At 46.8% G+C, this 1,153,433-nt stretch overlaps 7 protein-coding genes, 1 long non-coding RNA gene, 1 other non-coding gene and 10 pseudogenes across 27 annotated transcripts; 13 read left to right on the forward strand and 6 right to left on the reverse strand.

Annotated features, from left to right (window-relative positions):
- Window positions 1-1,036: 1,036 nt before the first annotated feature.
- On the forward strand, window positions 1,037-51,645 carry EDARADD (EDAR associated death domain). 3 transcript variants are annotated; one of them, XM_016163400.2, is made up of 6 exons: window positions 1,037-1,100; window positions 10,819-10,877; window positions 14,985-15,024; window positions 19,830-19,888; window positions 37,464-37,509; window positions 46,898-51,645. In XM_016163400.2, the coding sequence occupies exons 1-6, from the start codon at window positions 1,037-1,039 to the stop codon at window positions 47,281-47,283; spliced, it is 654 nt and encodes a 217-aa protein (XP_016018886.2). In that variant the 3' UTR covers window positions 47,284-51,645. The 3 variants fall into 3 exon arrangements, with proteins under 3 accessions (XP_016018886.2, XP_016018887.2, XP_016018885.2); XM_016163401.2 differs by lacking the exon at window positions 1,037-1,100 and adding an exon at window positions 2,145-2,328; XM_016163399.2 differs by lacking the exon at window positions 1,037-1,100 and adding an exon at window positions 2,384-4,727.
- Window positions 51,646-59,353: 7,708 nt separating this feature from the next.
- LGALS8 (galectin 8) lies at window positions 59,354-85,810 on the forward strand. 6 transcript variants are annotated; one of them, XM_016163393.2, is made up of 11 exons: window positions 59,354-59,554; window positions 61,773-61,922; window positions 68,886-68,974; window positions 69,884-70,094; window positions 71,364-71,483; window positions 75,315-75,371; window positions 76,048-76,074; window positions 76,197-76,322; window positions 76,774-76,862; window positions 77,611-77,776; window positions 84,586-85,810. In XM_016163393.2, the coding sequence occupies exons 2-11, from the start codon at window positions 61,881-61,883 to the stop codon at window positions 84,733-84,735; spliced, it is 1,077 nt and encodes a 358-aa protein (XP_016018879.1). In that variant the 5' UTR covers window positions 59,354-59,554; window positions 61,773-61,880; the 3' UTR covers window positions 84,736-85,810. The 6 variants fall into 6 exon arrangements, with proteins under 6 accessions (XP_016018879.1, XP_016018882.1, XP_016018878.1 ...); XM_016163396.2 differs by lacking the exons at window positions 59,354-59,554; window positions 84,586-85,810 and adding exons at window positions 60,145-60,696; window positions 78,136-78,722; XM_016163392.2 differs by lacking the exon at window positions 59,354-59,554 and adding an exon at window positions 60,147-60,696.
- A 1,392-nt stretch (window positions 85,811-87,202) lies between these two features.
- On the reverse strand, window positions 87,203-130,806 carry HEATR1 (HEAT repeat containing 1). The gene is made up of 45 exons (XM_016163391.2): window positions 130,685-130,806; window positions 130,275-130,447; window positions 129,522-129,738; window positions 127,576-127,717; window positions 126,798-126,899; window positions 126,233-126,373; window positions 124,951-125,162; window positions 124,667-124,800; window positions 123,099-123,201; window positions 122,105-122,215; window positions 121,570-121,687; window positions 120,398-120,505; window positions 117,920-118,015; window positions 117,404-117,492; window positions 116,350-116,561; window positions 115,907-116,028; window positions 115,150-115,341; window positions 113,596-113,779; window positions 113,321-113,457; window positions 112,033-112,225; window positions 107,696-107,865; window positions 107,139-107,297; window positions 105,412-105,654; window positions 105,004-105,135; window positions 104,082-104,185; window positions 103,773-103,916; window positions 103,121-103,239; window positions 102,905-103,026; window positions 101,302-101,430; window positions 99,751-99,981; window positions 98,894-99,020; window positions 97,615-97,775; window positions 95,263-95,309; window positions 95,026-95,149; window positions 94,280-94,420; window positions 93,489-93,775; window positions 92,809-92,959; window positions 91,823-91,981; window positions 91,570-91,704; window positions 91,329-91,433; window positions 91,080-91,248; window positions 90,458-90,612; window positions 89,800-89,958; window positions 88,354-88,462; window positions 87,203-87,490 (listed from the first exon to the last, which is right to left on the reverse strand). Exons 2-45 carry the CDS (start codon window positions 130,414-130,416, stop codon window positions 87,402-87,404), a joined length of 6,426 nt encoding a protein of 2,141 aa, XP_016018877.2. The 5' UTR covers window positions 130,417-130,447; window positions 130,685-130,806; the 3' UTR covers window positions 87,203-87,401.
- LOC118613402 lies at window positions 123,490-123,607 on the reverse strand (annotated as a pseudogene).
- A 1,394-nt stretch (window positions 130,807-132,200) lies between the features above and the next one.
- LOC118613391 lies at window positions 132,201-132,525 on the reverse strand (annotated as a pseudogene).
- A 19,188-nt stretch (window positions 132,526-151,713) lies between these two features.
- On the forward strand, window positions 151,714-158,796 carry LOC107520021. 2 transcript variants are annotated; one of them, XR_001599221.2, is made up of 3 exons: window positions 151,714-152,038; window positions 156,235-157,465; window positions 157,959-158,796. It is a non-coding gene; the product is annotated as an uncharacterized LOC107520021 (long non-coding RNA). The 2 variants fall into 2 exon arrangements; XR_001599220.2 differs by lacking the exon at window positions 151,714-152,038 and having other exon boundaries at window positions 156,042-156,327; window positions 156,653-157,465.
- Window positions 158,797-172,516: 13,720 nt separating this feature from the next.
- On the forward strand, window positions 172,517-235,733 carry ACTN2 (actinin alpha 2). 2 transcript variants are annotated; one of them, XM_016163424.2, is made up of 21 exons: window positions 172,517-172,731; window positions 194,728-194,842; window positions 195,892-196,011; window positions 197,528-197,614; window positions 201,500-201,587; window positions 203,170-203,248; window positions 206,123-206,204; window positions 208,914-208,999; window positions 211,411-211,503; window positions 213,101-213,331; window positions 215,229-215,376; window positions 216,793-216,943; window positions 219,570-219,678; window positions 221,441-221,581; window positions 222,912-223,094; window positions 224,908-225,042; window positions 226,026-226,205; window positions 226,824-226,970; window positions 229,826-229,891; window positions 230,735-230,893; window positions 232,493-235,733. In XM_016163424.2, the coding sequence occupies exons 1-21, from the start codon at window positions 172,606-172,608 to the stop codon at window positions 232,649-232,651; spliced, it is 2,685 nt and encodes an 894-aa protein (XP_016018910.1). In that variant the 5' UTR covers window positions 172,517-172,605; the 3' UTR covers window positions 232,652-235,733. The 2 variants fall into 2 exon arrangements, with proteins under 2 accessions (XP_016018910.1, XP_016018909.1); XM_016163423.2 differs by lacking the exon at window positions 208,914-208,999 and adding an exon at window positions 210,027-210,112 and having other exon boundaries at window positions 172,606-172,731; window positions 232,493-235,731.
- Window positions 225,420-225,538, reverse strand: LOC118613507 (annotated as a pseudogene).
- A 15,469-nt stretch (window positions 235,734-251,202) lies between the features above and the next one.
- On the forward strand, window positions 251,203-338,080 carry MTR (5-methyltetrahydrofolate-homocysteine methyltransferase). 4 transcript variants are annotated; one of them, XM_016163416.2, is made up of 33 exons: window positions 251,203-251,388; window positions 257,260-257,474; window positions 259,169-259,258; window positions 261,452-261,521; window positions 263,234-263,326; window positions 264,839-264,945; window positions 267,399-267,458; window positions 268,183-268,277; window positions 270,858-270,958; window positions 272,078-272,139; window positions 273,131-273,198; window positions 274,860-274,939; window positions 278,337-278,449; window positions 281,000-281,140; window positions 283,746-283,931; window positions 291,786-291,965; window positions 293,635-293,751; window positions 294,020-294,160; window positions 300,540-300,629; window positions 301,600-301,752; window positions 303,565-303,672; window positions 304,368-304,468; window positions 311,838-311,905; window positions 312,445-312,565; window positions 322,716-322,797; window positions 325,947-326,045; window positions 327,017-327,092; window positions 329,119-329,274; window positions 330,679-330,875; window positions 333,323-333,523; window positions 334,337-334,529; window positions 335,643-335,755; window positions 336,235-338,080. In XM_016163416.2, the coding sequence occupies exons 1-33, from the start codon at window positions 251,355-251,357 to the stop codon at window positions 336,319-336,321; spliced, it is 3,798 nt and encodes a 1,265-aa protein (XP_016018902.2). In that variant the 5' UTR covers window positions 251,203-251,354; the 3' UTR covers window positions 336,322-338,080. The 4 variants fall into 4 exon arrangements, with proteins under 4 accessions (XP_016018902.2, XP_016018903.2, XP_016018904.2 ...); XM_016163417.2 differs by having other exon boundaries at window positions 257,263-257,474; XM_016163418.2 differs by lacking the exon at window positions 251,203-251,388 and adding an exon at window positions 251,495-251,771.
- A 36,067-nt stretch (window positions 338,081-374,147) lies between these two features.
- Window positions 374,148-899,653, forward strand: RYR2 (ryanodine receptor 2). 7 transcript variants are annotated; one of them, XM_036235620.1, is made up of 106 exons: window positions 374,148-374,231; window positions 550,199-550,318; window positions 589,172-589,276; window positions 606,336-606,356; window positions 610,893-610,907; window positions 616,875-616,949; window positions 619,416-619,494; window positions 621,198-621,310; window positions 627,037-627,136; window positions 627,782-627,878; window positions 639,286-639,360; window positions 644,125-644,281; window positions 649,223-649,387; window positions 656,032-656,153; window positions 662,444-662,627; window positions 664,629-664,764; window positions 672,634-672,729; window positions 675,277-675,395; window positions 675,752-675,885; window positions 677,313-677,554; window positions 681,771-681,963; window positions 683,573-683,789; window positions 685,427-685,531; window positions 688,460-688,563; window positions 689,354-689,437; window positions 699,800-699,959; window positions 702,263-702,410; window positions 710,894-711,102; window positions 712,806-712,980; window positions 721,074-721,282; window positions 721,772-722,124; window positions 723,672-723,786; window positions 724,752-724,912; window positions 726,701-726,860; window positions 727,205-727,291; window positions 730,933-731,159; window positions 735,509-736,289; window positions 738,479-738,679; window positions 746,220-746,325; window positions 747,637-747,780; window positions 749,462-749,735; window positions 755,197-755,311; window positions 756,776-756,908; window positions 757,105-757,208; window positions 759,353-759,488; window positions 759,976-760,162; window positions 761,430-761,535; window positions 763,334-763,454; window positions 766,917-767,086; window positions 768,254-768,474; window positions 769,843-769,933; window positions 771,700-771,840; window positions 773,275-773,438; window positions 774,897-774,975; window positions 776,028-776,117; window positions 779,228-779,365; window positions 782,915-782,992; window positions 784,119-784,194; window positions 785,564-785,687; window positions 786,392-786,507; window positions 789,687-789,751; window positions 791,991-792,112; window positions 796,816-796,865; window positions 804,640-804,700; window positions 805,851-806,089; window positions 807,454-807,535; window positions 809,344-809,474; window positions 812,308-812,628; window positions 813,718-813,958; window positions 814,333-814,420; window positions 815,394-815,486; window positions 820,386-820,556; window positions 821,595-821,654; window positions 822,779-822,913; window positions 825,686-825,721; window positions 826,454-826,566; window positions 828,858-828,954; window positions 830,610-830,713; window positions 832,129-832,180; window positions 837,377-837,430; window positions 838,644-838,667; window positions 846,376-846,475; window positions 847,702-847,781; window positions 850,591-850,667; window positions 851,378-851,451; window positions 858,613-858,693; window positions 859,492-859,580; window positions 860,954-861,082; window positions 863,757-863,861; window positions 866,171-866,252; window positions 868,032-869,329; window positions 870,062-870,126; window positions 871,661-871,808; window positions 873,170-873,256; window positions 873,715-873,942; window positions 875,246-875,376; window positions 876,670-876,712; window positions 881,241-881,374; window positions 884,070-884,130; window positions 885,609-885,755; window positions 887,723-887,857; window positions 893,456-893,612; window positions 894,792-894,856; window positions 896,529-896,629; window positions 897,493-897,544; window positions 898,209-899,653. In XM_036235620.1, exons 1-106 carry the CDS (start codon window positions 374,163-374,165, stop codon window positions 898,302-898,304), a joined length of 14,931 nt encoding a protein of 4,976 aa, XP_036091513.1. In that variant the 5' UTR covers window positions 374,148-374,162; the 3' UTR covers window positions 898,305-899,653. The 7 variants fall into 7 exon arrangements, with proteins under 7 accessions (XP_036091513.1, XP_036091514.1, XP_036091517.1 ...); XM_036235621.1 differs by having other exon boundaries at window positions 870,068-870,126; XM_036235622.1 differs by lacking the exon at window positions 374,148-374,231 and adding an exon at window positions 397,597-397,709.
- LOC118613456 lies at window positions 417,656-417,774 on the forward strand (annotated as a pseudogene).
- Window positions 613,084-613,201, reverse strand: LOC118613426 (annotated as a pseudogene).
- LOC118613427 lies at window positions 646,960-647,078 on the forward strand (annotated as a pseudogene).
- LOC118613429 lies at window positions 797,904-798,022 on the forward strand (annotated as a pseudogene).
- A 106,451-nt stretch (window positions 899,654-1,006,104) lies between the features above and the next one.
- Window positions 1,006,105-1,016,277, forward strand: LOC118613326 (translation initiation factor IF-2-like). The gene is made up of 3 exons (XM_036235340.1): window positions 1,006,105-1,006,123; window positions 1,006,167-1,007,065; window positions 1,015,462-1,016,277. Exons 1-3 carry the CDS (start codon window positions 1,006,105-1,006,107, stop codon window positions 1,015,573-1,015,575), a joined length of 1,032 nt encoding a protein of 343 aa, XP_036091233.1. The 3' UTR covers window positions 1,015,576-1,016,277.
- An 8,111-nt stretch (window positions 1,016,278-1,024,388) lies between these two features.
- Window positions 1,024,389-1,024,504, forward strand: LOC118613454 (annotated as a pseudogene).
- Window positions 1,024,505-1,041,011: 16,507 nt separating this feature from the next.
- On the reverse strand, window positions 1,041,012-1,041,130 carry LOC118613506 (annotated as a pseudogene).
- A 17,089-nt stretch (window positions 1,041,131-1,058,219) lies between these two features.
- On the forward strand, window positions 1,058,220-1,058,338 carry LOC118613447 (annotated as a pseudogene).
- Window positions 1,058,339-1,146,394: 88,056 nt separating this feature from the next.
- LOC118613485 lies at window positions 1,146,395-1,146,513 on the forward strand. The gene has a single exon (XR_004955494.1). It is a non-coding gene; the product is annotated as a 5S ribosomal RNA (ribosomal RNA).
- The last annotated feature ends 6,920 nt before the right edge of the window (window positions 1,146,514-1,153,433 follow it).

Raw genomic sequence — 1,153,433 nt, forward strand, 5'->3', positions numbered from 1 at the left:
AGGGGAGCTGGAGGCTCCCCCAGAGTGGGGTACAGTAAGGGAAGCTTGAGGTTTAACACACGAGTCCAGGATTCGCGTGTATCAGGCGCTATTTAGAAATGTCGAAAAGAGGAAAATGAAATGTCAAAAAAGAAATGTCAAAAATGTTCATTTTAAGGAGCGTTTTAAAACATTGGGTATGTGGTGACAGAAAGAACTCTAACTATGGGAGATGAAACACAGCGTAGATATATATATATGCCTTACTGTTAAAGTATACAGCTGAAACTTACTGGATTTCGTCAACCAATGCCACCACAAAAAAAAAATAATTAATTTAAAAAAATAAAAAACTCTTTGGGCAACAATAAGAGCAAAAGAGGAAAGCAAACAAATGGTCCGGGAACCCTTTGGGAACTCCAATACACAGGAATTGTTGCCTTTTTTTTTTTGCAAATTGAATAATAATGATAATAGTGCCAATTTGAATCACAAAGCCCAGGATAAAAATAAAGATAATGATGAGTATGCTTGCAATCTATAGGAAAGAATTACAAGGAAATGGAATGCAAGGGAATAGTAATCTATGTATCTAGCCAATCTTCCTTCAAAAAAGTTAACCTCAAGATGCATCTCTGCCACTCATCTTCCATTTGATATAACAAAGAATGGGAGCAACATAGAGATCAATCATAGTTCAGGGCTTTCACAATTAAACCAGCGTTAGAGCAATGCCAAGGTCGTGCTGCTAACCAGATAGGCCCACTCAATTGGTGGTTCCTGATAACCAACCTCAGAAATAATTCCATCTTCTAGACAAGTACTGGAAGAATCTCAAACCCGACCTCTGAGTGGGTTCTAAGAGTAAATACCCTTGAAAAATTTCCCTCCTATCAGAAGGCGGACCAAGAAGTTCACCCTCCCACCTACGAATTCCCCCAGAAGGTTTCACGTGGAAAGTATTTCCTTCCACGCACAGCCGGACCCTCTACCGAGTGAGTGGCTCGTGTCTCCCACGGCGCACTCCAGAGAGTGAAACGCCCATCTGGAAAGTGCCATGGGTCTCAAGACCACCAAGCAGGTGGGGAGACACGCAAAGCCCGGGCCTGGGCGCCAGGAGGGTACGTAGACATTTGCTGCTTTCGTACATTTTTTCAGGGTGGAGTTTTTAGGCCGAAGCTGCGCCTTTTTGATGAATCGCTGATGCTGTGCACTGAAAGCTATTGCGTTGTCTCTTCCAAAGCGATTCCTACCTTTCCACTCTGTGCGTGAAGGCAGACAAAGGTTATTCAAAACCCTTACGAGATGCCTATTACATTTAAATTACCCATCATTTTTGTATAGCAGATTTGATTGATGATAGATGTGGTTAAAATATAACAATTTTAAACATATTCTTACTAAACGTTCCCAATCTGTGCTCACGTAAGTAATCGGTATAAAATCCCCTTTAAATTAAAATTTAGTGTTTTTTTTTTAAAGGACCAATTCAGCATTTCCTAGCTATTTTTCTGGAGAGGCCGCGAGAGTGCCCGGTGTGGTCGTTCCTCTCCGTTTGGGTAGCGCTTGTCCTGAAGGTCATGGAATAACTGATGCTAAAGAGAAATCAAAACAGAGGTTGTCGGCGTGCGCGGTCACACCGCGGCCGCGGCCGCCCGAAGTTCAGGGGCCCGCGCGCCCAGGGCCCCGGCCCGGCGCGATCGGCGCGGCGGCGCCGGTGTGGAGCCGGTTCCTCCGCAGCCCGTCGCGGCAGCGGCCCTGGGCGCGGGCAGGGGGACCGCGACGCTGGGGCGCGGCGGGGCTGGGCCGCATCCGATCCGTCCCCGCGCCCGGCCCCGTCCGCGCCGCTGCAGGAGACGCAGGACGCGCGGAGAACGCTTCGCTGGTGCCGGAGGAGGAAGCGAGCGCGAGGCGGGGGGGGGGTCGGAGGCGGGGGGGGGGGAGGGGAGAGGGGAGGAGGAGGGGGAGGGGGAGGGGAGGAGGAGAGGGGAGAGGAGAGGGGAGGGGGAGGAGGAGAGGGGAGAAGAGAGAGAGAGGAGAGAGGAGGAGCGGAGAGAAGGGAAGAGGAGGGAGGGGGAGAGGAGGGGAGGGGAAGGGATGGGGAGGAGGGGAGGAGAGAAAAGGAGAGGAGGGGAGAGGAGGAGCGCAGAGGAGGGGCGCGGGGGAGCAGCGCACGGGAGGGAGGAGCGGGAGGAGGGGCGCGGGGCCGCGCCGTGTGCTGCGCGCGTCCGCACCGCCCGGCTCCATCTCCGCCGTGCGCTGCGCTCGGGTCCTGAGGTCGCGAGCCCCGCTCCGGCCCGTGTCTGCCCACCCGCCCCATGGCTTCTCCCGACGACCCTCTGCTTACAGGTAAAGTGGCCCCGAGCCGCGCGCTCACCTGCAGGCGCCCTGGCCGCGGCGGGGAATCGGGGCCGAGGCTTCTGCGACCCTTGTGGGGCACCTGCCCGCGGTCCGCGGGGGTTCGGGGGACAGTGGCGCGAGGTCCTCCCCACGGCCCTGCCCGCGTCACCCACGCGTGCCTCGGACGCGCCTCGCGCTTCCCACCTCCCCAGCGCCTTTGTTCTGGACTCAGGCCGCCAGGTTGGGACAAGTTCCTCCAGCCTCTGGCAGAAAGGAGCGCGGGGGTGGTTCCCCTTTTCCTGTGGGCTCCCCCCTCCTCCCCCTCACACGCCTGCTCATTCCTCCCGGTCTCTCCTCATTTCACTTGTTTTAATGGGTTTGTTCTACATATTGGCCCTCGAGCTGTTTCGTAATCTAGTGTCACAAAGCCAAGAGGCCGGTGCACCTGTGGGACCCCGCCTGTGGGGCCCCGGATTACAAGGCGCCCTCGTTTGTCCTTATTTTAAAACGCAGTGTTTGTACTTGAGGCCAGAATCTAGACTGTTCTCTAATCTCACCTGCATTTGAAATCCTCAGTTCGACCTTACAGGAGTTCTCGTGTTTCGCTCTCCCACACCTGGGCCCCATCTGCAGTGAGTGTCTGTTGGACACATGAATGAATGAATGAATGAATGAATGATGTACACTTGGGGCAGGCAGGTGCTTCCTCTAGTTTTGTGGAGGTTGGAAAGGGGGGGTGTGGACCAGGCACACAGCTACAGAACCCCATATAACTGCTTAGGTAAACATGGTTCCTGTTTTATTTCTTTGGCTTGACCATTCTGGCCTTAATTTGTGGCTTGAGCAGTTAGGAGTTGACGCTCTCTGGAGGTGGGTGAGATGACAGCTACACTGGCATCGTGATGTGCTGGCTTTGGGCGAGTTCCCTGGACGTTTTAAGGAAAGATCTAGACTCTTCCAGTGGGGAATGGTAAACCTTTTATTGGTGGGAGTACACTGTCCGGATATCCTGCCCCACATCCACCTTCTCACCTGAGAACCTGATGGACAAGGTGCAAGAGATGTTAAGCCAGGTTTTACTCACAGTGGGCTCAGTTCTCGATGATGGTGAAGGGGATTCAGAAAGACCTCCATCGGGATCCACCGAACAGGGATAAATGTAACATCTGCTTGTCCCCCCCCCCCCCAAATCAACAGCAGCAGAGAAGGTGGGTGCTGGGAAACACAGCTTAATAGTCACACAAAGGCAGCCAGATGACAGATCACTGTGGAATCTAGATGCCTAGGATGGTCTCTGAGTGGGCCTGGCCCAGCCCGGGGTGGGGAGGTGGGGCTCATAACCCAGAGCAAAGGGCCTTGGAGATCCCGGCCAACGTGTCAGGAGAGAGGAGGGCCCGGTGGTGGGGCATGCCTGTGGAAGGAGGGCTCCTTGACTTTGAGTAAGTAGCGCCTGCGGGTGAAATCTCTTGGCTCCTACAAAGAGGGGAGAGGCCTCCGCAGGTAGAGATCTTGTCACCTGCAGAGATGTTGAGAACATATTCGGGCATCTGAAAGCTGTCCTCATGTCCATGCCCACTCTGGAATTTATCAATCATAGGAAGCTTCCTCCATAAGAGAGAAAAGATTTAAAAATGACGTCTTTTCCGAAACCTCCAGGGCCCACCCGCCGACACTTCCGGTTCTGTAATAAGCCACGGGGGTGCCGATGAGTGGACTCGCCTCTGCGCCCCGGGCCAGGGTTCCACTCCCTCTCGCCCGGCTTCCTGTACTCACCTCCCAGCATCCACTCTGGCCTCCCACCAACCCGGTCACCAAAATGCGGTCAGAGTGACCTTTTAAAAACTACTCTGATCCTGTCCCTCCTCTATGTAGAATCCTGCCTTGACTCCCCGACACGTGCTTCACTTGCTTCCATACTCGGCACACGGGTCTCTGCCTCTCCCCGCGACCGGCGGGTGGCTGTTCTGTCCCCTCTCTGTCCTGCAGCCACATGCCACATTGCCCCCTGGTTTCCGGGAGAGCCCTGGCACCTGCCCGCAGGCCTCCCTGCTGCTGGAGGGCCCCCTTCCCTGCCTCTGGACGCCAGTTACCTGCTCAATAGTAATGCAGATTGAGCCCCAAGAAAGACACGCCCGTGGCCCTGGACCTTCCCCTTGGAGCATGCGTCACTGTGGCCACGATTACGTCATCACCATCTCTCCCCTGTTACACTACACGTTCTTGGACAGTGCACATCTGCTTTGCTTTGCGAACACCTCACACACCTGCACGGGAGCCAGCGCATAGTAAGTGCCGGCTAAATACAGCACAGCGAATGAATGAGAGGAAATTTAGCCGCATTTTAACCACATGCTTCCAACTGCGGGATCTTTTCAGACGGCATCTGAGGAACTCATTCCTCCGGTCAGGTATGTGAACTGAGTTTACCTCGTACGGTTAAAAAAGGTGTTTGTGCGTCCACATGCATGTAACAAAGGTGTGTGTGTACGTGATTATACTCTGTGATGAGCTGAATTACACACACATCTTTTTACACTAGGCCGTTGACAAGGCTGCGGAGGCCGCGCGGGGGGGACCCGGCCGCGCTGCTCCCAGTGTGGCTGTCCCCACCCCACCTCTCCCCCAGCCAGTCAGCAGTGGAACGTGGAGCGAGGTGGAATTGCCTGTCACGTGTGAATGAAATCTGGTCCATGTTCACACAGATCCTAACACAGAGAACTTTGAAAGGGTCGAGGGGTCAGCGGTGTTCCTTGTGTCCTTGCAGTGAACTAAGCCCCACGGCCACCCAGCACGTCAGCGACATCCTCCTGTTGTCCTCGGGGTCTCGCACTACACGGCGGCCCCTGCCAACTTCCCCCAGCCCAGCCCGTAGGTGGAGCTCAGCCCCCACCAACCCTCCCAGCGTAGGGGGCCGAGGTGCAGCACCAGGACGGGGGGCCGGAACCAGGCCCCGGGGACTCCGGCCAGCAGCACCCCCGTTCGGAAGCTGCACTGGCCAGTTCTTCCTGCGGGCCCACCAGAGGGTGGAGGCTGGCTGCCGTTCTCTGCGCTCCCTCCCTGCCTCTGCCCTCCTCTCCCCTGCCCTCCCCGTGGGTTTCCCCAAAGCCCATTTCCTTTCCTTTCCTTTCTTTTCATGCTTGCTTTCTAAGCTTCCTCCTCTCATCTGCGCTTCCTCTTTCGTCCCCCTGTTCCGTCTCCTCCCTCCTCCTCCCCTCCACTCGTCCCTCTTCAGTTTGGCCCCCTCTGTAAGGCACAGTGGCCTGGCTGACATGGTTGACATGTCATGTTTGGACCCCTGGTCCTTTCATAGCTTGTTCAGCCCCCGCACTGAGGTCTGAGGATGACGCACTGAGGTCTGAGGATGACGGGGTGGCGGGGGGCGGTGCTGTGGGAAAAGACAGAGGAACCCAAAGTGACCTGCGTGTCGGCACCGCCCACAGTGGTCAGGAGTGCAGCCTGCGCCTCATCTTTATAATCAGTGATGCAGACAGCTCTAGGGCGGAAGAAAAGCTGTGGCACAAAAAGTAATGACGAATGAAAAATGAGTTGACTCCGAAATCGCCTTAATTCTCCACTAGGAAGCACGGCAGGCCCCACCCTTCTGGCCCCTGGCGCTAGGAGTTTGGGGAGCTCGGACGTGCTCCCCTGTCTTTTCTCGGAAAGGACATGCTTAGAGCAGACCTCTGACCTTCCCTGGAGAACTGTCTGTCTCCAGAACCGTTGGCCCTTCTCTAGTGGCAGGGATAAAGGCAGGCATCAGACCGTGACAGGGCGGCCCAGGGGCAGTGTCAGGCACGGTGTGATCGTCCCCTCTGCAGAGGCCGCGGGCACAGAGCGCCTTCCGCGGCGTCCCAGACGGTCTGGTTCCCCAGACGAGACGTGGCGCTTTGCACGGGCGACCACTGGATGAGATTTCGGATTCCGAGTCGATGCTGGAATGATACTTGGGGATGCTGGGTGAATGCATTTTGCACGTAGGAAGGACGTGAATTTGGGAGGCCAGAGAGTGAACTGTTGTGGATTGAACTGTGGTCTCCCCCCAAATTTGTTGGCATCCTGACCCCCAAAACCTTAGAACATGACTTTATGGGCTTAATCAAGTTCGAGTGAGGTCCTACAGTGGGCTCTGATCTGGCGTGACCGGTATCCTTAAAGGGGAAATTCAGACACGAATTCTCCCCGGGGAGAGCCTGTCGGGTGGTCAGTGCACGGACCACTTCTCGAATTCCGAAGGAATGGAAAACAGGCATTTCGAAGGCAGAAAGTCCTGGATCTGAATTCTGGCTCCTCCATTACCCTGCGACCTTGGGCACTCGACACGTGACGGGACATTGCGCCTTCCTCAGGGTTACCGTGAGGACGAGCCGAGGCTTCGTGCCACTCATGCCACACAGTCGGGCACCACGTGTGTGTGGGGGTTTCGTTGTCATCGATGAGGCCTGGGTCCTCGAGTGTGTGACGAGTAAGTGCTGTGGACGGGGCTCCTCATGCCATAATGTCATAGCACCTTGTGGCCGGAGGGTGCCTTTACCCGTGGAGCCCCTCCTTCTCACCGCTCACAGACTTTTAAAGCTGAAGGGCACGTGGAGGCTCTGTTCACCCCAGGATGTTACAGATGAGGGACTTGGCCGGGGAAGCGAATGGCCGCAGCCCACCTCCTTGCTCTCACCTGGGCCCTGGAGCCAGGCCTGGGGCCTTCTTCGGGGCTTTCCCTCACGCCTCTTCAGGAACCCCCCAGAAGGTGCTCCTGCAGATGAAATGTTCTGACTGCCATCAGTGAGACCTCTCGGCCTGTTGCCAGCTAATTTGGGGTGATCTATACCTTATTTCCTTGTTTTTTTTTCATTTCCATAAATATTTGCGTTGGTTTCTAGATTCTCCATTCTGATTACTCAATCTGTGCTAGCATCAGATTTTTAATTTTTGTAGCTTATTTTTGAGAAACTTCTAGGTTTATTTTTTCAAATAAACTAAGAACTTTGCCCCTCTCTACCCCCACCATAAAAATCCATTTTTATTGTATCTGCCTCTCTGCCTGGCACTTACTTATGTAGTTCTTGCTGGGCACAGTTGCAAACGTTAAATTTACAAGCTAGTGTAAAAAGACACCTTTGTGAGTTTTACTCCCCTTGACCAGGAATAGGTGCGCCATTTTTTGGCGTGTCCGTGGCTCTCTGAAAAAGTCGCCGCGACATTGCACCAGTACTTCCTGTTGCCTCCAGTAGACCCCAAGCTAGTGTGACTTTAGCTTCATAAGTCGCTTTTCCTCGTCTCTTCATTAATCCTACTCCAAATGTTGGGTTTTTTTCCTTTTACCTTGTTTAGAGTGACCCATCCAGGGGAGTCGAGGCGGCTTAGGGACAGAGCATCGCCCACGACAGTGGAGGTGCAGCCAGCAGCGGGGGCGAGGTCCCCACTGGCTCTGGCGGGGCTGTGGGTCCGGCCACCTCGGAGCTCACATGGTCCCCTTTCTGTTTCGGCTCCTCTGAGCCCCGTGTCCCATCTGGTACCAGAGCCTTGCCTCGGGATTCGGCCCATTACCTGGGGTCTATGTAGAGCTACTAATGAAACGGTTGGATTTTATACTCTGTCGTCTCATGAACACGCCGTTCCGAGAGCTCTCAGAAACGCTTTAGGACGGCTTCCTACTCCTAGACTAGGTTCAGATCACCAGGATCCTCCACGCAGCCGCGTAGAGACACAGTGGCCGGGGACGACTTGGTGGCTGTGTGTGGGAGACTGCCAGGGAGAAGGCGCCCCAGCAGCCCGGCTCCGTGAGTGCGTTTGGCGAGAACAGATGTGGAGGAAGTGCAGCCACGGCCTCGGCCACTGTGGACACAGTGGGCGGAGGCGGACACAGCCATGGCCATCGCAGTGAACGTAACAGAAGGCCCAAAGGGGCCTGCGGTGCCCGGACACGCCGCCCTTCCCCATCACCCTCCCTCTGCCGTCCTGCTGGACAGAAAACCCGGTTCCGTGTGTCCGTCCCAGCTGCAGCTCCCTTTCTCCTCAGCGACGAGGAGGGCGGAGCCTCCAAACCCTGTCGTCTGCCTGCGTCCACCTCGGAACCCTGAGACACACTTGGCTGGGTCACAGAGCTGGGTCAGCTCCGGGGAGTGGTGGTGCCCAAACGTGGCCTGACCGGATGACGGTGATCGGCCGAGCGTGGGCACCAGGGACCTGGGCCTGCAAGGCTGAGGCTTACGTGAGTCATCCTCCGAGGTCACACCGCTAGCCTTGTCCGCGGCCAGACCGCCAGCTCTCAGCAGCGTGCAGCGAGGACACGCACCCGACCCCGGGCAGGTCCTCCTTCCTGCTCGCTGTCCTGTTCGCATCCTCCCTGCCGTCGCTGTAGTTCTGCCGTTCCCAGCCCTGTCCCCCATTTTCCTCCTGTCTTTTTCTCTTTTCTTCCTCTCGTTCTCACTTGTCTGTGGGAAGCAGGACCAAGTTGTCATGGACTCGGTGGGCATATAAATCTGCCCAGGGTCATAGAGAGACCCCCACTGCCCCTGCCCCCAGCACTCCATCCTTCGACCTGAAATCCCGTGGCTGATGCCCGTTACACTCCTACCCCCTGCTGGGGTGACGTGTTAAGGTGTCATCCAGGTGCATTCAGTGAAAACGAAGCCGTTGGGCTGAGGCCGTGGTAAGAGGAGGGAAGCAGGGACTCGAGGCTACGCAGTGGTGGCTCCACCGCCCTGTGCCCAGCCAGGAACAGGAACGTGAGGATGAGGGAAGGAAAGCCTGGAACGCAGGCGCAGGTGTGCGCGGCCGGACCTGCGTGAAGCGCAGGGCTGTGTGGTGCTCCCTTGTCTCTAGGCCTCGGCCCATGCCGTTCCCTCTGCCTGCGATGCTGTTCCCTCCCCAGCCCTTCCGGCGGGCGCCAGCTCACGCGTCCAGACGCAGCGCTGAGCTCCCCCGCAGGCCCTCCCGCGCCCCAGCCCCGCGCCGCGCCCCTCGGCGGGCATGCGCTCTTCCTGTGTTTCTGCGGCCCTGACCGGAAGTGTCCTGTGCTGCTTGCCTGTCACTCTGATGGCAGGAGTTCCATAAGCTCAGGGTGACGTTAGCAACCCGGTTTGTTCTTTTTCTCTTCATGTGGATTTAACTCCATATCTTAGTCTGTATGCCCCTGGGCTGGCAGGAAGTCCCATTTGAGCCCGAACTGGGTTTTGGGGCCCCACCTTGGGGTCACACAGGAAACCGAGAGGATAGCGTCATGCTTGGAAAATGAGGGAGGCGGTGGGAGTCCGTGTCCTCCTCGTCCGAGGCGGAGGAGACCCTCGGCATGCAGCAGCCCTGTGTTTCTGGGCCGCGCACGAGGCACGGGTCTCCTTGCTGGGGCGGGGACGGTGGGACCCAGGGGCCTGCCCCTTCTGTGTGTTCCCCGTGTTGTCTTGCCACCTGGGCTCTGCCAGAGACCAGGGCGCTGACCCCCTCACGGAGCCTCGGATGGCTGCCCCTGCTCCATGGGAGGACACTGGCGAAGCTCGCTCCATCCCTCCCCCAATCCCTCCCCCACCACCTTTAATCCTGCCAGTGACGAGGCTGTCATGCGATAGAGACTGTTCCCTCCACAGGGGTGCTCCTTCAGGCGTCACAGTGAGCAGGGCACAGCCCAGCGTCGGGGGTGGGGGGGCCCTCGGGGACCACAGGCTGCCCTGCCGTTCCCGTCGGGGTCCCCAGAGGCGTTCACAGCACCCAGGGTCTGGTCCCCAGCGTGGCCAAGGGAGGGTTGGAGGGAAGCGGGAGTGGATCTTTGCTGGACCATGGCTGTCAACTTGGGTTTTGCAGGCCACACACTGCAAACCTAGAAGGTTCCACTCAGACCTATATGGTTATTTATTAAGACAGTTTTCTGGCAGGTGTTTTGCAGTGTCTTGGAAAGGGGCAGCTTTTGTGTACAAATAAATCCATGAGATCTAGAGGTAGCCTGTTGCTTTTTCTGTATTTTCTCTTTATATTCCTTAAACGCAGCAAGTGGTTAAACATAAGCAAAATATTGAGAAATCAGAATTACTTTGTGTTTGATAAAGGTTCTGATAAATATTCTGAGATATTTTTGACTTTAGTAATTCACATGAACCACATCTAAACACTTAATATTCTAAAATGATGGAAATGAATTGCAGAAGAGTAGGAAATAAGCGGAAGTCAGAATTAAGTCATTCCTGCTTGAAGTGTAGTCAAAGCCAGCCTGTGGAAGTATTGTTAGTATCGTGTCTGCATGATTTGTAATTCTGGGTATTTTTCGATATTTATAAGGAAACCGTTCCAGAATATGGTTCTTTTAAAAAATGAACTTTGTCCTAATTTCTTTCTCGATGGAGTCTGAACTCATCCTTTCTTATTTTGTCTCCACTGATGATCGAAAGTTTCCTCCAGCCTGGCAATGGCTGCTTGCATCCACATGAAGACAGTTATCAAAGGACACGTGTGCTTTTAAGTTTAGGCAAATGCTATTTTTTTCATTTCTTTTCTTTCTTTTTTTTTTTTTTACAGATCACATGGCGAAGGAGCCAGTGGAAGACACAGACCCTAGCACTTTATCCTTCCACGAGGTAGGTACAACTTTTACACTAATGGTGATGGCTTCTTATTTTCCCTTTGTTATTGCTTTATGTTTTTTAATACTCAGTATTTACAGGAAGATGAGGAAACCCAAGATAAGATTTTAACGAGATAAGTTTCTTTATCATGGTTTTCTCTGTGATGTAGTAAACCTGGGGTTGCTCCGGGCTGAAAGGGCGTTAGGCTGGGCCTCGATCCCCGCACCGCTGACGCCATCTTAGATTGTAAGAAGTCCCCGTCTGCTTCTCGACGTTCGCTACGATCTGTTTAACGGCCCCTTCGTCAGCATTCAAAACACCTAACCTGAGACTGAAGGGAAAAAGTGGGACTGCCTCGTGGCGCCCGAGTGCCAGACGGCGCCATGCTGTCGATGTGCCCGTCGCCACATTTAGTGCCCACGACCCTCTAAGGTGGCCCTGCCCGTTTTACAGATGAAGAACGGAGGCACCGGGGGTGAGGTCAGCTGCCCGCCTCGGGAGCAGCCAGGTGGGGTTCAAACCCGGCCGCGGCCTGAGACCCCTTCCCCTGCGTGGCCGCGCGGCCTGTCGCCGCCTTCGGCTTGGCCAGAGTCTCAGACGTTGTGCGTCACCCGAGGGACGGCGGGGCAGGTGTTTCCGTCCCCGAGGGTCGGCGGGGCAGGTGTTTCCGTCCCCGAGGGACGGCGGGGCAGGTGTTTCATCCCCGAGGGTCGGCGGGGCAGGTGTTTCCGTCCCCGAGGGACGGCGGGGCAGGTGTTTCCGTCCCCGAGGGACGGCGGGGCAGGTGTTTCCGTCCCCGAGGGACGGCGGGGCAGGTGTTTCCGTCCCCGAGGGACGGCGGGGCAGGTGTTTCCATCCCCGAGGGACGGCGGGGCAGGTGTTTCCGTCCCCGAGGGTCGGCGGGGCAGGTGTTTCCGTCCCCGAGGGACGGCGGGGCAGGTGTTTCCGTCCCCGAGGGACGGCGGGGCAGGTGTTTCCATCCCCGAGGGACGGCGGGGCAGGTGTTTCCGTCCCCGAGGGACGGCGGGGCAGGTGTTTCATCCCCGAGGGTCGGCGGGGCAGGTGTTTCCATCCCCGAGGGACGGCGGGGCAGGTGTTTCATCCTCGTTCTGCAGCGGGGGAAGTGGACGCTAACTGGTGTGTGTGAAACCAGCTCTCCCGGGCCGCTCTGCCTCTGAGCGGGGTCAGCGCCTGCGACGGCACTGCGAGGGCCGGCCCTGCGGGGGGCCGCACTGTGGGGGGGCAGCCCTGTGGGGGGGCGCACTGGGGGGACCGGCCCTGGGGGGCACAGTCCTGGGGGGGAGGCACTGCGGGGGGCGGCCCTGTGGGGGCCGCAGTGGGGGGGCCGGCCCTGGGGGGGACCTTCCTGGGGGGCCAGCCCTGCGGAGACCGGCACTGCGGGGGGCCGCACTGCGGGGGGCCGCGGCGCGGAGCGAGGCGTGGTCCTCGCCCCGGAGTGTTTGGAGGATCTGGCCTCCTGAGCCACGGAAAGTTCCGATGAACCGACTCGGTTAAAGGGCGTCGAACGCGCTTCCCAGGATTAGCCGCGGCGCCCCGCAGTCGTTGGTTCACGGGGCGCCTCGGCGTTGAAGCCCTGAGGCGCGTGTGTTCGTGGCCGTGGTGCATCGCGCAGAGCGACAGGTGTGGCCCGCGTCGGGGACCAAGCTCCGACCCCCCCTGGAAACTGATAGGCGCGAACGCCGTCTCGCCTCGCTCGTCAAACGGAGTGTGGGCGGCCGGGCGGTGCGGTCTTTGGTTTCCAGGCGGTGTCGCTCCGTGCGCCACCCCCCCCCCCCGCCCGCCTGTGACGGCCTCGGTGTCCCCTCGGCCCCCAGCCCGGGTCACCCTCCCTCGCGGCCCTCCTCCGCGCCTCGGGTCGGGCCTCGTCTCTGCTCCCGGGACCCGCCCGCTGCGGCCGCCGCGGCTGCAGAGACGTCCCGTCCCCCGGCTCCGGAGCCGCGGGCCGGCCCAGGGCGCCCGCAGGCCCGGGCTCCTCCCCGGCCGCCGAGGGTCCGCGGCGGCTCTCGCTGTCCCTTGGCCGCACCGTCCGTGCCCTCACTTCGATGGCACGAGGCCGTCCTCGCCCTGCGTGGCTGTGACTGGGTGTCTCCCCTCCCCTCCTAAGGACGTCAGTCACATGGGACCGGGGCCCACCGCGCTCCACTGTGACCTTATCTTACTGTCACAACCCTATTTCCAGTGCGGTCACACGCTGAGGTCCTGAGCGTGAGGACTCGCACATACCTCGGGGGGACACAGTTCATCCCGTAGCATTTCTGCTGCTTCCAGGATTAAATATCCTCCCTCGACGTGGCAGAGGAAGTTCTCCGTGACCCAACCTCCGCACCCCCTGACGAGCCAGTCGCCTGTGCTGTTTGCTGCCCTGCTAACATCCCGGCCCTCCCACCTTCCTGGGACAGGCACAGTGCGGGTCCCTCCCTGCCCCTTCCCATCTCAGGTCAAAGGTTCCTCGACCTATGACCTGCGACCTGCGTAGCCTTGTCCGCCTGGCCTGGGGCCTCCAGGCGCACCCTCCTGGCAGCCCCGCCCTGCTTCTGTCGCAGCGGGCCGGAACTGTTCGCTTGTCGGCCACCTGCCAGGCTGTGCTGACCATCTCCCCACACGCGGAGCTGGGCACAGGCGGCCAGCAGTGTGTGAGGAGCCCCGCTTCTCGAGGTCCTGGAGGGGCACCCCCCATAAACCCCTTCGCCTCGCTTCCAGGACCTCTCCCGCACGCTGTCCGTCATGTCCTCCCCAACCCCGTCTTCCGCTTTCCACCTGCAACATGCATCCCTGCTTGAGGCTGATGGGTCTTTACACCTGCCGCGCTGCTCTTCCGACCACCTGGTCTTGCTCCTCTGTGTCCACCATCTGCATGTCCTTCCTCTGGGTCCTCCGAGGCCCTAGGCACCCTCTAGACCCAGCTCAAATGTCAGTCCCTCCAGGAAACCTGCTCTCGCCCCCACCTGTGTGTTCATCCACGCAGACCCTTGTAGATGTTTACTTAACACTGATCCAAAATCTGGGATGTGGAGATCATAGTCCCCTCTCTCAAAAAACTCACAGTCTGTCTGAGGAAACAGACAGGTACTTTACAGTCTGGTAAGTGACGCAGTACACACCTGCTTTCCATGCTCTGGGGAGCAGAGTCTGGGGGAAAATGTTAGACCTTTACGTTCTCTGTGATCGAGGATAGATTTCTTCTGTAGAAAGGGTGAGAGGTCCAAAGAAATTCCAGGGAAAGGGGTTTAAAACAAAATCCTTGGTTCCACATCTGTTTCTTTTTCTCTCTCCAAGGAAGACGTGGGCGAAGCCCACAGGAGAGTCGGCAGGTGCCGCTTTGCTCAGGCTGGTGGCAGTGGACGCGAAGGCCCAGACCAGGGGGTGGTGTGAGCTGAGCTGGGTTGGGGGACAGGATGAGGAAATGGACACATCCTCAGCCCTCTCGTGGAAGTCTCCAGAGAATGACCGCATTGTTTCCAGAACATTGGACACTTGCGTGTTCGTAGGTGCCAAACAATGACACATGTGACTTTCTCTGTGACAGCACTGCCCTCAGCTAGTGCACCAGGGGGACCGTGCGAATCGTGCGTGACGACTAACCGATTTGTAGCTCTTTAACTGTGTGACCAATAGGATGGTCCCCTTTTGAATCTGTCCTAGTTAGCGCAGGACAGAGCTGTGCAATGGTGAGTGCTGGCCAGAATGCACGGTGTTGACCCCATGACTGTCACAGAGATGGTGAGATGAAATGGGTCCGTCCCCACAGTTCCTGAACACACGTGCACCCTGCTTCTGAACCGTCGGAAGGAGGAAGGACGTAGGGAGATTGGCCCTGCAGGCGGGAGAGGAGGCGTGGTCCGCCGCTCAGGGCCGAGGAAGTCAGGAGGTCTCATTCTGTCTCGAGTTCCAACATGAATGTCTCGTCAACCTTGAATTCATGTCTCTAAATTGAGAATAGAAACAAGCTATGGGTCAGCCCTGATGATATGTCCAAAGCTAAAAACTTGCTGTGTTTTAAAATCATGACTTTCTCAAGACAAAGCTTTCTTTTCACTTCAGTCTTATAATTGACTATGGTGTTTAAAAATAACTTTCCTCTTTTGTTGGTTTCTCCAGTCAGACAAATATCCCATTCAAGATACGGGACTCCCTAAAGGTACGTACAGTTACTATAACTACTTGAACTTGTGATTATTTTAATCTCTTGAACAAAGCAGTAGTCAGAGTAATGTTTCATTATTTAAAATTACAAAACAGAAACATACCGGTCATTATTTCATGACTTTTTTGATGATTATCTCAGGCGTGAATTTTCTTTTTAAAATCTAGAAATTACTTCCTAACAAATTAAACATCAAATTCCTGTGGTGTTTCGAACATGCATAAAATGGGTTGCAGGTGGCAGAACCCTAACTCAAGTTCGTTTCGAAAGGCAGGGAGGGACTCTCTGGCCGCTGGACCGGGCCAGCCCAGGCTCCACGTCCCCGTGCCGTGGCTCTGTCTTCTGTGGCGACCCCGTTCTCGGCAGGCTTTCCCCACGGGGCGCGAAGGACGGTCCCTCACACCTCCGGCTCTGCTTGGTGCTGCCGGAGGTGGTGGAGAGGGAGGGGCTTTTCCCGCAGCACCCATGGCAGTTTCAGGGACAGTTGTGGTATAAGCAGTTTGGCCGTGTGGTCATAGCTGAATCAGTTGGTCACCAAGACATTGGTGTGAGCCTTGAGGTTGTTGGGGGGGGGGGGCGGCAGGGGGCACATGGTCATTTTCATCCAAAGCGTAGGAGAGCGGGCTCTGGTACCAGAGGGCCCAGGGAGGCTTGTCAGGCCCCAGAGCGAAACGAGCTCAGGGACGTGGGGGCACACTGCAGCCCAGAAAGGTCGCCAGGCCTTTGCCTGTCCTCGGCCCCCGTGGGGCTATGTTTCTCGTTCCCCGGGAAGGCCAGGCTGCTGGCTGTCACACTGGGGCATTTATCTTGTGCTCAGCTGACAACCCAGAGAGGAAGGGTGGGGTGGGGTGGGGGCGGGGAACAGTCAGATCTGACCAGCTCCGTGCTGCCGCCCCCCACAACCTCCGCTTCCTGGGGAGGCAGGACTTCCCGGCTCGCACTGCGTGGGTTTCCTGGCAGTGCCTGCGGTCATGAGTGTCCCGGGGTCACTGACTGGAGGTGGATGGGGGCTCCCTCCGGGCCCACCTGTGCTTCGGTCCGGGTTCTGCCTCTCCCCGCCTTTGTTCCCAGCCCACCAGACTCCCTCCTGCTCCCCGAAATTACACCATTAGAGTGGCATTCCTTTCGCCTCCTGAGCTTGTCCCAGGGATGGCCATGATGTAGGGAAGGCCAGGTGTGAGCCCCGATCTAGGCTCTAGGGCAGGTTTCTGGTAAGCTCGCTCCCCCTTTCCTCTCCCCATGAATGGCTTCTGAGTGTCCTGAGTCCCCCAGTCCGTGGCCAGGCACATACGAGGGAGGAGTCTTGGGCGGCCGTGAAGGCCCAAGCATCACACAGACAGCTTGTTTCACATGCAGATTCTGAGCCCAGCCACCCCGAACCCCTGATGGGTGGGTCTGGGGTCTGGCCCGGGAACCTGCATTTTAACGCTCATCTGAGTGGTTGGGATGCAGACCTCACTTTGAGAGCCAGGATAAGAAGCTTCAGGAACTTGGCGTGTCCGTCGGAGAGGCATGTGGAAGATAGAGCCGATCGCAGCCGCACTGGCTTCGAGCGACTCTGTGGTGCCGTCAGGTCTCAGGGCCTCAGACCCCTGTCCGCAGCGCAGGGCGGACACGTCAGCCTCCACCTCCCAGGCTGCTTGTGAGAATTCAGTGCGCCGAGTTTGGGACAGCGCCTGGCATGTGTAAGTGTCAGACGGGTGGGGGAGTCTGATCAAAGAATTTGAAAATCAGGGCCGAGGACTGCTGAAAGCTTCCGTGGCAGAGGTGGGACCGTTTTAGACAAAGACTGAGCTGCAGTGACTCCGCAATGCAGAGTCATGGTCTGATCTGACTAAAGATCTTATCTTCCCTGCACATGATTTCCTGTTTGCAGAGAAAAAGATTGCTGCTTAGCTACCGGTCACTACAGTACTGGTACTGTTGGGTTCCTCCTAGAATTCGAATTTTACAAACCTTAATTAAAACGATGATGAGTTGACAGGTAACGTGGCTGTTAAAACCCTATGCTAGGTTTTTCTTCTCTGCTTATTCATGGGAATAGTATTATTAAGCACATAGTGTCTCTTCACCAGCAAAATGCTTCATCTTGTATGTAATGAACCATGTGCAGAAGTTCAAACACCTGCAAATTTGCATTCAGTAATATAACAACTTAATGTCTGCTAGCATTTTTTTTTAAACGTACCTTAATGGATACAATATCATCATTAAATGTTTACGGTAATTTTCTTATTGAAGTTTTTAAGGGAAGAAAACCCATATGAATTAGCGAAGAGACTAATTTATAGATTTAAAAGTAAAAGTAATCAAATCATATTAAGCACAAACTCAAACCCCAACATGTAAGTAAATTTCAGGGGCACCTACTTTATTTAGCAGATGAGTCCTTTGTAATTAGCTTGAGGAATTTCCATGGCTTGAAAAGTCCTGAAAATTCATTTTCTTAAGCAAATTAAGCTTGTTTCACAGAATCTTCATTATACTTCTGTATTTTCTTACTTTACTCTTGGGCAGTTGAAAGCTAAGTTCTTGGCGGGGTCCAAACAGAGTGGGTTTGAATCATGTGGTTTTACCATGAATCAGCTGTGACAGTTTGGACAATTCTTGGTATCTCATAAGAGACACTGGCTCAGGTGTCCTGAAAAGAATATGACTTCACATTTAGAGAGAAAACTATCTTTGGAAAAAGAATTCTGAGTTTTGAGCCACTATTTATAGTGAGGGGGAAAGACACATAAATACATCATTAATCAATCAGATGATCAATCAGATGATTAATCATCTTAACTTTTTCCTGGTATTAATACTCTTTCCTTTTATGGTGCAAAAAAATTTTATAGTGAATTTAAAGTTGAAAAACTAAAGCAGGATGATTTTATTATTAATAATTTTGAGGAATTTGGACTTAAACGTAGATGATATTTGGGGGGCGTTTTAAAACAATTTGTTCACTAAATATAGAAGTAGTAGTTCAATTCGAAAAAGATAGGCGAGAATAAACAAATGCTAAAATAATTCAGAAGTAAAAGTGTCTGCTTTAAAACTAGCAAGCTGTTGTGTTATATGATTTCTCACCTTGCAGGTTGCCAGTGGTTTGTTAATAGGTTTTCTTGTTCAAACATGAAGCTGAACACCCGACCACCTGCATGATTTGCTGTGCGTCTGGGTCCTGTTCATTCCATAGTACACTCGCTCCCACCCACCTTGACCAAGACTCTTAGAAATCTCTGGTATAATAAACCAAAACTCACCCCCTGAATTATGACACGAAGACAAAGGTGACCGACCATCCTGCAAATTTCTTCTGCTGTTGTGAGGGCAGAGGGGAGAGAGAGGGAGACAGCCACAGGAGTGTTTGCGGCACCACGTAAAAAAAGTTGCTATTCAAGTTCAAGTTACCATGATGTTGGGGGGGGGGGCGGGGGAATCCCGGAATCCCACTTTTACAAAAATGCTGGGTTGACAGTTACGACACTAGCCATCGTGAGAAGTCGTATGACTGAAATTACAGGTCCAGTACTTATTGCTGAGAAGACTCGCACTTTCGTCAGCATCAGGATCTGTGGGGTGCTTGTTGGGTGTCAGACTTCCGGGGCCCCTGAGATTCCAGTCCAGGGGTCCGGGGCGGAGCCCGGGAGCCTGCATCGCTAATAAGCGGCCCTGGTGACTCAGGCCCAGGCGAGCGGCAAGCCTGGGCAAGCTCTCCACTGCGTTGGCTTAAGAAGACATCACATTGGATCTCAGCAACAGATCACGCTTACAGCTGCTCAGGTCCTTAAGTCACAGTCGTGTAGGAGGCAATGACTGTGCCCCCTTATCTGAGTACATCTCTCAGCCCGGCACCCAGTAGGTGAGGGAATGTTAACGCATGTAAAAGACAAACAGATAAGTTAATCTTTTATTCATTCTTAACTTTAGAACTCTGAGTTAAGTGATTTTTCCACGTAAGGCTCTATAACTAAAAATTTACATGGCAAGAAACATTTCTTTCATGATACTATTTCTGTCGAGTTTTAAGTTTAGAGTGCGACGTTGAATTCTGTGGTTAAAGATTGAAATCAGACAGCATAAAATCGGTGTTTAGTGCATTCGTACAGCCTTCAGCACAGAGTTGGGGAGCTGCTGTGATAACATGTCAGCCGGGAAGGAGGGGAGTTTCTGCTAAAGCTGTTAAACACTTCACATGCATGTGGTGCCCTTTTGACCTCGCTGGCAATCCCCACTTTCTAACCCCTGAAATGGTGTGTGGGCTTGGCTTTCCGGAGGGGGAGCTTGCAAGGCAGGCGTAACCCCACTCTCTGCCATCTGAAAGGCTTGGCAAAATGTCCGACAGACGGGTAGCAGAATGACACAGTGGAATTTGACGTGATGTCAACCCGAGGGAAGGGGGTTTGGAGTGACTTTTATTCACCCCACGGGTGGGGGAGGGAGGGGGCCTGCCCCGGGGTCACGGGGGGTGGCCAGACACACCATGCCCGCACTGGACAGACGACCTCACAGCCTGGGAGGAGCACCCCGCACGCTGGGCCGGGCCGTGTCCGGGCTCCAGGCGCAGGCGGATGGCGATGCTGGCGCCCGAGGCGGGGTGGGCTGGGACAAGGCATTCTGTGGGTGGCGGGGCCTGAAGCCCACCAGGCGGGGGCGGCGTTCAGCGAGGGGGCCTCCTCCGAGGAGGGGTGCCGCTCGCGGCCCTGCCGATGTCCCCGGCCGCCAGGCAGCGCGTCTCGTGGGGTCTTCGTCTTGGCCTCCGCCAGGGCGTGCGCCTCCCTCATGGACATCTCCGTCTTCTCTCCTAGCTGAGGAATGTGACCCAGTGACTCCGCACCGCCCGGCAAATTCTGAGGTGCAGCGTCAGGTAAGAACCATTTCAGTTATATTTCTACCTTTAGGTTACATGCTAATCCAAGTAGATTTTTTTTTTAAGAAATTACCTTCTAGAGCTTTAAAAATTAACAGAATTTTTAGATAATAAACTAAGCAATCTTTAAGCATCCCAATAATGTAGCAGGGCCATAGAACTTTGGTTACTTCCAGTAACTGGTAGCTCGAATCCATTCTGTGAAGTAAATATTTGTCCCTGTGCCAGAAATGGACAATAAGTGTCAGTGAGTTAAAAAGGAGAGTGGCCTTCTTTCCCATGTAGTTGGAATGCTGTGGATGGGAACATTTTATTAAGCTGCACCATCACCAAATAGTCTAACAACATTTTTGTAATGTTTTATAAAACTTACTTTTTTCAGATATCAGAAGTCAAACTTTAACATCATATTTTCATTGTCTTTTTCAAAAAAGCAAATACATTTATCGTTTTCTGGTCATACATGAATGGTTGTATTTTAAACTTCAGATAGGACAAAAATTTACAAAAAAAATGAGAATTACCTGTCTTTCCGCTGTTCACTTTTCGAGGTAAATTCTTCCAGAAACTTCCTTGGGTCACCATGTGCCTCAGTTACTGCTTGTACATTCTAGTCCATATTGTTCACTCAAAGCTCATTAGCAAAATCGCATCTGCTAACCTACATTTTGAGGATTAAATATGCCGAAAAGCATTCCTGGCCGCAAGACTGGTCCTGCTCCTTCCGTACCACAAGTTAATTTTTAACAAGACAGATCTGACGCTTAATCTTGGTTTTAAAACATCAGTCTTTTTTTAATTCATTTTTTATTTTTCAATCAGAGTTGATGGTAAATATTATTTTGTGTTAGTTTCAGGTGTACAGCCTAGTGGTTAGAAATCTGTATAATTTACGAGGTGATCCCCCCGACGATTAATCTGGTACCCACCTGGCACTATACATAGTTATTACAATATTATTGACTGTGTTCCCTATGCTGCACTTCACATCCATGTGAATATTTTGTAACTACCAATTTTTACTTCTTAATTTCTTCACCTTTTCCACCCAGCCCCCCACACCCCCTTCCCATTTGGCAGCCATCAGTTTGTTCTCTGTATCTGAGTCCGTTTGCATTTTGTTCGTTTATTTTGGTCTTTAGATTCCACGTATAAGTGAGATTATACGGTGTTTGTCTCTCTGTCTGACTTATTTTACTCAGCATAACATCCTCTAGGTCCATCCACGTTGCTGCAGGTGGTAAGAGTTCACCCTTTTTCATGGCCCAGTAACATTCCATTGCATGTCTGTACCACCTCCTTCTCCAGCCATCTGTCGATGGGCACTTAGGTTGCTTTACTGTCCTGGCATTGTAAATGGCGCTGCAGTGAACATAGGGGTGCATAGATTTTTTCAAACTATTTTTTAATTTTTTTTTAGATTTCTTCAGATAAATACCCAGAAGTGGAATTGCTGGGTCATAAAGTAGTTCCATTCTGAATTATTTAAGGAACTGCCATTCTGCTCCAATTCACAATCCCACCAATAGAGCAGAGGGTTCTCTTTTTTCCACCTCCTTGCCAGCACTTGTTTGTTGATTTATTGATGACAGCCATTCTGACAAGCGTGAAGTGATGTCTCATTGTAGTTTTAATTTGCATTTCTCTGATGATTAGTGATGTTGAGCATCTTTTCATGTCTCCTGGCCATCTGCATGTCCTCTTTGGAGAAATATCTATTCAGGTCCTCTGCCCATTTAATTGGATTGGTTTTTTTTCAGTGTTAAGTTGTATGAGTTCTTTATAAATTTTACATATTAGCCCCTAAAATATGTCTTAATAAATCATTAATAATGGTATTCTTGGATAGCCAATCACTTTTATAATAAAGCAAAGTTATATAATACAGTTGATAAAACAAGTAATGTATTGATAAACATTTTAAAATTGTCATTGGTGCTACTTTAACCTTGATTTGGGGGTGTTCAGTCACCCACTGTGACTATCATATCCTTATTTGTTAATCCAATACTCAGCATTTTCCTTGGAATTGCAATCTAATGATTGACTTAGAGACTGATTTATTTTAATAAACCTAATGCATACATTTTTCCTTTCTTACAATTTTTAATTTGTTTAACAAAGTTTTGCTCCTCACATTTTTTTGTGACGTGTTATAGGCTACCTTGAAGATACAAGAATGCTATATTGTTTAGTTTGCTTTTGAGGATTTTCCAACACCATTCAAAACTAGGTACAGGATATGCGTTAGGACACTGTTTAGTGTTTTTTCTAATTTTAGCGTTATAGTTCTGGCTATGTGAAGCAAAGATGATCCTAAAAGATGAAAATATATTTATCAACTAAAAATAGGGGAAGAAACCTGTTTGAGTTTTTTTTCAGTTGTTTTAAAATAGAATGTCTTATGTTCCTAAAAAAAAGTAGGCCTGTACCTAGCTATTTCAGTTGGTTATTTTTTTGTATAATCTGTAGGATTTATTCTAACTGCTAGATAGCCAGAACGATTCTTTGAAACCACCTTGGCAGATAGAACAAAGAAAACTCCCTAGGAGAGAAAGGTTAAAAAAAACAAAAACAAAAAAACCCCAAACTTCATTTTCTATAGGCCAGACATTAAAACTAAGCCGAAAACGTGTTCTTTAGAATAGTTAATATTTGCCATGTTAGTGATTTTTATAACTTAAAAGCTAAGATCCTCTCCTACGAAGCCTTAATTTCAGCTGCCTTGTTTGAGAAATGCAGAGGAAGAACCTATTGCAACTTGTATCATACTGTTAAGTTTGAACTGCTTTAACAACATGCGCAAATATGTGGCTAGTGATGGCAAAGCAAGCTTTGTTCTAGCCCAGCATCCATGCCAGGATGCGCTGGAGTTATAGGAAAAACAGTAAATACTGGGATGCTAAGTAGGACTTAGAGGTGATGGAAGGGGCGACATGTGCCTCTATTCATGTTGTTTGTTTGGTTTTACCAAACTAAAGTTTTTTTTTGTTTTGTTTTGTTTTTAGTTTTAAAAACTACATGAAATGATTGGCTCATTTAGCTGTGACAGAATACCATACTCATGTAAGATGCTACAAGGGAAACTGGATGTGGGGTATTCAGGAAACCTCTATCCTGTTTCCACAAATTTCCTGTAAATCTAAAACTATTCTAAAGTAAAAATTCATTTATAAAATCACATTAAGAACATTAAGAATCTAGAAAAATGAAAAAAACTCATCCACAATTTCAGCACTCAACACATTTTTTTTTTTCCATTTTGATGTATTCCCTCATATATTGTTCTATGGCTATTTATAAAAACTGGAAATAGTTGTATCTTGCTTTTGTTGTATGAACTCATCTCAAACATTTTACCTAGTTTGCTATGAGGCCTTACCATCAGTCTGAATGGCTGCATATCATCTCTGACACAGAAATAGATTCTGGGGTCTGAGGGCTGGTGAGGGCACTCCTGGTAGAAAGAATGGCCCCGAGGACAGTCAGGGACAAAGACCGAGCTTCGCCTGGAGCTGAAGGGTTGGAAGAGCATAGGCGAAGAATAGTTGGGCCCCAGAGTCCTGAATGCCAGTGAGGGGTAGATGGAAGGTACTGGGGTTTTACGTGACAGTCCCATGACCATACCTGGGACCCCGGAGGGACCAGAGAGAAGGTGAGGCTACATTCAAGCCTGTCACTGGGACATGGTCGCAACTAAGCACGTAAGAGGAGAATTCCGGAGGAAGGCCTGTTTTGTGCGTAGCTGTTAGGCTTGTGCTTTGTTCGGAGTCTGGGCATTTCCGGTTTGTGGTGAAGCCGTGTAGGCAGGGCCCCTGGGCCAGGCGGCTGCAGGCGAAGCCCTACGAGTGGCTGAGGCCATCAGGGAGAGAGTCCCACGGTGGGGCCTCGAGGAACGCCGCGCTGCAGAGGCCAGAGGAGGCCGGAGCTCAGAAGCAGGCAGGGGTGGCCCGAGAGGAAAGCTGCCAGTGGTGAGGGCAGCCGTGCTGTGCTCCGCGGCGCCCGCCCCAGGCTCTGGCTACACGTTTGCTGACCACGTCGTCGTCCCTCCCCGTGAGCACAGCCCGCAAGGGCAGGGCTGCCGTGTCTTTTTGCTCATTGTCGCTTCCTCACGGCCTAGTGCGTAGCGAGTCTCAATAAATAGATTTGAGGAAAGATAGAAAAAGGCCAGGATTGGGCACTGCTTCAGGTGCCAAGGAAAGGACTGTCACCGTCCTCAGGGAGCACAGCGCGGTCAAGGTCGAGGCCGACAGAGACACCACTGGCTCTGTCAGCTCGGGTGTTACTGGGTCCTTCAGGAAGGAAATCGGTCATAGGGACGAAACGTAATTGCAAGGCATGAGGGGTGAGCCGGTGACAAAGTTTATGCAGTTTTGTCAATTTCATCAAGGCAGCAAAGAAAAAGGTTAACCTCTTATTTGCGGGTGTTGGAAAAGACAGAAAATGCTTCCTTTTTTTTTTTTTTTCCGGATGGAAATCATCCGATTTTAAAGGGTTAGATGTCACCGGGAGTGGAGAGTGTGTAACTGAGAGGGTGCGGAGAGAGAAGAGGAGTAGGTGGTGGGGTTCGCCTTCCCCGTCGAAGGTGGGGAGGTGCACGTTCTCAGCAGTGTTTACTGACGGCGGCCTTCGCAACGCTTCGTGGAGAACACGCAAGGAATCTGGCAGGGACCTCAGATATGTGCACACAAATGTCAGGTGAAGTCACGAGAGGCACAGAAAGATGAGTTTAGCATTTTAAAAGTAAGAACCTTCACTTTTTTGGGGGGGGCAAGACTCAAAGAAGGCCCGATGGGTCCAGATGTAAACATTCTTTCTCATTGTAAAGATAAGAAGTTGATTAGCTGATGTCCAGTCGGAGTTGTGCCTTGAGCGATGACCTTTGGACGGGGCAGGAAGGACGGACGTCCAGCAGAGAGGTTGGGGGCGAAGAGTTGTTTCGTTCGTACAGCAGGGATGCTGCAGGCCTTCGAACAAGGCGCTGGTGTGACAGTGTTCGATAAATTGGAAATCGATTACAAGAGGATAGATGGGGAGACATCCATTTGTCTGTCGATCTGTCGAGTAGTCGAGTGCCACGAATCTGTGACCGGCGCTCTTGGGGGTGGGGACACATCGGTGAGCGCTTAGTGCTGTGCTCCAAGCCAGCACTTAAAATCTCCGGCCAGGAAAGCTGGGTAGCGTCATTTTGGCTCCTCCAAAAACAGAGGCTCCATGGGCTAAGAAACTCTCCCTCAGATTCCTGGGGGGATCTCAGCGCATCTAGGTAAAGGGGAAAAGGGGGGAAGTCACCTGAGCCCACTCATCAGGCGTGCAGACTTCTGGGGAAAGAGAGAGACTTGTTTCTCCCACCCGGGGTACCTCTAAGCCGCCTGCATCCTGTGCTTCCTCTAAACCCATCCTCGGGAAGTGAGGTCTAGCGGAAGAGTCGTGTGCCAAGCCGAGGGTACAGGCCGGATCCCCAGTCCCTGGGGAGTTCCTGAGTCTTCTCATGGGATAGACGATGGGCGCAAAACCGAGTTCTAGAGAGGTTGTCCTAGCAGTGGCTTGTCCAGGGGATGGGGAGGAAGAAAGACGGAGGCCCAGAGACCCACGTGGCTACTGCAGTCGCCAGGGAATAGCACCCTAGGGGCCTGGATGCAGGTCGTGGCGGGGAGGATGGAGAGGGCAGAGTGCGGTCGCAAACCATTTGTACTGATCGCTGGGGCCGGTAGCAAAGGGCCACAGAAGGGGGTGGAGGGGTGGGGAGTTAAGCAAGAGAAATTCGTCTCCCAGTTCTGCAGCCTACGAGTCCGAGACCGCGGCGTCCGGCCGGAGCAGGATCGGGGCCGGCCTCCCTCCTCGGCCTGCCGCGCCAGCTTCTCCCCAGGCTCTTCACAGGTCTCCCCGTGTGCGCGAGGCCTCTGTGTCGCACTTCCTCTTCTCACCGGGGATGTCCGGTTAGGGCCCCCCTCGCGACCTCGATTTAACTGGCTTACACAGTCAGTGTGAGGGTCCCGATGTTTGAAAACAAGAACCAAACAGCAACACCACATTTCGCAGGAGCGAGGAAAGGGTTCAGTGTCAGAAAGGCCTCGGGACTGGAGGAGGGACTGGAGGAGGGAGGGGGCCAGCTTCGGCTCCAGGGGGTCCCAGCTGGTGACGAGGCGCCTGGTGGGGCCACTGTCACAAATAGGAAAATGGCTTACCAGGGCAGTGGAGAAAAAATAGTGACTTAATCTGTTTTAAGCTCTTAAAATGTCCTCCAGCGCATCAAACATGCTTTATGGGTTTGTGACGAGTAAATAACTAAGGCAACAGGGACAAACCTGTTTGGCCCCGAGCGTGTCCGACGGTGACAGTGCAAGCAGGAGAGTGAAGCGGGCGGGGTGGGCATCGCCACCTGCAGCAGGGACGGGGCCCGAGGCTGCACCCAGGTGCCGGAGCACAGGGTACGTGTTTGGAAGGCGTTAGAGTCGCGAAGGCCGTCGGGGCGGGGTCCCCAGGAGTCAAGCTTGGGCCCCGCTGCCTGGCCGCTTCCGCCGCTCGGGCCCTGCTTGCCAGTGTGGTTTGCTGGGGCCCCCAGGCCGGGTTCCTCCCTCCAGAAACCCACAGGGGAGCCGAGCAGGCAGGACGTGCAAACCGGACTCGCAGCTCGAGGCGCGGACAGCGGGCTCACGGCGCATGCGCCTGGGGGTCCGGGACACTCTCCTGCAGTGGGTCGGTCCCGTTACTTCGGGGGCCATGGGGTGGAGAGGCGTAGAGAGACCCCCGAGGTGGCTGGCCGTCACTGTGGGGACACAGGCCGGGAGGGCGCGGGAGGCGGGGGGCAGGGGGTGCAAATGGAAAAGCAGGACCTTCCCAAACCTGGAAGTCGTTCGAAAGCCTCACGGGTGCCTCTGATGCACCCACTCCCTCCCCGCAAATAAACCATCGAATGGGCGGGTAAAGCACATGCCGCGCGTTAAATTCGCCCGTCCACAGCCGCGGACGAAGCAGCGCTTCCCGTTTAACGTAAATCTCTGGTCGAAGTCCGAGGTTTGTGTGCGGCTGTCTGCATCCGCCGCGTCCTCTCACCAGCCTGCCCTTCCTGGCCTTTTTGCCACGAGCCTGGCACTTCACGCTGCACACAGAAGGTGCTGGAAGGGGGCGGGCCCTTTGCGCTATGTGATCCGATGCTACTGTCAGTAAAGAGAATCCTTAAGGACAGGTTTTAAAACCTGGAACGCACCTCCTAGTGGCCCACAGAAAACAGATTTCAAGTTTTCTACCGAAAGTTATTAGTGTCTGGCTGTTACCTGCTACCACCACTGGTCCTGGGGCCTGGGTCCCACCCCCACGGATTCGAGCTGCTGGCGGGGGGTGGGCTCCGCGCGCATGTCTCTCACGTGCCCAGGGCCGTTCCCGTGCAGCCAGAGAGACGAAGGCAGGGTGGGGCGCTGCGTCCTCGGGGTAGAGGACCCAGACACACCCAGAGCACTGAGTCTGCCACACGTGCCGGCTGCTCCTGCCTGGCACCAGGTATGACCCGGGTGCTGAAGTCAAGAATTTGGGTGGTCTGGTGGGGCTGACCCTGGAGCCAGGCCCCACCGTGGGCAGAGCAGGTGCAAGGGGACAGTCCCTGCTGCTGGCGAGGAGTATGGCGGGGGAGGAGGGGCCCTCCACCTCTGAGGCCTGATGACCCGAGGAGCACACACTGGGAGGTGCAGATGTGGCGCGTTCTCACTGGAGCTGCTCCCCCACCTGGCCGAGGTGCGTGTCGGCCCCGAGGGCACGCAGGCCGTGGGCTGCGTCAGCGGGCTGTCGTTTGGGCCATTTCTCACTCTGCTGTTATGAAAACAGAGGCCCAGCGAGATTTCTTTCACTTTTAGAAGCAGTGAACATAATGTGTGTATTCGTTTCCTGGGGTGACAAAGTATCACAGACTGAGTGGCTTAAACAACCGAGATGTCTGGTCTCACAGCTCTGGACGCCAGACTCCAAGGTCGAGGTGACACAGGGTTGGCTCCAGTCAGCTCCGCGTCCCTCCCCTCGTGTCTGGGGGCTCGCTGCAGTCTGCTGTTCTTGGCTTGTAGAAGAGCCGCCCTGACCTCGGTCTCCGTCTTCACGTGGCCGACTCCCTGTGTGCATGACGGTCTCACACGTCCCCGGTTTATATGGACCCGGTCATGGTAGAGTAGGGCCCGCGCTGTGACCTGGTTTTAACTTGATTACCCCTGTGAAGACCTTATTTCCAAATAAGGTCACATTCCGAGGTCCCGCGGTCAGGACTCCAACGTACGAATTTGGGGGTCACTCTTCGTGCCATAGCGCGTGCCGTGATTTGGTGCTGATTTACCGCGGCGTTTATCTCAGAGGCTAACGCCCAGTGGGCGCTGAAGGAGCGGCGTGGAGCACAGGTGCGTGGCTCTGGGCTCCCGGGACGCCGCGTGTGCTGGCAGCCGACCTGTGTCAGGAGCACGCCCATCCGCTCACGGAGTGCGAGCCTTGCTGCCTAACTCGCCGCGACCCTGGTGACGATGTCGCTTTGCTTGCCATCCCTTCCGGCTGTATAGGTCACACTGACATTTTCGCCTGTGCGTTCTCTGTGGATCTGGGATACGGCTGTATCCGTTCACTCATCCTTTGCCACATCACAGCGCCTTAGACGTGATGGGCACTCTTCCATTTTAAAAATGTAGTTGTAAGCTAGGAATAAAAATTCTTTCCATTGAATGATTACTTTTCCACAACAAAAAATAATGTTCTTATTAAAAGAAGACGAGAAAAATATTTTTTTCTTTGCATAGGAGTAATTAATTTTTGTGTAGTCATATCATCCTGTATAGACAATGTTATGTTTTCCTTTCTTCATTTAACATAGTATCGAGCATTCTGTCTAAGGATTTAATATGATGTAATGAAAATAATAATAGTTAAAATTTTTCAATGATAAGTATTGTTCCAAGTATTTACCTATATAAACTCATTTAATTTTCAGATGACCCTCTGTGGGATATATTATTATACCCATTTTACAGAGGCATACTGAGGCACATAGAGGTTAAATAATTTTTTTAAGGTCACACTGCTACTAAGTAGTAGAGCCGAGATTTGAACCACACAAGTAGTCTGACTCCAGAGTCCACGCCTGTGGATGCTTCTGGCCTCACCCTGGGCCACTGACCCAGAGAGACATACTAGGCCCCTCATGCTGTCACTCAGCTGTGTCACCTTGAACTAGTTACTTAACCCCTCTCAGTTAGTCCCCTCCTTTGTAAATGGGTGTAATAATACCAGTCTCTTGGCACACAGTAGGTGCTCAGTAAATATGTGGTTAGTATCGTATTTAAACGAACTCCATTACAGTACTTAAATCTGTCATCGAGCTCAAAGCTCCTCTCTTTACTTCCCACTTGGGCCTGATCTGAATTTTTGAGGCCCAAAAGGGGGACAGTGGTCCTAGTTCTGCCCCCCTTCCCCAGCACGTGAGAATCCAACACTGCAGTTACCTGGCTTGAACGGAGCACTGTCCCCAGCAGCTGCCCCCAGCAGCCAACCCCACTACAGGCACCTCTTACCTGAGCAGGTGGACATTTTGGGCAGGGTCCTTTCAAGATGGCGCTGGTCCACTTGGCCATGGACAACTTGCCCCGTGCCTGCCATCGGGGACAACGCCAGCTGGCCTCTCATTTTCTCATACACATAGGTTAGGGTCCCCCCAATGGCAGAAAGTTGAGTCTGGGATATCAACTGATGAGCAGGCATCCAGCTGAGGAGTGAGAGGCTAGCCGCCCCCTCAGTCTGGCCCCTCCCCTTCTGGCCCCTCCCACTCTCCCAGGCTCCTCCCTCTTCTGACACCTCCCACTCTGCTGGCCCCTCCCCCTTCTGTGTGCTCACCCAACGGTGCGCGCTTGCAGCTCCCCTCCCTTGGCTGGGGCCTCTTGTTTTGCCCAAATATAGGGAGATTTTAGGCTTTTCCGCGTTCTAAATGACACCAGTCTGGCAGGCTAGCACGGGTAAAAGCTACTGGAGCAAAACTGGTAAATGAGAGTCGCTCTTGTCCTTAAATTGGACCAGGAGGCTGTGGGCGGTCCTGCCCTGGCAGCGCAGCCGGCCGCCAGGCCGCCCGCGAACCTGGGGCGGTGACCTGCGCCGGCGCCGCCGTGGACGGTGCTGGCACGTCAGCCCCGTGGGCCCCGGCCTGCTCCATGCCATGCCCAGCCGTCCTCTCCAGCGCCGACAAGACCCGGGTGACAGGTCGGCGAGTCCTTCCCTGGGCTCAGTCAGCTGGGGCCACCTGCAGCCTCTGTTTCTGACTGCTAGAGAAAATGATGAAATGTGAATGGCTGTACTCGCTATAAACCCATGCCCCCCAACCGCAGTCACCATTTCAGGGCCTTGAGTAGCTAGCTTTTTCTATAATGAACTTCCAGAAATGAAACTTTGCAAGAAAAATCATCGTACTCTGATGTGGTGTAGTCTGTTACTGCCTCTGCCTTTGACTTATTTCTGCTGTTACGTCGAGACAAACTGCGGTCTTTGTGGTAAGACAGGTGCACATGGAAGGGCCAGACGCCTGCTTTCTCACCCCTGGGGGTTACTCCCCTAAGAAGAGCATGCAGGAGGCTGGTTAAGTGATCATTACATCGCAGAGTCTCCTATTTTATGAGCTCTCATTGTGTGCTTCTGGTCTTGTTACGTATTATCATTGCATATATATTCTCTTCTAGTCTTGCTTGGTGCTCTATTGACAGTAATGCCTTTGAACTTCATCGGTGGGCTAGAATTTCACTTACACTTCCAGTCGTTGTGGGGATCAGGGCAGCCAAGCTCACACGCAGTGGAGAGCATAACTTGATACAGGTTTCAGGAAATTATTTGGCAGCTTCTGTTACTCGTGGATGCAGCAATCCCGCTTAAGGACTGCGTGCATCCCACAGAAGTCGTAGCGGAGTGCGTTTGAAGTATAGACGATAACTGATGTGCCCGGTAGGGACTGGAAGAAGACAGGTTGGTGCTGTGACAGGATGTGACACTATTAAACCACTAGGAGGACAGACCACCGACCTTAGATTAAAAAGCAGTATGTTATCATTATTATATAATGAAACAGATGAAGCAAGTTGTAGACTCGCATGATTTGGGGCTAAAGAATATTTCCGTATAGGTTTCTGTGATTAAGGAGTCAGGAAGGCTGTGCCCAGACTGTAACCGGTAACTTCTGGGGGAGGAGGAGGGGATGGGATGGAGAGAGGGATCAGAGATGTAGAGAAAGGTTTTCACATCTCTTGTAACAGTATTATTTTCAATACTTTTTTTGTGTGTTTTGGGTATTTTTTTTTAATGAAAAAGCAGCAGTGGAATAAATTATCCAGACACTTAGATGGCATTTAGGCTCCGTATACTTTTCCTATAGTGGCGCTTGAAACCAGGTGTCTTTGTTCGGCTCAGGAGTCTAGACAGCGACGAGGAGTCCGTGGATTCGCGTCCTTATCCGCAGCCCCCGACTGGCCGGGGCTCGGGCGGGGCTTGCATCCTACGCCCTCGGATGTGGAATGAAGGAAATTCAGGCAGAAACTCCCTGCCCCTCTGCGGTGCCTTGTGGTCCACTGGCATCTGCACGTGCAAACCGTAATCCCCCGTGAAATACCTGCGATGGTTCTGAACAATAACCAACCATCCTTCATACACAGAGGGGAAACCGCTCCCCCTTTCATCTTTGGAACCGCAGCAGAGGTGTGAAATTACACCTGATGAGCCTGTCGTCACAGCCCCGGGGACAGCTGGAGCAGCCTCTGACCCCCGCTTCACCTCCAGAAGTAGCAGGGCTGGCTTGTAATCCGATAGAAAGCTCGTTGAAGAGAAGAAAGAGCTAAATGTACGCTGAGCTGAGCGCAGTAGCGTTTAGTTCAGGTTCTCATTCTCCCAGGTGTCGGTCTTTCATCCTCGGGAAACCTGTTCCCTGAGGTCGCACTTGGGTTCTGGCCCCGCCTCTGTGCTTCTTGGCCTCTGTTCTTGCCTTTGTAACACGTTTTTCCCTGCGGCATCAGCCTTTATGCACATGTCTTTGTCTGGCTAATGGATCGTCACCCAGAGGCAGCAAGGAACGATCTCCTCTGTCCCCTTAGTCAGGCCCAGATTAGTCCCTTACACGGAGCACACATTCAGTAAATGTATCCTAAATTAAGTACATTTCTAAAAGCCAGTTTTGGGAATATACTTTCAAATAAATAGGTTTGTTCAGTTTTTTATATGTATATCATACCTCAATAAAAAGTAAAAAAAAAGCAAGCAATTATTACAATAATAGTAATTCACAGAAGAAGAACCCCTTTTAAACTGCTTTCGAAAGGAGACACGTAGTCTAGTCTTAAAGTCTGGAAGTGGATGATCGATAAGCGCATTCAGGATTGTCACGCAGATACCAGGTCTGTCTTGGGAATTCCTTCCCCTGACAGCTGCTGCAGTCACTGGCCGCGTGATGAGACAGTTTGGAACGCTGACACTGTAGTACCTCCCTCGGCCCCGTCACCGCCGCACCTAAGCGCTTAAAATCCTATTTTCATGGCATTCTGAAAATCCATCCACGGTGCCGCAAATGGCAGTATTTCGTCTTGTCTTATGGCTGAGTAATAGTCCATTGTATGTATGTTCCACATCTTTAATCCAATCAACATGCTAAGCGAAATAAGTCAGAAAAAGTTGAGAACCATAGGATTTCACACATACGTGGGATATAAAACTGAAAGCAACAAACAAAACCTCTAGACACAACAGTGGTTTCCAGGGGGGAAGGCGGGTACGAATACAGGGGCGCATGTATCGTGATGGGCAGAGATGTGACTCTGGGTGGTGAGCACACAGTGCAGTGTACAGGTGTGCATTATTGAATTACACACCTGAAACCTGTATAATTTTATTAACCAATCTCACCCTTTAAATAAATTTACTTTTTAAAATGCCCTGTTTTCAAGGGATTTCAAATTCCGTTTGCAAAAGCCGCTTACTAACTAGAACGAACACTGTCTGAGAGCTCAGAGCCTGTGTTTCCGCCGCCACGCCCCGCCCCCCTCCCCGAGCCGAGATAACTTGGTTTTGATTTTCCTGGTGGTTTCCAGCCAGACGTGAGCGCTAATCAGGTTGACCGGCCTGCCGTGTGCTTTCCCACTCAGCCGTCCTCCCCTTAGTATGCGAAGTAAGAAAGATGGAGCCCCTCGTGAGTTAGCCGAGCGCAGAGACTGGGTGGACCTGGACAGTCCAGGAGGGCGTGTTTCACAGAAAACCGCCCGCGGCCCTGTGACTGCCTCCCCCCCCCCCTCATCTGCCGGCCGAGGCCCTGTGACTGCCTTCCCCCCGATCTGCCGGCCACCCGCGCCGCGAGTGGAGTGCCGCCCCCGGGTGCTGCCTGGCCCTGGGCCTCCCGGAGCCTGGCGGGGTGTCAGAGGTGGCTCCCCTGCAGCACCCAGCGTCAGCTCCCCACACAGACGCGGGACCTGACCTCCGGGTCAGAGCCCGAGGCCCGGCCAGCTTCTGCTGCGCTCCAGGATTTCCTGGCTGCGGCGAACACGTTTCCCCAAACGTCGGGGTAACTCCCCGGAATCTGCGAATCTGCGATGAGAAATTTCACAAAATGGGGGTTGTCTTGAGCCTACTTGAATACGTAAAACATTGGTGGTGAGCTTTGCGCTACCCTCAAATCTCCTAAGAAGAGGACAAAATGTAACTGTGGCTAAATGCACCTCACAGGGTACTGACCATCTGGACCAGTCCGGAGCGCACGGCCCACAGGGGCGTCGCGTGCATTCCCCTCGCCCGTCGTCATGCAGCCGTCACCAGGGCTGCTGAAGCTCCGCCCACTAAGCAGCGACTCGCCGGCCCCCCCCCCCGCCCCCCCGCGCCGGGAACCCCCGTTTCACTCTCCGTCCCTTCACCTTCGCCTCCTCTAGGCGCCTCACACAGATGGAATCGTAATCGTTGTCCTTTGCGTCTGGCTTGTTTCATTCATTATCGTGGGAGTGTGGCCACAATTCCCGCCCCTTTCAAGGCTGAACGTCGTCCACATTTCGTTAACCCGTTCGTCCGTGACGTCTGTGCCGTTTCTCGTCTAGACCTTTCTCTCTTGGCGTACAGACCCAGGCGTGGCCGGTGGTGTGGCCCGGCCGAGATCGGATACGCGAGTGCCTGAGTGTGTGAGCGAGTCACTTCTTTTCCCCCGCGACACTCAGGCACTGCGAGCAAGGCTAGTGAGCGAGTCCCTGCAGCGCTGAGGACCGGTGAGGCCCTGGGCTGAGGGGCAGGTCTCGGCCGCTTTTAGACGTGTCACTTAGACGCTTGACCACGAGTGAGTAGACAGGGTTCCAGAAGGATGGAGTGGCGTTGGAGGCCACACAGCCGGTGACCAAGGAGCTGAGGGCACAGAGCAGCGGCAGAGGGACGGAGGATGTGGGGGAGAACGGCAGCCCCTCCCCGGGTCCTCTGTCTTCCTTCCTCCCCGCCTCCCACTCACCTGCCTTCTGCAGGTAGGAGGCTCTGTCCCATGTGCGGATCACCATGGCACAGCGTGGACAAGACACTTTGCCTTGTAGTCGAGAGTCCGGTGCAGAAGGGACACTGAGCGGGCCAGGGCCCCGTGCGGTGGCGTGCACAGGGCCCTGTGGGAGCACCCCGGGCACGCAACCGAGACCAGGAGTCTGGTGACAGCTCCCCAGAGGAAGTGATGTCTAAGCTGAGGCCTCAAAGATGCAAGGAGGCTCAGCGGAGAGGCGGGCTGGGGGAGCCCGCGTGTGCCCCGGCCACCGCGTGCCCCGCCGCACCGGCTGGAAGCCAGCGCCGGCCCCGCCGTCAGAAGTCATCGCTCGTCTCCTCACGGATCTCGTCCGCACGTGGCCCTCGGAGCCCCTGACCTGTCCGGGCTGTCGACTGCGTCGCCTCTTTTCTCCTCTCTGCTTTCCCGTCTCGTTCCCTCCCCGCCCCCAGGACGCCGCTGTCCTCATGGTCGCGACCTCGCGCCTGGCTCCCCGTCACCTGCCCCTTCGCCCACGATCGCGTCAGCTTCCTTGTCCCCTGTTCGTGCCTCGGCCTCTGCCAACACCAGCACCGCGTTTCCGACGGCCGGAGACATCTCGTCCGTCACCCCTGCAGCCCGGCCTTCACGTCGCCTCCTTCCCTCATCCCCTTCGTGGCCATGGCTGTGGCCGTGGCTCTGGCTCTGTCCCTTCTCCCGGGAGAGCGGTGTGGGGTCTCGTCAGGCCTGTGAGCCCGTCCTGCCTTCCCCACCGCACCCCCAGTCACCCGGCCTCCACACCGTCCCTGACCACCTTGGGGTGTCCCACACTGCCTCCTGGCCGCGTTTCCTGCTCTGACCCCACAGCCGGGCCAGGCTTTCAGGGCTCGGCCAGCCTTGGTCCGCTTCTCCCGGCTCATCCCCCTGGTGCTTCTCGCTGCCCTCATTCAGGACAAAGTGCCCCACGGGGCCCAGGCTGTCCTCGCGGGCTCACGTGGCCTCTGGCCAAAGCCTTTCCCCCCAAGTCCCCACTCCACGTCCTCCGCAGGGCTCTCACACGTCTCTCATTCGTCGGAAGAAACCTCTTCCCTCTGCCCAGCTGCCCCTCGCCGCTGGCGCTCACCCCCCTGCCCGTCGTTTAGGTTTCCGTGTGCCTCTGTTTCCCCGGCACACCCGGGGCGGGCGCGAGGCCAGGGTTCCGGGCCTGTCGCCTTCGTGGGTTCCCACGCGGGAGCCTGTGCGTGTTAGCTGCTCCGCAGAGGCGTTGGGCAGAAGCATGGATGTGGTTCCAGCAAGACCCTAAAAACCACAAAAATCAGTCTTTCCTTAGAAAACTAACCTGAAACGTAGCATAATACTCAGCGCCAGAGCAGAAATCGTCGCTACGAGCCCGCGTTCTGTCTCCGCCAACCTTCGCACATCCTTCCAAGTCGTGTCCTCGGCTACAGCGTGGTGACGGTGCGGGCCAGGCACTCACAAATTTTCTACGGATTGTGAGAAATCAAGTCACATGTGCCGGGGAGCGTAGTCGCAGAGGCCACGTTTAAGCAGGAGCGCAGGCGGCCGCTGGGCCCATCGTGCTTACCACTTCATGTCCTCGCCTGGGTGCCCTCGCCTGGGTGCCCTCTCCCCTGGGTGCCCTCGCCCCGCTCCCCCCAGCTCCTGCCTCGCTTCCTCCGGTTCCTCCACTTCCCCCACGTGCTGTTCCCGTAGGGGGGAGGGAGCAGCCGCCCCACCCTGCCCCGCTGCTGCGGTGGGGAGAGGGGGTCTCTGGTCTCTCCACCACCTGCTTGGTAGTGGGGCGGCGCCCAGCATCCCGAAGCCTTGGGGTTCGCCTTGCACAACGGACGGACGAGCTTTGGTTCTTTCGGAGGCTTCCTATCAGTCTTACAGACTACATGTACGGATGGGCAGCAGGTTGCTTTCTTTGTTCCAGAAAAGACACTGGCGAGAAATGAGACTAGAGCAGAAGCAAGAAACACTTAGATCAGTTAGGGAGGAAATGCAGCTGGTGCGACGTAGGAAGCCTTCGTGTGTGGAAAGGAAATCAGAGTTGTAATTGGACAAACATCTGCACGCTGCTGAGATGGGAGTATTTATGAGCTTGGAGTGCGGAGAAAAAGATGGTTTAAAACGTTTGACAGCAGGGAGTTAGCTCATCTTTATGGGTGAAACTCCTGGAGACTTGAGGATGCACAGCACTTAGGGACGAGCTCGCCTGCCGGGCGCCTCCGCGTGCGGACAAGGGGCGGGGCCTGGCATGGGGCGGGGCCTGGCACGGGGCGGGGCCTGGCATGGGGCGGGGCCCGGTACGGGGGCGGGGCGCGACTCCCCCACCTGGAGGAGATCCGGCTGGCCACGCAGCTGCAGCCCTGCTCCCGCGGCACTGTGTGGGTGGAGGGGGTGGCGGTAGCCGCTGGAGAGATGTCAGTGGTGCAGAGGGGGAGTCAGCATAACCCAGAGCGGCCCGGGGCTGGTCTCCGCCGACCTCATGACAGACGCCCTCCTCCCCGCGAGATCAGAGTACGTCCCCCATTCCCCCATGTGGCCTCCTGGGGGCGTGGCCTTGGTGTGAAACTAGAGCCCCTGTCAGATAGGCAGGGACACGCGCATCTGTCAGAGGTGTGGACGCTGCTTTTCAACGGTTTCTCTTTGCTGCTTTGTAACGCGTGCTGAAAGAGCATAGGAGACAGGAAGGGGTTACAACCTGGACTGACAGGTGGTAAGCCCACCAAGAAGTAGATGGGGAGTGGAATGAGGGACGTCATCCATAAGGCAAAATAAAGATAAAGCAATAGCACGTTGTTGTGGGCATTGATACTTTTTTAAAAAATTCAGGGAAGTAATTCATTTAACAAGCATCTGCGGAGTGTCATCTGTATTCCGGGCACAGTTCTGGGTACTGAGGGCCCAGCCCAGGGGGCAAGTAAGTGGACGGAAGCCCCTGCCCTCCAGAGGGAGACGTGCCCCTCACTACTCATTGAAATGCCTGTCCTAAGGTCCGTCCCACCTCCAGATTTGGGTGGAGCTTTAACTAAATTAGAAAATCGACAACATCTCCATTTGCATATGGGTGTGATTTTAACATTGTTGCTTTTTGATTTCTAGGAAGAAGAAAACGGGTTTGTGGATGGCATTCGAGACCCTCTTCCAGGTAACGACTCTGAGGCTGTCTGGGCTTCCGCACTGGCTAGCGTGAAAGATAACAGCCTGTTTACCATTAACTGTGACAATCCACATTACAGATCAGACACTTTCCAACCACAGGCCGTGGCGAACTGCAAGGAAATCTTACAGGGTTCACAAAAGCCTTTGAAGTGTTTTCTCTGAGTTAACCCTGCTTTGATCGTGAGGGGCCCAGCATGGTTCTCATCGGGCCTGGTGTAGCATCAGGCATAACTGGGCTGGCTGACTCCCCCACCCCAAGTTTTAGGAGCCATGGCGTTGGCAGAGAGCTTGGCCAGGTGACTCAGCCAGGAAGGAGAGAGCAATGGGATGTGGGCAGAGCGAGTCGGGGTCAGGGCCAGCCCAGCGCCCAGCACCCAGCGCCCCTGCCCTGGGCACCGAGCCGGCCAGAGCAGCCTGCCCGACACTAGGCCACGTGCCGCTCCCCACCCCTGTTTGGCTTTTTGTGTGTTTAACCAAAGAAACGTTAAACATGTCCCCCGTTTTTTTCCTCATAAGACGGGGCCTTTGGCAATGTTTAGATTTTTTTATTAATCATGGGAAAATACGGAGTGAGCATTAAAATAAACTACCAACATAATAATGAAAAGAAAAACATAAACCTCACTCACATTTTCTATATCTTTAATAACATATTGAATGAACTGAGTCATGAGGGCCTCGTTTCTTTCTTTCTTAAGGGGAGGGATGGGGGACCCATAAAACTCTTAGATAATCTGTCATCAACCCAGACCGTGCCCAGGGAACCGTGCTAAAAATCAGACATATGCTACATAACACCTGTTTTGTTCATAGAAGCATGATGCTAGCTCTGGGTGGTCAGATCCTAGGTGATTTTTTTCCCCACTAAACAGCTCTTTATTTATGAAAGACCCGGCGTGTGCTAGGTTCTCTAAGGAGACTTGGTGTCAAAAGCACAGCTGTGGGAGACGGAAGTCGGGATTCTGGTTTCAGTTCAGCCACTAAATGGCTCTGATGGGAAAAGTCAAGGGACAGGTTGGGGCGGGCGGACCTCGGATGGGGTCTTGCCAGCAGGTGTCAGGGGACAATAACCAAGGAAGTCCCTAACGGCCTGCGACTTGCCTGGGTGGCGAGGGCATGCCTTTTTTTTCCCATATGCTCACCTGAATGTTCAAATTTTCTGTGACAAGCACGTATTTCTAATTAAAAAAAAAAAAATCTGTTTAAACTTTTAAAGGAATCACCCCACACACTGATGTGGGTTTGCAATTTTGTTTTTCATAAACAAGTAAATGAGAGATATTGACTTAATGGCTTTGCTTTTGGGGCCCTGGCCAAGGCAGATCGCACGTTTTGTCTTTGAGAGCAGCGACTTGAGATCCGTGTTATTGTTTTACTCACAGACACGTTGTAGCATTTGTCACGGAGCAGGCTGTCGCCGACGCGCTCGGCACAGGTGCTTAGAGGGAAGTGCTCCTGTGCGTCAGCCCAGCCCTTTCCTTCGCCAGGCGGGTGCGAAGGAAGTGGGGCAGGGTGACGTGGCCGGAGCGCAGCCACCCGAGTCCCGAGTGGGGTTCCGGCCCTATCCGGGCCTGGCGCCCACGCCCGGCCACCTCGCAGGCCACCTCTGCTGGCTGCTGCATCTCCCGTGCAGCACCCGCCAAATGCCCGAGTGTCCTCAGGGCCCGAGCGGCAGATGCCAGCCAGCTCAGACTGAGTCTTAGCCGGAGCAGGCCAGAGTCCACCCTGCCACCGGACGGCCTTCCACAAAAGCTCGCGATTGTCCCTCGGCCCTAACTCAGCTTGGCTCTTACTGATTCTTGCAGTTTGAAAACCTGAAGTTACCTGCAATCCAGCGTATCGCTGGTTAGGACAAGCAGGACGGGGAGGTAGGAGGATGCTAGATAGAAGGCTTAGGCAGGAGTTGGAAATGACACCTGATCATTTGTGGTCCAGGAGGAAAAAGCACGCAGTTCGGGATCACCTCCCACCAGGAGAGCAAAGCCCCGGCGCGGTAGGTGCGGTTGCCAGTGCCCCGGGGGCAGCACCATGGAGATGTTCAGGGTGGTGCCTCAGGGTCAGGCACCACCACCAGGCGACGCTCAGCGAGCCCTGTTTCAGGAGACGTTAAAGTTTTACAGTGTTTTTGGGCAGAATTTCAAACTGCAAATGTTTGGACGTTGAAGGAATGAGGCTCAGTAATTTTTTAAACTCTCCCGAAGCGGAAAACGCACAGCCTCTTCTCGTAGTCCCAGCTGGTACGGTGGGCGTCACACGGACCGTGCCGCTTTCAGCGCCTGTTCTCGACAGGCGCCAGTTGTTCAAGAGCGACTTTCTGACCCCCTCGCACAGTTCAGCACTTGCCAGATCGGAACCTAATCCCCGTAGAAATGAATGTGAAAAAAGGATTTTCTTTTTTTTCAATTATGTCCATAAAGCGACACTCTGTTACTATGTTTGTGTCCCATAATTTCACAATTCACATAAAGTTCTATGCTGAATTTTAACCTGGGTCCCCTTTTACGAGTTTTTTTTATGTGCCTTTTACATGCCAATTTTGTTTGATGACAAAATCGAGACCCAGCTTGCTTTCCCAGCCTGCAGCCCTCCGGTTTGTCAGACTGCCCGGGGCTGCCGCCCGGTTGATATCACCTTAAAAGGGTGTTTTAGAGAGAAAATGAAATCATATTGTTTTCCCCGTTGGTTAAGATCAAACACCCACCAAAAACCCTTAGGTCAGTTTCTTGGTGGATAAAACTAATTCATCATTTTCCAGGTCCCAACATTAACTAACGACCTCTAACGCATAATGCACCCCAGTGATTTGTCAAAGCCACAAACTGACATTTTCAATTTATTTCCAACCACATTGAAACCACACGGAGAGAAACAGGAATTTATACCTTTAGTCAACGTAACTGTAGAAGTATTTGACTCCACCATGACACTCGGTATTTCGCGGGCTCCAGATCTGATCATTTATAGACGCCTCTGATAGAATTATTTTATTCAGGATCACAGCGTCTTGCTATTTGTGAAGTTGCCAGTAGAAAATGTTTATTGTTTAATTGTTTGAACTAACTCAAGACCTGTTTGTCCCGGGGAGCGTTATTATAAGTGATCTGACAGTGAAGAGCGATGCTGAGCCCTGTGGAGGAAAACACCATGTGCTGACAGCTCTGGAAAGACCTGGTGAGCAAGACACAGCAGCGCCTCCCCGGCAGGGGCCATTACGGCCTCTGTTCCCCTGCCAGCATCCTCAGGCGCCTCCTCCAGGCTCCACTAATCACGGCCTCTGCGAATTCTGAATCTTGTTCCAGTCCACAATTAACTGTTAATTGGCCGGTAGTTTATAATCTGCCAGCCCCAAACTCTGGTTAGACACGGCACCCTCGGGTGTGGCCGTTCATCACCGTCGTTTTAGTGACTTAGACACTAAGGTATAACGAGGAAGGTGTGCGAGGGGATGGTGTGTGTGTGCGTGCGCGCGCGCGCGTGCAGAAGCGGCCGATAGCAACACCCATTCGTGTGCCCGCGAGTGCGGGCGGTGTGACCTGTCCAGCAGACGCGGTGTCTCCCACGCACTAGGGCGAGGCTCTGGTGGACGACCTCATTTAATTCTGTCAACAGCCATGAGAAATAGGTGTGGCGCTCTCTGCTCAGAGTGAGGAGGTGGCCTTGGCGAGCTCGGCGACCTGTCCGAGCCGTGCCCCCGCACGGCACATGGGGTGTTGGTGGCTGGCACGCCTCCGGAGGTCCCGATGTTCCTCTGGGTGGCACACACTGAGCCCTTCTCCATGGTGACCCGCGCTCGTTCTGCCGTGTGTGTGCTCAGCACTCAGTTTCAGTTGGTTTGAAAATTTCTGGGTAGCGCCTCCCAGGCTGCCCGGAGTTTCCTAATTTGATTGTTTCTCTGTGTCACACTTGTCATCCGTTTGATTTTCTCAACATATCGAGTGCCTTCTGTGTGCTGGAATGAAGGGGTGACATCAGACGGCAAAGTCCCTTTCCTCTTGCAGCTTATGTACGAGTTGGGAGTGACAGACAATAAATGCAGATAAGGAAGGATTTGCACACGGTCGTAGGTGCCTCGAGGAGAGTAGATGTGAGTCATGGGAGTTTTCCTGATGGGGGAGGCGCCGCCTTAGCTAAGAAGGAACGCGGGGACCGGCATAGTACAAGGGAGCCAGCCATGTGGAGAGACTCCAGGGAGGAGAAGCGGCCGGTGCAAAGGTCCTGAGGCAGAGCAGAGCCCAGCGACGCGGGGACGGGTGTGGGCCGAGAGGAGCACTCGAGGAGGCGAGCTGGGGCGGGGGGCGCAGAGGCCAGACGACACGCGCACCCTTCTTCCCGGGCTCCTGAAAAGGAAATGTGAAGCCTGACATCTCCAAAGAACATGTATGCGACCTGACCAAAATGCTTTCACGTCAGTCCATTTAATCGACGAGATACAGGAGTCAGTATAGAGGAGAGATCTGACGTCCGTAGACATTAGTGCCGTGAGAAGTCATGCCCTGGGAAGCCGGGGCACTGGGACCTGATGAGCCCCAAGGACACAGATCCAGAACGGGGGTGGGGGGTGATCGGAGGTCACGCACGTGAAGGACTCAGTGTGGGGCTGGTTTGTTCTTCCTTAGGATAAGGCAGTATTCAGACTGGACTCAGAGAGCAAGTTCCTCCAGCATTTTGGCCTCTAAAATAAGAAGTCATTATAAATTAAGGGTGTGTTTCATTCTTGCTTTGCATCAGTGGAAAACACACAAGTCAAGTGTCAAAATACGGCAAGTGAGGGCCCTGAGTTTTAGAGAATCTAAGTGAATTTTTATATATAATTATCTTCTTTTTTACCTCCCTAGATCTAGAATCGACTCATCTTTTTGTATTTTAAGACCAGTTCAGTACTGCTTTCTACCAATATCTGTTCGCGGCCGGCAGACACCAGCAACATTCTTTCCTTTCCTCTCTTCAGGTTCTAAAACTCAGCAAGTAGTAACAACACATCCGCCCTGTCTCCTGAGGAGACAACCCACTTCTCATTCATTCATTCATTCAAGGAACAATCTTTGGGTTTCTGTTGCACAGCAACCCTGTGCTTCTCATTTGAGAGGCATCAAATAAGAATCCCATTTTCCCCCCCATTTCTGATGAAAACTTCTTTGGTCTTAAGTCTCTCTGTCCCCACGACTGTTTCTTCTCCAAGGCACCCTCCACTCTGTCCCTCTATGTGCATCGTGGCCTGATAGGTATTTAAAACAGAGCTAGACAAATGTATTTGATGGGAAAATAAAACGTTTTCCTGCTTAAGCCCCCAGAGAGCTAATCATAGTGTATCATTCTAAGGCCAGCTTTAAGTTCACTAATGTTGGCAGTTTGTGCCGATTCTAGTTTAATGGATGGTTTGCCATTTGTGTCATTGAAAATACGAAAGAAAAATACCAGTAGATTTCTGGCACATCAATTATTTTGAAAACAGCTTGATAACTGGTCAATGACATCGTTCAAAGAAATACAGCCTCATGCTCTAGAAGGTGACAGAAGCTCCACAGACACCTGACCGATGTTTCTGGCCTTGACACCTAAGGAGAAAGCATTGCCAGTGCTGAATCTTACAAGAGTGAGGCCAGGGAGCTCAAACACCAGGGCATCTCATTCTGGACTTGGTCGTTATGGCCTACTTTTGTTTTTCTGTGAAATTTAAAAAGTAATCTTAAGCCATCCACATAAACACAGTGATTATTGGGAAATAGCCGTTTTTGTTATATATACTTCCAGACTTTTCTCTGTGCCCACGAATGTGTCTATAATACACTTTACACAGACAGGAACGTTATTTGTTTTTACAAAAACAGGTATGCGTAACTCTCTGGCAACCTGCTTCCTTTTCCGCATGGCAGAATATTGTTAATTTGTCCCCACCTTTAAATGAGGGCAAAGAAAATGGTAGAATTTTCCTAATAAATCCTTCTTTTGCTGAGAAACTGCCTCTACCATTAGAGTGGTTTTTTTTTTTTTTTTTTTTTTTTTTTAGATAAACTAACTTCTGTCCCACCGCGGAGCTAAACCTTTATACGCCATCAGCAATGTAGCTGAAATCCACTCTCCCCATGACACAGGAACGTAATTCTCCTCTTCTGTACCCTTAAGGTGCGGCACACCCTGCCGAAGGACACGGGCCTGTTCTCAGGGCATTTACCGTGAAGTAGGGAACAAGAAAGCCATACAGGAAATCTCCCTGCAGGGCGGAGCGAACATGGTGGAGACGCAGACCTGAGGATGGGCCGCACCGTGGGCGGGAAGGGTGCGTGGGAGCGGTGGATCCGAGGCAGGTTTTACAGGGTGGATGAAGTTCGCTAGTAGAAAGGACGCTCAGGAAGGGGGAGAGGGAAAGGAGAGAGGAAACCGATCGAAGAGAGAACCCCAGAAAAGTCTCGGAGGTAGAAAAATATCAGGTGTACCTTCTCCACCTATGTAATCGACAGATTTTTAAAACTGATGCTTGGCGCTGACAAAGGCGCAGTGAGATGAGCACCACACGCACTCTGGTCGCAACCTTTGTTTCCGGGCAGGAACTCTGGACCACGCATCGATAGCCTTAGACGGCGCATACCTTTCGGTCTAATAATTCCATTACTGGTGAGATGGTTAGAGATGTGGCCAAAATTTACCGGCAAGGGTCTGCATCAAATTGTTACTCATCATCATGAAAATTTGGGAAAACCCGAGGTGTTCAATAGTTCATACAAAATCCACAATGGTATATAATTTCTCAGTTTTCTACACTGAGCTCATACTAATTTGTCTTTTAACCTAATTAAGCCTTAAAAAAATGCAGGTCATGTGTTTAGGGAGCTGAGTCGTCCAGCTTGTCTGCAGCACAGGATGTGTGGAAGGAGGCCGGGCAGTGAGACAGGAAGAGCAGGCGCCACAGGGAGCTTCCAGAGGGGCCTGTGGCTCTGGGCCCCGTGGGGGAGAGGGCAGGGTCTGTGAGGACGCTGGGGACCGAGGACCGCAGTGTAAGCAGGTGCTCTCGTCGTAGGGGGAGCTACTTAAGTTCTCCCTGAGGTCCGCTGGGTTAGAGAGGCCGCCTGGACATCAGAGGAGCTGTCCCCTGCTCAGTCTGGAGCCTGGGGGAGGGGAGCGGGCGGGGCTAGGCCTTCGTTTGTTCCTCGTGCATGCACCCCCCTTCAGTGAATGTCGGTGAAGTATTTGCTCTCTGCCAAGGGCTGTGCCGGCTTCTGCAGATGCAAAAGAAGGGGCCTCCCTCACATCGTAGTGGGGGAGCCTCGCAGAGGTTGCTGGGGAGATGGCCAAAGGGAGCAAACGTGGAAGGGAAATTATAGGGCGAAGAGCAGGACTAGGGCACCCTTGTTTACTCCTGCGGACTCGGCAGTGGGACAGGCTGGGACCTCAGCACGTTGGGCTGACGGGGGGTAGGATGTGCCTGGCGATGATGGGGCGCAGCTGTCACCAGGAGTCTCAGGGACGACGCAGCCTGTGTGCAGCACATAGTGTCCAAAGGGACAGAGGAATTGCGGGCCCGTGGCCAGGGGAGTGGGGGTGGCGTGCGCTGGCAGCAGCAGGCCCAGTGACCCTCAGAGTCCGGTGGGCATCTGCTGGCCTGTCCCGGACTCTCCTGCCCAACAGCTGGGGTGCGGGGAGCTGGGCCCAGTCTCCACGAGGTCTGGCAGGAGCGAGGTTGGGTCAGCTGCTGACCGAAGCCAAAGACAATGCAGACTAATAACACAGTGAGGAATCAGAGCCAGTTTTGGAATCTCCTTCTAGAAGTTTCTAACAGTGAGTAAAAGGAAGAGGAAGCAGCTTCAGCAAGTTATGAAGCCAGTGGAGGGCGGTTTGAGGATCATATTCCTGTGCCAGAGGAGCCCCCACACTGTCTGCAGGTGTGCAGGAAGGACGGTCGTCGGTGGCCGGCTGCAGGGGGAGTGCGGAGGGGCTGTTCGGGGTGTCGCGGGGAGGCAGGGGCCCGGGGAGGCAGGCGGTGCCACCTCAAGACTTCGTCTCTGTGCTGAAGCGAACAGTGTGTTTGTAAACGCAGCACATCGTCTGCATCATCACAGAACTTAACGGAAATACAGGGAAAGGCCGGGAAACGGAAACATCGCCCACCATGTTAGCACAGTGGCTTTCTGCACATTTCCTTCCGTGGGAACGTTCACAGTTTTCGCACCGTTCTGATCATCGAGTGCACGTGTTCTTTACACCGGGCATTTTTCACTCAATGTTCCGGCATTTTCTAGGCTGCTGCCTTGCCTTCGCAATCACTTAAACAATAGTTCCTTGAGTGGAACCGTAATTATTTCACTGGTCGCCTGGCTTTGACATTTAAGTTGCTTAGAAATGGATAAGACTAATAAAAATGTTCAGGTAGATACATATTTTAGGTTTTCTTCTCAGGCTGGATTTCTAAGAGTTATGTTAGTCAATCAAGAGAACGTGTGCGATTTTCAGGGCTTTTGTTACCTTTTAATGCGTCCTTGCCCCCAAGTTGCTAGTTTTCAACCTAAACGATCAGCAAAGTGGTCCACATTTCCAAATTCTTTGCTTTCCCAAATTGGGACGTCCAGGGCTTAGTGTGATAAGGGTCACTGTAACCTTCCAGAATTTTCCAGGCTGTTAACCACCGGGTCAGAGGGGTGAGGCGCGCTGGGGCAGGTGAGCAGCTCAGGTGGGCCTGCCGTGATGCCGCTCACACCTTATTAAACGACTTGCCCACACCTCCCTCCTGCTGAGCTCCAGGCGCCGAGAGGAGGCCAGGCCGGGGCTTGGGCCGGGCTCTGCTCAGTGGGGCGCGGCCCAGACGCCCTCGGCTCGTCCACCTCCTGGCACGCACCTCGGGGTGCTGGCCCCACCGCAGAGGCAGCCCCGTGAGTGAAAAAAACAGACAAAGGCAAAGGGATGATAAGGTGGCCATATATTTGAAAAGTAAGTTTTCTGGCGTTACCAGTTAAGGCTCATTTATTTTCAGATACGTGCGTGTGGACAGTCCAGATTCCGGAGTGTGTGTGTGTTTAAAGACCCTCGAAAGAGCTGTGTGGTCCTTTTCACCCCACCGTGCTGTGTTTGGCATCAGGAAGCTGTCAGCTGGCGCGGGACTTGGGTGGGTTACGGGCCGAGGTGCCGGCGAGTGGGGGCGTCTGCGCCCTGGACTAGCCACGTGCGTGCGGGCAGACAGCCCTGCGCCCCGCGTTGTGGGACCGACACGGGGAGCCTCGGGGGAGGGGCGCCGGCTTCCTCAGCCCCTCCGGCTGCTGGCGGGGTGGGCGCGCGCGCCCCAGGGCCCCTCCGAGAGGCGCGCGGCGCCGCCGGCCGCCGGCACTGCCCCCTGCTCGGGCGGCCGCGGACCGACGAGTCGCTGACGCGCGCGCTCTGCTCCCCAGGTGCCGGCCAGGGCGAGTCCTGCCGCGCGGACTGCAGCTGCGCGGCCTGCGCGCTCCGCGCCCCCACCATCAGCGACCTGCTCGACGACCAGGACTTGCTCGACGTGATCAGGATCAAGCTGGACCCGTGCCACCCGACGGTCAAAAACTGGAGGAACTTCGCCAGCAAGTGGGGCATGCGCTACGACGAGCTGTGCTTCCTGGAGCAGCGGCCGCAGAGCCCCACGCTGGAGCTGCTGCTGCGCAACGGGCAGCGGCCGGTGCGCCAGCTGCTGGAGCTGTGCCGGCTGTACCGCCGCGCCGACGTGGAGGCCGTGCTGCGCCGCTGGCTGGCCGAGGAGTGGCCCAAGCGCAGCCGCAGCGGCGGCCGCCCGCGCCTCTCCTAGCGCCCCGGGCGGCGGACCCTCCCAGGCCCCGCGCCTCCCTGAGGTTTAGGATGAAGACCACGAAAAGCGACTTTGGTTCCCCACCCCACCCCCCACTGGGCTGGCCGGTAGGGGGAGGGGTGGGTTATGTTTTGGTGGCGGATTTTCGTTTGTTTGGTTTTGCACACGTTTTAATTTACGATTTGAATCTGGAGGTGTAGGCTCGGAGGGGGACCAGGGCCCCAGCCTGCACTCGGACTGGAGCCATGACATGAGGAAAGGAAAATGGTCCTCTCCCTAAGTGCCGCCGAGGCTTGGGTGACGCAGACTGGTGGCCCCAAGCACTCGTCGCCCGTCGCCCGCAGACTCCCTCCACCGTCAACGGCTCGGGCGACAACGGCAGGAGAAGCTGGCCCGCTGGGTGTGTCTGGCACTTTTTTCGTCATAGAGGATTTAGGTGCATTGGCAGGATATTGGGATTAGGTGGTGATCCCCCTCAGAACATAGGTGCCCTCTCCTTTTTTCTCCAAATGCTTTTATAATCCGTGCACTATCGAAAATGTCATTCGCTCAAGTATTTTTGAAAGAAATGCAAAGATCAGTGGTTACTGGGAGGACAGAGTCAGGAGTGAGCAGACCGCGGGACTCCTGTTTGACAAAGAGAGGACACAGAATGCACTTTGGTCACCCATGACTTCTTAAAAACCAACTTAAAATTTACTTTTACATCTTTTATATCAGGCTGGGTGTGTCACCCTGCGATGAAGCTCTGTTAAGAAACAAATGCAAGTCACCAGGCCCACAGGTAAAATCACACACCTCTGGCCCCTGCGATCCCAGCTTATAACAGAGTCAACCCCGCCGTACGGCACCTTGGCCAGGAAGTGGGCACCTTCGATGGCGATGCCGGGAGGCAAGAGGCACATTAAAATCCAAATTTTAAAGCAAATGAAAAATTGGGACCAGAGAGAATCGAATGTTTTCATTTGATGGTGGGGGAGGGAAGGATTTGTTGTGGAGAGACCCGACTGTCTAGGCTTTGCTGGGGGAGGGGAAGAGAGCTTGAAGGCGAAGCCTTGGTGTGCCTGATAATTTCATAAGTGTTATCTGGTTTTGGCTATGGGTTTAGAAAATTAAGGCACTTTTTTTCAATTTGGGGGGAATTCTGTATAAGTCTCTGACTAAAATAAGCAAAAATGATAAAGTAACATTGATTAGAGTATAAGAAAGATTAGTATTAACTCAAAGGAAAGTTATTTTCTAAACCACCAGTGTTTTTTTTCCACTACTGGTCATAGCCGCGTTTACTGGATTCCTATGACACACAGTCAGCCTCCCATTAAACGTAAACTCTAAACTAGAAATCTCCGGATGCTCATCACATCCGATTCAGGGTTTGTCGCACCCAGCTCCAATTCCCGTGTCAGATCCATCAGGTGAATGTCAGGCTTATTGAAAGGTGTGTTTAAAGTGACAGCCAGTAGTGAAATGGTAGAGATTTAAAAAAAAAAAAAAAAAAAAAAAGATTCTTTTGCAAATCGATGTTTAATGCGGTGGTCGTTAAGTACTTATCGCCAGTGGTCCAGGCGGTGTCCAGACTTGTGAGGGGCTCTCATCTTCTAGGATTCTGTTCCGATGTGCCATGTGGTGATGAAGGGACATGCACCATGCTCTCACATGTTACCCCTATTTCACTGTGAGGTTCTGGCATTCCTTGCTGAAAGGGTCGCCATGGTTTGGCAGATGCCCACCGCTCCTTGTGTCCTGACATCCCCTTGGGATATGAGGAGAGGGTCACAGCCTGACGTGTCCTGCTGACCACTGCCTGGCCAGGTGCCACCGGAAGGTCCCTTTCCCTCCCTGCGCTGCTGGGGAACCCCCTGCACTTCTTCCCTTCACAGCCCCTCCCCCATTGCCACCCAAGCAGACCTGTCACCTCAACTCAACCCCTCTGCAGGGCCCGTGGCCAGAAGAGGCAGTGGGAGGGAGGGCGGGAGGGAAGCCCCTTTCAGCTCCCTCTGCTCGGCCTGCTCCTCCTCCCTCCCACCGCTGGGTCCGGGCCTTCCCCAAGGAGAGGCAGGTTAGGAGAGCTGGCGCATAACTTGACCATGATTTGCATATTTGACATCTGCATTGATTGACATTTACTTTATGAAAAGTTGTAGGAGTGTGATATTAGCAGAAAGAAATTTAACCAAAAGATTTCTTAAAGTTCGTTCATTCGAGTGCTTCGACTAAATGTCAGATGGCTTTTATCCGTGTTACAGGCAGAAATACCAAAGAGTAATTCTCAACTGAAATAGAGCTATAACTCAATTATGTAATTACCCAAATATTTTTTAAAGTCAATTTATAGCAAATAAATACTAGAATAGGATAAACATACTGATACATTACAAAGACAAGGGTGGAAAGGAAGGAAATTATGACTAATTGGTCAAATAATCATTAAAATTTAAGTTCATTAACATTTAAGAGATTTGTTCATATTCATTTCATCTGTGGCAATCCATGTTAAAATGACCACTTTATAAACTAAGCTGCTTATGGTGAGGTCCTTTTGCTATCAGAATGAGATCTCTTTAGCTAAGTTCTAAGATATACTCTTGTAAAGAAAACTCCCATCTTACTTGGTCACAGTTGAAAATGACTACACGCAGGGGCTTGAAAGCAAAGCCTCATTAGACGCCACACACCAGCACACACGCACACAGACTCAAATCAGAGGAGGGGACTCAAACAAGGCTCGTCACTTTAAGCTGTGAGATTTAAAGTTAGGGTTAAACTGTTTGCCAGGCTCGCCCATCAATATTCAAGATAACCCATTTTTGTGACACTAAATAGTAATCGATACTGCAGAAGATTCGTGGTAATGGACAAAGGTGCCGGTTTTTCCTGGACGGTAATTCTATGTGGCACTGCCCTCTGCTGGAGAGTACAGCCTGCACAGTACGCTCTCTGGTCGGGCCGCCATCCAGACCCGCCTGGAAGCAACCTTCTTCGGCTATTGGCCGCGTGTTAGAACCCTTAGAGTAGCCCGAGTGCTCAAAGAGAAGAGCACAGTTATTTTGCAAATGGGCCAATGGAAGCAGGATGAGGGACGTCACTGAGATGAGGGTTCTGGCTCCCTGAAGGTGCCTGTCATTACCTCATTGGTCATTCAGATAAATGTGTGACAGTCGACTCTGATAACAGTTCTGCATCCTCTCTAGGAATTATTTTTAAACACTCTCTAGGAATTATTCTAAATCTCCTCCATGCTGTTCTAGGGTTGGCCATTGTGGATACCTGGTCTAGCCTCGCCCCTTCCTCTGTAATATACCAAAACATGTTCTTCTGAATACAATAGTAATAGCTAAGGTCTAGCAGATTTTCTTTCCCCTTCTTTTTTTTTTAGATAAAGAAATATGTTTCCTTTAGTTTTGAGCCAAAACTGTTCTCCTTGTGACATTTTCCGACTTCTGCCCTCCCTGTTCTGTCGTCTTCCCCCCTCGGGTCTGTGTGTCTGCCCTCGGGGTGCTCGTTCAGACCCACCCACTCGCTCCTCGAATCGCGTTTCCTCCGCGTGCCCGCGGCCTCTCCCCGCTGCAGGCCGACGTCTCCCTTTTTTCACTTACACGCACACAAGCAACCCGTGGGATTATCTTTCATATTTAATGACACTTTGGGCCTAATAATGTTAAAACTTTTTTCTACCGTTGTGAATGCAACATACCTAATGATGTGCACCCCAAGAACTGATGAGAAATGTTCTGCCATTTGCTCTGTGATTTCCCACTTGGGAATTTAAGCTCCACCTTCTGAACCCCGTGCACGTGGCTAGAATGGATGAAGGCGTCTCACTTGCCTTGCGTCTAGAGAGCATCGTGGCCGTGACGCTAAGCCACGTGCCGAGCTCCAGGTGAGCGGGTGCCCCGCCTGGCGGCACTCACCACCTAGAGGAAGAACCACAGCCCAGGGGAGCCTGTTTAGCCGACGGTGCCTCCTGGGAATCGACCCCACAGTGGAACGGAAGAGATCAAAGCGGTCGACTGTGTAGCTTGAAATGAAATGACTGAGTTTACCAGCCTTCTCGGAAATGCACAGGGGCAGCTTCTCATGACTTCCCAAGCCAGCCATGCTGTTCTGCTGTATGTGACAGCTAGTGACCACGTTCCTTGGGGGCATGCCCTCAGAAGCCTCATGGGTGACGTTCAGGTGATAAAAGCAATGCTTTTAAACTACTGAATTTTTGTGATACTCTGTTTATAGATCTTAATGTTATATTTTAAACTGCCTTCGTTTTGTTCTTCTGTATGGTTTTATATTTTTTCTAGAAATAAAGATTACTTTTATCTATAATCATGGGTGCTGCCGAATTAAAGGCTGAAGTCAACCACTGTCTCCAGTCGATGCTTTTGTGTAGATTCCAGCACAGCCATTGATTCATGTTCTGTCGGTCGGTCATCAGTCAGGAACCTGGTGAGTTTCTGGAATGTGCCCTGGACACAGGATGGAGAGGGGAACAATACCGCCTACCCTCAGGAGCCTGTGGACGCGGGAGAATGACCGCACACACGAGTTCAGTGACGAGTACACTCATGTTGTCGTGCAGCAAATCTCCAGAACGTTCTCATCTTTCCAAACTGGGACTCTGTACTCATCACACAGCTCCCTATTTGTCCTCCCCCAGCCCACGGGGCTGTCTGTGAATTCTACTACATTAGGTGCCTCATATAAGTGACATTATACAGTATTTGTTCTTTTCTAACTGGCTTATTTCACTTAGCATAATATCCCCGAGATTCATCCTCATTTTGGTGTGTGACAGTAGTTCCTTTTTAAGGCTGAATAATACTCCATGATGTGTATATATCACATTTTGTTTGTCCATTCATCAGTCAGTGGACACTTGGGGTGTTTTCATCTCTAGACTATTGTGAAAAATGCTCCTGTGAACACAGGTGTAGAAACCCCTTCAAGATTCCGCCTTCATTTCCTCTAGTTGTAGACCCAGAAGTGGGAGCAGATGACCGGTAATTTAATTTTTAATTTTTTGAAGCACTTCCACAGTGTTTTCCACAGTGGCTACGCCATTTTACAATCCCATAACTAATGCTCAGTGTGTGTCTGGTGCATAGGGACTTTAATTTTTCCACATCCTCGCCAACATTTATTATTTTTCAATAATGGCCAACTTGATGACTGATGTGGTGTCTCGCTGTGGTTTCGATGTGCATTTATCTGATGATTAGTGATGTTGCACGTCTTTTCCTGTGCTTGTTGGTCATCCATATATCACCTGAGAAATGTCTGCCAGAGTCCTTCGCACGCTTTCGAGTTGGATGATTCGCGTGCGTCTGCGCGTGCGCACAGATGCGTCTGCTGTTGTGTTTCCTTGTATAGTCTGGATATTAATCTTCGTCGGATACATGCTTTGCACGTGTTTTCTCCCGTTCTGTAGGTTGCCTTTTCACTCTGTGGACTGAGTCCTTTACGCACAGAATTTTTAGAGTAGGCATAGTCCCATGAGACTATTTCTTAATTTGTTACCTGTGCTCTTGTCGTCGTAGCTAAGAAATCACTGCCGATGTCCAGTGTCTTGAAGTTCTCCTTCCTCTGTTTTCTTTTGGAAATATTATCGTTGTATGTTTAGCTCTGTAGCCCCTTTTGGGTTAATTTTTGCATGTGGTGTAAGGTAGGGGTCCAACTTCATTCTTTTGGATGCGGCTATCCATTTTCCCCCCAGTATCGTTTGCCGAAGAGACCGTCCTTTCCCACTGAGTGGTGCTGTCTCGCTTGCCGGCGATTTGACGTCAGGGCTCGTCCCAGAGCTCCCTTCCGTCCTGTTCGTCTAGGTGTCAGTGTGTGCCGGTACCGCACTGTTTTGCTTACTCACCTTGGAATATGTTTTAAAATCAGGAAGTGTGAGACCTCCGCCTCTTTTGTTCCTTTTCAAGATTGTTTTGGTTAATCAGGGTCCCTTGAGATTCCGTATGAATTTTAGAATTTTTTTTTTCTCTTTTTGTAAAATGCGCTGTTGGGATTTTGATAGTGATTGTAGTGAATCTATAGATCGCTTTGGATAGTATTGTCATATTGCTTTAAATCGTAGACATTTGATTATATAGCTTGTGGTATATAGCCTCGGGACAGAAAAAAAAAACTGCAAATAAAACTTGGTTTTCTTTTGTAATCATACTGTTATGGTAATATTTATTTTTTTATCTTGAAACTATTATATATAACAGGATAAAGCTATTATATATAATGGTAACTGTTACTGTTGTTAGAAAGCAAGATTTTCATAAGAAAAATGAGGTATAAATATAAAATTTAAAAAGCTAAATGAAAACACTGTAACCCTAAATTGAATGCAAAGAAATAAGTATAAACTCAGATATTTAAAAATAAGTATAAACTCAGATATTTTCCCCTGGCTCCACCTGCCACGGAAGTCTAGAAACTAACCAGGTTGCCACCAGCGTCAAAATCGTAGTCCCTGTATATCATTTCCCGCTAAAAGTTTAATTGGAGAAAGTGCTAAGTCCGGGTTTGGCAGGTAATGAAAATGATAGCTTGGGACATCTTGACCTACCAGAAACTATGTAAAATTAGTGTCAAAAGAACACAAGCCAATTAAAAGGGTTCCTTCTGGTTAAAAATAGGATAATTTTAAGTATCAAAACACCCCCACATCAAATATACTGATATTCATAAATTCATAATGATGTTTTTTAAAACCAACTCATTGGCTACCACTTCTGGGTGCTAGGAAACCGACTCACTGGGAAAACCCTAAGTACATGGAAAGGGTCAAGCGCCCTGCCTTTCTGGCATAAACTTCACCTTGGAGTCGCTGGATAGTTGATGAAAGAAACTATTTCCTTATAGAATTCCAATTCATGAACACAGGAGGAATGATGGAATAGATATATCAATTCCTGATGAAATAATGGATCTAGGCAGTGACCCTCAGTAACTAGCTGCTAAAAACATTTGACCAAAATGTGATGGCAACTTTGTAACAGGTGGACCAGTCTTGCTGTCCTACAAGGTGCCTCCTGATGACTTGCAATGGGAAGAACGTACCACCTGTGAAAGCTTTTGACCAAAAAAAATTGAACCGCATCTTATTTAACCTTCAGGTCTAACTAGCAGTTTTGAAGTTTTCAAAAATTAAATGAAGTCTGAGATTTGCTTCAAATGAGCCCGTGGCGGGAGGGTGGGGGTGGGGTGTAGATGGAGCAGAACATACGGGCCACGTTGATCGTGGCTGGAGCCGGACATGAGCAGATGTGAATTCATCACACCCCTTACTTGTGTGTATATTTTAATTTCCAAAATAAAAAGGTTTTTAAAAAGTATTTGAACTCGACAACATTTTTCTATTTGTTAAAACCACCTGGAGTTCGTGCTTGCTCCAACCTGTCACAGAAATTCTTCCCTTGAGGTTCCACTTGTCCCTTTGTGATGAACTGTGCAAATGCGGGCTGGCAGAGGAGTGCTGTGCCCTCCATGGGCTGGCGAAACACTGTGACGGCCTTTTAATGGTGTCATGAATCTCGGCAACTTTGCCGGAACAAAGATCACCGTGGCATTAACCGTTCCTAACAGCATTCTTTTGTGGCTTTTTAAAAATACATATACACAATTACTTAGTCTTCCTCCCACTAGATTTAAACTCCAGGAAAGCTCTCTTATTTTTTACCTCTTGTATCCATAGTACCTAACATGCTTAGTATATTAGAATATAGCTAAACTTTTTTTTTCTATTCTAAAGTATGTGATTTTGACTTTTTCAATTTACATAGCTTCAGATATATTTTTCTCATGTCAAATAACAATATGGCATTCTTTGGTTAACATACCATAGTCTGCCAAAGCTATTCAAGAAAACAATTTAAAAAATAGAACAGCATCTCATTCTCTCTTGCCTCTAAGATTCTTTTATTTTATGACAAAACCACAGTTCTAGAAGCTTGTTTCTCACACCTGGAAAGACTAGATCCGGGACATGAGCCTGTAAAACATAAGAGGTAAGCGCGATGAATCTGAACACAGTGGGTCTACAGGCTGACAAAAGAGGTCAAGCTGCTCATGGGAGGTGCTGGTATTGGGGTGCAGGAGAAATTAGTTCAAAACGAGGATTCAGAGAGGAAATGTGTCCATGTGGAACGGGGAGGATACTCAGAAGAGATCCGCGACACCAACCATGATGTTTTTCTTGGAAGGGGAAAGTAGATAAATGTACAGAAATATGGATGCTGTGGTTTTGTAAAGAATGCACTCCTGAGGACTATAATTTAAAACCTGAGTAATTCGAGACTGACTTTCTCATGGAATACATGGGAAGTTGGATATGTATTCTCAGAGCTCGCAAATCTGTAACAGTTGGGGCAAATTTTTACTTTAATGTTTTATATTATTATTGTTGTTGTTGTTGTTGTTGCTGCTGCTGCTGCTGCTAAAGGCTCTAGAGTTCTGGCTCCTAAATTCACAGTGAAAAATCAAAACCATTATTTCACGTTCTTTACCATGTTCGATCATGCGTCACTTGTATTCCAGTTATTGACCCAGCACTTGCACCACTGTTTCATGAATGGAGGGTCAAAAATTTATTTTAATTATTATAACAAAAATAACACAATAATAATCAAAATCACCACCAGAAGTTTTTCCTGGCTTGAAACAACACGGTTCACATCGCTGACCAAACAAGGCAGGTGTTTTTGTTTAATCGGTCCTGCCAGGCAGCAAGAGCATACACAGTTTCAATACATGAGTAAAATCATGTTATTTTATTCTTTTTTGAAAAATCTGGACAATACATACTTTCACATTTTGCTTATAAGACCTAATATTTTTATATTATTTCTAAATTTGCATCCACACTGTGCTGTATAAATGTGGCTTCTACGGTGAGGAAACAGGATGATATAGATGAAAAAGAGATTGATCACTGGAACTCTAAGGCAACTGTCCGCAAATAATTTGTAACATCTGCGTTATAGTTTTGAACCAATACTGTCAACTCGTACTCCTGTGTTTGGGCAAAGTCACCCCCAGACCCACTGGGGCAGCCACCCCCTCTCCTGCATCACCCTTTCTTTCCGACTCTACTGGATCATTCCCCGAGTACAGTCGGTTGTGGGTTGGTCAATGTTTAACATCCGGCTTTTGGCGCGGGAGGCTAAGTCGTAGCAGTTATCTATTTCCATGGCGTAAATACATCCATCCTGGCCATGTTCAGGGCTCCGACGTGGAAGTGATGTGCGCGCGTGACTCCCGCGGGCGCTATGAGCTGCTCCTGTACACCACCGCAGGTGATTTTCAGGTCAGGTCACAACCCCACTGGTGGGGCTTCAAACACATCAGTGGGTTATAAACTGCACTTTTTCAATGAAAAAGTTAGAGGACGTTTCGTGCCTAATGAGATTACTGTTTTGTGAAATTTGTTTCATGATGTTAAGTATGGATGTAAGAAGTCACAATGTAAACGCAGTCCTCTTGCGCTTACCTGAAAAAAGAAGTCTAAAAGGCACCGCTGTGTTATCATCTGTCTTTAAAATAAACACAAATAAAAACGAAACAAAATCGAAATCTTCACTTTATCCCATTGCTTCCTTGGCTTCTACAGTTTCTGTTCCTCTTCACAGCAAAACATCTTGAAATACTTAGTCATTATTTCCACCACTTCTTCAACCTCTCATTTCTCAGCCCACTTCAGGGTCTGTCACAGAGGACCTCGGCATTGTTGAATCCATTGGGTGCTTCTCTGCTCCTTGACCTTCCGCAGCATTCGGCACGGGTGGCTGTTCTTTCTTATGACTTTCTTTGGTTTCTGTGCCCTCGGTGGGTGTCCACGGCTGCCGCTTCTCACGTTTTCATTGGTTTTTCTCGACTCGGCTCCCCAGGGCCCTGTTCTAGGCCACCTCCATCTAGCTACTCACTTCGGTGGCCTCATCCAGTTCCGCGCCTTTGCCTCACATGCTCCAGCCGTGCGCTGGCCCTCCTGTCCCTGAGGACACTAACAGGCCTCGGGAGCCCTCGGTTCTCTGTGTTCGCTGCTCTTCCCCAAGATCCTCCTGTGGCGTCCTCCTTTCTTTAATTCACCAGTAACTTAAACTTCGCCTCTTTGGAAAAGCTCCCTCTGGCATCCAAATCAAGTAGCCACCCAGGTGCTCCCAATTATATCATCCAATTTTAATCTGTTCCAAACTCCTCATAATCTGTGTCTCCTACTGCAAGGTAAACTGCAGTGAAGCAAGAACAGTCCAAACTCCCTGCCTCCACGGAGCTTACGCTTGGGGGTAAAGTCAGAAAGCAATTAGAGTACGGACGCGCTCAAGAAAAGTCAAGCAGGAAGAGTGACGGGGACGGTGCGTGTTCCAGGAGCGCGTTTACGATTTTAAATAGGGCTAAAATAGGGCGGTCAGGAAGAGCCTCACCTCACTGATAGTTTGGGTAGACTTGAAGGTGGCAAAGGAAACATCAAATGCAAAGGTTCTGTGGTGGGACTCTGGCAAGCATGCCACAGGGTAGAGGAGGCCGGAGCGGTTGCCACAGAACGGGGAGGAGGGTGGCAGGAAGTCGTCAGAGCCTGTGGGGGAGGGGCCGGCCATGGAGTGTTCTTGTGAGAACGCGGATCTTTGCTTGAAGTATGAGCAAAAGCTAGGGGAAGGTTCTAGCAGGAGTGTCTGGATTATGCTTTATGATGTCTCTGGCTGCTGACTGAGAATGGACTGCAAGGGACAAGGGCAAAAGAGGGACGCCAGTTAGGAGGCTGTTGCAATAATCCAAGGAAGACGCGTGGGACTCTGGAAGGCTCGCGCCTCTTTTCTGAGAGCAGAAGGGTCCTGTGAGGACAAGTGCAGCAGTCCCCTTATCTGCGGTTTCACTTCCCTGCTGCCAACTGCGGTCCAAAAATATTAAATGGAAAATTCTAGACATAAACTTAAGTCGCGCGGCATTCTGAAGAGCGTGAGGAAATCGCACGCTGTCTTGCTCCATCCTGCCCAGGGCACGGGTCATTTCGGCCATCTCATGACAGCCATGCTTGTGTTCGAGTGACCCTTATTTCACTCACGCAGCTTTTAATACGGCATGTTGTTAGAGCTGTTCTATTTTGATTGTCGTTCATCTCTTGCTGTGCCTCACTTAAATTTGTCATAGGTATGTACAGGAAGCACATTCTAAGATAAGATTTGGTACTGTCTGCAGTTTCAGGCACCCATGGGGCAGAGGGGACTTGGAACACATCCCCCTCAGGTAAGGGGGGTACTGCTGTACTATAAAGCCATTTGTTTGCTCATATTCCTTATCGCTGTGCCTTGTCATGGTGGTCAGTCAGTATGTATTTGTTGATTTTAAATGACATAAAAACATATTGAGCTCATTTAATAAAACAGGGACCAATGAGAGGTTATTTCTAAGAATAAGTTCTCAGGGTTTGTGCATCTTTTAATCTGGAATTACTTCACCAGCACTGGATTTCTGGTCCATTTACTCAGTTCCTTTTGCACCCAAATCCCATGTGCCAAAGAAACAGAACATAGATGAGTATTTATTTCAATTTATTTTGTAAAGGAGAAGGACTAAATGCAGGCAAAGTTGTCAGGACATTCAGTCGCTCTTCACTTTAATAACCTAGTATTTCGACCTAACATTTCCAATGGCTCCTCTTGCAAAGCATCACACAGGCATTGGGGAAGATATCAGACGAGCTCCTCCTAATTTATAATGGATCTGGACAGATAAAACAACACACAGAAAGACACGTCCAACGCAGTGTTACTGCAAGGGTTAAATGCAGTGATTTAAGTTGGATTCTGGAGTGAATCAAACTTAGGAAGTGAATAGGAGAGAACAGTAATGGTGAATTAGACCCTGAGTTCACAGGTATGGGATTAGTAATGAATTCCTTAATTTAAATAATAATAGAAACAGCTGCAGAGAACAGCCCATAGCAGCGGCACCAAAACGTATCTTTAAAAGGAAACGTGGATTAAACATCGAGTAGAGACAAGCAGGAACAGGAGAACTGTGTGTTCACTAACAGAAAAAGAACTGCAAGCAGCCAGCTGTCCAAGGTTGCTTATCTTTGAGTTTCTCTGACGTTTGAACAGCAGTAGGTCAAACCAGCAGTCGGTGGGGGCCCTTGACTGAGAAGTCGGGAATTCACTGAACACGTATGTGATACGCTCAGACTTGTGCTCCGAACTGCTCACATTTTCCCCAGGGAAGCGTACAACTTGGCGAACGCCAACACACAACACGATTGGTGCATAATGGGCGGTGACTGCAAGTCCAGGTTAGACTCAGTGGCCGGGGGTCTGGGCTGGGCGCAGTCCGGCTGGACTGAAACCGGGTGCCCACTGTAGCACCTGCACCCAAAGGTGTGGCACAAAGGGGACGCCTGCGGTCCGGTGACCCTCGTGCGGCCTGCTTGGACTCTGATCTCAGGCAGACAAGGAAGCAAACCTGAGAAACGCCGGCGTCCTGGGCGCCCAGGGGAGGCCAGAGGCCGCCTGCGGCCTGGGCGGGGTCCGCAGAGGCCCTACCCGTCCCCGCCTCGGAGCCCGGCGGCCGGCGACACAGGACCGGCGTAACCGCGCTGGCCCGGGGCGGCTGGCTTTACCTCTTCCCCCCGTTTTCCTCCGCGCCACCCCAACGAAGGGGCTGAGGCGGCCAGGACCGCCCAGAGTTTTTCCTTAAACATACTCTGGCGTCGGCCCGGTCGCCCCGCACCGGGCAGGGCGGCAGCCGCAGGGCCACGGAGGCGACTGACGCGGCGCCGGGCGCGAACCCGGAAGTGGCGGCGGCTGAGCGCTCTCGCGCCCCGTAGCTGCGCGCGACGCCGCGCCGGAAGCGGACGGCGCGCCGCGGGGGACACACAGGCTCTGCGCGAGCGCCCGCGACGGCCACCGGCGAGTCCGCGGCGAGGTTCTGTGGCGGGCGGGGTGGCGCGCGCCGGCCCGGGATTAGAGTCGGCGGTCCGCGTGCCAAGCCTCCGGTCAGCCCGGCCCCTGTGTCGCGGGAGTCCCGCCGCAAAGCCGCCCGCCGCCTCACCTGCTGCCCCCAGCCGAGGCCAGCGATCTGGGGAAGCTTCACCCCGGGCCGTTTAAATGACAGGGCCTTGCGTTAGCGACAGACCCCGTGGCTCTCCCGGTTGCTCTGAACGCGCCCTGTGAGAGGCCGGCCACTGCACTGCCCGTGACACGTCGGGCAGCGCGGGTCACTGAACTGCACGGACGGTCGGCGACGCGCAACGAAGGCTGCGAGGCGGGCGGTGCCGGGGACGGCGCGGCCTGTCCCGTGGACACTCGGGGGACCGCGGGCTCCGGAGGCCGGGGGCTCAAACCCCCTTGGGGACGGTGTGAACCGAGCGTGGCTCCGGCTCCTGCGCGGCCTTTCCGTGGGCGCTGGTTCGTCCCTCCGTCGTACTACTAACGTGTAAGTTTATGACCCAGGTCGGGGTCGCATTAGGTGCTAGGCCAAGAGGGATGCGGTCTTTCCTAGGGACAGAGTGGGCCGCGAGGGCCGCTGTGCGGAGTCCTAACCGCGGGCGGAAGTAAAGCAGGATGAGATGAGTTTCGTTTCTCTTTAAGTCATCAAGTCTTCCCTGGAGCTGTTAAACGTACCGATGAGCACTTAAAAACAATCATTTATATAAAATTGACATACACCTCGTGTTAGTTTCAGAGGTGCAACACGGACTCCACCTATGTACTTTACGAAGTGATCGCTGCCCTAGCTTGCCACTGTCTCACCGTACAAAGTTATTACGATATAATGGACTGTATTTTCTGTGCTCTACGTTGCATCCCCGTGACTTATTTATTTTATGACTAGAAGTTTGTTTTTAAAACTGTGTAGCCACAGGGAATACTCTCATTAATATTTAAAAAATTGTTTGTTTCCTTTGACTTGTTTAATTTGGAAGGGAAAGAGCAGTCTCTTCTATTAATAGCTAAAACTTATAAAGCACTTATTGTTATTTTATTAATTCACTTAATTCTCAGAAACAAACATGTGAGGTGAATACTGTTATTCTCATTTTACAGATAAGTTAAATGACTTTCTGATAATTGTACCAGAATATTTGCCAACATTTTATTTTAATGTTTTTAATAATAAGTTCCATGTTAGAAATTTTCTACTGATGGAATTTTTAAATCAATATTTACTGCACTAATCCCAAATTATTTAATATTAAGTACACAAGGTAAGAATTGGGGTCAGATTAAACAAGTCAAAGGAAACAAACAATCTTTTAAATATTAATGAGAGTGTTCCCTGTGGCTGAAAAAAGGGGGTGGTAACATCAGCCACAGTTGTAAAAACAAACTTCTAGTTATAAAATAAATAAGTCATGGGGATGTAACGTAGAGCACAGAATTGAGGTCAGATCTTTGATTGTAATAACATCTGTTATTTGGTAAATATCAGTAAAATAGTTTATAATTTAAAATTTAACAGTTACGAAGAAAATGATGCATTTTTTTTCCCTCTGTTTTGATTTTACACAGGGCAAGTGCCTCAGTTTCAATCTGGGACGCCTTTAAATGACACTTGCTTAAAATCTTAGATCGTACACAGAAGAGAGACCCTGATCAACGATAAGGTCGAAAAGAAAGATGATGTCCTTAAACAACCTACAGAATGTCACCTATAACCCGGTAACTGACTCCTGTGAGATCACTTTTTACCCGTGGCAGGACTGAGAGCAAATCTAGCTGGACAGTAATTATTTATTGCTGGGGGTGGGAGGGTGAGAAGGAAATTCAGTCAACGTATGTAAAGCACCCAGTGTGTAAGAGGTTGTGGTGGGTGCTGCCTAAAAAACAGATCCAGCCCTTGGAGCTCAGGCTAGTGGAAGACCAGGTCACAGTCACAGAACAAAGTGACGAGAAGTGTTGAGAACGGAGGACAGGAGAGGCCATTGGAGTGACTACCGGCTTTGGCGGTGGTAGGCAGGTGCAGATAATTGTAAGACAGAATTTTAAAAGGAAAAAGTATTTCTTACTCTACATGTTTTTAATTTTCTTTTTTAATTAGACCTGTTCATGTGTCAGTTTTTCCCTTTGCTCTTCAAATACCGCTTGGTGCCAGGGCAGGAAACATCGAAAATTAGTGAGATGGAGAATGAGAAAAATGAAGGGTCTCGTTCCAGCCTCAGGAGCCCCTGAATGACTGTAATTGCTGGGAATTTCACTGTACGTCCTGGGAAGTAACAAAGTTGTGCTCGTTTTATGGCGATGTACTTTCCGCCTACCTGGAGCCGAATGCTGAGTTTAGGTCTGAGGTAGAGTCGCTGCTTTTTTGGTAAACACCCTAGGAGACTCTGGGCAACAGGGAGGTGAGTGTCCTCAAAGCAAGGCTGCAGACTAGCCTCATTGGGTTCAGTGTTTTCGTTATTTTGTAGCCATAACTTCTTTTTCCCTAAGTTTTAATGTTGCGCAAGAATAAGGTATGACCACCTTGTCAAGCTAACTCAATTTAAGAGGAAATGGCCTTCAATAGGTTTAAAAAGGAAGACTTACTGATTGACGTCAGAGACATTTAAAATAATTTTGTGCCTCTCAGAGTTAAAAATAACTCAAGGTTGTAGCCCGATTTTCTGTAGAGATTTAAAAAATACATCTCGGCTGCCTGCCAAGGGCGACAGTGTAGTCGTGGCTCAAGCCAGGAGGGGGAACGGGCCGTCGTGTTACACTCCCCACTTTGCCCCTTTCATGTGCAAGATGCCTTGTTTGAAGTTATTTAGAACATAATTTTTCTAGGTCAAGATCCCTGCATATCTTGACACCAGTGTAGTGTTGATTCCTGTAACTTCTGGGGTTAGCACCCTAAACGGTAGAGTTAAAACAAAAATCAGTCGATGTCCATCTCTGGATGAAGCGGGCTTGGAGCAGTAGTGCTACAAATGACTGAGATATTTTAAGTTAATTGGGATGTTGTGCAGGCTAGCCTTAAAAAATCTATTTTCTTGCATTATGGTCATTTTGTTAGTCATCAGTTCAAACAATGGGGAAATGTTTAGTGAGTTTCTATTCTTTATTAAGCATTGTGAAGACACAGAACTGCCACCTTTTTATTTTTCTTAGTGTTTTTAAAGTTTTGGTTACAGTGGTGATTGACGGATTCTGTCTATATTAGCTCTTCTTGGAGAAGATAAAGTAATTGTATAACTGGCCTGTCTTCTTTTTTCATATTTAATATTTTTCACTGAGTAGTTCAATTGATAGAATTCCAAGGCTTTAAATAATCGGGCTCACTTTTCTTTTTATTTAAATTCGGTGAATAATTTGGAAGATAGTATTTTCACTTCATACCAGAAATGCCCTCAGTGAAGTATAGTGTTTGCCAACTCAGTATCTACCTAAATATTTATTATTGTTGTTGTTCATAGGGTTCTTAAGTGTGATTGTTAGCTGGTTAAGTTGCTGAGAACTTGAACAGATTGATTGTTACCTAGTTCTTAAATCTCTTGTTGGCATTAATCCCGTCTGGTGCTGAGAAGCTCTGTCCCAATTTCATTGGGAGCCTTGTTTCCTTTTTCCTTAGTATTCTAGTACCTCCCTGTCAGCATTGCAATTTAATCTTAAAACACAAAACGACAAAATCTTCCTTTTTAACCTCCGAGGCCCCTTCCAGCCTTCGCTCCCTTGTTCTTCGGCTGCCCATCTTCCCGAGAGCAAGTCGCTCTCTGTCGTCTTGGTTTTCTCACCGCAGCTCTGCCCTCTGATTTTATACCTTTAATTGATTGCTTTGTTGCCCTTCGCTCCTTCGTTCACGTCCTTACTGACCACCCTTAGACTTCGGAGCGCCCGCCATCCGCGTGCAGCCCGGCCTCCCGGCTCCGGCTCTGAGGCGCCCCGCCAGCCCTTCGGGACTGCGTTCCGCACTGAACTTGCATCTTCCTTCCTGCTTTTGTGCTTTTCCATTTCCGTCAGCGTTTTTCTGCCCTAATCTTGCGCCTCCTCCCTTCTCTTTTCAAAATTTTAAATTCGCTTATGTCAAACTCGGTGGCGTTTCCTTTTTTATTACTGTTTTCTAAAATATAAAGATAATATGTGTCACTCATTTTTAAACATTCCAACAGTATTTAAGGGTTTCATTAAAACATCAGTTTTTCTCCTGTCCGGTGCTCTTCCCCCCTCTAATGGCGTTCGTTTTCTGCCATTTTTTTACGTCCTTCCTGAGAATGTATGTGAATGTCCAGAGAGTGCGTGTGACATATATCACCTTTTACATACCCCGGTTCGCTACATGCACGTGTCGTACCATAGAGTCTGCTGTACACCTTGCTTTTCCCTGTTTGACACATTTTGGAGCTATCGGCACATGCAGAACTTCCTCAGTTTAATGGCTACTAATTAGTTCATTGTGTGGGGGGCATAACTCACTTCGCCATCTCCCTGTGCAAGGACTGTCCCCTTTTGTGGTTGTACCCAGAGCTATGGTGCACGTCCTTGTTTGTGACTGTGCACACGTCCAGTATTTTCTAAGATAAATCGTGTACTTTTTACAAAGCGGAATCACTGGATCAAAAGATGTGATATCCATTTATTTCATTTTCTCTTCGTGTGGACCGTCCTCATTTTTCTATGTTAAAGACATTGCCAGTCCTCCCTCACTGAAACCCACTTCCGTGGTGTGCCTGCGCTGCCCTGGCCGGCCCTTCGCTTGCTCTCGCTTCTCAGCCCCGTATCAAGGTCTGCAGCACACCCCATTTTTATGATTCGCCAGCACGTAGTCACACTCGTGGCTGTGATTTATTACACTGAAAGGTTACAGAGCAAAATCACAAAGGCGGAGAGGCCCGGAGGGCGACGTCCAGGGGCACCAGGTGCAGCGTGGCAGGGCCGTGCTAGTGGAGTCACACAGGTGTGTCCCCGGCACACGTGTGAAGTGGTAGCTGCCAGGGAAGCTCGCTCCTGACTCACCGCTCAGGCCCTCTACTGGAGGCTGGCCGTGCGGATAGCCCCTGTCTAGCATGTCTGAAAGTTCCAGACTCCCAAAAGGAAGCAGGTGTTAGCATACATCATGTTGTTTGCACAGACAGTTTATAGGTATCCTTGCTGGTTAGGGTGGTGGGTGCTCTCCCAAAATCCAAGTTCGTAGACGCCGGCCAGGGGCAAACCTTGTAAGGAGCCTTTTGGGGACAGCGGTCAGGTCTGCTTTGTTCACTCTTCTACGCATCCCCTAACTTTAAAACCACTGAGGCTTCGCCCCTAACTTTTCCTCTACCTTGATATCTCTAATCATCACCTCCACTCTGACTTTTAAATAGGAGTTCCGGCCGTTCACCTAACGTGCAGTCCGTACCTTTCAGTATGTTTGCTCTTAGATGTCCTACCAGCCCTTTGCACTTAAAGCGTTCAGAACGAAACCCATTATCTTCCTTCAGAAATCTGTTCCCTCCCCAGTGTAACCATTTTAGATGGTGGCTCTGTAGAGACTGTTTACTTTGAAATATTTCTCGTATCTGTCTCCTGCTCCCCGCCCTCCCCCTGCCCCCAGCTGCTGCCACCAGCCTGGATTATATCCTTGTCCCCTTATGCCAGGCTCACTGGCAGCGGTCAGTCTCCCAGGTAATCCCCTGCCCACCGGACTGTTGCTCCCAGACCTCACTCTCATCATGTCATCCAGACTCTGACCCTGACTCTGTCACTGCCTTGCTGTCTACTTACTGTCTCCCAGGTAGGTTTTGTCTTTTCCTGCGTCATTGCTTTTGTAAACTGACGTTTCCGCCTGACCTGGCTTCCTCCCCCTCTCTGCCTAACTGTATTTTCCAAGCTCATACCCCATCTCCTTCATAAAATTTCTTTGGCCACTTCAGTTAGAATTATTTTTCTGATGCATTTGACACTTCTCCATTTTTTTTTTTTTACGTGTTAAATTAGGGTTTGTAGTTGCAAGCACCGAAGCCAGCCTCTAATTTAAGCGGAAAAGGAATTTATTAAATGATACCGAGTTCTCAGAATCTCTAGCAGGACTTAAGAACCTGGCTTGCCAGCCGCACAGTCACAGCGCCCAGCAGCGTGCTGTGGGACTGTCCCCACAAAGGGACGTCTCTTGCCACCGCTGCCTGACCCTGCATGTAGCTGCTGTTCCCTTGCCAGAGTGACTACAGCATGATTCCAGCTTCTGGTTGCCACTGCTTCTAACTCCACGCCGGGCTTGGGGACTGGTGGCCAGAGCTCCGTTGGACGCCCTTGCCCTTGGCCTTGCCCTCGCCACAGTCTGGATGAGGCCTGATGTGGGGGTTTCCCAGACGGAGAAGGAGGTTCGATTTTGAACAGCCAAACAAAATCCTGTGTTTCCATTCCCCTCAAGTTCCCTGGGTGTCTGACTTCTTCCCAACTGTATCATGTGCTCCTCGTGGGCAAGACTCTCCTGCTTCGTTCAGCCACAGCCTACGCAGTAGAGACTCGTGTATACAGCAGACATTTAAGAGGAAATCGTAACAAAGGCGAAGCAGCATGAATCAGCTAGGAAGGTCTGGCAGGCAGCCCCCAGCCGAACGAGGGCGTAAGCTTCTAGTTTTGTCTCCAATGTGATCATATTTGTAATTCAATTTTTTACAGTAATTAATTGTAAAACAAAGCATCAAAGCTTGGAGTTTCCCAAAAAACAAAAACAACAACAAAAAACAGTTCCCTTCTCCTGCCTTTGAAAGAGCAAATACTTGAGAGTTAGATGAGTGGAGGGCAGGACATTCGTGTCACTCACGTGGTCTGAAAGGCCGAGTACTAGTGATAGAGTTCAGGGCACTTTCCTAGGCAGAAAGCTTTCATGCAGACGACTAAAATGGCAAATGGCCAGAATTCTCAGCACAGCCGTTGGTTCGACTGCACCGCCTTGATGGCAGTTGGGACCAACGTTTTAGTGACGGGAATGGGTATTGGTCTCAAAAAGCTTTCTAACCCTAAAATTCAATATGTAATAAAAGTCTGTGGTTATAAAAATATAAATGCACATTATAGAAGTCTGGAAAATATAAAAAATGTGAAGGAGATGAAAAGCTCCCTTAGAAAACTATTATAACATTTTTGGCTTATTTCTTTAGTCTTTTGTGTTTGTAAAGTTTAGTTTTTAGTGATGCGCATTCTTTGTATTGTTTTGTAGGCTACTTACTAATAGATCACATTTTTGTCATTAAATATTCTGCATAAATACAATTGGAACATATAAAACTTGAAGTTACCAAAACTTCTTTTATTAAGAGTTGCGTGGTGGAAGACGCTCCCTGCTCTGGGAGTCGGCCTTGGCCCGAAGGTCGCGAGGCGCTGTGACTCCCCCGTCCTCTACACGTCCTCTACACGCGCTGCGGCCACACTCTGTGCGGCCCTTGTGCTTTTTCTCCTCTGGTGGGTGGGGCTCTGTTCGCCCCACCTGCCCTGCCCTCCACAGTTGCCATGACACCAGAGGGTCCCATGGGGCTCTGCACCGTCTTGTCTCACTGCTCAGGGCAGCAGGTGCGCTGTGCGGCCGCAGCCTCGTCGCTGCCGGGTGAGGCCGGCCGCACCCATCCCGCGGTGAGAGCTCGTCGGTCCACACGGAACCGCCGTGTCCTCCCTCCGTCCTGGGAATGCGGGGTGGTGACCCGGGGCGGCCCCACGCAGCTCACAGCCTGGGCGGAGCGTGTGCAGCGGACGGCGTTCCGAGCACTGTGACGGTCCCTCGGAGGGACCCACTCCCTCCGGCCCGGGCTCCGCAGAGGAGGTTGGGCTTGAGCTGTTTCTAGCTTATGAGCCACTGATTTGCAGCCGCCTGAGATGGCCTCTCGTTTTGACTCATCAGTCAGATCGCCCTCAGGGGATTTCACATGTGCCGTAATGTGGCTGAGCCTGGCGTGAGGCCCGATGATGTCTGGCCTGCTCAGTTGGGCCGGGTGCTCCCAAGTGGAAGAGAGAGATGGTCGAGAGGGAGGAGAAGCAGCCACACAGCACAGGTCTCCAGCCACCAGCGTCACCTCAGGGGAAGGGGATTGACAAGGGCTGAGTGTGTCAGGCCCCAGACAGAGGGCTGGGTTCCAGGTACAGAGGGGGCAGGTGGAGACCTGGATGTGTATGGGACCTGGATCGTGTATGGGACACCTGTCGGAGCCCAATCCTGCACACGAGACTAGGCCGGGGTCGGTGGGCACCATGTCTTGAGAGAGCGCCAGGCCCCCGGAGCTCATCGCTGAGGCCACGAAGGCCCCTGACTGGCAGCCTGGAAGCCCGGAGACTCCCGCGCGCCAGGCAGCGACTGTCCTCGTTGCTCAGGGCTTAGCGTGGTCTCAATCCCGCGGTTGGTTCATCAGGGCAACGTCAGGAAAAAGGGAGGCGGGGCACGACATTGTGACAAGGTTTTCTATCATCAGAATTATTCTATTAAGTGGAAGTTTTAGTTTTACGAAACTCCCAGCCAAACAAAAAGTACTGTGAGGAGTATTTATCTTGTGTTTTTTCCTGAAGAACTCAGTTTGCAGATATTGTGACTAATCTAGCCATGTTGCTCCCTGGTAGCTGTTTAAATCGTGAGGACAGCTTGGATAATGCTGGGTTCTGAGATTTATATGCAGCCTTTAAGAATGTAATCTAGCAATTTTGTTTATGTAAAAGTACATTTGTTAACATTATTTTTCCTAGGTAATCCCCTATGTTGGGACCATCCCTGAACAGTTGGAGCCTGGAACTTTGATCGTGATACGCGGGCATGTTCCTAGTGACTCGGACAGGTAAAATCCTTGTGTTAGACGAAAAAAGAACATGAACGATGTCTCCATGTCCGTAGAACAGAAAATAATGTGGGAGAGATTTTGATACTTTGAGGCCTGAGTGCGGAAGGGCCCAGGTGCTGAGTGAATGAAATAAAGGTTTTTTTGGGTTTTTTATAAGTCTTGATTTCAGTATAAAGAATTAGACGTGTAGTTGATGAGGGGAACTGTGGTCAGAGGACTGGGACAAAGTCTAGTCTAAGTGTCACCCCCACAGCACCTCTGAAGGCCTGTTTCAGATGGTTTGACCTGATGCTGCTTTGGGCACAAACCGGATGAGGCGGTATCGCTGAGAGTTGGGTTCAGGTCGGAGTGGCTGACGCCCACGTGACAGTGGTTTAAGCTGCGGAAGTCCAGTCTGCGAGAGGCAGCCCAGGCGTCTTAGGCAACTCCACCAAGTCGTTAAAGAAGCAGCCTTCTTCTGGCTCTCCGCAGGGCGCGTCCTTTCTCTTAATTCTTAGAAACGAGGGCTCCAGCCCTTTGGGTAGCGGGGCGGGTGCGTGTGGTGTCTGGAGGGAGGGCCAGGGAGGGACCCAAGGCAGATGGACGCCAGCCGGCTTTTAAGGCAGCCTCCAGCAGTTGCACTGAGCACCTGGCTTCTGCCTCGTTGGCAGAGGTTGGCCACGCGTGCACCTGCCTGCGGGGAGGCTGGAGAACGGAGGACCCTGTTCTGGACAGATGTGGCCCCGGCCACAGCTTGGGGGCTGTTGCTGAGGAAGGAAAGGAACATTAGGCAGCCAGCTCTTTTGGCCTCGGGCGAACGAGCAGAGAAGCAGCCACGTGGGCCTCAGCCCGGCTCTTCGCGCCGTTGGTCCCTTGCTCGCCGCCTTCCTGTCTGACTACTCAGGTCACCCGTGTTTCTGTCCTCAGATTCCAGGTGGACCTACAGAACGGCAGCAGCGTGAAGCCTCGGGCCGACGTGGTCTTTCATTTCAACCCACGTTTCAAAAGGTCCAACTGCATTGTTTGCAATACTCTGAAAAACGAGAGATGGGGGCGGGAAGAGATCACCTACGACATGCCTTTCAAAAAAGAGAAGTCTTTTGAAATTGTGATTTTGGTGCTGGAAGACAAATTCCAGGTAGGTTTGGAATGTGAAAGTCGAACCCTCACTAATGAGAAAAAGACACAGGAAGCTTGTCACACTGACATTTCTTAAATCTAGAGAGTTTGGCTTTCTAGCTTTTCTCCGATGTAGGGGCCAGGCAGGTACCTGAATGTGAAGTGGGCGCAGCTCCTTCTCCTGCCAGTGTTGCCATGGGAACCAGGTCTAGGGCAGCCACATTTCTTCATTAGGTCATATTGCTCCTGGCAGGGCTGGGCCCAGTTCTGAATGGCCCCAGCACTGTATTAATTATGGGATAGAAAATGTGGAGCTAACGGACAGATGGGGACCCTAGTGGAAAAGTCAGAGTCTGGTGTAAACTGAAGTCCTGCCACCAGATGGTTCTTTAGGATGAGATTGCAGACCCAGAAGGGCCTCAGATCCTACATGTAGGAAATACTGTTGCCGGTCTCCCCGAGCATGTCGCACCTGTGCAGGTGAGGTAGCTTTGGTCCCAAGGATTCTTCTCCCGCTGAGCCTCGTGCCTGCAGAGCCTCCCAGGCTGGAGACCCACCTTCGAGGGCCAGCTCCATGTCTGGCGGGGACCCCGCGCCCACCAGGCCTCTCCTGAGCTCCACTCACCCCACCTCTTCTGGCCTTTGCACCCTTGTCTCTGCGCCATTCTTCTTAGCACGTGACCCTGTGCCCTGGGGTTTTCCTGTATTCACTTCGCCCGCCTCTGGGACTTTGAGCTCCTGCCCGTGTCCACCTGGGAGGGAGGGCGGACGGACTGTGTGCTGGCCACTTGCGGGGCATCGGCCCAGTGCTGGCCGACACGCCGGCGGCCCTGGCTCACGGCGGCGGCCCTGTGAGCGAGAGCCTTCGGCTTACGAGTAGCATCTCAGAAGCTGGGGAACCGCCAGTGTTGATTTACTCAGCAAGTTCAACAAATATTTCCAGTGCCAGTCGTGTGTGAGGTGGTCCCTTTCAGAGGGTGGCAGCTTGCAGGGCGCGTCTCTCCCCTGGGTTCACAGGCCTCTGGACCCCGGGATGTCACATATTTATGTAAACGCATGGATCGACACCTGTTCAGCCACGTGTTACTGCTCCAGAGAGAGGACCCGCAGCGTTTAATCCGGTCAGGAAGTCGAAAGGGTGTACACGCTGCTGCTTCCAGTCACCGTTTGGTCAGACGTGAACTGTGGAGCCCTGTGGGAAAATGAACAAGATTAAACTCGAGTAGACAGATGGAGCGTGGGCAATGAATGAGGTCGCTAACAGCTTCCCTCGGGGCGGTCTGCGCAGGTGGCCGTCAATGGGAAGCACGTCCTGCTCTACGCGCACAGGATGCGCCCGGAGGAGGTGGACACGCTGGGCATTTACGGCAAGGTGCACGTCCACTCCGTGGGCTACAGCTTCAGCTCGGTGAGTGCCTCCACCTCGCGTCTCTGCGATGACGCGGTCTCAGCAAGTGGGGCAAATGTCTCCAAGCGCCATTCAAGATGGCAGTGCTGGATTATGTCCCTCTGTAGTGTGTTCCTGGATGTAAGTCATTCAGACTAGTAGGATGCTATGTCCATTGTCTTTTTCTTGTTAATTGTATTCGTATAAATTAGTCATTTAACAAATTGACCTTTTCTATGAGGCCTATTTTTATTATTTTAGTTCTATAACCCAATCTTGCCTTCTTTACCACTTATTAAAATTATTTCTTGTTTTTATTATTTATTCCCATCTCCTCAACTCCCCTCCCCTCCGGTGCCATAGCTTGCTCTGTGTCGGTTTCCGCTGATTCATGTGCTGAGTGTTTTAAGGTCTTACACAGAGTGAAATCACACACTACTTCTTTCTCTGACGTGTTCACTTAGCACAGGCCTCTAGGTCCATCCACGTTGCTGCAAACGGCAGTTTCATTCTTTTCTACCGCTGAGTAGTCCCTCGTGTACGTGCGCCACCTGGCCTTTATCCAGTCATCTGTCCGTGGACACCTGGGTCGCTTCCACATCTTGGCCATTGTAAATGAAGCTGCAGTGGACACGAGGGTGCGGCTATCTTTCGAGTCAGTGTTTTGCGTTTCTTCGGATAAACACCCAGGAGCGGGATGCTGGATCGCGGCAGCTCTATTTTTAATTTTTTGAGGCACCTCCACAGCGATTTCCATAGTGACCGCGCCAAACCACAGTCACACTGCCGGTGCACGAGGGTTCCCCGTGCTCCACGTCGTCCTCGGCGCTTGCCGTCTGCTGACTTCCTGATGACAGCCGTCCTGACGCCTGTGAGGCGATGTCTCCCTGTGGCTTGCTTTGCATTCGAAGCCGAACCCCTTTGCATCTCTCTTGGCCATCCGTTTGTCCTCTTGGGAGAAATGTCTGTTCAAGTCCTCTGCCCGTTTTTCTAATTGGATTCTTCGGGGGGTTTTGGTATTAAGCTGTGTGAGGTCTTTCTATAGCCTGGCTATTAACCCCATATTGGAGGTGTCGTTAGGAAATACCCTCTCCCACTCAGTAGGCTGTCTTTCCTTTTTGTTGACCGTTTCCGCTTGATGTCGTCCCGTTTGTTTGTTTCTTTTGTTTCCCTTGCCAGGGGACACAGATCCCAAGAAATGCTGCTGAGAGCGATGCCGAAGAGTTTGCTGCCTGTTTTCTTCTGAGAGTCTGACGGTTTCGGGTCTTATGTTCACGTCTTTAATCCACTCTGAGTTTATTTTTGTGTACGGTGTAAGAAAGTGGTCCAGTTTTCCCAACACCACGTCATGAAGACACTGTCTTTACCCGCTGTATATCCTGCTTCCTTTGTCGTAGGTCAAGTGACCGCATAAGCGAGGACTGACTTCCGGGCTATTCTCATCAGCTGGTCTGTGTGTCTGTCTGCATGCCGGTACCCTGATGTTTTGATAACCACGGCCTGCAGTGTAGTTGGATGGCAGGGAGCGTGATACCCCCCCCCCCCCCGCTTTGTTCCTTCTCGGGTTGCTTGGGCCATCTGGGGTCTTCCGCGGTTCCATGTGAATTTCAGGGTTAGTTGTTCTAAGAATACCATTGCTATTTTAGGAGGGTTTGCATTGCATCTGCATATCGCTTTGGGTAGTGTGGACATGTTAATGCTATTAATCCCTCCCACCCATGGGCAAGGGTATAGCCTTCCATTTATTTGTATCTTCTTCAGTTTATTTCATGTCTTCTGTTTTCAGGGTACCACACCAGTCTTTTGCATCTTTGGTTCAGTTTATTCCAAGGCATCTTGTGCTTTTGGTTGCATCTGTAAATGGGCTTGTCTCTTAGCGTTTCCTCCTGGTCATTTGTTATTGCTGTATAGAAATGCGACAGATTTCTATGTATTGAGTCTGAATCCTGCTACTTTACTGAATTCATTCCTTAGCTCTAATGTGTGTGTGTGTGTGTGGAGTCTGTAGGGTTTCCTATACACAATGTCATGTCACCTGCAAATAATGAGAGTTCTACTTCCTTTCCAAGGTGGATGCCATTTTTCTTCTTTTTCTTGTCCCGTGTCTGTGGCTAGGATCTAGAACTGGGCCGACTACAGGTGGTGACAGTGGGCAGCCTCGTCTTGTTCCTGATCTTAGAGAAAAGCTTCCAGTTTGTCTCCATCGAGTGTATTAGCTGTGGGTTTGTCATCTGTAGTCTTTATCATGTTGATATGTTCCTATTGCACCCACGTGGTTGAGAATTTTTATCATAAAAAGATGTTGAACTTATCGAATGCTTTTTCTGCCTCCGTGAGATGATCATATGGTTTTTACACTTTATTTTTTTAATGTGACATAGCACATTGATTGATTTATGGACATTGAATCATCCTTGCATCCCTGGGACGAATCCCACTTGGTCATGGTGTGTAACCCTTTCAATGTATGGTTAAATCCAGTTGGCTGGTGTTTTGTGAGAATCTTGGCGTGTGTTCATCAATGATATTGGCCTATAGTTTTCCTTTTTTATAATGTCCTTGTCTGGTTTGGGTTCATGGTAATTGACGCTGGCTTCGTCAAATGAGTTTGGACAGATTCCTTCCTCGCCAATTTTTTTGAAATTGTTTAAGATGGTATTAATTTAGGTATTAATTCTTCTTTGAATGTTTGGTACAATTCACCTGTGAAGCCGTCTGCTCCTGGACTTTCGCTGGGAATTTTTTGATTACGGCTTCAATTTTGTTGTATTTCCTCCTGTTTCAGTTGTGGAAGGTTATGTACTTCTAGAAATTTATCCTTTTTTTCACATTGTCAAATCTGTTGGCATATAACTGCAGTGCTCTTTAATGATTCTTTTTATTTCTGTGGTGTCTGCTGTATCTTCTCTTTCATTTAGGACTTGGGCTCCTCTCTTGATGAGATTGGCTAAAAGTTTGCCGGTTTTGTTTATTTTTTCAAAGAAGCAGCAGTTTTTTAAAATTGGTCTTTTCTATTTTTTTATTTCAACTCTATTTAAATTCTGATCTTTATTTCATTCCTCCTTTTTACTTTGGGTTTAGTTCTCTTTCTGGTTCCCTTAGGTGTAGAGTTCAGCCGTTTACTTGACATTTTTCTGGGCCTGTGAGCTTAGCTGTGACCTTCCTCCTCAGAACTGCTGTCGCTGTGTCGCACGGTCTGAGTGTCGGAGCACGTGAGCGGGGGCCGCACGGCCGTCCGGCAGGGGGGCCCACACCGGCCCCGGGGCTCTGCGGGCCTCTCAGCCTTTCTTCGTCTCTTTCTGTTATTCGTACAGAAGCTGTTTTCTGCCGTTTTCTCGCAGGAGTAACAGCTCTCCATATAGGTGTGTAGTTGAATTTACTCATGAGCGTGGTCGAGTTCAGCGTTCTGGTCCATCTGGACTTCACTGTAGGATCTCAGATCCTAGTACAGGTCTAACAAAATCACCCAAGACAGCAATCCCACCCCACCCCCTCTTTTTTTTTTTAAGGTAGATGGGGTTTTTTTTGTTGATCCAGGAGTACAGTAGAGCATTTCTCTAAGATAGTTTCCTGGAAGTAGGACGTCTGAGCCAAAGGTTATTTGCATCTTGAGTTATGACTGAAACTAACTTGCCCTCCAAAAAGATGCGCCACCTGCTGCCGATCTTGAAGCGTCCTTTACCCCCTTTAGCGACTGCCCGTTTGGTAAGGGGAAAGGACCCTGGTGTCAGGTGCATTTCTGGGTCATACTTTTCCAGTACTTTTCTGTTCAGTACAAAATTTTTGATATGACAAGTAGGTTAGACTTGGAATTCTGATGACTGTTAAGAATTAATCTCATCTTTTCTTCAGGATTTAGGAAGTACCCAAGCATCTACTCTGGAACTGACAGAGATAAGTAAAGAAAATGTAAATATTAAATCTTTTAATGAACTCCCAGTTTAAAAATGTTCTTTTAGATGCCATGTAAATCAAGTGGTGGGAAGGCTGAGCTTTTTAAATTGTTTGAATATGAAAATTTGTATTTTTAATATTAATAGCTGGAAGTAATCATTTGAGAATCGGGGCATGTGCCCCTGTGGCGCCAGGCACTAGGCTTGGCTGACGTGGCCCGAGGCCCTGCCAGGCCCTGCCGCAGTCGGAGCCGTGGGAATGCACGTCCACACGCGTCTCCCCTTGTGGGAACAAGTGCAATTTCAACATGAAGGTTTTGCCGTTGCTAATGGAGAGGGTGAGGTCTCGGTGCCCTCAGCACCTCATAGGGAGAATACGCTCAGCATTCTGGGAGCATCTGGAAGAACAAGGAAAACGTGTTTGAAGCTCATGTGTAGTCCTGTCAAAAGCATTATTTAACTTGTGGTGGACAGGGCGGTCAGGCTGTGTTTGCAACCCGAGGTGCCTTTCACGGCCCCGTCCCACGCTGTCACGAAGCCTTGGCCCCGTGTCACCCCCGGGGTAGAGCAGGCGCTGCTGCCCCGGGCTCCGGCCAGGCCCCCTCAGGGCCCTGGGAAGAGCCGAGTGCGCACGTCACAGAACACGGGTCTTCCCCCGCAGACGTCCTCATCGTGTCGTTCTCTTCCAACAGGTACAGAATGGCGGCCTGCAGCAGTTGGTGAGTACTTTTGTCTGTAACATGCGGAACACCTTAGAACCGTGCCCAGGAAGCAGATAGTTTACCCGCGGGAAGACAGCGTCACCCATTCCACACCTCACTGCAGAACTGTCTCCCCACAGCCAGGTAGCAGAGAAGGAGACACAGATAAAATCGTGCCCAGAACCGGCTACGCCAAGAGCAGAGGTTCTGCTGCCCAGCACACTTTGACTTGCGCCAAAATACTGCCTATCAACTGTTTGTCAAAGGTTTGAAGGGCCAAAACCTTCCCTAATTCTGTATGGCACATTAAGTTTTGATTGGCTGGTATATGTTACGGGAACTCTCCCTCAGCAGAGGCCCGAAGCAGCCACCTGTCGTGGGTATGCTGCTGGTCACCCAGGCCTCGCCCCGGAGCCGGCAGTGTGTGGTCCTGCCCTGCCCCCTTCAGGCAGAGCGCGGGCGGTGCCGCGGGCCCCAGGCACGGGCATTTCTCAGCGCGCCCACTCCACACCCATTCATCTCATCGTCCAAAACATGCTGAGTGTTTGCCGTGGGCCAGACACAGCACTCACTGCCAGGGACCCCTCTGGGACCAAGGCGGATGTAGCGCGTCCCCTGTGGGGTTTACGAGGTCAGAGGCCCAGCGTTTGGCCAGTCGTCCCATGCATGCGATCCCATTCTGCAGACTTCCCGGTGCTGACTGCGGTTTCTTTTCAGACTCTGCCATTTGTCGCGAGGCTGAACTCTTCCATGGGCCCCGGACGGACTGTCGTCATCAAAGGAGAAGTGAACACAAAAGCCAAAGGGTTGGTATCACGGAGCTGCCAGAAGTAGTGTGTGCGTGTGAACACTCTCCACGTGTGTCTTTTTTGCCTTGTGACCCATGACAGTCTTGTGACCCGTGGCAGTCTTGTGACATACAAATAGGGCCAGTGTCATAATCCTCATTGGGACGGTGAGACTATTAAAGCAGGAGGAAGCCAGACTGCTAACTAGTTGGTGGCAGGACCAGGACTACATTCTAATGTTCTGAACTAGGCGCTCGTGGTCAGACCAGAGGGCAGCATCTCTGTCCACGGGGCCCGCCCTCGCCTTGCAAAACTCCAGAGCAGCCCTGTGAGGTCACATCACTTTTGTTAAGGCTCATCTTGTCATGTGACTTATAAAACGTCTGCTTTAAGAACCTTCCCCAGATGCCCAGACTTTTGAAAGCTGGAAATCAGAGCCAGGAAGCGGCACACTTCCCGAAGGACCGGACACAGGGCCATACTCCTGGCAGCCTGAAGAAATCACTCGATTTACTTCTAACGCTGCAGTTTCTTCCCAGCCAGATCTGTACCCTCAACATCGATTTAAAGTCTTTTTTTAAATTTTGCAAATAACGTACTTCTATTAATGGAAAGCTAACTTAGAATTTAAAATTCCACCTTCGGCTGAGTCCCTGTGGCTCTGCGCGCACATTCCTAGTTTGTGTAGTTGTAATCAGAGTTTGGTTCTGATTGTTATAATTGCAGAAACCATCCTACTTGTTTTTGTTTGTTTTTTCTTTCAAAGCTTTAATGTTGATCTGCTGTCAGGAAAAACGAAGGATATTGCCCTCCACCTGAACCCACGCCTGAATGTTAAAGCATTTGTAAGAAATTCTTTTCTTCAGGGGGCCTGGGGAGAAGAAGAGAGAAATATTACCTGTTTCCCATTTAGTCCCGGGATGTATTTTGAGGTAAGATTTTATTTTTTGAAGATGGGACAGGAAAAAGAATCCTGGGAGGGTTGCATAAATGATTCATGTAAATCCCAGTCCTGCTGTGGAGATTGTGTGTGGTGTTATTTTGAAATTTTATTTTGAATGGCTCCTTATGTAATGCAGTCAGTATGATCAGTACAAATGACTGAGCCAGGAGGGTTACCAGAGCAGGTGCACTGGAATTACCTGACATTCACTGTCATATTGAAAACTGTGTCACCCCATATTAATGGGAATTTTAACAAGAACCTTGTCTCAGTCCTGGGGTGGTGTGTCTAATTCTCAGTGAACATAAACCTGCCTGCACTGTCATCTCCCATGTTGGCTGTACACAGCTTTCAGTGTGAGGCCTTTCGTCCGAGGAGTTAGTACTGTATGTAGTCTTCAAGGACAGAAACGTGTGAGCTGACCACGGAAGCGGTGGACATTGCTTTGGAATTGAGAAGGCTGTGGAAGGCGGAAGGTCCGGTCGGGTTTTCCAGGTCGGGATGATTTGAACAAGTAACCGGAGGCAGTGCAAGCGCTCGCTTAGTGACGGGAGTCGGGGTGTAACGGGCGCCTTGGGGTTCACTGGAGAGAGGGAAGTGAGTGCTCCGAAGGAGGTGAGCCTTGTTGGTGACAGGAAACTGGTGACAACATTTTTTTGATATACCTGAGCTCCAAGTTTGGAGCTACTGTATTCAAATAAAAAAGGACGATGATAATTTCTTGTAAATCTTGTACTTTTGTCAGTTTTCCGCTTCAGGAAGTTTGTATTCTTCTGGTTATTCAGTTTGCTGTAATGATTTTTTCTCAGTTGCTCCAAACTTTGATGTTTTTAATATGCTTTCGTTGAGATTCTGAGATCTATTATTCTGACTTTGATTTTAAGCAGTATCTTCTCTTCCTTGCCATTTCAATTTCACTAAATTTTGTAATTTCATCTGTGAGTTCTTTTTGTCAAATTTATGTTCTTTTGAGCTGTTCTGTGACCTCAGGCGGTTGTGAGGGATTTTGCGCCATGTTTTCTTCTGTTTTGCGACAGCATGTTCACCTGGCGCAGGCCGCTTCTCCGTTTGTTTGTCCTGCTCGGCGCTGCACCTGCTGATAGGGTACTGACCGCGCTGCCACTGCACCCGCCTGATGCCAACTTGCTTTCCCTTCCGAGAGCAGCAGGCTCTGTTTTGTCCTGGAGTCGCGTTACATGCACCTTACCAAAGGTGCTTTCAGCCGGGTGGACCTGGGGTTTCCACCGTGGCTGTGGGGATTTAATCCTGGTCATGGCTATTTTTCCAGAGCCTTTTCTGTCAGCTCCAGTACCTCTGGAATTTCCCTAACAGCCATTTCAACTAGTCCCATCTAGGGGAGACACTCAGTTGCTCCTTTGCAGGTGCAGATTTTGTGCCTCTGTCTGGCCTGGGGGGATGGGCAGGTTAGCTGCGAGGCGGTCCTGCCCTCTGCTCTTCAGCTCCCGTGGGGGCAGGGAGCACAGGGGACACTGCAGGCTCAGAACGGGGGCCTCCGTGTGGGGGTGGGGAAAGTGGCAGTGAGAATGTGGCATCGGAAGCATGAGGTTTAGGCGTATAAGTCATTTAAAAGGATAGTACCTTTTTCTGTTTTTTGGGTCTTTTTTTTATTGTTTTGAGTTTTAGGGAAAGAACTCTGAAGGGCTAATACCAGTGAGGATCTGAACTGAATTTCTGCCAGAATGCTAATTACTCCAGTCTCTAGACTTCTGAAGTTTCTCATTGTCTGATTTGTCCAAGATCGTAAGGCAGAAAAGCCAGGTCCCAGGCCCCTGGCTCCCAGCCTGCGAGGCGCAGGCATCTCCACGGATCTAAGGGGGCGGTAGGACGAGCTGAGCTGAGCTGAACTCGCGCCCTCCCGTGAGCAAACACGCTCCCGTGAGAGGGCCAAGGGCGGAACAAAGAGCTTCTGACCTACAAAGGGGGTGCGGGTGGAGGCCAGGAACCGTGGGAGCTCTCTTGGCTGGAGGGGTGAGGAGCCCCTCGTTCTCGTCCCCTCCACTGTGACGGGGCAGGGAGCTCTTTCGGTGCTTGGCCTACCCGCCGCATCACCACAGCACATCCCCGGCTGCACCACCCGGAGCCTCCTGCCTCTGAAGAGGGCGTGAGTGGGAACAGGACCTCCGACCCGAGAGCCACCCCAGCCTGGCGAGCCAGTGCCCAGGCGCCCGCGCAGCTCCACACGCCCGGCACAGAGAGGAACGCGTCAGCAACCGCGCAGACTGGTGGGAAGAAACCGGTGAGAACTGCAAAAAGGAGAAGGAATTTAACAAACGCGGACAGTTTAAGGGAACTCCGGGATAACATCAAGTGCTCGAACGTTCGCATTATAGGGATCCCAGAAGGAGAAGGAAAAAAAGAACAAACTTTATTTAGAGATATAATGGCTGAAAACTTTCCTCCCCTGGGGAAGGAAACAGACACCCAGGTCCAAGAAACACGGAGAGTTGCAAACAAGATGAACCCAAAGAGACCTCTGCACCAAGACATGTCACGAAAATGACAAGAGTCAGAGAGAAGGAGAATCCTGAAGGAAGCACGAGAGCTGCCTGCAGTGGAAGCCAGGACGGCCGTCAGCTGACTTCCCGACTGCACAGCCGGAAGGGGGTCGGAAGGGGGTGGCGGGCACGGCGAACGTGCTGGGAGAAGGGAACGTACCGAGCGTACTGCCTGCGGTGACTGCACCCCGCCCGGCGATCGTTCCCAACTGAAGGAGAAAGAGTCCAGGAGCAGCAAAACGAAAGGCGCTCATGACCATTAAACCAGCTTTACAAGAAACGGTCAAGGGTCCCCTTTAAGCAGAAAAGGCCAGATAAAACCAAATGCGTAAAATAGAGTGCATTAGACATTTAAAAAGCTGCTTATCAGGTTCAAGTAGACTACCATGGATGCAGAATGACATACACACACCTCATGGTAACCACGCACCAAAACCTATGAAAAATAAAGAATTAAGAGAAGGAACCCAAACAAAAACACTACAGAAAAACAGCAAACCATAAGGGAAGACATCAAGAGAAAAAAGGAATGGAAGAGAACTGTAAAAACAACCAAAAAACAATGAATGAAATGGTAATAAGTACATACTTATCAATAATTACTTGAAATGTGAGTAGGTCAAATGCTCTAATAAAAACACATTCACAAGCACCTAAACACATAAAGGATTTTTTACTAGACATCAACAGAGAGATCCTAGGATTGCAATAATAGTGAATTTTGATACCCAACTCACATCAATGAATAATTCTTGACCAACAATTAATGGCTTTAAATGTCACTTTAGACTAGATAAATTTAATGGACACTATAGCACATTTCACCCCAAATCTGCAGGATATATGTTATTTTCAAGTGCACAGGAACGTTCTCCAGGACAGATCAGATTAGGCCACGGAACAAGCTTCAGTAAATTCAAGAAGACTGAAATCATACCAAGCACATTTTCTGACCACAGTGGTCTGAAACTAGAAAACTACAGGAGGAAAATTGAAAAAGAATCCACAAACACGTGGAAACTAAACATGGAAGGGATCAATCATGAAATCAAAACCTACCTTGAAACGAATGAAAATGAAAACACAACTTTTAAAAAAATGTATGTGATGCAGCATAAGCAGTCTAACTCTATGCCTAAAGGAACTAGAAAAAACTAAACCCAAAGTAAAAAGAAGGATTGAAATAGTTAAGATCAGAATTTAAATAAAATTGAAATAAAAAAATAGAAAATACCCATAAAAAAAAAAAACACTGCTGTTTTGAAAAAATAAACATCACTGGCAAACTTTTAACCAATCTCATCAAGAGAAGAGCCCAAGTCTTAAATGAAAGAAGATACAGCAGACACCACAGAAATAAAAAGAATCATTAAAGAGCACTACAGTTATATGCCAACAGATTCGACAATGTAGAAAAAAAAGGATAAATTTCTAGAAGTACATAACCTTCCACAACTGAACCAGGAATACAAAATCTAACTGGACCGACCAATAACTAGCAATGAAATCTAAGCAGTAATCAAAAAATTCCCAACAAATAAAAGTCCAAGAGCAGATGGTTTCACAGGTGAAATGTATCAAACATTCAAAGAAGAATTAATACCTAAATTAATACCATCTTAAACAATTTCAAAAAAATTGGCGAGGAAGGAATCCACCCAAATTCATTTTACGAAGCCATCGTCAATTACCCTGATACCCAAACCAAAGACATTATAAAAAAGGAAAATTATAGGCCAATATCATTGATGAACATGGATGCAAAGACTCTCACAAAACACCAGCCAGCTGGATTTAACCATACATTGAAAGGGTTACACACCGTGACCAAGTGGGATTCGTCCCAGGGATGCAAGGATGATTCAATGTCCATAAATCAATCAATGTGCTATGTCACATTAAAAAAATAAAGCGTAAAAACCATATGATCATCTCATGGAGGCAGAAAAAGCATTCGATAAGTTCAACATCTTTTTATGATAAAAATTCTCAACCACATGGGTGCAATAGGAACATATCAACATGATAAAGACTACAGATGACAAACCCACAGCTAATACACTCAATGGAGAAAAACTGGAAGCTTTTCTCTAAGATCAGGAACAAGACAGGGATGCTCACTATCATCACCTGTAGTCGGCCCAGTTCTAGATTCTAGCCACAGACACAGGACAAGAAAAAGAAGAAAAATGGCGTCCACCTTGGAAAGGAAGTAGAACTCTCATTATTTGCAGGTGATGTGATATTGTGTGTAGGAAACCCTACAGACTCCACACACACACACACACATTAGAGCTAAGGAATGAATTCAGTAAAGTAGCAGGATTCAGACTCGATACACAGAAATCTGTCGCATTTCTATACAGCAATAACAAATGACCAGGAGGAAATGCTAAGAGACAAGCCCATTTACAGATGCAACCAAAAGCACAAGATGCCTTGGAATAAACTGAACCAAAGATGCGAAAGACTGGTGTGGTACCTTGAAAACAGAAGACGTGAAATAAAGTGAAGAAGATACAAATAAATGGAAGGCTATACCCTTGCCCATGGGTGGGAGGGATTAATAGCATTAACATGTCCACACTACCCAAAGCGATATGCAGATGCAATGCAAACCCTCCTAAAATAGCAATGGTATTCTTCTTAGAACAACTAACCCTGAAATTCACATGGAACCGCGGAAGACCCCAGATGGCCCAAGCAACCCGAGAAGGAACAAGGCGGGGGGGGGGGGGTATCACGCTCCCTGCCATCCAACTACACTGCAGGCCGTGGTTATCAAAACATCAGGGTACCGGCATACAGACAGACACACAGACCAGCTGATGAGAATAGCCCGGAAGTCAGTCCTCGCTTATGCGGTCAGTTGACCTACGACAAAGGAAGCAGGATATACAGCGGGTAAAGACAGTGTCTTCATGACGTGGTGTTGGGAAAACTGGACCACTTTCTTACACCGTACACAAAAATAAACTCAGAGTGGATTAAAGACGTGAACATGAGACCCGAAACCGTCAGACTCTCAGAAGAAAACAGGCAGCAAACTCTTCGGCATCGCTCTCAGCAGCATTTCTTGGGATCTGTGTCCCCTGGCAAGGGAAACAAAAGAAACAAACAAACGGGACGACATCAAGCGGAAACGGTCAACAAAAAGGAAAGACAGCCTACTGAGTGGGAGAGGGTATTTCCTAACGACACCTCCAATATGGGGTTAATAGCCAGGCTATAGAAAGACCTCACACAGCTTAATACCAAAACCCCCCGAAGAATCCAATTAGAAAAACGGGCAGAGGACTTGAACAGACATTTCTCCCAAGAGGACAAACGGATGGCCAAGAGAGATGCAAAGGGGTTCGGCTTCGAATGCAAAGCAAGCCACAGGGAGACATCGCCTCACAGGCGTCAGGACGGCTGTCATCAGGAAGTCAGCAGACGGCAAGCGCCGAGGACGACGTGGAGCACGGGGAACCCTCGTGCACCGGCAGTGTGACTGTGGTTTGGCGCGGTCACTATGGAAATCGCTGTGGAGGTGCCTCAAAAAATTAAAAATAGAGCTGCCGCGATCCAGCATCCCGCTCCTGGGTGTTTATCCGAAGAAACGCAAAACACTGACTCGAAAGATAGCCGCACCCTCGTGTCCACTGCAGCTTCATTTACAATGGCCAAGATGTGGAAGCGACCCAGGTGTCCACGGACAGATGACTGGATAAAGGCCAGGTGGCGCACGTACACGAGGGACTACTCAGCGGTAGAAAAGAATGAAACTGCCGTTTGCAGCAACGTGGATGGACCTAGAGGCCTGTGCTAAGTGAACACGTCAGAGAAAGAAGTAGTGTGTGATTTCACTCTGTGTAAGACCTTAAAACACTCAGCACATGGATCAACGGAAACAGACCCACAGACAAGGAGCAAGCCGATGGTGCCGGAGGGGCGGCGGTCGGGTGACAGGAATTAAAAACATCTCACATCAGCGCTTTTCCCACTTTGAGGTCTCACTGAGGAGCGGCTACTTTCGACTTCCCCCGGGGCGCAGGGCAAGGCAGGGCGGGTGCTGGGAAAGAGGAAGGCCCGCTGGGCCCCAGGGACAATGTCAGGTTACTTCCCTGAAGGGACGAGGCAGAAAGTGCCACTACCAGAAACACTGCAGGGCGTGAGCCGCAGTGGGCTGGCGGGACTATCTGTAGAAAGGAACCAGGTTTCCGTTTTGACTCTTACTGTGCAGGAAACAGAATTTTTATGCCAAGTGGAAGCACTGATATTGCATGTCCTTCCCTTCCAGATGATAATTTATTGTGACGTTAAAGAATTCAAGGTTGCGATAAACGGCGTGCACAGCCTGGAGTACAAACACCGACTCCGGGAGCTCGCCAACATCGACACGCTGGAAGTCGACGGAGACATCCACTTACTGGAAGTAAGGAGCTGGTAGCTGCCATGACCGCTCCAAAAACAAATACAAAGTGGCTTATGTAACACTGGCTTTGTTGAGATGCATCTCGGTATTATCGCATTTACATGTTAAACGAGCTGACCGTAGTAGTCCTGGGCGTTCTGCCCTAGTTCTGCCCTAGCCGGTAGCGTGGCTCCGTGTAGCACAGGAGGAAGAAATCCGAAGCGACGGGAGCGTGCAGCCACCCCCGCGGCCGTCCCCTGCCCCACGGGCCTCGTTTGGAGCCCCCGTCCCACTGAACGAGCACTCGCGCGGCGCCTGCTCCCCACAGCCTCGAACGCACCAGGCACTTCCCTTTGCCAGCGCCGTGCTGGGGCCGGGGTGCCGCACAGGGGTGCCCTGCACCATGCCCCCCGTTCTCTGGAACTCAGAATCCTGTGTGCTCTGCCCTGTGCCAGCTTTTTCTGCAGGTTTCGCATAAACTCACCAGGGGCTCAGAACTGCTCAGCCATTAAATCACCTAGACACTGACTCAGACAGGACTCTGGCCCCAGTGGTCACACTCCGCGTCATATCTCATAGCTAAGGAGTCGATTTTGACTCCCATCTGGCAATTTCCTTTAGCAGCATAAGTATCTGGCCCTGCCGGCTGTAAGCATTACCAAATAGTGAACACTAGGAAGTCTGAACACAGCACAAACATTAAGGGAAAAGAAAAACCAAGCAAAACAAAAATGTATTGAAATTAACTTTGTCTCATTTGCAAGGCCACTGATTTCCATACCATTAAATGGTTATTTTAGAACATCTGAATTTAGGTTGAGTCAAAGGTCTGCATATCTCTACAGAAGGTGTAAGGTAGCGAGGGATTCAATTAGTAAAATGTTTACAGGTAACAAAGCATAGCCAAGGTCTGATTCAATGACCGCTTCTAAAAGAGGCACTAGCAGAAAGCGAAGCGTGGCCACTGAGGGCCCAGACGACCGTCGGCACCTGCCATCCGCACGCACACCAGCACCGCCTCCGCCCTTCCGGGGTTAGTCCAGCATCGCGAGCGACCGAAATCAAAACGTTATTCTACTTTAAGTGATTAAAATCAAACCTGTATCAGCAAGTTAAATGGCTGCATTCTGTAATTTCTTCTATTCTTTGAAGCGAGTTGGCAGAAATTCTTTGTGAAATTCTTACAGGTCAGATCTTGTTAGAGGAAAATTCAAAGGCTTGGAGGCGGGGTGGGGCGTAAAAAGCTAAATCTGCTTAATCATTTTATCATCTTAAATTGCTGGGCTAGATTCTGCCAGGATTTAGGAGCATTTTCATAACGGATTTCGGTTAGATACTATTTGTGTCCGTATTCTGAAAATGCTGTTACCGACCTTGTTTTTAAAAAGTCCTCAGCGTAGGAACTTTTAGCACTTGATTCTTTTCCACTTTCTTGTATTATTATTACACTGAGTCTTGCCAAGCTCAAAAAACAAAACAAAACAAAACATAGGTGGGCGGGTGTTTGGGAAAGTTATAGAGAGCAAGAAGGCTCTAGAATCCCCAGTTATTACTTTTTTTCTGCATAAAAGAACATCAGATTGCATGACTGGGGTTTTCCTCTCGGTCTTAAACACATTTTCATTTTTGTGATTTAAATGGGAGACATGATTGTTTCCTTGAGAAAATATAAAATCTTAAGATGTTTTCTGACATGAAGGATTTCCTGAAGAGAAACATGCTTTCCACGCTGCCTCGAAGTGCAGCTCAGCCTTCATGTCACAGTCCGGCACTCATTCATTAAATTAGATGGAAGGCTTCAAACTCTATTTGAACATTCTGTGGGGTGGTTCTTAGAGGCCTTCAATTTTAAAATGCCTTAAAGGCACCAGTGTTTAATCTGAGCCTCCACTCCCCAGCATCACTGTGACTTAGCAGAGATCAGAGAACTTTGGAGCTTTGGGAAAAGTCTGACGCCTCCTTCCTCTCCCATGCAAGTGTTTCTCAGTGAGCCACCGGTGGGAAGTGGTTCCTGTGCTCCCAGAGGGGCTTCTTCATGCCTGTGGTGTTTCTGGGCCCTTCCTGTTGGCGGGGGCCATCAGGTGGGTTTTATCAACAGTCTGTTGCGTTTACTCCCCTACGCCCCCGAAAAAGACTGAAGAATAAAGGAAATTAGTCACAGCTCCAAGTAAAAAGAACATTCCAGAACTACTTCCCCCATGGGCACACGCAAACACTTTAGGCTGAAGTATCATCCACCCGAAATGAAAAGTAAAAATCCAAATGGCTTTACAGTTAAATGCATTCCTGTTAAATGCTGAATAATTAATTTCTTTGAAGAAAATTTTAATACTCTGAATAAAATCTCTGATGTGGACCCCACGTGCCTGACCGTCCCTTGCAGGGGAGTCAAGGCATTACCGTCTGCTGAGTGAGGTGCCGTTAGCTTTGGGCGCTACAAGTAAACATGTCCGTGACGTTACCAGCGCCAACAAGGGACTGACAGACTCAGACAGACACAGCATCTGTAAAACCACCATCATTTACTCTCTGCAGTCGCCTGCAGCTGGCAGGAGAGGCCTGTGAGCTCGCGTGAGCTCGGTGGGAGTTTTGTAAAGTCCAAGTAGATGTTAAGGCACCAAAAGTAACATGGCACCAACACCCAAAAATAAAAATGTAAATCTGCACAAAGAACAGTGTGTGAAACACCAATAAACCAAGGTTTAGAAGTAGCTCTGGAGCGGCTCGCCCAGGACGGCTTCCAGTTGCTGAATGGTCTTTTGGCACTGACGTTCTACTTCTTCACAGTCATCTAAAGAAAATCAAAATTAAACGAGTCAGTCTTCCTGCCTCCATCACCACTAGCTAAATCCGCCCGTCCTGCCTTCCCTGGCAGTCACTCAGTCACAAGGAGAGACGGGCACCATGGAAACCTCCAGACCCCTCCTCCTGCCCTGATTCCCTTCCAGTAGCTTTAGACTTGGAAGCCAAGTAACACAGAACCCCCCCAACACAGGACACCGGAGAGAACCCGACTGCCAGCGGCCCCCACCCCGGGCTGTAGGAAGCAAAGGTGAGTGCGCTCTGTTCAGATAAGCTGTGAGCCACGACGACCCAAGCGCTGGAGTCCTCATCTCCGTCACCTCCGCGTACAGCACGAAGCACTGGCACTCCCTGGGCCGCACGGTGGACCAGCGCTGACCGTGCCTGTGCCCACCTCGACTCCCCCCCCCAGGTCCGACTGTGACACCTTACCAAACTACTTAATGCTTTTAAAGCTTCTCGTTTCTTCCTTTATGGAAAAAGGGGTGGGGGGGGGGGGCGGATGGCATATACCTGTCACGAGGATGAGATCATCCTTGCCCGGCAGTGGCCAAGTGCCGGTCGCTGCCAACAGGCCGCGGTGCTAGGGCGGCCTCAATGGCCTAGACATTTGACACAATAACTCTACATCTGGGGACAAATGTTCTCATGCTGAGGTCAATGCCATAGGTATCATGGCCACTGGGCAGTCACTTCCTAACAGCCCCCACCCCGCTCCACACAGGAGCGCGGCCCCCCATGCTGCGGGCCACGGGCTAGAGCCACGGGCTGAGCACAGCGCGCCCCGCCGGCGTGATCGCCAGGCACCTTTCCACAGACTTCTACTGTCAGTTTCTTCAGTCTGGGAATTACCTTCCATCAATTCAGCTAAGAACGGAATGGATTCTGGTAGCAAGACAATGTAATTGTCCTTTAGTTTCTCAGCCAGTGCTAACACAGTGATCAGGGCGGCAAATCGAACCTGAAAGGGACAAAAAGGTAAAGAATGATAAAAATCTAGTACTGTCTAACTTGAGACAAGCTCTTGACTTGTTAAATATTATTTCATATGAGTTTATTTCACTTTATGTCCATTCAACTTTTATCTCAGGCTACCCGCTGGGAGCTGTTTATGATACAGGTCCTCTTATAAATCCAGTGTGTTTCAAACTGTGTTGCAGTTTGTAGGCCTTTAACGGGAATGCCTTTTTATAAGAACCTGCCTTTAAAATAGCAGTGAAAGAAAATGCCATACACAAACCCCAGTGTGTCATCAAATGTAACCACACTGGAGGTCACCAGCTCTCCTGGCTGATGGAGACTGCCAACGTGGCGGCCACCTGCAGAGCCCGACCGTGGTCAGCGCCGTAGCTGTGTGAGGGGCCGGGGCGCCGGCTCAGGTCAGCACTGAGTAAAAGCACACTGTGCCATAATGTCCTGATTTTGGAACTTGAAGTGTGGCTGCTTCCCACATGACTTGTGAGGAATGTAAACAGCTCTTTGGTGCTATCAGCGATCCACTTAGACACAAGGCCGTGCTGGCCCTCTCTCTGGTTTTGAACGATTTAAAAAATATTTGGAAACAGCAAAATGAGTTATTTAAAAAACATGTAATTACCTAGGTTCAATCAGAATTTTCCTGATATTGTATAATCAAAACATTATAATAACTTTAATGCAATTTGGTGAGAACCTACAATTTAAACTTTGGGGGTTCATCAAAATAGCCTGTTATTATCATCTAAGAAATAAATATCATGAATTTCGACTAATAAATCTCTTAATGAAATTCTGCTTTGGTTTAATTTATCCACGGAGGCTCCTGTGAGATGGCTGGTTTGGGTGAAGCCGAGTCACTGGTAGTGCAGCGACGCGGACGCTCAGGTGTGGGCTGGGACGCTGACCTCCACCCGTCCTCCCGGCAGTGGGTGTCAACCCACGGAACCCCAAGCTAACGTGGCGATCTCACGCAAACGAATGCTCTGTGGACGGGCTGAAGGCATCTGTTTCTGGGAACACAATGACGTTTAAATGGTGCTTAAGAAACAAGGAATTACTTTGTCTTTTCAAGATTAAAAGCACCTATTTGGAAAGGGTTTTGGTGCTTGTGTCAAAGGACGCAGTGGGGCGGGAGAAGGACGACTGTTACTTACAAATAACCAGTCAGTAAAACCCGAAAACGGCTCGGGCTCACAGCCCGGCCGCCAGTCCTGGGAGACAGCACCACCCTCGTCCCCACTGGCTTCCCCTGGTCCTACGCCCAGCACCGCGTCCCGGCTGCCCGGCCGCACGGGGGACAGGCGCGCCGCCGCGCCTGACCTTGGGGGAGGAGTCTCTCGTCTTCAGCAGAATCTGGTAGTTCAGTGGTTTCCAGAGCGCGTCATCCGCCACGGCCACCGAGAACTGCGCGATGCACGGGGCCAGCTGCCCTGTCACCCTCTCCTGGAACGTCTCTTCCCCGCCAAGCCTGTTCTCCAGCTGGCAAGAGTGAGAGAAGGACTCTGAGCAACAAAGGACTCTGTCGTTTCTGTTTGAAAAATACCTGCACTGCGCAGAGAGCATCCATGACGTGCAGGCTCAGACGCCAGGCGCTGTTCTCTTCCCTCCAGAGCACACTTAGAACGCACCGGCTTCCAGAACGCGCGCGGCCCCCAGCACCGCTCCCTCTGGCAGAGCCCCTCGGCCCACGCGAGCGCGGCCCAGCCCGCGAACACGCTCAGCGGACCCAGTTTTAAACAACTAAACCATCAGACCTGATGCCTTTCATTGGAAAATGCAAAAGTAAAACAGTAAATGCCACTAAGAAGTTATATCCATGAAAAATGAGAAATTGATTTTGAAATAATTTTGTAAAAAAGAAAAAAAAACTGGAGAAAAGTAGTTCCAGCAAAGTGTCACTTCTATAGGTACAAAACTGGTGAAAATTCAACAGTGATGGCTTCCTTGTCTTTCAACAAAAAAGGTTTTATTCAGTTACCTGATCCACCAGGGGCATCATCAAGGCTTCTGCTCTCTCTTTACTTAAAAAATGTTGAGTGTCAAAAAGGAAGATTTTATATAAACAGTTCAAAATAAACTGTAATAACAAGCAGCACTTTTCAGGGTCATTTTCAGAATCAAAAAATGCTTCATCTGTAAGATGGGGAAGAATAAAATGAAAAAAAAAATGAATTTCACAATTTAATGTTTAAATTCAAATCACTATTAAAAGAACTACAATCAGAAGGTATTTCTGAAATAATCTATAAATCGCGCTCAGGATGAAGGCAGATCATGAAGAGGATAGTTGAGTCTGTCAGGTAAGTGGCTCTTTTTAGAGTTAAGAGTCTCAGGGATGACCCCGTTTGGCAAAGCTGAATGACCAGTTTCAAGTGGGCTGCTCATCAGCATTTAAAGTTATTTGCAACGGCATAAGAGTAACACCCATTTACTTTATTCTTTCTCCCAAGTGAGTCAATACTTTCGATATGCTGAAACAGTTCATGCCTGACAACTGACTACAGAACGAAAAATCATAGTCCTTAAACGTATCACACTCACTGCACCTCGGGTAAGGCGCACAGAGCAAGGCTGCAACTGAACTGGAGTCAGCTACCAACCTGTTTTGGAGATGTTCACCTGGTTCAAGGTGTCGGCAAAAGGCTTCACTAAGTGGCCAGCGAACAGAGTAAAAAGTCCCTTCAGTTTTTCGGCAATACAATCTGCCAAGTTGTAAAAGGTCAACAGTCTGTCTTTTGGGGCATCTTCTGTCTTAGCCCAATCAAACAACTAAAAAAAATAAAGTAATTTATTCTATACATCCCATAACTTATGTAAGTACAAATGGGATGCAGAGGAAGAATGCTTACCTTGAAAAATAGGGGTCTGAATGTGACTTCAGAAAGTTTTACAACCATAGCCACTAGACAGTCAATGATACAATTCTCTGTTTTTCCGACTTCTTCCAGATCATTCTGAAAACACAAGAGCTGACTTATTAGCCACAGTTCTGACACCTGGTTCTAAATAATTTTGTCAAGAACCACAGGTTCCCTGGCTAGTTTTTCTCTGGCCCTTAGTTTCGGATGTGGGGAGTGGGAAGCAGCTGACCTCGGGGTGCCGTGCTCGGAAGTCGAGGGCCTCCAAGAAGAACGTGGTGAGCTGAGGCTGATGGGAGGAGAGCTCCTGTTTCCTCATGGCCCCGATGTGCTCCTGCAAGATGCTCATGAACGGGCCCATGTGATTCTGCCGGTAACAGCAAAGAGGTGCCAGCTCTTAATACCCTAGACTTCGTTAAGTGAAACTTCGAAGTTTCAACACCATACCTCCCTTCTCCAAGGTCTAACCCCCCATATAATCTAACCTTCCAGTTCTTCTCGATCTGCTTATACGTTTCGCTGATGGCTGGTAGCAGGACTCGGGGTGAGAGCGTGGTCGCCAGTGTCTTTTTAAGAGACTTAAGACGCACATTAGCCTGTGAGGCCGACCCCATTTCACTAGTGACTTTCTCCAAATGAATCACCTATAGGAATATAAAAACAGTGATCAAGGCCACATGGGTACTCAGTGAAAACGTCTACACACTCACAGAAAGAAATGAACCCGAATGCTAGCGATGGAGAAAAGTTTGGTGCACGCTGGCTTCACAGAGAATTCTTTTTATAGCCAACCTTGAATGTCTGAAGCTAAAAATGCGCAGATGTCTTTCCCACCTGGGAGTCAGGGAGGTGGGGAAGGACACTGAGCACTCAGACTGCTAAGTTTCTCAGAGGCCAGGGATCCAGCAACACTAGAAGAGTCGGGCTCTTCCTAACACATCTGGAAAGCTGTAGTGCATGTGACCCAGCTAAGGCAGCAAAGCCGCCTAAGCTCCTACGTGCAAACGCACAATACAACAGCCCAGTAGCGGGGTCACTCTGGGCATTCAGCTGGAAATGCCGCTTGGCCACCGTCTGTGCCAGCCACCACCACCCTGGGTACAGGAGCCCGCCCTCCCAGCGCGAGAGGCAAACACGACACGCCCTCCCTGCAAGCAGCAGGAAGGGCAGCTCTGCCAGCTCAACTCCGAAGATCTCACAGGAGTAAAAAGAGCAATAAAAACATTCTGCAAAATAAAAAAAGGGCCTCGTGACACAGTGACACCGTATCAATGACAAGATTAAGCAGGAGGGACAATGGGTGTGGAAGAGAAAAAGGCACGCATGGAGTATTAACAAGCACATCTTTTCAGAAATAATCTCTGGGCCACACACAAGCTAAAAACATAAAGAACAAATAAAATTACCAAATTTGCGATTCTTCCCTTTCCCCCACCACCCCAATTAGCACGTTGTGGTCACGAGGACTCACCTGCGACAGGACGCCTTCTAGGTAGGGGCTGATGAAGTGGGGGAGCGTCTCCACCACCTTCTGCAGAGCCGCCACGGCGCTGAGCAGGTAGACGTCACCGGAGCCCAGCTCGCCGGCGTTTTTCATTGTCGCCAGCAATGAAGGCATCAGGCTAGAAACGAAAGACGGTGTGAGAGTTTGCTCGGGCAGAGAAGTGGAGAACGAAGGAGTCGCTGTGAAGGAAATCCGACACGGGCACCCATCACATCACCGCGCGTGTCAGGGCCATGAAAACATCTACGCACGTCATGTGGCGAAGCAAGACCGTCCCAGAGCCATGGCGTGATGTCCTTCAACTAACACCCGCCAGGCACCAGGCACTGTGCAAAAGGCCTCCCACACGGTGGCGGCGGTCTCGCTTTCACGGACATGCCAAGGCCACGGCGCGGCGGGAGCAGCCGACTTCTGTGCAGGGCGGCGCGAGGCCGCGTCTGCCCGGCTGGACGGGCTGCTGCAGAAGCTGCTCAAAGGGGAGCGAAAACGGGGACAGGAAACCTCATAAAGGTAATTGAGAATGTTCTATTTTCCAGTTTGAAGAAAAGATCAACTCTTTAACAAATCTAATTTTGTGTAACTGCTTAGAAGCGAAGAAGCACTGAGGGATCACGTTTCGGTGTGTACTGGAGGCCCCCTCGGCGTACCTGGGGAGCTGGGGGATGGCCAGCGCCTCCAGGGCGGAGGCCGCCTCGGCCACGCACAGCAGGGCGCTGCCCAGCACGTTCCGCTCCTCCTCCTCCTCCGGCGCGATGAGCTTCACCGCGGCGCGCAGCACCGGGCCGAAGGGCTGCGGGTGCTCCGCACCGAAGCTCCGGCACAGGAGCCTCAGCGTGTGCAGGGCGGTCTGTCTGTTCACCGCCTGCTCTGCCCCCTGCCTGCGACGCTGCACGACGGCCAGAAGGACCGGAACCAGCTTTAGGAAGCGGTACACCTGAGGAAGACAGCCGAGGTTCCCCAAGTGTCAAAGCCGCAAAAAAAGGGCTAGTCCGCTTTGCGTTTTCACTGCTTGACGCCATCTAAATGGACGACAGACCAAGAGGACCTAAGCCACTCAACGGCGCATGAGGAACGGTCTCTCCGACTGACGCACTGAGCACGAAGCCAGCGCACGCGCCTGTGCCCAGTGCCTGACGTTTCATACCCCTTATATAAAACACCCTTCTGGTGTGGAGTAAGAGTGGATCAGAAGTGTCCTGAAGCCAGTTAAGGTGACGTGTGGGCCATACCAAGCCAAGAATTCCATTCGGCTGAGTTTCCACGCAAAGAGTTCTCCTCTCTCTCTCTCACACACACACGCACGCTGCCTCCCCCAACCCCCAGCATCATATTCACAGAACGTGCTGATGTAGATCGTACCAAGGAGGAACCGAGGGGGTGACGAGCTGCTCTGACAAGGCGCAGAACGGCAAACGGGCCTGACTTAGTCTTCACTTACGGTTTTCTTCTTCCAGGACACGTTCTGCTGTAGCTTGTTGTTCAAAAGATCCATCGCCTTCCGGCGAACGGACGGCAGTGGGTTACCCAGCAGCCCTCTAATCACAGGAAGGAAGGTTTCTGTGGGCAGCAAGGAATTGACCTAGAGAGCAGTTTTACATTTAACAGAAAATAAACGAAAAAAAGGGAAGATCAACGCAAATTAAGACAGACTTCTGTTCTCTGCACACTCTCTAGGTACCAGGCGTTTCACACGCGCTCTCTTTTTTGCTTCTTATACACTAGCCTTTCAGGCAGACTCACTAATCACACTTCTGAACACACAGACAGACAACAAGAAGGACGGGCGCCGAGGGCAGTGGACCGCCCAGGGCCGGGCCGCCGAGCGCCCTGGCCCGACTCTGCGCTGCGAGTCTCGCGCGGCCAGCAGTGCTGCGAGCGGACCACGTACTCTGCCCGGCAGGCACTTCTGCCACTCCACGTGAATTAAGTGGATGTGACAGAGTCACGTGACTGAATACTTAAAGCACGACATTTACTGAGGCGCGTGTTCACACTGCCGACAGGGAAACAATTGTTCTGACAAATTTACTTCTAGTCAGATTCTTTTCCAAGAAAAATGTGAACTGCATTTTATTTAGAGAAGCTATTGGTAATTTACTCTTAAAGTAACACTTTAGGTTAAATCATCTCCCAGCGACATGGAAACAGCAACGAAGCAGAGCACGTGGGGACACGAAGCCCTACCTTATCCAGCACATCGTAAGCTTTGCTGAGCAGCGCGCGCCAGAACTTCGCGGTCAGCTTGTCGGCGTTGCTCTCCACGGACTGTGCGACGGCACTGATGTAGCCAAGAACCGCCTCCAGCAGCCTGCAACACAGGGCGGGGCTCGCGTGAACGTCTCGTGTACTAGTCCTCCAACTTTCTGATAAAAAGTTAGAAATTATTCCCCAATGAAAACTGAAAAAGGAAAAGTAACATACCTCTGTTCGAGGCCCTTTAAAGCCTCAGCACCACCGCTTTCAACTACCTGACGTGTAAAGAAGGCATCATTAGGACACGTGGGAGCCGACGACAAAAAATCACTTAGAAGTTCAATGAAACGTCTATGACTATTCCAAGTTCCCACAGCAACGGGTTTCTGACATCACGATTTAATCAGGTTCAGATCACCCCCATCATGTAACTCTACTGCCCTCACTTTCATTCCATTCACTCATTACATTCTATAGATATTTATAACATCAGTAAAGTACTACGAAGACTCAGAAAAACACAGTCAATATTCATTTATCTACTAATTTTATGAAACGTGATCTTTCTTTAGCTCACCTCTAATTCTAAGGTGAACTGTTACGGATCCTGCTGTGAGCCCCCACGCTCTGTTCCCTAAGCCCGTTCGCCCGCTGGCCCAAGCCCAGCCTGAATCCGCTGCTACTGTCATCGAGGACATACTGTCGACAACACACTGTTCTGGTTCACCAGGACCCTCTGTGCAGACCACGACCTCCTCGTTCACCTGTTGGTAGCCGCTTAGTTTGTGTCCATTTTTTTTCTTTTCGTACCAGTGCTAAACAAGAGCCTTTGTGTATGTCTCCTTGAGCATCCAGGCAAGTTCCTGTAGAGCATACACCTGAGAAACGAAACTGAGCATCTTGCACTTGGCCGCGTACACGGCCCGTCACTGCGTCCAGAGGTGACTGTCCCCACCGCCTACCACTTCTGGCTCTTAACAGCTTAATTTTCACCAGTATGATGGACATCGCGGTGGCATCTCTTTAACCTGCATTTTCCTTCTTAGAGAGGTATTTTTCGTGTATTAACTGGCCATTTGTGATTCCTCTTCAGTGAATTCAAATTCTTTGCCAGTTGTTCTAATGGAAACGGATGTTTCTGGATTTATACACAATAATAATCTTCTCTTAGTCCGTGGCTTTTCATCGTGTTTGTGGTGGCTCTTTTGTTGAACCAGGTTTTAAGAAATTCTCCATTCTCTGATCACAATGATGTTTCCCTTTTTGTCTCAAAGTTCTAAATCTTCCTTTTCACACTGAAGTTTTTAGTCTACCTAGAACTGTCCTTTGCGTACAGTGTGACAGCCGTCTTTTTCACACGAAGCAGACAAATCGTACCAATTCTAGTTCTTGGACACGGCTCTCCCCCACTGTACGCAGGCTCACGTTCACTCACACTGACCTGACTGCTCTTGCGCCACCACCGTCCTTGGCAAGTTTGCGTGACAGAGAGCAGTGTCTACACGGACCCATCTGCAGACAGCGTCTATGCCGATCTCTATCAAGCCAGCTGGCTAAACTAATTCTTAGTTCTGTGAATCTGGTGATTTTTTTTTTGTCTTACACTTCTTTTGCCAAACAGAAACACTAACAGTCTCGTTCTGGACTTTAACAGGCACCCCACTGACGTCACATCAGGGTGTGACGAAAACTGTAGGTTTCTGACAAATATCTTTCTCAGGTCAAGGAGTTCCCATCCATCTCGCAACACTAAAAGGATCATTTTTTCAAAGTCACGAGTGCGTGCTGAATCCGCGGGACGGTTTCTCTGTGAGTGTTTCGCCGATCACGGTTTGCTCTCTCGACCTGTTCGCACAGCGCGGCAGACGTGTGACACAGACGTCCCGCTGCCGTGGCGTTCTGCACCCTGGTCGCGGCCGCCCCCCCCCCGCGCACTGCTCGTTTCTTCCTCCTGTGTGTGCGTCCTTCTCGCCCACCGCTGGAACCCTAACACACTGACAGACAGGTGCACACGCGCTCCGTGCGGAGCTCGCCGTCTCAGGTGAAGAAACGGCACGTCGCCCGCCGTCAGGAGCCCCCTTCTCCGCCTGCCCAAACGCAGCTACCACCCTCACTTCTCCAACCAGACTCGTTTAGCTGCTCTTGAACTCTGACAACTGGAACCGTGGGACGCGTCCCTCTGCCTCTTCCCTTCAGCGTTACGCTCACGAGCGGCCGCGGGCCCGAGGTTCACTGCGCCCCTCTGTGCCGACACGTCATCACCCTGCTGCTGACGGACACGCTGCCGCCAGTTCTGGGATCCCGTGAACAAGGACACGCTGCACGCTCCCAGTCACCCTGCGGTGCACGGCTACAGGCCTGCTGGGTGTCTACACTTGCGGGCAGTGGCGGAGTCGTAGGGTTCATGCACAACCTGGGGCCACGCCAGACGCTTCCGCAGAGAACTGTGCCGTTTTCCCGTTACCTGTAAAGGCCTCACGTTTTCGTGAGGTATCTGTCGAGCTCTTTTTACGAGTTTAAAACACAGTTCCTTTAGGAAAACGAAACCACTGGATCACACACATTTAAAGAACACATCACCTTTCTGATGAAATGGCTGGACGCCAGGAGCTGTGACATGAAGGACACCGACAGAAACCTGAAGTGCCGCAGCTGCTTGGGGCTGCGCGCGTCCGCGCTGAAAACCTGCAGCACCTCTTCCTGCGACCCGCTCGCGCCGAATGCAGCTCTGGGAGGGGGTTCTGAAAGAGAGCAATAGACCAAGTGGCCCACTCGCCTCTGAGCTGGCTCTTCAGTACAAATGTGGATGCGAGCACAGTAAATGGGATACGATTTTCATAATCACCTATTAGTGGATCATACCCGGTCTTCCCTCTTCTAAGTTAATGAAAGCAACGACTCTATTTACAAGAAAGTACCCGGCAGCGCAGAGGAGAGCGTGTGGAAGACGAGACGACAGAAGGGCGCAGCTGACGGGGGGGAGGCAGGCACAGGTGTCACGAAAGGGGTTTAAACGGTGGCTGCACACCCCAGTGTCTGAGACTTAGTGGCCCACAACCAACTGGGGGGGGGAGGGCGGACGGGGGGGTGGTGTCGCCTCTAGCCATCGATGTTTAACTCTAAAAGTTTGAAGGTGCCATGAAGCTTTGCAGAATCCCATGCTTAAATGTATCTAACACAAAAGGTGCTGGGGGTACAGTGACTGGGGGCCCGTGGTGGGCCATTAAACACCACTGTCCTAGACAGCCTCCGGATGAAGACTTCTTCCATAGCACGTCACCACACACGGTTCTCCAGGCACCTTCCAGCCTTGTCTCTGAGCTGACTCCAGGATGAGCCAAGTCACCGCAGAGTCCTCAGACCCTTTTTCTGAAGGCACCTGTGTTCTGCTCCGAAGGGCATGGAACTAAGAACCTGCAACACATCAACCCCTTCCAAAGCCAATGTCGCTGGTGCTGCAATTAGGGGACTTTTCTTCAAGACTCCTGTACGTGGTAATTTTTAATATTTAGTTACCACTGCTGTAGTAACTGTTCTTCTTGTAAATGTCTTTTAGATACTTTAATGGGAAGGTACGATACAGCTACTAAGGGCCTGCTAACCCACACTTGTCACACTCCCCAGCCAACATATCTGGGCGAAGGCGCAGAGCTACAGACGCTGACGTGTGAGGAACGACAAGCAGAGATCCTTTTTCCGCAAACATTTGAGAAGATACACAATCATATACCCACATTAAAAATCTACTTACTTCAAAAATTCAATCTAAAGACGTTCTCTGGGTTCTAAAGAGAACCTTCATTGTCTTCTCTCTCGAGCTTTCAGACTAAACCATAATTAACTCCCGACTTACGCTTACCTTGTTTCTCCTCTGGCAGGTTTATTAAATACTGGAGGATATTCATCAAACTCTGTATCTGATCCTGGACACTAAATTCACAACAGACTGAAATCCAAAATTCAGTGTCTGCCTCTAAAATAGCATCCTATATAAAGAAGAGAAATAGATAGTAAAACTGTACCTATGACATTTAGAGTAAGTACAAATAAGGGAAATGTCTTAAAAATATTTCCTAGCACAAAAACTCACTATACACTGTTCCTTATGGTCATCGATATTACCAGAAGAATGAGCTATTGAGCTCCTTGTATAAAAAAGCTAATTCGTGAGAGCTGGGAGCAGCATGATTCCAGGATAATTTACATCGCGACTTCTGACAGGACCGCGCATGCTGCTTTATGCAGAGCAGGGCTAGACCCGTCCCCAACCCCGGTCCAGGCGTCCAGGCCGCCCCCCGTTCCACCCTGACTGTCCACACAGGGCTCCGCAGAACCACCTCCTGTGTCTCACTGCTGTCGCGGGAGTGACACTCCTCCTGCCCCGTGGAATGCCTTCACGAGCACATTCTGGAGAAGCGGCCTAATGACTTTACAGCCCTACCCTGCTGGCCTTAGACAGAGCCACCGCAGGGCAGCGACCGGCTCTGAGAAAAGCCGCGTTGCCCTCAGATGTTCTGTCGTCACTGAAGATGTTCAGAGCCACGGGCTCTGAAAGCAATTTCAAAGAAAGCCCGAAACGTCTCTCACAGCGATTCTGAGCGAACGAGCGCTGTTCGATAACGTATGCTGAGCATCGCCAGCCCCACGTTCACACCGGGAAATGGCCCCGCTCTGTGTGAAACGGCACGCTCCTCCTCGCCCGCCCTCGGGTCTCACCTTTTCTCCGTAGGCGGCGGCCAGCGCTGTCTTAGTGACATACTGGTCAAAGAGCAACACGAGGAGGACCCAGAGGAACCTCCCCGCGCCCAGGGTGTCGACGAGCTGCACGAGGACGGGCAGGCGCCGGTGCTCCGGGACGTGCGGCAGCGCGTCCACAAACACGCCGGCGATCTTCACCACGGTCTCCTCCACGCGCCTGCTGACTTCCGCAGAGTCCCCACCATCAGACTGCAGGACAGCAAGGGGTCAGTGAGCAGGAGCGAACCCGCCACAGCACGCTTCGAGTGGGCACGAGGCCTTCGCACGTGCCCAGGGTTACCCAAAGAATGTTAATAATCCCAGGGCGATCAGTACATATCCCACGAGTGCAGAGCACGTCCCAGGCACTCTGTGGCCCTGTGGGAACAGGAAGCGAGGGTGTGCGCCCTGCCCAAGGAGACTCGGCGTCTGTACGAAACAAGACGCACGCGTGGAAAGGGGGTGCGAAATGGCAGACGCCAAACGCGAGGCCCCGCTGCGCTCGAGAACGGGCACGGTCCAGACGAGCAGAGCAGAGGGGCCGACGGCCCCCGCCGCGCGCAGAATAGAGTTCGAACCATTTCACTCCGGTGCCGGTGCTCGCAACAGAGCCGCTGGGCAAATACGAGAAGGAAAGACTCACGCGATGCCCCCCGCTTCCGTCTCAGATGCCCCCCACATCGCCCACTCCGCCCTGACACGCGGCGCGCGCTCCCGGACTGCGCCTTTTCCCGTGCACTGCGGACTCTGCCAAGTCCCCGAGCCCCGTCCTTCCACCACGTCGTGTTGTTCCGCAAGCGACTCCGTGGCCAGCTGGCCCACACGGCCTGCCCCCAAGTCTGGCCTTGTCGGCGTTTAGCTTTTCTAGCAGCACGTGCAGTATCAACGCCGTTAGCTTTGTTTTTATACCTGTGTGTCAGACTCGACAACTTGTCAGACACAGAGAATGCCGACCTAACGCCAAGATCAAAAGGAAACGGTGCCGAATACGGTCATCCCTGGAGGGATCCATAACGTAAGCCAAGCAACGGAGGCGGAGAGGAAACTCACGCAGATGCCCAGCCTCTCTCATCCTCGAGGCCACTCCTGAGTCTCAATGGCCCTTCCGTACCGGCCGGGGCTTCTCCCTGCTCTCCGAGCACCTGGCAAACGCTGGCAGAGCTGCGTGTCAACGGCTTTGCCATCACAGCGCTGACATGCCCCACGTCCTCAACGCATACCGGGAGCTGCCGAGCCCACGCCACGTCCCGAATACACAGTGAGCGCGAACTCGCTCTGTCAGAGTAAGGTCAAGGCCCTGTCACAGTCAACGCCCCTGCAGAACGCAGGTTTATTCGCAGTCTTGGAAAAGTTATTTCCAAGATTACGTCTTAGCCTCACCATCTAAACTTTAAGGGGCACAAATACCTGAGCATCTCAGAAAGGCATAAGGCATCTACCATTATTCACTTACTACTACTATTTGAATGTTAAAATGTGTAAAACTTTAAATATTAAAATAATACGACTGCTGGTAGAAAAAGAGCTTACCTGAATAAGCGCTGGAATAACCATTTTCACTGTCTTGTTGATAACTTGAAAACTGTAAGTATCATCTAAACGCATGACGTTGGCTCCCATAAATGTAAAAATAGACATGATATTGTGCAGAACTTTATCCTGAAAGAAAACACATCTTTCAACATTTTCATTTAAAACAAATCAAATAGCTGTGATTCATTATAACTCAGCAATAAGACAAATAACCTAACTTAAAAATGGGCAAAGGATTTGCAAAAGACATTTCCCCAAAGATACACAGGTGGCCAGTAAGCACATGAAAAGATGCTCAGCATCACTGGTCCTCAGGCAATGCAAAATCCATAAGACACCACTTCACGCCACTATGACGGCTGTAATAAAAAAGACAATGACAAGTAGCAGCGAGGGCGGGTGAAAGCTAGGACCCTCATACGTTACTGGTTGGTGCAAAATGGTGCAGCTGCTTTGGAAGCGTCCGGTAGTTTCTCAGAAAGTTAAAGTGAGCAGTCGGCCTAGCCCTTCCACTCTTAGGTATGTGCATTCACACAAAACCACACAAATGTCCACAGCAGCATGACTTTATCATCACGGCCCAGAAGTGGAAACCGATGAACAGACAGACAACATGGAGTATGTCCGCACAATGGAATATTACTCAGCCACGGAAAGGAATACTGACTCATACTTTAGCACAGATGACTCTTAAAAACATTATGCTACGTGAAAGAAGTCAGACATAAAAGTGGTCATACGTTATATGATTCCATTTATAGAAAATGTCCAGAATATGTAAATCCACAGAGAGAAAACAGCCCAGGGGTTGCCGGGAGCAGGGGTGGGTGGTGGCAGAGGGAAAGGGGAGTGACTGCTGAGTGGTGAATAAAAGCGTGCTGAAGGAGACAATCATGGGTACGTGACTTCGTGAATATAGTAAAACAACTGAATTATACACCTTAAATGGGTGAATTTTATGGCATAAAAACTGTATTTCAAGAAAAACGAAGTAAAAACATCAACAATTCTTAACTGTTTCTGGATTACCAACCCCTTTGAGAGCTACTAACTCTCTTCCAAGAAAAAAAAAATCCACACATAAAAACTTGCACATGATTTTCATAGCTTAATAAAAGACCCCATTTCACCTATGGAAGACCGGCGGTTAAGGACCTTGGTGTAAATCTCCAATATGAAAATAGTTTCTATGTCCCCAAAAAACTTCGAGTGATGTATTTCTATAAAGAATATGAGTTCTTTAACTGAGGTTGTTTATAATCCAATTAATTTTCCAAAATCGCCGGTTGAAAGTTGTTTGAGGATTGATGGGACAGTAACCTAATTCTTCCAATTATGGGACAGCTACACATGCCAGGCACCATGCTGAGTGCCGCTACCACCCACCAAAGGCCGCTCCTGTTCCCACTTTAAAAAAAGAGGAAGCAAAACTTAAAAAGATCGACCAGCCCACACTGTCGGCGATGAGGCAGGGCTGAGGGTCCCGCCAGGACTGTAAGACCCAAGTCCAGTGACGCAAACTAGTGAGCACCCGTGCACGTCCACGGGGCACAGAAAATGTCTGGACTGTCTGCTGAAGTCTCACGTTGTTGATACGTACAGGAAATATGCCGGCCACGGTCCCCAGGAGTAAAAGCGCGTGGTGGTGGGTCTGCGGCATCTCTGAGACGCGGATGCACTGCACGACCAGCTCCACGTTGAACTTCTCCTCATCTAGAACATCTGCGGTGGCGAGAAGTAATCGTCTGAGTGGCGGGCACAGTCCCATGCGAAGCAGACTCTCCCGCCCGCTCCCTCCAGCAAAGCACAGGCATACCTTTCGGTATTCTGCCACCGTCCGGGGAGAGTTTTTGGCAGATGTTGAGCAAACAACTCAGAATTAACTGTTTAGTGTACTCCATGTTTCCCTGCTCCAGTGGCGAAGGTTCTAAACACCTTCAGGACCCAGAAGAAAAATGATGGCGAATGAAAAAGTTGTACAATTTCAGTGATGCGTCAATGACCACTGTCCAGAACCCATAGCAAATAAGGAACGACTATCAACGAGAGTGTAACTGGTTTACATCGCGTTACCTCTCCTCTCTACTGCACTTTCCAGCAACCTGTTGGGCATCTTAGAATTACTTTGCTTTTCAGTTGAAAGCACACATCCACAATTCCACGGCATACACTCCAGCTATTTAGCTGACAAGTAGAGTGGGAGTCACACTATATCTTTAAATAAAAATAACGCTGCCCCAGAAATATGCTACTGAAAGTCAGGAAGGTAGGCTGTGAGAGGTCATTTCTACGTAATACAGGGCACTGGCAACAGGGACCTACAACTATTTTTTCAATCCTTCAACGACAGCACTGCACAGCAGACAGCAGACCAGTAAAGAGAAGATGTCGCAAAGAGAATGTTAAATAGAGTAAGATGACGAAGAATCAGAATTCCCTTCTCCCCTCGGTCAAAGGCAGGCCAGTACCTTGACAGCAGGTTGAAAAGAGTCGGTATCAATATCTGAGGGTTTTTGAGTTTCTTTTTGTGCTGCAGTAATTCTAGGATGAGGGTTACTCTTGGCCAGTAAGAACCTCCAACTTCCTGAACAGATTCTGCATCTTGTGATTTTCTGGGAAACAGATAAGGCAAACATCAGAAAAGCAAATACTATCAGCGCTAAGTAAAAATACACCTATTATGCCAAATGGATGGGCATCAAAAACTCGCAATGGTTTTTTTTAATATTCAAGACCTGGGAACAGCAGCACGTTCTCCCTGCATTCACGGCACTTACTTCTGCTGCATCTTCTGCCTTCTTGTTTGCTGAATTGTGCCCAGGGACTTAGTTTTATCTGGTGGCTCCAGTTCTATTCTGACTTGTTCGGCATTAACAGAAATCTGAAATATGAAAGTACAGTTGATGACATAACTCGTGGAATAAAATTAGAGCAGTGAATGCTGATTAACAGAGATACAATGAAACGTCTCTGCCCACGTCTGCATCTCCCCACGACTCCAGAGTCCAGGCCAATCGCCAAAGGCAAACACCACTGACAAGTACTTTTGGAAATTTTCCATATACTGACGGCTGTATCTAGGTTTAAAACAACAAAGAAATAGGAGTACATGACACATGGTACTCTGTACCTTAATCGGTTTCACTTATCTTAGAAATCTAAGTATATATGTTAAAGTTCTGAGAACAGCCGAATCTGGGCACTAGGACTTCACCATACTGTTATCTACTTTTGTGACCATGTTCTCCTAGAAAACATAACAAAACAAAGCACAAAATAACTAGGTGGTTATTCTGATGTACAGCTGGGTTTCAGTGTACATAAAACCACTGAGCAAGTTCTCAACTGCATTGTGTACGTCCCTGAACAACTGCTTAGGATCAGCAAATAACCCATCACTCAGTTGGAAACATGAGGCCACCACGCACTCCTGCTGCTGTACAAAGCAGGCAGACCCCCTACCATGAGTCAGGTCCAAACTAACACACATCCTACTGGTTAACACCACAGACGCTTCACACACTGAGAATGGTGGCGAAGACTTGTAATTCTGATTTGGTACTTCTTTCTGACCTGCAATTCCTGTTAATGGTAACATGTGACTTTCTAAAAGCACTGTAAACGGAAGATGCTTAAACATGGTGTTACTTGGAAGAGAACAAAAGTTAATAAACAAATTAGAGAATGTTTCCAACTTACCCCTTTAAAAACACTGCTAATAGTCTGAGCACAGTGTGAATTTTTACAGTTCACCAACAAATCAAACAAAATGTGCAAAAGCTTCTGCTGAACTTTTCCATCTGATATAGCTGCAAAAAATGGCTTTGTAATCTAGAGGAGATAGAAAAAAGGCAATTGAGCTCAATGAACAAACCTGAATTCCAAAAATGTTTAGTCATTCTCTCTTACAATGTAACATTGTTACCAATTTTGTCAGTTAAAATGCAATTTTTTTCATGACCCATGTACATTATTCAGTTTTGCAAAATGAGTCAAATATATCATATGCCTTTAAAACATATCCAGTCCATTTCATCTTCTCCAAGCAAAACATTACACGTTTTTAAAAGCTTGAATGTGCTTTAGAGTCTGAAAGAAGTCACTGACCTTTTCGAGGGCTGTAATCTGAACAGTTGGCATTCCCGGGTAAAGTTCCTTTGTTGTGTGCATGGCTTTTATAAATATATCTAGACTCTTTGGGTCCTTATGTAGAAGGGAAGCTGAATGTTCATTGTATTTTCCCAGAGTGAGATGCAAAACAGCAGCCTCATCTCGCAGCACAGCTGTGGGCTCCTGCTGGATCTTTTCTAACAGCTGTTCGATCATAGGCAATAGCTGAGAAAGCACCATCTGAAATTTGGAAAATTTATTAGTAAATTATTATTATACTGATACATGTTTTTGCTTGCTTTATAAAGACCTCCAGAGATATCATGTTGGAAAACTGGAAGCTCAGCCTAGGGGCAAAAAAACAAAACAAAACAATAATGATGAACTCTTGGACACAGCTCCAAGTAAGCACTCAGGCAGTGCGTAATGGCCAAAAGCTCTAAACCCATTGGAGGTGAGTGGAGAAACTTTTGAGTGTCCCAACACTTTTTGAAAACAGGAAATACACACTAAACTGAAGTTTTAGAGTTTTTATAAAAATAACATTTTAGCTTTCTCTAAAACACCACATGCTTTCCCAAATAATGTTTCCAACTTAGTAAAATATTCATTCAAATTAGGATGTGAAGTCTTTAATAATTAGGTCCCAGCAAATTACGGCCAGCGGGCCAGACCCAGAGTGCCGTCTGTTTTGGAAATCCTGTTCACTGACACACGACCGCCTGGTCTGTTTAAGTGCTATCCTCCACTATCGCGATGCAAAGGCAGAGCTGAGAGCTCCAACAGAGAATGTCTGGCCTGCTGAGTTTAAAATATTTACTATTTGGCCTTTTCCTGAACAAGACTGTCAATTCCTGGTTCAAACTACACCAGGAACAACACAGAGCTGATAAATGCCATCTGTTTGCTCCCGCCAGGAAGATACAATCCAACGGTTTCCACCCAGTTCTATGTGTTTCAGTTCCCCAAGGTGCAATCAGGCCGAGGGACCTGTCCCCTGCTCCCGGCAAACGCTGTCGCATAAACGAGCTCTTCCGTGATACATGCTTCCTTGACAACATGACGAAAGCTACACACGTCTCCCCAGAAAAGGACACAACCGTGTACATTTATTTCTTCCCCCTCTTCCGCCCCTGACCTATGAATGCTGCCATTTCCCTTTTCAAGTGCTGGATCTCTGAAGATGGGGCATACTCTCCCACATGCTCGAGACGTACCCCAGAGGGGTCGGGGGGCCTGACGCACCAGGGGTATGGTCCGTGGCTCCACCTGGAGTGTGAACCCAGGACCTTCTACGTATAATGCAGACGCGCTAACCGCTACACTATGGAGCCACCCCCACAAGCACGTACATTTAAAAAGCGAGCAAATGATCCTGGAATGTTCAGACTCCACGTCCGAATACATTACTTTGTGGGGCATTTTCACCCGAAGAACGGACACAAAACAACAGTTTTTCTGCAGTGCACCTTCAGTGGTTTTCCCGTGTTTTAAATTCATTTAAAATCAAAGCAGTGAATAGACAGGGATGATACACAACTTTAAAACAGAACAGACTCGCCAATATTTGCTTTTTGTGTCCTGCATCTTCTTCTCCACCACGCCGCTCCTCCTCCCCACCCAAATTAAGAACATTTCCACCGAGAGCACAAACGCCACCCTGCAAACGTGTCCCACACGCAGGAGCAGTCACGACCCTCACGACGGCACGGCGGTGCACACACCTCGCTGCTGACTTCCTGAAGCACTTTCATCAGATCTTTTGCAACATAAGATGGGCAACTATATACGCAGCAAAGGAGGTTTTTCAAAGTTTCAGACAATTTCTGATGAGATTTCAGTTTCTTTTCTCTCTGTAGTTCTTCAAATAAAGCAGCCAAATCCTAGGATACCAAAAAAAAAAAAAAAAAAAAATTGGTTAAAGGATTAAGGAACTATAAAAGTTAAACGTACTAATGACAGAGGAATCTTTTCCAGATGATAACATAATTTTTCATTTCCCCTTGAAACCTTAATAGGAAAGGAACATCAGTCCCCTCCGTTAGCTCGCTCTCAAAAGCCAGACACTGGTCTTCTGGCCAAGGGAAGGATGGCAGAATTGGAACATGGTCTCACTGTCTTTTACAAATGGAGGGAGAAAAGTGTACAGATATTGACATATCTGTTTCTAAATTCGGTGACTGAAGTCGATCAAAATCCCTCCAAATAAAGCTCAAGAAAGGAAGACACTGCTCGTTACGTGCGGGCATGCACACCTGCCATCTCTGTGCTGACGAGTTACCTGGACGATGTAGGTGGCATCTGAGGTGATCTCCTCTGCTTTTGGAACCACGTGATCTATGACCAGTTGAAACTGGGACGCCACCCCGCTGAGGGCCTGCAAACAATGAATGGCCGCCCTTCGTATTTCTTTAACGGGGCTTCCCAAATTAAGGAGTAGTGATGCCACCACTAAAAACAAAAAGAAAAAATAAATAAATAACAATTTAAAAAATAAGAACAGTGCAAAATTTAAATAGTACCAAAGGATACATGATGAAAAGTTTCCTCTCAACTCAAACTCCCACCCCAAAGACCATTCACTGCTTTATTATTCTAGAAAAACGTTAGAACATGGGCTAGTGTATTCTTTTGAAAATACACAAATGAGAGCACAGTGTGTGTGTATTACATACTACGTATATATACACACATACTCCATGTGCTGCAGGAATTGCTATGTCATCTCAATGTGTTCTGAAAGTGTTTTTAACATGAATCTAAATTAAATCATTCTTTTTAAATTGTACAGGTCTCTACTATATTTTCTCTATTTTTGAAACTAGTACCTTACTAGTTTAAGTTGTTTTTAGCCCTTTGGGCTTTAAAACTGCTGTTAAAAACACACCTTTGCACAAGTATGCAGAGGAAATTATCCATTTGTGTGTCATGCTTTGCAAAGATTTTGTCCTGAATTGATGTTTGTTGCGACTTTACTTTTCAATGCAGAAATTTTAGTCAAATTCTTCCTCTAGTTTTGTGTGTTGCTGAGGAAGGCCCTCCCCACTAAGTTTTAAAAGTATCTACCTCTATACTTAGAGAGAGATCATATGTACTCCAAGTTTTTTCCTAACATTAGAGCTAAGTTTTTTATGTGACATTTTTTGCCTATGGAATGAGGCTGAAGTCAAACTTTGAAAATGTCTCTAGACTTCCTATTTAGTAATCCACCGAAGAACCCTGGTCTGGAGCATCAGCCTTATCGCTCACATTCCATCAGTATCTGAAGCATCTGCTTCTGCCAACGAGAACGTCCAGAACCATGTTCGTAGCAGTGATGGATTTAAACAGGAATGCTTCTGCCCCGCCAGCTGCGCAAGGAAAAGGCCAGCTTCTGACGCGGCAAGCACTCTGAGCACGTCGCTCCCGTTCTGCTATTGCTTCATCAGGAATAATTACTGACTTTTTTCTAATGCTGTTTCAGACCTTTGAAACGTGATAATAGTTTTCTTCTTCAACACTGATGTGGCCAATTATATTAATAAAGTTTCTCATTTTGGACTAATTTTGTATTGTTAAGGTGAACTCTATTTAGGCAAATGCTTGCTTTTAAAAAAAAACAGGCTGCTGAACTCAATTAGCAAATATTTAGAATTTTTGCATTATTATTCAAATCTTAGCCTGCTGTGCTGGTTTTAGACACTCTGGAAGCTTCCCTTCGTTCTATGCCCTGTGCAGTTCAACAACATTCGAATAGCCTGCTTCAAAGATCTAACGGAATGCATTTGTGAGATCAACTGGATCTTTTCTGGAAAGACATTTCTGAGATAAAGATGCATCTAAATTTCCTTTAAGGTAATTAGTTATTTAAGCTTTATTCCATGCTATGTGCTAAGGAAAATTTTGGTGCTTTTTATTTCGCTAGAAATAACCTGTTCCAAACATTCCACTGCCAGAATGCTAAGACAGAGCTAGACAAGCTTTCAGACTTCTCTTGAGGTCACATGAAAGCTGGAAATCCTTCCTGGTCTCCAAAACATTAATTTATAAAATACAATCAGAAATGAACAGGTGGAAAGTTGAATTTCCACAAAGGGCCGCTTCAGGCCAAGATACCAGTTTGCTAAAATTCCCTGTAGAGGGGAGCAGAGCTTCCAGAAAATCTAAATTCAAAACCTCCAAAGTACAGCTGACCCTTGAATGTAGGTTTTGAACTGCACGGGTCCACCCACGCATGAATTGTTTCAGTAAGTATTTTCTCTTCTTCATGACTTCCTTAAATCACTGTCTTTTCTCTAGCTTAATTCATTGTAAGAATATAGTACATAATACAACATATAAAATATGTATGAATCGACTATTTATGTTATCAGTAAGGCTTCTGGTCAACGGTAAGTTTTCAATAGTTGTGTTTTTGGGGAGTCGAAAGCTATATGTGGATTTTCAACTGCTTGGTGGTTAGCACCTCGATTCCTGTGTTGTTCAAAGGTTATCTGTGCTGAGAACTATGATTACACACTAAATTGAGGTATTGGCACACTAGGTGAGCCAAAGCTACATTATTTAATCAGCTTTTAGGAATACTCTTCCATTTAAAAATCTATGTGACTTTATTCTAATTTTCCTTAAATTTAAAGCAGCATATTTTACATAAAAATTGGAAAAATACTTCATTTTTGCTTTTAAACATGCAAATAAATTAACTATATTGATCAGGCATGACAAACCAAAGACAGCCTTCACCTTACAAATGACGTTAAATGTCTATTCATTTAACAAAGATATGTCACATGCAAGACAGAGCTAGAATATGTATCCACACAAAAAGTAATAAATGAAGCTTAGAGTCCCAAGCCACTGACAAAACTTCATTTGTGTAATATTTCAATACCTTTTTCTTTTGAACAGTATAATGTATTTTGTAAAAAAAATTAAGAGAAACACTTCCTAGACGCCTCACGGACAAGACATGGCTAGAAGCTCCCTGCGGGTCAGAGCGAGCACTGAAGACAAGTGCACTGACTCAGGAGCTTGGCGGAGGCCTCTGGGGCTCCAGGGTACAGTTCCTGAGCCCCCAAGTAGAACAAGGTGCTTCTCCCGTTTTCAGTGGAGTACTGTGACATGTCCAGGCAGCACAAATGCAGAGGCACTTTAGGAAGGGGGGAGGTGACAGATGACAAGGCAGAGAAGGTAAGCAGGAGCCTGTCCTGCAGCAAAACCAGGAGAAAAGTCAAGTCCGTTGGTCTTGCTATTTTTAGACAGAACATACTCCTCAGGAGTCACTGCCCTTGATGACAAAGAACAGATATTTCATACCTATCAAAATAGCTACAACCTCCAAATATATAAACCTTTACGAAGACTCAAAAGTTTAACAGAAAATATCCATTTAAATAAATTATGCTATCTCCATGAGACAGAATAACCTGCAGACATTTTATTATTTTATCATTTTTAGGCGAGGCAACCCTTGGTTGACCTCACAGATTTCAAGGACCTTGTCAGCTTACAATCCCTTATTTTTTAAATTTTTTACTCCTACAGCACCTGGTCTTCCTAGGTGGTCTCCCATCCAAGTACTAACCAGGCCCAACTCTGTTTAGTTTCCGAGCCTTGTAGACATTTTAAAGAATATAAGTTTCCATATTTATTAGTACAGAACAATGATTATATCGTTAATTGAAAAATTAAAGTTAAAAAACAGGAAATTCTCACCAAAAGCAACAACAAAAAACAACTGATAAAACCTTCTTATAAGTAAATCCAGCTATAATAGGGATTGTAGTTTTACAGAAGGAGAGAAATAATTACATTCATGGGATTTTACCTTAGAAGTACAACTTGAATCTATTATCTACTTGACCTTATATTTAATAAAAATGTGGTTACAACTGTAATTGTGTGCTCTTTCACGGAGCTAATAAAAAGAAAGCATCAAGAAATTGTTCTGGGAAAAGTGTATCATCATTCACTTCGCTTTCACAAAACATTTATAAACGACAGTTTTGAATAAAAAATAATAATAATCAAGAACACCTTCAAGTTTCCTAAGGGCACGTGTTCCTCTGACACTAAAATCACACCCATCGCCCTAATCGACTTCCTCATCTTCGGTCACTGCAGCGTCACCACTGCCAGGTGAGTTTTTCAACATCATATTCAAACTCGTGAAATTCCGTATCTCTTGCAAAAGTTCCAATTTCAATATCAAAAATACAAATTTTATTTCTGGGTGCTGAATGTGACTTGTGACTGATAAAAGAGAGAAATGAGGAGGGCAGAGTGGCGACCCAGTCACAAGCGGCCCGCTGAACACCGAACTGTCTTGTGACGGTTTGGCTTCCCTGGAAACCCCCTGGCTGCCAAGGCTCAGAAAATGAAGCTGGACATTAAGGGTCCGTGATTCACCGCCTGCCATTCCTATCTTTCCTTTTGGTGAGATTCTGCAATTCATATTTATAACTTAAAATTGATACTTAGAAATAATCAAAAATAGTTGAGAGAGAGAGAAGAACATGAGCGCGTGTGCACACACGTGCGTGTATGCCGTTTAAATAATAAAAACGAAATTCTCCAAACCACGGCCCACACAGTCCACCTACAGGCCATGGCGGAACACCGCAATGCCACCTGCAGTACCTGGGGAAGACACGGAGGCCAGGCGCTGTCTACACTGCGGCTTCTGGGAGGAGAGCACGGCGCAGCCCGCGTAGAGCGCTTGGGTCTGCAGCACTGTCCTCACGCTGCACCTCGGTGGGTTTGACAGGCTCGACGCGTAGGTCCACAAAACAGAAAAGAACTTGAATAACTGGAAAACATCTTCTAGATGTACCTAAATTAAAACAGCACAGAAACAGGCAGTGAACAGAAGCTGGTTCCAAATCCTCTTCACTAGTGTACAATTACAAAAGACGAATACCTTATTGCAACATTTCACTTTGTCTACTCACTTAAAATTCTTCTATACTTGGCATTTTAACCAGTTAGGAAGTACATAAATGAAAGAATTCACAAGACTGACGTGCAGTGATATTCAGAGCACTCGCTGCAACTTTGCACTTAAACACGTTTAAAAATAATAAAAAAAAATACAAAGCAGAAAACAAGAGTGACGTTGGGGAAGTCTCGTTCGGAAAGTACCTCAAAGATGGAGTGAGCTATGTCAGCTGCGTCACACGCTGCTGTGAGGGTAACGGACCCGGAAGAGCTGCCCACTGGACCTGGCAGCAAGGAGGTCACTGATGCTGCGACACGATTCCTCAACCCATTTCCCGTTTGCCCCGAGAACACTCACCGGCAGCAGCTGCGCCTGCAGCATCTACCCCAAGATAACTCGGGGATCACAGTCCTAACCTCGTCCCAAAGTTTGCCACGAAATATCTCACCTTTATTACTATTTTCACGTCGCTCTAGTCTACCGATAGTCTTTGAAAACAAATGACGTCACTCTATATATAGCATACTATTTTTAGCAGTGGTATAACTGTTTACAAAATACAGTAATTCTCCATCGCTAAAAATGCCAAATCCTAGAAAACGCAGCTTTCCTACATAGGGTGTTAAATGAACACTGGCAGCAAGCTGTACTTTCTTCTCTGAATGGGAAATGAGTTAACTAAGTTGACTGTGCACACGCTGACTCACCTCTCTGAACATCAGTTTCTCGCTGGCGATGGCATTAAGCCACAAAACAAAATGGCCTGTTACAATCAGTAAACCAAGGAACAACTAACACGTCAACAGGTGTGCCTGGCTCAGCTGCTGACCTGGGTCACAACTACAGCGCCGCCTGACAGGGCCTGTGTTTATCATCACATACTCCTCAGCGTTTAAAAGCCTACTTCCGTCTTCATTCAAAACCGCTATAACTAAAATCACCTGCGACATCTTAAAGGGAGGGTGTGCCTGCGAACGATGAGCCTCTTACTTTTATGAAGAGCTTCATGAGAACCCGGAAGTGGACCGCATCGGCACCTCTGAGCACCGTCTCGAAGAGCCCGGCGAGCAGGCACAGGTAGTCTCTGCTGTCCTCGTCCAGCCGGTCAGGATCCCACCACACGTCACCTACACGGACGTGACAGGAGAGACGCCGCCTGACGTACGTGGACGCGCTGCTGGGACTTTTCACTCGAGACACAGAACACCCACGCCCGTCAGTCACTCTTCCAGGGCATCACATTCAAGATTCACCCTTTGTCCTACCTTTAGGAAAAGATTTAGGAGCCTTGAGTGAATGAATAAAGTTTTTCAGTGCGAATACGAGTAACACTGAGTCCTCCACAGCGATCCTCTGGGCCGCGTTGACCTGGCGTATGTAATGTGCCCACAGCTCCACTGGTAACCCTCTGTCCAACGTCAGCTCCAAGTGCCACTCCACGGGGATGTCCTGAGACAGCAAGGACAGATTTAAGGGGGTTCTGAACGTGCGTGATACAGGTGAACTGCAATGGCTGTGTGTGACTGGGTAACACGCAACACTGCCTGCACGCGGGTTTAGGTGAGAGGGCCAACGACTTCAATCGGTGTGTCAAGTGGTCTAACCATCGCTATTCACAGGACACGACACGTGGAAGTTAACCACGGCTCCATTTTATGTTTTCTTACAACACCATCCCTAAAAACAAATGTTACCCACGTAAACTGTGTTTATCAAATGATACATTTGATTTCCACCAGATCATTAAAGGAGCTTTTCTCATTTCACAGTTTTACTGCCAAGCTGAAGAAGGTACATGGTAAAATCTCCAAACCCACAGATGATTCTAAACAAGTAACAAAATGTTAAGTTGTTTACAAGTAATAATGCAAATGCTAAAAGCATGAGAAGAGGTGTAAGAAAATGACAAACAAGGACTACACAAGTGAGCACAGAGCACTAACTTGGAAGAAAAATAAACCAAAGCCAGACTTATGTCTTTAGTGACTCTCGGGAAGGGGATTAAATATAAAACAACACAGAACCACCTCGATCTATATGTAAAACAATTTGTCCCCACTTCTAACACTGAGAACAAATATACTTCGGGTTATCACACCTCACAAAGGATAACAAAGAAAGGAATTAAGAAAGGCCTATCTGGCTACTTTTTAAAATACGAAGATTCACTCTCTTAAACTTTACGTAACTTTAGCTATCAACAGTCAACCAGAACGTATAAAATCCTGAGGGTGTATGGAAATGTGAAAGGATGTGATTCGTTTAGATCATCCTATAATGAGGAGCTCTCTGAAGTTTGGAGAACATACAAAAACAAAATACTACTATATATGAAAAGATACAGATGTGAAAAGAAACAACCTCATTGCCTCAAGATGTGGTGCTAGGTAAAAATAGAACTAGCTGAAACATGGTCCCTAAATAATAACACTGTCAGAGAGAGAGGCGGGCTGGTTAAGATCCAAATCTAACGTAATATCAAAATAATACAAAAGATCTGTTTTTAGTAAACAACAGAATGAAGTAACATTTTGTCCAAGGGCTGACACAGCTGGTGAATTCATTACTAAAGGCTGTTAGGTATAGCGTGGGTAAGCAATCTAAAGACGATATAGATACAGAACACTGCATTCTCTGACTTAATTAACTTTCTGCGAAAGGCGGCGAGCACCTGGCTCACTCTCTCTGTTCCCCCAGGCCACTTCACATTTTGCCCAAACCCAAAGACTCAGCGCCTTGGCCTCACGCTGGCAGCTTTGCCCTGACAGGCCAGGCTGTCACTTCAACGTTCAACTCTCCAGGGACTTCGCCCTCCTTACCACTGCTGCAATGACACTTTGGAGCTTCTTTATTTTTTTCTGCAACAAACCGAAGACTCTTATCGCAAATGGAAAGTGAGTTTCTTTTGAAGATGAACAGCAGGAGATGAGTACAGCCATGATCACATGAAAAGTCACTTTCTGCTTTAGGCTGAAAGACTCCTTTTCCCCGACGCTGACCAAATCCTCCACCTTGAAAAGTAAACGCACTCCATTACTGCCAGCCAGCTCTTCATCTGCACTGAACAATCTTCTCTGCTTCAGGCCGATCTAGGTATTGTGTTTGTTCTACATTTAAAGTGATGACCAATATAAAGGTTTAAAAAGGTAATAGGCACTGATTTCTAAGCAATTATAAAAATAAGTAATTTCAGAAATTATAATGAACATATAACTGTACTTCTCAACTGACTTCTTAAATTAACACACACACCTAATACCTGTATAATGCTGTACTTACTACAGCAAAATAAATTTCCTCTTCCTTTATATTATATTTTGTCATTTTAACAAAAAATATGACTCTGCTATTACCCTTACTGGGCCAATACAAAACTACCACGAAAAAAATTATGTAAAATATTAAGGACTTCAACAATCTGCAGGATACAGTAAACACTACATATGTTTAAAGCAAAACAAAGTACTCAAGAATGCAATAGCTATTAATAAGAAAGCAAAGACTCGAGCACAGCAGCACCAGGACTCTAAAGGGACGAGCAGCAGACCCACGGGCCGACCGCGACGGCATACCTACCATCTTCAACATGGAAGAGGGGTCCCCTGATTTTATGTTATCAGCCAACAATTCGACCATCTTCTGATTTGCTACACCAATCAGTTGTCCTGACTTTGTGCTTTTAATCACATTTTCAAGAACTGTAAAAAAAAATGTAAACACAAGGCCCTTATGTCATCAACATTCACCTAAAAATCATGCAGAATAAGGAACTTAAGCAAAAATTTTGTAATTTTCCTATGAAGGTTTTCTTATTTTCCCTTTTATCCAATTTTGAATTTGTACATGGGTCGGCTTCCTTTTCATTGTATACTTTTTATCTTAGCTAAAGTTTTTAAAATCCTGCTGGTACGTAACATGACAGACATGATTCAAATAAGTATAGCCAATTGTCAAATATACTTGTCTTCTTTTTAAGGTGTTACCTGCTCATTTTTCCAAAAAGCAAGTGAATTTCTTACCTTCTTTCCATCCTCTAAGTACAGGGTGCAGAGAGCAAATTCCTGATTTTGATAAATAAATAGCAATTTTCATCTCAGCGGACTCCACATCGTCACTGTCGATGACCATGAACGGAAGCAGATGCACCACCACCTGATTGGATAACTCAGCGTTCCCACTCAGCACCTCTTCTTTAATCAGTACGTCTGCTGCAACCTCAAGTACCTTGTACCTAAAAGAACAAAAGCACATTTGGTTCAGAAACATATGACTTGAATTCAGCGAAAACTCTTGCATTGTTCCAGCTCAGCTGACATTATCCTGGTCTCTTCACCAAACACACTGAGACGATCACTTAAAATCCATGCTAATAAAGGAGTTATTTGGGACAGTAACTTTAAACTGCTAACTGGGTCGGATCTTTTTTTTTTTTTTTTGAAAAATCATTAGGTTAACTGTAACAAAATATGTCACACTATATATCTTAACTCCCCCGGAAATCAGAGATTCACTCAGAAATTCAAAAATATCTAAACACACACAATGTGCTAAAAATTAAATATGATAGATACAAAAACCCGTAAGACATACCCTCTTCCTCTAAGGAGTTTAGTCATTTTTCCACACAAAACAGCTTAGGTACCAAAACTGAAATAACCAAAGCGTATCAAATACTTACTATGGAAAATTTCATGTGTTTCTGAGCTCATTTCTTATTTACTATAATTTTAAATTATAAAGTAATATCCTTATAAAAACATACAGAATTATATATAATAGAAAATAAACACTGCTTCCCATCTTACTTTCCAGATTTCAGTATCACATCATGCATGATATACTTCTTTTTCCAAATTAAGAAAAATTTCAAACATAGATGATAGTATAATGGACCCACATAAAGTCAAATGAATTCTTTTTACGGTGCAAGAGTGTTACATTAAGACCCATTTCACTCCATGACCAAAATGTCACGTAACTAAATCATAAGTTGCAAAAATGGAAAAGAAAAAAATAATCACAATATAAAAATTTCACCAATTCAAAATATTATGAGGAGACATGAATACATACCATTCCCTATTTTTTGAAAGTTCTGCTCTTCGAAAGAGATTCAGAAGATGTGAAACGGTTACTTCTGAACTAAAGTGTTGTTTGAAAATCTAGAGGGGAAAAAATTATCCTGAATAAAGTTTTACTTGCTTCAAATACATACAGTACTTATTAAATAAACTTTAGAGATTAATAAATTATAAAGAATTTATCTCCCAGAAATCCTAGTAAAATTTAAGTTTTACAAAATCAATTTCTCAAAAGTGGCATTCAGGGGCCAATTTTCCGTGACCCCAAGGTAAAAATTCGCACAGTATTTCCCCTTTTTGAAAAACTTCCCTATGTATAAAATCACACAGTCTAATTACTTGCATGAGCTTTCCCCAACCAGACTAACGTCTGTCCACTCAAGAGAATAAATTTCCAATGAAAGAATAATTTTCAAATACATTTCTGCCTCGAGCGGAGGATCACGTGAGAAGGACAAGAAAGTATTTACCAAAAATGTGCATCTCAATGAACAACAAATTCACTCACCTCAAAAGCATTTATAGCTGACAAAACAACGTCTATATTATCATCACCTAATCGGGTTAAAATAGCTTCTTTTATGAAAGACTCATCGATACTCTCCTGAGCAAGAGAAAAAAATGTTAACTTAGTTTTTGCTGAAACCTTGGAATACTTTACAGTAGAAAGTAAGCTTTGAAAGCACTCCCGGATACCAGGCAAGGAGCCGAGGCTCTGCCCAGAATGCGAGTTCAAAGCGTCTAAGCGCATGCGCAATGAACTAGGCAATCTCTACAGGGCATTTTCAGGTGAGTTTGCTACAAATCTTTTCCAGTTTCCACTGAAAATACAATAGGTATAATCCAAATATTATTTTTGCATTAAGTTTATCTTATTAAAATGAGAGCCCAGATGTTGAGAGTGTAGAGACTAAAGAACCAGAATGTATAGGCTTAAGTCCTAGGTGTGCCACCTAGCTATGTGACCTCAAAGCAAGTTACTTAACCTTTCTGGGTCTCCCTATTCTCATCTATAAAACAGAACATAGCATCTGCCTCAAAGGGTTATTACAGGATTAATTAACGTGTCGGTGCTTAGGACAACGAATATTCTTGTAAAGAATTTATCTCCCAGGACTCCTAGTAAAATTTAAAGGTTTCTAAGATCAATTTTTATTGTTAAAAGTTAGATATTATTATCAAGATTTTTATAAGGATAAGGACATGCACTGAGAAGCCAGTCTGCTGCCCCCCCCCCAAAAAGGGAGAGATCCTATGATTTTTCAGTTAACAAAAGAAAACATATAATCATTTGCAGTAACAGAAAAATAGACTGCTAATCAACCTGAATATATCCCTACCTGTAGGTGGCAGAAAAAAAAAAAAAAACTAAATCATCCTACCAAAAAAAAAGTCACTTTGTTGAGAGATAATGCTAAAATCCCTACAATTCACAAAACTGAAGTCAAAATTTCGCATATCAAACGTGACCCAAATTTTCTCAAGAGCTGACAAGCAGCCCGATTCCCAGTCCGATGGTCTAGGAGAGAATCCGTGTCCCGTGTCCTGCCTTTGGTGGAGCAGGGAAAACGCGACCCAAGCACGCAGAGGGACAATGACTGCACCTCGGCCTGCACGTTCAACACCCGCGGCGCCCTCCACTGAAAAAGCAGCCAAACCCAGGGGTGGACGGCGGAGGAAGGGAGAGTGAAAAAGGAAGCATGGGAAGTAGCTGTGGGAATATTGGGACATTCCAGGAATCTTCCTATTACAACGAAGAGCAGTATTCAACGAGTATAATTAGCCAACAATCAATAAGGCAAACCTATCGGCAGTTTGCGAAAGAAACATTACCTGTGTCAGATCAGAACTAAATTATATAGAACAATATTTTTCAAAGTTGATTATATATAGACTAACCATTAAAAAAAAAAACAAACAGATCCTAATGTTGCTTTTATCAATTTTAAAATTGAGACTCCTTTAAGTAAAAAATAAAAATAAAAATATAAAAAAACGTACAAGTCAAATATTAAAAAACCTCACAAAAACAGTATAATTCAAATTGAGATGAATTTTATGCAGTAACTGTGATTAGCTGAAATTAAATTCCACTTGTAATATGAGTCTGGTTTTAAGTGCCATGACACAAGTTCTCAAGTTCCATTTATTCTACCAAGTGCTAGCGGGAAAGTAAATTCTGCTACCACTTTTCTCAATTTCCAAAATTTCCAAAAACGCAAATAGTAGTACATGACATGATTTTAGACGTTATAAAGATAAAATTTCTATTTTACTCACAGTAACTAAAATGTATATACAATTAGCACTTCAAATCCATGATTTGAAGACTATGGAAAAAATGAGTCCATTTAAAAGAAGTTAAAAAAAATGTTAAGTAAATAATATTAGTGGACGCTAATATAACAAAATCTGTGAAGGACTGCTTGCATGACTAAAGTTTGGAAAATAATGCTCTAATCAGTGCAAAGTTTTTTTTTTTTAAATATCATTTTGGTATAAGGGCATAATTCACAAATTAAGTTGGCTTCTGTACTCACTTTTTGGAGCTGCTAAAGTTTTAAACACAAACTATAGGTCCTGAAATCAGGGAACAGTGCTCCAAAAGCTATCATTCTGATGTGTCCAAATGTGCTCATGTTAAACTTAAGACAATCAAAATCAAATTTCAAAAAAAATCTCAAATGATTTGTGAACCTCTGTAAACTGATCTCCAAATTTCAGTTTGAAAGAAAGTGAACTAAAGTTAAACTGAAAATCTGCGACGTGGAAAGGTGTAAAACAGTCGTTCCTGGGGCACATGCAGGTTAAAACGGTGGCTATGGCATGTCCACTCCTAAATCTTTGTCCCATGTACTTTCATCAGCTTCATTCAGCTTAGTTCTATAACTACACAATATCAATTCTAGGTGGAACTTCAAGGTCTTACTCTAAAATTACATAATAAGAATACAGACATCACAAATGAAAGCTACTTGACACAAACCTTCGATGTTTTCATGATACTTTTTAGGTGATTAACGGCCAGAAGTCTCACAGGGGCAAGTGGATGATTCAGACTGAGCATCAAGGAGGTATCAGAATCTGCTAAAAACTACAGGATTCATTACAATTACCAAATGATTTTACCGTTAAATCTCGACAGTGCATAATGCAGAATAAAAACTGGAGAAGACCACCCCAACCTGCCCAACATAATCAATGATGACTACCTAATTTCAGAAACCCAAAAGTAAAGCAATATCCATCTTGAGAACACAGTACGAGTCATAATAGATTTTTTAAAAACTGTATTGTTAATGCTATGATTTTATGTACACTTGTGTCTATATGTAGATCTAATTTGGTGAATTCTATGAAGTAATTTGGCATTCTTTATGCATATCTGATTCCAAAGTGAAAAGCAGCAAAGATTATCACCATATTAGCATCTAAATAAAATATAAATTTAAAAAAATGGATCACTGAAGACAGAATGCAATTCATCTAAATGACACAACAATAACACTAAAATTAGTGACAACTTATTTCACTTACATAATTAGACTAAGAAGAAAATCTGTATATCGAGCTAAGATTTGGAAATGAAACATCATTGAAGAGGAAAGTCTAAATACGAAAGAAAAAAATCAAAATAGTCATATTTCTCTTCCTAATATTTGTCTTCAAGGCTAATTATAAGAATTACTTAAATGTCAAACTTCTAGTACAAAGATTTAGGGTGAATCACCAGAAAATTTCTGGAGCTCTAACATGATAGTGAGATAAAAATCCACCTCCTTTCTGTAACCAGTGATCTGCAGTCATACGTCACTGGGAGCCACACTGGGAATGCGGACTTGGGAGAAAGATACGGGACACTAGAGACCTGAGTGAGGCCACCTTCAGAGACTGCTAATGACCATCAGGTACAGAATTTCCAAACAATACTTCTGAAATAAGTACCTTATCTGCAGTTACTTAAATTCCTGTACCTTTCTCCAATTATTTAATTTCCTACCTCACAGCCTTACCTTCAGGTAACCAGGCAAACTATGAAATCTCATCTCTCCGTGAAACTTTCCAAATAGAGGAGTGGAACAGCAAATTACCCTCCGGAGTGTTTCAATAACCACAAATCTACCCCTAATTGTCATAACTTCTCTGAAAAAAACTTACCTGATATTTTCCTCCACTTGTAGAAAGAGAGATAAATTGGTGGAAAAGTTCTTGTTTATTTTGGTCTGTAATTTCCTTTAGGCGTTCCTCTAAGACGACATCTAATGTCCTGGGATACCTGGGAAGAAATTAAAGAGTCAACTCATTATTCCTCATAAGCTATTAACCACATACCACCTACATATATGAAAGAAAGAAGTAAAATTTTAAAAAATCACTGAGATTGAGACTTAAAATATCAACAAATGGAATATGTAAAACCAAATGAAATTGATGAAGTTACAACAAAAGTCTCTCTGTAAAAAAATTATACTCTCCAGTCCCCACCCAATCCCAAGTCCCTCTTGTATTTCAAATATATTTAAATCCTACATCTGTCCCTTCCCTAAGGGGGAAAAAAAAGGCTGGTCTCTTTACAATTCATTTAGTATATTAAGTTATGACTTATTAAACTTTTTCTTACAAAACCACCTCTTCATGAAACAAGAGGTACACATTACCGAAACAAAGGCACAAACACACACACACGACTTACTTGCTTTCTAAAAGTCTGATAAGTGGAAGAAACTGTTCGTTAAGCAAAGATACTTTATTAGAATCGATGTCTTCCTGGGAACTATATGAAATATACTCTTCAAAAAGGAGGCTGCAAAACAAAACGATTATCAGCAGACGTGAGAGTTACTGTTTACTGAATACCGATCATGTTCCAGGCGCTTCAGGATGTGACCTCTAGGTGTCAGACCTCTACGAGGTAGAAATGACGCGTACTTCAGACATAAAACTAAAACCACGAAGTCTTACAGCTTGCCTGGTGAGCCCTCCCGTGCCATTCAAAGACGGGCAGGGATTTTAGCCCTGGCCTCATGCCAGAGGCCAAGCTGTCAACTACTTCGCGTGTATAGTCCCATTTCACTCACTGTGAGCCAGGGGCACGAATGACATGCCAGCAGACAAGCACCCACCCAGCGTCACACAGTGGAACCCAGACCGAGGCAGTCCGGCCCTCAGAACTTCCTACTCCACTCTCCAGAAATGACAGAGGCAGATTCGAACCCACATCTGACTGCAATACCTACAGTCTTTGCATTGTATCGAGTTGCCCTTTAAGAAAATGGATCAATAAACCATTTTTACAGAAAATGAAAAAATAATTTTTACTTCATGCCAACTTTCAACATGAAGCTTCTAATTGGTATTTACTGAACACTAACTGATATACTGTCAGGCATTTTGGTCCTCTTATTATTAGGCAACTCTAAACAGCCACAAATTACATGCAGCTGTAACCCAAATTTAGCTTAACTATTAACTTTCCATGATTATGTATAAGCACTAAAGACAAGCAAGAGAAATTACTTTTTCTCTGTTGCCACAATTACTGAACTAAGTACTTATAATTAATAAAATGATATGGACAAAGCAAGAAATGCATTACAAAGGGGTACTGGGAAACTGCTAATCAACTCGGAAAATGACAGTAAGCCACAAAAACACAAAACAAAAGCATGCCCAAAGCAACAGCTTACCTAGCCAACAGATGGTCTAAGTTGTCCTTCAGTGATATATCTGTAAGTATGGCTTCTAAGTGTTTCTTGTAGATTTGGCCATCCACCCCTTCAGTTTCTTCTCCTTAGTTTACAAATTAAAATGGTTTTGGGTTGCTGACACTATTAAATTTACTTATAGCAGAAAATGTTTGTACAGAAGTTACTTTAAAATATATACTTTGATACACTATTTTCAAAGTGTATTTCAATAGTCATATTTTCAAAGCACTTTTACAAATATTATCCTCACTTATCCTTACCTGAAATTCTATTATTATTATTTATTAATATTTTAGGCAAGGCAACCCTTGGTTGACCTCATAGATTACAAGGACCTTGTCAGCTTACAATCCTTATTTTTTATTTTTTACACCCACAGCACCTGGTCTTCCTAGGTGGTCTCCCATCCAAGTACTAACCAGGCCCGACCTGCTTAACTTCCGAGATCAGACAGGATCGGGCTTGTTCAGAGTGGCATGGCTGCAGACTCTCTGTATTTTTAAACACATGTATGATCACAACTATTCCATTAATGAAACAGAGGTCCAAAAATATAGCTCTTCCCCAGGTCGCATTACAGCTGGGACCAGAACCAAGATCTCATTAAACTATGGCTGTCCCCACTTATCTATGGGAACACAGTCCAAGACCCTCAGTGGGTGCCTGGAATGACAGATGGCATCAAACCCTGTATAGCAGGGGTCCACAGCTGACCACAGGTAACGAGAACCATGAAACTGTATCTCCTAAAACAGGCTAAACTGTCATCTCAATACTCCCTTGCTGAACCAAGAGCTGCCATCTATTTCAGATTCACCATAAATGTGAGAACTTGATGTTAGACCTGCTTTCAAAGACTGGACCACATTACTCACCACCTTCTGAAAAGGAAAAATACACTTTCATTCATGCTAGTCATGTTTCTGAAGCACGTTTAAACCAAGATTTGGTTAAGCAAACCTTATACTCCAATGGACTGACATAATTCTAAAGATGACTTTCTTAGTATGTCTTTCTTAGTCCAAGTTGCAATAGGACCAAGTATTTCTTCCTTGTCTTTCTGTATTTATTGAAGAGTTAAAAACATGTAATGCAAATAATCGCTTTCTAAAAAACTGTGGGTTTTTTAGAAAGTTTTGGATTTTCTTTGTCTTATATTTTCAGTGATTCAAAAGAGAAAAACTTGTTGGCAACTGAATATTTTGGGGGAAAAAATCACTAAAGTTCATTAAATATCTAAATGAGAAGCGGAAAGTTTTATTAAGTAAAATATTGTTTTAAAATTATTATAGTCTTTTTCATGTAGACTATTTAATATACATTTTTAAAAAACAGAATTCTGAGCATATCACTAAATTAACAAGGATCTCTCTTCAGTTTACCTGCTCCCCACCCCAAATGTTTTTCACGTAAGTAGACAAATCACACAAAAACAATTGGCTAGTAGACACTTTAAGTATCATAAAGATATTAACAAGGTCTAGTTCCTACTTTAAGAGACTCAAACCTTAGAAAGTACATTTCTATGTAAACGTGAAACTGCACACCTTTAACGTGACCAATGACGGAGCCAACCAGATGGGGAAGCAGGTAACGCAGAAGAGGACTGATGTCATACGTTTCAGAAATCCCGCGAAGTATGGCAACGAGATCGGGAACATCACACAAGTGAGGAAACGGCCTTTGAATAAACAAGTACATTAGGTAGTGACTTTATAAATTAGACAATAAATGGCAATTGAAAAATCAGTATCAAATCTCTCTTCGAAAAAATTATTTAAAATAATTTAATTCACGTCTAATCATCATTTCTCAATGCAACGGTACGCACTTTTTCCCAAGGCTCTCTGGCTTCTGTCTCTGCAGGAGCACTATCAAGCACCCCAACCCGTCCTTGATCAAAGTGGGAGTTTTGGTCAATGTTTTGATGATCTGTGAAGCCAGCGAATTAACGAAAGTATCTTCCATTGTCACTTTCACCGAAATCTGACATATTATCATGTACGTTGCAGCTTTGTAATCTGGTAAAGATGATTTCAATCCCTAAATATTTTTTAAAATATAAGGAAAAATAATGAACTACATTACTCTACTTAAAATGTTACTTTACCTTGACAAATTAGAAATGCCATAAATTAGAGATTAGTACTACCTAATGCATCCTCAGAAGTGAAAAATCAAGATGCTGACCCCCTTTTCAGAGTGGACAGAGAAAGGAGACAAGTCTCTTGGATGAGAGAAGGGCTCCCAGGGGGCCTCTCCACTCACACATCCAGCACACGCACGTCCTACCAGGAGCGACTGAGCTCTTCCTTCATATGCAAACCTCTCCCCATGTGAGAGAGACTTCAACCAGAAACATGACGGTGTCTGACTGAAGGCCTTGGACAGTGGTGGGAAGTGGAAGCCTCCACAGGGACCGGGAAGGGGCCGGCACCAAGGCAACTGGGGAGAAGGAACACTGAGAAGCAGAGGTCGGTGCAAAAATGACAAGAGCCTATGCCGCGAAGAGACTTTCTAATCCACTCTTTTCCCAGTGAGGTAACATGACTGCTAAGAAAACAGCCTGGGACCGAAGACGACTGTGTGAAGACAGGCAGAGACTGGAGGCGTGCTGCCACAGGGCAAGAAGCGCCACGGCTGCCAGCCCCAGAAGCTGGGAGAGGCCCGGAATTCCTCCTCGGAGACCCCAGGAGGAACCGGCCTTGTCCACACCTTGATTTCTGATTTCTAACCTCTAGAACTGAGAGAGAATTTCTGTTGTCTTAAGCCAAAAACAAAAAAATCTATCTATACATAGATACCTAGCTATTAATATATATATACACACACATATATGTGTATATATATGCGTAGACATAAATACACACACTGATATATATCTGGGAGACAGCGGCAGGGCCAAATAGCCAACATTTACTCTTTAAGGAGCCCTAATTAAGATGCTACTGTGGCATGTTTTTAAAACAAAAGAAGTCATACTTTTTACCTAAATCTCATCAACCATCTGAAATAAAACACCAATTTTAGAACATTTACGTCTAAGTTAAGTTTTTAAAAGCAAGAACATTCCTTCAAGCACAAAATAATCTTCACAGTGGAGCAGGGCCGACCTTCTGGATATATGGAAACAGCTTGGCAACTATGTTGTCTGATATGTCCTCGGCGGTCACCAGAGCAGACACGATGGTAGAAGCATAAAAAGTTAAGAGCACCCTCAACTGAGCAGAACTCCCTGGGTACTCGGCAAAAACCTGGAACGGACGACACACACGAGACGTATTTAAGAGTGAAAGGCCAATCCGACAGAAGTGTAACAATATTTACAGCTCTCGACCACTTAAGGCTGACATTTTCATTTTTACCATATGCAACAGAAAATACACAAATTCAGTGAATCAATTAAATATGACAAGGATGAACAATCTTCCTAACATTTTCTGATCGTGTCATTAAACAGTTTAAACAGTCACTATAAGTAGAATTTGGCAAGGAATAATTCATTTTTGTAGAAAAGCATCTTTGGTGATGAAAGACTGATCCCACGGCTCAGCCCTGAATAGCAGGTCATTTTGCAAAAGTACCAGTGTTCCTTGGGAGGCCTCGCCACGTTTTCTGCACTTAGAGCTAGCCAGCTTTTAATGGAATTATACAGTCATGAAACAGTATACTACTCACCTTCACAGACTTCGTTACCAGACTACAAATGAAATCCATGAAACCGAGGTCTCTGTAGCAGTGGGTAACCAAAGTTCCTTTAGCTAAGGGCACTCCTGATTGCTGTTACAGACAGAACCAACTATTACTAAGGACAGTTATCGCCGATCATTATTTTTAAAGTAACTACCATAGTTACAAGCTCTATATTGCTGCATGGTTCACAAACCCAAAACACAGTCTCTCCTTATAACTAGTGGCAGAGAGGAGAGTAACACCTAAAGTTGTGCAAACTTCAGAAATTCAAGAAAAGGTCAGCAATGAGGGTAGAGGTACTCAATAAAAAATGATTACTTATCTATTATGAGTTGAGTTGCATTTTGACATATTTATCTCAACCTGGATCCTCTAGATTCTTAGCAACTCTACTGGTTAGATTTAAGTACTTCCTGCTTCTCTTCATTTCCGACTTTTTAAAAGCTCTTCAGTTCCAAAACTTAAAACACCAGACAGTATGGAACAGTAGACAGACATAAGCTCTGGGAAGTAAATTAATTCTCTAAGCCTGTCCTCATCTGTAAAAAGGGAGTTTTGTGAGGACCCAAGATAACGCATGTAAACTGCCCGCCTGACACCGGGTGCTGAACGACAGCCGGCTGTTGTTATAACACTTTCAACTGGAAGTCAGGAAATAAAAATGATGGGGGCGATACCTGCAGCACTACCAACTTTTTTCCAAAGTATATCCCTTAATCATAGGATCTGTAATAATTATAGATAATGTGTCATTCAACAATACCTTAACTGGCGATAACCAGAACCACTTGTGCTTTGAATTATTAATTTTCAGAAGCTGTATAACCCGCACAAATATTCTTGTCTCGTGGTATGGCAGGACACAAGCAATGAGACTATCTGGATTATAAAGGTGGATGTGGAACCTGAGGAAAAACCGAACAATTCAAACAGACACAAAATTTACAGGTACATAGTTTACATGTCCAAATCATGTTATCAAAGAGCTGAAACTACTTGGAATGAATAAGAGTAAAACCAACCACATAACTATAAGCAAGATACAAAGCAGTTAAACACAAGCCCTGTACTTTCTTTGAAAGTACTCCTCAGCAGAGTGCTACTAATTCTTATATGGTAATATTTAATATTGAAATTTATATCTCATTTACTTTCACCTTTTTTTAACCTATTATTAATAAGTGTGGGATCACTGCAGTCAAACCAACAAAGACGCAATCAGTCAACTGGGCAGCAATGCTCAGCTTCTCTCCGAGCCTGAAGTTCCCTTGCCATGGCCTTCTCAGCTTCCCTAATTCTAAAACCAAAAAGCTAATTAAAAAGAAACCACACTACTTTCTTTGAATTAAAAAAAATTATCAAATTACAACCCTACATAACTTGTCCACGAACTTCACAAAAGTTTGTATTCGTCCCTACACCTCAATATTAATTCTGTCAAGATACATTAAATCCGTTCTAGCCTTCCAGTTCTAGCTCAAATGCTTTTCAAGATGCTTTTCCTAATTCTCCCAGCCAAGTGATTCCTCTCATGTCTGTCCACTCTCCCATCCTTCACATGTATCTTTCTTAAAGTCACACACCACTCTGCCTTTTGCTAGTTTCACATCCGACTTTAGTACTAGCTGAGATGTTACCTTCTCCAGGAAGCTTTCAATGCTTCAGGCAGCAGTAAGTGTCCTCCATTCTGCAGATACCGTTAGCGTAGCATTTATGTTAAAACAGTAACCAAGGGGAACCTACTCATCCTTGTATTAAACTTAATGTTACATAAATAAGTAAATGCAGAACTAAATACAAAAGTGCTCCCATATTAATTGATTTAGGGAAATTAAATGCTAGAAGACAGAGGAAAACGTTGCGGACTTGCTTTTTTTTTTTTTTTGTTCTGATGAATCTAATGTGCTGATAATCAGAAGACCCCAAATTGTTTTCTCAATAACTCCCTTGCTTCCTGAAGCAAAGTCACTTTACCACCATGCCTCAAATAAAATGGAACTTTTTCTACTCTTAAAACATATATAATAAACAAAATTTGATTTTTAAGAATAAACAAAAATGTAATTTTTTAAGCTGTGATTGACACTAACAAGTGAGAAAATAAACTGAATGAACTGAGACAATTCCCAGTGGATAAAAGATCAGACTCTGGAAACAAACTTGTGTCTCAGAGACTTAGGCAACTTAACCCCTCTAAGCCTCCATTTTCTGTTATAAAACAAGTCCCTCCCATAGGAATGTTGTGAGTGCTGAGATAATGCACACAAAGTGCTTACCATGGGTTCAGTGGATAAGTGTTCAACACACATTAGCTACGTGGTTTTTCTAAATTAAGGTATTTTAGAGGATAATAGCACCCTCTTCCCAAACCACCGATTTTGTTATTTTGGCAAGAAAGAAGTTTAGTTATGCCCTTTGCACCAAATATGCAGTAACAATTTATAATGACAAAGTGACATGTGCTCCTTAGAGCTAACGAGGTTCGACCTCGAGATCTTCAGTAGTTCTACTTTTCAGGATCAACAAAAATGAGTTTAACAACAGGAGGGCACTCAGCTCACCCGCATCACGTTTGCCTCACCTCATCTCCAGACATCATGCTAACTTGAAAAGTTTTTCAACTTTAAATTGATAAATGCTGTCATTACTTAATTTTTTAAAAGATCAAAATTGTTAGCCCATAATTATTTCTGTAATCCCGTTTGATACCTGTGGATCAACCACTCCAGACATTTCTGTGCTGGCTTCAGCAGGAAGTAAGGGGACAAGTGAATGAGGAATAATGAAATGTTTTCATCCAGCTGTTTGTTCACTGCTTTGGTCTGAACGCTGCGCTCCAAGGTTTTTGCCAGCTGGCTGAACAACGGAGCTTCGAACCGCTCGAAGGAGGGATCAATTCCAAGCAGCTCTTCCAGGCCAGTGCATCCTAGGGAAAGGCCGGTTTATTTAACAATTATGTGCAAGCAAATTCATCTCAATCCTCTTTTACAGTTTTACTTACCTATAAAAATCTCTGATTTTTTTGAGCACGTGTACAGTCACAACTCAGATTTCTAGTTTTTCACTAAATAAGTTGTATTACACCAACTAGGAGAATAAAAAGTATTGCCTGGCAAGGATCTTTCTTTTTTTCTTTTTTCTTTTTTTAATGTCCTCTACAATAACTAGGCCAGTCCTCTGGGAAGACTGCTCCTCCCCCTCAGCCACAGCCTCCAGCCCCCTGTGGCTGGTCTCCCTCTCTATGCATTAGATGACCTCTCTCACCCTGTTTTTTCATCCGAGAAATTCGGATACCAATACGTGTACAGATGTAAGCATCTAGCACATGGCTGTCATTCTCTTTCCCTTAACAACTTAACAAGTTAGAAACTGCTAAGCAAGAGGGCAGATCCGAAAACAAGAAAACACTGCAACATCCAGAGAAACAATTCAAAGAGCTTTGTGAGTTAAAGGGTAGCTCACCAATGGCAAAAGCGGTGTCCCTGTCGATGGTGGCCGCTTCCTTGGGGTCAAACAACAAAGAGGCAACTTCATCTCTAGATAAGAGACTGGGGTCACTCTGAGGGAGGGCGAGTCGCTGGAGCTGCTGTGCTAAGGACGTCATCTTTCACGCTAGCGGATTTCTGAAGCCCGGGCTGAGAAACATATCCTCGTGAGAATTCTCTACGAAACTTAAGTCACCTCTCGCTTAACTGCAAGCAGCAAATGCCTCACGTACAAGCAGCTTCACCCCGCACGCAGCGCCGTCGCATACAGAGAACCGGCTGTCCCGCGCCCGCGCCAACGCTCACTCGGCCCGGCTCCGCGGACCAGGAAACGCGCGGACGCCTTCCCCTGCCCTGGTCACCACCCGACCCACAGCTCCTACCCACCGAGAGCTCGACTTCGGCAGGACGAGGAACCCAAACTCCTCACAGCAGCTCCCACATGGGCTCCAGCCCGGCCCCCGCCCGGAAACGCACAGCACGCCGGCGCTAGCTTCCGGTTTCAGGTCCTACGGCGAGAGAAGAAGCCCAAGCTTACTGTAAATGCGACGCGATGACTCCGCCTCCCTCCAGCGGACTTCCGGCTTCGGGTCCGGATGTGTCCCTCGCTGGGCATCGCCGTCTGCGCCCTGTCCGCGTGCGAAGGTTCCGGGATCTGCGTGCCCCTTCGGGAGCCGTCCGGATTCGTAGCCGGAGTCAATCATTTAACCTGGCGCCGCGAGCTGAGGCACCGTGCAGCTCCTGGTGCCGCCGCCCGGAGCCGCGGGCCGGCCTGGCACCGCTACGCAGTCCCGGAGGCCACCACTGAGGGCTTTTTTTTTTTTTTTCCAAAATTAACCTTGAGATATCTAAAAACTCACTTCAGTTTCACAGTTCGATGGGTTTTAACAAATCACTATGTGGGTATAACTGCCTCCCAGCAGCGACATAGGAAGTTTTCGTGGCCCCCGAGCTGCTTCCGCACCCCCCGCGCTAACCCCCACGCCGCCCGCGCCACCGAGCCTCCTGGCGTCGCTGCGCGTTAATGCTGCCGAAAAGGGTCCCTCGTGGGTATGCCCTGTCCGTTCCCCAAGCCAGGTGTGGTGTGCGGTTAAAACAACGCAAGTAATCGCCAGTTATTAATACAGGTCGTTCCTCATCTCTTTTTCATGTGCCTTGCAGAGAATAACATGATTTTCAGAGTTCTGGTGGTACCTATTTCATCCTTACAAACAGATGCCCCGAAGGAATGTCTTTGTCCTAATGTGTCACAGGAATTTTACCTCACAGAAGCGATCAGCTTGGGGAGAAATGAAAGTAGTAAGAAATGAAATCCAGGCCTATTTTATTCCACAAGACATATTTACCTTTTCACTTAAAAATTGTTCAATATTTTTTCAAAAGCCTTATCGAAATGAAAATAAAAAAGTTTCCCGAGGTATTCGGTTCCACCCTTCGTATGTCAGTTCCAATGGAATACGGTGCCATGTGGAATTTCACTTTGGAAGTGAACTAGAAAACTCGTTTCCGAACTAGAAGAAAGCAAGTCAGATATTCATAAATAGAACTATTTTTTATAGCTTGGGTTTAAAAACACACACCCTGATCTTGAATTATATCATTTCTCCATTTTAAAAGAATTCTTTGGATATATCTGTGATTGTTTTCTGATTATTGCCCTCTCAGTTTTTGTGATTTCATGCCTATCTTCCGGTTTGATAATTCAGTGGAGGACCAGAGCAAACTCACTCTCTCAGTTGTTTGCATTTAAAATATCAGTTATAGATCAGATCTGGCTCTGTAATTCTATCTAAAAACGATTTGCATGGCTTTTTCTACTTTCATTAATCCCCTAATTTTATTCTATTATTCTTTTTTAAACAAGCTCTGGCCAGTTTTATTAAAGAAAAAAAAATTGCATAATTTACTTTTCACCAGTCTGTTCTGGCATGCTTCTAATGATATCGAAATCACCTGGGTCAATGATAACATTTTCCACACGTGTGTCCCGTTCAATATCATGGCCCCTGTAGTGAGGGACACCAGTCTTGGCCAACAGGGCGTAGCACACTATCTCAGATTTCCTCACGGCCAAGCTGTGGTGGGCAGGGATGACCAGTTTTGCTTTGCCTTCTCTGATCATTTTAGAGTCTGCTTGTACTCCAGCACACACTTTGACTTTTCAGAACAAGTTGGAGCTTAGAGTTGATCAACTCCAGAGACTTTTTTGTCTTCTTTGTGGCCGCCATCTTTCTGCCTTAGGTGCAGGATGGCCCCCAACCAAGAGCATAATTTTCACTATAACTGATACATATTTCTTGATGAAAGGATAAACACTGTTTCACAGATCGTGTTTTAGTCATACATTCTTTCATCTGATTGGGCATTTTAAGTAGTAGAATGATGAATTCTACTCCTCATTTCCATTACTATTCATGGCAAGGATTCTTCCCCCACAAAAAGCAAATATGTAAGAGTGATTCAAATGAATGAATTATTCTTTAGAGGATATTCTCCCTCCCTCACCCCACCCCTTTTAATCTAGAGTACAAGTGCTTTGATTCAGTCCATGCGTGCCTTATGCCAGGCCAGGCAGGTGGTGGTAAACGCAGAAGCTGAGGCCTCTACTCTTGAAATATTTACATCCCACCAGGAAGAGACAGGCAGTATGCAAACAAACCAGAAGACCACCAGGTAATGTGATAAGTGCTGTGGTGACGATAACTCAGCCATATGATGGGGGCAATGGAGGGAGGGCATCGCTAGTTTGAGTGGATGGGGACCAATTCTCTGAAGAGGGAACGTCAAAGCTGAGACCTGAATGAGAAGTCTGGAGGAAACGAAGGTCAAGACCTTCTTGAGACAGGGCTGATCTCGACCTTAACTCTACTCCAGTCACCACAGGCACCTTTCTGCCCATCAGATATACCAAGCTCATATTTTCTTCACAGACTTATCATGACCTGAAATGATCTGATTTGTTCGCTTACCTATTTAGTGCTTGTACGCCTTCACTGGACTACTGTCTGCATGTAGGCTGGCGTGAAACCTGCCCCAAGATTTGTGGACCTGGGCAGGAGTACAAACGGAAACTCATCTACTGTCAGACTAAACGTTTAAAAGTTATAAATCAAGCCAATGCACTGTCAACTAGGAAATGTTATAACCTCCAACTTTGACACAAAAACATTTATAATGACAAAGGAAAAAATGTTTTTATGTGGATGAAAGACTGCAAAATGTGAGAGGTGACAGCACTTAATTATTACCATACCTGTCTGGGTGCAGTACTGACTGGCTGATGATTTTGATTGAATAACAAAGACATATATAGCTGATACATTTCCCATATATTTAGCCCATAAAAATTTGCCTTCCTGTCAGCAAAAACACCAATTATGTTGCTTAATCCAGGTTTTCACAAATTGTGTTCTATTCATAAAAAATATCAAAAAGATTTGAAAATAAAATTTAATTATATTCAAAGTATAGAAAGTTTGAAAATATTTTCATAAAAATATAAATAAGTAAAAATTCAATACATTATATTTATTTCTCACTTGTTTTCAATGTTTTCAAATGATTTATCTTCTTAGGAAACAAAATACTGATTATAATTAACAAAATTTTAAACAAAATTAAAGCTAAAGTTTAAAAAATTTGGTACATATTACCTTCTAAATATTTTTATAAAAAAGAAATTATTCACAAGTTTACCATTCAATATTCATCATGTTGCCAGTGTAAAGAATTGCATCACCATTCATGTTCTATCTTTGTCTGCCCAATTACAAATAAGGGTCATGTGAATTGTTTGACATTGTTAAATGATCCTCAGCAACCACAACCAGTTGTAGAGAACACTGTACTAACTCATGAGTACACCCGGAACCATAAATTGGAGACAAGAAATTACATGATTGGAACTACTTAGAAACAATACTTCATTCTGCAAAAATCTGTTATTTTCATGCAGTCTGAAAGAAGAACACGTCAAGTTCATCAGTTTCTTTTCTCCTCCCTAAGCACTTCCGCTTCAAAGCCCCACTGTGCTCTGCAGCAGGGGCCAGAGCATTCCGACAGGGTTGTCCTATGTGCAGACGGGACAAGAGGCCTGCTTCCCTGAAGCTTAAATGCGTAAATCAGATGGGGGACGTTCGGGGTTACAGGTTATGCGACAGCAGTGCTAAATGACAGGTGTAGAGAGATAGCCTCCTGCTCTTTTTAATAAATTTATTTTTTATATATATTTGATATGCAGGGTGCAGGCCTTTCCCTGATCCAAGGGTGGTGTTCCAGACAGAACTTTCTCCTGCTCACTGCTGAATCCTGTTACAAAGTGCCTGGGACGTGGTTGACAATATATTTATTGGCTGAACAAGTGAAAAATGAATGTAAATGTGCATAAGCTGTATCTGTATCTTTTTCTTGTTCAAGAAATGTGTATAAGAATGCAAATGAATGAAAGTTTCATTGTTACAGGGATAATTGAGAATTTTCTAACTATAATAAAAGTAAACTGTTCTGAAACTTCAGAATTTTATTTGTAGTAGATTATTTGCATCATATAACACAATGGATGGCATACTGTCTTCTTAAAACATATCTATTGATGAGAAATGAAGTAAGACGCATATAACTAGCAATGTAAATTCAGCATGTGAAATCTCCATTTTAGTAGTGCCTGCAAATACACGACTAAATTCGGTGACTGAAAAATTAAGTAGCTGTTTTCCATATTGTGTCCCCCAAAAAAGTCACTTAAATTCTTATGAATTTTGTGACTTGTAGTCTTATCACCGAAAATTACAATGATCTTTCTGATTATTTTGAAATGCACTAGCGGGGAGCTGGGAGTTTAGAAAAAGGATTTGGAAATCTACAGAGCCAGTGCCTGCTCTACCTGCAGGGACCAGCAGATGGCACCAAAGCAGCTTCCCAGTCTCCAGTGCATCTGGCAGCATCCCTGGGCGCCTCAGGTGGACCAGAAATTTTCAAACTTACAAAATTTGAAAATTGTGTACAATCATACAAAAAGTGGTTCATTAACTCTTCCATATATTATAAAATGTAATAAATAATGCTCTTAAGCATTATTTGGATAACTGCAGGACTTAAAAATGTTTAGATTTTCTTCGCTAATGAAGTTCGTTTGAAGCCGTCTGTTTTTTCAGCACTAACTTGGAGGTGTGGGCAGCCCGAGTCCCTCCCCCCTCACCTCATTCACTTCCACTGCGCACCTGCCCCTGGATGTTGTTGTATTGATGAGGGTAATGGCGAAATAAGGAACTGGGAACGCCGGCAAGATGAAACCAATAAAATGTAATGGGGAGGGGAGCACAGGACTCAACTCTCTGCGAGCAGGAACTGAAGAACTTGGGGTAGAGAGGGAGACAGTCAAAGAGAAAAGCAACTCCCTCTGTGTAATATTAGACAGATAGGCAGTAGGTAGAGAGAAACAATAAAATTTTTGCTTTGCGTGACATTTGGATTCTCCCTGTGTTATTCTTAACAGACTTGTATGAAGATTTCAATTTATTTTCAGTTCTATTTGGGAGCCAGACTAGTATTTCTTATAACTGTATACTACAGTTACTTTCAAGACCCAGTAAGCCAGTCTGCTTTTATGTGGGTTATTAAAGTATTGTAAATAACAAGACAAAAATACCATTATTTTATAGTGACATCATTATATAACTAGAGAAGCCGAGAATTCAGTTTTAAAAGGAACTGGACACAGTATAGAATGTAAGGAGCTAGACAGATGCGAGTGTATACACACAGAGACACACATACATACCTGTTGCATCACTAATATTTTATCCGTAATTGTAGGAAAACAAACTGAAAAGTGAAAGGCCAATTTCCACTAGCAAAACACACACACAAAGTACTTGAGAGAAAACTTAAATTTATAAGCTATTTGTGAGTGAACTAAAAAAAACCTTATGGAAAATTAAAATGAAAGGTTCGAATATGTGGAGAAGATTGATACCTATATTATGCTCCTGGATAGGAAGAAAAATACATAAAATGTCTAAGTGCCACCCCCAGATTAATTTACATATTTAATTCAGTCTTAAGAAAAATCCAAGAATAGTCCTTTAAATTTGACAAAATGTTTCTTAAATGGATATCAAAGAATAAATATAACAATACATTTTAAAAATTCTCAGAGGGACACAATGGAAAATATGTAATAGGGGAGATTAGCACTATCCGATATTAAAAGTATATGACAAAGCAGCTGCAAGCGAGGGAAGATGCTCTCAGGCAAAAACAGACAAAGAGAGCCCCTTTTCCAAAGAGCTAATCCGGATATAGACCCTAGTGTAAGGGGGTATTTGACATAACACAGGGTAAACACCAACAACAAGCAGCAAGACAAATACTTGGTAGTCGATGTTGGAGTAAGTAATTTGGGTGCAGTAAAAAGAATCAGAAGGGATATTCGCTTCAATCCATACACAAGAATGAGTCCCAGAAAACCTACAGAAATTATGGTTCTGAACAGAATGGAGTCACAGGGACCGTATTTGCACTGCCACTGGAAACATCCAAAACATGGAAAAATTACATGAAAGGACAGTTTTCAAGATGCTGCACATCAGGCAACTAAGTTACCAGTGATCCCAGAGAGACCTAAAACACACGAGGTGAGGCCCTCGGCTGCCCCAATTTACCGTCCCAGAGAATCTCCTGGCCTTTCAGGTGTAAACAAACTAAAGAAACTTTAAAGACAACAGTGAAAAAATGGATAAGAGGAAAGAAGAAAATTATATATGTATGTATACAATACATATCTCAATAATAATGAGAAAAACACTGAGCTAGATGTCAAAAGATACAGCCAAAAAACAACCAAATGATTCATGCACACACAAAATCCGACTATTACATTTATGGGAAAATGTTCACCTCTGTTAGAAAGCAAACAAATGTAGATTCGAATAATGTACCTTGTACCTACTAAGTTAGCAAATTTTTTTTAAAAAAAATAGTAGTATTCCTGGAAAAAGCAGATTTTAATTCATATTTTCATGCATTACCAGTGATAACATAAAGTGGTGTCACCTTTTCAGAAGCAATTTGGAAATATGCACCAGGAACTCAAAATATGTTCATACCCATTAACTTACTAACTCATTTGGGGAAGCCTGTAGCGAGCCAACATTCCATAGCCCTAAACGGACTGCGACCGCATTGCTGTGTGGGAGGGTGGATTTTACAAATATAGTTATATGTAATTAAACTAAACACAGTAAACAGAAGTATTTTTAAATATTTAAGCATTTTTAAATTTTTAAAAACTATGGCTTGATAGTTTTAAACAAAAACAAAGCTCTTTTTTTAATTTATCTATGCATACCAACCGTTTTTACACGGTGTCATTTTTCATTTAAAATTAGCCACTAATATTTAAACCTGAAGAAATACAGTCAACATTTTTCTCCATAAATAACTCCATACAGTTTATTAGAGACAATATATCAACAATTATTTGAATAGGAATGCACATTTCAGGCTATGCTATTTTAAATGCTTTTCTTTAGCCTGGAACAAAGGGCGTACTTTGAAAAAGATGTTCCGTTCTGGGGGTCAGATTTCCTTAAAAGAAGGAGAAGTGGATACAGTATAGAACATAAGATGCATTGTATAGAATGGGATGACTTCACTCTGTTTAATACACTTGTAAAGACATTATGACAGTTTTCATTAGGTATCTCAGAGGCCCTTTCTGTAGAAGTCCTTATAAAAATTTTAAGCTATAAGTGTAATTGCAGACATTAAAGAACCGAAGGCCTTAGATTCAACGGTGATACGTTTATACACGAGGTAGTTATTCCTTTGCACTATCAGAAAGGTGAAGGGGAATCCATTGCTTTAACAGCTCCAGAATTGGTCAGGTCCAGATTCCGTGAACACTTTGAGGTTGGGAGGAGGATGGCAGACTCTTAAAACACTGATCAGGTGGACGCCACACACGTCTTCGTGTTTCCACTGACTGCGCTTTCACAGGGCGAAAGACCTCAGAACCTTTAGGAAGCCAAGGCTGTTGTACAAGAGGCACATCAAAGACTATGAAAATCACAGAATGACATCCTTCTCATACCTCCTTCTTCCAAGAGTAAGGCGTTTGGGGTCGCTGTGCCCCCATTGTGATTTGGTAGCAGTCTGCATAATTTGCAAGTGTAGCGTAGTTGACAGTGTTTTTTGGAACTTATGTGAAGATCACTAATAAAATGAGTTTCCAATATCGGATCTGGCACGATTCATGTCAATTCGATGAACATTACGTCTCTATGGTATGCCTGGCACTTTGCTAAGTGATGAGAAAATGACTGGTTCACAGGGCCTGTATTTAGCCAAAAAGAAGCATTAACAGAGTCTAGCAGAAAGCAGCCTTTTAAAATCACCTCTGCCATTCCGCTTCTCTGGGCAGAGGCCAGAGATTGAGGGCCCAAGGGGTCAGCTTCCCCTAGGGAGTTTATCTTCCCAGAAAAGGTGATGTGTCTTAAAAGTCTGAAAAGAAACAAACAAGGTGATGACATGCTGGGGGACAAGTTATTCCGGGCAGGGGGGTCGGCCGGTGAGAAGGCAAGGAGGGGGACCCGGCAGTCCCATGTGACCGGAACATGGGGCATGCGAGAAGGAGCAGGCGAGGCAGGCGGTGGCAGCTGGAGACTGAGGCCAGATCTACGCCGAACCTGTAAAAGAGAGAAGTCGTAGGCGGCGACTCTGGCCAGGAACGAGGGTCAGGTCAAAGGGGCAAGGCTGGCTGCGGAGACCCGTCGGAGGTGACAGCAGTAGCTCCATCCTGGGGTGATGTAAACATTTTAATACATTTCTGTACAGATGCCATTTAGACATTATTATAGTGTAAATCGATTGAGAGTTTAAAAGCTAAAGGTTTTAAAAGTACACATGAATTTTACGAACTAGAAAGAGCGACCGGAAGGAAGGCATCAAACGACAGCTCAGGGGAGTCAGCTGGGGCAGAGCTCACTAGGGCCTGAAATCTAAGGGACGGCTTCCAAGTGCTGAGGCCTGAGCGGCAGGCGCATGGATCAGACGGACCTCCCCCAGGCGATCAGACTCAGACGGACCTCCCCGCCCCCCAGCCGGGGACTCCACCGCTCGGTGGCAATCTGTCACCCGCGCCTCCCCCTCCCCCCCCCCTCGCCGCCCTCCCCCACTGGGGCCAACAAAGTTTCCTTAGCATTAGCATAATACCTACCCATCCGAAATTTAGAATTATCGGAATTGTCAATAGTGAGTCCTGTCAAATCCCAGATTCTAAATACTGAGCTCTTATCCTTGCTTTATAACATGCAGTATTGAAACGAAAATTATGTATTTTTAGCCTTTTTGTTCTTTTTATTTATTTATGTTTGTTTGTTTGTTTTGGTACTATCTTCCTTTTAGTAAAAATTGCTGAAAATATCGACATTTGTCTGTCTTCACTTCAGACGAGATTGGCAGGTCCCATAGCTCTAACTGGATGTCCCACGGCTTCTGGAACTCTCTGCAGAAACTCTCAGGACTGTGCAGTATCATTATGCAGAGGGGTGAGGAAGGACCCAGGAAAGTGCGCTATGATGCCTGACATTTATGTCTTCAGGTAAAGCGATCGTGTTCCACATAATTCCAAAGGAAGCATTTAAGAACCCAGTGTCCCTAGTGATCGCTCAGGCCAACCCTTCGTTTTATGGATTAAGAAAGTTTCAGTAAGATTCCATTTTCACTGGTCAGATCGGCGGAACATAAAAAGATACACGGCATTCGATGCAGGGAAGGCGTGGAGGAGGGGCATTCTCACCGGCGAAACACCGAGCAGTACGTTTTTGGGTGGAGGTTTGATGCTACCTATAGGAATTTAAAATGCACATACCTTTTGGCTCGGCAATTCCATTTTTAAATGTTGTCCTGAAGAAACCTAATCATGTACATGAGGACATATGTACCAATGTGCTTGTCGCAGGATTTTTAGATGGTGAAAAATTGGGGACAATTTTTAAGAGTAATAAGAACTCTTAAAAATGAGGGCATCTCTGCACCATGAAATGTAATGCCGGTGCTGGAAAGAATGTCCATGCTATGCTAAGTGGAAAAAAAGCAAATTATAGGACAACATATAGAGTTTGATCACATTTTTACTATAAAATATATATTTAAATGCTTTGAAGGAAATGTGTACTGACGTACACCAAATTTATAACGGTGGTTACACCGTAGAGGAGATTTGGGAAGTGAGGCAAAGCACATTTTTACTTTATATACTTAGATATTGCTTATTATTTCTATAATGAGAACATGTTACTTTCGTCGTTTCCTTAAGGAAGAAAAATCTGAGCCTCAGATGACTGGAGTAAGTTGTTCAAATACGCAAATGGTCAGTTAGAAAGAAAGAACCAGAGCCTAAGTTCTCTCATCCCATTCAGGGGCTTTTTCTACTTAAAGCAAGTCCTTGAGAAACCTTCACCCGAATGTCCGGCTTCCTATGAGTCTAGAAAGCTCTCTATTTCTTAAGAAAGTAAGCAAAACGTATGATTTCTTGCTTTTATTAAGGCAAATAAAATTCTGAACCTCTTGATAAGCAATATACTCTTCTCTAAGGTTTTTTCCTCTCTATGCTGTTGAAATCACTTTAGAAACATTCGTGTCGAGTTACTATACTTATATGACCAATTCTGGCCACGTCCCTAGCCACCAGTCCACAAAGACAGGATTGAAATTAATGCGGATATCAACCATACTGGAACAGAAGACCTGGACCTTCCAACAGCGCACACAAGTCTGTTTGCAGCCGGCGGAGGAAAGTGCTATCGCGTTTCCTTCTCTGTTCTTAGAACATCTGCTGCCGTCTTGCTCAACTACTGCTGTTATTTTTAGCTGCATTTTGGTATTCGTGACGCATAGCACCACTGCTCTCCACCAAATCAACCCAGATACGTGACATTTTGTTTACCTCCATATCGACAGCAATATTAGCTTTTTCCATACGTTACTTTTGTTTGATTTTAGTGATTAAAAAATTCAAAATACGAGGTTATAATTTTCAGACTTTAGGAATGCCTATGTAAGTACTGGTTGTATTAATTTATTGATTATATTAATACGATCAATAAATGAAGAGGAACATCTAAAAGTAATTCAAGGGTAGACTTTAAAAATATTTAAATTCTGTTGGAAAGTGTCACAATACTATGCTAAATAAAAAGAGATAGAAAAAAGATATATCAAATCATCCTTATTCAGTAAACATATATTTTTTTTATTTAATCATATAGGCATAGAACAAGATCTTAAAAGGTACGTGAATATTAACTCCGGAAGGTGAGACGGATGTGTTTTCTTCTTTACACTTCCTGTATTTTCTTACTTAGTCAAAAGAGTGTTTACATTTGACATTGGAAAAAATGTTTGTTTTAAGATCTGGAAGCCAATATAAACTAAACTAATACTTCCTGAATTTCTTTTTTCCGGGAATAACAGCCAACTTGAGGCAGTCCTAGAAGAGAGTGACATATCTCATATTTAACAATGTGTGTACACTTGCTGGTAGAGAAGTTGAATAGAAGTTTGGTCTTTTCAAAGAAAAACGGACTTCGACAGAGAGAGAAAAGGAAATCAAAAAGCAAGACAGAGAACAGAGATAAGCAGGCTGCCTGCCGATTCGCCTGGGAGGAGGTCGCAGTTCAGATACAGAATGTCCGAATCCAGGGGCTTCCACGCAGGGACCTGATGGAAGGAGGTGAGAAAAACGTGCTGTACGATGAAAGAGAAAACACTCTGAGAACGCAGGACAGGAGCAGGTGCCAGGGCCACCTGTGCTCGGTTTCCCCTTCCTCGCCCCATCCTGAAGCCAGGTCTTAGCACCTGTCCGGCACAGAGCGGCCTCTCCACTTTTTTTTTTTCTTGTTAGGATGGTAAATGGAGGAAAATGAGGCACCTGTGTGAAACTAGATGAATTGAGGTGGAAGCCACAATTATAGGGGGAAAGCCAGCGAGATGAAATACGCCAGTGAACTCGCTAGCATCATGACGCTGGTGGATAACTGCATTACTAAGCTGAGACCAGAAGTGTCTGTCATTAAAAGCATTCTCCTGGGGCCTGACACATTTGTTGGGAAAAGAAGAGTAAACTGAAAATGGGAAACTGAACTCATCGTCATAACATATTAAATCATAGAGGGAAAGAGAAAAGACCAATCATCTAATTAGTTATTCCTTGTTTATTTTCTTAGGAATCAAGAAACTGGTGAGTAGGAGGTTAAAAAAAAAAAAAAAAAGATCTTAGCCACACTCTTACAGAGATCGATCAAAACCATAACATCTATTATTTGATGGGCCACTGACTTTCCAAATCATCTTGTAAAATTTCTTTAGCCTCTTTCTGTAAAACAGGATTCGAATTACGCTTGCCCCATTCTCCTTAAAAATAACATAAGCATTAAAGTGCAGTGCTGAAAAAACAGCTTACAAACATAGGATGATACCTTGCCATTTAGTATTCCTGGAAAAACATTCTTACCCACTCGCTCCTGGGGAAAACCTGTTTATTTTGGGTGAAGTAAAAAAATAGCAAGGAATTATTTATTCATTGTAAATTCTCAGGGCTGTTTACTTGCCTCCTTCTTTTTCCTCTCTTCCATCTTAAAGTACAAAATCAATTGAAAGCTCATTACTAATTCCCACGGTGATGGTCCAGAATCAGAAATGTGATGACAACCCCATCAACTTTTCTACCTGGTCATACTCTTCAACAGTCAGGGAAGACAGCTGAAACTATAGATTCAAATGAAATATTAGATTATCTGGGAATTTCACTTGCTTAAACCATCCTTTGCCAGCAACCTTGCCCTCTGCCTCCCTTACCCCCTGCAATACTGACTGTGTGGGGGAGGGGGAGTGGAGCTAGTTTTGTAGTAGAAGCAGGGTTGGGAGATGTTGTCTTGGTTTTATTTATAATCATGCATATAAATTAGTGCTGTTTGCGTACTCCCACAGAATATCTTGATATTAGTTTTACAATTTCTCAATTCTATGTGTTTGTTCAAATACACTGTTAGCTTCTTTATTAAGAGGCTAACATGTCCGAGGGAGTTACACTAGGGGCTAAGAACATAGAGATAAATAACATGGGCCTCAATCTCAAAGAGATTACACTCTAAAATAAAAATAAGCAAAAACTTCTAAAGCTTGATGTAGCTATCATGTAGAATCATGATTGAAACATTTATCGGTTTTTAAACTGCTTCCCCGACACTGGAATATTTTTCCATGTTAAAATCTCTGTTAATAGCTACATAATTAGAAGATACCAATAATGCGTATCGTAATTTATTTAAATATTTTCCAGGAAACTATTTCATGTTATTAAAGAAGATGTACAGCAGGGGCTTCTGGGTGTGTGCCCCCTAAGCGAGGCTCGGTTGCGACTTCGCCGTCCGTGTCTCGCCTGGACCGACAGTGGTAGCAGCAGCTAGCAGAAGCAGACCGTTTGCTCTGGGTGAGGTATGGCCATCTCTGGCGCCAGGGAAGGGCGTGGAGGAGGGAACGTCAGGAAAGTCTTGCATGAAGACCATAAAGGACTGGCACCTTGGCAGAACACGCATGGCCGAGGTCTGCGCACCCTCCCACGGTGGGCTGGCTTTGCGTGCACGTGTGTGTCTAGTCTTCCTGGCCCCAAGATGCCAAGAAGAAACCTCTGGCGGACAGACTCTAGAGTGGTCCCCACTTTAAAGCGGTCCCTCTGTACTGGTGTCACGCCTGCATCTAATGCTCCCCTGTTTGTGTGGATGAGACCTGTGACTCGCTCCCAGCCACTAGAATACGGCAACGGTGACACGATGTGTGATTACGTTGCATACATTGTAACATGAGTTTCACCAAGAGCCTCTCTCATGCTGGCTTTGAGGAGCAAGTGACTGTTGGGGAGATCCACAGGATGAGGAACAGAGGGTGGCCCCAGCTGACAACCAGAAACAAACCCTCAACCCCACAGCCCACACAGGACCAAATGCCACCAGCAGCCACATGAGCCCTGATGGGGGTCCTCACCCATGTCGGCTTTAAATGACCCCACTGCCCTGACTGACAGGTTAATTGCAGATTTGTGACATGCCCAAGCAGATGAATGGGGTCCTGACTCATAGAAAATGTGAGATAATAAATACATGTTATTTTGAACGATTAGGGTTGCAGTAACATTGTTATGCAGCCACGCTTACTGATACAAAGCTCAGCAAGGCTTCACTGATCCCGGGGCTAGGGAAGTAAGAAGGAATTGAGAGCAGAAAGCCCCAGCCTGTGATCCCCAGCAGAGCTGTTCGCCTGCCCACCTCCACGGTGTCCGCCGCAGGAGAGACAGCTTCCGCCTTGACCACACGAGGGGAGATTCCAGCCGGGGCAATCCAGCATCAGACCACAGCCACACTGAGCCAACAAAGGAAAACACGTCTTACTTGCCAAGAAGAGGAGCACGAGTCAGAATTAACCCATGTCTGAAGATGACAGACAACATGTTGAAATAAAAAATAACAATAAAATAGAAAAAGAATAATAAAGAGCTCTCACTTCTAGCCTTGGCATAGTAGTTAGGATGGACTGATTTTCTTGCCTATAAAAATCATAAAATCTTCATGAAATATGAAAAGCGATAACTTAAAACTACCGGAGAATGAGCTCAGGCAGGTGGACACGGGGGAGAAGCTGGCTCTTGCACAATGAACTGTGAACCGGTGAGATCCTTCGGTGTGACCGCACTGATTTATCAGTCCACAAAGCCAGCCCGGCTCTGCTGAACCCCCCACTCTTGGCCTTTCCCTGAATGGTCTTGTCTCTGTGGGCTCCGCGCTCCCTGCCCCCACTGGCCAAACGCCTTGACCTATAGCGTGGCCCCTCGCCCTTCCCACCCCACGGCTGTTCTTCCCTCTCCCTTTGGGGATGCAGCGAGCTGTTCCCAACTACCAAGTTACAACCACCTTCCTAGTCTACAAGAGGCGCAGGTGAACTTGGCCTCTGAGCATCACTATCCCAAAGTATAAAGCCCTATGACATGTTATAGGTTGAGCACCTAGGAGCCCTGCCCCTAACATATCTTTGACCTCTTCTCGCTGCTTTCCCATCTCAGCTCCGGCCACACTTCTCTCTGCCGCTCACGGCGTCGCTAACACGGGAGACGTGCTCCGCCTCAGGGCCTTCGCCCCGGCTGTTCCCTCTGCCTCGGATGCTCTCCTCCCGCGATGGCTCCACAGTCAGCTCCCTTTGTCAGGTTTTCGTTCAAATAGCGCCTTTTTGGTGAGTCCCCACCTGGAAATCGCATCTGAAACTGTCCGCCATTACCCCTGTCATGACACGCCGCGCTCTCTTGTCTCGGCTCTTACTTTCTAACGTGCTAGATGTCACCCTTACGTAGCTCGCTCACTATCTGTCTCTCTGTCTCAAGCGTAGGAGCCCTGCTTGCCTGGCCTCTTTTTTCATCCGTTACTCCTGCAGTTTGGGACACTCAACAACTATGTGCTGAATTTCTCAATGTCTCCATTTGGCTTAAGGCTTTTATTTCCCTAGAGTATAATTTCTCCCATGGACTGGCGGGCAGGTACTAAATTGTAGAGCTAGGGGTCTTGGTGATCCACATCATGGTTTTAGCGTGTCGGTTCCTTTGACTAGAAGACATATTTTCGATCCTCGGTGACTGAGACAGAAAGGAATACAACACCTAGGGCTCCCCCGATGTACAAATTCATGGGTTCAAAAGTTCACTTCTAAGCCAATTGTGTGGACATCCTGAACTTATTTTGAGAACATAGTTGGGCTCGGCTAGTTACCAGCAGGGAGTCTGAGAAGAGCGGAAGGTGCCAGACCTTGGAACGGATCTGCTCGCCGGGATGGGGCTCGGGAAGGACGTGAGCAGGTGTGCTGATGGCCTTCAGCGCAGCCAGCGGGAGAGACTGTCCCGAAGACAAGGGCACAGCGGCAGTTAGCATAAGGGAGGCCAGAGGAAACTGGGGGACCCCGCTGGGAAGCAGAGATTAGCAACTGGCCGCGTAGGAGTAGTGATACATAAAAAACAAGTTTATGGAAAAACACCATTAAGACAGTACAAAGACAAGCCAAAGAATAGAGAAAATACTTGCGACGTGCGTGTCTGACTAAGAACTCCTGTCCAGAATACTTGAGGAGCTGCTTGAAATCAAACACGAAAGACAGCCAGACAGCCCCGCAGTGGAAACGGGCTCTTTTAACAGTCACTTCAGAAAAGACAATACTAAATGTCTAATAAACATATGGCTACGTTCTCAGCATCAATTATAAGCAGTCAAATGAAAGCCACAGTGAGATTTTACTACAAATCCAACAGAATGACTAACGCTAAAAAGACTGGCAACAGTATAGTATTGGGGGTGGGGGGGGGGCGGGGAACAGACACACGGATCGATCATGGAACAGAATAGAAAGGCCAGAGATAGACTCAGGTATATATGGCCGATTAATTTATGACGAAGGGGCCGAGGGAATACAGTGGGACAAGGATAGTCTTCTCAATAAGTGGTGTCGCAAAAACTGGATATCCACACGCGAACGCACGAGACTGGATCACTGCCTCACACCATACGGAAGAACCAGCTCTAAGTGGATCCCTGCCTTGGGCCACCTAAGTGATCCTTCTGGGTCTCCATTTCTTTATTTTCAAAACCTAGATAATGCAAAAGTCTCAAGATTTGCTTGGTTCAGAGAATAGGTTTAATAAATATCAGCCATTAATAACAATCATTTTACCTCAACAGGAGCAAGAAAAAGATTGAGTTACCACACCCACAATGGAGTTCAAGCTTTGGGTGCTGGGAATAACGTAGAAACCCACTAATGTGAAATGGGCCCAAGTCAGACCTGAACCTGCTTCAAAAGGGACTAGAGTGAGTTCTTGGGTCTTGACAGAGATGCCCAGGATTCTGCAAGTTCTCGGGGAAGGGGGCAAGAGGGACCCCAAGGGGGGCTGGACCTAATGGGGGAATTTGCCCTGTAAATATGACCACTGGCAACTCCTCCCATCTGCGCATGCTCCTGGCCCCGGGAGGCGGGGGCTGCTTTTCCTCTCGGTGAATCATGAATCATGAATCGGGGTTGGTTCTGGGACTCACTTTGACCAATAAAGTCAAATAGCACTGACATGGAACCTGGTCGTTTTTACTTTGCTTTCTTGGGGCCCAGCAGCCATGCTATAAGGCAGTCCAGACTGTCCTAGAAAGAGAAGCCACATGGGCGAGCCCTGGAGGATGAAATGCCACGTGAGAAAGTGGCCACGTGGAGAAGAAACAAGGTCAGCACCAAGGCCCCAGGACTTACGGGAAAGCTGGGCCACCGACTAAGTGCAGCCACACGAGGGAGGCTCGGCTTGCAGACGGCCATCGCCTCGCTATGTCCTCACGTGGCAGAGAGATAAAGCACGCAGGGGCTCTGACGTCCCTTCTAGTAGGGGCGCAATCCGGTCACAAGAGCCTCATTCTCATGACCTCATCCGAACCTGGCTATCTCCCAGATGCCTGATCTCCAGATGCCACCGCACTGGGGAGCAGGGGTTCGACGAGAATACGGGGGACACGGTTCAGTCCCTAGCACCTGCCCCCCGCTTTTCTTCAGCAGCACTAACTTCTCAGCTTCTTAGACACAGACACCACACACCCGTTTACACCTTGGACCGTGCAACTTCTGTTCCCCCTCGAGAATGTTCTGCCTCCCGGACTTTCACTGTTTCCTTCTTATCACTCAAGTCTCAGAGCAAATGTTACTGTGGTTCCTCAGAGTGGCCTTCCCTGGCCGCTCAAGGACAAGCGCGCGGCCCGGTCACTCTGTCACAGCACAGCACCCTGTTAGCATTTTATCCACAGACTCGGAGACCTGCGTGGGAAGGTATTCACGCATCTGTTCACTTGGTTGTTTGCCCATCCCATGCCATATAATGTCCATGACCACAGGTGACTTACCTGTCACTTCATGGCTGTATCTTTGGTATCTACAATAGCTCCCAGCACGTGATAAGTGTACAACTCTATTTAGTCTACAATAAATCTACGTCGTAGACCTAACAAATGATATATCTCTTAACTCTGCTCATCAAACACATCGAGTTCATTACACACTAGTTTGTTAAAAGTTGAAGCTGGGTTGGTTATGTTTCTTCCAAAAACTCCCCCTGGAGGCACGTCGAGCACGGAGGAGGGAAGGCCGCAAACCAAACCGTGGGTACAATGTGACAAGCGCTCTCCCAGTCCTGCGCGCACAGGACGTGTGGGGACTCGGGTGAGCGGTCGATGGATTCCGCTAGGGAGAGGGAGAAGCCGGTCAGGGAGAGCCACAGAGAGGCGCGTGACGTGGGAGCAAACCCTGCCGCGACGGAGCCCTGCCTCCGGGACGCAGGAACGGGACGAGGAGCCTCCCAGGCCACGCCGCCGCCGGCACCGAGCCGGAGCCTCGGGCAGGAGTTACAGAGCCTGGGAGGCTGCGGAGCAGCGGAGGACGGGACTGGGGAGCCTAAGGAAAAAGGCGGTGGCGGGAGACGGCGGCGCGGAGGGGGACGCGAGCAGCGGGGGCGAGGGAGGGGGTGCGGGCCCCTCCGGGTGCGAGCGGCGATGGCGTGGTGGGGGCAGGAGCACTGGGGGGCAGCACTGGACCTGAGCCTCTCGCGTTGGATCCTCTCCCACCTTCTTATTCTTTTCATCGTGGGCACATGGGGGGAGGGAGGTGCATGTGAGGACCCAGGTGATGAGAGGAGGGTTCCCATGCTTCTCTCCTGTCCACATGCAACACCAGGGACCAGTGTCGGGCTGGATGTCACCGGGGATGGGGCGAGAAGGACATGCAAACTGTCCCCCTTCTCCCTTCCCCTCTCCCTCCCCCTCTCCCTCCCCCTCTCCCGCCCTCGCTGGCGGTCTAGTCCCAATGAAAACTCAAACTGGAACAAGGAAGGGGGCTTGGGGGGTGGTCGTCATGTGATGGACAGAGCTGGCTAAACCCAGACACGGTACCGAGCAGTGACGATTCTGCAACGGCCAGGAGAGCCTAAGCGTGTGCGAGTGTGTCTGCATGCATGTGAGTGTGTTTGCGCATGTGTGCATCTGAGTGTGTGTGTGTGCATGTGTGTGTATGTGGGACTGTGCGTGAGTGTTCATGCATCCATGTGTGTGTGAGTGGGTGAGCAATGGTGTGTATGTGCATGCATTTGAGCGTGTGAGTGTGTGTGTGCGTGTGCATGTGCACGTGCATTTGAGTGTGTAAATGTGTGTGTGGGCGTGCCTGTGAGTGTGTGTATATGTGTGTGTGTGTGCGCGAGTGTGTGAATGTGTGTTGACCTCCAGTGTTACGGAGGGCGATGCAATCTCTGGAAACACCCAGCCGGGTGCACCTGCAGCTGGTCAGTGCAGGCCAGTGCCCAGCGGCGGGGGCAGTGCATGGCAGCAGCCGCCCAGCAGACGGCCTGCCACCGCGGTTCCACCACAGCGACCCCGAGGTCCAGTGCCAAGTGCCCACGGACGCCCCCAGGAGCGACACTGGCCTTCAGAGGAAAGAACGGCGTCCACAGGGCGGAATCAGGAAGGTGTAAATTAGAGAAAGCATGCTAGCGAGTCACTTGCTGGCGGGCTTGCCTTTTAATTTTTTTAATGTTAAGAAGCTTAGAGGACATGTTTCAAATTTGCTTTTGCACCTTTTTAATGAACTTCTAGAAAAGTTCCACTTTGATGTACTGTTTTTCTAAAACAACACACAAAAAAGATTTTGTACTGTACACTCACCTACTCCACCAAGACCTCATCCCATTATTGTTAGAAGTAACTGTTTAAATCAAATGTTAATGGATTCACTTTAATTATTCAACCTTATACATGAATAGCATTTAGATAAAAATAACACTCGTACCTATTTTAAAAGGTCCAAAACATGAACACGATTTGGTCACACAGCCCCAGTATTCTTCTCACAGAATCGGAACATTAAAGTAGCGCCTTAGAGAAACCCGGCACCCAACCGTGTTCTCATCATAGTGCTCATGTCTCATTCCCACTTAATGATGAGTCAGCAGCACAAGAAACGCCTCCACGTACCCTCGACTCAGTGAATTTTGCATTCTATCCTCTCTCCTCAGACCCAGGATGAGTGGCGAGTGGTGAGGGAGGAGGATGGCTGACCGGCGAGCTGCGTGTCCTTCCTCTCTGCTGACCTGTAGCAGTCACTGGAAGGAGGGGACTGGGTGCTTACCAAAGTCATCTGAAAAACGCACCGGTCATTTAATTATGTGAGGAGCTAGAAATAAGCTTAAAATAGGGTTAGTGTTTGAGAATAATATTTCAGTTAGTTTTGCTATGCAGCAACTAATATTTATTAAAAAGAAGGTTCTGGAATTTTGCCCTGGTTTCCAGAATCATGGGGGGGGGGAATTCTAGAAGCATCTTCCTGTGCATCCTCCATAACGATGGCGCTGCTCACATGTGTATACTTCATTCATTGTGAATATCCTACCTGATGGAAGGTACTGTGGCCATACTCTGAAACATCCATTCTTACAAACGCATATTTATATGTGTCCACGTGAAATAACTCTTTATGTCCCCTCCTGCTGGCTATAATACCCTTAGGGCAGGTTCCATGTCTGTTTTATCTTTGCCTATTTTTGTCTGGTTCGAGCCCATAGTAAGGACTACATAGGTATTTGTTGGCTGGCATATGGTCTGCCGGACCCGAATGTTAAAGATGACCATAGAAGAGATGGGTTTGGGCAAATTTTCCTAAAACATATCACCTTTTGAACGCACAAACGCTATTATCCTCCAGGGCACACTTTCAGCACGGGATGCGGATGAAGTCCACAAGCTTTATCTGGTTTTCCTCATAACAGGCAGGTCCGCTAGAGGGGACACTTCAAGCAGGGAGCAGCATACAGCTTCCCAGCATTCTCTGTCCACGACGTGGGAAGCACCCGGCCCGGCGCGCTCGGCTCGGGTGGCACCTGCCGTGAGCGTGAGCGTCAGATCTGAGGCCGGAACGCCTGCCGCTCAGGCCGCCCGCGTCGTCACTTTCCACCCCCCTTCCGCCCCCCCCGCCCCCCGCAGTCTCATTTTAGCCGTGGGGGTCACGCGGCACGGCCTGTCTATCATGTCGCTTGTGGAGAGAGATACGGGGGCCGTTCGCCCCGCCGCCCGGTGCCCCCGCACCGACAGCCAGTGTCGCGCCCCGTGCACGTGACCGAGGAGCGGAGGGGCGGACCAGGGGGCTTGGCTGCAGCGGCGAGGCGAGGCGGAGGAGGTGTGCGCGTGGCCGCCACGCCCGCGTCGCTGTGACCCTCGCGCCGCTTCCCTACAGTGGGCGACCAGAGACCACGCAGGCCGCGGGCGAGCCCCGCGGTCGGGCCGCGTGCCGTGCGGACCCCGGGCCCCGGCGCCCCGCGAACGCCGCCTCGCGACGGCGCCTCCCGCGTCGCGGCTCTCCGGCTCCGGACCCGCAACCGTAAGCCAGAACCGAGGGGCGAAGGCCGCACCGATGGGAGCCGCACGCACTTCGCGGAATCCCCTTGCCTAATAATGCTCGGCGTGGTCAAGTCGAGGTCCCGGCCGCGCTGCTGGTCCTGCGGAGGTCCGCGTCGTGCGCCCTCCGCCCCGGTCGCCGGGGTCGGACGCGAGCAGCTGTCTCGGAAACAGAGGCGGGGCCACCAGCGACGTCACGCGCTATATTTAAATCGGAGAAAGCGCCTTCCTAAAGACCGAGGTCAGCGATCTGCCAGCCGGGCGGGCGAGGAGCGCGCGGGCTGCGGGGCCGGGGGCGGGGCCGGGGGCGGGGCCGGGGCGGGGCGAGGCCGGAGCCGGGGGCGGGGCCGGGGGCGGGGCCGGGGGCGGGGCCGGGGCGGGGGCCGGGCCGGGGCCGGGGCGGGGCCGGGGCGGGGCCGGGGGGCGGGGCGGGGCCGGCTCGCGCAGTCCTCGCAAACTCCGCAGGCGCCCCCGGGCCGCACCTGCGAACCCCGAGGCCCCTGGGAAAACCGCTGGCTCAGGTGCTGGGTGCAGAGGGAGGGCTCCGCCGCTTTTCCTCCATGTCCCACAAGGCTCCCAGCATTGGGGATTTAAGCTCTGGAGCTTTTAGGGCCCTTCCCCCCGGGCCCTACCCCTCCCCGTGCTGCCCCGGGAGCTTTCTCATAGTTCGGGAGAGCCAAAGGGGTCGAAAAGCTTAAGGACAACGAGGTGGGTATAACGACATGTTGACACCAGTTGACGGAGAGTCTTAGGTTTGAGCCTAAGATTTAGAGTGTGACTTTGGATGCCATCAACTGAGTCTTCCTTAAGGACCCCGCACCCCCGCCCCATGTAGGACAGGGGTGGTGCACAGACAAACGACCACGGAGCCTGCAGCAAAGGCCGAAGGTGGCAGCGGGACGGCCTGCCCCCGGCCCGGCCCATCTCAGGCCCATCCTGCCGCTCGACGCCCCTCCGGGGCTTGGCTGGGGGAGTGGAGCGGGGGGCTGCCTTCTGGCAGAGACGCCCAGGAAGATGCACGGATGCCATTTGTTTGGGCCATGACTGAAAACACCCTATGACCTTCGAAATCCAAACGCATCTAAGGGAAATCAAAATGCGCCCGCGTTTTCAGAGCTGCCGGGCGTTTTCTGTTGGGTAAGCCGCGAAGAACTGCACATAATGTGGGGAAGACTGTTTCTTAGCTCTGAGCCTGACACTTGAATGGGCCATTTATCATGCAAATTAAAAGCAGAGTCCCAAACTGGGAACGGGACCCTAGTGGACCCCGACAGCTCGCTGGGGCCTCCTGGCGGACAGTCCCGCTGGGTGCCGCCGGTGCTCACCGCAGCCCCAGACCCCGGGCGGGTCTCGAGGTCCGAGGCGGGTGTCGAGGTCCGAGCCGGCTCTCTCCCCGCACTGAGGCAGCAGTTACCGCTTCCACTCTCACCCTGTCCTGAGTGTGGAGTCGAGTTTCCACGACGCTGTATCGCAGGTGACCATGAACCAGGCCGCAGGAGCAGAGGGGAGAACCCAGCCGTCCCCTCTTAGGACAGGCAGTAAAGAGACACCGCAAAACGGTGCCGCCACACCCACCCATGTTTTTGGAAAATGGAGTTATGGTCCGTAAAAATGCATTCTTCATGTGGAGTCTACATTCGCATGTAATGGGTTCCTTACCGTTATTCTAAAATGAATTAATAGTCTTAAAATTTGTTTTAATATCGAACGTGGTAAATATTGATAGATACAAGTCAGGTAAGTAAAGGTCTTCACCGTTCCTCAATTTTCACGAGTATAAAGTGGTCCTGAGACCAGCAAGTGTGAGAACCGCTACCACCCCGTGTGTGAGGCACGCGCGGTGGACGGACCGTGGGCTCGGGCCAGAAGTGGCCAGGCCGACCTGCCCTGAGGATCACCCTTTCCGCCGCGACCTGCGCCCCACGCCCTGCAGGGACGCTCTGGGACCCTGTAGCCATTCCCAGTGCCCTTTCCCCTTGTCTGCCTCCCACTACAGAAACCAGGGAAAACAAACGAACTAACGAACAAACAGGCATTTCTGTCCAGGCCTGCCTTGCAGCCGGCGGTGGCCACGTGCCGCGGTTCTCACCAAAGAGACATGAAAGGAAGTGGTGGCCGTTGTCTCTGGAAAGCTTTTGCTTCTTTACAAAAGGCACAGGTGGCGGAGAAGAGAGTGCTGGCATCGCCCTCCCCTCCCTGTGGCCCCGGGCACCTGGAGCAGACGCGGCCCTGCTGCAGCCGGAGCACCAAGCACATGGCCCCTGGACCATGGAGTGGGACGTCATCGTTTGCAGTCTCCACATTCTTTTTATCACATCTGAAAAATAAACGCTATTTGTTTAAGCTCCTGCTAGCCCGACTGTTTTCTTAGCATCCAGAAGTGGTGCATGCGGCAGGCGAAGGCCGTGCTGCGGGTTTTGGTCGCTCTGAGAAAAACATTTTCCTCACTTTTTTTCTTACATGTACAAATAGAGATTAATTTGTGCCTAGCAATGAAACAGTGCACCAAAAGGAAGCATGCCCTGCTCAGGGAGCGTGTGTGTTTTGTTCGAGAGCTGCTGACGGATCGGCCACTGGGCAGAGGCCGGAGAGCTGCCCCCACTCTGGTGACAGCAGCACTGTTTGGAAAGGGCCCCAAGCAGCCCAGGACTGGCGACCTACCTGGGCAGCACTGCCTGTGCACCCAAGCCGCGGAGGTCAGGGCTGGGGGCAGCCACTCGGAACACCCTGCTCCGCGTGACTCTGGCTCCAAACTCCCAGCTCTGCCCCTGACCCCGGCTTCTCTAGTTTGGTGTTGGTCCCAGTTCTCAGCTCATCTCAGCGTCTGGTGTTCGGGGTTCCTTCTGCGTCCGCTCTCCTCCAGCTGCTGCATCTGCCGCGAATTCAGACGGATTCCCCTGTTCTTTTAGTGCGAGACCACCTCCTTGTCAGAGACCAGCTCTAGGACCCAGGACAGAAATACTGCAAGGGAGGTGACCAGGGTAGAAGACATTCCTTCTCCGTGACAGTTAGGGGACCCTCCTGAATTCACTCATCCTCTTTGTTTCTTTCCTCTTTCAAACTGTTTCTTTCAGATATAACCTGTACAATAAACTCAGTTTTTCATTTGTTTTTGAAAAACCTTACTTTCTGGCTTTCATTCCTAGAGATGTCTGTATGTTGAGGGCCAGGCTGGGTAGGCACAGCACCAGGCCCTGTGGCGCCCTTCCCAGACCAGGGAGTCCAGACGATGAGATTATGAACCACTGTAACTTAGAACACGTCCTCTCCCTCTCCCTTCCCGTCCCCTTTCTCTCTCTCTCTCTCTCTCTCTCTCTCTCTCTCTCTCTCTCTCTCTCTCTCTCTCTCTCTCTCTCTCTCTCTCTCTCTCTCTCTCTCAGCTTTTTAGGAAGGGTAATTATTGTGTATCATGACCTCTCCAGCACCTTACCTGTGCTGGCTCCAGTGAGGGTGGCCGATCCCTTCAGCTTCCACTCTGGGGTCCTCTGTCCTGTGTGTGTCCTGGCAGAGGGTGGGTCAGAATTAGAGCATGCCGGTCAATGCATCTGCCTGGCTTCCGCAGGAACGTAGCACAGGCTGCTGGCCTTCTGACCCCCACAGCCCAACCACATAAAGAAATTGGTGAGAAGAGGGCAAGCATCCACTGACTTCCAGACCACGGAGACTTCAGTGCAGTTCGGTCCCTTCCCAAATTCAAATCTGAGCTTTATCTAGACATTAGGTAGAACTGGCTTTCACATACATTTTGGTACTGGAAAAAGGAAATATTATAGAAAGAAAAGAAAAATCACCAGTGAAAGAAAGAAGAGTAAAGGGTTACTTTTAGGTAACAACAAAGGAGATAGACTAAAAACTAATTCTGAAACCTAAGGGAATAGGCCGTTATCTGTTAAAATTACCATAATAGGAATGATGGAACTTGAATATTTATTGCATTTTGGTTAAAGAGAGCAAGGAAGAAGGGGGGGAGGAGGAAGAAGAAAAAAAGAGTGAGAAGAACAAAGAGGAGAAAAGGGTAAGAGGAACAGAAACGAGGCCTCTACGGCGGAGTGAAATGATGTTTTAAACGTAATTAGTAACATGTTGATACGCTATAAATACACATTCACGATTACTGTGTAATTATAAATGTAATTTACTAGATCATTTGGTATCTGTTTAATTAGAAAACATTTAATTATAATGTATATAATTACACATATCAAATTAATAATAGCTCCTCTGTATTTATGGAATTAGTAAAAATGCAGTTGGACAGGGATATGCTTTCAGAGGACTATGGGAACCGACGTGAATGTGTGACTAAGCAAACCGAACGCTTTCTCTTTCCAGTCTGCTTTCCATAACTGGATCACATGAGGGGAGCAGAGCACTTTGCACCGCGTCAGCACATAGCACATGCTTCGGAAACAGTTGCTGTTTACGTTCTGGTTTTAGGATCGACCAACCGATGTGCATTTTCTGAATGGCTCGACTACCGTGTACAGTTCAGATTCGGAGGACAAGAAAAGCCAATTCCTAATCCACGAGGTTAGTTACGCTCCACCTTCTGCACTTGGAATCGATCCTTCCCTCCTCAGGGTCCTCCCCACTCTTCGCTTATGCCTCCGGCGTGGTTTTTCATTCTTTTTTTTTGTACATTTCGTTGCATGTGTATCTCCTCTATCTGACTCTAAGTTCCTCGAGGTCAAGCCTACAGCGCCATCACCTGTGATTTACACATAGAAATTACTCAATGAAAATGTGATTTATTGAGTCAAACTTTATAAATGCCTTTTGATATGCTGTTTTTATGCCACATGTACAGTGTCCTAGAAAACTATAGTTACCAAACTGTTTTCTTCTGATTTATAAGGTGAAGATGCACAAGTACGAGCTTTTCATTTACAGCTGAAAGTGTAAAGGTTGACAAAGGGGCGAGTGAGATCAAGACTGAGTGAAGTTAAAATATACTTTGGTACAACTATACTGTGGAATACTATGCAACAATGAAAAAGAATGCAGGATGTCTACATGTTCCGGTGTAAAAAGACCTCTTAAAACATCCTGTTAAGTAACTCTCCTTCTGAGCTTCCCTGTTCTGGTTAATGGCACCCCAGTCTTGTAGTGACACAGCTCACCCTCACTCCCGCTCCGGTCTAGCGAGTCACGCGGCCTCCCCTTCGAGATCTGCCTCCTTCACTGGGACCTCTAGCTCAGCACCCCACGCTGACGTACTGCGGTCTGTCCGTTTCTAGTTTCCTCCTGCTCTGCTGCTCCAGGGTGAGTCTTCCTGAGAGGTGACTTTACACACATCTTGTCTTTGGCTCACATTTTTCAGGAGCCTGCAATTAATAGTTTTAGCCTAGCAGTCAAGACTTTTCCTAGTTTCGCCCCTACTTAACCTGGGGTTGTTGACATCATCTCTCGTACCTAAATTGTTCTCTAGCCAAAGTCAATTAGGCTTGTTTCTAACACTTCACTCTTGTTCCCAGAATTCTGGGGGCCCCGAGTCCCTCCTCTGTGTTGACCAGAGTAACGGAGGACGCTAACCCCAAGGCAGAGCACCCGGCCTCTGTCCTCCACTCCGGCCTTCAGCAGCACGATGGTGGCTGGAGAATCCATTTCCTTGGATTCTGCCGCTTCATCTGTGAGACAGAGATGGCGTCTACCTCACCGGCCTCTCCAGGTAGCTATGAGGAGCAATTACGTCTGCAGGGGTATTTAACAAAACAATTGTAAGATTTAATAACTATAAAAATGCAGACCAGGTTAGAACTCTTCAACGAAACCTTTCTCAGCCTTTAATAATCATCTACTTACTGTCCATGCACCTGACTTAGCTGCTTCATGGTGCTTCTTTTTTTTTTGTAAATATCTTCTCTCCTCGGCTAAAGTTTAGCCTTGTATAGAAGAAGTTACATATTTGGCTTCTTTCTCCCCAACATGTAATACAGTCCCTGAATGTAAGGAACGTTCAGCCGACAGGGTTTTGTCCACAACATAACCACGGAGAGCCCCCCCTTTCACTTTCAGACATATCCCAGTTCGGATGATAGCTTTTCTGGTCCCCTATGAATAAATGGCTGTGAACAGTGACGATGGTGGAGGAGCGACCTTCGTGCCGCATTTTAATTTTGTGTGGCTTCTTTTTCCTCTCTCCTTCCTTTCCTCAATGTTAGGGCCAGATTTTTAATGTTTGTTTCTGCAAACACAACAAACCCATCCATGAGCATTTCTTTCGCATGGAAATGTAGAATCATGCTTTTCATTTCGAGTCCAGCGGTATGTCAGGATGGGATAATCATCTCCCGAAAAGCTGCATGCTGAATATTGCTCTTCTCCTTTTGGCTTGGCCGACGGAAGCGGGGCAGAAGCTGGTTGGCACAGAGATGACAGGGATGCAGTCGCCATTCTTCAGGTGGCCTTTGGATCTGAATGAAAGAGCAGCAGAAAACCAGCAGGTGACCATGAGACACTGCTTTGGTTCCCTGATGTTTTAAAACCCCACTAGTAGCATAGAGAGGACGTGTTTTCAGATATCGATTATCCCCGGTATCAAAGAGATAAAAGAAATTCAATTTTTATTTGATCCCTAAGCAGCAAATCAAGAGGTGATCCACCCAGCTGATGTGATTTTAGGATTTAGATTCTCATGTCAACCCCTTTGAAAATAGTAGAAAAGCCTTGATCTGAATGCAGCATGGCATTTCAGCAACAGGCATGATCTGCGAGAATTCTCCCTTCGGCAGTGATGTGGCCACTTTAGCCTCCACGAGCAGGTGCCCGCCCGCCCGTGAGTCTGGCACCTGTTTTCAGCATAAGAACCCTTCAAGTAAGTAATGCACAGAGTTCTGACTCGGAGGGCTGCAAGCTGACACCTGTGGCCGGGTGTCCCCTCCTGGAGCGTGCACAGCTCTGGTATAAGCCATGCTACGTAAGTGTCCAGTGTGCTCGGACACCTTGTGGAAAACACGTTGCAGAGGTGAACGCGCGTCCGTCGGCCCAGAGCTGTGGAACGAAGGCTGACTCCGTGACGGGACCGACGCAGCGGTCTCGTTGCTGCGAACGGCACGTGAGCCCGGGCACAGGCAGCCAGTGACCCTGCAAGGGTCGCGTCGGGCCTGCCTTCCGACGCGCCGTCCGCGCCCCGGCAAACGCCCTGAGGCTCCGCACGCCAGCTCAGGCGTTCCGCTGGGGCGCTCAGACGACAGCGGCTGTTTCAAGCTTAAATTATTTCTCCACAGTTATTTTAAACTTAAGGACTTGGCTTGGCCAAAGACAAAACGAACACAAGTTTAGTAAGAAACTACACTTCGATAGACAGTGCCTTTTTTACGTTCAAATTGGCTAGCGTAATTTTATATTGCATCTACTAACTGGCCGTCTTTCCTTTCGGATTATCTTGGTTTTGAGGAGGGAATCACATCTCCCAGAGCGGGGTCAGTGCATGCGAGTGTCTGACTGGCATGCGAGGACACTGTGGTCTCCCTGCGGCTGGCTCCCTGCAGGAGAGCATCCTGCCGCTGAAGCAGCCGGGGAATTCCCGACCGCCAAAGGCCACTCCCTGGTGCGACGGTTTCCACCCCTCAGAGAACTGATCCTCTTTGGCAAAATAGGATTGGTAACGTGTTGCAAGAACACAGCTTTCTGTACTCGCATATTGAAGAAGGGGATTGTCGGGGGAGGCATTTCTCAGCGGCAGGATGAACAGTCGCATCCGACTGCAGGAGGTCGAGCCCGACTGCACGGTGGTCCCAGCGCCGGGTCTGGGCCCTGAAGGACGACTCGGGCCTCGGTGAGAGCAGACAAGCCGTGTGGAGTGAACTGCGGGGCAAGAGCACAACGTGGGAACGACTCCGACCGGATCCCGCAGCCCGGGCGGCCTGTGCCTGCGGGCGAGGGAAAGCGGCTTGAGGCTCCTGGGTGCGGCGAGTCCTGCGGCCAGGGCGGTTGCAGCTGGCAGGACAGCAGGGGAAGCGCGGGTGCTGGGTGGAGCGGCTCTTGGGAAGCCTGGTCTGGAAGGGACGGATTAGTCCCCAGAGGAAGCGGGTAGGGTCCTCCCAGCGTCCAGGGGAGAAGCGAAGATGGACGGCAATTCTATGTTCTTTTGAGTCCTTATCCCACAGCCGTACTAAGGTAGATACACTGTAAAAATTAATTCTGACCGTGATCTGTAGTAGCTAAAAGACAGATCTGTCAAATCCCTGTGACCTTGGATCTTAAGAGAGGAGCTCAGTGCCGTGTGCCATTCACTTCAGGGCATGAGATTTATATGACGAGGATGACAATTTCCTGGCTTGTGGCTGCCAAGTGTCCTGAGGAAGTTGGATCCCTTTTCTAAAAGCACAAAGTCTCCCTGGACACAAAGTCTCCGTGGGTACATGATCCTGCAGAGGAAAAGGGTTCAAATTTCTCGGTATTTTTAGAGTGGCATCTCCACGTTAGATGAAAGCTAACTAGCGCCTTAATTTCTGTCTGCTAACATCGTATCATTCTAAAACTGGTTTAACTACTAAAACCGAAACTTGAACACTGGCCAGATCATTCCGTTTTTAGTGAGCATGTCCCCATGTTCCCTAAGCGACCACTTTGAAAACGAGAATCTTTCTCAGTCACTGGGATACGAGCTTAATCTCGGAAACGGCTCTTTTAGTCCCCCGTTCTATTTGTCCTCTTGGCAAAACCTAAGTGTCTGGTTCCATCGATTAAATGCCAGCTACCCCAGGGAAGCAAAACAAACAGATTTGGCTTCACGCTGCCTCACGCTGCTGACACGGGCTATATAAAACCCAAGTGCTATCATCAGCCCTGCCCGAAGGGGAAACAAGCCGAGGTGAGCCGTGCGGGGAACCCCGTCCTAAAAAAAGGCAGAGGTGTCTTTTGTTTTGTTCCCCGGGCCTTGACCCGGCTCCGGCTCGGCCTGCAGCTGGCCTCGCTCGGGCTGTGCTCGCGGGCCAGGGCCCTGCCTGCCTCACCGGCTGCTCCTCTCTGGGGCAAGACCTCGGCAGCTTGGTCAGAGGGGAAGGCTGGTCCTCTGGCCTTGAAAATATGCACATTTATGCACTGATACTGCTTTCTCCCTGGAGGTGGTCATCTTTTGAAATCTGGACCTTCCTGCCAGGGCCTTGAGGTGGGGCGAGCCGGGCAGGGAGCAAGGAAGGGAAGGATGAGAAGGGACCACCGTCTCCCGCCCATGCACCAGCTTCCCTGCGGGGATCAGCTGATGGAAGAACCGCCTGTTTAACTAGAAGAACGATTTCTAAATGAGCCCGTTTCTTTGGGGTAGAAGCAGTTTAAAGGTCTTAGTAGTTTTTAAAGTGTCTTTCCAAAATGACATTTGTTCATTCGCCCAAAGTTTATTTGTAAAACCAAAACTATGAACAGGACCAGCTACATAATTTGCAAGGCTCAACGAAAAGTGAAAACGCGGAGCCTCTCGTTCAAAAGCGAAGAGTTTCAGGCGGCTGGTGACGGCGGCATTGGACTGAGGTGAGCCCCTCTGAGGGGAGGCGGGAGGCTTGTGGGGCTGCAGGCTGGTGGCCCTGAGCGGCCCGGATGACACATGAGCTTTCTTCACCGAGCTCTCTCTGGGCCAGTTTCCTCAGCGGCCACAAGCTCGTTTCTCAGGCGTGAGGTCCCCTGGGCAGCAGCATCAAAGCCATCAGGAAACCTGGTAGAAACGCCCAGTCTGGGGCCACCTGTGCTCTGACCAGCCCTCCAGGTGATTCTGCCTCCTGCTCAAGCATGAGAACCGTGGCCATTAAGGGGTCGCGATGACTAATTAACAGGTTTCAGAACAGAAGCTACCTCAGGGTCAGGTGGCCTACCCGCCTCGCGGCGTGAGGACTCTCAGGGCAGCCCAAAGCAGGGAGAGGTCTAGAGTTCCTGCCGACTCTCCACTCATCCCCGGGGGAATTTACAGAGCACCAAATGGCCTGTTTCATCAGTTAATTACTCACAGTCACCTTCCCAGCAAAGCCAGCTCATATCCCAGTTTTAAAGATGAGGAAATCAAAAGTGTTCAGTGAGTTGACAAGTGGCGCAGGGATTAAAACCCAGAGCTCCTAGAGCTCCTGGCGCTGGGCCTCCAGGTGACTCGACATGGCCGACAGGCGAGCTGGGCAGCATCGAAACCCCCCGGAGAACCAGCCCACCCCGCCCGTCCCAGGAAGCGTGCAGCTCGAAGTGGCTCAGTCGGCGTGACGACAGCTCAGATGCCGCGCTGTGCGCTTGTGAGAAGCTCGTCCCTGTGACACACACCGTGGGGACGTGGAGGTCTCGGCACCACCACCAACCCAGCCTGTGGTCTCCCGTCCCCGCCCAGGCGGCCAAGCCCTGGGCGCTCCCAGGTCCTCCGTGGGGCCTGTAACACACACTCTGTATCCTCAGGCCTGGCCCGGCATTCCTGCCATTAAGTCACTTGGAAAGCCTGGGCCCCGCCTTATCATTTTTTCCATTGAGGCCAAGGCTATTTGTAGTTTCTCCACCTGTCACCAGGCCCGTTAGGCCGCAAAGGGTGAGCGCGGCCTCATCGCCAGCTCCAGCCCGTTTAGAACACCACGCTTTCCTGGAATGTTCCGTGTTAGGGACTCTTTACGAGTCTGCTTTTCCTCTGTGCCGTTGCCCTTGGGGTGGGTGACATGTATTGTGTTACATATATACTGAGTGAGCATCTTTTAAGGACTGAATTATTCCCATTTGTAAATGAGGAATCTTTGATAATGTACTAATTGCATAATATGCTCATAATTAAAGAACAAAACAATACAGATGTTATAAAAGGATTATTGTAGAAATACCTATGAAAAGGAAGCAGGAAAACATAGTGGACTAGAGGAAAAGCTAATTTTCAGAGTGTAATTAAAAGTGCCAAATGGAATATAGTCACCAACGCAGTAATTAAAATGGGAAATTGTGGAGAGTATTAATCAAAGGATAAAACAGAATGTACCATAGACCTAAATGTAAAATTCAAAAGTGTAAAACTCCTAGAAAATAACATAGAGAAAATCTAGGTGAGCTTGGGTTTGGCGATGAGCTTTAAAACACATTGTCCAAGGACAATCTGTAGGGGGGGGGGGTGGGAAATGATGTTGGACTTCATTAAAGTTAAACAAAGAAACTTTTGCTCTGTGAAAGATTCTATTAAGAGAATGAGAACACAGGCTACAGGCTGGGAGAACGTATTTGCAAACACATGACTGATAAAGGGCCGGTGTCCACGACATACCAAGAACCCTTGAAATTCAACAATAAGAGAACAACCCAAATTAAAAACAGACAAAAGATCTGAACAGACACCTCGAGAAGGGAGATCTACAGATAGCAAACAAGCATATGAAAAGATGCTCTATATCGTGTATCATCGGGGAATTGCAAATTAAAAAGAGACCCCACTGCGCACCTGTCGGACTGGCTAAGCCCACCCGCTGTCATCTTCCTTCAGCTGGAAGGATTTCTCTTAACCCTACCTGTTGGCGATAAACTCCTTCAGCTTTTGTGAGTCTGAAAAAGTGCGCACCTTCACCCCGAACTGCACTGCCCCTGGGAGTAGAACTCTAAGCTCGCAGCGGCCTGGGCAGACTCTCAGAAGTCTCCCCCTGTCTTTGCCTTGTGGCGCTTCCAAGGAGAAATCTGCCATAATCCCGACCTGTTTGTAACTTGCCTTTTTTCCCCCTCTGTGCACAACGTGGCTTTTATCCTCTGGCTGCTTTTAAGATTTTCTCTTTATCATTGATTCTGAGCAATTTGATGTGGTTTTCTTCATGTTTCTTGTGCAGCAGGTTCACTGAGCGTCTTGGGTCTATGAGTTCATAGTTTTCATCAAATCTGGGAAGCTTTCGACCATTACGCCTCCGAATATTTCCTCTGTTCCTCCCTGCACCGCCCTTTCCCAGGGATTCTTGTTACTTGTACTGTATGTCACCGGATTTCCCACCACTCACTGATTTGTTTCTTTTTTTTATTATTTAAAATTTTAACGATTTCTTGCTAAGTCTTCAAGTTCATCAATTTTACCCATGACCATTTTAAAGTAAACTCTTGGTTTGAGATTTTTAGAAGCATGATTTGGGGCTATAAGTCCATATACATGTGAGAGCCAGCTTATATTTAGAAATTCTTAGGGACGAATTTTTTCCCCTTTCGCTCAACACCAAGATTTAAGACAGGCCATCTTTTGTTGTGTACACCACTCGCTGATGGCACGGCCCTTCAGAGCTTCAGCTCCTCGAGGAAGAGCCCCGTGTTAGACTTTCTCTGCTGAGCACGTCCTCGCCTCAGTCTCCTGGGCTTGGTATACTGCGTGCCCACGAAATCCCACACTCTTCTTTATTTAGGAAGTGTGCTCAGGATGAAATTTGGCTTTAGACGCTTGTAATGCTTCTCTCAGCTCCTGGCCTTCTGGACATGTCTTACTTTATTGGCAGCTCATCGATGTATTTACAAAGATGTTTAACATTATTTCATCCAGTCTTTTAATTGATTTACTTCACTGAACTTCTTTCAATCCATAGACCTTATCAGAAAAGGCCTTCCCAGCACCTCATAAACCTCACCATGTAGGTAATTATCCTTCTGTAAACAAAATCCATCCTATCGACGTCTCAAAGAATTGCTTCTCTGGTGATATTAAACACTTGCAAAGTTCTTTTGCATAAATTATTTCCTTTATTCTTCATAGTACCCCTGGTGAAGTATGCAAGGTAGAAATTGCTCACATTTCACAGGTGGGAAGCTGAAGCTTGGAGAATAATTTGTCCAGCATCACACAAGTAATAAGTGATACCACTAGACCTTGGATGGAAATTCAATGTGAGATGTGAATACATTACAATAAGTAATTCCTTTGTACATGCCTCCAGTGTATTGTTTTTAAAGCTTATGCACATTATCTAGTTTACAGAATTAAAAGGTTTATGATCAATACTCTGAGTGTTTAACCCACCGTGCTTCTAAAACTTTATGTGGATACCAGCCAGGGGCGGGTCTTATTAAAAAGCAGATTCTGATTCATGAGGTCTAGCCCTGCCCAGAGCTCTGCTGGACCACGAGCCCCGAGAGGCCGCTGCAGGTCTGCAGACCGGCCACTCTGAGTGGCAGGGGCACAGCAATTTGTGCAAGCAAAGGAAAGGCAGAGTGGGGGGCGGGGCGCGGAGAACCGCATCGGCGCCAGGTGGAGCCGGGTCTGGACCTGCGCGTCACGAGACCTCAGGCAGCTTTCGCTCCCGCTCTGAGCTAGAGTTCCAAACAAGTGGGAAATAAAACACCTGAGTTAGAAAATCTCTGCTGTCACTTGGAAAGCTCAGTTTTCACATCTGAGTGCACATCCAGGTTGTCCCTGCTCAGTCCTGAGTCCTGCTTACCTGTGCCCCGCGCCTCCGCCCAGAGTTCCAGGACAGCAGTTAAAGGACTGTACCCAGCCCTTCGTTTGTGTTATCCTCTCCCGTTTGGCCTGTGAGCTCCTTGAAAGTGGAACCAATTTATTTTATTCTTTGTCCTACCAGCAAGACTGTGGTCTCTGGTACTTATAACATGCTCAAACCTATCTGCTGAATGAAGAAAGTGACCTGTTTGACCTGCTTGGTCCAAATTGTTTGGCTGACCCAGACCTGATCCAGAGAAAATTCTAGAAATTCCTCTCTTGCTACATGGAATATTCCTAAATTGAGGTGGCTCAGGGAAGTGGCCATTCAAGAACAAGAGTTGAACCTACTTTCCCCTAAATTCTTTTGCATTGGGTTTCCTTATGCTCTCGTGGGGAGAATCACTAGACTAAATTAAAGAATTACATCAGTGGATATTTGACTGGCCGGGATCAGAGCCAACCAGTTAAAATGAGACAGACCAAAATGTCTGCCTTTGAGAGCAGCAGTCTAACACAGTGGCTAAGAAGTGTAGAATCAGATCTATGTTTGACTCCTGACAGAGGCCCTTATTAATTGTGAGCTGCATTACTACTCATTGACCTGATAATCGTCTTTTAAAATGGCCTCCTATGTGCCAGATGCTGTTCTAGGTTCTGGGGATAATGAGATCTAACATCAGCGACACACAGCTCACACCTGGTGATCGCTCGCCCTCAACAAGTGGTCAATATTATTATTAGCAACTCTATCTAGTTCTGACATCCAGAATTCAGGCACTAACGCCCGAAGGAATCATACATATGCCAATGACGTGAAAGAAATTGTTAAGGAATGGTTCCAGCCACCACCCAAGTTCCAGTCAAGATTAGGAGGCGTGTAAAAGCCTTCGCCGACCTCCCTCACTTCCTCCTCTCGTCTGGCACTGTGCTCTGTTCTTTAGCATCTAACACCCTTCATCCCGCCCACCCGGTGTTCTCGTTTTCCAAAAGACCAAATTAAATCTCACTACCTAGAACCTAAACTCAAATTCACCATCTCAGACATTGCCCAAGTAAAAGAACTGGCTCGAATGGATGTTCGTGAATGGCACACATAACCCTGTATTCGACTCCACCTCTCCCAGGTATTCGATCGAGAATGCTCTCCCAGGCTGATCTGGCTTGAGTGGAACCTAGAGGGCAGTTCTAGCAGGAAGAGGGTCTCTTCCCTGGAGACTGAAGTTTGCCAAAATAGACAATAGGGACGGGAGAGTCAGACGGAAGGATGGGCGTCCAGAACAGGAACAAAGGACTGAGGCAGATACCAAGAGATAGAAGAAACAGCCAGAGTGTGGAGGAGTAAGGACCCTGAGACTGGACCCTGGGGGGCTGGGCAGATGGCAGGTGACCTCCAGGAGTGCCTGAGATGGGCGGTGGCTGCCCAGTGGTTTGCTGGGCTGTGATGAGAGCGTAACCTGCAGAACCAACATCCAATCCTAAATGAGCTGTCTATCAATCCCAGTGGCTCTCCAGTTAGCGGGCTATGTGGGACATCGTTTTTGAGCAGATGGACTTCCAATATTCCTCGCCTCCTGAAAATTCGGGAGGATGCACATCCATACCCTCTCCACCCCTCCTCCAGCCACTTCTCCCCCACTACCTCCCTCTCCCAACACAAAGACTGATGGTCGAGAAGTTAAATCCGCATTACTGAGAAAATGCTGCTTTTAGGAAGAATGACTTGCATGCAGTGATACAGAAAGACATCCAAGATACGAAGCTACATTAAGAAAAGGAGGTTGCGTAATAGTTATATAGTTTAGTCCTAAGTTTTTTAAAGTAATATTTATGTATGTGTGAATATGCATATAAAAATTCTGAAAGCATTCACAAGAATCTGTCAACATTGTTTGTAGGGTTAGAGTATTACATTTATAAATGTACATTTATAACAAACAAACAAATTGAAACACCCTCAAGCACTGCGGAACAGCAGCTCGCCACCCACCTGTCCCTTGTCACTTTCCTAAGGGACTCTGAACCTCCTGGCAACTCAGAAAAACCGTAAACATCTTCAACAGGAAAGAAGGTGGGCTGATGCATGAATGAGCCTTGAAAATGCCAAGGATTTTATGTTGTTTTAACAACAAGTAACCATAATGAAACTTAATTTTATCTCTTGCTATTTACCCAGCTGCTTTCCGGTTCTGTGCGAATCGAGGTGGCCTACCTGAGGGCAAGTCCAGTCAAAGCCAACCGTAGGTAGAGAAAAAGTCAAATAGGAAGCTAAACTGGATTAATAGATGAGATTTCAGGTCTTGATGACGTATTATTCTAGAGCTGGCAAGAACGCCCCTGGGGTAATAGAGGCTATAATTTATTATAAATGCAACATGTACTCACTGTAAAAAACGAACAGTACAAAACTGTACGAAATGAATAGTTGAAGTTCCCCCGTCCTTCCGCCCTTCCATTCCCCATGGTTCGCTGTTATGAACGGTTCGGGGTGTTTTCTTTTAAATACAAACATTTTAGAGGCATATGTAATTTGCTTCCACAAAAGAAATCACTTTTGCAACTTGCTTTTCATTTCTAAATCACGACATAAAAACTTGGAGATGTTCCATGACTTCTTTCATCAGCCCCCTCCACGTGGACATTTGTCCATATCTGTAGGGTAGATTTAAAAAATGGAATTTATGGGTCAAAGGGTCCATTTATGATTTTTGATAGGTAGCAACAAATCCTTTACAAAATGGTGGCATTGAAATCACATTTTCTGTCCAGAAAATAAAAGTAAAGTAATATGACATTCCTGTCTGACATATGGGTTTGTAACAGTCCACTTGGATGGGTTACGTAACCTCTTCAAGTCTCAGTTTCCCCATTTGTAAAATGAGAATCAGCTCCCCCCTCTCAGGAGATAATTCATGTAACGTGACCGCCACAGTGCTTATCACATACACAGCCCTTAATAGATGCCATATGGTGAAGAATCTGGAAAACAAGCGTCATGAGATAGCAGAAAAGAACTCGCTGTGTATTGTTGTCTTAAAATATTTGGAAGGCGACCATGTGGAATCAGATTAGACGTCTCCTCCAGAAGACAGATGGGACAACTAATGGGTAGAAGTTACATCACTTCTTTTTCCAAAAACAGGATGAGTTGCGGGGCCTGTCCTGTGGATTACTCAATTTGCTGGGCCTTATTTAAGAAAAAATAATATGAAGCTATGCATTCTAAATTCGGTACAAAGTCTTGGAAAGGGCCATGCAAGTGAGGAGCTCTGAAACTTAAGATTTTCAGTAAATTGACCTCGAGATGATTAACTTTTGAGGTAGTGAGGCTTTGGGGACTGGAAAATTATTTTCGGGGCCATACCAGCTGTATCATATGTCTAGAAATCAAGGAAGCAAAAAGGTTTTTTCAGAAAAACTTTTAAATGGTGTTTTCTATTGATTCCTATCTTGGGTAGGAGTTGGAGTAGATAATGTGTAATAGCTCTTACATTTCTATGAATCTAAAAGTCATTAATGTGTATCAAAATGGCCTAAATATGTGCATTCAGAAAAAGAAAGAACAATATTAGTTACTATTCCTTAAACAATCAATAGTCCTTAAAGTTTAAGTTTCTTTTGTGAACAAGAACTGTGTGATTCCAGCGCAGTGGAGACTGGAAAGGAGACTTGGAGGTCCCAGGACGAGACGACAGGATGGCTTGAATATCAACACAACGGAAGGAGGGAGCCAGAGGGAAGCAAGCCACCAAGGTGTGTCGAGGGCATCTGGTGGCACAGAGAGAGACTGAATCCTGAGCCATGGAATTTTTCACTAGCTTGAGGTGAGACGGTGGCTGAGTGAGATCTTAGGCAGGTGAACTGAAGTCTTAAAGAAGAGCTGGCGGAAAGGGACGCTTGACCTCTAACTGCAGCTCGGTCACTAATGAGTTGATCTCAACCAGGCCCCCTAATTTGCTAGCTGTGGTTAATGGCAGTCCTGGGTTCAAGTTCTGGCTTTACCAACTATGTCATATGGCCATGGTGAGGTTACACAATCTCTCCAAACCACAGTCTTGTCCTGTGTGAATGGGAAGGATCATACTTACTTTACACATAAGGGTTTTGTGAGATTAGATTAGGTAGCATTCAAAACATTCTCTATCATGCCTGGCACAAATTAAGTGTTCAATAAATGTTAGTTATAGTTATTTATTTATTTATTTTAATTATGGGCACCTACTAAGTACTGATTTTTTGTGCCAGGTGTAATGGGCATCCCAAGCTGCAAGGTAAGATCGACTGCCGAGACCTTGCCAAGCACCCTACTGAGTGCTCTGTGAGTTGTGAGTTTTTACAGCCCTGTGGATGGAGCAGGCATCCACTTGGCCTGGTGTGAATGCCGTTCACTCCTCCCTCTCATTCCTTCAGATGGCCTTCCTTGGACTTGGGGAGCTTCCTCACGGGCATGCTCAGAGCAGCTCTCCACTAAATGCTCAGTTGGGATGCTCTGAAGACCTCCGGAGACCAATCTCTGCGGGCCCTCTTCCCACACACAGCTGCCCTGCGAACACCAGCTGCCTCTTTTCCCTGACTCCGCTTCCTCTCAGCTCAGCGAGGCCTCCTGACTTGACCTCCGTGCTCTGGCCCGCAGGTTCTCTTGAGGCTGGAAACTAAGGCAGTCGTAGGACTCTCCTCACACATTTCCATCTCTTAGGATTCCTGTCCTTTGTTGCTTGATGTCCAGTGTATTGAAAATCATTCTTTCATATGCTTTGCCTTTTTTTTCTTCAGTTGTTTCAGAAGAGAAGGCGATCCCAGCCCCCACACCCCACCTTGGCCAGAAATAGAAGTCTTTTCACTTCTACTTACATCTTAACTTTAGCCATTATTCTTTCAAAAAATTTTTTTCTATTTTTCCTATGCTGCCACTTCAAGGACTCCAATTACACTGATCTTAGGCTGTCTAAAGTTTTCCCACAGCTCACTGACACTTTATTTTCTAGTCTTTTTTTTTTTTTTTTCCTGTGTCATACTGGGTCGTTTTTACTGCTATGTCTTTAAGTTCACCCACTTTTTCTTATGCAATGTCTACACTGTAGTTAAGCCCATTCGGTTTATTTTTAATCTCAGATGTTGTACTTTTTATCTCTAGATATTCAATTTGGGTTTTTAAGAAAATAACTTCCATGGTTCAACTTAGCCTGCTCAATCTTTCCTCTAGCTTCTTGAAATATGGAATACAGTAATAATTACTTTTCATGTTCTTTTCTGCTAACTCCATCATGTGTCAGTTTTGGACCAGTTCTGATTGATTGATTATTCTCATTATGGATCACACTTCCTGTTTCTTTGCACACCTGATAATGTTTGATAGGTGCTAGAAATTACAAACTTCACCTTGCTAAGTGTTGAATGAATTTCTAGAAATATCTTTGAGCTTTGCTCTAGGGCACAGTTAAGTGACTTGGAAATAGTTCGATTACTTCAGATCTTGATTTTGAGCTTTTTTAGGTAGGACCAATACATCGCTTAGTTTAGGGTTAATGTCCCCCGCTTCTGAATACTCTATCTGATGCTCTGTGAATTATGAGGTTTTTCACTCTGGCTAATGGAAACAGGAAGTATTTCTGATCCTTTATGAGTTCCAAGATCATTCCTTCTAATCCTTTTGGGTGCTTCTTCACATGGCCTCAGGGATTCCTCTCCTGTTCTGTAATTGGCCTTGCAAATTCTAGTCATGTTGGCCCCTCTGAACTCCCAGTTTGGGGAGACCACTGAGCTATACCCGGCTTCCCTTTTATTGTACTGCATCTTGGAAATCTCTCAGGCATACGCCAGTGTAATTGTAGTGGTCATGTTGTTTACTTCCTGCCTCTCAGGGACCGTCATCCTTCTTTGCCTGGTTACCAATGTCTTGAACATCTTTTGTTTTCCCCCCAGATTTTAGTTGTTTCAGGCAAGACGATACACCTGTTGCCTTTTATTTCATCTCATTTGGAATCTAAAGTTCCCATTGTTAATTTTTAAGATTAACAAATTTTGTAATTGATGATCGTTTCTAATAGTCAAAATTTACTAATAAACTTGTTCAGAGAGTATATTTTTAATCCAAAATATAAACTTAAAAATTTAAATTGAAGTCCAAGCAAATTAACTTAGTCACTGCTTGCAAAGGTACTTACTCCTTCAACAAATAGGCACACTTCTAATTGCTGGAGATTACAGCTGTGAACAAGACAAAAATCCCTGCCCTCATGGAGGTCACATACTAGTGAATGTTTTAAAAAATGTTAATGCAATGTATTTGCTAATTTGTCATTTTGCAGAAAGCTTGAAACAATAAAGCTCTGAGGTAAAAATATTCTGAGGAACAATGATAAATCCAGGCATACTTTCAGCTTGAAACACAAAAAGTCATGTAGTATCTGTGGGCAACTTTCATTCAATTCCAGCACAAGCTTCATGAAGCACAAGCCTCTGTATCTCCAGCGCCTTATGTAATGTCTAGGGGAGGATATAGTAGGTGCTTAATAAAGTTCAAACTGCTTGTCTCAAGTGACCCTGTCTCGGTTCCTTCAGGGCATAGCTCATAGGGAAGAGCTAGCCAGCAGCGTAGGGATGAAAAGGCTTAAGTGTGACACACCAGGACGAGATGCTGTGTAACATGAAGTGGGCTGCTCATCCTCCATTGTCCATTCTTTTCAATTTATGTCCGGCAGGCGAGAGTTTCCGTTCCTGACATTTCAATGTGGCGGTCCAAGTCCCTTGCCTTGATTTCCTCAGGTGAGGAGGAGAAAGGAAGAAGAAAGATTTCTGTCGCTTTTAAACTTTACTTTTTAGGGGTGTATGTGTGATGTGTGTGATATTAAATAAATATATGCAAATATATGGAAAACATAAATATGCAAATGACATATGGAAAACGTGGGTCAGGGACCCAGGTTGTGGGGGATCCCTCCTGGCACACGCACACCCACCCACCCTGGTACTCAGCCAAGCGCCCGCGAGTCTGGCCAGCCTCCGGGGGCCAGCAGGACCGAGTGGGCAGGGTGGGGGCTCAGCTCGCGGCCAGAGGCGTTGGGACAGCGGCAGGAGCTGGACCAGGAGCTGCCCGGAGCTGCCAGCTTCCCTGCCCGGAGCTGCTGGGCGCGGCGCGGCGTGGCGGGCAGGGGCGTGCCCAGGGCGTGAGCGGCGCGGGCCGCGCTCGGCAGGGAACCTGGATGCGGGGCGGGCGGCCGGGGATGTGGGCGGGACTGGGGGCGGGGCCTGGGCGGGGCGGGGCGGGACGCACGGCCACGTGACGGGGCGCGGGTATAAAGCCGCGCGGAGCCGCCTGCTGCGCGAGCTGGTGCTTCCCTGCGACCCAGCGCCCGGTCCCCGCCGCGAGGAGCCGCGTCTCCGCCTGCCCGCCCCGCACTGCGCCCCGCCGCGTCTCCGCGTGTCCGCCGCCGTCCTTCGTCCGAGCCCGCCCGCCCAGCACCATGAACCAGGTCGAGCCCGGCGTGCAGTACAACTACGTGTACGATGAGGACGAGTACATGATCCAGGAGGAGGAATGGGACCGCGACCTGCTGCTGGACCCCGCCTGGGAGAAGCAGCAGAGGAAGGTCAGGGGCGCGCCGTGTCCCCCCGCGGGTCTGTGTCCTCCCGGGTGCCCGTCGTCTGTGTCCCTCCCCGCGGGCTCCAGCCTCGATGACGAGCGGGAGCGGTCGTGCTGTCCCGGGTCGCCTTGTCCCGCCTCGCGTGCTGTCCCGGGTCCTCACGGCCCCGCGCGGGGTAAGAGGGGACACGTCCGCAGACAGGCACGACGCGGGGCGTCGCGTGTGAGTGCCGTGAGAGTACAAAGCGAACCCCGCTACATGTTTCCCCTCTGACCTGTGTTAGCCCCGACTCTGAGAGCGGCGACTCCTGAGTCTGCGACCTGGGCGGCGGAGGTACACTCCCCTGGCCCGTCGTGCCCACAGGGCCGCCCCAAACAGTAACCGAAGACCATTTCTTAACTGTCACAGGCTCCTTAGAGGGGCTGCTGTATGAACACCGCACATTCACCCATAAAGTAATGATTATTCACACTCTATTTATGGGTCACTGAGGTAAGTGCCCAGGATGATGGTCTCTGCCAGTCCTAAAAGTTCCCTGCCATCCTAGTTGGCACTCTCTGGGGCCCAATGGAACATTCCACGGTTCAGGGCTTCTTCCTGATCCCCTTGGCTGGAACAAGCAGGGACGCTCACCAGGAGGCTCAGTCCCACCTCCTGCTCGACTGGCACAGAGCCGGCCTGAATCAGGCCTGCCAGCACAGAGCTGCTCCCCGGCCTTATGATGACCCCTGTCACGGCAAAGCCGAGTGCCCTGAGCTTTTCCCGTATTTGGTGGTGGTGGGGGCAAAGTGGGCTCCCGGCTCAGGGCTGCTTTTAAGTGGATGACCTTTGCGGATCATGTGTGGCATGGGAAGTGCTGCGTGTAGCCGCTGCTGTGGGTGATTACTGCATGAGTGGGCAGCACATACACCCCGTACTTCTCTCCCCGAATGTGAGCTGGAAGGAGTGAGGTCCCATGTTTGGATAATTATCAAGTAACCAAGCATTATTTTTATATCCAGATTTCTCTTTGGTGGCTACCGTCTCTCTTTAAGTATAGCATATATTCTTATTTTAATGCTCTAATTTAGCTACACTTCATTGCCCACCTTAGTTTCCTAATGCTTCCACCATCACTACCTTCTCACAAACAAGAGAATGGAAGTAGAAATTGAGTCTATAAAGGGAAATAAAATTTCAAAGCTTCCACCATTTTTTAAATGACTTATTGTGAGGGAAACACAGGGCCTAAGGACTATTAAGGTGTCATCTGGACTAGTTAGTTGATATATCACCAATCAGCAAGAAGTGAAAAAGTGACTAATTTTTATCAGTTCCTTTTTAAAAATTTTTTTCTCACAATTTTGATTATTACATTTTTCATGGATTAAAAAACTCTCCTAAGTCTTTGTTTCAAAGATAGCTTTTTTTTTTTTTCCTCATGAAGAACAGTCAAATAGCTAAGGAATTAGGTAGTCTGCCCATTGATTTTGGAGTAACCTAATCACGGTGACTTCTGTTGAGTGTTTTAAAGTATGGCACAAGAGCAGGAGAGAGCTCCTGTCAGTTTCCAAAGACCACACTGACATGTTTTGTTCCATGTTTAATTTTTAATGTATTCAAAATGTTTTTGAATATAATAGCATTGTAATTTTTTTAGATTTGTGGTTCCTGTATAACTATATATTACCGTAATTCTATAGTGCTTGATGTATATTATTTTTAAAAAATGGATACACTTATTTATTTTTTTTTTTTGGATATACTTCTTGATCCCAGTTCAAGATAATGCTGAAAAGTTTAAAGTGAGTATTTTTTTCTTAGGCTAGAATGTTTGTTGTATACATCGAGGGAAACAGACAGACACAACGTTAGTCACAGAGCTGACCAGCTCCAGCAGATACTCTCTTTTTACTTTTGGTGCAGAAGTACTCGGGTCGGTAAAATAATATTGAACTGTGAGCTCAGTGCAGCCTTGCGGTGGCCTCTATTTATGTCCTGTGAGACAAGCAGTTGGAACAGGATGAGGATAAATGCCATTGTTTCTATTGTGGGCCACCTTCTCCACACTTGCCATTTCAGTGATATGCTGGGTATGAGACCTGTCAACAGATGCTGGTAACACTCAGTGACGTCTACAGCGTTATAAGGGACGCAGCGCCTAATTATATCCGCAGCTGAGAGAGTCTGATGGGCTGCGGTAACCCTCACTACAGAAGGACTTAATAGGAGTGTAGTGCTTTTTGTTAGGTTTTTTTTTTTTTTTATTGTGGTAAATTCTTATACAACTTACTGTCTTACTCATCTTCATGTGTACTGTTCAGTAGTGTTAAGAATATTCATAGTGTTGTGCAATCATCTCTAGAACTCTCTTCATCTTGCAAAAACTCACCTCCGTACTCATTAAACAGTAGCTTCCCGTTCTCCTTCCCCGGCCCTGGCAACCACCATCGTACTTTCGATCTCTGTGGATTTGACTCCTTTAGATGCCTCATATAAGTGGATTAGTACAGTGTTTGTCCTTTGATGACTGGCTTACGTTACTGAGCATGATGTTTTCGAAGTTCATCCACGTTATAGCCCGTGTCAGAACGCCCTTCCTTTTGAGGGCTGGTGTCCCATTGTGCGGGCTGACCACACTCCGTTTATCCATTCATCCGTTGGTGGACACCTGGGTTGCTTCTACCTCTTGGCTATTGTGAATAATGCTGCTATGAACATGGGTGTACAAATATCTCTTCATGATCCTGCTTCCAACTTTTTGTGGTTTTTATACCCAGAAGTGAAATTTCTGGATCATGTGGCAATTCTGTTTTTAATTTTTTGAGGTGTAGTGCTTTTTCCAAACAGAAAATGTTGGCTTTGTTATGAGAAGGCGGACATTTTCCAGCACGGTCATTCCTCTCAGGCCTGCTTCTTAAACATGTGTAGGAATATTCGTCTTCATGTAAATTAGGCTCTTTTTGTGGGACTTTTGAAACTTCTAGAGCTTTGGCGAGCTTGTCCTGGAACCAAGGAACACATTCAGCGCTAATTCTGCTGAAGCCTAATCAGGAGGTGACTTGTCAGGACAGCAATGCTGAGTATGTGTGCTATCTCCCCAAGCACAGGGCACTGTCCTCTGCTCCCGGAGGCTGGCACAGGCCTTTTAAGGAAACGGCCTGGGTGTTTCTATGCGTAAAGCGGCCTTGCGTCCTTAGCCTGTGTGCGGGTAGATGATGGATAACTGGCTGTGCCTGCCGTCGGAAGCCTAAGAGCCGTTCGTTAGTGCCACATTCAGAGTTCTGTGGGTTTTAATCAGTCCTAAAGAAATTCAGGTTCTGTAGATTCACAATTTAGATGGACTGGTTTACCATTCACCTTGGAGCACCTCCTGTCGGTCCTGTCGCCCCGGCTAAAATGTCGCCATGTGGGGTCGGGCACGCGGAAGGACACAAGTGCGGGAGCAGGTGCTCGCGGGGTGGGGGATTAAGCAGCGAGCCGGGAACTCCACAGTGGCCCCCGTGAGGGCTCCCGGAGCAGCTGCTGCTTAAGGGTCAAGGTGGAGGCCCTTCTGCCTGCACAACTAAGTATGCCCTTGTGTGAATATTCCCCAGGAGAAAAGGCACTAATTATTCCAAGGTGAACAATTAATGAAAAGCTTACGAAATTTCTCAGATTTGTGAGACCCGGATGACTCAGCTCAGCCTGGTGCTCTCCGAGCATAATCAAGTCACTAAACCTTTTGAGTTTTCATGTCTTCATGTAGGAAACACAGATAAATGGTGCCTCACAGGGTTTTGCAGGACGAAAGGTTAATGCAATGGCTCCGTACACTGTGAAGGAGCCAGTAGATGTTCAGTATGTTTTTTCTGTGCGGCGAATCGAGTTAACTTTCCCGGGTGGCTGACAGTGGTCATTGTGCTTGGACTTGTGAGGACGGGTGAAGCACAAGGTTCGTTCCTTTGTGACTCTATCCTTTTTTTATTGTGGTAAAATACACAGCATAAAATGTACCATTTTAACCATTTTTAGGTGCAAATTCAGTGACATTAATACAGTCACATTGTTGTGTGACCATCACCATCATCCATCTCCAGAACTTTTCCGTCATCCCAAACCGAAAGTCTGTGCCCATAAATAATAATGTCCCATTACCTCTCTCCCCTGCTTTACTTTTGAATACAGGATTTACACACTCAAACACTTAGAACATAAGACATTGTTTTATATTAAGTTGTAGATGCTTGTTCTATAGAGAGCAAAAATTGCAAGAGGTCAAATAAGGAAAGTCATTGTGGGTAAGAATAATGAGAATAATAATATAACAGCTTTCTGAGTGTAGAGCATGGGGTGGGCCTAACTTTGAGTAATAATTCAATATTAGCTGAGTGGAGAGGCGAGAGAATTTCTCTAGCATTTCTGGCTAGAGAGACAGAATGAGCAGCCTGTTGTGAGTTTTTTGGGGGGAGGAGTGGCAAGTGTGAGGTCACAGTATAAGTGTTTATTTACCCTTTAACGCCATCAAAGCACCCTCACATCCATTATTTCACGAGACCCCTCACCCAGACTCTGATAAAGAGACGAGGGGACCAGCTCGGAGGCGCGAGTGCCCGAGGACAAAGCGCGGTGCGCAGGCCGGGATTTGGGCTCCCGACGCTGGCTCCGTGCTCTTGGTCGTGGCTGCTGCCCACGACGTGTTGGAGGGGGTGCGAGGAGGAGACAGGCTTCTCCAAAGCTGACGATGCAGCTTCAAGTTTGGGGAGAAGATGGGGTAGGAACTGGGCCAGGCTGCGGAGGCCTGGGATGCCGGCTGGCGTGGGCTTCATTCTCCAGGCAGTGAAGAGCTCTGCGGGCGTTGAGCTGGGGGCTGGAGGGTGGGGGCCTGGGGGGTGGAGAGCCATGCTTACGATAGTGTCCTGTTTGCAGAGTAGGTCCCAGTGGGCCGCCGACAGACGGGTTAGAGCGAGGGGGCTAATAGAGGCAATGGTGAGGAAGGCATCAATTTGAGGGTGATTAGGGGGGATTTCAAGAAGTACTAAATGAGCCCATGGTGCTCCAGAGGAGGCTGTGGTATGAGTCCAGTTAAGCAGACATGATCCCATCGTGAGAGCGCCTGGACCTAAAGCTCAAGACAGTGGTATGTCAAACAACAAACAGCTACCCGGGAGAGGCTGTTTGTTTATCCACCGGGAGGTGGTGTCTGGATGCAAAGCTAAACATGACAGGATGCGTTACCAAGTGCAGGCGCATGAGCTGCAGCGCTGAGGGCGTGCGTGTCTGTGTGGCCATCGCGCGGAGGAGGGCTAGGGGTCCCGGGCAGCCTTTGAGGTCCAGAGGAAGTTGCTGACGGACAAGCAGGTAAAGGCAGGATCTAGTATGAGCCCCGAGAAGCAGGTGTCCCAGAGGGACTGTGGTTCTAGCTGTGCCCTCGGTTTGCTGTGGACAATCACAGGAGCAGAGTTCTAGGTCAGAAAGTCGCCTTGGTCGTCCTCTCTTAGGCACTGTGTCCTGGGGGCCGTCCTTCCCCTTCAGCCGCATTCACCGAGGAAGAAACTGGACCCCCAAGTAAGATGTGATTGTGGGAGGCGGAATGTGACCTCGCGCTGGAAACTGAGTTAACACCCCTTCGGAACCTGTCAGAAGCCGCTGCAGCCAGTGCCCGCAGCTGGGAGACACCCACAGCAGCGGGGTTCTCGTGTGGGCGGGAGCTGCCGTGATGAGCAGAGGAGCTGACACGGAACACGTTGGAGGACGGGCGGAACTGTACCACCGTTTCCCAGGGAACGGTGCTGATTCTTCCAGAAAGAGCAGAAAGTAGAGAGGAGGGCAGGGCGAGCTGACTCCTGTGCTCCACGAATCTCAAAGCAAGGAAAATCTTGAGGGCAAGAGATGGGTCTTTCTGCACCTATCTGTCTGGGCACACGCACATACACCTCCTCCCCTCCCCCCAACTTTCTAGATCAGAAACTAGGTGTTTTTACCCATTGGAGAGCAAAATATGAAGGGAGCGCAACGTGACCGACCGTTCCTCGTTTGTGGGGCAGACGTCTGTCATGGTGCTGCTGGCAGCCCGGGACAGACGTGCGTTGGCAGCACCCTGGGTCTCGAGGAGCTCACAGGCGAGTTCTAGAGACGGAAGTCAGTGGGCAGCACGGGGGACCCCGGGTGCAACCAGGCCGGTGACAGAGAGGAGAGGAGGTTCCTAAGTGTCCCTCGTGCGGCCCCCTGTCCTGGTGAATGGGGATGGCTCCCCGGCTGGCACGTAAGCCGGGAACCTGGGTGCCGTCCTGGAAGCCTCCTCTCCCAGCTCCCGGGGAGCCCACTTCCCAAAGTCCTCTGGACCCCGCCCCTTCTTCCCTTATGTGCTCTGAGGCCTTAGGCTTTCTGCATTTCCTGCCTGGATTAGGGTGGTGGCCTCTGGCTTTGTCACCCGTCACAGATCATGCTGGTCTGCAGACTTCTCTCCATGATGCTGGCAGCGGTGATCTTTATAAACCCCACGCCTGGCCGCGACATTTTCTGCCTCAGCTTCCTTCGTGGCTGCCGTTGCCGTCAGGAGAGAGTTCAGACCCCTGGCGAGGCCAGGCCCGCGACAGCCTCTGCCTGCTAGTCCTCCTCCTGCAGGGGCTTTCCCTGCCCGCCCTGCCAGGGGCCCCCCTAGCCTGCCCTAGGCCCACCGTCCTGGAGCTCCTCCCACTCGGGCCCGCCTCCGGAAGGCCCGCCCTCTGGGCTGGGGCCCCTGGCGCTGTCCTGGTGTCCCCTGAGGGCCGAGGACAGGGCTGGGCCCGCACTGGGCCTGCTCACAGTCTGCGCTCACGTTTGTGGAATGAAGGAATTATGAGTCATTTTTGAAAAGAACTTAGTGCAATTTAAAAATTTTAAATTTAACAATTAAAAATCTATTTGCTATCTTTATAACTCCTTGAGCTATAAATACATTAATTCCAACTCATGCTCGTTGTTTAATGCTTTTTAAAAATGTTTTCTTAAAGTATCTTCTCAAGTTCCCAAAATGATTAAGTTGTCTGATCTAATTCTCATTCTAAAGCTGCTAATTAAAAAAATAATAATAATTTGGAATTTAGAGATTTTGGAATAAAAAAATCATACACTCAGATTTGTTTAAATTATAATAAAATGCGTCACCATGTTAATGAACCAAGTTCTGGTAATCTAAATTTGATTGAAATGACTTTTTTCTCGATTGAAACCTTTTACCCACTTAATAAAGAAAATTCCGATTCCTTAATGTTTCAGATAATTATCAATCTTAGTTTTATGTGTTTGTATATAAAACCCAATGGAACAGATTTTTGGGAAGATGCCCCGGGCTTCGGAGGAGTGTGGCTGGGGCATAGGAGCCGGGCATGGGCGGTTCTGAGGAGTGGGCGGTGCTGGGCTGAGCCGGCCTGAGCGGTGTCGGTGACTGCGGGCCAGGTCCGGAGCCAGGTCCGCGACGCAGCGGAGGACAGGGCTCTGCCCTCCCGGGCACGTCTGTGTGTTTTTGCTAGGGGGTAAATATGCTAGTCACAGTCAGAAATGACGTACGCCAGAGGTAGACTCTTATTGTAGGAGCTTTCTCTTTGAAAGGGCATCTATCTTGGGGGAAAAAACTCATCTTTTAGTGATTTTTTTTTAGTGACTGTGAGGACCAAATGGACAAGTAGGTGAATGAGATTGTTTGGTGGGAACAAGGACAGTATTTAATATGGAGCTGTGATCGAGTCTTATATAGACGATTATAATCGTGATAGCCAAATCAAGAAATCCTAGCCTCTAAAGTCCTAAGAAGTCTTTATCATAGTCGAACAAGATGTGAAAATAATTATTTAGAGGGTAAGTGATGTCACTGCTTTATATTAGGAATATGAGATACTTCTTATGTATTAGGTTGAACCACGTGAAATTTTGATATGACCATTTTGACCTCCAAAAATTGCAGTTTCTTAAGGTTCAGCCTAACAAAACCGTGCTACCGCTGTCGTCCTCTGTCCTCAGGGCCCTTGACCGACTCCACAGTGGCCAGGCCAGAAAACTGAGTTCCAACCATTTCTCGCCTTATCTCTAAGGCCTTTCACATTCATTTGTGAAAGTAAGGGAGAGTTGGGTTCTAGAGAAGTTAAAATATGAGGTTTAGCTCAAGGAGAAAGAAAGGGCAAGGCTAGAGAGGTTCAGGTAGAGGTGTGATCTGTTCATAGGCAGTGGCTGAAACCCTGGGGAGAGGAAGTGTGGGAAGATGCACCTGGGCGGCGCTGAGCTGCAAGGTGAGCTCACACAGAGGCTCCTGGGCTGCACGGTGAGCTCACACAGAGGCTCCTGGGCTGCACGGTGAGCTCACACAGAGGCTCCTGGGCTGCACGGTGAGCTCACACAGAGGCTCCTGGAGCAGCAAGGTGAGCTCACACAGAGGCTCCTGGGCTGCACGGTGAGCTCACACAGAGGCTCCTGGAGCAGCAAGGTGAGCTCACACAGAGGCTCCTGGGCTGCACGGTGAGCTCACACAGAGGCTCCTGGAGCAGCAAGGTGAGCTCACACAGAGGCTCCTGGAGCAGCAAGGTGAGCTCACAGAGAGGCTCCTGGGCTGCACGGTGAGCTCACACAGAGGCTCCTGGGCTGCACGGTGAGCTCACACAGAGGCTCCTGGGCTGCAAGGTGAGCTCACACAGAGGCTCCTGGGCTGCACGGTGAGCTCACACAGAGGCTCCTGGGCTGCACGGTGAGCTCACACAGAGGCTCCTGGGCTGCACGGTGAGCTCACACAGAGGCTCCTGGAGCAGCAAGGTGAGCTCACACAGAGGCTCCTGGGCTGCACGGTGAGCTCACAGAGAGGCTCCTGGGCTGCAAGGTGAACTCACACAGAGGCTCCTGGAGCAGCAAGGTGAGCTCACAGAGAGGCTCCTGAGCTGCAAGGTGAGCTCACACAGAGGCTCCTGGGCTGCACGGTGAGCTCACACAGAGGCTCCTGGAGCAGCAGGGACGTGACCGGAACGTGGAAGCGTTGCTGCTCTGGGTGGAAACGTGCACATACGAGAGGACTTGGAACCCTCGCACTGTCGAGATGTCTTTGATTTTCTTCCTGGAGAAATCTCACCTTGGCATTCCACTGGGACTTCGCCAGTCAGTCTGAGTCTGGCATTCGAATTGGTTTAGTCGCTGGAACAGAAGCCCAGGCATTTGGCATGTGGAGTGGGGTGTCTTTAAGCTCATGAGATAAGTTATTCTTTCACAGAAAGTGAAGAGCTGCAAGAAATTCGTTGGGGTGGCGCGCTCCTGCCTGCGACATGCACCCTTCTGCAGCCGGAATGGCCGGCGATGGGCTCTGCTGGGCGGGACTGTGGAAAACTCGTAAGGATTACCGGAAGAAGTCGAATTTACTTCATCTTAACATGCTAGATGTAGATTTTAAACCCAAGATAGATTTCCTTTTTCTAGTTTATCATATGTAAGACTAAGGAAATTATTGTTCTTGTTTAGGTGTTTTGTTTTAAGGTTAAAAAAATATTAGCATTTTGCGCTTTGGAGAGTGTTGGTCATGACAGTGGTAAAAGACGCACACAGAATCGTGACTGTTTGGAGATCACCCCTAGAGGGTAACGTTTTAATGTTTTTCTGTTTTGAAACAAGCACAGTTTTCAGGGGAGGCAGGGGTGAGGGTCAGGTTGGGCTGGGATGTGAGGAGGCGATATTAGTTGGAAAAATGCAAACCATGTAGTTTACATTTTGCAAACTGTAAAATTTCTATCCTGTACAATTTTATGAAATTTTATGCTGATTACTTTATTACATGCTTTGATCTTACATGTTAAGTTTTGGCACAAGAGGATGTTTTAAAATTTTTTTCAGTATAACACCAAAACAAAAAGAATGCCAATAAGACAGCAAAAGTGATATGTTAATATATGGATTTTTGCCAGTGGGAGGCGAGTTGATACGTTATAGCGTCCCAGCTGTTCACTGGATGGGGCGGAGCAGCTATTTATTGAGAATCTCGGGGCACTGTTTTAACCATAGATATTATTTTTATTCGATCTTTGCAACAATCTTGAGAGATGAGTCTTGTTATTCTTATTTTTGAGTGAGGACATTAAATCACTGTCCTGGGGTAGCTGAGGGTCGGGAAGTGGGAGCTGGCACACACACACACACACACACACGCACACACACACACACACACACGATTGTGTCCAAGTTATGAAGGTGCAGCTCTGTCTAAAATTTGGAGGTGCTAATTATTTTATTGCATGTTTTGGTCAGCAAGTGGCAGAGCTTTTAACCACGACTTTTTCTGTTTTTGTTGCTTTCCGCTCAAATTTGTAACCCACAACCCCGAGCAGAAGCCTGGGATTCAGTATCCCTAATTTTTCACTGTCTGTGGAAGGATGTGCTTGTATGTGAACTTTTGATTTCTAAATGGCACAACTTGGCACATCCGATGAGAAAAAGACTAAATTCTAAGGCGTGGCACGTGCTGTCATTCACAGGTTTCCTCCATGTCGGACTCTAGCAGTGGCTTTGTCCGACAGAGACAGTGGAGTAGGAGGAAGGGACCACAGCAAAAGCCAACGAAAGCAAAAGCCGACGGCATTTTGTAGGACTCGCCACCAAGGACGAATCTTTAGAATTAACTGCCCGTCTGTCTGACTCGGTTCCCAAAGAAGCCAGAGTTGAAGTTGCCGAAGTGTTTGAGCCACCCCCTTTCAGAACTAGAAGCGGAGACTCTCAGAGTTGTGCTCCTGCAGGCCTGATGTCCTAGTGGACAGGGACGCTCTCTAAGTTTTGGGCTCCACTGAGATTTAAAGTGTACGACATGTTTTGATACACATGTGCATTGTGTTGTTTGAAATGATAAGCAGGGATGCCCAATGCCAAGAGGAAAAAGACAAGTTGTTATGCTCAACAAACGCTTTACTCTATAAACAGAACTTTGAAAGAAATTACCGTGAGCAAAACTTCGAAGTGGGCACACTGCTGCCCTCCTTTTTGGAACTCCTCACTCCTCACCCAAGACCTCACTTCCTGCTTCCCCTTCTGGCCGTCCACGCCTCCTCCCTGCTCTGCCTCACCCCCAAATTCTCCTAATGCTTTCTCATGCCCTTGACATTATAATTGTCTTCTAAAAACTAGATTCCCAAGACCTGACTTCCTAGAGATCGCCAGTGTTTTGAAGGTGACCTTTCTAAGACACCTTTAGGTGTCTAATTCCCGGAGACCCTACTGATGAATTTCAGGCTTAACGAGAGAAGGTGGGATTGTGCTCAGAACACCCTTTTGTGTTGAGAAAGAAGTGAGCCTTTTAACATCCTGTAACTGTGGATAGTTAACCGCTATCTGTGCCCACGTGTGAAGTCATATCGCAGACCGATCTGATAAACTGACCCTGTGACCTCCTTCAGGCTTATTGGTCTGGTCCTCTCTTCGCTCCTGTGATCATTGCTTTTCCTGCTTTGAGATAGGAGGCGGGAGCAGTGTCTGAGGATGCCGAATTTGATACTCATGCATCTTGATTCCCTCCCCCACCCCCAGAGCACAGCCGGAGGAGGGAGCAGAGCAGACATGTGCTGGGTTCTTGGGGAAAGGTTATTTTTAGGGGCAGTCTTGCCAAGATGGCTTCTTGTTTAGACACAGATCAGGCCTGCTTAGATGTGTGAATTTCTAGGGTAGCCCTGGAAGTGAGGGGGCTGCATGCATGTAGCTGTTCTATCTTGTTCCTTACAAGATTCGATTTATTTTGTTATTTTATTTAAACGTTATTTTTTTGTATCGTATTTATTTTTCCCAGCTTTATTGAGAAATAATTAACATAAATTGCATACATTGATGGTGTTCACGTGTGTTCATTGCTCAGAGCCTCCATTCCTTACCAAGGAAGTGCCGGAGGGGCAGTGATCAGAGGTAGGGTGCCCCCTACCCCCAGCTGTGCCCAGGACAATCCCAGGTGTGGCTGAGGTCTGGTCCGGGGTAATTGTGCACAGTCTCCCGTGGACTCTCAGCAGTGGTCCAGCGTAGACTGCAAACTGTGGCTGCTCTGTGTCGTGGAGATGCACAAGACAGCCTCGGGGAAGGCTAAAATAACGTTGAGACCGAGCAGATTATACGTAGTAATGCCTTTCTTCTGGCCCGTTTCTGAACTTTAAAAACTGCAAATATTGCAAAGGAAGATTTCTAATGCTTTGACAAGTTCAAATACTAAAGTTGAGTCATTTCTCAATGTCCTAATTCCCTAATCCTTTAGAAGACCAAGCCTTGCAGCCCTGTGTCTGGGGGCATGGGACCGCGGACTGCCCTGGGGCCTCCTGGGGGCCAGGTTCCCCATCGAGCTGCACCCTGCCATTCGACTTCGGTGTTTCACGTGCCGTCTCTGTGGTTTTATAAATGACATGTACGCCCACACTCCGGACAATTTGATGTCAATGTGTGCTAGGCTTCCCGGTGCCTGTTTTCCACATCTGAAAACAGTGAGCGTTAAACATTATTTAAATATCTGAACCAGCTACCAAAGTCAGATCTCTAGGTTTGTTCTTCAGATTAAGTTGTTTCGAAAAAAGTTGTTCACATGTTCACACACTTGAAAATATGGGTGTGAAGCGGTGATAAGTGTATTATTGTGTGATAAACTCACGTTTAACGTAAGCATTTCCCTTGTTCTATAAGACACAGGTGGAGCTGTCACCCTCAGCGTCCTTTAAGGGAGAACGGTGCTGGAGGTCCCTGGTGGGGGACAGCGGGCTCCGTCGCTGGGACTGGTGACGGGTACGAAGGTCTCCAGAGGGTTTCTGTTCTGAAGTCCTAGAACTTAGCATGTACCGTCCCCACTGGGATCTTAAAACGTGATGTCAAAAGAGAGATTTTAATGTGAAGCTTAAGAAGTCTTAAAGTAGCACTTCGTGGAGGGGTTAACCTCGGAGATATGGCGGATTAAGTAAAACTAGGTAAGATAGTTATAGATGACTATGGAAGAGCAAAGAACCCGTTGTAGACATGTTTATCAGTTACTGTTTAAAGATGCATTCTTAAATAATTACTTAAGTCACAGATGTTCAGTATAGAAAGTATAGATAAGAAAATTTTAGAAGTCACAAGCTAGAGAACACTAGCATTAAAATTTTGCCATATTACCTACTAGGTCACTTTATGTTATAATATAGAAGCATATATTTGTAGGTTTTATACTATAATATATAATTGTCAAATGGCTCGGGATAGGAACATTATATATTTATTATATGTTTAATGAGTGCTTTCCTCTCAGTGCGAACCCTGGGATGGAATCCCACCTGGTTCCCGCCCGTGTGGAGTGGGCAGGAAGTCTGGAAAGGCCAGCTTCCCTGGCGTTACAAACCCTCTGTTATGCAGAACGTTTCCCATACGTGGAAGACACCTGCAGACCTGCAGACAGCCGTGTGTGTGTGTGTGGGGGGGGGGGGGGCGCTGTTCCTGACTTACACCTGTGCTCTGGTCCAAAACAATACGGAGAAAGTGGTAACAGAGGGCTGTCTCCTAAATGAACGCTTAATCCCTCTGTGTGGGCAGCCATTTATTTGGGTCCCTGAACATAGTAACAGTTTGGTGAACTTGAATTAAAGAGTATTTATTTTGCTGTCTGCGTAGTACAAGCTGCTTCCCCAGTTGCTGGGATGGCTGAGGGGGGAACATCAGTGTGCTTTTCTTTAAGCTTGAATTCATCCTCAAGAAGAGAATATTGAAAGTACAATAAATGTTGCTATTGCCTGAAACCGAGCAACAGTTGGGTCTCCCTGTCATAGAGCCGCATCTTGCACATAAGCACCCAGGCTCCAAGGGAACAAGCTATTTTGGGAAGCACAGCTCAGGATCAATCGTATGTGGGGCTGTTTGTTGGGAGCCTTAAATGCTCGCTTACCAGAAAGTCCTCACAGGCATCCTCCATGTAGGCTGAGCCAGCACGGGGTGGCAGGTGTGACCCCACAGAGCTCCCAGCCGGTGGCTAAGTCGGGCTCCTGGCTGAGGATCGCTCCAAGCTCAGATGACCAGGCACCGACAGCTTTCATGTGGTCTTTGAGCTTACCACTTTTTTTTTTTTCTTTTTTTAACCTTTTAGAGCAAAAATGGCTTCAATTTTGATTCTGAAGATACTTGATCCGGTTAGTCTAACATATGCTTCTAGCCCTAAAATAGCTTGGAAAGAATCTACATATTTCTCATCTTAACTCTTTTTTCCATTTAACAGTTAAAATGAGGAGTTTCATCAAGACCATAAACTGTTCTTTAGAAGAGAAAATGCTACATCATTATTTTATAATTAAAATTCTGTTTCAAGAATTTAAAAATACCCCTTGCAGTTAACGGAGCGGTACTTTGGGTCCCAAACCAGCATTGGTGGCTCAGAAACGTGTTCAATGAGCTTGCAGGGCTGCCCGGCTCCGCCCCAAGGAGTCCAGAGATGGGGGATGAGGAATTGCCGCTGAAAAATGAGAATTAGGAGGATGAGTAATAAGGACTCCTGTAAGTGGTAATGAAATGTTTGTAGGATATTTTTTTCTTGAGCAGGGAGGAAATTAACAGATGGAAATACGTTAGCTTCTAGATAAATCTAAGATCTTTATGAAACAGAGAAAAGTGCTAAGTAATTCAAGTCAAATGCAGTATTATTTCTGGTGATCTGTGTAAGAGGGAACGTGGGGACACATATTAGATTTTAAAGGGGAGTTCGACGTGGGAAAGGAGCACAGTAAGCCGAGACTTGGATGGACCCGCGCACACACTGTGATTCCAGAGCGGCGAACGGTGGACTTCAGTTAGTCCCATGTCCCATCCTCGTGTATTAATTACTATTTGTCTTCATCAGAATCAATAAAATTTAGATCGGAATAGTGAATATTTTAGTTGAGTTGAATAATATTTTAGCTCTTTTGAATGTTGATCTCTATTTAGAAGAAAGACTCTCAAACTGTGTGTTAAAAGACAGTTCTTAAACAAAGGCAAAATCACGACTCTCATGCAAATATAAAAATGGAAATGTGTTTAAGATGTTAACCAAACTGGGATGATGTCCCAGCTTGTGCGAGAGAGAATCCAGAGGGCAGAGGGCAGGCACACGTCTGGATGGGGAATGGGAACCGGAGTGAGTCTCAGGGGAGCGGAGCTGCCCGGCATGGGGACCCAGGCTCGGGCAGTCTGCAGGCAAGAGCTGCTGGGCCCTGCGCCCAGCTGCCTGTGCCTTGCAAGGCTGCGGGAGGCATCGGAGGACGCTCTAGACAAGGCCCGCGTTTCCCGCGGCAGCTCGGGTTTGTCCCGCTCTAAAGCAGCCTCCTTCGCCTGTCCCCTTTCCGATTCCATAACTCTAATCACTTCCATCCTTTCTGGACGTTGGGGAGGAGAGTCCCCCTACCAGGGAGGTCATTCCTCAAACCAGAATTAGTCTGGGTGACATTTGGTTTCACTAAAACCCCTGAAAAGCCTTTTTTTTTTTCCTGTTAGGCAGCCTCAGAGTCTTGAGCACCTGCCTTGCGTTCTGAACTGCTCAGGGACCAAATCAAGTCAGTCCGAGGAGCCTGGCGATTGAAGCCCAGAATCATGGCTCAGGATTTCTGAGTGAAACCAGACCCGGACAGGGCTCTTCCAGTGCTGGGAGAGCAGAGTGCCTTCGGCCTGCCCACTTCAAGTGCCGTCCATTAGCTCATCCTATTTTTAGATAACCTCAGCGGTGAGGTTGCCTTTTATTTTTTACAAGGTCTTTTTTTGGCAAGATTACAGAGTGCATTTTAACATGTAAGGATTCTGCAGTTAAGTTTGACATGATAATAATTTTTAAAAGCTTGGAACTTGAGCAGATACAGATTTTTAGCTCTTCAGTCTTTTTTTTTTTTAGTTTTCCCCCAATTTAAAAAACATGATTGCCATTCTCTCTGATCTGTTCCAGAAAGTCTGACAAATAAGGTGTTATTTAACAAATAGTTAGCGAGGAGGACCACTGTGTTCCAGGCACTGTCTAGAATGGAAAACAAAATCCCTGCTTCTCTGTGACCCCCTCAGGAACCCTTTACAGAATGCTGAGGGCTGGTGGCGGTGCGCCTCAGCTAGCCGGAGCCGTCTGCGGCTTTCCTGCCCCTGACTTTGAGATCGTTAGGTGTTCTAACACTGATGAGAGAGATCTGAAATCCTCCTTGTAGGCAGAGTTTGTTGGGGTCAATCATTGCGAAAAGGCTGCCTCTGTCTTACTTTGGGTAACGAAATTGGCACTTATGGGTCTCCCTGGAACTCTAAGTTAAAAGCAATGTTTTTCACTGTCGAGATTCCAGTTGATTTAGGACTGAAATCGTCGCAGTCTAAACTCGCAGTACTGAGTAGGCGGTCATTCCGCATGTGTCCATCAGGGGCGCCTGCTGGGTGCTGGCTTCGGTGGGTGACACAGGGCGGAAGAGGCAGGTTGAAGCCACAGTGTTCGTTTCTGGGCTTCGGTGCGCGGCGTGGATGCTCGCAGGTGTCTCAGTCTGGGAGGCCAGTGTGGACCTTCCCTCTGCCCTGCGGAGCAGTGGGCTTTGCCTTTTCACACAAGTTCCTTTTCAGGCTCTTTGTACCTACGCTATTACGAACCAAGTCCCGATTTGAATGTTGCTCTTTCCATTAACTCTCCCTTAGGGATACAGATTTTAAAAAATGCACATGCAAAATATTTTTACCCCCATGGGCAAAAACTAGCGTTCTGAAACCCTGCGCCCTGAGGAAGTGAGGGCGTGCTGTGCTGTCCTTTGTTCTTCGACAGAGGTGTGAGCCCCCGGACCTCTACCGGCCCGGGTTCTGGGTCCCGGGTCCCAGGCCCTCTCGGACCCTTTCTGTCTGCTCAGCAGCAGTGGTACAACGCTCTGAGCTTGGGCGCCTGGTCCCCAGAGGTGGGCTATCTCCGGTGCTCAGGCAGACTGAAATCGTGACTGCAGGCGGGCTTTGTTTTCTTCGCAGTGACTTAATTCCCTTTCATTTTCAACCCACAGCACCCCCACTTTCTCTGAATTGCCATAGCTGACTGCTGTTCTTCTGCAATTCTACAGCATTTACATTTGCGAAGTGTTTTCTGGTCTCATGTCATCAGACTTCACAGCCAGCTAGTTGAATTAGGCTGATAGTGCCGTCCTCGGGGAAGAGATGAGCCGGGGGCGAGGCCAGCTGACCTGCCCACCTCAGACGCCGAGCTGGTCACAGAGCCAGGGTTCAGTTTTAGGGCCGCCGTCTTTCAAGGACTGCTAAACTGAGCTGTCGCCTCCATGTTGTCCAGCAGGATCTGGGGGCCTCAGCAGAGGGCTGTGGGTGGGGAATGATGGGGCTGCCCTGTGTGTGGCTGGACGCCGGGTCCTGCAGGTTATGAGAACACGAGGGCCCCAAAGGGACTTCCAAGACATCTGGTCACTGGGTTGTCGCACATGCAGGATCCTTAAAATGAATGTTTTTCGACTCACGTACTTTCTCACTTTGATTATATTTTTTAAACGTCGTCCAAGTAGTTGAAAGGTGTTCCTGGGCACTTGCAACCTTGAAGATCTGGAATATTTTCAAGATCAGAGGATTATTCAATGTTTACTGTGCCGGAGACTTAGCCACCACTGTGCACTCTGGGCCCAGGGAGCTTCCCTAATGTCATTGTCAGCTGCAGCAAAAACACGTTTTAAATGTTTTTAAAAGAGGAATGAGCGTCAGTTAAATTTACGTCGCGCTGCTGATTTTGCGGTGATTCTGGAGCGGCCGCCTGTTTGGGGCGCTGTGGCGCCTGCGAGGACCCAGAGCAGGTGCCCCCGTGATGGTGCCGCCCGGCTCTCTCCAGCCGAGGGCTGAGAAGCTTCGCGGTGACCCGGCGCCTTCTGCTTCTGCCACGCCCTGCTCTGCTTGCAGGCGGGGTCTCCTTTCTTAAATGCCAGAGCAGAGAAGTGGCTCTGAGCGCCCTCTCCTACCTGCCGCAGAGATTGTACAATGTAGGCAGCTTTCTGGAAACCCCCTCCCCGCTTCCCAAATAGGTAGAGCGAACCAGGAAAAAGCAATTAGAAGAAACCTGGGCAAACTGGGAATTGGTGACGTGGAAAAGAAAACACTATTAAAGTGGTTAATGGAAACATGAACGGAGCGTCTTCGGAACACGGGCCGAGCAGAGTGTGGTTTTCCGGAGTTTTCTGTGAGCGTGCTCAGAAACATCGCGCAGGTACCGTGGGCTGGCGTTTCTCTTTCTCCTCCTGATCGCCTTTTGAACTGCTTCGTACAGTTGATCATGACCATTATTATCCTTTTTTTTTTTTTTTTTTTATACCTGGGACAGTGTTAGGACATGAAAATAAATTGTGTGGTGTTAGAGTCAGAAATAGCATCCGGGTTCTGCGCCATGACGGTGGCTGGACCGGGCTCTGCCTGTCCTCTGGCTCCCTCTTGGGGACCACTGCTTTCCTGGGGCTCGGCGGTCCCACCCCCGAGGGTGCCGGCCAGGAATTGACCGTGAGCCTCTTGGTGCCTTCACTCACTGAGGAAAGTAAATGATGCACAAACTCAGAATCACAGAACTCTCCAGTACTGCCCCGAACCTTTGGACCTGACGAGACGCCGTGTTTCTAATTGGAGGGTGTAGAAGCTGAAGGCCTTCAGCCTCCCTGCGACCGCCCCTCACCCTTCACCCCCGAAGCATTGTGCTCTTTTGTTCAGAAAAGCCCCATCGCTGTGATGATTCTCCATTTCAGGAAGTGCAACCTGAAATGTGTATTTTCTGTAATTATTATTAAAGTAATAACTGGTTTAAAAAGTATAAAGGAGACTTACAGATGTTGTGTTGCCGGATTTTTTGTTTGGAGAAAATGCAAATGTAAATTGAACGGATAGTCTTCGAGAACCCAGGCCAGGTCTTAGAATCTCATCGCTAAAAGAAGTGATCGTTAATTGATCACATGAAATGAACCCATGCTCAGAACCTTGTCAGACGCAGATTGTTTTGTCCTCATCTGTTTATGCAGGTGATAAACTGTTCTAGATAGAGATGCGAACTTGCATCGTATAAATAATGATCTAAATAATCACAGATGTTACTCATTTTGATTAAAGGACCTTTTTTCTCTTCTCTCAGTGGGATAGTCTGCAACGTTGGCAGTTATGGCTGTAGGTTTAATTAACTTAAAAAGAAACCAAAACCAAATGCATAGAATTCATTAATGGAAGCTTATCTAACATTCCAACAAGGACATAAGTACTTTTTTGCCGTTAAGCACATTGTACTGGTTGTTACATCATTTAACTTTGAAAAAGGAAGTAGCATCACAGCTCTTATGTGATGGGGACTTTGCTGGTAAGTTCTTCATGCAGGAAGGAGTGGCTTTGCCCGTCATCAGGTGGGCTCACAGCTCCAGCTCACAGGTATTCCAGGAAGATTACAGAGGAGACACTGCTGATGGTTTGATGATCCCTCAGATTTACCCCTTGAAAACAATACTGCACGTCATGGGAACACGGACCACTGGAGCAGAGCCGTTGGGGTCCTTTTTTGAAGTTGATTAGGCACCACCTTTTGGTGCCGAGGCATACCCATTATGGGGCACTTAACTCAGGCTTAATTCAGGGAATTGGCCTTTTTGATTAAATTTGTTCTCTGGATTTGCACAACTGAAAATGACCTATGGTAAGTTACCATCATTGTCCCTATAGTAAGGTGGCACCAGACAGACATCGCAGGACTCCAGCGGGGTCAGGAGGCTATGCTGATTCATGAGCAGCCTGGGGTTATATCCAGAGGTGATTGTGATGCTTTTATTATGCAGGACTTTAGTAAGGTGATAAGGGAAGGTAATTTGCACCAGCAATATTTGCCTATTTTAAATAGAACTTAAATAAAAACAACTGTATAAATATTTTATATCATATTTTCTCTTGTCAGTTCCATTTAAAAAAAAATCATAACCTGGTATTCTCTTGTGCCTTTCCCAAAAATTTAGGTATATGATTAGTCTCAATATTGTGTTTTTAAAAAGCCACACTTTTAAAGTAGTCTTGCTTGCTGAAAATGGGGCCTGTGATGCTTTTTACTGTAAGAACCTAGTTATCTGGAAGCAACCTAAATGGCAACCCATAGGGGGTTAGTTACGTAAAGTATAGTACATAATCCACAGTGGAATACTATGCAGCCGTAAACAGGGGTGATCTGCACTGATAGGGAATGTTCTCTAGGTTGCATTTTTTTTAAGTGGCTGCAAAAGGCCAGGTGCAGAACAGTGTGTATACTGTAATTTGTGCTAAGGTACCTGTGTCTGCGTAAAGCGAAACCCAAGGAATGGAACCCCTGGGGACGGGGACCGGGTGGCAGGGAGGAACGGTGAGGCGGGCGGAGGCTTTTCACCTTAAGCCTTCCATGCCGCTCGGATTCCGAACCAAGGACATGTGTTCTGTATCCAAAAAGCAAATCACAGATGGATATTTAAATACACAAATAGAGTCTTGTAATAATCTTAGCGTCAAAAAATGAAATTTGATCATCTAGAGTAGCACTGCCTAACAGAACTTTCGGCACCACCCAACATAGCAGCCACGAGCCGTGTGTGGCTTTTGTGCAGCTGAAGAGCTAAGTTTTATAATTTCCTCTAATTTCTTTTTAACTAATTTACATTTAAATAGCTATGTGTGGCCAGCGGCTAGCACATTGATCGGGTGCAGATCTAGACTATATGGCTTAGAGTCTGTCTTCTGTTTCTGACTAAAGTTTAGATGCGTTTTAGGAGAAATAATCATCATTTTAGGCACTTAAAGTAAAGTTTATTACTGTAAACCCAAGAAAATGCCTACATTTTCTCCTTGCCCTGGAACTTAATGCTATCCCATATTTCTTAAAATAAGTGGCGATTAGTCAGATTTGGAAATCCTCTTTATTACCCAGGAAAGTCACGTTTATGGAAACCGCCTGCAGTCTTGCTGGGAAGCAGTCCGGCTTTGAGATGCTCGTTTTCTCGTTGGCATGACCAGCCGATCTGTGTGTCTCCTCCGCCCAGGGCACCATGCAGGCAGGCACTTTGTTCTTGAGCCCAGCAGCTGCTGCGAGCCTGGGGACAGTGTGCATTCTTAGCCAGCAGCTGCCAGGAGCATTTCTAATCTGGTTATGGCAGGAAATAGTGCACAAGTGGAAGCCAAATTAAAAGATGCTTGAAAAATAAACAGAATGACTTCGATGCCACTTAATATGTGGCCCATCTTTCCTGCGACTATCAGTCGCCCTGGGAACTCGCTGGCGTGACTGGACTGTGAGCCCTTCCAGGCAGGGCTCGTCTGAGTGTCTTCAAAATCCAAGGTCATCATCGCTGCTACTCTTATTTTTTATTTCAGTGATCGACAATACTGCAGATTTGTTTAATTGATTTAGTTACTATCTTAAAACTGTTGTTCATTCAGGATACTCGTCACCGGTAATTCGTGGTGACAGGCATCTTCTCCCTTCCCCTTTCTGCCACATACCACCCGCCCTCTGCTCAAAAGTAAGACATGCAAACAGTCTTTAAACAGTATTTCTCCGTTCCGCAAGCAAGCTTATTTTTTGGCGTATGCAGGGAATAAGCATGTCCTCATTGAATCTATCTTTCCTACAAAGTACGAAGTTTTCAGAAGATGAAGGCTCAGGTGTAAATGTGGGAGGTACCTTTGGAAACTGAAGGCAAAACTGAGATCAGTACACCAAATTAATGACTTTTTGTCTCTCAAGAGGAACTTTTACTGAAATCTTACCTTGGGGCTCAAATCATTCTTTCCATCAAATTCTGTTTGGTGGTCCAAGGAGCTCCAGCCCCTTAGACTCTCCAGGACGTGTGCGGTGCAGGGGGTCATTCCCTGGAGGGGCCGCGGGCCGAGCAGTGCGGGTGGGCATTGTCCCCGCCAACGGGTGTGGGGGTGAGCGGGGCGGTGGCGTCCCAAGGAGGGGCCATGGGCGGAGCCGAGCTGCGCTGCGAGGAGGGGGGGGCGGTGTTCTTGGGCGGGCATTGTCCTCCACCAAAGGGCGTGGGCGGGGCGGCGTCCCACGCAGGGGCCGTGGGCGGAGCTGAGCTGCGCGTGGGTCTCTTGCAGACCTTCACTGCCTGGTGCAACTCGCACCTGAGGAAAGCTGGCACGCAGATCGAGAACATCGAGGAGGACTTCCGGAACGGCCTGAAGCTCATGCTGCTTCTGGAAGTCATCTCAGGTTGGTCTGAAGCATTTTGTGTCGCTGTCACACCCCCTCCCGTACTTGTGTGCGCATCACAAATTCCCTCTGACCCTGGCTGGGCAAGAACATGGTATCATTGGCGAAGAAAGCCTTTCAAAGAGCAGTCCGACCAGAGTTATTTTCCTATTTACAAAGGAGTAAGTTTTGTCTACGGCCATCCTGCTCTAAACATGCCGGATCCCATCTGATCTCAGAACCTAAGCAGGGTCGGGCCTGGTTAGTACTTGGATGGGAGACCAAGTGCTGTAGATGTAAAAAAATTAAAAAATAAGGGATTTTAAGCTGATAAGATCCTTGCAATCTGTGAGGGTTGCCTAGCCTAAAAAATAAAAAGGAGTGAATTTTGTTTAAAATCGACTCATTAAAATAATATTTATACCATCCACCTTGTAATAAGAGAATAAAAAAGTAAAATACAGAGAAGAAAAAACTGACATTTACGTGCCTGCCCACCGCGCTGCCCTCTCCACTCTTAGTCCAGTGAGTGTGTATTCCAGAAATTGTGCAAAAGGCCAGCATGCGGGTCGTCACGACTCTGGAAGCAGGAGCTCAGTCTCAGCAGCGTTGTGCGCTGCCCTGGACCTCAGCTGGCTGGTGTAGACTCTGGACTGGAGAGTGGCTCCCACCTGAAGCGTGGCTGGGGAGGAAGATGGCAGATCTGGTCCATGCGCTTTCACGACCAGGTGTCTGAGCTGAGCCCTGGCAGCCACATCTGGGATTTGACAAGGCCGCCCTGAGTTCTTCCGACAGCTGGTCAGCAGCCCCAACAGCCCCAGGGACACCCAGTGGCTCTCTCGTTGGCTCGTAGGTGGCCCAGGCTCCTCCAGCAGATGTGGAAAGCATGTGGCCTCAGGAGCATGGCTCCCCGCTGGTCCATCTGGTCTTGAAAGTTCATGGTTAGAGTCCTCCGTGCCGTGGTTTAGGGACAGGGCACATCAGAAACATAACCATTTCCATGTAAGGAAAGCACGACTCTGAATTTTGGCCACTTTCTCTGTCTCCACTGTTCTTTTTTTATCTAATAGGGGAAAGGCTGCCCAAACCTGACCGAGGAAAAATGCGATTCCACAAAATCGCCAATGTCAACAAAGCCTTGGATTACATAGCCAGCAAAGGCGTGAAACTGGTGTCCATCGGGGCGGAAGGTGAGCTGTGGGGGGGTAGCACGCTGACCTCTCTGCAGGGTGGTTGGCCTGCACCGGCGCCGGCGCTGCCTGTCCCCCTCCAGGCTCTGGGCACACGGCAATCAGAACAGAGGTGCCGGGAACGGCAGACCAGGCTCCAGGATCATTTGTGAAGAAGAGAGTCTAATATAAAGCCATCTTCTTCAAACTGATTATAAGAACGAGAAAGAACTCATATCTCCCAATGACTCTTGGAACTGATGACTAGGGGGACGTGGCTTCCTTGTCCTCTGTGGAAGATCAGGAGCCCTGGGGAGCGGCAGGAGCTCAGACCGGCCTGCCTCTCATTCGGCACAGCTGCACCCGCGAACCCGCCAGCCGGGGAGCTGGCAGGGGGACCGGGTAAAGACGAGCCTGTGTCCCCCGTGGCTCATTACGGCGGTCCCCCAGACCCGCGCTCTCACTTTCCACGGCTCCCATTACCCATGGCCAACCACGGTCTGAAATACTAAGTGGAAAATGCCAGAAATAAACAATTCGAAAGGTTTAAATTGCACACTGTTCTGAGTGGCTTGATAAAGTCTTGCTGAAGACTTTATTAGGTTCGCTGAAGGAGGAACGCGCAAGGCCAAAGGGGTTAAGTGAGGTGTATCGTAGCAGAGTGACAGCCAGGCTGAGCCGGAGACAGTGTCAGCCCTGAATGCAGGGGACCTGAAACTTACGTGGGGCTCGAGGCGGGCTTTTTGAGCGGGTAAATTGCGGGGAAGGGAGGAGAGTCCAGTGAATCGGGAGGTGGGCACGTGGCGTTGCCAACCCGGACATCACAAGGTCCGGCTCCACACAGGCAGCAAGGCAGGAGTCTGGCTCCCACACTCCAGGGTCAGGGCTGGGGCCCTCCTGCGCCCAACCCCTCCGGGCTGTGACTCATCCTTCGCCCCTCGGCTCCGGGCCGTAGATGTTCCCCGCCCGTTAGTCACTTAGTAGCTTTCTTGATCATAAAATCTACTGTCACAGTGCTCATGTCCAAGCCACCCTTATTTTATTTAATAATGGCCCAAAGCACGAGAGTGGTGATGCTGGCAGCTCAGGGGCGCTGAAGAGAAGCCGCGAAGTGCGTCCTTTAGGTGACGGAGTGTGTGTGTGCAGAAAGCACATTGTGTGTTGGGGGGGCGGTTCTGTACTGTCCCCAGATTCAGGCGTCTTCTGCGGGTCTCGGAACGTGTCCCCATGGTAAGGGGCACATTCATCTAGTCTTTAAATTGTGGAAACTCATGGGTATTTTCGGTGATTACGCATGTACAAAACTTGTGGTTATTATTAATTCAAAATTCATTTAAATCAGACATCTGGTTATGAATATCACATTTGTAACTAGACACACTGTGATATTTGTAAAAATATAAACTGGTTTTTCCATATATACTTTTTCCAATATCTCTGGAGTCACAACTTATGGGAGACATAGTTTATAGGAAAACTTTATCCGCTCGTTATGTTATCTTTACATGAACGTGTTGTTGGATTTTGTCCCCTAAAGAAATCGTCGACGGCAACGTGAAGATGACGTTGGGCATGATCTGGACCATCATCCTCCGCTTCGCCATCCAGGACATTTCAGTGGAAGGTAATGCACATGGCTAAGAATCCGACTGTATTACGAGGCTTGGGGTAAATTGTAAACTGAGCTTGCGAGGTAAAATTTGAATATGGTTTTATAAAACCGAACAGTCACTTAGATGATTGAATGAAAGATATGTAAGTTGGTTTTTCACAAGTTTTCTGTTTCTACGGGAAAAGACCCCGGCAATGCTCTTTCATTCATGGGGGCGGAATCATTTTGGAAAACATGAGCACATGTTGAGAACAGAAGTCTCTTTTGAAAATTAACAGCTTTTCGAGCTTCTTTATTGCTTATTATACTAGTATGTTCACGGGTATAACAGTTCTTTAGACTTACAGCTGAAACACTTATTTTAGGTGCAAAAAAATGATCTAAATCCAGGTTTGCTTGCTTCCTTCCTTCCCTCCCCTCTCTCTGGCCCCTTCTTTCTTCCTTTCCTTCTTTTCCTTCCTACCTTCTTTTCTTCCCTCCCTCTTTCTCTCCCTTCCTTCCCTCGGCCTAATAGCCATTTTGTCATTGTAACAGAGACCCACTCTTTCGTACTACCCCTAAAGATGAAAATCTTTAGTTTTTTATGCCTGCTATACTCCTAAATATTTTGATGACTTCAGCACTGTTGAAAACTGTCAAATTGACATTTTTAAAATTAGAACATTGCCTATTTAGGCCTCAAATCACAGAGTATGTTACTGCAGAACATATTTAAGGGCAGTTTGAATTTTCCAGTTTGCCTCCCCTGACTTTGTCACCTAACAGGTGACTAGGTACCTGAATGGTGAGGGGTGAGGGCATTGTTTATAACTCTCCCCAGGACGGAGGACCCTCTGACCTTGGTCTTTTTAAGTGATTTTAGTTACTTATCTACCGACAAACATTAAAAATCAGCAGTTTGTCTACCATTGCACCAGATGACATGAAGCCTACGGTACTTGCCCTGAAGGAGTTTCTGATCCACGTAGATTATTCCCTTCCAGCTCGAAGCTACGTTTACATGACTTAAGATAAAATGATATCGAAACCTCAGTAATGAAAATGACAGCCAGCTTGAATTAATAGCCCGAATTAATAGTCTGAATTTAAAAACTTTGTGCAGTGTACACTCCTTTCATGCTAATGAAAGTAACAAGATGCTTCTTAAAAGTGTCTGCTTTATTAAAAAAGTAATTTCTAATAATTTGATAAATTTGATACACTTCTAACTTTAAATATTTAAACAGTTGAACCCACTTTAAAGAACAGATACTATTTTAAAAAATCTCGTTCACACTAGTGCCTCTGCTGGAGTAGCAGATCCTTTTTCACAGAAGTGAACTTGACCTCAGGTTTTTTTTCCCATTGGTTACAAACTTCAACCTGTGATGATGTTAATTTAAAACTTAATTCTGTTTCAGGTGTAGCTATGAATGATATTATCCATTAGAGAGTTTTCCCCAAATTATTAACGATAATTATATAACCAAACCATAGTAGTATCAAAAATATCACCATAAAAAAGACATATTAAGCTGCTTTTCAGAAGATCGAAAAATTAAATATTCAAATTTAGCCAAGTGTCTAAACCTCTTCAAGCAGATGTCCTCAGTGACCAACATAGTGGGTGATGTTAGTTCGCTCATGTATATTTTTATTTGTTTTACTTTATGGAGTCATTTCGTAACAACTTCCCTTAATTTCTGTAAGTCAACGATAAAATCATCTTAATTTGTTTCAATAATGTAATTATGTAGAAAAAGACATTACTGCAACTGAAGTTTTTGAGGAGCAGGTTTCGTGGGGCAGTGCAGACGCCAGGACGCGGGGTTCCCGGGTGCGTCGCTCGGTGCCACACGATGGGGTGACAGCGGCCCCACCTGCCTGTAACGCGCGTTCACGCCCGCAGTCAGGGTTTCGCGTGTGGACGCGTGTGCGTGCCAGTGGCCACATCCCGGCCCTCGCCGGCCCTCGCTGGGGGCACAAGGCCCTGTAGACATGGACACACTTGGCTTGTTGGCTTTTCGCTGCAGGCCTGGATTTGGGGGTGCGAGAGTTGTCTTTGATGAGAGCAGCCAATGAAACGGGGAGAGAACTTCGTTCTACATTCACAGCTGAGAGTGTTCAGGTGCGGTCCGCCAGAGGGTAGGTGAGGCTCACCGACTCAAAAGTCTGAACTTCAGCAGCAGTTATAAGATTTTATTGGACTGCTCACCTCTGTTTACTTCCCTAACCTAAGTTTCATTTAAACTTTATAAAATAGAGCATTATTTCCTCCCAGTGTAGTTTTCCTTACTAGTGACATTGGCCAGGACCAAAGGCAGGCGGTTCAGGGTACAGACCACAAGTAGGTATGGATTTCACATTTCAGTTTCTGCACCAGATAGTGTGCTGATAAAGCTTTAGAACTTTCAGTCTTACTCATTAACAGGAATTTGCTATATCAGAGACATAAATAGGAGTCATTCAAATTATTCTTATTGCACATGAAATTTGGGTAGTGTGTTTATTTCAACTGGATTATGGGTTGGGGGAAAGTCTGAACTAGATTGGACAATTTAGAGAAATAACAACAGAATACTTATTTTGATTTGAAAAGTCACCCTTGAACCCTTACTGAAAGGGAAGTTGAGGGCCCAGTTAAGAGTCCTCGTGTTTACAGAGGCTTTCAGAACTGTTAACACCTAGGTCAGGCAGAAGCCTGGGTTACGTTAGTGGCTTCAAGCTGTGCTGGACGCAGCCGTGGGTCCTCCAGCACGGGCTGTGATGGTAGGAGCAGCAGTCTGCTCAGGCCACCGTAACAAGCACCAGACCGAGTGGCTTCAACAATAGAATGTTACTTCTCACACTCCTGGGGGCTGGAAGTCCAAGCTCAGGGTGCCAGCGTGGCCGGTTTCTGCTGAAGGCCCTCTGCGGGCTTGTAGATGGCCCTCCCCTTGCCGTGTCCTCACGTGGCAGAGACACAGACAGACAGACTGACAGTGTGTGCACCTGTGCGTGCAAGCTTTCTGCTGCCTCTTCTTAAACGGGCACTAGCCCCGTCATGACCTCATGACCTGATATAACCTTGATTACCTCTCGAAGGTTCTGTCTCTAAAAACTGTCATGCTAGGGGTTAGGGCTTCAACCTGTGAAATGTGGAGGGACATGAACATTCGGTCCATGACAGAAGGACAAGAGATTTGTTGGGGGAGCAGGAGATGGCAGAAAGAGCCTTCGGGCCCAAGCACCTGGCGGACACCTGGGCTGGAGAAAAGGAAGGGAAGGCTTGGGGACCACGAGTCTCCCTGTGCCGTGCTGTCCTCATGCTGGTTCGGCCAGGCCGGTGGGGTATCCTCAAGCCTAAACCGCTCCCAAGGGCCCCACACGTGGCGGGGATGTGGCCTCCCTCGCTCGGTCTGTGGCCGGAGCAGCCCGAGGACTTATGGCCTCTGGGATGTGCAGTGGGGGTCACAGTGTGGCATCGGGGGTGTCAGCGCCTGCCCTGTGCCCCCCAGGGCGGGACAGCCGAGCAGCACGGCTTCGTGGTGCCACGGGGAGTGGGTGTTTTCTTAACATGGTCAAGACTCAAGTGGCCAGACTTGAAATCTACCACTGAACGCCTGAGCGTATACATTATAAATGAGGAGAGTGTAGTCATAAACTACACACATTTAAAATTTTTTTATAAAGCAGGTGCGTCACCAACAACCCCGAAGTCCGGTGTCGCGTCCATTGTGCCGAAACTTGCAGTGGCACCTGCGTGTCCTCCTCGAGTCCCTGACGTGGCGTCAGCAGTCGGGTGCCGGGCGCGGGGCTCCAGCTCCCCCCTCACGCAGAAGCTGCTGGAAGAGACGCTGCGCTGGCGGGGAGGGACCAAGGCTGGGTGCGCGGGGTGCCGACCATTGACCTGTGGCCTCTTCCTGGCTGTCATTCCAGAAACGTCTGCCAAGGAAGGCCTCCTGCTGTGGTGCCAGAGGAAGACCGCCCCGTACAGAAATGTCAACATTCAGAACTTCCACACCAGGTGGGCCTCCCAGGCCTGGGGTCCCCCTTCCCGCTGGGGTCACGGCGGCAGGGGACAGTGCGCGCTCACCCCGGTGTGCCCTGCTCCCGGCCGAGAGGCGTTTGTGTCTGTGGCAGGACGGAGGCCCCTGGAGTTTTGGTGCTTCTGGTCTCCTGGGAAATGTGCGGTCGAGGCCGAGGGTGCTGGGGGGCAGCCCTGTACTTACCAGCGACGTGCGGGCTGGGTCTCCAGGACGCGGGGTGCGAGAGGCGCCCTCCCAGGGCCTTCGCCTCGTGCAGTGGGGGTGGGGAGAGCGGCCGGGGGGGGGGCGGGACAGGCGTGGCTCCTTCGTGGGAGGGAGAGGCCGTGGTGGGGTCTGACGCCCCCACGTCCATGCTACACCCTGATCTCCCCGCTCCAGAATCAGCTTCTCGTGCTGAAATTCAAGAGAAATAGGAAAATCATGTTTGAGAAATGACAGGAAAGCGGGTGGAGGAAATCCAGATACGGTCGGAGAGCATGACTGTCCCTTGCCGCAGTCTTCGTCCTCAGGCAGATCCTCTGTCATGCTCTGTGTGAGTGGAAGAGTGGCTTAGTGCTTTGCTGTGTGTGGTGGGTCCCCTCTGACTCTGAATGGGTCCCGCCAGCGTGGACCAGGAGAGAGATCGAGAGTAAGGATGAGACACAACAGAAGCCTGGGGAGCTTCTCCTGGGATTTAGAGTGTCTGCCGGGTGGTGGACCGAGTGGACAGAGGTGAGAGGGCCTTTCCGTCCCCGTGGCTCGCTGTCTGCGGGGCGACCGGAGCCCACGCAAACCTCAGGGGTCCCAGGCGTGCTTCCTACCCAGCCGCCTGCTCGCTTTGCTTCCTCTGGCCCGGGAGGGGCCCCGCGATTCAGTGGCCCTGGGGTCCCTTCTCCCCCTGACCCTTTGGGGACAGAACTCCCACCGACTGGTCACCACTGAGGTGCCCGTGGCCAGGGGTTGTGTAAGGAGCAGTTAGTGCTGCCGTCTCTGGGGAAGCGACTGGAAACCCACCTTCCCCCTGCTGTGTCCCTCGGTGCTGATGTCTTAGCCTTTTAAAAAAACAACCTTGAGAAGTAAGGCAGAGGCTCCCGGGGTCTCTGAGTGGCTTGTTAAGGAGCGAGAACTCGCGGAGGAGATGCGTGTGTGGACTCGGGGCGGAAGCCCTCCTGTCTGGTTATGGGGCAGGTTCTGGGGAAAGGCCCAGAACGGAGACTGGAGAAGCCGGGGAGAGGCAGTCGGGGCCGGGGGGTCAGTGACAGAGCGGGGCCGCAGGACCGCCGTCGAGAGGCACGTGCCGTCCAGTCGCTGCGAGTTCTCCCGGCACAGAACTGGGCAGGAGGAGGGGGAGCCCGGGAAGGGGCCCTGCAGCTGACCCGGCGGGGACAGCAGGGGGCCGCGGCCCTCCTGGACCCTCGTGTTGGAGGAAGGCGCCTCGGGGTCCCCGTGCGGGGCCGGGAGGGGGGCACACGGGCCCTCCGAGCACTAAGTCAGACGAAAGGACGTCGGAGGCGACATCTGAGCAGCGCAGATGCCGCCGCCGCTGCCCCTGCGCTGACCCGGCCTCCTGTTCTCCCGCAGCTGGAAGGACGGCCTCGGCCTCTGCGCGCTCATCCACAGGCACCGGCCCGACCTCATCGACTACTCCAAGCTGAACAAGGTCAGCCCGCGGCCCACCCCGTGTCCAGCCCGCGGCCCAGCCCCAGTCCAGCCCGCGGCCCACCCCGGGCCCTGCCGGTCCTCGCATGGCCCCCGTACGCGTGCACGCAGCCAGCCAGCCAGCCGGCCTGGGGCGGGGCCTGGGGACACGCCCACTGGGGGCGGGGCCTGGGGACACGCCCCCTTTCGCAGCCGGGGCAGGACCCACGGCCGTCACCCTTTTTGTCTCACTTAAGCTATCTCTGCTGGTTGCGTTTACTGTGAAGCCTTTATGTATGTTTGTTAACAGAGTTTATTTTTCTGATTGTAGATACGAGATGTGAAGCATATTTTTTTTTGGGGGGGGGAGGATATTTGAGTCCTTTCAGCCTTCTTTCTCAATTCCCTTTGCCTTTTCTGAAGTTCTCAGTTGCAGACATAGCTACTCAGAACTGGCTACCTTGCTTCTCACACTTCGTTATTATCATAGCCTCACTAGTGATATGAGACGTTAGTTGTCGCTTCAGACAAGAAGTTTGGGGGCTTTTTGGTTTTTTTTTCCTTTTTTTAGAAAATCAACTTAGGAAATTTTAATTCTCCCTTTAAACTTAAGCTTCAATGTATCTTAAGTTTCAAATAGTCCTCGAATCGTTTAAAAGTAGTTTTAAAGTGCGCTGTGTGCTGGATGAGAGACGTTCGTGCCCTGCGCATCTCATGGCGGACGGTCCGGTCCGTGCTGCCCTAGAGGCGACGCCACGCGAGGACGAGGCCGAGACCGAGGCCGAGACCGAGGACGAGACCGAGACCGAGGACGAGACCGAGGGCCCCGCCCCGCCCGCATTCCTCCGGGTGGCGTGAGGGCCCATTTCTCGGCTCGCCGGTGTGCTCAGCTGGCCCTCCGCGTCACGCTGCGGTGTTTTGGCGGGACCCACCCCCGCAGGCTGCCTTCGCCTGTGCGACGTGGTTGTTGGGTGCTGTCCTGGCTTTCACCGTCTCATTAGCTGTGACCTGCCCAGGGCCCTTTCTCAGCCCGTCTCCACTGACCCCGGGGAGCAGGTGCAGAGCCGACTCGTGTTCTGAGATCGGGTCCACAGCATAGCGACGGGAGGCCGGTTAGAGATGGAGGGACCAGAGTACTCAGCTTTTCAAAGTATATATTTTCTAATCCCTGAGCTATTTCAAAATGTTTCAGACATTCAGACAGTGTATATCTATTTTAAATTAATCTTTAATTTGCAAAATGAGAGGTAGACCTAGTTTCACTAGCAGTTTACAACGATCAGTTTTTATTACAAAAGGCCAACAGACCTGTGGTAACTGGCCACCTACAGTAGGTGAAAAAAATGATCATTAACAATAGCAGCTAATACTGACATAGCGCTACATAAGACACTGCTATAAATAAATGCACATGTTTATTATATATGTATACATGCATTAATATGCGTTATAGATTGCACATATTAATGTTGTATACATATACGTACATTATTTTCAATGCTTATATTAATAAGTATATATTATATACATACTCATTCACTCATCATAATGCACAGGCCAGATAATGTGAAGTAGGCATTTTATCCCAGTTTTACAGATGAGGAAAGTGAGGAATTCTGTAATCTGCCCAAGGTTACGCTGCCAGTTGCTGCGTCAAGACGCTTAATTGCCACATTCTCTAAGTTAGCCTATGAGATAACTTTCACAAGCCTCAGAATCACTACTCTCCATTTTTAATGCTGAAATTTTTCTTATATATTAAAAAATGAAATTTTTACTTAGCTATGTGGCTTTATGGACATTCACATAAAATGTCCAGATAGGACTTATTCAGTGATATGACTGCTTTAGGTGAAATGCTTATATACTTTGTCCCACAGCATTTAGTTGGAAAAGCTTTTTGCCTGAAATAGCTATACTCTGTGAAGCCAAGGAGCTTACTTTGGTTTCTTGATTGAGCGCTGTGAATGAGTCTTTGCAGCCAGCACTTTTTAAACGTTTCACTATATTAAAAGGATTACATCCACTGCAAAGCACTGCAGTTTCTAAAATGTTTAAATGGCTCCGATGTTAAAATTATTAAAGTCCCTCCCAGTCTTCATCTCGATTTTTCTTTCTTACGTCCCTTCATCCCAGATTCATAACAGTCAATCTCTTTAGTCGATAACAATAAGAGTTGTTAAATAAGACTTTTAGTTTTTCAGTAGTTCAGTTATACACCTCTGGTTAAATTTGTTTTATGTTACCTATATTTAACTAGTTGTACAATGGAAGGTCAACACAATCTTAAAGGATTTCCTCATACTTTTCATTTATAATTTCAAGTTTTTGTGATTTCTTCTAGTTTTTAGCACCCAGAAACACGATTTTCGTTTTTGGCACCGTCTCGTGACATTCAGCAGCGACCCGGATACTTCCACTGGGAGTCTCCTTCCCTCCTCCTCTTAGGCCTTTGCTTTCTCATATTTAAAATGAGGGTGCTGGACCCAGTATTCTCCACAATCACTTTCCAGATCCAAAGAATGGCTATTTCATGCTTCCATTTAGAATTATTTAAATTTCGTTATCAATGCAATTGAAAATAAGTTCTGACGATTCGTGCGCAGGGTGTTTGCTCCTGTCCAGAGGACACATCCATGAGTCCCTGCCCTCCCCCAGAGCCGTTGATCTCATAAACATTTGCTTATGAGATTGTGTGGTTTTCGTATCATTTTGATTTTTTTGGAAATGTTTGAAATGCTTGGGGAAAAGCTAAGAAGGAAATTACTCACAAAATTATGGTTTTGAGTGGATGGGAGGGTCTCTTCTCAAAAGTGAGGTAAATAGAAAATGTTATTCATATGTCCTTTGCAGAAGTACATTTAAAAAAAACCTGATTATGCTATTTTTCGTGCAGGATGACCCGGTAGGAAATATCAACCTGGCCATGGAAATCGCAGAAAAGCATCTGGACATTCCCAAAATGCTGGATGCTGAAGGTGAGTTGAGCACTGTGTTACGACTCATACAATCTGCGGGCCGCGTGTGCTGTGGCCGTACACGGGGATCGAAAAACTTATAGTCAAGTTATATCTGAAGTACTTAGGATTCCTCACTGAGTATTAGAGGATTTCATGTGTAGCTTGTGCATGAATTCTTTTTTTCATCCTGCACAAAAACAAGCTAGCAAAACTATAGTGAAAAGATTTGGTAAAATATTCAGCTTTGACAAGGAAACAGAGTGCTTTGGTTTGTGATTTTCAAAGAAAAACTTCCTGTTTTAATTGTTTAACAAGATAAAGTTATTTCCTTATCACATAGAGACAAGTTTAGTAAATAAATCTTGTGACTTTTGAACAAGGAAAAAGTCCTTCCTTCCAACTAAAAGTTATAGTCAAAATATAGGATAGAAAACATCATTGTACCTCTCGAACTTCCACATTTCATTTTTAATTAGTCATAAATTAAATTTAGTTTAGTTAGATTTGAAAGAACCTCTAAGTACTTTGCAGCATCATTCATGCTGGGGAATAGTCTCAAATGCCTTTTGTGCCCAGTATATGTGATGTATTTGTGAGGTGCACTTATGACACACAGTTTAAAGCGCAGGTGCGGAGGCTGTCCGTTCCTTTCACCTGTTCCTGATTCACTTGTCATTCAACGGACATTTAGTGAGCACTTTCTGTGAACTAGACCCTTTGCCAGGCACTGCAGGAGGTAATGAGGTGTGTAAGGTAGAGTGCTGACCTCAAGGAACTTAAATTACTGTATTGTGAACATTACATTATTCCCTAAAGGTCTGTTGCTTCCCTGAATTATCATCATTGGGAAAAGCAAAGAACTTGGTTATAGTCAATGGTCAACTTTCTGTTCCTCCTTATTTTTGGTGATTGTTGCATTGAGGTTTCTGTAACAAACTACCAGAAACCGGGTGTCTTAAAACAATAGAGATTCATTCTCTGACAGCTCTGTGGGCTGTAGGGAAAACGGGGGTGTTTGCAGGGCCGTGCTCCCCCGGAGGCCTCCCCGACAGCGCCCTTCCGGCTTCGCACGACGTCGTGAAGCCCAGGCCTTCGCTGGCCTGCGACGGCTCCGCGGGTCTCAGACGGCCTTTACCTGGCCATCTTCCCCCGCGTCCGCCTCTGCGTCTCTTCCCCTCTTCCCCTGCGGGCACCGGTCACACCTCTGCTCCAGCACCACCTCATCTGAACTGGAACATCTGCAAAGACCCCGCTTTAGCGTACCCTCTTTTGGGGACACAATTCACGCATAACATTGATCTTTCTATTAGGATTCTAATTTTGCCCATTTATTGCTTTAACCACTTAGCAAACACCTGTATTGTTGGTGTAGCCGCTTAAATACACCCCAGAATTCTACTATGGTTTCTTCAAAACTCTTTAGAGGGAGAAAGTCAATAAAACCATGAAGTAGCGATAGCAACATTGAAACGCTCCCTTTTCTTTTTCTTCATCTCCCTTCTCCGAGTTTGCATTTCTGCAGTCTCTCCTTTGACCTTCTCATTCAGTGAATAATGAAAATACCCAGCGGTTACTCACTTGAACTAATAGCTAAGAGCCTAAGAGAAGAGGAAGCTGGTGGCATTTAGTAAGTTCCTCTTCCAGTTCATTGGTGCCTCCCTGGTCATCTGCAGTTCAGGGCAGGTTCGGGGTCACCATCGGTAGCTCTGGCGTGCTGACATTTTCCACGGTTCTTAGGTTAGTCCTGGGTCTCTGACCCTGGCCGGGGCAGGTATCCGGTTCTGTTTACCCTTTGTGGCTGGTGGGAAGTCTCAGCACTATTCATTTCATCCTGTGGCACATCCCAGGTTCCCAAGACTTTTCATCTTTCCTTTTGAATGATTCAGAAAAACGCTCGCACGCTTTTCTTCACAGAATAATTTCTCATGAGAACCTTCTGGCTGATGGGGGCTAGGGCATGCTGTGACGTACCTACTTGCCTGGCAGGTCCCCTACATTTACCTTTCGCGCCTTTGCTGCTGACAGTCAGACGTACTGTCGCCACAGGTCACGTAAGCTTTTCTTATTCCTTCATGTCATACCTTGGTCTCCTCCTCCGAGACCGCTCACCCCTCTTGGCTAATCCGTGCCCTCCCACCTGCTGCTGGTGACCTGACTTTCTGTCGTGTGTGTTGGTTTCTGAACCTTACGTGGAAATTTTTGAGTGGCTAATTGTAACTGTTACCTGTGGTTAAAAAAAAAAAAAGAACTCGTGCAATTCTTTATCATCTTAATTATGTTCATGCTTTTTAAAGGTTATGAAGGTCGTTTCCCTGTTTTTGGCCACAGGCCTTGTTTGAGGTGGGCACCAAGGTTAGAGTTGTGGGTGCATTTGTTCCGTGTGGACTTGCAGAAGGGGTCTCAGTTGCCCCCGGGTCGCCACACGTACCGCGATAGGAGTCTGGGAATGTGTCGTGTGCGTCCTGTTGGGCCCTGGAGGTCCAGTTCGGGCCGCGGTGGTGCCTGATTTCTGAGCTAGCCGTGCCTGTCTCCTTGGCAAGTCCTTTATTTCCATCGGCAGTTCTCAAGAGGGCTGACTTCACAGGTGCGAGGCCTTTGATTCGAGCCTAAGTTTTCACAGCGTGAGTGTAGGGGTGACGAAGGTTATAACTGACTGCCCCGAGGCGCTCAGTGGGGGCCCGCCGGTGTTGGGACACTGGAGCAGTTAACCTTCTTTTCTCCACACAGATTTAGTAAACACTGCCAGACCCGACGAGCAAGCCATAATGACTTATGTCTCCTGTTACTATCATGCTTTTGCTGGTGCACAGAAGGTGAGGACGTAAAGCATGACTTGCCGCTCACCCCTCACCTTCTGTGTCTTGATTTTTTTTTCAATCGTTTTCCTCCTTTTTCTCCCTGTTCTCCGAGTGAGGAGCCCCGTCTGGTTCTGAGGATTCAGTCAGCCGTGTGTCCTTTTCAGTCTAGTTTCCTTTGAGGCCGACCTTCCGTCCGTGCACTGGTGTGCCGCTCGTGTTTGCTTTCCAGAAGGCTCCATTCTGTCACACAGCCTCACGTCCTTTGTTACTGTCCTCTGGAAACCCAGTGACTCGGTTTCACTTTAGGGAGTTACGAGGTGTCTTTCTGACTCCGTTCTGCCCAGTGACTGAGCTGAATTTAAAGTAAAAGGCAGGAAACGGCGTTGCCACGCGTGTGACGTGGTTCAGGCGGCTGCGCCCGCGGGGGGCCCAGCGGCCAATGCGCGTGGCAGCCAGAGCGGTGCCGCGTACGAGCCGGGTGCCCCCTTCTCTTTGGACGCTCTGTCACTGCCGGTCACTTCTGTGAATGGCATGGTAAGTATGCTTGGAGGACATGGCAAGACGGCTTCTCCAGAGAATTCCGTCCTCACGCCTGCAGGCGGTGTACGGAGCAGGGCGCGGGGTGGTGGGGGAGGGGGCAGCCGGAGCGACTGTCGCCAGGCCCTGCTGCTGTTCCCAGCACCTCAAAAAGCGACACGAGTCACTTGGAGCAGAAGTGGCAGATGACTGGGTCAGGAGGACGCGGGCCCCCCGGGTCGCTAGGAAGCGGCAAGAAGCCGCCCACCTGCGAGCGCACGGGCCCCCGCGCAAACGCCTCGACTGCACCTTAACAGCCCGTCAGGCGTGGGGGAGGAGAGGGCGCTCCGTCCGCTTACTGGAGACGCGCTCGGATCACTCTGTCCGCGAGCCACCCCGGCAGGGTCGGGATTGCGGGCCCAGGAAACGCCGACAAGCGACCGGCGTGAGCCAGCCCGTCCCTCCCGTCGTTCACCCTGGTTTCCGCTCTCGCGTGTGTGTGTTCTCTGTGCTGTTTCCCCCTCAGACATCGTGAACACCCCCAAACCGGACGAGAGGGCCATCATGACTTACGTGTCCTGTTTCTACCATGCTTTCGCGGGCGCGGAGCAGGTACCCAGCACGCGTCCACCCGGGGGCTGTGCTGCTCCTCTGCATGCGTGTCCGTCGCGTGTGCGTGTGCGTGTGCGCGCTTCACACCTTACCTTGGAATCTAAGTGTTTCGTGATAACCTAATGTGGCAAGTTCCAAACTGAGAATACATCCCAAAAAGCAGCCTTAACTTCGGACAGCCCCCGAGGCGTTTGCACCCCTCTTTCCTCCTAAGATACTGCCTTTTTGTTTCATTAGTATGTCGTGTGAGACATTTGTGTGTCGGGAAGCAGCAGATGCCACGAACTCTGAGCCACGTCCGCCGAGCAGCACGGGGAACCGGCCTGGCCCCTCCTCTGCCCAGCGAGTTGCCCAAACATCTTTCAAGACTAATCTTATTTTAACCGAATAGGAAAGGGATAACAGTGTTAGAACCTCAAAAAAATTCTCATTCCTTAAGACAGATAGCCTGAGGGGTACTGCGGGTAAATGTTTGCTCTTTCTCCATATTTATCTGTTTCTGTCTCCTTCCGCCTCGTGTATCTCTCCTTGGAGAGTCCCGAGAGACTGGGACGGACCGAGGATGTGTTATTATCCCTGTGGTCTGTTTAAGACCATCACTGGCAGCGATGACCGGAAATCAGCCCCCGTGAGGGCCTTCGAGGCGAGGCTTCCTTCAGGACAGGCCAGGAAGCCCGATGGGTTCCTGTGGCCACCGTGTTCGCTTTGCCACTCGGGGCCGAGTTTCCCTCCACAAAACGAGGATAGAGAGATAGGACCTTACCGACTTCTCACGTGGGTCACACAGAGTCTCAAAGCAGGGCCATCCCGGGGAGGGTCCCGTCCAGTGGGCCCTGCACATTCCCTCCCGGGGAGGCCATCGGTGAGCGCAGGGCAGTGACACCCACCCGTTCAGGACCCCGTCGTTTTTGCTTTGGTCCCCAAAGGCTGCCGTCGCTCGGAGGCGCCCGCCCCGCCGTCCCGGGGTCAGCGGGGCAGACAGGCACACGCTCAGGGGCCGGCGATCGCGTTTCCTGACCCCGATATTCCTCTCACTAACGTGCTCGATGTTTCACAAAGCTTGTGTTTTGAACTAATGGCGTCTCCCCGTTGTTCCCGACAGCATACCAGCCTGCCGTGTGAGTCTGTGTGAAAATTGTAACAGGTGTGGAAAGGTCCGTAGCGTTGAGCAGCGCGCCCTCCGTCGTGTGCCTCTGTGGCCTGGAACCCACCGCACGCCGCCCCTCCCCAGCCCCCCGCTGTCCTGCGCCCCCGCCCCCGTCGCCAGAGCTGTCCTGCTTACCTATTGTGTTTTGCAGGCCGAGACAGCGGCTAACAGGATATGTAAGGTTCTTGCTGTGAATCAAGAGAATGAGAGGCTGATGGAAGAATATGAGAGGCTAGCCAGTGAGGTAAAGGGAGCGGCGGCCCGGAGTCCTGTCGGTACCCACACAGAGGGCGGGGCGCAGAGGCTGGCCACGGCTGTCACTGTTGTCTTCTTTGCATTTTTCATCTCGGATGGAATGAAAGTAGGAAAACGCAGTTGAACTCGGAGCCAGCTCATCTTGTAGCGGCGTCGTAACGGGCCCGCTAAAGAGCTAACCCCGCGGGCCTCTCCTGCCATCCCGAAGCCCAGAGGCGTCTGCTCGTTTAAGAAGGAGAATGCGATTGTATTCTCAGCGGGCGCCCCGGGCTTGGGCTCCTGACAGCATCCAGGCCCGTGTCCAGACGCCTCGCGCGCGGACCCTGCTCAGAGCAGCGTGTGCGGGACGTGGCTCGGCCCATGGTCTACACGGCTGGAGGGAAACGGGGAAGGCAGGGCCCCCCGGCCACATCTTTGCACTGTTCCCGTGATGCCCTCCTAAGCTCGCCAGCCAGGCTCTCGCTTAGAAAAGCACTTTCCATGTTGCTCTTTTGTTCTTATTTTGGCAGCAGTAGGAACTCGAGAGTCTCGTCACGGCCACTGTGCCGTTTTCCTCACACATGTTGCGGTCCGAGTGAGGTCCCCAGCCACGTCCCTAGACAGACTCGATCGCAGTCACAAGTATCAGAGGCCACATAATTCTGCCCTGACTTAACTGAGCTGATGATACCTGGTCTCTTCTGGGAAAAGTCCCAGGACACTTGGACTAAACCTTCCCGGCAGCGGTTCATGTCCATCCGATCTAACGCCGCTGAGTTCACGCTGTCCCGCTGCTGCTGCGGGAAGAGTCAGTTTGGCCGTGCTGTTTAATGCCGGTGGTCGGCCTCAAGGCCGGAGCACGGCCCGGACCAGAGGACAGTGACCCTCGGTCCTCACAGCCCCCTCCCCGCCTCTGACCCTCAGGCTGTGGGCGCACTGCCACTTTGGCTAATTTTTATTCTTATCTGTTGCCATTTTCTAACTGGTCATAAGTGTAAGTTATCATAACTTTTTAGCAGGTCATTTCTAAGACGGGTAGTCGTTTGAGAAAATGCCCTTTGTCCTTAGGAGTTCACTCCCACGCTCACTTATCCCATGTAAATTTTCTTGAAAAGCCAGATACCAAATTACAACATACATCAGTGAGTCAGTCCCAGATCTACGGTACATCGGTCTGGGAAATAAATTCATTAGACTGGAGCTTATTTAAACTTAAGTTCTTTGCTTATTTTGTTGCACAACATTCTGCCATGTCAGGTGTTTTTTTGTTTGTTTTTGTTTTTTTCATTTGAAAGCTCCATCCAGCATTCGTCTGCTACTGTCTGGTCCCCGACTTTCCTGTAAATGTTACATTTTTGTAAACCATTGACCGGTGCTGACTCTAAGTTTTCGACCCGTGTCTGGCGTTGTTGGGGTGACCGCTAGTGGCCGTGGGCGGACGGACGTCTTCATCCCTGGGCAGGGGTGCCTTTCCCGTCAGTCCAGGGTGTCAACACTTCTGTAGTCTTAGAGCCGTTAGCTTACCCCACTCCATTGCTAGGTTCCTCTGGTTTTCAGCCAGGGCAGAGTGCTGGGGTGTCAACAGTACTTTTGTGTTTCGGGAACAGCTTCTGGAATGGATTCGCCGCACCATCCCCTGGCTGGAGAACCGGACCCCGGAGAAGACCATGCAGGCCATGCAGAAGAAGCTGGAGGACTTCCGCGACTACCGTCGGAAGCACAAGCCCCCGAAGGTGCAGGAGAAGTGCCAGCTGGAGATCAACTTCAACACGCTGCAGACCAAGCTGCGGATCAGCAACCGACCGGCCTTCATGCCCTCCGAGGGCAAGATGGTGTCGGTGAGCGGCCCGGGTGGGGCGCCCCCTCCTTCCTGAGGTCTCCTCCCCTGGCTCCTCCAGCCTTCTGAGGTAGCGCAGGTAAATTCGGCCCTGCAGCCACTTCATTTGTGGCATTTCCTCCGACCACGAGGCAGCCCCTGACTCCGCACCACGCTGGCACGGCGCCTCCCGGACAGCGGGCCCTTGGCGAACGGGTGCCCGCCCTCTCCTGCCCCCCACGACTGGCTGCGTGTCCCAGGGGCCCACCAGCATCCCTGCGCTGCCCTCGGTCTCTGGCCGCCGCGACCCGCCCGTCCCTCCGCCTCGAGGGCTCGGTCCCACACTTGCCTCCTCTCTTGGCATCCTCGGTTCCTTCCCCTCTGCCGAATCTCCCGCATCCCACGGAGTTCCGTGACTCCTTCTGTGACCCCACGTCTCCCTGTAGCACTGTCCCGATTCTTGGCTGCCCTTCACAGCTGCACGTCTAGAAAGAGGCCTTAATGGACCGACTTGCGGCCCCTCTACTCCTGCTCCTCAGCCAGCAGGGAACTGGCTCCTGTCCCCTCCCCCGAGCTGTTCTCACCGGAGTCAGTAATGCCCACGCAGACGGTCCCTTCGGTTGTCGCGTCCTTCTCCCTGTCCTCCGCGGCTTTGAGCCTGTTCACCATCGCCTCCGTCCTGGAGTTCCTCCCAGTCTTGAACTCCCCGTTTTCCTCCTGCCTCACCGAGTCCCTTCGGTCACGGCTCAAGGCGTTGCCTCCGCTGCCCAGTCTGTAGCTGGACGCTCCTGGCTTCGCGCTGACCCTCTCCTTACGCCCTCCGCGTGATCTTGCCCAGGCCCTTGGCTCCAATCGCCACCTAAATGCCGACGCCTCCCAGATTTTACTCTCCGGATCTGACTAACGCCTTCAAGGTCCATGTGTCTCCTTCAGCGTCTCGAAAGCATTTCAGACCTAACGCATGCAGGAGCCCCCCGCCGCGTTCTCGTTTTTGGTGGGTGGCATCGCCACACCCTAGGCTGCCGAAGCCCCAAACCCAGGTGTCGCCAGCGACCCTCCCTCTTTGTCACTCTCTCGCATCCAGCTCCTCGGCCAGTCCCGCTGGCGTTACTTCCAGATTACGCCTTGAGTCCGTGCCCTTCTGTCTGCGCCACGTCCCTCGCCCTGCGCCGGGCCACCCCCCTCTCTCCCCGGGCCCTGAGTATCACTCTCAGTGGCTCTTTGCCTTTGACCCTAAAATTCATTCTTGGCGCAGTAGCCGCCTTCACCTTCTTACACTGCGAATCAGAGCATGTCTCCTTCCTCCTCGGAACCCTCCAGTGCCTTCCCGGGATGTTTGGAATAAGATGCAGACGACTCTCCTGGCCCGCGTGACCCGACGTGCTCTGCCCGCCCCGGCCACGAGGCCGCCAGGCCTGCCGTGGTTCTCCTCACGCACACGCACCCTCGCCCCGCTTCTATCCCAGCCCGGAGCGCTCGCCCCCCACTTCTGCACACAAGCGGCCTTGCTGCCATTGCGGTCTCAGCTGAAATCCACCTCTTCAGAGGGGAGGCGTCTCCTCCAGGCCCCCGGCCCGCAGGGGCCACCCCCGGGGGCTCAGCCACGCCTGGCGCTGCTTCGTGCTCCATCGCTGCGTGTCACCGACGCGAACTCGTGTGTCACTCGCTCACCGTCTTGCTTCCCCTGACGCCACGAAGGCCTCATGGAAGCAGGGGCTTCATTCACAGGTGGCGCTTGCTCTTACGTGAAGTCCCCGGCTCGTGCCCGGCCTGTGCGTGATGCCTGGAAAATGGCGGGCAGCAGACAGGCGGGAGGTTCGGGAAGGGAAAGGAAGCAGAAAACGCTCAGGTGCGCAGTCGAGGGCTTCACCGGGGCGCCGAGAGGCCGGAGGGTCACTGCTCTGTCCTCGCACGCCCAGGACATCGCCGGGGCCTGGCAGAGGCTGGAGCAGGCGGAGAAGGGCTACGAGGAGTGGCTGCTCAACGAGATCCGCAGGCTGGAGCGGGTGGAGCACCTGGCCGAGAAGTTCAGGCAGAAGGCGTCCACGCACGAGACCTGGGCTTACGGTGAGCGGCCCGGCCGGACGGGGATCCGGGGACCCGCGGCTCGAGGTGGGCTGTGGGCGGAGCCTCAGGGCGCCCGCGGGAGCTCCTCACTCCGTCCCTGATGTCCTTGCCTCCCTCCTCTGCTGTCTCGTACCGAACCTCTTCAGGAGACGGTACGAAGATTTATTTTCTAGTCGAGCAGATTGTTTCTCCAGGTGTGTTCCTCCCACACTTACCTGCGCAGGTCTGGCGCCTCCTGCCCTCCCCACGTCCCTCTGTTTGATTCCACACGTATCTGTTTATTCTCTAACTGTGGCTCACACAGCCTGGCTTCCGCCCATAGGATGTTCATTAAATGCCGCGAAGCGGCGTAAGTTCCCACTTTGAGAATCTGCCTGATCGGAGAGGTGCGGAGTGGCACCCGGTAGCCCGAGCTTCCTGGTGTCACGTGGGGTCGTTGCCTCTCTGGGCCCGAGTCCGTTCCTACTCCCCGAGCTGGGACCGGCGCTCACCACACTCTCCTGGCTGGCCGCTGGCTGCTGAGCTGGAGGGACACAACACCCTCCCGCAGAGCAGTCCTGCGGGGGAGGTCAGGCAGCCTGGGCCCCCCGTTGGCTGTGTCGTGGTTTGCCTGTCGGATTGCATGCAAGACACTCGCAGGCTCGGACCCGGACCCAAGGCCGGGCGCTTGGAGCCCCGGCTGGGAGCCTGGGGCGAGTTCTGAGCCTCTCAGGGCCCCAGGGTCCTCTTCGCAGTGGGAATGGCAGCCACGCCTCCCTCACAGGGTTTCCATGTTTATAAAGTGTTTAAGTCGGCACCTGGCATGTAGTAAGTGCTCTGTCGCTGTTGTGAAATATGTGATCATTTGCCTTCTAGGTCCAGGTTTGTGGAATTAAATCTTAAAGGCCATCAGCCGGGGAATGAGTGTGGACCCAGTTACTCGATTTAAACCATATTTGTGGGGAAATAGGTGGAGGTTCAGAGAGAAAAATTTGTAACTTATTAGGGAAAAAAAGCCACAGGCTACATTTAACCATAGAAAGTAAAGCTTCCAGACAAAAAGAACTGGGGTAAAGGTTGAACCTGCGGACAGGCTGGCAGTGCACGTGTGTTGTCTGATGATGCCAGGTGACTCCGTGAGCCAGTAATCACTAACTCAACTGTCAGTCACTTGGACAGTCAGATGCTTGTACCTAGGTTCATGGGTCAGGCGTGTCTGCTGTTCAGAACGTACCCAGCTTGCTTCCCCCTTAACTTGTCGGCGTGAGCTTTCATCGCTAGCAGAGTGACAGCCTGAGCCAGTCACAGCGTCGCCCCCGCGTGCTCGGCCCCGTCCTTCCTCCCCCTTCTCTCGGTGAACCACCACCGAGGACTGGTCGGGCACAAAGAGGCCGACGTGCGGCACCGGAGCAGTCACCCCTCGCTCCGACCTTGCAGGCAAAGAGCAGGTCTTGCTGCAGAAGGACTACGAGTCGGCGTCGCTGACGGAGGTGCGGGCCCTGCTGCGGAAGCACGAGGCCTTCGAGAGCGACCTGGCGGCTCACCAGGACCGGGTGGAGCAGATTGCGGCCATCGCGCAGGAGCTCAAGTACGTGCGTCCTCGGGGACCCCGCGGCGCGGGCACTGCGAGGCCTCCCCGGGTGCCCCAGGGCCTGCCCAGGAGGGGCGCGGGCCCTCCCTGTCCCGTGTGGAGTTTAGGGAACCGTGATGGGATGCTCGTTTGGTCAAACGCATGACTGGTTTGGCTTCGATTCTTCGGTTGTGGGAGTCTCTGTGTGTCCCCCAGCACAGGCCACCCCTGGCCAAGAGGATGAGAAATGAGCGGGGAGGTCAGGCGTGCCGCTCGGAAAGGCGGCCCCGTCCGGCCTGGTGCCGCGGACGGCCACACTGTGCCCCCAGAGGCCGGGACCAAACAGCCGTCGCGGCCTCGCACCACAGGAGGCGGCATGAGTCCCTCTTCCTCTGTCATCAGACCAGTGTGCTTCGCCGTCGCTCTTTCTGTCTTACGGGAGGGATTAGCACGAGGCGGAGCCCAGGCTGCGCTAGGCCCGCGTGACCGGTCCCAGGCCCTGCTCCGTGCAGGGCCAGCCTCTGGGAGCGGCGCCTCCGGGCAGCGCTTTTAAGGTTTCTTGAAAGACCCTTTCCCCCTTTTAAAAAAAAATTGTCATTCTCTATTCCTTTACCCCTCATTATAATCACTGATTTGTCTGCAACACGTTTAGAGCTTGTCACGTAAAGATCACATAAATATTTATTTTAATATGTTACATTTCTAAACTCCCCGGCGCCTCGCTCTCGATGAGAGCAAACGCCTCAAGTGACTCGGCCTCTCTACGAGCGTCCCGTGTTCCGGCCTTGCCCAAGTAAACCCTTCCGCGGTGTTTGCGGCCGTCCCGGCCAGTCTGCGCCCTGCATCCGCGGCCTCGACCTTCTCGGACTTCGCACGCTTCCTGAATGTCAGATATTTGGCCGCTCGTTAGCCGTCACTCACAAAATAAGGAGGCGAAGGAAGCTTAAGCCGCTGAATGCTCTGTAATAGCTCCCGAGAGGAATCTGAAACGGTTTTAAGTGTTGCCCATCAAAGTTTAGTAATAATTGCATATTAATATCCCCAGTGCCTGCTTCTCCACACAGTCAAGAGAGGGGCCACACACAGACTTTAAATCCTGGCTCATCCTAATGTCACTACCGTCCCGTCCTTTTCACCTTTCCTAAAACAGTAAATCGAAGGATGTGTGCAGTTCTCAAAGTGTGTAAAAAACAGTGTGCCCGTTATGCAGACCCCGTCATGCAAGTCCGGAAGTAGTTTGTGCAGAACTAACATGTACGGGTTGGAGCAGGAGAATCATTACCCTCCAGACAACCGCGAGCCACGGGACGGTGTGTCCATGCGCGTTGGTGGCCTTTGTGGATTAGTAGGAGTCCTAGCTTTTATTTTTGAAGCCTTTTTCTCTTTAATATTTGCGCTTGGAAGAGCCAGACAGAGCTTTTTCACTTTGTATTCAAGTCTGTGCAAATAGCTTGTGTGTGTGTGTGTGTGTGTGTGTGTGTGTGTGTGTGTGTTTGGGGGGTGTGTGTGGGGGGGAGTTATAGCAGTGAACACGAGGCTCTCAGTCCCTCCCTCAGAGAAGTGTACGTGTGTGTGGAAAGCTGCCCTTCAGAACCAAACAGGCTTTCGCTGGGTGATGGGGAGCGTGTGCCCCTGGGCGAGCGCGCCCTTCACAGCCACAGGCATCTCCCCTCTCCAGAAACAGCAGCACTGACACTGAGTAAGTTATTAAAGAGGGAAGAAAACAGGTACCGAACAAGGATTGTCCGAGTTGAAGGTTTTATTAAAACAAACTGAGGTTCGTTTACTGAAAAATAAAACGCTTGAGCTTTGGGGCTGGGCTTAGCCGGACAGGGAGTCTCCTGAGGCCGTCTTGTCTGGACGCTTTGAGGGAGAAGCCTCGTGAAGATGTCTTGAAACCTCGTGAGTCTCACGTTCATCTTAACTGAAAGACTTAACCAAATTTTGTACAGAATTCAAACTTTTTATCCCTGGAGATACCAGGGTAACCTTCTAACTGAGAATTTGCTTGAATGGTAAGTTCAAATGACTTCCGCTCACAAAGCTCCCGTTGGGCTATGTGGACAGGCCGGTAAGGAGGAGGAATTACGTACTGAGAAGCCTCGTTCTCAGACCTGGTCCGCGAGCAGGGCTGTGCCGCCAGGCAGTCGCGTCCCTGGGGTGCCGGAGTCTCAGCGCCTGCTCCGGACGGCGTGCGCACGCACCCCGTGCTGAGACGCGGGCCCTGCGAGAGGCGCCGGGGCGCAAGCTGCCCCCTCCTGCCTGGACTCATTTCGGTTCCAGGCCCTGTGGCTTCGGTGTGGCCGCAGGACGGTCCTCCAGGTCAGACAGCTGGCTCTACTGCCAGGTGCACTGCCGCTTAAAAGCAGTGCCCTCTGGGGGCCTGGCCAGCAAAGCGGAGGGGGCGCGATGGTGGCCCGAGGCGTTGAGAAGACAAGTCCGCTGACCAGTGAGAGTCTCACTCATTCTCGTAATCCGTCAGAGTAACGATCACGTTTGCCACGGTGGCTGTTAACAAAACTCCGACATACCAGCCAATTCTCTATCTGCTCTTTTTTAAAAAAATACGTAATCTGTTTATTTTGACCCATGTCCATTTTTCCTCATGTCATCTGGGAAAGCTAATTGTTATCTTTTCTGCTAGTGAACTGGACTATCATGACGCTGTGAATGTCAACGACCGATGCCAGAAAATCTGTGACCAGTGGGACAGACTGGGGACGCTCACGCAGAAGAGGAGAGAGGCCCTGGAGGTGAGGTCTTTAAGCCATCTGCTCACGCGACATCTTTCAGTTAATCCAGTCCCTGTTTGAATTTCTGGTATTTCTGTGGCATTATGAGTATAAAACAGAAACAGATTGTCCAATGAAAGGAGCCTCTACGCAGTATGAAAAGAGGAGAAAGAGAGAAACGGGGAGTTGGCAGCTGTGACCGAGTCAGGATCAGGAGGAACTCAGTGTGAGACGTGCAGAGGGAAATGTCAGCAAACGCTGAAGTGAGGAAAAGGGGTACGGAACCGCGGGGTGAATCTGGCCTCCTTCAAGTATAAGGCTTGGGTGAACGGCAGTAAGGGGCTGGTCGTTAACTACCGCTGGCCCCCTTTCTCGTGGGGGATACGTTCCACGACCCCCAGTGGGTGCCCGACACTGTGGACAGTGCCGAGCCCTGTCTATACTGTATTTTCCTGCACGTCGTGCCTATGGTAAGGTGTGATTTATAAATTAGGCACAGTGAGTTGTCGATAATGGCTGACGTTAGAGCAGGACAATTATAACGCACTGTGACGAAAGTCATGCGGACGTGGTCTCTCCCCCCACGTCTCACGCCGCACTCGCCTGTCTCGCTGTGACGATGTGAGATGGCAGTTCCTGCGTGGGATGACGCCGGGGAACGATGTGGGCATTGTGACGCGGGGTAGCCTCCCACTGGCCTTCTGCCAGGAGGCGGAGCATCTGCTTCAGGTGACCCCGCGTCCTTGAGCCATGATGCCCTCGATGGCTGGATGTTGGGAGCAGATGATGTTGATGGTTGGGGAGATTTAACGTTTTCAGGTCACGGTTGACCACGGGCAACCAGAACTGCTGACTGTGAAACCGCAGATTCCGGGGGGCGGGGGGCGGGGGGCAGGGGCGGACAACTGCACCTCATTACCTTTCACCGTAGAAAACTCAGACAATGTGAAGGAAGGAAGCGGTTACCAGTGTTCTGAGTCTTCTCACCTGACTCTGATGAAGTTTTAAAATGCGTGATATCAGGCTTCTAGATGCTGAATAGCCATCCCATGTCCACTTGAAGAAAGAAACGTTGATGGGTAGGAAGGACGAGGCATGTAACAGAGACAGCTCAAATACTTTAGAACAAGAGGAAAAATGAGTCTAATTGTGAAAGATGCGTGATACGGACGGCTTCCCTGTCGGCTCCCCGTCCTCTCTGCCACATGAAACAAGCAAGGTGTCGTTCTCAGGCTTGAAGCCTCGTGATTGCACTTGTCCAGAAAGGCAAAGAAGGAATCCGTGTTCAGTTCCGAATGAGGATTAGAGAGCATTAAGCTGTAGTTCCTCCTGTCTTCATGAGGCGGGTGACTACCTGGAAGGGCACACCATCTTAGGGAGCCTGCTGCTCCCCAAAATGAGGAAGGTGGTCTGAATTTCCTGTTACCCAGCGTGGTGAGGGAATCACGTGCTCTGCCTTACAAAGCAAGGCACTGTACATCCTCTGTGGAGTCTCGGTTTTTCAGAAGGTGGCATGTAGGGGGTTGGTTACTTTACTCAAAACGAGGCTGCTCTGAATGCCACCAAGTCCTCCCCTGATTGAGAAGGCACTTCCCAGACCCGCGGGGCTCAGCCCGACGAGGCTGACCTCGCTTCGTCCCTCAGGCAGACCGTCAGGCAGAACGTATCGGGAGCGTCGTGATTAACAAACCCTCAGATGGTGCTGTGAGGCTCTGGAATGCGTGTCTGCATTTTCAGAGAAGGTTTTCATGGTTTAATCTTGATAATGCTTAATAATCTTCAGAGAACTGAGAAGTTGCTGGAAACCATCGACCAGCTTCACCTGGAGTTCGCCAAGAGAGCGGCGCCCTTCCACAACTGGATGGAAGGCGCCATGGAGGACCTGCAGGACATGTTCATCGTGCACAGCATCGAGGAGATCCAGGTACTCCAGCCCAGCCCGTGCCTCAGGCTCCAGAAGTGAGCTGTGATTCTAAGAACTGAGAAGACTGGGGTTTGGGGTTGGTTTGTGTGTTTGTTTTTATTAAGAAAGATGTGGCTAGCAGGCCACCGTACCCTTCGATCCTTATCAGATAATGATGATGCTAAGGGTCAGCTCTTTAAAAAAGAATGTAGAATCACGGGGCAAACTAGGCCTAAGTGCTTTCGAGTCATTCACAGAAAGTCACGAGTGTATTGGCTGCGGCACTGACCATGATGCACAATGTGCGCGTATTACTGTTTGTTAGATCTGCTGAGTTTGCCAGATCGTAAAGCACCAAAACCACGTGCGAGCACCTTTTGCCTCCCACAGTCCAAATGTTCTGCTTCTAACTGTGAGTTCGATATATAATTGAATATGAAGGGAAAATACTTTTAAATTATTTTTTTCTATAAAATAGGTAGGTCATCAAAAAGAATCCAGATATAAAGGAAATCACTGAAGGCTGGGATTTTAACCCACTCCCCCTAGCAGGGAGCATTCTAGGCGGGTTTGCACCTGGGTGGAAGGGGAATTACTTCACCGAACATGGCATTTGTCTTCTGGAGCGGCCGTGATGGTGTTTCCTGCATGCAGCCGTAGCAGAGCTCAGCAACCTAGAATCATTTACGTCTGGAGTACGTGAGACTTCCGATGGGCCTGGGGGGCCAGGCTCGGAGCAGGAAGTAGTTTGTTGAGTGAAAGGCGCGCTGGCAGCTGCTCTGCTGTAGCAGCCAAAGCAAACGTTAGCGTCACACCCGAAGGTGGCCCACGGAGTGTCCTCAGCTGGACCGAGGCGGCGGCTGCCTCACGAGCTAGGGCCACATGACAACTGCGCCAGGTGGGGGGTTTGTGAAGCCTCAGGGGAAAGAGTGGGTTTCTGTGGCCTTTTCGCTCTGAGGAGCAGAGGGTACTCGCTGGTGGTCTTCAGGTACGAAGGCGGCCAACATCAGGTCCCTTTGCTGGCTTAAAACTGAAGTTAGCAAGCACAGCGAGAGAGAGAGGCCTAAGCGACAGCTGGGGACCAGAAACAATGAAAGCAAACATGATGTTTTAAAAAAGACAACGTGGCTTTTTGAAGACCGGATTTACAGTCGTCGTGATATCTTTTCTTCATTTCAAGGAGCTTGACTCTTGTGTACCAAACAGCATTTCTCAGACAGTCAGAATTTGCTTTCCTCCAGAGATTCCTGCAGTTGCAGAAGGCGTCCACGCGTGTGCAGACGGGAGCACAGACGCCTCTGAGAGTCACACTGACGTAAGACCGGCTTTTCCCGCTTGTGTCTCCGGTCAGAGTTTGATCACTGCGCATGAGCAGTTCAAGGCCACGCTGCCCGAGGCGGATGGCGAGCGGCAGTCCATCCTGGCCATCCAGAACGAGGTGGAGAAGGTGATCCAGAGCTACAGCATCAGGATCAGCTCCAGCAACCCTTACAGCACCGTCACCATGGATGAGCTCCGGGCCAAGTGGGACAAGGTGGGTGACCGGGGTGGGTGGGGGACCTCCTTGAAGCCGAGGTTAAGAGGAGAGGTAAAAACCTGGGCGAGTCAGAGTGACTGCCTGATTTCACATCAGGATCATGGTTCTCATTCACCCAGACTTACAGATGAAACGTTTTAAACTCTTACCTGCCATTCGGCAGCGTCTGTGGTTTGTAAGGAAAGAAAGTAGAGATGATTTTCCGCAACAAAAATTTGATAAATGTTGGCAAAATCAGTACAGGTCATGATACTAATACCATACAGGAAACCATTTTTAAAACCCAGAGTAAAAATGTAGAGGAGTCAGCTTGTGTATATCCTTCATGGAAGAAGTTTTAGAATGTGGGATAGACATGTCCCAAGTGTGTGTGAATTTTCAGAAATTTCTTAGGAAACCCTATCTGGGGAACTCAAGTCCTCCTCCTAACTTGCTGTCTTTTGAATTGTGGGAAATTGCCCTCAAATTCAGTGACAGTCAAATGGGATCATTTGAGCCTTTGGTCTCATTCTTAGGAAAAATTTATTTTCATGGTTTGCATTATGGTAAGTAGTCTTTAAGGAATAAGTCCCATGTGAATGTGAGGCGGCTTGCTGTAAAAGCCCTCATTCAACAATTGTTTAGTTACAAACAATGCAGAAAAAGAAAAGCAGGTGTGGGAAGGAGAGAGTATCCATCGATGGACGATGGACAGGAGTTATTGCATCCTGGAGTGTTAAGCTCAGCTCTGGTCTTTTGATGTCCAGGTGAAAAGGGAATGTGTTCAGCTAGATGGTTTCCTTGGGAAAAAGAGAAATATGTCATTAAAGTGAGACAAACTTTTTCTCCCCTCACTAAGTTATAAGCAAATTGGCCAAGTGGATTTGTATAAAAGGGAGGTCGAATAATATTGTCTTCAGCAGCAGTTTGCAGAAACCACAAAAAGACTTCTGAGAGGCTCTTTTGTCTGTTGATTGAGGAGAACCAGGGCTGGCATTAAAATGCAGATAACAGGCTCAAATGGAATGGAAGACAGAAGGCCAGGCCAGTGCCTTCCAGAGCTCCAGCATCCTACAGGACAGCAGAGGTCCTTAGCTTCCCTGTGTCTTGGACCCTTTCACAGTCTGGGGATCCCTTCTGAGATCATTTGTGAATTCATATAAATATTTAAGGTTACTACAAAAAGAAATGATATTAAAATACAGTTATTAAAATATTTTTTTAAGTTGGGATGTAGTAGTGTACATGCTTCTTCACTAACACCTGCAAACAGATCTAACAGCAGGTCCAATAATTCCTAAGTGGTGACATTTTGAGCAACAGGCGATCACTGGTGTTATACGAGAACATCTGCGGTTTCTATTGTGATAAAGTCTCAGTGCTGCTAACTACTCCATGGATTTGCTGCCCACGTTCATAATCGAAGGAAGTACTAACTTTCAGTTAGAGACGGTGAAAGTAAAGATGTCAGTTTTCCCTAGTTCGAGTTTACAAATCCTCTGCACTCTGGACAGGGCCTGGTGGGGTTAGTGCTGCAGCCGAGAGCCCCTGGCTGGAGGAACTGTCACTGTTCCCCATGCAGACCTACCCAGGCCAGGTCCCTCGTGACGACTCAGCCCAGCCTTAAGCGGGCCTTTGGTGGCGCAGGGTGGTCGTCAAAGCAAGAATGAGCTCTCCCTTTGCTCCCAGAGTGGGGGACTTCTTGTCTTCCCCTCCCCCTCCCCTTGCTCGCCACTCCCACCCCCACCCCTAGGACTGTTCCTTCATCTCTTGGTCGCTGGCCCTGGGCCGAAGCTGGCCTCTGACCCCACCCTCCCTTGGGCCCTGACAGGTGAAGCAGCTCGTGCCCATCCGGGACCAGTCGCTGCAGGAGGAGCTGGCCCGCCAGCACGCCAACGAGCGCCTGCGGCGCCAGTTTGCCGCCCAGGCCAACGCCATCGGGCCCTGGATCCAGAACAAGATGGAGGTAGGTCGGCGCCCCCAGGGGGCCGCTCACCGCTTCGTGACAGTCTGAGCGATGCGGCAGGGGCACCTCCTGTGCCGCAGCTCCTGGCCCTGCCTGCCAGGCGCACTCGGGGGGCGAGGCTGTCCTGGATGCCGTCAGTCCTTTCTGTCATTAAAAATGGCGACGGGCTTTTCCTCCATCGGTCGCCTCTGTAAGACCTAATTTTTAAACCATCCACCCCTAAGGAGGACAAGTGAAGAGTCACAAATACTTTGCATTTTCAGAACATTTAAGGAAAAATGATTTTTGTTATTTTATTTTAGGTGAGGCGACCCCTGGTTGACCTGACAGATTGCAAGGACCTTGTCAACTTATAATCCCTTATTTTTTATTTTTCACACCTACAGCACCTGGTCTTCCTAGGTGGTCTCCCATCCAAGTACTAACCAGGCCCGACCCTGCTTAGCTTCTGAGATCAGACAGGATCGGGCACATTCAGGGTGGCGTGGCTGCAGACAGAGAAATGATTTTTGAATAAGACTGATTCCTGGGCTCACTTTATCGCCAAGAACAGCACAGAGACTGCCGGCACACTTGTCTTCTCCAAACATCCCTTTTGATGATAAGATGTTAACTCTTTTCTGAAAGAAAGCATCTAACGCTGTAAGGAACTCTGCTGTCCCCTGCGGGGTGTCCACTGTCCCAGGTCTGTCCTGCGGGCTCCAGATCACCTCACCGCGGCCTCGGGCGCCCAGGGGGACCCGTCTTCCCTGGAAGGAGGCCGAAGTGACTCATTTCTTACCCTCGCTTTGCCTTTTTTGATCAGTGTCGATTTTCCCCCTTTCTCTGGATCGAACAGAGCTAGAGCTGGTCTCGTTCTGCGGCGCCGCCTGGCTTCCACTTCATCAGAGCGCATTGGGGATGGTGGCTGCCGCAGGCGCAGCCCCCGGCGCAGGACGGGCCGACGCCCACTCACCTGGTTCCCTCCCCTGCTCTTGCTTCAGGAGATCGCCCGGAGCTCCATCCAGATCTCAGGGGCCCTGGAAGACCAGATGAACCAGCTGAAGCAGTACGAGCACAACATCATCAACTACAAGAACAACATCGACAAGCTGGAGGGCGACCACCAGCTCATCCAGGAGGCCCTGGTCTTCGACAACAAGCACACGAACTATACCATGGAGGTACGGCCGCCCCGCACGCCTGCACCGCTGGCCCCACTTGGGACCGTCTCTCCTTCTCGGGGTGTTTCCCGTACTCATCTCTCTCTGTCCCTGTTAAGTTCTCCATGTATGAAGGGTAGGAATCCTTAAGCCTTTCCTGTCGCTGTGTGAAAAGGCTCTGTGAACTATATCAAGCACTACGTAGTTGTTGCTGTAACAGGGACCTCACTAGGCTGTCTCAGGAAGTAGGCCAGAAATTGGACTGTCACCTAGCTACAGTCTGGCTCAGTTTGATCTCTCTAGAGGCCTGTGGATGTAATCCACGGCCTCCTGTTAATTGGTAGATAGAAAGATATTTCCAGTGACAGAGACTGTATATTCTATATCTTATGTACAAAGTGCTGGTACGAAGAACCCCGGTCTCACTTCTGAGCATTTCCCACTCCAGAATCCTGCAAAAAGTGGGCAAGTGACACGAAAAAGCACAGGGAGGTGTGTTGTAGGCCCTACTCGTCCCCCGCTGGGTCGATTCTCCTGCTAGGAACCCAGGAGGCAGGGGCGGCGTGCCGGAGGCGCCCGGCGCCAGTCGGGGCGGCGCGCCCGAGGCGCCCAGAGCTGATCGTTCCATTTTCCTGGCAGCACATTCGGGTTGGATGGGAGCTGCTGCTGACAACCATTGCCAGGACCATCAACGAGGTGGAGACGCAGATCCTGACCAGGGACGCCAAGGGCATCACCCAGGAGCAGATGAACGAGTTCAGGGCCTCCTTCAACCACTTCGACCGGGTACCGCCCCCTCTGGTTGTTTGAAAGGCAATAGTGGGGACATTCGAGTATGTTTGGAATGACTATCATGCTACCATTTTACGTCTCAATGCCCTGCGAAGGGCACAGGGGCACGTGGTGATTAATGCCAAAGGAAAGTAGCCTCCCAGGTGAAGTGCACTCAGCTTCGACGTGCCTCAGGGTGGCAGGAAGTCTAGGGCTGTGTGCTGTGCTGTCCAGCTGACTTAATGAATACTTTTGTAGTTGGTAGCAAAGCTAGATTTATTCTAAGTGAAAGTGTACCCTTAACGGGTGGTTGTTGGATTTAGGTCATTTTCTAATACTTAAATACAAACCTCTGATGTACTTTTCCTAAGTACCTATTTAGCTAAAGTACCCGATGGAAATTTAACCATTCTTTCAACATGTAAAACTTAGTTTTCTTTTTCAATTAACAAAACCTACTCTTGAAATGTTTTAAGGAAAACGAACCAACAAAACAGTGGTATTTTCATAGTCAAGGCATATCAAAAGTTAAGTGCTGCTGTAAAAAATTATCTAGTGTTTTAATTTGAATAATACTGAGTAAACCGATTATCTACAATCACATCCCCAATTTGCTTATCATAAAGGCCACGTTCTATTTGTTAAAGATCCCTAAAAAAGGATATTCCATTACTTTGCTCAGGACCCCAGTTATGATTCACAAATATCAATAATTGGTTCTTAAGCTGTCTCTGGGCTGGGCCAGCCAGATCCAGGCCCACCAAAGAGCTCCAGCAGCAGACTTCTGATCAGGGAGCCGAGGGTAAAGGAAGAACTGTATGCAGAGACTGAGGTGGAGGTTGGCCTGGCTTCAGCTTCGTTGTGCAGAAACAACTGTAATTCTGTCCCGACTTCATTCATTGATGTGCAGGTCGTTTTCTTCCTGTGGAGGAAACCGATTGGTCCTCATTCCTGCACAAACCCGTCTGGGCTTGTTGGACAGCTCTTGCTCACTGGGCCACCTCACAGGAAGAGCACACATCTATTCGAGGCCAACAGAGTGAGACTGTCTTTTGCAACAAAAGTCTAAAGGACACAAAACCAGAACCTGCCAAGTTTAAATATCAGTTTAAATTAAGTGTTAAGGATTATGTGTGTTGGAGAGAAACAAAGTTTGCTGGAAGTCGTAGGGAGAGGTGTCAGGGATATGACCCAGTCACTTCCTCTTGTCCTTGAGTAGGAAAGACAGGAATGATGGGGCGTAGAGCCTGTGGCCTGAGGGTCTTACTGAAGGTGTGGAGCATGGGCGCGTAGCGTGGTCAGAGCTGGCTTCAGAAGATGTGGGTAAGAGGCGCTGGGCGGGCGGAGGAGAGAAAGCAAGCAGAGGCCCAACGGGACAGGAGGCTGCTGAGGAGCGAGGGGAGAGGAACCTGAGCTCCTGGGCTGAGGGAGAGGAGCGGGAATGAAGGAAAGAGGACAGAGCCGAGGTCGACACAGAAATCTGACAGAATTTAACAACAGGATTTGGGGACCGAGGGCGAGGGAAAGATTAAAAATGACCTGGAAATTTCAAGCTGTGAGAACGTGAGAGACGGGGTGCTGTGGCATTGGGGGGAGCCTTTGCAGTGAAGAGGTGCCCTGGGCGGGCAGTGAGGGATGCCGTTCTGGAGTTCAGGGCTGTAACCCGTCGGAGTCGCCACAGAGCAGTCACTGCTGGCAGGACGGAGTCCGGAGAGTAAGAATAGGGAAGGCTGCATCTCAGGAGATTGACTCCGCTGAAGGAGGCGGGAGGGTCTGAGGGATCACAGAGGGGAGCGGTAGAGGGCGGCGTGTCCCTAGTGGGAGTGTGGCTTCAGAGACTCTTGCCGAGGGGGCGGGGCGGGAGAGGGGTTGTGACCAAAGGCTGCGCAGGTAGGTGTGAGAACAGACAGTCCTAGATAAAGAACCTCTGATGTTAGCTTTTGGGACTAGCTGTTCCAGGGGTGAGTGAACACACCGGAGAACAGCCTCCATGCAATCATCGGCGTGGCCGACGTTAGGTGTTTTCTTAGTTTTAAGTTCCCGTCGATACTGGTACCGTTGTCGTCCTCCCAAGACCGCTGAGCAGATCTGCGGCACGGCACGTGCTCCCCGCCACATCCAGGGCCGGGGCGGACCCCTCTGTTTCAGTGGAACCTGGGCGGCTGTTTGTCCTGCCTGGCCTTCTCTCTGCTGTGGGGGCTGCTGTCCCCTAGGCCTGCTAGCCCGCTGCCCTGTGCAGACCCTCGCTGCATTTGCTGCACGGAGGTGCCACGCTGTCCTGGCCTAGGGCCTGAGAGCAGCTGTGGGGTACCTGTCCAGCTCTTTGGGTTCTAGGAGTGTTGCCATCTTGGGGGCGAGGAAGGACCGCCTGGGCCATCAGAGCATCGGCAAGTTCTCAGAACACGTGCAGTTTGCTCTGTGACCAGTGGGTGGCAGCAGCCAGCCCCTGACTCGGTCATTTTCGATGGCACCGGCTACTGCCTCTGCTGCTTTCTCGAACGTGGTCTCTTTTTGGTCTGTTGTTCACCCTTCCTTCCCCCTTCTGTTCAAGAAATCATTCTGAATCCTTTGAAATAAGTGGCAACCATCCTCAAGAGAGCACAGAGTCTTGCTAACTATCCCATCCCTGCCTCGCGTTCCCCATCTCCGTGTGACTTTCCTTATGTTCTTGCCTTAATTTTAAAAAAGGAAGAAATCATTTTATAACATCTCTGTGTTGGCTCCGGCCTTCCTGTGAGCCATGGTGACCTTTACAGTCTCCCTGGCAAAGCTCCGGGTGTCCCTTCTCTTACTGGATTTTGTTCCCTTGGTCAAGTAGAGCTGCTCATTTGCCTTTAATTCTCAGCTTCTCCGTTTGTGTTGCTTGGCAGAGGAAGAATGGCCTGATGGATCACGAAGACTTCAGAGCCTGCTTGATTTCCATGGGTTATGATTTGGTAAGGCGGAAGTAGAAATTTTATTAAGATTTGATATTTTGTTGAGCTTGGATTTTTAGGAGGTGATTATAGCACATTTGAGATAAATTCATTTTCATTGTATTGGATAATGTGTTTGAAGGTTGCCTATTGTATAAAAATAATGTCACAAAGCCAGAACATGTATTTTTATTCAGTAATTGTTCAGATGTTTTTCTAGTGAAGAGAACATAAGCTTTCCTGATGATTTTTTAATAGCTTTATTGAGTTATAATTCACACACCATACAATTCACCCATTTAAAGTGTACACTTCAATGGCTTTTAATAGCCTGATGATTTTTAAAGTGTCTTTTCCGCTAATGTTTTAGAAGGAAAAAGTTTTTAGTAATAAGGCAGCTCAGAAAACCTGTGGGCTGTGGCAGTTCCTGTCACCGCACTTCTCTGTCACCCACGAATGTGCGTTTTGAACGTGAGCTGCTTTGATTCCGCTCAGACCTCGAAAATAAAAGTCGCGGGGGCCACCTTCTGAGCCGCCTTCTGTTCGGCACGTAACTCTCCTCAGCCGTCACCTGGAAAAGGCCCCGCTCTCTCCCTCCGTTCCTCTGTCATCGCGCCCACGCCTGAGGGAACATGGGTGGCAGGGAGCGAGGAGTTCTGACATTCAGGAGCTTCTGGCTTGAAGCCACAGCAACTGTCGAGGTCATTGGGCGGCATTAGGTCACCTGCAAGGGCGTTTGTTCTGAAGATTGCAGGGAAACGCAGAACACTTAAGTTTGTCTTCACCAAGGGACTCCTGTGTCAATAGAGAAAAGGGGGAGAGAGCGTGCTGTGGGAGTGAGCGTTTCTTTGCACCCGGCCTCAGGGCGAAGCAGAGTTCGCACGCATCATGACCCTGGTGGACCCCAACGGACAGGGCACGGTCACCTTCCAGTCCTTCATCGACTTCATGACCAGGGAGACGGCCGACACCGACACCGCTGAGCAGGTCATCGCCTCCTTCCGGATCCTGGCCTCCGATAAGGTCTGCGCGCCACTGCGTTATTCTAATGAAAAAGGAAGTAGGTGCAGTGAAAAGCTTTTCGATCTCAGCGCCTCTTGAAGCGCATCACACCAAATTCAGAAAGCGGCAGGTAAACGGCAGAACAGGGAAAGCACAGGCGTCCCGCTCCTGGAACTCGTGCTTGGGCCCCTCAGTGAGTTTTATGAAAGGAACCGAGATCGTGTATTGTGTAGTTTTATTTTGTGTTTTGCTGATTCGAGCCCACTCTACATCCTGGGTTGGTAGAGAAGGCTCAGAAAGAAGAAAGCATGCAGTTCAGATGCTGAGGAGTGAGGACTCTCTCTTAAAGATCAGTGATTCTAACTTTGTGCCCAGACACTTGAGCCAAGTTAAATACAGCCATTCGGTCATTTAAAAAACTTTTTATCACGTGTAGCCTAGAGATTAAGTAGTTTAATTGCAAGCCCAGATTTTTTAAATCTCGTCTCCGAGACAAAAAATATCTCAGTAAGTAGAAATTCAATTCGGGATAGAATTCTTTTACCCCGTGTTAAGCTGGGAAGGAAAGGAAGGGAGGGAGACGAGATATGTGGGGGCCGGGTTATCACCTTAGAACAGCGGACAGGGGAAACCCATAAAAACAGGAACGTTTATTTTACAAAGAACCCTTTATCATGGGGTTGGGGTGGAAGGAATGGAGCCCACGTGATGTAGGAGACAATAAACCATGGCTCGTCCGACTTCCCAAACCCTATTATGAATGACAGTATGATATTTGCTATTCATTTATTTTGACTCTTAACAGCCAGACTGTTTTACCAGACTTATCCTATTTTATTTTCTTTTAAGAAGAGGTTTTCTCTAGTAGCAACATGTTTCTAGTTTTTTAATAAGCTGAGTAGGGAAACGACTCCACTTTCTAAAGCACATAGCACATTTAAGAAAACAGCAATGGTTCTGTTAAGTTAGACACCCTTGTGTTCTCATCCGTGTGTGATGTGAACCAGCGTTTCTTCTAGGAAATTTAGATCACAGTTATTGTGCACTCACTGTGGCTCAGTTTGAGAAATATCGGTGGGAACGCTGCCTTTACGGAGCGTGTTACCTTTCCTGCTGGATCACCTTGCAGATACGCTCCTACGAGGAAACTGAGTAAACTCAGCGCGGCTGAGGCTGAACTGAGCTGCGCCCGTTAGGCGCCCGGCCTCTGCGGCTTCCTAAAGCTCGGACGTCTGTCGCGCGCCGGCGTGGACGCGTCCGGTCCGGGGCGGCGCGCGCTCTGCTAAGCGACGTGTGTGTGTGTGTGTGTGTGTGTCTGTCTGTCTGTCTGTCTTGCAGCCGTCAGGGGCGCGCGCTCGCTAAGCGACGTGTGTGTGTGTGTGTGTGTGTGTGTGTGTGTGTGTGTGTGTGTCCTGCAGCCGTCCAGGGCCGCGCGCTCCCTAAGCGACCCCCGTGTATGTCCTGCAGCCGTCCGGGGTGGCGCGCTCCCTAAGCGACCCCTGTGTGTGTGTCCTGCAGCCGTCCGGGGTGGCGCGTGCTCGCCGAGCGACCCCCGTGTGTGTCTTGCAGCCGTGCAGGGCCGCGCGCTCCCTAAGCGACCCCCGTGTGTGTGTCTTGCAGCCGTACATCCTGGCGGAGGAGCTGCGGCGGGAGCTGCCGCCCGACCAGGCGCAGTACTGCATCCGCCGGATGCCCGCCTACACCGGCCCGGGCGGCGTGCCCGGCGCGCTCGACTACGCCGCCTTCTCGTCCGCGCTGTACGGCGAGAGCGACCTGTGAGCCCGCGGACGCGCGGCTCGTTTCCGGAGGCTTCGACGCGCCTTGCGAAGGGAGAGGGGCGCTTTGCAGCTCGCGGTGGCCGGCACTGTAACACGCCGTGTGTGACGTAGTGTGCCTCATACCTAGGTTTCCTTATTTCTGAGTTTGTAGCTAAACGCAATGAGATATCAGGGTTTTTTTGTTTGTTTCTTCGATAAAACAAAGCAAATTACTGGAGTAGTGTGAAATTAGGAGGTCCCGGGGGACGGAAGAAAAGTACAAAATGGGAAATTCCAAAATGCCCAAGGTTCAGACCAGGAAAAAAAAAAAAACGAATTTGGTGAATGTTCGATGTTTTTAAAAATACTCTTCATATTTAATATGCTTATGTGATTATCCCTAGGGAAATATGTTTGAGATATTAGTGTTTTACTTTCTTGCTTATCCAAAGATTAGCGATATTTAAGTAAAAAATGGTACTATCATCTCTTCAGTTGAATTTAATATTGTGAGATGGAACTTCCAGGGACTAGAAACAGACTACCTACCTGAAAGATATTCAGTACTTAAAATTTTTTAAATGGGGATTATAGTCAGCTCTTCATTGTTTAGCACTATGCAGTCCAGTTAGTGAGTTTCATCGCCTTACTCATCCTCCCAAGCCGAGACCTCAGGAAACGTGCAAGTCAGCCTAACGGCCGGAGAGGAAGGCGTATCCCTCGGTCCATGAGTTTTCTAAGGTTATATGTATTGATTCCAGGTTTCTGTGCTTTTTCTAGAGCTTGTTAGTATGGGTTCTCAAGAGATGCTGGTAGATAAATGCTCTGTTTTTAACTAAATGCATCGGTAGTAGTAGCTCCTAACAGGAGACAAGTCAGAAAGCAGCACCCTACCTATCACCCTCTAGGCGGAAGCCCTCCCACCCACCCTTGGTTTTCTGACCCGTCAGGAGAAGGAGGTGGTGGGGAGGGCCGCATTCTCAGCAGCAGGAGAGGCGAGTTCTCGCACTGCAGAGCCGTTACCTGTTTGGGGTGAGCTCGTTTTGGGGAGTAGAAGTTGCCATGTGTTTTCGCCAGCATTCTGGCGGGGTGTGCGGTCCCCGCTGTGACTGGATGTTGATCCTCAGGAGCGTGGAGTGTTGCCCCGTCCTCACCCCAAGCCCTGTCGCGGCGGGGGGCGGGGAGGGGGCAGCTCACGGGCTTCCGGCAGCAGCTGATCTCTGGAATGTTCATTCTGCTCCCTCTGTTTCCCCATCTTGTTGACAGCTTGTAGAGGAATAAAGCAGGAATTCTGTTTATATCTGAGTCGTTAATGATCAGGAAATGGATTATAAACAAACAAAAACAGTTGCAAACAGCAATTCAAGTGTGACTAGAAAAATAGTAAGGTGCCTGTTACCCACAGTCTGTTTTCTCACTTGTTCATAGATTTCCACCAACAGTTAGAAATGTGATTTTTCCATTCATAACTGTCTGGTAACTTCATACTCTTACTGCTTTGGCCCATTTGGAACCTTCAATCTCCGTAAATTTAATTTGCTTCATTTTATTAAGTAATTGGTAGTTTGCAAAGTCATGAACTACCTGAGTCCTCGAGTTTGATGCCAAACACTTTGGGTGATGTTTAGAGGAAATCTGCTTCCTTATGTCAAGCAGGCACTATATTCCAGCCAGAAACATTAGGGGAAAACTGGGAAATTGTTCTGCCTTTGAGGCTACTAGGGGGACTTATGTTTTAGGATGGGGACAGGTGGCTCATCTACCTAAGATTTTAATTTCTTTACAATATTCATGCAAGAGAATGGATCGGTACTATCTGCTAATAAATGAAGAAAGGAGATATACTCTCTAAAACACTTAATAAACATGTTTATACTCTCATTTTAGAAGTTATTTTTATTTCTGAAGCTGAATTATCAATTAAACTTAATTTGTAAAAGAAAAAGAATCCATGCTTTTTATTATTTCAAAGAATAACCAGTTTCTTTGGTTAACCACAAACTTCCTCACTTAAAATATCCATCATATTTAAAAACTCTCACTTGGGTTAGTATTTGCCATCAGTAAAGGTTTAGACTGGCCGGTTGGGTTGAGGGCGAATTTGGGTTGAGGGATTAAGGTTGACCCAATTGCAAGAGAATGATGAATGGACTAGGAAACTTGATTGATGAGGAAGGATTTTTTTAATCTAGATTATCCCTGTAAGTATTTTAAAAAATGTGTGCATACCCAGCCCTAATGTGAGTTCAGGTCATGAAGGTCTGGGTGAAGACCTGGACATTTGTGTTTCCTTAAAGATCGATAATTCCAGTACCTCTCAGTTGAAAACCACTGGATTTGAGGTAAAGGAAAGGGTCACTAGTGATCAAAAAGCGTGGAGGAATTAGAGACACTCTTTACTGGACCAATAGTAGTAAGACGACGTGAAGGGCCAGCAGACCCCGGAGCCATCGCTGCTAACACACCTGGTCTGAGGTAAGTACGTTCAGACTGGTCTGCCCTGCTCGCCTCAGCTCCTGTGTGTTTATGGAATAAGAAGCTGGACACAAGTGCTCTGCAGCCTTGAAGTGACAAGAAACCAACCTCAATAACCCAAAACCAGAAACCTGTGTTTTAAGGAGCAGTTCCTAATTGTTATCAAGCTGACAAATGAACTCCCACCCCACACCCCTGGATTGTTTGACCCGAGGCAGCAAGTGTGCCCACGAGTGGCCATGAGCTTTCTCGTGCCCAGGAGCCCACGCAGTCGCCACACTGTCCTGCCTGAGGTATTTTCATGTTTTAGATGGAAACAGCAGAGGAGACTGTTTTTTTCCACTTTTGGAGTCATTAATTAATAACTCGCTAGTTAAGCACCTGACAGACCATTTTCTTCCTAAGTTGGGAGCTTCTGGGAAACCAGAGGCAGATGCTCAGATAAAAGACATGTGTCTTTACAAGACCAGCTACCAGAGATGGAGGATTTTCTATATAAACAGTAGTTGTATTGGGAAAAGAGACTTTTCGAGTACCCAGTGTTCGGTGGCTCACGGGCGCCATGACGCCAGCGGGAAGGTGGCTCAATACCTACGATGGCCAACGGCTCACGACCAAAGTTACAGCAGAGACTTCCCGGGCAGCAAGATCAGCCAAACGGAAAAGTCCCCGCCCTGTAACCCCACCGACACCCTGGGCCAAAACCTTTAAAAACCGTGCCTATACCCCAGACACGTGCGACTTCTCTGGCCCCTTTCCTCAGGACCAGAGAACCTCTCCCGCAGACCCTAATAAAGCCTGTTTTATACTTCGCTTTGGCTCAATCTCACCCTCATTTTCGTCTCCTCCGGCCGATCACCCAGTATGCAGAATGAAATGTTATGACGGCCAGCCTTTAATTGTATTATTTTGAAGTTACCTAGGTGACCAATGACTGCAACCGAGAATGGCAGCCCTCAAGGTGGCCCACTCCCTACTCCAGGCCCCGTCCTCACGCTGCCCTGAGGTTCAGAGAGCCTTTCCTTGCGGGCTGCCAGGAACACCTTCCCCCGACCGGGTACGTCCCAGCCTGTTTCACACCTGCGTCTCAACTCCATGTGCACAGTAGATTCACCAAGGACACTTTCCAAGCTCCTGGTTCCCGGACCCCACCCCAGAGTCCCCGGCAAAGGCTAGGCTGGAGGGCGCAGTCTGTGTGAGTCTCCCCCAGATCCCTCTACAGGACAGGTGAGGCCGAGAACCACTGCTCTCTCCTCAGGCCTCTGTCCTCTGCTCTTGCCTGTGGCTAATGGGATATGCAAACAAATGGAGGTGTTCAGGTCAGGGAGTGCAGTGGGGGGCTCGCCGCCTCTCTGGCCACGTGCATCCCACAGCCTGTCTTCCCTAAGCAGGTTACTTTCCCAGTGTTCCACGTGTTGGGCGGCCGCCCTTCTCCAGTGGGGCAAGTCCCATCGTCTAGGTCTGCCCCTTCTTCCTGAGGCCTTCTCCCCGCCGCCCACCTTCACAGGCTGAGCCCCTGCTCCTTGCAGAGCGGGTTCTCGCTCCTGCTTTAAGCGTCTCTCACAAGGCCTTGGGTTAGTGCTGCGCTCAGTTGGCCTCCCCACCAGGCTGCGATCACCCAGGGCAGACACCTGTCCTACTCCTGCACACAGGATGAGAAAGGTGGAAATCGCCAGGCCTGTGTTGTGAGAAACGCCTGCCGTCCCGGCCACGGTCCGGGAGATGTGACTGCGTCCAGTCTCTCCACGGACCCCTGGTGACTGACCGGTCAACAGAAACAGGAACAGAAAGGCACCTTAAACAGCACTGAATTTTGTAATTTAGTCATTACTTTTCTCATCTCCAATACAAAATCATGTTATTTTCACTGTTGACTCCATGCTAAAATGTTCTAAGTTTTAGACTAATTAATCAATAAAAGAAAAAGGAAATTAATAGTTTTAAAATTCAAATTAGAGAAAGAATCTTTACCATACCGTACCGAAACCTGAGCAATACAAATGTGTGACCACAAGAGTGTCTTTCAATAACACAGTATTCAAACTTCCTTTCCCGCCAGCGGCGTTAGCTCCCGAGGACTCTCCAATGCTGTGGGCCCTTCAAAGATAGAGAACAAGTTAGTTAAAGCACATGCGGGGACACCAAGGGAAGGACGGAGCCCAATAATTTTTGAAAATCATTAAGAGTATTGAGGGCATCTCGTCTAATTTCTATCTTTTGAGGAGTAATTTTCTGTTGCAAAATGTTATGTCCTAAATATTGATAAGGAACAGAATCTTGTATTTTCTCAGGAGCTATCTATCTCGAGCCCATACTTTTCCAGAGCAAATTTTCCAAATGAAAACATATTTTCTAATATTTCTTTCTTTTCATGCCCAAAAAGAATATCATCCATGTAGTGATACACAAGTCCCTGAGGGAACTTTTCCCTCACTTCTTGCAAAGGCATATTCACAAATGCTTAGCACTTAGTAGGACTATTAAACACGCCTTGGGGTAACACTTTCCATTGATATCACTGAGTAGGCTGAGCACTGTTTAGAGTAGGAATAGTAAATGCAAACTTTTCTCTATCCTGAGGCTGTAAAGGAATAGTATAAAAACAATCTTTTAAATCTATAATCTTTAAAAACCAACTTCAGGGAATTAATGTGGGGTTAGGGAGCCCAGGTTGGAAAATTCCCGTAGGCCGAATGACAGCATTGATTCTTCTTAGATCTGTTAACATTCTCCATTTTCCTGACTTCTTTTTTATGACAAATACTGGTGAATTCCATGGAGAAGAGGAGAGGAAGGTTCAATATGATTACTGGCCAGTTATACGTCTACTAGTTGCTGTAACATTTCTAATTTTTCTTTTGTCAGAGGCCTGCTCCCTACCAGGGGGTTTTGTATACACTACTTTTCCTTCTCCCTTATTCCCTCTCCTGCAGTCTTTCGAAAATGCTCCAGTTTCCCACATTGATAACATTTCATACGATAACTTTGAAACCCTTTCTGTAAAGCTCCTGCTAACAAATTAGCTTGATGTGTCAAAGAGCCAACATCATGACAAGCTTTAATATATTCTTCCAAAGGCGCCCTTTGGGCTTTCAGGGGCCTTAAAGCCCTTTGACACTCTGTATTTGCATTTTTATAAGCTAGAGATTCTAAGAGTAATTCTTGGACTTCAGGAAGAGCCACCACCCTGACAATGGCCATACGTAGCTGAGACAAAAAAATCAGTGTAACTCTCCCCAGAACTCTGCATAATTTTAGTGAATGACTGAGGATGCTTCCCAGGTGGCTCCACGCGAGACCAAGCTCTTAACACTATTAATTGCACTTGTAACAAGGTCTCTTCAGTCCAATGACATTGTTGCTCAATGGTGGTAAAGTTTCCTGTACCTGTCAGCTCTTCAAGAGCAGCCCCTGGAGGGTTTCATGCTGCGTTTCTGCGAGCCACCTGTTGGGCTTCCTCTCTCCACCGGGTTTTCATTTGCAAATAAGGACCTGGTTCTAACACAGTTTTTATAATAGCTTCCCAATCTGACACTAACAATTGTCGTTCTGTGGCTATACTGTTTAAAAGATCTGTCACATAGGTGGACTGCATACCATATTGATTGATAGATTCTTTAAGTGTTCTTAGGAATTTATGTTCCAATGGAGTATATTGCTCATTGATACCTCCCTGAAGAAATGGATCATTGGGAGGAAATGCCTGTCTCACTACAGGGAACCCCATCAGTTGAGGAGTAGCTGTCTGCTTAGAATTTCTCAACTACTCTCTTCCTCTATTATTTCCTTTGTCAAATCAGGTGAAAGGGGAAAAGTAAATGAAGGGGAAAAGTAAATGAGACAGGACCAGCAGCTGAAGGCTCTGCCCCGAATAAGGTATTTACAGGCGGTGCAGAGGGCTTTCTTGGTTCTTGAAAATAGCCTCCAGTTGGCCCCAATTGCAGTTGCTTCAACCTCTGATTTATTGCCTCTACTTGGGCCAAAAGAACCTGATATGACTCTTTCCTGGGAGGAATGCAGATTCCTCTTCAGAGGAGGACTCAGTGGATTCCTCTCGCTCATTTTCAGACTCTATTTCTATAGGATTTTCATAAACAGCTTCAGTTTTTTCTTGGCGTGTTGCCAAGTCAGGTGCAGCGCCCTCAGAGTCAGACTGCAGAGGCCGTAAAGTATGAGAAATTAAAGTGCACGAAGACCAAACAGAAACGGGGATAGGATCCCCCTGTTGATGAGCTCTCCGCGAAGCTCTTACGACTTGTTTCCACACTTTAGCATTTAATTGAGATTTTCCGTCTGGCTTGAACCAGTAGCAATGTCTACCTATATACAACAACAATTCATGAAATTGACTTTTCTTTACTTCTGCTCCTGAAGACGACAATAAGTGTTGCAATAACTTAATGTACGGGGTCTCCACCCGTGATGGAGAATCCCCCAAGCTAGCACTGTGTGCTGGAGAACTATGCCGAAGGTGCCGCTCGCCACGGGCGGACTCGCCCCTTCGGTTTCCGGCGCAGCTCTGCACCCTCTTCTTCGGGCCCCGCGCCGGGCGCCAGTTGTTGCGGAGATGGTTAGGAAGAAGAGTCGAGTCTGGAAATGCTTTTACTCACGTGGATCAGAGAGAGGAGGGATGGCCAGGAATGGCAATGCCAGCCTCCCCCACCCCTGTTTCCATGGCTTTTTATTCTCCCTCACAAAGCTGGCTTTGCAAAACATCATTAGTGACTCTCAGGTTAGCGATTACGAACCACAGCCAATTCCCGGACTCAGCCTCAAGGCCACGACCGTGTTCTCAGCTATTTCTTCTCAGGCAACTTTTTCCCATCCTCGTCCCTAGAGCAAGAAGTCCCAGAATAGGTCAGGCGTGTACACCCTCCCTGCAATGTGTCCTTGTGTGCAAGTCCACATCTGCTCTGATGACTTTGTTGCTCCCAGCGCCAGGCATCCCACCAGGACCGCAGGGGTTTCTCACAACAGGCTCGTGCATGTGAAGATGTCCAAGAGTTTTTCGCGGAAATGGCTGCTCGCACGTCCAGATGTTCTGCTTCCACATGTCCCCTTCCTAATATCACAGCGTTCCCTTTGTCCTTTCACTCGTATAAGCACCCTTCTCCCACTTTGCGAGAAAAAAGCACACCCCTCACCTGCTCTAGATCTTACTAAGGCACATTAACCCTGGGTGTAAAAATCCCTAGGGCACCACACGAAGAGGTAATTTGAAACACTATTTTGGGGAATCTTTATTGGGGTGCTTAGTCAAGGCACCATACTCCCACCCTAAAACTTTCTATCCTTTCCTGCTTACTGTTCTGCTCAAGGCGAACCGTGGCCCGTGGGCCCTTGTTGGGACATTCTGAAATCAGATGTGTGTTTGGGTTGCAGTTCTCACTTCCTGACCTCACCTTTTCCATTGCTCTATGATTGTCAAAAGAATGAATTGCTCCGGAGGGAGGTTCGTGATGCAGAATTGGACCATCAACAAGCAGTAGGAACCATCTGTTTTTTTGTCATGTATTTAAGCAATTAAATCACATATTACACAATTCCTTTTAACCACTATCAAGAATAATCCTTCAAGTCAGCTGATTAGAAGAGCATCACAAAGTTTCATTAGTATATCTAACAAAATTAAAGGAATTATTTAACGTTATACGTGATTTTTATTTATTCCCTAACACCAGAGTTTAGCACACTTAATGCACACCCATTTACCAAAGGAGTACCATTCCTTTTCACATCCGGCTTGCTTCATGAATAAATTATAACTTAAATTGTGTTGTAGCCACCAGCCCCCGAAAGACACACGGACCACCAGAACTCAGTGAGTTATAGGAAACATACTCTTTATTCAGCTAACTGGGTCTGCCAGGGGTACACAGACCCCAAATTAAGCAGCCCCGAAATGTAGAGGTACAGGGTTTTTAAGCCCAAAACTCCATTCTTTATTCTGTCTGAGCACAAAGGTCTATTTTTCTTCTATTCACTACCTGTCAACTCACAGGTCAGGTGTGTAAGCCGGGTTACAGAAGCAGAAAGCTTGTTTAGAATGTCGTGTTCCTATAATCAAAGGCCTATGTGCCCATAGCGATAGTCAATCAGTAATTTCCAGTAACAGTCAGTTTTTCAGCCACTACAATTTTAACTATTCATAATTATGGACGTAAAAGGGGTTCTCTGGAAAGTAATCTCACAAGGCCATCTGACCGTAAATCCCTGACGGGGTGGGTCCTGGTGAGTAGTCAGCCCCGAGGCCTGTAACTTCTTGGGTGAGAGGTTTTCAGGCCAGCCTCACCCATTGTCCTCCTGCATCTAGGTGAACACACCTTCAAAATGTCACAAATAGCACCCACTAAAGTGGGGGAAGCGGGTGTCAACTCTCGAGAGAGCACATCATGTTGGGAACTAGCTCGTTACCCCATGCCCACCTTGCTTTCTCCCACCTTCATGTAACCTTCCTTCATGTCCTCTTTAACTTCAAATGCATGAAAGAAACCGTGAGACTGTATTCTCTGGAGCATTTGAGGTCGCGCTCTGTGGCACATATCACCAGTTTGGCTCAAATTAACTCATAAAAATTCTCTACCGTTTGGACACGTCTTACATTGACATTATATTGCATAAACGAATGAAGGCCAGGGAGTGTGAGCAACAGTTGAAATCACCAGCGACTTGGCGTGTTCATTTGTTCAGAGGCCCCTTATCAGCTCCTCCAAAGGGAGGATCGGCTTAGAGACAACTTGCAGAAATGCTGAAACCAGTTTTTCTAGGTTCCAGGCCCAGCTATTTTGCAACGTGACCTTGGGCAAGTTGTTTAAATTCTTTTTTTTTTTCTCCATTTTCTTCTAGGTCAGTCATGCTAGAAGTGATGGGAGTCGAGTAGGGATAAGCAAATCTGTAATCGGCTGTGATAAATTAGCTGTAAACACCAGTGCACTCTGACCAGCCAACTTCTCTTGTTTCTCATCAGCAAAACGAGGATAACAGCACTGAGCTTTCGGAGAGCCTCCCCCACAGCCCTAAGGTCCTTTATGACAACATTTTGATTCTCATTTGCCCTGCCCTCCAAGCTGCAAGACCTGGGTGTGTCCGTCTCATTATTTTGGCTCCAGTGATGAGCATATAACGGTCAGTAAAAATTCGTTAAACAAGCAAAGATCTCAACAATTTATAGGATTTTAACAATTAGATCTTTAGTGACTTTGAATTATGTCTCAAATACTATAGAAATCCCATGTTTCAACTTCATTGTCCTAATTGGACCTTGCCTTCTGGGCAGGAAACAATACTGGGCAGTTCATTTAATTCTTTTAAATCACCTCTACTTTGAAACTTGCCCTTTAAAGGAAAAAAAAAAAAAGCAAAGTACTAACTTGGTTTCAATTGCTGAGCTTTTTAAACTGCGAACATTAATCAAATTCTTTTTGTAGTTATGAGAAAAGAATTTGTTCTCAGTGAATTCCTTTCCATTTCAAAATTATTTCTGATTTTCCTCCCTGTTTATAAGTTTGCAGGATTCAAAGATAAGACTTTAAAAACTGTTCCTCAGATCACTATCCTCTCCTTATACCTCATTTATAAAAGTAAGATAGATTAGCAGTTAGTCCTTACGGGCAGGGGAGGGGGGAAAGAGAGGAGTCTAGGGTAGTTCTCAATTCGCCAATGGAAGCCGGATTAAGTACCACATTCCTGTTTATTAAACTGTTGTGGTGTGTTCAAATCTAAGACCCACGGAGCCCATTGAGATTAACTATGAGCCTTTATTAGAGAATCAGCCCCGAGCCTGCAGAGGAGGTAGCTTATAAAGCCTAAAACCACATCAAACAAGCAAGCAGGTTTATAGAAGCAGAAGTTAGCCATTAGTACATCTTTGCACAGGACATCTCCTAGAACTACACCCTAGTTATACATTAAGCAGATTATAGAAGCAGAAGTTGGCTGTTATCGTCTGGTGCAAAAATGTTGTTTCTGGGGGACTCTTAAATTTTATAGCAAACAGGGCCTGGTAGACAGTTCTGTTATCTGCATCCTGGTGGTGATATTATTTTTTCCTTTGGGAGCCAACGCTTGAAGATATCACTCCCTGTCTTGTCTTTGTGACAAAGCTTACTGGAGAATTTTCCACTTTTACAAAACACGACTGTATTCTTAGGCAAAACAAACAAGCAAATAAAAACAAAAACACTCCCCCCGAAAATCCTCCACACTTTGTTAAGATTTTCTTAATAAGTTTTAAAGTAATTCTTGCAATTAAATCCACAAGTGTTCTGTCTTCTGAATATTGGTATTTTCAGTATTTGGAATCAAGTGCTTGTTAAAATATAACTCACTGTGCTGGGTTCTGGCACTCGGCTGCCTGGGTCCCCACTCCACTGCTCTCTGTATGAGCCCTGGGGAAATTTTTTTCTTGCTTGACATCTGCCTTTCTAAAACTGGAACAAATATATGAATCCTATTCTATAGAATGAAGATTAAATAAGAACTTGCACATAAGACCTTAAGAGTTAAATACATGATAGCTGGTATTATTATATAATTAGATAAACCCATCTTAGTGTTAGGTCGGTGGGGGTCTACCTGGAGGCTTCCCAGCTTGACATCCAGACAACGGCCCACCCTAAGGCCCTGGTGCCACCACCCTAATCTGGATGCTCAACTGACATTCCCCATTCTATACCCCACTCCCACATAACCCTATAAAAACTATGCCCTCCAGTCCCAGGGTGTGACTTCTCCAGCCCCTCTCCTCTCGGGACCAGAGAACCTCACCCGGGAGCACTCTCCTAATAAAGGCTTGCTTTAAAAATTTCTCTGGGCCTGTCATGCCTTTACCTTACACTGCATTTCATTTGAGTCAAGTGATGCTGGCATAATCAGCCAGGTAAAAGACGGACTCTCTTGATAATTAAAGATGCTTTTGGAGGCTATAGAGCAGGTGGTACAAATTTGTTGTGGTGTGATCAAATCCAAGACCCATGGAGCCAATTGAGATGGATTGCGAGCCTTTATTAGCCGGCCAGCGACTGACTCTCTACCATGCAGGGTCAGAGGAGATCAGCCCCGAGCTTCCATTAAAGGCAGTTTATATAGCCTAGAATAAGTAAGCAGAGTATAGAAGCAGAAGTTGACCTTTAGCATATCTTTGAGCAGATTACCACACCCTGGTTAACATCAAACAAGCAAGCAGATTACAGAAACAGAATAAATCCTTAATGCTGGTTTACTGGAAAATTTTCCACCCGTTATTGAGTCAATTAATTCCCCCAAGGTGTCAAGTCCTACAGAGAGAAACCCACAGGAAAAGCCTCCTTGTCTCTGCTAGCTCTGGTCGGCTGGCAATCCTCGCTGTTCTTTGGTTTGTGGATGCGTCGAACCAATCTGTGCGTTCACTGTCACAGAGCTGTTTTCTTTCTTTCTGTGTGTCTGTCCCCTTTTCTTATGAGGACACCAGTCACATCGGGCTAAGGATCCACTCTAGTTCAGCATCACCTCATCTTAACTACATCTGCAACAACCTTATTTCCAAATAAGTTTGCATTCTAAGTACTCGGGGTTAGGACTTTAACATCACTTTTGGGGGAACACACTTCAACGCATAACAGGATTTGTGGAACTTTAGTTGTGAGTTTGTGTACTAGGAATTACTACCCCTTTAGGCACTATGTAATCTTGTTACCAGTGTATGACTAAGAAAATATTGAATTTGGTCAGTTTTAGCCAAGAAAGGAAACTTCTGATGACTTGCTCGCAACAGAAAACTGATACATAATTCCTGGAATTACTGCTAGGATAAGGGATAGTAAATAAATAGGTGCCTAAAAGATGATTTCTCAAGAGACAAATCAAGAAACTGCGAGATACGTGAAAATTTAAAAACTAGCACTTAAAACTTAAGAGCTTCAGTCGTTCTTAGCCATTCCATTTTTCCCACACTGTTTCATTCTCTCCATTTTTTTCTCCTAAGTATGACCATCTTTGTAAGAATGCTAGACATTATTTTGTAGATTAAAAAATTGAGGTATAATTAAATACAATAAAATGAGAACAGCATGCAAACTTGTGCTTTTTTGGACACTTACTAAAAGTCATAATTTGGTCTTTTATTTTTTCTAGACTTATTTGCTTTTCCTCTCATCTACCATGTCCAGCCTTACAGAGCTGCCCTTTATGTTTCAAATCTCACAACTGCTGCGTTCTACCTAGGGAGTTTTTCCCATCTGGAATGGCCTTCCTGTTGTAGCCACCAGCCCCTGAAAGACACACGGACCACCGGAACTCAGTGAGTTATAGGAAACACTCTTTTTTCAGCCAGCCGGGTCTGCCAGGGTACGCAGACCCTAAATTAAGCAGCCTCAAAATGTAGCATTACAGGGTTTTTAAGCCCAAAATCCCATTCTTCATTCTGTCTAAACACAAAGATCTATCCTTCTTCTATTCATTACCTGTCAACTCACAGGTCAGGTGCGTAAGCGGGGGTACAGAAGCAGAAAGCGTATTGTTAGAATGTTATGTTCCTATGGGTAACAGCCTATGTTCCCAGGAACATAGCCATGTTCCCAAGGGCAGAGCCAAGCAGTAATTTTCCTGCAAGTAATAAGTTTTTAGCAGTCATTTTTCAGCCATTACATTCCCCACTGGCCTTAGCAGACAATTGAGTCTTTGATTCTTCATGTGGAATTTGTTCATAGCCTCTATTGTGTAATACTAAAAGTCTAATAGAATTAATTTTCTTCTTTATATATGTAAACAAGAAAGTAAGGAAACATGAGCCAAAAGTTAACAAGAGGAGGAGGATGACTACAGGTCTAGCTATAGCAGATAAAAGGGTTGTGAGCCATGGTGACCAATTGAACATCCTATGAAACCAGTTATTTGATTCTAGTCTTTGTCTTTCCCTGGGATCTAAATTTTTTTGCACTAGTCGTAAACTTTTTCTAATTATTCCAGAGTTACTGGCATAGAAGCAACAGGTTTCACTTAGAGCCATTCATAATCTACCTTGTTCTAAGAATAATAAATTTAAACCTCTTCTATTCTGAAGGACTACTTCTGCTAGTGAATCGACCCGAAATTCTAGCCTGCTGAGGTCAGTTAAGTTTAGGGGAGTTCCTACCCTGACATAGTAAGGGGGTTTTGGGTTTAGGCACAACCAGCAATCTTGTCCTATGCCTGGGGTGGTCTTATTTAAGACCTTGTGTATTATCATTAGCAAAGTTATTAATGCTCCTTGTGGTTCTGGTTGTGGCTGGTCGAATGCCTGGGCTAAAGAGGAAAAGAGGAAGAAACAGAGGATTATACTTATGTACGCTTGAGTCTTAGTCTTAAGGGCCCATCTGCCTGAGCTGTCCACTCTCGCGCTGCCCTCACGCGGGAGTGATGAATCCACGATGGGATGCCGTCTACTTTAACTGCAGTGGGTGTTGTCAGGTCGACAGTGAAGGGTCTTTTCTATTTGGGTTCTAGTCCCTTGGAAGTGAACTTCTGGATCCACACAGAGGCCCCAGGCTGAAACTGGTGGGGAAGTCCATCCCCCTGGGGCCGAGCGGGCAGCACAAACTTGGGACCAAATCTCCTTCTGTACACTTTGAAGGGCTTGTAAAGTCTCAATAAGACAAGGTTACGCCGTTCTGCCTTTTTTTTTTTTTTTCATCTTATATTCTAAGTATTAAAGGTGGGGGTTTCCAAAGAAAATTTCAAATGGGGTGAATCCATTAATATACAGAGTACACCTGGCTTAGAGAAGAGCAAAGGGGAGAAGTTCAACCCAGGTCTCACCAGTTTCTAATCCTAACTTGACTAATGTCTCTTTTAGGGTCTGATTCATTTGCTCTACCTGGCCCGAATTTTTGGGGCCGGTAGGCACAGTGGAGTTTCCATCGCAAATTTAGGTAGCTAGCCAATTATTGTGATAACTTTGCTACGAAGGCTGGCCCATTATCCGATCCTAAAGTTTCAAGGAGACCAAATCAAGGGAGGATTTCTTGTAGTAGATTCTTAGTAACCACTAAGGCAGTCTCTTTTCTGGTAGGGGAGGCCTCTACCCATTCTGAAAAGTGTTTATAAAACAAGTAAATATCTGTAGCTCCCCCAAAGTCGGGGTTACCTCAGTGAAATCGACTTCCCAGTGGTTCCCCGGATAAGGTCTTCTTTTTTATGCCTAGGTTCTTTTATCTTCCCCTTCTTTGGATTAGCTTGGGCATAAGCCGGGCATCGTGAGGCAATCTCCTCCGAGGTTCTTCTCCCTTCTGGAGCACCTTAGTTCGCCCTCGGTGTAGTTGGTGGAGGAGAGTCCTTCTAAGGGCCTGTGAGAGCCCGATTTTTTTCATCTTCCACCGTATAGGTCGGAGACTGAGGCAGTTCTGGGTAAGGGACAACAGTCAGTAGATGTGGTGGGGACCCCACTGGCCTTGTGGCCGCCGCTCTTGCCTCTGCATTGGCTCTTCGGTTTTCCTTAGCCTCAGCACTATTCTCTTTTTGATGCCCTTTTTAATGAACAATAGCCAGAGACTTAGGCATCCATATGGCTTCAAGTAAGGCTAAGATCTCCTCCTTGTTCTTCATGTCTTTCTCAGCTGAAGTCAGAAGCCCTCTTTCCTTGTAGATGGCTCCGGGTACATGTGCAGTGGCAAAGGCGTATTGGCTGTCAGTGTATATTGTGACTGCCTCATCCTTTCCCCATCTTAGTGCCTCAGTGAGGGCGATGAGTTCTGTTTTTTGAGCAGAAGTCCTATGGGGAAGAGCCTGTGACCAGATGGTGCCAGTTAGAGTCATGACCCCTGCCCCAGCATACCTCCTTCCTTCCTGCATGAAGCTGCTCCCGTCTGTGAACAGAACTTTATCGGCTTCAGGCAGAGGGGAGTCTTCGAGGTCTGGCCGTGAGGAACACACAGCGTCAGTGAAATCTGTGCAGTCATGAACGGCGGTCTCGGGGTCTGGGTCTGGCAACAGATTGGCTGGGTTGATGACAGTAGCTTTGGATTTGAACCATACGCTTGTGGTTATCCGGTGCCTCCCTTTTGTTGAACACCTTCTGGGCTATCTCAACAAGTTGGGACAGGTTCATCCCTGCAAAACCTTCTAAATTTTGCAATTTACACTGGATATCAGGGGCTGCCTGAGTAGCAAAGTCTATATTAATTGCCTGCTGGTTCTCAGGGGCCTCAGATCAACGGGGGTGTATATTCAGTATGCCTAGTTCAAGAAACGCTCCAGGGGATTCCTGAGGTCCCTCCCTGTATAATTTCAGTTACCTTAGAAAGGTTGGTTGGCTGGCGAGCAGCCATCCTAATTCCCCCAATTAGAATCTGGTGGTACCGATCTAATGCCATCCTCGCTGCCTGAGAATTGTGTCCCCAGTCTGGGCGGGTGGAGGGAAAATTCCTCCTCAATCTGTTCCTCTGCTTTCTCAACTCTCCTCCCTCCCACAGCTGTGTTTCAGTCTGAATGCATCCGAGTTCTTCTGAGGTCAAGGGGGTAATTAAAAGCCATTGGCAATTGTCCCAGGTGGGGCAGTGAGCCTGAAAGACACTTTCTAAGAGTCCCATTAATGCCTGGGGTTTCTCAGAGAAAGGTGGATTCTATGCCTTCCAGTTGTACAGGGCACTAGTCAAGAAAGGCACGTAAACCATAAAGGGTCTGCCTGTGTGATGCCCCTGGGGTGGTGCTTCTCGCAAGGGGAGGATGGCCGGGGTGGTATCGGCTGATGCCCCGCCCAGAGCAGGAGCAGAAGGCCCATAGGGATTACCTGCCGCCCGGCCGTCAGAGGAGGTGAGGTGGTGCTATTTGGCCTCTGTTGTCCTGAATTATAGGGTGGGGGAAGGTCACTGTCCTCCGGTGGAGATTGGAGGACTGAGGGACTGAGCTGTCTAGGAGACTCAGTTGCTGCATGTTTCAGGGTGCCCACAACTAAAACCTGCTCCCCCAGAGAAAGGGCACACCAGCAGAGCCAAGGAGGGGGTTCTGAACAAGGTTTAACCATTTATCAATGTAGGGAGACCGATCAGGATGTCCCAGGTGTCCTGTGACAACCTTCTAAACATTCCTCACCAAACCCTTGTCAAAAGAGCCCTCCAGAGGCCAGTTTCACCAAAAGACAGCCACTCGACTTTACACAATGTTCTTAGTCTGCCTGGAGAAAACTTTGTGCCATAGTCAGCTTCCTCTACAAACCCTTCTTTGAAATGTCGCAGGAGACACCCCAAGGGTGTCTTCTGTGAACTCAGGCTTCCCCCCATCGCTTGCACAGAAAACACAAAACAGAAAACAGAAAACACACACTCAGACAAGAACAATCACTGAGGTGTAGGTGGACCCAGAGAAGTCCGCCACCTACAACCTAGACAGGACCAGAGACAATAAACAGAACCTGACAACAGGGCACAGGAGGCGGCGTCCCGCGGCCTGGCCACGGCCCGGGAGATGTGACTGTGTCCAGTCTCTCCACCGACCCCCAATGACCGGTCAACAGAACCAGGAAGGTACCTTTAATCCAGATGCCGAGGCCTCAGAGATTCCAGATTCCCGTCGAGACCAGGAATAAAGAGCGTGTCCTATAAGTTGGGTCCTTGACGACTGCATTAACCCCGTCACAGCATTCAAGGGCCCTGGAACGTCTCAGGTTGGCCACCCCTTTGAATCTGTAACACAGACACCAACCGCTTCGGAGGCCGGTCTGGTCTTAGATCTCAGGGCTACTCCCCAAGATCTCGCTGGGGCCCCCAGTGTTGTAGCTGCCAGCCCCCGAAAGACACACGGACCACAGGAACTCAGTGAGTTATAGGAAACACTATTCAGCCAGCCGGGTCTGCCAGGGGTACACGGACCCCAAATTAAGCAGCCCCGAAATGTAGAGAGGTACAGGGCTTTTAAGCCCCAAATCCCATTCTTCATTCTGTCTAAACACAAAGATCTATCCTTCTTCTATTAATTACCTCTCAACTCACAGGTCAGGTGCATAAGCAGGGTACAGAAGCAGAAAGCTCATTGTTAGAATTTTATGTTCCTATGGGTAACAGCCTATGTTCCCATGGACATAGCCATGTTTCCATGAGCATAGCTGTTGTGGCCACCAGCCCCCAAAAGACACATGGACCACCAGAACTCAGTGAGTTATAGGAAATACTCTTTATTCAGCCAGCTGGGTCTGCCAGGGGTACGCAGACCCCCAAATTAAGCAGCCCTGAAATGTAGCATTACAGGGTTTTTAAGCCCAAAATCCCATTCTTCATTCTGTCTAAACACAAACGGCTATCTTTCTTCTGTTCACTACCTGTCAACTCACAGGTCAGGTGCGTAAGCAGGGGTACGGAAGCATGAAAGTGTGTTTAGAATGTTATGTTCTTATGGGTAACAGCCCGTTTCTATGGACATAGCCATGTTCTCATGGGCATAGCCAAGCAGTAATTTTCCTGCAAGTAATAAATTTCTAGCAGTCATTTTTCAGCCATTACAATCCCTTCCTTTAAGACCCAGTGTTTTCTTTGAAGCTTTCCCCAACTCCCCAGAGTCCTGTAGCTCCCTTAGCTCACTGTACGCGGATCTGTTTTCTCGATAATGGTTTAACTAGATTCTGAGTTCCTCTAAGACAGAGGTGGGCTGTGACGTTGCTTGTCTGTCTTTGCATTCCAATACCTGACACACAGTAGGCGCTCAATAAATGTTTACTGTCAACAAGTGAGCATTAATATGCACCCATATATACTCGTTTTCCCAGAGCGTTCAAGGAGCCCATTTAGGCCCCGCTCCAGCCTCGTAAGGTCGTCATTAGTACCACCCCGTCTATGGAGAGTAGGGTGGAGGCGAGGAGGGTGAGGCCTCGCTCGGCGCCAGGCAGCAGAGGAACGTGGCCAGAGCCCGGCCCTCCCACTCCGGCGCGGGCGGCTGAGCGCCTGCTCCCGCCACGGTCGGCGCGCAGAACGGCCGCACTTCCGCATCCGGGGCGCGGGGGCGCGGACGGACCGCGGCGCGGCTCCGGGGCGAGCCTCAGGCGATTGGTTGAGAGCGGCGGCCAATGGGGACGCGACGAGCTCGCGCGGACCAATCACCGGCCGGGGGTGGGCCTCGCCTCAGGCTCCTTCGGGCAGAAGGCGGTCTGTTGGGGTGTCGCAGCCGGGGGCGCTGAGCACGTGCCCCGCCGCGGCGGCCGCCCTTCGGCGTCCCGTGGGGCCCCACGCGCTGCCCGGCGCCGCCCTCGGCCGTCGCCTGTGGAGCCTTCCTCTGCGCGCCGCGCGCCCGGAGAGGAGCAGCTCGGCGGCATGTCGCCGGCGCTGAAGGAGCACGCGCCCTCGGGTAACGCGCGGCCCGGCCCGGGGTGCGGTGCTTCCCCCCTGGGGCGGAGGACTGCCAGCCGCTGGGGTGGTGCGCGTCTCCCCTTGACACGCCGGCCGAGGTCCCGCGGGCGGACGGGCGGCGCCGGGAGACTCGGCGTCCACGTATCTCCCCGGTTCCTTCCCCGCCGGCACTCCCTCTTCCTCCTCACTTGCACCCTTTCCTCCCACTGCACCTCATCTTCCCCACGTGCACCCCTTGCTCCCCCAGGCACACCGCAGCGCACCGCGTTGCGTGCGCCAAGACGCGCTTGTAACGTCTGAGCAAGGACTTGCGGTTTGACTGACGGAGCCGCTTTCAGCGGGGCCCTGGGGAGGTTTTGCCTGATGTAACGTTCTTATTCAGTAAGTAGTTACTGAGCACATAACTGTGCTCAGCCAGAGTTCAAGAGCTGAGAGATAAGGAAACCTAAAGAACTATTTAAAAATACACTGAATGTTTATTTTCCACTTCACCGTTAGAGCAGTCGTTCTGCAAACTCCACAGTGCAGAGAATCACTGTGTTAAAACATTGGCAGATGCCCAGTAGGTCGCGAGGGGGAGTAGTATGTGCAAGTGGTTCTGATTTTGGCGGCTTTGGGATCACCACTGAGAAAACTAGTACAAGAACTGAATATAATTTCAGCTTTACCATGAGCTCTGGGTCTGTAAGGTCATCCCTTGTTATGATCTGTGGACCAACACACACATAAAAACAGGTTACGTATGGGGTAGTGTTACTGGAGTTAAAGGGGCCCGTCTGCCCACTGCGTATGTCTGAGTCAATCACATACATACAAGTTTTGCAGCAAGAAAAGGATTTATTTTAGAGTTGCAAGTCCTGGAAACAGGCGAGCTAACACTCAAAGGCCTGGCTTCCCGGGTGTTTTGAGGGGACAGATTATATAAGGAAAAATCAGCAGTCATGGAACTAAGGGAGTTGGGGGTCGTGAGTGCTACTGATTGGGAAAAGGCTGGGGTGATTGATTATTGTGTCCAGTTCTGGAATCAGCGGTGGCACCCTCCTGTGGCCTCCGTGGCCCCTTCTGCCTCCACACGCAAGCCAAAATGTTATCCTTAGTATAATCCAAACGTATTGTCCCAATGATTATCGAAGAGTGGCTTTATTAACCTTATGTCCTAAGGCATACAAAGGTGGAAGAATAAGGGTGAAAAAAGCAAGTTAGTCATATGCCATTATAGTAGGTCTTAAAGACTTTGAATCAGAGAAAAAACTGTGAGTGAAATCTGGACGTGGTTACACTAGGAAATGTAGAACTAAGAGCTTCAGTAATAAGGGCAGAACAGTAGCTGTGCTGTGACAGAAAGCTGCTCTGGTCCAGGGGGAGGGTGAATACTCAATTCATGGTAACTCAGAAGGAGAGTCATCAGAGGTGAGCTAGTGACCTTGTTGATTCTAGGGTTCTCATCAATGGAACTGCTACAATTATTCTTGAAACCTGTGAAACCGTGAGAAGTGTTTTATCGCTTGCTATAAAATAAGACCTATCCCTCTCAGAGGGCTATTATATAGTTATTTGAATAATGTCTCTTACTCAGGACTTAAGACCTTCTCTGTTAAACTTAAAAAAAGGAAATATGTCATTTCCCTTTAATATAAATGTGTCAGCAGCAAAATGCCCCAGCTAAGTGGAGGAACTGCAAAACTAGATTCCTAAATTCATTGTGAAAGTGGTCAGGGGGAATCTACTCTGTTTAGAACCTGACTAGTCAGGAGTGAAAAGGTACGCGGAGTTCTAGACCTAATGAATACAGTTAAATAGGGTTTTTGGCTGTTCTTCATGGAAGAGAAACATTTCAGTGCGTGCTGACCCTGCCGAGGGAAAGCAGGATTGTTCAGGTGACTTTCGCTTATGAGAAGGCTCTGGAGAGGGGCTGGTGATTAAAAGCCAGTGAAAGATGAGCCCCTATTGGGAAAGCTTGGGGAATACCTGAGGCAGAGAACAGTGATTTTAAGTTAATTTAAACCACCAAATCTGGGAGAAAGACCTTTTAGCTTCTCTAAAAGGGCAATTGTATGTTATCGCCTCAAGAATGGGTAAGTGTGGATGATGTAGAAGGAGTGGGCTTTTAAGGACCTCGGTTGCAGAGGAGTTTTGTATTCAGTCCATGCAGTTTTTCTGTTCTATATTCCCTATTATCTGTTTCCTGTTTATAATAATCTTACTTTCATAGGCAGTCTTTTTCAAATATTAAATATGTTTGTATATTTCTTTATACTCTAGTCCGTGCATATGCATTTTTAATTTATGTAAATAGTATTGTGGTAGTTAACCGTTTCTGACTTTTTCACTCAGTCTCCAGCCTTACAGTACAGCAGTGGTGTATCTGGTTACCACCGCGTAGTGTTCCACACGAGCATCCGCCACATTTTACTTTGCCGTATCTCAAGGTTGTCGCCAACTTGCCATCCCTACCAACATCCTCTTACGTGTTCTCTGTGGGTCCATGTGAGATTGCAAGTTTCTGCATGCTTCATGTTTCCAGGTCGTTGTAGGCAGCTCTCCAGAATGTCTCTGTCAGCGTTCCAACAAGCATACTCGAGGATCCGATTGTTTTTGGAATTATCCAATTTTCTAATTATTGCCCATCTATTGAATGTAAATTGGTATCATCTTGTCTTAATTCACAGTTCTCTGATAGCTGATGAGTTTGAGCATCTCTTTTATACTCGTCGGTTATTGTTTTCCCCTTCCTTGACTTGCCTATTCATGTCTTTTGCCCATTCTCCTATTTAATTTCTTATTGATTTGTAGGAGTTTCTTGTACCTTATACATGTTAGTCCCTTTCGGTTTCAGACATTGCAGAATCTTCCTCCAATTCATAATCTGTTTATTACTTTGGTCTATGGTGAGTTCATTTAACAGAAATTGTTAGTTTTTATGTAATCAAATTCATATTTTTTTAAAAAAACATTATAGGTTAGGCTTTTTGAGTCTTAAGTCTTTCCCTATTATGAGTAATAAGGATATTTTAAACATGTATTTTACTTTTCCTTATTTTATGTTATGGGTTTGTCATATATTGTAATATTTGGTAGGCCAACTAACTTTCTACGTTTTCAAAGTTAATTTAGCTTTTTCAGGACTTTTTAGCCTTTCACATAAATTATAAAATACATTTGTCATATTTCTCATAAAAATTAAACGTTCTGTTTTCAGTTTCAATAAAACCTTTGATCTCTTGCATGTATGATGACTCTTAACCAGATCTCAGAATCTGTATGTGTGGGGGCAGGGTGTTTTGTGGTAAATAATGAACTGTCTTAAAGACTGAAAACAGCTTATATTTCTGGATTGAAAGTGAATATACAGTAGGGGCCGCATGGAAAAATGCTTAGACTTTTTAGGAAAGTGGGAGGAATGGAGGCACTCTCAGCTGCCAGGTTTGCAGTGAGGTGCGAGAGGCCACACCAACACCGATGAGGTAGCCGGGCATGGGGAAAGATGCGGCATCTCTTATGTTTTGTAAATTGCTCCTTCCAGTCCTCATTAAACACGTGGGCTCGCTAGTGAAGATCAAGGTCAAAGATCTTGTAGCGTAAATGATACACTATTGCTTGACCATTTTGCTGATGACAGGACTTATTTCATTGTAGAAAAGATTGCATTTTTTTTTTCTAGGAGGTTTGGATACTTTTTAAAATTAAATTCAAACGTATGATGTACTCCTCCACATTCACACCCTGAGCTCCCTCGGTCTGTGTGTGCTGCTGGAGCTGCCTTCCTGACACCTGCCTGGAGCAATTCAGTCAAACAGCTCTGTAGCCCCATGTAGCCCTGTTCCTGTTTTGTGTACCTCAGGCTCTGGGCAGTGAGACAGGGTAGGGTTGTGAATTTGCACCCAATTCCAGCTTGTAGAGGTTCATACATTTCTGCTTTAGGTTTTAAATGACCTCTTCTTTCTCATCTTCTGTCATCTTCTTTTGCCATTTCCATTAGGAACTATTTCTTGAACACTTAGGTTGCCAAGTACTGTCCTCGGTGTTGCTAGGGATGGGGATGAGTTGGTCTAGACAGTCATTTCCTCCACGGAGACCCCGGGGCATAGAGCCAGTGCCACATGCCTTGAGCTGCGCTCCTCTCAGGCGCACAGAAGGGAACGTTTAAGTAACTTGTGGTACCTTCGGTGGGCAGTAGGGAGTTGTTGAAGATGTTTGAGCAGAGGAAGCAACTGATTTCAAATTGTTCTTTAGGAAAATTAATGTGGTGGTGGTACCTAGGATGGACCGGAAGACAGGGTGACCAGGTAGTGATGAGGTGGTGATCTCTCACCTCTTTAGGATACTTGATTGTTTATAAACATCTTCATCCCTGTGATCTCATTTTTCCTTAAAAATAACTCGATGTGGTAGGTTGAGCAGGCATTTTTATCTTTAGTGTTCATGGCTGTAAACTGAAACACAGAATTTGTGATGGCTGGGATGTGTAGTGAGGGCTCGAAGATGGGGTTGGCGGTGTGGGTAGAGGGGGGGACCAGTGTGGATGCCATTTTGGGGACCACATCTTATAGGGCTTGGGATATGAGTAGATAAGATGTTGGGTATCAGGGAGAACAGGAGTCAGATAATACTGAGGTTTTCAGGTCAGGCTTCTGGGAAGGGTGATGCCATTCACAGAAATAGGGAGATCAGGCGGGGGATAGAGCAAGTTTGGTTTTGAATATTAGGTTGATGGGCAGATAGATGTACCAGGTGGCGACATCAGGTGGGCAGTTTGAAATCTAAGTCTAAGATTGGAGCAAAGTGTTTTGATAATTAGAAGGTCATGACGATTTTAGAGAAGAATTTCGGTAGAGTGGTGGAGGAGGCAGCCGCGTCAAGATAAGGAATCGGGGTGGGGGGGGTTGAAGTGGAACTGCTCCGGGGGGGTGAGCGGTGGGAGGTATGGGGGTGGCGGCGATCGAATGCCCTTCCTTAGGTGCAGAGACAAGGAAAACAGTGAGCCAAGCTGCAAGAGGATTTTGAGGTGCAGGGGGTCAATTTGAGAGGCTCCCAGTAGTCGACTGCTTTGTATAGGCTTAGGTAAAGTTACCTGTAGAGTGGAAAGGATGGGAAGGACCGGTGCTCAGAGAAAGCAGAGGTTGGGGACGTGGCAGGTGTGGAGGGACCACCAAGGGAAGGTAAAGAAAAGGCTCCACTTCAGGAATTGTCCGTGACTCCAGGCAGCGTGGTTTTGTGGTGTTCCGGTTGTTCTTGGAAACCAGGAGTTAGGATGGAAGGAGGGGCTCTTCAGGGCTGGAAATCAGGAGAGGTCGAGGACATGGGGCACACTGAGAAGTTCCAGGGTGCTAGCCAGTTATTATTTCAAAGATGGAGCAGAGATAAGTAAAACCCTGTGTATAGGCTGTTAGTTCTGGCAATAGGTGCGGGAGACTGTCAAAGTTCTTAATTTAAGAGGAGTTTGGAATGCGAGTTGGTGTCAATGACCCGCGGTAACACTCCCTGCAAAGGGAGCATGCGCACAGAACTCACGGAGGGGCGGCGCGAAGCTGTGCGGACAGGCCTTGGCGGCGGCCCGAGGCTGGCCGCTTGCTGGGCTCCTCGCTGCGCTTCCCTCGCCTCTGGAACGGGACTACCGCCCGCTTGAACTCCGGTTTGGGGCTTCACCAGTGATTCGTGCTCTGTACACTCTTTTATTGCATTACGCAGTTATAACTTATGAAAATGTTTTTGGTCAGTGTATTTCTAGTGTTGTAGAGCTAAGAGTTCATCTTTTATAAGCCCTATTTACTCCCTATTGTGAGTCATTATAAATTATTCTAAACTCCCTCTCCACACACATCTTTTACCTCTTTCATTTTTTAAAGTCAAATTTTTACTGTCTTTAAAGCAGGCATGAAGAAAACCCTGCAGGACGAGATCAAAGCCATCCTGCAGGAGAGGATCATGGTGCTGGACGGAGGGATGGGGACCATGATCCAGCAGCACAGGCTGAGTGAAGATGATTTCCGAGGTCAAGAGTTTAAAGACCACCCCAGGCCGCTGAAAGGCAACAATGACATCCTGAGTATAACTCGACCTGACGTCATTTACCAGATCCATAAGGTAAGGTGTCCGCAGGTGTGTATGTTCTCAGGCCGTTTCATGGACTGAGGGCAGAATGTGGTGCCCAGTGCTCGGAGGCCACAGAAGAGGGTGATTTGTTTGGAAAGCTGGTGTTGGACACCAAGTAAACATCATCTCCTGCATTGAGCATTCGGGGTAAGGAGATGAGGGTGATAGGTTTTCTTGCTTTGGGGTATTTAAACTCCAGTGAAAAACCACACAATTCTGGACAAAGTAGGGTTTTCACATACACTTTGTTACTTAAGTCACCACAGCAGCCTTGATGAAATAAAACGAAAGGTAGTCATTGTTCTCATTTTGTAGATTGGGAAACTGAGGAGCACAGAGGTTAAATAACTTGTCTGACGGGACAGGGTTATTGACCTGAAGTCCCATGTTGTTCTGTTTTTCTGTCTCCAATAAAAATGGCTAGCCACCACGACGAGATTAGAAGCAAGTAACTGGGTATCGCTAGACTTCTAAAATTTAAAAATAAACAAAACTAAATTATTTTAGAGGTGATCGTAGGAATTTCGTAGAATCGTGACTAGAAGAGATAATAAGGTGCTTTAATCTGTCTCCCTGGTCAGGATTCAATTAGGAGGACAAAACCTATTTACCCGTTAAGTGAGAAAGTTTTGTTTTCCGGAGAAGGGTATTATTATAAGTGTTTCAGACTCGTCTTAAGGGAAAAAAAAAAACCTTAGACAAATCACCAGGTGATTAAGGGAATTATTGAGTGTGGAAAGGATCATGGTACTGGGTGGCCAAGACTTTTCCATATCAGATGCAGAACGGTTTTCATTTAAAGAGAAACTAAGACTGCCTTTCCTTTGGTTATGATGGGAATTGCAGGCGCTGGGAGATTTAAAACTGGTCTTTGAAGAGGTTTGGTTCTGCAGAAAGAATGGTGACTCAGTTTTTCTGCTCGGCCTTGCGACTGCGTAATCAAATCTCATAAAACCCCAGCGTGTTCAGATTGGGAGTATATCATCATGGTGTGAATTGCTTGGGGTGGTTAAAAAAATCAGCCATTACAATGCAGTTGGTGAATCACATGACTACTGTGCCATAGGTTTTGTCACTGTCACTCAGGTGGATTATCACTAGAGTGTGAGTTTCTGAGGGCAGGTGTTCAAAGAGTGAAACAAGAGTTTGCAAACAGCAAGAACAGGAGGATCCCGGGTCCTCAGGGTTCCAGCGCAGGTGACTTTTAGAGGGATTAGGAGACGTGGGCGTAAACGTTTGTCAGGATCGAGATCTAGGGATGGTGCTGGTCTCAGTGGGGATCGGACTGTGCCCAAGCAGGGGGAGGTGAGGGAGTGGAACTAGTTTTCGTTGTGTGCCCATCCTGTGCCGTACGTTTGATGTGTTACGTGTATCATCACACAGCCACCCTGCGAGGCGGGCGCACAGAACTTTCAAATGAGGGCCCTGGAGCTCAGAGAGGTTAAGGAACTCGACTTAATTCATAGAATTTAGTGTGTGAACTTTGACTTCAAGTTCCGTGTTTGTGGACACCATGCACCTTTCTTTGAAATCCATACCTCTTTTTGCCCCTCTAGCCCCTAATGCAGTGCCGTGCAATTATAAGTGGTCAGGAGGTGTTTGGTGCTGCTGATGATGAAAAGGTGTGTGTATTGTTGTGGGGCGGGGATTCTGAAACTCAGCACCGATGTTCCTTTTTGTTGCAGGATTACTTGCTGGCTGGGGCAGATATCATTGAAACAAACACTTTCAGCAGCACTAGTGTAGCCCAAGCTGACTATGGCCTGGAGCACCTGGTAAGAATTCCGCTTTTCCTCCTAGCTAAGATGTGCACGAGCACTTGCCATCTTGGCGGTTGCCAGTGGGAAGACCACCTGAAGCTCATGCCTGGTTGTCAGTTGTTCGTGTTCAGACATGGAAATGGTCGGACTCTCTTCTGCCTATGAACAGAGCAGCCCATTTTCCATCTGGCTTGTTTGATAGGCAAGTAATCAGATAAAATGATGCTTATTACACACACAGTGACTGTTGATGAAGGCATAACGATTGGCCGTGTGCAGTTTTGTGAGCCTTCAGTATTGGGTAATGGATTTGATTTCCTTTTTTTTTTTTTTTTTTTTTTTAGTTGTGGCAAAATACACGTAACAAAATTTGGTATCTTAACCGTTTTTACGTCTATGTTTAGTGTCATTAAGTACACGCACATTGTTGTTTTACCATCACCACCATCTGTCTGTCCACAGAACGTTTTCATCTTGCAGAACTGAAACTCTGTCCCCATTAAAAAATGATCCCCTATTCTCCCCTCTCGTTCCAGCCGCCGGCGCGCACCTGCTGCTTTCTGACTCTGTGACTCTTACTGCTCTCGTACCGCGTGTACGTGTGATCACATAGTCTGCTTTCTTTTGTGACTGGCGTATTTTGCTTAAAAGCCTCAAGGTTTACCTTTTTTGCAGCACGTGTCAGAATTCCCTCACTTTTCAAGGCTGAGTAATGTTCCATTATGTGCACGTGCCACATTTTGTTCATTCGCCCATTGATGGGCACTGAGGTTACTTGCCCCCTTCGGCTGTTATGAACAGTGCTGCTAAGAACATGGGGTACAGATACCCGTTGGGGTGCCTGCCTTCATTTTCCTTCAGTACATACCCGGGTATGGAATTGCTGGGTCTTACTGTCATTCTGTGTTTGATTTTTTGAGAAACAGTTTTCCACAGTGGCCGTACCGTTTTCTGTTCCCACCAGTGCTGCACAGGGTTCCCGTTTTTCCACATCTTTGCCAACATTTTTTATCTTCTGGGTTTTTTTTTTTTCCTTTTCGTAGTAGCCATCTAGTGGGTGGGAGGAGTCAGATTTGGTTTATTTTTAATCAACACAATGCTTCTGTATTCAAATTTTGTAAACTATGTTGAGGATGGAAATACACATTAGATGCCAAGGTTCCCATTTCGGTGTGGGGTTTTCCCAGACACTCGCCCCTGTTTTATGCAGGTAGCCCCGAGCGCTCCGACACTAATTTCTCTAATGATATTGGGGTCTTATGAGATCACGTGCTTTTTGGCTTGTCAAAGAAAAATGAACGTGTATTTGAGGGTAGGAGTTGGCAAACATTTTCTATAAAGGGCCAGATAGTAAATATTTTGGGTCTTGTCGGCTACATGCAGACTCTGTTGCAACCACTCAGCTCTGTCATTGTAGCAGAAAAGCAGCCATAGAAAATTTGTAAATGATGTCCTTGACTGTGTTCCAATACAACTTTATTTACAAAATAGGCATCAGGCCGCATTTGTCCTGGGAGCCATAGTTGGATAACCCCTATTTTAGGATAATCTGGCTTAATGACTAGATGTGAGGATCCAAGGCACAGAGGCTCTTAGAATCAGATGGGGTCTTGACGATCACAAGTCTGAGGCCCGACCCAACCTGCGGAAGGGCCGCAGGGAGCCTCGGGCCCCGTGGAGTTGTAGGTAGTGCTTGGTGTGGTGTGTATACTTGCTTTTATTTCCTCGTGAGTGGGTTCATGGACCTTCACCAAGTTTTAAGAGGTTACTAATCTGCAAAGAGTTCGGACCACTGCTCACAACCACAGTTTGGTGAAGGTGGTCAGGGCGGGAGAAGCCGCTGCCACCGCCTGGGCCGGGTTCCTAGAACCCAGGCCACCTTCTCCGCAGCCGGCCCTTTTCCCATTCTCAGGATATTAACTGTCAGCGTATTCTCTGACGTGCCAGATGTCCGGAGAGTGCCCTCTCGCCTCCTGGCTCACGGGTTTGGGGAAGAACCTGGAGGCGCTTCCCACAGACTCGCTGTTCCTGGTGCTGTCAGGGCCTGGGCAGCCGGTAGGCCTTCCTGGCCAGGGCTTTACTCAGTCCTCGAATTAATCCTCTTTGTATTTTCTTACTGAATAAAACTGGGCTTTAGAAGGTCGTGACCTTCTTGATTAACATGTGGAGGAAAAGGAGGACGAGCTAACGTTCGTGGTTGTGTGTCAGGCTTACCGGATGAACAAGAGCTCTGCGGCAGTGGCCAGGAGGGCGGCCGAGGAGATCGCGCTCCAGACAGGTAAGGCGCATTTCTGTCTCTCGCAGAGGTGATTCCTCTGACGGTCTCAGCCGTCCGGTGTCCTTTCTTTCCTTTCCTGACAATCGGCCTCCTAGCCCCCTGGTGGGCCCCGCATTGTACCCGTCCGTAGGTTGCTTCTCTGCGATTTCATAGTCGGGCATTCAGTTTCTCTCTCAATTCGCTGACCCTGCGGGCCTTGGGCTCAGGGTTTATTCTGCATTTACTCTGCTGGGGATTATATCCTAACTTCGTAGCTGAGACCATGGCTTCCTTGTATATTTACAGCTAAAATGATCTTCTCCCTTTGGAAGCATACCATCAGGTTGTTAAGGCGGTAGCTGACTGTTTTGGTCATTTTGGTTATCATTACGAGGTTCGATCTGATCCCTTTAAAGCTGCGCTCCTCTCTGTACTTATCTGGGTAAGGAGGTGTTGTCCTGGGAGCATTTTCCACTTCATCCCACTAGTGTCCTTGAAGGCTCTGTGTAGAACACAAAAGAGTGTGGCGTTAGATTCAGTTTTACAAGAACTTGAAAAGTGGCTCCTGGCCGGCTGCCACGACGACACTTGGGTACCAGCTGGTTGGGAGGTGTGAAGGGAGGGAAAGGAATGGAAGTACATGGAGCCCCTTAAGATTTGGAAATGTGAAAATATTGCCCAGAGGAAAGATGCAAAGAAAATCGTCAGGAAGTTGGACACAGCATACTAATGAGGAGCGATTTATAGGAACCCCGTTTCTGAGAGGGAGTGTTTAATTGCATGGGGCCGTGCAGACTTAGTAGTGCCCAACAGAGGCACAGGTCAGAGGATGGCAGCCAGCGTGTGCAGGGAAAGAGAAAGGCATTTTTGTTGTTCCACATTAGTGTTCAGCTTTGGAGAAGGTAGGGGATATTTGGAGCTGCTTGGTAATCGACTAGTTTGCAGTCTTCAGCAGTTAAATGGTAACGCGTAACCAGGATACTGAGTGGGTGGAATCACCAGAGGCGATAGCGCTGAGGCCGTGGCTTCCGTCAGCATCTGCACATGAGCACGGTTTCTCAGGCTCCTTCAGAAGCACCGAGGCTCTTGCTTGGAGGAAAGGTTATTAAAGAATGATCAAAAGAGTTATTAAAGTAAGATTTGATCTGCTTCATACTTTAATTTCAGGCTGTGTAACTGTTAATCCTGACTTACTCTTTCCCCGTAGTAAAGGGCCTGTGATACAGCATGGAAGGCATTTCCAGGCAAATGCTGCTATGAGGCGCTTTTGCAGAATCTGTAAGTTCAGGACCTCCAAGAATAGGGAGAGAGAGTTTGCCCAAACATAGCTATGATGGTAGAAAAGGGTGACTTACTGAAAGGTTCTGAAGCCAGGGACATAAGAATCCAAGAGTTTTTTCATTGGCTTGGTGGTAATATATGCACATTCTCTGCATTGCATAATTTCTCCAGTGGGATCTGAGACAGCCTCCATAATCAAACACGTATTTGCACTAAAATCTTGAACCATCCCATTAAGCGGGATAAAGACTGTAAATAGCCTCTTGTTAGTTTAGGAAAGGTCAAGTTTTGTTATCAAATGAATTTAAAAAATTGGGGCTTTTGTACTTTTTGAATTTCAGAGTTTTGGACAAAGAATTACAGACCTGTTTCATAGGGAAATCTTATACCTTATTGATGCACAACAAAAACGTTGAGCTATTCACAAATTCACACATTTTTATTTCCCGAAGGAATTAAGAGGTTTGTGGCAGGAGCCTTGGGTCCAACTAATAAGACGCTCTCTGTGTCCCCATCTGTGGAGAGACCAGATTACAGGAACATCAGTGAGTATCACGTGTCAACACTGATCTGGGTACGTGCTTCTGTGTGTGGTCATCTCTACCCCTGTGACCTGCCACTATGTGTCTGTACCTGTGACCTGCCACCTCTGTGTCTGTACCTGTAACCTGCCACCCCTGTGTCTCTACACCTGTGACCTGTTACCTCTGTGTCTACACCTGTAACCTGGGACCAACTGCAGGACCCCCTGGGTTACTGAGACAGAGCCCACATCAAAGGGCTAACTGCAGTCTCTGGAGTATAGTAGAGATCTAAAATAGTTGCTGTTGTTGTTATCGATATTGCTTTTCGAGCTTGCTTCCAGATGGACATGGTGTTGTGGTAGTGCTTCTTTATCAGCTTTGAAAATAAAACCAATCAAAATAAAGCCTTAAACTGAGAAGTTGAGAAATTAGACACTAGGCCTTGGTGTATCATAGAATAATCCACTCGACCCCTGTTTTACCTATCAGAAAGCAGTCCAAACTACATAAACACGCTAGCATAATAAACTATCATGTATAAACTTACTCGCATTGAGATTTTATCAAAAACCTGGAAATCTAGTTCAGTTTCTTAAACATCAGACTTTAAACAAATGAACTGTGAGAGCCGAATAGTAATGCTGCTCTGTATGGTAATGAACTTTGTGTAGATGACAAGCTCAGGCAGGTGTGGTTTGCAGGTGTTTGGTCACAGAACTTTCCATGCAGTGACCACACTTTGTCGCGGAGTTGTTCATTCTGATGTTGTCTGTCATTGGTCTCGGCGTGACAGCGAGGAGCTGACACTCCCTTCCTCGGTGCTGCGTGGGCTGAGGCGCGTCGCTCGGCTGCTGAGGCTTCTTGGCCGAATATCTGAGCATTGTTGTTGTTAGCTTTTTTAAATTAGGAAGTAAAACGACTCCTCATTTTCCCTCTCTGGTGGAAATAGACGACTCAGGATGTTTCTTCCAAACTTTTCTCTGGGGGCATGCGAGAGCTCCTCCCTGGAGTGTGTGAGTACTGTGTGTGCGGCTGGAATTGCCCACCACGCACATTTCCCCTGAGACAGGGCAGGAGGCACGTCCGTAGGACCGCGGCCCTTTTGCACAGAGAGGCTGTGACTGGAGCGGTAGGATCCGAATCAGCACGACACGGTCGTGCATCTCTTCTCATGCTCATCCCTTAGTGGATCGGCTGAAACCATCCCTGGAAAGGACGATCTGTTTCAGAGATCTCGGAAGCGAGCTGCAGGGCTGGGGACATGGCACCGCCGCCTGCCCGTCCGCTCTGTCTGCGGCACGGGGGAGGTGCAGGTGGCCCCGAGCTCAGGGGCCTCCGTGTTCGGTTTACTGGTTTAACGTCTGTCGCTGCTGAGCTGCCGTATTTGGTTTCTTACACAGGTGGCGTCGTCCTTAAGTAATGCACTCTAAACCAGCAGTAATTTCCTCCCAGGTGCCAGGCCTGACCTCAGCGTGTCCTGGCCATTCAGGGATGTTGATGGCTCATGTCCTGTGTTTGGTTTATTGTTTGCAGCGTTTGATGAGCTCGTTGAAGCATATGAAGAGCAGGCCAAGGGGCTTCTAGACGGTGGGGTCGATATCTTACTCATTGAAACTATTTTTGATACAGCCAATGCCAAGGTGAGTTAAGAGGGAAAAAAGGAACGGGGTCGGGGGCGGGGGTGGAGGGTTGTGACAACTCTTCTAATGTAGTGAGGAGACGGTAATAGCCAGTATCAAGGTTAAATGAAATTTCTCTTTTCCATTTTAATCTTGAGTGTTTTTAACTGAGGCCAGTAGAATGAGAAAAACTTCAAGGGGTCATCCTTTTAACTTTTAAAAATGCTTTTTTTAAATTAGGAAAATAGATATTTTCATGTGTAGCTACTAATATATATACATGGTTCTAAATTCGGAAGAGACATGCGTGCATGCAGTGAAAGTCCTATGCTGCCATCTCCGGTTCCTTGGGGACAGCACCGTTGCCGGGGTGGGGATGCCAGTGGGGACTCTGTGCAGCATGCGTGTGCCCGAGTTTGTAGTCCTCACATATGAGCAAAGCCGTGCAAGTGTATGGAGAGGACAGTAAATACCCTTACACTCATGCTTTTGCGCAGTGGACCTAGAGGATACATTTCTACAGGGGAAATCGCTAAGCGTTTGCGCACTGTTAATGTTGCGGTTAGTGCCAAGCCGCCCTCCAGCCGGTGAGCGGGGCCGCCCCCGCCTCCTTCTCTAGCAACCGTTAGTACCCTTTTTCATCTTTTCCACTAGGAGGGGTGAAAAACGCTACCTTGCTGTAGTTTTCATTTGTCTTTTTCTGGCTGTAAATGAGATTACACATCTGTTTTTAGATTTATAGCCAATTTACATTTTTTTGAGTCCTATGCCTTTTTCTATTGTATTTTTTTATAGCGTTTTTCCCTAAGGAAGTCAGGCCCATGTTGATGATGGATAGCAAACATCGTCTCTAGCGTGCTGTGTGGCTTCTGATTTTACATGTGATTGTGATGTCGTTGTGCTGTTTTTGTTAGTTCGTTTTAGGTTTTCATTGATGCAAGATAATTATAATTTTGTATGGTTGGATTTACGGATTCTGGGTTGTTGTTTTGCGCAGAGGGAATTACATTTGCAAGGGTAGTCCCCACCCCAAGATAAGGAGAAAAATGGTGTCTTTTTCCCCTAAGTAGTTTCATCAAACCTTTAATTGTTTAAATCTTGTGGAAATAAGACCACAGAATCAGAATTTTTTAAAGTTTTTTTTTTTTTTTTTAACCAAAATACTTGTCATTCATGAAGAATTATGGGAGTGACTAACCAGCCAGAAGCTGGATGACAATCCTGCCTTATTTTTAACATATCATTTGTATGGTTCTCTTTTATCCACCTTTCTAAAAATTGTTCTATGAATCTCCAGTAAACACATTATAATTTAAAAAGCAATTCAGGTATACATTTTGAAAATAAGAGCAGTAGCAAACATAATAAGGAATATATCTGACATGAGATCAAGATATGTATGTGAAAATTGTTACAATATTGTTTAGATTAGAAATAATAACGGGATAAAGCATTAGGATAGATTTGTTAGTTCAGTTTTTTAGGTTTTAGGATGTGACATGACATTCTTTTGATTATAAAGGGACTGGATTCCCTCATGATGCGTCTGGAATTTATTCTGGAGCGAGGACTAGGGTAGAGATCTAGCTCCTCTTTCTCTCTGAGGTGACCTAGCTTTCCAAGCGTCATCTATTAAACATTCTGGTTTTTCCTGAGTGATAGGGATCATGCGGAGTACCACCCATAGAATCCATCCGGATATAGTCTGTCCGCTGATGTCACACTGCCGCCCTGTTGTTGACCGTAGCATTACGGTTATGGTACGTCTGAGTACGTGGTCGGCTCACAGGCCTTTCATTAAACTCACCGCCCCTCCCTTCCCATAACTTTCCTGGCTATTCTTTACATGCTTATTTTCCATAAGATCTTTAGGATCAATTTCTGTAGTTCTAAAAAGAGAAATTCTGATATTTTTTTTCCATGGGAAAAAACCCCCACCTTTACAATAAAGGTACACATTACTTACAGGTTATGTTCTAATTTCAGAAAATTAATTGTGAAAACATGGACATCTTAGAAGGAAGGAATATAATGATAGAGAACTTAACAGCACACAGTGCAGAGTCCATGGAGTGTGTGCCTTTACACACTTAGCTCATGCTCTTTTTTTCAGTGACATGTATTGGTCCACAGACCTACCGAGTGAATATGAGGGTATGGAAGGCAGAGGCATCCTCTTTAACTACTTTTATTTTGATTATGAGAAGGAAGAGAGAGTAGCTCTACAGCTCCTCACAGGAAATAATTGGTTCACAGATGAACTTTTACTCAGCATTTGTTTTGTTTTAATGGGTGCAGTGTGACACCTGGGGTGCTGGGTCATGTGTTTTAGGGAAGACATGTGTCTTCTCCCCAGAGAACACGACGTGTACCTTGTCAGAAGAGGTCTCAGATAATTGAGCATTCCGATCAGCCAGTTAGACTGACCTGAACGCAGTCTCTCACCGATAAAGATGTCCTTTCTCTCCTGACAGGCAGCCTTGTTTGCACTCCAGAACCTTTTTGAAGAGAAGTATGCTCCCCGGCCTATCTTTGTAAGTTCTAAAATGTTGAGTTTTGTTTATTAACATTGTCGTTTCGAGGGTAGGCTTTTGTTTTCCTCGCATAGTAGAACTATTGATAGTGTCTTTAACTTCTCTGGTCACCGCCCTCCGTCCATCACCCCTACACACCAACAGCAGTTTCATGGCTGGAACCGAGAAGAAAACGAATCTAGAAGTGGTTGGTTGGCGGAAGGCCACGTGGCCTGGCTGAAATGGTCTGCTAGAGGCTTGGGGCCCCAGGAGGGGCGGCCCGCGTGCTGGCTGTGAAGTGCCCGGCACTGAGCACACCAGATCGTCAGTTTCTTAACTCCATAGCACACCCACGCAGAATCCTAAGATCGCTTGGCGAGAATGGAGTAGAAGAGCCGAAGCGAGGGGTGTTCGGCGAATCAGCTGTCCAGCTGCAGGAGGCCGGATCACCCGAGTCTCCCTGGGGCCGCCTTCTCCAGCGGGGCTGCGCGTGTGAAGTCTGGAGCCGTTCTGGTCATTGCTTTTGCCTCAGTGGCTTTCTCGTTTCCTTGTTTCCACGGCTCACTCCCCGACCCCTGCTCCCCTGTCATTTGTCTGGTGTGACCATTGTAGAAAGTGTTGTCTTTGAATTTGAGTTCCACAGTTCTCTTTCCCATAGAAGAACACAGAAAGTCAGCTTGCTCATTGTATTTTATGACTAAACTCTTATTTGAGGCCGTATTGTTGACTGAGTTTATTAATTCAGATTTCAGGAACAATCGTTGATAAAAGTGGGCGGACACTTTCTGGACAGACAGGAGAGGCATTTGTCATCAGTGTGTCTCATGCAGACCCACTCTGGTGAGTGACCATTCTGTCCTCAACTCCTTCCCCTTTCGGGGATCTTCTCTGGTGGCTGTGGAATGTGCCCTGGGAGGGGACTTCTTCTGCACATATCCGCGGTCCACCTGCGTGGGACGTTGGCCTTCCTGGGAGTACACTCAGCCTTTTCCCTAAGGGGGGTGGACGACCACTGCTAAGTGGGTTGTTCAAGGGACTGGGCCAGCCGCACAGGTGCCTGGTTGTCTGTAAGTGTCCCCCTTAGAGTTCAAGACGGTGCTTGTTGGTTCAGTGATATGCTTTAACACCGTTATCAACCCTTACATTTCGGGGGCAATGCTTTGCAGTTTTTTCACTCCTTATTTGTGGAGCAACTAGAAGCAGTCTAGCTTGGAATAAGATGGAAATTTTAAGGCTCAGATTTTTATCTTTAAAATTAACTTTAAAATGTCTTCCTATTTTTCCTTATCAAAATAGTCGAAATTATGTATGGTGAGTGAAATGGAAGCTCCCAGGGCATGTACTGTTCTCTCCCTGCCTTCTCCACGAGTGTGCTGTTCCTTCCTCCTGCCCGGAAGCGGCGCCTGCCCCTCCCCTGCAGACACATGTGCACACAGAGCACACGCAGTCACACACACACAGCCATGCACGCATGCACAGCCATACAGACACATACACATAGCCATGCACACACACAGCCACATATGCACGGAGACACACACACACACACACACACACACATCCATGCGCACACAGTTGCACCGCCACACACACACAGCCACATATACAAAGTTACACAAACATACAGCCACACACATGCACACACAGCCACACACGCAAATACACGGCCACACACACAGAAGCACATGCACAAAGACACACAGCTACACACAGCCACATGCGCTTATACACACACACAAGCATACACACAGTCACACACAAGTACACCCAGCCACATGCACACAGAGGCGCGCGCACGCACACAGCCACACTACTGGCTCCAGTCAGCTGTTCAGACTCTACCCCAAGCCCCTATAGGCAGCCTGTCCTCTCCCCAGCCCGGGGTGGTATTCAGAGTGCTCTATTACTTTCATTAAAGCCTTTGCCATGGAAAGACTAGTAGTCAACATTTCCCGAGAGTCCGCTGTGTGCGGGGCTGGGTCCGAGTGCTCTGCGGGAGTTCTTCCTTTTAACCCTGGCACCACCACCCCGGGGCAGGTACTGCCCTTCCCGTCCTGGCACCACCACCCCAGGGCAGGTACTGCCCTTCACGTTCTCGGTTCAGTGAGAGGGGAACCGAGACTCAGCTGCGACTTGCCCAGCATCAAGTAAACAGTGATTGAGGGGCGGAGCGTGCTCTTCACCGCTGTTTCTCCACATTTTACCAGTTGTGTGATATTTTTTCATATTTTAATGTTTGTAATCTCCCATCCAAGTACTAACCAGGCCTGACCCTGCTTAGCTTCCGAGATCAGACGAGACCGTGCGCGTTCAGGATGGTATGGCCGTAGACGTGATGTTTGTAGTCTTAGGGCAGGTCTTACAGTTGACTTATTGTAATACTGTGATTTCGGAGAAGCTGCCAGAGTGCATTGTCACACTACTGACGGGCTTGACAAGTAAGAAAATAACTGTTGAACTGGGTTCTGAGCTTATGAGCTTTTTTAAGATCAATCTCTTAATCATCTGTATTTCTCTAGTGCTCAGTAGAGTCTTTGGCACATAGTAGGGATGCAATAAACTTTTAACAGAAAAACTGAAGATAGGGTAGTGTAGCTATCTCCGAATATCCCTATCTAGTTTATTAAAAAAATTTTTTGGTCTTCCCTCACACATTTTGAACATTCCTCATTTCATTTTCTTTCTCTTCCCCATCACGTTGCACTTAGGAATCCTAGTAAAAGAAAAAAATCTAAAATATAAAAAAGAAAAGATGACATAGTCCAGTAGTTTCATCGTTAACTCCCGATTTCCCGTGGGCTGCGCCAAGACTGGCTTCAGGCCTCCACACGCACCTCAGAGCAGCTCTGCTCCGGTCTGTTCTGAGTCCACAGTCCGTTCCGTCAGCAAAGCAGAGAGCCACTTGGTGTCACAGATAGAGAAGCCAGCTAAATCTATCAGAGCACAGATTCCGAGTGCCGGGTCACCTTGCAAGTCAGTATGGAGCAAGGACAAGCCTTGGCTGTCTACCCTCCCAGAGTGGCTTCCACATACCATTAATATTCCTCTACCTCCAAGAGGTTCCTTGTTCTCTCTTTTAAGTATTGCTTTCAAATCAGATGTTTGTTAGTGGCGGTGGTTTGCAGGTGTTTGTTTCACACTGCACGTTAAGCAAACTGCGAACTTGTTAGGGCGTCACATCCGAAGACAGGGTCCTTCAGCCTTACACTCCTCTGACGTTGGAGACGTGGACAGGGGTGATACCCAGTGCTGCGCGGGGCTTGAGCGAGATGGCTTTGGCTGTATCTGCATAAACGTGCTTAGACTCAGATTTATTATTTGCTTGGTTTTAGATACACTCTTTTCTTTATTATAACTTTATGTGCATAAATATTTTGAATGAAAGAAGATGCTTCTAATATCTTCTTTTGGTTTTTCCAGCATTGGATTAAATTGTGCTCTGGGGGCAGCCGAAATGAGACCTTTTATTGAAACAATTGGAAAATGTACGACATCCTATGTCCTCTGTTATCCCAATGCAGGTGAGTGTGTCACAGGAGCCACCTGTGGCGAAATCCAAGTACACGAGATGTGGGTGGAAAGGGTGATAGATCTGATTAAAGAGTTTGTTTTAAAGGTCTTGGTGTATAGTTAACGCTCAATAGGAATGTTCTAGATGGAGGGTATTTGGGTCTCTACACCACTGTTGCCCTATACTCTTGAAGGAACAGTTTGGCTCAGGCTAAAAGCTTCAGAGTTGCACAGAACTTGGGGGAGTGAAGCTAGTCACATACTTGACCAGAGCCATGCTTTCGGCGACAGTGTTCGCCCTGTGGACGTGGTCCGAGTGGTGAGCGCAGAGAATGCGATGTGAGGGAGCCCTCTTCATGCAGCATGTGCACAGAAGGGCAGACGAAGAGCCTGTGTCTTGTGACCTTTCACCTTTCTGAAAATTAGGGCTTCTAGTTTACTGTTTATGAAAATTACCAAGAAGGTTGTAGACAGTTCTGAACTATTTGATTCCACAGCGGTAATCCATTCTGGGTTAACCAGATTTCCTAGTGCAGGTTTTTGAGCACTCATTAGCTCCCTCAGGCTAAAAAATCATTTTCCAGCATTCTTTCTCCAAATATATGCATTTTAAAGCACAATAAATTTTATTGCCCACCAGGAGCAAGATAACTGAAAGGGGATAAGAAATAAAACATGAAATTAGATAATTAGATGCTAAAGTCTTCCTGGAGAACATTTATTTGAAAAGAGACTGGCTATGTTTTGTGTTTTTAATTGCACGTTGGTGCTCCTTCGTGTGAAGGGTGTAGCGCTCCCCCAGCCCCTCCCCAAGCCACTGGGCAGTGAACAACTTCCCCTCATGGGAAGGGGATGGAGGTGGGGGATTCTGCCCCATATAGTAGTGATGCTTTTCTTTCAAATGGAAAAGAAATGGTGGATGTTTACATCCCTTTGTGGTTTTCTTTTTTGAGTGGTATCTCTGTATTTACTAAGTTTAATATTAAAAATTATTATTGGTTTTTGCAAGTATTTTATTATATCATTTAATTATAATATAAAATTTTCTAACTTTTTAACCGAAAGCCTTTGTAATACTATGTCCGTTTGTTAAGGTACTTTCCAGTAATGGCTGAAATATACTTTCTTAGGTCTTCCCAATACCTTTGGTGACTACGATGAAACTCCACACATGATGGCGCTGCACTTAAAGGTCAGGAGCCCTCTCTCATTTGGTTCTTCAGAGACAGAGAAGTAACATTTTAGATTTAGAATATTTAGAATCAGACTTTTTCCTAAATAAGTTCCAGTGAGTGTATAATAAATAAAAGCCTAGCCGCTCCGATGCCAGACGCTGGAGCAGGGGAGGCGCTCGCTGTCAGCGCCCTTCTCCCCAGTACCAGCTGGTGGCTGCTGGAAGATTCCCAGTGAGGTCCACCCCCAAACCGAGTGAGACCTGGCTCTCCTGCAGCCCTTCCAAGTGGTTCCCCCGGCCCCCCAAACTCCTCACTTCCCACTGTCGTCACCCCCATTCTCCTCTCCCGTGTGCCTCTTGTTTTGGAGTCCCAGGTCGTGAGCCCGTGCTGCCCCCCACCCTGCCTTACAACTAACCGCCGGTCTCTGGTCCTCATTCCTTGAATCTTTAGCTTCCGGCTCACTGCCATTCTCTCCTAAACCGTTTCCGACTCAGTCCTTGCGATTGCCGTACCTTTTTAGCATTCAGACTTCTTCTCAGCTGTCTTGTTGGTATGGCTAAATGCTGGACCTGCATTGTCCAGTGTGTAGCTCCTACTACATAGGGTGATTGGAGCACTTGAAATGTGGCTGTTGTGTCTGAGGAGTTGGATTTTTAATTCTTTAGAATTTTTAATTTAAATTTAAAACCTTTGTGTTATCGAAAATGCATTATCCAGCTTATAATCATTCAGCTCAGCATATGGGTAAAAATTATATTGTGATCAGTTAAGTAAATATCTCATTGCATTTTAAAAGGTATAAAGGATTTCATAGTGTCTGAACTGTTCTCTGCTTTCAACCTCTTACCTAGGGCATTGAAAGCTTTGTATCTAGAGTTAAGTGTGTTTAGCTCTCTTTTTAATATAAAATTAGTTATTCAGGAAATGTAGGTCTCTTTTCTGCTGAATTGGTAGTGGTGAGTTTAGAATTCAGATGAACTCCATGAACCTTTCTTTTCCCAAACGCAGGACTTTGCTGCGAACGGCCTGGTCAACATCGTTGGCGGGTGCTGTGGTACGACTCCGGATCATATCAGGTGACGTTGACTTCCAGGGTTTACTTTCGTTCTAGGATCAATTGTGTCCCTCCTACCCCTGCCCCTCCCCCCCACCCCCCCACCAAATCCATGCGTTGAAGTCCTAACTTCCTCCAAATGTGGCAGTATTTGGAGATAGGGACTTTAAAGAGGTAACTAGGGTAAAATGAGGTCACACGGGTAGACCCAGTCCAGTACGACTAGTGTCCTTATAAGAAGAGGAGATTAGGGCAGGGACACAAACAGAGGAAGGGACCATGTGAAGACACAGGGAGAAGACAAGCCAGAGAGAGAGAGAGAGCCCTTGGAGGAAATCAGCACTGTTGACCTTGACCTCAGACTTGTAGCCTCCAGAACGTTGAGAAATGAATTTCTATTTAAACTCTGCTTAGTCTGTGGTATTTGATTATGGTAGCCCTAGTAGCCCTAGCAAACTAAGATACCTTTATGTTATGAAAAATTCCCAAAATAAAATGATTCCCTATGTGCCTAACAAAGTTTTCATAATTTTCAGCATTTGCTATTCTTATTTTACCCATTCTCCAACTCTTGTTCCCTTAGACTATTTATTATAAAGCAAATCTCAGATATAATATTCTGCCCTTAAGTACCTGACTGATAGGTGAATGCTTAAGGTAAGACAGCTCGTATATGATGTGGGCAGATACCTGCCTCCATTAGGCTGTCTCATGAAGGAAAAGACCGTAAGACTTCAAGCACCTGAGGTCAGGAGTGGTGTCCCCACCGTGCCCGGCACACAGCCATTGCTTAGTCCACACTGCTGAGCCAGTGCCTGAGGAAGGCATGTGAAACCGGAGCCTGGCGAAGTTGTGTGTCAGCCCCTGCAATTTTGTGGCTTCTGAGAGGACTGGAATTCAGTGGAATAGAACAGTTCAGGATGGTTTGTTTATTTCCCTAGAATGACCCGATGATCATATTTTGAGCCAGCTGTCTCACTTTCTGAGTCTGTTTTCATGTGTATCATTACGTATCATCATGTTCTCTGTATTGAATTATCTGATATCTCACTGCTTTTGTTGACTTCTGTGATAGCCTCCATTAAGAGCCTATGTGATATTTTAAACATCTTTAAATAATCTCTGAAAGCTATCAGTAGTTGAATATAATTAATCTTTGGATCTCTTTGTTTTTAAGGTTACCTCTTTTTAAAAAGAGTTGTTTAGACAATATATATGTGTTTCTATACACATAGTTGTATACGTCTCCTTGTCCATTGGTCTCTGTGTACGTGTGTGTAGATGGGTGTATATACTGATTTGGGAGGCAGCAGAGTGAGCAGCTCATTCTGGTCCTGATAAATTTAGTGGAGTAGCCAGATTTTTCCAGGTTGACCAAAGACATAATCCATTAAAGCCAGTTTCCATTTATACCAGAATCACCTAGCTCTAGATTCGCGTTCTGAGGCCGAAGCTGGTATAGTCAGTGCACGGCAGGCCGGGCAGATAGAGAAAGCTGGGTATGGGGATTCATTTTCTGCATTACTGAGAAAACTAAAAGGCATAATTGTTGCCGCACATTTGGAACTAGGTATATAATTATGTGCATAATTATGTTAAATAGATTTAATTTCATAGCTGGAAATTAGCTTAATTTTATTTTATTCTGAATTAACGGATATAGTGTTTTCTCTTTCAACTCAGGGAGATTGCTGAAGCTGTGAAAAACTATAAGCCTCGAGTTCCACCTGCCACCGTTTTTGAAGGGCACATGTTGCTGGCCGGTAAGTCGTGAAAGACGTGATTCGTGTGGGTTTGGAAGCCCTTCGTAGGCCACTTTGGTACGTTTATCCTCAGTGGTGGTGATGTTTGTGCCAACCACTCGTTTATTACATCGACGAAGAGTATATATTGTTCTCGGCACTTAAGTGAATTCTAGTGAAGAACCCTTTGTTTTTCTGGGGGTGATGTCAGCTTCTGGGGAAGCGTGAAGAAAGGCAGGCGCCTGCCCGGTGCCCTTGGACAGAGTTAGAACCGCCGGGTCCCGTCGGCCCTGTGCACTGTTTTGGGAACATGCTGTTGACCACGGCCTAACGAGTCTCACCACCAGATTTGCTGCTAGGTACTGAGAATTCCAAACTGTCAAGGCTCAGTGTTTCATGTAGGCAGCCTCCTCCTAGAAAATTTTGTTCTTAAAATATTATTGTTGCGATCTTAACATTTGTCGTGTGTTCAGGACTTCACAAGGAGTTGCGTATATTTTTCTGGTTGTTCTCAGCTATTCTCTGAGGTAGGCAGCCTCCCTTTATGAGAATGAGTTTTGGTGTTCAGATAAAGAACAATGGTAAGATAGTTCATCATGCCAACTGTTAGAAAATAACTTTAAGTTTTATATTTTTCCACAATACTTTAATGACATTTTTAGTATCTTTAAGCAACAAACAAACAAACAAAACCGTATAATTAGATTTTTAGAGAACCTGCAAATCACATACTTTGGGGATTATGCACCCTAATAGTTTAGAATTTAACATTTCTCTGAATTGAGATATTTTTGTTCCTTTTGTCCTCCTAAAAGAGTGAAATAAAATACGAGTGCCAGCAATAGTAATATCCACTCTCCTCACTCAGAACGTACTGCATAGACTTAATCCGAGTGAGTGTGAGGCTGCGCTGTTTTCTTCGTAGGCCCCAAAGGCAGAGGATGAGGTTAGAGGAGGGGTTTATGGTTTGTGACGCACTTCTTATCCCAAAAAATGACTTTGTCACAGAGGTGTGATAGGATAATTTCATCGTTACATCTTAAAGCTCTTAATTGACTTCAGCCAAAGACTAACAATTAAAATCGTCAACCTTTGCCAAAGGTGAAACAAGAAGAGAACCGTTTAGATATGGTTTTTGAAAAGGATTCGTGTCTGAGAATGAAAGAATCCCTTTTTCCGATTTGGATTTCTTGTGCTATCTCTAAATTGCTTTAAAAATCATCTTTAATAAGATTTTAAAAGAATGACAGCAGACACTTTAAAAAATTGTTTTTTAAATGAAATTTATTGGCGTGACAGGGTTAATAAAATTACATAGGTTTCAAGCGCACCATTCCGTAGTACATCGTCTGTGTGTTGCATCGTGTGCTCACCACCCAAAGTCGCATCTCCTGCTGTCACCTTATGCCCTCTACCCTTACCTGCCTCCTCTGCTTCCCCCGTCCCCTCCGGCAACCACTGAACTACTGTCTGTGTCTGTGTTTTTGTTTGTTTGTCTTCTTTGTTCGTTGCTTTTAGTTTTATATCCCACATTTGAATGAAATCATATGGTTCTCAGCTTTTTCTGTCTGACTTATTTCACTCAGCATAATACCCGCTAGTCCCATCCATGTCGTTGCAAATAGTAGGATTTCATTTTTTTAATGGCTGAATAATATTCCATTGTATATATGAACCATAACTTCTTTATTCAGTTGTCTGTTGACAGGCATTTAGGGTGCTTCCATATCTTGGCTATTGTAAATTGTGCTGCTGTGAACATAGGGGTACATAGATCTTTATGAATTACTGTTTGAGTTTTTTTAAATACCCATAAGTACAATATGTCTTTTGGCCATCTGTATGTCCTCTTTGGAGAAATATCTGTTCAGGTCTTCTGCCTAATTTTTAATTGGATTGTTTTGTTGTTGTTGTTGAGTCATATGAGTTCTTTATGTATTTTGGATATTAACCTCTTATCGGAATAAGCAAATATCTTCTCCCATTCAGTCGGTTGTCTTTTGTTGATGGTTTTCTTTGCTGTACAAAAACTTTGTAGTTTGGTGTAGCAACCACACACTTTTAAATTATTCCCTTATAAATTGCATGCCTGTGAAAAATGTAATTTTTAAGGCAGCTACTTCACATTGCTAATAGATCCGAAGTGCTTTCTGTGAAATGCCTTTAGGGCAGGTTCTCTTCAGCATTCAAATGCTGGCAAACCTGCTTGCCCGCCCTGCGAGCCTCAGGGTCTGGCTGGGGACGGGGAGTGGCCTGTGGCTGGCAGAGGGCCCAGGCTTGGAGAGTGCTCACCAGCAGGACAGGCGATCACAAGCCCGTCCTGGGAAGAGACGGTCTCCCAGTCACTGACCAAACGCCCATCTGTGCTCATTATTTTTTTCTCCCCCATATTTATCTCTTCTTCAATCAGTGCTTTGGCAAAGGACTCAAAAGCCATTTTCTTTTATTAACAACAGCAGCCATGATTGCTGGTGCTAATTTTACATGTCAGCGTACCTAGTATCATTTTCACACTCACATTACGATGCAGATAGTTTTACTGTCTCTATTTTGTAAGCTCGGAGGCTGTGAGAGAAGTTGCCCCGTTGCTCACTAACATGGCGGGGAGGGCCTTGAACCTGAGGCCAGCTGTCCCCAGAGCCTGCCCATGGCGGTCCAGCAGGACCCTCTCCTGATACATTATATGTGACGAGGAGAACAAAGTGGTTCAAGGCGTCTTCTGCGTGATACTTTACACCGTAGGGTGTTTTACCTCAGTGTAACGTGTCCACATTTATTATCTGATTTTGCCCCTGAATTGACCCTTATCAAGGCAGATGTTATTGGCTCGTGGCAGCAAGGGCAGAGGCGCAGAGAGCCCAGGTGGCTTGCGTAGAGCCAGCTCGTGAGTGTGGACTTACCGCGGTGACTCTGTCCCAGGGCTCAGCCCGGGCCCGCGTACTCACCCCGTTCAGCCTTGCTGGTCTTGAACTTTGGATCAAAGGACGAGGTAAAGCTGACGGAATTAAGAAAGCCCGCCCCGTCCGGCTTCAAGCCGACGTCTGCGTGGACAGCTGTGCAGTCGTCCTTATGATTCTGACGTCACGGCTTTTGCCCCAGACTTGGTTAAATACGGATGTGATGATGATCCGTCCTTATTTCTCAGAGCTGATTCAGCCCTTTAGAGAAATTTGCATTTTAAATCCCTGAAATATTTCCTCTTTTAAGAGAGTTCTGGTTGTAAATGTAGCTGCAACAATGCAGTTTGAATACCTATGGGGGCGAAGGTGAGGGTCCCGTGTCCATGTGGTGTCTCTCGGCTCGTCAGACGGGCGGTGGCACAGAACCTTCTTTCCTTTCGCATGAAACATTGTATTCCTTCTGTCTCCTGTTGCCATGTACGTTTTCAGAACATTTTCAAAATGCTTCTTCTTCTCAGGCCTGGAGCCCTTCAGGATGGGACCGTACACCAACTTTGTTAACATTGGAGAGCGCTGTAACGTGGCCGGGTCCCGGAGGTTCGCGAAGCTCATCATGGCTGGCAGCTACGAAGTGAGCATCTCAGGTCGACCCTGGAGGCTTCAGCCACGTTTTTGAGTGGACAGGGTGGAAGTGACAGCTCTCCGGACAGCCTCGGGTCGTGTCCTTGGCAGAGCTGCCAGGAAGCGTGAGAAGAACCGTTGTGCGTGTTCGCAGCGGGCTGGGCTGCGGGAGGGCGAGGCTTCGGAACGTCGAAGCCGCTGTTGTCATTGATTGTCAAAAAGTGCTGCGTTTGGAGTATGAAGTGGGATAAGATGGGAGGTTCTAGTTCTAACAATTGTGAGATAAGTTTAAAAGTTCGAGAATACTCTTCATTTTGGCTTCTTACAAACCTTTCTAGGGAAGAGGAAAGCCAAGAAAATTTCTCTTCAGTTGCTCATGACCACATCGAGCTCTGACTAACGTGGAATTATTGATTCTGTTAGCCGTAGACTGAAATAATCAGGCAAACGCACAAGAAGGAATTGGCCCCTGCCGTGGAAAGTTCACAGGACAGTTTAGCCGTAGTATTTTCAGCTCAGTCACTCTGTGGATGAGCAAACTTTAAGCCAAATAGAACTTGCCCTAAACATGTGGATAGAGTCTTTTCTTATGCAATTACAAAGTTTAAAGTAGAGGAATTTGGTCTGTGGGTAATGATTTATTATCATCAAACTTCTCTCACTTTAATGTTTTGCAACCTTTGGGAAATAGATCTTCTAGAAACTTCTATTGAGGCAGACTTCATTTAACCATGAAGAAAGGGCCCGTCTGTCGTCCTTTATGGACCTGTCGACCGCTCTGCAGCCGCTCTCGGTGGCGGCCTCGGTGGCACGTGGGCACGGCCTGGCTGCCTGGCCGCTGCCATTCCCTCATTCCTGTTACTGCTCACTGCCACCGTGTGCTTCTGTCATGGCCCTCCCCGGTTCAGGAGCTTTCGCAGGTGACGTTTTTGGTACCTGGGACAAAACCCAGATGCCTTAGGCAGTCATTTAGTTTTCTCCACTAAGGGAGCAAACTGCCTTCCCTTCCGGCCTTGTCGTCTGCACTTTCCAGGAGGCTCATTCATGTTTGTTCCCTTCTGAGTCATGATGACGCTTCATAGTTCCGCAGCATTCTTCAGTTGGCAGTGTTTCTACTTGTTTTGCTTCTTATGACCATTCTCTGGTGACCCTTTTAGCTCTCAAATTTAATAGATTTGATACTGAGAAAAGGGCATTTTAGGAAGAAGCAAATGGGTAAGAGTGGTAATGTCTGTCGTTTCACAGGGCCTCACTCAGTGCCAGTCACTGGGCTAAGTGTTTTGCATCATTACTCATTTAATCTTCGCAGCCCTAGGAAAGAGGTGCTGTTGTCATCCCCACTTCACAGATGTGCAGCAGGGGCTGCCGTTTCACAGCCAGGAATGCCAGACCCCAAGTCAATGAAGCCTGCGCTTGGCCATCGTGTTCTCACTGTCTGGAGGATGCGGGAGGAGGCGGGGGCAGGAGCAGGGAGAGGGCAGGCGGGAGGGCGTCCTCGTTGGGTTCTGTTTCCTGGGAGTTAGCGACCCCTTCAGGATCCGAGTGCTGACCCGAAGGCAGTTCTAGTCCTGTTCCCTTGCTCGCCTTGTACGTCCTTAAATAATTCACTTCGTCTTTCTGAGCCGATTTGGAAAGGCTGGACTTCCAAGCCGTTTTTCTGTGACTCTCGTGAAGTAGAGTCTATTTCATGCCTCTCTTGGGTATTGACATATCTGTTTTCTGAGTCCTTCGACCCCTGGTTTGACCAGGCTCTTGCCACCCATCTCTGACTCCCCCAGTGTACCCCTCAGTCCACCCTCCAGGGCCCAGCTGAAGACCCTCCCTCAGGGAGCTTTCTCCATTGCAGCCCACAGAGCCCTTGCCGTTCCTGGTGTCCAGGTGGGCTTGGCACGTGACACATGCTGCGTGGCAGTGCCGGCCGCTCTCCATAGGACTGAGTCACAGGCCTCCACCTCGATGTACGGCCTTCAGGAACAGCGATTACGACTTACGTGCCTTTCTCTTTACTGTATTTAACACATTTCTGGCACTAAAAACGGTTTTTGATTTGCCGAATTTTACCGTGACCCTTTCGTCCTATGTGACCGTGGGTGATTGTAATGGTCTTTCGTTGTGGCACACGGCAGAGGGTCTTGTGCCTGTTCCAGCACAGTGATTGCTGAACGTTTCTATCTGGTTTTCTCGGGCAAAGAAAAAATCATCACGCTGCGAAGTGTGCAGTTCTGAAGACTTTACCAAAGTAAAACCTGTTGTGTCCGTCAGGACGCGTTTCTGGGGAGAACAGTGGGGTGAGGAGACAGGGCCGGGTCCCAGGGGGCCCGACCACCAGGCCGGAGGGGAAACAGCCTCGGTGGGTTCTGAGTAGTGCGGTGACGTGGGGAGCGGTGTTTGAGGAGGTTCACCTGGGGTGATGGGTGGGCGGGAGCAGCCCCGAGCCAGGGGTGCTGGCCGGTGAGGAGTCCGATCCGAAAGGACGGCTGGGGATGGCGCGAGGTCACGTGGTCAGCCTTGTCCTGACTCCCCCGCCCTCATGCGGCCCGCTCTTGTGTTCTTTCCTCAGGACGCGCTCAGTGTCGCCAAGGAGCAGGTGGAGATGGGTGCCCAGGTGTTGGACATCAACGTGGACGACGGCATGCTGGATGGGCCCAGTGCAATGACCAGATTTTGCAACTTCGTTGCTTCCGAGCCCGACATTGCCAAGGTCACACAAAATTTTATTCATCAAGGGAATTTACGTGTCTCTGTCTGTCACTCATTTAACTTTGTCATTTGTCTCATTGATCCGTCATCTCACAAACTGGTTTTCTGGTTTCCTGTGTCGAAAACCCAGTGGTTTCTGATTGTCAGTCTTCTCACTTATTACTGTTAGCTTGACTTCAGACTGAAAACCAGACTTCAAAGAGATGTAACTTCAACGTGGATGTTTTCAAGGCTTCTGGAATTAGTCACAGGAATTGTCTGAGTTTTCCTGTGATGTCGGGATAGGTTAAGAACACACTTTTCGTATCTCTGAAGGACATGCTTGCCCTTCCATGAAATCATTCGTTCCATTCCTACAATAGACGAGGGAACTATCACAGGAAAAAGAGACCTTTTTAGGCTTTTCAGAGTAAGACAAAAATCATAAAACAAGATTAAATCAGACGTTCTGCCAGCTTTTACATTTGTCCTGTAAAAGATGAAAGTTAATTTTTGTGTTGTCAAAAAATTTTCAAGGGATTCTAAAAACTTTAAAAATCTCACTTCATTTCTCTACCACCGAATTTGTGATGAGGAGTGATTTTTGAAGTTCTTTTTAAAAATAAACTTCCTAGGGCTTTAAGAGAATAGGGCTGCCGGGTTTTTTTTTTATTAGGTTTTAGCAAAAGCTTAAGTTAGAAGTCTTGTGGTAAGCAGTGAATTACATGAACCCGTCCTTCATTTATGTCTTAAAACTCCTTATTTGAAAGCCTCATCACTCCCTGGGAGTAAATATTTTGAGAATTTAAGGTATAAAGAAGCTAGATGACCTGCTCAGAGTCAGCGTTAGAGGGGGAGTTGTTTTCAGCTGAGTAGCCAGAAGAGGGCAGGGCAGGGGTCAGACACTACCCAATAGTCCCAGGCCAGTCGAGCAACTGTTGACCTGTCATCATAAGGACATCGAAACCAAGAGAGGATTTGTGTGAGATTTTATTTGCTCCAAACTGACGACAGTGCTGGGAAGCAAGATCTCAAGTACTCTGGAGAATGACAGTTTCGCATTTTCTTTTATGCATTTGGAATTAAGGAAGGGTACAGGGAAGGCAGGAGAAAGCAAGACAGATGCTGGATTATAGGAAAGTTATTTAGTAAGATTCTGTGCTCGCGAGGGTGGGCGTTTCGGAGGTGAGTTAACCTACCTGCACAGAAACAGCCGGCAGGTTTTGCTTAAGGCAAGATAAACCTTTTAGCAAAAAAGTTATGTACCTGGGGCCTGACTACATGCCACGACCTGCCCGGTCATCCTGGGAGGTTACTTTCCAGAGAGCCCCGTTTTTGTCCACAGACTGTAGTTTCCTTTCTCATCTCTGAAATGGGAATAATCATGCCTGTTTTGTCTGACATGTGGATTGTAAAGATAAAAACACCTTGTTAACTGTGAATGAGCCCGTTTATTTGAGACATTATTAATTACTCAGTGTTCTGCTACTAGAATTTTTTTTCTTAATCCTTCCTGATTTTGACCTTCTAAAATTTGAGACCAAATTTTGAACAGTTGGGGTAGACCATAAGTGTTTGACCAGCACATTTTTACCAGCAAGTTCAGGACACCAGACTGTCAGCAAGTGCTTTAAAACATTGGCCTGCCGTTGTGGTATTCGACCCTCTGCCTAGCACACCTGCCATTACTAACTCGTGTGCTAGAAAAGAGCTAGACCACGGCTTCCTTGCGTTGTTCTGCTCCCCTTCGGCATTGTGCCTTAAGGGGGAGCTGACTGCCCAGGGCCCTTCTTCCTGACTCCCTCCCAGCCTCCCCGGAGTCACAGGTCGGGTTCGGTGCCCCCAGAATACGCTTTCAGGACAGCCCACCGTAATCCCATACCTTTTGTCATTACGTGTTAAATCATCAGTTTGGGGAAGACAGGGACCTGTCTGCCCTACCAGTGTCCCCGAATCTAGCAAGGGGCTTAACATGGTCATCGCTTAGTTATTTGTTGAATGAATTCCTTACATAAACGTAGATCAGCTGCCCCGTGCTCCTCTGAAGGCCTTTCGCGTTTCCTGGAACAGAGGCGTGAGTGCGCGGAGAGTGACGGAGAGGAGGCTGTTCTCAGCTGTGCCTTTCAGTTTTGCCCTTGACTTTAGTTACGTGCATCTGTTGAAGATTACGTCTGCTTTTGCTCTCTAACAGTAAAACTTTGTTTTTCCAGTCAGGAACTTGATTCTCCAAAGAGAACATTGAATTTAAATAACTGTTGCGGAGGGCAGGAGGCTGACCGCTCGTTGCGGAGTCAGGCAGGGATGCGGGGCTCCGGTGCGGAGCCGGCCTAGGGGCGGCGCGTGAGCGTGTAAGCCCGCCCTGGAGCCGGCCAGCCGCCCCGGCTGTCCCCTGCCGGCGTTCAGCGTGGTCGGCGTCAGGTCTGGCCCTTCGCGCTTGGAGCCTCTCGCCCGACTGGAATCGCTCCAAGTGTTTTAGGCTTTGAGAACAAGCACATTAAAGTCCTGTCTCTCTCACAATTATTACTCGTCTGTTGTTTTCCTAAAGAAGAGACGGGGGCTGTTTTGGAGCCCTTGGAAGGGAATTTGTGGTGACTTGTCGTTCTGATTTTCCACCCTTGTGACCTCAGGTGCCCTTGTGTATCGACTCTTCCAATTTCGCTGTGATTGAAGCTGGGCTGAAGTGCTGCCAGGGGAAGCCCATCGTCAACAGCATCAGCCTGAAGGAGGGGGAGGCCGACTTCCTGGAGAAGGCCATCAAAATCAAGAAGTATGGAACTGCTGTGGTCGTCATGGCTTTTGACGAAGAGGGACAAGTGAGTGGCTTCTTTTGACCAAGCTCCATGGTGTTCCACAAGCTAGGAGGGAACAGAGTCTGAAACAGCCGTGTGTGTGTGTGTGTGTTTGTGTGTGCACACCACAGTACCACACATACGTACGTATACACACGTACACACACATTCCCGTGTATAGAAAAATTTGACATAAAAAGACTTTATATCAGTTGAGAAAGGAATTATCCAGTAAATGCTTTTGGAACAACTGGATATGCATTTGAAGAAAATAACGTTAGAGCCCCATTTCCCACCATATGCTAAAGTCTGTATCATTTAAAGATCTGAATATAAAAAACAAAATTCTAACAGATATTTGGGAAAATATTCATCTAAACATGGGAAGGCAGAAAATTGAGAGAGCTGCATACATAACAATGTGAAATTTTGCGGAAAAAGACGGGGTACTGTTACAATATGAGCAAAGTGGGGGTTAGTGTCCTCAACATGCAGTTCCTAAAATCAGAAAGTAAAATGCCCCAATCAACCCAGAAGAGGAGACAAAACAAATAAGTACTATGAAAAGATACTACATTTTATAATGATTAAAGAAATAAAGCAATAATGAGATACTAGGTTTTTTTTTTTTTTTTGGTCAAATAGAAAAATAAGTCAAAGGTTGATAAATGACAACCGCCATGGCATCGGGAGGGGCGTAGGGAAGGTGAGGGGTGTGCAGTATCGTTTTATATGTCATGTGACCTTTACAAGTATGTTTGTTTGTATCTATTCAATATTTAATTTAAAACAACTTTAAAAGTCTGCGCCTTGTGATTCAGCCCGTCCCGTCCCGGGAGCGTTGTAACTGGCTGACAGTGCGGGGTCTGTGTTCGCGTATGGTGTAGCGTTGCAATGGCAGAAAGCTGAGAACACCGCCACCTGCCGCACAGAGGGCCGTGTAGCAGCGGAAAGGATGAGGTGGTGGGACCAGGTGGTGGGACCAGGTGGTGGGACCAGGTGGTGGGACCAGGTGATGGGACCAGGTGATGGGACCACATCTGTAGTCGATTGAAAGTGAAAAAAACAAGCGACAGGGTCTTAGTTGTATTCAGTGAAAAGAGAGTTTCTATGGGTGTCCGTCTAAGCAAGGGAAAGAATTTGGTGGTTGCTAACTGGAGGGTGGGGACAGTCTCCGCTGGGGACACGAAGGCTTCCTGTTTATGATGCATCCTTTTTCCTCCTCTCTGTTTTTTGTATTTTTAAAATGAAATAGTTTTTAACAAAAATGTTATTTTTCTACAAAAGATTTTTTGTATTTAAAAATTCAAAAAATTTTTCAATTACCATTGACATATATAATATATTAGTTTCAGGTGTACAGCATGGTGATTAGACGTTTGTATACCTTATGAAGCGAACAGCCCAATAAGTCTAGTAAGCACCTGGTGCCATATGTAGTTATTAAAGATGTATTTTCATCTTGAGAAAAATTCAAATCATTCAGAAGAGTGCAAAAGTAATTTTGATAATGAACATATATTGAATCTTTACTTTTACTAATCAGGCACGCTACACATGTGAAATCAGTTTTCCTCCCAAAATGTTATGTGAGGTATGTGTATGTGTATTCCACGTGAGGAGCCAAAGCACAGGGACATTACACGACTCACTGTCGTCACACTGGTGGCAAATGCCAGGATCCGAGCCTGGCAGATCTGGTGTCATCGATCAAGGTCTGCGCTGAAGGGCTGGTCAAGATCCCGGGGGAGGCTGTCTGGCGACAGTGGCTGTTTTAGAAGTGGTGGTCTTGTAAAGCACTTCTGAGGAGGACATTTCGAAAACCTGAACAAAACGAGAAAGCCATGTGGCATTTAGGGAGAGAGCAGAAGAGGTTCTAGCAAATTGAAAATTTTGCATAAATGAGGCTGCACCTGCCACCCTGTAGCTTCCCCGTTCCACGGCAGGCTGGCACCTTCGCGTCTTAGTAGATACAGGTTTACCCCATGGAGCTTAACTACATCTTTTATGATTGCCTTATATTCCAGCATGTCTAGGTTTTACTTTGCCTATTATTGAATGAAATTACAGTTGTTCTAATTTTTCCGTAGAACGAATGGTGGCCAGTGAATCTCCTTATTCATGCGTCCGTTTCCTCCTTGCACAGTGATTTTCTCAGTCGGTTCATAGATATGGGATTGCTGGGTCACGGGGTGCAGTTAACAGTTGACACGTGTTGTTAAGCGGTCCCAAAAGGAAGTGTCTAGCCATCTTCCACTCCCGGTTCAGTCTGCTGAACCTTTTGACATAGATTATATTTTTTACCAAAGATGCACTTGCAGATAGTTAAAGAGACGAAGTTCTATAAAGCTTTTTGTGAAAACGGAAGCCCCCAGCCCTTCACATTCCTGGACGCAACCGCTTTCAGCTTTGCTAGGTGGCTCCTGCAGCCTTTACCTCGTACCTTCAGGTTCCTGCAGTGGTTAAGGATCTGGCCTTTTCCCAGCCTCCGCCCCGGCTCCACGCGCCTTCACTTGTATTTCCCCATCTTTCATGTCATTCAAGCGACTTTGGTGCTCGTGTTGTTGCGCGGTGTAAAAGCTGAGGCGTACGTGGTAGTGTGCAGTGGTTTCTCTCTCTTTCCTGCACCTCGTTTCCTGTGAATTTAACAGTTTTTTGTTTGCTTTGTTTCTTATATATTTTTATCTTTAAAATGTCTTCTAGTTGTGTTATTTTCCAGTATCTAATGTATCCAAACACATTCAGTAGACTCGTTTTAATTTCTTTTTTAAAATAAATGTATTTACTTTAATTAGTTTCAAGTATATCGGACATTGGTTTGACATTTTTATAGTTTATAAAACGATCCCCCCAATTGCTCCTTCTCTCCTCTGGGTTTCCGCCTAGCCAGTATATTAATGCTGCCTGCACTCCCTATGCCGCGCTGCTTTTAATGTCTCGAAGGATCTCTCCCCAGGTCTTCTGACACAAGCTAGAAAGGTTGCTCTGTAGGCTGGCTACACAGCTGTCACTGTGAAATGTCCCTCACCTTCATCCTGGGGCTTCATTCCTCTTGCCTCTCTCTGAGGTTTCTAGATCTTGCAATTTTCTCATTCTTGGTTTAGTCTCTCGTTTGGTGGAGTGCATCTACTGTAGCTGCTTGTGAAATAAAACACGGCAGTAAATATTTTTGAAGTCTTACACGTCTGAAAATGGCTTTCTTTTATACTTAATTGACAATCGTATGGGTGTAGGCCTACAAGCTTGTAATTATGTTCTCTGTGTCAAAAGTGTGGATCTGGTTTCCACTGGTAACAGTAGGGAGGCGGTGCTGTGCTAACCCTTGGTTCTTTTCAGGAAACCTCGTTTTTTGCCTGTTTTCTGGATGCTCCTTGGATCGTCTGTGTTCACGGCGCTCAGAAATCTCAGGATGACGAGGCTTCTGTTAAGTTGGGAGCTCAGCTGGGAGACTTATGGCCGCAGGTGTAGGACATTTCCTTGAATCATTTCAACCTCTTTTCATGGGTAGTGTACAGATAATGGATGTTTTGGCTACATTTTTTACCTTTTCTCTCCTATTTTCCAATTCTGGCATTTGCTATGCTCGTGTGTTTCTAGATGTATTTTTAAGGTAGAGCCAGTGATTTCACCTTCACCATTGGTCGTGGGTCATGAGAGAAAGAGGACTCAGGGACAGCTCCAGGGCTTTTTGGCCAGGACTGTTGAAAGGATGGAAGACCGAGAGAAGCTGACTGGGCAGGCGAGGAGAAGTTTGAGTTTGGCCAGCCTGTGTTTACCGTGGCACGTGGCCTGTGCGGTCGCGTAGACGAGCCAGGGTTTCTCAGGCAAAGTCTGGCGTGAAGATAGGGTTTCCTTGCTGGGCGTGATCGGCACGCAGTTGGGGTGACTGAGCTCAGCAAAGGGGTGGCTGCAGCGAAGAGGCCCTGGAAGCTCAGTGCTCCATGGTTGGGGATACAAGGAGACCCTGTGAGAGGGGTGGGGAGGAGCAGCGCGTGTAGGAGAGGGACCGGTGGGGATGGTCGCTTGGTGTGGAAGTCCAAGAACAGGCTTCAAGGGCTCGACAGGCCGTTTGAGAGAACCGCGGGCGGAGCAAGTAGATGAGACCAAGACTTTACCCTGGACTTAGCGACGGGCTGGTGTGTGCACTTGCAGCCCCATTTCCAAGGAGATGAAAGCGACGTTGGAGTGGGTTCAGGAGAGGATAGGAAAATTGGAGGCAGCAGGTGTAAACGACTTTTTTGAGTTTTGCTGTGAAGGGGAACAGAGAAATAGGGTGGAAACCAGAGATGGGTGTGCGCGCGCGCATGTGTGTGTGTATGCGTGCGTGTGTGTGCACGCGCACATGCAGATGAGGTGACAGTGTGGCTTTGTGAGCTGATGGGAATGATCTGGTAAAGAGGAGGGATTTGGTGCATTGGGAGAAGGGGCATTTGCCAGGCCTGCGCCCTTGGGACTTGGGGGCTGGCAGTTGGGGTGGGGGGGGCAGTTGGCTGACCACGCGGGAGAGAAGGCAGGACGTCAGTGCGCAGGTCGCAGGCGCCGGGCAGGGGCCGCTGGGGGTCTCGCTGCGTGTGTTTCAGTCACGTCGGGAGCAAGGTGGGCTCTGAATAGAGTGGACTGTTGTGTGCCTTGCAGCTCTGCCGTGTGTCACCTGAGTGTAAAGCAGAAGCTCTCCCACAGGGGAGGGTGGACACTGCCTGCGCTTTAACAAACACGCGCACCCCTGGGCATCAGTCCTTGAGTTTCTGACCCCTTTGGTCTGGGGCGAGACCTGGCTTCTGTGATTTTAAAGGCTTAGAGGTGATTCTCATGTAGAATCTAGTTGAAAACCACCAGCAGTTTATCTCATTTAGTCCTTGTGACAGCCACCGGGGGTAGCTGTCCCCTTATTTTACTGTGAGCGAAGGTCACATGCCTAGGATAAGAGGGAGCCTGGTTAGCAGACTGGCGCGTGGTGGCTTCCAGGCTTCCACGGGCTGGGTTAGCCCCAGGCTTGTCTCAGCACCGAGAACAAGCTTCGCCCGTTTTGAGGTGAATATGGAGCAAATAAAAATGCAGGGAAAAGATTTCACCTTGCTGGTTATGAAAGAAATGCAAATTAGAGCAATGTTAAGGTAATGTTTCCCTTCCTGACTTGGGAAAAGTAAACTTAAAATGATCCGGTCTGTGCTGGCAGGGGTTGGGGGGATGTGGGGGGGTCATCAACAGAAAGCCTAAAGGGGATAGTACTTCTGAAAGACGCGGTAATATCTGTCAGGAGATAAAAATGTTCATACTCTTTGAACTAATGATCTCATTTCTGGGAAATTATCCCAATAAAAGGATTCACAGCATAAGAATACTATATATGCAAAGATTTTCCACCAGCTTTTTCAAAGATAACTTTAATGCTTGTCTGAAGAGAAATTGATTACTTAGGTTACATCGGTCTGTTGGAATATTACCCAGGTTATTTAAATATTAATTATGAAATTATGGAGCAGCATGACAGTACTTACAAATACAAATAAAAAAATATAAAACCAAAAATCATATAGACACTGTGGACTTGACTGCGTAAAAACTACATTTGAGAGAAGTGGAGGAAAATGCTGTAAAGGAAAAGAAATGTCAGTGTAAGGCAGTGGAATTAAAGATACCTTTTTGAAAACTGCTTTTACTAATTGAAAGTATTTTTTCTTCATGATTATAGACATGCGCAATGTACGATTGTGTATTAAAACTTATAAAGAGCAAAGCAAAAAATTCATACACTTGCACAGTACAGAAACCAACAATAGAGGTGTTTTGGTATAAAGGCATGTCTTCTGTCAGCTGAGCTCTCCCGGGGCTGTTGGGAGCACGAACCGGTTAAGAATCAAGATTTGGTTTGCTTGGATGACACCACTCGTGACAAGGAGAAAGCAGTTCTCTGAAACGAAAACCACTGTTGGGACTAAACCGAGCAGAGGAAGTCGCGCCTGCCCTTGCTTCAGCATCTGGCTGCTGTCTCCGGTTTATGTCTGTGATCCATGTTCCACACAAAACTGCACGGTCAAGGCCAGAAACGACAGAGGTGCTGGCCTCAGCACTTCACATCGGAATTATTTCTATGTTTTTTGTTTGTGGTTAGTAGTTTGATCAACTTACTTTTAACAAAACACAGAACACCTTTATTATTGAAATTTCTGTGGGAAGAATAACATCATCGCTACTCTCTCGGGTTAGTTCTTCTTTACTAATTGAAATGATTATTTTGTATGACAATTTTTAATAAGGTTTCCTAGAAATATAATTGTCACATAATAGCAGAATAGACTATATTATTTTGTGTTTGTACATGCGTAAATTGTATAAAAGAATAATCAGTGTTATCCTATGAACGCATCCATTACATTTAATACGTTTACCTATGTTAAAATTATGTGAAAGTAATTTTCCAATTTATGAAGAAATAGGGCCCCATTGGGATATTGATTAAAATTTAATTAATCGTAAGCTAGAAAATAATGAAGAGTTGGCATCTTGGCACTGTTCGGATTCGTCCTTCAGGAGCCAGTTGTGCCTTTCTGATTACTAAACCATCAGGTTTTACAGTTTTCCTTAAGTAGAAGCTCTTCAGACCATTACTAGGTATTTTGTGTTGTTTCGATGTTGTATTTTTCCTCTCAAATATATTTTTCTTCAGTAGTGAGTTTTAAGATTTTTATCTCATAAGCAGCCTTTTCATTGAATTTAGATAAATTGATAGTGTTTTTCGCCGAAAGATGTTGTGTTTTTCAGTCAGATGCTCACCACAATATTATAAATAGCCCTAGGGAACTGAAGTCAGTAGTTCTTAGTTTTCCCTTTATTTTTATCCTGTGGAAGGTAATTGACGCAAGCTGAGGACTCAATTCTCTGGTTTCCTCCCCTGACCCTCTGAGCTTTTTAGAAATCCGACATGTTTCTGCATTTCAGGGGCCTCCTTTGTAGTGGCTCCAGAGACGTCACCGCTCCCTGGCTACGATGTAGTGGCCACGTGTTCCTGCGCTTGGACCTTTCCTTATCAGATGGATCAATCACATTTATATTCTTTGCGTGTAGGAAACAGTCTTCAGATTCCCTTCAGAGGTGGGGACGTGAGGACTATAAGCTGCTCTTGGTCTCAAGACTCCAAGCCGAGGGGGCGGGTACTTGGCGCCTCTTCCTGTCTGTTTTTCTCCATTTCTTTCTTTCTCTGTCATTAATCCAGGAACGTGAAAGGAGCAGTGTCCGAGAGTGGAGTACATGCGGGGACAGTGATACGCAGTGAAACGGGAGGTTTCGGGGGTGATGAGAGCGGCTGGGGATTGGAGGCTCGCTGGAGTCGGTGCTCTCCTTTCTGGAGTCACTATTTGAGGAGCGATGCTAGTGTAACACGTGCCTGACTTCAGGCTCGGGTGACCCGGCCGCTGCGGTGGGTGGGGCCGGAGGCGGGGAGCGTGCGCACATCCTCCGCGCGGCGTGGAGTGGCGTGGCTCGGCCCCGCAGGAAGAGCCAGGGGCTCGGGCAGTGGTGCCGCGGGGTGCGTGAAGGCGCCGCGGGCAGGGCGGGGCAGGGGGCCGTTTGCATTCGTTCTTTCGCGGTGTTTGAATCCTTACCACGCGTGGGTATTTTTTAGAAGCTGATTCACTAATATACCATTTATTTGCATGTAAGACTTGATTTTTATAGAAGTCTTGTGAAAACACAAAGGGACTATAAGGCAGCTCCTGCTCTGAGACAAATCAAACGTTTAGAAGCTGCTTGGCTTTTGGATCTTCATGAGCCCCAAGCAGTGGTGCTTAGGTGCTTTCGACAAGTGAGATGTGCTTCTGTTTTCATGGATAACACTTTATTTTTCTATTTCAAATTATTATCTTTTGCTCCTTTTTCCAGGCGACAGAAACTGACGTCAAAGTCAGAGTGTGCACCCGGGCCTACCACCTGCTCCTGAAGAAACTGGACTTTAATCCAAACGACATCATCTTTGACCCTAACATCCTCACCATTGGTACGGGGATGGAGGAACACAACTTGTACGCCGTTAATTTTATCCATGCAACAAAGCTCATTAAAGTAAGTCTGGTGTTTTCTCTCTTCTACCCAGGACATCGCTTGAACTTACCACATGGCTCCAGTGGCCAGTTTCAGCGACATGTATATTTATTTGTTGGCTGGGAATGTTGACATTTTTGTTCTTAGGTAGTAAATTGGTTTTCTGAAATTTAGGGCCCTTTATTGTTTTTCTTTTATATGTCATTTTAAACTGTAAGGTATAACACACACACTCAAGAATATATGAAAAATATATTTAAAAATTGATTATGAAGCAAATATTAGCTCTCACTTAGGTCCTGAATAGAATGTGGCCTGTGCCCTGTGTCTCTCCCTTTCTGATTACACCTTCATCCTGAGTTCTGTTGCTTTTCTTTATACCTTTATCACTTACACGTGCACGATTAATCTGAATTATCTATGGATTCTGTATGTGCAAATTCACACATTGCTGAAGTTCATCTGTGACCCCAAATCAGTGCTGGTGGTCACTCTCAGTCCTTCTCGGACACACCATGTGCAGTTGGACATGGACAGTTGGGGTGACTCGACCCACATGTTCCCAACTGAAGTCGAGGACACGCACTGCTCCTCGCTTCAGCGCTCGTTCTCTAGACAAATGTCCTTGCCGTGGTGTGTTTAGTGCGATGCTTTTTTTTTTTTTAATTATTAATTTTAATCAGTCTCAAGTATACAGTACATTGGTTGGACATCTATATAGTTCATAAAACGATCCCCCCAATTTCTCTTTTCATGCTTTTTTTTTTTTTTTTTTTTTTTTTGCACTTTTTTCTCCATGATTGCTTTCTCTAAGAGGCCCCTGAAGTGCAGGCTGGTGCTCCTCAGAGCAAGGAGGCCGTGGTGTGTGTGCAGAGGATGTGTGTGTTAGGGAGCGTTGTTTAGACCTGAGTTGTGGTGCTGCCGGCTGTGAGGTCAGGTTAGTGAGTCAACCATATCCATTAAACAGATGTCTTTAAATGGAAACACACATAAAATAAGGTTACGTACATTGATCAGTTGATGACAGTTTTGTGACCAGAGGCTCACAGGAGTTGAAACCTATATTTTCCCAGAAACAGTGGTTTTCAGTGTTCCTTGATTCGGCATTTGTGGTTACTTTTTAGAACATAATTATCACTGTGTAACAGACTTGACTGTGTAAACAGTATAATTTAGTTTCGCCTGTTTCTGAGCTTACTAGAAATGGAATCTAAGATTCTTAAGCCTTTTACCCAACTTTGTTTTCAAGATTCATCGGTGTCGTAGCTGTAGGTTGCTCATTTTTGTTACTGTGTGCCATTCGGTTGCGTAACTATTCCACAGTCGACTGTTCTGTTGGTAGACGTTGGGCTTGTTCCCGTTTCTGGACACGGCCAGCACTGCTGCCGTGAGCGTTCCCGCGTGTGTATCTTGGGCTCACGTAAACGAGCGTCTCTGTGACACGTGCCTGGAAGCGGACTGCTGGGTCCTGGCAGTTGCTTGGTAGAGGAGGCCGTCGCCCTCTGCTTGAGCCAGTTCGCACTTGAGTAGGAGTTGCTGTTCTGATGCTGGATATTGTCATAAGATGTGGTGGGAACCTTGAACTTGATCTTTTTTTTTTTTACTTTCCACTCATATATAAAGCTTAAGGGATGTGATTACTGTATTTGGCAAAATAGGATAATCATTTCACTTCTTTAATTTTTGCCAGGAAACATTGCCTGGAGCCAGAATAAGTGGTGGTCTTTCCAACTTGTCCTTCTCCTTCCGAGGAATGGATGCCATTCGAGAAGCAATGCACGGGGTCTTCCTCTACCATGCAATCCAGGTACGGTCAGACACCTGTTCCCGTGAAACCAGCAAACCTGCAGACCCGCTCTAGCCCGCTGCCGATTTCCGTGGATAGTCGTTTTGGAGCAGAGCCGCGACCGCTCATGTGCGTGTTGTCCGTGGTGCGTTGATGCTGCAGTGGCAGAGCCGAGTAGCTGCGACAGACGATGGCCTGACTGTGTCCTTCCGGCCCTTGACAGAAGAAATTTGCAGACGTGGTCTAGAGTGTCACTGGGGAGTCTCATCTTTCTTTGTCTCTCCCTCAGTTTGGGATGGACATGGGGATCGTGAATGCTGGCAACCTCCCCGTATATGACACTATCCATAAGGACCTCCTCCACCTCTGTGAAGATCTCATCTGGAATAAAGACCCTGAGGCCACCGAGAAGCTCCTGCACTATGCCCAGGTAGAGAGCAAGTGTTCTGATGCGTGGCTTTCCTGTCTTTGATTTATCACTCATGCACGGTTATTAGACCTTCATTGCAGAATAGAAGCAAATATATAATCATGTCTTTGGGTCATTGAAGATTGCTACAGAAAGTTATATAAGTGATGTTTTAGTGCAGGCAGGGAAGGCAAAACAGGCCATATTTGGGCCACTTCTGTATTTTGAAGTTATATTTCAATTTATTTTAAAATGTAAAATTGATTTTTCTCATACCAAAGTAACACATACTAATTTTAGAAAATTTGTGAAATACAGATAAACAAAAGAAGAAAGTAAAAATCACTTATAATTCTACTACCCCAAATCAACCACTATTGAGATTTTATTAGAACTTTATCATGATTTAAAAAATTTTTTTCTGGAATGAATATGTACTCATAGTTGTATACACACACACACACACACACACACACACTCACTCTTTTATGAAAATAGAATTATACTCAAGATGCTGTTTTGATAACCTGTTCAGCAGTATACTGGGAACATGTTTCCATTTTATTAAGACATTCCATTTTTGCATCTCACACTTTATTTTGGGCCTTCTTGGGTTATTGCTTGGTCCCCACTGCTGTGTTTACGTTGTTTACCTGTGTATCTGACTAGGGCCTGCTCCATCTGCGCAAGGTTCTGCGGCTCAGAGTGTGAAGTCTCCACACAGTGGCTCTATAGAAGTGAGAATAAATATAGTTAATCCAAAAATCAGTTTGTTCTCACTTGTTATGTTCTCAGCCCCGGGTACCTTAAATGTCTGTCATGGGTGCAGCTTCCTAGAATTCAGTTTAAGGAAAGTGAGATCTTTATCTGGAAAAACTCACTTAATTCGTTTCAGAAGGCGATGGCACAGGAGGGCACAGTTCTCATGAAAGGAGGCAGCGGAGCACTTGCGCGGGTGGCGCCTTTGCAGGGTTTCCATGTTGAAATCTGAATTCGACTCTGTCGGAACTGCTGCTTTTCCTTTCCCACTGGAGAGCACTAAACTGTTCTAGAAGGAGGATAGGATCTTGACTTGCCAGCCCGATGGGTGGCGAGGTTGAGGTTTCCGAAACTGCAGAGCTGATTGGACCTCAGACTGCGTGAGAACATGACCCTCCTCTCAGCTCCTTAAAAACAGTTCTCATTTCTCATGTGGGCCCAGGACCCATTGTCTCAAGTCACAGTCGCTGCAGATGCCATCCGGTTCTGCTTTCTAGCTTACCACGTAAGAAGCAGTCCCCACGTTCTTTTCCCGGCTCCATGACTGCTTCTGCTCAGGTGGACAAAGCGCTTAGCTCTGTAATAGTCTTTGAGCATTAAGACGGGGGTGGGAAGCACGATCCAGTTTTCTTCTGGGCCCATCTTCCACCTAGTGGGGGACCCTGGATTAGTAACTGACTAATGGGATTCTGTTGAGGCCAAAAGGGCATCACAGCTCCCATAATCATGAAGTTATACTAGAATGTTCTTAAGCCATGAGATGAGTGTGCTGTTTCAACCTTTCCTCCCCCGTCCCCATGAGACGGCACTCCCACTTAGGGAAGATAGGGCTCCTTATTTGTAAGACTTCTTGTTTTGGGATTTGTTGGCTTCGTAGTTTGCATCGGTCATCCTGTCAGTTTGTGTTCACTTTTAGCGTTGGTTTATAAGTTTTTGTTTCTGTGCATGGTGCTGAGCTGCCAGGAGGTTTTGCCCCCGGGGCATAGTATGATCAAGGGAACTCTTAACAGCGATTGCAAGAGCTTAACAATCTCTCCAATAAGAAATTGCCTTCCTCTTACTGTAACCACAGGACTTATTACAAGCCATGGGACCCTCTGTCAAGTAGGCTAACGGTCTACCTTCAAGGTGACTCTGTTACCACTAAGGGAATTAATAACAACACAGGTATACTTTAATAATTCCCAGGATACGCCGAGTGCAAATGGAGCATGAAAAGCAGGACTCTTACGAGGCAAATAGGGGCTGAGGAATTTCTTTTTCTTCATGAAAGAATGAGTCTCTTTGTTATTAAATGATGACGTCTGCACCCAAGCTTCTGACTGATACATAGTGAAAAGGGTGCAGTCCTGGGGAATAGTGAGTTTATTGAACAGTATATTTTTGTACTTTTTTGGGGGTACAGACTGACCTGTGGCAAGGAGATTACTTTGGTGTTTAAGTTGTCATGACACCATATAATTCACATGGAGTTTTTTATTAAGCAGTGCCCTAAATGGAGGTCAAGGCCCCTTTGGGCGTGGACGGGAACCATATCCGCTCTCCATACGATGGGTCGGGAGAATATTCTTGATACTTTTCTGGACAAAGGTCACCCGTTCCTTGATCTGGCCATGGTCCTTCTCGTTGCCACTGGAGCTTCCGTTCCTGTCTGGCTCCCTCTCAAGCGGTTTGCCCCCCTTGATGCTGGTCCAGTTCTATATCGGAAACAGCACAATCGTCGTGAAGTCGCTGAGAAGCAGAAGCTACGTGAGAGGAGCAGATACGGGTACAAGGAGCAGCCAGGCACCGTGACGGCTGATTGGTCGGTCTGCTCGGTGGTTTCAGACACCGTGGCAGCTGATTGGTCGGTCTGCTCAGTGGGTTCAGACACCGTGGCAGCTGATTGGTTGGTGTGCTCGGTGGTATCTGTGCAACAAGCTTCCAGTGCATCTGGCCTGACTCAGCGTTGGACACTGGCGGCTCGTATTCCAGTCATGGCGACGTCCCGCTGGATGACTAGTTGAGAAGCAAGACGGGCTCCACGTGCCACGCTGTTCTTGTGAAATAGCTGCTTTTAAGTGGTGTCGTGGCATTGGGAGCGTGGGGCTGCTGAAGCATGTCCATCCGGTGGCATCGTGTCCACTCACCGCAGTCCCAGCTCGTTACTGGGATCTTCACTGGCCTTCACTGCGTCTCCGTTCGTCACTGCTCATATGCACACATGTATCGACCCTCCCCACACTGTATGTGCTGGACACTGGTTTTCTGTGAACACACCAGGTCCTTTTCCCAAGAGTGTTTGGAACACTCTGCCCTGTTTTTACACGTTGGACTGCACCCCACAGACAGGAATTGCCTGATCATGTGCCTGATGGAACAAGTGGTGTTTACATGTGTCAGGTGATGCGAATGTGTGCTTTAGAAGGCCTTTCTTTTCCTCCCTCCCTTGCCTTTTACAGTGCCACACGGCTCTAGTTTCATGATTTTGTTCCCCTTTAGTAAAGGGCAAAGGGTATAACCTATCCATTTTGGTGGATTTTTTTTGTGATTTTTACTTTTTTAATTGAGATATAATATGTAATATCAGGTGTACAACATAGTGGTTTGATATTTGTACATATTGTGAAATGATCGCCACAGTAAGTCTAGTTAAATCCATCTCCACACGTAGTTACAGATTTGTTGTTCTTATGCCGAGATCCTGTAAGGTCTAAGCTCTTAGCCACTTTCAGCCGTGCAGCACAGTATTATTAATCATAGTTGCTCTGCTATACGTGACACTCCTAGGACTTACTTATTTTATAACCAGAAGTTTGTACCTTTTGACCCCCTTGCCCCGTTTACCTACCTCCCACCTGCACCTCTGGAGACCAGTGATCTGATCTCTGTCTATGAATTCATTATTTTTTTTAGATTCCACATATAAGTGAGATCGCACAGTAATTGTCTTTCTCTGTTTGACTTCACTCAGCATAATGCCCTTGAGGTCCATCCATGTTGTCACAAATGTCAGGGTTCCTTTCTTTCTGGCTAATGTTTCATTATGTATATGAATAACATCTTCTTTATGTAGTCATCCGTTGATGGACGTGTCCTGGCTGTTGTGAATAATGTCGCAGATAATTCCTTCTCCTGGCCAAGGCCTCAGGCTTGTCAGCGTCGTTGTCTCAGCCACCGCCCCCACCCCGAAGCCTGGCGCTCTCCCCAGTCCTTCCTTCTCTTCCTGCACGTTGTTACCTATGCCTTCCTGTGAGTCCTTTTCCCCTTCCCGTTACCACCACTGTAGCCCAGGCCTGAATCGTGGGCTGCAAAACATTCCCCCCTGCTGGGGTTCTCTTTAAAAACGCTGCTTCGAATGTAACGGTGCAGCTTCCGCAGCTTCCGAGCTTTGACTAGTGCTGTCCTCCTGCCCCCAACCCCGCAGGCGCCCGGAGGGTTCAGTTCAGACTTCGTAGCCTGGATTCCTGGTGCTCAAATGTTCTGCAGAAACATTGCTCCAGGAAAACCCGGTTTTGTTCAGCATCGGATCTCTCAGCTGGTCGTCACTGACTCATTTTGCGCTTGCGCTTTACTGAACTTAGAGGACCTCGCTAGTCAGAGGGATGTTTCCCGCAGAGCCCACAGTGTCGTGAGCCCTGAAGAAATGTCCCCAAGCAGTTGTAATGCAGTTGTAAGTGCCATGATGGGGGATGGACAGGACACTGTGCGATGCTCAGGAGGAACACGGAGCCCAGAGGTGGAGGAGGTTGGGCGAGACCTGAAGTTAGCCAGGCAGAGGCTTGGCGTGGGAGGGCGGTGCTGGCGGTCCCCGCCAGGGGGCGCACACGTGCGTCTGGCTGGGGCCTGGCATTGTGTGTCAGGTGAATGTGAAGGCCCAGAGGTGAAGAGATGTAAGGAACCGGAATGATGAGAGTGGCTGAGCTTGTAGGGGACAGCGGAAGAGGACACTACGGAGGGAGCCACATCGGGGCAGCGTCAGCGGACAGCGGAAGAGGACGCTACGGAGGGAGCGGGATCGGGGCAGCGTCAGCGGACAGCGGAAGAGGACACTATGGGGGAGGCCGGATCGGGGCAGCGTCAGTGGACAGCGGAAGAGGACGCTACGGAGGGAGCCACGTCGGGACAGCGGGTGGCACAGAAGGGAGTCGCACTTCACCCTGAGAGCAGCAGGGAGCTTCCGCCAAGTTGCTTCCCACGGGGGTTCGACCAATGTGCGTGTTGGCAGGTGCCTCTGACCACCGTGCAGAACGCGCGGGGAGGCCTGCGGGGTTCTGGGCTGCAGAGACCAGTTAGTGGCTCGGACTGTGAAAGTGGAAAATGGGTGGAGAGACATACCGCGGAGGTGTAATCATTAGGGCTTGGTGACTGAGTGAATGTGAGGAGCAAGTGGGCGTTCAAGGATGATACTTGGCCTGGACCAGCCACAGACAGCCGCTGACCTTGGCCTGCGCAGGAGTCCCTTCCAGGGTCCCCATAACCAGCACACCTGGTGGCCGGCTTCAGATCAGAGCCTGTAGTGCCCACCAGCGGCACGTCCAGAAGAGGGTCTCCGTAGGCGCCAGCACCCGCGGGGCAAATCCCGTGCCCTGAGGTCGCCCCGCACAGCAGCCCTTTCGCTGTGGTCACAGCCAGTCCTCACAGCTGCTCAGCCTGAGCGACAACCACACCCCTGACGTGCCCACAGCAAGCAAGGCTCAACTACAACAGGAGGGCGCACACAACCCACGTGAGGGACACTCCTGGAGTATCCGGCTCAGGTGACCAGAGGAGACTGTGCCACTGGGCCCCACAGGACACCTGCCACATAAGGCCACCCTGCGAAGACTGGGAGACATAGCAAATCTACCTAATGCATAGAAACAAAGACAGGCAGCCAAAATGAGGAAATAGCAACAAAAAAACACGTCATAAATGGACAAACAGTTCTTCAGAAAATGAACCAATCAAAATGGAGGTGAGCAATTTACTAGATATAGAGTTCAAACAGTCATTATAAGAATAATACTTAGAATTCTGGTTCGAGCACCTGGTTCCGCCAGTGAGACGGAGGAAACAGATACAGTGATACTACCGTTCAGCTCTGTACTGCGATCGTCGCACTTTGTCCCTTTGCTGAATCTCAGCTTTTTTGAAGCCTGTCTGTGGTGATCACTCCTCGCCCCAAACCCTTGGTCTCCTGTGCCATCTGCTCCTGCAGCCCTGGGCACCTGCTTCCTCTCCCAGCTGACCTTCCCCCTCCTTATGATACAGCGAGGTCCTAGGCAGCGGGGGCCATGTCTTGTTCCTCGCAGTGGCCACCAGAGCGATGTGTGACTCAGCTTCATCGCAGCACCTCCCCACTTGTTTGTGGGTAGTGATGGTCCTCGCGAAGAGCTTTAAAAGCTCATCGGATATGCACAGAGCTTCTCTGACTGTCCCGGGGATCTTTTGTCCTAATGTAACTCTTAGGAAAGAAAACATGGAGCCTCACTCTGTCCCACTACTAAAAATTCAAATCCTAAAAGATTTATCTTTCACACATTTATTGAGATACTAATTTGGGCTAGATGCTGTTCTAGGGGCTGGAAATATAAAACAAGAATAAGGCATCTTTTTTTTGCTGCCAAATAGTTCGGTAAGGAGCTGTCATATCTGTTTCTCCGTCCTGCTTTCCATTCAGACTCATGTCGAAGGCGGGAAGAAGGCCGTGCAGACTGACGAGTGGAGGAATGGGCCGATCGAAGAGCGCCTGGAGTACGCCCTCGTGAAGGTCAGCTGCGCGGGCCCTGCGGGAGCGGGGACTCGGGGGCCGAGGCCCCTCCAGCTGTCTGATGTTGCTGCAGTGGTGCCGTTAGCAGCAGCTGGCAAAGGGGACCCCCCAGACCAACCCTTCTCCTCCCCACCCCACCTCAGGCACCCTTGGCCATGTCCAGAGACATTTTGGTTGTCACTTCTGGGGCTGGGAGGTGTACCAGATCCAGGGGCCAGAGATGCTGCTCAGCATCCTGTGGCACACAGGACAGGCCCACATGACAGAGTTGTTAAGCCCTGAATGTCAGCAGTGCCGCGCCCGAGAAGTGCTCTTCTTTGCTAAGTTGCTGATGGAGAATTTCAGAGTTCTTTTGTTTTTGGCTTGAGAATTTAACTTACAACTTCCTGAGATTCATGTAGTGCAGGCTGCGGAATGAGTCTGCCACATCCAGGGACCCTTGAACTGGGGCCTCTGGAGGGCAGGGCTTGATCCCTGAAAGCGGAGGCTCCGTGGCTTTGAACCCGCCTGTGGGCCCCACCCGTGGTCTTCCCTCCCAGCCCCCGACACCGCAGCGGGAAGAGGAAGACGTGCTGGTTTCACAGGAGACATTTATTAATGTTCAGTCTGTGAAACCACTAGGCTAAAAAGTCTGTTTTATTATCAATTTAACTTTACTTATCAGTACTTCCTCTGTCACTCATGGCTCACTGTGCTGAGTACTTAGTGTCCATGAGCCCCTTAGCGCTTTATGCAGGTGTCGCACTTAACCCTGAACATAATCAGTCATGAGGCAGGTACTGCGTGATGTGGTGATTCAGGCTGCTGAGGCTTAACGAATTCCCAGAATTGGTGATCGGAGGCAGGATTCAAACCCATGCAGTCTGATTCTAAAACCTGCACTCTTAAGCATTTCTGTGATTCGTTTTTGTTAGCCATTTGGACTTAAGCCAATGTTTTATGTGATTTTTTCCCCCAATTTTTTTTGTAGGGCATTGAAAAATATATTATTGAGGATACTGAAGAAGCCAGGTTAAACCAGGAAAAGTACCCCCGACCTCTGAACATAATCGAAGGGCCCCTGATGAACGGCATGAAAGTTGTTGGTGATCTTTTTGGAGCTGGAAAAATGTTTCTACCTCAGGTTGGCAAAAGATTGGGAGGAATTTTCACAAGTGAAAGAAAAATTTTTTGTCTTTTAATAAATAGTAAGTTTGGGTATATTTCTCAGGTTTTAATTTGGACAAGAGCTCAGGGGCATTGAGACCTGGTCGTGCTTTCTCTGTTTTAAGAGTGATGTCCAGAAAAAGCCATCTTGAGGGTGATGTGGGAGTTCGAGGTCACCTGGAAGTTCTTCGCCCCTAATCTTCACGTCCTGATCGGGGCTACCTCTCATCCCCAGCAGCTGTCTGCTTCCTTCCAAACTGAAATACAACCCAAGGTTAATGTAAAGTTAATGTTAGTAATGCTTGATTTGACCAGCCAATATTCACCTTTTAGGATGCATATTTTGAAAAAATCATTACCATCTTAAATAGTGATATGCATTAAATGATATGTTTTGAGTAAAACCAGAACTCTCATTTTGATTTACAGCAGCAGAATCTGTCCCAATCAGTTAACGTACTCGCTGAGCCCTCTGGGTTCGGGGCTGTGAGGCCTACAAAAAAGGAAAAGGCCCTGATTTTTTTTTTTTTTTTAGTTATTCTATATTTAATTGTTACTTGTACATTCCCTTTCGTGACCTGGTTTGATCAGTTTAACGTGGCGCCTTCACCGTCTCACGCTCGCTCGGGACGAGGAGCATGTCCTGCCTGCGCGGTCTCCTCCAGTCTGTGACGCGTCCTCCGTCTTTGGTTTTCCTGATGGCTCCTTTTATTAACTTTTCACTTTTGAGTTAACTTTAGACTTACAGGCGGGTCGCAGATGTAATTTAAAGTGTGTGCGTGTGTGTGTGTGTGTGCGTGTGCATGTGTGTGTGTGCGTGTACATGTGTGTGCGCGTGTGCATGTGTGTGCGTGTGCATGTGCGTGCGTGTGCATGTGCGTGCGTGTGCGCATGTACGTGTGTGTGCGCGCGTGTACATGCGCGTGTGTGTGTGTGCGCGTTTGTGCCCGTGTTCCGCGCCCAGCTTCTCCCCACCCCACATGGTAACGGTCCTGCCTGACTGCAGCGCCGGCCTCAGAGCCGGGGAGCTCACCCCGGGGAGAGACCTTGTTCTGATCTCACGGGTGCTGTCACCCCTGTTTTCTTTTGTCCTAGGATCCCACTTTGCTTTTATGCTGCCTTTTCTAACCATTCCTCTTAGGCCTTGACTTTCGACGAGTCCAGCGCAGTCATCATGGAGACCGCCTCTTTGGGTTGTCTGATGTTTTCTCATGTTTGGCAAGAGTAACAGCGATGCTGTGCCCTTCTCAGTGGGATATGTCAGGAGGCCCATGATGTCACCCTGTCTCTTTACTGGTGCTATGAACTTGGATCGCTTGGTTAATGACGTCTGCTAGGTTTCTCCACTGTAAATTTACTTGTGGGGAGAAACTTTGACACTGTGCAAGTAACCCATGAATTTCAGCATCGTTAGTAGATTTCCTAAAAGGTTCTGTTCTTGCTTAAGCATAGACCTTAACTCTAAGTGAATTTCAATGCCGGGCATTGAGGAGAAGGCTGAGAAGGGGCTCATGGTGGAGGAGTGATGGGGGGCCTTCTAGGCAGAGAAAAGAGAAAGTGCAGAAGTTCAGAGGACAGAAGTTGTACCATTTGATTTCTAGCCTTGCTTTCCTGCTGTGCCTCGTCCACTGGAGCTCACTCCTTACCCTGCCCTGTCAGAAGTGGACTGCAGTGTGGCCAACCCCAGTCAAAGCATGCATTCTTAATTTGTGCCGAAATTTTGCAAGCAGCTGTTAGCAAATATTTAGGTGGTTTGGTCAAGATGTCTGACTCTGTGTGTTCTTCCCAGGTCATAAAGTCAGCTCGGGTCATGAAGAAGGCTGTTGGTCACCTTATTCCCTTTATGGAAAAGGAAAGAGAAGAAGCCAAAGTGCTTACCGGCACAGTAGAAGAGGAGGCAAGTCATTGGTACAGGCTCGTGGGCCCTGCGCAGAGCTGGCCTTGAAGACTTACGTGGGTGAGGTGGGGGCTGAGGGACTTGGCCGTGTTTGCCGTTAAAGGTAAAAGCGAGAAATGATCTAACTCTTTTGCCAGGTATCAGAATACCCTGGCGTTTTCCTTTGAATGTGGATTTATGACATTTTTAATTCAAACTCTCAAATTGGTCTGAGTTGGAATGGCTCAGACATAGTCTTTATAAATATCCCTCTTGCCTCGCATGCCCTCCCCGCGTCTCCTCAGGGAGGGGGTGCCGAGGGTGCCTTAGAACAGCGGTGTTGAGGAAATAAGACGAGCGAATGCCCCTCTGTGTTGGGCCTGCACCGTAACCCCTCAGGCAGTTGGGGTTTCTGCTGCGGCCTTCAGCGTGGAGCTGGTTTATGATTGAGCCTGCGTTGCTCCGAGGTGCTGGAACCCACCACAGTCCAGGTTGAAGCTCCCTGAGCCGACTGTTCGGGCGGGCCACCTTTGAACCACTTGGGCCTACAGCATCCTGCTTGGCGGAGTGCACGACTTGGGCTCTGGGGCTCTCTTTGAGGTTGTCTTAGTTCTATTACATTGCTTTCTGTGGCGACACTGGCCTGGCTCTAGAGAACTAGGTGATCCGCTCCCAAATGACCACAGTGGTGCTTAGCGGCCCGGCTTACTCCGCAGGACCCATACCAAGGCACCATCGTGCTGGCCACCGTCAAGGGCGACGTGCATGACATAGGCAAGAACATCGTTGGGGTTGTCCTCGGCTGCAACAACTTCCGGTGAGTCAGGCCCACGCTCTCACCGCTTTCTGATTTAAAATAAAGGCGTTACCAGGGTGGTTTACTGGGTGGCAGAGGTAGGCCATGGCAGTGGAGATTAGAGGCTATTTTAAATTTCCTTTCTTACCATGTTTTTGAATTTTTTGCATTGAACACACCTTTTCAAATCATGTAAGTTAGTAATTATTTAGTCCGTTGTATGTCCAGTAAGGACAAAAAGAATAGTAAAAACGATTCAAGCGGGATCCAAACAACTAAGACCCTTCCAGAAAATTGACCTCAGACCAGCAACTCTGACCAGAACGCTGGGCTCCTCCCCGTGGCCAGTGGCTTGTACCATATTCCTTTTCCTCTAAACAGCCATATTTCAGAGCCAAGATCTTCTAAGACTCTGGCTAAATGCAGTTTTATGAGACCGTGTAATTCTCTTTGCTTAGAACAGGACCATGCATGCCTCTTGCTAATGATGGAGCTAGATTTTGGGATGTTGTGTACAAGTAAAATCCCTTTCTGATGTATCTCATTAAAGTGAATAAATACTCAGCACAATTTCCTTGTGAGAGCTGATGACCTTTAGTAAATGTATATTTTGCTCCAATTTCAACATATTCATTATGATCAAAAGCCTAACGTAACTAATGCCTTCTCTGGTTCGTGTCCAACCCAATGCCCTTTTAAGTCACAGACTTCTTTCCAACGTGCAGTTTCCTCTGCAGAGAGGAGAGACTTGCTGTAGCCCTGGCTGTGCCCCCGCGGAGTTCTCTGCTGTCACGTAACGGTTACCCTTTCAGCGCCCTCTCTGCTCCCCACATGTGCATCTGGCTCTGCATTCAGGGTGGTTAAGCACCCCGGGGCGCGACTCCGGAAGGCTGGGCCGGGCGCGCTGTGCCAAGATGGCACCTTCCCCCCGACTGCCTTCGCTTCTCTTTGTCTGTTTCCTTACCGTCGAAAGACAGTGTTCTCTCCTGGTCCTGGAGATGAGGACTCTTGTTCTTGGAATGTACTTATTATTTTTAAAAAAGGTAAACATAATAGAGATACAGTAGAGGTTGCTGTAATGAGATTTTTACCTATAGAATAAGTTTTTGGATAAAGCGTTTGCTTCCTAAAACCTGCGAGACATTTCTGCCCGTGTATCACCTTTTCAAACCTGATGCTGTTGGTCTCCGTTTGCTTTCTTTATCACTATTAGTTACAATTCAGTTCAGCTCATAAAAATGAATGTTTATGGATCATCTGCTACGTAATGTGCATTGTGCTAGAGACACCAGAATGACTGAGTGGACCTGTCTCTGTTCGAGCTCTTTCCTGTTTATCAGGATAAATAGTCAGGTGCACATTCAACTGTGATAATGGGACAAGAATTGTTGAAAAGAGTGACTCGGAGGTAAACTTCCTAAATGTTCTCGAGATATCATTGTCATGTGTTTATTGTTTTTATTTTGAAAAATGAATAAATAGCTGAGAGAACACTGTCAGGAATGTTTTTCTGACAGTGTCTGAGGAGGCTGAGGACAGCCATGGCATTCTCAGGGTGCTGCTGGAGCTGAGTCGGCAGCGGCGAAAGCCCGCGCGCCAGCCCGGGGCTTCCCGTCCCGTGCGCGCAACGGCTGCTTATCCTTGCTCGTAAGCCTCACTGGAGAAACATCTTTTACAAAAACATAAGTGGATGTGCAAACTTGGGGTCTTGTGTCTCATCACACATGGACTCTTGGCACTGGTAAGTTTGATTTCGTGGTGTCAGCTCGTGGCCCCAGCGATGTGCCTTGTGTCGTTAACTGTACTTCCGCCGAGCATCAGTGTTCCAGGCCGGGCGCTCGGGCGAGTCACCCAGCTCATGAGTGAGTCCAGCCGACCATCCGGCATCAGGTCCTGATGCACTCTTCGTGTTCCTGGTTCTTTATCATTGATGCAGTAACCCTCGTGAAGCGACAAGAATTTCGTGTGTGTGTGGGGGGCGGGGGTGAGTAGTGGGGGGAGGAGAGAGGACTAAAAGCAATAGTCTAGACAAAAAACCGCAATTTTTATGGGGATGATGCAACAGAGTCTATGATCCTGTTAATCTAAAAAAATATAGCCCTTTTTAAGTAAGAGGCAGCAAGCATTTACTGAGATCAACAAGAAGAGCTCTTTGGGAATCATTAATTCAGGCAGAAGCACAGAGAATGTTCCAATGAGGAGACAAAGGCAGTGGGTATTTAGGAGAAAGGGAGGGGGAACAGTTACGTGAACGGAAGGGAGGCATTTCTGTCGGTGCAGATGGCACAGGGATGCTGGTTCTAAACGGTGTTTTCAGTTTTTAGTCCAGTCGTCGTAATATCTGCTTTTTCAGTTATCCGTGCAAAGTTCTTCGGGACACACGGTTGTGTAGGCCCCGTCCAGAGGTTATTTTGCCCTGTTTTAACATCGCGGAGGTTTGAGGCATAAGCCATACAAGGCAGTCCCTGCGGGACGGCAGCTCCAGATCCATGTTAAAGCGTCTCCGTCTACGTTATTGTTTACACTGCGGTGGGCTTTGTGAACTTGAGCGTTTGGGTGGATCTGAGGATGTATCCACCACAAGTCTGCAAATGCTAACATTAGTTTACACGTCACAATTTGTATAGTGCTCTTGTAGAACTGATTTTTCTTTTTTTGTCTTCCTGATTTTTTATTTTCCTTTTTTCTGTTTGTTTTTTCCTTTCTTTTTATGGTTTTGATCCTGTGCAGCCTGCCTCAATTATTGTATTTCTCATTTTACAGATGAGAAAGCCGAGACTCAGAGAAGTTAAGTAATTTATTCATGGTCACACAGTTAGCAAGTGGCATGACGTAATCAGAGCTTCTGATTCCAAGAGCTGAGACAGTCGATGTCTGTTTACCTCGCAGTGTTTATTCCAGTTGTAAAGTTAAACAACTTTAACTGTAAGGTCTAATATTAATTTTCTAGTTAAATTTCTCTTAAGAAATAATTTAGAGTGTTTTAAAATATTTTTGATGAGATAATTGATTACACGAAAGTAGATTTTAAATTTACTCTTTAAAACATCGACTTTTCCCATTCAACAGGTAATGCACACTGTTAAATTAGGTAAGAAAAAATAGGATATATTAACAAATATTTTAAAATTAGATGTCATACATCTAGTACTTTAAAAACTATGGATCTGGTGAAATTATAATGAGGCATATTTATATTTTAACCAGGGGTTCCTAATATAACTGTCTAGCGTGAGTAAAAAAAATAAGCAGCATGTGGCTAAGCATGAAGTACTCCGGAACCGTGTCCTGTGACGGTGTTCGGCTGAGTGAGGAAAATGACGAAATCCAGGCCGCCCCGGCCCAGCCTCTGCCCTGCACCTCACATGCCCAGAGGCTTTCAGCTTGGCGTGCATGTGTGTGTACATGTATGTGTATATAGTGTTACGTATTATATACATAGTTTCCAGTGTTATTGAGATATAATCGACATATAACATTGGGCAAGTTTAAGGTGGTGGTGATTAGATACACTTACATGTTGCACCATGGTTACCTTGGTAACATTAGCTAACACCTCACATCACACAATTATCAGTTCTTTTTGCGGTGCGAACATTTCTTAGACTTTCAGCTACATGATAAAGCATCGCTAGGTAGTGCTGTCACCACGTCTCCAGAACCATGTCGTCGACTGGAGGTTTGTGCCCTTGACCAACATCTCGTGTCCTCCGCGCCCAGCCCCTGCTAACCACCATTCCTTCCGGAAAGCAAAAGGGACTTCGTTACGATACTCGTTTTCTAAATTGTGTATATTCTTAAATAGCGTTGGATGCTAAAGTATTTATTTCGTGCAGCTTACATTTTTTTTTTTAAATTAGAAGCCTGAATTAAATGCTTGTTTTTATAGCTAGTATAAGTACTTTAGAAAGATGATTAAAAAATCAATATTTTTTTCATAACATTCATTTTATTCTCTCATGTTATAAAACATAAGAGTGTAAGAAAAGGCCTGTGGACGTGGGTAAAGCTCGGAGTGGAGGAGGGGGCGCAGGGGAAGTCCGGGGAGGGGGAGATGCGTGTGGGGGAGGCAGGGAGTGGCAGCAGGGTGGGGGGGGGGTTGGTGTGGTGGCCAGTGGTGGCATTGCAGCAGGCAGGGGAGGGCATGACCCGCTCCCCCCTCTCCAGGCTTCAGGCGCTTTCCTTCAGCCGGGGTCCCCAGGGCCAGCTACTTTATGGTGCTGGTCTCCGTCTGGGTCACCGTCTTTCTCCCTTCATCTAGCTAATACCCTTATTTTTTCAAAATTTGCCTCAGGTATCACCCTTTTGGGACACTTCTAATTGCCGTCTGCTTTAGATGGCCTCTCACAACATACCGTAAACGCCTCCATTGTAGCACTCGTCACACTGCTTTCTGATTCAGAACTTGCCAGCAGTTTGTCCACTCAGATCTGAGAAACTGACCTATGTGTTCCTTGAGGTGGAGCTGGGGGGAGCCTCCTGTCAGTATCTCAGTGCCATTGTCTATGCATAGACACAGGTGAGAAATGTCCCTCTCATCAGCGACGCTCGTGACCGTCCCCAAGGCCAGGGGGTCGGAAATCGCTGTTCTCAGGCCTCTGCTACCTCCCTGGCCCCTCATTGTCTCTCTCTTGCTGGCCCCTCTGTGACCCCTGCGCAGGAGCGCCCCTGGGCTTGGCCCTTGGACCTCCCTTCTGTCCTCACTGCCCAGGTTAGTGCTTCTCACACTGTCTCGTGCCTGTCGATCCCCTGGGGATCTTGTGAGAAGTCAGATCTGATTAAAGTAGGTCCGTACCTGAGGTTCTGCGTTTCTCCTGAGCTCTCGGGTGATGTCGGGGCCGCTGGCCCAGGGAGGACCACGAGGGTCGCGAGGCCTGGGCGGGCTTGTGTCGTCTCGTCCCGCCTCCCGACGGCAGCACTGTGTCGTATGCCGCCAGGGCCCGAGTTCCGTCTCCGGAATGAGTCCCCCACCCGAATTCCAGACTGAGATGTGCAGTCGACGACCCAAGAGCTCCGTTCGGATAGCTACAGGAATCTCAGACTTAGCGTTTTGAAAACTGAACTGATCGTCACCATTAAGCTGCCCTCGCTGCCCTCGCCGCCTCCGGTCTGCACCCCACGCCTGTCTCCTGGCTCCTCGCACGAAGCAGGCGCGCTCGAGACGCTGCGGCAGGTGCACCGCCGCACACGGGAGAGGGGCGGGGCGGGGCTCCGGCCGCCGCGCTGACGACTTTAATCGCGTTTTAACCCTTTTCCCATCTAGAAAAAAGAGTGTAACTTGCTGCCAGCATTCATTTGACACCATGTGTAGGAATGCTGCGTTTTCTAGGATTTGACATTTTCAGTGATTGAGAATTACTGTATTTTGTAAATGGAAATACCACTACTAAAAACAGAATGCTATAAATAGAGTGACGTCATTGCTTTCCCAAGACTGTCGATACACTAGAGCGACGCAGAAATAACAACAAAAGCGAGGCGTTTCGTGGCCGGCTTTGGGGCGAGGTGAGGACGGTGACCCACGCGTCATCGCAGGGTGAACGCCGCAGCCGCCAGGGCCTCCGGCTGCTGGTCTCAGGGCAAGTGGGTTCAAAATACATGCGCCGTCGAGAACAGGCAACTTGGAAATGTACGCCTTTTTGTCTTGATTTAAAAGCAATATTTTGCTTAGTTTTATATACAGTAATCTATACTTTGTCATAATTTGACATGAGATTCAGTTACTGGACTTTTCTCAATATGCGAAGAGGGAGAGGCATCACCCCAGCCTGCCGTAGCCCGCGGCGCTGGTTGCGGGAGCCGGTAGCATCCGAGCCGACCAGCTGGTGTGGTCGCCGTCGGTGTGAACCCGCCTTGCTTTCGCTGGATTCCATGTGTTGCTAGTTTATTTTAAATGTGTAAGGAATGTGGGACCACGCTGGGAACCAGCAGCATCAAGGGCAGACGGGCGCTCTCCTGCACCCGCTGTTACCAGCTGACATTGTCCGTAGAAGTTGTTAGGCGTTGATTTTTTATTTAACATTATTTTGCCTGTTTAATTTTAAGAATTTTGACATTATGAAATAAGTGAAAACGCATGCGGTGATTTTAAAACATCTTTTAAACAGGTGCTCATGATAAAATTCAGTCGTGGAAATGACTGACCTTCGGGGTACTTGCTCTGAAACCAGACGCGGGGAGCAGCACCGAGAACATTTGCCGGAGCAGGAATTCCTGTTTCCTCCGAGTTCCGTGGTGCCCTCCCCGGGGCGCCGGAGGTCCTGGGGCACTCTTCCGCCCTCCTGGAGCACACTCCCGGCCCTCGCTGCCAGCGCCCGCCCTGCCTGGCAGGCGCGCCCACCCGTCAGCCATTCCTTTGGGTCTCTCCCCGTCTGTCAGTGAACCGCTCCCTGCTTCAGCCTCCCTCGACTTAAGTAACCAGATCTCCTCATCGTCAGCTTCCTGTGGGCAGGAACTGACCTCTTATTGATTATCCTTCTTGTTGGCTTCCATGCAGTGTGGACGGTTCAGTAGATGTTTACAGCATTTTTATTAGGCTAAATGGCTAAGAGAATGGGTTTTGGTGTCAGATCCTGATTCACATCTTAACTCTGCTACTCACGAGTTGTGTGACTGGTCAAGTTGCCTGACTTCTCTGGGCCTAAGCTCCTCTGGACCCTTGTTCATTAGCAATGCCTTTATCACTGAGTTGTTGTGAGGGTTAAATGAGATCGCTTATGCAAAATCTTAGCATGGTAGAAACAACCCAAGTGTCAGCTGAGAGATGGAAGAATAGATAAAATGTGGTATGTCCCCTGTGCTGCGTGAAGTAAGCCAGACACAAAAGGACAGATAATGTATGATTGCACTCATAAACGGCTAGAGTAGACAATTCACAGAGACAGAACTCAGAATAGAGGTTACAGGGGCCGGGGGAGGGGACTGGGCGGTTTTGCTGAGTGATTACGTAGTTTCTATTTGGCGTGTTGGAAGAGTTTTGAGAGTAAGTAGTGGTGATGACGGTTCTCCAGCGTTGTGTCTGATTGTAACTAATGCCACTGAATTGTACACTTGCAAATATTTAAAAGGGCAAATTATATATTTTACCAGAGCTTTGAAAATAATGCAATATACCGAAAACTATTGAATTATGTACTTTAAATGGGTGAATTATATTCTGTGTGGATCATGTATCGATAAAGCTGCTTGAAGAAGCGTAGCTCAGTGCCCGGCGTAGCTGAGTGTCCGGTAAGTGGTAGTTGTACTTGAGGCGGTTGGAGTTCAGCGCGTGCTTCAGTGTGGTTCCAGTTTACACCAGAACGGTATCGGACGGCTAAAGAAAAATACTCATTTCCACTTCATCTCTAACGAGTTCTCATTAATATTCTCACTTTTCCTTTCTGTACCTCAGAGTTATCGACTTGGGGGTCATGACTCCCTGCGACAAGATACTGAAAGCAGCTGTTGACCACAAAGCAGGTACCGTGCAACTGTACTGGGCGTCCCCAGGGTCTGTCCGGCAGGGTTGGTTTGCCCCAGGCCGGGGGGGACCGCTGGGACGTTCAGATGACCGGGCGCCAGCTCCTCCATGGGGGCTGCTTTCAGGGCCAGTTATAGTGGGGATCGAAGAGGTGAGCAGGGAGCCCTGAAACTCCTTCATCGCTCTGCAGACTGGGGACGGGCACAGGCTCCTTACGGGAGAGGGTGCTGTGTTAAGTTTTTTCTCTGTGTAGTTCTTTTTATTTTTCTTTGGACATGTTATAGTCTGGGAAATCATAAGTTAATAATATATTTTATTTCACGGCTTCCAAGATCTTTGGCAAGGTACAAATGATATTTATTACCAAAAGCGAACAATAAATTGAAACCCCAGAGGTGATGTCTTAGCATTAGAAATTGGGAATTCATAGTAGGTTTTGTGGTCTTTATTAGACTTTTTTAAATGAGTGTTCATGCTTTTCCTCCTTTTCCCTCATCCTCCTTCTCACTGTCCTTTTTTTCCTTTTTTTAAATAATAGATATAATCGGCCTGTCGGGACTCATCACTCCTTCCCTGGATGAAATGATATTTGTTGCCAAGGAAATGGAGAGATTGGCGATAAGGGTCCCGCTGTTGATTGGAGGGGCCACCACCTCGCGGTGAGTCCTGCCCCCGCCTTGTGTCTTCCCCTCACAGTCTCCGAAATGCCAGTGTTTGACGACAGCGGTAAGACCCGCGTCGCTTTTCCTTACGTTTATTAGTACAGTGACTCCTTACACGTAAACGCTTGAACTCTCTACCTTCACGTGGACAAGAGCCAGAACACTTCCGTGGCGTGCCGTCGGAGCGGGCTTCGCGATCCCCGCCCTTCGCCTTTCTTTGGATTCCTTTGGCTCGTGATAATGGTCCTCTCACTTCCGTTCAGTTCCCGAGATTTCTATAAACACTTAATTCCTCTCAGACTAAGCGGAGAAGCTTTTCTGACACAAAGACATGGCTTGAACTGTAGCCCACTTTCTACCTTGAGGCAGGTGTCCGATTGAATAATTACAGGTTCCCTGATGAAACTCGTACATTGTAATAGTTGAAACAGAAAGCCAGCCTCGTGAGATTGAATCAAAGCCTTACCTTGGGAAGTTGTTTTTGAAAGGGGGAACCTTTGGATTAAACAGTTTAAAGAGGAGAAAGTTCACATTTGATCATATTATCATTATTCATTTTGTCAGATTTTTCCAGTGGTCATGATCATAGTGATTTTTGGTGAGAATTTTGGTAATTGTGTGTATTAGACTTCTCTGGACACATTCTTTAGGACACAGTAGACAAAAAAGGGCCCTGGAAAAAAAACAGAAATTCCTAACTGGGTAGGTCCCGCTGCAGGCCTATAACTTCTTCAGTGAAAGGTTTGGAAGCCAGCCCTGCCTACTGTCCTTCTGCACCTAGGTTAACACACCTTTGAAAAGGCACGGGTAACACCCCTGAGGGCGTTACCACCCTCAAGAGAGCCGTAATCTTAACTATCCCATAATCCAACTCCTGCCTCGATTTCCTCCGTCTTCGAGTAACCTTCCTGTGTCCCCTTGTTAATTCCAAAGGCATAAGAGAAACCGCGAAACTCATTCTTCGGAGTGTTTGAGATCTTGCTTCCTGACAATTGTCATCAGTTCTGGCTCTTATAAAAATTCTCTGCAGGTTTGGGCAGTTCTTACATCAAGAGCACGTGCACTCACTTTGTCAGGGAGTGACGCCCAGGTGGAGCGTGGAACTTGACAGTCCCACAAAGCCTTCAGTTTATTTTTCTGATACAGAAACACACTGGAGGTCTGGTCAGTGCTGCTCCACAGTTCCTTCCATGCTAGAAATAATGGTATGTTAAGCCATCGGCATTAGTCAGTGTTCTCCAGAGAAACAGTCAGTAGGATGCATGCACACGCACGCACACGCATGCACGCACGTACACACAGAGAAGTGGAGAGAGGGGCAGGGAGGTTGACCGATTGAGCGATTTTAAGGAATTGGCTTGTGTGCTTATGGGGGCTGCTAAGTCTGAAATCCTGGGGAAGTAGGTGGCTGGAGACAGGTGGGAGTTGGTTCATCAGTCTTGGGTCCAGAGGCTTCTAGAGGCAGAAGTCCTTCCTCGGGGACCTCAGTCTCCTCTCGCAGTCTCTAACTGATCGAGTCAGGCCCACCTGCATTGTGGAGGGTAATCGGCTTCACTCAAAGTCTGCTGATTCAGTGTTAATCACATCTAAAATAAACCTTCACAGAATCATCTAGATTGGTGTCTGACCAAAATCTGGGTCCCATGGCTTAGCCCAATTGACACACAAAATTAACCATCATCCCATTTATGATCTGAATGGATCATTTTCACTAGTACACAGTGTTCTATGTCATTTATCCACTAACTGCTTTTCATGCTTGAGGGCTCAGCAGTGTGGCTGTTGATCACTTTAGGAAATGTGGTCTCTTTTTTCCACGAAGGATACGTGGCAGAGTGATCTCCAAGGAATGTGACCACACATCAGTAACCGGGGTCTCAGTGAGTGTGGACTGGGGTGACTGACGATTTGGATGTGAGTGGTCATTAGCTTAGTTAATAGAGAATGGTAAGAGAATCTGTGGACTGTCAGAATGAAATGCCTTTTAAAGTCATGGTTCTAAAAAAGAATAAATAAGTATTTAAACAAGCGGATGCAATGAAATGCGTTATGAGTTCTGTAAATGTGATGCTGGTTTCAAAATAGGAATCATTTTATATGGTAGGATGCTACATTCAGATTTCATGATCAGGAAACCACATTGCTACTTGTGCAAAATGAAACATTTCCAAATAGTCTGTTTCTTACCAAGTGAGAGTCACCAGATTAATGAGGTTTTTGAAAAAACACTCAAAAGCAACATAACTAGCCTCCCAAGATATATCATTGACAAAATTAGCCATAAATGACTCTTAACAATTCTAACCTGGTATATCGGGTTAAAATGAATCAGATCAGAAATCTCCCTCGTTCTCTTCCTGTTATCACAAATGTCTGTTCTTCTTTTTTCTAATAATAATTTTTAATTTATTAATTACAGGTGGCATGTGACATGTTTCAGGCTACAACATAGTGATTAGATATTCATATAACTTACAGAGTGATCACCCTGGCAAATCTAGTACCCGTCCGATGCCACACATCGTTACTGCAGTGTTGCTCATTGTATTCCTGATGCTGTATTTTCCACCCCCGTGACCATTCCATAACTAATCCCTTCGCCCACACGCCAGCCTCCCTCCCCTTTGACAACCATCAGATGTTCTCTCCCCCTCTGAGTTTGTTCCTGTTTTGTTTGTTTATTTCGTTCTTTAGATTTCACATGTAAGTGAAATGATATGTCATTTTTCTGACTTACTCTGCTCAACACAATACTCTCTGAGTCTGTCTGTGTTGTAGCAGATGGCAAGATTTTGTCCATTTTTATGGCTGAGTAAAATTCCATTGTATATATGCACCACCTCTTCTTTATTCATTCATCGATGGGCACCCAGGATGTCTCCATACCTTGACTACTGTAAATGACGCTGCAGTGAACATACGGATTCACATGTCTCTTCAATTTAGTATTTTACGTTTTTTCAGATAAATACCCAGATGTGGGATTATCGGGTCCTTCTTTGTCCCTTGTTACAGCCTTTGTTTTAAAGTCTGTTTTGTCTCGTGTAAGTATTGCCACCCCAGTCTTGTTTGTTTCCATTTTCATGAAATATCTTTTTTCATCTTTTTACTTTAGTGTTTGTGTGTGACTTTTGACCTGAAGGCTCCTGTAGGCAGTATATGTAAGGGTCTTGTTTCCATATCCATTCAGTCATGCTATGTCTTTCAGTTGGAGAATTTAGTCCATTTACATTTAAAGTAATTGTTGATGACTTTAATTGTATAGGTATTGATATTTTATTATTCATATTTTTTATATTTTCTTTTTCTTCTTAAAGAAGTCCATTTAACATTTCTTGTAATACTGGTTTGGTGGTGGCAAACTCCTTATTGGGAAGACTCTTTATCTGTCCTTTGATTCTAGATGAGAGCTTTGCTAGGTGGTGTAGTCTTAGTCGTAGGTCCTTGCTTTTCATCACTTTGATTATTGCATGCCAATCCCTTTGGCCTGCAGTTTCCCTTGAGAAATTGGCTGACAGTCTTATGGGAGTTTCCTTTTAGGTAACTCTTGCTATTTTTAAGATTCTCGTTGTCTTTTACCTTTGGCATTTTAATTATGATGTGTCTTGGTGTAGTTTTCTTTGGGTTCATCTTGTTTGGGACACTCTGAACTTCCTGGGTTTGTATGTCTGTTTCCTTTGTCAGGTTAGGGAAATCTTTTATCATTATTTCTTCAAATAGGTTTTCAATTCCTTGCTTTGTCTCTTCTCCTTCTGGTACCCCTCTGATGCAAATGATGGTACACTTGCTACTGTCCTAGAGGCCCCTTAAACTATCCTCATTTTTTTGGAATCTTTTTTGTTGTTGCTGTTTTGATTAGGTGTTTTCCACTACCGTATCTTCTACATTGCTGGTTCAATCCTCTGCTTCTTCTAATCTACTGGTGATTCCTCCCAAGATATTCTTCATTTCAGTTGTTGTATTCTTCCTTTCTCCCTGGTTCTTTATGTTTTCTATCTCTTTATGAAAGTTCTCACTGAGTTCATCTACTTTTCCCCGAAGTTCATCGAGCATCCTTATAACCAGTGTTTTGAACTCTGCATCTGCTAAATTGCTTATCTTCATTTTATTTAGTTCTTTTTCTGGAGGTTTGTTCTATCTTTCATTTGGGACATGTTTCTTTGTCTTCATTTTGGCCACCTCCCTGTTTTTGTTTCTATGTATTAGGTCGGGCCGCTCTGTCTCCTGGTCTTGGTAGAGTGGCCTTATGGAGTAGGTGTCCTGTGGGGCCCAGTGGTGCAGACTCTCTTGTCACCTGACCTGGGTGCTCCAGGTGTGTCCCTTTTATGGGTTTATGTGCCTTCCTGTTGTAGTTGAGCCTCGATTGCTATTTGCACGTCAGTGGGAGGGATCGACCCTTGGGCTGGTTGGTTGTGAGGGCCCCGCGGCTCCAGTGGAGGAGCCGCTGTGCAGGCGCTGACCCTGCGGAGCAGATTTGCTTTAGCAGTGCTCCGATGTCTGCCCAATCTGCCCTGAGGGGGGCGTGTCATCTTCGGATGTGACCCCAGGATGTGCTCCAATTAAAGCTGGCTATCAGGCGTGCTAGCCCTAGGACCTCCTGGTAGGGGCCCCTCTACAGGCCAAGTTCAGCCACAGCCTGTGCCATGCCTGGAGCCACCTGGCCTGAGACACTAAGCAAGCCATAGTTTTTGCCCACCCGCGCTGGGCTTAGATGTACCTCAAAAGACCAAGCCATAAATTGAGGCCGGCTGATACTAGTGCCAGGCTTGGGGCTGCTCAGCACGAGACATGGGGCACACTGAGGCCAGATGCTGCTTTTAGGTTTTACTGACCTTTGAGGGATTTTAGGAAAGTCTGCAGCATGAGCCAAGGCAGGCCATTTGTATGGAAAGGCCACTGGAAGTATCTTGAGTGGGCCTGAAAGTTGGGTGGGGCAGGGTCTTAGGGAATCACTGGGCGAGGTGACCTGTGTTAGGTTGGTGGAGACTCAGATATGGCTGTCTGTGTCTGCACGTGGGTTGGGGGTAGAGCCCAACAAAGGAACAGTGCCCTGTTTCGGGTTTCTGTCTGGGAGGAAGCTGCAGTTCCAGCCCTCGGTGAGTCCAGACAATTCATTTCCTCCCCGTGTGTCCCTGGCGCCTTTTGAGCTGTTGCCCCAGCGCTGGTGCTTGGAGCAAGTGAGTCCGTCAGTGGTAAATGTGCGCATGGGCCCTTTAAGAGGAAGGCCCAGTACTCCTGCAGCCCTCTGTCTCACTTAGTCACAATCTTCTCTGGTTTTCACAGCCAGGAATTATGGGGACTTCTCTTCCTGGCACTGGAACCCTGGGCCGGGACCCAGTGTGAGGCTGGGTCTTCAGGGGGGACCCCTGCAGCTGAGATTTTTTCCCCAATTCTCAACTGCTACATGCAGGTGTGGGACCAGCCTGTTCCATGTCTCTGCCCCTCCTCCCAGTCTCAAGGTGGCCTCATCTGTATGTCCCGAGTTGTAGGACTTCTGTTCAGCTAGACTTAGGGTGACTCGCAATGATGGCTCTTCTGTAGTTGTAATTTTGATGTGGTACCAATGTCTGTTCTTACCCTCTGGGAATCACAACTGTGCTACCCAAAGGCAGACGGCTGGGTCCCAGATTCCCCGGGGTCTTCCAGCTCCCCGGTGCTTTGTTTCCCCATGAACTCTGCCCTTTCTGGGTCTGTTCTCTTCTGTGCCGGTTGTAGTTTTGGGAAAGTTACTTGGAAAATAAAAGCCAGTAGCAGTGCTTCCAGGTAAGCATCCGCATCTCTGTCGTGCTCGAGCAGCCTCGGGGAGACACACTCTCCAGCAACCTCCAGGAACTTTGGTTTGACCCCATTCCCGCTCCACTAGGAGTAGTGACGGGATGTCTCAGACTTGGAGTCTTGCTTCACCAAGCACTCTCGCTGAAGTATAACAGTCATGTAGAAAAGCACACAAGTCATAGATTCACAACTCGATACATTTTTACAAACGCGAACCCACCCCCGCAACCACACCCAGATCAAGAAGTAGAACACTGATGGCCCTAGCAACCTCACTGGGTTCCTTTCCAGCAACCCGAACCGCTGTGCCGTCTGCCGCCTCCCAGGCCGCTTGTGCCTGCGTTTCGGCTTTGCGCCGGTGGGATCCTGTTGCCGACTTTCTTCTGTGTCTGCTCGTTTTGCTCAACATTATGTCTGAGGCCCAAACTCATTGTGGCAATAGTTGTTTTATTTTTTTGTTTCTCACTTTGGTATGATATTTCATTGTATAATAATATACGATGGCTTATTTGGTGGACATTTGGGTTTCTCCATTTTGGAGGCCTTACCCAGAATGCTGCTATGTGTGTATTTCTGCCCCGAAGCCGACTTGCTGGACCATGAGATAGGGATAGGACCGTCTGCGTTAGATATGCCAGGTAGTTTTCCAAAGTGTTTGTATTGATTATTCTCCCACTGGCAATTGTGAGAGTTCCAGTTATTCCACATCATTCTCCATTTTATTCATTTTTGTGTGTTCTCCATTTGACTCATTTTGTATGTATGTAATAATACTTTGATGTGGTTTTCATTTGTATTTCCCTGCTGACTGATGGTGAGTACATTTTCATATGTCTGTTGACCATTTGGGTATAGTTTTCAAGTTTGTTTTTTTTAATTGGGTATTCTGTCTTTTTTTGATTGATTTATATGCATTCTTTATATTGGGTACAAGCCTTTTATCAGAAATATATTTTGCAAATAGAGTCTTCCAATATGGTTAGCCTTTTGGTGTCTGAGTGGCATTTTTAGATAAAAGAAGTTCTTAATTTTTATGAAGTCTGATTTATCAGTCTCCTTTATGGTTAGTGCTTTTTGCGTCTGGAAGAAAGCCACATAGTCCTGCTAGAAAGTATTCACGAGTTTGGATGCCTCAGAAGCCCTCTGAGAGCTTTATTATTACTTCTGAAGGCCTACCGAGGGCCCAGCAGTGTTCCAGAGCTTTCCCCTGCTAACTGTATTTGAGCCAGAGGGCAGCTCAGGACTTCCAGGTTGTCACAAGGGCTGCAAACATTAGGGCTTTGCAGACCGCAATGGCCTGCAGCAGCATGAGAGAATTAGAGCCATCTCCCCAGGTCTTGAGGCTCAGGGCTAGTCAATGGACAGATCGTTGGTGAGGCCAAAAGGATTTATACAGACTTGGTGTCATCTGCGGGTGAAAATTTGCTCAGACTGTCCTTTTTTAACCTGTAGCTATGAGAGAATAGAAAGTAGAATATTCTCCTGTGTGTGATACAGACGGGTTTGGTATCACAAACCAGCAATGACTTTGATGGAAATCTGGTCCTGTTAGCTACGGAACTTCTCAAGGGTACAGTCCAGCAGTTAGCTCTCAGCTTTTAACTGGTTTAAAGCCAACAGCTGCAAAATGTCTTTTCCAATTATTTTTTATGAATAATAAAGAATTCAAGAAGAATTCACATTGCTCAAAGCTAGAGGTAATTTTCCGAGTTGTGGTTTTTTTTTTTTTTTTTTAGTTGTTAGGAAGCAAGGTCTGAATCACTAACTGATATTATTTTCCTCTTTGAGTTGAGCACGGGGAAGCTTAGAGCTCAGGCCTACGTACAGGATGTCATGGAATAAATTTTATATGCTGATTTTCACTCCTGATTGCATCTTAATTTCTCCACCTTTGTTTTCCCTTTCTCTCATTTTTCTAATCAAATTTTAAGTTTTGGTCATCCTGCATTTATGCAAAAATACTTGCAATTAATTCTGGGATAAGATATGGCCTGAAATAAATGTTCGGAGTACTTGGTCTTTTTCAGAGTTTTAAAGAATATCTTCTAAGGTTAACGTGATCATGCCCCTTTGGCAAGTGTGGAAGATGACTACCTAAATCGAAGCGTTGATGAGTGACTTGGCAGAGATGGACTTGCAGTTCAGCTTCAGCATCTAGCCCTTTGCCCTGGGTTCGTAGGAGTGGGAGGAAGGGGAGGAGGGAGTCCAATGTTTTGCATCTTTTCGGTCTTTAGAAAGAAGTCCTCAGCCGGACAAGGCTGCAGACATGGGAGCTTAGAAGACAGTGGATCAGTGTCATTATTTTATAAGGAAACCAGAAGCGCTCTCGGTGGCCTTGGAGCAAGCTCGAGTTTCATGCCTGAGCTCATCTGGCTTTGTCAGTTTTTATGTTGGAAAGCAGCACTTTGCTCTTTATTTATTTATTCAAATAGTGGAACCCATCATTTTTTTCAGTGCCCTTGTCCAGAAGATCATCAAAAATTGCACTGCGAACCCTCGGATGCTTAATATATATTAGTTGTATTTTAAATTTTAAAATTGTAGTTCTCTTTAAGAGAAATGTCACCGAAGTACATCAGGCTTAATGTAATGTTTCCTGGAGAAACTTCATGCAGAAACGGTACTGAGGGATATTTGTGTCTTAACGTAGCTGGCCCGAAGGGGAGGAAGCAGCAGAGTCTGACTTGCGCTCTGTTTTGAAACTGGAAACAGCCTCTTCTCTGTACCTTTTCCTGCTGTTTGGAGCTCCTCCCCTCAGAAGACACACACTGTCTGCGAGGCTTTGGTCCCCGGCACACACCAGGCACGAAACAGGCCCTCAGGAGGCAGTGAGTTGGTTTAACTGCGCCAGGACCTGGGCCAGGCGCCCATCTGCACTGCTCCGCAGGCTCCCAGGCCAGAGGTGTCTGCACTGACGCTCAGGCCTGACCGTGCGTCACGCAGCTCAGCTCCTGTGGGTCTTTTAGCCCTTCGCTTCCTGTTCGTGTGCAGAGATACACTCAAAAGGGTCTGGTGTGGTCTTGTCTGTCTCATGAAGGAATTTTAAAGCCTTCCTTGAGAAGCCTCTGAAAAACACACTCACATATATTGATTGTACCTTTGACATCCTCCTGTTTTTTAAAAATTACCTCAATAACCCACGCTTATTAGAACATGTCAGACAACTCAGAGGAACATTTAGTAAAATTTAGCCTTCCCCACCCCACCTTCAGTCCCTCCTCTCGCCTGCACAGAACCAGTGTCGACACCTCGATGTGCATCTCTCTGCTTTTTCTAAATATACAGAAACTTTCGTATAAGATTGGTTGGCAGGGGCAGGTCATGGGTGGTAGCGTTTTCAAAAGTATAGAATTGTATTAAACATAACTATTCTACTACTTTGTTTTTTTCTCACTTGATAGCAAAATCTGGACTTCTTTCCAAATGAAACTACATTTTAGTTGAGGGGAAGGAATCCGAAAGTGACTGAGGGCAGAGAGCTGCTGCTGGAGAGGGGAGAGGCCGGGCAGCACTGCCGGCTCGGGGCGCTGCGCCCCCACTCATCCCCCCCAGCGACGCCGCGGCAGAGCCCCCCGCCCGCCCGCCCTGTCCCCAGCGCCCCGCGCTAACCTCTGTGAGGGGGCAGTGCGTTTTCAGTTTTCGCTTGAATATGTTATATTCTATAACGAAGTAGCGGGTACGTAGGCTATGCTGTTGCTCCAAACATCCCATAATCAGGGCAATTTGCTTTGCACTTTAGTTAATTAGGTAATTCAAGGATTAAAGGGTATTTCTTCCACGTTTGGCAATAGAGATTTGGGGCTGAGCCAGTGTTACTATAAAATGTTTTTGTTGCTCTTGCCTCTCTGTGCTATTTTGTGTCTAATTTACTTAAGGCTGAAGTTCTGTACTACAGGGACGAGGTGGGGTCCGGCCGGGGAAGGTGGTGTCTCCTAGGGCAGGGCACAGCGGCAGGGTGTGGTGTCCTGTGTCTCCTGCCTCGAGTCTGGTTCCCCAGGGCCCTGGCTGGTACCCTAACTCACCTTGAGGAGAAACTCAGTTTCTCCTTTATGACAGCAAAGTGCTGCTGCCGGGGCTGTTTGCTCCGAGTTCAGACAGGCAGACTCATCCGCTGTCGGCAGAGGGCTAAGTCTTTCTCATTTGTCACAGACTTCTCTGCTGCCTAGGCTAACAAATCCATGTCTTTTCCCCATCTTAGGGTAGAAAGTTATTCTTGTTTTACAAGGGGAATTTGAAGTTCAGTCTATAGAAGCACCTTGACATCTGCCTCTGGAGGGCTCAGCAGAAACACATTCTCGCTAACGTTCTGAGCGGGACTCACTAGGAGCTGTCAGCACTGACGGATGTGCTTCCTCCTGACCTCTCTCCTCAGAACACACACGGCAGTTAAAATCGCACCGCGGTACAGCGCGCCTGTGATCCACGTCCTGGACGCCTCGAAGAGCGTGGTGGTGGTGAGTGTGGGGCCTAATTCGCGGAGAGAGGAGCGAGAGCGTTGAGAGTCGAGGGTATCGCCCAGCACTTACTTATTTGTGTCTAATTCTACTAAAAAAAAGAATAGCCCGCAGCTTGTGACGGCGCCGCTGCTGTCGGCTGCTCTGCTGGAAGGAGGGCCAGCGCTGTCCAATCCGTGTTAGCCACAGAAGCCTCGTTCTCAAGGGACATCTCACCTGGAAGCTCAGTGTGGCACAGGCGAGCAGTCCCTTCCCTCTTTCGTCCCGCTCCTACTTCTCATCAGAAGGGGACAATTCAAAGGCCATGGGGCTAGGTAAAGACGGGTACTGAGGGGGCTGGCCTTCGTGAGGCCATAGCTTGAACGAGGGTGACCACATTTCCTGAGCCATTCCCAAGGAATTCTTTCAGGTCTGTGAATCTGTTTATATGAAGTATGTAGTAATCACTAAGACCACTGAAGACTTACAGTGTGCCGGGCACGGCGCCCCGCGCCTCACACGGGTTCCTCGTTGAATCCTCGTGAGGCGGATGCCTTCATGCTCCCCGTTTCGGAGATGAAGAAACAGCAACCGCCAGGTCAGCAGCGCCAGCGGCAGGGCCGGGATCCGCGGCAGGGCCGGGATCCGCCGCGGGGCCGGGATCTGCGGCAGGCGGGCTCGCTCCGCGCTCCTTAAACTCGCTCCTATTACATCTTTAACTATTCTTCGTTATTAAAAAGGATAAAGTTAAGTCAAGCTGAAATTATAAAATTGTAGTTTTTTTTATTTTCCATTAACGTAGACTAACAAGCATAAATAAGCTACATTTCTACAACTCAATTTGAAAACAATTCTTTGTACCTTATATTTGGATTTTGCTTTATACTCGCTCACATCAGGTCCATGGCTGAGTAACCAGCCGGCCTCCTTGTGAGGCTTTTAGCATTTTCGAATGCTGATGAGTGGCCAGGCCCCCGCCTTTCAGCACCGAGGTCCCACCCCCTCCAGCGCGGGGCTGGGAAGCGGTTGCCCCTGGTTCCATTCTGAGAACAGTGTCTTGAGGAGCTGAAGCGGCATCGGCCCATCTGGGAGCCGGGCAGGGGACAACGCATGGGCACTTGTGCCTTTACCAGTCGGCGAGTGGCTGGCAGTGGCTAGTTCTCAGGTACTACGAGGACACGGCCACGTTCTGAAATTGTGCAAACGTAGGTCTGATGACAGATCATTTGGGTAAACGCGAGGGATGCCTCTTAGGAGCCAGCGGTAGTTCGTTCAGGCCGGCTGTCAGCGCAGTCTCCTGACAGCACTGCGGGGGGGTCTGGCATGCGCAGCCCCTACTCTGCCGGACTCTCAGTGTTTAAGATTCCAAACGTGGCGACTGCATGCTGCTGGAGATTTAGACCCAAGGATGCCCCTTGCTTCCGTTTTTTTTTTTTTTTTTTAAATAAAAAACAAGGTGCCTTCTCGTGGTGCTGCTGTGACCATGAAAAATGAAAAGGGAAAGCGAAGCTGTGTGCCGTCGGCGTGAGGACGCGTGCCGGGCTCTGGCCTGGGTGGCAGCTCACACGGCGCGGCCCACGCACCGGCCACGAACTCGGTCCATCAGCAGTCCCACCGGGCAGGGCGGGGCTCCTCCCGGCAGCTCGGGGACCGGGGCTCTGTGCGGCGTGGCGGTGCCCACAGGCTGTCCACCCTCTGCACCTGCGCCAGGTCGTGTTACAGTCCCTGGGTGTTGGTGTTTTGCTTTCTCAGTTTAAATCCAGCAGGGTGCATGCGTGTCCTTCGGGGAGTGCGGAAGCAGGCCCCCCTTCTTCTCGTTGGCCTCTGCTGGGGTGGGGACCCCACTGAGGTGAGGCCCACGTGAGGCTGGGAAATGCTCGGTAGTGTGAATACCGTTTGGGAGCCAGTTTTTAGCTTGCCACCGTGGCCTTTTCTGGTTATGTTCCTTAATGATGATTTGGTTTTATACTCCGTGTTGGGTGATGGGAACGTTAGAGATACTTAGAGAATTTAGATAGAATCACTGGCATCTGCAGCTGGTCGGCCCTCTAGCCTTAATTTCAAACGGTGCTGTTGAACTTCCCGCTTTTTAGTGTTGGGAAGTCCCGCGGGAGCACGTGGAGCCGGACGGGGCTGTGGTTTTTTAAGTGATGTGATTGGCAGCCGCCCTCCCTTCCTTCCTTCTTTGTGGTTCTCCTTTGGGGGTAGCTCATCTACCAACCTAATCGTCATGGTCGTCCACAGCGGTCCTCCGATGCCAGCTTGACAGTGTCCCGAGTAGCCTCACGGGTCCCACATGACCGGCGTCCTTTCTTGTTTGAGCAGAAGCTCACAGTTAACCGTGAAGATCAGCGGGCAGTTAGGTAGGCGGGCGCACCGTGCACGTGCCAGGCACTGAGCTAGAGCCAGGGACACGACCCCTGCCTCGGAGGGCTTGTCTTCTAGGCGGGGACGTTGGCCCACAGCCAGACACCAAGCCCGTGGTCAGTGCAGTGATGGAGAGATGAACAGAGTGTCCTTGAAGCACTGATGAGAGGTGCCCAACCGGTGCGTTACGGGTTCCCAAGACCACCGTCAGTTTCAGTGATTTGCTGGAAGGAGTCACAGAATTCAAAGTGCTGTTGTACTCACGGCCCTGCTTTATTGCTGGACCAGGATAGAGGTTAAAATCAGTCAAGGAAAGATGCACAGAGCGGAACGGGGCAGAGCGGGCGTGTGCTCCCTGCGCAGTCCCGCGCACGGCGTCCGGCTCTGCCGCGGTGGCGTGTGACAGCACGCACGGGCAGTGCCAGCCAGGAAGGCTCACCGGAGCCGTGGTGTCCGGGCTTTCACTGGGATCATGCCCACGTGACCGACGTTGGTCACCCAGCCTTCACCTCTCCAGAGCTCAGACAGATACAGCATGAGCCAGGTCCCCCCAGTAACTTCGTGCCAGCATAAACCGGTCGTTCCGTTGGCATAAACTGCCTGGTGTGGCCCAAGGGCCACCTCCCAGGCCTGATAAGTTAACCCTTTATGGTGCAGGGAGGAGTTAGCAACGTCGGGGAAGGGGGAGATGGCGCTAACACCAGAAAGCCGCTCGACGGCGGTGCATCCAGAACTGACCATATTGCACGCTCTATCCTTTTTTCCTGCTCTGTGCCTATGGAACTTGGCTCTTGCGTTTCCAGTGTTCTCAACTATTAGATGAGAATCTAAAGGACGAGTACTTTGAGGAGATCATGGAAGAGTACGAAGACATTAGACAGGACCATTACGAGTCTCTCAAGGTAAGTGACCAAAGCAGGTCAGACCTTGTTTGGGTAATGAAACGATGTGGTTGTTAATGTGACTTCACTGTTCTGAGGGAGTAAAGGTTTAGGGTCCTTCTAGAGAAGTCCTATTTTCTGGTTAAGATCAGAGTTCTTCAGTGTCTGAGTTCCCAGTAATGGTTGGTTATATTAAAATTAATTTTATTTATTCTTCCCAATGTTTATTGGGTCACCCGCGTTGGGCATTTACTGTGCTGGTCACCAAGTCGCGGGCGTGAATAACACACGAGCTCGTACCCCGCGGGAAGATGGGAACCGTGACAGTGTGTGGGGGGCCCACGGGCCCTGCCCTTGAGGAGACAGTGGGAAAACACAAGGACGTCAGGACGCTGTGAACCCCCACTCTCCCCCACCTCCGACTGCCCAGCGCTGACCGCAGCGCGGCCTCCCTCCGCGCCCCCGAGATGGGCTTCAGGGGCCTGGGGAGACGTAATCACTCCTTACACGCTGTCGGGGTGTCCTTCCTGGTTATCTGCCTGCCGGGCTTTGTGTGGGAGATGCATTTTGGGGGTGGCCAGGCAGGTGGAATGAGGTAGCAAGCATCACGAGGAAAGCAGGTGTTTCAGGGTGTCGGCCGGCCCTGGACAGCCGGCTCTACCTTTGGGTCCTCAGGGCAATGGACGGCAGGGCAGTGCGCCCGGCTTCGGCTCTTCCCAGAGCGCAGGCCTCACAGCGCAGGCTGTAGGTTAGTCTCGTAGTTACGTATCAGCGTTTAGTGAATACGCGCTGAATCTTCACTGTCTGAATGTTCTGGTGCTGATGTGAGGCCATATTGGGTGGAAACGGGAGAGCTTTTTAGAGTACAAATTTTCGTTAATAAAAGAAGTTATTTTCTTGCAACATGTATATGCTAGCGTTCTCGAATGTACTTTCATAATAGCAGCTGAAGACCTGAGAGTGCCTGACTGAATAACTTCTTTTTTTCATAGGAGAGAAGATACTTAACCTTAAGTCAAGCCAGAAAGAATGGTTTCCAGATCGACTGGCTGTCCGAGCCGCCCCCAGGTCCGTTTGCCGTCGGGCAGGGAAAGGCTGCCCGTGGGGACTGTGGGCTGCAGGGCCAGGTCCGTTTGCTGTCACGCCCGAGAAAGGCTGCCCGTGGGGACTGTGGGCTGCAGGGCGTTCGCACTCCCTGGGCAGCTGGAGACTGGACTGTGTCTAATGGTGATGATGAGTGACCATGCTGACTGAAAGGAAAAGTAAACAGGTGCCATTCAAGGAGCGCCAGACACTGTCCTGAGGTTGACCCGGAGCAGCTCTGAGTCCTTGACACAACGCGTGACAAATGCGCTAGTGTCCCCGCTTTACCCGAAGGTGCTGAGTTTGGGGCGATATCTTGCAGGGCTGCAGGATTCTGTCTCCGACTTAAACCCACACGCTTTCCTCTGTGCTGCGCTTTGGTTCGCAGCGAGCCCTGCCTGGGTGGCCCTGTCACGGAGTTGGCCTGAGGCCCAGGCAGGCCCAGTGCAGACGCGGCGTGTCTCAGACTGAAAATGGCTTTGCGTTGAACAGGCCTTTCAGGCATCTCAGCAAAGCAGACCTCCTGTTTCTTGTTCACTCTCGTTCTCTCTCGACGCTTCTCTCTCAATTTCTTTTATTTGGTTTCCTTTCCTCCCTTTTGTATTTCTAGCCACCTTCCTTACCTTGAGTAGGTGTTCACAAGGGAATAAAACGTGTTAGGTGTTTTGACAGGCTCAGAGAAGCATGAGATGTGAATGCAAAACTGAGACAGGTGAACGGGGTTATGTTAATTAAATCCACATTTCCAAGGTAACGTCTCAAATCAGCGTTCGTTGCTCGTGCACTGTGTGTTCCGCACACGCCCAGCAGAGCTGGGAGGATTAAGTCGGCGGTGCTGGGCCAAGTGCGGTTCAGGCAGAGGGTGCGGATGGGGTCGGAGGCCTGTTTCTGGCCCCCGCTCGGCTCCTGGCTCTGTGTCATGGAGGGACCTTGAGTGTCTTAACTGCCACGTCTGACACTCTCTGATGTGTGAAAAGGGGGTTTCTTGATGGGAGTGTTGTGAGGCCGGAACAGATAAGATGTGTAGCCTTTGAAAACCATAAATCACCAAATGATCCGAACTATTATTTCCTCTTTACCTTTCACCGTGAAACTGGAAAACTGTCGGAAGGGGCCTTTTAACCAAGTCAGATATCCACAATGCACCTGGTGGAAATAGCCCTCTGGAGGCCCACGGCTGCAGGCAGCGGTGGATACTTTTCCAGGGGCCTTTTTACCGGCAGGGCGGGGCCTCTGCCAAGTTCCGGACCCACTGGCTGAGGGGCATCGGGGCCCTGAGCTGCAGCCCGCAGATGGGTTTTAGAGCAGCGCCTTTTCGGCACCAGGGGCTGGCGCTCCTGTAAGCACCCAACGCCCGATGAGCTGAGGCGGAGCTGAGGCGGTAGTTGCTGGGGCGTGGCTGCAAACCCAGATGAAGCTTCGCTCCTGATGTGCGGCCCAGTTCCTAACAGGCCATGGATCAGCACTGGTCCGTGGCCCGGGAGTTGTGCTGTTTTAGAGGACAGCCCTTAGGGTCATTGCCGGCAGTCAGTAAACTGGAGGTCCCCTGCACGTGCCCCTCTCCCCGTCCCCGCCCGCCCCTGCCTGATGCCCTTGGCCGTGCGTCTCCTTATCTTCGGACAAAGTGCATGGGTAGCGGTAGGTCACACACGGTATCGCTTCAGGTCTTTAAACGTCACCTCCGCGTCTCCCCACAGTGGTCCCTATCCTAGTGTTGCCCTCTTTCGGACATGAAGACTCACCCGAGCCTGCCCTTTGTCCTGGGCAGGGCGGGCGGAGGAGTCCAGGACGAAGCTGCCGGGGGCGCGCAGTCAGTCGTGCAGTCAGTCGGCTGCAGGCAGAATAGTTTAATTGAAGACGTGCTGCAGAATGCCGCCTCCTCAATAATTTACGGTTCCCCTCTTTGTGAGACGCCTCCGGTGACAGGAGTGGGCAGCGCGTGGGCCGTAGCCGCGGGAAGGGCCTGCCGGCCGGCCCGCCTCCGTGTCCACAGCGGCGCTTCTCCCTGCAGTGAAGCCCACGTTCCTGGGGACACGGGTCTTCGAGGACTACGACCTGCAGAGGCTGGTGCACTACATCGACTGGAAGCCTTTCTTTGACGTGTGGCAGCTCCGGGGCAAGTACCCGAATCGAGGCTTCCCCAAGATCTTTAACGACAAAACTGTGGGTGAGTGCAGCGAGCCCGTCCTTCCCGCCCCCTTGTTGGAGGCCCGGAGCTGGGCCCTGCGGCGGGAGCGGAGCGGGGGCAGCGCATCTGGCGTCAGCAGGAATCGGTTCGGTTGTCATGTGACGTAGGATGTTGTTTACCGGCTCAGCTCTTTAATGGTCTTTATGTGTCAACTGAATTGGACAGTTTATCCATTTTGATAATGATCATTGAGGTCAGTTGCAGGCCGGCCTCTGTGCTAGGCACTGCAGCTGCGTGAAGGAGGACCCAGGCTTCTGTGGACACAAGATGAGATGGGCCTCAGCCTGGGAGGTCAGGGGCGGCTTCCTGGAGGAGGCGCTGTTTGAACTGCCTTTTGAAGATTAAGCGGGCATTACCGAGGCTGGGACTGAAGATGAGGTGACGTTAAGGGACATTCCGGGCAGAGGGGTTGGAGTGTGAGGAGGCAGACTCCCCTGCCGATTTGGAGAGCTGCAAGGAGTCCATTGTGCCTGGTGCGTTGGAGGGGGTGGGGCACTCGGGGCGCTGACCTGGAGAAGTGGGCGAGTCCATAAACGGCTCACCCCACTTCTCGCTTCCAGCCCCCAGAACTGCCCCTAGGGGCGTTGGGTCACACGCTAAGGGGTTTAGGTAATAGTCGGATCACAGCAGGACAGAGGGACCTGGCAGAATCGTGGGACCAGGGCTGAGGAGAGCCTTAGAAGCTGTCCCCGACCCGCTCCCCGGAGGGCCCCTGGCGTGTGGTGCGCACTGCCGCCCAGCAGCTCAGGCCGGCCGGGGCCACGGCAGGCAGAGTGGAAATTCTCCTGCCGCCTGCTCCTGAATGACCCCAGACAAGCAGCACAGTGGCCAAAGGACAGCCGGACAGCCTGTGCCCTTGACAAAGGACTGAAGACCCTGCCGGCCCTCACCTGGGCAGGGCAGCTCAGTGTCTCATGGTCAGAAACTGAGAGGAGGGCGACCTGTGCAGGTGAGCGCCGGTGGGAGCCCCTGAGCGAGGCCACCTAGGCGCAGTGCTGAAGCCACTTAGAGCGGGCTTGGGGCCACCTGACTCCTCAACCCGGTCCACGTCCCCAGGGGCCCTGTGAGGTCAGTGCAATTGCATGTGCACGAGGAGCATCGGTGACACAAGGCTTTGGCCTGCTTTGTGTCATCCGCCTGACAGACGCCTCTGGCTCTGCTTTGTGTTAAAGGGAAAAGTTGGAGTGGCTGGAGCTGGGGAGACAGGCTGGGGGCCGTGTGGGCGGGATCCGCCGCCCCTGCCGGCGACAAGCCCCGACACGGTATCTGAGCGGGAAGGAGGGGTGGAGGGAAAATGGGTGAGGGGGTAGTGGTTTTAAAAGAAGCATTCTTTGCTGGTTATTGAGATCTTTGTGTGAATTCTTAACTGTGTTTTCCGAATAGGTGAGGAGGCCAAAAAAGTCTATGATGATGCCCAGAATATGCTGAAAGTGCTGATTAGTGAAAGGAAGCTGCAGGCCAGGGGCGTGGTGGGGTTCTGGCCCGCGCAGAGTGTCGAGGACGACATCCACCTGTACGCAGAGGACGCCGAGCCGCGGGCCGCGCAGCCCATAGCCACCTTCCACGGGCTGAGGCAGCAGGTAGGCCAGCCAGGTGCACCGCGAACAGGCTGCTGCTACTCTTTTTGGTTTAAGCACTAAAGTAAAAAGGAAATGAGTCTGAGCACTGTACAAATGATGCTCTGTCCCACCTCACCTCAGTGACGGATCACAGGCCCAAGCCCAGGGCCTTTGTGAGGAGGTGGAGCGGAGCTAGCAGCGTGGGGACAGGGGCGGGGCCTCCCGGCACGGCGGGACCGCCCCGTTCGCGGTGTGTTAGACGATGCCTGAGCAGCACGGCTGGGCCTCGGTCACGTGCGGTGAGCAGTCACTGGCTTGCAGACGCACGTGCTGTTAAACAGGCCGGTGGCCCCTTTCTCAGGGGGAGGCGGGGGTCAGACCCTCGCCGAATGCGTGCTGGGCGCCAGCGCCGACGGTTGTCAGTGGGCCGTCGCGTCTGACCCGCACGCGGCCACGCGGCCACTCTGCAGAGGGGAGGGGGCGGGCCGACGTGGACTGCGCCGAGTCCACAGCTCGGCGGGGAGGCCTCGACGCCGTCCTGTCACAGTGCCAGCTCCATTGGTGCCACGAGCCCGGGCTCCTCTCGGTTACGCTCCCACCTCGCAAATGCAGACATGACATGCGGGTCCCTCCAGCCGCTGTGAAAGAATCGTGTCCCAATCAAGGAGTGGAGCCCGAACTGAGCAGTTAATAGCAAAGGGTTGCCGGACAGTGTTCTCGTCAAGCTCAGTGGCCATTTCAGTCGCTCAGAAGTGACAGTGCTGCTTTTACTCGTAACCACGATGTAATTCACAGTGACGTATCTTTACCATAACAACATCTGAAGAGATTCCTAAGTTTGGGACCCTGAGCAGCACCACAGCAGGGCGAGTGAGGCAGCCACGTGGCTACTGTCTGCACCCAGGCTCAGACACCCCGAGTATGAGGCGGGCGGTCCCATGTCAAGTTCCAGCCTTCCTCTCTGCGGAACTGGGGACTCCTTTTGCAGGTGTAGCTACGGCCCAGACCTCTCCTGGCCCGGTTGTTCATCCTCTGATCTCTGTCCAGCCCTGTGCACGTCCAGGCGTCTGAGGCGGACCGTGTGGGCACATTTAAGAAACCACTGCTCAGAGGGCATGTATCACGTGTTCACGTGGGAGTCTCCGAGGAGCTGCTGTCTTCCCATGCACGCTGGAGGATCCTGGCTGCAGCGACCTCCTGCTCTGAGTCTGTTCTCAGTGGCTCTGGTGGCTGTCCGTCCTAAAGTGCAGTGAGGCTCTGTGACCTGTCTCCTCTTGTGCCCGGAAGCTGAGTGTCTCTCTCTGGCTTCGTTAGCACAGAGCAGCCGATGGGCAGAGTGCAGCATGAAGCAGTTCCTCCCCGCAGAGCCGTCCGTGAGCTCGGCGACATTTCCGTGTGCCACTGTCACACACCTCGCCTGCCCCATTTTCCACCCAGCGTCCGTTGGTGCTTGTTCGCAGAGCTGGCAAGCAGATGGCTCCCAGGCTTCTGGGTGGCCACTCACGGATGCACCGACCAGCCCTAAGTGGTGCTGCGTGCTGGCCTGGGGCGTTGGTTGTGGCCGGAGCCTGTCCTGCCGCTCTGACCTCGAGCCAGCGGATCAGGGTCTCCCTGCCTCAGATTTCTTGTCTGCGAAGTGGAGTTGATGGTGTCTTCTCCTTCACAAGTTTGTTGAGAGGATTAAATTAGTTAATTCATAGAAAGCACCAGAATAGTGCCTGACACATAGTAAGTATTCAGTAAATATTGGTCGTTAGCTATATTTACATTCTCCCCAAAGGTTTATTGATCGTGAGATATGTATAAAGTCCTCTTTGCCAGCTTAGTGGCAGGGAAGAATCCATCATCAGCTGGAGATGGAGAGGCGCCCACCTGGTGGAGGGAGTCCACCTTGAATCCAGCGACGAAGCAGATCCTGCCGCGCACCTGCGCTGGCCTCAGGCCGGCCCAGGGCTCTGCGCAGCTGTCCCCGGAGCCGCCAGCGCCCGTTGGGCGGCCCACGGCCCCTGCGCTGCTGACCTGGCAGCTCGTTGAGTTGCTCTGCTGATGACCAGTAGAGGCTGAGACATTTCACGGGCCCCTCCTGAGAATAATTGCATGGCCTACTGTTGATCTTGAATTGAAAACACTTTTTTGGGGGAATTACTTTTTTATGAATGTCCGGGGTTCCACTCCCTAGCGCAGTGCCAGTGGCCTTCAGTAAATGTTCGGTCGGTGTATGAGTGAGCCAGTTGACTGGTTTCTTCACTGTGCATGTCATGTCACATCAGCTATTTTTTTAAATCTCATTTCATTTATTCTACAAATATTTTCGGAGTCTGCGCACTGTTCCGCTGCTGAGGACGGAATGGTGCACAGACAGACGTCCCTGTTCGAAGCTTGTTTTTATCTGGGGAGACGAGGCTGCCGTGCGTGGTGTGTGGTGCACGTTGGTGCTCATGGCCCCTCCGCCCCCCCTGGATCTGCAGGCGGAGAAGGACCCGGCCAGCACAGACCCGTACCTCTGCCTCGCTGATTTCGTCGCCCCGCTGCACACAGGCGTCCGCGACCACCTGGGCCTGTTCGCCGTCGCGTGCTTCGGGGTGGAGGAGCTGAGCCAGGCCTACGAGGAGCAGTGCGACGACTACAGCAGCATCATGGTCAAGGCGCTCGGGGACCGGCTGGCAGAGGTGGGGCGGCGGGCCCTGCGGCGGAGCCCAGGGGCGGGAACCACGGTGCCAGGAGCTGGGCCGCCCGGGGGAGCAGCCGGGGCTGGTCATGGGTCCTCGGACTGTCCTCTCATGTGCCTTCAGGGCAAAAGACCGCTGGGCGGTCGTGGGCAGTCACAGCTGGAACCGTGACTCCACGGTCACTCTTGTCTCCCCTTGCCTGTCCTGCTGTGACGTTTTCCTGCGCCTGGAAAACGAAAAACAGACTTCTGCTTTGGAATCCTCACTGTAACGTCGGCACCCTCTGTAGATTCTGTACCTTCCTCTGCGTGGAATGGGGCGACCCCAGCTGTTGGGGGGAGGGTCCCTCTCCTTTTCTGAGGCTACCAGTGGGGCATTGAGCAACTGTGGCCCTGCCGGGTTCTCCTTCTGGCCGCACTAAGCTGTAGACTGGCCGTCAAGGGACCGTTTATGTTAAAAATGACTATGACGCTTCCCAGCCCAGCTTGAGGTCAAAATCTATCAGCAGAGCAGCTAGTCAGGCTGCAAACGAGTCAGGGACCCGGCCGGTCCCATCTGGCCAGATATCCCCAGCTGGGGCCAATGATAGTTGGGGGGGGGGGGTGTCCGGGCGGGGGCGTGGTCCCGGCTGAGATGGGAGGGGGGTGGACGAATCAGTGGTCCAGGCGGGATGACAGTCCAGGCGGGGGCGGTGCCTGGGTGGGGAGCCAGGGGGCGGCTGGGGTGGTGGTCCGGGGGCAGCCTTGGCCGCGGCGGGCGCTGCCCCGCGCCCTGCCGAGGCCTGGCCTCCGCTGAGCCGCGTCCCGCCCCCAGGCCTTTGCGGAGGAGCTGCACGCGCGCGTGCGCAGGGAGCTGTGGGCCTACTGCGGCGGCGAGGAGCTGGACTTCGCGGACCTGCGCAGCCTGCGCTACGGCGGCATCCGCCCGGCCCCCGGCTACCCCAGCCAGCCCGACCACACGGAGAAGCTGACCATGTGGGCGCTCGCCGACATCGAGCGGTGCACAGGTGCGTGCGGGCCGGCGCGTGCCGCCCTCCCCATTCTGTTCGGCAGACACCGTTCATCTAAGGCTGGGTCTAGTGTCAAAGGCGTGTGACGAAATCGTCGCGTACTCTGTCCTTCCTCACCCCGGGCCACTGGTTCTAGTGTTTTCCCTTATCATTGAACAGTCCTGCATCACCAGTTTTAGGTTTACGCACTTTGACTATTCTCTTCTGGCCCGGACGGGAACTCGGCGTCCGGTACTGCCCCGCTGCCTTCCTGTTTCGGGCATGTCACCGTTTTACCTGTCCCTGGGCGACCTTTGCGACCTCTGGCAGCAGCCTTCACGGCCTTTCCCAGGTGCTTCCTGGCAGTGTCTCTGGACGGTGGCCTTGCAGAAGCCTGGCCTTTCCCTTCAGCACCCCCAGCCCCCCCTTTTACAGTGCCGCCAAGGCGCGTTTCCATGTTCATGGCCTTAATCGCGAGCGTGTGGGCCGCACTGACGAAGCCGGGGGACCTAGATGGCAGCGAGGAGCTGTGAGGCTGTGTTGACGGCATTAGCCAGGAGGGCTCGGGTATCCGGGGTCACGGTTGGGGACGGGAGCCCCGTTTCTGCCGCAGGCGGGTGAGCTTTGGCAAAGGCCTGATCTCTGTGCCGGTTTCCCTGTCCACAGACGAGAGGTCTGGCCCAGGAGCCCCGAAGCTCCCTTTCTTGGGAGTTCTACACTCCCAAGAAAAGTGTCTTTTCTGAGTACCGCTGCCGGCCCCTCTTACTGGGACCTGACTGTCGGCCACCCTGGCGTCAGTGGCCCCACAGGAGCCCGTGAAGGCTCAGCGAGTTCTCTCATCTCCAGGGCTGGGGCCTCTGGACCTGACCATGGGGGTCAGCGGGTCCGAGTAGAGTCTTTTCCAGGCCTCTCCTCTGGTGTAGAGGAGATCTGTGTGTCCTGAATTTGTCGTTTGCTGTGGCAGGAATTCGCTAGACTGGTCTGGTCACATCTTCCATTCTGTGTCCTGAGTCCCCCTGGAAGGCACGAGTTCACGTTCACTCACTCGTCTGACAGCATTTATCGGGCGCCGTCTAAGTGCCAGGCCTGTGCCGGCCACTGCGTAAATGAGCGTTTCCCCCTGGTCTCCAGGCATCAGGCTCACGGAGTCCCTGGCAATGGCCCCTGCGTCCGCCGTTTCCGGCCTTTACTTCTCTAACTTGAAGTCCAAATATTTTGCCGTGGGGAAGATCTGCAAGGATCAGGTAAGTTGGCCGTTTCGTTGTCCGTGACTTCCCGAGATGCCTGTCTCGTTTTAAGTGGAACCGTGGAACCTATTTTGTTCCGCATGTGAATGAGAATAGAACGAGAGGGAAAGGATGAGATTTATCTCAGGTAAGGTGTCCATTTGATTTTAACCCATCGCCCCAGTTCTAGCTCTCCCATTCGTACACAGATCTCACGCATGCACACGGCACACAGGTGTGCACACACATGCGTGCACACGCGCACACACACGCATGCACACACACGCATGCACACACACCCCGCCCCCAGCCAGCTTCTGAGTGTCGGGTAGTTCCTACATGTCACCTTCCTGCCTGGAGAATAGGCAGCTTAACTGTGGTTTGCTGTTAAGACAAGAAATGGAAGACACTTAATGTTTCTGGGCAAATCCTGTGGAAACTTCAGTTCAAAAATTCTTATCACTTTGGTCTGAAAAGCTGCTTTCGATCCTTTGCAGATTGAGGATTATGCTCAGAGGAAGAACATGTCTGTGGCCGAGGTGGAGAAGTGGCTTGGACCCATTTTGGGATATGACACAGACTAACTTTTCGCTTTCTGCGTTTTCTGTACTTGATCTACAAGGAAACACAGTCCGGAGTGCCTTAAAAGTCACAGCAGCGACAGCGCCACGCAGCCCCGTCTGCCTCTGGGCGATGCTCGCGTTGCCTCTACTGCAAGAGGCTGGCAGGACCTCGTGGAGGAGCAGGGGCTTCGTCCTCCACGAGGCCCTCCATAGTGGCCCTGTCCCTGTTCCCTGGAGCCCTGGGACAAGCTGGAGGTAGTGAGCCATCTTGCTTTTTCATTTTTGCCTGCGATCTAGGAGGCCACTTGTTCTTTTTCTCTCTCTTAGAAAAAAGCCTGACACTCGGTTGAACAGAGCACGTGGCCGCGTGGCAAAACGCGGCTGTGAGAAGTGGGGCATGGTAATCCCGCGGTTGCAGCAGTAGACTGCCCGGGAGGGGAAGCTGAACTCTGCCCTCTTTCTGAAGACCTCGTGTCCTGAAGCCTCGTTTACATGGCTGCAGAGGCCGCCTCTCGCTGCCAGCTGGTCAGGCACTCAGGCCGTTGCCCCGATGCGGCCAAACCCGGCAGGTTCTTCGAGCATTTTGCCTTCCTCATAATTTTGCACTTCCCAGCACTGAAAGGGTAAATGGAGGCGGCGAGAGAGAGGGCGGCCGTCAAGGGCAGCTCGCACCTGCGGTGGGTTTCCAGACCTGAGCGGGCTCTCGGCGGAGGCGTGGTGGCCTCTGCAGAGTGGGCAGCGAGCAGCGCCGTCCCGCTCAGCACTCGCTTTTCCGCGCTGCCCGAGCCCGGACTCGGTGTGCGGCGAGCACGCCGGCTCGTTCTCCGCCATTCCAGGGGAACGGCTAAGGGCGTGGGCTTTGGAGGCGATGCGCCTGGCTTCAGATTTCAGCTTTGCCACCTCCTCGCTGTACAACTAAGGCGGATCGCTTAACCACGACCCCTCCGTTTTCTCCTCTGTAAGATGGGGGCAGCGAAGCTGGTTACCGTCTCACGGGCGTGGGTGCGGGGTCGCTGAGACGGTGCACGTGAGGCACGTTACACGGCCTGGCACGCGGGACGCGCTTAGTGAACTGTAGCTCTGCACAGCTCTGTGGGTCGTCCCGTGGGCGCGGCACACAGGAGATGCTCGGGGCGGCGGTGGGAAGACTCGGGAAAGCCCGTGGCGGTGGCTGCCACAAACACAGTGGGGACCCCGCCGCCTGAGAGGCCCGTTTAGCACCAGCTGGGACACAGAGGCTGCCTCCTGTGTCCCATGCACCTCTCGTGGTACAAGCCGGCCTTGCTCCGCAGCAGGAACACCAGGCGTACGTTTGGGCGCTCTGGAGGCCACGAGGGAGAGCGTGTGGGCGGTGGCGGTGCCGCGTGCCTGTGGTGCCATCGCGCCTGTGGAGCGACTCGCCCCTGCAGGCGTGGCGTGCCCTTGACCCCTGACGCGCCCGTGTAGGCGTGGCGTGCCCCTGAACCCTGCGCTCTCCTCAGGAATGTAGAATTTGTGCTGGATTGAGAGCGAGGCTCATTTTCCCGAGACCCTTATTTTCTGCTCCATAGCAGGTCTGTTTTTCGAGGCTTTGGTACATTTTCCTGGGAGGAAGAATAACCTTCAAATATAGTCATGCACTGCTTAGTGACTCTCTGTCAACGACTGACCCCGTGAGATCATAATGGGGCTGAAAATTCCTGTCGCCTGGTGGTGCGGTAGCCACTATGATGTAGCTTTGGCTTAGTTGAATTATTTCAATAAATTCAAAATATTAAGTAAAAAACATTTTGTAACCTGATGTGATTAACTTTTTTAATTCTGTTGAAATGAACACAGCAGGACATTTGGAGAATTTCAATGAAAAACATGTTAGTCTTAAAAGTGCTTGGTTATTTTCTAAATAATGCAACTCTTTTCAGAAAAGGTAACAATTAGCTCTGAGGCGTATTTCAGTGGCTTGTCTTACGTAAAGCCTTCTGTCCACTCACCTGGTTTCTTCTTACGTTGCTGTGGGCAGATGCAGACCACCATCTTAAACGTGGAGGAGGCCGAGGGGCGGCGGTCCAGGCGAGAGCTGGCCCTCAGCTGAGGCTGGCTGGCTCCCGCGACGCCGGACGCTCTCAGCCTCCACTGGGCCTTCAGTCACTAAAGTTAGTGATCAACCCTCAGTGAGTGGACATCCCCCCTCAAAAAAACCAAACTGGCAAGTTAGACGATGGAAGGAGGTGAGCACATCTGTAGATAAACTGTTGAGTCCCCTTCAGCTTGGCATAGGGACGTTTGGCTACAGTTTTCTTCCATAAGTAGAGAAATGGTCAATAAACTGAAAATAACTTAAAAACCTAATCATGCTTCACGCTTCAGCAGATCAGCAGAGACCAGAGAAAGACTATGAAACTTCTCCATTTGCTACAATTGACCATGGTTGGGAAAACGGACAAAAACAGTGACCTGGAGCCAGAGGCGTGGCGCCTGTTCTATTTGCGAAGGTGCTCAAGGGGGGGGGGGGGGCGGATCAAGTGCAAGGGTGAATGCCAGAGCCGAAAAGTTGGAAATTCGGCCAGGCGCAGAGAACGAACTTAAACATTCGTTGAATGGACGAAATCGTGTTAGAGGATGGAACAAGAAACCAGCTGGGAAGTGAGCTACGTCGGAGGGAGACATATTGTACGGTATCACTTACACGTGGAAGCTAAACAACTGAAGTTATAGAAAAGGTTGAATGATGGTTTCCAGGGCTGGGGCAGGAGGGCGGGGAGTTGAGAAGTCGTTTGAGGGCACAAACTGAAAACCAGTAGATAAATAAGTCCTGGAGATCTTAGCATGTACAGCACAGTGTACTATAAACTCGACGTTGCTAAGAGACTAAACCTTAACTATTCTCAAGACAAAAAAGAAAAGATAAATACTGACTGATAGAGATGTTAGCCATTGCTATGGAGTAATCTTTTTGCAGTGTAAATGTATCAAACCCACACTTTAAACTTATACAAAGTTGTATGTCAATATCTGTAAAAAAACACTACCTCCCACCCCCCAAAAAAATCCCAGCAGGGGCTGCCCGGAGCTGTTCGGGGCGAAGCCAGAGGTGCCGCACCCGCCCAGTGCCAGGAATCAGCTGAGCAGAAGCAAATCTGCCGTGTCTCCCGTAGCCCCAAAGCTGCAGTTCAGGGACCTGAGGTTCACGGCGACGAGTTGGGAGTAGGCCATGTGCCTGCCGCCCCTCCGCACCATCGAAGGCTCAGGAAAATCCAGGACACCTGCTTTGAGGGCCGACCACCCAGGTGTAAGCATGGTCCTCCTCTAACCAGAATACAGGTAAAGGTAAATCCTTCCTCCGTTACGTCAGATGACAGGATCTCCTGCCACTCTCGCCACGTGGCAGAAGGGCCGAGCCTGGCACGTTTAACTAGAGAGAGGGTCTGCGGTGGGCAGGGCTCGGCGGGGTGAACCCGCGGGGAGATGCTGGGCAGTGTGGTCACAGGACACGGGCGGCGGCGTGACGAGGGCGTCGGCACAGCCCCCAGGAGCTGGAGGGGCTGCTGCGCGGCAGCCTGAGTCACTCTGCCCGTGGCTTTTGGGGGAGGAAAATGCTACTTCTGGATGGTTCCCACCAGGTGCGCAGGGGCGTCTGACTTAAGGAAGCAGAGCGTTCGTTGGGTTTTATCACGTGAAGAGCGAGGGTTGGTTTTGGATGCCACCTTTGAATTTTTACTCAGTGCGTAGGGTTGGAGGGGCTGGGTGGTGGGGAGTGAGAATCTTACAATTATTTGTCTTCATATTCTTGGGGTGGGGCAGAGGAAGGCGTAGGAGAGCGTGACGGAGTCATGACTTCTCTAAAGCGGGGAGAGTGGGAAGCGCTTCGCCCAGACATTTTCCTGCCCGCGCTCGGGGAAGCCGCCTCGGCAGGGAGCACGACGCGGGTGCTCGTTCGGGGGGCCGGTGTGCTGCGCCCCTCGCTTCCGCGTTACGAATACAGACCGTTTTTATTATTCCTTTCAGCTGAAACTCTGCAAAACTCTTATTTCGTGGGTCTGGTTGGCACCTGGCCGTGAGGGCCCTGCTAAGATTCGGAGCGCGGGGAGGACCGTGGACATCTGTTCATTTGAACTTACCCTCCCATGAGCGCGGACAGCGCTCGTGGCCTTGGGAGAGGGAACAATGGCTGAGCGAAGCAGCCCCGCTTTTGCCTCGGTGGACGTCCCCACGCGGAGCGGCGCTTGCTGTGATGCGGCGTCTGTGTGTTCGCTCAAGGATGCTCATTCAGTCGTTCACTTACATGTTCCTGCAGACTCCGTGGGCCTCCCCGCGCCCAGGTAGGAGAGGCTGGGCAGGGGACGGCCGTGGAGTCGCGTTCCCGGGCCTCCTGCAGGGCAACGCTGTCTTAAACGCCTTGCTGTGGGTTTCAAGGCAGAGGAGACATCACCTGGTCCCCCCTGAACTGCTCTGAGGAACATGGCCCCCCACACTTTTGCCGGCCTGTCCCAAGACCTCGCTGCCACTTCGCCCCTCAGCGCCTGTGGGGACGTTGCAGGCGACTTTGGCTTTGTCTCTTCTTGCTGACCGGGTTGTAACGCGCGTTCTGCGAGCCGCTGCCAGTGCTGCTGGCGCCATGCCCAGCGACAGGACGCGTCCTGGATGGCCGGCCTGGACTGCGCGGGAGTCACCAGGCGGGACGGGCGTGTGTGTGCATGTGTGTGCGCGTGTGCATGCGTGTGCTCATGTGTGCCTGTAGGCATGTGCGTGTGCACAGGTGTGTGCACACCTGTGCACACGTGTGGGCATGTACGTGTGCATGTGTGCCCGCAGCACTGCATCCGGGGGACGCGACAGAGCAGCCGGCCAGTGCGGTGTGGCGCGGCTTCACGCACAGATCACGAGCCTCTGCCTCTGCAGAAGGCAGAGACACTTGCCCCGGACCGGCTGCTCCTGGAGGTTTAGTGCGCGACAGGCCGGCCTACCATCGCTCTGAGTCACGACTCCCTTCTTTGTCCTGTTTCCCTCTTCTAAAAATTTGCTTTTTGAGCCTTGGAATACCAAGGGGTTGGTATTTCACAGTAACAAATTTTAGAAAGCCCGCCTCACTTTAAAACATTTTTTCTTTCTGTCAAAGAGCGTTTGTGATGCGTAGACTTGGTGGAGGAACCCCGGCTTGGCCCCGAGCCTGTCTGCCCTCCAGGGCCGTCATTTTTGAGGGAATATATTGCTTTGTGACTGTTTTCCATCTTGGGAGAGATGTGTTATCTCCCAAAGTAGATCGTTAAGATACTTAAAAAGGCAACAACTACCTCTTCTCTTTCTTTGTGTGTTGTGGAACTTTAAGGAGTGTGGCAAGAGCACGTGACAGGTGCTCGTGGACGCGCAGCTCTGTGCGGGGCTTGGGTCGGACCAGTCTCCTCAGGCCTTCGTGAGCAGCACCGCCGGGAACGCGGTGTGGACATATCTGCTTGGTTCTCTGCTCTCATCTCTCGGGTATATGCCCCGGAGTGGAATTGCCGAATCATAGGAAAGTTCTATGTTTACTTTCTGGATGATGCTACGTTTAGTTAGTGGCATGGAGGAACTGCCATACGATTTTCCACAGTGGCTGCACCCGCCGCTCACGAAGGCTCGTTTCTCCACATCCTTACCAAGATTTTTTATTTTCTGTTTTTTTTAAATTTGTATTTTTATTTTTTATAATAGCTATCCTAATGGCTGTGAAGTGGTATTTCACTGTGGTTTACATATGTACCAAAGTCTCCAAAGATTTTTTTGAAGGCCTGTATATCAATCTATTCTAAATATGTACCATAATTTATATAACAATTCCTCTTTGTGCAACATGAGGCTATTTCTAAGTTTTCACCATTGTAGATTACAAAAAGCATAATTGGGCATAATTGAACACTAAGCCTTTTTCACATCTCTGAGAATGTTCTAAGAATGAATTACTCAAAGGAGCATTACAGTAAAAATGATGGTCGTGTTTTACCAAGTTGCTTTCGAAAGGGCGTTCTGCTCAGCACTCTGACAGGGCTGAGTAGCACATTCTTTAAAACCTACATTTTCAGGTGTGGCGTTTCTCCAAAATATAGATGGAATACCTGTGAACATGAAGAACCATAGAAGCAGAATCCGCTTGCTCTTTGGAAGCAAATGGCTCATTTTTAATGTTGGAACACTGATTTTAAAGACGACTACACCTCGGCTTCCCTTGGAATCTCAAGAGACAGGATTTCATTAGAGAAAGAAAGGCAGATGGCTGGAAGGATGACATAATTTGCAAGCAACTCATAAGACCTGAGCTCTGGTCTGGCTCAGCTACTACCGAGCCATGTGACTTCAGCAAGTCATTCGAGAGCTGTGGGTTTTAGGTGATTTGGCTACGTATGAGTTAGCTTCCGTCCTTGAATTTTCTCATGTTTTATATAATTATGGATTTTGAGCTCATGTCTGGTTGCATTTTATCTGCTGGAATCCTGTAGGTTGCGTTAAAAGTATCCTCCTAGACATTTCTTCCTTTGAGGCATACCAGTGGTATTAGCTGCAGTGTTTGTGTGTGTGTGTGTGTGTGTGTGTGTGTGTGTGTGTGTGTATGTGCAACTCTTTCAGTGCAGGCTTTCCCAGACGGACAAGGTAGCAAAATGTGAACTTACAAACCCAGGAGAGAAAAGGTCCATGGTCGGAACTCTCAGAATAGTGTCAATTTTAAAGACAATAAGACTCAAAGCACAGGAGACCAGAAAGCCACCTCATCGCATCTCTTTGCCAAGGGGGGGGTTGGGGGTGGATGTTACTCTTAGTTTGTTCTTTTGCTGAGGTTCTCAGCCTTTCAGGGTCCTGACTCCATCTTCCTACCTGGGGTCCAAGGCTTTATTTCCTGTCCTTGCATGACTATTAAAATGATTGCCCTTTGGCTGTCATATCCAGCAGGATTCATTAGGGCAATCCGAACTTCAGCTTTTCCTCTAGGATTTCCCTTACTTTCTTACATGTTCACTTATACACTTACAAAGACGTTTATTATAATTTGTCCATCGTTTCCAGGTGGGAGGGTCATCAGTTAATCCCATCTGCCATATTTCCAGAAATGAAGGTCAGCCCTATAAATTCTGATTCTATAGGCATTATTCACTTTTCTCCCACTTAGCTCATTCGGATATTTATCTTAGTTCATCTTCATGAATTGGGTGTTCCATGTTGGGTTGGAACCATCCTGACTCAGTTCTCCTGGGAGCATCCTAATGAGAAAGTGCAAAGTGAACTGTAAAAGCTGAACGCTAAGGGCTGTATCTTTGGTACTGTGTGCAGGGGCTGAGCCCGGTACAGAGGTGCGGCCGTCCTCCCTCAAACATTTCAGCCTGTGCTGAAGTGACAGGCCCTCAGGGTCACTTTTATGCCGTGCTGGGCAAGTATGTCTGCTATATTGTGAAGGGACAGACTCAACCAGCAATGCTGTATGTCAGCAAAGTCGCGTCCGTGCGGAACTACCCTCTCCGTGCCTGGCACTGGGCGGGTCCACCTGTCCTGGGACCGGATGTACACTTGAGTTTTCTGGCTCTTGGTTCAGTTTATACGATCCAGCTGTCTCACTTCTGGGCACATATCCGAAGGAAATGACATCATTATCTCAGAGATATGTATACTCTCGTGCACAGCGAAGCATTATTCACAATGGCAAATATATGGAACAAGTGTCCACTGGCAGATGGACAGATAAAGGAATATTACTCAGCCATAAAAGGAAAGAAATCCTGCCATTTGTGACGACACGGCCTACACAAACGAGCAGTGGTTTGCAAGGTACACGCACAGAACAGGAGGAATAACCTGTCCTGAGTAGGCGGGGTCCTCAGCGAAGCCTGACTGTTCAGCCTCCTAACCACATGTCCGTTTCTGCAGAGCAGGAGCAGACCCCAGAACGTGATTTTTCCTCTTTTGTAGAAACTTCTTGGTCTGGCAGAAAACGGGATATCATCACACCTGCCACAGAGGCAGCTTTTCACCTCGGTCAACGTGATCGACGTCGCGCGCCCATCGGCTGGGCCGGAGTGACACTGAACAGTCCCGCTGGGCCACTCATTACCGGTTCTCTGGTCAGTGTGAGGCTGGAAGGGCAGAGGCGCGAGCCCCGCCGCCTGCCTGCCGCAGGCCGTGGAGGCGGGACTCTAGGCTGCAAGGCACCAGCTTTGGCTTTTCCAAGAACGTACTTACCTCACCATAATCAGAATTTGATCCTCACCGGAGGTCTCCTCTTCCTCGCCTTGCCTTGGGATTTTCAGAAAATCCCAGAGAATGATGTACAATAAAACAATTGCTTTTAGCACGGCCGTTTGTATGATTGGGACTTTTGAGGGGGCGAGGTTTGTCATTTTTTTTAAGAAGAAAAAGACTGGCATTTAATAGCATGAAGGAGCTTGTAGAAAGGGTGTAATTTACTTTGGAGGTTAAATTCTTTTCAGGTGCTTTAGCAGCATCCATTCCTATTAGGATAATGAGTGTGCTAATTACAGTGTAATTGTTTCCCCTCGTTCCGCACACGTTCGAGGGGCCTCTCATTAACCACACCGTCCACATGGGTGGCGAGGAAGTAGGTGTTGTCCCAGGAGCCAGCTGTGCTCCCCTTGACACAGACAGGAAGAGGTCTCCTGGCAGCACCCAGACCACCCCCGGCAGCACCCAGACCACCCCCGGTAGCACCCAGACCAGCCCCGGCAGCCCCGCAGGCGGTCCATGCCCTGAGCTTTCCTGGCTCAGCTCCTCCGAAAGCTCGCCCTGACCAGGTACCTTAAGAGGGTCAGGTAAACGAGCAGTGCCTTACTGCGGACGGCACCTGTAACTTCCTGTTACGTTTCTGCCCCTATCAGATTCTAACTTCTGATCAATACTTCTTTATTGATTAAATTAATGTGTGATTGATGAAAGCTATGAATGACTGCTACTGTTTTGCTTATTTCAAAGTAATTAAAATTTAATAAACTAGGTCATAAGCTCCTGTTGGACGAAGAGCAGGTCTTATTTAAGTCGCACCCCAGAGGATGACACAATGTCTGGCACAAAATGGTTGCTTAATAAATAATAATAATATTTCTTAACCTCAAAAGAACAAACACTAATGGAAGAATTCTGACCTGGACGAGAGCAGAGTTGGATGAGTATTTCTCCAGTTGCCCCTCAGAGTCACGTGTCTCCCCTGGGACCCCAAAAGGGGGAGACGTCGTGTGAGTAAATCCCTTTGACTTGGGCAAGGCCACAGCAAACCGCTGCCTGACAGTAGTGAGTTGGCTGCCACTCCACGTGTCCAGAGAGGGCCAGTGTCCGAGGGACTGGCTCCGAGTCCACTGAGAGGATCCCATGAGCTCCAAGGTTCTCGTTTGCTCCGTCATTCACGGTGACAACCGTGAACCGCCGTCCTCTGACGAGGGCTCGGCCTGAGCTCAGCGGCACCGCGAGCTGCCCCCGCGCCCAGCGGGGCTCGCTCGCCGCCTCCGGCTGCCGTGCTCCGGCGCGGACACCAGCGCGCGTCTCAGCCGGTGCCCGCCGGACACCCCGACAGCGGAAAGAGCCGCGTAACGGAAGTCACAGAACAAGCCCCCAGCCCCGTGTGTCCCCTGAAAGTCCTTTTGGTAGCTTCGTTCTGATGATCCGTCTTTCCTGCCTCAGAAATCCTGAACGAACAGAGTAAGGTAAACAGTTGAGAAGAAACATGTCAAAACCCGTCCTCCCGCGGGAGGCTGCCGTGGCTGGGTGCCGTGCACGCTCCCGAGCTGACCGAAAGGGCGAAAGAGCGTCGGCCCCGCGCCCCGGGAGGCGCCATCGGCCCGCGGGCCGCCCCCCCTCTTCACAGTGTGGTATAGAAAACCCGTTTGTTCATCTCCGTGCCAAAGTTAAAGGTTCATTTGGAAATGGAAGGAAACTTCATGCCTCCCTGTGGCTGCTGTCTGCCCTTGCCATGGAAATGATGGGACAGAGAGAGACAGGGGTGTGGCTAACAATGGGGGGCGGGGCAGGGGAGCCTCAGCCCGCGGGTCCCCTCAGCTCCCCGACTACTCCCCCCCCCCAGGCCTGGGCCTCGGGCGTCTGCAGGCCTCATGGGGACAGGGCGTTTGCGGGAGGTTTCGGGGAGGGGAGCGCGCGCAGGGAGTAATGGTGTTCCCACCGACGGCTTTTCCAGCTCTCACGTGTTGGGAAGACATTTGTGGTTTTGTGGCGAGCGGGGAGCAGGGAGGGGGATGGAGTGGTCGTAACTGCCACGGCCCAGCCGCTCAGTGACACCTGGCACGCGGCACCTCTGTGCGCAGGCCCCGTCCCTGCGCCCCGTCCCTCATTCCCACATCTAATCGCTCAGTAAACACAGGCAACCCCAAGTCCTCCCACGCTGTCTTCCTGTGTCGCCGGCAGGGGTCCCCTCGGGCCTCTGCTGCCCGCCCCCTGCATGGCCCTCACACCAGCCTTTTACATCAGCTCGTTGCTCCCAGCTCAGAACCCCGAGGGCCATGAGGACAGAGTCTGTCCCGGCCGCTGTCCTTGCCCTGAAGTTGACCATCTTCACGTTCACATGGCGTTTCTCTGTATAGCTGTCTATTTCCTAAAGTCCCTTTTTATAAGGACACTAGTCCTTTTGGCTAGGACCCCCCTCCCCCACCACCGCCTGCCAGTAACCTCACTTTAACCTGTTCACTTCTGCAGAGATGTTACCGCCAAAAAAAGTCACGGTCTGAAGTTCTAGGGTTTGGGACTTTGACATACATGTCCTGGGGAGACACAGTTTAACTCCTAACAGCCGTATTCTGCTCCTACTGGAGAGGTTCGCACCACCACACAGCTGTGTGGGCCTCGGGCCACCACGGTGGACGGCTGTGACCCCCACCTGCTGTGACCCCCACCTGGGCTCCGCGGTTCACATGCCAGTGGACAGAAGGGGTTTAACCCGCTGGAGCCATAGCCCAGCTAGGAGGTTGTGGCCTTGGTACCTCATCCTTAGTGCTTTACACATGGGAAGCTGAGTCTCTGCACTTTTTGTGACATTTTCAATCTTCCCCTAAATATCTCTTTCTCCCAGTTTGTGCCCGCGCCCTAGAAAATGGATCCTTGGGACCAACTAGGAAGGAGGCCATGCAATTAGGTAAAAACCAACTATTACTAGGTTTTACAATGTTGTCCCATTACAATAAATTGGTGGGTGAAAGCTCTCCCACTTGCCAAGCTGATTTTTAATTAAATATTTATCGACACCCATGGATCTTGGTTTATAGTAATATTAATTGAGAATCTGGTATTTAGGTTGGAGGGAGATAAAATCAGAAACAAATTGTAATTTAGAGAAGGCATTGATTCAGGAGGCTGAAGAGGTAAGCTCAGCTTGAGAAAAAATGCTGAAAGTAAGTGCAGACTAGAGACGAGGTGGCTGGAAGTCTGTTGCCATCATTTTCTCCTCTGCCTCCCCCCAACCCCCAATCTCTATGCTTGTTCCTTATTTCCCCTTCCTTGGAGTCTGCCTTCAGGTCCTAGGACTGAGGACGGAATGATATAGTTGAGTTCAGGGCCTTGGTACTGACGCAGACAGCGAACTGAAATTCGCATTGCTTTTCGTTCCCATTTCTATTTTAAAAGTAACCTAGGCCCGTCGTGGGCCACATAACAGATATGTCTTCTGACTGCCTTAGCTTGTGTCACAGATATTTCCCGTGTGACACCATAATTGTTGTCAGCATTTGCGTGGTGTCATGGCATTTTATTTAACCATTTTCTTTCTTTATGGCATAATTTAATAGCATCTAGGTTTGCGTTTTAACAACAGGAACAAAACCTTTGCTCTCTTTCCTGCTGAATCGGCCGCTTAGGGCATGCTCCTTGTGCAGGGGCCCTGGGGTCAGTGGTCATAAACACCCCACGGCTTTCGATGTGCATTTATATCACTTATGTAACTGGAAAATGAACTCTCAGTTGTCCAAACACACTGCCTGCCCCCCCCCACACACACACACACACACAACACAACTACCACATTGCTGGGTTTAAAATTTGGAACTGGCTTTGGATTCAGATCTCGCTTTTATAAAAAATCAAGTGGGGACATACTGGTTCAGTGGGCAGATATTTTGCTCTTCTGGGTAAGGCTTCGTATCAGGTGTTGCAAGGGCTGCCAAGGGGAGTAGGACATGGTTCTTGGGTACCCTAAAGGGATCCCAGTTGTGGTAGGTTGCAGTATAAAACCTTTGGGTAACTGATGGTTTGGCCTTTTGTTCCTGAAGAGGTCGCGACTGCACAGGCTAGGAGGCCGCACCTGTGGAGGAGCCCATGGGATGCCCGGGGCAGCTGCAGCTAGCTCGGGGAACCACAGACGCCTGCCTCCGTGGGACTCGCCGGGACTGGGCCTGAATCCAGGCCCCGAGGGTGACCTCGAGCACGACACATGTCTTCTCTGAGACTCTGGTTCCTTGTCTGTGACATGGAGACAGTGTCTCCTTCAAACACTGTTGTCAGGATGAAATGCCGGAACCAAATAATTCCGTACAAGTGCCAGCTGTTTGCGGTGGACGATCCTCCTCCTCCTCCGTGTCCTCCTTCCAGCCCAATCCGACACCCTTCCCGTGTGCTCAGCCACCTTATGATTCTTTGGGAATCCATACCCTCCCTCCTGGGAAGAACCTATTTCCTATTTCTGCTTTGAACCTCAACTAGTTGGCAAAGAGCAGAGGACTGTGTAAACAAATTTGCATTAAGGAGGGGTATTAGTCTGCTCAGACTGCCCTAATAAAACAACATGGGTTTAGCAGCTTAAACAACAGAAATTAATTTTCTTAGCTGTCTGGAGGCTGGAAGCCCCAGATCAAGGTGCCAGCAGGGTTGGGCCCTGAAGCCTCTCTCCATGGACGGCCACCCTCTTGCTGTCTTGTCACAGGGTCTTTTCTCTGTGTGTGAGTAACCTTGGCGTCTCCTCGTGTGTCCAAACTTCCCCTTCCTATAAGGACACCAGTCGGAAGGGAATAGGGCCAGCACACGTGACCCGATCTTACCTTAATCACTCCCCTAAAGGCCTGTTCACTGTTGTCGCATCCTGAGGTTCTAGGGGGCTACAGCTTTAATGTGAATTTTGGGAGACACAATTCAGCCTACAACAAAGAGTTAATGAAAAGTGATCTCCTTCCAAAATTCATGGCCTTGTAAAGAGGATGCTGAGGAGAGAAGCTGTAAAGATGACTAAGTGAAGGTTGGCGATTTTAGCATCTCATGACCAGTTGGCTGTGGGGGGGATTTTGGCTGGGGATGTTCCTGGCGCCCTTCACAGACCAGCACGTAGGCAGCCACCTGCTCTGCCATGAACGCGGCTGGCACTGGGCAGACGGGCTGCATTTCGTTTTCTGGATTCCAAAGAAATAAGCCAGTCTCACGCCCCTACCCCCACACCTCTGAGGAACACACACCAGGATTTTTTAAATAGTTTCTCGAATGGCAGCTGTTTCAGCTCTGCCTGGAGGATTTAGCCGGAGGCCTCGCCACCTGTTGAGTACCTCGGGGCGAGGCACTGCAGCTGGAGGAGCGAGAACTTCGAAGTGTTGACCAGGCAGGGTACAAACAGTCAAGAAGCTAGCTGCCACGAGCTGCAGAGAGAAGTCACTTGCTGCGTTTTTGTGGGGAAGAAAGAACAAATGGGTTTTTTTTGCTTTCTGTAGGAAGAACAGAGCTCCTGCCTGGGGTGGTTCAGAGGCTCAGCGCTGCAGGGAGGAGTAGTTCTTGGCAGGAACAGCGGGCTGCACCCTGCAGGTATCTGCTGCCTTGGGGGAGGGTGTCGGGAACTCCACCTGTCCCCTGCAGAGACTGGACTTCCTCAAACAAGATCAGTGACTCAGCCTGCTGTGCCTGGAAAGGACAGAAACCTTTCATCATCCCTTTGCTCCTAGAAAGTGTGTGTGTGAGTGTGTGTGTGTGTGTGTGTGTGTGTGCGCGCGCCCATGCGTGTATACAGATATTTTAACTGAGCATTTGAATTCAGAAATCTGCTGGAGCATTTAGAAACAAAATAATTGACAAATGCAAAATAATTTTATCTTCCTAATCAGAGGAACTTTCTTACCCTTCGCTACTCTGAGAGGAATGCCCTTTCATACATATACACACGTACGTACAACTAATTTTGTGCATTAAGAAAATAAATGAAATGTTTTGCTCCAACCTCTGTGCTTGTTCACAGAAGATGATGCTCACTACGCATCCAAACCATCACAATGAGGACCACTTTCTTGCATTTCAAAGCCTGCTTGTTCATTTACATGTGCAGCATGCCAGCAGCCCAGAATCCACAAGGAGCTGTGGTCTTGGCCAGCAGCTGAACAGCAGCCAGGCAGGGCCCAGGGAAGGTTCTCACTGCCGATGGTGGCGACGAGAACCATGTCCGTGGAGTGGCGCAAGGAGGACATGGCTGTGGTCTTTCTCCTGAGAAGCGTTCGCTGCTGCGTGAAGCCTCGGCTGTCTGGAACACAGGACACAGACACAGGCGCTTCCTCAGATAAAGGAGCTCGCCTCACCCCGTTCAGGAGACGCAGAGATGACCCCGAGGGGACAGCAGACTCTGCTGCCCAGATGAAAGCGAGCAGAGGTCTCCTGGTGCCCGACTGAAACAAGAGGGCCATCAGGGGACCAGGAAGCAGATGACAGGGACGTCTGGATAGACTGTGATCTTCTGGTGTCACAGACCACCCCAACGTGCTCATCGTCCTCACAGATCAGCCGGAAGCTCTGCCTCTCGTGACCATCTGGGCCCCGGGCTGGTGGAGGCGGCCTCGACTCTGAGGCAAGGGGACAAGAACAGATGTTACATTTAAACCGAGTACCGGGTCTCAGAGCTTCCATACACAACGCCACAAGACGCTAGCTCACGGCTGACTCCCAGAGGGGAGGACGCGCCCCCTGCTCGGGGTGGGGAGAGGGGGAGCCAGATATCTCGCTGGGTGACACTAATGGCGGTCATGGCAGGTACCAGAGACAGAAGAAGGATGTGCCGGAGGCTGGGGCAGGAGTGCCGACCAGCGCCACGCACCGCAGAGGAGCCGGGGCTGGGGGGAACACGCCGGCGCCCACCTCCAGCTCCCGCGGGCAGTGAGCCTCACGCCCGTGCGGGGCTGCGCTGCCCTAAGAACTGGGAAGAGTTCTAACGTAGTTGAACTGTGTCCCAGATGGAAACGAGCGCGGACAGGCACCGCTCACGGAGGTGTCACGTGACTGCCGGGCGGTGTCATGCGACTGCCGGGCGGTGTCACGTGACTGGCGGGCGGTGTCACGTGACTGGCGGGCGGTGCCAGCGCACGGGGCTGCTGGGACTGCGGGCGGCATCACGTGACTGCCGCGCGGTGTCACGTGACTGGCGGGCGGCGCGGCGCACGGAACTGCTGGGACTCTGGGCGAACGGCCAACAGCCGTGCGCTGCCCTCTGGCCTCCCTTCTCCTTCCTTTCCCTCCATGGCCCGTTGCTTTCATGCCATCCAGCGTGACCCCCCCAAAGTCCCCACCGTGCCTGGGCTGTTCAGGGAGCCCAGGCAGAGCCGCCTGAGCACATAACCGGTCCCCTGAGGGCCTCGGCCTGAGGAGGTCACAGAAGCACGTCGTCGGCGAGTGAGTGGCTGCGCGCCAGAGACTCGCAGGAGGGCCTGGCAGTCCGGCGACGATGCATCCGTTTTCCCTCGGTGGTGGGTAGGCGCTAGTTCGGAGCAGAACTCGTTATTCCTCTACAGGAAACGCCAGGAACTAGAAGACCTGTTCTCAGCACAAACCCCATGAGTAATCTCCGTCTCCCTCACCACCGGGCACGGCCTGACACCTTGGCACTCAGGAGGCAGAGGTCGCGGCTCCTGAGAGAGGCTTCGCGGGGACGTAGGGACCGCACGTTCCAAATGGAATTGCGTTGTGTTCAGTTCACAGGAGCTTGGAAGCCGTGACGCCAAAGTCCTGTGTGTGGGTCGAGGACCTTGCCCCCGATTCCCGAGGTTGGGTGTACCCCCGAAGCCAGTGCCTGGCGGCCCCCTTCCCTCCCATCAGCTGGCCGCCATGCCCCAGGGCGGGCCTGGGGCTTGGGGCCGGCCAGCTGAGGGTCCAAGCGATGGGGCTTAATTCAGGAACAGATGCAGCTGTGCACTTGTGCCACCAAGAGAGCGCTGTGAAAAAAAGAGGATAAAACCAGGAAATACCTTTGTGCATACTGAAATGGCCGCTAATACGGTGTCCTTACTACGTTCCCAAACCTGGAGGGTTTGCTGGGCTTGTAAACGCTTCTCCTGAGAAGATGCAACCCGTGCCAGCCATAGGGCTGCGACACGCCTCGCTGTGCTCAGCCGGGCATTTCTTGCCTTGTCTCCTGCAGGTGACGTGCCCCCCATGTGGCCACATGTGCAGTTCTCTGTCCTTGCTCAAGGACTCGTTCTCTCCCCACAGCCCTTCGTGGAAGATACCCACCCCATGACACGTTTGGTGCCCCGAACAGCATCCTGACCATGTCATTCCGAATTGACCAGGAAGGTGGCTCCGCGCTGAGCTCTGACAAGGGAATTCAGTGGCAGAAATATTCCAGGACAAATAGCAGTGGACTCCAGAGATGGTGCCGGATGCCTGCCCCGTAGCTCCGCCCGGGACAGCTGGGCTCACAGACCGCACGGAGCGCAAGGCCCTCCTGGCAGCGTTTTCAAATCTGCTGCTATAAGCAAATGTCTGGCCTCCGGGAAGATGGGCTCCTTTTGGACCTTTCGGCTCCTAACCCATCCATCGGGGGTGGGTGGCGGGAGGGTAACGAGCGTCTCATGGGAAAGAGGTGAACAGTCAGAGAGGTGAAGGGGCTTACTCAAGGTCATCTCACGAACCAGTGCCAGATTTTTCTGAAAGAACCAAACTTTCTAGTCCTCAAGCTCAAGATGGAGAGGCCTGAGGCTGGCCCACCCGAAGGGCCAAGGGGCCGAATATCAATTCGTGGACTCAGTCAGCACCGTCCATGTGCAGGGAGGGGCACTTCTCCCGCTGGGCACAGCATGCACGGCTGCGAGCGAGCTGCTGAGGTCCCTGCCTTCACGGCGCTTCCGTTCCAGGAGGGACAGGCGCTGAACAAGGACATGAACAGCACTGTGGTCGCGGCGGGGCAGGGGCTGCACAGGGCTCAGGGAGGCGGCCCCGAGGAGGGCACATCCTGGACGCCGAGGCTGACAGAGGAGCTGGAGCCAACCAAGCACAGGCCGGGTGAGACAGCGTGGGAAGGAGCGGAGGAGGAACGGCCTGGCATATTCTAGAAACCACCACAATATCAGAGGGCCTGGAGTGTGGTGAGCAAGGGGAAGAGTGGCAAAAAAGTGAACTGCAGATGACTAAAAACAAAAAACAAAAAACCATTTCAACTACAGGAAGGAAAAATAGAGTTATCGAAAAAATAAAACAGATGGGGTAAAGGGTAAACAGGATGCAATGGAAGAGAGAATTCATGAATTGGAAGGTAGTACGAAGAAAGTGACCCAGAACACAGCTTGTGGGTGCAAAGACACCAACGTTATGAAGATAGAGTGATAAGCTCCAGTAATGCCCAACAGGAATAGCAGAGAGTTGGTATTTAGAATTTCCCTGAATTGCAGAAGGATATGAATCCTCAAATCCTTAGATTGAAAATGCACACCAGACCTCTGACAAGACGAATACAGGTAAACCCATCCCTGGACTCATTACAGTGCGGCTGCGAGTATTGAGGATACAGAGGAAAACCTTAAGAGGTTACCTGGGAAAAAAGACAGGGTCACTGGAAAGAATGGGGGGCTGACAGCTGATGTCCATGAGTGCCAGAAGGCGCCTGAAGCCAGCATGGAGTGAAGTGACTGCAGCCTGCAGTGCTACTCGCCATCAAACTCTCAGGCGCGGGGAACCCACGCAGACGCTTTCAGACACAGGCGCCTTCACCCACAGATCTTTGCCGGAAGGATTGCTACTGGATCTACTTTGGCAGGAAAAAAAGTAAACCTAGAATTAGGAGTGGAGCATAACAAGAGTGGTAAGTAAATAAAGATATCAGCATAATGTGTGGGTAAAACGGATTAACTATCGATCACTCATAAGAATGACTCGTATTTTGTATTAACATAGTGAGGTGATGGGGTGGTGACAGCATGTCAAGATAATTCCCTAGAGACTCTCGTGACGAATGTCAGGACCAGATCACGGCAGGGCCGACGTGGGTCATTATCACATGTTTACATTCACATCTGTTCTTCAGAGCAATTCGATTAGATGGGTGTTCGGTATTGCGACATTACGGATGTGTGTGCTGCTCAGGGCCATGTAGGAAACATGGCTGCTTTTCCTTCTCTGCAAAGTATCGCCCTGCAGTTAACTCTTGCTTGGAAAGGTTTTTGTTCATTTGCTTACTTTTCTATGTATTTCTCAGTAATCTAATCTCATATTTCATGAACAATTGTCTAAATCTCCTTGTAAAAAATTTACCCACATCAGTTAGTCTGTCAGTTTGACCTTCTTGAGAAAGTCCCTCCTGTAGACTGCTTCCAGCTGGAGTGACTGTCCTGCTGTCATCGCGGAATCTCTGGGGACGCCATTGCCTTCCCCTCCCCACCCCAGTCTCCTGTGGCCTGTGTCCATCCTCGTTCTTGGCTCCGCCCTCGTTTTCCTCTCTATTTCTTTTGCTCAGTTTACCATCTCATTTTGATTGAACCTGTCCTCCACGGGGGTCTTCCTGAGAAGAGCTGAAGGGAGCTTACGACATGTTTCAATTGCTGTGGTTTTATAATGTCAAGCCCACCTTCCCCAGCCCAAACTTCCTCTTCTTCAGAACCATCGTGGCCACTCCTGGCACTTCATTTTTCCGTAAGTCACAGTTCTTTCGTTTATCAGTCAGCAAGTATTTGTGGGGCGCCTCTTCTGCGGGCTCTGAACACAGCAAAGAAGAAGGACCCGTTTCCTGCCTTGGTGGAGCTTCCGCTGAGTGGAGAAGACAGACGATGAACAAACTCAGGGATGGGGACGGGGGGGGGGGTGCCGTTCCACTGAGGGACGGGTCCCCTGAGGGGCGGCATGTGAGCAGAAGCCTAGAGGATGCGGTGGCCGAGCCGTGTGGAAGCGGGAGCGCGCGCGGGCGCGGGGAGACTGCGGGGCCGCGGCTCGGGGTTTGAGAGGGGGCGGCAGAGCGGGCGCGGGGAGGAGGAGGTGACCTTGGCATGGCCGCCGGGCTTTTCCCCCAGGCGTGTGGGGACCCCAGGGCCCTGGTTCCGGGCAGCGGCAGGACAGCTTCCCATTTCTTAATTAAATGTTCTGTTTGGAGATAATTTTAGGCTTAGCGGAGTTTAGGGTTAGTGAGAGAATTCCCGTACGCCCTGGCTCAGTCTCCAGCCCAGTGCTCCTGTCACGTGGGTAAGAGGCACAGGTGTGATAGGTGTGACACAGTGTCCCCAGGGGTGGTGTCATGGCAGCACCCCTGAATGCAGGCCAGACGGGGACTCGGTCCCCCCACGGCGTCCAGTCGGCCTGCTTTGCTCAGGGACAGCGCTGGCAGAGGCCTCTTCCTGCCGCCCGAGACGTCGGTTCAGAGGAGACGCGCCTCACCACGAACCATCAGGGCCCTGCCGGTGGCACCTTGTAAGAGTATCTCACCCACCCTGTGCTTGGCGTCTGCAGCGCCTGGCACTTCCCAGGTTCCAGACTGCCTTCCTCCCGCCCTCCTTCCCTCCCTCCCTCCCTCCCCCCCTCTCTGTCCTCCTCTCTTCCTCCCTTCCTCCCTCGGTCCCTCCCTCCATCCCCGCCTCCTTCCTTCCATTCTCCCCTCCTTCGCTCTCCCCCTCCCTCCCTCCGTCCTCCCCTCCCTCCCTGGGGAGATCAGAGACAGACTCCAGAAAATTAGGATGTTGTTGGTCAGTGGACAGTAAGCAGGAAGGCGGACGCCACACAAAGGAACCTAACTGCGAATTCCGCGCGAGTGCAGCAATGCCGAAAGATCACTGGGCAGGGGCGTGGGCCGGATGGCGAGAAATGAGTAAATTAGGAAGGTTTTGCACAGACTTGGCGTCATAGCAGAAGCAACTAAACCCCCAGAACTTTCTTCAGACTCTGTTGGGTTGGAGAGGGGAGTGCCGGTGGCACTGGGCGTGGGAACCGAGGCGAGGCGGGGGCGGGCGCCTTCTCAACAGGCCCGCCTGCTGCGGCTCCTCAGGCAGCCCACCTGTGTGGGCAGGGGGCTCCTCTTTACTTCCTGAGACACGCGTCCTCTGGGGGTGGGGTGTGTGACCTCGAGGTCCCAGGCAGGTGGCTCCTGTTGCTTCTCCTTCTTTTCTCTCTGTTTCTAGCAGCCCTGGAGGCGGGGACAGTGACAGGAGGGCAGGGGCAGCCTGGTGCCTGCACCACGACGCCGAGGGTAAGGAATCATTGCAGAACTAGGCACGGGAAAGGGCACTTGACTTTACTGTTAAAAGTTAGGTTTGGATTAAGCTTAAGTCCTCCTCGGGATTTTGAGTAATTCAGTGTCCACCATGTATTTGGGGGAAGGGCAGTGGGAGGGGAGGAAGGGCGATCCCCTCCTGGGGGCTGCCAGGGCTCCTGGGGGTCACGACGTGAGCCCCCGGAAGATGTGGAGGACGGCCGTGTGCGCGTCCCGTGTCGGCCCGTGTCTGCCGGAGCACAGCGCAGACCGGCAGCCTCAGACAGACACGATTATTCTCGCATCTCTTGTAGCCAGAGTCCCAAAGCACAGCTGTGGGCAGGACCCCATTTCCTCCAAAGGCTCCAGGGGACCCTCCTTCCTCCCCTCCCCCAGCTCCTGGACATTCCTTGGCTGTGGCTGCATTGCCTCCTGTCTGCCTGGCACACATCACCTCCTCCTTCACGTCCTCTCCCTTCCCCTCCCCTCCCCTCCTTTCCCTTCCCCTCCCCTCCCCTCCCCTCTCCTTCCCTCCTCTCCCCTCTCTTCCCCTCATTGCCTCCTCCTTCATGTCACTTCTCGTCCCCTCCCCTCCCCTCCCCTCCTTTCCCTTCCCCTCCCCTCCCCTCCCCTCCTTTCCCTTCCCCTCCCCTCCCCTCCCCTCCTTTCCCTTCCCCTCCCCTCCCCTCTCCTTCCCTCCTCTCCCCTCTCTTCCCCTCATTGCCTCCTCCTTCATGTCACTTCTCGTCCCCTCCCCTCCCCTCCCCTCCCCTCCCCTCCCATCTCCTTTCCTCCCCTCCCCTCCTCTTCCCTCCCCTCCCCTCGCCCCCCCATGCCCCTGATGGTGCTCAGAGCCACCAGGATGAGCCAGGACAGTTTCCTCAAGAGCCTTAGCCTCATCTGCAGACTCCTCCCAGCCGAGGCTCATCCCGGGTTCCAGGGCTCCGAGCCACTTTCGGCCCACCACAAGGACTTCTGGGTTCCAGTCTGTCTGCACTGTTGGGATGTAACATTGTCCCAAAGCATATGGTTCTTTGCAAAGCTAGGGCACAGACATCTTTGAAGGGGGCCCCCAAGCCCTCATGTCTACGATGCCGTCTCCCCAGGTCTCCCCTCCCCAGTGCCAAAGATCTTCGTGCGGCGTCTGGACATCCTCACTGCATCCAGTCCATCTGCGCATCTCGCTGTCTCTACGTTCAAAAAATCCCCAAGTCAAACCCTTCTCATCCACTCCTAGTAATTTAGGCATAGCGGCCTCCTGCCTGGTCTCTCTGCCGCCCTTTTGTCCCCTCATTTCACTGTGACACAGGTAACGGCTGTCAAAGGGAGCCTTTAAGATAGAAATGAGATCATTTCCCTCTTGCGCAGACCCCTCCAGTGGTCCTCACCAAGACCCTTCTCTGCGGTCCGATTGTCCCAGCGTCCCCTCCCACTGGCTCTACGTCTCACTCTCCCCTACGACGTCCCCTGCTGGCCACCTTGTTCTTCAGAATCCCGGGCTGCACCTGTCCCTACACCTGTCTCGTTCTGACTAGGAACATTTCCCCCCAGGTGCCACCTGGCTCCACCTCCCTTGTGTTTTAGGCACACGTGAGCCGACTCACCTTACAGGAGAAGCTTTCCCTGACTGCCCACACAAAACGGGACCGCCAGTCTCTGTCTCCCTTGTCTGCTCCATTTTTCTTCAGAACACGGCTCTCTGTGCCCAGAACAGCACCTGGCACACAGTGCTCTGCACGGCCTTGTCGATTAAATGCATGAAGGAATAATTATTATATGTTAATACTAAAGTGGGCCCAGTTGTGCTTTTGTTTTCTTGGGAGAAATACCAGTGAGTGGGCGTCGTCCTCCACCACCAACAGCAAAGAAGTGTAGTAATTCCCGAGTCTTTCAGTCCCAGGGACGACTTTTACCTAAATGACCCAGAAAATTGAGATCAAACTTTATTTTGACCCAAATATTAACAAGAACTGCTTCAATTTCCTTGCTCATTTTGTCAGTGACAGCCAAGCCCTAGTTTGCTTAAGATAAATTAGATTTTAGCCAAGTGTAGTCATGGATCGCTGGCCTAACTAATGATAGATAAATGAAGTTTCCATTTTATCCCTTTTAAAATGAGACCTTAGATTTACCTTCGAAGTTCTTCATGCACTTAACACAGACAACTGTTTATGTGCACTCAACTCTTTAAACAGAGCTTTTGTTTTAAGGCTTAAGTCATCCTATTTATATAGTAAATGCTTTGTCTAAATATCAAAAGAGCTCCTTGACTTTGTGTACTCACTGTCTCTGTGACAAGTTCTATTTCCTTCCTATTTGGAGGGTATTTTCCTCAATCGTATTTGAGAAGAAGCCATTTGCCTCGTGTTCTCACCTGAGTCACCTCCTTAGCAGCTATTTCTTACTGCCTCGTGCTCTATTCCTTTAGTCCAAGGCAAAAATAAAAAGTAAAATTAACTAGAGAGAGAGTTCATGTTCATGCTCAATATTGTTAAAATGTCAGTTCTTCCAACTTGATCTAAAAATTCCATGCAATCCCAGTCAAAACCCAGCAAGTTATTTTATGGATATTGAAAACTGATTCTAAAGTTTATATGAAAAGGCAAAAGGCTCAGAATCACCAACACAATCCTGAAAAAGAAGACAAAATGAGAAGTCTGACCTTACCCAACAACTTCAAGACTTATTGTAAAACTATAGTAATTGAGACGGTGTGGAATTGGCGAAAAAATAGACAACCAGATCAACAGAACAGAATAGAGAGCCCAGAAACTGACCCACATAAATATGGGCAATCAATCTTTGACAAAGGAGCAGATGTAGCACAGTGGAGCGAAGACAGTCCTTTCAACGAACGGTGCTGGAACCAGTGTGTATCCATGTACATGTGTGTGTAAAGAACCTAGACCCAGACCGTACAGCTTTCCCATAAATTAACTCAGAATACATCTTAGACCAAACTACGAAAAGCAAAACTGAAAAAGTTCAAGAAGAAAACATAAGAAAAAAATCTAGTGACCTCGTGTTTGGCGATGACTGTTTAGGGACACCAAAAACATGATCCACAGAAGAAAAAAGTTGTTAAGTTGGACTTTAGTAACCTTTAAAACTTCTGTTCTGTAAAAGACACTGTTGAGAGAATGAAAAGACAAGCCACAGACTCGGAGAAAATATTTGCAAAATGCATGTCTGATAGATGACTTGTATCCAAAATACACAAAGGTTAAATCTCCACAATAAGAAAACAGAGCCCAACTTAAAAATGAGCAAAATATCTGAACAGACACCTCACCAAAGGAGACATACAGATGGGTAATAAGCATATGAAGGGATTCTCAACATTATTTGTCATTAGGGAACTGCAAATTAAAACAACGATGAGATACTACTACACGTTTATTAAAATGGCAAAAATTCAAAAACTGACAATATCAAATGTTAAAGTCTTAATATGTATTCAAAATATGCTGTTTCTGAAAATAATTGTATATTCTTGCAAGAGATGAGAGAATATTTGCACCACAAAACAACAACAGTAAGATTGCTTGAGAAAGATAAAGAATTCCTACATATTGATAATGGAAAAAAAAACCCAATATAGAAAAATGAGCAGAAAACACAACTATTTCACCAAAGGTGAACCATAGATAGCCAATAAATACGTGAAAGATGTTAAGCCTTGTACAGCATTTGCACAATTGGACATTATTTTACATCCATGTGATTATAAAAACTAAGCCTGACAAGCCACGTATCAGAGAAGACGTGGCCACTGGGAGCTCCTGCACGTTGCCAGTGGGAAATTAAAGTAGCACAACGACTTTGGAAAATAATTTGTCATTGTCATGTCCGTTTGAACATTTGCACATTTGTAATTCTCATAAATCTCCATGAGAATCTTTGGTGCTTGTCCATCGAGACACACACATAAGACTGTTCCTAGAACTCCTGTCCTACATAGTAAAAAAATGCAAACAACCCAGTGACCTTGGACAAGAGAATAGATCAATTATAGCGGAAGATCACGCCACAGTGAAAACAGATGAACTCCAGCCACATGCAATAACTTGGTCAAATCTTAGCTATCCACTGTTCAATAATGAGCAAAATTAAACAACATGTTAGATAAGCATATATATGTGATAAAACTAATAAGTGATAAAATTCAACGTATGAACTTGGAGGAGGCAAGCGGGAAATGGGATAGTGGGCGAGCACACAGGGAGGTGTATATCACTGGTAAATTGTTAACTCTTGGGTGAGGTTGGCTTAGCACTGCTCGTTATGTAATAAAAGTAAAGAAAATGAAAGGGGCTCTGTAAGGACCGGTGACTACATGTCATAAACCAAGGATTATACTTGGTACAGTTCCATGCACTTAAGGTGCAAAATTAAAACCAAAAGCTAAGCCGATGGCTTTTATGATGACAAAGACAAAATGTCCAGCCTAATCATGAAAATAAGAGTGGCATTTAAGGAGCACGCTGAGCCATTCGTGCAGACGGAGGGACAGGCGGCAGCCGTCCAGGTGGAGGCCACTGGCTCCTCAGAGTCCCTCCTCCTGCCACAGGCTCCCCTGAACTCGCCCGCCCAGTGCGGCACCCTGCAGCCCCCGGCCGCTCTGTTCTCCCAGCTCCCCAGTGCCGGTGGGGGGACCTCCTGGCCCAGTGCCTGCCCTCTGTGCCCACATTCCGCTTAATCACATTTCCTTTGCATTTTCGTTTTAGTTTCCTGTAGCCACTTAATTCCGAATTCATATATGATACTGGTTTTGCTTCAGAGGTTTATTAATTATAATTTTAAGAGTCTATCACATGGTGGGAATACAAACTGGTGCAGCCACTATGGAAAAAAATATGGAGCTTCCTCAAAAAATTAAAACTAAAACTACCGTACGACCCAGCAATCCCATTTCTGGGTATTTAGCTGAAGAAAACGAAAACACTAACTCAAAAAGACATATGCACCCCATGCTCATTGCAGCATTATTTATAATAACTGAGGCATATAAATGACCTGTCCATCTAGTGAAGAATGGATCAAGAAAATGTGCTATATATACACAATGGAATATTATTAGTCACAAAAAGAAGGAAAACTTGACATTTGTGACAACATGGGTGAAGGGGTCAAAAGGCACAAACTTCCAGTTATAAAATAAGTCCTTGGGTTGTACTGCACAGAGTGGCAACTATAGGTAATTATGCTGTTTGCATATTTGAAAGTTGCTAACAGAGTAGATCTTAAAAGTTTTCATTACAAGAAAAATATTTTCTTGTAACTATGTGGTGATGGATGTTAATTAGACTTATTGCAGTGGTCACTTTGCAATATATATAATATATACCAATGTTGAATCATTATGTCATACACCTGAAACTAATACAATGTTGTATGTCAAGTATATCTTAAAAAAAAAATAGTGAACCACAATAGGGCAAAGCGGTGGAAACAAGCAGGCAGGAGACAGACAGGCTTCCCGCCCAGGCCCGCTGTGTTCCGCCCAGGCCTTAAAGGGTATATGTCACCTCAGGGCGGCAAGTCACAGTGACCAGGGCCTGGAGACTGGCACTTCCGGAGGCGTAGGAGTCAGTGCCCAGGGCCGGCGCGGGTCCTGGCCACACCCCAGCCCCAGCTGAGTGCTTCCTCCTCCCGCCAGGCAGCAGCTCCCCCTGCCCACTGCAAGGCGCCCCTCCTGGGGTCGCCATCTGAGTCGGAGGGAGCAAGTGTTCACAGCAGCAAAGAAGGGGTGGGGTTTCCACGGGTCATGACCCCGCCAGCCACAGACACGGAGCCACCTGCCACCTGAACACGGAGCGTGGCCGGGCGGGGAGTGGCTGCTGGGCGCCGACCCGGGCCTCGGGTGGCCTCCGTGGCCTTGCTCCCGCTGGGCGCCCGGCGGCGGCAGCGCGGGTGTCTCAGCCCTTCACAGCTTGCAAAGCGTCCTCACACATTGCTTCGCTCCTTCGCGCCACAACCGGGAGCGATACACAGACAGCTGCTATTGTCCCTCGGACACAGAGGGAGACGGGACTGTGGGTGGTGAGTGACTCGCCCACACTCCGGCGGCTTCTCGGGGCTGGAGCCAGAACAGAGAGTCTGACACTAATCTCTGATGTCTTCTCTGCTCTCTCTTCCATGGGGACATGCAGGGTGACGGGCCACTCCCAGATGTAGCTGGACAGTAAGTTCTGAGTTTCCCCTGTGCAAGGGACAGGGGGTGCCGCAGGGCCGGTGGGGAGGCAGCATTTTAGACGCGTCTGTGCTCTGCGAGCGGCGCCCGAGCAGGGGACGGATGCCCAAGCAGGTGGAGGCTGCAGGTGCGTGAAGCCGCGCAGGTCCCCGCCAAGCCCGGAGGGGACAGGCGCGTCCCAGCGGCCCAACTTCCCATCGCTGTCGCCTCGGAGACGGGATCCGGCCGCCAGCTTACTCTTGCGGTTCAGACCAAGTAAGATAGCGGTAGGTCGTGGCCTTAAGTGAGCACGTGGGGACACACAGACGACAAGAAAAACATCGGACTACTTTTTAGAGAGGAGGATTGAAAGGAGGGCGACTGCTGAGGATTTACAACCCCCAGCCCGCTTGTCACCTGCTGTCTGGTCCTCGGGCCTGGTCTCCATCCGCAGGAGTCCCTGGAAGACGACCTGACAATGCACTCAGGCCCTGCTGCTGGCAATCACTGGAAAATTCTCTTAGAAAAGTCATACAGAGATTCACATCAAGAAGCATAAACACGTCAAGGCCATTTAACCATGCAGCCTACTCTGGAGACTTCACATTGAGGAAACAACCACTGTGAAGGGAAAAGCCGTAAGTACGGTGGGGCGGCCATCTCCTCGGCCACGCGGGGCGGGGGCCAAGGGCGGAAGCAACTTACACATTCCACGGCAGGAAATAGCCACACGGTCTGCAACGGAATCTAAGGGGCTCTCATGAAGTGTAATCGTAAAGCCTGTGATTCATTCAGAAATATTAATTGAATGCCTACAGTATGCCAAATGCTGTTTTAGACACCGAAACAGCCAACAAAACAGACAAATCCTGCTTTCGCTCAGTTTCTAGGCAAGATTATATGGCAAAGGAGCGCTGACGCGACCAGAAAAACGTTGACGATTCAGAATTAGTGAAAAATGCAGAGAAGAAAAATCGCATGTATAATAGGAATCTTTCTATGCAATGTATTCCATCTGATGAATGAAGATTGGAAGGAAACAAGGAAAAATAGACAGCTGATGGCATAATGTGATTATGAACAATTCATTTTCTTTACGGTTCTTCCAATGTTTGTAGTTCAATATTTAAAAAAATCAAAATGGGGATGAAAAACATCTGATTATTTTTAGTATTCACTCCCCTGTTTCCAGAGAGGTGTATTTACTTACCTTTGTAGAAGTCAAAGAAAAAATATAGTAACATTTTTGAAGAAGGAAGAAAGGAAGGAAGATGTAGGGGAGGCGAGTGGAGGGCGGGCGGGATGAGCGGGGGAGAAGAGAAGCTGCCGCTGTTTATTTCCGGCCGTAATTGCACCCCCTTTGTTCAAGTGCATGAGATCGAGGTGAACCATCTCGGATGTCATTCTTACTTAAATTATGATTCGTGTGGGTAAATATGAACCTTTATATTGTCACCACCGAGTAGTGAAGCCGGTCAAAGCAAAGACAGCAGAGATGGCAAGCGTTTGGTGACCACCTGCAGCCAAATTTGGTTACAACCTTTAAACTGCATGTCAGACTCTAGATACGGAAACGGCATTTATTTTCACAGATGCCATTGTCTTTAGTCCCAGCCACCCAGCCACCTGAACACAGATGACTCCATGTAGACTTGTCTCTACGTAGGATGACTATGATGTGTGTTTCTTTAAAATCTCTTTTTTTTTCTCATTCTCTAGATCAACAGTTATCTGTTCCAGGTTTCGGGCACTTCCTGTCACAAAGAAATCCAGAACACTTCAGGTAAAGAGATGAGACTGTGAGGCCTGAGTTCGCTGCTCGGTTTCTACCACCTTCTCCTCATATCCGGCTGCTAAGAATGCCACCTGTGCCTCGCTGCCATGCCATTTGTCTTCGGGTGCTGCTCCCAGCTCCTCCGTGGTGAACAGCTGCTGCCTCAGAGGCCGCGTTTCTGTGAGGTGCAAGTCGGTCCTTGCAGGTGGCTGGTGCATGAATTTTCAGCTTGCCAAATGCTTTGAGATACAAAGCTAAAAATACACACATGCGTGTGGGTATGTGATTATTTTTTGCAATTCTGAGCAGCAAGGAAAGTGACAAGGGAATGTGTACTGTCAATAGTGCTGCATCGTTATATCATCAGTATGTATTTATTAATATTCATTTCTTTTTATAAGGCCGACGTGAAGGGCTTGCAGGGTCTCCTGACACCAAGCCTGGGCTTCTTTTTCTTCCTCTTCTTGTTCCCAGCTCCCGACATTAGTCCTTTACCAGCTCTCAACTTACACATTTTGATTAGTTTCTGTACTGGAACTTGAGCACCAGTGTTTAGAAGGAGACGGGACTGTATGGTCAGAGAGGGGGCGCTGACATGCAAAAGCAACCCCCCACACACACCCCTTCTCAAAGAGCAGGGAGAGCAGGTGCTGAGCCTGCCTGAGGAAGCCTTGAAATGAATATTGTCCTTTACCCTGGGGAGGAGGTTAAATAAAAGTAAAGGGTTTTTGCTTCAAAAAAAATGTTCTGGAGACTCCTTCTCATGAAGCATATGGCCAAGCTGGTGATGCACCACTACCCCCCCCCACCCCGCCCCCTCGTCCCCTGCAGTCTCTTCACCGTGCCCCCCCCCCACCAGAAGGGTTTGGGTTGTGCCACTGGGGGTGTGTAGGCAGCCAGCCACAGCAGCAGGGAACTGCCTTGCCCAGGGTCACGCCCTCCTGTGGGGCCCACACCCAGTGCGTGGTCACAGCAGGGATATAATATAATGGACGGGACCGTTTCGACCAACATGGGAAAAGGGCCGTGCCCCAGAGAGACTTCACGAGCTGGCTGACTCATCCCAGCAGGAACTTGGCAGGTCCATGTGGCACCTTGGAGTTCGTTCGGCCAAGGAGACCCGAACAACAAAGATGGATAAGGAAGGGTTCGTTGACTTCAGTGGACTGAGAGAATTAAGGAGATGGTTACTAGAACATAGTGTCCCCAGAGATGGGCAAGTGACAAGGATGCCCTCAACTGGTACCATCAGAAGACGTCATCCCAGTAAAAGCCACCTTTCTTGCCACTTCTTAGATCTGACCAGACCTTGGACCTGGAACCTATTGATTGAAATAGAAGCTGTGTCCTCAAGACAAAGGAGCCTATAACAGTATGACAAATATACATGGTAAGTCCATCCTGCAGGGGAAGAACGATGAAAGAGCACCAAACATTTCAATAAATGACTATTGCAATCAGGGTCCTACTTGACATTTGTTATGGTGAAGCTCTAACTCCTAGGGTGAGCTACTTAGAGACTTTGGGATGGTAAATGGGGTTATAATGAAGTCATGAGGGTGGGGCCCTCACAAGGGCATTGGTGCCCTTATAAGAAGAGACATCAGAGAGCTTGCTCTCTTTCTCTGGCATGTGAGGACAGAGCCAGAAGGTGGCTGTCTACAAGCCAGGAAGAGAGCCCTCACCAGAGCCCTGACTTCCAGACTCGAGAACTGAGAAAATAAGCTCCTGTTGTTTAAGCCCCCAGTTTTATTACTTTGTTACGGAGGCCAATTACTTTGTTATGGAGCCTGAGCAGACTAGACACCATCGATATCCCGAGACCCAGGCACCTTCGTGGCCCCTGTCGGAGGGTGTGTGGGGTCGGGCACTAGTGTCGTGTTGATTAGAGGACTCTTCTTTTTGTTATGGATGTAAACCTTCAGAATATACACAACAGTGAGATTTTCCTAGCTTGTCATTTGTATCTTAATCTGAAAACTTTTATCTGTTTTTGCCATTCAGAACTGTTTGATTTTTATTGTCAAATTATACTTTTTCCCCTCTTTCTACTTTTTGCACTGAGATTACAGAGGTTTTCCTACTTGGAGATGATAAATATGTTCATCCATAATTTTCTTCAATAGTTTAATTTTAGAGCCTTTGTATAGTTTTCAGTGTGGAAATATTTATTTATTTATATATTTATAATATTATTTCAGCTTGGAGCTTTATTTTTTTTTCACAAATGAATAGCCAGTTGTCACAATAATGTTTATGGAAAAAAAAAGTCATAAAAAAGAGGTTCTACGGTTTTTTTTGGAAAATAGTCTGATAGTTTTTCAAATGATTAAACACAGAGTTACCATATGACCCAGCAAGGAGTGAAGTCCTGACACACACTACAGCATGATGATCCTTGAAAAACTTAGGCTAAGAAGCCAGTCGCGAAATCCAGATGTTATATAATTTTATTCATATGGAAGTCTAGAATATGGAAATCCGTGGAGACAGAAAGTAGATCAGTGGTTGCTTGGGGCTGGGGTGGGTGGAGGAGGAGGGACAGGAGAGTGACAGCTGAAAGAGGCAGCATTTGTGTTTTTTGCGGTGATAACGTTCTGCTATTGACTGTGGTCACGGTTGTACCACTCTATGAATACACTAAAAATCATCGAATTATACACTTTAAATGGATGAATTGTAAGGGATGTGAATTCTATCTCAATAAAGCTGTTTTTTAAATTATCATTTATGCCTACAGTACCTCATCTTCCTAAGTGGTCGCCCATCTAAGTACTAACCAGGCTCGACTCTGCTTAGCTTCCAAGATCAGGCATTGGGCCTGTTCCCGGTGGCATGGCCGTAGACTATGGACCCTGGTTCCGCTGGGGTGTGAAACCAGGACCTTCTGCGTGTAAAGCAAACACGCTAACTGCTACACTATGGAACCACATCCAAGCTGATTTAAAAAATAAAGGCAAGAAAATTTAGGCCCAGAGAACTTACAGAACTAAAAGGGAGAAAAAAAAGAAAGAAAGAAACAAACAAAAAGTAAAGCAGCCTCTCGCTGAGAAGGGAGGCAAAGCACCGGCCTTTGGTGAGCTAACCAGGTGTGGGGCAGGGGCACCCTCCAGGTGGGCGGAGCTCTCTGAGGACGATCTGTCTTGGGCAGATGCTCACGTGTTGGTGTCCCAGTGGACACATGGCAACAAGAATCTCTGTGCAGAAGAAAACAAGGGAATGATCTTCCAGTAGCTTCACCAATCAACGGCCAGTGAGCAAATGGCTGCCTTCCCGCTGGAAGACCTCTAGGAAACAGGCCGAGCAGGTGTCAGGCCAGGCTAGGAAGCAGATCTCCCCAGCCATTTTGTGTCTATACTGCTTCCCCCGTGACTTCTTACAGGGCAATGGCACGGAATGACAGTAGAGGAGGCAGAGATCCTTAGTTATAGGGTTGGCTCTGCCACAAAAAGGCTGCAGGGTCTTAGGAAGATTAATTTAACCAAATGTGTAAGTTTTAGATTTTCCTCATCCTGCTCTGTTCACCAATGAGATTCCATGACGTTTTACAGAAAACTAGGGTGGCTTGTGGTCTGACTCTGGCTTTCAGGCTGAAATGCTCACGTGGGAAATGAAGTGTGTAGGTTCTAACTGCACCTTCGCAGAGAAACCGCCAGCCACCCGCCCTCACTGGACGACTGCCCCTCAGCCTTCCCCTGAGCCCTCGGCTTCCCCTCCCACCCCCGCCCTGCCACTCCGGTCCCGGGCTTCCGCAATCCCCTCTGTGTGCTTCCGTGACACCCCGGTGCGCTCTGCAGAATGCTCCTTCATTCGTTCAATTCGGTAAGTACTTATTGAGCACCTACTACAGGCCAAAGTGTCCTGGAGCTTGGTCACAGCATGAATAAGATCCAGGGCTTTACAGAGCTTTCAGTCTGGGGTGGGGGGTGAAACAAATAAACACACACACAAACAAGATACTTCCAATCATCGTAAGTGCTGTGACAGGAATAGGACAGGGACAGAATAGGGCAGGAGCGGTAGAGCCCTCCACAATGGGTCTCAGACATCTTTTGAGGCAATTAATTCAGTCTCCATTTGAGAGAGTGCAAGTAGTCAGGGTCCTCATCACTGCAGAGGCAAAACGGTCATTCAGAGAGGAGCTGGACGAAGGGGAGTTATTTTTTTAATAATAATTTTTTAAAATTATAGTTGGCATACAATACTACATTAGTTCCAGGTATATGACATAGTGACTAGACATCTGTATAACTCGCAAAGTGGTCACCCCAATAAATCTAGTGCCCTCTGACACCGTGCATAGTTATTACAATATTATTGGCTATATTCTTTATGTTATACTGTCTCTATAACTATTAGTAACTACCAATTTGCACCCCGTGGTTCCTTCCCCCCTTTTCACTGACCCCCTCAACTCCCCTCCCACCTGATAACCCTCAAAATGTTTTTCGTACCTATGAGTTTGTTTGTTTATTTTGTTCTTTAGATTCCACACATACATGCAATCATACGGTATTTGTCTTCCTTATTCTGACTTACTCCACTCAGCACAATACCCTCTAGGTCTATCTTTCAATATCTCTTTCTATCCCTTTACTTTTCATCTGAGTGTCTTTTAATCTGAAGTGAATCTCTTGTAGGCAGCATATGTAAGGATCTTATTTTCTTATCCATTCAGCCACTCTCTCTATTGATTGGAGTACTTAATTCTTTTCTGTCTGAAGTACTTGTTAAAGATATGTAGTTATTGCCCTTATTTATTCATATTTTTGCTACATAATTTTTCTTATTAAAGAAGTCCCTCCAATATTTCCTGTATGCTGGCTTTGTGGTAATGAATTCCTTTAGCTTTTGTTTTTTTTGGTCTGGGAAGCTCTATCTGTCCTTGGACTCTAAATGATAGCTTTGCTGGATAAAGTATTCTTGGTTGTAGATCTTTGGTTTTCATCACGTTGATTATTTTATGCCAAGCCTTTCTGACCTGCAAAGCGTCTTTTGAGAAATCGGCTGCCAGTCTTATGGGTGCTCCCTTGTAGGTAACTAACTGCTTATCTCTTGCTGCTTTTAAGTTTCTCCTTTTGTATGTAACCTTTGACATTTTAATTATGATGTATCTTGGTGTGGGCCTCTTTGGGTTCATCTTGTTTGAAGCGCTCTGAGCTTCCTGAGGTTGTATGTCTACTTCCATCACCAGGTTAGGGAAGTTTTCCATCCTTATTTCTTCAAACCGGTTTTCAATTTCTGGCTCTTCGTCTCTTTCTGGTACCCCTCTAATGAAAATGTCATTACATTTGATATTATCTCATAGGCTCCTTATATTATCTTCATTATTTTGGATTCTTTTTTCTTGCCATTCTGATTGGGTGTCCTCTGCTACCCCATCCCCTATATCGGTGATTTGATCCTTCGCTTCCTCCACTCTGTTGATCTCTCTGATACACTCTTCATCTCAGATATTGTAGTCTTCATTTCTGACTGGGTCCTTTTTATAATTTCCATCTTTGTTTTTGTTTTTTATCTCTTTGTTAAAGTTCTCGCTGATTTCATCTACTCTTCCCCTAAGTTCCTTGAGCATCCTTATGATCAGTGTTTTGAACCTGCATCTGGTATATAGTTTGTCTCCATTTTGGTGACTTCTTTTTCTGGAGCTTTGTTCTGTTATTTCATGTGGGACATGCTTCCTGTCCCTCCCCATTTCGGCTGCCTCCCTGTGTCTGTTTCTATGTATTAAGTCTCCCATCTTAGTAGGGTGGCCTTATGTAGTAGGTGTGCTCTGGGCCCCTTGGCACAGACCTGGGATGGGTCCAGCTGCAGGCCAAGTTCAACTGCAGCCTATGCACCTCCAGGGCCACCTGGTAAAGGTCACCAAGCAATCCACGTTTGGCTGCTACCTGTGCCGGGTTGTGGATATCTCAAGGAGTCAAGTCTGAAACCAAGGTCGGCTGCCACTAGTGCAGGGCTTGGTGCTGCTCAGCAAGAGGTACAGGGAACACCAAGGCCACATGCTGCTTCTCTGGGATTTGTGAGCCTTTTAGAGATTTTATGAAAGTTCTCAGCAGGAGCCAACACATCCCATTTGTATGGAACAAGTCACTGGAAGTGGCTTGCGTGGGCCCACCACCTGGGAGAGGCGGGGTTTCAAGGAATCCCCTGGGCAGAGCCACCTGTGTGACCCAGTTGAGGGCACCTGAGCTCCAGCGCCTCCCTGCGTGTCACCGGCGCTGGAGCTCAGAGCCCCCGGGTGGGCGCGAGTCCGCGGGCCCTTTAAGAGGAAGGTCACGACCCCCGCGCCCTGCGTTTCACCCGGGACGTGGGGAACTGCGGGGAACGTCGGGAACGTCGTGGTTCTCACAGCCGGAGCTGGCGGCGGGGACTCCTCTCCCCGGCCCTGGACCCTGGGCCCGGGAGCCCGGTGAGCGGGGGTCCCCTCGCAACTCAGGTAGGGGGTGCTCTGCGGCCGAGACAGCGCCCCATTCTCACCACCTCAGCGCCGTGGGACCCCGCGGTTTCCGTCTCCGCCTCGCCCAGCGCTTCGAGGCGACCTGGTTGCGGGGTCCCGGCCAGGCCTCTGGCGGCCCCGCGTGCCGTTCGCTGGGCAGCTCTGTCACAGCGTCGCAGTCGCCGCGGTCGCAGTGAGGCCTGTGCCTTCCGCGCCGGCTCGCGAGATATCTCTGTGGAGAAGCGGGGTTTTCGGGGACGTGGGGGCGGTGGGGGTTGGCGGGGAGCCGCTCGCGTGGGGAGCCGCGAGCGGGGCAGGGACCGGGCCCTGTGGGGGCGGGGGGGGTTTGGGGGGGAGCAGCTCGTGAGCGGGGCCGCGGCGAGGGGCCTGAGGGGCCTGAGGGGGCCGAGGGGGCCGAGGGGGCCGAGGGGCCTGAGGGGGCCGAGGGGGCCGAGGGGGCCGAGGGGGCCTGAGGGGCCTGAGGGGGCCGAGGGGGCCTGAGGGGGCCGAGGGGGCCTGAGGGGCCTGAGGGGCCTGAGGGGGCCGAGGGGGCCGAGGGGGCCGAGGGGCCTGAGGGGGCCGAGGGGCCTGAGGGGGCCGAGGGGGCCGAGGGGGCCGAGGGGGCCGAGGGGGCCGAGGGGGCCGAGGGGGCCTGAGGGGGCCGAGGGGGCCGAGGGGGCCGAGGGGGCCTGAGGGGCCTGAGGGGGCTGAGGGGCCTGAGGGGGCTGAGGGGCCTGAGGGGGCTGAGGGGGCTGAGGGGCCTGAGGGGGCTGAGGGGCCTGAGGGGCCTGAGGGGCCTGAGGGGCCTGAGGGGGCTGAGGGGGCTGAGGGGCCTGAGGGGCCTGAGGGGGCTGAGGGGCCTGAGGGGCCTGAGGGGCCTGAGGGGGCTGAGGGGCCTGAGGGGGCTGAGGGGCCTGAGGGGGCTGAGGGGCCTGAGGGGGCTGAGGGGGCTGAGGGGCCTGAGGGGCCTGAGGGGCCTGAGGGGGCCGAGGGGCCTGAGGGGCCTGAGGGGGCCGAGGGGGCCTGAGGGGGCCTGAGGGGCCTGAGGGGCCTGAGGGGCCTGAGGGGGCTGAGGGGCCTGAGGGGCCTGAGGGGGCTGAGGGGCCTGAGGGGGCTGAGGGGCTGAGGAGGGGGCTGAGGGGCCTGAGGGGCCTGAGGGGCCTGAGGGGCTGAGGGGCCTGAGGGGGCTGAGGGGCCTGAGGGGGCTGAGGGGGCTGAGGGGGCCGAGGGGCCTGAGGGGCCTGAGGGAGCTGAGGGGGCCGAGGGGCCTGAGGGGGCTGAGGGGGCTGAGGGGCCTGAGGGGCCTGAGGGGCCTGAGGGCCCGGCCGGCGCCCGGCGTGCGGCCTGCGTGCGGCCCGCGTGCTCTGCCGCTCAGGCGGCAGGAGACGCGGGCATCCCGGCGCGGACTCGCGAGGGCGCCGTCCCTGCAGCGCCAGCGTCCCCAAGGCGCTGGGCCCAGCGAGGGGCCGTGCTCGCTGTGGCGGGCGGTAAGGGCTTTGCTGGGCGGAGGTTTGGGGTAGAAAGGGACCGAAAGTCCGGGCAGCGGGACAGCATCTGTGACCCTTGATGTCCGTTGTCCTCGTGACTCTCTTCTGGCCTGGCCAGATCTGACGCCAGTCAGAGGACGCCCCGACCAGTGTCTGGAGAGGGCTGTCAGCATCAGGGCACCCAGCCTATCTCATGGACGTCGCCCTGCTCCGCGTTCCTTGTCGCCCCTTCCTGCTGACACGACTGTGCTCATGAGCTGTGGAAAAGCTGGCGAAGAGGGAACAGCTCCTTGTCACTCTGCCGCCGAGGCAGCGCCTCTGGAGAGTGGCCTCTGTCCGCTTCTGGACCGTGGCCCTTTAGATGGGTCCGTGTCCTCATTTCCCCCGCAAACCTGAGAGTGACATTCTGGGGAAGATGAGGGACGCAGAACCCGTTAGGCACAAAGCCTCCCAGAGCGCCATAAACACAACACCCAGAGCGAACGCTCCCTGCCCTGCGGACCCCGGGCGATAATGTGCCGGTGGAGGCGCATGGTTGTGACAAACGTCCCTTCTGGTGGGGGTGTTGATGACGGGGAGACCGTGGGGGGCACAGGGGTGTATGGGGACTCTGCTTTCCCTCGATTTTGTTGTAAACATAAAACTGCACTAAAAAATAGTCTTTAAAAAAAAGAACTGTAAGTTCCCAAAGCAGGTTTTTAAAAATTAGTTTAAGTTATAGAACTGAGCAAGGCTTCCCGACCCCGTGTCTGGAAGACTCAGCCAGCTGAGGAGAGCCCTGCCATCGGCGCGGATTTGTGAGCCAGTGCGCCCGGGCCGTGGCCTTGCCCTGCCTCCCAGGATGCCGAGGGGCTGCAGGTCCCCCGGGGCCCTTCCGGCTCTCCCTGGCCACCAGACAGCTACTGTGCAGTTCTTGTGTCTGTTGCTTCTCCAAAGGTGTCTGGGAGACCAGGGTGCCTGTGGCCCAGGTGGTGGTGCGTCGGTTCGTGTCTTCCTGTGTCTCCATTCCCACTTGGGGTTCTTCCGGAGAGAGGGGAAGTAGGTTTCTCGGGCACCTGTCACGCTTGGCCTGACCCCCATTACCTTGTGAGGTGGCAGGGTTCCTCGTTCTCTCTGGCTCACAGCGACTGTCTCAGCTGGGGTACTGCGCCCCCCTCACTCACAGACGCTCTGCGCAGGCGCTTCCCCTCTCGCCAACTGGGAACTTTTGGGACCTTCCGCTCCAAGTGTCCTGCAGTTCTCGTAGCTTGCTGGCTGCCCATGAATAATGTGAGCCCTTCATTGGCCTGGTTGAGTCGAGGGCAGAGAGGCTGAGCAGTCAGACATCCGCAGAGCTCCCCTCCTTCTGGTCCCAGGGTCCCAGTGGGTAACTGGGGAGGTGACACCGCTGTCCCTACTGTCTTCTCAGACATAGTCTGGCTGAGGGGAGTTGGGTAGGGAGACCAAGAGATGGGGGGAGGGGAGACTGAGAGGGGTGGGGGGCGAGGAGGAAGGGGACAGAGAGGATGGCTTGAGTAACTACGTTGCCATTGTCTCCCAGGATGAAGCCCCACCTGCCCGCGCTGAGCCCAGAGGACAGGTGTTTCCCAGCAGAGAATCTCGGAGCCCAAGGTGGCCCGGTGGCTCCCTCCAGGTAACCAATGGCAGGCACCCTGGGACCTGAATCCCTGTTGGCATCCCTCATCAGAGAGCCACCTGCCGTCCAGCGCGTAAGTTTCCACATTTTCAAAGTGATATTGCAGGTGGTGATGCGTGTCACCGTTCGCTGGCAGAAGGCTGTTTTATCAGGAATTCCTCTGGGTCCTGGTGGCCTGTGGTCCCTCGGCACCCTCTTCACACCTGTTAAAGTGCATGTCACGCTGTGGGGACTGCTGGTGTCCCGTTTCCCGCTGGGCTGTAACGCTCTGAAGGGGAGGGACGTCGCCTGCTTTGTCTGGCTCCCAGGATCTCATGCAGAGCCAGGCACACAGGAGGCGCCCATTCTGTAGTTGTCCAACGGGTGGGACGCAAACACGACCCTCGCTTGTCTCTTCCCTGGCTTCTGGGCCGAATAGTTAAGTTTGTGTAATTTGGTTCTGTGGGACCGTGCCACTGGGCACAGGGAAACATCAGTGGAACTGTGACTTCATGGCCTCTGATGCCCTGCGCTCCAGTACCTGGCTTCTTGGTGCAGCTGGGGAGGTGCCCACTGCGTTCAAAGTGACCTCCTTTGAGGTCATCGGTGCAGTTCCCTCACGTTCTCAGACAGGGAGGTCCAAGCAAATGGGTTGGCTTCCCATGTGCCCCACGTGACCGCCCCAGATAACTGCTATTAGGGACCCGCTTTGAAATCCTGTCCTTTTTGCAGTATTATTATGACTTCCTCTTTATTTGTTTATTTAAAGAGTGGAAATTGTATGTTTGACCTTCTTTACCTTCATCTACACCCCCCCCCCCACCGCACCACTGAGCTGTTGTCTGTGTTTTTGTTTGTTTGTCTTCTTCATTTATTGCTTTCGGTTTTATATTCCATATGCGAGTGAAATCATATGGTTCTCAACTTTTTCTGTCTGACATTTCGCTTCCCCTCATACTGTCAAGATCTGTGTTGCAAATGGCAATATTTCATCTTTCCTTATGGCTGAGTAATAGCCCAATACATTTAATAAAGTAAATAAATAAATACCTTGCCAAAAAAAAAGAATAGAAATTGTATAGAATTTGAAGACTAGACATTGAAAGCCTAGCATAGGAAGTGGGTGCTCAGAAGAATGTTTAAGGGACTTGCTTCAGAATGTAGGTACTACTTTTAAGTCTCAAAAGTTTGCAGCTCTGAGATGGCATTCCTTTTTTCAGGAATGTCAACTTAAACTTGTATAGAAAACATCATTTCTCACCATTTTTTTTAATTGAAGAAATTATTTTTTCTTTTCTCCGCCTACTTCCTCACCATTTCAATATACATGAGCTCTTATGTGTAATTTTTCATCTATGCCTTCTGACCAGATATTAGCGATATTCTGAAGTAAGAGGCGTAACAGAGAGTTGTTGCCACTGAGGTGCTAAATATTTGTAAACACTAAAATCTAGTGATTTTTGTCAGGCTTTGGGAATCCTTGCTTGTTGTTGTTTTTAATTGCAATGTAATTGAAGAATAGTTCTGAAATTATACAAGAATGTCTCAAGTGACACCCTGTGTATGTTTTATCCTACTTTTAATGCTATTAATAGGAGTCATCATGGAGATGCTAATTTAACTTACAATTGAGTTTCTGAACCTACTTAATTCTTAGTCTTTTCTTTAGTTCAAATCTTCATTTCATAACTTCTGTATTATAAATACTAGAGCTAGAAAATAAGACACAACACGGACTGCTGGTTAGTTCAGCTCCAGGGAGCAGGGAGCACGTTGTCCTACTCAGCTGCACATGAAGGTGTCCAGTAGACATTTGTAGGATGGTTAATAGACGACTGAGTGGATGAACACGGGGATGCTGATATATAACATGAGCTAAGTCACTTAATCACAACACATGTTTCTAACTGTCCCCCTCAGTGGGATGAGGCCGGAAGTTTTGTCCGATTTGTTCACAGGTGTATCTCATGCTCTCAGGACACAGAAGACACTCAGCAAATATTTCTCAAACAATTAATGAATCTGAGGCTCTAGCCACAGATTACACTCCCTCGTCTCAGCCAGATGGCTCTTAAATGTGTATCTCTGGTCATAAAGGACTTTGGGGAAACACTTCAGATACGTTCGAGGATGAGAGAAGATTGCTCACTACTCCTGGTCCCTTTACACAAATGTGGTCCCGTCACAGAGCCCTTGCTGGTCACGTGTGGAAGGCAGCTCCAAAATTTGTTTGGTTCTTTTTCGCGTGTTCTCAACCTCTTTGTTGAAATTCTCAGTCTGTTCTTGTATTGTCTTCTGATTTTGCTGAATCGTTTATCTGTGTGAGCTCTCTGAGCATCATTAGGACAAGGGTTTTGAATTTTCTGTCGGGGGCTTCTGGCCTCCACTTCCCTGGAGGCAGTTTCTGGGTTTGCTGTGCTCCTTTGGTGTAGTCATGGTTCCCGACTCTGGTTCTTCGTGACCCCCGCGGCCTTGTGTGGAGTCTGTGCATTTGAAGAGTCAGTCACCCCTTCCAGATGTCACTGACTTCAATGACCTTCACCTATGGGTGGTGTCACACTGGAAAGTGCGGCGACCTTGGGGCTGGGGGGCAGGGCGCCAAGCGTGTGAGTGGGTGGCTCCAGGTCTGGGGGTTGATGTGACTTGTGGGCTCAGGCCAGAGGGGTCTGCAGCACTGGGACTGTGTGGTTCTCGGTATGTGCTGTGGGGGTCTGCAGAGGCTGCTAGGGCTGTTGGGGTCCTCCAGCAGCTAGGGGCAAGGCAGGTAGCAGTGGTGGCTGGAGCCAGTGATGTGACACACTCAGCCAGGAGGAGGGGGCGCCGTGGAGGCCTGTGGGTGGCTTGGGCTAGCTGCAGAAACACTTAGTGGTGGGGGCCAGGGCAAGCCCTTGGGGCCCCCCTGGATGTCGGCATGAACCACCACGTCTGCTGGTTTTCCCCATGGGTACATAGCGGTGGAGGCTGGTGTCAGGCTGGAGGCATGCAAGTGCACAACTGGAGGGGCTACCTGCTGGTGAGCCCAGTGTCCCAGGCCAGTGACAGAGACGGGGGCCGGATCTGGGGCCAGAAGGAACTGTGAGGCCCTTGTTGTTCGTGTGTTCTCCTGTGGCTGCATGGTCTCTCCACGGCATGCACATGGCAGTGCAAACTGGTAATGAAGGTTAGGCCAAGGATGTGTCAGTGAGCAGCTGGGAAGGGACTAGTGGTGGCCAGTGACGGGATGCAGGGCTAAATCCTGGCCCACAAGCAGCTCTGCGGGCCTAGATATCTGCAATGCACTTCTGTGGCTGTAAGAACTTGCCATAATTGTGCACACGGCAGTGGAGGCTGGTGTCAGGTGTCCGGCAAACGATGCGCAGGTGCATAGCTAGACAGGCAGCCCCAAGTGTACTCACTGCGGTGGGGGCAGCTGCAGGGTCTAGGCTGGCACCTTGCACTTGGTGGGAGCTGGGGGCAGGAGCACCATGGGGCTTGGGCAGCTGCCATCAGTGAGTGTGAATACCTGTGGGCCGATCCACTGTGGCTGTGCTGGCCTTTCCTTTGTTCAGTGGCAAAAGCTGCTGGGTCACCTGCAGAGCAGGTCACTGGGAACCAGGGTCCCTCCCACCATGTGGCTGCTCCTGCTTTAATTCCTTATTCCCAGTCATCTCTATACATCTCACTTTTACTGGTCCTGGTGGAGGTGAAATCAAAGTGGGACCTTTGTGCAGAGCCCTGAAGGCTGGGAAGCGGGCCGCCCTCCCCACGCCCCCTTTCCCTGTGAGGAGTTCCCTCCTGCACTGAGCAGTGCTGGCCTGGGACATGGGGTGACGCCAGCAAAAGGAATCTGTCGTCCTTCACTTGTGTCATTGTCCTCAGGGTTTTGTTCCTGATATTGCTCAATTTTCTTAAGTGGACTCCGGAGCTGTTTTTATTCGCGAGATGTGTCTAATTGTTGATCTTTGTTGGGGAACAGAGGCCAGGGTCCCCTATTCCACCATCTGGGTGACCATAATTGTTTGCTCTTGTAAGTGGCATGTCCTCTCGCCCTTCTGAAGGTTATCTTCCCTTTGAAGCTATTTTATAGTCCAGGTTAATTCTCCATTTCTATACTGTGTGCATATTCTCAATTTCTCAATTTTCCGAGCAGGTCGGAAGACAAATTTTAAACATGTTAATAACTATGCTTTAGGTATATAAAGGAGAAAAAGACCAAAATTAGCTTTGGACAGTTTTTAATGCTTTAGAATCCTCATGGCAATTTGACACTTATTATTGAAGCAGAATGTGAAAGCCACGTGGACTTCGGGTGGGTTTAAGGCATAGGTCATGCCATAGCTGCTGCTGTTAGAGATGCAGGTTCGTAAGCAGCGCCCAGCACCCGTGCAGCATTCCACAGTTCATTTTCTGAGTTCAAGTTAGGTGGTTCCTCTAGGGATACATAAGGCCACGTGCTGTTATTCCGTGTAACATCCTTGGGGGCTAAATACTGTAGCTCGAGGGCAACAGATGTCTCCGATGTTGACTGGTGTGCCATAAAAGAAAAGGACTAAAGACTTAGGAAAATGGAAGAATATTATGAATTACTCTGAACATACTTGAATTTTGGCCTCGTCCATTTTGTTGAGCAATTATGCAGTATCTTTTCTATGATTCTGGCCTTTTTTTCAAGACAGAGTTGAGCTCTTAGGCTCACCCTCAGGTGGTGGGCGAGTCTGGGGCAGCCACACTGGCAGTGCCTCCTTGCAGCCCAGGACTTCCTGAATGCCAGGACAGGAGGGACGGGGTGAGTGAGTCCCTGCCACCTCACAACATGTCACCGAGTGCCCTTTCTCCATCACCTCCCTCTTCACAGGCTTCACTTAGCTAGCAACAGGGAGGGCCGGGATGGGGGGCGTGTGGTGCCCAGCAGGAGAGACAGAAGGGGCGGGCTTGGTTCTCACCCCCACATTTAGCTCCTTCCCCGCTGCCTGCCCCCTTTCCCGTCCATTTATTTTGCCACACCACCAGCCTGTGCAAGTGCAGCCACGAAGCTCTGTAACGTGGCATTAGGAATCCCATAACAGAGATGCGATTTGTCTCTGCAGAATAGGAATACAAACTAAGGGGGTCTGGGTCTCTAATCCTCTGGGGACTGTAATCAGGGAAGGCCACCCTCCATCAGGTGGCCAGTTCTTGTCCTGTAGGTCAGTAGCAGAATTGGACAGAACTGCCTGGCCTTGCGAATCAGGGCTGCAGAAGCCTGTGTCAAGATTAGGGATCCATCAGGCAAAGAGATAAAGCCACAAATAGAAAGTGCTTCACATGAGAGCTGTGGCCACAGCCCAGAGAACGGTCTTTGCACGTAAGCAGCAGGGCTGTGGTTCAAGTGATGGTGTTAATTGTTAATATTTCTTAAAATGTTATAATCTAGAGTCAGAAAATGACTAAGTATGCCTGAGGTGAGTGACAGGGAAGCGAAGTCACCACCAGACAGGCAGCTTACTGCCTAGCACGCTGAGTAGGACGTTGTCTTCCTTTATGTCTGATTTGTATTTTAAATTATTATAGAACACATTTTCACATAATCTTTCAACAGTCCTGTAAAGTAGGAGGGAAAATTATTCACATCCTCATTTGATCAGAGGGTCAGCTAAGGGCCCTGATAATGGTCTCAGCCTCGGGGTCACCATCACCACTCACCCAGGCTTGGCACCTGCTTATTTCTGAATTGTTTAAATTTTGTGTCTCCCATTTCTGGGTAGTATTTATATCTTCTCACTGGAAATAAAACTAGCTTGGCTTTAGTTCTTAGAACCAGTTTGACCATATTTGCAAAAAGTGGTTATTTATATACTTTTTAAAAAGAGATTAAAAAATTAAAACATTTTTCTCTGGTTCTGAGTGTGATTTAAAAACATTTAGATTTTAATATTGTCTACTTTCTAGATACGATAACCTGAAAGTGAGGTATTCTGGTCTGGTTTCATTTTATAATTCACATTTCATTTTAGTGATTATGGAATATTTTTGAACACTCGTAGAGTCACACAGTTCCATACTTAGCTCTTTGGCATAGAAACAGAACACTATCTTAAAAATAATTTTAATTGGGTGACTGATCTAACAGCGGGGTGAAACCACCTCTTGCTCGCCCAGTGAACGTTTTGCTGTGTCACAGAGACAATGGCCAAGGACAGCAGGGCAAACTCCCCCACCACGTTCCTGTCAGCCAGCTTGCGCACTGGGTGCTGGACCGTTCTCCTGAGGCCCAACCCAGCTTCCGTCTCTCCACGAAGCCACACCTGAGGCAGCAAGGTTGTCCTCTAACAGGACTCAGTAAATACCATGGGGGGCTTGGGTTCCGAGTGATTCAAGGGCCCCCAGGGGAAACTGGCCAGCTTCCGTGAGTACCGCCTTCTACGTGGACTCATCACTTTTTCTCTCAATTCTGGAAAGGTCCATGGAGTGAGTGGCGGCTGACCCGGCCCTGGCCACGTTGTCCACCCTCTGACGAGGTATCTGGTACAGCAACTAGTAAGTCCCAGGAGCCAGGCTCCCCATTGGATGCGTCTCAGCTGATGGCTGAATGTTTATGCTGTTCCTGCCCTTGATAGCCAGGTCATTGTGCCTGTTCTGCCCCTCAAGCTCCAATGTCACTTGAATGCTGTGCTTTGCCAAGAGGTCTGGGCCTTAGAAGGTAGCTGCCATACCCTCTCGGTGCTCCTGGTCATCATATTTTGGGCAGCAAGCTGCCACACCTGTGCCCACGTTCGAAGTCTTGACAAAGGTGAGACAGAACCTATGAAAGAGCGATAGTGACAAAGGACACGTATCAGGCATCAGTGATGTGCCACACGTGCTGTCAGTGCTTGTCATACATTTTTTCATTTAATTCTCACAACAAACTCATGAGGTAAGAACTTCCCCTGCTTTTTGCAATTGGGGAAACAGGGTCAGTAAGTACAGGTAACTTGCAAGGATATGTAATGAGTAAGTGAAAGTCAGAGTTTAAATCCAGGGGCCCTTGAAGCCAAGCCCATACTCTTAACTATGCTGACTTTCAACAGGATTTTGGATTTTCTTTCTTTCCCACAGGTACCATTTTTTGAGGCTGAGGAGGTAAAATGTGTGGGTCATGTGAGCATGAGTTTATTTGTCTCATTTACATTATATCTTTGGCTGAAGTAGGGTAGCTTTTCTTTCTTTCCTTCTTTCTTTTTTAGTTTCCAAGGTGCCTGGTTTAGTGCCGTGTACATAGTGGGTCCACAGTAGAGACTGAGAAATTAATGGGAGAGCCATGTTTACATAGAGAGTAGAGTTAGTGGGACCCCGCTCAGACTTTGTCCTGGAATCCGGTGCCACTGGCAAAACAAGTCCTTGACAGCATATTAGTGGCTGTGAACTTGGCAGTGCATGTACCTGTTTTCTGCAAATAGTGTTCAACTGATGACTACCCTTCACATGCTGACGTCTGGCCCTATGTAAACATTTCTTTTTTAGAAGTCGTTCTTAGTCCCTACACCCCTCGGTTTATCACTTGTTTCTTGAGAAAATAATCTGTCCACATTCCCCAGTCATGGGATGACTCAGGCCAGGGATCCGGGCCATTTTCTGGGCAGTAGCTGGACTTCTGGCCCTGTCTCGTTGGGACCCGCACAGCCCGCCACAGCGAGGTGCTCCTTCCACCTCCCGCTCCTCATGTCAGCCCTTCTGCTCCTGTCCTCGTGCCCACTCCTGCCTCCATGGTTGCCGGAGTAACCATAAAAATATTACTCTGCATCTCTAGGAACAAAATGTCAGTGCACTTTACTATTGTTTTAATTTAAAAACTGAAGTGTGAAAATAACTCCAGCCTAGAAAAAATTCTTTTCCTGGCAGACAATTCCCTTTGGAAAGGAGAGATACAGAATCAGTATAAAGAAGTTGGGAGTAATGATGGTTTAACAAGAACTCAGGCTTGTTAGAAGAACCTGGACTCGTATGTCTGACACGATGGTAAATGTGCAATCAATGCTTGTTCAATGAATGAATGAGTGAATGAATGAATGAATGAACAATGTGACATAAACTCCTGAGAACTTTAGGAAGACATGTATGTGAATTCTAAAGGAAAACTCTTAGTTCTCAGGTGCTGTCATAAGTTTCAGGGTGGTGGGTGTAGTGGATTGTATGACATCCCCCCACAATTCACACCTGCCCAGAACCCTCAGAGCGTGGCCCTATTTGGAAGTAGAATCTAGGGATCTCACTGTGGGACCATTCTGGATTTGGGGTGGGCCCCATATCCAGTGGCTGGCGTCCTGATGCAAAGAGGAGAGGACACAGAGATGAGCACAGAGGAGAGGGCCGTGCGAAGACCACGCGAAGAGTGGCAGGAGCCGGAAGAGGCAGAGCTGGACCCTCCTGGAGCCTTTGGAGGGAGCACAGCCCTGCCGACGCCTCGATTTAAGCCTTCCAGCCTCCAGAACTGTGAGAGAGTACATTTCTGTTGTTTAAGACATCTCGTTTGTGGCGATTTGCTACAGGAACCCTTAGAAATTAATACAGTGGGACAGTTAGGGTCAATATTGCTGTTTCCTCATTTGTTAGTTGTCAAAGGACATATGTGAACTTGCGAGGTGTGTAAAAAAGGGAACTTATGATGATGATAGAAAAGAAAGATAAGCTCCTTTCAGCTTGTTTTGAGGAATTTTTCTCTTTGGTACAACTTTTTTCCTACATTTACAGCTGGTCAGTGATGCAGATGTAACAGGAGGACTGATGGGCTGAGGAGGGAAATGGCGCGCGTGTTAGGGAGGGGCTTGCTGGGTCATGAAGGTGAGGCCTCGGGAGCCTAGTCTGGGTAGTAAAGGTTTCTTAAAAAAGAGGAATTAATTAATATGAAAAGTGAGAAGAAGACGTTTGAGTTTTTTTTAGTTGGCCTGAAAGAAAGAGAGGGGATCTGGGAAAAACAGGTGACATATAGAGACCCTAAGGGAGGGGGTGGGGTGAGGAGAGGAGAGAGGGAAGGGAAGAAAGAGGGAGGCGGAGGAGAGAGATTTTTATATCCAGCCTGACAATCTTGCCTTTAATTAAAATATTTAGACCATTTACATTTAACATAATTGGTGGTAAGTTTAGATTTAAATCACCATCTTACTATTTGTTTTGTCTCTTATTTTTCTTTGTTTGTTTTTCTCTTTTCTGCCTTTTTCGACCAATCGAGGGTTTTTATCATTGTATTTTATTTCCTTTATTTGTTTATTAGATATTTTATGTATGTATGTATGTTTGTATATATGTACGGTGGTTCCTCTAGGATTGAAAGATATGTCTTTTACTTATCACAGTTCAAATCTTCAAATAATATCATACCATGTCATATAGAACCCGTAACTATATACTTCCATTTCCCCCTCCCATCCATTGTGTTATTGTCAAATATTTTACATAACATTGTAACATATACTGTAAACTCCACAGTGCATTGTTATTAGCTCTACTTTAAATAGTCAACCATCACTTAGATTCAAAAATGAAAAAAAAATTTTATTACACAAAAAAATCAGATCATGTTACTTTCTTGCTTAAAACCTTTTGACAGTTTTCTGTAGCACTTGAGTAAAATCTGAATTCGACATATCTCACAGCCTTACGCTCATTAGGGAGAGAAAACATGTTTCCAGCATCTAGTTCTGTGCTCATTTCAGGAAAAATTCTCAAGAAATAGTAGCTAGTTTCATTTTCAACTTAATTTATATCTCAGTGTGATCGACATGTCCAGAGTAGTCAGTTAACCTAAATGAGTGCCCAGCAGTAAAAATTCCCTCCCTTCGACCTTTTTTCTTTCCCCTGCTTTGCTCGCTGTAGTCTTTCAGGCAAAACACTGCCACCTAGTCACATTTTGCTAAAGAATGTAGCCTTTTGGATTTGTGATGCACCTCTTAGATTTGTCTTGTGTTTAAACTAAGGTGCTTTGAAATGCAGAGATTTTTTCGGGAGTTACTTGCTCTTTCTTAGACTGCTTTTTCATCCTCAGGGCTGTTTCCTGGTGGGAGGTTGGCCTGTCCTCTTCTTTAGAACTCTGACTTGAATTGGACCGTGATTGTGGTTGCACTGGGCTGCTCGGCACGCGTGTCTCGTAACAGTTCAGGGAGCAGCCCAGCCATTTCCTTCCTGCGGGCTCTGAGCTACTGGTTCTTCTCCAGCACCTCGAGGGTCTGCATCTGCTGGGGCGAGGTGTCCACCCAGCGTGGGTAGGCTACTGTCGGATCTAATGTGATGTCTCCCCAGGGCTGCTAGCCTCCCCGCTCAGTGTCCAGGTTGCTCTGCTGGGCTTGGTGTCACCCGTCTCGGTGACACTCTGTCCCTGTCCCCCTCCCCCCATCCAGCCCTTCCCACTCACCCCCTGAACAGCGGAAGAGCAGAAGGCCCTCGACACGCACGGCCTGTGCCTCTCTCCAAACGGCTCACCCTGCCCCCTCCAGGGGCAGTCTCGCTTCGCTTGGTGGCTCCTTTGTTCCTCTTTCAGTCAGTGTTCCTTGACTCCCTACTGTGTGCTGGGCTTTGGGAACAGGGTGCTTGGAGTCCGATGCAGTAGATCACGCCCAGTATCCTGGTGGCCTTCTGGGGTTAGGGCGGATGTTCTAACTTGGCCCTGCCTGCTCTAATGATGGGGATTAGATGGGAACGGATGGGCTGGGTCCTCGCCTCTCCCCACGGTGATGATGCTACTGCCCAGTGGCTTTGCAGCTCCCATGCCCGTCTGCCACTGGTCCTGCCTTGTTCTCCTGGTACCATCCACCCGCAGGCCCACAACTACTTGATGAGCACCTTGATGCTAAACAGCAGATGCTCCCTTCTCCCCGGGCTCGGACAGAGCCAGCTTCAACTCCGCATAGGGGTGTCAGTCCCGTAGTGTTGTTTGATAATTTCCCCCTTTTACTTTCTTTATTTTTAAAAACTGCTGTGAGGTAGACGCCACAGCTCCTAGAAGGAGCCCCCATCTTTCTCTCCTATTTTCCATCTCAGTGTCTTTGTTCTATGTCTAGGAAACCTCAAGTTTGACTATCGAAATTTTTATTTTGGTTAGCATTTCAAATTTCCCACTCATTTTCTCACTGTTCTTTTTGCACAGGCACCTGCTCTTGTTTTATGGGCACAACTCATGGTTTCTGTGAGGACAGTCGCTGTTGCTGTTGTTGCCGTCAGTTGGCTTTACTCTACACCTTGTATTTTCTCTGTTTCTTGGGGTCCCTTTTTCTGTTTATCTTTGTATCTCTTCTTCATGGTAGTGGCTTTCCTAAAATACTTGCTTATCCTTGGCTTTGTATTCTTACTGAGGATTAAGGTGTAGTGTAAGTTAGGGGGCAAGCTCAAGCTTCTGTAACACACAGGCCCCCAAATTACAGTTGCCTAAGTAAAGCAGGTATTTGTTTACCTCTCATGGGCAGTCCAGGGGTGCGTGCTGCTGGTCAGTGGTTGGTAGAGTCCAGCCAGAGGTGACTGTGGCATTGGCCAGGGCTAAGTGTTGTTGGGGGGCCCCGTGGCGAGAGGAGATAGAGAGTGGAGAGAGCTGAGATGTAACCAGGAATTCCAGCATTGAACAGAGGGGAAGTGAGCCAGATCAGGGGCCACTGGAAGCGTAGGTGGGGAGATAGTCCGTGGTGCCTTGCCAGCCCACGGCTCTGGCCGGACTCCTGTGCCAGGTGGGTTCCTTTTGATGTTGAGACTTAGTCTCAGTCGAGAAAGAGATGAGGGGTCAGAGCAGGGCTCGGGGTGCTGAGCCCACAACAGCCTGGAACCTTAGTGACGGGAAGTTTGCTCCAGACCATGGGGCTGGAGCTGCTTCTCGCCTCCGGCTCTGTGACGGGCTGCCACCAGGGGGAGGCCCTCGGAGCCCCGGACCTGCCCGGTGCTCTGGTCTGTCTGGTCTGGGGCTGAGTGCTTCCCGCTGTGGGGCCGCCGTCCTGACATGACATGCGTTGTTGCTGCAGACTGAGATGCAGGGTTCAGAAACGAGAAGAATTTTTTTCTTTCCGTAAATTTCTTGTATTAACAGATTCAGATTGATGAGCAAATAATTAAAATGCGTTTTAAAGCTATGCAAATTGGATTAATAGAAACTGAAAAAGAAATAAAAACTGAAGCCAGAGCAAGAAGACTGGGCATTTTTACATGCACTTTATTACGAACAAAACAGTACTTTCCATACAGGGAAAAAGAAAAACATAAAATGAAAACTAATTGACTAAGCAAAATACCTTCTAGGACAGGGGATGTAAATGAGGATGTCGCAAGCACGAAAGTGGGACAGTTTACTAGGAGAAACACGAAGAAATGCTGAAGTCGGTTTTAAAATGAGAAGACTGAAGCAGAGTTCATAGAGAAGAATTGAAAAAGACTAAATTCCTTAGTAATGAGCTATATAGAGTATGTTTACTTTTAGACACAGAAACCTGATTTTAAATGATACCTACTGGGTGGAGATATTTAAAAAACTGTCAACTTATCCATCCGTCCCTCCATCCATATATCTATACTGGGACAGCTCTGCGTGGTTTTACTTACAAGGGATAAATTGAATCTAAAATAAGAAAAAAAACCTGAGTCATATGTATCTGCAAGTTTTGGAAATTTGCAGTTTTAATTTTGGAAACTAACAGAAATAATCAGTTACATATTTACCAAAAGAATAATCTAGATTTCTTTAGGCTGATAAATATAACCTTCACAACAGGAAAGAGGCTAGAAGAAAATAATTGTGAAACTATTTTGTAAATATTTTAGTAAGAACAGTAGTAAACAGTGTGGCTTTGTAAAGACCAGCTCCTGACAGACTCAGGTCCTCCCTGCCCGAGACAGAGTGATGAGTCCGTGGGACTGAGGGGGAGGTAGCAGATATTAGCTATCATGACTTCAGCAAGGATTTTGATTTCTGCTTGGGAAGCACATAATAAGATAATTTCGGGTAGTGATAACCAGTTAAGAAGGAAATAAAGCAGAAGAATGAGGGTAGTGACGGGTGAAGTCCGTGGCAGTTGTGCTCAGAGAGGCTTCTTGGAGAGGATGCTAGAGCTGAGATCTGAGTGATGACAAGGGCTGGCCCTGTGACCGTCCACGGGAGAGCACCCCATGGGGCGAGCGCAGTGGGCTGTTCCATGGCTTGAGAGAAGGCCCTTGGGACTGGAGTTCAGTGAACAAAGGTCGGTACGGATGACGAGAGGGCTTGGAAGGAACAGAGAGCATGGGCCCCCAAGGGTGTGTGACGAAGGGCGCGGAGGATTTTATTCAGGGCACTGGGAAGAGGTCTGAGGTTTTAAGCAAGGGGATAACATGACCCACTCTTAAGTTTTTAAAGGGCCCCGGGCTGTTCCAAGTGGGAAAGAGTGGGCAAGAGGGGAGCCAAGAGGCGCTGATGTGGAGCTGGGGCTGGAGGCAGGACCAGGACGCTGCCGTGGGCAGAGTTAGGGATGCTGGGCCCGGGGAACATTCAGGGGGCCTTGCCAGTAGATTAGCTGTGGACAGTGAGGAAAGAGATGATCCAAGGATGATGACCAGGTGTTTGGCCTGAGCAGCCGAGCACCACTGACTGAGCTGAGCTTCAGGAAGGAGGGGCTCGGGGAAGGAGGTGGGAGCTGCCTCTCCTGTCTGGGAGATGTGTTTGACTGCCTACTGTCTGTCTACGTGAGCGGGTGGATGATATAACTCAGAGTTTAGGTGGAGAGGCTGGAGTACAAGTCACAACACAGAGATGACATTGAGATGACCTCACTGGGATGTCACCAATTTCTCTGTGAGGTAGTTATAATAGTAGCTGAGTGGCAGGTATGTAGTGGTCCAGATATGACCAGGTACGTCTGTAGAATCAGGAAGAACAAGAGTGATGAGTTCAGATAAGAGGGATTACAGGGCCAACCTCTGTCCCCAGAGCACCGCCTTACCAGATTAGCAGATAGAAATACTGCACGGGACACAGGAACACTAGAATATGCATTCATCGTTGTGTCTCAAGTTCATATTTAACAGCATGGCCTGTGTTTTACTGGCAACTCCAACGCAGTCTCCCACATCTCCCCTCTTTCTCCAGCCACATCCCACTGTCCTAGCTCCGGGTTTTGGCACTTGGAGTGATAACCGCTTTAAGCCCCTTCCCTGCCAGCCTCGGGCTTCCCAAGGGCAAGTCCGTGTGTTGGCTTCTGAGTGTAGCTGTTTCGTTGAAAGACCAGAGTCGCATCGGGACACTCAGAAAACAGCTTGATTCGTTTCTCTCACTGTCCCTTTAAAACCACTTAGAGACCTTTTTTTTTTTTTCTGTCCTGTTCCATGAATGAAATCCTGGGCCCCTAAATTAGAGGACACTCCTGTCACTTTTAGTCACAGAAAGTGTCTTGGTTCAGTCCTAGAATGTTTAGTCAGTTCTGCAGTCATGACTTTGAACTTCATGTAAAGAGTGTTTCCTCTCCTGGAGCTTGGGAGCACCTGGCTGAGAGGTGCTGGGGACCGCGAGGTGAGCTGTCCTGTTTGTGCCATTTCCCTACTCTGCTCTTCTCTGCACCCCTGCTGGTCACGGCCTCTCACTCTCCAGGGCTGGAGGGTCGCACAGGGAAGAATGGTGCTGAGTTGCTCGTGTTTGGCACATCCTTAAAGGTGGCTCTTTCCATCGGAGAGGTTTTCAGGGGTTCTCAGAGGCCCCCTTCTGCCCACTTCAGCTCCCTGTACGCAGCGCTGCCTCCCCCACCCCAGCTTCTGCATCCTTAGCGCAGCTGCGGCCGCTGTGCCCGGGCCGTCCCTCCTGGGTAGCCTCCTAAAAACAGTCTCGAGCTGCAGGAAGAACCTGTCCGTGGCCCGTGGAAATGCAGCTGCTGCAGCGACCATGCCTGCCCCCAGGGACGGCCTCTCTGCCTTCCTCAGGCGTGAGTCGGGTATGCATCTCGGGACCTACATGGCGCCTTCTGAGTAGTCCCCTTGCAGCCCCTCTCAGGGCTCAAGGTGAGGGGACACGCTCTTCTCTCCTCCCCCAGACAGGGCGAGTAGGGTCAGGAGTACACCAGCACTCCAGCTTTCCCAAAGAAGTCGTCCTTCCCAGCCACTTCAGGCTCTACCCTTTCGCACCATCAGAGGCTTCACAGTTAACGTCCACCACCTTCTTGCAGTTCCCGAATAGGTATTCCAGAATTTCTCCTTGGAATGGTGGAGCCTTTCTCACTTCTTCTGTTGATTTTGGTTCTGGTGCCTTAGCCGAAGCTGAGACAAAAGACGGCCATGCGCCATCTTCTGTTACATTTGTATTTTTTGTACCTAGCCCAGTGCCTGGTATGTAACATACTCAGGAACTGGTTTTGAACAACGTAATTATTAATGGGAAATGGCTGTGAGGAGAGGAGGCTGGCAAGGCCCGGTCCAGACAGCCCCTTGGTCGGGCTCAGACACAGCCTGAGGCGGCACCTGGGCAAATTCAGATGCCTGAGTGCAGGATGAGCTCACACCAGCGATGGGCTCGGATGGCATCCCCCGGCCCAGCTCGGGTACAGTAGAGATTCTTGGGGTGCTGCCACTGTTTCTCAGCTTCCGAGCTCATCTTGAAGTCTCTTCGTCTGCCTCGGGGCTCTCTGTGCTCCTTCATCAGAGGACCGCTGCTCTCCTGGGGCCTGGCCTTCCCCACATCTGGATGGCCCTCCCTTACTATCCACTTTTCCAATTACTTCCTTTCTGCTGCCCTTGTTGTCTTGTCCCCATGCTAAGTACCTGTCACAGTACTCACCTTTCTGCACCTTGTGCCTCTGTAAGCTCCAGGAAGCCTGGCACTTCCTAGCTTACTCCATATCCCAAGAAGAGAGCAAGCCATAAGTAAGATGAGTGAGTGAGGGAGAGAATGAATGAATGAATGAATGAATTGGCACCAGAGTCCATCGTAAAACCTCCTAGGCCGGGTTTCAGGGATGGGTCTCTCATGGGCCTACGGTCTTCAGCTTTCATTGTAGCCCAGAGGAGGGTGCTGGTTTTGGCAGCCTCCCCCTCTGTGGCTGGGTTAAGCTCCTGCTGTGGTTTCGTGAACCTGCCACCCAAGGGTGAGAACAGAATCGTGTCCAAGCGTCACCGCACAGTGGCCGAGGAGTCACGTTGGCCTTGCGGTTTATAAATCCCTTCCTCAAACTCCTGTTCTTGAGTCCATCACCTTTAGAAATTTTACTGTGATCATGATGTCCAGTGACAAATTAAAAACAATTCTGTTTGTATCATAGCACTGTTATTTGGTTTGGATCCAGTTAAGCCCTGTAACAGTCGGTGTTAAAATTCTCCTGAATTTTATCGTTTTGGATGTGTGTGTTATCCACCCTTCCCCCAGTTCCCCTCTGCCCAGACAAATGGGTCTTTTATAGCTAAGTCGAAGCTAGAATATGGTATGATCCTGCACCTTAAAAAAAATCCAATGTATTATATTATATGTGACAGGAAAATCTGATTAAACTGAAGATTAAACAGGGAGAAGGCTATTTAAATAAATTACTTAATTATTTTGTTTTTAGACTTTTGAGGAATACTTGAAATATTTCCATTTGGAGATTGAGCAAGTGGATGGCCTGATTTGATGACATGAAGTATGTGTCTTTTCTTAATGAATTGTAGACATTCTTTTAATCATAAAACTGTAAACTATGTACATACATAATATGAAAAGACAATTATAATGAGGTTGAGGCCAGTTCCACTTAAACGGAGAAGGCAGGTGTTGTTTTGTTCCGCCATACACCCCTCCTTGCCATCTGGACCTTGGACCTGATGGCTGGAGCTGCAGCAGCCATCTACGACCATGGGGCTTGATGCTGTGACCAAAGGATGATGGGGCTAAAGGGCAGAAGGAGGATGGCACCGGAAGACATCATGGAGCCACTCTGCCCATTTGGACTGCCTTGTCTTTGGCTTAATGTTACGTGAAACCCCTGCCCTGTGTTGCTTAAGCTCCTGATTTTTAGGTCTTTGTTGCTTCTGACCCCCCAAAATATTCTAAAAGATAATTGGTGTTCATGGGAAAGTGAGGGCATTTGTGTCTTAGATGACATCATACATACCAAAGAAACTCTTCCTATTAATAATAGTTACAAAAAAATTAGAGAAAGCCTTATTTTTGAAATTGTTGCACTTGATATACCATCTGACTGATTTTATTTCAGAGACTGTCAGTAATTTTAGTTCTAAATTTAGCAGTTCTAAATTAAATTATGCACATGCATGCACAATTTAATGAGTGCGTCCATATTCCAGGCACTGTGTTCTGCAAGTCGTATTCATTATCTCATTTAATGTTCACAGCAGTCTCGTGAGGTTATTGTTATTATCCTCACCTCACACACAGAGAAATAGAGGTGCAGGCAAGCCAGCAGCTTCCTAATACGTGGCAAAGGAGGGACTGGGGCTGAGTCTGCTCAGCTTCTGGGTCCATGTTTCTGACTGCTGCCTTGTCCTATTTCCAGATGAGCATGAGTCCATTCACTTTAGCCGTTTACTAAGTCAGTAGCAAGGATGGCTTGGCACAACAATTAATAAATGTAATCCATCAAGATGGACCTTCTGGCCAACCTCAACAGATAAAGAGAATTTATACTCAGATGGAAGATTCTAATACCCATGAATCTGATCATGGAGATTCAGGTTAGACATTAAAATGGGCAGTCTACTGGCCTGTGTAAACCAGACTGAGCAAACTAGACCCCTTCCTCAAAAAAGTGGTGGGTGTTCCCACTCAGCACGGAGCAGGATGCATGCCATGTCATGGTCTCCCGGACCTCCCTGCCCTCCGCCCTGCTCCCTGCTCCCCCCACCACACCGCCCTTCTTGACCTTGGATGATATGCAGCTCTGTGCGTACCAGGCCCTCTGCACGGAGCACTCTTCCCCCCGGCAGCCATGAGGCTCGTCCCCTCCCTTGATTCAGGTCATCGCTGCCATGTGACTTCATCAGCGATGCTGTCCCTCTCCATTTTATCTATAAAACTGTCCCTTCTTTTGCTCTCTACCCCATTATCCTGCTTTATATTTCTTCATAACGTTGAATGCTCCTGACACATGGGATCTGTGCCTTATTCATGAGGACAAGGCCTGATACATAGTAGGTGCTCAGTAAATGTTTTTTGGATGAATGGATGAAAGAAGAGTGAGTTCAAAGAAACTGCTCGTGTCCTGTGGTGATACGTGAAAACCCGGAAGACGTTGGAGAGGTTGGCCCTGTTCTGGGATGGACTCTATGTTTCCAGAGGTTTTGGGGGTTACCTTTGTGTGTGAACACATTGAGGTGCTTAGTACCTTGCAGTTAATGAATGACCTCTGTCTGTGAGAAGTGACAGCAAGAAGAATGGTGTTTCAAATTGGAATTTTCTTAAAATGAAAATGAAAGTGGAAAGTTATGTACAGAGTAGTAGCAGTGACTAGTAATCTATGACCTTGGAGGGAGGATTCTTAATTACATCCATGAACATGAGCACCTTATGAGAAGATGAATCGTCTCTGGTAGTGGTTAGTGCATTTTGTGGGGGCCCACCCTTAGACATGCAATGTCAATCCTGGCATTGTAGGAGGAAGGGCCGTGACCTGCAGGACGGGGTTATCATCTCTGGCTAGAGAAATCAAAGCTCAGAAGCTTTAGAGGTTGGAACAGATTTTGACAGAATTTTGTAGCCCTTGGTGGCAGAAGAAACAGCAAAAGAAGAGGCATGGTTGCTCAAGGCACACGTTTTATCCGAGGAAAAGTGGCTTGGTTTGGGGGCAAAACAAGGAGTACTTGGAAATACATATTGAAAAGGTGTGTGGAAGGCTGTGTACTGGAGGGTCTCAACTGCAAGGCAGAGAGGGTTGCGTGGAGTATGGCAGGTGTCGGAGCCACTCTTCACTGGTTCTTGCTGGGGCAGGAAAGTAACGAGATGAAAACATTGTTGTAGAAGGTTATCCTGATGGGGGTCTGAAAGATGACCCACTGCCCAAAGGAGGAAAAGGGAAAGGTTAGTTACAAAGTCAGTGACTCCAAGAATCAGGAAGATGTGGGGTGGTGCAGGTGGGAGGGTCTCAGTCTGCCTAGGCTGCCATAACAAAATCCCACAAACTGAGTGTCTTAAAAACGATAGAAATTTTTATCTATCTGGAGATGGGAAGTGCGAAAGGCCTCTTCTTTTGGCTTGTACGCAGTTGTCATCTTGCCGTGTGCTCGTGTGACCATTTCTTCTTGTCTTATGAGAGCACAAATCCCATCATGGGCCCCGCCCTCATGACCTCATCTAAACCTAGTCATCTCCCAAAGGTCCCACCTCCAAATGCCATCTCAATGGGAGGTAGGGCCTCAGTATGAATTTTAGGGGGACAGAAACATTCAGTCCATAGTAGGGAGGAGTCAAAGATCTGCCTCAAGGGGTGTGTGACAACCATGATGAAACTACCTGTGAGGCCACTGAAGCCATCTGGGTTAGAAACGTCTCTGGGGGGCCCATCCCAGCTCAGGATCACCTCTTCCAGTGGAGAAGGTGCTGATTAGTCACCCCTCTCTGTGACGCCAGAGCTCTGCTGATCCCAAGAGCGAGATCATGTTCACTTTTATCCTGTACATACAGTTCATTCCTGACGCTGGACATCAGAGTACTAATTATAGTTTAGGGCGTCACCATTTTTAGATCATAATTTTTAGACTAATTTATGGAACTGATAAGATGCTGACGAATAACTTTCAGGTCTTGAAAAACTAATTTTCCCTAAAATCCAAATCACAGAGGAGGGTAGAAGTTAGATTTCATCTCTGAGCACATTGTGATCCCTGTCCCCTTCTCCGGAACTCACGTGGCATTCCAAGAGCTAGCAGGACCCCGGGGGTTGGCTGGAGACCAGGACCAAACCTCCTGGGGCTGCAGAGCTGTTTTTAGTTCCTGCTAGTCTAGACTCTTGTGCTCACTGAACTGGGATGGGGGAGGGGTGATACAGAAAATGTTGATATAGAGCTCCGATTTTGGGGTTCTAAGACCCTGTCTCACCCCTCAGAGCTGTACAGTTGTCGTTGAATTGCTTCATTTCTCTAAGCCTTGGTTTCCTTTTCTATAAAATGGCCTTGCTGTGAAGATGAAAAGAAACAAAAATAAAATGCCTAGAGCACAGCAAATGCTCAGTAAATGTGCCTTTGTCATCATCAGCATCATCACCCTCATCCTCTACATCGTTCGAGGCCACCCTGCATCAATGCAGACCTGGAGATTTTGGGCGTGCCGCCCCAGTCCGGCTGCTGTCAGCACCTGGGCTCTACTGGCGTTCATTCCTAGTTCAGGTGTATGTCAGGACCGCAGTATTATAGGATACTTGTAATAAAGATGTAAATAAAATGGAAATTTTCTAAAATTTTGGTTTGTTATGTTCTGAAATGGGATAAGAAATTCTATGAAACTGTCCCTGGAGATGTTGATATTGGAAGTCTCAGTTAACAAGGAATGGGCTAAACTTCAAGATCTTAGGACCTCTCCAATTCAAATTTTATAATTACCCAATGACAATCCCGGAAGCGTTAAATCTTTAAGTGATGTGATCTTAACTGAGAGAAGCTGAATTAGAATGGTAACACTGAGTATTTTAGCTGACTTCCTGTAGAATCCTTGAGGAAGAGGTTAATTTTCTAATGCTCATATGCATGATTGGCCAGTTTAATAAGTTGTCAAGCAAAATGAAATATCTTACATCTGTTTTAATTTTTTTCTTCTTTAAGAATGTCTAGAATCCTGCTAAGTGAGCAGTGGGCTACTTTGCCCCATTCTGAATTAGATGACTATAGAAAAATTCTGGTGAAAAAAATATGATCGCTACCCACCTTGTAGAATATAAAATTGGTCATTCAAAAAAAAAAAAAAAACATTTCCCAAATTTTGACTGAAAAATATGGAACTATCCCATAAACTATTTTATGTTATGATTAATGAAGTCCTAAAATGAAGTGCTATGGGAACACAGTGTTGATTGGGTATAAAGAAAATAAAGAAAATTTTTCCAATAAAGAAAATTTCAGTAGCAAAAAACAAAACAAACTATTATATGTAATATGTATTTACAAAAAGGAACATTTTAATAAAAATTACAAAACCAATAGATATCAGGTATTGGATACTTATGAAACTTCTAAATAAGCAAAATGTTTTTTTTCTATTTTATAAACTAGTTTTGTGCCTGTGAAAATGTGTACCTCCTAATCCCTTATAGCTTAAGTGTACAAAAAGAATTAGACATCGAGCATAAACTTTAAGCTGTCTCTAAATTACATTTATTTTTCTCAATTAAAATTATATTTGAAATCGAGTTTAGTTCTCATCCTATCATTCTATGATCTTTCCAGTCAAAAAAACATTTTCTTACTACAGTTTCACCAGAAGAAACTAGGATATCATAGATGAACTAAACCGCCCAGTCAAGTTTAAAAAAAACAATGTAAGTAAAATATATCCATAGCTTTTAGTAGCTTTAGATTTCTTGTGAAAATTCTCAATTTTTATAAATATAAAATATGTAAAAACATCAGTACTAAAAATATTACATCCATATACTCACTACCAATATTAAACCACTTGCTATATTTTCTGTTTTCTTTTTCAAAAGTAATATCATATATCTTTCTCAAACATTTTATAGTTTTAGTACAGATTAGAGGTCTATAAACCTCATTAGTATGGTATTTATGTGTCTTAAAGTCCACATAAATAGCATATTTCATAGACTTTCTCTACTCTGTTTGCTGCTGAAGACCATATACGGTGAATAATAATTATTGAGTACCTTGGCCATGCAGCATTATATCACTTATGCTGAGAGAATTAAAGAAATAATAAATGTAGCTCTTGCTAGAAAGGTCGACAGCCTAGTTAAAAAGTCAGGAAGAAAAACTGGTGAGTTTGAAATGATACAATATTTTACCTATCACATGGGTGGAAGGGGGTTGCTCCCACTCAAAGTATGGATATTTATTTTAAATAAACTGTCCATGAGTAGTTCTCATGAGATACTTTTTGAGGAAGGTTGATTTGATATGTCATAGGTTTGGAAGATCAAATTATTTAACATAAATTATTAGCCAGTTTCAGAAAATAGTCATATTGTATCTTTCGTGGGCTCCTGGATTGCTCCCTCCTAGTAAAGAGTCAAGTTATAATGGTTTAAGAACTGGTTAGTCATCGTGGATCAGTACGCAGCATGTGTCAAGCACTTAGGACAGCTAGTATGGTAGAGAGCAGAGCATTGCTGCTCTCACCAGAAGGGAGAGTTTTTTTTTTTTTTTTTGTAGACATTCTCTATGCTGTTCATTCTACTGGAAATATGTAAAAGTGGCTCAGTCACTATAAAATTAATGAAAGCCTAAATAAAATGTAAGCTGCATAGAACTTACTGGTAGGTTTTAATAACTAGATGCTGCAAATATGAGACGCGGGTAAATGGATGCAGCACCTGGGTTTTGCAGCCCCTGCACCTGGGTAGACGGACCGGGGAGCCTTTGCTTTGCGTGTACTCATTTCCATGTATCTTAAATGAAACGGCTGTGGACTGGGAACAAGAGATGAATGCTTTCTTGTCCAAATTGTCTGGGACCCTGCCTTGTCCTACTCGCAGACGTTTGGTAAATGGTGATTTGGTGGGCTACATAGCTTGAAGGATTGCGAGAGCCAGAGGTTGAGATGTGTCGTGGAGCGGTGGCGTTTCTTCAGAAATAACGGGCTGTATAGTGAGGGTGATGGTGCCCCAGTCTGAGTTGCGAGCTCGTCAGCGAGTCGCATAGACATGGCCCACCCTTCACTGCAATTCCTTCTGGAATTACGGCTTGCACTTCTCTGCTGCCTCGCACCACAGTGCCTGGCACCGGCACTCGCCACGTAGTCGCTGAATGGTTTGTTGGGGTTCCGTGTACCATGACTTTGCATTGTTAATCTGCGAAAGCGTGGCACCCCGAAACTAGATACTGATGAATTCTCATGTGGATGGGGAGCAAAGGCAATCCAAATGTAAAATACTGTCGGGTATCCTCTACTTGGAGATTACCCGCTCCGTGCACCCGATGAAAGGGGACTGTCGCGCACACCCTGCAGTGCTGTGCACGTTCCTGCCGCAGCCCCTCCGGGAGGAGGGTCGCCGAGCCCCGGGTTTGAGGGCCGAGGGGCAGGTGAACAGGGGCGCAGGTGGAGCTGCGCCCGCGCCAGGGCGCCCCAGCCCGATACCCGGCGCGGCCAGTACGCGGCGCTGGCCCGGGCTCGGGCGGCGGGGAGCGGCTGCGGATCACCTGCAGCCGAGGGGCCGGCCCTCCCGCCGCCCCCGCTCCGCCCCCGCGCGCCCCGCGCCGCCCGCCCCGCGCACTCGCTGGCCGCGGAGCCGGCCGAGCAGTCGCCGCTGCGGCCGCGCCGGGTGCGGGTCCCGCGTCCCCCTCCGCGCCGCGCCGCGCAGGGAGGCCCCGCCCGCCGCCGCCGCCTCCGCGGTGCAGCAGGGCCGCCCGCGCTCCGCACCGGCGCCCGGCCCCTCCACCCGGCTCCGGGCAGGGGCGGCCGCAGCGGCAGCGGGAGCAGCGGCCGGACCAGCAGGCAGGAGCCATGGCCGATGGGGGCGAGGGCGAGGACGAGATCCAGTTCCTGAGGACTGTAAGCGCGCCCCGCGTGTCCCCGGGGGAGGCGCCGCGCGGCCCCAGCGGGGTCTGGGCAGAGTGGCAGCGGGCGGGGGTGTCCGGGGACGCGGAGGGGAGGCGGCCCCGGGCGTGCAGGTGTCCGGGCTGGGCGAGGGAGGCGGGCTGCGTGTCCGTGCGCGTGTGGACAGCGGGGCACGGAGCGCGGCGGGCGGGGGCGCACGGGCTCGGCGAGGCACCGGGCACCGCGCCTTGGGGCTGCCGCGCGGGGGGAGCAGGAGGCCAGTCCGGGCGGCCGGGGCGCGGGCAGCCGTGGACGCGGGGCCGGGGTCTCGGGCTGTCGGCTGGCCCCGCGTCCTCACGCGCCGCGATCCGGCCGCTTGGCGCAGCGCGCGCCGCGGTCGCCGGGAGGGGGTGCAGGACGTTGCCCGAGGTCGCCACCAGGCCAGGGGCTGCAAGGGGTCGGGGTCGCCTCCGTGGTCACCGCCTCGCGCGCTGCGCCGCGGTGCTGGGACCGCGTGCGGAAGGTGGAGGGGCGGGGGCACTGCGCCCGTGCGGTTCCCCCAAGGCTGCTGTGTGATGCCGAGCACAGCGGAGTGTGTGAGTGTGCCTGTGAGTGTGCGTGTGTGCGCGAGGGCAGCGGGGCAGGTTGGCTCCGCTCGAGGACCGGTTTCCTCCCGCAGCCCCGCTCCTCCTCGCGCTGCGTTCGGCCGCCGCGGACACTCACTCCCCAGGCCGGGAACCCAGCGCCTCCCCGCGCGCCGGGAACACCCCAGTTCGCGTTCTCGGCAGCCTTTCCCTCCACTCCGGCCTCGTCCCCGACCGGAGCCCTCCGCCCCGCCCAGCACTGCAGCGCCCGATGCCACTTCTTTCTTCAGCAGAGGAAAAGATGTCTCTTCCCAGGCACAGTCACCTCCACTCTCACAGAAAGTCATAGAGATATTTAAATTTTGAAACATTAACCAAACAGTAACTTTTAGGTGTGCGCAATAGTCTTTACGGGTTTGGGTGCTCAGCAGCTGACAACAGTACATTTGTCCAAGAATTTCGTAAATGACCGTTTTTCTCTTTCTGCTCTTATGTTTTTTTTTTTTTTTTTTGGCACTCATTCTTTGCGTCAAGGGGGGAAGGGCCTTCGGAAAGGGTGAAATCCAGGGTGGCATCAGAGGGCCAGTGTGCACCGTTACCAGTGCTGTTGGGGCCCAGCTGGGGAGCCTGCTAGTAATACAGGTATTTTATTTAGTGGAAAACTGTTTATAAGGTTTAAAAAAATTTTAAAAGCCACATGAAAAGATGTTTCTCAAAGCTATGAGATCTTTTGTTCAGTGGCAAAATATTTAGTTGCTGTGTAATTTTTAAATTCATTTTTTCCCCCCAAACTCTGTAGGGTTAAAATTAGCTAGCATATTTTGGAAGGCTTCATGCACTTAGGGCTTCCTGCAGGCTTAAATGTTAAGCCCAGATCAGGGAGGAGCTGTTATCAGAATACTTAATGGGGAGGTCCTGGGCTTGCTGGTTGGTTGTGCACATATAAAGTAAGGTCAAGCCTGTGCCCCTAGACAGCTGCCTGTCAGCCTCAGCAACACCTCTGATAAGTGGGTGCTGGGCCTGGGTCTGGCAGTCCCGGCTGGCCTTGTTCTTTTAGTAAAGCATCTGTAGGTTGTTGTGCTGATGATAAATGACCTTGAAGGAAGAGCACAGGGGAGCAGGGGGATTTTTTTTTGGTGGTATTAACATCTAAAAGGAAAATATGCCTGCCTTTTCCTCTACATTTTACACTTTTAATATGGAAATTCTCAAATCCTTCACCAGTCCTCTGTCCTGCCTTTCCTGCTTCCTTCCATTTTATTCTCTTAACCTGAGAATGTTAATGGTTCAGAAATGTTAACAGCTAGTATCAGAGAGAATGTAGTTCTTATAGTAAATTCTCTCTTTTTCTGGGGCATTTACTTCTCTATTGTGTGCAATCTTGTCCATTTGAATCTTTCTTTCTTTCTTTCTTTCTTTCTTTCTTTCTTTCTTTCTTCTTTCTTTCTTTCTTTCTTAGGAGATAGCTAGGGAGTATTAACAATCTGTACATTAGATAAAATAGTTACAGATTATGCATGAAGCTTTTATGCTTAAAAAAGAAGAAAATCAACCAGTTATTAAGAGATGGTGATTGTGAAGTTGACCAGATGCTTCATCTTTTCTGATCAGAGCACTGTAAGTGTTCTCTTGGATTTTTCTTGATGAGTGCAGCTCACAGAGGCGTCTTTGGCGTCCTTCTGTCCACAGAGGCTTTTCCCCCCTGCTTCCTCTAGAAGAGGTCCACGATCACTGTTAGGGAAAGGAAAGGTGAAATCTTTAATGGGCCGTGCCCATGATTTATGTCCACTGCTGTGAATTAATTCTTCATTTGTGAAGGGGAGTTTCATCACTGTTGAGCCCAGGGCAGGCCCTCTCCCGGCTCCCTTCCACTATGCAGTTCTGAGTTTGCTGGTATCTCTTTCAAATGGTTATGCAGAACACTCCTCTTTGATTCGGTGGCTTCCCCACCAGCTGGAAGTATGCCCACCCTGGTGTGTTTATCTCAGAGAGAAACTGAGAATACGGATGTGTAAACTCTGGGTGTGCTGGGACACCGAGAAGGATCTATCATAAAATGCGCCCTCAGCCCTTGATGGGTTTGTTGACTGTCATATCCAGACATACACATGATTTGGAATGCATGGTTTATTTTATTTAAAAAATTTTATTAACTTACCAGTGTAGCAATGGACTACAAAGTGGTATTTAAAAACATGGCTCTTTTTAGGTACAGTCCTCTTTTCGTCAGTCTTATGCAATTATACAGAAGGAATTCTTTGACTTTGAGAAAACCATGATGTAAAATGACCTTGGGCAAGGGTTGATTTTTCTAAGTACTTTGCCTTTCTTTCATTTGTGTAAGCACTGTTGGGTTACTTCTGGCGTAGGTACACTGTGTCATGTAGTTGTGTATTTAAGAATAGACTGAGACTTAAAACAGCCCCACCTGCAAAAATCTTTCCCATGGGAATGCTTTTAGCTTTCCCCTGTCCTTCTTTTGCAGGATTAGCTATTTCACAGTAGATTTCTACTCAGTGCTTATCCATCTTGCTCAGTAATGACAGGAAGCCTCTTAGAAAGTAGTCAGCAATTAATAGGAACACTCATGAAGCACAAATGCCAACGCACAACCCTGAATCGATGGGGCTGGAACGCTTAGCCCCAGTTCGTTGAGGCACAGGGAGGCTAATTGCACGATGTCGGAGCTCAGCAGTGCGGAACGAGGGCTGAGACCCAGTTCGTAGGCTAATGTCCTCTCTGGGAGCGGGGGCTTCATCAGTTGCTCCAGTATGTTTTAGGCTGACAGCAAACAGGATGTGCAGTCAGTGTTCTCAGCGGAAGGAATGCCACAGGACAAATGAGAGACCCTGGGTGAGCAGTGGGGACTTGGTCCCTGCTCCCTTGATGACGAAGGCGCGGAGAGCGTTAGAGAGGTACGCACTGTGGCGTTCTTTTCAAGGAGCCGATGGAAAGCCCTCCCGCGCGTGTGTCATCGGACTTACCTTTTTTCCTCTTGGAAATTGACGTGTACATACTGGCGCGAAGGGCGGGATCTGAAACACTGAGCGCACTAGTTTACTTGACATTGGATTTTACTTGTACTTTGGCTTTAGATAAGCATTTTTGTGAAGGTCGAATTACCCGAGAAAGTGTTACAACCGCCGGTAACTGTGCTTCCGCAGGTAGCCTTTGGGGAGGTGGGAGAGGATGAGGCACACTTTTGTCCCTGAAACTTATTAATTCAGAAACACTTCCATTTGCATGATGTTAGGTGTTAAGGAAGTGTCCCAAACGAGGAGAGATGGGATCTGCTATTACAGTCGCAAAGAAAAGATGTAGAGGCTGGCATGGAACAATGAGAAGGGAAAGAAGCACATGTATAAACTCGAGGAGATCAGGGCAGGAAGAGACCTTTAAAGACACCCCCCAGTCCACCCCCGATGCCTCACCCCCATCATTTTGCAGATAGGAAACTAAAGCTCAAAGGGGGGGAGATGATTTGGCCCATATCACCCCCAAATCAGTGGCTTAGTCCAGGCTGCTCTAACAGAGTACCACAGACTGGGTGGCTTCAACAACAGTCATTTATCTGGAGGTTGGGGCGTCTAAGACCAAGCAAGTGAGTCCAGCATGTGACGACCTGCTCCCTGGTTTGCAGATGGCTGTCCTCTTGTGCCCTCTATGGCTGAGGGAAATTATCTCTCTCACATTTCTCCTTATAAGGGCGCAGATCCCATTCACGAGGGTCCCACCCTTATGACCTAACAACCTCCAAATGCTCCACCTTCTAACAGCATCCCACTCGGAGTTAGAGTTTCGACACATGAGTTTTGGGGTGGTGCAAACACTCCGTCTATAACAGAGGCATAGTGTGTGAAAATCTCCAAAGAATTGTCAGAAGTTGCCAGCACACTCTTCTCTCTTATGGACTAGATTTGAGCCCCCCATCCATGTTACCTCATCTTCTCCCTCGCGGGGCTCACCATCCAGATCCGCCCTCTTGTCCTTCAGTTGCTGACAAAGCAGCTTCTTTCCTTCTGTCCTGAGTTTCAGTCCTTTGTGTGTCCCTGGTCTCAGCACCTGCCCCCTGGTCCAGGACGGGGACCGCGTTGAGTTCCACACTTTCTCTGCCTCCTCCTCCCCTTGATTCTGTTGGTGGACCTTGGGTCACGTGGATCCCCCCACCTTAAGGTTTCCGTGTTTGACCCTGGTGCCTCCTCCAGCTGCAGTCCCTGCCTTGTCACCATGTCAGCTTCCATTAAATCCACCGTGTCGGTGTCACCAGGAACCTCCTCCTCCAAATGGGGATATGTCTCTGCGCCCCGTTCCCTTCGGTCCCTTGAAGGCCACTAACTGCCCTCCGCTTCCCAGCTCCCCGCTTGGTTTCAGAGATGCCGCGTAGTCTGAGCTATTTTTGTACACATCTGCTCGTGCTTTGTTGGGGTTTTTACTCCTCTTCTCCAGGTCTGGTTAGTCCCAAACATTCCTATTTTCTGTTCCATCGCTCTTGCCTTTGTGAGCTTATCTGTTCCACAGAGCTTGGACCACCCTCGGAGCACTAGTTCGAAAAGACGTCACAGTGACTTCATCCAGCTGAGAACTATAGACATGACAGGCACCCGCCCAAAGCCGTTCTTTCCTGCAGAAGGAACCAGCCACAGCTCTGACGGCCCTTGGCCCCGTATTCCCACCTCCCCACACCTCTAGTCTGACCCCCCCTCTTACCGCTGGACACACTGACCAGAGCTCACATGGTCCCCTAGGTGGCTCTGTGTTGGCCAGCGGCATTACCATTTCAGTCTCTGGCTTAGAAACACCAGATCATGACCTTCAGAAGACCTGGGTCTGAGGCCTGAATCCACCAGTACCTAGCTTTATGGAAGCAAGAAAAACTTAAAATTTCCCTTAAAATCAAGGTAATATTAGCCTTCTCAGAGGAATGTTTTGAGGTCATTTGACAGAATTTGTGTGAGAAACCAGTCACAGTGCCTGGCCCACGCGAGGTGCTCAGTGCATCAGCTTTTCTCTCCCTTGGATCTAGTTTGTCGTCAGCCCGCGTCCTGTTTCCCTTGGCCGCCTGGCTCAGGGGTCGACTTCCTTCGCACGCACTACTCATCCTGGCTTCCATCGTGCCCTTCCCCCACCAGCTGCCCACCTTGGAGTCACTTGCCCTTTGCATCCTGCAAGACCCTGAGTGCGTGCCGGCGCGCCTCAGTCCCAGCTCCCTGCAAGGCGGTCTGTCTCTGCTGCTGGGCTTCTGACTGTCCACAGTCTGACCCTTGACATCTGACTCAAGTCCGCACCCTGCACGGAGCTTTCCTGTGTCACTCCGGCCCGTTCTCATGTCTCTTTCCTTGACCATCTCTTCAGCTTCCCGGAGCTGCACATTTCATCGCTTATCTGTGGCTCTAATTTTGGTCCCTCATTCTCTGTGGGAGGCTGCGACCATGTTGGGGGGGCTTCGTTTCCCATGATGCTTAGCGCAGTGTTCAAGGGCAAATCTGACAGGAGTCTTATGGCGAATGGAAGACAGGACAAGAGAAAAGAGCCCTCCCTTTCCCCTCCCCTAATTAGGAGAGAACAGGAATCAGTACAAGGGAAGTGGGCAGGAGCAGCAGGCCAGGAGAGTGGCTCGAGGTCCCTTCTAGAGGTGGAGGAGGGGGAGGTTGTGGCCACGCCCCCGGGCCCCAGGGAGGACATCCTCTCAGAATAACCTTAACTCTAGCTGGGAGCCAAGGAGGATGCAGTGCAGAGTGAGCCGGACCGCAGAGCTGCAGGGGCCGGAGGCAGGAGGGGCCCGAGGGGTGCCGTGAGCACACGCCTGTTCCCGGGGACACATTCTCAGCATGCAAGGGAAGCTTGTGTGTGATGGTTCCGCGAGGGACACAGGTCACATGCGCCCATCACTGTGGCCGGGACAACTAGATGTTCTGCTGTGGTGACACTTTTAACTTAAATAAATTCAGAGACATTTTCTTTCATTTAAAAGACTTTTTGTGCATTCATTCTGCTTCTAATGAAAATTTTAATTATTTTCTTCTGAATTTAGATTCTGACTCATAATGCTCACACGGACCCATGAATTTCACTCATATTTAAGACATAACCAAATATGTAAACTAAAAGGTATATTTTGAGAGGACAAAAAAAAAACAAAAAGGACAAATTACAGAAAAATAAAATCTTTAGTGTTAAGTAAATGAGTAAATTGGGATATTGTTAAAGCGAGTATTAAATGTCACACTGATTTTATAGCCATTAAAAATCATGCTTAGTTATTTTCCACAGAGGCTTTCTGGTTATCAAAGTAAAGGGAATTATGATTTAACTTCTTTTAGATTTCACTGGACTGAGTATTTGCTTCATATTCAGAGACATTTTCTTGAGAAAATTTTGGACACACACACACATACAAGGAAAGCTGTTACTTGGTATTTCTTTATTTTGAGTTAACATTTTTTAATTGGATTAACATTGGTTTATAAAATCATGTGAGTTTGACATGTACAAGTCAGTAATACGTCATCTGTACACTGCACTGTGTGTTCACCACCCAGCATCACCTCTCTCTTTGTCACCAAGTGTTTGACCCCTGTTCACCTTAGCTTCCCATTCTCTCTGGTCACTATTAAACTGTGACCAGTGTCTGTGAGTTTTTGTTTCTCTTGATCATTTTGTTGCTTTTAGTTTTATATCCCACACATGAGTGAAATCACATAGTTCTCTTTGTACCAAATTTTAACCCTCAAGTGAAATCCTATTAAAACAGTTCATGGGTAGCAGTGAAGTGTTGGTCTCTTTCCTGTTTCCAGTACTTTGGGTTTTTCATTTTTGTTTTTTGAAAGGAGTAGGTGACAGGGCTTGGGGGCGAGCTGGCTGTGAGCGATGCCATTTCTACCGTGACAGGGCCAGAGACAAGCCTAAATTGCGAAGCGGCACCACGTTCTCCCAGATCGTTAGGGGGCCGGGAGGGGGGGGGGCGGGGGAGGGTGGGGCGCGTCTGCGCAGCCCAGAGGCCCACGGAAGCGCTCCCCGTGTCTCTCGGTGGGGGTGGGGGCGTCCTTCTCCCTGAGGTCAGCAGGCCCTACCGCTCCCTGTAGTCATCTGCTCCCCTCACCTGCTCCCCATCGGTGACTCGCTTCCTGCGGATTCGTTGCCCGAGCCGCCCAGCACGTCTGCGCCCAGGCTTCCACGTGCATCTTGTCGTGAAGACCTCGCAGGCTCCCTCGGAGGTGGCACCAAGAGGCGCAGCCTCTGGCCCCTGTTTGCAGATGCGGGCGGCAAAGCGGGGTTCGGCCCCGGCCAGAGGCCCCAGGACCCGCGGCTTCCCTCCCCCAGACCCCAGTGCCTGGGGCTGCGAAGCCGAGGCCGCGCTGTGTGCGCGCCGGCCTGGACTCTCCAGTGTGACGTGTGCATCTCTTGGGCTGCTGGTGCCTCCCAGGGTGACTGCCACACGCAGCCAGCCCCTCAGCGACACGTGGAGGGGAGTGACCTGCGCCGCTTCTGTGAGGCAGTGAGTGAGACGCCGAGCACACACAGCGGTGGCGTCCAAAGATGCTAGGTCGCCTTCACCCGTGAGGCGCGAGCTGGGTGTGTTTGTTCACGGCATCACCGGTGTGTGGGTGTGCGGCTGTGTAGGTGTGTGTATGTGTGTCTGTGGCTGTGTAGGTGTGTAGGTGTGTGTATGAGTGTGTGTATAAGTGTGTAGGTGTGGGTGTGTAGCTGTATGAGTGTTTCTGTACGTGTGTGAGTGTGTGGGTGTGTATGAGTGTATCTGTGTGTAGGTGTGTAAGCATGTAGGTGTGTGTCTGAGTGTGTAAATGTGTGTATGAGTGTGTGTAGCTGTGTGTATGAGTGTGTGTGTATAGGTGTGTGTAGGAGTGTTGGTGTGGGTGTGTGGGTGTGTATTAGTGTGTCTGTGTGTGGGTGTGGAGGAGGGGCCTTGGAGGCCGGAGACGCCCAGAGAGCGGGGTGCTGAGGAGTGGACCCGCATCCACACCCCCTTGGGGGCGGTGAGCTCGTGGTCCTGTGGGGACTGTGCTCCCTGTAAACTCAGAGAACAAGAGGCGAGGACGTGACACCGTGGCCATGACGGGGGCCAAAGGCACCGCCTCTGCCAGGTGGATAAGTGGCTGTAAGAGCAGAGTAGAGATCGTGGAGGATGAGAAAATGACGCCAAGGACAGCATTCCGAATGCGGGACAACATGGAAGACAAGAATTAAAGCTTCAGTAAAATGCCACACGGTTCTCTGAAAATGCCCCCAAATTCCGCTTGCAGTTTCTGAGAATTTTATTCATGTTATTTTTGGGTCAGTGGAAATTGGTAGAACAGAATAAGGGGTAACAATGCATTTAAAAGTGCCTTTAAAAAAAACCAGATGCTGTTTTAAAGAACTCTGTGTCAGGGATACACAGCGATGAGTCCATGTGGCCGGACACGTCTTCCCGCCTGTGAGAGAATAACGTGTCGGAGGATAACAGGCACGCGAAAAACCCAGCAGAAACACGTGCACAGTGACTCTTGCTGGATTTGGTCCTTGATGCCCTTTCACCTCTCTCCTTGTTCTTTTCGAACGGCCCCTCCGTCCACTTTGGTCCTGGGTGCGTCTGACGTGATTTGTATTCGAGGACTGTGCCTGGGGTTGGGAGTCGTGGTTTGTTAGCAAGATCTGCTTGTGGGTTCACTGGAATGTCAGGAGAACATTTCTTCTTGAGTCACAGACAAGTGAAAGGCTGAGATGAATTGTTTCTGATTGATGGCTGTCAGAGAAGCTTAAAGCATCCAGTTCTGCTGTAGTCCTCTTTGTGACAGTAAAGGAGGGGGCATCACCTCCTGAAGATGGGGCGTCATTACTGAGTACAGAGGTGCCGCTGCTGCTACACAGAACAGCACTGCCCAGAGAAGCCTGCCAGCGCGGCCCGATGCAAGTCCCACGTACACGACCTGGCCAAGGGGAGGAGAGAACTGTGGTCCTACGCTTCCTGCTGCAGCACTCCGTCTGCCTCTGTTTCCTGTGGGACCGCTTTCGTATGTACGTGCGTGTGTATGTGTGCAGGTGTGTATCTGAGGTATAACTGACACATTACATTAGTTTCTGGTGTACAGCATAATGATTCAGTATTTGCACAGACTGCAGAATGATCCCCACAGTGACTTAACATCCATCATCACAGTTACAAAATATTTTTTTCTTGTGATGAGAACTTTTAAAATTTATTCCCCTAGCGGCTTTCAAATATATAACCCAGTGTTATTAACTATAGTCACTATGCTGCACATTACATTCTCATAACTTATTTATTTTATAACAGGAACTTTTGTAGTTTTTACCCACCCCCACCCTCTGCCCCCGGCAGTCACCATCTGTTCTCTCTATGAACTCGATTTTGTTTTTAGATTCCACATATAAGTGAGATCATACAGTATTTATCTCTGACTTATTTCACTTAGCATAATGCCCTCAAGGTCTATCCATGTTGTTGCAACTGGCAAGGTTTCATTATTTTTTTTTTATGGCTAAATAATATTCCATTGTACTTATCACATTTTCTTTATCCATTCATCCATCAATGGACACTTAGGTTGTTTCCATATCTTGGCTATTGTAAATAATGCTGCAGTGAACATGGGGGTGCAGAGATCTTTTCGAGTTAGTGTTTTTGTTTCATTCAGATAAATACCCAGAAGTGGAATCGCTGGGTCGTAAGGTAGTCCTACTTTTGAATTTTTGAGGAAGCTCCATACTGTTTTCCGTAGTGGCTGCACCAGTTTGCATCCTCGCCGACAGTTATTTCTTGTCTTTTCGATATTGCTCATTCTACCAGGTGTGAGGTGTTTTTAATCTATCTTTTTTTTAGGTTCATTTCAAAATATTTGTTGACTGCTTATGATGTGCCAAGCATCAGGCTGGGTGCCGAGACTCAAATGTTGCTCAACTTGTTTCTGCCCTCAAGGACTTTATTTCATCTCCGGTGGATGGGATGGGGAATAAGGAGAAAGCAAATGTTCTAATACAGAGCGGGCATAGGAGGTGGATAACTTACAGGAGAGAAGGGAGGGATTCAGGTCCGGTTATTATGATTGATCAGCCTTCATGGAGGATGTAACATTTATAGCCATAGAATTTGCATACTGAAAAGGAAATTCAAGTCTAACTCCGTGACTTTACAGTGAAAGCAAATGAAGGACCCTCAGGTGTTCTGGCTGCTGTTTAAGTAGCTCGGACAGGATGACCGCAACTCATTAGGTCCCTGAGCTGTGCGTGTGGCCCGCAAGGCAGCTCGCTGCTTTCATACAGATCCGGAAACCGAGTGACTTGCTCAGGGCACTTTATGAGTAGGCGATGGTGGTGGTGAGCCTGAGGGCCTTCTGATGCAAAAGCCTTTTTCCTCTCTTTCTCCCTCCCCTCCTTCCAATGGTCAGGAAAAGTTGTGAATGACTGTGAATTTGGCCACTCATTTGGGTTAGTTCTGCCTTTCATTGGTCTTTGAGCCGTTCTACCTGTACGTTGTGGAGAGCTGACGGCAGAGATTCTTGATCATAGAAAATGCAGGTTGTGCGTGATGAATGTGGTCGCGGTCGTGGAGGCCGAGCAGCCTCCCGCAGGGCGGGCGGCTGTGTTTCGGTTTTCCTCGTGGGCTTATGTTTCCTATGTTCTCTGCCTTTGCATCTGCTCTAACATCATACTGCTTCTTTCATTAGCAGTGACTTCAGGACAGTCTTGGACACGAGTTCATTTTATATTTGAGAGTCATGTTTTTACCTTTAAAAATTTATTTAATATCACTAATCTGCCTTTTAAAGTTGGGTAGGGTTTTGATGGGGAGGGTGGGTGGACAGAGTCCCAGGTGGACAAGGGACTGAGTGTGTTAGTGGCCTCCATTTTCCGTCCCTGATGCATTTTTACTTGTCTCTGCCCAGATCTGTGCCCAGGGCATTCCTTTTCTCACTGGGTGCTGGGGATACTGTCTCTTCCCTTGTTGCCTCAGATGGACCTCTCTGTTGGACCCTGTCACCCTCCCTGCCTGTCCCTGGTTGCTTCATTAAATGCCTTTCAGTGAAACCCTTTGAGAGGGCAACACCCTGACTGACAGCCGGCAAACACGTGTCTGGGAGAGACCGAGGGTGTGGGCTGTGGTCATCTGGGAGGGGTGGTGGCTTTGAGGCCACCAGGACTTATGCTTCATTCAGAAGGTATGAAGGGCCTTTGAAGTTATTATTTTTTTTTTTCTCCAGGGAGGGAAATGGGTCAGAGCTGTCTGTGAGGAGGGTTAATGTGGCAGCAATTGTTAAGATAAATTGAAATATAGAGATGAGAGGGACTGGCACTAAGAAGCTGGTGGCGGATGGTCGCCATGGAGCTGGGGACGATCCCACCTGGGCGTGCGTGGTGCTGCGGGGTGGGCGGAGGCAGGGGCTCAGGATGCGCTGTGGAGGAAGGGCCAATGGGGCTGGTAACTGATTAGACAGATGTGAGGAGAAGAGAAAGACGGAGATGAGCTCAGGAAACGTGAAGGAAAATGGCACAAGCGAAGGCTTCAGGGGAGCGCAGTGGGTTGGTTTTGAGTTTGTCATGGATTTACGTGTGCCTCACCCCCTAAGAAAATACGTTGGACCCTCAGTCCCGCAGAGTGTGACCTTATTTGGAGATATGGTCTTTACGGAGGTCATCAAATTGAAATGAGGTCATCAGGGTGGGCCTTGACCCAGTATCCCTGGGGTCCTGATAAGAAGGGGACGCTTGGACGCAGACACGTACAGAGGGAGGGTGCTGGAAGGCCCAGGGGGACACGTGTGCAGGCAGTGCCGGAGCGTCTGCAAGCGCAGGAGTGCCGAAGGCCCCGGATGGAGGAGGGAGGCCTCCAGCTGAGCCCCCCTCATGGCCTCCGAGGGAGGCAGCCCTGCCGACACCTGGGTCTCGGCCTTCTGGCCCCCAGACGGCGAGACCATGTATTTCTGCTGTTTAAGTGGGACTATATTACAGCCGCCCAGGAGACCAATGCAAGGCGAAGGCTGGGAGTGGGGATTTCGTGCTTGGGAGAGAGGACGGGCCCATGTGCCACCGCTGTGACAGCGAAGCCCGGAAAGGGAGGAAGTGATCTCACATGAGGAGCACACAGAGTGCTCCGCCGCGCCTGAGCAGACGCCACCGAAAGCCCTGTGGCCTGATCTGCAAGGGGAAGGAGAGGTAGATGCAGGCTGCAGGGGCCTGGGAGGCGAGAGGGTGGCAGGAAGCGAGGGTGGCAGGAAGCGGGGTGCGTGATGACTTTACCCCGCGTGTGGATGAGGACGGGGAGGGAGAGGAAAGGTTGCTGGAGGGGGAAGCAGGTCAGAGGAAAGTTCTTGATCGTTTTTTTTTTTTTTTTTTTTTTGATGGGAAAGACCACGGTCCGCCTAACGGGGCGGACGAGTAGCTGATGGAGCCAGGGGCTAGGGACAGGACAGGAGCGAGGCCACCGCCCTCCCTCCGCCTGCCACCGTAACGGGCCCCACAAATTGATGCACCCCCTTCCGGCAGTACTCAGCTCCTTGTTGCTTTACCTAATTTGAGAGCACACATTATTTTTATTGGGTTTTCAGTTAGCTTTGCATAATTTCATTTTTTGCTGTAGACCTTTTGGTAAGCAATTAAGGTCAGAGCTTCGTGGGTTCCGAGCTGGGCGTGTCTTGTTTGGATGCCGCCTGGCGCTGGTGATTAAATCATCCAGCTGGGCTGGAACAAGCTATCGCATTAGGTCGAGTGAGAGAGCTTCTTCTTGCCAGTGGCTTTTTTTTTTTTTTTTCCCCATAGCTTCTCACTCAAAAAGATTGCTGGGCTCATTTAAGTATTTATAAAAAATTTTAAGCAAATGGACAGTCTAAGAAAATATTAAAACAGTTTCCTAACAGGCCAGATCAAGGGAACATGTCGAAGTATTTTGGGAAAGAAAATGATTCTGCTGATAGCAACTGCCCTTTGGTTGTCCTATTATGATAAATAGTTTAGCTGGCTAAACAAATTTCAGTAATAATTTAGAGAATTAAGCAATGTACACTTTCTGAAATATTTTAATTTCCATACAAATTACATTTTAATGTAATTGGCACTTTGGTGCATTTATAATTTATAGCTTGCAAAGCTGTATTTAAAAAAAGTCTAAGCACTAAATGTATATTGTAGTTAAGCGTGCAAATCCAAATTCATTTCATATTTAATACCAGTGACATACAAATAAAAGCTTTCAACGGATGTCTGCAGTTGACAACAAAAAATGTATCTGCCCTCAGTCACTGCCCACAACACTTTCTTGAAACAGTTTTTGAGATGATTATGCTCAAAACTCTAAACATGCTCAAAATTCGCCAAACCACATGCTTACCATGCATCAGATGCATAATTAAGACAAAAGTTAATCACCTTTTGCCCCTATCAAATTAGATACAATACATCTTACATAATGTGTATAGATACGTAATGTTTACATATGTATATGTGTATGCCAAATGTCAATCAAATTTATATACTGTGTACATTCTAAGAACTTTCTTCAACCAGTAAAGTACTAGGTGAAGTATTCAGACCTGCCGTCTGTCTCCTTGGTCTTGCCTGGTATGCCTGGGGCTGCCAGCCTTTGCTCGGTGTGCAGAAAGTCAAAGATTCTACCTTTCTGTGTGCCAGAATTAAATTTTGGAATGGACCCAGACTCAAACTTACCAAATCACACCTATCCAGTTCTTATTCCTTTCTTAGAAAATGAAATCACTCTTACACAAATGCAAAAGAGGATTTGGGAATCCAGTGAGGGGAGAAGAAGGCTTGGACCAAATGATCTACAAGTTTCTTTTTGGGACTCTCTACCCTCTTTTCACCTGCCTGCAGTACTTATGGGTGCTGGTCCAGGGAGGGAGAGACGAGGAGGGCGATAACACTCAACACAAATGAGAAGACGGGGAGAAAGCTACCCACCGTTTTCATTGTAGGGCGAGAAGAAACTGCCATATCTACTGTTAGTAAAACATTTTCTAGTTTATGTCCTGCCAAGAACATTTTCTGCAGAACAAAATTTTGACAATTTCACATGGTTGGCAGAACAAGAAACATGGCATAAGTTATAACAAACAACAATAATGCTCTGGAAAGGCCTAAGCAAGGAACTGAATGTCAGTAGAGAATGGCACCAGTGATTTCATTAATCACACTGTCATGCGGTCACACAGTAGGACGGCACAGAGATCACGCCGTGTCATGTGGTTACACAGAAGAATGACACAGATCACACTTTGTCATGTGGTCACATGGTAGGTAGGATGGCACAGGGATCATACCTGTGTCGTGTGGTCACACAGTAGCATGGCACAGAGATCATTTGTCCACTTCCCTCTATCGATGGGCAGACTGAACCCCGGAGTTCTGTAAGGTGGAGGGAAATGTATAGGTAACCTGATGATTTAGAACACAGAAAGGACTTTAAAATTTCAGTATTAACAACAATGATACATTGACCTATATAAATAAAGAACAGAGCCTGGTGTATAAATCAAGGAGGAAGACTTGCAGATCTTTGCGTAAGAGAAAACCAATAATGGCACCCTCTGCTCGTTCAGACCATCAGGAAGGCAAGAACTCTGCATAATTTAGCAGAACAGCTTCCAAGAAGGGGCCATATTATGGATAGAGTCTATTTTTATGGTTAGATACGTTCAGCCAATTTTTATGGGCAGAAGAAAATTACTGCTGAAGTATTTTGATAAGACTCTTCTATGCTATAAATTGAAATACTGAGAGCATAACGAATTTCCACATGAGTGAGATGGAGAGAAGAAAGACTACTGTAAATTATAGGAGATAAGGCTTTGTTTTTATTTGGGCACTGAATTAATATGTTTGGGACATTCATTTCTATTTAACTACATGATCGACTTTGTGGTTGCTCCAGATATTATGAGTGCTGTAAATATTGGGTTGACCATTTATTAGGCTGATGTTTCCACTGACTGGTGATATTATGACTGCATGTATAGTCTCGCTTCCAACCAAGATGTATTCACTAACTTCTGTGTGTCAGGCATTCGTGGGGTGTGTGGGCTTATCCTAAAGCTTCTTTGTATTTTAAAATATTTCCTGTAAAGTCACTGGTAAGTCTCCTAAACAGGAAAGGGCTGAGGCTAGAACCCGATGGCTAACCTAAATCTTCCTTCCGGGTCTGTGTCAAACCAGTTCCACATTATCTGTGATCACCGAGTCCACATTTTTCCATTTTATCTAAGGGGAGATTAACAAGGATGATGAAATGCTGGCTGAAAGCGCTCATATTTGTATCCATAGTAATTGAAATTATATGTAAATTTCTATGATTTTTATTATGTTCTTAGCATTTCTAAATTCTATTATATGCAAGGCATTCTTCTTGCCTTCGTGGGCATGAAATACATAAGACAGTCTTTGCCCACAAGCAGCTATTTCTAAGACTAATTTATTTGCCTTTCATAGACTTATTTTCCTGTCAAATTTTTCTTAAGTAAATTTAAAATAATTTTTAAAATTGAAGTGTGATATATAATATGCGTATAGTAAAGCACATAAATCTTAAGTAATGGATCCTTGCAGCATGAACACGCCTGTGTTAACTACCACTTTGATCCCTGTGTAGAGTGTCGTGTGCATCACACCCCTCCCAGTAGCTACCTGCTTCTCCATAGGTTACCACCATACTGATGTCTAGCAGAATATTTCTGTCTGTTTTTGCATGTCACATGATGAAGTAATGTAACACGTGCTCCTTTGTGTTTAATTTCTTTTGCTTGGTGCTGTGTCTGTGAGATGCGTCCACCTGCACTGTTTTATACCACAATTAAGCCATTCTTTTGATAGATCTTGGGTTGTTTCCAGTTTTTACTATTATGAATAAAGCTGGTGTTCTCAAATATAAACTATTGAATGATCACCTGAATGTAGTAGGTATGTGTACATTTCTGTTGGAAAAAGACCCATGAGTAGAATCGCTGATCGAAGTTTACGTATGTTCAGTTTTCTTACCAGTTTTCCAAAGTGGTTGTACCAATTCTTCCACCAGCCATGCTTAGTAAATATTATTTCTGGAAAAATTATTACGGTGTATTTCTTTGTGATTTTAATTTGTATTTCGTGATGACTCATGGTACTGGACACCTTTTAGTATCTTTAATGGTCATTTTGATATACTCTTGTGAAGGATCTATTCAAGCGTTAGCCTGTTTTGAAAAGAGTTGTCTTTTTCTTATTTGTTGAGAGTTTCATATATTGTATGTATGAACCTTTTGTCAGATGTTTCTATTGCAAATATCTTCTCCAGTACCATTGCTTTTTCACTCTTTTACTTGTTGTCAAACAGCAGTTTTTCATTTTGATGAATATTGGTTTATCAAATTTTTTCATTCTTTGTGCTTTTTGTATCCAGTTTAAGAAATTGTTGCTTACCTGAAGGCCATGAAGCTATTCTCCCTGTTGTCTTCTAGAGTTTTTCTTATCTTAACTTTGACATTTAGGACCGTAAGCATGGGTATCTTTTAGACTCTTTTATTTCATTGATCTATTTGTCTTTTCTGATTCAATACTATAAATTAAATTGCTCTAGTTTTATGTTGTTATATGTTGGTGTTAGCCCTCTAACTTTGCTCTAATTCTTCAAAATTTTTTTTTGCGATTCTGGACTCCTTTCATTTCAGTTTCAATTTTGGAATTAGCTTATAAATTTAAACAGGATAAACTGCTGGAATTTTTAATGAGTTGGTATTGAACCTCTAGATCAATTTTGGAAGAACTGATATCTTCAAAATATTAAGTCTTCCAGTCTATGAACCTGGTTTATCCTTCTGTTTGTATTTAGGTGTCTTAACTTTCTGTCAGTAATTACATTGTTCTTTATAAGAGGTTTTGCACATTTTTATGGATCAGATTTATTCCTAGGTACTTGATGTTAATGTAAATGGTATTCCTTAAAATTGATTCCTAGAATGTATTTACTTATCGATCTTGTATCTAGCAGTTTTGCTAAGTTCACTTATTCATTTCAATAGTTTATCTGTAGATGGGTTTTGGATTTTCTATGCACCCAGTCATGTCCTTTGTCCGCAATAACCATGTTATTTTTTGCTTCCCAGTTTCCATTTCTTGTTCTTGCCTTGTCGTATTGGCCAGGACCTGTGGCACGTGAGGCTGCAAGATGTGATAGCTGATTATTGATCCTTTCTGTCAGTTTCAGGGAAACTTAGATAATTTAATCAAGTATGAGTTTTGCTGTGGTTTGCTAAGAGATTTGCTGTTTTATGCTTACCCGGTGCACATGCAGCTGGAAAATGTGTGGGTTTAAATCTGTTATCTTAATTTTAGTTCCATAAGTTTTTTGTACCTCTTCATGTTTCCGTTTTGCCTTTTTAAAGATTAATCAAGTAGTTGTTAATAAGCCTCTACTGTGAGTTAGACATTCTCTGTTACTCTTTTAATGCTTATGCCGGACATTATAATATGTATCCTTAATTTATCAGGATCTACCTTAAATGAGTACTTTTATATTTTCCTGGACAAAGCAGGGACCTCATAACACTTTAACATCATTTACTCCCTCCTGCTTTTTGTGCTGTGTGGTCGTGTATTCTAATTCCCCCTATATATTTAACCTCCCTAAGACTTCATTATTGTTCTTTTATCAGTCAATGTTCATTTCTATTTCCCTGTTTACTACACCGTCTGGTACCTTTCATGCCTTTTTTCTGGCATCACCGTGCCGATACCTGGGATATTTTTTTCTGCTGTCTGAAGAATTCCCTTAAGATTTTTTTTATATGCATCTACTAACAATAAATGCTCTGTTTTTGTTTGAAAACATCTGTGTTTCTCCTGGTCTGATAAAGAATTGGCAGTTGGTGGTGCATTTTCTTTTAGCATTTCTTCCCTTGTTTCTATTGGAAGGTCAACTGTAAGCCTTATTATTATTTAAAAAAATGTTGAAGGTGACATTTTCATTCTGTTTATCCTGTTTGGGATTTGTAAAGTATCTTGAATTTGCAGCTTGATACTTTTCATCCATTTTGAAAAATTCTTGGCCAGTCTTTCTTCACACGTTGCTGCTGCCTCCTCCTCCCGCTTCCTCGTTTGGGGACTCCAGCCATGTGCATCCTGTTCCTTCTCGCCTGTCCTTTATACTTCCTTTTCTGTATTTTCACTCCTTTTCCTCTTTGTACTTCAATCTGGATTTTTTTTTTCTGACCTTTCTGCCAGTTCATAGATATCTTTCGCCTTATCCAGTCAGCTGGTGAATCTATCTACAGGCAAAGCTCGGAGAGGTGGGTTCAGTCCCAGACCACTGCAATAAAGCAAATACAGCGATAAAGCAAATTTTCATGTGAATTTTTTGGTTTCCCAGTACATATAAAAGTTATGTTTACACTATACAGTAGTCTGTTAAGTGTGCAATAGCATTATGTCTAAATAAACAAGGTACATACCTTACTTAAAAAATATTATTATAATAATTATAAATAAAAATGTATTATTGCTAAACAATGCTAACCATCATTTGAGCTTTCAGCAAGTAGTAATCTTGGTTTTGCCTTGATGTTGATGAAAATGCAGTATCTGTGAAGATATTTATTGTAGCAATTTTATAATAGATAATTCCAATGTTTGTATCACTTATAGATTTATTTCTGTTGTCTTGTTTTTCCTCTTGGTTTTCAGACATTTGGTCTCATTTTCTGGCATCTGTGGCATTTTATTATTGAGAGCTGGGCATTATGTAAGAAAAATTGTAGAGGTCTGGATGATGTCTTCTCCATGTGTGTTATAGTCCGTTTTCTCCCACAGATAGCTCTGTGTCTGGCAGGTGAGTAGGGCACGTCGTTAACTTAATTGAGGCGTAGTTGTTTCTAGATTGCCCAAAGTCACGTGCTAGCTCTTCTGGAGTCCTGCCTGAATGCCTGAAAAATCAAACATGTGGAGCCTGGGCTGGTGGCAAGATTTGTGCTTCGGCAAAAATACTAGTTTTATAGGCCATGACCCTTGGACCTGGCTTCAGAACAGTTCCAAGTGCTATTGTTACCTATGTACTGTTGAAACTTTATTGTGACAGATTAGGTTATGTTGGCTGTCCACTGTCCCTTGCCAGTGTGGCTGTTTCTTGTATATAAATTCTCCGTTTCAGTCTGCCATTTATACATTTTCTCTAGTGGATGGATGTTCTCTATTTGTAGAGATTAAACATAAAACCTTTTATTTCTTAATGTAGTGTTATCTACTCTATATTTCTGTTACGATTACAATCATCCTAACTTCTGCAAAATGGGTTTGGGGGACAAGGTTCCATAGTGTAGTGGTTAGCACATCTGCTTTACACGCAGAAGGTCTTAGGTTTGCACCCCAGTGGAGCCATAATCCATGGTCTCTGGCCACGCCACCCTGAATAAGCCTGATCCCGTCTGATCTTGGAAGCTAAGCAGGTTCAGCCCTGGTTAGTACTTGGATGGGTGACCACCTCAGAAGACCAGGTGCTGTAGACATTAATAATTATTATATATATATAAAAAAAAGAAACACAAAAACCAAAATGGATTTGGGTGTGGGAATTTCTTTAAGAAAGGCCCTACTCTGTTATGGTTGAAGGAAACAAATAAATTCTTGTTCAACAGACTCCATTTTTACTTTGTGCTTAAGTGGTTTCACTGACTGTTTTCTGGGTTTCAATGTATAAAATGTGCTTCCTGTTTTTAGAATGTCTCCATATGATTGCCTTAAACTGACCTTTTCCTCCAACCTGCTCCTAGTTGAGAAAAAATACAATGGAGATGTGGTAATGGGGAAAAATCTCTGTGTCTGTGTGTGTGGCATAATTGTAGCAGCTTTAGGAAAAGTGCCCTTTTCTCAAAAGAGATTGTTGAAGTAAGAAAAGTTCGATGATGGATGGTGGAAAATGGCTCTTCAGAAAATGATGATCTGGAGCTGCTAAGTTTTTAAAAATGGAATTGAAGTCTGCTCCCTAAGTTGCTCTGGAGGAGTCTTGGTGACTGTACACTAGGCCCTAGAAAAATCTATGTGGTAAACTGCAGCTTCTCACAGTTATGGATCTTTTTCTGGTAACTCGGCTGTATTTTGTGATAAGAAAGTGGTGGTGGGGGGAGAATAAAGAAAAGCACTCAGACATTTCGTAATAGAATTTGAAGGGAGACATTTTAAAAGTAATTTTCTCATGTGCACTGATCCATAAATTTACTTTTTAAGGCATTTAATAATTGTTAAAATTATTTGTCTCTAGTATTTCAAATCAGGCACAGTAAGTGGGACAGTTAGAGCTCGTATGATGGGTACAGAGTGGACTTTTGTGCTGGATGTAATTATTAATGTCTGTCATCCAGATGGCTTGAAAGGTGTCCAAAAATCAGGAATGTTTATGTAACACTTAATGCAAAAGAGAACTATTCCCCAAGAAAAATCCTCGATGATGCTCTTTATTGCCTTTCACAATTCTTAAAAACCTAAGTGAATTATTGTGAGTAAGTAATTTCCTTCAATACTCTGGCAAAGTCCATCTTTTTTTTCTCTATAAATTACTGTCAGGCAAGCGTTTGGACACTTTTTTTATGATGTTGTATTTTAAGATTTATTTACTTGAGCTTATTTTTATTAGGCCGTTTCTCAAGGAACATGTTTAGCTTTATTGTTTTTCACTTTAATACTGGTTTTGTTGCGGGATTCTCGAGCAGAGAGACGGGACACCGAGGCTGTGAGCAGGAGGCGGCGTTTATTATTGATGCGGGGCGATTACCGATGCCGGCTCGGCTCAGCGGGTTCCTATCCAAGGGCTGAGCCCCGACCACAACACACCCGGGGTTTTGTGTCTTGTCATTTCTGCACAGCTACCAAGATAAGGCAGAGCACTGGTTGGTTGGCAGACTATGAGAAAGCAGATGCCAGTGGAGAGTCCCGGAGGTGGGGGGCGGTCAGGCTGCCACAGTTTTCCCTGACCATTGCTTTTTCATAGGACGTTTTTCTTAAAAACTTGTATGTGAAATTAAAATGCACGTAGAGAATGGCATGATGTTAGCAAGCATTTTCCCTTATTCTCCTCACCCTAAATTTCTAACCGTGTTCGCTCCTCCTCTATTATTATACACTCATCACCCGCTGTTAAGCACACCGTGTTTGTCCAGTGAAGCCCCCGGATGTGGTTCGACACACTACGTGTGCAGTAACATTTTACTTTTGCATGTTTTGTGTTTTTCTCTGGCATGCCGACCTGAGCAGAGCTGGCCACATGGCAGTTCTGGGGAGCTGCAGCCCCCACCCCCAGGGTGTTGCGAGGGCACGCGGGTGGCCACCTGCTGCGGTCCGCGCGCACTGTCGCTGCCTGAACCCGCAGCTCTACAGGTCCGGAGTTTGGGACCCGACATGCCATGGGTGGGGGTGGGCTGCCCCGCTTGGGAGGTGAGTGCGTTGGGGGCTCAGGGTCAGGTGAGGGGACTCCTATGGCCAAGGAGCGGAGACAGGAGGCACAAGGTGTGACCGGTGGCACTGGGCAGCTGGCTTTTCAGTATTTTCACCCATGGGCCACCAGCTGGGGTGGCAGAGGGGGATAGGAGGGTCTCCGGGGTGTTGTCTTCGGAGCTGCTTGCTGCAAGCACGAGGCGTATTTGGAGACAGGTGTTTTAATGGATCGGGGCTGGCCTTCGCTTCCGGTGCGCATCCGAGCACTTTACCGTGCACCGCTCCGTGCACCTTACCGTGCACCACGTGCCACGCCCTTGGCCGCGTAACTGTCCATGAGGGGCCCTTGCATCGTCACCCCTGTGCCGCATGGGCGCTGGGCGGGTGGACAGGGTTACCAGGAGGATGACGGGAGGGCGCCAAGCTGAGGGCGAAGGAAGGTCCTGGTATTTTTAACTGGCGCGTACTTGTGGCAGGCAGTATCACGGTGCAGGCGGAGAGAGCGGGCAGGGCTGGAGGGGACCCCCGGGGAACCGATGTGCCCGCGTGGGACACAGCGGGTCTTAGAGCCACGTCGCCGAACAGACTGCAGAACGTCCCATTAAGAGCGTTCTAGTCCGTGGCCCTGCCGACCTGAGCAATCCAGGTCCCGTCTGATCTCAGAACCCAAGCAAGGTCAGGCCTGTTTAGTACTTGGATGGGAGACTGCCTGGGAAGCCCAGGTGCTGTAGGCATAAAAAACAAAAAAAATAAGGGGTTGTAAGATGACAAGGTCTTTGCAGTCTGTGAGGTCAACCAACGGTTGCCTCGCCTAAAAAAAATAAAAATAAAAATAAAAGACTGTTCCATATGTGTTCCACACGTGGAAATGATGCTACTTTGGACAGATCAGATTATATAAAAGTATGGTTAGAATCAATTTCACCTTTTTCTGTTTTTTAATGTATTACGAGAAAACTTAAAATGACACGTGTAGCTCATGTTCTGTTTTATTGGATGGCACTGCCCTGACCTGTGTGACCCCCGTGGGACCAGGAAGAGAAGCATGGGCCCTTGGGGGGAGGCATGGCCGTGGTGGGGACAGAGAGAGGCTGCTGCAGACTCCGCCAGGTTCACCGTGAGGTCACTGCATTCGTTAGCCCGCTGCCACCCTTTTACAAAACTTGCTTCAAATGAGTGTCCTTGCCCCAGCCTGTCCCCACTCGTCGACTTGCATGGGTCAAGTGCATGTTTGATGCCACATCAGCCGGGACTTCCTTTGCCCTGAGGCAGTCGCAGATGCCCTGTGTAGAGTCCATCCTGTGCCTGGACACTGAGGGTCGGGGAAGACTGTCCATCAGAGGTTTTACGTTTGGAGCCGTGGTTGTTTGTCTCTATGTGAGGGATGTCGCTGGGAGGGGATGGCTCGTGGGCAGGGCGGAGGGCCGGTGGCTTCTCAGCTGGTGTGGTGTACGTGGAACCCTGGGGCGTGTGGCCGGGGTTGCACAGCCGCTCTGGCAGAGGAGTCAGGGTTTGGGAGCCACGGTCGTAGAGAGTAGTGTGTGAGGGTCACCCTGCTTTGGGGACAGACACTTGAGAACCGAGCCCTTCCGATTCAGGTTTAGTGTTTGGCTGTCAGTTCTCTGGTTTTAAAACCTGACTTTTTAAGCACAGTTTTGAAAGCCTAGTCAGGGTTCTCCACTGTTTCTGCCCGTTATTTTTTCTGCCTTCAGCAGAGGGAAAGAAAGTCAGCAAAGCTTCTGAGCCACAGACTTGATGTGTCTACCTTTGCTTCCGTGCAGGGTGTCCCATGTTTTTGCTCCGTCGTCCTCTGTGTGGACACCCGAGGCCCACACTCCAAGGAGGAACCGCCAGTTATAAAGGGACAACCTGGACCCCTGAGAGGTCCCTTTCTTTATGCGTATGTGTGTATACGTATGTACACATACGCATATACACACACACACATGCATAGGCACATATACACGCCTATACACTTACACACATGTCTGTGTAGTTTTTTTTATATGTGCTTGGAGTTAGTTGCTAAATAAAATTCCTCATCTCATGACAATTTAGAAATTTCCTGAAGAATTTATGTGCACAATACATGTTACATATATCTTGCCCACATGGTCTGCGCTCCACACGTCTCTCACGATGTGGCACCCCAACGACCCACCCAGCTGAAGGAGATTTTATCGCCTTCTGCCTGGAAACCTGCACCTTGCAGAGGCTCCCTCAGTTGTGTGGTCGGTAGGAGGAGCTGTCCTAGGGCCGACTCAGCCTTCACCCCTGAAAAACTGCCGGTTTCTTCTCACTCTGCAGCTGGCCCTCTCTGGCTCCTCCAGGATGCTCCTGGAGGCAGGAGTCGTCAGGACATCCATGAGGGAGCCACGAACAGCTCCAAGGTCACTGAGCAGTTTGGATGGGAGAAAGAAGTGGGGGTGAAGCCTTCCTTAGATGCTTCTTTAGAAGCTTCCAGTCCTGGTCACACACTGTTTGCGTCTAGGAGGTCACTAGCTAGAATCTTGGTTTGCTATGATCAGGTGCTTGACAAGCATTAATTGATTAAAATAGTAGCTGACGTTTGACACTTCGGAGTAAGCATTTTTCATGTGTTAACTCCTTCTCTACCATGACCGTGTGTGTGTGTGTGTGTGTGTGTGTGTGTGTGTGTACACACACGTATTTATACACATGTATATATGCACACATATATCAAAACAAGGAGCTGTGTGGTTTCACCTCCCTGTGCCTCAGTGAAAATGGAGGTTGTGAGAGGCTCAGAACATGCACGAGAGCCCGCGTGCCAGCACGCACCCTGTCCTTTAAAACGAAGGTCTTTTGCGGGAGCCATCAGTGAACTAAGGTGCTATTTCCGTGGTCTGGAAATGCAGTATGAAAATCGTTATTGTCAGTGCACCTTCGTGTTAATTTGTTGGTGCTGCTTTCATGCACCGCTCTGTTGTCTTGCGGAATTATAATCCTATGGTGTGTTCCTTCAAATGTCACTTCACTCTGCTTGTTCCAAATCAAATTTATCTTTATAAAGCTGGCTGCTCTGCTTTCATCCAGCCTTCTTTTCTTTTTCTGGCTTCTAATGTTCCTTCTAATTTTATAAGCAGTAAGAACACAATCAGGCTGTGTAAACAAAAGCTGTGATACCAAGATCTGAGGGCGTGGAGACTGAGTGGCATGTTCGAGAAAGCCCAGCGCTTTCGGTGACGTCCGTGATTCTGACAGGCAGCGGCGGGAGTGGTGGGCCTGGCTCTCCATGGGCACGAAGCTGGTGGTAGCTTTTTTCATGCACCGAGTGAGTGTTCGGGTAGCAGGCAGAACAGCGTGGGGGTTGCTGGTGGCCCGCACCCCCTCCCTGGTGGTGCTCCGCTTGTGTCACCCCCACTCCAGTCACCCCCACCCCAGCTCCTTGCCGTGCCCGGTGCCACCACTCAGGGACTGCGATTGGCGTTTGCACAGGGACTTCCTGCATGTGCGTTCCCTTTTCAGCCCTCAGGGAAGAAAATTAAATGAAGAGCCTATCTGGGGCTCATTATAAGGTGAAGTCGACTGCTGGTCTCACCACGGCTCCCGTGGGCAGGGCTGGCTCTCCCCGAGAGCCCGGAATACCCTTGTCACCAGAGCTGCACCCCAAGTGGTGAATGATGACAGGAAACCATGGAACTCGCATTGCCTTTTACATTCATTATCCTGCATGTTAAAGGAGGCAGTTCATTATCTTCCAGTAAAAACGATTCAAGGGTGTTATTGTCATGTATGTTCATTTTTAGTATGATTTGCAAAATTTGAAGTGAAATTTCAGTCTCTCTGCAGGCTTACATAGTAGACAGCATCTAAATAATGCCAATTTAAAGTCGATCCCTAGGGGTATCAGCATAGTGTTTACAGTGGCTTTTTTCCCCCCTCATAGAAACACTTTATAAAACACGCCGCCATCCCAGCTGCAGGAAGGAAACTGGGCTTGGTGTGAAAATGTGTTTTGGAGCCAGAAATATCTGGGTTCAATTCCTGGTTCCACTATTGGAAAACCTCTCTGAGTCTCTTCTTGTTTCCAAAAGATCCAATTTTCAACTTGCTCAGTGAGTGTTGATTTCTTTTCTGCTGTTCCTGGAAGCTGGAGTGGGGAGAGGGGAAGCAATGAGATGGAGTAATACCCTGCAGGGTACGGTTGGAACAGTGTGCGTGCGTGTGCATGTGTGTGCATGTCTGTGTGTGCACGCGTGTGTGTGATCAGATGCCTTTCCTAATACCAAGAACCCAGAGCGTTTGGAGTGGAAAGTTCCATTGCTTGATTTCCGTTGGGGACCGTGTGAGGATCCTTGAGGGGAGAGACACGGGGGAAGACCACTGTGGCAGGCAGCTCCTGACACCCCAGTCTGCGGCGTGCTCTGTTCTTTCCTGTGTTGGTCTGCGGGGGCCGCGTAACAAAGCCCCACCGACTAGGCGGCTTGCGCAGCGGACAGGCGTTTTCTCACAGTCTGGAGGCTGGAAGTCCGAGGTCGGCGCTGGGCGTTGGGCCCTCCCGGAGGCCTCTCCCGCCTTGCAGACTGCGGTCTTCTTGCTGCTTGGTCACCGGCCCCTCTGTGTGTGCGTGTCCTAATCTTATAAGGCAGCTTGGACTAGGGCCCACACCAATGACCTCCTTTTGCCTTAATTTTCTCTTTACAGACTCCAAATAGAGTCACATTCTGGGGGGCTGAGGGTTAGGGCTCCAACATAAGAATTTTGGGGGAACACAGTTTCCGCAGTGCTTCTCATCTCAGCGACCACGATCTTTTTAAACCTGTCTGTGTTCTGAACTCATTCTTGCTTCTTCCTCATCTGTTACCTTGATTTTGCTAAGGAGGTGTCGGTAGGAAAGAAAGGAGGGGTGCCGACTCAAGGGGGCGCGCGAGCACGTTGGTGAACCGATCCATCCAGGGCCTGCCGGGGACTTGACTTCCTGTGGTGCCACTGGCGCCCTGTGCGGGCGGCGGGCGGGGCCAGCTGCCCCTGCTTCCCAGCGATGCGGGGAGTGTTGGGGCCCTGGGCGCGGAGGTCAGGGGCAGTGCGTTTTGAGTGTTCGAGGACATAGGGCCTGCCCGCTGCAGATGCAGTGGGTCCAGGCTGGCTGGGAGCAGTAGAAAGTCTGCTTTTTAATCTGATAGCGCTGATGACGCTGTAAGTTCCCACGGCGTGGGGGTGGGAGGGGGCTGTGAGTGGCCTGGCCTGTGTGTAAGCGGACCTCCAGCCCTCACGTCGCAGTGCTGTGGCTCGCTGTGGCCCAGAGCTCCGCTGCTGTCAGGCCGCCGGCGTGGTCGGCGCCAGTCTCCATCTAAAAGGTGTGCGCGCTGCTCGCCCGGGGGCGCCGAGCCCCTGCGGGAGGGGCTGCTCTGGGAAATGTCTGCGTTGCCCAGTTTCTCTGCCTTTGCTTCCCAGCAGCGCCTGGACCAGCATTTGGGCCAAGGGAATGACGTTCTAACGGTTTCCATCCCCCGGGCTCGGTCTCTGCCGAGTGTGTTTGCAGCAGCAAGCCTGCCCCACACCTCCATGTCCGGGTCACGCGCAGTCTGGAGATGCGCTGCTCGGCTTTCCTTCGCTGCTGGTCCCTGCCACACCCCCGCCCGCCCCCACTTGGTTACTTACCTGTGATGAATCATCTGATTTTATAGTCTAGGGGAGTCAGGATGAAAACCATAAATGGTTTTGTTCCCATGGAGTGGCATGGTGTGACAGGTGTCATGGGAAGTGTGTGCTCTTCAAGCACCCTTTGCGGATGGAGGCTTATTCCTAATACCAGATGTGCCAGGGCCCATTTTTTCTTTTCAGCCCAGAGATATCAATAAAAAGAAAGTGGCATTCATGCACTGTGTCAGGAGCCAAGGGCATAGTGAAACTTGCTGGATGCCACACATTCTCAGACGTGACCTGGTGACCACCCGATGTCCCTCTTGGTTTCTGGGCCCATCCAGGGTTTCTCTTCCTGCGTTTTTCCTCCTCCACTCAGCTTGGGTGTGGTTTTAAAATGAGCCTTAATTGAAAATGGAGATCTCCAGTGGTTTTTACCTAAGAAATTCCTTTCGTTATTTAGAATAGGGAAAACACTCTAGATCACTTTAGAAAGACAGTAGTCCTGCCTTGTTTCCCCTGGGAACGCTGGCTCACGTTACTGGTCCATGTGTCACTCATTTGGCATTTGCTGGCCCCAGGTGAGACCATGTTCAGCAAACCTTCAAATTTAGAGGTAGGATCATGGCCGCATCTGCTATTTCTGTCTTCCAGAGATGCTGGAAATTGTTGCAAATAGGTAGAAGACATGATACTCACCGAAGTCACTCCTGCTCCTGATCCCACATTGCTTGGAATTAGCTCCCTGCAGAGGTGCGCCTGCCATTCGTGCCCGGCATGTGTGCATTTATGGCGTTGTGGCCTTGGTGTTTGGGCAACGTGCACATGGTTATTCTTAGACTGGTTTTTCTTGGATGTAAATAGAGAAAGCTGCTGTCCTGGTAGGTGTGCGTGAGAATAAGCAGAGCCTTGCTTCCCATTTCTGTAGTCAGAATTTTGGATGTATTTCCAAATCAGATAGTGATGTGAAAAAGAATAGCCATTTCTTCCACTGTACTGTTCCATTCCTTTTGAGAACATTCATTATTAGAAATAATTTTTTTTCTGTCTAGTACTAGTTCAGATTTGTCACTAAGAGGTAAGAAGTAAGAAGTAACCAAAAAGCCACATGATTTTAAAGAAATAAGCTCCTCAAGTGTGTATATGAGTTCATATTAGCACTAGAATCCCTAAAACCTGTAAAATCTACACTAGTTTTAGCAAATAGTTGCATATTACTAAGAAATGTGAAAAGATAGTGTATAGTTTAGAAAAATAATTCACGTTCCTTAACTGTTCTCACCTGAGGTTGAAGTACATAATGTAAATATAAAACTTCAGTTGGTGAGGCTGTATAATGAATTTTTAATTGATCCCTGGTACTTCAAAATATTAGTCTTAGGTAGTCTGCAGAGATTTTATAAGGTTGGTATGATGGGCAGAGAATAATCCCCCCTTCAAAAAAAAAAATCCTCGTCCTAATCTGCAGACCCTGTGAATGTTATAAGGCCAATGAATTTGCAGATGTGATTAAGTTAAGGACCTTGAGATGGGGGTGGGTTATTCTGAGTCATTCGTGTAGATCCAATGCAATGACAAGGTTCCTCATGAGAGGGAGGCAGGAGGCTGGAGTTAGAGAAAATGTGATGACGGAAGCAGAGGTCAGAGGGAGAGACTAGAGGATGCCACGCTGCCGGCTTCGAAGGCAGAGGAGGGGCCAGGGGCCATCAGACTCTTCCTTGGAGTCTCAAGAAGGAAGGCAGCCGTCCAACCTTTTTTAGACTTCTGATCTCCAGAACTGTAAGATGATGAATTTGCCGTGTTTTAAGTGACTATAGTAATTCGTCACAGCAGCAAAAGCGAGCTAGTACAGTTGGGTATAGAAGTAGGGGATCGTGATGGACATGTTCAGTGCAGGCTGTTTGGATGGTTCGAGGCTTTGTGTCCCCTCGGTTATAAATGCCTGACTGTGGTTTGACCTTTAAATGTGGGTAGAAAGCCCACAGAGAGAATTTTCTACTTGGCCAAGTGTTTCAAGTGGAAGGTTCAGTTTTAAGAAGGAAGATTGGTGATGAAGTTGAAAGGGTTAAGAGCCACTGTGTCACCTTCACAACTGATTGACTTGAGAGCATTGCCACATGTATACTACCACATTCAAGTTACTGGTGAAATGAAGATTATGTGCTTGTGTTCTTGTGTTTGATCTCATATATTTTGGAAAAATTGTCACATAATATTTCTGTACAGTAATAGTTTCGGTTGGTAAAGGAGTGTTATTGTTCTGGAGGAAGTTTTTAATAGATTTTTGAGAACGTGGGTTGGTGAGTGGACTGAACGGAGGGAAATCTGAGGTTGGCCACCACTGTTAACTGCTCTGTGAGCATCCAGAGCAACGGCGGCAGCCGCTGTCGTGGGAGCATCGTCGTCACACATGCGAACTTGCTCTTGTTCCCTGTATGGTGGACTTAGGTTCCTGTAGGACACAGTTCGCCCCAAGGAGGTGACCCTTCCCACATGCCTGGTGATAAGGACTCGACATGGACACTTGAGGGACGGCTCCTCCAAGACCAACTCTTCAAACCCTAAACCACGGCCAAAGCTGCGCTCCTGCTGCCTTGGCCCTGCCCTTTGAATTCTAGACTTGAGCGCCTCGGAGTGTGGCCAGCAGCCAGAGCGCCGTCGAGTCTGAGGTGCCCTGGACGCAGCATGCCGCTTTTGGCGCCAGGGCGGCGGTGGCGTGCGGGAGGGGAGCCTTTGGGGTGGGGGCGGGATGGAGGAGAGTGTGTTTTTGATTGGACAGCACCACTCTGCGTGATCATTGAGTAGAGAGAACGGCCGGAAGTCGAGAGCCCAGGCAGCGGCTCCTTGATGGACGTGCAGGGACTTCGGGCTGGATGCCGGGCGCCCGCCGTGACGCTGTTCTCGGGGAAGAGCTGAGAAGACGCCGAGACTTTTAGAAACACCCAGAATATGAAAAGGTGGCAGCTGCTTCACCCGTTGACATGGGGCTGCCTGGGCCATCGGCCAGGGAGGAGATGAGGACTGGGGGTGCGAGGGCAGCTCGGGGCAGTGTTGGGGCGGGTGCTGCTGTGGGCAGTCAGGGCTGACGCTGGGCTGGGCTGGGCTCGGAGCACCGGGGAGAGAGCGGTGTCCGCCCTGAGGACGGGGCGCACACAGAGACATCGCTGCTTCTTCGCTGGGGCCGCGGCTCGGGGCGGGGCGTGGAGGTGGGCGTGAGTGCTGGATCCGGAGGCAGGAGGAGGGACAGAAGGGCGCTGGGGACTGCGGCTTCAGGAGCGACCCCATCCCTGGATCCCGTCTCTGCCCTGTGCCTTGGTGTGGAGGCGGCAGGCTTTCTAGGCTTTGCAAATGTGGGGCGTCGAAGGAAAAGAAAGTCAGCCTACAGCTCAGTGTGCCGGGGGAGCCTGCTACACGTAGGAACCCCGCGGAAAATTCTTCCGTCGTAGCAAATAATTGTCACCTAATACTGGTTTCGTGGGCCCTCCAGACTCTGCTTTCACTTTCTCTCTAAATGCGGATGTGCACCTTTCCAGGTGTTTTCTGTGCGTCGCTAACCTGCTAGGTTCCTCTGGCTTGACACCGTCCTTGAAGGCAGGTCTCAGTCCCTCTGACCGCTCTGACAGAACACCACGGCCCTAGTGGCTCAGGGTGAGCAGACGTGCACTTCTTGTGGTTCTGCACACGGGGAAGTCCAAGGGCAGGCTCCTGCAGACCCGGGGTCTGGGGGAACCCGCTTCCTGGCTCACAGGTGGCGCCTGCTCGCTGTGTCCCCACAGGGCCGAGGGAGCGCTCTGGGGGCTCTGCCTTCCTGACTGATCACCTCAGTACCTCTTCTGGGCGCAAATTAACATGTTGGAAATATTACCAGTATTTCTCCCTTTGCTATTTCTTCCCCACGTTCTAGAGAAAGAATAGGACGGGTGGACTGTGGGTTATGAGTTGAAGCCCCCCAGGCCTGTCGTACCCCAGTGCTCCTGTTCCCCACTCTTGGGGATTCACACTTGGGTGGGCGGTGCCAGTGGACTGGGCGGAAGTGAAGTGACAGTCCCTCTTTCCTTAGGTTGAAGAGCAGCAGCACGGTGTGGGTCATGGGCCCACACGACGGGGAAGCCCAGGGCTTTGGATCAGGGGAGGTGCGGGGGGCGGGAGAGACCCCACCATGAGGCTGCGGCTCAGAGAAGAAACACAGGAGCACAAAGTCAAGATGGTGGGGCAGCTGCTGGGCCACGGCCAGTGGGAAGTTACACTGTCGAAAACCACTATACAGGCAGCGAGCCGCTCTTCCCCTCCGCGCTTTTCCCTTAAAGGTTTAGAGGCAGTGTGTGTGGCAGGGTGGCGTGTCGAGGGAGCACAGACATGATTTGTGTGTGTAATAATTTTGTCTTGCTAAGGGAAGCATTGCTTCATCTGTGAAACTTGGAATTTTAAGCCAGAGCTGAGCGCTGCATGTTTGTAGAATTTGGTCGTCAGCTGACGACTGTAAACATTTCCCATACGCACCGCATACCTCCGTGGCAGCTTGCGTGGGGCTGGGCGGCACTGGTATAGTGGGATGAGCCGTCAGAAGTTACAGGGCGACCATCCCCCCACGCGTGTAGGAATAGTAACATTTTACTGGGACCACGCTGAAAACACTCTGTAGCTGAAAAGGGCTCTACAGAATTAAAGGGTTATTTCTCGTAATCGCAGGGGACAGAGGGCTGCTGAAAACTCTCATGAGAAGGAAATGCCCGCTAGGTTGGCCACAGTGCATCCTCACCCAGGGACTGGAGGCCAAGGAGGTGGCCTTTGGTGGTCCCCATGCCAGGCTTTGGGAGATGCTAACAGGGCTCCCAGCTGGGGGAAGTTGTTTGTGAAGGGGACCAGGCAGCAAAGGATATGGCCTGAAGCCGGCTGCTCATTGCACTGCTCCACCTGGCTCAGGCACGAGGAATCAGCGAGGAGAGGTAAGGATGTCACCCCATGTATAGGGAAGTAGGCTGGAGGCTGACCTAGAACCCTGACACTGCAGGCGAGGGAGAGACCGCATGTGCCCCGGGAAAGCTAGGTTTCACTTGGATAGTTTTCCTTTTTCATGCAGAGGTCTGAGTCTTCAAATAAATTATTGTGAATAATTGGACTTACAAACTGTCACAGGGAAATGGCGAAGGTCATGGCCCCAGGGAGCCCGAAAATTATTTTGTGTTTTCATAGACTTTCACAGTCCTGGATTTATACAAGGAGGACAGTCTCTTCAACAAGGGTTTGACAGTGTCTTCAGCAGGAGGGACATGCCTTCGAGTTTGTGACGTTAAGCAGTACGCTGTTTCAGATACTTTCCACTGAAGACAGAGAGCCTTTTGCTGTCCTGTTGCCCTGAGAACTCTCTCCTGGACTTGTCGTGTTTGGGTTTCGGTCCCATGGAACGCTTCTCTCCTGTCGTACCTGAAACATTCCTACTCTTTCCCTGTTATTTCTAAACCGTAAACCTTTTCTCCTGTTTTTTTTTTTTTTTCTTTTTCTTAAATTCAGAAATTAACACTTCTGGGTCATGATTCCTATAGGAATGGTCTTGATGGCACCACGTGGGGGATAAGACCTGAAATTTATGGTATTGTGGACCACATTGTCTTGGTTAGAATTTCCCTGAGTGGCTTTGCCTTCTGGCGAGAGAGTACACACCCTGTCGTACCTCCCTCATCCCAGGGACGGCGTCTGGGTGGGGCCGGTGTTGATGTGTGTGCCAGTGGTTCTACCCTCTGGAACCTGAAGAAAAAATGGAAGATACTTAACTATAAAAGCAAGGCCACTCGAGATCTTACTCCTTGGCCGGAGGAAAGTTCTGGAAGGGAACAAACAGCGCTCCTGCATGTTGGACTTGTCTTCTGCAACCTCACCACTAGAGGTCACCAGCTCCTGCCCCTTCCACCTGTGGGGTGCCCAGGAAAGCCTGCCCTCCTGAGTCAGGGGTCTCTCCTGAAGGAACTGGAGCGGGAAGGCCTGCCCTCCGCCCCTCGACCCCCGCCCCCTGTCCCCCAGCTGGCTGTGGGAGTGAGTACCCGGTGGGAGCTGCTAGTGCACTTGTGACTAGTCTATTTTAGTCTCGCCTGTTTGTTCAAAACCTTTCTAAAATAGGGGTTTACTAATGGCCTTCTTAAAATTGGATTGATTTTAAGTCGAATACATATTTTCTTTTCTTTCTCAACTTCTGCATGGCTCATGCTGCAACTGGTATGATTCAGGCCTTCCAGGGCAGTAAAGGGTCCAAACTCTGTCCCTTAGGTGGATAAACAAACAGTGGAATTCTTCAGAGCTGCCGGGCTGACCTCTTGCATCAGCCCTAAACTGCAGACGGCAGAGATTTCAGGCCTGAAGTTGGAGGGAAGAGACCGAGCCGCTTGGGCTGAGGACTCCGGGAGACTCTCCTGTGTGGGTCTTCGTTCTTGTGCATTAGTTTTTAATATGGAAGTGAGCCCCAGATGACAGAACCAATTTTCCTTTATTGGGCGACCATTAAAATTTGTTTTATTGCTTACATCAGGTGAAATAAGAAAGATGTATGTTTCGTAAGCCTGGTCTCTGGGTCCCTGTTTATATTTACAAAGATTTCTACTTAATACCTGTTTCTGTTTCTCAGGAATCCTTATGATACCACCGTCTAGTCTAAGAGATTGAAGGATAAGGCAGAAGGAAAATGTCTTTTTTATTACAGTCAAAGCAACTTTAACATTTTTTTTTTTTTTTTTTTGGCAGGGAGGTTATGGGCTTAAATAAAAGACTGCATTTCACTTCTGGAAGTTTATTTTTAAACCAAGCATGATGCCGTTCTGTGTGCATTTGTGACCATGTGCATTTGTGACCAGAGACGCTAGTAAGACCCTCAGTCAATAAGCCCGGGGGCCTGGAGAGAGAGGGGCCGAACCTCACAGCCTGGGTCTCTCGGCTGTGACCGCTGCCCTCCTGGGGGCCTTGTGCTGCAGTGGCTTCATGTGTGCACGTTTGGATTTCCGGTGAAAATGTTGGATCGTGATTTGGATTTCCAGTTGCATTTCCTTTACCATTTTTTAAAAAATTAAATTATACACATGAACATTTTGTATTTGAAGATAAAAATCAAGATGGACTCTTCTACTCTCTTTCCCTGCTGTGTACCAGGAAATTGCTTGGTGCCACACTCCCCGGGGAATGTGTAGAACCTGCCTTTGCTCTGGAAAACCTTGCATTTTGAAACAAGTATTTAATTATGTATTTTGGGGGAGGGGTGGAAGGAAGAGATAAGTATTCAGTGCTGGTCACTATTCTAAGTACTTAATTTTCCCCAGGCTATTATAAAGTGAGCACTCTTATTTTTTCCATTTTACAAATATGGACACTGAGGCAGATTTTTGTAACTTTCTCCAATTACAGCAGCTCTGTGGTGCAGTCTGCCTCCGTTCTGTCCCCTCCGGGCCCTGGGCCCTGGTGTTGAGGTAGCTGCCCCCCCGCCCCTTCGCCGAGGGCCTTTCTGCCTGCCCTTGCTAGCAGCCTGGATTAGAGATGGAGCATTTTCCGTTTTTCTTTGGTTCCCATTGAGGTAAGTTTGGAGCTTTTGAAGGAATGCTTACTAAATAACAAGGGACAGGAAGATGGTGTGCAATTAGAAAAAAGAAAACAGAAAAGCCGAGAAGGAAGCGGATGGGGTCAGAGAGCACGAACTTCTTTCTCCCCTCCTGACTTATTCTCGAGCCCTCCCGCCTGCTTTGGGCCTTCGAGTTCCCAGCCGGAACTGCCACGCACAGGAGCTGGGGCAGGAAGGCGTTGCCTTTGTGCGTGGGCCACTCGGGGGCCATCTGAGGTCGGTCTGGGCCTGGTGCCTGAGAACAGAAGGTCCTTCCTCGCACGTGCCCCCCCCCCCACCTCTTCCCTGTCGTCACACACTGACCCCTGGTCGCCCCTTCCATCCATCGTCCAGGCCCCAGAGCCTCCCCTGCCCCAGTCCCGTCCCTCTGTCCTGCTGTGTCTGTCTTGTGGTCCCCTGAGCTGGCGAAGAGCCTCCCAGTTCTCACGGGGGCCACAGACCCCAGAGCTGCGTGGCAGCGCTTCCTTCCAGGGTCCTGAGCGTCCCTGTCGGCGTCTGGCCTATCTCAGATGGCCCCGTCGTCTGTCTGGGGGGACAGCCCTCCCTCTAGGCTTACCGGCAGAGCTGGCGTGACTTCCAGAGCCCGCTCATGAGCGAGCAGTCCAGACGCTAGGCTCCGGCCACTTTGTTCCCAGAGTCACGCCTTTGATGCCTCCAGGAAAATTACCGGCCAGATTCCAGCTACTATATTTTATAAGTTAAAAACAAAACAAAACAAAACAAAAACTTACAAAGGAAACCTGCGTGTGTGTGCATGCATGTGTGTGCGTGCGCACCTGTGCACATGCCAGAAGACGTGGTCTCCCCGTTGGCAAGGGAAGCTGTTCCCGGAGAACAGCGGGACGTTTTATTAAACAGAAAATATGTTTCATCTTTATTCATTTCTATTTATTACTCTTTTAGTTAGTTAAATAATATTGATTGCACACTTACTAGATTATATAGAGATCAAAAGCAAACACACACACAGTGGAAGTGAGGTTCCTGCTTTTGCACTGTTTTCAACCTCGGTTAAACACAAACATGCAGACGAGGCTGTTGATGGCACAAGGCCGCGTCGGGAGCGCCGGCCGGCCCCGGACAGACTGACAGACACCGGCGACGGAAGCACAGCGGGCACCTTACCCTTTGTAGAGTTGCCGCCGCCCAGCCCAGGAAGCTCTTCGAGAATTACACAAAATGCACTTTTCATGTTTTTCACTTTTTCAGTCAGTCAGCAACTTAAGATTTGAGTATTTCTTCTGAGCCAAGCGGTTTCCTCTTGCTTACGGTACACGTGTCCGTCGAAGGTCGGTCAGTAAACACGGAGGTGCCTGGCCAGCGCCTCCTGGGCCCCTGGACTGAGCACCGGGAGTTTGGAGGGAGGGCAAGGTCGTGGTGGGCGGCACTGAGGTCAGGCAGGCGGGAATGGAGAGACAGGCGGCTTTGTGTGGGGGGAGGTGCAGCTGTTTCGCCTAGAGAAGCACCCAGGAAGTTCAAGAACATTCTGTCTCCACCTCCTACCGTGCATGAGTGCGTGCACACACACACGCACACATGTGCATGCACACACACCGCACACACACACCCCACATGTGTGTACATGCACATACTCAGGTGCACACACACACATACTCTGCACATACACACCCTGCATGCGCACCCCCCACACATACTCTGCATGCGCACACATGCACACACACATACACATACTCTTCACGTGTACATGCACATACTCATTCGTGCGTGCACACATACTCTGCATGCACACACACACACACACACACACACACACACACTGCACACATGCACACACACCGACAGTCCTCCCATAGTCGGTGCCTCTTCTCTGCACGTCCAGGAGGCTTGCACGCGGCTCATCCAGTGACGGTGAGGGGGGCTGGTGTTCGCACGGCCAGCTTGGCTCTTGGCTCTGGCTCCTTTTGGTCTGGTTGTCTCTCCTGAGTCACCCAGGCCTTTTGTGGCTTCGTCATCCCAGGCTGCAGTTCCTCACAGGGTTCTCAGTCCCTTATGGCCCCGACCCCATGCTCATGCAGGTCCAACAGGTCGACTGCTCACCGTTCCTCCCTGGGACCAGGAAGGGGCCCTCTGGTCTCCAGGCCACCTGCTGCCCGTTGGTTGTCGGAGGGGTGGCAGTGAGCCGTCCCTGGACGGTGCCCGCCGTTGGCTTGGACTGTGAGCGTTGCCCTGTGTCTCTGGCATGGCACCTAGTGCTCAGGCACCAGCAGCTGTGCCAGCTCTCTGGGAGCTTTGCTTCCTGCTCTGGGCCATCCTCTCCTCGCCCCAAGCGCCTCCCCACTGCCCAGCGGGCCTTCCCAGGCGGTTGGCCGAGTAAGTCGGCCTCATGAATCCTCGGACGTGTTGCTCTCCGGCATTGGTTGCTTGCGGGGACCCCCACCCAGGACGGCCTCTCCACGAGGGTCCTGTGGAGGGGAGCAGCCTCTTCCCTACGGCCCCCCTCCTGCCCAGGGGCTGTCCCCCTCGAAGTCTGCCCTGTTCTCACTCCTGCGGCTTCTCCACCTGCGAGGTGGGGCGGGCACCCTGGCTCGGCGGCCCTGGCGTCACGCGACGGTCCAGCCTGGTGCCTTGCGCCCTGCCTGCCCCGGTGCTGTGGCTTTGTCCGCTGTCCTCTCTTCCTTCTCTTCCTGGCATGTTCCGGTGGCTCATCAGCTGTCTCTCCTTGCTGGCGCCTCAGGGCTGTGGCGCCTTCTTTGCAGGTTTGAGCACAGGTGCCGCTGGTGTCTGTGTGGCACTCCTCTCTGCTGGACCCGGCGTCGTCGGGGGTGGGGGGGGGGCCAAGTCTCGTCCCCGCCTGCGCTGCGTTTCCGAGCTCCACGCTAGTGCATGCAGGCCCGCCGTGCTGCCTGTTATGGACGGCTATGCAGGGAGACCAGTTTGTGCCCAGATGACAGTGGCCCTGAGGGTCCCTGCATGTCCCCTAGAGGCGCATCCAAGGGCAGATGCTGCTGCTGGGAGTCTCAGGCATGGCGGCACACTGTCACGGGGGACGCCAGAGCCAAAGGGCCCTCTGGAACCTTGCACGTCCATCTCAAGCAGGGGTCTGTGCTCTCTGTGAGTCACGCCTCTCAGCAGGTGCTCGGTTCAGGCGTTGGGGGAGGGGAGGCCGTGGAGCGGGCCCCGCTGCCTTCCCTGTGTTTACTGAGCGCCTGAGCCCACCGGACCCTCTGCACTCACGGAGCTCAGGTTCTGGTGGGTCTGGTGGGAAGACGTCTTCAAAACAAACATGTTAAGAGAGTTGCACAGTATGTTAGAAGATATGATGAGGGAAACGAGACAGAGAACAGGGTGGGGTTGGGGGAGGGGACGAGGGCGATTTTATTTATTTATTTATTTATTTATTTATTTATTTATTTATTTATTTATTTATTTCTATTTTTAAATTTTTGGCGAGGCAACCCTTGGTTGACTTCACAGATTACAAGGACCTTGTCAGCGTACAGTCCCTTATTTTTTATTTTTTACGCCTACAGCAGCATCTGGTCTTCCTAGGTGGTCTCCCATCCAAGTACTAACCAGGCCCGACCCTGCTTAGGACCCTGCTTAGCTTCTGCGATCAGACGGGATGGGGCTTGTTCAGGGTGGCAGGGCCGTAGACCAGGGCGATTTAAATACGGGCGTTCGGGTGGGTGTTCTTATGTGAGGCTGGCAGAGCCCACGTGAAGGAGGCGAGGGGGCCGGTCCATGAGGAGCAGCAAAGACCTGGCCGGGAGGTGCCTGGAGGGCCGGGGAGCAGCGGGGAGGTGGGGACGGGGGTGGGGCTGGTGGCCAGCGGGCCCAGGCAGCTGGGCAGGGCCCTGAGGGGGACTTGCTCCCTTTCATTCTAGGACTGCTTGGGCTGCTGCTGAGAGTGTCCGGTGGCCGGGTGGGGGTGTCAAGAGTGGCCAGTGGCCAGGAAGGGGTGGCAGGGGGACCTGGCTCCCTCTGCTCCTCCCACAGGACCGCGTGCGGCTTGTCTAGGTGGCAGCAGCTGAGATGGCACAAGGACCCAGAGCCGGCAGGGTCTCCCGGTGGCCCCGACGTGCTGTGTGAGGGAAGGAGTCGGGTCCTGGTCCCCGTGAGGTCCTGGCCGATGGATGACGTCGCTCAGACGGGAAAGCCGTGGGCGGGGGCTGGCGGGGTCAGAGGCTGCCTTTGGACGCAGGGACGTTTTCCAGGTCTGCTGGAGAGTCGGGGGCTGTAGGGAGTGGGCGGAATGGGGTTCAGCAGGGAGGTCTGGGCTGGAGGTGTGAACTTGTCCTCAGGGAAGCGGGTTCTCCCTGTGGCAGGTGTCCATGCCCCTCCCCAGACACGGGAGGCTGATGTGGGTCAGCAAATCTAAGGCCGTGTGGGAAGCGCGGGGTTGGAGGAGTGAAGTCGGGAGTGAGCCGAGAAGTTCCTCACAAACCTCGTGTGCCGTGGAGCGAGGGCCCGGCACGTCGCCACGTGGCAGTGCGGCGGTGACGAGGCGCGGAGCCTGCTGCCTGAGCCCGACGCCGTGGCCGCTGCGCTGCGCGTCCCGCTCACGGCTCCTGCGTGTTGGAAGCCGGGCTCGGCTGCTGCTCCCTGCGACCCGAGCGTGTCCGAGCTGCCCTGTGCCACACGCGCTGTCCCTGGCCATGAGCACACTGAGCTCTGGTGCGGTCCTAGAGGAGAGACGTCGGGGTGTTGGGGTGGACGGCGCCTTGGGGGTGCCCTTCTCCATACGCAGCACAGGCGGCCCAGAAGCCCTTTCCGCCGAAGCAGGCGCTGGCCACCCGCTCCCCGCAGGGCCAGCTCTGGCACTCACAGGGCCCAGCTCTGCTTTCCAGAACCTTCCTTCATTGTCTGGAGCCGTCACTGGACAGCTTTTGCCCTCTGCCAGGATGCAGTGTCTCCGGCTTAAAAGGTTCCAGTCTCGAACCCACAGTTTCTCTAACTCCTGTGGGACTGACTGGAGCTAAACGTCTCTGTAGAACCAGGCTCGCATGCGCCCCAATTCTGCATAATAGGGAACTCAGTACTAGAATGTTCTTAGGACAGTATCCTCCCACTTTTCCAGATAAAGAGAATCTCCAGGGCTCCTCCTGTATGCATTAGCGCTAGTGTAGACTTAGCCAGCCGGCCCCTCGGGGGCAGCCTGGGACCACACCTGGGCAGGTGTCCGAGGGGCACAGTGTGTGCTACTGCACTTTCCTGCCCTGGTTCTGATTATAGCGAGAGAAAAAGTGGTGACTAGGACCAAAGGGAGGTCGAAATGTCCGTGTTTCCTCGTAGGGCCTGGCCGGGGGATGCTGCTGTTTGTCACCTGGCCCTGAGGCCTGCTGATTGGATTCCTGGCACAAGGCGGAGCTGCCTCTGCCTGCAACACCTCCCCAGGGGCACGTGCCCCGAGCAGCTGGCCCCAGAGCTGGCAGCCTGCAGGAGCTTCTCCAGGGAGATGAGCGAAGGCGTCCCCCAAGGGCAGAGTGGGGAGGGGCTGAGAGAGGCCAGGGGCGTGGGCAGCCCCCCAGCAGTGAGGAGCAGGCACGCCTGCCTTCCGCGCCCGCCACACCCCAGGCCCCATGCAGGACCAGGGGCAGCCGGGGCAAGGTCTGTGATTTTTCACTGCAGTGCTCTTCTCCTTTGAGGTCTCTCACGTCTGCATTTAGGGGTGTCACCTGCTGGTCAGACAAGAATCTGTGTCTCCGAGTGGTTTATCTCTGTGGTGGCCACACTGGCAGTCATCTGTTCTACACAGACTCGAGCAAGTGGGTTGAATTCTGAAATCACCACAACAGTTTTGGCTGTGTCCTCTTGCCTAGGTGTGTGTAACAGAATCACCAGGGGGAAACCTAACCTCCCTCCCCTCCCACCACGTTCCCCTCCCCTTCCCCCTCCCCCCTCCCCCTCCCCTCTCCTTTCTTCTCTCTCTATATAAACTTTTAATCTTGGAATAATTACAGATTCACAGCGGCTTGCAAACAAATGTACAGAGAAGTGTCATGTGTCCCTCTAATTTGTATTTTTTAAAATTGAAAAATAATTTTTTTAAGCTGGCAGAGAATGTGCAGTTACATTCAGGCATGAAGTTACTAGGACAGAAAATTGCCTTGCAAAGGAACATTTTTTTGCATCTTTTTTTTTTTTTTTTTTTTTTGTCTGTGCCATTAGCCGTATGTTTTGGAAAATCCAAAAGCAACATCTGAAAGGTCTAAAAGCACGTCCTGAGAGCCACCAGCACACCGAGACTGTGGGTTCTCCAGGAGCCCCTGTGCCAGCTGGGCAAGGCGGATAGCAGCCGCCACCCTTCCCTGCAGCAGGGGTGTGACTCGATTGACTTGGGAAACTGAACAGCAGCTCTGCCTAGGGCAGGTGGGGGGATCGTTGACCTGACCACTGGTGTTTTCTGGGGTGAGAATACCTTCGCGAGGGCCTTTTGCTTTACGTGTTGTAAGGAAATAATGTAAACGAAGCCACTTTAAATGGAACTGCCTTGCATGCCTCATGCCTCAAGCTTTCGGAAGGTTCAAACAGGGCCACATAATCTTTGGACTGGGCCTAAACCTTGTGTCCCAAAGAACTGGTTGTAGGGTAACAAGCAGACAGATGTTAGGACGACTGGACTGCTGACGATGAGACAGAATTAAAAACGTTATTTCGAGTTAGCATCCCATTAGCCATGTGATTGTTCCCTGGGCTCCTCTCTGAAATACTCCTCGCCTTTGCCTCCTGCCTGGAGCACTGTTTGGGTTTCTGCCTGAATCAGTGCATTCGGAACCGCTGTGCTTTTTGATCTCAAATAAATGCTTGTTGCTTCTCACTTTGAAAGGCCGTTAATTTTTAAGTTAACAATGTCATCTTTTGGTGTTCAGCCCCATTTGTTGACTGTGTGACCTGGCTCAGTTTTGAGAGGATTGCCCACATAACTGGTGCGGCTGCTGCATTCGGCTCCCCTTTCTCTCAGAGTTTGGTCACAGACACACATGGCCAGCGCACCCCCTTTGCTAAGCCCGGACGGTCCAGTCCCCCCACTGTGCTCGCCGAGGCTAGAAACATTGGCCCATTCTACTCCTAAGTCTCCTGCTGGGACTGCAGACCCGTCAGCCTTAATGGTCCGCTCCTGACTTTCTAGGTTAGTTGTTCTCCCATGGAGGCCAGTGCCAGAATCCCCGGGGGGCATGTTAAACAGGTTGCGGGGCCCACCCCAGAGCTTCTGACTGAGTGGGGCCAGGGTGGGCCTGAGAACATGTGTGTCTAACAAGTCCGCGGTGACACTGATGCTGCTGGTCCGGGGCCCACGCTCTGAGAACCACCGTTTTGGGCAAGGCCAGTAAAGCCTGGCTTGTCTGGGCTACACCTCCTCCCTCCCAGGCCAGCGCCTGGTGTGGAACCCACCGTCCTGTTTGACTCATTAGAACTAATTTGTCGATTCAGTGGCAGTGACACTTGCCACCTCCTGCTGTGCCCTCAGGCGGCTGCAAGGTGCTTCCACTTGTCATCCAGCCTTCAGCACAACCTGCTGAGGTCAAAGCTGTCTTCTGCCTTCGTTAAGATTCGAGAGTAAATGACTTTATCCAGCATGATGGTTCAAGCTCGCAGCCCCGGGAGCCGGGTCCGCTGTTCTTCCCCTGCCACCAAGTCCTTCCTGTGAGCACGTGAGTCCCAGTGAGGATGCTGGGGGCCGGGAAGGGGGGCAGACACACAGAAGAAGGTCTGCGTGGGGAGGATGGGCAAAGCCCTCTCCCTGTGGGGCAGCGTAGGACGGCCTGCTGCGGCTGCTGCATTCGGCTCCCCTTTCTCTCAGGCGTAGGGAGGATGGGGGAAGGTTATCCAGCTTGTTCCTGCTCATTCCTTCCCTTCCCCGACCTCCGGCAGCCTTCCAGATGGGACAGAGGGTGGGGTCACGGGCAGCAGCCATTGCTCTGAGGACATGGCCTTCCAGGTGGGACAGCGGGGGCGTGAAGGCCTGAAGTCCTGAGCGTGGGGTGTGCTTCAGGGTGGACAGCGGAAGTGGGAAATACCGAGGGGCGGACACCGCCGTCCCGGCCGGTTGCTCGTCGGCTTTGGCGCATTTCTGCCCTTCCTGTCAGGGACCATCGGGGCCACAGAGAGCCGTGAGCCGGGGTCTGTGCCCCGCCTCTGCCACACGTGGGCTGCAGTGTGGGCTCCCAGGTGATATGTCTGGCCTGGAAACTGGGGTGACAGCATGCAGGTCACTCCACGGCAAGCCCCCCGAAAGCGGCCCCGATTGTGTTTACCGCCCTCATGGGTTCCACCCAGCGACTCAGATGGACACCCAGGTGGTGACTCAGTCAGTGGGTGGGGGTGGGTCGGCACCCAGTGTGTGGTTGGGAGGATTAAATGAGATGATGCGAGTATGGAGGGGAGTAAGGGCCCCTGTCACTCAGTAACCCCCACCCCCGCCATGTCTACCCTTTAATGATGTCTTTAAAAAATTTGGTTGCTGTTTTCACTTAAAATATTTTGTTCAGCTTATGCCTTAGGTGGGGGAAAAACCTAACGGCTCGTTCCAGGCAAATTCCTAGGATTAAATGAATTAGTGTTTTCTTCTTCTGATATAAAAGCTTACCCGTCCAGCCTCCATCGGTAATAATCATAGTTTTGTGTTTCTGGCGATCAACTTTATTTGACTTAAACTCCCTCTGGGAATGTAAGCCTCTTAGGAATGGGGACATGACTCTTTCATGACATGTAGCTGACTTTAAAAAAACGGCTGGGTTTCTGGCTTGTGTTCAGTGTACATTTCATTGTGTACTTTGCCATCATTCTTGTGTTGAGCTGGTTGATCCTCATTCCGTGTGTTGGTTATTGGCTTTTTCGTCCCCTGTGCCGGACCTCACGGAGCCTCAGTGCCACGGCAATGCTTACCGAGTAAGCACAGACTCTCACGGGGCTGCGTTCACACCTCCCAGTGGGGCGCTGGTTCCCACGGTGCTCCCCATTTCTGTAGGGATAGAGGAGGAGCCTCCGCTGTCTAGGTACTGACAGCTTCCGGGGCTCAGTTTTTATAGGCTTGGAAAGGGACCTTTCCCCTCTGCCTGACGGTGCGACGTTGTGGTCCTGTTGCAGGACTGTCATTATAGGGCTGTGGTCGCGTAAGGACGCGCCTCCTCCCTGGGGGTCAGAGGTCAGGAATCACCCTGAGCTCGCGGCACATGGTGCCGGCCGCGGGAGCGCGCACTCCAGAAGTGCCGCGGAGGGAGCCGGTGCTGCCGTGAGGTTGGGCGGAGAAGCGCGTGGCACCTGCGTGAGTGCAGGGAGCCGAGAGCAGCATTTTACAGGCAAAGGAGCGGAGCTTGCGGGAGGTGGGTCTAGGCTACAGCCACTGGCGGGAGAGACGGATTTCAGTCACGTCTGTTTCAACATCTGTGCGGGCGTGCATTATTTTTAAAGATCAAGTATTTCAGGCGTTTTTAAATGCTTCCTAAATATGTAGCTGGATGTGCTGGTTACCTCTTCTTTATTGGGGTGCAGGAAGTGAAAGGCAGCGAGGCCCTTGGGTCAGGCAGGACGGTGACCTCGGCGTGACACCGTGCCGTGTCCTTGCTCCAAGGGTGTGGTCAGCTGGCCTCTTCTCTTCGCAGTTACCCACCCAACTGGCATGTGGCCAACTGGGCATTTTTTTTTTTTTTTTAATAACAGGAACAGAGACTTTTATTTCACAAATAGAAAATATTTAAAAATACAGATGTCCCTGGGAAAAATAGTAATCCAGCTGATACAGAGTCGCATCACATTGCATAGAAGCGATTCTTTTTGGTCAGACTCCACAGGGGTGTGGAGACAGGGGCGGGCCAAAGGGACAGGGACCCCAGGACAGACCTGGCCCGGTCAGCATGACTGGGACTGACCTCGATGCTAACAGTTATTTTTTCTTTAATTTGTTTATATTTTCTTATTGAAAACTGTTAAATTTGATATATTAATATCTTTTTAAAGTTTTAGCCACTACAGATAACATTTGACATAAAAAGCCTTCGATTAGCAAAACATTCTGCTACACAAAAGATTTAGGAAGTGAGGAAATAGAAATTACATCCTCACCTTTGGCAAATGACCCCGAATTACAGATGAGAGTGTAGATGGTTTGTATTTGGGCACTAGCTCTGAAACTAGCTCTGTCAGAAGCCTGTGAATATTGAGGTTTAAAATCATTTGTATCACTCTGGGATTTCAGAAGTCCCTCTTCTGAGGGCAGAAGGCCTGGTGAATAGATGTTACTCCCCTGAGAAGTGTTAATTGAGGAAAATCACAGGATGAGGGGCCATCTAGCCTGCAGGGGACCTGCTCTGGAGCCGGAGGCTGCCTGGGTGCACCTGCGGCTCTGGGCCAGGTAGCAGCCCCTGCTTCCCGCTCGGTCACTCAGCGGGAAGCAGTTCTCCGAGTGAGGGTGGAGTCTCCCTCTGCGGCTCCACTCCAGGGTCTTGGAGCTGGGGACGGGGCCCACACCCCCAGGCTCAGGCCTGGAGACGAGCCCCTAACTCACTGGACTCCAACACCAAGGACCGGCCAAGTGGGTGAGAAAGAATGGAAAGTGTTTTATTCAGCCTTTTTGAAAGAAAGTGTGATAGAAAGTTCCCCTTATGAGGGAAAAGTGGTCTCCTGGGAAACAAAGTCGATTCGTTTTCATGCAGAAAATCGGTGAAGCCCCCAAAAGAGGCCGAAGGTGCCTCGGTGGGGACATGCTTGTCGCCTTCGTGTCTGAAGGTGTGACACGCTACTCTTCAAAAGCTGCAAAGCTAACATTAATTTCAGAGCTTGGCTCCAAAGCTTTTTTTTATTTTAATCAAGCTTACTCTAGATTGAAGGTTGGATGTGATAGCGATAGTAACAAATTGTCCTTCCTTTGAACAAACACATTTCTCATGTGCTCTTGCCCATGGCTGAAAAATGGAAGTGCGTGTGGACTCGTAAGAGGAGAAAACTGTGAGGAAAACTTAATAGGATCAAAACATGGTTTCAGTTGACCTTCAAGTCTGAAATTAGGAATCAGAATCTGACCATCTTCTCTTTAGGAATGAGCATTGTTTCGGAGTGATTTGGCAACATTTGTTTTTGATCCTCGCTGAAGTGTGCACGGAAAGGCGCGTGGGGGGCACAGTCTTCTTGTGCATGAGCCGCTGAGCGGGCCGAGTGGCCCCCCAGCAGCCCACCGCTGTGCACAGACTGTCGTCACTCAGGGAGAGACGTGATGATGGAGGGAGATGTGTTCCCGTCCGTCCTTCTTAGGCAACCAGCTCCATGTCATAAACTGCGGCCAGGCCTTGGAGGGTGACAGCTGGCCAAGACCCCTTGCCGCACCCTCCCCAGAGGTTCTGGTTCAGTGGAGGAGGCAGACGTGACAGGAGGGGGTACCCCGATCTGCTGGAGGGGACCTGGGCGTGCTCGGGAAGGGCCGGTGGTGGTGGGTGCGTCTTGAAGGGCACATGGAAGCTTCTCTGGTAAAGAAGGTGAGGAGGAAGAGGGCAGAAAGACTAGCAGGTGTACAGCAGAGAGAGGCAAGTACGAGAGGATTCCAGGGGACGGCGAGAAGCACGGTGTGGCAGGGTGCGGGGTGCTATGTGGATGGGGGGGATGGTGGCGGCAGGCCAGGCTTGGGTCACAGACGGCCTTCTCCGCTACATGAGGGGTCTGACCTTTGTCCCCGCAGTGGAGCTCGGTGATCAGGAGAAACGTCAGGCTGTGTGATTAGGAAGATAAATATGGGTGCGATGCAGGATGGACAGCTTGGGTGAGGGGTCTCATTTCTCATTGATTCTTTACCTAAAGTGGGTGTTTTTAGCTCTCAGCAGTGAGTTGAAAACGGCCATCACCAGCTGAGAAGAGAGGCTTCTTCTTGCTGGCCCCGGCCTCGGGCTTCTGACCCAGACTGGGTCTGCGCTGTCGAGGCCACCCGGCCTGTGGCGCCGAGCTCACGTGCCGGAGCCGCATGTGGGTGTGCTCTCATCCTGGACGCTGGGGCTGGATGTGGCAGGTGGCACTCCAGGTGTCCAGAGACCGACCTACAGGTGCAGGGTCTGATGGCCGCCCGGGCTCCAGTGGGTCCCCCTCTCCAAGGACAGTCAGTGTGTTTGCAAGAGCTACACACGCTGGTGAATGAAGGGACCGGCTGGGTTGGCCTCCCTGGTGCTCATGGTCCTCCGTGGAGGTCAGGGCTGGAGCACGCCGTGTGAAAGCAAAGGGCCCCCCGCCGCCCTCGGTGCCTGGGGGACCTGGCGGGATGCCCTGTGCTCCCGGCTCCCTGCGGTCTGTCTGGGGGACCTCACCTCACTGAACCCCATCAGGGGTTACTTTTCTGCCTAGTTTCGGGCTTAGTTCTCAGCGTGGATGTTAACACGTGATTAATGATCCTAAACCTTTTTTTATAGAGGACGGAGTCATGGCTTCGTCTCACACAGTATGGCAGGTGCTTTCGGCCGAACGCCCAGGCGCTTTGTCCTGGAAAACACAGGTGGCGTGGCCTGGCATTGGCCGTGTGGTCTCTGGAGGCAGAGCACTTGTGTTGACTGTCTCCCCAGTTCTCATTTCATCCTGCAGCCAATCCATCAGCTTCTCCAGCCTCAGTTTCTCATCTATATGGTGGTTTAATAGTTTTTTTGTTACAGGGGCAGTGGGAGGATTAAGGGGTGATTTGTTTATGGCCGTGTCACATTGCCAGACACAGCATACCTGATACATGTCAGCTGCTATGATAATGTCACTTAAACATCCTACCGAAATGGTACCTTAGGAATTACGGGGTCAGGAAATGCACTGTGCATGCCAACAGCTCTGGACTATTTAGCTCTACAGAGAGTAGCTGACTCATCTTTAAAACGCGCAGTCACCATGAGCCTAAGAGACGGTGCACAGTGTTTCACACATGCCTGGGGGCTTGCACGTGCACAGGGCACGGTGGCTGCGAGGGCAGAGTCAAGGTGGCCTGAGCTGGGTTTGGGTCCGGCTCCTCCCCCACGCAGCTCTGTGACCTTTGGCGAGTCTGTGAGGCTCCAGTTTTCTCATGGGTAGCGTGCGATCCCTCCGGTTTGAGGGAGGCCAGGTGTGCTCCGTGGAGCCTTGTGCAGCTCTGTGTTGTCCCTTTTGCTGGCCCTGCTGGGTGGGTGGGGTTAGGGGGTGGGGTTCTGAGTGGCAGTGAGAACAGCCTGGTGTATCTGTGGCCCACCTATGCCCAGGAGAGGTCCCCGGAGACAGCCGAATTCTGCAGACTTTAGATGGCTTTTGAATTTAGCCTCTGAGGCTCTGGCCTGAGCCTCGGGTGTGTGTCCTGTGGGAACGGGAAGTGGGAACCGCCAGAGGCCGCTGTGGGCTCGCTGCATTTGTGAGCAGCGTCACTACCCTGAGCATTAGCAGAGTGTCGTAGGTGGGAGACAGAGTCAGATGTGGCGTGGCGCACTTGATGAGGCCCTCCTGGTACCCGTGGAGTGGGAGGGAGGTGAAGGCCAAGTGTAAGGCGCGGTGGGCCATTAGCGTGGAGACAAGTAGCTCAGTGGCTGTTTCCTCAACTTGTTGCTCGGTGGGTTGGGGTCACCCCAGAGGTGACCCTGCCAGAGTCCTTGGGTTCAACATTTTCGTCCCTGCTTTGAATGAGGCATATACAATGACGGCTTATCAGATTCATGGGAAGTTCCTGGTTAATTAACGTTCGCTGCCGGAACAATGGGGTTGTAGCTGCAGAGCATGGCTGCCGACGGGGACATCCGGTCAAGAGGAAAGTAATTCAGAGACAGCGCCATTTTAGTAGTGGAGTCCCTTCACCTAAACTGTTGGCTGACTTGAAACGAAAAATGGATTCGTAAATGAGGAAAGACATAGCAGAATCATGAGCTTTTCTTGGCGGGCAGGGCTCCTCCCCCCCCCCCCCCCCCCCGCCCCGTGGCCCCGGTGGGCAGGGCTCCCCCCGCCCTGTGGCCCCGGCCGGCCTCCTGCAGGCTGCTTGCCGGCATCGCAGCGACACCAAGTTTCGTGACCACAGTCGAGTTTAAGCTGTTTGTGAATGAGCCATCGCTTTCTCAAATACCTGTCATTCAAAGGTAACACATTATCTCTTTAAAATTTAAGCAGGGAAAACCTCATGTGTAAAAGGGCTTCAGTGGCTCTTCTGCAGACTCCACGAAGAAAAGACATTTACATTTGCCTTGAAAAAAGACATTTACAGTTACTAGAGGAACAAGTGTCAGTTACAGCCATCGTGTGTGATGCAAGTCTGAAACACTGCATTGCGATTTGCCTGTGCGCCTTTTGCACTGATGACGTGCGGCTGTCCTGCCCCCTCCCGTACAGTGGCTTTCGTACTCTGTGGGCTGCCACCCGCAGTGGGAACTCCATTTTGCTCGGTGGTCCAGTGCATGCACACGCACACAGAACTGAAACACAAGTTCATGAAATAATACCCTCTCTCTGAGACCTTATCATATTTTCTGCCTTATGCAATTCTGCTCTATTATTATTAGTACTGATGAGGGTCCCCTCTGTGGATTTTATCACTCACTAATTTTAAAGTACTGCACTGGAACAGCCTCAGGACATGTTTAAACGCTGTAGTGGTCCCTATCATCCAAAGCGAGAGTGTTTTCTGTTATCACCTCATGTAGCATCATCGCAGGTTGTCAAATGCAACACTTGTCTACGGTGGGCAGTTTCTGCTTTACAGATGGGGTGCACTCACAGTGAGCGGTCTGTCTCAGGCAGCACACAAGCTGGACTGTGGTCATGGTTTATTTTCCATTTTGGGATGACTTGCCCAAAACCTGTCAACCACCTCGCATCCGGAAATTAGGAGAACATATTTGCTTACAGACTCTGAGTTGAAGGAGCAGTAGATGTGACCTGTTATAGTGTCCACATAGTGCAGGGGCCACCTCTGTGGTGTCCTCACAGTTGACTGTTCGGCATCTGCTGATGCCCTTCAGACACAGGGAGCTCACTGCATTCGTTTTCTGCTTCTGCTATAACAAATTACCACAAATTTAGTGCCCGAAAACAACATAAACTTTATTTTTCAGGTTTGTAGTTCAGACGTCTGACGTGGGCTTCACCTGGCTAACATCGAGGCGTGAGCAGGGCTGCATTCCTTTCTGAAGGTTCTAGGGATCTGTTTTGATACCTTTTGCAGCGTTTAGCAGCTGCTCCCATCCCCTCGCCCCATCCCCTCTTCAAAGCCAGTGATGGCCAGTTGAGTCTTTCTCACCCTCTTCTGCTTTTAAACAGCCCTTGTGATTGCGTTGGGTCTGCCCAGATAATCAAGGATAATTTCTTTATTTTAAAGGTCAGCTGGTTAGAAATTTTAATTCCACCTGCACCCTTCATTCCTTCTTGCCAGGTAAGGTCACATGTTCACAGGTTCTGGGATTAGGCTGTGGGCATTTTTGGGGCCATTACTGAGCTAGTCCTTTCTATGGTCTCATGGTTCTTATTTTGGAAAACACGTGTTGAATTATGATGATGACTTCTCTTTATGTAACTGGTGAGTTTTAAAAAGTGAAATAAGGAAGCATGTTGAGTTTCAACTTTGAGAAAACTAGCAAAATCGAATGCTGAGAAAACTCTGGTGAAAATGGAATTATAGGGTGGGAAGTCTCTCTACCAGCTGTGACGTTAACCTGTGCATTGTGTAGAAAGAGATATTTGTCTGGTGTTTGCCAGAAAGAGGAGAAACTACAAATTTTTAATAAGGGCCCAGAAGAATCTTTAAGACATTGGGCTGGTTGGTGTCTTAGTTGTATTGTTTTACTTGGTTATGTTGGGAAGGTATTTTGAAGGTGGCTGCCGCCAGGCCCAGACTTGAGTGATTGTAGGGGGATTCTTTGATGGTTCTGATTAATTGTGGAGAGATTAAAATTTAATTGTAGACTGAACACAGATAAATGAAGAATGGTATAAAAGTATTAGCAACACGGTTTCTATACTGAGTTCCTCAAGGGCGTTCAGAAACTTACCAAACTGAATGAAAAATCAGTTTAGACAATTTTTCAAATTAAGGTTCTTTGTGAAAAGCAAAATAAACAATTAAAGGAATTTTACTTTTCCCTTTGGTGCCTGTTTTGGTTTTAATTTAGCATGGGCAAGAAGATGTTTGCTACTTATAAATGAAAATATCCATTTTCAAAATGTCACTTTCTCTAACGTTTAAAAAATATTGGGAAAATATATGTGGCGGCCTTGGAGACGTGGCACTCACTCTTCTGGGGAACCCTCTGTGAGGGGGTAGTTGGTGACAGTCTCCAGCCCTTGGACCTTCAGATATGCTGCAGAGTTTATGCTGAGCCCATGCGCCCCCGGGGTGCCCCTGCCGAGTGACCCAGCCGGATGAGGCACTAACTGGGCCTTCCTGGAGCACGCAGGACTCTTCCGGCGGGCGGTCTTCGCATTCCCGCCCCCTGCGCCCCTTGCCAGGACTCGATCAGAGCCGAGTCAGGCCTGAGGCGCCTCCGCAGCGCCCCTCCCCGCTTCCTTCTCGTTCGTAAATGTCAGACCTGCACCGGGTCCGAAGGTTCTCCCTGTGCACTGAAAATCGCCTCCGTACCTGATACTAGAATGACCTCTGGAGAACGATATCATTGTCATAAGCCTCAGATTATTTATACAAACAATTTTTCAGGCATAGGGTCCAACACAAATCTAAACTAGCTCAGCTTATCACTGGTAAGCGGAAAAGAAATGCTGAGAAGGACCCGCCCCTCAGACATGCACAGGGCTGTCTAAGACTCAGGCTGCAGTAAGAGGAACGAGTAACTGTCTTGTCCCCACTCTGCGCTACTCTGAGTTAGAAGCAACAGCATTACACCCCCTGGGGAGAGGAAGCAGCACAGCGAACGTGGCCTCTGGCGGAGCTGCACGGGGCCTGCTGCCGTGCAGGTGGGGCAGGGATGCGGGGAAAGCCCGCGCGCGGAGCCTCAGGCGTCCCGGGAAGAGCCCGCAGGCTGAGCATGAGGCGTCGGCAGCTCAGCGCTGGCGGAAGCTGAAGTCCGCGGGCGTCACGAGCTGTGAGGACAGCGGAAGCCACGCCCAGTTCCGCGTTAGACCGGGTTGGCGCAGCCTCCCTCACACGTGGCCTGTGGGAGAAGAGGCCCTTTTAACGTAAATAGTGTTCATCCGGTTCTTTTAAATAGAATGTTTGGCACTAAATAAAAAAATTATGAGAGAAACCAAAGAGCAAGGGCGGGAAGAGAAAAGGCCCAGGCCAAGAAATAAAATAGTCCACAGAAGCAGACAGAGAGATGCCCAGGTATTGGAACCATGGGACAGGGACTTTAAAAATATCTACAATCCAAGTGTTGAAGCATCCAAGTGGGAAAGGTAAATAATAGGCATGAAGTGATGGCGAGTTTCAGGAGGGAGATGGAAGCTATAAAAATGAATCAACTAGAAATGCTAAACATGAAAAAGACAATATCAGAGATGATGAATTCTTTTGACAGGATGGTAGCCGGCCTGAAGATGACCCCTAATGACCTCTGCCTCCTCGTGTCCACACCCTGGTGTAATCCCTTCACACACTGACTGGGGACAACCTGTGCAACCAATGGGACGTTGTGGCAATGGCAGTGTGTGACTTCTGAGGCAATATCAGAAAGTATATTGTGGCTTCTCCCTTGCTCTCTGCTTAGTCGTGTGTTCTGAGGGAAGCCATCCCACCACGTGATGAAGACGCTGCAGCAGTCCTTAGAGGGGCCTGTGAGATTAGGAGCTGTGGTCTCCTACCAACACCGAGCTCTACAGGAGTAATCTTGAAAGCAGACCCCTGAGCTCCAGCCAGTTCTTCAGTTTGCAGTCCTGGTAACATAGCAATCTCCTGAGAAACCCTGAGCCTGGATCATCAGCTAAGGTGTTTTTGAATTCCTGATCCACAGAAACTATGCTTTAAACCACTAAGTTTCGGGTTTACTTATTATACAGCAATGAATAACTAATGTAGCTGGGCTGTTGTCAGACTTGAGAGGACAGAATCGGTGAACTTGTGGAATGGTCAGTAAAACTTAAAGCAGAACATAGATGTGTGAAAAGATGCTCAACATCACTAATCATCAGGGAAATGTAAATTAAAACCACAATGAGATATCACCTCACACCTGTCAGCAAGTGTTGGCGAGGATGTGGAGGAAAGGGAACCCTCATGCACTGTTGGTGGAGTTGCAAATTGGTGCAGCCACTATGGAAAACAGTTTAAAGATTACTCAAGAAAATTAAAGAACTAACATATGATCCAGCCATTCTGTTTTGGGGCATTTATCTAAAGAAATCCAAAACACCAATTTGAAAAGACATATATATCCATATGTTCATTGTAGCATTATTTGCAGTAGCCAAGGTACAGAAGCCACTTAAGTGCTCATCAATAGGTGATTGGATAAAGAAGTGGTACATACATAGAAAGGAATATTACTTGGCCATAAAAAGAATGAAATCTTACCATTTGTGGCAACATGGATGGACCTAGAGGGTATTATGCTGAGTGAAATAAATCAGACAGAATAAAACAAATACCATATGAACTCACATATCGAATCAAGGAACAAAACAAAACAGAAACAGACTCACAGATGCAGGGAATAAGCTGGTGATTGCCACATGGGAGGTGGGTCGGGGAGGAGGGCGAAAACGGTGAAGGGACTAAGAAGTGCAAATTGGCAGTTAAGAAATAGTCATGGGGATTTGAAGTAAATAGAGGGAATATAGTTAATAATATGGTAATAACTGTGTATCATGCCGGGTGAGTGCTAGACTAATTGGGGGTACCACTTTGTAAATTATGTGTCTAACCACTATGCTTTATACCTGAAACTTATATAGACTAATACTGAAAAAAAGAAAAAAGTTAAACCAGAACACACTCATAGAAGGGAAAGAGGAATAAAGGTGCAGAAGAAAATGTTTAAAATAACATGCAAGAACTTTTCAAGAATATTGAAAGACAACAAACTACAGATCCAACAAATTACAGAAGTTTAGAGAACCCCAAGCAGAATAAGAACATAGAAAAACACACCCAGGCACATGACGGTCAAACTGTTGATAACCAAAGATAAAGAGAAAATCTTGAGGGCATACAGAGAAAACAAAGCTGTTACGGAGAAGTGAAAGTAATAGTAACATCTGCCTCTCAAACTATCTGAGCTAGAAGACGGTGGAGTGATGTCTTTAAAGTACTGAAAAAAAGCCTGTCAACTTAGATGTTTTACTTACACAAAATATCTTTTAAAAAATGAAGACATTTTAAGACAAAAATGCTGAGAAAACTCATTACTAACAGACCAGGAACATAAGAAACTTTAAAATAAAGCTCATCAGGCAGATGGAAAGTGGTAACAGATGGCAGTTTGGATCTACACAGAGGAATGAAGAGTACTGGAAAAGGTAAAAATGTGGGCAAATAGACATTTCCCTCTAATTTTGATCTCTCTAAACAGTAATTAGCTGTCTAAAGAAAAACCATCAGTGTATCGTGGGGTTTATTAACATCTGTAGAAGCAAAATCTGTGACAGCAATAATAGCACATTGGGTGGGAGGCTGCAAGTGGAAGTGTGTTGTTCCTTATGAAGTGTAGTCATGGTGTTTGGAGGGAGGCAGCCATGTTAATGCACACTGTAGACTCTGCAGCAGTAACACAAGTGAAGAGATATAGTTAATAACCAAATAGTAGGGATACACTAAATCATAAAAATTCTCAATGAAAAATCAGGAGAGGAGAAAAAAAGAAAAAAGTATAGCTGGAACAAGTAAAAAACAAATAGCAAACATTAATAATTGCATTTAATGTAGATAATTCAAACACTGTGCTTAAAAGAGTCTGTTAAACAGCAAGAGCAAACTATACGGTTCATATAGGAAGTCTAAATGTAAAGATATAGATAAGTGTGGAAAAATATTCCATTCAAACACTGTAATAATAACAAAGGTTCTAGATAAAAAATAATAAGGGATAAAGAATGATATTACATAATGAGAAAGGCACCAGTTAATCAAAAAGACCAAATTTTAACTGTTTATCTAATAACAGAACTTCAGAATACATGAAGGAAAAAATGATAGAACGAAAAGGGAAACAGATAACCCCGTATTACAGTTGGAAGTGATGTCTCGGCTACAGACGTCCCCTCATAGGAGCGCGGGATTCCAGCCTCATACCGGGCTCCCCAGCCCAGGGTTCCAGTGCCAGGAAGAGAAGTTCCTACAACTCTGGCTGTGGAAACCAGCGGAGATGGTGGCTGAGTGAGACGCAGGGCGGCAGGCGTCCCAGGCAGCCTCTCTCTTAAAGGGCCTGCACCTGGACCCACCACTGACAGATTCATTCATTCTGAGCTCCAGCATTGGGGCAGCAGCTCGAAAGGTGCCAGGGACACGCGTGGAGGAACCGAGTCGTTTGGCTGCGGGGCGAGGGCTGGAGGGGCAGCTTCCTCCCAGGCAGAAGTGCTGGCAGAGGTCACTGGTCCTTTGTTGAGCCCCTTCCAGGCGGCTGCCCTATCTGAACCTTCATCAACCTGCCCGACACTGGTCGCCCATCCCCAGTGATTCTCTGAGATCACGCCCCGCCCAAATGCAAGCCCACGCAAGCCACTTCTAGTGGCTCTTCCACACACACAGCCTGTGTCAGTTCATGCTGCGGACTTTCCGAAAATCTCTCAAAGGTTCACAAAATCTGAGCAAGCAGCATTTGGGTCAGCGTGCCCCATCCCTCCTGCAGAGCAGCTTTGAGTCTGGTGCTGGCAGCACCAGCCTCAGTTCTCAGCTTGGCCTCTTGAGGCACCTCTGAGCCCAGCGCGGGTGGAAGACATTTGTAGATTGCTTGGTAACTCTTCCCAGGTGGTCCTGAAAAGGGCACAAGCTGTGGCCGAACTTGGCCTACTGTGGGCCCCCTCCCAGGAGGCCCTGGAGGTCTGGCATGCCTAGCAGCCAGAGCTGGTGCACCATCCAGGGCGGCATCCAAGAATGACACTCAAAAAGCATACTGTCCAGATGCCAGAGCCCTGGTACAGTGACTCCTGCTCCGTGAGGTCAGCCCCTCACCTGCCAGTGCTCACAGCCAATCAGTCTGAGAGTCAGTCCCTCCCACGGATGTGCGAACAGCAACTAAAGCTCAACTGCAACAGGAGGGCACACACAACCCATATAAAGGACACACCTGGGTCACCTGGCTCAGGTTACTGGGGAAGACTATGTCCCGCAGGACACCTAATACATAAAGTCGCTCTATTAAGATGAGGAGACATGGTAGCCCTACCTAATACATAGAAACAGACACAGTGAGACAGCCATAATGGGAAGACAAAGAAACATGTCCCATGAGAAGGAACAGAACAACGCTCCAGAAAAAGAACTAGACACAAGACAGTCTACCAGATGTAGAGTTCAAAACACTGGTTATAAGGATGCTCAGTAACTTAGGGGAAGAATAGATGAACTCAGTGAGTACTTTAACAAAGAAATAGAAAACATAAAGAACCAGTCAGAAATGACAAATACAATAACTGAAATGAAGACTACTTTAGAGGGAATCTACAGTAGATTAGTTGAAGCAGTGGATCTAATCAGTGATTTGGAGTATAAGGTAGCAGAAAACGGAATCAGAACAGCAAAAAGAAAATGAATCAAAAAAATAAGTGTATTTATGGGGCCTCTAGGGTAACATCAAGCATACCAACATTCGCATTACAGGGGTATCAGAAGGAGAAGAGAGAGCAAGAAATTGAAAACATATGAGAAAAAAAAATAATGTTGAAAAACTTTCCTAACTTGGGGAAAGAAATAGACATACAAGCCCAGGAAGCACAGAGTCCTAAACAAGATGAACCCAAACAGACCCACACCAAGAAACATCATCATTATAATGCTGAAATTTAAAGATAGAGAATCTTAAAAGGTGCAAGAGAAAAGCACTTACAAAAGAGCTCTTAAGACTGTCAGCTGATTTTTAAACAAATATGCAGTCCAAAAGGTGTTGACACAAAATCTTCTAAGTGATGAAAAGCAAGGACCTACAACCAAGATTACTTTACCTAGCAAAGCTATCATTTAGAATCGAAGGACGGATAAAGAGCTTCCTAGGTAAGAAGCTAAAGGAGTTCAGCACCACCAAACCAATAGAAGAAATGTTAGAAGGACTTCTGTAAGAAGGAGAAGAAAAAAGATTAAAAATATGAATAATAAATTTGCAATACATGCATATCTATCAACAATTACTTTAAATGTAAATGAATTAAATGCTCCAGTCAAGAGACAGGGTAATGAATGGATAGGAAAACAAGACCCTCATCTAAGCTGCTTACAAGAAATGCACTTGAGATCGAAAGACACATACAGACTGAAGTAAAGGGATGGAGAAAGATATTTTATGAAAATGGAAAAAAAAAAAAAGCCAGGGAAGCAATACTTTATACCAGACAAAATAGACTTTAAAACAAAGGGTATAATAAGAGACAGAGAAGGACCCAGTAATCCTACTTCTGGGTATTTATCTGGACAAACCCAAAACAGTACTTTAAAGGGATGTGTGAATTCATATGTTCATTGCAGCATTGTTTACAATAGCCAAGATATGGAGGCAACCTGGATGTCCCTCGCCTGATGAATAGATAAAGAAGAGGTAGTACATATATATGATAAAATAATTCTCAGCTACAAAAAGGAATGAAATCTTGCCATCTGCAACAACATGGGTGCAACAAGAGGGTATTTTGCTGAGTGGAGTAAGTCAGGCAGAGAAAGAGAAACGCCATGAGATTTCACTTACACGTGGAATCTAAAGAAGAAAATAAAACAGGAATAAACTCATAGATACAGAGAATGTTTGATGGTTGCCAGATGGGAGGGGGTTTTACAATGGGTGAAAAGGGGAAGGAATTAAGAAGTATAAATTGGTAGTTAGAAAATCGTCATGGGGATGTAAAGTACAGCATAAGGAATATAGTCAATATTATAATAATTATGGTATCAGATGGGTACTAGATTTATTGGGGTGATCACTATGTAAGATATATAAATGTCTAATCATCCTGTTGTATACTTGAAATTAATATTGTTTGCCACCTATAATTGAAAAAAAAATTTAAAAAGATAAAATAGAAAAGTTAATAAAAAGAAGTATGTTGAATTGATGACATGGGTGAGTTTAATGAATCTGGAATTCAGAGGAATGGTCTGGGCTGGGACCTGTTAGGGCATTAGGCTGGGCGAATAGCACTGAGGAGAGAGGATTACGGTCAGAATCCTGGAGAAGAAGAGGATCCAGCAGAGGAAAAGCAGGAGAATTTGATATTCCAAAAACCTACTGACCAAAGTCCTCCACAGAGGACATGACTGATAGTAGCCATGTTTCAGACAGTTTTCCTAAGCACTTTACAGGTCATAACTTATTTAATTATGACATCAGCTTCTATAAGACGGATACTGTTATTATCAGTGCCATTTTACATATGAAGAATCTGAGGCACAGAGAGATGAACTAATTTATCGAAAGTCACCCAAGAAGTAAGTGGGGAGACCTGAGGAGAAAAAAGAGGGTTAAGGATGGAATTAGGATTTGAACTCAGACAGTTGGGCTCCAGAATCTGTGTTCCTTACCACTTTGCCATGCCGCCTCCCAGCAGGACTGAATGCTGCTGGCGCAATCAGATGGCGACTGAGAGCTGGATTTATCACTAGAGCTTATTAATGACCTTGGCATAGGGTTCTCAGATGAACTACTGATGGCAGTGGTACAAAAGCAAATGAAAGGAGAGGAACTGAGTGTGGACCACTCTTGAAATTTGGCTTTAAAGGAAGGGAGAAAAATGAATGATAGCTGGATTGGTAAGCAGGGTCAAGAGAATTTTAAGATGGAAGGGATAAAACATAGGTGTTGGTGCTGATTTTTTAATGTGACACAAAAGCAAAGATAATAAAAGAATAAACAAGTGGGACTACGTCAAACTAAAAAGCTCCTGCAGAACAAAGGAAATCATTAACAAAATGAAAAGGCAACCTACAGAATGGGAGAAAATATTTGCAAATTAAATATCTGATACGGGATTAATATCCAAAAACATATATAAAAAAAAACCTCTTAAAACTCAAGAGCAAAAACAAAAAGACAAAAAGACAACCAAAACCAATCTGATTAAAAAATGGAAAGAGGATCCGAAGAGACATTTTTATAAAGAAGACATGCAGATGGCCAACAAGCACATGAAAGATGTTTAGCATCACTAGTCATTAGGGAAATGCAAATAAAACCACAATGAGATATTGACTCGTATCTGTTAGAATGGCTATTCTCAAAAAAGACTAGAAATAACAAGTGCCGGTGAGGATGTGGTGAACAGGGACCCCTCACGAACTGTTGGTGGGATTGCAAATTGGTGCAGCCCTTATGGAAAACAGCGTGGAAGTTTCTAAAGAACTTAAAAATAGAACTACCTCATGATCCAACAATTCCACTTCTGGATATTTATCCAAAGAGAATAAAAACACTAACTCTGAATGCCAATGTTCACTGTAATAGACAAGATAGCGAACAACCTAAGTGTCCATTGATGGATGAATTGATAAAGAAAATGTGGTTTATATATTTACAATGGAATATTATTCGGGAATAAAAAGAATGAGATCTTCTAAACAAGCCCGATCCCGTCTGATCTCAGAAGCTGAGCAGGGTTGGGTCTGGTTAGTACTTGCATGGGAGACCACCTAGGAAGACCAGATGCTGTAGGCCTAAAAAATAAAAAAAAATTGTAAGCTGACAAGGCCTTTGGAATCTGTGAGGTCTACCAAGGGTTGCCTTACCTAAAAAAAAAAAAAAAAAAAAAAAAAAGAATGCGATCTTGTCATTCGTGACAATATGGGTGGACCTTGAGGGCATTATGCCAAGTGAAATAAGTCAGAGAAATATAAATACTGTATGATCTTTCTTATATGTGTAATAAAAAAAGTCCCTCAAACCAACTTCAAGAACAGATGGGTGGTTGGCAGAGATGGGGCTGGGAGAAATGGATGAAGGGGGCATTAAATGTAATAATAATCATAATAATCATCATAATAAAGTACATGCATGTGTTCCCAATTGAGAGGAACATTGATGAAGCTGCAGAAACAAGACCCGCGAGAAACCAAGCAGCACTCGGAGAGTTGGAGAACTCAGGTTTACTACACTGGCAGTCCCAGAGGAGCTAGCGCTCTGAAGATCTGGGCCCTGAGCTCAGGGGTGACCTTACTTTTATAGGGCTCAACAAGCAAAGGCAATACATCTGCGATCTAGACTGAACAGGCAAAAGGGAGGCTGAGTCTTTAGTTGATTTCGAAATTACTCTGCCCTTTGGCCTGTGCAGCAAGCAGGTCTACAGAAGCAGAACAAAGAGCTGATTACAAGGTTAGCCATTTGAGTGGAAAATTCCTCTTCAAGGGGAGCACTGTCCTTGAATAGGAGAGAGGGAGGGATAGGAAGGACTTCATGTTCCTCGCTGGCGGCTGATCATCCATGTAAGCAGGGGAAGGCAGAGAGTGGATGCAGAAGTAGTCAGTGAATGTGTTGGGAGTGTGTGCAGTTTTTCTGGTTGCTTCTGTTTACTGAGTGGGGTAGGAAGCATGGTCTTCCACTGAGGGTGAACATTGGGAGGATGTTGGCGTTTTAAGGAGAGAGAAAATTTGATGGGATGCCTGAGGATTCCACGGGTCCCCTTGGCTTAGTGTGAGGTAGAGCTGGGCTGTTACCAGGGGTGGCTTTATCAGGCAAGTAGTAGGAGGAAGAGAGGACAGGAATGGGAGTGACCACCAGGGGATATCGCGGTGACCATGTGGGGACAAGCTGGGGGCTGAGGCAAGTGAGGACTCTGGAGGAGCTGGGGTCGGGGTGGGGGTCGGAGATTGTAGGGTTCAGCAGGCCGGGCAAGTCCTGCAGACGGTGTGTTAGTAAGAATGCAAGTTGGATGCTTGAAAAGTGGGGTTCTGGGGGAATTATGAGGGAAGTCCCCAAGCTCGGGCGCAGACCTTGTGGAGGCCAAGGTCACAGGAAAGGGACAGGCCACACTTGGACGAGATGGTCTGTGTGGTTTAGAATGGCTTAGAATGTGTTTTCCAGACTACTTTTTTTGAGGTTTGGTGGGAGTTGGTAATTAATTTGTCTAATCTGATAAAGACCTGAATATTTTGCTTGCAACCAGTTCAAACTGGATGTCGGGTCGAGCTCCCATGGAAGTTCGGAAGTCTGACACCCCTGCCCGCCCAGCGTGCCTCTGTCGTGATTTACGCATGAGGAGACCGCGTGCAGGACCTCCTAATACTGCATGCTCAGGGTTAAGGGTCGGAGGAGGTCGGAGAGTGGGAGCACCCCTGCAGGCAGCGGTCACCCCTAGGCAGGAAAGGTAACGAGCCCCGGGGTCGCCCACACGTCTGCCGCAGTGGTCAGAGGCGGTTCCTTGGGCTGGAAGCCCCTGCCACTAGGCCACTTTGTGCAACTCATCCGCTCATGGGTCTGAGCTGGGATCTGGGTCTGGGAGGCATGAGGTGTCGGGCTGCGTGCAGGACAGCACCGTGGGGCAGCCCAGGAAGTGCCTGCTCGCACGCTGCCTGGCGGCCGTCGCTCGCTGCTCCTCGGCTTGGCCCGCTCTGTCTGAGCCTGCCCACCCTTCCCTGGGGAAGAGCAACAGCTGAGTTTTGGCATTCAGTTACTTTCCAACCGCTTTGTCTGAAGTTCTCTTTGATTCTAGTATATGTAGAGATGAGTGGCAGAAAATAGAATTTAATACTTCTTTTCAATGCAGGAGGTCAAAGGAACTGTCAAAATTCTTGATTCTGTAATAATGATGTAATGATGGACAGCCATAGGAAGTGCCAGGGCCTCCTGTGAGTGCTGTCGTGGATCGACTCCTTCAGTCCCCAGGACACCGGCGGCGGCGGCGGTTCTCATCCCCGTTCTGCAGATGGGGAAGCGGAGTCATGGGGCTCGCATGCGGCCGGGCTGTGATTCAAATGCAGGCGGGTTGGCTCCAAACCCTGTGTGCTGCACTGTGTCTCTGTGGCGGGAAAACTTGCAATGATGGAGCAGAACCGTGCCAGGAACTGGAAACTGCAGGCAGAATCCAGAAAACATTTAATTAAGATCGCTTTTCGTTAACAAGTAAGCTGCTTGCAGCATATTTAGCATGCAAGCTCTCGATGGCAGGTGACTCATGCCCTCAATGCTTTATGTGAGGTTACTCAGTTACATGTAGTTTATTTTCAGGTATCTTCACGAATCTTAGCAACAGCAACCAAGGGTGGTACAGCACTGCTTCTCAATGATCCTGTAATAGAATTTCATGAGGTTTCGCGTTGCTGTTAAAAATTCTGAAGTCACACTGTGCAGCCTCCCCCGGGCCTCTTTCCTGTTTGCGTTGCAGTCAGGTTTTGAGGGACGGCTTAGTGCGGGTCCTCGTTCTGATAGACTGGTGTTTGTGGCCTCACTTCCGTACATCGCGTCTGCGCAGACACCGCGAGGGGGCCTGTGCCGGCCGGCCTCAGTCTTTCTAGCCGACAGCAGGATCAGAGCCAGACAGAGCGCAGAGAGCTTGGAGGAGGCGATGCTGTGTGTCCGCATGTGTGTCCGCGACAGGCCGCCCTTCCGCCGTCCCAAGCCGGCAGCTTTGCCTTCGAATTTTATTAACGCTGATGGACGGCGACACTGTAGATGCACTTGCCCTGTGAAGAAGGAGGCGTGGGCTGTGACGTTGCCATAACACAGAGTGTCCTGGAAAAAGAGCTGGTGTGGGAGAGTCGTGTAAGGGGCTAAATAGCCTTGCAGAATTCTTCCTGTCAAAAATCCTGTCGCCTTTTCCTGGAGTCACCTGGGCTGCGTGACAGCGTGTATGCTGGCTGGGCGGCTGCCGAGAGCGCGTGCCAGGGAAAAGGGCCGGAACAGACCTCCCCCGGCCCCCTCTCGCCTTCCCCACCATATGGGCTGTTGGACTCCCCGCAGGCTCGCGAAGAGCGCACCTGCTTCCTTCCGCAGGCAGGTCCCGGGCAGGCTCGGCGCCTCCGCGGTGGTGGGGATTTGGGATGTGCGCTCAGCGCTTTGGATCTTTCTAGAGCAGGTTGTGTGTGGGAGGGAGGAGTGTTGGAGGCAGAGGGTTTGCCTGTTCAAAAACACTGCGATGTGGAAGCAAAGTTATGGTTCTTAGTTCCTGAAAGGTTATAGATTAGGGGTTAAAAAAGGATACTGAAGAGAATATTCTGGATCCCTCTATCCAATGGCCTCCAATTTAATGTTCATGGCATGTCAGGAACCTTGCGAAATTCTGCTTTGTTTCATGAATCACCAAGTGACACAGTGTGTGTGTGTGTGAGCGCGTGTGTGTGTGCGTGTGCGTGTGTGTGTGCGCGTGTGTGTGTGCGTGTTATCCACTGTAACCATTAAGTTCCCCTCCCTTAGGAACATTCTTAGCTGCTGGTAGGCATCCGAGTCAGTGAGAATGGGGGATCCTCCCTCCTGTGTTATTGTTTGTCCTTCTGGGCTGACCTCTGGTTCTGTCCCCAGCTCTAAGTTTAAATCCCAAGGCTTTTGGTATCTACTGTGAGATGTCCTTTCTGCTGCCGGCCATTTCTTGGTGAGGACGAAGAACAGGGTGACCCTGGGGTCATGCTTCGTTTAGAGTTGACAAGAATGTTAAGGATGTAATGATATTGCAATTCATGTAACTCCCAGCGGCAGTGATGGTTACCAATGGGCGACGCTTATGTTTATTTATACAGAATAAATTCAGATGTGCAGTGTGGGCTCCATCCAATAAAATGCAGGGCCAAAAGAAGACAATTCTCTTTTTAATTGTCAGCTTTGGATAGGTTTAAGCAATTTCTTTTTGTGAAACAAAATCTCCCACTTAATTACTAAATTTGCACGAGCAGTAATTTGTTTACAAATGTTATTATGGAATATAAAGTCCATACCACATCAATCAACAAATAATTACGAAGTGATAAGTAGTAAATAACCAAGAGGTGAACTTGTTTAATCACTACCAGACAGGCCTTTGTCAGCATGGCAGAGGCGCGGTGGGTGCCCTGCCCTGCCCGGAACCCATCCTGGCTGCTGGGGGTCATTGCTTTGCTGTACTTTCCAGTTTTAGGGCCTTTGTGCTGGGCGTATTATAAAATGTATCTCTAAAGTGTTTCTGTTAATTTTGTTGTTGTTCTTGTTCATCGGATTCTGCTAGAAAGAACTGTATTCTGGGAGACAGAGACTGTTGTGATTATTTCTCTGGCCCAACCTCATTTTGTCTTTTAGAATCTCTGGGCTTATTTTCTTATATGAGGAAAAAAATAGATAAGAAGTTTGACTAGATAAGTGGTTTCATGTTTTTTTTTTTTTTAAAGGTAAGATGAAGTTGCTTATGAAACTTAAGTATAAAAATAAAGTAAATTAGTATTTAGAAAGTTTGGGTTTATAAAATTTACTCATTGTAAAACGAATAAAAGAGAACATGTTAATATAGTGGCAGTATTCAGCATGTTAAAATTTGTAATCTGGAGTTCCCCGATTTTGAATGTAATCCTATTTTAAAGGTGTGTGAAAGCCGAATATGCAAGAGCCAATAAGCACATTAAAGATACTGAACATTGTTAGTTGTTAAGGAAACATAAATCGAAACCACAATGAGATTCTATTTCTTACCCACTAGGATGACTACAATAAAAAGATGACGTGTGTTAGTGAGGAAATCGAAACCCTCACACGCTGCTGGTGACAATGTAAGACGGTGAAGCTGGTTTGGAAAACAGTCTGGCATTCCTTGAAAGGTCAGACAGAGTTGTCATGTGAACCAGCCACTCCCAGATCTGTATCCAAGAGAAATGGGAACCTTCGTCCACATAGACGCCCCTACACAAATCTTAAAGCAGCGGTATTCACGATAGCTAAAGGGCAGGGATGACCCACAGGTCCATCAAGTAACGGATGGATGGATGGATAAACAAAATGTGTCCTGTCTGCACAATGAAATACTGTTGGTTTATAAAAAGGAGTGAAGTACAGATACGTGCTACAATGTGGGCGAACCTTAAAACACCTGAGTGAAAGAGGCCAGACTCAAAAGGTCACGTGTCGTATGATTTCATTCATAGGAAATGTCTAGATCAGGCACATCTGTAGAGAAGAAGGTGTATTGTTGGCTTCCAGGGGCCGAGGGTGACGGGAAGATGGAGGATGGCTGATAAAGGGGTACAGGGTTTCTTTTCTGGGGGATGGAGATATTCTAAAATGGACCGTGTTGATGGTTGCATAGCTCTGAATTATGAAAGCCACTCAGTCGTATACTTTAAATGGGTGTGTTGTAGGGTCAGTGAATTAGATCTCAATAAAGCCATTTTGAAAATGTGGAATGTACAGAAGCGAGATGATGACCTTGCGTGACGTAGAGCAGGGAGCAGGAAGCAGTAAGAGGGCTGTTCTTAAAGAAAAACGCCACGATGAAGTCCTTGTGAGCAGTATTTGATCCGTGTGCAGCTGGTTCCCTCCGTTCCACACTCTCCGTGACAGTCGCCTCATCTTGCATGCCCGACCCCTGATGGCTTTCTTTGTCTCAAGTATCACTAGCTGTTACATTAACAAAATATTTCTATTTATATCCATTTCAATAAATAACAAGAGCAAAATGCACTGACAGTTCCGGATAATTTCACAAACACTGCGATACTGTTTCGTAGGCGCGGGGGCTTTGCCGAGGCGGGATTGCTGGCCGGCAGGCAGTGCTCGGCGACGTGGCGGCACCAGCGTGTGCACAGAGAACCAGGCACGTGCTCGGGAAGGCGATGTCTGTGTTTAAATTGGGCTTGCTCAGAGCTGAACGTAAAGAAGTTGATCGCCTGAGTGTCACATATGTGTATTTGAATGTATGTTTCTTTAATAAGAGTGTCGATAAGTTTGAAATCTAGGAAAAGGAATCAGAATCAAATGTGTTTGGGACCCCAGAGCACTATTACAGATCTGATTGGCGGCTTCCGGGAGGAATCTGGGGATAAATCTCGCAAGTGTTGTGGAGGGGCAGGGAGCAGGGGTTCTTGGTATGCGACGGTTAACTGACAGTTACACCTTTCCACCACAAGAAATAAAGGCTAAATTGAAGTCACTGGAAGCCCCTGGCTCCCCTATAAATATGAGAGAGTAGGGAATTGGTGGGGGGAGGGGTGTCTCATTTAAAACATCTTGGCTAAAAAAGCATTTGACAAAATTCAATCACCATTCATAATAAAAAACTCTTGCCAATCAGATCTGTTTTTACCTAAGAAGCTCCTCACTGGAGACACCTGGCCAGGTGGGCCCCCCATGCTGCACTGCTCGTTGGGGCCTGTCCTCAGGGCATAGGGCGACTCTGTCAGTCACAGGCAAGGTGTGTACATGGGAGGAGTCTGAGACCCCTCCTCTTTGTCACACTCCTGTGCAGTTGGACAGCTTATCAGGTGCTGGTACGAAGCCAAAAAGGGAAATGTATTTTTCCAGTATTTTATGTCCCGATGTCCTGTTTGGTACACAGGAAAGTCAAGCAAGGCTGGAAGCTGGGGCCATGAGTGAACATGGTCTCATGTTCCATTGATCCTGGGTTAATTTAGAGGGTGTGACATGGTCGGATTAAGAGGCACACGCAGTGATCTGTGGAGGGGACGGGAGCTCACAGCCTCATGCCGGCTGCGTGGCAGGGTGCCTGCTGCCCCCGGTGGCTGTCACCTGGGGGAGGCAGCGATTCTGGAGGGTAATGACTTCCTATCTGCTTGGTGAGCTTGTGGCTCCCCGTTAAAGCTTCTTCTATTTTATCCTCCGCCCATTTCCTTGGAAGCCATGAGTGGGGAGGGTGTCAGAGGCACCTCACCTGTTACTCCCGGACACGGAAGCTGGTGGTGCAGGAGATTCCTGTCGGCCACCCGCCCTCACCTGCGTGGTAGGTGAAGACACCCACGCGGCTGGCTCCCTGCCGGCTCTGAGCAGACCGAGGCAGTCTTTGGGTCCCACCTCCCGAGTGACGGAGGGCTCTGTGGTGCCTTACACTTGCCGTTCACAGCTTGTCCCCGCCCCCAACTAATGCTTTCCCCGCAGGTCTCCCTCCTGCGGCCTGTCCCCTGGGAGTCCAGCCTCAGACCCATCTCTGTAGGCCCCACAACTGCCGTTGGGAAGAGAGTTCAAAACGAAATCTTCAGCCCACTCCACAAAGTAGACACAGAGCTGTTTCGTTGCCGAATAAGCGTTAGAGCAGCAATGTCGCCGGCAGCTGCCGGGAGGTCGGGGAGCAGGACGCGGCCCCCGCCCCCCGGCACGGACGTGACCCCAACGCTGCTGAGAAGCCCGAGGGCACCTCTGACTTCACACAGCTCATCCTAAATGTACCTGGTTGTTGCGGTGACCAGTGGTGGTAATTAATTGGTTCCATACCCCCCACGCCCCCCTAAAAAGCCCATTTTTTTTTTTTTTTTTTTTTGTTATCCTTAAAACTGGAGACGATTTTGTGTCTGGAGCCCAGGGTGCAGTTGTCCCTCCCAAGAGATGGTTCTCAGGTGTCCTTGCCAAAGACAGGCTGGCGCAAAGCTCCAGAGGCCCTATTTAGCTTTAAAAGAATTTACATTTATGTCAAAGAGACACGAAAGAGCCTGCAGTACAATTTCTTTAAAGCACACACTCCGGGAGAAAGGAGAGGGGACGTTGCTCCCTCGATTGTAACGGTGGGAATTAAGCTCGTTTGAACTTGGGCCCGTCCCCACTTCACCTTGCCGCCCCGGCCGCTTCAGAGGCTGGCGCATCGCGTGCTGTTGTCTTCACGGCTTTTTGAGTGTAGCATTCGATGCCCACGTGATACGTGCCACACGTACCTGCGGTACCAAGCCCTGTAAGAAAGCGAATGCTTTTCAGCCTCGCGCCCTCAGGCTCCCTCCCTCCCACCCTCCTGAATCCCACGTTTGTGTTTTCCTCGCGTGTGCCACGTGTGCGTGCTCCCCTACCGATGTTTCTGCACTAAACCTTAGTCCAGTCTAGCTCTGCTTAGTTTCGAACTTAAAGAAGCTTCGCTGTGGGCAGCCCTTTGGGACTCGTCTTTTTCATTAGCGTTGTGTTTCTAAGACTCATATCGCTGCTTGCAGCTGAGCACGTTCATTTTTGTCACTATTGAACATTCCGTCATGTGTACGTAGCGTTTACTCATCCCTTTTCCTGACGGCGAGCAGCGGGGTTGTGTCCCATTGGGCAGTCGCGTGTCCCCTGGCACCAGGTGCAGGAGGTGTGGGCCAGGCCGGGGGCTGCCGGGCAGTCTTCCTTTCCTTGTAGCCTGCTCACCTGTGAATGGGCTTGCTGGTCTGTCTGTGTCCTTGCTGTCTTCGGTCCCCTCCCCTCCTACACAGCGCGAGCTCCGCTGTAGCTGCCTGTGTCTTGGCTCCTTTATGTCCACAGACGCGGACCTGAGAGGCAGCTTGAGGTGGCTTTTTTTCTCAGCCAACCCTCCGGAGAGCACCGGCTCTCCGTGCTGGTGAGGGCGGTCAGGGGAACATGAGGAGCGCTGGAAACTGGTTGCTAGCCCGAAAATAGAAGTTTTAAAGGAGAAATTATATGCCTCGGCTGTATTTTTAAATGTAGGGGTTTCTAACTGTCAAGGTCTATTATTGCAGCTGAAAGGCTTTTCTCCTCCAGCTGCCACTGCTTGAGTCAGCAGCAGTCATGTTCAAGGCACCCAAGTGTCGTGAACAGGGCGGAGTCCATATCGGTAAGAATGTTGGTAAATTTTGCCAAGAGGTAGATCTGCTGATTGAAGAGAGATTCATGATCGGTCTCTCTCTGGTTAACAAATTTGGTAAGTGGTATTGTTGTGTATAACGAAAACACAAATAATTGTCAAATTTCTCTCAAAAAAACATCTTTTTAGAGGGAATGGGAAACATTTATCAGGCGGCAGTGTTTGGAAACTTAGGGAGATGTCCAAGTATGAGTCAAAATCTTCATCGATTCTGCTGTTTTTAATCCCATGTTTTAATTTAGTGTGTGGTCCCCGTAGGCCCTACATAAGCCCATCTAAAGAATACGCTGACATTGAGCTTAGCTTAACGTGTGGCTGTGTCTTCGAGAAAGTCGTGCAGGGGACGTGGAGAGGGGTGCACGGGAGCCACCAGCAGGGCTGTCCCGGGGTGCCCTGCAGATACGCAGGTGACGACGCTGTCGGCGTTGCTGGATTAGACAGTCCCCACTGCCAGGGGCCTGCATTTCTTCCCGTGGCACTTTGCTGGATCGCCCCATTGTTTTCCCTGACTAGTTCAATAGTGGCAATTTTTAAATCCTTTTAAATTTCATTTTTTTTTTTTAACCAGATTCTGCCCAGTAGTAAAAATATTTCTTAGCCCCATTGGGAGTCAGGTCTTTTTGTATTGCCATTTTACCAGTTTTTTCTTTCACTTAGAGAACATGTTACTCTATTTCCAGAATGCATTTCAACTATTACCATATCTATTCTAGTAGTTTAATTTCTGAATTTTAAACTACAGATTTGCCATTCTGTTGAATCTTTGGGTGGGGGGGAGACAGTAGTTTGGAGACATATACTCTTTTGGTATTTTTTGTTTCACTTAAAATCTGTAATAGCCATTTATATTTAGTTTAGCATAAAACATAATACTTTTAAAAAAATCTAAATTTGCCTTTAATTTTGTATCAGCTTTAAAGTTGGGGGCTATAAATGCCCTTTATTCTGGAGTGGGGCGGTTAACACCTAAACAAAGACATCGTTGGGGTCAAAAAGACAACTTGAAAATACAGATTTGAAATCCCAGGCAGCTCTTTTTATCTAAAAATATTAAGTGCCAGGAAAGATCCAGGATGCCATACTGAATTACACATTTGCATAGGAGGGACTGAGAGATCTCTCTCTGATTGAGAGATGAAAGGACTCCCAGAGCATTTTTAGTTCATCTTAAGAATTAAACAAGTGAGCATCTTGGCAGTCTTCCAATTTTGAGAAAGCCCCTTTTTCTGTTGTAAGAGGTTCTGTCCCCATTCTGCAAACATCAGCGACATCCAGTGGAGCGCAGCGTTCTCAGCGTCGGGAGGCGGGGCCGGGGCACGTGCTGGTCTGCCGTTGAGGGGAGTCTTCGCCCATCTGTTCATTTAAACTTTATCTCCTCACTAACCATCTCCCTCCTGCTCGGACGATGGTCATCTTACACCTTTGTCTGGGGCAGACATGCAACTTTGAAATTTCACTGGTGATCAAGAGTTATTAAAATTGTGAATAACTTTCCTCTCAGAGGTAGCGGCTACCCTCCTGCTGAATACGTCACATCGGGTACTTTTCGGTCAGAAGGGCTGTTTCCTGGCCACCTGTACGTTGTCACAGCCCTGGTGCCCTGAATGTTTGCTGAGCTGAGAGCGTTGGGATCCTGGAGCCCCGTGGTTACCAGAGAGTCCATTTTAACTGACTGCAGTGAAGACCAGACATGTAGTCAACGTTGCAAAAGCTCCTTGCGTTCAAGCAAGTGATGTTGGCCAATTTCAATGGTGTCTCAACTTTCATTGCTCATCTTGACTTGACCTTGGCCTTCCCATGGCACCCCTTTCTGGCTTTATTCAGGCTAGACTGAATTATAGCTAGCAAGCCCTGTGGATGGGTCATCTGAGAATCTGACATAATTGTCTGACATGATAGTTATCGCCTGACCTGTGCTCCGCCACGAGTCACGTCACACATATATTGTAGTGGAGACATATCATGTAAATAGGTCTTGGCCAAAGTGTCCAGGGTCTAACAAAAATCAGATGGTGGGATAAATAGTAAAACAAAACAAAACAAAACAAAACAAAACAGACTTCTCCTTTCTAATTTCCTTTAGTTGGAGTATTGCTTTTCATCAAAGTCCGTGTATGGGGATGATTCCTGGTACGATTGTCGTAAGCAGAAGTTTATTGGAAAAAGTGACATGGAGCGGTGGAGAGAGAGTGGTTTTGGAGACAGCTGGGCGTGTGTTTCAGTCCCGGTTCTGGCTGTGTGGTCCTGGGCAAGTCACTCTTAGCTCCCATTTCCTCACGTACAAATGCTTCGTAGGATTGTTACGGAGATGAAAGACAATGACTGCAGGGCGCCCGGCACCCAGGAGGCATCTGGCAGCAGTTGTCACTACAACTGTCACTAGACCTGCCTACCCTTTAAGATGTAGGAAAGGCTGCCTTCGACCCCCATTTTTCAGGGCAGGAAATCCAGTGTGCTACCCAAAATGTTTTGACTTCTTCAAGCTCTTGCACTTTTGTGTTTACTGCCAGCTCTGGGCTCTGGCTTCTTCCTGGCCGGCTCTCCCTTTCGGGTGAGCAGGTCAAGCAGGAGACATTGTTCAAAGTGAGGCAGGTGTCCAGGGCGGATGAACTGAGACCCAGCGCCTCAAAACGGAGGCAATAATTGATACCAAACGTGACAGAGGGCGAATTTTTAGATGTGGATAGTTTATTCAAAAGGTGCTACTTACGTTAATTTCTATGCCTATCTGTATCTTTGAAATACTTGAAAATTAAAAGAATTTTAAGGGAGCGAGCACAGAGGTTGTGAGAAGTACCTGATGTGCTTGGTTAGTTTACAGGATGTTTTGGTGAGATTTCGCACTTAGGTTCCAAGAACATACTTGTAAATGAAGTGCCATAAACAAAATAAAATAATGGGTTTATTTAGCAAGAGTAACCATGGGCAGCATTCTGACCGTGAGGGAAAAGTCCAAGACAGTGGCAGAATAACATCGTTCGGTCTCATTAAAGGTGAGACGAGGGGTTTTTATTCTCCTGTGCAATGTAACGAAGGCTTCTCCCATCTGTTATAGAACACCACAGTATGTTGTATTAACTTTTATTTTAAGTTCTCCATTAATTTAACTGGAACATCAAGGTATTTCCTAATGGGCCTTTGGTTATCATGTCACCTTGTTTTCGTGTGAGATGAAATGCTTCAGCGATGTCTTGGCATGGGGGCCCTCTGGGCGTTTTTAGGTGAGGACGACAGACACCAGTATTTTTAAATACGAGAGACATTGCTGCTGCGAATCACCCGCCGGCCTGTTTTCTGCCAAGCAGCCTCATTTGTGGGCTTCTGTGTTCTGCAGAGACCTGAGGCTTGGGGTGCCCCAGAGCCGCCACCGCTGCTCCACGCCTTCCCCGGCAACACGGGGCGCCGACTGAGGTCTCAGGGCGCTACGTGTCCCCGTCGGTGACAACTGTGCGAGGCGAGTTCTTTCACTGTTTTCCTTTGTGCCTCTTCCCACCCCCCCCTCAGGCTTCAAGACATTAAATAACTTTCTCAAGGACATACAAGTAGCAGAGAGGGAACTTGAACAAGGCCTATCTGACTCCGGAGCCCGTGCCCTTGATCATTGCTCGATCTCTGCCTCTGTCACAGCTTCTTCAGGGGCTGAAGATAAAGAGCACGCGAAGGGCGGGAGCGTTTGGTGAACCGGGGTCTGGCCCTCGCCTGGCGACGCTGCTGCTGGAGCGAGGTCGCGGGGTGGCAGGCGTGGAAAGCCAGCTCCTGGGCCGGGCCAGGCCCAAGCACAAGTCTGTGGAAAGTCCCTGAGCACAGGTGAGGCAGATGCATTTCTCGGATTAGAATTTGGAGAGGTGGTTTTTTTTTTTTCTAACAGCATTGTCTGCATAGCCATCTTCTTTATTAGACGAAAGAAAACACAGGTAGAAAATGGGCTGCTGGAAGTGTTGTTCCCGTGACTCAGTTTCCAGGTTTTCAGTAACAGGGCTGGAGAACGGAAAGACGCAGGGAGAAAGTCCTGGGAACCCCTCTGGATTTCGCATCAGGGAACTGACGGACACTCCGCAGAGTCTGGCGTCAGAGGCTGTGCCTCAGCTTCTGACTGGCGGGGTCGTGCCTGGCGGGGTCGTGCCTGGCGGGGTCATGCCTGGCGGGGTCGTGTCTGGCGGGGTTGTGCCTGGTGGGGTCGTGCCTGGCGGGGACGTGCCTCATTCCGTATGCCTCTAGAGGGGCGGGTCCGACCTGCCAACCCCAGTGCCAGCGGCAGGGTGTGACTCGGTGGGTTTAGTTTCCCAGGGTGTGACTCGGTGGGTTTAGTTTTCCAGGGTGTGACTCGGTGGGTTTAGTTTTCCTTCTTTTCACCCTCAGGGTCATGATTTCGAGGATGAGATTTAGCCAACAGGAATCACAAGAGAAATAGATTGGGTCGATTAATTTTCATTTTGATTTTTACTTCTGATTAATTATAGATCTAGGAATAATGTGCTGTCAGGAAAATGGTATTCGAGGCTATTTAATTTTGCATGAGGATTATGCTGTTCCTGATTTAGAATTTTAAGCTTAGTATCAAGACATTGGTATTCAGATGCAATTCTGCAATTGACAGAACTGTCAGACCAAAGCTTCTGAAAGACATTCTTTCTAAAAACAAAACCCGGCCTGTGCCTCCTCCAGTGAGGAGTATATCTGAGTGGAATAATTATCCTAACAGAGGCAGCCACCCAAACTTTTGGTGTTTGACCTTAAGGAAAATGACTTCCAGTAAGGCAGTAGGCACCTCTCAAAATGCTCTGTGAATGGTTACTTCTAAATGTTACTTAGAAATGAATTAATGGTGTCACCTGTCACAACTGAGCTTTAAACAAGATGCTGATATGACTGCTGAGTTCAGTCAGAAAGACCTAAGTTCAGATTTTGCTCCCGGCAAGCTTCCTGTGTTTCCTCACAGCCCCACGTTCTCATCCGCTAAGTGAGGATAGAAATACTTAAAAGGATGTCAGGGGGTAGGATGGAGCTCAGTGTGTGGCCATTGCTTGTGTCGCTGCTGTTATTGTAACAGCGCTGGCTGCCCATGGAACAGGGCGCTGCCCTTGTAATCGGTGCCCTTTAGGAAACAGGGGGCCGGGTGGGGGTGCCGCGTGGAGTCAGCGCATAAGCAGTGGGACAAGACCGGCCCCCGATCCCACAGACACTTACACGAAGAGCAGACGGGCGCGAGAGACTGTTTGGAGCAGAAACGGGCAGGAGGCAGATGGTGCCGGGTTGGGCTGGGAGATGCTGGGGGAGGAGAGGAGGGAGTCGTGACTGAGCCGGAGGTTCCTCGTGGTGCTGGGGGCGAATGACGCGTCGTCAGTGGAGACAGCATTTGTAGCAGAAAAGGAGCAAGTTGGTCGGGGATGGGGAGGAGACAGCGTCTTCCCTAAAAATTCTTTAACTGAAACCTAAATTGTTCTTTTTTTTTTTTTTTTTTTAAATGACTATTTGCTCATCATTATTCTGACAGTTCAGATTAGGTGATAATATTTCTAAGAAGTAATTCTGGTGCAATGATAACAGTGCGTTTGGAGTAACAGATTCAATGCCGCGTCACTGGCAGGGACCGGTTGTCGGCTGTCTGACGCTGTGCAGGCAGAGGTCGGTGGTTACAAACCACGACTCAGTAAATACTTTTTAGTTTTTCTAAGTTTGCAGACAACCCACAGAACCATTTTGTAGGTCATGGGTGGAAGATGAACATTATCCATTCATTCATTCATTCATTCATTCATTTTCTTTCTTTCCTTCCTTCCTTCCTTCCTTCCTTCCTTCCTTCCTTCCTTCCTTCCTTCCTTCCTTCCTTCCTTCCTTCCTTCTTTCTTTCTTTCTTTCTTTCTTTCTTTCTTTCTTTCTTTCTTTCAAACATCATTCATTTAGATGATGCTTCTGTGAATTGTTACGTATTTTTTATTTAAATCGCCTCAGGGCCATGTTTGTACTGGAAATAAAGAATCAGTCTTCTACTGTAGACATACTGTTTTACCACTGGGCAAAGAGTAGTTTTTGATTCTGGAAATAATAGATTAAAATAATTATATATCCTTAAATTTTTTTTGGGGGGGGTTGGTACTTACTACTTTCGAAAATTTCCATTCTAAAGGACGGTAGACTAAAGGGCAGTTAACCTCGGAAGCAGCTTCGTCATAAATCGGTAAGTGCGATTTTAAGAGGAAGATGAGCAGGAGTAGAAGCTGCAGCCCGGGAGAGGCACCCTGGGCTGCGCCGTCCTGTCGGTGAGGTGGCACGTGACGTTGCTGACCTCCGGTCATAGCCCTGAAGGATCGTGGGAGCTGTGCGGTTTTCTGTGTAAATAAGATTCTGGGTTTCTCCCCAACTCGTTTTGTGTTTCTGACACTCCTTTGGGGACGGTTGTCGCTTCGCTGTTCCTTCAAAGGGATGAGCGTTGAGAGCTCACCGGGGTGAGTGAGCGCTGTGCTGCTTTTGCGAAGTCCCGTGCGCGGCTGTGGCCGGCGGCCGCCTGATCCTGGAGGCCTGCAGCGACGCCACGATGGGGCCACCCCCGCCGGCTCCGGACATCCTGGCTGGGGAGAGTCAGTTGCAGCTTATTTTCAGTTTTCGATTGGCTAATGAAAAACTCGTAAGCTGCTCCCCCAGCTTTCTGACAATAATGTCGGATTTAAACTAAAGAATTTGATAACGGCATCTGTGTGGATTCGGACCTTCTCCCTATCTTACACAGGTTTTACGGACCTCAGTGTCCGGGACGCACGTGGTGTAAAGTGCATTACGCTCGTGTGTTTCCCCTCGTGCTCCCTTCCCATTTGTTTTAAGAATGAAATGGGATTTTCACGTTTGCCTGAGACCGTCTGTAGCAAGCTGCCCTCCTCTGGGTGACGAGGATGAGGAATGCCCTCGTGCCGAGAAGGAAGTGAAGCGCCCCTCGCCGTTCGGGCACCTGCCGAGTCTCAGGTGCCGCGGGGGCCAGTGGTTCTTCAGGCCCTTTGGGATTTACTTGGACAGTTGTCTCTTTGTTTCCTCAAATTAAACTCCCTGATAAAAGAGAGGAAGTGAAATAAATTAATACACGAAACTGACAACTTTTCTCAGACAACGTGCGTTAGAGAGAAGGAGATTAGGCTCAGTTGGAATTTGTTTAGGTGAAAGAGCAGTTGGCTTGATGGCAGGTGAAGGCGAGTGTGCCCAGTGACGTTTTGAAAGGATGCTTATTGAATTTTCACTAAATACTGTAAAGTTCACCTGTTTCTGTGGTTTGTTTCTAAGTGATTCAGTGATACATATGTGGCCAAAGGTTAATCGTCCTTCGAGCGGTTGTTGGTCTGATCCGGACGAAGGGGAGCGGCGAGGGCTGTAGCTGCCTCCCCGGGAACGGAGCTCGCGTTGTGCATCTCCATCAGCACGGTGTTCTCGGGCCCAGAGCGATCTTCTCGTGTCCCATCTGCCTAACCAGCCCTTCGCTTATCGGGTGCTCCTCTGTCTCCGAGGGTCTGGCGGTGCTGGTCACAGGCCTGGGGCGCGTCCTTCCTCAGAGCGGGGCCTGCACCCGCCCCCCATTCTCGCTCGCCTGCCATCCTTCCTGGCTGGCTCCCGACCAGCCACACCCGGTTAGACATTTAGCTTCTCTCTGTTGGAGGGACCTGGCCTGGCCCCTCAGTGGTGGTTTGGGCTCCGTGTTCTCACAGCCCCCCATACTTCCCATACCGAAGCCCTAACCATCATGTCACACGTTCTCAAAATGTGTTCCCTGGTGCCCCACCTGCTGGTGGCTCTCCACGGGTCCACGGTCAGGAAGTGCTGGGGGATGGTGGTGACAGCTGCGGAGAAAAGGAGTGTACTTCAGGGCACCCAACTGTACACTAAAAATGGTTAAACCAGTACATTTTACGTCATGTGTATTTTACCACATAACAAAAGAAAATCTGGGAAACGCTTGTTCTACTCACTGCCTGGAGATTTTGCATGAAAGATTCCGAGAAGTCTTAAAAACCACTGTGCTTGACTCAGTGTTCCCAGTGCTGAGACTTAGAAGGGAGCAAATGACCTATTAATGTCCAGCTCATTAACACCCTCTGGGGCATTAACTTGTGATTGCCTGCATCTTTGCGTCTCTCCCACACCACATGGTGACCTCGAAGTCACAGACAGGACCACTTTCGTAGTCCCAGAACAGAGGCCAGAACACGCGTTCAGTGAACACGTGGAGTGAGTTGCTTAAATGGGTGTGGCAGCGTGTGGAGGGCAGCAGGTGGGCAGTGTGAGAGGACAGCCACACGGGCCAAGGCTTAAACCCCGCTGTGCGACCGTCAGGGGCTGCCTTTCACTTCTGTATCTGTTAACTGGAAATAAAGAAAACACTGTGTGAAGATGAAACGGATCAATGTGTGTTAAGTATCTGGCATAGAAGGAAACGATAGTGGTTCTTCCTCTTCCCACAGGAAGTAAGTTAGCACAGGACGCTTGCAGGCGAGACGATCTGGGTGCTGAGGAGAAGATCAGTTTGTAGTCATGTGGGGTGAAGGACTGACGGATCCGGATGTGTGGGGCTAAAGGGAGGGACATCAAAGAGAGAACGAGATGCAGAAACCTCCGGAGGCAGGGGGCGGGCGCGCAGGGCGCTGCTCACCCACGCGTCGTGTCCTTTCCGTACCCCCTCTCCGGACTTGAGGAGAGTGATAGTAGTTTTCTCTTTAGACATGTATTTATCAATATTAGACAATTTTGCCTTATATATTTTCTTTTTTAATTTTTATTTTTCATTTAAAGTTGACATTCAGTCTTATTTTATATTTGTCTCAGATGTACTGCAGGTGGTTAGACAATTAAATAATTTACGCAGTGATCTCCCGATTAGTCTAGTACCCATGTGGCACCATGCCTAGTTATGACAGTATTACTGACTATACGTCCCATCCCCATGGCTCTTTGTAATTACTAAGGCGTACTTCTTGATCCCCTCATTTTTTCACCCAGTCCCCAAACCCCTGTCCTGTCTGGCAATCACCAGCTCGTTCCCTGTGTCTATGAGTCTGTTTTCATTTTGTTGTCTTATTTTCATCTCATTTTTTCCCCCTCTTGCTCCTAAAAATGGCTCTCTCACCTTCATTTTGATATACTATCTTTTGTTCAAAATATTTTTATTCTGTTTTGATTAACACTTGAACTAATAGGTGCTGAGTTCTTTTGGGGAAAAAAAATCACACTCATTTTCATCCCTCAGTCCTTCGTGTCGTGCTCAACATAGAGTAGTTATGGGCTAAATGAGTGGCAGCTGAATGGTATAGAAGGATGAAGAAAGAATGTGTCTGGTTCTGTGTGTGTAAGACTGAGGCTGAGGATCTTTAAGAGTTTGTGCGACGTGGCAGATATTAGAAATGAGTCCTTTCCTTCTGACTTGCTGTGACCTGGCAGAGAGCAGCATGCTCACAATGCACAGTGCAGGGGTCCAGGCAGCCATTGCTTTAGAAGACTCTCAAGAAAGAAGAGAGGAGGGAACTGGTACGCTACTGGTGCACGGTCATGTTTGGTCCAGGACAAAATGTGGTCCGTGGGGATGCACCCAGGGAGGAGAGGTGACGGAGGGGACGGGAGCGTTCTGTAAAACGTGTGCGGATGGAGGCTCATGTAATTGCTTGGATGAGGAAGACACATATTTTCATGGCACTTGTGATCCAGTTCATGATATACTCATTTGCACAAGGGGCTGGGAATCATAGGGCTATGAAGAGTTGATGGTAGATTGATCCTTTGGGAAAATTTCAACCTCACAGAGAAACAAAACACACATCTGAGCTAACCTTTAAGGCCCGTATCAGTTACAACTCCATGAAATCCTCCCCAATGAAAACAACCCTGTGAAATCATTAATGTGCAGTTGGATACTTAATTTCGTGTCATCTTATATTATTTACTAATTGCTTCCTATGTGGGTATGAATTGTATTTTTCCCTCCAGAGCGAATATGTGAGGCTGGGGACCATCCTTATTGATGGAATGGTGAATATAATCTGGACCGTACAAATTAAAAATATATTTAGGAAACAAAAGATTGTCAGTTTTTCGATCAAATGTTTTCCATAGGTGTCAACACAGTTCAACAATTTTACTGTGGTCTTCAGTTACATTGTCTTCCTGTCTTTTTCTTGCCATCCTGAAGAACAATGAAGTTTCTTTCTTTTTCCAGCTCTGAGTCCTTTTGAAAAAATTTTGGAAAATATTTTGTAATTGTTTAGTTTTTAATGGAAGGGCCATTTGAGAGTGGAGCCCTGAGTGTCTGCATGGATTTTCGTGCTGTTATTGATAGATCGTCCGTTTACTGGCGTCTACGGACAGACTCTTGTTGCTTGGTATAGTTCTTTTCTGGAAGTGTGAGATTGTATGAACTCAAGGAGATTGACTTAAACTTAGATTTTTCTTCCCCCATAACAACAGATGGTAAAAAAAAAAGCAAAACAAGAAAAACTAGGAATTGATTCTGAAGATTGATGAAAGAATTGTTCTTTGTAACTTAATTTGAAACCATTGTGATGTATATTTTATTATCGGTTGTTTGTTTACGTAGAGGCATACCGTGTACCTTCCAGGGTGGCCCACGGTGGCATCTTGCCCAGCAGGAGTTTGTTGCCCACCACTGTTGTTCTTTACAGGCATTTAAGGAATCATGGAAATTAAACTTGCTTAATAAATAACTGCTATCCGTTGAATGGAGATAAGTTATGGATTAAATGGAGTGCTGAATCAGGATATGCTGGTATTTAAACATTAGGGGCCATTCGTGTGGACTGTATACTATGCATGCAAACATTACGGATAAAAAGAATCATTTAAGCATCTGAAAATCATGTGCGACCAAGTGAAGTTGTGGTTGCAATGTGTAGTTGATTAGTACTTGACTCCTTGTTACAAACAAGATGAATTTGAAGCACTGAATTGTTTCATGACAATCCCAAGTGATTTTAATTACCTTTTAGATTTTTGTAGCTTTCACACTGTATAAGACACACCTGTCTTCATTGTTAGTTAACACAATTTTTGAAAAAAAAAAACATTGTGTTCAGAGTTGCTAATGAAGATAAATACAATGAAAGGAAGTGTTTTATATTTATGTCAACTAGGAGGGTTTTTTTTCGGTTTATTGATCAATATAATAGTTTTAATAACTCTTTAGTCCAGAAATGCTGTCTGTTTGACTTTGAAGCAAAAGCATACAATTTCTTAGATATCTTTCCCACACATCTTTTTAGGTATCTCTTGGCATGCTAGAGGAATGGCATCTCATCTTGGGTGACTTCATGTGGCTATTCCTTCAGTCACTCAGAGACACACGTAAATATGTTTTGTTAGTAAGATTCTTTTTGTAATGTAAAGTACTAGATGCCAAGTGCTGGTGATTCTGAGACCAGGTTTCAAATAAAGATCTTTTGATTCCAAAACCCACATTCTTCCTACTGTAATATGATGGTGAATAGGTTTGTTCATGTGATAAACATTCATCGGGCACCTATTATGCGCCGGGATTTGTGCTTCTGTGCTCTCTGAGTGGTAGCCACGAGCTCCATGTGAATGAATTAGAGCTAAATAGAAACGTAAGATCAGTTCCTCGGCACTCACATCATTTCAGGTGCTCGGGAGCCACATGTGGCTCGTGGCTTCCACTGGACAGCTTGGTTCTAGATGCTGGAGTCACAGCCTTGCCTTGTGGAGCTTATTTGCAGCAGGAGGACTCAGACATCGTTGGTGTGTCAGGTGGCGGTCAGTCACTCAGGGAAGGGGACGCGGTCCTAACCAGTGATCAGATGTGTCAGTCAGCTCAGCGGGTGGGGTGGGGGTGGGGGTGGGGGCGCTACTGCAGTGTGCACCGTGTCAGACCCTCGGGGTGTCCACTTTAAATACCTTACCATGTTACTTGTCAATTACAACTTGAGAAAGCTGGAAAAATAGAATAAACTCAGAAGAGTGGTCAGAAAAGTCTTGGCGAGAGGCCAGCATGTACCCCGACGGGGATGGAGGCCTGGGGCACAGGCCACCCACCAGGCAGTTCCCACTCCTTCTGAAGGCTGCTGCGAACGGGATGGGGGAGGGGTGGGGCGAACGGGGGTCTGAGAGATGATTCTTGATGGTGGGAGGGGGTGATGGTGGTCCTGTGGCGATATTTATAAAGGGGCATCCTCATCTTTTAGGGGTACATACTAAAGTGTTTAGAGATTACATGGTGAGGCCCAAGTCCCTTCAAAACGATCCCGGGGGAAGGACAGGCGGGGTGGAGGATGGACTGTGGGCTGATTAAGTTGGGTGGCAGGTACGTGGTGGTGATTACACAGTTCTCTCTGAATGCCAGAAACTTTCTGTTAGAAAGACGAGGAACTTAGTGAGATTAGTCCTGATAGCCCCACTCAGTGGCTATGGGACTGTGTGTTTGGGGAGGGATAGGGTGTCTTGCAGGGGCTGAAGGCTTGCAGGCCTTCTCCGAGGACCTGGTTCCTATCTAATTTGGCAACGCCATAGCACCTTCCAGAACATTCTTCTGGTGAGGGCTTTGGAGAAAGAGTCCAAGACCTGATAGGGATGTCGTGTCCGGGAGCAGTGGGGGCCCCTCTGCTGAGTCATTTGTCATCGCTGCAGCACACCGTGCGCCCTCCAACGACTGCTGAAGGCGGTGGGGTTCCTGCAGGCGGGAAAGGGGGCAGAGCGCTGCACCTGCCTCTCCCGCGTCCCGTGGCAGCGGTGACCGGAGGGCGTCTTCCGGGGGAGCGGGGCGCTTTGGATGCTCGGCGAATCCGCAGAGCCTTTTACGAAGTGCTGTTGGCGGGAGGCAGCTCACGCCCCCGCGCGGCGTCCGTGGTGCTCGGCGGTCGGGCTTCCCTTTGGGAAACTAGACGAGGACGAGGGCGAGGAACCCACGCTGCTGTGTAGCCCCCGGCGTGTGAGCTGGGGGGTTCGCGTGCGTGCATTCTAGAATTTGACACACGCCACACGCTGGGCCCAACACAACCGTTTGAACCCAGCTCAGTGCACGACTCAGAGGCGGGCGCTAAGGGACAGCGGCGTCTCAGCCAGGGGCTGCCCGCCCAGGTTGCTGGCTCGGGGGGTGGAGTTGGCCTCTGCCTCTGGCAGGATGGGAACTGTCCTGTTGCGGTGTCCTGGAGCCAGACGCCCACCTCAGGGCTGGCAGAGTCACGCGGGCGCGCCCGCGGCCGGGCCGGGTTTTCACAGTGGGCCAGCTGCAGACCTGGGCAGCGCATGTTTGTTTCTTCATCGAACAATGATTCTAGGCTCTTTGGTTACAGTGTGACGGAGACACGGTCTGGAGTGTGCTGAGCGGGAGGGAGGTGACGCAGCAGAGACAGGCAACGAATAAATAAAAGAACAGGAAAAGTGTCAGAATCGTGGGAGCTGTGCGGGAGGCGGCAGCGGGGGCTGGGGCCGCGGTGGCGGGCTGGCGTACGGGGGCTTCCTGACAGCTGAGCTAGCGGGCTCGTGGAGAGCTGGGGATCAAGGAACCCAGACTCCTGGCCTTTTCACAGACAGGCTTTCTTTCGGCATGTTTGCAAATACAGTTCTCCTTCAGGCCACAGCTCTGATTTTTCAGAGCTTTGTTTACAACTGTGTTTCTGCTGCTTTCCATGCAAACTCAAAAAACCATCTCCATCCTTCTCTTATTTTCCAGATTCAGTGGGGCTCTGTCGAGCCCATGTCCATATCCCATGGGTCCGTTTGATGTATTTAAATCATGAAATACTCTGGCCCTGTGTAGGAATAAATCTCAGGTAATTATCTGCAACGTTAAGTGATTTCTGTTCTCCTATTTGTTCCTTTTGTTTTTCATTCCTGAGATGCGTGCTGCTGGGGAAGGCAGAACAGTGAGGCGGAGTGGGGGGCGCTTGAAATCAGTGACAGTGTAGAAGTGAAACTTATTTTCAGGAGAAAGCCTTTGGTATTATTAATAGGAATTCATGTGCAAATTCCTGCTGACCTAATAGAGGAGACAATTCTTAACATGGATTCAGACTCTTAAGCTGGACTTGCTTCATCCGAAGCAGTGCAGAAACAGATTTGTGGATTACAGGCTTCTGCGGCTGTCAGGAAGTGGCCCGAGCTCTCGTCAGGTGGGGCACATTGTGAGCTGGCTGTCCCCAAACTATGTAGTGTTGTCTAATATAGCGTAAATGTTCGTTCACTTATTAACTTTCACAATGAAAAACCGTGAGGACGACCAACACCCCACCCCCCTCAGTAGCTGGATGTCCTCGGCAACCCCCCCCCCCCCCCGCCCGGCCGCTCATCAGCGTGTTTCCATGGGGCTGGTCCCATTAGAACTCGGCCCGGGGGCTCAGCTTCATGGGGCCGGGTCCCCCCGTCTGACCCAGAACGCCTGGGCATTTTGCCGACTTCCACCTGCTCCTCTGATATTATTCGTGAGCAGTTTCTGAAAATAATATTAGATAACAGCAGCAACAAAGCAGATACTTTCTGCATGAACGTTTTGGAGGCAGAAGGATGAGCTAACAATGTTTTGTGTTGTGATGCGTGTGAACCATTTGTACACATGGATGGTTCTTTTGAATTTTGTGATCTGCTACTGTTTACAATGAAATTTAGACCGAAGCCTCTCAGGGCTAGAGCCCAGATTTTAAAATTATTTGGAAAATTTTTTAATGTGTAACTCTAAAGTAAGTGAAATTAGCCATGTATGTTGAAATGCATGAATATCAGAGTTAACTGTTGAAAACCGGGTAAAAACTGGCATGTTATTTTATTCTTTAGGCACGTGACATCATTGAGTTAGGTAACGAGTGTTTAAGAAACAGAACAGCTCTCTGGAACACCTGACTTTCTTGTTGCAGTTGGGGATGATGGAGTGTTTGTGGTTCTTGCTACACACTGTGCTGCAGTGCGGTGGGTCCCCTTGAGCTCAGAGCGTTTGCTGCCTCGCGTGTGGGATCAGAGACGAGAACATGGAAACACAGGGCCAGCTTCCTAGGGTCTGGGGTTTCAGGTTCAACCTCTGAAGAGTAAGACTTAACAGGAAGATCAGTAGCCACCAGAGAACGTGCTTGGCATTAAATTGCACCAGATGAAGCTAGATGTTTTTGTTTGGGTTTGAACAGAAATATACGGAAAAGTAATGAAACAGCAAATAAGCTAAGAAACAAAACCAACCTCTTCACTGTGGATCGGCCATTAACACTTGTCAGATTGCCCAAAAGAGCTGTAACCAGAGCTTTCTCACTTGATTTGCAGAGCTGGGCTTTATTGAATATTTGATGAGCAGCCTGCAGGTGTCTGTGGGGTTGTTTTTGGTGAGTCCTTGCTGGCAGCTTTAGGAGTTTATCCTTTTGAATGTTTCCTGGGGTTGATTCTCAGTCTGGAGAACAGAGGAGAGAAGCGTGATTGTTCCAATCAAATGAATAGGCACCAGACTGAGATGTGAACATTCAGCATTTCCTATCTCCCAATAAAAATTCTACAGGCGCTTGGAGTCATGGTCCTCACATCGGATGAGGTGGCCCAGCTCTCCCCTGGGGAGCAGAGGCTGTTGAGCGGTGTGCTCCGGAGCAGGCAGGAGCTTCCTGGGTCATCCCTCTGCCTTGATGGTAAGGACGCCCTTTCGTGTGCGATCGCTTTTCCACTTGATGAGTGTGACAGCGTCATCTTTCTTGCTAAGGAAGAGTAAGTGGTGCGACTGTTAGTAGCTTTCTCTACATCTGGGAATCAGTGTAGTTCTGTGATGTCACTTCGCATCACAGAGAAGGGACCCAGAAGGTAAGGAACCCATAGGTATAGGCTGACTTTCTCTTAACACAAAAACCCCAACAGCAACAGTTTATTTCCTGGTCCCTCACCAGCCACAAGGAGACTGATCTGTTGGGATTCTGGTCTCAGGTAGGCGGCGATGCGGGGGCCGGGGCTGGAGCATGTGGCTGCCACAGGGGGTCATAAGAAAGGCCGCTGAGCGCCCCCGTTCACCCCCGTTCACCTGTCAGCACTCTGTATGGCTCCTGTATGGGATCCGTAGGCCCGGCCAGTGCCGAGCAGAGGGCGACCGTTGGCCCCACTCTGTCCCGATCGTCTCCCCAGAATTCCTGGGCATTACTCGTCCAGAGTTTTGTAAGGGGCGGGGTTAAAGAAAAATGGGTTGGAGCTGCGTGTGCAGAGAGAGAGACTGGCTGAGGAACTTCATACCAGCATTTTTAATGCGATGTTTTTCCTTTGGGTCGGAGTTCAGGGTTACGAACTTGGATTGCTGCTGTCCGTCTTCTCGTACCCCTGCCCGTTGGAGGTAGAGTCTGATATTTAAGAGACTGGTTTTCAGACTGATAGGCTTCCGACCGGGCCTTCTGTTCTGCGTCATCTCTGAGGGACCGTCAGTGCCCTCTGCGGATGGAAGCGAAACAATGTATACCATCTTATCCTTAAATTACAGTTTTGGGGACAATTTTAAGGGTGAAGTAATTTAAAATTTTTTAGATTTCATTGACCTGTTTATGCTAATTTTGCATGCCAGTGCAGAGAGCAGCAGCATGAGATGTGCCTGTTTGCAGGTGTCAGGTGCTCGTCGGTGGCTGTAGGTTTAATATGATGGTCAGAAGCAACTTTGTCTTTTACTGTTTTAGGGCATTGATTTAAGTACCAGGAATATTTTATTTCCTCCCAAGTGGTCCATGATGTTGGAGATAATTTGGTTATTGTTTTTTTCTGTTTTTGTTTTATTCTTTGTAGTCAACCAAGAAGAACATGTTTTATTTGAGATATTTTATTCTGTGACACTTTTTTTTCACCTTTGGGTCTCTCATAATAATAAGAAAACTTGAGTACCTTTGATATGGTGGTTTCTTTTTTCTTTGATAGTAATAAAATGAGATGTCTGCAGTTGCACAAAATATTAAGTCATTAATAAATTGCAGTTTGTGTGAACTTGCATTCATCACTTTCTACATGTCATCTAATCAGATTCTAATTTACTTTCCCCGCAAACACTGAAAGATCATTTTGCTTTTGTCTTGACTTATGGCACAAATGTAACATATATATATATATATATATATATATATATATTTTTTTTTTTTTTACCAGATGAAATATGCTTCTAACTGCTTACCAGGTTTTAAAAATAAATGTGACTGGAATTTGACTTTCACATTTCTAAATGCGTAGCATGGCTGAAATATTTTAAGCAAAAAATGATAAAGTAAATAGATGTGCTGGGAGCCCTAGAAATAATGGTACCATTCGTACTTACATAGGTTTTTGTCGCACAGATAATTCACATACAGTAGTGACAGTTTTAAGAATGAGTGACACCTAAATTACCGCTTATGAAATGTTAGACACGATATAAAACTTCATGTCTAAAAATTCCTCTAAAACTATCTGTTTAATTTTGATTGAACTGTAGTTTGGACATCTTTTTCCCCTTTATTTGTTTGTTGAGTGTTTATTGTGTGAAGTCATTATTCTCCGTGCTGGGGATTCAGTGATGAACAAAATAGACCAGTGTTCTCTCTTGAGCTTCCCCTGAGAGAGAGGGATTTGGACAATAAAAAATAAGTAACCAGAAAGAGAACTGCAGAAAAGGACATTTTGAAGAAGAAAAACAACCACCCGGTAACAGGGATTGAGATCCACTTGGAGTTGGGGGTCAGAGGGAGGGTGTTTTAGGCAAGCTGATCCAAATACTATTTTAAGGATTCGCCATTTGGGTTGAGTCTCAGACGATGAAGGGGAGCCTGCGCTGGAACGATCTGGGGGAGGGGTCTTCCCCAGAGAAGCAGCAAGCGCAGGCTTTCGGGCAGGGGGAAGCCCGCTGGGGTGGGGGAGGCTGGGCACTGTGGCAGGGGCACGTCCAGTGTGTAAAGCCGAGGGGTGGGAGGTGGGGTTCAAATGGGATTGGATAGTCCTAACGCTGAGAGCAATAGCTCCACGGTCTCAGCCAGGTGGCCTGGCGGACGCCAGTGGCCATGAGAAGACTAATTATAAAATGCGACTAAAGAGAAACAATGCCGTAGTCCATTAAAACACGTTTCACGTCATTTCACCCTCATAACAAGCCTGTGTGTTTTAAAATCTTTACAATAAACATTTCTTAGGGTGATTTGTAAGGATGCAAGAAGGAAATTAGGAAACAAAGCAGGTTATGATTCTACAGATCCAGGAACTCTTTGAAAAAAGCACTGAGAAGGTACCTATGGCCCGTGGGCAGCCGAGCTACTAAGAAGTGGAGGCAGATGAAAATATTGTGTGAAATTAAAAAGTGGTTCTGAGAAACAGACTGGTTGTAGGTGAAAGTGTATGCAGCGTGTGGTATATGTGTTCATGCAGGTGTAGGTGTAGGAGGAGATACAGGTGTGGGTCTAGGTACAGGTGTGGGTGCAGGTGTAGATGCAGGAGGAGGTACAGGTGAGGGTCCAGGTACAAGTGTGGGTGCAGGGGTAGATGCAGGAGGAGGTACAGGTGTGGGTGCAGGAGTAGATGGAGGCAGAGGGTGTGTATGAATGACAGCAGTGATTTTAATCTGTGTTCTAGGTCATTCTAGGATTTCTTGGAGGTTCCCAAAGGGATGTTGGTTATGGCAAAGAGGAGAGTGAGGCCAAATGCATGGAATTTTCTGAGAATAGGTCTTAAACTATTCTGCTTTAAAATGACATTTACAATAACAACTTGGCATGAAGTGGATAGATAGCAGTTAATGGAGGTGGAGGACTCTCTCTTTTTTAAGCCCTCTGGCCACTCATTTCTAACTCTCCAAGCCTGTCCTATCGATGGCCACCTCCAGAGACGATAGAGAATCGATATGAACATCTGGGTCAGGATGCCTCGGACTTATTCTCACTTCCTTATACTCCGTTCCTTACTATGCATGGTGACCGTCACAGCTCAGCGTCTTGGGCTTGTTACTATTTTGGCTATTAGCCACTTGCAGGTTAAAGTATCAGCTATTGTTGAGGGACAAGCAAAGATCTCTGAGCCTTTTCTGGAACTTACTGTTCAAAGCCCACTGCCGCTGAGCTTCCCTGTGCAAGTGCAGTGGTGTAGGTCAAGGCCGTGGTAGCATCACCTGCGTCTACCTCGTTGGCCCAGAGTTTTACATCTCCCGGTGAGTGATGCGTGCTCCGGCTTCCCAAACAGGGCAGAGAACACAGGGCTCTGTGCAGACACAGGGCTTCCTTGGCCGGAAGAACAATGCGTTGGCTGTGGTTTCTCTGCTTCACTCTGGGGGGCGGGTGCAGAGCACTCCCATTCTCGTCGGCTCAGTGTCTCCTGGACCGGGCTCTATTGGCCTAGACATCAGAGTCTGCTGCGTAGCAGGTGGGCCAGGTTGTGCCTGATTGTGTGTGTGTGTGTGTACCTTTGAGAAGAGGGACCACGTCTGCAGGGGTTGGCTCAACGGTCTCCATCGTCACCAGTTCTCTGGGCGTAATTAGATCACTGCTTAATTCTTTCTGTTAGGGAGATCTTATTCCTCTTTAACTAAGTTCCTAATATTTGCTCATAAAAGAAGAATTTCATCAGTAGGCTCTTTCACTAGACCTTGGCTTTTGGTTGCTTTGGGAGGTGGAGCTCATTAGCCCCCGCCTCTAGGCATCCCCTCCCCCGCCCCAGGCGTGGGCCGCACAGACAGCTTCATACCACCGCCCGGGTCTCCATCAAGGGAACAGTGCACAGGTATCCATCACCCTCTCTGAGAAGCATTATTTAAGAGGTCAGAGGTGAGATCTAGGAAACTAATGTCACCTAGTTCATAGGCCAGCATGCAGGGTAAACAAAAGAGACATAATTTAAAAGCCGTTGCCTGTCATCTGAAATACCTACTTTGATCTTTTCGAAAGAGGAAAGCCAGGCGAGTCGAACATCCTTACAAAGCCAGTGACAAACTAGAATGCTTTTATTAGGAGGGCTAAAAAGAGATGCCAAAAGCAATAAAGTATTTTCAGAAATTTATCAAATTTTCTTCTGCCTTGGGATGCTTCTGGATGAACCCGCTCTGTGGTTTATCCTTTCCTCACCGTGGGTAGGATGTCGGGGCAGGAGGGACCGCCAGCGTCATCTCGGTCTGCATGCGACTGTGGGGCCCCGAGGGGCCCAGACTTTCTCTGTTCTGAGAGGTCGTCGGCATTGCGCCGAGTGACCGGCGGGCCTGCATCCAAGCTAAGGATCTCCGCTAGGTTCTGGGACTCAGGACAGTGAGCGCCCGAAGCCGCCTCCCATGAGCAGTCGGCTGGTTTTGCATGTCAGTGTCCTCATGGGGCCCGTTGAATCTTCCTGGAAATTCTGCTAAGGTTATGGTCACCCCGCTAAGGTCTTAGTGACCTGCCTTTTCAGACGAGGAAAAAGAGGTTCAGAAAGGTGAGCTTGCAGCCAGGGGCCTCACTGTGGATGCTGTGGGCCCAGCTCATGACTCTCACTTAGCGTCTCTGCATCCAGACGGGGTTAGACGTGGCTCTGATGATGAAAAACAGTCAGCACAAGTTTTGCGGGGGTCTTGCTGCTTGGCCTACCGCTTCTACTGGGCTTTGGGACTGAAGACAACTGGTCTGAGGCTCGGCCCTGTTGCTTCTGAGCTGTGTACCCTGGGCGAATTGTTTACTCTCTCCGAACTTTCATTTCCTCACTGTTAAACAAGGACAATACCAGAACACTGAGAGAGAGGGGACGTCGCCACACAGTGTCCGCCTGCCGTTGGCTCCTGTGGTCACAGCTGGTCCTGTTGCTCGTCTGAGGACACCGCTGGCCAGGAGCTGGGAAGGGTGGCAGGAGTGGCTGTCGAGTGACCGTCTTTCACCTTTGGAGTCCCCGCCCGGTCTCGTCCTCTGCGTCTGTTTTGCTGCGTGGCCGGGCTGGGACTCACGTGGCCGCACACCGTAAACACCCGTCTCCGTCCAACTCCGTCCCCGTGCCAGCAGTTCTGTGCGTGGTCCCTGAGTGTGCAGCGGCCGTTAGAAAAGTGGCCAGATGTGTTCAATGGTCAGCATAGTTCATTTCGTTCAAGTAAAAGAGATAGTTCCAAGGATGCTTGATTGTGGTAGAGCATTCAACATTAAACAAGAATGTTTCATTTTACGTTAATAAATCTGCGTGCTTAACAGTTTTCCTCAGGTGCTGTGAGTTTTAATTTGTCCTCGGATTGGTGGCAGCAGTAACCAGTTGTGGACAAGCAGTATGTTCTTGTTTGGGCCGAGCCCGTTTGTCTGGTTTTTCTCTCAGCTCTAAGACATGACCTGGTCACTCCCTCCTAAACTAGGCTCCCTTCCCACCAGCTTTGGTTTCAAATGCACCTGCTCTCTCTTGATGTTCACCTCTTGAGCTTGTGAACCTCCCTCCCCCAGGCCCTGCCTGCTGCCCTCACCCCTGACCTCAGCCTCCCCGTAGGGCATTCCCCCTACCTGAGGTCCCGCGCTCTCCCCTGCTCTATCTTGCTTCCTGCTTTAGCCCTAGGTAGAAGGAGTTGCAATTACCTGTTTGGGTCTTTATTTTTCCCTTAGACTTAATCTGAAATTTACTAATCTCATGTTCTTTCTAATATACCTACTGCTTTTTCAAATAGCAGTCAGCAAAGAGCGGGTACGTTTAATTCGTAGTAAATATTTAGGAGTGATTTCATAATGGAGCTCTTTTGGTCTCTCCTGTTAGAAGTACAACAGTGACACGGGACTGGGATTAAGTAGTGTTTGTAAAGTGTTTCAATTACTTGTGAGGCAAGGTGGTTGAGGCAATAGGCTCCGTGTTTAAAAAAAACGAATCATAGATTTGTGGAAGTTGATCACTGAAGGTTAAAAAAACTATGTTAATGAAGGTTCTCTGTTTGCAACATTTCTTAACAAATATTTTTCTCCAGATTTTAAATGTATTATCATGAGTCAACTCTTCTGATTGCAAAGCCTTGAGTCTTTTTAATAATGTATAACTTCCAAATGAATCCTGTGCTTATGCATAGCGGTTGAATATGCAAATTTTATAATAATCATAATCTGAAGCCTCATATTTTTTCCGTTTATTTTAAAAATGCTGTGTCTCATTTGCATTACATTTTATACATACATTATGTACTATATAATCTCTACACATCACATTCAATCGGGATAGTGTCCCCTGAGGGTACCTTAATTATGTGCTGTTCTTGAATTCTTTTATGTGTTTTTTAGAAATAATTTCTTATGGTAGGTCTTAAAATGGCAAAAACGGTTTCTTTGGAACCTACTGTTAGATGCCAGGCTTCTGGAAGTGTTTCCAGGTTTGTTGTTGTTGCTGCTATTATTATTATTATTAGCTTTTAGAACATCTAGTGTTACTTTGGGGTCATGCCCATACCTCATGTATGATTTTTTCTTTCAAGGTGTGTCTCTACATACCCACATACTTACATACCCACACTCACCTATACGTGCAATATATTTGAAAATCAGCTATGCTGCGCTGGTTTTAGTGCCGGTAACTGAACCATTGATGTGAATTCTTTTGGAATGTAAAACACCATTCTAACTGCCTTTGGCATATGGTAGGTGTGGGTTCAGCCCTCGGCATCCACGGGTTCCACCCATGCGCATGCACAGGGCCGCCAAGGACTTGGGTGTCTGCAGATTATGGAGACCTCGTGGGTTCCAGAGCCAGACCCCTCACCCCCGCCCCCAGCAGTGCTGAACAACTGTGGAGCTGAAACTGTCTCCGAGACCGAGCGGAGCGGAGCGGAGCGGAGCGCCCCGCCGGCTGAACCTGTCCCAGCCAGGACCGCCCCTGCTGCGTGCGGGGGCCCCTGGTCTCGGCCTCGTCCTCGCTCGCAGGCGAAGGCGCGGGGTTGGGCCTCTGCCCTGCGTCGGCACTGTCGTGTGGAGACCCCCCACCCTCGCATCCCCCACGTGCCACTCCCCCCACCCCCCCACCCCCCGCGGCAGCTCGGCTTCTGTTCCCTGCAGCCTCCGCGCTGTCAGCGCTGTGCACGACATCGATGTGCTAGGTTGGGGAGTTATTTGAAAATTATAATAATGTCTTGTTAATTAAGACAAATGGCAAATGTTATTTCATTCACATTCACACTGTAGTTTTCTTAGATGATTTTGTCTGTACAATTGACAGCGGTTCCTACTTTCAAATACACTATCATATCTAAACATTTATGGTTATCGTCTTACAAATATCACAGAAATGGCCAAAAGATGATTTTTTTTTGGCTCTAGTCACATAGTTGCACTGAGTACAGGTTGAAATAATAAACCTTTTGTTTTGAGATTTGGAAGTCTTGCAGCTTAAAAAACAAATTTTAGTATCATAGGTTTTGTTACAGTAACAGGTGAACTTTATTGATTCTGTTGCTTTTCCTGAATTTGTGATCAAACATTTAGTCCTTTCCGTACCTTGGGAACTACGTGGGTTTTTTGTTTTTTGTTGTTTTTTTTAACCCCGATAGTAGTAGATTCAAGAACAGTCGTCAGTGTTTTAAGAAAACTGTGAACCTAAAACAAAGTAATACTGGAAACAGATGTATGTCAGATATTTAATTATGAGAAGGAAAAATACCTTGATATTTACTGAGATTACTGGTGCTTTTGCAGATAGAACAACTAGATCTTTTGTAAATAAAAAGATGGTTTAGTACGTGTTATGCTGGCCTGCAGAACAGCGCCGCCGAGCCGGCTGCGCGCGTGCTGGGCCGGCACGGGAGTGCTCCTCTGCTCCCCTGCGGCCGGCGCTGCCGCCCGGGTGCTCCCGCCCGGGTGCTGCCCCCCGGGTGCTCCTGAGCGCGCCGCCACTCCAGAAAGTCAGCCGTCTCCGTTAGAGTTGCTCTGTGATATTAGGGCCCGATGCGACATAGCAAATTTGAACTCAAAATGCTTTTCGAAACTATTAAACTTTAGATATTTAAAACGTTGCAGACACGTGGATGGTAACAGCCAGTGACCGCTGGAAACGCGGTGCGCGTACCCGCTCCGCCGCGCTCGTTCGGGAGCGTCTCCCAGGTCGGTGGCTCCCGGAGAGCGGTCTCCTGAGCACTCTCATTTCCCAGTCAGTAATCCAGATCCTGGTTTTTTTCTCATTCTCCTGCTCGGCTGCTTTTTTTTGTTTTTTAAATCACATGAGTGTGTGTTCCTTTCTTCTTTGTGAACTTTAAGAATGACTTCACGCATTATATATGTATTCTGTTGCAACTTGTTATTTTCACGTGACATTGTTTCTGGTGGATCCAGGCAGATGCTGGTAGCCATAGACCGTTTATTTTCACAAGTATATCGTGTTACGTTTTGTAAATATGTAACACAGTGGAGCTTTGAACAACATGGGGGTTGGGGGGCTGACACCACACACGGTGGAAAATCCAGTATAACTTTTGACTCCCCACATCTCAACTGCTGATAGTTTACTGTTGGCCGGGAAGCCTTGCGATAACATAGTTGATTTACACATTTCGTGTATATGTGTATTATATTTCACATTCTTACAATAACTAGAGAAAAGAAAATCATGAGGAGAAAATATATTTATAGTACTTACTGAAAAAAAAATCATGTATAAGTGGACACGTGCTGTTGAAACCCATGTTGTTTAAGAATCAGCTCTAACTTATTTTCACAAACTACTGCTGATGGTCATTGATTTTTTTTTTCTTTTAAAAACAATAGCTGCTATGAACAAGCTCATATAGATCTTCTGTTGTCTACGTGTAAGACTTTCACTGGGATTTATACCTAGAAGGAAAATTACTGGGTTGTATGATATGACATGTTCATATTCACAAGATAATGCCAAATTGTATTCCAGAATTTTCAAAGAAATGTATATAAAATGCTTACACATGGGAAAATGTTTTCTAGAGTAACAAACGTACTTCAGAAAACAATGCCAAATTGTTTTCCAGTGTAAACTTTTACCAGTTATATATATGTATGTGTGCATATATGTCCATATATATATATGTTGTTCTGACTGGTTCTTTTTTATGTTTCTATCTCTATTTTTATGTTTCATATATATAAGGTTATATATATATGTATGTATGTATATATATATACATATATGTATATACACACACACTTGTTTTACATCTTTGCCATACTTGATGTTGTCAGATTAATTTTTGCCAATACAAAGGATATAAATTAAAATCTCACTATGGTTTTATTTTGCATTTCTCCGATTTCCAATGTGCTTGAGTATCTTTTCATATGGTTATTGGCTATTTATCTTTCTTCTGGAAATACTAATTTTTCTATTCAGTTGTCATCGTTCTTACTTTCTTTGTGTATTTGAGTTGTGAATTCTTTGTCAGTGGCATGTGCCATGAACATCTGTCTGTCTCCAATTATTGGCTTCTCTTTTCCACTCTCTCTGGATTTCTATGGTGAAAAGGCAGTCTTAATTCTTAAAGTAGAAGAATTTCTCTATTATTTTTCTTCTTACTCAGGACTTTTCTGTGTTTGGTTTAATCTCATCTAATGTCATAGAGAGTAAACATTTTTTTTTCCTTTAGAAAAAAAATCTCAAAGTTTTACTTTCAACTTTTCAGTTCTTAGTAGCCATCCATGTTTATTAATGTGTAGTATCCAGTATTTTTTTCAAGATATGTATGCACTATTTCTGAGCGCTGTTTATTGAACAGGGCATTTTTACCACTGCCACCTTTGTAATGTGTTTCTGAGCTCCCTGTTCTGACAAATGTGTCTGTCTGTCCCTGTGGCAGTATCGTTCCACCTGCATTATAACAGCTATTGTATTACGTTCGGTATCTTTTAGGGCAGTCCTTGCTCTTATTCTTCAAGAGTATCTGCCATATCACAGGTCACAGAAATGCAGAAATAGTGCTAGGACTTCTGGTTACTTTCAATCATCTTTAGAAATAGTCCTAGTAGACTTTTAAAATTAAATTTTCGGTTTCCAATTATAGTTGACATACAATATTGTATTAGTTTCAGGTGTACAACATAGCGATTAGAAATTTGTGTAACTTACTGAGTGAATACCCTGATAAATCTGGTACCCACCTGGCACCATGTATAGTTATTACAATATTATTGATTATGTTCCCTATGCTGTACTTTACATCTCTGTGACTATATCGTAACTACCAATTTATACTTCTTAATCCCGTCTCCCTTCCCCCATCCTACCCATCTGTCAACCATCAGAATGTTCTCTGTATCTATGTTTGTTTATTTTGTTCTTTTTTAGGTTCCACATAGAAGTGAAGAGATATAGTATTTGTTTTTGTCTGACTTACTGTACTTAGCACAGTACCTTCTAAGTCCATCCATGTTGTTGCAGATGGCAGGATTTCATTCTCTTTTATGGCTGAGTAATATTCTGTTATATATATGTACCACTTCTTTTATCTATTCTTCCATTGATGGACGCCCAGGTTGCCTCTATATCTTGGCTATTGTAAATAATACTGCAATGAACATATGTATGCATATATCTTTTAGAATTAGTGTTTTGAGTTTCTTTGGATAAATACCCAGAAGTGAGATAACTGGGTCCTTCTTTGTCCCTTGTTATATAGCCTTTGTTTTAAAGTCTGTTTTGTCTGGTATAAAGTATTGCCATCCTAGCCTTTATTATTATTATTCTTTTGGTTTCCATTTTCATAAAATATCTTTTTTCATCCCTTTACTTTCAGTCTTTATATGTGCATTTTGATCTGAAGTGAGTCTCTTGTAGGCAGCATATGTGAGGTTCTTGTTTTCTTATCCATTCATCCACCCTATGTCTTTTGATTGGAATATTTAATCCATTTACATATAAAATAATTGTTGATAGATTCCTTCCAGTTATTCTCATTTGAGTTATTGCATTCTTCATTTCTGGCTGGTTGTTTTTCATGTTTCTGTTTCCTATTTATGTTTTCTCTTTGTTAAAGTTCTCACTGAGTTTGTCTTCTCTTCCCCTAAGGTCATTGAGCATCCTTGTACCACCGTTTTGAACTCTGAATCTGGTAGATTGTTGTCTCCATTTCGTTTAGTTCTTTTTCTGGAGCTTTGTTCTTTTCTTTCAGTTGGGCCATGTTTTTTGTCTCCCCACTTTGAGTGCCCCCCTGTGTTTGTTTCTATGTATTAGGCAGAACTGCTGTGTTCTCTGGTCTTGGTAGAATGACCTAATGTAGTAGGGGTCCTGTGGGGCCCAGCGGTGTAGTCTCCCCGATCACCTGAGCCAGGTGCTCCAGGTGTGTCCTTTGCGTGTGCTCTTCTGTTGCAGCTGCGCCTCGCCTGCTGCTGAGGCATCCAGCTGCTTGGCTGTGAAGACTGGCCGGTGTGCGGGGGCTGGCCCTGTGGAGCAGCACGTGCCTCAGTGGGGCTCTGGTGCCCGCTGTGGCCGCTGTTTCGGTGTGTCGTTTGTGGAAATGGCTGCATGATGCTCTGGTGTAGTCCAGAGCTGGCCACCAAGTGTGTTGGTTCTGGGGTCTCTTGAGAGGGGCTCTGTTGCCAGCCAAAGTTAACTGCTGCCCGTGCCCTGCCTGGAGCCCTTTGGTATGAGCCACCAGGCAATCTGCAGATGGCCACCATTTACACTGGGTGCGGAGGAGCCTGGGAGAGGACAAGCTGGGAACCAAGGCCAGCTGCCTCGGTGCCGGGCTTGGGCTGCCCAGCAGGAGGTATGCGGCACGCTGAGGCCAGGTGCTGCTTTTTTGGAGTTTATGAACCTTTGAGAGATTTTAGGAAAGTCTGTAGTATGAGCCGAGATGGGATGTTTGTATGGAAAAGCCACTGGAAGTGGCCCCAATGGGCCCTCAATTTGAGCTGGATGGGGCCTCAGGGGATCACCAGGTGGGGTGACCTGGTCTCTGTCAGCCAGGTTGATAGAGACTCAGATATAGTATCCACGTGTGTCTGCGAGCAGCGATGGGGGAGGACTCAACAAAGGAACTGTGGCCTCTGCCAGCACTTCTGCCTGGGAGGAAGTTGCCCCTTTAGCACTTGCCCTGAAGCCAGACAACTCAGTTCCTCCCACATGTCCCTAGTATCCTTTGAGCTGCTGCCCCTGCGCTGGAGCTCAGAGTGAATGAGTCCGTCAGTGGTGAGTCTGCACATGGGTCCTTTAAGAGGAACGCCTGGGACTTCAACCGCCCTCCATCCCACTCAGCCACAGTCTTTATTGGTTTTCACAGCCAGAAGTTGCGGAGACTTTTCTTCCTGGCACTGGCACCCTGGACTGGGAAGCCCAGTGTGGGGCTGGGACTCCTCACTCCCCTGGGGTGGGAACCTTCGCAGCTGATGTACCCCTCCTGATGCTCACCTGCCACACAAGAGTGTAGGACCAGCCTGTTCCACATCTCTGTCCCTCCTACCAGTCTCGAGGTGGGCTCTTCTGTGTGTCCAGGTGTAGGACTTCTGTTCAGCTAGACTTCAGGCGATTCTCAGTGATGGGTGTTCTGTGGTTTAGTTGTAATTTTGACATGGTCACAAGAGGAGGCAAACACAGCATTTCCCTACTCCGCCATCTTGATGGGAAGCTTGGCAAACTCCTCAGATAGATTTACTTGTAGAGCCTGTTGGATAAAGATTCACTAAAACTCCTCTCTGGTGATAAGGTTAGCACATTGCTTTTATTCAGTTTTTCTCATTTTTAAAAAATAAACTTGAAGGTTTAGAAGGAAATTTACAAGCTAGTGTTAGATTCTTGTGACCTGGGAATTCAGTAGATTCAGGAGACCAGGGACACCTTGAGCAGCATCCTCCAGAGGGGGAGGGGAGGAAGCGGGAGAAGGGCTAACATTTGTTGGAACCTGTGAATACCAGCTACTCTCTTAAACCCTTTATCTGCATTATTTTGTTGAGCTTCCCATGGATAATTTCTCTTGTCCTGCAGCTGAGAAAGCCGACTCGGAGTGGCGAGGGGGAAGCCCTGTCGCGCACAGGGGACTCATCTGTCTGTGCCCAGAGCCCGCGTGCTTCCCACTCAGTGGCGTGCTGCTGGCTGTGCTCTGGGACTGGACCCAGGAATGTCAGAGCATGGAGTCGCCCTTGCGAGCCAGCCCGAGCCTCGTGGTTCCCATGGGCTTGGGGCTGAGTTCTGCTTGAGGGACCAAGAGGAAGTAAGAGTCAGGGGGGCAGTGCCCACTTGTGAACCCGAGGGTGGAGCAAGGCGCCACAGTGGCACCGGCTTTCGGACCGGATTTTAGGTTTGGGACACTATGAGTGATAAGGCTTTGACTCCTGGGTGTGTCGTTGATGAGCAGTCTAACATATTGAACCGTGTCCTTGTCATCTATGAGATGTCACAGTACATTTAAGGGTGGTTCAAGATTCCTAGTGGGAAAGGCCAGTTGGGAGAGTGAGCCTGGGACAGTGGCATTTCTATCCCCGGGTCTGGGCAGTGAGACTCATTTGGGGAGGACGGAAGGCGTGAATCCAGCACAGGAGATGGAGGACGGCGGAGAATTCCGGGCTTCGCCCCTGTCTGTCCTCCCTCTCCTGTCAGCAGACGGTGGCTGCTGCGGCCTACATTCTGCGTTTTCTCTTGTTTTTACCGTGGCTTCTCTCCTGATCGCTCTGTGGCAGCTGGTCCTCTGGGCTTCTGTCTCTAACCCCCGGCTTGGCTTGGTGTCCCTCTGAGACTTTGTGTCCTGCTGAGACTTCCTGACGGTTCACCTTGCAGAGCAACTCCTCTCTCTTCGCTTGGGCTTTCCGGTCAGCTCAGGTGAGAATCATAATAAACAACAATGATAGCAACTGTGGTCACTGCTGACCCTCTGAGCAGATTCAGCCACCGCTGGAGGTGGTGCCGTGCGTGATCTCATCTCATCCTCACAGCCCCCCAGACAGGGGTCCCACGATCATTCCCATTTAAGTCCTTTACTCAAGGTCAAACTTGTTAGCGTGGAGCCAATATTCAAACTCTGGCGTAGAGCCCCAGAGAGCTCGCCGACATCCAGGTGTCCCCTGAGAGACAGATGGCAGCTATCAGAGCTGCCCGGGCATGCCACATGATTTGGTTACGATGATGGGGCAGAGCTGGGGACAGTGGGACGTGTTCACACAGCTGGCTCTGCTGTGTCTCAACCAGAAACTCCGTGGCACAAACCGAGACAACCTCCAGCCTCCGCGTCCTAGGGGAGTAGCGTCCACACACATAATGGCTGTTCCAGGTGATTTCACGTCTGATAAACGCGCTGGTAGCTGCAAAGCGGGGTCTGTGTGCGGAGGGTTAAGAAGCTGGGTGACACCGTTTTGGAACAGTTGTTTTGATTCTGTGATTCCTGTAACAGCCGTCTTGCTGCGTGGGGCGTGATCCACGAGGACCGGAACCAGGACCTGTGCGGCCCCCGGTGTCCCCAGAGCAGGTCGTGGCGCAGCAAACGCGCCTGACGTTTCTTTGTAGTTAGGAAACATGAGCGCACAGCAGAAGGGACGGGAAGCGCGTGCAGGCGGCGAGGCCCCGGGGCCGCTTCCTGAGCCCGCGGAGGCCGCGCCCTCTCGGGGGGCTGCTTCCTGCCGCCCCCTGCTCCCCTGTCGTCATTCTCTCGCGCTCCTTCACATCGGCGTTCGTCGGGTGATCTGACGCGTGCCCTTCTGTTGTGTGACATGCACTTTAGAAAGATCTAGTTTTCTATTTTCAGAGGTTGGGTCCAGGACGATTTGAGTGGGGCAGGGACCAGAGTTTTGCAGACCAGCACGTGGCGTGGGGGTTTTATGCTAAACCCGATGAGACTCCACTGGGGAGGGCGGAGGTCTCAGGAAGGACTCGAGGCAGTGAAATTCATAGCGAATCAACTCATCTTTATTTTTTAGGATATTCTTGTCTGGGAGACCACGTTGACTCTAGTGCAGTGTGACAGTGAGGACTGGCAGGGTGGGGGCGCTGCTGTAGGGTCCCCAAGAGGCCTGGGGGTGCTGCTGCAGGACCCCGAGAGGCTTGGGGGTGCTGCTGCAGGGTCACCCTGACACACGCCTGTCCCGCGGTCCCCACTTCCGGGGGGCCTGGGGCTGCGCGCCGTGGGGTCTGCAGCCCGGGAGAAGTGCTCCCCAGAGAGCCGAGAGGCGGGATCGCACCGTGCGGGGCGTCGTGCTGGGGGCGAGGAACACGGTTTTCTGTTTCTTTCTCTCTGTCCAGCATCCAGGCATAGTGACCACCTGTGGCGAGGTCTCCCCACTGTACAGAGTCCCTCCAGAACTGTTTTAACCAGGCCTTGTGGCCGCGCTTGCTTCCGTTAACACACAGCTGTGCATGTGAGAACAAATTCGCGGCTCCCCGAGACCCCTCATGTGTCGACCAGGGGTCTGGAACCGCCCCCCCCCCCCCCCAGACCCGGCACCCAGTTTCAGTGTAGCTGGACCGCGTCAGACATGTGGACCCCAGCGCTGGAGCTGCTGTGATTGTCTGACTTGTGGTGTCAGCAGCCCCCAACGTTTGGGTAGATGCTTCGAGCTACATTTGTCTCTTTTCAACTTCAGTCACCAAGGTTGAAAGATATAGTCTGGGTGTTCCCAGGGTTCCTTCCAATGCGCCGACAGGAACAGGAAGACCCACCTGCATAACAGGCCATGTCCTTGTACCCAAAGCTCAGCCGTTCCTTGGGTCTCCCTTGGGTCTCCAGAAATCCCATCACCTTAACTCACTGTTGAAACAGAGAGAAAGCCCTTCAAAAATAATTATTCGCTTTTCCCTGTGGTGGCATTGCTGAAGCCTGCAGTGAGTTTTCAGCATCTGGATGTATTTGTGTCAAATGACTGCAGAGCTGACAAGCTGCAGAGAGCAGGCCATCGTGGCCACCGGAGACCGTGCTGCGACGGAGCGTCTCTTCACTGCAGCGCTTTCAAGGGGACCCCTGGGGGGCGCATGGAAGGAGGTCAGCCTCCGCTCTCTGCAGCCTCGCCCGGACCTGGCTCTCTGCTGAGTTCCCACGGGAAATCGTGGGTCCTCCCAGTGCCACCCCCCAATCCCCAGTAGTGCTCTAACAGGGACATAGTGCAGAGGACTTCGAATGCGCTTAATTGTGAAATTGCTCTCTTAGCAAAAAGCGACAGCAGGATTTCTGTGGGCCACTTTCTGTGGCTGAAGGACTTGGGGGACCTTTCTAAGGACTGAGGTCCTAAGAACAGCTGGTTCTCGTTTGACGTTCCAGTTGCTGTTTGCTTTTTAGTTGTTATGTCTGTGAAAAAGCAGAGAGCTGTTTGCCATCTGTCAGGTCCTGCTCACTTCTGAGCAGTCCCCTGCTGGGGTTAACTTATTTTTCCCTTTGCCCGCATCCCTGAAGCCCTATGGCCCTGCCGGTGACATCAGCTACGTCTCACTGTCCCAGGCTCGGAGCAGCTGCTTTGGGATGAGAGGCCCGAGGCCTGCAGTTTGCGGCGGGGCTGTGGCACACGTGCCTTCTGTTCGTGGCAGGGCCGTGGCTTTCTGTGGGAGGTCGGTGAGGACCGGGCTGCAGCTGTAAACGAGCTTCCCGGGGGGCGGGGCTGGGATTCTAGCACTGATCTACAAGTGCAGGTCTGGAAGGAAGGAGAGTGGGGGCGGGTATTAGGGCTGTCTACTAAAAATGGGAGACTGACATAGGGCATCTCTGGACTTGTTTTCTAAAGTTCAGTGTCACCTTCTGGCTGTGCATTTCTGATGAATTAGGAAAAGACGGTGTGTGTTGTGGGTTCTCTTCTCTGATCTAGGCAAGTGTCGAACCAGAGAAGGTTTTGCGGCACGCAGCACGGCGCTCAGCATGGCTGGGGGTCCCAGCTCGGATCAGAGCACAACCTCTCTCAGCCTCAGTATTTTGCATAAAGTGGAGATAATAATGCCGATCTAACTATTGGGATTATTAAATGAGAAAATACATAAAAAGCTCTTGCCATGGTGCCCGGCATCTATGTTCACCAAATGTTCGCACTTTTCATGATTTATGTAATATTAGCACTTGTCATTATGCCACTGAAAGTGGACCCCTCGGCGACGTTACCTGGGGGTCTCATGTTGCAGCGTACTCTTACATCTCAAGATTGACCGCCTGAGGTTTTTTTAACAGGGTTGTTTTAGGTCTTGTTTTCTTTCCTATTTTTTGTTATGATAATATACACATAACATTAAGCTTTCCGCCTTCATTGTAAGTGGACCGTTCAGCTCAGCGGTGTTCGGTGAGTCCGCGCTGTCAGATCTCCAGGGCGTTTCGTCTTGCAAACTGGAACTCTCTGCACATTGAGAGCCTTGCTTCTCCCTGTCTCCCTCCAGCCCGCGGCGCCACCGTTCTGCCTTCAGTTTCTGTGGCTTCGATCGCAGTAGATACTTCGAATAAGTGGAATCACACATTGTATTTGTCCTGTGTGACTGGCTTATTCACTTAGCATAATGTCCTCTAGGCTCACCTACTGTGGCCTGTGACAGGCCCTTCTTTTTTAATGCTGCGTAATATTTCGTCATCTGCATATGCCACTTTTTTTTGTTCATCTGTTGATGGACATTTGGGGCGCTTCTACCTCTTATGCTGTGAATAATGCTTCAGTGAGCATAGCTGAGTGAAAATGTCCTCAAGATCCTGATTTGTGTTCTTTTAAGTAAATACCTAGAAGGGAGTTGCTGGGTCCCATGGTAGTTCTATTTTTAATGTGTTTAGGAACCTCTATACTGTTTTTCCATAGTTTCTGCTCCATTTTACATTCCCACCGCCAATGCACAGGGTTCCAGTTTCCCTGCATCTTCACCAACACTTATGTTCTATTCCTTTGATAGTGGCCATTGTAATGGGTGGTGTCTCTATCTGATTTTCATTTCATTTCTCTTATGATTAGTGATGTGGAGCATCTTTTCATGTGCTTGTTGACTGTATATCTTCGTTAGAGCATTGTCTATTCAAGTCCTTTGCTCATCTTTAAATTGGGTTCTCTCTTTTTATGTTGTTGAGCTGTGGAAGTTCCTTATGTAGTCTGGATATTAACCCCTTAATAGGTATACGACTTGTTTGCAAGTATTTCATCCCGTCACATGGACTGTCCTTCCGCTGTGTGGCTTGTTTTCTGTGCTGCGCGGGAGTCTCTCAGTTCGGCGTGGCTCAGTTTACCTTTTCTTCTGCTGTCTGTGCTTTTGGTGTCACATCCAAGAAATCATTGCCAAGTCCGACGTCCTGAAGCTTCCCTCCCGTGTTTTTATCCTAGGAGTTTTTTCATTTTAGGTCTTAGGTTTAGGTCTCGAATCCATTTTTAGTTAACTCTGTATATGGTGTAAGGGAAGAGCCCGACTCCGTTCTTTTGCACGTGGATAGCCAGTTTTCCCAGCACCGTCTGTTGACGAGGGACTGTCTTTTTCTGCTGCGTACTCGGCACTGCTGTTGAAAGCCACCTGGCGATGTGCACCAGGTGTTTTCTGCACCGTGCTCTGTCGCAGTGGTCTGCACATCAGTCCTTACCAGTAACGCTGCGCCCTCGTCACTGTTGCACTGCAGTGTGTTTTGAAATCAAGGCGTGTAAGGCCCCGACTTTGCTCTTCCTTTTCAAGATTGTTTTGGCAGTTTGGGGTCCTTTGAGATTCTACATAAAGTTTAGGATTTTTTTCTCTCTCTGCAAGGGCTACCTTGGGAGTTTTGATAGGGATTGCATTGAATCTTGACTGCCTTAGATCTTATCAGACCAAACTGTTCAACAGTCTTAACAAGAAAAGTGAGCTGTTGGCCATAAAATGACATTTCTTTTGCTGCAGAGTGGCCTTTGTTGCCAAGTTTGTATTCTGCTCGAGGCCAGATAAGGACAAGCACAATCAAACTGTGCAGTGCAGCCTGCAGACACCGTCTCATAGCTCTAAATGATGAAAAGACTATTTTAACAACTTTTGATTTGATCTGATGATAGAAAAGCGAGGATTTGTTATTCTTGCTGATAAATATCAGTTTTATGTGAAAAGCTCAATTTAAAATATTGCCATGAGTAGTAGACGTTTTTTACAGAAAAGAAATAGGTGATAGGAGTTTTTCGTTGCTGTTGTTATTGTTACCTCCTGAGTAATATTTGCCACCTTTTTGAGTCAGTTCCATAAATGAGAATAACTGGGCTTTGTGTACATCACAGGTGTGTGATGAGCTCAGTCACATCTTCTCAGGTTTCTTCTGCGGACTCGGGTGGAGCAGGAATTTCTGGAAAATGTTCAGCATGAAGACACAAAGCTCAGAGGGTAGGTGACTTGTCTGAAGCCTGCTTGGCCCACACGGTAGAGCCAAGGCTGGACCCCTGCTCCAGCCACCACGGCCTGTGCTCTTCCCTTAAATAAAGAAAAAAAAAATATTTCAGATGGCGGTTAGCAAATTTGCTTGTAATTTTAAATTCTTTGAGCTCACTGACATAACAAAAACCACACATTCAGCTACAAGCCAATTCATTAGCCTTTGGATAGTGCCTTTCTATGGAGCCAAAGGTCACGGGACACCTTAACCATCTTGTGATTCAAGAGAGGGAGGAAGGCAGAGGGCATGTATTTTCAGCTGAAACAGACTTGTAATTATTAAATAGAACTTAACCAAAAGCCAATTTTCTTCTTCTTCTTTTTTATTTGCAGTAAAATTTATAGATATTAATACTAAATGAGATAAAGAATAAATAGCCTCATGTTTGTTTAGGCCAGTTTTGTTGCCAGATGAGCTTAAATTTGTCAACAAATGATTTATGAAAAATCTTTGTTCTTTAGAATTATGAATAAGGGGCAAAATGTCACTTGTCCTTGTGGGACTTGCAGTTCCCTTGGTGAGAAGCGGGTTGGCTCCATGCTCTAGTCATGCGGCTCCTCCAGCCCCACCCGAGGTGTGACTTAGCATTCTCCATGTTACAGGCGTTTTTGCTTCTGGGGCTCCATACCCACTACTCAGTGATTCTTCTGCTGAATATAATCTCTTGTTTTTCACCATTCCGTGCTTGGGTTCTGATCCTTTATAACCAGTGTGTTTTCAATTATGGTAGATGTCTCATCGTACCTTAAACTGTGTGTGTGTGTGTGTGTGCATGTGTGTGTGTGTGCGTGTGTGTGTGTGTGTGTGTGTGTGTGTGTGTATTTTTTTCCCATCGTCTCTATTCCTCTGCACTGGTTATTCTCAATATTTGAAATGTCTTTTGCTCTCTCCCTCCTTCAAATTTATCGCCTACCACATCGTTATTTTACTCCACTTAAATATGCTTTTTCAAAAAGAATAACTGAATAGTCATCAATATACCTTATCTATAATAGTATTCTAGGTATTATATGTAGTGAAATTATTTGATGTTATTTAGAACGAAAACAGAAAAAGCAGATGTATTGTTCAGTATTCTCCCCAATCCAGAATTAGTGGGTAAGATGATACCTGTTGGAATTTCTCTGAAAATCACTTTTCTCTGCCTTTTGAAAATATTTTGAATGTTATTGAGTGACTTCTAACGTGTCACAATGATGATTTCAGCCAATTAAAATGATGATCCCAGGGAGTTCATTGCTCTGCACAGATCACTGTTCTCACTCCCTCCGGCTCCAGACATTGCTGTGGGGGAAGAAGCTGTTACAAATTACAGATGAGTTTGGATCTCATTTGTATGTAACTCCCATTTCTTACTTTACAGCATCTCTGAGAACTTTGTGGAAATGAGATGCACATTTTCTACTATTGTCAAAACTGACAAATCCTTATAAAGGGGCACAAATGTATCATGAAACACTATAAAACAAAATCATAGGCATCAGGACTTTGACCAAATTCAAGAAGAATGTGTGTGTTACGTCTCTGTTGCTTTTTTCCCCCCTCACTGCATTTTTAGTAGTTTAATAAAAAATTCTAGAGAAGAGAAGATTGTCTTTCTCTTGAGACAAACATTGCCATTACATCTTTAAGTTCTCTTTTTTCTTTATAACTTTGAAGAATTGGGATTGTTTTGATTTCTCTGAGCACTTGCCATTGATTGGAGCACTTGAAAGGAAATATTTTTGCTTGGAAATGTGTTTTTTTCCTGCATTCTCAAATATTTCCTTTGCATAATGCATTTGATTTCTTCTTTTCTTGACCTTGATGCAGTCACTGGCAGCATACAGATATGATTTTATCATTCCTGGGATCCGCTCGTTTCCTTTTCTCATTCTGAACACAGGCAGTGCTGGCTAGGAAGCTGGATACATGGAAGAAAACAGGTCGTGGCTATTACAGTTCTATCAAGAACAAAGTCAGGATCATTAATGAGTCAGTTATAACTGAGCCCGTTGTTGAACCCACAGTGTACTCTATGTGAACAAGACATAACCCTAAAGGTGCCAAGAATTCAGGCTCTGAGATTGCTGTGGGTGGGAGAGGGGTGGCTGACTCAGGTAGAACGGCACCTGGCAGGCAGGTGCTGAGGTCAGAGAGCGAGGAGGTCAGTCCTGACCCCTGACGTAGACCCCGCCTGCCCCGGAGGCAGGCCCGCCTCCCTCCTGGAGGCCTTCCACAGACTGAGTAGGGCCACGGAACAAAGCCTCGAAGAGAAGGATGACAGGGCGGCTTTGCTCCTCCTCCACTCTGCCAGGGAGGCCCAGGAACCTGCTAGTTTCCAACGTCGCGTGGTCCCTAGCTGCGACTGCCTTGATGTAACGGAGGCAGCTGAGAATAGTGGGAGGGGTTCTGGACCGGAATCCCCTGAGTCTCCTCTGAACCCCGGTTTCTTCCCCCGTAAAGTGGGGATCTTCTCAGCAAGCACATAAGACGATGGCGTTTGCAGAAGTGCTTCACGCGGTGCCTGGCAGGGGCCAGGTGGTCAGCAAATGTTAATTTAATTCCATCCGTGAATGGATATTTTGAGCTTTCTTTAAACTCTTTGGACTTTTTTAAGCTATTATTCAAGCTGTTAGGTTCATGCATATAAACATTTTCTTGTTATTTTTCTAGTATGTTTTACTATAAAAGTCGAACATGCTCATTGAATAAATTTTGGAGAATAGAGAAAACTAAATTAAAAACTTCAGTTATTAAAATTAACTTAATTATAATAATTAAACTGGCCGTGGTCTGGCACTGGGAGGGAGCCGGGCTGCGGGGCTGCGAAGCGGCTTCAGCCTGTCCTCTGAGCTGGCCAGGCGGCGTGCCCCCTGCTGCCTTCCACGCCCGGGCCCGTGTGCAGCGGGGCCGCGTGGAGTGCTGGTGGCAAATTCCAGATCTGGCACCAGGCAGGACCTGTGCTCCGGCTCGAGTCTGCTTTTAGTAATCACGTCATCTTCTGTTGGCTGCCTGACCTTGACGCCTGTTTCCTGACCTGGGACGGGATGCCGTGGTGCCCACTTCGCTGTGCAGAGGTGCAGAATAAGGGCGATGAGTCTCCTGAAGGCCGTGGCGTGGCGCCCGGGAGGAGCGGGCACTCAACCAGCTACCTGTGCTGCTTGTGTTTGAATTGTGAATGTTAATGAGGAAACAAAGACAGTTCTTTGTGAAAAGTTCTTTATAATTGCAGGCTTCACACACCTCATTATCTAATAGTACCTCCTGTCTGGCAGGCTGTTTAAATCATTGGGTACTGAGAGGAATGTGTTCATTTCTTTTCCGATCGCAAGGCTGACCTTTCAAGGATATCGTAGCGGTGTTTTCCTCTTTTGTAATGGGAAGGTCGGGATATGCTAAGAAATCATTAATTGCAAGTGTCGAATAAACAACAGGTTAAGGAACAACTGAAGGTATTACGATCTAAGAATACTTAGTGAAATGTTCTTTTGGTAGGCTTTTCATGTTTTGATAAATTATTTTTACTTGCATTTTAGCCATATTAAATAAATGTATCGAGACGAGGAAAATTAAAGACTTTTTTTGAGTTGGATTGCCTGGGTAAAGTAACACGTGGACACATACTTATCTGGCTTTATTATATGACTAATATTGCCTGCTTATATTTTTATGATATAACAAACCTTTCAAAATGTTTTCAGATGAATTAACTTAATAGATTTTCTCCAAAATTCTAATAGTTATCTAGATTAGAACCAAAGTCCTCTCTCTAATCCAATAGTGAATCCACTATATGTAGTCATCCATGACAGAGCATTCATGATTTGGCTACTGGGATTTGTTTACATGGAGAAAAATGTTTTGAACTAAAAAACAAAGAAATTAATATTTTTGACAGTCTAATAATTAGTAAGTTAGAGTTAGTAAATTCGATGTTTATACTCACATGCGTGTTTTCCTTAGGCGTCCATATGTAAGGTAAATTATATTCTTTTGCATGTTTTAAAACATAATAAAATGATATAATACTTTTTGTATTCTTCTGTAACTGCTTTATTTCTTCAGCACCATTTGGAGATTTCTGCAGGCCGATCCATGTGCTCTGAGTCACCGATTTCTGCCCTTGTGTTCCGTTTAGGAATATTGCTTACGCCACAGTTTAGTCACCTGTTCTCCTGTCTTTGGGTGTTTATATTGTTTTCAGGTTTCTTTTTTCTATTTGGGACACTGCTCCAGTGAACGTTCTTGTTCACGTCTCCTTGGACACATGTCCAGCGATCCTCCCAGTGTAAACCTCCTGCCGGACTCGCTAAGTCTGGGGCTTGTGTGTTTCCAGCTTTTCTAGCTCCCGGCAAACAGCCATCCTGAACAGTAGTCTGGTGACTCTCTGTGCAAATGAGAGCTCCCGAGTCACCACGTCTTTGCCAGCAGTTGGTATTATCAGACTTAAATATATATATATTTTTTTGCCAATCTGGGAGGGTGTAACAAAGTTATCCTGTAGCTTTAAATTTACATTTTCCCGACTATAGTGAGGTTGAACATATTTTTGTATATTTATTGGACATTTGGGTTCCCACTTCTGAGACTTTCCTATTTATATTCTTTGTCCATTTATCACTGAGTTGTTTTCCCTAGTTCATTTTATACCAAGGATATCAATATTTTTTCCTCAATATGTTAAATATTTTGTCTCAGGCTTGGTTTGCCTTTTAACATTATATCTTTGATGAACAGAATTTTAAAATAAAGTCAGAATTTTCAGGCTTTTATTTTTGTGGTTTGGGTTCTTTTTCTCTTATTTAAGAGATGCTTTTTATCCAGAGGTCATAAATTTTTTTTCTTGTGTCTTTTTTTTTCTTTTTAAGTTTCTAGGTTTTTCTTTTCATAATTACTTATTTAGTTCACTTGGAATTTTTTTGGAAGTTAATTTTTTTATATTAATAATGATTTATTGTTCATCTTTGCCCAATTATTTTTATGTCAGCTCTGACATATTTCAAGTTTATATACACTGAGTCTTATTTGGTCCTTTTAAGTGTGGCCCAATTCTGTGCTAGTATGCAACATGGTCTTAACTGTGGCCTTAGAGTAAGCCTTAATACTAAGTCCTGTACCTTGCTACTGTTTAGCATGTTGTTAACTGTCCTGGGCACTCTGCATTTTGATATAGCTTTAAGAATCAGCTTGTCCAGGTCTGCGAAATACATTGTTAGCATTTAATTAGAATGACATGGAATTTATGTATCAGTTCGGGAACAGTTTATACCTTTAAAATAGTGAGTCTTCCTATCCATGAATATGGTATTTCTCTCCCTTTATTTTGGTCCCCTTTAATGTTATCTCTGAAGTTTTATAACTCTCTTTATAAAGTCTTACATGTCTTTTGTTACATTTATTATTGGGTACATTATGTTTTTTTATTGCTGTTGTAAATGGAATCTTTTTAAAAAATGACATGTTCTGTTTATTCCTGGTGTATATGAAGTAAATTGATATTTTTGGTGTACTGATCTTATATTAGCCACTTTGCTGAACTCTCATTCAGATACTCTGAAGATTTCATAGCCAGTCATTGTCTGGGAATAATGTCTCTTGTAACTCTCATATATTTTATTTCTTTTCCTTGTCCTATTGTAGCTCAGATCTTTAACACAAGGTTTAGTAGAAGTGGTATAAAGTGAGAGTTAAGTGTGATGTTTGCTGTAGAATTTTGGTATATTTTCTGAAGTTGAGGGAGTTTCCATTTAGTTTGATTTCCCTGTTTTCTTAAAAATTGGTGGTGAATTTTATTAAATCCTTTTGTGCTTCTACTGATCAACCATGCTTTTGTCTCTTAATTTCTTAATGATACATTCCTTAAATATATAATCACCTACCAATATTGAAGCAAAGAGTGTTCCAGATGAAAACATAATAAATCAAGCAAATCTCTGAACGATGCATTTCTGTAGGTGTGGAGGTGTGGACGTCTTGTCAAGGTGACGAGATGGCAGCATTGTCATCTCGGGATGAGAGTGGTAGGGATTGAATAGAGGGCAGGAAAAAGTGGTGAACTTTTGGAAATATAACTGGAGAAATAGGAAGTGAAGTGAATAGTGGTAGCGCATGGCTAAGATTAAAATTACACTGATAGTAGCCTTGTGTAGCAGCCTTGCGGCTTGTACGAGCAGCGCTCCATCACCGGAGTCTGAGGGCAGAGAACAGGTGTTCAGTAGCTGGATTCATCTCAGCATGTGGGATGGAGGTGGTTGTAGCATAAAGCAAGGGGCGTAGGGAGTTACTGCAGGAACTGGTTTTAAAAAGTAGTTGATTTGATCCATCATGGGTGAGTGGGGTTGCAGCTTAAAGAAGGAAAAGAAGTCAGGAGCAGGTCTGATATATCTGCAAATTTTTAGTAAAGAGGCAGTGGGGAAGACAGAAGGAGAAGGCTGTGACCCGGTGGGGAAATTAAAGTATATGATTCTCAAACCGTCTGGGTTATGGCCATGTGTTTTCAGGGTTTTTGATAGAACGATTTCCAGAAAGCGCTGTAGATGAGTCAGTTCTGGTCACACTGCCTGCAGATGAAGCAGCCCACTTGTTCCCATCTGCAGTAAACGCGCTTTTGTTACCATAGGACTGTCTGTTATTTTATGAATGTATTCACCATTTGAACTAGGCTGTGTTTTCATGAAATGTGTATGCTTTTTAATCCTTGTATTTTAAAGAAATTAGCTTTTTAATGTTTTTAAGTATGTTAGAATACAGTATGAACATTTTTTTGAGCGCGTGATCTGTTTCTTGGTATTCTGTGCTTGTTTGTCTCACTTTAGGATTTTAGAGAAAAGAGGAAATTTTTTGTTTTATCAAATAGGGTTTCACTGAGAAGTGGAAGAAATATGAAAAGAATAGTTTTTCCTTGTTTGTTCCTGGTCTTCTAGAATGAACCAGTGTCCAGAATTTATGTTGTAATCTATAATTTTTAGGACTTTGGAAAACTGGAAAAAGGTTCAGAGATTCATTATGGAAGAAATGTTTTTTTAGAAATATATTTGCTTTTTTTTCCTGGAGAAATGGTAATCGTTGTGCGGCCTAAGAAAGGTTTTCAACAGCTTGATGGATTATAATCTAACCAAATTGGTCAGGTTTTCTATATTTACACTAATAATTTAACAAAATTAAATTCCACATGAGTGCCATAAAAATTATCAAATTAACCCAGTTATGATTAATCCAGTTAATGTGACAAGTGCCAGCTTCAGGCCTGATAGTGTGCAGAGTCCTGCAGCGTGAATGACATGAAAGTGTGGTGTGGCCTTTGTTTTCAAGGAAATGTCTCTTTCATGACAGAGGCAAGACATTCTTGAAACAAAGAGATGATACAGAACAGTGTAGGTCGAATATAAAATAGTGCCCTACTAAAAATTAAATGATATATAGATATGCACATTTACGTTAATTAAATAAAAATTTGGCTTATTTAAATTTATTTCAGAAGCTTTAGTTAATGAACTGGGTTTTATTTATCATAATAAATACTTCTGTAGCACTTGCTCTATACCTGTACTAAGGACTTCACAACTGATACCTCATTTAAGCTGTTACGGGAATCCTATGAGATAAGTCCCTTGTTATCAACTCTCTTTTAAAGACAAAGAAACCAGAGCGGTTAGGTAATTTGTCCAAAATCACACAGCTAATGCATGGTACGGCTAGGATTTGAATCCTGGCTGTTCCGTTCCATGATGCCTCTGTATTTTTAGTTTCTTATGTTTTATTCTTTACCATCTATTCTCAGTATGATCCTTTAATGAATGAAGTAGAAATAGATACTCATCAGAAAATAAGTGGATGTTTGCAGATTTTAGGTGGGTTATTTTTGCTATTCTGGGGTATCATTTTAATAATTGTCAGCATATTGATACTTTGGGTTTATAACGCTCTCCCCTCAAAACAAAAAACAAAACAAAACAAAACATAGAAAACAGCTAGTGCATTTTGAATGCTTTTTTTCTCTGAGTTTATTTCAGAGGAACCTTGATTTCCCCACTAACTGCTAAAGACCAACACCTCTCTCAGGTTTTGCTCCTGCTCTTGCCACTCAGGGTCCCGTGCAGCACGGAGGGTGGGTGCGGCTGGGCGCTCGGTCATTCAGGATTCTGCCTCTCTGCGTGTCAGTCATAGAAGAGTGGCTTTTAAAATAATTGTCAGTTCTGTATAGGGCTCCCAAATCTGATTATTCCTGTTCCTCTGCCAGGCCTTCCCAGGTGGATTTTAATGTCACAGGATCACATTTGTGGAAGGGTGGTTAGTCCAGTGATAAGACACATCAGAGGATCAGTTTCTTAAGTTATGTTGTTAAAATAAGTCCCTTTTAGCCAGGAATTGAAAATCACTGGACCAAGACATATTTGATCTGTGTCTGTCATTGCCTTCCTTGCTGGTCACTGAAAGAAAGAAATCGACCTGACTTGATGCCCGATGACTTCTGCAGTCGATCAGTGTCACTTTGAGGTCCTGACACTGCCCTCGCTGTTAGTGAAGGTCTGGTTTTCCTGGTAGAACTTGGTCTTGACAACTGTCTGTTTTTTTCCCCCTAATAGTTCTGGACCGATATGTTGATTTGTAGCATCAGAGGAGATGCACACTTGTCAGGACAAAGAAAGCTTGTGGTTCTCGCTGCGAAATCTCATTTGTGTTTTTCTGGCTGTTACAGGGAAATTTCAAGCAGACATGGGGAGGATGTTCTTTTCCTAAAAGCTTGATGCACTGGAAAGGAAGTTATTCATCCATAGGTTCAGGGCCCATCGACTCCCTCAGTTCCTGTCCCCCGACAGTGCATTCCTGGGTGCAGTAGTCTGTGGGTGTCTGTGGACAGGCGCTGACGGCAGCGAGTGGGGGGGCACTGTGTGCGTGGGGGGCTGCCCGCCCACCCCTGAAGCGGCTCTGTGGTCCGTGGTCCTGCCCCATCCCTAAGGGAGGCGAGCCTGGGGCTGCAGCATCCGGCTGGGGTAGGGCTGGGGCCGCTGTGGCGGGGCTGGGGCGGGGCTGGGGCAGGGCTGGGGCCACCACGGGGGGGTCCAGGGCAATCCCTCAGAGACTGGCAACGCCCTGACTTTCCTCATCCCAGCCGTTCCACCTCCGCACCTTTCTGCGTCGTTGTGGATATTTCTGTGGAAATTTGGCCGGGCCAGTGGAGCTCAGTGTCCAGCGCTCGCACCAGCAGAGGGGTCTGCGGGCTGCCGGGTGTGGGCCTGACCCCGAGCCAAGGTCTCCAGCCCCAGGTCTGCGGATGCCATGTGCGACATTCCCGGACGGGGACAGAGCGGATGGGTGTGTGTGCGTGCTTCTTCCTCGCTGGGACAGGGCTCAGGTGCCCCCTTCTTCCCACAGTTGTGGGCCCTCCCTGGTCCCTGGGTGGAGGGCGGTGCCATCCCACAGCAGGGGACTGGTGGTGGGTCCTGCCAGCAGCGGTTGCGACTCTAGGCATTTGTCCCGCAGCGATGTAGGAGGGCTCAGGTTGCAGGATCCCTTAGGCTCGTTGAGGCATCCTTTTCAGCATGGTAATTTTGCATTTGCACCTTGAACAATCCTCTCTCATCCTCCAGAGTGAACATTTTGTCAGGTGAGACTCGAGGCCTACAGACAGGTTTGCTAGTAAGTGGTCCACTGCGATGAAAACCTGGTTCCCAACACCATGCCTCAAATTCTTTCCACCACTGGACCAGTTCTCGAACTCCTGAATCGTTCACTTGCCAGAAGGCGGCCTCCTTGCCGTGGACTTAGGCTTTGCTTTATCCTTACCCATCTGACAAGCTTCTGACCTGTGATTGCCCCACTTTTAAGAAACAGCAGCATCCTGTGCTGTGACTGGCACGCCGGTGCTTTCGTGTGTGGTAACTGGGGGGTTTGTTTAAGGACTGTTCTTAGCAGCTCACCCCACTTGGTTCCACTCCAGCCGGCATGATTCATTACTCCTGAGGATGGCAGATAACTAGGATGCCCGTTTGAGGGAAGTGTCACCTTTTATATGGGACATACTTAGGGTAAAATGGATGGTTGAAACCAATGAAGTTAATTAGATGGGAGAAATTAAATAGATAAATAAGGTATTTGAACTCAGATTTGCACAGAGTAATCAAGATATTTGCATATTTTATGATAGTACCATCAAATTTGTTTGGCGGATGACTAAGCATAGCACAATCGTCTTGTTTTGACCATTTCCTGTATTGTTTTTGTTTGTCTCGTTGTTGACAAAAAATGTTCTTTGGAAAAAAGTTCAGAAAGTACTAACAATACAGAAAAAAATAAGTTCACTCTTAATCCTACAATTCAGCGGTAAGTACTTCCATGGTTTTTTTTTAATACTATAATTATTAATTTTCTTCTCTCATTTAAAATTGCATTGTGGACATGTTTCCTTGACATTGATAGAATCAGTTATCCACTGACAGTTTTAAATGCCTTCATGGTATTCTATTGTATTCATCTTCCTATTAATGAATGTTCAGGTTGTTCCTAATTTATTTATGCAATATAAACCATTATAAACAATGTCACATGTACTCATTAAAGTCTTAAGAAAAATTCTTAGAATCTTTGCTGGATCAAAGGTATGCACATTTTAAAGTCTTTTGAACCATTTTTGCCAAAAAGTAATATTTTTGTGTGTACCCATCCATGTAAGATGATGCTCATTTCCTGATTTGTTAATCACCACCATTGGTTATTATGAATATTTTTCACTTGACAGCTTGATAGGTTTAAGCAAACCAAAAATGTACTGGTTCGTTTTTGTAGTTTTGTGTTTTTATGGTGTGGCTGAGTGTGGCTGAACTCTCCTTGGTCGAGTATGTTGCTTCTTCTGTGAACAGTGTTCTGTTTAGTGTTCTCTGCCCATGTTTTTGCTGATGAGTGCCTCTCTTCCTTCTCCATGTGTAAGAGCTGTTCAGATGAGAAGAATGCTCACCCTCAGTAAACTCTATGTGACTGCTTTTTCCAGTTTTCAGTTTACCTTTAACTGGATTTATGGTGCAGAACTTTTATATTCTATGTAGTCATATATATTCATCTCTTCTGCCTACGTTTCATCAAAATATTTTGTTTTTCCCAATTTTTAGGATTTAGATCTCTAATCTATCTGAAATTTATTCTGGCAAACTATGAGATAGAGCTTTGTTTTTTCCCAAATTGTTGGTTGGCCAATTGTCCCAACCATTTTTATCTTATGATTTCAGCTACTTTAATATATATGAACAAAATTAGAGGCTTTTTTCATATTTCTTTATTTACTATAACTTTATATTGCATTTTACTATATAGTAGAAAAACTTCATTCAGTATACTTCAGTATCTTCTTTGCTTTCTCATTATTTTGTTCTTCCAGTTGAAACTTGAGAATAAAAATATTCATTGATTATATATGCAAAATTGATGTGAGAAGTATACTTGGAATCAGACCGTGTCCCCACAGCAGAGGCATCTTAGGGCACATATGGAGCTAGGAATTTGAAACTGACATGAGAAATGTCACAAGGGTTTGCAGTTCTTGAGCAGCAGAAAGAAAGTGGCCCAAAGGATGAGTTCCTCCCCTGAGAGGAAGTCACCTCAGGAAGGTGAGGGCCATGTGGTTTGAGTTCGTTCTGTTCCGTAAACCAGAACAACTTAATTTGGGCATCTGTTCTGCCTTCATTTGGCCCAAGAATTGAGCCAGGAATCCGAGGGTGAAGCAACCTTGAATTTTATTATTTGAAAAAATTTCCAGGAGGAAAATCTGTAGCATTGGCAAGATCTGAGTGAAGTACTTTTTCTCCTTATAAAAGTTCACTTACATGCAAAATCTAAGGAACAAAAAGAACAAACTAATTGAAAACAGACTCATAAATATAGGGGACAGGCCAGAGGGGGCTGGGAGAGTGGGGTGAAGGGTTAAAGAAGTACAAATTAGTGACTGGTAGATGGTTATGGGGGTGGGGAGCTGGGCAGAGGGAATGCAGTCAGCAGTAGGTAATGGCTGTGTTTAGAGCCTGAGGGGAGGTGGAGTAATCAGGGGATCGTTTCATAAACTGTATAAAAGTTTATCTAATATACTGTATATTTGAAACCAATAATAAAATAACATGCTAAAATAAAATAAAAATAAAATAAAATAAAAAGTGCTTGTGGGGAGGTCGAGTCTCTCGTCCACCAGCCTTCGCTGTCTGGGGTCTGACAGGCTTCCCAGGCAGCTGCAGCGCGGAGCTTACAGAAAACTCTCGAAGTGCACACATGTGCTCGCAGTCTGAACTCAAAGCGGCGTCTCTGGGCTGTTACTTTCCAGCCACGTCTTCTCACCCCACTTTCTTCCAGCCCGTCTTTAGGTCCCACTGTTTTAAGTGATGGATGGCCTGTGTTTGTTAACTCTTTGCTACTATTTTAGCTGTCCTCAGAGTACTTAAGGTCTTCAGTTTTAAAATACCCTCCAGGTTCTTTTTGTATTTATCATGTAAACATTTAACTAGAATTCAAAAGGTAAGACAAATAGCATTTCCCACTGATATTCTTTTTCCCTTAGGATTTCCATATTGTTTTCATTTTAAATCCTTTTCAGGGTAATAAAAATCAAAAGCCAATAGAGAAAATATGCTACATTCTAAATTTGGAAAACGAAGTAGCCAAGGCTAAGGTCATCTGCAACCCCACAGTCATTTTTGATAATTCGTAAACCTGCAAGTCAGAAACACATCTGGCACAGAAAACCAGCACGTATGTTAGAATCTTGCAGAATGCTGTTTTTGTGGGTCTGAGCCCATTAGATTAAGCTGCTATAAGTGAAAATTCTTATTTACTGGTACTGCTGGAATCTATGGAATATTTTTCTTTATGTGCTTAAGTCTTTATATTTCCCCCTAGTATTTAATTTTTTGCCTCTGTATTCTCCTTTTAACTGGGCATTTTGGCCCTATAGTAATCACCGTAAACCTATTAAAATGTTTTATTGTATTCATACATGAATGAAGAGGCAAAGCAGACTAGGTTTCGGAGACCAGTAGCTGTGAGTTTACCAGTCCTGTAATTTTGGGAAGTTACTCTATGCTCATCTTTAAAATGGGGCTTATAGAGGGTGACAAGGGTAAGCTGTGTGTTTCGCTTGGTTTTGGGTCACCACAGGTACCTCCCATGGTGACTAAAGAGCTTCCTCGTTAATTTCTAACAAGCGGCCTGTACAGAGGCCTCCATACGGGGCCTGGTGCAGCACATGGCTAACAAATGGTAGTACGGTACCTTCTGTACAGTAGAAATTCAAATATTTGTGCAAGTGAGGGGTGTCCCCTAAATCTCTCCTGCTCCTCCCAGGCACCTGAGACTCTGCCTGCGGATAGTACTGTGGGGCTCTCCCACAGTGGCAGCAGGGTGGACAGGACCAGGCCTCGGGGGCCTCTGCCCAAGGAGTCGCCTCCTCTTTGGGCAGCGTCCCCAAGCACCTTAACTGGCAGTTTAACTGCCAGCCCCCGAGCATCTTGGGGAGAGAAGTGGCCTCCAAAGAGGGAAGCAAGGTGGCTTGTCATCAGTGACAGCTCTGAATGGGCAGTCACACGGCTCTTTCGTGACCCTTTGCTCTCATTCTCTGCTCTGTATAATGCCAGTTCCTGGTGACATTACTGCACTATACCACCTTTTCCTTCTTCGTCGTTCAGGCTTCGGCGACTTGTTGATCTACTTGTCTATTTGATATCAGAGTCTAAGAGACAGGTTTTAAAGAACATGGGTGGAAAGAGAGAAGTACCTAAAGTGACTGCAGGAACGTTTGGGAAAATTTAGTTTGTCCGTCCGCTAGTTGTTACTCGGGGCCCCAGGCCGTGGTGGTTGGCAGCAGAGGCCGTGTTGTCAGTCGGCCTGGCCTTGCATCCTGGAGGTACCCTACTCGCCGGCCTGCGGCCCTGGGTTTGCTGCGTCTCCATGACTTTGTGTACTCCTCTGTCACATGGGGATAATGACAGCACGTGGGTCACAGAATTGCAGAGTGCTTAAGCGGTGTCCGCTCCCTGGGGAGAGCTGGCTCAGTGACCGCTGGTGGTGGTGCCGAGAACGTGTGTGCAGGTTCTAAGGTTCCATGCAGGCGCTGCGCGGAGTTCTGTCCCGTGATCGGATGGAGCAATGGCTGCCGATCCCCTATCCCCTGTGCCCACTGGAGGGGACCTGAGTCCCCACTGAGACAGAGCAGAGGTTTGCACTTAGGGTTTGTTCCTGCAGGTAGAGGCTCTGCTGTGTTTACTTTGCTCGAAGCGCTTGTTGCTATGGTTTTCAGAATGTGAAATAACAGTTAATGGGGACAAGGGGATTAATGGCAAAATTTAAAATCACTTAGTGACTAATAACTCAATGACCTATGCAGTTTGTATCTTGATGCGCAGGGTGGCTGTTAGCATTTCTGAGCTCTTTAGAAGTCAGTAGGATGCTTCTTACTGCACATCCATTCGTCATTAATGCTTCTTACGTTTAGGAAATATCAATAGGGTTTAATAATTCCCTGTCATTTCTGGGAAGATAAATAAAATTATAGATTATTAAGGGTTATTTTTCATTTTGATGGTGGATAAACATTAAGAGGAATCCCTGCAGAATGAAACTGTGACTTATTGATCGTGATTACAAGATTAATATAAAACCACTCAAATGTTTCAGTGCTTATAGATTCTTTTCTAGTGCTTTGAGAGAGTCAGGAATGCTGTTAACTCATTATTTATTGATTATTGAACACCTACTGTCACATTAGCTTCTCAGAGTAGGTGTTTTACAGTTGAGGAAATGCGGGCTAGGGAGGGAGAACAACTAACTGACCCAAGATGTTACAGGTCAACTTCTGAGATCATTTTCTTTCTGCCATATTTTTCAAGTCAAGGCTTTTGATAAAATTGACTACTTCTTAAAAAATAAATCTTTTCAACTTCAGAACTGCCTTCTCTAGGAGGCAGTTCACTGGGGTGAGTTTGACATGAGTCCTAGAGTGAAATGCTGGGTTATGGGGATGAAATTAAATAATGTATAACCTGCAGGGGACCTGGCACGCACAAAGCACCTTCTGTCAACCCCGCGGCCGGCTTAGGTCCTGTGGAATCGGCCCCCGAGGCAAGCCAGGCTCCAGACGGAGCTGCGTCTGAGCAGGCGCTGCCTGACTGCGGGCAGTACACACCATTCGGGGTGATTTCGGCTGCAAACAAGAGACTTTTTTCCCAAAATGCCTCATGCCAGAGGGAATTTGTTAACACCCAGCGCTAGCGCCCTCTGGAATTGGCGGGTCCAGGTGGGGCATCTCTCTGCTCCGCCGCCCACGACGTCCCTCTGCCCGTCATCTCACAGCACGACGGCTGCGGACTCCAGGCACCGCACCGGACGTGACGCTGTCCAGGGGAAGAGAAAAGGCCGTTTCTCCTTGTGGCCCTGGCCTGGTAGAGAGGGACACTTTTCCAGGACCTCTTTCTGTAAGAGATCTCTCTTATGTCTCACTGCGGCGTTTGGTCAAATGCCTGTTCCTGAAATGGTTGCTAACGAAGTGAAAACCGCGTCCGCGGCGGGAGCAGGTGGCCGCCGACGCACGTGGTGCAGGGCGGAGGAGTGCGCGCTGCGCGAAGCCGCAAAGCCGCGTCCTTCGGGCCGGCACCCCGCCTCTCCGTGCGCCAGTTCCCCAAAGCGGTGCTGTCCGCGGCCTCGGCATCGCGCCCACCGACGGCTGTCTTCGGGGAGCCTGCCGCGTGGCCGGCGTAGTGCTGGGCAGCGGGGCGCGTTAACCGTGGTCGCGCGTCGTGCAGGGCGCACCAGTGGGCGCGTGTCGCCTGTGGACCACCCACTGAGTCCCACGCTGTGTCGTGCGCTTACCGCGCGTTCTCTCTGTCCTCACCCGAGCGCCTCAGAGCAGGTGGTTCACAGTGGGGGAAATGCGGTCATGAACGCCCGGTGGATGTCGTCCGCATGCGGGGCTGGGGAGCCCAGCTCAGGGGTCGGAGCTGTGTTCGCCGAGGCCGGCCTCGAACCTGCGTGCCTCTGTCATTAGCAAACGCGGCAAGCCCCGCCGCCTGCCTGGGAAGTTGGTAGCTAAAGTATCCCACGTATTAATCATCTTTCAAGTTGATTACTTTTCTCAAAAATGTTAATACAAGGGTGAAGGGATTAAGAAGTACAAATTAGTAGTTACAAAATAGCCGCGGGGACCTGAAGTACAGTGTAGGGAATGCAGCCAGTGATACGGTAATAACTGTCTGGTGCCAGTGGGCCCGGACTTCCGGGAGGGGTCACTTCCTGTTATACAGATGTCTAACCACCGTGCTGTGCACCTGAAACCAATATAACATGATGCCGAAAGCCAACTGTAATTGAAAAATAGAAATAAAATGAAAAAAGTGATATCGGTATTCATAAAGTTGTTTCTATTTTCCGTTTTGTCAAAATTTTTGTACTTTGCTTGTATTTTAATAATAAAAAGAAACCAATAAACTTAAAAATGCCAATAAAATGTTAATATATTATTTCAATTAGGGAAAGACGAGTGGAAACATTGATTTGATGAAATAACGTGTGAGCTAAACCTCACTTCTGCTTATTTAGGACATTTGTCTATGGACTGTGCAAGAGGAGGAGTGATTTTCAGGACATCGCAACCATTTTGGTGTATTACATGTATGTTCAGAAGTAGAATTAGTAGCTGGTTGCTTACCTGGCGCTGTGTGCGTGTGTGCGCACGCGTGCGTCTGTCCATGCCCGCCCACGTGTGGGTAGCCCGGGGTGCTGGGTGCGTGGTCGGTGAGGGGATGGTGATATGGGGGCCGAGGCCAGGTGGGGCTGGAGGCCAGCTCTGAGGTCTCTTCCGGTAAATTATAGTTCCGGGGACAGGTGAAGGGGTCCGGCAAGCTACCGCCATGCCGCCAGCAAGATTAAGACATTCTTGGCGACCTAGCTCCCATCACGGAGATGTCCGATTTCTTCCTCTTGTGATCAAGGACACCGGGGTCCTTCTAGTTCTTTGCAAAGGCAGTTGGTCAGTCTTCATGAACGGCAGGCGCTGGGTCCGGGAGAGGCCCGCGCTGTCCCCGCTCTGTCCCCGCCCTGTCCCCGCCCTTCCCAGTGTGCCCTGGAAACCAGTGCTGCAGACTCGGGTCCCTCGTGGCCAGAGACTCGGGGTCCCTGGTCGCCGCAGACTCGATGTCTCTGGTCACTGCAGACTCGGGGTCCCTGGTCGCCGCAGACTCGGGGTCCCTGGTCACTGCAGACTCGGGGTCCCTGGTCGTGCAGACTGAGCTCAGTGTCCCTTGTCGTCCCAGGGCTGGCACATGCTGGAGACGTGAGGACAGAGGTCTGTGGCGTGTGCTGTTTCTTGATTTAAGCACGTGTAAACATCCATGCAGTTTAGCTCTTCATCAGGTGGCCCATCTGGTGACAGCCCCTGGGTGGAGGTCAGCACAAAGAGCTGGGTTTTCTATTCCATGTCCGAGGGTCAGTCCTGGCCTTTCCCGCCTGGACCCTGGGGGAACGTGGTGTTGACATTCTGCATTTTGTGGATGGCATCAGAGGCTTTTGGTCCAATGGCTGAGAACCCCACTCTTTTCTTTTTTCTCTTTTCTTCTCTCCCCTCCCCTCCCCCTTCTGTCTTCCTCCCTCCTTTCTCCCTCCCTCCCTCCCTCCCTCCCTCCCTCCCTCCTTCCTTCCTTCCTTCCTTCCTTCCTTCCTTCCTTCCTTTTCTTCCTTCCTTCTTTCCCTCCCCTCCCCCCTTCCTCCCTCTTTCTTTTCCCTTCCTTCTGTCCATCCATCCATCTTTCTTTCTATCTTTCTTTCCTTTGTTCAGTAAGGCAAACATTTCAAACGTAGGGACGGCTTCCTCCAGAGCAGACGGTGTGAGAGGTTTGCGAGCAGCTGCGGGCGGGTGCGGGGTGAGGGGATGGTGGGCTACAGCGGGCCCAGGCGCGTTTCTCTCGGGAGGGGTGTGTTTGCGGGACATTTCCTACCGTCTTTCAGCAGGCATTGCAGTGAAGGCTCGGGCCAGTGGATATGTTGGAGCATAAAAAATAGGCCAGAGAGGCTCTGAAACTGACTGCCCTTCAAATGCACCCCAAACCTCCTCTGTCTGGCCGCCAGAGTCCCTCCTTTCTGCTGTTGCTTGGTCCATTTCCTCAGGTTTGCGGCACCCTGGAAGGGAGTGGCTTCCTTCTTCCCCGACGTTTGCAGTCTCTGTTTAAGGTTTTGATGACACCTGTGACATAGGTAGACACAGCTCTGCTTTTAGATTTGGGGAAATTTTCCTAATAGCCCAGTAGCAATAGCATTTTTCAACCCCAAACGAGAATCCCCTTTCTTGTGTTTCTTCTTCCTATTGCTGTTTTAAGGGTAAATTTGAGAGCAGGCTTGTCCTGAGTCACCCTGCTGAGGGAGGAGCCTCCGTGCTGCTCCTCGCTGAACTGCCATCAGAGCGGTGGCCCTCGTGCCCTGCTGGCTGAGCAGGCTCGCCCCGAAGGGAACACGTGCCCTTGAAGCCAGAGCTGCTGCTGCACCCGAGCCGGGGAGCCCCTCCGCGTGGCCTGCGGCAGGCGAGGACGCGCCATGCTCCCCAGTGACACTGAGCGATGGCCTAAAGTCAGTTTTGGTTACTGCTGAAGCGCAAGGCTTCTGAGGCCCTGACTTTACTCCCGGGGCTGGTAGTCTAGCTGGAGGCATGTTCCCTCAGTTAAAATGCATTCTGGTGAGTCTAGTAGCCAAATTTTCTTTTCTATACCTGTTTTCTTAAGGTACATGATAGAGAGCGAGACATAACTCATCCTGGGTCACAGAAAAACCAGAGCAATAGATGCCCGGCTGCTCTTCTATCATCCAGAAGGAAGTTGGCCATGCCTCGGTCCGCCTCGGTCATTCCGTTGTCAGGGAGATTCACGCACATGACAAATTTGGAGAGCAGGTGATGAGCAGTTACTGACATGAAAAGCAAGAACAGGAGCACAAAGATCTCTCTGTGTGTGCACGTGTGTGCACGTGTGCGCGCGCACACACACAGGGACCAAATTCTGTGCACTTTGGAATTTCCTCTCTGTTTTGAGGCAAAACTGTCTTTTTAGGCGACAGTGGACCAACTTGATTCGTTTTCCTACAAATTTTTCATTATAGTTAGTTCATTATTCTTGAGGTCCGACTGTGGCTATGAACTTATAAAGTGGAATAACCTGTCATGGATGAGTACTTTCAAATATGTGTGGGGCAAAATAATAGTAATAACAACAAGAAAAATGATAATTTTAGTAATAACTAACCTTTGTTTTGCGTAGTCTGTCCAGGCACTGTTCTAAGGTCTTTACATATATTAATAACCACGAGTTACTATTTTTATCCCTGTTTTACAGGTGAGGAAACTGAGGCCAGGGAGACTGAGAACTCTGCCCACAGTTTTCTGGGTGTCGGAGAGGGATTCCAGTACTGAGTCCTAGTCTTATACTTTTCACCTTTAATGTCTGTGCTGTTTCCAAAGGTTCTGATTATTCCAGAACGTTCGTTTGTTGTCTGTTACTTAACCATGAAGCTTAGATTTCGAGTCTTCTCGGGTGGTGTGGGTGTTTTGGTCTCTCCAAGTGGCGCTGCCACCAGCATCCAGCTTCTTGCCTGGGTTCTGAAGAACTTGGGAAATAGAAGAGGAAAGCAGATGCGGGGTTGGAATGTCACACTCGTTACTAACAGGACGACCCGCTCTTCCTGTGGGGAAGACAGGGCAGAGCTGAGACACGTGTGCCTGACAGTTCCCAAGGTCGCCAGTCAGCTGGGCCGGGCCGCCTCCCGCAGTGCAGGGTGTGAAGCCACAGCAGAAGCCGGAGCCGTGGCCAGGGAGCACCATCCGGGACGGAAACCAGGAGTCCAGGAAGGGCTCCCCGCTCACATCGGGTGTGAGCCGCTAGAGCCTGGAGTCTGGCAGAAGGTTCTTACCATTAGGGTGAGGACATGAGGTTGCCGTGGCGTTTAGGAATAGTTCCGTTGTTTGGTGGGGACATTGCCCGTTGGTATAAGTATAGTAAGAATCCCCTGAGTTTGTAACAAATTGCTGCACATCTCCGCTGTCACTGATGTCTGGGATTTGAAAGTGTGACCCTCTGCACCTGGGTACTTCTGTTTTATTCCTCCTGTCCTTGAAGTGCTTTATCTTTTCCCTTATGTTTTCAGTGGCGATGCTCACATGTTTTTTTATCACTGACAGTGTGACCAGTGACGGTGCTTTAGAAGGCTTTCTTGTGTCTGCGAGTGTGATATGATATGCGCAGTAACTTCGTTGATTTAGAAAACACCTCAGACCTCAGAGCAACCTAGAGAACTCGGAGAGCAGTATCTGTCTAGACATTTTTGAGAGGTAGCTAGGAAATCTTTTGGACTTTAACTTGTGTCTTAAAAATGAGTTGTTTAAAAATGAAGTGTTTAAAAATGAATTGTTGCTTTGCAGTAAGTAGACAAGAAGTGGTTAGTGTGAAATGTATGGTATGTAAAAGTGACAGGGCAGTGTAGGAGGCCAGATTTTAATGTCCAGAGTTGCCATCTAGACTGGAGTAGGGGAGACAGATAAGGCACATGGTGCATAACAATTATGCATAAATGGTAAGAATTTGTGCTGTCCAAAATGTACATCGAATGTTTTCTAAGACACATTGCCAAATTCTCTTTTCCGTGGTTTTCAAATGCCCTTTGGTGCAGAGTTCCAACCAGAAGCCGTCAGTGCCCTGACAGCGGCAGCAGAAGAGCGAGGGCTTAACATTCATCATCGCAGGCGACAGTGTCCAAGGACTGCGCCGCCGGCCGCCCCCGCAGGCACGTGCGGCCCGCGACGGGGGCGCTGCGGCTTCCGCGGCCGAGTGTCCCATGGTCACGCAGCTAATGGGCGAGAAAGGCGTCAGCACAGCTCGGGTGACGTGTATGTGGTGTCGTTCACGGAGAGCGGCAGGTGGCGGTGGTGCTCTGCTTACCGAATTCCATGTGGCCGAGGGAGTAGAGGTGGAAAGCCCGCATATGAGTAAGTTAAAAATCGCAGCGCGCTGGGCGTGAGGGACGCAGTGCTTCCCGGGCTCGGGGCCGGAGGCCGACGGTTCCGCTTTTGTCCCTTTGCGTTTCACCGAGCTGGCCGCGGTGCGTTTGTCTGTGGCTGTTACCTGCGTGAAGGACCTTGGCTGACGGCGCGTGTGCGAGGGCCGAGCGGCCGGAGGACCCCGGGTTTCCGCGGGCGCGTCGAGTCCGCGTGCGGGGACAGGCGGCGGCCTTGCTGGGTGTCGCGGACGTTTGCCGCGCCGCCCCAGGCTGCTCGTCTGGGGAGCCGCCCCCCTCTTACAGGCTCAGCCGTCCGCGCCGCGTGCAGTCCAGGTGCACTAGTGTCATCGTGCGCGTCGTTCATTGGAAGGTGACTCGAGTGTGTGACATTACGTTACCCTAAGAAAAATAACTAAATTAACCATGAAGAGCAACTATCTTTTATTTACACTGGAAGAAACACTGAATTGGAAAAAAAATAGAATTTAGTGGTGACTAACGTAAGTAGAGAGAGGGAAAATGAAACCTTAGTGATAGGTTCAATGCTTTTTAAATAAGTTTTTCTAATTTTATCACTAACGCTATACGATTTATTTAAAAGAGAAAGTTGACTTAAATCTCTCCTTTCCATATCACAATTATAGTAGCCTTAGACTTGTCATCAAATCACTTAACGGAAAACAGCTGTAGAAAAAAGCGAGTAAAAGCACCCAGCAATCACTTGCAACAGATAATCAGGTTGCAAAATTGTATTAAATTTTTTCCTAATGGAGATATTTTAAGGAATTGTCATTGGAAAGTAGAGACATATTCAGTTTTTGTTTTTGTTTTTTAAAAAAAACAAGTTTATATTTTTACCAAATGTGGGTTTAGTCCTGCCCTTGGCGGCTGGCTTCATAGAAGTCAGTTGTATACCGGGTTGTTTTTAGTTTTTTAAATGATGCTCCTAAAACGATGACTGCATGTAATTTGCGATATACTTGCTTTCTCTTATATGCAAGTTAAATCTGTGATCATTTTAAGAAGAGGGTGATTTTGGCACCAGGAATGAGAATTATGAAATTGCTTTACATTACTGATTGAATTGCTTTGTCTCTAAGCAGCTTATATAAAAAAAGAAAAAAGAAAAAAAATATCAAAGAGCTATGTCGTTCTGTCATTTTTTGATATGTTTTTTACTGTTTATTTTTTAAGCCAGTCGAATGCTTTTCTGAACAGGGCTGGCTGAAGCAAATGAGTGCTTTCAAGAGTCCTCAGCAGATTTAGATCTTGTTTATTTGCCATATGTGGATCTGCGGTGGGGAGCCCGGAATCAGCATTGTTACAGTCACAGAAGATGCTTCTTCACGTCCCCGTGGAGGGGAGGGATGTGTGTGGCTGGGCGGCCTGGGCCTCACCGGCCTGTCCCAGGCGTGTGTCCAGGCAGCGGGCACAGCCAGGCGAGTGGCCATGTGTTGCCAAGGTGCCCCCCCCCCCCGCCCCGCCCACCCCCTCTAGTGGCTTGTTTCTAAATAATTTTAGGTAGCAGCTTCTGTGTTCTGCACATTGCCTTAGTCTGTTCAGGCCGCCACAGTCGGGGAGCTTATCAGCCACAGATGCGATTCCTCGTGGTTCTGAGGCTGGCAGTCTGGGGTCAGGGTGCCCACGCAGTCAGCCTCTCCTGGGTCACAGGCTCCTTGTCATGTCTCCCATGGCGGAGGGCCAGCGCTGAGCTCTGCGGGTATTCCGTGGAGATCACTAATCCTGCTCATGACCTAATTGTCTCCCAAAGGCCCCACCTGCTCACCCCATCACCCTGGGCATTCGCATGTGAAGTTTGGGGGTACACACCTTCGGGGCATAGCACGGGAGAGAGTTTCGAGTGCTGCAGTACCAGGAAGTGATGCTCGGATGTACTTAAGCCCCAGGTGTTTTGTTTGGTGCATCGCCCATGGGGTGTTTGGGATAAGCCAGACGTAACTGATATTTTTATCAGCTTTGCACAGTAGGATAGGATACTGCAGGAGAAAGCCAGGAAATGTGCAGGGAAAGAGTGAAGGCTGAAGAAACGCCTCCTTGCAGTTAGGAAGGATACGTCGGCTGAGAGGAAATGACCACAGTCATCCTGTGTCCTCGTGAGTCCTGCAGGTTAGCGTTTGGCGTCTTGATGTGGTTCATTTCAGTGCCCAAAGGTGTTTACTTCCGCGGTGAGAACACGTCGCTAAGTCGGAATTTGGGCTGTTTTAGATGTTCAGAGGCTGCTTTAGGCTTCTCAGAATTCCTCCTCCTGCAGGTGTAACTCCATCTTTTGTTATTTTAAGGAGAGAAGTTTATGATGTAAACGATCATTTTAGATACCTAAATGTATCTTTTGCATTTTCTCTTAATTTATCCAGTAATTCTGTATTAGTTAGTGATGGACCCTGTTTAGCGGACTTTCTACGCTCTCTCCACCAGGTGAATTTCTGATGACCATTCGCCCAGTATTGTGCGTGTCACATGGTAGAACTTAGTCTATGCATGCGTCCATCAAGTGGGACCGCCGTCAGTCCTGCCCTCCCCGCTCGGTGCTCTGTGCTTATCTCCTGTTTGTACCTTCCTCAGAGTGTTCCTTAGGGGCGACCTGCCTTTTCAGTGTAGCTTGCTAAGTTCTTCAAATGCAAGCTTTCATTGAAACATAACCCCCTCCACTGTTAATACCAGCTGTAGGTGACCTGCCTGTCAGAGCTGAATGTCCAGCTGTCAGGGGATTCGTGGTGCCCTCGAGGTCCAGTGGAGCTTTGTTCTAAACCCACAGATAGAAGCCTGGGACCTGTATGCTACCAGACAGTCCTGTGTGGTGTTCTCCCTCTACCATAATTACCAGCAAACCACCAGAAAATGAGAAACTTGTTCAAATTTCTTGTAGGAGTTTTGGGAAGCTGTCTAATATTTAGGAATACCAGCTTTCTGCTCCCACCCTCCAGGTCCCCAAGGCCTTTTCAGCTCTCAGGCTGGATTTTCACAAAGTCTACCTCCCACCGTCTGTGGAAGCCAATCCCATAATCTCCTAACTCTGCTTTTATCAAGCCACCAAAAAATGCAAGTCCTCCACACTAAAGCAGACAAATAATTTAAAGTAGAAAAAATAAATGGTGCCCATTTTTTCTTAGTCGATTGTAATGCATTACACTTCGACTCTGTCTTTGCCTATTTTTGTTATTTTGTATGCAAAATATTTGGTGTTAATCTTGTATTTAAATAACTATAAATCTTTACATTTGCTGAGAGTGACAATGTTTTGAATTTAGACAGTGAGCATTGATTGCGGATGCTCAAGTTATGGGCCTGCTGGTCAGTGCTGGGCGTGCAGATATAAAATACTAAGTCACTGGAAATGCTATGAGTATGCATTTTTTAAGTTATTATGGCCACCACAATAGCTAGAATATCCTGAAGTAATCCTACCCTTAGAGTAGAACCCTTCGTTTTTCAGCAAGAGTCAAGTCTTCTCCCTGCTCTGTGCCTGTTCTACAGACATAGATTCGTAGGTAATAGGGACATGGACGTGTAAGAGCTGGACGAACCTCCAGAGTGAACCTTGATCCTGTCACTGCCCAGCGCTTCTTCCCCGGCCCTTTGGCCGTGCCTGGGGAGAATTCACCACGCCTTCTCAAGTCATCTGACTCTTAGTAAATTATGGTATTTAATTTCTTCACAAATCTCTTTCCACACAGAGCCTATGCAATATTCAAAAGTTTACATCTGAAATATTCGTTTGGTGGAAATTGGCTTGTCATTGAATTGCAGGTGTTAAAATACTTCTTTATATACTCTATATTGGAATAATCTCAAATTTCATAACTGAGGAGATGAATCAAAATATGCAAATTAAAGTGTTTTAAACATACTCATAAATTTTCTTTCATCGTGAATATTAAACATGTAGATTTAGGATGATATTCTAAAGACTGGAAAATATTTCTACATAGTCTGTGCATCCTGTTCAGATATGTGTAAATTAAGAATACACTGAGAATAATTTTTTCATTTTAGACATTTTGATAACTGTAGGGAACTCAAAGTTGACGCATGTGGCCCCTATCATCAGAAGCATACCATTTGGTGATTTTTCTCTATACTCAAGAATGGAGTTAATTTTTAAAGTAGCTCATGGACGCTGTGAGAAATGCATCTTTGATCTTAATGATATAGGTGCTTAAAAGCTCTAACTAGCTTCCTTGGGATGTGGGGTCTACTGGGTGTCGTCTTTGAAGGTCCTTTATTGAGAAGCCCAGGCATCCTCTCCAAAATTCTGACTGATTAGTTTTAACTGTTTGATCTCTTCTCTCCATTTCAGTCCATAAGTGTTGACTTTTCTTCTTTGTAGAGTACTATCAAAAAGCAGAAGAAAACATTCTAGAGGGAGGGCATTTAAATAAGAGCAACTTTCCTACTTTTAGACAAAGGCTCTTCTCAGTATTGGGGCTGGGGGGTCCTAGCACCATCTGCGCCTTCCTGACTCACCTCCTGGATGTCGATCTCAGTTATTCTAGATCTTGTGTCCGGCCTCTTGAGAGCAGCTCCAAACACGCATTCAGGAGTTGTGTTTGGCTGATAACATCATGGGGACCTGTAATTTTGACCTCAGTGTTACCAGTCGGGTCTTTCTTTATCTTCGTGAGTTTCGTGGTTTCTCTAATGTGTAGGGCAGCTTCTCAACATGGTGCCCGGATATTAACGCCCATTAATCTAAATTTGTGGCACAGTTCCTTCTCTAGTCATGACAGGCAAAGTGGTGATTGTGAAGTGAACTGTTGATCGTCTGGTTTTTCAAACAGTCAGAAATGTTTGGGTTTGGCTACCGCACTTGCAGCATTGATTGGCTCTCTAAGAAGATGTGAAGTAACAGAGTTATGATCATTAATATCATCTGAGCAACATGGGGTCTAAGAAAATGATAGACCATTGATATTCCTTCCCATCATCCTTTATGGCTAGGCACCATGGTCATTAAAATAGTTCTTAGGGCAAAGGGCAGGGGGTAGGGGTGCCACCCTTTAAACAGACAAATGCAAGCTTTTGGTGTGTCATGTGTCTCTGTATTTGAGGTAAACATTTGAAACAGGCTCTGGTGTTCATCGTATACTTCTTTATCTCAATGTCGTTTTGAATTATGACTGTGAGTTTTCTCAAACCTCCATTCATTCCAGCATATTCTGAGGGAATACCATGAGTCCATGTGCATAAACTTCTTCCTTCTCTATGACGTCCTATCATCCATCAATTTTTCAAAATAACAGCAATAAAACAGCAAAAACCTCACTTACAAATTGGAGAGGTTGTTTCTAATGACAAATCGATGGCAGGAGATACCTGCCGTGTTCAGACGCTTGCTTGTCACTGTGGCAGCCCGCCGCCTGGTCCCCTGTGGTGGTCGTGAGACAGTAGATCAGTGAGTGGCAGTTAGGTCTTGTTTCGACTCTTTTCACCTGCAGCTGTATCATTTTTTCCCTTGGGAAGTGCCAGGAAAGGATTAGGAATCTAGGCAAAATGCACACGGGGCATTTATGTAAATAGACAAAGCCTAAGGAACAATAACCAACCTAGAGTTACAGGATGAAAACTGACTTAGTTAAAAGTTTTAGGAATGCACAAGTTCATCCTGATGTTTTATTTCTGGGGGAGAAAATTTAGGTCTAGGAAACTCAATGATTTTTCCAAGATTGCAAAAATAGTTATCAGTAGAGAAAGGAAGTCAGAGGCTCTTTTCAGTGCTAAGAATAAGGAACAAAAAATACTAAAGATAACAGGCAGCAAACTCTGTTCTTTGAGCAGTCAGCAAGGGAACGTAGACAAAAAATTCAGCTCTAGTTCCGTCTCTGTTCGGGCCTGGGCGTAGGCTTAGCACGTGGAGGATGAGTTCAGCTCCGTTAAAATTTTAAATAGACGGAGGTCGCGTCGCTGTCCAAAACGAACCTACAAATTTAGACTCAGGTTTGATGTAGATTGAGGAGTCTTAAATAACGTATCAAAGTGGGTGGAAAAGCTCAACAAAAATAATGTGGAAGGGCAGTGCTGACAGATGCGCACACGAACCGTGAACCGGGGTCCTGTGCTGCTCGCGGGGTCCGCAAGGCTCGTCCGTCATTTTGAAAGCAATTGAACCTCCCTCTACTTTCATATTTTTTGGCTTGGTTATTTGTCACTGTTGTCTTATTATGTCTGATTTTTCTAATTTTTTTTTTTGGCTCAAATAGGATTATATGTGATAATTTTTTCTTTTTAAATACTGTTTGTTTTTAATAGTATTTAAATTTGATTCCCTGATTTAATGACCAGCAGCTTAATTTATAAGTTCAGCCAAGCAATGGAGAATTTAAAACACTTGATCGCTAATTTTAGTGAGAGATGAATAGAAATCTTTGTTCTTGTTATAATCCTATTTTTTATGGTCCTGTATGCTATTTTGCTAGTGATTATTGATACTAAGTGAAGGATATCTTTTTAAATTTTATTTTGTCCAGGACTGGCACTCATAAATGTTGCTTTTATCCACTTTTAATTTTGAAGGAGATATTTAAATGATTCACAGTTTATCATAAATAATTATACAAGTTTTTTTCCCTTAATTTTTCTGAAATTGAGAAGGGAAAAGAAAAGCCCTCAAAATTATTAAATAAGCCCAGGAAAAAAGTAGGCGTTTGGGCTCCTGACAAAAATTGTTTCTTTAAAATCAGCCTTTCAGCTGCAGCTCCACTTTTCTTGTCATTTCCTTCTGCTGTGGAGTTTTAAATGCTAAGGACTTTCATCTTGGCGCGCCCCCTCCCCCTCCCCTGCCCTTTCACTGCGAAGGGCTCCTGTTGGGAGCGATCTCCCAATAAAAGAGGCCCTTAGGGCCCCCACAGGGCGAAGGGAGCCTTAGCGAAGGGGCCCACTCTGTGTCCCGGCCCGCGAGGTGCCGGTGGGTTGAAGCTGCGTTCCTCTCTGCGGTGTCGATTAGGGCAGGGGCTCGGAGGACGGCTTGATAAGCTGCCCTTGCCCGCCGCCGTGGGTCAGTCAGGTGTGTGCCGCACGGGACGAAGGCACAAAAGCCACAAAGCTGTGTGTTCGGTAGAACAAAGAGCCCTCCACAGGTAACAGGTAACAACAGGAGGAAGGTGGCTGGGACCTCCTGGCAGTGGAGGGGAGAGGGGACCGTTTTGAGGGGGGACCTGCTGCGGGTTGTGCCGAAAGGAAAGACAGGAAGGAAGTCAGAGGGTCCAGGCGGCCTCACCTGGCAGCCTCACCTGGTGGCCTCACCTGGGCCTCCGAGTTGAACTGTTTTGCTGTAACTGACAACATGGGGAGTGAGCGGTGGACGCAGATGTGTCCACAGTGTTGAAATCTCAGGTAGAAATCATGATGCTGGTGCAATTTTGCAGAATCTGTACAGAATATTCCATATATAGATGATACATAATTTGGAAAAAAATAATTTATTTATTTCAAAAGGGAAATACTGTTTGGGTTGTGTTTCATGCACTATTTAACTAAACCATCCTTTGCCAACATCTGCAAATGGACTGTGCGGATATTTTCTTGGTTTTTATTTTGTCTCATCAGTAATCATCCAGAGACCCAGGTGGGACATTTCTTCTTTCTTTATTCATATGACATTTAGCTCTTGATTGTAATGTAGACTCTACACCTTTGGATTGCTAGAAGAGGGTAGAAAAGGCTGTTTTAATATAAATTTGTATTTGCTCTAAGAGGCATGTAAAGAACTAAAGGCACGAACCCAATTTTCATGATAAAGACGCTTGAGAAAATGGAGTTGTGACACGACCGTGACACTGAGAGGTTTCTAAAAAATCCAGTTTGGTTTCTAAAAGACGTACAAAATGGCTAAACACCAAATGTCCTCCTAGACAGTTTTTTAATCTAAAGAGTTAAAAAATTGTCGAGTTGACCAACTTGATAAGGCATCAGAAACCACTGGAGTGTGAGTGCTGGTTTGCATCTAGCTGAAATTTAGATGAGTACATTTGGAAGGTTCATACTGTTTTTTTGTCCAAACCAAATGTGGCTTTTGCATTACGCATGGTGAATGTTATGTTACATTTTCCTTTAAGCTCTGTTTTGCTTAACGCCACTGTCTTGCCTTTCATGGATAATGTGGACCAGGGCAGGTTCTCACGGATGGTCTGCTCTCACCATTAGTTGGTGTGCCATGATGCTGAAATGCGACCTTGTTCATGACCTTTGCTGGAGTTCAAGTTATCAGTTACATGGATGTTAGTAATAGCCAACAGTTATATGGTACTTTACAATTTACAAGGGCTTCGTACATTTGATTTAATTTGATCTGCATAACAGTCATGTGATGTAGATAAGGGCAGTATTTTTTTAAATGAGTGAGATAATCGAGTTTTATTGAAGTGGATTATTCCAAGGTTGACCAGGTGGAAAGTGAGAGTCTTGATATTTTAGCTCATGTTGGCTAAAGAGTTATAGATTCTTGTTTTTTTCTTTGCACCTTTTCATTCATTAACCAGTTAACTAAACACACGTTTATTGAACATCGATTATCTTCTGGGTATGACACGAGGCACAGGTGCAGCAAGCATAAGGCACGGTCCTTGCCTACAGTCTAGGAAAAGAGAGGCCCAAGCCGGCGGCGTGGCGAACGTTGCGGAGCGCCTGGGGAGGGCCTCCGCCAGCCCACCTCGAGACCCACGCGGCGGTTTGTGCCTCGACCGTGCGTTCTTCTAGGCGACCGACAGCCGCGCCTGCCGAGCCTTGGGTCGTGCTGGGTGACGAACTGGACAGCGTGTCGGGCGGAGAGACCCTGGTGTGGCTCGTCGGGGCTTCCTTCTGCTCCTCTCGCACCTGCTCTTTTTCTAAAAAGTCAGAGAGCTGGGTTACACATACAGTCCATCACGATCAGTTATCACTTGTCCTCGTCGCAGGGCTTCTCAGAAACCTCAGCGCGCCGCGTCCAGCCTTCGTCCCCAGGAGCGGTGGTGCGTTTCATCTTCTCACCTCTCACCAGCCGCTCCTGTTCACTTTTCTTTTTACTAGAGTGCCGCGTACTGCCACAGCACTTTAGAGTTTACAGGTGGTCTCTCATCTAAATGCGCACCATCTAACGTCCGGGCACTCTCACCTCAAGTGGGTCCCGGGGCCTCTGTTTCCTAGAAAGTTCACTGCCCGTGTCCCTCACTCCCCCTCGTCCCTGCCCACTCAGCTGATGACCTCACTTCACGGAGAGAGAGGCAGTTGGAGACCTTCTGCTTCTTCCCACCGCTGTCACCTCCCTGCTGGAACTCCCCCTTTGCTCTCCCTGAAGCCACTGCTCTCGTGACCTCAGGCGGAGCCTTGCCTGTCCCCACCCTGAACCACGAGCTTCTTCTCTTTGTTGGGTCTTTCCAGGATTGTTCGCATCAGCATATAAACACACGATCATGTATTTCTCAAACATATCACGAACACCTTTTTTGTGAACCTTCCCATAAATAGCATCGCGGCTCACTCTGTCACTTCATTCAGACAAGTGTCATCAGAGGTCTTCCCTGTATAGCCACTTAAGATTCCAGTTCCCATCACTTCTTCATCCTGGACTGCTTTATTTTGTCCATGTCATTTCCCCAACAAGGTTTTACTTATACATCTACATATACATGAACATACACATGTACATGTACATACACGTATCATATGCATATATGTATACATTTGTTTACTCTCTCTCTGTAATTATACTCCCCCATGAGAGCCGTTTTGTCTGTTTTGATAGCCTCTTTCTATAGTGCCCAGAAGAACGCCTGAAATTTTAGAGAGGCCCTAACCTAGCTCCACGTCGCCCTAGCTCCACGCCCCCCGTGGCTGCTGTACCGTCATTTCTCTGCTTCCCTCCACGGCACAGTTCAGGAGTCGCCCGGACGTGCCACTCCACTTCCTGTCCCCCGTTCTCTCTAAAATCCCCACTGTTCTGGATCTCATCACCACTCCACTGGAGTGACACGGGACGAGGCCACCAATGAACATTGTGTCACCAAATGTCATGGTGCTTCTGAGCCTTTTTCTCACTCAGCGGTTGACTTTTTTCCTTTGTAACCCGTTTATCCGCACCAGAGTTTAGGGTTCCCATCTAGATTCTCTTGGTCTTTATTTACCCAGCTCTCCCCTTACTGATCCCAACTAGTAGCCTGGTCTTTACATTCTTACACTGGTGACTTAAGTGTTTGGCTTCAGCCATGACATTTTCCCCGAATTTCAAACTTATGTCTCCAGCTGCCTATTTGAATGAAATTCATCACAAACGTAGTGTCCAAACTTGACTTCTGAGTGGGATCCCCTGCCGTAAACTGCTTTCCCCGAGTGCCCCCGTTTTAGTACATGGTACCACGATTGACCCAGGTTTTTGGGCCTAAAACCTTGGAGTCATTCTTTCCTCTGTCTCCATCCCACATCAGCAAATCCTTATCCGTGTTCTGACCACTTCCCAATGTTTCCATGGCAACACCCTAATGGAAGCCTCCAGCATCTTCTGCTTCTGTGCACCCAACATGGCAGCCAGAGTGAGTCTTTAAGGTGGAAATGAGTCGTCACCCCTCTCCACACAGCCCTCATGTTTCCCATCACCCTTGGATTAAACGTGAGTCCTTCTCATGGCCCATGAGACCCTCGGGCCCAGCCTTGCTGTCTGGCCCTCGTGCCCTACACCGGCACCTCGGTCTCCCTGGAGCTCACCAAGCCGTTCCCCTTGCAGAGCTTCTGCGCTCGCTGCTCTCCTGCCTGGGGCGTCCACACTCTCCACTTCATGCAGACCTTTCTTCAGTGTCTGCTCACTGGAGAGGCCAATTCTGACCACTCCGAAACAGAGCCCTTTTATTCCTGATAACTTCAACTCTGCCTTTTCTATTCTTGGCTCTTACCACTATCTGATGTTAATTTTTAAAAATTTTTTTAAATATGTACATATGTATGTATGTACATTCATACGTATGGACGTACATACGTACGTGATATTGGTTAATGAAATCCAGTAAGTTTCAGGTGCACAATTCAACAGTAAGCCATATATATATTGCATTGTATGTTCACCACCCATAGTTAGATATCTTGTTCTGATGATTTTTTGTTCTATTTCTTTAAAGAGTGCTGATGGGATTTTGATGGGGATTGCATTAAATCTGTATAATGCTTTAGGTAATAAAGTCATTTTAACTATACTAATTCTTCCAATCCAAGAACACAGCATATCTTTCCATTTCTTTGTATCTTCTTCGATTTCTTTTAATAGGGTCTTATGGTTTTCATTATATAGGTCCTTGACATGTTTCTTTAGGTTTATTCCTAGGTATTTTATTCTTTCTGTTGGAATCGCAAAGGGATTTTTTCGACTTCTTTTTCTGACAATTCATTATTAGAGTATAAGAACACTATGGGTTTTCGAACATTGATTTTGTATCCAGAAACTTTACTGTATTTCCTTATTGTTTGTAGTAGTGTTCTTGTGGAGTCTTTAGGGTTTTCTATATAGAGGATCATGTCATCTGCAAATAGTGACAGGTTGACATCTTCATTTCATATTTCATATTGCATCTACTGATATGTTTATTTAAATTTGTTTATGTGGTGTATCACATTAATCGATTTGTCTCTGTTGAACCATTCCTGTGCCCCTGGGATTAAGCCCACTTGATCGTTGGTGTATAATCTTTTTAATATGTTACTGTATTTGGTTCACTAGTATTTTATTTAGGACTTTTATATCTATGTTCATGAGCGATATTGGTCAGTGATTTTCTTTATTTGTGTTATATTTACCAGGTTTTGGTATCAGGGTAAGATCGGCCTTATAAAATGGGTTAAAAAAGTATTGCCACCTCTTTAATTTTTTGGAAGAGTATGAGGAGAATAGGTATTAAATCTTCTTTGAATGTTTGGTAGAATTCACTGGCGAAGCCATCTTGTCCTGGGCTTTTACTTTTTGGGAGGTTTTTAACTGTTTCAATTTCCATACTGCTGATCGGTCTATTTAGATTTGCCAGATCTTCTTGATTCAGTCTAGGAAGGTTGTATATTTCTAAGAAGTTGTCCATTTCTTCTAGGTTATTAAATTTGGTGTTATATGCATTTTCATAGTATTCTTGTATGATCTTTTGTATTTCTGCAACATCTGCCCTAATTTTTCTTTTTTCATCCTTGATTTTGTTTGTGTCCTTTCTCTTTTTTCTTTAGTGAGTCTAGCCATAGTTTTGTCAATCTTCTTAAACTTCTCAAAGAACCAGCTCTTTGTTGCATTGTTGCATTTATTTTTTCTTTCTTTTTTTTTTTCCACTGTCATTTAATTTTGCTCTAATTTTGATTATTTCTTTCCTTCTGCTGATTTTAGGCTTCATTGTTCTTTTTCTAATTTTTTAAGATGAAATGTTAGGTTGTTTATTTGAGTTTGTTCTTGTTTTTGAGATAGGCCTGTAATGATCTGAACTTTTTCATTTACCATTTTTGCCGTGTCCCAAAAGTTCTGATACGTTGTACTATCATTATCATTCATTTCTATGTATCTCATGAGTCTCTTTTTATTTCTTCTCTGACCTAGTTATTCTTCAGTAGCATGTCATTCAATCTCCATGTATTCGTGGTTCTTCCTGCTTCCTTTTACAGTTGATATCCAGCTTCAAAGCATTATGATCAGAGAATATGGTTGGTATGATTGTAAACCTCTTTTATTTGTTGAGGCTATCTCGGTGCCCCAATATGTGATCAGTACTTGAGAATGTTCCATGTACACTAGAGAAGAATGTATAATGTTGTTCTAATGTATCATTTAAGGATGTTATTTCCTTACTGATTTTGTTTGGATGATCTGTCCATGTCCGACAGTGGGGTTAGGTCCCCTACTATGATAGTGTGTTGGTTTGTTTCTCCCTTTAGTTCTGTTAGTAATTGCTTTACATATTTCAGGGCTCCCTGATTGGAAGCATAGATGTTAATAAGTGTTATGTCTTCTTGGTGCATGATGCTCATTATTATTATGAAGTGTCCCTCAGTATCTTTCTTTCCTTTTTTATGTTGAAGTCTCTTTCATCTGATATCCCACTCTTCTCTGCTATTTGCTTAAAATATCATCTTCCACCCTTTCACTTCAAGTCTATATTTGTCTTTGAAACAGAGGTGTGTCTCCTGGAAATGACATATGGCTGGGTTTTGTGTTTTGATCCAATCTTCAACTCTTTTATTGGTGAGTTCAGTCCATTTACATTTAGGGTGATTATTGAAATGTGAGGTTTTTCCAATAGTCATTTTATCTTTCGCTTTGTGGTAGCTTGGTGTTTCTATTGCTTCCTTTTCCTTGTGTGTCTGTTTCTATTTTATTTTATTTTACTTTATTTTATTATTTTAATTTTTTAATTTTGTTTGGGTTTTGTGGATTTTCCCTCTGTGTCTTCTTGTTTTATGTTATGTACTTCAGTTCTGATTCTTTGGCGTGTGGTTACCATTATGAACATGTAGCAGATAGTTACACACACACACACACACACACACACACAGTCATCCATTCTCTTCTGTGTGCTGTATCTCCATTCCCCTTTGCAAATTTAGATCTTTGAATCCTCCCCTTTTCTGCTGTTGTTGTCTCAGTTTGTCCCTATGTGTGCCGGACGTTCATTACTATCTTGCTGCGGCAAATCTCTTCTTACCGTTTAAGCTCACAATGCCCCGTCCTTACTAAGGGTTGCGCTCCTCTGCTTCTCTCTGCCTGCTAGTCTCCTTACTTATAGTCATGTATTTTTTTGTCATTTTGTTTTAGGTGAGCTGACCCCCTTTCAGTATTTTCTGTAATGTAGGCCTCATAGTGAATACTCTCAATTTTTGTATGTCTGGAAAGGTCTTTATTTCTCCTTCATTTCTAAAGGAAAGTTTTGCTGAATACATTATTCTTGGCTGGTATTTCCTCTCATTTAATAGTTTGAATATTGAATTCCACTCCTTTCTGACTTGTAAGGTTTGTGTTGAGAAGTCCAAAGATGATCTAATGGGTTTTCCTTTATAGGCTAATGTCTTCTTTTCCCTGGTTGCTCTGAGAATTCTTTTTTGTCATTAATTTTTGATAATTTTAATATAATACGTCCTGGAGAAAGCTTTTTTGGGTTGGGATAATTGGGTGTTTTGTTGGCTTCTTGAATTCCAAGCTCTAGTTCATTCCTTAGATTTGGGAAATTCTCGTCAGGTATTTGTTTGAAAATACTCTCTGATTCCTGCTCCTTTTCTTCTCCTTCTGGAATACCCATTATTCTTATGTTTCCTTTCCCGATGGCATCAGCTAGTTCTTGAATTTCTCCTTCATTATTTTCATTCTTCAATCTCTCTCTTCTTCTTTCTGAATTTTTCTAGATTTCTTACTTTGATATCACTGATCCTTTCCTCCATTTGGTTGGCTCTATTTCCTAAGCTTGCTATTTCATTCTTCAGCTCTTTAAGTGTGTTCTTCATCTCTAGAAGTTCTATTTGGTTCTTTTTTAGGGTTTCAGTCTCCTTGCAAAAACAAACAAACAAAAAACAAAAACAAAACACAAAATGTTCTACTGATCTAGTTGTTTTCCCAGCTCCTGGAATTATTGAAATGAGTTATTTTAGATCTCATTGAGTTCTTTCAGAAGTGCCATCCTGAATTCTGTGTCATTTAAGTTGTATATTTCTATGTCTATGATCTTATTTTCTGGAGATTTTTCTCTTTCTTTCTGAACTACCTTGCCACCTTGGTTGTTCATGGTGCTTAATGGACTCTTTCTTTGCCTGGGCATTAATGAGAGTGTATTCTACTCCCCCCACACCTGAAAGAATTTTCATTATATAAAGATCTCTCTTTAGCCTGTTGCTAAGATGATGTTTTTCTTTTGGTTTCCAGTAGGTAGCATCCAAGCCTCTTGGATCTCTACTTTGAGCCTTAATGATGCCCCTTTTTTCTTATAAATATTCAATCATGATCGCTACTGTCGGTCTCAGTCCCTGTCAGTATTAGTGACGGTTTTGGTAGCATTTATTCAGATTCCCTGGGGCTCTTTAGTGTTCAGTCTTGGAGGATATGGGGGGAGGGGCTCTCTGGGTTGGCGAATGGGGGTTGTTGTAGCTCATCCTTGCATTTTGTAACTGCAGCTGGTAATAATCAACTGTTGATTCTCTGTTAATCTCCGCTTTGCTTTCTTCCCTGATATCTGGGCTCTGCTGCTGTGTAGAGCTCTGAGCTCTCCCAGGCAGGGCTGTTCAGGGAGCCCGCCGCCCCTTCTCCCCTCCCCCTCCTCCCGCAGGAAGCTCTGGTTGTGAGAGGCAGTTTCTTTGTTTCTCCTGGGCTATTGCCCGACTCCAGCGGTTCTGACCTGTGGTAGCTCTTACATGCAGATCACTCACTCAGATGTTCTTGTGTGCAGGTCGGGTATTATTTGTTGAGTTTTAGATGTTCAACTTATTATAAGGGGAGAGATCTGGGGACGCCTCTCACTCCACCTTGCTTCTGACCTGATGTTAGATTTTGTAACTATTCATTTGCTTCTTACCTGTCTCCTCTCCAAGTCTAAGTTTCATCAGTGTAAAAATTTGTTCTGTCTTGTTAATGGTCAGATAGATGTCTTGAATGAATGAATTGAGTCCTTACAACAATAAGAATGAGAAACATTTATTAATACTATTTTATGCTTTAGGCATTCTTTCCTGGACACTTTGTATATTTTATATTCTTGATTAACTCCTCACAACAACCCTCTAAAATAAGTGATATCTTCATTCCATAGGTGGAAATACTAACAATCACAGTGACCAGTAAAAGGAGAGCTGGAATTCAAACTCTGAGTGAATCTGGTCTAAAAATAGTGCTTTTTTTCTATTTAATTCCCATAATTTCTTATTATAAATCGTTAAATAAGAATTACATATAGAGGATGAGTTGTTATAAATTATAATGGAACTTATTTCCACCTGCTGGGTGGGAACATGGAGGACACAGGGACAGGATCACGCGAGGAAGCGAGAGTGGGGCTCCGGCTCCCGAGTTTCCGGCTCCGGACCCCGAGCTTCCGGCTCTGGCTCCCGAGTTTCCGGCTCTGGACCCCGAGCTTCCGGCTCCGGACCCTGAGTTTCCAGCTCCCGGGAGCCCTTTCTGTGTATCTGCCCAGACTGTTACATATATTTTTTCGATTGGGCTTAGAAATTTGTCTTTGTGTTATACAATACAGAAAAAATACAGTTACTGGAGGCCATAGACTTGTAACTGTAGCCCCTAAAAAAGAGAGAACACACACACACACACACACACACACGATAGGGCGTGTGTGTGTGCGCGCGCGCGTGTGTGCGCACGCGCGTGTGTGTTTGTAAAATGCAAGACTGCATAGTGTCCTCAAGAGTTTCAAATTTCAAAATAGTTTTGATGTACAGATTCAGATCCTGAACATTGCCTCTAAAATTGCTTTTCTTGTCTTTTCAGTACTCTTCCTTAAAATGTAATCTTTCAGTATTCTTCCTTAAATGCGGGGATGATCAGGACACAGCTGTTCTGGTGGTTCTAACGCGGTGTCTGGCATGGGTCTCTGAGAATCTACCGCTTGCTCAGTGGTTTCTGACATTTTTCAGAGAGTAGGAGGAAGGCTTTGAAGTTCTAAATTGTGCATGCCATCTCAGCCAATGTATTATGTAAAATATGTGCGTATATTCGTGCTTATGTGTGGCTTTCATCTGTTCTGCATAGACATTAAATATTTCAGAGTAGTTGAGTAAATATATTTAATTTTTCATAGAAATGTAGCATTTCAAACATAGTTTATACAATAGGCAGCACTCTGGTATAATTGCAGAATGAATTCTAAGGGGTCTGACTCTCCTTCTGGTCTCTTACTACTTCTTCCTGAGCATCAGCCAGGTGACAGGGACACATCGAGTGCTAAATTACTCTACTTGTCTCCATGTTTGATTTTAATGCTCTCTGTGCGAACAGGAACACTCATTTTCTTTAATAGTGTCTTCTTTGGTCGTATTCTACCTGTGGATGTGAGGGAGTCAGAATAACATTCTTATACTCAGCACATAGATTAAGGTGAATTTTAATAGGACTTTTTATACATGAGGCAATCTTCAATGCCAAGTAAGGAATTCACATCATTTCAGAGCTGGAAACATAGGTGAAAATTTTATACGCACTGTTTTCTGAGTGGAAGCAGACACATTTCTGTCAGCATCACCGTTGGTGGTTGTATCTGTCGACCTTCGTCTCTCTCTCACATGAAACAGACACTGAGTTAGGATGTCCAAAATATGGTCAGCCTTTCTGGATCTGGTTTTTTACTTCCATGTCAGTATTTTTATGATAAAGGTCAAATTAAATGCTTAATTTTTGTAAGTTGCTTCCATCGTTATGATTGTATATACGTGACCTCCAATATTACCCAGGCTCTTTAATTCCCTTTATCTTTTTTTTTTTTTTAAATCCCAGTTTTTTAAACTGTGGCTGGTGAAGTATTTCAGGAACTTATTGTCAAGAATGTATAACATAGGAACAAAGAAATTTCCTTTATCTCATGGTTTCTGAGAATCTCTTTTTTTTTTCCCTCTCTGCTTAGCATCTATTAAGAAATACAGCTTGCCATCGCTAAATCTTAGATGATATTCATGAGGACAGTTTGAATGTTTTTTTCCACACACTTTAAATTTTGCTAGAGAATGGATGGGATATGTCATGCCATGACATTGAAAGGAATATTTCGTGGGGTCTTCTGAGGCATCAGTCTGACCTCGGTTCTTCCATAGTTGGGATTGGCTAGGTCATTGGGTTGTGTCTGCATCTGTTAATTATGTGCGATATTTCAGTAGTGCTGTTATATACCTGCCTCTGTGTGTGTGTGCGCGTGCGTGTGTGTGTGTGTGTGTGTAGCTTTCCTTTAGTAATTCAGCAGCTCTAATATTCAGTGGTCCGCCTATCGGGAGGAGGGGTATGGCGGGGGAGCTGTCTCTTGGGTGGGTAGAGGTGTTTAGGATTGCCTGTGCGTGGTGCTAACGCACACAGGCCACCTTTGGGTGGGATTCATTGTGGTTTTGACACTCCTTACAAAGTACCGTGGCCTTGCCTGCCCCTACCCCTGGTCCCCCAGTTTTGCTTCACCTTTGCTCCTGCTGATCATCCCCTTTCGTGGGTGTCGGGGTGACACGGGAGCGAGGGAAAGCAGTGACTGGAGAGGAAGGTGCTCTGCTGGATTCTAAGCCGACGGCTTATTTTCTCGGGGATTTCGGTGAGTTACGAGGGCCGGGGCTGGCGTGGATACGTTCGTTCTTTCTGCAGGAGCCTGATACGTAGCTTCACCCTAGTGTTTCTCCGTCTCGGAAACAGACGTGAAAAAGGTCCCTTTCCCTCTGTCTGTGTTGATCTCTGTCTTCTGCTTTGCTTTTTTCCGTCCTTCCCTAAAAAAATCACTGAGTAGCACTGCTTCCTACTCCCTCTCTCAGTCTGAATTTTAATTATTGACTAAATTTCAGCTATCAGAGACACATCCAGCCTTCTCTTTCTCATCTCACCACTGCCTGCCGTTCCTCTGTTTAAACAAATTATCTTATGTTTGATTGTTTTTCATTTGGTTTTATTTTTAACACAAGTCAATCTGTATACTCTAACCCTGTCCACTTTACCTGTAACTACATCACCTATTTGATGACAGGAGGTCAGAGGGTTTATTCTCTAGGGTCCTGTTTGGGGCAGATTCCTTAACCTCCCGGCTGGACTCCATCATGGCAGGAGGCGGTGCGGCCAGAGGCTCGGGTAGAGGTTTAGAGTCGGGTGGGCCCAGGTTTGGGTCCCGTCCAGCCAGGCAGCCAGAAGGGCAACCTCAGGCGATGGTTCGCTCTCAGCTGGAAAGTAACCGCAGTCATCGCACTGCTCATGCTCATGAGCATAGTAATAGTACTAACTCGTAAGCTCTGAGAATCTGAGGACCGGAGCTGAGGGAGGCGATCTCTCGACTGTCCCTGAGAAAATGCACAGTACCTGGGACACAGGTGCGTAATGGTTGTCCGCTGCCCTGGGGAGGAGGTGGCTCTAGCATTAATACATGGGAACGCCGTTCCATTTGTCAGGCATAGAAAGCATTCATTCATTCTTTCATTCTTCAGACGTCCTTTACAGATACCTACTAAGCACTGCGTACAGGGAGGCAGAGTCCCTTCCTCCACGGAGCGTACCTACGTGGGGGAGAGGGCGGTGAGCAAGCACACAGTTAAGTAAAGAAAGCAGCCACAAAGTTGACCCGTGTCGTTGGGCAACGAGAGAGGAGGCCGGCTGGGCGGGGAGGAGAGGAGAGGACTCTGGGGTGGGACCTCTAAAACCGGGAGGCTTGGCAAAGGTCGAGGAAGAACATTCTGGCAAAGGGAAAAACCAGCGAAGGCCTCAAGGCAGAGAAGGGCTTTCCACACCTGAGGAGTGGGAGAGAAAACTCACACAATGAGCCGGGGGGAGGGGGATAAGGGGGAGACGCGCAGGCAGCGGGAAGTGCTCACGCAGGCCGCGGTGGCCGCAGAGCTTTGTCAGCCTGGAGGCTATAAGCCGGATTTTATTTTTCTTAGTCCATAATTCCTCAAATTAGTAATAAAGTGGAACCGCTCTTCATATAATTCACCGTTTGTATTTCTTCTACTATGGAAAGCTGTTCATGTCTTTTTGCCTATTTTTCTTTTTTTCTCAATGATTTTATAACTTTTTTAATGTATTTTATGAATTTCCAATATCTTCTTACAGTTTTTTTTTTTCTGGTTTTTATTGAACAGAGATACTTAATTTTAATGATGTTGAACTGATCATTTTTGTGTGTTTTTTGTGTCTTGCTTGAGAAATCCCTTTTTTATGATAACTGATAAATTATATTCTGATATTCATATTTTTCTAAAAGTCTAAAAGCCTTTCACAATTTAAATACTTAAATCTTAGAATTTTTTTTTTTTGTGTGTGTATGGTAGGGTATGAGAATCCAGTTTTTAAATAAATTTTGTATTTGTTTTCATTCGTTCATGTCATGTCCTTAAGTATTTTAACACTTATGTAATAGTTAAGGTGCATTATTTTGTGTTCTACATTTTCGGTTGCATTCAGAGTTGTTTTCTGATTACCTAAATATTTATAGTTATATTTAGTGATGAATAAATAGCAGAAGTCATCTAACTGATTAACAACGAGGGATTATTCATGGAAAGAGTGGCCCATTTTCACTCAGCACAAGTGTCATGGCTCCGTCAAGACAAATCTCAGCATGTTAGGTTTTCAGCAGTGTTTGCTGCTGCACACGCACACGCACACGCACATGCACCGATGCATCGAGCACACTGAGTAGTCCTGGGGACACTGCGTCCCGCGTCTCTCCGTGCTGTTGCTCTGTGAGTACTGGGTGGCAGATGCTTTATCGAGGTGCTTTCCCGGCGGGAATCACCTGGCGTTCTCCGCAGGGGCCCTGCTCCCGGGAGGAAGCTTCTTGCCTTCTCCATGAGAAGCCGCCTCGGGCTCCACCGTGGTTTCGAAGCCGGGCCTGCTCCTGAGGCAAATTTGCTCGTGTGTCTGATTTAGCAGTGGAAACCTGTCCGCACCGAATGCAGGCATAGCTTCTCCACCCCGTGAATTCTTCGGAGTGAGGAAAGGTTAGCCTCTGGCTGACATCTTTCCCGCAGTCGTCATATCCATGTACTTTCCTCCGTGGTGTGGATTTTCTGGTGCCTGCGTAGCGTGTCCTCCAGTTGACGCGTTTTCTGTGTCCATCGCACCTACGGTCGCCCGCCCTGCTCCGCGGGGCGTGTGCGGGCGCCCGAGGCTGCAGGCGGCACTGAGCCCCATTTCGCGGTGTGTCCTCCTACCCACACACCTTTTCACTCAACGGAAGCGCTCCCCGGCCTCTCTCTGGCACGTCCCCCCAGCCAGCATCATTCTCGATGCAAGTCGGAGCTGCTTGCACACAGGCGCTGCGAGGCGACCAGTCGGTGAGGTCACCGAGACGACAGCTACGTGACGAACGGGCAGGGAGCATCCACAGCGTGGGGACGCTGGACAAAGGGAAGAGTCACATCCCGGCTGGGACAGGCTGGGTGACATGAGATTTAAAATCGACGCTCAGAACAGTATGCAGTTTAAACCGTACTGGAATCTCCCATTTAATATATTCAGACCTCGGTTGACCGCCTGTAACTGAAACCACAGCAAGTGAAACCATGGCTTAGAGGCATGGCCGAAAGGGACGGCCAAGAGGGACGGCCGAGAGGCACGGCCGAGAGGGTGTTCCTCTGCTGCGAAGTGGCCGGTGGTGGTTGCAGACTGAGTGTGCGTGACAGGCTTTGCTCCGGAAATCACATCCTCACGTTTGCTTCGCCAGCATGAATTTGCTCGTGTGCTTTAAGAGCTGGGTGGCAACTGAAGGCTCTCCCGCAGGGGACACAGTCAGCGGCGCCTTCCTCCTGAGAGTTTCTGGGGGTGGTGTGAAGGCTAGAGCTGTGCTCGAAGGCTCAGCCTCATCTATTAACTTACAGGGTTTCTCCCCAGTGAGGCGGTGTTATTTTTTTCCAGTTGCACAACTGCAGTTCGTTAAACAGAACTTGGTTTTATTATATGTTTGTCAGCTCATCTTGCCACTCTACCTTCAAAATATGTCACCTTCAAATGGCCTCGTCTTTAGCAGTTTCTCGGCCGGCCCGGGCAGCCTGCACGTCATGTGGCTACGAGATGCGGTTTCCGAGCAAGGCGGCAGAAGCACCCCAACCTGACGGCCGTGTCGCATCACCGCAGGGTGGTAGCTGTAATCGCCTGAGGCGCAGACTTTGCAGCTAGTTCTTCAGTCCGTGAGTCACGGTCAAATGCCAGACGCCATCATGGTCGTTGACCACACACACCGCTTCTTTCAGTCTGTGGCGAAGGCCGCTGTGCCCCTTGTTCACTTCACACAGCTGTGTCACCTTTTTGTCCCGCCATCAAGGCATTTTTACAAAAATGAATAGAAGGGAATTGGCTGAGGAAGGTGAGGGTGCAGCCAGGAAACGGAGAGTGGTGATGCTGGAAACGGAGCGGTTTGTAGGAGCGACGTCCGCGTTCGGGAGCGTGGACCCTGCTGCCCCTCGAAACGCTGGACGTGCAGCCCGAGGGGCTGAGTGAAGTGAGCTGATCGGTGACAGAACTGAGAAAACGACACAGGATGAAGACGGCTCAGGGGACGTGGCACTGGCAAAAAAAGCCACGGGAAAGGAGATTAGAGATACTTTGTACCATTGAACACGTGGAAGAGGATCCAAATATAGACATGTCATAATTCACGAGGCGGGAAGAGACGCCGGGTCCGCGTGGAAAGCTACGTGTCGAGAAGGAGGCAGCAGACGGACCCTGCGCCGGCTGCGCTTGATGAGTGCTTTCTGAGCCCACAAGATCCTTCAGTTCTCAGTGTTTTGTTCTGAAAACATTTTGAAAGATAAGCGTAGTAAGAGCCCAAGGAAGGTACCTGGCATGATGTGAGGGGATTTTTAATGACCAGAGCTTTGAAGAGCATTTCTTGATTTTTCAATTTGTTTGATTTGCTTAGCTTACATATAGAAAGTTGTAATCAAAGCTTTATTATGTTTATGTGGAAATAGGGGGGAAATGAAGGACTGGACTGCTCTTTTCCCAATGAGTTTTATATTGATGCTGTGGATACTTATGATACATCAGAATTTGTCAAAAATGTAATAGATGGGATGAGTAATTTTCCTCCAGGATTGCCCTGTTTCCCACCTGTTTGAAACCATGAAATCACTAAATGGGATCATGTAATACTGGCTTTAATTGGGAATTAAGTAGGATTTTACCTTGAAACGGCTCCGTCCGCCAGCACGGCCGTCCAGCTTTATGAGCAATGCTAGTGACAAGTAGCCGCGTACGAGTGCGGTGTATTTGCCAGGCGCTGTCAGGCACTGTAATCTAATCACGTCAGCGCATGTCTGACAGCTGAGGACATGGAAGGAAAGAAAACGGTGCCACAGGAGCACAGAACTGAGGGAGCCACCCGGCGCGCGAGGTCAGGGCGGGCTCGCCTCCCGCAGATCTGAGGGTGGAGGTGCCCTGACTGGAGGGGACAGTGGGCGGAACGGCCGGTGTGGAAGTGCCGTCAGCATGGGTGCGAGGGCGGGGGGCCGGCACCGGCCCGGGCAGCACATCCTTCTGGGCTGAAGGATGTCAGGGGCTTTTCCTAAGAGTCACGAGAAACCACTAAAAGGCTGTAAGCTGGGAAACAGAAGAGTCAGGTCCATGGCGTGACCTCGAGGGGGGCGCCACTGGGAGGGGGCGTGCAGGGCGGAAACCACGCCGTGGGTCCTGAGGACGTCTCAGCCGCAGAGGGTGCGGGGCGTGAGAGGCACCGGCGGAGCAGGACGCAGAGGACGCGACGCCGGCGGGCTGGCCCCGCTCCTAAGTGCTGCCGTTTGCCCGCCTGTTCACGAAGGGTCTTCTGAGAGGTTTCTTTTCTATAATTTATTATTTTGTTTGGGGTTCTTATAGAGGAAGATTAGTAATTTTGTTTTTTCAGGTTAGTTTTATAAAATAGGGAATGGTGTAGGTTTGGGTGTACAGCAAATGCTTGTACAAATGCTAGAGTCTATCGTGCTAGTCATTTATAGGTAACTAAGAATTTGAAATTTTTAAAAATGAAATAATAGAACACAAGCAGAATTCACTTTTGGCATTTGGTTACAGAATATGATTTGTTGTGAGTTGAATCAACGTTTGTTGCCGTTAGTACTAGAGCGTGAGACACAGGAACTCAAAAAAAAAAGCCGACCACGAGGCGAGTGTGGAAGGGTGGTTCGGTTTCATGGGCCCGCTGAGCATTCCGGCACTCGGGTACGCCGGTGGTGCGTGCAGCCAGAATACGAGGACAAGAAATGACACTGAGGAGTCGGCACCTCAGGGCCGGGTGGCAAAAACTAATTCGGAAGACGCCTTATGACCCAAGAAGAGTTACTTCACCTGTATCCCATTCTGCCACCTGAGCCCTGGATCCCATGCAGACCGAGGGTCCTTATGACTTTGGTTAAATTTACTTCTAATGAAATCTGAGCTCTAGAAATCCTCTCTCTACACAGACACACACGCATGTGCACATGTGCACACACACATGCACACACACATGCACACACGTGCGCGTGCACACACACACACAATCAGCAGCCCCTGACTGAGGCAGCAGAGGACAGTGACCCGGACCTGACTCACGGTCGCACAGTGGGGACCTCTGGCAGGCTACAGGTGACATCTCGACATAAGCTATGTTTAATTCCTGGGCCCGAAGGCGAACTACCCCCTGGCTACTTTCCCACGAGACTGGACAGAGGGCCGCCGCGGAGGGACTGGGACAGACCTCACAGCTGCCCTCAGGACCTGGAGTCATGGTTTGTCACCCTCACCGCACCCGACCAGTCAGCGCCCAGCACGACCCTGAACCCCTAACCCTCGGTGACCTGCGATTTGCCCCAAGGAATCTGTACCCGACACGCCTCGGGGAGTGCGGGGTTTTGCGTGTTAGCGTCCTATTCTCCTGGGTGGCCCATTTGTCCCTAAGATAACCAGCACTCTCGGCGACAGTGCTCAGTGCTGGGCCGTGCTGGTGCCGGCCGGACGGGCCCCTGTCCTGTGACTGTCAGGGCAGCCGTGCTGAGCTTTTGGTCCCGGAATAGAGGATAGTTTCAATCTCTCTCCTCTGTGTGTGTGTGTGTATGTGTGTGTGTGCACGCGCGTTTGTGTACACCAAGGACATATCCCTTTGTACATATGTCTATGTTGACAATAACCAGATTTAGTACACACGAGCTATAATAAATAAAAAATAAAGCTACTTATGAAAAATTCTCAGATGCATTGTCTGTAGGCCCTCAAATCACAGCATTTCTGGAGAAAAATTGTGCCTTGAGATGAACAAGGGGTTAATTAGAGCGAACGGGTTTGAGAACTGGCGTCTGGCCCATCGATGTTCAGTATGTTTTACTTCCTGTCATAAAGGCTCTCTTTGCTCTGTCATCAAGAAATGTGAAATAAAAACAGCTCCCAGATAAACTGGAAAAGGCCTGTAAGTGTCAGGCGAGGCCCCGTCTTTCAGATGAATGGCGACCAGAGTTGTAGCCGTGGCTCTGTCCCTGGAGGGTGGCGGCCCCCTAGCTCCCTGCTGCTCCCCGGCGGCACTCTGCCGCCCGGGGCGGAGGCACAGGCTGTGGGGAGCTTGGCGCGCGTGCTGGCTTGTGACTTACCAGGGCGGTTCAGCGGGACGTGCAGCTCGTCCCTTTCCCTCACGTGGCTGGCGAGCACCACACAGCATGAGCGGCCGTCTCCGCCTGTGCTCTCACCCTGGTCTGCCCGGAGCACACGGTCTGACTTCCACTTTCGGCTGTGTCGGCCGCTCCACACTCGGGAAGGACCATTCTCATCTCTCCCGGGATCCACGTCCCCCCACTTCCCCTCCGCGTCCCTTGTACTTGGGCACTTGTTACAAGTGCAGAATCAGCCCCACCCAAGACCGCGAGTCGGAAGCTGCCTTTTCGCCAGGCCCTACAGGTGGTAGGATGCATGTCAGAGACGGAGACGAGCTGCTCCGGATGGCAGATGCAGGGACATTCGTGGCTCCGGGAGCTGTGTGGGGCCGGGACTGGCAGGTTCAGATCAGCCAGGTTGCTAATCAGCGCCTGACAATCAGTGCGCTCAGCTCTCTGTGAGTAGGAAGTGCTGTGGGGCGCGTTTCCTCGTGCACACGTGTGGGCAATCTTTGCATCACGGGTGTCGTGAGGATTAAATGAATGAACGCGGGGCTGGCGCACGCCGCGTTTGGTGGACGCGGTGGTGGCTTCTCTTCCTTCCAGCAGTTCCCGTTTTTCTCCCTACGCCGCGCTGCATTCTCGTGTTCTCATTCCCAAACTGCCGTCAAGTAGTACATTAATGTAGCTTTATTAGGTTATTTACCTAGCCTCCAGCATCCAAAGGGGCTTCTTACCGAGGTCAGTAGTTTGAATGCTAAGCGAGTCCCCGGGGACGTGGGCCGAGACGGCGAAGGCCGAGCCAAGGTGCTGAGCCCGTCGTGCGCTGAGCTCTTCGTTGTCATGCCACCTATTTGAAAAACACACTATATCTTTGATCTTGCAGATTATATAAGCAAAAAGTACCTCGTTATTTTTTATTATAGTCATAATTCGTGCAGAACATGAATTAATATTCAGATGCACTCATTATACTCATTATACGAAAATAATGCCTTTTTGTTTTCTAGTAAATCACTTTTTAAATGTAACAATGAAATGCTCACTGGAGGGTTAAGGAGCCCCTGGGGGGGCAGTGGGGAGGTGATTGCTGAGCGGTGGGACTTCGCCTGGGCCTGGGCCTGCGCGCGAGCTGGCCGGTGTTGCTGCGGCCGTGCGGGAAGCAGAGTGAGGAGGGCCCCGAGTGCCCCGGGAGCTGCTCTTTGCCGCTTGGCGTCCCCTTCACGTTTCCCAGAGGAGCCTGTTTTCCGCTTTTGAATATTTATCCCATCTCATCCCCTCCGCTCTGCTATTCTGCATGAGAGGGTCTTCAGGACATACCTGTGTGTCCCTTTTCCCTCTGATTCTAATGAAAAGGGTCAGTGAATATATTTGTTCCTTTACTGCTTCAAGTGACTTGTTTCCTTGAAGTCGAAACCTTAAAATATAAATAATTAGACTTTTTTAGGAATTTGCCACTTAAAACCTGTTAAAGGGAGATGCTTTCTTAAAAAGTGATGATGGTGGTTCTTATTTATTGTCTGTTCAGTGCCGTTGTGTCGCCTGACGTTTCAGAGACGCAGCACGTCTCCCGGGGTCGCCTGGCCTGGCGCGGCAGCTACTGCTGGTGCCAGTGTCCCTGCTTCTGGCGTCTTCCTGCTGCCAAGACTGTCCCCCCCTTGGCCGTCTTCCCTTGTAAAATCTTCCTGTGATCTTGCTTAATTAATTGGTTGGAAACCAGTGCTGGATTTCAGAGGATCGGACTAACGACTCATTTTTAAGCAACCGGGAGCATTTCAAACACAGTCAAGTGCCAATGTGTGGTCGAGCCAAGATGACATTTCCGGTTAATCCGAACCCAGAAATTCTGTTATTGACCTGTTTTCCTGTGTTAGTTTTGAAATGAAGCGGCGCCCGCTATCAGAATCAGTTCCATTCTTGATGGCACATACTGTCCTAGTATGCCAGAAAATTTCTTGGTAATTTTGGCGATTAAGACAATGCTAACGTGAAATTCTGTTTTACCATCTGCACTCTGGTTGCCTGGGGATCAGTGATGACAGTGAGGAAACTTGTGATTGCCTCCAATGGCAATAAACACCCCTCCTCCTCCCGCCAGGGACCTTTTTTAAATTTGCAAATAGAAGCACTCTCCCAATCATTTGTGGGTTTGTTTTTTTTTTAATTTGATAACCGGCTTTACATGTTTCTCTGGTTTTTAAGAGGCACTAACGTGTTTTCTAGCTCTGACTCAGACCGGCTGGCGCCCCCCGTCTCACTGTCCCCTCTGTGTCTCCCTCCGCAGGATGACGAGGTCGTCCTGCAGTGCACGGCCACCGTCCACAAGGAGCAGCAGAAGCTGTGTCTGGCGGCGGAGGGCTTCGGCAACAGGCTCTGTTTCTTGGAGTCCACTTCAAATTCCAAGGTGGGGAACAGCCTCGAGCGGGCGTGATGCTCAGGGTCTGCTTGCGGCGCTGGCGGCGTTGGGGGCGCTCTGCTGCTTTCTGCAGGACATGTAGACGAAGTGGACGCGGGAGATGCTTTTACTGTTCGTTAAGCGGAGTTAGCACTGAGCCCCCTACGCTTTGCTCATAACTCAGATAAGACGTTAACAAGAATAAAGTCCTCGCCCCGTGCTGTTCATATCCGGTGGAAAAGTAAGCACGTGAATAAGGGATAGCGTTCCAGAACTACGGGCTTCGGAGACAAGCCGAGGAACAGGGTAGAGAGGGATGAGGCAGGGACTCGCCCTGTCATAGACGGTGCCGAGGGCAGGGCTTTCTGCATCACGACATTCGAACGGAAGGGAATGAAGTGAAGGAGTGAGCAGTGCTAAGTGCTTGAATGTTCTGGAAAGAAGGAGCAGGTAACTCAGGGCCCCTTGTTAGAAATGTGTGTGCGGAGTGTTTCTGGAACAGCCGGGAGGGCGCGGAGGGCCTCGCGATAGCAGACGGGGTCTCAAAGGGACCAGGTCACGAGGAGGTGAGGCTTCTCCCTGGCGTGCGGGAAGGCCGTCGGAGCAGGTGCGTGATGCCTAGATAAATATTAGAGGTTTAGAAGATTGCTCTGGGGCTCCCGTGGATCAGAGGATTTGGGGAGCAGGGATACCAGGGGCGAGGTGTCTGTGGGAGTCTGATGCACTGATGGTTCTTCAGGCCAGAAGCCGTGGAGGCGGGAACACGAGGTCGGGGGGTTAGGGATGTGCTTTGGGGGCGCACGGGATGTGCCGCTACATCGGATTGCGTGGAATAAAGGAAGGAGAGGGGATGGCGGTGGGGGGGGTAGGAATCAACCAGAAAACAGTCAGTTTAATGGTTTTTTGCGTAGCGGTTTCTTTCACAGAGCGCGTGGCAGGCTCGATCTCGTCTGACTGTCACAATGAGAGCGTGACAGCTCTCGCGGTAGCGCCCGCTGCAGGGTCGGGGGTGGGCACTGCACGGGGTCAGGCCCGGTGCGGACGCTCGTGGTCAGGGGCGGCAGCGCTCACACGGGCCGGCCACGCGCACACCTCCGCGCTGGGGCTCCAAGCCCCCCGTTCTTTCCTTGTGCCACATGCCTCTTTGGTTAGTCTGTGAAATAGTCCTGAGCAAAGTATACGTATGGTTTACTCATTATCATAACTTAGTACTGAGTGACAGCGTGACACTGAGTGGCCAGCCATTATGCATTTTCTAGCTCTGCTTGGATTTATGCTTAATTTGACTAGTGTCGAGCATTCTTCTTACAAAAATTACTGTATTGTCAGCTATGAAAATAGTCTTCGTAAAAAGAAAATACCAGGTGTTTTAATATTGAGCCCTTTCCCGTGGTTGCTGGTATTTCGCACTGGCGAGAGCCCGGCAGGCCTTTTAGGCAGCTGGTCTTCGATTTTGCACGTGACGCCGAACGCCAGCGTCGCCGCTCTTCTCTCGGCCGGGTCACTGAGGGCTGGTCCGCAGCCCTGGGCAGGGACGCTCTCGCTGCGTAGGAGGCGTGCCGTGCGCCAAGCACGACCCCGAAGTGAGCCGGCGTCTGCTCACTGCCTCTCCGCTGCCAGGGGGACTTGGCTGTCCAGGGGTCACCGACGACCTAGCGAGCTGACCATGCCAGCCATTTTCATTGTTGTCATGCTGTCTTATTTTCTGAAAATCAGCGTGTAGGATGAGATACTGATTGCCGATCAAGCATAGAATGCCACAGCAATCGAAGTCCAGTCAACCAGTCTGAACTGCTTTTTCCAGTTCACATGACATACATGTTCTGGTTTTTCCCTCATTCAGATTGCTTTACAGTCCCTCGCTCTTCGGGTTTTTCTCGTCTCCATTCGCCTGCTGAGAAGCCGCGTGTTCCTCGAAGCCGCACAGTCCTCCCTCCCTGTCGCTTTTCCCCGAGCACCCTCAGTCTTCCCTGTGCTTTTTGAGTGTTTTTTAAGGACTTCTGTTATATCGCCAGTTGGGCCTAATTCAGTACCGTATGTGGCACCTCCTCTCCCCGAACACACATGCGTGTGTGCTCAGATACGCACAGCAGCTTCTCAGTTCCCGGAGGACCAGAGTGTATCTCACTTATTTTTTTATTTCTTATTACCAAGCACAGTGCCTTGAATAGTAGATGATCCTTAAAATGTAGCGGATTATTAAATTTGGAAGGGAACCACTAGTCTTAGGCCAATTAGACTTTTTATAAAATATGTTTTTAATTTTCTATAATAACAGAATCACAACTCTAGATTTCAGTTTATGTTTAAAATACATAAGCCTAGGTATAGATGTATGTTATGTAGATGTAGCTGGATTTGACTTTCATTGGTAGGAGATAGGAGGTGGCCTTTTTTTTTTTAATCTCAAATTGGTGTCTCCTGCATTTTATAAAGGTTGGGAGAACAGAATTATGGTTGGCAGTGAGTAGTCAGTCACTGTAAATTATATATGTGTTCCTGGAAATGATCCCAGAAGTGTCTTAAGCTACAGAATCTTTTTATCAAGAGCAGGACTGACTTCTTCAGAAGACTTTCGTGCTTCTGGGATGTTTATTCAGGCTGATGTCAGCCTGAAAGAGAATGGCGTGTGGTTCCAGCTTAGATTTTCCTGCAGAAAATGTAAACATTAAATCAGATGATGTGTTTCAATTATTTATTCATAGTTCATACTTACAGGTCGTCACTGTGTACTCTTTATATGAATGGCTTTTCATTTTTGTTTTTAAGTTAGAATTGAGAAGTTGGGCCTTTGCCCTCAGTAACTAGTCATGTTCACACAGACTCACCTTGTTATTATTAAAAGTTTAAGGAGAAATAAGAATCATCATGGAGGAATAGTTTTTAATCTCTTTGAATCTCCACATAAAAACAGACAGTGCTGTGAAGAAGGCAAGCCCCAAACCCACAGGCAGAGTAATCTCCAACAAAACTGGATGACAGATTCGCCCGCATGTGGCATCAGCAGGTGTGTAGGAGGAAGTGGAGGAAAGAAAGCGTGGGGACCATCGTGAAGACAGCAGCCCAGAGCGGGCGGGAGCGCGGGGAGTGTGGGAGGGACGGATGTTTCCGGAGCAATCTTGGACCGTAGACCCTCGAAACTAACCAAGTCAGGCTCCCTCTGGACAAAGCTCTGTCCGAGGGGCCCTCGCTGGGGATCAGCTCTGGATGGAGTGTAGGGGAGGGGCAAAGGATGGAGAAGGGTCAGGTTGGAGTGGGGGACAGAAGTGGAGCCCACAGATTCCTAAGTAAAGGCAGTGTTTGAGCACTCGGTGACGCAGAGCCAGTCCTTCTCGAGCCGCGAGGCTGCAGGGCTGTGCCGACCGCCTTCCTTCGGGAGGACACAGGAGCCACCCGACTCCTCTCTGTCATCCGCTGAGCCTTACTGCCCGCGAACATGATTCTGCTCGTTATCGCTCTCTCTTTAATATGTATATTGCATTAATAATAGAGATGTAACACATTGCAACTAGAAAAAAATAAGCGAAATGCTAAGTATGAGGTTCATCTTATAGAGTTTTTTGTCAAAATCTGAACCTCAGAAATAGAGTGCACATTTTTAAAAGGTTCACACACAACGTTAAAGAATATCGACCATATTTTAGGCCACAAGATAAACCTGAGTAAATGCCAAAGAGTAGCGATAAGACAAAGATGACTATAATGGAATAAGACTAGAAATTAATTTTTTAAAAAGCCCCCCCCCCCAAAAAAAAACAACTTTCTTCTACCTGAAAATTACAAAGCATACTATTTAAAATAAATTTTGGGTCGAAGGGGAAATATCAAATAAAATTGAAGAATTTCTTAATTATAGTGAAAATGGAAATGTGATTTTTTAGAATAAGTGATATATAACTAAGGGAGTTATCAGAATAAAATTTTTAGCATTAAATGCATAAATTAATAAAAACAAAAAGAAATGAGTAAAATATATCTAAGAATCCCAAAGAAGTCTGTGAAGAAAACTACAAAAAAATGGATTATGAGCGAAATCCATAAAATAGCTTTATCAGTGTATCAATACCTTTTATGTATGTATGCAAGTATGTATATGTGTATATATGCGCATATACACATATATGATACTTGGCACCACCCTCGTATACATACATACATATAAACTCCAGTTTACATTAAGTTAGGAAGGAGACCAATCATAGTCTTTGGCAAATTATTTATCAATAGTCATAAAATGGTCCCTCAAATAAGAACATTTATTGAAAAAAGGACCCTTGTTTAATGACCTCAGTGCTGCAAGCACAGCTTTCTGGCGTCGGGACAGAGAGAGTGGGAGGCCTTTAAGGTCTGTCGCAGCCAGCACTTCAGCGATTCTGTGTTTCTGAGACTGGTCTACATTCCACCATGTGTGTAGACAAGACACGAGTTTTATCAGGCTTCCGAAGAGGAAGTAGGGCCTTGGGATAGAACGCTATCAAGAGCTGTTCCCACTTCTTCTGATTTCTGTGGCATCGCTTTAATTAAAAGTATTTCTTCCTATAATGGAACATGATAGAGTGATATTTTATCTGCAGAGACTTCTCATTTCAGAATATTATTCACCACCATAAATAATGCATCAGGATATTAATTATGCATAATAGTTGTGAGATTCTAGATGAACTGCTCCTCTTATTCAAGTGAGAAATTTTGAATAATAAAAATGTCAGTATAAGATAAATGCTGAATGATGTCGAAAAGAATAACTTTAAAAATAAAGTTTATGAACCATTTTAAACAATAGATTTTTATTTTTCAATGTTTCCCCTAAAATTTAATTGAAATAATAAATCATAATTATAGGAAAAAATAACAAGACTGTTGTTTTATTGTTCTATTTACTTTATTCATTGTGACTTTCACAGATTTTTGGAAAAAGAAAGATAACATACTAAGAAAAGAACATAAATGATCAGATTTGTTTCTCAAAATCCTTGTGTCTTAATTATATAATTGATTGCCTATTTGCCAATACTTTAAGAGGAAAAAGTAGATGGCAGGTGTGACAGAAAGGAAATACCCTAACGATGAATGAATGCCTAGTACATAAAGAATAAGTGATTGCATACCTAAAGTTCTGGTAGAACACAGACTTGTAAGAGGATGTCTAACAATCTTTGGCAGATTATTATTTTGATCAGAATGGAACTGTTTGTTAAATTACAATTTGCATGGGAATATCTTTTCTTAGTGTATCAAATAGACTTTTATCTTCCTACTCAGCAATTTTAATTGCTGCTCAGTTAGGAAAAGGTGGTGATACAAAAGGACAAAGATGACATAATTGGAGTGTTTTACGGAAAAGCAGAATGAGACAACTTTGATACTTCGTCTTACGAGCTAACATCTAGTTCTTGGAATCTTTTAAGAACTTAAAGTAATTCTCATAGTTGTGAAAGGTGAGCTTCTGACGTCCCATTATGTTTCTTAACATACAATGAAAACTTAAGAAAACATTGAAATCTAAGAATGAAAAGCAGTCTAATCTAAAATCTGGGAGCAATAGCCACTGATTATAAGGCAGATGGAAGGAGTTGGAGGAAAAGCTACCTGGAGTTTACCTCTGACACCCAGGTTTACCTCCAACACTGAAGAAAGTGACAGACGCTTTAGTCCCTGTAACCTGTCTGCCTCTGGCGGGCCGAGCTAACGGGCACACTGGGCAGCCGTCTTCTTGTACCTCCTGCCACTCTGTGGCGTCAGTTCAGACCCACACGGGTGGCCTGGACATCAGGAGGAGGGGACTGGTGTGGACCCCTTACACTCTGCCAGCTGTGGTCCTCACGACTGAAGCACTGCGTGCGTATGCAGAGGGCGAGGTGTTGGCGGAAGATCAGGCAGGAGTTGCAACTGCGATGAGGGTACATTCAGTGTGATAACAGAGAGCAGAACGAGGCATCAGGGAAGGAGAAGCTGCCGGTTCGGGTGCTCAGGGCTGAACTGAGCGGATGCCCGTAAACGACTTAAAGCGCAGCGGCTCCTGCAGCCTGTCTCGCTTCCTAGATCTGAGCGCGGCTTTAACCATCGCGGGAGTGAACATGATGCAGCTTGTGATGGTCTAACTCGAGGTGGGCGCGCTTTTTCCGTGAAGAGCCGAATAGCAGGTACTTCAGGTTTTGTGGACCATGTGTTTTTGGTTTTGACTACTCAGCTCTGACGCTGATGTTGCCATGGAAACAGCCGTAGACCATATGCAAACGAGCGAGCGTGGCCGTGCTCCCCAAAACCCTGGAAGTTGAATTTAGGATTTTTGTGTTATAAAATATTTTTTATTTTTCTCGCGATTTTTTTTTCAACCATTAAAAAATGTAACAGCCGCTCTTAGCTCGTGGACTGTATAGAAACAGGCAGCGGGCCAGGCTTGGCCCATGGACTGTCGCTGTCTACCCCTGACATAACATGGAAAACATCGTATTTCAGAAGGAGAAACAGTTGTGATAATCAAAGATCCAATAGAATAAAAAAATTTTGCCTGCAGCTTAAACGGACTCACCTTGTCTTAAAGTTGAGAAAAGAGTGCTTCTGGCCGACGCTGCTGGCGAAGGCATGGGGGGTAGACACGTGGCGTCTGAGCAGGCTCCTTGACGGATGGTAATTAATAAATTAATAAACGTGTTTGCCATACGAAGGAATGAGGAAGTAAATGAGTAAAGTATGAGTATAGGTAAATAGTGTGATGTGGCAGGAAGCATTTCATAGGAAGGATAAGGACAGTGGAACAGGAGAAGTAGCACTTGTCCGAGACTGGGAACCCCCAGCAGCCCCGTTGGGAGTGGGGCAGGCCTTAACATGCCGTGTAGCCAGCACAGCTATACTTGAAAGATAAAGAGAGCTCCTGGAAGCCTTAAAACAGCAGATGGCATTATTTCATATTCTACCACTGTCAAAGATAACCGCAGACTGGTCCAGGGAGTCAGGACAGGTCTAATCAGTAATGCCCTGTTGTCATCGGGAGGAGGGCTGAGTGCGAACTGGCTCCACCTGGACTTGCACAGAGGCGACTGGGTGTTTTAAAGGGAGCGCGAGGGGGCAGGGACGTGGAAAATTCCCGAGGGTTGGTCAGCGTAAGTGCCACTTCGTCCAGCTGTGTGTGTCTGCCAGCTGCCAGTTGTGGACGTTGGGATCCACCGTCCCACAGAGACTGAGAGGAGGCGCCATCTTGCCTGATGACGTTTCGAAGGACGGCATTCAGCACCTTGGAGAAGGTGCTCCAGCTGTAGGAGAGATGCGTGCATCTCAAAGGCCAGAGAAGGGTTCACAGTCTTGAGGCCTTTTAGTAAGTGCTCTAAGGGAGGGTGGCCGGCAGACCCTCGGCTGTTGGCTGGAGCTCACCGTGAATTCTTTTGGCAGCCTTGAATTTTCTCAGGCCCTTTAAGGGGGCGAGAGGGAGATGTGTCATCCCAGGGCCATGTCCTAGAGCTGTTGGAAACTAGGTTAGTGTTTAAGTCACTTAATGTGGAGGAGGAAAGGGAGGTGGACAAAATTGTTTGTATTGAGTCTAGTTTTTAGAGACCAAGGTTGAGGCCTGGTCGAGAAGAAGGTTCAGAGGCACCTGGCTAGAGTTTGGTCCAGGAGCGAACCTTTGTCGCTGCTAGCTGATCTGCGCATTTAGAGATGCATGAACTTCCGTGGAGGTATGAGCGGTCCGGCCCGACTGAGTGTACTGCAAGACGACGTGCCTTTGAACATGCTGTCCTTCCTCTTCCTGGAACACCCTCGCACAACCTTGCTTGAGGCGGCTGTCGAGTCCGCCTCCTTTGTGAAGCCCTGCAGCACGTCTCTGCACCCCTTCTCCCTGGGAAAGGAGCTCTGCTTCTCTCTAGCTTTTGCTCTCTCTTCCTCCTTCCTTCCCTCCCTCCTTTTCTCTGTCTCACTCTCCTTCCCTCCCTCTCTCTCTGTCTGTAATTAAGCAAAATAAATTCTTTCTACTGTGCATCTTGCTACTAAATCACACGTCCCTTTACGTTATGTTTACTTTTTGAAATTATTAAGAAATAGTGATCTTGAAAGCACCTGCAGTCAGAGACAGCATCTCTTGTATTTTAGGAACATAACTCATTTTCAAGGAAATAGATGATCAGTATGATCAATAAGTGTTGTTTATTTTAATTTTCCTTCTTTGGACCAATGACTTAATTAATATTGATGTATCTATTTCGACAGTTCACCAGTTTGTTCGGAAATTTTTTATATATGACTGTAGTTTGCAAAGAATGCACAGATATCTTCTGGCTTCAAGGAATTAATTTAATGACTTCAATGTTATCAGAGTAAATTTTTGTGCTGTGACTACAATAATGCTAATCCGATATAGATGGATAATGGACTCGGTACAGTGCATTTCCAGTAATAATTAATTTACTGCTTTATGTAAAGAATAAATTTTTGTTAGTATGCTTATACATAATTTAAAAATTCTCATGCTCTACCGAAAAATAATTAAAAACTGTAAATAATTGTTGACAAAGTTGATGCAGATTAAAATGTTAAGTTTTTTTTGGCCAGCACAACTCTCTTGGCATAGAAATATTTTAATTTCACACATCATTTTACAGTAAGTATTAAAGAACTTTGTTTCTACTTATTTTGTTTAAATTAAATTATAGGTCAGGCAGCATTATTTATAAAATGCTTAACATGCATTTTGCTTCTAAAGTATCCTTTCTTGAAAAACTTAAAATCACGCTCACACTGGAGAGAATAGGGATGTAAAAGAGTCAGAGGACAACACAAGACATTTATGTAATGAAATCTACCCACGGGTCACTCAGTGCTGGTGGGAGGTCCAGGAGAGTCTCAAGGAGCGGGGCCACGCGAGCGAGCGGGCAGCCGGAAAGGTGTCAGGGCCGAGACGCACGGGAGGGCGGTTCGGTTCTAAAGCAGGTGTGGAGGTGGGGTTGTGAGGGATGTAGTCACGTCCTCTGCCAAAATGGAGGAGGAGTGGGCCGTGATGTGAACTTGAAGATGGCAAGGATGAGAACAGACTCAGCGCTGGGAGGAGGACAGGCTTGTTCTGAGTACGAGAGGCCAAGAGCGGGGAGCGTTTGGCGGGATTAGGAGGTGAGCAGTAGCGGGTGCGGCAGGGCGTCCGAGGGGGTGGGGTGGGAAGGGTCAAAGGGATATGTTCAGAACGCTTTTGGAAAACTTAAGAGTTGTTTCAATGTTGTGCTGAGATTGAAAAATGTCTTAGCGAAGGAGGTAAATAAACACATGACAAGATGATCAGTATCGTTAGTTTAGGGCAATGCATGTCAAAACCACAACGAAACACCACTGCATACCCACTGAAATGACCGACATTGAAGACTCACAATGCCAAGCGCACCACGCTCCTGCAATGACGATGGCAAGGCGGGGTGGCGTGGTCACTTGGAGCAATTTCGGTTTCTTACAGAGTTAAGCCTAAACTTATGCTACAATGCGCCAGTCTACTCCCTGTTATGTACCTGTGTTGTTTACACGTGTTTCTGCACAAAGTCTTGTACTCATGTTCGGAGCACTTTCATTAACAACACCCTGAACCTGGAAACAACCCAAATTTCTATCAACTAATAAAGAGACGCTATTTAGCAATAAAGAGAATGAACTATTAATCTGTGCATGCTGAAAGATTCCATTCATAGGAAATGTAGAAAGACAGCTGCAGTGACAAAGCCGGTCGGTGGTCAACAGTGGCTGGGGAAGGGGGCGTGACCTCACTGCAGAGACATGCAGACATTTTCATTCCATAAAAGCAGAAAGAAATGTTCTATTTTGATGATCGCAGAGATAGTTATATGACTGTAAACAAGTATCAAAACTCATTAGTGGTAAGTTTTATTGCACTAAATTATATATAAATGAAGCTGATTTAAAAAAAAAATCTAAAACACAAACCACAAAGCAAAATAAGTATATATTTGACAACATTGATATCTACAAGCACCATTAAAATAAAAAAAAAAACAAGCCTCAGATAGAGAGAAGATATTTTTAAAGTTGCATATAAAATGTTACTAGAGAATACATAAAGAACTACCAGTTAATAAGAAAAAGAATATTCAAGTATAAAAATATTCAAAAGTTTGAAGAAGTAATTCATAGAAAATTCAGTGGCTTCCAAGTATTTAGAAAAAGGCTAAAGATTGTTAGTAATAAGGGATGTGCAACTTTTAAGTCACATTCTTATCTTTGTACATGGATTGGCAAAAGTTGATGAATTTGGCAGTGTCAAACGGTGGCTAAGATATGGACCAGTGGAAATTTTTATACATTTCTGTTAGGATTGTAAATTGGTGCACCACTTTGGAGAGCAATATAATTACATCTAATAATGTTTAAGGTGGTAATGTATGGGATCTAGAAAATTCACTCCAAGAAATATACCTGCCTTAGACCAGTTCTTGTACATGGGCTCATAAAAATACACATTCATTTCAACAGTCTTGTATTCACAAAAAGAAGCAAAAGATTGCTGTTAGAATGACGAAATCCAAACACTGACAACATCAAATGCTGATGAGAATGTGGAGCCACAGGAATGCTCATTCATTTTTGGTGGAAATGTAAATAATGCAGCCACTCTCAAAGACAGTTTGGCAGTTTCTTATAAAACCAAACATATTCTTACCATACAATTCAGAAATTGTGGTTCAAGATATTTCCCCAAATAGTTGACTATTTATATCCATGCAAAACCTGCACACAGATGTTTAAACAGCTTTACTGATAATTGTCAAAACTTGGAAGCAACCAAAATATTCTTCAGTAGGTGATGGATAAATGAACTGTGATACATCCAGACAATGGACTATATTATTCAACACTAAAAAAATGAACAATGGGAAGATATGAAGGAACCTTAAATGCATATTACTAAGAGAAAGAAACCAATTTGAAAAAGCTGTATGATTTTTCAAATTGTATGATTCCAACTCTGTGACATTCTGGTAAAAATAAAAGTATAGAGACAGCAAAAAGGTCCGCGGTTACTAGGGAGTCGGGGAGAGAAGGATGACAAGGTGGAACACAGATGATTTTTAGGGCAGTGAAACCGCTCTGTGATACTGTGATGGCGGATGCATGTCATCATACATTTGTCAAAACCCAGAGAATGCACAGCGCTAAGGGTGAACTCTTATGTTATATTCTTTGGGTGATAACTGTGTGCCAGTGTAGGGTCACTGACTGTAACAAACCCACCACTCTGGGGGTGGGAGGCTGTCTTGGGTTGATCAACGTAGGCCAAATTACGCTTTTATAAGAAAAACTATGAATTCTCAAATCTCAGTGGCTTTGTATACAGTAAATTCACATACATGCTACATGGCTAACACTGGCTAGGGGGCTCTGTTCCAGACGGCCACTCAGGAACCCGGGGGACTGACACTTCGCATCTGGAATGGCTTTAATTACAGTGGCAGGGGAAGAAAAGAGTTTGGAGGGCTAAGTTTTTTGTTGTTGTTGCTTTGGTCCCAGGGAGACAGATATCATCTCTGCTTCCAACTAATGGCTCAGAACTACCTGTCTGATCTGTGAGGGAGCTGGGAGATTTGAGGGATCACACGCCTATTCCATTAGCAGTATGTGCTTCTGCCACTTGGGCCGAAACTGCAGGTTAGGTAAACTACTAGTGCTTAGAAGGGCACAATCCGAAGGAACCCCGTGGAGTAACGGGCAGGACAGAAAGTAACATGCTATTCTACATGTATGTAACATAGTTGAGGAAATTCAGAATGAGAAAGGTTTTTAAAGATCCCCTGGCTCAATCTTAGTTTTCTGAATGAATGAAGTAAATTGTTGTGGCTTGCTCAAAGTCATACAGGTGGTGGCAATGTTGGGGCCAGATTGTAAATGAACCCAAATGATCGATGCGTATGGACAATTAATTGATTGTCTACTGGGAGAATCTAAGAGAATCTGCAGATTAATTATTAGGACTAATAACATTAGTCAGCAAGGTCACTGGGATTATACGATTAATGTACAATAACATTGCTATATTCTAGCAATGACCAACTGGAAAATTTAATAGAAAAAGCTGTTCGCAATACCCCCAGGGATGGTAAGACATGTGGAACCAAATGTAACAAAGGGCGTATGAGACCACTGGTGAAAATGTCAGTCTTATTGACAGACAGGAGGGAAAGATGGAATAAAAGAGAGTGTATTCTTTGGGTAAGCACGCATGTAATAGCAGAAATTCTAATAAACTTGTACATAAACATATACGAAGATGTTGGAATTTGTGGAGAATGATAGCTTCATTGCTGAGTATGTATTGCCAATGTTAGGCTAATATTTTGAAAAGAGAGACACCATTTTAAGATGTGTTAACCTGAATATAATGTTTTAGAACTATGTAATGCTTTTATATCGTCTCTCTTTGCTAGCGTTGTATCTACCAAAAAAACACCGAGGATATTAAAATAATAAAAAATAGAAAATAGATTTTATAAATAGTTCCCATAAAAAAAGATTAAAGTTTCAAGTTTGCCTTGTTTAACAAAGAGAATCAATTTAATAGTATTAAAAATACCAAAATGGTATTTATACGCATGCGACACAGGTATGCAAACCATTATTAGCACAGTACCTGTTTCTCAGTATCTTCAATTGTAGAATGTGGGAGATAATTGTGCTTACCTTATGGTATTATTATAATGATTATATGAGATAAATAAAAAGTGCCTTGAACAGTGTCCTTTGTAAATGCACAGTAAATATAACCAGTGGTTTTACTGTTTATTCTTATTATTTCTATTATTACTGGTTAGGAGGCTGATCAGTTAGTATAGATACACAGGGTAAGTCAGCCTCTCAGAAGGGAATGAAAGTGAGATGTATTTATCTTTGGGCAAACACAGAAATATAGTAATACATTCGCCTCTTAAAATACAGAGCTTACCCACTATGTGAGCTGCACTTTTAAGGTTCAGCCAATTTCTAAGGATAATTCAACACATTTGAAAGGATTTTTGAATGTAGTCAACCTTTGAGATACGGTTTTAAAAATATTGACGTTTTATATACATTGGACATGTTATGTTTCATTGTTATTTCCTCAAGGAGTTGACTGCTTGCATTGAATGTCTTTATTTCTCATGAATAATGTGAAATTAATAATAAGTTAATAAGTAGTAAGTTAAATAATTTAAAATCAATATGAATACATTTACTGCTATGGTATGATGATGGCTTTTCGTATATATCTAAACATAAGTATCGATGAGTCCTGTGTTCTAAAAATTGTGTTCTAATTTATGTTTAAAAGTTCATTTTTGGTTTCTAGACACCCTCAAGTAATTTTTCATCATTGCTAAAGAGAGTAGTATGAGCTATTTCCAAACCTATCAGAGTAAAGTAATAGAGGCTTTAAGGAATATCTTTAATACTTTTTTCTTACTCGCTTAATGTTTGATGAGTAAAGAGAAGAGTGAGTCAAATTAAACTGTAAAAATGATTTATGTTAGTTGTATAAAATTGATGGCCCATTAATGTTTCAAGTGTATAATGGCCTGATGATCAGAGAAGCTGACTTTTTTAAGGGCAATTTCTAAAAGCAGTTTGTGTTGATATTGTTTGGAGCGGGAGGCACATGGGTCAGCAGCAGAGTGTTTGTGTTATGAGTTTAATTAATGAAATGGAACTTACAATGTGGAGGCCTCTTTTACTGTCAAAAACTTGTCTTCAACATCATAGTAGTTATGTATTTGATGTCTACTAAAAATATGAAACATGACTAAAAATGCCACTGTGAATTCAGAAACATTGCTACATATCTAAATAAGATGTTTTCTTTGATTAATCAAATACACTTAAAGTAGTATCATCAATTGCAAATATATGTGTTTGTGTGCATACGCACGTGCTTGCATACACATATAAGTTCAAGATATATAAATAGTTGGCATACAGACAGTGCTTCTGGAATACATGGTCCTTTCACTGACTCCTTATAACTGTTGATCTCCGACCCACGGGTAGGCAATTGCTGAATTATGTGTTGGACATTTTAAGAACTGTTTGACCTGGAGCATGCAGTCTTTGTGAGGAGAGTTAGTGCACATTTTTGTGTTTGTGTGTGTGTGTGTGTTTTTTTTTTTTTTGGTCAGTGGAGTGCCCTAAATAAAATGTTGTTCTAGAAACTGTACTTACAGCATTTAGAACCAGAATGGAGTGAAAAAGCCAGAAGTGAGGGAGGATGGTGTCTCGCTGTCGCCTTATATACAACGGAATGAAAAATTGCATCTGTGTTGGTGCAAAAGGCAGAGGGGTCCAGAAAATTTGAAAGGAAGTCCCGGTGGTTTACTTCTCATTGCCAGTAAAATCTGCAAGTAGTTGAGATTAAATTCTTTAAACCAGGAGAAACATAAAATATGTTTTAGATTACTTAGAGACATCGACGTATAGATTATCTGCATTTATATTAATTATTGAAAATACAGTAATTTAGAATATATAATTACTGTGTAGAATCTGGAGGCACTATAACTTCTGGAATATTTTAAACATTGTAATATAATATTTTAATTTTCTTTACTAGCCAAAATTTCATGAGAATTGTCTAAAATTAGTTAAGTTTAATTCAGCTCTTTTAGTGCATGTGATAACTTTCTATAAAAAGAAAAAAAAATCAGTGCCATGAAATTCAGAGTTTGGTTTTTGTTTAAAATAAATTCTTTAAATTTGTTCATTCAATAAACACTTTATTGGGTGCCTACTATGTGCTAAGCAATGGGGATAGAGCAGTGGCTGAGACAGATAGATAGTTCCTCAGCTTGTGGATCTTCTATTTTCATCGACGAAGACAGAAAATAAATAGTTAACAATTAGTGATACATGATGTGGAGGGCATTAATGTAAGTAAGGCGGCAGTGAATGATGGGATGTCTCTCGCAGATGGTGTGATCGTAGAAGGCCTCTCTGATGCTGAGTGACCGAGGAGCCAGCTCTTGGATGTGCAGAGGAAGGAGCATTGTGGGTGGACAGGAGGAACAGTGCGGGGGTTCTAAGGTGAGAATGAGCGTGGACCATTCAGAGGATGGAAGGAGGCTTGCGTGGTCAGGCGTAGCAGGTGAGGACAAGTGATGTGGGATGAGATCAGAGGGGGCCAGGGGCCAAGTTGTCAGGGGCTTTGCAAGCTACAGTGAGGCTTGGTTTTCATTTTAAATACAGCGTAAAGCTACTGGAGGGTTGTTAGCACATGTGTTATACGATTTACGTTTATCGTACTGGTTGCTTTATGGAGAGGGAACTGGAGGAGGCAAGAGAGGGCAAAGCTTCAGCTGGGTGGCGTAAAGGCAATAGAAGTAGTTTGAGTCAGAATCTTTGTCGGGTTGGATTTGAGAGGTGGGGGAAAAAGGATCAAATATTTTTGGATTTGCATGTTTGTTCAGGAGGGAAAGATGGGCAGAAAGTACAGGAAAAGGAAGCCGCTGATAGGAGGAGCTCTGTCTTGTCTATGCCGGGCTTGTGACATGCACGTAGAGATGTTGGTAGCAGCTTAATGTTAACCTGGAGGACTAGAGGAGGTCAGAGATGGCGACAGAGACTTGACAGTTGTTGGGTTTGCTAAGGCATTTAAGACCACAGGTTTCAGTGACATTCATCCAGGGGAATGTGGAGTTATGAGAAGGAAGGGGACTCAGGTCATGCACCCTATTATAGGTAGATAAGAGGAGAATGACTCAGCAAAGCAGACAGTTTTTTTTTTTTTTGGCTTCTAAGAATATCAGTCTTTTTCAGAATTTATTGTCCAATAAACTGAAAAAATGGACTATGCATTTAATAATGCACAAAGCCATACTGAAATGTAAATACTTATACAGTTTAATATTAATGGTAACTATATTTTGTCACTGTAAAAGTTGAAAAGCACATGATGAATACAAAAATAAAACCACAATTTTGGAAATTATTTAACAGCTGAATGTCTTTGGAAAAAGTCAAGGAATGTAAAAAGAACAAAACAGTTGTCAAAAATACGAATGATAAAAGTAAAGATATAATTATAGTCATATTTCTGTGTGGGAGAAGAAAGAAATGTGAAACTAGTAGACAACTTTATCCCAGAAACAGAAACACTTGAAAGGGAGAAGAGATTGATTTGTAAAGGAAAAGGACAGGACCCACGTGAGCCCCGAGCTGAGGCATGGATTTACGTAACCGGAGGGAGAGGCTGGGGTGATGTTTATTTTCTCCCCGAGCACACTGCAGGGGCAGATGAGGTGCAAGTTGGTATGCGTTTGACAGAGTAATAACTTCCATGAAAATTAAGATCACCATCTGCCATTTTTATCATTGCCTACCTACAAAAAGGTAAGATCATGTTAGTGTTAGACTTGAAGACTTCAGCACACTTCCAAACCCCAGGAAGAATAACTATTTCAAACAGTTTAAAAACATTTTTAGTAGAATCGCATCAAACAGTAGTATAAAGGAATGGCTTGATTCAGAATAAGCGTGAAGCAATGCAGCCACCCTTAGATATCAACAATAACTTAAATTTTGAAGTTTGTAAGTTTTAAAGTTTTCTGGAGCGCACAGTGAGCACCGCGCTGTAAAGGAGTGTTCATGGCGTATGCGGGCACACTATGCGTTTAGTAATCGTCTTCCTCTAAAAGGCCACGCTGCTGCTTTACATGTTTTTTATACGTTCGGGTGATGCCACTGATGTGTCTGAATCATGTGCTCTTCAGGAGCAAGCTGCACAGTCCCCTGAACCAGTCGAGTTCTCTGTGGTGACCATCCATGCGCCATTTGGCCCCGACACATGTCCTCATTGTGAACTGTCACCCTGGAGGCACCCTGCTGGTGGCGCCAAGGAGGGCGGGGCAGGAGCGCGAGTGTGCGCTTTCTTACAGGGACTGCGATGTCCTGTGAGGACCCACCGTGCTTCGAAGCGGTGCTGATAATTAGGAAGCGCGCATTTCCCATCAGATTAACAACGAGTTCTGTAACCAAAACCTCAACGAAAAAACTAAGAACCATTGTTCTCGGCTTTACAGATACAATGTGTGACTGGAAGACACTTGTCTTGCTTTTGTTTCCAAATTCTCCTGATCTTCTTAGGGAACCAAAATTCTTAACCGTGGCTTTGTTACCTTTATTCTGTTTTCTCTGGGGGCTTCTGTCGGCCACTTGCAACAACTTAATAGGGTGAATAGGGCTAATTTTTCTATATAGAAGAAAAAAATATTTTCGTAAGACTCACTATTATCTGGCTTTTGTGTCATATGTGCCTTTGAGAAATGATTCCACATTTATAGAAATGTGCTCAGAGGTGTTTTTCTGGGTGAAATCATGAACACTTTGAGTACATTGCTTAGAGTTTTGTTTTTTCCCGCATACGTCTACGTAGGCCTTGCTCTAAACTCAGAGAATTAGTGTCAGCTTACATTTTGAGAGGCTCTGGAGTTTTCTGTTTCCTGCTCTTCATTCTGCTGGTGGAATTAAGAATTGTCATTGGTTAGAGTGTCTTTACCCGACTTTGGCTCCCAGAAGGTGACCTTTTGCTAGAGAGAAAAGAGCTAGGATGAAACTTGACTTAGTCCAGAAGAAGAAAAGTATAAGGCTTAAGTCGCAGAGGTTAATGAAGAGAAGGAATGGTGCAGAATAGGATCGCGAGGCTCGGTCTTTGTGCAGCTTCTCTCTCGGCTCTGAAACAGAAGCTGTCAGCACCGCGACGACCTTTGCTGTAGGGACTTCTGGGTCCGAGATCCTTTCTCCCCTCTGTTAGTTCAATGTCACAGACCAGACCTGGCCAGATCTAAGTGTCGTCTCCCTGAATGGTGAGGCGTGCTGTCTGCTGACGAAGGTTTATACCTTGATACGTGTGCGAACTTTCTCCTGTAGGTTGTGGACGTTTTCTGTCCTCTCAGGGGCTGTTAGGAGGATGTGTTTTCATAGCACATGTGGCGCCATTATGCTGTGAACCAAACTAATGGGTTTTAATTATGCCAAGGGCCGTGGATCCCGGAGCTGCTGGCAAATGCATAATGTGTTTTAAATTGCTAGGATGGAGAGTATGAACCACAGTTTTAACCTGGAATGATGTTCGCAAGACACTTTCCCTGCCCGAGCTGCCACCTCTCATTTTCATTTCTCGAATCGAAGAACTGGCTAGCTCGTGGCGTTCCCATCGGCAGGGCAGAGGAGAGGCCACACTGCTCTCCACTTTGGGGACCCAGATTCTAGGCCAGGGTTTGCACTTTCTGTTCGGATTTGAATAAGGCACCTGACAATGGCATTTCATTGCTGTGGGTGTAACAGGGGAGGCTTGCTCAGGGTCGGTCAGTCAATACGATAAGGTGAACATTTGAGAGATCTATTGTTTTGGTTAAGGGAGGTTTGAGTCGTAACTAACAGAGCCATTTGGAGTTCTCTGCCAGGTTGGGAATCTGGTTAATTTTGTTAATATTTTTCTCCTTTGATGACTATTATGGTTTCCCGGTTTTCTGTATTCCCTTAGTCCTTTAAACACGCCTGTCCGGTGTAAGCCCTACTTCCTTTTGCACCTCAGTTGACGGATAGGTGTGTGTTACTTTGGTATTTGCCTGATTTCCTAGCTCGAAAAATGGGAGGGGCCCAAACACTACCCTCGTTGCTGTCAAGCTGAGTAAAGCCCTGCTCCGTGCAGACTTTTCGGGGACCAGGCGTTTGCCGACTCAGTGAGGGCGAAGCTCTTCTCTCCTAACATGGCTTACGATGTGGTAGAAAGCACATCGGTGCAACTCAGCCGTCGTGTGCCGCAGCTGAGAGCTCTGGGAATTTGGGCCAAGATCGTTCATTTACCAGCAGATTCTAGGGGAACCTGGAATCCAAGTCTCACTGTCTTCACATCGCTGCGCTCTGAGGGCAGCTTAGTTGTACTGGTTCCAAGTGTCCCTGATTCTCCCACGTGTTCCCTTGCTACGGGTTGGTCAGCTGCACGTCTCCTTCAGAATGCACCTGCTTTGTTTTGGTTGTTTGCTAAAGGTTAGGAAGTAACAGGAAGGCCGTTAGGCTGAGAGAATGGAGTCTAGATTGATCAGAAGGCCTGCACTTAAAATCCCAGTTCTATCATCTATGTATGTGTTTGTTCTCAGCTATTTTGGTATTGTAAACAACACTGTAGTGAACATCCACATGTAATTATCTGCTCAATTATTGCCTTAGAATGAGTTCCTGGATAAAGGCATATACTTTTCAGGGTTTTTGATATTTATTGGCATATTACTCTCCAGATAATTTAAATAATTTAGAGTCCCATGAACTGCGTTTATTAGCATCTGTTTTCCCATTCCCTATCTGCTTCAGCATTTAAATTTAAAATATGAATTCTGCTAATCTGGAAGGCAAAAGGTTTCTGTTTTAGAAAAATTGTGCTTCCTCAATTACTCCCACATTTGCAGTGTGTATGTGAATGCCATGTTTATATCCTTTGCCTGTTTTTCTATTAGAGTAGTTGTGTGTGTGTGTGTGTGTGTGTGTGTTTGATATATAGCTGTCATTTATATACACACTACCATGTGTTTATAAAAATTTCCAGTTTTCTTGCTAACAGATTGCTTTGGTTATAATGTTTTTGTTACATTAAAGTTTTAAAATGTATTGAGTATAATCTATCAGTTTTGTTCTTTATGTTTCTGCCTTTAGAAAGGTCTTTAAAAAGTTCTTTCAAACCCCATAATTTAAAAAATATCTATTGATGTTTCTTTTAGTACTTTCATAGTTTTCTTATGTTCTTAATCCTTATGGAGTTAATTTTGATATAAGACATAAGAGTTTTTGAATTGTATCTTTTTTTGAATAGGTAATATGTTTACTGGTACAAAATTCAAAAGTTACCCATAACTTACATGAATATCACTATATTAAGAGCTAAAGAATTTAATTCTTTAATAATTAAAATTTTTCTTATATGTAGTCATATGAAAGTGGCTCTGTGGTTGTCCTTTAGAATTTAATTTTTAAAAGGATAGCTTTGTCACATTACCTGAAAACTCTATGCGTTTTTGCTATTAAATATACATAGGTACCGATTCCTTGCTTTTTTATGTGAGTCATACAAAGTACAATAGTGTTTGTGATCATATCACGTATAGAGGTTTCATCCAGTTTTCAGGACCGCCTCCGTGGTGGCTCAGGTACAGCTGGAGCGTGCTCTGCTCTACGCGGTTAGCATATTGCCGGGGAATATAGACTCACAGGACTAAAGGCAAGCATCTTTTGTCTAGCCTGATATTCCTGCCTAGCAGAATTTCAGTAGTTCCCACCGCTGTAGCCATGTCTCACTGGTTCGTGTGAATCTCCTGTGAAGGGTAAGAGATTTGTGTTTGAGGAACGTCTGCCTCCGTGGGAGATGAGTGGCGTAGGAGGGCGGCAGAGGACTGTCCTCTCGTTTTGTTTCCCTCCCGCGGAGCTCCCTTTACAGCAGAATTCTTTCTGGGCACAACACGATCCTTCCAGAAGCAGTGGCTGTGGGCAGACCGCACAGAGGAGTCAGGCTTTGACAAGCGCCGTCTCCCTGCTCCAGCAGCTTCATTCCTGACCTCGGAAGGCAGCGTGATGCTGGGGGGGGGGGGGGGGGGGCGGGTGCAGCAGCCCCGAGGGTGGGAGATGCAGCCTGCCGCTCAGCTGGTTCTGTTTGGGGCAAGGCCCTTCATCAGCTCATTGTCTCAGTGCTGAAGTGGCAATAATAATTCCTTTTCCCATCCATCATAATTGTTTTGAGCACCATGTAAAGTATGTAAAGTACACTGAAAATATGTGAAACACTGTATAAGTTGCTGTTAAGGCTAGAGAAAAATCTTCTCTCTGATTATTCTGTGCATAAACTCAGTGCCAAGGAGATGGATATGTGTGTGGGCTGTCACTTGGGCTGTTTCAAAGGCTACTTATGAATAGATTTTTATGTACGTCTAAGCTCACTTGGCTGTTTTCTTATTCCATCTTCCATTTCTAGATGTGGGGTATTTGGGTCAAGTTTTCAAAACAAAATCATGAAAGTTCTCTCTTGGTATTTATTTATATATATATTATTGTTATATATAGATACAATAATAAAGGGAATAATATGAATTATTAAAGAGACATCATTCTGTGACAATCTTTTATCAACAACACAAAAAATTTGACTGTCAAAGGAAAACCCAATTTTATTGTTTGGTTTCTTATATACCAAAACAAAATTGAAGAAGACCTAGAAGTATCCAGAATACAGAATATTCCTGTGAGTCGATATGTGTACAACAAATAACCAAACAAAAATAGTGAGAGATACACATGAGTAGCATTTCACAGGAGAGGAAATGCAAATGACTATTATAGTAGGAAAATGTTATCAACCTCATTATTATTAGGGAAATAAAAATTAAAAGAACAATAAAGTATTTCACAGTTTGGTGGTAGTTTTGGTGAGAATGTGGAGCAATAGGAGTTTTGCCCATTTCTGGTAGGACTATGAACTGGAAAATGGTAATTATTCAGTAAACTTGAAGATGTACACTATCATTGAGGATTTTCATGCTTAGATACACCTCCAAGTGAGGTTTTTGCACATGTGCACAGGGAAACATATATAATGATGTTTGTTGCCACAATATGGTTAAGAAAAAATTTAAAAATATCAGACTGACTAAATTGAACTACAATTATACAGTATATTACTCTATAGCAGTAAAAATGGATGAACTACGGGTATTCAGGTAAACATGGATGAAGCTCACAAATCTATTATTGCACCACCAAAAAGAATACGGACTTTGTAATTATGTAAAGGGCAAAACCCAGCAAATCTAAACAACAATGTCGTGTAGGTGTACGCAGATGTGTGATAAAGAAAAGCGAGGAACATTGTTGGGTGGAGGGACACAGGACCTTCAGAGTTACTCGTGAAGCGTGTTTTTAACCTGCTTGATGGATTCATGGTGTTCATTTTATTTAAAACATGCATTTCTTTACATACATGCTTTTGACTATACGTTACTTTATCAGTAAAGTTGTAAGGGCCTGGAAGATGTTGGTTTGGGCTCGATTTGTAAACTTTGGTTATCATCTAGAGAAAATGTTAGAAATAAATGAAAACTTTCTTCTTAACTACTGTTTTACTAATGCTGTGCTAATAAGCAGAAGAGCAAGTATGTAGATGAGGAAACTAATGACTCACAACTAAACTGAGAAGAGCAACTTAAAATATTTAGTAAGACTGGACTATTGAGTCATCATGCAGTAGCTAATAGGATTAAATGCCATTTTACTTATTATCTAATCATCTTATTTACCATGCCAAAAATTAAACCAATGATGTCTTGTATCCTATTACAAAATTTAAATTTTACTGTGCCTGAACTAGAGGTAATCCATGTGCCTGTAAAACATACATTACACAATTTTATGTTTTTTTCAATACTTAGATTGGTTAGTGACAGATTGGTCAATGACTTAATGATCGTAGTCTAGCATTATTTTAAAATATTTGTGTATGAAGAGTCTGTGTCATCATTTAATCTTTTTATAATATCAAGTTTCTCTATATGCATCCAAACATTTGAAGACATTTAAACAAATTTCTTTTGCAGTTAATGAAAGTAAAGAATAATTATTCAACACTGTTCTTTTGGTTACACTTATATGGTTGACATTTAAAACAATTATTTGGCTGTTTCTTCTCTGTGATAAACATTTTTCTCCCTTAGGCTTTGTCTTTTCCATGCGAGTTTTCGTTTTCATGATTTAAATTCTTTTCATTGCATTATAAATTGCAGAAACAGATTTGTTAAGCGTGTGGCCAGACCAGGCAGTATGGTTACAATGGATGCTCTTTAGAAAATAAACTTGAAGCTACATGAAAAATGATTTTACCCCTCTGCTTGTTTCCTCTTGAGGAAATTGGAGCATTGAAATTAAGTCACTTAAGTTAGTCCTTAAATAGTAAAATTAAGACTACAGTTTGGGCCTTCTGAGTTCTAGAGCATCATTTCTTCTCTATCCTACATTAATATAATGACTTGTTATAATACAAATACACAGTTTAATCAGTGGAAGGATAATTTTAACCCTTATGAAATGCACATATATCCCCAACAATTTAGTAGTTGATAGATGATCACGGGCATGGGAAGTCAGCAATAATGTAATGGCTGCATGGAGAACCCCCGGGTGCTGATGTAATTAGGGGATCATTTCACGAACTATATACGTGTCTAACCAGTGTACTGTGTACCTGAAACTAATCATAAGAAAAAAACATACCTACATTATTTAAAATGCATCAGTTAATGTTTTAAAAATGATTTAAATATATTTCTGTGGCTCATTTACCAATATTTTTAATGGTTTATTTGGAATGAGATAAAACACGTGGCCTGTCACAAAAAAATTGTTTTTTTTTTTTTAAATAAACTTGGAACATGAAGCACAGGCGACACCATCAAGAATATTCAACAAAACACGTCACAAGCGAGGCGTAACGGGGGGTAGCGGACTCAGTCGCTGACAGTGGGGGCGTGCGGTCCACCAGAATGTGCACTGCACGTGGTCTCGGTCAGGAGGTTAGTTGGATTGGTGGATGAGGTGGTAATTGAGATTGCAGTTGAAAGATGGAGACATTGGACGAAGGACAAATAGGGAAAAGGAAATATGTGAACAGTAGAAGGTTGTCTAATTTAGTTGGATTGTATAAGCATTGAGTGTGGGCTGGAAAATACTTTGGACCCAGAATATAGGTACCAGGTAGGGAGCTCGGCCTTAATATTTTTATAAAATGTGCCCCCACCCCCAGCTTTATTGTAGGTGGTAGGTGACAGATAAAAATTGTGTATTTAAAGTATAAAAATGTGATGTATTGATATATGTATTAGTTGTGAAATGGTTAGCACAGTCAGGCTAGTTATATACCCATCACCTCATATAGGTGCTTAGTTACTTTTACTATGGTGAGAACACTTAAGATCAATTTTCTCAGCAAATTTCAGGTATACGATGCAACATTATTAACTGTAATGACCGTGCTGTGCATTAGCTCTGCAGAATTACTCATTTTGCATAATTGAGACTTTGTACTCCTGGACCAACATCTCCCCATTTCCTCTTCCCCCGAGCCCCCAGCAACAGCCATTCTAGTCTCTGCTTCCATTAGACTATTTTAACTTGTACATATAGGTAAGATCCCACAGTATTTGTCTTTCTGCGTCCAGCTCATTTCACTTAGCAGAGTGCCAGATTCGTCGATGTCGAAAAATGTCAGGATTTCCTTCTTTTTTAAGATTAGTGTTCCTGTGTGTGTGTGAGTGTGTGTGTGCACGCGCGTGTGACATTTCCTTTTTAAAACAAGCAGAAAATGGTTGGATTTTTTGTTCTTGTCATTCTTGTCTTCATTATTTCCTTGTTTTGTGTAAAATGGTTAGCGTGCCATTTTGAGGCCTCTTTGTGCTTATCTTACTTGGGGTTTGCTGTGCTTCTTGGCTGTGTAAACTCATGTTTTTCATGAAATTTGGAAGTTATGAACCATTATTCCTTTACCTGTATTTTCTGGCCTTTTCTTTCTCGCCTGTTATTCTGTGTTCTCATCACATACATATCGATGCACTTGATATTGTCCCACAGGTTTCTGAGGCTCTGTTAATTTTTTCCCATGTTTTTTTTTCTGTGTATTTTCAACTTAATAATATCTATTGATCTTTAAGTTCACTGATTCTTTCTCATCTCAAATCTGCTATTGAGCCCATATAATATATTTATTATTTCAGTTATTGTACTCAAATCCAGAATTTCCATGTGGTTCTCTTAGTGTAATTCCTATATCCTTATAGAGAATTTCTGTTTGTTGCTTCATTGTTATACTATCCTTTATTTATTTAGACATGGTTTCCTTTAGTTCTTTTCTAATGCAGGTTTTTTTGATAATTATTTTTCAGTTACAGTTGGCATGCAATATTATATTAGTTTCAGGTGTATAATAAAGTGATTGGACAGTTATATAACTTACTCATCTGACACCATAAATAGTTATTACAATATTATTGATATTGCTGTATATTCCTCACGCTGTATTGTACATGTCCATGACCATTTTGTAGTACTGTTTTGCTTCTTAATCCCTTCCCCTTTCATACCCACCCCACAACACCACTTCCATCTGGGACTATCAGTATGTTCTCTGTATCACTGAGAATGTCTTTGGGTTTTTTTGTTTATTTCGTTCTTTAGATTCTATGTTTAAGTGGAATGATGTGGCATTTGTCTTTCTCTGTCTGACCACTAAGCACAGTACCCTCTAGGTCCATTGTGTTGTTGCAATGGCAAAATTTCATTCTTTTCGTGGCTGAGTAATTTTCCCTTGTATTTACAAACCACCTCTTCTTTATCCATTCATCCACTGGTGGACACCCAGGTTGCCTCCATGTCTTGGCTATTGTAAATAATGCTACAATGAACATAATAGATTCACTTGTCCCTTTAAAGTAGTGTTTCGGATTTCTTCAGATAAATACCCAGAAGTGGAATTTCTGGGTCTTTCTTTGTCTCTTGTTATAGTCTTTGTTTTAAAGTCTATTTTGTCTGGTATAATTATTGCTAGTCCAGCTTTTTTGTTTGTTTCTATTTTTATGAAATATTTTTTGCCATCTCTTTATATTTAGTCTGCATGTGTCTTTCAAACTGAAGAGTTTCTTGTAGGTAGCATATGTAAGGGTCTTATTTTCTTATCCATTCAGCCACTCTTATGTTTTGATTGGAGAATTTAACCCATTTATGGTTAAAGTAATTATTTCAGTTACAGTTATTGCCATTTTATTATTCACATGCTTGATCTTTTTCTGTTTTTCTTCTTCTTAAAGAAGTCCCTCTGACATTTCCTGTAATACTGGCTTGGTGTTGATGAACTCCTTTAGCTTTTTCTTGTCTGGTAAATTCTTCATCCATCCTTTTATTCTAAATGATAGCTTCGCTGGGTAGAGTAACCTTGATTGTAGGTCCTTACTTTTCATCACTGAATTTTTCATGCCAGTCTCTCTGGCCTGCAAAGTTTCTGTTAAAAATTTAGCCGACAGCCTTACAGGAGCTCCCTTGTAGGTAACTAATTGCTTCTCTTGATGCTTTTAAGATTCTCTCTTTGTCTTTAACCTTTGGCATTTTAGTTATACAGTGTCTTGGTGTGGGCCTCTTTGGGTTCATCTTGTTTGGGACTCTCTGAGCTTCCTGGGCTTGTATGTCTACTTCCTTCACCAGGTTAGGGAAGTTTTCAGTCATTATTTCTTCTAACAGGTTTTCAGTTCCTTGCTTTGTCTCTCCTCCCTCTGGCACCTCTATGATGTGGATGTTGTTACGCTTGATGTTGTTTCAGAGGCCTCTGAACTATCCTCATTTTTTGGATTCTTTTTTCTTGTTGCTGTTCCGATCGGGTGTTTCTGCTACCTTATCTTTCAGATCACTGATTCGATCCTCCATTTCATCTGATCTACTGGTGATTCCCTCTAATGTTTTCTTCATTTCAGTTATTGCATTCTTCATTAATAGCTGCTGCTTTTTTATGTCTTCTATCTCCATTTTTATGTCTCCTTTCTCTTTAAAGTCCTGCCGAGATCATTGAACATCCTTATAACCAGTGTTTTAAACTCTGCATCTGATAGGTTGCTTGCCTTCATTTTGTTTACTTTTTTTTCTGGAGCTTTCTAATGTTCTTTCATTTGAAACATGTTTCTTTTTCTCCCTGTTTTGGCTGCCTCCCTGAGTTCGTTTCTATGCATTAGGTGGGGCTGCTATGTCTCCCAGTCTTATTTGAGTGGCCTTATGTAGTAGGTGTTCTGTGGGGCCCAGTGGTGCAGGCTCTCTGCTCACCTGAGTCAGGTGCTGCAGGTGTGTCCCTTGTGTGTGCCCTTCTGCTATAGTTGCGTTTTGGTTGCTGGTTACATGCCAGTGGGAGTGACAGGCTCTCGGGCTGGTCAGTCGTGAGGACCGGCCATGACTGCAGTGGAGCTGCTGTTGTGCAGGGTCTGACCCTGTGGAGCAGGATTCACCTTAGCAGGATTGTGGTGCTCACCACGTTTATTCTCTGGGTTCGTCATCCTCGGATTGGCCCTAGGTGGTGCTCCAGCTCAGTCCAAAGCTGGCTACTGGGCTATACCTCCTGGGAGGGCCCCACTGCAGGCTGGGTTCAGCCATAGCCTGTGACCTGCCTGGGGCCACTTGGTATGAGCCACCAAGCAATTCACAGATGGCTGCCATCCATGCTGGGCTTGGATGTGCCTCAAGTGGCCAAGCCATGAACCAAGGCCGTCTGCCACTAGTGCAGGCTTGGGGCTGCTCAGCAGGAGGTACAGGGCATGCTGAGGCCAGATGCTGCTTGCGTAGGTTTTCTGAAACTTTGAGGGATTTTAGGAAAGTTGTGAGCTTGAGCCAAGATAGGCCATTTGTATGAAAAAGCCACTGGAAGCAGCTTAGGTGGGCCCGCAAGTTGGTTGGGATAGGGTCTCAGGGAATCACCAGGGCAGGGCAATCTGTGTTATCCAGCTTGGTGGAGACTCGCATAGTACCTGCCTGCATCCTCACATTGGGTTGGGGGAGGGCCCAACAAAGGACCAGTGTATTCTGCGTATTTCTGTCTGGGAGGCGGCTGCCCCTCCAGCCCTCATCCTGAATCCAGTCAACTTAGTTCCTCTCCATGTGTCCCTGGTGCCTTTCAAGTTGTTGCCCCAGCACTGGAACTCAGAGCGAGTGAGTCCGTCAGCAAATGAGTCCACGTGTGGTCCCTTTAAGAGAACGCCTGGCATTCCAGCTGCCCTGTGTCTCACTCAGCCACCATCCCCACTGCTTATCACAGCCAGATGTTGTGGGGACTTCTCTTCCCAGCACTGGAGCCTTGGGCTGGGGAGCCCCATGTGAGGCTGACTCCTACTCCTCGAGGGGGACCTCCGCGGCCAGGATGTCCCTCTTGATTCTCATCTGCCACACGTGGTGTAGAACCAGGCCATCTCGCGTCTCTGCCTCCCACCAGTCTTGGTGTGGCCCCTGCTGTGTGCCAGTTGTAGGATTTTTGTTCAGCTAGACTTCAGGTGGTTCTCAGTGTTGGTTGTTCTGTAGTTTAGTTGTAATTTTGATATGGTCATGAGAAGAGGGATCACAGCATTTACCTACTCTGCCATCTGGACCAGAAATTTTCAATTCTTTAAACATATTGTATTCGAGGGCTGCTCTGAAGCCTTTGTCTGCCGACTTCTGGATATACTAGGGACAGTTTCTCTTCACTGTTTTTTTTTTTTATATCTGTATCATAATTTTTGTGGAAACTAGACCTTTTAGATAGTACATTGTAGGAACTCTGATTCCTGATATTTCCCCAGTGAAGGTGGTGGTTGCTATTTTTGTTTTTCTTTGATTCGTAACTTGCTTGGGCTAAATCTGTGAAATGTGTCTCCCCTGTGATATGTGGCCAGTCTCCCATTTATTATTATGTTTTTTCATTCTTGTTTTTATTTTTGCCCAGCTTCTTAGAGTTGCCTTGTTCAGCATTTAAATTAAGGCACCGATTGTGCAGAGGTTGTGCTCAGCCTTGCTGAGCCTTGAGCAGCAAGGCTGCTCTTCTCCGTGACTGGGCCCGTGGGAGGGTGGAGAAGCGCATGCAGAGCTCAGGTCATTTGAAATCTTCCCAGATTTACCTTCGGCTGTGTCCTTTGTGTCTCTCTTATGCACATGTGATTGCAGGGTTAGCCAGGAGCATGTGAATGGCTTGGGTGTCCTCTGCGTGCTCGGAGCTTCAGTCAGGCTAGAAGAGCTGCTGGGCGTCCCCGGAAAGTGTCACTTTTACAGACAGTGTAGTGTACGTGGCATCTGCTCCAAATCATTAAGCCTCCTTCCCGGAGGCACAACTAGTGGTCCTCACAGTCTACCCCATTCCACACCGTGGCCGAACCTCTACGCCGGGGAGCCGGGGGAGATGGGCGCAGCCGGGGGAAGGAATGCCGCAGACCCCCCACTGCCCTCGCCCGAAGGTCGGCAGTTTTCAAGCATCAAGATTTGTCATATATATATATATTATGCCTTTGATTAAGTTCCACAGCTCTGAAAAGTTCTTTTTGTTAATTTATCCAGTTTGCTTTTTAAAGAGAGGATTTGCCAACTTCCTCACTTGGCCATAAGAGAAAGTCTCCATAATTTCTTTAAAAAATGTAGCTTGAAGTCCTTTTTATCTTTCCTTTATTGATTCCTGAATATAGAAAGTTTCCCACTGTGGCTCTCACTTACCATGTGCCCAGCTGCTAGAGTTATCTTTCTAAAATATCCTTAGATTTCTTTGTGTTACTTATAGCCCCCTGCTAAGCCAAATTACATGTTTGGTGAGATGGAATCTTTGGTTACCCAAACTATATTTGTATTCTGTTAACTTCAGCTGTAGGTTTATAGTTTACATGGATTAATAGGACTCTGGAGTATGTTCAGATCTCCTAACATTATGCCAGGGTTAATACTCACAAATGTAGCCTCAGTTTAAATTCTATGTAACATTTCTGGGCCTTATAAGCTCAAGTGCCTACCCTGAGTTTTCTAATTCCATTACCTCTCTCATCAAGATTCTTCAACCAGAAAACATTGTGCCTCCCATTCAAGTTGAGATTCTTATCTGCAGACGGCAAGAGAAAGATCCCTATATCCAGGCCCACCCACACAGCAGCTGCTCAGACACATGCTTACTTTATGTCTTATTCCACTTTTGCTCCTGCTAGTACATTCCCAGAGGGACTCATACCAGGATATGAGCTTTAAAATGTCCCTCAAGCCAGGGTCACGGAGTTTGGGGTATTCGTGACACTGATTCTGTGGGAGCAGTTTTAGAGCATACACACTGTCACATTGAGGTATAATTTGTCAATCATAAATATTACCATAAATGGAGAAGAAAATCAACCAACCAACCAACCAAACAAAAAACAGCAGCTGAGAACCAGACTGATTTTAGCTGAGGGAGGCAGTGTGATATGGGTTTTAGGCTAAGCAGATACGCCTCTTAATAGTTTCTGGTTTAGATCAAGTCATTTAATTTTCTGACTTGCCATTTACTCATTTCTAAAGTGTGGATAATATTACTTGTAGAGTTGTGATGAGATTTGGGACCTAATGCATGGAGGACACTTAAAAAGTGATAAAGTTATTATTTACATAATTGTGTCTATATGGTTATTTTTTCCATTCTTGACACTGTAGTAATTCCATGCTAGCAATATTCCTAGTGAGAACTAAACGTATTGAATGTCTCAGTCTGAGTCCACTTGGAGTTCCGATTTTGAAGTTCCACGTGATGTTGGAGTCGATTCCAATGATTCCTTCAGACTGATACTGAGCAGTTAATTTATCTCTTGCCATTTTAAGTTAATTTAGATAAAACTATCCAGCTCATTTTTAGAGAATGAGACACCTGCAGAGAGGAGGCTGGCATTTGTATGGTTATTCCAGAATCAGTCTACACTGCACTGCATAGTCAGTTGAATTTGAAGACATCATCTTACTGCCTACGTAACTTGATTTGGAAGCCATAATTCTTTTCACTTTTTTCTCCTTTTGACTTTCTGTGGAGCTCTAGGTAAGTCAGAATCTGTTGGTCACCCTCATCCACAAGTTGTGTGAAATGTTCCCCATTCTTTACATGAATCACCAGGCAAGGGACTGTGTCTATTTTGGCAAAGTTCATATGGCAGATGATTAGGTTGACCTGATTACGGTAAAAATTATTTTTGTCCCAAATACTTACAGGCAATGAATGTATGAATAGGTTCTACTTAAATCTTCTTTTTACAAGAATCCCTGGAGACGTCGCCGGATCACCAGAAGTCTGCACTGCAGGACCTACTGAGTTCGATCCTTATCCATGGTTCACTGGGATCTTGCAGGGAACGAGGCCGAGATGCCACTCGTTCTGGTGTTTGACAAGTACTTGGACCGTGCATTGTTTTTGCTTTAGGGTCATTGCATACTTGCTGTCAGGACAGTACCAGTAGCTTACCTCATACGGAATGAGCATAGGTATTTTGCTAACTCTTTTTAAAAATCGCGTTTGAGTGAAACTTTGCTCCAAAGTAATTTGTGGCTGCCTGAACTACAGCAGTGGTTCCAGTATTTCTACTATTTTATTGGTTCTTTTGTTTAAATTTTTAGGTGTCCATTTTCCCATATATTTACTCAAATGCTCTAAACTCTGAATTCGGTGCGGAGACTCACGCCTTTTTAGCAGTAGATTTCTCGACTTGGAGCCCAGCGTCTCAGCACATCATTGCAATTTACTTATATGACTAGAAATCATGTGCTTGCAAGGAAAATTTCTTAAGTGGGCCATTCATTACGTAGAGTCTGGAGAGTTGGTTGGTTAAAGTTTTGTTGAGATTGTTATTGATATGTGGGTTCGACTTAGCAGTGTTTAGAAGCAGGAGGGTAGAGCCGATAAACCATTAGCGTATGTGAATTTTAAGATACCTGCTTATTATCTTGAAGTTTAATTTATAGCAGAAACCCCTCCTCTGGTTTCCCTTTGAGCGTTTTGCTTTCGAAACACAATGTCGTTGTGTTCTCACTGACAGTGGCTCCCACTCAAGATGTGTGTGAACGAATTTGATCTGAGACAATAGTCCCGTCATAGTATTGGAATGACACTAACAATACGGGATGGAGTGACAAACTAGTGTACTTCTAGATTCGCACTAATATATTTGAGTCATACAAGAATGTTAAAATAATTGTGGAAAATAAGATAGATTACATATCTACTTAATACAGTGTTTAAGAGACATTATACTACAAAAGATGTCTGCCACGTAGCAGAATGGACACAGAATGAATCACATGAAACTGCTAATTCGTTAGGGATTATCATAATTAACTGCCACATTGGCACAGCTGTGGCCATTTGTAGTGGCAATGTACTGCTAATTACCAGTCACTTGAATCTGCTAATATGTCTTCCCCAACCTGGACCTGTGTCGTCAAGAAAGCCAAGTGGAATGACTCAAGTTTCTCTGAAGAGACTCAAAGGCCTTACACCTGGGAAACTCAGGTTTGTTAATTTTATCTGTGATGAATACAATTAGCCTTGTCTTTCAAAGAGCTGATCTGAAAGAATTAATTGATGCAGGATAAATATTTCCTTCTTTAAGGCAGTATCATGTTAATGTTTGGTGCAAAGTGAGATGAAAAGAAAAAAAATATGACAAGAAAAACTACCCAGAACAATGCATTCCCATGGAAAAGTGTGACGGTGTGCCGAAAACCACATTTCCAGGCTGGGGACATGCTGAAACATTGTGACTGGAGTTTTAAACAAATATAAAGAGGAAAATTGAGCTAATATTTTTCTTATTTCTGGCTTGACATTTCTTTTCCCAGTATTTCATGCAAGTCAATGGCTATAACACCATAATTTTACTGGAATGGGAGACACAGACTTGCCTCGACTTCAGACCATCTACTTCATTCTAAAGTAGGCTGTCTTTAGAGTTTTTGGTAGAAAAGTAGCTTTTTCTCTTAACTGACGTCTCTGAATTCTGAGCTTTCAGTCTGCTTTAAGGTTTTTCTTAGGCTTATAAAATTATATTTTATTGGCAGTTTTCCAGTTTATAATGCACTGAGCTCCTTATTTGAAGCTCAGAATGATTCTTGGAAATGTGATAGGTTTTTTCCACTTATCAGATGGGGAGGCTCAGACTGGCTCATCTGAGATCCCTTGGCTAGTTACGTAATGAACTCGAAGTCCCTGTCCTCTAGCACAATGACCTGCACATTTCTTTATGCTGTAAAACTATCAAGATTTAATACCTCATTAATTTTAAAAATATGTTTTGAGCTATCTCTGTGCTCCCCCAAAGGCTATTTGGAGCACTATTGAAAAGCAATGTATTTGTCTTTCTCTGACTTATCTCACTTAGCATAATACCCTCTATGTCCATACGTGTTGTTGCAAATGGTAGGATTTCATGCTTTTTTTTTATGGCCAAGTATTAATATTCTTTTGTATATATGTACCACCTCTTCTTTATCCAGTTGTCTGATGGACACTTAAGTTGTTTCCATATCTTGGCTATTTTAAATAATGCTATAGTGAACATAGGGATGCCTATGTCTTTTCAAATTACTGTTTTAGATTTCTTCAGGTAAACACCTAGGAGTGGAACTGAGAAAGACAAATACAATGTGACTTCACTTGTGGAATCTATAAAAAATAAATGAACAAACACATACACAATGAAACATCACTCAGCCAAAAGACTGTCATTTACGACAATAGGGATGGATTTTGAAATTATCATGCTAAGCAAAATAAGAGAAAAAGTTGAAAACCATATAATTTCACTCATGTGGGATCTAAAGCTAAAAGCAACAAATGAACAAGACAAACAAATAAAACTCACACAGACGACAGTTTAGTGGTCCCCAGAGTGGGGAGGAGGTGGAGGTTGGTAAGGGTTAAGGGGTCAAATATATGGTGACGGAAGGAGATGTGACTTTGGGTGGTGAGCACACAATGCAATATACAGATGATGCATTATTGAATTGTACACTTGAAACATAATTTTATTAACCAATGTCAATGCCATAAATTTAATAAAAATTGCAACAAAACAAAAACCTCATAGATACAGAGAATAAACTGATGGGGGGAGGTTGGGAAAAAAAGATGAAAAGATTAAGAAGCATAAATTACCAGTTATAAGAGTCACAGGGAGGTAACATATGACACAGGGAATATAGCCAATAACATTGTCACGACTATATATGGTGTCGCATGGGTACTGGACTTACCAGGGTGATCACTGCATAAGGTATATAAAGGTCTGATCACTATGTTATACACCTGAAACTAACATAATATCGTATGTCAATGGTGATTGAAAAAAAAGGGAACATAAAAAGGGAAATTAGTTTTTCTTTCTATTAAAAACCCAGGATTACTAAAACCAAAACCAAAACAAAGAAATGTCATTAGTGCTCTAACTACTTGTGAAGCACATTTGCTTCATTTTCCAGAAATAGATTAAATCATAGTCTGAGGTCAACTCATCAAGCTTTGAGCACTTGCTTTTGTAAGTCGCCACGTTAGGCTAGTGGCGGTAATGTGGGAGGGGAGGGTCCAAGCTGAATAATGGTGTCTCATGGCAGGAAACTGGGGCCACTTTTCAGGAGGAATGTGGTATATCGAGATTCTCTGGCAGTCCTGGAGAATGAGAAAGATACATATCTATCAACAATACCTCCAATATATATTAGTAAATTAAAAATGTAGTTTGTATAAAGCGAGCCCATGAATGGAAAAAGCCAATCTGTATACTTCCGTATGAGTGTGCATATGTGTGTAAATGCATGGAAAAAGGCCTGGAAAGAGGCGAGCCAGAAGCTTGGCAAAGTCCCACGTAGTCGCACCTGAGAGGGAGCAGGAGGGACAGCAAGCATGCACCTGACCCTTGAACGACACGGGTCCACTTCACACGGTGTTTTTTAATCTCCTAAACAAACAACGTAAGCTTGCAGTATCAGTAAATACAGTCTAGTGCTGTAAATGTATTACCTCTTATAATTTTTAAATAACATTTTCTCTAGCTTACTTTATTGTGAGAATGCTGTATATAATACATATAACATACAAAATATGTGTTAATTGACTGTATATTATTGTACGTCTTCTGGTCAACAGGAAGCTATTAGTTAAGTTTCGGGGAGTCAGATGTTATACACAGATTTTTGAACCCCCCTGCCTGTGCTATTAGGGGTCAACTGTGATTAAATCTGGAGAGAGACTTTTCGGCATTTCAGTATCGTTTGAATTTTCAACAAGGAAAATATTTTTATATGTGATTTTATTTATGTGTAACTTAAAAATGCGAAGTAGTTTTGCACAGGTGGAGACCTGCAGGCGGTTATGTCAGGCGGAGAAAGAAAAACTGCGAACAAAGGCATCAGGACGTCCGCGGAGTTCGCTAGGGTGCAGTTTCATGCAGCGACCACAGAGGGTGGGTGGTCTGTCGCCTACATTGCCCCAAGTTATGGGTGCAGGTCAGTCACTGTGATGACATGTTTCAGGAGGGTTTAAGTGACTTGGGAGGCACATCTGTGAGGCCAAGTGGCTGGGTGGACCTCGCAGTTGGAAATCTAACTGGTTTCACGTGAGACTGTCAGCGCCAACAAAGCCAGGTGCCCGCTGTGGTTTTCCTTGAGAATTCCTACCCCCCTCCCCGGCCCCCACATATTAGTTCACACTTGTCAGGCAAAGGAGAATGGTGACCGGCCTGTATTTTTAAACAAAGAAAAGCCACACAGCTTAAAGTTTGTCACCTTTGCCAAAGGACACATGTCCTAATAAAATCGGTATTGTCGCCATGTAAAAAGCAGTATTAACCCCCTACCTGCCTGCTTTATGTCTCGTTCTGGGAAGCCTAGGTAGGCATTTAGACACACTGAAGTGTTTTCTCTGATTTAACTCTGTGTGAAAAACAAATACTGTGTGTAACGCGTAAGAGGCAGGTGCACACGTACGCACGCTGGGCTGTGGCCCTCGGTTTTCTGCTCCGGTGTGTCTGCTTTGAAGCACGTGTTGCGGAGAGCGCACCGCGGAAGGGCTTCCCTTGTGATCTGGGAGGACACTCGCTGCAAGGGTGGGCAGTTATTTCAAATGAAGTGCTAGGGATTAAGCTTCTCAGTAATGAGACTTGAGTTAAAAAAAAAAAAAGTAAAGCTAAGGAAAAGATGATAACTTGCAAATATTTTCAGATCAAAGCTCGCATAACAGAAGTTTATAGAATGTTGTACTTTATCTGATGTGTTTGCTGTTAAGGCTCATTTTGGTTTTCATTTTGGGGCCATTTAGTTGGTCTTTGATTAATGAATGAGACTATTTCCCACTGACTCAATTTCGTTTTGGAAAGGTGGGAATAAATGCGATGATGTTTTACAGCTATAAAAATGTCAAGGCTACTTGAAAAATTATACATCTAAGTGAAGGAATACTTCTAGTAGTTTACTTTAAAAGGTAACAAGTTATGTTCATGAGTCTGTTGTCTAAAATAACCAGACCATTTTTCTTTAGAACAAAACAAACAAGTAATACTATGATGCTCTGATTTGTATTGTTTCAAGTTTTCCTGAAAGGGGTAAACAACGTTTTCTGACTGCTTCAGCTTTTCTCTTACATTTATGTGTGTTTTGAGGGGATGGGGTGCAAAGAGAGAGAGGGATAAAGATGGGTCAGAAGAAATGCATTGAAAATGTTTGTTAAGACAGAATTGCCTTTTCAGATCGTTTTATTCCTGCTAATTCCCACTACCTGGAAAAATACCTGTAACAGGCATGTCGCTCTGTGGCAAAATGGAATATTCTTGGCAGGATTTATTCATCTCAAATCCATGTGATTTTCAAGGATCTTTAATATAATTGTAAGATATTACAGAGATCCATACTTTATATTTTGACCAAAGTGAAGTATGAAATAATATAAATACTCCTAGTATATTAACTTCTAAATATATCTAGAAAGTGCCTTTTTTTTTTTGAAAATACCAGATTTTGGATCTTATGAACAGGTACATAATTATTGATTTATGTTTTCAAACACTATTTCTCCAAAACAGAATCCACTTAAGAATCAATTTTGAGGAATTAGTGCTTCACAAGTACCACAAAATGGAGGCAAGTGACAAGATGCAAAACTGATTAATGACCATGGCTCATTGATGTTGAGTTCTTGTGTTCTGGACACTGTGATAAGCTTCTATATTACCTCCTTTATCTTCATAACAACCTTATAAGGATGGTATAATTATTAGCCCATTTTTTGGGGAAAGAAATAAAAAATTAGAAGCATTAACAGCTAGTGAGTGGCAGGCCAGGAAACTTGCTTGTGGAACCCACGCTCTTCACTGCTGTGATGTACTGATTCTCAGGGAATTCATGAGCCTGAAATTGGTTGGGGGACTGGGGGAGGGGTGGTGGTGGTGGTGGTGGTGGTGGTGGGTGTGTGTGTAAGTGAGTGTGTGAGTGACTCGGCTCTCAGTGGCTCTCAGTGACTCCCGGGAGCCACCTGGGAGACCTTAAGGAATTTTGCGAGCCCATTTGTAAGCTCTGACACTGTAATTAGCAATCATTGGAGTATTTACACCCTAGAAATGGGTAAATTCTACAAATCGGAGCTTTTTTTTTTCTTTTTCATTTTTTTTGAGAATTGGTTCACTAGAACACCGGTTAGTAAGGTAGCCCTCTGCAGCACTATTTGTCAGAGTGTGTCTTCCAAACCCTCAGCATTTAAAGGGTTATGAATGAAATAAACACTCCCATTAGCAGTTTGTTTTTTCTAGTAGTATTTGTCTTGGTCTGAGAAAGTTGGAACTGAGCAGATCAAATTTGAGAGCGTTTATTCCTCAGCGTCACGGCGGGAGAGCGCCCCTTTCCCAGCTCGCGCCCCTTTCCCAGCTCGCGCCTTCATGCGAGGACACCCGGTCGCTGGCTGTGGGGCGCGGGGTGCGCGCGCACTGGCTGCGCCCCGACTTGAGTGGCTCCCTTGCGTCCTGGCGGAGTGGAAAGGCTGTGAGCGCAGAAGCCCGCGGGGACTGGGCACGGGGACTGGGCGGAGGCATCCGGAGAAGGACGGTTCAGTAAAAACGAGACAAAACGGAGCACAGGTGCCATAAGGCGTGCGGGGCGGAGTCAGCTGGGCGGCCTGGTCATCCGCTTCTTTCATCCGTAAACTTTTTAACTTTAATCCTGGAACCCCGGTGCTTAGTCTTTCCTCGGAACTCTGAAGCACCATGCTGTTCTAATGAGAATCGTTCTAATGGTAGTGTTTCAATTTACTAAATACTTAAACATTTTAAATTGTCATTTTGCAGCATTGCGTCAGGTTATCAACTTTATTCACCTAGTATTCTTTTTATAAAGACACACTCTTGCTTATATGTTGTGTTTAACATATTTATAACGCTCTTCTATTATGAAAATCCTCCTTTGAGCATCTTCCATACCCAGCTGGTTGCCTGCTGGACCCTACTTATCCAAAGCCAAAGCAGACATAAGCGGTGATGTATCGCGGGGGTAGTTCTGTCTAACTTGCCAGTCAGCTCTTGGTAGTTAATCTTCTGGGATTTTCAGAATTACGGGGTTATTGACTGGAGTGGAGATTTAAGGGACGGAAAAAGAAGGGGAAAAGGATGAATGAAAAAATCAATGCGCGCAGCAGAACAGAAGTCAGAGGGCAAACACATCCAGCCTGAGTAAGCACAGTTGTCTTCCTGTGTAAGGAGAAGCCTGTGCATTGAGTGTGTTATACCAATTCAATTTCATATTTGCTTAACCTCAATATTAGTTTGAGGCCAGTATTTTCCTGTTCTTTTTATCAGCAGACTGCTCGGTAGGGTAGAAATGAATGCATGAGAGTCAGAGAAAGCTGGCGTTTAATCCTGGCTTAAAAATTCAGTAACTGTGACTTTAGAAAAAGTAATCTAACTTCTGTTTTCTTATCTGCACAATGACGATGATCATCCTTACTGTAGATGACCGCAGGAGGTATTGATAAGTCTCTGAGTGCAATTCCTATCACAGTAGTATGCAATAAATGGTAACTATTGTTATTCATAAATTTAAAAATAGATTAAGTGTGAGCAGTATAGATAATGTATTTCAGTGACTTGGGAACTCATATTAGAGAATTGATAAGTATTATTTTTCCGTGAAAGAAACTGAAGTATAATAAGGTAAATTGGGTCTGGTTGCTTGATGATGCTGATTATGGTTATGATGATGGTGATGGTGGTGATGGTGATGATGATGATGATGGTGGTGGTGATGGTGATGATGATGACGGTGATGATGATCATGGCTGCTTTCTCTCTCTCTGCACAGAATGTACCCCCAGACCTCTCCATCTGCACCTTTGTGCTGGAACAGTCTCTCTCCGTCCGGGCCCTGCAAGAGATGCTGGCAAACACGATGGAGAAGTCAGAAGGGGCGAGTACTTAATTTATGTACTTATTTATGTGCTATTTTATTAATCTTAGCTACGGTAGGAATGATTTCTTTCACAGGTATTGGGGCTTTTCTTTTCGCTACGATAAGCCTTTTACCTGTGGTTTCCTTAAGATTGACTTGGTGCTTTATCCAGTAGACTGGTGAGGTCTTAAAGAACTTTAAAAAAAATCCAACCTCAGGATAATCTGTGTCATTGAACCTCATGCTATGTTGTTGGTTTAAAACAGTTACTTTCTTTGAGCATTTCTTTGTGTATTTTTTTAAATCTTCAGTTGTTATTGTTACTATTTTAATTGCTTTATATATGCTATTTGTCATTAATCTTTATTTCATTTTCAAAAGCCTCTAACCACGTGATACATTCTAAGCTAATTCATGGCAACTAAAATTTCATGGCACTCATATTTTAACTAATGAAATTATGGTGATACAGTTTTAGTAGATTATAATTTTGAAAAAAGCTAATCATTTTCTTCTGAAAATGGAAATTCTTATTTTGTCTCCCAATGCTGACATTGTTCTTTGAAAATTTATTTAGTAATTTAAATTATTTTCCATGCTATGACTTGCTATGACTGATTTTTGAATTACCACCATTCTCAGTCAATTCTTAAAATTTTAGGATTAAACAGAAGGATGAATGGTCAACTTTTGCTTTCTTTTATGTGTGCTATAATGACTTCAGCATAAGGTTTAATAAACTATGCTATTTCTAGGAATGAAACTGAAAATTTTCTTTTGCCATTACTGATCTATGAGTCACTGCTATGGTTAATCACTGCTCGGGTTTGGATAAGTGTCGAGACTAAAAAAATGATGACACGCCATGCAACAGAGAATGAGTGGTCGGTTATGATGTGAGCATTTTTACTGGCCTGGTTGTTTTTTAAATTTTAGTGTAGCATAGATTAGGACTTTAATTGTTTGTACATTAACTCTAAATTAAAATTTTAATAGTATATTATTAAGTATGGAAGAGAAACTTTAATGATTTTTATTTGATATTAGACTAAAAGCTTACTTTACAAAAGATCCAAATGTGTTATGTGTATTTTAATTTTCCAAGTTTGTTTTTGGTTACATCAAAGTTTGGAATTACTGTATGAAACCATATAAAGTTAAACATTTTTTTTTCTATTCTTTAATGCAAAGCTTTTGCATAGGCTTAAGTTAAAGAGGAGTAAAATATTTCTCAATTCAGTTAATTTTGTTTCTACCTGGGATAACCTCTCCTGATTTTTAAACATCACTGGCACACATCAACTTTGAAATTCAAATCCATCTTTACAAAGAAAAATTAGTTTTCTTTTGCAAGAGCGTCTAGGAAAGCGTGTATTGTCATTTCACTTATCTTTGTAGATACCGATTTACAATTAGTTCTAGTAAATAAAGTTTAATAATTTAGGTGAACTTATTCTCTGGCGATTTATTTTATTATATCTTATTCAATTCAGACATTTTTGATAGGCACTTTCTCCATACAATTTTATTTTTTTTAACATCTAGTTTACTTTAAGGATTCCATTTCACAGGAGCACAGATATGAAGTGAGACCACATAGTATAGTGGGAAAGGCTTTGATTTTGGGGTCCATAAAATTTATTGAAAATTTTTACTTTTTCAAATAATACTTTTAATAATTGTTATTTTTCGAAAAGGCATCGTTTTTGTTTAATGCCATGAATACATCGAGCGGCTTACTTGTGTATTCTATTTAGGAGAGTATATTTTAAAATTATAACATTGATTGTCCTTTTTGTCTCTGGTTTAGTTGTTTCTGAGCGAATTATAGGATCATGCTGCCCCTTTTGACTTTGGCTTCTGGCCACTTGATATTGGTCCCTCATTGGAATATTGTGACTTGAACCAAGGGGGGAAAACCCCACAATATTTGCCTTTATATCCTGTTCCTTGGTGGGGAAGTAGGTTGAAATTTATAGTTTAGGTGATTGAGATTGATGTTATTAATTCAATTTATGTCATGTATTTTCCTCATAGGTAATTGGTAGTTTATTATAATTTAAATTATGAATGGTACTTTAAAATCTATAAAATTCAGAATATAATGTGTTACTTATAAATAAAACTATGTAGTTATAATCATTTATTTAGTTAATGGAAACTTTTTGAGCATTTATAAGATATGCTTTAAAGGCTCTGTGTAGAGAAAGTGAATAAGTGACTTTTGCAATTAATGAGTTCACAGTCTGAGGCAAGTAAAGAAAAAAATTATAGTACAACTTCACGTCCGTTGTCATAGAAGTGCATGTAATTACGGTGTGAGCATGACAAAGGATTCGGGTATGTGGAATTTGTTACTCCTTTCAATTTTCTTTGATTATTTAAACTATTAATATAAAAATAATTAAAAATTTTTCTTCGAGGAAAACTTTGACCTCATTAGGCTGTATTTTAGAATTCTAATAGAAAATGGCACTTGCCAGGAGATGATGAAACAAGTTTCATTTTTCCATTTAATAAAAAGGTTTATTATTCTGTATGAACTCCTAAGATGCTTCACATTTCTAAATTATATGTGTCTTGTAATTAAATGTAGAAAATAGTGCAGGGACTTAGTTATTAATAGAGATACACGTCAGACACAGATATGTTCAGTTTTTATGAAAAATAAGGTGGTAGAATGTGGAATATTAATACAGTTGTGCTGCCCTCCTAGAAAACCTGTGTTATAGGAGTATTCAAAGTGCATAAGCAGCAACTAGCTAAATTTACTGGTGAAGGAGTTTTGAAAAAACATTTTTTTAACTTCGAAGCACCGTAAGTGAGTTTTTTACATTTCTCAAACACCGAAGCACCGATTTCAGGCAAGCAGCTGCGTCGAAGGGAATTTAGTATTAACACAGGTGCGAGAGACGCAGTGGGAGAGTCTGCGCTGCGTTTCGCCGTGGCAAAGTGCGGGTTCTGGGGCGAACGCCTCCGCCCGCTCCTGCCTGGGGTGTGCCGCAAGCTCCGCGACCTTTCTGTGCCTTCATTTTCTCACTTAGAAAGTGGGGGACGTGCTGGCTTCTCCCTCAGAGTTTCATGGTGAGGATTTAATAAGTTAACACATCTAAAGCGTGTGGGCCAGTCGGACACACAAGGAGGCGCTGCAGCTGTGCTATTTTCATTATTACTATGATTTTTTTTTTTTTTGCTGCGGGTTTACCTGAGCAACCCCTACCGGACCTGCCCTTTCTGGAGAAAACAGCTAGAGACTTTTGGACCAAATAGTAAATTCAAAACAAAACAAAGAAACTACAACAAACCCCCAAGTGAGTAGAGCAAAACCTGGCAGATTCTGGAAATAGTTCAGACTTGGAAAATGGGATTGGCGTGAATGTGTTTCCCCTTTTTTAAGGTTTCAGCTTGAAGGTGGACTGAAGTCAGTGATCTATGGTAGCTGAAATCCAAAAGAACATGCATTGTCTGAAGATAGAATTCCAGGTCTCTGGAAAGTCAAGGAGGAATCCTGCAAAGAGAAAAATCTAGAGAGAGGGAAAAGACAGCCAGGAACAAGCCTGAGATGACCTGCCAGTCAGGGATTTAAAGCGGCTTTAACTGTTCAGCAAAATTAAGGAAAATGTGCTTACAGTGAACAAAAGGATTCAAACACTCAGCACAGAAAAATTATTTAAAGACATGAAATGGAATTTCTGGATCTGAAAAGATCACGTAACTGACACGTGGTAGAACTGGGCACTAACGCCTATGCTTTCAGCCCTTTATTGTCAGAGTCTGTGGGGTGAAGAAGCGCCTCGGACGAACCCCGGGGGTGTCCCCGCCCAAGCGGCGGGAGGAAGAGGAGGAGCGTCCCATGGGAATTAGCGGCTGGTCCGAGAAGCGCATGTGCAAGTTTCTACGGCTGCCGTCACAAATGACCGCAAACTTGGTGACTTGAAATGTCTGAGGGCAGAAGTCTCAAATCGGGCTCAGCGGGCTGGAATCGAGGAGTGGGCAGCGCTGCGTTCTTTGTTGAGGGTCCGGGGAACACTCGGCTTTCTGGCCTTTTCTGCTCTATGTTCTCGGCTCATGGTCCGTCCTCCGCCTTGGACCATATGGGATCATGTGACATACTCACAGGTTCTGGGGATTGCACGTGGGCATCTTTGGGGTGCCATTAATTGGATGAAAATCAGAGAAATCTAGTTGAGTAAGGCCAGAAAAGTGTACTTTGGTTTGATAGGAGCCTAGTTTTCCTGCAAACCAGTCAGTATTAATTTCTAACTTATGCGTACCTACCAATTCATAGATTCACACACATTTTATATTGAAAAGACTTTATTCCCTGAAAAGTTTTCTAAGTGTTCAGCATTTACTGGTATTTCCAAATGTGGATCTTATTATTTCTCCCATGTCCTTATTCTTCTGATATTTTGGTGTGTGTTTCGTGGCACTGCATTTAAAAGACTAATTTGTTCAAAATTTTGGGTAGACACGGCCAAGGATCCAAAATTAAAAGAATTAATTTTGTGTCCACTGGGTTGAGTTTATATTGATTTTTTTCCATTTACTCTCTCTTCATTAAAGTGAATTGGGGTCGTGTGGAAGAAAAAGGAAGCTTGACAAACCTTGCGTGGGGTTTACATAAATTGATTGTGTTCCGCACATTATTTTAAGTGAGTTTCTCAGTTGGCCGGGTTAACGACTCACTGGAGGACAGGGAAGTTTACTTAAACACTTGACGCTATTCCACGATTTTCAAATATTGTGCCACTCTGCACATCCTAACTCACCATTAAAATACTGAACTGAACAATTGGAATGTGAAACTGTGATTACAGCTTTAAATTCTGTCAGGACAGCAGCTGTCCACCTCTGGAGAGGCGGGCGCCGCAGACTGAAGGGGCCGCTGTCGCGTAGGGCGGTGCCGCGCTCCCGATTTCTGCTTGTGCGTCAGCAGGGTGCTCGCCTGGAACGTGCCAGGAATGGACACACACACGATACGAACACACATTCGCGCGTTTGCTGTTTGATTTCTGGTATTGTTAAAAGTAATTAGTACCTACCATGCGTGCAATATAAAAACGTATTTAAATTTTAGTACAAATTCCAGAACCATTTCACTCTTTTGTTCTCATAGCAATAACATAGAAGAGTATAAAATGAAAATACCTTCTTCATAATCTTCCTTTTCCCTGACGATAGCCACAGCTAAAGGACTGGTCTGCATCCATCTAGAACATAATACATAAAAATATTTTTACACAAACAGCATCATATTATAGACCGATGTGTCGTTGTTCACAACTTAATGATATGTGGTTTAAAAAAAATAAGCGCACAGAAAGTCCAAGGAAGAGAACGCAGGTGTAATCGGCCAGGCTTGGGCCCGGGTTCTTTACTTCTCTCTACTCTGTTCTCCTCGCTGTTGCCTTGGTTCTTAGTCTTGTTTCCCTCATAATTGCAACATGGCAGCTACAATTTCAGGGATGACATCCAAATTCAAAATCATCTATAGGCACCAAAGGAGATGACTTTCCTTATTTTTGCTTTTGGGAATAAAGAGTTTTTCCCAGAATTTCCCTGGTAGACTTCCCCTTCCTCCAAGTGTCACATACCTATGCCTGAATTATTATTGGCAAGGGAACATGGGGCATCACCACCGCCTTATAGCTTGGGGCGAGATGAGGAAAGGGCGCCTGCACAAAATCAGGTTCTCTTCTTGGAAAAAGGAAGATGCTTATATGTGTAAATGGAGGTTGGATAATTTCTAGTGTCATTTGCTGCAATGTATAGCAGACATGGAGTGAGCATCCTTATGCCTTAATGGAAATACTTATTTGAATTTAAGATCCTCCAGGTTCTTGATCTAAATTAGGTCTACCCAGTTAAATCCTCATCTAGGACAAGCCATCAGAGGCTATGCTCAGTCATCTCCACAGCTGGGAAATGGAAAACCCGTGTCTCTTTTCCACTCAGCGGATTCATGCAGCATTCATTCCATAAAAATGTGTTGAGTGAATTCTGAGCTGAAGACAGAGATAAATAAAAATGCATCCTTGCTCTCGAGGAACTTAGTAGTGACCAGAAAAGGTATATAAATCATCGTAACGTGGGTGAAACATGCTTTGATAGTTAATAGTTCAATGAGAGTACAGAGAACAGAGCTCTAATTACTCATCCAATTCCTAATTACCTATTCCCCCTATTAAATTCATACATCCCATCATAAGTGGCTGATGTCCTCAACAGGTAGAAACTGTAAAAGGCTTAATGGATTTGTCTGTTTATATTGTGGACAGTATAATGTGACTATTTATATTGAAACCACAATTCTCAAATATCTACTATACCTTAAAATTTTATTGCTTTGGGAATGGAGCTATAATGCTAATAAATCAATACATTTACTAACTTGACATGGTCGTTAGTATCTTATCCAAAGCCTCTGTACATAACCTGTCCTGCATCTGTGAAATCGCAGTAGTGATTTAAAAGCTGAATGTGATTATTTCTCCTAAAGGGCTTGGAGCTAAAAATATTCACTAACACTATTTATCTGCCACTTATGCAAATGTGGGCATTTGTCTAGGGTTGATATGTGCATCTTCTATGGTACTGTCTGTTTCTAGAAAGAATACTTTCTACTCTGAAGCTAAGGATGCAACATGTTACTATGTATTTGAATGCTATGTTTTACAGAGAATCCAGCCACAAACTCAATAAAGAGGCCAATTTAATCATCGTGTAATTCAATAACCATGATGCTGTTATGACGCCTGTTTTTGATTACAAACCTTGAATCTATAGATTATTTTATTTGATTAGTGTCATTCAATTTGGACATCTCCCTCAAATTTTTTTTTGTTTAAAATGAAAAAAAAATATATTTTTAAGAGTAAACATTTGATAGCAAATGAATCAGATGGTAAATTTTTGTAATAAACTGTTTCTAAATGTACCAGTATTTTAAAGATATTTATAACATTTTTGAGATAACCATCCTCTAATTTTACTTCCCTCATTTTGATAAAAATTCTAGTCTAATTTGACAGTCTGCCTCCTCCTTTCACCGATCTTCACTGCATGGCGTCACCCATCACTCCCTCACCTCCTAACTGCCACTCTGTCTTCATCTCGCTTGACTTTCCTCCAAAGCAGTCATTACCGTCTGACATACTTTATGTTTCTGTTTTTATTTTCATGTTTTCAACATACCACCTGTCCCCTTTAGAGTGTAAGCCCCATGGCGGCAGGGCTTTGAGTCTGTGTGCTCACGAGCTGTGACACCAACACCTAAGACAATGCATGTCATGAACCAGACATACAGAAAATATTTACTCTCTTGAGGGATTACAGGATAGAATTTATAAGCCAAAAATTAAGGATCTGGGGTTCCAGTCAAGGTGGCGGAGTAGGTAAATGCTGTGCTGGCCTCCTCTCACAACCACATTAAAATTACAACTAAATTTCAGAATAGCCATCATTGGGAGTCACCTGAAGTCTAGTGGAACAGAAGTCATACAACTAGGGACACACAAAAGAGGCCACCTCGAGACTGGTAGGAGGGCAGGGACGTGGAGTGGGCTGGTCTCACACCTGTGTGTAGTGGTTGAGAATTTAGAGAAATATTTCAGGTGTTGAGGACTCCCCTGAAAAAGCGAGAGGTCCCAGCTCCACACCATCTCCCCAGCTCAGGGTTCCAGTGCTGGGAAGAGAAGTCCCCACAATCTCGCTGTAAAAATCAGTGGAGATTGTGCCTGAATGAGAAGGAAGGCAGCTGGAGACCCAGGCAGTCCTCTTAAAAGTCCCATGCATGATTTACCAGTGATGGACTCACTTGCTCTGAGCTCCAGTTCTGGGGCCACAGCTCAAAGGGCGCTAGGGACACACGGGGAGGAACCGAGTTGTCTGGCTTCAGGGCGAGGGCTGGAGGGGCAGCTTCCTCCCAGGCAGAAGTTCTGGAAGATGTATTGTTCCTTTGTCCCCACCCCTCCTTTCTGGAGTATAGACCCATGTGGCCACCATCTCTGTGTCTCCATCACCAGGCTGACACTAGTCGCCCCACCCTGGTGATTCCCTGAGACCCAGTCCGGCTCAACTCGTGGGCCCACTGAAGTCACTTCTAGTGGCTTTTCCATACAAACAGCCTATCTTGGCTCATGCTGTGGATTTTCCCAGGAGTTATCAAAGGCTCACAGAACCCAAAGAAGCAGCGTCTGGCCTCAGCACACCCCGTAGCTGTTGCCGAGCAGCCGTAAGCTTGGCACTGGCAGCAGCCAGCCTCAGTTTGCAGCTTGGCTTCTCGAGGCACTTCCAGGCCCAGCGCGGGTGGCAGACATCTTCAGATTGCTTTGTTGTTCATGCCAGTTGACTCCAGGCAGGTCACAGGCTACAGCTAAACTTGACCTGTGGCTTGGCCCCTCCTATGAGGCTGTAGCCTGCATGCTTGGTGGCCGGCTTTGGTCTGAGCCAGAGCCACTACCTGGGGTTACATCTGAGAATGACACACTCTACTAAGACCTGGAGATTTTTGGAGCCCTACCTAATACATAGAAACAAACACAAGTAGGCAGCCAAAATGAGAAGACAAAGAAACATGTACCAAATGAAAGAACAGAAGAAAGCTCTAGAAAGAGAACTAAACAAAATGGAGACCAGCAATCTACCAGATGCAGAGTTCAAAACACTTATCATAAGGATGATCAATGGACTTAGGGAAAGAATAAATGAACACAGTGAGAACTTTAACAAAGAGGTATAAAACATAAAAGTGGAGATAGAAAACATTAAAAAAAATAGAAATGAAGAATGCAGTAGTTGAAGAAAACATTAGAGGGAATCAACAGTAGATTAGATAAAGCAGAGGATCGAATCAGCAATTTTAAAAATAAGGTAGCAGAAAAACACCCAATTAGAACAGCAACAAGAATCCAAAAAAAAAAAAATGAGGATACTTTAAGAGGTCTCTGGGACAACATCAAGCATAACAGTATTCACATCATAATGGTACCAGAAGGAGAAGAGAGAAAGCAAGGAATTGAAAACCTATTTGAAGAAATGACTGAAAACTTCCCTCACCTGGCGAAGGAAGTAGGCATATAAGCCCAGGAAGCTCAGAGAGTCGCAAACAAGGCGAACCCAAGGAGGCCCATACCGAGACACAGCATAATTAAAATACCAAAGGTTAAAGACAAAGAGAGAATGTTAAAAGCAGCAAAAGAAAAGCAGTTAGTTACCTACAAGGGAACTCTCATAAGACTGTCAGCCAATTTCATAACAGACTTTGCAGGCCAGAGGGGATTGGCATGAAATATTCAGTGATGAAAAGCAAGGATCTACGACCAAGATTAATGTACCCAGCACAGCTATCATTTAGAATCAAAAGACAGATGAAGAGCTTCCCATACAAGAAAAAACTAAAGGAGTTCATCAACACCAAGCCAGTAAATGTTAGAGGGACTTAAGAAGGAGAAAAAGGAAAAATATAAAAAATATGAATAACAAAATGGCAATAACTACATATCTATCAACAATTACTTTAAATGCAAATGGATTAAATGCTCCAGTCAAAAGATAGGTGGCTGAATGGATAAGTAAACAAGACCCTTAACATATACTGCCTATAAGAGACTTGCTTCGTATTGACAGACACAAGCAGACAAAGTAAAGAGATGGCAAAATGTCTTTCATGAAAATGGAAGCAAACAGAAAAGTTGGAGCAGCAACACTTATACCAAACAAAATGACTTTAAAATAAAGGCTATAACAAGAAACAGAGTAGGACCCAGTATCCCACTTCTGGATAATTATCTGAAGAAACCTAAACACTACTTTGAAGGGACATGTGAATTCATATGTTCATTGCAGCATAATTTACAATAGCCAAGATATGGTTGCAACCTGGGTGTCCATCAGTGGATGAATGGATAAAGAGAGTGTTGGTACATGTACACAATGGAATATTACCCATAAAAAGAATGAAATCTTGCCATCTGCAACATGAATGGACCTAGAGGGTATTGTGCTGAGTGGAGTGAGTCAGACAGAGAAAGACAAATGTCATATGTGGAATCTAGAGAACAGGAAAAACAAACAAACAACAGAAGCAAGCTCATAGACACAGAGAGAGCATTTTGATGGTTGTCAGATTGGAGCATGAGGAGATGGGTGAAGTGGGGAGGAGATTAAGAGGTACAGATTGGTAGTTACAAAATAGTCATGGGTCTACAGAGTATACCATGGGGAAGGTAGTCAGTAGTATTGTAATAACTGCGTACAGCGTCAGATGGGTGCTAGATCTGTCGGGATGACCACTTCATAAGTTGTATGAGTGTCTGGCCACTGTGCTGTATACCTGAAATTAATATAACATTGTATTTATAGAAGATGAATGTCTAAGAAGGGTTTAATCATTGTACTTATTCCTGTTGTGGCAAAGAAGGTGGATGGATATCCTAATGCAGATCTCTAAATAAATAATGATGTCTTACATGGAAAAAATTAAGGTCGGAAGAGTTCTAAAAGTTCTGTTTCTGCTACTGTAGTAATAGTTTTGAACATAAGGTAGAACTTTTGCCTGTTAAGTGTATATCTCCTTTTCACTTTGCCACTTTATCATGGAAGAAAAGGAATATTTTTTGAAGGAAAAATAAGAAAATGCCCTTTGGAGTTAGGTCGCCATACGTGCTGGTTCGCCTGGCACAGTTTTAACACCTGAAGTCTCAGCTTAATTGCTGTTAGTTCTCGTTTTGCTTTTCACAGTGTCCCAGTCTGGATGGGAAATTATCTGGCTACCTCTAGTCGTAGACCTTTGTGAATCAGCTTAACCAAGAATGTGTACTCGGAAAACCATAAGTTACTGAACAAAGAAATTGAAGAAATACAAGTAAATACAAAGGTCTCTAGTCGTAGACCTTTGTGAATCAGCTTAACCAAGGACCTGTACTCGAAAAAACCATAAGTCACTGAAAAAAGAAATTGAAGAAATACAAGTAAATGGAAACATATACTATGCTTATGGATAGGAAAAATGAACATTGTTAAAATGTCCATATTACTCAAAGCAATCTATAAATTTAATATAATCTCTATCAAAATGCCAATAGTGTTTTTCAGAAAACTAGAACAAATAATTCAAAAATTTATATGGAACCATTGAAAGATCACGAATAGCCACAGCAATCTTCAGAAAGAAGAAAAAAGTTGGAGGTATCACCCTACCTGATATCAAACCATTCTACAAAGCTATAGTAATCAAGACAGGATGGTACTGGCGTAAAAAGATAGACATAGACCAATGGAACAGAATAGAGATCCCAGAAACAAATCCATGCCTTTGTGTTCATTTACTGTGTTCATTTATGCCAAAGGAAGCCAAAGTGTACAGTGAGGTACAGACAATCTCTTCAATAATTGGTGTTGGGTAAACTGTACAGATACACTCAAAAAAAAAAAAAAACTAAACTAAACTGGACCACCTTCTTACACCATATATAAGAATAAATTCAAAATGGATTACAGACTTAAATGTAAGACTCAAAACCATACAACTTCTTGAATAAAACATAGGTAGTAAACATTGCTCTTAGTAATATATATATACACATATACGTATATAATACATATATACACATATGTGTGTGTATATATGTATATGTGTGTATGTGTGTGTGTGTGTATATATATGTATATATACACATATATACATATATATATACACACTTAGCTATAATCTCCTCAGACAAGGGAAACAAGAGAAGAAAAAAATAAGCAAATAGGACTACATCAAACTAAAAAGTTTTTGCACAGCAAAGGAAACCATCAACAAAATGTAAAGACAGCCCACTGAATGAAAGAAGATATTTGCCAATGATAAGGGTTAATATCCAAAATTTATAAGGAGCACACACCACTCAACACCAAAAAAGCAAATAATCTCATTAAAAAATGGGCAAAGGACCTGTATAGGCATTTCTCCAAAGAGGACATGCAGAGGCCAACAGACATGTGAAAAGATGCGCAAGGTCACCAGTCATCAGAGAAAAGCAAATTAAAACCACAATGTGATATCACCTCACACCTGTCAGAATGGCTGTCGTCAGTAAATCAAAAAACAGCAAGAGCTGGTGAGGATGCGGAGACAAGGGAACCGTGTGCCCCGTTGGTTGGATTGCAGATTGGTGCAGCCACTATGGAAAACAGTTTGGAGGTTTCTCAGAAAATTAAAACTAGAACTACCTTATGACCCAGTAATTGCACTTCTGGGTATTTATTCAGAGAAAACCAAAACATTGATTCGAAAATATTTGTGAACCCCTGTGTTCACTGTAGTGCTCTTTACGGTAGCCAAAATGCGGAAGCAACTTAAGTGCCCATCAATAGACAATTGGATAAAGAAGCGGTAGATATATACAATGGAATATTACTTAGCCATAAAAAATGAAACCATACCATTTGCAGTGACATGGATGGACCTAGCGGATATTATTCTAAGCAAAATAAATCAAAGAAAGACAAATACCATATGATTTCACTTACTGCAGAACATAAGGAACGAAGAAACAAACAAACAAAATGAAAACAGAGCCATGGATGCAGAGAGGAAGCTGGTGGTTGCCAGAGGGGAGGGGCCCGGGGAACTGGGCGAAGATGGCGAAGGGGTGAAGTACAAACTGGTCGTTGGAAATCAGCCTCTGGGGCGTGAAGGGCAGCACAGCGAGTGCAGTCACTGATACCAAAATAACTGTGTGTGGTGCCGGGTGGGTACTGAACTCATCTGGGGGATCACTTTGTGAATGATATAAATGTCTAACCATTGCGCTAGACACCTGAAACTAATATAAAATTGAATTAAGAAACAAAATATACTTAAAAAATAAATGTCTGCCATCAGAGTGACCAATAAGGACTGAAAAGACACAGATTAGGAGTAGAATTCTTGAAAAATATGAACAATTCTGATACATCAGCAAGAGAAATGTTAGACAACCGAACAGAAAAAAAAATGGGTAAAAGGCTTGAACAAAATACTTCCCAACATTGAACAAAATACTTCCCAACAGTGAATATTCAGATATCCAAAAGCATATGAAATGGTGATTATTTCAGTAGGCATCAGAGAAATGCAGATTAAAACTATGATAAGGTACTACTACAAACCCACCGGAAGAACTAAAATTAAAACAACCAATAATACCAGGTATTGGCAAGATGGGAAGCACATGAATCTTAGACACTGCGGATGAAAGTATAAGTTCACAGCATCTCTTTGCAAACATCTTTGGTGGTCTCTCCTAGAGCTGAGAAACTTTAAATCATGACCAGGTAACTCCACTCCTGGTTTGTACCCAATAGACAGATTCATGTATTCTCCAAAAGATATGTACAAGAATGTTCACTACAGAATTATTTGTTTTAGCTCCAAACAGAGAACAACCCAGTGTCCAACTCAAAAGGATAAATGAATTTTTGTATGTTCATACAATGGAATAAACAGACAAAATGAATTAATTACTACTACATGTGACAAAATGTAATATTATAATTATATTATAATTTATATATTATAATTATAATCAATATTATGTTCATGATGTTTTATTGTGATATAATTATCTGGAAATATATCTTACCAATGTAATGTCAGCTGAAGAAGCTAGATTAAAAAAGACAACAAGGTATGTATTTCCAAAATTAAAAATGGTAAACTAATTAATAGTGATGAGTAGCGGTTACCTTTGGGGAGGGTGTGAAGACAGCCTTCAGATCTGGGTGCTGATTACATGTGTCTGTTCACTTAGTAAAATTTTGGCAAGCCACATACTCATAATGTATATGTTTTTCTGAATTCATTATAAATATGGTCCCTCAAAATCATAATTTTACTTTAAATAATTGAAATGACATCATTATATTTTGAATCCTAGAACATAGTATGAAAATTTTTAATTTTCCCCTCAATCTCAATAATAAACATGTGCAGTGGAGAATTATTTATAGAATAGTCTTTTATTTTTTGTTTTCTCTAATTTCTTGTTTAAAAAAATTTAATAGCAGGGTAATGGATTGTAGGCATCCATTAAATATTTTAATTACTGTGTAATTATAATATAGTCTACATTGTATCCATGATGGATGTTTTATTTTTGTAATATAATTATCTAGAAATGTATCTGTGCAAAAATCCAGACATGCTGTTTGAACAAGTGAAACTAAATAACATTTCAATGTTACAAGAATCTCTGGATGCATTTTACTTCTCTTATCTTGATGTTGTCTGAAGTGGCAGGTACTGTGAAGTAGGCTGTTGAGCAATACCAAATTAAATCAGACGAATTCGAAACCAGAGGGGAAAAGGATGCTGTATCTTGGATCTGATGTACATCGAGCTGGTTTGGGAGAGTGGGGCTTCGAAGTCAGAGACCTAATTTCAAGGTCAAGCTCCGTCCTGTAGTAGCCACGTGACCCTTTTGTCGTTGTTGTGGAAGAATCTTGGTGCCCTTATATGTTCTGCGTTTCCTTACGTGGATAACGCAGTGAGACGGCATGTGAAGTGTTTCTCTGCAAGCCCAGCACAGAGTGACTACGTGACCTGTGACCTGTATATTCAATAATAGCAAAATTTTACCTTAAACAGTAAAGCAGGTAAAGCACGTTGGCAGAAGCAACCAACCTTTTTCTTTTAGGTTATGGAATTGTTCATGTTTACATGTCCTAAATTTATTTAATTAAAATATGAATGCAAAAATAGAGATGTCATATGAATGTCCTACCTTTCATGTGACGATATGATTTAGAATTAATTACTTTTGTATTATTCTTACCTTATGTCCTCCATGCTAAATTAAGTTGGTATTTAAATGATTATTTTGTTTTTCTTAATAGAAATCTTGTTTTAATTTGAAAAATAAACTTGCCCATTTCTGCCTTAATATAAAATATTAAATAGAATTTCATACAGATATTAAAATATTTTTTTCTCTGAATTAATGGAAACAATATAGCTTTTGAAAATCCCACATACTTGGATAATAAGTTATTGAAATAAATGTTTATTTGTTTTCAATGCTTTATGGATCTGGTATTTGTGCAAACTGTAGAATTGGCCAAGTTTATTGTGAACTTTTATTTCCCTTTCTTGATTAGCTCCATATAAATCATTCTCCTCTTCACTGTTTGTAGGCATTTGAGTAAATGATTCTTGTTCACATTCATAAGAGACATGTCACAAAATCACTCCACATCATTATGCATAGTTACCGCTGTGTTGCGCTTCAGGCAGCCTTCTCGTTCTGCAGGCCATTTGTCTTGGCTTGTGTTTTGGGCCCAGAATTCAGCCAGAATGTGCTGTTCGTAAGCCTTTCCTTGGGTATTTGGTTATTGAGTCTGTAACATTATTGCTACTTTCGTGCTGCTTAAGAAACTGTTTTTCTTTGTAATATAGATCATTAAGGAGCTTCCATTACTAATTCCAGTAGCATGACTCATTGAGAAGCATCCCGATGAGTTATCTTTGAACTGGTGCATGTGTGTGTCCGTGTGTGTGTGAATGTTTAACATCTAGAAGTGAAAATAATGATGGGAGAATGTTTTTGATAATTGTCATAATCACTAAATATATGACATATCTTATTTTCTTGATAAATATGAGAAGGAAATTATTTCACATATTACTTCACATTTCCTTGAGTTTTTTTTTTTTTTTTTTTTTTTTTTTTTGGGAAGAGAATGAATATAAGAATTTGTCCTTTTTGAGGTAGGAAAGCGAATGATAACTGCAGCATACTGGACATTAACGAAATTGCTTCCCTTTGCCCCAAGACCTAAAGAAATAGATTCAGCATTCTAGTAAGTTAATGTTTAAAATGAGGACTTGAACTTTATACAACAGTTAAATTTGTTACACATTTAGAATGAAAACCAGGCCTTTCCATTCAGCAAACTGTTCTTTCTTAGATAACAATTGTGTCTTTTTAAAATGCACAGATCAGGGGTAGACTTAGAGTAGATTTTTGTGAGGATGAATATATCACAGAACAGTCTGTTACAAGTGGCCTGCTGAACCTGCTGAATTTCCCAAGGGCTTCAAAACAATTTCACCTGGATATTTAATTTGCTCTTTCTATATTTCTTTACAAAATTTTAGAGATAATCACTCTGTACATGGTATTTTATGCACATTTCCTTCTAGGCACTTGATTAGCAGGGATGGAGAGTCTTAGCATGGCCCCAAATCTGCATCTGCATAGCGTTAGCGTCTTACCTGATTAATGAATTTTCTAAGGCAGAAAATTATTAATAGAGTTAAATGCATGAGGAGTCCGACGTGAACCTCATTCTCACGGGACCCCAGTCTTGCGCTGTCAGAGGGAGGCGGCTGAGGAAGCTTCGAGATGAGCGAGTCCTCCACTGTCAAACGTTCGTTATTCTGACGGAATTGCTAGGAATCCTGGGACATTGTAGAAAACGGTCTTTGTCGATATACAGCTTTTTATTTGTTCTATTTTGATTTAGAATATAGTTCTGTTCACTTATTTTTAAAAGTCACATAATGATTGAGACCAACATGTGTTCATTAGTAAATACAGTTTTAAAAATAAATTGATTCTGGTGTAATTTCAGAAGTATTTGGCAAGGTATGCCTTCCTTTACATTGTGAAATTTTATATAATGCTTAAAAAGATTGGGGTAAGAGAAATTTTATTTTGCGAGAGATTTAGAGTTAGATGCTGTATTTCTAAATTGACCTTTTTCATTAAATAGATTTTATCATTAGAGGAGAACAGTGCTTCCTTAGTCAGGAGGCCTGTTAGGTTTAAGAATTAGGTAAATGTTCACGTTTGCTTTTGAATATATTGGACTATAGTTATTATCATAGCATTTCGAGCCTAATGCCTTTTGAAGTTTGATTACTAACTTAATTGAGATTTTGAGATTTAATGTTATTAATTAAAAGTTTGAGTACTGTTTCTTATCCTTTTGAAGTGGATGTAGATTTTAGTTCAGGGACCACAGTTTATTTAAATGGCAGCAATTGAAACGTTGCTAGGTATTTATTGGTTTACTTGTTGTTTATTTTGGCTTTTTCTTTCCACAGAAAGTTGATGTGGAAAAATGGGTATGTGTTTCCATGTGTTTACAAAGAAACCGCGACTTAAACGCGTGCATGTTTGCCGTTGCCTCTAATCTTCTTGTGTGGCTTCCTAGTGTGGCTTGTACTATGAGTTTTCAAAATAACCGCTATGTTGTAATGAAAAAAATATTTTACAGATCTCTTGTTGGAACTTTATGAGATTCTGGTTTTGCTTAATCTGAAATGGGGAATATTTAAATACTTTCTATCCTTAGAACCATATAAATTCATTATTGTTTATATTATATATCTTTCATCAAGAACTTGACTGTTTAATCTTAAAATCCTACTGCTTAGCTCTTATCTTTTTTCACGTACTATAGAGGAAGGCCGTATGTCACCACTGGGGCCTGTGAGACGGGGAAGAATCACAGGTCATTGAGATTTAATACTTTTATTGAAAATATATTTTAGAAAGATGGAGAATGCCCCAAGGAGGCACATGGTCCCAGCACTGTACCCAACAAAAAGGGTGAGAGAGAAAGGGAGAGGGAGAGGGAGAGGGGAAAAATGGGAGAAGGGCCGAGGGGAGAGGGGGAGAGAGGGAAAGAGAGAGAGGGAGAGAGAGCTCACAAGTGAGAATGTCTGCTTTGTGTTTGGGCCATGATGGGTGGTTCCAAAGGCCTTCCTAGGTGATTGGCAAGTGAGGTCATTTTGATTGACACCTGGCTGCCATATAACTCTTCGCCTGCTGTGCATGTGCTTACCCAGAATTCAGTCTGTTATAATTAGATTCATAAACTTCCAGGCATAAACATAGTATTATAATGAAGCTTAAATTGTAGGTAAATTAGGGCAGTTCCTTCTGCGCGGGCATCCATGGCCAGATTAAGCCAGTTAAGACTATGGCCCTCCTGTCCTTTGTCCCTGGGGATGCAGGAGAAATTCTCTAGCTGCCAGTGGGGTGGTCTCTGGGCTGGGCAGACTGGGGAGGAAGGAAGCCCCAGGCAGCGCTCCTGCCCCGCGCTGAGGGCAGGAGCTCAGCTCGGTGATTTGCAGATGCAGGTCACAGCGATGAAATGTGAGGCTTCGCAGTGGTGTGGCGGACGTGTGCGTTTTCCTTTACCCTCTGAAAAGGACTAGATAACTGTTTATACACGTTTATGTCAAATTCGTTACACTCAAAGCAAAGACAGTCTAGTTTAACACTGTGTACAGAGTGGTCTGGTCGATCGCTTGAAAAGACAACGGTTGCCACCGGCCTGCCCCCAAAGCATGCTGACTTCGTTCTGGACAGCCGCGTGCACGTGGGACCAGGTGCTGGCGATGGCCGCTGCTGCGGGCCATGGCCCAGCGTTGCCACGGGCTGTGTCCTTGGACGTGTGTAGTGGAGGGATGCGAGAAAGTGAAGCGTTTACATGGGATGTTTTATTATAAGAGAAATAGGCAAGGTTTGTCACAAACGTATATCCACGTGTACTGTTTCATAGTATACATTGACATATGCTTGGAACTTGAAATTGTTCATCTTAAACTTCGTCCCCTAAAGTTGGTTGGGAGCCTCATTAATCATCATCAATTTAAAATCCTTGCCAACAAACATACATCTTTGGTGGTGGAATACTTCTCTTTTTCTCAGCGTGACGAAGCCACGCGGTTACCAGCTGGGAGATTAAGGAGACTCCCAGCATCTCGATGCATGGAGAGAAAAGATGACAAAAGAGGCTTCGGTTTGATGGATGTTTCCACCCCACTCCCATGGGCTTCTCAGCCCGAATTTTGACCTAGACTCTTAGATCGTTGCATTCGGTAATTCTTTATAATAGCCCCCAAATGTTTATTTTGTTGCTTTGTTGCTAATTCCTTATCTTTATAATTTTTGAGAAGACGTTTCAGTAAAGGTTTATTTAAAACCTTTAAGACAAATCCATATGTAGAAGTATTAATTTTTTAAATGTTTTCATTTCACAAAACTGAAATAACAGTTAAAAAATTCAACTGAAAGGGCTGATTATGGTAGAGGAGCTTTTTACATCACCTGAATTACTGGTTCTTTCTTTGTGCCAGTAATAGATTGAATATAATTATGCATTCTCTTGATGTCCAGTGTTTGATTACAATCTTCAGAATAAAGTATTGCTATTTGATTTGCTCAAAATGATTATGCTCAAAAACCCCTTAGGTCTTTCAGTTCTCCTGGATCAAGGGGCACACGCTTTTAGGCCAAAGACTATTATTCTGCTTCTTTTCGTCATCCGTTAGACTTCCAGGGCCATCTGTGCTCAAGTTAAACAAGGATCGCTATTTCCTTCCTGGTTTTTATGTGATTGGAGTGTGACCGGGAAGGGGTTATGCCCCCAACTCTTGCTCACATTTGAAGCTTCATCTGACGTGCAGTTCTGAAGTAATTAAACTAAACCTGAGGCACACTTGTAGTTTTACCCTGAAGAACTAAAATCCCCCCTCTGTGTTTCTGTGCCGATTGATCATCCCCCAGCATCCCTTCTGAGACAGAGGCAGTGAGAATCCGCGCTGGCACCTGGACTCAGGGGCTTCGCAGTCACCTCTGTGTCGTGTGCAGCGAAGTTCAGCTCTTCTCTAGTGAAATTTTCGTGAGGGAAATAACACCAAATAATCCTTTTATTGAACTTACTGTAAGCATAAAAATGATATTCTCTACATCTACAATTTAGGCTATTTAAAAAAATATTTGTTTATTTGCATGAGTTTCTTTCTTTTCTCCTTTTTCTCATGTCCTTGTGCTCAACTTTTAAGAGGCTATTATTAGTGTTCTTTTTCTGTTGCTTTTTATCACACCCAAGCAGTGTTTACACTGAGATTAAAATATTTACCTTTTTGCTTTAATGTATTTTGCTTTCCTCCTTGCCCTGGAATGATCCCTTTTGAAAATCTCATAATGTTGTAACTTTGGTAATGTTCAGCACTTAAGCTAAATTGACTAAAATAGGTGATTTATACAAAAAAACCTCAATAATGATTCAAATACTCTGTAATGTTCTCAATTATCTTTTAAAATAATGTGTGTCCATTACATCTGCTATTCTTTCTCGTTCTGTAGATGGATATTTGAACATTTGCTAATTTCTAATATTCATTCTATTTTATCACATCTACAGATTACTCTCCTCTAAGATGTGTTCTTCCGACAGTCAAATGCAATGAAAAAATTATGACTAGCAGGCCTCAGTAACTCTACTGACCAGTCTTTTTTCTACTTACTATGAGTATAAAGTAATTCAGTTTAAGTAACTGACAAAATCACTCAGAATGTTTCTGAAAGAAAAAAATCTTCAAAACCTAGAGCAATTTTATCTCATGAAAGAAGTATCTGCTATAAACCATGCTCCATAGCAAAATTTTGGATTTTTGTTTTTCTTCAAATTAAAGCTTGAAAAGTAATTGTTCCAAATTCTTCATTTAGTGATATCTGTGTCACTAGCAGTCACATGCCAGCATGTGATTATTCAGTTTCGACGTGGACAGTTCATTTCCTGATATCATTTACTGTTGTTATCAGTTACAAAAATGTAACTAAACAACCTGTATTTTCAAGGCGAGAATGAAATGATTTTTTTCTTTTTATAATTTTTTCCTTAAAATTATAGCATTTAAAATGAAAAAATCAGTCGCTATAGAATTGCCATTGAGTAATAGGCACATTACCACGTATGTATGTTTTAGAGAAACAATTGTGATACTTAGAAATATCTATGTTAGAAAACTATATTAGTTTTCTGTAAAACTAATGTGGATATGTGTATTTTTTTCTCTGTGGTATTGAGATGCTCGTGACAAGTAATTTAGCCCTGAGTTTGGAAAAGTAATGCCGTTTTTCCTTCTTAGCTCTTTTTCATCTGTGTACGTCTCCTAGGAGTAAGGGAAAATACTTTGTGGGCTTAAAGAAAAATGAAACAGTCTATGTACATGTATGTTTTGTTGTAGAAGGAAAAAAAAGAGCTATTCTAATGGAAATCATGAGAAAATGCTATTTCATTTTAAGATAAAAAGTTGTTTTGTGATTTTCTCTTTGCAGTTCACCTCTCACAGTGTGGCGTGTCTAGCGAAGGCTCACCGTTATTTTGCATGAAATATGAGCAGCTCATTGTAGCATGTTAGCTAAAGATCTACCTTACCTGTTTCTAATCCGCTATTTTTACTAAAATTTGTTATGTTGCAATTTATATCACTGCATTTTTATGCAAAAGATGAAAAAACTTAAAGCATTTTCAGAGTATGATTTTAAATTATACCTTTGTTTTTTTGGTGCTTAGAAATGTAAATTGAATCATGCATTAAAGCAGCAGAGTAGCATGTTTTCACAGAAAAAGGAAGAACTAACGTAAAACATGTTTAAAAGAGTTTTGCTTGCTGAAGCTTTTCTCTAGCATGTAGATGATATTAATCTTGTTGTGACAACACAGTGAATGTGTTTTTGTATGTTTATTGTTCACATGACTACATTCAGAATAATGAAATCTTTAGAAATAAGAGATATTTTAAAATAAATCCTTTAAAGAATATATAGTTAATATTTTCTCTTTTTTCTTTATGCCCCCACAGAAATTCATGATGAAGGTAAGACATTGGATCATCTGCTATACATGTAATGCTGTGTACATTTTAAGTTTGATTTAATTTTTTAATTCATGACATTTTTCTTCACATTTTAAAGGTTTCTAACAATTAAATCAAACTTTGGAACTTTCGAGTTTAAATAAATAAATCACATGGTTAGATTTGTTAGCTTAACAAACACATTTGACATCTTTGGGTCATGTTGTAGCCTTGTAAGTTTTATTTAGCCAATGTTCGGAATTTCTCCATTGAAACAGATATTTTTTAGTAGCTCTCCATTTAGAATCGTCACTGTGGGATTTACTTGGCTGTTTTGTGTTCGAGCACTTTCACATGAATACAATGGGAAATTCTTACACTGAGAATTAGAAAAGGCTCCTAGAAGCTACTATAGAATTACTCCAGTAGAAGTGGAAATAATTCAACTCCTTTTCATTTCTCAACCAAATTGAAAAAATATTTTGAAAGGTTTTAAAACAAGACAGACTAAAATAGACTGAAGCACATTGGTCACATCATTGAAGGAGAGATGCAGAATGTCACGATTGGGGACAAAACGTAGAAAGTTTTTGTTTCAGTTTTGTATACTCAGCATTTAATTTTTATCTTAAAAGCTGAGAAGCAACATATAGAGAAATTTGTTGTTTTCAGTTAATAAAGGCCTAATGTAACTTAAAATTGCAAAAGAATTTCATTTCAAAAGATGTAAACTCTAAAGAGTATTAGGTCACAATTCCTGTGCAGATTGAAAAGGAAGCAGAGTGTTCCCGTCGGTCTCGCGTGCCTTACTCAGCTCAGCCATTCACGTTTTACGAGACCGAACCTGGAACGTGAGGTGCTGACAAGTGGGTCTGTTCATTCGCATTAAGAACTTGATACTTTGGACAGGACGACAGAGCAGAGCAGTAATTTGAAGCCATCTATCAAGAAGGACACAAAACATTTTCTGAAATTTCAAATGACTGCAACTATTATGTTTCAGCAGAAAATATTATCATTACATTGAGAAGAGGGGACATTAATCTCTCATTTAGACACATTGTGAAACAAGAGTTCTGGTTGGAAAAATGTTATAATAGCAGCAAGACATAATCATTTTCTCCCCTTGAAAATATTAATCAGTAACTAATAAGATTCAGTTTTAAATACTTTGTTTTTCTTGCTAAGTCTGTGTTCACTGTACTCGTTTACTCATCTCAAGCCTCTTCCCAGTACCACGTCTCCTTCCCCTTGGAGAAGGGTGAATGGATCAGTTAGTTGCCTGAAACAGTCAGGATCTTTCGTGAGAGCAGATTCCTATAAAAATCAATGCAAATAGAGGATGTACAATCAGCTCAAACCAGGCGATATACCTATGATAATGTAATTAGGTTGGCTCTGAATCCTTTTAACGACAAGTCCAGAAGCCTAATAATGACTTATTTCCACACCTGCACTGGACCCCCTGGGAAGGTCAGAGTTCGATGAAGTGGAGGATATACGCATGATATTAGAATTTAAACCACTTAAAAGGAGAAGGATGCGAACTTTTATTCAGCTTTCGCCTTCCAATCCTGATCTGTTTTGGGTTTTGTTCTGGACAGATGTCTAGCCTCTTGGAACCAGGCAGAGCTTCCTTGTGGCAGGGCCATGTCCGCCATAGGTGCTAAACAGCGATTGCTTAGTCCTGTCACTGCCCTGATCTGTCCCTTGGGAGACTTTTGGTTAAGACACCATCACAAGTAAACCGTCCAGTGCCAAGTGGCCGTCTTGACATTCACCTGGCTTTATCAGCTGGTTACTTTGTCCTGAAGGTAGATTTCCCATTGATTATTATAAACTCCTGGGAACTGGGTACGTGACTCGCTGTTGAAGGTTCCAGGGCTGGCTATTGGGGACCCACAGGAAGACCAAAGGCCAGGCCCGGCAGTCTCCTGTGCTGTGCACGTCTGTGTGGCAAGGTCATTCTCAGCTGATGGGAAGACTTACACCTTGACAGACGTTTCTGTTTGTCTCCCTGAAACAACTCATTGTCCAGGTATTAGTATTGGAAGGTAAACTTAAATGTCTGAGCACTGTGAAAGAAGTTCTCTAAGGAAAATTTATTTTTGTTGTTGTCCATAATTTTAAATTTCTGCAGTGTAGCTTAGTGTTTTGTGCAGTAATGCACGCTTATTTAAAATTTTGTTATTATTAATGCCTACAGCACCTGGTCTTCCTAGGTGGTCTCCCATCCAACTACTAACCAGGCCCGACCGTGCTTAGCTTCCGAGATCAGACGGGATTGGGCTTGTTCAGGGTGGCATGACATAGACTGTGGACCGTGGCTCCATTGGGGCGCGAACCCGGGACCTTCTGCGTGTAAAGCAGACATGGTAACCGCTACACTATGTAACTGTGTCCAGTAATGCATGCTTTTAAGAGTCTAACTTTCTACATCCAGGATGGCATGTTAGGTTATAGCAGGCTAGGGGTATAGAAAAGTTCTCCTGTAGAGTCTGATTTATTTAAAAAATTTACATAATAAGGGTTTGGATTTATGAGAAACGTCCTACACTGATTAACATAACATTTTTGTGCAAAAAAAAAATGATTAGTAAAACAGAAAACCTTAAAATATTTCAATGTTAGTTTTAAATGGCAATAATACTAAAGACATGTTAATAAGCAAATAATATAGTATAAACATGTATTTAACAAACATAGAGCCAAAAAAATCGCAAACAACAGAAACACAGAGCCAGTAATTTCCGTGGGTGTACAAACCCCTTTAGTTGGTCTTAGCATTACTGTTCTCATTTTATGCATTATGCTCTTTTGCTGTTACATTTTAAGCTTGTGACAGCAGTACCTCAAATGCAGCTGCAATGATCGAATGTCTCCCTCCCCCCACAGAGAGGGACAGCAGATGAATAAATTACGCCTTATTATTAATGCATATTATTCTAGATAAATGTAAATGTAGAACATCTACATCAAAGCTTTTACTTACAATATGAGTCCCCTAACTGGACATTTTCTGGCAAGACCCTGCCAAGCTAGCGGCATAGGAATGCCTAATAATAGTAAGTTAATAATAAAATGATGCTTAGGTTTTGTTTGAATGTGTTCAGAACTTTTTAATCACTTGTGGTTCATGAGTTTGTTTTTCTTTTTACACTGTTGTGTAACATGAACCCTGAAGGTCAGCTCAGTGGCAATGAGACCAAACCCTCACAGAGATCTGAAAAAAATGTTAACCGATATTTTTTTAGAAGTCAAATCTTACCTTTTATTACATGATGCTCAACTCTGCAGTGCCAGACATGTTTAGAGGGAGGAGTTTGGAAATGGTTGTTGTTATTGTTTTATTTTTTCTCTTGAGAGAGTGACAGTTCCTTAACATAGGCGGTAGACCGCACAGCAGCAGGAGACCGCGGGAGTGTATCAGAGCTTTCTTAGGGGCCCAGGTCCTGCAAAGGGACCCGGAGGGCTGGTGACAGCTCTCAGCTATGCCACAGGCTCACCCAGGCATTGGAGCGGAGTGCGTGTACTGGACTGACAGTAGCATTTTTCAGGGACAGATAGGGCCTAAGTCACAGTTGGAAATGTACTTCAAGGACATGTAAGTTCCAGGTAATAATTTTACTAAAAGGACCTGATAATCCATCATATAGTTGGAGGTATTAAGAAATATACAAAGGATTGGATTAGTTCTTAAATTTCGTTTTCTCTGCGGATGATTTGCAACTAGTTCTAAGGAAATTACATGAGGTTCACTAAAATTGTTGAATGAATGAATGATTCGTTCTCAAGGCAGAGAAAATGGGCCGTGAGCCTGTTCTGCCTGATGCCCTCGGTGGCAGGAACTGTAGCCTGTTAGGCAGTAGACACCCAATAAATATTTTTCGAATAAGTAGGGAAGTGTTTCTCTCATGTAATATTTCCTGGAGAATTAGGAGGACTAGTTAAAGTGCAGGTGGGCTTACTGCGAACCGAAGGTTTATTTGTGTTACGTGAAACTTAATTCCCCCATTCCCCTTCTAATTGGTGCGATTGAAAGCGCTGCCTGCTCTACCCGTGTTTTAGATTCCGAGGAACAATTAACGTGTGAACTTCCAAAAACACCAAGGGCGTTTCCTCCAGAGTGACTGCAAAGGCCGCCAGCCTCGCTCGCTGCCCGTTGGCGTGACTGACTTCCCTGGTTGTACAGGGATTACGCGCCCGTCATTGTGCGCTCGCGGGTTTGGGTTCGGTGGCCAGAGGGAAAATGGCCCGTTCCCGAGGACGGAGCTGCTGCTGCTGCTCTGACGTGTCTGGCGCCAGCAGCGAGTCCGTTCACTGAAGCCGCTTGGGCAGCCGGCCAGGTTCGGGGCAGCCACCCGCATGAAGTACCCACAGCTGCCACCACCAGAGGAAGCCCGTAAATATTCACTTCAAACAAGGATCCGGCCACATTTAACAAGAGGGGCGGCATGGTCGCCAGAGTCAAAAACCAGAGGACAACCAATTGCCCCGTTGGATGCACCCCCTCCCTCCGACCCCCCACGATTCTTTTGATAAATGTTTATTGAATGAACAAGTTACCCAACCTGCACAAGAGTAGAAATGATACATTATATTTTTTCTGAATCAGAGCCCATTAGAGAACTGTTTAAAATGACAAGTTAGAGGGAAAGTACTGCAGCCCTTGTGACAAATTATGTTCACTTTGTGTTGTGACATGATTAGTAACAAAATTAATTTAGCGTGAATTATTTGCATACTTTTTTGAGAGTTAAAACTAAAGCTGAGGCATAAATTAGCATTTAAGTGGTGAAGGAATATCTAATATAAAATCTATAATTGTCTAATTGTATAAACTCTATAGTTGAAAAAAAATTCAGACACTAAAATATCTCCTTAGCTTAACCAATTTGTGTATATATATTCATATAAACGTATGAAACATGTAGGCATGCCTCACAGTAAAAGGAACACTTAATACTTTTTAGTTAAATTTTCATTTAAAAAATCTTGTTTTGACTGGTATCACTGTCAAGCATTACTCAAGTTCAGCTGGATTTCATAGTTTTGGAAATAATATCTGGTATGAAAAGCTAAGCTCCTCTCAAAGTAACCCAAATCAGACAAGGTAACGAATCATTCTGGCCACAAAACGGCAAACGGCAGCACTCCCTAAGAAAGGCCTCAGTCTGAAGAGGAGTGTAATTTTGCAAAGTAGAGTTTTCCCCTTTTTTCTCAGTATGTGAAAAAGGTTTTCCCCTTTTAAAAATGCAGTTTTCTTTAATACCTTTTAATATCTTTTAAGAGTGGTTCTGAGATCTTTAAAGCATCATATGTAAATAAAGTTATCTTAAGAAATTATGTAAAGCAGTAGGCAGTGGACATCTTTTTAGTAAAAGACGTATGACAGTGTTGATATTAAAGTACATTATTCTGCACGTTGTAAGGTCCATATCGTCACTCTCACCCTTGAAGCCCGTGAGGCCTCCTCTTCCTCTGGGGAAGGCGGTGCTCCTCGGCGTGGCTTCCTGTACCTTCCATGTCTCCCCAGCCAGTTTTGGGGACCCATTTCAGTTTCCCCCAAGCCAGTACAGTCATGCTCCTCTCCTCTTCCCATTTGGGACGGTCACCCTGACGCCTGGACTCGCACTCCTCACTGGCCTGGAGCCACCTGCACGTTGGCTTTCGCTGGACAGTGTTCACGAGCTTCGTGCCGAGAGCTCAGGTCCCTGTCCCCGAGGAGCTCACGCACGGCCCGGGAGGGAGAGGTGCTCGCGGCGGGGGCGCAGGTGCCACCGTGATGATGTGATGAGTGCTTGCTGAAGTCGGCTCGCTGCGCGGCGCGGGCTCAGCCCGCCTCCCGGGTCAGGAGTCCGTCCGCAGCACTGTGCGTGTCCGTCACCGCTCTCACGTTTTCCCGGAGAATGAGACAGCATTTATTGACTTTGTTAACTTTGCTCTTTGGGTTTTCTTTTCTCGCCGACCCTTCTCCTCCCTCTGCAGACTGCTCAGGGCGGCGGCCACCGGACGCTCCTCTACGGACACGCCATTCTGCTGCGCCATTCCTGCAGCGGCATGGTGAGTGGCAGTGGCGCTGGGCGCGGTGCGTGGCACGGGGCGCGGTGAGTGGCTGGGCGCGGTGAATGGCTGAGCACGGTGCGTGGCGCTGAGCACGGTGACTGAGTGGCCCTGGGCGTGGTGAGTGGTGCTGGGCGCGGCGCGTGGCGCTGGGCGTGGTGACTGAGTGGCGCCGGGCGCGGTGGGAGGCGTGGCTCCGCCCCTGGGCGCTGTGCCCACCGCCTGGGCCTCCATGGCCCAGAAGCGTTGGCAGTGGCATCTCAGTGATGGCAGCAACGGGCCTGGACACCCGGGTTCGCACTGCCCTTGTCCCATTGTAAGATGAAGATCGCCTAGATGGCCTTTCCAGTCCTTCCGTCTGCCATCGCGTGACCCCTGTTTTTAGTTTCTTAACTTTGGTAGCTCAGTTTTAGGAGAGGCATTAACAGTAAAATAAGATCTATTTCTCATTTCTGACTTTGTTTTAAACAGTTTATTGACTAAAGAATTAAAGTATTCTTACTGAAAGATAAAAAAATACCTGTGAATTCCACTGTCAATTTTCTGCTAACTTCTTTTCCTTAACGAGATGTTTGCTTTTCTTTTTCTCTGTCAGCTCGCTCTTTCACCCACTTACCCACACGACCCATTGGCTATACCTACATGTATATTTCATTCTTACATGTATAAAATATGTACAAATATATAAAAGTTTCATTCAATTCTTTGAAAGCTTTATTATATTATAAAAAAATACATATTCATTCTACAAGATTTGGAAATTAAAGAAGAAAAAAAATCTTCATGGTCACATTAATGAGAGAAAAACCGTTGGGGACTTTAAAAAATTAAAAAACTTTTCTTAAAAATTTTCTTCATAATTGAGATCTTACTGCATAACCAAACTTATATCTTGATTTTTTTAAAATGTATTATCACAGCTTAAGCATAATACATGTTATTTAATTCTTAATCTAATTTTAGTGAGTATGTGATAGTCCAATATCTGGAAATAAATATAATTCACTATTCCTTTTAAGAAGGAGATAATTCCCAAAATATGTAAACTGCTCCAGGGTAGGAGACTAAGCATAGCCTCAATACTAATACATACACACACGCACACATGCAAAAAACTGTAAATCTCCATCGTGAATATTGATGTGACAAGTCTGATTAATGGAATTCAAAAGTACATGAAGAGAAGTACAGGAGAAGTATGGATATGATTTTAGTGATGACCTAATCATTCCTGTTCATCACATAAATATGTCAAGTAAGAAGAGTTATCACTTTAACAGGTGATGAAAAGGTTTTAATAAAACCCAACACCTATTTCTATTAAAAACTAAGCATTGATGATTATTTTCTCAACGATGAAGCAAATGTCAATGCCACATCAATAGCAAACATCATACTCAATTGTCAAACACTGAAGCCATTCTTGGCAAAACAGAAACAAAGACAAACTAGAACATGCCATTAACATTGTATGGAAATCCTGGCTCTCATAGCACCCGTGAAATAATGTAAAGGAAGACACCTTAAAAAATGGCTGGATACAAGAAAACTAGATAAAACAACCTATTTTCATATAGCAATAGCACATTAGAACTTCATAGGGACAATTCCATTTTCAATGGCAATCAAAACACATAAGCTACAGGAAATAATAAATGTGAGAGTCTTTTTTTAGCGAAAGCCACGCTGCATGGAGCGGGCCGGTGAGAGCCTGGGCATGGCCGGCAGACCTGGTTTGAGGCTGTTCCCCTCGTGTGCTCTGCTGACCCTCTTCAAGCTCGGAATTGCATCTGCAAATGTCATTTGTTCATTTGATGAATATTCTCGAGCACCTCTGTGAGCTAATTGTCCAGCTCCTCCCTGCAGAGCTTACTCCCGCTTGCTGGGGTAACTGTGGCATCGGCCTCGCAGCCGCTGTGGCCGTCCGAGAATACCCCGTTAGGAGAACGTAGGAGGAGGGGAAAGGCGAGGAGATGACGGACCCGCACACGTGCGTACACGCGTTCAAAACTCCCTCCAGTGAGGCCGCGCACCCACGTCAAATCTCGGTGGGTTTCAGAGAGTTAAAAATTAAAAATGAAAATGCAGCTGGGAGATAAAAATGAACAGTTTTCAAATTTCTGTTTGGAAGATTTCTAAGCATCAGATCAGGTTGCACTTCCGCTCGTGGTCATCACAGCACACGAGGTGGGCGCTGTGCAGGCGCGTCCCCAGCTACGTGTCTTCACGTGTCACCAGACTTATGAGGGGGAGGAAGACCTCATGTCCTTGTGGACCCCACTCCTGACGGATGCTGGAGGTGGTGACTGTTCTGCCCCACGGTGAGAACCCGGGCTCAGCGCAGAAGGAGCCGTAGTTAAAAGGAAAGGCTGATACAGCAGAGATCGACTGACAACGAGCCGCGTGTCAGAGTCAGACTTGGGGCTGTGAACGTTTTGTGACAGCGACTGATTCTGTGTCTTTCAGTATCTGTGTTGCCTGTCCACCTCCCGGTCTTCCACGGATAAACTGGCCTTCGATGTTGGCTTGCAAGAAGACACGACAGGTGAGTCCCTTGGTCCATGCCGATGCTGTGTGCAGAGAGACAGGGCGGGGGTTGGAAGGAGGCACGAGGCCATCAGGTGCATTAGCTGAGCGTCCTCATGGGCGGAGTCAGGAAGAAACGAGCAGCGACTGTCTCAGGAAAGTGTGGTGCAAGCAGGAAGTGCGCGCTGTTCTCATCGCTCGTCATTCCCATGCGATTAGCTGGATACTCAGACTAAACCTCAAACCTTATTCTTGTGATGGATTTGGGTGAAAACACAGAAGGAGCACTTGCGCAGTGTGTAAGTTGTTTTCCTACATGAGATGACTACAAAATAGTCAAAACAACAAGACAGTCCCTCTTCCTACACCCAGATCCCTCACGCTACTGCTTCTGAGTTCCCTGCCTGCATCAGAATTAAGCTCAGAAGGCAGATATTTTCTTCCCTGTTTATCGCTGTATCCCCAGCTACTAAAGCAACTGACAAATAGTGGTGTTTTATAAATGTCTGAGTGAATGAATGAAAAACTCTCTATAGCTCTAAAAATGTGGATTGAGTGAATGAGGATAAGGAATTCTGCAAGGTGACATTCAAGTAACTGTAGTTTGTGTAAGAAAAGCAGTTCAGGGCACAGGTTATGTGATGATCGTAACCATGCTTAAGAAATGTTACTTGCCGATTCATTTACTCATTTATGCAAAATGAATTTTTATTGAGTGTGGAGCAATGAAAGCAAAAACGTTGGTGTCTGGAGGGGACCCAGTAAACAAAGCATGAACGGTCCCTGCTATTATGGAGCTTACATTCTGGCTCTGGGAAATTGGAAAGAAGAGAAAAGAAGTGTTATGGAAAAATAATAAAGCTGGGCAAAGGGAGAGAATGAAAATGATTAATCATATCACTAAAACCATTCTCATTTTTTGGATGGAACTTATATTTAGGTGTTAAAAGGAACTAGAAACAGATTGAAGAATTAAATGCTAAGTTTCTATCTTAGGTAGTAAGATTGAAGAATAAAGAATGGATATATAGTTTATGAGGATTATGCTTTACTTGTTCTAGAAGAAATTATTTGATTATACATAGATATTTTTTATGCACCCTTCTATAGTAGAATTCTTTTATATTTTGCCCTTAGATTAATAGAAACTACCACATTTTAAAATAACAATAAAATGAGGCACAGGATAGAAAAATGTAGATGACAACAATTGCACCCATTTCAAATCAGCATCCCTCAAAAGCACAGAGTTCTTTAAACTCTTATAAATGCAACTGTCACAACACAAAACCCCAAGTCCTTTTAAAAATCAGCTGGTGAAAAACTATTCCAGAGAACAACGTGGACAGTGTCCTAACGTGCAGCAAGGCCACGTGAGTAGCCTTCTGTTAGCATCAGTAAATACCGTTTTTAAGCAATTCTTAGTGGGGGAAAAAAGACACCACACTTCTCAAAAATGTCACAACCAGTTCTATGAGAACCTTTGCATTTCAGTGCGTCTTCTCTTAAGTTTATTCGGCCTAATTCTTTTGATCTGCAAGGTCTAAGAGATTAATTTGCATTACAGTTCACATTTCTGAAGGTCGTGTGAACAGAGCAATTTCATTTTAAGGAGACCGATTTCGAAAACTTGTTTCATTTCCCTCTTTTATTTCGGAGTCGCTGGTGAAGGAACCGGTTTAACTGAGAGGCATGTCTGTTTTGCTCGCCCCTGCGCTCCAGGTGAGGCCTGTTGGTGGACCATCCACCCGGCCTCGAAGCAGCGGTCGGAAGGGGAGAAAGTTCGAGTGGGAGATGACCTCATCTTGGTGAGCGTGTCCTCCGAAAGGTACTTGGTAAGTACGATCATGGACTTGGTGATGTAAATGACAGGTCAACTCAATCATCCCTTTGAAGTTCGGATTGAAAGTTATCTGGGAAAATTGCTTATAAACGAGCCTATGTCTCTGTTGATTTATAAATAACTCCCTAAGTCGGGGACCGATGGGTCGTGTGCAGGTGTGGCTTACCAGGTCTGTTTTGACAGGCTCCCCTTGTGCCCTTGATCTTGTTCATGATATTGTTGTTAGTGTCTGTTCCCGGATTGTTTTATTAATAGCATGTAAATGCAGTGTAATCAGGAATTCAAAATTCCATGGACCTTATTTTGCATCCGACGAGAATGCTGCTTAACGAGGTTGTGGCTACCTATTTTGATATTTATGAAAGCAATTATTTGAGAAACACTTGCCATGTTGGAAAGGAGAAAAGAGAGAACAGTTAAGCGTCTCAGTGACGTTGCATTATTTCAGAGGGTAGGGGCTGGCAATGGGAAAATAAAGAAAAGGTTATATTTAACCAATGAAGGCTTTTTAAATTAATTAATTAATTTTATTTTTGCAGTGAGGCCAATATATATGTAATTGAATTTACTTAGTGAATTTGTTTTTGCTAAAGAATAATCACATACAGAAGTTCATAGATTAAAATCAATGGAAGTATGAAAAGACGTGAATGCAGAACACCATTTCTATTTTAAGATTGAAATAGTAATTAAATGTAAAATGGGGTATTGTAATATTTACATGAATACCAACCCAAAACATCCCAGGCACCATAGTGGACGATGGTCGAAACAAAATCAGAAATCGAGTGTTGCTGGTTAGGCCCGCACTGGTTCACAGACAGCGTATTACTGTGGCCATAAATCAGAATGTTATTTGTGTTTAACTGACTTTGGGTTAAGCAGTCGGTGCCCTCGGCTCTGTGAACCTGGAAGTCGGCTGGCTTCGGGGCTGTTGCGGGTCCGTTTTTGCTTGCCGACATCTAGTTCCAGCTCTGACACATTTTGAGGGAAAGCGGTTTGTTTCCCTTGCTTTGTGGAGGGATGAAGCCGGGGAACTGGCGGAAGGCATTCTCGGGGTGACGGGCGGTCGAGGGGTGTCCGGCGGGCGGAGCTGCAGGGGGGCCTGGAGCGTTTCTGTCCCTTTGTCTCGTAACCCGCGTGGGCGCTGCAAGCGCCACGCTCATTTCTAGGACAGTGCGCGCGTGCCTCAGCTTGTCAGATAAGCGTCTCGTGAGCCCTTGTGTGTCTGTGCTGTGACGTGTTCCAATCAGACAGTACACATTCTGAGTTCTAGTTTTACTTGGAATCCAATAGCAGTAATTGGAGTATTGTTAGTTTTTTTGCTATTGAGTAGCATGAGTTCCTTATGTATTTTGGACATTCACCCCTTGTCAGGTGTGTGATTTGCAGATAGATACCTTCTCCCATTCAGCAGGTACCTTTTCATTTTGTTGGTAGTTTTCTTGGCTGCACAGAAGTTTGTTAGTTTGATGTAATCTCATTAGTTAATTTGTGTTTTTGTTGCCTTTCCCTAAAGAGACGAGTCCAAAAAGATATTGCTAAGGCTGGTATTAAAGAGCTTACTGCCTGTGTTTTCTTCTAGAAGTTTTATGGTTTCTGGTCTTACATTCAAGTCTTTAATCTGTTTTGAATATACTTTTGTATGTGGTATAAGATAGTGGTCCAGTTTCATTCTTTCGCATATAGCTGTCCAATTTTCACAGCACCAGTTATTAAAGAGATTGTCTTTACCCCACTGTATATTCTTGTCTCCTTTGTTATAGATAAATTGACCAAAAACACATAGGTTTATTTCCGGGCTCTCTATTCTGTTTTGTTGATCTGTGTGTCTGTTTTGATTACTATAGACTTGTAGTATACTTTGAAATCAGAAAGCAATGTTATAGCCATTATAGAAAGCAGTATGGAGGGTCCTCATAATATTATAAATAAAATTACCACAAGATCCAGCAATTCTACTTCTGGGTATTTATCCAAAGAAAATGAAAACACTAATTTGAATAGATATAAGAACTTCTACATTCACTGCAGATTTATTTATAGTAGCCAAGATATGGAAGCAACCTAAGTGTCCATTGATAGATACACACACATACACACACAGAAAATTTTTCAGCCATAAAAAAGAATAATCTCTTACCATTTGCAACAACCTTGATGGACCGAGAGGGTATTACGATAAATGAAATAAGTCTGACAGAGAAAGGCAAATACCGTAAAATTTCACTTATATATGGAATCTAAAAAAACATGAATAAACAAATCGAAACAGAAACAGTCATATATATAGGAAGTGGTCACCAGAGTGGGGAGGGGTTGAGGAAAGGGGCTGAGTAGGTGAAGAGGATTCAGAGGCACAAACTTCCAGATGTAAAATAAACAAGTCATGGCTTGTAATAAACGGCGTAGGGAACATAGTTAATAATACTGTAATAACTTTGGGGACAGACGAGCTAGATTTGTGGAGATCGTTTAGTAATCTATATAAATGCCAAATCACTGAAACTAATAGAGTATTACATGTCAACTGTAATTCAATAAAAAAGACTGCTTTAGCAAAGTAGCTTCAATATAAGAGAAATATGCTATTTAAACTAGGAAGATGTGGCTGAGTAGGTATTACTGACCGTAAATCCACTTAAGACTAAACAAATGAGGTAGAAGCCGGTTTTCCTTGTGTCAGGAAGGTATACCTGATCCCGTGTGCGGAAGATTTTTATGCATGGATTGGATCACTTGCATTGGAAGCATTTACTTTCACCTAATTTTCTATCGATTAGGTCACCTATAGAAACAGTCAGAGGTTTCGAGATCCATGAAGACATTACCAAGCTGACAACTAACTGTGTGAAAGTAAATTAGGAAAAACAGAACTCTACAGTCTAAAGAGCGATTAAAATGCTTAAAAGAAAAAAGCTAATTTAGGGTTCATAAAAACTTATTCTACCTCTCTCCTACCCAATAATAATTTCAAATAAGAAATACAGGGTGTTTTGATTACATAATATGTTGAATTGCCTCAAGCTGCATAAAAAATATTGATAACTAAAAAGACAGGATCATAAATATGTTTAGTCTATTTATTGTACCAATCAAGGTATTTTCAATTGATTTACCTCGAGTCTTCTTTCTCGCTGTGTATCAGGCAGTGGGGTGACAGACTATTACGTTCAGAAGGAGCATCTAGTCTCTGCCCCTCATTTTTTCTCAGAATAACAAACAGTGAAGCCCAAGGGATGATACGTCTTATTTATTTGTGTCCCTGTCACCGAATAATTCACCCAGAGTGTTGCATCACCAAGGCCAAAGTACCTGACACTTGCTAAGAGATAAATAATTGGGTAAATAGTTACTGTTTCAGAGAAGGGTCGTATTCAGATATTCTTGGATTTTTTTGTGCCGTGGACCCCTTTTGCAGTCTGACCCCTCGTCATCATGGTTTCAAGTACGGAAAATAAATACGCACAGGATGACGAAGGACACGCGAAGCAGCAGCGCGCGGCCCCGGCTGGGACGTCTCGAGGGCGGAGTCCCGAGGCGCCTCGCGGGGCCGCGTCAGGCCCGTGGGCCGCGCTTTCTGACGTTCAGTGCCCCGGGCCTGGCTTGGCCTCGCTCTTACCCAGATTTTCCTTTGCCGTGCAAGCGGCAATATCGAGTGGAAGCATTTAAAGTGGTTATGCGGGGAGAATATTTTCCCGAGAGGAGCGGAGGCCATTGGCGTGGACGCCCCTGCGGACCGCAGCGCGGGGCTTTGGGGCCCTGCTGCGTGCGTCGTTCTCCGCCTCCTGGCGTCTCCTTGTTACCCGCGGGAAGGGGCCTGCGTGGGGGCCGCCTGCCGCCCGCCCGCCCCGTGCTCGGTTACCGAGTCGGCGCCCTGGGCCCCAAGGACGACACTCCCTGCTGTCCCTTATGTCCTCGTACCTCGGCCCCTTTGCGTGAGCACTCCTCCTCTCCTCCTGGTCACCCTGACGCCCTTATCAGAGCCTCTTGGGGGCCCCGGGACGGGGGGGGGGGGGCAGTCACAATTACGAGGCTTCTGGCGTATTAAAAGTGAAACTCTGAACGGCTTCACGGCGGTCCAGCCCCAGCGCGGTGACCAATGTCCCAGCCTGGTGGGCTGGGTCTGCTTCCTCCTCGGTCCTGTGTGCTTTATTCATATTTAGCACAATGCTTATAATAGTGTAGTCAGTGAACCATGAAGGACTAATGAGCGATGAAAATCTACTTATATGGCATAAGCTTTCACTCGGATTGGAAAGTAAAAATTTAAGCGTTATTGTTTTGAATCATCTGCTCATGGTTTGGTAAAATCCACATGGCTTTATGGAGATACTGTGTGTGTGTGTGCATGTGTGTGTGCGCGCGTGCACGCTGTTGTTTTGGCTCAGGTCATTGAAATAGGTACATTTGTGGAATAGCTTGAAATATTTTTTAGGTTTACACTTTGACTTTAAAGGTTTGGTTCTCCACATACTCGTTTATTGAATAACGCCGCTGGATGCCAGGGGTACAGCTGCGAACCTGAGCCAGACAGCTTAGGAGAGGGAGAAAGAAAAATACACGAAATTACATTGTGTCTTGATAGCTTGGAAGGAAAATGTATTTTTCTTGTTCGTGGAAGCAGAGGGCATATGATTTCTTTGTAAATAGTTAAAGAATTTTGACAATAAAGGAATCGCAGCCGGGATTTTGCTTAAGGCCAGGCCGAGGGGCAGTAGAGCGGGTAGAGGGTGGGCAGCTGGCCGCAGGGGAGCGGCATCAGCAGGTTATAGCGAAACCTGATCAGTCAGCTGGTAGGCTTTTATTGATGGGAGGAGTTATCGATGAGATAGCTACAGATATATCAAATGTCAAACATTTCTTTGTTTGTTTTTAAAAGAGAGAGTGAAATACCTACTTTTGCTGGCGACTTGAGGACAGGATCTTTAGGTAAACGCGCCCCTAGGGTGTGAATGGGGGACACTCCAGAGGGATGACTTCTCACTGCTGCCGGGGAGCACCGGGGTGTTTACCGAGATGTCCCCGAAAAGTGCTGGTGGCTCGGTGTGAGTTCCAGTTGCTGGAGGCAGCTGGGTCCTGCCAGTAACATAATTGACATTTGACAGTAAAATTCCAGAGTGGTTACATAACTTTGCTTTTTAAAAAAAAATCATTTGAGAACTCCTATTTTATGGCTCTAAAATGTTATTTTAATGCATTTTTATTTTAAGAAGAAAAATCTGAAATTTGTAACACTGAATTTTGGGGGACATGTGTCGTCCTGGTTTTAGAAACCTGTTAGGAAATATCACCATCTAGTGGCTATTTTGTCAAATTGCAGATGAAAGTCCCTAAAGGACCCAGTAAAACTTAAGACAAAACACTGTCGCACTATGTTGTGTAGAAAGCTTATTGTAGTCCTAATGGTAAGTGCCCACTATCTGTGAGGCTTAGAGCAAAATCGTCTACTTAATAAATTTGTTTTAGTGGATTCATTTGTATATATCCTAATCAGAGGCTTAAGGTAGGAACTCTTAGAGTGAAGCTGAAATATACTGGAAGTCCAATAGAAACTAATTTTTTCTACTAGCGTCTTCATTTTTGAGTGACAGGCTGGAGTGGATGTTCCGCGGGCACAGTTCAAGCCTGCAAGGTCAGGGCCGAGTTGCCGGGCCACATGGGAGGTAAGAAGACTCGCAGGAGCCCTGAGTGACGCTTCGTTTGCCTCTCCCGCAGCACCTGTCCTACGGTGACGGCAGCTTGCACGTGGACGCGGCTTTCCAGCAGACCCTGTGGAGCGTGGCCCCCATCAGCTCAGGGAGCGAAGCAGCCCAAGGTGAGCGCGCCACCCCGATGAGGGGCGCGTCCTAGCTGCGGACTCGCCGGTCACCTTTGCAGTTGTGATAAGGAGCCGACAGGTCATGGGAGCTTTCTGTGTCACACGGTTCTGTCGTGTGGATGCAAGTCATTCAAGCCTCTCGCTTACACCGCTGCTTATAAGTGAAGTGTGTGTTAAGATTTATCTTTCCTTATTTTTACGCTATTGTCAGCTTTAGCTTTTTTGTGTGTGCTTCGTGTGATAGCTTACAGGATATTGGTCCCAGGGAGGGTGACTTAGGGCTGGACCACAACAGTGTTTATGATTCAGGGCGTCCAGGAAATGTCTGCGTTTGCTCTGATTATCGTCACTTGTATAGGTCCAAATCTGAGCCTATCCATACTCGTATGTTTAATGAAGGATTTTATGGGACTGAAGTTGTGCCCTCTAGTGGGAATCTCACAAACTGTGGCACTTGGGGACCCAGGGCTCAGAGGTGGCAGGCCGGTGGCTCCATCGCTCTCTGCGATTTGGGCCGGGAACTAAGCCTTGCTAGGCTTCTGACTCTCTGTCCACGGAAATGAGAGATTGGACCCGGGGATTTGCCTCTTGCCGGCCTCTGACCCTGACAGTTCGAAGGTGACAGCGTTTCGATCCTTGCAGGGTATCTGATCGGTGGCGACGTCCTCAGGTTGCTGCACGGACACATGGACGAATGCCTCACTGTCCCTTCGGGAGAGCACGGGGAGGAGCAGCGGAGGTGGGTACTCCGGCCCGGCGCCCGAGCCCTGCCCCTTCTTGCCGTGATACAGTCTGTCAAATTAAGGACATGTCGGTCAGGCCATTAGCATAATAGAAAGTGGGTCCCTGATGCTCATCTGTCTCCTGAAGTGACCTGATCGTTGGCCTCCTTAGAAGTTTTTTGTCGTGTTTTAGTTATCTATCAATAGAATTGCTGAAAATTTCTGTATAATTAAAACATGGTAAGAAGCATTGAATTAAACTCAGTGGGAGGAGTGAACACATAGAACTAAACTACTTAAAACTTCATTAAATGTTCATTAGTTTTGATTAATTGTCCTTCTGGAACATTTAGTCTCAGATTCAGTTTCAAAGTCAGAGTTCTTGATTTGCACAAAAGTTTAGAGCCTTTTGCTATTACCTCCTGTTTACTGACGTAGGTAATAGAATTGACCACTTTTCCTAATATTTCGTGTGATTATAACACCTCTCTCATGTTACTGGGCATTAGGCCAGGATCACTCTGAGTGGAGACTCGGGGGTGGAGGGAGGGACCCCCAGCCTTGTCTGAGGAAACCCTTTGCTCTTCTGCTCTTGACCTGGGCCCAGCGGGGGGCCGGGCCCCGCCCTCGCTCTGTAGAGGGGCCAGCCGCTGTGGAGTGAGCAGAGTGAGCGGCGTTTACATTTTGAAACGGAGTGTTCTGTGGAGTGTTCTGTGCCGGTGCCGTTGTCCGCCTCCCCTGGGCCTTGGGGGATCCGCGTGGGGGACCAGCGTGGGGGACCAGCGTGGCACTGAGCGTGGCACTGGCAGGCCAGAGGTTGGATGGTTACCACCGCGGAGAAGATGAGGGGAAGTTTCAGAGGTGTTCTGACATCGTTCTGAGCCCGCTTCCCCGCTGCGTGCGTGATGGACACCCCCCCGTCCCCCCCAACACACACACACACACTGGTGTCATTCTTGCTGTGATGCTGATAATTTTCACGTCACGCCGATCTCGGTCTGCGTTCAGACAGCACAACGCGGCTCTTTCTGGGGCGCGATGTCAGCAAGAACGCGCCCCGGCGCAGCACTCACGCGGTGCGATGAGATTACCCTGGACGCAGACCGTGGCTCGAGGGCGAAAATGAGTCCGAAGGAGGCAGCAGCCTAAGCGCGGTGCTGAGCAGAGCTGCGCCGGCCTCGAGCGCATGGCGAGATCGAGCGATTATTTGCATATGACGGTAAAAATAGTTCTTTTATGTTTATAGAGCACTTTGTTATTTCCAACCTCGGAGTATCGTTGCGTAGAAAATCTGTCTCCCTCCGTCCTCACCCTTCGTCACTTCATTGCCCCAGGGGACACGGCAAAGCCACGGGACAGTGCAGCCCCGGGGAGAAACACGTCACAATAACCTAAAAATGTGTTTTGATTCATCCACAGTAAGACATACATATAATCTGACATTTGGACAGCGACGCGAAAGCTGGACCCGTTCCAGAGAAATATTTCTTTTTCTCGTTGCCCTTCCTGTCATGATGGCCTGCTGTACTCGTTAATGCTGTCCTGTCGTTACAGTTAAAAACTAAAGTCAAGACAGGTTTGTCGTAAGTAGTGCAAGGGGGTAAGGACATGGCCAGAGCGACCCCTACTTCTGAAAGATTTAGGGACAGGTCGGTCACAAGTGCTGTGCCCCTGAATGCACTCGCCAGCCCACCGGTTTCGCTCCATGGACAGTGACTGGATGTACGTGATTAATGCAGCGATTGAAGATGCAGCTGAGCGACGAGCTCTGTAGTTCTAGGAACCGATGGCGTTATCTTTAACTTCCTCTTAGCTCTGGATTTGAGCGTGTACGTGGTCACGCTTGCATCCTCATCAGAGCATTAAGAAAAAGTCTCAGCGGGAAGAGCACGTCGCGTCATTTAATTAAGTGGAATTAAGTCGGAGAACGATGCGAACTGAAGTTGGACTAAATATGTTTCCTGCTCAGCTCCCTCTCATGGACTGAATTCTCACACGCTCTTGAAATCCAGCATCACTATTGTTTTATTTCAGGTTTCTCGAGATTTTTCCAGGAAGACATAGGGCCCTAAAATTGCTGGTATACAGCTTGTTTAAACAACAACGGAAGTAGTAGAGCAATCTACAGAAGTCGTGAGTTGGGCAGAAGGAGACACGCTGAGCACTCACTGCAGAACCGCGATTTCTTAGTTCTCACACTCAGATGGTGAGAAAGAATCAGGGGGAACCAGGTTCTGCTGCTGGTTAGATGCAGCATCGCGTTGTGATTATTGCTTTAAAAACAAGCTTTCATTCTGCAGGCTTGGAATTTGGTTGCCATGTTCTGTGCACCGTCTGAATTAAGTATGAGGAATATCATTTTAATTAGGGGAACATCACTGGAATTATTATTCAAGATCTGTGATTTGGAAACCAGCATAGGGAACATTTTTTGAGAAGCATTACTTGCATGTTAAAATGGGTTTTGACACACAGCTCATAAGTGGTTTTATTCATTCAGTAAGAATTTGTGGAATGGCTATCACATTGTGGGTGCTGGGGTTATAGTAGTGTATAAAAAGATGTAAAGTCTCTTTTCTCAAGGAGTTTACATTCTAGAGGGGACATACAACCACAAAAACCTAAGTGTGCTTATTCATGCACCCACATGCCCATGCGTGCATAGATAAAATGCGCCAGGTGATGATAAGCACTTCAGAGAAAAATGAAAGGAGAGAAGGAAATGGAGAATGTTTATGTTTGTGTGTTTGAGAGAGAGAGAAAGGGAGGGAGGAGGGGGGAGGGAGAGGGGAGGGAGGAGGAGGGATCAGAGGAGAGAGGGAGGGAGGAGGGGGAAGGGAGAGGGGAGGGAGGAGGGGGGATCAGAGGAGAGAGGTCCTCCCTTTCGGCTGCATCGGGCATCACTCCCGGCACACACTTGCTCTGTCTTGTTACTTTCAAATGCAGGACAATTAAGTCATCGTTTCTGACAGTCCCTGGAAAGAAATGCTACATTTGCTTTCCGGCCTGTGGCTCAGCAGGCAAAAGCCTTGCCGTGTGTATGCAGGACCATATTTTCGCCTCCATGGATGGCCTTTTTAATGTTACATGGTGATTTAATGAGCTTTAGCTGTAAATAATTGATAAGGCATGAGATGGGTTTGCTGTAATGAATTAAATGGCTCTCCCTCTGGCTTCGAGAGATGCATGTTTACGTCCGTGTGCACCACTGGACGGCCAGAGTCCTTGCAGAATTTGTGTTTGCTCGGCCCCTACCTGGGAGGGGCTCGCAGGGCTCCCCTATTGTGCTCTGAGACAGTCAACGCTGAAGTTACCTCCTTAGGCTTTTCTCCCTTCTCTTCCCGGCCACGTCCCATGTGGGCCTTTTTGGGCTGGTCTGGGAACAGGATGGTTTGCTAAACAGTTTTGATGGAAGTCGGCTCATAGAGGAGAACGATTTTCTCTCTCCCCTGAGGGAGGTCCACTCTGCCCGCCACACTTAGACCACCGCCGACTGCAGGCAGCACCGGGCTCGGCTCCCGCCCGTCGTCCCCCAGCGGCCCCACTCGGCCGGGGAGAGGCTGGGCGAGGGGGCGCTGATGTCAGAAGCGGGCTTTGAAGGCAGAGGATTAAAGCATTCCCAGGAATCAGAGCCGCTGGACCTCAGTAAAAATGAAAAAGCATTGACATGTTTGGTACACTTAAATTGTGTGAATTAAAAAAGACAATAGATTAAAAAATCAACATTAAGAAAAGCAGAGAAATGTCCCAGATTTTTCAAATCTGTCGGTGAAAATTTAAGACCATTTTTACTTGTTTACACCTAGCTTATTAACAAACTAGGTGGAAACAGTATCTTTCAGGAAAAAAAAAAGACTTTAATTTCCAAGTGCCTTCGTGGCTGCACTGTGTCCTGTACGGGGGTGAAACGCGCAAGTGCCAGGAAAACAGGTTGTTTCCTGTTCTGCTCCCATTTGCTCGATCCTTTTAATACCGACGTGCCGTGTAAGGGTGTTAGTGTTTTTAACCCACGATGAGTCATTCACATTTTCTACAGGTGTGTCATCCAAAGACACACCTGTTTCCCCTCATGCTCAGTTTGGGCAGAGACGTTATCTCGGACCCACCCCTGGGCAGATAGGCAGCGCTGCTGGATTGTTCTGTCACTCTCAGACCCCTGGCAGCTGCTCCAGCACCTGCCCCTGGCCCAGCCCGACGGCGAAGACCATGGTAGAAGCAGAAATTCTCCTGTGAAGCATGTTAACTGAAACTTAGACTTTCACTCTGAAATCTTTTAATCTGGGATGTGCTTTTCAGTCACTTCAACTCAATTCCTTTAATGCTTATTGAGGGACTCCTATGTCTAGGCATAAGGCCATGTGCGGGATAGAAAAATGAGTGACAGCCAGCCGGTCTTTGAGGGACCGACAGCTGTGAGGGTGTCAGCAGCACGGCGCTGAGGAAGAAGGCCATGAATCAGGGAAGGCCGGTCACAGCGTCTGCGACTGCAGGAGACCACGGTTTCTAGATCGTGGAAAACGCACTCACTATTCTACCATTTAAGGAAGACCAGGCCAGGCGGGACCTGCGGGTCACTGAGGAGCAACGAGATGCCTGCCTCGGGAGCCGCTCTGTCTGGCTCAGGAAGGCTCCAGTGTCATTTTGGTGACTCCTGAAAGCTGGCTGTCTGCTTGGAGGAAAGAAAAGCCGTCTCAGTAAATCACCACACCAGCCTGAGTGAGTCGAGAACAATCTTGAAGCCAGAGGGTCCCTCTTCCTTGGCTAAGAGCCTTCTGTACTGGAGGCACCTTGACTTCAGGTCGCTCCCCAGGGAAGAACCCCAGCCCCGACAGCAGGGACCGGAACCCCTCCTCTCCAGGGGATTGCACTGGCTGAGGGACTGAGCTGCTGGAGGAAGCAGGGAGCGGAAGGGGACCGCAGCGGAAATGCAGGACCCACCGAGGAAGAGGCGCTTCCGCGGGGAGCTGAACACCTCCACCCCTGAGGAAATGGCGGTGAACCGGGAATAGACCAGCCCAGTCTTGGGCAGCATCTAGCTTCTCACCGTTGAGTATGATGCTAAGTCTAGGCTTTTTGTCGATCATCTTTATCCAAGAAAGGAAGTCCCTCTCTCTAGTTTACTGAGAGATTTTATCATGAATGGGTGTTGGATTTTGTCAGATGCTTTTTTGCATCTACTGATATGACACTATGATTCTTTTCTTTAGCTTATTGCTGTGATGGATTCTGTGAATGTTCAGTGATATTTTAGTTAATAACTTTGAGTACGAAAGGAAAAAAGTACTCATTCTTGCTACTATATACTTATATTCAAACAGAACTTTTCTTTTGAGATAGTGATATTTCTATAGTTACCAATTATGACTTTTATAATCTGTTTTGTTAAGATTAAAAAAACACTGATTTTAAGTTTAAAAAACACTTTTCAAAGGAGAATCGAATTCTGTCATCCATCATGCATTTACTGAACATTAAGTTTGGAAAAATGAATAATTCTAAATGAGTAATTACTAATGAATATTTTGTCCTGCATTATGGTAACTAAAATACATTGATAAGGCTGTTTTTGTCCCTACCGAAGTTTATATAAACACGTCATAAGCATTTGAATTGGTAAGGCAGTCTTTAGAGGCTGGTAAATTATTCTTCTCTATTTTCATTTATTTATTTTATTTTGTATTTTTTTAAAGTTAAATTTACTGGAACGACATTGGCTAATAAAATCATGTAGGTGTCAGGTGCACAAATCAATGACGCGTCGTCAGCATGTCGCACCGTGTGTTCACCGCCCAGTGGCACATCTGCCATCGTCACTCGACCCCCTTTACCCGTATCTGCCTCCCCCGCCTTCCCCTCTAGTAACCGCTAAACTGTTGTCTGTGTCTGTAAGTTTTCGTTTGTTTGTTGTGTTTGTTTGTTGCTTTCAGTTTTGTATCCCACACATGAGTGAAATCCTCTGGTTCTCACCTTTTCCTGTCCGACTTATTTTGCTTTGCATGATTATCTCAAGATCCATCCCTGTTGTTGCAAATGGCAGAGTTTCATCTTTTCTTTGTGGCTGAGCAGTAATCTCTATTTTTAACTCATGTAATTGACTTACCATCCGATTTGATGTGGCTGATTAAGTTACCTTTTATTATTGTTGCTCCCTGTTGTGATGTTCGGCATCTGTTACATACTCTAACCCGTCTCCAGACAAAAATGAAGCCACAATGCATTAAAAAGTAGATTTCTAATAGCAACATTCCCAATTGCTAAATATAAAAAAAGAAAAAGAAGAAAAAAATTTACTTGGAGAAAATGATATCCGTGGTTGATATTAATAGTCGACTATTTAAACTCATCAGTGTTAAAATAATACAAACTTGTTTATGGCTTTTTTATGTTGAGGAAACAATATTAGATTGCAAATGCTCTAATTTTTTTTTTTTTTCGTAATTCAGGTGTAAGATGATTCTCTTGCTCGTACTTCACTGATCAAACTGAAGTTTTTCAGGATGAGCCAAGTGCTCTGAAACACTCCGAATTGATCTATAATCACCTTAGGAGGAAAGAAAATGAATCACAATGTGGATATTAATATCAGATTTAGAAGTGATTCAAGATAGATAAGTTGGATTTTCTCTCAATTAGTTATTATAATGTTTAATTTTATGTTGTTGCCTTGCCTGGGCTGCAGAGTTCCCACATACTTGGTCAAACATCATGTCGTGAGGGTGTTTTGGGGTGATTTTAACGTTTAGGTTGATAGACTGAGTGAAGCAGATTGTTCTCCCTAATGTGGGTGGGCCTCGTCTAATCAGTTAAAGGCTTGACTAGAATAAAGAGGCTGACTTCCACAAATATGAGGGAACTCGTCTTGCCTGGCAGCCTTTGAGCTGAGACTTCAGTTATAGTCTGCCTTTGGACTGAAGCTGAAACATCAGCTTTTTGAGTTTTTGGCCTGGATCTTACGCTTGTTACCTGTGAATGTTTTAAAAATCCCTATTTGGTGAAATTACAGTGACTTTGACGTCTGATTATGAGCTTGAAGATCTTTTTAAAAATTTTTTGTTACAAATAATATGAATGTCTAGTTACTTTAACCCATTTTCCTTTTCTCAGTATCTGGTTCACTGGAAAACTCTTCAGGAATGGAGAGCTGTGTAGGCACTATTGTGTTTTCACATCCGTGGACCTCCCCTTGAATTTCGTCATCTTTGGCCGCCATTCGCATCCATGTCACCTGGGGCGATGAGCTCTAGGGCACTGTTGCCCTGGGTCTGTTTGATTTCTTAGAGACTCTTTCTCTCTCCTCAGTCTTCCTGGTGATAAGGGCACTCACTGTGAAGGTGATCGTCCCCTTGTATGAGTTTGAATTTGGTCTCTAAAACTATTGATAAACGAGTTGGCCTTTAAAACAGTTGTTTTCCTGGCCTCTCCTTTGATACTTGAGACATATCGCAGGGGCAATGACATTTTCCTAGGATTGGTTGTATTTCTCCAGGTAGCCAATTTCTAAACAAGTTTGAACACCCTTAATGTCGTTAATGATGAAGTGAGGTTCTTACTGTTTTCAGGACCTTGATATTTGTGATGCCAATTTTCAGTCTGAAATAGCCCATGAAGACTCGATTAGACACCCGTTAACATTCTGCATGTGCCGCGTATTTATATGGGTAACTGTAGAATAGCAAAGATTCCCCAACAGCAACAAAGATAATAAGCAATCATCAGATTCTCCACACCTGCCAGTGGAGCATTTTTAAAAAAATAAGGAGAATCGATTAAAGCTGACGTCCTTTCAGGAGACAAATATTCAAGAAAGTCAACCAGATAAAGCTAAAATATTTCAGGTAGGAAAGAGGATCTGACTTTTCTTTTGACTTTATATTTGTGTTTTTAAATATTTGCTCTCAAATTAAAAATATTAGATTTCTACTTATCTAAATAATAAAAGACATTGTCAAATTCAATCAGTAAAGGAAAAGTTATTAATATATCTGCACATGTATATACACACAAATATATGATAGATTTATAATGATTTATCATTGTACATAAAAATATATATTATTTTATCATTTTTTTGCCTTTTAAAATGTCAGATTTCTTAAGTAATTTACATACAAGAAATGTATATCATTTACATTCCCGTATCTTCTTTATCTTAACAACACATCATAGAATCTCTTTCTCTTTTTATTTTTTATTGGTTCATTTTGTTCTCTAATCTCTTCAGACAACTCTTTAGTTCTTTTGTTTTCAATAACTCTTCTTTAATAATTATGGGATTGCAGGCTACGATTTTTCAGCAGTTGTCTGTGAATCACAGACTGTTGTGAAGTGTTTTTCTCTTCATTATATTCTAAAGAAGGGAGAAATTCTATTTCCTCTTTGATCCATGAATCACTTAGAAGAGTTTCTTAATTTTCCAAGTTGTTAATCTTTGATCTTTTTAGTGTTTCCAAATTTTATAGGTTATGATCAGAAAATGTGATGAGTAAATAGCTTTACTTTAAAAAAAATCTGATAGTTTTCTTCATGGCCAAGTACAAAATCTTCATTAAAGTTCTGATTGATTTAGAAATCTTCACTAGTGTGTTTTTATCTTAACATGTAGCACACATGTGCACAAACATTACATCTGTGTTTTGCCGTTCATTGTTCTCGAGTGTATACACAGATTCTGGTTTAATTGGTCTGAGACTTGTCTGTGCATTGGAGTTTTTAAAGCTTTCCAGGAAATCTGACGTTTCATCAGTGCTAAGAATCAGTGTCCTAACGAAATAATGGTTTATCCTGGTGGTTCTTAGAGTGTGGACCAGCATCAGCACCCCCCGGGAACTTGTTAGAAGTACAAATTCTTGGGCTTCAGTGCAGCTCCGCTAAATCGGACACTGTGGGGGCGGGCCCTGCAATCCGTATTTTAACAAGCCCGCCAAATGATTCTAACACTAAAGACTGAGAACTGCTGATCTCTGTCAGTGGCTGACCATTGGGGGACATTTGATAATGTCCAGGAACATTTTTTGTTGTCACGACTGGGAGGGGGAGGGGCACAGCATTTAGGCGAAGGAGGCCAGGGGTGCAGTCACTGCCCTCCGGTGCCCAGGGCAGCCCCCACGGCCAAGAATAACCATAGTGCTGCTTGCTGCTTAGAAACTGATCTAGGCCAGGGTTCCCAAGCCCGGGAACCCCAATACAAGCCACAGAGAGTGGTCAGAAATCTTGGCTCTAAGATTTGGTGTAATCGGTGAGGGCCTGGCATCAGGATTTATAAGATCTGTCCATGTGATTATATTCACAGCCATTATTGAAAATCACTGGCCATAGATGTACCTAAGATCCTTAGATTTTAATGGATGGATCTGGGTGGTCCCGAAGCTGCTGGTCCATTTAAACATAAAAAGGTAGACGAGTGGTCATTTTACCTCCTGATGTAATGTAACAGGAAGTACAAAACACCAACTTATGAACTTGCTGAAAAAAAAAATTCAGTTCGAACAAGCTAGATTTATAGATCTAACTACCAATTTAGAGGTACATGTTAAAAACACTGAGGAGGTTATCAGCAAAATTCAGAATGTAGAAAGTGCTCTAGGACCAATGATGCCGATTTTTCTGCAAGTAAATGGCAAGGAAAAAAAAGAAGAGAGAACTGCTCTGGAGTGGAAGAAATTTAAGACGTAACCAATTTGTACATCGTTTAGATCTTGATTTGAAAAAGCAACAGAAAAAAGATATTTTCGAACCCTGAATAGATATTTCATGAAAATGAATTACAGAGGGGGGGGGGGGAGAGAGAGAGAGAGAGAGAGAGAGAGAGAGAGAGAGAGAGAGAGAGAGAGAGAGAGAACGAACGAACATATACATTAGGCTTGTACGCGGAGGGATAACCAGACGGTACAGATGAAACAAGGTGGCCCTGTGTCGATCATAGCTGAAGTCATGAGCCTGGTGTTTGGGGTTTATTATAATATTCTGTCTACTTTTGTGTATATGTGGAGAGTTCCACAATAAAAATAGAATGAGAAGGAACATCTAAGTGTAAAACTGGAAAATTCTCCAGTAAGCTAGTCACAAGGACAAGCCAGGGAGTGATATCTCCAGGCGCCAGCTCCCAAGGAAAACCACATTGCCGCCAGGGTGCAGGTAACACAGCTGTCTCCCAGGCCCTGTTTGCTGTGAGATGTGGGAGCCCCCAGAAACAATATGTCTTTGTACTAGACGCCGACAGCCAACTTCTGCTTCTGTAATCTTGCTTACTTGATCAAAGCCCACCAGGACACAGTTTCACGCTTTATAAGCTGCCTCTTCTGGAAGGTTGGGGCTGATTCTCTGACCCTGCGTGTTGGAGAGAGTCAGTTGCCGGCCGGCTAATGAAGGCTCATAATTAATCTCAGTTCGCTCCCTGGGTCTTGGATTTGAACACGCCACAACATATGTAGCTCAGAAGAAAAGTGAGAATGGTGTTAGAAACACTGTCAAGAGAATAGGGGTTTACACGATGTTAAAAAGAGTCCGCCGGATTTGGGAACATGAAGATCACTGGATGGCCTTAGTAAAATCCATTTCAGTGGGAAAGTGAGTCTGGAAGTGAGGGCGGATGAGCTGCGGGGAGGAGCTGATGAGGCAGAGAACAGGGAAGCCAGGAGGGGAAGCATGGCCGGGTGCGTTGTTATGTGACACAGGACAGGGTGATGTGTAAAGACGGCAGAGAGAGACAGGGGTGTCCGCTCTGGTTCCTTAAAACCGTCTCAAGGGCTGGCACAGGGATCAGTTGGGATAATGTATATAAATGACTCAGAATCACATCTGGTGCATTAACAAGTTGTTATGATGAGAGCTTGGGAATTCGGGGGTGCGTGATGTACATTCAAAATAATTTCTTTGTGTGTGGTACTTTTTGTTGATATTTATATTTATGGTGATATTTATATTTTTTATTTATCATTTTTTTCAGATTATTATACTAACATTAATATTCATGTGTTCTTATATTTCTTTAAAATGTTTTAAATAGAACAGAATTTAGAGCTGCAAATAATTATATGTATCTGTCAAAATAATAATAGTATATTGAACCACATCCAAACTCATAGCTGAGTACTTTTGTGGGCCCAAGTTAAATGAGTAAGGTAAATGTTTTGGGGGTGCAGATGTGGGAGGGGGAGGAGGAGAGAGAACGAATGAGATTAGAGGAGAAAATGATAAGAGAATGTTTAAATCAAATGGTTATTCAAGGCAAATCTATGTTAATCGCTGTTATTTTATTTTATTTTATTTTGGGAGGTTATTTTTACTTCCAGCTGTATTGTCTCCTCCAAAAAGTATGACTTTAATTGTTATCCAAAGGCTTCCCATTTCTTTTCTTTTTTAATTAGCTTGAAAAGTGGAGTCCAAGAATGAAACGTTAAAATTGTTTTTTTTCCTTTTTGACAGGACCGTCCATTATGAAGGTGGCGTTGTGTCTGTTCACGCGCGGTCCCTGTGGAGACTGGAGACGCTAAGGGTGGCGTAAGTAGAGCATCTAAATGCGGCCTAAGTGTGGGGAATATTTGTAGGGCCCTTGACTTGCGCCTTATGTAAAATTGTCGCGCCAACAACTACAGCAGACAAGCTCAGGAAACGTGGTGGTGCCCCCCCCCCCCCCCCATTATTTACCTTCCGTCACCCTCCAGTCACCGGGTGGCGGGCTGTCATTTCCTACACTCTCCTTGCATCTTTAGCCTCCTTTGTTTTTGTAACATCATCTCATCTCAGTCTGCGCACCTCCTGGCACAGAGTGCCGCCTGGACGGAGTGATGTAATGTTTGGAGAGAGGACAGGTTGTTCGCAAGCCTGTCGCGTGTTCCAGTCTGGCAGACTCTGGATTTAACCTTCTACAGGCACTCGCGAAACAAAGGACACGTGAACAGGAACGTCAGTTCAAGAGCGCTGTCTCTCCTTACAAATAGCTTAATAGCTGAGTAAGAAATCTGGATTGTGATACAAAGACACTGTTTTCAGTAGAGACAGAGGAATTTATATGTGTGTGTGTTATTTTTTTCTGGCGATTTCAAAAAGCTGTCTAGAGATTGACTTTTAGTTTTTTTAAATAAATGCAATATTGATATTAAAGTGTCATTTTGAATTATTTTAATAGAATTAAAATAGATTTTAAGACATGATTGTAAGGTTTAGTCCTTTGCCTAAAAAGCAGTGAGTTTTCATTTATTTTCTATTATATTACACATTAAAAAAATTATTGATTTAGGATCATAGACTCCATGGATGTGTATAAGGAACTATCAATGTAGAATAGTTATCTTTGTAGACCTAATATTTTGAGGTAAATGCTTATCTAATGATGATTAAAGTAGTTTAGTGGTCTTCAGTTGTTTTTGCTTACATAGCCCATATGATAATTTTGAAAAACATCATATGTCCTGGAACTTGGTAAGGTTTGACTTAGAACTTTTTTTTTAATTACTTTAAACAGATGCACAGAATATAACTTGCAGTGTATTATAAGTAGTGACATTTTAAAATAAAATGGTTACTTCATTCTTTTAGAAGTATAACATTCAATTTAACTATTGCTGTGATTTAATAACCATTTTCATTTATTTAACAATGCTTGGACATGGTCTTTAATAGTAAAAATTATATATTATGTCTTTCTCATTGAAATCATATTTCTGTTAGTCTCCTATAACAGAATTTTATCCCAATTATACTGTTTATGATTGAAAAACTTTCCCTGCTCACACTCCATCATACTCCTATGCACCAAAAATATGCATGTAAATTAAATTTATGTTTTATACTTCCTATGATAGTATGTCTATAACTTTTAAAAAATTCTATGTTAACTCTGTTAATTAGCATGTGATAGTATTATATTTCTTCTATATAAATACATAGTTGATCAAATCCACCTAAATATAAAAACTTTTGATGAACATTGAACTTAAAGGTAAATTTTTATTGGAAATTTATCTCTGAATGAGATGGAAAAGGAAGAGACAGACATAAAGCAAAAGAAAGAAAACTTGTACCTTTTATGTGCACCATAAATTATTCAGAGAATAAGGTTTATAAAAATATAGATGTATTTCTTTTACCTTGTGTATTATAAAAGCAACAGCTAATTAGAGAAATAGTCAACAACAGTGAAGTTTAGAGGTTTTGTTACTTTGTAAACAGATTCCAGATACTTTCAAATTTATAGATACACCTGTCCTTTATGATTGTGTGCTTAAAAAAATGGATTTTTTTCTCATGCAAATGAGGCCCTAAATTCATTTTGATTTGTAGATTAATAAAAGGAAGAATGTGAGATTCTGAACCTGACAGGCCTTTGTTTTTATCGGCAACGGTATTGTTAAACTAATTACATGACTCCAGCTGCCCTGCACATCTGTCTGCTTCTCTGCTGCTGGGTGTTTGAGTTTGGATAGAAAGTGTGGCGCTGGCTGTAACTTTGAGTCGAAGGCTGCTGGGTAGAAAGGGCCGCCGCCCTCGGGGGTCAGAGGGCCCCTACCTCACCCGTGGTGTTAGTTTCTATGCTGCCTGCCTCCCAGAACTCAGGTGACAGCTGGGAGTGTGGCTGCAGAAGGCAGAGCAGGTAGTTTGTCAAACGTTTAAAAGATTAAAGAGATTACGTCATTCTCTGTGAGCCTTTTCAGCTTCCTGTCTGAGGAGAAAGCAGGAGCCTCATAGGTAACCGATGTTGTGATTTTAAAGAAGTTTTTCAGATTCTGTTAAATCTTTGAACTGTTTTGGCTTTATTGTAAATGTACAAATTAGATTGCATTTAATTTACATTTCTTATTATATGCAATGGCCACATAATTACTCATTTTTCTTTATACTTAGGAAATGATAGTCAAAGATCCTGCTTATGTTTATATTTCCAAAGATCAACATTTATATTATAATAATTGAGATGGTTTATGTTTTTTTTTTTCCTCTGAGGTCCCCAACTATGATTTCGTTATAATTTATGTAGCCCAGTAGTTATGTTTTATATTGCATAATTATGCAACTAAATTTGATGTTGTCATAAGTTTTTCAATATTATGAACATTTTAATAAAGTAGATTTTAATTTTCGAAGTTAAATGTTACAGCTTCCCAGTGCGAAGCTATAAGAACTTCGTAAGTGGGATATATGTTAGTTTCTGTGATGGGAGCAATCGTTGCAGTTAATATGAAATATAAATAATACTGAATTTCAACTCCAATTAAAAAACAAAAGTTAAAAAAAGGAATTATGTATACTTCAAATTATGCTTCCTTATACGTTACATAGAAACAAAATCAAAGGTTGACATGTCATGAAGAGTGGCCCAATGCTCCCTATTCATTTGAGGTGGTTTGCAGTAAATATAAGTAATACATAGGGAACAGTTCTCTGTGTTACCTCAGGAAACTGCTTTATAGAACGACATTCCTGTCCCTATTTTCAGTTTTCAGTAAACATTATTTTCCTGCTCTTTGATTCTCCTGGGCTCGTCCTCTTTTCTTTCGGGCCATGGGCATGTGAGACCAGGTGGTTCGAGTGCCCATAAGCTAAAGACAATGTGCTTAAAAGTCACAATATTTTGCCAATAACTGGCCAAATTCATTCTGTTCTCAAAGAATTCCCATAGTGGCTTGAGGGGAATGATTGTATATATGAGCCTTGCTGAATAGCTTTGAGACACACTCTAGAAATTCTGGTGAAAAGCATGTATTTGGTTGAGATTTTGGACTATTTTGAAAATGAGGTTGTTTTCTGTAATGATTAAGATGAGTCATTTTTTTTGGAAAAATTATTCAAACGCTTCTTCAAACCATGAAATAAATATTAAAATAATTGTACTTTTCATAGTATTTGCAAAAACATATACTTAATTTTTTATAGGAAGAGAATAGAGCTTGTTAATTCCCAGAATAGAAATGCTTTAACATGCTGTCGTTGGCTAAAAAAACTTTAATTTCATTTTTAAGATAATATGGTGTTATTGTCAGGATGTGTTTGTACATGATTATTAATTTAGTTGGGGGACATGTCCAAAGTAATTGTTTCTATAAAAAAATTCGTGTAAAAATGATCTCATTATAATATTGTCCTACTGGTAATTTTCAATGCTAATGCCTCAACTCAAAAAGCCAGCTAAAGAAAACAGCAAAAAAAATGACTTAGTTTACTAAAATTAAAAAATTTGCAAACAGTGCTCTCAATTTGTAGACTACAAAAGATTTTAATAACTCTGTAGTAAAATTTATTAATTGATAAACTCATATTGAAATCCTCCACTCTTTACTTTTTATTTGTTTGATTCATTACACAGTGGTAATTACATACATTCTATTCGGAGTCTGCCTTTTCTTTTTATAAAGTACCTCACAGTATCCCCATGCTTTTGCCTTAAATTCTAATTTGTCTAACACCAACTTTGCCGTCATGCTTCATCGTGATTTATTCGCATGGTAAATCTTCTCCACTCATTTGCTTTTAGTTTTTTTGAATTGTTTGATTTTCGGCCCGTGAGGAACTGCCCTGCTTTGCAGAGTTCCGCCTCAGGTGTGAGTTGTATGTGGCGGAGGGTTGTGAAAATGTCGGCTAACCACGCCGAGCGAGGCTGGTGTGTAACGCGGCTTTTCTGCAGCCTTACTTTATGTTTTCTGTTTATTACATTTTATTTTTATTTTTCCCTTTTGACTTTTTATAGTTCTCATTTTTTTCAGTTTGTCTTTTTTGTTCATTGTTTTTTAATGATATAATTGTTCTATGATATTAAATTTAAAGCATAGGAATAGATTTCTTTTTAGGTAAATATATACTTCAGTTTATATATATGAGTTCCAATTAATCGTAATTAGTCACTGTTGTTCAAGTCTGTGAACATCCAACAAAAATTTTTCACTGGTAAACTCTAAAGCGTCATTTAAACTTAGAATTTCTAAATCTGTGACTAGTGAGTAGACGTTAACTTGGAATCTAAGTTCTTAGTCATCTACGCAGGAGCAGCGTATAGCATGACATCACGTTCAAAGTCGGAAGACCTAGAGTTAAATTTCACTTCTCCTTCCTACGGGCTGCGTGACATTGAACGTCACCGAATCTTTCTGAATAACCGTTCTGTTACGTGTGCAGTGCAGTTAGTGCCACGCACGCCGCAAGGTTTCGAGGACATTCGACGAGGCGGCACACGCAGAGGGCCTTGGCTCGCCGCCTGGCGCTCACAGCATAGTCGCCGTTTGTCGTGTGACTGTCGCTGCTGTCGTTTCAAGTCTTCACTGTTCTTGTCAGGTGGAGTGGAAGCCACATCCGGTGGGGCCAGCCTTTCCGACTCCGCCATGTCACGACCGGGAAATACTTGAGTCTCATGGAGGACCACAACCTTCTGCTCATGGACAAAGAAAAAGCAGACGTGAAATCGACAGCGTTTACCTTCCGGTCTTCCAAGGTGAGGCAGCAGAGGTCACTTGGTTTTCCCGCGAGTGAACCCACCGCGTTTCCTGCGAGAGGAATGGACGTGAGCCAGTTTTGCAGTGTGTTTCTGAAGCCACAGGTTCTCATCCAGTCCTCTCCAGTAAAACCCGTTTCCTGGAGCCCTGACACCTGCCGGATGTCGCTGGGGTTTGCGGGGCTTCGCCGTTGTCACGCGACACATCCATCCCGCCCCTTGCCGTTCGCGTAGGCTTCGCGGCACAGGTGTCCGCGGCTGGATGACGGCGACGGATGAGCGCCCCTGAGCCTCTCAGAGGCGGTCACACTCCCGCCCCGGCCCGCAGACCTTTTCTCTCACGTCTGTTGAATCGTTTGTCAGGACAGCTCGGGGGGAGCCCCGCAGCCTTTAATGGGAACCCACGTGAACCACACGATGAAGAGAAACGCACACACTGTCCCCTGGGACGGCGCCGCGAGGCCCGCTCGGTTCCCCCTGAGGGGTCCCCGCACACCTGCCCACCTTCCTAGCCGCGCTCGAGCAGAGCGACCGTGTCCTGACAGTGCAGTGTCTCAGGAGTCATCGAAAATCACACGTTCACCCAACAAATGCCAAACATTTATTGTGTCCGTTTCTTAGGATAATTGTAGATTTCTGTCCTTAATGAAGATTGTGAAATTGGGCATAATTACAGGAATGACATTGAATCCCTGGTTAGCTTTGGTCTCAGAGATGCAAAACCTTACGCACCTGTTATAGATTAAGATAAGTTTGGGCGAGACCAGAGGTCACTGAAAAGACAGTGGCCTGCGTGTCGGCCCCTGGGGCTGTCACTCGGTGGCACACAGACGGGGAAGGACGCTTAGATTCTGCGGGTGCCCAGAATTCTCTTAGGAACTCTTCCGTTTACATCTGCATTCCCTTACCTATCACTGTGTGAGACCTCTTTGAAAGTATGTTTTTGAAATTTTATAGATCATTAAGATCATTCTTAAAATAGTGAGAAGTGCTTTACGAACTTATTCTCCTAGTTGACGTAAGGAGCATGTCTCTTGATTGTCATTGAGATGTCTTTGACAGGAATGCGAACACTCAGTGACCAAACTCAAATTCAGAATTTGACAGAAGAATCAACAATTGTTGATAACTATACGTATTCAGAATAAACAGAATAAAGTAGAAAAGAATTTGTAATATAATCTATGTTGGTTCTCTTTTATTTTTTCTACTTTATTTGAGATATAATTAAATTACAACATTGTGGAATTTTAATGTATACAATGTAGTGATTTGACATACATGCATATTTCAAAATTATTATGTTGGTCCTCTCTTAAGGAAAACATTTTATATAATGAAGAATTTGGTTTGACTTGCGTAGGCTTTCTTAGATCTATTCTTCACTTTCTCTACTCTAAGAACTTTCACCCTTCACTTTCAAGTGCGCTGAGATGTCAGTTTTAACATGAGGTAGATCTTGCCCATCACAATGTATTATGCTCACCCCAAGACATATTTTTTTTTTTTAGCTTAAAGTGCCACTAAAATACTCCTCCTTGTTTTTTTTCCCTTTAGTTTTCCAGCTCCCATGCACCATGAATAGAAACCTGTTGTTATTGAAATGATGAAATACCAGACTTAAATAAGAATACCAATGAGATTACAAGGATTTTGGAGCAAATGGCAAAAATAGAACAAAACGTTTTTAGGACATGGTTTTTAGAATGTTATTTTTATTTGGGATTTTTATTCTTGGTTCAAAAAATGTTTTAGATGCTTTAAAACACACACATTCACACAATGAAAGTAAGGGTAATAGCTGACCATTTATGGGCCAAATAACACTTGAAGTACCTTACGTGAATTCTCTCATTTAGTTCTAGTTCAACCCTATGAGGCTTCCATACTATTTTTAACCTTCATTGTGCAGATGAGGAAACCGAGGCTTAGATAAGTTATGTGGCACATCCAGGCTTTGAACTTAAGGAGTAAAGCTAAAGCCTTCCTTAATAAGAAAATTAAAGATTTAATAACAATAGCAGATAGGAAAGACTCGTTGCTTTCCTGTGATCAGACCAGCACCTGTTATAGTTGTTGAGCGATTGATTAAATAACTAAAAAAATTGAAGTGAAATGGAGAACATATTTTTATTCCCACCAAGATAATTATACAACATTATCATTGGCGGCGAATTTTTATTTAATCAGCATTAAATTAAAGAGATTTTGGCAGTGACTCTTCCTCAAGTGGTGTTGATAGCATAATCTTCTGTAGTTTTACAGATGATATGGAAATGCAATGATAGTTTTTATGCCGATCCTTTTTACTGGCATTATGCATTTTTATACACCAATAGGTACTATCAGAATGAGAAATTAAGAAAACAATCCCATTTAAAATTGCATCAAAAACAATAAAGTACCTAGGAATAAATTTAACCAAGGAGGTAAAAAAAACCCTATACTCAGAAAATTATAAGTCATTGAAAAAAGAAATTGAAGAAGATAAAAATAAATAGAAGCATATACCGAGCTCATGGATAAAAAGAATTAACACTGTTAAAATGTCCATACTACCTAAAACAATCTCTAGGTTTGATGCAGTCCCTACCAAAATACCAATGGCATTTTTCAGACAAGAACAGATAATCCCAAAATCTATTTGGAACCATGAACGATTACAAATAGCCACAGCAGTCTACAGCCACGCCACCCTGAACGTGCCTGATCTCATCTGATCTTGGAAGCTAAGCAGGATGGGTCCTGGTTAGTAGTTGGATAGGAGGCTACCTGGGAATACCAGGTGCCGTAGGCATTAAGGAAAATAGCCACAGCAATCTTGAAAAAGAAGAACAGCTTGGAAGTGTCACACTGCCTGATATCAGACTGTACTATGAGGCTCTAGTAACCAAAACAGCATGGTACTGGCATAAAAACATATATAGATTAATGGAACAGAATGGGGAGCCCAGAAAGAAATCTACATCTATATGCTCATTTCATATATGACAAAAAGGCACGAATATACAATGGGGTAAGAAATTCTCTTTAAGAAATAATGGGAACACTGGACAGACACATGCAAAAAAATGAAACGACCAAATTCTTACACCACATATAACAATAAACTCAAAATGAATTAAAGACTTAAATGTAAGACTTGAAACCATAAAACTCCTAGAAGAAAACACAGATAGTAAACTGACATTGTTCTTAGTAATATTTTTTTTCTATTATATCTTCTCGGGCAAGGGAAACAAAATAAAAAATAAACAAATGGACTACATCAAACTAAAAAGTTTTGCATAGCAAAGGGAACTATCAACAAAATGAAAAGACAACCTACTGAATGGGGGGAGGTATTTGCCAACAATACATATGGTAAGGGGTTAATAACCAAAATTTATAAAGAACTCATACAATTGAACAGCCAACAAACAAACAATCCAATTAAAAATATGGGCAGAAGACCCGAAAAGATATTTCTCCAAAGAGGACATGCAGATGGCCAATAGACATATGAAAAGATGCTCAAGGTCACTGGTCATCAGAGAAATGCACATTAAACCCACAATGAGATATCACCTCACACCTGTCAGAATGGCTACATTCAATAAACCAAAAACAACAACTATTGGTGGAGATGTGGCCTTGTGCACTGTTGGTGGGATTGCAAATTAGTGCAGCCACTGTGGAAACAGTTTGGAGGTTCCTCAAAAAATTAAAAATAGGACTACCTTAGGACCCAACAATTGCAGTTCTGGGTACTTCTCTAAGGAAAGTAAAAACACTAATTTGTAAAGATATGCACAACTCTGTTCATGGCAGCCCTATTTACAATAGCCAAGATATGGAAGCAGCCTGAGTGCTCGTCGACAGATGATTGGATAAAGAAGTCATGGTACATATATGCAATGGAAAATTATATTCAGCCATAAAAAACAAAATCTTACCATTTGCAACAACATTGACCTTGAGGGTAATATGCTGAGTCAAGTTAGAGAAAGACAAGTACCACATGGAATGTGGAATGTAAGGAACAAAGAAATGAACAAACAAAATGAAAACAGACTCATAGATACAGAAGACAAACTAATGATTGCCAGAGGGAAGGGGTGATGGGAGGCAGGATGAAAAAGGGGAAGAGATGGAGAAGTACAAATTAGTAGTTACAAAACAGTCATGGAGATGTGGAGTACAGCCTAGGGAACAAAGCAATAATATTGTAATAACTACGTATAGTGCCAGGTGGGTGCTAGACTTACCGGAGGGATCACTTCATAAATTATATAATTGCCTAACCATTGTGCTGTACACCTGAAGCTAATAAAAAAAATCCTTGTTAACATCATCATTATTATCAACACCATTTTCATGGTCAATATCATTAAAACTTATTGTTTACTTTATCCCAGGCACTGTGATGAAAACGTTACATGCATTATTGCATTTTGTTTGACACTATGGAGGAGATATCTCCATAGTGTCAAAAAAAAAAATAGTTGTTAACTTTATTTACAGATGAGAACAGTGAGGCTTAAAAGGTTCAATTAAGTTGTCCCAAGTCACAGAGATAATAAACGGTAGATATTTTACCCCAAACCAAATTTTCTTTCCCTTAAGCCTGTGGTCCTAAGTACCAGTAATGAAAAAAATAATCTCGCACTAATTTTAAGATCTCTGGTTTGGAGTTTGCCATTAAGCAGTATAAAATTTTGCATTATGAGCAAAATAATTTTCTACCAGTGTGGATAATTCAAGAATGTGTCATTTATTTTTGAAACTTCCTACTGCAATTTTCAGTAGAGGTCAAACTGCAAGAATAAAACATTCAACCATTATCATTTCAGGGAGCTTCACAAAGCTGCATTTTTAAGAAGCATGTTTATAAGAAGGCAAAATTCTTTAGATCTTAACTAGTGTTTTTATAACTTTTGCTCATTTCTTGTTCTTCCTTAGGAAAAATTGGATGCAGGGGTGAGAAAAGAAGTCGATGGCATGGGAACATCCGAGATAAAGTATGGAGACTCAGTGTGCTACATACAACACGTGAACACAGGCCTGTGGCTGACGTACCAGTCTGTGGACGTGAAATCTGTGAGGATGGGAGCCATACAGCGTAAGGTGAGACGTTACGAAACGCGGTTTAGAGCGGTCGTTGTGCATGTGGCTGGATGTGACGCACTGATTTAAATATAAAGTGAAGCAGGGGACTCCTGTCTGGATTCTTAGCCTACCGAATCCGCGTCGTCCTCTGTGCTGCCGCTGGGACTGTGTCTGAAAGGCGGACGTGCTCACGCGTTGTCGCCTCTGAGCCCTTTGCCGACCCCCCTTTGCTTACAAGACCACACTTTCCGATGGTGATGTGACACCCTTCCCGACCTGCCTCCCACCTCCTTTCCGTCCCGTTCTTCATTCTTCGTTCTTTGGCTGATCTCTGGGCATTGTCCTCCCTGACCCCAGCTCGCCACTCACAGCACATTCCTGCAGCCACTTGGAAAAAATAAAAAGCAAAAACAAATAACACGTGGCTTTAAGCCACCTGCGTCTTTGTGAATACTGTTTTCTCTGTTTCGAGTACCCTTTAAAGCTTATTCTCTACCCAAATTCTATCCATCCTACCGAGGTTAAATTTAAAGTTGATCTTAGATGTTCTCTCTATCTCATTTTATCCTCTACACCTTCCTTTGTGTTCTCATAATATTTGTGTTTAACTTATTAAATTTTATGTACCCTCCATGTCCTGTTTTACTGACTAGGCCACCTGTGTCGGGCTGACTCCTAACATGAGTTCCCTTATGGCCAGTACGTAGTGCTGAACTGTTCACAGTTCATGCTTTTATCAACATGTAATGCAGTGCACAGGACCAGCAAATAAGGCCAGTGCCCATTCTACAGATGTGACGTGTTGCACAGGAACACACAGGGGGAAGAAAACTTTATTCCCAGTTGATGTATTAGTCGCGACTCACACGCATCCCGGCGCAGGTCGATCAGTGTTGCTGGCTCTGGTTGGAGTAACTGGTGCCGACTTTAATGAAGGTGGAGGCGGGTTCTGCTTCGATGGGGCTGGGCTTAGATGCAGCCTGGTGCTGCTGTCCCCAGAGCTCCTGTCCTACAGGACCTGGGACAACTGTCCTGTAGGTCACGTCCCCCCAGATTGTTACTATGACTTATTTTCAATTTTAGAGGTAAAATTATATACACTAAAACGCAGAAAATTTGTTGTAGGGTTTTGACCAACGGGCCCATTTGTGCGACTGACGCACATCACACCAGGGACCGTTTTCATTTCTGTAGAGTCGCCCAGCATTCCACCAGGCACCCCTGTCCCCCCGCCTCCCTCCTTTTGTACATAGCTCCTCCCACTCAGCAAAATGCCCCAGACGTTATGCGGTCGCTGCATGTTGGGGGACCAAATTGTCGAAGCTGCTTTTGAAGGTCCTCAGATGCCAGGGAGCCAGAGCTTAGAGGTTAGTCCAGTTCACGGTCGAGGAGGAGGGGCAGGAAGGAAAGGCACAGGAGGGGGTGTAGCTGTCACTTCCTGTGTGTCCCCATCCCCACACCCTCCGTTTCTGTGTTCTCAGCATGCAGCACGGTGCCTGGACCGGAGTAGATGCTTAGTCAGTGTTTCTTGAATGAACACGTGTCTTTTCAAGGGTGTAGTTCCAGGTGGGTCGATGAGCTCCCACCTGTGCCTGCAGCTGGTCTCCAGCTGTGTGAGCATTGGCGAATTCTGGGCCCACTGGCCACCCTGTTAGTTCTGGAAAGCGAAGAGCTGCTTCCTAAATTGTGGCAAAAGAGTTTGGGCTTCAAGCACATTTTTATTTTGATAATGATGTTTGGCTTGGATATTCTATCGGATTTATCTGATTTTTATTTATCTTTTTTTCTTGATATTTTGACACTTCAAACATACAAAAAGTTGGTAAACCGATTAGTCACTAAACATCCATATACCACCTAATTAGATTCAACAATTGTTAATAATTTGCAATATGTATCTCCTTTCCTTCATCCTTCCCTTCTTCCTTGTCCCTCTCACGGTATGTGCATGTGTATACACACATCCATAATCCACGAGATGATTCTCATACCGAATGAGCACTTACAATTCCTTTACATCATCTCATGTCCTATTGTCCCAGGAGTATCTTTTGCAGCTCACTTACAGTCAGGTTGCAATCAAGGTTCATGCATTTATTTTTTATGCTGCTTTAGTCTCTTTTAACCGAGAACAGTTCTTCACTTTTTTTTTTGTTCCACGCCACTGAGTGTTTTCAGAACCCAGGCCAGGTCCAGAATGCCCCATGCTGCAGGCGTGTCTGCCTGTTTTTCCCATTGCCTTCGTTCCTTCTGCTTCCCATAAACTTGAAGTTAGGTCTAGAGCTGTGCTGTCCATATCGGGAGCTATTTTGTGCTTTAATGTGGCTGATGCTATAGGTCCTGAATTTTTAGTTTTGTTTTATTTTAATTCATTTAAATTGGGAAAAAAAAAACCCTATACTTAATTAAGTTTTAGAAAACATGTATGTTTCAAACAGGTCAGGTATGTAATTGTGATTTTATAACAATGTAAATGTCCTGAATTCTAAAACAAAGTATTTTCAGTAATAATTTTATACCCAAATCGAGATGTTCTATAGGTGTAAAATATACACTGGATTTCGAAGACAAGGAATGAAAAAGAGAATGTAAAATACTCCATTAACAATTCTATGTATTTATTGTATTTTGGAATAATATTTTGTATATATCAGATTAAATCAAATATATTATTAAAATTAAAATAAATCAAATTCATTAATTAAAATTCATTTATTAACATGGGTTCCAGAAAATACAGAGCTCTGCGGCATGTAAACGCCTCTGCCTCCTGCGTCCGGCTTCCTCCCGGTCACCGTCCCGGTGATGCTGCAGATGAGTGTCGCCGGTGGGCTCTTCATTTTCCTGACAGTGATTTTAGTGGATTCGCCACACTGCGTCCTATGTTGTTACATCTCAGTATTTACCAGAAAGACAAACGTTCAAAATAGATTTCACAAAAAATCATAGGGTCAGAACCGAAAGAGGAACCAAAGCCAAAGGCTTAATTCACGTGTTACTTCCTAAGAGCTCTTATCTAATGTCACATTTTTCTAATAGCTTTTATGAGAAGATGAATATGATACATGGTTTTTTCATATATCATTGGGGGAAATACAGATAGAAGTGGAAGCATGTAGACACATTTTTAAAAAAAATATATAAATAAATCTCTATCAGAAAATCACTAGATACTCTTCAGGTGCTATTTCCCTATTTGATACGGGGTAAATGCAAAAAAAAAAAAAAAAAAAAGCTTAAATAATTGTCTTTAAACTTTTTGCTTATGTGCCTGTTGAATGAATTTTTAAAACCGTGTACCCATGGCATAATTTTTATTATAAATTTAAATAATTGCAAATAAAGTGATTTCTGGTCTACTGTAAATATGAACATTTTAGACTAAACTCTGCATATATCTTTTAACTGTGTTGTACGGAAAATAAATGCCAAGTGTCCTTGCTTCATTCTGTTGAATTCCATAAAGCACCAACGCTTGGCAATTTTGTCTTCCAAGTGCTCCTCATTCAGCTAATCATCCCTCGCGGGCAGGACTCACTAGCCTCTTCTCCAGGCTCCGCCTTCAGTCACCTCTTCTCAGGCCACTCTGACCTAGTGGGCTAGTGACTGCCATGCTAAACCCCATGGCTGCGTTACTTCCTGGAGTAACTCCCGTCTCCCTTCTGCGACAGGCCAGGCGACGTGCCTCATCTCGCCTCGAGCCTCCTGTTCTCAGTCCACTGTGGTGATGCCAGGGTCCTGAGTTGTCACTCCATTGTGTTGTCCCTTAACCATGGATTAAAGGCAAAATGGGACTCCCATTCTCCATGGCAGGCTCACACGGACCTGCCTTTCAGGATAGTTTGATAAGGGTGTTGAGAAGCGGAACAGTCCTGTTTGCGTTAGCGAAGGAATGTGTGAAACAGACTATCGGGCACAGAATAGATCATTAAAATCTACTGTAAACGTTACTACTTCTAGAGCCATGTGCTATAGTAAATCTTTACGGGAAGACTCCAGTGTCTGCACGGTATTCTGGCACTTCCCCAGGCCAGGTCTCCTGACTTTTTCATACTTCCCGGTTACCTAGGGTCTTCGAATCATTTATTTTTCAAGGAGAGCATGTTGGTGCTATCTTTGTCAAATCTTTACACATTTGAAATTGTTTTTCCGTTGTTTCATATGAATAAAAAGTTGGTTAGTTAAAAAAATGTCTGAATCACTGTTCTTGGCTTTTCTAAGTCCCACTTAATGTGAGAATTCATATTTTCATATAGAAATACAAATTTATTGATTGCACAGACCACACTGAGGTGTTACAGATATATAGCTTCTACACTGTATTTCCTGTCAAGGTAGCTAAGGTCTCAGAATCGGGGAACGCGTCTGTCACCAGTGTTTTCCAGCCAGTACATCTGGGGCTTTTTAGAGCTGACCGGAGAATTGTTTAACCACACCTTGGTCTCTGTTTTCTTTCGGTTTGGCAGTTTCTCAGGAACATGGCTGGTTCCTCTTCTCCATGTCTGCCATCTTCCCTGTCCAAATTCTCATCTTTCTTTTCTTGTCTCTACGTTTCACTTCTCAAGTGTGTCTGTCGAGTTACTCATTTTGTTTTCTTTGGTGCTGTTCTTTTCTTAAGCTTGTTCAGTGCTTTTGAAATTTTAGTTTTCTTGTAGTGTTTCATTATCTCGCTCAGATCACTTTTGATATCAGCTTGATGTTTTATTTTTTTAAATCTATTCTGATTGTTCATCTCAATTTTTTCTCATAGATTTTCAATCCTGTTTCATAGAAGTCATACCTTCTTGTGTCCTGTGGACAACTGTGGCAGTTGATATATTTAAGTAGTATCTTGCTATTCCTATTCTTAGATTTTTTTAAAATTAGGAGTTATGGCTGTATTTTATCAACTAAAGGAGATTAAAATGTTTTAGTGTCTTTTAATTTGTTCATAAATAAATTGACATCATGATATCAAAGAATCCTTAAATTCATAGACTAAACCCTATTTGGCCATAGTTTATTATTATTTTGAAATTTTGCCAGATTCTCTTCATATTTTATTTAGAATTACTACATATATTCACAGGTAAAATTAATGTTTCATTGTTTATGGATACTGAAATTTGAATTTCATATAATTTTCATGTGTCACAAAATTTGGGGGCGTGGTCTTTTTCCAACCATTTAAAAATGTAAAAACCATTCTTAGCTCACAGGCTCTACAAAAATAGGTAATAGGTTATAATTTGCTGACTCCTCGTCAAGACTAATCTATCGTTAAGAATGTCTGTTCTTTGAAACCATATAGTCCCAGGATCTTTTAAATATTTGATCTTCAATTTCCTTTCTAACCTCTTTGAAATAAACTTATGACATTTTCTCCTTAGTTGGGGGATTCCTTTTGGTGATCCTTAATGCGTTCGGAAGCTGTCCATTTCCATTTTTTTATTGTATTTATTTCCCCATTGTATTCCACACAATATTGTCTTATTATAATTTTATAATTTTAATGTCATTTGTATCTTATATCTTATTCTGTTTTTTTTCTTTTCTATTTTATTTTTAGCTTGGTTTGTGAGATGTTTATCTATCGTGTTTATCTTTTTAAGGAAATTAACTTTGGGCTTTAAAAAATTCTTTCTAATATCTTATTTGATTTCTAGTTTATTACATCCTTTTTAAAAAATCTTTATTAATTTTCCTCTTCAAATTTTTTAAAGAGTCTTAAAATGTCCCTTCATTTTAGTCTTTTTTTTTTCCTTTGTTGATGAGGCATTTAAGGCTATAAAGCTGCCTTTGAATATAGATATATCTCTGTTTCATCGATTTGGTATAAGCAGTTCCATTTTACATTGTTTCTAAATAGTTTATAATTTTAGTTCTTGTTACTAATTTTCATTCAGTGCACCTGATAAATGTATTAAATATCTTGCTATAAGTATAGAGTGAAGCTGGACACGAATGGTTGTCCGCTGCATGTTTTGTTCATATATAATGCTCAAGGGGCATTCGCTGTTAAAAGTCAGGAAGGTGGGGGCCCTCATGGAGGACCGGGGCCGGAAGGGAGCGCCGGGGTGGATTTTAAGGGGCTGTGATGTTCTCGTTCTTGATCTGGGTGTTGTTTACACACTGTTCACTTTGTGAAAATTGTTCAGCTGTTCACTTAGGATTTTTGCACTTCTCTCTATTTGTGTCATATGTCCAAAGTAAGTTGAAAAACAAAAAGTGTAACCAAGGAACTCAAAATAAAAATGCATTTTTTTAAAGAACTTAGATGCCTTAGAAACATTGCTCAGTAGTTATTAGTTAATGAAACTGTGTTCCGAATGATATGTAACTGGTATAACGGCAATGTTCTCGTTTGCTGTTTCAGTTTGTTAGACTGTGGATCAGTCATTGAACTTAGATATGTGAAAATAAACATCGTATGGTGTTTGTTTTGCTCAGCTCAATTCAACAACTGATTCATTCTTTAAAACAGTAATCGAATGAATATATTGAATGTCTAGTTTGTACAGGGACCATGCGTATTTTTGTTACCTATGTACAACGGTTTTCTAGTTTCCTCCACCTGTCTTTTGATTCTGTTTATCATTATCAGCTTTTTAACTGCACATCTTCTTAATCCTCATTTAGAAAAGAGAGTTAGCCGTAATGGTATGACTTCTGCTTTCTTGCAGGCTATTATGCACCATGAAGGCCACATGGATGATGGCATAAATTTATCTAGATCTCAGCATGAAGAATCGCGGACAGCGCGAGTCATCCGGAGCACCGTCTTCCTTTTTAATAGATTTATAAGGTACCTTTTCATTTGTTGTGGTGGTGGTTTGACATTTTACTTCAATCTCTTCATTGGATTTACAAATAAACAATTCTAAAATATGCTTTGGTGGTAATCTCATACAATTTGGAAGGTCAGCAGCACACATTAGAAAGTTCTAGTCAGATGATTTTGTCTTTCTTTTAAACGAATGGTTAAAAAAGAAATGTGTTTTTAGAAATTACATTTGCAACTTACAGTTCACAGCTGTAGGTTAGGATTGTCCTATAGCATACCTTGTGCTGGACCTACTTAATTCTTTTTATAGCGAGGGTAATACTATGCCAGTTTTGAACTGTATTAAAAAAATAAAGTGACTCTTGTAGCGACTAAGGTTTCCCACCTAATAATGGAAACAATTGCATATTTAATTTAACAAAGTAAATCAAGCTTATGACCAAAGTATTTCTGATAACATTATACAAGTATACCCTCCGATCTGTGATGAATATCATACATCTTTTTAAACTTCGCCAGTTGATGGAAAAAAAATGTGTGTACATATACACACCTATATTTATATTTATATTTGTATTTATATTTACATTTACATTTGTAATTGTTTTTTTTAAATTTGCATTATGTGAGAATTGTGAAAATGGCTATATTTCATGTTTGTTGACTAAATTTCTTTATTTTTTTCTTTGTTATTTACCCTATGATTCTATTAGGTTGCTATGAACTTGTGTTATGTTAGAGATTTTAATTTCCTGTCATCATACATTAATTGCAAATATTTTCCTAATTTATTGGTTGGAAAAATAACTTTAAAGTGTTTTTTTCCATAGTAGTTTATAGCATATAAAGACCTTCACCACCCAAGATTATATATATATATTCAGTTAATAACTCTGTTTGTCTTATAAACCATCCCATTGTGAGTATACTTTTATAAAACCAAAGAACGTGCAGAACTCAGGGATCTTGTGCTTACCTGGGCCCCCTTCCTACCTGTGGCCTAGAAACTCCTGGGGCAGAAAACTGGCCAGTCGTAGGAGGCCCTTGTTTGTTCCCTGTCTCTCAGGCATTCTCATCCTTTGTTCCTTGATATCAGTGTCTTGAAATGTGTTTTTCCTCCAAATATTTTGTCTGTTTTGGGGCAGGAGGGTGTTGACTGTTTCAGAAAAGAGTAAATCCTGTCGCTCTTACTTTATTTTTGGCCAAAAGCAACTTTAACTGATGAGATTCTTATTTCAAGATGAAATTCCACGTTTCCAGGGTTTCTGCTCATTGTGTATCGATATATCTTTTCCTCCGTAAAGTTTCTGATTACACACCCATCACCAAACTGCCGTCTTTTCCTGAGTTATCTAGACCTACTTTTAAGTGTCTGTCTCCCCTGTGACCACCTAACAAATGCCATGGTGAACATAACGAGTCTGTTTCCTTCTCTTATACTTAACTGACCTTAATTGTACGTTACTTTTTCAAATATTAAATTTATATTAAACTTTGTTTTTTTCTTTTCTTTCTAGAATATTTACCCATTACTTATATTATTTAAGTCATCATGTGTATATTTCTGTATACGTGGGTTTTACTTATATACTCAATATTACTAAACTATTAGTATTCCTGAACTTACACAATTTTTTGATATATCTCAGAAAATTTAAAAAGTTTTACATAATTATAAAACATTATAAAAGGAATGTTATTTTAAGTAAAATAATTTTCTCCTTCTGCCATATTTATGAGAGCACCAAAAATCTTTTAACATCTCAATATCGTCCAATATATTCATCCATGTATTTTTTAAAGTAAATTTTTTTCTGTCATTATTGAAATATAATAGACAACTAGTTGCCTGCATTTACATTGTGCAATTCAATGAGGTTTTTTTTTTCAGTTATAGTTGGCATGCAACACACCAGCCTCAGCTGTACAGCATATTGATCAGAGATCCGCACGACTCACAAAGCGTTCACCCCACCGAATCTAGCAATCCGTCCCCGACACACATATTCATTCCCACATTATTAGCCATCTTCCCCATGCTGTGCTCTACATCCCCATGTCTACTCTGCAGCCATCCACCTGCACCTCTCAATCCCTTTGCCCTCTTTCACCACCCACGCCCCCCAATCTAGTATCCCTCAAAATATTCTCTGTATCTATGAGTTTATTTTGCTTTTGTTATTGTTTTTGATTTTGTTCTTTAGATTCCACATGTACATGAACTCAGGAGATATTTGTCTTTCTCTGTTAGATGCATTTCATTCAACACAATGCCCTCTGGGTCCATCAAGGCAATATTTTTTTCCATTCCCTTCCTTTTAGTCTGTACATGCCTTTTAATCTGAAGTGAGTCTCTTAAAGGCAGCATGATAAGGATCTTGTTTTCTTATTCATTCAGTCACTCTATCTTTTGGTTGGAGCCATTAATTCTTTTCCATTTGAGGTACTTGTTGATGGAAATGTAGATGTTACCATTCTTTATTCCTGTTTTTGATACATGTTTTTTCTTCTTAAAAAGTCCCTTCAACATTTCCTGTAATACCGGCTTGGTGGTGATAAATTCCTTTAGCTAATTTTTGTCTGGGAAGCTCTTTATCTGTCCTTCAACTCTAAATGATAGCTTTGCTGGATAAAGTATTCTTGGTTGTAGATCGTGGGTCTTCATCCTGTCGAATATTTTTTTGCCAAGCCCTTCTGTTCTGCATAGTTTCTTTTGAGAAATCAGCTGCCAGTCTTATGGGTGCTCCCTTGTAGGTAACTATCTGTTTTTCTCTTGCTGCTTGATGTGTGGGCCTCTTTGGGTTCCTGGTTTTTGGAACTCTCTGAACATCCTGGGATTTTATGCCCATTTCCTTCACCAAGTTAGGGAAGTCTTCCATCATTATTTCTTCAAATAGTTGTTCAACATCTTATTTTCCCTCGGGTACTCTAATGATGTGGATATTTTTACCTTTAATAGGCTCCTCGAATTATTATTATAGTCTTGGCTTTTTTTTTCTTGCCATTCTGATTGTGTGTCCTTGGCTTTCCCATCCTCTATATAGGTCATTTGATCCTCTTCTTTATTTACTTTGTTTATTCCATGTAATATTCTTCTCATCTCAGATAATATATTCTTCATTTCTGACTGGTTTCTTTTATAATATCCATTTCCATTTTTGTTTTTTATCTCTTTGTCAAAGGTCTCACTAATTCATCTATTCTTCCCATAAGTTCATTGAGTAATTTTATAACCAGATTTTTGAACTCCGCATCTGTTAGGTTGCTTGACTCCGTTATTCCTGGATCTCTGCTCCATTCCCTCATATGGTTTCTGCTTCTTTGTCTTCCCATTTTGGCTGTCTTTTCAAATCTGTTTCAATGTACTAAGCAAAGCTCCTAAGTCTTTCGGTCTTCTTAGTGTAGATTTGTGAAGTAGGTGTCCAGTGGCACAGTCCTGAAAGGGGTTCAGCTGCAGGCCAGAATTAGCCCCAGCCTCTGCCCCTCTGGGGCCACCTGTTAAGAATCAGCAAGCAATCCACAGGTGTTGTGCTTATAGATGCCTCAAAAGGCCACACCAGAACTGAGGCCAGCTGCCCCCAGTGTGAGTCTAGGTGCTGCTCAGCAAGGAGCACCTGACTCGCTGAGGACACACCTGGATGTGGCTTGGGTGGGGGCCCGAGTTGGGGGAGGCGGGTTTCAGGGAATCCTCTGGACAGAGCGACCTCTGGTACCGGGTTTGATGACTTAAGGCTGTGGCGGCGCTGTGTCCCTGCACTGGGAGGGGTGAGGCTCAGCAGGGAACAGTGGACACCGCCGGCACTTCTGTGCGAGCGAGTCTCGCCTCGGCCCTCACTCCGACAGTGTCCCCCTGTAAGTTCCCGGTGCGCCCAGTGCACAGCGGAACCGGCACTGGTGCTCAGAGCGAGCAGGTGCGTCACCGTGAGAGTCCGTGCGCGGACGCGGCCCCTTTAAGAGGCGCCTCAGCCGCCGCAGCCTCCTCCGCTGGGGACCAGGCAGCCCCATGGCCCCGCCCTCTCCTCGCTGCGGCGCTGTCCTGGGCTTCTCCCTGGTCCTGCAGCTTGTTCATCTGGACCCCAGGAGCCTTTTCCTTGCTGCTGCTCCTGGCTTCCGCCACGACTTTGATTGGGTCTCCGGAGGGACGAGCAGAGCCTCTGTCATCTGCGCCATTTCCCCCCCTCTCAAGTAAATTATTTTTAAGTATTCATTTTGTTGACATAGGTTTACTTACTGTGAAAATCTTCATTAAAAAAAGTATATGCAGATTTTTTTTTTACTTCTTTGAGTGAAAGTCAAGATAATTTCGCTTTTGTCCATTTGTGTTTTCGTTATGGGTTTATTTTCTGTGACCTTCTGGTGTGTCTCCACCCAGGTTGGGGTAGCAGTGGTGGGTTGTGTATGTGTGTTTGTGTTGTCTGTAGGAGAAGGGGTTCTATTCTTCTGGACTGTAAAATACATATATACACACACACATTCATATACATGTATGTATATATTTATGTATGTACATATTTATATATATATAATTTTTTCCCTCTAGGTATATTAATAACTGTATCCTGGAAGTAAGTGGGAGAAGGGAGGAATCTGTGTTAGGTAGTTATACGGTTTAATTTTAAATTACAAAATATAAAGATGCAATTCATGGCTTTAATTTTTGCCATGATAGTGTGATTCTACCACTTGGATTTTGCCAATTTAATTAAAAAACTTTTTCTTAAATAAGATGACACTTATTTCTATATTAGATAGAATTCCTAAAACTTGGCATAATTAATGATTTCGGAGGCTTAGATAGTATTTGTTGGACAAGAGACTTCTCCTAGAAAGTAATTAAATGGTTATTTTTCTGACACTGGATATTTTCAACTCAATAACCTAAAAACTGACATGCTATTGTTGCTCTTTTCGTTTGAAAATGTAGATATTATATTTAAATCAATTTTAAATTCATTCACTTTGTGTGATGAGAGTTGTTTGGCTTTGTTATCAATATATTTATGATTCAACTAGAGTTAATGGGATAAAATCTTGATAACAAATATTTCATTGCATATTAATTTTCATTTTAAAAGGGGATAAATGATTTTTTCTGGAAAGTAATTTCTGTTATTTTTTGGGCATTCATTTTAGAGATGATAACACTAGGTAATAAATAAATTACATTGATATAAATGATTTAGAATTTCAGGCAAAACTTTAGAATAGTGGTATAGTTTTACTATTTCTACTGTTTATGAGGCTGAAGTAAAATATTCCAAAATTATCAGTAAGTTTGTGTAAATTATGATACATTATAAATAATGTTTTTTGCATTGTTAAGCTAATTCTCATAAGGCTTTTATTGTTTTCAAAAATGTGATTTCCAATCCAGTCAGAAAATTAGCCAGAAATATTTCTTTGGAAGAAAATATTGCCATATAATTTTGCTGATACAGAGAGCAGGAAAAGAAGTATAATATTTTTATGCATACAATTTTGTCACAATTAATATTAATATTAGTAGATCAACTATAGTATAGGAAATCTCCCATTCTTTTATGGTACATGTTATATATTTTTTGATAAATTTTTTATATTGGAATAATTTGATTTATAAACACCACGTGTTAAAGTTCTTTCCGGAAACATTCAGAGCTTGAGTTTTAAAACTCAGAATCTCAGAAAACTCACCAAATTAACACATGCACTGCCAGTAGTATTTTTTTCTTTAACGGCAACATGATGTGCTTTTTAAATTTAATTTAAATACATTTCTTTCAGGAAATAGAAAAAATTTTAATATATTAATTTCTTGATTAATAAGTGGATTTTCAGAATTAATATCATTAGAATACATTTTTAAACTGGCAAGAATTAAACAGAGTGCAGTGAATCTCAATAACAGCATAAGAGTTAACAGTTCCTTCTCAAAAAAAAAAGCAAAACAAAACAGAACAAGTAAATGTCAGAATTGGGAATCTGGGAAGTTGCATCTTAAACCTTAAAGTAGGTAGTGCTTTAAAATAAAAAGTGGTTGGTTTCGAAATATTTAAAACATAAGTTTTGTAGGTGTTGGTCCTCTGGGCCCTTCAGGTTTTTCTCTACATGAGTTCCTCTTGATACTGGTGTTTTAATATACGTGAAAGAATAAAAACTTCTCATTTGAACATATTAATTATTACTATTTCAGGAAATCTAGAACCTTTCTTATGTGTTCCTTTTACAGTGGTATGAGGGAGAGAGTAAAAGCTTTAAATCATCTATCTACTAAAAAAATAAATATATAAAATCGTGAACACTGATGTCGAGAACTGTTGGCTGTTTATTAGGGGCCTCGATGCTCTTGGCAAAAAGGCGAAGGCGCCCGCAGCGGACTTGCCCATCGAGTCGGTCAGCCTGAGTCTGCGGGACCTGACGGGCTACCTGCACCCGCCCGACGAGCAGCTGGAGCACGAGGACCGGCAGAACCGGCTGCGGGCCCTGAAGAACCGGCAGAACCTCTTCCAGGAGGAGGTGCGTGGGTCCTGCGCATCGGTCTGCGCTGTCGTGCTGCGCTCGCTCGCAGGGAGGCGTGGGGCGTGGAGCGCGGGGCCCGCGGAGCGCGGCAGGGGCTTAGGCGAAGCCGCCGAGTGTGGAGCGGGGATGTCGTTTCGCTGTCCGCTCGGCCTTCGCTCCCGTCCTTCGCCGCGCTGTGGTCGGCTTCCTCTCACTTGTCTAAAAACAGACTCGAACGTCTGCGTGGCACGGGTTTGGAGGCGCCAGGGTGTCCAGCTGCCCGGCGGGGCTCCCCGGAGCTGCCCCGGGGTCGCGGGGAGCCCCGGAGAGCCAGGGCGCCAGGCGCCTGCCTGGGCGCAGAAGCCGCCTCTCCCTTTCGCGTGCGTTACATTCCCACGTGTCGTTTCATTTACCCGAAGAGCTAAAAGCTGTGTTTTACAGAATAACGGGAGGGCCATGTGTTATGTGTCACGGTCCCCACGCCAGAGTCGGAACTGGCCCCGTGTGTTCCAGAGGGTCAGTGGGAGGGGTCATGGCCGAGCTGGCGGGTCAGGCCCGCCCAGCAGTGTCACATTCTCCCTGGGGCCCCTGCGGGTGGAGTAATTGTTGTCTCCACGTTAAAGTATGTAAGAAAAAAGGTGTGAGGACATCGGTGAGTTCCCATGATACCTGTGTAATTCTGTGTGTTTCTAGTTTTAAAACTGCTTCCTAATTGTCTGCAAACAACAGAGTGGTTTATTGGAAATATATATATATGTCAAACCTTTAGACTATACAGCATTCATTTACTATCTGGTGAAACTAATATGAAATATTGGGCTATGAAATTTTGAAATTGATTTGTGTTAGTTTTTTTTTTTTTTTCATTTTCTCATATAAGACAATTTGGATGGGAATCTAGAAATGTTCTTAGGTTGATGGTGCTTCTTAAATTCTTGGTGCAAAGTAAGTTAATTTGATGATTCAACTCTTTTAGCTCTTCCTTTCATGTGCTTTGCCAAATTTTGACAACCTTAATCTGACTAATAATAAAACCACAATTTCAAATTTAGATAGCATCTTACAAAGTTCTATGGTGAAGTTTTGCTTTGCTTAAAGATCTTTTCATGAGCTTTTCTCAGTTTATTAGATCTTCAATTTAATATTAAAAAGAAAAATAATGATGATGATGACGACTTTTCTAAGAATAAGGACCTGATCTTACACGCATGTAGGAGAGGGAGAAAAACATTTTTCCTCTATTCACCTTACGCTTGTTGGCTATAGCCCTGCAAATTAGACAAAAGACAGATCTACAAGAGAAGAGCAAATAGGATTTTATTAACACATGCATCACGTGTGCACACGGGAGCACGCAGTGCTGTCTAACTCAAAGGAGTGCTGAGAACTTGGGCTTATGAGACATTTTGCAAAAGAACAATAAATATGTAGAGTAGTGATAAGACAAAGAAAGGGGGTGTTGAGCTTCCAGGGTGGCACCCTGTGAGAAGCTAAGCGTAAGGGGGACGCTAATGGAGAGTAGGGGCGAGTCAGAGGTCGTTAGACTGTGCGCAGCATCTGGGTTAAGAGTTGGGCCTGGTCTCGTGGCTGAGCTTTGTCCTGGCCTTCCTGGTAGAGAGGAAGGAAGGGCAGAGGATTTCTTTCTGAGTGTGTCTGCTTTTTCTCAGTTGTCTTCAGTTCAAGACCATCCTTATGCCAAAGCTCCATGTTTTCGGTGGCGTACCCTGAACCCCTTCACTTAGAGTAGAACACTTATGACTGGTTCATTAATCTAGTATTCAGCCTCGCAAATATAAGAATGAAATATGTTTTTTACATTGTTCTTCTGCTTCCATTTGAATCATTTCAGAAGCGTTTTTCTTTTACATGCAGGTGCGTTTTTCTTCCTGTCCTGTAAATAAACGATCTCAGTGTTCTTAACGGCTGCGACTTGCTTTATGCCAGCTTTGTTCTCTGATTAACCTGTGTTTGTGTGCGAGCAGACCACCGTTCTGATGGCGGTTTATCCCACCCTCCCAGGGGATGATCAGTCTCGTGCTCGAGTGCATAGACCGGCTGCATGTCTACAGCAGCGCCGCCCACTTCGCTGACGTGGCTGGGACAGAAGCCGGGCAGGCCTGGAAGTCGATCCTGAACTCTCTGTATGAGTTGCTAGGTAAGCAGCACGGGGCTTTCAAGCAACTGCTTGTGTAACTGCTTAAAATGATCATGTCACACGACAGTTTCATAACACGCTTCAGACTTGGCAGTTCTCACCTTGGCTGCCCTGAAGCCAGTGATGCTGGTATTTCAACCCACCTGAGTGCGAGTGTGAAGTATGGCCAGAGCGGTAGATTCACCTTCAGTTAAAGGAGGCAAGTCATCTGGGTGGAGTTTATAGGTGGGAGGCCTCTGTGTGATGTGCACTGAATGCTCCCTTTGTGGTTCTGAAGTGAGTCCCACAAGAGCCCTCTGACTCACGCCCTGTCCCAGCTCAGCAGGGACCGCCCCCGACCTCCAGCTCTGTCTGTCTGAGCTCTGCGTTTGCAGCTTCCATGTAACTTGACAAACATTACGTGACCCTCACTGTGGCTGACGCTGTGTTCCTGTTGGCTCCACGCAGGCATCGGTCCACATTATTTTTGGCCTGGACAATTCCTGTGGCTTCTACTTGTCCCTTGTCAGGAACTGTGAAATGTCTATGAGATTTTACCTATTTGTGCACTAGTGTGTTAGCCTGACATTAGGGTAAAGAGGAACAGTTTATTTCTCAAAGCAGTGGACCTAGCCACAATATCAGCACATTTGGCGACAATTCCTTGAGCCCTATTTTCACAGGACAGTATGAAGGGGACAGTTGACAGCTGTACTTGACGTCAGATTCCAGACTCATTTCTGCGACACATAAATGCTTTAGGAGAAGAGGTGCCCATCTGCGTGGGTTTGAGGGTGGAAAGGGTTATGTACAGAGAGAACGTTGTAGATGAGTCTAGCTAATAGGCACTGTTATTTATATTTGTATATCAACTCTTTTCATGATCTGTTAGCTCTCGCTTTCAACAGTCTGTGTGCTCATAAACCCATGACTAATAAAAATATAGAGAGAATTATGAGGATTTTTCTGTAATCATGGAAAAAGTCTGTTCCAGCATGTCGACACTTCGGTTTATCCTTCTGGGCGACTTACCCTTTAAGCCTGTGTTCCCTTTGCCTTCACAGAGCTCTTTGGGGATTAAATCTGGTTGCTTTAATTTTAGAACCTACTGAAGTGGCAGTAATAAGCTCTCCAAAGTGCTGGTGGCGTGAGCTCAGTGTCTCGTCAGAACTCCTCCGGTTTGATTGTCAGTGGAAACGTGGCCAGAAATGAGACTTTGAGTGATTTATGTATTCGAATAGAGAGAGAAGCCGTGGTTGTAGGTGAGAAGTTGTTTCCATTAGGACATGTTCGCTTGCAGGTAGCAGAATTCCTTCACTCGGCCTGATGCGAAATTTAATGATGCCCCTCACTGGTGAAAACATTGGGAGATGTGTTCTTGGCAGAGGGCAAGTTGGCGATATTAACAAAGTGAATAAATGTCGGTTGATACTATACATGAAACTTGAAACGTGCATATCCTTCAGTCTCAGAAATTCCACTTTAAGAAAAGACTTCTCGGGATGTGTTTGTGCAAGTGCGGGAAGGATGTCCGCCGACAGCCGCTCGTAAATGGCATAAAGCTGAAAACAGCGTCCGACCCGCGGGGCCCTGGCTCCGAGCGTAAGGGTAGCCTCGTGTCATCGCTGAACATCGAGGCGGCTGTGTCAAATGGACAGTCGTGTGAAACAGGCTGGGCGGGTGGCTGTCCTTCCCAGCGTGGCAGTCTGGAATGCGGCCGAGGTGAAGAAGCGAGGGAGACGCCTGCGTGTGCTCGGGAAGCGCTCCGCCGCGTGGACCGCAGGCGCGCGGAGCCGGCGGCTTTCTGCCGTGCCTCCGGGCGATTCCGGGGACCGTGCAGGAAACCGCTCGGCGGCAGCCGCTCGGGCAGAGCGCTCTCTCCCTGGGCTTTGTGTGCTGTCACAAATTTATTTTTAGTCTGTTACGTGTATTGTTTTATATCTGAAACCAGCAGTGACCGGAAACGTGTGATGACGGAGGGTCGGCGGTGAGCGCCGCACGTTCGTTCCCGTCCGCTCGTGTGCGGCGCACGTCCGCGTGCCCGGCAGCGTCCGTGGGTGGTTTCGGGCGAACAGAATCAGGAGGGGTTTTCCGTCGTAAGTGTTTATTTAAGTGCTCTTGGTTTTCTGTTTTTATTATACTGAACAGTGATTATTTTATTAGAAAAAAAAAATGAACGAACTCTTATGTTGCCTGAGAACCATCTGCTGACAGGAGCTTTTACTGAAGTCAGAGTCATCAGCACGTCGGTCAGTGGCCATGCAGCCGAAGTATAGACCTCGCTGTGGCTGGAAAAGCCTCAGCCTGCAGCAGTAAGGAGTTCAGCAAGATAACTATGTCACTATCATTTTCCCAGCTATCAAAAAGCTGGGTTCAAGTCTCATGAACCCCGCCCTGCTAAGCCTCCTCCCATCCTTCCAGACAGGGCAGCAGCCTCCTTTTATTGTCTTTGGTGAGTTTATTTATCGTGGAGAAAAGGGAGGCAGCGGGAGTGATGATCTGTAAGAACTTTGAAATTTGACGTGGAGGTGTTTCAGGTAGTGCGTGACCAGAGGATGGTTTTGGTGATGAGGTTTGTGAGCCACTGTCTCCAGGAGTTGGGGATGCCACGGGCAGCGATGGCCGTGGTTTGACAGACCTAGTGGTGGCACACTGTCATCCACTTTTTCCGACAGCCACACAGTCTTCAACCAGGATGATTTCTAAAGATGTCTGAGAAATGGCTCATTGGCAAACTCCCCCAATGGTACTCATTTTATAAAGGTTCAGAGCATGAAACAGGGTAGCCTGCGGTTTTTTAGTATGCCGGAAGCTGCCAGCTTCTGAGTCCTTCAAGACTGACAGAGGGTGTAGCAGTTGTGAATTTGCTGCATCCAGGTCTTCCCCGGTGACAGGGAGGCAGAGCTTCCTCAGTGCCGCGAGGCGCTGGGGAGAGCGAGCGAGAGAGGCAGAGAAGGCCCTGCCTTCCACGGCGGGCCCCCCAGCTGCTGCCCACGTGTGTGCACGAGACACGTCCCTGCTGGTTCCCCAGGCATTTTCTGCACAGACACATTTTTTTCCAAGTTGGTGACAGTCATTAGTATATTGTTAGTGGAGATTCATTTTATAACCAATTTTGTGAGATACTTGCTTCCTTAATCTGCTCCTACACTACCAGGATGCCCCCTCTTTACCTCCCATAGTAGGGGGTGCAACCAGGAGGTGACTGCAGGAGGGTGGGGGGCAACACAGCCCAGGCCCTGAGCACGGACTCCGGAGTCACAGTCGCCGGCCTGGCAGTCAGCTCCGCTGGGAGCCGGGCGCCTGGACGTGCCGCCGTCCCTTCTTCCATTGTCCTCCATGAGAAAGCTGGCGCTCCCCCACCCCCCGCCCCATCAGGCTGTGGGGGGCAGAGAGAGGCAGCGCAGCCTTGACCTGGTCGTGTGGCCACGTGCCATCTGGTTCTGGGGGACAGTAGCCAGCCGGCGGGGGCTGAGCGCGGTCTTTCCCCGGTGGGCATGTTGGAAGTCCCCAGCCAGGCCCTGCTCCCGTGACGGGCGCCATGGCCGGCTCCGGGTGGCCCCTGCCTTGGCCCAGGTGCGGCCAGCGGTTGGTCTCCCTCCAGTCCCCTTCCCTGCAGGCTCCCTGCCTGCCCTCCGGCGGGGCTTGGGGTGACCCTGCAGGGACGCTGTCTCCAGCGCCCGTGGGAAACCTTCACACACCCTTGGCACAGTGCAGGCTCGTGGGCGGGTCCCCTCACGCGTCCGCTTGCGGGCAGGAGCCGGCAGACCCGGTGTGCGGCCCCGCCAGCCAGCCTTCCGCAGCGCAGTCTGCGTTTTCTTCGTTTGCTTTTGTTTTGTATGGATTTCAAGACTTAGGGGCATCCACTTGTTAATCCTAAAATTTAAAACATTTTTCTGGGTTCTGGTTCCATCGGCCCCCGTGGGTCTGTGCTGTTCAGGGCCTGTTCGCTCCTGCGTGTTTCTGGGCTTTGAGCTCCTAGAGGAGGCCGCGTCTGGCATCCTGCTTTATCTCCAGCACCGAGGACAGCGCCTCGTGCATGGCAGCCCTCAGGATTCGCTGCTGAATGTGTGGTGAAAGTGAGAGTTTTCTTAGATTTTTACATTTCAATCCGTCAGTAATTTTCTGATTCTATGAGTATTGTGAGAAATTTTGAGTCTTATAGTTTAAAGACACTAAAGCATGAGGGCACAGCGAGGTTATATAATACTAAATGCAGAATATTTTTTACAATAGAAATATTTTCAATTAACCGCCAATATTACTTTTTATAGTCTGATTGTATAAAAGTTTAGGAATTTAAGTAGTCGTTAGAAAATTTGGTTCAGTAAACTAGCATGTTCTTCTTGAGAGCTTAGCTCAGATGTTTTTGTAGTTCTTAAGTTTAACCACTTCCGCACTGACATTCCATTGGACACTGGGTGTCATTATTTATTCACTATCGTGGGAAATAATGTAACTAATAATTTTCAGGCAATGCGAAAAGGTGTAATAAAACAGTACTGTATCTAAAAGATCTTAAAATATGTTACAAGGGGACCTGCAAACCATTGCATTGTATTCATATTTTATTCATGTTCCTATTCTTAGCGCCAGCCATAGTACCCGATGCATTTACGTCAATATTTCTTAAATGAGGAAAAATAGCAACGTACAGGGAATGAACGACATAGTACGTCAAGGCCAATTAGCCAGCAATTAAAGTGTATTCTAAGGTTTAGCTCGTCCTGCACCGAGGAAAGGACACTTGTCTGGGGTTGCTTCTGTACCGTGGTGCTCCAAATACGGTCACCATGGCTCTTTGGAGATGAGAGGAGCATTCTGAGACATCGGCCAGCGATGGCCAGTGTAGATCCTGATGCCATGTTTCTCTTGATCTTTTTGAGAAGGAAGTAACTTTATTTTTTAACTTTAACATTAATACATCTTTATTGTAAAAAATTAGAAAATTAATAAAATAAGAAACTGCTCTTAAACATAACCCATCATAGGGTGTCATTTGATGTTTCCAACATTTCGCTATTTTAAACTTGTGATGAATTTCCTTCTGTTTCTCTTACACGTTCCCATTACTTTAGAAACTCACGTAACTGATCTCTTATTAATGAATTTGCTGAATTCTAATAATTCAGACACTCTATCTGTAAAACATACTGTGTACATGCATACACACACATTCTTAATTTCAGCAACATTCTATTTTACTGAGTTAAATGTTTTCATTAGAAGTGTTTACGTTTGTTATAAGTGTGTATACACTTTAGAGTATCAAGATCATTATCCACGACTTACTAAGAGGCTTCCTAATGCATTTCTGGCTCATCTGAAGAAGGGCCCCCTCCCCGAGTGAATGTCGGTGACATGCTGCTGCATACATACTGTCCTGTGTGAGATTTCCGGATTCACACTCATGCAGGAGACCGTTCTGTTAGGCTTTGGGACCACGGGGACAGTGTCTTGTAAACGAGTAGGGAAGTCTCCTCCGTCTACTTTGGAGTGGTTCAGCGTAGAGGTGATTTATTTCTCAAATATACACAAAAAGTCCTGGGTCTTTCACATACTACTTAATACTCTTCATGGTTTACTATTTTATTTAGATTTTCTTAAGATTTTCCTCCTTTGGGTCAATTTTGATATATAACTACATATATATACACATATATATACACACACACATATATACATATGTATTTGATATATATATGCATATGTGTATATAAAATCAAAGATATATATATATATCTTCATTTTTTTCTCCCTAAATATTAAAAAATTCCAGCACAAAAATATATAAATTTATTTTTCTTCTTTTGTCCTTTTTTTCTTTTCTTCTTGATTAAAGTAGTTGGTATTTAGCCTATATTTTTAAAAGTCCTTGACTAGATTGATCAGTTTTACTCTTTTGTTATGTAGACCCCTTCTGTTTCTAATGCATTAATTTCTACTTTTAGTGCTATTTATTTTTCTTATTTTACTTATATTTATTTGGTGTTCTTTCCTTATATTTTGAAAGGAATATTTAGTTAACATTTTTTTCACTCTGTTCTTTAGCAGTCAAAGTGTTCAGTTAATTTTCCCTGAGTGCACTTGACCATCCACTGCTGGTTTTTAGGTAGCATTCCTGTTTTTCAAGATTTACTAGACAGTCTATGATTGTGGTATTGATTCCCAATTGACTCAAAAATTACTTAGGAAAGAGTTTAAATTTTTAAGTGCTTGGGTTTTACCTTTGTTTCTTCTTTTCTTACTCATTTCTAGTTTCATTAATTTGTCAAAGAATGTGGCCACCATCTGTTTGTAGTTTTTAAGGAAGGTTTTTTTGTGGTTTACTGCATGCTTTTCTAAAATGTCCTGTGATGTATGAAAAGAGTTTATTTTTATATTATTTGTTTCTTCAAGACTCACCTCATCTGTAACATTTGACTGCTAGAAGATATTTAATATCTTTAATTTTAAGAAACCAAGGTAAAATGAAAAGAGTGAGTTAAATTTGAAGCAAATGAGACTTTGCAATAAAGATTCGAAGCCTTCACCATCTGCTCTTCCCAGGGGCTGTGGTCAGGAACAGGTGTGCGTAGGAATTACACGTCCCCCGAGCACATAGGGCTCCTCGTCGTCTAGGGCACTTGTCCCTGGCGCTCATCACCGTGCGTGTGGCTGGGCTGGCCCCTCAGGGGCTGTGTGAGGACCGTCTCAGGGACCAAGTGCGTCGACTTTTCACCTGTGGGCCTGGGGGCTCGGTGCCCTCCAAGCTCCTCCCGTGAGATCGTGAGAACAGGAGGCCGCCTTTCCCCTGTCACAATTGCTCATCTCGCTCTCAGGTCACGTAACGACTTTTGGGGGACAGAGGAAATGCGAAAGAAGCCTTGCACTTTAATTGCAGTTGGTCACTACAGGGTCCCCTCCGTTTTGCCCTTAGCAAGGAGGTAAACTGGCAGTGTCCTCAAACTTCGGTCCCTCATGGGGCTCCCGGCAGTGCCAGGCTTCAGACAGTGATTCCTCTGTGGTAACATCTTTTTCCCACTAAATAGCATATTATACAAAAATCTCCCCAGCCCTCTGTGAACAGTTATATCATTTCTGAACAATCTTATGGGCGTGAGAGTAGCATTTACATAAAACATTTACCAGATTTATTTTGAATGAATTGAATGATTTTGAAATACTCAGTTTTCAATTGAGCATACAAATTGGGCTGAAAGAGGTCATAAGGTAACGTGGAATTTCACATAAAATGGGTTCTTCGGTCAAAGAAGTGTAGGAAACCTTAGGTTAAGCATGCACACGCAAATCTCAGAGTGGGAAGAGGAGATGCGGGAAAGCGGAAGGGTTTCCGCTCGCTCGTTAGCCTTCGGCTCTGCGCCTACTCCTCTGCTCCGTCTGGTTATGTCTGTCTGTACGACTGTTGTGGTCCCTGGTTGTGTCTCCCAGCACTTTGTGCTACATTTTCAGAAAAACTGATGTGCTCATAGCTTCATTACATAGGTGAGAAAACTGAGCTCTAGGGAAATTAAATAATTTAGTCTCACAGCTAATTAAAAGCGATGGGAATTGGATCCCAAGCAAGGGACCTCCCAGGACACTGGCTTCCCCATTATCCTTCATTATTACGTCCCCACATGAACTGTCACTTCCTCCAAATACATCTCCTCGAATGACCAGTGTGTTCAGTCCCCATTGATACGTAGAAGTTCTTTTTCTGATGTCTCGGTTGTGTGTGTGTGTGTGTGTGTGTGTGTGTGTGCGCGCGCGCTCGCGCGCATTTGTATGTTTTAGACATAAAGCAAAGGTGTTCTGTTCTCGATGCAGCATTTTAGGGCTCCTATTACTTTACTGTGTGTTTTGAACTAGAAAATCACATAAGTGTGAAATCTGCTTTTTCTTTTGCAGCGGCTCTAATTAGAGGAAATCGTAAAAACTGCGCTCAGTTTTCTGGCTCCCTCGACTGGCTGATCAGCCGATTGGAAAGGCTGGAAGCGTCTTCTGGTATGTTTTCCAGTTACCTCCTTGTGTGGTATATTATTCCTGTTTTCTTCTATTTTATGTTAAGACTTAAACACAAACTCTGAGGTTCAGTGTGATACAAATATTTTCCTTTTAACAGGTTAGACAATTTTTCTTAATGATAATGCTATCGGTATGTTTATTGTTCTTCCTGAAAAGCAATCTAACAGTATCTTGTTCATTTCCATTTTTTTAAAGCGAAGTCCCCAAAGTGGCCACAGAGCCAGAATCCCCGTTCTGCCCCAAACCTACTGCTCCTAATGCCCTATGCAAGCACAGGGATGGTTCAGAATCCCCGTTTTTAATTTGTGGTCAAAGGAAAATTTGGAAAGATTTAAAAGATCTTTTAGTTTTCCAAATCATATAGCACAATATATTATTTTAAAGGGATTTAGTACATACCAATAAACAGTCTGTTATAGTAAAGCAGTCGTAGGCAGCGCCCCTGATACAGCTGTCTCCAGCACGTGTGCCATTTGTATTTGGTGGCGCAGGGGCGCCCAGGCGGTTCCCAGGTCGGCCTGGCCTCCCAGGCGCCGGAGGTGGTCTCCGCGGCTCCCAGCCCCAGCCCGTTGCTCCTCTGCCCGTTTGCGCGGTGCCTCCTTAGTTGCCCTTGTGTGGCTCTCATGCCCTTTATGCCATTTGTTTTTCTCTCCGTCTTCTACACGAGTATGAACTTGAAGGCAGGGGCATGATTCCATTCGTACTCTCTGTATCTGTCATACTTTCTGGTGCCGAGTAGGTGCTTAATAGGATTTGTCAAATGAATGATGAAAGAATGTTTGAACTCACATAAGACGATGCCTGTCAATGCAGAAATAATCCCATGACTTTTCCATGATAAAGACACATCAGCCGCTCCACTTAAAGAGCCCAGAGGAGGAGGGGCTTTGTCCAGTGTTCCCGTGTAGACCTGAACCAACTTTTGTCCAACCTTGGACACCCTGGGCGTGACCCATGAATAAAACATAACGCAGTCAACTTTGATCCTAGAGAAAACGCCTACGGTTCGGGGCCAAGTAACAGACATGGAAGTCTCCATAAGAAGCAGACGGGGCCACTGTCCTTGATGACAGAAAACGTGGCGCGATGAGAGGCAGAGACGTCATAGGTTGGTGGGTGAAGGGAGAGGATGGATGTAGCAGATAAATCAGGATGCAGAATTAAGGAAGTTTAATGACTAGCTTTGGGAAAATGAGAAAAGGAATGGGATTTGAAAATAACCCGGGGCTTCGAGCTTGAGGCCACGGATGGACAGTGGGCCAGAGGAGCACCTTGACTTGTGCATGCACAACAAGGGGTAGTGTGTTCAGTTTGGGAAGGTTGTGTCGGAGGCACTTGGAGACATTCTAGATGACTGGAAGGCAGGAAGTGCTGTTTAACAGCCGCCCAGGACAGTCAGCCTAAGGTCTTGCTTTGCCTCCCTACCCAGGCTGAGCACGCGGCAAAGGGCCAGCACCTGGAGAGCAGCCCAGGTTCACTGCCGTGCCACTTGGCCCTGGCGGAGTGGAAATAAGTTCATGCAGTGCAGGCAAAGTATGACAGAAGATTAGGCTTATGTGGCATTGTCGATAGGTTAAAAGTTCATTGTCATTACGCACCACGTGGAGGACAGGCAGGGAATGTTACTGCTTGTTTGTAGTCAGTACTGAGGACTGAGTAGGTTGCGTGAATTGATTAGGTGTTGAGATTGAAGGCAGAATAACTTGGAAACAAACATTGAGTCTACCGTGTTCTCGTTCTTTCTAAAGATTTTTTTTCAGGTTAAAATTTTTTTTTGTACAAATTGAAGCAAAATAATATTTTAATTATTTGAATTTTTTTTTTACCTTCGTTATATTCCCATTTTCATTTCTTTTCTCAAGTTGTGGTATAATTGAGGTATAACGTTATATTAATGTCAGGTGTGAAATGATCACCACAATAAGTCTAGCTAACATCTATCACTTCACAGTTACACATTTTTTCTTCTTATGATGAGAACTTTTAAGATGTACTCTCTTAGCCACTTTCAAGTATACACTATTACATATAATTGTAATGCTGTACGTTATAGCCCCAAAGAAAGACAGTTGCTGTATGATCTCATTTATGTGTGGAATCTGAAAAAATAACCAAAAAAAAAAAAAAAAAAACCAGCTCACAGGTACAGAGAGCAGCGGTGTGGCCCCCACTCACGACTTCGCTGGGCCTGCCTGCCCTTCAGGGCCATCTGTTCCCCAAGGCCCGCCCTCAGTGTGGTGGTCTCTCATACCCCTCCTGGGCGGGGCTCACCTGCTTGCCGAGCCGAGCACCTTACCTTGGCCTTTTCATCACTGGACTGTCTGACTCCTTCTCGTTAACTGTGATTTCATTGTCTTTGGTTATCAGTCCCCTCTCCCCAATACCACCCGCCCTCACCACAGTGCCCTGTGACAAACGCACTGAGCACATAATGGTTATGTGCTGAACCGGATGAACACACGGAGGAAGGGAAGACCCTGGTCGTTGTCGACTGCTTAGTCGTCTCTTCCCTCTTTCTATCTCTAGGTATTCTCGAAGTTTTGCACTGTGTGTTAGTAGAAAGTCCAGAAGCTCTAAACATTATTAAAGAAGGACATATTAAATCCATTATTTCACTTTTAGACAAGCACGGAAGAAATCACAAGGTAAGTGAACCCTTTGCTGCCATGAATGAATTCTGGAATAATTTTAAATCTATTTTTAAAATAAGAGAATGTTTAAAGGTATGTCACATTTTTCATGAGAGATTTTCATCTCTTAATTATAATCGGGTGATATAGCCTAGTGTTTATTCACAGCATCCGTGGGAGAATGAGCAGTTCTCAATCGGGGTATGGGGGGCAGTTGTAAAGTGGGTCGACACATCGCTGACGTGTCCAGACGGTTAGACCAGGGGGCTGGAGGAGGAGGCGTGCTTGCCTTTGCGAATCGGCGGGGGCGGGGGCAGGGACGGGGCGGCGGGGCGAGGGGGGCATGGGGCGACGGCGGCTTCTCTTCCCAGGTCCTGGACGTCTTGTGCTCTCTCTGCGTCTGCCACGGAGTGGCTGTCCGCTCCAACCAGCACCTCATCTGTGACAATCTCCTGCCGGGAAGAGATCTCTTGCTGCAGACCCGCCTCGTGAACCACGTCAGCAGGTTGGTTCAGATGACAGTGTCGCCAGACTGGCGGCCTCATGAAAGAAGCGGTGTGCTAGGTCTGTAGCTCAGGCATCGGGTGGTCTGTCTGCTTAACTAAGGGCTTTTATGTGTTTCTCCAGTTAACAGTATGAGAATCGTTTTCTACCAATCAGCCAAGATAATAGGAATAGATGAACCCAGAGACACACACGTTTACCACGGAGACACACACGTGACAGCCTGCATTTCTCATTCTGGATTATCACTGACTTTCAGGAGCAGGGGACAGGGACACAGTCAGGAAGAATGATGTTTTACACCTTCTTAGAATATAACTGAAACTCTGCCTTTCAATACCAATCTTGAGTTGCCCATGATCTAGAATAAAGATTGAATTAGAATGTCCAAGATACCATAAATTCCACAAATAATAAAATTGCATTCCTAGGTGGATCTACCTTCCTGGGTACCAGACGTTTGTTGAATACCGAGTGTCAGCCACTGGGCACGTGCTTTCTCTGTGCCCTGCACTGCCGCGTTTGCCCAGGAGGGTGCTGCCCACTGTATATAGATGAAAACGTGGGAACCGGGAATAGAACTCAGGTCTAACTGCAGAAACTGAGCTCATGCCACGCTGCCTTCCTTACACAAGATGATGCTGCTGATGCTGATGCTGATGCTGATAATAGTAATAATAATGCACAGCTACAGTCAAGAAAATATTATATATGACAGTAATAACTTTGATACACCGTATCTAGCTGTTTAGGAAATACCACCTTACTGTTTTAAACAAAAACGTAAGGTTTGGTGTTTATTTCTGTATTTTGTTTTTAAATAGGATTAATTTAAGACTTCTTTCATGATTCTCTATAGGACAGACCTGCCGTTAATGAGCAGTAGTTGCCGAGACCACCTCTCATCCCTAGTATTAGCGTAGGGTACAAGTCCCCATGTGAAATGCAGTGAAATACAACCAGCCAGATGTTCTTCTGTTCACAGTGAGGCACAGAGCGAGCAATAAAGCTGATTAGTCACCTTCACTAACGACACGGCACCTCAGCCTCATGCCCCACGTGCTCAGCACAGGAAGATGCGTGCATGTCCTGGATTTATAACAGCTCTGTCAATTCTAAGGGCCGACTAGACTCTCTCTCTTTAAATGTGGTTAATAAAACATGCTGAAGAGCAATTAAGAGAAAATGATGTTAGCCCCGGAGTGACCCTGCCAGGCGAGCAGACGCCACTCTGAGTGTGGCCGTCGGGCTGGCCGACACCACACACTGCCTCTGTGGTCGTCTTACTCATTTCGTAGTGCTTAACGAAACATGTATTTAATATATTGCATTTTAGAAGAGCAGGACTAAGGTTCAAAATAGTGAGATTGACATTAAAACTGAAAAGTTCGTTCGAAATTTTTCATGTGCCTTTCTGTCTTTTTAAAGCATGAGGCCCAATATTTTTCTGGGCGTGAGCGAAGGGTCTGCCCAGTATAAGAAGTGGTACTACGAACTGATGGTGGACCACACCGAGCCGTTCGTGACAGCTGAAGCGACTCACCTGCGCGTGGGCTGGGCGTCCACGGAGGGCTTCTCGCCCTACCCCGGAGGCGGCGAGGAGGGGGGCGGCAGCGGCGTGGGCGACGACCTCTTCTCCTACGGGTTCGATGGCCTGCACCTCTGGGCAGGTGGGCACCGTCCACTTCCTTTCACAGCGTTTTTGATGGACACCTTTGCCCTTGCCATACACGTCTGAAGGCTGTTGGTGCGGCATATCCCAGATACATGTCTTATTCACAAAATTAACATGGAAATGATAAATGAGAGTGTTGAGTAAAAAGCAAAATTTCACAAGGGGATAAGGACAACTTAAAATTATAGTACATTTTCAAAGTACAACGTGCAGTCACGCCCCGTGTCTGCGGGGGGCGCGGTCCCAGACCTGCAGTCATGCCCCATGTCTGCGGGGGGCGCGGTCCCAGACCCGCAGTGGTGCCTGAGACCACAGATGCGGCCGCACCCTGCACAGCCCACTGCTTCCTGCACGCACATCTTGCCGCTCGCGGGAAGCCCTGACGGCCTCCCTGTGGGACGCCTGCTTGGCCAGCATCACTGCTCTTGTGTGTCGGGGCTGTTATTCAGGGCAGTAGGGCAGCTTGCACACAGGCGTGGTAGTCTGATCACCGAGAGGGCTCCTAAGTGACTCACAGGTGGGGGGCGCATTCAGCATAGGTACGCAGGACAAAGGGACAGTCCATGCACCCGGCGGGACGGAGCGGGAAAGTGTGAGATTTTGTTACGTTGCTCAGAATGGCGCACAATTTAAAACGTGACTCATTTAATTCTAGAATTTTCTGTTCTTTTCTGACCACGGTTGACCATGGGTAACTGAAGTGTGGAAAGGGACACTTTAGACAAGGGGGCCATCTATGTTTAAAAAGTGGCGTTTCGATTCGTGAATCAACCACAAAAAGTTATGTGTCTCCTACTTACTTCAGTTGGTATGTGCCATGCTCTAGCTTCCCATGTAAAGAAGAACCAAACACAACCTGGAAAATAACTGGAAGAAATAGACCAAGTTCTACCTCCTGGCCAATAATATAATGTCAGGATCCAGTAATTTGTACTGTGAGTAGCTGGTTCATATTTACATGGCATTGTTTCAGAATATGGAACTTTAAAAGTAAATGTATAGTTAATTTCACCAGCTACCAGCTCTCAGCTTTGATGGCTAAGTATGTATTAAAAATGAGAAACGTATTAAAAAACTAATAGTCTTATCTGATTTATGAAGAGGGGTATTTTGGTTGGCTCTATTTAAAAGTTAGCTTTTGATTGGTTCTTAGTTGTTGGAATTCACCTGGATTCTGCAGACATAGGCTTATGTTCATAAAGCTGCATTTAGAGGTTAGTTTTTAGATTATTTTGCAACACATTTAGCATATAGAAAGCACAGAAAGTTACCTTACATTATAAAAAGCTGAACTTTGTCTCTTACTGGGTACACACAATAATCATTTATTAGTGCTGTGTAGGTCTGATAGCTTAGGAAAAGAAATTTCAAATTGAATTAAACCTAAGAGTTTATGCTAATGAGCTTATAAATAAAAGTGCTCCATGTAATCGTATCTAAAAGTAGTACTTACCAAGATTTCCTTTATTCAGTGCCCAGTAGTCTGGAAGAGAGGAAGCTGTGTTTTGGCCATTGCATCTGACACACACACGTGTTCGGAGCTGGTCCAACGCTAGTCACAGTATTTGTTCGCATCGTAAAATTTTCCTAAGAAACAAAGACCAAGAATAGCAGCCCTGGAAGACCTATCAAACATGGAAGAGTGTTAATGTCTGTTTGGAGGAACTGTAGCTCTCGCCTTCTCTTTACCTCTTGACATCGCCCCCCGCAAAAGCGGTGGTCCACGTGCGAGTGAGGAACACATTAACTTGTGCTTCATTACATGGAGGTTGGGGGAAAACTGTTAAAACAGTGCGACTCGTTTCAGTGACCTCAGCCACATAACACCGCTTCACCATTTTCACTTTTGCTTAGAGTTTGAAGCTTTTTCTTTGCACACATAGCAGCGCTTATGGGGTCGAGCTGCAGGCACTGTGCCCTGCTGCCAGTGTGTTAAATAGAGCAATAAGAACAGTGGAATCCAGGGAATCTGTGAACGTCTCAGGGACGGTAGGCTGTGGAATTTCAGGAGAAGACCACTTTGAAGCTTTATGTCAACAGAAAAAAATTGTTTTCAAATGACAAGAAAATGTACACGGTGTCATACCTGTAGTTGACCAGTGTTCTCTCTCAAGCGCTTGGATATTAACACACTTTTTTTAAAAATAATTTTTTATTTTTCAATTACAGTTGGCATATAATATTATATTAGCTTCAGGTGACTAGACATTTATGTAACTTACTGAGTGATCTCCCAATCAGGCCAGTAACCGTCTGACACCGTACATAGTTATTAACAATATTATTGACAGTATTCCCTAAGCTGTACTTTACATCCCTGTGACTATTTTTATAACTGGAGATTTGCACATTTTAATCTTTTCCCTTTTTACCCATCCTCCCAACCCCCCTTCCATTCATTTTAGATTCATAGTAAACAAAGACAAATCTGAATAAATTGGCCTCTGACTTACTTCCCAAGGTCAGCTTCATCGTAACTCAGATACACTTCTTGGGGTCACTCCCTATTCCTTTATTTTTAACATTATGAACTAGAATTTAAAGTATCAAATATCTGTGATTTCTGGGTAAAGCACATTCTTTACCACTTAACATTTTTAAGTGGAGAGTGGAGATAGGACCCGAATTTGGCTCATCAGCAAGTTTTGAGCTGTGTCTTCATTTCGGTTTAAACTTTGCGCTGTGTTGCCGCAGTCCCACACTCTGAAGGCCGAGTGCAATTCTGGCCGTCCAGGTCCCACATGTTTGTAAAGGCCAAGTGTGCTTCTGGAGAATTCAGATCGGAAGGACGGGTGCAGACCCGTAACCCAGGACTGTAAGTGGCACCGCTGGGTCTTCCTTTCTGGCTGGCGCCGGGAGCAGGAGCGCAGATCTGTGGCTTTGCTGCGAGGTCCTGTGTGCGCAACCTGAGGATGCTCTAGGCGGATTCCGCAGCCTGAGCACCGCCCAAATGCTGCCCTCAGGCTGTTGGCTGGGATCTTGTCTGTCCTCCCTGCTTGCTTCAGGCGCTGCAGAACTGCTTATGTGGTGACTTTTAGATAGTCATTAGCATTATGTAATATCCCTGAGACTGAGCAATGTATTTGGATCATACTAAATATCTGAAATAACATTTTTATCAGCCAAAGAAGGATGTAGACCTTTCTCTGAGGGCTGCATTGCTTCTATGTGATTTTCGAAAAAGTTGCCTTTATTATATTCAGGGAATTCTAGAAGAACCACTTGATAGTAAATTTATTGCTTGCAGATTTGAATATTGATGAAATAAAAATGTACATATTTTAAAAGATATTCGACTACTGGTGTTTTAAATATACTATTGGTAAAATCTTGGCATGCTAGAAATAAAAAAGGTGTTATTAATTACAAAGCTTATATCATGGAATCTGTTTCTGTCTTTGCTCAGACTGAGAAATCTGTGTGTTTGTTTTTAGGAGAACCTTGCCTGCTTGTCTCCTAGTGGCCCATGGCACTAATTTGCAAAGGATGGGCTTAGGCCATACATAGGTTGGCCAGGGCAAGAAATGTCATTTTTCAAATACTACTTTCATGCCTCAAATCATATGCTGCTGTACTTCAGAAGCCAATCACAATCTTATCTGAAATAAATTGTAAAACAAACTGATTGGCATGTATTTGTCTAGTAAACAATGCATGAATGGTCACATTTTCTGCTTTCATTAATCTTATATATTTTTATTTTATATGAAAAAGGAAACCTAATTGTTTAAAAAGGAACTGACATGAAATGCTTGCTGTGTCTGAGGCTCCAGGTTCTCATAAACCATTTAAGCTCTGCGACATGATGGCACTTGGTTTACAGGAACTCACGTGTTAGGAGGCGAGGTTGCTTGCTGATGGCTGTACAGTCGTAGTTGGCGAAGCCACAGTTTGAACTCAAATCTCTCCCTGGAGATTCTCCTCTGACATTACTATACTTTTAGCTCTAAGATGGTTTCTACGTCAGATGCCAACTATCTACATGCAAAAGTTTCCACATATCAGAAGGTTCATTTTATAACAAAGGTTGCAGCATGGCTCCTGAAAAAAAAAACAACTTTTTTTTTTTTGGACAAAGGACTTAACATATAACATTATTTGTGTTCAAGATTTATCCTGTTCTGGTGCATTGCGTCATCACTGACCTCGGCCCTGAAGATGATTCTCTGAGATAAACGCACATCTCCTTCCTTCCTGTTTTTCCCCCGCAGGTTGTATTGCTCGGACTGTAAGCTCACCGAACCAACATCTGTTGAGAACTGATGATGTCATCAGTTGCTGTTTAGACCTAAGTGCCCCGAGCATCTCCTTCCGAATTAACGGACAACCTGTTCAAGGCATGTTTGAGAATTTCAACATCGATGGCCTCTTCTTTCCTGTTGTTAGTTTCTCTGCGGGAATAAAGTTAGTATTTCTATATTTTCTGTGTTTTTGGTCTGTGCCCCTTCCCACTGATGCTCTCACAAGAGGCTGCATGGCTGTCACTCCTGCTTCTCTCACCTTCTCCCCCTCACTCCTGGGCGCCTGTCCCGTTCTTAAGCGAGGAGGTAAGAGTCACCCCAGAGGGCAGTCTGGGGGGCTGGATGCCGTGGCCTCGTGTCCAACCACTTAGCTGTGGCAGTCCACCAATGCTCCCTCTCACCAGTGTCCTGAAATATTTCAGACCCATTCAAGTTCACCATTTTGTTTAATAGGGGGAAATGAACATTGTGTAAAAAAGATACCACTTATTTTCTTTTTATTATTTTTATCTTTTCACCATATTTCCACACCCAACTCCAAGGCCCCTCGTTTCCTACAGACACGTTTTTCATTGTTGTTTTAATCAGGGCGGCCCCCGCCAGTGTCTGCCTCTTCCGGTTACAGCTGCGATCATCTGGGTCAGGCTGGCTTCCGTGTGGTCCGCTGGGTCAGGCGTCCTCTGACCCTTCACTTGTTTGCTACTGCCAAGTGGAAAGAGGAATTAAAATGAAAATTCTTTGCAGTTCTGCTTTACTAAACAATGGTCCGTTGTGACAAGGGGCCCCTCTGTCACCGATTAATACGTTTCTGTGTTTAACGAGAGTGGCTTGCTCACTTCCAGTGACCATCTATTTATTCTGGTTATTCTTTTTGTTATAATTCTTCTTACAGGAATAAGTTATAGTTACAAAAACACCATATTGAAGAAGAGACAGAGTTATCATTAAATATTAGCTGTACATGTACCACTGACCTTTTTTTGTGTGTTTATACAAATTACTTTCCTTTCTTTAAGCTTCTGGAATGGTTTAAAGTTTTCGTTTCATCATTTTTGTTTTCTGATTTTTATTTTATTTATTTGATTTTTTTAGCCTGTAACCAAAATACAAATTAGAAAAAGAATTACAAAGAAGATGAAAATTTGAATTTATTTTTGTAAGCAGAGAGCCCAAGAAATTAGTATCATTTATTAAGTTTTAAAAAGGGTTACTCAGTGGGACTCAGATTAAATTATTTTAATTGCAGGTGACATATAAAATATTTTAGTAAGTTTTTTTTATTGAATAAGAAATACGGTTACCTTCTTCAGCAATTGAAGCATCAATTTAAGTTCCTTAAGGAATTTCACTGGAAAATTGGAGGCACAAAGTGACCTTGTCCAGCCCTGTGGTTTGAAGCGTCTGGATATTAAGGTCATGCCTGCTCTTTCTCTTTTGATTACTTGGGCACCTTGAGACATTAAATGACCAGTTACTGTGGGCAGGTATTTCCTTCAGCTGGTTCTCCAGTGAGGGGTAAATTTTTGCTGATCCGCTCACATAATTCCATCAGGGTTTCTCTTTTGATCATGTTTTACCACTTTATTTTTTGATCATATTTTACCCTTTATGATGAGAGGCTCTAAGGTGCCAACATGATGATGGTACTTAGGGAGAAACGGAGCTTCTGGTAGAGTTAATTTTGCACTAATAATGCATTCCTTGTGTCTGCTGATTAGGAATCTTTTGTGTACCCCAGAGAAATAACTGACCCTGACATGCATCCCTTTCAGGGTGCGCTTTCTGCTTGGGGGGCGACATGGAGAATTCAAGTTCCTGCCCCCGCCGGGCTACGCTCCGTGTCACGAAGCTGTCCTGCCGAAGGAGAGGCTGAAGGTGGAGCACAGCCGCAAGTACAAGCAGGAGAGGGCGCCCGCGAGGGACCTGCTGGGCCCCACAGTGGCGCTGACGCAAGCCGCCTTCACGCCGGTTCCCGTGGACACCAGCCAGGTAACCCCGGGCGGCCGACTCGACCACAACCCCCGGGAGTGTGCAATTTATACGTGACGAAGAAAGACTTTATGCGATAACACTTTCCTTTATCAAGTCCTCTTACCCATTTTCTATTCTCTTTTATCTTTTTGAGGGTGGTCCCAAGCCACAGCATTGATTTCACAATGCGGTGAGGATCCCAGCCTTCGGCAGTGTATCCTGGGGAGACATGGAGTTTTTAATTCCTCTTCCCATATAGATACACTTACTATTGTGAAACGGCTTAACTGACGTTTATGCTGGGTAGAGACTGAGATCATGGGCTCTAGAGTTGAAATGCCTGGGATCAGATGCACCCCCCGCCCCCTCTGGGACCTCATGAAAGTTCCTCATCTTGCCCATTGGGATGTTAAGAGTGTGTTTGACAAGTGTGTTTGAAATTTCTCATCTTGCCAACTGGGATGCTGAGAGTGTGTAGTTTATAAATAATGCATTAGCACAGTGCTTTGCACACAGGCACCCAAGAAATGCTAGCCATCGTTCTTTATAGAAGTGAAAATATCTTGACCGTGACAGTGAATTAAATATTGATTTATTTTGATAGTGAAGTAACTTCAGTAGGTTGGTTAAATATTCAAAGTTTATTAGTTTTCGAAGATCAAAGGTAATTCTTCTAAAGTCTGAAGCAGAATTCACACCAGGCATCAGCTTTGTAGAATCACCGTTTAGCTTCTCCAAACACATTTTTTGTCTCTCCAAGCTGACGTTGTACGTCATGTAGTAAAACAAACACAGGCTTCGTCCACACCTCAGCCGCAGTTTGTGTTGGCTGTTGCTGTGAGGTGACAGTGACACTGAGGGTTAGTGGCGAACGCGGCTGGAGGGTGGAGGCAGGTGGGAACGGACAGCCGGATGGCCCCTGCGAACACGCCGTGGGCTTCCCGAGGCTGGGATAGTTGCCACTGCCCCGGGGAAGGAGGTGGTGACAGCCGGCTCCCTGGGGAAAGGGCCTCATCCGTGGATGTTGTGGGCGACACACAGCCCCTCACCTTGAAAACTTGTGTTCTTTATAAAGAGATCATTAGACCTCTTCTTAGTCATGGGAACATGTAATGATTTTCCCCTTGGGGATTATACATGGAAACCACTAAAATAGAGTTAAGAGAAAACAGAAATCAACTGCAATCACATCTTCATAGGCTCAAAGTGCCAGTGGACTGTTGTCTGGGCACCGAGCTGCCTTCGTTCTGACCTGTGGATGAGGCCAGGCTGGTGGAAGCACCTCGGGGTGCTTCTGTCTAAATAACATGTGGCCGCCGGCTTTCTCACATCCATCCATCACGGTCTCTCGATGGCGATTGTCGCCACCGACACTCTATTTTTTCCCCCTAACTTTGTTTATAAATTCACTTAGAAACCTAAGCTGACTCTTCCTGAAAAAAGTCCCCAAATTTACCTAATGAATGTTTATATAATGAGTTACATTTTTATAACTAAGTTATCATAGGAGATTTTTAGACTCTAGCCGTATTATTAGATTTTAATGGTGTATAAGATCATTTTATTTCATTCAATTCACAGTGAGGACTGTTGGCACTGTGTTTCATTGTATGTTTTTCTGATGTGTGTTTTCTTCTCCTTTTGTTAAATTTTAGATCGTGTTGCCACCCCACCTGGAGAGGATAAGAGAAAAATTGGCAGAGAATATCCATGAGCTCTGGGTTATGAATAAGATTGAACTTGGCTGGCAGTATGGGCCGGTATGGAGTTTTGAAATTTATTTTCAGATTTCATTAATATGTCTTTCTGAAAACATTCATGTCTGCTGTGTGGCGACATGAATGAATTGGATTGATTTTCTTTTTTTAACACGTTAGTTTTTGTGCAGTTTTTAATTGGTAGGTTCATCCATCAATGAACCTACCAATTGCCTAGACCTTCAAAAATTATCAATCTTTAGGCCAACAGTTACATTTTAAAATCAGAGTTAACATGTACAGACAATAGGCATTGATTTCTAAAGCACTTAGGGAAAAAAAGTCATTGAAGTTGAAACTGAAAATTAAAAATTGGAAATGCGCCAATTTTTCTTCCTCCGACGACTCGCTTCCCTCAGTCCCATTTGTCCGGAGCACGTCCTGGGGCGGAGGTCACGGCTGGTTTCACAGGAAGAGACAGGCTGAGAAAGAATGGTTGCTTGTGTTTTCAAATGATTATTATTTAAAGAATTTAATGTATTGTTTGTCAGCAAAATCGAGATGAAATAAACCCAAGCAAGTTCCTGCGTATTCCCAGTGTATTACACTTGTTTTATGTGGGATTGTGGCAGCACATTCATTTTTATAATATTGTCAGTCTGAAGGTTAAAACCCTGAAGGTTTTAACACTTTCTTATATTTGTCTGAATACAGGGATGAGCGTATCCACTCGCTCCTAGTTTACTGCACTAGGTGTTGACTAAAGAACTTTCATTGTTAGTGGTGGTTCCCGCTAAGTAGTGGTACGATACTCCATGCTACTTAGTGATGTTTATATATTCGTTCAGAGCGTTGCCTTTTCTCACACACTCTCACTTACAGGTATTAGGCTAAGTTTTCATAGTAGCAGCCCGAGCTATGTGCTGCTATTTCTGTTTTTCCACTGATGACACAGCTGCGAATGCTGGTGGCGTCTGGGGGCAGCCACAGAGCTGCCAGGGGCCTGGGGCTGGGGCCCAGCGTCTCCAGCGCGGAGTCCAGAACTGTGTTCACAGTCAGACCTGCTGAGACGTGGCAGGAAAGGAGACCCTTTTATTACCTCATGAGTGGTTAGACAGTTGTCAAGTCAGCATATATTTATTAAGTACGCAATTTTCTGCTACGTTCATTGACTTTGAAAAGCTGAGGAAATGTGTAAATGCTAATAGCTAAAAGGTTTGGCCATCAATTAAAGTCGGTGAGAGGAGAGAGATTAATGTGTACGCGGTCAATTGCCAGAGGAAATTACAGACAAAATTTACCTTAAAATTCAAGAGGAGGGATTTGCATTACAGACAAAATTCATCTTATGTTTCAAGACGTGGGGAGGGGTGACTGTAGGCTAAGAAAACTTAAACAATGTCACACAAACAAACAGCTGTCATCTTACCGGGTACGTTTACGGTGCTCATGCTCCCGGTGGACGGTCTCTGCCGTGAGCCGCGGATCGCCGCGGGGCCGTTCTGCGCCGCGCGCCGCTGACGTTTCTCTAACGTGAGGAAGGCGTCGGTCTCAGCAGAGTCTGCTCTGCCGGTTAAACTCAGATCAGCTCAGCGCCACGCCTGCCACCGCCGCCTGTTCAGACAGGCCCTTGGTTTCTGATAGCAGAGGGCATCAGTCCCTGGGAGCTGTCCTTCCCGCGGGTGCCCCATGGTCCCTTCCCTGGCCCGGGCGGGTCCAGGCGGCGCGGGGCTCTCTGCCCCGATGCCTGTGTGCAGAGCGACACGGCGCTTTCCTCAGGGCTCGTCCGGGCGAGCACCGCTCGGGGGGCGCAGCAGGAGGTCCGGGATGTGGGGGAGTCTCAGACTCACGTGTGGGGGGACCCCACATCCTCCTGTCTCCCATCACCCTGCTCTTGCTCCCGCACGTGGCTTCCCCGAAGCTCCTTCGGACGGGTGGTCACGAGCCCTGGCCTGCGGTCTCTGCGGTTCCGGCCGCGGGCGCATCCTTTCTCCTGCTGATCCTATAAATCCTTTAACGTTTTAAACGACGTATTCGCGTGTGTTGTACTCTGGCGTAATTTAAGCTTCTCAGGGTGTCGAATAAATGGTTTGTTATTTTGCAAAGAGTGTCTTCGAACGTCTTTGGGACGTACTTTCCAGGAGTGTCCTGCGAGAACTCTACCACGCAGTGGCAGCAGGCGGACCCACTGAGGCACGCCCCCGCCCCCTTAGCCTTATTGTCTGCCTACTGTTCCCGTGGCCTTGTGCCTGGTGTCGGGGTCTCAAAGGTGAAAGCCCTTGGCTTTTCGCCGGCTTGCCTTTTAGGAGCTTCCAGTTTAGCCAAGTGACAGACATGCCAGCAGTGATAAGCTGCGTCCTGTCACGGAGGTGCTACCAGAGCGAAGAAGGGGTATCTAGGGCTCTCCTGGGAAATCAGAGAAGGCTTCCAGGAGGAGGTGAATATAAGAGACCCGAAGGATGAACTACACGTGGACCAGCGATCCGCAGCAGCGCGTGTTCTAAGCGGAGGGCCTGGGCTGTGTAAACGCGTGAGGTGGGGGGAGCTGGGCGCTGCGTGACCTCTCAGTGGCTCAGCTTTGCCGGGGTGAGAGGCGGCGGTGCCAGGCGGGGCACGGAGACACGTGACAGCCGGAGGTGTTCTGGACTCTGCGCGCGAGATGTGGGGGAGGGGGCAGAGGGCTGGGCCGGCGCCCAGGGTGAAAACCTCGGCGGGAAAGGACGAGCCAGGCAAGCGCTGGAAGTTGCCGAGGGCGCCAGCCTGCGGGTGTCGGGGTGGAGCAGGCGGGTGCTGGGCCGCGAGCGGTGGCCCGCAGGGGCCTGAGCAACGCCGGGCCCAGCTCCGCCCGCAGACATCGCGGGGCGGCGCCGCGGGCGGCGACCCCCGTCTCCCGTCTTGCTTTCGCCTTCGCTTCGCTCCTCACGGCGGGGTCCCCACAGCCGGGGGGCTGCCCCAGGACACTGTCACATGCCGGTTTCCTGTCCTTTCCAGGTGCGCGATGACAACAAGAGGCAGCACCCGTGTCTGGTGGAGTTCTCCAAGCTGCCCGAGCAGGAGCGCAATTACAATTTACAGATGTCCCTGGAGACCCTGAAGTGAGTTTCTCACCTTCTCCTGTCTTCCAGGCAGCCTTGCCTGAAAGGAACGCGGTATCGGTGCGCTCTGATGCAGCTGCGAAGCTATTTGAGTCGGTCACAACGCTGCAATGCGTAGGTGGATCGGATCCGCGCTGCTCCGAGTCACACCTCGACCCCGTTACACTGCGCGCGCTCTGCGCGAGCGTCTGCGCCACGACGTTTGCGCACGCGGCGGAGCGCGAGGGTCTGTGAGCCCACGAAGTGCCGCTCAGCGTGCGCGGCGGACCAGGTCGGTCACAGCCGGCGCTGGCTCGGGGTGACAGGAGATGTTCGGAACAGCATTCAGGAACTCTTATACCAATTACGGGAGCGACTGTATGTCTGTTGAATCTAATGTATAAAATGTAGGCTTGCATTTCCTAGGTCTTCATTTTGAAATTTAATTTTCTCTAGCAATTTTATTGATTTTTATCAGAGAATCAGACCATGATAGACTGGAAATTAAAAGAAAATTCATCCTTCACCACAGGTAGTTTGAGAAGCACTAACACATTATACTTAGGAGATGCCGAGTTTAAGTAATTCAGTAAGTTTTTATTTTTGCTGATGGATTATTCAGTACTGTGACTCTCTCAAGTGGGGTGCAATCCATTTCTTTCCCACATTTGTTTGGCAATAGCATCTTTTACTGAGAGAATGCCTTGGCAGCGTTTGTCTGGGGAACACACTGAGAAAAGCTGCTGTGGGGTAATCTGTATGGCATTTTTATAGTGGAGCGGCTGTGCTCACCTCTGGTTTTGATTTCCAGGACTCTGCTGGCATTAGGATGCCACGTGGGCATCGCAGACGAGCATGCTGAAGAAAAGGTGAAGAAGATGAAGCTGCCCAAGAAGTAAGTTGGCCGTCTGACGGCGCTCAGCGGTCACGCGTTGCTTTGGAGCACCCCGGGTTCCGCGTGGCAGGGACCGGGTGCCGGGCTTGCTTACGCTCGTGCTGTAAAGTTCAGATCGGAATTTAAACTGCTGTGGCACTTTCGGGGCTGCATCAGGTCTGCGGCGTGACAGGAGTCTGTCACAGCAACAGAGAGGAGATGAAGCTCAGAGAATATTTGGGAGTGTGTTATTAAAAAGTGTGTTTTTTCCCCGACATGCATATGTGGTGAACACGCATGTGTCCGCATTTCCAACTGAATGTGTGCAGTTTTCAAGTTTCCACCAAAAATATTTATAGTTTCATTTGCTTTTACAAAGAAAATACATTTTGGGAATAGTTACGACGTTGGTATTGCCATCCCCATGTTAAGATGAGAAAACTGAGGCCGTGATTGCTGTCCTGGTGATGTTACCTGCCATGTAATCAGAGTCCCCTCTGTCTGCAAGCCTGTTAATGTCTCAAAACCTCAGCTTTGTCATCTGCTAACAGGTATTTATAATACTTCACAGAGAAGTTTTAGGTGTCAAACGAGTAAGTGCTTAATGAGTGATAGCTGTTTCACCTTATTGTTTTTTTTTTCTTTAAGTATTCAGGGCGCTTTTTTCAGTCTCGTGTAAATAGCAGGTCTTGTTTGTTAAGTGATATCACAGAGATTAAAACGAAGCAGCCGCCCCATCATCTCCATCGCTCGCCCAGGCCTCAAGTTACCCCCGTAAGCACAGTAAACATATGATCGAAATAGAAACTGTGCTCGCTATGCAGATGCAAGTCAAGCAATTCCTGGTTTTTAAACATTTTACCTAGGTGCTTTACTAAAAATATTGTAAAAAATATTTCACACTTTTAGGTTCTAAAATTTTTTTTTAAGTTTAGATAGTTTGAAAGGAGGCTACTTTATGGTATATTTTAACATATTCTTTTGAAATGAAACTATTATGCCAATATTTAGTGTATCAAATAAGAGCAGATACACAGTGATGAGCTGTGTACCATCATCTATTTAAAATCTATATGTAAACTTGTTGATAATAATTTTACATCATTTGTTTTTCTCTTCGAATTATATTTCCAATCAATTTACCCTATAGAATATTACCCCACTAAAATATATTTTGATTGTTTACCCTATCATGTTTCTTTATAACCCAATGTACATCTAAATGGAATTTTAATTTTTTTGTTTTCTGAGATTATAGTCACTATGTGTTAAAATTTTTCTTCTGAATTATAATTATTTTTGGTATACAAGTGTTCAAAGCAACATAACTGAATTTTTGATAAAAATCAATATAAAAAGTAAGGTATTATTGGAAATAGCTTATAAAGAAATGGATCCAGCTATTTTTCCAATTATATTATATATCCATGATAAATATTATTTATCAATAGAAAGAAACAGGGTCAGTTGCATTCTTTGTTCACACAAATAATTTTGTTGTTAAAAAAATCAGTTTACTGAATCAAAATTTCATAGTGATTCATCATCAAAAATCATGTTTAGTTATCTGTTGCACAGCAACTCAATTATGTCCTTGTTTAGGTTTACAAAAACAAAAATTAAAACCTACCTAACTTGACAAATAATTTATTATCCTCTCACTAAAGTCACTCACTCTCTCAGTTTTTTGGAACGTATATCACAAAAGCGTTATTAGGGCTAAAAAACAAAAAATCCACCTAGTAGTTATAGCTGTTACTCTTTCACTTAAAGATATCTTATTTGACCTGATGTGCACAAGGATAAGAGAATAGAAAAGGTAGTTTCAGGTAATCTTTGACAACATAATATATTTAATAAGTTATTTTTATTATATGCTCTATGTGTGTGCGCGTATGTGTGTATACCTCATCAAAGAAGTCAGTCTGAAAAGCCTACATACTATATGACATTTCGGAAAAGGCAAAACTATGGAGATGGTAACAGGATCAATGGTTGCCAGGGGTTGGGAGAAAGGCAGGTGAATGGGTAGAGAACAGAGGATTTTTAGGTCAGGGAACATACTCTGTGTGACAATATAATGGTTCACACATGACATACATTCGTCCAAAACCATACCATATACAACACCAGCAGTGAAACCTAAAGAAAACTGTGGGACTTGGATGATAACATATGTCAGTGCATGTTCATCAGTTGTAACAAATATGCCAGTCTGGTGGGAAGGGGACAGGGCGTAGCGTTTGCAGTCAATAAGTCTCAAGGAGAAATTAGGATCCCTGTCTTCATTATTTGTTTTACTGAGGCTTTTTCTTTGCGTTGCTCAGTAACTGTTCATTATTTGATAATAGATAGAGGAATGGAACAGGTGAGGTCATTAAATAAAAATTGTACTCACACCTACCAACAGTCTCTCCTGTATCTAAATTTGCTATGAGGTGCCATTTTATTCTTATCAGAAAAATTAAGGAATTTGATAACAATAATTTGGAGGCAGAGCAGCACGAGTCTAAAAGTTTTGAGTGACTTTATAATAATTTGTAAAGCAATTTGGCATCACTGTGTAAAATTAAACACTTGCACATCTTGTTACCCAGCAGTTTCACTCCTAGACATGAGCTCTAGAGGCTGTTCACACCAAAACACGGAGGTATTGTTCCTAGCAATGTTATCGTAATAGCATAAAAATAAGGGAGAGGTCAGAGAGTGGGAGGGATGTTGAGTAGGATGATGAATGAAGTTGAATATATTCACATAATAAAATGAATGAATTATCATTATAAATGACAACGTAAATGAATCTAAAAATAATGTCAAGGTTGGATAAAAACACGTCACACGGTTATGAGGTGGGAGGAACGCACATACGGGTACAATGGTTTTAGTAATGTTCTAATTCTTTGGTGGTGGGTTAACGGAGTTCATTTTATTGTAATGTCTTAAGGCATAGTCTTTTGTATGTATCAAGAACAGTTGTTTTCAGAAGTCATAGCCACAGCAGTAAGACAATAAAAAGAAATAAAAGGCATCCAAATTGTAAAGGAAGAAGTAAAACTGTCTTGATTTGATACTATATATAGAGAACCCTAAAGAATCCACCAAAAAACTATTAGAACTGATAAATACATTTAAAGTAGCAGGATACAAAATTGATATTCAGAAATCAGTTGCATTTTTATACACCAATAACAAACTATGAGAAAAGGAAATTAAGAAAAGAATCTCATTTACATTGCATAAAAAAAACCCAGGGAATAAATTTAACCAAGGAGGCAAAAGATCTGTATTTGGAAAATTGAAGAAAGAAGTTGAAGAAGATACAAATAAATGGAAGCATATATCATGCTTATGGATAGGAAGAATTAACATTGTTAAAATGTCTGTACTACCCCCAAACAATCTATAGATTCAATGCAATCCCTATCAAAATATCAGTGGCATTTTTCAGAGAACTAGAACAAATAATCCTAAAATTTATGTGGAACCACAAAAGAACCACAATAGTACAGCAATCTTGAGAAAGAATAACAAAGTTGGAAGTATTACCCTACTTGATATCAAACTATACTACAAAGCTAGAGTAATCAAAACAGCACGATACTGACTCAAAAACATATATAGATCAATGGAACCAAATAGAAAACCCAGAAATAAACCCATGCCGACATGCCCAATTCATCTGCATCAATGAAGGCAAGAATATACAATGGAGTAAAGACAGCCTATTCAATAAATGGTGTTGGGAAAACTGGACAGATATATGAAAAAAGAAAAAGAAACTAGACCATCTTCTAGCATACCATATATAAGAATAAACTCAAAATAAATTAAAGACTTAAATGTAAAACCCAAAACCATAAAACTCCTAGAAGAAAACAGGCAGTAAACTCTGTGACATTGTTCTTAGTAATATTTTTTTTCTGATATATCTAATTGAGCAAGGAAAAAAATAAATGGGACAACATCAAACTAAAAAGTTTTGCACAGCAAAGGAAATCATCAACAAAAGAAAAGACAACCTACTGAGTAGAAGAAGATATTCACCAGTGATACATCTACTAAGGGGTTAATATCCCAAATTTATAGAGAACTCATACAATTCAACACCAAAATAAAAAAATCCGAATAACAATTGGGCAGAGGACTCGAATAGATATATCTCCATAGAGGACATACAGATGGCCAGTAGACATATGAAAAGATGCTCAAGGTCACTAATCATCAGAGAAATGCAAATTAAAACCACAATGAGATACCACCTCACACCTATCAGAATGACTAGTATTAGTAAATCAAAAAACAACAAGTATTGGCGAGAGTGTGGAGAAAAGGGAACCCTTGTGGGATTGCAAATTGGTGCAGCTGTTATGGACAACAGTATAAAGGTTTCTTAAAAAATTAAAAATAGAAATACCATATGACCCAGCAATTCTACTTATGGATATTTATCTGAAGAAATCCAAAAAAAATAATTCAAAAAAAGATGTATGCACCCCTATGTTCATTGCAGCATTATTTACAATAGCCAAGATATAGAAGCTACAGAAGTGCCCATCAATAGATGATTGGATAAAGAAGAAGTGGTACATACATACTATGGAATATTACTTAGCCATAAAAAATGAATTATTGCCATCTGAACAACATGGATCGACCTAGAGGGTATTATGCTGAGTGAAATAAGACAGAGAAAGACAAATGCCATATGATTTCACTGATATGTGGAATCTAAAGAACAAAGCAAATAAACGAAACAGAAACAGACTTATAAATACAGAGAACAAAAAATGGTTGCCAGATGTGGAGATTGAGGTGAATGAATGGAAAAAGTGAAGGGATTGAGAAGGACAAAATAGTCACTGGGACATAAAGTACAGCACAGGGGATATAGCCAATAATACTGTAATAACTAATATAGTGCCCGCTGGGCACTAGACTGACCAGGGATCACTTGGTAAATTATATAAATGTCTAACCACTACGTTGTACACCTGAACCTAATATAAAATAACATCAAATGACTGTAGTTAGAAAAAAGAATAATTATTTTTTAAAATAAAAATATAACATATGGATTCAAATATAGCATTAATCACAACAAATTTAAATGAGAAGGATAAGATACAGAGATTGTCAGATGGGATTCAGAAAGATTACTCACGTTGCACACACCTGACAAAAATAAAACTTAGCTATTGCAAACACGTCAAGAAACACAGAAAAATTAAAAATAATGAGAATATGATTTAACAAACAATACTACTCAAAAAAGAATCTTTTAAAAGACAAAATAGTTCTGACAGCAAAGTTAGGAAAAGAAGGTCACTGTACAAAGATTTAAAAAGCATCATACTGTGACTATTCACATATGCACCAAAAAAAAAAAAAAAAAAAGCTTCAGAAAAAGCAACACAGCAATATATCAATAGCTTTTTCAGAATAAATAGGCAAATGTACAGTCATAGTGGTAGTTCATAATACAGCTCCCAGAAACTGACATGGTCAACAGGCAAATATTAATGAAGATTAACAAAATTTAACCCCCTACAAATGAAAAGGTTGGCATATGTAGAACACCGAGCGCTTGTAACATTTAATACTCTTTACCACATGAGGACACATAGCATAAGGATCACGGAATCACAGGGAATAACAGCAACAACCAAGAAATCATATGAAGTCATGACATATCTAGAGATTTTAAAACAGTTCTAAATCACTATGGATCAAACATATATCATCACTAGAATTTAAAAACAAGAATGGAAAAGGAATAGACTTCATGTCAAAACATAGGCATTGCATATATAAACCAAAACTTGGAGAAGGCATGTTTTATTAAGCAGGAAAAAAATCTCTGAAAAGACCGATAAAGGAAAAAAGATTTATTTTAGCAATTTTAGGAATATTTTCAAGAAGAAATAGCAAAATGCAATAAGTTTATGCCAGAATGTTCTAGTTCAGTGATACTGACAATTATGTAGAATAATATTAAAACTGACTCAAGAAGAAAATGTTAATAGAAGTAAAACTACAAAAGAATTGAATAGTTTAAAATCTATACATATACACATTTTTAAAATTGATTTCTACCAAATATTTAAGAATGATAATCTTGAATGAAAAAGAAACAACACTTTACAGCGTATTTCCTGAGTAACATAATCTCAATACCAAAGTCCAGATTGGCAGTATGCGAAGGGGAATTACAGTCCCGTCCCTCCGACGGGCATAGATGCAGAAGTGCTAAGTAAAATACTAGCAACCTTCACCCAGCGGTTTATTACGAAGGTATCTCCTGACCAAGCTGAATTTCCTCCAGTAACGAAGGGATGGATTAGCAGAGAGAATGTCTGTCTTTAGCACTTACCTGCAATTAAATCGACACAGAACAAAGCAGGTTAGAAGGTTGTTGCCTGTCACATCCCTGGGACGTAAGTGGTCGTGTTGAGTTATGAAAAGCATATTAGGATCATCAGAGAGCCTTCTAAAACTGTGCTAAATTCCACCTCTGCCCCCAGCCTTCTTACCCCCGCACTGTGAAGCCCCTGGGAGTGGGCGAGGCGGGGTGAGTGGGATCTTGCAGGCGTAGTGGGGGGATAAAAGGCTGACAGTGACATTCTTGACACATAGATGTATATGTCCCTTTAAAACGACCTTCTGGAATGACTGCTTGGATAATGCTGAGTGTGCGGACCTATATATGTATGTACTGTTTGTATAGACACGAAGACATGTACAAATCCAACTCGTGTAAATATTTACTGAAATGAGAAATGCTGTCACAAATACAGTTGGATTTTGCTCTGAAATAATGAGACACCGTGATTATGAAGGAAAAAAGAAAACAAGTTTATACATTTTTTTTCTTTATGTGCAGTGAGTAAATTTCACAGACCACAGATTTTACAAAGTGCTAATGTCATGCCCTTTACTTTCTCTGATTGGGCTTGATTTTGTGTTTAAACCAATGGGCCTCGTAGGCAGAATGCAGCTGGTTGTAGGAAGTTAGCCTCAGTCTCGGGAGTACAAACTCAGCTAAAACAGCGTTTTCTGTGTTTATTCTCGCTTTTAAGTGTTGATTCAAAAACCCTCTTCTCAAAGCCACCTTCTTCGATCTCTTTAAAGCTGTACCCTATTTAACAGTGCCGTTCCTCCTAGACCCCCTTTCCTGCTTGATTTTTCCCCAGAGCAGTCACATTGCAGTTTTACATGTGTTTTGTTTGCTGCCTGCTTCCATCCCAGCCCTGCGAGCCCCCCGCTGTTCCTGCCCCTTTGTGCTGTGTCAAAACACATCTAAGGGCTAATAACTGCAGAGCTTTGGTGTCTGAGGAGGAGAATGTAGTGAATGTGTTTTTTGCCGTGTGGTTGATGGCACAGAGACCTCGCGTTGAAAGGAGGGGAGTAAGAACTACGCTGCTGAGCGGTGGGTTGCAGGAGGAAGGGATCCGCTGCCCGATTCTGGCAGAATTTCCCCGGAAGCTTGAGAAGGTGGGACGTCATACATGTCTTTAGTATGAGCTATGCGTATTTCGTTTTCATATAGTCACTTATGATATGGCTTTTCCCTGTTATTTGGGCTACGAAATTCTGCTTTCCAAGAATTGTTACAGGAATCTTTTATTTATTTCTTTTAAATTTCTGGACATAAATCTGACACTTTTCTTGAAACCATTTAGCTTCCAAGATTCGTGTCATCACACTTTATTGAAAAGAAAAGAAGATAATAGTTCATATTAGCAGTTAATTGATTGTATTAATAAGATGAAATGGACATTGTGTGCCAAAGTACATTTATGGACTTAAAAAAAAAAATCTCATTTTGCTATAATCACTTAATTCTTAGTCACTCTGTCAACATGTACTACAACAAAAATGACTTTATAAATCATTGTTGCCACCTGTAATTCATATTGGGTAAACATTTATGAGTCAGCATATTTTGTATTTGCAGTGGGTTGAAGCCTATTAATTTTAAATATTTGTATCTATTTTTACTGTAGAAGGTTCTTTAAAGTGTAACAGTGTGGAAATAAGGTTCAGATGACATGGGAGTAACAAAAATTCGGGTGGGAGTGGTCGTTAAGAGACCCACTCAGGTTTGAGTCCTTCCTTGCACAGGGGTCATGAGGAAAGGTGTTGCATTTTCTACATCTGAAAATGAGTGTGAGTTAATTGTTGTGCTATATCAAGTCAGCAGATGCAAATGCACGTCCTTGGGTTTCACTGCGATCACAGATGAACGCAGCTCTGGCGGATGCTCCAGCAGGACGTTTAGAAAATAGAGCAAAATGCTCTGACAATTCTGCGGTAGTGAACCGCCTTCCACTCCCGGTTCCGAGGACAGTTCTGAGGACGGCTGCCAGGGAGGAAGGCTCTCCCCTCTCCCGGGGCAGGTGCATCCCCCGCAGAGGCAGCCCGGGCGCGCATCAGTTATTTGCAGATTAGTCTCAAAACTTTGCTGTGTGCGTCTCCTCTGGGGCAGCCAGGAGGATCGGACCACTGGAAAATGAAAGCGAGAACTGTGTGCTTTGTGCTGGGCGATCGCGGGGAAAGCCAGGGGTGGGTGAGAAGCGATCGCGGGGAAAGCCAGGGGTGGGTGAGAAGCGATCGCGGGGAAAGCCAGGGGTGGGTGAGAAGCAGAGCCAGGAGGTGGAGAGCACCGAAGACGCCTTCTCGCTGCTCCCACCCCCTCCGGCCAGGGGGGTGACACTGGGAGACGGAGCCAGCTGGCCTCCCGTTGGCACACTTGAAATGCGTGGAGCTCCTTCTTGAGAAAATATTTTCCAAATGAGAACGTGTATATAGGCTGTGCTTACAGTTTATAGATTTGTTTATTTAAACATCAGAGTTCTAAAAAATATAATGATTTTTATGAGTGGTTAAAAACTCCATGTGGCTTCATTATAAAAAATTTTAAAAAATATATTAACTCCCTAAACATTCAGAGTTCTGATTTCAAACAGAACAAAACTTTCTGCCTGTAAATTTAGCTTGTGGCTGTAAACTGAACGGCGCAGGCAGTAATAGCCGTGGTTGCTGCGATGGTCAGACCCATCTCATCTACTTTAAAACAAAAGCTTTTTAAATCTTTTGTCTATAAATGACTTATAAAATACGAAATATCTTATAATGAAATAGGTGTAGTGAAGGTAAAGTCAACTTTGGTCCACCCCAGTAAGTTACTTTATGGCAGTGACACATCTATCCATTCAGCGTGTTTGCATTGAGTGGCCGTCACACGCCAGGCGCCAGCCTGGGCCGCGGGGAGCGAAGCGCCCCGACTCCTGCTGCCAGGCTGCTGGGCTGGCAGCGACGCTGCACAGGATGAGTAAAAGGGTGAAGAGGGCACACTTTCGTCCTGAAGAGCATTTCCTCACATTCAGATAGTTCATTTTTTAACCTAGCATAATTACCTGGTGAATTTTCTTTTCACTTGCATGAAAGGAGAGTTTCTGAGACGAAGATGCATGTATCTTTATGAAGTTAATTCTTTCAAACACTGTAGCTGGAAAGGCCATGCAGTGGTTTAAGTAGAGCGGCAGTTATAAAGTGGATCAGGAGTGGATCCTGACTTCAGGGCACAGTGGATGACAGGGACCACAACATGACAGCATGAGAGACGCAGCCGCCGCGCTGCTGCCGGCCATTCAGTGCCTGGACAGAAGGGGGCAGCTGCGGCGTCCGCGTGGAGCGGGGCCCTACCATCGCCTGTTACGCGTGTCGAAAACTTTATATTTTCAGTTTTATGTTTATTTCAAAAGGTCACAGCTTATGTTCGTGTTAGTGCTTCCAGCTCAGGGTGTGGAAACAGTCTGGCACGAGCTCCTCAAACTCAGCCTTTGGGACGTTTTAGAAGGTTCTCTCTCCCTGGGATTTCCTAGTCTCCACTTTATCTTCCTAAGTTATGTAACTAGGAACAATAATAGGAAAATAACATAAATGCATTAGAATTTTCCTGTAAAACAACCAACAGCTAGTATCTGAAAGGATACACAGATTTATTCACTAAATACTACATTACTATAACATTTGAAAGCTGAAGAAAAATGAGAACTTGCGATGAGAAAGCCATCAAATGTTATAATCAATAGCCAGGGATTCGATTTTCCCTTACAAAAGCCTCAACTACTAGAAACACAAACAATGGTAAGCGCTTCCCAGCTCTGAGAGAGAGGCGAGTTGCCGCATTTCTGTTTTCTTGGTGAAAAGATGAAAACTTGGAGATGGCGGGGCCTTTCTGCCCCACGCCTCCCTGTGCGTGGACGGGGCCGGGTCTGCCGGCCACCGCTGTGGCGGGCACAGCGTGGGGCGGGGCGCAGAGGGGACTTCTCGGCCACGGCCTTCATGGGAGGCCAGTGACGTCTTTCTCTTGCTCTGCAGCTACCAGCTGACGAGTGGATACAAACCTGCCCCGATGGACTTGACCTTTATCAGACTCACCCAGGCCCAGGAGGCAATGGTGGACAAGTTGGCGGAAAACGCCCATAACGTGTGGGCCCGGGATCGGATCCGGCAGGGCTGGACCTACGGCATCCAGCAGGTACGTGGGGACTTCGCGTGACTGAGAACGTGTCTCTCACAGGTGTCTCAAGGTGCAGCTGCGCCGAAGCACCTGGTTAGTCCGATCGTAACTCTGCTGTGAACGTGAGCTTCACACTGAATGTTGTCAGCACAGTGGTTTATGTCGTGGTTTTGTGGCATTTTTCTCTGAGGTTGTATTTTAGGAGAAACTCTTGAAACATGAAATGGTTGAGATAAAATAACGATGGAAGACCTCCACGATTCCTCAGTCAGAGCCCTGGGGCTGGATGAATTTCCAAATCCAGATGTTTCTCGGTCATCAGAGTGACGATGCCACGCGACAGTGTGTCACGTGTGTGGCGCCCTCGGGGCAGCCGACCGCGGCTTCCCGTCTGCTCAGCGCAGGCAGGACGATACCCAGAGGGGAGAACGAGGGCTCTCGGCAGCTTCGCCTCAGTTCCCATCGCGTTTTGACACCGCGTGTTTGTTGAACTTGCTACAACCCGAGTTTTCAGAGGTTTCTGGATTTCAGTCATGGCTCTGCCAGTGGGCGCTGATGGTTGTGGCTAACGGTCTGCAGAGGGCTTAAGTGCAAACGTTAGCCTTGCCTCTCAGTGACCGTGTGACCTTGGTTGGGAAGGCGACTTGAATTAAATTCTCTGTGCCACTATTTTCCTCGTCGGCAAATTATTTAACTTATTAGTTAACTTCGCTACGTAACTTTGGAGAAAGGCTTTGGCGGCGCTGGCCCCTGAGGGCTCCGAGTCAGCCGTTGCTGTGTGTTAGGTGCCAGGCCCTGGGCCTCGAGTTCAATGCATTTTCTTTAACTCCCACAACTGTTGCATGAGAGATGAACGGTTTTTACTCCCAGGTCGCACGTGGGGTGCGGGGAGCCTTAGAGCGCAGTTGGCCCAGCCCCCACAGCCAGCAGGTGGCAGAACCAGGTTCAGTCCATGGACACCAGAGCCGAACTCCCCCGCCTCCGTCAGGGCGGTGCCTCTTGCCAGCAAGGTGGTTGCCTTTGCTTCAGATTTTCAGGAATAAAATGGATCGTTATGTATGGACTTAGATTGTGGTTCGGGATAAAGCCTAAATGCTGATTTGAAAAACATGTTTGTGATCCTTCCTAGCCAGTGACTTTTGTCATTTGGAAGGCTAAAGAAATCTTGAATAGCCTTGCTTTACGTCATAAAGTGATATGACATTTTTAAGTTGAATTAAACTAGTTGTACCTGATGAGAATTGAGAATGGCAGCACTAAATGTGTGTAAGCAGAGTGTGTGTGTGCGCGTGCGTGCGTGCGCGCGCATGTGCCCCTGAACACAGCATACAGCCCACACAAATCCTGCCGCCAGGTGTCACAGGTGCTCGTGCGTTCAGGATGAGGTGTGGCACACACGTCACTAGCGTGGAAGCAGTAAGTAGGCACCATCCCTGCTCCTGCCCAACCAACATGGGCACCACGTGCGTTTGCTTTTCTTGTGGAGGTTTGGGAACACCCACGGCCTCCAGTTCCTCTCGTGCTAAGGTACATCGAGAACCGAGCGTGCTTCTGGAGATGTGGAAGGTTTGACAGAAGCTGCAGTGAGTCAGTGAGTGAACGGGAAGAGCCCCAAAACTCGCAGGCCTCGGCGCCGGCCCCCGGCCCTGCCCGCGGGGGTACGTTTCTTACACATTCGAAAGGAGGCGTCCGTCTGCCGAGCCGGCAAGAGAGCCTGTGTTCTTGCTTTGTCAACACTGTTTTAACCATGGCTTGAACTTGGAGCCGCTTTGTAGGAACATTGTGAGTTTTGTAGCTGTGTCAGCACTCCAGGTATCACCTGGTTTTACCGGTTGATGGAGTCAATGTGTATTTTTCAAGCTATTTTAGGTCAGAGAATGGCCTTTCGTAACATACTGGGTCCTCTCGTCAGAAAGGACAGCAGCCATTGTCTCAGAATCGCTGTGACTAGTGCTAATTTGGCTCTTCCTGTAGCCAAGACTTGTCAATCAACCACACAGGGAAGAAAGGTCTCCAAGTTGGCCCATGGCTTTGTGACGATGGCAGACGGAAGGCGGTTATTGTTGTAGCTGTGGCTAGTCTTACTTGTTCCCCTCCCGGAGAGGGCTTGCTTTAAATCGACGCAGTCACGCACTTTTACATCTTTTATATCGCTGGTGTTTCTGTAACGTCTGCAGCCTGAGGAGACAGGGAACGGGGGAGGCAGCTTTCACCCCCCAAGCTGTGCACTTCGTTGTACTTCGATTCCGCCGTATTTACCGTCTCAGTTTCAAAACTCGTTGGTATTCCTTTGATAACCACACACCTTTATCTTCCCGTAGGATGTAAAGAACAGAAGAAACCCTCGCCTCGTTCCCTACACACTTCTCGATGACAGAACCAAGAAATCCAATAAGGACAGCCTCCGTGAGGCTGTGCGCACGCTGCTGGGGTACGGCTACAGCCTGGAGGCGCCGGATCAGGATCACGGTACCCCAGTTTTACCTTGTTTCCCTCTAGTAGTAATTTTGCCTTGTTTTCCCTACTATAGTAGAAGTTTTTTAAGCATATAAATGGATACAAGGGGAGTACAACACATAGTCCTTTGGTATGTAGTTTAGCATGGAGGATGCAGTTTAGAGCGTTTTTCCTCTCCTGAAGGACACCGAAGGGCCAGACCCATGTCTCAGGGCTGCGGTGGTTTTGCAGGGGGAGGAAACGGGCGTACCTCCCCGAAGAGTCCGAGGTGGACACTTAACCATCGATGCTGGTGTTGCCCGTCTGACCCTGCTTCAGAAGGGCTGGTTGTAGTTGTTTATGGGCATAAACCATAGTGGGGGCTAGCGTTTTCCAAACCTTCATTATGCCGTTCATGTAGGCAGTATTAATTGGTGCACTACTTTGCTTTAAGGAAAACATTAGAATAGGCACTCAGTAAATGTGTGCTGAATAAAAGGATTTTTAAAGGTTCTGTAAAGAACACATTTTCCTTAAATAATACCTTTTAAGAATATGGTTTAAGTGATCAACATGTTAATCTTTTGCTCGTGCAGTATGCTTTGGTATTGTTAACCTTAAACAAATAGACAGCCAGATATTTCTCCAGCAAAATGGGTTTATTCTGGAACAAAAAGAATTGCAATTTAGGATATGTGGTCCAATAGCGAACCACCTGCAATCCAGAGACCAAAGGAGAAGCATATTCTTTTTTAAAAGGAAGGGAGGAGTTCAGAGGGGCTATTGTAAGCATAGTCTATCAGAGGAACTGGGGGTTCTAAGTGTGGTGGCTTTTCATTGGCTGAGTTGTAACTGTCTGTCTGATTGGTCGAGTGGTTGACAGGTGAAATGATTCTTTTTCCAGCTGCACTCACTAGTAGAGGAGAAAAACATTTTCATGTTGGAGATGGAAAATATTCTTCCTGTTTGGGGTGATTGATAAGTTTTAGGCTGTGAAAACTCCCCTTACAGGCCTCCCCAACTCCAAGTTAAATGAGGTTTGTGTTTATTATCTTCAGAGTATTAATATCCATATTTTAAAGTTGGCAAAAATGAAATGAGGACTATATATTTTATTATAATGCCTTTTTTATAGAAAGTTTTAAAAAATTTATCCCAAATATTTTCAGTATAGTCTGTGCATAGGCATCCAGATCTTAAATATTAATAATAACTAATGTTTAGAGCTTACTACGTGCTGCTAATATTGTGAATGTTGATTTTTGAATGTTAAAACAAGTTCGCATTTTTGGGATAACTCTACTTGGTCATGGTGTAATAAACTTTTTACATATAGCTGGATTTTATTTGCTATTTTGTTAAAGATTTTTGCATCCGTTTATAAGGAACACTGGTATGTAATTTTCTCTTCCGTCTTTATCAGATTTTGATATCAGGGTAATATTGGCCTTATAAGTTAAGAAATGTTCTCTTCTCTCTTTTTTGAGTTCGTATTTGTTTTATATTATTCTTCCTTAATTTTTTTGTAGAATATGTCATTAAAACCATCTGGGCCTGGAATTTTATCCTTTAGAAGAGGTATCTGATTATGAATTCAGTTTCTTTAATAACTACAGGACATATTTAGATTTTCTGTTTCTTAACGCCAGTTCTGGCAAGTTATATTTTTTCCAACAAAGTAGTTTATTTCATTTAAGTTGCTGTATTTCTTGGCATCAAGTGTTCTACTTGTCCCTTGGCATCCCTTCAGCGTCTGTGGGATCTGTAGTGACACCTCTTTTCATTTTTGATATTGCCAGTTTGTTTTCTCTGTTGTTGTCACAATCAGTCTTCTTAGGGATTTATTGACTTTATAAACCTTTCAAAGAATTAATGGATCTTAAATGTTCTTTTTCTGACTACACTTTCAGACAGTTATTTCTTTTCCCATACCAGCGATCGCAGATTACCATGAGTAAACTCTCAGAGTGGTGAGTGGCTCTGTGTCACCCCTCCTCAGGAAAACAGCACTTTCAATGACGATGGCATTCCAGGGACAACCTCGGTCTGCAGTCACAGTGTTAAGACTTCCTGCTTTCACAGCCCACAAGTCCTCTTTGACCTAACAAGTGTAATTTTTAACAACTGGGTATATCAGACAGACAACCATTTATTAGTAATACCTTATGATAACATAGCACTTTCCAGTGTTTTTCCATACATTTTTTTTTTTAGATTTGATTCAATTACTCTATTGGGTATATGAAGAATATAATAATCTTAGAAGTTTTCGAGCTCTCTTTGACTTTATGTATACTTCCTTACATTTGTGTATCCCTAGGGAGTATTAGCTAGGAGAGATGACTATCAGTATCTTTTCTGTTGAAAAGATATTATAATGAGAATAATAAAATTTGGGGAAAAATCACCTCAGGTTTAAAGTCTGACACACCAACCATCCGATATTTTATTTTCATTTATTTATTTTCATTTCTTTCCACATGAATACATTTTGGGCATCTAGTGTCCTGATAAATATGTAGTTACCTAGTCTTCCCTTTCCCCCATCCCAGCTCTGCTTCTCTGTGTGTTTTGGAAGTTGTTTACTTCATGTTCCTGGGTGCTCCCCACACCGTTGCTTTCCTAGGACTCACAGTCACGCTGAGAAAATGCTGCCAAAGTCAAGCAGACTCAGTTCTAATGTTATAATTGACAGCTGGTTCATTAAAGAGAAAACAAGAAAAACCCACTACAGCGCAGAAAAATGATGAATGATAGCTTTAACGATAACCTTGAGTCTTCAAGGAGAGTTAATCATGGTCAAAGTGTTAGTTATGGGTGGAATGAGTGGAGGGGTCAGAAGGTGCAAATTCCCAGGCATGAAATAAGGCCGGGGATGTGATGCGCAGCATGGCAGCATTTACGGTACCGCGTGCATATGTGAAAGCTGCTAGGAGAGTGGTGGGTCTTGAAACCGCTCATCACAAGGAGAAAGCTTTGTACGGCTGTGGCGATGATGTTAACTAGACTTAGCATAGTGATAATTTTGCAATGTATACAAATATCGGATCACTGTGTTGTACATCCGAAACTAATATATCTCAGTTATACCTCGATTTAAAGAAAGATAAATACGCAACATATAGAAATAGGAAGGGAAATTTCATAAACTGAAAAACATATGAAGATATTTCAAATATCCCTAACCATCAGAGAAATGCAAACTAAAATAATTATCACTGTATATACAACAAATTAAAATAATCAGAAAACTGTATGATATCAAATGTTGACAGGATGTGAGAAGATAGAAATCCCATGTGTTTCAGGCAGAAGTTTATGCCTGGCTAAGCTGATGAGTGGAAAACTTGTAATACCAGGAGCCTGAGTATGGCCGAGCAACGCCACACTCAGACGTAGATACCGTCGTGTGTAAGTCGGTATGGGAGTGTGTGTGAATGTGTTTATCACAGCATCATTCGTGCTCATGAAAGCCGGAAGCGTCGCAGGTGTCCATTTATGGGAAATAAGTTAGGAAAAATAATAGGAATGTTAAAAACTAATAGGCAGCCATTAATATAGTTTCTGAACACACAGTAAACAGTATTTTCCAGTTTACAAAAACACATACATATCCAAGGAAAAAACCACATACATTAGAGCGATACCGATAGTGAAGGAGGAATGAGGAAATGCGTTTGATGATCAAAGATAAAGGAAAACAAAACAAAGCAAAACAAAATAAAGCAACAGAGGAGACTTACACAGTCCAATAAAATTGTATGAGTGAGCTGAGTGATAGGACTCCGTACTTGACATCCCTACACACACACACGCACATGCACACACACATGCGCACACACACGCACACAGGTAAAACATGCACACAGGCAAAAGCCAGAAGATTAGACAAAACTTTGGTATGGGAGCTGGTTAAAAATATTATGATACTTTCTTACAATGGAGTATTATGAAGCTGTTAATGAAGTGCCAATAGGGAACAATCTCAGGCTCGTCAAGGTAAAAGAGCAGAGTCCTGAACGGTGCCAAGAGCCTGGTGCCGTTTGCCTCATAGAGAAGAATGTCCGCGTGAGCGCTTCATGTGCACAGACAGCTCTGGAGAGACGGAAGACGACGGCAGCAGCGACTGCTTCTGCGGAGGCCACCCAGGGGGCCGGCGACGGCAGTGGGGGAGGCGGTTCACTTTTCACTGCACACCATTTCTGTTAAATTCTGTACACTCCTTGCATTACTAATCCAAACCAAAGGAATGTCTTGTGAAACAAGTTATGGCACTCTCCAATAAGGAGGGTGCCTTTACCCTGTACAAAGAAATGTGCATGTTTGCCAGAAAAAAATTAATAGTTATATTTCGAAGACATCAGTTAAGGACATAAACTGTGTCAGTTACATCTGACACATTCATTTTTATGGAGAACTTTATTCCAAGGCGATGCTGGATGATATGTTATTCTTATGACATGTAGCATTTTAAACTACTTACAACCATAGTTTCATCTTCTTAACTCCCCTGGGAGACAATGTATTACTACCTTATGGTTACCTACTTTCTAGTGACTTTTGAAAAGGAGCCGATATTTACAAAATCCATGTTCCCAGATTTCATGTTGCTTTTATATTTTAAATAATCCTCGCTTGCATTTGATTTTAATATTTAGTTGCACATCTTTTGTACTTAGTTTTGGGAATTAAAAAATGAATAAAATTGTGAGTTTCAGAACTAGGATGGTGAAATGGAAATTAAAATATAGATGTGAGAGATTTTATGGACTAAAGTAAAATAAGTTCAGTGATCACTAAGAAAAGAGTAAAAAAATTAATTTAAAATTGGCCGTACTGCTCTCTTGATGACATTAAAAAAGCTAAAGGCACTAAAATAATGATAGAATTTAGTCTAACCCCATGCAGTTAATCAGGGTTATAATTTATTTTCTGTTAGTCAGCAGAATACTTACATGTTACAAATTGACCATATTCAAAACCAAAACTCAGTTTCGAATTGTACTATCTTTGGAGTATTATTCTAAGTAATATTTTAAAACATTTAAAAGAGTAATTTATTCTTAGAAGGTTTTATCAAGGCTTAAATTGTTTAATTAGAAATAATACCAGGAGATTAAAAGGATGTCTGCTTAATATGAATAACTTTTTAATTATATAAATACACCTAAAGATTTCTAGATATGTATGAAATTTAAAGAAACTAGCCTGCTTCCCTTCATAGCTTTTTATAAATAGCTATTTTAATACATAATACATCTTGACTGCCCTCTAGTGGTCAGTGTCTTTTAAATGGATGGTTTGGGGAGCAGCCTCACTGCTACCTTAGGCCTTATTCGATGGGTCATTAATGTGTGCCCCCTCTGTGTCTCCAGGGCACTGGGAACATAGTACTACTCAGACTTTGCCCTTAATCTTGAGATGGTTTGTTAAAGGCATAATTCCTGAATTTCTTCTTCTTTGAATACCAACAGCCTTGATAAGTGCATTAGGAATATATATGCTGACTTCATTTTTTAATGTCAGTTAAAAAATATTCATTATAACAACACAGAAATCATTTATATAACACACTACACAAGCTAGAATTGCCTACCAAACATATATGAATGCAGAGTGTTTAAAATCAGCAGAGTCTGAGAATTGCATGTCTTGGAGACCGTGGTACAGCCCATCTCCGCGGGCTTGGGCTCTGGGGAGTCTTTGTTCCCCGATTGAATTTAGCGAGTGTTGATAGAGCACCCACTTTGTGCCCGGCTGCTTGACGCTACAGGGTTTCCAAAAGAAGCTCGTTAAGATTCTCTGGGTCTTTTTTTTTTTGATTCAGATTTTCATTTAGTATTAATATTTTATCAAGAAACAATGTTGCCATGGTTGCACTCTCTCCTAAACTAACGTAAGAAGCGCAGAACCAGAGCGGTGGCCCACATTGGCGTCTGAGGAAGGTCGAATGGTGTCTCCGTGAAGAGCACGTCCATTCCAAGTTCACACTGAGTCTCGTCAGTGTGAGGACAGTGCGGCGGGAAAAAATAGCGGGGCTAAGGAGTCCCGCACTGTCACGTCCCTCATAGAGCCCCACTCCTATTTTTATCACCCATATCGGTGGAGAGGATCAGTGGTAAGTCTTAAAACCAAAAGAAATTGCTAGCGGGCTTTTAAGGAAGTCTTATATTTGTGTATCAAGTTCACCTTCCAACATATTTGACTTAAGCCAATATTTAAGTTAGTTTGCATTCCTTGAGCATGCTACGTTAGTGGAATCCATTGCCGTGGAAACATAAAAAGGGAAAATGAACCTGTGAGTTTTTCAGTAGTTTAGAATTCTAAAAAACCGAGTGTCCATCCTTAGAAAATTGGGAGTTTTATCTACTAGTTCATACTAGGAATATAATGTATGATTTTATTTGCAAATGTCGACATAATTAAAAATAAGTATACCTACATAAAAGCTTTGTTCTTTCCTAGAAAGTAATCTTCAAACATTTGTGCAGGCCACAGCTCATATCCTGTCTCTTACATTACGTTAGGGAAGGTTACAACCATGATTTTAGAAAGCAACAGATCAGTGTGCTGTTTACTGAAGTATTAACTCTGAAAATTTGACTTTTCCTTTTTTCAGTATTGCCCATTTACAGTGATTTTCTATGTAGCATTAATTTTTTTTTTTTTTTTTTTTTTGTCAAGAAGTCGTTTACTGACCTGGTTTTCACAAATCATTCAGTTACTAATAGACATGGGATTATTTACCCTTCACGAGAGAGCTGTTTCTCTCATTCAGGCCCCTGTCCATCCCCAACCAGAATGTATCAATAGCAGAGCATTTTGTGCATGCCGTGGGCTCCATATAGTATTACAAACGTCTTCTTTTTAAGCTATGTTTAATGCATTCATTTTTTTGTAATACATACATAATGCAGAATTTTTTTCATTAGGATTGCAGTCTCGACATGGCTGCTGCTTTATTTACGTCCTAATTTGTAGGCCTGCTGTTCGGCTGGTCTCAGACGGTTCCCAGGCTGATGGCTCTGTAGTTAGTTATGACACGGACGTGGTTGTGGGCGGTGGTGAGCGCCGTGTTCACCTGCTCCGCCGTCTTGGCGGGAGCCAGTGCCTTTGTTTTGCAGGATGATGTCTGAATGTATTGTATGACGTGTGTGTGTGCGTGTGCATGCGCACACGCACACACATGTATGGTGGCATTTGAGTTTGGGGCTGTCACTGCTGTAGGCCTGAGAGCTGCTTGGAGCAGACTAGGTGGTAAGGTGTGTGCATGTGCGTTGTTGGGAGGAAGGTGGAAAAACAAAGTTGCTTTTCAGAAAATTAACTCAGCTGTTGAAAGGGTCTTCAGCACGTGCATTTCAGCTGCACGCGCTATAATCACCACAAGTGCCGTCAAAAGGCTGCAGTTGATCTTTTCATTAAATGAACTATTATGTGCTAGGATCTCATAGTCATTTATTTTTTACTTCAATCTGATCTTAGACTGTTAAAGATGATGTAGATTATCATTCGAATTGGTGGTTAGGCTGTTAAACTTTTTTATGAGGTCTTTCCCAGTTCTTAAAAGGAGAGCAGGTGAGAGCTGATTCTTAGCCCTGCCACACACTGTGAGCCAGTTACGCAGAGCGCAGAGAACGCGGCCTGAGGCCGCTCCCCACTTCTGCCCTTCGCTAGCTGTGTGACTGTGGTCTCAGCGCTCTGTTTCCTTCTCCTTATCTAAGCCCGACCCCAGCTGACTGACCGTATCCCGGGAGGTGTCAGTTCGCTGGACCCCATCCCCTGACCCTGTGACTTCCTGGGGCTCCCAGGCTCTGAGGTCTGAGGTTTCGCACCCCTGGCCCTCTCAACTCACGTGCATCTCCTACAGATGTCACCTCATGCAGATGTCACCCCCACAGATGTCACCCCTACAGATGTCACCCCTACAGATGTCACCCCCACAGATGTCGCCTCCCTTTGCACCACCTGATCCCGATGTCAGATGAGAACATTTTGTCTTTCTCCCAAATCTCTGAAACACAACGTGAGTGCATGTGTGTGTGTGCGTGTGTGTATGTGTGTGCATGAGTGCGTGTATGTGCATGTGCGTGTGTGTTGCTGCGGCGAAGGCCAGGGTGGGGCCCTCGCGGCCCGCCGGGCAGTCCCTGGGAGGTCCCGTCCCCGCGGTTTGAGCCTTTTCTCTCCCAGTCACTTCCCTGCCGCCCCCTCTCCACCTGTGATGCCCGCCGAGTCCTACGCAGACGTGTCTGTCTGTCACCCTCGTCTGCCGTCCACACCCCCGCGGTGGTCTCGTCCTCCCCCACCGACCCGCCCAGGCGCAGGCGATGCTGCACAGCGAAGGGCCCCCGTTCCCTCCTGGCAGTCTGTCCCTGCAGCCCCGTGCGCCCTGCGAGCCGGACACAGTGGCACGCACCTGGTGTCGTGGACACTGTCGCCGCGGGGCTAATTCCCGAGGCCGCTGACGCCCCCGCCTCGCCGCGCCCCGTCCGTGGTCACCTGGCTCCTTACACCCGCAGCTGCGCGCGCCGAGGCGGCCGGCCGCACCGGGGAGAGGTTCCGCATCTTCCGGGCCGAGAAGACGTACGCGGTGCGGGCCGGGCGGTGGTATTTCGAGTTCGAGGCTGTCACCGCCGGGGACATGCGTGTTGGCTGGAGCAGGCCGGGCTGTCAGCCGGACCAGGAGCTGGGCTCGGACGAGCGCGCCTTCGCCTTCGATGGCCTCAAGGTGAGTGCGCACCGTGCCCCGCACCCCGCGTGCACCTTGCGCCCCCCACCCTCGCGATCCCTGCGGGGCGGAGGGGGTGGCGCGTCACATGGGCACCTCCCGGAGCACGAACTTGGAAAACAGTTCATCACCCCGCAAATGCAGTGAAATTGTTACCCAAAAGATAACTCACCCTCGTCTGTCAGAGGTGCTAAAAAATACCCACACTAATGAAAAATGCGTGCACTTTGACACAGTGATCCCATGGAAGAAATTTTTCCTCAAGCAATAATTGATGATGGGTACGCATCTTTAATAACTGCAAGAATACCTAAGGCGATGTGGTTTATAACCACGAAAAGTTTTCGTTTTCGACATTGTTAGAAATGTTCACGTCTTTAGCAGGGGGGTGGGGGGGTGCTGGTCAGGTGCTATTTTTTTACCTATCTATAAATCACTAAATGTTTAAAGATTATATTATCTGTATACAAATTTAAATATTCAAAATAAAAATATGTACATATAAACATAGCCACGATAGAATAATAGTAGTCATTTTTGGTTGATAAAATTATAGATATGTTATTCTTTTATTTTTATTCTCGTTTTCTTCAGTGAATTTGTCTTCCTTTTCATATTAGGGAAAATTTTTTAATTAGATAAAGAAAATTAGAATAAGCAACCGTGGCGATTTGACAGTTGGGTACTTGGGTATACACATGTGGGAAGCATTTCTAGGCTAGAAATTAGTCCTGTGTCTTCTGGGACGGCTGACCCACTTCATTCTGAAACATCACATTTCTTTCATCCTGTTTTTTATTTCAGATGGAAAACTTTAACACCTTTTAAGTAAATTTTAAATGAATTTCCTAAAAAGTACACTGGATTATCCTTGAGAAGGGTATCGCTGTTTTGCACTGGTGGCTGTGCCCTGTTACATGCTAGTTCACGATGAAGCTGACGCTTAAGGGGAAAGTTAAAGATGACCTGACAAAATAATTAATATCTCTAACTTTGTACCTATAAATCAGTGGCATATACTAGAGATTGAAAAGTCACATCAAACAAGGTTTCAAATTATTCATAATAAGAAGTTTCACCTGTGTTTACAAAACAGTGTTGGCATCTATATTCAATCTTTAGCTTGTTATTTCAGCAAACAGAATGTTTTTAGGTTCGGTTTGAAGCTTTTTCTTTTCTTGGTTTTATTGTTGTACTGAAACACTTCTCGATTTCTGTTTTGTTGAAGTATTAGTGAAGTTGGTTCTAAGGAATGGAATTATATTTTGAAACAGATGAAAATTAGAATGTCATTTTCAGTGATAATTCCCATCTCGATTCTCTGCTCATAATGCTTTATGTTTTGGGAAGTAGAGAAAAACAATCCAGATCCTGGGAAGCATTTATTGTAGAGAGAAAAACTCATTTCTAAAAACATAGTTTTTCTTTTAATAGAAAGTATGTGGAGTAGACTGAAAATCAGGAAATAGCATTTGTATTTTTCTCGAGTCAGTAACGTACAAAGTTAATATAGGACTTAGAATTCTCAGACACCCCCTCTCGTGGGGCCTCGCAGCGGACGGGTGTACTTGCTGGCTGGGGTTCTTCCTTTTGCCGCTTTGGGTAATGGGAGGGGCCACTGTGAGTCCATAGTAGTGTGTGTGTGTGTGGGGGGGGTGTAGTTCTTCTGTCTTTCTCTGTGACCAATGACTCTCCCGTCCTAGGCCCAGCGATGGCACCAGGGCAATGAGCACTACGGCCGCTCTTGGCAAGCCGGCGACGTTGTAGGGTGTATGGTTGACATGACAGAGCACACCATGATGTTCACGCTGAACGGTGAAATCCTCCTTGATGATTCGGGCTCAGAACTGGCGTTCAAGGACTTTGACACCGGCGATGGTAAGTGCCGTGCCCAGGCCGGCGGCCCCGCGAGGCTGTGCTGGAGCGTCATGCATGGGGGTGTGGCCGGAGGGCGCGTGCACGCCACACAGCTTTTCCCATCACACACCCTTGACATTGTGTTCGTGGACGCGCCGTCTGTATCACTGAGCTGCTTTCAATAAGGTAGAAATGGCTTTTATGAGCGTGATAAGAAAATAAATGACAGGCAAAAAGATCATTTTCTGCAGGTGTTAAATTTTCATTTAGAACTTCCCTGTTTAATCAGCTGCTTATCTCTTCTTTTTGTTCATTCATTTAGCAAAAATGTGACAAGAACTTCCCTGTATCAGGCCCTCTGCTGGATGCTGAGAGGACAAAGATGAATAAAACATTGTCCTGTCTTTACGTAGATTAGAGTGTACCGGGGAGGCCAACACTTGTATACTTCCCGTTCAGTGAGAAATTCTAAAATAAAGAAATGCGGAAAGTTCTGTGGAAGCGCAGTGCATGGCAGACGCTTCTGCCACGGCCCCGGAGGTGGCCTTGCTCAGAGCTGTGGCAGAGGAAAACCCCTCAAGGAGCAAACGAGAAGGCGTTTGTCCCTCAGAACTGCACTTCCAGTAAGGTGGCACTGGGGTTATTTCAATTTACATTAGTTTAAATAAAGTTAAAAATGAGTTTCTTAGTGGCACTAGCTACATTTTAAATGGTCAATGCAGAGCTCTGGCGGTGGCGCCCCTACTGGACAGCACCGGTATAGCACCCTTACGCCCTCCGGCGAAGTGCTGACTGTGCCGCTCCGGGGCATGGAAACAAGACAGTGTTTGATAAAATACTGTGTACATATCTCATTTCAGAATGAGCTGACGCGTTTTTCACAGAATGGCTCTTGGATGTAGTGCGGCCTTTAGATATATGTAGTCTCGGATTTTGTACACTTCAATCGGTACTTCTAATATTGTGTAAACTTGCAAAAAGTTAGCCAGCTCATTATTTGCATTTAGGTCGACATTCCTTTATTCAGCAAGCTTTTGAGCAGGTGTGGCCATCATTTCCCAACACAGATTTCAAAATTAAGAGGAAGTTCGCATTGCTTAGTTTAATTTCTGTTTTCACACCTGTGTCTCTGGGTGGCGAAACCGGCACTCTCACCCCAGCATTTTATCCCTCTCTCTGGCGCTGTCTTCAGGAGCGTCAGCGTGCAGGAGGGCGGTGGGAGGGCCTTGTGCGTTTTCTGGCTGTACCGGCCAGTACTACATCCTGTATATGACCCGAGATTTCGTTTTTTTAACTGGTTGTTATTTAAAAATGTATGCATACCATGCTTTTCTTCTTCAGAAGTTAAAAACCATACGTGCCTGTGTGAGTTCTCTTTGTCTATACCACAAACATTCACAAAATGATGTTAGATTGATGACAGTTGGGTATGCCCATCCGTGCTGCCTACGGTGACAAATGCCACCTATGGTGACAGATGCCAATGCTGCAGTGCGCTGCAGAGATCTGTCACTGTGGCAGCGATGTGGTGAGTCCGAGTGGCACAGTCGTGTAAACAGCTTTGCTTTTTGACTCTCAGAGTAAAAGTCAAGTGGCTTTTAAAATTAAAAAAAAAAGAAAAAGATTTGAAACTTACCCTGAATGTCTGTTGTAGAGTTAACGCAGCGTTCTGGTGAGTTGTCTGGCCGCCGGCCGTGTTAGGGAAGTGTCCTTTTTTAAAGGCAGGTTATGGTTTATGGAGTCATGAAAATTACTATTAACGTTTAGGGATCGGTCATGACTTAAAATTTTCTACCATGGAAAGTGTTTGTCCCTACGTGTGGTACTCGAGTGCTTTTGGGGGTGGAGTTTTTCCTTTCCCTCCCAATTAACTTTCACAGCTTCCCGAACAACAAGGAACTCAGTGGAACTTCTCTGGGTACAGCTAATGGGAGGCACTGAGACGGGCTGTGAACCCATCAATGCTGAGCGAGCCCCCGAGACATCTAGGGCTCAAAGGAGCAAGTTTCAAAAACCATTAACATAGGTGAACAGATTTTTTAGCATAGGAACATACTGTGGTTGCTGAAGTACTAACAATGTTTCCTAATTGCTCTATTTTCAAATTGTTCTTATACCCAGCTTGCCTTCATAGCTGTGCTGTGCTTGATTTGGCATTTTTTTTAAACCGTCTTTATAATTCCTTTTTATTGCTGCAGAGACAGTCAGCTCAGTGACATACACATTGGCTATTAAAGTATCCCAGAGAACTGTGCGGTGAGATGGTGGGAAAAAATCTGTATCTAAAATACATACATCTGCATATGTATGTGTATGTACACGCACACACATGCACACAGATGGATATACACACTCACACTGTAGACATCTGATCAGCTTGGTAGAAAACACAGCTAAACATTTGACATCTCTATCATTTGTATAGTTTGCACAACTGAAATGATACCTTGAGCAATATAAGTTGTTCCCGGATAATATCAAAAAGAAAATCACTAAAGTCTTTAAAAGTTGGGGTCATCCACTTAAATCCAGGTGGCGCTACAGGCATTCAGTTAGTTCCGGGCGAGGACAGGGTTTGCGTAAGCATGAGGGTGTAGTTTTTCTGAAAGGCTACAGACCTCTTCTCCAACGAGGGACTGCACCATCCCCTGGTGAGCACAGACCTAACCTTAACGCTCATGTGTTAACCGGACAGATGACAAACTGCTGAGACACTGGCCTCTGATAGAGGAGCGAGACTGACCAGGACGCACATGGTCAGGGTTGAGAGTGTTCTCCGAGCTCTGGAGGGGGCTTTCTGAGCTGAGACGCTCTTCCGTGTGGCAGAGCCTCTTTTAGGATCTTCCCTTCCATTCGTTTTTGTTTTTGTTTTTGTTTTTCTTTTATCTCATCAGTGTATCTTGAGATAAACACACACACACACACACCAGATTAATTGAATCTTCACTTTTAAAAAATTTTATTATTAGTTTCAAGTATACAGTACGTCAAATCTTCACTTTTAAAAGATGCTTCTGGCTGTCACATCGACAGAGCAGCAGAGCAGGGGGCGTGTGTGGACGCGGGCCCTGGCGAGCTGACGACATTCATCCTCGGTGTAGGGGAGAGCCCAGGAAACTCTGCTGTGGGCAGAATCTCCGCTGGTCCCGCTGCAGGCGCCTGGCCTTATGCGACCCTCTCTGCCTGAGTGTGAGTGGAGCCTGGGACTGTGGTGGGGATAGCCCTTAGGATTAGGCTACCCGCCACTGGACCTTGAGCTCATCATTAAAGATTATCCACATAGGCCTGAGCCCTTGGACGGGATTGGCCCCTCCTGAAGGCAGAGAGAGCCCAAATGTGAGGTTCAGTCCTCTGCGGGATTTGGCAGCAGACTGCTGTGGCGTGGAGAGAGCCTGGGGCCGGGCTCTGCCGGCAGCCGCGGGGGCTGTGGGCAGTCAGTCCCTGGGAACGTGCTCGTCTGGCACAAAGGAAGCCACCGTAAGCGTTACCCTTCCTTACTCTTAATCAGATTCTTCAGATTTACATTTCAGTGTAATATTGGCCATTTTTTATCTGCTTTTGGCCGTTTGGTTTGGGTCATACATGTGGATTCCTATCTGTATTTCAGAAATTTCAGAGTCTGACACCGTATGTTCTTAGGAAAAGCTGGTACGCTTGTGACCAGGTTTCTTTTCACTGCAGCCCACCGCAGACCTCACGTCTGCTTCATACCCCCACATCCTGCGGCTGCCTCTTCCTTTGCTGGACTCGCATGCTCGTCACACACCCCGCTGCTCTGGGTCAGAGAGGCTTGCGGACAGAGAAAGTTAAACTTGCCGAAGCATCTGTCTTCTGTTGAAGGAGGCAGTTCAGCCACAAGCTGCAGCTACTGTTTTAATAGATATACAGTTGGTTAGGGTGGGTCCGACTCAGGCCCAGCAACCGACTCGTGTACTAACTCACACTTCCCTCGGACAGCTTCGGGCTTCGTTATTGGCACGGTGTCAGTTAAGGTAACTGGAATAGAAGGTCGAGGACGCAAAGGAAGCTAGGACCGGAATTTTACGTGTGCTGGGCCACGTGCAGGAATTTATGGAAATTTGTCTTGTCGTGTCGAACATTAGTGTGTTAAGCCTACTTCATGCTAAGAAACAATTGAATCTCAATTATCGGGGTTTGCTGTGGAGCAGTTTTCAGAGTGATAATTTATCAGCCTGTCATGAGCAATTTTGGGCAAACATTCAGGCAGTCTTAAAAGCATTTATCATTTCCTGACATTATCATATGTATATGGGTAACTATTTGTTTACTTATTATCTGTCTTCCCTCCACAGAGGCAAGTTCTAGAAAGTCTGGGACTCTTTTTGGTTCTGTTCATGGCTGTGTTTGCAGTGCCGAGACCACTGTTTGGCACGCGGTGGGGACTTGTTAGCTATCTGCTGAGTGGGAGACAACACCGAATAGTAGCGTAGAGCAGGAGTTGGCAGACCGAAGCCTGAGGGCCCAACCCAGCCTGCCCCCCGCTTTTGTAAATAAAGTTTTATTGGAACGCAGCCGTGTTCATTCATTTATAGACTGTCCCTGGCTTCTCTTATGCTACAACTCAGGCTTGAGTAGTTTTGGCGGAGACCGAGGGGCCCGTAAAGCCTGAAGTCTCTGCTCTCCGGTGGCCTGGGATTCCCTTCTGGCCACAGAGCTGTGAGAGCGAGTGATTTAAGCGAAGACTTTGGTTTCCTCGCCCGGAGCCTGACAGTGATTTCTATCGGATGGTTGTTAGTGTTCGCTAGGGGGGCGGTGGGGCGAGCGTCAGGGACACGCTGGGTGACGGTGACCGGAGCTCCGCCCGGGGCGCTTGTGCGCTGGGCGTTTCACCCGTCAGCACCTCTACGAGCAGGGCGCTTTTCTGGGTCCTAGGCAGGCAGAAGCGACGGGCCCTGGTCCTCTGCCGCGCGGTGGCCGCGCAGTGGCTGTCGTTTGTCTGCACGCTGTCATCGCCTATGCCTGCCATCTAGGCGTTCCTGCTGCGTACACGCTAACTTTTAAACATAGTTTTTAGAAATATTGGCTGTTTTATTATCATAGCACACATTAAAACCGCATCTTCAGAAGTCAGAATATGATTTAATTTTTAAGTTCTACGTGATTTAAATTAAAAAGAAAACACATATACTAAATCCTAGTTATAGGTGTACTTTCACAAAGGACATTCCCTTAGTGGGGAGCAAAATAATAAAGCAATAAAAGTACCACCCGCAAGTGTATAACTGCCATAAACCAGTGAAAAATTACATCTCTCTATTGATCATGAAAGTAATAATTCACAAACATTTGGAAAATACAAAAGAGAATAATGAAAATAGTTACAAATAGTAATATTTGTAAAAAGAGTTACAAGTAATACATATCTCTCACTACCCAGAGAGAAACTCGACTTCTAATGAATTTTTCTCATTTAAAAAATTGAGATGTTAAAAGAATTTTCTATTGCCACCTTTTAAACTTAATCTTAGAAATGTTTTCCCAAGGCATAAAAACATAACTTTTGATTTTTTTTTTTTTTTTACAAATTATGTATTTTGAGAAATATCAGCCTCTCAGAAAAGCATAAGATAGTACAGTGAACACCTGGGCCACTTCACCTGCGCTCTCCAGTTTTCTCTTGCCGCTTTAGTTTTCTCTCTCTCTGCAGTTTAATCTTGGTGAGTCCTACACATGACTTTTAACGACGGCACTTATTTAATCTTGTGTCATATCATAACTAACAATTCTCTTATTATCGATAATTAGTGTCTTGTACCATTTCTCCCCACTTTAAACTTAGTTTAATGAACATATGTATGGGGGAGATGCTATAGAAGAAAGTATTGAAACTTAGAGAATTTAAGTAACTTAACAAAGGTCAAATTAGCAAACTTTCTCGATCTGAACCCACCACTCACCAGTGCTGAGAACTTGAACTCCAGCAATTTGAGGAACATGCGGTTTAGGTCAGTTTATAACCACATCATTTAAACACTTCTTTATGAAAAAGATGTAAATATATCCCATTTTATTGAGTTAGCATTTTATTTTTACAAACGCTATCACTTGTTTTCATAATAAAATATATAGTTGTTGAAGAAATTTTGTTAAATTGAGAGACATAAAAAATCCCACTAAAACATTTTTGACAAAAATCTTCATTCAGTTTTCCCATCTTTTAAAATAACCCATATCTTATATCTTTCTTTATCGAGTAATATTTACTGTGAATATTTTTTCTATTATTAGTGAACCTTTGAAAATCAGATTTTCAAAGACTAAATAGTATTCCATATTACCCCAAAACGTGTATTTATTGTCAAAAGACTATTCTGTGATTGTAAGCATAGCCATAGTGAACAGGTTAGGCCATTAATCTTTGTGCACAATGCTAGTCACCTGCTTTTCTAAATGAAAGTATTTCAAACGTACAGAAAAATTGTTATTAATATAACAAAGTCACAACAATATGCTACACAGATACTTACATCCACTAGCTTCGCTTAAAGGGCAGGAATTCCTTCTTCAGATAAAGTGGTGAGAAACAAATAAATGTTCACCATCTGAGAAGCTACTTCTGCCTCGGTCCCCCCAGTCTATATCCAGTGGAGGTTAGATTTGCCAGTTTGTGGAACTGTAGTTTGGGTTTTCTCAGATCTGTTGTATTTATTCACTTCCTTTTCTTTGATTCTTTGGGGGACAGTTATCTTGAACAACAACTTTGTATTTGGTTACTGCCTCAAGAGCTGTGACAGCTGCAGACGTGGCTGTGGCTTTTAAAATTTTAACTAGAAACTCATTCTTCACACTTCCTTGACCATGGCGGGCTGTGTCCTTTCTGGCTGATAGTGCTGTTACGTGACCATTTATTTGAATGTATATATTGATGAATACAAACTGGGTAAAATCGTTATAAGTAATTTTATCCTCTTGTGCTATTATCATATTACTTTATTGCCTCTAATTTCAACAGGGGAAGAAGTCTGAATCGTAATGGTGGAAAATTATTAGGCCACTCTTAGGATCCATTGCTCTTTCGATCTATAAATTAGGTCTTCTCATGTGTCATCTGCATCTCAATACTGAGCTTTTTTATTGTGCTGATTACTTGAACATTTGTATAAAATATTACAGAAAGAAATGAAGAGTATGTAAACACGCCCCCCCCAAAAGGTGCCATCTCATCCCCTTGCCAAAGACAATTAATTCAAAAGAACTCGAAGAAACAATTGACAGAATTAATGTAGTTTCCCCTTTTATTAAGTAGTGAAAAGATTTACTAACCCTGGCAGACTTCGATTAGCTTATTTTATTTTTCCCCTTATCGCCCATTGCCTTTGCTTTTGATTTAGTGTCTTGTTTCCTTTAACTTGCCTTTTGATTCCATGTCTCAGTCATTTAGGGTAGACGCGCACTACCTTGCTTTACGCACATCGAAAGGAAAGATAGGGAGGTGTTTCAGCAGGATGTCAACAACGTGTCCAAATATTTATTTGTGCATATGTTTCTTTTTTTATGCTTAGACCTAGCGTACCTCAGGAAAAAAGGCGAAATTCTCTTTAAAGATCAATATCAGCTATCAGTGGATAAAACCTTTAAAATGTTGACTCCAATCCCATTTTCTCTGAGTTACGTGTAAAGAGTTCTGTAGCTCAGACTGTGTTTGGCGTTTGTGCATTTCAAGCTGCTTAGCAAGGTGGGGGAGGAGCACACGCTGGCGCTTATCTCTTTCTGGCTTCGCTTCTGTAAGAGCCACATGCACTCCTGAGCTGGGGGGCTGTGGGATGGGCAACTCCTTCTGCGATTGTGCACCCTAAGACCCCGGCGGGCTGGGGCTGCTTGGCAGTTATCTCATTTCTCAGCAGAAGTCCGAGGTGAAGAAGGGACTTCTCTAGGGGCTGCATTTAGTAAATTATGATGCTAAAGTCAAATACTGGTCTTCTAGCCCTCACATCTAATGCTTACTGTTGGTTCTCTCTTTATTTCACTGCTGTCTTCACCTCAGGGTGACGTCTCACAACGACAAGAGTTCTGGGCCTGTACTTTTGATAATTCCGTACTAAACAGGATCTCGTGCTAATGGTACTGAAGAATTGGACTTTCTTTTCTTCCAGGATTCATACCTGTGTGCAGCCTTGGGGTGGCTCAAGTGGGCAGGATGAACTTCGGAAAGGACGTGAGCACCTTGAAATATTTCACCATCTGTGGCTTACAGGAGGGCTACGAACCATTCGCCGTTAACACAAACAGGGACATTACCATGTGGCTGAGCAAGCGGCTGCCTCAGTTTCTCCAAGTTCCATCAAATCATGAACATATTGAGGTTTGCTTTTTCTTTAATTGTCAGACAATGAATGAATGAATGAATGAACGAATGAATGAATGTCAGACCGTTGCCAAAAACTAGGAGTGGAAGATCTTTACACATGGGAGTTCTATTTGGAAAATTATCGTCACTTCAAATGGTGGCCCCTGTGTGTTACACAGGAGTAGAGTCTAAGCATAGGATTAGCCTCTGCTTTTAAATGCTTTCTGAGTAGCTGATCAGACTGCTTAGTAATTATTAATTCTCTTTTCACATGGGCGGTGTCAGGAGATTTTAACTTGAATCTCCCAGGCCATCTTCTGGGTTAGACACAGAACTCTGTGTGTCTGTAACAAGGTGCCCCCTGCGTTCAACCATCTCACCTCTAAATTATGCCACGTGTGGCCCTGTTTGGGGTTTTACGGGCTTGATGCCCATTCGTAAGCTTCAGATCCAGGGAACTGACAATGATGCTTAGAATTGAACGGTTGCTTCATCGTTCCCTAGGTGACCAGGATAGACGGCACCGTGGACAGTTCCCCGTGCTTAAAGGTCACGCAGAAGTCCTTTGGTTCTCAGAACAGCAGCACGGACATCACGTTTTACCGCCTGAGCATGCCCATCGAGTGCGCCGAGGTCTTCTCCAGGACGGCGGCTGGGGGGCTGCCTGGGGCCGGCCTCTTTGGGCCCAAGAACGATCTGGAGGATTACGATGCGGACTCTGACTTCGAGGTTCTGATGAAGACAGCTCACGGCCACCTGGTGCCCGATCGAGTCGACAAAGACAAAGAAGCTACGAAAGCAGAGTTTAATAACCACAAAGATTACGCCCAGGAGAAGCCCTCTCGCCTGAAACAGAGGTCACTGACGCGTGCAGGGTGACGTGCCGGTGCTGGCGTGGGAGGGCGATGGCGGCAGGTCGGGGTGCCGCTCAGGGTTCCTTCCTCTCCGTCCTTCTTTACGCACAGAGGGTTCTACAGGGGACAATAGAGCAACCTGTTTGTCATCTAATTTGTTATCACACACATAATCTATCCCAGTAGTTACATCGTATACATTTTTTATAGTAGTTAAAAATACGTAACATGAAATTTACCATCTTAACCACTTTTAGTTTCCTTAAAATTTCTAAGTATCCAGCACAGTTAAGTGGCCACCAGTGTCAGGTGTCTTCACATGGTTGTGTCCCCATCTTCGGAACTTTTTCTTCTTGTAAACCTGAAACTCTCCCTCCATTAAACAACTCTCTTCCCTCCTCCCCCAGGCCCTGGTCACCCACCCTTCTACTTCTCTCTGTGACTTTGATTTCTCTAGTACCTCTTACAAGTGGAATTATACATTATTTGTCTTTTTGCAACTGACATGTTATTTAGTGGAATGTCCTCAAGGTTTGAACATGTTGCAGCCCGTGTCAGGATGTCCTCCCTTTTTAAGGCCGAGTAATATTCCATTGTGTGTGTAGACCACATTTTGTCTACCCATTCGTTAATTCATGGATGTTTGGGTTGATTCTGCCTCTTGGATGTTGTGAGTAGTGCTGCTGTGAACACGGCTGTACAAATACCTTTTCGAGGCCCAGCTTTGAGGTATTTTGGTTATATACCCAGAAGTCGGATTGCTGGTAGTTCTACTTTTAAGTTGTTGAGGAACTCTCATATTTTTTCAAAGTGTTGCCCTATTTCATAATCTCACCACCACTGTACAAGGGTTCAGATTTCTTCATGTTCTTGTTAACTCTTGTTACTCTCTGTTGTTTTAATAGCAGCCATTCTGACAGGTACGCAGTGAATCTCCTGATGGTTTGATTTGCATTTCCCTGATCGTCGGTGCCAGTGAGCACCTTTTTACATGCTTATTGGTCACTTTTAGATCATCTTTGGAAAAATGTTTTTTTTAATTCTTTGCCCATTTTTGGATTGAATTATTTGCTTTTATGTTGTTGAGTTGAGGAGTTCTTTATATGTTCTGAATATCAATCCCTTATCAGATATATATACTTTGCAATTACTTTCTCTCTAAAGTTAGTTTTTGAGATGTCTATATTTACATTCATGGTTGAAAATTAAACAGTATTTTCTCTAAATAATATTTTTTTCTGGCAACTTATTTTAGCATTCTTTCTTGTACCCAGTCTGAATCTCTCAGCCCCAGCATGATTGACACTCTAGGCTAGGCAGTTATTTGTTGTGAGAATCTGCCCTGCGCATTGAAAGATGTTTAGCAGCATCCTTGGCCTCCACCCACTGGAAGCCAGTGCCGCCCCATGCAGCCGTGACAACCCAAAGTATCTTCAGAAGTCACCAGATGTCCACAGGGGAGTAAAATCACCCTGGTGGGAACCACTCTACTAAACTGATTGTAGGCAGACTTTCAGTCTTGCTCATTCTAGTCCTGTAACATATTTCAGATTTTTGCTGAGAAGAACGAAACCAGATTACAGCACAAGCCATTCTGCGAGGCTCACAGAAGACGTGCTCGCGGATGATCGGGATGATTACGACTACCTGATGCAGACGTCCACGGTAGGCGGGTGCAGCAGGTCCTTCATTTCTGTTTCTCTCCTATTGTGCATTACATCTCAGAGAGTTCAGTGTGATCATCCTATTTAGCACATTTATTTTTTTAAAATATTTGCTTACATTTTGGGGACTAAAAAGTTGAAAAATGTATGTATATTCTGATGCATATTGAAAAATAAGAGTTTTTTAGGAAAAATATCCTTAATGGCACCCTTAATCCTGATTTCACTGTCCCTTTTCTTGAAAAATTTGTATCTGTGACCTAAATTTTACAAATAAGTAGAATTTCCTTTACCTTAGTGGTATGTCTAAAATAAGATCATTAATTATACTTGTTAGAAGTCAAGTTTTGCTGTCTGCCATTTAAAAGTTTCAAAACAACTTTTCCTAAAATGCAGGTAGTTGTGTTCCCGTTGGAGTGCCTGTGTTTAAACTTGGTTTTCACCTATTACATCTGACTATTTCAAATTAAGTTTAAGGTGGGAAAATAATACACATTAAATAGGGAAGACAAAGTATATTTGAAGGTAGGTGACAGGCTTAAACCTCCAGCATAAGTTAGCACACTGTGTAAGCTGCGAGAATCTGAAGCTCAACTGCCTGATAGTTGATGATTTTAATTCAAAAATAAACTGTAGATGTACACATACATTTGGTATACATGTTACGCGCGTGCACACAACGTACGTACATACACACTGGGGAGTATAAGAAGCCTCAACTCATTTCACATGCTTGCTCAGGTAGAGTCTTTTCTTTTTTCCCCATATTTCTGATTTAATTCAAGATCTCTGTTTTGAGATTTTTCTTATTTTGCAGTGTCAGTCCTTGGTGCCTGTAACATTTTAATTAGGCCCAAGGATTTTAAACAAAGACATAAATATATTCCTCGGCAATTCAAAGACGTTGCCTGTCGGAGGGGGTGTTCTTTTTTACTTTGCCAACCCCTGGTCTCGCTGCCTTGACAGTACTATTATTCTGTGAGAATCTTCCCTGGACAAGAGCCGGCCAGCGTCTGGGTGGGCTGGATCACGTCCGACTTCCACCAGTATGACACGGGCTTTGACTTGGACAGAGTTCGCACAGTAACCGTTACTCTGGGCGACGAAAAAGGAAAAGTGCACGAAAGGTCAGTTTTTCTGTTTTTTTCTTTTCTTTCTTTCTTTTTTTTTTTTTTTTACTTTTTTACATGAATGACATCTGATGAAAGTGTCAATAAACCCAGGAATTTTTTTCTTGGAGTTCATGCCCAGCGTAGTATTTCTACTTACAGGGACAACATACTCAAACCCTTACTGCCATCGTCTTTTTCGTTGCTCCTATAAGCCAGTAACGGATCTGAATAGATTAAAAGTGAAAACCTCATACAGTCAGAGCAGTGCGTCTTTTTGGGTAGTAATCAGATACTCGTCCGGGCGCCGTCGTGCATGACGCGCAGCTCAGACACTCAGCCGCCGCGTTTGGGATTAGGATGGGCGAGTGAGGGAGTTTGCGTGTGGTCTGGTACGTGTCTTGGGAGCCGGTTATATGGTGGGAGACAGTGTGAGGACATGTTGGGTTTACACCACGTGGACACATTTGTACTCAGACTGAGGACAGTGGGTTCTTTCCTCAGCTTGGCCATTGACTCGCTGTGTGGCTTTGGGTAAGTCAGTTACACTTTCTGTACCATCCTTTTCTCATTTGTAAAGCAAACCAAACTCAAACCAATCCTTCAAAAAAGAAGAAAGCTATCTTCCTTGCAGAATTAGACAAGAGAAGATCTGACCATTTGCATCCACCTTTCGTGCCCATGCATCCTCTCTGACCTGCTGCGACAGGTCTCGTAGAAGTAGTCCTCCATACGTTGCTTTTCTTTTATACCTGCACCTCATTTTTGGTGACCAGAAAGCTCACTCTCCTGCCTTCAGGTTTTACACTTGAACTTAGCCCTTGAGATGGTGGGCCTGGCAAAAATCCCCAGTGAAGAATGCTTCTCATCCGCATGGGGGCCCCAAGCCGCCTGTCTCCAGGAATCTTCTTGGGGGACATATCTGATTTTCAGAGAAGGTGACAATATAAGGAACTAACTCAATAGAGGGATGGGCTACCTGATGATTTTGGTGTAGGAATGAATTCTAGGGAAGGGTTGTTGAATCTTATATAAGCGGTGCAAAGAAACACAGCTGACTTCTGAGTATTCAGAAACTGACTCTCACATCTTCTTGTTCTTTGCCTACCTTTGGCCTTTTCTTTTTTTTTTTTTTGCTGGTCTTATTAATATATTTGCTGTAGAGTGTCAGAGAAAGCATAAGTTAAGTGCCATTATCACCTCTAGGGAAGGCCTTAATGAGGGTGAAACTTAGGTGGGGTTTCTTCGTTAGCACCACTGGTTCTGGGTCTGTTCTGGCAAAGTCTGTCTCTCATGACAGATCACTGGCGAATGTCCATAAAGGGGCATGTTTTTAGCCAACATTTAAATATATCAAATCACTGGTGGCTCACGGAGAAGCTGCCTGAGGATGTTAATAGTGTTTTGATACAAATGCTTTTCAACTCAGAACAAGTGGTTAAAGAAAAGATTATGAGAATGAAAATTACAGATTTGGATGATTATTAAATAGTTAAACATTTTTGAACTGCAGAAGAAGGGCCAGTTTGGTTTGAGTTCTTAGAGTGAAGATGCAGGTCAGTTCTTGGTTCCAACTCGTTGGCCCATCTCCATCAGGTGTGAATATAGGGACACGTGAGACCTGAGTCAGTGTCCACTGAAGTCAGCGAAGTTTCGCTCAGAGTCACAGACTCGGGCCATGTGCACCCCCATCACGGCATGAGCTTGTTGCTTGCGCAGCAAAATTTAGGTGTAGTTTGCAAAATATTCATGCTTCCTATTACATCTGTGGTTGTACAAAGATAAACATGTTTTTTTGAAATTCAGCATCAAACGCAGCAACTGCTACATGGTGTGTGCAGGCGAGAGCATGAGCCCTGGGCAAGGACGCGGCAACAATGGGCTGGAGATCGGCTGCGTGGTGGACGCAGCCACTGGGCTGCTCACGTTCACGGCCAATGGCAAGGAGCTGAGCACGTACTACCAGGTACCGGTCATGCAGAGGGAGACCTTCTTACCTGTTAGAGGGAAACGTGTTTTGTAAGATTAGAAAGTGAATTAGAAAAAAAATGAAGATGAACATGGCTTCTGTTTTTACTTCTGTTTGAATAATAACTGTGCCCTAAGCCCTTCAGAGCAAACAGTACATCCCTCAGGAAATGTTTGTGTGGTAATGAAATGCAATGCTCCAAATAATTACTGAGAGACAGTGTCCATGTGAGAGAAAGGAGAAGTCTCTGGTCCCTTCCGCAGAGTGTCCTTTAGTTGTTGAGGAGAAAATACGTTTTTTGTTCCTGTACTAATAGTATCCAATTCATTGGTTTTTTTAAGGTGGAGCCGAGTACCAAATTATTCCCTGCAGTTTTTGCACAAGCTACAAGTCCCAATGTTTTTCAGTTTGAGTTGGGAAGAATTAAGGTAAGAAAGACTCATTTTGGATATTATAATTGGATTGTTTTCTATTAGGGAATAACATTTATTTCTTCTTACATAAATTCAATATTTTCTTAGTACTGCTATTAATCATATCAATTGTTTTTTAAAAGAAAGCCTTGTTTGAAAATTCTATAATCACTTTAAGGTCACTGGGGGAACGTAATTAACTAGAAAGGACTTCTCTTTAGTCATAAATATCATTGCCAGTAAAACGAGGCTTGTGCAGAACAAAAAAATGCCAAGTACATACAGCTCAGCGATCACCGAGCTCACAGGCCAGAAGCGCTGAGGCTGAGCCGCACTATGGAAGTGCGAGGCCAGAACCGCGTGGAGCGTCGCGGGCGCATGGGCGACGGAGCCGCGGGGGACGTCGGGAGCGCGGGCGACGGAGCCGCGCGGAGCGTCAGGAGCGCGGGCGGGAGCGCGGGCGACGGAGCCGCGCGGAGCGTCAGGAGCGCGGGCGCATGGGTGACGGAGCCGCGGGGGACGTCGGGAGCGCGGGCGACGGAGCTGCGCGGAGCGTCAGGAGCGCGGGCGCATGGGCGACGGAGCGCCGGGGCGGACGTCGGGAGCGCGGCGACGGAGCCGCGCGAGCGTCGGGACTCGGCGGGCCGAGCGCGGGCGATGGAGCCGCGCGGAGCGTCGGAGCGCGGGGGACGCGGCGACGTAGCCGCGCGGAGCGTCGGAGCGCTGGCGGGAGCGCGGGCGACGGAGCCCGCGGGGCGCGGCGGGGAGCCGGAGGTGGGAGCGCGGGCGACGGAGCCGCGCGGAGCGTCGGGAGCGCGGGCGGGAGCGCAGGCGATGGAGCCGCGCGGAGCGTCGGGAGCGCGGGCGGGAGCGCGGGCGACGGAGCCGCGCGGAGCGTCGGGAGCGCGGGCGCATGGGCGACGGAGCCGCGCGGGCGGGAGCGCCGGCGACGGAGCCGCGCAGAGCGTCGGGAGCGCGGGCGCATGGGCGACGGAGCCGCGCGGAGCTTCGGGAGCGGGGGCGATGGAGCCGTGCAGAGTGACAACCACTATGTGGGTGGGGCGCGGTGGATCACAGAAAGCTGAAAGCAGTGGAGGCGTTCGTGTTGATTCTTAGCTGTGGAACAGGAGACGTCGGGCGCGTGGACCAGGAGAGGGCCTTCTTGACGGAAGGCGAGAGAAAGCCAAAATCCGTAAGCGCGAAAGGGCTGCAGGCTAAGGAATTCGGCGTGGCTGTAACAGGGGCCGCCTTCCGGATGAGGCCGCAGAGGAATGGGGTCAGGTTCAAGTTGAAAAGCCTCCAATGCTAAGAAGTTAGCACCTATGACGTAGACAGCGGCCACCCACAGAAATGTGAGGCGGGGGGGCTGAGTCTAATCAAACTATTAGGGAGAATATATTAACAGTTAATGGGGAAAAACACCCACTCTCACAAATGTGAACAGGCAGTGACAAGTTGCCACCACCACCGTGGTGCCGTCTCCATGGGACGAGGTGAGGAGAGCCCGGGAACCTGTCGTGGGGAGACGGTGATAATGGGGAGGTGTTTTAGAGGAGAAATTAATAGAATTTCATAGTGAATTGGACTAATGAGGTTTGTCGATGAATTGGATTCAGGTACTCAAGAAGAATGAAGAATCGAGGAATAATTTAAAATTTTTAGTGTGGACGATGGGGGGATTCTCATGCGATCATAAGCAGAAGAGCTCGTTGAAAGTCGGAGAAAGGAATTGGGGAAATTTGCAGTTATAGACACTGAGATGCCAGGCACACTCCAGGGCGGATACAGTAGACAGTTTTACCAGGCTGGCTCGGCGACCTTGGACATGTTTTAAACCACGTGAGCTCAGTACCTGCCTTTGTAAGTGAGGTTCCCAGCCACCCCAGAAAGGCCAGTGCCATGCAGGCTAAAGGGGCCTTGCCATAAGACTGCAGAATGGTGCGAAACCCTTCATTATAGTGAATTCAAGATGGAAAGTTCAAGAAAGGGGGCAGCAAGTTTGTATGATTTTTTTTTTTTTTTAATTCAACAAAACTGATAGTTTCTCAGAACTCCAATGCGTATATTGGTTTGTCTGACGTTTTTATTTCAGGGTCTTATAGGTGTGGCAGACTGAATGTGTTCAGATCGGGACCGCTTGACTGTCACTCGCCCCTCCTCCTGACCTGATGAGCTACATACTCCAGGTCATTTTATAGCAGATTTGGTTGCTCAGGCCCCAAACCTCAAGTATTCCTCAACATTCCTCCTTTCCATTTCGAGCCCTGGTTCCATCGCCAGAAAATCCTGCACCCTCTGACCACACTCCATGGCCCACCAACCGCCCGCCACACTGCCCGTCACCCTCTAGGTTTCTCGGGTTGCCTCCTGGGCTTCCATGATTCACCCTTGCTCATCTGTTTATCCTTCAACAATCTGAGTGACTGTCGCTACCTTAAAATATAAATCAGTGCCATGCTACTGCCTGAAACCCAGACACACCTCGTTCCCCTGAGAGTATACCTCCGAGGTGTCATAATGGCTCTCGGGCCCTAAACGGCCTTGGATCCTGCCTCCGGCCCCATCTCCTGCAGCTCTCCGCACTGTCAGTGCATGTCACCCCGAGACTCGGCGAGCAGCCTTCCTCCTCAGGTCCTTTGCGCTGACTGTTCCCTCTGCGTGGAAATCTCTCCCCCCGCCCACATCCACATCGTTCTACTCCTTTGGGTCTTTCCTTAACTGTCGCCGTCTCAGTGACACCTGTTCTGACCATGCTGTTCATTATGACCACCCCGCATTCTGGTTCCTACCTGTGATTTTTAGTTCCCCCGTGGCCTCCTTTCTAATAGACTATTTAATTTACTTATCGATTGTGTTTATGTCTCCAATTAAAAACATGGAAGCTCTGCAAGGGCATTTTGTCCGATTTGTTCCCAGTCCCTAAAATGGTGCCTGGCTCCCCCAGCCGCAGACAGGACCGGAAGGAGGAGGCGGGTGAGGTTGTGTGCGGATGGTGGCGGAGGAGCCCGAGCGCAGCGGGAAGCTGGGCCCGTGGCATTGAGGTTCAGAAGGGGCAGGGCGGTGTCACTGTCACAGTGGATGCGTAGGCTTTGGCAGCTGGAGACCTCACTCTCCTGACACTGGCCTGAAGGAATCAGGTGGCTGAAGACGTGCCCTGGTGGCAGAGGAAGGTGGGGAGAAACAGAGCGTGTCAGCCGATGACCGTCAGCTCCGTGCTGTCGCGTCTCGGCTGACGCCGGCCGCTCCCTGTTCTCCCGTCTCTGGTGTGCTGCTGGGTACTGAAACCTGGCAAAGCCGATGGTGAGTGAGTGCGTGGTTTACGGACGAGTGGGTGACAAAGGACAGGGAGAAATGGGAATGACCTCTGATTCAGGATGTGTGGCACTGGGCGTAGCTGCAGACTTGCCGCGTGCCCCTGCGGGCCAGCTTGGTGATGAGACGCCGGTCGCGGGTCGCCCTTGGTTGCGCTGGCATTCTCGGGGTGCTGGGCGTGTGGGGCGTCCGGGCCCTACACCTGCGCCTGCGGCGTTTTCTCCACTGGTCCTTTCGGGGCTCCGGCGCGTAGTGTCTCTCGCCTGCACTGCCCCTGTCCCGGGCAGAACTCGGGTGGCCGCGCCCCAGAGCCTTACCAGCCCTCTCCCTCTGCCCCCACCCAGAACGTGATGCCGCTGTCTGCCGGGCTGTTCAAGAGCGAGCACAGGAACCCCGTGCCGCAGTGCCCGCCGCGCCTGCACGTGCAGTTCCTGTCGCACGTCCTGTGGAGCCGGATGCCCAACCAGTTCCTGAAGGTGGACGTGTCGCGTGTCAGCGAGCGCCAGGGCTGGCTGGTGCAGTGCGCGGAGCCCCTGCAGTTCATGTCGCTGCACATCCCGGAGGAGAACAGGTCCGCCCTGTGCGCCGTGCTGCCCGGAGGGGACGCTCAGTGACACCGCTGCCGGGGGGGCGGAGGGGGGACACAAAACGAGGCTAAAAACACCTCATTGCTGTGGCCACGGAGACGCCATTTTGTACATTCCAAGTTTAAATCCATTCCTCAGCCACTTTGTTACTGAAATAGTCACTGTGCCGTGGTCGAGGAGGCAAAATGATGGCGCCCCGTTTCCTCCCGCCCTGGGCCGCCCGCCTCGCGGCCGGGCGGGTCATGCAGCGTCACAGCGCGCAGGTGTGGCAGATGGAATCAGAGTTCCTGAGCTCAGCCGTCATGTGACCCCTGAGAAAAAGGAGACCCCGTGACATGAATGAAAGACGGCTGTGAAAACGAGTTGAGGGCTTAGGAAACAAGGTGACAACGGGCATTCTAGACAGTCCCAGTAGGAACGTGAAGTACCAGCGATACCCAGGTGGCTTTAGGAGTTTGTTTCTCTGTGGCAAAGACAAATGGATTGCAGAGATTTTATTTTAGTAGCCTTGTTATTGAAAAATAGCTTAAATTTCTAAATTTTGGACTGAAATTTTCCTTTCAAAATATTAAAAAGTTCAGTCACAAACTGAGTGAAAACAATGCAAAGACAAACCTGTTTGTTGTCTTTGTATTTTAAGTCTTCGGTCTTAAAATAGTTGTAGGAGCTATGCCCACTTTTGTATATTTAGACATGTTTGGCGATTTTATATTTTAATGCCTTTAAAATTTTACCCGTGCCTTGGAAAATAGTTAAATATAGCGCTGTAGGACCCATCAGTTCCCCTCCTAGGCATACACCCGACAGAAATGAAAACACGACCGCATGGAAACCTGTACACAAATGCCCACGGCTGCATTGTTCACAGTAGCCCGAAGTGAGAGTGACCCGATGTCCTCCAGCCGACGCATGAATAAAGCGTGGCCGATATCCGCACACTGTTATTTGTCACTAAAAAAATGAAGCACTGACATGTGCCACAAAGTGGACGACCCTTCAACATATATTCATTATAGGGGCCGTTCGCAAAGACCACACGTTATAGGACTCCATTTTATGGGAAAAGTTCACGGTAGGCAAATCTTTGGGGACAGAAAGTGGTTTAGAGGTTATTTAGGGCTGGTGGGCCTGCCTGAGGAGTGACTGCTAATGGGTATTGAGTTTCTTTTAGGGGAAAACGTTCTAAATTCAGATCATGGATCTGGATGCACAAATTCATTCATAGAGTAGAACCAGGGAATTATATATTTTAAATAGGTAAATTGTATAGTATGTAAATTATATCTCAAAGGCATTTAAGAAATCCAAAGAAAAATTCATCTGGGCAGGTAAATTTTTTTGTGTGTTAAATATTTATTTGTATATTTTAAGTGAAATAATTAGAATGATATATCATTTATAATGTTTAGATGATTGGGTCTTATTTTAATTGCCTTCTTCTGGTCTTATGGGAGAAGAGTTTTATTGGAAATTTACATCTTACAATATTTTAAAGAAATTACTCAACAACCAAAAGAAACAACATTGGTGAAGGGATTTTTCTTTGTGAGGAGAAATATTTTCTTGTTTCTTAGCAGAGAATTTTAAGATTGTAATTTAATCCATCATGCCATAATCATAATCCCAAAATATGCTCCCATCCTAGTAATTTATAATTTATATTAATTACCTGTGACAAATGAGTGGCAAATTTAAACTCTTACTATAAACCATAGAGAATTTGAATCAGTTTCCAAAAATATAGAAAATGCAAATCATAAAAATGTGTCATTGGAGTCAGGTTGCAGAGAAGGTAAGGATAGGCAAGAAACAAAGCAAGGTACGGCTGGTGACATTCCACATGGCTCTGCATGGTCAGTAAAGCCACATCCCCTACGGGTCTTATGCTTCCTTGAAGCCAAAGGGCAATCTGACGAGTTTCAGAATTCAGATTCCAAAAGAGAAGCGCCAGCCATAGGTGAGTAGAATCTTCCTCTCATGTCCCTGTAACATGGCAAATCATATTTAAAAATCTGGGATGGTAGCAGATGTGTGTCAAGCCTCTGTTTTCGCGGCACATATCATGGTTCATAATTTACTTGGTTTTTGGTGGTTTCCCTCCTCAAGTGGAGAGTGAGCTCCTTCGAGCAGGAATCGTATGTGTATTGTTCACTGCATGTCACCAGTGCGCAGTACTTCAGAGTATAATGAGTTGTGTCAGGTTTACTGCAATGACAACCCCAAATCTTAGTGGCTGCATACACGTTTCTGGCTAGTGTTACGTGAGGTGGCCCACCGCAGCTCTGCCCCAGGCAGGGATGGACTGTGGGTGTGAGACCCCAGCGACAGGCAGCCCTGGTCTGGGACGCACAGTGTCCAGGGCCAAGGGCGATGTCCAGGAGGGCGAAGACACCTTGAGCCCCTAAGAGTTTCTTTTTGTTTGTGGCACATATTATCTCCACATAGATTTTATTGTCCAAAGCCAGCCATACAGTCAAACCCAAAGTAAGCAGGGCAGGTAAGGGTCCCCCTCCGCAGGGAAGAGGAAGATTATTTACTGACAGATGTGATCCACAGCACATGCTAAGGAGGTGCTGGATCATGTATTTGGCGCTGTCCTTCCAACAGATGAAATAGTGAGCTATTTCTTTTGCCATCCTCCCATTAAAGCCATAGCTCACCCCTATGACCACAAGGGCTGGCGTGGGAGACAAACTAAATTACTTGAGGTATGTGCTTTTGTTTGCCTTGACCTAAGTATAAAGTTATATGATTTAGGCTACAAATCCTGCAGAATTCTCTTGTTCTTCCATTCCTCCAACATGTATTAGTACCCACAGTGTTCCTGGCATCAGATGCAAAAAACGTGAACAAGGCAGACATGACCCTTCCCTTGAAAGACTGTTGTAATAGGGGAAGAGGAAATAACACCATATCATCAGGCGAATAACAGGCGGTGGGTTGGGAGTGACAGCAACAGTGTAGACTGTGGGGTGCCCATGTGGTGGCCGCTGACGTTCTGAGTGAGGAGCCAGTAGATGAGTGTTTTCTCCGGAGAGAACCTCGAACCAGTGCGCGTGTTCAAGCACCTGACCGCCATTCTGGCCGAGGGGCGGGATCGGAGTCTTCCCGGGAGGTCCAAGATCCTGGCTGAGACCTGGCACTCATCCCCCACCACACATCGAGGGAGAGACTTGCTCAGTCACCCCTTTCCAGGAATTGGGTGCTGGCAGCGGGGCCCAGCAGCTGTATGGTTTCCTAGAAAGCCAGGTGCTGCACGGGGTGGCTTTTAATGCAGGAAGCTTCTGAGGGTTAGGAGGTGGGGTCTGGACAAATTCTGCACCATCAAGCCATGATGGCTTTCTGTACAGTACTCGTGACCTGGAAAGCATAGGGACAGAGGATGGGCATGAACAGGATAATAGAGTACCTAGGGTAGTGACAAAGCTTAACAACAAATACCAATAATCACTCAGTACCTACTGTGCACTAGGCTGGGTGCTGGGTGGGTATCGACATAAATAAATATGTCATAATCCCTGTTCTGGTAAGCTTCCATGACAGTCTCACCAGGATCCCCTTGGTCACGAGCATATCCTTGCTTTTAGTGCCGGTGTCACCCGTGAACAATCTATATAATTTAACTAGTGTAGAAAATTAGCACATGTAAAGGAATTTGATAAAAAGAATGTGTTCTTAAAATGGACTCTCTTCTAAAAGGAAAGACTTTAGGCATATTCTAGCCATACTTTTGAAGTTTTATGTGTTGAAAGGGCATGATATATGGAAGAAACGACATGACCCGAACTAGGTGGGAATCTGGTGTCGTCTCAGAAATTTTCTAACTAAGGTGGAAATGTCACTGTAGGGTTTGCTTCCTGAGCGGCAGGAACTCACCAGGTGGAAACCAGGGAGGCACTGGCATATGTGCGGGTCTGGGAAGGACATTAGAAGGTAAATTATGTGGGAGACACGAGCTCGTCACCTACTTCCGACAGGTTAGGCGGTGGCTAGGCATAGGCCAGAGACAAGGGCAGCGCACAGACTCCTGAATCTAAGGCAAGATCTTGCTTCGGGAACCCAGTCGGCCAAGGTGGGAAGGAGGCTCAGGGTTCCACTTGAAAGGGAGGGGAGTCCCCTGCTTCAGATTGTGACCCAAGTGACTGAAAGGGGAGTCCGAGCATGAGTGGCGAGTGGTGGGAAGTGTCAGCCCAGGATTCTATATGGAAGAAACTCGTAAAACATGTAGCAGTGGTTTTTAAACAAGCTATGCTACCGCGAAACGCCACGGAAAGGACACGGAGGAAGCCCGTGTCCGTGCCCGGGTGCGTGACCGGCCGCCTCCCGCCCGCAGGTCCGTGGACATCCTGGAGCTGACGGAGCAGGAGGAGCTGCTGCGCTTCCACCACCACACGCTGCGGCTCTACTCGGCCGTGTGCGCGCTGGGCAACCACCGCGTGGCGCACGCGCTCTGCAGCCACGTGGACGAGCCGCAGCTGCTCTACGCCATCGAGAGCAAGTACATGCCCGGCCTGCTGCGCGCCGGCTACTACGACCTGCTCATCGACATCCACCTGAGCGCCTACGCCACCGCGCGGCTCATGATGAACAGCGAGTTCATCGTGCCCATGACCGAGGAGACCAAGAGCATCACGCTCTTCCCGGATGCGCACAAGGAGCACGGGCTGCCGGGCATCGGCCTCAGCACCTCGCTGCGCCCGCGCATGCGCTTCTCCTCGCCCAGCTTTGTGCGCGTCAATCACGACTGCTACCAGGACAGCCCCGAGTTCCCGCTGGACACGCTCAAGGCCAAGACCATGCAGATGCTGACCGAGGCGGTGCGAGAGGGCGGCCTGCGCGCGCGGGACCCGGTCGGGGGCACCACCGAGTTCCTCTTCGTGCCGCTCATCAAGCTCTTCTACACGCTGCTCATCATGGGCATCTTCCACGGCGAGGACCTGAAGCACATCCTGCAGCTGATTGAGCCCCGGGTCTTCACGGAGGCCACCCCGGAGGCGGAGTGCCAGGCGCGGCCCGGGGAGCCCCACGCCGACGACGCCAGGCCCGAGGGCGTGCGTGGGGACGCGGCGGAGGGTCTGCTGCAGATGAAGCTGCCGGAGCCCGTGAAGCTGCAGGTGAGTGGGGCCGGGGGCGGGGTGGGCGGCGCAGAGCGCGGGATGGCGCAGGGCCAAGGCACCACCACCCGCTGGTGCGCATGTGCGCCTGCGTGACGGTAGTTGCACTGTCCATAAAAGTAACTGATGTCGCGTTATGTTTTGGGACCCGCCAATCTAATTTTCTTACATTAGGAATGGAATTAATAAATTTCCCAATTGGGTCAGTTGACTATTTAGTAAAAGATAAGTTTAGTATATTTGTCTAGGTGATTTCCTCAGCCAAGTATATGTCTGTGTCATACACGTCTGCTAGTGTGGCCTGTCGCTGTGTTCCTGTGTGTGCGTATTTATGTATATGCATATTCGTATGTGTGCTTGTGTGTATTTGCGTACTTGCTTGTGTGTGTGTGATGTGTGTATACGTACGTGGTGTTTGTGTGCATGTCTATTGCTGTGTGCGCGTGCGTCTGTGTGTGTGAAAGGCGCGTAGGGGATGGCCTCTGTCCTGCCAGCTCTTCTCCCTCCGACACAGCTGTTCCCGTGTGTCTCGTTTCTGCGCATGCACCTTTTCTTGGAATGCGTGACATCCAGCCCCTCCCGCCCCTGCCTGCGCGTCCACCCTGGGCCGCAGCAGCGTTCGTTCTCAGAGGCCACGTCGCTGGTGCTCCCTGCTTGTGTTCCTGAAGAACTGGCCTGTCTTTGTGCTCAAGATGTCTGAGGACCCTTTCTTCAGCCTCTTCAGTCCTTTATGGTCAATTGGATGTTTGCATCATCGGCTCCTGCTTGGCTCTGTGTTCCTCAGTCAGGTTCCTGAGCCAGGCCCTTGGGGGAGGGGGCAGGTGTGGGCCCCGCTTTGGTGAAGCTTTAGTGAAGCTTTGGTGAAGCTTTGGTGAAGCTCACAGTCCCGGGGAAATAAGACACTTATTGATGCATTTCCTTTAAAATGTTTCATTGCTAATTATATTAAGTAATCTGAAAGAGTAGAATGGATTACTAGAAGAAAGGACGTTTTGACTGGGGTGCTCCGAGGGAGGTGGGGGAGCTCTCTGAGCTGAGGTCACTGCTGAGCTGGCGCTCAGCGGGCATGGGGAGCAAGCGAGAAGAGTGTTCTGGGAGCTTCTCACTCTGAGCACGTGGCACCACAAGCAGGACAAGGACAGGCGGCTGCAGCTGAATAAGCTGCGGACAGAGGGCGAGGCAAGCACAGGGCGGGTCACACAGAATTCAGCTGTTTCCTGAAACCAGTCGTATTGTGGATTTTGAATTTTAGACTAAGTTAAAGCGATTGCAGGATGTTAGCAGGAGAATTTTATTCTAAAACTCTCAGCGTAGCTGCTGTGAGGAAAACAGACGAGGAAAGGGAGGGTGGTCCAGTGCCCACTGCGTGGGCAGGCTGTCATGTGAGCGCAGATCCAAGGGGACAGTGCTTCCACTAGAGTGGGCCGAAGGAGACGGAGGACGTGGGGACAGAACCAGGGCTGCTTCAGAGCCGCGTCAACAGAAACGGGCCTCCTGTGGATGGTGACACACAGGGTTTAAGTCCTTTGTAACACTGCCTCGTGTTTATATCACAGTCGGTACTAAGTGTATTTAGAGGTTTTCCTAAACTTGGGCAGAGCAGCCTAGTGGGCATGTTTATACCAACTTACTGTATTAGTTAAAAATCCTTTGGGCTTTGTGTAGGAGAACACCCAGCTAGCCATTTAGTGAATAAGCAGCAAAACTACTTAATTACATGTGAAGTCCGGAGGTAGACAGTTCTAGAATTGGTACAGTAGCTCAGTGATGTCATCAGCAACACAGATCTTAATATCCTCCTGTGACCCTCAGTCTTGGTTCCCGTCCTAAGGTGTGTTACCTTGTCTTCCTGCAGTGATTGTGTCCTGACCCAGTAACACTCATTTTGAAAAGAGGGTGTCTTAGTGTCTGTTCTTAACGATGGAAAACCTTTCTCAGAAGACCCCTGGCAGACTTCTCCTTATATATCTCATTGACTAGTACAGTGAGTGTCCACCAATGGGACATGTATCTGTCATTTTGGCTTAGGCAAATTCTATTCCATTCCCTGGGGCTTCCTATACAAAGGCAGGTTCTGTTTGCAGGGGCGGAGGATTGGCTGCCAGGCATCCCTGCCACTGCTTTTGACATCCATCAACTATGTCAAGATGCAGGAATTACAGGTAATGTCTTCTTAACTGTCACCGTAGATGTGCCTGCTGCTCCAGTACCTCTGTGACTGCCAGGTCCGGCACCGGATAGAAGCCATCGTGGCCTTTTCGGATAACTTTGTAGCTAAGCTCCAAGACAACCAGCGCTTCCGCTACAATGAAGTCATGCAAGCCCTGAACATGTCGGCTGCACTCACAGCCAGGAAGACGAGGGAATTTCGGTCACCACCTCAAGAACAGGTACAAGATTGTGTTGAAACGTATTCCTTTTTACTTTGGGTTTTATCTTTGCACCATTATATCATAAATTACAAGTGTATTTTTTCCTGCTCTCTTTAAACCAGCCAAGTTAAGGTAGTCAGTATTCTTAGTTTCCCCAAACAGCCTGGTTTAAACAAATGAGTGACTTATTAAAAGGGATCAAGTGTATCCTGAAGTTCTGCAAATGGGAACAGTATCCAGCTCCAGGTGGGTCTTCATGGTGGCACGGTTCCGCCCTGGCTAACACAGACCCTCGACTCCTAAAACTCAGTGCTAGACACTCCCTACTTGGGCCCTCCACAGAATAACCGACTTTCACTGCTACCTTCCTCGTTGGGAGATCGGTCATCTCTCAGTGGTACTCCCTCTCTTTTTTCACCTCCAAACCGAGGTCTCCTTAGGGTGCAGCAGAACCACAGGCTCATGCCTGAACCAAAGAATGAGTGAGACTGGGAGTGAGGGTTTTCTGGAATTTTCCTCAGGATGGGACTCAGTGAGAGAAAGTACCAAGAGGTAGCTATGGTGGTCAGAGGTATAACTGACAGATCTCGTCTTTAATAGCTTGCTTGCTATTTTCCTCCAGACCCAAAATACCCCTGAATAAAAGTGTTTAGGGGCTTGCTTCAGAATTAATTTTTCTCACCAGAATGTACTTTCTTCTCATGGAAGGAGCATGGAATTTTGTTGATTGCTGTAAATGTCATTTATTGAGCCAAGAACGAGTCCAGTCTCTCCCACATTAGCTCCATTTTTGAAGTGCTGTTGGGAGACTTCAGCTTCTGGAAAGATGAAGAACACATGTCTTTCCCTATTCCTCCTTCTAAGTTCAACTGAAACACTGGGCCTTACATAAAGACAACATAAGAAGACTCTGAAAGACAGGAGAAGGGAGGCAGGCTGCAGAACTGGGGACCTGAGGAGTGATGTGGCGGTGAGTTCCCTGGGGTTTCTTCTCACCTCATCTGTCCCACACATGGAGCTAAAGAAGCTGGCCACCCGGAATGCCAATGAGTGTGGACAAGAAAAGCCACAGCAGAAGCCTTCTATGTGCAGCCAGAGGACCAAGAAAGCGCTCTGTCTTTCAAGCAAGACAGAAAACTTTTCGGTGATAACTGCACGAATCCAGCCAAACACCACAGTAAACACTAGCTCCAGCTGGGAGCTGGGGCTTCCTCCCCACTGGGTGACGAGGCCTCCGGAGTGTCCGCAGAGGCCCAGAGGGAGACGCACCAGCCAGGGTTGTGTGAGCGCAGGTTAGTGGGGAACGGATCTCCCAGTGGGAACGACATCTCCTCCTTCCTTCAGGTGTCAGGGTGGCCGAAGCAGGAAACGGACTTCCACTCCCGCCTAGCAGGTACGAAGCACCCCAAGCTCTTCTTCTGCTAGATAGTATCAGGTGAAGCCAAAGTTTAAATAAGAGTCAAAGTCTCAATATAATACCAAAAATGTCCAGGTGTTCATTAAAAGTTACTCATCACGCCAAGAACCAGGAAAAACTTGAATGAAAAATATAATCCATGGAAACCAACTCTGAAACGAGAAAGATGTCTTCAGCAGCCATCATCAAACTGCTTTAGAACAAAAGGGAGGGAGAGAGGAAACCTCAGCAAAGAAACAAAGGATGTAAAGAACCAAATGGAAATTTTAGAAGTGAAAAATACAATGACCGAAATTTAAAAATCCTTTAGTGGATGGACTTAACGGCATGATGGGGGGAACCAAGAAAAGAATCACTGAACCAAAGAGAGAACAACAGAAATTACCCAGCTTGAAAAACAGAAAATAGACTGAAATTAAAAATAGAGCCTCAGGGACCTCTGCAAATATAACAGAAGAGCTAACATTTGTGACATGAGTGTCCCACGCATAGGAGAAAGAGGGCGAACTGAAAAAATACTTGAAAACTTTTCAGATTTGGTGAGAAAGAGATTCAAGAAGCTGAGTAAATTCCAAACAGGGTAGCCAAAGAAATTTAAACCAAGACACATCATAGTCAGACTTCCCAAACCAGAAGGTAAAGAGAAGTACTTGACAGCAGTGAGAAAGAGAACATGGAGGCCAGAAGGAGGAACACGGTTTTCAAGGCCTGAAACAGAAGAGCTGCTGAGCATGACTCCTGTGTTCAGGAAGGAAGGGGAACTCAGGACACCCTCAGATGAGGGACCGCAACGGTCGTCTGGCTGTGGCATCCTATGCTGAAAGGATGCCCCAAGGACATTCTTTACACAGAGAGCAAATAACAAAAGAGTAAAATCGAAAAATTCAGGAAGGAAGAAAGAACAACAGAAAGTGTTAAGAGATGGGTAAATATAGTGCATTTTCTTTCTTGAGGTCTGTACACAAAATTCCGCATGTAAGCGGACCCATGCAGTTCAAACCCATGTTGTTCAGGGGCCAAATGCATTTCAGTCTATTGTTGGGAATCCATCCATGTACATGGAAGGCTGACTTAAATTATATGTAGGTTTTCAACTGTGAGGAGGTCAGCACCCCTAACCCCCATGCTGTCCAAGGATCAGCTCTGTAGGGAATATTTATGACAATTTAAGTGGAGGCGAATAGGTACATAAAGGAGATAAGGCTTCTGTACTTCACACAGACTAGTAAAATGTTAGCAGTAGACTGTGGAAAACTATGTTGTATGTGTGTGTATATAAAGTGATGTAGCATCCAGAGCCACCACTGAAAGCTTTAGAAAGAAATGCACTAAAAAATACCATGATAATTCAAAATGGGATCTTAAAGTTTGTTCACAGAACTCACAAAATATTGAGAAAAAATAGATCAGAACAAACAGTAAACAAATAATAGATGTAAGTCATAACACATCAATAAATTCATGAATATAAATAAATAGCAGTGAAAAGACAGAGATTGGCAGAGTGGATATCAAACACTTGGCCCAACTATATGCTATCTGTAAGAAGCTGACTTTAAATATGATGTAGATAGGTTGAGACTAAAAGGATAAAAAAATATATATATATCGTGAAAAATTATCAAAGGGAAGTTAAGAGTGCCTACCTGTGTCAAAGCAAAGAAAATTTACCAGAGACAGACGGAAGGAACATCACATAATGATGATGCGTATGCGCCAAACCAGAGTGCAAAACGTGACATCAGCACAAAGAGAACGGAAAGGAGAAATACACAAGTACACAGTTGTAGTTGGGGACATCAGCATTCCCCTCGCAATAACTGACAAAACTGGACGGAAAACCAGCAGCAAGAACATAGGAGAATGCAGTACTTCCCACCAGCTGACAGGATTCCAGGCCATTTGTAGAACACTCCACCCAACGTAATACATATGTTTATTCAAGTGCCTGAGAGACACTCACAGAGATGCACATGAAACCATCTCAGCGGGCAGAGGATTCAAGACGGCGCAGAAGGCAGCGATGCGCCCGCTTCACTGCGACCACAGCGACACTGTGACAGGACTGCAGAGCGAACAGTACGCGGGTCGCCAGAGTCCTGGCTGAGACCCTACAACCGGGTCACCTCGAAACGGTAGGCGGAGCAGAGACCGAAACCGCGGGGTCCCACAACCACATGTGATGGTGAGCATGGGGGGGTTATGGGCCACAGAGCCCCTGGCCCCTGAGGACCGAGGGGTCCCGCCACACACTGGGCTCGGGCCCAGGGTCCAGGCCCTGGGAGAGAAATTGCTGCCACCTCCAGCTGTGAGAACTGGCGACATTCCGCTGGGTGACACGTGTGGCCTTCCTCTCTAAGGGCCCATGGACTCGCCACTCAGAAGCGCTCGCTCTGAGCTCCAGTGCCAGCGACACGCAGGGAGGCGCTGACCGTGGGCTTCAGGGCGAGGGCCGGAGGGGCCGCTGGACCCCAGGCACAGGTGCAGGCAGAAGCTGTTGTTCCTTTGTTGAACCCTCCTGCAGACACACGTCCCATCAACCTGGGTCACACAGGTTGTCTGCCCAGGGGATTCCTTGAGACCCCGCCTCTCCCAGGTGGTGGGCCCACCCGAGCCGCTTCAGTGACTTGTTCCATACAAACGGGCTGTCCTGGCTCCTGCTGAGAACTTTCATAAAATCTCTCAGAGGCTCACAAATCCCAGAGAAGCAGCATGTGGCCTCGGTGTTCCCTGTACCTCTTGCTGAGCAGCCCTAAGTCCTGCAGTAGTGGCAGCCAGCTTCTATTTCTGACTTGGCCCCTCAAACACCTATAAGCCCAGCACAGGTGCCAACCACATGTGGATTGCTTGATGGCCTTTACCAGGTGGCCCTGGAGGTGCACAGGCTGCAGTTGAACTTGGCCTGCAGCTGGACCCATCCCAGGTCTGTGCCAAGGGGCCCAGAGCACACCTACTACATAACGCCACCCTACTAAGATGGGAGACTTAATACATAGAAACAGACACAGGGAGGCAGCCAAAACGGGGGACAGGAAGCATGTCCCACATGAAATGACAGAACAAAGCTCCAGAAAAAGAATTCACCAAAATGGAGACAAACTATATACCAGATGCAGGGTTCGAAACACTTTATAAAGATACTTAGTGAACTTAGGGTAAGAGTACATGAGTATATCAACTCAGTGAGAACTTTAACAAAAAGATAAAAAACATAAAAATGGAGATGAAAAACACTAGGAAGCCAGTTAGAAATGAAGACCACAATGTCTGAGCCAAAGAGTACATTAGAGGGAATCAACAGAGTTAATGAAATGGAGGATCGAGTCAGCGGCATAGAGGATGGGGTAGGAGAGGACACCCAGTCAGAACAGCAACAAAAAGAATCCAAAAAAAGTGAAGATAATTTAAGAAGCCTCTGGACAACATCAAGCACAACATTCACGTCATAGGGGCACCAGAAGGAAAAGAGAGAGAGCAAGGATTTGAAAACTTATTTGAAGAAATAATGACAGACAACTTCCCTAACCTGGTGAGGGAAATAAATATACAACCCCAGGAAGTTCAGAGAGTCCCAAACAAGATGAACCCACAGAGGCCCACACTGAGACACATCATAATTCAAAGACCAAAGGTTAAATTCAAAGAAACAATCTTAAAAGCAGCAAGAGAAAAGCAGTTAGTTACATTCAAGGGAATGCCTTTAAGACTGTCAACTGACTTCTCAATGGAAACTTTGCAGGCCAAAAGGGCTTGGCACAAAATATTCAAAGTGATGAAAACCCAGGATTTACAACCAAGATTACTCTGCTCAGCAAAGCTATCATTTAGAGTTGAAGGACAGATGAAGAGCTTCCCAGACAAGAAAAAGCCAAAGGAGTTCATCACCACGAAGCCAGCATTACAGGAAATGTTGGAGAGACTTCTTTAAGAAGAAAGAAAGTATGAATCAGAAGTCTAAAGAATGGCAGTAACTACATATCGGTCAATAAGTACTTCAAATGAAAAAGAATTAGATGTTCCAATCACATGATAGGGTGGCCAAGAGAGTCATTTCAGATTAAAAGACACACATAGACTGAAAGTAAAGGGATGGAAAAAGATATTTCATAATTGACTTAGAGGGTATTGTGCTGAGAGGAGTAAATCAGATAAAGAAAGACAAATGCCATATGATTTCATTACATATGGAATCTAAAGAACAAAATAAATTAATGACAACAATGACAAAAAAACCAGAAACAAACATAGATAACAGAGAACATTCTGAGGGTTACCAAGATGGGCGGGGCATTGAGTGGGTCAGTGAGTAGTGGGAAAGGGGTTAAGAAATACAAATTACAGAATAGTCTTGGAGGTATAAAGTACAGCATAAGGAATATAGCCACAAGCGTTTTAATAACTATGCACGGTGTCAGAGGGGCACTAGATTTATCGGGGTGGTTATTTTGCGAGTTACAAAGGTGTCTTATCACTATATATGTTGTACACCGGAAACTAAAATAGTACTATGTACCAACTATAACTGAAAAATAAAAATTATTATCAAAATTCAACAAATGTAAAATAATTGGATTTTTTCCATACACAATGTTTTTTTTTTTTTTTTTTTTTTCTGACTGCAGTGGGCTCAAATTAGAATTCAACAACAGAAAGATAAAAATCTTCCAAAATGAAGAAACTAAACAACACACTTCTAAATAATCAATGATTTGAGGAGAAAGTCTCAGAGGAAATTTAAAAATACAATGAACTGAAAGAAAAATACATTAAGCTGAACTAAAATTTGTGGAAAAGGTTAAAGAAGTGCTGAGAGGGAAATACTTAGGTTTAAAAAGAGAAAAAGACTGAAATTAATGATCTAAGCTGCCATCACAAGAATTTAGGAAGAAAAGAGCAGAATAAACCCAAAGCAACCAGAAAGAAGGCAGTAACAGGAACCAGTGGACCTGAAAACAGCACAGTTGAAAAACAATGAATCCCAAAGCTGATTATTTCAAAATGTTAATAAAATAGGCAAACCTCTAAAAACCTGACAAAGGAAAAAAGAGAGAAGACACAAATTACCAACATCAGGAGTGAAATGAGGTACCACTGCAGACCTGGCTGACAGCTGGGGGGTCGAACGGGAATGTACACCTGCACGTATACGCACACTGTGTAGTGTGTTCTCACCGTACGATTTCACTCATATAGCGTTCTCGACACGACAGGAGTACAGAGATGAAGAGCAGATGAGCGGTGGCAGGACCAGCATGAGGAGCAGGCAGCGGGGAAGAGGGCGCGGATAGCAGGGTGGCAGGAAGGCCCGTGGGGCGATGGAGCTGTTCTCTGTTGTGACCGCACCGGTGTCGGTGTTCTGGTTGTGACGCTGTACTACTATCTTGCAAGATGCTACCTTTGGGAGAAACTGGGGAAGGGTACATAGGGTGTCATTGCATTATTTCTTACAACGTTATATGAATCTACAAGTTTTTTTTTTTTTCAAAATGAAAGTTAAACAAATTCACATTAAAAAACTCAAGAAAGAAAATCTAAAGTTGTTTCTTGAAGGAAAATTATGGAACAGTAACAGACCTTTCTTTTCTTCATTCATAAATGTAAAATTATTGTGTCTAAAGCTAAAATAAGTGGAAGAAAGTTTCTTGCAGTTTGTTTAATTGAACTATTAATAAAAGATAGTCATCCATTATATTGCTTTTTTATTTTATTTAGATTTTTATTTCTTTATTGCTGTATCCTTCTCAATGGTTTAAAGAACTTCTCAAAATGAGTTCTTTAAACCAGTCAATAAAGTGTAGAAATTAGATGGAAAATGGAAGTGTAGTAGACACAAAATAAAATAATTTTTAATAACATTTAGATCTTAGTCGATTTAAGAACTCTGCACGTACGAGGGTCTAATAGCTTGTGGAATCGAGAGAGGAAACAAATCACATAACTGTTTTGCGTCATGTTAAGCTTTGAATGATTTGGCGTATTTTGTGGTGTCTGTTGGGTTGAGTGACAGATGGTGCCTTTTCATCCATCGGGGACCAGTTCATGAGCACACACAAACAGGTTTTGAACGTCTCTGGTTTTCACGATCTTTGCTATGTCGTTCCCGAGTCCACTTTTCTGTCATTCTCATCCTCATTCTTTCAGATCAATATGCTTCTCAATTTTAAGGATGACAAAAGTGAATGTCCGTGTCCTGAAGAAATCCGGGACCAACTCTTGGATTTTCACGAAGATCTAATGGCACATTGTGGTAAGGGCTTCTTGACCTATGGCTCTTATTGTACGTACGTGTCCTGGTATAAAGTAAGTATATATGTAAACAGGTTCTCCGGCAGCGTGACGCCTGGGAATACTTACGGTAAAGCGGTTAACTGACCCTGCTGGGGAGTCGGGGGTGGGCGGTGGGGGGATCAGCAAGGCAGCTGGACGGAGCAGAGGGTGACCGGCCTTCTCCCTCTCGTTTCCCTCTTTCCCTCAGTGGCAGGGCGTGGGCAGGCAAGTGGGGAACTGTAACCAGGTGCATTGGGCAGAGAGGTCAGTGTTGGGCTGATGTAAAGAAATTTGGTCCCAAACGGTTGTATTTAAACTGACAGCAGGGCCACCATTTACTGGCCAAGGAAATCGGGCGTTGAATTACATGTCAGTAGCCCAGGTCTATGAAGGGAATTCACAGCCCGTCTTATTCAAAGAACTTTTAAGATGGGATTAATGAAATGTTCTGGGTGGGGGCGCCACTGTCTTCATGCAGTGGTGTGGGCAAAGTCTGTGTTCCAGTGAGGGAAAAGGGATTCGCCACTTCCTAAGTGACATGTGTGGCACCAGTGGTATTGTTTTTAATAAAGAGAATAAAGGCATCGCCTTGCATATTAACTCAGTGTATGCCTGCAGAACCACTCAGTGACTGCCAGAAAGTTATGCTGGACACACACAATACACACACACACACACACACAGACTATATATTTACATTACATTTCTTTACACTATATGCATATAGAGAACACATATGTACACAGTGTAAATAAGGGGCACTCTAAAATGGTAGAATTATTGCTTCAGACATAGAGCATCCCCTGGTTCAGGATACCTAATCATGCCTGTTCTCCCTGCCTCTCAGTTCATTAAAATGTGCTGACATTTATGGAGGCGAGTAAGGGGGATGAAAGCGAGGGAGGCCTTGGGCCAGCAGAACTACGGGTCTCGGCACGTGGCACCCAAAGTCAAAGATGCCTGGCCAGCCCAAGGAGCAGAATCGATCCTGACTCCTAAGAGAATCTTTTGCTCTGTGTTCAGTTTTGTATTTTGTGCCGACTTTCGAGGGTCCTGAACTCACAGGCACAGAGGAAAACGAGAAAGGAGGAAGAGAAGCCAGCGAGTGAATCTTTTCCGTGGGTGCCGTGGGCAGCTTGCTTATCACTCAGTGTTGTCTCATGTTCTGGACCTGGCGGCGTTGCTTTCAGCTATTAATGGAAAAGGTTGCAAAACTTGAGAATTGTTTTTCCTAAATGTACTCGAATTTTTTCTTTTCCTTTCTTCTTCCTCTTTGCTTTGTTCACACTAGGAATTGAGCTGGGTGAGGACGGGTCTCTGGATGGAAGCAGCGATCTGACAATTAAAGGCCGCCTGCTGTCCCTGGTAGAAAAGGTGACATACCTGAAGAAGAAACAAACTGAAAAGCCAGTTGAGCGTGACGCCAGGAAGTCCTGTAAGCAGAGTGAAAGGGCGCTGCAAAGTGATTCGGCTGCTAAGACTTGTTTACTCTTTGAACTACTATATTCCATGAGCCAGTGAGAAAACTGAGTTTGCAGATTCTTAAGTAGGTGCCTGGCGCCTCCAGAAGTAGCAGCAGCATCAAAGTATATTTGCAGGAACAGGTGAAGAGACAGCGGCATCGTAAGGGTGGGCGGGCTGCCCAAAGCGCAGAAGGTCTTGGTATGGATTGGAAATTCTCAAGATAAAGTAAAAGAGAGTAACTTAGTCTTCATACCTCAATATTGTGCAGTTGACTCGGAAATATTCTTGCATCAAGTTAACCTTTTCTTAAAGTTCAAATAGATACCGTCTGTAACTATATTTTGGTTCTGAAACTCCTTCTAAAGTATTAGGCGTCTCTGGCTCATCCATAGCCTGTTTAACTGAAGTATAATAGCTGGCACCCCTGGGAACCAAGTGAGCACATGAGCAGTGAGTCTCAGACGCACAAGCTCGCCCGGAAGGCAGGGAAGGAGGTCTTGGCGATCCACTTACTCGCTGCCTCACCCCTCAGACGCCATTCATTTTCAGATGCAGAGCTGGTTTATTAACAGCTTTTACTGAAAGAAAAAAAATAAACTCACGAGAAAAGTTTTTTTCACTAACTTACAGTGAAAACGCTTTATTCATAAAATTCCTTCTAAATTTATTCTTTAGTGTCAAGTTTGATTCAGGACTACTTCAAAATCAGAATTTAGCATTTCTTATAATCATTTTTTGTTATCAAGTTTATGATTTTCACCTATTAAAAATGATAGCATGGTTTTGAGATATGTAGAAGTATATTGGTATTTTATCTGAATTTTGTAGTTGGTTAAAATTGGTAGTTTTGTTTTTCCTTAAATAATGTGTAGGCTAAAGCAGTTTAAACAGCTTCTTTTCAAAACCTGCCAGTGTATCGATGACAAAAATTAAGTACCTCACTGTGTTTGAATTGGTCACATCAGCCCTACTTACCTTTGATAATTGTAGTATTTATTTTCAGAGGTTAGGAATTTCTGTTGCTTTTAAGTGTACTGAATTACACATTACACAGCAAGCGGTCCTCTATATATGAATGACTTTTTACTTTAATATAGCTTCACAGTCAAATCCCTTTGAAGACATTTTAAGTGACAGTCGGGGATCCAGATTTAAATAGAAATAAAATTATGTGAGGTCTCTATTGCAAACGACTCAGATGAGGAGACAGTTGGGTGAATAGCTCCTTGAATGCCCATTACTGAGGATGCATAGCATTGTTTACATTATAAGGATATATGATGTCAGGTCTTCTGAGAGGAAAAGAAAGGAACAAAGAAAATAAAAGTAATAGGAGCACTTGTACTGATTGCCCTGTTAAATAAATGCCAGCAGTAATTTTGAAAAAGTGGCTGCAATTTTGAAATAACTAAAATTCTCTAATTATATAAAAGGTTCGTAAGGAAAAGTTGGTGTGTTTTTGTTCTTACATGACTATAGCTCATCTTTATCGGTGTGTGTGTATGTACATATAAATAAGTGAAATTTATTTTATTCAGTGAATATTCCTAAAAATCCTGGTGCAAGCGTGGATGCAAATTTGGGGTTATTCTAAGTGCAATTGAATTGTCTTATTGTTTCCTTTTTAAAAAACACCAATGATGATCCCGCAGCCACCCTTCAGCAGCTGATCTCGGACACCATGGTTCGGTGGGCTCAGGAGTCCGTCATTGAAGACCCGGAGCTGGTGAGGGCCATGTTCGTGCTGCTGCATCGACAGTACGATGGCATCGGGGGTCTGATCCGGGCCCTGCCAAAAACCTACACTATAAACGGTGTTTCCGTGGAGGACACCATCAACCTGCTGGCCTCTCTCGGTCAGATCCGTTCTCTGCTGAGTGTGAGGATGGGCAAAGAAGAAGAGAAGCTTATGATCCGCGGATTAGGGTAAATTATTTCATTATTGCAGCCTTTTGTCTTGTATATGTCTCCTTTCTGATTGTTTGTTTCACTACTAGCTCAGTAGGTGCATTAATACAAATACATTGTCTAGATTAGATGATCGTTAAATTAGATTATTGTTTTTCTAGAGCTTATAAAGCTAAATAAGAAAGTTGCTCCATTATTACATGACTAATTTTACAACTAGATGCTAAGATGGCTATGATACACAACAAATATCTTAGAGTTTGTTTATTAATTTCTCATATTTATAATCATATGTAAACATATAGGTTAATAAAAAATCACTGAAATCCATGGCAGGAAGTAATAAGGAAGTTTGTATCTACTGGACCTTGAAAAAAGAATGGGGACAAACGCCTCTTCCAGAATTTAGCACCATTGGTTGTGTTTCATGTGGATTTGGGGATTAGCATTTATACCTCATTCATAATCTAAAGATCCCCAAGGTGAGAAATTGATAAAAATTGGCTTGGAGGTATGCTTTCTCAACTCAAGTTACTTTGAAATTTTGCAAGAAAAACCTCTACACTACCAAAGATTATCCCACAATCAAAAATTGCAAAGCACATAAGGAAACAATTCATCATAAATAAGGGTGTGCAGGTACAATAAATAGTGGAGTTAGAACACTTCTCTCAAGAACTTCAGGTAACAATGTAGAAAGAGAGCATAAAGTTACTGTATACAAAGGAATAAATCAAATATCCAAATATAAGACATGTAGAGTCCAGGAAGATTTGAAAAAAATCCAAATAGAACTTCTAGAAATGAAAAATATGACAATTGACTTTAAAAACAATGAACTACAGATAAGGTATAGGCAAAGAGAAAATTAATAAATAGGATCATAAATCTGAGTAAGTGACTCATTAATGCAGCACTGAGTGATAAAGAAATACAAATAAACAAGTTAAGAGACCGGAGGGATAATATAAGAAGGTCCAGCATATGCTGAGTAGGATTTCTAGAAAAAAAAATTATGAACTAGAGAATGGGAATATTTAAAGAGCTATTGGCTTCTGTTTTTTAGAATTGAAAAACATGAATTCACAGATTGATAAGGCGCCAGTAGTTCCACATCTACAGCTGGATAGATGTAGAGAAGCTGCATAAAACTAGTGATAAGTAGACTATTTTAAAAGAAATAGGGAAAGAATGGGTCAAGATGGCATAGAAGGTAGACACAGTGCCTGCCTCATCTCACAACCACACCAAAATTATAATGATACTACAGAGCTATCACTGGGAATCATCTGAGGTGTGGCTGAACAGAAGTCCTACAACTGGAGACATACAGAAGGGGCCACCTCAAGACTGGTAGGAGGGATGGAGATGTGAAACAGCCTGGTCCCCACAACCGCATGTGGCAATCGAGAATCGAGAGGGCTGCCTTGGCTACAGAGCCTCCTCTTCCCTGCTGCAGAGGAGTGAGTGGTCACAGTCCCACATTGGGCTCCTCAGCCCAGGGTTCCAGACTGGAAAGAAGAGTCCCCACAACCTCTGGCTGTGAAAACCAGCAGGGATGGAGGCTAAGTGAAACAAAGGGCTGTGGGAGCCCCGGGCGTTCCTCTTAAAGGACCCACATGTGGACTTACTGCTGATGGACTCACTTCTCTGAGCTCCAGCGCTGGGGCAGCAGCTCGAAGAGCCCCAGGGACATGAGGGGAGGAGCCAAGTTCTCTGGCTTCAGGGCAAGGGCTAGACGGGGTGGCGTCTCCTAGACAGAAGTACTGATAGAATCCATTGTCTCTTTGTTGAGCCCTCCCCTATCCTGGCATGCAGATGCAGGTGGTGCCATATGTGAGTCTCCATCAGTATAGTTAACACAGGTCACCCTGCCCTTGTGATTCTCTGAGATCCTGTCCTTGAAATGTGCGGGCCCACCCAAACCATTTCAGTGGCTTTTCCATACAAATGGCTGGTCTTGGCTCATGCCATGGACTTTCCTAAAGCCTCTCAAAGGTTTGCAAAACTAGTAAGCGGCATTCGTACCTCTTGCTGAGCTGCCCTAACCCTCACACTAGCAGCAGCCAGCCTAGATTCCTGGCTTGGCCTTTCAAGGCACCTCTGAGCCCTGCATGGGTGGCAGCCATCTGTGGATTGCTTGGTGGCTCTTACAGGTGCCCCTAGAAGTGCACAGACTGTGGCTGAACTGGTCTGCCATAAGGCCCCTCCCAGGAGGCATACCCAGTGGCCTGCTTTGAATGGCACCAGAGCTGGAATACCAGTCAGGGATGCACCTGAAGAAGACACACCTGAAGGGAAGGCTGGGTAGGCACCAGAGCCCTGCCAAACCGAATCCTGCTCCATAGGGTCAGCCCCTTGCTGACCAGTCCTCACAACCAATCCACCCAAGGGTCATTCCCTCCCGGCGATGTGTAAACAGCACCCAAGGTTCAACTACAATAGAAGGGCACACACAACCCACACAAGGGACACACCTTGAGCACCTTGCTCAGGTGGCCAGAAAGACTGTGCCTATGGGCCACCTACTACATAGAGCCACTCTACTAAGACTGGGAGACTTAGGAGCCCTACCTAATACATAGAAACAGGCACAGGGAGGCAGCCAAAATCAGGAGATAAATGTGTCCCACATGAAAGAATAGAACAAAGCTCCAGAAAAGGAACTAAACAAAATGGATACAAACAATCTACCAGATACAGAATACAATATATGAAATGAAGGAAGAGTGCATTAGAGGGAATGAAGCAGAGGATTGAATCAGTGATTTAAAGGATGGGGAGGGTTTAGCAGAGGACACCCAATCAGAATAGCAACAAGAAGAAAGAATCCAAAAAGGTGAGAATTTTAGGGGGTTCTGGGACAATATCAAGCATGCCAACATTTGCATCATAGGGGTACCAGAAGGAGAATTGAGAGAGCAAGAAATTGAAAACCTATTTGAAGAAATAATGATGGGAAACTTCTCTCACCCAATGAATAAAGTAGACCTACAACTCCAGGAACTTCAGAGCCCCAAACAAGATGAACTCAAAGAGGCCCACACTGAGACACATCATAATTCAAAGGCCGAATGTTAAATATGAAGAAAGAGCTTTGCAAGGAGCAAGAGAGAAGCAATTAGTTACGTACAAAGACGCTCCCATAAGACTGTCAGCTGATTTCTCGATGGAAACTTTACAGGCCGCAAGGACTTGGCACAAAATATTCAAAGTGATGAAAAGCAAGGGCCGACAACCAAGATTACCCAGCAAAGCTATCATTTAGAGTTGACTGACAGACAAAGAGCTTCCCAGACAAAAAGCTAAGGAGTTCAGGACCACCAAGCCCGTGTTACAGGAAGTGTTAGAGGGACTTCTTTAAGAAGAAGTAAAAAAGATGTGCCAAAAGTCTAAATAAAGAATGGCAATAACTACATATCTATCAATGAACACTTCAAATGAAAAAGAATTAAATGCTCTAATCAAAAGATAGGGTGGCTGAATGGATAAGAAAACAAGACCCTTACATATGCTGTCTACAAGAGACTCACTTCAGATTAAAAGACTCACACAGACTAAAAGGAAGAGGATAGAAAATGATATTTCATGATGGACCTAGAGGGTATTATACTGAGTGAAATAAGTCAGAGAAAGACAAATGCCATATGATTTCATATACATCTGGAATCTAAAGAACGAAATAATAATAAAAACTAACAAGCTCATAGATACAGAGGACATTTTTAGGGTTATCAGATAGGAGTGGGATTTGGAGGGGTCGATGAAAAGGGGGGATGGGATTAAGAAGTACAAATTGGTAGTTACAAAATAGTCATGAAGCTATAAAGTATAGCATAAGAAATATAGCCAATAATATCGTAATAACTACGTATGATGTCAGATGAGTACTAGATTTATTAGGTGATCACTGTGATTTATATAGATGTCTAATCACTATGTTGCACACTTGAAATTAACAAAATATATGCCAACTATAATTGAAAAAAATTTATTAAAAATAAAAGAAATAGAAAAGCTAGAACATTTGCAAAGAATCAGTGTTTAGAATTCTCAATAGCAGAGCTAGAGGTCATAACTCAGTGAAACACTGCATTCAACGTTCTAACAGAAAGTAAACATGAATTTAGAATGTGTTACTCAACTAAGAATTCTACACAGTGAGCTTGTGCTTTGTGTAGATCTGGAGATTAGAATATATATCCCGTATTCAAGAGTGAGGACAAAATAAAGATATTTGAGAATATTTACTTACAGTCTTTCATTGAAAGACCTTCCATGGCTGTACATTTGAGAAAAGAAAATAGAATTCAGAAATAAGCAAGAAGTTTTGGTGAGTATGTTACTGGTGTATATATGCATAAATTTAAGCAATGGTTAAATAAGCTTGCATAACTCAAGGATATGAAAATAAGAGGAAATTCATATACTAGAGGAAAATAAAAGCTTAATTAAGCTATATGGTGTTTATAAGAAAACTACCTGAACATAAGGATGTAGAAATCTAGAATGTAGGATGTTGAACTGATGGAAAGACAAATATTCAGCCAAAAAATAAAGTTAATTTACTTATATAAATACCAGGTAAGGGGAAATAATGAAGATAATTACCGACATGGGTAAAACAGAATGCAAGAAACAATTAAGAGGATTAAAGAAACCTAAAGCTGTTTTTTGGGGGGAAAAATATGAAATATTGAACGATGATTTTTTTTCTTTGACAAAACTAAAAAATAATTGTGAGGGGGAAAAAAGTATAGTAATATTCAGATTGCATGATATCATTTATGTACATTTTAAATCATAAAATAATATTGTTTTATGAAGCCTATTAAGTATTTGAAATCATAAAAATAGACTAGAAGGCTATATTCTAAAATTGTTATAATGCTTGCACACTAAAAATAAAAAATAAATATACTAACTGGGCAAAGAGGGAACACAGAAAAGCCAGAACAACAAAATTTTATGGCCTTTATTTATAATTGTATGAGTAGGAGTCTGTTTGTGAATACTAGTTAAATCTAACCTGAGGAAGCATTCCATAATAAGTAATCTTAACTAACCAATGAAAAAGGGAGAATTCAGAGAGAGCACCTTCTTTCTCTGATGAATCTAGAACAGTCACATGTACCATTAACATAGAAATGATTCATATTTCTATACAAAAGAATGTTGAATACATTTGGATATACATTATATTAGGAATGATAAGTGTCCAAAACTATATTTGAAATTAGTGAATATTTACATATTGAGTGCATTTCTTGTAATTGAAAAGAATAGACAGCTTGTATACTGTTTTTGGTAGGCTATCAATATTTTTGAGGAAAACTTAATTATGTTTATTAACTTCTGTGGTTACCATATGGTTGCTAATAATTATTTCCAAAAGATTTATTAGGATCTCAGATAAATTTTTATTTAAATTTTTCTCTGACCTCTGCACTATTCTCCATACCAATGTTGTTCTTTCTAGGGATATCATGAATAACAAAGTGTTTTACCAGCACCCTAATCTCATGAGGGCACTGGGCATGCACGAGACAGTGATGGAGGTCATGGTGAATGTCCTCGGAGGCGGGGAGTCCAAGGTAAAGGACAACATTTGATTCTCGAGATGCCCTTTATTACAACACCCTAGAGCACACCCATTGTATATTCTTAATAAGAATTTTTTCAATCCTCTTAGAAGGACTGTTTTTTGTTTGTTTGTTTGTTTTTAATGCCTACAGCACCTCGTCTGCTTAGCTTCCAAGATCAGACGAGATTGGGCACATTCAGGGTGGCGTAGCCGTAGACAAAAGGACTGTTTTTAAAGACACCTGTTGAAAGAAAAAAAGCAAAACCTAACAGAGTGAGAGTTGGATATGCTACGTGCGTGCGTGTGTGTGTGTGTGTGTGTGTGTGTGTGTCTTATTAAGCATTTTTATCTTATGCTGTATAATTTGCTATACCCTAAGTTATTCTCATTTAGGGAATGTTTAGAAACTTAAAAGTGAATATTGTACTAATTTTTTGAATTATAAATCAGTTTCCGTCACATTAGAGGTCTATAGCACAAACGTCCCTCAGACTCAGCTATCCCCTTCGAGTCAGAGGTCAGTTGGTTCCATTACATTCCTGATGCAGACCAAGGCTTGAGAATGATGCTCAGAAGTGTTTGTTATAAGGCTCTAAGGTGAATTGTTAAGGGGTTAAAATTTTTTTAAAAGTTCTTGAAAACCAAACGAATAGAGTATAATATAATAAATAACTTCACATAAATCAGAATAATTTTACAACCTCTGATTTGCAAAATATATTTCAAAATTTTTCGAAATTTTATGCTATATTTTTCAAAGTATGGAAACGAGCCCATAATTCTCATGTTCAATCTACCAGTTAAACGGACATGTAAACATATTTGTAAAATATTCTGTTAAGGAAGGACTCCTGGGATCAGCCAGGTATTTAGAACCACGTTTGGCTCTCAAGGGAGACGCGTTTGGTGGGGCCTGGCTTCAGGCCAGGGCGCTGTCTCAGCAAAGTCATGTGCAAATCAGGGAGGCTGCGAATCCCTGAAATCTTAATAACACAACAGTAACAGTAACAACAGCATTGATAAGGTACCCTGTTATGTAGTTCCAAATAAACTAGGTATTTGTTAGGAACACTGTCTCACCCCACTTTCTTAGCTAAAGTAAGTCTTATTATCCATCTCATTCCAGTTTTGCAGAACAGAGTAGTGAGATCGTAAGGTGTGCCAAGGAAGCACAGCTCACAGTGGTAGGCAGGACCACAACCAAGTCAGCCAGATTCCTAAAACAGGCTCAGGCCACTTGCAGCTTTAGGGCTGTAGCTTAATTCCAGAATAAGCCATTGGTATCAAAATTAGTGCCAGGCTTGAAATGTGGCTCGAGGCCTGGGTCCAGGTTTGGAAATGCAAAGGCCTTCAGTGTCTGCATCTCGGCAGACACGAGCACATGTGGGTGGACGATGTGATTGGTACCCCAGCCTCTGAACCCACTGTTATAGAGATAAGTCCCTTTCACAGCTAACTGATGCTCTTTCTGTAGGAGATCACTTTTCCCAAGATGGTGGCCAACTGTTGCCGTTTTCTTTGTTATTTCTGTCGGATAAGCCGGCAGAATCAAAAAGCCATGTTTGACCATCTCAGTTATTTATTGGAAAACAGTAGTGTTGGTCTCGGTAAGTAAATGTTTGATGTTTATTCAATCTTTATGACAAAAAGAATATACTTCTTACAATGTAATATAAATTAATTTAGATTAGTGCAATATTCGTTGTGCTTAGAAATTAAATTTTAAGTGAAAGTGAGTTTTTACATGGAATTCATAGTTGGAGCACAATCCAGGTTTTGTTTCCTCTTTGTCTGGATTAACAGCCTCGCCATCTATGAGAGGTTCAACACCGCTGGATGTGGCTGCAGCCTCGGTGATGGATAACAATGAACTGGCCTTAGCTTTGCGTGAGCCCGACCTGGAAAAGGTAGGCCACATTCTTGTCCCTGCGTTTGTATGTGTGTTTGTAGTTGTTTCTCAAGGTTATTTAAATATAATGTAATTATATGATTACAAATATGTATTTTATATATTATAAATATTATATATAACAATTGTATATTATATTACATATTATATATTATATGTTTCTCCACTTCCTTAAGTTCTTCCTATCCTCTCCACTGCTTTATTTTCTACAGTCAAAAACATATATGGGTATTATATGTATGAATATAAATTTTCATTTTATTTATGTTTATATCAATATAATATAAATATTTATCACTTAAAATTCTTTTTATATTTTAAAATAAACATTTTAATAAAATTTATGTATTTATGTATTTTTGAAAATCTACTCCTGACCATAATGTAGGGCCAGTGTGTTCCGGGCATTTTTTTCTTCGTTGGTCACTGCCTCGCCTTAGTCTGCCACTGGGTTGACAATTATCGCATAGCTGTTGAGGGCATGAGAAAGTAAACAGTTTCCCAGACTCCTGCAACGTGCCACTCAAAGGTCACAGGGTTCGGCCTCTTTGACTAACCTCCCATGTGTAATTAGAAGTCATTTATCCACACACAGATTAAAATGGCTAATGTTTAAAAGGTTGACAATGCCAAATGTTGAGGAGGATGGGGAGCAACTAGAACGTTATCTACTGCTGTTGGGAGGAAAAATGCTTGAGTTAGTTTGGAGAGCAGTTTGGCTGTTTCTTAACAAGTTAAACATGTACCCATCATAAACATACACCTAGCCTTTTCACTCCAAGGTGTTCTTTCAATAGAAATAAAAATATATGTCCACACAAAGATATGTTCGTAAATGTCGATAACAGCTTTATTCATCCTAGCGAAGAAATGCAGACTACTCAAGTGTCCATCAAGTGATGAATGGGTTATCCAAACTGGGGTGTTTCTGTTTCCATATATGATGGGATGCTATCATTAAATAATACACAGGAGTGAAGTTCTGACATGTGCCACAACAAAACATGAATAATTTCAGAATCTTTATTCTGAGGGCGAGAAGCCAGGCTCTGAAAGATACGTACTGGATGATTACATGTATAAAAGTTCAGGAATATGCAGGCAGTGTCATGGCAGAAGGCAGGGTGTCCAGGTCCACACATGTAGGGAGGGAGGGACTGCAGAAAGCTCGGGGCCCAAGGAGTGGTGGAAATGTTCTGCATCTCGATGGTGGAGAATTTTTACTGATGTATAATCTCTCAAAGCCCATTGAATTCTGTACTTTAAATAGATGGGCTTGTTGTAGATAAATTATACCTTAGGAAAGGTGATATAAGTATTTTTAGCTGTATTTCTTATTTCTTTTTAAGGCCGATTTAACTTGAGCTGGGTGTAACAGTTCGTTTGATAAGTTCTCTAACAATCTACTACCATTGATAATGGCTACTTTAGGGGTTTCTTTTAAAACTGGATCAGTTATGAAATATCTTAGAGGGCCAACATTCTTATAAAAATAATATTTTAAAAGGCAAAACTAAGCAGAAATTTTGTGTTAAATTCAATAGTACTAAAAGGTAAGCAGTACTATCCCAAATTTAATGGATGGTGAAACTGTGTAAAAAGTTAAGTCACTTGGTCAAAATGATCCAAGAAGCAATGCAGGTCAAATGTGAACCCAAGGGCATTGGACTCTCAGCTTAGTCTTCTCTTTTCTCTGTGTGGCCCTTCCCTGTTAAACTGATAATGTCATTTTCAATATAATTCATTTCTTTAAAGTATCTTTGCATCTTAGAAGGATCTTTCAATATCTCAGATGGGCCAGACAGAGGTCATTAGACATTTTTGAAGTTTAACAAATATTGTGATTTATTTTTTCAGTAAAAGTCACAAATTAAATGATATGAGATTTAGGAATATTTTTCTTTCATTGAGTTGGTTCATAAATATTTTTATTACAATAGCACTTTGTTACAATTTTTGAATATTTCTTAATGCTAAGGGTTTACTAATGGGAGTTCACAGGAGTTCTCATGAGACTGAAAATCACTCACAGACCTGTCTTTGTTTTAAGCCTCTGTCTGAGAGCCTCACTCTTCATGTCTCGTGTGAGCATCTTACTTCTCGCCCCAGGGGTAATGCTTGTGCTCGCCGTCCTGTTCGTAGGTCGTTCGGTATCTGGCTGGCTGTGGACTGCAGAGTTGCCAGATGCTGGTGTGTAAGGGGTACCCAGACATTGGCTGGAACCCAGTGGAAGGGGAGCGGTACCTCGACTTCCTCAGATTTGCTGTCTTCTGTAATGGTAGGACCGATTGCTTATGGGGTTCTTTTTGGGCATTATTAAAACTTCTTAAAAATAGCTATATAAAATAATTACATATCCCAGCACTTTCATAAAGTAAATATTAGTAGATTGACTATTTCATAATCAGTTTTCTACAGTAACTATTTTATAATATTTGTTTTGATAGTTATGTTATAATTCATTAGTAAATTAAAATTTTAGACGCATACATTATAAGTTTTATAGTTGCATTCTAATAATACCTAAGATTATGGCTTCAGATTACAAATCACGAATTAACAAAAATGACGTTTATGCCTCTATAATGCTTTTCTTTACTTTGAAAATTTTAAGTGCAAGAATAGAAATTGGCTGTCTCGTGTACATACAACCATGTTTGTTGGCTTCAGTCACTTCTCTTTAAATACGGATGCATAGTGTAGCGTTTGCATGTTTGGGGGGCCACATGGCGCGTTCGTGTGCTCACGTTCCCTTCTGGCTTTAGGGGAGAGTGTGGAGGAGAACGCCAACGTCGTGGTGAGGCTGCTCATCCGGCGGCCTGAGTGCTTCGGCCCGGCTCTGCGAGGGGAGGGCGGGGCCGGGCTTCTCGCCGCCATGGAGGAAGCCATCCGGATAGCGGAGGACCCTTCTCGAGACGGACCCTCGCCAACCAGCGAATCCGCGAAAACCCCGTAGGTCTAATATAGAGTAAATTGTGCTACTTGACTGGAAATTTTGCAAAACATAATTTTCATTGTTAACTGGTACTCATGATTCCTTCCCTTGAAAATCAAATGCATTAGACTTGGAAGAATGGATGGAATTTGCTGCTGGAATAGGTTGAGTGAACAACGAGAGACATGAGGCATATTGTGTGGCTTTATTAGAGAGAAATTTAGGTCGTAGGAGGAAATGTATTTTGTGACTTTCTCTAGGGGGCTGTGGCAAGTACAGTTATCCCAAATGATGGCAGGGGAGCCTTCGAAATTAGAGTTTAGTGGGAATCTAGCTAGCATGAGTTTTCGTGACAGTAGTGAGAAAGAGATCTTTACCAAGAGAATGTGCTGTTAAAGTCTGAAACGGGGACTTTGTCATTCTAGGAGTGAGGGGCTTGGTTAAGGCACCGGTGACAGGTACGGGAGCCACTAGCCACCTTACAGTTTTCCTTAGGGTATGTGGTTAAAACCTGGTTTCAGCAGGGACATAAATGAATCTGGCTGGGCACGTGGCTTTCCATTTAATCCGTGGAGACGAATGTCCCACCAGGAGGTCACGCACCCACACCACTAGCCCCGCTGGGAGAGTAACGTGGGGCTGATGGGAGGGCTGGCCCTGCCGACCCTCGTCCTCGCCCCCGCGGCCGGGCGCAGGTGTTCTGTCCACTCCGAGGCCGGCTCCAGGCTGGGGGAGTGCCGTGAGCAGGCAGCGCATCTGTCAGTCAGCTTAGGGTGGGGAGCCCCGCTTTCCCCAGGTGATAGAAAGGATGTCATGAGGGCCCCGGCCCAGCAGCACCAGTGCGCATGCGCTTGGGGCTGCGGGGGCGGGGAGGGGGGACCCGGACCCGCCTGGCGCGCTGGACACAACGTTGTTGGTGAGGCGCTGTCACTCTGCGGGCCTCTGAGTCTGGCCTGCGCAGCCCACTGCCGAGCTGCCGAAGGAGGAACGACAGGGCCTTCCAGGGCCACCGGGTTTGTCTCTCAAGGCAATTCTTTTCGCCTTTTGAAGGGAATCTTAAAGTTCCCACACACATGTTGTTGGTGATGGAGTCTCAAATCTGGTCTTCAGCCCATTGTTACTTTGCTTTAAAAGGCCAGCTGTAAGTTACACACATACACGAAAGCATCAGAAGAGGCAGAATGAATGTGTGTTCCCTTTGCTCTGAGAAGCGTGTAGCGAACCCGCAATGCCACTTTATTCTGTTTGCTTTGCTTTCTGCCTCGTTGGACTAATCCGTGAAAGTGACGCGGAGGAGGAGGAGGACGACACTATCCACATGGGGAACGCCATCATGACCTTTTACGCAGCTCTGATCGACCTGCTGGGACGCTGCGCTCCCGAGATGCACGTACGTGTCGGGCGCCGGCGCCGTCGCGGCTCATCTGCGTATGCGCTGCCTCCCGTGGCTGTGCGGGTCGCAGCGACACCCGCACCCGCGGCACCCGCGACCCCCGCTAAAAATGACGCTGCAGCCTGACTGCCGTGTGGGCGGAGGTGCCTTGTGGGTCATAAAAATCAGCAGCGAGACTCGGGCACCATCACGTGGCCTGTAAGTCTCTAAAGCGCATGTGGCCCGCACCTGCCGCGTGCAGGCCTCTCCTGCGGTAGCCTGAGCGGGAAGCGGCCGCCGCAGTCCCACCATGGTCCTGCCGTGTCCTGCTACGATGCCTGGTCCCCGTGAAGGGCGCTCGTGCCGGCCCCTGCGTTAGGGGACAGGGGCGGGAGCAGGCGAGGGGGAGGAACGAGCTCTTCAGCCCCGATCGTGAGTTTTCCCTAACCTTTTTGACCAGGATAAAATTGAAGTTTTATCGAATAATACTTTTACTTCGAAGTACAGCCTGGCATTTTCTTCTCTATTTTATTCCAAGCTGTTATGTTTCATTCTGTTATATTCATTTAAAAAATACTTGCCAGGGCTCATAAAATTAGTCTCAGGGCCTGTTGGTGGAAAATAACAGAGTCTGAGCACGCTGAGGTAACACTGGGGTTAGGCACACTCAGGACAGGTCTGAGCAGGAAGCCCGAGGACTTGCTTCCCCACTTAACACCTGTGGGGTTTTTGTTCTTTTTGTTTGTTTGTTTGTTTGTTTTTGGCAGGGAGGGGGTGAATCTCACATCTGTTGGTTAAAACTTTCTTGCTTTCTTGATATAAATACAGAGGAGTTACAGGATGGAAAAATATCAGAATGTTAGATAACCTAGAGTCTGATTTTTGTGAAAACGTAACCTACTAATGAGATTTTCATCATGTGAATAGATTGTCAAAAATCTGTATGGCAGAGGTGATTGTAGATAGAACTTTATGATTCCAATGTTCTCTTTCCTGTTAAAGTGAAAGGTCCAAGAGAGAAATTATGCCAATGAACAGAAGATTTTTGTTCTTTTATGTGAAGGGGGGAGAGAAATCTTAGTGACTTAGTAAGAGACTAACTTGGCCCTTCTGAAATTTATCCATCTCAGGAACCACTGGTTGGGGACCTCCTACAGGTGGCACCCCAGTGAAGGGAACACAAGCACCCCAGCCCTGAAGCCTGCAGCCTGTCCCCAGGACCGGCTCACAGTCTGGATGGCGTGAGAGCCTTGTCTTGTAACATTCCAGGGGCCTGCAGGGGTCCAACATACTTGTTAGATTCATGTTCACCTCCATATTGTAAGCCCGTCCTTGGATGAAGTTGTGGAATACGGATAGAAATACGATTATATTTTCAGCACAAAGCAAGAGGGGGGCTATATCAATCATAAATTTTAGTATATTTTCTGTTCTTAATTTTTCCTTTGTGTTATAGCTCGTGTTGTGCATGGATATTTATATGTAATTTTGGGAAATAAGCATTAATAGACTCATCAGATTCTCCATAGATTTTAACACCCTCAACAGGATAAAAACTATTGTTGTAATGAATAAACCAGCTGGCCTAGACCGTAGTAAAGAACTCGGCATGTGCTGATGTCAGTGGAGCTGGGCGAGGAAGTAAACGTCTTCCTGGTAGCCTGAAACAACAGTTTCTGAGCAGGATTTATTTTAATACGTACACGTAACAGAGAATTATTTTAGACTTGGATTCCCATATCTCAGTTTTCTGGACAGAACTATAACATTAATTTGACCAAGTTATTCTAATATGCCTTTATTTTTCCTCCTGCAGTTGATTCATGCTGGTAAGGGAGAAGCCATCAGGATCAGATCTATTTTGAGATCTCTGATTCCCCTGGGAGATTTGGTGGGCGTAATCAGCATCGCCTTCCAGATGCCAACGGTAGCCAAGGGTAAGACCCGCTCTGGCTTCTCGTAGTTCAGTAGGACGTTGGATGGTAATGTGTATTATCAGTTCTCAACATTTTTCTCTCTGAAGTATAGGGTCACTGCTTACGTTTCTTTAAAACAAAAGATCTACATAAAGTACATTATTTTTTAAACTATTTTCTATTCTAATGGTTTTTAAATAACCGTGATCGTGATCAGGAAGTGAGCACCAGTCTTATCTCATTTCTCTCCCGGTGGTCTTTGGTCCCCATTCCTCCCTGTGTTTCTCCTCCACAATTCCTTAATTTACTCTTTTTGATAATTTTCATCATTACTTTCTTATAATGCTTTCCCACCCCACCCCCCAAAACAGTGATCATAGCTTTCTTTAACTTAGAGATTTGAAAATTCCCAGTGTGTTAAAAGAAGTGCTCTTTCCAAGAGTAAGGAGAAAATTCTAAAAAGATTTTTTTTTCCCATTTTGACCAAATATTTATTGTCCTTTTCCAACATGTCCCCTTTGGTTAAGAAACCGCTCAGGAGTGGTTTTCCAGTATTAACTCGAAATCAGCCTGCTCTCTGTGTAAGTGCCCAGCACTGTCCCCTCACTGTCCCGCCCAGGGTGGACGCAGGGAAGGAGGACGCTTGGCTTTGGGGCCGGCGGCAGGGCCTTGGTCCACAGCCACAGGGGTTCCCTGCACTGCCCCAGACTGCAGTGGAAATGGCAAATGGCCACTGACGGTAGCTCGGCCTCGTCAGCGTAAGATTGTGAAAAGCGAAGTTCATGTGTGCTGTTCTCACAAAGCCAAATCCTCCAGGTGACATAGTGGCTATAATAATTGAGCACTCGTTATAATTTTAGGGAAGGCTGGACTTCAAATTTGTCCCATAGCTTTTTGTTTTCTCTACTTTAAGCACTTTTTTTTCTTGTGTATATGCACATTATCCTCATCTTCCTTTTTTTTTTTTACCTCTCTTCTAACTCATAGTCATTTACTTAAGTAAAATATCTTTTCCTCACCTTTTAAGCCACAAAATTGACATGTCAGGATAAAGATAATAATACCAGTGACACGCAGGTTAGTGAATCGAGAAGTGCTGAATGTTAAGGCAAAAGCGGTAATAAGAGCCAAGAACATGGGCCGTGAGCGTCCAGACACCCCTTCCAGCCCTGCGCCAGGGTCTTGCTGCACCTCTGCACTTTCCTCCAATTATCTGCCTTCACCAGCCTTCAAGGTTTTTCGCACTGGTTTCTTTCCTGTTCTGCTTAGTTGTGCTATAAGAATATTATTTTATGATGTATGCATTTTCTTCATAAATAGGCGAGATATGTTGTCTGCTTTGGGATTTAAAGGGTGTGTGTGTGAGAGAGAGAGAGTGTGAGTGAGTGTGACTGGTCACAAACACAATGAAACTAATTTTAGAATGCAATCCACTAGTCATGGTTAAATTTCTACATTTTTCTTTTGCCGTTTTCCTTTTACAGAAACTATAGACAGAAACCTGTATATTTTTATTTTTCTGTGATATCCATTTAAACCAGCTTTAACACTTAATTCATCAATATTTATGTTTCAGTGACGAATCAGTTGATTCTTCAGGCATCGCTGATTATCACTAATAGTTATCACTACATGTTCTGTATTTAGTATGTGAAGTTCACCCTCCACCCCACTCGGTGTTAGCTAAGGCTTCCGCAGACCTTTTTATCACACTTACTCTAGAACTGGGGTGTGGTGCAGGACAGCAGTGAGTGGGCGGGGCTCAGAAGCCTCGCGGACAGGCGTGTGTCTTCAGAAGCAGAGGCGCTGCCCTGCAGCTCTGGCCCCAGGCAGGATGGTCGGACCCCGGGCGGTGGCCGTGGGAGGGTGGACACTGCAGGTCCCACAGCCCCCCTCCCTCCAGTGCAAACCCCAGATGTCTGGGAGGACGCAGTTCATCCCGTTTGTTGTCTCCAGTTGTTTAAGGAGTTGATGGGAAGAGAGCAGCAGGTAGCAGGTGGATGAGTCTCGAGTCCCAGCAGATGCAGTTGTAGCATTCCTCAACATGAACTTGAATGAGTGTTCAAAACACCAGTCTTATTTTAGGATTAGTGAGTTGCTCACAGTTTCCTTATGTTCAACTAGATGTTAAAGTTATAGAATATAATAAATTTAAATTCCCTATTACGATTTTTAGGAGAATCAAACTGGAATCTCATATAGATTTTTAATTGAAAAGTACAGCATACTGCTTTAACACTTGGCATTAATTTGGCTTTGGTTGGATATTAAATCCAACTTTAATTGGTTGAGATCGAACTTGGCCAGTTACTAGGCATGTAACCCGGGGCGAGCTATTTAACTTGCCTGAAGGTTAGCTGTCATCTTCAGTTCAGTGAGTGTGATGTACCGACATCACAGTGGGCTTGCGGGTGCTGTGTGGTTGTATCTGCCGCCTTCCTGTGCCGGACGCCACACAAACCACAAGATTTGCTATTGCTGTCACTGTCCCTGTTGGCAGGACGGTATTAGGTTTGTTAGGTATTATTACAATTATAAGGAATGGAAGCTATTTAAGATTAGCCTTTAACTTACTTTCCCTAAACACATTAGTTTGTTTAGTTTCATGATTTAAATATCAACTTCATTCATTGACTAAGAATGAAAACAAAAACGTTGTGCCTTTTTCTTTCGGGATGGTTCTGCATGCATCGTCTTTCCCTGGATCCTTCTTTCTTTAATGTTGCATCGTCACTAATGATTCTGTGATGTAGAATCTTAACAGTGTGTTTTCAGGAGCAGTTGGCATAATTATCGCATAGTCAAACAGGAAAGGTTTCATTTCCTCAATATTTTAAATCAGCACATAGTCCCATAATTTCTCATATTAATGGTCCTCGACTTATAAATCTACAGAGTTACAATATGGGATCAATACTGACTGTTTATAGAGAAAATAGTATGACTCAAATATGTTTTAATTGTTAATTCTATGATTAACGAAATGTATTTCATTTGAAAGTCAAACTGGTTTCATAGAATCATTTTATTGTTTTGTGATTATCTCATCCATAAAGATGTAAATGTACAATAATTACCACATTGGGGTAAATGAGTTTTATTAATGTTTAAAGGAGGCTCTCATTCTTTAAAAGAGTGAAAACCTTTACATTTTAATTTTTGATGCTGTTTATTTCTAATTTCACGATGTGGATTTTGGATGCTTTTTTGTTTCCTTCTCAGCATCTGACGTCAGGTTATGTCCTTACCATGTATGCAGTTAACACATGGATGTGCAAATAATATTTAAATGGCCTTGGCTTTAAATCGCACTGCCGTGTTTCCTGAGCTAGTTCCCAGCGCTTCCTTATGAGCAGTAGAAGAACAGAAACCCTTTGACCGATAGCTTTATGTAGAACATAAGGAGGCTGGGTAGTAGCCGTTCGTGATGCACCTCGTGATGGCGTGGCCGTTGACTCCAACATGTCGCCTTCTCTCTTTTAGATGGGAATGTGGTGGAGCCTGACATGTCTGCGGGGTTTTGCCCAGATCACAAGGCAGCCATGGTTTTGTTCCTTGACAGGGTCTATGGGATTGAGGTTCAGGATTTCCTCCTGCATCTGCTAGAGGTTGGCTTTCTGCCAGATCTCCGAGCTGCTGCTTCTTTAGACACGGTAAGGACCTGAACAGCCAGCCTCCGTGACCTTGGACTCATCAGTGTCTGGTTTATCACAGTCTTGCACAGACAGACTCATTCGTTCACTTACTATCACTAAACGTGTGTTGAATGCCTATTGTATTTTTAGGCAAGCAGTGGAGAAACAGAAAATAAAATATACTGTGTCTTCAAGGAATTCATTGAATAGTGGAGAAAACTGGCGAGGGTAAGATGAGGATTCTGATCAGGGGCCACGGAGGACAATAAGTCCATGTCACCCTCAGGAGGTTCCGGTGGCTCCTGTTAGTCTGTAACTTGACCTAAACAATTATGCTTCTCAGTAACAGCAATTAAAGTATTAACAAGGTTTAGTGGGCATTGCTGTGTCAAGTTAGGCACAATGTTGTTTCGGCGTCTTGGTTTGTTAACATGCAGTTGGTTAAGCGCTGTCCCGTGTGGCCAGTGATGCACATTGGGAACCCGCCATTATCAGTGAAAATGTTCTGCCGTTTGAGACATTCTGGAATAAGCCCTAACTTAACGTGTTACCCAGTAGCTGTAATACCTCCCTTTATTCTCAGCTAAATGGATCTTTTTGATTTTGGAGGAAAACAGGGCTTGAATTGAGAATAGCTCTTTCACAAAAGCCATGAGAGGAGAATCATGAAAATGAAACTAAAATTTCTTGTTTCTTTGGGTGTGTTCACCTGAAATTCTGAGCCTAAATAGTATAGTTGACACCATATTATTGGTGCTGATGGAAATGACTAGAAATATAAATAATATTACGTAGAACTCAGAAATAATTGAGGAATATGAGATCTGTTAGAGGATGAGCTCCTTTTCTTTCCTCCCTGAATGATGTACTCCCAGTCTTGGTATCATTAGTGTTTTCATCTTTCGTTCATCCTGCTACTGATATTTCGTTATAGACCATGCACCTCTTGGCTCTTGGGCTTTTTGGGGAAATAGATATCACTTCATTTCAATGTTTTTATAAGCAACAGAAACTTAATTGTCTTGGTAAAAAATCATATGAAGCACAGGGAAAGACATAAGTGAGGAACACATTTCCAGTTTTCACATTTTTCTCGCTTTCTAGATAGTAAAATGACGTGTTGATCCCATGCACGCTGTCCGCTGCCAGACGCGAACGACTTTCTACTCTGCGATTCCTTTTTAGGCCGCGTTGAGTGCCACGGACATGGCCTTGGCCCTGAATCGGTACTTGTGCACGGCCGTGCTGCCTCTGCTGACGAGATGTGCCCCTCTTTTTGCCGGCACAGAGCACCATGCGTCCCTCATCGACTCGTTACTTCACACCGTGTACAGGCTTTCTAAGGGCTGCTCGCTGACCAAAGCCCAGCGGGATTCCATAGAAGTTTGTCTACTCTCTATTTGTGGGTAAGTAGGCAACTCACGCTACACCAAGTCTTTTCTTTAAGAAAGAGAATTTACTGTGTGGCCCTTGACAGATTGTTATGAATTTTGGAAACAGTTTCTGTACCAACCAATTAACTCATCTTAGGTAGCTCTGTATACTAAGGTGAGCCTTGTCAGAGCCCTGGTCAGGCAGGTTCAGGAGCGTTCCTCCAGACTCCGCCAGGGGGCAGTGTTGGGTGCAGCCTTGGGTGCCGCGCTGGACCAGGTGTGCTGCTCTGGATGCTGTGGGCGAGGCCTCTGTGAGGAGCCCCTGCCACTTCAGTGTACGATGGATAGATTCTCCCTTTCTGAGTGCATACAGTAGTTTTAACTCCCTTTCCGGAAGAGAAAAGGAAAAGAGACTTATTAAATATAAATAAACGAGACAGTGTAAAGCATTACTTATGGTGGCAGCAGTGAATGCTGGCTGTCGCTTTCCGCCTGGAAAACCGCTTCCTGCGGGTAGAAGTGTTCACATGTCTTCCCATGAAAACCAGAAACGTGTCTCCTCCCTCTGAAGTTCTGACAGCGAAAGGAATGATTTCTCTGGCCCCCAGCGAGGATGGTGGCTGCTTCCCACTTGGGCAGCGGCCCTTGGCGGTGAAGGCTTACACCCTGGCGGAGCGCGGGCAAAGGGAAGGCTTTCACTCACGGCGGGTTTGGAGCCAGATGGGACCGAGGGAGGTGAAAAATTAGCATAGTCTACCACTTCCCTGACCCTAAAATTCTATGAAATGGAATCAAAATACAAAATCAAAATCTCTCTCAGACCTTCCTACATACCAAGTGGGGTGACGCACCCAGGACTGCCTGACGCAGTGGCTGTTCACCACGTGTTAGGCGCCTTTCCCTTCCTCTCGGCAGAATTTCTGCCTCGGCCGTTTTCTCCCTCCTGCTCGCCCACTCTATTTTCTGCTTCTGGTCTGGTCACTGTGGACCACTCACCCGCCCCCCCCACGCCCCCCATCCCTCAGAGTTGGGGTCGGGGGAGGGAGCATTTACTAAATTAGCAGAAGCAGCAGGGGCTGCAGTTGTACGTGTCGGCAGTGACAGGGCAGAAGAGGAGCCTTTCCTGTGGTGAGCAAGGACTGGCCTTCAGGCCTGAGTACAGAGGAGCTGGGAACGTAACCTCTTAAAAATTATGCAACCACCGCTTAATCTTTGGATTGGGAGCTCCTACACTTGGCGTCCTCTAAAGAGAGGTGTGTGTGTGTGTGTGTGTATATATATATATATATACACACACACACACATACACACGTGCTTGGCGTATTTAATTTAGTCTAATGAATTATCTGCTTAGTTTAGACACATTTCTCTCAGTTATTAAAATTAGCTCTGTCCCACCAGCCAACTGAGACCTTCTATGATGCAGCACTTACTCAGAAGATTAGTATTTGATGTCCCGTTATTAAATGAACATGCAAAGATGCCACTGAAGGTAAGTGGAGGAAACATTTGCAGTCATTCAATTACTGGGTCCTTTGACTTTTTCCTGTTGCAACATGTACATCTCTTAGATACAGCGTGTTTGATCTTTGATGCTGGAAGGTTTCTTCTGGTTATCGAAATCGACATACAAGTATAGCTATAACAAAAATGAACAAGTAATAAAATACCATAGAAATCCTGAGATTGAGTTGCTGTCAGTGGAAATGAAATCGATAGGAACAAATGGGCCACAAGGAAAAGGTGAGCCAAGAAATTCTCAGGCTGGGAAACATGGTAACAGGCCTGGTGTACTGGGAGGGAGCAGGCTTCAAAAACAACGTTTTCAAAAATGCACAATGACATTGAAAACACACACACACACACACACACACAGCATTTTCTAAGTTGACAATATAATGACACTTTCCAAATATCATGTCAACAGGTAGAAAGATACCTTTCTGTACAGACAGCCACAGTTTGTCACAGAGCGGGGAGGGTCCCTGGCACTCTCTGCCCAGCTTCACGCGTCCGTTCATGAGCGGTGCAGCCCGTGCCGCGTTACTGCCTTGTGGGCGTTTTCCTGTGTCTGCTGTTCCAGGGCAGACTCCGGGTTACGATGCGGACTAGCAGCATGGTCTGTGCGTGGAGGCCACGGTTATGGCCATGGCCACGGCCACGGCCACGTGGGGGACTTGTCGTACAGAATTCTCTTGATATAGATGAACTGGAAGATACCTGAAAAAAAGAGAGAGTGGCACTTTGTGTGACAAAATTTTTGCATTACAGATATTTTTAAGTTAATCCAAGCAAATTCAATCTCGGTATTTCATCATTTGAGATTCCTAAATTGGGTATGTGTTTTGTAACTGGAAAAGGAGACCAAACTAGAAGAAATGTTTCTACAGTAAGAGATGTGGTTAGCTTTCAATCTGCTATTCTATAAATCTTACCAACTTATCTTTCTCCTTAGAGAAAAGAGAGTCCAAAATTTTGCAGTCGATTCATAAAGATCATTTTATTAAGTTGGCAAATAGTTGTGAATATATTAGTTACAGATCAAGAATAAATTATCCAAAGAGTTAATTGAAAGATTCTGTTCTTTGAACTCCAGTCTAGTCCTGGATAAAAAAATATATATATATATTTATAGCAAAACTGGAGAAGTAACATAGATATGCAGTAAGATAATAAGTTGTATCCATAACCACCAAAGAACTATAAAGAAATTCTTAGGGCAGTTTGGGAGGTTTACTTAGAGACATAAGTTCTGAAGCAAATTGTAAAGGGTAGGTAGTGACGAAGGATAGGCAGAGAGGAAGCAAAAGTATTCAGAGGTATATTTCCCTTTGAGTCCAGATTTCAGGTGCCACATTCTAGAGATTCTAACTTGTGCTTGGGGTCACCCTGGCACCAGTCCCTCTGTTACATGCATGGATCCCAGGAGATGATGGTTCATAAAATTGCAAGTAAATGACAGCAACTAAAGTAGAACTCAGGGATACATGGGAAACCCTGCCGCCTCACAGAGAATGCTATGCAGGATGCAGTTATTTGTAAAATTGGGTATTTGGTCTTCACATGGTGATAAGTGTTGAATTTTGAAGAGACACAGTATACACGTTACCATGTTTTCTCCAAAATAATTCATAAGGATTGAACAGTTTCATTTCTGTTGACTCGCATTACATGGTAGTAGAAAGACACATGGGAAAAATGGAAAAAATCTAAAAGGCGTCTTTCGCTCATTGCTTTTAAAATTAATTTCCCACCTAGCTGCTGACAAATCATTATGAAAGGTGCTGGAAATATTACTGCCTGCCTGGAGGGTGGGGAAACTTTGGAGCTGCCTCAGAAGAAGAACTTCATTTATCAAGAAAGTTGTTCTGGGGCATTTTCGACGCCCTGTCTCAAAAGGTAAGTCAGTATTTTTGTGGGTCTATTTGTGTGATAAAATAATTAAAAAGCCATAGATTTTTGATAAGACTTACTTAACAAGACTGAGAGAGTTTTCTGTTTCTTCTCTTTCCTCAATTTATAGCACATTTGAGAATGCAGCTAATGTTGACTTTTCACGATTGCTGTGTACCTTGTGTTCGTAACACTTTTGGAATTTAAAATGCTTCAGCATTTTAGGGAATTACACACACGGGATGATAAGTTTCTGGGGCATTTGGACTTAGGATTCAAACTCTTCCTAGTCATCGCCCCAATCTTATAAAACCTGAAGATGTTTTATGAAATATAAAAAATATTAAATGTTAAATCTCATGAAATTATAACATCCATCGGCCTCACTGGCATAGCTGGTTTGGAGACTTCAGCAGCCCTGCTCGGAGCCACCATTCACATGCCACTCCCCTCTAGTTTCCGATTTTGTGATGGACAGTTCATACGCTCGCAGAAGGCTAGATGGTCGCATTTCAGAGAAAAGCAGAACAGCATGTTTTGTATGCTTCTGCTTAAATTACTTAATCAAAATCAGTTTGAGTCTCAGACATTATTAGATGACTGGAGAAGTTTGCTATGTAATAGGGGACATTTATCTGTGATTTCATTTAGAGGCTACTTAAGGATGCTGCTTCTTGCTTAGTTGTCTTTGATAAACAGAGTCCTTTAAAAATAATATGTAGAAAGTATCTTTAGAGGAATTTACAACATTGATTTAAAATTAAATGATTAAAGTGGGACAACTTTTAAATACTTGCTAGTTTTGATTTTTAAAAATATCTTTAAATACAAATTTAACTAATGATATAGGCAATATACAAATACCTCTTCCCAGAAAGTTTGATTATACATATTTCCTCTAGCATTTCTTTCCCAGTTCAGAATGTTGTTTTTCATGGCTCCGTAAAGCGTGCGGGGCAGTCGCAGCTTCCGACTCACAGGATGCTGTCCTGTCGGTGGTGTCGTTGCGTGGTCCGCACCATGTGCACCAGCGACCCCCACAGTCCTCACTGGCCGGGCTCACGCTTGTGTTCACGTTCGCATCCTTTCAAATAGCGAAGAATAAGTTTTTAGAGGGGCAAAGATTTTATTCTTCTACACTGCAACCGTAGTGAATCTATCTTCAGCTTCTCTCCTGTTTGAGCAGTTTCAGGCTCTGTGTTCCATTTTCTGGAGAAAGAATCTGCTAGCATGTTGTTGGGCCAGCGTAATCCAGATTTCCTCTGACATCTTATCAGCCACAGGGATCATGTCGACAACTTTTGCTAAAGTCACATTATATATATATATGCATATATATACATATATAATATATATACACACACACATATGTGTGTGTGTGTGTGTGTGTGTGTATATATATATATATTTTTTTTTTTTTGGTCCTCTATTTCTTCTCAGAAATATGAACAAGAACTTTTCAAACTGGCACTGCCGTGTCTGAGCGCAGTTGCAGGAGCTTTGCCTCCAGACTACATGGAGTCCAATTATGTCAGCATGATGGAAAAACAGTCGTCAATGGATTCCGAAGGGAACTTTAACCCACAGCCTGTTGATACCTCAAAGTACGGACTCTTTCTATTGCAGCAGATTTTTATTGTAAATGGTGTGTGAAGTCTGAAATCGAATAAGGTACCACAGTGAACTTCCTCTAACCCATACCCCCTTTGAATTGGTATCCTTTTAATAGGAGTCCCTTTCCTTGATGACGGGTTAGTAGTAGTGAAAATGTGTGCACAAATATCAGAAGTAAACAAGGGGTACCTTCTAGGGTACTCTTCATATAACCAGGGTTCTCTGTGTGTAACCACAAGTCAACATCTAAAATAATGAGAATCAAGAAAGTATGTCAGTTATACTTAGTTGAAAATTTACCCTCAGTGTTGATGAGTGATTACAGCCCGCCTCTGTGCAGCATCTTTGCCCTGGATGCTCCCAGCATGCAGCGCGGCGCTGTTCCTGCGAGCCGCAGGCGTCCCCTCACGACGCCGCATCCAGCCAGGCCCAGGGGTGCCGCTGGAGTTCAGCACGCAAAGCACAGCGTGCAGGTGACGGGGGTAGCCAATGAGAATATTTGTGGGAAGTCAGCATGCAGTTAGAATGTCGTGCGACAGCTTACCTGCAGATAAAATGTGTGTTGTGTATGTGTCCTTTAGTTCAATTACTGACTGATAACATTGTTGGAAAAGGACAGTAAACCATCTGATTGCTCAAAATTAATTGCATTAACAAGTAATATTTATTAATGAATAGAATCCGTTATTAATAAATAGAATCTGTGAATATCCATCCATAGATACATTCAATATTCGCAAGTCTTACATTTACCATCAGACTTGGTCATCAGTCGCGTGCCCTCAGCATCTGTTTAAGAGACTGAATGTTTAAACATAAAAAGAATCAAGAATAAACGTGATCAAAATCATAAAGCATGAGTTGCTTAATTACTTTTCCCTATAGTCCATGTTAGCAATGATAGAGTGGTATGTATAGACCATTCGTAATTAAAATCATTAACACTAATGTATGAAGTTCATTTAAAATTTTAGTACACTTAAATCATGTAACAGGTCACATTCCAACCATCTTTTACTCATTTAGAGTGGTTGCAAAAAAGACAAAAGAGTCAAAAAAGAACTTCAAATGAATATAGGAGAGAAGTGTATCTTAAGCTTGTTGCGTCTAACCATATCACCATATCTTGATTTAGGTTTTTAAAAACTTTTTGGCATAATCTATTGTTTTTATCTTTGAATACATTTTAATTACTTATATTTATACTATGTATAATTTTATTATATAACTCATATTAAGACATAAAGTATGAATCAACATGAGGTAGAACATTATCTGACTTTTCTTATATTGTTTCTATAATATGGAAAAGCAATACCTTGGTAAAGTGAATTTTTAACAGTTATGCATTAAATGCGATCTAAGTGGTCATAACCTGTGAATAAATTATGAGTGTGAGTCCCTGTACCTCCTGCGAAAATCAGCCCTGTCCTCTGTTTCTGTTGCAGTATTACAATTCCTGAGAAGCTGGAGTACTTTATTAACAAGTACGCGGAACACTCCCACGACAAGTGGTCCATGGACAAGGTAATGCCGGACGGCTGCCCTCTGATTCAGTCCCGAGCACGTGGCCTGGTCACCGCGCCAGTGCTGGCTGTGGCAGGTCTCTGGAGACCAGGAGAGCCCTTTTCGTAATGACTTGCTAGCATAACATTTAGTCCTGCCACTAATCCACATGTGATACGCACGTGAATAAGGATGCTTGTGTACATAAAAAGCACAGGTTTAAGAATTTAAAAACTTATGAATTAAATCATAAGTATAGTTTCTAAACACACGTTCGTGGGAATAACAGGTAATAATCATCAAGTGCTTCAGGAAAACATGGTGACTCTGGGCCCAGAAATATTTTAAAGAAACTTTAGCAGGCGGCTCTTTGTTCAGCCATTTAATTGATTATTGGTATGCCAGTAAGAGTTAGGTGTCTGTTTTAAGTAAAGGCTCTGCCGGTTTGTAAGATGGTGGGGCGGTGGCGCAGAGCACGTTTACACGAAGGCAGTGCCGAGTTGTGCCCCTTCTCACGACCCACATTCTGTGGGCAGACATGAAACGATTCGGGGAGACGGCGGTAAATACCAACTTGTATGGGCGGAATAATTCGGAATGACCGTGTTGGGAGAGAATTGAGTTTAGATGTGGGTAGAACGAGCAGCATTTTTCAGGAAGCTTTTAAATGAAACAGCTGCTCCAGAGTCCCTCTTTCAAAGGAACGTTCACACACATGCCACAGGTAGGGTCCCAGGAGGTGACAGAATGCGCATCAGAGGGGCTGGCCCTGTCACCTTTTGCTGACTTCTCCTGAGTCAGGGTGGGTGGTGGACCTTATTGACACAGCCACAGACCTGGTCTGTTTAAGGAAGGCCGGGTGCTCTGAATCTCTGGGTAGAAAGATTTGTTCCAGGTGATTACTCAAAACAACATTGGTTAGGATGGAAACTTTTTATATTGGCTTATCATCGATAAAATTCAAAACTTAATCCTTATCTTGGTTTGTTTTAGATTTATTTATTCAAGCACACACTTGAACACATCTAAAATTAATACACGAAAAGCAATTTTGATGTTTCTTTTTTTTTTAGTTGGCAAATGGATGGATTTATGGAGAAATATATTCAGACTCATCTAAAGTTCAGCCATTAATGAAGCCATATAAGTTATTATCTGAAAAGGTGATGGGTTTTTTTTTAAGTCATATAGTATTAATTTAAAAAATGTTTCTTTGTTATTTAATTTCTTATTAAAATCTGTATGTACTTTTACTTTTATTCCAAGGTCCCTTTTATAAAAATTTATTTATTTTAATTAATTTCAAGTATACAGTACATTGGTTAGACATCTATATAGTTCAAAAAACGATCTCCCGAATTGCTTCCTCCCTTCCCTGGCCCTCCACCTAGCCAACATATTACTGCCGGCTGCATTCCTTATGCCGTGCTCCCCATTCCTGTGACCATCCATCAGCTACTAATTTGTACTTCTTTAAACCTTCACCCCGTTCTCCCAGCCCCTCAAACCCCCGTCCCCTCTGTCTATCACCAAATTGTCCACTATATTTTTTGATTAGCCTGTTTTTGATTAGTTTGTTCTTTTCATTCCTTAGATTCTGCATATAAGTGAAATCATATAGTGTTTATCTTTCTGTGTCTGATTTAAAAGCCTTCTAGGTCCTTCAAAGCAATATCTTTTTCCATCCCCTTCCTTTTAGTTTGTGTCTTTTAATCTGAAGTAAGTCTCTTGTAGGCAGCATATGGGGTCTTATTTTCTTATCCATTCAGCCACTCTATCTTTTGGTTGGAGCATTTAATTCTTTTCCATTTAAGGTACTTACTGATAGGAATGTAGTTGTTACCATTCTTTATTCCTGTTTTTGATACATGTTTTTCCTTTTTAAAGAAGTCCTTCCAACATTTCCTGTAATACTGGCTTGGTGGTGATAAATTCCTTTAGCTTATTTTTGTCTGGGAAGCTCTTTATTTGTCCTTCAACTCTAAATGATAGCTTTGCTGGCTAAATTATTCTCAGTTGTAGATCCTGGGCCTTCATCCTGTCAAATATTTTTTGCCAGGCCCTTATGTCCTGCATAGTTTCTTTTGAGAAATCAGCTGTTAGTCTCATGGTGATTCCCTTATAAGTAATTATCTGTTTTTCTCTTGCTGTTTTTAATATTCTTTCTTTGTATTTAACTTTTGGCATTTAAATTATGATTTGTATTGGTGTGGGCCTCTTTAGATCCCTGATTTTTGGAATTCTCTGAGCTTCCTGCGGTTTTATGTCCATTTCCTTCACCAGGTTAGGGAAGTTTTCCATCATTATTTCTTCAAACAGCTGTTCAGCATCTTGATATTCTTCAGTTATGCCGATCAGACAGATATTTGGACCCTTAATAGTGTCCCATATGCTCCTTAAATTATTTTTATAGTCTTGCCATTTTATCTCTTTCCATTCTGATTGAGTGTCCTTGGCTTTCTCATCCTCTAGATAGGGCATTTGATCCTTTTCTTTATTCACTTTGTTTGGTCCATTGTTTATTCCTTTGTTTATTCCATTTAATATGTGTTTTTCATTTCAGACTGGTTCCCTTTTTTAATTTCCATTGCCATTTTTATGCATTTTTTTTCAATCTCTTTGCTGAATTTATCTACATTTCCCAAAAGTTCATTGGGCATCTTTATAACCAGTGTTTTGAACTCTGCGTCTGTTAAGTTGCATGACTCTATTATATCTAGATCTCTGTTCTGTTCCCTCAATATGGTTTCTGCTTCTTTGTCTTCCCATTTTGGCTGTCTTTTCAAATCTGTTTCTATGCACTAAGCAAAGCTCCTAAGTCTTTCGGTCTTCTTAGTGTAGATTTGTGAAGTAGGTGTCCAGTGGCACAGTCCTGAGAGGGGTTCAGCTGCAGGCCAGAATTAGTCCCAACCTCTGCCCCTCTGGGGCCACCTGTTAAGAATCAGCAAGCAATCCACAGATGCTGTGCTTATAGATGCCTCGAAAGGCCACACCAGAACTGAGGCCAGCTGCCCCCAGTGTGAGTCTAGGCGCTGCTCAGCAAGGAGCATCTGACTCGCAGAGGACACACCTGGATGTGGCTTGGGTGGGGCCGGAGTTGGGGGAGGTGGGTTTCAGGGAATCCTCTGGACAGAGCGACCTCTGTTATCGCGTTTGATGACTTAAGGCTGTGGCGGCGCTGTGTCCCTGCACTGGGAGGGGGGAGGGCTCAGCAGGGAACAGTGGACACCGCCGGCACTTCTGTGCAGAGCGAGTCTCGCTTCGGCCCTCACTCCACAGTGTCCCCCCTGTAAATTCCCGGTGTGCCCAGTGCACAGCGGAACCGGCACTGGTGCTCAGAGCGAGCAGGTGCGTCACCGCGAGAGTCCGTGCGCGGACGCGGCCCCTTTAAGAGGCACCGTGGCCGCCGCAGCCTCCTCCGCTGGGGACCCGGCAGCCCCGCGGCCCCGCCCCCTCCTCCCTGCGGCGCTGCCCTGGGCTTCTCCCTGGTCCTGCGCCTTGTTCATCTGGACCCCGGGAGCCTTTTCCTTGCCGCTGCTCCCGGTTTCCGCCACGACTTTGATTGGGTCGCCAGAGGGACGAGCAGAGCCTCTGTCATCTGCGCCATGTTTTTTTCCTCAGAGGTCCCTTTTTATCATCTTTTTCTCTCAATTCTTATTTCCTGTCTGTACCTAATTGGTTCTTCTAGTCTCTACTTGATATTTTTCTGTTCCCTTTTGAATTTTATTCCTGTCCCGTATTTTTAAGGACTTTAGAAAATTTTCTTAAGAGTTTCTCGATGAGGGAAATTGAAGTAATATTTTAATACTATTGTTTATAACTTTACATATTTACTTCCTGTGGGGAGATGAGTATCTTGACAAACGAAGTGAAAAAGACTTTCTGGCGTGGTGCCTGCGGGGAGGAGTCGCCTCTGTGCGCGCTGAGACGGGAGGAGGAGACCCGTCGCGCGTTCGCGCAGGCAGCGCTGCTCCCTGGCTGCGTTTCCGCGTGTCGGTCCCGCCTGCAGCGCGCGGCGCTGGGCGCCGTGGGAGGACAGCCCGGTGCCGCCGGCGGCGGGGTCGCGTTGGTCGCGTCGGCCGAGCGGGGTCTCCACTCACTCTCCCTGTTTCAGAATTTTTACTCTTTCAGTTTTAAATAAACGATGCCCGTCAATTTTTTTTTTCAAAGCGAAGGCAATCTATTAAAATAAAACATTGAATATTTTTTCAATTTCATTTGGATTCGTAATATTCCCCCGCCACTTTATCTTTTCTTCCTTTTTTGTCTCTAGGAAAAAGAAATCTATCGCTGGCCCATCAAGGAGTCCCTGAAGACGATGCTGGCGTGGGGCTGGAGGGTGGCGCGCACGCGCGAGGGCGACAGCATGGCGCTGTACAGCCGCACGCGCCGCATCTCGCAGACCAGCCAGGTGGGCCCCGCGCGCAGCCCCCGGCGCCGCTTCAGACACTTTCAATCTTTCATTTCATTCTCTCGCTTTCCAAAGCAAATAAACAAAAATTCTTAAAGATAAAGAGAGTTTAGAAGGGGAAAAGGGTACGTTCCTTTTTTGAGACCTGTGAGCGGGCTCGAGCCCGGCCCAGGCTCCCGCGAGGCTGGGAGGCGCCGCGTGGCGGAGGCCGGAGGCTGAGCCTGGGGCCGGGGCTGGGGAGGGAAGGCATTACTCGTCTAGAGCTAAGTACATGTGAGGAGAGAGGGATTGTTCATTCATTCCTTCAGCAGATATTAACTGAGTACCTGCTGTGTGCCGGTCATTATTCCAAACTTTTCAGATAGGTCAGTGAACAAAATAGACACAAGTTCTATTTTCATGGAGCTTTAACTCCAGTGGGAAAAATAAATAATAGCTATCTGTAAATTACGTGCTATGGTAAAACATGATAAATAGTATAGGAAAAAGAGGACAGCATGGAAAGGCAGATTGGGAGGGCAGGGGTGGGGTCGGGGAGCGTCAGGGATGAGATGTGTGCAGGGCAGTCAAAGAAGGCTTCATAGAGGAGGCGAACTGAATAGAGGCCTGGAAGAGGTGCGGAAGCTCCACAGGGGAAGGATGCTCCAGGTGTTGCCCACGGGCTGTATTGTGAGCGTGGCCTGGCACGTGTGAGGGGCCACGTGAGCTAGTGAGACTGGGGCTGTGTGAGTAGTGAGAGGGCAGAGAGGGCCTGGGACCACATCACACAGGGCATGGGCCATTCTAAGGGGTTTGTGTGCTATAATTCTTCCAAACCTCTTTTTTTTTTTTTTTTTTACTCATTTTAAAGTAGTAAAAAAAAAAGAATAGCTATTTTTCAGAGCTGTTTTAAAAATTATATATGTTAATTTACGTGTCTCGCATGGAACCATTCACAGGGTGGTGGTTACTGCTGTTGCTATCACTCATCAGACTAGAATCCACTAAGTTAACAGTATAGCTTCTTGTTCAGAGATGGCGTGTGTTCCGGTGACCTGCCAGCATAGAAGGCCTGGCTGGTCTTTTGATTTTTGTGTATGTAAAATAGAGAAAGAGGTCATGAAAACACAAAAAGAATCTGCCCCTGAATAAACAAATATCTACTCACATTCTCTGAACCAGCCTCAATAATTTAATCTCAACCTGAAAGGCTATAAATGTCAGTTGTATAAGGAACATAGTCTAAGAAGATATTAAATAGTGGAATTTTATTTTAGGAATGAATAAAGTTATCGATATCAGTTCTATTTTATTCCTTTAGTCAACAGAATTTATAGAGTCTAAATATTATTTATTTTTTATCCATTTTAAGATACATATTTCCCATATTTCAAAACCTGTAAGATTGGAAATCATTTTTAATCCTAAAGTTGGTGGAAGATGGCAGTGCCAGGCTCTGGGAATGCATGATGAACGCGAGCCAGCCTGTGCCCGTGGATCTTTATAGTGTGATGATTTATAACTCAGGAATAACAAAATAAATATTCTGGATATATAATTCTGATGACAGAATGGACAATGAATAAAGAAGGGAGAGATGGAAGGCAGAAAGCAACCTCTTTGCAAGGATATTGCAGACATCCCACAAAAGCAAGAACATTGGCTATCTGAATTAGAGCAAAGACGATAGAAGTGGAGGGAAGCGGCTGTATCCCAGAGGTATTTTTCAAGTAGAAGAGACAGGATTTGTGATGAGATGCCAGCAGACAAGGAGTGCTCCTAGGTGACAGTGTGGGCTGGGTTGGGCTGCCGTGGGTGGTTGTGTGAGTGGTGGCAGGAGCATGGCAGTGCTGGGGAACAGCACAGAGAGAATGGCGACTTTGATTTTAGATGCTGTGTAAGGCTGCGTTATGGCTCCCAAAGCTGATCTCCAGTCACTGTGTTGCAGAAAATTTGCAAAAATCAGACCAGCGAGAAACCAGGCAGCACTCAGAGTTGGAGAACTCAGGTTTATTACGTTGGCAGTCCCAGAGGCGCTAGTGCTCTGAAGATCTGGGCCCCAAGCTCAGTTGCAACATTGTTTATATAGAACTTCTTTGGCATGGGCTGATTGGTTAATTTGTCCTCATATGGTTACAAAGTGCAGGAGTTGCTCTCGGTGGCAGGCAGTTAAATATCTAAAGTAGGTATGAATATGGACACCTAGAGAAAGTGTTTAGAATAAAGAAATAAATAAGTGACAAATACTTAAAAGTGATTTATGGAAGTGGAGCCCGAGTTGGAACCTGAGGTACAGAAGTCACAGAGGGGAGTGGGGAGCCAGGAGGGGCTTCGTGGCGTCTGAAGGAAGGGGCTGCAAGGAGAGGTTAGCGGTGTCCAATCGAGAAGGACCAGCTTGACGAGGACTTCGAAGCTAGAGTCTTGGAAAGATGACACTTCAGAGGGCAGTTACAGTGGATTAGTGGGGGGAGAAACATCACGCTGAACTGTGGGTAGCAGAGGCGACAGCAAGAAAGAAGCAGACCTGTGGTCACACCTGGGTGGGGGTCCTGTCCGCCCAGTTTTCAGCTCTGTGACTTTGGGTAAGTGACCTATGCTCTCTAAGGCTTAAGTTTTTCAGAAATATATCAAGGAGGGAAAAAATGTGATTTTGAAAGTTATTCCCTTATTACATATTCCATTATTAGATGAGCAGTGTGAAGTTGCAGAAGCCAGGGTTTTACAAGTACAGATCTGAACTACAGTATACATTTTATTTATTTTTGTTTGTTTATCCATCCCTAACAAGAGAATATACATATGAAATATAATAATATAAATACATTGTGAATATATATGACACATTTTATATAATATGAATAAACTGTGAAATATATCAAGATGTAATTTTAGACTTAAAAGCGTGGACCAGAGCTCAGTTATATAATACACTGCCACTTAATATGCCGCTGGGAGGAAAGTGTTTTGAGAGTGGGACAGTGGAATTATTTTACAGTTGATGAGAAGATATATTTTTTAAATGCCAAAAATTAGAAATTAAGGAAACCCGTGGTTATTGAGGATATCTTTGTAAATCATTGAATACTGTGTTAAACGTTTAAAAGTAAAGTTATATTTTATCTTAACATTTAGCCACAAAGACATTTATAAACATTGACCATTTGTAAATATTGACCTCTTTGATTAATTGCCATTTGCTTGTAGAAGAGTAAGTTCATTGCAGCCAATTATAATTGTGAGGAATTCAAGACTACAATGAATGCTCCTTTGACTGAGGAAATATTTAAGAATCTTTGATTCACTGCACAATCTGTTGAATTTTGATTATGAGCTTTTGAGATTGGTGATCCTTGAGATGCTGGGAATTATTTTTCTGTCGTGAATACTTGTCAGACACCCAAATATAATTTGATGTGCTAAATACGTTTGTGAAAACTATGTAGGTACCAGTTTCACCTGAGGAAACACTATGTTTAGAAGATCGTTTACCTTTATTTCTAAAATAGTCCTTAAGTCTCTCTCCACTGGATGTTTTAATGAAATTCTACCTTTTTCATGTAAATTATCCAGGTCTCTGTGGATGCTGCCCACGGTTACAGTCCCCGGGCCATCGACATGAGCAACGTCACGCTGTCTAGAGATCTGCATGTAAGTGCTAGTAGCTCTTGGGAGGATTCTGCAACTTTTACTTTTAAAAAGCATGTTTTGTAGCATGAATCGTCTGAATGTGGTGATCATATAATGGGTCATGGAATTTATAGATTATGTGTCCTAAATTTTTAATGCTATAAGAGTCGATATAACTTTTTCTAAGATGTTTCTTTGAGATAACGTGTTTTCTTTGAAGATAATATTCATTAAATCAAAGCTCTTTGATATCCTGAAATCATTAAGTAGCCATGTGTGAGAAGAGAATAAATTAGTGACTAATAATGCTCAGCTCAAGGATAGTCCCCATTACTCTTTAGCGAATGTGTGTTTTTAGTTGTTTATTGGGAAAACTGATAGCATTTTGCTTGCTCCATCCTCTCCTTCTTTGTCACTAGAAATGTACTGTGAAATGGCTGATTTGAACGTAAGATAAAATTTGTTGCCATGGGACACAAATTAACAGGTCAATATAATGATCAAACAATAATATTGATATTGTTAGTATTATTCCAAGATAAATAAGTAAAGAAAAAAGTCTGTTGTTAAATGTTTGGCTTGCGTTTTGTCATTGCTCCTGAGTGAATGTATTAAAATAATGACATAAACTTAAAAGTCGGAAATGAAAGGAATCTTGGAGGGAATTTTGTCAAAATCCAGAAGTCTGCAGAAAGATTAATAGGGCTCATTCAAGGTCTCACCTAGTTTGGGACAAACATTGATCTAGACTGTCTAATGTTCTCTACATTCAATGTTTAATAAGGTTTAGATCATCTTCTAAGACTTTGGAAATTAAAATAAGAGCTTATAAATATTTTTTTCGGTTAAAGCCCATAGCTAATTTGAACTGTCATTATTGAATTAATAAAACATGTCTTTAAACATTAAAAATAACAGTGACCATTCCCATTAAATCACCTCTGCATAGTTTCACAGTTGTTACAATTCTCTGGGATCAGTTTCCAGTAAAGGCAGTTGTATTTGATTGTCTTCTGGATGTGTTTTAGCACCAACATGCTATGATTCATTAATTTAAAGCATATCTGCCTATTACATGTTGGAGAACAAAGTTATCCTTTTCTACGTAAAATATAACTTTACTTGCTAAATATTTTGCTCACTTAAGGCGATGGCAGAAATGATGGCTGAAAACTACCATAACATATGGGCAAAGAAAAAGAAAGTGGAACTGGAATCCAAAGGTAACGTTTTCTAAAATTCCTCATTAAAATCCAGAGTTTGACCACATGAACGTGCGATATGGATAAATTGGTGTCCTTTGTACGAGAGCTCATGACACCTTTAATTTATGAGAAAGGGCCAGATGTGCCTGGGACACTTTCATGTTAGAAATTCCGTGAATTCCGGACGCCAGCACGTCCTTCCTCACGTCTCAGAATTTCTGTCATTTCGCTTTAATGCGTCCCGCACTGATGCTCTTGCCTGTCCCTTTGCATTGATGACTGTAGCTTCACCTGATGGTCACAATGCGTTTCCTTGATGGCACGCGGAACCAGAGCAAGCTCTAGGAAAACATGACATTTCCTCCTTTGCTTATTTCTCGAATAGGGCAAATTAAATATTAATGATGGGTTTAGTAGCTCCTGGCTAAACCACACTGGAGATTGATTCAATAGGCTGTATGTTGTCACCATAATTCAAACAAGACATTTATATTCAATTCTTTTCTTCTGGAATTTTCTGAGCTGTTATGTTTCAAGGAATTGCAGCATCCCACACAAAATATTCCCGTATGCATTTAATAAACTTTAAATTTGGGGCATGCTATGCTATTTATGTCAATGCTCATTTGATGGCATTCCTTGTATCAGAGTTTAACATCTGGAATTACCAGTGCGTTTATTGAAATTTTTTAGTTTTTACAAAAATTTATAAAATTTGTAATTTTATGAATGTTTTTTCCCTGCTAGATTTTTTAAATATAAATAATTCCTAGAATTTTTAAATCTGAAAGAATGTTTTTAGTATTTCTAACCAGAGTAGGTAAACTAGAATCCTAGATTCTTGCCAAAATTTAAAATCAGTTAAGTATGTATGTTACTCTTATTAGATATTTAAAAGAGATCAGCTTTTAAATTTAGCAACCTAAGTATGGGTTTTGTGTAGAAATACATGATTATAAAGTACTCTGTGATCTGGGAGGCGTGATAAAAATTTCACCTTTTTTTCTCCTTTCTGTGGGGTAGAAATGAAGCGTGGCCCTTAGACTGTGCCTTGTGATTTTACTAGATCCAGCCGTGCATTTGTAATCTCCGTATTCAGAAGCCGTTTGAATGGAGAAGGGAACACAGCTCCCCTCTTGTGTGATTGCAGGTGCTATTGGCACTGGATGTTATGATTTAATCGCCTCTTAGAAGGCATATGCAGTCTCTCTTCGAATGGGTCTCCTAATGAGTTGGAATGGTAAAGGCACTGGCGAGGGGAGAGTCCACACGAGCCCCATGTGCTCTGTGCGCTGAGAGGTCGTCGGCTATGGCAGTGTGTCCTGTGCAGGCGCCTGTCTCGTTTCACATCATTTTCTGTTTCTCTTCCATCTTGACATTCCCTTAGGAGGTGGAAACCATCCCCTGCTCGTGCCCTACGACACACTGACAGCCAAAGAGAAAGCCAAGGACAGGGAAAAAGCCCAAGACATCCTCAAGTTCTTGCAGATCAGTGGATACGCTGTGTCCAGGTAAAAGCACGCCAGCCCAGCCACGCAGTCTCATCGCGAAACGGAATGTCTAACTGTCCCCACCAGACGTAGCGCCGAACAGCAATTCAGACACCTGTTTAAGCCCTCGAGCTACTAGTTAGCTCGCTCAGACACCCACGTCAGAAACATCCTCTCCATAAGCTGCTTGCCACATGACTGAGTTCTTTGCACTACCTGTGTTAAATCCCCTCCATCATTTAGACAGAAGCTCTAGGCAAAAATACACTCTTTTTCCAAAGGCAGCATTTTATTGCATAGTAATATAGTTATTAGCTAGTTATATATCAGATGCAAAGTATTCCTTGTAAGTTAAAGCTCATTTTTAACTTTAGCTACAGGATATTAGATAACCTTCCAAACTTACGTGTGTGTGTGTGTATGTGCACACATATATACATATATATGTGTGATGTGTGTACTTGTGTGTGTGTGTGTGTTTGTGTGTGTGGATAATGCATATCTGTAACTTGATGGTGTAAGCACTTTCTAGCCATCCTGGACTAACCAGAGGCTAACAGTCAATAGGCAAATAACTTTTTAGGGATGGGTGACTTTTGAGAACTTAAAAAAATCTAACATATGATTTAGATCTGTACATATATGTACACACACGCACACACGCACACACGCCTTTTAATAGTCTTCGTAGATACTGGTTTCATCTTTTACATTTGCTCTTCTAGAGGATTCAAGGACCTGGAACTGGACACGCCTTCCATTGAGAAGCGATTTGCCTACAGCTTCCTGCAGCAGCTCATCCGCTACGTGGACGGTGCCCATCAGTACATCCTGGAGTTCGGTGGGTGCCCAAGCCCGGCCGTGGCCAGCACGGTCGTCGGTCCAGTGTTCACAGCATCAGGGTGCAGCAGCATGACTCTCAGGCCGTCTCTGGTCTGCTCCTTGACGGCATGAACACTTTCTGTCCGTCTGCACTAAGTAGAGTCTTACGGTCAGTAGGTAGACACCTTCTTAGGGATGGGTGAATTTTGAGAACCCCCAAAATTTTAGATTCTGTTCTCCTTATAAAGTTTATTGGCACTGATTTTTCATTTTGAAGGATACACCGGATGGACATCAAAACTTAAGGTACAGTTAAATCTTGCCTTTGAAATTAACTGCTTGGCCCTAAAAAAACTAAAACTCAGTGGATTCCTGAAATTTCTATACAGAGTAAAGGCCCTAAGTTTCACCTTTGTAGGGACACACACGTTTGTACTAGAGCTACTGCAGCGCGACACTGTCTTGCCATCTCAGAATGGAATGAAGGGCTTCCTGCTCGCCTGACCCCAGGCCACTTGGGCAGGAAGAGAACTTCTGATTTTAAACCTTAAATTTAGAACATTTCATTAAGACAGTTCCTCACTGTCAAGTCAGGGCTTCCAGCTGCCGAGCAGTGTAAGGCATAAGGAGTAGAGTTTGGTTCCTTTTAGAAAACAGTGTGTTTGTTCTTCAGGTTTCTTCGTTTCCTAATCCTCTTCTTTCGGCCTTCCCCACCCTCCCTCCAGGCCCACGTCCCTCAGCAGAAGAGCAAACCCTCCTTCCAGGGCTCTTCCTGCTGCTGTTTTCTTAGGATTTCTGCTGCGTATTTGGTGCAGCCTCAGACTAAAGTTCACAGAAACCCGAGCTCTAGTGTCTCCTCTTTCCTGGCTTCTCCTATCCTAAGTGATGAAAGATTTTCCAGTTTACCATTATTTTATCTTTATTTGTTTTAATTTTTTTATTTTTCAATGACAGTTGACATACAACATTGTATTAGTTTCAGACGTACAGCTTGGCGATTAGACATTTGCATAACTTATGAAATGGTCACTACAAAGTGTGGTTCCCGGCTGACGCCACACAGCGACGACGCTGTCACTGACCGCGGTGCCTGGGTTGTGCGCCACGTCCCCATCACTCTTTCATAGCCACCAGTTCGTACTTCTCAGTCTCGTCACTCGTTTTGGTCCTCACTCTCTCAGAGAACCTCCCTGTCTTTTAACCTGCCTCTGGCTACAGTCTAAAAGCTATATTTTTTGCTCTCTTTTTAACCATCATTTGTCAAAAAAGCCAATTATGCAAACTAATTTATAATATGTATTATCTTTGTAACTCATATATTTTAAAATAGGATTGAGTCATCCAAACTAGTAGCCAAATTTGTCCGAATTAATAAAATTTAACCAAAGAACAAAAACGAGGCTGTGGTGAACTTTTGAAGCTTTTACATACACATTGAAATTTCTTGTCCACATTTAAAAGTATCTGACAGGCATAGCAATCCTGAGAATCAGTCTTTTTGTCAGCGAGAGGAGGAGAAGCAAAAAGAGTAATCATTCGGAGGAGGGACCAAGACTCTGTTTCCGCATAGACAGCACGTGTTTAGGGTTCCTTCGCCCTGGGTGAGCCGCCGGGGCAGGGTTCGTGTAGGCAGTGGCGAGCGGCCCGGCGGGCAGGTGTGCCCATCAGCACGTGTCTCTTTCTACAGGGGGAGAGTAAGGCGGGCCTCAGAGAACCCAGCCAAGGGCTGTCTGCCATTGCCGATGTCCACGCAGCTTTTCCCGAGGCTGTGACGGGAAAACACGTGCGAGGACTGTTAGGGACGCTCTGCGCCATCATTAGCTTTGATGTCCACTTTTCATCTTTACTGCAAATGCAGCTTCCATCACGCCGCTTTGTTGCCTTTGCCACACGCATCTTTAACACAGTCATTCTTAGGTGTAGGCTGGTGGCAATAGTGAGAATGTGCATGTGCCTTTTCCTAATTTCAGTATTATGTCAGAGGCTGTATTCTCTCCAAATCTTTTTCATTTTGCACATTAGCATTTTGTTCAAATGGATAATAAAAGGAGAGATACTTCCTCCCAATTCTTTGCAATGTTAGCACATTGGGCTATGTACAAAATTCTGTCTTGATATAGTTTATATAAGAAAGTCCCTTAGAGGAATCCAGCCATTTTGCATAATGCATGAGAGAAATTTAGTGCAAAAGTGATGCAAAAATGAAATTCGCAAGTGTTAAAATCCATTGTTTTCTTTAACTTATTCAAGGAATAACACTGTCTTCATATTACAAAATATTACCTAAACTTCCTAAAAATTATCCAGAATGTATGTTTAAGAGTTAATGTGTAGTGCAAATTGCTTTGATTTCTATTTGCAAAAGAGTCAGTTTGACTCTCATAAAATATGGAAGCTCTACTTAAAAACTTCACTACAGCCTTGCATCTAGTTCTAAACCATTTAGCTCTCTGATGTGCTCTGCCTCTCATCGTGGTTATTGTAGTTTATTTTTACCTTACCTCTGTGTCGAAGGAGGTGAGGAAAGGTTACCCGCTCAGCTGACTGCCTTCGCTGATCAACTCTCAGCCTGGAAATCATTTGCTAAACCAGGGAACATTTAGGCGTTTTTGCTTTGCTTATGAAAACTATCTTTGACATTGGTGAACTTCTTTGTTCTTCAGCAGAATGTTACTTTTCCAATCTAATATTACAATTGCAGTCTTTCCCCTCATTGTAGTACTGGCTTCCTCGTAATTTTTGTTGTTATATTAATATTGAAAGCTTTAACTTTCAGTCATACGAAGAAGAGATGGTCTTTACTAGAGGCCAGTATTACAGTCTAAGCAGCTATGCTTACTCAGCTCACACTTTTTCTTACCCTAGGGAGTGTCTTTCTTATGAAAAAAGATGGGGATTTTTACTGTATTCTATTCCAGTTTTCCCTTACATGCCAGGAAGACGTCAAAACTGCACTGTGTGCTCATAACCACGTATTTGGGCCTTCCTCAGTGGCTTCTAAATTTGGATTTGGCTCTTTGTTTAAATTCCCTTTTTTTTAATTACACTGCCAGAGTTAGTCTTTATGTTTCTGGTTGGCTTTTTATGTTCAGTTTAGTGGGAAGCACATTTGGCACTGTGTTCTAAACTTTGCCTTTGGGGTGAACATCCTGTAGTGTTTGAAGTGCCAGTGTTCCTAATAGCTCTTCTTGTCCACAGATGGGGGCAGCAGAGGCAAAGGAGAGCATTTCCCCTACGAGCAAGAAATCAAGTTCTTCGCCAAAGTACAGTATACGGTCCATCTTGTTTTTGCTTCAGCATGTTTGTTTTAAAAATATGCTCTTTAGCGCTTTGCCCTTTTTCGGAGTGGGCTTGTCTCCAAACATGCCTTCTACTGCAAGTACACGTTCCACAGCTCCAGTGGCTGCGTGAAGCACGCGGGTATCTGCACCTCAGCTCACTCTGCTCCCCCCCGCCCCGCCTCGTTTCTCAAACAACATTGTTCTAGAAGTCGAGATCGGAGTTCTCATTTCACCTTTATCATATAACACAGGAGAAAAATACTTGTTTCTTAGTATTTGAAAGTTATGACAAAATTTTTGGATGAACATTTATTCTAGAAAGAGGAAAAATATTAGCTAATTTGTGAGGGGTGCATTATAAGCACCTTTACGATAGAATTTTTATTGTGGAAACTTAGTCCTGCTCACTTTACAGATGGGGAAGCTGAGGCTCGGAGGCAATAAATTGTTCATATGTGAAGGATATCCCTCTGTGATTATTCATCCCACTTAAAATAACTTATAAAGAATTTGCTATCTGCCTAGAGCACTCCTGACTCTCAGCTAATAAGGAAGGGAGATGAGAGGGAGTTTCAAGGTCTCTGTGCTGATTCATTCAATTACTCAGTGTTTAGTCTGTGCATTGTCTGCAGGGGGTTAGTCTGCGTCCTGTGGAGTCACTGTCAGGGGCACAGACGCCCTTAGGTACAATGCGTTGCTGTTAACCTAACGACCTGGTGATTTCTGTCCATTTCCTTTCAAATACTTGCGTGTGGTGGTTATAGATCAGTTGCAGAGATGGAAGGTTGTTTGGTTGATTAGTGTTTGGCCTCTATGGCGTGTTTTCAGAATCGTGCCCTCGACTGTCGGGGAGATCCCTCTGGTCGTCCCGCACTCCGTGCAGCGCTCAGAGTCTTCACCGAGCCCCCGAGTTTACTCCGAGCTGCGCTCTGTGGTCGCTGCTCCCACCGGGACGTGATCCCCTTGATAGTTAACTGTCAGTAGCGCTGTGTTCCCGGCTGCGCATCCCACAATTAAAAACACATTCTGTATTGCGTTGCTTGCGTACTCGGCGCCCTAGTGATTTTTGTTTGCAGGTGCCTAATGTGGCTTAATTTCTGTCTGTGGTTCGTTCATTCATTCACATATTTATTTACTGAGTACTTATTATGTGTCAATCAATAAGTTCAGGCAATGCACAACTTTCTAGGGCGATCACCAAAGCTCGCATATTCCTATAGTATGTGAATATGCTGTACTACATTGTAGTCAAAAATATGGTTAGATAGACTTGAGTCTAAATACTGGTAATGCCAGTTATTCTTGCATTTTCATTTAATTATCCAACAAATATTTATCTAGTGCTTGCTGTAGGCCCAGCAAAACCCTCAGCACTGGTGATCATGGTAGACAACACAGAGTTCGTTCCCAGAGGCCAGGAGGGGGCCGGAATGGGAAACAAACGCAGAAACGGTTCTCGTTCCCGTGTACCTTGCAGACTCGTAGGGAGAGAGATGGATCCCAAATCACACATATAAAATGTGAAGCTGCAAACGGTGTTGTAAGAGCAGAGAATACAGGGCTTTGTCTCACTGAGGAGTCGGCTGAGGCTTCTCTGACCAAGTGCCGCTGGCCGCTGGCCGAGGCCTGCGGAGGAGGGAGCGTGTGTGGGAAGCGCATTTCAGGCGTAGTGAAAGGCGTGTGCAAGGCTTTGGGGCTTTGGGGCTTTGGGGCGTGAACGGACAGGAGCAGGGGAGGGATTCTCGGAGGCCGGCAGGCTGGCGTGGGGAATGGGAGGTGGGCTCGAGGGGGGCCGGGAAGAGAGGACTGTGGGGCAGGAAAACGGCAGTGTGACTTCGAATAAGTCACTCGCTTTCTGCCGCTCCCTTCAATACCTACAGAGCAGGGATGGCGGTACCTTCCATACGGAGTAGTTACAGGATCAGTTAAGCGACAGGGTGTCAGCTGAAGTCCTCACACATTGGGCCCTGTACTGCATTATGTGAAATTATTGACAATTATTTAATTTTGAAAAAATATTTAAAATAAATCCAAACTGCTAAAAATCTAATGTATTCTTCATCACACACACACGCGCGAGCTGCCCTCTGAGGTGCTGACCGGTGTGGTGGTGGCCGTCAGGGCCTGACGCATGCCGAGGTTTCACTCACTCCCCCTACACGGTCCCACAGCGGCCACGCGACGCCGCTGTGCACAGCAGCCTTCTTTTCCTCTCTTTTAGGTCGTTCTTCCTTTAATCGATCAATATTTCAAAAACCATCGCCTGTACTTCCTGTCTGCGGCCAGCAGACCTCTCTGCTCCGGAGGACACGCCTCGAACAAGGAGAAGGAAATGGTGACAAGGTAAACAGCTTAGAACAGAGCCGGTGGCTGGGGGGGGCCCGCGTCTGGGGAGGAGGGAGGAGTGCCCAGGGCCAGCGTGGGACGGGGCTGCAGTCCCCCACCCCGCCCCCGCCCCATCCTCCCCATTCTCTAGGAGTCAGACCCTGTGAGGTGTTGGTTTCTGCAGTTTATACATGTGTTCTAGATGTTGAGATTTCTGGCATTTTGCTGCTAAATGTAAAACTGAACAGAAAGAATGACATTCCCAGTACAGAATTCCCAGGTAGGCCTTACTGCGTTAGGATATTTGATAAATGGTGCTTTTACCATTAGTTTCTTTAAAATTCTTTCAAATATAATGCTTTTGCCAGACTTAACTTTTTAGTAGGGCAAAAATTGCACTTACAGAAATTATAATTTTAAATACATACTTTTAAAAAATGTCTACTCTTGGAAGAAAATGAAGTAGAAATATCTCCTTTCCAATGACTCCTCGTCCCGCCACGCAATTGGTACGTTAGAAGTGCTTTCTCGTTTTTGTTTAAATCTAATTGCTTGTCATAGGTTTATTTGTGATCCTCCTGGGGCTTTCCACTGTGATTCCTCAGGACTCCGCCGGGACGTGGTGTAGACGGCCACACGGTGTGGGAGTCCCTGCCAGGCGTTTAGACTGTCAGAAAGGAGTTCCGTGAGCGTGGGTGAGCCGTGTGAAGCAGGTGGGGGCTTGCCGTGGACTTGATGTTGGTGATGTGCCGCGTGCAGGGCAGTGTCGGACTCCTGGGTAGCGTAAGACTGTCATCTGAGGGCGACGCTGGGAATGGCAACCTGAGTAGAGTTTGACGCTTACATCTTTACTCAAATACGTTGTCTTTTTTACTAACTACTAAGTAGCCAGTCCTGTGATGTAGGATTTCAGTGGCATTAAAAATGTCCCAAACTTCTTCAAACAATAATCTTCCTATGAAACTGATAAAATGGGTTGTAGTTAAAATAATGGAATCCACCCCAATGACACACTTGTTTCCCCAAGCTGTGCTACCAAAAAGGAAAGGTCAGGACGGACAGCTTCCCCCACCTGGGCATGGCCTTCCCTGGCTTCCCCGGGAGGGAGAGGCCACCCTCCGTGTCACAGGGCCCGCCCCCACCTTGCCCGGGGTCCCTGGGGGCCAGAGCTCGTGGGGCTGGAAAATGCCAAGGCGCCAATTCCGCACTAGCCTCCCGGCCCGGGAGCCACTGCGAAGTGCCCTCACCCTCCCTGGTCCAGGCAGCCCTTGTAGCAGAAACTTTGTTCCTGGCGGGTGTTGGTCATTTAGAGAAAATACACTCAGAGAACATAGGACAGATACAAAGGAAATGATGGCACTTCCTTTCCTCCTCTTCTGTATTGTTTCCTTGTCTCAACTTACCTTCCAGCCTTACTCTGAGAACTATTCATCACCTCCAAAAGTGACCCCTTTCTCGTGACTGACCGTAGCTCCCACAGAGTAAATCAGAACATGTTCTGGCGACTTGAGGGGAAGAATAGGTTCTGTAGGTCCCGCGTGGAATATTGTCAGAGATCGAATGCCAGAATCAGCTACTTTCTTTCTTGCTTCCTTTTAATTTTTTTAATTAGATTTTTTACTTAATTAATTAGTACTAAGAAGCCATTGAAACTTTTTCGCACAGGAAAATGATCAAACTGTCCCCTGGGACAGACTGCCTGGCAGGAGCGGGGGAGGTGGGGCTGGTAAGAGCGGAGACCATTGTGACCGAGCGCCACCTCAGGGCGCGCTCCCGGGCCCATTCTGCTGGTCGTCCTGAGTGTCCACCATGTTCAAGTTGCTGTCCTTCTTGAGGACCTGCAACAACACAGTCCCTACCTTCACCGCACTCAGGTCCAGCTGAGCAGGCGCAGACGCATGGAGCTCACCAAGTAACAAGGTGTGAGGCGTGGAAGTGGAGACATAGTTAAAGGACCGAGATGTAGAGGTCGTGCGAATGTAGATGGAATGTAGACTGTAGACGGGAGCTGGGTGTGGCGGTGAGTCACACGGCAGGGAGCCAGGAGGAGCCAGGAGGTGCTGAGCGGCTGGAACGATGTTGGAGTCGCTGGCAAAACCGAAGAATTGCAGAACTCGTTTTGAAAAGAAGAGGTTAACTTGGATTGGGTATTAGTTGACATCTAAGTACCAAGAGGCCATTCAGCGGGAGGGGTCCCGCGGAAATATGTGTCTGGTGTTGGAGACGTCAGGGCAAGAAGCGATCCGTCTCGGGATTCTCTTTACTCGTGTCATGCCCGAAGCTCTGAACGTGCGTGAGCGTAAAGGAGATCAGAGGCCTGATGACCAGTCGTGCAGAACTGTCGCAGCTGGCGGGTCTGAGACGTGGGGCTCGGAAGAGCGCAGAGAGTAATGGCGGGGTCCAGGGCTGCACGGATTCACGTTGTCAGCGGTGCCACCTGCGAGGGCTTCCCGGAAGGAGACGACAGAGGTCTTGCTGATGGGTCACCGAGAACTTCGAGGGATTTTGCAGAGCAGCGAGGGGGCAGCAGTCACAGGCCAGAGCCGGCTCTGAGGAGGACCTGCTGGAGGGACGGAGAGGGAGGCGTCGCGTGAGCACGGAAACTGTTTCTAGAGGAACTATCAGCCCAAGCTTGTGGTAATCAAACCTAACACACTGTATGGAATTTGCACCCTGAAAGTGGATGGCACGGGCGGGGAAAGAGGCATCGCGTGTCTCATTTAAGGACCTGGTTTTCCATCCAGCGGTTTTTCTCTCAGGGGCCACATCTGTTACTCTCAGGAGCAGCTGATGTTGTCAGAAATCATTTTCCTCTGAGGGATTCTCAGATATTAAATGTAATCTTGTGGAATGAGAGACAGAGCAGCTCTGCTTAAGATCACAGCAAAGCATCCTGGGTCTGGGTCAGGTGGGGTACAGCCTGATCCTAGCTGATATAAATTCTGAGATGATGTAAATGCGGCATCATCTCAGAGTGTCTCCCCTGGCTACCAGAGAGCACCCGCTAGTGAGAGGTGAGAGGCGCCACGGCGGTAGGTCAGGATACAGGGGTCCAAGTTGCAAGCCATCTCCTTGAACAGACAGAGGCAGCCCTCGGGGAGTCAGCAGCATAAAGCCAGGTGGCCAAGGCACCTGGAGGAAGTCGCTCTAGTCTTATCGTCCGTTTTTGCTCAGATGCTGCAGCTCAGGGGCTAATCTTACGTCTGCTGGAGTAGATCGTTGTTTTAAAAAACTTTTAGCACTGAAGAGATTATCCAAGTCCTTCGCTTCACTTAGATATTTGTGGATGAATATTTTCTTGGAAGAGCCACGCAATGCCCTGTATAATTAATTTTCATCAACAAATTAATCCACATGACTAGTGAAGTGAGGTATGTCGGCCAAAACTCACCACGGAGGAGGCCAGTGTCGCAAACGTGGTTCTGCCTCTTTGTGCCCTCGTGTCCTGAGCACTGGCCTTACTCCATGGCGTGATCTGTGTCCCCAGCCCTGGCGAGGGTACACCTGCTCGTTGCTCACACGGAGAGCTTTGCAGGTGAGGAGGGGACAGTGTGGAGAGACTGTCACAGTGACTGAGGAAGGCAAGCTGCGGGCGCGTGGTGCTGTGCAGACCTGTCTGCGAGAGGTTTCCGCTCCTGCAGAGCTTTGCGCTCTGCAGTTCAGGAGGATGTGGCTGGATGTGGAAGTAGGTAACATGGGGGGTTAAGTGTGGAGATTGAGATCTGCAAATGGCTGCTGGAGGGTGTGGGAGGGGACCTCTTTCAGCTCCGTTTGGGAGTGGCAGAGGAGCGCAGGGTGTTGGGAAAGGCTTCTTGGAGTGGCTTTGTCCTGAGCTGAATCCCAGGGGTGCGAAGAAGGGAGTGAGGGCCATTCCTGAAAAGAGGGGCCTGTGGGGAACTACAGACTGCAGCCTGGTGATCGACGGGATGGTGGCCGGCACTGCCCGGGGTCTGCTGCGAGAGGCGGTGCGCGCCATGGCGCTGCGGGAGACCAGCCTGGCCCGCACACTCCCACTGCCGATCGCCAGGGACCAGCACACGAGAGCCAGGAGCTTGCTCCAGAGGAGACAAGAAAGACACCCACCTCGTGCACCAGCACGGGGAGCCTTTCACGCCGTCACGTCCGTTACGTTGCTCCCTCGGTGGTGAGCGGTTGCTCAGATCCTGTCTCTACGCCACCGTGTCCAGATTCGCTGGATGCTCTGGGGTGTGTGTGAGGCGTGGGCAATGTTGGGAAGAAGGAAAGTGCAAATGATAAAACGTACTAAAACTTCAAGTAACTGTATGCCCAAAGCACCATGTTTCTGTTGTTAAATAACGTCCGTAACAACAAAAGTAGAATTTTAGTGGTACAGTTTGAACAGATAAAATTAAATTTTTTCTTGTGGCTTTTCGGTAGATATATTCTTGCAGGATTTATGTAGATTGCTTTTATATTAATTAGCTTTGCTTTCGGTTTTTTTGGTTTCTTATAATATGTGCTTTTTTAACCATGTTTGTTGAAGATATGCACTCAGACTTCCTTTCGTCCCTTTACTCCACGTTCTGCTCAGACAAGTGATTCTTTCTGCGTGACATCATGTGGCTTTTTCCAGCTCATATATCAGCTGTTTTTTTTTTCTTTTTCTTCTTATTTTTTAAAATTTTATTTTAATTTCTCCCTGTCTTTTCTACCTTCCCTCCCCCTCCCCCCTTTCTCTTTTTTTTTTCTTTTGTCTTCAGCCTATTCTGCAAACTTGGAGTTCTTGTCAGGCATAGGATTTCACTGTTTGGTAAGGAGACCCCTGAAAAAATGTTAGCATGGCCATCACTTGGTTTTCTTTGCCATTTTTTGCACTGTGTTGTGTGCTGCTATGTTGCATGAATGCATGCTTGCATGGCTGCATGCATGGTCCTAGGCCAAGGTAAGGTCTTCCAGGTTCTTCTAAGTAGCATTATCTGTGGTGAAATTGAAGACTATAACTTTTTTATACTTGTGCAAAACACATTTGAATATCGAAATTATTAAGAGCAAATGAATGGAAACGGCAGCTTCTGCTGTTTTATTTCAGAGGGGTTAAGCAAAACTAGGCCCTTGAATTTCTGTTCACTTATCTCTGATAGGTTAAATAATGAGATGTTTTCAAAAAAATTTTTAAACGTTTTAACTGCACTTTGTTTTTGATGCCCTTGATGACAGATTTGCATGTTGACTGCATCCCAGACGTTGAAGCTTCATAGTAAAGACAGGCCAAGGATTTCACTTAGCAAAAGTGACTTTTCCAGCACCGCTAACACCGGTTAGTTTTGTTGGTTTCTGAGAACCCACGTAACTGAAGTCCATGTGCTGAGCATCGGCCTTTGCCGGCCTTCAGGGCGGTCCCCCGCTTCCTGCTGGGGGTCCTCTGTGGGGTTTAGCACTCTGCAGCCCCCGAAAGAGTTGCATTTGACCTTCCCTGCATTTGGTTTTATAAACTGACAAAGTGATCTTAGCCCTACGGCTCCAAAGGTTTGAGATGCTGTGAGGGTAATTACAGTAATGAAGCATTAAGTGTACTGATAGGGGTGTTAGAAATTCCATTCCATTTACAGAAAAACTAAGGATTAAGTCAGGTCTATGAAAGTCACAGTGAATAAACTGAGGAACAGGTGTGTGTGCATGTGTGTTTATACACACACAAATAACATGTAAGTTCTTTAAAACATTACATTTTTTTTGAGAAATGACAGTTGTTTCCAGTTATAATTACTTGATGCTGTATTTAGTTGCCAGTATTATTATATATAATACTTGGTGCTCTTAAATTTAGCAATTAAATGTTATATTTCAAGTCAATAGCCATGCCACCCTGAACAAGCCAGATCCTGTCTGATCTCGGAAGCTAAACAAGGTCGGGCCTGGTTAGTACTTGGATGGGAGACCACCTAGTAAGACCAGGTGCTATAGGCGTAAAAAATAAAAATTATAGGATTGTAAACTGACAAGGTCCTTGCAATCTGTGAGGTCAACCAAGGGTTGCCTCACCTAAAAAAAAAAAAATGTTATATTTCATACAAATTGCCAGATTTTTTGCACCTATGTTTTAAAAAATTAATGCAGAATTTATCTCCTTAATAATTTCTGGTTGACTGAGTATTGTTTGACTTCTCTTCAACGTAGAAAGATTTTTGTGAAAATGTTGAGACAGGATTTTCATGTACTCTTTAAGCTTCTCATGATAACAGTGGATTCAAACACGCCCCGTTTATCTTCAGAGAGTACTAACTCGGCACACGCAGCCCTGGAGGGGACCCCGCCTCCCAGCTGCACCTTTTCATTCTTCCTAGTGAGCATAATGCTTTCTCTTGTGTCATTTATCATTTCTTATGTATCGCAAATTCTTGGTTTTCTATGTTATATCTCTAATTTCCTTTTTAAAGTTTTCTCGAGGTATCGTGTACATGCCAAGACGTGCCCGAAGCCTTGGGCACTGCCCAGTTGGTAATGCTCTAAAAAGGAGCTCTGTGTGAATGTCCATCACTGTGGATTAATTTTACCTGCTCTTTAACCTCTTTTCCTTTTGACTATATTGATTCAGGGTTCAGCAATGGAGATAAGGGTGTACTGTACCTCGTCACACGCATCAGGGGCAAGGAGAACCGGGCCTCAGCAGTGGCTCCATCTCTGTGTGATTCTGATGTTCCCTTCGGGCTTGGCATTTGAAATCCCTTAGCATTTAAATACTTTAAAAACAATTTAACAGGAACCCATTGGAGAGCTACCGTGTGTCTTTTCCTCAACATCATCTTTTTATGAATTTTTTATGTTAATGTAGTGTCTGTTTTATTATTGTTTCAAGTTTGCTTTGGCATTTTCCTGTTAACTAACATGAGCTTCAAGAGCCCTTTATTAATGAGACATACTCACATACAGACTTGTCCAGTGATTAGAATCTTTAAGATTATGACACTTAAACTTTGGTCGATAGTTATAACGTGGCCTCAGACACTAATGTGATGTCACGGGGACAAGAGTGGATTGCGACTCGGATCCTGTGGCTAAGTCTTCCATTTGTCACTAAGCCTAAATCATTCGGTCAGTGGATGGAACTTCTCTGAAGCTTTGTGTTTTCCGTTTTTGAACTAGGTTTAGACACCGCTCTACTGATCTGAGAGATCTATCGCTTGTCTCAAATCTCATGTTGGATAATGAATGTTAGAGCGCTGTGTGAACTGTAACCTCACAGCTTTCACGTGTAAGTTATTCTCAGACAGATAGCAGAATTAGAAGTCAAGGTTAACAAGGAAATCTTTGGGCTTTGTGTCTGTGAGCAAAGAAAGGTGAATGGTAGAAAGATGCACGTTAACCTGACATGTGTCAGGGAGGCGATGTTGAGACAAAGGGGAGCATGACAATAAGCCAAGGGCTGGAGGTGATTGTGACGAGCTGGTCTGATGAGGAAGGGGATGTTTATTCCGCCTCAGATGCCAAGTTGCAGTTCTATCACAGAACTCATCTGTACTTGAAAGATTTTTCTGATCTATTAAGTGAGGAATCCCAAAACTTGGGCTTAATACATTTGTGTGTATCTTTTATCTAACCATTTCCTATACATCGAAGCATACTACGCGAGCATTAAAGAGATTAATAGTGTTTTTCTGCCCCATATATTCTTTATGAGATGTTTAAACCATTTCACTTTATATTGGAAAAAGGTAAGGTTTTAAAACAGGTAACAAGCCATATCCCCCAAAGAGTAGTAGTTCTAGCGTATCCATTAAAACACTTTATGGGAAAAAATAATAAAGAAAATAGCATTTCGTTTATACATAAGCTTCCCATTTGAATTCTGAAATGCTTGCCAGTGACCGTAAGTTCACACACTCCTGTGTTTTGGAAAATCAGGTCAGGACCAGGCAGCCACGAGCGGCGAGGAGCCCACCTGCGTTTTCAGGGCCCGCTGGTGACTAAGGAAACAGCGCTTTTAATCCTACCGCTGCCCACGGCCCGAGTGAGCGTTCTGGGCGCTGACGTCAGGGCAGCCGTGCGCCATGCCCCCCGCGCTCCCGGGCTTGCCCCCTGCGCCGCAGCCCGAGCAGCCCCTCACCGCCCCTTGCCCGTGTTGTGTCCCTTTCTGCCCAGTGTCTCCGCACCCGCTGTCATCACGGACTGGGGAGGAATCCCACGTGTGACATTACTTGTCTGCCCCTCAGACCCACAGTGGAGTGAACTGCTCATCCTTCCGAGTTCAACCCAAACAGCCCCTTCTCGGGACGACCTTCTCCCCCTCCCTGGTCACGTTCTCCCCGCTCCTGCTGGTGGAACGTGCTCTTAGCCCCTGCCCCTGACCCCCGTGCTGCTGATGGGTCTAGATTAGCGTCTCTTTGGCATAAAATGCTTGGCTCTTTGAAGGCTATTGCTGTATCCTCAGCACCTGGCAGGAGGTCTGACACATAGTAGGCATTTTATAAATACCTGACGACTGAATGAATGACATAACTAGGTCCTGCTGTCAAGAAGCCTAAAGTCTAATAGAGAAGAGAGGTAAGCAGATGTTGACGATATAAGTGCTCTCAATCTGAAATTTTCTTACGTTCAGGAATAATACAAACTTTACATTTTTTTTGCTTGAGATTATTAAGAAAAAATGTAATACCCCATTATCTTACAATTTATGAGGATCATGCTTTTTTAATTCCTTAAGCAGTTCGTGAAAACATATAGGACACTTAGGTTGACACAGAAGTGACAATAATTAAGGATTCTTCAAACAACAAGATCATTAAGCTCAGCCAACAGTGACCTTTTCAGTTTGAGGAACTATTTGAGAAGGCCGACACCAAAGAGCCTGTGGAGCCCTTTTCTACGTTTTCATTTTCTGGTGAATGTTTAACACGGTAGAGGGACAGTAAGTCGTCCAGACGCTCCCCAGACTACCCGAGATTTTCCAAATTTGGTACTAGAGAGACTTCTAGAAATGCCTAGAAAAATGTCGGCTTTTCGTAATGTAATGAACATAATACTCCAACACTCTGGTTTGAACTCAGAGGACCCTAGAAGGTGACGTGTCATGTCGTTAACGCAGCGCTAGCATTAGCTGCAGGAAGAGCGGCTGAGACGCCACCGCAGTGATTGATGAAACCCGGTGCCGTCTGCCGGTTAGATGCGGGCGTGACCGTGATTTTACCGATGACCCTTTCGCGCTCACACGCGCTCACACGCGCGCACTGAGGCTAACGCGGTCTTAATGACAAGTGATCGAGTCGGCGCACGCCGCAGCGTTGGGAGTGGTGGGCGGTACGTCGGAGTCGAGGGAAGTAGCTCGGACCTTGAAAACCTATCAGTTTAGAAAGATCAGGCTTTGCTCGTTTTGTGCTACTCAGAGCAGTCGGGCTGTTAAATTCGGCTAACGTGACAGTCAGCGCTTGACGCTTGTGCCGGTTCCTGGTCTCGCTGAGAGCGTGCCTGGCGTTGCCGAGCATGGTGACGGGGCGGCCTGAGAAGTGGCCCTTCATTCATTCCGAAGCCGTACTCACCACGTGCTCGATCTCTTCGTCTGCTGACGGAATCGAGGCTTTTGCTTGGTCTACACAAAAAAGTTGACGATTCAGTTCATGTGTTCTGTGCATTCCTTAAGGACCTTTGCCGCCTTCTCCTACATTGTGACAGTTCCGCTGAGAGCTGTGCTCCCAGCCATACCGACTCCCCCGGGGGCACCGGCATGGGTGGGCGCCTGGCGTTGCACTTTGTGACGTCACGAAAATCTTGGACTCACCACACGCGCCTTCACTGGCCTCACAGAACGTGGTGGCCCCTGGTGCTGCTTCCTGCTGCCGTACGCGCAGCCCCAGGCGTTCCACAGAGGCGTGACCGAGAGCCTGCTGCACGCCACGCGCTGCCCCGTCCGGGCGCTGGGCGTGGCGGGGAATGCGCGTGGAGGAGCGCTGCTTTACAGCACCCCTGCCCCTGCCGTCCCGCGGGAAAAGGCCCCGGGCGGGCTCAGTACAGGGTGCAAACTGCTGTTTACGTGAAGAGGCAATCGGGCTGAAGGGACGGCAAGGGACCTTGCTGCTCGGTGAGGCCCAGCCTCTGGGACCGGTGCTGAACAAGGGTCGTGTCCGACTCACACTCCTCGCCTGTGTCCCCTCCCCCTGGGTGGCCCCCTCATTTCCTGTGTGGCAGCCTCTTTGCCTTTTAGGGTGCAAATGCTGGAGGTTGTGAAACCTTTCTGATACAGATGCTAGATAGATAGATAGATATTTTATTATCTACACCCCCATTAAAATGCAAGTACTATGAGAACTGTATTTGCTTATTCCTGGAAGTTCAAGAGCACCTGGTATTTAACATGTATTTAGTGACTGAATGAATAATCAAATGAAGAATAGCTCTAGGGGCTACAGGACAAGCTCTAAGAGTGTGTGTGTGTATGTGTGTGTGTGTGTGTGTGTATACACACACTCATATACATATATATACATATATATACATATATATATATATATATATTCGTGCTGGCTAATTTCACTTAGGCCCGTGATTTTTTAAAATCGTAAGCATCCTCATGCTCATAACGCCAGACCTGTAGCTCTGACTGGGAGCTTGGTCTGTGTGCCAGAGTTTTGTATCGACTGCCGATGGCCGGGCTCCATGGAGAGTCCAGTGCGTCACAGTCGCCCCTGGACAGCAGAGGTCAGGCTGTGACCTGTCCTCCCACATGCTGCTCCACACGTGTCTCCATTCACCCACCGCCCACCCAGACAGCCCTGGAGTCACCCTCGTCTCCCGTCCCATTTACCTCCCCTTCTATCCAAATGCAGAAATGCAGTATCTTGTCTTCACTGCTAATATCCCAATCCGAGTTCCTCCTCATTGGCTCTCTGATTCTGACTTCCACTCCTGACCTTCCAGAGTTTTATGTATTACGATTTATCTTTTTAAAATATAAATCAAATCTCATCCTGTTCATAACCTAAGAATGTCTTTATTTTGCACTTAAAAAAAAATCCAGAGTTCTTGCTCTGGTTGCGAGGCCTTAGAACCCATCCCCCACCCCCCAACATCTTCCTCCTGTCTCCCGAATCCGCCCACGTCAGCCTCCTCGACCTCCTCTCCTGGAATGCCATGTTCGTTTTTGGCCCCAGAGCCTTCGCACGTGCCATCCCTCTGCCTGGGCCCTCCCCTCCCCCACCATATCCGCACGGTTTGTTCCTTCTTTCAAATCTCTGCTTCAGGGTCACTCACGCTATTACCCTATCTGGCTCGTCTAATCTCTGTTTCTAGCTACATATTTTACTGTGGCCTGATACTATGCTACATATTTTTTTGATTAAAAGTTTATTGCTGTGCAGCTCATTAAAATTCAAGTACTGTGAGAACTGTATTTGCTTATTCCTGGAAGTTTGAGAGCACTTGGTATTTAACATGTATTTAGTGAGTGAATGAATAATTAAATGAAGAATACTTCTAGGGGCCACAGTACAAGCTCCGGGATTGTCACCAGCCAATAGATAGGAACATAAATTCTCCCCTTCTGTCCATGTGTTTTCGTTATTACCAGAACTTCTGAGATACGCAGCACAAGATGAACAGAGCTTTTCTTAAAGAGCTCAGAGCCTCAGCACTGAGTGCTTGATTTGTTTTCTTATTTGTATCACATCACCAACCCAGCTTGCCCGCATTCTGAGATAACTAATTCCCATGTATAATTAATTCATTAAATCTAGGTTACTCTTATCTGAAGACTGTAACATACTCAAATGTTATTAAAAGTTACAAATAGGATTTGCTGACCTGAGGCCCCTGGAAATGACTGTCCACAGTGCAGCAGATTACAGAATGAGGACGTTGTCATGTCAGACTGTACTGTGGGCATTCAGGTCACTTTGTGACTTTGGACTCATCATTATTTATTTGCTTTTCTACATCCTTATCAAAGTAAAATATGCAGCAATTATATAATTCATATTTCTGTACTTTACTATAAAATATGCCAACCAAAAGGAGTGAATTTCATGTAACTTTCAAGAAGAGTTGTCCGCATTTCAAATATAAGAGTAAGATTTAACTTCTTCAGCGTCTGATGCGTTTTACACGGCAGCTTGGTGCTTCTTTTTCACCAAAGACCAACAACACTCAGGCAAATTAATTCATCTTCACGCAGTTGACGCAATAAGAAAGCAGAAACATTGGGGTAATTAAAATGGAATTTAGTCTATTGGGCTTTTTGCTCACCTCATTTCGTGAGGTTCTGAGCTGACTTAAAACGTTGCCGTGCACTGTGGTTTAAGACTAGGGCGCGCGGGTGTGCGGGAGGAGGTGCGTGCGGGGGGAGGGCGTGCGGGGGGAGGTGCGTGCGTCCTGCGTCAGCTGCTGGGCGAGCCCCGCTTCACTGCTTCTCCACTGACGTTCGCGTAACCGCCTGTTAGCGGAACAGCTGCATGACTTTCAACTTGATTGTCAAAGTCTCTTTAATTGAGTTGTTATTACCGAGTTGTGCCGTGGACTAATTTTTAAGACATTAATGGAAAAGAGGAATGCTGAGAAATTCTTAGGGCAATTTATACCACATTTTGTTTCCTCTTCAGGAAATGATGCGACATCGATTGTCAACTGTCTTCATATTTTGGGTCAGACTTTGGATGCGAGGTAAATGGACACATTTTTATCTAAGAGAGGGAGGGTAATGATGAGTAAAACACAGTAGGTCAGACCTAGTATCTAGATTTATTATTTGGAATTGTAATAAAGATGTTAGGTGAAAAGAAAATCTTTTCTGAATTGTTAACACAGTGGTATTTTATTTTTACGATCACATGTAAATTGTTACTGAAATTTCAAGTAACTTCTGTGGCAGCGACGTATTGGGACCATGTCTCGGGAGATGAAAAACAGCTGCAGCCGAGGCTGCGTGAGCGTTTGGCACGTTGCTCGTGCTCCACGTTTAGCCTTACGGCACACGCGCGGGTGTTGCTCTCAGCTCAGATGAGTGCGGGGAAGCTTCAGGCGGCATGGCGAGGGTCTGGGCAGAGAGCCCCGTCTGGGCCGTTCCGCCTCTGCCAGGGACCATCCAGCACGTGGACTAGATGTAAGAGCCCTCTGTCTGGTATGATCCGTGCAGCCTTTAAGCCACACAGTAAATGAATTTATTATCCGGGATGATCCACATGAAAATTTCTGAACCTCTCCTACAGAGTATCCCATCATCCTTGCATTATCCATTTTTATGTTTAAAATTTTATTTGAGGCATTTTGTAAAATAAATGAAGCAAGGCGATGCCGTTCTGCACCCACATTCCTTACTAGAAGTGGCGTTAGAGCGGCACTTCGCCGCGGTTCTGTACGGTTCTGTACTCGGCTCTGCGGGGAGAGGCCTCGGGGCTCAGAGCCCCGCGGGGTTTGGTCCCACTGCCGCCGTGTTCTCTTTCACAGCCCCGCTTCGTGAAATGGCCTAGTTCTGCTGGATTTGGGAGTGATGAAACCAGCTCAGAAGCTGTGTTTTGTTGTAAAATGACCGTTCCCGCCACTGGCGGGAGGTGGAAGTGTGAGCGCTGCCCTGTGTTCTGAGGTCCTGGCCAGTCGACTGTCAGGGCCCTTGGGACCAGTTACTGAGCTGTACAGCATTGTGGGCTGGAACTTCAAGTGTGCTGGAAAAAAGTGGTCGGGAGTCGTTTTAAAATGTTAGTGAGCGAGCGCTGTGGGGACAGAGGGCCGTGACGCAGAGCTTGTGTCATCTGTGGTTCGCGTGCCCCGTGTGCGCGGTGCGAGTCCCCCACCCCCCGCCCCGTTTCCGGCGCAGGACGGTCATGAAGACGGGCCTGGAGAGCGTCAGAAGCGCGCTCAGAGCGTTTCTGGACAGCGCCGCGGAGGACCTGGAGAAGACCCTGGAGAACCTCCGGCAGGGTCAGTTCACCCACACCCGGAGCCAGCCCAAGGGCGTCACGCAGATCATCAACTACACCACGGTGGCCCTGCTGCCCATGCTGTCGTCGCTGTTCGAGCACATCGGCCAGCATCAGTTCGGAGAAGATTTAATCTGTATGTAAATCTGTCCCAGTTTCCTATCCCAGTAACACAGTCAGAAACCGTGAAAGCCGCGTCCGGGTTACTCAGGCGCCGCGTGCACATTCAGTGCTTTTTCTGCAGAGCAGGACAGGTGGACGTTTGAGCTACAGAAACCGTTCTCACAGAACGGATCCCCGAGTCACCCGGACAGTCACCCCGAACCATCACAGTGCAAATCCCACATGTTGCGTTGTCTGTCTCTGATGCCATTTGACCATGGGACGTGCAGCGTGAAATGTTTTCAGGTTATTTCTGAGCCACACATTATTTCCGCAAGCCTGACTACCCGCAGACGTGAAGACGGCTGGGACGAAGGCCGCGTCTGTGACTGGTTGATGGGGTGGCTCAGAGAGCAGCTGTCTGTAGGTTTTAGTCCTTTTCACGGGGGACTTAACCAGCTATTCTTGGCTAGAAGGCTCTAGTTATTAAAGATGGCCACAGATGCCCAGGGTTGTGTGAAACAACACGTGACCTGCCCTGACGTCCTGCTCACCTGCTGACGTGGACCTGAGTGAAGCCGTGAGCCCTCGTCAGGCAGCTGGGCGGGTCTCGACGCAGACCCGGCCCTGAGACTCAGCATAGTAGGTGCCTCAGGCGAGTGCCAGTCCGCAGAAAACCACTGCGTTTCCTGGTGGCTGACATAGCCACCAGTGGCAAAGCATTTACCTGGCCCAGAAGGAGTGTTGGTGGCAGTGCAGTGTGGACACGGAAACGGGCCTGAGGACAGGCTGGTTTCTCCGCCCACCTCGTGGTAATTCCTCTGGGCACTGGGCAGCGTCGGAGTCAGAAATGCAGGGTTCTTAGATTTCCTGGCCTTTGAAACGCATCTAATTGGATCATTGATCATCTGTAGGTTTTATTTGCTTATCTCGCTTCAAACTATCCAAGTGACACAGAGACCTCAAATGTCAGGAAGAACTAATGCACTCCATCCTCCATCATTCTTAGGCGTGTTCATTTGAGACTTAACAGTCTTTCTGCACCTTTGGAACAAGAGTCAAACCTGCCTGCCCTCCCAGATAGTCTTGTGCCTAGTTCTGTTCTTGAGGAAATCTTTTATTCTTCTACCTAGAAAAAAATTATAAAGAAATCATTCTTGATAATATTCTGAACAATCACAACATGATTCTTTAGAATGCCTAAAGCTCCTGAAAGAAAAGAATTTTGTCCGAAAGTTTTTATATTTTATTTTACATATCCGTTTGCTCTTATGTTGCTTATTTTAAATGTTAAAATATTAGTGTGCCTTCTCTATGGAATTTTGTTTGTAGCCTAAACTTTCTCAGGACAATGTATAAATAAGCATTTTTTTCATGAGAGATTTTCTTTCTTCTTAGTGGAAGATGTACAGGTGTCATGTTACAGAATTCTGACCAGCTTATATGCTTTGGGAACGAGCAAGAGCATTTATGTGGAAAGGTAAGATTTTAAAATTTAACTTTGCATTAATACCTGTTTCAGTGTTTTAATTTTAAGTATTTATTTCAAGAGTTTTCACTTTAACTTTTCCCTAGTTATAAAATAAACAACCAAGTAGACGTATTGAATTGGTTGAGTGTAATTAGATAATCTTTAAGCCAAATTTGAGTTGATAAAATAAAAGACAGTTTAGTTATGAAAAAAAAAGTAAAACAGTTATGGTAAAGACCATGTTTAATATAAAATTTAAACGAGTGTTTATGAGTCTTAGGGAATCTGCTAGTACAGTTTCTCATTATCAGAAGTACATAGATATATGTACAAGATATGTATAAATATCTTGTAATTATAAAGTGATTTGTGGAGAATATAGAAATAAAATTTTGAAGATGAGTAAAAGATGTTTTGAAAAAAATGGAAAAGTGACACTGTACTAATAAAAATACAGATACTTTAGTATAGTCATCCAAAAGAACAAATTGCTATTTCCAGAATACTAACAGAAATGGTCAGAGCTGATCTTATAAGTACTAATTGAATCAAAAACATAAATTAGTCAATAATTCACATAAGTTATTAATGAAAGGACTAGTTTAGTAACATGTAAGAGAAGAAATGACTTACTTTGAAGTTAGTTATACATGAAGCATCTTAAGCTATTAAATTCTTAAATAAATTGTTTCCCATTATTTTGAAACATTTATTGAACTCATACTAGTTAATGGAAGTTTTGCAATTCCGCATCCCCATTTTTAAGTAAGGAAAGCAAAACTTAGAAAGACTGATTTTTCCTGCAGCGGTACAAGTGTCAGGAAAAGGATTGGAACTGAGGTTGGTCTGAATCAAAACCTGTGATCTTTGTAATTCCTTGATGTCCTAAACTATTTTTAATAATGACATGTTATTAAGTGTTTGATTTTTATTTTATTGAATGTCACTCTATAAGGGGACTCATTCTTCTAGCTAACTAAATACCTAGTCATTTTTTAATTACAATATTAGATCATCAGACATTGTTAATTTAAGTGTTATATTTTTTTCAGAGAGAAGTTTAGAATTCCCTAAGAGAATTATGTAATGATAATTGGATCTATTTTATTAACTTTTAAGGTGAAATAGTTAACATAAAATCATTTAGGTAGTTCATAATATGCTGAAATGACCCTCATATCCTTCTATACTTAGTAAACTCTTAACATGCTGGGAAAGCCATGGATTAAGTTGATAACTAAGAGAGAGAGAGCTTTTCTGTCAGCGGCAAGAAGCCTAACCTGCTCTGGGTCTATTACTCACAGTCTGATTCCCTGAACACACCCCTTCCCTTGAAAATGATAAATCAATTTTAAGCGTTATCAACAATAAGCATTAGTGTGTCAGAATTTATTAGCTACCTTGATATTACTGATGTGTGGTAATTTTCATAAAAAGTTATTAGTAATACTTCATTTTTAAATTTTATTCATCTGTTTATTGATGTAGAAAGAATTCTTCAGTAGGTAATTTATATTTAAAAGAAGAAGGATAAAGAAAAAGAAATGTTCAAACTTGCAGGGGATTTACATGGGTTTTCTTGTTATTTTGGTCTGTACTAATTTTAAGTTATTTTAATCTAGCAGATAATTTAGATTTTTTTAAATGACAGGGCCTTTGCTACTGAAAGCATATCGTATTTTGCAATATAGAAGTTGGATTTGGGGGTTGATTTTATTAGTAGCACTATAATTATTATTTTAGGTTATACTTCCCAATTTTAATACTTCAGTTATTTACTCAAAAGACATAAAATTATGAGCATATTCCATTTACAGGCAACGTTCTGCATTAGGAGAATGTCTGGCTGCCGTTGCTGGTGCCTTTCCTGTGGCGTTTTTGGAAACGCATCTCGACAAACATAATATTTACTCTGTCTACAATACTAAGTCCTCACGAGAGCGAGCAGGTAATGCGGGCGCATGAGCAGTGTCAGAGCTACAGAGCCAGAACTTAATGGTGTCTGTTGTGTTTTTCTACGGTGATTTTTAATGGGCTTTTCCAGTTCAGGCTCCAGAGTTCTTTGTTCTTAGGTGTTATCGAATGGTATGTACTATTCCTTTAGTGTTTTTGAAATAAAATTAGTTTAATGTCCTTTAAGTTATTGAGCCATAGACAAATTTGTCTTAAGACAAAAATAATCAGCAGATAGGAAAAAATAGGTCAGTCTGATTTCTGATTCAGTAATCTCTTATAGGTAGTCAGCAAGGGCATGATATTCTTATTTATTACATTCGTGAATCTGTATCTTTCATTTCTCTTTGTTTACCAGATATGTCTATAGTATTAGGATTTTATATCATGTGATTTTTCCTAATAGTATGTCTAATTTTAATCACATACAAAACTTTAAAACATAAATGTGAAACACAGTTAATCAATGACTTTAATTTGCACCTGACCCCAGCATGTGTTTTTCTAAGATTTTTATGTCTCTATGTACAGTAGGTGTCCGTATATACTTGTGGACCATGTCACTTTCCATTTGTAGAAATTCGACTATTTTCTGGGTAGATAGGCCTATTTTTTCACCGTCCCAATTGTAAAAGCTCTTAGAACCATTGCTGATGATTTCAAGGATTGACCTTTGAGAATCTATTAGAATGATCTACTAGGATTTGAATCGGATTGTATAACAAATAGTTAAGAAAGCAGAAAAGCAAGTTATCTCTCTAATCAGCCATTTGAAGCAATCAAACAGAATTTTCAAGGCCAGGCCAGGTGCCCTCTCACGTGATCTTTTTATCTTTTTCCTGTTTGGTTTCCTCTGCGGCAAGAACCTTTAGCTGCTCACAAAGGCAATAACGCTTAGCTTTCATGGGAGCTGCTGACCACACCAATGTGATATTTCATCGAATAGTCTTCAAGATGTGAAAATTTATCATTTAATTTGCGTATTTTATAATTCTAATTTCATATAATAAGTTGACAAAAATAAGTCATATGTGACTTACCAATATTATTCTCCAGAATTTCTATAATATGTTTGTAAATAGTAAAACATGGTTTAGTTTGAATTATAAATCACCTGTGTAAACATCTTATTAAGTTGTCTTGTTTAGGATTTTTGATTAATAATTTAGCTATGAATCAAGAATGAAGCCGATTTGTTATTCATCGTAGATAACAAATAATACAGAGCAGATAGTTTATCTACTTAGGTTTCCATAAGCCATCATTTGCATAACAAAGTAGAGGAATTGAATCTAATTCATTCGGTTTTTTTAGTCATTTAGCAGATAATTGCGATGTACACATGCTGTGGTAGACGAAGGAGATAGGATTCAAGATGGATAAGGTTCGATTCTTTCCCTCAGGGAGTTTTAGTTATAGTAGCAGGAGAGAGACCATAAGTATGTGTGATGGAATTCAGAATAAAGAACCCTGGGGACACAAAAAAGCAGTGTTAGCAGGACTCCTGGCGAGGCTTCTGGGACGGTGAGGAACAGGAGCACTGAGCCCTGCGAGGTGGAGAGAGGAGAAGAAGGTGAGGGGGCCGGGCCAGCGCAGGGCGGCAGGCCGCTGCGTCAGGCGAGGGGGCGGCGGGTGGTGCCAGTGCGAAGCACATGCTCTCAGGGGCTTTGGAAAGGGGCGTGACATGAGGTGATGCACATCACAGAGACCTGTCGTGACAGCAGTCAGGACACATTGCCAGGTAGAAGTGATGGCGGCGGTTCAGAGGAGCTGCGCCTGAGCGAGGGCCCAGATGGTGTATGTTGCGATGTGGCTGAGACCCCCGAGGGGACCCGGCTGTTTGCGAGGGTTGGGGGGGGCATCGCAGCCTGGAACTGCGCCGGGCATCCAGCCTGGGTGACTCAGCGGATGATGTCACCCACATACCACATGCTCAAGAGTGGGGCAAGAGGAGAAAGGTCAAGTTTAAATGTAGATCCATGGAATTTTGCTTGCTTTTGAGACATTCAGTATTAGACACCAAAAAATAAGAACTATGGCTTCGAGAGTCGTTGGCTTATAGCAGGAGCCCCAGGAATGGCCCAAATTGCTCAGACAGACATATAAGCCAAAAAGGAAGAGGGTTTGAGACAAATCCACTTGAAAGGTTAAGGAAAACCAACCTTTAAAAGTTCAAGGAGAAAAGAGTGGGTGAGGAGGATGAACACAACTCAGAAGCGAGTCACGGCGGGTGGAATGCATGGGGGTGCAGGGAAAGGGCATTTGGTCAGCGGGGCGACTGTCACTGTACCGCTAAGATGAGGACTGTGAGAGTGAATCAGGCGCGAGGTGGAGGCGAGGCCTTCTGTACCGTGGACAGAATGATGCCTGGCCGCTAGCCGTCCAGGGGAGTGTGAGCACAGTAGGCTGCCTGGCGGTGGTGTTCGGCCAGGGCAGGCATTGCTGTGGGGTGGGCTCGGCCTCTGGAGTGCTGGCGGGGCCCTGAGCAGGGGTTCGGACTCCTTCCTCTGAAAGGGGATCGGACATGACGGTGACTGTGACCATGGGCCCAGATGCCATAGGCAGAGTCACCGATACCCCTCTTTGCTCAGAGGCGGAAGGAACAGTCATTGGCTGGTCTTGAGGGACTGCGGTTGTGGGGCAGGAAGTTGAGGGAAAGCAGGGTGGGAGATGCTGCCGTGGGAAAGGCAAATGGCCTGGTGCCGGCAGCCGGGCCACGTGGTGCGTGGCGCCCAGCGAAGCAGCCTGCGGCGGTGACTGGGCGTGGCAGTCCGGCCGTCAGGCCAGCTCTCTCCTCCAGCCGTTCACTTTCGCCTGTGCCCCTCCAGCTCTCAACCTGCCGGCCAGCGTGGAAGACGTCTGTCCGAACATCCCGTCCTTGGAGAAGCTCATGGGCGAGATCGTGGAGGTGGCCGAGTCCGGCGTCCGCTACACGCAGATGCCGCACGTGATGGAGGTCGTCCTGCCCCTGCTGTGCAGCTACCTGTCTCGCTGGTGGGAGCACGGCCCCGAGAGCAACCCGGCCCGGGCCGCGACGTGCTGCACGGCGCTCAGCTCCGAGCACATGAACACCCTGCTGGGCAACATCCTGAAGATCATCTACAACAACCTGGGCATCGACGAGGGCGCCTGGATGAAGAGGTTGGCAGGTGAGGGCCGCAGAGCCTCGCGCCGCCGGCGCCGGCTTTTCCAGAGAGCTTTGACGCGCGGAAGACTAGACTCTTTGTGTCTCAGTCTTTATTAATGTTTTCTTCTGCACTAAAAAATATTATCGGTTATTTCTGTTGTGCTCTTCTTTTAAAAAGTAGATATAATCAGACATGGAGTAACTTTCCGTTTAGTTGTTGCTTTTAAATCAATGTTTTGTTGTTTGGACAGCCTCTCTAAGGGGAATCGGTAAACACAGCAGTAAACCTAAGATCCCGCAGGCGGACACAAAGGTGAAACTGGATTTTGAAAGAGTTCGCGGTTAGCAGTGTCTAAGCAGGAATGTGCAGGTTGAACAACACTTGCAGCCAAACATTTGCATCTCCATTTATCTACCACTGCACTGTTTATGTTGCATGACCGGAAGCCATTTAAACGCCCCCCTCCCCAAGTGTGGTTAAATAGATAGTGTGTGTGCAAATGCAGAGTGGTGGGCCTCGTTAGGCACTAAGGTTTCAGTGGTGTGCTGTGACTTGGAAAATGCTCACGAGACCATATGACGAAATAAAGCGTTCTTTAAAATAGAGTTCAGAACTACATATTAACGCATGTTTCTGAAATTATTTATAAAAACCCGAAAGAAACAACTGCAGCCATTACTGAGCAAATGCGCTGTGTCGCACGTGACGCAGCTGTCCACTGGGCTGGGCGGGGACAGCGACCTGACGGAATCCTGCTTGTCTCTAATCGTTGAGCAGTGCACACCTCGTCCAAGGAGAGGGCCAGGGACCTTTTCCATTTCGGGAATCATTTACTTTGTGTGAAAAGAATCGTTTTGCAAGTGAACAAATGCCTTTTTTCATTATTCTAAATTAGCTGTCAGTTCTTTTTCAAAAACAAAGAAGTGTAGCAAATTCAATTCGGTAACCATCTCTGAGCAGCAAATGCAGTTAGGTTGTGGACGGGGCGGCAGGCATGGGAGCCGTGCGCTGGAGGGCGGGGCCCAAGTCAGCTGCAGCTGTGATTTCAGTCTGTCCTCGTTGCAATGGCTCTTTCTGCAGCACCGAATATTCATGTTTGTCCTCACACAGTATTTTCCCAGCCTATTATAAACAAAGTGAAACCTCAGCTCTTGAAAACTCATTTCTTGCCACTGATGGAGAAACTCAAGAAAAAGGCCGCGATGGTGGTGTCTGAAGAAGAGCATCTGAAAGCCGAGGCCAGGGGGGACATGTCCGAGGCCGAGCTGCTCATCCTGGACGAGTTCACCACGCTGGCCCGAGACCTCTATGCCTTCTACCCGCTCTTGATTAGATTCGTGGACTATAACAGGTACAGTTCTCTACCTTGCTGGGTTCCCCTGGCCTGACCGAATCACTTCATTCACTGCATAATGTGGCAATGGGCTTATTCGTGATCATAACAAAACCGATGTTTATAGCCAAGTTAATTTTCACCGAGCATCTTAACATTGCAATCAGAAATCGCATTCTGGAGCAGTCTGCCCTTTGCACGTGAAAGTTAGCAGTGTGACAGTCACCGTGTTTAAATGGTCCATGTTGTGGCAGCAGCCGGAGACCGAAGCCTGAGCTCTGCGGGCGGCTCGCGGCCCTTCATTACTTGGCTTCAGATTTAACTTTGGGAGAGTGATTTTTTTAAATTAACTTCCGGTTGTAACTGAGAACCCACTTTATTTTGCGATCCAGGGCGAAGTGGCTCAAAGAGCCAAACCCAGAAGCCGAGGACCTTTTCCGCATGGTGGCCGAAGTCTTCATCTACTGGTCGAAATCCCATGTAAGGGGCGGTGTGGGCAGCGCTGACTGTCCGGATTGTGTTGAGGGCTTTCAGAAATGCGCCAGGTCTCCCCGCCCTGAGTAAACGCCCGTGGCAGTGCTGCTCAGCCTTGTCCACGAGTGTCACTCGACTGGTGAGAAGAGGGCGTAGGTTCCCTGGGGAGTCGGAGGCAGGACAGACCTTCTTTTGAGTTTTGTCATTATCTTCAGAAAACCACAGGGATTTTTAATTGCACTCTGTAGCCGTCTGTGTTTGCCCTGAGTCTCAGGGGCTCATGGACGTGGAGATGTACCCGCCCCCACCTCCCCCCTTCGCTCTGAGGACTGCCCGTGGCCCTGCGGCTTCAGTCATTGGTCACACTTGTTTCACTTCTTTACATCTGGTCTGTCGTCATCACGCCTTTGTTTCCATCGGAATCTAGTTTGGCTCACGTGTCAGAATAAAATAAGCTCCTGCTGGGGATCCTGTCGTAGAATTTACAAAGTGCATCTTTAGTAAATTTTTACTGTCTTCTGTGTTGCAAGTAGAGCTATCTATTTGTAAATCTGAAAAAGATTTTAATCATGAGAAGAACTTTATAGTATCCTATAATTTTCAGTAACTAGCCAAATATGGGTAAGTAAGTATCTGTTATCCCAAATTATTTCAGAAGCTTAGAATTTTTGTTTATCCCAGGAGATGGCGTATGCTTTTCACCAGCTCAGCCGGGTTTTACTGTTCATTCCATCCTTGGTAGACACGATTCTCTGTTACTTAACTTTTCTGAACCTGAGAGTTTTTATCTTTGAAACATACATATTTACTCCCAGTTCCCAGAATTGCTGCCCCTAGCCAAGGGCCTTCATTGGACATTCAACAAGGGTGAAGTGTCAGAAATATCAAATTAATACTTATTTGTGTCCTGTGCAACATCTGATCACATGGATGGCTTATCTGTATGGTTTTAACAGAAATTTCCTTTGCAACTTCTCAGAATTTCAAAAGAGAAGAGCAGAACTTCGTTGTACAGAATGAAATCAACAACATGTCTTTCCTCATTACAGACACCAAGTCAAAGATGTCAAAGGTATTTCTATACTGTTTCACTCTTCTAGAAAGTGTTTCAGTACAGCTTTCACTGGTTATTTTTTTTTGTTTTTGGAAGGTTTATGATTGGAATTTGATGTATTAATATTGTTTACTGATCACACACACAATTTTGAGGTACCCGGAGTTCGATTTATTCACATATGGTGTGACATGTGGACACAGAAATGACTGTCATGAAGGAAGTTTTTACTCACAGGTCCCTGGAAGCAGAAGGCGCGGTGTGTGGTGGGGGGTGTGGGGACAGAGCCAGTCAGAGGCGGAGCCAGTGAGCAGAAAACACGGGCGAGAACCTTTCTCGTGGATTCCGCAAGAGGGAGCAGGTAGCACAGGACGAGCGGGGTGGGGTTTGGCTCCGGGACCTGGGGACCGCCCCTCGTTGTCTGATACCTGGCTGGGTGACGGGCAGGTGGACTGAGGCCCAGGTAAAGGAGGTGCCTGGGTTCGGTTGGTTTGTACATGAACGCTGTGCTTGCAGGCAAGTGGTCTCCTATCTCTAGGAGGGGTCATGGGGACCAACACGCCCCAGGAATGTCAAAGCATCAGATAAAGGGACATGTTTAATCAACACACACACGCACACTCAGACACACACTCACTCATACTTACTCTAAACACTCACACTTACACAACTCACACGCAACAGCACATTCACACACACTCATAGTCACACTACACACTGACAATTACACTCATACTAATACTAACACACACATACAATCACTAAACACACACACTAACACACTCATACTAACACTAAACACATGCTCACACTCACTAAACAAACACACACATACATTCACTTTCCCACTCACACATACTTACACTCACACTCACCCTCACCACACACTAAATGTACATACACTCACATATTCATACTCACACAACTCACACACAAACTCACACACATTCACTTACTCATGCTAACACTGAACACTCACACGCTCATACTCACTAAACACTCAAACTCACACATATGCAACATTCACTTTCCCACTCACACTCAACACACACTAAATACTCACACTCACATACACACACATTCACACTCACACACTAAACATTCCAACTCACACACGTGCAGCATTTACTTTCACACTCACACATACACACGCAGACTAAACACACACACTCACACTTACACATTCAGACTCAGACGCACATACTCACACTCACACTCACACAGCCCCACAGAGTCCCAGAATATACGTGGCACACAGTCTGCACGTAGCTAGCCGGAGTCATGTACTGCAGCCCCCGATACGCAGAGGTCGCTCCAGGACCCCCAGTGACCCCCGAAACCGCGGACGGTGCCGCTCTCTGTGCACGTGCTGTGTTCTCCTGTACGTACGTAGATAGAAAGTTCAGTTTATAAATTAGGTATGGTAAGAGATTAACAGTGAAATTAATAATAAAATAGAACAATTATAACAATATGCTGTAATAAAAGTTATTCCGTGGTCTCCTTTCTCAAATACCTTTTGAATTGTTTATTTCTGGCATTTTCCATTTACTATTTTGGACCATGCCTGTCTGTGGGTCACTTAAACCACACAAAATGAAACCACAGGTGAGGGGGCCCCGTATTCACCAAGAGCGAACACTCGTGCCGTTGCGTGTGCCGGCTGTGTCGGCCTCTGGGGAGTCTGCCGCATCGTTCGAGACCCACGTGGTTCCCATGTGGGAAGTGGGAAGTATGGCTCTAGGCTTTGTTTTCTCTGCACACGTGCTGGAGAGTGGAGGAACTTTCTTTAAAATCCATGCCTTTACGCTTTGAATTACCACTAAATAAGGAACTAAATGTATCACGTTGGTCATAGCAGCATCTTTTTTTATTGAATGAACATATAGTTTTATTACTAGTTTCAAGTACATAGTATATTGTTAGACATTTATATAGTCTATGAAGCGATCCCCTAGTTACTCTATCTCCCCTCTGGCTCTGCACCCAGCCATTACATTACTGCTGACTGCACTCCCTGTACCGTGCTCCCCACCCCCGTGACCATCTGTCAACTACTAATTTGTGCTGCTTTGACCCTCCACCCCTTGCTCCCAGCCCCCTGAATTCCTCTCCCTTCTGGCAGTCACCAGATTGTCCTCTGTATCTGTGAGTCTGTTTTCGATTAGTTTGTTCTTTTTCTTCCTTAGATTTTGTGTATAAGTGAAATCATGTGGTATTCATCTTTCTCTGACTTATTTCAGTCAGCATAGTAGCCTCTAGGTCCATCCACATCGTTGCAAATGGTAGGATTTCATTTTTTATGGCTGAGTAATATTCCAGTGTATGCATGAATATAACTTATTTATCTGGTCGTCTGGTGATGGGCACATGTTGGCTGTGGGAGATAGCACTGCCGTGAACGTGGCGAGGGCACATCTTTACTGACTGGTGTTTTGGTTTTCTTTGGGCAGATACCCAGAAGTGCAATTACTCGGTCAAAAGGCAGATCTACTTTTAGTTTTTTGAGAAGCCAACGGTATGCGAGGGCTCCTTTTCTTTCTGCATCCTCTCCAGCACTCGTGTTTTGATTTGGTGATGATAGCCATTCCAACAGGTGTGAGGTGATATCTCATTGTGGTTTTCATGTGCAGCATCTTACCTGCAGTTTTATCAGAATCAGTGAGGTGCTCTGCTGACCACAGATGGCTTGAGGGACTGGAAGTGGGGTGTGGTCAGGCATCAGTAACTCCACCCCCAAAGCTGTCACCAGGAATGGATAGCAGAAGGTGGTCCTGGTCTCATACCTGAAGCCGACATGAATAGAGCTGAGAGCGCAGACATGCAGCGTCAGGGACCTCTGTGACAAGACCCTAAGCATGCACCTGAGGCATCGCAGCGGCAGACGACCTGCCCTCCCCGAGACCCCTGAATTAGATTGGATTAAGAGAGGGACAGTGTATAAGCTACTGCCCTCCTTAAACATGCCAACATATTGACCACATTATTGCATGTTCACACCCGACTTGAATATTCGTTGGAGAATGTTTAAAATGAAACATCATGCAAATTCAAAAGCTTTAGCAGTGCTGCACAAATTATCAAGCGATTCCTATGGGCAAGGCCCAGTGCTTGCTTCTGCATCTACAGCAAAGAACAAGGCAGGCACCAAACAAACAAAAACCCAGTCATCACTGATGTACATGAGCCTGTTTGATTACTTGTGGATTTAATTTCTTCATACTAGCGGTGGACTGCATCACTGCCAATGTTCAGAGAATCATTAACTTCTCTTGCCAGTTTATCAGTTTCCATGGCAGAGAAAGCAAGATTGCTGCTTGAGCATCAGTGGGAATGAATCTAGTTCTCAAAACTGAGCAATTGACAGTTGCCATTAGTGTTGACAAATGTTTAAGATCACTTAAACATTTATAAATACTAAACCAGTGTAAGCTCTTTTTGTTTATATAACCATAAACCAAAGAAACTTTATAAGTTAAAATCAAAGACAACTCCAGCCCAGTAAAATTTAGACTTTAATATGTTGGGTGATACTGTTTTGCTGAAACTCAATTACCGGTTTTAAACAGAAACATGTTTGAATAATTTGTATCAATTTGTTTAATTTTTAGGATGGCGGTTCCTCATTTGGCTGATTCTGTTTATCACTAGAGGTTGCCTTTCCTTTCATGGCAAAGAGCTCATTTAAAAACCCCTGATTCATTATTTTATGGGTTAATCAATTTAATAGTACAAATAATTATTCACATGCTTACTCTTCTAAACTTCCTGAAAATGATCTCTTACAAATTGATACAGATAAAAGTGGGACCCATGCAATAAGTACATCTCTTTGGAAAGTGAATATGATTTTTATTGCTATGGTTTAAATATTATAGGTTTGATATAATCTATCAATATATACTACACATATAATGATACACTTTAGTATATTATGTAATTAACATAACATATGGAGCTACCATTACTATATAGGGACACAATTGTTTCAGTACTTTTACTATATGAAAATTTCTTCCAACATCATGTGATGTATTTTGGGGAAAACAGGTCATTTGTATATTAAATCCTGTTCTGTTTTTTTTTTTTTTTTTTTCAGTAGCTGCAAACTATTACAATATGTTAGGATCATGAAAATATCTTCAGTGTTTGAATTATTACTACAAAGAAACTGAATATGCACAAAGAAGTGGATATGGGACAATTATTTTAATTTTGACATTGGAACATACAAGTATGTTCTAACACAGGTAGTGAGAATGCTCACTGCTAGTGGAAATTAGACTGTCATTTGCGGTGACTCTGTGGCTCAAGCATAATCTTCAGTGAAATCACTAGTGGCATGGCCGTGCTCCACTGTAAACAGGTCATCCAGAGCTGATCCCAAATATTTACATGACACCGATTAGAATATTATCTCTGTTTCCGCTAGATGAGGATTAAGGCTCTGGGAGACAAGTCTGCAGCGAGTATAAAAGGCAAATGTATTTTATAGTAGTTTTATATATGCTGTGTGTGTGTGTGTGTGTGTGTGTGTGTATCCATCCGTGTGAGTGCTGCAAAGCAGGCGTTTATCAAAACAAATACACCACTTAATTATTTTTCCTTTTAACATTGAAAATTATAAAATATACAATATCTGAAGTTATCACAGGGTTTTCATATATCCATATGCTTCTCTAGAATTACAATGTGCATTTTCCTTCTAGAATTAGATAGAAATCCACATGGGAATCAGAGAATAAGACTTCAGGTTAGCAGTGACGCTAGGCAGGAAATCGAAAAAGTACACACAGTAGGATCTTCAAAAATAGGGACCTGCAGAGAATGCGGAGGATAAACCTCAGCCACGTAGGAAAGGCTGGCGGGTCTGGGAGGAGGCGGTCGCAGATCCCGAACCCCGTCTTGGCCCCACAGGCGGCGGTGTCTGACCAGGAGCGGAAGAAGATGAAGCGCAAGGGAGACCGCTACTCCATGCAGACGTCCCTCATCGTGGCGGCTCTGAAGCGGCTGCTGCCCATCGGCCTCAACATCTGCGCCCCGGGCGACCAGGAGCTCATCGCGCTGGCCAAGAGCCGGCTCAGCATGGTGAGTGCCTGCGGGGGGGGGCAGGAGCTTGGGGTCTGCCCCTGTCACCAGCCCGGTCCCCCCCTGCTGCTCTGCAGGGGGTCTCCTCCTTAGACCCTCCTTACGCTTCACGGGGCTCTGCAGGGCCTGGGCCCAGATAGACGATAGCGGATGGCAAAGACGCAGGGTGTGGTTGGAGGCTGCTTTTGTTTCCAAATTAAGTTAATCGCCCTTGGCACATTCAGGAACCACATGGAAAAGATACCAAAGGCCGCTGGTAGTGAAAAGATGGGTTGCACATGGAGTCCATAAAATTTGTGATGAGCGCTATATTCATATTTATGGAGAGTGATTTTTCAGCACTGGAAGAGTAATGTGCTGATTGTGGCCAGATGCAATGTTGACTTCTAAATCAGCGGCTCTTCGCAGGCATCCAGATTTAAGTTCTCACGATTTCTTTATGGCATCGGTCTTGTACCTTCATGGCTTTGCAGATGATGATGCAGTTTTTCAAAAGTACATCGGAATTACTATGTATGTTTGTGTAGATTGGAGGACATAGTCTTCCTCTCCCACGTATTCCGCAGCACCCCCATACGTGGGAGGGGGGAGACTGCCCAGAGGGCTGGTGGATGCAGTTCTGTGGGTGGTTGTCTAGTATTTGGTTCTTAGGGTGTGCTCCTTGTTACTGGATGACGGGGGGCCAGTTTTAAGGGCTTGAACTGCTTTGTGGAGACTTGGGGGGACACTGGGGTCCTATTTTTATTTGAACTGAAGGCAAGATGCCTCCACTCCCTGTTGTGAGCTGGGAACTCTGTCCTGTGGAGGCTGATGCACTTATTGTGGCGTTAGGTAGGTGGTCGTCTTGGTTCAAGTCACAGCAGCAACAAGAAATTATCCGAAAGAGACCCCCGTCCCAAACTCATGGCATGCGTTTAAATCCTATAAAGAGGTTTGTTCGGAAATACACTGTTTTGAAGGAGGTCTGCGTTATTTCTATTGACTTGTAACAGGTGATACTTATAAGTCTTCTTTTAGGTAACATTTATTTCTTGACAGAAAGACACTGAGGAAGAAGTACGCGACATCATCCGCAGTAACATTCACTTACAGGGCAAGGTAAGCCACACGTCGGCCGAAGCATGATTAGTGCTGTACATTCATCTCTCGTCAGAACAGTACTCCAAATAATGTCACTGTAGCAATTAAGATAGTGAAAGTATATTGTTTTAGTCATTATCCAACTTACAAATTTTTTTGTATTTAAGACTAAGGTAGCAGTAGATAATCAGAGATTCAAAAAATATGTCATCAATTGAAATAAAGGTTGGAACTTTCCTTCCTATAAACTGAATTTGAAGACCTCTGGGACATGGAGACAGATGTCTATAAGACTTTGAAATTTTATGTGTGCTCAGACATTACCTGCATGCACTGTGTTTCAGAGTCATTAGTACACAGACAATATTAAGAATTGCTTTATTAGGAATAACTGAACTTACCTAGAGAAGCAAATGTACAATTAGAAGAAAACATGCATGGAAACCAAGGTAACACCTGCTTTTTAACGGTGGGCAAAAAAAATGGTCAGAAGTAGTTTTTCAGTCCAGTAAGTGTGTACTGTTATTTACAGACTGTTTCATACTGGAGGATAAATTATTCATTTGTTTACAGAACCTGTTACGTAATGTAAGAAGTCCAGCAATTTATCATATTTGTCTCGGCCTGTTTGCTCCTATTCTGTGTCCCTTCTGGGGAATCGTTTTTAATTTCAAAAACATCCAAATGCTAAGAAGCAGTGAGTGCGGTATGATGTGCCTCCCGAAGATCCAGACCACTTTATTCTTCTAGCACTTCGGAATAGAACAGGACATAGGCAAGAGATGTCTTTGCAAAATTGACAATGCACACGTATTTATTTAGAGCAATTTTCATGTGTGCTTTAATGCACACTCATACATTGAGTAGGAGGTTAATTCCTGTTAGACCACGATCTCTTTTCAGACGGCAAAAAAGACGTACATAAAGCCTCCAGCCGAACCTCAAGTGAAGAGTCTGTGCTACACAGGGTATCTGGGGAGACCATGATCCCAGGATGTGGCCAGGGCCCCAGGAGACTCGAGTACGGGGTCCCGCTCTGTCCTGATCTCTGCCCATTTCGATGCTGTGCTGTGCTCAGTCCACAGCCGGCCCTCCCCTCTTCACCTCATAACTTGTGTTTTTGAACCTTCTTTGTTCTGCAGTTGGAGGACCCTGCCATCAGATGGCAGATGGCTCTTTACAAAGACTTGCCGAACAGGACTGAAGACAGTTCGGATCCCGAGAAGACAGTAGAAAGAGTGCTGGACATAGCAAATGTGCTTTTCCATCTTGAACAGGTTAGATTTTGTGTTGATTAAATCCCGTTTGCCTTAACTGTGTAAAAATATTTCAAAAAGAGTGTGCTTGTTAATTTGTTAACTATGATTCAAAATCTATATATTCAGCATGGTCATTACAAAAAAATATATGACTAAGGAATGCTTAGTACCTAATAAGCACAATTTCCTAGCTTATAATTTTTGCAGCAATATATAATGTGTTTTGAAAGATTAAGGCCTTTGTTATCTTTTTCAAAATATTTCTAAAAGTATACAGATAATTAGCATCATATACTTATTATTTTTATGTCCTAGCAGAAATTTCAGGAGTTACAACCTGATTTCAGAGGTTTTATGCTTGTATCATTTTTTATTACTGCTCATGATAACATGTTTGAGAAACTACCTCTCATCGGTTTAATATCCAAATTTTTTTGTCACTTGACCCCTTTCTTTTTGTTAGAATATTTTTGAGCTAATTTTCTCCAAGATCAGCAATAAATTGCCTTTAGAGAAGAGCAATGCATTCATATTAAAACCATGTGAAAATATTGTTTTTATATAATTTTTCAGTTGCATCCCATTTTAAACCACAAAATCTCACTGCATGTGTGATTTTCTTATTCATTACCTTTGTTCAAGAATTCCCAAACCAAGAACGTTTGAAATAGTATCAGTCAGTAGGCCGTATTTTTGATAAGAGATCTTCTGTCTCAGGTAAAAGATCTGCAACACGCAGATGTCGTCTGTATTTCTCACAAGGTCCAGTCAGCCCAGTATCACAGGTGACTCGGTGTGACCCAGCGGTGTGACCCACCACGACAGTGCCCACCTGACATGGCAGGTCGGCTCTTTGACACAGAACGTTAAATGGTAAAATGCTCTGTGTCATCTCAGGACCTCTGAGGCCTAAATGTTCTGCAGAACGTATTGGCATAGCAATAATCAGCACTTTCCTTTGATTCCCATTTTATACGATCTGGTGATCTTCCATCCCGGTCCTGCCCATTTAAATAAAACCAATGCCGTGTAATTTATCATTGCACTTGATGAGATGCAACTAAGATACTCAAACCAGACGGCTACCAATATATCTCGACATTATATAACACCATAATATTAGTGATATAATATAAGGAACTTAACATTTCTCTATTTCCTTAATATTTTCATGAAATAGTAAATAAATGCAAATTGTTATCAATCAGCAGATGACAAGATTTGAGTTAATGAAATTTTAAGTGATAAGAGTCATAGAGTTGCGTTTCTAGAATTATATAGATATTTAAAAAGATAATTAAATGTTAATTAAATGGCTACCACAGAACTATTTCTGGCACAATCACCGTATCTGGATTTGCTTCAATGACTTTTAGATATATTAATCGAAGCTTATTGAAATCTGATTATATTTTATTATATTCATTTATTCTATACTCATAAGTATAGCCAGTCATAATGGGTGATGCCCTATGTGAGCAGCTGGCTCATCCCACTGGGCAGCCGTGCCCTACTGCAGGGCAGCACCGTACTCAGCAGATGGCTGAGGGAAAACGGTCCCCTTCACCCCGGTCACTCGAGGGCGAGGACACAGACGGCGTCAAAATAGGAAAGTGCCACTGCCTGGAGACATGACAGACACAGCGGGATAGCTGGGCGAGGACAAAGCGGCCCAGACTCAGCCTGGCTGTGAAGTGGGGGACCCCCGTGTGAACCTCAAAGGAGGAGTAGAGGTTATCTAGGAGAAGGTCAGGGGTCAGGTTTTAGTTAAGGCCAAATGTTCAAATTAAGGATATGCGTAAAAAGACATTATTAATTATCAACGAATAGAAAAGAGTGGGAGGTATGTTTGTGTCTCATTCACGCCTTTAATACCTCGGTTCTAATGTGAACTTATAACTGAGTCATAGAATGATTTGCGAAAGACATTTCCACTCGCTTAACTCAATGCAAACACAGTTGGTGCTCAGGAAATACTTGGTTCAATTCATCAGTGACCTTTGGCTAAATTTATCAATTTAAATACTTGGCTCAAGTACCAGTGACCTTTGCGAATCCATATTTTGCACTGCGCACCTGGTAATTTTCCTCAGGGGAGTAAGCTGTCTCCTTGGGATTCCCTAATGTACAGAAAATCTGGCCAAGCCAACACACCATGTGTCCAGGTGCTCACACAGTTACGGGAAATGTGTTGATGTTCGCCTTTGAGTCACAAAGCTTACCCGTTAACTGTGTGCTTGATTTATAGGAAAGTCACTGCTTAAGGTATTTCCTCGTGTAACAAGGTTCTCTGCCCCCTCGTAAGCTTCACGGCGGCAGAGGCCTCCTCCAAGTTCACAGCCGGGCATCTTCATGCCCAAGCATCTGTGTTTGTCAGCTGTCACTCATGTCAATCAGAATTCTGCTGTTTCCAGTCCCGGTTCTCAGAATGGATCTTTAAATCGAAATGTGTCACGTCTCATTGGACAGTACTGGCCTGGCCTGGATTCTGTTTTCGCCTGTGATGACAACTCTCAACAATGCTTTATTTCATTCAGCACAGTCACCGAGAAGAAAAGTGAGGGTGGATAATGTCAAAAAGTGTCTGTTGGTCCCCTGGTGGGAAGAGGGCCACAGAAGCAAGCGCTGGTTCGAGCCGGCCGAGTCGCCGTGATGAACTCTTTAAGCCACTGTGGCCCCGACGCTTGTGGCGGCTCCTCCAGGCAGCAGCACGTCCACGACCCTTTGTTGCGAAGGATGATAAATCTAGTTTTACTTTTTTAGCTAACGTAACATTTTTATTTCTTCCAGAGATCTACATGTACGCGCTGGAGATATTACAGCCTGGGAAGTAGTGTTCAATTGTGTGGAGATTGCTAATTAGTGTAGAATTACACGTTTGGGCTTTTTTCCTCTAATACTTAACAATTAATCAATTTTTCCTCCTGGAGTTTCAGACATCATTAGCTAAATAAATAGCTTGCTGGCATCATTTACTATAGCTTTTAAATTCTCGTGTGTCCCTATCTAACCAAATACTTATATTATACATTTTAACATTTCCCCAGAGTTAAATCCTTTTACTCACTCTTAGTAATGTGTTCGTGAACCCTGGTCATCTTCTCTCCGTCCTGTTATATTAAGGAACAGTAGAATTTTTATTAGAATTTTCTTTAACTGCCTCTGTGTATGTTTATTGCTATAACTCTTATAATAAAATTAGTCGAAATGGATACATAAATAAAAATAAATTTTTGCATAGGCAGAAAATGTTCTAGAACTAAGAAGGGAGCAAAATTTTTTTTATAGAATGGTTTTAATATTCCTTCGATTTCAGAGATGACATAGTTTCTGAAGTATACAGTATTGGAAAATAATATATTTTTACTAAGATATGTAGCATTTGAAACTATTTCAGTTTTAGCATTGGGTAACTTTTAGGACGTTGTCTTTTCCATAATTTTAAGGTAATTTTGAAACTCAAAGTTCAAACGCTTTTACCTGAAAGGCACAGCTCCTCGCTCTCGCGCGTTGAGGATGGCGTGGGCTTCACTGTTCCCTCGTGCGTTCCTTCCTCAGGTGGAGCATCCGCAGAGGTCCAAAAAGGCCGTCTGGCACAAGCTGCTCTCCAAGCAGAGGAAGAGGGCCGTGGTGGCCTGCTTCCGCATGGCTCCGTTGTATAATCTGCCAAGGTCAGAACTGTTTTTAATGTCTGTAATAGGTTAAAGTGATGTTTTTCCTTGGCGAGTGCCGGGAGTCTAACATCTGCCTTAACGTGCATGGACGGCCCGAGAGAAGGAGGGAAGGGGTGTTGGCTCTTCCATGTAACAGGACTTTGACTTTGTCGGGTCTTCCCAGAGAACCGTGGTCTGTGCTGCGCTGGCTCAGTGGCGTTTAAGTCCGGAGCAAGAGCCGCTCACAGACGTGAGGCAGGTGGAGTGACGCGCAGCTCGTGCTTTGACGTCGCACTGCCTTGGGGACCCTGGCATCGCAGCTCGTGGCTGTGTGACATCCGTCAATTCCTTACGTGACTTCGTTGTACTTTCCTCTCTGTACCGTGATCAGATTTACATCGTAAAATTGTTCAGATCACTTACGGGATCAGGATATGCAGACAGTGTAGGACTGAGCTTGGCGCAGTAAATGTCAGTTGTTTGTGCCTTTGAGGAAGGAGCTGCCTTGGAGCTGCCTCTGGGAACGGGGGATACGCCCGGCGGTGGCGGGACCGTCTGGTGGCGGCGGAGCAGGCAGGCGTGTTTGAGGAGACGCAGCCTGCGCTCATGTCACCAGCGGCCAGGCCACCGTGTCAGCCTTTCCCTCTCTGAGCTCCATGCGAGTGACCTCATCGCATGGCTGTGAACGGGACTCGGCACCGCGAGGTCCCTTTCTGGAGCGTCTGCGCGCGCCGAGTCCCCCACCCCTCGGCCCTCACGTGGCCTGCACGCCTCCAGGCGCGGCGACCTGCAGCCTCGGCTGCTCCTCTCCCCGCTTTGCTCTGTGACCTTTCAGAGTCCTGTTCAGTTTTTTATCCTTAGCACCTAGATCGCCGATGTCCAGTAAGCACTGGAATGAGCGAATGATATAAGGCAATGAGTAAAAAGCCAAAACAGACAAAATGCCACACTTTTCCCCTCCGCCAAGACCACTGGCTCACTCGCCATCTCGTCACACGGAGTCTAACACACGCGGATGCCCCCTTTGACCCGTGTGCTCTTTCTAAATTCTCTGGCTTGATTGGTGTCACTGTTGAGCCAGACGGAACGTCGGCCTCGAGTCGGTGTGCTTGGTGCTCCTCCGGTGGCCTGGCCATGCTCGGGTCGCACGAGATCCCTTCGGACTGACCCGCGTGACCACCCTTCCGGCCGCGGCCCCGTCTGCAGCTCACTGGCTCATCGCTTCGCATCAGCTCGACGGCTGCAGATTCTGAGCCGGTTTCGACGACGTCACAGCGTCTGCCGTTCCTCTCTCTGGAGCAGCATCTCCAGAGTCGTGTCCCTCCTCCCGGTGGTTCTCAAACCTGGCACTTTCAGGAAATGTGCTGACACGTCCAAGGCCTAGCCCAGCCTCGGCCTGTCGAACTGGGATTTCCGGAAGGGCTTAGCATGTGTGTTGTCCAAAAGCCACTCCGGCGAGTCCGATGGGCTAGCGCGGTCCAGCCTCCACCACGCGCGATTCAGGGCGGTTTCAGCTGTGCTGTCCGGCCCTCGCCCCGGGCGCCAGGACCCTCCACCAACCTGGCCGTTTGTCGTAGGACCCCTGAGCCGGCCTTTGGTGTCGTTAAGCTCTTCATCCTACTCTGGCACTGTGCCATTTTAGCACGTCCTATCTCTGAGTCCTGTAACTTCATGCTTTCTTAGATCTCTGACTTTTTCTTGTCCTGGGATCGTATTCACATCTCTCATCAACTTCACGAGGAGTTTACTGATCTTCTGGGCTTCACTGGTCCTTTATTGCACAGGCAGCCCGTTTGTCATCAGGATTGCAGGATTTGATCTTTGGGTGCATACTTCCACGCGGTTCACTCGATACCTTCTGCCCTGTGATCCTCAGGGCCGATACCTGATGCCAACACCGAGTCATTCCTCGGTTGCGACACTGTTTACCCGGAGCCACTGTCACAGCAGCTTCCATTGAGTGCTTTGTATTTATTATTCCATTTTAAGTCTCATAAAACTGAAGTGTATATGAAGTTACCCTAGTTTATAAATGTGAAAAACGAAAGTTGGCAAAGTTAGATAACTTGACCAGTGTTACAAAGCTTAGAAATGTCTGAGCTAGGACTTAAGTCCAGGATTTAGACTGAGAAGCCTTGCATGATTGAGAACCCTTGCCTAATCCACTACAACGACTGCCTGTCCGACCAAAAGTAGGAAGCTTTTTTCTATGTTATTTTTAGTGCACAGAAATCCAGTGACGAGCACTCCTGAATGCCTTTTTGACTTCTTAAAAAAAACACCACTTTGTAATTGTGCTTATCTTCCAGGCATCGGGCTGTTAATCTCTTTCTTCAGGGATATGAAAAGTCCTGGATTGAAACAGAAGAACATTACTTTGAAGATAAACTGATAGAAGATTTAGCAGTACGTTTTGAATGGGCTTATAAGATGTAGGAGGGTTTGGGTTTGGTGGTTTAACGGTGTGAGCAGTTTTCACGCAACATTGACGAGAAATGTTGCTGCCCTGTGTCCGTCTCAGAAAACTCTATTCTCGATTGTCACCGCATTCGGCATTTAGGGCCGAAGTCCCTCTCCTCATTTCAGAGAGATCCCAACACCAAACGATTCGGAATTTAAGATGAATTATACAAGTTTCTTATTAACTAAACCTTTGTTATTCTTCTGAATTCATCCTCGAAGCACCTTTAAACAGCTCAGAACAAGGATAGAAGCTGAACCATAAAGGAGCTATTCACCGAAAATAAGTTGTAGGTTAACAAAAGCAAGTGAAAAGTAGCGGTTTTTAAAAATACACAGAGCAGGGATGGTAGACCAGGCAGGAGCAGGGCGGGAGGCCGGCAGCACCACGCCCTCCCCACCCCCCACACTCCACCCCCCCAGCCGCACCCCCGCAGCTGCGAGGGCGCACACGGAGGGGGTGGGGGTGCGGGGGAGGCTGTGCCCTCACCCTTCACGCCCCGGGCCTGTTGAAAACTGGCGGGAGTCAGCGTGTCAGGAAAACACAAGCTTGCTGTTCCGCGGGCGTTTGCAGACTCGGTAGGGGCTTCATGATCCCCAGGTTAAAGGCCGCTGGTCTAAAAGTTATTTTTTTTTAACTCATAGATTACCAGGGAATATAATGGATAAACTAATTCAGTTCATGAAAGCTTCATCCTGATTTCCCCATTATTTTAAATGAACTCAACTAGTTTTATAACCATCGCAACCTGTAGAATATCAGATGTAGAAATTCATGCAGTTCCTGCAACGTAAACCTGAAAACCAGGAGGGAGCATCTGTTATGTGGAGAGAAAAACCAGTCTGAATGAGTAAGGCAGTGAAGCTACAAGAGTCATTGTCATTCAGCAAAAAGTGGATTTCCATATTAAAATTTCCATATTAAAAATGCTTAATTTTCCTCATAGTGAAAGTGCTATCTAATAGTACAAATTGATTTTTTTAAGTCTTAAAAGTAACCAAAAATGAAAAAAATATGTGTAAGTGATTCAAGCATTAACTCATTCACCATTCTTTGCATATTATCGTGTAGGGAAAGAAAATGTTTCATTTGATAATCAGTTTGAACCGCTGTGGGAATGAAATTTTTGTGGTTGGAGTGACTTAGCATTTTATTGCAAATCTTTGTCAACTGAGCCCTCCCTAAAGCTGAAACCTGTGCAGCAAATACACTTTTAGATAGTTACAAATCTGTTTATAGGAATAGCATTCGGAACTGGTAAATGATGGAAGTCATCCTTGCCCAGTAGTGTTTGTGGTCCAATTAATACCTTTTTAAAGCTGTGTAGCTTTGCGTTGGTAACACAGACATACACGCACTCACACAGACTCACACGCACTCACACAGACTCACACGCACATACACAGCATACACATGGGCATACCCACTCATACACAACCACATAGCAAACACATTTGCACACAAACACAAACGACAGCTCACACACACTCTGTCACAGCTGGAGAAGAGAGCTGATCACTGGTTCTAACCCTCGCATCGCTCCGGGCTTTGGGCGAACGTTTCGTTGAAATGTGGGGTTTTATGCACTTGACTTTGGCAGAAGCCTGGAGCGGAGCCCGCAGAGGACGAGGACGGCGCCAGGAGAGTCGACCCTCTGCACCAGCTGATCCTGCTGTTCAGCCGGACGGCCCTGACGGAGAAATGGTACCGCTGGGAGGGCTCGCGTGGGGCCTGGGGACGGCAGATAGCGGAGCCCATGTGCGGGGGTCGCGTGTCTGTGTCCGTGTCCCCTCGTTCTCGTCAGGAGAAGGAGTCTCGGGGATACGACTCGTCGGCACAGGGGGCCGCATTCCCCGACATTCAGGCTTTACCGTCTGCTCTTGTTTTTCTTAACAGCCTTACAGTTAGCTGACTTAGTCAATTCTGAGTCGTCTTATCAAGTGATTTTCTCTTGATCACAAACAGTCCTTAGAAAATAAAAGAGCTCAAAGAAAATTCCAGTTCCAAAAATGTGTAGAGACACAGTCTGCCCGGAGTGTCCTGGGCGGGTCGTGTCGCCATTCGCAGTGGGTCTGAGGAGGGCTTTGGGAGATGGATAAGCCGTCATCTCAACAGGAAGCTTCTTTGAGGCCTGTTTGAAGGGCATTCGCTATTTTCCGTGGCTACTGCAGTGTTTTTCATATGCATTCACCAAAGTCGCGAAGGCCACAGTGCTGTGGAGTTAAGTAAGGAGCGTGCTGGGGCCGAGTGGACGGCTCCTGGTGAGATGGGCCAGAGGTTGTAGGACCCACAGCTGCTTTCCACCAGTGACAGAGGGCTGCTTTGCCCAGGGCCACCTGCCTTCTCTGCGGGAGCTGGGACATCGTTTGATTATCAGTCCGCACTCACAGGCCTTCTCAGCCCTGAGGAGTTCCTGGCCTGTGCACATGGCACGATATGCTCGTTCTCCCTCTCAGCCAGCGCGACCCAGATCCGCTCACGACTCTCTCTTCTCTCATTATTTCCTAACTAACAAAATCATCTCGTCCCTAAGCACAGGGCGACTCTCTGGCATTGAAAGGTAATGAGGTATTTCTCTTCAGTGAATTTTTCTGGTGGCTGAAGTTTAAAATTACTAAAATAACTTTGCAAATATTAGGTACTTTTTGATGGAAACCTTTTTTCATGAATTAATGGTTTCCATACTTATAAGCATATTTAAACTTCCCTTATGTTAAGAATTATTATGATTTTATAGCATAATAATTCAGGGAGTCTTTCCATCCATGTCAGGTATCACTTCTGTCAGAAGTCCCTAGCTCATTTAAACTTGCTTATTTCAACTTTTATAGTTTCAAGAGAATTAAAGCCATTGCATTTGTGTGTAAATCAGTAGAGCATTCCATTTGTCTTGTGGGCCCGAGGGCGGCTTTGGGCAGGTGAGGTGGCAGCTCTGAGGACGCCCAAGCGCTTTACTTTCTGCTTCTACGATGCTTTGATTACTGCGCCTAATTTTTGTGTTTATTTCCTTTTGAAAGATGTAGTTGTTGAAAAATAAAGGTTATTTCATATATTGATGGTGATTTCGCATTTGATTAGCCTTCTGCTTAAAAACAATGTTTTTTTCTTATTTTCCATAGCAAACTGGAGGAAGATTTTTTATACATGGCTTATGCAGATATTATGGCAAAGGTAAATAAGTAACAGTTTTGATTTTAATGTTTAATTTTAAAAAAGGGAAATCATTTTCATCTGACAAAGAATATATGTATTTCTGGCTTAAAATGAAGTACTGTTAAACGTTAGACACCTAAGGCATCCACCTCAGCATTCCACTATGGCACGAATCTGTCCTCACTTCCCTGACAGGTAACCATTGTTCCCTCCTGACATCTTGTTTGTGCGGCTCACAAACCTTCCACACATCCATTTATCCAACACATTCTCCCTGGACATCAAGGTACCGAGACAACATGGTGAATAAGGAAGGAAGGCATACCCCCTGCCTTCTTCGAGTTTACCTTCTGATGGAGAAGACAAAATTTAAACAAATGATCGCAAAGAACTCTGATAAGTTTAATGGTGGCGGAACTATTAGAACTGGGAACAGATCATGTAGCACACTGGCGAGGTCGGCTTGTTCTAAGGTTAAGAAAACCCTTGACTGGTGTGCGATGAGTTGACCACGCAGAGTGGTAACAGCTGGTGCTGACTGTGTTGCGCTCGCAGCGGGAGGGTGGGCGAGGGGGCGAGTCTTCAGAGGAGTCGGGGATCTCCGAGGCGTCGGGATCGGGCAGCTGGGCAGGCGGCAGGGCCGCGTGCCGAGCTCGGGGCACAAGCAGCATCGCAGGCCTGGAAGGGAGAGGATGGGGGGGGACAGATTGAGTTTTGGACGGTTTAGTTGAAGGCGGCTGTGAGACAGCTAAGTGGAGGTGTCACAAATGTGATAGGACGCTCACATCAGCCATGTGGCATCGCAGGGGAGGCTGGCACAGACCGGGGTGACGAGGCGATGGTAGCCCTGGGCGCGGGGGCCTCGCCCGGGCAGAGAGGGCAGCGTGAGAGGAGACGGCCTGGGCCCGAGCCTCTGAGGACGCGGCGGCAAAGAGACGGAGCGAAGGAAAGGAGCCCGCGCACCAGCGGCGACTCCTGGCGTGTGTGCACGTGGCGCTCGGGGGAGCAGGCGTGTGGTCGGAGGGGTGGCCCGGTGAGGAGCGACTGCACGTTCGCCATGTGACCGTGGTCTGCGGGGCCATCGGCACAAGCGTCGGGTCGTAGGGAAGTGAGCAGAGAGTGACGAGAGAGGAGGTGCGGCAGAGACGTGACCGAGAAGGGGCGAGACGGAAGGCGGCGCGCCCCGAGGTGGGACGGGGAGGTCGAAGAATGTTATTTTGCTCTTTTGCTGTTTGTTTAGTTTTTTCAAGAGAGAGATTTGAACCTTCTGCCCTGGTGAGAAGGACGCAGCAGAGCGGGCAGGGGACTCACTTACAAAGTGCTGAGCCGGGGGGAGCAGGGGCCGGGGCGGGCGGCCGGGCCCGAGGGGAACAGCGGGCTTTCCGCGTTGTTTTAAACCATAACCTGAAGTACGAAAGGCGCTTCGCCAGCGTGTATAAAGAAACATAAAAACAGATACTTCAAGAGAAAATTTCATTAAATTATACCCTTACCGTGAGCTGTATAGTTTGATATTTTCCATTCTCTTTAAATTTAAGAAACGTTTAAGGTCATTACTAAATAGATTATGTGACCAGTTAATGTGTCGAAACCCACAGTTTAGAAGACACTGGCTTGGAAGATGGCGTTGGAAGGATGCTCCCCTGTCGTGGAAACCGGCCTGGAGCACCGGCCAGAGGCCGGACGAGGACGCAGGCGTGTGGACCGCCAGGCCCGGGTCCGAGTCTGCGGTGGGCCCGTCTCCCTGCCGTGTGGCTCTCGCAGCTCGCAGACCAGTGCAAGCTCAGAGGAGGCGGGACTTAGTCACTGAGGGGGAAGCTCTGTGCCAGTGTCGCTGTGAGAGTGGCAGAGTCACCGGGCCGTGGATTCTAATGAAAATAAATAAGGAAACGATAAGGAGACGAGGAGAGCGGGAGCTGGCGCGAGGGATTGCGCAGGGCCCTGGGCTGGCGTCCTCTGCAGTCCAAGAGGCTGCGCACGAGTGGCCCGAAGGGCAGAGCCCTGGTCTGCACGCCGGCTGTCCGATGGCCACAGCTCCTCCTGCTGCTGCAGCAGGACCTGCCTCCTCACTTGTTTCGCTGTGTCCTAAAGCCGAATCTCATCTCTTTTGGTAGCAAGATGTTTGATGAGGCTCGCTTCCTCCCAAGGTTTTCCCCTTCGTGATTAAATAACCCTGTTTCTGGCGTTGGTAAATGTGTCCAGGAATGGCAGGCTTTTGTGGCTCAGCTCCTAGTACTCCGCCGTGCTCTCTCAGGGTGCCACCCAGATACTACTGATCTCAGTGTGCTCGTGAGGAGTCACTCGTGCATGCATGCTGGGACTCTGTCCTGGCTCATACCGCCTTGGGACCCTGTACATTTGCACCACATTGTGAGAATTCATTCATTTTTTAGCAGCCAGATCACATTTGTTTCCTTTTCCGCTCACCTGTCGACCTGATGTCATCGATGATTTCTATTGAGTTTTATCTCACATATGTGTATTTTGACAGCTGATGTACTTTTTAATTAAGTATTTAACATCATTTCTCTAATTAGTGTCATACCATTGTCCAAGGCCAAAATATTTTTGAAGTTCATTTCCATCATCCGGTGTCAGATACTCCTGTCCGTTTATGTTGACCGCGAGCTCGACAGGTGCGCTTCCCCCGTGTGCCTCTGCGGTACCAGTTCGGAGACTGGTACTGAACTTCTTAGAACGCCATCTCTGGGCCGTTGTCGCCCAGGGTCTGAGCGTCCCCTCGGCCTTCACACGTCCCAGGGTGTACCCGCAGTCATTTGCATTTACGTGTAATTGTCTCTGCCTTGGGTCTTGAAACTTGCACTCAGTTCAGAAGACTCCGTCTTCATGTCTTCCTGCACCATTGCTGGACTTTTTGAAGGCATCGTTTACATCTTAATCAGGTTTTTATTGACACTGTTAATTGTTTTTCTAAGCATAGCAGTGCAGAATCAGGTTAATCATAGCCTGGATTCATGATATGCTCTTACCATGGGTCTGTTAGTAGCCTCATTTTATTTAGTTATGTAGTTATGTCTAATAATGTGGAAAGAATACGTCATTTTACATTACGTTATGTTATGGGAAATTCCCCAAACCTCACTTAGCTGTTCACAAGAAAAGCTCGGACCTTGATGGTAACTTACGTGCGATGTTCTGTCCCGCTCACCCGCTCAGCCTCGCCACCAGGACACCGGCATCCCGAGTCTTGCGTTTTTGTCCAGTACATTAGATAGTTGCTGGAGGTTTAAATTAGCTTATGAGTTTGATGGATTTTGTCAGATATACATATATGCCAAATAGATCAGGCTTAATAGGTTTTATATTTTTAAAAAATCAGTTTTTAGCCTTATCAGAAACAAATCTCACTAAATTTTTTTAGGAAGATTTTCTTTTAAAGTTGAAAATAGTTTACTTCAATATAATTCTTTGTAGAAAATATCTGTCTACTAGAGCTCTACATTTTTTATACAAAAGCAAACATCAAGTGAATTTTATAGCTTAAAAGCATATCATTATAGCTCGAAATGACACATTTTGGAATATATTCTTTATCTCAAACCTGGTTCCTCCCCAGTGTTTCTGAAAGTAATGACATTTATATAGCAGATAATGTACTTTAGAAAATGTTAAACTTTATGTCCTTGAGAGACATTTTATATTACTGTTCTCATTCGCTTAAACAGTAAACACACTTGTCAGCGATTCGGCCGCGCATTTTTCACTCCTGATCGCTAGCAAAGGTGGAGGGCAGCCTGGAGCAGATGAGCCTGGTTGCTCCGTAGCCAGCATCCAGGGGACAGTGTCTGTGGAGGGCCACAGATGTGCCTTCCCTATGGGTTTTGCTGAAACTTTCTGGATTCCTATTCCAAAACTCCTGGCTGACTGATGACATGGACTCAAGCTGACATTAGCGCGTAGTGGCAAATGTCCTGCACTCTGAACGAGTAACCTTTGCTTTTCTGGTGAAACATACTATTAAACACCTGTTCCACCAGTGAAACTGTCACATGGCTGTGTCCCCTTTATTTTCTCTTTTGCAAACCATGTCCACGTCGCACATGGAAGGATCGGTACTCAGTCCATATCTGCTGAATGAACGGAAGAATGCGAGGCACCTTTTAGGGTCTGTCACATCTGTACCCTGCCTCCCCTCCCAGCTTCATCTCCACGCTCAGAGTGCTGGGAAGCCCTGCACGAAAAGCGCTTTTCTGATTTGGAACGTATTTAACCACTTGCCCCGCTGTGCTTCTTGGGCTCGGCGGGGCTGGCCGACCATAAGGAAGCCTTGGAAAGGTTGGGGTGACCTGGCGTTCAGGAGCGATGGGCCCCTCCCACCACCAGCTTCCTCTGGTCATGTGGTGCTCCCAATTATGGGCCGCAACAATAACAGCAGTTAAGATTTATTAAAAGCTGATTATTTTTCAGATACTTGTTCCTAAGTGACAGAGAATTTATGTATATTAAATCATGTGATCCTCTCAAGACTTATTTCCATTTCCACCTTAAATATGAGGAAACAAGACCTGGGTGGGAGGGGAGTGAATGAAGATAATGACGGGGCGGCGGGGGGGTGGGTGTCGAACCCTGGGACCTGGCGGTGCTGAGCACCGCGCAGCTCTGCCTGCTGTGGGAATCTCGGTGGCGGGATTAGATAACGTGCCTGCATGGCACAACGGCCATCTCATTTCCGGGAAAATTAACTCAAAATAATAGAATAGTCAGTTTTACCATTTTTCTGTAAAAGCATAATATCAATAGCAGTTATATTTTCACTGTCTTTCTTTGGACCAAATTTTTAAAAATGAACTAAAAAAGGGATTACAAGATTTGCTTTAATTAATGGACACTGTTTTCTATGTTAATTGTTATTGCAAGTATCTGTGTTAGCGAACTGTGATGACCTCATAAAAAAGAGAAAACGGATGTTTATAGCGTGTGATTTGGTTTGAACGAGGCAAATGCATGAAAAAGTAGAATGTGTAATATGATATTGCCCTCACAAATATCTCCATGAGATGTATAAAATTGGTAGTTTAATGTTTTAATTTTATAAAAGCACAATAAAAGTTTCTTTTAATTGATGTATTACATATATTTAAACAGTGTTGATAAATTAGTGCAAATGATTTGAAATTCTATACTAAGTTCTGGATTATCTGCCTCAACATATTCTAATCCTGTCGTCCTTTTTTACATTTTTTCATGTATCAGAGTTGTCATGACGAGGAAGAAGATGATGGTGAGGAAGAAGTGAAGAGTTTTGAAGTAAGATGGATCTTTCTAATTGTCTTTTGTGACTCGGAAGCATTGTTTCACAGCTTATAACTGACATTTACGTTTCTTGCTTCATGCTTCTCGCAGCTTATTGTGTGGAGGGAACTGCATGTCAGGAGCTGGGGGTACAACCTGAGTCCCAACATTTGCTGGCGTTAAGACCAAGGGACGTAGACTAGTTAAATAATCACGTGAACCCATATGTCCAGGATGAGTGCTCCTGAGAAGCTCAGAGGCGAGACGTTCAGCTCGTCCTCATCTCTGAACGCTGTGGTCTGAAATTCCAAACAGACACATGGGGAAAGTACTTACTGGAGAGCAACACAGCATCCAGTTTTAATTAAACCCCTGAATTGAAGAAGTCAGAAAGATTTGGCCTCTCGCGACTTCTGCCCCGGCCGGCCACTCATCCCTGTACATATGCAGGCGGTGGCACGTCGTGCGCCTCGCCGGCGTGAGGCAGGACCGCCTTCTGTTTCACAGTCGTTTCCTCAGACCTTCTCAGCTTTTAAATATCTGCATAATTTGACGTACTGTTTAATGTTAACCAGCCACAAGGAAAGTGAATATTGTTTCCCCTCTTTGCATAGGCTGTACTTTTGCTTTTCATGATAGGAACTAGGAGTTCTAACTACCATTCTCCTTATTTATTGTTTGGTTTTTTTTTTTTTTTTTAGTTTCAGTTGATTTTAGAATTTTCAAAAAAATAAAGTGGAAGGAAGTAGATTATTTTTTTTGTTTTTCTATTGATTTACATGTGTGGCCTTTGAGCTAGAAGTCTGGAAATATATTAGGATCCAGCAGTAAGTGTCTACTTACAGTGGACGCACAAAACAGTGTAGGCGAGGACCGGACATAGCGAGGTGCCTCATTCCAGAACAAGCCAATGCTCACGAGCCTCTCTGCCGCCTCGAAGTCAGTGTCTAAAACATACGAGAACAGACTAATTTGAGAATAACCCATGCCGATTGCTGGCTGAGAGGAATGCTCTAAAGTTAATTTTCTACAGGGCACCATAGTCTTTTTTAATGTGTACATAGTCTGTTCTCAAGTCCCTCTTTACCGATAAGAAACTGTGAGGTAACTTTGAATGCGCCGTGAGCGGCAGATGGCGTTTTTCTGAAGCGCAGCCGCTTGCGCTCTGCGGGCTGTCTCCAGAGCACTTGTTTATTGCTGTTTTGCTTCTGTCCTCATCCTTCCTAAGGTCACAGGATCGCAGCGCAGCAAGGTAAACTGTGTATGTGTGTGTATGTGTCTGGGTCTGAGTTTTGGTTTCTGTGGCATTTACCTTTTTGTTAGACCCAACATCTCGGATTCTTCTGTGACAAAAGGTCTTGCAGTCTTTCTGCGGGCTTCCGGCCCTGGTGCATGTCTCTCCATGTCCCCTCCTTGCACGGGTTTATTCTTCTTGCAGTCTGAGGAGCTCATGATTTGAAATCATGTTCCGTGCTAACTCTGAGCTGCACACCGTGCGGGGGTGGCAGCCAGCCCCGTTCCTGGGCGGTGGGCTCGCAGGTGAGGACTTTGCGGGGCAGCGTCCGGCCTCATCTCTCAGCGTTTTTTGTTTGTTTGTTTTTTTGGTGTTGGTTTTTTTTCAATACCAATCTCATCACTTGAAAAGAAACTCGACAAATGGCGTTCCTGGTGATGCTGGAAGTAAGGCCGCTTCTCCGCCGTGCTGGCGCCGCCTTCCCTTGACAGCTGGGGACCGTGTTCCGCGACCTCAGTGTCGAGTCCAGCATTGCGTTCTAGGGAAGGGCTTCGCTATTTCTATTTCTTAATATTTCGAATAGTTAAGTGCTTGTAAAACTTGCCAATAGAAAACATTTTGATCTAGAATTACAAAAATATGTTGAGATATAAAAAATGTGGCGTTGTAAGGAAAATTTGCATGAGGAATAAAGTAAAGCTCAAGAAACATGGAAAGTAGGGAGAGGGGACCGAAGGGCCCGGGTTTGCCGGCTCTTCCCTTCTGCCTGTGTGTTCTTATACGCTCCTCCCAACACTCGCCTGCTTGAACGCGACGATCTGATCCCCCGCTTCATTGTAATAAATGCAGAATACACTTTTCCTTCAACTCCTTTTTCAATGATTAATTGCAATTTAATTATTACATATAACCTTTTTTAGATTTGCACTTGCTTCAATATTAAAACTATAAAAAAGAACAGTTAAATCTTACGTAGAGGCCAAGGTTAACTGAAAGGGAAGAAATGTTTTAGCAATTACCTGAAATGTTAATTACTACAGTTAATTATTTACCTTGGAATTTTTCATAACCCAAAGCAAATAATAGCAACAAATAATAGTTTTTCAAGTCGAATAACTTTTTTTTCTTAGCATGACGCGTTTCGCTCAGCGAGATCGTCAAAGAGCTTTGGTACTAGAGCAGACCACATTTTTAAACTATGATTTTACAAAATATACAGAAGCATTCCTCAGGTGGATGCTGCTTCTATTGCTGCTCTCCAAAACCTGAGGGTACGAAATTAAATGATAATACAGTGGAAACATTCTCTGGAGTATTGAGGTACCTTAATGTAGACTTATTACTTACTGGAATGACACTGAGCTCAGCTAAGCTAGAGAAGCAGAGTGTTGACTTGCTTTCGAGAACATTTTCTCAGATATTAGGCAGTTGCACATCTTAGGCAGATGCCTGATCTCTAATTCACAGGCGAATTTTCCGATGAGCCCCTGAGGTCCTATTATTCAACATTATTATTTAAGGAGATTTTTTGTGTCTTAAACACTAAATATGTCTGTGGTAGAGTGGACATTTGGTGATAAAAATTTAGGAGACTGACTAAATTCTCTCCCCGATGGGCCTCAGGCATAACTTAAATGACATCGTCCCTACGTAAGAACTCAGACCAGTACCCCGCTCATATTCTAAACTATGTGCCATTAAGTGTGGAAGAATCGATTTAGATCCACAGTATCATACGGACTGATATGATATAGCTCTACCCACTTAAATGGCGCTTTTGTCCGACCATTCCAGTGATCTGATTTTAAACAGGATTCATTTTTTCAGTAATTCTGTAGGAATGAACTGGCTATGTGTTGTCCTCTTGCCCATAGCTACATAAGTTGATCTTTGAATGGGTTGATTTTCTTCTCTTCATAGGAACACAACAATCTGAATTAGAAGGCCTTCCTGAATCTTACAAAAGGGAACCCTTACATATAAAAACATTGAAAATATAGCTATGGATATAAAACATTGAAATAATTGTTCCTTTTTCCAAGAAAATTTACAGTTCTTTGGTTCCTACTGCAGAAGCTCTGTGGGGACGGGAGGTGGGGAGGGATTTTGATGGCCAGTGTTCTGGGACGCTCATGCCTTTGCTGTGACCTGCCGACTGCCAGTCGAGGTAAAGCCCCTGTGTTGCAGCAGCCCAGGTTCCCTGGGCAACAAAGCCAGGGGATGCCGGGCTGACACTTTATTGGAGTTGGGGGGAGGCGTGAGTGAGGGGACAGACTGATGCAGGGAAGGGCAGAGTCCGCACGGCGTGGCGCCCTCCTGCGCTGAGCACGGCTGCTCAGCGGTCCTGCCTGCGGCTCCGTGGCGCCTGACGCTCGGTGGTGTCTGATGCTCTTGTGTCGGATGCTCCCAGGGGCAGCGTGCACCGTGGAACCTGGCCTCCTGGGGACGTGGGCCGAGCGCTTTATCCGCGGGGCCCATCGTTCCTCCTGCGTCTGCCGGTCTCAGGGAGTTACTTTCTTCATGCTTCCGGCTGATGTTAGCCAGCCTTCCCACACCGCCCCGGGGAAGCCAGAGGCAGCTCGGGCCAGCATGCCGAGCATCCGGGACTCCCCCCATCCATCAGTGTGGGGTGGCAGCCAGCTTCGTAACCACAGTAAGGTCGTGAGTCACGTCTAAGGCCACTCTGGCTCCAAAGCAAGGCAAGTCGCCACGGCCTGGAGATGGGGGTCTGGGCAGGCGGTTCTGGGTGGAGGAAGCCTCCCTCCGCGTCGTAGATGGTGATTCGTGCATGTGAGTGTCTGGCCTAACCAGCGACTCCGTAGAAGACATATATATTTAAGTACATAATTTGGTGCATTTTTGATACGCATGATAATTTGACTTTGTGTGCCGTCATTTTAAAAACGATGCCGGCAGGAGCTTGTGCGGGACCGCACTGTGCACACGGTGGGGTGCGGACACTCGGGGGGCCCGCCCGAGTGTGAATCCCAGCTCCGCCGCCCGCGTGCTCGCGAGCCTCAGCTTCCCTGTCTGTGAGGTGGCGCTGATGGTAGTGTCCACGTCTCGGGATTGTCACGAGGGTGGAGGTAGTTGACACGGGAGGCACTCAGAACCCCCCGGCGCAGCCCCGACATATCTGCTGCTGTGAAGCCATTTAGCCAGCGTCGCTTCCCGCTGAGATCAAGCTGGGGCGCCCGCGGCAGGGCGCGGGAGGGAGCACGGCGCCCCGGCCGGCGGCCTCTGCCTGCTCTGCGCCTCTCCTGTCCGTGCCGCGCACTGAAAGCCTCGAGCCAGGTGTCCCCGGGGTCTCAGCCGCTGGTAAAAGGGTCCGATTTGCTACTCAAGAGGAAGTTCATTTTGGGGGAAATTTCATAATTTTTCTAACTGTGTAAATATTAATAGAAGCATATACATTTTTATGTTCTGATCTTTTGTGGAAGAGCAGAAAAGGAAAACCATATTTTTTTTAGAACAGAAATAGCACAATAATTTTTTATAGAAAATAATGTGTGACTTCTGTGTGTGCGTATACATACACACACACACACATATATATGTATCTCTACCTTTTCCTAGTTTGGAGTTTAAAATATCACACAGGCGAAGGGAAAAAAGTATCAGGGCTAAAAGGGATTTAGGGACATGAGGAGGCAGCTTTGGGGAGTGAAGTGAGCCCAGAAACCGTGCTGTAGAGTCTGTGTGGGTTGTCTGCACTACTGATTCCCAGCTTTTTAGCAGGCAAAAGAAAATCATATAAATTTAATGGTTTATTGTATTAATACAATAAAGGTAGTCTTGTTGGGGAGGAACAGAAATTCCTGAAGCAGTTTTTTTCCCCCCAACGGTCTTTGTGAAGAGGATGACAAATGATAACATGACAAAGGTCCTCAGAAACTCAGTGAAAGTAATTCTGAGAATTTATACAATGAAGTTCATCCGAGGATGGCTGGCTTTGGATGAATACCAGGTGTTTGGAAGAATAGGAAGACTGTACACATTTATTTAATTTTTAAAAATTAAGTTTAAAATTAAGAAGTTGGGGGATCCATCTATCATTAAACAAGGTTATAATTTTATAAATGTTTTCCTAGTACTGAGAGTCAAATCCATATAAAAGTGGCCAACCTATAGTTTCAGAAGCTGGAAAACAGAACCAAATTAATCCGAGGGGAGAATGTGTCTCTTGTGTGTACTCGTTTTCCCTTAGTCTGAGTTGACCTGTTTATGTCATAAAACAAGTTATTGGTATCATTTCACTGCCTTTCACCTTTGTCCTCATAGTTATCCAACTGCATCTTCTGTATTTCAATTTTTTTCCTAGTAATATTGAGTCAGCATCACCTGGTAGGTTATGACTGGGTTTAAGATACCAGATTATTTTAGTGTTGACTGATAAGGGTAATAAATTATTGAAAATATTTTTAAACGAGATTAGATTCTGGAAATTTCTGTTCACTTATAACTAGTTCCCACATCAGTTTAAGAGGAAAACACTATGAAAACCTTTTCGGCCATTGCCAAGGGCATGGAAGTGCAAAGAAGTAGAGAAGCCAGGAAGGCTCAGGTGGTCGCCTGCGTGTGATGCTCGTCCACACGACTAAGAGCCTCCAGGAGCACCGCGAACGGTCTTGCCGTCATCAGGTGGCCCTGGGTTAAAATACCTGTTCATCTCCATGTGGGGACAAACTATTCTCTCCACCAATGTTTTTTTGTTGTTGTTTATTTCAGTGTTTTTTCTCATATAAGATGCGCCGTTGAAGAACCAAATCGATGTTTCTCTTCAGGCCTTTCAGCTTGCCCCCTGTCACGTGCTAAAAGCTTGAGGCACTCTGAGATAACACGGGAGAATATTAGCAATTTTATGACAAATTTCCGTTACACTAAAAACCAGTCATGATGCTGAATATTCCTTGTGAATTGATCATGGTTTGGTTTGACCACCCTCGACCTTGAAAAGACTAACAATCTTATTAGCAAAGCAGCTGACACCTCGGTTCTTCCTGGCAGTGGGAACTGTTCACCTCAGGGAAAACTCAGCTGAGGCTGCTCTGTTTCTTCCCCCCTTCACCTTTCTTTGGAACCTGGAAACTAAATTGCAGGTTGAAGGTGTAACGTTTATTTGATCGTTTCGCAACTTTAAGCTGAGTCTGGGGTGGGGACCCCACCTTTAAAAAGATGCGAGGCGTGATTTTCCTGAGTAAGATTGTTTTAAGAGATGTTTCCAATTTGCTTAGAAAAGTCAATCCACAGTAAATTTCAAATGAAAGGTTTTTTTTCCCCTTTTTTTTCCCTTTCTACCCAATCCATCATTTTACTGTCTGAAAACCTCTGGTTTGGCTGTCAAGGTTTTATTTTTTTATATTGTGGTAGAATTTCCAATGACAAGATTAAGTTATGTAGTGAGTGGCAGCTGTCAAAAGGACAAAGCTCCTGAAAGGACACCGAAGACCTTCTGGAGGGAGAGCCCCCACCCGGCCACAGGAGGTCCCGGGTCGAGAGTCCTCCCCGCCCCCTGCCACAGGAGGTCCCGGGGGTCCAGAGCCCCCACCTGGCCACAGGATGTCCCGGGGTCGAGAGCCCCCACCCAGCCCAGCCACAGGACGTCCCAGGGGTCACCCCGCCCCTCTTTACGAAGTGCTTCTCTTGCTGCCTCCATCCCTGTACCTTTTGTAGTTCAATATTTCTTTTCTAATGAGTGTCCTCACCGCCTCTGCGATATTTATCATTATGGGAATTTAGAGGCTGTGTGAGAAAGATGAGTGTGATCTTTGCCTGGGGAGTTTATTTTTGAAGGAGGCAGTTTGACACCCCGTCTGTGTCCTGATCCTCCTGCCGTCTGTTCGGCCCTCATGATCTAAGTTGCTGCAGAGGACGCTGGGGCCTTCGAATGTCTGCACAGTCCTGGCAGGCCTTCGAGCTGGTCCCCCGTGTTTAGAGCACCAACGGCAAAGGTTGTCGTTTGGGGTTTTTGTCCTCAAGAGTATGTGACGTGTGCCGCTGGCTCACATCTCCTTCGGGTGTCCTGACGAGGTTAGTGTTTTGCTGCGTCTTTCTACCCCCCTTGCCTCTGCCATTGATGAAAATAACAGGACGGTTCCTAAGCCAGGAATCTCATCGCTCTCTCATGGGAAAACTCACACACGGAGCCGGTGGGGCCGGGCAGCGGCAGCGGGAGGGCAGGAAAGAAAGACTGTTGGGTCTAAAAGGGAGAATCGGACGCTGCTCGCCGATTCCAAACGCCTGCGGACCAGACGAACGGGCCTCGTTCGGTCTCCCCGAAACTGTGTTGTGATGACAATATGGTTTTGTGTGTCTGTGTGGTTTTGTTCTCGTTCTGTTTCTGACTTCACAGGAAGAGGTTTAAACATGAAGGCAAACCCTTTAGGTGTCCGCATGGCTACCTACAGAGCACAGCTGCCTTTTTCTTTTCTTTTCTCTGCTTCCATTTAGGCCTGTCACATAATTTAAGAAAAAATAAAATTTTAACTGCAAGAGCGCTAACTGTAGTATGAAAAAACACCCTGATCGATTTTGTTTTTGCAGCACGATATTATCAAAGATTTAAGAAACCATTTTGCCAGCATCGGCGAGAACTCTCTGGTAACAGCATAACTGTCTGTGTCGGTTGCTTTCGGTTTAAAGGTTTCTTTTTTTCATTTGTTTGAGCCCATTTCTTTCCCCCTCCTTTTAGTTTACTTTATTTTTCATATTCTGTAACTAGCAAGCCTTCATTTTTTAAACCTCTTCCATCTTCCAGTGTCTATTTTCCGTACTTTGGATGGAAAGTTTATGGCAGCAAAGCTGTCACTCTGGCTGCTTCTGCTGCAGCTCTTCCTGCTCTGAGGTCACATGTGTCTTGGCCGTTGTGTTTACGGACATGATGCTGATTGACTGTTTCATGTCCCGTTGACTCAGCTTCTCTCCCACGCCATCTGATGGACTCGCTGTCAAGGGCTCTATGCAACTCTCATTCTGCAACTTATACTGCTTAGTTCCGTCTCAATTCTCCAGTGAAACGGATAGCTCAAGTGAATGATCCTATCGGTCTTGAACTTGCTGTGCCTTTATATTTTATTTTTATTTTCTTCGTTATGTTTTTAGTGGTAGTCTGAGTGGAAAAGAACAAACTCCAGCCATCGCTCCAGCAGCACCATGCAGTATTGTTACCGCCAGAAAATACAAAATATAAAGGCACATTGCTGCTTTTTTCCGTGGGGGACACTGGGGAGTTATGTGTCATAAGTCCACCACTGGGTCGAAGCCAACATTTTATCCATATCAGCTTTCAATTTTGCTTAAACTCCAACATGTCTCAGTTAACATTTTTCTGTCATTCAGTGATAACTTGCAACTCGAGCCTTTTGCTGAGCAGTATCAAGTTATGGCCATGACATGGGAGAATTTTTTTAAAAAACATGACAAACTTATGCACAAATGTATATAATTCAGAAAGTGCAAGTTTCAATGATGAAGTACAGTTGCTTCAAATCTGTGATACAGGCTTTGGACTAATCAAATTATTAAAATTGAGAAAATCCATCCTGATAAACCGGTTGAAATAAAACCAAGAGTCGAATATGTTAATGTCTGTGCAGTAACATCGTTGGTGTTGAAATGGTCCACAATGTTGTCATAGAGCCCCTACATGAGGAGGTGACTAGAGCTGTGGTTTGTAGACAGCTGCTCGCTGACTGCCACCACATAAACGGTTGGGGTTTGTGTTCAGGAAAAAGAAATGGAAAAGCAAAAGCTACTGTACCAGCAAGCCCGGCTGCACGACCGCGGTGCCGCGGAGATGGTGCTGCAGACGGTCAGCGCCAGCAAAGGTGAGCCCCCCCGCGCCCCCCATTCCCCCCTGCCCCCAGCACGCGCCCTCCCCCTCCCCCACCCCGCCTCTGCACCCGGAGCTCCGGGAGTCAGTCTGCGGACTCGGACTCCTTTAGTCCCCGAAATTTTGATTCCTGGCTAGTGCGGGTGCCTTGCCTGCGAGCGCTCCTTTACTGGGCAGTCTTGACTCTTTTTGTCCAGAGTCGTGTTAAAAGACATTTCTTTCTGTGCATAAAGCTTTGGACATGCTACTGTGACACAGCCCTAGCAGACTGAACATCTAAATTAGGGATGGGCAAACGTTTCTCGTGAAAGGCTTTGCTGCTGCACGGTCTCTGTCTCAGCAGCATGAAAGCAGCTGGAGGCAGCATGTAAGCAGGTGGCGTGGCTGTGTTGCAATCAAACTTTATTCACAAAAACTGGTGTCAAGCTGGACTTGGCCCTCAGGCCGCAGATTGCACACCTTTGATGCAAACAAGTAGAATTTTTAGCAATTATAGTAGTATCACATTTTTTGGTTCCAGCCATTTCAAGATGCTTTTTCTTACATTAGTAATATTTTTGAAAACATTTTTACTATAATTTATCATGCAATGGAAAAGTGATGGTGGTACACTCTGTTTTAAGCAACCCTCTCCCAAACATGGAGATTATTATTTCCGAGGTAAGTAGAGGAGAATAACGTAACATGAAATAAACCACATGATAGTCAACTAGTTAGATTTAAAATGTGTCCATTATTATTTGAATAACTTAAAATCGTGACCAGTTATCCTAATAAAACTAGACTTATAAAGATAAAAGTGAGGAAACGAAAATGATAAAAGTTGTTCAAACATTATACTGTTGAGGGAGAAGGTAAAAAATTTTCCTTAAAGAAAATTTTACATGACTCATACTCATTTGAATATTATTTTAAGATTAGCTTTGAATTTGAATAATTTTAGGTCTCAGTATTTAAAAATCAGTTATTCCTTCCTATTCCTTTTTTTTCTGTGTCTCCAAATAGTTTAAATTTTTGACTATACTCTACAGAATTTGGTGAAAACGTTGATGGCAAAATGTGCACTATCACTGTCTTAACGTTTTTCGGCGTATGTCAATTTCCCTCCAGCATTGTACAGACCTGCAGGGCTTTGATAGTTTCCCAAGTGCACGTTTCGAGGGAGGACCGGGTAGTGCGGCAGGCGAAATGACATGAGGGCACTCTTTTCTGTGTCTGTAGGGGAGACCGGGCCGATGGTCGCCGCCACGCTGAAGCTCGGCATCGCCATCCTGAACGGCGGGAACGCCACGGTGCAGCAGGTAGCGTCCCTGTCCCCACCGAGCCGCTGCGGGCGTCCTCGGCGTGCCGCCACTGCCACCGCTTCTCATTCTCCACGTGAAACGTGGCTATGTGACGGCCCTCTGGTCTGAGCATTCAGATACCAAATACTAGGAAGTTCACGCACAGCCCACGTGGGCCCACAGTGTCCCCAGCACCTGAAGTCACGCCGCGTGGTGCCGTCACTTGCCATGCTGTGCTTCACACGACTGAGCATTGACCAGCTGGCTTGTTTTATAGGGAAACCTACGTATCCTTCCCTAGGGCCTGGCTGGGGAGCGTGTTTTGTCATGTTGGAGCTCCCATAAACTGCTTCTCAGGATGTCATCCTGTGTTTGCTGTGAGGTCTGGTCCTCGGCCAGCACGTGAGCAGGCGCGGTTAACAGCTGTCTTAGTTGTAATTCTTCGTGGTCTCCCAAGACGTGAGATAGGTCACTTCCCAGCCAGGTTAGGAACTGTGTTCTGTTTAGAAGACGTTCTCGACTGGGATTTTCATAACTTCAGCCAGCCGTGACAAAGGATGCTGTCTCTGCACCCTGAAGGCCAAAGCAGGAGTATCCAGGTGACTGTCAGATTGTCACAGCCTGTGGGCTGCACACCGCAGGGGACACCATTCACATGGCTACACTGTAGTCCTAAACTCAGAAAAAATGCTTATGCTAAGTGAAAAACAGGAACAAAACACAATTTATGTAGCAGATTGTGTTATTCTAAAGCTAAAATCTATTATTTTTATATTTTGGCTTCTGTGTGAGAACAGTTTATGAACACGGAACTAATAACCTTTCTTGAGTGAGTCTGCGTGAGGCAGGGGAAGGAGGGGAGAACTAACGAAAACCTTACAGTGCCCGACCTCCCGCCGCTCTGGCCTCAGGCCGCTGGCAGCAGGGGCAGTAGGACAGAGGCACAGACGTGCTCCTAGCGAGTGTGAGGAAAAGCAAAGCAGAGACAATCTGATGGTTGCGTTGGGTTGGCGAAGTTTGGACTAGGTTAAGTACAACACAGAATAGCCGAAAAACTCTCCTGTACCTTTTTCTCAAATTGCGTACTTTTTTCTGTAAATATAATTACAGTTTTAGGACTGGAAGAGCACACAGTCCTTGGCTTTTTCTTTTTAATACCTCTGGCGGTTTACTGGAGCTTCTAGACTTCCCGGGTCATGTTTATAAATGCACCAAGTAAAGCTGCACAGGTTCACAAAAGAAAGCAAATGCACTGAAATGTTATAAAGCAGGTTTTGGTAAAGTGATGTGTGTTTCTTTAAGAATTCATTAAATAAAAGATCTAGTCTAATAATTATTGAGAAGAAATGATTAGTCTAAACATTTTTAAATAGTTGCAACAATTGTAATATGATCTGGAAAATATCTGGAATTTTTTTTGGTGGCAAAACCATCGTGGCTACTAATCCTGCTTAGGGAACTGGTTGAAAGGAACGCTAAGTTTCACTTAGGAATTAGTGAAAATAAAGACATCCTTTTCCCATCCAATTTATAGATGTCCTTTGTTGATTTCCGTAGTAAATGACTGCATGACTTTAAAAAAAAAAAAAAAAAAAAAGGAAAAGTAGAACCTACTTAACCTCTCCACAGTATCTGTCAAAAAATAATTTCTCTTGCCTTATGTTTTACTTCAAAAGACCTTAGTTGTTCAGAAATCCTCGGAGCCGGGAGGAGCCCGAGGAGACTGTGTGACGTGCGTGCTCGCTGTCCGTACAGGGCTTTTCTTTTCACTCTGAACCTTCAGGTGTACATTTTGCCACCTGTCTTTGACGACCTAAGCCGTATTCCTTTTGTTTTAAAAGACCAGTGATTAATAAATGCCTCCTTCGTTATTAGGCCAATAAGTTATTACAACCCCCAACCCCCAAATGGTTGTGTGTTTTGTTTTTCTCCAAGTGTACAAATTCGTGTGGATGTGTATGCACATGCATGGGTAGGGGTGTGTGCGTGTGTGTGTGTGTACACGTGTGTGTACAGTCTTTATATTTAGCTTTCTATTACCTTTGACTCCGATTTCAAGGGAAAGATTTCTGCCAAAATTTTGACGGCCTGGCCGGGCCCTGTTAGAGAGCACTGGCCCCAAGTGCGGGGCTCGGAGAAGAGCGGCACCTTTGTTTTCCCAGAGCCTGTGGTGTGCCCCCCGTCGTCTGGCCCCCTGTGTGTGCTGCTCGGCTGGCATCTCCCTCGCATTTAGCCACCTTCACAGCAGCTGTTCCGCGTGGGCATGGAGCAGTAGGCTAACAGCGTGCACTTTTTAAACGTGTTTAACCCAAATTTTGACCACAGAAGCTGAAATCATTCTGAGAACAGAAGAGAAGATTTAATAGTCAGATGATTCCCACCATTCCTTGATTTAGAATCTGTGGAAATGGAAACTGAATTTCTGCTTGACACCTGGTAGCTAGAGCTCGGGTGGAAATCTGTGCCTGGCACCCAGGTGGACCTTCCCAGCACACCTGGAGCGGCCAAGTTTCCAAACACTCAGCGACGAGAAGAGAATCAAGAGTTATTTCCCCTGATACTTGTGATTTTTGTATTTATTAAGCTCCTGCAGCATCCTTGTTCCGAGCCACATTCGTGTGCTGCTCCGTGTTGACACATGCCATTGTCTCGCTTTGACATACTTGTCACTGTTCCATGAAAAAGATGACATTAGTAATATCTCTATGCACCAGATATTGTTTTATCTTTATCCCGGAATAGAAAACACATCTTTGTTGTCTTTTAACTTGTATAACAAAATACAAGCGTTGTGCTCAGGGCCCTGTGGTGTTTGTATTTGCTGTAGAAAATGCTCGACTACCTCAAGGAGAAGAAGGACGTCGGCTTCTTCCAGAGCCTGGCCGGCCTCATGCAGTCCTGCAGGTGAGTGCGCTTCCTTGCTCGGCTGCTCGGCTGGCGGTGGGAGCCTTTTGGAGGGTTCGTTTCGCGTTATGGACGACAGTTGCATCCAGAACTTTGGAGGGTTATGCATTTTGAAGCGGTGCGGTAGGTAGCGTCTCATTGTCCTGCTGTTCTGTGTTAGTAACATCTTGATTCCTAACTTACTCCGTGTTAATAATGTGTCACAACAGCTTTCCCTGTGCTTAAATAGGGACCTTGGAGGATTGGTGTGTATGCTGCGTACTTGAAAATGAGCAGGGTATGATTTTTAAAAGAGAAAAAAAATTCTATTTAGTTTTATTTGAGAGCTTGTAGACAATTTCTCATTTTTCAAAGAAAATAGTCCTTAACCAACTGTTTCGTAATAGTTGTTTTCTGTTATTACAGTTATTAAAATCTTCAGACAGTGCTCAACTGAGACACTGGACACTTAATGTCATGAGCTCTTCCAGTAGGCAGACAGTTATGATGCATGTCCCTAAAATCCCTCCGCCCCTTCGTGATGGCAGCTGCAGCCCATGGGTGCCGGGCGCTGGGCTCCCCCACGGGCCATCCGGGCGCTGGGCTGGGGCGTGGTCCCATGTGTGTAACACTTGCTTCCCCTTCCGAGCTGTGTGGTTTTCAGAGGGTGTCTCTCCTGAAGAGAGGATTTTCTGTGAGTTTTCTGAGTGTGTCTCTGTCTGTCATTGCAGTGTCCTCGACCTCAATGCCTTTGAGCGACAAAACAAAGCTGAAGGACTCGGAATGGTGACAGAGGAAGGATCAGGTATTGATTACTTAAGTTAAAGGGGTCATCTGTCTCCCCTTCTTTTCTCAATACAGAGAGATACAGGTTATTTTTAAGTGGACAACGTGCTTGGGCGACCCAGTGACAGGTTGTCATTGGACACTCACGCAGGTCACGCAAACCCAACCATCCATGGCAGTCATCACCTGCTCTGGGTTTCAGACCTGTTGTCAGTGGCCTGTCCCCTGTCAGGCAGCAGATAAAGACCCCTTATTGGAGAATCACTATAAAATAGGAACGCACCTGGACGAACCGGATTAGAGAACGTCATTGCCGTTAGCGACGTCCGGCTTTCCGGTTCTTCTGTCCCGGCAGGACAGCAGCGCTTTGGGCCCCTCACAACACCTGTCCCCAGGTCGCCTCCCGTCAAGGAGTCACACCCCACCACACGTGTCCAGATGTCTTTGCAAGTCCGCATTGTTCATGAGAGAAATTAAAGAGTAACGTTTGTGTTTAAATAACTGCAAGCACATAATGTGCACAAAACAACGACGTGCATCTCCGAGTTTTTCTCTCTGTAAATATATGTGTGTATAAACTAAAAAAATTAGCACACACTGCATTTAAAGCAGAAATAGCTGTTGCCACACATTCATTTTAGTATTTATTAAGAAAAATATCTTTAATATTTTTGTATTGATTTATTTTTTCTGTGTTTGATTTTTAAATTAGTTTTAGTAAGCCATATGTGTTCATCTGTTTTTGTTTGTTTGATCTGTTTCAGAGTTTTCTCATCTATATATTACTCTTGGACTATTGAGTCTTCTATAAAACTAATCTTATTCCAAAAGTTAATATTTCCCCATCTACCATTTTTAGTCTATATGCCTTTTTGAAATAATTTAGACTTAACTAATCTCTCTAATTATCTCTGTATAATATTATTCTCACAATAGGAAAAAGAATTAGTTGCATATTTCTTGCTGTATTTACGGATTATCATTTATACATACTCTAATGCTTTGTTCTGCTACTGTATAACTCCTGTGCGATCTTACTTTCTGTTTGGCAGTCGAATATATAAGTTCAGTCACCAAATGTTAGTTGTACTGTTGGCGACTAATATTTGTGTTAGCAACCATCAAGACAAATCACCAGCAACACTCTAAACTTAGTTTTTCTGAAAATTAACATCAAGCCAGAACTCTTCAGTTAGTATCTACAGTCCCACCACCTGGCCTGAGGGTCCTATCTGGAGAACTCAGAGCCACCACAAATCTTAGGCCCATGATTCACCTGCCTGTACCATCTCCCTGAAGTTTGGGGTGTTTTCCAGCTATCGAGTGCCTAAAAATGAATGAATTCTGTTCAAAGTCCGATGTCCCTGTCTTGGGATTAGCAATCTGTTTTGTTTTTCTCAGTAGTTATGACTTAATGTTGTGGAGGCTCTAAACACAGTATCATTGATCATTCTTAGTCACTGTTGTCTCAGCTCCCACAAGGGGACAGTGTCCGCCCAGGGTTAGTTCACCGGGTTTTCTCTCTGTTGCCAGCCAGACATGGTGGGTTAGAATTATATTTGTGTTCCCAGATGAGAAATAACTAGGCGAGAATGACCATCGTGATGTGAGAATTAGTTAGATTTCTCAAGATGAGATTGTTTGATTTGTTTATTATTTTTCAGCACACACATACACAAATATTTCCCAAACTGATTAACACATTTTCTATTTTGTTTTCTTGCACATCACAAAACAAAATCAAAATCTCAACTTTTCTTTTTCTCATTTTCTTTTGACTCCTGTGAGTTTCTGATCTTCCTTCCTCAGTCATCGCTCTTGAGTGTGAAAATCATTACAGCTGAGCTTCCTCTTACTTATTTGTTCCTTGCTTTGTTGTGAGATTTGTTTACAGTCTTGATAGTGACAGTTTTTGTGCATTTGTTTTTTTATCGACTGTTTTAACAAGTAGATCATTTAATTTTCACCATGATGCATCCTGCTGGTTTTTTAAAGGTACATACTAAGCTTTCCTTTTTTCCTTTCTGTGAGGATATGCAGTTATTGACACACTACACATGAAGGGGCAGCACGCGTTTAAATTATGTTCTTGGGTTCGTCCTTCCTGTGTCTTTCATTTAAAAGCATTTCCGGTAGACTCGGTGTTTGCGATTGCCGTGAGCATGGATGCCTCGCGGGCGTGGGCAGCGTCTCCCGTGGCGCGTCCGCCCAGGGCCTCCGGGGCTCTCTGGCCACCCGGACTGGGGTGCAGGGCCCGCGGGCCTGCCAGTTCCCTTCCCGGTGCTGGGAGCACCACGGTTTTTCACCATTCCTTTGAAAAATCACACATTAAAAACCGTCTTAACATCAAAACTAATTTTGATTCTTGAGGCTGAATTCAAAGAACAGTAGAAATAGTAGCAAATATTTACTCTTCGAACTCCTGTCATAGCAAGATGGCATTGGCGCTTCAGACAGTGGGAGTACCGGGGAGGGGGGGGGGGTTTGGATAGCACGCAGCTCGTCAGCGACACCGCCGGGATGAAATCGTGCTGTCGCCTTAATTAGACGCCTGCTGAGTGCACGCACCTTGCGATTCACCAGCTCTGTGGACGTTAGCCAGTTCCCAGGTCAAGAACTTCGCTGACTCTATGTTTTGGCATATTTAAAAAATTTCAGTCCCATGGCCATCTTTTGTTTAAGATTCTGCAAAAGTCGAAGCCCGTTTCGACTCTCACAGGAGGAGGAAAGTCGATCATCCCTCCTGCACCACTAGAACAGGCTGGAAGGCTGCGTCCACCGACGACACGGTGGCTTCAGAGGCCGAGGCCCCCGCAGAGCAAGCCCGGCCTGCAGACTGGGGCCCCGCAGCGCCGTGGTGCCTGCTGCCGCGGCGGCTGCCCTGCCGAGCGCGGCCCCTTGTTGCCTTCAGGGCTGCCGCGGGCTCCGAGCTTGCACTTGACAGTCATAGGGAATTCTTGAGAGCGTACATTTGGTAATTACCATAAAAAAATCCATCTGTTTATCAGGGGAGTCCTGTCGTTGGATCGCTGACAACAGCGTGTAGGGTGGGTGTCAGTCTGAAGGTGGGAGATCGTTTCGGACAGTGGCGGGTGGCACGGCTGACAGGCAGGGTTTCGATCAGGACTGACAGGCGGTGAAAGGTCATGGGAGAAAATCTGCCAGTCACGTTCTTAAGCCAAGGGATTTTTCCCTGCACAGCTAACATGTTAATTCTGTTATCTGTAGCAGGGGTCCCCAACCCCTGGGCCGCAGACCTGTACCGGTCCGTGGCCTGGTAGAGACCGAGCCGCACAGCAAGAGCTGAGCGGCGGGCGGGCGGGCGAAGCGTCACCTGTATCCGCAGCCGCCCCCAGCACCGGCATCACCGCCTCAGCTCCGCCTCAGGTCACCAGGCATTAGATGCTCATGGGACACTGCTCCCTGGTGCCAAAAAGCTTGGGGGCCACTGTTCTAATTTATTTCATGTGGTCATTTTTATTGTCTTGAGGTTTAAAATAGGGATTCATTTTATGCACTGATGTTATATTGTTACCTTAATTTAAATATCTGTACTTAATGGAATTTATAGGTTATTATCATATCCACAACCCACTGAAATTCTGTTTTAGAAATCTGGGTTTCTTCAAACTTACGGCTTCACATCATTGAAACTTCACACTTACTCTTATTGTGCTTTGCGTATTTCAAAGCATTTGTGCTTATTTGAACTAATTTGATTCTTTCAACCACCCTGTGAAGTCAGGCAGTCAGGGATTGACATTCCCAAAACCACACATTAGAAAACATTTTCCTTGGATCCTAAAATTGGCGAAAGCAAGTAGGAGTTCACGCTTTAAATAACATATAGTGCGTGCAATCGAGGATTAGCCAGTGACCTTCTTTATTACTGAAGAGACCTTTATGAAGTTTTGAAACTACGGCGCAGTGAATTCAGAAAGACCACATAATGTGGAAATCCTCTGTCATTGCCTGCCTCTCCCATTAGACTAAGGGCTTCCTGAGGTTAGGGATTATGTCCATTAGTCTTTTTATCCTCACAAGGTACCTAGCAAAGCACTTAATGAATGTTTATTCAAACCTTTAACAAGTTAAGAGCAACATTCGTAGGGCATTGGTGAATGGTACTGAATTTCCCAGTTGTTCACTGAACCACAAAATGGGATTCATATCAGCTGATTTATAGGATTATTATAAATCTGAAATGAAATGATGAGAAAATGTATCTAGCACAGTGGCTAGCACATGGTCGTCACTAAGTGTTCATCGTGAGTCTGTAAAAGTTTTTATTATTTGCTAGTTGAACTGTGTTATAAGTTAAACAGCCACATTAAAGCCATTTGAGCAATGACGTTAAAGTTACCCACGTGGAATCAAATACCTGACTTTTCACTATTTAAAAATATCATTTGCCTTAGTCCTTCAGTTTAGCCCGTATACAAAATAGAAATTAAGTCCTCTACAGGTCAGGAATCAGAATTATTCCCTCCACGGCAGCGGGGAACTCTTGAGTTCTATTTAACAAGAGTTTACAGGGAATTCTCGGGGTTCATGCTACTGATCCTTTAGCTTTTCATTATTGATGGTACCGCCATGAAAAGACCTTACAACGAGGGAGTTTAGGCTTCTAAAGTCTGTTTATCCTAATTCTATTGTTTTTATACGTATACTAGAAAGTCTTTTTACTTATTTCATTAATTTTTATTAGCAACTTGATAATCATCAATATTAATGATGATTAATAATGGTTAAACCAAGTTTTATCTGGATGTAAGGCCACAAACTGAGCCAGGACCACAGACGTTCTAAATCATCCATAAAAACAACGTCATTTTTATTGAGCTTAAGCAAATGCTTGTGTCCTTTTTATATCAATTGGGTCAACCAACTGTGAGTAAAACAGGGACCTTTAAAAGTATGTTAACTTTATTAGATCTCTAAAATAGGAATTAATTTTTACTGGTAGCTTAAATGAACAAAGTCTACCTAATATTTCCAAGTGAAAATTTATTTTTTGAGACCATTTTGATCCATTAAAGTTAAAATGACTTTTTGAAAATATAAACGCATGTAATAAATGTGATCAGGTAACTGTATCCATCACACGGGCATGTGCATCACACGGGCGTGTGGTTGCTTCTTCGTTCAGAGTTGTTGCCACTGCCGCTGCCACTAACCTTTCCACGGTTGGTACAAATGGTCACGTGGAAGAGCCGTCAGGTGGACAGTGCTCAGTAGCCTCGTCTTATAGATGAGAAAACTGAGCCGCAGAGAAGCAGCGCACCGGCAGCAACAGTGTTGAAATAGTTCTCGTTTTGTCACAGAATTAGAAAGCGTAAGCCCCTTTTGACTGAAGGGGGCCGAGGGGTGCGCCTCGCAGTTTCCCCACGCGTCCGCCGAGCAGCTGCCGCAGACGCCGTTCTGAACGCAGAGCTCTTTCAGCTGCGTCTCACTCCGTTGCATTGTCATTAATCTGAGTTTCCATCTTCCAGTGGAATTGCTTTTGCATCCATCACCAAGCGGGCCGGGGCTCCCACGGCCCCCGCAGATGCGACGCCGTCCCCCTTCTCTGTCACCGCGTCTCCTGTCTGCCCCACTTTCAGAAGACACAGATGTGTTCCTTACGCAGTAGCACCCGCCTGGCGCCTGGTGCACCTGGTGGCCGTGCAGGTCGACCCCACCCCTTCCTTGCCGCCCTGCCATCTGCAGCGTGTCCTCACGCGTGCGAAGTCACCTGTGCGTGTGTACAGTCGAGAACATACTGTGCGTGCGACAGCAGCTAAAACCTCATGTCGCAAATCAGCAGTCTCAGGTCCACAGGTAGACTAAGTGGAATTTAGCTTGATATTACCTTTGCTGCATACTTTCTATCAAGCGTTCCTCATTCCACATTGACTGTGTGAGCATCGAAAGTATGTAAATGGTTTATTGATTCAGCTTTCTAGGGGGAAAAACATATCACATGGGCTCACCAGAAAGGAACCAGTCTCTGTAACTGAAAATATTCTGATTTAAATATCAATTTAAAGACTCTTGTGATTGAAGTAGATCGTGAAACGATACCGAGTAACGCCGACAGAGAGTTTGCTTGCTTGTTAGCCTAGGCTGCCCTCCCTCTCTTCCCTGTCCTGTCTCGTGGACACTGAGGAATGGGCTCATCAGCCCTGTCACAGGGTTCAAACAGTGGGCATTTAACACCTAAACTTGCCACAGGACTGACTTGTAGACCTGGTGATTTTAGTTTGGTCACCAAATGTCATATCTTACAGGCTTAAGGGAGAACTAGTACAGTGATTTTATGTACTTGTTTTAATGTTTATATTAGTTTTCAAAATGGTTTTGCCGCCTAACCTCTCATTATATGAAGCCTGTCACTTTGAAAGTCACAGACCACACACTGCTAAGTCCATCGGTTCTGTCATTATGATCCTTCACACCTTTCATTAAACACACGATCATCACATAATTTTCTTTCTTAACCCAAGGTGTTTCCAGTCTGAAAAGTTATTATTTTTTCAATGCATAAATACATTCATTCACTTGCCAAACAATGTTTTTTGTCATTTTGCCTTCTAAACAATTTTAGATTCCAGAGCATACACTCATATGTTGCACATTTTTTTCACTGACACTCTGTGCTTTGCATGGTGCTATGTCTTTTTGGTTGTTGTTGCTGTTTGTTTCTTTGCGTTTTGCTTTGAAAGTAACTCACAATCAAGATACATTTAAATTGAAATACAGGTGAAACATCTGAGCCCTTTCTGCAGCATTGTTTTTGCTCCACAAACATACTTAGTTTTTCATGATGCAGAGGACGCGATTTACCATTAACGTTTGTAAGAGATGCCAAAATAATTTCTGTATCCATCTTACCCCCCCACCCCCCAAAAAAGAAAGCAAAACTTCAAACTTTCAGGTTGTTTCTAAAATGTTGCCAAACCCATGCGGCTACTTTTACAAGAGAAGTCTGAGTTTTAAGGTTCAGTGTTCTTTTCTGAAGAAGGTAACGGGCATCTGTCTGCCCAGCGCGTGCCCTCGCGAGCTCCAGACAGAGACGGGGCTGTGGCCTGTGGTCAGTCGTGGTTCAGAGCGCTGCGAGGCCGACACGCAGGTTGACGGAGGCGGGTCCAGCCGGGAGGGACGTGCTGAGGGGGTTAGTAACGTCTGGATCTTTCTGCAGGAGAAAAGGTCCTGCAGGACGATGAGTTCACCTGTGACCTGTTCCGCTTCCTGCAGCTGCTTTGTGAGGGGCACAACTCAGGTTTGTGGGACCCAGGGCTGGATGATGACACCGAGGCATAAGTGTTGTGAAGCCGGTGATGACAGGAAGGGGCCTGTTAGTCCCAAATACGCTTCATCCCCGGAGCCAGCAGACAGACCGTGAGCGTCAGCGTGGCGCGCGGGTGCTGTGGTGCTTTGTACGCTGTACCGCCGCTTCAGAGTCCCCTGTAGCCATCACGCTAATTCTTCTCAGTTCCTCCGTTAGAGAAGAAGGTCACAGGTGAAGAAAGACACAGATTAGACAGACACCTGTAGAGAACATGTAGCTTTATTTCTCTGACTGGAGATGCGCTTCACGGAACTGCTGAGCGTCCTGTGCCTCCGGCCGTCGTGCATGTATCTAGCTCTCTGTCAGGCTGGTGCGTGCATGGAGGCAGGGACTGGAGCTTAATGTTACCTCTGATTCCCCCGCACTGAGCGCAGGACTGCGGAACAAATGGTTCCTGGGTAAATAATTTGATGCTGGATCCTGAGGGTCGGCAGCCCTGCCGGTCCGCCCCGTGCCCAGGGCCCTAGGGCTGGGCGTCAGGGCGCACGTGTCAGCCTCTTAGACCGAAATGGGGCGTTGCTGTTCCATGAAGCACCTAGACATGTTTATGGGGTGGTCACTCACTTTTTATGGAAACTAAAATTATTTCATATTAAAACTGTCAAATGAAACACGACTCTTAGCCACAGTGATTTTGCAGGAGATATCATTTGCTTTTGGAGTTATTCAGATAACAGTTCATTTTAAACTTTGGAATGAGCGGTAATAACATCTTTTGATCTTGCGTAGATTTTCAGAATTACCTGAGAACGCAGACCGGCAACAACACCACTGTCAACATCATCATCTCCACCGTCGACTACCTGCTGCGGGTCCAGGTACGCGCCGCCTCGCACGCCGTAGTGACAAGCGGCGCTGCTTTGCTGATGTCACGTGGCAGAAGAGTGTGTGGCGCGGGCGCGCGGCGCCTTGAGTCGCAACTCGTCAGGAGCTCTCGAGACGTTTCGTGTTTGGTCGCAGTCCCACCAAGTCTGGGGATCAAACCGCGACTGTCGTCTCTGTCTCTGATCCTGGGTCAACTTTGCACATCGTTTTCTTTCTAAAAGCCTGTGCTTTTTCCCTTAAATGTTTTACCTTGATGGCATTTTAAATTTTAAAAGCACTTGCATGTTCTGCTGCTTCTGCAGTTGATAGATAAATGGGGCGGGGTATGTGTGAATATTTGAAACCTTCTCCGGAGTGGGAAAGAAAGTTTTCAGATCATCTCCCATATACTTAAACTTAATACTCTCACATTAGTTCTATTCAGCCATCCTAATATTTGAAATGATTTTAAAATTTAGCTTGACACACTATCGGTTAAAAATCTCTTTCATATTGTAGTAACTTTTTATGTTAATAAAGCTGGGTCTGAGGTGCAGGCCTCCGCAGTGATGAGCACCCGATGCAACTTTTAGTCCTCGTTTTATTTATTAGAGAAGCCAGGTCTAGTACGTTAAAAAATTGCACAAACTTTCAGTTTTCCCCTTAATCTGTGAGTAAGTGAAAGCACAACACCCTATTACTTTAATGGGGGCGGGGGGAGTCTGTTTTTAAAGCGAATATCTCAAAAAGTGTTGTGATTTTTTGAAGTCATATCTCAAAACCCAAAAGTACTTTACACACTAGTATGAATTGTATTATTTATTTAGCTGGTTAAAATTCCTTCAAAATAGAAGTCATTGCTGAAAACGTCCTGCGTGGGTAGATCGCTCCTCGCTGGACATTTGCTGGCAGTTGCTGTCGGCGTCTGTCAGTGATGGGTCAGTTTCTCCAGGGCCGGTTACAGGGTCAGGAACACCCCGAGGTCCTCACCCTGAGAAACAGGAGGCCAGGTGTCTGCAACCCAAAAGTATTGTTCCATGATTTATCTATTTTCTGTGCTCACATAGTAAAGATGTAACCGCTCAGTGGTTAAGTATGCATTAATCTAATGAATCCTTGTTTGTGAAGTTCAAGGTTACAAAACAGAAAGTAATTTTCAAAGTCAGGCTTCTGCCGCTTATCTTCTCCCCAGTGTTTATTCATATCTAGGAAGGACGTTGCCACAATGCGCATGTAGGAGGACATCATTGGGAATTATATCTAATTCACAGATATTTTTGTTCACTGCCAAATCTAGTATTTGAAACGGTTTTGTATCATAGAGTTGAACCCGGCAGGTCCGTGGTCTCTTCAGAACGCGCCTGAGCCCTGTGTCCCACTTCTGCAGGAGTCGGTCAGCGATTTCTACTGGTTCTACTCCGGGAAAGACGTCATCGACGAGCAAGGACAGAGGAATTTCTCCAAAGCGATTCAGGTCGCCAAGCAGGTGTTCAACACACTCACGGAGTACATTCAGGTAAACCTTTGAACGCTGCTGCTATTGGAAGGAAGAAAGAAAACAGAATCCACTGGTCAGCGTCGCGGTCCGTGGGAAAGCGCGGCGTGCTTTCCCGCCGTCGGCCGCCTTTCCGGTCACCCGTCCCCAGGTTCCCAGCCAGGGAGGGCCCTTCATGGTTTAGGTCAAGGTGTGAATTTTTGGGAAATGAGCGCGCTCTGCCCTTTGCAGACCGAGGTGTCTCTGACTCTCAGAGGCAAGAACCGCGTGGTGCCTGGTCTTTCCAGGGCCCGGCGCGTGTGTTGGAAGGGGGGTGGTGGGGCAGGGCGACCAACCGCTTTGTATAGTGTTTCTGGAAAAGCAAGGAAGAGGTTTCATAGAGACTTTATAAAAACAGAGCGCAGCGTTTAAAACCTTATTTGAATGTGTGTAATTATATAATGTAGTCATGTATAATACAGGTAAATTTCCAAATACCATGAAGAATATACCCTTTAAAAAAAAAACTGATTTGTTTCATATTCTTCTTGAACTAAACTTGTCTTAACCTGCAGATTTTGAAAGTATTTTATAAAATTCCATTTGTTTTTTTTTCAACCAGCAAAACTTTTCTCCTCCCTCGCAGTCCAGTGTGTCCTTCTGTCTCCAAGGACAGGTTACTCTGGAGCAGGGAGTCGCCGTGTTGGAGTCCCACGTGCCCAGGAGAAACGGGAGGCAGGAACTTATAGTTTGCTTCCTTAGACTAGACGTGACCTCGGAGTGGGGAGAAGTTACGTAGAAATAACAGATTGTTTCCCAGAGCTGGCATGGCCACAGGGGTTTGTAGGAGGACTGCTGAGTGAATAAAGACTGGTGGCCCCGTGAGGCCAGCCGTGGCTTAGGGCAGCGAGGTGCGCGGCCCATGCGCCTACCTCGGGAGAATCTCGCTTTTTCTGTGCTCTCCCAGGGTGGGAACCAGGACCCTTATTTCAGCATTTCAAAATGGAAAAGCCACACTTGGTAATTCTAATAATTTTTCTTTAAGTAAAAGTGAATTTTAAATCAGTTTTGGTCCACTCATGTTCCGATTTCCTTGTCTTGCCTGGCTTCCGTTATTGCCATACGAGCCTCATCCATGTCCAGAAACGTTAAGCACGCTTAATGTGAGCTGTCCCGATTAACCGAGAGTAACCAATGATGACATTAGCCAGTGAATTTCACAGGAACAGTCAGGAAGAGGTTTTCTGTACAACAAAGGGAACTCGCATGACTTTTCAGCCAAAAGCGGGCATTTCTTGGTCCCTAAAATAAGTCACATTCCTGAATTTAAATAAAAGTAGAAGCATCGTTAACCTCTCACTACGTAAAACATTTTTTATTCTAATTTATTTATGTGAACATTTAGGGAATGGTAGGCAGAGGAGCATGGCTTGTTATGGCTTCATGTCTTAGCTTCTCTTTGCTCCTCGTTTATGTGACATTTTTATATAAATTAATCATTTCTGAAATACTTATTTTAACAAAAACTTGTTTGGGGATAATTTAGACATATGGAGAAGTTATAAAGACAGTACAGAGTGCTTCACACACCACCCACGGCTGCGTGTGAAACCCTGACATTTCATGGGACCCTGACACATTCGTCATGACTAAGACATGAACATCGGCACAGTCCTTTAAACTACATCAAGGCCCTATTCTGGTTTTACCAGTTTTTTCATTAGCGTCCTTTTTCTGTTCGAGGAGCCGTCCAGGTTACCACGTGGCACTTCGTGGACGTGCTTTGCAGATGCCCGTCTCGGCATCGTCCTCGCCGGTGGGTGTCGATGCTGGGAACAGCAGCCGTGCGCGCTGCTGTTGGACGGCCTTTCAGACCGCGGCGCTGCGCGCTGCCTTTGATGCCAGTTCCTGCTCATACAGGGATTACGTAAGGGGGGGCGGCCTGGAGCACGGGCGGGCTCCTTGGCTTGCAGGCCACGCGGCCTGCTTGCCCTCACGCTGTCTGTCACACAGCCTCCCGGGACCGCTTCTTTGCCCGTGTTCGAATGGATCTTGTGCACTGGCCACTCTTTGACTGAGTCTGGTGCCTCCTCCCGCCTCGGAACACCCCCACCCCCCTTTCTGGAGAGTCTCGTGGGCAGGGTTTGAGCTAGGAAGCTCCCCGCTGGGTGGCCCAGCCAGAAGCACAAATCCTTTTTCTGTCACTCCGTGTTTCACACCTCCTAGTTCCAGCTCTTACGCACCGACTTCAGGATGGGCGAGGACTCCCGGGTCCTCCCTGGCCTCCGCCGTCCCTGGCGTCAGGAGCCGGAGGAGCCGCCCCCTCCCTCCCTTGTATGGAAAGAATCTGGTAGTAAGTGCTGGTCAATTTGATTGAACCCCCAAAACAACTGCATCTTACCCTTCTCCTCTAAATAGGGGAAAACAAAGCCAGGAGAAAACGAAATGATTAACCTTTCTTTTTTGTTCGTGTTTCGTTATTTAGAGAGAAACAGAACCTGAAAATCTGTTCAGAAATGCTTTTTCTGTATTCGTTATATTCGACCTTTCGAAGAAGACCGTGTCCGTCGTCTTCGCCGCGTCGCTTTCGTTTCGGGTCCTGTCTTCGCAGATGCCGTGTTGGTGACGCGATGCGATCGTTTCGTCCCTGTTGCCGGCAGGTTCGCCTTGGTGGCGAGACGGGCAGGAATGACGCGGTGGCTGTGTTTCTCCGCAGGGCCCGTGCACTGGCAACCAGCAGAGCCTGGCGCACAGCCGGCTATGGGACGCGGTGGTGGGCTTCCTGCACGTGTTCGCGCACATGCAGATGAAGCTGTCCCAGGTAGGTCGCCGCCTCCCGCCGCCCCGCACGCCAGGCTGGAGACCGGCCGCCGGCAAACGAAACGTGCTTTCCTTTGCTCGAATACCGTCATGCTTAGATTAGTTCCTTATGCATCCTTTACATTCAAAACCATTTCCTTTAAAAGAACTTTGGGCAAGCTGAGAATAGGTGGGACCGTTATTCAAAATCGAGAACACAAGATATTAAGGAACCGAGTACATGGAGAAATAAAAGAGTATCGTCTCCAGACACTGAACAGTTTCCGGTCCTGCATAGCCCCGCCTCTGCGACTTCCCTCTCCTGCCCCTGGCGAAGCTTCGTAGTCTGCCGCCAGGCCAGCCGAGGGGGCGGGTTTTGTTACAGGGTTGGATCGAGCTGCTGTTTCTCAGTAGACAGCGCTCACACACTAATGGAAAATTTAACTTTGCAAAAGTCACAGAAAAAAGTAGCTGTAAGGATAAGCCAATACAAAGTAGATTTTGCAACACATTTTAGTGTTAATTTGGGAACACATGTTGAAAATATCAGCATGTTTTTCCCACTGTTATATCTGTTTTATTCGAAGCTAAGAGCCGCATAAGTAGAAAAATGCTTCACGTAGATCTTGAGTGACCGTGTCCCTTCGAAGCGGTGAGTTTTGCTGGATGTCACTTGTCAGGGCGTGGTCCTTGGCGGGCTCAGGCGGAGCAAAGAGCTGGATGCACAGTCGGGAGGTTTCACTCCCGTGTCCTGTCGTCAGGCCGGCCCGTCCTCTCGGCCTCCTTTATGCTCTGACAGCCTGAGGATCCTCACACCTGCCCGGCCTAAAGCAGACACTGGCTGAAGCGTCAGGGCAGGCTGTAACGAGCAGTAACTGTCGCTGTAGGTAAGAGAGGCCAGTGTAAACTCAGAGATTCGCACAGAGATTTGCACAGAGGTGACTGGGCGTTTTAAAGGGAAGGTGAGGGGCTGTGGAAGGGGGCGAGCAGGGGCTCAGCAGAGTCATGGAAGTGCAAATTTCCAGGGTCGGTCCATGTCATTGCTGTGAGGCCAGCTGCGTCTGGCAGCTACAGGGCCAGGCTCCTTCCCTCCCACAGAGACTGGGGGACAGAGGCCCGGTCCTCAGGTGGTGGAACAAACATACGCTTTCTGGCAGGCATGAGGGGCGCTCCAAGGGGGCAGGGTCATCCGGGGATATGGCCCTGGGCTGCTGGACACTTGGCGAATATTGGTTCCCGTCTTCGTAGACCAGGGTTGGGGCCTACTTGGGACGAGGGCTCAGAGGAGCCTGGCTGGAGTTTGGTCAAGGAGAGAGTCTTTGTCACGATCTAGTAATGGGTGACTTCGACCCAGTAAGGAAAGGTCATCATGCTTTCATCCAGTCACTAATGACATTTCAGTAAGTTGAGGAAACCAGCGGGAGCCTAGAGAGCGCTCATTCTGAGGTGTGGCCGCATTTCATTAATACCCGGAGGTGGTTCGCCCTTTGCAGACTTGGTCAAGGTAACAGCTGTTCAGAAAGAAAAGGTTTCACTTTTCCAGTAGTGTAGAAATGTAGCTTCATATGTAGCAAAATCCAAATGAGTAAAATGATACCCGTTGTCATAAAAAAAATTCATGGTGAAAAATCAAAAGCAAAAACAAAACAAAACCAGAAAATTTTAACCAGAAGTATGTCAGAGAACTTAATAAAAACGGTAGACAAGGTGCACTGTACATTACGCCTGTGGGTACACTTAGGGACATTTTTGGTTACATTCGTGTTACATAAGTGTACCTCATGTCACTTACACGCCAGGATAAGTTAATTTTCCAGAATAAGTTAATTTTTACAAAATATATAGCATCTTTGTATAAGAAGTCAGAAAAGAAAAAAATTCTGTGCAGACTTTCCCAGTGACAGGAAGATGTCAGGGTGCGGAACGCAGGGTCCCACAGCCTAGAGAGCCCGCCCTGCGCCCATGCCCTGCACCTTGTACCCTGTGCCCGCATCCACACCCCGCGCCCCGCTCCCCGGGTCCACACCCCGCACCCTGCGCCCTGTGCCCATGCCCTACGCCCCGCATCCCGAGCCCTGTGCCCTGCTCCCCGCTCCCCGGGTCTGCGCCCCGCGCCCCGCTCCCGCCGTGTCCCCATGGACGCTAACAAACGTGAGCTGGAGCCAGCCGCACACCGTCCGGCCCTGGGTGTGGGCTTGGGCGGGCACCTGGCCCGCTGTGACTCTGTCGCACCCCCGCTGACTGCCCGCGGAGCGTTGGGGACGAGGACGCGTGTGATGAGCTTGCTGCAGTTTCCTCGTGATCCCAAACGCAGGCTGTGCACGTTTTCAGGATTCCAGTCAGATCGAGCTGCTGAAGGAGCTGATGGACCTGCAGAAGGACATGGTGGTGATGCTGCTGTCCATGCTGGAAGGTAGCGCAACTCGCCCTGCTGCTTCTGTGTTTATTTTAGACGCGTTTGGCTTCCCTCGGATCTTTTAAGCCACAAATAATAAAAGGCCCACCCTGAGATGTGCCAGATGCTTGGGTTTATGGAGGTTTTATTACTCTTAAGTTCGTTTAAAAAAATAAAAAGCCCTGCGTGTCTCGGTGACACACCTTGGGAAGGAGCCACTAGTGCCCCCCGGGGACTCCGTCTCTCCCGTAGCGACACCCCACGCCCCGGAGAGGACGCCCTCCAGCAAGATGGGTGGCAGGATTTATTCATTGGGGAGCAGTCAGTGGGACCACAGGCGTCTGATACACCCCAACCGTGTGAGCTGCTGCTCTGAGCGCCCGCAGCGGGACCCAGGGGTGCTGCGGGAGTCAAGGTGCCGCCTGGCTGGCGGCTCGTCCCCCTCCACACGCCCTCCTGGTCTTTCCTCTTCGTTTCCTTTGCGTCTCTTCTGCATCTGGAAGTGGCGTGGTGGCTGAGAGCTTGGTCCCCACTCTGCCGCCAGCACGGGCGGCCCCAGTCACACCGCCGTTGTTCATGCCCCTCTGTGACAGGGAGTTGATGGGAGCTCCGCAGCTAAAGAGCGTTTGCTGTTACGCAGCCTCTCCTCCTTAAACCTTCCTGATTTTGGTCCTCCGTAGTCAGCCTTGCATTGTGCGGGGCCGCGCTGTGATTAAGGCGGGAGCCAGGCCTTGTCTGGGACTTCAGAGATTCACCGTTTGCCTAAAACCCTTTGTTGGCAGCCGCTTTATACCCTCAGAGCACAGGAGCCTCTCACCACGACCCCAGCTCTAGTTTAGTCTAAATAACCACATGCACAGGAACTGCGGAGGCAGCAGCCACAGCTTAAAATTCTCTTAAAATGTGCCCGCGCCAGGTTTAAGTCCTTACTTTATTCCAACACTGGGGTTCAGAGTTCGGTGGTGTCATTACCACTGTTCGGCAAGTGAGGAACCGCGATGCAGAGAGGCTAAGAGCCCTGCCGGGGCGCCCGGCTGGCGAGGGCGGGGCGCACGCTGTCGGCCACGGCGGTCGCTGCCACGCGGGTGGGCGGGGCCCACCTCTCAGCGAGCGTCCTTCTTCCGTGTCTTTGTTACGCAGCGGCAGACGCATCCCACGACTCTGATTTAGGATAGTGGCTCATTTTCTCAAGCTCGTCAGTAATCTGCCCTTTGCTGACTGCAAGTCTTCTGGGCCCTTAAGGAATGCCGAGCGAGGCTGTGCGTTTCAAATTGGAACCACATGTAACTAGCCCTTAAGGGACCTGTTAGAAGTCTGGCACTGACCCTCAACAACCTGTCACATGCCTTGCTGAACCTCGGTCTCCTCAAAGATAAAATTAGAATTAATAAAAAGCACCTGCCTCACAGACATGTGAATGGGTATTGTACATAAGGAGCAATTTTTCCACCCTAAAAGGTTGTGGAAATGCTCATTATTAACATGAGAGTAGATTTCAGGTCAGGCTTTGGGATTTAAATGATTTTCCATTTTCCTTCTCCTAAAACCTATTGCTGCTTTGATCGGTTTAAAGAAAACAATAGTCAGCCTTTGTTCAAATCTTGTGTTAGTCTAATTATTTTGCAAATACAGCTTTGCGTGTATTTGTGTAATCGCAGTAGTTGTCCGGGTTTTCCCGAGACTTTACGCGTTGAAGATCGCCAAGGGCCATCCTCGAGCCAGACAGGAAGGCCGATTCCCTCATGACACTGCTTTCGCAGGGCACTCGTTCTGAACACGTGTGGTCTCTCCCGCCAGGTAACGTCGTGAACGGGACCATCGGCAAGCAGATGGTCGACATGCTGGTGGAGTCGTCCAACAACGTGGAGATGATTCTGAAATTCTTCGACATGTTCTTAAAACTGAAGGACTTGACATCTTCTGACACATTTAAGGAATACGACCCCGATGGCAAGGGCATCATTTCCAAGAGGGAGTTCCACAGAGTGATGGAGAGCCACAAGCACTACACGCAGTCCGAGACTGAGTTCCTCCTGTCCTGCGTGGAGACGGACGAGAACGAGACCCTCGACTACGAGGGGTTCGTCAAGCGTTTCCACGAGCCCGCGAAGGACATCGGCTTCAACGTCGCCGTGCTCCTGACGAACCTCTCCGAGCACATGCCCAACGACACGCGGCTGCAGACCTTCCTGGAGCTAGCCGAGAGCGTGCTCAACCACTTCCAGCCCTTCCTAGGCCGCATCGAGGTCATGGGCAGCGCCAAGCGCATCGAGAGGGTTTACTTCGAAATCAGCAAGTCCAGCCGGATGCAGTGGGAGAAGCCGCAGGTCAAGGAGTCCAAGAGGCAGTTCATCTTCGATGTGGTCAACGAGGGCGGTGAGAAGGAGAAGATGGAGCTCTTCGTGAACTTCTGCGAGGACACCATCTTCGAGATGCAGCTGGCGGCCCAGATCTCGGAGTCGGACTCAAACGAGCGCTCGGCCAGCAAGGAGGAGAGCGAGGCGGAGAAGCCGGAGGAGCAGGGGCCGCGCATGGCCTTCTTCTCCATGCTGACCGTCGGGGCTGCCCTGCTCGCGCTCAGGCACAACGCGCTGACCCTCCTGCGGATGCTCAGCCTGAAGAGCCTGCGGAAGCAGGTGAAGAAGGTGAAGAAGATGACAGTGCGAGACATGGCCGCCGCCCTCTTCTGCTCCTACTGGGGTGTGTCGCTGAGCCTGCTGCACTTCGCGGCCAGCGTGCTCAGAGGCTTCTCCCGCATCGTCTGCAGCCTGCTGCTGGGAGGCAGCCTTGTGGAGGGCGCCAAGAAGATCAGAGTGGCTGAGCTTTTGGCCAACATGCCGGACCCCACGCAGGATGAGGTGCGGGGAGACGGCGAGGAGGCCGAGAGGAAGCCACTGGAAGCCGCCCTGCCCTCCGAGGACCTCACGGATCTGAAGGAGCTGACGGAGGAAAGTGACCTCCTCTCGGACATATTTGGCCTGGATCTGAAGAGAGAAGGAGGACAGTACAAGCTCATCCCTCATAACCCGAACGCCGGCCTCAGCGACCTCATGAGCAACCCTGTCCCCGCCCCCGAGGTGCAAGACAAGTGTCAGGTACCTGGCCTCTGCGCCACAGCGGCCCTGGGGACCCCAGTGGGACAGGGAGTCCATGCTGGTGTCAGAGTGTGCTCGACATATCACTGGAGTTTCCGAGGGAAATGGCTTTGTGGTCAGCAATGCCAGCTGTTTGCAGCTTTGCAAATTAGTGATCACCTTAAACTACTAGCTGTAAGCTTCAGTGCCACCTGCTGGCATTCGCCAGCTGAACAGTCACTGTCCCCGGGTATCGTGCGAGCGCTCACCCCGTGCCTCACGCCCAGGGACCTCGGGGTTGGTGAACGTGAGATGTGGTTGGTGCCTTCGGGCCGCCTTCAAGAGTGATTAGAAAGAGAGAGGGAGCCCTCGTGAAAAAGCTGGGAAGTCGTTCAGTTAAAGGCATAGGCCGCAGGCAGCGGAGGTCACACCTGCTGCGATGACGGGAGAGCAGCAGTCAGGCGAGGCTAGGAAGTGGGGCGTACCTGGCCCTGGAGGATGAGTGAGCTGAGTCGGGGCATGAGGTGAGGGGTGTTTCTGCAATGAGACGAGGGCGGGGGCACGCAGGAAGGCCACACCCTCCGTGTGCGTGGGGGGCCGTGCGGCCCAGCAGTGACCACATGGGGCGCTTCAGCTCGACGCAGGCAGAGGGTCCTGTATGGGTCACGATGTGGCACGTGGTCGCAGGGCCCCTAGAACTCATTCAGAGGAGACGTGTAACCCGCTGCTCTGTTCCCCTCTGCCTCGTTCAAGGAACAGAAGGCAAAAGAGGAAGAAAAGGAAGAAAAGGAAGAAAAATCGGAGCCTGAAAAAGCCGGGTACGTGCAGGTTCTCTGTGCTTCTCTCGCTTCACCTGTGCTCTGCCTTCAGACGGCCGTCGTCTCGGTGACAGGCTCAGCCTGGGGGTCAGCGAGGACGCCCGGATGCCCAGGCTGCTGGCCAGGCTCGTCGTCCTGCGCCGTCTGGTTCTGTTTTCCTCTCAGCGGAAAAGCCCCGGCCCCTGCGAGGCTCCCGCAGACGCCACGGTCTGGTCTAAAGCGGAGCCTGTGTTTCTGCCCGTGGGGGGCGGGGGGGAGATGCTGACTGCTGTGGCCGGGGCCCTGGAGGACAGCCAGGTCCAGATGCGGTCCTGGGCCACATGCACAGCATGCTGGAAAGTTTGTTAAAAACACAGACCCCGCGCCCACCCCGGGGGTCCGCCCTTTGACCCCTCTCCCGGAGCAGTCCTGAGGCGGCAGGAAGGGGCCGAGCGGGGCGGGGGCAGCAGGAGTGCGTGATCCCCCCCAGCACTGGCTTTCTGTCAGCGACACACACGCACACCGTTCCCAGGTTTAAATAACCCTGCCCATCTTTAAAAATCGGGGAAGTCAGATGTTTTAGTCCCTGTAATGCCACTATTCTCACATAGCGGTTTATTTACTTATTTATCTCCTCTACTCTGGCATGTTCTTCGCCCTGTTTTCGTTGCTAATTGTTTGTAGTCAGCACTGTTCGTGATCAGGTCGAGCACTCTTGGGGCGATTATAGAAATGGCCGCATAAATGACCGTTAGAGTGAGATGTGGACGTGTGTAACAGAGCACACACAGTCATTTCAGTGGCAGCCATTTAATATTAAAAACAATATTAAATTAGGTCTCGTGAGTCGGGATTAAAGGTTGGTTTTGAATATGTAGGTTTTGTATGTGTGGCTACATGTGCATAAATACACTTTCATGAAAGGTGAGTATTTTGTAGATTGTAGATATCAAATTTTAGTGTTTCCAATTTCATTATTGGCAGCAAAATTAACAATTGACATTTTTATACATGTGAACAATCAAATGCATATGTTTCTAATTTTAAGTCCTGATGGCTAGCCAGTGTTCAAGACCGACCACTAAAATCATAGTTTAAAAATAAGGTATGTTGGAAAGTCGCAGCGAAAAAAGTGCTCATTGTTACTCTTTTTCAGTGATACATTTTATCGCACAGTTGGAAGGGGATTGTGCCGTGTGCAGACACAAAGACCCTTCTGCCTGTGAAATGCCCTTCAGATGTGGACTTCACAGAATTATCCATTTGCAAGAGGCCATGATGAGCAGAAATCTTACCCTAATTCTGAAAGTCTGAATATTATAGTTCATTGGAAGTGAAAGTAGTTTTCTTTAATGTTTATTAGTTTTATTGGGGTAATAGTTAATAAATAAAATTGTGTAGGTTTCAAAAGTACAGTTCTAATACATCATCTGTATACTGAGAAAGTTATTTTCAAAAATCATACTCTTTTAAATATTCGTTCATTTGCATTTTTTGCTACAAAACCAACCCTTTAATTTCTGGATGTCATATATGTGTTCATTTGTGTTCACAGGGGAGAAAATGGGGAAAAAGAAGAAAAAGCCAAGGAAGAGAAAGGCAAACAGAAGCTCCGGCCGCTGCACACACACAGATACGGAGAGGCCGAGGCCCCCGAGTCAGCGTTCTGGAAGAAAATCATAGCTTATCAACAGAAGCTGCTAGTAAGAGTTTTAGAATGAATGTCGTTCTGTTACATTGTGAGTCCTTACACCTCAGGCTCAGTAGCTATTCGACCTCCCTCAGGTGGCAGTCAGGAAACCAGGTCAGACCCGCAGGCGGGTTCGGTCCGCCCATCTCGATGCGTTCGAGTTTTATAGGGAATAGCACTGGTCCGCTGCTCGCCAGGGTCAAACCTGTCACCTCTGTGTGCACTCGTGACCCGAACCCGCGGGATTCATCTCTCCCGGAGCCTCTTCCCTTCAACCCAGTTCTCCCCTGAGTTGTTACTCTAGCTCAACGAATGGGACCGCCACGTACCGCTCAGACGCCCAGGTCCAGAAGTTGCCATGCCTGAGTCCTCTTTTTCTTTTCCACCCCAAATACAATCCAACAGTAATTCCTCTCAGCTCTCTCTCCCAAGTGCACCCGAGTCTGCCCGGTTTGACCTTCATGGTGACCTTCCCATCTGAGCCACCGCCATCAACGTCACTCCCTCTGCACTTCTGTGACAACTTCCTAGCTGGTCCCTTTGCCGCCACACTGGCTTCCCGCCTGCCTCCCACACAGAAGCTGGAATTATCTTTGCAAATTATGATACTATTGCATTGAGCCCTGTTCAGATCCTCCTAGAATAAAATAATCATCGCAATTATAATAAGATTCATAACCAGCCTTTCCTCCATTAACTTACCTAATCCTCATAGCAAGCTTACAAGGAAGGTCCTATTTGCCCCACTTCAAAGACGAGTCGTGATGCTACAGGCGTGATGAGGTCATTTGTGCACGTCCCCCGGTGAGGAGGGGAGAGGGTGGCCTGCGTGGCCTGAGACCAACTGAAGCACTGCGCTGGGAGGGACCGCAGGCTTTCGCAGGCCCGCGGAGCTCTGTCCCCGTCAGCTCTCCAGCCCCGGCCGCCCCCTTCTCACTGTGCTTCCTTCCTTCTGTCCTCGGAAGCCCCAGGGTCACTGTGCTCAGAACCTCGCCTCCGTGCCTGCTTCTCGCTGGCACACCACTTGTTCCTCAATTGTTCACTTGCTCCCCTGACATTTAGGCCTCTGCTCAATGTCCCCTCCTAAGATAAACCTTCCCTGACCACCTGTCTAAAATTTTACCCCCGTTCCCTAGGCTGTAACCTGATGGATTTTTCCTTGCAGCAGTTAGCATTCCCTGAAATGTGTTTTGTCTGCGAGTGTGCTGCTTGGTCATCTGTCTCCTCTTTGGTGGCCCAGCATCAGGAATGGTGCATGATACATAGTGGGCACTCGAGAAGTAATTTGCGGTAAATGAACAAATGCTTTATTTAAATGGCCTGCAAATTTCAAGCCTCTTGATTTAGTGACCTTTCAATTTTTTTCACCTCCAGAACTATTTTGCTCGCAACTTTTACAACATGAGAATGTTAGCCTTATTTGTTGCATTTGCAATCAATTTCATCTTGCTCTTCTACAAGGTAAGTACATCTCAGTCTTCTAATAACCGGTACGGTGCTCCGAACGGGCCGGAGTGACAGCCCCGCCAGTGAGCTCACCTAGACCTGTTTTAAAATGTGTTTCGATGAAAGAGAAACCTAATGCTAGGTCGCAGAGCCGTCCCTCGGTGTCGGCCACAGCCGAGGGTCACCTGCAGTGCTCCTGGCGGAACTGGCTGACCGACCCGCCGGTGGCACCTGTGTTCCATGCGCTTCTGACCGCTGAGCGGGCCGCCTGGCCTTTCCTTTCCCGCATGCGTCGGTCCCTCAGGCCCCTGCGTCAGGTGCGCGGCGTGCGACCTCCCCAGCCCAGCCCTCCGCGCCACTGTGCAGTGGCTTCGCGCGCGGCCGCCGGCCTTACGGGCCGTCGCTGTGGCTTCTTGTTTACGCCGACGTCGCAGAGGAAGCAAACTGATGACACTGTCGATGGTTTGAATCAGGTCTCCACTTCTTCGGCGGTTGAAGGAAGGGAGCTCCCCGCCCGCAGCCCTGGGGACGGCGCCGCGGTGGGCGGCCTGGGTGGCCTGGGCGGCGGGGCGCTGCGCGCCACGGCCGTGCACTACGTCCTGGAGGAGAGCAGCGGCTACATGGAGCCCGCCCTGCGCATCCTGGCCGTGCTGCACACCGCCATCTCCTTCTGCTGCATCATCGGCTACTACTGCCTGAAGGTGAGCGCGGGGCCTGCACGGTGCATCCGCGCTGCGGGCCCGATCCGAGATGGACGCTGCGTGCGTGGACTCACGAGGGCATGCCCCGGGAACCCACACCCGTGGGGCAAGGGGAGGGCGCAGGACGCAGGGAGGGACAAGTGGGGCCCCGCGCTCACAGCGGGCGGGCACCGCCGGCCTGGGGCCTGGGAGGCCAGACCCGCCGTCTCCACGCTGACGGCGCTGGCCCCGGGAAGGGGGGTGCCCCCGGGCTGCCTTACTGAAGCTTTCTTTCACTATTATGTGCAAACGACCAACTTCACCTATAACTTGACCCCACGGAAGCGACCCCCTCACTGCGTCTCCTAGCAGTGCCCCAGGGCGTTAGCTCAGCACGTGGAACCCCGGAGTCGGTTTCCGTGTTCTGTCTGCAGAGGCGAACCTCTTGCCATCGCGGGTGGACGTGCTTCGCAGTTCGTCCCAGTCCCCCCGGAACACGCTGCGGCTCTCCCGAGAGCCCTTCGCGGGGCACGGGCGCCCAGGGCCGCCGGCCCCCTGTGCTGCCTCTTCGCCGCTGCCCGGAAGGCGGCCGCCCGCGGGGACACCTTCATTTCCCTGTCGCTGCCTGTTCGTGCAGCCTCCACGACTTTTGAAAAACAGGGTCCAGGGTAAAAGACTAGAACGTAAAGTCTCCAGAAGGCCTCTTGGCCCCTGATCGTCCCTTGTTCTGTGGGGGGAATATTCCCGATGCTTCCAGAATGTCTGCCTTGGTCCCAGGGCTGTGTCTTCTTGGAAAGTCTGCCCACGTGAAGAGAGTCAGAGTGTTGGCAAGCTGACAAAAACTTGCTGATGTTGAATTAAAATTTATTTCAAAATAGGGCATGAGCAAGGGGTTATTCAAGAGATTTCTCAAATGAAATTGTGTTTTTTAGAAGCATGCATTTTGGAATGTTAGTGTGATTGCTCCTTTTTATTGCATCAGTTTTTGTTGCAATTTATATGTATAGTATAGAAAAAATAATTTTGCATAATCTTTTACTCTTTAATGTTTAAAAATTATTTCATTAATGCAATTACATGTGAACCTCTATGTGTTTAAAAAGACATGCATCTATATAATACCTATTCTATCTTCTGTTTTTCCAAAACTTCTAGATGCTTCTTTCTGCCTGTTAAATACAACAGATTTATTTTCACTCAGTTTTTACCTTCTTGAAAGTAACATGGAAAATATTTTTTTCCAAAAGCTGTTTTGTAAAGATAGTGACCACAGGAGATGCCAGGAAATCTAAACTAGTTTAATATGTTTATTTTTCAAATGTAGGTTCCACTGGTTATTTTCAAGCGAGAGAAGGAAGTAGCTCGAAAATTAGAATTTGATGGACTTTATATTACAGAACAGCCTTCAGAAGATGATATTAAAGGGCAGTGGGATAGACTTGTGATCAACACACAGTGAGTAAAAAATTTATGAGACATTTCTGTGCTCAAAAATGTCAAGACATGAAATACTTTGCTGGAGTTCCTGCAGATTTGTCAGAAGTTTAGCAGGGGTGAATAATGGATATGTATTCAGCCATGAAAATCAGAAGACTAAGTGCCGTCAGCCTCTTTAATGGCGGCCATCGATTTTTGCCCTTCATGTTCTGAATTCTTTAATCAAAAAGGACTTTGAGTCCATTTCCACAGCCCCGATGGGACTTTGCACGCATCACTCAGTTCAGGGAACGCTGAGCTGGGCGCACAGAACCCGCAGTGCTGGGTTATCTCATCCCAGAGCCCAGAGGAAGCAAAAATTACTCATTAAGGAAGGAGCTGTAACATTAAAGGCAAAGATGTTGAATTTCATATTTTTAACGTATCTAAGTTGTAAACTTCCAGTTGGCACCAGCAGGCAGCCTCGCATGAAATGAAGTGAGCAGTGTAACATGTAACATACAAGACAAGAAAGCACACACTTTTCCATACACTAATGATTTAGCCTTGTGAGGTCAAAATCCAGACACCTGGCTCCTGTTCCAGATATAAATTCATGATAAAGTATAATTTTCTATCATTAAAAGTGTTAGGGTAGTTTGCAGTACTCAAGAGTACATCTTTCTAGTATGATTAGTTTGGCTTATTTTTAAAAAGGTATCACTTATAATAGGCTCTGGATTTTCAAATGGGGTGATTTGTGTGTGGATACAGTAAATGTTTACTCCTGATGCTCTGTGTCTTACTTATCAGTTCACGCTGTTAACACTGAAGGGAACTGAGTCTGTCCCTTTCAGTGAGGGCTGTGTTAGTAGCCAAGGTGCCAACGTCATGTTTTGGTTCCATGATCAAAGTTTCCTTGAGGGTAACTAGTATAAATGTGACCCTTTTACCTAATTGGAAAAAAAATGAGATTTTTAGATACTTGAATTTGTAAAGACAATTGACAAAAATAGGTATACATTGACACATTATAAGTAAAATAAAAAGTAACAAGACCGCTTATTAATAAATGTCATGTTCTTTTCTATAAAAATATTATCCCAAAGCCTTTTTGTGAACTACATGTATATATTTGTATATTAACATTTAAAATAATATTTAATATACTCATGATGTAGAAAGATTATGTGATAATATGAGAAACAAATTCATTAATTTTCATGAATAGAATATGTTTATATAGTAAGTTTTTTGTATATTCCAAACTATGTTGTTATTTATCATTTTTTAAAATTATACCCTTTACTAATATGCTTTTATATCTTCTAGGTCATTTCCCAACAACTACTGGGACAAATTTGTTAAAAGAAAGGTAATTCTTTTTTTTAAATTAGAGTCGACATTCAATATTATTTTATATCGAACTATGATATTACATTGAACTTACAGAACTATTATTTCATAGTTTCAGGAGTACAGCATAGTGGTTAGACATTTGTATGGTTCACAGCTATCTAAGTGATCCCCCAGTCAGTCTAGAACTCGCTGGCACTGTACGTAGTTATTGCAGCATTCTTGACGATTCCCCACACCCCCGTGACAGTTTGATTACTTTGATATTAGCTAGTGTGATTTTTCCAACTTTGTTCTTAAGATTCCTGTGGCTTTTTGGCCTCTGATGGTTTCATGTAAACTTCTAGATTATTCTGGTTCTGTGAAAAATACCGCTGTTATTTTGATAGGGATTGCATTAGTTTTATAGGTATGGACATTTTAGCGATGTTGATTCTCACTATTCATGAGCACAGTATGTGCTTCCATTTGTTTGTATCTTCTTCAGTTTCTTCAGTGACTTAAAATTTTCTAAGTACAAGTGTTTTAACTCCTTGGTTAAATTTATTCCTAGATATTTTATTATTTTGATGCAATAGTAAATGGGATTGTTTTTTAAATTTCTCTTTCCGACAGTTCATTATTGGTGTATAAAAATGCAACCAAATTCTGAATATTAATTTTGTAGCCTACTACTTTACTCTATTTATCAGTTCTAAAAGTTGTTTTGGTGGACTTTTTAGGGTTCTCTCTATATAGTATCACGTCATCTGTAAATAATGACAGTTTGGATGCTTTTTCTTTTTCTTGTCTGATTGTTGCGGCTAGGACTACATTGAATGAAAGCAGTGAAAATGAACATCCTTGTCCCGTTTGTGATTGTAGAGAAATATTTTTAGCCTTTTCCCATTGAATATGAGGTTAGCTCTGGGTTTGTCATATATGGTCTTTATTACGTTGAGGTGTATTCTCTCTTCCCACTTTGCTGAGAGTTTTTATCATAAATAGATGCTGGATTTTGTCAAATGCTTTTTCTGTATCCGTTGATATAATCATATGATTTATATCCTTCATCTTGTTTATGTGGTGTGTCACATTAATTCGTTTGCAGATATTGAACCAGCCTTGCATCCAGAAATAAATCCCACTTGATCATGGTGTATGAACTCAACATCTTGCTGAATTCGGTTTGCTGATATTTTGTTGGGGATTTTTTTCATCAGGGATATCAGCCTATAATCTTATTTTTGTTATGTTTTTGCCTAATTTGGGAATCAGGGTAATGGTGGCCTTGTAAAATGAGCTTGGGAGTCTTCCATCCTAATGAATTTCTTGGAAAGGTTTGGGATGAGTAGATTCCAAACCTACTTTGAATGTTTGGTAAAATTCACCTGTAAAGGCATCCAGTTCAGGACTTTTCTTCATTGGGGTTTTTTGATGACTGATTCGATGTTGTTAGTTTCATACTGTGAGGTTGGAGAAGACAATAGATAGGATTTCAGTCTTAAATTTATTGAGATTTGTTTTGCGACCTAACATGTGGTCTATCCTAGAAAATGCTCCAGGTGCACTTGAGAAGCATGTATATAGTCTGCTGATTTGGAATGAAATGCTCTAAAGTGCAATTAAATCCACCTGGTCTAATGTGTCATTTAAAGCTACTATTTCCTTTTTGATTTTCAGTCTGGAAGATCTGTCCATTGGTGTCAATGGGGTGTTAAAGTCCTTACTATAACTGTATTACTATCGATCTCTCCCTTTATGTCGGTCAATAATTGCTTTATACATGTAAGTGCTCCTGTGTGGGGTGCATAAATGTCTACTAGGGTTATGGCCTCTTGTTGTAGTCATCCCCTGATCATTATATAATGCTCTTCTTTGTCTCTTATTATAGCCTTTGTTTTAAAGTCTATTTTGTCTGATATAAGTATTGCTACTCCAGCTTTTTCTTCATTTCCATTTGCATGAAATACCTTTTTCCATCTCTTTACTTCTGATCTGAAGTAGGTCTCTTATAGAAAGCACATGTAAGGGTCTTGTTTTCTAATCCATTCAGCTACTCTAAGTCTTTTGATTGGAACATTGAATGTTTACTTTTAAAGTGATTATTGGTACATACATAGTTATCACCATTTTATTGGTCACATTTACGTTTATTTCCCCCTTCTTCTTCTTGTAATATTGGCTTGGTGGTGATGAATTCCTTCAGCTTTTTCCTGTCTGAGAACCCTTACTTGCTTTTCATCACTTTGGATATTTTGTGCCAATCCCTTCTGGCCTGCAAAGTTTCTGTTGAAAAATCATCTGACAGTCTTATGGGAGCTCACCTGTAGGTAGGTAAACTGCTTTTTGTTTTTGCTTCTTTTAAGATTCTCTTTCTGCTTTTAACCATTGGCATTTTAATTATGACGTGTCTTTGTGTGGGTCTCTTAGGGTTCATCTTGTTTGGGACTCTGTGCTTCCTGGGTTGGTATGTCTATTTCCTTTACCAAGTTAGGGAAGTTTTCCATCATTATTTCCTCAAACAGATTCTTAATCTCTTGCTTTCTCTCTTCTCCTTCTGGTACTCCTATGTTGTGAATGTTGTTACGTTTGATGTTGTCCCAGAGGTCCCTTAAACTTTCCTCTTTTTTATTTTATTTATTTATTTATCTATCTATCTATCTATCTATTTATTTATTTATTTGCTGTTTAGGTGTTTTCTGCTACTTTGTCTTCCAAATCACTGATTCAGTTCTCTGTTTCATCTACTCTACTGTTCATGTCTTCCAGTTAGTCTTCGTTTTGGTGATTGTATTCTTATTACTAACTGGTTCTCTTTTATGGTTCCTATGTCCTTTTTTATGCTTACTGTCTCTCTGTTGAAGTTCTCATTGAGTTCATCTACTCTTCCCCTAAGTTTATTGAGCATCCAAAACCAGTGTTTTGAACTCTGCATCTGGTAGGTCCCTTGCCTCCGTTTCCTTTAGTCCTTTTTCTGGAATTTTCTCCTGTTCTTTTATCTGGGACATTTTTCTTTGTTTTCTCATTTTGTCTATGTCTCTGTGTCCGTTTCTGTGTATTGCGTATATTTGCAGTATCTCTCAGTCCTGGCCAGGTGGCCTTACGTAGCAGCGGGTGGCCTTACGTAGCAGGTGCCCTGGGCGGCCCAGTGGCGCAGTCTCCCTGATTACCTGTGCCCGGTACTCCAGTCGTGCTCTTGTTATAGTTAAGACCTGATTTATGTTGGCAACTAAAGTAATACTTCCTAAAAGGAATAAATTCTCTATTTTTTTTCTAAAGTGCAATTCAGATTTGAATTTGATGTGGCTCATATATAGACTGAGATATTGAAGTGTGTTTTCTCTGCCCGTTAATGGGATCTCAAAGTGCAGTAGAATTGAATTTGAATTTCAAAACTTGCATACAAGAAATCCATCATCTATAGCTACAGAATAAATAGGCTTTGCTCTGTCCACCATCCTCCGACTCAGGTGCATAAACAGAGCTCAGCCCGCACATTAGATAGTCTGTGTTCGTAGGCTTTTGTCTTCTTTTTCTTTACCTGATTGTACATCTACCTTCAGAAAAGGCCAGTTTTTATTTCTCCCAGGCCTTTCTTTCCAGCTACATGTTTTCCCTTTATCCTCTCTGATAATCTTTTACTCACCTTCCTCTCCCCGTCATTCTCATTTCCTTTGTTGCTCTGTATTCCTGTCCTTTCTTTCCTGCCAACACCGTTTTCACTTATCCGGGTGCCCCTACTTTCACCATTGTGTGGGACTCTTGTGGTGCCTGAGCTTCAGGCCAAGAACAGCTGCATGGCAGAGTTGGCTGCCCCGCCGAGCTCAGCGTGTGGGCAGAGCCAGGCAGACGTGGCCGAGGGGCAAGGAGACAGCGGGGTGCTGAGAAGTACTGCTAATGCCACTCGCAGAATCGACCCTGGATACGATTAAACTGACGACCAGAGGATGGTCCGGGTGTTTTTAAAGACTTTCTTGGGTCCGCATAGCATGGGGCATGGGGAATGTTTGCATTGCAGACACAGAGGGGCTCCTGTCGCTGCGGTGGCCTGTGTGGGAGGTCCCTGGTGGGCGTCTGGCACCGCCCAGATGCTTCCCGCCCTGTCTCGTCTGAAGCTCAGCTACCTGGGCATGTTACGTTTTCTAAGACACATCTCTCGATCTGCAGGATAAGGTGCTAATGACACAAACCCTCCTTCCTGTGACAGTCACACGGGGGAAGGCTTGCCCGAGTTCTCAGCGGGATTGCTGGCACAAAGCGCGAGTGTGGTCGCAGTTCCCTTCGTTCCGCCTCCCCCAGCGTCTTCTCCCCTTCACTTTGGCGCCCGCCTTTTGTGTGCCTGCCTCTCTCGGGTCAGCAGTCTTGTTCCTCAGAGCAGTGCTATTTTAAATGCTGTCCGTTTCCTTGGTCCTGGAGCAATGCGATCGCAGCTGAGCCAGGAACTAGATTCTCAAGTGAACTTGAGAATTAGGCGCGTGGGAAGCAGAAACATAATCGGGGGGCCGCGTGCAGAGGGAGGCGAGGCCGCGTCGTGGCCGAGCCGTTGGTGCTTCTCCCGCCCTCAGGTCATGGACAAGTACGGGGACTTCTACGGCCGGGACAGGATCAGCGAGCTGCTCGGCATGGACAAGGCCGCTCTGGACTTCAGCGACGCCCGGGAGAAGAAGAAGCCCAAGAAAGACAGCTCCCTGTCGGCTGTGTGAGTGTCGCTGCTGCTCTGCCCCCTCCGCTCCGTCCCCTCCGCTCTGCCCCCTCCGCTCCGCCCCCTCCGCCCCGCCCCCTCCCATTGCATGGAATAATTTAACCAGAAATATGGAAACCAGTTGAATGGATTTCACCTAAGATTAAATTTTCCACCCACATGCGTGCATGCACACATACGTGCAGTTAGAGTGTATATGCATACATATATATCTATTTTGCAAATTTAAGCAACCGTAAATTTGGAATAAATGTAAAGCATACATGCTTTTAAAAGTGTAATTTTTAAAAATTGTAACCATGTAACGATTTAAAAAGAATTATAATAGTTATTTCCCTTAAAAACACGTTAGCCTTTCATGTGTGTATGTATTGTCTCAGTCAATTAGGGATGCGATGATTATTTTGAAAGCATATATATTTAAGTTCTATATTACTTTATCTTAGATAAATATTTTAGTGAGCATTAGAAAAAGCATTTTGGCTGGCCTATCTTTGGTCACGCATTTTTTATGTATCTGAATACTTGTTAGAGCTACTTGGGTCCTTAAAAATGATGAATGATGTGCACCCAGTTGAAAAGTAGTTACATAAGCAAATGTATGACAGAAGCTCTGACTTTAGATCCAGAATATTTCTTGGATATTTTAAGAACGCAAATGTGGCACTTACATACTGTGTCACTGAGTGTGAGATGAAGCAGGGGACAGTCCTCAGGAACTCAGGCCGGGCGGTAGACCGTCATCTGGAACGAGGCGTGAGTGGGCGGACTTTTCTGCCAACACGTTCAGACCCCTGATGAGCATTGCGATGTAAACAATGTTACTGAATTATGCACTTTCCATGGTCACATTTGTGACTCTAGAAAATAGGTTCAAAAAAAAAAAAAAATCAAAGGAGAGTTTAGACTGTTTTATTTATATGAACAAATAATTTTAAATTAGTGGAATTTTTCACTAATGATTGCAAGTTCAACCTATAGGAAAGCACCAAGAAATTAATGTGGGGCTTATTAATACCTTTAATATGGATAATAAAATTAGATGGATAAGCATCTAGTAAAAGATGTAAATTACTAGGAAACATATTTACCTGTAGCGTCCCTATATTAAAGTAGTTACAAGGATCAAGTTTTAAAAGATTATCTAGTTCCTAAATGAATATTATCTTAAAATGAACATTGGAATACAAGAAAGATTTGTGTGTCTAGTTGTGCATGCATGCATTTAACCATCACATATATAGGGCTTGCTATGCGCACATTTAAACAGGTGGCCAGCTCACCTCCTGTGGGTCGAACAGCTGCGGCAGCTGGAAAACCTGCTTCACCATTCTTGTCTTCATGGGGTCGGGGATGCGGGGGCTCATGTCTCATGACCGTCCAGTGGAACTCCTTTGCCTCCGGCTTCCAGCCTCCCCAAGCCAAGCGCTGTGGCCAGGATGCCCCGCCCTGGCTGGCCCAGACCAGCCCTGGCTGTGGTCAGCCTCAGGGGTCTGCCACCACCCACCCCCACGGGGTCCCTGTGCACTACAGAGAGGACGTGCCACTTAATGATGTTGACAGCAAACTAGTCACCCCGATAGATGGTTGAGATGGAAAACAACTAATCAGAAGAATAGTTTTTTAAATAAAGCAAGTAACTACCATGGGAAATTCAGACATCCTGATGTAAACCCTTATTTTGTTTAGTTGCTTTTGTGAAAAACAATCATGCAAATTGCCTAATTTTTATCATCTTCCTTTTTCATTTAAAGGAAAATTATTCTTATATCTAAACCCATTGTAAATATTCATACAACTTTAATAAAACATTCTTTAATAATTAATTCCTCAAAGACAATTTAATTTTCTTACGATAAAAAATTCTAGGCTGAGGTAAATTAGACTTTACCTGTTGGGGGAGGTGCGTGCTAGGAGTTCAGCTTGGATTAGCAACCGCCTGTCTGAGCACTTACAAGTCAAGACGAGCCCCATTAAAAGAAATAATTAAAGAAGAAATTAAAGACTGAAACAGCAAGTCTAGAGAAGGCCTTTTGAAAATAATACTAACATTACATTAGAGTTTATTACATTTTTTTCTCATGCCAATTGCCTGGAATGTTGGAAAGGCTGACAGAGTTATCAAAATTTCTAGCCCATATCAGGGGAAAATTTAAAAAAAATGAAAATTAAACAGTATGTTTTAATATATGTGCATTTTAATCTGCAAAAATCATGCATATTTATGTTCAGATTTATTCGTTCCACGAGTATTTATGTGGACATTCGGTGTGTGGGACTATGTGCTTGCTGCTGGCGTGCTCACGGACGAGTGAGCGAGGCGTGACACACACGCACACGCACCTGCGGCCAGGACAGGAAACTCTGCGCACGCATGCTCATCAATTTAGTCCCACTTCCGGGAATAATTGTCACATTCGAAGTGAGTCGACCTTACAGTTAATGTAGGAAAAGTGAAAAAGACAGGACTTCTCATAACTAACAGCAGACGAAGGTGGTGCTGTTTTGTTTGTTTCCTGCTGGAAAAGCCTCACAGGGGGGTGAGCCGCGTGGTCCAGGGGGCTCCCTGCGCGTCCCATGGGCCCTGGGCCAGGGCCGATGTCCCCTGGCGGGGCGGGCGGGCGGGCAGAGGCTCCACCGTGTGCGTGTGCGTGTGTGTGTGCGTGTGCGAGCGCCGCCTCTGCCGTTGCAGGCTGAGCTCTGTGGACGTGAAGTACCAGATGTGGAAGCTCGGGGTCGTCTTCACCGACAACGTAAGCCGTCTCGCTGCTGCCACGCAGAAGCAGCTCTGCCTGGCGGGGTCGGGGGTGCTTTGGCAGGTGGGGGCACTCTGGCAGGTAGGGGGTGCTCTGGCAGGTGGGGCGCCCTGGTAGGTGGGGGTGCTTTGGAAGGGGGGGAGCTCTGGCGGGGGGGGGGTGCTCCGGCAGGTGGGGGATGCTCTGGCAGGTTGGGGTTTCCCACAGGTGGGGATGCTCCGGCAGGTGGGAGGGGTCCAGCAGGTTGGGGAGGCGGGGCGCTCCAGCAGGTGGGGGCGGGTACTTAAGAAAGTTGTTCTAACTTTAGTCCATTTAATCAGACCACGGCTGGGAAAGACCATGAAAAAGACCATTGATCAACCCATCTCACATTCCATTTCTTTCAGTAGCTGAAAAAATAGAATGGAAATCTATGTCCATGAGAAAGAGAAACTGAGGTGCACATTTGTGCATATTTTTGTTTAGGTTCCACTTGGGCAATGGCGCACTTCAGTGTTTTGTAGATATTTAAAAAGAAAGTTCTAAATAATGAAAAGAAATTAAAAACATGAATTGCAACAACTTTGTTTCCTCCAAGTTAAATGCATTAGATTATTGTTTTTTGTTTTTTTTTTCAAAATTGATTCTTCTTTTACTAAAGGGCTTAAATGCCTGTGAAGTAAACATAGGACCAGAGTATATGAAATTAATGAAAAAAATCACTAGTTACTAAAAGCCACCTGCCATCAAGGGCAGATGATCACATTCGACTCTCCTGACTTGCTCTCAAAAGCTTCCAGTTTTTATTCTTAGCATTTTCGGTTTAAATAGTTGTTATGATAAATTGTTTTCGTGCTTCCATTGGATGGCCACGGGAGGTTGCTGGAGAAAATCACAGGACTCGGCTGAATAGGTCAAGTACGAGTTTTGCTGCTGGGCCTCAGCCTGTCCCCTCCTCGCTGCCACTCACTTCTCTGCCACCCCCTCCCCACCCCATGAGCAGGAACGGGCCGTCCGGCCCGCTGCTCCGGCCGCTGAGCTTGTCCACACGCAGTGCAGTTCATCTCTAAGTCTCCCTCTAACGTTAGCTTCAGGTTCTGTAGTGGACACGAGTCCATCCTCCTAAAGACCCATGACACCCCACGTTCTCCTGCTCCCCCCTCACCCGGCCATGGGCCCAGAATGCTGGGGCTTTAAGAGACCCTCCAGTGAGCTCAAAACCAGGTCTTGTGAGTCTGTTTCAGAACCGTCACCCATTAATAATGTGTCCTGCAGTTAATTTCTTCTCCAGCAGTGCAAGCAACACCCTGGCTAAAAAGGAGCCCCGATTACATCATCATACAACATGTCACATACGACATCATATAACATGCGACATTACATGTTACACCTAAGGGATGAAGGAAGTGGAGTGACAAGAACAATGAAATCAGAGCAGCTTTGGCAGTTGTCACGCGCTCTGTCCCCTGACGCTTGTCCCCGTTCCATCCCGACAGTCCTTCCTCTACCTTGCCTGGTACATGACCATGTCTGTTCTCGGACACTTTAACAACTTTTTTTTTGCTGCTCATCTTCTTGACATCGCTATGGGGTTCAAGACGCTGAGAACCATCTTGTCGTCCGTAACTCACAATGGCAAACAGGTAAGAGCTTGTCTTTCTTTTCCTCCTGTAAAAACTAGGCAACAAATATAATAACAAAAAACCAGACCTCAAATGGCAATGTACAGTTTTAAGGATTGTTTTGAACAAAGGATTTTTACTTTTTCTCATAAATTATGAAGATTAGTAGCTTGAGAGTAGTTCCCCTAGACTAGAACCTGCATTCGAGCCTTGGTTGACTGACTCGCTTTGTGACTTTAGATAAATTATTTAACATTTTTAAATCTCACCTTCGTCACTTTGTTAAATAAAGGCAATAATACCTACCTTATCAGGCTTTCGTGAAGGTGAAATGCAAACGTGCTCATGGAGATCTTAGCACAGGCCCTGCACACCTGTCCCAAAGTGACATTCGCCCCACCTGAGGCTCTGGGGAACCTCACTGGCTCGTTGTGTTAGTGAGCAAACACGAGTGCCATGTTCTCAATATAATGTGATATCTTAAAACTGGATATTCACGTGATCTTTTCTCCACTTTTAAATGAGACAAAAAGAATAATAATGTTTCGTACTCGACAAGGTCATACTTACTTGGAGGAACACTGGCTTAGTTCCAGGTAATCAATTTATGTTCTAAAGGGACCCAAGTGCAACGTTAAAACTTCTGTTATTAACAAAACTGTTTTAGAAGCCCACAGTTATTGATCTGTTATTGATCAAGTGTCCACGGGGGCGACACATTCTACGTTGGCCATGTTAGCAGGGTCTTCCTCTCCCAGAGGCTCATGACCAGTGTGTTTTAGATGGGCTCCCTCCAAAGCCTTGCGCTGTGTCCACAGTAAACTCACATCACCACGATTTTTGGTTTTCTAAACTTCAGCACAAGTTTCTTACATTTGTCATTGTAGTTTCCAAATCTGCGCATGACATGCATGGCCTGTGGTGGGTCCAGTAACAAGTGATTCATTCATCAGTTAGGAAATTGGTTTTAGGCTCTTGATATGTTTCAAGAACTGGAGATGCTGAATCTCTCATGAAATGTCACACAGAAGGTCCAGCACTACTTTAACCTCGAAACTTTTGTGATGATTATTCCTTTAGAAGCATCAATTTTTCATTTGCAGAAATATATAGATCTTAATAGTCCTAAGTAAACAGATAGAAATTTATAGTGGCTTTACACTTAACTTACAGAATTAAGGCCTCTATTGAGATAACATGTTTTCTCAGGATAATATAAAGTGATTTTTAAAAGACTTAACATATGAACAAAGGGATGTGTTGTTACTGGAGGAAGTGACATAAAAATAGTGTGTTTAGAATTTCTGTGACATAACCAGAAATATATTTTTACCAACTTGGTGAAAGTCATGTTTTTAACACATACATAATTCTATTAAAATATAGTTTGGAGTTAAAGAAAGAATACAGAGAACTGAAAAAAGACCTTTTAAATGGTGACATTTTATTTTACATTAAATATATATTTAGACATCATTAAAGTGTCTTTCATTTTGGTCATTGCTTTATATTAACAAAGCAAGACTTCTCAGTTTTACTTTTTAGATTTATTTTTAAAATATATTACATGTATTGACAGCTGCGTATTTCCAGGTGTTAGAAGCAATATAAATTCCTATTAGTTTTAAGATGTGGACCCCTCTTTCTATCATTACAAAAATTAGTTTAAATTAGGAACATAAGTAATTTAAAGGGAATAGACCTTATAAAAAGACAAATTAATGTAGCATCTATGGCCACGTATTTAGATGTTAGAAAAATGAACATTTTCATTAACCAATTAAACAGTCAACTTTTACATAAGATAGTCTCCAACTTGATAAAATAAAGAGAACATGAAAGCAAATTTCCCCACCGGGCAGCACAAAAGCTATGTTAGGGAAGGAGCCCGTTAGCTTCGCGTCGTAAACCCAGCTTTGTGCTCCCACACGGACGTCGTGCGTGGCTCGCACTTCTAATACTACCTCAATTGTCACATTGCTTTCCAGCTGGTATTAACCGTGGGCTTGTTAGCTGTGGTCGTGTACCTGTATACTGTTGTGGCATTCAATTTTTTCCGAAAATTCTACAATAAGAGTGAAGATGGAGATACGCCAGACATGAAATGTGACGACATGCTAACAGTAAGTTCACACGCTTTGGTCTCACAGGAATGAAGAAAATGCACCTGCTTCTTTAAGTAATTTGCATAGTTATTCTTTAACGGTGCACAGCAGAAAGTATGTGCCCAGTAAGAAGTCGTGTAGCTCTTTACAGAGTCAGCAGTTTTCATTTTTCGCGAAGCACAGCAACCAGCACAATTCCTGAGTCAGGCAGTGAGGCCGGGAAGGTCTAAGGCGGCCGCTCGCCCTCGGCCCGTCGGTCCCAGGGCAGCGGGTGCAATGATTCCTCTGGGGAGCGTCTCGAAGCTGTAATCACTTGTTTGTCTTAATGACTTTAAGTGAAGTTAATAAAGTCCAAAATACATTTTTTTCAATTTTTTAAACATCTTTATTTTCCATACTGGTATAAATAAATCCCTGAATAAGTAGACAGTGTGTAAGGATTAATGGAGATAGAAAATCAGCAGTAGACAAACTCCTTGGCAATAATTGTCATAAGCACCAGTGAAAGTACAATGAGAAATGATGTTTGTGCAATCCCGAAGTACAAGATATTTATTAAACACAGACAGAAAAAATAGTCACTTTACAGTGAAGAAACCTGGCAAGCACATGTTAATGTCACAAGTAACGAGATAAATCGACGTCAGTGATAGGATCAGTGCCCTTCTGTGATATTCTTGCCAAAAATTCATAACCTCAGCCAAATCATGAGAAAACACTAGATGAGCTCAAATTAAGGATCTTTCTACAAAATAATTGGCTAAAAAAACAAAACCAAAAATACTGAGAACCTTTCATAGATTAGAGAAGATTAAGAAAACATGACAACTAAATGCAACGTGGAGTCCTGGACCCAAAAAAGGACATCAGTGGAAAAAACTTATGACATTCAAATAAGGTCTGTATAACAATTAATAATAGTGTATCAAAGTCGCTTTTTTAATTCTGTGAGGAACCGATGGAAACAATGTAAATAATACAGAAAAGTATACTTAATTTATCTCCATAAAGTAACAATGCAAACATGAGTTAAGCAAAAGACTTTCTTCTTTACTAAACTAAATATTTTAAAATATAATTTTTAATTTTGGGAACTATTTTACTTTACCAAAGTAAACAAAAGAATTTTCCTTTATTGCATAATTCTTCCTCAGCTCAGTGTATAGCAGGCATTTTTTGACAGTGGTGAATTTATTGCAACAAAACAAAGATAACTGCCCATGATTCAAAATCTAAACAGCTCCAGTTTTGCCTGCGACTAGGGTATCTGTCATGGTGTAGCTGACTTTAGGCTAGCCTCTGCTTGCTTAGGTCTCTTGTTTGGCCTACTCGATAATGGGATATTTTGATTTACAAAGTATCTCTCTTAATAAAACTGTCAGTTTTTGCTTTTCTATTGAGTGTTTGGCCTAAATCACCTTCCTAGCCCAGGTTTTAAAATCAGCAGATGTCAAAGCTTTCGTGTTGCTTCGTCACTGTCCCCTCACCTGCCTCCCTCGTGTTGGCAAATCGGATGTGACCACATGAGATCTTAGATGGAGAAGGGAGATGAGACCAAGCACGAACCTGCAGCTGGAGAGAGATGGCCGGCTCCTTTGCGAGGTGCCTGCACAGTTACTCCAGAAAAATAAACATCCCAAAAGAGTAATAACAGAGAACTAATACTATAAAGACTAGTCGTTAAGACAGTTTTTTGTATCATAGCATGACGGAATAGTCTAGAAATAGATTCGGATACATATGGAAATTGAAAATAAGATGAAAGTGGCTTTTTAAACATGAAATGAAAAATAATTCAATAAATGATATTGGTACTATGGACACACACACTTGGGGAAAATAGATAAAAATGGATATCAGTTCTTTAAATCAAGATAAATTACGAATAGGACAAATATTTCAGTGCATAAAAAAGAAACAATAAAAGTTAGAATTTGACCCTTGAACTAATAACAACAGTAACAGTCAGGTGGGGGGAGCAGATGCGACCTTCAACCTCTCCTACGACGCGGGGCCCTGAAGGGGCGGTGTCCCAGCAGGAGTCACACGCGACCCTAGTCAGGCCGTCCCATGGCGTGGCATTGTCCATGGCCCCGTGTGACTCTCGCATGTGTCCACTGATGGAAGAGCCGTGCTTTGTTTGAGCAGGTGGTGGGCTGGGAGGGCGCCCTGCGGGCTGGGGTGCGGGCTGGGGCGCGGGGCGGGGGTGAGCCTCCCGCGGGCAGAGGCAGGATGGCCTGGCCACTCCACCGCAGGCTCAGGACCCAGTGACAGCCGGGGAGTTTCTGTCCCTGTGGGCGAGAGCAGCTGGCGCTGCGTGGGGTGATGTCTGTGCACATCGCAGGAAGCGTGCCCCCGGCCTTTGCCGGGGAGGGCGGAGGCACCCCAAGTGCAGCGGGGCGTTTCTTTCTGGCAAAAGCAGAGTCGCTTCCACGACACCAGCCCCCCGTCAGCTCCTGGCTCGTCACAGTTGTGCGCTGCTGCTGCCTCTGCACCAGATACGCCGCACCCCGCCCACTGTCCTCAAAGCTGCCGCCTCGGTGGCCGCCTTGCCTGGACGGGCCTTACTGTGTTAGGTCTAAACCCGCTTCGACCCTGCCTCTCATGACGCTCGTGCCTCCCGGTTTTGAAAAGCCAACCACATTTGAAACGCCACTGACCACTTCCCGTGGTGCTCACGAAGTCAGAGGCTGGTGCCGACAGTGGCCGGGAGGACAGCCGCTCGGCGCGGGAGGCGGCAGGTTTAATTTCTTTAACTCGGTTCTCAGAATCCTCGCTTCGTGCGGCCCCTTCGCCTTCGTCCACACCGCGTTCTCACTGAGGTGGGTTTTCCTCGCTCGCGTCACCGGTGTCCACGCCACCCTGAGTTTCCACTGCCTGTCGCCTCTGGTCGGTTCCCGTGGCTTCCCGCTGTTCCTCGGGGCCTTGAAGGGACCCTCGGGTTTTGCGGGGATGTGGTTCTCCCTGCAGTGCTCCATAACCTACAGCAGGTGGCGCTGTCGCCACAGTTTTGCAGGCTCAGATTCACATTTGCATTTTTCTTTAGGAATCTATTTACTTGCTTATTTGGGATCGTGGTGTTTTGAGCCTGGAAATCTAATTAAACCAGCAGCATCTTGATAGCATTTGAAGCTCTTCTGCAAAGAGGAGAAAGTGAAAAATGATCTAAAGTTCTAAAGTCCAGGCAAAGTTCATGGTAACTGGAGAGCCAGGGAGACTGACTCACGCCCTGAACCCCGCAGAGGAATCTGCCAGGGCTGCTCCTGAGAACCCTGAGCCCCCGGAACCAGAAGCTGCGGGGAGGGTATCAAGACCGGTGTGTTTAGAAAAGGCTTTCCAGGTGGCCGAGAGAGAGCGCGCCTCGGCAGCGGGCTGCTAGGGCGACGGTTCTGTCTCTGGTTTTACGCTACCTCCTCCGCAGAAGGCCTGTGTCTCCAGTTCACTCTCGCTCTGTCTCTACTCCTCTTTTTTTTGGGGGGGGAGGGACCAAGATAAAGCTCTTGCAAGGGTCTCCCAGCTGCCAGAAACCGGCCCTCGGGTTCCCGAAGGCGGTGTGACCGGGTCCTGACCCCGGGGTGAAGCGCGCAGGAGACGGGGGATGGGGAAGCCGCAGATCTTGAGAATTAACGACGTCCTAGTCCCAGATTTCGCAGCACTGGCCACCTCCTCGTCTCGTCACTCAGGGCCTCTGCACAAAGTCCGTCTCTCGTCGCTCAGAATCGCTCGCTCCCGCTCTCCTCCTGCTCGCCAGGTCGGAGCCGAGGCTGTGCAGAGGGCGGCGGGCGCGAGCGCTTCTGTTCGGGGAGGAGGTAGGGGCGGCGGGCGCCCTCTCCGGGCTCCGGGCGACGCAGGGCGTGCGGGCGAGGGCGGGAAGCCAGCCCCGGGTCCCCGGGCGCCCTGTGCACATCGTCCTTCGCACGTCCGGTGTTTCACTGAACCCAGACCGTCGGGTCCACACGCCTCCCTGGCTCGGCAGCCTGGCCACCAGCCTGCTGCTGGAGTGTGTTGGGTCCCTTCCTCACAACACTCAGAGCTGCCACGGGGCGGGGGACAGCGGGGGACGGGGCGTGGCCAGGAGACGTGAGGTGGCCGGCCAGAGGCCTGCGGAGACGAGACGCTTGCTTCGCGGAGTGAGCCTCAGCCACAGCCTCATCTCAGGCTCTACATGACAACAAACTAAAAGCGCGTCGTCTCGAGGACGAACTCGCAGTCACCAGGCCCCTGAGAGCCGGCCACACGAGTCCGAGCACCGATGCCCTGGTCAGCAGGAGCTGGCGAGAGGAGCCAGTGCGCTGGTCTCAGTCACCACGGGTCAGGCAGGTGGGGCCCGGAGAGGTGGGGCATTGGGGCCGGGACTGGGAACTGCGGTGACTCAGTTGGCCACCCAGGTGTCGTGTGGCGCCTGGGGCCAGAAGCTGACATGGGGAGCGCCAGCCTAGAGCTGGGGAGGCAGCCGGGGCAGGGGTCGCAGACGCCACCGGGAGGGGCGGCTCCATGGGCTCACCAGGCGCGCGGCCCGTGCCGCACACATGCGGGAGCAGCTCGGAGACCGGCACGCGGCCCAGCGGCTCCCTGGCAGGAAGCGCGTGTGGAGGAAAGTTCCCGCAGCACGCGAGGGCGGCCCCTCCACGCGGAGCCGCTGGTGGCCTGGTGGCCATTCCCCACGCGGCTCCAGCCAGAGCCCGAGACACCAGAGCCACGTCCCGGGGCTTTTCTAAAGCGGCTGCCCTTGAACTTTCCCTGCCGGAGGCAGACTCAGGAGCCGGCCCAGGAATCGGGCGTTTGCGTCCCCCGGCAACCCGGGGCCGGACTGGCAGCCCCGCGTCGGGGCGACAGCAACCTCAGTCTGCTCTGCTCGCTCAGCCAGGCGTCTGACCCAGGAGACTTTGTGCGTGCTCGGCGTCTGTTGGCACGTTAGCTGTCGGGCCGTGAGTGTCCTGGTGTCGTCTGGCTCCTGTCCTTTGCTGCACGTGTGCTGCTTAAGGTGGTCTGAGAGTCTCGGGCTGTGGGCTGAGGCCTCGAGGTCTCACGGGACCACAGGACCACGGCAGAGGGTTGTGTGGGCCAGCGCCCCGAGCCCGGCTGGGCGCACGCTGCGCTCATGGTGGGCACTCTCCTGTCCCAGGGCTTCCACAGCGAGCTCGGGCCCTCCCGTCCCCTCCTCCCGTCTTCCTCCTTCACTCTCAGTACCAGCGCGGAGGGTCACGTCAGCATCCCATTCACGGAAGACAGATGGCGGGGGTCGCTCTTCTGTAGCTTAGTTCCTAAGGTTCCGTCTTGCTGCACGTCGGGTTTTACTTTCCCGTTCCCATGTCTGCTGTGCTCAAAAAAATGAGCGGCGCACTTGCGTGCAGTTTTGCGGCTCTTCACGTGATCCTAGAGGGTCACCTGTCAGATGCTAGGTGGGGTCCGTTTCGTTTCCTGTGCGAAGTGGCAGAGCCACCGGCAGCACCCACCTGACCGACAGCAGGCAGTGGGGTGCGGGCCGAGTGTGCGTCGCAGCCCAGATACGGAAACGCGGCGGGCGCGCGGGGCCTCGAGGGTGCCTGGGCATGTGCGCACGGGGCCGCGCGTGTCGCTCGGGCGGTCACGCCTCGCGCCGTGTCTCCCCTCCAGTGCTACATGTTCCACATGTATGTCGGGGTCCGTGCTGGCGGGGGCATCGGCGATGAGATCGAGGACCCCGCGGGCGACGAGTACGAGATCTACCGCATCATCTTCGACATCACCTTCTTCTTCTTCGTCATCATCATTCTCTTGGCCATAATACAAGGTGAGCACCGTCCTCGCTGAAGCCCGGGGACCCGAGTGTTCGCCTGACCAGGGCGGAGGGCAGGGGGCCAGGCGCTGTCTGCAGAGCCAGACGGCTTGTCCTTTCCGTCTGTCTTCATCTGAATCTGTGGAGGGGACGCTCGGGGCCGAGGCGAGGACCTGGTCTCTGGCCTCCTGCAGATAGCACGACAAGAGGCTTCCCCGCGCTGGTCCCCAGCCCTGTCCCCACTAGCCCCACACCGCGGCCGGCCGGGGGAGCTGCTCACCCTCCTCGGGTCTGTCAAGTGGAAGTTGGTTAGATCTGAGCCCTGGGTTGTTGAGAAGCTTTTGCTTTTTTATTTAACTGAAGCCCGTTCAGTGAGGCTGTGGGATGATGACTGACTCACAGGCCGTGACACCCAGCAGGGGTCCGAGCACACGCAGCGTGTGGGCGGAACCAGCCCCGGCCTGGGCCCAGCCGCGCCAGTGCTGCCCGATCCACTGAGGCTCCCGCTCGCCCGAGGAAGCGTGGAACGTGCTGCTTTTCTCCCTCGGAAAAATCACGTCATCTTTCTCTGCTCGTGCGTTTCTGCCTGTGTGTTGACCAACGCAATGTTGTCTCTAAGTCTATAGGCAAAAAACGGTACATTTTTCAGCACAGTGCGTGAACAGGCTTGAAGGATTGCAGCATCGCTGGGCATGACAGTGACGTGTTTTATCCAGGGGGCAGAGTCACGGTCGCTCAGAAGGGAGTGTGCGTGCCGTGGCTCGTGTCTGGCTGCCACAGCCAAGGACACCAGGGTTGCTCACGAGGACCTCGTGGAAAGTGCCTCGCAGCCACCTCCCCACGGTCACGACGGCCATGCTGGGCCGCAGTGGGGCCTGGGAACCCCGCCCGGGAGTGACCTGCGCCCCGCCGCCCGCGGCCCGGTCGCTGTTCCTCAGCGTGCCGCGGGCAGTAGCGCGTGCTCTCCGAGCCGCAGCCACTCGAGGCCCTGCCCTGTCACCTGGCTTTTGGCCCGTTTCGGGGTGTGCCGGCCCCTCGCCACGGGAGAACGTGCAGCCCTGGCCCACGGCCCCGGGTCCCGAGCTCCCCCGCGGTGGCTGCACAGCCCCCGTCTGTGGGAGGGCAGCCCGGGTTGTGACGTAGTTGCGATTCTCTGGTCAATAGAGAACAAACCCTATCTTCGTTTAACACCAGGTTTAATTATTGATGCTTTTGGAGAACTCAGAGACCAGCAGGAGCAAGTCAAAGAGGACATGGAGGTGAGTGTGTCCGTGTCTGAAGTGGCCTCGTGGTTGACGCACGCACTTTCCTGACTGTGTTTATCAGAGAATCCTGACCGTGGGAGAGGCGGGACGGATAAGGCCGTGGCTTCCTCGTCCAGTTTCCGTTCCAGCAGAGCACGGCCTGAGCGTGCGCGAGGCTGGACCTGCGGGGCCCGGGCACGCCAGGTGGTCCTCCGTCCACAGCCCCTCGAGGAGCAGCCGGGCATTGTGGTCCCAGGCCACGTGGGGCCCTTATGGGACACCCTGGGTGCTGTGGTCTCAGGGTGGGACCTGACTTGCTCTTGGGTGATCAGCGGAGCTCCTGGAAGCAGGGGCCCCAAGCCGAGGCCTAGAGGTTGCAGAGGTTTGGGTTTGAGAGGGAGCAGGAAGGCCAGGCAGCCCGCCTGCCCGCCGCGCCTGGCACCGGGGGCTCCGTTCACGCCGGAGTCTGCGAATGTCGCCACCTGGGGTCCTGCCCGGACCCAGGATCAGGCGTTTGCAGATCGGTTCTTGGAGGCCCCAGCGGTTTGGGGCAAAACATCCCATCCCAGTAACGCACCCAAGAAATCGATGGTGTGACTCACATGCTTTGGGACGCGAGGAGGGTCTCGGCAGGGCAGCAAGGCGACTGGATGCACGTCCTAGAAGTTGACTTTGATCTAAAATGCAGCGGTGAATGAGGATCTGCAAGGCCGGGGCCAAGGAGGTGGCGGTCAGCGCCGTGTGGGTCAGGAACCGTGCGGCGTGTGCCCAGACGCCCCGAGGGGGCGGGAGCCGGACAGATGCAGCCTCGCGGTGCAGCTGGCATGAGGGGACTCGGGTCGCCCCATGTGGAGGACGAAGTGAGGGGAGCTGAGCCCCAGGACAAGCCACGAGGGTGGCAGCTCGGTGACAGCAGAGGGACCCAGAGGAAGGACGGGCACCTGGGCAGGGCTGATGGGTGTGAACCCGGTTGGCCAGGGGGCTGTGAGCAGGGGGCCGGCTGACGGCTGCCTGTGGCCGCGAGGCAGAGAATTCTGGAGGCCACTGGATCGTCTAGATCCGGGCCGGAGGGTCCCGGGTCGGAGGGGCTTCCATGGGAAGCGGAAGGGCCGCTGCTCCTCGGCTTTGCCGCAGCAGGTGGCAGGAGTCGGTGCGGCTCTCCAGGCGGCGTGTGGAGGGACGCGGCTGGACGCGGCAGCGGGAGGAGCAGGCTCCTGGCCCTGGGGTGGGGAGCGACGCCCGTCCATGTCCCTCACGTGCCCGGCACAGGGCCTGGCGCCCAGCGGCCCCTCTCAACACCGCACGGCTCGCGGCCGATGGGCCCGTGGGAGGTCCCCTGCGCCTCTCCCCCGCCGCGGTCAGACGTGGTCTCGCCGGGGGCCCCGGCCCTCCTGCCTAGACAGTGGCCGGCAGTGTCGCGAGCCGGAGTGTCCTCAGAGCTGCACCTCCTCAGGCCGGAGCAAACAAGGGCAGGCGTTGCTTTGGGCCGTCCGCGCCTCCTGCTCCCCCGCGCCCGCTGCTTGCTGCCGGCGCCTGCGTCCTGTGAGCTGCAGCGGTGCCCGTGGCCACGGCGGCGCCGAGGCGGCGCCCAGCCCTCCGCGGAGCTTTCGTCGGGCCCAGGCGGCGGCCCGTGTTCTTTCGCGCTGCTCTCCGCGCGGCTCCATCGGGCGTTTCCTTTGTCTTCCAGACCAAATGCTTCATCTGTGGCATAGGCAACGATTACTTCGACACGGTGCCGCACGGCTTCGAAACGCACACCTTGCAGGAGCACAACTTGGCCAATTACCTGTGAGTGCGCGGCCCCCGGCGCCCCGCCCCGCCCGCGCCCAGGCCCCACGCCAGGCTGGAGAGTGGGGAGCGCGCCCGCTACCCTTCGCGTGGCCGGCCTCCCGCGCCGCTGCCTGAGGGAGGGGCCCGCAGCCGGGTCCTCGTCCCCGGAGCAGGCGGGCTCAGCACCTGAAGCAGCTGCCCGTCCTGGGAATGACTCCTTCCAGACCGTGACCGGGAAGGTGGGGAGGATGGACAGTGAGCTGAGCCAGCGGGCAGCCCGGCCACCTCCCTGTTCCGATGGGGGCCCCCCAGCTGATCCTGGGGCTTGTGGGGACGTGGGGCCCTCCACCCTTCTTTTCTGAGGACTCACGTCTCGCAGGTGCCCTTGGAAACACAATTAAAAGTTGTTTTTTTTTAATACATGGAAATCTGGCTATTACATAGGGCTAGCCCAGTCTGCAGTTTAGTAAAATATTATTATTAGTTTCCGACCCAATTTTAATATCAAAAGAAGAGATGCATTTTAGCCAAAAAATAAAATTTAAAAAAATAGAAACAGGTGGGCCTTGGCACGCACAGCTGTGTGGCATTAGCAGGTTTTCTCACTGGGAACCGTGACTCCGGCCCCGTGAGCATATGGACGTGGCCGCAGGCGGCGCCGGCACAGAGCAGCCCCCAGGTCGGCCCGCGGCCCGCGCACACATGTCAGCCCCTTCGAAAAAATATTTTGAAAGGTTAAACTTTGAGTCCCCACGTCCTGTCGTGCCCCCCGCTTTGACCCTTGTCCTTGCTCTGCTGCCGGGGGGAGCGGCTGGCCCCCCAGAGCTGGACGTGGCCGGTGGCCCACGCGCCCCTTCCAGCCACGCTCTCTGTCTCTGCAGGTTTTTCCTGATGTATCTCATAAACAAGGACGAAACCGAGCACACAGGGCAGGTAGGTGAACCGCACCGTCTCCTGAGACGGTTCCGACACGTCGGAACAACGCATGCACGTTACACATTAAGATGCACAGTTGCTTTTAGATATTAGATAATACACAATTTCTGTGACCCGGGATGAGCGTGCGACGATTGCCTTTGTAGGAAAGGAAACACGCCCACAAAAACAAACTTTTAGTAGCTGACGGTCCTGATCGCAGTTTCGATCGTTACAATGTCCTTGATTCCTTAATTGGATAGCAGATGACTTCAAATAATTTCAACTCGTGGTGTGAGGGTCAGTGAAAATTACGTGCATGTTAAACGTCTTAGGTTTTTCTTAGGCTACTTGAAATTCTCTCTCCACAAAATTGACTTCTAATTTGTAATGGTTTGAATTTGGAGGATACAATTAATAATAGTATCTTTAAAAGAACTCTCAAAAACAGATACCACAGAGAGGTCTTTTACCATGACTGTAGTACAGTCAGGGTGAAGATTGATTATTCTATCTTATCATGTAGTTAGGGGCTTCCCCAGTGACATCTGTGTATATGTATAACTACACAGTCATGCGTGCGGACGTGGTGCATATAACAAACATGAGCTTCTACCTTATAGTTTGTGGGAATACACAGGTGTTAGGGACAGACGTGCTGTAAATACGTTTCCTTTTGCAGGAGTCTTATGTCTGGAAGATGTATCAAGAAAGATGCTGGGAGTTCTTCCCAGCAGGGGACTGTTTCCGGAAACAGTATGAAGACCAGCTCAACTAACTCAGATGCAGACGGCCTCTGAAACTCCCCTCTCCCCCCTCTCTCATCTCTCCCTTCCCCCCCTCCCCTTCTCTCTCTCCCTCTCTCTTTCCCCCCTTTCTCTCTCTCTCTTTGGCTCTGACTCCTGTCTCTCTGACTCGCTGAGTCTCTCTGTTTCTCTGTCTCCTGCAAACACCCTGCTGATTCTGTGACCTGCCGGTGGTAACGTGCATTCTGGGAACAGTGAAGCTGCTTCCGAGACCTGACTGAGCTCCCCCCACCTCGTGTATTTTCTTTGAGAATAAGGACTGGAGAATAAACTCATACACAGACGACATAGGAACTATGGAAGGAAAGCCATGCTGGACGCCAGCTCGTAACCCGGGCAGACGTTCTTCTGAGACGTCTGGAGTCCCCTGGCGGACGGGATGTCCACAGAGAAGCGGCCGCCACCCCCACCGGCCTCTCCGTCCTCCCGCCCGGGGAGGGGCCCCGAGGGACCCGCAGCCCGGCACAGCTCGCCGTGGCCACCGGAGGGAAATAGTGCCTTACTACATGTGGGTTGAGCTATGCAGAAGATCCGTGCACGAAAACATCTGTATTTTCTTTATGTCGACTTCTTTTTCTTTAGTTAGGTTGATTTTGTGAGATTTTTTTCCCTTCTTTATTCTTTTATTTTGGTGGGGGAGGGTAAGAAAAGCAGTTTGAACACTTTTTAAAAAGACGTGCAGCCTGGCTCAGGACCAGGGCCCCCCCTCGCCCACCCAACTCACGCGCCCCCCACACCCTGCCCCACTGCGTAGAGCTCCGATGCAACTCTATGAAAACTTTGTATGAAAACAAAGACCGCAAAAAACACACTTTCAGAAGAAATAACTCTTTGCATGTTTATTATGCAAGTTTAAACAAACAACCTTCAGAAGCAAAGCGATCCACGCGAGAGGACGCTCACGATGCTTAGCATTCGTAGTGAAATGCTGTGGGCTTAACGTCTGTTTGCAGCCAGCGCCGCCGCCGTGACCCATCGTGACCCCGACGCCGTCGTGGGCGTTTCTCTTTCTTTCCACCACCGTGACCAGCTGCTGATTGAGGACTTCTTGTCAGGCCATTTTTTAATATCAAAGCTGAAGCAATATTCATTCAGGGACTTCATCGGTTGCATCAGAAAACACGGGTGATAAAAGCAGTCACTCCATTTTGAGTCCTTTTAAGTGTAATGCTGATCTTTACAAATAAAAAGGCAGAATTCAAAATGGAAGCAAGGTCATTTTGCAAACATTGGAGCTCTTTTATTACAAGTCTGCTTGTTAATTTTAGAATTGTAAAACTGCTCTGATTAAACTATTTAACTAACTTTCTCACCCTCTGCTTTCTCCACTTCGCTTGTGACATTGCGCACGAGGCAGGCGGGGCCCAGGCCCCCGCCGCTCCGTCGGGCTTCGTGTTCCGGTTGGCCGCGTTCGTGCCGGGGCCGGCCCAGCAACACCAGTCCTTCTGACTCCCCTGCCCCACCCGGCCAGTTCCAGAGTTCTCGAGAACCACGAATGACAGGAAAATCGCTATATCCAAATCGTTCAGATTTTACACATCTCTCATTTTAGGAGGCTCGGGGCAAATCGGCTTCTCCGGGGTAGTGGGGGTCTGTGTTCTGAGAAAGCGTGAAGGCGCGCGGCCTGCTGGCGAGTGGCCCGGCCCCGGGGGTGGCCTCTCATTTTTCGGCTGATCCGCGCTGCATCATAGCTGCAGTAACTCGATTTTGCGTGTATCTTTTGGCATTGTTTTTGTTGAGGAGAAGGAATCTCTCTGGCCACCCCGGGAGTTTCTAAGCCTGCTCAGGGAGGTGAGCTCATTGCTGAGGAGTCTGAATAAAATAAATCAGGTCAGCTCCATAAAACATCAAAGAGCACTGTCCCCTTTGCCAGGAAACACTGCAGAGGAAGCGTACAATGGAGAGGAATAAATTTTTAGGACATAAAAATCTCCTGACAGATTCAGGTCTTCAATTTATGATGCCGAGAGCCGAGTTCACAGGAAATGCCAGAGCAGGTGAGAGGTGAGCGATGCACCCAGCTGTCCCCCGGGGTTCACAGACTCCTGCGGACTCTCCTGGCTGTCCACCCCTGGGAGGTGGCAGAGCTCAGGGAGGATGAGGAAGGGGGGCCCCCCTTGGCCGGCGTGCTTGGGGTGTGGGCGTTGGTGGAAGTGAAGGCTCGGGCCGGGTTCCAGCGCCCCTCCTCGCCGTGGCGACGGTCAGAGGCAGACACCACGCTCCCTACCCAAGGGCCTGAGAGGGCGGAGGGTAGGGGCTCCGTTAGTGCCCCCACGAAACCCCGCGGGGGTCTCACGCATTCTGGCTCTCCACGTCTCCGGTTAAACTCAGGGCTGCCCGACTCAAACTCCAGAAACGTGATCCCCGTGAAGCCTCGCTGGACAAAGAGCCAGACGTTCACAGCCCGTAACAACACCTTCGCGTTTCCATGTCCATACTCGATGGACGCTTCTCTGCCGTTCTTATTCATCTCTTCCCCTCCCCCACACCCACCCCAGAAACATCTCTTGATCCGTCTCAAAAATAAGTAAAAAAGAAAAAAGACAACTCTGAAGTTTCCTAGTTCCAGGTGACATTCTCCTAACACTGGCACTCATTGCTTGCACCGAGGGTCATCATATTCATGTGCGCGAGACAGTTCTGAGCCCTACAAAAACTCATTTAAAAGTCATATGGTAATGAAAATACTTTCTGCCTCATTATAAATTATACATTTTTTTCACTCTCTTGCTTTATGGAGGAAATGTTCTTCTTCCTTAAGCTCCAGTTTTCTGGGTGACTTTGCTAATAGGGCTCCCAAGGCTGTAAAGGTCTTTGGGTGGCCACTGTCACCGTGGTGAATGCACACCTACCGAACACAGTAAAATAACTGCTAAAAGGCGTATTTATCACCTTTACCCCAATATGGAATTCATGTAAGCTTGACGTGGAAAAAGCCCGGACAGTTCGCCGAGTTATTCCATGATGTTCTGTTGTGAAGAGGGCGGACCCCTGTCACCTGGTGGTCACGTTTCTGCCCAGCGCTCTGAAATGGCGGTGACAGAGGCTGGGAAAGGAGGCTCTCGACCTTGACACAAATGCGTGGCTGGGGCCTGGGGTTTCTAATGGCCATAAGTAGTAATAGCACACGTTTCTCAAGGGGACAAAGTACGAACCTGTCATATCAGCTCAAATTATAGCGTAGTATTTCCTTGTGTGGCTAGGGTGAGTATCGAAAGTAGCTTAACAAATCCTTAAAGGCCCACGGTCACAAAATCACGGAGAATTTATAACGTCACAACTCAGCGCAGAAACATGAGACTGTGGATACCGCACCTCGGGCGATGCCGTTTCGGCTCACAAACGGCTCGGCTGCTGGGCTGAAGCCGCGGCGCTGGCCAGGGAGAGAGCCGGAGCTGTTCATAAGTCCGGTTTCTCCTGAAATCTTTCTCCTATTACGGCCAGAATGGTTTGAAAAACAAGAGGTTCTTCTTTATGAACCTACCTAACATGAAGGCAGAGGGGAAAGTTTTGGTGAACATCATCATTGCTCACCAACATCCCGCCCCTGCGGCCGGGGGACTCAGGGAGAACGAATAACTGCCTGCAAAATGCCCCATCGAGCAAAGAGGCTAGGCTTCGGTTTTAGGCCAAAACTATAGGAGAAGCCTCGGCGCGACATTTCACTCTAGCATCTGCCTTGTTTCCTTATGGAGTCTATAGACTGTTTCACTGGTTCCCAGAGCTAGTCACAAGGTACTTTATTGTGGCTGAAAAATTCAGTCCAGTTGCAACATTCCTCATGATTAGGAATCTGGATTCATATTTTCTCCTTAAAGACTGTGGGTTCTGTTCGTTGAGGAAAGGTTTCCGGGTCCAGGAACCCCACGTGTTAGCGTGGTGGTGGTGTTTAGTGGCGAAATTTGCCTTTTCTGTGCGTCGCTCCCACACACACACCCACGACGTGAGCCCACCCCCTTTACACGTCGCGAGGTCCGGATTATCCTCCAGGACACCCGGGGCCTTGACGGATGTGCTCTGCTTTGCGTTAAGCATTGCTAAATGGGCCTTTGAATGTTCTTTGGTGGAGAAAAGCAATCACTTTTTTATAGAGCTGTTAACACCACTGAGTGTGGTACTGGGCATTGCCCCCAAATGAACAACCCTGTCATAACATATAAGCACAAACCAGAGAGTTAATAATTTTTTCAAAAGACCACCAAACCTGAAAGTGTTTGCACATTATAATTTGGATTACCTACAGTTTTGAACTTAACGTTAGGTAGACCCAGTATTATATATAAATTTAGAAAAATGGATGCAGATATGGGCAGATAGAATGTCAAAAGTCAAATAGGTGGGCTTACGATGACTAATGCTCTTTTTTTGCAGAAAGACACATAGGAGGTTCAGCTACCTAAGCTCTGATACCGCGGCCAGACGGCCCCTCTCACACAGCAGGGAGGCGGATGGAGCAGAAGCCTCGGAAGATGTTACAATTGAACAAAAATTCATAGCCAGATGGTTGCGTTTATTTATATTTTATTTATATACATACAGAAGAAAAACAATTATCGAAGCAGTTTGTTCATCAGTGACAAAACTGGTAGAGACTCATCATTGTATTTAAAGAGTATAAATCATGAAATGACTATCTAAAAATGTTGTGAAAGCTAAGTTTAGAATGAGCTCAGGCAAAGCGCTACACATACAACAACGAATAATTCATATCCATACTGGGCATAACAGCAAGAAAGGACTGCTTCCTGTTTGCCCTGGCCAGCGGCCCTCGGCATCGTCCAAGCCTGGGCCTCCAGAACGTGGCCAGAGGCAGGGCTTCCCGGGGCAGCTGGGTGACAGGCAAGGTCAAGGAAAGACGACGTCAGCGCCCAGTCACGCACGGGCCCTGGCCGCACTCCGCCCTCAGCCCAGCGGGTCTGCCAGGGAAATCGTGCCTCAGCCTAGTCCATGGCGGGGAGAGAGGACAGGGAATAAATGTGTCACTCCCCCGGGTCAGAGTTCACCCTGAGGCAGATCGAGTCCCCTCCCTCACCCCCCATACACACCTGCGGGACTGAATTGTTGGGGTCCCACTGGGAGCCCCCTCGCTACCAGATCCCAACCCTACAGTGGGCAGGTGGGTGACGCCCAGAAGCAGGAGGAGGAGCCAGCACCCCAGGGAGCTGCCAATCAGCCTGGCTGCACACGGAGGCCAAGGGCAGAGCCCCACTGCCAAGGACAAGGGCCGGCCAGCCCCGGGCAGCAGGGCCACGAGGGCCGAGGGAAGCCGGGGCCAGAGGAAATCCGAGCCAGCGCTGGAGGTTTGGGCCTGATGTGGGTGTCGCTGTATCATTTTTCATTTGCTTTTTATGTTTGAAATAGTTAATTATCAAAAATGAACGATAACGCAAAAGTTGCTTCGGAGCTTGGGGAGCGGGGCATGATGCTGGCGGGTCTCGGCGGGCCCGGTTCTGTCAGCATGGACTTCCTTCCGCGGTCTCCGGCACGGAGGACGGCGCCATTCGTTACTGGAATAAAAGCGTAGACGTCTGCTCATCGAACGCGAAAGACACAGGTTCCGGACGCTGTGATAGGAAAAAAAGAAACATACTCTGTTTTGCTCCAAGAAGGTATAACCAGTTTTTAAAAGTAATAGAAAGAGGGATTTTTCTCAGCTTTCTAACACCTTTTCATACTCTGCCCAAAAGTAGGCTGGGCGAGCTTGGCAGGTAAAGTGCTTCTTTTGAGAGGTATTTAAGTAGACGCTGTGTTGGTAATTATTCAGTATTTCTGGAAAAATGCTCTCAGATTATCTGGGAATTTATAAGTAATTCAGGTTCCTCAGCCATGCCCCAAACACCCCGCTGTGGAAGGTCTGATAAGGCCAGGACATCTGCGTTTTAAACCCACATCCGTTCCCCGCCAGAGCACAGGACTGTGACGGCTCACGGACTGCAGCCTAAGGCAGCCTTCGTGAGCTCGCGGGCCCCGCGATCCTGGTCGATGGCGGCAGCGCACGTGGGCCGGCAAGGCGACGTGTGAGCACGCCAGCCGGGGAGGCAGCAGCCTCGACCTCGGCCGCAGCACCAACGCTCACCAGTGACACGCCTTTGGTAAATTTACTCAACCTGCATTGATGAATTCATTTAACCTGGCTAAAACTGAGTTACTTTACTCTGATACTTAATAGCAGAATTCTAAGCATCACAGTTTATGCAAATGTTAAGAACATAATTCAAAGTAAGGGACTTCATATTATTAACTTGCCTAAAGGAATAAAATGAGACTGTACAGGAGATAATCAGCACTCCTAAACCTAAAGATTTTCTAGAACTAAATACAGTCATCAGTTCATCGTACTCAAAATCGTAAAATTCAGTGCCCAATTTCTGTGTCAGTGCCTCATTCAGCAAATTTAAAATGTTGCATTTTTTTTCTGTAATTCTTACAGTTTGATTTATTTCTACTTTATTCTGTGTGGTTGTAAAAGAGAATAGACTTTTATGTTTAGTATCTGTATGAATTTTGTGGTGAGTTATTTTAGGGTCCCTACGACTTCTCTGCGCCAGGACCAAAAAGAAAAAGGAGTGTCAGCTGCTCAGGCCAAACGAGTCTTCCAAGTTCAAGGTTCACAGAGAAGTCAATCATTCCCCACTCGGTTTGAATTTCGCCACTGGCTGTAATACTGGGTAAAGGGACCGTCACAGAAAAATATACTAGCAAGATCACAGTCACAAATCTACGTTGGGGGAAAGGTGAGGAGCTATGATTGATGACCTCCTTTCTTTCCAACCTTAATATAAAAATTAAAGGCCAGAAGCCAGCTAGGAACTAGAGACCAGGAACAAGGATCATAAGGATTTTGTTTGTTATTATTGTCACCCTTGCCCCACTTTGCCAGCTGAAATAAAAACTTTTAAAAGGAAAAAGATAAGAACATAGACCATGTTTCAAAAAGAATGATAATTAAAATTGAACAGATCAACATTTATGGGATGTAGCTAAAGGAGTATATAGAGGCAAATTTATAGCTTAAAAATGTTTATATTAGTAAAAATGGAAAGGTTTAAAATCAATTGCGTAGGTTTTTATATATAGAAGTTAGAATTTTTTAAAAAAAAATGAAATTAAACCCAAGTAAATAGGAAATAGGACGTGAGCTAAAATCAACAAAATAAAAACAAATGAAAATAGAGATTAACAAAGGTAATATTGGTTCTTCAAAAGGAATAAAAAAGTTTATAAATCCATAACAATACTATTTAAAAGTATTGAAAGCATGAAAAAAAAAGTAAGAGAAAGTGTGACTTACTAATATCAGGAATAAAAGAGGAATCATTACAGATAAGATAGATATTAAAAGGATGATGAACAGTTGTGGCAATCAATTTGGCAACTTAGAGTTTTTCTAAAACAAAGAGGACAGACTCCTGAACAACACATCCCACTCTAACAAGATGAATTTAAACTGTGAGTGACCCTCAATATATTGAAGTAATTGAATTTATTGAAAAGGTTTTTTCAAAGGTGGTTTTACCAATAAAATATAGTGTGTTTTTTTATGGTTCCGAATATAATTGCATAAGGAGAGCCTTTTATGTAGTTCAAAGATGGTCAGCAATATCGTTGATCTTGTGATTGCTCCTGGGGTGGGCAGTTGACAAAATGGTCCATCAGGAGCTCTTCTTTGATGGATATGGGGCATGCTGTGGAACATCTTGGAAATGAATCTCTCTTTCTCATTGGATCTGAACGACAAGCATCAGGCCCTGGCAGTTCAGACAGTCATTTTGCTACTGTGAGAGAAGGCGGTCCAGGGGTGGTGCCGGCAGAGGGCTGATGCAGAAGACAGCGCCCCCGAGAAACAGAGCCGTCATCCCGATATCCTCACGGACTTCTAGACGAAACGTCACCAGAAGCCAGACGTCAGCTTTCATTCATGTGAAACAACGTATTCGTTAAGCTAGTTTGAATTAGTCTTCTGTTACTTGCAATGAGAAATGTTTGAACAAATCCTACATTTGGACCCTATTTTAACTGCTAAACTTTAAAGTGTTTTGATATGTAATAGACAAGCCTGCCAGCATCATTTATTGCCCCTCCCCAAACTCTCACCTTCTCTAACGCTTTAAACATTTCAGATAACACTTTAAATAAATAATTTTCTCAGTTCCAGAAAATTGGCATTAGGTTTTAAGTTATAATTTCATTACAATTATTAATTTTAATGCAATTTATAGACATGTTGAATTTCCAGTTTATTCATATTATTTTCTGTGACGATTTACCACAAACCGAGCTTCTCAAGCAGACATTTGTTGCTTCAGTTCTAGAGGCTGGAATTCTGAAGTGAGCCCTCCCCCGAGCTGTGAGGCGCATCTGTCCACATGTCTGTCCTGGTTTGCCTGCGACCTCGACCTCGGCGTCCTTTCTGTGTGGGGCATCTTGGTCCATTTTTCTGCTGTTTATGAGGACACCCATCACGTTGGGTTAAGTAAGCCTCATTTTAACTGATCTACCTCTGTAAAGACCCTTTCTCCACACAGGGCCATGTTCTGAGGTCCTGGGGGCCAGAGCGTTGGAGGGACATGGTCCAACTCATGAAGGCCCTGAAGCAATGACTCTGAATTTCTTCATGTAGGTCAGAATGTCTCAAACCGATGTGTGAGGATGTAATCTTTAGTGTCTGTGAATTCTCCATTAGAATTTAAATTTTTAATGTTTTATTCTTAATCAACATAAATTATTTAAGTTAATGCTGGTTAATTTCTCTCGCTCGAAACAACAATACCGCGGTAACTGCAAGACTTTCCTCAGGCTGAAGGCAGAAGATGAGTCATAGGGGGTGTCATCCAGACTGAAGGTGTGAGGAGAATGCCACCCACTGCTGCTGGCTTTGGACGTGGAGGAAAGGAGGCGGGGGAGGGGAGGGCAGGTGCCTCTGGAAGCCGAGAATGGCCCTGGCCGGCCCCCAGGCAGCAGGAAGCAGGGACTTATCCTGCCGCTGCAGGACGGGCTGAGGGTGTGCTCACCCCAAGGCTCAGAGGGCGGCCCCATGACCGTGAGCTCGGCCGCGTCGGCTCGAAGCACAGAATCGGCTGAGTCGCAGAGCTGTGGGTGACAGAGGAGTGTTGCTTTACGCCGCCCAGCTAGCGTCCCTTTCCTGTAACCATTTTTTTGGCCCGCCTTGAACGCGGGGACTCATTTTTGGTTTGGAAATGAAGGGAAAGCTACGCCGCAGGTCCTAGATACTCTCCCCGCGGGCGATCGGGTCGGGTTGCCGGAGGCCGCTGAAGGCTCGCGCCGTGCGCCTGGCATTCCGAACCGTGTCCCAGCCCCGCTGGTGACGAGCAGCGAAGCAGAGCCCTCAGGGACCGGGCATTAGGCAGTTCAGGATGCGAATCCACCCGCGCCACTCGCTCATTCACTCATTCACTCACTCGTTCATTCATCCAGTGGATCGTTACCAGTTCTCTTTTGTTAGCCAGTCACGAGGCTCAGTACCATGCACACGGGGTGCACGAAACTGAACACAGCACATTTCCTAAGCTGTTAAAGTCTGTTTTCTCCTCTACGGTGTCTAACTTCATGGCATTGTCCTGAGAATTAAATGAGACCCAGCAGCCAGCATCACCATGTCCCTGAACGATGCTCAGTAAACATTAGCCTTTGTCATATTTGTATAGTCTTCTGTATTCACGCTTCGAGTGCTGGTAAATCCACTGCATTATATTCCCATGGGCATTTCCGGTTGTCTCAGTAGTTTAAAATGCTGCAAAATCGAAGTTAGGGTTTCCGATTACATTGTAGCGATCTTTGCAACGCATTATAATAAATTGTGAATGTCTCGAGGTGACGCTTTCCGTTGGCACCTAGAAGAAAATTTATGGCTCTTTCTAGTCATCATTTCATGCGCTTACTGGAAGCCGGTCACCTCTCGTTCCCCTGTATTCCTTGGTGGGAATTTGTCTTCCGTGCGATTTGCAGCTGTCACCCCCCTGGTGTTCCCGAGTCAATTACACAGCAGTTTATGTATTTCAAATTTTATTATTTTAATCCTCTTGATGTGAATTTCAAGAAAGAAGTTGATCACTTTATAAACATGTTGGCAGGCTGGCCTGCCTCTGCCCCTCTCTCTCTCTCTCTCTCTCTCTGTCTCCCTCTCTCCCCTCCTGCTTCCCAATTTTATTTTATTTTTTGTTATTGTCAAGCCGGACTTTGTCGTGTTTTCAGTTCCAGAACTGCAGATGTTAAACTTCACAGTCGTTGCTGGAGGAGCCTAAAATCACGGCTTTCCTTGTTTTATCCGTCATCATTTTTAGTGCGCTCCAGCCGAACCGCAGCCAACCCCTCCTCCCCACGATGTGCCTCGCGCAAACCTCCTTGTCAGTACAGCACTGCGGCCTCTGAAGCACAGTCCCGAACCGCTGCGCAGCTAACGGCTTGACCTTGCCCGCTCCCCGCTGTCTTCCGTCTTTGCTGCGGCCCATTGGGTCTAAGGATGACCAGGCTCACGACCTCCTTCCCCGGCCTCCTCCAGGACTCTGTGTGCAGCGCGCACGCGCTCGCCCGCTACCCCGGGCGGACACCCCCTCCTACCATCCTCTGTCTTAGGCCCCGTCATGCTGCACCTTGCCACCCGGGATACCAACTTTGCCCAACTTTCCATGGTCTAGAATTAGAAACAGCCAAGACCACAGGGTCTGTTTCCCCCAGAAATTAAAACACATTTAAAAGGGGTTTGTTAAGGCTTTGCTTGGCCCGACTCTTCTCAGGCAGATCTCCTGCCACGAGGTCCTGATGCCGCGCTGTCCTCCTGAGGACGTGCGCGGGCCGAGGCGCCACCGCTGGTGGAAAGCAGAGGCGTGCGCCTGGGGCCCCCACGGCAGGGGGGGGGGTCCCTGCGGCTCCCCCCGCGGGCCCCGCGCCGCGCGCTCGCTCGCTCGTCCACGCGGATGTTTCCTCCGGGACCTGAGACCCCTGAGACCCCTTCCTCTCCGCACCGGGGTGACCGGAGCCCCGACCTGGCGGCCGGCGCCCGCGCCTTTGCCTCTGGTCCGCGTGCGGGTCCGCCCGGCCTCCTGACCCACGACGGGCCTTGGCGTGAGCAGTGGACGCAACGCCTCCCTGCCCTTAGGACTTTGCCCACTTAGGTTCAGACTCTAAACGACTTTTGTCACGCTGGTAAGGTGTAAAAATGCTGCCTCTGGATCGTCACATGCAAACTGCTCGGGAAGCGGCCACCGTCTCCGGCTTCCAGGGGGCGTCGCCGCCCCGCGCCCCGCGCCCCGCGGTGGGAGGTGGCACCGCTCTGCACCTCCGCGTCCGGGGGTCCGGGGCGTCGGGGCGTCCAGCCCCTACTCGGACCCGGCGGAGCCCGCGCCGGTCACCGCCACACGGTCCAGCGTCGGCGCAGGCGGGAAACTGCGCGCCGCGTGACGAGGACCGCGCGCCCCGCAGCCCGATGCTCCCCGCGAACCCGTGCGACGGCGATTTCAGACGCGGGTTCGTGTTCGCGCGCAGTTCCACGATGTGGTCTGGGGTGACTGCCCGCGCACGTGTCAGGCCCCCGCCACCCGCGCTCTGCCCCGCGTGCCCCGCGGCCCCGACCTCCCATCGCTCACTCACCTGCTGCCCCAGATGACACCTGAGCAGGTAAGGCTGGAGGTCACCCTCGACTGGCCGGACCAGAGCCACTGGGAAAGTCTGCCCGAGCTCCCCGACCTCCGCCGACCAGGACGGTGGGCAGCGCGTGGCCCCACGCCAGGGAGCTCCCCCAGGACGCCCGGGATGCAGCGCCTGCCGCCGGGGCCTGTCCCAGAAGAGCGCGCGGACGCTGGAGCGGTGGCCGGCACCTCCGCTGTTTGTCCTCTGGGTCCCTCGCTGTGGTCTGTGGGCTCCACGTCCCGCCGACGCGCAGACCACCCGCCCAGGCCCCGGGTGTCCGACTGGCTCACCCCCGACCGGGCTCGTTTGGACCAGCTGCACTGCGCGCACCGTCCCGGGCCCAGCCCGCCGCCAGTGCCGTCCTTGGGAGGGGCAGGAAGGTGGACGCAGCTGGCCCCGGGCGCGGCATCCACGGGCCTCCAGCCGTACACGCTGCAAAACAAAGGCTCACTGGGAATCGCACTTCAGTGAAGGGAAGCAGATCAGATAAACTCTCCAGGAAGGCCGAGCGGAGAGAGGAGGAAAACGATGGCGAAGACACATTTCCTGGCCTCGCAGGGTGAGCGGTTAGTCATGGGTGAAGGTGCGTGTGTGCGCGGGGCTGGGCGGGGGGCGGTGGGTGCGCTTGGGGCTGTGGGGCGGGGGGCGGGGTGCGTGTGTGACGCGGGGCCTGGGCGGGGGGCGGTGTGCGCGGGGCTGGGCGGGGGGCGGTGTGCGCGGGGTGGGGGGGCGGGGGGCGGTGTGCGCGGGGTGGGGGGGCGGGGTGCGGTGTGCGCGGGGCTGGGCGGGGGGCGGTGTGCGCGGGGTGGGGGGGCGGGGTGCGGTGTGCGCGGGGGGGGGGGGGGGGGGGTGCGGTGGGGTGGGGGGGGGGGGGGGGGGGGGGGGGTGGGGGTGGGGGGGGGGGGGGGGGTGGGGGGGGGTGGGGGGGGGGGGGGGGGGGGGGTGGGGGGGGGGGGGGGGGTGGGGGGGGGGTGGGGGGGTGTGGGGGGTGGGGGGGGGGGTGGGGGTGGGGGGGGGCGGGGTGGGGGGGGGGGGGGGGGGGCGGGGTTGGGGGGGGTGGTGGGGGGGGGTGGGGGGGGGGGGTGGGGGGGCGGGGTGGGTGTGTGGGTGGGGGGGGGGGGGGGGGGGGGGGGGGGGGGGGGGGGGCGGGGGGGGGGGGGGGGGGGGGGGGGGGGGGGGGGGGGGGGGGGGGGGGGGGGGGGGGGGGGGGGGGGGGGGGGGGGGGGGGGGGGGGGGGGGGGGGGGGGGGGGGGGGGGGGGGGGTGGGGGGGGGGGGGGGGGGGGGGGGGGGGGGGGGTGGGGGGGGGGGGGGGGGGGGGGGGGGGGGGGGCGGGTGGTGGTGGGGGGGGGTGGGGGGGCGGGGGGGCGGTGTGCGCGGGCTGGGCGGTGCGGGGGCGGCGGACACTCGCGACTGAGGGGCCTCAGCGCAGGTGTAGCGCAGGTAAGTCTCACTGCTGGTGTGGCCCGGAGGAGTTCAACTTCTAAAAACTTTTAGTATTTGGCTCACCTTTGAAAAGCTGGTCTGAGCGTGGGGTGGGTTAGCACGGCCCATGCGGCACGTTTGGACTCGGTGGCGGGGGTGGGGGGCGCTGGGGACCCTGTCCGGACCCTCAGGTCCTTCCTGCTGGCCGGTGGGGTGGACGGGGAGGGGACTGGGCACCGGCGCGGGCTCCCCGGGGTGCTTAACGCCCCATGATTTGCCCCACAAGCAGCCCTAGAGGCGGGTGTCCGGTCCCCATCTCACGAAGGAAACCCGGCGGCAGGCGGAGGTTCGCGCCCACACACCTGCGTCTCGGGTTCCCACGGCTCAGCCTCCGTTGTTCCTCGCGGAGGGCGGACGTAGAAGCAGAACGGTTGTTTTCCGTGTTCCTTACGCACACGGAACAGGCCGTATGTAAGTTTGGTGACGTTAAATGGCTTTAAGCCCACAGCCAGCAGGAGGTGTGACCATGTCGCCGAGTCTCCCTGAGCGGGGAAGGAGCACGCGGGCCGGGAGGAGGCCGGACCGCGCGCCTCCCCAGGGAGCAGGGCGCTCGGGAACGCAGTGCTCGCCTCGCTGGAGCCTCTGGGTTTGTCTTGTGCGAGTGAGTGTGGGTCCCGAAGGAGGTGAGCAGCCAGGAGAATGCGGGACGAGGCCTCTGGGCGTCACGGCGGCAAAGGCCCCTCCGTGTCACCTCTTCCAGGCTCCGCCCAGAGGCTGCTCCACCCAGAGGCTCCGCTGTCCACCGCACGAGCCCAGCGACAGGCTCAGAAACCCCTGTGATGATAGATGGTAAGATTCTGACAGCTGTTATTGTAAATTGTAAGTCACGTTCAGTCACAGATCCACCAACGCCATGGGACAATTATGGGTTCAAAAATTGTTTATTGTGTGGCATCTACATGATGGTTGGTACAGAGATTACTATTAATAATAAAAATAATAATAGCTAATATAGCATATACTTTGTGCCAGGTATAATTCTAAATATATATATATTTCTATATATTTATTATTACTTAATTCTCACAACGACCCAGTCACTTTTATTGTACAGACAAGGATACTCATGCAAAGGGAGATTAAATAACTCAGCGGGAAGTAAAACATCCTGAAAGAGTTCACTGTGAAGGATACAGAGACAGAGACGTCACCAGCAGAGGGCTAATGCTTCGATACAAGTGTAGCGGAGACTTCATCGGGCGGGTCGCATCTGAGTGGCTTTCGGAAAATGGAAAGCAGCTTTCAAAATAAGACGGGCCGGATGTAACAGAAGGAAGTCGTCAGATCTGTAGCAGCTTTACCCACGATGGGGAACAACCAAGCCCTTGGGCAGGGGGGTGGATGAAGACATTGTACATCGGAAGTGGAGTCTTACTCAGCGCTGAAAAGAAACGCGCTCTGTAGCCGTGAAAAGACATGGAGGAAACAGAACTGCAAATTACTAGGTGACAGAAGCCGATCTGAGACTGCTATGTACCGTGCGATTCCCACTGTGACATTCTGGAAAAGGCAAAGCTAGGGCGACAGCGAACATATCGGTGGTTGCCAGGGGTGGGGGAGGGCCTAGGGGGCAAGCGTGGGATTCCCAGGCTTGGGAAACTGTTCTGTGTGGTATCGTGACGGCAACCACGCGGCCATATTCCTTTGTCAGAACTTCTAGAATGTACAACACAAAGATGAACTGTAATTTAAACTGTAATGTAAACTGTGGTTATTGATAATGTATTGATATTGGTTCGCGAATTGTAATATACAACACTAAGGCAAGAGTCAATAATAGAGGTGCCGGGGTCAAAAATAATTTCCCTTCCACTTTTCTAAGTTCTGGCTGGGATACTATCGAATAATGTGTGACAGACTAACAGGAGAAAACATCGAAACCTGTCACTGCCGAGCCTGCGGGGAGGGGGGGGCGGGACCCAGGGAGGCCGCGGGCGGTGGGCCTTGCGCCAGCTCCAAGCTGGGGGGGGGGCGTCGGGGGGCGTCGGAGGGTGTCAGGGGCCATCGGGGGGCGTCAGTGGCCATTAGGGGCCGTCAGGGGGCATCAGGGGTGTTGGGAGGCAACGGGGGTGGGGGGAGGGGGGGAATGTCGGGGGAGGGTGTCAGAGGCGTCAGCGGGGAGAAGGCAGTGCGCAGGTGTTTGAGGAAGGAAGCTCAGACGTGTGGCAAGAGGTTCATGTGCCCCCCTCCCACCTCCCCCCCAGAAACCGCGGCACACGGGGCGCAAGTGCAGGAGCCGCGCCGCTGGTCCCCCGCCGGCCGGGCGCTGAGGGCTCCCCGCTTCGAGCGGGTTTTCTGTCCGACGTGAGCGGGAAGTGTAGCAGGTGCTTCTGTTTCTCAGTAACCAGCTTAAAATCGATACCCCAAAAGGCCTATTTTGGGGTGGCAAACTTTGCGCCCCCTCACTAACAATAATGGGGGGCTCTGTAGCTCCTGCTTAATTTTTCTAAAACTGCTGTAAGAAATAAACTCTGCTAATGAGAGAGAGAGAGAGAGAATGAGGACAAGGAAAATCGCGCAGGCCACGGCGTGTCGCAGGAGGAGGACGCCACATGCTCCGTGTCCCCGGGAGCCGGAATCGGCCTGCGCATGAGCAGGCGAAACGCTGGCCACGAGGAGCCTCCAGCGCAACAGGAAGCGAGTCGCCAGCTGATTCTCCCCTGTCCTCAGCTGGCTTCGGGATGCGGAGAAGGTGAAGCCTCCATCGGCAACAAGTGAAGCGGACGCGAATCAGCCTCCTTCGAGCGAAAGGGACAGCGCCCGCTGCTTGTCGGGCGCGCGGGGAGTCCAGGGGCACCACGGGGTCGCTTTAAGGCCACACCCCCCCTCACCCCCACCCCCCCTCCTCCCCCTCCCTGTCTCCCGCGCTCTCTGCTGTCCTGGGACTTGACTCTGCCGGGTGCCACCGTCTGTGGGGACAGCCCCCAGCCGGTCTGGGCTAACGAGACTCTTGGTGCTTCTGCTCTCTGAGGGCAAAATATCTTATCTCCGTGTGTCCCCATATCAGCCACAGAAGAGTGACACCTGCCCTTCCAGAGTCAAATGGTGACCCTGAGCCAATCTGCTCAGGAGCCGGGATCATTTCTTCTAGCTGGGCTGCAGGTCCAGCTGGAGGGCAGGGCGGGCAGGGTGGCCTTGTGTGGCAGGGGGTGACTGAAAGCAAAAGGGGGAGCTCTTGGGTTTCTTCTGGCGGAGCTGGGGTGGAGGGGGTGGGGGGTCATGGAGAACAGGCCCGAAGGAAACCAATCCAGCACAAAACCAAAGCCATGTCAAGGGCAGAAATGGAGGCTGTTTGAGCCGTGGCTCTGGTGTTCAAGTCACAGACTCTGCATCGGTCTGTCTTATGCAGCTCGAGGTGTTAGCAGGATCTGGGCGTCCTGGGGAGGGCGGGAGGCTGGAGGACCGTTGGGCAGCAGGCGGGAGCAGAGGCAGGCCCCAGGGACGAAGACGCAGGTCACAGACCCGAGGCCCCAGGGATGAAGACGCAGGTCACAGAACCCATGACTTTGCTCCCAGTCTGTCACTGGCCCCTGCTGCCTCGTGGGAATGGCAGGAAATGCTGCCTCTGCTTATTTTTTGTCCGGAGGATAAGAATGAAGATCGGAACGACAGTGGCCCCCTGACCGATTTTGTTTTCCCATTTTGCCGGGACAGTCACTGCGCCTCCAACACGCCATGGCCACTTTGCGAGGGTCCCCCTGACCGAGCTGGTGGCAGAACCCGTGGGGACAGGTACCGAATCTCACAGCCTTGCCTGCCTGTGGCTTCTATGACGAGGACAAACCGATCCAAAAGACCCCATATCCTGACTTTCCCTCTGTGTATCCGGAGACCTTCTTGATGATCCCAATCACTGACCAGGCCGCCACCCAGCCCCTGCCTGCTAGAGGAGGTGACGGCTGATGACGGGGTGTCCGTTTGGTGCCATACGACCCTTCACAGGTGCGTGAGGGAAACTGGTATCTCCATATGTTAGATTTTTGCAAAAGCTCTCTCTAGGAATCTAAGTCGTAAGGGCGAGGCAGACGACAAGACGAAAAGCATCCTCTGTCCCCTGCTCTGACACTGCTGGACGCACCGGCTGTCTGGGGGCCAGCGCTGTCCACGGGAGTCTCCGTGGTGATGGACTTGTCGGTGTGTGCGATCTGAGGTGGCAGCCGCTCATCGCCTGGGGCTCCTGAGTACGTAGGATGTGGCCTGTGTAAATTACTTTGAATTTAAATTCTACATGAGGCTAATGGCTACGGTATTAGACCACAAAAGTTGATGCCGTCTAAAGCTAACCCGTGCCAAGGGCACCTGCCCGCCCACAGGTGCGCGGCTGTGGCTTATATCACGACCTCACCGTGCCCGTGACCTCACCCCTTCCCCTGAAGCTGATTGGAACCAAAGACAGCGGGTCGTGGGAAGCCAGGGATCAGCGGTTCGTGGAGCCCGACGCCGGTTACATCCCGGGCTGGTCCTCTGGGCCACAGTCTCGCACTAGTATTTGATGCAGTAGCTGGTATTTTTATCTCCACACATCTAGTCCTGCATCTAATCTCCCATTTATTTCTAAACAAATGATGTGAGAGGCGTTATTTACTGAGCCTCCTCAAGTTAAAAACCACCTACTATGCGCTGGGCATTGCATTAAAGCTTGGGGATTCAGAGGATGCTAAGAAGACCCTTCAGAACCTGCAGAGGACTGGTGTGTGAGGACCGGGAGGCAAGTGAGGGACAGAAGTGGGGGGCAGCAGCAAGGCCGCGCCCACAGGTGGGGGTGAGCGTGCAGGAGGACGGAGGCGTGCGTGTGTGCGCACGAGAGGGAGGCACGTGTGCGGGGAGGTATGTGGCCTATTTTATAGGCAATGAAGAAACGACGGAGGTGTGACTCTCTCTAACAAGGAGAGGGAAGGGGTCTGGTCTGCGGCTCTGCCCCCCGCCCCCGGGGGGTTGTTCGGGGGGAGGGGCCGAGCGTGCTCCGTGCTCCGGGGAGAGCGCCGCGGGCGGGGCCTGCGGGGCTGGGGCGGGTGTGGGGGCGGGTGTGGGGGCGGGGGCGAGGCTCCCAGAGAAGAGCCCTGGCTTAGGCCTCATGGCCTGTGCCTGTGACTCTTGTGGGGTTTTTTTGTTAGTGGACAGATGCTTGACTGAGTTTGTGATTTCATACTCACTCTGCACAGATTGTTGTTAGGACTGAATAACATGTTCTAACACTGTGCGTTTCTCACCCAGAGCCTGGCGCTTGCAGGCACTGAAATCTGCATCCCGGTAACGGAATTTTTGAAGGCTTCGAACTTCCCCCAGCGACTCCGCCCCCCGCGTGGCGTAATGACGCCTTCTGTCTCCCTTCCTGTGTGCACGGGCTTGGTGTGCCTTTGTTTGATGACTTTTTGATTTAAACTCAGTTATAATTATTTTGTGATTTTCTACCCAGGGCTTGCCACATAAGAATATTTTTGTGGTGTAACGTAATTTTCAAGAACGTACACAATGTTGGCTGTAATATTCCACTAAGCAAATACATTCCAGCTTATTTAATTATTTCTCTGTGTTTGCATTCCCTCCACTCTTTGCTCCCAGAAAAGGCATAAAGGAAAGAACATTTGGAATTAGAAGTAACCGGCTCTGAGTCTGGCCTCGCTGCTGGTAACCCTGGGGCTTTGCTAAGCGCCTCAGTCGCTTTGAATCTGCGTTTTCGCTCTCTAAAATGGGCACAATTAATTCACAGGTTGTTTTGACCATTAACTAACTATTATAACATGAGGCACTATGTACAATGCTTGATGTCTAATAAGTATTTAATAACATTATTTCCTACCTCTTTCATAAGACACGAAGACATAAAAAAATGATTGGACCACTGACAGGCATTAGCCAGCAGATAATTGCAGGCCAGTAGGGAAGGACAAGTAGTTTGCATTTTGTCCTAAAAGACTTCATAATTCAGAGTTAACTATTTCCCACCTGTACTATAAACCAGCATTTTTTAAAATTTTTAAACAGTTTTCATTTTAAACAGAACTACGCTGGAATGGATTACCTTCAGCCCCATATGAGTGCCGAAGGGCAGGCAGATGAGTTATCTTTTTGGATAGAATTATCCCCCCCCCGATCGTGATTGATATAAAGCTTACCTTAATCTATCTCTTTATCTATTTATCATCAATCTATCTACCTATTAAGGCCTGGATTTGTCAAATAAGTTAGGAGGCTTCTCGAGGCCACTCCTGGGTTTTAAAGATGCTGTGTGCACGGAGAGGCCATGTGCCTCTGCGTGTGCGGGAGGGGGACGTGCTGGTGTCTGTGAGCGCGCCGAAAGGGGCCGTTGCTGAAGAACTTGGGTGAGGGGCTGCCGAGGAGCCCTGGGGACGGGGGCTGTGCGCCTCGGGGCCGCGCTAGGGGACTCGGCCCCGGGTGACCACGGCCACTTAATGAGGTGGCTCAGAGTCCAGGGGAGAAGGACCTGGGATCGCTATCTGCTGTGGGGAAGAGCCGTGATGGAGGCTTATCGGCTTCGTCCAATCACTTGCTGTTGATTACCTCTTGCCGCTCAGACCTGTGCAGAGGCTGCATGGGCAGCAAGCAAATGTTGTGAATCCTGCCCTCGTCTGTCTGTCCATCCTGTCCGGGAGTCGCTTGGTGCTTCTTTCTCTCTTGTCCTCGGTGGAAAGGAATTCAAGCAACGGAGCAGGAGACAATAGGACCCCGACTGGAACGGCATTTCCCTGCGGGGCCTTGGCTGGGCCCGGGGAAAGCTGATCTCTCAGCTGCAGACGCCCGGTGACCCGTCTGCTTTCCGAATCCTGTCTGTTCCTTAGACGTTCGAAGTCTCTCGTTCCTTTGTTTTAAAGTGGGGAACTATTTATGTACATTGGTCTTAGTCCTGAAAAGGAGCTTAAATTGACCACATCACGGCCTGATCTTTTTCCTCAATTCAAAGACTGGAACCAGATTGCTCTTGTCTTCCCAGGAGTCGTGACGGATGGGCGGGCAGCCCCGGGGGTGCCGGGCCCCCGTGTGGGGTCTTCTCCCATCGTCCCCTCTCCCATCACCTCCTAAACCCCGGACTCGTCATTGCCGCAATGATGGTTACGGGTGTGCCCCTGGTCGCAGTGGGACTGAAGATCACGGTCGAGTAAACATCGGAGATATTCCCTGAGCCAGCCCAAAAAAGACTAAGGATTCGGCGCAGCCTGTGGCCCACGCCCTTAGCCAGGACACCTCGAGCTTGATCCCCCAAACCCAGCTGCCGGCTTCACTGCAGGCGAGCCTCTAGACAGCATCCGCCTGGGGCTGGATTCTGGCTGCCTGGTTGCCCAGGCAGACTGTTTCTAGAATGTTCCGTGTTGCTTGACTGAAGCTTTTATGCAAGATGGTAAAGGACACAGAGCTGGGTTTTCACCTAGCTCACGGAACTTGTGGCCTGACTGGCTGTGCATGTGTGCATGTGTGTGTGTGCATGCGTGTGCGTTTATGTGCACGCGCACACGTGTGTGTGAGCGTGTGTGCACGCGAAAGCCCTGCTTTCATTCGTGAGGGAGAAGCTCGCTCTCAGCCACCTCGGTTTCTCTGTGGCTGCCATCACCCACCCCGAAGAGCTCACGGTTCCTGCAGGACCAGCCTGGCTGAGGTCGGCTCGCCAAACCGCTTAATGCCGCTGTGGATTTACACACATCAGCGTGAAGGCGTCTGTGACATGTTAGTGTAGTTTTAATCTACTGCTGCGCAACCTCCCCTAAAACTTTGTGGCTTTAAACAGTAATCATCATTTATTAACTGTCACAGCTTCTGTAGGTCAGAGGTTCGGACAGAGCAGAGACGGCTTATCCCGTGAAAATAGTTCAAGGCACCGCGACTGGTGAGGAGCAAACGAAAAGGAAAAAGAAAAAAGAAACACAGGGACATAAAGTGTGATTTTATTTTGGTAAGAAGAGAAAATACACGAGAAGTTTGAAAGCGCGTTCTCCCAGGGATGATATTATCTTTTTTGCTCTTATGTTTTCTAAGATGTTCGATGCATGCGTCTACTTTTACAGTCATGAAAAGCCATAAATGGTTACTATTTCCATTAAACATTATAAGTAATATATGAATATGTTGTAAAGATTTCAAACAATACGGTGATATATAGAATAGAAAGGGAAACCCATCATTATTTCTGCAATGATGAGAAATGCTGCCTTTTTTATATACTAAATTCAGTGATATAAATGATTTCTTTGAACTCGGCTTCGTGCCACGGTGTGCACAGTGGTCTGAGGCCGACGGCTGTGTGGCGGCCTTTGGCGTCTGCCGGACACATCGGGCCGTCGGTCCTGTCTCTCTGACTTGGTTCACGCTTTTCCTTCTGGAGACGTCCTCTTCGTTTTCCTCCTCTGTCCCTCTCACCCCAGTTCTCTCCAAGCCAAGCCCCCCGCCCCCCACGTCAGTGCGGGAGCAACGCCCTTCCTGCCTCTCTCCCTCGGCACCAGCGCGTCGGTAAGTTCTTCTCTGGGCCGAGTTCCGACCCTCAGCGCCTCCCTCGCGTGGGCCTGAAGCAGAGAGAATGGTCAGGAAACATCCTCAAACGCCGGATTTCACCTCTGACCCCATGAGGGGGCACGCCCCTCATTCTTGCCAAGGAAAGAAGCAGGTCGGGGCGACCAAAGCAGTCTTAGCCTCTCGCCGTAAGCGCCACAGAGACCTGCGGGCAGATGAGTAAGGGTCTGCTGGACTGTGATTCTTTTATTTCCCGTGGGATGGCAGCATGCCATATGTAGCCAGACTGGCTCCTTTGTCTCTGTGTGATATGTTTAACAGCTATGGTGTCTCTCAGGGGTACTGGGCTTCAATTATAAGGAAATTTATTACCACGTGTAACCAGAAGCCTCGACAGGTGAGGTGGCTCAGCGATGGCCGGGGGCAGCCGAGCATCCTCCACACCTCCCCCCGTCACTGCCTTCAAACGCAGGCGCCAAGCACACAGGCCGCCGCAGTCCCGGACGTCACAGCCATGCACGGGAAGCACCTGGCGGGAGGAGAGGCTCTCCCGACAACCGTCTCTCAGGAGCGAGATTTTCCAAAGTCCCTCGGCTGGCATCCTCCAGCGGTGGAGCCAGGGCATGTCGGCACGGTGACCCCGGAGCTGGCTGTCAGCGAGGGGCGGGGCACTCGGGGAGGGCGCAGCCTCACCTGAGAACACAGGTGTGTGCGGTCGGGAGACGCCTGATTACAAAGGTCCTTTTGCCTGGAAGGAGGAGGCGTCCTGGAGAGCGCATTAATGTTGCTCATGTCCTGGAGGCGCAGGCTTCGTTCTGCGCTGCAAGTCAGTGTGCATTTCGTAGCCTCCTACGGTGATGACGGCGGTAATGGTCGTGGGGATGGCAGGGCTGAGCATCTGCCGTTTTCTGTGTACGTCGCAGGTGCCCGCGATAAGCTCGTTAAATACACCATCCTACTCAGTTCTCACCGTTATCTCCAGTGTATGTTGCCATTTGACTTTTCCATCTTCCCAAGGCATACTTGGAAGCTTTATGGGGAGAATACATTCTTAAAAGAGGTTTGAAGGGAGGAAGGAAGCGTACGCTCGGGTCAGAGCTCAGGTCCTGGGTGAAGTTCCCAGCAAGCGACTTAACAGGGACAGTGAAATCTCAGGGGCCGGAAGGACGGCAACACGGCTAGGTCAAGGGGGTTACGGGGTAATTGGTGGAGTGTCTTGAAGGTCCTTCTGGGGACTGATATGTGGCAGAAGAGCTGTTTTTGAGATAAATCACTCAGATTCCCAAAGTCTTAGCAGGAAGCGAACTGTGAAAAATTAAAAGTTAAACTATTATCATCTTTCATTAGCAACTTAAGCCAGAGGCTGTCTGGACATCCGAGTTGACACGTGAGAATGCAGAGGCTGGTTCCCCAGCACACTAACCTGCAGAGGGGCTGGGAGGCTCCCCAGACTCCAGGGGCCCAGGGGCCCAGGCTGCGCTATGCGCACAGCCCTGAGAGCCCCCGCAGGGCAGGAAGCCCCCGCAGATGCGCCTGCGACTCTCATATCCACTTAAACGTTCAACGATGTTAAATGGAACACTCGGATTCGCTATTTCCACATTGAAGTGGGGCAAATAAAGAGGAATACCCGACTGAGGAGCGGAGGGGCGCCCCGCAGGGGAAGGGCGTGGAATCGGGGAACTTCACATCCAGATGTGGACGCCCAGGTGGACCCACATGGGCCAACTCTGTGTCCTGGCTCCAGACCAGCTGGGAAGTCCCGGGGCGCAGTTCCGGGAGCCGGGGTACAGCACGAGGGGTCCCGGTCCTGGGAGACGCAGTCCGAGCCCCTGAGATTCCCAGACGCAGCGCGGAGGGGGATGGTGGGGGGCGGGGGGGCGGGGGGACACCGTGGCAGGGGCGGGGCGCCGGGGCGGGGGGGCTGCCCGGGGCGTGGGGCGGGGGCAGCGACGCGTCGTCTCTGCACCTGCCACTCAGGAGTATGTATGGAGGGTTACTGCACACTGCGTTGTTACGTAGCGGCCACTTTAGGAAACTCAGAAACCTCTTTCCTTAAGACGCAGGTACCTTGCTCACTTCGTAAGTTGTGAGCATTAAGTAAAATAATCCACGGGCATGGCTCACAGTGCCTGGCATGCCGTCTGCGCTAAAACATGGTAATTATTATTTTCCGCCTTCTGCACATTTATTTCAGGGGTTCAAGTGCACGGATTAATCTCTTCTTTCCAACACCATCTGTTTCATAGAATAACGTTTCCCTTAGACAAGGTCTCCAGGGTGGACTCTGATTAATTCTGCATCTCATTTTGCTTTTAATTTTACTTAGTGCATTTTAACGTGAAATAAATATTTATCACGATCACGATATTTAGATGGCGCTGCCCTTGTGCTCTGTCCACTTTTCCGTCAACATATTATGGTTTATTTTTTCGTCAGACCGCCACCGGGAAAGTGCTTTCGTTCTGCCCCCATATTTCTCTGATCGGAGTTTTCATGTGTAATTTTTCTTTTGTGGCCAAAGATTTTCTTACAAAGGCTGAAATGACAACTCAAGAATCTTTCAGTGCAGACGGGGAGGGGAATGCGGACCAGGCTCACGCGCAGGACGCGCAGATCGGCGGCTCCACCGGCCCGAGCCCGGGGCGCCGAGCGTCTGGGCTCCAGCGGCGCCTCGCGGGGGCCACTCCGGGACCGGATCGGGTCTGTCTGCGCGGTGGCTGCAGAAGTGCTGGCTCGGCGCGTGTAGATGTGCCCTTGCCGGAGGCTTCTCCCCGCCTGCCCCACGCGAGGACTCGCCGGCGCCCGTCCCGGTCACGGGCCTGTGGCTCCTGGGTGGCCGCGTGGCCCGGGCGCGGACGTCGCGGGGGGCGGCGGGCGGCGTCGGCGCGTCGTGCGGGGCCTGTGCCTGGTCGGCCGCCGGGCTGCGGGTTTGCGGGTGGGGTGGTGCCCGGCCCAGGCTTCCGCGCCGGGGGCCCCTCCGGCAGTGCGGCCGCGTCCCCCCGGCCTCGCGGAGAGGGGTCCTCGGTGCAGAGCGCTCGCCCGGGCCCGCCAGGGACGCCACGCGGGCGCACGTGCGCCGTGTTAGCCACAGCCCCCCGGCACCCCGAGCCGGCCGTCCTCAGCCCCGCGCTGCGGGCCCGCACGTGGCCACGGAGCGAAGCCGGCGGCTCGGACCCGGGCTCGTCCCGCACCGACGCGCGCGGCGCCCTTCGGGCCGCTCTTCGGGGGGGCGCGGCGGGGCCGCGGGGTGCGAGCGCCGCCCCTTCTGTCCGAGCTCTCCTACGTGGTCCGAGTATTTCTGATTCGGTCACACCTGGTGGCTGGGGCAGCTTTCCCGGCGTGTGTTTTCCTCTCGATGCAAAGAATAGCGCCTGTCACATCACGTAGCTCCTCGTCCCGTGCGGTGAGCTTTGCAATGTGGCTAGCATCGTTTTAATTTTTAAACAGCTATTCGATGCAGCCCTAAAAGTCTTTGGAACAATTGGGTATGTGAATCTTTTTCAACTGTAAATCTTATGAAACCTAAAAATGTAGTATTGCTAGTGTTTAGGTTAAACGGTAACTGAAGTTTGCCGTCAACGTCTATATCATTTTGGATATGAAAAAATGTCTCGAGTTATATAACAGTAATAATTTAGATGTTAAGGTGTGTTTTATCTATTCGGGATGGCCAGGATGGTAGTTACACCTAAGTGGTGTATCGACCCGGTTAATCAGCAGCAGCACCGCCATCAAAGACCGTTGGTCTCCTTTAAAGTGCCTGCCCTTCAGCACAGGAGAAGGCAGTCGACAGTGACAGACCTTTGCATCTAGACCTCTAGCTTAGCCTCGTGTCCCAAGCGTCCACCTTATCAGGCTTTCGTGAGACTCAGAGTGTTATCAAGTATCTGTTCCTGTCGCACAAAAAGCACATCGTCCCCGTCGACTGAGTGAGTCAACGCTCGTCTCCTGCTTTGCAGTTTGACGTGGGGTTGGCTTGACTACGAAGCAGCTGTTCGAAAGCCAAGATTAACACCAGCTTTTACTCTGCTGCAAGGCCGAGTGAGCTAGACGTCTCTCCCTGAAGACGCACAGGGAACCACCTTCCCCAGAGCGTAAGCGATGGCATCAGTTACGAGTTCTCTGAGCAGGACCTTCGTCCTAAGAAGTCGCCGTAACTCGTCCCGCCCCCCCCCCCCCCACCCCGGTGTTTCCACTGTCTTAAGAACTACTAAACGGGACGCAACTTGGTTCTGACTCAAAGTTAAGCCTCTTCTAATCGAGCCACCTCCGGCTGACCAGTGCAAGACCCGGCACCTCCTTAGCCATGGTTCTCGACACCGGTTCCCAAGGTCCAAAACGGGGGGAGCAGGGTCACCTGCGGGACGGTTAGAAGTGCAGGTTCCTCAGCCGCACCCCGGATCCGCTCCCTCAGAGCCCCTGGGGCGGGACCGGTCAGGTCCCCCTCGTCCCTGCTTTGGTCCCGATGCACAGAGTTTGGGGAGCAGCCTAGGTTCATGACTAGCTCTAGACTGGCCCTTAGTCTGATCGATCTTGTGGAAGCTTTGTTTTACACACTTGAGCTCGCGAAGTCTGAGATAGTTAGGTCTTATGTATGCTACTTGAGGTTCTACTGAAATGTCCTTTTCAGAAGACAGAAGGACTAGAAAGAAGGTTTGGTGTTTATTCTAATCTCAGGTAAAATACTGCCCCCCAACCTCCAAGCTGGAAGGTTAGATGCCAACCCCAGATAGGTCGATTCCCATCTCTCTACCTTTCAAGTGAGAAGCTGGGCCCGGGCCGGCGCTGCAGTCCAGTTTTATTAACACGTTTGTGCTGAATCACTCATCTTCGTTCCCCGAGAGCCGGAGAGGACACTGACGAGGCTCCGACAATTAAGGTGCCGGAGAGGCCTGCCCCCCACAGGGCCCGGGAGTCTGCGGCAGGACCTGGAGGGAGGAGAGGGCGGTTAGTGCAGTCGCGCGGGTCCCCGACAAAGGCTGGCGTCCTTACCAGGAAAACGGCGCCTCTCGAGATCCACGTTGAGTATATCGGCAAGGGATGGAAGTAAGGGAGAAGTAGCTTCGGTTTGACTAGTGGTTTAGGGAGCTAGTTAGGTCTCCTACTCACTTGAGTATTTACGGAGCTTTTCCGCAGCATCCTTCGGGTCTCGGAGGAGAATCATGGGACCCCCCAGCGGGGATGCGAGCAGTGCTGTCGTGGAAACGATGTCAGAACTTCTTCTTCCTGCCAGAGACGAGAGCGAGGATTGCTTTTTTGCACATGGTGGGTGGCGGGTTAGGAAGCGAGTCTGATTCAGGGCTAGGTCCCTCGGCATGCGCAGGTCTGTCCGTGCGTTAAGAAAAACTCATCGGTGCGTTGACAGATTCGTATCTGTCACCAGTTTCACCAGAACTTGTGCATGGAGTGCATGAGTTCAGCGTACCCCTGAACTGCCATGCGCCCCGGCAGGAACTTAAACAGCATGTTGATGCCGAGACCCTCTGCTGTGAACGAGGACACTGGTCATCAGTAACAGCAGAGCTGTTTGAGTTGTTTCTTTTGCCAGTTATAGGAGTTTAGAAAGGTAAATCCAAGTTCGTTTTGGTTCTTTAAAAGTACATAGATTATACATCATTGGAGTTAGATGATTAATACTTAATGTAGTATTTTGCATAGCTCTCAGTTACGATGGGAGTTTTTGATTTTGCTAGAAGGGAATTAAAGCTCAGGGGTCATGAATCCAATTAATTCAGGGGCTAGACAGGGAGACCTTCCTGGCCCGGGGGGCAGTGCACACGCGAGGCTCGGGCCACACCGGCCAGAGCGCACGCTCCGGCCTCAGTCAGCCCCCACCTGCAGGTCTTCGGGGCTCCCTGCCAAACCCCACTTCAAGCGGGTGTAGGAGTCCACACTTGTGAATGAGCCGGATAGAAGTGTTTTGTTAGGCTGGGCCACTTGTAAGCCATGAACCAGTCTGACTCCTGGTTTGATGAAAATTCATGTGGAAAAAGCTAAGGCTGAGAGTTATTTGAGGATTTATAGCTGAGATTTGAAAGGCCCAGGAGTCTAAGAAGTGAGATGCCTTCCTATTCCACATCGTAAAAGTGCTTAAAGCCCGTCAACAAGCCGAATCTTCCATCTGGCCCTCTGCACGCAGCGGGGAGGGGCTCAGACTCAGGTCTCTTCTCTGCCGTGGATGCGTGGGTACTCAGGCCTGGCAGGACAGGTCAGCGCACAGGACGCTGTCCCCGCAGGCTGGCAGACCGACACACTGAAGTGCAGGTACAGCCATGAGCCAGAGAGCTGGGGTCACGGGGCAGCACCCCACCACAAGGCAGGGCCTCAAGCCCACTTCATGTCCCCAGGAGGTCAAGGGAAGGCTGGAGAGCCCCGCGGGCCGAGCCGGCATCGCCAGGGCCGAAGAGCGGGAGCCTGGACAAGCGTCCCTCACGGCACCGGCCCCGAGCACCGCTCAGAGGAGGTGCCAAAGGCCAGCACCGAGGCCGGCCTGGGCGAGCTCACCGCCGCGCTGACGACGGGAGACCCTGCAGCGCGGCGGTCATGTGGCTTCTCGCGACGGGCGAGTCTGGGTACAGATTCCGAGTCATCCCTAGCTCTGTGGCCGCTTGTTGGCGCCTCACAGTTTTCACATCTGTAAAGTGAGGATAACACCACGTACCTCACGCAAGACGAGTTCTTACGACTAGCGGATTGTGAGATGAAATCACGTATGTGCTATGCTTATCACGAAGCTTGCTGCGTAATCATTCCTCGTTGAACTGTGAGGCCAGTCTACATGCTTGGGACACAAAGATGACATGGGACGCGAGTAGGAAGCAGGTGCGGAGCAACGGGCATCTTCGATTGGCGGGGAGTCCGCGGGACAGCCCGCCCCCGTGGGACTGCCGCCCTCGCGAGCTTCCGTGCTGACTCTACGAGACTCGGGAAGTGAACGCAAGTCTGGAACTGCGCTGAGGTGTCTGGACGTCCACCCAGACTTACTCGTCACCCTGATACCACAGGGAGTCAAGGACGAACCCCCAGGTACGGCCAGCGGGCCTGGGATGAGATGATTTCATGCTTACACCTGTGCTACGTCCCCTGAGGTCATCGCCATTCACCCACTCGATTTCAGGAAAGGAAATGCGCCGACGACATGCAGTTCACCTCAAAGAGCCCCGGGCTCAACCTACGGTCTCCAACGCAGTGGTCCGGGGCATTTTTCTTGAGTCACATTGGAACGTGTCCCTTCAGCCTAGAGACAAGGGTCCAGCACGCCAGTTTACCACGGTGCCTTCTGCTGAGGGGCGGGCTGCATTTTGACGGCACCGTGGTCGCCGGGGCACTTCCTGGCGGTGGACACATCACTCGGGATCTGCCGCGTACAGCGGTCCCCTTGCTGTGACTGGAGTGAGTCCTCCTGACCGGGGGATGAGGCGTCAGATAAATGAAACCCTGGAGAACCTTCCAATGACCTCAAATAATCAAAATTATTCCAGATGCGGAGGGGTCGGCCGTCCCCTGGGGGTGCTAACCGGTGAGGAGCACCCGGCTGTCCTCTGCATGGGGTGATCAGGGTGCCCAGAGGGAAGATGTCACACTCAATTTCCTGTAAACACACACTCTCCCTTCCGGCAAGAAAGGATGGAGAGCGAGCTGAGAGGCGGGCTCATGCCTCGGGGGCCCTCGGTCACGGGACCCCCGCCACCCTGGCAGCCCAGCGCGGCTCGGATCTCGTCACCCCTTCTGTCCCACCCCTTCCTCTGCCGCCAGGACCGCCACCAGCAGGGGACTGTCCTTCCCCTCTGGCGGGCGGGGGCAGCCAGCCTAACCGCTGCCTCCCTGAGAGCCTCGCGGCCCCTGATGCCCCTCCAGGGGGAAGGGGGGCGGGGCAAGGGGAGCCGGTGGCTACAGAGGGAAAACAGCGAGAACGAGGGGCTCCCGGGCCTCGCCGGCGAGTCGGAGGCGCGTTTTCTGGCCCCCACGCTGGCTGTCTGCGTGGACGTGCCTGTCCCCGTCCCTAATTCTGCTCCTCTACTTAAAGGCCGGACATCGTCACGTCGGATCAGGGCCCACACCGACGGCCTCACTGTACCTTGATTGTTGACATAAAGACCCTGTTTCCTAGTAAGGTCGCTCTGAGGTGCGGGCGCTGGGACCCTAAGGTGTCCCGAGCCAGCTCAAAACGCACCTGACGCCCCGGCGTAAACCAGGTCAGCCCAGCCGCCCTTCCTTCTGCGTTGGTCTCTTTCTAGACGAAATGAGAACTGTGTGCCTGCGAACGCCGGTTTCTTTACTTTTATACTTTTATTCTTTCTAGGATTCCTTTTTAAAATTCCCAGCCTTGCTCTGGCTCACCGAAGCGACTGCAAAGTCCTTCCCGCGTAGAGCAGGGGCTGGTTTTGCGGCCGGCGCAGTCGGCCGGGCCTTGGCTGCTTGGCGTGGGGAGCAGGGCGCCTGGGCAGCCGGGGCAGCGAGCAGGCCGCGCGGGCCCCTCCGGGCCGGCGTCTCGCGCTCGCGCTCGGCTCGCGGGAGTCCAGCGGGTGACTTTGCCAGGCTGGTGGCACATGCTGCCTCACGTGCGCTCTCCTCCCGCCCCGACCCCCCGACCCCACGCCCCCGGGACGCAGCTTTGCTCTGACCACGCGCGGTCACGTTCCTGGCTCCCACGTCCCGTCCCGGGCGCCTGCAGCCTCCTCTCTGCTTGACCGGGCCCTACGTCCCCGAGGTCGGAGCTTCTCCAGGTCACGCCCCTGGACCAGCAGCCCCCGCCCACCTGCGGGCTCGGTCCCTACCTGGCAGGTCTGAAGCTGGCTGTGGGCCCAGCGGTCTCCGCTTGGCAGCCTTGCAGGTGATTCGGACACACACTCAAGCTCGAGAGCCTCCGCCGTGGGGTAGAACGTTCCAGGCCCCCTTCTCCAGGAAGCACGCCGTGATCTCCCACTCTCTCGGTTCGGTTTTCCAACACTCTTTCAGGCTCTCTCGGACAGTCAGGTTTCGTGCTCTGCCCCCTCTGGGGCTGGAAGGTCCGGAAGCCCACGGACTCCCGCCTCTGCGTCCCCACGATGCTTACCGTCCTCAGGGCGCGCGTTTGAGGTCAGTGGGCGCTGAGCGGTCGGCACCCCCGGCCGCCTGGCGTCCCAGCCGCCTGCCTTTGTTCTCGGCTCAGCTCCTGCAGGCTCCTGGGTGAGACCCAGGCTCCTGAGAGGGCACCCCAGCACCCCCGTGTCCCTGCCCGTGCGTCCCGCGTGGCCTCGTCCTCCAGTGGCGGGGCGTGCGGACCGCCCCTCCCTCCGCCCCAGCCGCCCCCGCGCCGCGGCCTGCGGCGCCCTCTCCTTTCCGCGGGTCTGTTCCGCCTGACTTAATGTACTTATTTCATTGCACTTTGTTCTTTAAAACCTGCTGAGGCGCCCCCTCCGCTGAGAGCCCCTCTTGGCCACCGGCCCGCAGGGTGGGGTGGGGGCCGTGCCCCTCGAGCACTGTCCTGCTCCCCGCTGCCCTTCTCAGGGCACCCGGCCGGCACTTCCCCTCCGGGTCTCTGAGCGCGGCGTCTGCCCCCGCCCCGCCCCCCACGCCTGGAGCAGAGCCTCAGCAGACCCGTGGGGAAGGGGCCCGCACCGCTCTGCAGGTTCAGCCGTGACAGGATTTAAAATCCCACTGCAGCCCCTGTCGCCTTCGGCTCTGCGCCCAGGCTGCAGGCCAGCGGGCCTACTGTGCACCCAGCTTGCTCTGCGACCTCGTTACCACCGGCCTGGGGCGGGGGGAAGATGGGGCTGCTGAACAGGTCCCCCCCCCTCCCCCGTGTTCACAGAAACTGACCTCGGAGAAGCGGCTGCTGAGTTCGTTTCCCTCTCAGCAGACGTCAATGGACACATAAAATGTTTGTGTGAAGATGCTTTAATCCTGAACACAGGTAACTCCGGGCACACAGTGTCGTCGAGGTTTGGGAATAAATCATGTTAATTCCACTGTGTAGAAGCGAGTAGCATCAGCAGGGCCTCTGCTGTCAGAGGTTTTCCTAGCGGCGGGGTGGGATGCGCCCCCCCCACCCTCCCTTTCCGCGTCTCTCCATCCCAGCCTCGTGTCCATCCGGCGTCCTCTGCCGGGAGCCTGCCAGGCTTGCGGCCCCCACGGCAAGCAGACTTGGTCTCGTGGAGCTCATGGACCAGATGGTCTCTGGGCAACGGCTGACCGCAGCTCCCCAAGCCTCGCCTGGGGTCTGGTGGTGGATGTTTGTGAGCGATGGATCGAAGAATAGATGAAACTATAAGGTCGTGGATAGCACTGCAGCTCGAGTTTTGTCGGAGCGCATGGTCTGGGCTGCTCTTTCCGACTGGTGCGGAGTGTCCTGGGGACTCCGTTCACCCGCCGCCAACTTGCCCGTTTTCTCCTCCTTTCTCCCTTTTCCCTAGTGTGGCGCAGAAGTGACAGGTTGGAACCGGCTGGAGAATCTCTTTCAGGTTGCCTTTTTTTAAAAACTCAAAGCCCTTTCACAGAGCCACCTGAATTGCTTCATGTTGATAAAATTTGAAGCTGGTTTTCTCCAAATTCTGCCACAACCAGATTTTAGGCTGGAGTCTGACGGGGGAGCCACAGGTCCAGAGGCCACGTAGGGCTGCCCCTGTGATTCCCGCAGAGGTGACAGGTGGCCTCATCTGACCTCTCCGATGGGTAGCATGCAACCTGTCCTCCCTCCCTGACTGCCTAGCGATACTGGCAAAGTTAGACCCTTACATAGAATTCTCCGGAACTGATGGTCATGGTTGCCATGGCACCCTGAGGTAACAGCTTATGGATGAGACATGCAAATTGGCCACGGCACTGGGTGATGAATGGCCCTGATCTGTGTGCGGACCGGGGTCAAGCCTATTACAGCCCCGCACTGACACTGTGAGAGCCAGACACTGGCAGGATTTATCACACAGTGCATTAAAAATGTCATTAGTGAGAAATTAATATTATAAAACATTTTAGAAGGGCTGAAGCAATCATCTCACTCTAATAAGGGAGGACAGTTCTCATAAATACCCTTTATTTTTTCCCTCAAGCAGAAAATGAGGAACATGCCAGAAAAGGAGAAGCATATCAGATCTCCCCCTCTCTTTCCAAATTGCAAGCCGAAACTGTTGATCATTTCATTTTTCTTCTTAAATTGGGTCGGCTTGTTGTGTGACAGGTCATGCCTTTCCCTTTATGTAAAAAGACAGAAGACTGATGCCCTTTGGAGGTAAAAGAATTGCTTCTCATTGGTTGAGAATTATAAGCTTTGAAGATGAATTTTTAGGAAGCCTTTTGTTTCCGGTAAATACCGAGCTGTGCTTATATCATTCTGTCCTACGTGTTGAAGAGAGGCTGATGCTCACTGCCCAGTAGCAAAGGCCTAGGGCTTGAGGGACACTTCTGGAGGCACCTCATTTTAACCCTTGGAATTCTGGCCCCTTCAGCAGAGCCGCCAGCGACATGGTCTTGATGACCTCATCTGCACTTCCTTCCCGATTGAGAACCTATCCTGTCTAATAGTTCTGCTAGAAATTGAAAGGAGTAATAATACAAAGGAACAAATCTGAATTTTTAAACAGTAAATAATATGTTAGACTTGCAGAGCATTAGAGCTGGAAGAAATTTTAAGGCTCTCTTACTTCCGTAGAAGAGAATGAGAGATTATTGGTGCTGCTCGGAGTCGTTGGGACTAGAACAAGAAGCTAGGGCTTCAGTCACTTAGCGAAGGACTTCGAGGCCTGGGTGGGAGCCAAGGCCAATACAGCGATGCAGCCAACATGCAGAAAATTCCGCCGCACTGGCACGAGAGGAATCACATGGAAACCGCGGCGCCAGCGGAAGTGGCTCAGGCCCCCGGGCGAGGCCGGTGGCGGGAGCTGATGCCAGTCAGAGGCGGCCCCGAGCTCCCGCTGAGGATGGCTGGGCGGACGAGGCAGACGGGCAGGGGGATTCGTCTGCATCGACGGATGAATGACTGATGAAATCACACAACTGAAGAGGTGAACAGCCCTTCGACTAAGGAGTGGACGGAGGGCGGCGGGGGGCGGGAGAAGCTCCTGAGTGTGGCAGGCGGGGCGGGGGTCGGGGGATGTGTGTGATGGGTGCCTTGGCCCTCGCCCTCCCTGTGCCCGGCGGGCTCTGGGGCCGCTGGACGGGAACCAACAACTTATACCTGGAGATGTTTACTTTCGAATGTCAGACCTGGAACCACAACTCGGCTCCTAAATTCGAGCCTTGGGACTTTTCCACGGAAGCAGATAGCGTCTTGCAGCTGTTTCTTCTGGTGGTGCGTGTGCACGGAGCTTCCCCTGCAGCTGAAGCCTCGGGTTCGTGCTGGCCGGCACAGACAGGGGATCCGGTCCTGTCTCTGCACGGGAAACCATCCATCAACTGTAAAAATAATACTAATAAAATAAAGGAAACAGCAAGAGGACAGCGATGGTGACAGTGTCCTGCGTAGCCCGCGGGGTCGGTGGCAGGGAGAAATGCCATTGAGATAAAAACAGACCCTCGGGAAGGGAGGAGGCCTCTTCAAGCCTCCATTTTCTCTACACGCCGATACATCTCCCAGAGGCCGTAAGGAATGCACTTGGGTTAGAGAGGTTCCACGTTTGTCCCCAGTGACCAGGCTCCTCGCTCACGCTGTCGGCAGCTCTCCTCTGCTGCCAGATGATGTGACAAATTGGAAAAAACTTACTTATTTTTGATTTATGCACTGCATTTTCATGCTCCAGGGCATAGATAATTTAGCAGTGTCTTGACGTGAGCGAGAAAGTGTTCGCAGTCGTGGGGGAATTCCACAGTGCTGTTGGATTCAAAGTCATTTGTGCAACTTTGGAAATGATGAATTTCTCAAATCTTTACTTTCAAACAGAGGTTATTATGTGCTGCTGTGTAAGTGACCCCTTGCTCAGGCGTTATGTGGCAGCCCCTGCACTGTCCCCAAGGGAGCAGAGACCGTTCCCGCAGCCCGTCTTCCAGGGCAGGAAAGAGCTGTGGCCTGGGGCCAAGGGACCCGGCCCTGGTCCCATGGACCGTCCCCTGTGCAAGGGTTCATCCCTGGACTGCCGGCCCAGCGCTGGCACGAGGGCGCTGTCACCTAACGCGTTGCTACACGGACAACAGGCCCGTCATGGGACTTCGTGATTTTGCCTCATCCTCTGCGGGAAAATAAAAGCATTCTTCTCGATCTCTTTACTGAAATCTTACGACTTAGGCCTTGTGAGATTCGAGCTTATTTTGGTAATCGTTCTGACTCACTCTGATACAAATATTAGCTGTGGCCTATGATGTGTGAACTGAAAAATCTTCCTCCTGGTTTTGCTCATGGTAAAAATTTTGATTACGGCAACCTCTGTTGTTTTCAAGTATACACATGATTACGGATTGTTTAGGCGTAAGAAACCACACCAATGCCAACGAAATAAAATGGTACTTAAATAACGAACAGTTTTTAGTGAAATGTATGAGTTGGGACACATTACCTTGGTCTGTTCAGCTTTATTTCTAATTTTGACATTAGCCCAAATGAGTGATTGTACCATATGAGTCACGTGGTAACACACAGGTAGCAAAGGGCGAGCTTCGCAGGACTGAACGGCTTGGGAGCCACATCGCGCCTCGGTGAACACGGCGAGATGCGCAGGCGCATCCTTTGCTGCATCCTCGGGGTGGGGACGGGGGCGGGGGGGGGCGGGGGGGGGCGGGGGGGGGGCGGGGGTTCTCTCAAAGGCTTTCCTGTGCCTTCTCCCGCTGAAGGACGAGCCTGGATGGCGCTTCGAGACCCTGGAGGGAGCTGCCAGCTCCTCAGCGTGGGTGCTGGCCCCGGGTCCCCTGGGTGGCTGAGGCAGCGTTGGACTGAGCAGTGACCCCACGCGGGAGGAAGGGGCGCGCGCAGACTGGGTTCGTGTGTTCGATAGGAAAGGGGGGGCCTCTACGTGGACTTCTGGGAAGGGGAGGAGGGACGAAGTGGGAGGGGCGGAGCCCGCGGTGCTTCTGGGCCGTGGCGGGGACACGTCAGAACCAGCCTGAGTCCTCCGAGGACGCCCGCGGGTCTCCCGGCGGCGCGGGCGGCGGAAAGACCCGGACCCCGCGCTCGGCAGCCTCGGGGACGCGCCGCCGGGAGCCGTGGCCTGGGCCGGTGGCCGCGCGCCGGAGGCTCGGGTCGCGTCTGGTCTGGCGACTGGGGACAGGACGCGCCGCCACCGGGCGGAGCCCGAGCGAACTCTGGGGCCTAAGTGGGACCCGCCCCGACTTCCTTTCCTTGGAGCCGGCGACAGAGCTGGACGATTCTGGAAGCGACGGGCACCTCAGGAGCAAATAACGGCCTTCCGGCTGTGACAAAGCTCGGGGCTGGAATCATTCTCTGAAAATTAAAAAAGAAGTGGCTGCAGCTTGAGTTTATGGAACAGTTCATACTGCTTTTATAAGAAATATGGACTCACTTAGAAAATATGGAAAATGTAGACAAGTGGGAAAAAAATAAGCGTCATTCAAACTCCCAAACCCAGTGACAGTGACGAGTGAGCTTTCGGCGTGACTGTCTATTCGCCTCAGAACACATTTTAACGAGGAGGCTGCAGGTGTTCGGGGGCGACCAGCCAGCCGTCATGTGACAGGGTCTCGTGTGCAGAGCTGCACCAGCCCTGGGCACTGACCGCATCTCCCAGGTGCCCCGGCGCCTGCGTTCGGTTTTCATTATGGACTCAGCGCTGGGTGAGCGATGTTGTTTTGTTCACTGCTGATCTCTAGCAGCGAATGAATGAATGAATGAACAAATGAATGGCAGAATAAATCAGTGAATGAATCAATCAATGAGTGGACTTTGGTTAAGGTTTTAGATTTAGCAAATAAGCACTATACAGTACACCCAGTAAATTTAATTTTTCAACAAACAACAAATACTTTTTTAGTGTAAATATGTCCAAACATCGCATAAAAATACTTACATTAAAATTTTTGGTTTATCTGAAGTTCACGTGTAAGTGGGTGTTTCATATTTTCTCTGGCATTGTTTTTATGAGGTTGAGTATTCCTGTTACATTTCCTCCTTTCATGTCCTTGGGATACTCATGCTGTCCCTCCCAGGAGGAGGGTGTTAGATGGCCGACAGGTGACTTTCGTGAAGGAGAGGGGGCCTGGCACAGACCCTTCGTGTCCACCTCTCCCAGCCTCTGGGGGAGGGGGAAGCCTTTGCACCTGGCAGATGTGCATGTGGCTCAGCTGTGCTGTCAGTCCCTGAGGGAACCTTGCCTCGGGGGCCAAGGAGTAAACTCGGCAGCAGTCGTTCCTCAGTGGAAACCAGCACGTACCTAACCTTAGGCTACGAAGCAAGTCTCTGCTCCATCAGGAAAGACAGTAGCGTGTTCAAAAGAAATTTCACATTCAATTCTGTTAGTATGTCAGGAGAAACAACACTGGAAAAGAAATAATCCAATGCTCAAGAAATACTTTCCAGAGCTACTTAAAATGTCCTATGTTGGTTCAATTTCCTGCAGCCCTAAGGACCACACCTTCTTCCCTGGTGCCCCTGGGTCACCTCTCCCAGCATCGGTCTCTGACACACGGCTCTTCTCATTTGAGCTGAGCTTATCTGCTCTCATGGTTTTAACTGATTAATCACAAGCTGAATAGCACCAATTTAGAGAGTCATCTGATGCATGAGGAACGTCTGCTATGTGTGAGCAAAAAACCTCGGGAATAAAATATTGAACAAAATATACATACTTTTGTTACCTAGTTTGAATACAATCTTTTAGAAAGTCAGTTTTCAACTACTCAAAAAATAGATTCATAAAAACTGATAAATGCAATGGAAACAAAACAAAACAAAACAAAACAACAGAGCCCTATGAGGCCGGCTAAGAGCAGCTGGAGGAGGAAGGCGAGGCTGAGCGGGCGAGCAGGAAGAGCCGTTGCGCGGGCGTCGCACGGCCCACGCGGCCTACAGAGCCCCCTACCCGAGAGCCGCGGGAGTCGTGACCTGCTTCCGCCAGGGCACTGACTGCGCAGACCTTTTGACACGCTCCCCCGTTTGACACGCTCCCCCGTTTGACACGCTCCCCCCGGCTGCGGCGCGGCGCCAGGCTGAAGGCCGAGCCTCGGTCGCGGGCGGCCGTCCAGGTGAGGCCGAGGCCTCGTGAAACGCTTGCTCAGGCGAACACCGTTAGTGTGCGGCTGCTCCCACCGCATTGCCTATAATGACCCGTTTGTTAGTGATGCTGTAAAAGCCAGCGTTCCCCTCGAGCGTAGTTAATTTTATCACAAAGCTCAAGAGTGAGTTTTGAAGTTATTTCCGTTATGTAATAAAGGGAAAAGTGTCTGTGTTTCATTTTTATGCTTAAAGATAGTTTGCGGTTACTATCAACATCATAAACTCTTCCGAAACCACTTCAGCGGAATTTACGATGGTACATGTGATGGTAAGAATATGATCGATGATAATGAGTGAACGAAGTATGACTTGTTTTGTTTTGTCTTAAAACTGTCTCTTAAAAGTTCACAGTAATTATAAAGACCGATCTGCGAGGGGAAGTGAGCGCTGGGCTGCTCACTGAATAAGAATAATGTGTCTCAGAAAGGTTAATGCCTCCCGGACTCCGAGTTAAATGAAGCGGGAATAACATCGGAGTGTTTTTTCTCCTTATTTCACGATTTTCCATTCGTGCAGAATATATTCGTGTGTGTGTGTGTGTGTGTGTGTACATGCATCTATATTGAAACTTCGCACACATGCGCACACATGCTTTAAAGCCGCCGTGGCCCCTCGTCTCGGCGTGAAGGCCCGAGGCTGTGCGGGCGGCGTGCGGGCGGCGTGCGGGCTCACGGCTGCGCAGAGGCCGCCCCGGGCCCGGGGCCCGTGCGCCCCGCCGCCCCCGTGCGCCCCGCCTCCCCCGTGCGCCCCGCCGCCCTCCCGCCGCCTCTCGGAGGCCTTGGCTCGGGCCGGGGGTCGGACGCGCATGCGCGCTCGTGTCAGCCCTGCCCCCGAGGAGGAACACGTCGGCGTCTTGGGGGTGTGTACCCCATCAAAGGAGACCTTGGCGTTGGCAAGATGCGGAGAGTGAGCGACGCTGTGACGCACGCCCGGGCGCGCGGGACGCGGTGCGAACGCAGGCGCGTCAGCCGCGCGCGGCCGCTAAAACTCATCGGGTATTTGTTGGGGACGGACCGAATCCTGGGCGCTGTTCGCCGACTAGGGGGGCAAAAGACGAACCTGCGTTTTGCCCTTAAGAAGTGAGCGCCGCCGCTCCACGGCTCGTCGGAGCAGACAGCGCACCGAGCCCTGGGCACTTGGGGCGACGCCGTGGGGAAGGTGGCCACCCAGCGGGGGGCGCTCCGGGAACCCCGGGCCCCGGCGTCCTCCCCAGCGGGGCGTGGGCATTTCCTCCCGGGTCGCGTCCGATCCTCGTCCTCCCCTCAGTTCTGCGTCTCCACGAGGTGCCCCGGCTGGCAGGTGGGGATGGGGGGGAGGGGGGGGGAGGGGCGCCAGCCGCGCCAGCCCAGCCCCGCCGCCCTGTCCACACCCGCCCGCTGCGTCCACGTGGCCGCTTCAGCCTGACCCGTTCGTCTCGGCCGCGGTTCTATTCGCGCGCTTCGTCAGTGGTTGGTTCTCTCTACTTTTATATTTTTCGTTTTCTGACTTTATGAGCTTCAACTTAAGTAATTAATTCCGATCCATCCTCCCACTCGCTAATTCCCAATTCTTCCTTCGGCTGTGCTAACACGCTGTTTAGCCCACCCACTGAGATTTTAATTTCAAAGATTATATTTTTCATTCCTAATAGTGATATTTAGTTCTTTTTTATATCTGCTAACTCATTTTTGATAGCCTCTTTTTGCTTGCTTCGTTTTCCATTTTTATTTTCATTATTTTTAAATATTTCATGCACTGTTATTCTCTGTATCCAAGAACTCTGTTCGCGGGGCTCTAAGCTCAGTGGTTTCACCATCAGATTCGATTCTTGTGGGCTTAGTGACCTTTCAACGCGAGGGCTCGTTCAGCTGGCCCTCAGCTGTGGGGATCAGTCGGGCTCGAATTGGGGCTGCTTTTCTCCATGTCTTTGCGTGGGCCTTGCCACTTCCGCTGGTTGGGACAGATTATAAGTAAATTTTTTATTTTTTATACTGTTCATACTGTGATGTTAAAGAATAATATGAATTAAAATGACTTTAGAACAAAACATTTTAAAAACCTAAGAACCCATCTCCTTAAGAAATTCAGTGAACCATGTAATGCGCGGGGGGTTGGGGGATGTCGGTGAACTAGTAGAGCGTGTGCTCTTCCCACTGGGTGTGACCCTGGGAAGGGTGACCGCGGGGTGGCCGAGGGGAGGCCCAGTCTGCCCGGACGACGCACCTGCATCGCGCCCCGGCCCTGCAGAGCTGCCCGACTCAGAGAGGCCTGGGTGACGAGCACGGCACAGGCCCCGCAGGCCCAGTGGGGTCTGAGAGGCACTGAGCGCGCGGGGGCCTCGTCGGTGGGGGAGGGGACAGCATGGATTCGCTGTCATCGGCTTGGGTCTGAACTGCCAACGTATGGGTCCCACGACCTTGAGAAAGCCGTTGCACCTCCCCAAGGAGGCTTCCGCACCCTCCTCTGCTAGAATGCACAGGCTACCGCTGCTGTTATTAGCTGAATAGCCGCTGGGCTGTTTCACTTTGTGCAGCAAATATATATACATTTGGTTTTGAAACAATAGGTTTGCATTATTATTATTAATTCGTTGGGGGAAATTCCGCCTTTGACATCACACATTCCTGATTGCTTTGGATTCCAGGGTGAGAGATGAACTTCCACATGTAAGTGTGACCCCGTTGGAACCTTAGCCCGTGGACGTTGGCTCGGTTGGCTCTGCAGGGTCCGATCAGTGGGTGCTGGGCCCGGTGGGTGTCCGAGGAGGTGGGGGTGGAGGAAGACGGTTCCGAACCTGGATAGTAGGGAGCCACAGGGCACCAAGCACCCAGCTGTGACTCGAGGGGAGTGGGCCCGAGCAGGGCCTTTGCCACTGGCCTTGGCCCTGGAGACAGACGACCCCACCCAAGCTCACAGGTTTAAAAATAAATGGAGTAGCAGCTCTTCCGGGGTTCCAGGTGTCAGCTGCGTCCCACGCTTGCCTGTTTATTTCGTTCCATTGGCTTTTAGTCAGTGACGACTCCGCAAATATTTAGAATAGAAAGGAAAGTGGAACACTGGAACTTCAAAGGGACAGGATGCAGACGGCAAACACAGTTTCCTTGGCCAGTTACTTCTATTTCTTCTGTTTCCTTATCAGGCAGGTGAACCCTCAGAGGACTGAGCGGGCCTCCGGCGGCCCTCAGGAAGTCGCGCTCCTCCCTTTGCGGGACCTCCGTTACCAAGGAAATGGAAACTGGGAAGGAAAACTGGGCCAAAAATGTAGACAATGCTCACGCACAGAAGCAACTCCGACAGACGCAGAAGCTGCCGGCAGTGGCCAGACCCCCCCCCCCCCACGGGTGCCTCTCCCTTCTTTAAGAATCATCCTCGTTATAATACTAATTGCTTAAATAAGATTTTCAAATTTACGTAAACATTAGTTAAGATGGACAGGATTCCCCCCATTTAATTAAGCAGCAAAAATGCCAGACTATTAGAGAAATGAAAGGGAATGACCCGGAATGCGGTCGTCACTCTGGGCCCCCCGTGGCTTGTTTTCCAGCTTGCTGAGGAACGTCAACAAGTGATCTCGTTACGGTAGGACCAGTCCGCGCCCTTCTGAGCAGGCAAACGAGGAAGAAGAGTGAGATTTAAAATGAAGGAAAAAAGGGAGGCACTTGGTGTCCCCAAAGGTGGCACCAAGGCCTTATGTTTTCACCGACATTGACGCCTTCCGATTCTCAGTGTTGGAAGGGGAATTGCCATCGGCAGCTTCGATGTTTGTCACCACCCTCGGATCTACGTTTGACTGTGCTGGTGATGCAAGAGCGACAAGATGGCAGCAGAGCGCGGACTCCGCGCGAGCCGCCCCTTGGACCGCAGAGGCAGCCCCAGCCCCAGATGCAGGCTGCCGAATCCCCCGACCGACCTGGGGCCCGCGGGGAGACGGCAGGCTGGCTTGACAACACAGAAAAGGCGCTTGCGAGTCGGTTCTTGTGGAGATGCCAAGGCTAGTCATGAAAAAGGAAAAAAAAAAAACCCACTAAGAAAACAAAATACCGCTTTGCGTTTATGAACGAGCTATGGCTGTTTGTACAGATGCTGTTGGCTTGTGCCGAGGAGTACTGAGACCTCTTCCTCCGACCTTGAGGACGTTTCGGGGTGCCAAGAGAGGGAGCTTGCTGGACCCACTCGCCCTCTGCGCTGACAGGCACCAAACCTGTTCCAGTGACAGGACCGTGTGCCACGTGGTGAGGCTGGGACCGCACCCTCCTGCAAGCTCTGTGACGTCAGACAGGTGACGGCCTCTTCAAGTCTGTTTTCTCATTTTTAAAGTGGAGGTGATATTGCATAATAGGTTTGTCGTGTGTATCAGACACAGAATGCCGATATTTATGACGACGACTCATTATTTTAATGATCGTTTTTTCTCTCATCTGACGGTCGGACAGCGCCGCCGTCTCCGTGCGCACGCTGGGGAGCGAGGGCAGGTGACAACGCCGGGCCCCTCGCCCCAGGCGGCAAGGGGCAGGCGCCTGGCGCGTCACTGCATTCTGGTCTTTTTGCCACAAGACATTTCCGGATAAATATCATGAAGCGTTATCCTAAAGCCGGTTGTAATTTCCCTTAGGAACAGCATTATAATTTAATTCCACAAATGCGAATTGAGCAGAGTTATGTTGTGGGCATTGTGCCAGGGGCTGTCAGGGGACAAGGAACAGTAAGGTGATGCTTTTCCACCCCCACCCCCAGCCCCTGCTCCCCGATTCACGTTGAAACGAGACGAGCGGGCCCAGAAACTCGTAACATCGATGCAAGTAGAGCCCTGGCCAGTGGGTGGGGCCCCAGGGCTGGTTCCCGGGTGCGTCTGCCTGGGTGTCTCTCTTATGACAGGCACTTCCTGGCACTTCTGCATCTTGTTTCCCTCTGTGCCATTGGGATTGATGAAACCTTCATTACGTAGGATATAGAGGATTAAACGAGGCCTGCACAGAGTGAGCCCTCGGCATGTCAGACCTGCCGTACCTACTTGGTTCGAGCGCAGAGAAAATGCCAGTACATTGTGATGCGGGGAGGAGGGAAGGCTCTCGGCTTTCGTCGTTGATTTTTAAGTTGGATACAGTAGGATTTTGATCAGTGTAGGAAGCGGGCCCAAAGGAGTGAGATAGCAGAGAGAGATGGCAGAGAGAGAGAGACAGGGAGAGAAAGAGCAAGAGAGAAAAGAGAAGAGAACAAGGAAGGGCCTCGGGCAGAGGGAACCGCTCAGGATGGGGTCCAGCAGAAACGCGGGGGCCAGACTAGCGAGGACGGGCCCGAGGGTCGTCTGGGTCGGAGAGCCGATGACTCCCTCGGTGAACACGCTCCGCTGCCTTCCTGTCCGGGCATCTGACCTCAGGAGAGTGTGCGCTGGGCGAAGGCTACAAGCCTCTGGTTATTAAAAATGCCGCCGTGCCGTGTCGAGCCTCATCACGTGGGCATGGGTGTCTGCTGACGTGTAAGTGGACCTAAAATGTTGTGACGTGCTGAACAGGAGAACGACACCCCCACGAGCAGAACTAGCGCCGGCGCCAACGTCGAGGATGCCGAAGTGCGTTTGCCTCTGCAGAACTCAGAAGGACTTTTCAGGTAGGGTTTGCCCATGTGCGTAAAAGCGGCCTGTGACGTGTCAATGGCAGAATGCGTAAGCATTCCTTTGGTTTGAGAAACGTCCTCAAAGATGGGGTCTTCGATCAAGTGCTTCAAAGCAGCCACTGCACAGTGGACTTGCTGGGCCATACGATGATTCTGTGTTTCGAGTAATTGTCTGCTTCCTGAGGTGCCCTGGCCGTTCCGCGGCCACGCCCGCGATGCGCGAGGGCTCCCGCTTCGACGTGTCCTCACCGGCATCGGTTACCGTCTGCCTTCTTGAGCCTCGCCGCCCTGTGGGTGTGGACCGGCATCTCATCATGGGTTTTCGTTTCCCTAACGGCCGATGACACTGAGAGCATCTTTTCACGTGCTTGTTCCTCATTCGTGTATCTTCTTTAGAGATGGGTCTATTTAAGGCCTTTGCCCATTTTAAAGCTGGATTATTTTTCTTTTTATGATTAAGGTATAAGTTCTTTTAAAAATGAAGTGTGAAGATAAGTCTAATACATATTTTGAAAGGATGTCTCATTCCGTAGGTTGTCTTTTTACTTTCTCGATGGTGGTATCATTAAGGTAAAAAAAAATTTTTTGACGGTGTCCAATTTATCTTTTTTTTTTTTTTGTCATTTCTGCTTTTGGTGTCATATCTAGGAAACTATCGCTTAATCCACAGTCATGAAGATTTATGCCTGTTGTTTTCTAAAGGTTTTATAGTTCTGGATCTTACATTTAGGTGTATATATTTCGAGTTAACATTTTTGTATGAGATGTGCAGTAGGAGTCCAACTTTATTCTTTTGCATGTAAATACGCCATCATCATTTGTTGAAAAGACTATTTTTCCCCAGTAAATTATCTTGGTACCTTTGCCCAAAATCATTGGACCATAAATGGAGGTTTTATTTCTGGTCTCTCTGTTTTATTCCCTGGATCTGTACATCTACCCCATGTCCATACCCGCATGGTCTTGATTTCATGTCTTTGTCATAAGGTTTGAGATCAAGAAATGTGAGTCCTCACACTTTATTCTTTTCCAAGATTGTTTTGGATACTAAAGTCCCTTGCATTTTTACATGATTTTGGGATCAGCTTGTCAATTGGTTCAAAAAAAACAAGCTGAAATTTTGCCAAGGGTAGTATTGAATATGTAGATAAATTTGGAGAGTATTGACATCTTTATAATATTAAATCTTCTGGTTTATAAATATGGGGTTTCTCTTCATTTATTTAGGTCTAATTTAAATTCTATCAATGATGTTTTATAGTTTTTAGTATATAGTCTTATTTTGTTTTGCTAAATTTATTCCTAAAATTTTATTCTTTCGAATACTATTGTAAATGGAATTTTTTCTTAATTTTATTTATTTTTTAATGTTATTATATATAATAGAATTGTTTTTCGTATATTGATCTTATATTCTATAATCTTGCTGAACATGCTTATTAGTTCCAATAGTTTTTAAATGAATTCTTTAGTATTATCTGTATTAAGATTATGTTATCTTTCATTTACTTCATCATTTCAAATTTAGATGTCTTTTTATTTTCTTTTTCTCTTTCCCTTCCTTCCTTCTTTCTTTCCTTCCTTCTTTCTTTCTTTCTTTCCTTCTTTCTTTCTTTCTTTCTTTTCTTTCTTTCTTTCTCTTTCTCCCTTTCTCCCTTTCTTCCCCTTCCTTCCTTTCTCTCTCTCTCTCTCTCCCTCCCTCTCCCTCTCCCTCTCTCTCTTTCTCCCCTCCCTCCCTCCTCCCTCCCTCCCTCCTTCCTTCTTTCCTTTCCTTTTCCTTCCTTCCTTCCTTCCTTCCTTCCTTCCTTCCTTCCTTCCTTCCTTCCTTCCTTCCTTCTTTCCTTCCTTCCTTCCTTTCCTTCCTTTTCTGGCCTAATTGTCCTGGCAAGAATCAATTAGATATAATTCTGACGAGGTCTGTGTACTTTGTCTCAGGTAACACCTGTTTGCTTTCATCTTCATTATTTGTTTTTCTGGGCTTTATCTTGGCTAATGGCCCTCCAAGTAAAGTAGATTATGTTGGTCTAGCTGCAGCAAGGCAGCTCTGCCAGAGATGTCCACGTAGCATTAGACCGGAGTAAACAAAATGATGATTTGGGTTTTTTGTCTCCCTTCACCCTTTTTATTTTGAAGATTAAGTATAAAAACAAATAAAGAACAGCAAATGTTTCCTATGTGAAAGGTACTGAGCTAAGCACTTTAGATTGATTATATCATTTAAGTCTGAGTATAAATCAATGAAGTAGACTAATACCCCATTTAATAAAGTAAAGTCAGTTCAGATAGGTCAACCAATTTGTCTCAAGTCATATGGCTTGAGGACCATGGCTGCATGAATGGACAGATTGATGGATGAGGGTGTTTTTCAGAGAGAACAATGATATCACTTAAAAAGAATGTTTTATACTGGATAATCGAGGATTTCCTGTTAGAAATCTGAGGCTGTCTTATCCATGTTCATGGATCTATTTTTAAAAGTTACAGGCAGAATGTCATTATTATGGGATGGTGATGTCCTTAAAAATATTGACTTCTATGTGAATTTGGCTCTAAAAAGTGGATTGTAAGGAAAACAAGTAAATATAACACCCTCTGTAAATTTAGTGAAGTTCGTCAAAGGTCCCTCCTCTATTTTAGTTACTGATCTTCATATGCTCATACACACACACACACACACACATGCACATATACATACATATATATATATATTTACACACATATGTATGTATGTATTTCATTTCCTTGGTGCTAATGTAAATGCATTTTTATTTGTAATTTAAAACCCATTTACATTGCTGATATACAAAAAGAGGATGGGCTTTTGTATATTAATGTTGTATTCTGCAACCTTGCTATAATCACTTACTAGTTGCACGAGTTTTTTGCTGATTTTGTTGTTAATTCTTTGAGATTTTTCTACGTCATAGCATCTGTGAACAAAAACAATATTATTTCTTCCTTTCCAATCTGTACATTTTTAAATTTATTTTCTTATTCTATTAGCTAGAACTTTCAGTAGAATGCTGAATAGGAGTGGTGAGGAGGGAAATCCTGTCTTGTTCCTGACAATAGAGGAAACACGTCTAGTTTCTCTCCATTATGTATGATGTTAGTTCTAGGTTTTTTGTAGATATACTTTATCAAGTTGAGAAAGTTCACCTCTAGTCCTATTTTTTCAGAGAGTTTTTGCCATGAATTAGTGTTGGACTTTGTCAAGTGCTTATTCTGCTTCTATTAACATGATCGTATCAATTTTCTTCTTTAGTCTGTTGACATGATAGATTAATTGATTTTTGAATGTTGAACCAACCTCGCATACCAGGAAGAAATACCGTTCGTTCACAGTGTATAATTGTGTTTATACATTGTTAGGTTCGGCTTGCTAATGCTTTTTTGCATTTTTCATCTATGTCATGAGACGTATAAATGTGGAATTCTCCTTTCCTGGAATGGCCTTATCTGGTTTTGGTGTCAGGATAATGCCGGCCTCCTTCTGCTCCTGTTTCCTGGAAGAGATTGTAGAGAACCGTTATTATTTCTTCCTAAAATATTTGGTAGAAATGATCATCTGGGCCTGGTGCTTTCTGTTTTGGAAGTGTTAATTATTGATTCAATTAATTACTTTAATAGCTATAGATTAATTTGCATTATCTGTTTATCCTTGTGTGAGTTTTGGTAGATTGTTTCTTTCAAGGAATTGAAGTATTTCATCTAAATTACCAAACCTGTGGGTGTAGAGTTGTTCATGCTCTTTCTTTATTATCCTTCTAATGTTTATGGGATCGGTGGTGACGGCCCCTCTTATATTTAGCAGAAGAGAAGATATATCAGGATATGAAAAGCATGGACTTGAGAGTAATAGGATTTTCCATTAGTATTAATTTTCCAATCAACCAATATTGTTGAGCAGTCACAATATGCCAGACGTTGCTTTAGACACAGCAGTGAACAGATCAGTCTCACCGTGTTCACGAATCTGCCTTCATTTTATGAGGAGAGCGGCAGTAAGGAAAACCTACATATTAAATAAAATCCATTATACTCGAGATCTTCACCATACGCCACACACTATGCTAAACACTTTCCAAATATCTCATTCAAGCTTTGGACGGTTTTATGAAGCATGCAGTGGTCCGCCCATTGAATAAATGACAAATGAAATGCAGAGAAAACGAGTCATAGCCACTAACTGGAAAAGTTGAAATTTTAACTGAATCTGACTTCTGAGCGTGACCTAGACCCTGGAAGTTCTGAGTGCTTTAAATAACCGGATGTTTTTCTGAGAAAGGCCTCTTCAATATTTCCTTATAAATTAGAAACTAAAATACAACTTTTCAAACAGAAAATACTTTGAACCTTTCAAGAAGCTTTAATTTTGTCCAAAAAGACAAGAACTGATTAGATCTGTTATTGATAATGAATAGTGCTCTATGAGGACCCTCAGCAAGCTGTTTGAAACTGATAAAAATCTGTGCTCCAATCTGACAGGGTTCATCAATTTGTTACATTATTCCAAAGTTCCCTGTTATTTTCTGTGACATTTCCCAAGTCACCTAGAGACTTCAAGATGTTACAACAGCTTCTTTCATCAGCCGTCTCCAGAGCCTCATCAAATTGAGACCTGTATAATTTTTTGGAGTACATGTGGTGCTTGCCAGAGACAAGCCCCTTAAAGCTGACATCGTAAGATGTCTGGCCTCCAGTTAGATTGGCACTTGCTGGGTGACGTTAATGTTAATAAAGGCGGCCAGTTTAATGCTAACCCTTTGTTCTTTCAAAGAGCAAAGAGCATTTTCCTACAGAAGTTGAGTAGCCACACACATGCTTTTTAAAAAATATACATTATATCATTAGTTTCAAGTATACAGTAGTTTGGTTAGACATTTATATAGTTTATAAACTGATCCCCCTAATAGCTCTTTCTCTCCACCGGTTTTCCGCCTAGCCATTACATCACTGCTGACTGCATTCCCTGAGCCGTGCTCCCCATCCCCGTGACCATCTCTCAACTACTAACTTGTACCTCTTTAACCGTTCACCCCTTTTTCCCAGCCCCTCAACCCCCATCCCCTCCGGCTGTCCCCAGATTGTCCTCTATATTTGTGAGTCTGTTTTGGATCAGTTTGTTATTTTGTTCTTTAGATTACATGTGTAAGTAAAATCATATGGTATTTGTCTTTCTCTGTCTGACTTATGTCACTCAATACAATAACCTCTAGTCCATCTGTGTCGTTGCGAATGGTGGGATTTCGTTTTTTTAATGGCTAAGTAATATTCCATTGTATATATGAACCATAACTTCCTTATCCAATCGATCCACAAACATTCTTTAAATGTGGAAAATCTGTGATAATTCCAGTTCCAAAATTAAGTCTATTCTTCATATTCCGTTACCTGAGTCTGTGCTTTGTCACAGACATTGACAATTCCATATGCTTTCACATCGGCATCAGTTTCTTTACGAACATCCAATAGACACATAGTTTTAAAAAATATCATCAACACTTTATTTGAATTTTTTTCTCTAGCTGTGCAAAGAATTAATATTGTGTCGAATATCATTTATTTATGGCATCTATTGTCCTATATTAGATAAAGAAATAAAAGATGTTTTATTGTGAAATCCTCAGCATTGTTAAAGAATGCCCAGTGACTAAACCCTCACTAACCCGAAGAAATAGACTGTAGCCTTGTTAACGTCCATAAACGTTGGCATCAGTTCCTAGACCCAATGGGACTAGAAGTATTGGTTTCTAGAGATTTCCCAGTTACAAAATACTACATAACAGGCTGTTTGCATGTGTTTGTGAAACCTAGAAAAGTATAATTACTTGCCTTCCAAACTCCTACTACATTTTCCTTATAGTTTCTCTTTCTTACCTTTTCCTGTAAGTGAAATAAGCTGCCAGGCCAGGTATCTTTCTGCCAGTCCTATTGTGTCTTAAGTTGACACCTGACACCTGATGGTGAGCTGAATCTGGAGAATCACTTCCTTAACAGAGCAGCAGCCTGGGTGGGCACAGTGAGGTGCCAGACAGCCCGGCCAGTCCCTGCCGGGCCACCTACCAGTCATGCACCTGTGATCGAGTCACTTGATCTCTCTGCCCCCTGGTTCCCTCACCTGGAAATGGGGATGACAGCTTTACCCACATCTGGCACCTAAGCAATTTCAATAAGTATCGGGGTTTTCGTTAACATTAGTATTTATTCACAACATATCAGAGGGAACTGCTTCAGCACTTACTCACTTAAAGGAGGTCATGAAGAACACAAACTTAGAAAATTAGTTTCATATCGTACTCGATAGAGGAAAATAAAGTTAATTTTAGAATGACACTCAATGTTGGGCTTTTTGAAAAACGAGAGCATACCTCCGAAACACGTGGTACCTTTTCCTCCGCTCGCTCGGGAAGAGCTGTGCCGAGCTGACCTGTGTCTAGGCGGGTGATTTAAGCTAAGCAGATGATTAGTCTGAAGGAATTGTGGTCCAAACCAACAGGCTGTATGCATGCAGCAGGTGCAGGGGTCGTTGCGGGCAGCCTCCTCGGGGGCTGAGGGCAGTGAGCTCAGCTCAGAGTGGGGCCCCGAATCTCCGGTGGAACCCTGAGCCCCCGCAGTGGCTGCGTGAGCCCCGCCTGCGACGGCAGCCTCAGCCGTCCAGGAAACGCTCGACCGTGGACGCGTCGCGGGTAAACTGCTCTCTAGTCCCTCGCTTGGATTTATCTAGCTGGTGTTCCCAAAACCATCAGTTTGAAGTCTCTCTCCCACACAGGAGCAGCTCATAGAGCTGCCAGAGTCAAGTGCACTGTCGAGCTGCAGCCCCCGCCGGCGTTTCTGCACGAAGCGTCGCGGCGGGGGTCCGCGTGCGCCCGAAGAGCCGCGAGGCACTTGGGTGATTTTCCCAGCTCTGAAGAGTGTGTGTGCGCTTCATGCGAGACTCTATTTTCTGCTTCAGCATGCAAAATGCTGAAATAATATGAAAATAGAAATTAAGATACTAAAAACCTGGCTAGCCCACGTACCCAGAAAAGGATACTGAAAAGATGTTCATGCCTCACAGCATTTTGGGGAGAACGGAATTACATCATAAGTGAAGTGTAAGGTCACACAAAGTGAGACTCGAGTCGGGGTGACCTGGCTAGAGTGTTCCTCGCACGTTTACCCCGTGGAGCGTGGGAGCCATGGTGGGTGTCACGGAGACAGGCCCCCTCCTGGGACATTCCGAAGCCTGCAGGGATGTGGCAGCTGTTGTGGGGGTTTCCACTTCCACTTCGTGATAACCCCGGGAATGGAAAGACTAGGTAACAGCATCCGAAGAGAGAGAGACCTGAGCAGATCAATCAGAAACATTAAATAAACGCGAGAGACGATGAAGGCTACGCTGTCCAGGTAAGTTACATCTAGTAGGGGCGAATTCCAGGCTGCACATCACAGGGAAGGTGGGGCTCACGTGGCTCTCTGAGGACGTAAGCATTTTGATTAGAAAGGCAGAGAGAGGGAGAGGGAGAGGGCGAGGGAGCGCGCGGAGGAATGAGAATGAGAGTTGTGGGTTCTGGGTAGGTGAAGAGGATGATGGACCGACTTCCGAGGCGGCAGCCTGGCCGTGTCCGGGGAGGGCGTGTGAAGGACTCGCTGGAGCCCGGCGGCGCACCTTGCGGCCGGTGAGCGAGGTCCGCGAAGAGCTGCGCTTTGGGAGGGTTTTGCAGGGGGCAGATTTTGGATATGGCTTCTCAGGAGTGAAACGGATTTGGAGATTAGGGGACGTGGTTTGAATTCCTGCTCTGACCCGTCCTGTGGGTGGAAGAGCTGTGCTGGCCGTTAACTCACGAGCACGACAGAGCTGAGTCGGGCAGAAGACGGCCAGCTGGGTCTGGCTGCAGCGCAGACGAGGAGAGAAAGGGTTCCCGGCCGGTCCGTGTGGCAGTGGCTGCCGCCCCAGCACGTTACCCCTTCCTGCAGAGCAGCAGCAACGTGGCTTTCCGCGGGCACGTGGCCAGCTGGAGGGCATGTCCTCCTCGCTCTTTCGACTACTTTCCTCTTGTTCTCTTAGAAGAGCCACAGGATGGCAGGAGTGCCCTCCCACCCCCCCCCCTCGACTGTGGCAGACATGTGCGGCCGGGCAGAGCAAAGGGATCGTGAGTGCACGGCCCCCGGTCGCCTCACAAGGCTGCCACGTGGGCCTGGGTGCCTCGTTCGGGACTCACTCTACTGGGGAGAGAGATAAATGTGTATCTTGATTAGGCGGCTCTTAGCTGGAGTTTTTCTGTTTTAAGAAGCCGAACTTGACCCCAACCAAGCAAAAGGCAGGTAATAGAAGGAAAAGAAATGGTAGATGCTGCTCGTGAGCAGCTCGGGCCCTGTTCCGCACGTGGCTGCAGGCTTCAGGGCGCCCGAGGGGACACGCTGCCTCAGGCCACCTGAGGAGGCCTCCGCACGCTCAGGCCGAGCGCTGGTCTTCCTGAAGTCTGTGTGTTTCGGGTCTGTCCCCCGCGTCCTGAGGATATTAATCCTCCTCCCCATCTGGCCACCTCCTCCACTGCCGTGACTCTCCTGTCATGATTATAGAGGGACTGTCGCGGGAAGCAAAAGGGGGAGCTTGGAGGTTCCATGTGGGGAAGGCTGCCCCAAATTCGTGCCTTCCCGTCCCTTCCGCTCGCCGAGGCCAGGTGCCCCTGGCATCTTGGCACAGAGCCCTGTCCACCCAGGACGTGGGAAGCTCCTTCCCAAGGCTGTCGCCGGAAATAGGTTCCTGATCCTTTCAAGCCGAGGGGGAGGGGATAGGGGTGCATTTGTTGTAGGCCGGGATTCCCCGAAAGCAGGCTCTGAGAGACACTGGGCTCAGGAGGACATTCATCCGGGGAGCTCCCGGCCCGACACCATCGGAAGGAAGAGGGAAGCGGCAGGGACGGCGGCCGGGACGTGAGGCCACCGCGCAGCCAGGCGCAGGGGCCGTGGTGGCCGGTGGCGAGCGGTCCTGCCGAGAGACGGCCTCACCCCTGCGGGGCCGCCTGGGCCCAGCGCCTGGGCCTCCAGCGCAGGCGGCCGGGGCGCCGCGGAGGGGCGGGCAGGAGGCCGCTGCACACGCCCGGGCAGGACACGGGCCCAGCAGGGCGGTTGTGAGCAGCGACTAGATTAAACGCCGTGACGCTAGTGCTGGCGGAAGCTGCTGACGGACAGGCACGCGACGCGGCAGGACAGACAGGGCGGAGCGCGACGCCGAAGCGCGGCCTGAGCCTGGGAGCGGCGGAGCCCGGGCCCAGCGCCCCAGCGTCGGGAGCGGCGGAGCCCGGCCCCAGCGCCCCTGCGTCCGCTTCCCATGCTGCTTGGGACGGCCTCTCATCTCGGCTGGGGAGCAGCTCTTCCACGGCCCTGGGGGGCCCCTGCCCAGGAGACCCTAGGAGAAGAAAGGTTGTGGGGCACACTATGACCCTCTCCACTGCGGATGGTTTTGGGGTCTTGGTCTTGTCTACTTATCCCCCAGACTGGACAATGGAGGGCTCAGAGGCGCCCGAGCGTGCGCCCCGGGCGGCGGCCTGCCCCCTCTGCCTGACCGGTCACGGCGGCTGCGGTGCGCCTGCCCGGGGGCCGAAGCGCCCAGGTGGCAGTCACGGACGCTGTCCACCGGAGCACCTGGCGCTGGGGCCCCGTAGAAGTGTCCCCTGTGGGAAGCAGGGCCCCTCACCCCCAGAGACCAGAGCTGCAGGGGCGGGAGGCGCGAAGTCCCCGGAGGGGCACCGGAGATGATGTTGACACTTCTTCCCCTTTGTTCCTGGACCCACACGTTTGACCTATGACGGTGTCTGTGGCATCCAGAAGGATGGCACCGTCCCGGGACGTGTGGAATGCTCACGTGTGTGTATACATAGTTATAAAATGAAACGAGCCGTCACATCAAGCCTCTACTGCATCTTCTCTTTTCAAACTTACTGCAGATTATAAACAGCCTTTGTATCAGTTTCAAATGGCACAGTCATGTATATTAAATGATGGTATTTTAGCATGGACTTATTTGTCAAAATAATCGAATATTCTTTGAATCGGTAAAATTAAAGCAACAACTGTATTTCGCAGGACGGCATCCCTGGAGCAGCAACCCTGCCCCCTGCATTTCGAGGTCGCTCAGCGGAGCCCGGCGCTGTGCCTGCCTGCTCGTCGCTGAGTTCCTGGCTGCCGCTCTGGGGGCGAGTGCCCCGCTGCACACTTCTGCATCTTCCGACCCAACCCCCTGGACACCCCACCTAGGCGAGGTCACTTAAATTCTTTCTGAGGAATTTGGAATTGGGACCGAGAGCCATCAGGCCAGCTTCTGTAGACGGATGGGCCAGCCACTCCAGCCCGGGACCAGAGAGAGGCGGACAAACCTGTCTCCCCAGCGAGAGCGAAGAGGCAGAAACATGACGCAAACTCCTGAGAGCTTCGTGGGTTCTGGCTGCAGCCGCTCCCCGAGGCCCAGCAGCATTTCTCCTGTGGTCCCGCGAAATACCCTGCTTTTCTCATGATGAAGTCCTTACTGCGCAAGCCAGCTCGAACTGGCTTCACTTAATTTGCCACCAAATGGCTTTACGGAGAACACACGGGCTATCATACTACATAAAGGGTCTGAGCATGCGCTGTGGGTGCCGAAACGCACTGCCACGTGAAGCCGGCAGGGGCGGGTGGCCTTTCCCCCCAGGCCGCACAGCTCACCCAGAACGCGTTCCACCCTCGCGCTCCGCTGGCTACCGAAGCCCTGGGGACGCGGACACAGCCGGCGGGCGTGTTTGTCGGTGCTTCACGCCCCCTTCGACTCTGCAGACTGCTGAGCACAGGCGGTTTTTGCTGTGGTGACCTGAGATTTTTGTTGTGACAAATTACCAAACTGGAAAAGGGAGAGCGCGGTAACCAGGCAACGATGGGAAAGCCGCGGGCCCCCCACGGGGAGCGGGTGCTGCCCCGAGGCCGCGGGCCCCCCACGGGGGAGCGGGTGCTGCCCCGAGGCCGCGGGGCGCCCACGGGGAATGGGTGCTGCCCCGAGGCCGCGGGCCCCCCACGAGCAGTGGGTGCTGCCCCGAGGCTGCCGGCCCCCCTCGGGAAGTGGGTGCTGCCCCGATGTGGCGGGCCCCCCTCAGGGAGTGGGTGCTGCCCCGAGGCCGCGGGCCCCCCACGGGGGAGCGGGTGCTGCCCCGAGGCCGCGGGCCCCCCACGGGCAGTGGGTGCTGCCCCGAGGCTGCCGGCCCCCCTCGGGGAGTGGGTGCTGCCCCGAGGCTGCAGGGTGCCCACGGGGAGCAGGTGCTGCCCCGAGGCTATGGGGCGCCCACGGGCAGTTGGTGCTGCCCCGAGGCTGCAGGGTGCCCACGGGGAGCGGGTGCTGCCCCGAGGCTGCGGGGTGCCCACGGGGAGCGGGTGCTGCCCCGAGGCTATGGGGCGCCCACGGGCAGTGGGTGCTGCCCCGAGGCTCAGTGGCTCCACTGTGACCGGTCCCCGGGCGTTTGCGTTTCTCCCGCGCTCACCACACGCACTGCCTGGTTCTCACGCGCACGGAAATGCTGCTTCTGGATACTGGAGCTGCGCTTTTATAAACGTGGGAATGAGTTATCACTACAGAAGGGGACCAAATTATTTCTGTTCTTAGGATGACTTTAACTTTGTTCTTTGCTTCCTGTAAACCAATCAATGCTTTAAAAAAACCCTTTGAGACAGAGGATTTAAAATGTTTTATGATTCATGCTGTGCTTAAAACATAAGCCGGCTGTCTCCAAACTGCAGGCAAGTCAAATTTTTAAGACCCCCACCCCAGCTCAGCCCCCCGCCCTCAGCTCAGACCCAGATGTAAGGGGGAGGGTGCTCAGACATCAGTTCTGCCGGAACACGAGGTTCTGTAGCCAGGAACCAGGCAGTGAAATATGTTGAAAGGAAAATTGGAATTAAGTTGCTTCCTTCTTCATCCATTGTAAAAAAACGGATGATTATTCTGCCAGAAACACACATTTAAAACTCTTTTGTGTATAATAAATCGCTTGTCATGAGTATGAGGAGCTACAGGAAGCATAAACATGTCAGTATTTCACAGAAATAAATATTAATGCTGGACACAACCTCTGTCCACATGTTTAGTCAAAATATGAGATTCTGACTTGCCATTAACTTATGCGGAAAGTGATTAATGGTTATTTCTCTTTATTTAGAGAAATGGCGGCCTCATTTGGCTGTCAGATGGGAGCATCCAAGGACCACGATGATAAAAGAGCATTATTTTGGGTCGATCCAGACTTCTTTGCATACTTTTGCGTTTCTGCTTGGTAGCACATTATTCACTCTTAGGCAGAGCCTGTGGATTTCCCAGGTATCAGAGGGGTTGGAGCAAATGCCCCGCATCGCCCCTCGTGGGGTGTGGCCGGGGCCAGACGTGTGAGCGGCTTCAACATCTCGCTGTTCCCTGTGCAGGGACGCTCTAGGTCACAAACCGGGCTGGCAGGTTGATTTTCAAATTTGCTTTTCTTCTCTTTGTTTTTGGCACATTTGAGGAAAAGAATGTTCCATTCACTACCTGAATAAACATAACATTGCTGTTTTCTTGGGTTGTCCTTGATAAAGGTGGGCGTTAGGCTAGCCGACAAGCGTTTGAAGTTGTGCGGTTCTTGGAATTGGAGGGCGTGTGAAGCTTGTCTGTGGACATGAACAGAACTGAGACAAGGAGATCTCTTAGTTACTCGGGACAGATTTTTAAAATTATAAACTGTGTATATATCTATCGGGAAAACAACTTTAAAAGTTAAAAATGATATATTTTCATAGTTAAATGATAATACTCAAAGTCACATTGAATAGGTTGACTGCTCTTAGTTCTTCATTTGCAGAGTTTTCGCGTAGCAAATGAAGCTGATTTTCTGCCACAGCGTATAAAGTCAGTTTGTGGAAGTCGCTCTTCTGTTCACGAGGCTCTGGGTGAGGCAGGGCTGTAGGCTGCAGGGGCCCGGACACCCTTCGGCTTCTCTCCCAGGATGTGCACAGCCGACTCCCACGAGGGCCTATGACGAGCCAAGGAGTGAGCCTGGGATTTCCCACGCAGGGACCTTTCTAAATGGCACCTACGGCCATCTGCGGGAGCCGCGCCCGCCCGAGGCCGCCGAGGCCGCGGCCCCTGCACTCACGTCCGTCCATCCCGGCAGCGGGGTTCCTGCTCTCAGCTGTGCCTGTCATTGTCGTCGTTTCCCAGTCTTCGGGTCCTAGAAGCTAGGTCACCTGATCCCTGCTCTGCAACAGGAGCCTCGCCCGATGCCCGAGCCCCCGCGGAACGCGATGCCCTTCGCTGGCCCCCCGTGTTCTTGGTGCCAGGTCCCCACGGGGGCCGCTGGGCGTGGCGACAGATCGCGGACGGGCCGCAGGCCGCCGGCGTGTCTGCTAGCCGAGCGCCAGTCAGACCGCCAGAAACAGCCTGGACGTCCTCTCTTTCACCAAATGCGGGACTCGGGTGTGACGTGTTCATTTAACAAAGGTTTGCTGAGCGCCTGCTTTGCGGCCGACTCTCTCCTAGGTGCTGGGCACAGCAGAGCAATGACAGGGCTTCTGTGCTCTAATGGGGCCGATGTGCGGGGCAGCAGGCGGCAGACGCTAAATCATCAAACGCTGCTCCTGGCGTGCGCCCGCGCAGAGCACACGGGACGGACGGCTGGAAGCCCGGAGCGGCAGACGTGGCGATGGCGGGGCGCGGGGCCGCGGGGGTCAACCGCACCTGCTCCGCGGGAAACTGCGCTGGGTCTCCGCTCTACCGGCTGCGTCCGGCTGCCTCTCTGGGGACCGGAGATGGGTGAAGACGCCACTCTGTGACCGAGCGACTGGCCTGGGACGCAGACGGCGCTGTCTTGGTAGTTCGCGTCTGAACCAGGCGGTTCTGCGGACGCTCGCTGGGCGTCCGGTGGAGGTGCCATGCTTCCGGCCTCTCTGAGTCCACGACTCCTAAAAGGTATGTTGGTGTGGGGGACTCTGCAAGGCACACCCGAGAACTCAGTGCAGGCGTTATGGGCTCCGCGGGTGGGGGCAGGAGGCTCTCAGCCTGGGCGGCCCCGCCCCCCGGTGCCGGGCTCGGCTCTCCCGGGTCACCGTGCGTCGCTGCGCTTCGGCCGGCTCCCTTTTGCTCCCGTCTGGCGAGCTTCCCCGGGAAACGGTGCCGCGCGTGGCCCGTGCTTGTCTTCCGTGCACGTTTAGTTTAACCTCAGAAAGTCTCCTGGCAGGCCGAGCAGAAGGGAAATTGAGGGGGTGACAGCGGGCAGGACATTTCAGGTGGGGGGGGGGACAGCAGGTCAGAGGCCCTGTAGCGGGAACACGTTTCACATGACTGCAGAAAAGCAGGAAAGCGATAGCAACCGGGCAAAGTCTCCAGAGACTTTTCATATCTACGGTTTCAGTCATGTGACTCAACTTTTAGAGAAGCAGGTGTGGCCGCGAGAGAGCTGTCTGCTTCCACCGGGAGTGGAACTTTAAAACTTTTCTTCCTTTTTTAAAAGTTTCATTCATGACAAAAATTGTATTTAATTTTTTTTTTTGAACCAACTAAACTCTGATTTATGTTTGACGACACACAGCTGGCTTCATGCCTCTCGTGGTCGAGCTCACGCGGCCTGCGGCCGCACTTCTCCCCGCAGCCTGGGCAGTTAGGGGGCGATCTCCGGCCTCGTGCTACCCTGTCCTCCGGCGACTCCCCGTTACCCGCGAGTTCTGTGGAACAGACGCAAGCCCAGAGGAAGGTGAGCGACGAGCACAGCTTTCGGTCGCAGCGGGGATGGCAGAGAAGCACGGGGCGGCCGGGGTGAGGCCGCGCTCAGCTCCTCTGGCGACCTTTCCCGCTGCCTCCTGGGGGGTGGGTCTGAGGTCAGCCGGGCTCTGTCCGGCTGGCTCTTTTTCTGTAGCCTGCAAGTGACTTTTCCGTGACTCCCCTCCGCGTCCGAAAGGGGCGGCTCCTGCTCCGAATCTCGCCCGTGCAGCCCGACAGCCTCCGGGCTCGCTCTGACTACTTCCAGTGTGGTCTCGGCTGGTCCGCTTCTGCTGCCTCCGCCCACCCTGTGACAGCCGCCGGGCTCTCACGGGCATGGGTCACCTGCTCCGGCGCTTCGTCCCTCAGCCGCTGGTGGGATTCTTTGAGCCGGCTGAACGCCCTCCGAGCCAGAGGAGGGAGACTCGTCTTCCCACTTCCCTGGCTAAATTTCCTCTCTTGCTCGTATCTGAAAAAACTCATTGGAAACCAAGCCCACTGGGAGTCGACGGTGTTTGACGAGAACCGAAATCCAGCTGTGAGAGTCCAGGGGCTTCGGGCAGCACAGAGCTGTCCCAGGGGAGGCTTCGTGGCCCAGGGAAGATGGAAGAGCTGCCCCGACACGTGGAGCCGGACCTGAGGCCACAGCCGGGAGCCGGCAACGCTCAGCCGTGAATGTGGAATGGGAAGCCGCAGAAGCAGGGGAAACAGAGGCACCACAGATGGAAGATGGGGGCCCCCCAACAGCGCCACCAACAGAAATGTAATCAAGCCGCAGATATGACCCGTTCGTGTTTTCAAATTTTCTAGCAGCTCCATTGTAAAAAAGTAAATAAATAAAACTTAAAACGAGCTTAACAATATATTTTATTTAACTCAATTATATCCAAGATATTATAATATCGACATGCGATCAACATAAAACATTACTGAAGAGATACTTTACCTTCTCTTTTCATACCATTTCTTCACGATATAGCGAGCGTGGGATATTGCCAGCACATTTTAGTTGGCGCTGGCCACAACTCCACGTGCTCCGCAGCCACAATGGATCAAGCTGCCGCGTCAGACAGGCAGTTCCACCGCGGAAAAGAGCCAGTGGACCGAGGTGGCCAGGGACGCGAGTCAGGGAGGCAGCTGGGCCTGGGACATGGAGCGCCTTGCCCGGCCACTGGGCCCTCGATACGACGACAGCCTAAAGCTTTATTCTTTGGCTAGCACTTTGCCTTTTCTAATTTATCATAGTAAAAATTATAATAATAAACTATCTCATTTTACTGATTTTAAACTTATTTAAATATTTTATTCTAAAAATTGATTATATAAAATACTCGGTAAAGGGAATGGGTAGGAAGAATCGTACCTGAGCTGGATGCTTCATGGTGACTACAGGCGGAATCGCACGGAGCGCAGTTCGTTTTCGGCTCCTGAATGAATTGTGAGCAATTGGCTGCTCGATTGGTTCAGGCTGCTCAGACCACTGCGCTGAGTCGAGTTTTGAGGCTGCGTCTCGGCTCAGGGCACTGTGATTGTCTGGGGCCAGGTAGGTGGCACACACATGCCACCTGCGATGGTCTCCAGGTCCTGGAGACCTGGGGGATGCCTCGAGAGTCGCCGAACATTCCTGAGCTCCGTTTCTTCATTCATAAGTAGGAGGAATTGTCCGTGCTGCTCAGGACACCTGCGAGCCCAAATGCTACAGTTACTCAATAAATACTGGCTGCTTCTGTTCTACTGTTCAGTCAATATTTGTCGAGGGACCAGTCTGTGCTCAGCACTGTCCTACATAATCTGAGGATTATGCTACGCAAAACACAATCCTTACCTGTAAGGAGTCAGGTTAAAAAGCATGTATTAAATAATGAATACTCCGTGTGACACATTTACGTGCCTCGTTATGGTTCAGAATCTGTATCCGTACTGTTGGAAGGGAGAGTAAAGGGAAGCCGGGGGGCTTTGCGGAGGATGAAGGATGAGGACCTTGAGTTAAACAGATACATAATTTTCATGACATTCACAAGAAATAGACCATTTTAAAGGACAGAGACTTAGAACTCTCAAATTCATTTCCAGCGTGAACTGTTAAGCCTGCAATCCAAACCCTGCCAACCCAGCCACGGTTCTGACCATGCCGTGTGTGCCAATGAGTTCGTGGGATTAACGGCTTTGTAGTCGGCTGCGGATATCTCCACATCGCGTTTAATAAAGTTGCTAACTGTCGGAAGTCGGAAGGAAAGCTTTTGTTTCCTAAGTTTGCCGTGCCGGGCAGGGGCTGAGTGACGCTCCCCACAGGAAGGGCCTCCTCGGCACCTGCTCTCGGAGCTTCCCGGGAGGCGGCAGGCCGCCTCAGCCACTCCGCATCTCACCTGCGGCAGCTCCTTCGTCTGTAGTTCCAAATCGGTTTATTTCAGGTTCAAATGAGCTTTTGAACTTTGCGGTCTTTGATCAGAAGGTTCAGTATTCCAGAAACGTGGCTAGTTTTGTGATTAAAATACTTTAGGCCGCACACACTTTATTTTTCTAGTAAGAGCCCAAGCAGCTGGCGTGAAGTTCCCGTCAGAGGCTTGCTGTCTAAGACAGAGTGGGGTGCTCGGAGCCCAAGCGTCAGGGGGACCCAGAGTCGGGGGCTGTGCATCAAACCTCCGCCTTTTCCGCCTCTCCTCCGTGTGCAGGCGGATTCTAGGGGGACTCGGACTTCTGCCGTTCTGAGTGATCTGCTCTCTGGGAAAGTTGTTTTCACTTTAAAATTTTCATTTGTTTTACCGCGTGACCCAAGCAGGCACGGCAGACATGTCGATGCGTCAGTAAAAGCGGTTTCGTAATCCGCACCTGAGTTTGCTTCATGCGATGTACTCGGGATTTCTCTGTTCCTTTCTCCTCTTACTAGAAAACCAGACTGACTCTCCAATGTGCTGTCTGAGGACGCTGCTCCGGACGACCCTCAGGGCTCCATCTAGCAGTAACTCTTTTAGACTATGTGTCTTCCTTGCACTTGGAAAGGAGAAAGAGGGTCCGAATGGAAAGTGACCACTAGTTGGCAGCAGAGGCGCGTCACGGCCTCCCACTGCAGAGGGGAGTGGAGGTGGGAGGGCCAAGTGTCCCAAATCTCAGACCTTCCATGGTGCTTCGGCCTCAGCTGGTCAAAGGTCAGGATTGCCGCTGGAGACATCTGCTTCAGATCATTTCATGTGACATATTATTAAGCATATTTAATAATTTTATTTCTTATAGTAGCTGATTTTTATGACATATCTCTAAAAGGGAAAAATCACCTAATAAAATATACACTATACGTAGCACGATCCTGTTTTGTGGAAGATAAACATGTGCACAGAAAGATGTTTGTTTTGCGTGTATATTGTGTGCATACTCGTACGTATATGAGATTGCTGGGATGTAGGCTATATTATTGCCTTATTTTTATGATAAAAACTATTATTAAAAATACAGATATTTACATATTGTCTAACTCCCTGAACTTGTCCCAAGGCCTTCACACTATGTGACATGCTCTGGGAAAGATCAAAGGCCTAAGCGTCCAGAAGGCCTTGCTGCTCTGCCTGGGCAGGGGAAGCAGCAAGGCGAGTGACGAGCTCTAGTCCTGGTTCCCAAGTGACCGACCGGTGGCGACTTGTGTAGGACGCGGGTCTCGCCACGCCCACCGGCCTTGCCGCTGGCAGCGGGGCCTCGGCCCTTGCTGTCCAGTGCCCTGGCGCTCGCCTCAGGCTCTGCCCAGGGCGTCCCAGGGTTGGACACCTTATCTTTGGCCATGAACTTAGGCAAATCTTGTTCTTCTCTCATCAGGATCTTGAATACCGACGGGTTTAATAGCTCATCTGTGACTTAAGAGTGGCTAGTAACGGCTTTGCACGAACTAGCACAGGTCACCAGTGTCCATTCCGGTCTGGGAGGGCCGTGCAGAGGGACCACCGATTCACAACACCCAGGGGGCTGGCAAGGTTGTCGTGATCCACAGACTAGGCTTAGCTGGGTTTTGACAAAGCCTGTGTTCCCTCTAGCTTTGGTGGCTTCAGATGATTGGCAGGGCAAGCAGCTGCTGATCCATTCTCCCCGTGTCACTGTCTATTTAGAGAGTCTTTCACATACAGCTGTTCGAAACAATACCAGCTAACGCCTCTGCTGAAACTGTTCGACTGTGACTTAGTGTCTCTCCAGGGACCCTTCCGCGCTGTGCTCCTGGTGCCCGCGCCCTGGTTCCACGGGTGAGGTCAGTTTAGGGTGCCAGTTCGTACGTAGGAGCCACAGATCCTGTGAGCAGAGCGGTGACAGGAGCTGCCGATTCCCGGGACATTGCCACGTGCTAGTCAGTGTTTGGACAGGTTGTGCGTGACGGCGGGGATGGGCGGGGCCGTCTGCGTGTCTGGCCCCGTGCGTGACGCCGGGGATGGGCGGGGCCGTCTGCGTGTCTCCGCCCCATGCGTGACGCCGGGGATGGGCGGGGCCGTCTGCGTGTCTCCGCCCCGTGCGTGACGCCGGGGATGGGCGGGGCCGTCTGCGTGTCTCCGCCCCGTGCGTGGCGGCGGGGATGGGCGGGGCCGTCTGCGTGTCCCGGCCCCGTGCGTGACGCTGGGGATGGGCGGGGCCGTCTGCGTGTCCCGGCCCCGTGCGTGGCGGCGGGGATGGGCGGGGCCGTCTGCGTGTCCCGGCCCCGTGCGTGACGCCGGGGATGGGCGGGGCCGTCTGCGTGTCCCGGCCCCGTGCGTGACGCCGGGGGTGGGCGGGGCCGTCTGCGCGTCTCCGCCCCGGGCCTCTGCGGTGCCGCCCGCCGCCGTGCCGCGCTCGTGTTTGCGCTGAGGCCGCGACGGCCCCTGCAGCAGCGCCGGCCGCGGCGTCCTCACGGCGGCGCCGCTCGCCCGTCTCGCGTGGACCTGCGCTTCCCTTGGGGAGCGGCCGGCGTCTCTCCCGCCCTGGCCCTGGCCGAGTCCGGCTGTGCCGTCCGCGCGGGTCCCGCCGGCCGCCGGCCCTCGGGCTCGGCGGCGCCTTCACCGCTTCAGCCTAAACACACGGTGATTTATTTGTTTACATTCTCACTTTTGGGGGTCTATAGCAAAAATACACTTTTCCAGTCATAAAATGTAAATGAAAATACAAATGTTACCATCAGAGAAAGAATATAAGATAAAGTAGAAATTCGAAACCGCAGGGAGCACTCTCTCTGCCAGAGGCTCTAACCACTGTTCAACCACTTTAGAATCCAATAAGGGCTAGAGAAATCCTTGCCCAAAATGACCCGAACCCAAACCACAGGCCCCACGCTCAGCAACTGTCGCCGATGAGTCTAGGTCTTCTTAGACCCTGTGAAGTCCAAGCGTGGACAGATCGGCAGGGCCGGAGCCGCACCGAGACCCTTGCTTACGACTTGCTTCTGCTCGCAGGACGCTGGCTGCTCCGTGGAGGGTCCTGTCGCAGCGTTCGCGTCCTGCGGGAACATGGCTCAGGACGTGGGTTTTTGGTGCCAAAGGGGACGGAATTTAGTGCTAAGGAATACACGCAGGTCCAGGTGCGAGTGGTCGTGTTACTTCCCGAATGTGGCAGCCACCTTGGCTGTTGGCCATGGTGGTTCATGTGCTGACTCGAGGCGGCGGGGCTTCCTGATGAACCAGGGGCCAACGGCTCCGGGGATGCCACGGTCCTCCTGCCCCAGCTCCCAAAACACGGCCGGGGCAGCCTTTTCCTCCTCCACGCTGACTGGCTTCCCTACGTCGTCTTCAAAATTAAAGTCGCCTTTTCATTTCGTGTCCTCCAAAATGCAACCTCCCACGTTCAGGAGGAGAGTCGCGCCTGCGTCAGGTGGCGTCCTGTTCTCGCGTAGTCCCTGCAGACGGCAGCAGGCGACGGGATGATGGACGCTGACACCAGACAGAATTAAAAACCCGCCCTCTCGGTGTAGGAGCCCTGTGACCTCGGTCAGTGTCACGGAACATCTCCGAGCCTTAGGAAACCCGTGTGGACGAGCGTAGTTAGTGTCCAACGTGCAACAGGCCGCCTAGTCTGTCTCATCCCCTCCCCTCTGACGGCTCAGGGCCGTTTTCAATGTGAAGGGAAAATAACTGATTAACTCATTTTTGTTCAACTGTTTATTCATTCATTTGTTCTGTTCTTTCGTTTCTAGAAACAGGCTGTGAATACTTACATGCAGTGGTGCCAAACGGAAGTGAATAAGACGCAATTCTCTCAGGAATTATAGTCTGTGGACACGTTCACAGGTGACTAACCCTCGGTGGGCCGCCGTGTTCACGCTCCCAGAGTTGGGCCTGCTCGGCGAGCCCTCTCCCTTTGTGAGGTCCCTGCTGCATTTCTGCAGCTAGGGCTTGTGACAACAGGAACACGGGGACTTCCGACTTGGAATTCAACAGTATCGAGTAGCGTGGAAGGAAGGAAGCGCTGACAGATCCGCGGTGACCAGACTGGAAGGCTCGCGGCAAGAAGACTGACCAACGCCGTGTCATCTGACCAACGCCCGAGGCAGCCGATACAGACGTTACTCAGTCACAACTTAAATTATTGATTTAGTTTAATCACTCATAGATCTAAACAATGGCTAGTTGAGTTTGCATTGTCTAGTCTTGAAGAGGACTTAATGTCATAAAAATGAAAACATGGTGAGAAATATGAAATAAGGAAAGAGTAACCATGAGTGACTTTGGTTCTCAAAAATTCTTTCATTTCTAAGCGACATTCCCTTTGTTCGAATGGCTTCCCGATCAGCATCTAGACACAACTGGAAAACCAGTCCCGCAGGCCTCACGGTCTCCCTTTGGCCTCTTAGTTTCTTTAGGCATCTAACGTCAAAGAAATGATATTTGTTCCAGGGACAAGAGAGTAACTATCTATCTATGTATCTATGTATCTATGTATCTATGTATCTATCTATCTATCTATCTATCTATCTATCTATCTATCATCTATCTATCTATCTATCTATCTATCTATCTATCATCTATCTATCTATAGTTTTATTCATTAAAAAAGACTTTCAGGTAACATTTTTCCATTTTCAAATATTAATAAACTCAATTCATTTTCCTTAACATTTGTAATGAGAAAATTATAAAAACCCTCAAGAGTTGCCCCAGAGAACATAAGTTTAAAATGTCAATGGAAATTAATGGAGCTGGCTTGATTTTTAGTTGCAGTAAAGCAAAAACATCTGGTATCTCAAAAAATTAAAAAGAAAGAAAAAGCCCTCTAGATTCTGGAATTAAGAAGCTCTCAGAGAAATTGTGAATACTGAAAAGAGCTTTACTCATTTTAGTAAAACTTCCTGAAATGGAGTACGAGATTCAACATTTTTTCCCTAAAATGTTCTGCCTAGCAAGGGGAAGCTTGCGATGTCAAGGCGACATTTGCCTGCGGACCCACGACGTGGCTACCGCGGTGCGTCTGGTTTCGTCATCGAACGTAGTGAAAAGGCCGTAAGAGAGAAAAGGAAGTGGCCAAGACTCCGTGACCACTTTTGAGCTCCGGAAAAATCGTTTCCCGGCCGCCGATTCCTACCTTGGTCCTTTTCTCCATTGGACCACGCTGCTCCTCTTCCTTCAGTGTCCTCGAGGACACGTCCCGGAGCCCAGTGACGGACGCCCTGTCCTCACTGCCGCTGGGTGGAGCTCGGCTCCGCTCCCTCCCAGGACTTTTTTCCTCCCCCTCCGAAAACAGGATGCTTCGCAATCTAGGAAAACACATCATTTTTGTTGAGAAAAGGACAGAACGTCTATACTTGGCGAGGGAGAGCGATTTAAAACTCTACGATTTTCCCTGATGAGGCCAATTCGAAGGAAGGACATTTATAGTAAATGCGAGCGGTTGACATTGCCAGGAAGCCTGATGGATCTCCTGCTGTTATTGCCACCACTGCTGTTTGAACAAAAGCAATTCTCGTTGCTATCCCTCTTCCTGTTTAGCAGAAAAGCTCCAACACCTATGTCGTCGGGTTCGAAGCGCCTCGCTGGAGAAAGTAATTTCGTGCTAAGTAATTTCAGCCCCATGGGGAGGCTGACTGAACCTTAGTGACTCCAACCAAAAGTGCTCCTATGAAGCTAAAAGATTTTTGTAAATATGTGTACTATTTACATAAATACCCAGTGCGGCAAAGCGTGTGGCTCCTTCCAGCCAGCCGAGTCAAGCTTGTCCTCCCCTTTGTCACCAGAACCCGCCACACTGTACGTTCAATGCCCTGGCCAGCCTCAGCACATCCCACCCCTCCACAGAGTCCCCTTGCCCCATCACCCGGGAGAACCGGAACAGAAAGGAAGCGGGGTTTTCCTGGTTCCGGGCCTGTCCTCACGGCTCGGCACCTCGTACCACCTCATGCTGCATTCTGTACCGAGCTAACGCGTTCGGTACATCATAGCAGAACAATTGGGGCGACCACAAATACACATTTCATACACTTTACCTTTTTTAGAAGGGAAGGTTAGTCACTGGTTGTCCTGGTGCCAGGGGATACTCCTGTTTGGCCACAGCTGAGGGGTTTAAGGGGGACAATGCTCCCAAACGGGGTCACTGGGACTCAGAGTCACAGGGGCTGGGGCTCAAGCAGAGACCCAGGACCAGGGAGCTCAGTCGCCTACCGACTAACATTTTCTTGTAAGTCTTAAAGATTCTCCCGCTCTGTTCTACCATGGTTCTCAGACTTGCCTTACTTCCCAACAAGACTGAGACCTCTGGGCAGCCACCGTGTTCTGCTGTTCCGGTAACTCCCCCCGCGACACCTGGATCCAGATCATGCTCGCTGAGTTTAACGAAATGAGCAGGTGCAGAGTTTTGGCCACAGTTTCCTAATCCTCTGGGATGGAATGTTAAAGATGGTTCGGGGCAGATGTGACCACTAGAGTAAGTGACATGTGCCAGGAGGAGAAGATGCATGTGACGTGCGTGCAGGATTTTTCATGAAAGAAATGGTGCAAATGGCGAAATTTTAACCTCATCGCACAGTAACATTTCCAACTGTGTAACAGAACAATCGAAAGAATCTCTAATACTTTAATATTCTCTAGATTAAATACATATGATTAGACGTGAACATCGTGTGTGCATGAGTGTGTGTCTGTGTAGGTGTGTGCATGAGTGTGTGTCTGTGTGAGTGTGTGCGTGAGTGTGTGCACGCCTGTGTGTGCGTGAGTGTGTGCGTGAGTGTGTGCATGCCTGTGGGCGTGCGTGTGTGATGTTTCACGAGCTCCATCTCCTCTCCTGCCGCAGCCGTTGCCACGTTCTTTCCCGTGTGCACGCATGTTCCGTGCGCGCGTGTTCCGTGCTGAGTTTCGTCCCTGAAGCAATGGCCCCGGATGATCGCTACTGAAGGTTTTCAGAAACCACGAGCCGTTTCTCACTTTGCGTTTCTCCCATCAACCCACTTCTCCTCATGAACGGCAGCCCCGCTGCTCTCCGCGGCCCTCTGTCCTCAGCCAACTTTTTCTCTTTGCAGATCAGAGCCCATTGTCCTTGCTTCCTCTGGAAGTGTCAGACCTTACAACTCACATCTGTTAATAAACGCAGAAGCCCTTCACAAATGTGCATATCGATGGAGCCTGATTTCATTAAGAGAAAAGAGTCAAAAGTCCTCCGTTCTGTCCCTCCCAGGTCCGCCATGGACCTGGGGTCCTGCTCTGTAGCTTGGAGACAGTGATTAGAGCCTTGACTCCCTCACGGGGACTTATGAGGAGCACATAAGACAAAGTTTGTGGAAAGTGTCTTCTGTGTAAACCAAAACGTTCACTCAAATGGTAACGGATTTCCTTCTTTTTGAGGGCCGGATAATATTCCCTTGTGTATAATTCATCTGTGGATGGACATGTAGGTTTTTTCAATGTCATGGCTATTGTTTATGATGATGCAGGGCACATAGGAGGCAGGTGAGTCTTCAAGAACCTAATCTCAATTCTTTTGGCTCTCTGCCCACAGACAGGATTGCTGGATGGTACGGTCGTTCCATTTAAAATTTTTTGAGAACTCTCCATACTGTTTTCCATAGTAGCTACACCAATTTACATTCCTACCAACAGCATGCAAGGGTTTTAATTTCTTTTCGTCCTTGCCAATCCTTATCATTTATTTTTTTGATAATAGTCACGCCCTGGCCAGGTGTTAGGTGATATCTCATTTGTGGTTCTGACTTGCATTTCCCTGATAATACTGCCATTTGTGACAAGGATGAACCTGAAAGGCATTATACTAAATGATATAAGGACAAAAGCTGCGTGATTCCTCATCTCACATAAATGGAAAAGTCCAGCTATTAGAAGCAGAGAATAAAGCGGTCGTGGGAAGCTGGGGAGCTGTTTTCTCACCGGCGCGACGTGTCAGTCACGTGGGATGAGCAGGACCCGGGGCTCCCCGCTGCACGGTACGCGCTTGTGATGAACAGCGCGGCATTGCGCTCTCAGAGGCGTGTGGAGCAGGTGGATCCTATGTCAGGTGTTGTCACCACAAAACACACAGACAGACAGACGAAGGCACACAGGACGCTTTGTGGGTGATGGGTAGGTCTGTACCTGGATCGTGGTGAAGGTGGCGTGGATGCTCGCGTACGTCTGAACTCATCACGTTGCACACATTAAATATGTGTAGTTCTTCATATACCAGTTATATTCATCGAAGCCGTTAATGTTAATTGTGCAGAATAGTGCCGCTACTAATGGCAGTAGCCGCAACAGCAAGAGGAAATCCAGAATCTAAGCGGAGTCTCAGCGTCCCGCAGATGGAGGTGCACACAAGCATGTCAATGGGATAAAGAAAAAGTTCGCTAGTTGTCTAAAATTTTAGGGAGAAAACTGTAGTTAATCCTTGGACAACACAGCTGTGAACTATGCAGGATTTTTTTCATCTTTATAAAAGTATGTATTTTATTTCAATCCCCAATACTATACCAAATAGATGACATAAACTTACAATATCAATAATATAGTACAGTACTATAAAATTTCTCTTCCTTATGATTTTCTTAACATTTCCTATCCTCTAGCCTAATTATTGTAAGAACACAGTATATACTACATAAAACTATATAAATATGTGTTAATTGACTGTTTACGTTATGTTATCAATAAGGCTTCCTGCCAACAGTTGTCTGCTGGGAGTTAAGTTTTTGGGGAGTCAAAAGTTACACGCGGATTTTTGACCACGCAGGGGGTGAGTGCGCGAACCCCTGCGTTGTTCATGAGTCAACTGCATGCTGGGTCGCAGAATCTCCCTGACGAGTCCCGGGGGAAGACGGCCCCCAGCCGCGTGTCGAGTTGCTTGGCGCGTGGAGATGGGAGGCAGCGCTTCAAATGTCTAGGGAGGACGGACGGGCGATGAGAGGCAAAGAGAAAGTCCGCGGACGAGCCAGAGACACGGCTCGCTGCGTCCTTCCCGCGAAGCCCACGCTGTCGGCGTGTCCGGGGCATTTCTCGTGGGCTGGCTCCACAGCCACCGGGCGTGTATGGCACGGGGGCACGAAGAAGAGAGAGGCAAGTGCTCCTCAGCCACAGGACCTCACGGAAATCCCGGGGGCCGTGGGCAGCCCCTGGCCGTGACATCGAAATGCAGGTCCATTCTGCGCGGTTTTTGTAAGGACAGCTAACTCTGGGTTACGCTGCAAACCAGACGTGCCACCAGCGCTGGCTGCCACTTCCGCCAGAGCAGCACATGTCATCTGTCCCCTTCTCTTGCCTCCTAGTCAGCCCGTACCTAAGCCCTGGCTGGTATTTATTCAACTATCTGCAGCAGTTATTTATAATGGGCACAGATCAGTCACTTCTAACCTGGACATTTGTTCCTCGCCAATTTAAATTGGTTTCAGGGGAGCCCGGACTGCATTTAACATTTAAAGTTATCAAGTACAACCAATAATGATCTTACCAGCACCCCAGCTGCTGCAGAAATGTCACTGTCCTTCTACACGGAACTGCAGAGACCCCGTCCACTATTTGTTTAGGACAGAGAGGCTCGTCGCAATGAGCAGTCATTCGTTTTGCCTTCAGGAAAGGTTTTTTTTTTTTTTTTTTTTTTTTTTTTTAATTTACCGTGAGAAAAAACGAGGTCATGAGGGGGAGGGTGCTTGATGACGGAGTTTTCGGGGCACAGGTCCCTCGGCAGAGTGATCGAGTTCTGCACAGGGGTTCGACGTCCCCTCACGGTTGTTTGCAGACCAGGCGGCAGCCCCGGCTTTCAGCAGCTGGCCCTCCACTGTTGTCGTTCCCATGCTCTGTAGGAGACACTGCGCTTGTCACCCGGAGTGGTTTCCTGCCTTTGTTTTAGTTAGGTTGCCCAGAGGCGGGAAAGAATTCGACAGGAGATCCTGAGGCAGCGAGCGGACAGTTGCTGGTTCCAGAATGTCAGCCTTAAGGCTGAGGGCGGCAGAGACTCGGGACCGGGGCCTGTCCCTCCCACCCATCAGCTTTCCTTTAAAACGCTTCCAAAGGAGTTTGTCATTGGCTGTCGATCACCCTCTTGCACCTTCTCATTATTTAGAAAACTTAAAACTGTTCTCCTATTAGTTAAAATTAGTCGTTGTTTTATAAATACAGTCTAAGGAATGATTTTCGTCAATATGAACAGATATATTTCTTCTGTCCTGATTCATCTTGGGTTTATATTTTCCAGTTTGGATATTTATAATGACCAAATTAGTTATGAGGTGGGTGGTGGAGTTTAAAGCAGGAGAATGCAGTGGGTTGGAGTGCAGGACGCTGGAAGAGGAATAACTTAGCGATAGCCCTGAGCAGGTGCAGCGGAGAGCTCAAAGCCTCTGCTGGCGAGTAGGGTCAAGAGGAGACCTTATGGGACAGAAGCAGAATCAGGAATGTGGGCTCAGATCTCCAGGCAGAGGCACGGACCCAGATGGAGGGGCAGGGACAGTGGTTGACAGGGATGCGAACCCAGAGGAGGGTCTGGAAGAAGCTGACCGCTGGGGGAGCAGGGCAGTGGGGCTGATCGACCTCAGCGAGTGGACCAGACCAAGCCCAGACCTAAGGCTTCTGTCTGTTGACCAAAGCAAGATACTGGTCAAGTCCAGATTTAAGAGGAAGAGAAATGGAGCCCAACCCTTGATGGAAGAAACTGAAAAAAATCCTATTACAGAAAAATGAGTGTACAGGATGCAAAGCATATGGGGCCGCCTTTTGCAATCTAATCACTTTGTAGATATTGTATATATTTCTCAGTTCTATAGGTTTATAGAGAATGGGAGAGAAAGAAGAACAAAGTGGAGACATTAAAGCAAAGAAAAGAATCTTTTTGTAGGAGGCAAATTAATAATCCGAAAAAAAAATGTCTTCTGTATAGAGACAGGCATGGTTTCTGAATATGCTAAGTAACAGATGTGTGTTAATCTGTTATCCCTTTTTGTAACTTTGGACTAATACCTGGTGGCTGCTAGGCTTCTGTAGGATTGTTTTCCCTTTCCATAAGCTACTCTTTGGCACCGAGTCAATGAGTTGTGAAACCCTGCTCGCACCCAGGAGCAGGGGATCCAGCTCAGCCTTAGGGGCTGGGTCTCAGGGCACCTGCGGGGTTCTCTGCAAGGAAAAGTAGTGCACCGTTCTCAGTTTTTAATCTCTCTGAAGCATTAGCATTTTCATCCCTGATATTAATCATTTGTGTTTTCTCTCTTTTTCTTGATTAGTACTGCTTGGATGTATAACTTTTATAACTCTTTTCAAAGAAACTTTTAGCTTTTAGGAAACTCCTTTTAGATTTTTCTCTATTGTATGTTTATTTTCTGCTTTCTTATTTCTACGTTCTTTGCTTTTAATTTGCTTTTTATTTTGTAACTTTGCATTGGATTGTTAGGGCATTGGTTTTCTGGTCTTTCTTCTTTGCTAATATTTTTATTCAAGGTTACACCATTTCCATGGATTTAGCTGTGGCCCACAGCTGATGTGACTTATTCACATTAACATTTAGTTATTTCTATTTTTTCCTTTTACCCATGAGTTATTTAATGTAGTTTATAAATATGCAAAGATGTTCTAGTTATCTTGTTTTTGTTGACTTTTACCACTATCATTGGAAAATATAATCTATGAGATTTCAGTACTCTGACATTTTTTGAGACTTGCTTCAAGCCTAGTTTATAGCCAGTTTCAGCAACTGTCCCACATGGAGGTTAAAAGAATATGTATTTTACGCCTCATGTATGTTCTGTTCTATATGTCAAATGCATCAAGTTTGTTAATTGTGTTGTTCAGTTTTCTGTGTCTCCTCTGACTTATTCTCTCTTTTTTTCTATCAGTCATCAAGACATGATAAAATCTCTAACTACAAATGTGGCTTTTTCTACTTCTCCTTGTAGTTTTGTTATATTTGATTATATCTATATCTATATCTATATATCTAGATAGATAGATAGATAGATAGATAGATAGATAGATAGATATGCCATGTTATTAGGTGAATATGAGTTTCAGATTGCTAAATCTTTATTTAGAATTTACCCTTTATCTTTATAAAGTGTTCTTTTCCACACCTAGTAATGCTGCTTCTCGTAGAGCCCACCTGTCTAATATTAGGAGATTCACATTGGCTTTTTGGGGTTTGTGTTTACCTTCTGTCCTGAGGCTTAATGATTAATGAGCAGCAGGCAGAGGTGAAGAATTAGAGTGGAAAAGCAAGTGAGTCACAATGCCATCATCTGGGCAAAATCAGCTTGAATCAGAGAAAAAAACCACTATATTAAAGCAATGAAGTTTGTGTGCAGTTACACAAGCATTTGGAAAGGAAGGGATGGGAGAAGCGGATGGAAAATAGGTAGGAATTTCGGTCAGCTGAGGGAGATCTTATCTAGAAGGAAAAATGAAAGGAGCTGCTAGAGAGGGAGCAGCTCGCCGGCCGCTGGGGTGGGGAGGGAGGAGGGCTAAGAACGAGATCGAGGTTCTTCAGGGGAAGAGAGGAGTGGAAGCCAGCGCCGAGAACCCTCCACGCTCTGCTGAAACGTGATTATGCCCTCTCGTCCGGCGCTGCACAGTAGAAAGACTGTATTTCTTGGGTAACACTTTCTTTTCCTCAAATGATTATGTGAGGCAGTGGTTATGATAGATGCTTTCTTCATTACACTGGGGATGGCAAATAAACTGTCAGCTTTCGGGACTCTCCCCGCCCCAGGAAACGGAAGGAGCTTGTGACGGCCACACAGCCGGACAGCGCCACCCGCCCAGGGCGCCGCGGCGCCGCCTCAGCGCTGCCGGCCCTCGGCAGACTTTCCTCGTGCGCGGACGTCTGTACTAGAACGTTCTTCTTTCCATTCCCTATATGTCCACACTACTGAAAAATTTATAGTAGCATCAGACAGCTCTAGCAAAGCACAATGTATAATCATCACAATGACAACACCATGAAAAACCTTGCTAGCTAAATGAGGTAAGACGCAAGTCGTGAAGGCCCTGCCCCACCCAGGCCCCGCTTGCCACCAGCCAGGGACCACTCCACGTCAGTGGACTTCATGGAACTCACGTGCCTAATTGTTTGAGAGGTTGCTTTTGAGAAAATCCATGTTAACATCAGAGCCCAATTTACCTTGGCTTTTCTTCTCCCCAAAAATGCTTTTGTCAGATTGGAAAAATGCAACAGTCTGCATCAAATCGAACGGCTGTGTGTCGGTTCCCGGGGCCACCCCTCTCCTCTTCAGTTCGGACCAGTGATGACACCTAAAGCCAGAGCCGGGCGGGCGCGGGGGGAGCTGGGTTATGTCCTCTGAAGGCTCCCGAGAATTCTCAGTGATGGGTTTTTACCGCTAAGATCCTCTCTCTCCATTCAGGCAAAACCAGCCCAGCTTCCTCTGATCCGCGTTAAAGCCCCTAAAACGTTGTTCACCCCAGCTGTCCCTGTCCCCATTTCCACTCGTCTTCAAAGGCAGCTGGTCTCGTGGAGAGCGGGGACAGGGTAGGGCAGATGGCCTGTCACGGGAGACGGATGCCAAGCTATAAAAATTGCAAAGCGCATTTTTTATGGCAGCATTGATTCCTGACAGAGTCTACAAGCCTCCGCGTTGGCAGCTGGGAAGTCCCTCGAAGGCCGCCACATGCACGTCTGCTACTGGGAAGGGCCAAGTGCCTCGCCGGCTCTTTCCCAGTGGACACACGAGGTCCGTGCAGCAGCCTCCGGTTCACAGGGACCAGTGTCCTTCTCGGCTTTGAAACAAGTGCTCCCACAAGGTTTCCACGGATGAAACGAGCCCTGGCTGTGTTTGACAGAGGTCAAGCAAGTTCCCAAATTGACTATTTTCTTGAAATGTCTTTGAAGTGACTGTAACATTTGCGTGTGTTTTTGTGGCTCCTCGAATAATACGAGTGCACATTATAGACAGCCCAGTGGGTGAGAAAAGCGTCCGGTAAAAGAAGCATAACTTGAGAATCTAGATTTGAAATAGCTCAGTTTCCAGCCTTCTGAGGACCCCATCAGTGACATCTGTGACAATGTTACTCCTACATTGTGTAGGACTTACGTAGAAGAAACAATTATATAGATCACTTTTCTATAAAAGACTTCTTTTGTAATGATCATACATTTTGCTTTGCTAGAGCTAAACAGTTAAGAAGGCCTGCTGTCAATTAAATGCTTATCACAAACACACAAATCATTGTGTATTGAGATATCATTGAAATGTTAGTTTTTGTACAGTTATGAATTTCGGTTATGAATTCTCAATCTCAATTGAAATATGCTTTGAAAAAGGGATGAATTTACTATAAGCATATGTGGGTATTTCATATTCTCGAACAAGGAGTTGAGCAACCAAGTCTCAAGGAGTCACGATACAGCCGAACATTCAGACTATCAAAAACCAGAGGTTTGAACACTTCCAGAATATTCTGTCATCTATATTTGGTTGTGTTTCTCTCAATTTGCTTAATTCTCTTCTCCTGAACCAGTTTCTTATCTATGGTGAAAAATGTAGCAATAATAACTTCTGATGTTCACGTCTCAGTTGTCGGTGCCAGAGAGGGTATGTCCCACGTTCCTAGGTCCCAGCCGGGCAAGGTGTTCAACCCTGGACCAACCAGCAGGGGGTGAGAAAGGGAGGCGCCGGCGAGGCCCCGTGTGTCCCGCGTCCGCCTTCGAACCAGTGGACGTGGCTGGCTGGGGTCAGAACCCGCGGGAACCTGGGAGTGCTACGGGCCACGGGGCTGACGTGGAGGACCGCGCCTGTGGGGGAGACGCTGTCACACACGGGACCTGCGGCTCCCCGCGCGGGAACGGGGAGGAAGGTGTGGGTCACACGGAAGGGGAAGGCCCACGGCCGTTTGCGTCTCTGTGAACTTACTCATGAAACTTCGTACCCTGCACATCATGTTGTTGATGTAAGGCTCATGGGTCGTTTTTCTAAATTTAGCAGCACAGAAAAAAAATTATTTTCTTGGAGCTGCACGGAGCTCGTCATAAGGTTTTCCGTAGCCTCCCAAGCCAGGTTCCTGTAGCACTGTCCCACGTAAACACTGCGAATGAGGCTGAGATGATCGTGTGGAATTAAAATCGGTAAGTGCTGCCCCATCTAATCTTCTGGAAGAAACGCGACGAGTAGGGTTTTCATTAGAAGAGAAAAGCACAGCGTTAGAAAAACAAATCTTCCTGAGCAGAACGAAAAGACGGGTCTGGAGGTCGAAAGCGCCCATCTCGGGTTGGTTACAGCGGGTGCTCAGTGAGGGGAAGGAAGAGAGTACAATTCAGATTTACAGAATAATTTTATGTCGATTGCCTTATTATTGATGAGAGGGATTCCAGTACACCCGTCACACCACTGATTTCCTTGTTTACCCTGCACACACTCCGTGCATGAGTTCAGTTATTAAACCCCTCACGAAGTAATTCTGCTGTCAATTCCTCAAAATTAGAACCCGTGCTAAAGGAGCCTCGCCGTGGCCGTTGGTCATGTAGCCATCGGTGCCCTTCGGATGCGTAGTTCACGAGTCAAGAAGTGCTCAGAGGCCGGGCTGCTCACGTGTCGAATTGTCGCGAAGTGCCCACTTCTGCCCGCGGGGTCCCAGGAAGTCCCCCCTCCCCCAGTTCCCTGCCACGTGCCCCAGTCGCCCTGTGAGCATGTTACGTGGTCACAGGTGGGGCTGGCTATTGTGCCAGAGAAATTATCTGCAGGTCAGTGTGGTTTGGAGACAGCAGGACTTTAGAATTATGTGAAGTTGGCTCTGCCAATTAACTTTCTTTCACGTCTTCTTATTAAAGCAATTTTTATTAAAAGCAATTAGGAATTTGGCAAAAAATCCAAATTTTACAGCAAATTATAAAATAACAAAGCGAAAGTGCCCTGCCCTCGCCTAGTCTCGCTGCACAGAGACGATCCCCTTAACCAGTTCTTGGTTTAGTTCCCCCAGGTTCCCGCAGAACCGTGAGCGGTGTTAACACGCATTGCGGTGAACAGTTCTCAGTTCTAACATTGTCTGTCGACTCCTGTGCAAAACGAGCTGCCCGCCCCGACCGATACCGGTGACATCGCTGTTTTAGTTCTGCCGGTCGGGTTTAAGGACCGTGTAAACTCGTCGGGGGTGTCGCTCGAGACGCCCCGTGCATCATGTTTAGCAGCGTGTAGCGGAGCAAGTCCTGCCAGGGCCTGCTGGCCCCGCGCCCACCCCCTTCTCCCCTGTGGCTCCGCCTCCCTCTCCCCGCAGGCTGTGTGTGGCCGTTTGGGTATATCACTTTTATAAATCTTTTCAAAGAAACGACTTCTAGTTGTAAGGAAGCTAGCTTTACTCTTCCTGTGCGGTACGTTTCCCTGGCTGGGGAGAGGGGCGAGGTGGGCGCCAGGGTGTTCGTCCTCCTCCTTTCCGTCTCCATAGCTACAATCCCAAAGGTCACGGCCCTGTGGCCCCAGATGCTTCCTGGGAGGAGACCCTAACAGCACCGCCCACGTCTGCGCTGCCGGTGACTCCTGTGGCCCTGACTCCTTGGCGGCCTCGTGACCCCTGGTGGCTGGGCTGCCTCTTCCACCTCCGTGACAGTGGCCCCTGGAAGGGTCCCCTCTCTGGCTGGGTGCTGAGCCGGGACGTCCTTCCCTCTGCCTCATGCTCCGTGTGGAGGGGCTTTTGTCACAGCTGCACTTCCGGCCTCCTCGCCCTGGCCACTCCTGGGCGGGGGGTCGGGGACGAATGTGACCGGCGAGGTTGGCGGAGGGACTTGTGCTGGCTCACCCCCTTCCTTTCTCTTTTTTCTGGGCGCCAGCCTGGGGCGAGCCAGTCCTGGGGGAGGCCCGAGGGGCCTGCAGTGACCGGAGTCAGGCCTCCCCGAGCTGGGGCGGCCCATAACCCCGGGGCTCCCGAAGACCTCGCCCGGGCTCCCCGGCTGCTTTTTTACTGATAAAGCTGACGTTTCGCGCTGTTGGACCACTCCAGAACGGTCCCGCAATCAGGCAGGAACGAGGACGTCACTTGGTCAGCTCCTGCCCACAAAAGATGTTAGCTCTCATCTTACTCATCTTATTACGGTGACGAGGACGGTGGGAGGAGGCGGAGGCCGCCGGCCACACGGTGCACGGAGCCGCAGTCCCGGCCGGCTGGATGCTGGCCCCCCACTCCTCGGCCCCCCACTCCTCACCCCCCCCACACCGGCTGGACACCCACTCAACCTTTCCCACAAGTCACTCAGTTCCCTCAGAAAGCAAACCCCGGGAAGCACCTGCGACAAATGTCACCTTTGCTCGGCGGCTCACACACAGGGCGGCGTGGCCATAGACGTGACTTTCAAAGACTTTAGAAGGGACAGGAGCTACGTGCACGTTGCTGGTGTGTGACCTTGAATCTGAGCCTTTGCTTAATCTCTCAAGAGCCCCGATTCTCTTCTGAAATGTGGGGACTTTGAAATTTAAAGGGGCTCAGGAGTGGCATTCTGCATATTAGAAACTCAGTAAATGACAACTGTTTATGTGACACAGATGGTGTTTTTGGTCACCTTGGTGACATGAAAGCAGCACTCAAAGGAGCTTTCATTATGTAGTGAACATTAGGGCTGTCCCCAGACCTTCCGGAGATTCCGGTTCCCCGCCCCCCGGTGGGTGGCCCCACCCACGCCGGACGGCTGTAGCCAGTTCACAGCGCTTGGGAGGTCTGGGTGTCCAGCCTGAAACAGGCGTTAGAGCCCTGCTCCTCGAACCCTGTCCTGGCGATCTGAGTATCTCCAGATCATGCCTGCTGGACCCAAGCTGACCCATGGCAATGTGTACAATGGAAAAGAAATAAGTCTGAGGCTTTAAGGCCACAGTTTGGGGAATCATTCACTACCCAGCATAATCCAGCCTATTCTAAGTGATGCGCGTCAGGCCCCACCTGCCTCCTCTGTGCAGGTGACCTCTCACCCTCGACCAGGCTTCCCTTCCCTGCCCGCGCCTCACGTCCAAGGTGCAGGCTGCAGCGTTCATGCCGCTTCCTATGTTTTGTACTGGGTTCTGAATGTGGGCAGAACGAAAATTCCTATGATTAGGCTCTTTCATCTCTATTGACCCTGGTTCTCCAGGGTTCACATCTGAGAGCCAGGAGAATTTTCTGGAGCCCCTTTCCTCCCTGCCCCCAGCCCCCAGCCCCCAGCCCCCGGCCACTAAATCGTATCTTCGTCTCATGAGACCAGTAACGCTCCACTCTGCTTCTCAGACGGCTCGTGCTTAGGATTTTAGTGTGCGCCCCACTCCACCCTCCCACATGGCACGTGACCTGGGGAAAACACCGGCTGCTGGACTCAAGCCTCTCCCGGAACCTCTGGGGCCACCCGTGCCCTGCCGGCAGCCGTCTGGGGGGCAAAGCCTCTGCTGGCCACCCGTGCCCTGCCGGCAGCCCTCTGGGGGGCAAAGCCTCTGCTGGCCACCCGTGCCCTGCCGGCAGCCCTCTGGGGGGCAAAGCCTCGATTCCTGTGTCCGCACCCCAAACTGGCAGCCGTTCTGTGACAAGGAGCAGCTGCAGAGTCCGCTCCGCCTGCCGTGGCGCTGCCCGCCCTGCCCGCTGGCCGCCGGGGCTCCGCTGGCCTCGGGCGCGTCGGCCCTACGTGTCGTTATGCGTTTTTTCTCCTTAGTTTAACTCCGGCCTTTGTAGTCGTTTTCAGCGGGAGCCGGGTCTGTCACAAGCTACTTCCTCCACCAGGGGACTGATGGCTGTGCCTCCCCCTTTCATCGACTTTCTGCACAGACAGGACCCGTGGGCCTGCCTAATGCCGCGCACTGCGTCTGCTGCTCAGAAACGTGTCTCAGAAGTGTTTGGAAAGAGTGGAATCTTTGGATCCATTATTTTGGATCTTTGGATTTGTGCACTACAAATAATAGAACTTTCAGATTCTATTTCTAATATTTTCAGTTTTTCATGGTGATTGTTACACACACACATTTGGTATACGTACATGGTTATCAATCAACTCTCTCTCTCATTCTCTGTCTTTCTTTCTCTATATATATATATATATATATATAAAATATAAATTTCTTTTTATCTGAAACATAGTATTCCACAGTACGATTGTATTCCATTCCTTTTAACACTTTCTCTTTATATTGACATTAATGTAATTTCATATTTAAAAAAATTATTTTATTGTAAACAATGACAAAGTAAATAATCCTGAAGAATTGGTAGTGTGCTTAAAGTTTTAATAAAGATTCTAAATCCTGGAAAATAAAGATAAAGGGTCATCTGTCTCCAGCTGCATCACGTGGTGGTACCGGTGGGTGCGGTGGACCAGAACGAGGCCTGCGAAGGTCTCACCGCGTTGTCTGGTTTTCTCCGCATGAGACGCATGTAGCACCAACTACTGAACAAAGACCAAACAGGAGTTCTTGTGCTTAAAGGGTCAGAGGAGGAGGGAATTAAACCCAGATTATGAAGGGATATTACAATGATGATATGAAATGAGCCATTTAATTGCCGTAGTTTAAGGAATTATGGTGACTTTGAATCATGACAGGTGATGTAGAATGTTGGTTATATTTCACCTGGATTGTAGATATCTGCTTTACAGACTCCTGAAATTTTCTTGGAAGCTTTGTATTTATAGCTCTCTGTTATATTTTTACCAAAAATTGTAACTTAAATGGACCTAATAATAGAGATGAATGATGTTCTGATAGGTTTAATGTGCCTTGTCCTTAGACCACGTATCAAAAGAGCTGTCACGTTTAATGGGCAGTTACACTAAATTTGAGTAAAATATCAGACATAGAGGGAGGGGGAGGGAGAGAAGGAGGTGGAGAGAGAGATTGGCTTTCGGGAGCTGGCTCGGGTGGCCGCGGGTCCACGAGTCTGGTGTCCGCAGGGCAGGCCAGCAGGCTGGAGGCCCAGGAGGAGCTGAGGCTGCCGTGAGACCAAAGTCACCTGGAGGCGGCACTCATCTTCCTCAAGGGACCTCAGTCTGTCCCCTTCAACCAGATGAGGCCCACCCATCACCGAGGGTCACCAGCTTTACTCAAAGTCTACCGATGTACACATTACTCTCCTTTACAGACACCTTCGCCGTGACATCCAAACTGGCATTTGACCAAATATCTGGGCACGGTGGCCTAGGCAAATCAACATACGAAATCAACCACCACAGCCCTATAGAACAAACAAGAATCACAGGCATAGTTAAAGAGAAAATCAAAGGCTAACCTCAACGACTTGGGTATTGAAACCTGGGTGACAGAGGATGGAAGGGTGGAAGAGAGGTGGCTGGGGCTGTGACCTAGGGGTTAACAGGGTCAAAGGACCCAGAAATAGAAACTCAGCATTACAGTATAGAAAACTAACGTAATAGCCTGCATCTGGAAAGAAGGGTGAGAGGGGGGCGTTGGCGTGAGCCCGAGGCCCCGTGTTCCACGGTGGCGAGTCGGCGTCTGGTTTACGAGCACCGTGAACGTAGAATCTGAGCTCGGGCTGCGCACCGGCCGCCCGGGCGCGGGGGCCGTCGCAGGCCGCCGTCTCCCCGCGCGCCGCCGCGCGCCCCGGGGGCACAGCCGCGCCGCCGACGGCTCGCGCGCGCCACGCCCGCCGCAGGGCGTGTGTCGCCGGCCCGGTGGCCCCGGCGTGCGGCCGGCGGCCTGCGCGTCGAGGGCCGGGCGCGGGCGGACGAGCTGCGTGCGAGCCCGGGGGGCGGCTGGTCCACGTGTTACGCTCTTCTGTTCTTCTTTTAAAAACTATGTGGTTATATACAACTTTGATAAGAAAAGATAAGGGCGGTGAGGACCTAGAGCAGAGTGAGCGGACGGGACTGTGCTCCTTAGATAAAACAGGGGTGTCCACGGAGGCAGACGAGAGGAAAGCAGGGAAAAGAAAGAAAAGAGACTCGCCGTCGGGAGACTGCACCTGGCCGGGGCGCGGGCATCCTGCGACCTGGGTCCAGGCGCGGCCTGGCGCCACCTGGCGGGTGGAGGCCCCGCAGCCGCGAGCGGAGCCCGGGCCCGGGCGTGCTCCTCGGGGAGGCCCGGCTGGGGGCCCGTCCGGACCGTTCTCCGCCTGTTACAGCTCTGGGGGGTTGGACTTGAACCCGTCCATTTCCCGGCGTTGTGGGACGAGCCCGTTGTGCCTCCCGCTAGAACCTGGGACCGTTCCGGTCTCAACAATACAGTTACTAATCAGCACTTGTGAAAAACATCTAATCCCTTCGAACAGCACTGCATAGAATAATGCTGCCTTCATCTGGAGGATACATCTAATCAGCTTAACTAAAGAATATTGATAAGAAAATCCAGTGCTAAGCTCTTTACTGATATGACCATTGGGGACGTTTTGTGAAGACTGGAGCATGACGAGATAATGTCATTAATAATACTGTGACAGCATGGGATTAATTGTAGTGCGGCAGTAAGAGGGCAGTGGACATGTTAAACTGGTAATGGCTTCGTTCTGCCATCAGTGGTTAACTCTGTACAGGGGATTATACAGCCATCCCAAAGCATTCCCAGCGCATTTTCTAACTCTCTGGAGATCATCTAATGCTATAGCTTTGTACAGGGGCCACATGTTGAAGCCATTACTTTGCTTTCTTTCTTCCCTTCGTTAGGATCAGACCCCTTAGAGGAGGGAGACTCATCTTCTGGCTCCAGACATAAGATCTGGAGCAAAAAGACAAGGTCGGAGACAGGCATCCCTGAGGACCAACCTTCCCAGGTCCTTTGTCTCCACGGCGGCCCCCGAGCCAGAGAGCCTGGTCTCAGTGGCCTCTGTAGTGTGTGTGTCGAGCGGGTTTCTCACCCCATGACATTTTGTGCCACAGAGTGGACACAATTCACCTTGGGAAGGCTCTGGCATGCTGTCACTGGCCAACGACAAAGCGTAGACACTAACCGGCTACACATAGTACATTCCACCCACTTACATTGTCTACAAGAATCACAGAGCTTTCCTGGGTCCTCAGCACTGAGTCGTGCCACTTGTCACGGTGAAGATGTTTAAAGACAAAGTTTTCCAGTTGAGCTTTCATTGTGACAGTGTGAATTTTGGCCCCGAGGAAGGCTGTATGAGCAGGCCTTTATGTGGGTCGTGATCACAAGTGAGATCATCACGTTCATTTAATTCACAAAAGGAGATATGACCTAGTTCTGGAAATCTAAACACTACCAGCTTTGCATTTCAAGCCATGTTAAGAGAATGTCTTTGCTGGCTCGGCATTAGGGCTAACTTTTCAAATTAGTAGTTGAATTCCGTCGGTTTCTCTTTTCATCTTTTCCTTCTTTGCCTCCATCCGGAATCAAGCTCTGTGCTTGTTTCCCATCAACTGTTCACCTAAGGATGGTTTTCACATCGACTTTTGCCTTAGAATTAATTTCATTAGAATTTGAAAAAGAAAAATGGTATCATTTCTTACACATTTATTAACTAGAATTCTTCTAAAAAGCTTTTCCTTTTCGACAGGGCGTTTGCTTATCCTGAAATTCAGTTCTAACTGCTTACTTCTTTCCCTTTAATGATCAATTTTTGGATTGAGGAATGGATTTAACAGCCTTTTGAATTGTGGGAAACTGAGGTTTTTCTGGCATTTGCGAGTGCAGTTACGGACCCGTGCACATCCGTAGTCAGTGTGGTACAGTCTGCCAATCTTTTTTATGTTTAAATTGTCATTATGTTAGCCCCTGGGAGCCCCCTCAATCTGGCCACTGGGACCTTTTGACACGGCGTTAAAAGTTTCTTTGTCTTCTGACCCATTAAGATGTCCTAAGCTCAGCTTTGCCTTCCCTGCCCTAGGCGTGGACTCTGCCATCAAAGCTCGTCTTTAGTCTGGGTGTTACCGGAGACGGGTCTGTGTGAGGGGCCGCCGCCGCTGCGGGCTGGCGGTGCTCAGAGTCCGGGGAGGCGCTTCAGAAGAGACGCGGGCACACGCTTTACGTTTTGTGGTATGTTTGCTGTCTCTTTGCAGTGTGTGCTTTCTTTTATCTTTTATCTTAAAAGCAATCTTTGGGTATTTAAAGAGGCTTTGTATTTTTTTAATGGTTCACTTTGTACTTATCTCCTTTTTAGGACCCATAGTCTTATGTTCTTAATTTAACCATCTACTAGCTTGTTTGTAAGTCTTTAGTAGTATATTTATTATTATCATTATTATTATTAATTTTGTAACTACCAATTTGTACTTCTTAATCCCTTCTCATTTTTCACCCAGCCTCCCTAACCCCCTCCCATCTGGCAACCATGACGTTTTCTCTGTATCTATGTGTCTGTTTCTGTTTCGTTCATTCATTTGTTTTGTTCCTTAGATTCCGCATATACATGAAATCATACGGTATTTCTCTGTCTGACTTATTTCACTCAGCATAATATCCTCTAGGTCCATCCATGTCGTTGCAAATGGTAAGATTTCTCTCTCTCTCTCTCTTTTTTTTTTTTGGTCTGGGTAATATTCCGTTATACATATGTACCACCTCTTCTTTATCCAATCACCTATTGATGGGCATTTAGGTTGCTTCCATATCTTGGCTATCGTAAATAGCGCTGCCATTAACATGAGGGTCTTTTCGATTAGTGTTTTAGTTTTCTTTGGATAAATACCCAGAACTGCAATTGCTGGGTTACAAGGCAGTCCTATTTTTAATTTTTTGAAGAACCTCCAAACCGTTTTCATAGTGGCTGTACCAATTTGCAATCCCACCAACAGTGCACGAGGGTTCCCTTTTTTCCACATCCTTGCCAATTTTGTTTCTCGATTTATTGATGATGACCATTCTGACAGGAGTGAGGAGATATCCATTGTGGTTTTAATTTGCATATCTCTGATGACTAATGATCTTGAGCATCTTTTCACATGTCTCTTAGCCAAATGCCTGTTCATGTCTTCTACCCATGTTTTAGTTGGATCGTTTGTTCTTTGGTGCTGAGTTGTATGAGTTCTTTGTATTTTGGCTAGTAACCCCTTATCGGATGAATCATAGGCCAATATCTTCTCCCAGTCAGTAGGCTGCCTTTTTGTTTTGTTAATGGTTTCCTTTGTTGTGCCAAAACTTTTTAGTTTGATGTAGTCTCATTTGTTTATTTAGTATTTTGTTTTTCTTGCCCGAGGAGATATATCAGATAAAAATATTACTAAGAGCAATGTCAGAGAGTTTACCACTTATGTTTTCCTCCAGGAATTTTATGGCTTCAAGTCTTACATTTAAGTCTTTATTTTGAGTTTATTCTTGTATACAGTGTAAGGAGGTGGTCCAATTTCATTTTTCTTTTGTCCAGTTTTCCCACCGCCATTTATTGAAGAGACTGTTTTTATCCCGTTGTGTACTCTTGCCTCCTTTGTCATAGGTTAAATCAGCGGTCCCCAACCTTTTTGGCACAGGGACGGGCGCTCCTATGAGCATCTAACGCCTGCTGCTCTGGGGCGGGGCTGAGGCGGTGACGCTGGCGCTGGGGGCGGCTGCGGTCACAGATGAAGCTTTGCTCGCCCACCGCTCACCTGCTGCTGCGGGGATCGGCTCCTCGCAGACCATGGACCGGTGCCAGTCCACAGCCCCTGGGTTGGGGGCCCCTGGATTAAATGACCGTGACAGGTGTGGGTTTATTTCTGGGCTCCCCGACCCGGTCGATCGACGTTGGCGTCTGTTTTTGCGCCAGGGCCGTGCCGCTCGGATTGCTGTAACCCGCAGCGCAGTTCGACCGCGGGGAGCGAGACGCCTCCAGCGCAATGTTTTGAATCCACCCGTTGCCTGTACAACAAGCAATGAACTGTTCAGCTTTACTGTTCAGCTTTCCTCTTTCCTGCTTCTTTTTCATCCTTTATTAAGTTGCTTTATTCCTATTTTTCAGATCATATAACACAAAACATGTTAAATAACTTGTTATTCATCCTCACTGTTTTTCTTTTGAAATAAAGCTCTTTCAGTTAATTCTGAGGCACGGCGGGTTTGGAATCCATCATTCTAGAGTCCCTTCTCCAACGTGGACCTAAACGGTTATTCAGCCCTTTGCACACATCGTCCTCAGATAAGATGCTTTATTTACCTTGTATCTGCCTAATTATAGTCATATATCTCGATCTGTCCAGAAACAGATTGTAAGAGATTATTTGGCAGGCAAAAAGGGAATCAAGAGAAATTCCAAGGCACATTTTGCTATGTGGCTGTAATAAGTCTTAAGAAATAGTCAGATCTCAGTGGAGGACTGAGAGTCACATGGTGTGATAACCGGAGCGGGTTTACGCATCTCGGAATCTCAGTCACGTGTGTGTTGATTGATGAGGGGGAAAAGGACAGAACAAATGTTTACAGCGTACTTACGAGCTGTTTCAGGCGCTGAGAACATTGGAGTGGAAAAGACAGAGGCTTAATCAAGTTTATATTCTAGTGAGGAGCCAGACGATAGACACCTAAATAAATAAATATTGCATGTGAACCAATACAATGGCTAAGGTGGAAAAGGAGCAAGTAACAAAACACATTTGAAAGAAAGGGACACACATAATTGGCGGAGGTAGAAAGCACTTAGGTTTTTAAAGTGTTCATTTTTATGACTAAGTTTGAACTTCTTTGAACATAATATCTGATGTATCTATGTCGTTTTGGTCATAGAAATATTCTTGAAAATTTATTCATTCTTTTACTTTTTCTGGCAAACATTAATTGCTTGCCCAGTGTATAGGAGGTATTTTAATTTGATTAATTTTTTCTTTTACATTTTTAATTAGTCAATAAAAATCTGTATCATTTACACATTATGCAAAGAGAAGGTAGTAACTTTATTGCAGAATTGGCCGTGAAGTGCTTTGTCTCTTTCTACCACTTTAATTTGCTCATAAAAATCACATCGAAAAACTTAATTGCCCTTTCTTTTTCTATGAACAATTAAAATGACTTAATATGATCATACCGTGCCTAATTACAGTGGGTAAAGCGTTGAATGATGAAGGATAGGAAAGTGAATTTAATTTCATGGTTTAAAGCTGGCTCTTTGTTTCAGCAGCTTACTGGTGAGACAAGGCTAAAACACTCAATATTACTCAGTGATGTTCAGCTTTCGGTTTTACTGAGATTATTGATGGAGCCTGCAGCAAAGCCCAGGCAGAAAAAAGCCTGTGAAGGCAGATGCCTCTCAGGACTGCTGCTCGCTCTGCTGTTAGGATGCGGTGGACGTCCTCAAATCAGGCATCGATATTTATTGTCACGTTATTTATAAGATGTTCTTTGACTTGGGACCTTATGAATGTTATAATGTGATTTAATGTAAATGGCTGTAATATAGAGTGAATTCTGAACACATATGGATTCCAGGCTAGGTCCATGTTTCTGAATAAAATCAGGAGGAATTAGAATTACAACTTTATTTAAGGCTCATGTACAGCCAGTGAAAGGTTAAATCAGCAGGCGTGGGGCAGCCAGTGTCCTCTGTCCGTCCTCTTCTCATTCCTGGGTCCCCAGCTCAGGCACCGGGCCTGGGGGGCTCTGCTGGCTTGGGGGCTATGGTAGGCCTGCCCTCCTCACAGCACCCCCTGGTGGCTGGGCTCCTGTGGAGTCACATCTAATCAGAGGGCACAGCCAGGTGTCCCTGGACCCTCAGATGAACCATGTCCCCTGTCTGTCTGACTCAGCGTAGGAGTTAAGCTTTGAATACTAAACTCCTCTATTTCTTCAGCCCACTATGATGAGGGCTGTGTTTGTGTTAATTAAAGATTCTTTAAATTCCTTCTCCTGTTGAATAAGCTGAATTTTATGACAACTATTATGAATACGATATCGGTACAGGCAGGGAACTTTTGTGACAACACAGATACAATGAAGAAAGGCAATGAAATCAACATTTCAAAAATGGACTAGATCCCGCTGGACAGTAACAAGTGAGAAGTAATAATTTATATGTCTCGAAACTTACAACCTGTCTCGTTAATGTTTTGTCCCTGAAAAACAAATTTTGTAAGAATATTTTGTCTGCATTTTCAATTATAATTAATTACCAGAAAACTACTATTTTTTATACACACATAGCTCTCAGTCCTTATTACTGATGAAGAAATACATTTCTACTCAGTGACAATTATGAGAAGTATTTATTAAAGGCACATTTTGAAGTAGAAGACGAATCAAGCCTAAACTGGCTAACCACGTGGGAATGAGGATATGCACCCCAGTGGGGAATGGGTTACAGCCTGGGAAGATGGAGAGCTATAACCCGGGGATGCGGAGAGGGCAGGGGTGGGGGGGCGGCTGGGGGCAGGGTGGTCTGCACAATGAGTGGTTACAAAGCTGTTCCTGGGTGATTGGCACGCGAGATCATACGACTCTTTACCAAGTGTGCATGTGCTTACCTAGAATTCAGTCTGTTATAATTAGATTCATGAACTTCCAGGCATAAACAAGGTATTACAGTGATGATATAATGAGGCTGAGGTTATGTGCAGGTTAGGGCAGTACCTTCTGCGCATGCGTCTGTGGCCAGATTAAACCAGCTATAGGTTACGGCCCTCTTGTCCCTTGCCCCGAGGGATGCAGGAGGGATTCTCTACCTCCTGGTGGGGTGGTCTCTGGGTGGCCTCTGGGCTGGGCCTCTATTCCTAGGTTCCCCTGTTGCTCATCTCTGACTAGCTACCTCACAATACCACCAAGTAGCAAAGATAATAAATAACTTAACCAGTCCCAAATAAGTGTGTTGTGCTTGCTTAATAAAGTTTGTTTTTCTAAATAAAACACAATTCATTGTCCCTATACAAATTTGGGAAAAGGAGAAAGGTAGAAGGAGAAATAATATATATAATTGTATTCCTAGTAACAACTTTGTTAATATTTTGTTATATTTTTATTCATGTTTTTCTACAGTTAAGATAATACATGTATAAGTTGAGCTTTTGTAATTTCAAATTAGTATCACACCAGAAACTTTTCTTTGTGCTAGCCCTTGTGGAATTTATTACAGTTACCTACTTGTCCCTTATCCCTTCGATGACAAATTGAAGGTAAGCTCAGGAGAAATATGGATGACAAACAGTCTCTGGTGTATAATATGAGTAAACAAAGTGCAAGAATTAATATCAAGAAAAACATTATGTGTCTTGAAAATTAGAGAGGAAGAAGAAGCTCACTAACAGAACAGAACCCGAAGGCCTATGAGGTGATTTTGAGCAGTGTCTGAAGCAATATTAAATTACTTTGCACTGTCTTACCTTGTAATATCAATGGCATGGCAGTGATTGTACCACATAAAGAATTTAATACTATATAACATAAATAAACAGGGCAAACGGTCAATCTCTAGAATACGTTTTCACGATTCAATGCTTAAAATAGATGGAAGAGATTGGAAAGGGATCAATAAGTTTCAATATGTTTAATTCTACTGTTGTCAATGCATCGAACTTCTAAATATTGAATCTGACTTCATGGCGCTGAAATGGACGTTAAGGATTACGACAAAATCGATATTCAGGGATGTAGGATTTTCGGTAACGCATTCCACCAGGCGAGGAGATTACCATTTTACCTATTCATCAAGTTACATGGTACATGATTTTCTGCTTTGGCCTAAAAACAATCACAAATATGGGACCAAATCTTTTTAGTTAATTTTGTAAAAGCAAAACACAGTATCTCTGTCTGTCGATAGACCCAGGGATACGGTCAAGTCAAACGGGTAGGCGGGGTTGTTGGGATAAACGGGAGAACAAGGAAAACCAAGCTCAGGGAGAGAAGGGACGTAGGAAAGCAGTGTTGTAAGGGAAAACGCAGCGCTTGGCTTAACGGGAGAGAAGTAGGGCTTCCGGAAAGATCCAGGTGGCGAACCGGAGAGCTCGGGACGGAGGGCGGGGGACAGAGGGTGGGGGACAGAGGGCGGGGGACCGAGGGCAGCCCCAGGAATCCGCCCCTCCCGGAGGCCCACCTGCTTCTTCCTGTGTCTGTTCCGTTCTCACCTCACGCGCACACACACCCCGCACACCCCCACGTACACACTCACACTCGGCACCCCTCACACACACGCATACTACACACACATACACACAGACTACACACCCTCACACACACAGACACCGCACAGCTCACGCGCACACGTACTAAACTACCCCGTCTCCATAAGGAATGGCACTTTCTCGATGCTCGAAACCGGTCTGGTCCGCGCCACGCGCCCCGGTTCGGGCCGGCGGCCCTGCCCGCTGCCCGCTGCCCACGGTCGCGACGTCGCGGGGGTCGCCACTGCCCCCCCCAGGCCCTCCCTCCTCCCGGCCCTGCGCCCCTCGGCCCAGGCCCTCGGCTGCTTTGGGGTGACGCTGGGGCGCGTCCTCCCTCCACACCGGGCACAGGGATCAGGTGACCGTCTTTGGACCCTGTGCCTTTATTTGTCACGTGGCCGCTTCCCTTCCAGGGCATTCCTCAAAACTGTCTGGGTTTCTGCCGGACCCCGCACTCCAGGAGCAGGAGTCGGGCCCCTTCTCGAGGCCGAAGCCCAGCGCTCCGCGCTCCCCGCGGCCATCGCGCCCCGGCCTGCGGGCCGCGCCACCCGTCGAGGGCCGCGCCGCCTGCTGGGCCCGACGCCCAGACGGCCTCCCGGGTCTGTCTCCGGCCCCCGGGCTCCCCCGCGGGGTGCACACTTTGAAACTGGACCGGCTCTTGCCCCTCTGCTCTGTCCCCCGCTCCGAGGCTCCGAGGTGGGGACACTCACGGCTCAGGTGCGTTTGGGGAGCCGCAGGGGTCACAGGAGACGCCCAGGACGGAAGTCCCTGTCGCGCTTCCATAGAGCGGGTCGCGCGGAGGCCTCGGCGAAGGCGCGGCGCTGCGGGGGCCACCCGCACCCCCGAAGTCCGTCCGCGCTGAAGCGGGGCGCTGCGGGGGCCACCCGCACCCCCGAAGTCCGTCCGCGCTGAAGCGGGGCGCTGCGGGGGCCACCCGCGTCCCCGAAGTCCGTCCGCGCTGAAGCGGGGCGCTGCGGGGGCCACCCGCACCCCCGAAGTCCGTCCGCGCTGAAGCGGGGCGCTGCGGGGGCCACCCGCGTCCCCGAAGTCAGTCTGCACTGAAGCGGGGCGCTGCGGGGGCCACCCGCACCCCCGAAGTCAGTCTGCACCGAGGCGCGGCGCTGCGGGGGCCACCCGCGTCCCCGAGGTCCGTCCGCACTGAGGCGGGGCTCGCGGCCCCTGCAGATCGGGACCTCCGGCGCCGGCGCCACCCCCGAGCCGCGCGCGCGGTCCCAGCTCGCTGTCCTCTCGGGCCGGCTGTCCCGGCGCCTCTGCCCGCGGCCCGACGGCTCGCAGCGCCCTGCACACGCGCCTCCGTCCACGTCTCCCTCTGGACAGCGGCCCGCAGCCCGGGCTGGTCCAGGCCCGCCCAGGCCCGTGAGGACCGGGCGGCACCGCAGGGGCTGGGCCGCGGGTGGCCCGCGAAGGCCCCGTGTGTCCGCAGCCGCCGCCGGCGCCCGCATCGCCGCCCGGCCGCGCCTCGGATCCTCAGGCGTCAGGTGCTCCTAGAAGCACCGTCCCTGGTGCCAGAAAGGTTGGCCACCGCTGCTCTGGGGCGTCTGATGTGGGACGCGGACGGACGGTCATAGGAATAAAAGCTCCTGTAGCTCAGGGGTCGGGGGGTTACTCGGGCGCGTCCCCACCTGCCGTGGCAGCAGATGCCGCGGCTCCGGGAAGCCGAGTGCGCAGTGCTCCGAGCCACGCGGGGACGCAGAGGCCTGGCGGGGGCCGGGCGTGCCCACGGCCGAGCCCCAGGAAGCAGGCCGCGGCGCAGACGCACGCCGTGCGGACGCGGTGTTAATAAGAAGGTTCAACTCATTAAAATAGAAGAGTAAAAAAAAAAAAAAATAAGAATTTGCGTGGTTATTTATTGGACAAGTGCACGTGGCTGGTGAGCTTGGCCGGAGCGGCGACGGTGGGCACGCTGAGGGGCGCGGTGGACATTTTGTTACTTTTCACTTTAAACACCAGAGAGACTCGAGAGCACTTACAGGCAGAGAAAAGAGAACCAGCCGAAAATTAGGGTTTGCCTTAGAGATGCGACATGAATGCGGGAGGGACCGGAGGAGAACGTGGAGGGTGACACCAGGAGCCTGACCCCACCCGTCCCTGCCGGGGCGGCAGCGTGGTCTCCTCGCGCCCACCGCCCAGTCCTGCATTCACGCAGGACTTCATTTACCCAACGCTTATTACCTACTCGTCACAGGCCATTTTAAAGCTGAGACCCCAACTCCATAGAAGTTCACAACTTAGTCCTTAGACTTTAGTGGGACAATGTAGGGAAAAGAACAATCACAAAGCAGTGTGATCATTTCTACAAAAATGGCAAAAGGAAGCACAGGGGTGAAATGACAGGGTGTGACAGTGGATGACAAAATAACTTACAAAGGACACGAAGCTTGAACTGGGGAATAAAGGGCGAGTTTAAGACGTCCGAGGAGCGGGTGTCCGGCTATGTGAACAGCCAGCTCTTACGATTAATTAGTCCGTGAAGCGTCTTTCCCCTGATATCTCAATTGAAATATCTATTTGGACATTACTTAAATTTAAAATATATATATATATAGAAGGTAAAAGAAAGAGAAAACGATTAACTTTTCTCCTAGCAAGCGATCTCACAGAGCTGTTATCTTGGGTGAAGAAAGAAAGCCGGCCTCCTCACACCTTTGAACTGAGCTGTTACTTCTGCATTCTGCCTTCGGTAAACAGCGGGCAGGCCTATAAAATATTTAAACAGCCGACTGCCTCGCTCAGGCATGCCTTCTCCAGACTCTACTGCCTGTGAAAATCCCACTCATTCTCAAAATCGTCAGTCAAGTTTCAGATCTTCTTTAAAGGCTGTGTTGTTACTGGGAGTCCACAATTGCCGTCCCATTTCTGTTTCTAGCAGAACTTACTTTCGTTGTTATTTTTTAGTACTCTCAGTAACTCAACATGTTTATGTGTTCGTGTTAAGACATCCTTCTACTGTGGCCATTAAATGCACTGATTGGCTCAGTGGTGGGTTGACACGTGGGTAGTAGAGCTGAAAGAATCGTGCGTTATGCATGGATTACTAGAGATTCTAATGTTATTGGTTTGAATGTTAAATTATAAGCATTTCCTTTCCAGAGATGTGATGTGCGCCATCTCCAATAAACGAGTAGTGCACTGGACGGCCGTCTCGTGCGTGCACACGCGGGTGTGTGTGCCATCGTCTCGGTGATTTCCGTCTCCCACCCCCAGCCTTTCTGTTCTTAGCTAATAATTACTGCCATCGGTTGACAAAGCAGAAGAATCAACGCATTTCAGAAGCAGTCGCTCTGTATTGGCTGGAACACGGACGAGGGACGTGGCGTTCCCACGTCTAATTCTTGTCTTTCTTACCTCTCATCTCTAGTGTATTTGGTTCCCAAAGTGAGTGTGCACAGAATTCACCTCGGATGCACAGGAAAATGCAGAGCGTCAGGCGGTACCTCGGTGTTCTAATTTTCAGTTGTGAAACGAGGTCCTAGAATCTGAATTTTTAAACCCGTCCAGGGAGTTCCGCTGGTGCGCGCACAGCCCGTCCTTTGTGGAAATGGCTCTGTCTGTATCTTATTTCTTCTGGAGAAACCCCTGCACGGACCCTCAAACCCTCAGCGGGGTTCTATGGATCTCACAAAATTCATCGATTTTATTCTCGAAGCTTGAAAGAAAATGGAATCTTCCGTCTAAACCCCTCTCGGCTTCTTGCGGTCCGCTCATCAGTCCAGAGGCGTCCTTTATGTCTGTGGGCACACTTTATTCTCCAGCTCATGGAAAAGAGGAACCGTGTGAGGAGGAGACCGAGGGGCTTGGGGGCACTGTGAAGACGCGTGGGGGCGTCTTGAAGGCTTGCGAGCGGCACAGCTCTGCATGCATTGCTAACAGTGTGATCTCTACAGAAGTGCCCACCTCCGGTCGTGAAGGCAGAGCGGCCGAAAAAACCACCACTAGAGAAAATCACGTCACATGGAATTTGAAAAGCACACGTGTTCATGGAAATCTCTCCATAGTTTTTATCTCACAAGTGTTTTTTAGTTTACAGGGAAGAAATGTCATGTTGTGCCTTGAACGAGGAGAGCCATCTTTCAGAGGAATGCACTGCCAGTAAGTGGCCTCTGCAAAGAGAAATTTCTTTAGCATGTTCTGGAACCAGCACTAATGAATTTTAACGGTAAAATGATGCAGTGTAATTCTGGAAATGACTATAGACAACTCAGAATCTCTTCTTTACGTTATGAATCTAAGTCACAAAAAATATTGTTCTTTTTCCTAAGTGTCTTCCTCATAACAAACACTTGGCGAGTCTCACGTGTGACATATTGAGAGGCACAGATGATACTGTGTCAGCGGGATTTGGGGGAGAGCTGAGTAGTGGCTCATCAGGGGAAATTCGAGCAGAAAGACAGACACCCAGTGCCATGTGAGAAGCATGGAGACCGAGTTTGTTTACAGGCGGAAGAGGGGCGCACGGAAGCCGGCACCCCCCAGCGGCTCGGCGTCCTGCACCGAGGGCCGTCTCCCTGAGCATGGCAGCAGAGGTGGTTCATGGTGGCAGAGACTCACCTGCACTATGTCCACAGTGTTCTATTTAAAGAGATAATAGAGTGAAAAAAGCAAAAGTCACATGGCGTCTGTAAAGAACGCGCTGCGAGTTAGGGGTGTCTCACTTGGAAGTCCTCGACTTACGCCAGGCCTGGATTTCTGAGTTTTCTTGTTCTCATAAATCTATCCAAGTTTATTGAGCACAGGGCATGGTCAAGAATAGAATACAATAACCAAGAAAACAGGACTTTGTTCTATTCACCCCTTGATCCCAGTGCGTAGATCACCGTCTGGAAGATGCTAATTGCTCAATACATATCTGAGCACTTACTTAAGTAGTGAACACTGAACCGGTGCTGTGGAGGGAAGAGGAGGGGACACCCTTCTCCCTCCCTGCCGCTCCGGGTCGCGGGAGCTGGGCTGTTGGAAGCGGGTCGCCTTCGAGGAGCATGTTACGGTTTTAATCCAGTGACTGCTGAGTTTAATGTGCCCCTGGCTCACCGCGGGCGAGCGGATTCTCATTGCCTCTCACTCTCCAGCCCGACGGTGATCTGCCCCTGCTTAATGTGAAGCGAATGGAAATGAAATGAGTATCCAGGACGTACGTGGAGATTCTCAGGCAGGCCCTGCATGTTTCTAACCACATTTTTGAGTCCTGTTAAATTCAAAAACAAGAATCAAAATTAGAAAAGATGCACCAATAAAAAAAAATGTCCTTCCGTTCCCATACATGATGACATTGCCCTGTAGGCATTCATATTGGGTAAAACAATTTCTCTCCTAATAAAAAATCGTGAGCTCACTTATAAATTGAGTAATCACACTTCGCTATGCAAATGGTGATCTATGCACATTACGAACGCTTCTGTTCCAACAAAGCCCGAAAATAACAGCAGAATAGTGAGTCCTGGTGTGGGAGAAGCGAACACCCTTACTACGCGAATGCTAATGATCATTACTGCTGGAGAGTGGCCTATATGTAAGTCGCATTTAGAAAAAGATGCACGTGTTTTGCTCTTATGGGGGTTCATGTCCGCATTCCCGCCAGATCTCATTAATCCTGATGCATTCGGAAAAGAAGTGTGTGATTTAAATAACAGGGGAAAACCCAGGCTGGAAGAAAGAGGAATAGTTCCAACAACATTAAATGTGGCCTCATCTTTCCCTCAGCTTGGAGCAAAAACTATTTGGCACCAGCCGAGGCTAGGCAGGTTGAACGGTTTAAAGTGGTAAGAGCCATTTTTAAAAACCGCAGTGAAATATACATAACATAAAAGTTATCACCTTAACCACTCTAAGTGCACGGCCGAGTGGCATTAGGCACAGTCCCACTGCTGTGCCACCGCCGTCCATCTCCAGAACTCTTTCATCCTGCAAAATGGAAGCGCCCCCTCCCCTCCTCCGCTGCGGGCGCCCCACTCCGGTCCCCGCCGCACGACTGTCTCCCTGGGCTCTACTCCTACAGGAGCCTCACGTAAGTGCAGTCACATAGTATGTACCCTTTTGCGACTGGCTTGTTTCACTCAGCCTGACGTTCTCAGGGTTCATACATGTCGTAGCGTGGGTCGGAATGTCCTTCCTTTTTAAGGCTGAATAATATTCCAGCATGTGCATATATTATTCTTTTTAAATCCATTCGTTCATCAGTGGGCGTTTGAGTTGCTTCAGTTCTTGGGCTGCGGTGAGCGGTGCTGCTCAACATGGGTGTACCAATGTCCGTCCCAGTCCCTGTGTACCCCGGGGTGGGATCGCTGGATCAGGTGGCAGCTCTGGTTTTAACACTTTGAGTGCTCGTCCTGCTGTGACGGGAAGAGCCATTCCGAGCTCCAGGAAGCAGCTCCGTGCAGTTTTGGGCTTCGTTCTCGGGAGGGAACGTGAATTGGTCCGTGACCACTCGGCTTCGCAGCGGCGAACCCACTGGTATCACCTGCAGTGACCCACCACACCTTCCTTTCCTTACCTGAAGGACTCTTACTTTTCAAAGAAAAATCAAAGGTGGTTTACAGGTTGCTGTGGAGAATGCTTGCTTCAAGGTAGTATCTTCAAAAAAAAAAAGGATTAAAAATAACTAGGGGTAAAGGTACTTATTGCCATGAAATTGCATCATCTTCTATGAAAATACTTGACAATTACTGAATACCTACTATGTAACTGGAACTCATGAATGTGGAAAATGAAATTTGTATTATGTTTTATAAATGATCCCTTAGATTAACTTATTTTATTTTTACTCTCGTGTCATACTTACAAATATTTAACTTAAAAAGAAAAGTCACATATTGCAATATATTATCATGTGGTTATTTTAAAGATCTTATATTAATAGGAGATCAAAGAGGCCACAATTAGCAGGTTAATTTTCAAGGTATATATGAGCAAATTCAACTTTTTATGCAAAAAGATGTGTTTTGATTGTCATTCAAATTTCTTCTTTGACTCATAAGTTAGATGCAAATTTTTGATTTTTAACAATTTCGTTTTTATACTTATGTTGTTTGAACTTTGTTGAGACTTGTCATATGTCCTAAAACATTGTTAAATTCTCAGTGGAAACGATTCTTGATATTTTTCTTTGATCCAGAGCTTATGTTAAAAGCAGTTTCTTGTCATTCCGACAGATAAGACACTTTTTTTCTTACTCGCTGTTTCGTTATAGATGCAGAAGTTACAAGCTCGAGAGTTACACGGGGGCCTCGTTCCCACCCCCTCCCACTGCGAGTGCGCACGTCTGCTCTCTGTGCGGTGCTGCGTGGTTCAGAACCTTAAGCTTCTGACATTGTCAAACGACCCAGAAGAGCTGCCGCCGCAGCGCTAATTCGCCACTCCACTTTCAACTCCCTCATTTTTTAATTAAAATTATTGGCGTGATATTGGTTAATAAAATCAAATAGGTTTCAAGTGTATAATTCAAAATACGTCATATGTATATTGCACTGCACGTTCATCACTCAAAGTTAAATTTCCTTCTGCCACCAAGTGTTCGACCCTCTCTACCCCTCCCTCCCTCCCCCTCCCCGCTTCCCTCAGGTAACCACTAATCCACTGTCCCCGTCCATGAGCCTCTGATTGTTTGTCATGTCCATTTGTGACTTTTAGTTTTATATCCCAAGTATGAGTGAAATCATATATCTCTCAACTTTGTCTGACTTATTTTGCTTAGCATGATAATCTCAAGACCCATCCATGTTGTCACAATGGCAGTATTTCATCTTTTCTTATGGCTGAGTAACAGCCATTGTACACATGCAGCACATTGTCCTTGTCCAAACATCTGTCGTGGACATTTCCGTTGCTTCTGTGGCTTGGCCACTGTGAATTGTGCTACAATGAGCATAAGGGTGTGTAGGGCTTTGTGGATGAATGTTTTCAAGAGTTTTGGTTAAATACCCAAAAGAGGGATTACTGGGTCATATGGTAATTCTAATCTTAGTTTTTTGAGGACCATCCATACTGTATCAAACTGAGAAGTTTCTGTAAAGAAAAAGAAGCCATCAACGAGGCAAAGAGGCAACCATCTGAATGGGAGAATATATTTGTGAACAATGCCTCTGATAAGGGCCTAATTTATAAAATCTATAAAGAACTCGTACAACTCAATGGTTCAGAAAACAAACAATCCAATTAATAATTGAGCAGAGGACCTGGATAGACACTTCTCCCAAAAAGACATACAAATGGCCAACGAACATATGAAATGATGCTCACCTTCACTAGCTGTCAGGGAAATGCAGATCAGAACCACAATGAGATACCACTTCACACCTGTTAGAATGGCGACCATCAACAGGACAAGTAATAACCAGTGCTGGAGAGGTTGCGGGGGGAAAGGAGCCCTCACACTGCTGGTGGGAGTGTGAATTGGTGCAGCCCCTCATTATTTTAGCATGAGTTTTGTCTACTTAGATTCTTGGAAGCTCAACTATGTACTAAATGGCTATTTGTCAAAGTATAGCCATTGTCCAGATGTGTTGTAGCAGGAGGGATTATTGGAGTATTTATTCTCTCATATTTCCAGAAAAGGGAGATTCTTATCCTCTTAAAGCATTAGCGCAGTCCTTTGTATTGTCAAGAGTACTTGTGAGTACTTTCGTTTTGCATCATTTGTTATTGAAAATGATAGCTTATGATTTTAACCATCATTTTAGCCAGGGAAAATATCACATAATGTTGGGTTTATGGTAATAATATTTCATTTGGTTTTATGCTACCTAATCTCACGTTATTTAATCTTCATGAGAAAATTGCCATCATAATTATTATTCGTTGAGAAAAGCAGGAAGTCACCCCAATTCCCATGAATGACAAAGCCAGAGTGGATCCCATGTACATCCGAATTCATAGAAGGTGTTACCTTGCTTTTTAAAGTGCTTGGTATCTTCTCATTTCAATTTTCTTCCACAAGCATTTAAGTTTCTACGGCATGCGCATTGCCGTTTTTTTGTATTTATTAATTATGCTAGGTGCTTAAGGATAAAGATATGTTAGCAATAGCCATTAGTGTAAAAAAAAAATAAGAAATGGCATAGAACTTGAGAACAATTTGGTGAATGCTCAGAGGTGGGCACAGATCCTCAGAATGAGACTCTCATGTGCTGTGTGTTGTAACAGCCAGGGATCATATAATATGGAGTCTTTGCTTTTTACTTATGCTTTAATTTTATTTTTAAATATTATTTTTGTTTATAAAATTCAAGATGGACAGATTCCATATAACAAAGTACTTACAGTTGCAGTCACTTGATTTTTCATCGAGTGATTTGAATATTAATACTAATACAAATTTTAGTCTATGGTAATATCCCAAATCTGCTTTTGATGGCTTTCTAAAATAAGAATAAAATATAGATTATCAAGTAGAATATAAAATAGAGTCATGCACTTTGAAGGGTGTTTAAAAAACATGTTAATAGACTGAGTTGTCTGAGATTTTGTAAACTAGAAACAATAATAACAGGATTTTTATGAACTCCTTCCCTATTTTAGGATAGTGATGATAAGATTATCGCACAGCACTATTCCATTGCCCATTTGTAAGTCGTGTTGAGGCCGCAGCTGCTCTTCCCTTTGCTTTGCTTCGTGCAGTCCTTCGCTGCCATTGAAACGTGGCTCATAAGAATAAAATAAACTGGGCTTACCGAACATTGAACTTTGCTTTATTTCGCCTCGTGTACACAGTGCACCATTATAGGGTGGAAAACAAGACCTGAGATGGCTTTGCAGAGACTTCTTCTTGGGAATGTTTTTTTCCCAGCGAGCTGGGGCAGGGTCACCGGTCTCTGAAGAGGTGACACCTCGGTGTCATTCGTGCTCAGAATTCGCAGGAAGTCTGGGTAAGATTTAGGCTCACGTGCCTCTCCTAGGGGTAACTATCGACTTTGATGGGGGTCCCCGCGGGGAAGGACTGCTCCTCACTAAGGGAGTAGGCATTGAAATAGAGCTGAAGTGGCATTTTATCAGACAGATGGATTAGACAAACCAAAAAGGATGGACGGCTTTAAGGACAGAGTCCACCCAGAGCATTAAAAATGTGGACCTCATTAGAATTGCTGCCTCGGCGTGAGGAGGCACGCAGACTAACGGGGAGCAGAAAACTTCATGAACATAGATCAGGCATTTGGTCTCGACTTAAACAAACTCAGCTGGCCTTAACAGAACATGGCAGGTGCTGTGAGAACGTGTCGGCAGCCCCTAACAGTTACATACTTTTTTCCTTAAACTTTATATTTTAGAATAATGTTAGATTCACAGAAGAATTGCAAAGACAGAACAGTTTCTCAGATTCCCTCCACCCGGTGTCCTGTAATGTAGCACCTCGCGTAGCGTGGACCCTTGCCAGCACCGAGGGCGTGATAACGGTGCGCCCTTGGCAACCAGACCGCGCCTCTGTCCTGCTGCCCGCCCCGCCCCACTTCTTTCTACTCAGGTCTTTTTCTGCACTAGTATCCGGTTTAGGAGCCCACCGGCCCTTCGTTCCCATAGCTCTGTAGTCACCTCCATCTGAGACAATCCCTCCGTCCTCCTTTCTTTCCTGGCCTTGGCAGCGTGGAAAGCTCGCCAAAGCCGACGTGTCCGAGGTCTTCCTCGTGGAGACCGCGGTTATGCACACTCGTTTTTTTAAAGCCAAGTCACGTGTTTCCTGTTCACTCCCCTCTGCTCGCTGGCCGGCGACGGGGCTTTATCTTTTCTGCATTGTAATTCTCAAGCATCCAGACTTTACTCTGGAAGTTGCTTGCCTCATAGGACTCGTTTTATTTTCTTTGAACACCAGAATCGATGAGAATATTTTTCGCATGAGTGCAGAGCACTAAATTTTGATCGTGTAGAGGTCAGAAATGAAACGACTCAGCCATCAGGGAAAAGCCCACGTTCCCAGCCTGTCCGCTCAGAGAAGATGTGTTATCGCCGTCGGTGACTATGGGGCGGTTATGCCTAGAAGGTGTTTAGCGGTAAAGGAGACATTGCTTTCCTTGCCTAGGCATGATTTTCCAGCCTTCGAAGATTTCAGTAAACCTCCTGGTAATTTACTCTAAAAAATTCATTCTAAAATGTAATTTAAAGAAAGACCAATCATTATACCCAAATATCTCTCAACCTGATAGACAAGATAGAGTTTCTTTCCAGTGAAATAATCTAATTCAATTAAACCGAAACACAGCTTTCCGATGCTGCCGGCCCTTGGTGCGGCATCTTGATGTGACTGGGTGGCCTAAGGTGGTAAAAAGGGAACAAGGCAGTACATTGGGGGTTTGATGGAGACAAACACACGCGGACAACAGCTCAGGGCAACACTCGGAGCTGAATTTACTGCTTGTTATGTGGTGACCGAGCGGCTGACTTCGTTTCGTGACAGCTCTCCCTCTCCTTTCTTCATGCGAATCCGAACTTTATTTTTATACGTTTATAGAAGAGGCACAAACAAAACTGCGTGTGGGCTGCGGTGTGACCACAGTGCTGACGTCGGCGGAGCCACCGGTTCCCAGGGTATGGGTTGAGGTGGGGTGGGCCAGCGGGATAGTCAGGTTTGTTTTTCACTCAGGTGTGTTTTTTATACAATTGTGGGGGTACTTTTACTATACAGTGGAGCAGAACGAGCACGTTCTTCCTGCAGCCCGAGGGGGGAGGGGCGGCGGCTTGTTTACCACCTGGAAGCTGCGGGCCTCTCAGGCTGCGGCCCTCGGCCCTCGCTGAGTCCTGCGGCTGGTGTGGCTGTGCTCTTTGTGAGTTTGGAAAGCTGGCTGGCCGGTGTTCCCACCTTTCTGTGGTGAGACGTGTCGCTCCTCTCTGGCCATCTCGCTCGCTGCAAGGTGTTCTGGCTCTGCACAGAGCAGACTGAAGCCCTGGACAAGAGACACCGGCGTGACGAAGACGCCCGCAAGATGACGACGCCGCAACGCGCAGGACCTCCGCGAAGCGCCGTCATCTGGTGGCGATCTACCGGGGACAGGCAGGTGGGCCCCAGGCGAGATGTCTGTTATGGTGCCCACACGGCATGTGTATCTAAATGATGGGCACAGTTTCCTAGGTCAAAGAAAATAACTCCCAACTGTAGTTTTATTGGTAATAATAATGTCTAAGAAAAACAAAAATCTTAGTCGCAAGGAATGTGTTCAACACGTCCATGGTTTAGAGTTGGATGGGGAAGTGAAAATATTCTCTAAGAGATGGCGCCTCTGTGCAAAGTGAGCGACCCGCACTTCCTCTCGTGGGGCCCGCAGGTGGTCGCACTGCCCCAGAGCTCAGGCGAAGCGCACTTGAAACCGTCTTACCCTTGTTGTTAGAGTGTTAGGATCGCAGAGCCAAGTTCTCATCAGAAGTTCCAGGTACCTCGGTTTGGTGAGCATAGGGTGTCCTAAGTGGGAACTAAAGCATCCTGGTCATGAAAAGTGATAACTTCTGTTATCAAATAGCTTTTTATTTTGGTACCCTCTGGGGGTATATTTAGTTCCTCTGAGTACTTAGATCTTAGTTATCAAGGGCCTGAAGATATTTGAAAAAGCATTTAAAAAATCCAGTGTGGTGAACTGGAAGGCTGAGCACCAGATCTCAAAACGCGCTGCCTCATAGACATGCAGGCAACGGTCCCCTGTCTGCCCTCTGCGGGACTTACCTGGACTCTACTTTTTGTGACTATAAAAGGCAGGGGATGCTGCGCCAGGGAGAGTGAAAATGTTAATTGGAGTGCCTCAAACAGAAAGTATGAATTATGTATGACCTCACAGGCACGAACCCTTAATTTAAACTGCGGTGATGTAATAGAAAATGTTGACTATTTCAATACAGATCTATTGGAGGTTATTAAGCATGTGAATCTCTCCAGAGATTGTCAGAGTCCAGACAACACAGATGCAAAAAAGATGGAGAAAAAGTTTCTTTTTTTCCTTTAAAAAATAGAAAAGTTTGACACGGTAAATGCTAGTTATAAATAAGTAATGAAAACTTCCAGTGGAAAAGTACATACCTAGAATTACATTCTCCTGTTCCAACTGTCAAAGCACCTCTCTCTGGTTTAATTTTAAAATTCATTAAAAGTGCTGTTTCCTTAGCTTAAGCATCACCATCTGGAATAAAGTTTGTTTGGGTATGGACTAAAAAGGGGGATATTTTATAATGTAGGAGTTAGATTGAAGATTGCTAACTCTAAAGTTTCATTCTAAGAAAAAGAAGAAATGAGGGCTTAAGATTTTTATGAAGCAGTTATTTTCAAGTCTGGTATTTCAGGTCTGCAGTATAAACTTCCTAACATCCCATTTTATTTTATAATGGAAGCCCAACATGCATTTGTTGAAATTTTCCAAGCAGCAAGCATGCCCTGACAGGAGGTATGAAAATCCACGGGACTGAGAACTTACAGCTGGAGCCTTAGCCTGCACCCCAGTGATATCGGCTGCTCTTTATTTCCCTCTCGGACAACTCGGGAAGGCCTTTGCAAGAGTTGTTCATGGCATGGTTCCTTTCTGATTGGGATATAGAAAGTTATAAGAGACTATTAATTCTACCCTGATAATAACAAGTCAGATAAGCAACAAGCTACAAAATCATAGTTTAAAAAAAATCCACCAGAGAGCTGAGGACAGAAATAGGCCTAAATAAGCTAAAATCTAGGAAGTGATAAGTCCCTCCTAGGAACGAGGAGAAACATTATTGCTTTCCTGGCTGGTAGAGTGAGAAGAATCTAGTGTACACAGGATGCAAAGAGAAACCAGTGGGACTTGTAACACATTTTTAATGACTATGTTCGGGCTGATAAGATCCATTAGAATACCAAGAAAAGCCAGCCACGGAGTGAGCCTGTAGACCCACTGTGCTATTTCCCATTGTCCCTCACTGAACGAGTGCGGACCCCAACACCTGAGGTCAGAAGTGCTGAGATAGAACCTTTCAAGGCTTCGGGGCTAACTCTGTAGACACCGACAGGATAATAAGACAACGTTCTGAACAACTTTATGCAGAAAATTCAATAAGTTAGATGAAATTGAACAAGTCAAAAAACACAACATATCAAAATTGACAGTAAACAAAATAGAAAGTCTAAATAGCCCTCTACATCTATTAAAGACATTGTAATCATAACAAAAACTCTTCCTAAAAGAAACTCCAGGCCCAGATGGCTTCATTGGCATTCCAGCAAGCAATATTTCATAAACTCTTTCAGAAAACTGAAAAGGATAAAATCCATCTCAACTTGCTTTATGAAGATCTTGATTTTAAAACATGAAATAGACATTAAAAGAAAAGAAAATTATAGACCAATATCCCTCTTGAACATATATGCAAAATCCTTAACAAATTAGTGAATTAAAACTAGCAATACATAGTACATTATTATTGGATGGAGTTTATCCCCATAGTGGAAGATTAGTTTAACAGCCAAACAGTTAAATTCACCATATTAACACAGTAAAGGATAAAACATATGATTCTCTAAAAAGATGGAGGAAGGAGCATTTGACAAAAGTCCATACATAAAAGAAAAAAACTTACTAGCAAACTAGAGGTTTAAGGAAGCTCTTCCAGTCTACCAAAGATTATTGACAAAAAACAATAGCGAACTTAATGATGAATTATAAAACATTAAACTTTCTTTTTCTAATATATGGAATAAGAAAAAGACATCTGCTCTCACCACTTCTTTTAAACATTATGCTAAAAGTCCTCAACAGTAGCTAAGACAATAAATAAATAAATGGCATAGAGTTTGGAAGGGAAAAAAAATAAAACTCTCATTTGTAGATTATATGTTGCATACCTATAAAACCCTATTGAATGTATAACCCCCACCACACATACACACTTACACGAACTACTAAGTATTTAGCAAGATCATGAAATATAAGGTCAGAATATCAGTTATATTTCTCAGTACTAACGATAACCAATTTGAAAATAAAATTAAAAATGCCATTTAAAATAGCATAAAAAACCCAATACCTAGGAATAAAGCTAACGAAATGTATTTGAGATCTGCCCTGTGGCTACTGTAACAAATTACCATAATTTGGTGGCTCAGAACAACAGAAAAATATTATCTCAGTTCTGGAGGCCAGAAGTCTGCAATGGTGTCCGCGGAGCGGAGTTCGCTGCAGGCGCAAGGGGAGGATCCGAGCCCCGTCTCTCAGTTTCTGGAAGCTGCCGCGTTCCTTGGCTTGTGGCGACATCGCCCACATCGTCAAAGCCGGTTTCTCCTCTATCTCTGTCCCACCTTTGTATTCCTTCCCCCCGTGTCTGCGTAATTCTTCCCCACCTCCCTCTTGCAAGGAAACATGTGAGTATGCATAGTACCCAACTGGATAATCCAGGGCGATCAACTTAATCACACGTGCCATGTGCTGTTTTCCCCTTCGCCAAGTAAAGTGACATTCTCAGGTTCTGAGGATTATGATTCGATAGCTTTGGGGGCAATTATTCAGCCTACTAAACCTACAAACACAATATATTCAAGACCTTTACACTAAAAACTACAAAACTCTGCTGAGAGTAATTAAAGATTACCTAAGTAAATAGAGAGATACATCATATTCATGGGTTGTAATATTCACCATTATTAAGATATAGATTTAATGCGACCTCAATCAAATTCTTAGCAAAAAACCTCTTAGAAAATTGACAAGCTAAATCTAAAATTTATATGTCAATGCCAAGGATCTAAAGTAGCCAAAATATCTTGAAAAAGAAGAAAAATTTGAAGGATTAAATTACTCAACTTACTGTAAAGCTGTAGTAATCAACATGGTAAGAAATTTGTATCAATGTAGACAGATTGATTAATGGAACAAAAGAGATGGTCCAGATGTAGATATATACCTAATTATCAATTGAATAGCAATACAATTATTAAGTGAACACAATAAGAAAAGGAATGTATATTTAAATGAATGGAAAAACAGTATACATATAAAAATGAATATTAAATTCTAATTCACTCAATACACAAAAAGTGATTGCAGTTGGATTACAGACCTACATGAAAAAATTTTAACCTTAGGATTCTTGAGGAAAATAAGAATATGTCTTTGTGACTTCACAGCAGATAAGATTTAGTAGAAAAGACACAAAAGCACAGACCATAAAAGCAAACAATGCAAACCAGACACCTTCAAAATTGAAAGTTTCTGCTCAACAAAAACTGCATCATGACCGAGAAGAAACGGTCACAATCCATGCATACAACACAGGAGCCAGACCTAGAATGTATTCAGATCTACACACGGAGACCAACAAGCAGGTAAGAAGATGGGCGAAGTCTTGAACAGGTATGTTCCAAAGGAAGATGATGGCATGGCCGATACGCACGTGAGAAAGGTGCTCCGATGAGCGTGATCAGAAAACGCCAATTGAACCACAGCAGAGCACCATTCTACACATGTTACAGGGGCTGAATTTAAAAGACGCTAACACAAAACGTCAGAGGTGACGCGGCACCATCTCAGCTCTGGAGAGCCTCTGATCCTACAAGATAAAGAAACACATCTACTATGACTCAGCAGTTCTACTTTGAGCTTTTTAAACCAAGATAAATGAAAACATAAGTCCTCAGAAAGCATACACGCCAGTGTTCGTTACAGTCTGATTCACAGTACCTCAACTTGGAAACATCCATGAACTGGAGGATGAAATCATGGGCGGCCCCAGACAGCGGGTCCCCACGTAAGGCCGCTCCACTCACTGTGGCTCCCTTACGACCTTGAAAAGGTGCCTAGGAGTGAACTCTGTTTATGTTGATTAGCCTGTGGTCAAATCGATTTTGGTGCCCGTTGCTTCAATTAGTCGCAGAAACTGTCGACAAAGTTGTGAGAACTTACTGTGCGTTCGTGCAATAAATGTGACTCAGCTAGGAAAAGGAACTTGCCAATGACCCGTAGTGCGACACACGTGTGGAAACCACTGAGAGACACACGAGAGAGACCGTGGCGTCTGATGCCATTTATACGAAGTTCTAAAGTGGCAAAACGCATCCACGTGGTGGAAATCAGAGTGCGTCCGCCCCCCGTAGTTTGAGGACAGTGAAGGGCGAGTCGGGACATATCCCAGAGGACAGAACGTTGTACGTCTGGTTTGCCATGGTGGTCACAGCACTGTGAAAACTCGTCACAGCTAGCACTTAAGATCCGCGCATTTTATTCTTCTATGTTAATTATATCTCGATTTACAATAAATGATTTCATTGGAGAGCTTATTTACAGTACAGATTCTTAGGTCCCACTCCAGATACACTAACTTACGGTCTTAAGAAATAATTTGAATGAGTATTAAATTCTGAAAACCAGTGCCGAAGCCATCTGACATTAGGCAGGACTTTCTCCTAAGTAAATGCACATAGACATGGACATTCCTTAAACAGACATAGAGAGAAACTTAGTTCTGCACAGTGTGGGCGATGAGAAGTGACAGCTGTTGGGGTTGTCTACCTCTTCCTCAAGCCAGGAGAGGGACGTGGTCCCCTGACCAGGGTGGGGATGGAGTGGGGGGGCACTTCCTTAGAGAGTGAATGGGGATATGAGCGAAGGCGGGTTGAGGGATGGACTTCATCACCCCTGGGTTAAGTCCCGTGGGCCGGCCTGGGACCTAGTCCACGTTTATGTCAATTGCTAGCTTGAGACAACGCGTTGAGAGCAAACGACTTACGGATGGCCTGGAGAAACGCTGCGGGCTTGTGAACCGAGGATAATCTGTACTGAAAAAAAAATAATCCTTATTTACATGACGATTGAAAGAGAGAAGGAAAAATACTGCAGAGAATACAGATTCCTGAAGTGGGGAGAATTAGTTGACTGCAAGTTTTAAGCTAAATCTCCTCATAAGTGGTTCTCCTAATACTACATAAACGCACCCCGGGACCCCCCCTGCAGGTCGGGAAAGCGGGGTGCAGGGCTGCCATCCGCTTTTGTCCCAGGCGCAGGGAGGCGACAAGCTCCCCACTAACTGCAATCTGACTGCCCCTCCCCTCAGGCGTGGGGGACAGAAGGGGGGGGGTGGGGGGGTGGGGGGGGGGTGGCGGAACCCGCGGCCCTCTGGGGACCCAAGCACTTGCTGTGTGACTTTCCTTCCGGGAGGGGTCTCCAGCCTCTGCTTTGCCTTGGAGGAGGTCGCACGGGACCCAGCACCTCCCGGCTCGGACTCGGGGAGCCGGCTCAGCGGGCTGAGCGGAGGGACCGTCAGCGCCGGGGCGTCGCAGGACAGGTGTGCCGACGCCTGCGGGAGGCTGCGCTCAGAAAACTAAGTGACCCCAAACTAGGACGGGGCGGGAAAGAAACGCCAGCGATTCTCTCCCTTACGGTTTTTGTTATTGTTGTTGCTGTTGTTGCACCATTTTTTTAAATTCAATTTTAAATTATAGTTGACACAACCTTATATTAGTTTCAGGTGTACAACATGGTGATTCGACACATATGTGCCGTTCTGAGTGGTCACCGGTAAGTCTGGGCCCGCTCCAGGTTACCGCCTGCCGCCAGAGGGCGCCAAGGATCGAGTGGTCAGTGACCTCTGTCCAGCTCCTCACGCCGTTTCCCAGCGGCCACCAGAGGCCACCAGAGGCCTCCACCACCTGTCCTACTGGTTCTCCGCGGCCACCAGAGGCCACCACCCACCCCGCTGGTTCTCCGGGGGCCACCAGAGGCCACCAGAGGCCACCACGCGCCCCGCTGCTCTCCTGCGGCCACCAGAGGCCGCCACCCGCCCCGCTGGTTCCCCGCGGCCACCAGAGGCCACCACCACGCGCCCCGCTGCTCTCCCGCGGCCACCAGAGGCCACCAGAGGCCGCCACCCGCCCCGCTGGTTCCCCGCGGCCACCAGAGGCCGCCACCACCCGCACGCAGCCGCGCGGGCCCAACACGGCCACTCACTCGCTCGGCAGATTGGGGCGCGTTCTTTAACACCGCCCCCCACTCTCGATCCGTCTTTAAAATTGATTCAATGCCACAAGGCTGCGGTGACGACGGAGGAAGAGATCTGGAAAGGACCGTCCGCAGGGAGATCTGGAGAGGCGGAGCCGCGGCCGCCGCCTCCGCGTCCGGCCCGCTCCGCCCGCGTCCCCAGCGCACGTCCCCGCGCCCGCCTGCCGGCCCGGGACAGGTTCCCGAGGGCCGCCGGCTCCCCGGGGCGCGCGTCGCTCCTCGGGAGCCCTGGGCGCGCGCCTCGTCGGGGACCTGCTGTGGCGCAGGCCCGGCCCAGCCACCGCCTGGCGGCGCGAGCCCCGTGCGAGGACGCGGGGCCCGCGTGGGGCACTAGCGGCGACGGCCGTCAGTGCGGTCGGGGTAGTGACAAACGCTGTGCCGCCGACGTCAGCAGGAAGAGCGACATGGCTCACTCCGCGTCATTAACACAGCCTTATGAGGTATGTATCATAACTCTCCTCAATTTACAAATGAAATAAGACAAAGAAAAGTCAGGTATTCCGTGCACGGGTACCCCTTCAGTAGACAGAAGCTGTCGTCCTTGTGTGTCCTCCCCCAGCGCTCGATTGTGAGAAGAAAGTGACGGGGGCTGAGAGTCAAATCTGGGCAGAGGCCGAAACCCTTTTCCTTGGGATTGTCACAGAAGGAGGCTGGGACTGTGCTGAGCCATCTCTTCAGGTACAATCTTCGATCGATGAGAAAAGTGAATGAGTAACCTGCTTGTGACAATAATCCACCAGTGTTAGATGCCGCCCAAGGACAAGTCTTCGCGGGGTTTACGTCCACGGCAAACAACGGGGTGACATTGTTTACAAATGAAACATTGCAATGTACAGATTCTTTTTGTCCCACAGAAGTGCAAAACTAGGCATTCATCGGGGCATCTGTGAATGTACTCTGATTTTCTGTTTCGGTGACAACCCAACGTGTAGCATGGGGGACACTGGGTCCTGAGGAGGCTTCAGGCCCCTGTGCCACTTCTGCAGAGCAGCCATCAGAAGTCACCTTGGAAGATGCTCATGACACTTGTGAGGTCACTGCCTCAGATGCTCACAGTGCAGACAACGAGGCATATTTATTGGTGACACTTGTGAAGAATTAAGGACACTGGACACAAGATGCTGAGAGAAAATAGGAGGAGGGGGCAGGAGGCCTGAGGGGACGACCCGGCCGGACCAGGCCAGGCCGCGGCTCCAGAGGGACCCAGGCCTGGGGGTCGGCCCCCGTCCCGGCTGCCCAGGCACTCTCCACAGTATATTCTGAAACATTCGATCTTTGTATTCTCTTAATTTTCTCTTCATAGACTTGATGTTTAATAAGCAGACTTCTAATTGTATCTCCTGTATCATGAAGTCCAATGCCAGTGGTTCTGGAACTTCTGTGGGTCAGAGACTTCTTTCAGACTGATCAATATGATGGACTCTTCTCCCTCCCCCCACCCCCACCCCAAAATATGACTGCTCATGTACGCACTTCTTCACACAAAAGGATTCTGAGGTCCCTTTTGGTCAATCCATGGGTCACCGAGAGATCCGTGGACCCTGAATTCAACCCTCTTGTGGATCTTCTCCCTCCATTAGGATCCTGATTTCTAGTAATTGTCACCTACAAAAACATTCATAGTGGCTGTCCTTGACTGTGACTGACCTTCATGGTGACTTTCCTTCATGGTGACTGTCCTCCACAGTGGCTGTCCTCCACAGGGGCTGTCATTCATGGCCATTTGTTGCTATGATCTTTCTTGACACCCAACTTCTCTTTACGGGCATACAATATATTTTAGGCAGATTTTTTTCCCCCCAAATTGAGCAGAATCTGCCCCTTTGCTCAAAAGTTTCTGGAAAATTGCTACTAATAAAAACTTATAGCCACCCTCATCCTTATAGGAATCATATAAATAAAACCTCTTACAGCTTATTAAAATATACACTATTTGCCAAATATATGAACCTTTAGACACACACACTCATATGCATGTCTAACGTTTGGATTTCATTACATACGAATAAGGATATACATGTCTACTTTCCTTTAACTGCAAATTCAGGCCCCTTTGGTAATCTAATTGATGCCGTACTTATGGAAAACACTTAAAATAGTTACCAACATGGTCATATATGCCATTATATGCAAGAAATCTAAAAGGGAGAATTCTGGGGTCTATTAGTCCCTTTCAGCCAAACCTGGTGTTGAAATTAACTCTGAACTGTGACAAAGACATCCCCTCTTCTCCCGACTCCCCTCTCCCCCTGCTTGTCCCTTGCTTCAGCTGAATTTCTTCCAGAAAGATGAGTCACAACCATTGCTTTCATCCAAAGTAGCTCACATTTGACTTTACCTGGATTATCAAATCTATGTCACAAGCTCATCACATTTATTTTGTGATTAGTTGAAGATGCCATGATTCCTATTTTCTGTTGTCATTGACTGAGTTTTTTCAACTTTTAGTTTTTCACTTGCAACATCAATTTCCAACATTTTGTCTACTTCCGCTCCCAGGTACATACGTTTCATTCAGCGCTCTCTAGCGTAACCTGGAGGTGGGCAGAGGAAGAAAAATGCTGAACTAAGGGCCAGGGACAATTAAGAGAAAACATGCGCTTTAACTGTTTCTTACTTGATTAACTTACACCATTTTGGGGTAATCCTGTCTTTTTTTCCATGCTCCATTTCAAAGTTTGGTTGATATAAGCAAGAACAACTTTTATCAGAGGATAAAGGTAAAGAGTTTTTAGTCTTGATACTACATGCTTAGTACCACAATTCAAGTGACATTCAAAAAGCTCATGGCGATGCCTATGGGCCAGGAGTGCGTCACAGCCGAAGCGCTGAGTGAGAGACACGAGGCTCTCCCCGAGTCCACAGTCCAGGGAGCGAGACAGGAAACATGGAGAAGGTGCAGTGGGGACATGTCACACGGGGAAGAGGGTCATCTAACCGACGACCAGGATTTCAGAATCACAGAGTCAGAACGGCCACGAGCTCTTCTCGGGCAGTCATCTCATTATCTACCAGTGTATTGGATCTTTATACATACATAGATGGTTTACGGCCAAAATGTTTGAATTTTCCTCCTCTCCTTATGTCTATTCCTTCCTATTTCTTATTTATTTATTTGTATATGATTATAGCACTTCAGACGTCAGAAACTAGATATTCACGTCGCACAAAAACCATGAGAGAGCCACGCGAAAAGTACTGTCTGTGTTAGAAAACTCACTGGGCATCATGCCTCAGCGGGACTGGTCATCCTCTCCGCGGTCCTCTGGCCGAGAGCAGCCCCTTACACCTCCCTGGGGAAGGATCGTTCTTAGAGATGCCACTTGCTGCACAGCAAACCACTGCATGACTCGGCAGCTGATAGCAACAATTATTTATTGCACGCAGAGGGGTCCATGGAGCTCCTTTATATCGTCTGGACTTCACTCTGGTTCCACACTGGTGGGTTCCAGCCTCGACCCCCGCCTCTCCTCTGGGATCCCGGCAGAGGGCGGTGGCTGCTCCAGGGAGGCTGGATGCTCACCGCCTCCAGGGAAAGCATAGCAGTGGCCGGGAGGGAAGACGCGACTGTGGACAGATAATGCCACCGACCCCAGGAATAATGGAGCTAGCGGGGGCCGATGCAGTGTGGGCACTGGGTGTAGGCGGCACGGCGAGGAAGGTAAAGAATCATAAAGGTGGTGAACAGATCAGTAAAATCTTAGCAGCTTGGAGAAACGGTCACGTCAGCGTGGATGTACAAAACACGTGAATTTTCTTTTTCTTGATGCATAGATACTGGTGGCAATAGATTGCCAGGTGGCCAATATTGAAAAAATGACTTTCCCCCTACTCATAATGTGGCATGTTGTCACCTGTGCTGTTAGGTTATTAACTTACAAGCTTTGCAACAAAGCAGCTGGGGGTTCAATGAAGGCTGCACTACCAAAATGCTAAATGATGTGCAAAATGTATGATGAATACTTTCAAATAATACAGTAACAACCAAAGAAACTGAATGAGAGGGAAAATTTACATTATTTCTCCTCCCTGGAAACACTTCTTATATGCTGTTCAGGACTAGTTTAAAGTAAACAGCAATTATGGTTTATTTTTCAACTCATAGAAGAGACTCTTGATTGAGGTCTTTCTGAGCTTGTTAAATTCCTTTGTTCAGTTTTAATTTGAGAATCAAATTAAAGTCTGTGTCTAATGTAAGATCTCTGTCTTGTCACTCACCCTTCAACAACTTAAAGCTTCTTCCACGTTACAGAAGCAGTGGCTTCTGCCTGAGTGGCAAATCATATTTTTTCCATGTAGCACTGTGAAGTTATAAGGGTTGACGCCTAAACAACCTTGGCAGTTCAAGCTTCAAAGTCCACAGAATAAATTCCAAGAGAAATCTTCAATCTTCTGATTTGCTTACAGCAGTCTAAGTAATTCTAAGAATGCTAAGACAATCTTTACAAACTGTAGTCATGCACCGCGTAATGACGTAAAGTCCACTGCAAAATGTATACTAAATCCATTGAGTGACTGACCTGTGAACAAAATTAAAAGCGACTAAGGACTTTGACAGGTGAAAATCATTGCTCAGCGGAAGGCACATCCCATCCCCCACGGCCGCAATCTTGAGGAAAGAGAATGTGGTGGAAGCCATTAAAGGATCTGCTACACCAAAGCAGCGAGAAGGGCCTTCATCAGACACGGAGAAACTTCCAGTGACCTGGACCGAAGACCAGACACAGAGTGTATCCCTCTCGGCACCATGACGGGCACGCCCAAAGCAAAAACTGTGTCTGTGATGTTGAAAAAAAGCCTGGACCAGATTACGATGTTGAATTTACTGCTCGCTCTAGGTGGTTTAAATGATTCAAGAATTGATATTTACCATACAATGTGCAAAAGAGAGCTAAGTTTGTGAGTACTGATGTAAAGGCAGCTGAAGAATTTTTGGAACCTTTAGGTAAGCTGATCATGGAGAAAAATTACTCGCCAGAGTAAATACTAAATGCGAATGAAACCTTCATTCATAAGGAGGCCAAGTCAATGCCAGGTTTCAAGCCAAGGACAGAGTAACAGTCTCATTTGGAGGATACACACTGAGACCGTGCGTGAACTGGCACAGTGAGAACCCCAGGGCCATCGAGCATGTCAAGAAGCACGCACCGCCGGTGTCCTACCGGAGCAGTAAGACGGCATGGGCGATCCAGCTCCTCCGTGACGCCCTCCCGAACTGCCGTGCCAGCGAAATGGAGGGACACTCTTTGGTGAATAACATACCTTTCCAGATTTTCTCCAGAAATATAATACTCCCAGACATCCTTCTTTTATTGTCGATCTTCAGTTCGATATCAGAGTAGTGTTCACCCCTCCAAACTCCACCTCTTTGATCGAACCAATGTATCAAAGGCTCGTAGAAACTTTTCAGGCCTACTGCCGGAGGAGGGCCTGTGTCCAGGGCAGTGCGACCGAGAAGACACTGAGGAGACGCTGGTGCGGTTCGGGAAGAGTTACAGCACCCACGACTGCTTCAGCAGCCTAGCCTGGGCTCGGGATGATGTCGCCAGCAGAGTGTGAATGGCATCTGAAAGACAACGCTCCAAAGATTTGCCAAGGATGAGGAAGGCGCAAAAGTCAACAGGGCTGTGGTGGACCTGGCTAGGAGGAGAATGACAATGAGGCATTCCCAGAGGTGGCCCCCGAGGCACTGACTAATGAGGGCCTGGAGCGGGAACCCACGGCTGAAGAGGAGCCACGGGATTTTGCAGACCTCAACGAGCTGCTTAAAATGTTTGACAACATGGACCCAACATCAAAAGGTTTTCATTAATAAAAAGGAATGTACATGGTGCATGGTACATGAGCTGCTTACAAGCAAATGTGTGATTAAAAAATAAACAAACAAGCAAACACACCAAGCAAACCACCATGTACATATTTCTGGAAAGAGTGACAGCTCCTCAGAAAGAGCCTCTGCCAGGTCTGTTCGGAGGTGTCCTTGTCGCAGGAGGACAGCCTTGTGGCTCCTAATGCCCCGGAAGCCCTTCCAGTGTGAAAAGATGGGGAGCGTGGGAGACAGCGAACACGCTCGGATGCCGCGTAGGTCTACACTAATATGTGTGCGGTTTTGCCTTAGTTTTTAGCAAAAAATTTTAGAAAGTACAAAAATAAATAAATTTAAAAATAGAAAAAGTTTACAGACTAAGGCTATAAAGAACTTTCTGCATTGCTGTACAATGTGATTTTGAGCTCAGTATTATTACAAAAGAATATAAAATTTAAAAAATTAAAACATTTATAAAGTAAAACAGTATGATAAGCTAAGGTTAATTTATTATTGAAGAAAAAATGGTAATAAATATAGCGTATCCTAAGTGTATAGTGTTTATAAAGACTACGGCAGTATGCGGACATGCTCCCTCCCTGACTGCAGGCTCCATTCGCAGTAAGTGCCCTGTACAGGTGTGCCAATTTTATCTTCTGCACCATATTTTACCTGTAGCTTTTCTATGTTTAGATATACAAATAATTACCATTGTGTTACAATTGCCTAAAGTATAAAGTCACTTTAGCCACACTTCAAATGCTTAATTGCTACAAGTGAATTGTGGCTATGGTATTAAAGAGTGATGATGCAAAACATTACCATGATAATAGAAATTTCTAGATAACAGTGATTTAGAGTAATGGTTTCTCTAGACCTGCCTTATGAAAGTGTAAAACTAAGCCGTGAAAGAAAAGTTGATTTAACATTAATGCAATGCCTTCCAGAAGAAAACACCGCACCCTTTAAAAGAGGGGGAAAAAATTAGATTCTCAAAAATGTAGCATCTATAATACAGATTGTAATTAAAAAATATCGTCATGAAAGAAACAAGAAAATAACATCCATAATCAGGAGACAGAACAATCACTTGATCAGACCCAGGAATGACAGAGCTTTTGGAATTAGGAGTAAGGGACCTTAAATGGCTATTGCAAAGATACTTAAGGACTTAAAGGAAAATATGGACACAGCGAGTGACCATATAGGGAACCCCAGTTGAAAGATGAAAACTATAAAAAGTAACCAAATTAAAACTCTAGATGAGCGTAATGCAGATCTGACACAGCAGAATAAAAGATAGATTAACATGAAGGAGACATTAGAAACCTGTTGAAGCTGAATCACAGGGAAGAAAAACAAATACTGAGGAGAGAAAAAAAAATCCCAGAAACCCAGTGACTAGTGGTAAAATAACATACATGTTTTTTAAGTCCCAGAAGAAAAAACATGAAAAGAAATTATAGCAGAAAAAGTATTTGAAGAAATAATGTCTGAAAATTTTCTAAATTTAATGAAAACTATACAATTACACACCAAAGATACTCAGCTCCAATCAGGATAAATACAAATAAAACACATTTTGCAGTCAAATTTATAAAAACAAACAAACAAACAAAAAACACAGAAATAAAGAGAAAAATCTTAAAATTATCTGGAGGAAAAAAAGTCTGTATAATAAAACAATAAAATGAATGATAGATGATATATGAGAAACAATATAAGAAATGAAAGAATAAAATTACACTTCAAAAAAAAAAAACAGAACAAAATCGTTTACTTCAATTCTATGTCAAGGAAAAAAATAACCTCCAGATAACATAATTTAATGGTCTTCTACATGTTTAAAGACTTTCTCTGAACAGCACTTTTATAACTTTGGAAGCAGGGTTTTTATTCAGACAGTTGCCTTTTAATTTTCACACGTTAGGGCAGATCTTATACAATGTGAAATAGCTCCGATCTGTGCTCTCATTAGTGCCCAACGGACATGTAGAGATAAGTGAACGCTGTCTTTCCCCGTTCCAGCAGAGAAGCCGTCGCCTTTGGTAGTTCCTATGTGACCTGATTTTAGCGTCTTCAGTATCCTAGTTATCCTTCTTGGGATGCATTTTTATTTTTCTTTATCCTTTTTAAAATAAATGCGATCCCAGAAATAGATGCCATTCTCCAAGTCTCATCTAACAACAGGAAACTGTGACAGGAACCTTCCTTACAAATTATGCAAAACTATGCATCTGCCACAGCAGCATTATTTCTTGTAATTTGCAAAAAAAAAAAAATAAAAAGCTGTTCAAATAAATATTCTACTTATTTATATAAACTCATAGTCAGCTAAAACCTCTTAGTTTTTTCTTTCAAATATAGTTTTGCTAGGATACTTGTGCTTCCTTCTGTTCTTTTTAAATTAACTTTAGACATCCTAAGTGCTAAATTGAAAATTGTTATGCAGTTAAATCCTATGAGATTTTGCTCTGAATCTGCATTCTTTTTGAGAACTTACGTTTGCCATGAACTCAAACTCGATCATATCAGAAGAGTTGGGTTGGGGGGGCTGATGTTTGTTTTGTTTTTAATGTACGAGTTCTACATTTCCTGGGAAGTATTTTCTTTTTTGTGTGATGTTGATGAAGAATGTCCATTTTAGGTTACACAGAGCAGATACTGGGTCAGAATGTGAGACACTGGGAATTACTTCGGCAGCTCAATAAAACCAATGAATGTGGAAAAAGAGAGTTGATTTAAACTGTGACCAACACTGTCGAAATGGGTAAATTGGAAGGTCTCAGAGAGAATGTCCTCCAGAAATCCAGGCTTCCCCGGAACACATCAGTGCGTTTGGTTGAAAAGAAAGCGAAGAGACAAACATCTCTCCAGGACATATTTCCCTTTCTTCTTTTATTCTGAGACTGTTAACTTGGCTTAGCTGTGTTTTGAACTGCTGTTAAAAGCATCTTCATCTGACAAAAGCATTTTTGTATTTACTGTACAGAGTTTTTAAAACGAGATTGATTTTTTTTTTTTCCAAAGGTGAGAAATAAAAATGAACAAAGGCTTCACCAGTTACTGCCGAGCTGTGGGCGGCCTCCTCGGGAGCAGGCTCTTCGGAACGCGCTGCCGCTTGCCTTCCGCCTGGCAGCCTGATTGCTGCACAGAATCCTGGGAGACCACGGTCTGCAGAGCCTGGGGTGGGGTCCCGTGCGGTCCCAGGAGGTGCTGTGCAGACACTGCTCTAAGCTCTGGGCAGAAGTGGTGACAGCAGCATTAGGAGTCGCTCCCTGAAGATGTGCCTCGCTGGAAAACCGTGCCAGGGAACGTGTAGGGTGCTTGGCCGATACAATGGGGGAGCAACGCTCCCTGAAAGGATAAAACCCCACACCGCAGGCCGAGCTCGTACATTATGGTTTGAAGGGAGTATTTATATCATATAATTCCTTATGTTCTGCAGATGGTCAATTAACACAAGGATGGAGCTTTAAAATATCCTTCTTTTAAGACAAATTTACATGTAGTGAAATGCCCAGACCTTTTTAAAATTGTGGTTAAATATGCCTAAGATGAAATTTACCACTGTGTTTCAGCTCCCCACATTTGAACCCCGTTTTGAGTGCGGTTCTCTGCATTCACAGTGTTGGGGTGCACAGATCCTAGGCGTACAACTGAACAGGTTTCGGTTAATGTAAGGATCTGCGAAACCAGCATCTTTTAGTATATTTACCTTTTTTTCACCCTGTAAAATTCCCTTATGTTTCTCAAGGATAAAATTTAAGTAGTAACTTATTTTTCCATTATATGGTCTTTTTTCATTAAAATTATTCACAAGTATAAAAAAAATAGTGAGGTAAGTCGGGGAACATTCTGTTATATTGAATCTTTAAGTGGGAAAATCACACAGCAAAAAATAAAATTCAGAAAAAAATGAGGTTTTTATAACTGAGATACAGCTAGAAATTTCTCTTGCCTAACAGAAGGAGTCTCGGGGTGCTCTCGCGCCCTCTCTCTGCCTGTGTTTACAGCAGTGCAGACTCGGGAGCCCACCAAGCCGTCCTCCGCTGGGAGGTTTCCAGTTCCACGGCCTGAAACTACCGACTCCCCGGGAACCTCCACGAAGAGCCAGCAGGACACCGGGGACAAACGGGGTTCGGGGCACCTTTATCCCTGCTGAAAGCCATCTTACCCGGTCCTATGCGCCTGGGCGGGTGACCTCTGCTTCCTGGACTGCCGGTTCCTGCGGGCGCCGGACAGCACCGGCCAGTGTGGCCTTGTGCTCTGCAGGGGGGTCACAGTGAGCGGCCTCTCCTGTTCCCCACTGAGCAGGTTTGGGAGATGCCCGGGCCGTCATCTTAGGGAAAATCTGTGAGCTGGCTGCGAAGCAGGAAGGCCAGGGGGCCATTTGTGGAGCTAACGGCCTCTCAGGGAGGGGGCTCCCATTTGTGTTACCTGGCCTGGTGGTGACAGGTCTGGAAATCTGGGGAGATGCCGGCGATCCGGGATGGTGGCAGGTGCAGCGGGTTGGGGCTCTGACCCGGAGGGCTGGGGGCTGGGCCCAGCATGGTGACTCCGTGAGCCGGGCCTTCCTGTGGGCCTCGTCGGCTGGGGCGGGCGCTGGGGGTGCCGCTGGGGTGCCGCTGGGGTGCCGCTGGGGTGCCGCTGGGGTACCGCTGGGGTGCCGCGGGGCGCTGTGACGGCTGGACCTGCCCGCCGGACAGACCCCCGGTCGCCGTCGCGCTGCACCGCGGGCCTCGGCTTGCAGAGCGGGTGGCGACACCGCCCACTGCTGGGCCCGTCCAGCCTGGTCTGCAGGGCTCCGGCCGCTAGGTGGTCCCGCTGAAGGGGCGAAGCTGCTCTGCGGACCCAGGGTCCTTGAGACGCGGCCTTCCTCTAGAAACAGGCGCCGCAGGGGTGCTGCCCGAGGAGCGGGAAGGAGGTCTGTCTGCCCGCCGCCCAGCAGCCCGACCTGCAGACGCCGGCGCGAGCCCGCGGGGTCAGGCCAAGCCCGCCGCGCGGCAGGCGTTAGCGTCGGGACCCCGGCGCGGCGTCACAGTTGCATCAGGACACCGGTGCGGGGTCAAAGGTGGCTTCCGGGAGCTAAGAGGACCTTCATTTCCGGTGGATGCACTGAGGAAATTGGGGGCTGCCAAGCCACGCGACCCCTATCCGTGTGCACTTTTGGAGGTCACCGGCGCCGGGGGTTCACTGTGAGCGGAGAGGAAGCTGAAGGCGTCCGGCGCCCCGGGGCCGCTTCTGCTGGCGATGCGGGGGCCCCCGAGCCCTGACGCCCCCGCATCCCTGATGCTCCCCGCAGCCCTGATGTCCCCGCAGCCCTGATGCCCCTGAGCCCTGATGCCCGCCCCCCGCCCCCCGCAGCCCTGATCCCCCCCTCCCCACAGCCCTGATGCCCCTGGCAGCCCTGATGCCCCCCGCAGCCCTGATGCCCCCGGCTGCCCGCCTCCGTGGGGCTGCCGTGATGACACGCTGCTGGCTCCGAGGGGACCACGCTCGCTGCACTCAGGGCCCCGAGTGACACCGCGTGCACGTGGCCAGCCGGATGGTAGTTCTCCTGCTTCAGTGTTCACTAAACGCAGCCCGTTGGCGCTGCTCAGCTGCCAGCGCTCTGCCAGTGACCCGGCGAGGGTCCGTGGCTTGCTGACGGGCACCACACGGCCAGGTGTCCGCATCTCAGGAGGCACGTGGGTCAGTATCTGGCCGCCCATCCAGGGACAAAGTGGACATCAGGACACTAACATATGGACACCCAGAGGAGGCGGGCGACCTCTGTCGCGGCTTCCTTCGACGACAGTTCCGGAAGCTCTGATTTGAGTTATTTTGGGGTGTAAGTTCAACACACGCAATGGTTGACAGGACACCAGAGACGTGTTCTTGAGAGGAAGCATTCTGTCTCACTCTTAGAAAGACAAAGAACCCTCCTGAATTAAAGGACATTTCCTAGTAGAGTTACATGGAACTTGACGGGGCGGACAACCTACCCTTGCTGTTTCTTAACGTCGTCCTTAAAATGAAGGGACGGACGTGGACTGTGTCATGTCACTTGCCATGGCCTCTGCTGCGGGTCCTGACTGACTCTTGATCTGAGAACATGGCAAGCTCCGGACAGGCTCAATGTGTTTCCAGCCACTTAACGCCGCACCCCGCCCCGGCCCGTGGGGGAGCACCCCCTGGGGAAGCGGGTGATGGCGGCATGGGCGGGGGCCCGCGGCATGGGCTACCAGAGCCAAGCTGGCCAGGGGTGGACTGTGATTGTCTTTTAATGTGTCAGCTCGACTAGACCGCAGTCCACAGGTTTTCAATCAAACCCTAATCTAGATTTTGTTGTGATGGGGTTGTGCAGAGGTAATTAAAGGCTCTGATCATTTGATTTTAACTAAAAGGGATGATTCTGGATAGTCTGAGCGGGCCTGACTCATCACTTGGAAGGCCTTGCAAGCAGGGGTGGGGATTTCCGGGGAGGGAAGAAATCCCTTCTGCTCGCGGCGGCTCCAGCCCGCACCCACGCAAGCCTGGCTCGCTGCGAACCGCCCTCCCGGGCTGCCTGACTTGTGGCTGTGCTTAAACAGCTTCGGTATCGCCCATGGGTTGATTCTAAAAATTTAAGCTCAATCTAAGTAGCATTTAGAGATTCATGATGATGTAAACATTGCCTATTGCAAAGTTAAGTGAGGAGAGTAAAGCCCTAGGAAAGAAATGGGACCCTACAGGACCGAACCCCCGCCCCTTGATGGAAACCTTCGCACGCACCCCACATATTTTGCTGTTTCTTTTCCATCAGCATTTTTTTCCTCAAAGTGAAGCCCATGATGCTGCTTTTGCTTTCCACTTGTCCTCTTTTTTCTTATTAACTTTTTTCTTGTAGTTCTAAATTATTTTGTGAGGATGCATGGTAAAGCTCCAAGCTCACAGCTGACAGCCAAACATGAAGCCCGGAGTGCCCGTGAGCTGGAAGATGGCGGCGAGCTACAGGAGCTGGAAGGACCGGGGATGTGGCCCTGGGGTCCTGAGGAGCAGCGAGCCTCATGCAGTGACGCGGGATCTTCATGACAAATGGAAAGAAGAAGAAAAAGCATCTTTGACCTCATAAGAAATATGCAATACACCCCAAATGCAGTTTCCTGTTATACATATGGAGTTTGCCTCATACTACAGGGTTTGTGTGTTTCCCAGTTACCTGAGAACTGCTAGGAGTCAGTTTGATTGACCTCTGATTTCAGACCGTGCCCCACCAACACCCTCCGACGCCCATCCCCCAGGCTCCCACCCCCTACCCGACCCCTACTCCCTTGTTGGCCTCAGAATTTGTCACAGTGTATCGCACAGAGTAGGCTCACTGTACTCAGTTTAACTACATCTCATTAACTACATCCTAAAAAATTATTGCATTATTAAAAGAACAATCCCCCCCCAAAAAAAATTACCTTTATTTATGGACATAAGTTCTTTCAAACACAATGGCAGTATCAGACCTAACAATTTCTACATCTCTATGAGGACATAGCATTCGTGGTTATTCCTTATAAGAATATGTAATAAAAATTTATGCTCGGTCTAAATTACAGCTCCAAAATTATTTAAAACTTGATTTTACTTCTCAAATTTAATCAGAGATATTGAAATTATTACAGCCCAGGAAAAAAAGGGCCTTTAAGAGACTCTTCTTGCTGAAACTGTGATTCTAAATAAATAAATAAGCGTCCTTGGTAACAAGGCTTTGAGCTATTCAGCTTAAAAATAGGCTTACCCCATTAAGATTATTAAACTCAGAGGCAGATTCTGAAAAGAGCTTTTGAAAATGGATTTCTTGCAAACTGTCATAAAATATTCATAGATAAAATAATTATGTGGAAAGATAAAAGGATGATGGAAATTGAAGTGGGCTGACTAAAGGGAACCGGGTCGGATGGCTATGCGCGCTTTCTGGGAGGGAGATTTCCAGACAGGGTTGGAATGAGGCTCCGCCGAGAATCCGGGCATCGGCGTTCACGGCCCCTCATCCCTCGTGCCCTCCCGAATGAGGACAATCACTTGACTGCGATGGACTTTGACTCCCATGTGGGCTTTCGCTCTTCTCTCCTTGTCGCTCTGCAGCAACAGGGCTCTCTGCAGCCCCGTGATGACGGCACAGGTCACAGAAAGTGCTGCTGAACAGGGCACTGGTGGCGGAGGAGGATACCATGCCTTGCTAAAGACCGGCACCAAAGACATGCTATATTTTATGGTTCCACAGCTAACTCTGACTGGATGAGAAGGACTGCAAAATTAACAAACTTGTTTTACGTTTGAATGTATGATGGTAGAATGCAGGAAATCCATTTCCAAAAGAACTTGGTACGAGTTCTTCCTGCCGAAGTCCCTGTCTGTTTCCTAGCGCCTTCTTAGACAGCAACTGGGAGCCTGCGCTGGGCGCCTGCCCTGGATCTACCTGCCAAGTTCCCCCTATGCTTGTGACTCTGTTTTTTGATGCGATCAAGGCTTAGTGAGTGAACCTGGCTTCCTGCTAACTGAAACCAGCAGCTGACCTCCCGTCTTGACCTCCATGCCGGGTGGCCTGCGGCGTCTCTGCCCTGGCCGGGGCCTGTCCGCCCCCAGCACTCTCTCCCTCTGCATGCAGCTGAATCAAGGCTCTGGCAGAGTGGGAGTTTCTTTTCTGATTTGGCAAAGATACCTAGTAAGTTATAGAGAAATAGTCTTATATTTTATATCATTTTATATTTTATAACATCAATCTATGTACAAATACACAAACTGTCAGTATATACTAGGTTTTATATAAATGCATGAATCATTTTATATATATATATGTACTTTCTCATATGAATAGTGGTAATGATTTAGTAATTAGGTTTTATTGTTTATGAGACAATCAACTATTGATATGTGACCATGACCCACACAAATTTGTCTCAGAGATATTAATTATACTGAGTGCAAATGCTTTTTTAAAAACCCTCACAGTATTAGTGAGTACCAAGAAAATTTGTCTACTCTACGGCCGTGCTACTCTGAGCAAACCTGATCTTGTCTGATCATGGAAGCTAAGCAGGGTCGGGCCTGGTTACTACTTGGATGGGAGACCACCCAGGAAGACCGGTGCTGTACACCTAAAAAATAAGGGATTGTAAGCTGACAAGGTCCTTGGTATCTGTGAGGTCAATCAAGGGTTGCTTCGCCTAAAAAAAAAAAAAAAAGATTTATTTATTTACACAGAATTGTACCTGATGCTATACGATTAAGGGCTGAAATGTTTCCTGTGATCATTCAACGAGACGATAGTGAATAGCTTGTATATATTAGCTACCATCCTCGGTCCTAGGAATAAAAATATTAAATTAGAGTAAAAACATCTCCACTCACAGAGTTAGGGAGTCAGAAGGTTCTAGCGCCTTAGATGTCATCCCATAGGAAGCCCGGGAGGCCGCGGGGAGCCCTGGCGCCTCATTCCGACCAGGTCGGGCGGCCTTCAGGCGGACCGATGTTGGAATCAAGGCCCTGCATGCGTCCGGTCCCGCTCCTGCAGGATGCTGAGCGGCGAAGCAGTGCGCGCTGACGTGCTCGTCGCTGATGCCGGCTGCGCGTTCTCTCCACGCTTTTCATAGAGAACCAGAGACCTCGTGCCTCGTTCCTGCAGCTAAAACGTTGATACCTAACGATGGGCTCCAGGCTCCTGGGAGTGCAGTGAACTGACTTGGATAAATAAACTGTCGTCTTAACTCCTTCAAATTACAGATGTCGCGGGCTGCTGTTACCCATTCTCCAGTGCTTACAGGTCTCTCCTCTCGTTAGGGGCCACGTGCTCCCCCAACCCCCACCCCATCCCATGGAGCTTCGGGAAACTCCCGGGACTGTGGCTAGATCTCAAAATCTCCTGAGCTCAGATATCAATGCCGTGAAAGAGGAGATTAGCTTTTAAAACCGATTCATAGCCCTGCCAACAGATATCCAAGGAAGCAGAGAGTTTCAAAAATATTTATTATTTTTAAACTGTTTATTTTAAAATAAATTTTTCGTTTGTCCTTCACCAACTCCCTCCTCGTGTTAATATCTCATGTCACCAAAGGAAAATGATGGGAACCAGAAACTTAGCAAGGACACAGTAGTAGAAACTCAACTGTAGACCTCATTTGAATTTCACAGGCTTTCCCACTAACGGCTTTTTTCTATTTCAGGATCCACACAGGATGTAACATTGCATTGTATTGGGTTGTCATTTGTCCATTGTCTCCTCCGCTTTGTGACAGTTCCTTGTTCTTTTTTGTTTCTCATGATCTTGACATTTTTTAAGAGTATTGGTCAGTTTTCTGTAGAATTTTCTCAAACTGGGTTATTGCCCAAGAATGCCACAGAAACAAGGCTGTCCTGTTGGTCTATCACAAGGAGTGCTGGACATTTGTTGTGCCCCGATTCGGAACCCCACGAGCCGCGAAGGAAACAACAGCTGATGCCATCACACAAGGGAGTTTATTAGCGAGTGAGCTCGGACCCAACTCCATACACAGCCAAAGCAGTGTGCAGGAGAAGGGCCCTTTCCTTAATCTTACAGACATATTTAAAGGGAAAAACTACAAGCCAGGGTGACAGGTCTTGGCGTTGCAGGATTGGTAAGTCAAATTTGACCTTTACAGACGTTGGTGGGCAGGTAGCCACAGGGGGAGGTCTAACTAGCAAACAACAGAAGGAGAATTCCAGGGCCATTCTTACAGGTTGACTTGTGGCATGGCTACCGTTCCTATAGCGTCCCCATAGTGATGGTCACACATGCATTCACACAATAATTTCCAGGAATGGCTAAAATGGAGGCCCATCACAAAATGGAGTTACTTTGGTTCTTCACATGCATATGCCTTGTTGATGCTAACCCGGGTCACCTGGCTAAGGTAGTGTCTGCTGGATTTCTTCCTTGTAAGTTTCTCTTTTCCTTTTGTAATTAATAAGTGTCTTGGGGAGATACTTTGATGCTATGCAAATACGCTGTTTTCTGTTCCTGCTGACACCTCTAATTCCAGTCCCACGGGTTTCATTCCAGCTTTCTCTCATTTTTTATTCGTAAGGAATAGATCCCCCAACATCGTTCTCTAGAAATGATGAACTTGGCTCTCATTATTTCATATATTTACTTATTTGTTCAATCCTAGTATGAACATAAAGTGGTTTCGGAATTACGAACCAATACTGCTAGGAGATATAAAATTACTAATTAGGTTGCAATTCTTGCACAGACTTCTTTTTGTCTATAGCCTTACAATATCCACTTAAAATGTTGTTTTCCAGGTTTACTAATTTTAGCTCTTCTCTTCCTCACCCCCATCAGCGTGCTTAGGGTATTCATTTACTTCAGTTTGCTATCATTGGTATTCCATTTTGGGTCTTTCCTCGCCCATCCTGTGATTTTAATTGTTTAGGTATTTCATGGTAGACAAAACCTTGCTAAAGTCCTAAGAGTCGGAGCTACACAGAAAGGTGTGTTGTGAGAGTCGTCACTATCTGTTTCTGCTCCTTCCTTCTTTCCGCCTGTTCAACTCTCACCCTCTGTCTGTAGTTTCTGGTTTCCCCTTCCTGTATCTCTTTGTACAAATGAACAAATATGTGTATATTTTCCTGTATCACTTCATTTCCTACATGCAGAATGGCCTGCTACAGGCAATATTTTGCACCGGACTTTTCCACACAGTGGTACTTCACAGAAATCATTCTGTATCAATTCACAGAGATCTTCCTAATTCTTTTTTATTGGGGTATGGTATTCTATGATGTGGTTCACTATAGCTTACTCAATTGCTCTCCTATGTATGGACAGTTAGGGTGTTTCCAATATTTTGCTATTATAAACAACACTGCAGTGAATAAATTTGCTCATGTGGGACATGGTTCCATAGTGTAGCGGTCAGCACGCCTGCTTTACCCGCAGAAGGTCCTGGGTTCCCGCCTCAGTAGAGCCATAGACCGTGGTCTACGGCCATGCCACCCTGAGCAAGCCCAATGTCTGATCTCGGAAGCTAAGCGGGGTCGGGCCTGGTTAGTATTTGGATGGGAGACCACCTAGGAAGACCAGGTGCTGTAGGCATAAAAGAAAATTTGCTCGTGTATTTTCTTATGGTTGGAAGTATACTTCAGGATAGATTCCTAGAAGCAGGATTTCAGGGTGGAAGGTGAATGCCTGCTTCCTTACAGACTGTCTAACGAATGTGTCGTCACGCTTTTAATTTTACTCATCTCACGGGTAAGCAGTGGCATCTCAATGTTGTGCTAAGGTGCATTTCTCTAATCATGAGTCACTTTGAGCTTTTTCACATTTGAGATTTTTGGTGAATTATTGACTTTTTAAAATAAGAATGACATTTTCAATAGAACAGATCGGGGAGGAGAGCAGATTGCGGAATCGCTGAGAAGAGTCGTCTGGGGTCAGCCAGCACTGTGGCCCCACGTGTAACGCCAGCTCGTTCAGAGGTGAGGGGAATTTCACTCTCGAAACAAGTCGATGGGTGGTGTAAGTTAACTAAGTTTTTAAGTCATAAATATTTCATAAATAAGGTACTATAATGATGGTACCAGACTCAGACACGTGGGGGCCCCTGTTTCGACTCCCACAAGTGACAAGGCTCAGAGCGGGCCCTTCTTCATGCAGCACAGATTTTTGGGGGACAAGCCACTCTGAGCTGGCATGTGGGACATGGTTCCACGCTCTCCTCCCGGATCTGTTCTATCGAATGGCATGCGGGACACTGCCATTCCGTGCCTGTGTGGTCCTGAGTTCAGCTTCCAGGACCCGGATGAGCCTGTTTCCTGGATCCATCCTCCCAAGGGCAGATGGCACTGGGCCCCACAGGTGACCAAGGGGAGGGCAAGGCGGGCCAAGCACAGCTGTGCAGCCGCGGCCTGAGCGCTCCACGGCCCAGGCCTCCGACGGTTCGCGATGGAGACGAGGCGGGTGGGACCGGACACGGGCTGCGAGCTGGAGCCTCACACTTGTACCACGTCAGTGACAGTCCTGCACTAAAGTAGTCTTTCAATAATGCTGAGCTTTAAAAACAATTCTTTATTTGAGCACTTAAAACATTGATAACATAAGACACCTCCACATCCTAAAGAATGAAACGGGTGTCAGCTAAGACGACCAGCATCCAACACAGAGGCGAGGGAAGCAGCGTTGCCAGGGAGACCGTGGCGACCAGCTCCTCGGGCAGGAGGGTGGCGGGGCGTCCGTGGCACAGGGTGCAGGCCCTGCCCAGCGCCCGCCTCCAGCGCCTGAGGCTGCAGCCAGGAGTTTCAGGTGCGGGACGGGCGGGGCAGCGGGCAAAACGAGTCGAGAACAGAGTGGCAGGTGCATCGAGTGTGGAAATGGTTCGTGCATTTGAGGTGCTGGGCTTTCCGTGGCGATTTTTAAGTAAATTTGTTGTGATATGATTCACACATTAGCACAGTTATCCACTTAAAATGTAACAATCTATTCCGTCCGCAGTTATGCAATCGCTCACGTGATTTAACGTCACATGTTTGTAACCCCAAAGAGAAGCCCCGTCCCCCCGGCAGGTGGCCGCCCCTCTGCTCCCGTCCACTCTCCAGCGAGTTTTCTTTTCAGTTGTTGTATTTCTAAACTCCAGAGTTCTGTGCACGTCATAATTTTTTGTTGCAACCTGGACATTTAGGTGCATTGTAAGAACACCGATACCGGCTTGCTGCTCCGCCGCCCTCGCTCAGAGCTGGCTTTTGCTGATGGGTGTTGTTCTTATTTCCACTGTTGCTGCTCATTCCTCACAAACTTTTCAGAACCAGTTCTGCAGATTCGGAACTCCCTGAGACGCAGAGCGCACACTCCGTTAGACTTTCTTTTTTACTCTTGTATTTGTTTTCATGCCTGTTTCCGGGGGGCCCACCTGAGCCAGTGTCATGGTCAGCCGGTGACCAGTCAGCTTTCCTCGAACACCTCACCCTGTGTCCCCCACTTTCTCCAGGGTGTCCCTTGTGGAAGAGCAAATCCCTCAGCCTTCGCGGGAGATTAAGGCCGGCGGGCACTGAGCCGATCTCTATGACAATGCGTTTTGCCTTCCCTTTGTCAACGTGTTCCGAGGGCTACTGAAACATAGGTCACAGGTCGGACCAACACAGACAACGCGAGTCGCAAGGCTGAGAAGCAGCGGCCTCTCCGCCCCGCTGCCCAGGCAGGCACACGCCCCTCCCCCGTTCTCCACGACAGGCTGCCACTTTAAGGGCCTGCAGGACCCAGCACGGCCCCCCTGGGATGTGTGTGCTGTCCAGGCTCCTGACCACAGAGAGTTCTGTGTGGGGGAAATTACAGCACAGACATCATAAGAACAGGGGTGATGATGTCTGCGTATACTCAGCAAGTCCAGTGGACAACGAAAACAAAAATAAAATGAATTCCATGACGACCCGTGAGAGTCCTTGCCCACAGGTCACCACGGTGAACAGCGCTCACTTGACTCCTTTGCTCGGCAGCTTATAGTAAAAACAACTCGAAAGATAAATCCCTATTCAAATAGGAAATATACTAATTAACCAAAACCATAAAATAACGAAGAGAAATTCTGAGTAGTGCTAAACAACTGTGTTTTCCTGTCTTGCAGAAGAAATTAGTCTATATACTTTAAAGACATAACATATATTTATATATATGTCCTGTTCCTAAAAACTTATTATGTGTATGATTTTAACCAATCTCCTTATAAAATAGAGAAATCTCAGAGTGTCATTTAGTGACTACTATTTATTTTCCTATATTAGTCTGAGTTAGTCTTTCCTGAGAAATTCGTTTCAACAATATGACCTTTCTGATCACAATATTATTTTAGTAATTCAAAATTCAATGACTCATTGAGAAACATCAGGTTAATAGTGAAACGCGTTTAATCCTTAAGTTATTTTTTCTCCAGTTGAATATTTTATACAGAAAACGAGAATTGCTTTAGTGTACACTTGCTTCATTTCAGTGACAGCATCTGATTGTTTCATGCAAGTTATCAAGTGGCATCTAATTTCAGTATTAAAGGTATTGTAATGCTCAATGAATGAAGAAAAGATAAAATTTTTAATTATGCAGATGTGAGTTTGCATTCCTAACGCTTCGTTTAGGAAACTATAATAATTCCGGTAGCTCCAGAATAAAAATGCACGCGTTCGACAGCAACCAGCAGCGCCGCTGCGGGGCCGGCTTCCCTGCGGCCGGCGGCCGGACGGTGTCGCAGACACACACGGGGACAGCGGCCCGTGGGGAGTGGTGCTGGCGCCCCCCCCTACCCCCCGCCCCCGGCCCCGGGCGTGGCAGCCGCGCAGCTGCTGCCGCTCAACCGGCTTCGCCCGAGCACTCTGCAGGGACGGAAAGACAGTGACCGGGAGGCGAGTGAGAAGGAGACCGGGTCGGGGGAGGAAGCGGGTCCCGCCGGGCGTGCGGTCCTCCTGAGTCCCGCGCCGTCCGCACGCCTATGCCATCGACGGCCGCCTGCAGGTTCGACGTCACCACTTACCTTCGCTGAAGGCAGTTTTCTAATATATTTGATATTTCGATGCTAAACAACACTTTAGAGAACCCAGCATGTATATGGATGTGTATGTGTTTTGGAAAATTAGCATCATGTGATAATGTCTGTATTTCCAGGCAGGCTTGGAACAATGCATGTTCTTCCTATCATGTTTAAACATATTTCATCACTTTTTTCTACTTACTTTCGCCCCCAAAATGATTGGAACTATTCTGAGGAAACAAGTTCTCTGTTCCTTATGCCTCCGATCAACTGAGCACGAGTGTCCTCGGCGTCTCTGCTGAGGGACGACGTTCTGGCACCTGCCGGGCTGTCTAGCAGCGTCTTGTTGACTTGCATCCCAGCTACGCAGGGCCTTGGGTCCATGGGAACCAGCTCACCTCTGCGCTGCGTCCTCGGCTGTGACACTGGCGAGGTAAGCAAAGCGTTGTCATTGTTAAAACCACAGTGAACACGTTATTCTGGCCTTACAGTATTCGGGGAGAAGATACCCAATCGTTAGGCATCTCCCCAGAGTTTGACCTTGACCAAGCCGCTCTCCAAAATCTCAACACAATTTAATAGCTTTAAATACTTTCACTTACACTCCTGAGTGTGAGTGAAAATCACCCCAGGAGACGGTCTTCCCCACAGTCAACTCCTTGCGCAGCGAGAAGCCTAATCCTCTGATCCGCCGACTGGAGCTTTTCACTGCGCTGCCTCACTCGGAAGGCTTGTCTGTCTTTATATGTGACAGTAAATCATTTAAGGAAAAATTAATTGCCTCTTCAACATAACAGAATGTATTAACTATAATAGAGATTTTCCTCTAGTTCATTCTGGAGTTTTGGTTATAAAAATAAGTAATTGTGGACCTGTCATTGTATGTAGTGGTTTATGCTTTGCTACAACAGAAACCAAGGTTTAGTATATGTGTATTTATATATTTCATAAGAAATAATTTGTGTATCTCTAGAAAGCAGCCAACTCAACTAGATCCCAATTATGAGAAACTATAAATGTTAAGCTCTCCTTATACGTTTCCTCCAGAAGAGTTACTGGATCTAGTTAAACAATATTATACTTCTGCAACAGAACTAATGACTTCATAGAGGAAGGCATTAATTATTTTAAAATGTACAAAATAATAGAACTTTTGAAGTAAAATACCGCTCGCTATTCTTCTAGTCTAAGCTCCTCATTTTAGTGGATGGGGAAATAACTCCGAGCTGGAAACGCGCGGTGTGGTCACGTGGCCAGCGCAGCAGGTGCACAGCGCAGAGACGGAACCGGGGGGAGGCGTGTGGTGGGGAAGCGGGGGGCCGGAACCAGGACGGCGCAGGACGGCGGCGGGGAGGCTGCGGCGACGGACCGGGGCGGCCTTCTCGCCGGGCGCCTGTGTCCGTTCAGGGGGCTTCCTGCCCATCCGACCACGTGAAGGAAACGAAGGCATTTACATTTAGTTTGGGTTAAAATTAACGTAAATGAAAATTAAGTTCACTTTTAAGGGTAAAAATCCACCATTTTCAATAAGTAAAGAATTATTTTTTAAGAGGTAAATCTAGCTCTTTCTCAAAATAGCAGGCTCGTGTGCAGTACAGCGCTGTTCTGGAAGGAGATTCTCGCCTGCCGTGTGCACCACACACAGAGCTTTGACTGGCCTTAAGTCGTGACCCAGCTGATAAATGAACAGCCCGTGGTAGGCTCTGGAGGTGGGTGGACTGGTCCAGCCGGGAGCAAGTGTGCGGTGACCCATCAACCCCGCTTCTGGTTACCTGTCCACAAGGAAACGCAGCATATCCTTGGGATGTACCCGCACAACCCCGAACGAAACACAACAAGCTTTCCCAAGGAGCTGCTCACACAATTCACAAAGAAACACGACAAGCTACAGAAAAGTGTTTGGTGGTGGGGAGGAGAGGCCCGATCCCAGAAAATGGTTCTGACCAGGAAAAAAAATAGGAGAAACCAAATGAAATCTGTAGTAAAATTTGCGTAAACCAAGCACACACACAAACTCTACGTGTTTTACACATTCAATTATACATATGAAACATATTAGGCATTTACCTCTCTCTGGAGGGTTGTGAATGAACAAAAAATTAATGAACAAGTAAACAATATTTCTAAGTCAAGAAGTGCATCTTGCATGAATGAATGATGATTATCTGCAATGAATTGAGGACTGAGTTTTGTTCCAAAGTGTGTATCTGGAGTCAAAAGAATGAACGGAAGGGAGAAAGAAAGATAGACGGAGAAAGGGAAGATAAGAAAAAAAAGAAATTTTTCATTACACATTAATGGATTCTTTGTCTGCAGAACAAGACGAATCAAAAGCTGCCAAAAGTCCTGTGGAATTTTGCAGTGTGTCGAACGGCTGGTCAGGTGGCTGCGACACTCACTGCCTGTCTTCCTTGCTCTTGCCCGCCTGTCTCCTCACGTAAAATAAACCGCAAATGATCCTCTTCCGGTCGTTACTGAGCGGAGCGAGAAGGATGCGAGGGGGGTGTGGACCTGACGCTGAGCCTCTTTTCAGAAGTGGGTTTTGCCATTTGCAGAGACGCTGCTGATGCGCTGCTACGTTTTCCAGCTCACCAAAGCCCTGTTTAACACTCGTCATTTATGGTGCTTAGAGAGTGTTTTTACCCTGTCAGAGAACATGCCCATGTACGGCTCCAACTTCACATCTTAGAAGCAGGCCCTGGCTTATTTAGAAAATCAGAAATACAAACTATGTACTTGCAAGCTCCAACCACCCAAAATGAAGCATACTTAAGAAAATTATTTGGAAAATCTGAATAGAAAATGTGATGGTGGGTGTGGTGCCCCTCCCTCGTGTCCCTCAGGGTGGTGACGCTGCTTCCTCTCTGGTCCCTGCCTGGGTGAAGGGGCTCCCCGCCCCGGGGAAGGTGCCCTCCGCCTGTCCCCCCACCAGGGCAGCCTGCATCCGGTGCCTGGTCCTGTGAGGCTGAGTCTCCATGCCTTGGGAAAGATCAGCTTGAGGGCCTTCCCGGCCCCAAGCTTGCTGTGGGACCTGCCCGGGCCTTCGCTGCAGCCCAGCTCAGCCTCGGCCTCTGCCCGAGCTCTTCCTCAGGGTGCAGAGTGGCCAGGGTGCCTGGCCGGTCACAGCTCCTGCATCTGACCCTCCATTGCAGTCTCCTGCCCCGGGGGGAACCCAAACAAAGGCAATAATAAAAGGGTTTCCCAACGAAGGCAAAGAAACATTTGAGATGACGTGAGGTCCTGTTCCCAACACTACCACACTAATTGCAGTCTGTAAAATAACAATAATCACAATCGTAACAACAATACCGCTGATAACAGAGCCGCCCACTGTGTGTCAGACACCGGATTAAACACCGGAATCACAGAGACCAACGGGGCACAGGCCTCGGCCAGGAAAATCTTATGATGAGTGCGATTTCTTGACAATTACTTAGCACCAAATTTTCTTTTACCTATGTGTATAGATATATGTTTTTGATATGATGGTCCTTATTTAGTCATAAGAATGTTGAAATCGTCACCCAATATTCCCTGGAATATTCTAGTAGGTTTTACAGCCATCTTTTAAAGACTGGAATCAGTGGAGAAGATGATAGAAAAACTATATTATCTGGAGTAGATAATCCAGAATTTATTTATTTTTGCCGGTCATGATATGCTTTCGAATTACTTTGCATTTAGCAGGTCCCATCAGCTTAGGTTGCTAAGATGCAGGCAAAATCTTCCAGGGAGCAAAATATGTATCGGGATGAATAATTCAGAGCTGATCAAGGCTGAAATATTTGCATCAGGTTTTCTGCCTAAACTCGTGCACTCAGAATGCTCTGCATTGCAGAAGAGAATTCCATCGATTTCCGTGTGACTTCTCGGGAGGATTTGCTAATGCGAGTATCTCGCTAAAAGATAAAGAGGCAGAAGAGCACAAGGAATTTATAATCTGGTTGACGTAAAAAACGATAGAACATCTGGAACATGCTCAGGTAACAGGACGTGACAGTCAGTGTTACAGTTTCGTATTGAAAACACGAACTAGTCAAAGATTCATCCTGGTAAAGACAGAACCATGTCAGTTCATCAGCAGAACAGATAACAAATTGGGGGCCCCCAGGAGCACTGGAAACTCTGTGGGGATTGCGGGGTGACGGCGGGGTGACGGCACTGGCCGAGATCGCTGGCTTCACCACGAAGGGGAGGCAGCGGCACGGCGAGGGGCCCCCGAGATGCAGGAGACCGCCGGAACCTCGGAGCCGTCCTTTGTCCTCTGCCAGCCACGCTCACCAAGGACATAGGCCCTTCAAGAAGGCCGTGGTCACCCCACCGAGCAAGGAACCATGGCCAGCTACCCCTGCTGTGAGCCAAGAAAACGCGGCACGAGTGGGAGCCAGGTGGCACCCGTTAAACACGACGAGCACGTGTCCGGCTTCAGAAACAAGGGTACAGCAGTGACGAGAGGCCGACTCTCAGGAGCAAACAGGAAGCGGCGTTGTGGGCGCCTCCTACGTGGGGCACTGCACTCCTGGGGACATGGCATGCCAGCGGGTGAACTTCTATTTTTTTCCTCAAGTTCACCTTGAAATCAAAGGCTGTACCAGCTCCAGAGGCCTGTTTTGTGAAGCAACACCAGCAATTGGGTGCTGCCAGAATTTTAAATGCTGATTCTAATCAGCGTTTGGCTACACGCTTCTTTCGTTGGAGCCAACATTTTGCCTTAAGTAAACAACTCAAACCTCCAGCCAGAAAACAAAAGCACAGAAAAGATTTCCTCTTCTCCCACCTTACTCAGCTAGTAATCTCTGTAATTCTTTCTGAGAGTCTGTTGTATCAGAGACTAGAGGTCAGGCAGGCAAAACAGGATCTTATTTTTGTAAAGGTTATCAGGGAAAACAGCAGTCCGTTTCCACAATGCAGCGTTTAGGATATTGGCGTGATAGCAACAATAATACATTCTTTCCGGTCAGCACTGTGGGCCCGGACAGCCCAGACGTTGTCACCCCGCTAGCAGGTTAAATCTGTGGCCTCTTCAGTTTGGAATACATCACTCTAAAAGCTCTGAGGAATGTTAATTTCTTTTGTTTAATTTCTAACAGAGAGTTTGAACATGTGCTTGACAAGAGAGATTGCTAAATTCAGTCAAGCAAGAAACAATTATGAGTGCTTTAAAATGCAGAGGAGAGGTGGATCTATTATCTCTTTGTCATTCACGGCTCTGCTCTGAGTGCTCAGGATTCCACAGTTAATCCCGACTGGGGCCCCCAGCTGGCCTGCGGGCACGCTGTCCCGGTGATGGAGGCCTTCGCTCCACTTCCTCTCCCACCGACACTGCCTATGAGAACCTGGTGCTTTCAGGAAATCGTGAGAATCGCCAGGAACATTTCCGCCAGTCCTGGGCGGTCCCCAAGGTGGCAGCGTGGTCCCCACAGCAGAGATGGGCAGGATGACGGTGTCACCAGAGTGGTCTTGGTCTCAGTGGTGCCTGTCGGCACAGTGGACAGTGGGCGGGCGCTGGCTCAGGACTGGCCTTACAGCAGCCGCGCAGACTTTTTACTTCCTCTCAACAACTGCGGTGTTGGGAAGACATCTTTTTGGCAAAGGGCAAAATGTTGCTAAATGTAAGATTTCTTTCCCTTTCTGGAGACGGATGGTGGAGATGTTTGCACAAGAGAAATAATACCACTGAATTGAAAATCATAAATTTTAAGTTATCTTTATTTACTATAGTACAAATATTTTTTCTTTCCTCTCTCTTTTCCCAAACAACAAAAATAATGCAACTATGAAAACTGAGTTAGATAAAACCCATTTGAAATGCTAGAGATAGAAATTTTTGTCTATTTAGGCTTCCAACTTACTAGGCACGATGGAAAGTCTGAATTTTATGTATCTCAGTTTTTTTAAAAGTGGAGCTCAATTTCTTTTCCAATGTTATGCTATACTTTATTATAAAGATTAAAACTCTAACCACTATAATTTTTTGGGGGGGGGGAGGGAGAGGAGACTAAAGTGGCTTTGTAAAGAAAAAACACCATTGAGGAAAACCCCCCTGCTTCTTACAGCAAAGAAAGCAGGTGTGGCCCTGGGCCGGGGGTGAGGCAGAGGTTAGAATCCCGCTGTGACGGGAACCTGGGGATGAGTTCAGGTGTCTCTTGTTCGTGTTCGCGTAGCTGGTTAAGCTGCTGAGGTTCCAGGAGAAATACAAGGACAAGGTTTCATATGGATTTGAACATTTTGTTGATATTTTTAAATCATAGTAATATGAGAGTGTTTATAGGCATCAATTTGTATTTTTTTATTTGCGTAAAGGAAAATACTAAAATGTACTTGCTAATATTGATTTGATTCTTTTTATTTATTTATTTTTTCCAGTGGCATCTTTTCATTCTTGGCAACTCAAAGCAGAAATGCTGAGAGTGGCACCAGTTCGAGAGAGCAAATGCTCCTGCTCCCTGGGGACAGCTGCCCACCCCGCCCCCTCCCCCCCACACACAGGCTGCGGCTGCGCTGAGCCCTGCGGGCTCCTGGTTTTGAGGTTGAGCAGGAGTCGGCCGTGTCTGGGCAGCGTGCTCTCTTCCTCTGCAAAGCGTGTCCTCCCTAGAAAGGCCTCTGTCTCCAGCTCACTGGGGATGGCCATGTCCTTCCAGGCCGTAGCTCCCCAGCCACCGCGGCAGGCTCCAGGTGCAAATGTCTGCTCATTCTACCTGCAGCTCGTCAGCTCATGGGGGACGACTGAGCCCGGATCTCCCAGGGCGGAGGGCGGTTAGGAAGGATGGTCTGTCTTCTCAGGGGGCAGGGTGTGGGCTGCTGGGGGAGGAAAGCTGAGTGACCTGTTTGGGACCATGTGTCACTCCTGTATAGGGCGAAGACTGTTGCCTAGACACTAAGACAAGCAGGGACAAGAAATGGAGATGAAGTGTCCTGGTGGCTGGCGAGTCCAAGTTCCAGCCACCGCAGGACATCTGTCCATCCCATCTGGTGGCTCAGGGATGTCTTCGGGCATTGGGATGGCCCATTTCCTTCCAGCGCTTGCCTCTTTGCCCGTAAGCTGTATTTTATTCCATCTGTTTCTGGCACTTGCAACTGCAAGTCTTGACTAATTCAGAGGCAAAAGCTCCTCGGATGCAGGAATTCTGGAATCAGACTCCCTCTCTTGTACCGTGATAAGCCAGCCTGGAAGAAACCTAGACATTCCTCATTCGTGTGTCCTTGGGCCGGGTATCCACGGCGCTGTCCCCGCGAGCAGGGAGTCTCTGGAAGGCGGGCAGGGCTGGGAGCCAGCGGCCTCTGCGGGCTCGGCTTCCAAGGCCCGCAGCAAAGCCTGGGTGCTGTTAAACGAATCCCTGAAGCGCCAGCGCGCCTCGCACGGGCCTTCGGAGGCCGGGCGGGCATCGCGCTGGACCGAGACCGTCTGGGGTCAGGGACGCAAGCGGGGTCCACTGGGAGGCGAGCCCCCTGATGCTGCTCCCCGGGGCACCCCTCCCTGCAGCCTCTTTTTTGTCAACATTATACTACATTTCAAAGACCAATGAGGCCTTCCCCCCCCCCCCCCCAGAATGACAGCTCTTAGGCTCTTTGATATTCTGACTGAGATATTTAATTGGAACAAACTGGAAAATAAGTAAAAAGCAAAATGCAACAAAATTAAAAAAAACTTACTAATGGCGATGACATTCCCGGTTACATCTCATAAAAGCCTCTGTGGGTCGGTTTCACTCCTTAAAATTTCCTCTGTGAAGAGCGAAACACATGGCGCAGATGACAGAGGCTCTGCTCGTCCTTCCGGAGACCCAATCAAAGTCGTGGCGGAAACCAGGAGCAGCAGCAAGGAAAAGGCTCCTGGGGTCCAGATGAACAAGCTGCAGGACCAGGGAGAAGCCCAGGACAGCGCCGCAGCGAGGAGGGGGCGGGGCCGCGGGGGGGGCGGGGCGGTGTTGGAGGCGGGGCTGCGCAGCGCCTCTTAGAGGGGCCGCGTCCGCATGCTCGGCCTCTCGCGGTGACGCACCTGCTCACTCTGAGCACCATTGCGGTTCCGCTGTGCACTGGGCAGACCGGGAACTTACAGGGAGGACACTGTGGAGTGAGGGCCGAAGCGAGACTCGCTCTGCACAGAAGTGCCGGCGGTGTCCACTGTTCCCTGCTGAGCCTCCCCCCTCCCAGTGCAGGGACACAGCGCCGCCACAGCCCTAAGTCATCAAACCCGGTAACAGAGGTCGCTCTGTCCAGAAGATTCCCTGAAACCTGCCTCCCCCAACTCGGGGCCCCACCCAAGCCACATCCAGGTGTGTCCTCAGCGAGTCAGGTGCTCCTCGCTGAGCAGCGCCTAGACTCACACTGGGGGCAGCTGGCCTCAGTTCTGGTGTGGCCTTTCGAGGCATCTATAAGCACAGCATCTTTGGATTGCTTGCTGAATCTTAACAGGTGGCCCTGGAGCAGCAGAGGCTGGGGCCAACTTTGCAGCTGAACCCCACTTAGGACTGTGCCACGGGTCATCTACTTCATAAATCCACACTAACAAGACTGGAAGACTTAGGAGCTTTGCTTAGTACATAGAAACAGACACGAAAAGGCAGCCAAAATGGGAGGACAAAGAAGCAGAAACCATATGAGAGAACAGAACAGAGATCCAGATATAATGGAGTCAAGTAATCTAACAGATGCAAAGTTCAAAACACTGGTTATAAAGATACTCAATGAACTTTTGGAAAGTATAGATAAATTTAGCAGAGATAAAAAAAAAAACATTAAAATGGAAATGGAAACTAAAGAAGGGAATCAGTCTGAAGTGAAGAACACATTATTTTGAGATGAGAAGTATATTAAATGGAATAAACAAAGGAATAAACAAAGTGAATAAAGAAAAGGATCAAATGCCCTATCTAGAGGATGGGAAAGCCAAGGACACACAATCAAAATGGCAAGAGATAAGATGGTAAGACTATAAAAATAATTTAAGGAGCATATGGGACACTATTAAGGGTCCAAATATCTGTTTAATCAGTGTAACTGAAGAAAATCAAGATGTTGAACAACTCTTTGAAGAAATAATGATGGAAAACTTCCCTAACCTGGTGAAGGAAATGGACATAAAACCCCAGGAAGCTCAGAGAATTCCAAAAATCAGGTATACAAAGAAGCCCACATCAAGATATATCATAATTAAAATGCCAAAAGTTAAATACAAAGAAAAAATATTAAAAGCAGTAAGAAAAAAACAGATAATTACTTATAAGGGAAAACCCATAAGACTGGCAGCTGATTTCTCAAAAGAAACTATGCAGGACAGAAGGGCTTGGCAAAAAATATTCGACAGGATGAAGACCCAGGATCTGCATCTATGAATACTTTATCCAGCAAAGCTATCATTTAGAGTTGAAGGACAGATAAAGAGCTTCCCAGACCAAAATAAGCTAAAGGAATTTATCACCGCCAAGCCAGTATTACAGGAAATGTTAGAGGGACTTATTAAAGAAGAAAAAACATGTATCAAAAACAGGAATAAAGAGTGGTAACAACTACAGTCCTATCAATAAGTACCTTAAATGGAAAAGAATTAAATGCTCCGTCCAAAAGATAGAGTGGCTGAAAGATCCCTACAGATTAAAAGACACACAGACTAAAAGAAAGGGGATAGAAAAGGATGTTGCTTCGATGGACCTAGAAGGCTTTTAAATCAGACACGGAAAAATAAACACTATATAATTTCACTTATATGAGGAATCTAAGGAATAAAAAGGACAAACTAATCAAAAACCGACTCATAATTATAGTGGACAATTTGCCAAAAGCATTGTACAAGCCAGAGCTCCTCTGCAAGGCGCGGGACAGAGCCTCGCGACATATTGTGATAGTCACACTAAGTTACGCCTTTCTTAAGTAACCCTACTCGACTGAGAAAAAAAGGAAACATGATGTGTCTTCGATTTCTAAAATATATGCACGCTGAGGGTTGTCATAGCACAGCTTCGGGGATTTATAGGAATATTGGAATATCGGATAGTGACTATAAAAGAAAAGCAATGGCCGCCGTGAGCCTCCCCGTCCTGCAGGCGGGTCGGCTGCCCTCGCCGTCCCCTCTCGGCGCCTGAGAAGTGCCCTCCCTGGAGACGAACCGCCTTTCCTGTGACCGCTCACGCACTACGCGTCTCTGTGATGGGCCTTGGAGGGTCACTTGAGGAAAAGAGAGTACACGCAGCGATTAAAATCCGGTTCATCCTGTCTGGCAGAATGAGGTTGGTGCTAGCCGTGCGGGAGGAAGCTAGGTTTCCCGCAATTCTTGGCCGAGACGTGAGCCCACTGCATGCGGTAAACAAGGCGCGGTTTCCAAAAACACCCGTGTGCGGCATGATCCGAACCGCAGACCAAACGCAGCTCAGAACGGACTTGGTACCCTGCAGAGAAATATTATGAAGCAGGGAGGGGACATTCAAACTACAGCCGCACAAGCGTGGGGTCCCCAGCCGCCTGTCCGGTGCTGCCACCCGGTTTCCTCTGCTGTCACCTCGACCGGCGGCGCGAGGCCTGGGGTCTTGTTGAGTTGCCCACCTCAAGTTCGTGAGCCTGACGGTTTGAAAGGCCAAAACTCAAAACGTCACAGTTTGTAGTAAGGAAACGTTTATTGGTTGAGGAAGGGCCAACCCAGAAGATGGGGGGCCTACTAGCGCCTCCAACCTGCCTTGCTCGTTGGACTCGGTTAAGGGGTTTTAAGAGCTTTGGGGAGATGGAAATGCGGAGGCGCTGGTGGGGGCGTGTTAATGGGCGACTTGGAACTTGGCCACTTATGGTCAACGGACCCTTCGCTCCTGACAGTGTCTAGTGAGCAAGTTCCGGTTACGTCTTGGTCCTTTGGTTACTGGCGGGGGGTGGAGGGGTGGGGGGAGAGGGGGAGGCAAGACTGTCATTCTGGCTGCAGCTGGAGGTCAAAGTTCTCTCCTCTGCACGTGATTCAGCTGCGTGAGGTGCGATTTTGGTCTGTTGTCTCTGAAAAGCAACTCAGTATCTTATTAAATAGGACGAGGCCGTTTTGAGCTGGTTCTGTGGTTGCGCTGCCCCCTTGGGACATACTCTGTCCTCTCTGCTCCGTGAGCCCAGAGACCGTCTGGAGCTCCCGTCTCGGTCCTCCATGCTGGGAGGAACGGCCGTGCCCGGGGAGAGACCATTGCCCACTCAGGATCCATTCCCCCTTCCTTCCTTTTTACAGAAGACTAATTTATTTGTGAAAAGAATGTATCCCGCTAAAGCTCTATGTCACTCAGCTCCCCCACTCCTCACCCCTACCCAGGGAGGTCAAATGGCACGTAAGTACAAAAGCCCTTGGGTGGGGCTTGTGAGGAGGGACAGAAAGGCAACTGACTTCCCAGAGAGGTTTTCCTCCTCTTACTTGGAATGCAAAGGTGATACCTGGAGTGCCAGCAGCCATCCTGTGGTTCTGAGGCAAACGTGAGCAGAAGCCAAGGACTGAGGCTGGCAGAGCCGAGTGAGGAAGCAGTGCGGCCCCAGACGGCCGGGAGGAGCTGCCCTGACACCCCGTTTGTTTGTTAGGTTTTATTTTTCTTAACATGAGTAAGTGCTTGTTCCTTGACTCTCTTTACCTTGGTCTCGATTTCATGAAGGAAACAGAGACCTTTTTCTTCTGCTCCACATCAGGGCTAGACTGAGGCAGACTGAAGAAATTAGGGGATTGCATTAGAGAATTAATTACATAATCAATAAGATATCCCTGATGTCTGATGGCCATGCTTCTTACTCCCTCTCCGTCACCGAGGCGCTGGGTCTGCTGCCGCGTGGAGCAGCCCCTCATTTCCTCCCTTCCGTCTCTCTGGTCCTCACAAATGGAAACAGACTGAAATAGACCTTAACATACAAACACATTTTCAGCAGAAATCCATCCAAGCCCTTATTGGGTCATCTACATAATTTTGCATCATTAATCAAAATACTTCATTTGCTTTCAGATCAATTCACACATGCTTGGGACTCCCCCAAGGACAGCGATTAAACTTTTGACTTGCTTATCGGTGACCAGGGTGGTCCTGCCCTGAGCCCTCCCTGAACAGAGTCCACACCCGACTCTGGAAACCGGCTGTCACCCGCGCACTCCTAGAAGCACGTGTTGGCAATCTCGCTGATTGGTCTTCAGAAATGGCGGAGGACAGTTTCAGAGCACCCGCCACAGAAGTGTCGGATGGCAAGGACATCCTGAGACATTTTTTTTTCTTTGCAAACAAATCTAAAATGGGATAACTGTGAGTATTGATCAAGATGGTGATTTAAAATGATAAGTCATCCCTTTAATGAGTTTTGTGAGAAACTTAGTCATATATAATCCATTAAATGAGAAGGGAAAACTCCTTGGTATGTGTGGCTGGTGGATGTTCGCCCGACCGGGGCTTCCCCGCCTCACAAAACCCCGAGTACAGATTCACCTTGCACAGGTTCTGTATTTAATGAACTCTCTTGACACTGTTCTCCCATAAAGTGTGATCTCTTCAGAAAAATACCTTCCTACTGATTATGGCCAAGGTCTAAGAGAGGGGAAGGAAGAGGAGGACATGAGTCATGAATTTCAACATTAACGACTCTAAGGCAGCACCTTGTTTTATGCACCAAGGAAATTAAAACCATCCTCACTGAGCTTGGCTCACGACGAAATCTGTATCACCTTGGAACAATAAACATAAAGTCTCTTAACGACAAGTAGAAAATGAAAAACTAAGTTGTTCTCTCTAATTTGCATCCAATACAGAAGAGCGATGTGACAAGAAATGGTAACACTGGGAAAAATAACCTATTAGCTGAACTTTTTTTTGAAGTTTTCAAACTTGAGATGCTGTTAAAAGTTAATTAAAAAATAATTATAACTATTAAACGTCTGAAAGGCAAGAAAGTTACTTCAAACTTGGCCAAAACTACTGCGGAGAAAAGAAAGAAAAGAATGTTCCTTTTGTAGACTATGCTTCTTTTTTTTATTTTTTTATTTTCGTTATTTTTTATTATTATTATTATTATTATTATTATTATTATTATTTAGACAAAGCAACCCTTGATTGACCTCACAGATTGTAAAAACCTTGTCAGCTTACAATCCCTTATTTTTTACAAGTACAGCACCTGGTCTTCCTAGGTGGTCTCCCATCCAAGTACTAACCAGGCCCGACCCTGCTTAGCTTCCAAGATCAGATGGGATCAGGCTTGTTCAGGGTGGCATGGCCGTAGACTAGACCAGGCTTCTTATCTGAGTTATTCCACTTAATTTTCACGACACTGTGAAGGAGACACTGCTCACTAGCACTCATATTGGGCAAGTGGGCTCAGTCAGAGAATTTGCCAGGATCTGGGAGCTGGTGGTGCAGGCGATTGGCATCAAAACTGTGTTTCTCAGGCTCCACGACTCCTTCGACCGCCATGGGGTGTTCTGGCATTTCCCATTCTGATGGGAACATTAGTGAGTAGAATCAGGTAAATTCACAAGGTAACTTCGGTTACCTTGTGCACGGGGCGCAAGGAGAGACCAAACGAAGAGGCCAACCACTCCGGGGCGGCAGGGGGCAGGGCCACCCAGCAAGGGAACTTAGGGATGAGGCTTGCGTGGGTGCCACAAGATGAGTAGATATTCTGTACTGCAGAATGTTAGGAATTTGTGTAGAAGTTTTCGTTAGCTCGGTCGCATACACCATCCAGATCGTTTCCACACCTGACCCACTCAAGGCTGCATCCGTGAAACATGCAGTTACCGGAACAGTGGGCGGAAAGCACGTTCTGAAGAAGGGGCGGGGGTGAAGAGCCTTCGACTGCCTGAGTCCAGCTCTCGGGTCAACTGGTGGTCACCTCCTCTTGATGACCTCCTCCAACAGATGTGGGTTCTGTTGGGCTACTATGAACGCATAACATAAGAAATTAGAGGGAAAACAAGAGCATATTGTGCATTTTCCTTCCCTAAGGTAACTAGACAATTGATTCTAGGTGAGGCCCATTATCCAGAATCTGATGCAAAGCACAGTGACCTCCCGCTGTTGGCTAGAGACGGCAGGCTAGCGATTCCTCGCGTCACTGAGTATGGAAGATCATGATAAGGACTTGCAGTTTCCAAAAAAGAAAACCTTATTTCTTAAAATGACTAAAACTTTCCAGACTGAGCTCCTATAATATATCAGGGTTATCTAAAAAAAAAGATAGATGATAGATAGGTAGGTAGATAAATTAGATAATAGATAGATTTATTATAAGAAATTGGTTCATGTGCTTATGGAGGCTAGCAGGTCTCAGGATCTGTAGGGTGTGATAATAGGGTAAAGACTCCAGACAGCCCGTGGTGGGCATTTCCGTTCAAGTCTGAGGTTTGCAGACCAGGAGTCGGTCGAGGCTAACAGCCAGCAAGAGACCCAGGAGGAGCTGAAGTTTCAGTTGCGTGCAGAGGCATTCGATGACCCGGCTGGAAGACAGTCGAGTAGGAGAACTTCCCCCTTATTTGGGGCAAGGTCAGCCTTATGTTCAGTTGAGATCTTCAACTGATTGAATGAGGCCCACCCACATTAGGGGGGGTCAATCTGCTTTACTCAGTCTGTTTAAATATTCATCTCATCTGAAAACACCCTCATGACACCCCAGAATATTGTTTGCCCAAATATCTGGGCACCCCATTACACAGTCAAGTTGACACATAAAATTAACCACCACACGTGTATTTAAATTTATGTTGGGGTGGAAAAATACCGAACAGAAGCCAAGAAGGGCAAGCTTGAATTTCTCTCTACTAGTTACCAGCTATGGATTTTAGCCAATCTATTTTCTAATAAGAACACTAAAGTGTGAGTTCGGAATAAAATTTTATATTAAAATGATTTATTAAGCTATAGAACACTAAAAAGAGCTTCTACTATTATAATGAGAGTGGTTGCAGTTTGGAAACAGCGACTGTTAAGGAGATTGGGCAATTAACACCTGTGCGACCTTGGGAGGACAGCGGCTTCGCTGCCACAGCTGAAGAAGCTCTTGTGCTGCCCAGGGCACTAAATCACGTTCAGGGTGTCCCCTTAGGGCATCCCACAAGCCTCACCGGAGGGTGAAAAACAGGGAGCGACTCCCGCATCTGGTCCGCGACCCTCCTCTGAGGGAAAGCCGAGGAGGCAGGAACCGCTGGGCAGGAGCGTGAATGCAGCCCGCCCGGCGGAGCAGCGTTTCCTCACTCACGGGACTTTTCGAGGCAGAGAAAATAGGAATTCTGTTCACAGGAAGCAGCATGTGGCACCACTGGATTGCGGGGACAAGAGTCCAGCCAGCGGTGCTCTGAGGGCCGCGGAGTTTTCTGGTGGTCCCTCCAGGTGTTAAATGCATCAGAGTCAAACGTGAACTTACTCACTTTTTAGTTGTGGTTGGGATAGATGTGCTTTGATATATACTGATTTTTTTAGATTTAACTCTGAAATTAAATCTAACTTCAGCAGACATATTCTTCCTTTGATGGGAGAAGTTCTTTAGTCTTGTTTATAACTAAGTAAAATCACTCAGGTCATTAAAATATATGTTTTTAGAGTCAAGCTGAGAGGTGAATACTATTTGTTAAGTGTAAACAATATAGTCTATCAAGTCTTAAAAGTTAGGAATTCTTTCAGATGCTTCTATTCTAATGTTTACGTTGGTTTTTATTTTGAGGCCTCCGTTCAGCCAAGATGGCTGACTTGACTCTCAGTAGGTTTGGGTTCTAAAGTGAGTTTTAAGTTTCAGGGAACTAATATCTGGGGGAAATGGGGTTGTGGGGTAGGAGGTAGAGTGGGTCCAATTTGATGCCAGCTGAGATGAACTAGTCTAAGACCTAATGTCCCTTCTCAGGCACTTCTGGGCACTTGAAGAGACCGTGCTGAGTCTGTTTTCAAGAGAGGTCACAGAAATCTCACAGTTTAGCTAAGCTGAGCCTGCCTAACTAGTTCACTGACCATTTGTTTTTGGAATCTTTCCTGCTCCTAGGTTCTATCTGAGAAATAAACATAGTTTGATTCTGTTCTCTGATCTTATGAATCTGTTTAAGAGATATTTTTAAAATAATTTTATCTGGAAATAATTTAAAACTTGAAGAAAAATAGCAAGAATAGTGCAAAGCATTTCATATACTCTGTACCCAATTTCACTAATTTGTAAAATCTTGCCACATTTGCTTTATCATTCTTTTTCTATAAATGCATATTTTTTATTTTTTCAACTATTTGACAGTAGGTTGCATGGATCATGTCACTTTACCCCATGACTTAAGTGTTTTTTTTTTTTTTAAGAACAGGAAGATTTTCTTACATATTCATTGTTCTGTTATTAAACTCAGAAAATTGAACACTAATGTGATACTTTCACGTAATCTACAGTCCACATTCCATTTTATCAGCTGTCCCAATTGTGTTCTTTATAGCACCTTTTTTTCCTGGCTTAGGATCATGTATTGCATTTAGGTGTCATTTTTATTTAATACTACTTAATCTAGAAAAGTTCATCAGTTTTTGCCTCTCATGGATAATTGTGAAGAATTCAATAAAATAACATCCCTCATTCAGGATTCCGCAAAGCGCCGCCATGGTTGGATGGTTTATCTGTGTTCGGCGGGAACGCCGCATGAAGGACATCGGTGACTCGAGGCCCCGTGTCCCAGTTTTCATGTGGCCCTTACTGGAGACCTTAACGCTGAGAATTTGGCCGGGTTTCGTCCCGTTTTTCCACCACATAATTGTTATTTCCCTTATGTAATTAATAAGTATATTGTGATAAAATATTTTGAGATTTTATAACATTCTTTTTTTTTTTTTTATCAGAACTTCCCCCAGTATACCACCTATCGATGATGCTAGCTTAAATCAGTTTTTACCACAACAGCTGCAAATGGTGATCTTCGGATCCATCATTCCTTGTGTAAGTTGATATGGTAGAGCAAGGAAGAGCTTCTTTTCAACTATCATCTATCTGTTTATCTATTTATCTGTCTGCTTACTTATCATCTGTCTCTCTATTATCTATCATCTATCTATCTATCTATCTATCTATCTATCTATCCGTCCATCCATCCATCTATCATCTATCTATCTATCTATCTATCAATCAATCATCTATCTACCTATCACCTACCTATCTTCTAGATAACATCTATCAATCATCTATCTTGATTATCACTATAAACTCAGATCTTTATTTTATACAATATGCTCTTAAAGTCCTCATTTAGTTTAATAATCAAATTGCCCTACATTTGGTCAGCGAGAGCCTCGAGCTTGCTCCTGTGTGTTTTTGACATACTTCCTTTAATTTTGGACCATTTACTTATGTCGTAACACAAGATATTTTATTCTCACTTTATTCCTCCCTTTCATCAACGCCATATGTCATTTTTCCAAGGGTTCTGATTCTTTTTCGTAATGAATAATATTTAGAAACCGATTTCTGGGCCCTGGGTGTGCTCTTGGTTTTCAGGCCCTTTCGAAGGACAGAGCGAGGAACATAGACACACACACCAGGAACTGTGAGTCATGCCACGTTCTCTCTCGTTTTCTGTCCCGAGACAGTCAAATGATTTCAAACCTCCCCTGCTCCCAGCCCAGAGGCAGACATTTCCCCAAGGAGACCTGGTTCTTTCTCTAAGAATTTGCACTGAAATTATACCTCCAACAACACAAAAATGCCCATGCAGAAGTTCGTTCACTGCAGCATTATTTGCTATTATAAAATACTGAAAACAACTTAAATGGGAAAATATTAACGAATGGTGGAAATATTCTGCAGCTGTAAAAAAGAACAAGAAATATCTACATGAAATGAGTGGTTTTCAGGATATACAGGATGACGCTGAAGGAAGAAGAGCTAAGAGCTCTTCGATCGCACCAAGCGTGGCATCCAAAGGTTTTCGTATACGTGTTAAAATCAAAGGGAAATTAAGAGAGCACAGACTTTCTTTTCCTTTTTTTAATTTCAAAAAGAAACACAGAATAATCAGAAAGTAAAGAATTGGTTAACTCTTTAGATTGGGGATAGAGAAAAAGTATTATGAACTGTGGAAATCTGAGTAGATTTTTTGCGAGTTTTGCTTTTTTGAATCATATTAATGTTCAATGTATTAAAAATAAAAAAATGAAATCGACAAGAATAAGTGGAACCTTGGAAGTAGATGCATTATTTCAAATGAATAAATAACTACACTGAGCGGAAAATAGATCCGAACCAATAACTTTTGAATATTGATGTTTGACTAGATCTACCCTCATCTGAAGAGGGGGTAAAAGCTGAAAACAAATTTTGGTTGGGATTTTTTTTGGGGGGGAGTAGTATAGGAATAACAATTATGACACTAATTTGTGTGTATTGTAGGACTAAGTGAATAAATAGATCGGTGTTCTTGGAAGTCAGGTCTCACTGGGAAAGAAAAGAAACTACAATTATGTAATGTTGTCGTTCATTCAGCAGCATAGGGACGTGTGTGGCTCTTCATGTTGACAACAACAGGTGTTGTCAAGATTTTGAATTTTTCCCAATCTGACGATGCGAGATATTATCTCAGTTTAGTTTTATTTGCATTTCTCTTCCTATGAATGAGTTCAAACACGTTTTCCTATGTCCAAGGGCCATTTTTCCATAATTTTTGCTAACTCTCTGTTCGTCTATTTCCCATTTTTCTCCAAAATTTATAATCTTTGCTTTTTTTTAACTTTTTAAATGCCCTTATTTGTACAGTAGAGATATTAAGTCACTTATTTGTTATATGTGTTGCAAATACTTTCTTCTAATTTGTCATTTGTCTTTTGACCTTGCTTAAATAAAGTACTTAAAAACTTTTTATATTGTCAATTTATCAGTCTTTTTATTATTTTTTTTTCTTTTGTTGTTTTTTTTTTTTCGCCTGGAATTCCTGTCAGTCAGAAGCCCCCGTCCTCTCGGGCCACAGAGGATGCAGCGGGCTCTCCCCCGGCGCCCGTGCAGGTGCACGCACTGCATTTCGGCTCGGTCACTGGGGGCTTGAAGTGAGGTTTCTTTTTTCTCTATCGCATTTCATTTGTTTGGTTGTCGTCTTCTCTCCTGTCGCTTCTTGACACCTTGCATTTGTGGTGACCCTCTTCATTTGCTTTACCCTGGCATCTCTGCAGCTTCCTCTCTGTGCTGAGGATGGGCCTGGTTCTCAGAAAGAGCTTCGAGGGTCCCCCCAACGCCCAATGCCTCCCCGTCTGCTGCTGAGGGTCCAGAGCGATGTCGCCGGGGCAATGTCAGGTGAGTCATGTGGGCATTTGACAATGGTTTACGAGCCACATGAAAAAGGGCAAAAGAAACAGGTGAAACTAATCTTAATAAGATATTTAATTTAATTACAGCCACCTATCCAAAGATAGCCGTGACGGCTGTCAGAGTCTGAGCGGAGCCCTGAGCACAGGCACACGCCGGAAGCGACCGTCCCTCATCCTGGCGGGCTGCCACCGTTAGTCAGCGGCCGTGTTCCACAAACCCGAGGTTTCCGTTCCCAGCCCTGGGGGAGGCCACACCGCTGCGGAGAAATCTTAATGCTGAGCAAAGGCAGAGTCCTTGAAAGCGGTCCCTAAGTTCTTAGAGACGTGACTGGGGCCGTTTCCACGCGGGCCAGTTTCAGAAAATACGCGCTTCTTCGAGATCAGTGACCAGTTGTTCTTAAATGAAATAACGAGACTCTGTCAGGAAGGTCAGAAACTTGAGGCTGAGTCGCACTTATCATTTAGTCATACTTGCGTATTGCCCATCACTGTGAGGAGAAGCCTATAAGAGGAGAGCGAGAAATGCTTTCCATGTTCTAAAATAAAAACAGAATTTGATAACATAGCTATCATCAGATGCGAACTTCTATAATACAGATTTGCAAATACAGACTAGAATGCAATGTCATTTTTAAATACGAAGAGAATACATATTACACAGAATATATTGATAGGACTTACACGATCTTATTTCTGATTATTCACCAAAAAATTTATTACTAGGGATCAAAACTTCATTACGACATTTTGCTAAGGGGCCACAGTTTCAGCGTCCTGGCCTAATTCCCTCCCGCTTTTGCTTCATAGTCAGGAATGCGCGGCTGCAGCCAAAGGGCCGAGTGTCTGAGGCCGTCTCGAAAAGGCTCAGATATTCTGGGAATAAGAGCCTGTTGACTCTGGCCGACGCCGTGACACAGCCTCACTGCTGGAGCGCGGGCCGCTCCTGGGGACGAGTGCCAGGGTCACAGAGAAAGGCATCCTGTGTCGTTTCCTGCCAGCCGCGGGCCCCCGTGCGCTGCTCCCCCGGGTCCTTCACGCTGAGTGCAGAGTGCGCAGGTTTTCTATTTCTTCCTTGACTTTTAAACAAAAGTAAAAGGAGTACGTGGACTTGGGAGCCTGCCACAGAGCGGCAGACTGGCGTCCCAGACAGCCCGAACTGTGACTAAAGCGGCCTGGCTTTGTGTCTTCGAACAATGGCTCTTTCCCAGTCGAGGCTTGGAGCACAGGTTCTGAAATAAACTGTCTGTGTAGAGAGCTACTGTCTGGTGGCCCGAGGAAGCAGCCAGAGGAACAGTCAGGAGGTGAGACTCAGTCCGGGCTCCTCCACGGGTGGCCGTGAGGCCCGGGTGCGTCCCTCGTGCGGGACGCACAGGCCCAGGGCGACGGCAAGTGAGTGTGTGTGGCAAAGGCGCTCTCGACAGCGGCCGGCAGAGTAGATGGCAGCTGAATTAGAATTCTTCTGGGAATCTCTCTCTTTTCCATCGTATTTAACCATGACAACAGAAAAGCCTCAATATAGAAGTAGAAGACAATACCACAGGGCTGCAGTGGTCCAGGGCTGCCATGGCGGCTGACGGACCCGCGAGGGCTCCGGGCTTTCTTCCCGGCCTCGTGCCTCTCCCCAGAGGGTTTGCATTTGCCAGCGCGGCAGCCCCATCGATGGTGGCAGAACAAGGCGCAGCGACATCAGGAAGTGTGAGGGTTCCGCGGCAGAGCTGCCCCTGGGGATAACGATAGGGGTCAGACTAGAAAAGAAATAAGGACAGGGCCTCCCGAGAGTGAAATGAGAGCAAAGACAGGTGCCGAGTAGCCTATTCTTTGAGTTCTCATCCCAAAGGGACAATGGATCTGAGACCCGAGTGGCTGGGGCAGGACTCAGGGTACGATTCTCCTGCAGTGACACCAAGAGTTGTGCAAGTTTGGAGTGACATCTGTTATTATTTTTAAGAGAAACGTGCGTTTGCTTTTGCAGGATGCAGTGGAAGGAGGCGCGTGGTTAGAGGGCCTCAGTATCCCTTCCTGAACGGCACCCCTGCACGGCCGCTCTGCTGTCTGCATCACTGCGTCTCCACACTGCAGCAGCACCTCACTGCAGCACACCACTGCATCGCACGGCCGCATGGCACGGCCGCATGGCACGGCCGCATGGCACGGCCGCATGGCACGGCCGCATGGCACCGCTGCAACTCACCGCCGCATCGCACGGCCACATCGCACCGCCGCAACTCACCGCCGCATGGCACGGCCGCATGGCACGGCCGCAACTCACCGCCGCAACACATGACTGCAACTCACCGCCGCAACTCACCGCCGCATCACACCACTGCACCCACGGCCTGTATCGCTGTACTCCATCACTGCATCACCACCCGCATCACTGCATCACCGCACTGCATGGCTCTGGGAGGGCGTGAGGCTGCCCAGCGGGGTGGATGCCTGGCTGTTTCTGCATAAAGCCTCGGCGAGAGGGATTTCTTGATATTGGGAGTCATAGCTATATCATATTACTTGCAGACCGCTTTTTCCTGCTTCCCCTCCCCCAAGTCTTAATTTTTTTACATAGTTATTTGATCTTAACAAGTCTGTCGATAACAGGGAATGCAGATGAATATTTATGACTAAATATGCCATCACAACATCATTCGCAGCACTGATTAGATTGAATTTTTAATAATGTTATTTCTAGACATATGAGATATGGTAACTTTTTTTTTTGCATTTTTTCTACATTTTGCAAATCCACTGGCATTAGGTTATTTTGACATACTTTTAAAAAGAAGAAACAACAAACAGTTTCACCAGTGAGGATTAGGTTCCGCTTTGAGTAAAAGAAACTCAAACTAAAAATGACTCGAATGCAGCAGAAATTGAGTTCTCAGATAAAAGTCAGGACTACGCAGCCAGGACTTAGAGGGCAGCTGAGTCCCGGGAGAAGCCCAGGGGCCCAGCCTCGATGTCGTACGCCATGTCACCGGGCACCTCGCATGAACCTCAGTGTCATCGCATCCGCGTTTGAGAAGACAGCGCGACCCTTCGCCAAGCTCCGGCATGTTCACACACGTCCGAAAGCCTGGTGCCGGTTCAGGAACGGCCGCACGCATGAGCAGGCCTCCTGCGAGGGCCAGCGCAGTCCTCTCTGCGGGGACATTCAGGGACGTCAGCCTTGCCCTCCCTTCCCTTTCTTCTTGCTCAGAGAAATCAATAGTTTTAGATAAACCATTACCACATGAAACCGTGACCCCTGCGAGTGGCCTGCTCATTAAACTCGACATGCTTTTGACCATGCCAATGACTTTTCTCGAGGTTTTCTCTCTCTCTGCGCCAAGCACTACGTTAAGTGCATTATTTACATTAAGTGCGTCATTCAATGCACACAGACACAGCGACGTGTCACTATCATGGCGATTGCTACGGATGAGGAAATGCAGGATTAGACGTGAGGCCGCCGGTGAGAGGCAGGGCTGGGACGCGCAGCCCCACAGCCTGCTCCGCTGTCCCGGCGCCAGCCCAGGTCGCTTGTGTCGTGGTCCCTGCGGCCTGGCACGTCTGGGCACCATCCCCAGCGAGCGGCGAAGCCGTGCCTGGGAGCTGGGCCGGAGCCGCCGCTGCCCATCCCTTGCCGCCGCGCCCCCACCCAGGACCTCCCGCCCCTGCCGGCGTTGGGTCCCTTTCTGCGTGCGGGCCCACAGGTTCTCCTGCCGTGCGCGGTCGGGTGGCGATGCCCCAATGACCCCGTCAGCCCGATCCCGCCCCCGCCCCCCGCCCCGTCGCCCCATTCCCCATCACCCCAATCCCCTGTCGCCCAATCCCGCGCGCTCTCTGTGAGTTACTAAGTCTGCCCCCCATCTCCCCGCGACTTGAGGCGCTCTCCTCGGGGGAGCTGGGGCCCCAACGCGCCCCCGGAGACAGCTGTCCGGTGGTCTTTGCCTCGTAGTGACGGCCGCATTGGGGGCGCTCAGGTGTCTTGTGCAACCGCCCGTGTTGTTTCACAATCAGCAGGTTTAGGGGAGGCTACGGAGTCCGCTGATGAGGAGACGCGCAGCCCAAGGACAGTGACCGCGTGCGTGCGTCCCGCGTGTCGAGTGTTCAGAGGCCTTCGCGTTGAATTCGCCCCGTTCGGCCACGTCGGCGCGCGGTGATGTTGGGCGCGGGGCTTGCTGTCCCTGCGCCGGAAAGCGCCGCGGCCGCACGGGGACCCCGCGGGAAAGCCCCGCGGGATCGAATCGCGCACGCGGAGCGCTTAGCACGGTCTCCCACATTGTGCCGTCGACGCGGTAACCGTCCCCGTTACTGTTCTGGGGTAGAATCCTGGCTTTATCTAACTTTCTCACCAGCCACAGCGTCCTCTCCCCCGCCCCCCGCCCCCACCACCCCAGTCAGTAACGAACGCCCAGGAAGAGGCGCCCAGCGAGGCCTCCCAGGGGGCGGCGCCTGTTAGGATGAATTGCAAATTTCGCCGTAAGCCGTAACATACACACCTAAATGCTGCGTTTTTCCTGCTGGGACAACGCCCCGCTGGCGACTGTCCTGCGTGTATGGCGCAGTGCGCGCCCTCCGGCCGGCCGGACCCCACCCGCCTGCGGACAGTGCGCGTGTCTCGTGCCCTCCGCACGGCGCTGCTCGTCTGACCCCTCGGGTCCGGCGGACGCGCGGCCCTGGCGGGTCGCTCCCGTCTCCCATGCGGATTAGGTGCGGCAGGGCGGCGACGGGCTTCACGTCCGTCCGGTTTCCTTCTGCGACTCGTGGCTCGGTCGCCTGCGCTGACAGCCCAGGCTCTCGGAAGCCCGCTGAGCCGTGTGGCACACGTCTGAGGAGCGGCCGCCCATGACGCTGGGGCATGACGCACCTGGCCGTGTCTGAGGTGGAGTCGGGCTGACCCGGGCCGAGGCCACCGCTGCCACCTCCTAGCTCTGCAGCCCCGGCGGCCGTCCCGCCTCTGCCCCTGCGGAACGGGCGTCGCGCCTGCGCCCGCCTCGGAGGACGGCTGTGGCCTTTGACGACAGCTGCGGTGGAGCCCGAGGGTGAGCGACGCGCGCGGGGAAGCGCGTGGCGCCCGCGGAGCGGCTCGCGAGGGCGCGGAGCCGCGGCCACCACAACGGAGGCGACGGAAACGGGCCACGTGGCCGGCAGGCGGCGGAGCAGGGACCTGAATGTGGCCATCGGCCCCCGTGCGCTCGGTGCGCCTGCGGTCCGGCCCCGAGAGCGCGAGGAGCGTCCCCTCCGGCTCCCCAGGCAGAGCGCGCGCCCCCGCAGACGAAGCGCGCGGGGCTTTGCGCCGAGACGCCGCCTTCTCCGCGGGACGGAGGACTTTCCGCTGCCCGCCTGCCACGGAAGGCCGCGGCGGCAGAGCCGCTTTGCTCCTGGCCGCTTCGGCCGCAGCGGTTCCGTGTGTTCCACACGCAACGCCACCCTCGCGCGACCTGCGTCACCGCCCGCCCGCGACGCGGAGCGTGGCCCGGCTGCTCTCGGGGCGCAGGCGAGTCCGTCGTGCCCGCACCGCGCTGCGCTCAGCTCCCGGCGGGGCGGGCGTCCCCGGGGGCTCGCGAAGGGTCCGCGCTTCGCGCCAGGCCGCGAGCCGGGGCGACGAGCGCGTCCTCCCCGGCGGGCGGCGCGTGTGCCCGGCCTCGCTGCCGGGGAGCCGGCTCCTGCGCGGACTCCCGGCCACGGACTAGGCCAATTTTAACAATTTAACAATTTTGAAAAATTAAACCCAGAAGTTTTAAAGGAAGTGTTGACAAATAACCATCCTGCCCCTCATCCACTCGAGAGCCTGGCACCCGCTGCTTGCTCCGGCCAGCGCCCAGGCGCCCTTGGGGAGGGTCATCGGCCGTGGCCGCTCTGAGCCCCACGCAAGGTCGTGGTCCTCACAAGAACCCGGGGTTATTTAGGCTTCACTGTCAGGGGACTGCGGCTACACATTTGAAATAAATGTCGCGGGTGTGTCCTTGTACCTCCAACTGCAGGCTTCTCTCTCCGCGTTATTTTTTCTCGTTAGCCCCCTGCGCTCCCCTCCCCCCACACACACTCCGTTCATTTCCAGGGTCCAGTGGACGCGTCATCAGCTGAGGAACTGCCGCTGGCTCCACGCTCCTCGCTCCGGATGCCGTCTAACCTTCCTATCGCTCTCTCTCCACGGAACATAATTCTCTGCTAACAGATCTGACGAGCCAATGAGGGTTTGAGTTTGATCGTCATTTAACCTAAGGAGTCAGTGTCTCCGTTAGCATAGTATCTGCAAGTGATTAGGTCCGGCTTTCTAAACATTTATCAAGGGGCAGGGAATTGGGGAGAAGAGAGTTCGGGGCAGAGAGTATAGCAAACGTCTCCCTTTAAGAGAATTCCACAATTTTAACAATTTTAGCAGAGATAGCATTATTGGGGCAATTTTCAGAGAGAGAGAACGAACACCCAAGGAAGCCCAAAGACAGCCCCAGAGCTGGGGTTCTCGCGTTGTAATTTCTCCTTTACCACGCCCAGGCCCCAGGGCCCGCTGCTCACTCTAAACTCTCTCCCCGCTCTGCTCCGCAAAGTGGTTATAAGCTGACATGTCCCTAAGACACACACCATCAGTAAATGGAGAGAGAAAACGACAGAGCGCAGAGCCCAGGCCGACCCTGGGCGGCTCCCGATCGGAGAAGTCAGGCGGGAGAGGAGGAGGCCTGCGCGGAGCCCGGAGGGCAGCGGCCCGAGGGCAGCTTCCCAGAGTCCCACGAGGGTAGGTGAGGAAGTCGAGCTCTGCGGCAGCCGCGGTTAAAGCTCACACTGAAAGCGTCGAGCTATGCCGCCTAGCCCTGCGACTCCCGCGGTCCGATATCGCAAGGTGACTGCCGCGTGATGGCACGGGTTAGGTGCCCGTCGTCTCGCCGTGGGTGCTTTGGCGGCCAGCAAGTCACCCCGACATGGCACTGGCTCCCCCCGGCCCTGGGCAGCGCAGAGCCGCGCCGGTGCCCAGCGCTCAGCCCAGTTCTAGCTCCACCGCGTCACATGACCTTCCCGATGCGCTCTCCTCCTGAGAGCCGTTCGCTGATGTTTTTGCCTTGAAAGTAAAAGGGAGACAAAAATCCTGTGTCAAGCCCAGCCGGGAATGTAGTGTCACTGTATAACTGTCACTAAAGAAGTGGAAATATGTTTGGCGAACACATAGCCAGGTAGGTGCTCGCGTATCTGTCCTTCACCATCAAACACCTCTTCCTTTCTTCTTCTTACACGTGGAGCACGATCAACATCTCTTTAAGGGACATGAGCTGGGCTGTCAACCAGTCTTCGCATCCGGGTCAGAGCCTCCGTGTTGCAGAGCTCTGTTTTCCCACCCAAACCGTACCTCAGGGGCACTCACTTCCCTCCCGCAGGCCCTTTGGGACTGGGGTCGTTTAGCGAGTGTTACATGAAAACGCGCCTGGAGGAGGCCGGCTTGCGTCTCAGTTTAATTACTCCAGCGAACACGGAGGAGCTGGGAGCTGTCGCTGCACAGTGCGGCCCCGCTTCAGCGTGGCCTGGCCCCCACCACGGGCTTTGACAGCAGTAGGTCTACTTTACAGTCACCAACCTAAAGTTCTAACAAAGCCATGGTGTTCTCAGGGAAATTGTTAATTCGAAAAACTGAAGTTCCTCTTGAAAACCCCTGCAACACGCTTCATAATGATTTCCCGTGAAACAAGAGTCGGAAGCCCCTCCGAGGAGCTGCGGAGCGAGCCGTCTGCAGCGCGGCGAGCCGCAAACGTGTCGCAGGTGCCGTTCCGGCGCATGATGGATACACCTCTGCTCACGCCGGGAAAGCGGGGCTCGTGAGAGTGTTCGTCAGGGCCGTTCGCATGTATTTGAAAGTCAGAAAGGCTAGAATAAGGAGGTGAGAAAGCGTCTGAGAAAGTCGCTCCAGCTCAGGCTGTTTCAGTGCGGCCTGAGGCGCGGGCACCCTGGAGGCAGAGCACGGGTGGCGATGACTCCGGCGCCAAACTGCGGTGACATGAGATGTTTGCCTCCACGACGCAGGACGGACCTTACCTGATATTTCCCTGCCTTATGTTCCCAGCACGCGACAGGAATTCAATAAAGAGCTATCGAACAAACGAGGAGGAAGGGCAGCTCTTTTGAGTAAATCCATTAAGATGTCTGAAAATAAACCCAATAGGGGAGGAAATGAGGCCTTGTCCAGACAACAGAAGGAGCCTTGTCCCCAATAAATGGTTAACTTAGGGCTTCAGATGCTTTTCTCACGTGGCTCAAGTGTTTGAGGACCTCATGTGAACAGAGGCACCAAGTTTCCTGCTTAGGGTCATGTCTCTGGGGAATGTTGGGGAAAAAAAGGACGGACTGGAAAACAAAAGGAAACAGAACAGAATGTGGAGACAGAAGAGTCTTCAAGGTCCGAACGGAAATGGACAAACGACCTGAAGGGAGATCACATGACCCCGCCTTTTACTCTTGGACCAAAATTTACCTGATCAGAGATATTGATTTACTAAAATTTCATCTAGAAATACTGTGCAACAAACTTAAAATCTATGGAATATTAATGACTTTAAGTAATGTCTTTTACATTTAAAAATCAAGTTATTTCCAGGCCAGTTAAAGTTCCCTTCTTACGACTTTCCAAAAACACTTACCAAAATCACATGGGATATAGGAGTGGGGGAAATTTCCCGTTTAGGTTCCTTGGCTGGTCTAAAATTAAAATTCGCATAAGACAGATTAGCAAAAACAAATTTAATTTTGCATGTATAGAAGTTCCATAAAAATATGAGACTTAAAGAAGCGGCCGAGGCAGGAAGCTTTTCTACATTTTAGACAAAGAAACCATTTTCTGGAGAACCGCGGGGCCAAGGGGTTTGGGCCGACTAGTGAATTCGCGAGGCAGCAACGAGGTTCGCTCATACAGCTTTCTTGGCCCTAAACGCGCCATCTCTTGTGACGAAGATGCCTTCTTCCCTTGATCCCTCTCACAGAGGCTATTTATTTTCTGCTTTCAGGGGACAAAGGGGACAAAGGAAGATCAAAGTGCCCTTCTGGAACCAGCTATTTCTCATGTAACTTCAACTGAAAATAATCCATATGCCAAAGCGTCATGTTTTGGGGTGGTTTACTCTGCTCCCTTCAGGAAGTAAATCTAAAGTTATGCTTCGCCGCCTCCCATTTGCCCATTCTGCAAAGATCCAGGCACGGACAATGGCTTAAGCGGGAAATCACAAAAACGAGGCCATTAAGCATTTTAGAATTAAATTATTCTTCAGAACAAGATCATTTTATGTAATTTTGCATTTTTTCCTAAAGACTGGATGCTAACAGTTGTCATCTCACTGTTTCAATGTCGCTAATTTTATTTTTCATCACTGGCTTGAAAAGTCCTGGGAGGTGTCTGTCCCCGGACCCAGGCTGGAGTGAGTGCAGTCGCGGAGACCCTCTGAACGGAGCCTCAGGGAGGCGTCTGCGAAGACTCTGAAGATTCTGGCTGGTGGCCGTGGAGACCTGCTCGTCTTGCAGCTGCTCGGGCCAGCCTCGTCTGCAGGCTCCCTTCTCACTAGGCCTGTCACCTGCTGGCCTGCAGCAGCCTGCCCCTGCCTGTGCCCCTCCCTGCCGTCTGGGCGCCGGCTCCGGGCCCCACCGTGGAGGACGCCGTCTGGACGCCGCTGCACCTTCTGCACTGGCCTTCCGCTTCCTCGCTGACCAGGCCTCGGGCCTCCCAGCTCCTCAAGACCTGTTCCTGGGTCCCGCGTCCACATAGCTTGTTCTTTTCTCGCTAACAATGATCCTAGAGGAGTTGAAAAGTAAAATTAGTAGAAATGGTTTAAACTGTATTTTATCAAAACCAATTCAGAGTAATTGAATGGTGTTATTTTGGGGATGGCGTAAGCGGCTCTCTTCTCTGTCACTCCTGAAAAACCTGTCACAGTATGAACAGAACCCACATTCTGTGGACGCACTTTGGCAGCAGAAAAGATGGACCAGCACTGTTTTTATATATAAAAACAAGAAGTTTCATGATGGGTAAGTATAGAATTGGGGGGAGATTTTTTGAGCAGGCGCACTCAGAATGCCTCGGGCAGCTTTTTGGCAAAAATAATCCCTAAAGATGGATGTAAAAGAGAGTGAGTAAATCTATATTTTGATTTTAAATTTCACTTCACACACTGGTGACAAAAGATGACAGATTGGGGTCCTGCAAAAAAAAAATATCAACAATACCAGCTTGTCCTCAATTAACCAATCGTTGGTCTGCTCTTAGTAGGGAAAATATAGGAATCAACAACTCTGTAAACCCAAACATTTTAAAGTAACGTACCTCAGGAAAAGGAATCCGGACTTCTGCCCAGATGGACTCTGACAGTGCAGCGAGGCGTCAGGCCCTCCGTTAGCTCGGCCCGACTCTCCGAAGCGGCTGTTTTCCATGAGCCCCTCGGATACCACCAGGGAAGGAGTGTGTCACCCCACAGACGCCGTCCACATGGGCTCAGCTTTCACCAGCATTTCAAGACCCGCTTTTATATTTCTGTTTCTAGAGCTTAGTCGTCGTTGCCGAACCTCAGCACCCAGCCCCACGGGCCCCGCAGAGCCTGCCGGCTCCCCGGGGCTTGAGGCAGCAGGTCAAGTGTTCCGATTGGATGAGTAAGTCCTGGGACCTAATGTCCACTGCAGTGATTACACTTAAAAACTGTGTCATATACTTGAAGCTGCTGAGAGGGTGGATCTTAAGTTTCTCACCAAAAATAAAAAGAAATGGTAACTGTGTGATGTGACGGAGCTATTGGCTGACACTAGGCAGTGATCACCCTGCAGCAGATGCGTAGACGAAGTCAACGCCTCGTTCACCGCAACCTCGCACAGCGCGTTGACCTTAAACTCTTGCCTTCGTTTTTTCCAATGTAGAATTTTGGTAGTTTCAGTTTCTGAACCTGACTGCATACTCATTGTCTCCTATTAATAATTATGAAATTTGTTCATTTATTTTAACAATTTACTTAAAAATTAGCTTAACTTTATTGGATACTTTTTTTTTGCATCATGGAGGAAGTAAATTTGGTGCTACAGAGTCCTAGTCACATTCTTTCTGCAGAAATTCCAAAGTATTGTCTACAGCCATGCCACCCTGAACAAGCCCAAGCCCGGCCGATCTCAGAAGCTAAGCAGCGTCGGGCCTGGTTAGTACTTGGATGGGAGACCACCTAGGAAGACTGGGTGCTGTAGGCATAAAAATAAAAATAAAATATGGGATTGTAAGCTGACAAGGTCCTTGCAATCTGTGAGGTCGACCAAGGGTCACCTCACCTAAAAATGAAGAAAAGAGAAAATAAATTCTGAAGTATAGAAATAGCCTTGACCAAATGTTCAGTAATGTCCAGCCAAATTTGGGGGTTTGGCATCACCTGGATGTGTATTGCATAGCACACAAAATCAGAATAGTCCCATATGTGTGTGTATCTGTATATCCTGATCAACGTGTGCAACGTACATTTCCAGGTAATGTTTAAACAGTTAATATTCTGAAAGGAATCAGCCTTAAAACAGGGGAAAACAAACTGCGTTACTATGTTTATTTTTTAAGAGTGCGGTTTATCCTTTTTGAAGTGCTTTCACACCCACTAGCTCACTTTACCCTCGTCATTACACCGAGAGACACATTCGCACCACAGATGGGCAGACCGCCATGCAGGAGATGCCACGTGCTTTGCCCACAGTCATCAGCCAGTCACGAGGCCTGATCTATCAGTGTTTGGTCTATGGCGTGACCAGGAGCGACACTGCTCAAATGCTCAGATACTGCCTGTCTGGGACAAGACAAGCCTTCTCGACCTCACGAAAGCAACCAAGGACAAATCAGCCCAAATAGACACAGACATTTTCCTTTAAGAAAAAGACTCATTTATTTAGTTAGTACCCTAGACACCAATGGCGGTGATTTACTCTCTCAGACTATTTCACAGTAGATGGACAGTCACTTTCAGTCTGGAAGGAAATTCATTTACGCGCACCTGGCTCAGGTTTCCTGTGTTTGCGTCACCCCTTCCTTTCCTCATTCAAACTGAAATTGAGTTGGTTTTAAGAACCGAGCACACGCTCCCAGGTGTGTGTCTCCCCGGCCCTCGTGGGGCTGTCGCCAGAGCTGGTCGCGGTGCTTTGGGAAAGAAGGAAATGGAGAGCACTATAACGTGCCTCGGATGGCTGCCCGAACGGAAAAACTAATCTCGCTTCTGGAACAATTTAGTATTAAAACAAAGGCAAACGGTGCCGGTGTTGCTTGTTGGGAAAAAAACAGAAAAGAAGATAAACCAAAGCAAATCAATATTTATCAAGGGGATTGCTTAAATGCGTACATTCGACAGTTTTTAATATTTGAGTCACCTGTTCGTAGCATGGGTTTTAGTGAAGCTCGTGATCTTTACTGTGTTCACTTACTAGTGTCGAAGTAGTGTGACCCATATGTATTATTCACGGAGCTGACCCATGATAGATACTCCCTTTTTTTATTGGTAAAATAGTACTTAAAAGAAAAAGATTCCATGTTTGTGTAATGGAGGCGCTTTCCACACGTGCTCGGCTGAGGTCATCTAACGAGTGCCGGCGGTGGAGGACGGTCGGCCCATCGCTCGCTTCTTGGGAGACGCACTTGGCCTTTGAGGGCTTCGCCCCTGTCCCCGGGCCCGGCGCGCAGAGCCAGGGAGGAGACCTAGCTCGGAAAGGGAGTGCACTTTGAGTCCGCTTGTGAATGTCAGGAGCTGTGCTATCTTAGCCTGGGGATCAAATCATGGGGTGTTAAACTCCTTCGGTCTCCAAACTAGGGGCGAGTGAATAAAAGCAGCTCTATGTCTTGGAATTTTTGACCCAAGACATGAGTTCCTAACTCTACTGTATTTATATATTCTCTGCACTTCATCCTGCTCTGTCCCCCTTCACATTGTCTGTGGCTGTTCCCCAAATGTGGTGCAAAAATATCACGTTCTTTACATTCTTCAGTCCTGGTTGCAAACAGGTATCATGATTGTTTGCTATATATAGAATGCTTAGGTTTCAGCGGAATCTCAAAAGGATTTAGATACAAAAAAGTTTTCAATTTCAAGCAAGAAATTAATAAAACATATCAATTTAGCTTAAAAAAGTATCAATTCTCCTTTCTTTTTTTACAATTTACTTATATGGACTTCTTTTATACCCCCAGGACAATCAAATGTTAGTTAAAGGAATATAAAAAACTACTAGGGTAAAAATACTGAACTAGGGAGAGTAAGGGCCTCAATGGCAGAGAAGAGAGAAACCACATAACAACCGAATTTAGAAACTATGGATCTATATGGAAGATTCTACTGAACGACAACATTTAAGTTGAAAAACAGTGCTTCTGGACTTTTTCTTTGTATGCACTAATAGAAAACTTGCAAGTGAAGAGATTGCCTCAGGGCGAGCATGAATAACAATCCTCCCAATCCTCCGTGTCAGGGGCTGACAGCTATCCCCCAAGCAGCATGTTTAATTAGCTCAGCAAGTAATGTATCAATCTTTGCCTTCAACTGACCAGTTAAATTTTGTGAATGAATATCTAAGGACAATGTCTGAACTCTTACTTAAACTTTAATTAAAAAGGTATAAGATGTAAAAATAAACAAGAAGAAAGATACTTAAAAATCGAAAGGTTCAGCTTTTGCTAAAAAATTTTTCATCGTGGAGCTATTGAAGTCCTTACACTTACAGGATCATATGTACACCAATTAAAACACTGAACTGTGAATTCGTGGAGATAGACTATCTTCACTGAACTCTCCCTAAAGTGCCAATCTCAAAATATCCGCAGTTGTCAAAGCCGGGGAGAGACATTGTTCCACTGTAGTGATCAGGAAGTGGAAACGGAATGAGGCCAGGTGCCAGGTATAAATTTAAATATGAAATAACCTCGATTGCTCATGTTGATGTGAAACCTTCTGGAAAATGCATTTGCCCTTGAAAAAATAATTTATGTAGATCACTGGGATTAAAAAACTACATCTTTTTAAAAATATGCCTGAGTTTGAAGTATTCTTTAAATATATGAGTTTTGATATAAATTATTCATGGTTAGATTAGTAATTTGTTATGTCTATAAATATTACTCATCTAAATTAAAAAAAAAGATATTTTTCTATCAGAATATTGCTTACATTTTAATGGTTGAAAGATAACACTTAACCAGCGGTATGCTGTGTTAGAATCAGAACATCCGCGTGACAGTTCAGCCTCCTTCCATTTATTTTCTCTATGCGGCCGCACCAAACAATAAATTATTAAGAAACCATTATATAAAGAGTGATGCTTAAATTTCATCTTGGAATGATTTATCCCTAAGCAGACAGTTTTTTTATTAGCTAAGTTTACATTATAATCATACCATACAAGTATCATTTTGATCAACAGACATTATCAATGATGCTTGCTTATTCTCACTTGCCCTTTCCTGTGGGAATAAAGACTTTTTTTCTTTGCACTTATCTCTTCTGCTAAAAGTTTCTTGAAATGAGACTCATAGGAAAAATTTTTCTGTTTTACTTAAACATTACAATATAGGTAATATAAAAGTATTATTTTTACGGAACAATATATCCTTTATTAGAGAAAAGTGATCAGGTGTTTGTGTGAAAACTCACGTAAGGAGAAAACGATCCAATAAGTCTGAAGTGGGAAACGACACAGAATAATGGACATTCTGTTAATGAGAAGGGTCACCGGGTCACAGTCACACAGGGATCAATCAGATCACTAACGACTCAGGGTCCTGCGATTAGCGCTGGGGTGCTGTGTGAGCCGCACTGAGGTGGCTCCGCCCCGCCGCCACCCCACGAGGCTCCGCCCCGCTGCCACCCCACGAGGCTCCGCCCCGCCGCCACCCCACGAGGCTCCATGCGGGTGCATCCCACATGTCTAATCCCGGAATGAGAAGAGCGCTGATAAGGTCTACCCGCCATGGTCTAATCCAGTCGTCAGACACAGTGTCCTGAGGGAACCTTTGTTCGGTTTATGATTTTAATACCCTTTCAGGTGGCAGAAAGCATATGCCATTAGCAGATTGTTACTGTTGTCTATTGTTCTTAATTCACATTAAGATCTTTTCGTAGCCTTTACAGAGATATAAAAACATTAGTACAAAGAGAACATGAAATGCTTGCTTGCCATTGAGATACTGAACAATGGCTCAGTGGGCTGAGTGCAGCAGCGAACGGTTCTCAAACCTCAGAGGTCTAACAATGAAAACGAATGACGCTTTGTTCCCTCAACGTTTGAGTCAGGTGTAAGTGGGGGGGGGGGCGTGCCCTACACAGTATTCAGAGGGGTCCCTTCCGTGTTGCAATGCCTCCGTCTCAGTCACAGAGACTCCGGGTCCCTGCAGATGAAGAGGACAGAGAGTAGAGGGTTTTAATGGACAGACCTGGACGCGCATACATGTCTCCCATTCACGTGCCGTTGCCATCCTGTGCCAAGCCCAGCCGGGAACGCAGTGTCACTGTATAACTGTCACTAAAGAAGTGGAAATACGTTTGGCGAACACGTAGCCAGGTGCTCACGTATCTGTCCTTCACCATCAAACGCCTCTTCCACTCTTCTTCTCACACGCGGAGCACGATCAACATCTCTTTAAGGGACACGAGCTGGGCTGTCAACCAGTCTTCGCACCCGGGTCAGAGCCTCCGTGTTGCAGAGGCGTCTCCGTCAGAAACCGCGGTGGCTCCTCGGTGAGTGGTTAAAAGCAGAAGTACGAGGTAGGTATCCGTGTCCCCTCCCCCGCAGAGTTCCTGTTCTTTTCTAGATCCAGCTTTCTAACCGAACGTCCTTTCCTTCCTCCTTCCTTCCTTTCTTCCTTCCTTCTTTCTGCTCTCTGCCTTTCTCTTTCTCTAGCCCTCTCTTTTCCTTCCCTCCCTTTTATTGTCCATTTTCTTGCCTTCATATTTCTTTCTCTAAAATTAACAACCTCGAGCCTATTAGGCTGGGTGGGAAGTTCACTCCCTTAGTCGAATCTTTGTTTGAGTGACCTAATTTAACAGAGATGCTTTACTGGGTCTTTGCCTCTGAAAATCTTTTAAAATCCTTCTTCTGCTGCTTGAAATTCAGGAATAGTTGGATTCGCCAGCCCTTTAAATTCTGCACTTTTATTATCTTTTATTTCTCTGTGTAAATTGTCTCATTCTTGCCTGAACTTATCTTTTTCTCATAATACTTAGTCAAAATCTTACAATACTACAGGAAGGGTGGCATGTGACCTCTCTCCCAAGTGGCATGGATGACGTTTTGCCAAGCACGCGACGATGTGTAACATGTGTCACTGTCGTTCCAGCCTCTGACGGAGCAGATCTCCGCACCCCCGCCCTGCCTGACACCAGCCACCGAGCATTCGTGTCAGGAAGGCAGCACCCTCTTTCAGTGAAGTGCAACATTTGGGCAGGGGATCTCTCTGTGGCCAGTTATTTTGTCCCAGGAGAAAAAAAATGGGGTCTTCAACATCTTCTTTCTTTGAAGCAATTACCCAGTGTTAAAAAACAAAATTCACCTGAATGAAGTTTAATGATCGCATTGGCTGCAACCAGTCCAGCAGGTGGAGAAGAGCTCCCAGGCGCTGTGCTAAACACAAGCCTTTTCTAGGCAGAGGTGCAGGGGGCGAGGGAGGGGTACCAGACGAAACTCAGGGTGGCCACGGCAAGGTCACTTTCCCTCAGAAGACAGAGGGGGCCTGTCAGGCAGGTGACCTCACCAGTAGTGATCAGGGAAATCCTAATTAACCAGTTTAAAATCCATTTCTAGAGGGCACTAAAGCTGTAATTAAGTCTCAGTTTGGTGACATGGGGCTTAGGATAAATGACTCCATTTGGGGTTTGTTGTCTTGTTTTTAATACAAGTCATGTACAAGACTCCTGTCCTCTGTGGACCCAAAAGTAGGATTTCCAGAAATGCATACATTTCTGAAAACAAAAAAAGACAATAGAGAGTTAAAATCTTTGTAGTACATTCTGAATTTATTTTAAACATTATGTTGTACACGAAAAAAAAGAGTCGATGAAAAAAAATACATAATTAGAGACATTCAAGCAATGGCTTTTCATTACAAGGAAAACAAAAAAGACAAATGAATGCAAAGATAGGGAAGCTACTTACGGTGACATCGGGTTGTCTTCTCAGTTTTCCTTTTAACATCAGATAAGAGAAAAAAATGAAATAGTGTTCACAGCGTTTTGAAGGAAGAAAATTTGAGATTCGAGAATTGCGTAACGATAATAAAATCACTATGGAAAAAATTTAAATTTTTTTTTTTAAAGCCGTGGCACCAGATGACTTTATTGGAATTTCTTTTTGAAATTTTTGAGATAATTTTCATGCTATATAAACTATTTTAGAGGTTAGAAAAAGAAATCTTTTAAATCCATTTTGTTAGGCTACTATAATCCTAATTTTAAAAACAGATAAAATTCTCACTCAAAAATGCTATTGAAACTATTATAAATACAGCTAGTACGCAAATAACATTGTTTAGTTCAACATCATTTTGTTATAACATTGATGAGAAAAAAAATGATTCTAGGCCAGAGCCACCGTCTGTGTGGGGTTCTCCCCATGACCAGATTTTCCCTAGGGGACTCTGGTTCCCTCCCACATCCAACAGAGGTGCCCATTGGGTTAATTGGCTAATGTGTCTCTGTCGTCCTAGTCTTCGTGAGTGCGGGTGTGGGTGAGTGGCCCTGAAATGGAGAAAGTTCTCCCGGGAGTGGGGTCTCTCCTCGAGCCTTGAGCTGCCGAGATGGGCTCCCACGTCCCCTGACTCTGTACTGGAATCAGTGGGATAGAAAAGAAAGATCTCGTTTTTACTGATCTTTCTTAAATGTATGTAGGGCTCACATTTATTTCAGTGTTTAATATTAGAAGTGTTTTGGGTCTTCATTCAGAAGTTTGGAGATGTTTTTGTGACAGGAACTATGCCGTAGAAACTCAACTCTTGTTACTGTCAATTAACCTGTGGTCAAATTGGTTTTATTCTATGTTCTCTCTCTTAAAGTCGAAATTTCCGAGCATCCATGGATGATGTAACGTGAAGACGTCCTAAATAGTAGACGACCTACATAGCAGACTGACAAGTAGACTCCAGTACTATTTCAGAGGTTAGAAATAGTACTTGGAGGGAAGGACAGCACCCAGGGGCAGCAGCCTGAGGTTGCCGACGATGATGACGTGCTGGCCTGTTCACGCCGCCATAGCTGAGAAGTCTGAGATGAAGGCAGCAGCCGGGCTGGTCTTTTCTGAGACGTCTCTCTGAGACTCGTAGCTGGTCACCTTCTCGCTGCACCTTTACATGCTCTTCTGTGAGTGTGTGTCTGAGTCCTAATCACCTTTGGTAAGGACGCCGGTTAGATTGGATTGGGGCTCTACCTCTGTGGCCTCATTCTACCTCAGTCTCCTCTCCGTAGACTCTATCTTCAAATACTGTCGTATTCTGAAGTTCCAGGGGTTAGGACTTCAACATAGGATTTTTTTTTTTTTTGGTTGGAAAGACAATTTAGCTCATAATAAGACATAATAAATGTTTGCTTAACATTTTGCTTTTGAAACCCATAATGTGTAATATTTAATATAGAGTATAATTTACATTCAAATTGTAGGGCTAAACTCTCCAATGGGTGGACCTATTTCCTAGATAGAAATATCGAAAATTAAATTGCTTTGCTTCAAGGGTCTAGTGCCTTCTGTCGTAGTTTACAGCCTTTAATCTGTCCCTCTCTATAATTTGCTCTCCTGTCTCGTTTGATGGGACAGAGATGACAGAGCACGGGGAAGTGGGGTACAGTAGAGAAAGTGCTAAAGGGCTTTAGGAGACTGTATGGTCCCATTTAAGATCCGTTGCTTGTGAGCCGGTGAGGAACCGCTGTCTGACGCACAGTATACACGAGCCGAAAGCAAAAATGCAGGTTCGAAATGGGTGGGCAGCGAAGAGGGTTGGTGCCTGGTGAGGCATCACGTCCGAAGACCTGCATGTCACTGGAAACTGCAGAAAGACCCCTTTTTATTTATTCTGAGTCATATAACATTTCTTGTAATGACTACAAGGCAAGAAGACAAAAAAATTGTAAAAATAAAGTACAAATTACCCATAATGCTCAATAGATCTTTTTTTTTCATTTCGCACATTTCCTTTGCGCATTTCGTATTGCCTGTTCCCACAGTTTAAATAAGTTAATTGCAATTTATAGGTGAATACTAAATGACATTTAAATTTTTTTTTCTGTTGTTTTAAGAAACGCTTTTCTTGTATTCGCTGGCACATATTAAACTTCAAATGGGCCGATGGCCGGTGAATTACGCCTTTACAAGCCGAGGGCGGCGGCCGACCGCCCGGGTCGGCCGCGGTGCTGTGCGCAGCGCGCGGGGACTCGCCACCGTCGTCGCGCCCCCGAGCGCCGTCGTCATCTGCGGCCAGCGAGGAGCGTGAAGATCCAGCAAGTCCATGTCTGTGACGTGTTGTCAGCGCCCGGCACACAGTAAGTGCCTCATGGGTTTCTTAAATGAGTAAACTCAGTAACTTAGCCCAGACGACAACTGAGGCTTAAGAGTTTCAGGTCTGTCTTCTCTTATCATTGCAATTTTCGAATGAAACAAAAGTCATAAAAGAAACAGAAATTGCAAACGGCGAGTGGCAGCGGGCGCAGGAGGCCGCCGCGGGCATACGGGAGGACGGAGGCAGACCACGCCCCCTCCGCCACACCCAGCGCGGCCTGCGACAGCCAGGCCACCTTTCAGGGTCTCTCAGGGGCCGGGCCTCCTACCATCCTGCCACCCTGGGATTCAGCCACATGACCAGTTCATGTCACCGGGCCTTGGACCAGCCGAGAAGAAAAGGCTAAGGAGAGAGAAGCTGTCATCTGTGAAGTCAATGAGAGGGGTAAGAATGTGAGGGAAGGAACATAACACATAACAATGTGGCTGAAAAGCTTGGAGTATACTAAAATAAAATAATAAAATAAAATAAAATAAAATAAATAAAATAAATAAAATAAAATAGGGTGCGTCTTCCTAGCACTTCTGAGAACTTTTAATTTACTAATGTACACTGCAAAACTCAATGAACAACAGAATAAATAGTGTTTCTCAAAATTTTTTGAGCGCAAAACCTTTTTGTTTTTAATAGAGTATCTTGTGATATAGAAAATACATTTTGGAAATGTTGCCATAATTAATATATCATCCACAAACATAATAATTTATTTTCAAGTCCATAAATTTCTATCAAAACATGATGAGTCAAAAGTAGATAGATTGCCACAATGAAATAATAAAAGTGAATGTAAAATAATTTATTTTTAAGGACAGTCCTCAGCATCATTAAACATGAATCACATCATAAGCATACACATAGAAAATTTTCTCGTTACCTACTCTACTTTAACAGGCTGTATAAGCTTTGCATGCCAAACCACTATTATAAAAACTAAATACCTATTTTCTTCACAAAGTTATAGATTGTTTTATTTGTGCCAGTCTCTTAAAAAACTATTATGTTCTAAATAATGTACCCATTAGCAAAAATCCGAATCTGACCGATGTTCTGATAGTACACTTGAGAAACTCTGACTCTGTAAGCAATTCTGTTTCCAGCTGTGATTCATTGACGGTGGGACTATTCGACGTAGTATTGAGCAAGAATAGAAGTTACTCATAGAAGTAAATTGCACAGATGTGAATTACTATTTGCGGGTGCATATTACTCTAAAATTGCATGCTTAATATAAGTTTTCTCTTCAGTTAAATTTAGCTTTGTTACCTTATAATCAACTCAATTTCTATAGAAAATCAATGTTAAAATATTTATGCATATTAATTTTTGTTTATTTTGTCCCATTATTTTTAATTCATAAATTACTCATAATAATTTTTTAAATCATAATGCTGGCAGAAGTGTGAAGAAGTAACATTTCTCCTGCTTGTCAATGTGTGGGAATATAAAATGTTCAGTTTTTATGAAGGATGGTTTGGCAAACATATGAAAAGCTAAAAATAAAGATTGAAATCGTGTAAAGCATCTTCGATCACAATGATTTGAAACTAGAAATCAACTACAAAAAGAAAACTAAAAAATGCACAAACACATGTAGGCTAAATAACATGCTACTAAGCAATGAATGGGTTAACAATGAGGTCAAGGAAGAAATCAAAAGGTACCTTGAGACAAATGAAAATGAAAACCGATGACCCAAAATTTATGGGATACAGCCAGAGGGAAATTTATAGGAATACAGGCTTATCGCGAGAAACAAGAAAAGTCTCAAACAATTTAAACTTACATCTAAAGGAACTCGAAAAAGAACAGCAAAGCCCAAAATATGTAGAAGAAAAGAAAAAATAAAGATTAGAGCAAAATAAACAAAATAGAGTAAAAAAAAAAAAAAACAACTCCACAAACAATCAATGAAAGTGAGAGCTGTTTCTTTGAAAAGATCAATCAAACTGATCTTTAACCAGCTTATCAAGAAAAAAAAGAGGGTCCAAATAAATAAAAGCAGAAATAAGAGAAGTGTCAACTGACACCACAGAAATACGAATGATTATAAGAAAACACTGTGAATAATTATATGCCAACAAATTGGACAATCTGGAAGAAATGAATAAATTTCTAGACTCACACAAAATTCTAAGAATGAGTCAAAAAGAAACAGAAAATTTGAACCGACCAATAACTACTAATGAAATCGAATCGGTCATCAAAAAATTCCCAGCGAACAAAATTCCTGAACTGGATACCTTCACAGGTGAATTTTACCAAACATTAAACAAGAATTAACATCTATCCTTCTCAAGCTACTATTAAAATTGAAGAGGCAGGAAGGCTCCCAAACCTATTTTACAAGACCAACATTACCCTGATTCTCAAATCAGACAAAGACAGTACAAAAAAAGAAAACTGTAGATCAATATCCTTAATGAACATAGATGCAAAAATCCTTGACAAAATACTAGCAAACCAAATTTAACAAGACATTAAAAAGATCGTACACTATGACCAAGTGGTATTTATTCCTGGGTTGCAAGGTTGGTCAATATGCACCAATCAATGAATGTGATACACGACATAAACAAAATGAAAGATAAAAGTCACATGATCATATCAATAGATGCATAAATAAACATTTGACGAAATCCAGCATTCATTTATGATAAAAACTCTCAGCTAAGTGGGAATAGAGGAAACATTCCTCAACATAAGAAAAGCCGTATATGACAAAAGCGCAGCTAACATGGGGGAAGCTAAAAGTGTTCCTTAAGTCAGGAACAAGATAAGGATGCCCGCTTTCACTCCTACTCGACTTAGCTGGAAGTATTAGCCACAGCAATGAGATAGGAAAAAGAATAAAAGACATTTAAATTGGAAATAAGGAAATAAAATCGTTATTATTTGTGGATGACATTATAAATAGAGAACCTTAAAAAAAAAGCTATTAGAATTGGTACATGAATTCGGCCAAGTAGCAGGATACAAAATTAACGTTCAGAAATCGGTTGTGTTTTTACACACCAATAATGAACTCTCAGAAAGAAAAATTAAGAAAACAATCCCATTTAACAATGCACTAAAAATATAAAATATGTACAAATAAACTTAACCAAGGAGATAAAAGACCTGAACTTTCAAAATCATAAAGTACTGAAGAAAGAAACTGAAGATACAAATACATGGAAACATATATCATGTTCATGGATAGGAAGAATTAACATCATTAAAATGTTCATACTACCCAGAGCAATCTACAGAATCAATGCAGTTCCTATCAAAATATCGACTGCATTTTTTCACAGAACTAGATATAATCCTAAAATTCATATGGAACAACAACAAACAAAAACCTCCAAATAGCCATAGCAATCTTGAGAAAGAAGTACAAAGTTGGAGTTATCAGTCACATCACCTGACATCAACTGTACTACAAAGCTGTGTAAAACAGCATAGTACTGGCATCTAAACAGACACATAGATTGATAGGACAGAGTAGAGAGCACAGAAATAAACCCACATCTGTATGGTCACTTAACCTATAACAAAGGAGGCAAGAAGATATAATGGAGTAAAGACAGTCTCTTCAATAGTGTTGGGCAAACTGCATAAGTGTATGAAAAAATAAAACTAGACTACTTTCTTACACCATATACAAGAATAAACTCAAAGTGGATTAAAGACTTGAAACCATAAAACTAGACGAAAACATAGACAATAAACTTTTTGTCATCGCTCTTAGTAATATATATTTTTTGGTTATATCTCTTTGGGCAAAGGAGATGAAAGAAAAAACAAATGGGACTACATCAAACTGAAGTGTTGCACAGCAAAGGAAGCCGTCAACAAAACGAAGAGTCAGCCTGCTGACTGAAAAAGGATATTCACCAAGAATACGTCTCTAAGGGGTTACTATCCAAAAGTTATAAAGAACACAGATGACTCAACAAAAAACCAAACAATCCAATTTAAAAATGGACAGAGGCTCTGAATAGACATTTCTCCAAAGAGGACATGCACATCACCAATAGACATGTAAAAAGATACTGAACTAATCATCAGAGAAATGTAAAATTAAAACGGCAATAAGATATCATCTCACACCTGTCAGACTGGCCGTCATCTATGTAGCAACAAACAAGTGTTGGTAAGGTTGTGAAGAACCCTTGTGCACTGTTGGTGGGATTGCAAATGGGTGCAGCTGCTATGGACAGGTTCTGCAAAAACAATTAAAAATAAAACTACTTAATGACCCAGAATTTCCACTTCCGGATATTTGTCTGAAAAAAATACAAAATAGTAATTCAAGAAGATATATGTATTTTTATGTTCACTGCAGCATTACTTACAATAGTCAAGATATGGAAACAACCTAAGTGTCCATCAATAGAGATACGGACCAAGAAGTGGTACATACATACAGTGGAATATTACTCAGCCATAAAAAAAAAATTATTTTTTGCCACAACACAGATGGACCTGGAAGGTATTATGCTAAGCGAAGTAAGTCAGAGAAAGGCAATACCCTATGATCTCACTTATACGTGGAATCTAAAATCTCAATAAGTGAACAAATAAAAAAGAAACAGACTCATAGATACGGAGTTCAAACTGACGGCTGCCAGGTGGGAGTGGGCGAGGGGCTAGGTACGAAAGGTGAAGGGATGCAGAGGTACGAATTGGTAATTACGAAATAGTCACAGTGATGTGAAATACAGCATGGGGAACATAGTCAATAACATTGTAATAACTGTATGGTGTCAGGTGGTTATTAGAGTAATCGAGGTATTACTTCGTACATTATATAAATGTCTAACCACCCTGCTGTACACCTGAAACTAAAAGAATATTGAATGTCGACTATAATTGAAAAATAAAAAGAAGTTGTTTTAGGAACCTCCAGACTGTTTTCAAAGTGGTTGTAGCACTTCACATTCGCATCATCAATGCAGGAGTGTTCTAGTTTATCCACATCTTTGCCCTCACTTAGTATCGTCTGGTTTTCTACGATAGCCATTTTGGTGGATGTGTAGTGCTGTTGTGTTGGGGTAAAATTTGCATTTTCCTATCGACTAATAATGTTGAGCATCTCTTTAGATGCTAATTAGCCATTTGTATACCTTCTTTCTGAAATAATTATTCAAATATTTGGCCCATTTTAAATTTGCTTATTTTTCATTATTTTGTTGTAAGCATTCTTTATATATTCTGGATACTTTATTAATCAATTTATGTTATGCAAATATTTTCTTCCAGTTTCTGGTTGGCTCGTATTTCCATTTTCTTAATGATGTCCCTTGAAATGCGATAGGCTTTAATTTTGATGGACTCAAATTTATCAGTTTTTTTCTTTTATAAGTTATGCTGTTAGTGCTATATTTTACCCAATCCGAGATTATGAGATTTTTTTCCCCCAGAACTTCTAAAATTTTATTTTAAGTTTATAATTTATTCTGAGGGTTATTTTTTGTACAAGTCAAGTTCTAGTTAAGTATTTTTGTATATGGATATTCGATCATCTCAACACCATTTGTTGAAAAGACAATTATTTTTCCCATTGCTTTATCTTGATGGATTTGTTCATCAATTTGATTACATTTTTATCTTTTTTTTTTGTCTTTTTATAGAGGCAAATGTAGTTTCATTTGTTTCTATTCTATTTCTGGTTTCTATCTCATGGATTTATGGTTTTTATTTTCTGCTCTTGTTTTCTCAGTTTCTTAAGGTGCAATAATGTTATTGATGTGAGGCGTCCATTTTCTGACGCAGGCTTTTAAAACTATAAATTTCCAGTTGATTACTGCATTAGCTTTATTTTATAAATTTTATATTGCTTTCATTTTAATTTAGTTTAAAATAGTTTCTAATTCCTCTGTGACTTCTTTTTTGACCTGTAGATTATTTAGAAGAGTGCTGGTTATATTCTAAACATTACTGAGTTCTTAGATTTCATTGTTACTGATTTTGAATTTAGTTTTGTTGTTGGAAAATGTACTTTATGTAATTTTAATTCCTTGAAATTAAAGCATATAGTCTATTCTGAAGAATTTTCCATGGGCACTTAAAAGGAACTTATTCTGTGGTCAATGACTTAAGTGTTCTGTGTATGTCAGTTTTGTTATTTAAGTCGCCGATATTTTCGCTGATTTTCTGCTAAGTCGTTCTATTTATTTTTGGTCCTGACTCCCTCGGGGTTGCACTATTTCTGTAGATCTGGTAGTCAGCCAGTGATTAGACAGGTTGCGCTCAGTTGTCTCTAGCCAGTGAGTCTCTGTCTTCTGCTGGTGGATCTGCGTGTGAGCCAGGGGCGCATCCCAAGTCCGGTGTGTTTTCAAGCACACTCAGCCTTCGTCTCCACCTGGGCTCTTTCCTGTCTCCTGTGTGTGTGTGTGTGTGTGTGTGTGTGTGTGTGTGTGTGTAGCCTCAGGGTAAGTAAGTCAGAAACACGTGGACGGCTTGGTCCTCAATGGTCTTCATGGCGTAGGCAGCTTCATTCTGAAATGGAGATGCCGCAACTATGACTAAATCATCAGCACAAATGAGTCAGTCACCTTTTTTCTTCCCAACTCTCGAGGTGGCCGCTTTCACTGACACTGGGTGTGGGCGTCCCTTGACACTCTAAGCTGAGTGTGGCACTTTGGACCGCTGCAGCAAAGCCGCCGGTTCTGACGGCTGCTCTGCTCTGGCAGAACCTCCGTGCTGACCGAGCTGGGGCGCCGCTGCCACGCACCCCGCTGCTGTCCCCCGAAGCACAGCGACTCCTGCAGTATGAACTCTGTTCCGATTGCTGCACAATTATTGTCAATTGCCATAACATGGAGACGGGCGGTTCTGTTAATTTTTCTCAGTTTCATAGTCGTTCTTTGGGGACAGAATTTGCTGACCACCCCATTCAGCCACAACCAGAAGTCAGAAGAGTGTTCTTTAGGAGGTAAAACACGAATAAGAAAAGGGCAGGATTTTTCTCTCCCTCTAGCTTCTTAGTGGCAAGGGGTAGTGGGTTTATGTCAGGAATGGTATTTACCAGAAATTAAGGAGAGTGCAGAAGTTAAAAATAAAAATGATTGCACAACTATTTGAAGTAAGTATGTGAAGAATACAAAAAGATTCTACTGATGTGTAATTCATGAGCCTTTATGTAAATGCTGTGTAAATGACTGAGGGGAGAGAGGGCAGGACACTTGCTAATGATAGTGTTCCCAAGCTGTCACCTGCATGACTAGTTCTTGTCACTTGAGAAAAAGAAAATATCCCAACGTCTGACTCTGAAAGGTTTTATATTCCAGGCACAGACACTGTGACCTTGGTCTCGCTGCTACTTTTGGGTCTGGCTCTTCCTACACCTTTCAAACGGGGCTGTGCTAAGACCAACGAGGGCCTGTCAGGCTGAGTAAAGCTAATGTTGGCAAAGCATTTTTAAGACCCTGGGAAAATAGGTCTCAGGGTATACACTTCAGAAGATGTGTTATTTAAAGTGGCGTTTTTATGTGCTTCTCAGCTTACAATCACAGGGTTTTCTTCAATATCTGAATTAAATGTCTCAAACCCTTACGGCAACAGCTGTCAAAAAAGTGGAACACTATTTAGTAGAACTGAAGTGTAATACCACACCTACAGTTACGATACAATACACCTATTTACCTGTTTATCAGTTACACGTATGTTTTAGAAGGTAAAATGAAATAGAGCCTCGGAAACGAACAGGCCAGGTCCGGAGCGGCTGCGAGCACCAGCGGCCACTGACCTCCGGCCTCGCGGGCTGGAATCGGCCTTTTTACAGCACGTCCTGAGTTGCAGGGGGTCCCTCCCCCCGCAGTGACCGTCCAGTAAAGGTTTCTCTCTGCGGTGACTTTTCCCAGATGGAGAGCATACAGCTGAGCCTTAAACAACACAGGCTGGACTTGCCCAGGCCACTCAGATGAGATGTTTTTCAGCAAATGGTGCTCAACCGCCAGACCCGCTGGCCTTTCCCACATGAGAACTCGACCGGCCCGCAGATCCTTGGTCGGGAATCGGAGGACGTGGAGGGTCGGTCGTCTTAAGTGACACCCAGTTGTTTGGCGGTGTGCGCGTGCGGGGGGCCGAAGCCCCAACCCCACATCGTTCAGGAGCAAACCGTGCGGGTGGCGACCCCTGAGCGGGCGACTCTGGGAACATGCGAAGGGCAGTCCCCGCCCCCGGAGGCCGGCGGCATGGGGGCCACGGCTGCCGGGGCACAGTCGTCGCGTGTGCGGTGACACACCCACTCGTAACAAACAAACCCCGCGGGCCCCGAGCTCGCCCGCTCCGGTCCCTCGGCGAGGCGAGGCTCCTCCGGGCCGCGGGCCGCGCGTCTCCTCCGTCCTCCCGCCCCGCCCGGTGGCTCCGTTTAGAAAATAGACTATTTTGGTGTAAACTGCTAGACTGAGAACATTCGCAGAGGAGAAACGGCAGCGGAGACCACGGCTGGGGACAGGGCCCGCCGTGGTCTCCCCTTGCCCACCGCGTCTTCCCGCCCGGGCGAGGCCGAGGACACCTGTTCCGCGGGCCGCGTCTCCGAGGCGCGGGCGCCGGGCGGCGGGAAGCCGATGCCCACGCCGAGCAGGGAGGGAAGTCCCTCCTCCTCTGGGCGTTTTTGTTTTTGTTTTTGGCTGATTGAATAATCAAATCAGCATGCGACAGATTGACAAGAGAAAATAAAATTTGGTTCTGTGTACGCGGGAACCCCAGGGTCTGATCCCCTCACAGAGCGAGGAGGGAAGATGGGTACATTAGACACTCTGAGCCGGCGGCGCCGTAAGGTGGCTGTGGCTTCAGGAGGTCACTGCAGGGAAGTCACATGTTCAGCAACCACATGTTTGCCCTGTCACAGAGATAAGTCAAAAAAGATCACCTCGCACCTTCTCTTATTACAGGCGAGACCCCTAATTCAAACCCCGCTGGAGTGCTGAGGGGAGAGGGTCAGTTTCTCTTGAACTGACGGCGTTTGGGTTGCTTTTATCTCAAAGTAGTTTTCATACCATAGAAGCACAACTTGGGGTGACTCGTTCCGAACCCCTACATTAATTTCCATTCATGTTACTGAAAATTCAGAATGGGACCCGAGTTAGTGCCGGTGCCTCCACTGGTCCTCGTGGACCAGCCCAGCCTCTCCTTGTCCCTGTGAACGGGCGACGCGCTTTCCATTCGATGCCGTGACGTATGCCATTGCTCCGAGTCCCCATCCCGCTATGCCGTTCAGTCCGAAGGTGTCTCAGGGCCCAGAGTAAGCTCCCTGGAGCAGTGGAACCGCTTCCCCAGCCGTTCTGTGGATGACGCCCCCGTCTCATGAAGACTGGGCTGGCAGGTGTAGAGCCGGCCAGCAGCCTTCGCAGCCGTCCTCCAGCCCAGAGAGCGTGCGTGCGGATGGGCCTCGCGAGCCTTGTTCAGACATTGTCCCCCGTAACCTTTAACGAAGCCTGAGAACGATTTCCCAAGCTGCGGAGGGAGCATCAGGCTGTTGCTCGTGAAAAGCTGTGAAACAACAGCGCTGGTCCCTCTGGTGGATCTCTCACAAGGGGAAGAAACATGTGGAAGGGTCAAGATCAAGGAACAAGAACAGCGGCCGTCCACGGAGAGGAGCTGCTTCGGCAGAATCGCACGTGCGTTTTCGCGTCTCCGGCGTTCTCCGTAGAGGCCGGAGCTCCCTGGTGGAGGAATTAGAGCCCTTCTTGGGACCAGGAATCAGGCATCTCAAAAGGAAAATTAAATGGCTTTTATCTCTCTCTTAAAAGTCCTTCGTTAGGAACCAGGACCTTTAAATGTGCTTCTCGCTGAATTAATTTTTATTTTCCAAAAACATGTGCAGGTGTCTGAATCAGACTGAGAGAAAGCAGGTGTGGGGAAAGTAATTACCTGGCGCCCGGCCGCTCTTCACCTCCTCCGGGGAGGACACCTGCAAAGCCGTTTGACAGAACTGTTCTCCCGCCCAGGATGGAAAGGTCATGGCAAACGAAAGTCATGATTGCATTTTTCGTGGTCTCTCCTTTTCAAAGGATTCTTAATTTTGAAAAGAAAAACACTGGCTACTGCATGTGAGCATTTTTTTTTTTTTTTTTTTTTAAGCCAAGCGTCAGCTGCCGCTGGCCAGAGGGAACCCATATCACAAGGTGTTCGCCAGAACGCTCACTCGTGGGAAAGGTGGCGGGGACAACGCCTGAGTGGGTGACTTTAGAGACAACCGATTCAAGGCACACGTTTAAGTCTGTGCTGTTCAATAGGGAAAAAGGGACAAGACAGGACCCCAAACAATCATATGTGGGATACGCTGCTACATGATAAAGCAAAAGCAGAGTTAGGCAAGCCAGATACCGACATTTGGAAACAGCGCCGTTGTTAGCACAACCTTGCTGCTATGGAGCTTCATTTTACGGCGACATAATTTTACCAGGCACATTTCCACCGGCGTGTTACCCGCGTCTCCAGCAGCTTGCTGCCGCCTTGTGTTGATTAAATGCAGATCGAAGGTCCCCGATCACCCGGCTAGTGCTCATTCCTGATTTTGCTTTAAGAAGATTAGCAACTGGTAATGATTTTGGCTTCGCTCTTGTGGCCTGTTGCTTCCCATGAGTGACTCATTGGGTTATGATTAAATTGCAGGCATAGAGCAAGATTTTTGCAGGCTGTTTAATAGGATTATTGCAGGTGAGCGAAGCTTTCAAATTTGATAATGAGGTCTTTAAATAGAAAGATGATATGAGACGATGTCCAAACTCCTTAGTATCCACCTGGCTTCCTGCCTGGCGCTAACCGACACCGGACCGCGAGGGCCCAACCTTGACTCCGCGCCTGGTGCGTGCTCCTGCACCTCCCCTCTGCTCAGCACGCCCCACGCAGCAGTCACAGTTTCCAAGGTCAACAGTTTAAGTGTCAGCATTTATATGAAGTCCTTGGAAAAGCCGCCCTGTGTGTCTAGGCCTGGCTGAGTGCGCACCGCAGCTGCAGGAGCGCGGGAGCAGCTGGCGACCTGTCTCCTCACCTACAAGGTTGTCCTCGTGAAGGAAAGCGGCCACGTCCTCCTCATCACTACATTCCAGGGCCTGGGCCCTACTATGCAACCAGTGCTCAGTGTCGGTAAAAGAGAGACTGAGCAACCGCCTGGCGGGTGGACGGAGTAAGCACGACTGAATTCCGGCGCCGGGGCGCGTGTCCGGGGCGCGCGTCCGGGGCGCGTGTCCGGGGCGCGTGTCCCAGATGCGTCCAGAGCGCGTGTCCGGGGCGTCTGGCCGAACAGCGCGCGCTGCTGTCGCACGGCCCCCACGGGGCCGCTGTCGCGTGGGGGGGGGCACACCCTCCTGTCCCTGTGGGGTCAGTCCGGGAGAGAGAAGCCGGCTGGCCCGGCGCCGCCCAGGACCGGAGGTTCATCTCCGCGGGCCAAGCGATGAGATTCCGGGGCGCCTTTCCTGTTACTTCGGAGAGCCGAGCCCTTTTGAGGAGTGGGTGCCGGGGACCGGCTTCGGAAGCTTAGCTGTTGACCCCACGTTTGAGTGACCGCTTCGCGGTGTTCCTGTCGCCGCGATGCGGGTTCACAGGCAGGGACGCAGGAGTCAAGCCGCGGGGGGCGGGGGAGAGTCCCAAGTTCTGCTCGTGCTTATTTTAGCTCATGGGTTTCAATTTCCATTTTTCATAATTTACTAGATGTATAATATATTACATATGTATATACAATGCGAATATTTACGCAGAAGGAGGAATTTATTTGCTTTCTTTACATTAGAGCTGTGGGATCAAAAAAATTTAGAGACCGCCGTTCCGTTAGGCTTAAAGTCTTAATTAAACTTGATACGATGACAAAGTGTTTATTACAAAGATATGAAAATATAGATATTTTAACATATGAATACTTATTTTAACTTTTTTATTATTGACAGTACTCTTGAAGAAAAAAACCCTTAAGTATTATCTTGTGAGTGCTGACAGTAAAAACAACACCTAATCAGAGAGTTGCTCTCTTCAAGCAAATCCATAAGAAATCCATTCTTCCAAGCGACTTCATCGAGTTAAAGCACGGCGTAACTAGCAAGACCTGTTCGCACACGTCCCCAGCGCGGGGTCCTGTTCAGTAACCACAGCCCGGAGGAATTCACAAAGGCCGTGATACCTCTAGGTGTACGATAGGGCGCTTTGTGATCTGAAGTAATTAAAACACAAAATCAAATCTTTCAATTGAAGTTGTTTGTGTTTGTTAGGAAAACCAAACATGTGGAACGTTTCTGAGAAATAAAAAGGAAATAAAAAAGCAAACGGAGTCTGTGTTTACTTGACGAAAAGGCAGCAGAACAGTTCATTAGAGTGTAAAAGATTTGGTCAGTCAGCAGTGTTATTTTTTTAGCGCACAACATATTGATTTTACCTTTCCTCTTCGCTGGGTTGGTGACTTCAAGCTGAGGCGGCGGGAGAGAGCCAGTCTTTCGCCAAGCATCAGGCACAGGGGGACCGGCTTCCTCTCTTTCTGCTCCCCGTCCGCTCCTCACAGGGAGGGGGCAGGACTAGCTCTGTCCTTTCCTGTTTCTTATTAGATCTGCTCGCCTGTAAAGAGGGTTTGGTCTGATTGTGGCAAACTGATTACAAAAGTGACCAATTCTCCACCTGCTCCTGTATGCACGCCCTTGTGATATAATTCTGCTCCATCAAGAGGTAGAGTTTATTACTCTAGCCCTTGGGTATAGCCTAGTTTTGTGGCTTGCTTAGGTTAGCAGAATGCAGCAGAAATCACAGTATGTGTGTTATCCTGGCCGTCTCTGAACCCTAACTATGCCATCAGAACAAGCCCAGCCTGGGCCCCAGAGGAAGACATGCCACTTGAAGCAGAAAGAAGTCCTACCACAAAGGGCACCCTAAGCCTGCCGAGCCTCCACTCAGCTCACCTGCCAGGTAGCCTTGTACATGTGAGTAAGCCCAGCCAAGATCAGCAGAACCTTTGGGCCAACTTGTTCGCACAGATAAATGCTCCCTGTGTAGGCCACCCTGATCGTGTGGTTGTTTGTTATGCAGCATGGATGAGACCATGGCAAGCTGATATGGCGGACTTTCTGTGGAGTAAACTTAGTTCGGCAAGTTCTGCCTCTAGAAAGGAGAAGTGTCCTCCCTTAGCGGGTACACGAGGTTTTAGAAAGTCATTTTGATTATAGATCGAAAGCTGTACTTTCTAATCAGCTGATCAGAAACAAGGTAGGCATTTTGGTCACCCACCTTTTCTCAGCTGGCTCCCAGTTCAGGCCAGCAGTTGTGGTGCGATAAATCGATGCTCTAAAACTCACGTTCAGCTAAATATTGTCTTGGGAAAAATTACATTAAGTGCATCCAATTTCAATGCATATTGTTGTGGTGGCATTAAAAAGCTATTAAAATTTTTATCATATGTATCACTGTTGGTTATCATTACTAAAATATATTTTCCTGGCCCAAGTATATGCTAAAATTTAAAATAATTTGCCAGTAAACAGCAGAATTTTTAATGAATAATTGGCTAGCTGATATATTATTGATAGCGTCTTTGTAAGGGCTGGTGATCATCCCTGGCGAGCTGTGAGAATCAGACCCATCTCAGGGAATAAGAATTATCACACATTTTTTCATGCTAGTGTGTTAGGCCAGTCGATAACATCGGAAGGGGCTTTTTGTAGATATATTGTACCTTGAATCACTTATTCACTCATTCAACAAACATTTATTAAGCATATGCTATGGGGCAGGGCGACTATTATTGCTGGCAGTACAAGAAACACACCAGTGAGCTGTGTTGACAAGATCACGGCCATCATAGAACTTATATTCTAGTGGGGTATGTAGACAACAAACAAATGAATCTATAAATAAATTATATCATCAGGTTAAAACAAATGATACGAAGAAAAGCAGTGAACATGGTAAAGAGATAGCGTGTAATGGTGGCTCCTCAGGGCAGGCAGGACAGGCCCCTGTGAGGGACACAAACTTGAGAGAGACCAGAATGAGATGAGAAGATGAGCCATCTAAATATTTGGGGAAAATACACTTCAGACAGAGGAAATTGCAAATGTAAAGAAAGTAATGAGTATGAGAACAAACAAACATATGCAGAGACAGTTTTCTTCTTACAAACTCAGATGTTTTTCCTGTGATATCTGATTCTGTGGAAGGAATAAGAGGAAGGTTAGAGGCAAAATGGTGGCCCAAGGACAGGAAGAGAGACTGGGGAGGGACCGCCGGGCGCTCGCCCAGGAAAAGGCACGGGGGACCAGCCGAGAAGAAACGGCAGCACCAGCCGAGCCCATCTGTAGTCTCTGGGAAAGAGTATTTATCACTTGGAGCTATTCACGTAGAAGAACTGTGAGTGGGTGGTTGTTTACGGTGGGAGAAACGCTATCGATCGATTGAAAGCCAACCCCCATGCTCACATTCCTGCGATAAAGTCGAGCTGCCATTAAAGACCACCACTGGCCACTCCGTGGACAGATGTGGTGTGTCTAGCTTCTTCAACTCAGATATATTCTCTGCCACTGAAGAAACGCACTACTAGTAATAAAATGAAATTATCCGTAGATAATCCTTCGTTGACCTTAAAATGGAGACACGTACCTGAATCCATGAACCTTCTCTTTACCTGGTGTCCTGGCTTGAATAGGTGTCCCCTTAAAATTCATGCCAATGCGCACTGTCCAGACAGAACCTGTGAAGGTGACATTATTGAAAATAGGGTCTTTGCAGATGGAGTGAACTTAAGGTGAGGTCCTACCGGACTGGGGCAGGCCATACATCCAGAGCCCCGTGGCCTCACAGACTCGGAGGGAGCACGGTTCTGCTGGCACCTTCGTTTTGAGTTTCGAGACTCCAGAACTGTGAGAAATAAATTGCTGCTGCGTAAAGCCACGGCGTCATGGTGTTCTGTCGCAGAGGCTACAGGAAGTGATACGTCGGACACCAGGAACAAGAGCACAGGGCGCCCCCGCGTCTGGCTGGGTGAGGGGGACCAGACTCGGTTTGTGGTTTTCACAGCATTAGAAAACTATAAAGTGCGCTCAAAATTGAAGTTATTTTGAGTAAAATATAATATTTCTCAAATCAGAAAACCTTGCCAGACTTTTAGTGTCGTCATGAAGATGATGTAATTTTTAAGTTTATATCGTTTAACTATAAGTTAAAAATGTAAAATAAAAGAAAAATGTCTTCCTATAGAGCAATAAAGATTAGTAGCTTGGGAGGTTCGTTTAACAAAAGCTTATTGAGTCTTGCGCATAGTGCTAAGTGCTGAGAGAAACAGAAATAAAACGTTTGAGTTCGTTCAATCTTGACAGATTAATCCTGATCTACTTTGAAATTTCCTTAAAAATAATTCTGGTCTTCGGATGGGGGAAGGGGTTGGGCCTCCCCACCCGGTCTTTCCCTGATTCTGCACAGGTCATCAAGGGACGAAGTGGAATGCGAATAAACGTGCTTCCTCAAGAATGTCAGGACTAATGTTATCCTAGATGTGACCCATATATCAAAGGAATCGAGCAGGCAGAGAACGAGGTTCTAGGCCAAGCCAGAGGGCGGGTGCGAGTCCAGTGCGGCTGGGGCCCAGTAAAGCGCTTCGGGTGGGTCAGAGTTTTGACCCACGTTCGGGGTTTGCCTGGTGACTTCATGGTCGGAACGAACGATCTAGACGGTTTATCATCGTCAGTGCCTCTGACGACGTCAAGAGCAGCAGCAAGTCTCCAAATAAACTGTTAGGTCCTCAGCTCTCGGTCCCTGTCCCCAGGCTTCTCGCTGGCCACTTCTCAGGGACTCGGCGCGCGCGCGCGGCGGCACCAGGTGCAGCGGGCGGTTTACGCGGGGCGGAGCGCGGGATGCTGACCGGTGGCTGGCCGCTCCCGGGCGCTCGGCCCTGCTGCGTGTCGCCGCGCGTCCCTGTGCGCGCGCAGCCCCTGTCACCGGGCGCACGGGTGGCTGCCCCGGGGCAGCAACGCGGGTCCCGCCGCGAGGCCGAGCGCGCGCCGCACCTGCGCCGGGCGACTGCGGACTGAACGCTGTGCTCCCCGGTGACCTCGCCGTGACCTAGGGACTCCGACAGGACACAGCAGGGTCCCCGTGGGGAGGTCCCCGTGCCCCGGCGGCCGGCGCAGCTCCGGGGAGCCCGTCTCTTTAGCTTAGAAAGATCTGCGCGAGCGGCTGCCGATCAGAGACGTTGAAGAAAAACCTGCCAGGTGGAGGCGGCCGCGCGAGGACCCGGCGGGATGCGGGGTTCGCGCCCCTCGCTCCAGCGTCTTCGGAGAAGAGCCGCGGGCGCCGGCCACCACAGGGCCCTGTCCCCAGCCGGGCGCGGCGCGCGGGCACCGCCTTCCTCCTGAGAACCCACGGACTCCGCGGGTGTAGACTGTGACCCCGGCTTCATTCACTGGGCCGCAGCTAATCCAAATTTTAAGGCATTCGTGCTTGTCCCGGGTCTAAAACCCCAAGTGAAATGGTGTCCCCAGTATTAACTCTGTCGCCGTATAGGTAGTCATTAGTCCAACACATGTGTTCAATGGGCTCTTTCTCGTGTGTTTTTAATAAAATCTCCCGACGTTCTCGCTTACGCCGCCTGAAACCTAGACGCGTCCACGACCCGACGGCTCGCGGCCCGGCCTCCGCCTCGGCCCCCGCAGCCGCGCCGCGGCAGATTCCGCTGCTGGCAAGTTCTTGAAGAAAATTGTTTCTGTTTACCTCTGTGATTGCTCCGGCTGAGATGGAAAGGATTCTGTTGAATGCCAACTCCGTGCAATTTAATTTACATTGCTGTAATCCCATCCCCCCCCTTTTTTTTTACTTTTGTTGATAATCATTCCTCTTAACTAAACAGTATAATTAGCATTTTGTGCTTCCTAACAGCTGTTTTTTCTCTAATCATCTTTAAATCATAAGAGAAAACTTGTGTTTTTCTTCAAGTCGTTTTTGTCTTCAGATTCCAAGCCTTGCTTTTCTTATCTGCAGTTCTTCGGAACTAATTTTATTTTCATGTAATACAATTTTCAATAATTTTTTAACGGAAAATTGTCCTAAGTATTTGTTTTCCTTCTCTTTTTTTGCTCTTTTTTTAATTCATAAAAAAAAACTGCTAGAAGACATTCATTATATAAATAAGTTTCATGATATATTTTCTGAGATATATAACCTACTAAATAAGGCTTAAGAGACTCAAAGCCCAAAACTAAAAAATAGAGAACAGCCACATATAACCTAAAAATATTAAATTCTGAGACATATGGATGAAAATCATCACATATTTAACCAGATTCTTTACCATTCTCAGGTAACTTTAAACAATGGTATATATAATTAAAGTCATAGAATTTTAGAATAGAACATGTTAGAAATATGACTTATAAAAATTAAAACTATTGTTTTGTGGAACATACTTATTCACAAACACTTGGAAATGAGAATCAATTAAAAATTTCTGTAATAAGATTCGATGCAGCAAACATTCAGTTCGGATGAATTTCTGCCTTAAGGGACCTCAAATGCAGGGAGAGCTCTATTATGTGCAGACATCTGGTTTCATGGTTAAAGAAATCCATTTGTTCCATGGTTTACTTTGAGAAATGTTACAGATCAATGACTAGAACTATTCCTTAGCTTTTCCAACTTCACTTTGGTGTTTATGAATATTAATCATCACGCTTCCTTCTTGCCCAGTAATAAAAGTTCCTGGCGGTCAGAAAAAGGTCCATTGGTGCCCAGTGGAATGTCAAAGTGAATCTCCACGTAACAACCGGTAACACCGCCCTCCGGTCTGAGAAATAACGCGCTCTGGGCTTTGCCGAGAGGGGACATTCGAGAATCGCCCTGGGAATTTATGTCATCATTCCTAGACGTGTATCGCTTTGCCTTGCTCAGGTGCCACCAGTCACTCGAATTATTTCTGCTTTCTAAGAGGCTTATATGTGATAAAAAGATACTTGTGAATTTGGCGAAAGAATACAAGGGCAGTGGAATTAATTGAAGTAAAACTAACAAATACCCCTTTCGGTGACAAATACTAAAAATAACGATATGTGTAGAAGACAAGCAAAGCTTCATACTTTTGGACTCTGAACTTAAATATTATTATTTTTCAGTTGTTTTGTTAGTTCATATTAAAATCTATGGATGGTACTTAAAATATAACTACTGTGAAAAAGCAATATTCATAAAATGTCATTATATGTATTATATGGCAAATGTGTTGTACTTGCCTTATGTATCATATTGTGTATTATTATATATTATGCATTGTATTTACCTTATGTATTATATACTATTGTGTCGTGTATTATATCATATTTGCTTTATGTATTATAAGAAATTTATCTGACTTAGAAATTTGGTAAAAACCTTTTTAAAAGACCTATGCAACCATCTGTCTCCAGGCTCTTCTACAATTATATTATTTTGCAGGACATATTTCCAGCCTTTGATGTAAGATCCATCTAGTATATTGTCACTTAAATTATTACCTTAATAAAAGTATTCCCCTGCCTGACTCTCTAAAAGGAGATTAAAGTGTTTTTAAAAATTCAAGGAGAAAAAATAAATAAAAGTAAATTTTAAATACTCCATTTGGATCTGAGACTTTTTGTCTACATGATCCTGCATTGCGTGTTTCGTTGTAACTGATAAGGAAAGATGAGGTGACATATAGCTTGAGATAATTTTCCTATCAATTCTAAAGACAAGAATATGAAATTTTTCTATATTGTTTCATGTAGAAAGAGGACTCTCATGTTGATTGCTGGTGATTTTGCCAAAGTTCACTTTTGTTTTGAAGAGTCACATGGTGTAGTTAGCAAAAGCTGTGTCCGAGTTTGGACTTGGGGTGCCCAACAGGACTGGAGGTTACAGCAGGCGGCTTAGCATGGACGGCTAGCGTCTCAGCCATGTCGTTTACCTCTAATCAGATCCTCAACGCTTTTGAGTAAAAGTCCTGGCAAAACGAAACTAAATATGCAGCATGACTCGATTCTATGTTGTTTTTACCATAATTGATTTTTCATTTTTATGACATGTAAGCAAAAAAGAGAAGACAGTTTGCCCGCTTTATCCAGTCTCCAGAGGGAGAAGTGGACACATGTAGATAAGCGAACATGGTCCGTGCCTAACAGCAACGGCCTGCTCCCTGCACTGTGCTCAAGTTTCTCTGAAATAAAAATTCAGCTATAAAAGTAAAAATTGGCTATGCATGTAGTAGACAGAAAATGGCACCCCTCGGGGATATCCTCACCCCTGGGATCTGTAAGTATGATTTTATTTGGGAAAAAAAGGCATCTTTCCAGATGTGATAAAGTTAAAGATTTTGAGATGGGGAGATTATCCCGGATTATCGGGAGGGGCCCTGTAACCATCGCGGGAGCGAGGCGGGCTAGACTTTCCGGACAGAAGATGCAACGGCAACGTGAAGACAGAGGCAGAAGCTGGGGCATGCGACACAAGACGGCGATGTGACGGCCGCCAGGCTGGGGGGCGCGAGGGCCGGCTGCTCCCCGCGGGTCTCCAGACGACGCGCCTCGGCTCCCTGGCGCCAGTCAGCTCAGCGAGACGTATTTGGACTTTTGATCGCCAGGACTACGAGTGAAACATCTGTTGCTTGAAGCCACCGAGTTTGTGATAATTTGTCACAGCAGCCAGAGGAAAGTAGAGCTGGTACTGGGAAGCGAGATGCCGCTGTACGAAATATCTGAAGGCGTGGACCGGGGCTTCCGAATTGGGTAGTGGGCAGGTGACGGAAATGACAGAAAGAGAAATAGAAATGCTAGACCCGACGGGAAAAATGTAGATCCCGTAAGTGGGTCATGGATAGAAATCTGGACGTCGAAGACCCACCAGCGAGGGCTCGGGGAGAGCAAAGACCCCGGTGGCGGGGAACGGCTGCGTCGCCATGGAAACAGCCTTGGCGGAAGTATGAAGTGGGGGGCACTGGAATTCGGGCTGCAGACGGAAACGAGGACGTTTTCACTGGAGGCCGAGGGAAGGGACACCTCCGTTACATCGTCGTGTCCCGAATTGATCTACAGCCGCGACGTCCGCGCCCAGCGCCCGAGGAGCGTCCTGCTTGTGGTGAAATGCGAGAGGAAAGAAAGAAGCCGAGAAAGGACCTGTTACGCAGAGGACCCATCGGCTGCTGATGCTGGAAACTCTAAACCTACGCAGGTTGAAGAAGGTGCCGCACTTGGACGGTCCCCTCGAGGGCAGCGAGCGCGGGAGACCGCGCTGCTGCCCCTGGGGAAGACTTCGTCTCGTGACCCATGGACCCGCTTGACCGCCGCAGCGAAAGCCAGCGGTGCAGGCGGGTTTCCCAGGAAACGTCTGCGAAGGCCCCTCTCGTGGAACAGCGTGGATTTCACCCCCACGATGGGCGGTACCCAGAGTCCACCCCCTTTGTTTACTAATTCAGGTGATATCCGAGACTGAGGAGCTGATGATAATTAGACGAAGGCTTGAACTTGAATTCACACTGTAACGGGTTAAGATTCGGGGGATGCCGGGTTGGGATGAATGCATTTTTCCTGAGGGATGGATACGAATCCTTGGAGGCCAGATAGCAAACTGTGGGGGGTCTGGAAAATGCCCCCATCCCCAAATATCAGGTCCAAATCCATGGAACATGGACATTTTTTCATTATTTTGAAAAAAAGTCTGAGCAAATGTGTTTAAGGTAAGGCTCTCGAGGTGGGGATATTATCCTGAATTATCTGAGTGGGCTAGAGAGGCAGAGATAAGACAAGGAGCCAGACGTAACAGACACATAGTATCTCCTTCTGGAAAGGGCGTTTCATGAGTATGACTAGATCCTGGGTAATGGCACACAGAGCTGATTGGAAGCACACAGTAGGAAGCCCACTACGCTCTAGAAGGAATCTTATTGCCAAAGAGACCACGAGCCTGGCTTTAAAATCTTTCCACTGTTCAAGCCCTAAAATAACCCTCAGACCTCCCTACTTGCATGGGCTTATCTAGAAGCTCATGGAAATGCATGTTCCTTGCTCTCTGTTTGGTACTCTGAGTGCAGGCAGAACGATGTCTCCCAAGATGTCCATCTCTCAACCTCTGACCTCGTGTGACAGACGGGACTCGGCAGGTAGGATTAGGCTGCAGGTCTTGCGATGAGAAGATGGTCCAGGGCTATCCGTGTGGACCTGTGAGATCGTGGGGTCCGCATAAGTCAAAGAGGGGGTTGGGAGGTTAGGGAGAGACCTGGAGATGCTGCTCTGCTGGCTGTGAGGAGGGAAGAGCGTGTGCAGCCGCCGGAAGGTGCAGAAGACAAGGAACTGCTTCCTTGCCGCCAGCCTCCAGGCGAAAGGCGTCCACTGACACCGCTCTCTGCGTCCTGTCCCCTAAGGGCCGGCTCGGGAGCACGGCAGGCCCCAGGGCACACGGGGCTTATTTGTAGGTTCAGACGCAGCATCAGAGGGAAGAAAAATGTAGGAACAATAAGATGATGTGAGTGAGGGCTGGGCCCTGAGGAAATCCTCTGGGGGCCTTGCCGGCTGTCGAGTTTTATGGCTCTTTAAGTGTTTTGCCTCGTTGAAAACATATGTCTGCTTGAGCTTCTCGGGGACTCAGTGCAGGATGGCGGGGAACATGTAAACGACAGATTGGTTTCAGGACAGTGGATCCAACAGCGACGATTTGAGAGTGAAGGTAAGAATTGTTGAAGAAGCACATCAAACAAAAGATATAAATTTTCATCCCTAAAATAGTGTTTCATCCATAACATAGAGCACTTGATAATAATTTTTAATAAATAAAACAAAGTGACCCCTAAGTAAATAAAAACTTCCAGCCTCGGGCTGGGAACTCCCTCGTTCCTCCACCGCCGTCCTCCCCTGGTCTCCTCGGGTGACGTTCGTCAACGGCATCGCTGCGCCTCAGGGGTCCCGGGTGAGATACCAGACAACCCGTTCCGCAAAGCTGTGCAATAACCCGACACCAAACGCACACTCACGTGTGCACACGCGTGCTCACACGCACGGTGTCTCTCCTTGCGTTTCAGCACCGTCGCCCAACCCCGCGTTACCCTGTGGGTGTGGACTCGGGTACAAGCCGGCTGGCCCCGAGCCGCGGCTCATGCGGCCACCGGATGACCTCACGGAGCCAGCTCCGCCCGCTTCGCTCAGCGGCTTCAGTGCGGTGACGCCCTCTGGCTCGTTAGGCGAAGACTAAACCTTCAGTCCCATGTTCAAGACCCACTGCCACCCGAGCCCGACCGCCTCTTCCAGCGCCCGCTCCTGTAACAGGTTTTAAAACCGGCTGACATTGTATCGAATTTAATGACTCTCAAGTTCAACCAAAATCTCTTTCCTTCTTCCGCATTTTCTCAAGCTATTACTCTAATTAAATGTCCTAATCTTCTTTATGGGCCTCTGGAACTGCAGTCATCATTTAAGCCCCAGCGTAAGTGCCACATCCTCTATGAAAATTTTCCAAATTCCACTCATTTGAATGAACAGAACTCCGTTGGCACCAGTCGATTGGTTCTTAATTATTCTTGCTTTCATAATAGTTGCTTGAATAATTGTCTTATCTCTTTTAATGGATTAACCTCTTTTTGGACAAGGACCCGTCTCACTCATTTTTTAAGTCCATCGATGAGCCTAATGGCTTGCACAAAAAGTTTCATAAGCGTGTGTTGAGTGAATTAGCCGTCGGATGGATAAACAGGTGCGTGTGTGGATGGACGTAACGAGGCCGGATGATGAATCGGCGGCCAGCGCCCACGGTTCTCAGACGCGGGACCGGCTCTCCTTGCTCCGGCAGCCCCCGCTTTGCGAGTTCTCACTGTGCCGCTCGGCTTTCGGGCGGGACCCGTGTTCTGCTGTGCCCCGCATCCTCTAGGTTCTTGATGAGTGACATGGGGCTCGTTTACTAATCACTCTTTTTCTCTGGGCGGAAAGCGCAGCATTCGTATCGCTGAGGTAATAACCGAGGCCGAAGCAGGATGCGCGGCCCGAGGGTGGTGACAGTCCACGGGGGCACGCAGGCCTGGCGTCTCGCCGCCGGAGGCCATCGCGGCTCTGTGCCGGGCAGGGGGGGGCCCCCTTCTGCAGCAGGCCATGTCGCCTCTTCACATCCTTCGCCATTTTGCCGTCCAGTCACTTTGCGGTGAGAGCTTGATGCAGCGAGAGACGCCTCGCACCGAGCGAGGCTATGCGGGCGCCTCGCTCTCTCAGGGGACAGGAGGATCGGAAGAGGTTATTAAAATGAAAGCACTGTTATGTATTGGAAGATGGTGAATATACAGAAATGTTTTCAGCTCCAACGCATAAGCAGCAGCACCAACCCCAGGCTTGGGCCGGCAGAGTGATCCGCGTGCATGACTCATGCCTCCGGAGGTGGCCCAGCTCCTCCCGCCTGCCCGAAAACACACAACCTAAAACAACTGAGCAGGGTCGGAGAGAAAGCCAATGTGTCGTAATTAGTAAAGTGAGAAACATTGCAAAGAAAACAGATGAAGTTTACCCTAGTTCGAATTGCTGTTTCACAGAGATGCAAAACAATTTTACGTTCTCTCGTCTGGAGAAAGACTGTACCACTGGCTCTTTCAGAGCAAGTCTCCTGGGGCCTGGGGATGGCGCGGTCCACGAGCCATCCTGCGCGCTGCCCCCGGCTCACCCGGGCTTCCGACTGCACAAGCGTCACTGGCATCTACAGCAGAGACTCCAAATTTACAGGTCGATTTCCTCGTGTTTTACCTTCTTTACTTTGAAAAGTAACTTAAACAATTTACCAGATAAACACACATATGGAAGTTAAAAATAAAGACTGAATTCAACAAAATACTGAGGGAAAGAAATATAATACAGCATCGGAACATCGGCAGTTGCCCGGGGAACCGAGGAGTCGGGGAGCGCACGGTGCGGGACCGGGGCGTTTGGACCGGGAGGTTTGGACCGGGAGCGCAGAGACTCGGGCAGCGTCTGCAACGAGCTCGCTGTAGGACAAGCCGCCAGTGCTGCGTGGACCTCGCCGCGATGTCCTCTGCCTCTCCGTCCTTCGTTAGCTGCTTTATTGGAATCGCCAGCAGGCGCTAGGCTCGGGCCTGGTGAACCAAGGGGAAGGCAGCGGTGACAGAATCGCGTCAGGAATGTGACCATCATCTAGTCCTGTCCCCAGGACCCGTTTTCAGATACAATCCACAGGCTCTGAGTGTCTTGGTGTTGCTGGAGGCCACATCCTCCCTTAGGAGAAAGATGGCCACCAAGAGAACGCTGAGGGAAGGTTCTTGGCCCTGAGTTTCCTGGCAACCAACACGGAGAAACAGGACTTGCCAGAGAGTCTCGGAATCTGATAATGCACACCTCCCACTTCAGGAGAGGCAACTCTTCACCGGTACCACATTCTAGAAGAAGTCACTTTACATTTTAATTATATTATAAAAAGGATTTTAAATACAAAAATCGACAATATCTCCTATAGCAGGTTGGCGGGAGATGCGAACGTCTCGTTTGATTTTTGTTTGAAACATAATAAACCTAGAGTTACACTGTTAAATGTTACCTGCTGACCTCTTCTATCTCTGAGTGTAGTTGCATCTCAGACCCCCTGATCCTAAAGCCTGTGTTGACCAGGTCCTTTAACCGATCCTTCTTAAATATTAATGATCTCAACTCCTAGAAGAAATCAATTGGGAAATAACCATTTCCTTAGTTGTACTAATTAATACACACACAAAAGGTATGGGGAAAATGGGAGAGAGACAGGTTCTAGTCATACTTACATTTAAACTTTTTGTTCTCACGTGATAACTCTTTCTCTAAGTCTATTATGATTTTTTCTTCTGCGAAGTCTTTCTAGTCAGGAAGGTTAATAACAATAATAACAGCCAAGAGCTATGGACATATAAATTATGGAAACGTATTGATCATTGCTGAGAGGCTCCTTCCATCACAGCCATCTGAATCCCTCTAGATGAACAGCTTTTCTGAAGATTTCCTGAAGCGAGCTGCATAACACGCAACAGCCCCTACTTAATCAGCCTCCGCAAGGTGAACATAAATGACATCAGCTTAAAGGGTGAGCGATACAGTGTCACAGCTAAGACTCTCCTTTGTGTCGGCTTTTATTTCCCAAAGACCACAAATGCTGAGGTAACACATAGTAACAACTCTGTAAGGGCCCGGATGTCATGCAGCTGACCGGGCAGAGGGTAAATGACAATGTTAGACCAAAAGTATCTAAAGGCAAAGCAACATTTCTGTCAGAGTTGATTCTCCCATAGACAGATTCCCTAATGGACTTCGTTTTTGATGAAGACCGTGAGAGCTGGAACCGATTCCGTGCTAATTTCGACTTTGATTTCTCTGTGCCACTAATCTATTCATCGGCAGTGACGTGCCCTGAACCTCGGAGTCAAGGACTCTGAGGTGGATGGAGGGAAGGTGTCGGCTCAGTTTCTTGCTCCTTGGAAATAGTGGCAAGCCCGTGTTCAGCCCCACGCACGCTCAAGGGCTGCGGTGCTAGTTTTTAGGTTGCAGGATTGGTTGCGTGATACGTTACACAAAAAACTGGAAAGAGCTGGAAGAGCTGCCGTTTCTTTGGAAAATCCTCCCAGTGAGAAGGGAGTATTTACAGAAGTCATCAGTGGCCACAATAATAGCACTTTTATTTCACTTTTTACTGAACAATATAGGAGTCATGACGGGCTTCGAGTGTTAAAGGTTTGGGTATAGTTCTGTGTGACGATGTGAGTGTGTGTGTGTGTGTGCGCGTGCGCACACGTGTGTGTGTGCATGCATACACACTGAAAAATTTCCCCTGTGGCCTTGGCCTCTGCGGCGTGATCTCTAAGGCTTTGGGATGCCATTTCTGATACGAGTGGAACAACACGATTTGGGGGAGGCGCTGGCCACTCCTCAGTCTAGCAATGTGACTTGGGAAGGAGCTTTGTGTCACACAGTAGCAGCTTGATGTTTAGAGGGCGGAGGCTGAGAGGAGGCACAGGGCCGTCAAATAACTGGAAATGAGAACAAGAAATAAAACTGTCACCAAGATTTGAGCGTGCTAGCCTGTCGTGACTGCCTGCGTGGGCGTGCGGCGGGGTGGTGGCGGAAGTCAGCTCACTAACCTGTGAAAGGGTGAAGTGACAGTTATTTGGCTCCCGGGCTGGTGAAAAGACTGAATTATCGCAGTGTGGGAGGCAGTGAACGGGGGTCCCCACGTGGTAAGTACTCAGTGTCAGTCATTAAAACAGCACAACACGACCTTATAGAAACTCTCTGTGCTTACACCATCACGAAGTCAATGCCTTACATCCAACCGTGCAATCAAGATGAATTCATAATTTCCCACTGTCAAAGAACTCATAAATTATTTTTTAAAAATAAGTTTGAAAATATTAACACGAGGCTAAGCAACCGGTACTAAATAAACTGATCTGTTGAGAAGTCAGGTTCTGGAGCCGGATGGGCCCATGCGGAACCCGCCGCCTCCCGCACCACCTGAGCCGCTGAGGAGCAGCCCAGCCAAGCTGCACTTGGATGTGTCCCAGCCGGGCCCCAGGGAACCGCCTCACCATGCCGAAAGTTACTCAAGCTCTCTGAGGGTTAGTCTCCCCGGTTCTTAAATTTGGCTGACAATTCAACAGTGGATTTTGAAGGATCTACATATAATTCGAATATATGTATATAATAGATATCTATCTGTCACCTGTCTCTCCATCCACCTACACAATATATATTTGTTTACAAGAACATCTCCTTTCTCCTGAAACAGCAGCTCCCACGAGACTTCGGGAATCAGATTCTCCCTACTGCAGCCGCGCCGCCCCGGCCGGTCCCGGCTCACCTTCTCCCCCACCCTGCTCACCGCGACGGCGCAGCGCCCGAGGTGAGCCAGTCCTTGCCTGGAATTTTTCATATTAGAACTGACAGTGGAAAAGCGGTCTTCGTCTCTGATGACAGTGAGAGAGGTGAGGCGGTGGTGGCCGGCAGCTGCGGTCCCAGCCTCACAGAGGACGGGGGCCGGACAGGGAAGCCTTCGCCCGGGCCGCAGCGGGGCCGGGGGCCGCCTGCGGACGTGAGCTTCCCCTTTGCCAGTCCTTCTTGCGCTCCCGTGACCTGACCTCAGTTTGTTTATGTGATCCGATACGGTCCCTTTTTGCTTTAACTTATTGTAGTTTGATTTTTGTTTTTGACCACTTTCAGTTTTTGATTATTTTAACCAAATATCCTGCCCAATGCATAGTGGTTCTCGACAAAGTGTATTTTTCTCTTCTGTTTTCCTCCTTCTATCTACTTCATAATTTTACATACAGTAGCATCAAGATCAAAACTGGGCTTTATTTTCTCTTTTTATGTTGTCGCATCTTCACCGATGGTTCAAAGCCTGGCAGTCTGAGCTGCCGGGGCCTGAGCGCGCAGGTCAGTGCGAGGAGCCGCTGTCCGTCGCTGAAGGACACAAAGCTCACGTGTGCCAGAGGGTCCTCCACGGAGCGGCGGGAAGTCGCAGGTTGCTCTGTCCCGCCCCTGCAGGGAGGGCGCTTTCCCACGTTCCGGGCGATGAACCGGGCCGGGCAGCTGGACTTCTCCAGCCGCGAACCGCGAGGAGACGCTGGGCGAGACTGAGCTGCAGGCCACGACGGCTGCTCTTGCTCCTGGAACGACATTTGTCTTGAAAAAACGATGGACAGACAGGCTACAGGTCTTCAAATTTGGCTTGTTGCTCTAAGGAAAATAGCTGATAAAAATTCAAGCTTTCCAACAAAAATCGGAATTTTGGAAGATTTGTAATTGCACTGTGAGCTTAACAGCTCAATACTAAAAAACTTTTCTGAAGAGATTGGTGGCAATATTAACGAATGTGATTTTAGCATTTTATACGGAAATGTGTCCACATTTATGAGATCTATATAACACAGGGAACCAGTATTTTCCAGGTGACCAACGTGTGATGTTATAAAATCACTTCTGGGTAAAAGGTCCAGTCACAGAGCGAGACAAATCAATGGATTTTAATGGAACAGAGAATGAAAACTTAGTTAGCATAGTTTCAGATTTTTCATTGCAACAAAACTTTAAGAAGCCTCCACTTGTAGAATTCTTACATAGTATTAAAAAATATCCGTACTTCTCTTTAAAGGCTATTTAAAAACTCTTTGCAGCTACCTACTTAAGGCAAAACAAGATAGTGAAACTGAGTGAATGTAGAAGCAGATACAAGAATCTAGTTGTGTTCTATTAACCCAGAAATAAAGAAAATTTTCAAAAATACAAAATAATGCCACACTTCTCACTATATTTTTTTGGTTTAGGAAATATAATTATTTCATAAAACATGATATTTATGTTAGTATGTTATGTGTGTGTCTTTTTTAATGAACTGATATATAAATATTTAATAAATATTTCGGTTTAAATTTCAAATATGGTAAATACTGATAGATACAACCTATCCAGAAGAAGGTTTTTGGGACTCCCAATAATATTTAAGAGAATAAATCTGTTCTGAAGCCACAAACCTTGGGAACCGCTAACTTGGAATACCCCTTCTCTGTCCATTCGATGCACGTCTAATGCCCACAAATGCATTTCTACACCTGCATATGTTTGTTCCTGCCTGGCATAATATTCTCTCACTTTTGTAGCTTACTGAATTCTTTTGACCTTTAAAAACTCAACTAAAAGCTTGTTTTCCCAGATTCTCCCATATTTTTTCCATAATTATTGATATAAATTTCTTCAAATATATACAACTTGTTGTATTTAATTTTTTTTTTTTTTTTTTTTTGGCATGGCTGATGCCTCGCCAGTCTGTGGGGTCTTGAAGAGTAGGCGTTCTGTTAGTCATTAACATATCTGCACCTGGGAGAAAGCCCGGGCCACAGTGCCCCATACGACCTTTCTTCTAGAAGAACTGAATTTTTAGGCTCAAGGACTCCATGCTTCTTTGTCCCCCTGCCACAGAGCCCAGTGGACGGCCACGACATTGGCCATGACATTGGCGCAGTTATGTACTTCACCAGCACGGGAGATGCGGATGGCCGGGCTTCAAAGGGAAACTAATCACAGAAGGAGAAATAGCGTGTTATGGCTCTCAGCAATCTGGACATCTTCAAAAATTTCCATCATTTCTTTGGGCATGTAGCAGGCAACATCCACTTTCCGTTGACAGCCCTTACCCGTGAAATTATACGGAACGGGAGCTATCCCGAAACACTCGGGCCCGTTAATGAAAATAGAACTGCCAACTGGCAGTCTCCGCTGGAAGCGACTCGGACACATGGCACGGGCTTTTCCAGAACTTTCCTAATTGGATGAAAGTAGGAACATTTCTCAAGATTAATAAGGGTGTCAAATCATGTCCAGCTGGCAACCCCAGGATCTTACCAAGTGTTTAATCACACGACGTGTGAGCATCAAAGCTACGTTGAGTAGCATCCTGGACGCTATGCATCACGGGACACAGGTGCTCGCCTGGGGTACCCTGCCTGCTTTCACCTGTGAGTGCTACCGTTGCTTAAGGCCGAAATGGAGAGTAAATAGCAACCTCCTTTCTGTGGAGAGGCTTGCTCGAAAGAAGCAAATATTACTCTCAACCACGAGCCAAGCTGACGTCTTCCATGCTGTTCCCATCTGCTTCAGATAGTCACACTGGACAGTTTTCAAAGGAGAGCAGATGCCCCAGCTAGAAAAAAAATTAATCAGCTGAAAAGAGTGTCATTACCTACCTCATTTTATAGTGTCAGAAGCCAGAGACTGTATTGCTTTTGGTCACAGCCCTAATTCCTAATTTAAAATCAACACTCTCATAAAATGAATGGTGTTTGCTTAGCTACCGAGAGTTTATTACATGGAACATCTTTCAATATAAGGGTCCAAACAAGGCAGTTGCATCGACATTTCGGTCTTTAAATAAGCCTAGGAGAAAATTCTTCAAATTCACAAAAGTCCTGTACAATGACGAAGAAATGCAGTGCTGTGTCAAATGTAAGAGACTTTAACTCTTCATCGTTAGGACAACTCAGCCCTCGTGATCAACTGTAGAAAACAGCCTCTTTCTGTTTATTTATGTGCATTCAGTACTGTTCAATTTCTGTTCTGTGTAAAATAAAAGGGAATATCAATAGCCAAAGCTGGTTTATCTCCCCTACCTTTTTTTTTTATGTTGGACAATTTAGGTAAAATGCAACAATAGGTTTCAACCTACTTGGGAGCATGTACTGAACAAAAACTATTAAAAAGAAAGCTAGTCAACAATGTTATAATAAATATGTAAGGGGGAAGAGGGGTACTAGATTAGCGGGTGATTGCTTTGTGAGTTGTATAGCTCTCTAATCGCTATGCTATATAACTGAAACTAATATAGCATTGTATGCCAACTATAATTGAAAAAAACTCACTGAATTGTACAATGTAAATATCAACAACTAATTGTCTATTATATTTCAATAAAGCTGTAAAAAAAAAAAGTTACCTTTAGACATTGTATTTCCCAGTAACCAGTCCTTGTAACCTGATTTCAGATGATCGCATCTGTGTAACTCAGGAGAAACTGAAAATAGCTGTCGGTTTGCCATTAGTGGGGTCCAGGAACCAGCAGCGAAAATCATCATACTTTTCATTGAAATAGCGAGAGCGGATGAGACGTGCAGAGAGGGACAGTTCAGCGCACACATCACTCAGTCCATACACGGTAGATATGGCTATGCTGCAAAGTCTATCGAGGTTTGATCGTTCAGTTCCAATGTAACTATAGACCTCAAATTTACTTAAACACACGCATAAGTAAAAACTGCTTAAAATAGAGCAAGTATTCCTTTGGATATTAGGAGAAGGCCCTGCCCCTCTGGCAGGGAGATGAGGCACAGTGATTCACGGTTCCAGAATGTGGAGGGTTTATTCTGAATAAATAATATATATCTACTCACGATGAACAGAATTCACCCTTCTCCCCAAAAAGAGAAGTTTATGCCCCAATACTTGAAATCTGGGACTATGTCTGTCACCTTACATGGCAAGAGACTTAGCAAATATAGCCAACGCCACAAACCTTAAAATAGGGAGATTATCCTGGCTTATCCAGGTGGGCATGTTTAATCACATGGGCCACTAGACACTTTCCGTCTCTAGGGGACAAGAGAGGCAGCAGAGGGGAAGACAGGGATGCTCACGGCGTGAGAAGTACTCAACATGCTGTCGCTGGCTTGAAGATGGAGGGGTCGATGTGGCAAAGAGTGCGGGTGACCATAGGAGAGGTCACCACTGACAGCAAGCCGGGAATGGGGCCCACAGTCCCACAGCCATGAGGAACCGAATTCTGCCAACAATGTCTAGGGGCTTGGATGTGGGTCCCCCAGAGCCTCTGGGTAAGAGCCCAGGCTGGCTGACACCTTGTCTGGGCCCAGAGAGACTCAGAGGCGGGGAGCCAGTCACTGAATGCAGACTTCAGTCCTACAAAACAGTGAGATAATAAAGGAGCATTGCTTTAAGCTGCTAAACTGGTGCTAATTTGTTATGGTAGCAACAGAAACAGTCCACCGTCCTGGCAGGCAAAATGTATGTGCAGCAGGCAAACACCACGTTTCTCGTAAGAGTCAGCATTTCTTTCGGAATTATGTTTTAATTGCTAGCTATAAAGATGATCCTCATCTCTGGTAGAGTCCTGTTGTGCACGTTTAGGAAGAGGAGTAATGACTATGGAACATTAACCTGGTCAATGCACACTTGACCTTGCCAATGACTATGAGATCCCATTTCCAAACAAGGTGACAAGAGGTATTGCGAGATAGCAAGACTCTTCTTTGTACGTGAATGTAATATGTGTACAAGTTACTATTAAGATACATCTCACTGTGAATGTCTAAGAAGCTAGGCTGTACTCTTCCACACAGAGATGCGGTATTGGCTGCAAGCTTTGATATTGCTTTGCGTCAGATGCCACAATCCCATTCGGCTTCTTCATATGAAATTTTAAGTAGAAATATATTTGAAGACATTAAGAGAAGTGCCGGGAAGGTCTTAGGATGCTCGAGGATCTTCTTCGGTGGCTGGGAGGGGAGGGGCCGGCGGAGCAGGCGGGATGCACGCGGCCTCACACTCTGAGTCTTTGCGGCTGGAAGGGGAGGAAGTGCAGATTTTCAAAGGTCTAGTTAGAAAAGACTCTCAAGTACTTGTACGTTTTGTAATGATGCCCCATTTAAAAAATTCCTTTTATCAGTTATACGCGTTCCTTATGAAAATGCCAATTAGTTGTGATGATGAAGGGAACAAGAAAAAGGGAATTTCATTCTGGCTAGTGTCATGATTTTAAAGGGCGAGCGTCGTGCCTCTGGGCGTGCGCGCAGTGTGTGCGCACTAGCACACATGAGACCCAAAGTGGGTGGCAACTTGGAAAATGAGGCACGAACCAAAGGGTCTAGCGGCTCCTTTCACACGGTCTTTGTCTTAAGGAGACGAGAAGAGCGCTCCCAGATGATAAGGAAATGGGTGTAAGAAGGCAGAATGGAAGGAACGGCGAGGTGGCTCATCGTTTTGCTGTATGGTCGTAGTGGGAACGTTACAGGCGTCTGGAAATTTTCTGCTTCCAGTCATGATAGATTAACAGAGTTTGGATTTATCCTCCTACTTAAACAACAAGAAAACCAAACAAAGTATAGGAAACAAGTTTCCATCTAGGGGACGTCAGACGAGAGGAAACAGGTGATCCCCGAGACAGCGAATCGTCCGCGTGTGCCCCAGCAGCCGCCCGACGCACCGGGAGGCGAGGCGAGGCGGACAGAGCCTGGCGGGTCACTGAATTCAGCAGGCGGCGGTCAGAGTTCAAGGTGTTACTGTTACCTGCGGGGCCGGTTGCGGAGAGAAAGGAGCAACGAAGAGCCCAGGTACGTACCGATGGTTAGCTCGGTGCAGATCCGCGGACATCGAGGAAAGAAGCACCAGGAGCGAATGGCCAGGACAACTTTGGAGCTCGTCCTGGGACGGCAACGACTTCCGCTCCTACCAACCCAAAGGGAAGCATGATGATGCGTGGGGCCCGGCAGAGACTGCAGACTGGAGAAGAGAGGTTACGGCCGCGCGTTTTCGCAAAGAAACCTGTGTAAATATAAAGACAGAGATGCTACATGTGACAGAAAGAAAAACGATACAACGCGCACACTAATGAAAAGTCAACTGGCCCGCCGTGTTATTACCCCCAAGCAGACTTCAGAACAAGAAATATTACAGGGACCAAGAGACATAGTCCCAATAACGAAGAGTTTAATTTATTGCGAAGACCTAACACCCCTAAACATAGTTTGCACCCGATAACAGAACTTCAAAATATATGAGGAAAATTTGATAGACTTGAGAAAAGAAAACAAAAACCCACTAGCATAGTTAGAGATGTCAACATTCTTGCATTAATAGACTACGTGAACAGAAAATCATAAGGGTATAGGATATTTTATCCGCGTTAGCAACTAACCTGATTAATTGGTAATATGACATACTCTACCCTGAAATCTCAGAATGTATGTTCTTTTTAAGGAATGTTTACTAATATACATTATATCCCGGGCCATAAAAGTCTCAACAGATTTTGTATAATTGAAATTATACAAAATATATTCTCTGACCATAACAGAATTAAATCATAAATAAATAACAGAAAGATATCTAGACACTCCCCGCATACATCAAAGAAATTAAAAAGGAAATTTGAGATATAGAATTATAGACTTAATATAACAAATTAATCAATGCGATTTAATTTAATTCAACTTACCATTCTTTTGCTTTGTTGTTAAGGCTTTTTGTGACCTGCTCACTCTTCCATCTTTTCTTCTATATCCTTTCACACTTGGATTTGGATCTGGGGCACGGAGAGGTGGGGAGTCACCGCCCTTCGTTTCCGCGCGTGAGCCCCATCACCGACGGCATGATGTGAGCGCCTCTTCACCCTCCCGCGGTGTTTGTTACCCGTGTTGTGAGGCGCTTGACTGTGTATAGATGGGTCTCTTTCTGGACTTTATTAAGTTGACCGGCCTTTGCAAAAAGAAGATACTCTTTAATCCCGTAGCTTCACGATCAGTTTTGTTATTTAGCAGCACAAATCCTCCAACTTTTTTTTTTCTTGAAGGTTGTCATGGCTAGTCTCATGCCTCTGCCTTTTCCACAAGGACTTTGATCAAGATAAATGAATTTGGGGATAATTGATACATTTATCATATTGAGGCTTATAATCCATGTACATACTTTAAACTCTCCATTTATTTAATTTTCTTTTAATAATGTTATACGAGTTTTTGCCTAGAGATCTTGCACAGATGTTATATTTATATTTATATTATATGTTTAATGGTTATACCATTGTAAGTAGAATTAGTTCTAAAACTTATTTTCTACTAGTTACCTGTTTGTTTACTAAAATATAATTACTTTTTGCATATTGGCTTTGGTTTCAGCAACTTTGCTAAAGTCTTTTATTTCAGTTTTTATAGATTATTTTAAAATTTCTCAAAACACAATTATATCATCTATAAAAAAGAGTAGTTTATTTCTTTTGCAATCTTTTTATATTTTATTTCTTTTTCTTCCCTATTACACTGGCTAGGGCTTCGTGCATAAAGAATAGAATCGGTGAGAGTAGGCATCGTTGTCTCATTCCCATCGGGGAAAAGTTTCTTTATTTCTCTATTGATGTAACATTTGCTACAGATTTTGTGTTATTTCATTTACATCAGATTAGGAAGATCCCTTAATTCTTAATTTGTTAAAATATTTTATTATGAAGATGCATGAAATATTATCAAATAATTTGTATGCATCTATTGAAATGATTATATGAGTTTTGTCATTTTATTTTACTATTATATTATATTGATTATTTTTCAAATGCCAAACCACTATCTTGCATAAGAGGAAGAGAAAACATAATAGTGAAGAAAAAGAAAAATGAATGACTAGACGTAGAGATTTATCTACGTTTCTGCCAATCTCTCTATCTCATCTGTCTATCTACTATCTATCATCTATCTATCAACTATCATCTATCATCTATCTATCTATTGGTCATCTATTTATCATCTATCATCTATCTATATCAATCAAGAAATGCGGAAGCACAATGTGGTACAGGGCAGAGTGAAGCCATGAAAAGCCTGGGCCTAAATCAATCCTAGAACCAGTCCTACTAAACTTCACTGATAACTTTTAACTTTTCTTGTAATCAGTGCAGTTCTGTTGTTGAGAATCCATATATATTAATCCACTTTATTACATTTTATTCAATGTGCATTGATTAAATGCATAATAATAGCCAGATTCTTTGTTAAATCCATAGTTTCTGTCCAAATAGAACTTTCCTCTAAGAAAAGGCAAAATGCATGATCACACAGACAAAGCTAAAATTGCAATTGCAACATATACTGTACTGAGGGTCACGTGAAGCTATTTGAGCTTATCGTGTGATCTGAGTGGTTTGGAGGTTATGGGAGCATTTCCAGAGGGATACTTGAATTGAGATTGAAAAGTGGAGTATGTAACAAATTTGACTAAATTAAGAAAAGTGGGATGAACATTGCAGACAATGCTCATGAACTTGGGAGGGGAAATGTGTCAAGAAACAGGAAGCAATGAAAGAAGTCTGTATGGTTGAACAACAAGGTGGCATGGCTTCAGGTAGAGCTGGTGCAGTCGAGGTTAGGTCATGCAGATCCCGTAAGTAAAGACATTTTTATTTGCCAAAGTGCAACGTAAAGTCATTAATTGATTTTTAAGAGATGTGCCATGGTCAGATTTTTAAAAAGACAGATCTAGTTATAATGTGGCATATAGTTTGGAGGAATTTGAAGTGGTTGTCTGTAGACAGGGAAGAAGTGATTTATTTAGCTGAAGTTAGAGAAGGTGGAAACTTAGACCAGACAATTTGCAAATAGAGAAAACCGGGCGAATGCCGGAGGCACAGCATTGGGGTACTGTATGTTGATGTGGGTTTTTGACCTACACAAAGGATAATTTTTTTCATAAACTCAGTTGACTCTGAGAGAAGTCTAGAATTCAAGTAAGGAATAATGATGGATTTGGTCATGCACATGTTGAATTTGAGGTGCTTATGTTACTTTAAATACAGCGTGTCAAGTATGCAGTTCGCTATAGGTATATGTTGGTCAAAAGAGAGATCTGGGCTTGGAATAAAAATAAATGAGTTGTTTGTGCAGAGGTGGTAATTGCAGCTGGGGAAAACATTTAGAGTGAGGGAAAAGGAGATTATAAGATCTAGACTTGGGGACCTTTAACATCTAACGGCCAGTTAGAGATATATAAGCCTGCAAAAAAGACAGAGGAGAAATAAATAACCACAAAAGTTAGAAGAAAACAAAATGAATGTGTTACCAGGGGCCAAGGAGAGTATTTTAGGATTCAAATAACAATCAGTAGAGTTGAATAACAAAAGTCAGATCTTAACAGCTAACATTTTTGAGTGTTTACTATGTGTCAGGCACTGTTTTAAGAGTTTCATTTTCATTAATGCTTTTAATCTCTGCCAATACTCTGTAGCCAGTAGTCTAAATACATGGTCTTCATTGCACTTAAATATTGTCAGTTGTTCTTAGTGACATGTAGTCACCGGTGATCTTTGCTAGAGGCGATTTAGTGAGGTGATGGATTTTATGAGCCAGTTAGATGGGCTCGGGAGTGAAAGGAGGGGAAATAATATAGTAATATAGAGAAGTAATATAGAGAAGTCTTGTGAAGACTGCAGGGGGTGAGGGAGGCGAGTCACAGCGGGAGGGATGTGGCAGTCGCTCATCGCCTGCCTCTAACACGCGGGTGGCCAGGCCTGTTTAGCCAACCAGCCCCGGCCGAGGTGCTGACTTCATTGAGTTCATGTGTTTATTGCCTCCTCCCCAAAAGATTTACCCTGAGAAACTGAAAAGAAAACAAAGAAACCCCTGGTGTGCTGAGATGGAGCTTTTCCTCCTAGGGCAGAGGAAGGGGTCGTTTTCCTTCTGACCCTGCCTGGGGTCAGAGATGCTACCTGCACGGTCGTCCCTGGCAACACCTACAGTCCACGTGTTCTTGTGAGTACGTAAAGTCAGCAAAGTGTGGAAGCATTCCTTTCTCGATGGGAGAAAATGACAGAAAAACAGAAAACTGGTAGATAATAATAGTCTTTGGGCAGTTGCTTTTTGACGTTCTCTTTCTGCAAACCAGAGGATTCTAATCTCGCCTTGCTACTTGAAGTGTTGTAGGACCAGCAGCATAAACGTCATTCGGGAAATTGTCAGACGCAGAATCGCAGGCGTCACCCAGGCCTCCTCAGGAGAATCTGCTTTTTGTACGGCGCCCCAGGAGAAGGCTGGTTCTGTGGTTTTGGGGAAGGTGAGTAATTGGCTGCGTTTCTCCAGCAGATCTGCTCATCTGTACACGCCCTTAGGCTCTGGGTTATCTGTCCAGCCTTCTCCCACACAAATGCCAGAGAGAATAGCGAGGTCCTAGTCTGGCCTATTGTTTAAAATTCACTTATCTCTTTAAAAATGTTTAAGATAATTTTAAATTGATGGTCCCTTTGTTGCAGAAAATCAGGTTATAAAAAAGCAGAGTAAATAACTCCCTACCTCACAAGTACACTTCTACTCCTTGAAAACTTAAGCTCCTGAAGACACTGGGGAAGCATATTATTAAAAAAAAATAATCAGCCTTGCAGGATTACATATTTGAACAGGAGCAGAAATATTAGAACAGATGGAACACATGTTTAAAATAGAATTAAAAGAACATAAAAGAGACGTGTGCATCGATGAAAAAATATACATTTTATTTCAAGCACACAAGGAACATTTATAAAATTGATTAGGTATTAGGACGTTAAAAAAAATCTTACTATATTAAAAACAGATTTCATACAGACTAAGATATTTGACCACAAAATAATTAATTTAGAATTAAATAAGAAAAAGCAAACTAAAAAATCCTTGAATATTTGGAGACAAAAAGAAAACCTAACTAATGCACGGGTTTAAGAAGAAATCAAAATGAAAATTTAAAAAATATTTGTAGTGGCTAAAAAATTGACTCTTACTGGAAATTACTGATTGACTATCACTATGGGCACGTAGGCCTTTGATTATAGGAACATGACATTCTAAACAAGCTTTCTGCTTCTGTAACCCCGCTGACACACCTGACCTGTGAGTTGACAGGTAGTGAATAGAAGAAAAATAGCCCTTTGTGCTCAGACAGAATGAAGAATGGAGTTTTGGGCTTAAAAACTCTGTACCTCTACATTTTGGTGCTGCTTAATTTGGGGTCTGTGTACCCCTGGCAGACCCGGCTGGCCAAATAAAGAGTGTGTTTCCTATAACTCACTGAGTTCTGGAGGTCCGTGTGTCTTTTGGGGGCTGGCGGCTACAACATATTTATGATAGATGTATGTATAAAAATTGGGGAAGGCTATAAAATGGTATGAGGATAGAAACTTATAGTTCTAAATGCTTTATAAAGAAAACAGCCTCAAAATTAATGAACTGTGTCTATACACAGATAAATTCTTTAAAATAATAAGAGAGTTTGCAACATTGGCCAGATATAAGATTAATGTAGAAACAGGAATGTGTTTTTATATAGCAGTAGTAAATAACTAGAAAATGTAATTTAAGGAAGTATATCATTTATAAGATCATCAGATAAAATGAAATAATCAGAAATAAATCTAACAGAATATGGTTAAGGCTTTTCCTGGGGGAAATTATAAATACTTGATTGAGAGATATTGAGACAGACTAAATGGACAGGTAAACTGTGTTCCTATATAGGAAGACAATATTATAAAGATGTCATTTATCTTAAAATTCATCTTTAGAGTCAATGTAATTTTGAACAGTCTCTCAGGGAACTTAAGAAATAATTCTAAAATGTCCAAGGGCTGTGTGAGCGTGGTGTGTAGACGGGGCTGTGTGTGAGCGTGGTGTGTAGACGGGGCTGTGTGTGCGCTTGGTGTGTAGAAGCAGAAGTGTCACCATGACTTTGATGATGTGATGAAAAACTTGGCAGTGCGGGTTTTGCTCACGAAAGCAAATTGGCAACTAGAGTGGATTTCGGAAACTGACTGATTGCATGCAGGTGTAGACATTAGACACAGGTCAGAGGTGGTACACCAGATGAATGGGGCATGAGTAAAAGAATGTTTCAATAAATTGAGTTGGAAAAATAATTTATGTGAAAAGTTTTGAAATTGGATTTCTACCTCGCACAATTTAAAACAATCATCTCCATATGAATTTAGAACTAAATCTAAAAAGATGTAACATTTGACACTGAAAAGAATTATAAGTGAATATTTTTAGAGCTCAGAATATGAGCGTTTTTTTTAAATAAGGCGTGAAAACAATTTTCTATAAAAAGGAAGATTACTAAACTTTAAATACTAAGATTAATCACTTTTGTTCATCTAAGATTAAATCTGAAATTAGAGAAATTCCAAAGCTAAGTTGCAAGCTAGAAAAAGATATTTACATCATATATAACTAGTTTAGTATTAATAATATATAAGCACAAATAGCCCAATAGAAAAATTTGCCAGAAAAAAAACAAAAATGGAGGAAAGATCGAGATTGTCGGTCATCAGAGAAATGCAATTCAAGACCATAAATAGATACTATTTTATAACTAGTCTATTGGAAAAATGAGAAATTCTGTTTATACCAGTGCAGGAGGGATGTGGGCCCACAGCATCTGCCACCCTTTGCTAGCGGGAAAGCAAACAGCAGTTTGAAACCACTGTGTGGCCCTATGGGAACACGTTGGCTTTGCCTCCTGAAGTCAAGCACATATGTGCGCTGTGATTTAGCCATTCAGCATCTAAGAGAAACTCTCGCATGTTAATGGAAGACGTGTATAAGAATATTTTAGAAACATTTTCATAATAGCAAAACATTTCAGTTTTTCTAGTGGGAAATGGAAGAATAAAGCACTGCATTCCCACAATGGACTATTACACCGGTTGTCGTACACGGCTAAGCTACGGCGAAACATGTCATCTGGTAAATCTTAGTAAATCAGTGGGAGTTCCCAAGGGCTGAATAGAAAATGATATCCGTACTGTGAAGTTAAAAGTATAGAAAATATGCAAAAACACTCTTACTAATATATGTAGACATGATAAAACCATATCGAGGAGAGCGGTGAAATGATAAGCGTGCAATTCAGAATGCCGCTGCATCAGATTGGGGGGGGGGGGGGGACAGGCCAAGGTCCAGGGAGATGCAGGTCAAGGTCCCGCCATTTTCTTTTGGTTGGAGGGTTAGGCATGTTTGTTATATTATTTAAAATAACTTAGCAGGTAGTTAATTAATCAAAATAGGTGCATTAATGAACTACTGATGAGACTATGTTAAGAGACAGGATTATAATCTAATTTGGTCCTAATCAAGGTCAAAAATAACAAGAAAAATGACAACCTCCAATTAGGAGGAGCCCACTGAGGAGAGGATCAATTTGAAAGCTCAGGACACGGAAGGGCTTAGCCGTGGAGTCAGGTCCTTGCGCAGCGGGGCGGGCCGGGCGGAGAGCCTGGGGGCTGAGCGTGGGGGGTGGGGGATGAGCCTGAGCGGGAGGATGAGTCTGGTCTGGGGGGAAGGGGGAGGGGGAGGAGCGTGAGAGCTGCGTCTCGGGGCAGAAGCGGAGGGAAGCAAGACGCTGAGCGCTGCCTCGTTGGTTCGTTCATACGTGAAGATACGCGACCGCCGACGACCAGGACGGAAAACGCAGGATGCCCGCTACCTGATAACTTAGTTCTCACTTCGCGGAGGTTACAGCACAGTTCGGGCGCGTTGGGTTGGTTTGTGCGAGCCTGGGTCTGACTATGGAAGAAGCGACCCGTCAGTGCATAAACACACGAAAAATACTCGGTGGGAGAGAAAGGGGCCAACATTAAAATATGCGTAAAACATTTCGGTTTGGTTAAATTTAAACTTTTAGGTGGGAATCATTTAAATTAACTAATTGCAAAGATTATTTGAACTAAGATTGTTGAATATGAACAAGCAAACTATTTGCATAAAAACTGAAGAGATAAAAAGATATGTCTATTTTACATATTGAAAGGTGAATGGAACAGCTTCAGGCCCTGTGATTTTTTACTCTTAAACTTTCATAAATATTTATATTTTAATGAGATAAATCTATCTATAAAATTAAGAATTTTTAAAAAGTTCAGTTACTCTCAATCAATGTTACAGAATTAACCAGGCTTCAATCAGACATGCAGATTGAAAAGAGGGAGACTGAAAATTTCTTCCAAATGATTGTAAAGAAGGAAAAAACTTATTTACATAGAAGATATCTTGGTATTTCCAAAACTTCAATCAGAAAGGTAACTAATTTCCTTCACGTTATTTAAAAATGTTTTCTCAAGATATGACAAATTCTCTAATATTTTGAGATACTTAGTTTTTTTTTTTGTTTAAAATGACAAAATGTCACCTTAGACTTAACTCAGGAGAACTTTATTCTTAAGCATGTACCATGAGGTTCGTTATAAATTTTATCTAATCAAGGTGCCTGCTCCCTGGGGCAGAAGGGATCCTGCTGAGCGACGCCTGGGGAGGGCCTGGTGCCCGCATCCCCACGCCGACCCAGCCTGGCCCCTCTCTTTGTGTGGTCCACTGCGGAAGAATGGTTTGACATTTTTAAATGATTGAAAAAAATCAAAATAAGACTAATATTTTGACCTATGAAAATTATTTAAAAAATCAAGTTTCAGTGTCCGTAAGGGACCTTTGCTGGGCACAAACCATCTCCGTTCACGTCCGATGGTTAATGGCTGCTTTCTGCTTCCACACAGGAGTCCGTGGGCTTAGCACTGGCGGCTTCTGGATCTGTCACTCAACCCTGTGTCTGTCAGGGGCCCTGCCCCACTCAACTCACAAAGTGCCTGGGGGCGGGCCCCTTGCAGGGCAGCTGGCACCGCCTGGCACTGCCCCTGGGCCCACGTTTTTCTCAGGCAACGACCCTCAGTTTCTGAGGACCGTGTGCTGCCCGGGGATCCTGGGAGAGATTTGGTGGCGGACCACAAGCCCATCTGAGCTACAATATTTTTAAACAAATTCTGGGTTTCTGTGAGCCCAAGGAGGGCAGCTGAACTTGCTGCGTCCTGAGACTTTCACAGAAAGCCACAGTCTCAGCTCTGGCACAGGACGTGATGGCCTTGGCTGGGTGAAGTCTGCTCGCTTTACGTTCGTGACTCCCTGTGTCCCTGCCCCATCCAACTCAGGACCACCCCTGGCTCTTCCAGCTGTGCAGTCTTAGGCAGTCAGCAGGCGGCCCCACGTTTTGAGGCACACTGGTCCTTCTGCTAAGCCAGCCCATGCTCGGCTCTGGGGGTGACCAACATCCTGTCTCAGCGCGGCCTCTCCCACTTGCCTCCGGACCCGGCAGAGGCAGCGACCATCCACGGGTTAATTCACAGCTCCTTCCGGGTAGTCCTGAGCGATCAAAGGCAGGGGCTGACCTCAGCCTACATGGGAGCCCCTCCCAAGGGCCATAGAAGCAACACATCTGGAGGTGTCGGATCACAACAGAGCACCCCTGACTAGCCTCACAAGCAGCACATCTACAGGGCGGTCCCAGCAGGGACGTGACCTCACTGGCGCAAATCCCACCCCGGGGGGTCAGCCCCAGCTCGGCAGCTCCTACCCTGTGGGTGTGGCCAACCCTCACAGCCAGTCAGCTTGAGAGTCGGTCCCATCCAGTGATGTGCTGGGAGCAATCGAGCCTTAGCTACAATGTGGGAACACACGCCTCACGCAGAGGAACACGCCGCGCTCCGGCTTGGAGGACAAGGGGGACTGCCCACTGCTCCACGTGGGACACCAAGGTCGCTTGGCCAAAGCTGAGAGATGTAACGAAGCTTTCTAATACATAGAAACAAACACAGAGAGGCAACTAAAATGAGAAAACAAGGAAACATGCCACGGATGAAAAAAACAGGAGAAACCTCTAGGAAAAAAAAAACACTAAAAACATGAATGCAAGCAACCTCTGAGAGGCAGCGTTCAAAACACTGTGTATGAGGATGTTTGATGGACTTAGAGGAGACAACCTCACTGGGAACTTCAACGGAGACATAAAAACTTTTAAAAAGTCACAAATAGAGAACACAATAACTGAAATGATGACTAACCAGAAGGAATCGACAGTAAAGCAGAGGATCAGATCACTGCGTTGGAAGACAAGGGAGCAGAAAATACCCGAACAGCAGGAAAAAATATCGAAGACAAGGAGGAACGTTTAAGAGACCTCTGGGACAGCGTCAAGTGTACCAGCATCCACATCACAGAGGTACCGGGGAAGAGAGATAGCAAGGGATTGAGAAATTATTTGGAGAAACGATGACAGAAAACTTCCTTAACCTAGCAAAGGAGACACACTACAAGTCCGGGAAGCTCGAAGAGTCCCAAACAAGAGGACCCCAAACGGACCCACAACAAGATGCATCGTAATTAAAATGTCAAAGGTTAAAGACAGAGAGAACCTTAAAAACAGCAAGAGAAAGGCAGTTAGTTACTTACGAGGATACTCCCATAAGAATCTCAGCTGATTTCTTAGCAAAAACTTCGCAGGCCAGAAGGGACAGGAACAAAATATTCAAAGTGATAAAAAACTAGAACCTACAGTCAAGATTACTCTACCAGGCAAAGCTATCAATTGAAATTAAGGGTGAAATAAAGAGTTTCCCAGACCAAAAAAAAAAAAAAAAAAAAAGCTAAAGGAATTACTCACCCACAATCCAGTATTACAAGAAATGTTAAACAGATATCTGTTGAAAGAAGAAGGGGTAAAAAAAACCCCATAATATGAAAAATAAAATGGCAATAACTACACACCTATCAATAATCACTTTAAATGTAAATGGAGTGAATCCTCCCACCAAGAGACATAAGGTAGCTGAATGGATTAGAAAACAAGACCCATACATATGCTGTTTAGAGACTTGCCTCAGATCAAATGACACAGAGAAATTAAATGTAAAGGGATGGAAAAAGATATTTCATGCAAATAGGAATTAAAACATACCTGGGGTAGCAATACTTAGACAAAATACACTTTAAAGCAAGGGCCATCACAAGAGACAAAGAAGGACACCACAGAATGATAGAGGAATCAGTACGACAGGACCTAACCGTAGTAAACACACGCACATGCCGCGCGGGAGCCCCGGCATGCCCACAGCAGCTATTGACTGACGAAGAGAGAGAGATCAACGGTCATACGTTCGTAGTAGGAGAATTTTAACACCCCATTGGCACCAATGGGTGTATCTTCCAGACAGAAAATGGACAAGGATACAGTGGCCTTGAATGTCACACTAGACCAGATAGATTCAATTGGTATTTTCAGAGCTTTTCACCTCAAAGCAGCAGAATATATATTCTTCTCAAGGACACATATGAGACCACAAAACAAGACTCAACAACTTTAAAAAGACTGAAAATATAAATCAACTACAAGAAAAAAATTGGGAAATATACAAACACATGGAGGCTAAGCCACATGCTACTAAACAATGAATGGGTTAACAGTAAGATCAAAGAAGAAGCCAAAAGATACCTAGAGACAAAGGAAAATGAAATACAACAACTGAAAATCTATGGGACACAGCGATAGCAGTCCTAAGAGGGAAATTCATAGCAATACAGGCAGGCCTACCTCAAGAAACAGGAACAACCTCAAATAAACAATCTAACCTTATGCTTAAAAGAACTAGAAAAAGAACAGTAAACAAACCCCAACATGAGCAGAAAGAAGGAAATAATAAAGATCAGAGTAAAAATAAATGAAATAGTGTAGAAAAACAATACAAAAGATCAATGAAACCAAGAGCCGGTTCTTTGAAAAGAAAAACGAATGTATAAACCTTCAACCAGACTCATCAAGAAAAAAAGAGAGCATACCCAAATCAAATCATAAATGAAAGAGAAGTAGCAACAGAATCCGCAGAAATACAAAGGATTGTAAGAAAATACTAAGAGCAATTATATGCAAACAAATTGGATAGTCTGGAAGAAACGGATACGTTCCTAGAAACATACAATCTCCCAAGATTGAGTCAAGAAGAAACATAAAATCTGAACCAACCGATTACCATCAATGAAATCGAATCAGTAATCAAAAAATTTCCAAAAAACCAAAGTCCTGGCCTGGATGGCTTCAAAGGTGAATTTTACCAAACATTCAAAGGTGAATTTTACCAAACATTCAAAGAGTTAACACCTATTCTTCTCAAACTATTCAAGAAGAGGCAAGGCTTCCTAACTCTTTTTATGAGACCACCATTATCCCGATTCTAAAACCAGACAAAGACAGTATAAAAAAGAAAAGAAAAGAAAACTATAGACTGATATCCTTAATGACCATAGATGCAAAAATCCTCAACAAAATATTAGTAAACCAAATTCAGCAAGACATTAAGAAGATCACACACCATGATCAAGTTGGACTTATTCCTGGGATGCAAGGTTGTTTTGATATTCTCAAATCAATTAATATGATACAATACATTAACAAAATGAAAGATAAGAAACATGATTGTATTGATAGATGCAGAGAAAGCACTCAACAAAATCCACTATCCATTTATGATAAAAACTCTCAACAAAGTGAGAATAGAAGGATATACATCAACATAATAAAGGCCATATCTAACAAACCTACAGCCAAGATAATACTCAATGGGGAACAACTAAAAATATTTTCCTTAGGATCAGGAACAAGACAAGGATGTCCACTTTCACCACTTCTGCTCAATGTTGTGTTGGAAGCCCTAGCCATAGCAATCAGACAAGAAAGAAATAAAAATCATACAATATAGAAAGAAAGAAGTAAAAATGTTCTTCTTTGCAAATAACATACTATATAGAGAGGATCCTAAAGACTGTACCAAAAAGTGTTAGAGCTGATAAATAAATTCAGCAAAGTAGCAGGCTACAAAATTGATATTCAGAAGTTGGTTGTATTTTTATACAGTAATGAGGAACTATCAGAAAAAAGTTAAGAAAATAATCGTATTTACAATTGCATCAAAACAATAAAATAGTTATTAAATTAACCAAAGAGGTAAAAAGACCTATTCTTAGAAAATTAGAAGTCATTGAAAAAAGAAATTGAAGAAGACACAAATAAATGGAGGCATATACTGTGCTCATGGATAGAAAGAAACACCATCATTAAAACAGCCATACCACCCTAAGCAATCTGTGAATTCAATGCAACCCCTATCAAAATACCAACGGCATTTTTCAGAGAACTATAACAAATAATCCAAAACTTTATATGAAACCATAAAAGATCCTGAATGCCATGGCAGTCTTGTGAAAGAACAACTTTGGAGGTATCACACTACCTGATATCAAACTATACTAAAAAGCTATAGTAATCAAAATAGCATGGCATTGGAATAAACAGATACATAGATCAATGGAACAGAATAGAGAATCCAGAAATAAATCCATGCCTCCGTGGTCATTTAAACTATGACAAAGGAGGCAAAAAAATATACAATGGGGTTAAGAAAGTCTCTTCGATAAAGTATTGGGAAAACTGAATGGTTACATGCGAAAGAAAGAAAGAAAGAAAGAAAGAAAGAAAAGAAAGAAAGAAAGAAAGAAAGAAAGAAAGAAAGAAAGAAAGAAGAAGAAGAAAGAAAGAAGAAAGAAAGAAAGAAAGAAAGAAAGAAAGAAAGAAAGAAAGAAAGAAGAAAAGAAACTGGACCACTTTCTTACACCATATACAAGAATAAACTTTAAAGTGGATTTAAGACGTAAATGTAAGACCCCAAACCATGAAACTTCTATAAGAAAACATAGGCAGTAAACTCTTTGATATTGCTGTTAATTTTTTCTCATTGTATTTCAAGGGAAACAAAATTAAAAAAAATGGACTACATCAAACTAAAAAAAGTTTTTGGACAGCAAAAGAAATTATCAACAAAAGGAAAAGACAACTACAAAATTGGAGAAAATATTTGCCTATGATACATCTGATAAGGGGTTACTACCCGAAATTCATTAAAAAACTCACACAACTCAACAACAAAAACAAACAATCCAATTAAAAAATGGGCAGAAGACCTGAATAGATATTTCTCCAAGGAGGAGATACAGATGGCCAATAGACATATGAAAAGATGGTCAAAGTCAATAATCATCAGAGAAATGCAAATTAACACCACAATGAGATACCACCTCACACCTGTCAGAACGGCTCTCATCAGTAAATCAAAAAAACAGCACGTGTTGGTGAGGATGTGGAGAAAAGGGAACCGTCAGCATTGTTGGTGGGATTGCAAATTGGTACTGCCGCTGCGGAAGACAGTTTTGAGTCTCCTCGAAAAATTAAAAATGGAACTACCTTATGACCCAGCAATTGCACAAACCGAAACACTGGCTCGTTGAGATCTCCGCACCCCATGCGCCGGGCAGCGCTGTTCATGGCAGCCGAGGGGGAAACGCCGAGAATGGAAGGCGGTGACCCCACGTGAGCGGGAACCACCTCGGAAGTTAGAAGTTCGCATTTCAAATGTTAGGAACCTGTTTAATTACTGAGCTAAATGTCAAGAAAGAAACATTTTATATTCTGAATATAGGAAACATAGCCAAGATTTGACAATCCCATTCTACCTGATTTTTCTATTTTATCTTTATCAGTCTTGTCACAGTTTATTTCACCATTTTATTCGAACAAATAGTTATGAAACCACTTTCAATCCCTTCCTGACCTCGTCCAACAGACGAGTATCGAGGAAACGTGGAACCTTAGTTTTCTGCATGAAATAAGCTCGTCGTGGTCATTTGCGTTATGGCAGGTCTTTTCAGGGACAGTGTCACTCCAGGATTCTCGGTCAAGATGGCAGCCTCGGTGACCGGCAGGCTCGCCTGTCGGGATCACATCAGATCACAACTAAACCGCTCGGCACGCATCGCTGAGCAGGGCTTGAAGTCAGGCCAAGTGTCCTGCAGCACGCGGGAAAGCCACCCCAGGCCTGTGTGTGGCTGGCTCAGGTGTGGAAGTCCCCTCTGGAGGAGCGAGGGGTCCCCAGACCACACCGGGCCCCCGAGCCCAGGGTCCAGTCCTAGGAAGAGAAATCCCCACAGCCTCTAGCTATGAGACTAGCGGGGACGGAGGCTGAGGGAGACGCAGGGCGGAGGCGGCATCCCCAGCGTCCTCAGGGTCCTCGGGGTCCTCAGGATCCCCAGTGGCCCCGGCATCCTCTTAAAGGGCCCGCGCTGACAGACGCGCTCGCTCTGAGCCCAGCGCTGGGGCAGCAGCTCGAAAGGTGCCAGGGACACATAGGGAGGGACCGAGTTGTCTGGCTCCAGGGCCAGAGCTGGAGGGACCGTGTCCCCCCAGACAGAAGCGCTGACAGAGGCCACTGCTCCTTTGTCGAGCCCTCTCTCGCCCCCTCCGGGCGTGGAGACACAGGCAGGTGCCATGTCTGAGCCTCCATCAGCCTGGCCCACATCGTTTCCCCCGCCCTCGTGACTCCCTGAGACCCTGGGCCACCCAACGTGTGGGCCCACCCCAGCCACTTCCAGCGGCTTTTCCATACAAACGCCTATCTTGGCTCACGTTGTGGATGTTTCTAAAACCTCTCAAAGCATCACGAAACCTAAATAAGCAGCATCTGGTGCTGACACGCCCTGTACCTCTTGCAGAGCAGTCCCAAGCCCCAGTTTGGCCTCGTGAGGCGCCTCTAAGCCCAGTGTGGGTGGTGGCCATGCTTGGATTGCTTGGTGGCTCATGCCAGGTGACCCCAGGAAGGGCACAGGCTTCAGCTGAACTTGGCCTATGGCAGGACCCCTCCCAGGAGGACCCAATAGCCGGTTTCAGATCAAACTGGAGCACCACCCGGGGCCACATCCAAAAACGACACACCCACAAGGCAGACAGGGCAGGCGCCAGAGTCCTGCCAAAGCGAATCCTGCTCCGTAGGGTCAGCCCTGCACATAGCTCTTCCACTGTGCTCACGGCCAGTGCTCACAACCAATCAGTGCAACAGGCAATCCTTCCCACTGACGTGCAAACAGCAGCCAAGGCTCAGCTACAACAGGAGGGCACACACAACTCATACAAGGGACACATCTGGAGCACCCGCCACAGGTGACCAGGGAGACTGCGCCGCTGGGCCTCAGAGGACACCTACTACATAAGGACACTCTACTACGACCGGAAGACAGAGCAGCCTGACTAATACACAGAGACAATTACAGGGAGGTAGCCAAAAAGGGAAGACAAAAAACATGTCCCAGATGAAAGAAGTGAACAAAGTTTCAGAAAAAGAACTAAACAAGATGGAGACAAAGAATCCACCAGACACAGAATTCAGAACACTGGTTATAAGGATGCTCAGCGAACTTAGAGAAAGAGCGGTTGAACTCAGTGAGAACTTTAACTAAGAGATAGAAAACATAAAAATGGAGATAGAAAACATAGGAAAGAACCAGTCACAGATGAAAAATACAATAACTGAAATGAAGAATATCTTAGGAGGAATCAGTAATATATTGACACGCAGAGGATCGAATGAGCGATTTAGAAGATAAGGTAGCAAAAAACACCCAATCAGAGCAGCAACAAGAAAAAGAATCCAAAAAATTAGAAAAGATGAGGATAGTTTAAGGCGCCTCTGGGACAACATCAAACATACCAACACTCACCTTATAGCGGTATCAGAAAGAGAAAAGAGAGAGCAAGAAATTGAAAACCTATTAGAAGAAATAATGATGGAAAACTTCTCTAACCTGGTAAAGGAAATAGATGTGGAAAACCCGGAAGTACAGAGAGTCCCATAGATGATAAATGTAAAGAGGCCACATCAAGACACATCATGATTAAAATGACAAAGGTTACGGACAATGAGAAAATCTTGAAAACATCAAGAGAAAAACAGCTAGTTACCTACAGAGGAGATCTCAGAAGACTCTCAGCTGACTTCTCGACAGGAGCTCGGCAGGCCAGAAGAGAGTGGCAGGAAACATTGATGGAAAGCGAGGACCTACAGCCAAGATCATTCAATCCGGCAAAGCTATTATTTAGACCTGAAGGCAGATAAAGGGCTTCCCAGACAGGAAAAAGCAAAAAGAGTTCATTACCACCAAGTTAGTATTACAGAAAATATTGGAGGAAATTATTTAAGAGGAAGAAACAAGAGAAAAAGATCAAAAGTGTGAATAAAGTTTTTGCAATGGGTTTGCCACAAGAACACGAGTGTCGTGAAAACCAACACTATATCTGAGCCAAATGAGAAAGGAAAAGACTCATATCAACATCGTTATCATTGGACGTGTAGATTAGATTCCGGCAAGTCTTCCGCAACTGGTCGTCTGATTGACAAATGCGGTGGGGTTGGCAAAACAACCATCGAAAACATTGAGAGGTGGCTGCTGAGAGGGGCGGGGCTCCTTCAAGTGCGCCTGGCTCTCGGACACCTTGAAAGCTGCCCGTGGGCGTGGTGTCACCACTGATGTCTCCCTGTGGGAATCTGAAGCCAGCAAGTATTACGTGACCATCCCTGATGCCCCAAGACGCAGAGGCTTTACCCAGAACATGATCACAGGCACATCTCAGGCTGACTGCGCAGTCTTGATCGTTGCTGCTGGCGTTGGAGAACGTGAAGCAGGTGTCCCCAGGAACGGGCAGACGCCTGAGCACGCCCTTCTGGCTTACACATTGGGTGTGAAACAACTAATTGTTGGTGTAAACAAGATGGATTCCGCTGAGCCGCCTTATGGCCAAGATACGAGGACATCGGTAAGGAAGTCAGCACCTGCATTCAGAAAACTGGCCACAACCCCGACACAGCAGCATCTGTGCCACTTTCTGGTTGGAAGGGCGACAACCAGAACCAAGTGCTAACGTGCCTTGGTTCGAGGGATGGAAAGTCACCTGTAAAGACGGCGCTGCAGGCGGAATCATGCTGCAGAAAGCTCGGGACTGTCCCCTGCCACCGACGCGTCCAGCTGACGAGCCTTTGCATCTGCCCCTCCGACGCCTGCAAAGCTGGCTGCGTTGGTGCGGTGCCCGAAGGCCGCGTGCAGACTGGTGTTCTCACACCAGGCGTGGTGGCCACGTTTGCTCTGGTCAGTGTAACGACTGAAGTGAAGTCTGTTGGAATGCACCAGGAGGCTTTGAGTGAAGCTCTTCCTGGGGACAGTGTGGGCTTCCACATCGGGAATGTGTCTGTCAAAGACATTTGTCGTGGCAACGTGGCAAAAATGACCCACCAGTGGAAACAGCTGGCTTCACAGCTCGTGTGGTTATCCTGAACCACCAAGGCCACAAGAGGGCCACATACGCACCTGTGTTGGATTGTCGCACGGCTCGCATGGCTTGCGGATTTGCTCAGCTAAAGGAGAAGATCGATCATCATTCTGGGGAAAAGCGAGAAGATGGCCCGAAGTTTTTGAAATCCAGCGATGCTTCCGCAGTTGATACGGTTCCTGGCGAGCCCACATGTGATGAGAGCTTCTCCGACTGTCCTACTCTGGGCCGCTTTGCTGTTCATGACATGAGACAAACAGTCGCTGTGAGCGTCATGAAAGCAGTGGTCAAGAAGCCGGAGCTGGCAAGGTCACCAACTCTCCCCAGCAAGCTCAGAAGGCTAATGAGTATTATCCCCAGCACCTGCTGCCCCAGTCTTAGTGGTGGGAGAGCAATCTCAGGACTATTTGTCTCAATTGGCCATTTACGTTAATAGTCAAAGGCTGATTAATGATCATATGCATTGTAAAAACCTTCAGAGGGAAAGAAAAATGTTTGTGGACCATTTGTTTTTTTGCGTGTTTGGCAGTTTTTAAGTTATTAGTTTTTAAAATCAGTACATTTTTAATGGAAACAACTTGATCAAAAATCTGTCACAGCATTTTGAGACCCTCCCCATTAAAACAAAATTTAATGAGAAAAATTATGAATAATAAAGTGGCGATAACTACCTATCTAGCAACAATTACTTTGAATGTAAATAGATTCGGTGGTTCAAACAAAAGGCAGGGAAGCTGAATGGATAAGAAAACGAAACCATTCTGTATGCTGCCTATGAGAGACTCATTTCGGATCGAAAGACACACACCGATCGAAAGTAAAAGGAAGGGAAAAGACGTTTCATGAAAATGATAACAAACAAAAAAGCTGGACTAGCGATACTTGTATCAGGCAAAATAGACTTTAAAACAAAAGCTATAAAAAGAGACTAAGGAGGACCCAGTAATCTCAATTCTGGGTATTATCCAATGAAACCTAAAACACCACTTAAAAGGGACATGTAAATTCTTATGTCCTTTATAGCATTATTTACAATAGCCAAGATATGTAGGCACCTGGATGTCCATCAATGAATAAGTGGAAAAAGAAGAGATGGTACATAAATACGGTAGAATATTATTTTGGAATGAGCCATAAAAAAAGAATGAAATCTTGCCATCTGCAACGACATGAATGAACCAAGAGGATACTAGGCGGAGTGGAGTAAGTCAGACAGAAAGATAAACGTCATACGATTTCACTTACATGTGGAATCTAAAGAACAAAATAAAAAACAAACAAAATAGAAACAGACTCATAGATACAGAGAACATTTTGATGGTTGCTGGATGGGAGGGGGTTGTGGAGGCGGGTGAAAAAGGGGAAGGGATTAAGAAGTACAAATTGGTAGTTACAAAATAGTCATGGGTCTGTGAAGCACAGGAGAAGAAATACAGTCAGTAATATTATAGTAACTATGAATGGTGTCAGAAAGTGCTAGATTTATTGGGGTGATCACAGTTATAGAACTGTCTAATCGCTTTGTTCTACTCCCGAAACTAACACAATGTATGCCAATTGTAATAGAAAAATTAAACAAAATTTAATAAGAGAATGTGCCACTTTGTATTGAATGAACATGAGTTTATGAGTATTTAGGTTCAAGGAAGATTAATGTCAATAAAGGTATTATCTGTTTTTTCGTTTGTTGAGACTTCTTGGGTTAGTAGAAGAAAAACTTCAACTTTTGAAATAGCTCTTCTTTCTTATGGCAGAAGAAAACTAGCTTCCCGAAATGTAAGAATATAAATTTGATAGAAGTAAAATATTTGGATTGGGAGGTAGATGAGCTAATGATGAGGAATTTTTTTCTGCCTAAAAAAAAAAATAATAAATAAATAAGGCTATGATATAAGAACTCTGCCCACATAATAAATTGACAAAGAATGAAAGGAAGAATTCTCCTTTGTGATTCTAACGTGAACCATTCGCGCGAGTTGGGATCTGAATATGTAACCGTATTCACTAACGAGAAAGTGGCGCGTCGTAAATCCCCTCTGCCTTGACTGTGGTGCACACTCAGAATTTAGACGCGACGACACCGTAACACCGTCCCCGTGATGGGCCACGGAGGAAGCACAGCCGACCGGGCCTGCGCCGCGCGCCGCACGGGTCGCCGTCTGCGTCCGGCGCGCCCACGCGTCGGCGCACAGGTACTTTCATGCTTTCGTTACACCCCAGGACACCGAGGGTCGGAGATGTTAACGACCCGGGCGTCAATCTGGGAGTCTTGGTCGTGGGGTGTTTTCCCCACGGACCGAAGCGCGCTGTCCTTTCCGGATGACTCCCATGCGTCGCAAACCGCGGGGCGGGCGGCGGCCTCGGTGCATCGCGTTCTCGCGCCGCGTGGACCTCCAGCCCTGCTCGGTTGCTGACTCCAACTTGCCTAGCGCACCGTCCATGGCCCGCACCTCGTGCTCTCGGGCGCCACCTCCTGGCCACCCGGTGGGGCGTCCTCTGCCCGCCTCCGGGGTGGCCCGTGCCGGCCGCTCGCGTCGATCCTTTTATCTGCGTTCTTTCTCCGTGTTTGTCCTTGACAAACGTAAGGAGTCGACAGGATTTGCCGTTTTGTATGCAGAAAAGCAGTGAATTGCGTCATGACATGCAAAAGAAGGAGGATTTATTCCACTACAAGTAGAGTCGTCAGATAAAACACAGGCTGCCCACGTGGATGCGGATTTCAGATAAATAACATTTTCATTCTAGATATATCTAAAGTAATGCATGGGCATACTTATATCAAAATATTTACTGTTTATTTGAAATTTTATTTAACTGCGTAACCCATATTTTATTTGCTAAATCTAGCAACTCTCGCCGTAAAAGGCATATGACTCCTTTCCAAGTCACCGCAGAGGTCATTTGATAGCTTCGGGACAGGAGAATTATATACGGACAGGGATGGAATATGTGTAAAAATCCACCAGTGACTGTTTACAAGTTTAGATGTCCAGGAGAGATGGCTTCCGACCAATCCGGCAACTAATTCTACAGTTTCCCCGGATCGCAGGCTGAGGCAGAATGCTGTGCGGCAGATGGGACGTCGGTGCTTTTATTATTAAACTGGGAAGCGAGTATGCCGTGCAGTCGGAAACGTCCCCAATGAAATAAAGTTGTGTTCCATACCTCGGTAGGTTTCAGGTTGTAAAATTCACGTTATGCTCCATGGAGCTTTTCCCGTTAACATATTAATTTAGAAAATTATTGGGTATGCTTACTATCGACTTCTGACTTTCATAAATAAAACCTAAACGTGATCGGCCGAGTTATAGGCTGTGCTCTATTAATCCAGTACGTGCGTGTGGCGTGTCTCATGCGTAAGACCTGAGGCAGAGATTGTGGTGGCCTCAGGCTTGATTTGCTGTGGGGGACCTTGTGATTCAGATGGAACGCAAACCAAAAACGTACAGCGTCTTCGTGAAGAGGTCGATAAAATGCCTGTGTCGATGAGTACACCTTTTCGCCTTCTCTTTCCCCCCACTGCTTGGCACGTTCGGTTGTGCGTGTGTGAGCGCTCCATGTCTGTCTTCCAAGGCTGTGACTGTCACTCTCACACTCAGAACGTCCCTTCGCTCCTGTGTCATGCCGCTGGCTTCTCGTTCCTGCGCTGCGTGCCCTGACAGCTTCTGGCCCGGACAACGCTCGCGTTGCTTCTACTGTGACTTTTGTTTCTGTGATGATTATTCTCTTCTCTTTACCCCACTAGTGAAAATGAGGACTGAGTTTCTAGTAAGACTTACTCCCTCACTGAGATATACTTACTCGGCTTATCCACTACTGGTCTGCTTAACAGATATTTTTATCCATTAAAAATCCAAAATGATATATGATTGTTACTGTCTAGTGTTTTCTTGAGGGAATTTATAGGTGTGAGTTAACAAGTTGTTATGCAAAAATGTGGGAATATGGTAATTTTACTTATTAATATTTATGCTGTTTCCTTAAAAAATATTTAACAAAAAATAAATAAGACCTACATTTTACTGGGTAGTTATAAAATTAATTGCAATCAAATCCCAAACTTGAAAGGTCTCTAAACAAAAATTTTAGTCCACAAATGACAAAATCCAGAAGGTCTGCTCATTATGACATTATTAGATATATCAGAGATAAATCATTAGTTCTAGTGCATGAGTCAGGATTCACCAAGAAAACAGAACCAACAGAATGTGTGTGTGTCTATTTATATATATATACATATATATGTGTGTGTATATATATTCATTTATACACATATATTTAAAAATATCTACATATACATATATGTACATATACATATATTTAAATATTTATATACACTTAAGTATCTATATTTATATATTTATGTTTTTATATGTAAAAAAGATAATTAGTACAATGAATTAGATTTATTATAAGGAATTGACTCAAGTGATGACAAAGGCTGGCAAGTCCCCAGAGCTGTGGGGTGACAAACAGAGACCCAGGTAGTCCAGGTTTCAGTTCAGACACCATCGAACAGGACGAATTCTCTTTTGCTTGGGGGCGAGTCAACCCTTTGTTCTTGACAGGCCTTCCACTGATTAGATGAGGCCCACCCACATTATGGAGGGCAATTCGCTTTACTCAGACTATTTACTTAAATGTTAAACTCATCTAAAAACACCCTTACAGGCACACCCAGGATAATATCTGACCAAATATCTGGATACCAAGGGCCCAGTCAAGGTGACACATAAAATTAACTATCACAAGTACCAAAGTCAATCGTAAACTCAGTGAAAAGTGATCACTGAAAATCTTTCAGCTATTATCTTCTGGGGGATTCCTTTTACTATGTGACTGCAGAGCCCCAGAGTCTTAGAAACATTTCGTTTAATTCTGTGGAGTTATGCTTAACATAAGAGCCAAAAAAGCAGACTCTGGTAGTTCTTGTCAAATTAATCAGGTAAAATGCCAAGAGAACCGACTGTTTGTTTTCCTCACTTGTGGGTAGAACAGGCTATAAATTAGATAATATTGGGGTGAAATTACACCTTCAGTCATCTTAATAACAGGGCTCACGCTGTGTATAACCAGTGCAGTCTAATTGCGAGCATAACTCTGTGATGCACGTAACACAGGCATCTTTGCAGTCTTCATGTGTTTTGTTTTCTGTATTTAAGACTCTTTGACATTGGGCCTTGACCTTCTAGAGAGACTGCCTCTCCCATGATTAGCTAATCCCCGGAGGCAGCAAACTGTTCCCATGGGAGCTTACCTCCCAACATCCAGACCAGCCAATCCAAGCCCACACTTCCAACCACCTCCTCTTCTGGGATCTCACAAGGCTCTTAGGTCCTGTACCCTGCCTGGCATCCCAGGGCAGGTACTGGACAACTCGAGGCACCCCTATCCCTGAGAGCCCCCTGAAATTATTCAAATTAGCTGATCCTAAAGCTGCTTTCTCTCACTTGCTGGTTCCTTCCTACAGAAACCGTAATAGACTCTCACCACGTTTCCCTCCTGCTGCCTCTGCGTCCTGGGTCCTGGCCTCTCGTGTGGCCCTCAGGGCACAGCGCGTCCTCCCCCCGGGGAACTGTGAGGCACAGACTATCCTTTTAGTGACAGGTGTCTCCTAAGCTGTCGGCCTCATCACACTTGAGAAATAATAAAACGTACATTTTAAAACAATCTTACATGACAAATTGTGTGTGTATGTGTGTGTATACAAAAAGTGTGTTCGTATGGACATATATTTGTAGTACACTTTTAAATAAATAAATGTTTCCAGTGATTGGAATCTTGTAATATTCTTGGGCTGATATAATCTTCTTACTCAGAGTTCCCTGAAATATTAAAATACAGATCCATAATTCTCAATGCATATAAAGGCATTACATTATATAAGATAATATGGGAAGAACATATTTCAAAATTCCCCTGGCAATGCTAGAGCATTTGCCATCACATTTGTGGGTTCTCTATGAAAAAGAATCTAAAAAACGCAAATACAAAAATTAAGTACAGAAAAAGTATGTATGTATTTAAAATAAGAGCTGCAATGAATTGCAAATTTTTAAAAAATGCCAAATTCTACAAATATTACCAAAATCTAGAAAATAACAACACTTTTATTAAATGCCCGACTCTTCCCTGTGTACTTTGTTTCTACATTTCTGGTGCACGTGTGTTTCATTGGACTCTTTATGTGACTGAGATCATGAAATTATCATTCAGTCTTTAGGATGGTTTATTCTTTACTTTTTTTAGTGAGGATTTAGAAAAAGTTTCACCTTTACAGCTGAACATTGGCGAGCATTGTAGCAAATTTGGGAAAACATGTATCAAGTTGCCTTTACATTAAGAGTGGGGCATTTCAAGTTTTTGTGCAGAAGAATGTTCTTAACTATTCTTTGAATTATCTACATCCATTAAGCAGTTTGCCATTGACAGCCTCACTCTATAGTCACGTTATGCATTTTTTATTACCTGCATCAGTCCGTATAGAAAAACAGACCTTTTCCATTGTGTTCATGTGATTCCTCCTCTTCATTAAGCGAAAAGCTTACTCAACACTTTTGTTCATTTTACTCTTCTTTTGAATGAATTGCTGCTCTTGCTATGACTTGAAAAAGAAAATTTTGTTATAATTTGATTTTTGATATTTAACCATTTATTTTAATTTCATCATTCATTTTTATAATCTTTATTTTATATTCCTTTTTATCAGAATTTTGTCTTTGTACTGTAAGACATTTAAAGATGACAAAAGAAAGTACTTTAAACCAGGGATTTTAAATTTCTTACAATTTTGAAATGGAAATATACCAAATTTCTTTCTACACTGCAGTTAAAATGATGCATTTCTGGTTTCCCTGTAGCTGGATTTCAAAAATGCTTGTGGCCACTTCAGAACCACTGGATACGAGGAAAGCGCGGCAGCGAAAGCGCGAGTGGAAAGAGAGAGCACGGCACCGGTCCGCTGCGGCTACGATGCCTTTCGCCGCGACGCTTCAAACAACGCGAGCGCGTGACCGCACTGCTGAGCTCCTCCCCAGGGTCTCGCGAAACAGAGGTTACCAGCACCCGTCCCCCTTTACTGTCGGAAAGGGTCTTGGATACACAGAATGTGACAGTAGAGACACCTTAGAGTTAAAGGACGTTAATAATCTCTACCAAACTCTATATACAGAAATTAACTCACAGTGGATCACGGCCTAAATACATAAGAGCCAAAACCATAAAAATCTTAGAAGAAAGCCTAGTGGCAAATATTCATGACCTTGGATTTGGAAATGGATGCAAAAGCATGGGAAACAAACAAACCAAAAAAAGATAGATAAATTCGATTTTATCAAATTAAAAACTTTTATGCATAAAAGTACATTATCAAGAAACATACAGAATGGGAGAAAATATTTACAAACCATATCTGATAAGGGCTTAATATCCCAAATACAAATATTCTCCTAAAATGAAACAATGAAAGACAAATAACCAAAATAAAAAAAAATGGATAAAGAACTTAATAAAAATTTTCCCAAAGGAGCTACACAAGTGCCAATAAGCTCATGAAAAGATGTTCAACATCACTAGTCATTAGGGAAATGCAACTCAAAACCACAGATGTCATTTTGCATCTACCTTCATGGCTATATTTTTTTAAAAAAATGAAAATAGCAAATGTTGGCAAGAATGTGAAGAAATTGGAAGCGTCACGCAATGCTAGCGGGAGGTAAAATGGTGCAGTTGCTGCAGAAAACAGTTTGATGGCTCCTCAAAAAGCTCAGTATAGAATCGTATGAGACCCAGCAATTCAATGCCAAACGAATCGAAAACAGGGATTCCAACAGGTAATTTTACTCCAATTTTTGTTGCAACATTATTCACAACGGCTAAAAGGTGGAAACAACCTAAGTGTCCTCAACAGTTGAATGGCTAAACAAAGTATAATGTTATGTTGTATTCAAAATAGAATATTATTTGGCCATAAACAAGAATGAAGTTCTGATACATACAATGACATGGATGAATCTTGAAAACATAATGCTATGTCAAACAAAACAAAACGAAACAAAACAAAACAAAACAAAAACAGGCACAAAAGGACAAATATTGTATAATTCCACTTATATAGAAGTTGTCAAGGGCTGGGGGGGGTGATGACCAGGTACGCATCGGTAAATGGTTATGGCATTTCTCTTGGGGGATGAAAATATTTTGGAAAAAGTGGCGATGTTTGCACAATATTGTGAATGTGCTAACATTCCTGAATTCTATGCTTCGAAATGGTTTAAATCTCAAGTTTTATGTTATATGTATTTCACCACACTAAGAGTATTTTAAAAAGAAATTTGCTTATTAGCGATGTGTACGTATATTAAGATGTACCTTGCATTTTCATGAACTGCAAAAATCTGTGTTGACATTGAGGAGACCTGGTGATTTCAAGAACTTGTAAAAGTCCTGATGGTGAAATTTCTACATTTGGGTAGAAACATATTGATATTCAGTCAAAATCCTGTTGTTGTTTTTTAATATGGTCAGAGCCTGAGTAACTACAGGGAAGTGACATAATGGATTAATGGATTAGATCGCGGACTCACAGAAAGGATACAAATCCGTACATTGTGCAGGTGCTTCAAGGATTGCATCCAGCTTTATTAAATTATAGACCTTCACCGTCTTAGGGCCACATTTATTTATTCTCATCCAAATGTCAGAGGAGGCGAGAGAATTACACCGTGAATCAAGCCACAGCCAGAGGCTGCAGGGAGCCGGTCCGCCCTGCGGCCAGGCCAGGAGGACCCTGCAGAACTCCGTGAAGTCCCCTCTGTGGCCGCCGGCAGCCCATCCCCCACACCTGTGAAGGGGAAACAGAAACAACAGTCACTCCCTGCGGCTAAGACCACGGGGACCAGACAAGGATCAGAGGCTGGGAGCCCCGGGCAGGCCCCTGGCTCTCCAGATTCTCACCTTTTCAGCCGCAGACCCTTCCTGGTCCTCACTGTGCCCACATCAAAGTCTTTTAAACTGTAACTCACGGGAACTAAAGAATGACGCGTAAATGGCAGTCCCCTAACACGCAGGGTCCCTCTCACTCTCTCTGGGAGCTCCTTCCTGTCTCACGGTCCTCACCTCTCTCGGGCCCTCTCACTGTCCTCCTCGCTCCGCCTCTGAGAGGGGACCGCACTGTGGAGTGTCACCCACCCCTTTCCTAATCAACTCTGCTCTCGACTGGGCTTCGTCGCACGTGTTGAATTCTTCCCACGCTCTCGGCCAAAGGCGCCCCTTCTCTCGGTGCAGGGCTTGGTGTCCCTGTCACTTGAGGAAATTTGCCCTGTCCTGTATCAACCCAACTGACTGCTTCAAAGTTGAGAAACAAGAGAAAAACTGGGTGTAGCAAATTATTTCCTTAAAATGGAAGCAAGAGCGATACGGGCCACCATTCACTCAGAAAATGTACTTAGAGAACTTTTAACAGTGTTTTGGTTTTTTTTTTAAGTACACCCAGTTAAGCCTTTTTTCTTTCTTCCTTTTTTTTTTGGGGGGGGGTAGGGGGAAGACCCGCTCCCTCAAATCCAGATTAATTACCTTGAAACTGGTGGCTCAGTCCTGAGTACGGAAGGATCATCATCGGTCCACTGCAGGCAGAACTGGCTTTAGGTCAGGCAAGGCCCTTGGAGTCCAAGAGGGGAGGGGACCTCAAGTCCAAAGGTTTCTTATTCTTTAAGAAACATGTTAAGCAAGCCTGTTTTCCTTTCCTCGCGTAATAGATAAATCAATAAGAGAAAATTAATAGATATGTGACTTAAATAATGAGTTTGTATCTTTTTTTTTTCTTGTCTCAGGACAGAGGCGGCGCTTCGGCCGGAAACCCAAGACCCCGTCCTGACTGAGGCAGGAGAGGAAAAGCTCTATGACACCCCAACAGGCAGGGACCGCACCCCTCCTCAGCAGGAAGCAGACACAGAAGAAGAGACCTTCTGCCCCTCAGCATCCATACTGATAAGAAGGGGTACATGGCTCTCAGAAAAGAGTCAGGCAGGAGTATTAGATAGAGGGTTTTGGCCCATCTGCAAAACGCCGAGGTCATCCTATTCTAGAAAGTGTCTGCCCCAGTCCGCCCACCATTAGGCCAGCCAGAAGGCATTTTTTCCTACCAGAAAACAAGTAAGCGGGAAATTGGGTACCAGTTTAGGCCAGTCGCTCACACCTGCCCAATGAAGACCATAAGGACCCTCAACTCACCTGAGCCTCATTGTACCATCATTATAATGTGATGCATGTGCCCGGAAGTTCATTAATATCATTATAACCAACTGAATTCTGGGAACAAACAGGTGCAGAAAGCAAACAATGAGTCACTGGGTCCTGTCACACTTAGTCGTCCATCAAGGAAGCCCACGTGTCTAAGGACAGTGACTGCCCACAGCCAACAGGGGTGAAAGCCCCACAGGTATCATTACTGGACCCTTGAGCCCTTGAGCCGCCCTTCTCTTGCTCGGGCGCTTCCACGTCTGTATGTCTGTCTGTCTGTCCGTGCGTATGCACTGTGAAAAGCTAAGCATATGTAGGGCAAAGGCCTGCTGGCGGTTCCCAGCCGTTAATCCAAGATTCCACAGGGTTTTAGCCATACGGAGCCGTTTTGTTTGCGTGGGGCTCCTCTTAGAGACTTGTTCCTGTTTCCCCTTCATCGGTGCGGGGGATGGGCTGTCGGCAAGATTCTCCTTTCCTTCTGCAGGGTCCTCCTGGCCTGGCCACGGGGCTGACCAGCACACTGCAGGCTCTGTGGCTCGATTAACATTTTAATTATTTTGCCTCATCTCTAAGTTACTTGTTTTGATTTAAACAATTATTTTTTGGAGAAATTACAATGATCTTTTGGAGGAATTATTATTTTAAAATTTTACTTCCTTTTCAATATTTTCTATTTCTTTGACCTGGGCCATTTTCCATCTTCCTGAAGACATTTCTTTAGTTTTCTATTAGGGTCAGTCTGGTGGCAATGACGCCCCTACAGTTTTGTTTGTGAATCTATTTCTCCTTCACATTTAAAGAATATTTTCACTGGGTAAATAATTCTGAGTTAGCAGATTTTTTTCTTTTGTCACTTGAAAGTCTTGTTTTCTTGTTCCCATGACATCTGTTAAAAAGTCTGCAGTGAATTTTTTTTTTCTTATTCCTCCGTAGGTATTGTTTCAGAATTTTTTCTTTGTATTTGATTTTCAGCAGTTTGAATATGATATGCCAAGATGAGGCTTTTGTTGGAGTATTTATTCTGCTTGGTGATCTCTGAGCTTCTTGGATCTGTAGTTTTGTGTCAATTATTAATTTTGGAAAATACTCAGTGTGATATTGTGGTTTATATTAAGAAATATATATTCGATCTTCTTGATGCAGGACAGGGCAAATGTCCCCGATTTGGGGAGAGCTCGATTATTATTAGCTCAATATGAAATAATAATAGTTTTGAAAAAGATGTATATTAGTCTTGGGTATGTTTATTTTCAAATTATGTTTACATATTTTCATAGTTATCCATCATGATAGTTGAAATTAACAGAAAAGAAGTTTCCAGTGAAAGCAAAAAGTATAAAGTAAAATATTTAAGTGTCAAAAATTCTTATATCACAGTAGAAAAAAAAACCTAATCATCAAAATCATAAATACAAAAAAAAAAAAAGAATTATACAAGATAAGACAAAACCAGACAAAGTAATAACTGAAGAAATAAAGATAATTATGAAAATCAGAATATTCCCAACGGAAAACCAGAGCAGGCAGAGTGCGAAGGGAAGAACCCAACCGCGAGGTCGGCGGAGGGTGGAGAAAGGGGACCAGCTGCCTCAGCTTATTCCATGTGGTGCAGCTTCTCACTGAGGCCTGGTGTCACAAGGAACAACCTCACTTCTCTCTGCTTAATAAAAGACACGTTGCATCGTGTTAAGCTGCGGTTGGAATAATATCTACAGAGAATCAAGCAAAATATAAGAGGGACCGAAGCGATGCTTTTGAAACATAGACACATATTTTAAATCACTTATTCACTGAGGCAAAATGCGCCACAATGTGGCATAAAATAAAATTCGCCATTCTATTCATTTTTAAATATACAATTCAGTAGAATTAAGTATATTCACAAGTTGTGCAACCATCACCACCAGCCATCTCCAGAACTGTTTACCATCCCAAACGGAAACTCTGTAACCTCTAAACAATGACTCCCTGGTACCCTTCCACTCCTAACCCCTGGTCAAACGGACTGCTTTTCCAAAAATTCAGTATTTACACCATTACTGGATGTTGTCTGTTGTATTACGAGACTGGTCAACAAGACAGACATCACTTACATCAGATATGTTTTCAGACTGAATGAACATATTGAGAAATTTGGAAAGTAATGAAGACCCCAGAGAAGACAAAATTGTTATGTTTACTTGTTTGACAAGTAATCATTAGCCCTCCAAGCAGGCAAAAAGCCATGCTCATCTCTAAGCATAAAAAAAGTTTAAGTATTTACAGTCTTGATAGAATGTCTATCTTTCAACAAAAAACTAGACACACAAAAAAGCAAGAAAAAAACAATCCAAAGAGACAATGCAATCATCAGATTCAGACTCGGACCTGACACAGATGGAATTTCCAGCTGGAAAACTTAAAATAACTATGACTAGTATACTTAATGCTCTAATGGAAAAAGTAGGTAACATTAAAAATAAATTTGGTAATTTTGGCAGATAGGTGAAAACTAAGAAAAATTCAAATCAAAAATTCGGTTCAAATTAGGATATGACTTAACTTGAAAATAAGTTAACAAAAATTACCCAAACTTAAATAAATGCAAAGAGAAAAAAAGAGTGGGGTTAAAAAAAAGCCCAGAGCATCCGAAAGCTATGAAGAAACACCAAGGTCTAACATTCATATAACTGAAACCTGAGAAGGAAATTAGAGAACAGGGCAGAAAAAATTATTGAGGAAGCAGTGCTGAGTCAGATTCTGACACCAATTCCAATGTACGTTTTTTTCCCATATCTCCAAGCAACCACCTCACTTCTGACACTGTCTGTCAGGAGAGAGCGTCAGATCCCACAGGATAAAGACTGAGTCCTACGAGACTGCCCCTCCTACTTTAGAAGCCAATTTCTAGCCCAGCTGTCACCTTTGTCACCTGGATATCTGACCAAGGGGCTATAGATGAGAGGTTAAAAAGACTCTCTGCGTGGGCCGCTCTCCAGATCTCCTGGTGCTCAACAGCCTGGAAGTTCTCCAAACACCTTCGGCCCCTCTCTGCTCCCTCGAGACTCGCGTCTACTAGAAACTTCCCGCTCTCTAACGCAGGGCTGGTTTCTTGCATGCCCAGGCCCCACGCCCAGTTGACTTAGGGGCTTTCCAAAAGCGTGCCATTACCGTAACGAAAGATACCTTTATAGCTCCGAACACTTAGGAAATTCCAAGGGTCTTAGGAGCACAAGGTCAGGAAACAAACCGGAAAGAATAATGCAGGGAAGAGGCAAGAAAATTAAAATATTAAATCCAACCATATTCAGAGACTGCAACATGCTGATCAGCGCTGCAGCCAGACCACGAGGACACCCACAGGACAAAGGGGGATTTCCGCTGCGACTGCTGACAGCCCCGGCCCCACACCGAGAGGGGGCAAAGGAGAACAGTCTTCAAGTGGCACCCCACGCAAATAAAACCCTCCTTCCCTACAGCTAAAACCTGTGGATTAAGGGCTGGGGACTGCTCCCCTTTCTCACTGTGCGTCAAGGTCAACACCAAAGGAAAACGGGGCAGACGCAGTCTTTAAGCTGTAACTCACAGGAACTAAAGAATGACGTACAAACTGAACTCCCCGAACACTGGGGGTCCCTCTCACTGTCCCCATCCCGTTCTGTTGTCTCCGTCTCTCCGAGTCTCCGGCTCCCCCACTCTGCCTCGGAGAGGAGACCGCGCCGTCTGCGGAGCATGACTCCTTCTCTGATACACTTTCTCCTTCTGGCTCTAACTTTGGCGTGTGTTTGAATTCTTCCTTACGCTCTACCAAGAACCCTCTTCTCTCTCAGCATAACCCTTTACTAAGAGTGGATGGATGGATGGATGGATGGATGGATGGATGGATGGATAGATAGATAGATAGATAGATAGATAGATAGATAAGGATAGTAGTCGAGAGAGATTTTCCCCCTTGGTTCCTGAGGGTTTTTTCCTTCCAATTTTATTGAGGTACAAGTGACAAATAAAACTGGAATATGTTTAAAGCCTGGAACATGATGATTTCATATAGGGAGATATTCAGATATAGATATAGATATGCATTTTGACAGGATTACCACAATCGAGTCAATTAAGACGTTCATCGCCTCGCACAGCGCTGTGTGTCCCTGTCTGTGTGAGCTCTTAGCGCTGTAGACGTGGTTTTCGGGCCGGTCGCTGCATGGGCGAGGCAGCCACTTCTCCTGAGCCACCGGGCTTCGTCAGGACGGGATGTCGATCTGTATAAGCCACGCGACTTCCACAGACAGGCTACCTGCAGCGTTACTGAAAGATTTGTGTCCTATAAAGATAGGAATTCTGGTAAAGTCTATTTTTTTATTATTCCCATTAAAAATAAAAGATGGTCGATTTCTACTTATGTATGTTGTGCCATAAAGTTCGTTCCTGTTTTGAGAATTTTCCACAGCCCGTGGCATTTCAAACCCGTCTCTCCTCTTGAGCACAAGCTCCTGGTGGCAGTGGCCACAGGACCTTTTAGGCTTCGACGCCTTACGTGTGGGGCCTCCCCAACGTCACTCACCAGGGGCCACACTTATTGCCAGGGATGAACCCACATCGCCGCCTCATCGTCGCCCAAAGCGCGCAGTTCGGGGTTCACTCGCGTTGGGGTTCACACACGCTGTTGCACGTTCTGTGGGTTTGGACAAAGGTCGGACGTGTGTCTTTCACCACACTGTCATACAGAGGATTTAAGTGACCTAAAAATTCGTCTTTTTATTGCCTCCATAGTTTGCCTTTTCCAGAATGTCTTATGGTTGGAATCTTCAATATCTTTTAAAAAGCACATCTACCGATTTTCCTTTGTCTCTTTTTCTATGCTATTTTTACTCAAATAAACATTTTGAGTCTTTTGCTCGCCAGTGTTTTATTCCCAAAGCTAGCTAAATATGCCTTTCACGCAGGCATTTTATACAGTTCTGGGTGCGGGTGGAGGACTTCATGCCGCTCGGGCGAGGGTCCCAGTCACGTGCCCCCTGCCTCCCTTCGCTGTTCATGTCCAGTGAAGCATCGGCTTTGCTTGACATGTCCTCTGACGGTTTCACTGGCGTAGAGAACGGAGTCTATTTGGAAATTTTTGAAGTGCTGCTCAAAAATGATAAGCTGAAACTCCCTACAATTCAAATAGGTCTGTGAGTGCACATACTTGTTATGTTTCAAACATTATTTTAAAAATCAGAATGTTACATGTACATTATGTGAATTCTATGATCAATTTTAATGTGAACGTATGGTTTTAATCACACGGTTGCTGTTGCTTGCATCTTAGCTGTGTGCTGTAAATGCAGTTATTCATCTGTGATATTTCCTGAAACTTTGAGGCCATATAACTTGAAAATACCTATATGTTTCTGAGATGGAAAAGACAGATAATAAACACAGTGCAGGCAAATTATACTGGTAGGCTTTCTGCTTTACGTTAAAACTATTTTCAGCGATGATTCATATGTTAATTGAAAGCAATGTTTTGGGATCTGTCTTTTGATGCATAGTAAGTCCTTGGATATAAATAATAACAGAAAAAAAATGCTTATTTCCAGCTGTTACCATGGTTAGTAAACCGCTATTAATTCGATTTTAGGGTGGAGAGTTGAGAGAGAAGCCCCAAGGAAAATGAGTGGAAGAGTGGAATTCAGGTCATCAACGCAAATATGTTACTGACAGTTAAAGTAGCAAATCGGTGATGTACACATAATCATGTGTTTATGTCGATGCGATCGTTTTGGTCTGAATCCGTCTTTACATGAGTATAGACATTTTCATCCACAGGCTCAGACGACATGTTCCAGTCATTTTATAAAGTGCCTCCTCTATAGTAACCCCCAAACAGATAGGGGGGCACTTATGGATAGCACCACGTGTAGGCAGTTGCTAAATATATCTTTTAACATTTTTATTACATTCTGAACCAAACATTCAAGGCTCTCTTCTTCCCAACTGTCAACTGTATCGCAGGCATTGAATTACTATAATTATTCGCTCTCACTGTCAGTATTGCAGTGAGCAGTTAATTCTGCTCATTGAACTAGCGACCCTAGATCAAGTTCCCTAAACTAATCACAGGCAGGATATAGCAGCATTGTTAAAAAATAAACATTTCAGAAATAGATGGAATTATCAGTCTGCTCTATTCTTAAGCACTAAAAAACATTATTTTAAGATTTTCTCTGAGTCTACTTTTTAGGAGATTTCTGTTATGATGGTCAAGTCTTTTTCCAAAATGGCTACTAGAACTTGAGATGTTTTTCTTTACTCAGGGCTTAAGCAGCATTCTAGGGGAATAACAGGATAGCCGGTCTTATCACCAATATAACAAACATATAGGAATGCACATGTGTTAGGTCACCAAGGCAATGTAAGAATATTCTTTATTTCCCCAGTTATTTTCCAAGTTGATTTCCCAAGTTATAACTTTTGCCTCTTTATCATGATATTTTGGGGTAGGAACCTGATATTAATATGATTCACAGCTCTATTAATTTATGCTTATAGTCCAAAAATAATTCTAAGTTCAAATAAAATATGATTTTTTTTATTGAAGACAAAATGTGAGTTCATTTTCACAGAAAATACTTGCAACTAACATGTAGTTCTATCTCAATTCCTCTAATTTGAATAATTGGTACAGAATGGTTACAAGAAGACATTTCCCTTGATAGTCATTGACACTGTGTACTCAGCTAATACAGTCAAAGCATCTTGATTATATATGAAATCCTCTCAATCAATAATTCGCACTTAAAAAGAAATTCAGTCAACTATTTTACATTTATAAACTGTATAACAATATATAGTTCATAAACTATATATAGTTTACTTCTGTGCGGCATTTGAGAGTTTTCACGTGATGCGACTTCACGGTTCTTTTATCGTCACAGCTGCTCTCTGTCTACTGACAGACATGGCAACTTCCATGGACGAGGACTCTGGGAGATGCCGACAGGATTACCTAGAAGATGTGAGGACGCAGCGACTTGGGGACCTTTGCTGAAATTTGGTTTTGCTTATTTAACCTGATAGTATCATTGTGTGAATGCGATAATGAATGTGGAAATGCATTAGAAATATTAACTTTTATATAATTTTCTCTTTTCATCCTTTTCTCTTGCCTTCATTTACAAACATTATCTCTGGATTCCATTGTTACCATCTTTAAAGCTATGTAGGGCCATTTATTTTTTCCCTTTCGCAAACTTTTTCAACTGAATTATATGTAAATTCATACAAATTAGAGAAATAACGGAAACTAACCCAATCGCTTTTCAAGTGCATGTGATCTAGAAGTAATCTTTAGTAAATAAAAACTAGCTTAAGGATGTTGGTTTAATTAAAAAGGACATGCGGTTGTCCACTACCCTGCCAGCTTCGAGGCGAGCAGACCAGATGGAAACCCAGCATAATAAGTTTGCAGACCTTAGAGTGTTGTTTTGCAGGAGTCGAAGGGCACGAGATGCCTCGGACTAAGATCCAGACACCTGTGATTCAGCCTGATTAGAATGTCATGGCGACTGAAAATGATTGCATACGGAAAATAAGAAATGCGTGCTGGGTAAAGGAAGGCATGAGGAATGGAAGTATATTTCTATTGAAGGAAAAGATAGTAATTTTCCGTAGAGTAAAATGATTGTTCCAGAGTAAGAAAGGAATAGGAAGAAAATCAGATTCATGGCTACAGAAGGTTGATAGAGAAGGAATTTTGAAAAGTAAATCTTAAGGACGGTCAAACTAACGAAGATTGGAGCAGATTTATTTAAGTTCATTTCAAGAATGTGCTGAGCCAGAGTTGGAATTTGGGTTTTTCTCTCTCTGTTTGCGGAATAAGTTTTCCTATGTCAGTGGTATGCTCTGGATAGGGAATTGTCAACGGAAAGGAAGAATTTGAGCAGAGACCCAGAGCACGAGCAGCAGTCAGTCAAATCAAGAGTGAAGAAGAGGTTATTCCATGCAGGAGACTCGTACGTGTGAAGCTCTGAGTGCATGTGAATGAGCTCAGAAGGCAGTGGCACTGGGTGAGGCGGGCGGGCAGGCAGGAATCCCGTCTGTCAGGGCCTTGTAGGACACGGTAAGAAGTAGGTGCAACGAAACTCCACTGAAGGGTTTTAAGCAGGTGCGCCCAAGTCCCACGTTTGTTTGATAACCCCTTTGGTAGCTATGGAGAACAATGTTGCTGAGGGCAAGTTAGCACACAGTTACACTCTAGGGCAGAGGTCACTTGGGGTTTCTTGAAAATCTAAGGGTCTCACTTGGCAGGTCAAGGAGAGGGTCCAAGAATCTGTTTCCAGTAATGTCATTTCATGCCAGTCCTGCTGTCCTATGGACCGCGTTTTGTGGAGTAAAGTGGTGACAGTGGCAACAGAGGATTTTTCCAGAAGCCCTAAATTTCTTTCTATTGAGATAGAAACGGCTAATTTTTTTCCCCCTAAAATGCTTTTCAGCCAACTCTGAGCGATTTGATCTTTTCCATGTCTTTGTTTCTTTATGAGATTCTGTATATAATATCAAAAAAGGAAGACAGATACATTTCCTCCCTCATAGGGTTTTTTTTTTTCTCTTTTTGGTGAGATAGCAAAGAGTACATGGTGTTTTGTGTGGTCTTGTTTTTATTTAATTAAAAATTTCAAATTAAGACATAATTTTTTTTTCATCTTTTCCTGCTATATAAAAAAATATTCACTTACTTGATATTCTGCCAACATGGGGATCTTTGCTTAGGCATTTTTAACAACTAAATTTAAAGTCTGTGCAGGGTATAGATGCAACGGTTGCATAAATTAACGCCTCGTGCGCATAAGTGATGTCCCATTGTGAGAACGTAATTGTGTTTTCTGAAAACACATGACACTAGTAACAGTATTAAAATGCGAATTATGCAAATGTAAGATATTTTTAAAATGTCATTAAAATAAATTCTGTATTTAATTTAAGTGTTTTGATCATTAAACACATCACCATATTAATAGATAGCGGTCTCTGTAGTGTCCAAGGAGATCGATATGAGCACAAAATGAAATATATATGTTTATATATATATATGTACAGCATTTAGAACAGAATCATTGTTGTGGCAATTTTATACATTATTTGCTGTTTTAATTACTTTAACAGTTTATCTATGGTCATAATTAAGATGATATATCTAAATTTTACCTTATAATATTTGTTGTAGGTAAAAAGTCGCACTATAGGTAAATACTACAGTTTAAAAATATTATTTTAATGATTGTCTTTAATGCTTATTTTGATAGCTTAAGAAGATTTTCTTTACAAATTAGTCTAAGACTAATAGTTTCAAACACAATTTACTTTAAAAAATAGAAAGTCATATACAACGGTTATTCAGTAACTTTAATAATAAATATGTTTACATTTCTTCTCTATGTGATTTTACTTTTTCTATGAAATCTGAAAATAGTAAATAAAACCACTCTGGTGTCTGTGTATTTACCTTAAATAGCCAGAGTAAAGTCATGTTTCCAGGTCCCGTAGGGGAGAAGAGGAGCCCGCCCCCCCCCCCCCGCCCCGTGTCCCCCACAGTCTCTGAAAGTCGTCGTTTCATTTTCTCATGCCGTCTGAAATTCGTCCGATGACAGATTCGCTTGATTTTCCTTTTAATGCCTCGAGCAGGTTACCAAACTGCTGGGGAGATGCAACGCGGGGAGGACTTGATACCGAGAGCGAGGCCGGGCGGCCTTGGCGGTGACGACTTAGGCTGCTGGGGCCGCGCCGGCCGTGGGGCGCTCCACGCCGGGAGGGGTCCGGGGGCCAGCTCGTCAGAAAGCACTGGCAGAGGGTTCAGGGGGGTCAAATATTAGCTTCCCTTAAACCCAACTTAACCTCAGACAGCGCCGTTCTTACACAGTCATTCTTCGTTTTCACGTGTAGTGATCTTTCTCTGTCCAGCACGGACGGGGGGCAGCAGGGTCCCCACAGGGCCACGGGATGAAAAGAGCTACTCCACGTGTGGGGGGGTCTCAGGCAGCATCCCACAGATGCCCAAGGGCACGCGGTGCTGGCTGAGAAGGTGGCGCGGGAGGCGCGAGGCCCCTGGGCGGGGCACCTGCCAGCACCTGAGGGCGCAGGGCCGGGGGTGGGCGGCGGGGGTCTGCGGGCCTCGGGCGGGGGGCGGGGGTCTGCGGGCCTCAGGAGAACGCGCGAGCCGATGGATTGAGAACGACGGCGAGAGCCGAGTCAGCGCGGTTGGAGAAGGCGTTTGCAAACAAAGCCAAAAAGAATCACGAGAAATACTAGTATGAACTCGCGGTTAAAATTACAGCTATATCTTTATCCGCGTCTGCACCCACCCCTGCGCCTGTACCGTTCTCATATCTGTATCTATTTCGTCCGTATCTGTGAGCACGTACAGTCACCGCGACGCGGAGCCAGACGTGCGTGTGCCTGTGCGTGTTTGTGTGCGCGGTGCACACGCGTGCGTCCTGGCTCTGTCCACCGAGCAGGCCCAGGGGCACCCAGGCTCCGGCGGCAACGAGCACCCAAACCCTGCCCCGAAGGAACCAAGGGTCTGGAGAAACCGCTGACTCCTGCGCTGGGGCGAGAGGTCCGAACTCTCTTGGGATATCTTGTTGCTCCGTAAAGTAAGAAAGTGCTCGAAGGATCACGGAACGTGCCACGGCGCCGCCTTAAAGACTCGCCCGGGCCGGATTTATGGGAGTTGATTGTGGCGCGGGAGTCTACCCCACCGCGGAGACGTTAGAACCCGCCAGTCTACACCGACGTAACCAAGCGGATGGACCAACAAACGGTCGGGGGAACGGGGAGGCCGCGCCCCGCAGCAGAGCGGAGACATAAACGTAGACGAACGCGCGACCCGGGAGGAGTTCGCCGGCCTCCGCCCGTCGCCGGGGACTGTCGCGGAGGCGGAGCCGCCGGCGGCGGTTCGTGGGGAACAGGCTGTGACGTAATCCCTGACGTGTCCCCATAAACGGCATAGATCCGTTGCAACAGGCGGGGGAGGGGGCGGCTACGCGGAGACGGCGGGTTCGGAGCACGCGGCGGGCGCGAAGGTTGCCACGCCGCGACCCGCGCCGGGCAGCTCGGAAGACGGCGCGTGGTTTCTGCGGTTTTCGCGCCAAGACTGCGTGTTTCGGGTCTCGTAATGAGGGTGCCTCGGCGGACCGGGATCCAGGGTCCCCTGACTCTACTCAGATCATCCCTAAAGCTGCGGGTCTGAACAACATGAAAGGATGGAGGAAATCCCGCGGTCGGGAGAAGGCCCGAGGCGCGACGGCGAAACGCGACGTGTTCCCGGGTGGGGTTCGGCACGCGGAACTGTCGCTGGGGGATGCGGTGGCGCTGGACCCGCGTCTGCGGTTGGAGGCGGACGTCGATGCGGGTCCTGCTCCGGCGCAGCGGCGAGGGTGGCGAGGGTGACGAGGGTGACGAGGGTGGCGAGGGTGACGCGCCATCACCGCAGCGCGGGCCCCGCCGCGCGACGCGGGCAGCAGGCAGCGGCGGTGCCCGGGACCCGAAGGCGCAGCTCGCGAGCGGTGGCCGTGTCCGCGTGGGGCGCCGTGTCCGCGTGGGGGGGTCCTGTCCGCGTGGGGCGCCGTGTCCGCGTGGGGCGCCCTGTCCGCGTGGGGGGCCCTGTCCGCGTGGGGGGCCCTGTCCGCGTGGGGTGCCGTGTCCGCGTGGGGGGGTTCTGTCCGCATGGGGGGCCCTGTCCGCGTGGGGCGCCGTGTCCGCGTGGGGGGCCCTGTCCGCGTGGGCGGCCGCGCCGCGCTCCGGGCCGCCTGGCCTTGTGTCCCTGTCGGCTTTTTAATCGGACCTGAAGTCTCCCCGACCTTGCGAGTGTGGGTCTCAGCGTTGTGACTCGCAGCTTCTGGCGCGTCGCGGCCGCCCGGTCGGGCCAGGCGCTGTCCGAGGTTACTCCCACGGGCCTGTAACCTGTGTCCCCAGCGTCGCCGCTGGTGATCGCGACACCGCAGCCCTGACCGGCTCGCTGGGGAGAGCGCGCCGGGGCCGGAGGGCGCCTCGCGAGAGGTCGGGATCCAGCCCCTTCGTTTTGTAGCTCAGCTAACTGGGCCCCAGAACGCTCACGCGAGTTTCTCACTGTCACCTGCGTGGTTAGCGGCAGAATCACGAGCACCTGGCCTCTGGCTCGCGGCCCGGGCACCTCCGCGCCTGCCGCGTGGAGGCCGCGCTCCGGGCTCCCGGCCGCGCAGGTGCGGCCGCCTGCAGCCCGGGGGGCCGGCGCCCGCGGGCCACGCCGGCCGCGGCCTGTGGGACGGCGCGAGCCCCAAGGGAGAAGGTCCGAGCGCTGCGTGCGCCGCGCCGGGCCCTGTTTCTTGGACGCAGCAGGCGTACTCTGGCCGAGACACCGCAGACCAGAGGGTTAAACAGAGGACGTTCATCTTCTCCGCTCTGGACGCAGGACGGCTGAGGCCCGCGCCCTGCGGCAGAGCCATCGGGAGGGCTCTCTTCCCGGCCTGCGGGAGGCCGCCTTCTTGCTATGCCCTCACCTGATGGAGGCAGAGAGCTCCAGGCCTCCCGCCTTCAGGATGCTCATCCCATTCAGGGGCTCTGCTCTCATGACCCAGTCTGATCGCCTGAAGCCCTCACCTTCAAATACCATCGAATTAGGAATTACGGCTTCGATATACGGATTCTGGGGGACACGAATATTCAGGGTACAGCAGAGCCTTCACGCTTGCCTTTCCCTCCCCCTGGCGCGCTCGTGCGCAGATGTCCTTTGGGTGAAGTCCTCGCCCTCACAGCACCTGTGACCCTCGCAATGTGACCTACGCCGTCCACCGTGTTCAGCTCCACACACAGCTGCATCCGCTGCTCCGCCGTCTCGGATCCCCTTACCCGCTTCTACTTTTTCTCCTCACCTTAGGAACTGAATTATGGCGTCTGTTATTCATTGTCTGTTTCACCCGCCACAAGGTAAGTTCCACAAGGGCAACAGTTTGCTTTGTCGACTGATGCAGCCCAACTGCACGGGGCAGTGGCACCTGACATGTAGAGACTGCGTATGCACCGAGTGAATCATCAGAATTATTTCACGTCTGTGTCTGACCAAACGAACCAGAGGCAGAGGAAATAGAATTACCACGACAGATTTCGGCAAGTGATTCTCAAAGTGTGCTTGCCACACCAGCAGCGTCAGCATTTCCTGGGAATCCATGAGAAATGCACATGCTCGGGCCCCACGAGACTCACCAAGCCGAGCCTCAGGGGCTGGGCCGCGAGGGCCTGTGTTCACAAGCTGCCTGGCTGATCCGTTGCAGGCTCGAGTTCGAGAACCACTGTTCTCACACTGACTCCAGCTGCTCTCCGAGCAAACCGGAGGCCGGCTTATTCCTGTTTTTTAATGTGTTGCTAATAATGATGCTCTTAAGATGTCTGAGAGCCATGTTTGATGAAAAAACAGAACAAACAAATCGGATCTATGAGGAGCATCTTGAAGGGGTGCGGCCAAGGAGAAACCCTGGCTGATCCCACAGCCCTGGGCTGCAGGAGAGGGGCCGGTGCGAAACTGGCCCCCCTTTCCCTGTCCTCCTCCCCCCACTGTGACACACTTGGCAATGCCTAACTCCCGTCCCTCCCCCATCCAGAGAGAAGGCCATCGTGGCCTTGAATTACTCACATCTCTGGGCACATTTTCTCACTTGCTAAGTGAAGGGGATAGTTCGGATGATTTGTCAAGTTTCATTGCAATATTCCTATTTTGAACCTTTCTAATTGTGTGTGTTGGGGGGCAGTCTGGAGGGGAGTTGCATAAAAACATGAACTACTTAACTGGACTCCAGAGTTTCATCAGAGACAGGAGGACACGACCCGGGCTCTCTTTTGGAGTAAAAATATGTTATTAGAATTTGCTTGAAATGTTTTACTAATACGACGACTGTTTCTTGAGATTCTGCCTTGTCTGTCATTTTGCTATTTGAAGACATTAGAGGTAAAGGACACTGTGCGTGAAGCCCGCGAGGAAAGCGCCGGTCGGCCGAGTGCGACGGGGCGCAATCCTCGCAGGAAGGACGAGGCGAGTGTGAACCGGAGCTGCGTTCCCGGCGCTTATGAGCTAGAAGTGTCGCTTGAATGTTATTTATTAAAAATATCAATAATCGTGTAGAGACCAGACCTCGACACAAAGCCAGGGAGAATTCAGTGGCGCCAGACAGTGTCGCGCCTGCTTCTAGAACCAGAACGACCGGGCGGCTTTGCGGTCCACCCTCCTGTCACTCCGTTTTGCTCTTTCTTACGCCCCAGCTAGAAAGGTGTCTGCGGCTCCTCTCACCCTCTCAATAGGAACAAAGTGGCACCGAGGCAGGGACTTCAGGTGAACCGACAGTCGCCACGGCAGTGTGTTTGCTGTGGAAAACTCGGAGGGCGGGAGGCTCAGGACCCCACGGCGTTCCCTGTTCCCCACGTGCGGTGTTAGGGGGTGCGGGTCCCGGGGCGATCCGCAGCAGGCTGCTAGGCTGGCTCTGGTAGCACTGTACATTGCAAGTGATTAAGAATATTTTGGTCAAACAGGTCTTTTTCTTGCTCTAAATTATCCATGATAACTAGGAGCCACAGCTACCAAGAAAAGGGGTGGTTGGCATAACTCTTATGTGTGATAATTAGCACTCGAGGCTCCTCATGATTTTAGGTATTTTCAGTGAATCGAAAATTTAATGGGCATCATTTATTTAGCTGTATTAAGAAAGTGTAGCTAAGTAAAATACTTGCTGCTTTTGATTTGAGGTGAAAGTACGTTAATTCATCGTGGTAACAGTCCAAGGAAACCTGACTGTCCCTCTGGAGGGTCGGCGCCATGCCAGGCACAGCGCGAGCATCGCACGGAATCACGCGGGCTCTCACGGGGACACGGGAGAGTGGTCTCCGGGCTGATGTTTGTTGGCGTAGCCGGAGTGTTGCTTCCAGGGTCAGGGACTGGGTAAGACACCAGACGTCAAAGGCAAACGGGTGAACACTCACCCCTCCGCCCCTTAGAAAGAACGTCCCGGAACTCTGGTTATGAGAAGCTGGGCTCTGCGGTGAGCAGGGTCTCCAGGCTCACACTTCTGGGGTGACGAGAGCTGGAAGGACTCTCTCAGGAACATAAGCAGTCTTTACCTTTTCCCGTTTAGTCTCATCTGACCCCATGTGGAAAGCTTTCTTTACTTTAAAAGAATTTCTGTCCCCTCTGGGCTGACTCTGAAGGAATTGCACCAGGGTCCAGACAGACCTCGCAGTGAAACAGCCTAGGCTCGTCTTCCATGGCAAAAGGAGGGGTGTTCAGATGACGTGTTGAAACCCCAACCCCCCACGCACCCCTTCCTGAGGAGTGTTTCTTGCAAATGCACTTGGACTTGCTGGCCCTTATTGATCGTGTGCGCAATGTTTATTCAATACTCTGTCCATGAGAGGCGAGGCATTGATGACATTGCCGAGGGACTGAGAGTAAGTTCGCATCACTTGATAATTCCTTCAGAAGAATCAGGCGACAATAACTGTGAAGCAATTTATTAACAGCAAAATTAAGAGTGTGTTCTAATTCCCATCGTGGTGATTTTTGTCGCGAGCACATTGATTTTGTTTCACCATGCTGCTTCTGCAAATGAGAAAGAGACAGAATTATGATTCGAATAACTAACATAATGAAAAATCATTTGTATTTCTTTTAATTGCTTGGACTGACACCTGGTGACTCAGATAACCGCATGTCATTTAGGAGCGCACTGCGGGGGGTGCGAAGGCAAAGCCTCAGTAACCGTCTGTCAACCGCTCCAGGTGCAAAGTCGTGGGGGGTAAAATTAATGTTATTCACAAGGCAGAATCTGCTTTGGGCAGGACAAACAACAGGTTTTTAAACAGAGTGAGCTGTGAGTTTCTTATTAAGAGGGCTTCGAAAGGGTTACAGTGACAGGTATTCGGAAACACTGACAAGCGAGGTTGGCGCGGACGAGCGCTGGAGACCTGCCAGAGGCAGCGACAGGTCCAGAGCATGACAAGCCGCGACCGAGGGACGTGCAGAGTGGCACGGAGTGTGTGTCTTCTTCCTGCACGGCGGCCGGCTGGGCCTCGCGCGGCATGGAGATGCGCATTCTGCGCGCTCCGCATCCCAGCCCGACGCCCTCGCCTCGACCGTGATCGGGCATTAGTCTTGAAACTCTCCCACCCACTCCTCTTGTTTTCTATCGTGAGGTGCTGGCTGTAGACGTAAGACCTTAGAGATCTAACCTGAGTTTTCAAGTGCAAGTCCTCCCCTCCCGGGAAGACCTTCTGGGAGGTTATCAGTCAGAGTTCTGGCAGGAGGTGCAGGACACAGGGAGATGGGATTCTGAAGGCAGTTTAAAGAAAGGACCGTTTACAAAGGCATCTGCAGGGCATGGAAATCAACGGGGGTGCCGAGGCGTCCGGGGATCGTGGCTGTAAATATGGGGAGCGCGTTTCCTCGCCTAGGCCCTTAGAAGGCAGCCACCTCCGCACCGGGACCCCAGAATAGGAAGAGTGTGGGAGGAAATACCCAGAACTCCATCTCCTATCGCCACTGAGTCTCCTTCTGGTACGTCCATTGGCTGAACTTAACCAGAAGTCAGAGGGCAAGGTAGCCTGCGAGCTGCGGTCAGAGCAGCGCGCCCAGAGTGGAAAGGGAATGCAGACGATGCGAAAGGTGAGCGCGGGTGGCGGGCGCCACGGCCGGGTCGGACAGCGGCAGAAGTGAGCGGCCTCCTCGCGGACATCGCTGCTCACAGGAAAGCTTACCTGGGCAGGACACAGCACCTGGCAACAGAGCCCGTCTCTTCGGCTTTCTGTGAAGGTGTCGTTTTTGTTTTGAAGTTTAAAAAGTCAACAGAAAGTGTCGGTGAGAACTAGACCCGCCGAGAAGGACTACACACACTAGTTATGACAGTTTATCCACCTTTCCGATCGCCCATTTCTTTTCAAGCACAAACACAATGAGGTTTAATGTAGGAAGCTGGGGAAGGCTGAAGTCGTCGTGGGACACAGAGGCGCTGCTGAATAAAGTCAGACAGCGGCCGCCAGGGCTGGCTGGCTGGGGGGGGGGGAATGGGGGGGCTGGGGGGGGAGGGCGTGGAGGGGATGGGGGACGTGGACGGCCTCGGCTGTGCGGGGGAGCCCAGGGCACAGCTGCAGTGACTCGGGTTCCAGGCTGATTGGCAGATGAACTGAGACCGTCCAGCTGGTGGGCACGAGGTCGTCCGGGCCAGGACTGGCTTAGCTCTGGGGGAAGTTACGCCGGGGGGAGAAAGTCAGCAGCTGGAAGTGGCTGAGAGGCGCACCATCAGCGGTCTCCAGGGACGTGCGAGCGGCCAGCGGAGTCCTCGGGGCACAGTCTGCCGACTCGCGGAAGCAGGAAGTTGTGCGTTAAACTAGTCCTACGACATTCTCAACTCAAAACATTTAAACTTCTTAATAATTTTCTCATATTGACCTCTGAAGATAAAATAAAAGATCTTTTTTAACATATCTCAATGACAATGGCATAGGATATTGCCTCCCTGGTGTTTGCTAATTATCTCTGGAAAGTCAAGATACCAGTGTTTTAATTTTAAAGTTATATTCTATATTAGAATATTTTTAAGTCAGAAGGTGCAGCATGAAAAAAAATTGTGATACTATCATTTAATTAAAATATTCTGGTTCCTCATTTAACAAAGGATGACAAATACAACTAAAATTAATTATTCCAACAGTGACACACCGCTGATGTGAGCTCTGTCTTTCTGTGTCCGGAATTAAATCAGATAGAACAAAATAACATTTTTGTTTTATAAAGGGAAAGATGAAATTGACTTAATTGAAAGAAAAAAATGGCAGAATGTTTGACATGGTACATTTCTAAGGTTATTGAAATTAATAGATATATAATAAAAGTTAAATTTCATGGCTTGCAATAACATCTTTTTTCAAGATGCACATCCACTATTCAGATTGTTTTGTTAATGTTTCTTTCTTTAGAATCATTACATATATTTATGCTATTTTATATATGTATTATTCATAGCATATATTTGCTAAATCTGTATTTTATCTAGTTATTTTACTTACTTTACAATTCCTGCAGGTACCTTTATGTTATATAAATATTCATTAACTATAAAAAAATTTTAACATTTAAAAAAGTATATTTACTGCTCATCCTCTCTGTAAAAGAAAGTTAAATTAAATGACCTTTTTTTTGACTTTAAGAATGTTGTAAATCAGAACAACAAAGCTAATGCTTTGAGTTTAAAATGCTCATACCAATTAGAAAATGTACATTTGTTAAATGGCGCAGCCACTTTCTCAAAAAGTTAAACAGTCCACAGCCATGCCACCGTGAACACACCTGATCCCGTCTGATCTCGGAAGCTAAGCAGGGTCGGGCTTGGTTAGTACTTGGATGGGAGACCGCCTAAGAAGACCAGGTGCTGTAGACATTAAAAAAAAAAAAAAGTTAAACGTAAAACTACCATAGTGACCCAGCAATATACTTGTGGGCAAACATCCAAAAAAATTGAAAGGAGAAAGTTGAATAGATATCTGCATATCTGTGTTCATTGCAGCATTATTCACAATAGCCAAAAATTAGAAACAACCCAAGTGTCTATCAGTAGAAAAATGGATCAACAGAATGTAGTATGCAGACACAATAGAATCCTATTCAGTTATAAAAAGGAATGAAATTTCGATGTGATTCAAATGGATGGACCTGACGACATTATGCTGATCAAAATAGGACAGAGAATAAGTGATTCCATTTATATGAGGAGTCACGTAGAACAGAAAAATTCAGAGACAGAAAGCTGGATAAGGTTAGCAGCGGCTCTCAGCACCAAGCCTATCAAGAAGGGAAGGCTTTTTTGGTGGTGAAACGCCCAGCTGAAAAAAATGCATGAGGAGCCAACACGAGACTGAAATGGCAGGCACCGGCCTTACCGCGGGGAGCGCGGGCTCCCGCACCAGCAGACCACGCGGCTTCATGGTGTCGGAGAACAACAGTGGCACCCTGCCGCACACGCGTGACAAGCAGCGAGCTGAGTCATACTTGCACGAGTTAGGTGCAGGTGCCTGACCACACGAATGTAATGTTTTACACCCGGAGTCCTACCCCTTGCTGCGAGCCTGGATCACGGCCAGACCTGGGACCCGCGGTGGCTGTGCGGAGAGAAAGCGGACTTATTATTCCATGAATCCAGAGTTTATGTATGTTGGGGGTGATAAAAAGGTTTTGGTAACCTCATGAGAACCACAAAGAAAAACTATAGTGATACACAAAAGATAAAGATAAAGAAAGTCATCAAATCACAAAGAAACAAAGGAATTATAAAATGAGTAGAAAACAATAAACAAAATGGCAATAACTGCAAAGCTATCAATAATTACTTTAAAGGTAGATGGACTAAATTCGCAAGTCCAAAGATACAGAGTGGCCGAATGGATTTTAAAAAAAGGATATAGAGAGGCACCATCTCTATGCTGCCTGCAGAGGCTCGCTTCAGTCGCTGGGACCCACGGCCTGGGAGTGGCAGAATAAGACCCTCCCCTCACTCCAGGGCTCGGGGCGCTAGTCTTACTCGCACACCAGTGGGGGGCAGGACGGAGGTGGGAGAGGGATTTTAATTCCCTCGGTAGTTTGTAATTGGGAACACACATTTTGATTTACATGGAGAACTTAAAACACACACACACACACACACACACACACACCTCACACCTGGTTTCATCTCAGACCTCCCTAGTTAGAGCAGTGGTACATCTATTTCCTATCGCTGCTGTAATAAATTACCACAAACTTAAAGACTTAAGACAACAAAAACTTACTCTTTTATAGTTGTGAAGGTAAGAAGTCTAAAATCGAGGTGCCTGCAGGAGGATTCAGGAGAGACTCTATTTCCTTGCCTTTTCCGGCTTTTACAGCCCACCTACATCCCTCAGCTTGCGGCCCTTTCCTGCGTCACTCCGAACCTTTCTTCCATCACTACGAGTCTCACTCCTGAGCCTCCCTCCAGCCTCCCCTGAGGGCGCTTGTGATTACATTGGACACCCGAACTTCCAGGTTATCTCATCTCAATATCCTTAACGCAGTCATGTTCACAGAGTCCTTTTTTTAGGTAAAGTAACATACTCACAGATTTTTAGGAATTAGGACATGGTTGCCTTTGGGACAATTATTCAGCTGACCGCAAATGGTTTTCAGCCTCAGCCGAACATTGGAATCACATGGGGAGCTTAAAAAATGTTATGCCCAGGCCGCGTCCTAGAATAATTAACTCAGAATTTCTGGGCTCGGACCAAGGCAGCCTTATACTCAAAACCCTTCAGGTGACTCGTGTGCATGCAGTGACAGCTAAAAACGCAGGTGCCAGGATGGGGTCCAGGATGTGGTTTTAGGCCGCTGAATTTGTGGCAGTTTGTAACAGAGACAATCGGAAACGAATACACTACCCAGCCTTCGAAGAAACCGAAACGTTTCAGGGCATTGCTGTCGGTGAGATAGCGTCTTCGTGTGTATAGATGTATCTCCCGTGTAGATTAGATGTTACGAGAAGTAACTCCTTTACATAGCGTCATCGATTCATCGATTCATTTCTCTGTTCCCTGCAGCGATTATGCAGCAGGCCGAGAAGGACCCTGCTCGTCTCCGTCAGTGAGATAATTCGGTTCCTAAACGACATATGATCTAGAAGAATGGGACTAATTATAGACGTGGACGGCAGAACAGGAAAAGCGATACTGAAATCTTAGCTTTTCCAAAAGCTAAGCACCTGCTGGAAGACAGGCCCCAAACGAGAGGAAAGGCGTGTCACAGTGCGGTCGTTCTCCCTTGTGACTTGTTCACGCGTGTGGCGATCGGGGCCATCACGTCAATCTCACCTTGGCAAACTCCGCTCACCAAAAACCCTCGGAACCTTCGCGTCACTGAAATGTGCTCGGCAGAAGGCACTGAGGCGATTTCATGACATCTTCATTTTATAGTCAGTTCCCAAGAAATAGAATCATTCTGGAGCAAATTATTTTACATTAAAATTGACATAACAAAGCTAATTACTTCAAAGCAGGAGAAGGATGAGTGAGTAGGAGACTTAAGTGTATTTTGACTAAAGAGTAATCCTACATGGGTTAAATATAGCTTCATTATTTAAAAAAAGAGCTTCGGAAGAAGTTTTTCTTTTCGAGATTTTCGAGGGACTTGTGAGGAGAATGAGGTAGAAAGATGAGAACGTGCTTTTGTTCTTTTCGATGATTTTTTTCAAAGTAAGAGTTGGACCGCTTCGTGGAAACCAGGGGAAGCAGCCGCTGTCTCCGTAACCACTTCCCTCAGCGCCCGCGGCCTCGGGGTCGTGACGGGACGGGCCACAGTGCTGAGGATCTCACACCCTCAGCCGGGAGTGCGGGCTGGGCACTGAAGCTTTTGCAGGCTGGCTGGCCCTGGGGTTGGCTGCGTGGGGCTGAATCCCACTCTACCCTTCGGTGACAGCTTGTCACTGGGAAATTGCTCAGCCTCACTAAGCCTTCGCCTCCTCCTGTTTGAGATGAGGACGTTCAGATCAGCGCCACTCACAGCTTTAAAGTGAGGGGCACACACGGCAGCACGCGTGACCTGCCCAGGGCACCCCTGGGCCCCCGGCCGGCCTCAGTAAACCGGAGGGGTCGTTACACCTGGGGACTGTCCCTCCGGAGCCTTTCCGAGCACTTCTTCACGGCAGAGCTGGCGCTGCCCCGGAGCGCAATTCTCTACACTGCCTCGGCCCGCCAACATGAGCTGTCTGTCTGTCTGCCTGTCTGTCTGCAGTGACTCCTCCCTCAGGCCTGAAGAGGGGGTCCGGGTGGCTCCCACAGGGCGCCCCACGTATTTACTATAATGAAGGTGCTTTACAGTGGCCGGAGTGCAGTAATCCGGCCCCTGCCGCGTGCCAGTGTTCATGAAGGGCTGATGAGGCTTCTCTGTGACCATCGTCAGGTGGCACGTGAGACCTCGCAGGGGTCCTGCTCCGGCCAGCGGCCTTGACACTGCGTGTAGAGATGGCCTCCTGCCAGCTGGTCAGCAACTTTGCTCCTCTTTGTAATTCTTGGGGTCGTCGTCGGGATTGAAAAGTTAGTTCGGCGTGAGAGCGGAAGGCAGTGCTCTTTCTGCAGAGCGGCCAGAATCCCAGCGCACCGGCTGGGACTTCACCCGTTGCTGTTTACGAGACGGGCCGGCAGGTTTGCGGCCGAGCGCCCGGCGACTTCGTGCGATTCCTCCTGGCTGGCGCTGCTTTTGTTCCCTCTGCAACCTCCGATGTAGGAAACAGCACATTATTTGCTTCACGTTTACTTAGCTTCACTTATCTTATTGTAAAGTATTGCGAACTTACAAACATAACCTAATCAAATCTAAATATCAGGCCCAGTTTCTCATCTTTGCTTTTAAAAGGAAAGAACACAAATTCACGGGAGCCCGTCTCCCGTCCCGAGCACGCCGAGCTCATGAAATCGATGTCATTATTTCCTTGCAAAATCTTGTTTATCAGATTCAAAAATTTATATAAAGGGCATCAAAAATGTATCCTTATGCAACTTGCTTTTTGCATCCTACATTATTATGTTTTTGAGATAGTTCTTTGAATAGATATATCAAAATTTATTTTTGCACTCTATATTTGATGAACAATTCAGTCATGTAAAATGCTGCAGGGAACATTCGTGTCAATGTCTCCTTGAACACATATGCAAGAATTCCTCTAGTTTAGAGCATTAACTTAAAAACAAAATCGCTTCTTCAACACAATGCAAACTTATGAGATTTCGCAGGTTTATCACCAAAGCTGACACACAGATTTATAATCCTATCAGTGTGAGAGAAATAATTTTTCCAATCTTTATCTATACTGAATATTATCAGACTTTATTATTTTATTCTATTCCAATGCGTGTAAATGTATTTATTATTTTAGCTTTCCTAATTTTTGAGGGACTGAACACCGCATATAAATATTAGCTGTACAGATTTCCTTTTCTGTAAGATGCTTATTCATATTATTTGTGCATTTTCTTTATTTTTTGTCTTTATTTATACAACTTATTTTTATGTTTAGAACAGCAAATGTTTGTTATTGACATGCACCACAAATCTATTCGCTTAGTCTGAAGGCCGTTTGTTTTTTTGTGCATCATTTTTAAAGTCGCATTTTTCACTGTGTTGCTAGTATCATTATCGTGATGTTATTGTATCTGATTGAGCAAATTCTTTCCTACTGTAAAGCCATAAAAATATTCTCTTTATATTTTATCCTAAGTATTTAAAGTAAAGGCTGTGGTTTTTGCTTATTTGTGACTTGCTTGTTTCAATTTTATGCACGCTTTTAAACAAATAACTAGATCTGCAAGCTCCTTGGCACGGTCCCGTGTCCGCTGGGCGCAGTGGGGCACTGCACCCCGGATAACTGTCCGAGCCTCTCTTTATTGCCCTGGCCCCCGTTATGCTGCAGCTCTCTGTCACGTGCCCCATTTTACAGACCCAAGTGTCTGGACCCTCTGTCCTATTCCAAGGATACATTTTTCTAAACCTACTGCAAGACCACGGGCTTACTTACTATAGTTTTGAAATAAGTCTTGAATTCCGTTAGGCATGTCCCAGAACCTCAGTTTTTAAAAAATTATCTTTGTTAGTTTTGAACATTCCCTGGGGGTGGGGCGGATATCTCCCTTTTATTCCTTTAAACTTCAGGACACTGTCATGTGTCATTTATTTGTGTGTAATTATCAAATCTTCCATGGTACATGTAGAGAGGCCACAAATTTTACCAGAAATAGAATGTTTGCAGATAGAATAGCACTATTCTAAAGATTTCTCCTACCCTACCCCTCTGCACAATGCATTTCTCTCTTTAAAAAAATTATGTTCTTATTCGATTGCCACTCATACAAAGTGGGGTTTTTGAAAGATTTCAAATGAGCAGATAATATTTTTTTTTTTTTAGTGCAGCATAGGAAAGAATAGAATGAAAACTTATTTATATAAAAATAAAATGTAAAAATATTGTGAGTCTAAATCAGCCAGCATTATGTAAATAATAATGAAAAAATACCACATAGGTATCTATGAGATCCAAATATGTATATATCGAATAAATTTATATAATATAATAAGTAGCTTGACATTAAAGCTGTCTTCAAACCTTGCTAAAATATTTTATACAGGCAATAATGCAAACAGGGTGATGCAACGTAAATAATTTACCAGTGTCTGAAGAAACCATTACAAATAACCATCCATTTTAGTCCAAAAATGCAGTTTCGGCATGTCTAAATCAAATGTTTTCCTAAATGACTGCCTTTTATCCTTCACGTCTATTATTTTGATCTAATAGGGCCCCGGCTATGTGATTTTGGGAGAGAAGCTCAATACTATTCCCCATTTTACAGCTGGAGAAACAAGAGACGCAAGGTAGTTTGGACCCGGAGAAGATGACGGTGACGCGGTCTGCTCGCTTTTCCCCTTTCTCTTGCTCAGGCCTGTACCGTAGAGCTTACGTTTCGATCCTTTTGCCTCTGATATCGATTGCAATTTTCTTACCTATAAAAACAGGTGTTTCTGGTGTGTCTTAACAATAAAATTGTACTTTGTCATAGCTAAGAAAATAAGGCATTTTCACAGTGGCCCTTCAGTATTTCTTCTTCGAGAAGTGGTCTGTTTCTCTGTTCTTATTTACACGAACCACATGGCTGGCCCTTCGCTGAGGCGACCTGGGGCGTGCGCGTCACCGCAGACCTTTCTTTCCGTGTCTTCTTGCTGCTCCTCACTGGCAACGCGCTGCCCGTTTGCACTTCTAGTAAGTGGCAGATGGAAGGAGAAAATGCACTGGCTGTTCAATTCTTGTTGGCCAGGCTAATAAAAGTCCCTCTAGTAGGATGCTGATGAATTTGCTTAAAATGAGCTTTTTTGGATTAGCAGTGAGTTTCATTTATCATGATATCCCTGTCTTCCATGGCCGTGAATTGCAGTTGACTTTCGTTTAATCATCTCTTTCAAATATGCAGGTCATTCCAGAGCAAAACTCCTGTAAGTAAGAGAAATGGATATGGCTATAATTGAACAGCTAAATTTGCAGAGAGCATAGGATAGTAGATGAATTAGGAAGCAATTGACAGTAAGAAATATTTTTTTCCTGACACCAGAAGCACAGCATGAAGAAAGCCAATTAGAGCAAACATCTCAGCCCCATTAACGAGTGTTCAATTACATTTTAAGCTTTATTATTTTCAACATTTGACTTAAAGCACAGTGTTAGGGAAGTGATATATATCCTTATTTGAACTTGACAACTTGTATCTAAATAGCCTGTGCAGCTTAGCCTGAGGATTTAAAACAAATAAA

This window comes from Rousettus aegyptiacus, unplaced genomic scaffold (assembly GCF_014176215.1).
Source record: "Rousettus aegyptiacus isolate mRouAeg1 unplaced genomic scaffold, mRouAeg1.p scaffold_m13_p_18, whole genome shotgun sequence".
Lineage (NCBI taxonomy): Eukaryota > Metazoa > Chordata > Mammalia > Chiroptera > Pteropodidae > Rousettus > Rousettus aegyptiacus.

Coding starts and splice junctions, on each gene's coding strand:
- HEATR1 (XM_016163391.2), bottom strand. CDS start 130,416: ATGACGTCCTTAGCACAGCAGCTCCAGCGACTCGCCCTCCCTCAGAGT. Junction 126,900..127,575: donor TCTGGTTATCGCCAGTTAAG/GTATTGTTGAAT, acceptor TGTCTGTAACAG/CAATCAGGAGTGCCCTTAGC. Junction 94,421..95,025: donor CTTACGATGTGCTGGATAAG/GTAGGGCTTCGT, acceptor ACTGCTCTCTAG/GTCAATTCCTTGCTGCCCAC.
- ACTN2 (XM_016163424.2), top strand. CDS start 172,606: ATGAACCAGGTCGAGCCCGGCGTGCAGTACAACTACGTGTACGATGAG. Junction 196,012..197,527: donor GGTGTCCATCGGGGCGGAAG/GTGAGCTGTGGG, acceptor TGTCCCCTAAAG/AAATCGTCGACGGCAACGTG. Junction 203,249..206,122: donor ACTACTCCAAGCTGAACAAG/GTCAGCCCGCGG, acceptor TTTTTCGTGCAG/GATGACCCGGTAGGAAATAT.
- LOC118613326 (XM_036235340.1), top strand. Junction 1,007,066..1,015,461: donor CATTAACACAGCCTTATGAG/GTATGTATCATA, acceptor TTTTTTCCAAAG/GTGAGAAATAAAAATGAACA.
- RYR2 (XM_036235620.1), top strand. CDS start 374,163: ATGGCAGGCACCCTGGGACCTGAATCCCTGTTGGCATCCCTCATCAGA. Junction 763,455..766,916: donor GATGCCAACGGTAGCCAAGG/GTAAGACCCGCT, acceptor TCTCTCTTTTAG/ATGGGAATGTGGTGGAGCCT. Junction 875,377..876,669: donor AGACTTGTGATCAACACACA/GTGAGTAAAAAA, acceptor TATATCTTCTAG/GTCATTTCCCAACAACTACT.
- MTR (XM_016163416.2), top strand. CDS start 251,355: ATGTCGCCGGCGCTGAAGGAGCACGCGCCCTCGG. Junction 303,673..304,367: donor CCGGCACAGTAGAAGAGGAG/GCAAGTCATTGG, acceptor CTTACTCCGCAG/GACCCATACCAAGGCACCAT. Junction 311,906..312,444: donor AGCTGTTGACCACAAAGCAG/GTACCGTGCAAC, acceptor TTTAAATAATAG/ATATAATCGGCCTGTCGGGA.
- EDARADD (XM_016163399.2), top strand. CDS start 4,634: ATGAATGAGAGGAAATTTAGCCGCATTTTAACCACATGCTTCCAACTG. Junction 4,728..10,818: donor GAACTCATTCCTCCGGTCAG/GTATGTGAACTG, acceptor TTTTTTTTACAG/ATCACATGGCGAAGGAGCCA. Junction 19,889..37,463: donor ATTCTGAGGTGCAGCGTCAG/GTAAGAACCATT, acceptor TTTGATTTCTAG/GAAGAAGAAAACGGGTTTGT.
- LGALS8 (XM_016163393.2), top strand. CDS start 61,881: ATGATGTCCTTAAACAACCTACAGAATGTCACCTATAACCCG. Junction 70,095..71,363: donor TGCTGGAAGACAAATTCCAG/GTAGGTTTGGAA, acceptor CGGTCTGCGCAG/GTGGCCGTCAATGGGAAGCA. Junction 75,372..76,047: donor CAGAGATAAGTAAAGAAAAT/GTAAATATTAAA, acceptor CTCTTCCAACAG/GTACAGAATGGCGGCCTGCA.